We start from the raw sequence: 1,027,275 nt of genomic DNA on the forward strand, positions 1-1,027,275 counted from the left end.
TGGCAATTGAGAAAGTATCTCAAGTCACTTAATCCATCCCTGAAAATGCAGTGTTGTAATGCCATAAATGAATGAAATTGATAGTCCATGCACAGAACTCTCCATTCTATTTTATATAATCATGTATCATACAATATAACCAAATATATCTAACAATGAATTGGTTACAAACTCGTTTGAATAGTTATTGGGTGTGCATTATGTACAAGGCCCCCTGCTGTTTTATATATGTGTGTGCATGTATAATATTGTGGGTGTGGGTATGTGTGGCTACAAGCGCGCACACCCCGACACACATACACACCATATTAACCCCAGAATTAAAATAGCATATATCTATCCCTCATGGGAAAATTTGGACAATGGATCATTTTACAGAACCAAACTGGAGGTGGGTACACCTTGCATTTTGTCACAGCGAAAGCATTACAACGCTCTGACAATCGCAGCAGAGGGCTAGCGGTTCGCCAGGGAAAGGCTCGTCTGGCACTTGCTCCTCTTCTCCCACGCCGAAGTTCACATTTGGGAGCAGATTTCAGGAGGCTGTTGAATGCCAGAGAGGGGAAGGACTGTGCTGGCCTCTGTAGCTTTAAAAGGGGTCACTCCTCTCACTTGGCGACAACTGCCACAGTCCCCGCGATGGCCTTTGTTCTGGTCCTACTGCTCAAGGGGGATCACCCCTCCAGGCAGGGCTCTGGGTTCCTGCAGAAGTCAGGACGGAAAAGTTTGAAGCGGGAGCCCAGCCGTCGTGGGGTGGGAGAGGCCCCCGGAGAGGATCGGGAGCCAGCCCCGGGAGAGGCGCGGTCTCCCAGCACGCGTGAGAACGCGTGAGACGGAGGGGGCGGGAGACCTGGCGGGGCACCGGGCGGGACTGACCGGGAGGCGGGTCAGCGTGCTGGGCGAGGCAGGAAAGTGAGCCGCGCGCGAGGCCGGCAGCTGGGCGCGGCGCGTGGGCACAGGAACCGAGTCCACGACCCGCTGCGGCCGGCACCGCGCGGGGGGCGCCGCGGAGGGGCGGGGCGGCGGGGCAGTGTCGCCGCGACGCCGCGGCTGCGGGTCGGAGGGGCGGGCGGAGCGAGCTGCAGCCCGCGGGGCGGCGGGGCGGCGGTTCTAGTCTGCAGCCGCCGGGCCGTGCGCATCCGCGGCCGCCGCGCGGGGCTGCTCCCGAGCCGAGTCCGGACCTTCGCTGCGCGGCGGGCACCCGGGTCCCGCGGACCCTTCCCCTGCAGGTAGGGACGGCAGCCGGGCGCGCGGTCCCCGGCGCGGGGAGCCTGGCGGGGCAGCCTCGCCTCCGGGCCTGGAGGTTGGTGGGCTGGTCCCGGGGAGGGCGCTGGGGGTCCGACCCGCCTCGCTGGTCCCCAGCCGAGTCCCAGCGCGGAGCAGGCTGGGCACGCCAGTGGGGCGTGGGGAGGAGGCTTCTCGGTTCGGTTCAGCGAAACCGATCGCGGACACTCCGCAACCCCTAGGGCGTGATTTCAGAGGTTGAAAGAAGCAGCCCTCTGAACTCTGGACCTAGCCCAGGAGGAGGAGGCGAAGCTGGCAACTGAGAGGGACGTGAAGCCTCGCGTTGCTAAGGGAGATGGCAGAAGCGGCGCGGTCACCTATGCAACCGCTCCTGGGGGCGGCGGGGGATGTGCTTCCTCTTTCTCTTTTTCTTTGGGGATGGAAAGGGAGACTGTGTTGGAGAACAAAGATGTATGAGAGAAGGAGGGCTCTCCAGCTGTCGCCTCTTCCCCTGATCCTGCTGACCCCTCACCGCGACCCCCACTGGGCGATGTCGGCTCTATTGTCTTAGAGGCGGGCGACTAAGTGATGGGCAAGTCCGCGGGCGGCAGGGTACCTACTAGGGGCTCTTGGTTCCTTGCCCCCTCTTTCCTGGCGAGGAAAAACCAAGTAGGTTGGTGGAAGTGCTCGGCTTAACGGGTACCTGGTACAACCGGAGAGGAAATGGAGATGATTTTTATCAAGTTTTCTTAGTATTTCTGTGATTTTATAGAAATCCAGTAAACACTCACTTGTAGCTCAGAGCTGCCTGGGGGCAGTGAGCCGATGCATTAACACCGCGTGCTAGTCCTGTGCCACCTGGAAGAATTACTTAGCGGTGGAAGGAAAAGCCATTGATAAGCAGGACCAAGTCAAACTTGGCTGCTCCAAATTGGCCAAGAGAAGTGAAGGAGCCGAAAGCCAGGTCTGTGCTCTCCCTAGCGCGGGAGCTTGGGAAGCTCTCCACCTCTCCGGGGTTGTGTGTGGCTTTCTTTGGGAACCTCAGGAATCCTGTGCCGTTCAAACAGGGGTGATGGTTACTGTTTGCTTGCATTCTTGGGGCTGTGTAGGATGCTCCTGCAGCCCTCCAGTGCTCTCCCAGAGCTTTTCATGTAGAATCAAGAGGAAGGACAAGGGACCCCGAGTTATCTGTGAGATCCTGGAATCAAAGCCACTGACTCAGTAGGGGGCCAACACAGGTCCAGCTGGACCATCAAGATACCTCCTCATGGGATTATTGCATAGCTGCCAGAATAAGTTGTATTTTTTTCTTGATGTTCTTAAAAGCTTTGAAGGCAATTTTTCCCATCCATAGTCAGGCTATGTGTGTTTGAAGTTGTTTTAGATTGCTGATGCTATACATGCACCTGTGATAGGTACTTACCATTCACATCGCTGGTCTCTTGCCACTTGTGGTCAGCTTGTGTGAGCATATGAGGTTTATGTTTGGTGGAGTTGTTTGGAAACCAGGATATATGTCATTGCTGTAGAGTCAGTGTTATATGTCCCAGAGACCAAATTGCATGCTATGAAAATCATCTGGATGTGATATTTATTTATCAAAGGAAAGAAATTAGTTTAATCACTAAAATGTCATCTAGAGAGCACAATTCCGTGGTTGAGTTCATCTGTGTCCTGTGAGAATGGGGGAGGGTTTCATAAAATGAAATGATTTGTTTAGCACACACTAAATAGCTAAAGTATTTTACATGTGTAATTTATACTCTAAAGATCCCCTTCCCTTGGGCTGAAAAGCTTGAAGATATAAGCTCCAGTAGCTCCTACTCCAGGTCATTAATGGGATCTGTGGGCAATTCAGCACTCCTGCAGATAAAGAAGTGTGTTGACTCAATAGGAGCCCATTGCAGGACATGAATGTTCTTGAAGGAAACTAAATAGAAGTAGAAACATCTCATTCTCCTTAGGGGATCAGAAAGTAAAATCTGTTGGGTAAAACTAATAATCACATGTAAAGTGTACATGTGATCCAAGTATACATGTGGTATATGTCTGTATGTATGTATGTACACAGCCCATATGTCACAAATTTGTTAAAACATTCCTGTGGTAAAAGATATTGCATTGGAACTGGGCTCTTTGGAAAAGATGCTTTTTAAAATTTGAGGCTGTGCTCAGCTAAGCATCTCAATAATATATCTGCTCTTTCCAGATCTTATCACCTGGGCAATTCCAAGCCTGTGACAGCACATGTTCATAGAATAAGAAAATACCAGGGTGGACAGGAACTTGAAAAATGATTGGCTCAAGCTGCTAGTACTACAGGGTGAGGAACCAAGGCCCAGAGAATTGGGGTGATGTTTTGATGATCTCCTGGCTAAACATTGGCAGGGTTACTGGGGCTCACTGTTCCCACCACCCTGGAGTGTCAGGGAAGTGGGAATGGGGGTACCTGGCAGTACCTAGAGACCTGGCAGGGGTGGATGCTCTCTGTCCTCTCCTTACCGCTGTTGCATGCAATTCTCCATCCCAGCCTTTCTCCTAGGGACTCTTCATTTCTATATTGAACTCTGTGCCAGGCACAATACAGTGTTCTGTAAGATTTCTAGAGAGCAGAGACTGAGCATGTTAACAGAATAAGGAAGCCTTATTTGGATTAAAAAAAAATGCATGTGAATTGACCAGATGGGCTTAACAATAAATCAAGGCCATGCAGTGAAAGCAGGTGCTGTTTACCTGAAGTGCGCAGAGAGGAGGAGGCAGTCATAGGGTAAATGGGCTTCACCCCAGGAACATTGAAATGCTCATGGCAAGGACACCTCTCCCTCTCCTCATTCACTTCTCCTCTAGTATCTTCTTTAACTATCACACCTGCCCTGCCAAAGATGCTGGGGAGGTAAGGTTGTTCATTCCCCTTTCCCTGTTTCTACTCATGTAACCCTGGTCCTTCTTGCTCTCATAAACCCCCCACCAAATGAGATGTCCTGCTGGGGCTGTGCTACACAGGGCCATTCTTGCCTCAGGTGTCCTGTCCCCATAGCTGCTCCACCTTGATGTCCCAAAGCCTGTGCCAGCAGAGGCTCCCTAGGGATTTCCCTAGGGATTTAAGAAATGCTTTTGACCACAGAGAACTAATGGGCCAACTTAAGTGAAGAATCTATTATACTCAACTTTCCTCTCTTAGGAATGGACTTTTATCAATGAAATGTGACAAACAATGATTTTTAGACAGTATACAGTGATAAAAATGGATTAGCAGTTTTGTTGTGATATTTCCTAGAAATGAAAGGTGTTTCAAGTGTACAATAATTTGACTTTGAAAAGAATGATCTATATCTTGCAGGACTGGGGCAGGATGCTCCTTGCCTGCAATTCTAGGTTCTTTGGAGGTGAAAGGAGAGGATGTCTCCAGCTATCCCTGGTCCTATAGAATCAGAGCCTGGCTGTGGGACACAGTGACACCTGGCCCATTGTCATTGGTGTTGCCTCTGAGAACCACAGGGTGATAGTTATTCAAGGATTCAAGTGTCTCTCCGCCATGTAGCTGGAGTCTCCTCTCTTTCCTAGTAGGTAGGAGTCTGTAAGCAAGCCTCTTACTTGCTATTCTTGTTATTACAATAGCCAGAGACCCAATAATGCACCAGGCTGCGAGTTCTAGGGAACTTTACATTAACAGTATCTAACTGTAACTAAAAATAGACCTAATCTAAATGTTGATATTTTCACACACACTTGTCAACTGTCAGCCTCAGAACCTTCTCAACCTCTTTGTTTGTTTGACACAGAGCCTTGCTATATGGCCAAATATATTCTACACAGAATGGTAATACTTTATATATAATTATGTTTTTGATTTTTTTTGTACTGGGAATTCCAGACAACAACTTAAGTTACTTAGAGCCTCACTAAGTTGCTAAGGCTGGCCTTGAACTTGCCTTCCAGATTGCTGAGATTATAGGCATGTGCCACTATGCCCAGTTGTAATTATGTTTTTAAAACAGCTATTTAAAATGATCTGGTCTCTCTAATTTCTGCCCCGTGCTTCTATCTTGGTGGATGTGGAAGATGCTGGAAGCGTTGCCATGTTCCCTCTCTCCACCTGTTCAAGGTCATTCCTCGGCCCTTTGTGGTCCAGCTCCTCTGATCCTGGCCTGGCCTTCTCCCTTCACCTCCTCAGCTCTGCCCTGCCTGCTCCTTCTCTGGCCTCTGCCTCTCCCACTTTGCGAATCGCCTTCAGCTTCCCCTGGGTGTGTGCCTGAGTTCCCATCTGCACTCCCAGGCTGACCTGCTTTCTGCCTTCACACCTCCATCTGGCTGTAGGCACCTTCCCTGACGATGCCCCTCCCATGCCCGGCTGTTGATGCCCCTCCCATGCCCGGCTGCTGATGCCCCTCCCATACCCGGCTGCTGATGCCTCTCCCATGCCCAGCTGCTGATGCCCCTCCCATGCCCAGCTGCTGATGCCCCAGCTTGAGTTCTAGTCTCTCTGCTCTGTCCAGGCTCTGAGGTCCCTGCTTGTGTGTCCTGGCCACGCTGCTCTTCTCCTTCCCTCCCCCACTTCCCATTTCCATCAGTCATCAAGGTTTTCCAATTTGTCTCATGAATGTTGCTCAAATTAGTCTTCCCTCCTCTGACCTTCTATGACTGCCCCCGATCTAGGCTTCATCATCTGTAGCCAGGGCTCAGGGACCATCCCTAATTCATCTTCCTGCTCGTCTGTGCCCCTCTGAACCAGGCTTACAGTTGCCAGAATGATTTATCTTAAATGCAAATTTGACTGCGAGACCGCCTGCTTAAAGGACTTAAATGATTTCCTGCTGCCACAGTGTGAAGTGCATTCTCCTCTGCATGACACATGTTGTGGCCCGTGCTGACCCCTCCTGCCCACCTCCTCTCTCCCCTCTCCTGAGTCATACGCTTACTTTCGACAACCTCAACTGGTTTGTATTCCTCCATACAGAACATAGCAATTCTCAGGCCTTCTGCATTCCTCTGGGTTGTGGACATGACCCTCCTCTTGCTGTGCTAAGCTGGAACCAAATCTAGAATATCTTCCCCAAATATCTCCCCACCCTCTGTGATTGTACTCCCTGGTGCCTCCTTACTGCACGCACATCCTGGTGCTTCCCCGCACATTGAACCTCTGTTGGAATGCCTGCCTTCCCCTGCACTGTGATCACCACTCTCATCTCTGTGCACATCTAGTAGGTGTCACATGCACATGAAGAAGGAGCTGCCTGGGACCTTGAGCAGGATCTCTGGAGACTCCAGCTCTGGATGGATGCAGCCCCTATCTCACTTTCTGTTGCCTTTCTCCTCTGTTCCATCGTCCCAATCCTGTCCTGCTCATCCCGACTCTCTTTCCTTCGCCCTCCCTCTGCAGTCACCTGCTCATCTTACAGGCAGGGAAAGAAGACGCTGGGAGACGGAGTGCCTCCCTCAGTTACAGTGCCAGCCTGTGGTGCGGCCAGGTTTGCGAAATACTAGGATTATTTGCCCTGTACACCTGTCACTTTGTAAGAAAACAGGAGGTTGCTTCTTTATCAAGTGCCATGTGGAAGACCATCTATAGCTGGGGGCAGCAAACCACACCACCAGGCCACACTCAAGCTGTGGCCTCTCTGTGGACAGCCTGTAAACTAAGCAAGCTCCTTACTGTTTAAAATTATGGCTAAAGCAAAACAGCCCAAACAATGCTGAACAGCTCACATCCGTGGCCCACAGGGCGTGAACTATTTACTAGGCGACCCTTTTATAGGAGATGTTTGCCGAGCAGTGATCCCCAGCAACAATGCGAACTGAAGCATTATGGTCTTTGGCAAAAAAAAAAAAAAAATGTACCACCAGAAGAAAAAGGATATATAAAAAATAAATTTTGGACTTACATGCTTTTAAATGAAAAAGAAGAAGAAGTCATAGCTCATACCATTCTCAGAGAAGGTGTTGTATCTATTTCCCAAGTTCTTGATGTTTATCATTTATCAACAAATAGTTACCATGGCAGAAATAATAACTGGTAAGCAATGTAATTAAACTAAGTCAGTTACTACTTCATAAATATTATTGTGGCACTTTTGTTAAAACATATATTGAAGGTGTGGATAAGGATGAGTTTGGTGTGCAAAGTTTAAATAGTTACATTGAATTATGAATAAAAATCAGCCCTTGAATCCCTCTTTTTCTATAACTAAAACGTAGAAAGCATTTTTAATTCATATTTGTTCCTGGAATTAGTTAGTGTTTTAAACATAAACCTTTGGAGGTTAAAACTCTAGCATGTGGTACTGTATGAACACATTTGAAATATTTAATAATTCCTTTAAGAATGATAAAGTCTTATTCAGCATACTCATTTCCTTTCCAATTTAGATTCCCAGTTATAATCATTCAGTAATAAGTGGCTGGGAGTCCTGGGTAGCAGGGATTCTATGAGCTCCCAAATCTTCTTTAAAAAGTCTATTAATATGCCTTTTATCTATATTATTTGGAACAGAGAGCCATTAACTTTACATTTATTTCAGAGATTTAAAACTGAATACGAGAGCCAGACAAAAGAAATAGAGCCTAGGAAATGAGGAGACTTATAAATGGGTGCTTAGAAAATGTTTTATATAGGTGATATAGACTTTATATGGTTAAGCTTGCGGGTTTTATTTTACAAGGTACAGAAACAAATAACGAATTCTGGAGTGAGCGTAGAACAAGTGATTTCTCAGGAAGGGAGACTGCTGAAGCTGTGGATGTGTGCATAGTCAGATAAGGAGGCGAGATCGTTTCCGAATACACATTATTAACCACACGTGGAGGTGAAAAGGGCGGTCTAGTTCAGTGTGGTCCATAAGGAGCGCCGGGGGAGGTGGAGAAGCTGCTGGAATTCTTGATGGCTCCACCGTAGTCCAAGATGATGAGGGCAGGAAAAAGCTGTTTGGGGCCTCGTCTGTGAAACGGGACAGGCCCTGTGGCTTGGAGGGTGTCCGTAGGACCGTGTGAGAGGACACTGCCAGCCTTGTGGCTGAGCAGGGGCTCCATGAAGGCCAGGTAGGGCCACCTCCACGGAGAGGCCGTGGCACGGTAAGACTTCTCCGGAAGGTTTATTCGGAAGTTTGAGTCACCTTCTAACACGATCATCAGTGTGAAACCAAAATAAAAACAACTGCTGTGGGCTTCATTCTGATCAATAGGTAAGAGATTGATGCTGACAGGTGTATGACCAAAATATTAGAAAAACATGGTCCAGCATCTAGTCTGTAACGGCCGAGCGGAGCTCATTGGTGGCGCTCTGGCCTGCCGTGCCTGAGGCCCTGCTGAGGCCTGCAGAAATGGAAAGCAAAACACCGCAGAAGGAGGTTCAAAACACCGGCTTAGAGTGTATCACACTGGGACAGCTCGGTGCCGGCCGGTCACAGGAGGGCGGATTTCAGAGGATTAAGGTGAGCACAGCCCAGTGGGCAGACGGTGAGAGTCAGACACAAATGGAGCAGGAGAGGCTGAAGGCAAGAGAACGGCTTCCTGGTTGTTAAGAGGAAGCAGCAAAGTCACACAGCAATGCCATCCCCCTCTCAGAGCCCACCTGTGAGGTGACATTTGGTTGGGCCCCAGGTGCAAAACCTCCAGGAAAAATGAAAATAGTAGTGCGAGCTCAGCAGAACGTCAGGACCGACCTCGGTGGCTGGAGGGTGACGGCCGTGACAACACCCAGGCTCACCCCGTGTGCGCAGCAGAAGAAGAGTGGCCAGCCTCCGCTTGGCCCTGGGGGATAAAAAGGAGAGAAGGTTTAAAAGTGGTTTGAAAACCATTCATCATCATTTTGTCTTCTATGTTCTTCATCAAGGAAAAGCTTAAAAAAATCCTTGTCTTGGATTAAAGCCCAAAATAGGTGAAAAATGAAAACAAAGGCATCCAGCCCTCTTAAGTGAATTTACGTGAGGCTGTCATCCAACCTGGGCCAGGACTCTGAAAGGACTGCCAGTGTGAGCCTGCTGTGGTGGCACACACGCCTGTAATCCCAGGGGCTTGGGAGGCTGAGGCAGGAGGATCACAAGTTCAAGGTCAGCCTCAGCAACTTAGTGAGATCCTGTCTCTAAATAGAAAACAAAAAGGGGTGGGGATGTGGCTCAGTGGTAGAACTGTCCTGGGTTCAATACCTGGTACAACAAAACAACACAAAAAACGTGCAAATGTGAGAGCCCCTGGTGATCTCTGGTCCGTGACAGAGTTTCAAAATACCAGAGATCTGGGGTACATCCGATGCCCAAGTTCACAAAGAAGCATCCACGAAGCTTAGAACTGGAATGCACGTGCCCATAAAAAGTAAAATATACATATTATATCCCACACACATCACAGATAATTATTAAACCTTTACCATCTGGGAGACCGATACTTGATAAAAATAAGGGATTGCAAACTTACTTGAATACTGAGTCTGAGAATAAAGCCAGAAAAATTAAGGCTCCAGTCTATTTATAAAATTGGATCTGAACTAACTAACTTCCAAGGATCATGTGTTCTAAGAATTTATGGTAAAGTTTAACTGATTTGTTCTTGTTTTGGGCTTTACTTAGTGTCATTTTTAAAAACTGTCATTAGAAACACATAACATAAAGTTTGCCGTCCTAACAGTTTTCAACTGAACAGTACAGTCGTGTTTAACGTCATGAACATTATTTGCTACAGATCTCTGTGCATGTTTTATGTTGCTAAACTAAAAGTCTGTGCCCATTGAACAACAGCCCCATCACCCAGCCCTCCGTCTCCGAGGTGTCTGCTCTGGGGGGCTCATGCAAGAATCCTGTGGTGTTCATTTGTTCGTGACTGACCTGTTTCACCTACGGCAATGTCCTCAAGAGTCGTCTGTTTTGTGAGCAGTGTAAACACACACACACACACACACACACACACACTGTATGTACACATACATACTACACATCTTCTTCACCCATTCACCCATTGGTGGGAATGTGGGGTGTTTTCTCCTTGGTGGTTGTGAATGACTCTGCAGGGAGCGTGCTGTAGATGTGTCTCCAAGATCTTGTGCTCGGTTCTTTTGGACCTCATGTGGGGCATAGAGTATTTCCACTTCTGATCTTCTGAGGAACCCGTTTTCCACTGTGGCTTCCTGCGTTGCATTCCCACCAGCAGATGGTCAGGGTTCCATTTTCTACACTTCCTTGCCAATGCTGGTAATGTATTGAGAATAGCCACCCTCACAGGTGTGAAGGGATGCCGCGTCATGGTGGGAATTTGCAGTTTCCTGGTGGTTGGTGAAGTTGTTGAGCACCTCTTCATATACCTGTTGGATCTGGGATGTCTTCTTTGGAGAAATGTCTGTTGAAGTCCCTTGCCTATTTTATATCAAGTTTGTGTTTTGCTTTTGGCTATTGGCTTAAAGAGTTTGGGTTCTTAACCTCTTATCAGATGTATGGTTTGCAAACGGTTCTTCCTTTCTGTAGGCTCTTTCCAGGGTGCTGACTATTTGCTGCACAGAAGGCTTTTGGCTTCATACAGTCTCATTGTCTGTCTTTGTTGCTCCTGCTTTTGGTGTCATATTTAAAATACCAGATCAGTATCATGGAGATTCCCCATTGTGTTTTCTTCTAGGAGTTTATAGCTTGGGAACCTCTGTATAGGTCTTTGTTTTTCGTACATGGTGTAAGGTAAGGTTCCAGTATCACTCCTTTGCACATGGAATCCAGTTTTCCTTTCCTTCCCCACTGTGTAGTCTTGGCCTCCTTATGAAAGATCATGACTCTATACGTAAGGTTTTTCCCCAGGTTCTCAACTCATTCGCTGGCTTGTATGTCAGTGTTGAAGCCGCTGCCATACTGTTTTGCTTACTGTAGCTTTTAACACGTTATGTGATCAGGAAGAGTGTGATGTTCATCTTTGTTCTTCTTTCCCAAGATTATTTTGGATATTTGGGATATTTTGAGTTTCCATATGCATTTTAGAATTTCTTTTCTATTTGGGCAAGTGTTGCTGGGATTCTGAGGGAGTTTTTGTTGTACCTCTATATCGCTTTATATAGGATGGACGTTTTAACAACCCAAACTTCCAATTCATGAACATGGGATGTCTTTCCATTTATTTGTATTTTCTTTGATTTCTTTCAGAAGCATTTTGTAGTTTGCAATATATCATCATTTTCATTTGTCTCAAGGTATTTTCTAATTTCCTTTGTGATTTCTTCTTTGACCCAGTAGTTTTCAAGATTATGTTATTTAATTACCACATATTTGTGGATTTCTCAGTTGGCCTTATATATTAATTTCTACTTCCATTCTATTGTGGTCATAAAAGAGACTTGGTGTGATTTCAAACTTTTAAAATTTATGAATAATTAATTTGTGTCCTAACTTGTAGTCTATCTTGGAGAATGTTCATTTTGTGCTTGAGGAAAAAATATGTTCTGCTGTTGTTGGGTGGAGTATTTTACAAGTAAGTGCCTGCTGGGTCCAATTGCTCGATAGTTTTGTTCAAACTCTCTTTCTTGTTAGTAATCTTCTATATGGTTGTTCTATCAATTCTTAAAACAGGACATTGAAATCTAACGTTAGTTCAATGCTGCCTCTTTTCTCCTTAAATTCTTCCATTTATTTGGGTGTACTCTTGGTGGGTGTTTATATATGTATTTATAATCTCTATTTCTTCCTGTTGAATCAAATCTTTTATCATTGTATATTTCCTTCATTGTCTCTTGTGACAATTTTACTAAAAATCTATTCTGGCTGGGAATGTTTTTTGTGTGCCTATAATCTCAGTGCTCCGTAGGCTGAAGTAGGGGGATTGAAAGTTCAAAACCAGCTGCAGCAATTTAGCAAGGCCCTAAGCAACTCAGTGAGAGCCTGCTTTTAAATAAAAATATAAAAACAGGCAAAGGGTCTGGGGAGTTGGGGATGTGTCTCAGTGGTTAAGCGCTCCCCCCCACCCACCAAAGAAAAGGAGAGAGAGTCTGTCTGATGTGAATGTAGCCATCCTTTCTTGTGGATGTATTTGCATGGAATGTCTTTCTGTCTTTCACTTCCAGTCTATGTATATGTTTACATCAAAATCGAGTCTCTGTATTTGCATAATTGGATCTTGTTTCTTAATTCTTTTTAATTTTTAGTCAGAAACTTTGATCCATTTACCTTCACAATTGTTACTGATGAGGAAAGACACAGTATTTCCATTTGGCTAGCTTTTTCTGTATTTTTACATCAGACTTGGTCCTTTTCTTTTGCTACCTTCTTTTCTGTTTCTTTGAGTTTCTTGCAGGGACACGGTTTGTGCCCTTTCCCCTTTTCTTTTTGGTCCCTTCCATAGGTATTTCTTTGTAGTTACTGTGGGGAGCACAAGCGACATCTTATCATTACATCTGTTGTAACCCAGTAACAATTTACCTTCCATCACATCAAAGGCCTCTCTCCTTTACGGTTGGTTCCTCTTCTTTCTGTTCTTGGTGTCACTAATGACCTATTGTCACTGCTGTGTATCTATTAGCAGATTTTTATGCTTATACCTATTTCTGTGCTTAGGCCTTTTAATTTTTTTCAGATATCAGTGATTTCATTCTTCATACTATACCATTTCCAGTATTTCAAAATGTTTAGTTTTTTAAACTATGGACGTTTAAATATAATAACAAAATTAAAACCGCTTTACACCATTGAAGAGTTTTGCGTTTGTCTCTGTATTTCCATTTGCCTTCCTATTTTTGCATGTCTTCTGGCTCTACTTGCCACCCTTCCTCCCAACTTGAAGGACTCTCCACCACTGCTCATGGGGCAGCACTAGTGAGGACGCAGCCCCTCAGCTTTGGCTTACTTGGAAAAGTCTTGATTCATCTTCATTGTTGATGAATGCATAGTGTAGTTGCTTGGTATTCTCTCTTTATTCTTTTCAGCACGCTGAGTAGCTCATTCCATTCTCTTCTGTCCTGAAGGTTTATTCTGAGAAGGCTTCTGATAGCCTCATGAGAGCTTCCTTCCGTGTGTTGGTTACATGTCCTTGCTGCTCTTTGACTTTGGACAGTGTGATTACAGGTGTCCCCGTGTGGATACTTTAGGCTCATTGAAGCCAGAGCCTGTTGAGTTTCTTGAATTTGGATGTCCATTTCTCTTCTCTGATTTGACAAGTTTTCAGCCACCATTTCTTCAAGTAATCTCTCTGCTCCTTTTTTTCATTTCTGTGGGAGGCTCCGGGAGAGCCATGACACGCATTTTGTTCTATGCAGTGGTGTCTCATAAGTCCTTAAGCTCTCTTCAGTTTTCTTCATTCTTTTCTTTCTTTTAGCTCTCCTGAATCAATAATTTAAAATGATCTCTCTCTGGGGCTGGGATTGTGGCTCAGCGGTAGAGCGCTCACCTAGCATGCACGGGGACCCTGGGTTCGATCCTTAGCACTACGTAAAAATAAATGGAATAAGGGTATTGTGTCCAACTACATCTAAAAAGTAAATAAATAAATAAAATGATCTCTCTTTGAATTAAGTGATTCTCTTTGAATTCAATGACCTGGTCTGCTGTTGAACCCTTCTAGTGATTTTTTTTTTCAGCTCAGGTTTTATGTTTTATATTATTTAGCTTCATAATTTCTCTTTTCTTCTTTTTGTTATAACTTCATTCTTTTTGTTAATATTCATATTTTGTTGCATACATTTTTTTCTCTGATATTTCTTAATAGTTATTTGTGCTCTATTTAAGCTCACTGAGCTTTGTTGAGATGGTTCTTTGAATTCATTATCAGGTAATTGACAAACTTCAGTTTCATTAGGGGTGGTTTCTGGAGATTAATTTTGTCCTTTTGTTTGATCTATGTCTCCCTGGGTTTTTTTTGCATATTTTGTAACGATTTCTGCCAGGAAAAACTTTTACCAATTATCCTGGTTACAGATTCTGGAAACTTAAACTTTCTGGGAATGTGCTCTCTGGGCTTGTGTGTGTGATTTCCTAACTACAGAGTGTTTCCTGTTGCTTGCCTTCTATTCCTTGTCGACGGTGCTGTGGGTTTTCTTGTGGTTCCGCAGCAAGCGTGCTTCTATGGTGTGGATATGAGGTGTCCTCCAAAAGCTTTCGTGTGAGACATCACCAGAAGGTCTGGAGGAGAATGGATCCTGATGGGATTAACTGATCGGTGACTGGAGGCAGGTGGGGTGTGGCTGGAGGAAGTGGTTCACTGGGGGCGTGGCTATGAGGTGTATATTTTGTATCTGGAGTGTGGGCTCTCTCTCTGCTTCCCGATTTCATCATGTGAACTGCTTCCCTCTGCCACACTTTTCTACCATGATCTTCTGTCTCCCCTCCAGCCCTGAGGAACGGAGCCAGCCTTCTATGGACTAAGACCTCTGAAACCATGAGCCCTCCAATAAACTTTTCCTCCTCTAGGATTGTTGTGGCCCAGTCTTTTAGTCATAGGGGTGAAAATCCTGATTAAAACACAAGTCAACTGTCTTTTGTTCCCAGTGACCAAGCTGGTCTCATTACTGTTCCCGGTCAGGAGAAAGAGAAGCCATGCCTTGGGTAGTCCCTGAAATGTGGGCAAGCTCACATTGCTCTTTTCTTTCCTCCCTGAGGAGGAAGCTGTGCATTTGTACTTTCTCCCAATTGTGCTAAACTGTACCCAGTGGAGAGTGGTGCTCTTCTGTAGAATGCAAAGATTTTTCTTAACTATTTCAATGCAGCTGTTTTGAGTTCGTATTCACCCAGGGTCCTGGAAAATTGAAACTGGTTTTTGGAGTTCTCATAAAGGCATGTTGGCTTATATAGTGCTGACTCACCCGTGTCTCTGTGGAAGAATGAGGTGTGGGAATGCTCCTTCTGTCACCTTAGTGACATCACTCCATAGACTGGGTTTAGTCTGTAACAACGCATTCTGCCACTTTCTTGGATTTTGCCAGTGACACCACTGCCCAGTCAGCTGTAATTCCTTTTGTGTGCAGGAGAACCTGAGCAAGACAAGAGGGGTTGGGGCAAGCCAGGTTTCTTTAAAACCAGATGTTTAATGGGGGCAGTGTCAGCCTTGAGCCCTCAAAGATCAACGTCAGTGAGACAGAGTTGAAAAACAGGCAGAGAGATATCATAATTCAGGAAGGAATGTAGCAGAAGGTTGGTCAAGGACTAATCATAAAGAGCCAATTCAAACTCAGATGGAGTCCTAGGTAAATATCAAGACAATCAAATGTACGTACAACCAGAAGGGTACCGCAGGAGCAGAGGCTGCGTTCACGTAGAATGTGTAAAGCTTTGTGGCTGGCATGGGACATTTACAAAGGAGAAATAAACCAGAGGAAAAATGAAATCATTCACACCCCACAACTCTATGGAGGTCTACACTTTACCCCTTTGTATATAACTCTTCCTTACAAATGTGTTATGTATGTGTGTGTGTGCAAATGAGTGCAAATGAATCTCGTTTCTTTTACTTTCTTCCCCGTTGCTTGGTAGCCATGTGGCTTGAGTGAAATTGTCTGACTCAACCTCTGGAAGTACATGGTGACTGACTTTAGTGCATCAGAGTGCTGCTTGATGTGGTGAGTCCCCCTCTGGTGGCCTTTCAGGTGTAGAAGTGTGGCTTGATCAAGTGCGGACGAGAACCCCATCATTGAGCTCTGCTCCCTCTCTCCCACTCCACATTGTCCTGCTGAGCCATTGGGCTTTCCTGACAGGAGCCACCCTGCTAGGGAAGACACCACAAGATGCACAGATGTGGAGAGAGAGGAGGCAGTAGCCATGTCCCCTCAGCCCCCGGCCCCTCTGACCTGGAATGACAGCCACAGCAGAACGGGCCTGTTAAGTCTTGGTCTCTAGCCTCAGTTATTTTATTGGAAACTATAACATCCGTAGCCAAAGTACATAATATAAATGTGCACTGAACACATTACTGTATGGTAAACATCTGTATTCAGAAATAGATTATTATAACCAGCGCCCCCCCCCATCCCTGCTTTTATGCTGTTTATTGATCTGTGCCTCTGGATGCAGTCGTGTGGCTCAGTGTGACTGTAAAATTCATGTGAATGGAATCATCTGTGTGGGTTGCACAAGTTTCAGGATCCCTGATTTTCACCTCCAGTGAGTGTACCAGGACACAGGGTCCCTTTTCAGTTACTGGGCTTCAGGCATGTGGCTTGCAGTGGAGTGTCAAGGACAGCTGCTCCGTCAGGTCCTGGCCTCCCTCCTGGGTACATAGTTGTATACACATCTGTAAGGAGTATCCCCAGGCAGTGAAAACGAATACTCTACAATCAACATTTAGAAAGATCTGGATAGGTTGATATTTGGGGCCAAGAAGAGCAAAAGCAAATTTACTAGGGAGAACTGTTAGCCTCAGTTGGTTGATTCAAAATACCAATGGTATAAATTCAGAGTGTTAAGGACCTGTCTTGACAGGAGAACAGTTGGGATAAATAGGTGGGTGTTAATTGACTACGGCTCACCATTCTAAGCCCAGCACCACCACAGCAAATGCTGTGTGCTCCTAAAATTGAGGCATTGTGTCTCACGTCCTAAGCCCATGATTCGCATTTAGAATAATGTATTCAATTTTGGGAATCCTAAAACATTAAGATTTGAGACAAAGGAATAGATACAGAAGAAATAAACTAGAATAGTTAAGGCCCAGAAAGAGCAGTGAGGGAAAGCTGTTCTGGGAAGGTTTGCCCTAGGAAAGTGTAGAGGGGATGTGGTGTCTTTCATTCTGTAGATGACCTGAGACCACGGACGGGGTGGGGAAGAGTATAGGAAAGCACACTTCACACGCCTCAAAATTTAAGGTACATTAGACACTGGAAATCCCCAGGAAAGGAGGAGACGGTCTTGCAACCCAAGGAGTGTTCCCTCAGAGCCTCGAGACAAACAGGGAGAGAATCTGCCCCGAGTCTAAGATTCTGGGTTAAAGGACGACATCTCAGGGTCTCTTTGTCTCCCTCCCTTTCCAGGGAGATAGGAAAAATTCAATCCTCAAATAAGGAAAACCTGGTAGCCTGGAAAGTACCCTGCTCAATGCATTACTCTACTTATTGAACAGAGAGGTTTTTCTTAGCTCTAAATTGTAGTTTCCATTCACCATGTGCAAATCTTAGACAAAAACACCTGTTTCCACATGAATAATTGCTACTTATAAAAGGAATAAAGTCAAAAACAAAGGAAAAAATAACCATTAACGAGGGATACTTGAAAAAGAACGCTAGGCATGGTCACTTGCCTTAGTGATAACTTTCACTCTGATCTGCTTCAATGTTCTAGATTATTTAGCCCCCAAAACCTTTGACACAAGCAGGCAATACAGCAGGAATGGGGTATCTAAGTGAGACCCTGGGGTTTTAGAAGTTCAATGATTATTTTAATTTCCTGAGAGTATTAAATAGAATAAAAAAACCTCCATCAGGCCAAAGAATGCACAAAAATTTACTGCCCTCAAATTTTACCCCTAAAAATACAAAACACTCATCTTAAGCATATTAGAATAAATGATGTTTTGAGAGTGACGAAGAAATAGAAAAGATAAACCCCACTCTTTAGATGCATTCCTGTTTTCCAGAGATCAGCACATAACCGGCTTCTTACATCTACACCTTGATCATTTTGCCAGTGGCAAGAGGTCCAGATTCCACCCAGGTGAGCGCGGCTGGTTTAATCTTGCAGAGCAGATGGCTCAGGTCAGTGGCCAATAACAATCTGTGACACACCAATGGCAGCATAAAGAAGCCAGTTCTCCGTGGAGCAGAGCCTGCTTTTAAAAATAGGGCAGGCTGGTGACTTTTCCTGAAGGATAGAAGTCAGTCCTTCCCTCTCTGTCTCCATTGTCTGTCTGTCTGTCTCTTTTCATGCTGTGGATTTAATGCCCTTAGTTGTTCTTTCCCTTGTAAGAACTGCCTGCGTCAGCACATTGGTTGCTTTGCCATCACACATGAATCTGTGCAATGTAAATAATGGAAAAAGCAAGCCTTGCTTGTCCAGAAAAAGCAATACAAAAAAAAAAAAAAAAAAACACACATACACATACACAACCACACCCCCCCGCCCAGAAAAAAAAAAAAAACAATCAGACTAACACTGAAAGCCCAAAGGTTTCCTTAAGAGCTTACAAAAGTTCTCTCAAGAATGGACATTATGTAAAACTAACAGTGGGAAGTCTGTCTGTAGGATTTGAGGTAAACATGCCTTCCACTTCCCATTCACTTTAAAAGACTGACCTGGAGTCCTGGCATCATATAAGTAAATGAAAATAAAAGGTTTGAAAATTTAAACACTTTTACATTTTAGTATTGTATCTATTTTAGGAAAAATTTCATTTAACAAAGAACCTTTCAAGGAATCTTACATTTTTCTTAAAATCTAAAGAGTGGTTCTGTTTACTTTGTTTTGAAATCTTACATTATGACCGGACACTGTAATCCTAGGGCCATCAGTTTATGTGGCAGTGATTAGAATTTTTAAACATTGTCACTGAGAAGATAAGAAGTGTGAGGATAAAACTTAGAGTGGATTTTCTCTCTCTGGGTTTTCTCTGTTCTGCTGCTCTGGGTCCTCTCTCCCCTCTCTCCTGGAATGTGACCTGGGCAGGTCATTTCATATTACTGTCACAGTGTTATGATTTTAAAATTGTTATCGTAAGATCTGTCTGGTCTGCTTCCGTTTTAGTGAGAATCAAGTGAAATGATGCATGTGAAAGCCATTTCTTTACAAACTATAATATGAATTCTATGCACGTGCTTACATATTACCCCGTATACCTCTGTGGGTAAATATGCAATTGCAATTATAGTGAAACTACAGGTCATTTCACTTCGAAAATCCAATTTAGATATGTGGCTGAAATATAATGCAGTATACCTTTTGTTTGTGTATTAGAGATTATTTTTAATATCACTATTGTTAATTAGAATTTCTTATAGTTTTAGCAATTTGTCAATAAACCGCTCATTTGAAGGAAGAAGTAATCTTGATATCTGAATTTGAAAACTAGGCTACTTTGAGCACAATTGTATTTGTCAGGGAGAAAATTGGCTAGGAATATCTATTGACAATCTGGAACAGAAACGTTTTTACAATTCATTAAATTATTACATGCATTTGAATTTCCTTCAGACTCAGACACATTTAAATCAATGGGCATTTAACATTCTGCAGGATGGATGAAGCATAGGAGAGAAATGTTTTCAAAGAATCAAAGTATACATTGTCAGAAGTGGAGACACTGCAGTGATCACGCTGATCAGGCGCCCTGTGTGCCAAGCCACCAAGCCTGCGACCACTCCACCACTCGGCAGGGGCTGGCGTCCATCAGGGTTTGGTGGTGGACTTGGGCCGCTCTGTGCAGTCAGTATTTCCTTCTTCCTCAGGTGCCTCTTCCCTCATTCTCTATCCCTCCCTCCCTTCCTCCTCCCCCCTTTCTTCTCTCTCCCTCCTTCGCCTCCCCCACTTTCTCTTTCCTTCCCTCCTCCTTTATCTATGTGCATATGCGGGACAGACCAGGCACACCTGTGCTCAGAGCCTCTGGAATGCACAGTGTAACTGGAGAGAGGGGAGATGAGCCTGTGAGCCAGCAGGGCTGGGTGGGCTGCAGCTGCCAGACAGCCATCTGTCCAGAACCAGAGTCCCAGAATGTCAGAGGAACCCAGGACGGCGTGCCTGGTGAGCCTCAGACAGGCGAGGGCTTCACGGAGGCGTTGCCTGAGGGTGAGGAGTTAGGGTGTATGGACAGGACGTGGAGATCACATATAACTTTGTAGTTTATGAACTATTTTTTATAAGTTTGTTTAGGATGACAAGTAGGACAAATGATTGACAGTTTTAGGATTCTAACTGATTTTAATTATCTGCAAAGGCTATTTCTAACACAATTACCTGCTAGGGAAGAGTCTTGTGTTTTGATTCCTTCAAACATCATGTATTAGGGTTAGGGTTAGGGTTAGAGTTAGGGTTAGGGTTAGAGTTAGGGTTAGGGTTAGGGTTAGGGTTAGGGTGAGGGTGAGGGTGAGGGTGAGGGTGAGGGTGAGGGTGAGGGTCAGGGTCAGGGTGAGGGTGAAGGTGAGGGTGAGGGTGAGGGTTAGGGTGAGGGTTAGGGTCTCCACATGCTACCTCCTCCAGTTACCTCTTGTGCAGCTCTCGGGTCAGTAGCACTATTCAAACTGGAACTGTCCTCTTTGTGTCTGCTACTCTGCCTGCAACTGGCATCTGGGACTGTGAGCAGTTTTGCTTGCAATGTAATCATATTTAATGATCTGCTTTGTAAATATGATGGCTTTTCCTTTCTGTGGACCGTCAACTGAATCCAAATATGGAAAAAATAAAATAAATGTAAGCTCTGAACATTTCAGTCCTTATTATTGTGTTGATTTTCTACTTTATTCTTGATTGATACTAGATACAATTTCACAATTATTAATCTCAAAAATATACATATGATTTAGCTTTATATAAAAATTCCTTGGAGACAGACCAAATCTTTTTGCTTTTGCAACGTCCCTAATCTTCTTTCTCATTAATAGAATGTTTCCAGTGCTGTGCATTAAGGCTGCTCAATAAGTGATTATTAATTATACTCTGAGTGTAGAAGAAAATCAAAGCCATAAACAACCTAAGCACAGAGGGTACTTTTGCACAGGTACTGGGGACATACTGGAAAGGTCAGCCTTTGTCATATGCTCCCAAACAGCCTGGGAATGGGTCAGAGTCCTGCGGACCCCAAGCCATTCCCTGTTCAGAAAGCAATGGCTTCTATGAATTGTGTGATACCAATAACCTGCCAGAAAGCAGAGCTCTGGCAAGTCTACTTGTGTTTGTTTATTGAATGAATGAGCATATGATTCTATGAATACATTGCACTTAATACCTGCTACATTTTTCCCTGGGTGGATTTAAGAACTGTAGTTCAAGAAAGATTCCAGTTCCTGAATCCCATACATTCTAAGAAATCCCAGGACCTATTTTTTCTTAAGTGTGTTTCCTAGAGCTGCTGTAACAAAGTACCAAGACTTCGACAGCATCGACTCTGTTTCAGTTTTGGAGGTTGGAAGACCAGGATCACCGTGTGGCACGGGGGTTCCTCATGGGCAGTAGATGAGGATCCGTGGGCCTCTCCCCTGGTTCCTGGGGTGAGCCTGCAGTCCTGGTGTTCATCATCTTGTGGGTCCCTGTCCTCAGGTTCAGGCAGTGTTCTCCTTGTGTTCAGATTTCCATTTTTCCTAAGGACACAAGTCAGATTAGATTAGGGTCCATCTTAATACCTCATTTTAACTAATTACATCTGCAATGACCCTGTGTCAGAGTCGGCACACATTGTAAGATCTTGAGAGTTCAGTCTTCGACTTAGAAACATGAAGCTGGGTGCATGATCTAACCCGTGACAGTGTGTCAAAGACAGGCCTCATCCCGTCGAGGCAACAGTGGTTTAGACGGAGGACCAGACACTTGTAAGTAAATACTGGATTGGAAGGAGGTCCCGGGGCAGTGGTAGTAATGACCACAGTGGTCATCTCTGCTTGGGGAAAGTCAGGGATGTCTTTGCAGAAGAGATGGGTTAGAGAGGGGAAGGATAGGAGGGAATTTTCACTGTGCAATCCCCTCAAACAGGACACATCCAGAAGGAAACCTGATCCCTAACTAGACTTTCCCCCAAATTCCTTAAGTCCACTAATGGATCAAGTGGAACCTGGCTCATCCCTCTTCACTGTCACACCTGCCCAGCATCAGGCCCTGGTTCCCCATGCCTGACACGTGGCCTATGCTGTGATGCGCCTGGTCCTCATCTTCCCTTCATCTTCCATCTCACATCACGACCTGATTCATTTCCTTGGGACCCATTTGGTCCTTATTTTGCATGCCCCAAACCTTCAGTACCTTCGCACCACCTGTCAACTCATTCAAGCTCATCACCCCGGTAGTTCAGACTGTGCATAGCCTCAGGACTCTCAAGACCCTGTGATATCATCCTTCATGTATGCATGAGCCCTTCAACAATGTCCCAGAAGCAGTTCTCGCGGGGAGCACTCCGCACCACCTTGCACACTGTAAATGAGTTCTTTCCCACTTAGCAAAGCTCTGAAGCTGCTTCAAGGAAAACATCACTTACTGTGTGCATTGGGAAGCAGTAAAGGAGGTGGCGATGCTTCTTGGGTCTACCAGCTTCCACATGCTCATCCGTATTAACATTTCCTGTTTGTAATGGTATTTTAGTCAGCATCACATGAATGCCCTCTAGTCCAATTTCCAGTAAAGTTCTCCCTCTCTGAACCCTCTTGAGCACTCTACTCACTGTCCACAGTCCTATTGTCTACAGTTCCTATCTGGTCTTCTGAGCTCCCACCAGAATTGATCATTAAACTTCACTTACAACAATCTAAAGCATTTCCAGATAGCACTGCTAAGCATCCCAAAATTCCTCCCACCAATTCCAAAAAGCTTCTGAACCACACGGTCAGGTTAGTCACAGCAACAACCCCACTTCTCGGTAACAATTTCTGTTTTAGTCAGCTTTTTTGCTGCTGTGACTGAAAGACTTGAACAATTGGAAGCAGGAAAAGCTTGAGGGCTCACAGTTTCAAAAGTCTCAGTCCATAGAAGGTGGTTCCATTCTGGAGGGCTAGAGGTGAGGTAGACATCATGGTGGAAGAGTATGGAGACCCAGAGCAGCCTACACGATGGTCAGACACCAGAGAGATTGCACTCCCCAGATGCAAAATATATACCCCCAACGCGTGCCCCCAGGGGCCACCTCCTCCAGCTACACCCCACTCACTTTCCCATCAGGGGGCCAATTCACTAATTAGGTTAAGGCTCTCGTGACTCAATCATTTAACCTCTGTACCTTCTTGCTTTGTCTCCCACATGGGCTTCTGGGGGATACCTCGCATCCAAACTATAACAAATGGAGATAATTAAAGTACAGCATGTGAATACCATCCACCCCAACTATGAACGCTGTGCTCTGCTCACAGTGTGTTGTGGTTTGGATCAAATTGTCCCCCAAAGGCTCCTGTGTTGAGGACTTGGTCCCCAGAGCATTGGATTGTGAGGGCCCTGGTAAGCTGGTGGGATTGCTGGGAGGTGTTGGAAACTGCAGTGGGCGCCTAGTGGGGGGACGCAGGTCGCTGGGGCATGCCCTGGAAGGACATGTCTTGTCCCTGGCCCTTCCTCTCTTACTTCTGCTTACCGAGTGCCATGAGATGAGCAGCTGTGTTCCAACATGGCCCTCTCAGGATCTGCCTCACCTCAAGCCCAGAGTGATGGGTCCAGCTGACCGTGGACTGAAACCTTTAAAACCACAAGCCAAAACGAATCTTTGCTCCTCTCATTTGTCTTCCTCAGGCATTTCGCCATGGCATGCGAAGCTCACCAGTGCAGCCCTGGGGCTGTGTGGCGAGGTGGCTGCATGTCTTAATCCATGCTGGCCTTTTCTCCACTTTTCTCCTGATCCCCACTTTCCCTCCGACCACACGGCACTGCAGGAGAAGTGGTTTCTGCTCCGGGCCTCCAATCCTGGCGGGCAATCACAAGCTGGTGTAGCCATTTTGTGCCTTTGGGCCAACCTGGTGGCTTCTGATTTTTTACAGTTGTTCCTGGAGAAATCTCCGGTGACATTCATGAGCATCTCGATGTTCGGGTCAGGATTTCTTGACCTCATCACTGTCCAGCTGTCGACGTTTTGAACAAGATTATGGTTGTTGTGGTCTATCCTGTGTCTGTGGCTCTACCCTAGATGCTGGAAGCAAGCCCCCAAACCCAGTTTTGATCACTGAGAATGTTTTCAGCCCTTGCCAAAATGTTTAGGGGGCAAAGTCACCCAGAGTTGAAAATCACTGGGGTGGACTTTAGCCCCCTCTCTGTAATCCTGTTTTGTCCCCCCGTGGCCACAGCTTCAGGACCACCCCTGTGTAGTGTGTCACTGTGTGACTGTGTAGCACATCACGTCTGCTTGTCCACTTAAGGAGGATCCGCACTTAAGCTCCATACATTTCTGGACCTCAGATGAGTGTCTGCACTCGGTCTGCAGCAGCTGGAGAATCCATCAGTTTCCCACTTTCCTCATTGTCTAATTGTCTTGTGTGAGCAAACAACACCACTTCCTGTGCTTTTCTCAAGCCTGGCAGCAGGCCCTGCTTTTCATCTCTTCACATTTGATTTTTTGAGGGGGGAGGAGGGGGCCCGCAGAGAGCAGCTGGTGAGTGCAGAATTAATTACAGATCGTCTCCCTCAACACATGCACGGGTGACCACCCTCGAATGACCAGGCTGCCGTCACTGCCTTTTTAGGATTCCCAGTAACTGGACAGATACTTTATTCTTTTTCTTGGAAGCGTGTGTTGCGATTTTGAGAGATTGACACCCTAGAAGCTTTATTAGAGATGTTGTATTTGATGAAAAACACATACATCCTGTCCTCTCAGAAATCCATTGTGACATTTGTTAATTCCCTCACTTGGTAGTACTTGAATTTTTGTTAAATAAAAGTGAGTAGATAGGTACATTTCAAAAAGTCTGAGCTTATAATTATAGCGTATGTGCTTTAAAACTAGAAAATGCTCAGACAGGCACAGAGCGATCTTTCTTATTTTGGATTTGAAAAAGAATGAGCGCAAGTGAAACTTGAATATGATTTGTTCATGGCAACAATTTTGTGGGGATGCCTTTCCCTGTAGACATTACTCTTTGTTTAATTGTGTTGAAATAGAACTTTTTCAAAAACCACAAGTAGGCAAAACAAACAGGATTGGTACTGAACGAATATTGCTATGTTTATGATCTTTATAAATGAAATCATTTTAATTTAAATGATAAAAGGATAGCAATCTTAAATATATAATTTACATGTTAGTTCCACTTTCTCACTTACTTTTCAACCCACTGAATTTGAGCTTTGTATTTCGTTAACAAATCTGTTGGCTTTTCCTGTGAATATTCTGTTTTGTTTCCGCCTTCTTTTGTTGGTCATCTCACTTGCCTTTTGTGAGAAAGCAGAGTAGAGTCAGGGCAAGGCACAGATTTACAGACAAATGCAGACTCCCTTCTCAGTTCTGTAACGGGCCAAGCTTGGAAAAGCCAATGCAAGCTGCCATCTTGTTCTTTCACTGACAAATGAGATCGTGTCATTAGATTTGGATGAAGTTGCAAAACACTGTGTGACCACAGATGGTGAGTTAATTATCATGAGGTTGGTGCGTAAAAGCAGACTTCTACAACAAAATGGCTCGTAACCCTAAGAGAACAAGCTCAGCTCTCTAAGATGAACTTCTAACAAATGTACCTTTTTACATTAAGCTATCAGACACACAGTGCTTGGAACTTTTTACATTGTCAAAACTGATCTTTCAATACTTACAGGAAGACTTTTTTTTTTTTTGCCCTGAGCAAACAAACTGTGTTTCTCTAGAAATTCAATTTATAATGACAAGATGCAGATTAAGTGTAGAATCAATTTAAGACTGATAATTGCTAAGTACATTTTGCCAAACTTTTCCTTATTTTTTAATAAGGTTCATTGGGTAGATGCATGCTTTGATATTTTAGATTCTCCATGTCTATAACCACTGATTCTTCACATGCTTCCTTATTAAACTGTGAGCAAGTCTTGTAACCTTTAGTTTTGGTTTAGTTTTTAGTGATAGCTGAACCAAAAAAATAAGGGATATGTAATTTTTCATTTTTACAGACTCTCCTTAAAGTAGTTATTTCACACAGATTTCTGTAGGTGCTTGAAATTACCTGGAAATTCGAATTAAATGCCAGCAAGTGCTCATTCTGTGTACAGTGGCCTTTCTAACGCCCTGAGGGTAGTAGTGTACTCCAGGAAAACAAGAAAAAGGATTCTTTGAAGGTGAGAGGTTAGTTTTATAACCTACACTTCACCGTGAGGACTGCTGATGTAGAAATCTGAGTTTAGCATTAATCCTGTTTGTTTTGCCCACTTTGTGATAGACTGTGCTTTAAAAATTTTTTTATTTTAGGCTCCTTAATGTGGGCAAGGGTGGCAATGAGCTAGCTCTGTGAACAGGAGGGTGTTGGTTTTTCTGCGCAGAGAAACTTCTCAAGTCCGTCCCTGGTTTTATGACACATGGTTTCCCTGTGTCTCTGCTGTGAACACTTTGCAGGGACAGCTCCCTCTCTGGGCCTGATTCCATTTAGTTTGACATGCAGAAAATTGGTACCCGCAGGGTGGCCGAGCATCCAGTGGAACGGGAGGAAGTGGCATTGCTGTGAATGGGACAATAGCTTGTTCTGAGGACAAGCCTCAGCATTTTCGAGGCTCAGTGGAAAGGGATCTGTGCCGTGTCACCACCTGAGACACCTTAGTTATTTAGTGGTGTTTTATTAGGTGAAAGCCCTGTGACTACGCAGAAGGACAGAGTTCCCAAAAGGGCAGCCCGGCAGACAGGGCACCAGATGGCACAACCTGAGGCTGTTTATCAGGACGTGAGGGCAGAACTGGAGCAACAGACTTAGGTCCAATGCCAAGAGCGAGACAAGTCACCACCCCAGGGAGGAGGCGAGGCGTGTGTGGCCTGGGTCAATGCAGCTCCCGGGAGCCACTAACCAGGGGCTCGCAGCTCCCAGTGCTGATGGCTGGAGCTGCGGGCGGGTCATCTCCTTGTGCTTCATTATTTTATTTCACCTCTTTTCTCCTCTGTCCTCTCTTCTTGCTTTGTTTCTAACAAACGGATTTTTCAGCTGCTGAGGTTCTCCTAAGACTGCATGAGCGGAACAGAAACTGATAACTTGGTCTCCTGGGGAGGGCAGGACAAGGCCAGGACTTCAGCCAGCTGGGGGCAAACTTCCCGCAGCAGCAGGGGTGGCTCAGAGGTAGCCTCAGGTCAGACATCGCCCTTAATTTTAGACCCCTGCAGTTTTCTCTTCCAGCTCCCCAATCCTTCAAAACACAAACACTGTTTTCTTCAGAAAGTCTTTCTTACTCATCCTCTCCAGTTTAGGGGAGTCTCCTCACTTACAGATCGCAGGGCCATCCACCAATGGCTCTTATTGTTTCAAATAATTCCATGCTGCGTTGTGTTTCCGTCATTGTTTTCATAATTTTACTTATTTATTTACCTTTTGCAGTGCTGGGAATTGCAGCAGTATGTACCCTGAGTTATACCCACACTCCTTTTTTTTTTTTTTTTTTTTAATTTGAGACAGGGTCTCACTTAGTTGCTGAGGCTGGCCTCCATCTTGTGATCCTCCTGCCTCAGCCCCGAGATCACAGGTGTGCGCTACCTAGCCCTGCTCATGAATGTTTTCTCATATGGTTTGCCCTGGTCTTTGATTTTCATCTTTCTCTAGGTCACTAGGATTGCTAGGGTATTTAAGGCAGGGAAAGTTTCACATACTTTTTTTTTTTTTTTTTAATGTTCAATCACCTGAAATGATCCCCCAAGAGAAACTGCTTTTTATTGAATACTTGAATTCTTCATTTGTTGAACTGTCAATCTGGATATCTTATATAGTTTCCCTTTAAACCAAGGTTTCTACCCTGATAAAGTGCTGCCTGCTGTATCCCAGGGAAGAGAGAAAGAACATTTACATGGTTTTGCATTTGTATTTCCTCTATTAAAATCCATCAGGGCCAAGTCTTTGTCCCACCAGGTACAACAGGGTGCCCTGTGCACATGCTAGAGATGTTAGATAACATCAAGTGGATCACCTAACTAGGGAGAGTAGGGACTCCCACCCAAGGCATCTTCAGGGTCTTCTCTTGAACTGGACAATCATGGAGTGCAAAACTGGGCTGGAAGGTTCGTTGTTACAATTGATTCTGAAAAAAAAAAAAAGGTGCAGCCTCATCTTGAATAACATGTCTTTAATGAACACCGATTTGATTAACCACCAGCATTCTATTTATGACTCTGGGAACACACACATTTCTCGTGGTTTTCCTTGGTTCATTGGAACCAGTCTTGGGGTGATTTTGGCTCAGTGGAGCAGACTGTTACCCACTTGGGGGCCACCTGTGTTCCCCTGGGCCCCCTCTATTAGATTTCAATAGGGGAGGAGCCGGTTTTTGAAGAGTTTTCCCTTGATTCCTCTTACCAAGGTTTTATGGACCCCTGGACCCTCCCAGCTGATCGGGTGGCCTCCAGGGTCTAGTGAGTCAACAAACCTGAGGGTGGTTTGCACAGCCCCCTAATCTTGCAGCTGATGCTGGAGTGGACACTGCCTCTAACTTTGCAGCCGGACCTCAATCCCTTGCAGTGGAGGGTAAAGCCCGGGCAGATTTGACAATATGGAGGATTGTGTCCTTCAACTCAATTTGTCTAATTTTAGATGCGTCTCATTAAATATTTGGGGAAATTTAAATTTGACATTATCAGAACAATACCTTAAAAATTGTGAATTAGTCATGTGTTAGAGGAGTGATCAAGGGCTGGGGCAACTGCCACCGAGGTCTATAGATAGTGGACGATTACAGTCACTCTACCACACTGTATAAGTGGTAGAAATGAAGAGGGACCCAGGAACAGAGGGACTTTCAAGATAGAACTAACAACGTTGAAGAACCGACTTTTCTGTTCCATGACATTTGGAGGCTCTGGGTCATGATATACTTTTTAAATATCCAGGATGAAGAATACCCTGTGTTCAAATAAGGTTTTTATCACTGGAACCAAAATATCTGGCAAGAACAACTTGGAAGAGGAAAGAGTCCTCTAGGTTTATGGTCTCAGAGGTTCAGTCCATGGTTGGCCGGCTCCAGGGCTCTGGGTCTGAGGGGAGGAGAGCGTCGTGGTGGAAGGTGTGGTGGAGGAAGGCTCCTCTGCTCATGGAAAGCAGAAGGAGACAGAGAGAGAGGAGCTGGGGAGAAGGTAAACCCTTCCGGGCACACCCCCAGTGACCACCTTCCTCCAACTAGGTCCACTTCTCAACAGTCCACCCTGCTGTTAGTGGGTTAATCCATCAAATGGACTAGACCACTGATGTGGCCAGAGCCCTCAGGATCCACCCGCTGCCTCAGAGAGCCTTGCTGCCTCGGGGGACCATCTTTCAACAGGTCAGCTTTGGGCCACATTCCAGATCCAAGCCTCAGCAACCTGGAAAAAGTCTAATATGTGCTTCTGAGTTTTCTGTCTAGGAAAATGCATGCATGTCCTCCAAGACACCAAAAATGAGAGTTCAGTAAAGGAAACAAACAAAAGAAAAGAAAAGAAAAAGAAAAACAAGTGTCAACAAGTGAAGGAAAACCTTTCTGTCATGGATAACTGTGGTAAATGAAACCACCATAGAATAAAATGTTTCTCTCATGTGTCACCAAGCCCCTGTGTACAAGCCCTTCTCATCCTGAGATCTTTGCCGTGGCTGGTGGCCATATTATTTATTTACAGGCTGGGTCCAAAGTACTGCATTTCCTCCCAAAAAGCAACTATAAAAATGCAAAATCTATGTATAACTCTAAAGCTCCAATTAAAAAAAAAAAACAAAGAAAAACAAATTCAGAGCTCTTCCATTTGGGTTCCATTTCACCCATTTTGAATGAATTCCTTTTTCTCTGTTAGCAGCTGCCTTGCATAGAAGTGCACATGTTGTCTTCTAGTGCTTTCATCTGTGCATGTTCAGCTGGATACACACAGCACCCTGCAAACCAGTCTCCCGGCTCAGCACTGAGTCTTCTTCCCCCACTGCAGTCTCACAAGGCTTCCTCCACCCCTTGTTTTTGTACAGTTGCTAGAGCAGATTTTATTGATATTTACTTGGATAGGCGGGATATCACTGCAAGTGTTAGAACTCAAGCTCATTACTGTAATCATCAGGCAGGATTGAAATGTTGCTGGTTCTGATTTTAAGGGCTCCTTTTTGCCTGTCAGTTCTGGTTTTATGTTTTCTTTACCTTGGACCATTCTTAGGTCTAAAAATCGCGTTTACTGCTTCACTGCATCAATGAAAAATTCAGGAGACACTCTCCACACAAGATGATGATTGTACCATCATCTTTCAGGGTCATTTTCCAAAACCATTTCTGCCCTTTGGACAAACGTCTCCATTTATTGTTATTGAAAGGGGAAAGTTTTATCTCGACTATCCTAAAACTTCTGGAGAAGGATATCATGTCCATAAAATATTCATTGGCCCCAGAAGAAGCCTGGTGCTCAGAACATCCTGCACCTCTGCTGGTTGCTCTTAGACAGGTTTGGGGACTGGTGATGGTTTGCTGTGGCAAGAAGGTAGAGCAGAAGTGAGCCATGCTGCCCTCAGGGTGGCTGACCCCTTGTGCTCTCTTGGAGTGTCCATACGTAGGGTCCTTGACCCTGTGAAAGAATCACAATTGTTTCCCCAATTCCATGCAGGAGGGTGAAGCACAACCCCTCCACTCACTCAGCCGCAGGGGGAGCCCCAGAGAGGGCTCTCTGACCCACCAGCTCGTGGGCTCCAACCAGCAAATCTCCATATGGGAAAGCAGCACTGGGAAGGTAATTTTTTTTCTTATTTCTTTAGATAAAAGGAAACTAGTGGGCGTGGAAAGAATACCTCAAACATCCACAGACCTCAGTTGACTTCTTTGTGCCATCAGAGAACAGGCTGGGATGGGGTGGCAGGAACCTCCCAGAGTATCTGGCCTGGATAATGAGGACGTTTGCTTTCCCCTGTTGTCTATTGACATGCACATAATCCTCCTGGACCAGGGTCCTGTAACTAACTGGAAACTTCTCAGGGCCAAGATGGTAGCTCCAGCTCCCCAGAGCATTCTGGAATTTCAACTTTCAGGATGAAGAAAAGGTGAGAAGTGTATGTCCCTTCCTAGGGAACTTGTTGAGAATCACATTGATTTCTCCTTTTCTTTCTGCAGTGCAGAATTTACTCTGTGGCTACAAAAGATGATGGGATGAACACTCTTCTAATGCAGCCCACGCCAAGTCAGAATTTGAGAGTTGTAGTATTTCACCAGAATTTCAGCTTTTGAAGGCGCCAGCCATGCCTTGTACATTCTGTATAGAACCAGGTGCCCATTATAAAATACTAAGTATATTCTGAGGTTTTATTCAATGCTGGACTAACTGCTTAATTGTCCCTGATAACATCTCTCCAGAAAATCTGGAACAGAAATCTTGTCAGAACTGTTGAGCTCATGCAAGGAAATATCACATTTGTGGAACACAACTTGCTTTGTGTGTGTGTGTGTGTGTGTGTGTGTTTGTGCGTGCACGCACACAGACATGTATGCTCATTTTTGTTGCTTGCTAGACACAGCAATTTCTAAGAACTAACAGGATCATAACCTATGATGTAGGCCAAGTAAGAGCAGCTATTTATTGACCCCCTGGTGACATACTCCAGCCCAGCTTGCCCAGGTCACTTGGAGAAGAGGGAAACAATCTCCCTCTTGATGTGATCTCTTTAGCCAATAATCAAAGAGCCACAGTTTACCACTAGCTCATTATAGCTCAAGAGTCTGGTTTAGCAGCTGCCGCCCTGGCATTCCCCGCAGGAGGAGTTTATTAAATGACTGAAGCTGGGGAAGAGACGGGTTTTGAAAACAATGTTCCAGGAGATGGTGAGCAGCCTAGGACATAAACGGTGCTGACCATCTTTGTTTCCTGAACCACGTCCCACACTCCCTGGAGTCTGGTGAGGCCGGCATCCCAGTAGTGACAGAAGCACACTGTGATCTCACCCACATTGCACACCTGTCCTCACAGAGGGAAGATGGATATACATGAACTCAGTTGCTTACCGATGGAAATCTGGAAAGGGGATGGTTTGGCCAGTTTGACTACTGGAAAAAAATAACTTTGGAAGAGGATTAATGAAAGGAAGTCTAAAATTTTTAATACACGCTAGGTTTGGGGACTTTTCTTTATTATCTCTTTTTCTGTTAGGTGTATCAATAATTGAAAGTCTTAGCACGTAAGGTTCTGCAGTAGGAGCAGGAGAAATAGCATTATTTAAAAGCCGGAGATGGTAGAAAAACTGCAAGGGGGATGAGAAGTAGTCAAAGATTTAGGAAGAGAACCAGGAAGGTCTAGCACTGGGGGAAGAAGAACCAGAGAGTAAACTTGGCAAGCCTTCGTGGTGGGAAGTGGCAGTCCTTCCTTGTTGGTGACTCTGGCAAGAGAAATCTCAGGAGTGGTCTGTGGGTGCAGAAAGGGGGACAGAATCTAGACAGTGGGTGGGTGAAGTGTGAATGCTGGGTGTCCGGGGGAGACAGGCAATGTCGACTGTTCCTCACTGAAGCTGAGCCGTGAGTGAAATGGAGTGTGGGGTGTGTCTGCTCCAGAGAAGCCTGTGATGCAGGGTCTACCACCGGGGAGAGGACTGTCGAGACTAATGCCTGTTGCTGGGCTGATCTGGTCTCCCTTGGCTCCATTCTGAGAGCTCAAAGGGTCAGATTTCCTTGTCCCCATGTGCAGCACCATGGCTAGAACACTCAGAATCAACGTGTGGAAGGATCAGAACAGTCGGACCCTCTGTCACACAGCTGGGCTCTAGGCTGTGCTCTCTCAGTGAGCCGCGTGCCCTGTTGGCCATGGCACGTCCTAGCCTGCACCTCTGCCACTCTGCCTTCTGTTGGAGGGTGTCCCAGCCCACATGCATCACCTGGAGCATTCTTGCTACATTGGCAGATTTTTTTTTAATATACTGTGCCCAGGACATCATTGTCAGAAAAATTGCTTCCAGTGTTTTATGTGCTGTTTTTGAATCAGAAGTCATGGATTTGATCAGTGTTTGCAAAGACTCTGCCTTTCTAAGAAATTGTCCTTCTGAGCATTAGTATTTGCATTGGGCACAGACATCTAATGTTCAATATCTGTTTTGTGGAAGAGTCAGCTGCCTTGTCACCTAAGAAGTTCCCCCCATCGTATTTGCTCAGCAATGAGGGGCCACATCTCACTGAGTTGCTCAAGTGGCAACATGCGGACTCCTCCCTGTTCTGTTTCCAGTTCCTAGAGAGCTGGCCTTTTATCCTCTAGCGAATGAATCATGAAAGACACGAAACACGTATTAGACTTCACGGTTTGTCCAGGAAACCAGACGAGAACTGCAAATTGATGATCCTTCTCCCTGTGGGTCAGATAACGTATGATCTGTCAAATGCCAAATGAAATGCTTTAGTTAAGAAGGAATATTATGCGGTTGTGTGTGGATGTTTCCTACATTGAAAAATGGGTTTATTAATGGCCTGCTTATGAAGGGAGCTCTGATCTGGAATTCTGTTACCGTATTTAATTAATCAGTCAACCATTGAAGATCCATGAAACCTAGGACTAGAAGTGAGCGATAATCAATTTTTGGTTTTGCTCTGTCCACAGCTAAGAAGAGGTTGGCTGCAAACCTTAGCAGTCTCTGTGGAAAGAGTAGATCAATATTTCATTTTGCCTTTTGTTACTCAGTCCACTGGGAGGAAAGAGACTCACATTTCCTTGCTTTTTCTTTGGCTGAACACTTGCATAATTTTCAAAAGGTCCAGAGGAAGTATGACTTGGAGAGAGTGATAAATCATTTATCTCATGGCAAGATGACAGTTGTGTGTCAAGATTATTCAACTTGTGCCTATCATTAAAATCCAGATTAATAAATCTACAACACAAATGCTCACCATCAGAGAACCTTCTTTTAAAAAGGATTAGAGAAAGTAAGGAATAATTATTAGCTTGCTTTCCGTAATTTGTGACCAGAGTCATCCCTTTTCTGACCCCGCTACCAAACAAGTCTGAACAAACCAGACTGCAGTGAAGAGCATAGCGGCCACATATTTGGCGTCACGATCATCCATGCAGCCAAGCAGCGGTCAACAGTTGGTAGAGACACCAAGGGGTGGCCAGTGGGAATTTTGCCTGGCTTCTGTTTCAGATTTTACTCCGAGCAAAGCCGGTATTTCATAGAACCTTAACAGAACTATAGCTCTTGTGCAAAACAAGGGTATTAGAGGAGTCTCTCTCTCTCTCTCTCCCCCCTCTCCAAATATAGTTTATTCAACCCAATATAAGAAGAATGTTACTTCAACTTATAATCACTATAAACATTATTGAGGGTTTTTAAAAATCTTTTTACCATCTCATTGGAATCTGGTATGTGTTTTACTCTTAATAGCACATCTCAGCACAGACCAGTCACATGTCACAAGCTCAGTAGGCACGTGTGGTCGGTGGCCCCATATGGGACAGAACAGCTGTGCAGTTAAGTGCTGTTGCACACACAATGGAAACAGGTAATCAGAAACATGAATTATATGGGAAACTCTTTAGGACAATGACTTGGTTTCTTTCACGTTGGTTGCAAGAAAAAGGTGGGGAGAGGGGCTAAGAATTAAAAATTATTTAAGATATACTAACATAATGGATCATTTGGGCTCTTGTTAGGGTCTTATTCAGAACAAAACAACTGTAAAAATTATGTTTTTAATTTATCTTTTATTTGTTTGTATTAGTTAACATGACAGTAGAATGCATTTGGGCATATTATACGTGCATGAAGTACAGCTTCCCGTTCTTGTGGTGTTCATGATGTGCAGTTACCCTGGTCATGTACTCATATAAGAACACAGGAAAGTGACATCCCATTCATCCCACTGTCTTTCCTATTCTTACTCCCCTTCCCTTCGTTCCCCTTTGTCTAATCCAGAGTACTTCTATTCTTCCTCACCCCTTCCTATTGTGAGTCGGCATCTGCATATCACAGAGAAGTTTTGGCCTTTGTGTTTTGGGGATTGGCTTATTTCACTTAGTATCATACTCTCCAGTTCCATCCATTTACCAGAAAATGTCGTCATTTCATTCTAGTTTATGGCTGAGTGGTATTTAATTGTGTGTATGTCCCACATTTTCTGTATCTATTAATCTCTCGAGGGCACTTAGGTTGGTTCCACAGTTTAGCTATTGTGAATTGAGCTGCTGTAAATATTGACGTGGCTGAGTCCCTGTAGTATGCTGATTTTAAGTCCTTTGGGTATAAACAAAGGAATGGGATAACTGGGTCAAATGGTGGTTCTATTCCCAATTTTCTAAGGAGTCTCCATACTGTTTTCCATAGTGATTGCACCAATTTGCAGTCCCACCAGCAGTGTATGAGCATGCCTTCCCCCCACGACCTCTCCAACATTTATTGTTACTTGTATCTTGGTAATTATCATTCTGACTGGAGTGAGATGAAATCTCAGTGTAGATTTAATTTGCATTTCTTTAACTGCTAGAGATGTTGAACATTTTTTCATATATTTGTTGACCAATTGTATTTCTTCTGTGAAGTGCCTGTTCAGTTCCTTTGCCCATTTTTTAATTGGGTTATTTAGGTTTTTTTGGTGTTAAGTTATTTGGGTTCTTTATATATCCTGGAGATTAATGCTTTATCTGAGGTGCATGTGGTGAAGATTTTCTCCCATTCTCTAGGCTCTTTCTTTATGCTCTTGACGGTTTTCTTCTCTGTGAAGTATCTTTTTAGTTTGATTCCTTTCCATTTATTGATTCTCGATTCTACTTCCTATGTTTGAGCTGTTATGATAAGGAAGCCAGTTCCTAAGCCAACATGATGTAGATTGAGGCCTAATATCCTCTGTCAGGTGCAGGGTCTCTGGTATAATGCCTAAGTCGATGATCCACTCTGAGTTGCGTTTTATGTAGGATGAGAGATGGGGGTTCGTTTCATTTTGCTGTATGTGGATTTCCAGTTTCCCCAGCACAACTTGTTTACGAGGCTCTTTTGCTGACATGGAAACAGTTTTCATTTTACTGACAGTGGCATTTGATGATGTCATCTAAGAACAGTGAACCTGGAATGACTAGGAGCAACCTGAATGGTCAGCCGGTTACTGACAGTGTCCTACAGGATGGAATCATTTACAATTTGCATGATTCTTAACTATGATTTTCAAAGGTTCAATTCTATTAAGGCCTAGAAAAATTGGAGATCTTTTTTGGTCACTCACTGAAAAGTAGTATAGTGGTTTTCACGTCAGAGTCAACTGCTTCAGGTAGGAGTGCCACGGAAACGTTTCTTTCCTGGCTTCCACACTCATTATGACAAGAATGCTGCAGGGTCTATTTCTGAAAATTCACTTTAGAAAGAAGCGTTGAAAAGCCTGGTTCTATCAGAAATACAAAGCTTTGTGTTTTCTATACGAAGAACTATGAGGCAAGTCTCAAAATCAATTTGGAAAAAAGGTTTGTAAGTATATAGCAAAATTTAAATTTTCAAGATGTTAAAACATTCATTATATTAGTAAAAAAATCACTATATCAATCAGAACTTACACGCTAGGTGGCAATATTTATCCTAGGTGAGATAATTGTCCAAATGAAATTGGTGTTGTTTTCATTCCATCTGGCCTGAAATACGAGCTGTCAGGAAGACCTCAGAGATTTCCAAAGGGAAATTTCCAAAGATTTCCAAAGGAGAGTTGGCTGTTACTGAATACATGTTACTCAGAATTTCTCAATATCCTTGGGTGACCCCTTAACCATGGCTATTTGTCACAATATTACTTAAAGCAAAATTGGGAAACTGAAACAAAAGAGCTACACATTTTATATAAGTGGCTTTGAAGACCTGTGTGCTGAGTGTGTGTGTGTGTGTGTGTGCGCACGCGTGAGTGTGTGTGTGCCTGCCTATATACGCACATATGTTATTCATGTATTTTCATGTATTTGTATTAACATTAGAATAAAAATAAGTATGCAATAGTCTATAAAGAATTTATCTTTTTGTTTCTTTTTGTGGTACTGGAGATTGATAGATAGATAGGGGCAGTCTACCCCTGACCTATCCCTAACCCTTTTAATTTTTCATTTTAAGACAGTGGCTTGCTTGTGCAGGCCTTGAACTGTAGTTCCTCTACCTCAGCTTCCCAGGTAACTTAAGGTTCTGATTTATCATAACATTCAACCCTGACAGACATATGACCTTAGCTATCAGGCTGTTTTATTTCATACTTTTTGTTTTATGCCTTAAATATCATGGGTTCAATATTTCTCTTCACATTTTAACATACAAAATTGACAGAATGTAAATTAATAAGTTCTCAGATTCTGTACATGCAAAAACTACTATTTATTTTTTAACTAAAGATTTGTTGGTGTTTCAGGTTCCATGATTTTAGTGCCTTAAATTCTGCAGCGTTTCTTGAAGTGAGTTAAATATACATAATTATCTTTGGGATTAGTCTTCATTAGCAATAACAGATTCTAATCTCCAGGAAGTAATAAATACACTGCAGATTGTACAAATGTTATTACTGATATTCTGACCAGGTACTGGAATACTTCCCATAATAAAACTATGGATAATTTTGATTATTCTTATAATTTTGAATAATATAGTTGAGGAACAGTTTTCTTTAACTGGAATGAAGATGTAAATCGGGGAAGGCCCATCTGCATTTGATACTATTGTTACTTTTTTTTTAAATGAAAGCTTTTTTAATCTTTATTTTATTTATTTATTTTTATGTGGTGCTGAGGATCAAACCCAGGGCCTCGCACATGCTAGGTGAGTGCTCTAGGCGAGTGAGCTACAACCCCAGCCCCTACTATTGTTACTTTTTTACATGAATTACTTTTAAAATAAGATTTTATTACTTTGTAATGGTTTTGATATTTTATTACAATTGACTGTGTCAGAGTCTTCCTGAAGACAGATATGAACAGATAAACATTGCTTTGTATTCTATGGAAATCAGTTATTTTATTCCACCCTAAATATTCTACTTACTTGTATTATTAAAAAGCATTTTTCAGTATTAGATATGAAAAGCATTTCTCTATAGAAAATATCAAGTGAATATTTGGGAAGGACAATAAAGAAGAATTCCCCAGGATGGTTTGCTTGGGGGGAAAAAAGAGATCTTCAAGTGTTGAAGAATTAATTACAATAATGAATGCTTATTGAGACTGTAAAATGTATAATAATATTTAATAATAATTTAACATATTTTAAGGGTAATATGAAAGATCTTATTTTGGTAGAATAGAATCCCCAATTCTCTTACTTAACAAAGTAAATATACTAGGCAAATTGATTTCTTTTAATCAATGCTCTGAATTACATAATTTGTTAGAAGAAAACAAATCATTTGTTAGAAGAAAGCAGTCTTTGCTTTTGAAATTCCATAGTGCTTCACGTTAAACACTTAGTGTTTTGAGCACTCTGTGTGTCAGTATGTTTACGTCAGCACTCTCACTTGTGACCTGGTTTATTAGAGGTAGCATGTGGAGATGGGGTCTCACCTGCCATATCTGCCTTTGATCGGGGACATGTCACCAGATGTGTCCAGTTGTGGAGAACCTTAGATGGTAGACAAGCAGGGAGAGGAGTAGAGAGAGGAGGTGGAGGAGGGGCGGGAAGGCTCTGTCCCCTTGGGGCCAGATGTGGAAGGCCCGGAGTGCTGGACAAGAGACACAACCAGACTCGGGTTCTGGGTCTGCCTCTTCTTAGGTGCTTGGGTAACTTAGGGAAACGGAGATGTCTGACTCCGAGTTCCGGTGGTGACACTGACTCACAGTTTGTAGAGGTGCCTAACTCAGTCTGTGGCGATGCCTAAGGCCTGCTCTCTGTTGAAGAATCAACCCTGGTCTCAGTGGCGTCTTTTAACTCAGTCTGAGGACTAACTCCTGGAGACACCTGAACCACACTGCTGCTGGGTGCTTGGCCTGGGCCGTGGTCATGGTGCAGGGACGCTCTGTCTAGTCACCTTGCCGTCCTGGTTCTGCTCGGGCGCAGGCCCTCCTGGCTGTGGGTCTCCCTGGCCGAGCGTGCTTTGAGGATGTGAGATGATGGAGGATCAGAGTGAGTGTGGGACAGGGTACTCATGGCCAGAACGGTGGCCCAGGTGCCCTGCGGAGAGTTCTCAAGGCAGCAATGGGTGCTCCTGCCGGGGGCCCCTGGGTCACCTTAGCCATCTCCCCAGAGGCAGCTGTCTGTCTTCTGGTTTCTTGTAATCAACAAAGAGAATCCATCCTCTCTGGCAGATCTTGTGAGGCTCTTTTAGGGCAGTTGGTTTTAAGAGGACCTTGAAGACAGTTGCAGGAACCTTATGGTGTGTGATGTGGGGGTGTGCCCTCTTCAGAGGAGAGACAAATTTACAGAGAGATCTCTGACTCTCTCTCGGAGATTTTTATGTGGTGCTGAGGACCCAACCCAGGGCCTCGCCCATGCTAGGTGAGTGCTCCAGGCGAGTGAGCTCGGGGAAAAGAAGCTCATTAGAAAGGTTCACTTGCTTTCTGATGTTTTTTCTCATTAGGTTTCTGAATGTTTTGCAGAGTAAACAGTCATTGTAGTAGCTGAAGATCCGTAGCAGCTTCCTGATCCCTGAGATCCAAAGAGAATCCCTGGGCTGCTGTGGTCCGTGTTCTTCCTGTTACAGTAGGACACACACCCTGGATGGGGTGGTGACCTGTGTTTTCTCATCTCACCTCACTTTTGTTTCTCAGTATAATCAAAATAATAAAATTTTGTATTTTTAGTACACATCTGTGAAGTGATTTTTTTTAAGTACTCAAGAGAAAATCAAGTGAAGTTATTAAGTGGTGAGTGGTAACCATGACCCACCCCCCGGGGTCCGACAACAGAATAAAGCAGGGAGCAGAAATCAAAGGTGGCTCACAGTCCCTTGGGAAGTTCATTATGGTGGCCCCATGCTGTGCCACCCAAGCCCCCTGCCAGTTCACCTGTGCATATAGGCAGCCCTGTGCATGTGCTGTTTGACACTGACTCCTCTGGGACCTGAAAAAGTTTGGTCTGCTTACATTTGTTTTGATGATAAGTGATCAAACAGTACAAATCAGTTTGCAGGTGTGCTGTGCCTGTAGACTGCTGATTCTGTGTGTGATGATGGTGGAGAGGGTGGGCATCATGGTTTAGATGGTGGTGAAGATGGTGGAGATGGTAGGCATCATGGTGGAGATGGTGGAGATGGGGGGCATCATGGTGGACATGGGGGTGGAGATGGTGGAGATGGTGGGCATCATGGTGGAGATGGTGGTGGAGATGGTAGGCATCATGGTGGAGATGGTGGTGGAGATGGTGGAGATGGTAGGCATCATGGTGGAGATGGTGGAGATGGGGGGCATCATGGTGGACATGGGGGTGGAGATGGTGGAGATGGTGGGCATCATGGTGGAGATGGTGGTGGAGATGGTAGGCATCATGGTGGAGATGGTGGTAGAGATGGTGGAGATGGTGGGAATCATGGTGGAGATGGTGGTGGAGATGGTAAGATGGTGGGCATCATGGTGGAGATGGTGGTGGAGATGGTGGAGATGGTGGGCATCATGGTGGAGATGATGGTGGAGATGGTAAGATGGTGGGCATCATGGTGGAGATGGTGGTGGAGATGGTGGAGATGGTGGGCATCATGGTGGAGATGATGGTGGAGATGGTGGAGATGGTGGGCATCATGGTGGAGATGGTGGTGGAGATGGTGGAGATGGTGGGCATCATGGTTTAGATGGTGGTGGAGATGGTAAGATGGTGGGCATCATGGTGGAGATGGTGGTGGAGATGGTGGAGATGGTGGGCATTATGGTGGAGATGATGGTGGAGATGGTGGAGATGGTAGGCATCATGGTGGAGTTGGTGGTGGAGATGGTGGAGATGGGGGGCATCATGGTGGAGATGGTGGTGGAGATGGTAGAGATGGTGGGCATCATGGTGGAGACAGTGGAAGATGGTACTGATGTGGTGTGCTGGCAAAGAAGACAGTGGTGATGGTTCCGGTGGGGATAAGAATGGGGATCTCAGTCAATACACTCATGCCAGCTGCTGCTCCAGCTTTTAAAGTTCAAGATTACCAAATAAGGTTTCCCAGAAATTCATCAATTATTGCACCAGGGCAGTTAGAGTAGAATGTCATATACAATGTGGAGATTTGCCAGCACCCGTACCTCTATCTCCATCTTCCTGTCTCTCCAGGGTCTATTGTGATACTTTTACAAGGTAATGGGGGAAACAAAAGGAAAACAGAAGAGATTCAGTTCTACAAAGAGAAATACTATGTCTACCATTCTTAATCTGGTTCCATGTTTGGCACCAGAAATATTAAATAAACAGAAGCTGGGTAAGAGCCTGAGACCAGGAAGGATGGTGTTTAGCATTTGTACTCAGTTTGTGTCCATAGAGAGCGGCACGTACATTTGTTACCAAATGAGAACACGTGTATACTTTTGTTATAATTATGCTTTATTTATTCCCCATGATAATCACATTTTAGAATGTTAGTAACTACTATTCCAAAATTCACTTTTGATTCATTAGAAACTTTAAAAAGCCTAAATCCTATTCCTATCAGCTCCACAAGTTCCATTGGAGATTATGTACCTGTGGTGTTAGTGTGTGTGTGTGTGTGTGTGTGTGTGTGTGAGTGAGTGTGCGTGCACACACACACACACATGCTTGTTCACATCCAAACACTTTATACAAGGTTGATTCATTTGGTTTAGGAGTAAATTCAGGGTGACTTTCACCATGGCAGTGCCACGTATACCGTGTAATGGAAACCGGGCTGTGAAAGGGTTGTGTTGTTGGCCAGAGAGGCCCAGGACGTCCGTTCTTCCTCATGCAGAGATTGGACGACAAGGCTCAGCATCACTTACTGGTTCCCACTCATCTGCCTCCTGCTGGTTTGTGCTGGTCATGTTCTCATTCTCCATACAGCTCTCCACCTGTGGGCGAAGCCAGGTCTCCTTGTGAGCCACAGGCAATTGCCAAACCTGATTGGAAATTCTGAGACGTGTTTCTGGGGTCATGCATCAATCAGAAGTCCTACAGCCATGAACAAGAAACTGAATACAACACTGAGTCAGGAGTTAAGTTCGTCTGCTTGCCTTGCACATGAAGGGCCGCCTTGCTCTTGGCCTGGGGAGATTGCTTGCCTTGGCTGGAAAGACCTTTTATGTTTGGAGGCATAAGACAATTCATGATGTACTACATTTCATGAAACGTCCTTTTAATAGATGATGTTTATTTTATCATGTTATGTAATTGATAATAGTTAAGTGTGTAAGTTCAAGCTGTTTTAAAATGCAGTTAGTGACACAGGATTTACAGTGCTCCTATCTCTACAGCACTATGCACGTTCCTGCTTTTCCAGGTTTACTTTCAGGTTTCTTAGGAGTGTGTCACTGTTTACAGTTGTCCATGTGTGGGTGTTGGAAATGTGTGCATAGACTCATATGTGTATATACGTGTATATGTATATATACTCCCGTACTTACATGTACACACACACACACACACTCACACACCCATTCATACTTTTGGAACACTTTTGTTTGATGAAACTGAAATACAGGTACATTTAATTAATGTCTGTCTCTTGGTTTAAAATTTATATTCTGGGAGAGAATTTGTTTACAGTTGGATAGCCAGTGCTATGAATAGTATGTGGCACATTATAAAAACTCAAAACACACTTGCTCAACAAACAAAAGTAGATGAAGTACAATTGTTCTCTCACCCCTGGGTCCCACGCCAAACACACCCTTACCTTTAGACAGGTGCCTGGCGTCATCATGATGGATCTGACCCTAAAGTCACATTTGTTACCATGAACAACAAGAAAATAAACCTAGCACAGAAACTGCAAACTGGGAACTCATGGAGAACTTGGCAGAGACTTTTGGTTTTCCTCATGTCTGATACCTTTCTTGGATGGGCTGCACCGCCGTGAGCTGCCTCCGTGACTTCCCGGGGAAAGTTGGGGACCTGGCTGTCCAGGGCCGCAGAGCTCTCTGTCCCTGACCAGTAGCAGCTCTGGATGTGACTGAGAGGCAGGCAGGAGCCCGTGACTGAGGGAACAGGCCGTGTATTCGTGTCTGGTGATGGTCCTTGGGGAGGGTGGTGTCTTGTGGGTGGCAGGATGCAGAGGAGGAAAACGGGCCTTGGTAGTTGTTGGAGACTGAAAGTGTCAGAATGTGGAAATAATGGAATAGCATAAAAATGAGAAAAAGAAACCCAGACCCTCCTTGACCTGTGCTGGAAGACGTTAGGCAGTGATCACGGCTTTCAAAAACCTCCGTAAGTCCTCATAAATCTGTCTTTCAGTAGCAGTGGATTTTGGTCATAATTCAAGGTGTAGGAACAGCAGTGAGTCAGATTCGCAGAGTGGGGTCAGGGGCAGACTCTCTGGCCCCTCAGGGGCTGACATGGGATTTGTCTCCCATGCCCTCCCATCATGCAGCTGGAATGGAACCCTGCCTGGGTTCGTCCCCACGGTGTGGAGGGGGCCAGCTGGCTGGCACACCCTCTGGCTGCCTTTGTGCTCTGGGGCCCAGACTGCTGACGGGCCAGAGGAAGCAAAGCGTCTGATTAGTGCAGAGACCTCGGCCTCAGAGACGGTGGAGCCACTGGCGGCAGGATCCCTGGCCCATCTGCTGCTGGGGACAAAGCCCTGGGTGCTCCGTGCAAGGCGTCAGCCACTTGGCAGCTACGCGGAGTCTTGGACGGAGCAGCAGCTCTGCCCTTGCCTGGAAGTGCAAGCCATGCTGCAGCCTTGAGCTTTAGCTCAAAACCCACTGTGGGTGGAACAGCGTGCTCACGCCCCCCGAGCTGTGAGCTGCCCATGACCCTCCTGGTGATGCCGACTTTACTGAGACTCAGCACGTTGGACCTGAACTTGGCTCTTTTGTTCTTTAGAGGAAGTGTAAAAATAGTTTTGCTCACACCTGTGAGAGTACCAACAAAATTAAAAATAGGAGAGCAAGCTGGTGATGTAGGACCTGCTGTTGGGTCGTGTCTGATTTTTAACTCAGGCAAGTAGTAGCGAATCATGGACAGAGCTGTGAGGTCTAGTGCAGGGAGAGGTCTTCGGGTATGCAACAGGCAGACTGACTGGACAGATGGAAGTAACGACCATCATGTGTCTGTATTTTATGACACTTACAAGTGCTGCCCCTCGCCTCTGAATTTGCCTTTTCAATTAAAAAAATTATTGAGTTTCCTCTTAATGCTTTGTAAGTGAATTATCGCTCCTTTGAGAAAAGCACAATGCTGTTTTTCTCTTTCCTTTTTTTGCCAGCAACGTTAACTTACTCCGAGAAGGTATCTTAAAGAGGAGTGAGTGGTGGGCCCACAGGCCAATGCTCAGGTAAAAACGCACCTGGTGTTTTATGTGTTTGATAAGTGTCAGTGTCAACGTCAGAGTCAGCCCCTGCTTTGCAGCACTGTTATTTCACCAACACGTCTTCTCTGGACTGGGACCTTGACATGGCACCTCCTCCTGGCTTTCCTTCATGTGCCCATTTTTATTCACACTCCTGTTAAATATCAGGGTTCCAGTGAACCCCATTTGTTCCAGCTGAATCTGCTTCCCCAGGACACTGTCCCCCTGAGGAATCCCATCTACCTCTGCACTGTCATCTTGCATGTGTACCTGGTGACATCTTCATCTGCATCTTTAGCCCTGTCTTTTGGCAGGTTGCAGACTCACCCTCCTGACTGTCTCCTGCCTGAGCTTGCTCTCTGGGTCCCCATCTGCTCCTGCTCGCTAGTCGGGCCTCTCTGACACTCGTCAGGGCTCACGTCGCCTCCTTTCCTCCCCCACCTCTGAGCCTGTTTCCCTCTCACCGACCTCACAGTGCCGACTCTGGCCTGGTCTCTTTGTCTTCTCCCTGGAATTAGACAGGGCTCTCCCGACTGTCTCCTCCACCTCTCGCAGGGTCCCCTCTGGTTCATTCCCCAAGGTCATCGGGACTGTCCCATTCACGATGGTGTGTTGGCTTTGCAAAGCCCTCCAAGAATTCTGCCTGACCCAGGGATAAATTCTTCACCCCAAAGCTTGGTGGGGTGAATCATGATCATGTTATTAATCAACCTGAGCCTCATCACTCTTCAAATGACTTCTAAAACCCCAAGCACACCAGATTTCCTCTGGTTTCCTCATGATTACTATTATCTGTGACACCATCCTGACGTACTAGTGGATTACGCTACCAACCAGGCTGTCCCAGAAGTTTCAGAACAGGAAAGCTCACAGGCTGTCAATATGCCTGAATCACTCTCTTAACTCAATTAATTAAAGACTCAGCAAGGAGCAGGACAGGACAGGGATAAACCCGCCTTCCCAGGTGAAGCAGGCAGGGGGGCCTGCTGTGCCTGAGTGTGGGAACTGATGACACTGTATAGGTACGAGGATCCTGCTGAGGTGGGAGAGGGGGCCAGGGGTCTTGGACGGGTGGCACCAGGAGCTTCTTCAACTGCAGGGCGAGTTCACGGGCCGCAGCTCCTCTGTGCTCACAAGGCTCCTCAACAGCCCTGGCCTCCTGGGCTTCTTTGGTCAAAGCACAGGTGGGGACAGACTAGGAGCATACTCAGTGTCACCAGTGGCCAAGTATGAGTGACAAAGCCACCATCTATATGAGCCACGGTTTTGTTCATGGAGATGTATTTTACTTTTATCTACGCCCTCTGACTTTGGCATGTCCTGCAGCTCAGTGAAGCTGGCCCCAGTTCTGCCGGAGGCATGTAGCTCCCTGCCTGTACCTTACCTGTGCGGAACACACCTGTGCGCCTTCCCTGAACCTCACTTGACTTTTTATGGCTTTATCCCACTTGTGACTGTATCTGGTCGTGGTAACAGAATTGATTATTCTCAAATACGTTCTCAGATATATGTCCTTGAGCACAGAGGCACATGGTATTTGTGCACCCTGACACACACACGCATGGGGCTGAGCCCCTTCCTCCTTGCTGTGATTTGGATATGGGGTGTACCTTGGTTTAGATGAGAGGTGTCCCTCAGAGGCTCGTGAGTGAGTCGAAGTGGGAGAGTTTGGAGGCGAGAAGACTGTGTTAGGATAGTCTTGACCTAATCGGTGCATTCATCTGCTGATAGGGATTTACTGGGGGGAGCTGTAGGTAGGTAGGTTGTGGCTGGAGGAGCTGGGTCACTGGGGACATGTCCTGGGGGTTTGTATTTGTCCATGGTGAGGGGGCCTCTCTCTCTCTGCTTCCTGGTGCCATGTCCATAGCTGCTGTCCTCCTCCACACCTTTCCACCATGGTGTTGTACTTCCCTGTGGGCCCCGAGGAAGGCATTGCCCATCTGTGGACTCAGACTGCTGAAACTGTGAGCCTCCAAATAAGCCTTACCTTCTTAAATTGTTCTTTTTGAGGGGAGGGGTACGGGGATTGAACTTGGGGACACTCGTCTACTGAGCCATATCCCCAACCCTATTTTTTGTGTTTTATTTAGAGACAGGGTCTCACTGAGTTGTTTAGTACCTCTCTTTTGCTGAGGCTGGCTTTGAAATTGTGATCCTCCTGCCTCAGCCTCCCAAGCCCCTGGGATTACAGACGTGCACCACTACATCCTGGGCTAAAATTGGTCTTATCAGCTCTTCTGCTCATAGTGGTGAAAAGCTGACTAGCACAAGGTGTTCTCCAAAAGCTCACGAGGCAGGGCACCAATATTCAGAGGTGAAACCATGAGATTACGAGAGCTGCAGCCCCATCAGTTGATAGGCCGTTGGCTGGACCAGTCCTTTGAAGGTCTTGCTAGGTGGTGACTGTAGGCAGGTGGGGCATGGCTAGAGCAGGTAGGTCACAGGAGGCAGAGCGTTGGGGTGTATCTTGTATCCCTGGAGTCCCCCCACTTCCCACAGCTGTGAGCCAAGCAGCTTTCCTCCTCCCTGCCCTCCCTCCATGATGCCCTCCTTACTTCAGGCCCAGAGCAGTGGGGTCGGCTGGCCGTGACTGCACCTCTGCCACCTCGAGTCCTTGACTCTTCCTTCTCTGGACTTCCCTTGCCAGGTGTTTTGGACACTGTGATAAACAGGTGACACCACACTCCTGCTGGGCCTGTCTTTGCCGTTTTGTGCTCCTAAAACAGAAGACCTGAGCCTGGATAGTTTATAACAAACAGAAACATGTTGGGTCGGAGCTCCGGCCCTGGGAGGTCCCATGTCATGTCTCTGGCATCTGATGAGGGCCTTTGTGCTGTTGTCACATGGCCCAAGGCGAGAGAACCAGAGAGCCAGCGAGTGTGGCCCTCACCTTTCCACGGCACCAGTGGCCACCGGACGGAGCCCTGTGTTCTGGTTTCCTCCTGGAGGCCCTGCCTCCCTGTGGTGTTGCAATGGCAGTTGAACTTCAGCCTGAGCTGGAAGGAGCGGACGCTGACACCGCAGCCGTGTCGCCTGCCTTCCCTCTCACAGACCGGCTTCCCTCCCCGAAGGCCCAGGTCTTCACACCCAGGAAGTGTCTTTGTCCGCTCCAGTCTGGATCAGAACCACGGGGACGGGGTGTCCGCGGTCGACTCCGTCTTGGGCTCACTCACTCTTCCCTGTGATTTCACGCTCACTGTTTTGCTCTCTCACATCACACTGGAGACAGCGTTGGGGAGGAATGTTGCTAGAACCTTCTGTCTGTTGGTATTTGAGTCACCCCGGCTAAGACATTCCCATTGGGACCTGAGGCTAGGTGCTGGGAACAGAGGCTCTTCTCTGGGGTCGCCTCCCCTCCCTGTCGCGCAGTGTCTGGCTCCACTCCAGGAACAGGCCTCCCCCAGGTGCCCTAGGAGGCCTCCAGGGGACCCACGGTGTCCTTAGCGGACTCTTCTCAGCTTCTGAGGCCAGGCAGGGGCCTTCTCCCCTTCTGCGCGTGTGGTCTCCCTGGGAGCTGGGTCCAGACCAAGCTTCATCTCCGCGTCCTTCCCAGGTCCAAAGCCATGTGCTCCGCAGGCTGCTACCCGACGTGCCAGATGGGGCTCCTGAGACCTCGCCTCTTCGGGGCACTCTGTCCCTTTCTATTTAATCCTCTGATTCGGGGAGCAAAGCCAGCATGGCCCGCCCACGAGTTGAGGAAGTGGAGCGCTGTGGCGTGGCCCTTCTGAAGTTTTCGATTCCATGTGTGACGTCACTCTGATTGTATTTTCTTGTTCGGGCTTCCTTCCCTGGGCCTTTTTCTTGTGCTCTCTCCAGCTACAGGCACAGATCCGAGTCAGCACGGGCCACCGCATCTTTTCCATGATTCCTGCCTCCGTATGGCTTTCATTCTTGGCCTATTGTGGCTCCCAGTTCTAACCCATAGTTTGGGCGTCTCGTTCCACCCTGATCATGTTCTTATGATTATCTACATTGCAGCAGTTTTAGTGTGTTTCCACTGGATCCCGGGGTCTAAGTCATCTTCCATCTGAAAATGCCTGTCTCTACTCTTCTTTTGGCAATAGTTTTTCAGTCACTTGGAAAGAGATTTGGATATTTTCTAACAAATGCAAACTTCTTGGGCCATACTCAGCCCCAATTTATCTGTTAATTCTATTTTATTTCCTACCTTTGTACAGTCTGCAAATCCTTAATGAACAGTTGTTAATTGACTGACTATTCTTAATAAAAGGGTGGTTGAATGTTGGGTCCATGCGTCGTCCTTCAAGCCACTGTTCGTCACTTCAGCCAGGTTCTGACAAGCCTGGATCGGTGCTCTTGACCATAGGCAGTGAGCTGAAGCTCTCTGAGAAACTGACCAATGAGGGTGATGTAGGCTGGATCCAGGTGGGTCACCAGGGCCAGCAGAATGCCACAGGTCTCTGGGGGACAGTGGTACATGAAGGTATGCACAAGCAGACATGTAAAGTGGAGACACAAGTTTCACAGAGCAAGATGTGTCCTGCGCCATGGGCCAGACTGACATTGTCAGTGTAGAAACAGTGCCCGCTCTCGTACCTGAGCCACATGGGAACCGGACGGCTGGGGTTTAACTGGAGGCAGGAAAGATGGCCTTTGATTTCTTTCCCCAAATTGGGAAATGGTATGTTTATTACAAAACCTTAGAAAAGAGGGAAGGCCTATAGAATGGGTGGGGAAAAGCAAATATTTAATTCAAAAGTTGAAATGTTTACACATCCTACACTAGTTAAAGGCAGAGAGGTTACACGAAGAGAACTTGGTATTGTACATGCGTTTTCTTTCTTATTTGATTTGATTGTCATATGATGACAAAGCAGATACGATTATATACACATACATTTTTACATAGTAGGGCTATCGATAATTGGAATCAACCAAGCAACTAATGTCAAGCAATGCTGAGATTCATCTGGGTAATCATTTGTTAAAATATCATTGGCTGTTTTCTTAAAAATTTCAAATATTAGGAGTCTTTGAGTAAAGTGAAAAAAAAAATAGAGTCCGGTTTTCCACAAACAAGAGTCAATCAAATTCTTTTACTAGCAAAGAGAACGCTGCCGACTGATGCCCGCCTTTCCCAGGCGTGGATTCTCCCTTTCCACCCGAGGCACTTGGTGCTGTCCTCAGGTTGGCTCTGTGATTGCTGCTGGCTTCCTGAGTCCCACGGCCGTCCCGCCCTTTCACGTTCTGCTGGTGACCAGGGGGTATGGGCTGTGTGCTGCTGCCCCCGGTCCCCGCTGAGGCAAGGGCAGGGCTACCTGATGACCTACCATCCTGAGAAGTGGCACCTCCTCAAGGTCTCCCACAGCAGCTGGCGGAGGGAGACCGCGGCCCCGTCAGTTCTTCAGGGTGAACTCTCTAAGACTGCAGAGCCACCGTGCCCGAGGGCAGCCTGCAGCATGGGGGCCTTCTCCCTGTCCCATGCCAGGGGCCCTCCTCCCATCCCAGGTTCCACTGCTGGGTGGCGAATGCATGTGCCCTTTGCACAGTTCCTCAGGCACCATGGCAGAGCTGTCTTCCGCTCTTGCTCCCAGTTGTCCTGTGGGTACCTGCCCAGGGAACAGAAAGCCTGGGTCTCTGCCCTCTGAGAACTCAGGCCAAACTCTGAGGCAGGCGTACTCTCCCATCCCTGGCTGCATGCCAAAGATCATCCACGAATCAGCGAGCAGAGCAGGCTTAGTACCTGTGGCTGCCCCTCCTCCCAGATGAATGGAGCAGCCAGCTGATGAGACATTTGATTTCTCTTTATTCTGTACATGTTTTCTCCATGGCACTGTCAGGGGTTGACTTGGGGCCTTACTTGGAAATTGGTATTTGTGGATGATCGGGTGACGATGAAGTCATTAGAGTGGCCCAACCCATCAGCCCTGGTGTCCTGACACAGGGACACAGAGACAGACACAGAGAGAGGGAGGCGAAGACACCTGGGCAATCCCCAGGAGCCCAGGAACAGAACATTTGCCCGCAGAGCCTCAGAGCTGGAGTGAGCCTGCTGACATCTTGAGTTGACTTGCAGCTGGGGGGAGCCCAGAGATGAAATTTCTGTGTTTCAAGCCTCCAGTTTGTGGCACTTTTTTAGTGCAGCTTTAGAAAACCGAATGCAAACTCATCATCACTAAACCAGTGAGATCCTGTAAGAAAACCAACGTGGCCGAGGACTAAATTTCCTGTGACTAGGAATCAGAAACTTTGAAACAATAGCATTTTGTTTGAAAGTACACCACTGTCACCAGATACTCAATTGGGAAGTTTATTACTTAAAAATTGTAAAACTAAAGGCCCCCTAGCATCTCTCAGAATGATGACACAAGTTAGCTCATGTTCTTAGGGGTTTTTAGAAAATTTTAGATACACACCTAAAATGTTCTTTTCAATGTCAAGAACTCTTAGACTTGCTTTTCTGGTATTCTTCAGTCATCATCACTTCTATTTAAGTGTCAGGCTGGGGTGAGCATCAGAGGCCCCGTATCTTTGAAGTCAGTGCTGTCTGTTCAGATGATGCAGCTCACCCTGTGCAGGACTTGGGCAGCAGGGCTGAGCTGGCAGGTACCATGCTGCAGAGTTGCTATGGCAACAGCAGACCAATGAATGGACCCCTCCCAGAGACAGAGCTGCAAGAGTAAGTGTGAAATTGATTCAGTTGTACCCAGGAATACATTTACACCAAATTTGTCAGGAAAAAATTTATGGCAGGAAACCGCATTTTAATTACTTAGATATTATGAATATGATAGTAAATATTGGCTCTGGATAGTCCAGTGAAACAGCATTTGAAAATGTAATGTATTATGCAAATTTCATGCTTTATTATGTAATGTCTGTTTTGCCCTTATTTCAGGTAACGTAAATTTCGTTTCCATTCATTTAATTTTGGAAACTAATGTAGAATTTTACCCTTGAGATTAATATTTTAAGTTCTGTACCTTTGAAGTTAGATTGCTTCTCTGCTTGTTTGAGATTCACATGCTTGGAGAAATGGCTTTTTAGAGAATGTGAATGAAAGTTGCCATATGCACATACGTTGACTTTTAGATAACAATTGTAAATTACATGTTATATGGAATAGTGCCAAATATTGAGTAGGACAAATCAGAGAAAAGGAAGCAACTTTTAATATTTTAGTACTTAAGAAGCCCATAGTTAGGTTTCACAAAAATAAATTTATTCCCATGATTATTATTTTATGGCATTCAGAAATCATTTTTATCATCCAGTTTTTATACACTTTCACTCTGGGGACAGCATGTCTTGAACTTGTTCAGTGGAATTCTTCATGATGAATTTTATGTCTGTTTTGAGTAATCTGGCAAAATGGATGTTGTTTTCTTCCTTCCCTGACTCAACACATAACTCAGTGCTTTGTCTACCCCATCCGTTGTTGTTGAAAACACTAAAAAGCAGGGTCTTTTGTGATGTGTAAATTGCTGAAATGCCTCTCTCTGATATTAAGTGCAGCTGATATTAACAAAATACCTCTGTCAGGCATAATCGGTTTGGAATTAGACCCTGTCTAGCTCAGGGGACCCACACACACGAAGGGCTGTCGACTTTCCCATTAGTTCAACTTGTAGAGCAGAAGAGCATGACTTGTTTACATAACAGAAACCAATATTTGCTCTCTTTTATTTTCTTGGCATAGACTTCCAAGGGCAATGTTTGCCAGATCCCAGCAAAACCCTGCTAACAATGCATTTCTTCTTGGTGACTAAATGGAACTCGCTGAACGACAGCGGGGCTCCTGGGTGTGTTTATGACTCTTCTGCAGTTCCATGTGAAAGCGTTCAAGTTGTTTATGGAACGGCACACACATTTTAACTAAATCTGGGGTTGGGTAAGATGTGTTCTCCTTTGTTTCATGGCTTAAAACTCAGATCGTAATTTGATATTTAATTGAAGGCATTAGAACATTCAAGTGATGCTGTAGATCAAATTTGATATTGCACTCGATCACACACAGATCTATTTGTAGCAAGAGCTATGGCCTATTTTTATTTTTCTGTAAACCTGCTTGGGTATGTGACACTCATACTTCACAACAAAATGCAGATTCAAGACTAAATAAGAGGAGCCACTGAAGTGGATCAGTTAAATGAATCCTCTCCCTATAAATCCCTTTCAGCATCATGGTGTATTTTTTCGTGTCAAAGTAGTCAGCATATTCCAAACAGAGCTAGGAGGTAAGGAATATATTTCCAAACTCAACATCACTCTCCTCTGGGTGGCAAATGGCCACCTCCTGGACTTCACCTCACACAGCAGCCCCAGGGAGACCCAGCTCTCTGGCTTCCTTTGATCCCATTCTTGAAGGCTCTGCCCTCCATGGCCAATCACCTCCCAAAGGCCCTACCTCCGACAAGCACTCGGCTGAGGGTTAGGACTTCCACACGCAGACCAGGGAGGGCCGTGAGCACTCAGTCCTCTGCAGTATCCCAGCTGTCAGAGTGTAGAAAACGTCAGGAGGCATAGACAAAAGGTGATTCATTTTAAACTCCTCCTTGAGGGCACACTGGACAGCACTGGATGCAGATTCTAGGGAGGGGGAGCCAAGCGGAGGAGAAAGGGCAGCTAAATCTCTGCCTCTGGACAGTAACTGGAGTCATTCGAGAAGGGAAGAAGAGAGTGAAGGGGCAGTAACAGAAGAGTCTGGGAATGTGATTGCGATGGGTGGCCTTACTGCCAAGGACGGAGCCTCACCTGGCAGGAGACGAGAAGATACTGAGTGTTTTTGAGCCAAACGTTCCACGGAGAAACTTGCTCTCAGCGTGAGTTGGACTGAAGGGAACTGGGCAGGAGGCAGGCGGAGAGGCCGAGGGAGGGCCTGTCCTGGGTGGCTGGGGGAAGCCAGGAGGGGCAGGAAAGGGGCTCCAAAAGAATGGCAGAACTTGGTGCCCCAGATCCTGGGGAGAAGACCCTTGACTGGGGAGCTGACAAGGGACAGCAGTGGTACTAGCTGAGGTGGCAAGATGCACCCAGTCCCTGTGTCAACACCCAGCAAGTGGAAGTCGCCTGCAGCCTGCTGGAACTCGGGCAGAGGTGGAGCTGGGGGCCTGGAAGGCCCCTGCCAACCACCAGGAGAGCCACGAGGGGTGCAGGGCGCTGTGGGCTCTGGGACCTGGCTGCTGCTCTGCTGTCCGCAGACTCTGAACCACAGCTGGGCACAGCTGAGGGCACCTCTGCTTGTACCTCTTCTTCAAGATGGCGTCACAAACCAGGGGGCCACCCTCCTGTGCCGTGGAAGTCCATGACTTTAGCGCGTTCACGGAGTCATATAACCGCATCCATCACTAATTGAAGGTGTTTCTGCCACCACCCCTAAATCCCCTCCTATTACAGAGAATCCCACCCCACACCCCTGACCCAGCTCTAGGCAACCACCCACGACTCTCAACATTTTATACAAATTGAATCTCACCTGTGTGTCCCCTTGTAACTGGCTTTGTTCACTTGGCATGATATCTTCGAAGTCCACCTGCGTTGTAGCAGGCATCAGTACTTATTTCCTTCTTGACACTGAACAGTACCATTTTTCAAAATCACTGCATTTGAGTTTCCCAGTTGTCAGTTGATTGACACTTGTGTTCCTTCCACCTTTGGTCATTGTGAGTAATGCGGGGATAAACACCCACATTCAAGTTTTTCAAGAATGCAGACGTTCATTCCTTTCACACCTAAAACTTGATCACTGGGTCATGTGGTAACTCCAATTTTAGCATTTGGAGGAGTGTCAAACTGTTTTCCAAAGGTACAGCAGCATTTTAAAATCCCACTGGCAAAGTCTCAGGGTATCATTGCTACAGATGCTAACAACTGTTGCCTGAGTTTGATCGTAGTCATCCTAAGTGGGTGTGAAGTAGTACCTCACTATGGCTTCACTTTGCATTTTCCTCATGACTAATTATGGTGAGCATCTTTTCATGTGCAAATTACTGGCCATTTGTGAATTTTTTTTGTGGGGGGGAGAATTATCTATTCAGAGTCCTTGCCCAATATTTACGCATGTGTTCTTACTTTTATGTTTTGCAAATAATTTCTTCCATTTTATGGAGTGTATTACTGATGATATCAAGTGCAGGACCAAAGTTATCAATTTCGATATGGTCATGCGATGGTTGGGCTCTGGCATTTCCCCAGAGGCTCATGTGCTTGGAGTCGTGGTCTCCTGTGTGGCAATGCTCAGAGACAGGTCTTTTAGGAAGTGAATGGAGAATGAGGACTCTGTCCTCATCAGTGGATTAATCCACCTGATGGAGTAGTGATTGGAATGTTTATTGGGAGGTAAGACCTAGTTGGAGGAGGTGGTCCACTCACAGCAGCTCTCTCTCTCTCTCTCTCTCTCTCTCTCTCTCTCTCTCTCTCGTGTCCTGACACCCATGATGGGCCGCTTTCCCCTGCCATTCCTTCTGCTCTGAAGTTCTGCCTCCCCACAGAGCAGAGGAGCCAACCGACCATGGACTCAACCTCTAAACCATGAGCCAACATCAGTCATTCCTCCTTGTCTATGTCAGGAATTTGGGACACAGTGACAAAAAAATGACGAATACAATCCAATTTTCCTGCTTCTTTTTGCTTTTTGTGCTTTTGAAATCATATCTAAAAAAAAAAAATTGCATAACTCAAGGCCACCGTGATACTCCTGTTTCCCTCCAGAGAGTTTCATGGCTTGGTCTTGTACAGTTGGGACCGTAATCTCCTTTGAGATGATTTTTATGTACCTGTGAAGTGCCTGTGCACCTGTGGGGGGGGGGTCATTCAGAAAAGAGCCACTCAGTGTTCTCTGGCCATGGAGGGGATTCCGACAGATCTGAGAAAGTTCTGCCAGCTCTTACCTAGCAGAAGGCCCTCCAAGACTTCTCCCGCTTCTCATTGAACAACTCGACCTGTCCACTGACTGAAAACCCTCGGCATTTCTAAGCCGATTTCAGGTAGAAGTCTTTTCCACAGTGAGGCCCTGCTAATTGCTGTGGGAAGAGGGACAGAGAGGCAAGAGAAGGCGGTGAGGGGGCGGATTCCTCCTCTTCTCACCTTCCCTCCTCCGGGTTTGCTGAATGTAGTCTTCAGTCACTGCAGGTTCACAGTGGGGTAGGACAAGAAGGAAGGCAGACAGCAGTGTCCCCACCTGACTGACTCTGTTACGGGGGTCAGCCTCACACATGCCAAACCTCACGGCCCTGATGGAGGGGACCTTGAGGTCCCAGGTGTCCTGTGTCCCAGGGTCCACTTCTGCAGCCCCCAAGGATCTGGTGACCCAGACCCAGCTCTCCATCTCCTTGGAGCTGACTGCCTCAGGCAGCCTCTGGAGGGAGCCCAGCTGGCCAGCAGCCTCCTGTCTCCTGCAGGACCCAGGTCGGTCCCCAGAGCACACCACGCACCAGGCCTTTGCTGCACTATGGGGTGGGCATCAGCCCTTTCACACACCCTAGATTTCTGGGGGAGGCACACCATGCCCACTGTACCATAATGGTCGGGTGCCCAGCTGCGTAGGTGGTCCCTCTCCCAGGGTGGAGAGGCACTGACCCCCAGCACACCAACAAAAGAAATTCTCTTCCAACAGGTTCTCTGCCTTAGTTGACAATGCCATAGCCCTTGTGTCCCTTGATGTGAGTTCCAGATGGTCTGATGGTACGGGAGGCCTCTTTTTATGTCTGCTTGCAAAGGTGTAGGACAGGCCACTGCCTGCTGGTGTGCTTTCTCCTTTCTCTGCTCAGAGTTTCTGTCCAGGAAGTTGGAATCCAGCCAGTCAGTACTGGTGTGTTGTTACCCCGGGATCTCAGTTGCTGAAAGACAAAATGTGGGATGGAAAGCAACATTAATTAGGAAAATCATTATCCTTATGAAACACAAAGTGCAAGAATTTATGTTGTTTGGAAAGCAAGTTAATTTTTGCAAGTTTTTTTCATTCATGAAACAGTTACTCAGTTATAAAATTATTTTAATTGTTATAATAATCTAGGGTATGCTACCAAAACAAACATATGGTCTTTGAAAACTTGACTGGGACTTACATTTTTATTAACATCAGGGGTGCGTCAGTTTTTTAAAAAGTATTTTTTACATATTGATGGACCTTTATCTGTTTATTTGATTATATGCGGTGCTGAGAATCGAACCCAGTGCCCACACAAGCTAGCCAAGCGCTCCACCACTCAGCCTCAGCCAGCCCCCAAGTCAGGTTCTATTTGAGTTTTGGTGAGCTTTCTGGTGCCTTCTGTGTGAGTGAGTTTTCCTAGGAGTCACTCACCGCACAGTCTTCTTGGGTGGTCTTTGTCTGGAGGCTTCTGGCGGCCTTCCTAGCTCAGGTGAGGGGTCAGGCGCCACCTCTCGATGTCCATACAAAACTGAGCCAATGTGGGTGCCGCGTGGACGTGACCGCCAGGTTCTCTGGGGGACTCTCAGGCAGCTCTTGGTTCAGAGGACAGCAGGCCCAGGTGGACCCCCTGGGCAGGGGAGGGCCTGGGGCTGGGCTGTGGGCCGGGTGCTGCTAGGACCTGCAGTTGGCTGCGGGGTGTCAGGAGGTGATGGAGCTTCCTGGGGGGCTCTGGCTCAGAGGCCCTCGTTTTTATCCACCCACCTCCTTGCCTTCAACTCCTCTTCTTCCCTCTTCTGGAGCACCGTTTCCCACCCCTCTTGACAAGGTAACTCTCCCTGTGCCTCACGCTGTGTCCCCTGTCCACTGTGGACCTGTCCAACCCTGTTGGACGCCATCCCCATCACTCATAGCACCTCCTCCTACATCGGTGTCCTCTCCCCGCCACGTGCTGCTGGAGGCTGTGACACCTTGGGGTCCAGTGGAGGCTGCAGCTGTTCTGGCGTTACAGGTGACCAGCAGTCATGTCACGCGGCCAAATCCCCCTCGAGGTCACCATAGAGTGGGAAACCTTGATTTTAGGCTCACGGCTTTAGAGGTTCCATCCAGGGTCAGTAGGTAGGCAGAAGGACAGAGCAGAGTCCACCTCGTGGCAGCAGGAAGCAGAGAGGGAGGGAGAAGGAGCCCAGGGGACAAGATCTAGTCCCCAGGGGAAGCCCTGCCACCCACCTCCTCCAGTCACACCCACCGGCCTGCAGCTACTGCCCAGTACTGCAGATGGTTAATCCATCAGGTTGAGTGATCCACGGTAGGTGACAGCTCTCCTGATGCCATCAGTTGACCTCTGAGCATTACTAACACAGGAGACTCGGGGTGTCACGTCACATCCACACCATCACAGGGCCATGTGCTGAGAAAGTACTCAATAAGAGTTTATCTAATGATTCATTCCCATGGAAGCTGTGCATTCTGTACCTGCCACAACTTTAAGACCCATTTCTGGTGTCTCCACTTCCCCACGATCCTCTTCTGATCATCTAGCTCTGTTGATTGTACGTGAGGAGCTGACTGCAGTAGTGTCACACAGGAGATCAATATTCCAGCTCGTCCCCTCCCATGATTTCCCTTTGCTAAGCCAGTCTGGATTTCCCACGATTTTTCTAGGAATATCTTGACGTTTTAAAGCACATCTAGAAAGTGTGAACTCCAGAATAAATGACTCTCACGTTGTGATCCTCCTTAAATTAAGGAGGGTTTGACAATGCTACTCTGGTTTTGAGGTAAATATGACTTGGTGTTTGGCATTCAGACAGGTGACATAAGTTGTTGGAGTTTGCCTAAAATGACAGTATAGTTGTGGGAACTAGGTAGCTTCCCCACATTGAATTTAATAATAAAAATACTAAAAATGTTATGTTACCTGTCATTTCAAAAGTGGATCATGAAAAACTTATTTCTGTGTTTACATAACAAATTTTCTAACTGCAATTCATTTCGCAGTTCCCCTTTTAAAAATCAAATAGGAATTATTATACAAACAAACCATCAAGGGAGTTTCCAGGACTGGGTGCCCACTGGAAGACTGACTGGAAATGAGCCCTCAGGAAAGACACGGGCTAAGCGGGACCCCAGCTCACAACGCCAGGTCTTTCTGCTTGGTTGGTCCCGTGCATTCACGGGGTGCCTCCTTTTTAAGAATGCGTCCAGGTTCTTCCCAGGCTGATTGCTTCCATCAGCCTCTATCTGCCCCACCAGGATGACCGTGGGACCAAGGCCTCAGGCACCGCGAGACCTCAGGTTTCTCAGGTTCAGCGCCAAGTAGACATCCCCAAGAGCACCACAGCATCTCCACACCCAAGATCCCTGCTCTTCTCTCAGGCTTGTGGCGTGTCTGTGATGACGGTGGTGCGGGGGTCCTAGTAATTACCTGGCATTCATTTCTGACTCAGGTATCTATTTTGTTATTGTAACATTCGAAAATTGTAAACATGATCAATGAAAAATCATATCTTTAAAATCTTATGAAGACTTTCCATTTATAATTAAGGGAAAATTTTAAAGGAGTTAATGATTCAGGTTTCCTGTGTTAAAGAACAGAAAGGAGAGGCACACACATTCCCTTGTACTTGCACGTGGAACTTTGTGGGCAAGGAGATGATCAGAGCCACCTGTGTGGCATGAACCAGCATTCCATCAAAAACTCTAGAGATAATGATCTATGTGTTATGCATCAATTTAAATCATTTTCCAACTGCAATATAATTTATATCTCTAAGCCTCAAAGAACGTGTATTTCTGCTATCTTCTGTTTGTATTATAAATAACACTAGAAAGATCTATTCAAAATGAAGGGATAAGCCCTTGATGTTTCGTAGGGATGGTCAGCAGAATTTCATGTAGGTGCCTACCGTAGAGTGCACGTGGTCGTTCTCTTTTGAAAATTACATGGTTGATTGTAAAACGGAACTTTTGGCGTTGGCAGTTCTGCCAGTGGTCACATACAATAGTAAATATTCCTGGTTTGGGTTTCTCTGTACCTGAAGAACCAGCTTCATCAAGTTCCCTGCAGGACACGCACCAGCCTTGGTTCCAGCCCTGACCTTGCCTGGCTCCTCCTGCCCCAGAGGCCACCTGCCCCTGCAGATGCGGCTCCTGTGTAGGTCGCTGCCAGCCTGCGTTTCCTCCTTACCTCTCCACCTTCGGCGTCTCGTTGTCTCGGTGCAGTGCAGTAACTGCTGAGGCTCTGTCTTCTGCAGACACCGACCAGCCCACCTACTCTTGCCTGTGCCCTCTGTTGGCATCGGGGGTTAGAGGGCACTTGCTAGTGACATCTCTTACATTTTTGTGGTCTGTGGGGTTAGGGGCAGAGAAGAAAGGCCAGACTCGTTCACCAGGGGCTAGGCTGTGTGGACCCAGAAGGCCAGCGGTGGAATTGTATCAGAGGAAAGGTGCTCATGGGTAAAGAGAACTGCCACAAATGTCATCCAAGGCAAAGTCTGAGTCAATTACTGCTGATTTCTGGAATGTTTCCCAAGGCCCTGGCTTCCACCATCAATAGCCACGCCACCTGGGAATGGAGGCTTCATGGCCTGAAGCGGTAGGAAAGGTTCAGGAGGTGCTATGGCTGTACCAACTGGGGCTTGCATTTGGAGAGCAAGGAATACAGAGGTCAATGGGGGACTTGGTGCTGGAGGAAAATGCAGTGGCCGTCACACCACCCATTATGCCCATCAAGGGAGGAAGACTGGTGGGCCTCTAGAGAGGGGTTGGACATCGTTGTGGCCCATAACCTGTGAACTTATTAATTTGCAGTTCAGATTATGTGTCCATCTCAATGTGCAGGTAACTTATATCTTTTGCCTGGGTCTCTCAGAGTCGATCATTGAACACTGCCCTTGGGACGACCTCATTGACTAAAATTAGAAGCTTTTAGAAAGGAAGGGCTGTCCTGTCCATATCTGCACATTCTGCACCACCTGCAGACTCAAGCAGCTGCACATCAAAATATCCCAGAAAAAAATCTGCATTCATATTGAACATACATGGATTTTTTTCGTGCTGTTATTCTTTAAATTATGCATGATAACAGCAATTTGCATAGCATCTACACTGTGTTATGACTTGTAAGTGATCTGGAGATGATTAAAGAGTGGGGAGATGTGCACAGACTGAATGCAAATACTACAACTTGCCCATTAGCAACTTGAGCATCTATGGAGTTGGGTGTCACCGAGGATCCTGAGAGGAACTCTGCAGACACTGAGGGATGACCAATTAGGAGGATGATTCCAAAGAGCAGTAGGCTGGAGGCTGTTTGGATGTAGTTCATCTCGGACTCATGCTTCTGGTTGAATTCCTATAACTGCCAAAGGCAAGCATGGAGCACATCAAAAAGAGGGATGCCATAGAGGAATTATGAGTCATGCCTATTCTCTGGGCATCTTAACTGATGCTTATAGATGGTCATTTCCTGACAAATACTTCCAACCAATATTTACAGAGATGATAATCCTTACGTAAGAAACCATGTGGAGTTATGTGGTTTCCCATCAGAGGTCTGATCAGATCCATAATAATTTGTAGATCCAGGGATCTGTAAACACTGACTAATAGACTCTATTTCTTGGAGTGGAAAATTGTGTAATAATAGCAACACCAGAAGTCAGCATTTGATTCTTGGTCATCTAGAGGTTATAAAGTCTGATAGCTTGTGCCTGCAGCTGTGCATGCAGCTATTTGAATTCTCAAGATAGTTTTCCAAGGCAGAATCCAGAAATTTCTTATCACTCAACTGCATCTTTCTGTGCTAGACTACAGACTCCAGAAGGTTGAGGTCTATAATTTCCTAGATCCCTAGGCCTCGTGCCAGCTCCTTGTTGATGTTTTGGGGCTGAATAAGTGAACTCAAGAAAGTATTGGCCTATGAAAACTATAGAGGTTTTACATGATGTCAGCTCATAAATACATGAAGTACAGTATTACTGAATTATGGTAATAGTAGTGCTGTGCCAATAACATAAGCAAAAAAGAAAAAAGAAAAAAGGAAGAAGAATCTGTCTTTACACACTTTTGTCCTTTAAACACCAGTTTTCATCACGTGGTGAGAGGTAGAGTGACCAATAGAACAAACATTATGCTTACGTTCTCTCGATTCTGGTTCCATACATAGTTGTCAGTCATCCTAACAGCACATTCACAAGGCAGACAATGTTGCAAAAATTTAAAAAAAAATAGAAAGAAAGAAGAAAAAGAAAAAGGCATAGAAGTATTTTTCTGGTGAATGTAAATGTTTATAATTCACAAAGAAGTATTCTTTTCTATCCAAAAGCTTGCAATCATAATACATTTGCATAAAATTTCAAGTCTGTTGGGAATTATCCCGTAATATTTATTACCAAAAACTTAGGAGCTAAATAAAACGTAAATAGTGATAAGCAACAAATATTTCAGATTGATTTCATGGGTACGTTCCTAACGTTCTTAGCCGGTGCTGTGAGGGATGGTGGATACTCTTGAAGAGACGGCAACAGACATGTGAAAGGCTTAGAAAGACATTCTAGGAAACATGTCACACAAATACAGCTAATTATTAAAATGAGATGCCTGAGGATAGGCTCAAGTGGGAATCACTAGACGATTAGAGTTATTTTCTCTCTCTTTTGGGAAAGAATAAGGAGCACAGTGTGAATTTCAGCAGAAAGCCGCCTGTTGAGAGACTGGCCTCGGACATTTCTGGGTGCAGAGCCGGGTGTGGGTGCTCCCCACCTGCACCGCCTCTCTCCTTCACTCCCTGCTCTCCCACTGGCCCTGTGCTCTGCACCCATGTCACCGCCGTCCCGTGCTAATCCTACCTCACCTGACCACAGCAGGTGTGCATGTCATTCCCTCCGCCTGGCCTGCCCTCTTTACCGTGGCAACAATTCTCTTCATCAGAAAACAGGAAAATGGACTCAACAAACCAGTTCTACTCCAGGTCCCCACAGGCACATACTCGAAATACACGGTGGCTGCGGTCCAGGGCTTCCCTGAGCAGGTGCGGCATGTGGCTGGTCTAGTGTCTTTATCCACCAACCCACTCCTGTGCCGTAGACCTGGGGCTTCTGCATTTTAAGCCCTTCAAGTGAACCTTGAAACCAAAAGACAGGTGTATGCCAATTGAAGTGTAAGTTTTAAAAATCGCCCCTGAAATATCTAAAGTCATTTATCTTCCAACTAGTTGGCCCAGTCCCTTATGCATCCCTGTGTTAACCAAGTGATGAGTTCAGTTCCATAGTAACAGCTTCTTCCAGCACTCAACTCCTCTGCGTAGGTGAACCATGCAGCCACACAAGGGCAACCTGTTAGGGACCAAGGGGCCTGTGCTCCAAGGACACCCCCATTTCCATGGGTGGGGTCGGAAACCAGCCCAGTGGCAGTTTGTGTCTGGGTAGGATAATTTGCAGAAGGAATGGAGGACACCAATGAAGGGACATCAATTAAAAACTACTGAAGAAAAAAGTCTACTTTTTTTGCACAGCTTGACAATTTGAAAAGGCATCTGCACATATTTAACATTTAGATTCTAGAGAGAGTGTGAGAATATTGTGGAAAATAAAGTACCTGAATTTTATAAGCCTTCAGCAAGCATGTTTTACATAAGATGTAAAGAATTTGCTTTGCATGGCAGAAGATGGGAATGGTATTCTAATTCAATTAGCTTTAAGACCCATTGGATGAATACTAATGCCATGTAGATACAGATGAGCAACACAGTGAGTGTAAATAGTTTAGAGCTCGTATTTTGAATACCTATTTTATAAAAGTGAAGAGACACAAGAAATTAAGATTATTTATGATTTACTAAAGTCACAAAGCAAAAAGGATGAAACTAATGCAGAATTTGTAAATATGGAAACACCTCTTAATAATGTGGCTCTCCTTAGAGATTCCAGGCTGCAATTCCTTTTGGCTGTCAGATTTCTGAATCATACACACATAATACACGGCCAAGCTGAGCATGCACTCAGGTGGTTACCATCTGGTTCTCACTCAAGGGGGTTCCCCGGTACTTGAAGTGTGTCTTCTCCTGTAGCTCTGTGCCCCTTGCCTCTGTGTGTACTGCCTGTACCTCCTGCCCTTGAGCTCCCACGAGGGTTTAGTGTCCTCCTTCTCCTGGGGCAGGCCTGGGCAGTGTTAGGAAGCGGTGCCGTTTGTCAGCACAGGTAGAAGCCCAGAGGCTCCTTCAGCACTGCCGTGTGTTTATCAACAACGATGCAGATTCCTCGTTTCCTGGGGGGACACTGTCGATTATTTAGGGACATTGGATAATGTATTTCTGGGTACCATTGAGCCCATGGGGTTTATATGAAAACCTGAATTTTTTCCTAATCTGAAATATTTTTATGGGAATTGGTCATTCCCCAGTGATCCTCCTCTTGCTCTATCTTTGGGATCTTCTGTTGATGGTTGTGACTGTTTCACACCCAGAAAAAATGGAAGGTGGTCCGAGTGTGTGGAACTCACACCACGGAGGCATTCATTCATTTCTCTTTGTCGTTGCACCAGTTTGGTTCAGTTCTGCCAGCCCACGTTTACCCGCTGCGCCCACCCCCATGAGGCCTACCCAAGGCTGCGGGTGGCACACCCAGCACGTCAGATGGCGGGGAACCAGAGGCACTCCTGTGACTGCCTCAACTCCTGGGGGACACTAGGAGGAGGTGCTGTGGGGCAGACAGCAGGGCGCTCACGGGAGCTCCGGTGCTCCCTCTGCTCCCTCTGGGGAAGGAGTCCGTGTCTACGGGAAGATGAGGAGACTCTCAGGGGCCATGAGCAGGACAGGGCAGAAGAAGAATGTGAGTGCCCCAGAGAAAGGCGGGTCGGGGTGAAGGGGAGGGCTTCTCACAGGGGGAGACGGGGTCTTGAGCTGGCAGTGCTGTTGCCTAGTTTACGAATGGTTCTGGAAGGTGCCGAATCATGCACATGTCGTCTGCTTTGATGTCCTAGGGTTATGTGGTCATCTACCTCAAATGGAGTCATGTCTGGAAAATCCACTGAAATACATCAAATTGCAATAGTATTATTTGACTTTAACACTCATAAAATTCTATAGATCAAGTTTATGAGTAAATATTGGAATATTAAAGAATACAATCTATCAAAGAGAAATAATATTTAAACCCTTATAAAGCTACATGTGCCTTTTGACAGTTACAGTTTGCATAAAAAATAGGAACAATAGTGACTTTCATTTCTGCTTTTAAAAGTGCATGTAATATGTACATGTTTATTTTCTTTACATATTTTGATCAAAGAAGGTGCTCAGGATGTAATATAAGAACTGCTGTCTGGGACCATTTGTCAATCACCCTGGGCATGGGAAATGTTTCATGCATCAAGCTGACAGGATCGATGGCATTGTTCACTCAGAATTCTTGCGTGCAGATGCCGAGGTTCTAGAAGACACGGGTTCAGAAAGCTTTTGTGGCACATGATTCTAATATCTTATCAGCTGCTAAAATTGAACATTTTAGTACATTGCAGATTGAAACTTCATATCTGAACAGTATATGAAGTATATACTAATAGTATAAAGTATGACCACCACAATATACAAAGTGGATTTGGAATATTAAAAATCCATTCACCTATTATTTTTCCAATAATTTGGAAGGGCTTATATATATATTTTTAACAGAGAATAGTTTTAGAATTACTTAAAATAAAATCATGGCATGCATTATTACATTCATATTAGTAAATGTGGAGGAGCATTTAATGAATTTCAAATAGACCTACGGACAAAGTGCTAGAATGATGAATGGCAATAATTTACTCATTTTGGGATTTTGTACTCCTCTGTAATTTTTCTAAACTGCAAAGCTGATTCTGTTACAATGTAGAACAAACATAAGAAAAATGGAGGAATTAAAACCATCTTTACTGTCGCCAGTCAGGAAACAAAAATTACTAACCTTCTCATGCCTGTGCATGTAGGTGTTCTGTATAGAAGTATATGTGGATATTACATGTACATGATTTTATGTAAAGACAGAACCACACTATTTAGTAACTTGTTTGCTTGCATATTTTGCTATTTGAATTTAATTTAAAGATATTTAAAACTCTTTTGAGAAGATACCCACAAAGGATTAGAAAAAGGAAGAGTGCAAAGAGTGAAACTTTGAGATTTATTTCCATTAAAATTGTTCTTGAACCAATTTCAGTATCTATACTTAGATAAAATCATTTCCATTGTTTATGGTTTCTGGTCAAATATTGTTTAAGATCAAGTTCATGCCTCTCTCTCGAACAATTTGGAACGAAATAGTGTAACAATAATTATTGCCATAGTTTGTAACTAGATATAATATGTTTAAAGTTTTATTTTTTTTAATATTTATTTTTTAAATTTAGGTAGACACAATATCTTTATTTTATTTTTATGTGGTGCTGAGGATTGAACCCAGTGCCTCACACATGCCAGGCGAGCGTGCTACTACTTGAGCCATATCCCCAGCCCCTAAAGTTTTATTTTTAAGGAATAATTATAAATTTAATTCTATCCTAGGGTTTACCCAATAAAGGTGTAATTTATCAGCAGGGCCAAAGTAAAGTCTGCGATTCAATGACTTTACCTTTAGCCTTATAACAAGTTTGTTATTCAGTTACAAGCAATAACTTATGGTTCTTCTTTGGGTTCAGATGAGACTAATGGTGAGCTTACAGGAAGTTCTTCCCCATCACGATTAATTGGATTTATTTGCACTTTGATTTTTATGAAGATAAAAATCTAAATAGGTATTTTCCAAAAGTACAGTAAATTAAAGGATGTAAAAATAATTTAGTTGCTACTTAGGATTCCATTTGTTAATATAGAATATATTTTGAGGATTGATCTTGGCACAGAGTAAGCCTTCAAATAGTGCTAATTATTTTAAATGATACCATATTCATGAAATGCATAAGTTATATATATTTCCATTTGTGATATACATATATACCACACACACACACACACACACACACACACACACACGCACCTTCCAGATGTAGTGAGAATAATTGAAAAACATATTTAAAATTAATAAATAAAGAAAATGCTAATAATGAGCTCTTAGGAAGCTCTTCTCCAGCATCATTAATTAAACATTTTTTGCACTCTGATTTATTTTTCTCTTTTAAAAATGATTTTATTAGAGCATCATAATTAACATCATAGTGTGGTTCCTACTGCCCTGTTATTAGGGGCAAGACTGTAACGGGGCAGACTCTCCTTACATGATTTGTCCTTTATTCCTTTTAGTTGGGCACAACACCAGGACACACCTTGATGTCATCACCAAGGTGTGGAACCGGCCCACTCCAATTTAGTCCCCAGCTTCATCCCCACCCCACCCTGCCCTCCACTCCATCCCAATCCACTTACAGTTTATAATTTAAAAAAAAAAGAGTGTCCTGTGGGTACCCCACTGCTGCGAACCCTGGTGCCACATCTAGGCACACAGACAAGTTTGGTCAGAGTCACTCTTGTTCTTCCCTTTTCTGTCCCTTCTTCCTCCCCCTCAACCACTTTGTCTACTCTATTACTCTTTCCTCTATTTTGATGAAATTCCTCTCTTTTTTCCCTTTCTCTCTCTCTTATGTTTTAATCCTGCCCCCAGCCCATACCAGAGAAAACATTCAACCCTTGACCTTCAGGGTCTGCCTTATTTCACTCAGCATGATGTTCTCCAGCTCCATCCATTTACCAGCAAATGCCATAATTTCACTCTTTTTTATGTCTGAGTAATATTCCATCGTATATATGTACCACATTTTCTTTATCCATTCATCTGTTGAAGGACACCTAGATTGTTTCCAAAGCTTGACTGTGGTGAATTGTGTTGCTATGACATTGATGTGGCTTGTCACTGTAGTGTACTGATTTTAAAACTTCTGGATATATGCTAAGGAATGGGATAACTGGGTTAAATGGTGAATTCTTTTCTATGTTTTTAAGGACTCTCCATACTGCTTTCCTAATTTTCAGTCCCACCACCAATGTATGAGTGTATTCTTTGCCCACATCCTCACCAACATTTGTTTTTATTCCTGATAATTGCCATTCTGACCAGAGATGAAATCTCAGTGAAGTTTTGATTTTCATTTCCCTAATTGCTAGAGATGTTGAACATTTTTTAATATATTTTTGACCATATATATTTCTTCTTTTGATAAGTATCTGTTTAGTTCTTTTCTCCATTTACCGTTTGGCTATTTATTTATTTATTTATTTAGCGGGTGTCAAGTCTTCTGAGTTCTTTGTGTGTCCTGGTTAGGAATGCCCTGTCTGAGGAACAGGTGGCCAGCGTCTTCTCCCATTACATGGGCTCTCTCTTCATGCTCTTGATTGTTTCCTTTGCTGTGCTCAAGCTTTTTAATTTGATGCCATCCCATTTACGGACTTTCTATTTTAATTCTTGCACTTTAGGAGTCTTGTTAATGAAGTCAGATCCTGGGCCATACTACCAAAAGTGCTATACAGATTCAATTTGAGCTCCTCCTAGAAAAAGGAGTTCTGAAATTCATTTGGAAAAATAAGAGATGCAGAATAGCTAAAGCAACCCTTAACCAGAAAAGCAAAGCTATAGGAACAGAGGTGGCATGGCACCAGCCCCAAACAGGCCCGGAAACCAATGGAGTAGAACACAAGACACAGAGACAGACCCACATACAGACCACTAACTCCTACTGGACAAAGGTGACAAAAACACACATTGTAGAAAAGGTAGCCTTTTTGACTAATGGTGCTAGGAAAACTGGAAATCCATAGGTAGTAGAATGAACTTTAACCCCTAAGTCTCAACCTGCACAAAAGTCAATTCAGGTCTAGGGCTGGGGCTCAGTGGTAGAGCGCTCATCTGGCACGTGTGAGCCCTGATTTGATCCTCAGCACCACATAAGATAAATAAAATAAAGGTATAAAAAATAAGTCAATTCAAAGTGGATCAAAGTCCTAGGAATTAGATCAGAAATGCTACATCTGAGCTAAATTTAAATTAACAAAGTAAATTTTTTAAAAAGTTTACACTAAATATGAAGAAGTAATTTTCCTTCTCATGGAACCTTATTTAGCTATTTTTAAAAATCTTTTTGCTTTGGAAAGTGTCCTCATCTTTGTGACAGAATGATTATTTGAAAATGGGCTGGACACTGCCAGAACTCAGCAGGTTGGCCAAGGGTCAGAGGCAGAAGAAGGAGTGCTGAGAGCCATAGCCCAGTTGGAATGACGCATGGCATTTTTGGTTGAGAGGTGACTACAGCAAGCCATTGAGATGATAATGGTTATGTTAAGATGTGCATTCAATTGGAGATTAGACCCCTGCTGTCCGCCTGGGCCTGCTACTTTGGAGCTCTTGTGGGGATTCCCGGAGAGTTCCCATTGGTTGGGGAAGTGCGGGAGGAGGGATTTCCAGAGGAGGGATTTCTGGTTGGTGTGGTGTGTCCCAGGAGAAGGCCGCGTGCCTGGCGTTTGCAGGAGTTCGGGGAATAAAGTTTGTTCCTGCTTCACTGGCTCGTGATTTGTGCCCAGCCAGACTGCGGCAAAGGAGTATAGTAGGAACAGGAGATTTGGATCCTATGCCCTGGATTTCCTTCTCCCTGGAGGCAAATATAAAACTGCCAATATTCCCTTCCAGCAGGACATCTACATCCTCCGTCCACATTTTATTTTTGTTCTTTAAGTAATAGCAAGCCTGTGTCTGAAGAATCAAGGTCCTGCCGGGCTCTTTGTGTTGGCAAGGTACCTATGATGTCTTAGCACCTTACGTTACCAGGGTCATGGGGGCGTTACTTAGGTCTCAAATTATACACTTTGCGCCAATGGCAAACTTTAACATGTATTCCCACACCACAGGCTACCCGTGAGAAATAGGATTTTGATTAAGATTTAAAAGGGATTTTTTAACAGTCATGATGTTAATAGAAATCACTGGCAGAGTGTTAGGAGAGGGAGCCCGTAGTTCAAATAGGCCACCTAGTCATGTGATGGTCTTCCAAATGCTCTGGCTGTCTAGAAGGCCCTTCCCCACCGTCCCGTGTGCCTGCTCCTGCTCCTGCTCAAAAACCCAGGTCTCCTCTTCTGCAAGAGCTTCCCATCTTCCTCCTCTAGTGCTCCCACAGGGCCGTCTCGACCCCTCGCTGTCTCCAGGCTGGAGTCTCTAGTGAGGCACGTCCTCCAGCGTGGCAGGAGCAGCTCCAGGACACAGCCTGTGTCTGACTTGCATTTTGTCCCACTCATTCCGGCTGAGAACCCAGTATAAAAAGTGCTTCTCAAATTGCCTCCGTCAGTTCTGTTCCCAGTAGAGTCCCACAGGCCAGATTAAATCCCCTGCAGTGAGGTACACAGACCACCTCATCCTTTTTATTTTCCTTTGAGATAAAACTCAGATAACATAAAATTCCACCACTTCAAAGTGCACAATTCAGTGTTTTCTTAGTGTACTCAGAATGTCTTGCAAACTCAAAGGTATTTTTCATGGAAGAGCATAAGATGAGGTCAGCATTGACTGATTTGGGGAACCACTGAGAAAAGAGTCTGTATGCAGAGTCGCACAGACACGTCAGTTTATTCCATGGAGATTCGCTGTGGGAATGGGAACCCTGTCCCACTGCTGTCCCACTGTGCCCGACTCTGCCCCTGAAGACCAGGTTGCTAACACCAGGGGCTCACTGCTGTTTGGAGAGCAGCCTGCAGCCACTGCACAGCTCTGAGCAGCTGCTAGAAGGGGCCTCAGTCAGCACGAATCACTCCAGTTCTTTTTCTTTCTAAAATAACAAACTATTCCTGATTACAAATGTAACACAGACATACTGCAGAATATCAGGGAAACAAAATATCTAAAAAGAAGGACGGTACCCTGTAAACGACGGCCTGGGGTGCCATTTCTGGGGACAGCAGCCCTGAAGCCTGTTTGGCAGAGCTTGTACATTGTGCTCGCGTACTCTAGGGCCCCTCCAGCAGGTGGAATCATGCCTCTGTCCTCCGGGACACTAAATGCAACCTCAGGGTATTCAATACAATCCACTCAAGTTCTGCATCTTGAAAGGAGCAATATCTGGGCGGTACCACTTTGCCCATTAGGGAAAGAGACGTTTCCCTTGTTTGGACAAATGGGGCTGCTCTCTGGGCTGTGCAGAGCGCAGAGGCTGGGTAAGGCTGTGCACTGTCACATGCTGAGCACTGAGCCCAGGCAGGAGGGAGAAGGCCCTGCGTGTGGCTGGAGCGGCAGCATGTTCTGTGGTCCCTGCAAACAAACTGCAGTTTTTAGAAAGTTTTAGAAGGGGCCTCAGTCAGCACGAAAGTTGTAAAAACCATGCAAGACAGAGTCAGAGAGAAAATCCTACCGAAGGACAGAAGAAAGGTAGTGGAGCCCCCCCACCCCCCCACCCCCGTCAAAAAAAAAGAAAGATCATGAAAGATCTTCACAAGGACAAACTCCGAGATGTTGAGTCGGGACAGTCTCTTTGCGGAGTCTCCTTTTCCTCTTCTAGACAGGAACGAAGCAGGATTGCAATTTCAGTCTCTTTGAAGTTGGGTGGCCCTCTGGGCCTATGAGACCTGAGAGGACATGCTATGTGTCACTTCTTAGTGTGACAGTCATCTGTGGCTGCGTGGCCTGGGACACTGTGACTGGCTGTGTTCAAGCCGATGCTGAGCAGAGGCTGCTGGCCTGCTCGGGTTGGGCCGGCGATGGGACGTCACGATGGGCAAAAGGTGTGACGTTCGCCATCGAGGGGGAGAAATATAGAACGTCCACGTGCTTCTGCCCTAATCCATGCTTTATTCACTCAAATCACTCACTGCAATTTCACTCTGTAGGTTCTTAATCAAGAAAACGACAATCCTTAATGCTAGGCACTGCAATACACATCGTCAATGCACAGCAAGCAATTCTCAATTAATTAATCCACAGTGAAGAATTCTAGATTAATTAATTCTGAGCACTGCAAACACACTCTTGACAGGCTCACGACAGACATTCCCTCTGCGTGCTAAGTTCAAGTGTCAGTCCAAACGTCTCAAGCCTCAGGCTCTAAGTCCAGCAGATGCACCCTCACTCGGACCACGGTGGGTGATCAGGTCAGGAACCAAGGCCGACTTCTCCTGGGGTGGAGCTGACGGCCCGTGGGGGAGAGAGTCCTAGGGAGAAGTCGCGGCTCTCACCAGGGTCAAGATGTGGCTGTAGAGTTGGAGAACGGAGAGGAAGTTGCAGAGGATCAGCAAACGATGAAAAGTGTTGGGATGTCGGTCCAGGTCCCCATCAGGCTCTCAATGTGAGGGCACAGTGTCAGCCGGCTGAATGTCTGTTCATTTGCTCTATTACTTATACCAAATTTTGGGGCTTTTGATCCCCCCTTTCAATCCTTATCAGCTGCCACTGGGTCTCTCAGTGACATCATGTACCCTGGGGGTGAAGCACCTGGTCTGGTGGGCCCCACCTGATTTCCTGCCTCTCCTCCTGATCAGCCAAGGACAGCCTGCCTGAAGCTTCCCTCTCTGTTTCTCAGGGTTAGGGGAGGTGACTTGTGTGTGCCCGAGGGCCACACTGCAGGGCTCCTAGGTGTTCCTGGTGAGACTGCAGGTCTCCAACTGGAGTTTTTAAACTGGGGTTGCTTAGGCTCAGGCCTAAGGCCATTGTCACTTGGAAACGACAATGACACAGGCAGTTTTGAGCCACCAGCAGGGGTGTGGAGTGACCCTCAGGAGCCATTTCAGGTTTGGAGGACAGTCCTCTGGTAGCCAGTGTCCCTGCATAATGATCCATAGCATCTTCCTCCTCAGGGTTCTGATTTGGGCGATGGACTATGTCCTGGTTCTGCACAAAGCACACGTTGGCTGCTTTATCCTTCCCTGTTCCTCCTGCGCAGCTCTGTGACATCTTACACTGTCACCCTGGGGAGTGTGCCAGTCTAATTCCACATTCGTGGGGTATCCTGGGTGCCTCTGCTTACTGCTGCTTGAGGTTCTCCTGAACACACTCTGTACTCTCCTCTGAATCACACTCTGCTGCTCTTTCTTTAGTTCCTTACTTTATATCGTCTTGTAAAAACACAGGGAGATTCACTATTTCATGAAATTACTGTTTAGCAGTAATAAAAATTACCGGCAAATACCAAAAGAATTATCTTCAATCCAAAAAACGAAAACGACACCAGTGTTACTTATTGACCCCTTTTCAAAGCATTTTCTAGGGCTCCGGGCTGCGTATATTAAACCTCGTCCTAACTCTCCCAGCCTTCTCTCTCTCTCTCTCTCTCTGTCTCTCTCTTTCTGCCAAGTAATTACATTTATCTATTGGAGACATTTAGAAACCATTACCAAGAGTTTTCTGGAATCATGACTCTGGAAAATTAGGGTTAATCTGGAGAGAATAATTCAAAGACAGTTCAATATTCTAGTCACTTTGGAGCAAAATTAAAAATCTATCACCATGGGAAAGTCTTGAAAAGGTGTTATGATATCATAAATTTATTCAGATTAGCTTCCCTAGCACCAGTTTCTTCAATATGTGCTTCTTCCTTATTCTTTTACCTGTATTTCTAAATGTCTGCGATGATTATATACAGGGCCAAACATTCTATCATTCATATTATACTCATTAAAATGATCTCATATTTACTCTCATAGCAAAGAGAAACTTGTAAGTTCTTCCAGGCCATATCAAAACCCTCTGTTTCCTAAACAATATATTTTCAGCATAAATCTCTGGCATTTTTTTCCAATGCATACTAACAAAAAACATTTCACTAAACCATTGCTCATTTTCATAGACATCTCTAAAACTTGAGTCTAATGCAGGGGGCCCTAAAAGTTTCTAAGAACTGGGTTGATTTGGAAATGTAGAGAAGAGCAGCGCCTGGTGTCATCCCCAGGGAGTTGGGTTCGATTGGCTGCAGGGATGCCATTTTGTAAATTCCCCTGGTGATGCTAACGAGCAGGCATTGTGGTGACGGTCGCCTTAGAGGATCTCCAACTTTGGTGTGCACATTTGGGGTGAATTGTGTCCCTCCCAAAGACATGTTGAACCTGTGGTACCTGTGGATATGGCCATATGTGGAAATAGGGTCCCAGCAGATCTTATCAAGTAAAACAGAGGCCACAATGGAGTTGGGTGGGCCCTGATCCAATGACCAGTGTCCTTATAAGGACAGGTAGAGTTGGACACCACAGGAAGCACCAAGAAGAAGAGATGCAGAAGGGAGGGGCCATGTCCCCATGGAGAGCTCAGAGCCATGCACCTGCCCGCCAAGGCACCCCAGGGATTGATGTGCACCCAGAAACCAGGAGAGGGAGGCAGGGAAGGAGTCCTCCCCAGAGGCTTAGAAGGGAGCATCACCTTGATCCTTTGAGTCCAGAGACAACACCTCCAGCCCAGGAGAGCACAGCTTTCTGACGTCCACCCACAGATTGTGGTACTTAGTCATGGTGTCCTGGAAAACAAAGGCAGAGCATGGTGATCATTTCTTGAATTTACCTACAATAAAGAAGTTCAGGGTCCATCACATGTGCCTAACTGGTCTCCAGGATGCCCAGGGGCCTTCTAGGTCCCTGCAGTTCCTGGGTGGGCCTTGCTGGCATGGCTCGGAAGGCAGCGTCTCAGGTCCCCACTGGATCCCGCTCTGCAGTCACCAAGGTCCCTGAGGTAATGTGTGCACCCTGCAGTGTGAGAAGCCCTGCCCAGAGAGAATGGAGACATGCCCTGAAGTGTGGGCTTCCTTTTCAGCAGCCAAGAAAACCATGTTTAAGCTGAAAAGAAAATTCAGTCTTCCAGTAAGTGGAGTTAGTTGGTAAAAACACACACAACCTTTTCCTGCATGTAAAAGAACATCCAGATGCCTTTGAAAATGTAATAAAAAAATTGATTTCAACAGAAAATACTGATTCATTAGCTTTTTAAAGGAAAGATTTCGTTTTCAGGCTTGTGAATGGTTAATGTCTCCAAGCTTGCCTCTTGAGCGCTAGGCTATTTTTTAAAAAACCTTCCCATTTTTTCCTTACAGTCAGAGGCCTTTCATAATGATGGGAAGGAAACACAACAAAAACCAATTGCATGGCTTACTTTCTTGTGACAATACTGGACAATGGGCTTTAGGGAAAAAAGCGTTTGGATTTAGGCTTTGTGGTTGTGGAGCCTTAGTTTTTATTTTTTTCTTCTGTTTTCTCTTTTTTCTTCCTTGTCCTTTTCACTGTGTAAATGACCTACTTTGAAGTTTCAAATAAAAAGAAGCTAAATAGGCTTTTATTTGGCTCTTGATTCTGTCTTTTTCTAGCAAATTTGGAACAGGTCCTGACTTTGAGTGTAACATGGCTGAGAGAAGGCAAGAAAAGAAAGAGCTGCCCTGCGCCTGCCTCTCTCTGCTGGTTCACTCGGTGAACTTTTCCAGTCCGAGGGGAGCAGCTAGTGGCCAGTATCTGCACTCTATGAACAGAGCATTTGACTGGAGAATGAAAACAAAGAAAGGACGCTTACCCGTTTTTCAGGGAGCCCACAACGTGTGTGCAGGTATGCTTGTGCATGCGTGAACACAGGTGTACATATGTGGGTGTGTGCAGCCGGTCACTGGGACTCCTCTGGCCTTGGATGCTTTGGTGCCAGCGTGGGGTCCTTCTCAATAGGACTTGATAGCAGCTACTTTCCAATAAACAGTAAAGCCAGTTTGCTGCTCTGGGGGTGGAAATGCTTATGTACTTATTTCTTAGAATTCACAGGACATTGTACTCTTTCCCATGGAAAATTACAACATTCCTTGAAGATCAGAGGCCCTCTGCCCTCACCTTGGGTGCTTAGCGGCCCCATCTGATGCACCCTCTGTGGCTGGTCCTGTGAACACCACAGAGGCACCAGTGGTTCAGTGTCCCTGTGACCCAGGGTTGTCTGTCTTGCTGCCTGTGAACACAGGGAGAGTCGCTAAGAAGGGGAGACTCCGAGTCTTTGCAGAGGGGCTGGCAGTTCTCACAGGAGCACTCATCCTGAGTTTCGCAGTGTGACATAACACACTGAACTAAAATGCACAAGGGACTGTTCTAGAGCAGGTGCACATCCAACGTGCGCTTCCATGCTAGTGTAATTTCATCTGCATAGAGTCGCAGGGGGCAGGCTGGGCTGGCAGAGCTGACATACACTCTGTATGGGCCCTGGGAGTGGGTGCCCGGGGAGATGCAGGCCTGGGCCTGCCACCTGCAGAGGCTCCAGCCTCCTTGCCCGGGACACACTTGAGACTCCATTCATGGCAAAGTGTTCAATCTATTCTCCACACTCTGGAGCTCTATAGATAAATCGTTTCCCTATATATTTTATTTAATTTTTTAATTTTTTTTTTAGTGGGGGGGGGTTCCAGGAATTGAACTCAGGGTCCCTCAACCACTCAGCCACATCCCCAGCCATATTCTGTATTTTATTTAGAGACTGAATTGCTGAGTGCCTCACCTTTGCTGAGGCTGGCTTTGAACTCACGATCCTCCTGTCTCAGCCTCTGAAGATGCTGGGATCATCGGCAGGTGCCACCGTACCCCTTCCTATATGTTTTAAAGGGAGACATGCAGCCTTAGCAGCTCTTGTCTACCTGCTTTAGACATAATCCTCCTCAAAACACCCAGAGAGTTAATCCAATGTCCTGACAGCATTCAGTCTTCAGAAATCCCTGCTTCCTCGAACCCACTCCCGAATTACTCAACCCAAGCCCAAGCCCTGCAGGACCGATTCTGCGATGCCCCACCGTGGCCTGGGGAGAGCATCCTCTCGCCCTGTGACCCCACGGGCTCCACCTCAGGTGTCTGGGGCCTTGGCCAACACGTGGACGTTCTTTCCTGCCCCGGTGAGACTCCCTCCCTCTGTCCCCAGCAGACCTCATCCTGAGCCTCTGGTGTCCCAGCTCTGCAGCCGCTCTCCTCGCTGGCCAGGAGATTTGCTCACTGCCATCTTCTAACAAGTATTTCGGAGGCTGTGTGGGTGCATTGCCTCCAGCTTGCTGACCCTGGAATTCCCCAAGCTCCTATTCCCCTGAAGAGTCACTTTGGCTCTGGACTTTCAGAAAACCCTAGAACTCTACCCATGGGCACTTCAATGCCTCCTTTGTTGTAGTCCCTGGAGCGGGATCAGTTCTCTCAGCCCTTCCCGCCAGTGCTGCTGAGCAAGTGATGGGTCTTGTGCCTTAGCCCTTCTGATCCAGGTCGGTGGTGAGCCCCAGGAGCATTCTGGTGGGCTTTGAGCAGGAGCCCGCGTGCCTGCAGGGGAAGCACTAGTGAGTGCTCTTCTCAATAGAGGTCTTGAGGGTGGATGAGCTGGGGCACATTCCAAGTAGAGGGAGAGGGAAATTTTCTTGCTACTTTATGATCAGTCATGAATTGCTTCTGCTGAAAGATAGGTCACGGTGAATTCTGGATTGTACATCTAAAAAATTTAACTGATTCCTCTCCTGTCTTTGAACTTTCTTAAATATAGTCAGCCTGTATAATTCATGGGGATTTTGGCTGGCAGGGTTCTTCAGCAATAAAAATGTCAAAATTCTGACTTCTGCTGAGAATTTGTTCTTTCTGTACTCCTTCTCTCCTAATTTTAAACCAGCTTTGATTGTTTCACAGGTAGATTTTTGTTTCATTGGCCAGTCACAGAGCATGGAATGTCCAGGTTGCAAGCTCAGGAACCACATGGGCTTTATGAGTTTTGCTCCAGTTTTCATAGGAGTTTTAGGCTTACTTAATTTATTCCATAGAGTTGAATGAATTAATGGAATCAGTTGAAATCCTCCCCCCACATGACTAGGGGAACACTGGACGGATGGGTCTTAGGAGGAGTCCAGCTCAGAGCTTGCCCTTGAGCTTGCCTCCCAGACAGTTTTAGATATGAGAAGGTCACATTCCTAGCTGGCTAAGACAGCTGACGCAGCACTGGTGACTAGCCGGGCTGCCCCTGCCTCCTGGCTGTCTAGCCACTGTGCCCTCCAGCCCCTGCACCTGCCAGGAGGCTTGACCCACACCCAGGACTTGGCCCGGAGTGTCTCTGGTCCTTCTGCTACACCAAGCTGGTACTTGCCAGGCTCCCCTGCCTCTGCCTGCTCCTCCCCAGTTCATCCTGTGCCCTGGGACGCCCTCTTACCATGGTGAACCTTCAACGGTATTTAGTGCAGTGATTTTGAAGTTCCTCACGCTGGCTTCTTCGGGTGTTTCTCACTTGGAAGAGGTGCCCAAGTCAGCGCTGTACAAATCCAAGCTTTTGTTTCTACCTTGAGCTGACGGAGGAGTCTCCTGTTAATTAAAGAGCTGCACTAGTCACAGAAGATCAGTGCCAGCCGCTGCGGGGCTGCCTTTCAGCAACCCACGCTTCTGGGCTTTAAAGTCAGACTCTGACTTACAGGAAGGGGCCTCGGTGTGGGGAGGGTGGCTGGCATGGGCAGATCTGCCTGCAGGGACCCCAGGGACAGCAGAGACTCCCAAGCTTCTACCTCCCTCCCGGTGGGGCCTCTGGCCCACATTGTGGTAAGTGGGTCAGCACCAGCCCGGGCTTCCTCCTAGGAGAGCAGGAGAAACCCATGCAGAATTAACCCTGCGTATTCTGCGAGTGATTTTTAATCCCCTTACTTCAACTTCAGGGTGAGTCTATTTCAGTAGGGAATGTTTCTCTTTGTTGTTGTTTTGTTTGTTTGTTTTGCTTTCCTATAGACTTGGTTCAGCCTAATGCAATCGTTTGATTTAAAATTTTAGATCTAGCCAGGCATGATGGTGCACACCTGTAATCCCAGCGGCTCAGCAGGCTGAGGCAGGAGGATCGTGAGTGTAAAGCCAGCCTCAGCAATGGCAAGGCACTGAGCAACTCAGTGAAACCCTGTTTCTAATTAAAATAGAAAATAGGGCTGGGGAGAGGCCCAGTGTTAGAGGGCCCCTGAGTTCAATCCAGGTCCCGTCTCCCCCAAATTTTTAGATATAATTAAAGCAAAAATTAAAACAAAATGAGAAAATTCCAAATTCTGGAACTCTTTCATGAAGAGGTAAATAATGGTAAAGTTATGAAAGACAAATAATGAAGGTGACTTTCTCAGTTATAAATGCTTAGGCAAATTCTTATGTGTGATCCAAGATTGAAGCTCATAGTAGAAAATAACGATTTTTACAAAACAAGAACAAAAAAACCAAATAGTGTACATGGAAAATCTGCACTACAATGGAAAATCTGCACTCATTTCTCACAAGACATGAGGTCTTCTCATGTATCATATTTTCACAAAACATGATATAATCTTTGCAGGATCATATTTAGAGTGCCTAAGTCTTTCAACCCTGATGGTGACTTTAAAAAAAAAAAAGTCACCATTTATGCATGCTTCCTGTAAGTCAGACTGTTAGTTCTTTTATGCATCAGATCATTGCATCTTATAACAAATTCATCAGTTAGACATTTTTGTTACTCACTTAAAAATGTGCTTCTTTCAAAGTGATAGGTATACACAGTTGAACTAAACTAAAGGATGCTGAAGTTCCTAATAAAAACCTACAATCTCTTTGCCCCATGAAAGTCCTCATCTAGATTTGTACCTGAGGCAAAACATTTAAAATATTCTGTGTCCAGATCTTCAATGGGGATTTCCCTCCAAATCCCTAAACAGTGTACCATCACTTTCTCAAGACCAGGGCTGAAACTCTATCCTCAGGGACAGCTCCTCCTGCTTCTCCACGGAGGCTCCTCCTGATCTCCGTCACCCCTCTGTGGAGTATACATATGACTTTTACTTTTTCTCCTTCCTGTTGCCTTTGGAACTTCAAAAACAGATACTTATTTCACTTAGCATGATGTTCTTCAGTTCCATCCACCCACTTACCAGCAAATGCCATCATTCCATTCTTCTGTATTGCTGAGTAAATGCCTTGTGTATATATGCCCATCTTCTTCATCCATTCATCTGTTGATGGGCATCAGGGTTGGTTCCATAACCTGTTGTGAATTACACTGCTGTCATCGTTCATACGCCTGGGTCACTATAGTAGCTGACTCGGGTTCTTTTGGATATATACCCAGGAGTGGGTTAGCTGGGTCATATGAATTCATTTTATTTTTTTTAGGAATCTCCATTCTGATTTTCATAGTGGTTATACTCATTTACAGTCTCACTAACAATGTATTAGTGTGCCTTTCCCCCCACATCCCTGCCAGCTTTTATTATTCATGTTGTTGATAATTGCCATTCTGAGTAGAGTGAGATAACATCTTAGTGTAGTTTTGATTTGCAAATATTTCCCTAATTGCTAGAGATGCTGTACATTTTTCATATATTTATTGGCCATTTGTGTTTCTTCTTTTGAGAAATGTCTGTTTAGTTCTTTTCCCATTTATTGATATTTTTTAGCATTGAGTTTTTTTAGTTCTTTATATATTCTGGATATTAATCCCTTGTCAGAAGAGTAGCTGGCAAAGATCTTCTCCCATTCTGCAGGCTCTCTCTTCACAGTATAAATTCCTCCTTTGCTGTGCCAAAGCTTTTTAATTTAATGGCACCCCACTTGTTGCTTCTTGGTTTTATTTCTTGAATTTAGGGTCTTGTTAAGGAAGTTGGTGCCTGCACCAATACCAACAAGAGCTGACCCTCTGTTGCAACATTCATGGTCTAAATTCAAAGTCTTTGATTCACTTTGATCTGACTTTTGTGCAGGGTGAGAGAGAAGGGAAAATCAAGGGTAGGATGCTCCCTCTTATTTGTGGAAGTTTGAGCAAAATAAGGGGAGTGGGGATGGGATATCGTGAAGATCAGGGAAGCTCAGTGGAGAAGAAGGGGAGAGAGTGAGGAGGGCCAGGAAAGGGGGGAAATGCAGAGCGGGTTTCACAAAGTCGTGCTGCCTGCGGATCTGAGCACACCTCGGTGCGTCCATATGATGTGTACGCAGAACACCAGTGAGAAATAAGCCGACCGTGGGGTGAGAGGAAGGTCAGTGGAGGAAGGAGAGATATGAAGAGGGAGGAGGGGAGGGGAGGAAAGGGGCTCTTGGGACTGAAACGGAGTGAATCAAGTTCCATGCATGCGTAACTTTGTTAGAATGAACCCACAGTTATATATAATTCACTAACACAAGATAAAACAAAGTAAAAAACTCTCAACCACGTTTTACCAACCAGAGATGATGCTTCCCGTTGCCCTGTTTTATAAAATGCGGCCATCATTTCTCCCGCCCTCTCTTGCCCTGCCATCGCGCTCTGCTTTCCCACCTGCGTCCGCCTTCCCTTTCTGTGATCAGCTTGAAGCACTTGGTGTTGACAATATGCTATTATTTTAGAACTTGCAAAAATGCACGTTCTGTGTGGTTCTGGTCAAGATGGATAACTTTACACTGTGTTGTGTAATGATAGTTAACAGTCCCATATTTATGGAATGGTTTCAAAATGGGAAAGCTGCCCATACTGTTTATATTCTGAAAACCATATAGGTGTATTTAGAAACAGGGAGGCACAGCCAGAGATGGTCTTCCTGCCAGCCCTAGAAAGCTTCTCCCTGCAACTCTGCTACTCCCTGACCCAGGACCACACTGTCCACCTGGAAATGCCTGTAGGTGGCTCTTCCGTGCTGGTGACCTCTCATTAGCACATTCAGGATGGTTGTTGGTGGTGGTCAGCAACAGCGCTACTGTCAGATTTTACTCTGAAAATATGTGTTGAGCACCTGCCACAAACCAGGCATCATGAGTGAGGCAAGGAACGATTAGCACAGAGCCCTGACTCCAAGGGACTGAGCACCAGGCAGTCCACAAAACGAACACTGGAGTGACCAAGGGAGGGGAGAGAGGATCAAAGCTAGACCAGGATTCTGTGCAAACTCACAGAAATTTTAGAATATATGTACATTTTTCTGAGTTGTGATTTTTATGCCTGTTTACTAAATGCTGATAAAGTAGAAATAAATTTGTTTTACTGAAGTACAAGTTTCTCATCTCTGACAAAGGAGTAGTAAAATTTTCACTTGTGTTAAGTAGTCTGAAAAGATTTTGTATGTTCCTAATTTTAAAATCAAATTCCAAATTTATAGAATGATCCCAAAGTGAAATTCTCTTCCGCAGTGGAAAAATATATTTGTAAGGGTTGTTGTTCAAGTGGTGGTCTGAGACTGTGTGCCGAGTGGCTCTTCACTGATCTTGTCATGTGGGAGCTGAAAATGGCCCTCCTTCACTGGTGGACATGCTGTTTCATAGGGGAGAAGGGCTCTAAGGGTGGGATAGGCAGGCGTGGTCAAGCACGTGTTGACTTTGCTTGTGGTTGAGGACATGAGTGGTGTACACTCATGCTTTCCTGACCCACTGGAACGGAAGACCATATCACTTGGTTGACAGGTCCACTGCTTTGAGGTCAAGTGCAGAAAATAGGTGTCACAGACAACTGGAATGTGGAAAATTATCTACACTTCATTTGCTTAAATATTTCTTCTCCATAAGTGCCTTGGGAAGGCAGGGGCATGTCTGCCAAGGCTGTGACTCTGTCAGCCAAGTGCCATCCCAGGTCAAGACCAGAGCACGTGGGAGAACATGCACACATGGCAGGTTCTCATTCACGTTTGGACTTGGTGAGGGAACAAATTAACTCAAATGACACCAAACATATTGAAGGAGATGAAATGTCAGATAAAAAAGTTCAAAAGAATCATTATAAAAGTAGTTATCGATGAATTCTAATGCTTCCTGTTGCCCTGTTTTATAAAAATATGAGTGAATTGTGGAAATCAGTACAGTATATGAATGAGAAATTTAATAAGGAGATAGAAATACTGAAAAAGAACCAACGGAAATCTTGGAAATGAAAGATAATAAATCAAATGAAATGTTCAGTTGAAAGTCTCTTTAATAGAATGGACTATACTAAAGACTGAATCTCAGAATTGGAAGACAAAGTGGCTAGCCTGAACATTCAGATAACATAAAAGAAAAGAAAATAAGGAAGCTGGGCACAGTGGTGGATGCTTGTAATCCCAGTGACTCCAGAGACTGAGGCAGGAGGATTGTAAATTTGAGGCCAGCCTCAGCAACTTAGTGAGGCCCTATGAAACTTAGTGAGACCCCCATCTCAAAATGAAAACAAAAAGGACTAGAGATATATCTCAGTGGTAAAGGCTCACTGGGTTCAATCCCTATCACAAACAAACAAAAAAAAAATTCCCTATTATCACAAGAAAAGAACAACCATGATCAAAATATGCAAGAACTCTGAGACAACACTGAGAGACCAAATTTAAGAATCATTGTAAACGAGGAAGGTGATGAGATAGATGTAAGCTCATTGAACGGACAACGTTTTCAGGGAGATAATAACAAAAACTTTCAAGCCTTCCAAATGAGATGGACATGCAGACAAAAGATGCATTCAGAACACCAAATAGACATGATTTTTTGGGGAAAAAAACTTCTACATAACATATTATAATTAAATGCCTAATACAGAACAAAGATAGATAGAATTTTAAAAGCCTCAAGAGAAAAATGTCAGGTCACAGTTGGAGGCAAGCCACACAGAATCATTTCAGATTTCTCAGCATAAATTCTAAAAGCTAGGAGGCTCTGGGCTTGGAATGACGTGTATCAAGTCCTGAAGGGAAATAACTGTCAACCAAGGCAACTATATCCAGCAAAGCTATTCTTCAAAATCAAAGATGAAATAAAAACCTTTGAAGGGAAGCAGAAACTAAAAGAATTCATGACAACTAAACCAGCACCACAAAACTTAAATACTTCACACAGAAGAAATAAAAAACAAACCCTGGAGCTCCCACATGAACAGATTGCATTTGAAGAATAGCTAAGAACATGAGAAAAAAGATCAAATTAAATATTAAAAATAAATCAAAATGGCAGGGAGTAATAAACATTTAGTATAACATTACATGTAAATGATCTCAAATCTCCAATTAAAAGACATAGGTTGGAAGAATGAACTAAAAAATAAGAACCAATGATATGTTGTTTGCAAGAGACACTTCTTAGAGACAAAGATGGTCACAGGCTGAAAGTGAAGGATGATAACTGATACATCATTCAAATGGAGCCTGAGAACAAGCAGGAGTAGCTACTCTCATATCTAACAAGTGGACTTCAACCAAAATCAATAAGAAGAAACAAAGAAACACTTGTGAAGGGAATCATCTAATTAGAAATTATAAGAATAATAAGTATTTATGCCCTGGATGAAGGTGCAATTAATTACATAAAAGAGACACTACTCAAATTGAAGACTCACATACAAAATAGTACAATAATACTGGGTGATTTCAACACATCTTTCTCATCATTTAATAGGTCATCCAGACATAAACTCAGTAAGGACTCCTTGGACCTGAAAAATATTATACATCAAATGAACTGAACAGAATCTATGGAATATTTCATCCCCAAATAGCTGAATAGATATTCTTATCAGCATCTCATGAAATCCTTTCCAAAATAGACCATATGTTATGCCACAAAGCAACTTTTAACAAATATTTTAAAAAATGATTTAATATCTTGCATCTTATAAGATCAAAATGGAAAAAAAAATTAGAAATTAACAAGACAAAACCCTACAGAAACTATATAAACACATGGAAACTGAACAATACTCTTTTGAATGATGAATCTGTCATAGAAGAAATCAAGAGGGACATTTAAAAATTTTTAGGCTCAACTGAGCATAGGGATACCACACACCAGAACCTCTGGGCTGCTACAAAGGCAGGTCTAAGAGGCAAGTTTAGGGCTCTGAGGGCTACATCAAAAAATCAGAAAGATCCCAAATAAACAATTTAATGATGCATTGCATGACTCTTGAAAAAGAATAGACCAATTCAAAAATCAGTAGAAGGAAGGAAATAATTAAGATGAGAGTCCAAATCAATGAGCTTGAAAATACAAAGAGTCAAGGAAACCAAAGAATTGGTCCTTTGAAAAGATAAACAAGAAAGATAAACAAGAAAGTCCTTAGTCAAACTACTAAAAGAAAAAGATAAACACACAAATTAATAAAATCATGAATGAAAAAAGAGAAATCACCATAGAAAACACAGAAATTCAGTGGATCATTAGGGACAATTTTGAAAACATACTCCAATAAGTTGGAAGACCTAGAAGAAATGAACATATTTCTAGACTAATATGATTTGCCAAGACTGAATCAAGGGGACATAGAAAATCTAAAGAGTCCAATAATTTGTAATGAAATAGAATCAGGGAAAATAAAAAAAAACTTCCAACAAAGCCCAAGACCAGATAAATTCTCAGCTGAATTTTACCAAACATTTAAAAAGGAATCAGTGCCAATACTCCTCAAATTATTCTATAAAGTAAAAAGGGATGGAACACTTCCAAATTCATTCTATGAAGCCACTAATCACTCATATCCACAAGTAATATACAGATTCAAATGCAATCCCCATAAAAATCCCATGATATTCTTCACAGAACTAGAAAACACAATCCTAAATTCATTTGGACAAATTAAAGATCCGGAATAACCAATGGAATGAATTCTAAGCCAAAAAAAAGGCATCACAATACCTGACTTTAGATTATACTAAATCTAGAGTAACAAAAACTGTATGGTACTGGCATAAAAATAGACACATAAATCAATGGTACAGACTAGAAGACTCAGAGACAAACTCAACAGACAGAGTCATCTGATCCTTGACAAGGTTGCCAAAAACATACATCAGAGAAAACACAGCCTTTTAAAGAAATGGTGATGGGAAAACTGGTTATCCACATGTGGAAGAATGAAACAAGACACTATCTCTCACTCTGCACAAAAATCAATTAAGAATGGATCAAGGACCTAGGAATTAGACCAGAAACTATGCAAGTCCTTGAGGAAAACGTAGGTCATCAGTATGGCATATAGGCCCAGGCAACAACTCTGTCAACAGGATCCCAAAGCTCAGGGAAATAATGATGAGTATTAATACATACGATGATATGAAATTAAAAAGCTTCTGCACAGCAAAGGAAAGAGTTAGGAATGTGAAGAGAGAACCTACAGAATGGGAGAAAGGCTTGGCTAGCTACTCTTCTGACAGAGGATCTGTATCTAGAATATATAAAGAACTCAAAAAACTTTACACCAAAAATTCAACCCAAGTAATAAATGGATAAGTGAATTAAATAGATAATTCTCAAAAGAATAAATACTAATGGCCAACAAATACATGAAAGTATGTTCAACATCATTAGCAATTAGGTAAATACAAATCAAAATTATAATGAGATTTCATTTTACACTAGTCAAATGGCAGTCATGAGGAATACAATGATAAATGCTGAAGAGAATGTGGAGAAAAGGGAACCCTTTCATACTGTTGCTGGAATTTTAAGTTAGTACAAGCACTATGGAAACAGTATGGAGGCTCCTCAAAAGACTAGGCATGGAAACACCATGTGACCCAGCTATACCACTCCTTGGTATTTATACACAAGAATTAAAGTCATCATACTATACAGTGATACATGCATAACCATGTTTGTAGCCCACAATTCACAACAGCCAAACTAGGAACCAACCTAGGTGTGGATGAATGGATAAAGAAAATGTGGTATGTATATACACCATGGAGTTTCATTCATCCATGAACAAAATTAAAATGATGTAATTTGCAGAAAAACTGATGGAACTAGACACCATTATGTTGTGCAAAATAAGCCAAATTCAGAATGTCAAGTGTTGTATGTTTTCTCTCAAATGTGGAAGATAGGAAAAAGGAAAAGAAAGGTTGGGTGAGAATCTGAAGAAAATCAGAGGGAGATCAGTAGAACAGAGGAGATGGACAGGCGAGGGTGGAGAGAGGAGGGATGGGAAAAGTGCTGGGGAGTGATATTGACCAAAGTATATTGTTACATTGTGTCCATGTGCGAAAATGGAACAATGAATCCCCTGGTTATGTACAATCATAAAGCACCAATAAAAAAGCATAGAAACAAGGTTTGCAAAAACGTCAGACAGAGCTGAGTTTAGATTTTGGCTCTGATATTTAGTGATCTCTGGCATTGCTTAATGTACTGAATGTATCTGGACTACAGCCTCCTGTAGGACATGTGGGTAATTATACCACTCTCTCTGCTCCGTGGCATACCAAGCATTCACGGAACAGTGCCCAGCACCTTGCAAGCAGCCAATGGCTTTCTTTTGTTAAAGTTGTACTATTAATACTACTGCTGTTGACCCTTATGCACTCAGAAAGCTCTGCCTTTGTTTAAGTTCCATCTATCATCTTTAGAAACTTTTGCCACTATAGAATTTACTATGTTTAAAAATAGCTCCCTGAGAGAGAAGCAAACCTGGAAAAGTAAATGAACAGTAGGGGAAAAAACTACATTAGACTTAGTGTCCTGACGGGGTGATTTGACTTTCTGTTGGAAATTCAAGTACTTTGAAGTGGAAATACTTTGAACCTTAGCAACCATTATATTAATGGCAGACCCTGTTTTCTTTCGATTTATAGTTGCTTATGGGAAATTGCATAAATGTAGCCCATGGCAGAGCCCTGATAGTGAAATCAGTCTTGCTTGACAGTTTCACCATTTATTTATTTTACAATGTTTTCTTTTTATAAGTAAATCAAGTATCTCGACTTTATAGTTTTAGCAGGTCTTATTAAATGGTAATATCTTACTACATTTTCACCATGATCATTTTCCCCCTTCTTTTATGGAAAGAAATATGGAGAGGGTAAAGATGGGATGCATACCTTTTCTGCTTGAAGAGTTCCTGTGTGGCTTTGAACTCAGCAGGCTGGGTGCACACGCCAAAGCCTTATAAAAAGAGTACCACTTTCTTGACAGATGGGTCAAAGTCAGCTGTGTGCGCTTCCATCCAGTCACTGAGTATTTTTTGGAGATTTGTGTCTCTTGTATCACTGCAACTAAATTGTTAGATTTTTGGACGATGAGAAAGTAGAAAATTAGAAAGCTTTCTAAAACCCATGCAACACAATGTCCTAAAATCTGTTTTAATTATACACCATCATCAAGTTCTTTGAAGTGAAAATACTTTGAACCTTAGCGACCATTATATTAATGGCAGCCCCATTAATTAAAAAAAAATTAAAATCGTCATAGAACATGTTACTAATAAGTGAAAACATAAAACTGTGGTGAAAATCATGTTGTTTGTAACTTAGGCCTAGAGTCAGGTTTTGAGAAATCTTTCTGATGTGACTTTGTAATATTAAATAAGGCCGCATTATAAATGGATGGTTTAGCCTCCTAATATTCTGGACAAATATTCTGTTCCAGGAAGTGATTCGTTATTTTTAGAACTTCTGTTCTTAAACCACTTTCTCTCTCCTGAATCCTTCTCTTATTGACTAAAAATTTTCTCCTAAATTTAGAGCAAAATTAGAGAGAATGCAACACTTTGTGCTGAGTAGTGGAGCAGTTGTAGAAAAGCCATACCCTCAGTGGCAGGAACATAGCTAGAGACAGAGGATGGAATTCTCCTGTTGGGTTTTCTTCTTATTTCCAAAGCCTGTGAAGGCCTGAGGGACTAAGCACACTCTAAAAATAAAGGAAGGGCCCATCAGAAACCATCACTAATGGGAATTTACACACAGAGTCTGAACTAATGCCGGAGGAGGATCTGCTCTTTGTTATAAAAGGTGTTTTCTTGGAGGCTATTGTGAAACACTGTGAAATGCTGATCTGGCCTAAGGAGTAGCTGAGGGTAGAAGGTTTGCTGTGGGTCCTGATTGTGCTGGGGATGGCGGGGGAGGGGAAGAGCCAGTTCTGCTCATTAAGGAAATCCTGGACATATTTACATCATCCTAAAATGCTGTAATCCATCTCTGAAGCATTAAATTGACTGCTTTTCCTAATAGGCATAGCGATGTGTTCTGAATTGCTAACTGGCTCTGAGATTAGTTATACTCTATTTCTAAATTAAGCCAATAGTGGCAAAAATTCACAGACTCCATCCAGGATGTTATTCATCTACTGAATCTACAACTTTGGACTTTGTAGATGTTCATTCTTTTTGATATAAAGTGTTCAAAAAAATTTGCCTGATGATAGCTTTCCATGTTTGGATGGGTCACTGTCTTAAAATCTGCAATATACCCTCTTTCTGGGCTTTTAAATCCTGATTATCTTCCTTTGGATGAATTTGCTGGTTTCCCCTCACTGTGGGTTCATTTGATTGCCCAATTTGTCATGACACTGGGTATATTTAGCTATATTTAGAGGTTTGGTGACTGTGATCAGACCAGATGCAGTGGGCAAAGGCATTAATCAAGAGTCCTCCTGCGTTTCACAGATGTGCTGCAGCTATTTTCTTCTCCTTAAGACAAACCTTAATAGATACGTTTTCCAATTGTTTTTTTCTTTTTCTTTTTCTTAAGAACTGGTGATGCTTAACTGGTACAACAAACACTCAGTACATTTGTTGAATGTCTATACTGTAGCCTAATAAGGAATGCTAGGGATGTTTAGATGAAAAGATGACCCTGTATCTAGAAACGGAGGCTCCCTTTGGGAGGCTTGGGGGCTAAAATACTACCTTGTTTGGAGGAGGGATGCAGTAAAACGGGTGAGGAAATCATTGTATCTAGGGAAGTAGAGACAAAAATAGTGGTGAGTGAACAACAGTGGACGTAGCCCACAGAACAAACTGTGATGGTGTGGATGGGAGGTGTCCCCCAAAAGCTCATGTGCAAGACAGTGCAAGGAGGTTCAGAGAAGAAATGCCTGGGTTGTGACAACCTTAACCCAAGCAGTGAACCCACCCCTGATGGGATTAACTGAGTGGTAGCCAGGGGCTGTGGCTTGGGCTATGTATTTGTATCTGGTGAGTGAAGTCTCTCTGTTCTGCCGCTCCTGATCTTCATGTGAACTGCTTCCCTCTGCCACACACTCCGCCATGATGTGCAGTTTCTCCTGGAGCCCCAAGGAATGGAGCCTGCTGTCTATGGGTGGAATCCATTCTAGGGTAATGGCTCACTTTTTCTGATATTTGGTGAATATTCTATTGCCTGACTCTTTTTTTATTGAAGGGTTTTAAGTAAGCACTTATTACACATGATTGCAACTGTTCCTCTTCCTTTGCCACCTGGGTGGCCTGGGCAGGTGTAATATCTGTCTCTCCACCTGGAACTTCTACCTAGTATGTGGCATCTCAGCTTCATATTGAATGCATGGATAGCTGCATGGATGGGCTGATGGACCAGCTCATGACTAGAGGGCTGTATGGATTTGGAATATCCCAGCAGGAAATGCAGTTTTGAAATATTCAATCCACATGGAAAAATTCCTGAATTTCCAAGAATTACCAGTGGCAAGTTTTGGCCACAGGCAGCTGTGGCCTTGTGTCCTTCATCATAGTCCTGTGTCACAGTTATATGTTTATTTCATTTCTTAAAGGACTGGCTCATAGATAATGTGGATGCTGTGAAAGAATCATACTAAAGAGGGCCCTGGGTGCCCCCAGTAATTACCTTTGTTCAGGGGTCTGTCTTAGTCGTCTCTCCTTGTTCATCCAGTGGGAGTACTGCTCACCTGACCTACTCCAAGTTCCCGAACCCGACATGCCAATGTCCCTCTGTGCTGTGACGTCTGTTCAGCAGTGTTGGAGGGAAGGAAGACCCTCCACACCCCCTCTGTGCCCCGTGCAACTTTGGGGGACTGAACTTGACTCACCTGTTCTTCAAAGCTGGTCAGTAGCTCAATGCAATGCCCACCTGGCCCCAGCTCCACAGCCTCGCTGCCCCTGGAATTTTAACTTGCAGCTGTTCCCGGGGGCTCACCCTTTCCTCTCTCTTCTCCCCATTCTTCTCTGATCTTCAGGTGCTGTCCCTCAGGGCAATCTCGGGAGGTCGAAGTATGGTCACTGTCTCCATGATCAGGCTGCTCCTCAGCCAGTCGGGGTCCTTCCCACAGTCTTTGCAATTCTCAGGGTTGGTAATTATCACTTTCAGTTTTGCAGGTTTCTGGAGACTCTAATTTTCATTTCCATCACTGGTTTGGAAGGTTCCCATTAACATTTTTGTCATGCAAGGTAGCCTTGGGCAGTGTTTAGACTTGCAACCCTCTATTTACTGAAATGCTTAGACTCAGTAAGCATTTCAGTAAATAGTGATGTGTGATTCAGCTAACCTTGCAGTGTTTACTCCCACATGCTACAGTGGTGTTCTGGGCTCACCTGTTAGTAATTTACCTTTTCTCCCTGTAACTAATACTTCTTCACTGTGTACACCTCATCTTGAATCCACTTCCTCCAAACAGGGCAGAACACTCCCTACGTTAAACCATCTTTCCTGTTCTTCTCTCATCTCACCCTACTCATTAGTATTTTCACTAATGCTCTGTGCACTCATATATATCCATGCACAACCTGGATAAATGAATTGATCTGCCCACTCTATGCAGAGAATGATGTATGAAAGATGTCCTTTCAGTTTGAAGAAATTTTTATCTTCAATTATGGAAGAGCATTGAAAGGGTCCCATCTCTGAGCCCCTGTGACAGGTGACTCTCCCCACAGCCCCTGCCTTGCTGCCTCAGCAGCCCTCTGAGACTCAGCAGCACAGCCCGACTTCATCACCCAGAAGGATGCTTCCCCTTCCTCCTGGTCTTTCTCCACAGGTACCGTTCCTGCCCAGCCTGGCTCTGGCGGGAACTCTGCAACATCAGGAGCTGAGGGCAGGCTTTGCTGGGGAGAGGGTACTGTAGTGCGCACAGACGGGGGCACAGAAAGGATCGCTCTGGGGCCAGCAGGTAGCTCATCTCTTCCTGCTAACTCCTGACCCCCTGAGCCCGGGGCAGGAACCCTGACTGTCCTGTTCACAGTCACAGACACTAGCCATCTGTGAGGCCCAAGGTACCCACTGGAGGCAGCTGAGGGAACAAAGGAAGGACCAATTTTGAAGCTTCCTTCAGCTGACGAGTAGATGCAGTACTAGCTGAAGTCGCTAGAGGGAGATCAGAGAAGGATTAACAAGACTCAGCAGAAGCCAAGACCCAGCCGTGTGCCTGCATGGGAATTCCACTCCTCTCCTTGTCTTACATAGTAAAAAAGTACACACTGTACATGTGTAAGTCTGAACTGAGTCCACCATGAATCCTTTCTGGCCTGAGACAGGCCTTGATGGTGCCTGGCTTCTATGCAAATCTATAGGAACATGGAAGGGCGTTCTGCAGAGATCAGCACTTATTTGAGTAGAAGCCTCATGAGGTTGCACTCCGTCTTCAAGCAGGCTGGCTGGAGTTCACACCCGTGGTCAGGGCACACTGTGTACCTTAAATGAAAGGATTCACGTCATGTTCTAACAAAGAAGGACATGAGTGCAGTTCAGGACTACGTTGCAGTAGGCACTAGAGGAGTGCATGGAACGAAGCTGCTCTGCTGCTCAGAGATGGACCTCCATGTCCAGGGCTGGCGCTCAGTTCCATTGGGAATACAGACCTCTCTGGGCACTGATTCTTCATCCACACCATGGTGGAAATCACTGGCATATTCCACAGGGATTGGGTGCAGACTAAAGGAGGGGATGCACATGAGGACTTGGGGACAACTGGCCCGTGCACAGAGAGCCTCAGTGCCAGCCCCCCGAAGACGGAGGCTCCCCCTTCCAGCACCCTCTCACAGCTGCCCCTGCTCCAGCCACCGCCGGTGCTCTTCCTTTCGAGGGTGGGGCTGGGATACAAATTTGTTGCTGGACTCCTTAGAGCTACTCGGGACCTCGAGTGCATGTGGGGAAGGTTCTTTCTGTCATTCTCTTGCCACCCGCAACAGGTTGGTTCATCTGGTGACCCAGTAAGATAGAGCCCTGGTGCAGGGAGCACAGGTCCTCTAGGGAGTATTTCCAGTTTGCGGGGAAGATGCTGACGACGGTGCCCTGCGTGGAAACCATTCAAGCCTTTACATCCAGCTGCGTTTGCAGTTCAGAGTAAATCCTCCTTTTATGTTCCCTTTCCTCTGGGCTCCAGTACAATTGGGCCTGGCAGAGGCCCTGATAAGCAGGTGGCCAAGAGCTGTCTTGACAGGGAAGAGGTGACCTTGAGGTGTCAGAGGGAACTGAGTGCGCAGACCTGGCCCGTGCTAAAAAGAAGAGAGAAGAGCTTCCGCCTTTACTTTCGCCATGTCTGCATCAGGGTGCGCTTTCCCCTCCAGATCAGTAAAAGCCAAGTGGAAGTTCATTTTCAGACACTTTAATTAAAAATTAAGCTGATTCATCTTAATAAAAGAGATAATAGGAAAGTCCCCAGTGGACAGAGAGCCATAATGTTTTCAGTGATGAATTCTTATGGGAACTTTAAAAATTAAAGATGTTCATTAAGTAGCCTATCTATCATTTTTGAAAACAATTTCATGTCATCTCTGAATTTGAAGTATCGTTTCCGAGATCTGAGCGCCGGTCGGGTGGCTTGGCAACCCCACTGGTGAGGGTCATCCAGTGCAGAGATATTAATTCGAGTGTCAAAATTTGGGGCCATAATTCAGTTTTTTCCCAATCAAGAGCATTTGAGCCCTGAGCACAGCACCCCGAGAGCCCCCCGAAACACCTGGCTCATGCTCCTGTCTGTCGCTTCACATAAAGAGGCCAAAAAGGACCTGGGAACAAAGCCCCTCGTCAATGAATCAGATTAATCATCTCTAAAAGTCCTAAACTGGAAGTCGCGGTGAAACAAACGAGATGGGAATTCATTTGGAACTACTAGGAAAATGACACGTAGCCAGGATTGGAGTTGCTTCAATTTAAAATCAGAACCACTTTTATGTTTCACCATCTGCCTCACCAAGAGCCCTGTAAAATCTGAATACTACAGTGGCGAGCCACATACGAGGAAAGCTTTTTCAGGGCCATTTTAAAAGCATAAAACCAGACTAAATACCACGGGTGCCTGTCCGTGAAGAGAGGCGGTAATCAGCGGCTGCTGGAAAGACGCCTCCCCCCGTCTTGCCGCGGCTCCAGAGCCACCTGAACCTCTGTCCTCTGCCCAGCTCCGCGGAGCCCAGCAAGAGAAGCCGAGTGACGCTCAGACCTGCGGTGGCCACAGGCGTCCACCTTGTAATGGAGAAGAGCTGGGGTCACACTGTGGCTCTGTGATGTTGGTTTGGGACGTGAGACTTGTAAACAGGCAAGAAGTGGGAAACAGAAGAATCCTCTCTGCCGAGTTCTGGGGTTCTAGCTTTATATTAAGGGGCTCCCCAGGAGATGGGTGACCCCTAATCCTCTTTTGTTGTCTTGTGTGCATGTGTGCACCCTGACAGTGGCTCCCGTGTGGGGACACGTGAGGTGGCTGCACCTCTCAGCCTTCTGGTTTGGTCAGCTGGAGGCTTCCTCCTGTGGCTGATGCAGACCAGAATGCTCCAGTGCCTGTCCAGTCAGACCTCCTGGAGCTGCTGGGGACGGGCATGGCCACGTCCTCTTCACCGTACCCCGCCTTGCACACTACGCTGGGTGACGGAATGGACCCCTGGGAGGAAAAAGAATGGGAAGGAGACAACACGGTGAGACCGGAACAAAACTAGCAGTCCGCTCGAACCAAGGTCCAGTGGGCAGTGGGCAGATCCCGAGGGAGCAGCATGTTTGGGGGTGGACACCAGCGGGAGAGTTGTGGTTACTCTCTGCACAGTCTCAGAGAAATGACTTCATTTTAAAGATACCAAGTCACTGACTCGTTATTGATTTGACATTTAGCATGTGCCAAGTCTCTAGCTAGGTTAAAATGTCAGACGAGACGAGCTCTTTGCCCAATCGGAGGTCACAGAGACACTAAGCAAATGGATACATGGGTTTTAAAATGACAGGTTCTTGGACAGTCCTTGATGGAAGTGCAGGGAGCTCAGAGGAAGGAGAGCCATCTCTCAGGTGTGAGGCTGTGGGTCCACTGTGCGGGGAGAGCAGAGTCATGATCCTGTCCTTGACTGCCAGTTATCTTCCCGCTGTCCTTTCAGGCTGTGAGCCATGTAACAGGCCAGGAGTGGTACATGTTCTGTGTTCCTGCTCCTCCGTCAGCGGATTCTGCCTCCCCTGCAAAAATGAGGAAGGAAACCAAGAAAGGCTAATTCTTATCTGAACTCATTCTTGAAGTTAAACTGGAAGAGGAGGGGGAATTGTTCCAACACAAAGACTCTGAGCAAGAAAGAGCACTTTGCACTTGAAATGATGCAGTATTTATGTATCGAGGCAGGAGAGATCACATCAGCCTCTCTGCAGGTGTGAAACAATGTTTTGGGCTTGGGCAGGTGTGACTGTTTGTGGACACCTGTAAGGTCAAGAAAGCAGAGGGGACACATTGTCTTAGGATGGTTAACATTAAACTACAGTTGATTAAAATAATTGTTTTTAGCTTTTTCTGAATATAGTAGGGCACATTTGTATGTCTGGAAAAATCTGCATAATCTTTCTGGGTGTGACATTCTGCCTGTAAAAACATTGGGGATATGTAAATGAGGGGTTGCATCTAAATGTGGCCTCATTTCTGGATATGTTTGAGATGCTCAAAAACTCATTTTGTTTGTTCCTTCTTTCGGATTCTTGACATCTGACTGGTTAGCAGGCCCTGCTGGCTATGCGCTTGAAGTTAATTCTGATGTGTAATGCCACCTTCACCACCTCCTGTCACTGGAGGGGCAGGAACACTTCCCAATCCATTCTCTGCTGCCAGCATCCCCCCGCACTCAACCCAGACAAAAGCATTCCCAGAAGACTAGAGACAGTGTTTCTTAGGATTCTAAAAAGGAAAGGATTAACCCAAACACTAGCAACCAAATCCTGAAGGATCTGAAGGTTTGTTCTCCGCAGCCAGGTTGGAATCACACGGGAGTGCAAGGTTGGCTCAACAGATGAAACCAGTTAACATAATGCGTCCTCTCCATAGGGGAAATATAAAAGTGATACCATCATTTCAATGGACTCAGGAAAAGCATAAGGCAAAACTAACACATTTCTATAATTTAAAGGCACTTGATAAACTAGGAATACAGAGACATTTCCTCAACCTGATAAATCTTTAATCAGTCCAGGACGTCTGCACTCACCTTTGCAGTGCACTAATTTACTAGAGGTGGGAGCCAAGGCACTGAGGCAAGAAAATAAAAGAGATTCAGAGTGGAACATCAGAAGGAGTATTACCTGCTCTCGGACGACAGGACCTTGCATATACAAAAAGGAATCCACACTAAAAAATAGGACTGACAGATGGACTGTGCTGGTTTACATGATGTGTGATCAGTGAACACACAAACACATTTTGTTTGTATCATTGAAGAAGTTAAAGAAGTCCTGGGTAAGTGGAAATCCATTCTATGTTCATGGATTAAAAGAGTTCATATCAGAGAGATGGCCGTGAGGCTCAGGTTACTCTGGAGATGAAAAGCAATCCCTACTAAAATTTCAGCTGGTCTTTTTGCAGAAACTGGCAATTTTAATTTTAAATTAGCATGTAAATGTAAGGCACCCCAACTATGCAAAACATACTTTAAGAAAAAAGTTATAGAACCAAAGCATCTTGATTTCAAGATGACTCCAAAGCAGGAGTGGTGAAGACAGTGTGATGTGGCAGGGGGCATCATACCTCATGAGAGAGACCCCAAAGGCCACATACAGTGTGATTCCCTTCTCTTGACATGTCCAGAGCTGGTAAATCTGAAGAGGCAGAAAGCAGATGAGAGGTTGCCAGAAGCATTCACATTGTTCTGGGTTTCATTTTCAAATGCCTCATCTGCAACTGTCTACCTCGACACTGGACAATCATTTATCATAAAAGCAGATCATGCGTCTTTCTCCCTCCATACTGCAATCTGGGCCACTCTGTGCACCCTCCTCGCTCAGTTCAAAGGCAGCCTCTGTGTCCCTGTGCAGGACGATCACGCCGTCTCTGTGGCTCACATGCACGCCGTGACGTGGCCTACCCAGTTGTGCTCTGTGTTTAGGTGGTGGTGTTCAGCGCTGTCCTCCTTCCCCCAACTTGTGAGTGCCCTGGAGATGGGACATGCATGTTTCATCTTATTCTAATCAGCCACGAGAAGAAGGCTTGGCACCCAATAGTCCTTCAGTAACTATTTATTAAATTGAATACTAAAAGAGCAACATTTTCCAATGAAAGTCTTTTATGTACGAGCCATTTAAAAAGAAAACCTGTTCATCGTCCCTGGATTCATGGCTCAGTGTTAGGGTTTGGGCAGGTGTTCTCTGAAAGCTCATGTGTGAGACAACACAGGAATATTCAGAGGTGACTGGATCAGATCATGAAAGCTATGGTCTAACCTGTGAGTTAATCCACTTAGTGGATGGATACTTTGAAAGGACTACTGTACTGGGTAGTGACTGCAGGCAGCCAGGGTGTGGCTGGGGGGGGGCGTCACCAGGGTGTCTCTTTGGGGTTGATATCTTGTCCCTGGCCTCGCTCTCTCTGCTTTCTGGCTGCCGTGAGCTGCTTCGCTTCGCCATGCCCTCCACCATGATGCTTCGCCTCAAGCCCAGGGACATAGGACAACTGATCATGAGCCGAAATTAACTTTTCCTCCTCCAAGTTGTGTTGCAGGTAATTTTAGTCAGCAGCAAAAAGCTAACATATTCAGTGACACAATTAGTGAGGAATCTTTCCGTTGGTCCTGGAGCCTCTGATTTGTGCCGCTCTACCTGCTTTTGTCCACGGGCTCAAGAGTGGGCAGCACTAGCTGCATTTCCTCATGTGGCTCAGGCTTGGCCCTCAGGGGTGAGTCCTGGGTGACCATGCTTTATGAACTGAACCCAGGCCGCTGCCCGGTTCTCTCTTGATCCCGTGTCAGCCGCTCAGGTCAGCTGGAGATCCCACCCGGGCACATGAAGTTCTGTGGGCAGGATCTGAACTCGTTACCCACTGTTCCAGGCCCACTAAATGCCAGGTATTCTAGGAATTACTTATTGTTTTGAGAAACTTGTCAGAATCCAGCAGTAACTCCAAGTATGGGAATGATGCAAAGAGAACAAAGTTAGGACCTGACTGTTTCTCTCCTTGTGTTTTTGCTGGATGTGAGAACGCAGGAGAAGGGGGAGGAAGGAGAGAATACTGTGCAGTGGACTTATTAACAAAACCGCGGCTACTCTCGCATATTGATTCTGTATCCACGTGAGCCATTTTCTTAATGCCCTGGTTGAAGAGCCATGTGCAAAGAGGAATGTGGCTAAGTTTGTGTTCACGCCTGTGGAGGAAGAAATTAAGACTAACTTGATTATCAGCAGGTGTCTGTGTGATGCGCTGTAAGTAGACTGAGCTCCTTGGGGACACGCTTGGATGTCCAGCCTTCCCTGGCTTGGTAGCGTTTTCCTTCCAGGATGTGCCTGTGGGGTCTGCATCCTGGGACTCACTGCAGGCATCTCTGTGTGTGCTCGACACTGCTTCCCATCCGTGCCTGTAACCCTGGTATCTCCCCACCCCAAAGCTCTCCTGTCTACCAACTGTGGATTCCTGAGGTCCCTGGCAATGCAGATGTCCCTCTTAGAACGATGCAGACCCTGGTAAGCAGCTTCCTCACCTCAGAGCCCCCTGCCCCTCACAAAACACTGCATACACTGTCAATAAGTGATGGTTTCACAGGGACCTCAGATTGGCCCTTTTTGAGCACCTGCTGTATGTACTCGGGTAATCTGTGGTGGGCCTCACCTAGACTAATCATGCCCAAAGAACAGCCTGTGGTCCTGTCCCTTCACCGGCTCCTTGCTCCTCTGCTCTGGTCCTGCCTGTGTCCTCACCAAGCACCTGTACACTCTGAAACCAGGGGGCCAGTCTCCTCTCCCTTCTCGGGAACATTTCCATTTCCCACTCCCGTCAATCTCCAAGTCACCACTCGCTCAGGGTCCTCCTGTCTGTGCCACTCTCACTGCGGTGACTCCTTCAAGCCCACATCATTTCCAGCTTGGATCAGAATCAAATTATTTATTTATTTTATTTTCCTCTTGTCCATCTCGTCTTCCTTGAATGTCATCTTCACTGAGTCTTGAGATTTAGCGACTCTTTAAAATCTGCTACCCAGCTCCGCTACAATAGGGGTCCTTATTTCAGGGTTCAGGAAGCCCTGTGGAAGCTGGGGAGCCTCTCCCAAGCTCTGGGGGGATGCACAGGTGGAGATGGCCCAGGCAGGAGGGCTCCGTAACACCACCGCGGGATCAGCCGTGCCTGTCTCTAGAGGCTCAGCTCTAGCCACTTCTGATCCGTAACGCAAATATTCCAGAACCCCAGCTGGCCTGAAGCAGCCTCGCACAGTGCCTTGGCTCTTCCTGCACCTTTGCCTGAGTTGCATGCACATGTGCTGGGCTTCCATGATGTGCTGCTTGGAGCTTACCTTTGCCCTTGCCACACCGCCTTAGAGCACAAGCTAGGACATCACTAAGAGCAATTATAAGTATGCATTGACCTAAGTAGAGTGGCTGTCCATCAGTGGCCCTTGCATGAGTGAATAATGTAGAATGAGCTAATACTTCTGAGTTTCTTAATGTGCACACACCTGAGGTTCTTTTGTGATCTTTTGTTTTTGCTGTGTCAGTTGTTCCTGTGCTAGCAACAGCATCACCTTCTGTAGCACTTAAAATAGACGGGATTTGCATGACACAAAGTGCACAGATCTTACAAGAACAACTTAGTAAATCTTTCCATTTCTATCTTTATGCCTGTTGATGACCACATAGATCTGAATAAGAACCATTTCCATTATTCCTGAAATCTCCCTCGCGACTGTTTCCTGTCAACAGTCCACTTTTCTAACATCTACCATCATAAATCTTGGCTTATTCTTGAACTTCATGTAAATGTATGAAGTCATAAATTTGACACTCTCAAAATATCCCCCATCAGGTTCATGTGAGATTTTTATTTTGGTGATATTTCTTCACACTCATCACACTATATCCCGACTCAAGTAACTTAATTAACACCTATACATTGGGATCCAGAGATGTACATCAGTGTCCTCGGTGAGTGTCTGGGAATAATTCTTACAATAATAACAACTTAAGAATAATTGTTGGTGGTCATACTATGTTAACATGCTGATAAATGGCGATGGAATTGCTATGGCTTAGCTACTTATCAGAATCTGAAATTCTATCCCTTAAATCCCATGCATAAAAATGTCCCATTCTGTCCTTGATAAAGTCCTGCTTCCCATCTGTAAACCCTGACCAGCACTTCCCCTCTCCTTGCATCCTGGGTAGACCAGCTCTGTGCGTGGCCGAGTCCGCCCTGATGGATGCTTATATATAATTTCCTCATTTAAAAATAACGAACCTGATATTTAGTCTGAAAGTGCTAAAGGGAATCACAGTGCACACGTCTGTGTTTTGAGGATCTGAGTTTTGGGGCTGTTCTGAGGTTCCAGACTGAAGCCCCACCGAGGAAGAGAGAAGCAGAGATGCAGAGGACTGGAGCATCCGTTTTTGGGGACTTCCTAGCATCTCCCTTCTGCAGCCAGGCTGAGGATGGTGACGTCAAAGGGAAGAGAGAGTTCCAAGATTGGTGGCATTGGGTAGACCAACAAACCAGTACCTTGGCTCACCCCAGGTCCAGGTTACGAGGCACTGGTGACGGAGAGTCGGAAAGGAGAGGTGGAAGGAAGGACCTGGGGAGGAGAGTCTGGTGGAGGTGGGGTGAGCTCCTTCCCCTGTCACTTCTCAGGCCGCCTGCTGGCTGGATGGCCTCAGCACCCACCACAGCCTCCCTCCCTTCTCCTGCTCTCCTCACTTCCCGTGGTGAGAGTGACATTGAGAACTTGCGGATCTTGTCACAGCACTCCCTGGTTAAGATCTATGACCCAGGAGGGACAATGGAGCCTGGCTTCTGCTACCCTGGGAGCCCTCTCACATGGCCATTTTAGTTGCTTCCTGAGCCATGCCCACCTGCCCGGAGCACACCACAGACCCTCCCACACAGCCTCTGCAGCCTCCTGTCCCCCATTTCTTCCCTCCTCAGGTGTCCCCTGGGGGTTGCTTCTTCAGAAACACTGCAGAACACAGGGCCAGGCCTTCCTCCCACAGTCTTGCATAACCCCTGTTTCCTGGTGCCTGATCTCTGTAAGCTCAGAGGAGTCAGGTCTCATTGATTACTATTCTATATGTTAGCCAGCTTCCAGCCCCGGTAGAACCCCATATTGTTTAATTACTTGTTTAGCTCCTGCCTGATCATAAGCAGGGAATAAATATGGGAATGGGTTTTATTAGCTGTTGATACTTGTGGAGTTGGGCCAAGGGGTGCTGATGTGCTCAGTAAAACAGGACATGTTTATCATAAGGTAAAGAAAGCCTTGGCTTAACAAGACATCTGGGGTGCAGGTGTTCAGACATGATGTCGGGGCTGCCTGGCTGTGTGCCTGGCCCATGGGCAGACCCCTGCGTGGGGGCATCAGAGTCTCTTCTTCCTCCGAGGGTCTGAAGTTGAGACAGGTGGTCTGTCTTCAGGGAGTGGCAGAGGTGGGAGGGACATCCCATGACGGGCACAGGGCACGGGAGTGAAAGTCAGGAAGGGCCACCTCAGAGGAGCCTTGGTGACGAAGAGCTGCCCATGCCCCACTCACTCAGGGGAGCCGAGTGGCCTTGGAGCTCCGTTCTGTGCCGTCCCTGCAGATGTCCCCGCAGAGCATGACGATGGGGCTGGGAGAGAGGATGAGCCCAAGGAGAGGAAGGGACGGCACAGGAGACAGGAGAGATTCTGACAGCCAGTGGGACCTCGCGGGTCCAGGGTCAGAGAAAGGGCCACTCTCTGCGCGGAGGGCCCCGCTCTGTCTCCGGCACCCCGGGCCTTGCAGGACTGGGCAGGAAAGCCGATATCGCCCTGGACACGGGAGAGGAGCCACCAAAGTAGAGGACTGTAGGATCCCTCAGGCTGCTGGCACATCTGCCATCCCCCCCTGAGAGGAGGAGAGGGAGAGGGAGGGCAGACTCGCCAGGTCCGGGCGGTGCCCCTCCGCCCTCTGCAGAGCTGCGCTCGCTGGTCTCCCAAGGCTCCTTTCCCCTGCCGTCAGCCCAGGCGGCCGAGCCTTTGATCTCTCAGCACAGATGTGAGAAAATGTGTGTGGATAACTAAATCCCAGCAAGGAGCACCACTGTAACGGACCCACAAAGCTGGGGACTTTAATTTGAGGAGATAATCTAATATCATTTGTGAATCTGGACATTTCACTCTGAGGTTCCTTGTCGAGATCACTTGAAGACTGTTTTCAATTTTAGGGACTTCTCTAGAGACCAGTTTTTCCATATTAGCCCAAAGGGGAACCTGCAACCGGGGGTTCATTTAAAAGAAGGACGTCAACTTGCCTCCAGTCCTCCTCTGGTCCTTTTAAAGGTGCTGTCCTAAGAAACCTTGAAAAGTGACGTAAGGACCTCTGCTCGTATCCATGGCATGCGTGGAGACGGCACCTTCCACTCCCTCTGTCCTCTCTCAAGAACGAGCCTCTTCCGAGGGTGCTGGAGTCCTGCCTGGAGGAACACCCCCTGGGCACGGCGAGGGTCGGAGGAGGCTGGAGGGCCATTCTGCTTCTCTGGCTCTTCACTGTGGCCCGAGTGTTCACTGATGCTGTGGATCTCATGGACACAGGGAGAGGTGACGGTCTCAGCCTTAAATAGCTGGTCACCCACTGGGAAAACACGGCCACTCAAAGCAAGTGGAGAGTGTAAAGGCTCCACGGAGAGAGTGAGCAGAGGCCTCAGAGAGGGCTGACCTACCCCAAAATGACTGAGAGGAGGTTGTAGGTTCAATGGGCTTGAAGTGAACTTGAGCAACATAAGCCACCCTGTGTGTATGTGGCTGGGCGCTGGGTGCTGTGTGCGGAGGTGGTGAGAGGACATGGGTCAGTAAAGCAGCGTGGGGAGGGGGTGAGACCAAAGTATAAGGATCAGGAAGCAAGGAGGAGCGGCCAAGATAATGGCTGGAGAATTCCTTTAATAGAAGTGAGACTACTCTCAGGTGATCACTGTGGCTCAGCTGGGCATCTGGAGGGCCACTCTGTGGGTCGGTCTGACTGTATAAGCTGGGCCGTGGCTGCCCTGCACACGGCATTGTCCACACTCTCATCCACAGAAAGCTCCTGCCTGCCTCCCGGTGATGAGGAGCAAGGCAGAGAACACACACTTGTCCCCACGCTTCCACGTGCCTGGGCTACGCACGCACACACCCAGCTACGTTCACTCCTGAACTAACCCTGCCAACCCCACCCAGCTCAGAGCAGTGAACGCGCTTCCCAGTCAGGGTTCAGGGAGGGGAGACACATCTGAAAAAGGAAAGGGCTTCCTGGTAGTCGTAACACTTGCCGGAGAGGTTCCAACATGGTTTTTGGCATTCAAGTGAAACGCTTTACAAATGCTTCACAAATGTTCTTTCCTAGATACCCAATTTAATTGGTGTTCACTAAAGTTCAAAACATTTCATTTTGATTAGGGGAAAATATTCCCCAAAGGAAAGTGGGTGAGCAGATGCCCATAAGGAGCAATTAGAGCATCTATCATAGCTCGTGCATGTGGCTGTGTGGCCCTGTATCCATACCAATGCACACATGTGCTTATCTTTTTATATTGCTCTATATTATGTGACATGAAAAGCAATCTTTAGTCTTTTGTGGAGCAATTTTTAAAATTGTGTTCTATGAAATTTTTATTGCTATTTTATGAAAATACCAGAATCAATGGTAATGAGTGTTTTCTGGCTCACACATAGCACATTCATCTTTAAGCAGGCGAGCTGGGTGAGTGCTCTGCTGACTCAGAGAGGACACTCTGCTTTCTTCCTGCCATGCCAATCTGCAGTGTAAGTCCCCTCTTTGGGCCCCCCGATTGCCCACGTCTAACTTCATGACCATTGTTCTGGCTGGAGACAAGGGAGATGTGAGAGGGTGGGGTGAGCCCACCGTCCTGTGGAGTCCTGCATGGGCCAGCCAGTGGCTGAACAAGGCTGGCTGAGCTCACGGTCAGCAGCAGTGGGCACACCAAGGACAGGGACGTGACCAGAAAGGCAGGTAGCTGCCAATCAAGCAAGGCAGGCTGAATCCTGGTCGAAAGGCACTTGGTTAACCAGTGAGGCCCGTTTTACAGCAAGAGCTGAGTTTCCTTCCGCATTTTTCTTCTTGACAACTCAGGTCATGCCTTGTCTGCTGCTTTCAGAAAAGAACTCTATAAGCCTCATGGGACCCTGAGTCATGAGACCAGGGTCATGTTCTCAGGAGGAATCTCAACACCATCCACCCGGAAGAGGTCCACTCTCCTGACAGGGAATATTACACGTGTACTTTGCAGCCAGTGTGAGGGGTTCACCCCTGGTTGAGGTTCCTAAACGTAATGGGATTTTCTTCATCAACGTCTGATGTGTGGAGCTGCAGTCTGTTCCCAGGGCAGAGGCTAGAATGCCTGTCACAGCGCTTGAATTTGCCTTATAGAAAAATTCATGTGTAGTCTTCTTCCTCTTTTGGAATTTTTATTGTAATCTACCTTGCATATACACCCTACTAATGGAGATGTTGGAGGACTTCAGTTTTAATGCTATTACTTAATAAGGTCTAAAATATGGAAACAATTAGATTTAGGAATTATTCATCAAAAGACTGGAATAATGGGCCTGTGTGTTGTACACACTCCAAACAGGCTGTGTATAAATGAGACTGTCAAGTAGTGTCTCACCTGAGGCATATGAATGTATATTTACTAAGCAAATATGTACTTTTAAAGTGCTTGTCTCTGACTAGAATCATTACAGTTTTATGGGTGGTTTTTTGGTTGAGAAATGATTCCACCTTATTTGAAAAAAATCTGGTGTATCATAATGCTAACATTTGAAAGAAAAAAATCATGTGTTTTTATCAGAAATAGTATGAATAGTTAGCAGCTGTTTGTGTATGAAAGAGAAGATTCTTGACAATTCAAAATTGCTTTTGAAATGTGTGACATTTCAGTGAGAACAATAGTGTATTGCAATAATCCTAAAAATAATAAAATATTTGTGCTTTATTAGTTGGTAAGTTTTCTGGCAATGAAAAAAACCCCCTTTTTTCAAATGTATGGATTTAATTTTGTACTTAATGACCAATTCTTCAAAATGGATAAATTGCTAACAATAACTCTAGCCTCAGCTTTTCACTGCTGCCATCATTAACTGATATTATATCTAAAATGTAGGATTTCAAAATAATCCATGTGGTTGAGCTGAGTTTCTTAGGGATGGGCATAGATCAAGAAATTTTAATCCATGAAAAATTACCGTTTTTTACTTTTTTATGAAGGAAGCAAAGTTAATGGAGCCAACTCTATTTTCCCTCAATATTAATTTCCACATTAGAAACAAATTTTTTCTTTTATAACAATGAAAAAAAGTGAAGCCGTATGTAGTTCCATGTGGCAAACATAGTTACCCCATGTTCTGATCCTGCCTGTGTGGAGACAGCAGGGCCTCTTCTCTGTGTGTAGAAGCCCAGGCTAACACAGGTCACGCGTGTGAAGCATGTTTTGCACGTGCTCCTGGTGGATCCCTCTTGGAGGCCTCAGGGGACCAGGTGTTGCTCCCGTTGGCTTCAGGACCTGCATTTCCAATTTTGTGATTCCTCGAATGTGCCGCTGGGCCATCCAGTTCCATATCTGACCTGATTCCTGTCTGCAGGTCACCAGGCACAAGCACTCTGAGGGCAGGGATGAGGCCCAACACAATGACTTGCCAAATGTTTACAGAATAAACAACTAAGTGAAAAACAAAGTTGTCTGCTGATGAGCCCTGGGAGTATGGGAAGAGATGTTTACTCTCCCAGGTACCGTGAGGTTCCCTGCCCGAACCTCATCTAAAAACGGGTTTTTAGGGCTCAAATCAATCATATTTTCAATGACTTTTTTTTTTTCCTCTTGTCCCCCATGCTCCTCCACTTTAAAGAGTGAGTGGCCAGGCACAATGGCACCTGTAATCCCAGACACTGGGAAGGCTGAGGAGGAAGATCAAGAGTTCAAAGTCAGCCTCAGCAATTTAGCAATTTTACATAAATAAAATGTTAAACAAAGCTGTGGATGTGTCCCAGTGGTTAAGTGTCCCTGAGTTCATTCCCTGGTCCAAAAAATAAAAGAGTGACTGGTGTCCCAGGACTCAGCTGTGGAGATCTGTGCTGGGCACCCAGGCAGAGGCACGCATCTAGTAGAAACGGAAGCGGCTGGGGAGGAGAGAGGTGTGCAGACAGCATGCGCTTATCTGGCTTGTGCCACTAGGAGGAGGTGGGGACATCTGAAGGGAGGACCTTCCTCAGAGAGACCCTGGACTCTGCCACATGCACCTCATCAGGGAAGGTCATGTGTGTGAAGGTCTGTGCTGACTAAGGAGGGTGACAGGGTAACGCATGGCATGATAGACTCTGTCGTTGCTTACAGGTCATTAGAGTTACACAGCACAAAAGGAAACCCTAAAAAGTGGGCTGTGTATCCCTGATTTAAGGCTGTTTTAGACTATGCACAGGCTGAGGCCATAGATTTATTACTGAATAGTGCCCAACATGGAGACTTGTCGGACAATAACTCTCGATAACTAATGGTGGGAAGAAGAAATAAAAAAGGGTCGGCATTACTGCAGAAGGGTGTGCATCCCCATCCTAGTTCCTGAGAAAGCGAGGTTCAGTGTACTGAGGATCACATGATTCTCCCGTTAGCCTTAATGGTAACTTTTTATTGATCACCAACAATATAAACTATAATTTCTCCATGCTTTATTTCCCACCTACAGAATGAGGGTTGGAAATTACACTTATATATGTAGATGAGGAAACCCAGGGTCCAGCAGGTTGGATAAGAGGTCCATGTGACTCTCGGTTAGCAGCACAACCTGGATTTGAACTGTTCTGATAGAAACTTTCATCTTGTTCTTTTACATCACATTTTAAAATGCCCAGAAGGCAATTCAGTGAATAATCATGACCCTTTACCATATAAATTTTAGTTTTATAATCTTACTTAATGAAAGCACTGCCTTTTGGGTTTTACTTAGTAAGGGAATCTAAGATTTATGTTTCTACTACAAAAATATATGAATGTTTGACAAATCATTCATTTTTACCCTTTCAATGGCTTCAAACTCTGAAACAAATTCTTGACTATGTTAACTTGCTTTAAGAGAGGATCATCATAAAACGTGTCAATCTGCAAAAAAAAAAAAAAGAAACTCACAATTTTTATTTACAAGTAACTTAAATGTGACCTTTTGTGTGATTAACATGGCTATTGAATTATATTACATTGTGATATGGTATTTATATTTATTACAGTAGACCTTTGGAGAACATGTATTTCTTTTTTTTCTGTTATGTAGAGTAATTTACTTTGACATCAGCTATTTTCAGATAATATGGAAACACAAGTACTTGACAAACAGCACTACTTGAAATGACTTTTAAATTGTGCTTTTTAAAAAATTTTTTAAAAAATATTTTATTGGTTCCTTTTAGTTATACATGACAGTAGAGTCCATTTTGATATAATCATACAACCATGGAATATAACTCATTCTAATCAGGACCCAGTCTGTGGATATACACCTGGTAAGGTTCACTGTGGTGTACTCATGTATGTTCCTAGGAAAGTTATGTCAGATTCGTCCACTTTCCTTTTCTTATCCCCCTTCTCTTCCCGTCATTCCCCTCTGTCTACTCCTCTGAACTTGTATTCTTCCCCTTCCACCTCCTTATTGTGGGTTAGCTTTTCCACCTATCAGAGAAAACATTCAACCTTTGGATTTTGGAGATTGGCTTATTTCACTTATTATTATAGTCTCCAGATCCATCCATTGACTGGCAAATGTCACAAAGTCATTCTTCTTTCTGATTCCATTTCAGTCAGACTTCTTTCACCCCCTTAAGGTTGTACAGTTAAATTCATTGCAGCCTGCAGAGGTAGCAAAATTCTAAATTTTAAAGCCATGCAAGACCAAAAGCTTTTCGTGGATAATTTAAGTTTTGCATTCTGCATAGATAACCAAAAAGGATGTGTTGTGAAGCATAATGCAGATTCTTCATCACTAGAGGCAGATCGGAGGATCTCTGATTCTAGGAGCTGGTTATTTTGAGCCCTTGCTGTCAATTTCCTATTCACACACAGCAACTGGTGGCAACTAAAAATAATCAGCTTTGCCAGCAGCGAAGAATCTGGTCAGGCTTGGATGATGGACAATAAGCACAAACAGATCGAGGATCCCTTGCTCGGTTACTTACCTCCTGCCTGTTCATCAGCTTAGTTTGCTGCCATCCGAAAGCTATTGAAAAGCCATTAACAGGCAGGACCCGAGAGCCGCCGCACTGCAGCACACCTCCGCGCGGGGCGTGCGGCAGACTGTGGCCGTGGGAGAGCACCAATTAGCGCTGACTCTCCCCGGGATCCTGGCACCAGGAGCGTGTCAATCAAGGGTGCTACAATAGCACGTGCAGCGCGGTGGCTCAGAACCCACCGGAGGCTTCTCTGAACTCCAGGTGCTGAATGAGAATGAGTTGGGAGCTTTTTGCTCGATCATGGAACGGAGCCTTGGTTCAATAATGCATCCCGAGGTAAAGTGTTACCTGAGTAAGGACTCTGAATAATGCATTCTCGGGGACGACAGTTGTAGCAGAAGAGAATGCTGGAACCAGTAGCAGCAAGCCTCCTGCCTGAGAGGGAAAGATGTCTCACTATCATTTTATCAAGTGCTGTAAGTAAGCTTGGTGATTTGCTCCTGTGCTCGTTTGTCTTCTTGAAGCATTGTTTTATGCAGATGCCAAAATTCAGGCTGGTCTTTTGGAGTACCACACCCGGATGAGTGTCGGAGAATGGTGACTCGGAAAGCCATACAGGCTGAATATATTTTCTTTTAATTTCTGATGGTGAAATAATTCCATATTCATCCAACTGCTATACTAACAGATATCTTTAAAACTTCAGCTTTATTTTTTAAAGATATGTAGAGCAACAAAAAGGGGTGGGGGAGCAAGACATAGAAATCCTATAAAATATTTCTGGGCATTAGTGCATATTAATAAAGTGCACAGAATGTAATTATAAATGCATGTGTGAAGTCGTGTAGTTACATGTTTCCTCTAGAGTTTCCCTGATGCAGCCTGCGTTGGATGCTGCCTCTCAGCTTGATCTTCAGGGTTATCCTTGACTGTGAACTTTTGTCCTTGGGCTGTGCACCTTCCAGTGACTCTGTACCAAATGCTCTTCCCTGATGTTCATCTGGTGAAAAATAGTTTTCCACTGGCTGATATGCTCATTGGGGATGTCTTCATGGCTTGAATATCAGCAGGGTTTCCCGAGCTAGCTAATACCTGCATCTAGACCCCTCCGGATGGCAATGAGAAGGAAGACATATTTAGAGCAAAAGTAGCTCACTAGATTCCATTCCTTTTCTCTATAGCACTTCTGAAAACTTCTGTACCTTTATATCATGATCTTAAAGGGACAGATGACATTTTTAGAAAATGGTTTCCTGGTAGGATTAAGGTTTTGCCGGCAAAGGACACCACAATGTTAAACTAGGTAACATGTGAAGGGAACACACGTTTCAGATGAATGTTGAGTGTTCTCCTAGAGGACACTAAATAATGATTGATAAGGAGAGAATATGTGGCTTTCTCTTGTCTTTGGAGGAGAATGAATACAGGAACTACAACTCTGTGATTACTGAAGATAAAATGTGACTCTTTAGCTTGCCAAAAGCAGAGGGCTTTTAGCTGGCAGAACAATTTTAACTCCAAAAAGAATGCACTGATCAGCTTGTAAGTTTGTAGATGAGCTCTTTGATTACTAAATATTGGGAACATGCAGTATATTTAAGCGTCATGTAGCTGTCCTTCGTTTGACCTCGTGCAGCTTGGGGTTATCTGGGTGGCACACACTGGACAGTGCTCGCGGCTGGTTTTCATGTCGCTTCTCATGTTTTACTGCACCAACTCAATGCCATTATTTTCCTGTCTGTGCCTCTGCAGAGGAAATTCCTAAAACCCTCTGCATCGTTCCCACGAGGAAACTGGGTGCTGACTTGGGAAAATGAACACACCTGACAGACGGCAGCTGAGGAAGCTGGGCAAAGCAAAAGGGACAGAGTGACAAAGACATGGGGGAGGGGAGCTGTGGTCATCCAACCTGTAAAGTGACCCTTCCCACCTCATCTTACTTTTTATTGAGCTGGATTGTTTGAGTACAGAATTACAGGAAATTAAAAGAAGTGAGGCTATTTAGTCAATGGAAGCCTTTGAGGTCATTCTTAGAATCATCAGTATAAGAGATGAAATCTGAGTTAATGGTTTAAGGGATGAATAATTTTTAATTAATGAAAATTAATAACCTTTGTTCATGAAAATGTTCCAAATGCTTTGATAAGACATTCCTGATGGATTTGTCCAGGCCGTCAGGCACTGCTGCCTAAGGCTTCTCCTCTTCCCAGCTGAGTGTATGTAGCCGGCCTGTGAGACACTGGGAAGCGTGAGCCTCACCGAGAGCTTGCCCCTCTGCAGGGCGGCGAGACGGGCCCCCAGGAGTCCAGAAGGTCAATGTCCCTGGTGCTGAGCCAGCTGAGGGATTCCTAGGTGCTCAGAATGTGTCTTCAGCTGGATCTAAAGGGTGGTTCTCCTACGAAGGTAAAGCTAGGCCTTTGTGGTCTGAGAAGGTTTACTATAAGCACCGTGGTGTGCGAGTTAGTGGTTGCTCCTGGTGCACGAGACCCCCGGCTGGCTCCCTGTCCCTGCCAAGCTAATCCACAGGTAATGCCCAGCTGCCCCACTCTTCACCCTCTCTCCCACCTCCCTTGACCTCATTGCTATCACCTCCTCTCTTCCTTCTGGCCCTGGCTTATCACCGAGTACAGGAGGCAAAGCAGGGAGTGGCTGAGTTCCAGGGCAGGGGCAGTGAGTGGCCACAGCGTCCCATGTGCTACAGGGGACAGAGTAAGGAAGGCTTCCCGCGATGTCAGGCAACTAAGATTACTGTTTACCAGGAACGTTCAGTAGCCTGGAGTGCTCAGGACTCAATGTTAGATCACCTGTGTGCGAAAGGTCTCCTGTCAATCTACCTGAGGTATCTCCGGTTTATGAGTTTATGTGATTTTCAGAAATCCCTCTATTTTCAAAATGGCCTACAATGGAGATATTTTACTTTTACAGTCATAGGAGGAAAACTTTTAGGCAGTCTAAGAGGATATTCTTAGAAATAAATGGCTTAGATCCTTATCATTTCTGATTGCAGGGGATGGACTGAATTCTAGGTTCAGTATGTTTTATATAGAATGTAAAAGCTAAGCTCCAGAAATTTATTGTGGCTATATCAAGATAATTTAAGACCACTTCTACAAAAATACAGATGTTTCATTTATTTCTGTGACTATGACTACCTTCAGGTGGATCTGCAGTGAGAGCCCACCTCAGTCCTGTGCCTGTGTCTGTGTATGCACTCCTCCTTGGCCACACGGCGTCTGCCCTGGTCAGAGGTAACATGAACTTGGCCAGATGGCTCAGCTGAGGTGCATGGAGGAGTGAGAAATGGAACTCCAGGAAGTAATGGGCTCCTAATTGTATGGCTCTGTATGACCTTGGAGCTCTGCTTCTGTTTCTCTCTTAGCAAACAGGAGCAGAAGCTAGAAGTCCACCTGGTCAATCTGCTCCAGTGGCCTTCAGGAGCAGAGCACTGCTGCCACTCTGCCCAGCCCTTTCTCTCCTGGTTCAGCCCTCTGAGCACCTGGGTTCAGAGAAGCACTATTTGCAATAGGTTTAGGTTAAAGTAGGATGAAGTGGATATTCTCCTGGCTGCTGATTCAACCAAGAATGAACTGTGGCAGAAAGCTTGGTATATGCCATAGTAAGTGGGTCACCCTTCTTTTCTTCTTGTCCCTGATTCTCAGGATGCCACCTCCACTAAAGGCCTGCTCTGCTCTGCCCCACACTGCACCTGTCCACCTGCAGGGCAGCAGCTGTGCATCCACTGGACATGCACAGACCCTCTGCCTCTCCCTCTCCTGTAACTGGCACTCTGCTCAGTTCACAGGCAGGGTCAACCCCGAGTCACCAGGCCTCGATCCCAGTGCCCTCTGCTTCCCTCAAGTGGCAAATGCCTGCCGCAGGCTGAACCCAGTCTGCCAGGGTGTTGTCCTCACACCAAAGAAGCTGGATGATCTTGAAGGTCATCAGAGGGAAAGCAAAGTGATTTCCTTCTAGAGTCAGAATCCTGAGTCTCCAGCAGGCAGGTGGATGGTGCTCTCCTGCACGCTGACCGTGCACAAGCGCTGCTGCCCAGAGCCCTTGCCTGGCCTTCGCTCCCCACAGTGCAAAGCAGAAACATCCAGATGAGGTGAGCCACACTCTTCTGCCCTGGTGAGTGGCCCACCCCGTACTCGCCGAGAGCCAGTGTGCCCTTGGTCCTGTCCACTCTCGCCTCCCCAAAGGCTTCCCTCCTTCTTCTGCCACCCGCTTTCTCTCCTGTGTCACCAGTCTCTTCCAGCATTTCCATCAGGTGACTAGGTGACCCCATATGCCCACCTTCACATAGTCAGATGGCTGACTCCATGGGTTCCCCAGTCCCTTGAGTCCCACCGTTTCCTTTGTCGTCGTGGGCGTGCCTGGACAGATGGCCTCCACGTGAAGGTGGCCTGCATGTGTGCCTTAGCTCTCGGCTCCCATCTCTGCCTGTGGCCCTGTTCTTGCTACCTACCGTCCACGCCTCCCTGAGCCCACTTCAAACCACCTTAGGTGGCAAGGCTGGGTGCACGGGAGACCTCCTGAGCTGACTCCACCTGACCACGCCCCGTGCTCCCTGGCGCTCTGGATGTTCCCTGACTTCACTGACGACTTCCTTTGCCTCCACTGCTGCCTCCTTTCCTCATCCCGGGCTGGCCTCCACACCTCCCTCCCCCCGAGGACCGCGTGCTCTCCTGCAGCTTCGAAGGTCACCCGCGTCTTCTTACTCAAGCAGTACTGTGGGCCCAGAGGCCCTCTTACAGCCCCTCTTTCTCCCTCAACAACACGGACGTCCTTTTAGGCCCCAAATAATATACCCAAATATTCTTTTCGGATACTTGAAAACTGTGTAATATTCCACCACATTTATTAAACCATTTATTAAATCCTTCCCTTTTGACAGGTATTAAAACATTAGAGCTAAATATTTTGGCTTTTGTTAGAAGAGATTTGACTCACAAAAGCAGGAATGCTGAATTAAGTGGCACGTGTTGGTTAGGTTCGTAGAAGCTGCTAGACACCTTCTAATAAGCTGTGGCATTTTGAGTCTCGTGAGCTCTGGGAACATGAAGGCCTCTCTCTCCCGGGGATGCAGCTTCGTGGCTGAAAGATGATTTCCGGGGACATCTGGGTTTTGTTTTCCCAGTGTGAAGGCTTTCCCCATTTTCGAAGAGCTCTGTTTCCTCATATCTGCTTTCATTATTTACACTGTATTTTTAGAATTATTTTTCTTATTGGTGTTATGTGATCTTTCATGTAAGGAGATGTTCTAGTGGCTCTGGGTTCTGACGGCAGAGTTCCTGTTGTAGTCTTTTATCGGTGTTTCTGGTGATTATTTGCCACTAACTTTCTACTGATGGTGGGGAAAACTGTCTTCTCTCGTGGATTTTGGATGTACTTGTTGCTTTCTGTGATCTATTTTCCTAAGGCCAGATGATTCATTTTCTCTTTGAAGTAGATAGTTCTTATCTTTTAAAGTTAATTTTATCTTTGTGAAGATAATCTTTATCTTTGAACATGTATGTGAGGCTGGGTTACTTTTTATTCCCTTTCTGTTTCTACAAGTACAACCTTCATTGAAATTCCATTTTTGTCACATTTTTAATTCTTAAATATAATTGCTTCTAGCTCTGGTTAGCCACATCGATCCATTTGTCTAGTCCCAGGCACAGCTTTTGGTTCCTCTGACTTGGTAGACATATGATAAGGCCCATCCTCTCTGATTGAAAGTCTCGTGATTTTCCTAGGTAATCTCTCATATTTTCTCTTCCATTCAATATTAAATGAATTTCAACTATACTTAAAAGAAAAACAAATCACAAGTTGGGTGTTTTGTAAAATATATCCAGCCATTTAAAATTAAAAATAAAACAGAATAAGACCTGTTAATTTGTAGTTCTTATGGTCTATTAAATACATTAGTTTCAACACACAGCAAAACTGCTTCAAACTGATACTTTATATCATTATATATATAATAAAAGGATACTTTGTTAACTTTATCAACACTGTTTTTTTCTCTTTTTCTTTGTTCTTTTTAGATAAACATGACACAGAGTATATTTGACATATTATACATACTTGGAGTATAACTTCCCATTCTTGTACATGATGTCAACAGTGTTTTGTTAAATTCTATTAAAATAAATGATATTTTTATACTAGTTATATGTCTGGAACAATAAACATAACACAGTTGAGAAGAAAATATAAGTCAAGCCAAACACAGTGGCCTGTGCCTATATTCCCACTGACTCTGGAGGCTGAGGCGGGAGGATGAGTTCAAAGCAGCTTCAGCAACTTGGTGAAGCCCGACTCAAAGTTAAAAGACTGGGAATAGCTCAGTGTAGAGGGCTCCCTGGGTTTAATCCCAAATGCTGAAACAGACGAAAGGGAGAGAGTGAAGAGAGAGACCATTAACTGTGCTGCTAAGGAAGACACTGACTCTTAGATACCTGCATCCACGTCCATATCAAAATTCAGGCCTCTCTCTCCTGGATAGATGAGATAATGTACACACTTAAGTGATAAACGTGTGTGCGTGTGAATATGCACTATATACACGCATGTACTACACACACACACACCTCCTTCCTGTGACCTCAGTCAAGAAGCAGGGTTGAAGAACAGGTCGTCATATAATGGAATTTTAATTGCGCGTGACTTCCTGCAGACTTCCCTGGCTGCTTGCCAGGCGGGGTGCATCACGAGCTGACGATGCATTATTAAAGGATGGTCATTGTATCTGGAGGGTCCCACACCCGTGTTATCATTGACATCTGTCATTCTAATGTGATGCTGTCCCCTTAGGCAGCTTGGTGAAGGAGGCTCCATACTCTGTCGATCTTGGCTCACGCTCTATCACTCGGGGGCCGTAGCAGGCCACAGTGACCCAACTGAGCTGTGTGGACTCGTCTCCTTCTGTTTCATCCTCCACCCATTCGTTCATCCATTCACATATTTATTCATTTGGAAAGTCTTATTGAATGCCTGGTCCCTTCCAAGGACTGGAACTAAGGTACCTGAGAAACAAGCCAGCTCTTGTCACTACTGTCTTGAAACCCCATGCCAGTGAGACAAAGAGCAAGTAAATAAACAGTTGTGACAAAAAAAATCTGTGTAGCAGCAGCTGATATGGAGGAAGTGAAGGAGTTTGAAGAGCTAATAAGTGACCTGGAGCAGACTAAGGGTAAGAAACTATTCTAAGTAGACTGTGGGGAAGATTTTCTTTCCATTAATCATTTCTGAGTATTTGATGAAGGGAGGGAGGAGTCGGAGAAGTTCAGATCTTCAGGAAGAAGTGGCTGCAGAGGAAATAGCAAGTGCAAAGGCCCCGAGGCGGGAGTGAGCTCGTTGTGATTGTTAACTCGAAAATCGGGGTTCTCAAAGTTCAAGTTTTTGTCTCCCATTTGGTTGATTCTTCCTAAAGGGACAGCTCGATGCTGCCTTTTATTACAAAGTTCTCCCCTACACAAGCTGATATCTCAGCACCACTTACCTTTGCTTCCAAACTTCTTGAAGGAGTCTTCCGCCTGTGCTCCTCGGGCACCTGTCCCCGTTCCTGCAGTCTGGCTCCCTGCTATCACTGTAGTGAGACATCACGCCCTTTGTCGTTCCCACTGTCTCACCTCACTGCATGGTGGACCTGGTGACCATGGCTAGCCTCCTAACCCCCCTGTTGTGACAAGACTTTTCTGCTCCTCGGGGCTCCTGGCGCAGTTCTCCATTGTTGTTGTGCCTGACACTCATGACGGACAGGATTCTGTGCAGTCAATGGATTTGATTAAATAGACTTCTTTTCTGTGAGGACCCCAGTCTAGAGGGAGGTTGGAGTGAGCAGGCAGCTCCGTGCCTTTCCGTGTGACGGCGCTGGAGACAGGAGGAGCACCAGCTGTGCCGGGAGAGCACAGCGCACCAGCTTCCAGAGGGAGCGCGAGGCCTTCGGGGATTCACAGTGAGCCCAGGGGAGAGAAGGCTGGGTGCAGCCCGGCACTGAGGCTTGGTCTACTCCAACAGCCAGCAAAGGCCCTGCCACGTGCCGATAAAGGAACAGTGGGACATTGGACAACCGCGATGCTCTTCGAGAGCAAGCCATGTGACTGGATCTGGGTTTGGATCTGCCCTTCCAAGAGCACGGAGAGTGGGAACTGAGGGAGGCTGGGGAGGGGCAGTCAGGAAACTGTCCAGGTGACAGATTCGGTCAGGGTGGAGGGGTGGGGGTCCCGCCTGGTCTGACTGCAGAGGTTACTATATAAGGCTGAATTGGCGTGTTTCACCATCACAGTGAGAGCTCTGGGTGCCATCTTGCTCGTCTTCTCTCCTCTGTCCGAGTCCTGGTGAAGTTGATCATTCCATCTCTACCATCTTTGTTTGGGGAATTCCCGAGAAATGTCTCTGCCTCTGCTTTTTGTCAGTTTTCAGACTGACGCCCTCAGAGCCCAGCAGACCACTCGGGCTGCTGACCAGCGCAGCCGGCCTGGGGTGTCCAGACTGCGAATGTGCTCCTCCCTCCCCATCCGAATGTCCACATCGCAGAGGGACTCTGAAACGTGAGCCTAGACGTCTCCTGAAAGCAGGCCCATGCCTCTGACACACGTCAACCCTGAGAGCAGACAGCAAAGATTCCTGCTAGAGATCAAGGGCAGAGAACCCTGGGCAGGAGCGGCCACTGAGTCCAGGAGGCCAGTCGGGTGGCTCTTAAGAGACCCTAAGCCACCCGAGAATGCAGGGAAGTGGGTGAATGTGAGAATCAAGTACCACGAGCCCCAGGCCTTGGGACAGATTTAGGAGTCACAGAGGAGGAAACACTTGGATTCTTGCTCAAGCACCTGTGTCCTTGGTGTGACCTCTACACTTCAGGTGTGAAGCACACAGGTTGGGACGTTCCATGATGTCCAAGGAGACCTGTCCAGTGTTTAGTCATGTGCACCAATCTGAAGCTCAGGATGGTGTCTATTTGAAGCAGATGTGGGATGTTTATTAAGGTGCTGTAGGAGCAGAACAACCATCACGGCAGGACGGCTCAGGTCAGCTCCTTTAGAAAGACAGCTGGGAAAAGTGTCCACAAAGCAGGTGTGAGGTCTCCAGGCAAGATCAGGAGGGACGCTGTGTCAACTGGCAGGGTGTGCTGAGCAGCATGGCAGGTGGGGTCAGGACTGCAGCCCGTGCCTGGGGAGCATCGCTGGCGTAGCAGACAAGGAGGTCACTGGTGAAAGTGGCCATGAGTGGTGCCAGGGGCAGGAGAAGGTGGCATTCACATGGCAGTGCTTGAGCACCACTCGGGTGGCGATGAGCATTCTGAGCACGTGCAAGCTCTGGCTCCTGAAAGGAGAAGCAGGTATCAGGAAATGGGTGGAGAAGATGGTGGTGCACAGGATTTCACTTTTTTAAGACAGGAAATACATGAGTAGTTTTGATTCACTGTGTCAAAGTAGATTATGGGTGGTGATGTATGCATCTGCCTCCACATCTTTGAAATCTCAGACCCATCTTTCCCTCCACATGTGCAGAAAGCCCTCCACAGTTTGTCTGATGTACAGCAAGACCGGAAAAAAAAATCACGGTGGGCTACATGTTGGGACCGTGTGTTGTGGTCTTTTGTCATCTCCCGATTGCTTGAAAAGTGAAAATGATAATAACAACAGCAACACAGATTTGGAGGAGGCTTGACGTACAGGAAACTGTTTTTCACAAATTGTCATAAATGAGTGCTGGAATGAGACACGTGCTGTCCTGTGATGGTTTGGTGACAGTGGCCCTCCTGTGCAGTGCTTTGAAGCATCTCTTCCAAACCACAGACTGATCAGGTGCTGCTTTCTAAAGAAGTGTCCTGCAACCACAGGGTCCATCTAAATAATTCTTCAACTCTCAAGTTTTAAACTGACTTAGGCATTCAGGGCACGGTCTAGAGGTCACTGGGGTAAGTTCAAACAAAGTGTCACCTCCACAGATAGTTGTGGTAAAAAAGCAAAATCAAAAGCTCTGTGTGCTGTAAAGCAAGCCGATTAAACACAGGAGGAAGACATTGCTGGTCCTGTGGTCAGCAGTGAGCACCACACCCACTTACTCCCTGCTGCCCACGGCTTTAACTTGGCTGCAAAGGCCTTTTGCTAAGAGTTGAGGTATGGGGCTGGGGATGTGGCTCAAGCGGTAGCACGCTCGCCTGGCATGTGTGTGGCCTGGGTTCGATCCTCAGCACCACATACAAACAAAGATGTTGTGTCGGCCGAAAACTAAAAAATAAATATTAAAAAAAATTTCTCTCTCTCTTTTAAAAAAAAGAGTTAAGGTTTGGATAAGAGTCATTAAATGCCAGAGGCTCAGGGGTCCCCCAAATAAGGAGAATTAAGAGGCCTGAATTATTTGTTGTCTAGAACGAGGAGTGACAGGGACAGAAGCCAGTGGTTCTGGGAAGTCAAGTGGCCGTTGTTCTTCGCAGAGGCTCTTAGCAGAAGAGGAGGAGGGTGTGTTGAAGGGGGCAGAGGACAATATGGAATGAGTGGGGATGGGCCTTCAGGTGCATACGGTCCAGCAGTGTTAGCTCAGAGGCACCCACAATGTCAAGCCGGGGGTCCTCCAGCTCTGACCCCGGGTTCCTGTGCTTCCTCTGTTCCACTCCTCATGCAGGTGCCTGCTCACAAATGTTTGGAACATATGTCCATGTGTCTGTCTGTCTTCTCTGTATGCATCCATCCACCCACTCATGTATTGATGTATCTCTCACATATCTAAATGATTATAACCATGTGCTGAAATATTAAAATTTATTCATACTTTAGAATATTAACACATGGGAAGGATATTTTTTCTTTAAATAACTAGTTATTATGCTACTTGTGAATGGAAGGCCCATAATCTGTCTATATTTTAAATTGCTTTATAGAAAAGGAATTCTTAATGAACTTGAGTTGCTATTTGTAAGTAATAGCTTAAACATGCTACATTTAACATATCTTTCTACTTTTTGTTACCTTGTTTTAATTCTGTCTTCAATTATGGATTCAAACATAAATGAACATTTATGAACTATACCTGCATAGCTGCTCTTCAGCAGGGCGCCTCTCATTGTTGCAGAAAAGCAGTCAGTGTGAGACTCATATACAGGAACATGCCAGAACACAGAGCCTAAAAATCCAGTGGATTTCAGCCCTGCAGACAAACTGCAGGGATCCTGAGTTCCCGCTTTCTGATGGAGATAACAGCAGTAATTTAGACTATAAATAGAGTAATATGAGTGGTGTGCTTTCACTACAGTTTTCTAAAATCTTAGAAGGTGCTAAGTGTGGTTCTGCACTACAGTGTCCAGCAGTTTTGTGTCTCATTCCTACACCCCAAGAAAACAGATGGCAGGGACTTCTCAGTGGGGACAGGCAGAGGACTGTGGCCCTCACGGATCTTCTGCTGTTTCTCGTCCATGGTGGGCTATTGCTCTGGCAGAGAAAGACTGATTGTGCAATAAACTTGACTTGATGTTTAAGCCAAATTTACATTAATATGATCTGACATGTTAATGACACAATAATATTGATAAATAAAAATGATCATCAAAAGTAACCAGTTCACATAATGGTAATTAATAGTTCCCCCCATGGTAATTGCTGCATTATAATGGTACACAATGGTGCTCATTGTTACCTATTTGTTCATGTATACAACATAACAATGTAATTCGACTGATATCATTCTCCAATGATTGATATTATCCACAGTAGTTTTCAGTGTTGAAAACGGCCCCCAAACATTGTGAGATTTAATAACGTGCGATGTCCTGTGTCCTTAGACAGACCCTCCTGTGGTAAGAACATCCAGGATCTCGAACTTGCCCACTTCCTGCCTCAGATCCCCTCTTACCAACCTCCTTCCTCCTCCCACAAAACAAGGGCTTGCTCTCCTCAGGACTCTGGGAAGACCTTCAGCGGCTGTCCTCCTCCCAGCTGTGGCTGCCGAACACAGCATGTCGCAAAACACGAGACAGGTCAACCTAGGGTGGAGTTCATGGGGATGCAGAGCAGAGGCTGAGATACGGCCCCAGAGAGCACCGCCGCCCAGCCCTCCGTCCCCCTCCCCCATGACAGCCTGCACACCCTCTCCTTCCTTGTGACAAGTGGCAGAATCTGGAGGGTAGAGAAAGAAGCTTCCTGGCTCAGAGCGCAGTGACGAGAGCCTTTCCCGAGGCTGAGAGGTGAGGACACAGTGAGGCTGGAAGTCCTCACCCCTGCCCTGCCGCAGCCCTGTCCGGGATCAGACTGCTGCCCGTAGCCCTGCCTGCTGGGTCAGGAGCCCCATTCCTCCTGGTTCCCAGGGTGTGTTTGCAAGTCGGCCTGGTTCAGAAGTGGCCCTTCCATGAGAGGAAGGACACCCCTCTTGTGAAGGGGGGGGCCTCGTTATTCATCTGATGTTCTTTTGCTTTGCTTTTTGGGTGGGATGTGGGACCCCAACCCATTCCACTCAGGCGTCATCTGTGCTTGTTGTAGAGTTTAACACACTGTTTTCCCCTGTAAGTCAATTAATTTTGAACATCTCTCCAAAGATTCCAGAGGCACACAGATAGGCTATGTAACCTCATTTTACATTTTGAAAAACAGTTTTGTTCTTTTTGATTGAAAACCAACCATGAAGATGTTTCGTTAGATGGAAGTAATTAAAATTGTGAAAATAGAGTCCACGGGACATTAAGTCAACCCCCTGCCTCTCTTCAACTCATGGTCAACTAATGGCGTCCTGTAGAATTTATTAATTAGCTTTAAGATATGGTGGACTCTTATCTTACAAAAATGTTCTGTGACAGGAATAATCTGTCAAAATAATGCTGGTGAATTTGATATTATTTAGACATAATCAAATGAGCTCCTTCTGTGACCCTGTAGTGTAGTGTTTCCTTATTTTCTATAAAGTTTTAAAGTCTGTAATGATTAATCAGGTGAGACTTCTTGCTATATAAACTAGAAAAAATAAAAGAAATTTTAGCATCTTATTTACACCTAAATATATTTAGAACAAAAAAGGGGATAAAATTAAAATTAAATATTAACTATAGAATTCAATTTTGTCTCAGTCCCTTTCAAGACTGAAAATATTTTATATCAAAGTGATGTTAAATAAAAATGTTCCAAGGCTCAGGAAGATGATGAGATGCCTTCCAAAATACTTACTTGCAACCCTGCAGTTGGAGTTGCGTGGACATGTGCACTCTTGTGACTTAAGAGGAAGGAATTTAAAGAGGAGTTGCTAGTGGAAAGCCTGTGCTGGTGGTCTCCTGTGTGTGTGCGACGGGCCCTGTTCATTTTGCCATGTGGCTTCAGGATGCAGACTGAAGGGCGCTGGGGCCATCTGATAGGAGTCAGCTACAGGGAGCACAGGGTGCTGATCTGGAGGCTGTGCTGTCTGGGAGGTGTGCACATGGGGAGCTGGTCTATCCAATACCTGGGCTGGCCGGAATAGGGAGCTGAGTCTCATCTAACCAGAGCCGAGGATGACAAGGAAGGGTGACACAGGTAGATGTGGACTCAGAGCACAAGGTTGTTCAATAGTTGAAGATCCAAAGATGTCTCCACTTGGGCCAGGCATGGTGGCACACACCTGTAATCCCAGCAGCCCACGAGGTGAGGCAGGAGGACCACAAGTTCAAAGCCAGCCTAAGCAACTTAGTGAGACCCTACCTCAGAATAAGAGTAAAAAAGGCTGGGAATGTAGTTCAGTGGTTAAGCATCCCTGAGTTCAGAGCACCAAAAAGTTAAAAAAATGTATATTTGGGGTAGAGATCTAAATTTATTCTCTTGAGTATGAACCCAAAGAGAACACCTTTGAGTGGCAACCTGTCTGGGGCCGGGACTCCAAGTTGATGGAAGCTGTTTTAATCCAATGCTTCATCCTCTTTTGAAAGGGAACAAGGCAGCAATTTGCATTTCCAAATCTTTAAGCCATGCAGGAGGGGAGCATGGCCTTTAGCTGTCAGGGGCATCAGGACAAGAAAGGCCCGAGGTCCACAATGTGGCATGAGATCCAGCAGCTGTCACCATGCCGTTCTGATCTGAATGTGCTGTCCCTCTCCAGAGAAGCCCTCCTGGGGTGTGCTGGGCTGAGGCAGGCCCTGTGCCCCGCCTCATGCATGTGAGGTCACTGAGACGGGGAAGAGAAGCCCTCGGTCAGCCTTGTGGCCAGCCAGTGATGGAGCGAGGCCTAACACCAGGCAGTTGATCTCCACAGGTGGGGCTGCAGGTCTGTGGCCACCCAGGTCCCGGGTGTGGAGGGGCTGCCGGCCAGTCGCTGCTGTGTCCACCAGGTTAGGCCTTGTGCTGAGTATGAGCACCTGGCCTTGATTCTGGAGCGACCTCGGGCCCAGGACAGCACGTACCTGCCCTCAGTCAACCAGTGGACATCGGGTGTGCTGAGGAAATGAGCCGGGGACCTTGCATCAGGGTGGCAATCTTCAGCTTTATTTTTACCCAGAATTGACTTCTGCAGGTGTGATGACTGTAAATCCATATCCAGGGAAGAGCTGTTTATCATAATCGGGTAACTTGTCATTAAAAAATATTGCAAGGGAAGTATTAAATGTAGAGGAGCATATGTCGATGTGCAAAGATATAGATTTTTATATATGTACACAGGAATGTTTATGTCATGTGTGTTTTATTCCCATTTTAACTTAAAAGGACGGTGTTCATCATATTTTCCCACTAGGAAAACATGCTCAAATAATCGGATGGGAAAGCAAGACAGAGCCTCTAGATCCATAAATCTTTTTAAAATTAACAATATGAAAAACACTGTAGATTTTCTTGAGAGGAATTTAAATCTTAGGTTAATTTAAATAGTTTCTTTGCTTCTCCCGCTTTCAGAGAAGTGTTTCAGTGCAGGAGGCACTGGATCACTTTTTCTCTAGGCCCCAGTGGAATTCCATTCTACCTTTTTGCCTCTATGGAGAGGGATATGTTTGTGCAGCTTGATTACAAGGACATTAAAATCCGGCTCTTTCCAAAGACTCCAGTGCTGACGAGGGCTTTCTGGGGCTCCGGGGCAGTGTGCTGAAACTGATTGCACTCTTGTCTTTGAGTCCTCCATGTTCTTTGTTTCACTATCATTGTAGATGCAGTAAAAAAAGGAGTCTCTGGAAGCTCTTTGTAACAACGGATTCTGAGAATAAAATCCCTGCTAGTGCGTTGGTGGGGGCGGACACCGCCCGTGGGAGTGAGTGCCACACTTCCTTCCTGGACAGCCGTCTCTTAGGCTGGCAGCATTTGTAACAAACCTTCTCATAAAGCGGGAAACGAGACAAGATTGCCGCTCCATTTTCATAAACATCTAAACTGAACAGCTCCCCTGATCCCTCAGTCCCTGGAGCTGCCATGCCAAGGGTTTGGCCACTTTGAGGAGTGATGAGGAGCCCTACTGTATTCGTCCTTGAATATCAGGCTCCTTGTACCTAGCAAGATGCCTCCCAGGTCCTCCCCTGCTGGAGCAGGGCCCAGGACTTCCTGGAAAGGCTGAGTCACATTGCTGTGTGCACCTGTCCTGTTGGTCCCTGGGCTGTGGACACTGGGTGGCTGCACCTCATGCTGTTGTAACACTGCTCGGAACATGGGTGTGGAAATACCTGCTTAGGACCTGGCTTTCGACTCTTTAGCTCTATACCCAGGAGTAAAAGTCTAAGATGATCTGCTGGTTTCACAGGGGACTCCAAAATGTTTCCCTCGTGACTCACTATTGCAATTCTACCAACAGCGAGGAGGTCCCAGGGCCTTCTCCTCACCAGCCCCCATCTTTGGTTGTTTCAGTAGCAGTCCCGTCATGAACTTGAGGTTCTACTGCACTGTGGTTTTGCCTTCCCATTCTTCTATAATTAGGGATCGTGGACATCTTTCTGTGTGCAGATTACTCATTCGTTTATCATCTTTGGAGAAATGTCTATCAAGGGTTTTGCCCATTTTAAAAAATCTTGTTATTTGGTTTTTGTTGTTGAGTTGTAAGAGTTCTTTACATATTCTGGATATTAACTCCTTATCAGATATATGACCTGCAAATATTTTCTCTCATTCCATAGATTGTCTTTTCACTCAATTATTTGTGTCCTCTGATATTCAATGTTTAAATTTGATGGAGTTCAGTGCTTTGTTTTCTGTGCTTTGCCTGCCAACCCCAAGGAATCATGGCCAAGTCCGATCCCATGAAGCTCTTTCCTTACATTTTCTTCAGAGAGTTTACAGTCTCAAGTCTATAATCCACATTGAGTTAATCTTTGTACATGGTGTAAAATAAAGGTCCAAAGTCATTCTTTTTCATGTGTGTCTTATTATGTCTTGTGCTTTAAGCATTATTTTCTACTTTTGAAAGCTCACAGCAGTTGATGTGTTCAATGTGTATGAATTTCGCATCTGTGAGAGACACAATTCTCTCAATGTCCATTAGGAACATTAGTAGAAAACTCCAGAGGATACACGTCATTGTCTTAAACTATATCAGAAGCACGGTGTGGCAGGAACGTCCAGGTGCAGGGTACACCAGGGACTCTCATCAGAGAAACCCCCGGGTGCAAGGTTGGGGCGTAGAGCAGCCAGGGCCCCACAGCCAGGTGGTCCTGGTGCCGCCTGCAGCCAACCCAGTCGGAACCACACCATGCAGTTTCCCTTTTCAGTCAAAGGACATGCTTCTGAGCCCTGTATAGGCTCAGTGACGGTGGCCAAAGAGATGGAGGTGACGCCTTCCAGTCTCTGTGCTGCCCAGACCTTAGGAGCCCGGCGAGGGGCAGCCGGGATGGTGACCAGGAGCACAGTGGACTGGGGTGCAGCGCTGCCTCTGCTCCCTGTGCGGAACATCGGAGGCCCTGACCCAGCCCCCCTGGTCTGCAGACGCGAGCTGATGTGATCCAAGTGTGATCCACACGGACAGACTCTCCCTTCCAAGTTATATTCCCTTTCCCCAGGAAAACTGTGATGAATTTATTTCCCTCTGATGATTCACTTTTCTTTTGGAAAACATGGGTCGGTGAGCTGTCCATTCCGACTGTAGCGGGAAGACGGTGGCCTGCCGCTGGAGCGCACTCGACTCAGCTTTGCGGGGTCCACTCATGAAGGAGGAACCACATCCTCCAGAGCTCCCGATGAAACATCAAAAATGACCAGCCCAGAAACCAGGTGACCCACCCGGCACTGTCCTCGTCTCTGTCCGGGGGCTGCAGCGCACAGCGGGCTGAGCCCCAGACAGTGCTGTTCCCCGCAGATCCCTCGCAGCCCAGCTGGGGGGAAGGGGCTCCTGCTGCCCCCGGGGTGGCCGGGCCTCAGCGGCCAGAACCGTCCTAAGTGGTCCCCACGAGGGTGGGATCTCATCAGAACTGTCACCACATAGTGTAGAAACTGCCAGACTCTTCTTGTGAGCGGCTGCCGCGTGTCACGTCCCCAGCCGCGTCTGCAGTGTGGTCCTGTGGCTCTCGGCCATCAGCCTCGGGCATTGTCGCTATTTGTCTTTTAATTTTAGCTCCCAGGAGAGGAGTGTGTGCAGGTCCTTGTGACTTCATTCATGTCGCTCTAGTGGCTAGTGACGATGGACGTCTCCCCTCATGCGCTTGTCCTGTGTCTCCGAGAATCCTCTCTCCAATGCATTTTATGTTTTTTAATTGGATGTTTTACTGTTGAGTTTTGAGGTTTTATATATTCCAGGAGATTTGATATATGGACTCCAAGTATATTTCTCAGGTATAACTTCTTTTAACAATTTTTATTAATTCTAATTATCTATACATGACAGCAGGATGCACTTTACGCATTTCCACATAAATGGAGTATAACTTCTCATTCTTCTGGTTGTACCTGACACAAAATCACACCTGTATTGCAGTCATATATGCATATAGGGTAATAGCGTCTGGTTCATTCTACTATTCTTCCTCTCCCCATATCCCCTTCCCTGCTGCCCTGCTTCCCTGCTACAAAGTACCTCTGTTTTTCCCTACCCAACCCCCATTGTGAATGGCATCCATATATCAGAGAAAACATTCCATTCGGCCTTGGGCTCTTTGGGATTGGGTTATTTTATTTAGTATGATATTCTCCAGCCCCATCCATTTACCAGCAAATGCCATAATTTCATCCTTCTTTATGGCTGAGTAGTATTCCGTTGTATATATGTACCACATTTTCTTTATCCATTCATCTGTTGAAGGGCATCTATGTTGGTTCCATGGTTTAGTTATTGTGAATTGAGCTGCTATAAATATGGATGTGGCTGCGTCACTGTAGTATGCTGATTTTAAGTTCTTTGGGTATAAACCAAGGAGTGGGATAGCTGAGTCTAGTGGTGGTTCCATTCCACGTTTTCTGAGGAAACTCCATACTGCTTTCTGTAGTGGTTCACCAACTGGCAGTCCCACCAGCAATGTACCTCTTCCCTCATATCCTATAGCTTTTTTTTTTTCTTTTTACAGTTTCTTTTTAGCTGAAAGGAACATACAGGATACATAATAATAGGATCCACTTGACCTAATTATAAAAGCATGGAACATAATGTTCTAATTCAGTCCCCACAACTTCCCCTTTCACTCCCCTCTCCCTCCCCCTCCCCTTTCCCCTAATCTGCGGATCTTTCTGCTCTCTACTTACAGGTTTTCCCTAACTCGTGTCTTGTGGGTGTGCATGATGGGCGGATCCCCTGTGGTGTGTCACATATGTACGGAGGAGAGTCGGGTCAGATCCACTCCACTGCCTTTCCCTGTCCCTTCCCTGCTGCCTTCCGTCCTTTCTCTTTGTCTACTCCACTGATCTTTCTTCTGTTCTTTTTTATTTAACCCCCCCCCCTTTATTTTGAATTAGTTTCCATATATCAGAAAAAAGCACTTGACGTTTGACATTTGGGGAATTTCATTTACATGGTAGTCCCCTGACCCCATCCATTTCCATCCAGCTAATGCCTTCAGGCATTATTCTTTATGCCTGAGTGATACTCCATGGTCTAAGTGTCCCACACTTCATATCCATTCACCTGTTGAAGGACACCTAGCTTGGCTTCATGACTTGGCTGTTGTGAATTGTGCTGCAATGAACACTGATGTGGCTGTGTCACTGAAGTATGCTGATTTTAAATCTTTTGGATTTATACTGAGGAGTAGGATACCTGGGTCGTATGAAGGCTCCATTCCTAGTTTTTTTTTCCAGGAACCTCCACACAGGGTTCCAGAGTGCTGCTCCAATGTGCACTCTCACAGTGATGTGGGAGCGCCCCCTTTTCCCCACAGCCTCACCGACATTGGTTGTTACTTGTATTCTTGATAGCTGCCACTCTGACTTTAGTGAGATGGAATCTCAGTGTCGTTTTGATTTGCATTTCTCTAATTGCTAACGATGTTGAACATTTTTTTCATACATTTATTGGCCATTTTTATTTCTCCTTTTGAGAAGTGTCTGTTTGGATCTTTGACCGTTTGCTGATGTTGTTTTTGGTGTTGATTTCTTTGCATATCCTGGATATAAATGTCCATTCTGACAGATTCCCCCATCCTGTAGGCCCAGTCTGCACACTCTTGTTTATTTTGAGGCCATCCGCTGATTGATCAGTTTATTTCTTGTGCACAAGGAGTCTTGGTCGGTTCTTGAGCTGGACTGTTTGGCCTGCATTGTCCTCTAGCAGTTGCAGGGTCTCTGGTCTAATTCCTAGGTTTTTATCCACTTTGAGTTGACTTTTATGCAGGGTGAGAGACAGGGGTTACATTTCCTTCTGTGGTATATGGATTCCCAGTTTTCCCAGCACATTTTTTGAAGAGGCTATCTTTTATGGCACCTTTGTCTAGCATGAGATAACTGTATTTATGTGGGGTTTTCTCAGTGTCTTCTGTTCTGTTCCATTGGTCTTCATATCTGTTTTGGTGCCAATACATGCTGTCTTTGTTACTATAGCTCTGTGGTACAATCTGAGGTCTGGTATGGGATGTCTCCTGCTTAACTTTTCTCTCTAAGGATTGCTTTGGCTATTCTGAGCCTCTTATTTTTTCAGATGAATTTCATGACTGTCTTTTCTGTATCTATGGAGAATGTAATTGGAAATTTATGGGAATTGCACTGAATCACGTAGTGCTTTTGATAGTATGGCCATTTTGACAATAGTAATCCTGCCCATCCAAGAATGTAGGAGAGCTTTCTACCTTCTATGGTCTTCTTCAATTCCTTTTTTTTAGTATTCTAAAGTTTTCATTGTAGAGGCCTTTCACCTGTTTTGTTAGATTTATTCCCAAGTATTTTATTTATTTATGTTTTTGAGGCTATTTTGAATGGATAGTTTTTCTAATTTCCTTTTCAGCAGATTCATCATTGGAGTAGAGGAACACAATTTATTTTGAATGTTCATCTTGTATCCTGCTACTTTGCTGAATTCATTTATGAGTTCTGGAAGTCTTCTGGTGAAGTTATTTTGGGGGGTCTTCTAAATAAAGAATCATGTCATCAGCAAACAGAGATAATTTGGGCTCTTCTTTTCTCATTCACATCCTTCATTTCCTTCTCTTGCCCGATTGCTCTGGCTACAGTTTCAATGACTGTGTTGAATAGAAGTGGTGAGAAGGACATCCTTGTCTTGTTTCTGTTTTTCGAGGAGATGCTTCCAGTTTTTCTCCTTTCAGAATAACGTTGGCCTTGAGATGGTCCTATACGACCTTTACAATGTTGAGATAAGTTCCTTTTATCCCTAAATTTTTAGTGTTTTAAATATGAATGGGTGCTATACTTTGTCCAATGCTTTTCCTGCATCTTTTGAGATAATCATATGATTCTTGTTCTTAAGTCTATTCATGTTGTGAATTACATTTACTGATTTCTGTATGTTCAACCAACTTTACGTCCCTGGGATGAAACCCACTTGATCACGGGGCACTATTTTTAATGTGTTTTTACATCTGGTTTGCCAGCATTTTATTGAGAATTTTTTCACCTACTTTCATCCAGCGTGCTGGTCTGAAGTTTTCTTTCTTTGATGTCTCTTTGTCTGGTTTTGGCATCAGGGAAATACTGGCTTCATAGAATGAGTTTGGAAAAGTTTCCTTCTTCTGTATTTCATGGAATAATTTGAGGACGATTGATATTAGTTCTTCTTGAAAAGTCCTTGTAGAACTCAGCTGAGAATCCATTCAGTCCTGGGCTTTTGTTTTGTGGAAAGCTTTTGATACTTGAAATTGATGTATATTTTCTATATCTTCACAGCTCCATTTGAGTAGGTCATATGGCTCTAGGAATGTGTCAATATCTTCAGGAATTTCTAGCTTACTGAGGTAAAAATTTTCAAAATACCATCCGATAATCATCTCGATTTCAGTAGTGTTCTGGTGATATTTTATTTGTCATCTTGGATTTTATAATTTGATTTTCCCCCTATTTCTTTCTTATTCATTTGGCTAAAGATTTACCATTTTTGTTTATCTTCTCAAAAAAAAAACCCAAAAAATCAACTCTGTTTCATCGATCTTTTGTGTTTTTTAAAATCTCAATTTCATTGATTTTGGCTCTTATTTTAATCATTTTGTGTCTCCTACTGATTTGGGTGTTGTTTTGTTCTTCTTTATCTAGCACCTTGAGATGCAATTTTGGAGTATTTATTTGGTGTCTTTCAATTCTTTAAATTTATGAGCTCAATACCATGAACTTTCCTCTTACAACTGCCTTCACCCTGTCCCAGAGATTTTGAAATGTTGTCTCACTATTCTCATTGACTTCTAAGATTTTTTTTTTAATTTCTCCAGTGATTTTCATCTGCTATCCCTTCATCATTCAAACGGGCATAATTTAATCTCCAAGTATTAGAGTGGTTTATGTTCTTATCTTATCATTGATTACTAATTTCATTCCATTATGAGCTGATAGAATGCAGGAAATTATCTCTATTTTTTATATTTGCTAATATTTGCTTTGTGACCTAAAGTGGGGCCTATTTTAGCTTTTGTTTCCATCTTCTTAATGGTGTCTATCACACAGAAAAAGGTTTTAGTTTTGTTGAAATCCAATTCATCAGCTTTTCTTTTTTTCAATCATATTTTTGGATGAAGTCTGAATTTCAAAGGTTTTTTTGTTATCTTCTGGAGGAGTTGTAGTCTTATGTTTTGCATTGAAATCTAGGATACATGTGGATTGTTGTGATAAAGGCTTTAAGGTTTAACTTTTCTCCCTGTAGACGTCTTCTTGCTTGAGCATCATTATGGAAAAGGCCACGCTCCTTCAGTGGTTTATGTTGCACCTCTGCCACCAATCTGCTGGCTGTCCTTGTTGGGATTTTGTCACCAATCTGCTGGCTGTACTTTTGTGGGATTTGTGTCTTCCTATTTGTTGGCTCCATTCTGTTCCAATTATCTAAGTGTCTACTCTCCCCGTAGCACAAAGAAAAAAGAATGCAGACAGAATGCAGCAAAATAGATCTGTTTTCTCTAGAAATGAGGGAAGTGATTGCTTAAATGGTCTATTTTAGTCACACTGAAATATTTTCATTGCATGTTAGATTATTTGGTCTTTATCTACATCATATTTCAAGAGGTATCTAAAAGCACCTACCTTAATTTTAGGAAAGATGCATCTTAAATTCTACCAGTTATGGCTGCTTGCTTTTCCGTGGTAGTGGTAATGACATTTATCAACTTGGCCAGTCAATGACATTCTACAAATCTTTTTACATTTTTCAGTGTGTTAGTGAGACGGTGTGTGTGCCTTTTGTTAGGTTTGAAAACGTGATGGTCTTCATCTGGGCTGTCAGTCCTGCTAGGTGAGTCCTCCGGAGCATTGCTTTTCTATACAGGTAACTGTTTACAAACAGAACTGTGTTTTCCTCCTCCTGAACACGTTTTGTGCCCCTTACCTCTCTTCCTTTGTCACTTTTTCTATGCTAAGATCTTCAATTCAAGGTAGAGAAGAAGCAATGACAGCAGGCCCTTTTTTTTCTGAAGTTTGGTGGATGTCTTAAAATAAGGTCATTCTTCCTTCCACTGGCAAACGCTCATGCCTGTCCACTTTGCTAATCTGCAAGCAGGTAGGCATTTGCCTGGGTCCTTCTAAATGAGATTGACCTGTAGCTCTCCTTTTTGATTGTGCCCTCATTTGGTTTTATATTAAGCTTTTGCTAGCTCTAGAAAATGAATGGAGGTAATTAACATCTTTATTATATAAAAGAATTGGGTAAAAATGCAAGTTTTCCATCCTTAAATGCTGGAAGAATCATTTCAGCCATATCTCTGTTCTTGTTTTTATGGTTGAGTGTTTTCTCTTTGTTTTTGGGGGAATAAACTGGCTTAATTACTATAATGATATCAATCTATTCATTTTCTCTGTCTTCTCCCGTCCCATTCCATTAGTTGTATTTTACTAGGTAGTGTATGTTTCTCATGTCTTTCTTCACTTTTGCTCTTTGGTGGTTTCATTTCTAATTGTTTTATATTTTCCTCCTCCTCCTCCTCTCCTCCCTCCCCCTCCCTCCCCTCCCTCTACCCTCCCTCCCCTCCCTCTTCTCTTCCTCTTCTTCTTTGGTATGTGCTTCTTTTCTTTTTCCTTTCTACCTTTAGGAGTTTCATATTTTGCTCATTGTTTTTTGAAATGTATTCTTTTAAATATACACTTAAAACTGTAAATTTATTTCTATGAGCTGCTTTAATTTAATCCAAAAAATTGATGTGGATGTTTTTTTGTCAGTGGATGATGGAAAATATTTATTGACTCTCCCTTTATTGCCCCACACTTTGTTGAGAATCAGCTTTTGTAAATTCCTGAACACTTTGGGGGTGAGGCTCCATTTCTGTTGTTGACATTCCACTCTTGACCGTGTTAAGATCCGGCCTTTGTATTTTCTCTCTTCTGTTTTGAAATTTGCTTTGTGGTCTAAGGCATGGTCCATTTTATAAATCACCCAATGTTTCTTGGGAAAAAGTCTGTTCCTGAATATTGGATGCAAGTTTTTAGAAATGTCCTTTTAGAATTATCTCTGCCCTTACTCATGCTGTCTCCTAGATGTAGCACTTTGGAGTGATTTGTGTAGAAGTCCTTGACACTTAGCGGGCCATAGCCACGTGGGGATCTTCACTCCAGTTGAGATGAGGGTTTCTAGAGTGCACAAGCGGAAAAATTCCAGGGCTCCATTTTCTTAGTGGGTTTCTCTCTTCTCTATTTTTCTGGTTTGCTGTGATATAATGCTCTGAGACCGTGCTGCTTAGGGCCTCGATAGGTTGCCAAGTCTGGCTCCAACTTGCAATACTCCTGCCTCAGCCTCCTAAGCTTCTAGGATGATGGCTGTGCACACTGTGGGCAGCCACATAATCATTACCTTTAATGTATTGTCTTGCACACTGACATACATGCACATGAATGCAGCTGATGCACTTGTAATCAGACAAAAAGTCAGAATGCAAAGAAAAAGTCATAATACCCAATGTATTTTCAGACTATAAAGCACCAGGGTATAGATTATTTCAAGTCAAAGGACAGGACATTATTAGCAAAAGAAAAAAAAAAGTCTTTAAATCAAGATTATAAACATGTTTAATTTGAAATTTAACAATAGTGGCCTTTGGTTCTTACAAATCATAGAGAATCAGGACATTAATCTGAGAGCAACCCTCCGTGCCCGTTGGACAGGCTGTGGGGGATTACTCGAGGAGTCTTGAGCTGTCCCTGCAGGATCCTTAAAGGTTGATTGCAGTTTCCTTCTGGGACCCTGAGACCTGGAGAATGGCTGTGTCTTTGGATGGTCGTCCCCTGCCAGCTCCACAAGACTCACACACGTCCCTCTAGATGCCGTTCTGCTTCTGTAGGTTTTCCTGGTGGCCCTGATGACTTCTGGTCACCTAATGACAAGCTAGGACATTCACCTGATTGTGGTGAGCGTCAAAGCTGCTGCATCAAATCTGATGCTGTTTTCTAAACAGATCTAAGGGCAGAAACAGGCCCTGCTCAGTACTAACGAAGGCCGTCTGTGGCCTCTGGGGCTCATGACAGATGGACGCACTTGGGGCAGTCTGTCATTACTTCAGAGTGTCCATTTGTGTCAGGGTCATTGAAAAGGGACCATTTTGTGAGTAGGTAGTTGAAATTTCCGTCATCACTTTTACAAGCACTTATGAAAAATCTTATGAAAAATGATGGTGAAATGGTAAGCTTTCATCAAAAGCAAATAAACAAGATCCCACACTGCTTCCCCCACCCCCTTCTCCTTCCAGTGTCCGTAAAGGGAGTCGCACGTGAAATGCCTGTCTTTACACAATCCTGGTGTTTTGTCTTGCTTGCTTGTGGGCCTGTGTGAAGCACATCTGACTCTCAGAACCACCCCTTTGGTCTTGGGCAAGCTTCAGGGGTTCTCAACTAAGTTTTCTTTACTTGCAAAACAGTGATGGTCATATAATAGAGCTGGTGTTTGTGAGAGTAGAGAATTACAGTATGGAGAAACACAGAAGGGGGACAGCATTGTCCCATCTTGTCCTGTCCAAGGACCAGGGCGCCATTCCAAGGACGAAGATGACCCAGCCTGAGACGTCTACCTCGATGGCAAGCGCCCAGCCACACAGATTGCCCATGTAGTTACTTCAGCTTGCTTGAGACTCCTGAGTATTTAAGTAAAGCGCGTATAAATGCTGATCTCGATCCACCCTGGTCAGCCAGATTCTAGACTTTTCAGTGATTAACATTCATTTTCTGCCAACAGGGAAATTTTGGCCTCATAGTAAATACATGTCTGTAAAGTTTCATTTCGGTGTTTTGGGTGGTGGTCAGGAAATAGAACCTTAAAGGAAAGTGTTATAAGTTAACAGAATGGAAGTTCAGTATGTTAAGCCCTATATTAGGAAAACAAAGCCCACAACAGCCACGATCCTATGCTTTATTTTGTGATGATAAAGAAAAATCTCTGTGCCTTCTCTCTTACACTTGACCATAGTTATGGCTTTTAGAAATAAATGCCACTGGTCGTGATGAAAAATGTTCAGCAAGAAATCGGTGAAAGTGACCATGTTGGGATCCAAACAACTGATAGGGTAGGTGCACTCTATGACATTAAGTTGTATGCAAAGCCAGTTTTCTTAGGGTGTTCTGGGGGAACTGGAATGACTTAAACGCACAGAGTTAGCATTATTTAGTGAGAAGAAGTTTAAAACAATGGGCCACACTTAGACCTTTGATGTAGGTTTACAAAATTAGGAAAGGATGGTGGTGGTTATTGAACCAACCTATCTATGTCTAATTCTGTGATGGGATTGTCACCACGTCACCAGCCGAGTAAGACATCGGCTCTGCTTGTGTCTCCCATCTGTAAAGAGGACTTTGTGTGTGCATGTCAAGCACAGAGCACTGAACTAGTTTGTGCTTGTGCCCTGGGTGGTTTGAAGTCACCGCCCGAGAGCAGGTCGAGTGACTCCCGCCTTCCGTCTGTTGCAGGTTGCTTTCAGCTATGTAACGTGTTCCGATCCCATGAGATGGAAATTGACCAGTGCCTGCTGGAGTCCCTTCCCCTGGGCCAGCGGCAGCGGCTGGTGAAGCGCATGCGCTGTGAGCAGATCAAAGCCTACTATGAGCGCGAGAAGGCCTTGCAGAAGCAGGAAGGGTTCCTGCGGAGGCTGAGGCATGGGAAGCACCAGAAAGTGCATTTCAACCTCGCCGACATGATCCAGGACGCCATCATCCACCACAACGACAAAGAAGGTGCGTGGCGTGGGGTGAGGCCGCCCCTGTGGTTGGTTTCTCATGGTGGGTTTTGGTTGGGTTTGGGTGGAGGATGGGGGATAAAAAGCCTCTTTAAATATTGGAGCAGGCTTTCTTTTCACTGTCTGAACTATTCAAGGGGAAAAAAATTGCTCTGTCCAAAGAACCTTTATCAAAAGTCGCAAGTACCCCCAAAAGATGAAAAACGTGGAATTGTTGAGTTTTGCTTTTTTAGAGCTATCTGAAAAGCAAGTGATTTCTTTCCAAATTATTCATTCAGATTGTTAACGAAATTTTTATTTATGAAATTGCTTCCTTTGATGATTCTGACTGTGAAATTCATTGATGGTCAGCTCCTACATGATAGATAGGTTAGTAAAGTCACTTCCCTCAAAACTCTCAGGACGTAATAGTCACCTTATCCAGAATTCATTGGAGCGGTTCCCCTGTCTTCTAGGAGTTTAAAGTTCCAGGTCTTTGGTGCATGTTTGTTGCCTTTTGGGCAGGTGGGAGGGGTCGGGTTTCTGTCTTCCCAGTGTGGGGATCCAGTTTCCCCGCCTCCCGTGCAGACACGGCCCTTCCCCAGGTCTGATTGGGGTCCTGTATGGAGGACCAGGTCTCTAGTAAGGGCTGATTTCTGATCTTATGTTCTGTCCCGGGGCCTGTGTGTTAGTTCAGCGCTGTTGTCCCTCCTGCCCTCTGTGGTCTTCCCAGAGGTCCAGCATCGCGAAGCTGCCAGCTGTGTTCATTTCCACCAAGGCTGCGCTGAATTTGTCTGGCTCCTGGTGCCACACGTTTCTAAGGCTGCCCAGTCTGAATCTCGGTTGTCTTCAAAGACCAAGGGCTCACCTTTCCCAGATTCCTGTGCGTGAATCTTGTTTCTGGTTAGAACCTTCTCGCCCAGGTTCTAGTGCGAGGGAACTGTTTGAGCTCTGCGTCTGGGTGAGGAAGGCCTTGAAGAAACAACTGTAAATTATTGACCTTGGTTGGCGCTAACACCAGCGGTTGATTAATGTAGGTGTTCTTCACAATGCATTCAGCACAGTCGGAAATTCAAAAAGCTCTGAAACCAATTTTTTTTGGTAGCTCATTTAGTGGCAGAACTTTCTCTGACCTAGTTATGTTTTTTAACTTGTTCAATATGGAAAAATCATAAATCTAATAGCACTTGTGATTCCAAGGCTTTCAAACAGGGATTGTGAATCTGTATCTAAGAAAACAGCATGTCATACACAAGAAGAACTAATGAGACTCGCTGGTTCAGTAGAGTCCTGGAGAGCTCTGCTGTATGTAGAGCACAGTGGAGTAGAGGGACTCTGAAGGGGGTGGCCTGGCAGGACCTGCAGGATCGTCTAGACCAGTTTCCTGGGCACTGAGCTCAGGCTCTGGACTCCCGCTGGTGTTCTCTGCTCCCCGTGGCTCTTCACTGACACCTCCTCTTGGCATCCATAAGAGGCTGAGGGCAGGGACAGTGTCCCCTGGACACCTGTTCCCTCCTGCCTTTGCCGTCCCTTCCAGGAGAGTGGGGGAAGAGGCTGGGCAGCTGTCCTGCCTCGCCACAGGGGTTTCCAGGCAAACACCAGGATGCGGGTCTTTATGCTGAAGCCCTACATGGACTGCAAACTAAGGAAACAAAAAATCACTTGTAAAGTTATAAAGTCTCCTGTGCAAAGTATCTGCAGGCATTGGGAAATAACTAAGTCAAGGTTAAACTGAGCAGCCAAGTGATGGACTCGGAGCCCCACGGGCAGCTGGTGTACGGTTATAAGGTGACGTCTGGGGACCGTCCTGTCAGACCACTTGAGCTCACCCGGTAAGCAGCTGCTGTTGGCAGAACTGTGCTGTCACCTTGGTGCTCACAGAGCAGGAAGAGTGTGGACCCCACCCTCTAAATTTTCCAGTCTAGTTGAGAGAGAATGATAAACCTGGGAACAGAGGGCACAGCTGCTGAGTGACCGTGACGGGGAGGCTGGTGGGCTGCGTCTGCTGGGCAGAGCTCCTCCGAGAACCTGGTGGTCGAGGCTGTGACCTTGATGCTTGATCCTGAAGGCTCGAGGGGAGGAAAGAAGAGCAGACCGCACGGGCAGCGGCCAGCAGCTGCGCAGACCTGGAGCCCAGGGGGGGCCTGTCTGGAAGGAGCAGGAAGGAGGAGGGGGTCCCCCAAGGCACGCTTGAGAGGCGTGAGGTGATGGGGACACACCGGGTGCTGTTGTCCCTCCTCCTCCTGTGGTTTCCCGGGAAGTCCGGTATCCACAGGCTCCTAGAAAGACATGGCTACCCGCAGGTGGCTGTGGGTGAGGCTCACTCCGGGCTGTTTAGCTGTAGGGACGACTGAAGGGTGGGATCCGAACTGAAGCAGGTCCCCCCACGGGAAGCAGTCACCTCACTGGGAGGAGAGTGAGCAGAGCTGTTGCTGTGGGAACAAGGTGAAGGACACCCCAAGGTGACAGTCCAGGGAAGAGAGTGTCAGCTGGCCCAGGACGTGCTGTACCCTGGAAGGGCACCTGTGAGGGAGGCACCCACCACCTGGGCCACTGGGCTGTGCCGTTGGCGTGGTGGAGGTGACCACGGCCAGGCAGGTGCTGTGGACACGGGGCCACCCTGAGGAGACCAGAGCTCATCATGCAGACGTCTGGGGTGAGCGTCTGCTGGGCGTTGGAGGGGCAGCAAGACCACCAGTGTAGAGGGGCCAAGTGGGTGAGCAGGGACAGCAGGAGGCACTGGCCTGGAGGAGTGGGCAGGTGCATGCAGAGGGCCCTGGCTCTTGTGTGCAGGGGGCTCTGACACCACTGGAGGTTGGGGACAAAGAGACTGAATGCCACCTCAGAGTTAACGGGTCAGCGGGTCTGGGTGGGGTGGACCGAGGACTTTGAGGCCAGGAGCAGAGAGCTGGCAGGAGGTGAGAGTGTGGCTCGGCCCAGAGGGGAGCTAACGGGGTCTCTGAGGAGAGAGCAGGCGGGGCGTGCTGGTTGGCTGGGGGGGGGTGTTGATTCTCTGTTGCCTCCAGGACAGATCACCCAAGTCTGGGCATTGAAAAGGGCGACGTGTGTCCCCCACAGTTGTGTGGGCCAGAAGCCAGGCGCGGGTCTCCCTGGGTGGAAGGCAGGTGTCCTCAGACCTGCTCCTGCCACTTCAGCTTCCAAGGCCACGGCCTTAACTGACCCCGGCCTGCTCTGCCGCGGTCACTGCCAGCCCAGGTGGATCCGGCTCCTTCCTGCTGTTCGCATTCCGCCCTTTTCCTTTCCTATCTTGCAGCTCTCTGACCAGCTCTTCTGCCAGCCTCTTCCATTTTTAGGGCCCCGTGTGAGGACACTGGCTCATCTGGACAGTCCAGCATCTTCTCATGGCTCTCAGGTCATTCTTTACTAACTGTAATTTGCTTTCCCCAGAAAATTCAGTGCATTCCATAGGGCACAACTTGGGAGCCAGAGTCCTGCTCACTGTAGGAATAATGGACTTAAAAGTGGTGCACACCTGTAATCCCAGTGGTTTGGGAGGCTGAGGCAGGAGGATTACGAGTTCAAAGCCAGCCTCAGCAAAAAGCAAGGCTGTTAGGCAACTCAGTGAGACCCTGTCTCTAAATAAAATACAAAATAGGGCTGGGGATGTGGCTCAGTGGTTCAATGTCCCTGAGTTCAATCCCTAGTGCCACACACACACACACATAGACAGTGTCAGTTGTTTTGGCCTGAACAACCAGAAGGATGGAAGGCTCTGACAAGGCAGGGTCGCTCCGGGAGCCCAGGTTGAGAGCGGCAGGCAGCGCCTCACTGGCTGGGGATAGAGAGCTGAGGCTCCTGAGCCCAGAGATGGTGCGGAAAGCCAGGGGGCAGGTCCACTCACCCAGGGGGCAAACTCAGATACGATTTGAACCCCAGGCTGAGACCTGAGGATCCGGTACCAAGAACTCCCCGAAAGGCGGCAGAACCACGGGAAGAAAGGAGGAAAATGAGGTCAGGTGCTTTCTTGGGTCGTGAGGGGAAGCTTCCAAGGAGGAGGGATGGGTCATTAGGCCAGCTGCCGCCGCCCAGGGGGATGGAGGTGGTTGGCTCAGGTGAATCATGGGAAGAACGCCTCCAGGGCTGGGAGCCAGAGCGGGGAAGTAGAAATGGACCTGGAAAGCGCAAGGACTCCTTCACGGGGCTTTCCGTGAGGATGAGAGAAATGGAAGGTGTGGGAGGAGGAGAAGCGGTTTCAGGTGTGCGCGGAGAACACAGTTCATCTGAGAGGGACGCTGATGACCTGGAGAGCTGTGAGGCTGCAGCGGGTCCACGTGCACGCAGACCCACCTGACCTGGTCCCACGTGGCCGGCGTGGCTTCGGCTGGGACATGCGTCCTGGAGGCCCCAGCCCTGGCCGCTGGGCCGGTCCTCTAGGAGCTCTAGTGTTAATCTCCGTGTCCAGGCCCTACCTTGGGGTCTGACTGGACCAGCCTGAAGGGGGCAGTTTTCAGAGATGCTGGGAGACAGGGTCAGTGGGTGGAGGGCAGCCCAAGGCAGCTCCTCCTAGTGAATCTGGTGGGAGAACCAGGGCTGTCCACTAAGAGGGGATGGAGCCCAGGAGCTGCAGGGTAAGCAAAGAGGAGAAAGGGTGCGCGTGTGAGACACACGGGCAGAGAGATGCAGTATGGAAGGACTTACAGGAGAAATGCGCTATAAAAACACAGACTGAAAAGGAAGAGCAGCGTGACTCAGCGGTTTCAAAAACGGTCTGGCATCATCTTCCTGCCCCTATCCTGAGACCTTCCTATAGCTTTCATGACACAGCCTGTCCTTGGGTTGCCGTCCCAGACACCATTCCACATGGGTCCTGAGGTGCCATTTTGGTGAGGTTCAACACGAGCTTCTCAGAAGACTTCAGGATTTCTTGCCAAGACAGACTCTCCTGGTGACTGCACGTGCCTGGCAAAGACTCGCCAGCCAGCCAAGTTAGCAAATGAGTGAGCACAGTAGGTGGGGTAGGGTGTTCATGGATGTTGGTGTAAAGGTGTGAACTTAAACAAGCCGTCAGGTTTGATTTTTCAATTCAAGAGAAGCAAAGGATAATTTTCATTTTAATAATCCATGTTGAGTTTTAAGTTGGATTTCACTGAAGAAGTGGGTTTTTGTGAGCTTGTGAGTAACAATGGAGAGAAGGAGCTGATAGTGGAGTCCCACTTCCCTGGGTGTAAAGTAATCAAGGTGAGGGGGCAGCAGGTGTGGTGCACCCCAGGTCCCCACTGGCTCGCTGGGCACCCGCACTCCTCCAGACCTCCCTACACCTGTCTCCTTCACTCATTTTTCTTTAAATTATTTTATTTGTTTTAATTAGTAATGTTGTAGGGACAAACGAGTCAAGGCACTGAAGACAGCAGGAAACAGTGTTATTTGGCTGCAGCCAGGTTCAGAGGGCACAGCCTTTGCTGTAATCCATCAATCCCCTGAACCCCAAGTTCAGGGAGTTTCAGAGTTTTATACCCAGCGTGTAAGGGGAGGGGCTCAGAAGTTCACAGTCTGCAGAAGTTCACATAAAATCAGCTTTTTCTTTCACTGTTCTGGGCAAGTTAACTCTTCAAGGACCGCACCTGAGAAGAGGAGAGCTTCATCTCCCCTCTCTCTCTTCCCCCTGCCAGCCGTTACCATGGAGCCCATTTGTAACTTATCCTAAAAATGAAGACATCTCTGTGAAGCCCAGCTCAAGGCCAGAGGCCTTGTTTGCACATTTCTTCAAAGTACTGTACTGGATACGTTTGTAAAAAACTAGTAAGGGGTGTCCAGCACCTGGAGTGCTGGTATCTTCTCGGCCAGTGGCCAAGTAAACAGGGTGACATGAAAATAGGAAGTTTATCTACATTGGACTCTTGCTGATAGTCCTAAAATCAGCCATGGTGAAAAGGGCTTTTCTGTGGAGAAAGGGGGTGCCACTTCAATAATGCATTCATGAACTTTGTTATATCATACATTAATGGGGAATAATTTCCCCTTTCTAATCATATGTGTTGTAGAATCTCATTGTAGTCGTGTAGATAATAAGGTAATAATGTCTGTTTCATTCTGCTGTCCTTCCTATCCCGTATCCCTCCTCTCCCTTCACTCTCCTCCGTGCAATCTAAAGAAACTCTAGTCTTCCCTAGCGCCCAGCCTCCCATTGTGAATTAGCATCCACGACAGAGAAAACATTTGGTTTTTTCGGATTGGCCTATTTCATTTAGGATGTTATTCTTCGGCTCCATCCATTTACTAGCAAATGCTTTAATTTCATTTTTCTTTAAAGTTGAGTGGTATCCCATCAAGTATATATGCCATATTTTCTTCATCCATTCATCTAATGAAGGGCACCTAGGTTGGTTGCATAGTTTAGCTATTGTGAATTGAGCTGCTATAAACATTGACTTGGCCACATCCCAATAGTAGGCTGATTTTAAGTCCTTTGAGTATAGACGGGGCGTTGGGATAGATGGCTCAAATGGTGGTTCCATTCTGAGTTTTCTGAGGAATCTCCATACTGCTTTCCATAGTAATTGCACCAATTTTCAGTCCTACCAGCAGTACATGAGTGTATCTTTTCCCCCACATCCTCACCAACATTTATTGTTGCCTGTGTTCTTGATGATTTCCATTATGACTGGAGTGAGATGAAATGTTGTAGCTTTTGATTTGCATTTCTTTAATTGCTAGAGATGTTGAACACTTTTTTGTATATTTGTTGGTCAGTTGTATTTCTTATTCTGTGAAGGGTCTGTTCAGTTCCTTAGTCCTTTTATTGATTGGGTTATTTGGTTTTTGGTGTTAAATTTTTTGAGTTATTTTTATAACCTAGAGATTAATGCTTTATCTGAGGTGTCTGTAGTGAAGATTTTCTCCCAATCTGTAGGCTCTCTCTTCAATTATTGATTGTTTCTTTTGCTGAGAAGAAGCTTTTTAGTTTGAATCCCTCCCATCTATTGCTTCTAGATTTTATTACTTGTCTTTAGGGGTCTTGGTAAGGAAGTCAGATCCCAGGCTGACATGATGGCCATTTGCTCCTACTTTTCTTCTGTTGGGCCCAGGGTCTCTGTGTAGTGCCTAAGTCTTTGATCCACTTTAAGTTGAACTTCATGCAAGGTGAGAGATAGAGGTTTAATTTCATTTTGTTTCATGTAGATTTCCATTTTTCCCAGCACCATTTGTTGAATAGGCTCTCTTTTCTCCAGTGAATGTTTTTGGTAACTTTGTCTAGTATGAGATAATTGTATTTATGTGGGTTTGTCTCTGTGTCTTCTATTCTGTACCATTGTCTATTTTGGTGCAATACCATCTTGTCTTTGTTACTATTGCTCTGTGGTATAGTTGAAGGTCGGGAATTGCGGTGCCTTCTGCTTCATTCTTCTTGCTAAGGATTGCTTTGGTTATTCTGGGTCTCATGATTGCTTTTTCTTGTTCTATGAAGAACATCATTGGGATTTTAATAGGAAGTGCATTGAATCTGTATAGCAGTTTTGGTAGTATAGCCATTTTGTCAATATTGATTCTGCCTATCCAAGAGCATGGGAGATCTTTCCATTTTCTAAGGTCTTCTCAGTTTCTTTCTTTAGTGTCCTGTAGTTTTCATTGTAGACGTATTTCACCTCTTTTGTCAGATTGATTCCCAAGAATTTTATTTGGCGGGGGGCTATTGTGAATGGGGTAGTTTTCCTACTTTCTCTTTCAGTGGATTCATCGCTGATGTATAGGAATGTGTTTGATTTATATCTGTTGATTTTATATCTTGCTATTTTGCTGAATTTATTTATTAATTCTAGATGTTTTCTGATGGAATATTTTGGATCTTCTAAATATAGACTCCTGTCATCAGCAAATAGTGATAGTTTGAGTTCTTCTTTACCTATTTGTATCCCCTTAATTTCTTTCTTCTGTCTGATTGCTCTGGCTAGAGTTTCAAGGATGATGTTAAATAAAAGTGTTGAAAGAGGACATCCTTGTCTTGTTCCAGTTTCTAGAGCGAAGACTTTAGATTTTTCTCTGTTTAGAATTATTCTGGCCTTGGATTTAGCATATGTAGCTTCATGATGTTGAGATATGTCTCTACTATCCCTAGTTTTTCTAGTGTTTGGAACATGAAGGGGTGCTGTATTTTGTCAAATGCTTTCTCTGCATCTATTGAGATGACATATGATCTTGTTTTTAAGCCTACTGATGTGTTTATTGAGTTCTCTATGATGAACCAACTCTGCATCCCTGGGATGAACTCCTCTTGATCGTGGTGCACTAACATTTTAGTATGTTGTTGTGTGTGATTTGCTAGAATTTTTACATCTGTGTTCATAGGGGTATTGGTCTGAAGTTTTCTTTCCTTGATGTGTCTTTGTCTGGTTTTGGTTAGAAGGAAACTAGCCTCATAGAATGAGTTTCGGAAGGGTTCCACCTTTTCTATTTCATGGAATACTTTGAGGAGTATTGGTGTTAATTCTTCTTTGAAGATCTTGTAGAACTCACTGGAGAATCCATCTGGTCCTGGGATTTTCTTGGTTGGTAGGACTTTGATGGCATTTTCTGTTTCATTATTTGAAACTGATCTGTTTAAATCATGTATGGCCTCCTCATTCAGTTTAGGTAGGTCATATGTCTCTAGAAATTAGTCGATGTCTTTGATATTTTCTATTTTATTGGAGTATAAATATTCAAAGTAATTTCTAATTATCTTCTGTATTTCAGATGTGTCTGTTTGGTATTTCCTTTTCTATCATGTATTTTAGTAATTTGAGTTTTCTCTCTTTCTCTTTGTTAACATGGCTAGGGGTTTATCTATTTTATTATTTTTTCAAAAAAAGACTTTTTACTTTGTCAATTTTTCAATTGTTTGTTTTGTTTCAATTTTATTGATTTCATCTCTGATTTTAATTATTTCCTGGTTTCTACTGCTTTTGGTATTGATTTGTTCTTCCTTTTCTAGGGTTTTAAGATATAACATTATGTTATTTATTTATTGACTTTTTATTCAATAATGAATAAGTTTAATGCAATAATCTTTCCTCTTAGCACTGCCTTCATTGTGTCTGAGATTTTGATAGGTTTTATCATTGTTCTCATTTACTTCTAAGAATTTTTTTATTTCTTCCTTGATTCCTCTACTGTCCATTCATCATGCAATACTGTATTATTTCGTCTCCCTTTGATAGAGTAGCTTCTATTTTTATTTTATCATTGATTTCTAATTTCATTCCATTATCTGATAAATGCAGGGTATTATCTATGTTTTTTTAAATTTACTAAGAGTTGCTTTGTGGCATAAGATATCGTCTATTTTAGAGAAGGAGCTGTATGCTGCTGCTAAGAAAATGTATTCACTCATCGATGGGTGAAGTATTGTATATATGTCTGTTAAGTCTAAATTATTGATTGTATTATTAAGTTTTATAATTTCCTTATTTAGGTTTTGTTTGGAAGATCTGTTCAGTAGTGAGAGAGGTTGTTAAAGTCACCTAGTATATTGGGTTGTAATCTATTTGATTCTTGAAATTGAGAAGGGTTTGTTTGATGTATGTAGATGCTCCATTGTTTGGGGCAAAAACTTTATGATTGTTATGACCTGTTGATGTATGATTCACTTAAGCAGTATGAAATGTCTGCTTTGGTCCCTTTCGGATTAACATTGGCTTCAGATCCTCTTTATCTGATATGAGGATAGAAATTCTTGGTTGGCATCCATTTTCTTTCAGAGCTTGAAATATATTATCCTTGGATCTCCTAGTTTTGAGAAATACATGTATATGTAGAGATCCCTATATGTAATTTGTTTTTTTCCTCACACAGCCTTTAAGATTTTATCCTTATTCTGTATTTTAGTGATTCTCACTATAATATGCTTTGTTGTGGGACTGCTGTAGTTTTGTACATTTGGGGTTGTATTTGATTTTTCCATTTCATTTTTTAGGTTTGGGAAATTTTCTGATATTATTTTATTGAAAAGGTTGTGCATTTCTTTGGTTTGAATCTCTGCTTCTTCATCTATCCTGCAACTCTGAAGTTTGGTCTTTTCCTGTTATCACATAATTCTTGGAGGCTCTGTTCATGGATTCTTACCACCTTTGCATGGGCAACTTTATTTTCAAGATTATATATCTTTTCTGCATTGCCTGAGATTCTGTCTTCCACGAGGTCTAGTCTGTTGGTGATACTTTTCATTGAATTTATAATTTGGTTTCTTCATTTCAAGGATTTCTGCCTGTTTTTTTTTTAATTGCTAATTCTTTACTTAAGTGATCTTTCACTTTCATTTTCTCTGAGTTCCTTCTTTATACCATCCTTTACCTCGAAGATCAGTTTAACTATGTACAATCTAAACTCCTTCTTGGGCTTTTTTTCTACTGTGTTGTCAGTGGATTCTGTCATTGGGGCATCTGGGTTTGTTGGGGAGTTTTGTTCTCTTGTTTTTTTCATGCTGTTTGTGTGTTTTCCCATCTAGGGGTGTGGATCTGGGGCAGCACAGGTTCTACCCTTAGACTTGTGTTGTCCCTGAAGGTTTCTGGTACCTTCCTTTAAGGGTGAGACAATATCAGCAGCACCCAGTGTAAACAGTATCTAGCCTTCAACCTAATAGAACCCACCAAGGCATCTAGTGCTTTCTCGCAATGCACCAAAATGATGAGTCCAATAGCTGTCTACAGTATAAACAGAAAATTTGCTGAAATGGTTCACAATTTCAAATGGTGGGCGGGAGAACAGCAGTAGTGTAGTACGCAATGATGAAGAGGGAGTAAGGGAGAGGCTAGAAGCACAAATTCACGGGAAGAGTGGAAGAGAAAATGACAGAGATTGGCTGTTGGTTGGAGAAAGGTGGAAAGAGAATCCAGGAAAACAGACAAGAGAGAGGAAGAATACAAACAAAGAAAAAGATTAAAAATATAAGAACACAACAAAACTGCAAAACATCATTCATATATCACTGTCCACCAAACACTGATGCATAAAAACACCTTGCTCCAAATATGGTACAGATGTCAGAGAATAAAAAATAAAATAAAGTAAAATGAATCTTGGTGGAAAATCGAACCGTTTCTGTCAACGTTCAAAAGTTTCTCGGGCCTGTCCTGATGTCTCACAGGACGGCCAGGCCTGGATCAGCCCTCGCAGACCAGACACTTTCCTACCAACCTGGGCCTCAGCTACCCCAGGCTTGGCCACACTGCAGTCCCAAGATCCCAGGGCTGCGCCAGCTTGCAGAGACCACCAGGGACATGCCCACTCAGAGGAGCAACCCCAAGAGGCAGCAGCAAGACGGGGCCCACCAGCACTCTCAGCAGGAAGACCCAGGTGCAGCCAGACCCTCAGGGACCCCCACCCTGGACCTCGAGGTGCTGGCCAGAGTCCCAGAGTCCCACAGACAGAGATGACTGTGGCAGCAAACCTGCTGGCCCCCTGGCCCCCAGACCCTGGCCAGCATCTCAAGATGAATGCAGCCGTGTGCAACCAAACCTGGAGTCTCCGTGGCAGGAGGCAGACCGCTGGGCGGTGGTGGCAGTGGTGGTGGTGGGGGTTGGTGGCAGCTCTAGTGGGACAGCAGCAGCAGTGGCTGCAGCTACAATTGTGGGGCAATGTCACCCAGTGTCACTCTGGGGGCAGCAGCGGTTTCAGTGACAGTGGTGTTGGGCCAGTGGTGTTGGGGTGGCATCAGTGGCACCCAGAGAGAAGATCCCAGGCGATTGCAGGGTGGCAGCAGCATTGGTGGTAGCCGTGTGGGTGGCAGCCACGCTCAGAGAGAAGACCTCTGGGCGAGGCGGTGACATCTTGCTCCTCTGCTCTTGATGACAATAAAATAAGTTTCTGTAGTGTTGGAGGAGGACGTCCCCAGGGAGGTGTCCCGTGTACCTCTTCCACTGCCGGCCAAGGGAAGAGCTGGCAAGGGAAGATCCTGTTACCAGGGCAGCAGCGCCCCGCCGCAGGGAGGGTGGGCATGGGCATCAGAAGGTGAGGGCCTTGAGGCTCCGCAGAGTGGGGATTTCTAGCAGCTGTTTGACGGCACTGCATGACGACGGTGTGCAGTCAGGGGGCTGACCACGGAGGGTGTCTTTCAAAATGTCACCGACTGAGTGGCTTTCTGCACACATTCCTTTCCTGACCCAGGTCAGGGTGGCTGGGTTGACGCAGCTCCTTCTTGCCGTGGCCTCGCGGGGTGAGAGGAAGCTCTGGAACCTCTTCCTTTCCTTTAAGGGCCCTAATCCCAGCACAGGAAAACCTCCTTTGACCTCATTTAAATCTGATGGCCTCCCCGGTCCCACCTAAGGCCACTGCATTGGGATTAGGCCTTCTGCATACCAAGGTGGGGAGGACCAAATGTCCTGTCCCTGTATTCATGGACTTGGCCTAGATGAGCAATGATGGGCAACACACACATGTACACACACTCGCACACACACACACTCACACACACACTCGCACACACACAGTCGCACACACACACATGCACACTCACACACGCACACTCACACACATGCACACACACACTCACACACACACGCACACACACTCACACTCACACACACACACACATACACACACACACAAACACGCACTCACACACACTCACACACACTCTCACACACACACTCACACACACACACACTCACACACTCTCTCACACACACACTCTCACACACTCACACACTCACACACACTCACACACGATCACACACACACATACTCACACACTCACACACATGCACTAACACACACTCACACACCACACACACTCACACTCACACACACACACACTCACTCAGACACACACTCACACACCACACACACTCACACACCACACACTCACTCACACACTCACTCACACACACACTCACACTCACACACCCCTGCCTGGGGAGCACCCGTGGGGGCACCATTTGCCCCACTACTCTGGAGGGCGTGTGTGGGCCTCTTGTAGTGAGGAAGTCGACTGTGCTGGAAAGCCAAGCCCTGTCCCCAAGCCCTGTCCCCAAGGCACCCTCCTTTCCCCAGCACGTATGCACTTTGCTTCTTGTAGAAATGTGTCCAGAGGAAAGATTTAGTGACGTTTTCATTTAGAGTTAAGCCACTACCGCAGTCAACACGTTGATGCTCCTGAGAGAGTTAAAACTCTATATTGTCCTAAGAAGAAGCAGCAGCCTCCACTTAAATTGTGGCTTAAACTCTTCGGATTGTGTCTGTGTGACTCCTTCTTCTTCACCCTGTGTTTCCCTCCGCTCACTGAGTCGGCGTTGGCTTGTGGAGGGAAGGGACCAGGGGCCTGCTCCAGAGGACTTGCCTGGTGTCATTCACGCTGAGGTTTGTAGTGTGTCCCTGAAAGTCAGTGCAGATGTTTTTACACTTTGTAGATCTCACACTTGTAAGTGCACTTTGAATATCTCTGATGCTTCCTTGTTCCCTCCGGGGAATTGGGGATGATTTAGTTTCGACTTGTCGGTTTAATGAACTGCATCTGTCTAGAGTGTGTTCAGTAACTCTGTTTTCCCTAAAGAAAATTTAAATTTCCCTTCACTGTTGTCAATGCAACTTTGAGTTATACCACTCAAAAGATGCGCGTGCACAGAGAGAGAGAGAGAGAGAGAGAGAGAGACAGATGGAGAGCGGGAAGGCGGGGAGGGGGAGAGGAGGCCGAGGTGGGGATGCGAGCTTCTCCACAGTCCCTGCTTTTGGGGGTCTCCCATCTTACTCCTGCTCACAGGACCTTCTGCTAGAGGTGACTGCGGTGTCAGCGTCCTCTGGCACCTTGCAGGCAAGCCCGACTCCATCCCAGCTTTGTGTGTCCTCCTGACCCTCCCAGGAGCCACCAGAAGTCACTGGGATTTCTCCCCACTTACAGACCAGGAAGCAGAGTCTCGGAGAAGAGATTGCTGTGTCAGGGCGGCCTGAGCCGAGGACGGGGCGGGATCTGTCACGTCATAGGGTCCCCAGGCAGATTTCTGGTGGTGAAGTTAGCTGAGGTTAATGCATGGCTCAATATTTCATCAGCACCATATTCAGATTCCTGAGAAGGCCTCATTATTTTAACTGCCTGCTGTACGGCCACAACTTTTCTAGGCACTATAAGAATAATTGAAAAACGAGAGAAATGTTCTTGATAAGCATTAATGACATAGATGGAGAACCTGTTCATTTTTTTAATGGTTCCATTTGAAAGGAGTTTCCCTGGGCAGGTGTTGGGGTGAGTGAGCATGTGATGAGCGTGACCCCCTGCGTTTCTGGAGATGATTCTGTAGTTGGGTGGGAGAGGAAGTGACTCCGGGAACACACCCAAGGGCAGCGCTGGCCTCCACGTCGGGTGGGAGAGCATGGTGACCACATGGCCAGGGCCAGCACTGTGCTCTGCTCTGGTAACGGGGCGATGGCCAGAGTCTCACTGGGGGATTCCTCTTCCTGCCCAGGAGGATGTAAGCCACCTAAAACCTAAAGTCTCAAATAATTAGTGAATAACCAAACACAAATGGCCAGAAATGTATTTCCAGAAGCGATGCCCCTGATAGCTCTAGTCCATGTGGGTTCTGGAACTAGACAGAGAGAAGATGGCTGTGGTGGTTTATTTAAGGGAATACATCAGAGGCAGGGATAAGGTTTAAGGGCAGAGTCTTGCTTCCTGATGTCTTGAGGTCAGCAGGTTGATTGACATCTTGGCACGTCACACCCATCTCAGGTGCTGTGTGGGCCTTGGCAGAGCAGGATAGAAATCCACATTGTCCCTGGGCAATTGACCAGAGAAAATGTCCACAGACACCAGATGTTTCTATCCACTGGGCTTCCAAATGCCGTGACCCACATGCAACCCCTGGATGGCTCATGACGCTCTGGAGTTGGTGGAGGTCCCCCCCTCGCTGGCTCAGATCCCTGGCCAGCAGCAGCCGGTCTCCCTTCCTACCTGCAAACACAGTTGAGAGTCACACCTCTCTCCTAAGTGGCTGCGAGGATTAGCTGGGTAATACATGCAGAGACCTTCAGGTGACATCTCGGGTATTACCACTGTACATGCATAATAAATGTTGCCACATTTGTCACTTGGAAGAGAATTAAGAGGTGTGATGGGAGCATTAAAGAGCCTGATGACCTTGACTGGCATCTGATGGGGCCGTACTCACTGTGGGTGGAGATACGCAGAAATGGAACGTGGCTTTAGGAGCATCTCGGGCAACTGTGTTGTAAATTAGAATAGATTTATCTTATAATTACACAGGGAAGACAGCTGGAGATGGACGAAGGCTCAGGAAATTATGACAACTGTAAGACAATGAGAACTCGGGATTGGGTGGCACCTTTGGAAAGGGATTGAAAGGAGAACGTTCAGGTCCTGGAGGGGCACAGGCAGGTTTGTTGCTTCCTACTGTGTCAAAGCCAGCTCCTGTGGCCATTCATCTGCAGTGTCTCCTTTATTCCCCCATGCAAGCCCCCCAAGTGCTGGGTTAAATAGTGTCCCTCACAGTTCCCGTCCACGTGACTGGTGTCCTCACACAACAGGCACAGAATGGAGTGGTACAGCTGCGGCCGGGGGGAGACTGCCTCTGCCCCCGAGCTGGGAGAGGCCTGGCCCTGCTTCCCCTGGAGACTCCACTGGGGACATGCCCCCCGCTGCACCTGGCTCTTAGCCTCCTGACTCCCAGAGCTGCGAGAGGAGACGGTGAGGTTGTTTGCAGCTGCCCATTTTACGTGGCCTGGGTACAGCAGCCCCAGGATGCCAACACAGGGCCACACACTCCTGGTGTTTTAGACTGCGAGACCACGTGGGGGACGTCAGGCAGCCTGACTGGAGCCGGAGTCACATCCGTCCGCTGCCTTCCGCCTCGGTTTCCATGGGACTGATTCCCAGAGCAGCCCTGCCCTGCCCACAGGCCCCGTGTGTGCCTTGAGGGGATTCCCTTCCTCGTCCCCCTCTGACACCCCGGGAGTGTGCAGTGTGGAGCCAGCTGCTCGGCCTGCCTGATCGTCCTGGAGACCAGGCTGCCCCCTGGGACTGGAGCTGGCTCTGGCAGCTGTGCGCAGGAGGGGTCTGTGTGTCCTTTCCTTGGAGTCCTCGTCCTTGTCGGTGGGTCTTCTGATGCTCTGGTTTCTGTGTCCTCAGATTCCCCCAGGACGTCTGCCCATCTGACCCTTCCATCAGGGCATTCCCCAATGACAGTGGCCCTCGGTCCCAGGAGGTGCCTTGTGGGCAGGACACATGCTGGACTGGGACTGTTTCTCTGGGGACCCTGTGGACCATGAAGCAGGGTCTTGTCTGCGGCCAGCGTTCTGCAGTCAGCCCAGCGTGAACCATGCAGGTCGGCTTCTGCCTCCACTGTCCTCTGCCTGTTTGCCCCTTCTTCTCCTCAGGCCCCCGATCCTGAGTCGGAACCTCTCTTCCAGAACCTTTAGTGTGTTCCTTTGAGGAGGGTCAGTCTTTCCTTCCGTGAACGGTGGCTGCTTGTCCTCTGGGTGTGGGGAGAGCTGGGTGGTCTCCTCGCTCGTCTGGGCTTGCAGCCTGTTCCCCCACTCCGGCCAACCCTTTCCTTCCATCCTCTGTGGGGTGGGGGGGTGAGGGAACAGATGTGGCCTGCCATTCACGGCTGGGACTGTGTTCCAGGGTGCCCTGGGCAGAAGCCACCTCCTCCACTCCCTCCAGGGAGTCTCCTCTTCTGTGCACCCTCCTAATGTCCTCAGGCCAGACAGTGTCCGCCCCTGGAGGCCATTGTCACTTGTCCCCATGTCTTGATTGCTCAGGAGTGCTGTGCCAAGAGAAGGACCAGAACTTGTCCACCTCTCATGGATGCACTTATCGTCCGTGCTGGACGGAGTCTTCCAGGTGCTGGGGGTGTGCAGGAGGGCAGGCTGTGCAGAAAGACCAGCTGGAGCCAAGGCACGAGAAGAAGGCGTGACTCTTCCCTCCCCTAGCAGATACCATGATGCTGTGTGTGTTCCCCGCACGGAGACCCTGTTGGAATCTGTCGGGATTCCCCAGGAAACTGGAACCAGTCGCACACATGCACATGTCTGTGCACGCCCACATGTGTATCTATCCATGCACACCTTGTACGTGTCCATCTTAACCTGGTGGTGTCAGAGTTCAGGGCAGGCAGAGGGTCTGGGCTGGACAAGGAGACACTGTCCCCTATTCCATACTCTCATCACCGGTCAGTCTCCCCCTCAATCTGATGTTCTTTCTTTGAACCCTCCCTTCTACTAAGGTCGGTGTCTGGTAAGGATTAAGGCCAGGATAGGAGAGCTGTAATTTCTGACTCTTCACTCTCTTCACTTTTGATCAAATCGAAACTGAAGAAAGCAAACACTCCGGTTCCCTGAATGCATGTTGCCGCCAAGGTCCCTGACGCATCTCATTTTAGACAGTATGCGGCCGCTGGTGTAAACCTGGAGCTTCCTGATTCATTGTGCTCACAGCAGTTTATGAGAAAAGAAAAAAATGACTAGCAATTTTCATGGGAAAAGGCACAATCTGTCAGAGGCCCAGGTGCTGTTTAGTTTATAAGGCAGCAGCCAGGCCATGTGTAGAGTGCGGCCGGAGCACACCATGAAGGAAAGTGGTTTACAGGGAGAGAAGATTTGCCATCTACAAGATCAGAGGGGGCACGCAGTGTGCAGGAGGGCAGCCGCACCCCCACCCCCAGGGCTCTCCTGAGCTGCTGCAGGACATGGAGCGTCCCAGGGAGCTGTATGGACGCCGTCCTGCAGGGCCACTCAGGAGCAGTTAGACTCGCCCTGGACTCCAGCCCCTGGCCTCCCCGGGTCCGTGTTCTTCCAGCTCGATCTTCCAGCCCCGGGGGATCCACGGAACAAGAGCACTTCCCGGGGCAGGGGCACCGATGTTCCCAAGTAACAGGAGGAAAAGCAGTGCCACCCACCTCATCCCGGGACGCACCGGCACCGGAAAAGCCCTTTAGAAAACCCGCTCTCAGGAGTGGGAACTAACCAACCCCCACAAGACCCCACCCAGGCCAGGCCAGCGTCAGTCCCTCACGGGGTCTTTTGTATCGGGAGTGTTGGCACCGGGTGTGCACATGCGTGTGCCGTCCACGCGTGGCTGTGTAAGCACCTGCCCACTTTACCCTGGTGGTCTCAGGGCTTAGGGAAGGGGAGGGGGGTCTGAGCGGGACAGTGAGGCCTGTGCATTTTCTCATGCACCTGGTGTCCCTTCCTCTTCTCATAAGGATGCCAGGCCTAGTGCACCAGGGAATGCACCAGGTGTCACAGAACTTTGGTCACCAGTTTCAAGCCCTATTTACAAATAAGGTCCTGTTGGGGCTGGGGGTTTGCCTGTGAATTCGAGGGGGAGCCCAGCTCTATCCCTAAGAGTACTGAGCTTGGGAGCCTGTCTCTCCCTCCCTCCCTCCTCCCCCAGCACACCCTGTCCCATGTCACGTGTCCATTTGCAGTGTCCACAGCAGACCTGCTGGGCAGGGGAGGAGGGGGCTCGCCTTCCCGGGCCGTGGCTGCGCTCCTGTAACGGACACCCTGTGCGGGGCTGGCTCTGGCTGCGCGCTCCCGTCACTACGATGCTGTCAACCGGGACTCCCTCACCCGAGGCCAAGCTGATGGTTTGTCCTGTCTTGGCCTTTCAGCCCCAAACTGTGAGCTGAGAAAACCTTTCTCCATGAGGCTCCCGCCCGGCCTCAGGTCTTCTGTGTCAGCCACAGAGAACAGGGAGACACCTCCCGAGTCCCCTGACGCCCACCCGACAGACAGCAGCTCCATCGGCTCCCACTTACCGGCCCCTGGGCTTCTAATTTTGGTGGGTTCCAGGCTTCCTCAGTAGGGGACCCAAACCTGCCCCTGGGCTTGAGACCCTGTAAGTCCCCCGTCCTGACCCGGTCCAGTTTCTGCCTGGTCTCTCCGGGCTTCCTCTCACACTCCTGGGACACGGGCCTCTAGCTCTCTTAGCCTGTCCAGGAGGCTCAGGACACACCGTGGATGGTGTCCAACAAACAGCAGTGGGTCACCGCTGACGGTGCCGAGGCCCAAGGTAAGGCCCAGCCTCAGGGCTCGCCGTAGGCCTGATGCGCTCTTGCTTCCTGGTTTTGGACAGAGCCTCTCACAGGTCCTCATGTGGGGGAAGGACAGGGGGCTCTCGGGGCCTGTTTGGTAAGGCTGCTAGACCCGTCCACGGGGACTCCTTCCCTGTGACTTCCCTGTCACTCCTAAGGCCCCTCCTCTGACTCTCACACTGAAATCGTGCTTCAGCAGAGGAATATGGGGAGGCACGCGTCCACGCCACAGCGCTCTCTTGCCTCAGATGTGCCAGGCCCGCTCCTGCCTCAGGGCCTTTGCACTCACAGATCCAGACTCTGGTGGACTCTTACTCCCCCACCTTCCTCAGCGCCCGGCTGGGAACTCCTGTGGTCGGCGTCTCCCTCGGGCCCTCCTGCGTGAACCCAGCCCTCACTCTCCCCAGGCCCGCCTTTGTGTCACGGGGCTGTCACTTTGCTGCATGTCCCTTGTGTGCCTGCTGATTGCTTGCCATCATCTCCTCCCAGGGACGTGGCTCACTTAGCCAGGCTCTTCGCCGGTTCCCTCTGGTCCCAGCACAGTGCCTTCCACAGGCGGGTGGCCAACAGCACTCCTCAGTGCACACCTGAAGACTGGGACCTCTTCCTGAGCATCTGTAAAGCACACCGTCAGCTGGGGCTCCCCAGTGGTGCCCCGGGTGTTTCCAGCCTGGATTGCTGCAGTGGTCCCTAGATTCATCCCCTTCTTCAGTTTTACCCGCTCAACACGTTCTTCTCACTCTAATGAAGACAAGTCTTCAAAAACGCAAACGTAATTCTCCCCTCTGCTCAAAATTTTATGATAATGCTCTTGGTTCCCCAGCTCCTTTTCAAACCAGTAGCCCTTGTTGATCTTTCCAGAATGCAGCGTGAACATACCAGGCCTTGGCCACCTGGCGCCCCGCCCAGCCTGCGGCCCAGGCACCTCCTGCTCTGCCTGCGTCCCTCCCGTTCCTCCAGCATCTCCTACCTGGGACTTTGTGTCCTTGTGCCGCACACCCAGCCCTCTCTGTGTGGCTCAGCACTGAGGTCCCAGCTCATCTCGGAGTCCAAGCCTCCGGCACCTCCTTGCCTTCCCACGGTGCCTGGGGTGGCTCCTGGCACTTCAGGGTTGCTGGGTCCAGAGCTCAGGGGGTCCCACGAGAGCAGGGCCTGGTTCTCATCGGGCGTGCTCCATCTCAGTGCCTGACAGGGCAGGTGCTTGGATGTCACAGTGGCTGAACTGTCGGTCTATGTCATCTGTGGCATCTGTGTACAGCAGACTGATGCGAAGTCTGTCCAGATAGCTGTGGAAGCCATTGGTCTTTCCCACTTGCCTTATTTGTCTAGTCTAATCTTTGCCCAACAACCAAGGTTAATATTGGTGTCTGGATAGATCTCTTCACAATTTGAACTTCAGGCTTTGTGTAGAGTCGGGCACCTGTTTGTTTACCCCCAAGCAGAGAACAAACAACACTGACTGCTGCTAGTGCAGTGGACAGACCACTGCTGTTTTTCAGCACCTTGAAGCCCTCAGTCCACTCCCGTGTTTCTGGTTTTTGTGCACCTTGGGCAAGTTGGTGTCACTGTGATGCCTCAGAGGAGACTGTGTCGTGTTGGGAGAGCCCCAAACATCTCAGCCTCATCTCCTCCCTCCACGGTGGACCTCCGGGGCTCAGCCTCCAGGGGCTACCCTGAAGGGCGCAGGGGACAACCAAGGCTACTTAGGTTGCACACTTTGTATGTGAACAGTGGTGTCTGTATATTATGCATTTGGATGGTGACTTCTCATAAATAACAAAGTGGCAATTTTACTAAGACCTCAATGGCCGTGGGCAAATGCTGACATCAAGACAGTTTTCCAGTGTGATCAGGGTGATCTTGGTCCAGTATGGCAGATGTTCTTCTCATGGCTTTGGTCCCTTTCACGGGGTGAGTTCCAAATCTGGTTGTCCACCGTTTGGTCATTCCTGAGTGTTGATCCCAGCTACGCAGGCACCTAGAGCTACCTGAGTGAAAGCTGGCCTCCACCCCTGCCCTTCTCTACGTCCACGCTCTCCTTTCCTCACAAGAACGTCTTTTATTTCTGAACCCGCACGTGGCCACTGTGTGCAGGAAGTCCAGCTGGGAAGCTGACAGTCGTGTTGGATGTGTTCTCTACCAGCTGACCCAGGCTTTCAGCATCCTCCTCACTGACCCACTGGAGAGCTCCAGTGAAGCTCTGCCCCTCGATCTGCGACTCCCGGTTGCCTAAGGAGATGTCCGAGGCTCCTCTGCCTGCCCCTCCTCTGTGGCCGCTCTCCACTCCCGTGGTCTGTCAGGCCTCCTTCACCTCCTTCACCTCTCAGTGCATATACATGCCCAGCATCCTGTCACCTGCTGGGGAGGCAGCAGTGACAGGTGAGACCCTTGGAGTCCTTGATTCACGGAGCCCGAGGTCCAGCATGAGAACCCAGCCCCCACTGCCCTCTGCGCCTTGTTTTTCTTTCTTTTCGGCATTTAACGACTGAGCCACGTCCCAGCCCTTTTTTTTTTTTAATTTTAATTTTTAAGACGGCCTCACTAAGTGACTTAGAGTGACACAAGGTTGCTGAGGCTGGCTTTGGACTTGTGGTCCTCCTGCCTCAGCCTCCTGCGCTGCTGGGATTAGAGGTGTGACCACTAATCACACCTCTTCTTCTTCTGGTCCTCTTGGGCCTGCTTACAAACCCCACTGTCCGCATCTGCAATGCGGGATCTAAGTGCGCGTGAGCTTCCTGTTGTCACCCCCCTGTTGTGCCTGATGCTGACTCGCAGGACAGGGCCTGCGGATGGAGGGGTGTGGTGGTGGGGTTTAGTTTTCTCATCAGAGATTCCTGGAGGTGCTCAGCCCTTCTCTGTCTCTCTCTGGGTGTTGAATGATGCAGTAGAAGTGCACTCAGGCCTTCGAGGTCAGGAGCTGTCCTGTAACTGTGCTGCCCTTACGCCCCTCCTCCTCCTGCAGCAGGCTTTCCGTCCCTCTGTTTTGTGATCCGCAGACAGCAGGGTCCAGCAGTGGCCCAGGCAGCAGTTTCCCTCCTGGGGAACTGAATCTGGCATCGTGGGCTGGGGCAGGGGCCTGTTCCACCTCCCCGGGGGCGATCGTGCACACCCTCAAGGTGGAGTTGGGCTCAGTGGCTTGCTATTTGCAGATTACTCTTTTATTAAAAAATAATTAGGGCTTTACAGTCACCCCAGTAGCTGGGTCCATCCCTCCAATGGCTGATACATGTGTGGGAATCGATTTCAGTTCACGCCCCCACGTTTCCCTCCCATCTCTGATGCTCCTAGAATGTTCTGTTCAGAGCTGAGAGATGATCAATAGGGCATGAGGCAGTGGTAAAGACAACTGTCTCAAACGTCCTTGTCATCTGGATGGGGACCTGATTCGTGCCACTCCCATTCCTGTAGTGTGGGGGTGGTTTTCCTACCCCATGTGTTTCCTGTCTCTTATCTTCACCTCTACCACAAAATATCCAAACTCTGTTCATCTTGCAAGTTAAGCAGCGCCTCTTTCAGGAAGCTTCCCTGATTTCCCAGCTAGGAGAATGCTTCTCCTCTGTATTCCCCCAGGCATTTGACCCGTGGGTCTAGAGTCACTTACCTATACCTACTCTACAATGACAATTCTTGATTGAAATCTTGTCCTTCCCACTGTGAGCAACTCCAGTGCAGGACCGTCCTGAGACAGGTTGTGTTGCCCGTTTGGGACAGGCTCAGAGGAGAAATCTCTGCCTCTATTCTGGCCCCACCCTCTAAACCATGGGAGCTGCTGCCTGATGCAGCCATTTGTTGAAATCAGAAAAAAAAAAAAAGAGAGAGAGGAAAACCATGAGAAGCAGCTGTGAGTGAGGACTCTGGGATGGTGAGCCGCGGCTGCAGACCTGGCGCACTGGGGAGAAGCTCCGCGGCCAGGGCTGGGATTCCAGAGGCCAGTCTTGCACACTCGGGGCCACACAGACTTGATGTTGCCTCTGTTCCCCACTCAGCTGCACACAAATACAGGATGGCCTTCCTGTTCTAATAAGATGGAGCTCACAGACACTATAAATCCAAGAATCCAGGCCTTGGTGTTTATCCTGCGACTAACTTTCTCATGGGATCAGACGGTAGGAAGGACTGTGCTTTTCATCTCTGGGCATTCTGGATGGGTCTGATGGCCAGTCTCCCACAGGACAGGAAACCAGCCGGCTGTGCCCTCACGTGGCCTTAAAGGTGAGGTGTGCTTCTGCTGGCGTCTCCTCTCAGGAAGCCTCTGTTACTTTGGGTCCCCTGAAAAGCCACACCAGGCTCAGATGAAGCCCGCAGGAGGGGAAACAGCAGCCAGGGGTGGGGACGTGCTGTTGGGAACTCTGCCCTGGTTCCTGGTACAGCTCCTGATTCCTTGGAATTTTCTGGCTAATGGGAGCACCTTTTGCTGTCCTGAGTGACTCTTGGTGATTCCTGAGTGGGGGCAGGTCATCTGCAAGACCAAGAGACCAAGCCCTGGTGAGAAGTTGGGAGCCATCTAGGAGAAGAGTGGGGCAGGAGGTGGAATGAATGATCCATCTTTCCTATAAGAGGAAGCCTCCATAGGAAGCTCAGTGACTTAGGAGGCTGAGGCAGGAGGATCCCAAGTTCAAGGTTAGCTTTGGTAACTTATTAAGACCTTGTTTCAAAATAAAAAGGGTTAGAGGTGTACCTCAGTGGTAGATCTCTACCACTGGGTTCAATCCCCAGGACCACACACACACAGATCCATGGAAGTTGTGGTTTTTGATAAGAGTGAGATATGTATACTAATTAATAAAACTGGAGACTGCATTTACAGAAGCATATCCTCGAAAACAAGGTGGGGCAGAGGTCCTGGGGCAGTGCAGCTTCACTTGAGGGCCCTGGTGCATTTAGCTACAGGGACGAAGTTCTGGACAGGGTGTGCCAGGACCCAGGACAGTGGGAACACTGAGGGACCTGAAGGCCTACTGCAGGAGGCTGCTGGCTGGAGATGAGAGGGCTTCCCCAGGGCCTTCTACATGGAAGCCTTGTCATGGAGGACTGCCACAGTCCGGCTGGGCAAAATAACCGGGAGGTGACAAGCAAGTGGAAGGTTGAAGCAGGAACTGCTTTATTGAGGGAAAACTCAGTGGGAACTCAAGGTAGCAGGCACCCAAGGTAGCAGGAGCCGCTTTATTGCAAAACAGCAGAGGTATATATACCTAGCTGATGACACACAGCTTGACTCAATTAGCATCATCCAGTTACAGCAGTCAGCCCAAAAGGAATCTCCACCATCTCAATGGCTCGATGGTGTTGCCCCACAAACCACTCCTCCTGGCAAACTGCCAGGTGCCATCTTGACTTGATTTGTGGTCCCCAACAGAGGACGTCGTCTTACACCTTGTTCTCCACCCGGGACTCAGGTCTGTTCAGCGTGCAGTCCAAGTGTCGGCAAGTCCAAGGTTGGAGATGACAGAAAACCAGGGTTCAGCTCTGAGGCAGAAGCAGTTTCACACAGTGAGTCCAGATGCCTCGGGAGGCTGTTGGGAAATCAGCTAAGCCTGCAGCCCCTGCGTTTTCTCCTAGATCACAGGAGCACAGCCACCTTAGGTACATGAGCTTGAGACTCCTAAGAGCAAGCCACAGTCCTCATTATTATCCTCTCATTTTGTACACGATTGCTGGATCTGCAGAATCTCTCCTCACATCACGGTGTGATCTATGACTGCCTACTGGGCCCCGATGCAGCCTATGGGGCGTCTCCCACCGGGCGGGTCCTTGGGTCTCATCATCAGACCTGAACCATTTCCAGTCAAGAGGCAGGAGCTGCTCCAGCCAGAGAACAGCCTCCACTGAGTCCTCCTGCATGGCTCTAGAACTTTCCGTGCAGGTTGGCACTGGAAGAGCTGGGGAGGAAGAGTCTACAGTGGTGTCATTTTATTAAAGTGGCTCATGGAAATCTATTTTAGCAAGACCCCGCATCTCAGAGTCAGCAGTGTTGTTCTAACCCTTGCTCGGGCTCTTTATACGACATGGGGTGTCATCAAACACACATCGGCATCTGTGAGCTTTCCCGCACAGCCCAAGGGAGGCAGTCTGGCCTACAAGCCTCGAGGACAGGAGCCAGGCCAATGTGTGCTCGGTGTAGCTGCCTCATTAATAAAACATCAAAGGATCACATGAGTGTGCATCTTTATTAATATGAATAATAATTATTAAAAGGAAGATACGATTAAGCAGTGTTAACGCTTCAGGTTGTCAGGTGTAACTACGTACACTGTTGAGGTCTCACTTGAATCGGATTTTATTTTCATAGTTCCTGTGGGTTTTGAACCTGCTAAACAGGGGCAATAGTTGGGGCTTTGGTTTAAAAATGTCCTGTTACACCACTGATTTTACATTAAAATGCTTTCAAAAATACATTGTGTGACAGGCACAGTGGCCCACACCTGTGATCCTAGTGGCTCCAGAGGCAGAGGCAGGAGAAATGCAAGTTCAAAACCAGCCTCAGTAACAGTGAAGCCCTAAGCAACTCAGTGGGACCCTGTTTCTAAATAAAATACAAAATGGGACTAGGGATGTGGCTCAGTGGTCCAGTGCCCCTGAGTTCAATCTTCGGTACCCCCCTCCTCCAAATACATTGTTATTAAAATTCACTAAAATTCAATTCTGTAAATACAATAAATAGTTGAAAATTTAATTTTTTATGTTTCCCTTTAGTCTTTCATATAGACTTTTGGACAACATTATATTTGCTTATTAAATTAATAATTTTAAAAGAACCCAAAATTTTATCACGATACCCTGTTCAATTAGTTAAAATGAATCATTTTACTTGAATTGCATTGAGGATCTCTGAGTGAATCGTACACATATTGAATTATCTTTTCAATTACCATATTTGGTAAGGGTTCAATTAACTTCCATTGTCAAAACTTACCTGTGCTGAACTCAGACAAATCATCTGTTTTCTTGCCTCTGATTGTCATTTCTTATCAACTGAATGAGGGGACATATAGTCACTGAAGTAGGAGGGAGACGGGCTCCAAGGCACCAGCCTGGCCTTTGGGACGAGGCGCAGAGGCAGGCCTCCAGTTTCCAACAGCCAAGAGCAGTTCACCAGCGACAGTGAGAGCCGCGAGTCACAGGAACAGGACAGAATTAGACTCCCGCGTCCAGCATCTGCAGTGGGGGCTGAGGGCCTCACTTGTTCCGCAGATGGCAGTGAATTCCAGACGTCCCCGAGTTGCTCTGCCAGCCTGTGTGACACCGGCTATCGCCTGGTCCCACTCTCTGCAGACACATTCAGTCCTCATTTCTCGGCCTAGCAAGTCCTGCAGGCAGCTCTCAAACTCTGTTAGTGTGAAGATCAGCCTCAGTGCCTTGAAACAGGGACCCCTCCCAAACAAACTCATCCATGCCAGCCTTGTGACTGTGTCAGGCCCCAGCGGGGTCAAAGGTGTGGGACATGGAGTGGCCACAGCCGACTGGGCCTCCCGTATTCTTTTCTCAGGTTTCTTCATTTTCTTTCTCTTGCACAATGGCTTAAAAAAATAGTTCCTCCAGGTGTCTTTTGTCATTTCACCCCCCACCCCTGCCCTGCTGCCAGTCTCACCCCTGCCCCAGAACTGGAGGCCTCGTGTCCACAGCTGACTGTGTTTGGGGTCAAGGTCCTTCCATTTTAGTCAGTTGGTGGAGAGTCGTGATCCCTCAGTACGTGCATCCCACCGTCTTCCCACTTACTCCTTCATCTCCAAAGCCTTAAAGTCAGGAAAACTAGAGGAAATAACCTGGGGCCCACAGCCCACTGCCTCCACCTCTGCCCGTCAGTCCTTCCTCTGCACTGAGAGGAGCAGCCCTGAGCTTGGCAGGGCCAGACCCGTTGATTCTGAACACCTCCTCCCGGCTGCACCTGCAGTGTCTCCTCTCCCTCTGCGGCTCCCCAGCGTGTTAAGATCATGTCTGGAGGTTCCTCGAGGCACACATGCCTGTTCTTGGGACTCTCCCTCCTTCCTGCAGGATGAAGGCAGCTTTCCACGTTTCACAGTTTTGTAAAGTGACCTCTCCACGTCCACACATGAGGCCTTTCCTTCATGGCATAGGGGCACTTGATCCAGGGGCCCTTGCGTTTTCCTGCCCCGGGCCTCTCTGCACTCTATTGGCCCTGCGTAAGTCCTGCTGGGTCCCCCCAGGAAAATTCCTATGACCAAGAATCCTCCAAAGACCTCCCTACATTGTTCTTTGTTACGCTCCCCATTTCTCCCTGGATAATCAGTAAAAGTAGCCCCCAAGGTATTCAAAGTTTGTTTCCTTGATATGCTTGTTTCTATGAATTGCTTTGCACTGTTTTATTAGGTGTCCGACGCTCTATACCAGTTGGCCCCACAGGAGTTCCCTTAGAACACACTTACCACTTCACAGTGTCCTGAGACAGGAGCTGGCCAGACTGCATGGGCTTCTGCCTGGCCTCCAAAGAGGCTGTGTGGTGCTGGCGGGTGCGTTCTCAGTGCCAATCCTGAGTTACCTCTTTATGTTTTTAGATCTTTATTAAGAAGCTAAAGGAAAAATTGGCCTATCGAAAATATCAATAAGAAGATACTCTGTGCATTCAAGTTGGAAGATTAAACAATACTTTTGGAGAAAAAGAGAAATATTGTAATTATTTTGCCATATTGGCAAGTTAGATAGGACCACAATATTAAACAGGTATGCCAAGGATCTAAATATAAAATATGTGGAATCGATTAGCAGATCGGCATAAAAGAATACAATCACCTTTTGTTTTACATATTTTTTTCTATGTACGATAAATTTTGTTCTGCATAATGACACCAATTTTCTAATAAAACTTCTTGAACCAACTATTCAGAGAATCAGCAGTGACTGTAATCAGTAAAATTAAGATGGTCTCTATCAGCACACAACACGGGATGCATCTCTCCATTTTCCCATCTGTCTCCTCCTCCTCCTCCTCCTCTCTCTGTCTCATTCTCTTTGTCTCTCTGTGTCTCATTCTCTCTCTCTCTCTCTCTCTCTCTCTCTCTCTCTCTCTCTCTCTCTGTCTCTCTCTTATTCTCTCTGTGTCTCATTTTCTCTCTCTGTCTCGTTTTCTCTCTTTCTCTCTATCTGTCTCATTCTCTCTCTCTTTCTTGCACACTCACACCCTCATTATTCTTTTCGGTGAGTCCCCTGGGCATTAGGGCTCCTGTGCCCAGGAGGAGGCTTGTCTTCAAAGTTTCCTCCCTTCACTGTCACCCCGAGCTGAGGCTGAATGTCCATCTCTGCTTCCTGTGGCTCTGTCTGGTAGTCGCACCTCTTGACTACCTGCTGTGCCTTTCTTTTTTAAAGAATGTTTATTTTTTAGTTGCAGTTGGACACAATGCTTTCATTTATTTATTTTATGTGGTGCTGAGGATGGAACCCAGGGCCTTGCACATGCTAGGTGAGCGCTCTGCCACTGAGCCTCAGCCTCAGCCCCTTGCTGTGTCTTTCTGAATGTTCCCTCTCTTTCTCTTTGCTTCCCAGATGTCTTCTCAGCCCCTTGATTGTGTAGGGACGATGTGTGTCTATTTTTTTCACTGTGTCTTTGATCCCTTGATCTCTGAGCCAAGTGCCCACCTCCACACTCGGCTGTGGTCTAGACTGCGGCTCCAATGGAGCAAGAGCTTCTGAGTTGCTTTTTTGCTTCAATAAAAATAAAAGCCGTCATGAGGGTGACCTGAGTACATGTATGAAAACACGAATGATGTGACTCTACTTTATGTTCAACCAGAGACAGGAAAAATTGTGCTCTATTTGTGTAGTATGGATTGAATTGCATTCTGCTGTCATATATAATTAAATAGAGTAAATGAAATTTAAAAATAAAAAAGAATGATTCAAAAGGAGACTGAAAGGAGCAGAAGCAGTCTTGAGAATAAAACACAAGGAACAATATGAAAATCCCAGGTCTTAGTCAATTGTTCTTAGTCGTCTGGTGCAATTTAAAGTGGATACTTTATCTCATCAGCCATCCATCAGCCACTGGAACAGAGGGGGGAGAGAGGCAGGAGGCAGGTGGCAGGTGGCAGAGTCACCGACACATTCACACCCCACTCACTCTCGCTTCACCTTCAAAACATTCTGTTTCTGCTCGTGTTTCTAAATCATCTCATTATTCAACCAAATCTCCTGGCCAGACATTTGGAAGAGAGCATGTTTGGCTGGATCTCTATGATTACAGGTGTAAACCCATCTATCTGTAAGGGCTTTAGTCACCTCTGGACAGTAACCAGATCTTCACTTGTGACATGGAGATTTGGGATAGAGAGAATGAGAGAGAAGGAGTCGGAGAGCAGGTGATGGACAGCCTGGCAAGTTGAATGGCTTCTCTGCTTCATCAGGCCTGTGTCCACCTGTGGCTGTGACATGGCCCCTCTGGGAAGGCTCATGCCCCAAGACTCTTTGCAGCCAACCATGACGTCAGTACTCACAGTGGACTGCAGAGGAGTCGAGAAGCAGGACCTTGCTTGCTCCAGCCGTCTTTTCCTGTTGTGAATTTCACCTTTGCTATATTTGAGACTGATCTGTCAGTGGGCTTTTTATACAATACATATTGAAGTTTGTTTTCTTTCTCTAAAATTCTTTTAAAAATAAAAGCTGCTACCTTTCCTTTAGTTTGCATCTTTACCTATATTTTATACACGTCTAAATACTTTTTTCATAAGCTTTTTTTTCATAAGTCGGTGATTATCATCTGGAAATATCCTTGATGATTTGAGGATGAAAGACTCTAGTCTGGAACAGAAATGAGTTTTCCGTAAGTTCAGGAGCTGAATTTCCAGTGCTGCAGACAAAACCTGGAAGTAGCAATGGACAACGTATGGGCAGAAATTCTGAACATGGTTTCGATAATCATTATGGAACCATGAATCATGATAAAGAGTTTATACTTTATCATGATTAAATAGGAGAGGGCAGTGAGCAAGTGGGATTGGATACAGGCAAATTTGGGGAAAATTCATAATAACATTTTCTGCTGAACTAAACATGGAGGGGGCTAATTTTGTCAGATTATCTTACCAGTTTTCTCCAAAGTACCCACCTGTGGTCTTGTGGACTCATCTGTTGCTCTCTGACCCAGTGTACCACTACAGGGCCCAGGAGCCAGCAGTGCCTGGGCAGGAGAAGCTCAATTTAATTAAGTTGCAGTTGGATTAACAAATTTACCTTAAAGAAGACATTTGAACATAGCTAGATGTTTGCCTGATCTCCAGCAGGCAAAGCCTTTCTAAGTAAAGTAGGATGGATGCCCTTTGTTTTCTTAAATTTAGGTTGCCTAGCAGTTCACCTCTGGTGGGCTCATGGGTGGCAGAACGCTGTGTGACCAAAGGTCAGTGGTTCCATTTTTATGCCAACACAAAACAGTACTTCCACACCCAGTGTTGCTGAGAAGGTGTGACACTTTTCTTGGAATTCTTTTGTTTTAAAAAGAAAACACTGTTCATCAGATAATATCATAATCCCAGAGGGTCCTGCTGAAAAGGTGTGGAATGTGGGGCTCAGCTAAGGTGTATTAGCTTCTCAGACCCTAAGGTTCAATGTCAGTCACTGCATGCTGTCATGTAACATGTGTGCTCAAGTCACCAGCCTCGCCTGCTCCAAAATCACAGCTCTTTCTGGATTTGATGAGTTTTCACCTACAACATCTTAATAAATCAATATGAACGTAAGCCTCTGATTGCTCTTTTCCATGTTGCTGTTATACTCTTCCTTTACTGTTCACACCTGGGCTTGCAAGGCCTGGGCACTGCTCTGTTTCCACGTTTTCATGTAGCCATTGAGCAGAGTAACCTAAGAAAGTGTGAGGCTAAGGAACATGTCTTGATTCCATCTTGTTGATCCTTCATGGAAAGAATTATGTCATGAGTGGTCTGCACAAGGTTCTGCCCATCGTATTTGTGAGTAATGGAAAGAACCACTGAAAACCAAGATGTTCTGAGTCACCTAGAGAAGTGGAGGAGTGAGAGTGTGTGTGTGTGTGTGTGAGAGAGAGAGAGAGAGAGAGAGAGAGAGAGAGAGAGAGAGAGGAGGGGTGGGAGAGAGGAGAGATTTTGTATTGAAATGTTCATTCTCTGGCATAAACCATTGGTCTTTGGGCATTTGCCTGCTGTTTGTTTCTCATTTAAGGATTTGTTTTGACCGTTGTGCAGAAGGATGGAAGGTCCCTGTCACTTGCTTGGTCACTCTCATTTGTAGCGGCTAATCTTTTGGGTGTGAAGCAAGGTGACCTTCGCAGTCCACGCTGCTGCTGGGTAGATCTGGGGAACAGAGATAGGCTAGGAGGAGACTGGGAAGATCAGAGCTGCATGTCTCCCACTCTGAGGAAAACACACTCCGCAGGGACAGGACCTGGGTTCAGAGGGTGGACAGAGGACTTCACAGGAAGTGGCCCCCTGTGGTTTCTTTCTAGTGTCTCAGTTAATCCAAAGGCAGAGCTTCCAGCCACCATGTTGGAATCTCCCCGAAGCCTGACACGTGCCACCCTGGCCTCAGACTTTTTGACCTTTTCTCAACATTTAATAATGATTCTTAAACAAAAACATCAGGAATCAAATGTAACTGTTCAAGGCATATAAGCTGATACAGCAGCAGGAGGTTGATGTCCGGCACCTGCCTTTTAAAGAACCAACCCGGGGAGCACGCCTTTCACCCCCTGGACTGGTTCTGAAGCAGGCCTGTCCTCAGCACTGCGGAGGCTGGCGGAGGTGTTGGTGTTCACCGCTGTGGTGGGCTGCTTCACAGGTATCGTGAAGACACAGGTGGGAAAGGGTGGATGAGAGCATTCTTCGTGCCAGGGTACTAGTATTGCTGACTTTGCTCATGTAGGCAGGTTCTTCCCAGTGAAGCCTGACAATGATAGGCAGGTTTTCCGGCAGCTTCTGTGGTGTGGCCAAGAGCTCTCCGGGAAGAGCTGGTCCCTTGGTTCAGTGGAGTCTGAAGTCTCTAGCAAGGATGGCACTGAGTTCATGGTCTCCTGAGGGGCAGCGTTGATCTCTCTTCCTCAATGTGTCGCGTGGTGTCTGGCTTTCCACCTGAGCTGCTCTGGGGACGACAGTTAAAAATGCTTCATGGGGCATACATACAAGGATAAACAGAAAACAGGAGAGCCTCGGGGGGACAGGAAGCCGGGAGACGACGGGGTCAAGTTACAGCTTAAACGCACCAGGTCTGCTGGACTGTGGTTGGAGCCTTTGAGAGCTGGTGTCCACAGTGCCCAGGCTTGGGGCCAGCTGCAGCTCCACAGTCCTCCAAGGTGCCCGACACCACCTCTGCATGCAGACGTCTCACGGGGCGTCCGAGGCTGAGTCTGTCCGAGGCGGAGTTCAAATACTGTGAAGGCGGGGAGGCGTGATCATCCCCCAGACTCGCCCCTTCCTACCTCAGAATCACGGAGAATCACAAACAGGACTTAGGCAAATAAACCTATTTGACATTCTACAAAGACAGTTTTATAATGGAGCTTAAGGAATTTGTGAAGTCCAAGAACATCACTGTGGCAGCCTGTGTCTGGACGGCCCCGAGTCTCCTGTTTAAGGCGTCTTTCCACCTCAGCAGCACACAGAGGTGGCCTCTGGGGACATGGTGATTAGACCCTGAGGGTTCTGACCTCATCAGAGGGGTTCAAAGCTGAGTGGATTTTGGGGTGTGGTGGAAACTCACTGGGGGAGTGGATCACGGGGGTCACACCTGGCAATTGTATCTTGTCCTTTATCTCCCTGGGTTTCCCTCCGCCCTGAGCTGGGCAGCTTCCCCCCACCACGCCCTTCTCCACGGATACTCTGCCTTCACCTCAGGCCAAACCAATGGGCTGCCTGACCCTGAACTGAAACCTCGGAAACCAAGAGCCAAATAGATCTTTCTTCTTCCCTTTGACTGTTCTGATCAGTGCCGCTGTGAACATTTCTGTGCACATATTTGGGAAACAACTTTCAGTTCCTCTAGGTTTACACCTAGGAGTGGGATTTCTGGCTCAGATGATAATTGTGTTTACATTTTGAACAGCCACTAAAGTTCACACAGTGGCCAAATCCTACTTCATTCCAGTCCCTCCATATCTTGACAACATTCGTTAATTTTATTTTCTTCATTTATTTAAATCATCCTGGTATGTATGAATGGTGTCTTGTGTGGTTTTGATTCACATTTCTCTAGTGACTGCAAATGTGAAGCATTTTCTTGTGCATGCTGGTTATTTGTGGATTTTTTTTTTTGGAGAGATGTCTATTCAAATATTTTGTCTACTTTCTTTTAACTTTTGTTGTTTGGTTGTGAGAGTTCTTGATATGTTTTGTATACAGTCCTTAATGATATACATGTCTTCACAAATATTCCCTGTCATTCTGGAGTTCTCTTTTTTCTTCTATGATAGTTGCTTTTTAAGGTACAAGTTTTTAATTTTGAGGAATTTTAATTTTTCAATTATTTCCTTCTGTTGCTTATGCTTTTAACATCATATCTAAGAAACTATTACCCAGTCGAAGGTTATGAAGATATTTTCTTCTAGGAGCAGTGTATTCTATTTTTCTCTTGGATCCAGTTTGATGATTTTTATATATGTTGGGAGGTACTGATCCAATTTCATTGTTTTTCACGTTGCTCTTCAGTGGTCCTAGTACCCTTTGTTAAAATCACTATTCTTTCTACATTGAAGGATCTCGGAGCCCTTTTTGAGTAACTGTGGAACACTGATGTCTGGGTTTCTAGGTTCTGAATTCTCAAGTCATTTCATTGATCTCTGTGTCTGTCATATTCCCGGACCACACTGTTTGGGTTACTCTAGATTTGTAGTAAGTGTTGAAATCGGGAAATGTAAATCCTTCAGGTTTATCTTTCACAGGATTGATTTGATTATTTAGGATCTCTTGTAATTCCATATGTAATTTTAGGAACATTCTTTCCATATCTGCAAAAATAAAAAGTTACAAATTCATCAAAAATAACAAGTTATGATTGCTTTGATGAGCAACATGTCCTGGAAACGAAGGGGCAGGTAGATGTCTTGTGACCTCTTGGCTCCCTTGGGTAGGCATTTTTATTCTTACTGATGTTAGTTATAGTAGGTAAGTTTGTAAAAGGATAATTATCATTTGGTAATCAGCATTTTGAAATCTTAGTTCTCATTATTTTAATGATATTGTAAACAATTTTATTATAATCTTTTAGTATGAAATTAGACATTAAAAATTCACAAGAAATTTGAAAGTATAATTTGCCAAAAAATGAATATTATACAACTACACTAAGGACGTAGTAGAGCAGGGCCAGCACCCTCAGAATGCAGGTGCCTTTAATGTCTGAAAACACTGTGACTTTCCTTCACTGACCAAATCAAGGGGAAACAACTATATGTAACGGATGCAGAACTCTATAAAACAATAAAAAATTAAAATGTACTAAAAATATTTAACTGCACGTTAAAACCACAAGTGGATATCTTTCCTTGACTCTGACTATGGCTTCTTTAGGTACTCAGTAAGCATTTATCAATATCATTAATGTTAATGAATGGTAACTAGAACTCTCATATTGCTCCTGGCAGTATACAGTGCTACAACCATACACTTAAATTTAAGCTTGTGCCCATGTTTCAGCAATTCCACCTCGAGGAGTGTATCTCATAAAGTGATTGCATGAACTTGAAGAACGACCTGGAAGGAATGTTGAAGGCCACTTGATTCATTACAGACAAAAGTGAGAAACAACCCAAATATCTACCAGTAGGAAACCATTGAACAAAGTGTGGTACGGAGTGCTCTGCTGTGCAGCCAAAGCCAAGGCGAGGAAGGAGAGGGGGAAGAAGAACCACTCAGACAGGAGCGTGGTTGACTGTCACACAGGTAACACTGAGAGAAGCCGACACTCCAGAAAGCACATGCTGCACCTTACATCTAAGTGAGATTCGAGTGTGGGTGACACTGACGGATGGTGACCCTCTCAGGCAGAGGACTCCCACTGGGAAGGGTCAAGAGAGTGCTCTCTGGGATGATGGAGATGTTCTGTCATCTTGAGCTACGTCATGGTCACCCACGTATACTTATAAGCAAAATTGATCGAATATAAAACTCAAGACTTTCACATTTTACCAAGCATGAATTATCCCTTAATTAAGAAATAAAACACTGCTTTTCCATTGCATCAACTGACATCTTCATGGGAAACTGGAAGACCGTTGATGTGCACCTCATTTGGGACTCTCTTTATTCTTTCTTCTATATGTAGTTGTCCTTATTCTTGGACCAGTGTCAAAGGGTTTAATTACTTTCTAATAAATCTGATGTCTGACCATGAACACTGAACAGTGTATGCATTAAAAGACTACAATGGTCTTAGTGAGTCCATTAACACCGGTCATCTAGTCTAGCACGGCCACCTTTGCTTGTTTGAAAGTTGTTTTAAGACAAGTTTAAAATAAGAATTTATGTGATGTGGCTAGAATTCAGAACAGTCCTGTAGTCAGGGCCCTGTCAGTCTACCTGGGGAGGCGGCAAGTGCAGGAAAAACTCAGCGTCCCCATGGCCAACAGCCATCAGCGTCCTGCACGCCAGCCTGCCTGTCCCCTCCCTTTCTCTCCTCTTGCTCCTGGTGTCCTGTTTCCACCTGGGCTGTACGGTCCCCCCCCCACTGTGATGGAGTACCAGCTGCCCCACGTTCTGCCCAGGTGAGGCATGGAGATCCCTGGCAAGGCCCAACCCCTGTTCTGTGTGGGTTGTGGCTGCAGCCCAAGGTCCCTTGCTCCTTCATGTGACAGTAGAGTCCTGTGACAGAAGCACCACCTCACACGTGACCAGGATGAAAATTCTGATTTAATCCTCTGTCTCTGCTTCTGATAAAGTGAAACTAAAGAGCAAGGTGGGGAATGAGGCCTTTCCAGCCTACCGAGGCAGAGGGTTCTCCACGGTTAATGCCTCCGGGGGATGGAGGGACGTCGCCAGGCCTGTGACACTCATCCCATGAACTTGGCTTGCACATTCTCTCCCCACGCACTTGGGCACAGCGGGGTGTTTGTCATGCAGAGTGGAACACCCCCACAGATGCCATGTTACCTCGAGAATCATTAGGAACCGGGACGTTCGCTCCATGGGCCCTCACTGGCCACGTGAGGCATCCAGCCTATCGGAGGCCCCCACGCAATATGGGAATTTCCCCCGCACAGACTGTGTCTATAGAGGGGGTCTCCAGGCACCCAGGTCCTCTGTACCCTGAGCCTTCTAGCCAGCAATGGGCCCATGTCTGAAGAAGGCTTCTGAGAAACCCATGCCCGCTGCCAGCTGACCCCACTACCGACAGGACCTGTGAGGGGAACTGCAGGAGGGCCCCGACCCACCTCAGGAGTGAGCACGGTCTTGTCATTTCCAGCCACCGTTCGGGGCACTTGGTTCCACTGCAGCAGAAGCCTACGGTGACCCATCCGAGTTGGAAGCTCTTCCTCCAGCCTCCTCCGCCCAGGATTTCCCATCCCCACGGGAACAGTGTAGGGCAGCTCTGCAGCAGGACCCCTCAGTCCTGCTGGGCCTGTTTTCTGCTGTGTTTACGTCCTCTCCTGTGGTTCCCACGTTATCCTGGTCTGGACACTGCGCCGTGAGGTCACACCACTGAGCCACCACCGGTGCTTGCCCAGGTCAGGGAGGGTTTTGTTGTAAGAAGCCAAACCCACTTGTCTTAAGAGAGGGAAAGCAATTTAAAACAAGGAGTATTCCAAAAAATCAAGGTGACAAACATACCACGAGGCCTCCCATGGGACTGGATGTGAAGTCCAGACCTGGAGAGGGTGGGACTGCGCTCCTCTTCCTGCTGGTGCTTGTCCTCAGGTGCACGTCCTCTCTGTGCTCTTCCCCCTCCACCCTCCTCCCTCTGTGGACTGGCCTCCTGTTTGCACTCCAGCAGTTCCACTCTCTGAGTGCACCACGTTGCCGGCCACCACCAGCGTCCATCAGGTAACAGTCTCTGTTTTCTAGTTCCAGATCCCCAGCTGGGAAAGCCAGGGTTCCTGGTGGGCAAGGGGTCTCCTTTGGAGTTCAGAGGGTAGGGTGACCCCTAGGCAGTAGGACCTTCCCTGGACAGTGCAGGGGGTAACTTTCAGCATAGATATTTACTGAAGTTATTATACGGAGGGATGAGGTAAGGTTCGATGCTGGATCTCTGTTCCCAGTTGGAAATGTATCCAAAGGCAATTCTTATGGTGACCACATCTTTTTCCTGAGGTTTTGGTAAATCGTGTGGATGAGGGCGATCGTGTGGATCTTCCTCAAATCCTGCATCTCTAGACACACAGACTATGCATGCAGACCCACAGAGGCGAGCGAAGACAGTGGAACAGTGAGACACACTTGCAGTTTCTACTGAAGAAGCTTGGCTTTCAGAGCTGTGTGCGCCATACTTATCACCTTTGTACGGTGCTTTCTCAGAGAGAGTTGAGCCCTCCTGTGAGCCTCTTCCCACCCCAGCTGACCATGTGGCAGTCAGCACAGCATGTACAGAGTATGGCTGACCAATAATGTCATATTGCTACCACAGCTTTACGGATGAGGAAACCCAAGCCCGAGATTTGGAAGCACTGTACACACACAGCATTGTGAGGGCTTCCTTTTGACTCCCCGTTTCTCTTCAGGCAGTGGTCAGACTTTTTCTCTCTCCATGTCTTACTTACAAGACTGTAAATGTAAGACTGTGTGTGTGTGTGTGTGTGTGTGTGTGTGTGTGTGTGTGTCTGTGGGTACAATTCTAATTCAAGCAAATCACAATTAATTTTACAAACATTAGTCTGATTATTTTAATTTTTGTCTACACTATCCCATGATGCAAATTGAATGCTAGATTAGTACTCAGGTTAGTTCTGCACCCCATTTTGTTTGTCAAATGAGTCATTTTTGGAACCTCAGGTAACTTCTAAAACTTGGCACTGAAAAAGCATTTTAAATATATGTAACAGAAATTGGCAGGGGATCATATATAGAGAGAAAATAATAACTGAAGCCCGTGCTTATAACTGTGCACATTCTGGATTTACTGTTCCTACGTCAAGCTCTGAAGAAACACGGAGTTAAATTTATGTCATGATAAAACTGTCACTCTGAGTCTGTTCTGGAATATTTATAGAGTTGTTGATTTAAGACAGTTGCCGTGAGCGCTTTCTTCCTGGTTCTCCCCAGACCACATCCACCACAGCAGTGTGACTTAGAGGTTTTGTAGAACATCTAAGAGGAAACACTCAGTGAAATCACACCTGGCCTCGTAAACAGCCTTTACGTATCTTTACATCCTATAGAACCTTCCTAACTTAGGCTTTGCGAAAAATTATTATTATGCAACCTAATGCTAGCTGCTTACTTCTTCTTCTCAGTGGGAGATAAGAATTCTTAGGAACTCTTTTGTCTAATTTAAACAAACATATAAGAGAGATGACTGCTGGGATCACAGAGGAAGGGCCACTGAAAATCTGTCTTCCAGAAAAGCTACAAGAGCACTGACCAAAAAAAAAAAAAAAAAATCAATATCAACTTTTATGGAACATGGGAGTCTGACTAAATGCTTGCAATCATCTGAAGAGCACTATTCCATAAAAATGGTTGGGTTTCAGCAAGGACAGTGAGCCTCGTCACTTTGAAGCTTACTTGGTCCCATCTTCTTCTCTCAGCTGCAGGGTAGCCTTCAAGCCTAGGGCCTGTCAATCATGGTGGCCACGAAACCCAGCAGCCCAGTAGACACCGCAGGGGACAGTGGGATTGGAGCTCCCTCACAAGCCCCGTCTTTAGAGGCCTCGCAGATCCTGGGGTCTTGTGCTCACACTTGTTTCCATCAGACCCGCTGCGGAATACTAACGGTCTTTTCCTGGGGCCTTTAGGAAACAGTCTGCAGAGAACGCTTGGCGTTGCATCTCTCTAGAGCTGTGATACCAGCTGTGACAAAGAAGAAGCTGGCCAAACACTGAAAGGGAGCAGTTGGGGAATACTGTGGCCATAGCCTCCTGGGCGTGGCGATGACTATTTTCCATCAAATTCAAGACGTTTTCAGCCATTGGTTCTTGCAGCACACTCCTCCCAATTTCTCAGGGCACCTGAAAATCCAGAATGTTCCTTAGACTACAGAAGGTCGGGCACACGGTCAGGTCTGTGGGCAGGCTCCCGGAAAGACACTGATCTCTCACCTTAAGCTGAGCTTGAGGCTGTGCATACACAGGAAGTGCAGAGTAAGCAAGAGGTGTGAACCAGCACACCAAGGCGTGCCCTAGTACATCCATGGAGCCCCTCAGCAGATGCTGGGCCAATTACTATGTCCAGCCATTTGCCAAGTGTGTTCAGTCAGAAGCTGACTACCAAGAAGACTGAGCAAAGACTTCAGTGGCCACGGAGGACAACACAAGTCTTAGTTCGGAAAAATAGGAGTCAAGCAAACAAATAGTAATTACAAGCAGAAATAGCAGCAAACTCCTAATTAAAGAAGAGTCAATCTAATTTCCAAAGTTTTTTTAAAAAAATTATTGCTAATATTAAATTTTTAACAATTTTTTAAGTTTTTTATTTGTTTTTTTTTAGTTATACATGACAATAGAATGTCTTCTGATACGTCGTACATACATGAGTATAATTTCCCATTCTTATGGTTGTACATGATGTGGAATATATTCATATATGAACATAGGCAAGTCAAGTCCGATTCATCCTGCTATGTTTCCTATTCCTGTCCCTCCTCCCTTCCCTTCTAATCCAGTGAACTTGTATTCTTCTCCCCACCTTATTGTGTGATTGCACCCATGTATCAGAGAGAACATTTGGCCTTTGGTATTTTGGGATTGGTATATTTCACTTAGCGTGATAATCTCTACCCAGTTCCATCCATTTACCAGAAAATGCCCTAATTCCATTTTTCTTTATGAAATTAGTTGATGGGGTGTATATATATATATATATATATATATATATATATATATATATATATATATATCATGTTTTCTTTATCCATTTATGTGTTGAATGGATAAAGGAACCACTTTGGTTGATTTCACAGTGTAGCTATTGTGAATTGAGCTGCTATGAACATTGATATTGCTATGTCACTGTAGTATGGTGTTTTTAAGTCCTTTGGGTATAGACAAAGGAGTGGGATAACTGGTTCAAATGGTAGTTTCATGCCAAGTTTTCTGAGGAATCTCCATGCTACTTTCAGAGTGGTTATACTAATTTGTAGCAATGTATGAGTGTACCTTTTTCCCCACATCCTCATCAACATGCATTATTACTTCTATTCTTGATAATTACCATTTGGATTGGATTAAATGAAATTTCACTGAAGTTTTAATTCATATTTCTCTAACTGCTAGAGAAATATATTTTTCATATATTAGTTAACTGATGGTATCTTCTGTGAAGTTCCTTTTCAGCTCCTTTGCTCATTTATTGATTGGGTTATTTGTTTTTTTGGTGTTAAGTTTATTTGTTTTCTTTTCATTTTAAAAATTTGTTCTAGTTAGTCATATATGATAGTAGAATGCGTTTTGACACATCTTAAATAAATGGAGTACAAATTCTTATTCTTCTGGTTGTACATGATGTAGAGTTACACTAGTTCTTTAATCATATAAACAAGTAGAATAATAATGTCCAATTCATTCTATTATCATTCTTACCCTCACACCTCCTCCCCTCCTACACTCCCCCATGTCTAATCCAAAGTACCTCTATTTTTCTTTAGTCCCTGCCACACTTATTGTGGATTAGCAACTTCATATCAGAGAAAACATTTGGCCTTTGGTTTTCTGGGATTGGCTTGTTTCACTTAGTACAATTGCGGCAGTCTGGCTGGGCACAATTCAGGAGCCACTTGTCAAAAGAAACGAACTTTATTTTAGAACACACACACACCGCACTACACAGCTCTTCAGGAAAACCCTCAGAGCCCAACTGCCACCACCGGATTCCCACAAGCCTCTCAACCTCCCCGACTCCTCCTGCTCTTGAGGCCGATTGGCTGGGTCACGTGGGCGGAGCCAAAAAAAAGTCCCCCAATGAGTAGCTCCGTGATCTGAAAGGGCGGGGAAACAGCCCAATGAGCATCACCGCAGAGGAGCCAATCAGTTGGCAGCTAGAAGTTTGCTGGGGCCGCTGAGAGCCAATCATCAGCTGGCAGCTGGAAGTTTGTTGGGGCCCCTTCAGCTGTTGCTCTCAACACACAATAGTCTCCATTTCCATCCATTACTGGCAAAAGTCATAATTTCATCCTTGTTTAAGGCTGAATAATATTTCATTGTGTACATATATCACAGCTTCTTTATCCATTCATGTGCTGAAGGGTACCACGTTTGGTTTCACAGTTTAGCTGTTGTGAGTTGAGCTGCTACAAACACTGATGTGGCTGCGTCGCTGTATTATGCTGATTTTAAGTCCTTTATGTACAAACCAAGGAGTGGGATAAGTGGGTCAAATGATGGTTCTATTCCAAGTTTTCTGAGGAATCTCTGTACTGCTTTCCATAGTGGTTGCACCAATTTATAGTCCCACCAGCAATGTATGAGTGTGCCTTTTTCCCCACACCCTCACCAACAGAGTTTCAAGGGAATTGATGGCTGTAAATATATATCTTTGTTAAACACTATTTTTTAGATAAATTGTAGGTTCACAGCAAAACTGAGAGGAAGATACAGCGATTTCTCGTGTAGCTGCTGCTGTTGCACATACATAGCCCCAGGGTCAACACCCCTCCAGAGTGCTGTGCTTTTTGTAGCTGAGACACCGACATTAACACCTCCTGGTCATCAGAGTCCTGCATCAGATGCCTGTGTCGGAGGAGGCACATGGATGATCAGCATCCAACTGCCCCATTCAGAAGTGAGAAGAGAAGTGGACAGCACTGGGTGGCAGTAGGGGGGACGGCCAAGGTTTGAGTGGAAATAAGAGAAAAGCAGAGAAACACCACAGAGAAAACCATGACACCAAAAGTTGGTTCTTTGAAAAGATCAACAAAAATCTTCAGCTAAACAAACAAAAAATAATAATAAAAGAACAAAAATCTAAGCAAAACCCCCATATTATCAAAATGAGGTGATATATCATTTATATATATAAATATGATATATTATATAAATGTGATATATCAAAACCCCCATATTATCAAAATGAGGGAGATATATCACCACCAAGTTCATAGGCGTAAAATGAATTATTAAAATGTAACACTATTAAAATTGTATGCCAAGATTTAGGTGACCCATGGGAAAAGGAAAAATTCCTGGAAAGACACAAATCACTAACAATGAATGAAGATAAAAATAGAAAACCACGTTAGGCTTCCTAGAAGGAAAGATGTTGAATTAACAAAATCATCCTGTGCAGGAAAGAGCAGACACAGATGGCCCCGGGAAGGAATTCTTCCAAGTGATTAAACCTGAATTATTGCTAGTTTTGATGAGTGCTTCCTAAAATTTGGACAAAATGAACGTGGCCTATGAAGCCAGTATCATCTGTATATAAAAACCAGACACAGTCATCACAATACAAGCAAAATACAAATGGATATCTTCCCTGGGTATATCTGTTAGAGTCCTCAGCAAGACACAGAACACGGAAGCCAGAAATGCACAGTGTGATGGTCACTCTGATTGTCCACTTGATGGGACTGAGAGGTGCCCAAGATCAGGAGTGTCGGGTGTGTCAGTGAGGGTGCTTCTGGGAATGACTGGCATGTGGATGGCAGACCGAGGGGCAGACCCACCCTACAGGTGGGCAGCATAGTCCACTAGGTTGGGAGCCTGGATGGAACACAGGTAGAAGGATGAAGGGCGGCAGCAGCAGTAGCTTGGAGGGAGCGTCATCCCTGCTGGGGTGGCCTGGGGACATCAGACTCCAGCTCTTCACTCTTCCAACATGGACTCTCCGGAGAATTTCCAGGCCTTGGTTCCTGAACTGTGTCATTGGTGCCCCTGGTTCTGAGGCTCCAGCTTCTTGGACTGAGAAGCTGCTGGTTCCTCCAGCTCTCCAGCCTGTGGACGGCCACTGTGGGACCGTCCAGGTCATGTAAGCCAATCTAATAAATCCCCTTTTTAGAATCATACCTATGAATACATCCTGCTGGCGTGTTCCTCTGGAGAACCCTGACTTATGCACACAGGCAGGACTACAGCGTGACCAAGTGAGTCTGTTTCAGGAAGGCAAGATTGTTTCCATGCATAAAAATAAGATTCAATAAATACAACTTCCTCATAGAATAGAGGATAGAAGTCACACCATCACCTCAGTAGATAAAGAAAATGCATTTTAAAACACAGAATCCTGTCATATTGCTAAAGTGTATGGACACAAGACCTCAGAATCCATGTGATGCATTAATTAATCACCTATTGGAAGCCTCTCTGTCAACCGTAAGCTGCACCAAACCAGAGAGCTGAGAACAGGGATCTGCCCAAGATTTCTGGAATTCAGATCCCAGCTCTGCCTCTCACCATCCGTATGTCCCTGGCACATTCCTGTCTGCTCTGTTTCTCCAGGTGGAGAAGGAGGGTACTAGCTCAGTTTCTTATTATTTGTGAAGCAAAGAATAGACTCATGACTTGTCAAGGACAGGGTCCCAGGAAAACAGGGAAGGCCCTTGTGTGGGGTCCCTGGAGTGCTACACCCCAGGAGTTCTAAGCCAGCAAACCTGAAGTGGATGACTTTGTGCTCACAAGTTAGCACAGATCCCTAGGGTGCAGTGACCTCCTTCTCCCTCACTGTCGCCAGATGACAGGGAGCGTATTCCCTAAGAGAAGAGACCATTGTCCAGAGATTCTGCAGTCTTTAAAACCACAACTTTCAACATTCAATACGTTGGATAATATTAATGGTGGGTATACCAAGATGCAGAGCCAGGAGACATGACAGCTGTGGAAGCCAACCCTGGGGATGCGGACATGGGGTAAACAGGTTTGATCCCATGATGGCTCTGACCAGTCTATGCAGAAAGGATGAGAAAGCTAAACTCCTGCTAGAGAAGTGCGATCTACATGAAAATCTCAAGTGGAGACCTTGGACTGCAAAGTCACATGACTGACTGAAGTTGAACTGACGAGTTTGACAGTTGACGAACTGAGCTGTGAAGAATCACACTGTGCTGGTCAGTAGAAAACATGTGCTCGGGAAAACAGGGGCATAGGAGAGACGAGGGACGCAGGGAGAAAATGAACCTGCCTGTCCATACGCTCCTTGACTGGACCACGGGATGGATGGGTCACCTGCCACGTTGGAAGAGATAAATGGTAAGTAATTTTCTAAAACAGATTCCACGCACTCAGATGCCTATTTGAGAGGCACTAAAAATCCCTCTACTGAACAATTATCAAGTTTGTCCTCCTTCTCCTCCATCCTCTGATGTCCACTGGGTTTTAAGCTATGTGAGGCAGGCCGTTTTCTGATTTTCTCGCTACACCTCCAAATATTAAGTCAGTACACAGTGCACAAAAGACACTTCCTAAAATGTTTTGCATTGGATTGGGATCTGGTGTCACGGTCAGTCGGGCAGTGAGGGACCTAGTCTTCAGGCGTTAGACCTCCAGGCTTTAGTTAGATCTGGCGTTGGTCAAGGTGGGAGGAAAGTAGAAACTTCAGCTTGTTGCCAGGGTAGCCTGGACTTAGTCTTCACTGCTGGAAGCTTGGAAGGTCAGTGTGGCTGTGGGGCTTCAGCCATGCCTGATTCCACAGTGCACCTACCTACTCAGTGAAGTCCAATCTCCTGCAGCCTAGGCCTTGCCCAGCCCTCCTGGGTCTCCTTTTCCAGGAGGGCAGCTAGCAGCGTCATTGGCTGCTGCCTGTTAGTGCACATGAACCTGACCTAACTCAGAAGCTGCCACCTACGGGTCACTGAGCAATGTGTCCCCGTGGAGATCCAGGAAGGGCCTCACCGTGAGCTTCAAGAACTTGGTGAGACTCCTGTGAAAGGTTGCAGGCTTCATAGCTTCAAGCTAAGTAGGTGTGTGGACATGGCTTCCCACTGCCATCTGCCCTCTCAGGTATTGTGATCTTTGAGGTGTGTGGACCTTCAAGCCACGGGGACAGAGGTTGTTAAGGTTTGGATGTGGTGTCTCCCAGAAGCTCACATGGGAGAGAGACAGTGCAAGAAGGTTCAGAGAAGGAATGATTGGGTTACCAGAGCCTTAGCCCAATCAGTGCATTTATCACCTGGTGGGATTAACTGAGTAGGGAGGTGGGGTGTGGCTGAGGGGGTGCAGCATTGGGGCGTGGCTTTGGGATATATATTTGTATCTGGCAAGTAGAGATCTCTCTCTCTCTCTCTCTCTCTCTCTCTCTCTCTCTCTCTCTCTCTCTCTCTCTCTCTTCTCTTTCTCTCCCTCTCTCCCTCTCCCTCCCTCCCTCCCTCCCTCCCTCCCTCCCTCCCTCCTTTCTAATCATTATGTGAGCTGTTTCCCTGCGCCACACTCTTCTGCCATGATGTTCAGCTTGAGGAATGGAATATGCCGTCTATGGATTGAGACCTCTGAAACCCTGAGCCCTCAAATAAACTTTTCCTTCTCTGCCATCGTTCTGGTCAGGTCTTCACGTCACAGTAGCAAACAAGCTGATGAAACAGAGGTACTCATAGTGACTGTCGGATTGTAAGGATCTGGTGGCAGGACCCAGGGATTTGTAGAGTTAGAAAGTTCTGCTCAGGGATCTGAAGTCTGAAACATAGATGGGGGCTGTGACCTGATCTGAGACCTCCCCACGCTCCACCCAGGCCCCAAGGCCTGGTGCCTCCTGGCTCAGCAGTGGGTACAGAGAACGAGCTGCATGTTCTTAAGGACGTGTGGCGGACACAGCAATAAGGGGCACGTTCTCAGTGGCAAATCTGTGGGAATGAGTCCTCCACTGCCTCTCCGTGTCCCCACCTCCTCATTCTGCTGCTCCCAAACAGGCGACAGAGGTAGTTTCTGAGGCTGTAAAATACTTCCAGCTGGTCTCAAGTGTCTCTGGGAGCCATGAGTACCAGAATCTCCAGCTGTGCTTCTTAGACACACAGAGTGAGGTCCCCCATCGAGAGGCAGGACTAGGGCCTGACTCTAGGGGGGTAGGAAGAACCTCAGACATAACCAGGTGTGTTGCCCACAGAGTGTGGCCTATAAGCAGAGATACACATGGCTGAGACGTCACGCTTTCCTGTTGGGGCAGGCACCAATAGCAAAAACATGCCCTGAGAAGCCCTGAACTGGGGAAATAGATATTGAAAACCCCGATGTCGTTCTTAGACATCCTAAAGTTCGAGCTTCACTTAAGGCAAGAAATCTGTACTTAAGCAGTGTTGCTGGGCTGGGGTGTGGCTCAGTGGTACGGTGCTCGCCTAGCATGCTTGCAGCACTGAGTTCTATCCTCAGCACCACATAAATGTAAAATAAAGATATTGTGTCCACTTAAAACTAAAAAAATAAATGATTTTAAAAAATAAAATAAAGCAGTGTTGCTATGCAAATAGACATTTCCGTGGTGTTGATAAAATAATGTGCACATTCCTGCTTTCTTCTTCCCTTCTTTCTTGATGCATTAATGAGACAAGATAGAATTGTTAAGGGACTTCTTAGAGGATGATCAACTGTGTGGAAATTCTCACCTGTATGTTTTTAAAAGTCTTCACATGGATGTCTCCATTATTGTACCGAGAGGAAAGTAATTGAACTTGCTTGATGCTTTGATGTTAATCATTGTAACATTTTTTTAAAGAAATAAAACCAAACTTACACAAAATTGTCCTAGATAATTCAAAGGATTCCCACGGACCCCTCAAGGAGGTGTATTGACTACTAATATTGTCCACATAGGTTTTGTCCTTCTGTCTCTCTAGGAAATGTATTTTGTGGGGCTTCAAACTGGTACAAAATTAGAATCCACAATAATGTTTCTTTTACTCTCATGTTTCTTTTGATTTTACTTTTTTCTGTATTTTTATTGGTGCATTGTAATCATACATAATGATGGGATTCATTGTCATATATTCATGTGGGCACACAATATGACAGTATAACTTGGCCAGGATCATTTACTTCCCTGTCCCCCTCCTCCTCCCTCCCCTGGTCCCTTTCCTCTGCTCTCCTCATCTCCCTTTCGTTTTCATGAGAACCCCCCCCCCCACACACACACCTTTCTTTTCCATTTTCCTCTCTAGAGTTTGCATATGAGAGAAAACATATGGCCCTTAACTTTTTGAGTTTGGCTTTCTTGCTTACCATAATGTGCTCAAATTCCATTCCTTTTCCTGCAGATGACATGATTTCATTTTCCTGTATGGCCAAATAAAACTTGCTCGTGCAGATATACCTCATCTTCTCCATCCATTCATCCACTGTTGGACCTTGAGGCTGGTCCGGAGTTTGGCTATTCTGAATTGTGCTGCCGTGAGCATGGGTGTGCACGTATCACAATAGTGTGACGACTTAGATACCAAGGAGTGGTGTAGAGGGGACATGGTGGTGCTCTGTCTTTGGAGAACCTCCATACTGACTTCCATACTGATTTTCACTATGGGTGGGGGTTGTGCTAATTCATGATTCACCAACAGCATAAAAGTGTTCCTTTTCTCCAAAATCTCTCCATCATTTATTACTACTTATAGCCTACATGGCTGCCATTCTAATCAGAATAACATGAAACTTTACTGTAATTTTTTATTTTCTTGGTCCCTAAAAATGTTGAACATTTTTTAGTAATTTGTTGATCATTTGTATTTCTTCTTTTGAGAAGTGTCTATTCAGTTATTTTGCACAATTATTTATTTTTATTAAAAATTTTTAAAATTGTCAATATACCATTATTTTATTTATATATGGTGCTGAGATTTGAACCCAGTGTCTCACCTACTAGGCAAGTGCTCTACCACTGGACTACAACCCCAGCCCTCTTTTGCTCATTTATTAATTAGGATATTTGTTTTTTGGTGTTAAGATTATTGTGTTCTTCCATATGTTCTGGATATTACTCCTCGGTCAGAAAGTAAGTAGAAAGACTTTCTCCCATTCTGTACGTTCTTTCACATTCTTGTTTTCATTGTTATATAGAAGCTTTTTAATTTGATGCCAAATTGGTTTAAAATTACTGTGGGTATTCTGGGTCTTTTATTCTTCTAAATGAATTTTAGGAATGTTATTACATTTTTACTCCTAGTTCTGTGAAGAATTTCATTAGTATTTGATGGGGATTATGTTGAATCTGTGTATCACTCTTGGTAATACAACCGTCTTAACGATCTTGATTCTGCCTATCCATGAATGTGAGAGGTCTTTCTGTCTTACGGTGGCTTCTTCAGTTTCTTCCTTCTGCAGTCTATAGTTTTCATTGCAGAGGTCTTTCGCCTCCTTGGTCATATTTATTCCCAGGTATTTTATTTTATCTGTTGTGAATGGGATAGTTTTCCTGATTTCTTTCCCAGTAGATTTGTGACTGATCTTTTTGTATGTCATACTGACTTCTGTATGTTGGTTCTGTAACCTGCTGTTTTGTTGAATTTGTTTATTAGTCTAGTGTCTTCTAATGGAGCATTTGGGATCTTCTAAGCTGGGGTCATATCATCTGGAAACAGTGATAGTTAGACTTTTTCCTTTTCTATTTTTATTCTTTTTATTTCCTCTCTTGCCTGATTGCTCTGGCTAGCATTTCTAGCACTATATTAAATAAGAGTGGTAAGAGTAGACATCCTTGTCTTGTTCCAGATGTTGAAGGAAATGATTTCAGTTTTTCCCATTCACTAGGATGTTGGCTTTGGTGTGTGTGTGTGTGTGTGTGTGTGTGTGTGTGTGTGTGTGTGTGACCTATATGATGTTGAGGTTGGTTCCTTCTATTCCTCGTTTCTTCAGTATTTTTTAAATGAATGGGTGCTGGATTTTGCCAAAGGCTTTCTCTGAATCTGTTCCAATGACCATATGATTTTTGTCTTTATTCTACGTATGTGGTGAGTCACATTTATTGATGTGCGTGTGCTAAGCCATCCCTGCAGTCCTTGAGGGAATCCATCCTGGTCGTGATGGACGGTCTTCTTCTTATCTGGTTGAATATGATTTGCTGATATTTTGTGAAGGATTTTTGCAGCTAGTTCATCAGGGAGACAGGCTCACAGTTTTCTTTCCTGGGTGTGTCCTTATCTGGTTTTGGTATCGTGGTTGTACTGTCTTCACAGCATGAATGTGGAAGTGTTCCATCCCTTTCTATTTCAAGGAATAGTTTGAGGGGCATTGGCATTAGCTCTTCTTTAAAGGTCTAATAGAATTCAGGTGAGAAGTCATCTGTTTCGGGGCTTTTCTTTGTTAGAAGTCTTGCTTTTTTTAATGTTTCTATCTGATTGTTATTGGTCTGTTTAGGTTTTCTTTTGTTTCCACATCTCCTTTTATTAGCTTATTTTATCCCTAAGGCTAAGGTTCATTCTGATGTAATTATACAAGCATGGAATATCATTTATGGAATATCATTTATGGAATATCATTTATGGAATATCATTTGCTCTCACTCAGTCTCCAGTGCTCCCCTGTCTCTTTCCTCCCCCTTCCCCTATTTTCTTTCTTTTGTTCCACTGATCTTTCTTCTATCCATTTACATAGATTTTTTTTTTGAATTAGTGTCTTGTGGATAAACAGAGAGGTGAGACTGACTGTGATAGACTGTTCACAGGAAACTGTTCCGATTCATCCCATCTCTCTCCCACCTCCCCGTCCCTCCTCCCTCCTGCTCAGCCCCTTCTCTACTCCACTCATCTCCCTTCCATTTTCATGGAATCCCCCACCACCTTTTTTTGTCCTTCCTTTGTCTTTATTTTGGTCTGGCTCCTGCATACCAGAGACAACATTGGAGTTTTGACTTCCTGTGTTTGACTTAATTTAGTCAGCATGATGGTTTTCCAGTTCCTCTAATTTACTGACAAATGCCACAATTTCATTCTTCTCCTTTTTAAAATATCATTTTTATTGTTATTGTTTATTTTATTTGTGTGGTGATGGGGATTGAACTCAGGGCCTCATGCATGCTAGGCAGGTGCTTTACCACTGAGCTATCTCTTTAGCCCCAGTTTCATTCTTCTTTAAGGCTGAGTAGTACTTCATTGTGTATTTATACCACAGTTTCTCTATCTATTCATCTGTTGAAGGGCACCTACATTGGTTCCTTAGCTTTGCTATTGTGAGTTGTGCTGCTATAAACATTGATGTGACTGCATCCCTGAGTATGCTCTTGTTAGAACCTTTGGATATATGCCAAGGAGAGGGATAGCTGGGTCATGTGATAGGTACATTCCTAGTTTTTTAGATCTATCCATACTGATTTTCACAGTGCTTATATTAACTTGCAGTTCTATAAATAATGTATGAATATGCTTTTTCCCCACATCCTCATCAACATTTATTTTTGTTTGTATTTTTTGACAGTTGCTATTCTGACTGGAGTGAGATGAAATCTCAGTGAACTTTTGATTTGCATTTGCCTAATTGCTAGAGATGCTGAGCATTTTTTCATGTATTTGCCAACTAATTGTATTTCTTCTTTTGAGAAGTGTCTGTTGAGTTATTTTTTGCCTATTCACAATAACCTAAAAAAAAATCTTGGGAATTAATCTAATGAAGGAGATGAAAACCTACAGCAATGAAGACCACAGGACACTGAAGAAAGACATTGCAGAAGGCCTTGAAGGACGGACAGAACTCTCATGTGCTTGGATGCACAGAATCAATATTGTCAACATGTCCCCAGTACCAAAAATATCACACATGTTCAGTGCAATCCATATCAAAACACCAGGGACATTTTTCATAGAACTAGAAAAAAAAATCTGTTGTAAAATTCATTTGGAGGAATGAGAGACCTGGATAGCCAAAGTCATCCTGACCAAGAAGATCACTGTGAGAGGCATCACAACACCTGGTCTCCAGGTGAAGTAGAGAGCTGTAGGCAGAGAGACGACATGGCATTGGCACCAAAGCAATGGAACAGAAGAGTAGAAAGAGACAAACCCACACAGATGAAGTCATCCAGCACTCATCAAAGTCGCCAAAACAGATATTGGAGAAAAGATAGCCTTTTTAATTAATAGTGTAAAGAGCACTTGAAATTCATATGTAGAAGAATGACACTCGAGCCCTGTCTCTGACCCAAAGTCAATTCAAAGTCCATCAAAGACCTTAGTATTAGGCCAGAATCTCTGCCAGAATCGAACAATTGAGATTGTTCAATGCTCAATGCTCCAACATAGGGCACAGATATCAACTTCCTCAACAAGAATCATAAAGGCAAGAAAGAAAATCAAGAATCCATAAATGGGATGGCATCAAATTAAAAAGCTTCTGAAAAGCAAAGGACACAAGGGGTTGAAAAGAGCCTGCACAAACGGGGAAGAGTTCTGCCGCCTTACACAGGGGATTAATGTCGAAAATACACACAGAACGCAAAAAACTGAATGCCCAGACCCCCAAATAAACCAGTTGATAAATGGGCAAGGAACTGAACTGTTTAGATTTCTGTGTCCTCTTGATTCAGTTTGGCAGGTGATATGTGTCTAGGAATGTGCACATGTCTTCTAGGTTTTAATTTATTGGAGTATAAGATTTCAAAAGAGTCCCTAGTGATCCACTGGATTTCTGTGATGTGAGTGATAGCCAAAGTAATCCTTTAATTTTATAAATTTAAGTTTTCTCTCTTTGTTATTTGATTAGTTTGGCTAGGAGTTTATCGATTTTGGTCATCTTTTCACAGAACTAACTGTTTCATTGATTCTTTGTATTGTTTAATTTTCTATTTCACTGACTTGATTTTCTTTCTTTCTTTCAACACTTTTGGCATGGGTTTGTTCTTAGTTTTTCAACATTCTTGAGAAAATAATCATTAGGTTGTTTTTCTGGGATTTTTTCTGATCTTTGTATGTAGGCATTCCTAGCTATAAACTCTCCTTTAAAAACTGATTTCATAGTGTCCCAGAGGTTCTGGTGGGTTGTATCACTATTCTTGCTTGAGTCAATTTTTAAATTTCTATCCTGATTTCTACTACTGTCCATTCATCGTTCAAAAGTGTATTATTCAGTCTCCACGTGTTTATATAGTTTCTGTAGTTTTTTTCTGTGTGTTCATTTCTAATTTCATTTGATTAGATAATATGCAAAGATCTATATTTATTTTTTGTATTTGCTAAGAGTTGCTTTGTGGTCTAAAATATGATCTATTTTGGATAACTTTACATGAGCAGGTAAGAAAAAGAGTGAATCTGGTTGTTGTTTGATGAAGTATTCTGTAGATATGTAACAAGTTCATTTGATTTATATTTTTTGAGGTCAAAAGAGTCTTTACTGAGTTTATGTCTGAATGTTATATCTATTGGTGAGACATGTAGAAATCACCAGTAGTATTGTACTGTAGTATATTCAGAGTCTTTATGTCAAGTCGTGTCTGTTTAATGTAACTTGGAATGTTGATATTTGGGACATAAATATTATGGCTAAATCTTGTTGGATGATTCACTTTTCCAGTATGAAGTGACTGTTTTTGTCTCTTCTGATTAATGATGTCACATAGCGACTCCTGCTTGGTCCAGACTCCATTTGCATGGTATATCAGTTTCCATACTTTCACTTTCGGCCTATGACTGTCTTTGCTTATAGGATGAGTCTCTTGCAAACAACATGTGGTAGTGTCTTATTTTTTAATCCATTCTGCCAGCCTATGCCTTTTATTTGGAGAATGAGACCATTTACATTCAGTGTTATTGTAGAGAGATGTTTATTAATACCTGCCCTTTTGATGTATGTCTAATGCTTAATTTGGTCCTGTTTCTCATTTACTTATCTACTCTTTAAATGAGATTTGTCCATTTGTGAGCTCTGTAGTTCGGTTTTGATTTCTTCTCCATGACTTTATTATTTATTTAAGTATTTTCTTTGCTCTTGATTTTGAATGTAGCATCCTGGGAAGGTATGAGCCATTATCAAAGTGATACTGTGTGACAGTCAGTATGGAGAGCTACACAGTGGTGTATACCTAATGAAAGCTCTAGAGAGTATTTTGATTTGCATTTATCTTATAGCTGGAAATGTTGAACATTTTTAAATATGTTGATTGATTGTGTATCATCTTCTGAGAAGTGTCTGTTCCTTGGCCCATTTATTGATTGGGTTGTTTGGTTTTTTGGTGTTAAGATTTTTGAGTTCTTTATATATCCTAGAGATTAGTGCTCTATCTGATGTTCATGTGGTAAAACTTTGTTCCCAAAATGTAGGCTCTCTATTTACCTCATTGATTGTTTCTTTGGCTGAGAAATTTTTTAGCTTGAATCCATCCTATTCATCGATTCTTGATTTTAATTCTTGTGCTATAGGAGTTTTATTAAGGAAGTTGGGACCTAATCCAATATGATAGACGTTAGGGCCTACTTTTTCTTCTAATAGACACAGTGCCTCTGGTTTAATTCCTAGGTCCTTGATCCACTTTGAGTTGAGTTTTGTGCATGGTGAGAGATAGGGGTTTAATTTCATTTTGTTGCATAGTGCTAGTGGGACTGGAAATTGGTGCAGCCAATATGGAAAGCAGTATGGAGATTCCTTGGAAAACTGGGAATGGAACCACCATGTGACTCAGCTATTCCTCACCTCGGTCTATACCCAAAGGATTTAAACACAGCACACTACAGGGACACAGCCACATCAATGTTTACAGCAGCACAATTCACAGTAGCTAAACTGTGGAACCAACCTAGATGCCCTTCAGTAGATGAATGGATAAAAAAAATGTGGTATATATACACAATGGAATATTATTCAGAAATAAAAGAGAATAAAATCATGGCATTTTCAGGTAAATGGATGGAGTTGGTGAATATAATACTAAGCGAAAAAACCAAAAACCAAATGCCGAATGTTTTCTCTGATATAAGTTTGCTGATTCATAATGGGGTTTCTCTAGATAGGGCAGAAGGGAGGAAGGAGAAGGGAGGGGACATGGGGGTAGGAAAGACAGTGGAAAGTGATGGACATCAGTACCCTAAGTACAGCAGTGAAGACACAAATGGTGTGACTCTACTTTGTGAACAACCAGACACATGAAAAATTGTGCTCTATATGTGTGATACGAATTGTAATGCATTCTGCTGTCATACATAACAAATTAGAAGAAAAAAAGGTCGGATTAAGTCAGAAAAAAAAGAAAGCTCTAGAGAGAGAGCTGAGGCCTGTGTCCTCTACAGGTAATTGGAACCATGTTACCGAATCCATACTACAAACAGCTGTCTTTTTGAAGAAAGTATTTTAATCTAAATTTGGGAAGTTTCCCACAAATCAGCAACTTTGAGGCATTAATTTGGTGTTTCCTGTTGTGATTTTGAGATTTCCAGTGCCGTTTTAGGTTAAGACCTCAGTCCTTGGAGCTGGGAGGCTGTGCCTGGGCTCTGCACCCACCTGCCCCACCTGTAGTCCCAGGCACACATCCTCCACCAGAGCCTCTGTTTCCTTACTGGAAAACAAGTAGGATTGGAGAGCATGGAAGCATGTTTTATGAAGTGCCAGGGACAGTGTTGGACTCTTAGGTACCTAGAAGAGTGTTCAGTATGCTGGTTTCAGAAGATGGTCCCATTCTTTTTCAGAAGTGCATGCTATAAACTAATTTTTATACAAGTGACATTTCTTCATCTCTCTTAACATGTAGTGATGTCCCCATGCTGTGTGTTTAACGGAGTCAGGATTTGGTTGGTACTGGCATAGGTGTATGAGAACATGCTGTCCTGATTTTGCCAGTAGCTGACTTCATCTTATTCTAGAGTCTCACCCGGGGTTGAGGGGAAACCAGTTCATATCCAGTCTGTGGTGCTAATTGTTCCGTCTGATAATGGAAACTGCCCCATCAGAGACTAGTCCTTTCTGGGAAAAGCAAAATGCCCCCTACCCTGCCCCTGGCCCCCATGTCTGACTACGGAGGGCACCAAGCTTGCTCACTCACATCTGCAGGGCAGGAGTGGTTTTCTCAATCTTCCCCTTCCTGTGTCTCCTTCTTCCTCTGTCTCCGTCTGCTTACTATCAGCTCACAGGAGCCTATTATTAAACTCCCAGGGATTTTTATGAGTCAGTTGTAAACCAGTTAAAAATTCCTGTATTAAAAATCAATTAAGGGCTGGGGATGTGGCTCAAGCGGTAGTGTGCTCGCCTGGCATGCGCGTGGCGTTGGGTTCGATCCTCAGCACCACATAAAAGTAAAGCTGTTGTCTCCGCCGAACACTAAAAAATAAATATTTTAAAAATTCTCTCTCTCTCTCTCTCTCTCTCTCTCTCTCTCTCTCTCTCTCTGAACTTACAAGGCAGTAGATGGTATTGAAAACAAGGTGAAGGGTGTTCTCTTTGACCATGAACATTCCCGCTCCGTACCCTGTTTGCTGTTTGATGGATTGTCCCCTGTCCTTCAAGGGAATAGTGCTGAATTTGCATTGCTTATATTCTACACTAGAATGCAACACTTAATAATGCAGGGTTTGGGAAACCTTGGAGCACACCTTGAACGTGGATTCTGTGATGGGCTGCTGTGGAGTACCATCGCCTCCAGTGACTTTTCTAGTTGAAATCATCCAGAGATCCTGGCCGAGCGCCGGGAGGCATGCTGAGCCGTCTCCATGGCTGGCTGGCTGACTCCCCACAGGAACCCCAGGATGTGGAGTCCAGTGACTGTCCCTGGTTTTGCAGGGAGAAAACTGAGGCATACAGTTCAGTAGCTTCCTGGTGGTTTTCCCAGGCGTCTGTCTATCCCGGACCTAAGAACAAGCCCTGGTCCCTGGGGTGTGTGATGTACACGTGCCTGCACATGGCGTCAGGGAGCCTAGCCTGCTTGGTGAGGAGGGCTGTGGGACAGCCGCTCCGACCCAGCCTTCCCGGGGGTCAGGTGGAGTTGGGCAAGATGGTAAGAGAGGTCCAGAAGACAGGGAGCCGGAGGAACAGACAAGGAGGGGCCCTGAGGTCACTCCATGTTATGGAGGATGGTTGTAGAAAGACAGGATCCCTCAGTGAGTGATGACCTTGTGATGACCTTGAGCTGTTTTGTACAGTTCTCTTATAAAAAGAGTCACTTTTGGTTTAGATGTACTTTTGTGAAAAATGCATTAATGCAATCTTATTAAGACTATGACACTAACCATGGGAACTAGCATACACCTTGGGGACCTGAGTGGCCCTCCTCTGAGCTGTCTCTAAGCACCATCGTGTGGAGCAGAGGAGGCAGCTCTGTCAGTCTCACCGCCCAGTGGTAGCCCCATGCTCATGAGTTCACCTTTGCCTTCAGATGGAACTGAGGCCTCCTTTCAGCTGAGCTTATTCTGGTACCTGGCGTGTGCTTTGAGGTCCGCAACGTCACTGCTGGGATCTCTGTGGCTTTCTCCCACAGTGCTTTGTGACATTGGCAGAGACGTGCCCTGTTGACACAAGTGGACTTCAAGGTGCAGAATGGCAGCTCTGATTGTTTCCAACCAAGAGGCCCTGACAAGATTAGCAAGCACAGTGGCCTAATGTCCACCTGTCATGATGGACAAAAGGTTAGACTTAAGCAGTAGAGGGGGAGAAATAAAGAATGTCCAAGTGCTTTTGCCCCTTTTAATACTTTATTCACTCAAATCACCCAGTACAATTTCACTCTATAGGTTCTTAATCAAGAAAACGACAATCCTTAATGCTAAGCACTGCAATAGACATCATCAATTCATAGCAAATGTGTCAAGATTAGTTAATTGTAAGCACTGCAAATGCACTAAATCATGACAGGTTGATGGCAGACATTCCCTCTGCTAAGTTCAAGTGCCAGTTCAAAAGTCTCCAGCCTTAGTCTTTAAGTCCAGCAGGTGCACGCTCACTCAGACCACAGTGACCAGGTCAGGAACCAAGGCCGGCTTCTCCTGGGGTGGAGCTGACGGCTGGCTGAGGAGACTGTCAGAGGAGAAGTCCTTGCTCTCGCCAGGGACTGGTGGGATGTGGCTGTGAGCGGTGAGGAAGATGCAGAGGATCAGCAAGGATGAAAGTGTTGGGATGTCCGTCCAGGTCCTCATCAGGCTCTCAGCTGAGGGCATCAGTATGACTGGCTGAAAGTCTGTTCATTTGCTCTATTATTTATACTAAATTTTGGGGCTTTTGACCCCCCTTTCAATCCCTATCAGCTGCCACCACATTTCTCAGTGACATTTACCCTGGGGTTAAAACCTTTGGTCTGTCGGTCTCCACCCTGATCCTTCACCTTTCCCTCTTACTGGGTGAGAACAGCCTGCCTGAGACTTCACTCTGAGTGCACCAGGTGGGGAAGTGACTTGCTGGTGCCTGAGGGCCACTTGGAGGGCTCTTACAGGTGTCCTGGTGAGACTGCAGGTTTCAAACTGGAGTTTTAAAATGGGGCTGCTTAGGCTCAGGCCTCAGCCGTCCTCACACCACCTAAGCCCAGTGAAGTCGTGGCTGTTATTTATTTTTGTTATACTAAAGAAGTGTGAGTGGACACTTTAGTATGCCAGTTGTGAAGATATGGCCACCCTTGTTCCTTTGCATGACCACGAGGAGGGCATGGCCAAGAGGAGGCCGATGTTTGGCTGGGGGGAGAAACCCACCAGTTGTAGCTGAACGAAATGGAAGCTGGTGGTGATCTGTGCTTCTCCCCTGGCTCAGCTGCTGTGGTCTCGGGTGTTAATGAAACGCTGCAGTTCGTGGTCGGGGTGTGGAAGAGATCTGCTACAACTCCATTCTCCTCTCTCGTTTTTTCAGTGCTCCGGCTCCTGAAGGAGGGGGCGGATCCGCACACTCTCGTCTCCTCAGGAGGGTCCTTGCTCCATCTGGTAAGAGCCGCGGCGGTCAGGGGGATGTGGGTGTCCCTGGAGGAGAAGCCTGACTCGAGGGCCCAGGCAGGATGCACATCTGACAGATGGTGTCGAGGAGAAGGATGTGCTTCCAATCGACAGGCTGGATAAGGAGCTGCACTTATGATTTCTGCTCAAAGTTTGTGAATAATCTTTAACAGATGTAGTTAGACAGCATCTGCCCAAAGGAAAATGTTTTCAAAATTAAGTGGTGTTCAAGCAACCAGTGAAGCGGTCCTGCGTTGGTTGGGCCGTAGTGGATACCTGCCCTGTATTTTCTTCTGTAACTGTCCCTTATTGCCCTAATGACATTGTACTCCCTCTGCTCATCATCTGGCTCATATCAGTGAATAGAACCCCCCTTATATGCCTTCACAAATGAGAGAGGGAATGATTAAGTAAATAAACAAATAACTGCATGCATAAATAAATGTTATTATTATAAATGTTATCAGGTTCACAGGCAGGAGAGTTTCTGCTGACTTAGGCCCCAAAAATTAAGAAAAAAATCAACAATTACTTGATTTAGGGACATTTAGGACTTATTTGAAGATAACTTAAAGTCGGAAATACCAAGAAAACATTAGGAAAAATTCTAATTTAGGGTTATCTACCAAGACAAAAGCATTTCTTCAGGTTCTGGCGACTGTGATAGAGAAGGGTCCTGCCTCCCCCAGCCACGGGCTCCGTCCCCACAGGGCTGCTGGCCTCTACTGCACTGTGGAGTCACCCTGATGTCCAGAGACCCCCACTTGGCTTTTCTGGGCTGTAGCTGACTCCTGGGAGTGTCAGTCTCTCCAGGTGATTCTAATTTGCAGCCGGGATTGGGGAAAACTGCTTGAAGGAGACAGACTCCTACCGAAGGTGCACGAAATCTGGAAAGCAGCTGATTGTGGAAAGCCAGCAGTCAGAATGTGGGCAGGAGGCGCTTTGCAGAGAGGGCAGGTGGCCTCTCACCAGCACTGGAAGGAGACCCAGGGAGGTGGGCAGGGGACCCTTCTTCCCTGAAGTGCCCTGGTCTGACACTCTGCACTGCGCACTGCCTCCCTGGTGCTCGCGGGGAGCACTGCCTCCCTGGATCCCACCGTGGTTCTAAGCAGCCCTAAGCTCCCCACGCTCTCCTGAGAGCCTTCTGCAGGTAAGGGGCCTCTCGGCCAGCGTCCCCGGCTGTTGGCACCAGGTCCAGTCCTCCCGTGTTTGCTTCTCCAGGGGGAGGTGGGTCTTTTCCAGGAATGAGCCTGGAGAAGTCACTCTGATGTGACCAGGCAAGTGCTGTCTGTAGGTGAGTGACGGGGCGGGGAGATGAGGAGGGAGAGGGGCCAGGGCTACTTCTTGGCCCCTGAGTGTTGACGGGCTCTGAGTCCTCTTCAGTGGACAAACCTCTGTCCTAGGAATTAGAACATCATCTGCTTTTTCTTCAATTTTGAAAAGCCAGAAAGCCGCCACCTCTCTTTGCCTGGCAGCCACCACGCTGAACCACGGTCTCTTCCCTGGGGCATCCGCTTCCCCGCTGGCCTCCCATCCTGCCCTCCCTGGACTCCCAGCCCCACATGGCAGCTGGGTCGTCACTTTTTCTCCCAAATGCCCCAGGAACCTCCCTTCTCACTCAGTAAAATCCCAGGTCCAGCCTGTGGCCGAGTCCTGGCCCTCAGCTGTGGGACCCTCCTTCAGGGCCCCTGCTCCCTGCTCTGCCCACCCTGGCCACTTGCTGCTGCTCAGCCCAGAGGCCCTGGTCCTCCTTGGTGTGACCTGCAGTTACCAGGGCCCAGGTGCACGCTTGCTGTGGGTTCTGCTCCGGCCCCTCTCCAGTGGCCACCCTGGCTTGCCCACAGGGCACGGCACCCTGCAGGAGCCCTTCACAGACAAGGCCACTGCATCTCTTTATGGTCATTCTTTACCGTATGGCATAGGGGCCTGCCGCTGCTGTGCTCACTGGAGTCGGCTCAGTGGCAGCGAGGACCGTCAGCTCTGTGACCCCAAGAGCACACCTGGCCCGGCAGGTTGGCGGGGGATCGTGATGGTGGATGGCTGACTAACGTGACTGTCTGATAGATTAACCTGAGGCTTGTGTAGACTAGGGCTGAGAAGGTTCCAGGCACGCGTTGTGTGCTCACACTGAGTTTGGTTTTCTGAGGGAGACAGAACCTCACTCGTGGATGACAGTGGACCAGAGAGAATGACACGGGGTGCAGGAAGGGGCCCTTTATCCAGTCCCACAGCACAGGAGCCCTGCCTTTCCACAGTCCTGCCCTGGGGCTTCCACCTGAGGGTTTGGTGCCTTGCTCTCTCCCAGACGGCAACTCAGACACTGCAGCCGGCCGTCTTAGATGCTTGGTTCCATCATGTGGTGGGTGGCCTTGCAGTCTGAGGGGAGCCACTGATTAGAGAAGGCCCAGGATGTGAGCCTGCTCTGGTCACCTTAGGCCCAGGTAGAGGGAGCACAGAGATGCAGAAACAGCAGGGCCAGAAGGAAACAGGGGGAGGTGGAAGCACCCAAGTCCCGCGGGCTGCGGCTGGGCTGGCGTGAGACCAGGACAAAGGAGGACCACGTGAGGACCTAGAGGTGGCTGCTGAGGGAGCAGGGGCTGGGGCTGGAGCCTCCTTCTGGGGTGACTGAGCAAATAAAAACAAATGAACAATTGCAGGTTGCCAGAGAGACAAAATTACAGGTTTCAGAAAGCCGTGGGGGCTGAGGAAGGCAATTTAGCCGTCTGCAGTGTCAAGCGTGGGGGGCTGGCTGGGCCCCACCCCGCGGCATCCTGCACTTCGCTGCTCCTCAGGCTGAGGCCCTAATTACATGGCTTCCATCCTGCCCTGGAGTGGAGGCAGCAGGGTGCCCGGGGCTGGCCCGAGCCGCAGGAATGAGGAGGTTCCCGGGACCCTCCTCGTCTAGCTCCAGCAGCATTCAGCCAACACCATAGTCTAGGTATGGATTTTTGTAAGACATTCTCTTAGAATTGCCAGAAAACCTTTTATTTTGGGAATTAAAAATCCCCATAGGATCCAATTTTGATATTTGAGAAGCAGATTTTCACATTTTTAGTCAAGTAGTATCTTTACTTAAACTTCTCGTTAACACATTTTCTGCAAGGGGGGGGGGATAATGGCCAGCAGAATAGCATCTGCCCCCAGGAGGTGCATCCCAGGAGGACCACAGGGAAGAAATCTTAGATTTAACCCTTGCTGAGAAGTTATGTCCTTGGGAACAGAATTACATAGGTTTGGCTCAGTTGTCCAGAGTTCTGTGTCATTGTGTTTAATAACTGAACCGTGAGAACGACATGCAGAGCTTTTCAGTCTGTACTGTGCAGGTCAGATCACAGCCGAGCCCAAGTGAAATGCTTTAGAAATAAGAAATGCCCTTTCTTTTACTGAGTGAATTCTACTTTTACAAAAAACATGGCATTTAAACAGTGGAATTTCTGCAGATGCTAAAAATATGGAGCTATAGTAGATTAAAAAAAATGTTCAAGATGTCAGTACATGCCAAAACAGGCTAAAGAATATAAAAATAGTGCTTGCAGCACAATCAGATAGCTACTACAGATAGGTAAGTTATACATAGATGATAGGAGGTAGGTAGGGCAGATAGATAATCCTTTACCTAGCACAGAAAATACCTGAAGGAAAGAAAAGTTTTTGGAAGTAACTTGGATGGGAAAGAAATGAGATCTTTCCATTTTTAGTGTTTCCTGTTACATATTGCTTGAGCATTTCAAATAAGTATGTTTCACATCGTAACAAACTAATAAATAAGGCTGTTTTGATTAGATGTTTAAATGTTAAGTACTTTAGTAACTTTGCTCTTCTGAAAAGAAAATCTGTTGCTCTGCAGCGGGCTGCTCTTTGGGCCTCTCTGAGTTTCTGTCAAGTCTGCTGTTGTGAGAAGCAGAGACAAGTAGGAGCTTCCTGCAGCAGAGGCGGTGCAACAGCTTTTCTGTTCAGAATTGAGCAGAAAATATTGTGCTTTGCTTTGCTGTTCCAAAAGGAAAAGGGCAAAATCTGCAAGGGTAAATTCAAGCAAGGATTTCCCGCAGAGCAATGAGAAGGTGCCCTCTCCTGGAGCCGTCCTGCAGCTTTCCTTGGCTCTGGTAGAGGGAGTCACACAGCCTGTGCTGCAGGGAGCTGAGGGGCAGGGGAAGGGGCAGAGGGAGGAGAGAGGCCAACCTCAGAGGGAGGGGGCAGCCTGATGTCTACTAGAGCAAGTGAGGGCAGGTGCTCATGGAGAGAGAGAGGGACTCTTCACCTTGTCCCAGGGAAGTGATTTAAGACGCACGTTCCTAACCAGTCTTGGCTTTTTATAATCCAGCACCATTTGCTCTCGGAGAACCCGAGCATCCATAATTGTCAAGTGCACACTCCAGGATTTTAGATCAGCCCGGCATCCCACGGAATCCTGGGTGAGACTCAGAACTGCACTTTGGGCCTATTTTTCATGACAACCTGTGAGCATAACTTGGGAGCAAAAGGGCAACAGAAGAGCAAATTGCAATGATTTTTGGACAGCTCGCCAGAAACTACAGGAGTTGTGCCTCTCTGAGGGAGTACCGTGCTCGGTGGATTTGTAAACCTCAGATGACAAGATAAGGCTCTTCTGAACTAGGTGGCTTTCAGTTTTGTTCTGATCTTGTTTTGCTTTTATCTCTCTGCAACAAGGCAACCCATCTCATTAAGAACCAGGACCCTTTCTTGGCAGTCTGAAGGCAGATAAGCCAGGCATTTCCCACAAACTTCCTGTAGGACTCTGGCCACCTTCAAGAACTTGGACGTGGCAGGCTTTGAAGCGCGGGGCAGAGCCTCAGGTAGGAGAAACTGGAGTGCCACACCAGGACAGTTTCCCTGTAGCATGGGTCCCACTCCCCGGTCAGAAGCCTTCCTTGAACAGCTCTGAGGATGTGACTCCCTCACGGTACCAGGACACCTGTCATTCCACAAATGCTGTTTCTGCTTCTCTCTACTGTTCCTTTCTTCTCCTGCTGTGGGGTGCTCCACTGTCGTGGCCCAGCAGCCGGCTGACTTCCCCCTCACCACTGTCTTCACTGCAGGTCCCGTGCCAGCTGTGGGCTCACAGGTGCCACCTGCCAGCCTCTGGCTGAGCTAGGCACTGGGCCCAGGGTGGGCCCTGGGGATGGGCTTTAACTGATGATGGTGGAAACCTCCATTCTGCAGCCCCACATGACTCGAGGCCTCTGATCCTTTAAAGCTGTATGGGTACATGACCATCAGTTTAATCTCATGTAAATTAGTCTTCAGTGAAGTTGATCTTTTAAGTTAGAGTTCAGTGTGCTTTTTAACTGGTACATAAAACATAGAAACTATACACACTGGTGGAGGACCTTGATGTTTCCATCATGTTCGCAGCGTGTGTGTTTGACTCAGCTAGATGTGTCCATCGGCTGAACATTTCTTAATGGTGAGAGCAGTCAAGACTCTTCTTCAAGCTTTTCTTTGTTCCTCTGCTTGATCAATTCCCATCGGCTCCCACTGTCCACAGTGATGCACAGAGTGTTGGATGTGCTTTCTGACTCCAGAGCAAAGTGCCCAAAGCTAGACCATGTGCAAATCAGGTTTATTTAGCCTACACTTCTGGAAGCTGAAAGTCTGAGATGAGCGAGCCCCCAGTTCAGCTCAGGGGTGGCCTCTTTAGCTGTCCCATGGGGTGGATGGCATCATGGCAGGTGTGCATAAGAGGAAAGACCAGAGGCTGGAGAGTGGGAAGGGGTGGGGCTGTCCTACAAATCACTCTTGTGGACTTCCTGGGGTCCACTGTGACCCTTTCAGTCCTTACTGAGGGCACTGCTCCAGGTGCTCTGACCACTTCCCACTAGGCCCTGTCTCTGAAGGGTCACCCCCTCAACACCTCTGTGCTGTGGACCACAACTCCATACATAACCCTTGGGACACACCCCCTGCAGAGCACCACAGCTACATGTGCCCTACACCCCACGCAGAGCTCTTCTTGAGGGCACTGTCCGTTTATGAAGGGTGCCACTGTGTTGTCCACCTCTGCAGACACACTGTCAAACACAGTGCCTGGAGAAGTGTGACCTGCCACCATCTCGACCACTAGAGATGAACTCGGTGCTGAGGGGGGAGCGTTTCCATCCATGTGGCAGGGTACCAGACTTGTCAGGGCTATAAATTCCTGGACATGCATTAGAAGGACATCGGAGTCTTTTGAGTGGTGAGCTAGTTCTTAATTAGACTCTGCTTGAGTTCCTGGAACGTCTGTGGAAGTAATAAATATAATCAACTTGGAGCGTTCTGAATAGTTTGTCCATGGGAGGAGAGTTTGGAGGATAGTTTTGCTAGAGAAAAGAAATGCAAGAAGCAAAAGTGATAAGTGCATTCAATGGCAGTTTAATGCCATCATTTATTTCTTCTTTGAAAATAATTTTGTCACCTTAGATTTCTGTAGATTTAATGGTGAACACATTCAAATTGCTCTAAGTCCTTGGAGATACATAATGCATTATTGATAATTATCTTCTCTGCTGTGCCAAGGAACACCCACACCTATTCCTCCCTCCAAATAATAACATCACACTCGTTGATTGACATCCCCCACCCCCGTCTCTGGGAACCACTATTCCAGCTCAGCTTCCGAGATGAACGGTGTTCCATGCCACTTCCAAGCGTGATCCTGTGGTTTGTCTTTCTGTGCTTATTTCACTTCACATAATGATCCCCTGGTGTGATATAGTGGCAGAGAAGTGGACATGTTTTCATAAGAAGAAGTGACAGAGGTGGCCCCTGCTGGTGATGTGGAATGCAAAGGAGCCTGTGCAGATTACAGAGTGGTGGCAAAAGTATGGGAAATAGCAACAGATCAAATGAATTTGGCTACTGTTCTCTCTCTCTCTCTCTCTCTCTCTCTTCAACTTTTTTGAGCTACTGAGAACCTGTAACCACAGCTGATTCAAATAGACTCTGCCGCTATATCACCCTGTCCACCAGTGGCCACCAGAAGGTTCCGAGACACCTGGCTGCTTGTTGGGTACTAGAGCTGCGCCCGCCCCTGACTCACTCAACGCACAACCCCTGGAGTGAACTGGACATTGTCCAGCACCGTGTTTCTCTCTCCTGTGCCGTGGCGGCTCTGAGATCAATGCGGAGAAGGGAAAGTTCTCAGGGAAAAGGAAACGGGTAGACGTCCAGGGGGTTGATGTTATGGTAGATCCAAGACTCATTTTTAAAAATTGGCAAAATATAACTTTCATGTGTGAACATGAATTTTAATATGTGAACTGTAAATATTTTTGTTAATTTTTAAAAAATTTTCTGAAAGATTTCAGGATTCCCCATGACATGCTTGTTAGTGAACTAAAGAACTAAGACATTGAAAACAGCCCTCTGGCGGACGGAGGGAAAAGACGTGTCTCCACTTTAAAATCACCTTTGTCACTATAATTTTCCGTCCTTTCAGCTGAGTTGGTAGTGGGGATGGTGCTGGCCTTGCACGCCGAGAGCCATTATCTTTGTGCAGAGACAGGGAGGGGGTCAGAAGGCAGCGCAGAGCACACCCAGTGAGGTTCCAGGGCCAAGTGGGAGCAGCCCCTTGCTGCTCCCACCCCGCCTCCACTGCCCCTGGGGGAGGAGCTGGCCACCCTGCTGTCCTCGTCTGTGGTGGGTGAAGAATGGGATATTGGGCCATACATTGGGGTGTTAGAACTCAGTATTTCAGAGGGGAGCTGATTTTGAGGGTGGCAAGTGCAGAGGGGCAGGTGAGGACCAGCAGGTACAAAGGGAGACACCTGCAGCACCTGCAGGGAGAGTTTTCCCCGGCTGTGGGTCACATCAGAAGGTGATGTTCAGATCCGAGAGGAGGCTGTTGCCATGTCCCCAAGTCTCCCAGGAAGGAGGAAGTGGCCGGATGGAAGCATAGGAGGCTCGTGAGGACAGGGCAAGGCTGAGAAAGAAGACCACATGATGAACAGTGATTCTGGAAGGATCGACAGTAGGTTCAAACGATATAGAAGCTTTGGAGGGCCCAGGGGGGAATAACGTGAGAACATTTTGCTTACACTCGAGGAGGACCCAGGCATTAGGTTATTTCCATAGGGTGCCCTTCTCGATCCTGGATAAGGAGAGATGATTTAAATGAATCGTGTTCCAGAAGAAAGAAGAGTAGTGGGTGCACACGAGGGAACCTGGGAGGTTGGCAACGCAGGGCAGGCTGGGTGTGGTACATGTGGCTGCCACGTGTACAGTGTGTGGGAGGGGATGGCAGCCCAGTTCAGGTGTCTGTGTGCAGAGCCACAGGGTCCTGCAGGACAGCAGCCTGGTTCAAGGATGTGTGGTGTAGGACAGCAGGCCTGGTCAGGGTTGGGTCATCCATAGAGTCACAGGGTGCTGTTAGGACCGTGGATCTGGTTCTGGGATGTGTGGTCCATGGAGCCACAGGGTCATGCTAGAAGGACACCGAGTTTTCATGATTTGTTGTCTTGTCACTCACTGTCCTGAAATTATTAATAAGAAGCCCCACTTTTTCATTTTGCAATAGATCTAACAGATTATCTTCTGAGCTTTTCTTGGTATTTTGAAAGGAAGAGGGTGTTCAGGTGAGCATGGAGACATGCTCTATGCTGCAGGCAGAGAGAGGTATTGTCTCAGTTCTGCTGAGCATGACAGGAGTGCGGGCTCCTTCATTTTTTGGTGCTGTAAGGTGTCACCAGAAATTGGTTGATACCAAGAAGAGGAGCCTGAACCGGGAAGATTTGCTAGCTTGAAGGAAATCCTCTGTAGGGAGAATTAGATTCCCCATCTAACCATAATATTGTAAGAACATTGTAGCAGGGATGTTCAGCTTTCTTCATTTCTTCAGACAGGTGTGATTAGAAGGTATTTATTGCTGTCAAATTATTATTCATAATCCTCTGAAATGTGAATCTAAACGTCACTTCACTCCACAAGGCTGATATCCCTTTCAGCCTTGCATCTTGTTAACTTTTTTTGGTGAAAGATACTGAAAATCCACACCTCGGTTATAATGTGGATTCCTGGGGCAGAGGACAAGGGTAGCTTGACAGGTCAGATGGAAGAGGTCACCTTGTTTTTTGTGCAGGTGTCATCAGAAAGATCAAGAGAGTAAAAAAGAATCACTTGCAGATGGATTTCACAGAATAGGTTGGTTCTGGGTGCCACATGATGAAGCCAGTTTGCTGAGCCTTCCTGTTCTGGTCCTCACCTTCTCTGTCACTGTTCCCAAGCCTGAGGCCATGGTGAGTAGGCTCACAGCTCACGCTGCCAGGCTCCTGATGTTAGTGAGGCCTGTGCTCTTGACACATGGGGCTTAGAGTGTCGGATGCACACGCCTCAGCCGAGAGCTCTTCCGTGAAGCTGCGGATGTCTGCCTTTGCCCTGGTGGCTTCCTGGCATCCAGCAGTGGCCAGGCCACCACTCCTGTGGCCCTGAGGCCATGGAGTTGCATCCGACTTCCTGAACACTCTCGAGGCTGTCGGGAACGGAGGACCACATGTGTCCTCACAAGGACGTCTCCTAATCCCTGTTATGATTCTGTCCCTCCCATTTTCCACTCCTTTGCATTAAGGGTGAGTTTTGCCTGTGATGCACGGTGTACAGAAGCACATTTCTTTGTAGGGATGTGCCGAAGTCTGGCTTGGCACAAATCAGGAGCCACTTGTCAAAAAGAAACTAACTTTATTTTTAGAACTACAAACGCCAAACAAAACAGCTCCAGGGAAAAACCCTCAGAGCCCAACTGCCACCACCGGCTTCCACAAGCCTCTCTCCCCCACACCAGCCTCCCAACCTCCCACAATCCTCCTGCTCTTGAGGCCGATTGGCTGGGTTGCGTGGGCAGAGCCAAAGAAGTCACCCAATGAGCAGCTCCGTGGAGGAGCCAATCAGCTAGATGTTGCTGGGGCCGCTGTGAGCCAATCATCAGCTGGCAGTCTGAAGGGCAGGGAAACAGCCCAATGAACATCACCGCAGAGGAGCCAATCAGCTAGATGTTGCTGGGGCCACTGTGAGCCAATCATCAGCTGGCAACTGGAAGTTTGCTGGCAGCTGGATCATCAGCTGGCAGCTGGAAGTTTGCTGGGGCCCCTTTGGCTGTGGCTCTCAACAGGGATGCCCAGTTGTTTCAGCATAGTTTGCAGAAAGAATGCTTTTTCTCCCCCTGAATTCTCTCTGCAGGCTTTTGGAATGCTTGTTGGTTGATTAGTGTCAATGGAGCTCTTGAAGATAGGTAGCTTTGATGCAATAACTTTTCTAAGATTTGGTGTCAATCCTTGGTCTTTTGCATTAACTTATAAATTTTAGATTCACATTTTCAATTCCTACAGAAACACCTGCAAGAATTTTCCTTGCATTTGGGTCAAATTTATGGATCAGCATGGGGAGGCTTCGTTAACGATATTGTGCCTTGAACCCAAGAATACACTCCATGTTTCCATTTGTTTAGGTCTTCAAAAATTTTGTCCCACCAATGTTTTGTTGATTTTTAGAATGTGAGTCTTACATTTTTTTTGTCAGACTTTTTACTAAATATTTCAAAAAACTTGTATCATTTTAATTAAAAAAAATAATTTCCCTAAACTTGGTTGCTGCTATCTAGGGTATCTTTGATTTCCGAGGCTTGATCTTGTGTCCTACAACTTTGCTGTGGCCAGTGGTTGGTTAGATGAGTTCAGACCCTCCATGGCGTTTTCCCCACGGAGGGAAATGTCACCTGTCAAGGGGCAGCTCTCGGTCTTCTTCCATCCTAGCTGGCTCCCACTCCTTTTGCCCTGGCTGGATCTGTTGGGTCAACTTGGTGAGACGAGATAAAGTGAATATTTATTATTCACTTTTTATTAACTAATGCAGAAGATTTTATTAATTTTAGCCAAAAGCATTCGGGATGTCTTGTAGACTCATGTCTTGCTGCTTCATCTAGTCTGCCTTTAAACTGGGACATTAAAGTGTTCACACTTATTTCCATGATTGCTTGTAGGGTCATGTGGAAGCCCACCCTTTGGCTCTGTTTACTAGTGCCCTCTACTCCCCTTTGCACTTTTTCTGCCTTCTTAGGGATTCTTTTCTATGGTTGAGGTTTATCTGCTCATGGTATTATGCACTGTGTTTGGTATTTTGGTGGTTGTGTTCCTATTTTAGGGTATAACTTTGGCTTATCCCAGTCTGGTTTCCACAACATCCCACCTTCATCATACAGCTGGAAACACGACGTTCTATTCTCTTCTCCCTCTCAGCACATTTTACATTTACATAGATCATAAGCCCTAAGCTCCGTCCTTACCTTAAATGCTGAACTGGATTTTAAAGCTGTTTCCGCAATATGCACCTTCATCCCCGTTCTGACGTCTTTGCCTGTGGAGGCCCCGGGCTCCCTGGTGCTGCACTCAGGGCTTTAGCATCGTTTTTCTCCTCTGTTCTCTTTTGTGGGATTTGTGTGACGTCACCAGGCGCTCTGCTCTTTCCTTCTGTGACATCTCGTCTGCTCTTAGGTGCATCTCGGCCTCGTGGGGCCTCCCATCTCCACAAGTCACCGGAGTCTCCCTCCTATCTTCCCTGACTGGCTGCATTTGAACAGGTCTCCCTCTTCGGACGGTTCCCTTGGCCAGTTTTTCTCTTACCGTGTGTCCCGGGGTCTGCTCCTCTGCGTTCCTGGGAATTTTTGTTGGATTCTAGACAGGAAATTCTGCCTTGCAGGGTACTGAACATTTTTGTATTTCTGAAAATAATCTTGAGTTCTTGGGGGACCATTGCTATTTGGAAACAACGTGACACTTTCAAGACTTGAATGTAAGATTTCTTAGGCTGCAAGGCAGAGCAGGACTTCATTTAGAACTAACCATCCCTCCACGGAGGGGAGACACACCTGGAAGGCCACACAGGCCCGTGCTGTGTACAGGGAACGGGCACCCATCTGGCCACTGTGAGCTCCAAGTGCTCCTCCTTCTCTGGTGGTCACTCCCTGACCTCAGGGAGGTTCCTGGAAGGCGGGTCCAGCTGCAGGCTTGAGGGGCCTTTTGTCTTTGTGCAGCTCCTGACGTCTGATGAGCCCGCCCGTGACCTGTGGCTCTCTCTGTGCCATGGACCTCCCTGGAGGCCGTGAGTGGGAACCACAGCAGGGCTTGTCTGGTGTGCATCTGGACTTTTAGTGGTCAGTGGTCTTGTCTTTCTTTTCTCTAATTGAGTTTCAACAATAAGGTGATTCTGGTCTCTGTCCCTTAGAAGCAGAAGTATTACCATGATTTCTTAGTAATTGTACTATCAGTTTTGAAGAGGTGGATAGATTTGCATGACAGGATTTCTGGCCAGAATATTGATTCTGAGGAGGGAAATCTGTTCAGGGCCATTCAGATCCTATAAAAAGGACATGGTTTACAACCCAGAAGTTTTATTCATCTATGAATAGGTCTTTTTAAAAAATAATTTTACTAATTTGCACTTGGTATTAATACAAAATAGAAATATACACTTGAAAACATTAATAAAAGGTCAGAATGATTTTTATAACTCTGTGCAAAATGAATATCTCGAAGTTTTGAAAAGTGCTGAAAATTCAAGGTGGTAGCAGGAGAGCATTTATCAAAGCACAAGACCATTCAGGCACAGCTGCCAGCTGTGTACCCTTTCACTGACTGGGGCTTGTCACATTCATCTGGGTTTTAAAATAAGAACAAAGTAAGGTCCTAGATGATTTGATTTAATAGGTTGTGAAATATCTATAAAATACCATGAAGTCATTAAAATTGATGTCTGAAGACATTCTGGTTTCACCAGTTAACCTGCCGTCTGGCCTGTAGTGATGTGCCTGTGAGTCTCCTGCAGACAGTTTCAGAATGATTAGAGATTCAAGTTCAGTAGATCTTGCAGTCTCTTGTCTATCTCAGATGCATTAAAATGGCTAAACTTTATTCTTTTGGGCAATTAAGGATTGTTCATGCTTTGAAGTAGAAGTGTAATATGATCGAATCTGTGTTTTAGAAAAAACAATTATTGAGAATGGCCCAAGATTTTCTGATATTCCTACCCACGTGGCGGAAAACCAATGGGTGAAATAACACTTTTTAGCCTGAGATCTTCCCCGCCTTATCCTTTTCGTTTCCACTGTCTGTGGGCCCAGTTCCCTGTCAGTGTGACTTCTGCCCCTTCTTCGGGTTAGCGGGGGAGCGTGAACACGTTTGTTCCCGTTTGGCTCCCCTCTTTCAAAGCTGATGGTAAAACCGTCCATCTGTGGACATTAGCAGTAGGCCACACCGGGCCACAACTGTGTTTTCTTTTTCCGTCTTTCAGTGTGCTCGCTATGACAATGCCTTCATCGCAGAGGTCCTGATTGACAGAGGAGTCAACGTCAACCACCAGGACGAGGACTTCTGGACGCCAATGCACATCGCTTGTGCATGTGACAACCCTGACATTGTCCTGCTGCTTGTCCTGGTAAGCCACTCAATTCTGTTTATCTGCCATCTCAAGACTTGGTGGCCCGCACCAGCCTATGTATTTAATGACCTTCACCAGGTTTGCTATTGCGTTTGAGGGAAATGTCCTCATCTGTGCACCTAGAACACGGGATCATGAGTATCTGAGGCTGGGGGTCACGTGGTGCTAAGCTTGTGTAGATGTCAGGCCAAGCTTGACCCCTCTTGCCTTTCTTTGCAAATGCATGATTGACACAGGTCAGTGCTGGCTGAAATGGGGTGTTGGTTGCATTTTTCAATTCACTATCATTTGTTAAATTTTTAGCTAAATGGGCATGCGATCATATGGAAATGTGGCTTTTATTGCATTTCTGATGGTTTCGCCTAGTGCAGTACTGCCCACAGCATTTGTACGTGAAAATGGAAACTTCAGCAAGCAGTGGAGTTTGCTGTCTGTTGCTTTCTCTTACATCTTAGACCTGGCACTAATGCCCACACATATCAGTTGGGAATTAAGACTATTTTATGATGAGTTCATCTCTTAAAAGGGTTTTAAGAACCTATGACAGATTTTTTTTTAAGCATACTGGTGTATAAGAAGAAGCGTAATTTGGGTTCTTCCTATTATTAATAAAAATCGTGATTCCCTAATGACTTCCTGTTTTGCGCCTGGCTTTTCACACACATCTTCTCACCAAAGCTCTCGTGATTTTACACGCAAGAAAATTTTGTTCAAATATTTTAAGCAGCTTCCCATATGCCGAAAACAAACCCTGGAATTGCACTCGGGTTCCCTGAGCAGAGCCCATCATTTTGGGGTCCACCTGCACTCACTGCCTCTGCTGCCGTAGCAGATGCCCACCTGCTTGGGGGCTGAACCCTCACACCAGGGAGTCAGAGGTCTGAAATGGGTGCCACGCTGCAGCCCTCGTGGGCTCCACGGAGAGCCCTTGGCTGGTCCTCGAGTCCCTGGGCTGGTAGATGCCCCACTCCAGTCTCCAGTCTCTGCACCCGTGTCCACGTCACCGTCTCCTTTCCTTTCTGAAGGCATTAGACATTGGATTCAGGGCCCCAGCTAATGCAGTAGGACCTCATCTTAACTGGATGACATCTGTGACGACTTTATTTCCAAGTAAGGGAACATTCCTAGATACCAGTCGTGGAACTTCCATGTATCTTTTAATGGAACAAAATTAAATGACTACATTGTCCCCTGCCTCCATTTTTAGAATTAGAAGCAGAGACATTTGAGCATTAAACAGTATAAACTGGGACTTCTTTTTTTTAATTTGTTTTCATTGAAGATGGACACAATACCTTTATTTTATTTGTTTATTTTTATGTGGTGCTGGGGATTGAACCCAGGGCCTCATGCATGCTAGACAAGTGCTGTACCCCTGAGCCATAATCCTGGCCCCTGGGACTTCTTTAATCTTGTAAGAGGATTAATTTCATCTTAATTTTTCTCATTTGTCTGTAAGATCTTTTCTAAAGTGGGGATATATGTCACTGAAAATTTTTTTATTATTATTATTTAAATACTCTAAGATGGAGACTGTGTTAAATTAAAAAGGAAGGACAAAAGAAATAAAGATCAGCTTGGAATAGAAACTTTGGGAGTGCTCATTCTCTAAATGAAAGGATGTAGAAGCTACTGAACTAGGAATATAATATTTATTTAGAATCTTTATTAGAATCTTAATTTTGACAAAATAGAGCCTAAGAGGAATGACTGGCGGCAGGAAGGCCGAGTGTGTGTGCAGTAGTCCAGAAGAATGAGGGCACACAGCCAGGGCCCTGGTCTCCTCTGAGGGACACCGTGCAGGGAGAACATCCAGTCTTTAGGATGCTGGGAGCTCGTGGAGCGTGAGGCTCTGCTGGGTGAGAGGGGCTTGGCTTGCGGTCCTTGCTCAGTGCCCTTCTGGACAGTTCAGTCCCTGGACGACGGGCGTCAGGTGGCTGGTTTCGGGCTGTGAGAATGGGGGTGCACGTTGCATCCTGACTTGTGTGTTCTGCTTGTGTTCTGATTATTCCTGAATATGGGAGACACCAAAATATTCTCAAAACCTGTTTCCATTTACTTTCATTAATTGTTATAATTACACTAAACCTTTTGCCAAAAGAGGCTATTTTAATTTTCCCTGCATACACAATGGTCATATTTATTCTCAAAAGTCAGGGTTCATTTCCTTAGTGAAAGTGGTGGCCCAAGACTTCACCTTCTTGAATTCAGACAGGTTCGTCGGCTGTAGTTCATTGCCAACCCAAACTTTCTCCCTCAGTTCTCACATGTCTCACCTCCTAATTTATGATGGCACAGGGCGGGAGGGTCTCCTTGAATCCAGGCCTGGACCCCGTCAGCCCGCCTCACCTGCAGCATGTGGTGTCATCGGAGAGCAGAAGCGTCAGACATCACCAGGGGACTAAAGGAAGCAAGCCACGGAGGCCACCCTGAGGGCAGAGGCACGTGTTCACGGCCAGAGCCAGGCTTCCGCAGGCCTCCAAGACTGCGCCTGGGTGTCACCGTGCCAGGTGGCGTGTGACTCGGCTCTCCCCAGGAGCTCTTTGAATGGAAGAGGAAATGTATGTTAGCTTTGTTTTTACTGAATTTGCACAAGATCTTCCAAACAAATCAGAGGCAATGGCACTGATCCCAGTCTCCAAAATATATTCTTAGTAAAAGGGATGACTATTTTGAAGAAACGGCAGATTCTCACCCAACTTGGGATACCTTCACCTCATTGGCACACCCAGTGGGAGCTCCATTGGGTTGAGGAGCGTCTCCACGATCCTTTTCTGTGCTCTCTTCTCTCCTCCTCATCCTTGGCAGGTGACCCCATTTGTCCCCAAGGTCATCAGCACACACCTGCCTGCCTTCACGTCTCACCTCATTACGAACATTGCACTTATTTAAATGAGGACTTATTTTGTCTTGGTTCTCCTGAGATACAAACTAACTCGACTGTCCAGAGGCCAGTTGCCGTCACAGTCAACACCCCCTCTGCCTGCAATGCCTGGCTGGAAATTGGGTTCAAACCCTCTCACACTAGTGGTGTGTATGAGGAGCTCCGAGTCGGGCATTTACTTTAGAGTTAGCTTCCAGCAAGTCACAGAAGTAGCTAATGGATGTGAACACAGCTATCTGTCAGAACTGCACCCCGCACTGAGTTGACCCTCAGTGTACTCCTGCTGGGTCCATGAATCGATGGGTGTGTGAGCAAAGGGCCACTTCTGGAAGTCAGCCTGAACTGGAAGCTATCCATATTACTCATGTTTAGGAAAAGGAATTGTGTACCGTCTTCATAATTTTATGTGTCCTGGCATTCCTATGCTATGCAATGTTTTGTTTTTGGTTTTGGTTTTTGCCATTGACTGTTTCTTTGTTCATTAATTATACATGATATTGAGGTTCATTTTGACGTAATTTGCTCCATTTCAACCTTTAGAGCTCTTCTCTCCCCTTCTCCCATCCCCTAATACCCTTCTTTTACTGACAGTCCTCCTTCTACTTATTTATCGTTGTTTTAAGTTGTTGCATCATAGTTTTACTGGAAGCTGGAACACACTGTGCATATTCATACAAGCACATGCAATAATTAGCTCAGTTCTACTCTGCAGTTCCTCCCCTTTCCCATTCCTCCTCCCTTCCCCTCAGTCTTCTTTCTCCTAATCATCCTTGAATTTAATTTAGAGGTCCTTGCTTCAGCACACAAATTGTCTCATTGTCTGATGTTCCTTGTCTTTAAAAGGTGGAATCGAGAAGGAGAAACTGGCTTTATTTCATGTATGATTATGGAGTAAGATCTGCACTTTCCAGGTGATTGAGAGCCTTCTTGTGTCTCTGCAGGGCTGGTTCTCACGCCACAGAATCGCCCACCTCGTGTAGAAGGGATGTATCTGCTATTACTCATCCAGAAGGTGTACCTTCAGACCACCATCTTCATTCACATTCAAAGGAACGTGATTGTTCACTATGGATGACACGGGACTGTCCCAAGGGAACTAGTTGGCTCCTTCCTTCACACTTTCTCCAAGAATGTATTAAGTGATGAGTTCTAGATGCTGCACAGTGAACAAGACCTCTTCCATTCTAGAGTAATGGCAAAAATGAATGGAGCAAGTCATAAAAGTGTACCACTGAGAGGTTTGATTAATGGATGGACTAAGTCCGAGTAGCCTTTGGTACACAGTGCTAGCGTGAGCCCAGATATCCATCCGTAGAAGTAATTCACTTTTGAATAAATTTTGATGAAATATGTTGCCATAAAAATTCTAATTGCTATGAAAATATGTTCCTGCCAACAACCTCAAAAGAGAGATTTATTCTTCTTGCAGACTTAAGTGCCATTGTACGTGGTTTAGTGCCGCATGTTCAATGTTTCAGTTCCCAAAGTATTTGAGTGCCTACTGTTTCTGCTAAAGGGAGTCAGCAGTTAGCAAACGAAGCAAATTTTTGTTTTGTCAGTTTTTAAAAAATTGTTTCTTTTGTTTCAATTTCATTGATTTTTAGCTAGCTCTGATTTTAATTATTTCCTGTCTTCTACTGCTTTTGGTATTGATTTATTCTTCTTTTTCTAGGGCTTTGAGACATAATGTTAAGTCATTTATTTGTTGACTTTTCTTCTTTAAGGAATGAACTCCATGCAATGAACTCTTCTCTTAGAACTGCCTTCACAGAACTTCACAGAACTGTCCCAGAGACTTCAATATGTTGTATTTGTGTTCTCCTTCAACTCTAAGAATTTTTTAATCTCCTCCTGGATGTCTTCTGCAACCCATTGTTCATTCAGTACCATATTATTCAGTCTCCAGGTGTTGGAGTAGCTTTTCTTATTTTATCATTGATTTCTAATTTCATTCCACTATAATAAGATAGAATGCAGGGTAGCCTCTCTACTTTTTTATATTTGCTAAGATTTACTTTGTGGCATAGTATGTGGTCTATTTTAGAGAAAGATCGTTGTGCTGCTGAGAAGAAAGTGTACTCTCTTGTTGAAGAATGAAATAGTCTATATTTAAGTTAAGTCTAAGTTATTGATTGTATTATTGAGTTCCATAGTTTTTTTTGTTCAGCTTTTGTTTGGAAGATTTATCCAGTGGTGAAAGAGGTGTGTTAATGTTACCCAGAATTATTGTGTTGTGGTTTATTTGACTATTGAACTTGAGAAGAGTTTGTAGATGCTCCATTGTTTGGGGCATATAAATTTATTATTGTTGTGTCTTGTTGATGAATGGTTCTCTTAAGCATACAAAATATTCTTCTTTATCCCTTTTGATTAACTTTGGCTTGAAGTCTACTTTATTTGATATGAGGATGTCCATAGGTTCTGTTATCATAGTATTCTGGAAACCCCTGCTTGCTTCCACAGTCCATGTGAGTGGTATGATTTTTCCCAACCTTTCATGGATTGGCACAGAGGAAGGCACAGAGATTTGATATCTTTTCTTATGAGATGAGTCTCTTGGAGGCAGCATACTGTTGGGTCTTTTTTTTTTTTTCCAATCCAATCTGCCAATCTATGGCTTTTGATTGGTGAGTTTAGGCCATTAGAGTTCAAGGTTATTATTAAGACATGATTTGTATTTCCAGCCATTATTGTTTATTTGGGGTATTTAACTTGACTTGGTTTCTCCTCTGATTAGATTTTCCTTTGGTGTAATCCCTCCCTCTGCTTATTTTCATCGTTGTTTCTCATTTCCTCTTCATGGAACATTTTGATGAGGACTGCTCTGTAGTGCAGGCTTTCTAGGTTTAAATTCTTTTAACTTTTCTTTATCATGGACGGTTTTTATTTCATCATCAAATCTAAAGCTTAATTTTGCTGGATATAAGATTCTTGGTTGGCATCCATTTTCTTTCAGAGCTTGGTATATGTTGTTCCACGATCTCCTGGCTTAGAGGGTCTGGGTTGAAAAACCTGCTGAGATACGAATCGGTCTCCCCCTATATGTGATCTGATTCCTCTCTCTTGCAGCTTTTAAGATTCTCTCCTTATTCTGTATGCTAGGCATTTTCATTACAATGTGCCTTGGTATACATCTGCTGTAATTTTGTACATTTAGTGTGCTGTAAGCCTCTTGTATTTGATTTTTCAATTCATTCTTCATGTTTGGGAAATTTTCTGATATTATCTCATTGAAGAGATTGTGCATTCCTTTGATTTGAAACTCTGTGCCTTCCTCTATCCCAATAAATCTTAGTTTGGACTATTGATGCTGTCCCATAATTCCTGTATGTTCTGCTTATAGTTTCTTACTATCTTCACTGTGTGGTTAACACATTGATTTTTCCAGATTGTATACTTTGTTTTTCATTATCTGACATTTTGTCTTCCAAGTGATCTAGTCTGTTTGTGATGCTTTCTATTGAGTTTTTTATTTGGTTTATTGTTTCCTTCCTTTCAAGGATTTATGATTTTTTCCTTCAGAATCTCTCTCTCTTTCTTGAAGTAATCTTCTGCCGCCTGTATTTGCTTCCTTATCTCTTTGTTGCTGTGATCAATGGTTGCCTTTATTTGCTCCCTTATCTCTTTGTTGGAGTGATCGACTTTTGCCTGTATTTGCTAATGTAGGTCATTCTTTAATTCACAGACCATTTTAATTTTGAACCTTCTGAACTCCTTCTCTGACATTTCATCAACCTCGCTGTCCACGGGTTCTGTTTTCATAGGATCCTGGTTTGTTTGGGGCACTTTGCTCCCTTGTTTTTTCATGCTGTCTTTGTGATTTCCTTTCTTGCCGCATGGATCTGATGTAATACCGTTTCTACCCTATAATCTGCAGTATCGGTGCAGATTATCTGTACCTCACCTTGGTGTTGGGCTCCAGACCCTACTGGTGTCCCAGGACAGATGCTATAGGTGGTGGTGGCAATAACAGGAGGTAACTGGAGATAGCGTTGGAGGTGCCCCAAGATGGATGCAAGGTCTTCCAGAGATGGGGCTGAAAGGGTGGATCTTACACTGGCTTTGGGTTACCTGTTCCAAGATGCAGCTGCATCTAGGCCCTGTCTGTTTTCCCAAGGTCGAGGCTACGTGTGGAGAAGGCTGTGGGGATGGTCTCAAGGTGGAAGTGGGTCAGAGCTGGGCTCTCAAGTGGTGGTGCTAGTGGTGGGACCCATGCCTGTGTTGGGCCTGGACTCCTGTGCAGGTCATCAGAGGGGCCTGAGCTCTGGTGGATCTGAAGGTGGCGGGATGGTCCTGGGCCTACCCTGGGCCCTGGCTCCTGTGCAGGTCAGAGAGGTGCATCTGGGAATTTTAAATTTTGTTAGCTGAGATGAAGGAGGTTAGAATATTGTGGGGGTCAGGAGTATGAGTTCAAAGATTAATGAAAGATAATTGAATCACATAAGTTCTTTTGGAAGTCGCCTATAAAGTGGTTTTATTGGTTGGTGAGAACTGCTGTTGTGAATTGTGGCAAGAAGAGTGTGTGTGTGTATGTGAGTGTCACATATTTAGCACCAATAGACATTGCTACTTCAATGGAATCACAAATGTTTTGGAGTAGGCCTGGCTACTGAGAATGTTGTCAATGCCTTTGCCTAAACATCTACCAAACTGTGAGAGATGCTGATGATTTTTTCACCCAGCCTCCCTGCCCCAGGCATTTCCTATGTGCTTCTCCCTTATCAGCTCACTCTGTCCTTACAGACTGCTATTGGGAGGTGCTAGCAGTTTCTGCTTCTTACAGGAGAAATGACTGACGCAGAGAGGCTGGCCTTTCTGCTGAAGGCCAGGTGGAAGGCTGGGGACAGGTTGAGCCCCTAAAGGCTGGTTTCAGGGCCTGGCTGCCACATTTCTTAAGATGTGGTTCATGCTAAGCTAAAAGTCCCCACAGTAGGCTAGTAAGATCATGACTCCCTTTGTGACCTCACACATTTCCCTGGGAAACACAGCTTTCTAACTTGAATACTTAGATTTGGGGAGGAATACTAAGAGATAGAACACATAGTTGATTCTCACTATTCAGGGTAGTTTATGCTACAAATACACCATGAACACAAAATTAATGAGTACTGAGCTTTGCTCCTAGGAGAAGCACATGGTGAGATTTTTCTAAGCATTTGTCACCACATTTCATCAGTTAATCAGTGTGTGACCTCTTTTTTCATATTATCTAATGTGTTGATTCACTTGAACTCGGCACTGAACTTGGCCATAGCACCTTAACTCCTTCCTGGGTGAAGCTTATCTGACACATGTAGATTCTCTCTTAGCGCATGCCATGCCCTTTATTTTTAAGGTACTAGGCATTGAATATAGGAACGTTTTACCATTGAGCCACATCCCCAGCCCTTTTTATATTTTATTTTGAGACAGGGTCTTGCTAAGTTGCGGGGACTGGCCTTGAACTTGTGATCCTCCTGAGCTCCTGGGATTGTAGACGTGCATCGCTGTGCCTGGGTTGTCATAGCCTTCGGCCTTTTGCACTTAGGAACACTAGACAGCACTTAGCACTACAGTTAAGGGCCATTTTCAAAGCTCAGAATGAAAATCATTGCACTTAAGCAGGCCACACAAAGAGCACATTTTACTATGAAAAGCTAAAACAAGAGGCCAGGGTATTGTGTCTGACCACAAGTGCAAATATACATGTTGGGTGACTATAATTTTTGCATCACTCTGTGTATATCCACAAGAGACATAAAAATGCCATTAATATTGGTTTGGGGGTTATAGATAAATTTTAGCAAATAGGTAAATTTGCAAATATGAACTGCACAAATATTGAGAATCATATGTTAAATAAAACTATAGACACTTTAAAGAATTCTAAGTGTGACATAGAAGCTATCCAAATCCATTGTATTTTAGGTATTTGTAGTGTGTCCAAACATCATGGATTTCTGTAGTGCATTTTCAAATCTAAAAACTTGTTGTTATTACAATTACTGTTGTACAATTGGATAGGCATTTGCAGTTACCTAGCTACTTTACTGACGTACCTCACTGGGAATGAGGAACATTTCTAGGTCATAGGCAATTCAGCTATTATTTAATATTAGAGAGGTCAGTAATGGAATGTGGTCTAAAATGCAAATGTTTGGGGCCCCCCCATAAAACAGTATTTTAGCGCATTAAATAATGTATATTTACTGTGCCTAATCAAGTCTACGTGATTATAATTACAATTACATAAAGTTTGCTCTCTGAGAATTTTCCTTTCCTTACCCTTTCATTGAGTATTTGAGGTTCCTCATATGTAATTTTAATTTTGCCTTCTAGGTGTTCTAATTTTAAAATATCTTCTAACTTGTACCATATTTCAACACCAATCTCTGTAAATTAAATTTTTTAAAGTTCTTTTTAAAAAATAATTTCAAGATAATTTTCCCTTTCCCAGATTTTTGAGAAACCTTTTATCATTCAAGAGTAAATTCTCAATTCAAATTTGATCAGCTCCAGTCACGTTTTATTCTCTCGAAGATCTTTGTATTATTTCAACATGTTCACACAGACAGGTAGATACACACGCGTGTGCATGTTTGTGTGAAATTCCAGCATGTTACAGCAGCTGTGCCCTGAGAGCTTGCAAATGTCTCGGGTGCCGCTGTGTCCTGTGCCTGCTCGGGTGGAGCCAGGGACTCCCCTCTGCTGTTTGGACCCTGTGACTCTTGGGGACTGGATCCTTTTCACTCTTTTCCCATTTGATGGTGATCAGAGGCCCGTCATTGGCACACGCTGGACCTGAGTTTCTGCATGTGGGCTGTTGGTGTGGCCTTGGTGGCTCTTTTGGACCATGAGCAGTGGGGTGCGCCTTTCAGCAGTTCACCTCATTTCCAACTGTAGAAACAAAGGCCTCGTGTGTGTGTGTGTGTGTGTGTGTGTGTGTGTGTGTGTGAATTATTTTGAAGACACTGTAATAGAGCTGCGCTCCTTACAATTACTGTTGGGTAAAGCAGTCTCCTGTGCCGCGGACTGATCATCTTAGACTTTCTCTTTCTTGTTGAAACATTTGGGAAGAAGTGGCTTCCTACTTCACTTGTCCTGGAACCATTTAACAAACTCTGCTCCACAGGGCGGCTGTCTATTAGACATGAGTTTGAGAAACTGATGACGTAGATGGAAAGGACATGGTTTAATTAGTTTTATTTTGGAAAGGTCCACAGGCCTTGGCTGGGTTCTGAATTGTCACCATCATACACTCCCAAGAGTCTTTTAAGGTACTTTTTCTCCTTGAAAGGAGACGCTGCAGGAGGGAATGCCAGCAAAGGGACTGTCACTTTTTAAGTGCCACTCAGCGATGGCTTTACCACATGTCACTCCAGTAACCCTGCACTGATGGCGGGGAATGACGGTGACGGTTTTCCCAGTCCTGGGCCTTGTGTGTTGGAACGTCTGACATCAGCACTTTCTTTGCCTGTGGGGGAGAGTGCGATGGTCCATATCTAATGGGCAGTGCCCGTGGCACTCGATGGTTTCCCAGGAGCTGCAGGCCATGCTGGGTCCCAGCTCTCCTGTTGTGACTTAAAACATGTATGACATCTGTAGACGGCTGCTTTGTGTGAGGTGTCTTAAAGTGACCAAACTTAAACCTTTCTGGAACTTTGCCCACGAGGTGCTTGGTCTCCTCCTGGTTAAGTGTTACTGCGTGATGGTGTGCGGTGTCACGAGGTCGCACTCCTCCCGGGAATGGATAAGTGAGGTGGTTGAAGGACAGTCTGATTATCCAACCTGAGAGGTGGCACAGGACGCTGTGCTGTGTGGTCACCTGTCCGCTTTTCATGTACCTGCCCACAGGTACGGGGCCCGTCTCTCCTGCGGTGGACCTTGCTCGACTGCCAGGAGGATGCAAGCCTCCCTTCTCCAGTGCCCTCAACTCCCCGCTCACAGTCCAGCTCGGATTTTTTCCTATTTATCCTCATTTGAGAGCTGAATTCCTCACGTGCACCCCAGGTCCTTACCGCTGTCTCCACAGAGGCTCCTTCTTGTTCCTCTCTAGTTACCTCATCGGTTCTTTCCTTCATTTCCATAGTCACATCCTAGTGTCCTGTTAACGTAGAGAAGAGAGAGAAGACAGTCGGCCGCACTTCCCTCCTTCATCCCAGCTGTGGTCTTCGCTGAGGAGCATGTGACCCTGTGTGCGGTCACCCCTGGGGCCCTCCTGGGCGCGGGCCCTCTGCCCTCTTGCTGGTCCTCTCAGGAACGCTGACTCTCTGCGCAGAGCTGATGCGGCGCCTTCTGTCCCTCTGTTCACCTCGCGCAGTTGACCTCACTTGACCTAAAGGCCCTGACCTGAGAGGGGCTGGAGGACATGGGGCTCTCCACCCTGCCCCCGGTTAGCGGCAGTTGATCCCAGGAGCCCCTCTGTTCCTGGGTTTTGTCTTTGAACGTATATCACTACGTCACCCTGCTGTTTCTAAAGTCTACGGTGAAATCCTGACTTAATAGTCACAGGGACCAGGGCCATATAACAGCTTTCAGAAGATAACAGTGAGGTGCCCTTTAACAAACAAATTGGGAAGACTCTGCTTCAGGTCAGCTGTGGTGGGAAATTGTCACCCTTGTCCCTGCAAACAGAAAATCTCGGTGCTAGTTAAAAACCAAGGACTCTTCTTGGACCTGTCGGACTGACTCGGAGAGCCCCACCCTGCGAGGGGCCGGCAGCCCCCCACTCCTGCCTCCTGCGTCAGCCAGGGCTGGGGAGGGCGGTGCGGCCGGCAGGGGCCCGGGCAGCCACGGAGCCAGGCACAGCCCTCACACTGGGTTTAACACCCAGGTCACAGGGTGTCCCTTCCACACGCCTTGCCACCGTCCCGAAGGGCTCTGTGGAAAGCAGCAGGGCCCGGCTGTGAGCCTCAAGGCAGATCCCTGAAGGGAAGCCCCCGGAAGCTCAAAGTCTTGGGAGACAGGAGCCAGACCCTGAAGGACGGCCACCTCTGGCTGCTGGCGTTACAGAGCCACCCCACAGCCCAACTGCTGCCCCTCGCCCTCCAAACCCCATTCCCCATTGCGGATACCAGGGTTACCTGCTTCCAGACAGGGCAGAGGAGGGGCAGGGGGCAGGGGCGGGTGTTTGAAAAGATCCAGCATCAAACAGGACACAGCCAAGATCGGCGCGGCAAGGTTCTAACGACGAAGGTCAAGGGGAAACCGTAGGAACCAACTACTGGACAGAAGCCTAGAGACCCTGGTGGGCTCCCGTAGACTGGTCATGGCCAAGGCAAGATGCTGAGCCTCATGGGATACAGCAGCAGAACTTTTCCAAACTGAGTGGCAGACGGCTCAGTCATGGGGGGGGGGGGGGGGGCAGACCTGGGAGGAACCTCAGAAGGCCTGAGCCGTACAGTGGGCCACCAGGGACGGAGGGAAGATGGCAGGATCAATACCTGACAAACTCCGGCCAAGAGCTTTCTGAGGTCGGTGGTGGACCTGGGACCCCACAGGCAGGTAGCTCCTGGATCACCAGGAAACTACAACCCAGGAGGGAAAACTAACTGCAGCGTCACGTTCACGGTGCAGAAAGCCAAATAAAGGGGGAGATCTTGAAAAAAGACAGGAAAAGGTACCGATGGAGAGAGGAAGGAAGGTAAGAACTGCCTCGGGTTTGTCTTCAGAAGCCATGACGCAGAGAGTGGCCTGGCAGGTTTAAAGTGCTGAAGGGCGAACTCCCGACCTTGGATGGCTCCCCACGGGACTCTCCTTCACTAGGAGAGACATTAAAGCGTTTCTCAGACAACAAACACCGAGGGAATCCACTGCCGCAGATCCTGTGACTTTCAGGAAATGTTACAATAAGCTGTTCTGGGAGAATGAAATTATGTGGGTCAGACTACGTGATGGGCGTGGAGAAGAGAACAGTGGGAAATCCTAGGTAAAGGCAGAAACTCCCACGCCAGTTGAGTTTTTCTTGTTCTAAATTTATGTGAAAGACACCACTTAAAGTAATAATAACAATGTATCAGGTGGTTATAGCATCTGAAAAGGAGAAATGTCTTCAGGGATGAGGGAGGCATTGGAAATACTGTCACAACTACGCTACACCTGAACTTTCACATTGACATTTGAAAGTGGAGTTGGACTCATTAAAAAAATGTGGGTGAGGATGTGGGGAAAAAGTCCTCTTATACATTGCTGGTGGGATCGCAAATTAGCGCAACTACTCTGGGAAGCAGTACACGATTTCTTAGAACACTTAGAATGAAACCAACATTTGACCCAGTTATCCCACTCCTTGGTTTATACCCAAAGGACTTAAAATCAGCATGTTGTTGTGATGCAGCCACTTCAATGTTTATAGCAGCTCAATTCACAATAGTCAAGCCATGGAACCAAACTAAATGTCCTTCAACAGATGAAAGGATCAAGAAAATGTGGTATATATACACAATGGAATATTATTCAGCCATAAAGAATGAAATTATGGCATTTGCTGGTAAGTGGATGGAATGGGAGAATATCATGTTAAGTGAAATAAGCCAGTCTCAAAAAAACCAAAGGCAGAATGTTCTGATATGCAGATTCTGACTCACAATAAGCCAGGGGAGAGGGAAGAATAGAAGTTCATTGGACCAGATAAAGGGGGATGAAGGGAAGGAAGGGGGAATGAGAATAGGAAAGACACTAGAAAGAATCAGACATATCTTTCCTGTCCACATATATGAATACATGACCAATGTAACTCCACATCCTGTATAACTGCAATAATGAGATCCTAACTGGAATAAGGTATACCCAGCATACTTATTATATGTATAATATTTCAAAATTACTGTCATGTAAAATTTTTTTAAATAAATTTAAAAATAGGCATCAGGGCCTGGGATGTAGCTCAGTGGTAGAAAATGCACAACATGCAAAAGATCCCGTATGTGAGCTCCAGCATCATGCACACACACATAGCCTCTTGCAAACTCTAAAACAACCAGGAAAAATAATTCCAAAATAAGTATAATGTTTATCCTAAGAAAAAATATAAAATAGGATCATGTGCTCAGTTAAACAATGAAGGCAGAAAACCGGAAAAATCAAAGCCGAGCAAAGACAATGAGTAGAATATAATTATAAACAGCCATATTAATGCAGCTGTATCAGTAACTGCTTTAAATGTGAATGGTCTAAATAGCAACTAAAAGACAGATTTTCAAAGTAGATAAAAATATAAGATCTAACTCTGTTGTGTACAAGAACCCACGTTAAATATAAACAGATTAAAGTAAATGGAGAAAGATTAACCATGCCAATATTAATCAAAAGAAATATGGACTGCCACATTATATTTGGGCAATGCAGACTTTAGGTGAGGAAAACTGAAGGAAGGATATAACAACGGAGGTTTCAATCCTATGAGACGACATCAAATTATTTTAGTAAAGGTACCAGGTTGCTCCAAGCCAGCAGAGTAGATGGCCCCGCTGCAGATCCAGAGGAGGAGACTGTAGCTGGGCAGTGCAGTTGGACGAGTGGCCTAGGCAGAGTGGCCCTTGGGATGTGTGCACAGACGCGTGTCCATGTGGATGACAGCACACCCACCCAGGACTTGCGGTCAGTATGGCCCCTGAAGAACCCCAGAGGAGAGTGCTGGCCTCCAGACCTGCAGGATCTGAGTGGTGGGCAGTGCCGTGGACCAGCCCCGGTGAGACTGCTCTCTGAGGAGCACAGAGCAGAGGAAGAGTAGAGGGCTTGTCCAGACCCTGGCAGAGCGGTGAGCGGGAACGACAGACCGAGGCTCCGGCAGCCTTCCCCAGGTGGCAGAGCAGCCAGGTGCCGTGAGAAGAAGGAACGGGGTGGGGGGGAGCTTCCCAGACAACCGAGCTGCTAGTGCATGGAGTCTGTCCTTGGGAGCAGCAGGTCTAAGGTGGCGAGTGTGGACTTGGCTGGAAGCCAGTGGTGAGCTTCAAGTGAGCACCAGGGGCAACAGGGCCATTTTGTCGTGTGGAAGGGACGTCTCTTGATGGGCAGGAGAGGAGGGGTCAGAGGACGGAGTGGTGCTCTCAGGATTGCTGAGGCTGCCTCCTTAGTGAGGTGACGGAGGTGGAGGGTTGGGCCTGGTGGTGAAGGTGGGGGGTGGAGCGAGCCAGGCTGATGAGTGACCGGGGGGACGGTCATATAAGAGCACAGATACTAAGGTCCTCACTGATTAAAGTAAGACAGCCACATGGTCACGGACATGGGCATCTGTTTCTTAATGCAGGAACATGTCCTGCTGCAGATGGTTTCATGGTTGTGGAGTCAGCGTGCAGAGACACAGATTAGGACAGCTGCGAAGTCACCAAGCAATAGAATCTTAGAGTCCCCTGTCACACATGTGGCCTGTCAGTGACTGAAATGTTGGCGGGAGGCACCTGCAGGAGAGAAGGGGAGGGGGAGAGGTTCTGGGCATCGGCTCTGGTGCCTGTGTGGCCAAGGAGGCGTGGGAACCGAGCTGCTCCAACTGGAAACTAAAGCCTGGGGCAGGCCAAGGCAGGCAGAGGGTCCATGTCCAAGGGAAGGAGAAGATGGACGTTCCTGTGCTAACAGGAGCGAGTCCACCCTCCTTCGACTTCCCTTGCAGTCTGGTCCCCAGCGGCTGGGATGGTGCCCTCCATGCTGTGAGGACTTGCCTCGCTCAGTCTGTGGTTTACCAACACCTCAGGCCTACACCCGGACAGGAGGTGGTACCAGACCAGACATTGGCCACCCCTTAGCCAGGAGGGTAGACGCACAAACTACCCGCAGTGTTTACTATGGGTGCTTGTCCAGTGCTGGTGTTTGGCAGCCCATTCGTTCTACTGGATGGCTACTCCACCTCCTGCCAGGGTGTAGGAAAAGGCTTACAACAGCCTTCAGTTTACTTATCCTTTAAATTATAGTGAGTGTGTTGAAACAGAATGCCACAGCAGTGGAGTTAGAGATTCTCGCAAATCTCTTTGGCGATGCTTATCATAAACAGCAGAATTAACCTCAGAGGCTCCTAAAAACCTATGATTGAAAAAGCAAATTCTACCTCCTGGAAAAAATGCACGTTTAGACAAGACTCATCTAATAAACACATTTTAATGATATTATTACCAAAAAAACTTTGAGAAAAGTATACATAACAAATATTAAGAGCCTACTGAGACCCCCAAGGACATCATTTCTGTGATAAATTCAACACGAGAGCCGTGGTTTGTTTAACTTCTGTTGTCTACAGAACATTCCATCCCTAATTCAGGATATGGGTCATCAAAGGCGTCCCAACAGCAGGGACGGGCTGAACGGCCTGTGGTGTGAATCCTGGAGTTGCTGTCACGGCTGTTTCATGGTGACGCTGGCTGTGGAGTGTGACTGCCTTCCCGTGGAGCCAGTCCAGACCAGGGAATGCCACGTCCCGTAAGCCTGCTGTGCTCAGGGCTGCAGCACTGGGTCTGATTCTTTGTCCCTGAAGTCCTTATGTGGAAATCCTCACCCACGGGGTAGAGTCCAGAGGGGGGACCACGGCAGATGGTGAAGACGGGGTCTGGTGAGTGGGGAGGAGGCTGCAGGCAGCTAACTGGCTGCCCCTTCCACCCGTGAGGACCCAGCAAGAATGGCTGGCTGTGAGCTTGCAGTCCTCTCCAGATACCACGCCCACAGCGCCTTGTCTGGGATGGCCACCCTCCGGGACAGTGAGAGACACCTTTGTTGTTTATGAATAGTCTCCCAGTCGGAGCTACTTTGTCACAGTGGCCCAGGCTGACACAGGCTTGTGGTTCTTCTCTGTTCAGGGGTGCTCTCCTGGTTTGCTTCCTGTAGGTCACGGCCAGGGCTGCGGGCAGATGTGCTCTACCTGCACAGCCCTGGGGAGACTCCTGCCGGAGCGTGTTTTCCACCTGTGAGTCTCCTCCACTCCCTTCCTTGGGGGAAGACTGCTGGGGACCACTGAGCGCTCTAAGGCGTGGTGTTCCTAAGTCTTCTCAGACAGAGGGGAGGGACGGGGTGAGGCATCCCCGACAGCAGGAGGGTCCACCGCGGTCCCCAGGCTCCTCTGGCATCCGAGCAGCAGGCCTGTCACAGTAGCCACAGGCTCAGGGCTCGTCCTGGAGTTGAGCAGGGTCTTTGTCAATCAATCAAGTGCTATAAAATCGGAAATCCCTTTGCATTTAAATTAACAGAAAGACTCACTCTTTAAACTCTACTTGAAAATCATGTTCCATCATCAGAGCATTGCAAACTGCACTCACAGATACGCAGAAATGTCAGAGCCGGAAAAACACATCTGTGCCTCCCCGGGATGTCTTTTCTTGTCTCAGGAGTTTTGATATCCTGATTCCGTTTCCAATACTATATATATTACAACTGTCACATTTGGGTATTTTAATATTAATAGAAATATGGAGTTAGGTAATTTATGTTCACTGTTTTATCGTATTCGATGAAGATCCTATGAAATCTGCACTTTTTAAAAGAATTTAATTTCTGAAGCTTGAGCCAGGATTGCCAACTGAAAACCTCTCTGACAGATTTATAATCTGTATATTTTTGTGATCATAGTTGGCTAAAAAAAAAAGTTCACACCAAAACCTTCTACTTTAAGAACTGTACAAATAGGGCAGACATTTCCACAGGATTTCAAAAATTCCAGCTCCAATTGTAGATAGCATTGATTGCTCTGTAGATGGGGAAGGAATTTCTGTTGTTGAAAACACAGGCATCGTCCTGCTGTGTTTGCTGCATTCCTGAATTCCTGTATCTTGTGCAAGTTAGGATGCACTGTTTGTGAAATCTTTGGCAAGTTTAGACATGACTCAGGAGAAGAGCAAAGGTTCCTGTGACCTGGAAGCCGAGCTAGAAAATGAGAGACGAACATGTGAGAGAATCCGTGTGAGCCACGTGTGCGAATCTATGACCTAGGAGCTAAGCTCCATTCCACTGCTCCCGTCCCACAGGATATAAGAGAAAGCTTAGTTAGAACAATGTGCAGACAAAAGTGTTCATACTCACCAGGCGCAGTGACACACGCCTGTAAACCTAGCAGCTAGGGAGGCGGAGGCAGAAGGATCGCAAGTTCAAAGCCAGCCTCAGCAACAGCGAGGCACTAAGCAACTCAGTGAGACCCTGTCCCTAAGTAAAATATAAAATAGGGCTGGGATGTGGCTCAGTGCTTGAGTGTCCCTGAGTTCAATCCTTAGCCCCCCCCCCCCCCAAAAAAAAGAGTATGTGTTTAAACTTCAAAGATTATAAGGTTGGAATGTACACAGGAATAAAGAATACAGTCTTTAGTTAGGTCTAATAAAATATTTAGTTAGATTTTATTCTTCACTACGATAACTAAAATATTTAGGTAAAACTAAAATATTTGGTTATATCTAGTAAAAAGTACCATCTTTTTCCCCCCTTGTTACATATTTTTTTTTTTGGTGTCAGAAAGTAAATGAAATAATGAAATTAAAAGGTTAAATGACACCAGGAAAACCAAGTCACCACTGAGATTTCCTGTCACAGGCAGAAGCATCGTGGACTCAATCTGAGGCTGGTTTCTGAAGGCCTCAGAGGTGGCATTGAGGGCGTTGTCAATGTGATTAGAAGGCCGGTGGCAGCAGGATCACAACTGAAGATTGTTGGACAGTGTCCTGAGAAGGGCCGAGGGAAGTGGGCCCAGCCCAGGTCACTGCCTCTGGGCCCTGCGGCTGCCTGGGGTCCCCAGCGGGCTCTGGACCTGCTTCCTGGTTCTGGCAGCTCTGGGTGCCCTAATGTTCCATTTTCTGTAGTTTAAAAACCAAACTTACTTCCTTAGTGAACACAGGGTTGTAGAAAATAGAAGGTTAAAGTTTCCTGGACCTCTGATCTGTGCAAGAAGCCTCAGTTAGACTTCTTGCAGTTATCTAAATATCTGATTCCTTAAGTAGGTGTTCACTGGAGTCTAGCAACTTCTGTGATTTAATTAATATAACATTCCACGAGCACTTGACCATGGATGTTGCTGCATTTCCATGACATGGGTATGATTTCAACTATGTGTGAGGGCCTTACTCTGTCTTTTGCTAGTACAGGGCTCCCAGAGGCTCACATGCTAGCATGGCCCCAGCCCCTCTAGGACATGGATGTAGTGTAAAATATTTTCCAATATTGCTTTGAAATTAATTTAAACAAAATAATACATGTGATGTATTTGATTATTGTGAAGGAAAACAAAGAAAATAAATTTAGGTTGGATTAGCCTTTTATTATTTATCATGCCTGAACACTTTGCTATTCTGAATAGATAGCTTTTTGTAGTGGTTGAGATTTTGTTGTTATTTGAATTTCTGCTCTTTGTTTGAAAGTCTATGCTAACAAATGACAAGTAGTTTATGTCAGCAAAAACACAACCACAACTTTAAATAGCCAAAACACTTGAATAATTTATGTAAGTAGAAATACCAGTGTCCATAAACATGTTAAGAAATATCTTTTCCCAGAATTAAAACTGCTAAGTAAAGAAATGTTCTAACATATGGAATTGCCAGGAGATGGCATATAAATTACTTAGTGTTGTGGCTCGTTCACTTCTTCCCCAGCACCTGTGCTGTAGACCACGCCCATCAGCCCTGAGAAGGCTCCTAGAGCGAGCCACAGGCAGGGGCATGACTGCATTGGAGCCAGGCCTGGGAAGATGATGTGGGTAATATTACAGATCACAGGAAGGAGCCGAGGCCATCTCCATTAGCGTTCCACAAGTTTTATTTTAATATCATGGGGATCACAGTGTGTTTGTCACCAGTTGGGGTTCCAGTGAATTCCATAGTTAATATTGGGGTGCTTCTTGAGTTTAGACAGATGGATGATGACTGAGGCAGAGTATTTTCCCTGCCCTGAACATGCTCTGGGTTCTGCCTGTTTGTCCCTCCCTCTGCACCCTTGTCCACCCATATCTCTCCACTTTTGCCTTTTCCAGAATGTGACATGTTTGGACTCAAAGACTATGCAGACTTTTCAGGTTGGCTCTTTCCCACTCTGAGTTTCCTCCTTATTTTTCATGACGACAGTTTAGTAACTTGGAGTGCAGAATGTCCCATTGTCTCGGGGTAAGTGGCTTGATCACCCACTCACCTCCTGGAGGACATTTGGCTGCTTTAAGTTTGGGGAGTTGTGAGTAAACATGTTGTGAACCGCCTTGCCTAGGTGTTGCTGTGGACATGAGTTTTAAGTTCCTTCAGGTAAACACCGAGGGGCATGACTGCTGGAGTGTAAGGCCGGAGTGGGGTTAGTTGTATAGGAAATGGCCAAACTGACCTTCAAAGTAGCTGTCCCGTTCTGAACTCCCCACAGCAATGAACGGAAGTTCCTCTCCAGCATTTAAGGCTGTCCGTGTGCCTGAGTTTGGCCATTCTGATAGGTGCATAGTGATATCCGTTTGCCATTGTCATTTGCCTTTGCTTGATGACATGTGACCTACCGTGTCTTTTCATATGTCTGTGTGTCCTCCGTAGGTCTTTCCTGGTGAAGGGTCTGTTGGGGTGTGCAGCACATTTCTCACTTTCTTTTTACTATTGAGTGTGAGGGGCTCTCTGTGTGTTTTCTGTACGTTCTTTATTTGATTTGTTCTTTGCAAATATTCTTCTAGTCTGTGGCTTTTTTTTCTCATTATCTTGACATTATCCTTTGAGGAGCAGAGTTTCATGATTTTAATGAACTGCAGATTATCAATTATTGATTTTCTCGATGGTGATTTGGATGCTGTATCTAGAACGGGGTCTTGCGGCTCACGGTCATCTAGGTCTTCTCTTATTTGGCTGCTGAGGGTTTTATAGTTTGCATTTTACATTTAGGTCTAGGAACAATTTGGTCTTTTAAAGGTTTTTACTGGGGACATTATAACCATACATACTGGTGGGTTTTGCTGTTAGTCATTCATGCATGCGTACAATATAATAATATGACTGGTACTTTCACTCCCAGTGCCTCTTCTTTCCCGTCTTCCCCTCTCGGTCTCTCCTTTTGATCCATTTTGAATGAATTCTTGTGAAGGAAGATCAGGGTCCAGATTCATTGTTTTGTGTTTGGTGGTCCAGTTAATCCAGTACCACTCATTGGAAAGACTGCCTCTGCTCTACTGTAGTGTCTTTGCCCCTTATTCCTGTGGGCCCAGTTCTGTCCTCTGCTTTCTGTTCCCTTGGTCTATGTGTCTTCTCTCACCAACACCATGCTGTCCCAATTGTGTAGACATGCACAAAGTCCTGCAGTCAGGTAGTCAGTCCTCCAATTTTGTTATCTTCATCAATACTGAGGGGCTCCTCCAGATCTTTTGCCTTTTTATATGGACTTTAGAGTCAGTTTGTTTATGTCTTCAAAACAATTTGCTAGGATTTTGATTGAGATTGCATTGAATCTGTAGATCAAGTTTGGAAGAACTGAGATCTTGACAACGTTAAGTCTTCTTATCTATTAATGTGGAATATCTTTCTCCATGTACTTTTTCTTTGATTTCTTTGACCAGAGATTTAGTTTTCTCATATTCATATGTAATTCCTTTTGGGGTATGTGATTGCAAATGCTATTGTGCTTTTACATTCAAATTCCATTTGTCTGTTGCTAGTATATAGTAAAACAGTTGATGTTTTGTATATTAAACTTGCATCATGCAACCCTGCTGTATGTGCTTATTCTTTCAAGGGGGGTTGTGTGTGTCAATGTGTATGTGTATGTTGTTTTGGGTTTTTTTTTTTTTGGTTAATTTCCTAAATTTTCTACGTAGATGTTCATGTTATCTGTTAATAAGGACAATGTTTCCTCCCTTCTCCATTTGTATGTTTTATTTCCTTTTCTTTCGGTGTTGTGTTGTGTTAGCATCCACTATAGCATCGGAAAGGAATAACAGGACAAGACATCCTTGCCTTGTTTCTGATGTTAGTGGGAAATTTTCCAGTTTTTCCCATTAAACATGACATTGGCTGTCAGTTTTTAATAGATATGCTTGTTGAGTTAAGAAAGTTTCTCTCAGTTTCTAGTTTATTGAGATTTTTATCATGAATCAATGTTGAATTTTATCAAATGACTTTTCTGTATCTATTGATATGATTGTGTGATTTTTCTTTTATAGCCTGTTGATGTGATATATTAAATTGATTTTTGAGTATTGAACCAACCTTGAATTCCTTAGATATGTTTTTTTTAATTATGTTATATAATATTTTTTATGGATTCAATTTTCTAATATTTCATTGAGGATTTTTGCATCTATGTTAATAAAAGATATTGATTTGTAGTTTCCTTTTCTTGTAATGTCATTGGCTTTGTTGTTAGGGTATTGCTAGCATTATGGAATGAGTTAGAAGTATTACCTCTGCTTCTACTTTTTTAAAGTAGATTTAGAGAATTTTTTTTCTTTAAATGATGTATAAAATTCACCAGTGAAGCCATCAGGGCCTAATGCTTTCTGTTTTGGAAGGTTTTAAACTCTTGATTCTACCTATTTGATACAGGCATACTCAGATGGTCTGTTTCTTCACTAGAGGGTTTTGGCAGACTCTATGCTTCAAGGAACTGGCCCAGTTCATCTAGGTTATAAACCCTGTAGGCCAAGTTGTTCCTGGTTGTCCTTTACTTTCCTTCTGATGTCTGTGGACTCTTTCAGTTCTGACATGGTAATTTGTGTGTTCCTTAACTTTTTCCTAGCATGGCTAGAGACTAATCAATTTTATTGATCTGGGATCTTATAAAGACATTGATCTTTATCATGAAGGCTCCACTCTCATGACCTTCCCTCCTTCCCCAGCTTCCTCCTCTAATACCATCACCCATCACTTGGGGAGATGGGTCTCAGTGTCTGAATTTGGGGAGGTCCATAGACATTCAGAGCATTGCATGGGGTGGGGTACTATGTTAGCTTCCTAGGATTCCATGATAAAGTGCACAAGCCATGTTGCTTAAAATTTTATTTTCTCCCAGTTTTAGAGGCTTAAAGTCTACATACAAGTGGTCCACAGGGCTATGCTTCCTCTACCTTCAAGAGGGGACACTTCCTCCCAGCTCCCAGCAGCCCAGCCATTTCTTGCCTTGTGGGAGCATCACTGCAGTCTCTGCCTCCATCTTCCCATGGCTTCTGTGTATGTTTCTCTCTTCTTATAAGAACATCAGTCCTGTTAGACTCAGAACCCATGCTACTCCAGCATGACCTCATCTGATCTAATAACATCCACATGACCCACTCCCAAATAAGGCCACATTCACAGAAACTGGGGTTAGAGCTTTAACATGTCATTTTGGAGGGGATGTAGTCCAAATCATAGTGGGTATACACGGGTTCTTTGAATTACTCTTTCGACTGTCAGTAGATTAGAAAGTCACCAAAATGTTTAATCATGTAAAAAGACTTATTTCTTCATTAAAGTTCCATTAGACAAAAGTATCTCATTAACATTTCAGTATTCATATGTTAGAGAGTTATTACTACATGAAACCATTCACCAGTATATTTATTGAGATCAACTATTTACATAACTTAAGCTAATAAAATGTTTATTGAGAGAATCGTGAACCTGTCATTTTATCTGTCATCTGGCGTGTGGTAAGGGGAATTCCCACCTGGAGGAATGACTTATTTGAGCTCCAGCTCCAGCACTCCAGGAGCATAGTTTAGGAGGAATTGTAAGTTGAATGGCTTTCCATTTTCAGTAATTAAAGAAGAAATGTGCTGAGGGCTCCCGGAGGAACCGTGAAGTCTTCAATTGCAGGGATTCTTTGAGAGGTTGCTATTGATTTTTGCACACATAACATTGATTACTTTCATTTCCCCAATGAAAGCCAATCACGATTGATTTATTTTCTTGATGCAAACTGAAAGACTTGCCTTATGGTCTGTATTGTGCAAATACAACATTTTTGTTGTTCTGGTAGTGCAGAACTCTGCCTCAGTCACCATGTATTTGTACATATGCTTAAAAAACCACGTATGTCTATTTTTTAGCTGTTAGTTTTCTAACAGCTGTTAGTTTTTTTTAGCTGTTAGTTTTCTTAACCCAGAAATTCATTTTTAGTGAAACAGAGGCTAATAACTACTGTTACTATAAGAAACTGGACATCTGGTGGTTGGGTCTTGGAATGCAAATCAGAAGTTATTTCATACCCATGCACACATGCGCACGTCGCCTTGGAGCTTAGGCTGTTGGCGAGCTGTGCATGTAAGTTGGATCTCTTGAATCATGAGAAAGCATGTAGGGGTTCCCCACTTCCAGTATCCTTTTCACATACCTGAGATCCAGTTCCATCCTTATTCATATGTTTTTACAGTGTGCAGCATTTAGTTATTGAAAAACAGTGTTTAAGATTTTTAAAATGTGTGGGAATTGCTGAGCTGTTGTTCTTACACCAAGAAGTCCAGGCTTGGGTGGTCTTCGTTTTGTATGTGAAAAATTTAGCCTGAAACCCTCATCTTCCCTGATTCTCAACCCCTGAAATGGAACGAGCATGCGAGAAATGCACTGCTCACACCAGCATGTGAGATGTCATTGTCCATGTTGAGTGCTGGGCCCCACCAGCAGGGCCGGAGGTCTGTGTGCGGGGAGACGGTGGAGGCGGGCAGCACGTCTCCCAGCCAGGAGCCGTTTCCCTTGTTTGTACATATACTGCACCCTCACATCAGAGGAGGGAAATGTGAGATGCAAAAACAACACTTTAAAAAGAATACCAAGTGCATGCCTGTAGAGAAAAAATTATGTTTTAGAACACACCACACACACACACACACACACACACACACACACTCTTAAATTCCTATTAAAAATGGGCACTCCAAGAATGATATTTTTATTGAATTGAATTACTTATTTGTTCTCACTTCACAAAATTGAGTAAGTTGATTTGCTGTGCCTGAATGGTTCAAAGTATTTTAAAAAATAAAAACCTACCAGGCACAGTGGTGCACGCCTATAATCCCAGCCACTCTGGGGGATGAGGCAGGAGGATTGTAAGTGCAAAGCCAACCCCAGCAACTTAGCAAGGCCCTAAGCACCTTAGTGAGACCCTGTCTCAAAATAAAAAAAAATATAGATTCGGGACATGGCTTAGTAGTTAAGTGTCCCTACGTTCAATCCCTGGTACCAATAAATAAATAAATAAAAGCTACTATGCTACCTTATACATGCTACTGGTTCCCAATCCCATGAGCCTTTCCCCTTTGGCTTGTATGAAATCAGACCTTCCTGGTGGGGTTAGGAGAGCTGCTCTGATATTATTTTGAGGAAATTTTTTCATATGGAGATGATCATCTCCATAGTTAAATCCATTATCAATTAACATTGCACATTTACTTCTGAGTTAGCTGAACTGATAGTAAAAGCCAAGAATATTCAAGAAGGACATTCATGCTAATCTTAAAGTCCAGTAAAAATAAAGAATATCGACATAAAATTGCTTCATGTAAAAGGGGAAACATGGCGGTCTTTGCCATGGGCAGGGGCAGGAGGTCAGCAAAACCTCCCGGCTCTGCTCAGGCGTCTGAAGCACAGCGGCTCTCCTCCTCCTCCAGGTCTGCAGGTTACACTGTGGAAATGGACTCGGGAACCTCTGAGTTCCAAAGGGAAGATTTTGCCTTGTCTGAATTGTTGCATTGTAACCTGGAAATCACTGAAAGCTCCAAGTGCCAAGATGCTTTACTCCAGCTGCCCAGGATCTGCATCTCGGCCTTTGGGTCCAGACTTTGTTCCACGTGCAAGTGTTTCACACAGTTTTGAGGAACTTCTCCACTTGTATTGCCAATGGAACGCAGGTCTTCTGCGTTGTGGGGCTGGGGGAGCCAGGTGGTGTTTGATGGCTGCATGACAAGGGGCCCAGCATCCAGAGTGAGTTGGGAGCTCATGAGCATCCAGAGCAGAGTGTGGAGGACACTGAGGCATTGACTGCATGGAGGACTGGCACTCAGCTCCCCACCTGTCTACCCTAGAATGCTCTGAAGGTCAACTGCTGGAGCTGCCCAGCCATCTCTAGACCTCTTGACTCAGGTTCACACTCTCCCTGCAGAGTTGAATGCATCACAAATAGCCACAGGTATTCACCATAAGCACAATAAGCATTCACATTATTTTCACACATCCCAGAATGGAGTCTGGTTACTTAACGAGAGTTTGTCTCCACGTGTGTACTTCCTGGCAGTGCTCCAGTGAAAGTGCTTCCAACAGGCCCTCTGACACCCTCCAGCAGTTTAGTCTCAGGAAAGGGGCGTATGTTCAGTGGGAGGCATTAGCCTTGCCGCAGCCGTGATGTGCATCATTGCTGTACCGGCCAGTCCTGCACTAGGGCCGTGTTATTAATACCTGGCCAGACTTAATCCATTTCATTTTCACAACAACCCATTATCTCCATTTTCTATCTCTGGAAACTAAAGGCAGGAGGTAACTTGGTCAAGGTCATGTGACTGACGGGGATTCTGGACAGGGGTGTCAACCAGAGTCCCGTGCCAAGTTCTGGCCTTGGTGGAGAACGGGGTGCTTATCTGGGAACAGTCACCCATACGCTTACCCGGGGCCATGTGGGTTGACAACGACCGCGAGGGGAGGTAGCGTCTCAGAGCTCTGTGTGGGGAGGACCCGGAGGGGATCACACTCAGGACCCTTGCACCTGGAGCTGGTGATGGTCACGACTGAGGAAACCCAGACACGGAGACCTTCCCAGGCTGCCCGGGCTCCAAGTGAAGACGCGGTGGAGAGGACTGAACCGCTGGCCCCAGAGTCTGTGCTGCGCCACCGCGGCCCTCATTCCAGCACAAGCACCAGGACGCAACCAGGGACAAGGACAGAGGCCACGCCAGGCTCTTAATGTGAGGAACTGTTGATGTGCACTGTGGGCTGGTTACTGGGTGGGCCAAGGGAGCGCCCAGTGATGGCAGGACGCACGTGTGCGTCTGGCTGCTCTCCAGGGAGAGGGAAAGCCCGGAAGAGCCCCTCCACCGACTTCACCAGCTCCTCCCGGAGAGGAGTGGCTGAGGCCCTGTGGATGTGGGGAAGTCCTCCGTGGCTCCCAGGCTGGCTCTGGCTGTCAGGAAGCGTCTTGCTGAGTGCTTTATGGTCTCCGTGGAGCTTCCTGCAGATCCTTCAGAACTGGCGGGAGGGTGTCACACTGGAGCCCCTCTCACAGTGACTAGAAAGCCCCTTTGCCAACAGTGCCACCAGGACCAAAGGAAGCACGGGAAGCCCTCAAGAGCACCCCCTTCTGCAGAGGCCTCCTGCCCTCCACTGGGCACCCCACCCTCTTTATAAAGAGGCCATTTTATGTTCAGATTTTGGTGGGACAGCTAAGCAGTTGGCTGCATTCCAATGACAGGGAGCTGTCACATTAGGTCTGGCATCTCTACCAGGTGCGCCATGTTGGTGGACTCGGGAGATTCTGCCTCCCTTGCCTGTCACTCTAAGGACCTCTGTTGGCATGTGTCCTCCAGGAGCGAGGCGTGAGTGTGCGCGTAGGTGTGTATGCACATATATCTGTGCTTCTGCGAGGTGGAAGTTTTATGTGTCTGTGAAATCGTGGCATTCTCTAGGTGTGTAAGTGACTTCACGCTGGGCCCCAGGACCTGCTTCTCCCTGAAGGATGCTGACTTTCTAGGGTCGAATGCAGTAGAAAAGGGAGGGGTGGTCTCTGAGAGAGTGTCCATCCCTGTGAAGGCATTTGCCCCACATGCACTTCCCCCAGAGGTGAAGCAAGTGGAGGGGTCTCCTCAGGCTCCGCAGAGCAAGCTGCTCCCCCTGGCAGGGGGTGTGCAGGGTGAAGGGAGGCTTCAGGATCCTATGTCTCATCTGAGTCCAACCACATGGCCCCACCCATGGTCCCGGATCCCATTCCATACCAATGAATGGCAGCTTTCAGAATAAGACCGTTGATGAGACTAGATCCCACTGACCCTGTAATCAGGGGCTGGGAAGGAACCTTTCTGGTTCCCTCATGACATGAGCTGATGGCTAGAGGCCTTGCACTCATGGATCACTGATTTATTTATAAGCCTCCCAGTGCAGTCCTGGGAGCCCAGGGACCCCTCTGTGCTCACAGTCATGATCCCTGCCAGATGGGCAAGTGCTGCTGCGCCCTGGACTCCCAAAGCCTTGCTTCAGCTTACGCTTCAGGACAGTCCACCGCGGGCGCGGCTTGGTGAGGTGCAACACCACTGTGTGCTCTGCTGCGTTCCTCACCTCCCACTTCCCGCCATCCTGGGCCTCAGCGGCAGGCTCAGGCCTAACAGTACAACTGCACCACGCCCCAGATCCCATCTTGGAGGGCTTATCCCCGAGGCCACCCACCTAGGGCCAGAATTCCTACCAAAATGTTAATAAGGAAGATAGAATATAAATAATTATTTTTTAAAATATTTTTTAGTTGTTGGTAAACCTTTATTTTATTTATTTATACATGGTGCTGAGAATCAAACCCAGTGCCTCACACGTGCCAGGCAAGTGTGCTACCGCTAAGCCACAACCCCAGCCCAACAATTATTAATTAGAGAAAAGGAGTCAACTACGTGCTGTAATCAAGACAACTCTTTAAAATACTGGAATAGCAGATGGAGGAAGCAGATACTGCTTCTGGGACTGAGGGGCATACGTTCACTCCATGCCCTTGGAGAAGAGATGTTATCCATGCCTGATAAAGTTTACGGAGCTCGTTAAAGAATGTGGAGCAGTGGGGACAGTTCATGGGACCAGTGTTTAAAAGCAAATCTTTCATTGTACCTAAGCTGGGAAGGATATGGGTATGGCAAGAGGACTCAGGGTGATGGTGACAAAGGACCCTTGGAGTAAAGATCAGAGTAGCTGTGTTTAATGTAGTCAGTCCATTAGGGACTCAGTTTACACTCTTCATTAGAAAACAGTTCTGGAAAGTTCCAGGGGGACTTGCACAGCCCTTACTAAATCAATGAAGTGTGATAACAGCTCCCAGAAGAGTGTTTGTGGAGAACAGGAGCTTGGAGACTTTTGTGGTGGACTGAGAAAGATTGTCCCAGTCCAGCCTATTCACGGGAGAGTTCACTGAGGGTCTCTGAGGGCCTTGGGCATTGTCTGTGTGTGGACACAGGGCAGCAGAGAGCAGGAGCCCACACCTGGACACCATGTAGCAGCCATCCATCCCATAGTGTGGGTGCAGTGGCAGGGGTGGGAGAAGTCACTGGGCCATGATGTTGCAAGGGTCAGAGGAACGTTTTGCAAACCTGAGTCTGCACAAGCTATTTCGTATAATTATGTCAGAATTAATTCTGGCTTTCTCTATGATCTGCAGATTTGTGTCCAACAAACTGTGTCCGGGTCTGTTTTCCAACCAAAATTGAAAGGGAAGCTGGTGGTCAGCTTTTTCATCTTAATGGTGTACATAATGTCACTTTTTGTTTCTGTTTGTTTCTTTTCACATAGGCTGGAGCCAATGTCCTTCTCCAGGACGTCAATGGAAATATCCCGCTGGATTATGCTGTGGAAGGGACAGAATCCAGCTCTATCCTCTTGACCTACCTGGATGAAAACGGTGAGCTGCAGCTTGTGAAAGAGGCTGTAGAGGAGCTGGGCTGGCAGAATGGCCCACTGGTGTGGCTGATGTGGTATAAATCAGGCATTTTCCCATGCCCCCCACGGCCGTCTCCGCTCTGCACCATACGTTTAATCCACACAGCTTTCTGCAAACCGGCAGAAATACAGAGGCAACGAGGAGGGACATTTGAGAGGCCTCTGAGGTCCAGAATTAGTGGCACTGGGGTTGTATTATCATCTGTTCTCCCTCCCCACCCCCCGGGAGGGGAAGGACGTGAACCAGCACAATTGAATTTTGAGCTAATGAGTGCGAAGTCATCTCAGGAGTGTTCCCCTGGGAGCCGGTGGTCCTAGCAGGAGTTCAGACAGTGAGGACTTGGGTAGGGGCAGGCTGTGCAGCACCCTGGAAGCCACTCTGTGACTCAGATCCACCAGCATGGTCAGGAGACAGCCTCAGGCACATGATGCTAGCCTGCAGAGATGAGGCTGAGCCCTGGGAGTGACAGACGCCAGCGCAGCCCTGGGAGGCACCGGATCCCTGCCCCTGGCTGGCGTGAAGGTAAAGAGCTGCCCCCCCTTTCCTGCTATTTAGGAATAAATAAGAATCAGGAAATCCCCATCCTTTCAAGGATACCAGTGGCCAGAGGAAAGGGTCACAGAGTTTCAGTTGCTAAGATCCGGTGATTTGCCCCTTCTTGTCTCACGAGAAGCTCCCTGCATGCAGACCTGTTCCCTGCTGCACCCGTCCAGGTCACATGTCACAAAGGTTTATCCTGAGCAGGGCTCAGAGGATGATCACTGCTTGGTAGCCCTGAAATGGTCCCATTGGCTCTGAAGGCGAGTAGCAATGGCTGTCCCGGCGGGGACCTGAGCCTCCTGCACTGGAGAGCACCGCGTCAGAGCAGAGCAGCCTCCTGTGCCTGCTGTGTGTTCAGTGCCCACCTGCAGCTGCTGTGCCCTGGGTTCAGTGGGCCACACACAGCCCCCCGTCCTGGAGCTTCTCCTGCAGGAGAGCTCAGAGGTTCTGGTGTTTGCAAAATCAGTGTTCTCTCTAACAAAACCACACGGGTTCAGAAGTCGATTAAAAATTGGTTAGACAGGAGAACAACAAGAAAAAGGGACTGAGTCTGAGTGGTTTGGAGGAAATCTGTCACAAGCATGGCTGTCACTGTCAGTGTGTAAACGGGTGTTAGCTGGAGCCAACTCAATTTAATACCTCTTCAGTTTTTAATTCTGTTTCTTGCTTGTCACCACCGAGGCCTGGCTCTGCCATCCCATCCATCTGCCCCTCCCTCGCATCTGTCACATCCTGGCTCTGCTCCTGCCAGTCTTGCTTCTGCTTATCACACCCTCTGCCCAGTTCTTACTAAACACTGTGAGTTCCATTCATTCCCTCCCCCCTGGCTGGTGTGCCTTTGCTGTCTGCGGTGACAACCTGGGCTGGGGTCCTCAGCAGTTCTGACGTTCCACGAGGAGGTCTCGTTGGGATTCAGCTCTCAGTAGTTCAGCACTGCCTTATTATAACTGGGTGGCCACAGTCTTGGACATTCATGCTGCATCCCTACAGGTTCAGATCAGACACTTATCATGCTGTCACATCAGGCTGCAGGTGGCGGGAGGGGCAGGCCATGTCATGAACAAGTTGATTACATGGAAAATCGCTGGTCACAGGCTCTAATTGTACTGTCACCAGCAAGTCACACTGTAATCTCAGGCACAGCAATTAACCTCGGCTCCCCGCCTGAGCTTCCCGGGCTGTAAAATGAGACAGCTCTGCAGGGTGATTGAACCTTGATGAACCTAGAGCTTCTGGGCAAGGCCAGGCAGCCGCCATGCAAGGGAAACAGTGGACTCCAGTGAGAGAGGGAGCACGGAGGGGGAGCTGGGGTGGTCAGGACAAAAGACCAGAGATCTGTATGTCCATGTCCTGAGAAGGGCAGAGCTCCACCTGACCCACACCCGGGAATGCCCCTGAGGGTGGACACTGCCGTCTGTGGCCTTGCACCCAGGGACCACCTCCCTCTTCTACTTCATTACTTCATCTCTCTGTGACATCCAGCCACCCTGGCCACTCTCCTGGGAAGATCTTTTCCTGGTTTTCTTCTCTTGAGCTGCCGCGGGGCTGGCCTTGGGTGTTCCTCTTATGAATTCGGGTTCCTGAGTGTTGGTCTCTAGGTCTATTCCTTGAAAATCTTTTCCCTGGCACATGGCGACTGGAGTCCCTGTTGGCTGTTGGTGTTGTCACCTGTCCCGAGGGTATTCCTGCACCGGACTCCCTTTCTACACTCCAGTCCTGGGCATGCAGTGTCATCAGGGACCTACACGTGGAGGTGACATGTCCCTGTTAGACTCACGTCACCCTTTCTCACTGTATCTCTATCCCACAGTTTGCCATTACAGCCAGGAATACAGGTGTCTGAGCCTTATTTTTATTCTCCCAAATCCCTGGTGTCTGGTGGTCACTGAGTCTCACAGAAGCTGCTTCCTGGCGCCTCTCCTCCCAGTGGGTCCCCTCACCAGCCACCCTCTCTGCCTTGGTGAATCCACATCTTTATTCTGGGTTGCTTCGGTGGCCTCCACATCTGCTCACCGTGCCCCAGTCCTTGGTTTCCAGATACCAGGTGACCTTCTCTGACTTGTGAAGTCTATACAGACGCTGCTCCAGCAGCCCCCTCTGCAGAGCCAGGGCAGCCGGGCTGCCGTGTGTGGAGACTGCCCAGTGATGCCTGTTGCAGACTGGGCACAGGAAGTGGGGGAGGGCAGCAGAAGCCTCCCGTGTGACCCTGTCCTTCTCTGCTGGGGCCACTGTCGCACTGGCCTCCCCAGCCCTCTTGCTTCCTTGGGTCTCCTAGGAACCTCCCTCTGGTGACAACAACGTGGGTGCGTTGAGGTTCTGTTAGAGAAACCCAAGCTGATCCCCGGCCTGGGTCAGTCATGGTGAACGCGAACGCTCGTTTAGCTCTGTTTCCTTTTTGAGGGTGAAATCCTGTTTCTGGATACTCAGATGATGCTGGTATTACATAAGCTAATGAATAAAAATGCAGCGTCCAGAGCTTATGGGAACACCAAGATGGAAGGAGATGCTTGCCCTGAGACGCCACAGGCTGGACAGAGCCGGGACCCTCACACCACCTCAGGGAGGGGCTGGGCCACCATTCCAGCTGGTGTGCCTTGGAGAGCTGTGAGGGGCTGGGGTGGCGTCCTGGTGCAGCCACACCAGCTCCACACAGCGAGGGCCACAGCACAGTAGAGCCTCCAGGGAGAGCGAGCAAGTTGTCACAACAGCATCTCCTGAAGAAGGAGAGTTCAGCAAAGACAGACAGGGATCTGGGAGACTGGGGGGGTGGGTATGAAATTCTGGTTTTTGCACAAATGTCTGTTAGCATCAGGAGCTATCAAGCAGCAGTAATAGCTCATAGGTAACAACCTGTGGGGTCCAGGTAAATGATTTTGTTTCCAAATTCTGTATTAATAGAAATGCCAGATTTATCTTGAAATAACAAATCTAAGAAGACCTTATATTAATTTTATTGTTGAGAAAACAATATGAAAATGAAGCTAAATTTTTTTTTTTTTAAAAATGACAATTGGCCCCATAGCCATTACAAAAGGGACTTTCCGTGCACTCTCACCATCTTGGTTGGTTTTGTTCAGCAGAAGTTGGAGAAATTTTCTTGACCACCCAGAGAGAATTTCTTTAGCGTTGTATTACCAAAAGAAGACTTGTGCTTCTTTTCTGAACGAGTAACAAAAATCACATCATAATTGGCACCATATTTGACTCAAAACCTAGTTGGAAATTAATAGGCTACAAGGTTGAATGTTCCCTGTGTCACCTTCAGAACAGGGAGGATCATTCCCCGTGACACATGGCGCTTCGAGTGTGAGAGCAAGGAGTGGCGCAGTGCATCTGTGTGTTCATTTCTGTCTTTCATCTTTGAGTCTTGTTCTGGTTTTTATCATTCAGTTTAAATTGCATGCTTAAATGATTTTTTAAAAGACGTATCAGTAAACACTATAACATTAGGAAATTTAACACAATACTATGGCCTTAGATTCCGCTGCCATTTCATAGGTGAAATTGAATGCTGACATCGGAGAAATAATATTTTCCAAAATTAAATCACATGGAAAATTCCATAATTTAAAGCTGAGAATAGAGTGACAGTTTTAGCTGGTGGATAGCACACCTTACTTGCTCTGTTGGGAAAATCAGTTGGTTCTTTTGAAGTGGCACACCAGGGTGCAGAAGGTGAGAGAGAGCTACTGTCCCTGCTTCACCATTCCATCACAGGGAATACCTTCGAAATGAGCTACCCATTTCAAGTATTATTGCACTTTGCTTTATTTTGCTGCTCCCTGACTACCTATTGCAAAGGAAGACACACCTGAAGGAATGGAGGGAATCCTCAACAGAAGGCTGATTGGTAACCACAGCTCGCTCTCCTGGAGCTCTTACTGCCCATGCTGTTTGACATGCTGAATGCACCTTATTCTCATAACAATGAGGGAAGCAAAACCTGAAAGCCCCACTTTGCAGATGAAGAAACTGAGCAGGGTATGTTTCCTGCCCACGTTGGGCCAGATATAATCCAAAGGCCCGGCACCCAGACGGGGACAGCTGGGCTCCTGAGAGCCTCTGCTCCTTTTCCCTCGCAGACTCCGAGGTGAGCATGGAGGGAGCAGATGAGGAAGCACCAGAGGAAGTGCCAGCAGAGGGGACATGTCTAATGTGGCTCCCGCCTTGAGACTGAGAATTACGGCCTCAACTCTCTGAGGTCTGTGTTTTTACCTGAGAGACTGAAGATATTGAAACTCAAACAGGTGAAAGGACTCAATCACATAAGACCTAGAAAGTGCTCAGCAGAGTGGCTGGTTGATAGCAAACACGGGTGAGAGGGAGAGAACCTCATCACTTCCCCATCACCAACATCCCCGCCCTGTCACCATCATCTCCACTAGCACTGATCACCATCGCCATGATCCTGGCCACCACTGTCGTCCTGATCACCACTACCCCCACCATCGCCATCCCCAAGCCCACCATCACCACCACCATCTCCACCACCATCTCCACCACCACCATCTCCATTATCATCATAGTCACTGTCAACTGTAGCAGATAAATTATTTGTCCTTGGCAAGTATTTATTTAGCCTGGAACCACTTCTGGGATCAGGTTATCCATAAATGAGGAGAGGTGAGCTACCGTAAAGGTCATGCTATCATGAAGTTGAGGTTTCGGGTTGAAGTAAATGCTGATGAGAGGCGTGAGCAGGAGGTAAGCAGACCTGGGCTTTCTGTGTGTGAATCACCCACTCAGTTAGGAAAGACAGAGTTTCACTCAATGTCGGTTGTCTTCATTAACCTGATGGTCATGGAGTGTTTAGAGGGAACATCCTTCTAGAGTGGTTACTTTTGAAATAATTTGTAGATGTAGAGGCAGTTCTCAGAGAGAGTCAAAGACGGTCCTCATGCACATTCCTGGAGCTGCCTCCATTGCTACCCACGGGGGTCGTTCCTCTGTTTATCAAAACTAGAAGTTAGCCTTGAGTCCATATGGTATTCACTAAACTATAAATGTTGTTTGATTTCTCCAGCTTTTCTACTAAAATCTTTTTTTCTATTCCAGGATGCTACATTGCTTTTAGGAGCGACTATTGAGACCAGAAAGTCTTAGAGCATAAAAATCATATCTTTGTAATTTTCTTCAATTCAATTTAAGTACTTCAAGATACTTGGGGCATTGTGTGTGGATGGTTTATATTAAGGCATGCACTTCCACAGAGCCTGACGAGTCTGAAGAATAGAACCAGTGGTCATTTTTTCTTCCCTCGAAGACTGTACTCGAGTTAGTAGATTGCATGCAGAGGGAAGCAGTCCTGCTGGAGCTGAGAGTGGTCGCCCTCAGTGGAAAGGGGCTTCCCCAGCGGGACATGCTGAAAGATGCCCCGCAAGCCGGGCAGAACCCACAGCATCTCTGCGTCCATACTGAAAGGTTCTTTCTCCGCCAGGAGTGGATCTGACCTCCCTGCGCCAGCTGAAGCTGCAGAGACCAATGAGTATGCTAACAGATGTCCAGCACTTCCTGTCGTCCGGAGGCAATGTCAACGAGAAGAATGACGAAGGAGTGACCCTGGTAGGTCACTGTGTTTGATTCAGAAATTGTTTAAACAGAGGATTTCAGTTGATCCTGAAACACAGAATTGAATAGATGTAACCTGTAAACAATCTGAGGTTTTGCTGATCATAGAAGTAATACGTATTCATCGTAGAAATTTTGCAAAACGCGTAAATATGTAAAGAAGGATGTGCAGAGTCCAGGGGCTGCCACCGAGGCGGAACCCATGTATGTGTGTTGGTGTTTGCTTCAAGCCTTCTTCCCATGCATGCTTTTCCTACAAGTTCAAGATCATTTTTGTGTGTTACTTTGTCACTGCGAGTTTGAGACATAGCGAATTGGAGACACTCATTTTCACTTTAAGCAAAACAAATTACTTCTGAAATTAATTCAGTTCAGAAATCCAGGAAACCCCCCGTGCCATTGCAGGCACAGCTGTAGTAGATTAGAAATTGATCGATCAAATTTGGATTAAATTTGATATAATCCTAATGCTAATTACCAAAATAAATTTTGCCTTGTCAACCCGTACACCTTACCCAGCCCCAGCATGCCTGGTTAGGCTTACTGAGGACAGATGAAGTGTGTTAACCCTCGGGGGAGAAAGAGGAGAAGGTGAGTCAGCCAAGGAAGTCAACAAGTCAGCGCAGAAGGAAAGAGGATGGGAACCAAACCCTGGGGATGAGGGAGAAGTGGAGCATCCAGAAATGAGACCAGGGGAGGCAGGCTCGAGAAGGAGGAAATGGGAAGAGTGGGAGGCCCAGGGCACACAGGGACACGGAGCAGCGAACGGTTGCCTCCAGGACTGTTGAGAGCCTGTGGAGGGGACGGTCACTCAGAGGACTGGTGGTCTTGCTCTCCGAGGGCAGTATCCGTGGACTGGTGGTCAGAAGCAGATTAAAGTGAGCTATTAAATTAATAGTCCATTCCTTGCCTGTGATAAAGTCCTGTCTGACATGTGGCAGAAACAGAGAGCCTTTCTTTCTGTACACTAACAAGGATTGCAGCTTTATATTTGTTTAAAAACCGCTGCCAAAGACAAATAACGTGCATGCTCCAGCCGTGGCTCACGTATCCTTCAGTAGAGAAGCTATTGAAGGAATCAGTACAGAGCAGTAAATTGGTATTATTTTCAACCATCTTCAATTTTGACATTGCTTGTGACCATTTGTCAGACAGCATAAAAGTTGCACATAATTGCTTTGTAATAACAGCATCCTGTGGCGGTCAGCTCTGAGCTTTGACAAGAAAGAAGCAGTGAACAAAAGCTGGGGCTCCCTGGGGTCCACAGCCTCCAGGGAGGGGCAGTTCCCTGAGGTGTGTCTCTGATGGTGACGACGTCCTTGCTGGCAGTCTCCTTCTGGAAGGTGCACCCTGTACCGTGCTTTTCTGTGTATTATTGGAGAGAAGGACAAGAAAGTGCCTTTGTTCGCGGGTCGATTTCTGTGCTCTGAGTTGGAGTGACAGCTGGTTTCAAAACCAGGCTAATTTCCCAGCTGGTGAATTGTCACGTGCAAAAGACAAAAACTAGAAGCACAAGGCTCAGTGGGGAGAGGCTTCAGTCACATGGTTCTTACCTAGTAAAGAGCTTCCCTCGCTTCTCAGAAGTACTGCAGGACGACCACATGTAAAGCAGCTCCTTGTGAAGAGACCTTTTAGTTTACATTAATAATGTTCTTAAAAGTAAGCAAAAGCCTCAGAAAAGGATACAACTGTTAAAAGGCCATCCATGTTCCAGAGCACATGAAAATGAAGTGCTCAATCTGAGTAGGTTAACTCTTGAGAACATCTGTGTCTTAACCAGCACCTGTGTACGGTGGCACCCCTTCCTCTCTGTCACAGACTTTGACTTGTCAGACCTCCTTCTCTAGGGAAATAATAATTCAGGAGGTACAAACACCAGCCCTCATGTTTCCCTCTGCCTGTTCATTTCACTAGTGCTAGTTTATCCCCTACCCAGGACACAATGGCAAGCATTGACGGGGTTCCAAACAGTGGGCACCAGGTTTTACTCTGTGGAAAGCACCTCTCGGCTGCAGGGGTTGGCTCTGTGCACATGACTTCAAGAGGTCTTGAGTAGCAGTTGCAGACCAACTAAAGTGTCCACTCCTGACTCTGGTTTTAGAGTCAGTTTTATACTCAAAATGAAGAGTATAGCATTCTGAAATCCAGGTGCTACTGCAGATAGTGTAGAATAACTGGACAATCATTTGCTGATTGTTCAAATAATGCAGAATAAATTTAGAAGTGGGTGGAAGACTTGATCTCCAGGAGAAAGTAGACTAAATCCTACGATACCCGTGGATGTATGGTTCTTGACACTGTTTGCTAGAATATGAACGAGGTGAATTCTGTGTGTAACAAACCGTGGGATGAGCAATGAGAAACATGGTGTCTTAATGTTTGTGCTATAAATTAGATGAATCATTCTTGTTCTAATGAAGTTGATAGAACAAGAATGAAACATGTGAGTGTATGCTGCAGACTGAAGAGTGTTAGTCCAAAGTAGAAAACAGGTGTTTCTGTAAGTACCATCTTGTGTGTGTGTGTGTGTGTGTGTGTGTGTGTGTGTGTGTATGTATGTGCATGGGTGTGTTTTTTCACTTTATGTTGTTTTTATGATAAAAACAAGAAGAGTGCTCCTTGCCAGGGCTTTACAGGGTTTAAGTTGTGTTTTCTCTTGGTCCTTTCCTGACCATCTCTTCCTCCCTGTGTCTGTACAACAAATCACACCACACACTTCCTGAGTAACTTTGTTTACTTTGGGTGAGGCCTTAGAAACAAAGCTCCCCCACTTAAAAAATAGAAACAAATGCTTCAAACTATGACCTCATTTTTGTAGATCCTGAGGCCTCATTTCTAAACTTCAGATTCCGTGGAGAACTAAACCAGGAGGAATGTTCAATGGTCACTGTCAGCTGATCCTCCCCAGGTCCCCGGGCCTTGACCAGTACATAAGCATCTCAGGGATCACAGTTTTGGGGCTGACTTTGAAACCGTCCTGCAGCACCAAGGACAGCCTGCAGAGTGAGAGTCAGGGAAGATTTGGCCTGAGGTCAGGCCGTAGTGAACTATTCTGTGGTCACCTCCTGTGTGTTAAAACATTCAGGTCACAGTGAAGAGGAACTCGGGAAGGATAGGAGTGACAAAATGTGCACACTATGAGAGTCAAAGGAAAAAAATAAGAGCTCTTAATAAGCCAGAAGGTTTCCTCCAAAGCGTGATAATGCTATCCACTTACATGTAATGAATAAAATCACAGGGCTTTTGTTGACGTGCTCTGTGTCTCAGATCCAGTGTTTTATGAAACAGCTCTTTTTATACAACTCAGTAAGCCACATTGATGTCACTGTTCTGTTTAAAAAGTGGAATGACAGGACGTCTCCTCCTCACAGCTACACATGGCCTGTGCAAGTGGCTACAAGGACGTGGTGTCACTTATCCTGGAGCACGGTGGGGACCTCAATATCGTGGATGACCAGTACTGGACGCCCCTCCATCTGGCAGCCAAGTACGGCCAGGTAAAGCCCTTTTAAAATTGTTCCCAAGGATCATTTTATAATCCATACAGAATTTTGTATTTGATTTTTGTTTCAAATTATGTACTAATTATTATGTAATTTGGCTTTTGATGATATTATCTTACTAAACCAAATGTTTTATAGTTAAAGAAAAATATTTAACTTCGTGAGTGCAAGCCAGAATATAGGTTTATGACAGCTCTTTTGTGGTCAGAATCACTGGAGAAATAATCAAATCCTATAAACATCTTTTATAGTTAATGCTGTTTTCTTAACATAAGGCTTATAACCTAATCCCTCAGATCTATAATGATTTTATGTTTTCTCTACTTTGTAGACCTAAAACAAACTTATTTATATAATATTTTTATCTATAAATTATATTTAATTTTAATGAAAGAAGTTGGATAGCAAATTTTTCTCTCCAGATTGATTTTGGGCTGCAGATGATATATCTTGAGTTACTATTTACAAGTTAGTTTCTCTCTAGGCATTGGTATACCATGACAAAAAATCAAAATCTAACCCTTTAGTGGTTTACATAAGTAAACGTGATAGAGTGCTCACAATAATTCACTGATATAAAAAACCTAGTTCTAAAATATGAATAATATTTTGTTAAGGTCTTAGTAGCAATAGTATGAAAAATAGCTGTTTTAGTACTATTTACTATTAAACTAAATTTGTTCATTTCAAAACAGTTTCAGGTAAAATTACATTCAGTTAATTTATAGTGAATTGAATCTCTTGGATATTAACCAGAATGCAAAATATCTATCATGAAATTTGAGTAAAGCACTTGTTGAAACACTTGAACACATTTGCATATCCTGCATTATAGAAAAATAACATATTGTTTGGAGAATGTTCCAGTAAAGAGAACATTGCTTGACAACATTTCCTGTAGAAAAGGGTTCATTTATTTGGTATGCAAAATTAACAGACTATTGAACCGTGCTTCCATCAGGTAACTGTGTGTGAGAATGAGTGGACTGTATAAGAGGCTGAGGCTACAGGCAGGTGAGGCTTTGACCTCAGGCTCCAGCACCCCAGGCCTCCTGGCCACAGGAGGTTGCAGCTCAGTGCTGAGGATGCCATCAACACCAGTACTCCATTTCTAGCATGGCAGCAATTGGGGCACTCAGGGTTGGAAAATTTATGTTACTAAAAAATAGAGAATTCAGCATGCAGGCAACTCTGGTCGACTGGAACACAACGTGGAGGGCTTTGCTAAGGAAATGGTCATCAGTAAATTATCAAAATGTCCTGTAGTATTCAGGGATTGCTTCTTGAAGAAGCTACATCTGGAAGCATGTGATTCTTATTAAATTGCAGCAGAATGCTACCCTAACTTGAAGGAACTAGGCTTCCATTTTACCTGAATTCTCATTTTTTCCCACTGGACTTTTGGACTGTTGATCAGAAAGTAACACTTTAAATAATAGTAAGTAGATTCCTTCTAACTATTTTCATAGGATAATGAGCTCTCAGTTAATAGGACTAGATTCAATAAAGCTTTTAAAAGAGACAACTTGGATAAATATATTGTTATTTTTCAAAAAGTCTAGTGATTTTTTTTATCAGAAACCAACATTTGAGTCTTATTTTATCTTATTTCTGATCAAATTATGAGTTGGTGAATCTTATTTATTGTTTTTTATTGTGTTTTCTGGTTCTATGGTTTCTATTTGATTCTTTCTTATAAACTGTTTTGTTTCTGAGAGATTATATTCTTTTATTGGTTTCAAGAGGATTTGTAGTTGCTGGTTGAAGCATTGTTACAATGGTTATTCAAAATCATTCCTCTGTCAGTTAATCATCTTTTCTGGTTTACACTGTATCTCCTGATCTTGTTATGACAGATGATTTCAATTGTATCTTGCACATTTCAGGGTTTGAGAGTCTCATTTCTGTGTAAATCTATTTCAGCAGGTGGTCACCATGTTGAGGTCTAGCGTGCAAATCCTGACCTTTTTGTTGTTGGGGCCGGGGTGTCAGGCAGGCTGAGGTTCCCATAACAGGTTAGTCTAGTCTTTAGATCCTTTGAGGTGTCGTTTTGGTCTCTTTTTAAACCTAATGCCCTTGGGCTTCCACTGGCTGCTCGTGGAAAGGATGTCCCCAGGCTGGGCCACCCTTCGCATCTGGACCAGACAGGGAAGTCTCCACAGGGACAAAACGACTTCCAAACTCCCCTGTGGGAATGTGGTCCTCCTGTGGGCATGCCTCAGTTGAAAGACAGCACCTGCCCTGGCCCTTCATGGAATAAAGATCCCCTCAGAGGAGTCTAAGGAGGGGACAGACGCAGGGGGAATGGGTTTGCTGTGTGGAGTGCTGTAGGAAAGAAATGCAAGGACAACATGGAAGCTGCCCAAGTGAGTAGAGAGCCTCTGTTCTGTAAGATGAAGACAGAACTATCCGCTTAATGAGAAATCACAGTTGAACTATAAATAAATATCAATAATTTATTTAGTTTTACACCTTGGATCTGTCATGGTGGCAGAGTTGGAGACATTCCCTTGCTACACATAGAACCTTAGCCATGAGCCAGAGTGTGGGTGTACTAACTCAAGTGGGTTACAAATTCTGAATTTCTGAGGATTTTAACATTGTATTTTCTGCCTTAATGAGGTAATCAGTCTCTTCTAGGGCCAGAACTGGGACGGAATGGTAGCTGTGAGCATGCGTTGCTACTTCCCAACTTTTTAGAGAGCCCCTGTGAGTGATCAGCAAGGAGTTAATGTTGCCCATTTTAACTGGACTGAAATGCAAATGTCCCAAGAATGAGTAAAGTCAGGATCCAGCAACTCGTGTGTATTCAAATCTCACACAATTAGGGTTTCCTTTTGCACACACGTGTGCTGTGAGTATCAGTCTCCTCTCTGCTGGGGGCTTTGCTGGCTCTCAGCTCTTCCCAGAGTGGAGATAGATCGGCGTCGGGCTGCACAGTCTACCTGGTTCACTGAGGAAGTTCACCTAGGAGTCTCGTGAGGTCAAAGCAGACCTTCCAGAGTAAAGGAGTCAAGTCGGCACTGGTCTCTCTGGGTGCCGACTGTGATCAGGAAAGCTCCTGAGCAGAAAGAATTCCTCATTCCACGCATAAACGTTCACTTTTGCAGGGCTGAAATCAAATGGAATTACTTTTATTGTTGGGGATTTTCACATAGAAAACATTTTGCTTTTGCGACTGAAATGATTTCTGCAGATAGAGGGAGAAAGGTAGATTGTTGGGAGATTGACAGGTTTTCTTGTGTTCTGTAAAGAGCAACATAATCATTAGACTCTGACATTTTTACAAAGGTATAAAATCTTTTGGGTTACTACTCTTTTTTCTAATTTGTGAAAAATGGAGTCATATTTAATTTTTGACTTCCCTTCTCTTTTTCTCTCCGCCGCCCCCATTCATTACTTCCTCCCTTTCTTTCCCTCTTCCCCATGGTTTAAAAATGAGAAAATCGGGGCTGGGGTGGTGGCTCAGCGGTTGAGCTCTCACCGAGCACATTCAAGGTCCTGGGTTTGACCTCAGCACCACATAAAAATAAATAACATAAAAATGAGAAAATCTCTTAGATCTTTAATATAAACAAATATCTTTATTTTACCCTCTTGGGAAATGTGCTATATATACCTTATCTTTCAGCTTGGAAGAAAACTTCTCTTTCTTTAGTAAGCTGTATATTTAGAAATCAATATAAACTTCTAAATATAAGCACTCTGTGTAAAAAGACCTAGTATTACTGAAATAGTTTGTGTTCTGCAAAACAAAACACTAATTTTGAATGGGCGTGTGGCAATTTTAGCAAAGGGCACACCACTGAAGACCTAATCCGTTGTGTAGTGAGAATTCTAAAAGGAGCGCTCATTGACATTTTGGGGATTCCTGGGCAGGAAGCTCAGAGTGGGTAAAGGATGCCACTGAAATATTACAGAAGATAAAACAAGGAACCTGAAGAAGACATTCATATTTGAATCAAGATGATAAGACAATAAATAGAAATGGAACACACAAGAAATGAGAAAAAAGAATTAATACTCCAAAAGAACCTCCAAATCAATTTTTGGGGGGTGGGAGATACTAGAGATTGAACTCAGGGGCATTCGACCACTGAGCCACACCCCCAGCCCTATTTTGTATTTTCCTTAGAGACAGCGTCTCACTGAGTTGTTTAGGGCCTCACTTTTGCTTTAGCTGGCTTTGAACTTGAGATCCTCCTGCCTCATCCTCCATAGCTGCTGGAATTACAGGTATGCACCACTATGCCCAGCTCCAAATCATTTTTAAAAATGACAACCACTAGGTGAGTTTACTAAGGTTGTTCACAGTATCATTACAAACAGAAAGTATATGGCAAAAATATATATATATAATACACACTTCACACACACAAATACATGTGTACACACATAACAAATGGTGTGTAAGACTTCTGCCCTGAAACACTACAGAACATTGCAGAGGTAGCTGGGGGCCTGCAGAACACAGAGGTCGGCATGCTCATGGTGAAACGCTGGATGTCCTAAGTACTGGGGAGGCAGAGACGTCTTTGGTCTAGCCCTGGACCCTGTCCTTGGGCTGCCTCACCAGGGGGAGCTTTGCAGAGATCAAGGATGTGGAGCTAAGACGTTCTTGGATTATCCAGGGGGCCCAGTGTAGTACATGGGTCCTTGAAAGTAAGGACCTGATCCTGGCTGAGTCAGAGGAGACCCTAACTGTGGAAAGGGCCAAGAGAAGTGCTGTCCCTGTTCTGAGGGTGCTGGAAAGGTCCTGGAGCCAGGGAGCATGGCCGACTCTGTGAGCCTCACATGCAGAGCAGGTCCAGCCCTAACCCCGAGGGGAACACCGCACCACCTGCACCCTGATGTCAGCCCAACCGTCTGTGTCAGACCTCACCTACGGAAATGTAAGGGGTACATCAGTGTTGTTTAAGCACAGCTGTGTGTTCATTTGCTAAGATTATAATATAAAACTAACAGTATCTGTGTGTGGAGGGGGTAGGGGGTGGGCGGATTGAATCCAGGGCCTTCCACATTCTAGGGAAGTTTCTACCGTTGAGTTATAGCCCTTGTTCTGTTCTTTTGCCTGCCTGCCTCCCTCTCCCTTCCTCCTCCTCCTCCTCCTCCTTCTGTTTTTTTTTTTTTTTTCTCTCTCTTTCTTTTTTTGGAGAGAGCCTCACAAAATTGCCCAGGCTGGCCTCAAACTTGTGATGCTCCTGTTCAGCCTCCTCAGTAGCTGGGATTGATTACAGGTGTGCCCCTGGCTAGTTACACATCTATTTGAAGCAATCCCAGCCATATCCTATCTGTCCTTCCTGTAGAAATTGAAAAATTAATCCAAGAACTTAAATAATAAAATTCAGACTCTTTTCAAAACTTCTTGTAAGAAGAACCTTTAAGTAAGATGTTCCAGGTCTTAATTGTGGTGCTGGTTTCAGGTTTGCTCAAATATAGAAGTGCATACTTCTTGTCTGTGCATTTTGTTGAATTTAGATTTTTAAAAAGCAGTATCAAAAAATGCAGCTAAGAAGTTTTTAATTTCCAGCCCAACAGCTGAGTTGAGGTCTCCTAGTTTTGTGGTTTGATTCATTATTTTGGTGCCCTTGCCTAGGAAAAGTGGCTGCCTGCAGCACTTAGCAAGTGAGAATGATGGTGATGACTTTGTATCACAGAAGTACAAGGCATTTCAGACTGCTCTGTGCTCTATAAACCAAGAGAAATCATAACAGCAATTTAAAGACACTTGGAACAGCATTGCAATGAAAGAAATACCTTGTCTATATTCCATATGGAAGAGAGGGAAAAAAAAAGGGTTTAATGGAAATCCACAGCCTTCCACATTGTAAAACATAATAGATGCTTGCATTATAAAATAGAGTTTAAAAATTAATAATGAGTAAAATGTTCAACTTATAAAATTTACAGAAGTTTAATAAAATAAGAGAGAATTAGAAATAAGGATTTTAAAAAAACAAGAAGTGTTGAAATATAATATAAAGGTAGGGTGTAGTAGAAAGGATCAACAATACTGAACCTTGACTCTTGCAAGGATTTAGATGAACCAGATTCTAGAAATATTTGTCCAGAGAGGGGGAGAAAAACAAAAGACCACAAAAACTGGCTGATCCTGTGCATGCAGAGGAAACAATAACCAGGTAAAGAGCACAGCTCTTGAAAACACAGGAGGGGAGAGGCAGAGCAGGGACACAGCTGTCTTAGAGCATCTCTGCTGCGGTAGAGAAGTTCCAGACGCGGGTGGTTTATAAAGTACAGAAACGTCTCTCTGACTGTTCTTAAGACAAGTCAACCAGGATCAAGGTGCTATCAGGTTTGGAGTCTGGTGGGGGCCTGGGGCTCTGCTTCCAAGATGGTGCCTCAAATGCTGCAGGCCAAATGCTGTGTCCTCACCTGGAGGAGATGAAGAGGTGAGAGGGATAAAAAGGATCTGGATGGCAGCCTCCAGACCTTTCCTAAGGTCATGAATTCATTTATGAAGGCAGAACCCTCCAGCCTAATCACCCCTCATGGCCCCATCTTTTAATGCCTCTGCAAGGGGGATGAAAATATTAGAAGGGACTCAGCATTCAAACAGCAACAATCACCAACAGTGTTGTGACGACAAATTTGAAAGCTTCAAACAAAAATGGCAAATCCCCAGAAATCACACCACAAGGATTTGATTCTAGACCAAAAAGAAAGCCAGACAGATCCCATAGCTACCATCTCCAAAGCAGCACCCTCTTTAGCCAGTGATCCATTCTCCAATGGCAGAATCTAGAAACTTTGAAATGTCTGACAGTAAAGTCATTGCAGGCAGGTGGAGCCACAGGGGCTCTTGTTTGGAGTGGTAGTGTTAAGTTGAATAATCACTTTTGAAAAGAATTGGAGCCATCCTATGATGTTGGCCCTGTCTCCCTGTATTCTGGCACTTTTATTCTTAAGTACACACCACCTGCCTGTGTGCACCAGGAGAGATAAGCAGGAATATTTATAAGAACGTTATTTGCAAAACTAAATAAACAATTACAAGTAGCTTGAATGTCCACTAAAAGGAAGGTGAATAAATTGTGATATATTTCTACAATGCAATTCTACATAGTTGGGAAACAGAATAAAACAGTTCAACTCAACAACTCCCATGATTCTAAAAAAATGCATTGGTACGCCTTGAAAGCAAGACATAGAAAAATATGTAGCCCAGGGTTGCATTTTCTATTATGGTCATAAAAGATTAAGCAATATGTTGATTAGGGATCCTTCTAGATGTGTTTCCTAACCAAATGAAGAAAAATACTAGTAACCCAAAGTTCATCCTAGTGATCAACACGGTGATACAGGAAGGGAGCAGTAATGGGGAGAAATACACAAAGACACTACCAATGACAGTTCTAAAAGTTGGGGACATTGAAAGTTATTTAATTACTGATCTTTCACGTTATATAAATAATACATATGCACTTTGTGTGGTATGCATTTTTCAGTAGATATACAAATCTCTCGTTGAGCTCTTCAGTCTTATAACATGAGATTGAGTTTTCCTAACTGTAGAACGTGACTTTAGATTTATAATGTCCTCGGTGTTGTTATGAATGGACAATACCAATAAGTTGGACTTTGATGAATGGATAAAACAAAAACAAAGCATCATGTGACATATAATGTCCTGCATAAAATTCTCTAAGGAGAAACTTGAACAGTTTAAAGTATCCTCTTCAAGTCCTAAACAATGAAACCCTCATGCAATAAATGTTTTTTTCTTCTGAATACATAAATTGCTGAAATGGTGCAAGTATGTGGCATTGTCTGAAAAGGAAGTGGCCTCTACTAATGACTCCCCAGTGTCTGGCAATGTGTTTCCTATTTCAATCATCTTTACGTTTCAGACAAACCTGGTGAAACTTCTTTTGCTGCATCAGGCGAACCCAAACCTCGTGAACTGTAACGAAGAGAAGCCCTCAGGTAGGTGCTAAGTGGGGCTGGACCCCTGGGAGTCTCCTGTCTTCCTTTAACCCTGATACTGCCCAGCTCCTTCGCACAGCTAGGGAAGGAGAGCTGGCTGCAGCTGCAGCTTGGTGAGACCTCTGCAGTCCACGCTCAGGCCACAACCTCCTGTGCATCCCCAGGTGCTGTCAGGAGGATGTGCAGGAGCACGTGCCTGGTCCCGGTTCCTTTCTTGCGTCTCATTACTAGTGCATTGAACTTCAGGCGGTGATTCACTTGGTGCCATTTACTTTAAAATATATTTTACCAGTATTTTATTACTTTCCCATGATACCAACCAAATATGTGCATATTTGTTATAGTATTTTAAAACAATAATAGTATTTTTTTCTGCACATATATTTATGCCACAAGAAACTCTCATGCTAATTTAAAACTTTTAAATATTGACTTAATATTATTTTTTTAAATATATATTTTTCATTGTAGATGAACACACAGTATCTTTATTTATTTTTATGTGGTGCTGAGGATTGAACTCAGTGCCTCACGAATGAGAGGCAAGCGCTTTACTACTGAGCTATAGTCCTAACCCCTTATTTATTTTTAATGAATATTATTTTGAAGGTTTTTATAATTCTTTTTATCACTCCTCTTTTTATATATTCATATACTTAATTAATGGATGCCACATTAGTTTTGTAGATTTTGGAATTTAACAAAGTAACTACTCATTATTAGTTCATAATATTAAAAATAGAGGAATTCCAAACACAAAGAGAAAAGTCCTGCATAAGTAACATAATAATACAAAACTGTTAAAGGTATTGTACGAATACATTGGTATTTTCCCTGTTGCTAGACCTCCTTTAAAGTCCTTTACGCTAGAGATTTTATATTTAATTACTTGTAGGAGCATGATTAACTGTGATAAACCTGCAATTTAAGCCAGGATGAGGGATTTGCTTCATTTCTTATTTATTGTTCAATGTTTATTACTTTGTCTTTTCTGCTAAGATAAATAGAAGATCTAACAATAGAATTATAAATGGAGTAGTAGTCTCAAAGTTCACAATCAAGCCAACATTAAAGAAAGTCCACCTTAATCCTGACATTAACTAGTGTGCCTAATAACACATACTGGAAAGGTGAAGAAAGTCGGAGCCTGTCCCCCGTCTTTAAAAAGGTGCATTTCCTGGAGGTGGGCACGGCCTCTGCACCTCCTGCTCTGTGAGGAGAGCACCTAGTCTCGTTCCTGCTCAGGGCTTTTCCCAGACAGGGGAAGACGTGACCCTTGGGCAGGTCACAGAGGAGCGTGGAGGACAGAAACTGGACCACGTGATGGCTGAGCAGATGAGTCCTCAGGGGGACTGCGTTCTATTCTCATCACTTTGCACTTCTGGAACTTGGGGTGACAAGACAGAATGTCAGGGGAGAGCGAGCATCAACAGAGCTCCAGGGTGGGATGGGAACCTGGTCTCCCGACGTGAGGAAGCAGAGTTCTTCCCATGTGTGCTGTTTAATCTGAGGCAAGTAACGGTCAGATTCTGGCATCCGTCTCTTCTTATGGCGCCTGAGTTACCTTGACCAGTCCACCAAGCCACGGAGCTCACATTTATGGTTTAGAGAATCACAGGGGCTGAAAAAGGGTATCTGGCACCTCTGTCTCTTCATTGGTGTTAACGTGAACTTCTCCCCAGGATCTACCAAGTGTCGGTGTCAGTGGTTGCTAAGTATAAATTAAATTGCTGTGCATCTATATTGTTGTCCAGATATATTCAGATATCACGGTTGGGTGTGATCTGGAAAGAAATGTATTAATTATGTTTCCAATGGAACAAGAAAGATCATGGCGAGGCCAGAACCACCGTCAGATAACATGGCCGAGTTATTTGTACATCTCCCCATTGGTCCAATTGAGTCGCATCTAGGAGGTGTTTTTATCAAAACCCAGGCTTGCTGAAGTGTTTAGCCGTGCTGGTCCATGCTCCCCAACATGCAAGAAGAGGCTTACTAGGATGAAATGGCAATTCTTCCAAATCTAGCTCCGCCCTGATCTTCTATTTTATAGTCACCAACCAGTGCAAGTTGTCTTTATGTTGCTTCATTTTGGTTAAATAGGTCACCGATGTAAGATAGTTTTTGAAAATGTCCCCACTGTAAACACTTGCTCTATACTACGTGCTTGGTAAGCTCAGTGTTCAAGCCTCGTCTGGAGGACGGAAAGCGGGGACTCTGTGCCACCACCATGTCTGACGGTCTCACTGTGTCTTACAGACATCGCCGCCTCTGAGTTGATCGAGGAGATGCTGCTGAAGGCCGAAATTGCCTGGGAAGAGAAAATGAAAGAGCCTTTCTCTGTCCCTGCCTTAGCCCAAGAGGAGCCCTACGAAGAGATCGTGCCCGCCCTCCCCGCACTGTCCAGCAAGCTGTAAGTGTCCGCTGCTCCCTGGGAAGTGCGGACTCTCACTCTCTAGGGAGCTGCCGCCTCACTGCCAGCCGCAAGCCTGTCTCTCCACTAAAAGTCAGAAATATTGAGATGTTGATCACATGTTTACCAAAACGTAGTGGTCAGCAGTGGCAGCTGAGCACAGTTTGAGAACCCACTGGCTTTTCCTAAACATCATCGTTTTAGTTATTGGCTCCACTTCAGGAGTCAGGAGACGCACCGGGTTTTAAACACTCTGCTAGACTCCAGCTAAACTCCCCTGAGGGTCCCAGGCTGCCCTGACTTTCCCAAAGAGGAAATGAAAACACACAGATGTCCTTTCTTGACATGAAACTGATTGTTCTTGTCTAAAGTATCTCCCAAGATGCTTGGTTGCTTGAAAATGCAAAATGCCAGAATGGAAATTGCTATTGGGTTCAAGGTCTGAAAAGGAGACACAGGTAGCCCATGATAACACATTCCAATTAACGTTCAGGTGGTTGAGGGAGAAGTGTTTGCTTAACTCACGAGACAATGATCAAAGTTTCTCTTCCAGAGCTCCCGTTCACTAGCATGGATGTGTGCATATTGTGTGGCTATGTCCATACAGGTGTTAGCACATGACTTTATATTCTATAGACACACACTCACACATAGGACATGCCCACAATATACTAATCCCTAGGGACAGAAAGTGGATTAGCAGTTTCCAAGGCAAATCAGGAGTGACTGCTAATGGATGAGAGATTTCTTTGGGGGGTGGTGGAATGTTCTAGAAGTAGATGGTTGCAGTGGTAACACCAATTTGTAAAATTGTAAGAGTGTAAAAAGTGTACACTGACTGTACATTTTGAAGATGTGGATTTTATGCTCTGTGAATTGTATCTCAAAAAACAGAGGAAATCAGTACACGAAGAAAGAAAAAAACATTTCCAGTTGAAATGAAATGTGCTGCATTCCAGCAGGGGGGCCTTGAGGGATCACTCTTTTCTCTGAACCTGACTCCTGTCTGGCAGTGAAGATTATGTCTAATGTATTTGAGGACGACAAATAAATATGCCTTCTGGGTTTCCAGCCATCTGAGAAACAGACAATGAAGACAGGCGGAACCCACCTGATCATCTAGTGGGCACACTGGAGAATGGCCAAACAGGCACCACGCTTGCACCATCACCCAGGAGACTCACCCACTCAGCCTGCCAGCCAGATCAGGGCTCCCGAGGGAGGTTCCCGACAAGCCTCCAGCAGGGAGGAGGGGCAGCTTGTGCACTGAGCAGGCAGGTGTCGCAGTGAACAGTAGAGGGACCACAGGAACACTCTTCCCAGATCCTTCTTCCGCTCCCCAGGGGTGGAGGGAGGCATAGGATTAGCATGACTCAGTCTCCCTTCCTGGAAAAGAAGAGAGCATTTGCGGAGAGTGTCGCAAGACCATCACGATGCCCAAGTGAACCCTGGGGAGACTCTCACTTCAGTGCCTGCCTCCCAGGCGTGCAAAGCACTTTTAATTTAAAACTGCTCTGGGCAATAGACAGGCCAGAGTGCAGCATCCCCTAGTTAATGCTAAAGTATGGTTGCCTTGGGTTCAATATTTTAATCCTGTTGTAAAGGAGCTTGGTTTTTATGCAGAGCAGAGATCTTTCGTAAACTGCTGTCTTCTGTCTTCAAAGCCCTGTGGAGGTTCTCTCATCTCCCAGCCACGGAGCTAGGAAATGATGCACAAGTGTCTGTCTCCCAGCTGTGGACCTCAGGCCCTGACTGCTGCCCGCAGGGCCACTCTCCTGGGTTTTGAGGTGGAGGGGGGGAGTCAAGGGATGTGCGAGAGAAAAAAAGAAAGCCTTAAAACTCAGACTCAGGCTGGGCATGCTGGCGCATGCCTGTACTCCCAGTGGCTTGGGAGGCTGACAGAAGAATCATGAGTTCAAAGCCAACCTCAGCAACTGTGAGTTGTTGCAGTAATTCACTTGCAGGTCAGCATGAGAAAGGAAAGAAAAAGAAGAAGCAGAGCAAGCAAAGCAGCAGCAGAAAAAAAAAGTCCTTTATTGTGTACAAGCAATCTTTTTATAGTATTATGAACAAAGAAGGCAGCCTTCCAACATCAATAAATCAGGTCTTTCAGCTAATTAAACATAGCACACAGAAGTTTTACTTTCTAATCAGAAGTGACCTGCTTCTCATGGCTAATCTATTCTCCGCTAGGAGTATGTTGAGCTCTGCTCTTTGTTAAAAACAGATAATAAAATTTTTTTCAGCGCCCTCCTAGCCTACTTGGCAGAACATCCCGTTTGCAGGCAAGTCCTCCCAAGGACAGCAGACATGTCCGTTTTCAAGCATGCCCGCTGTTACCTAGCTATACCTTGACAGAATATCCCTTTTGCAGGCAGACTCCATCAAGAACAGTAATAGTAATGCAGTTACATCTGATTCTCTACAGTGAGTCACTAAGTAACTCAGTAAGTTATTAAGTAAAATACAAAATAGGGCTGGGGACGTGGCTCAGTGACTGAGTGCCCCTGGGTTCAATCCCTGGTAGCAAAACTGCCTCAGGCAGGCCCAGAGCAGGGGAGCTGGCCAACCGTGGCTGAACCTCTGAAGCTGTGAGCCTGAAATAAACTATCCCTCCTCTAAGTTGTTCTCGTCACCGCAGTGAAAACACGCACCCCACACTTCTTACATTCTTGTGTCACTGATACCACTGAGAAAGAGGAATAATTCAAATATTTGCTGTGGAAGGATTTTATTCTCCAAATGTAAATATGAAAATTAACACCCAACGTCGTCCCACTCTAAGGATGAGGTTGCGTTGTAGGCTCCCAAGTTAGGAGATATTAAAATGAAAATAAGGTTGTTGTAGATAAATATTAATCATTGTGTCTGTGGTATTGTTTTTGGTTTCTGTTTCATTTAAAAAATAAAACAGACCCAAACAACCAGTCTTCCCAATGCTTTTCACTTTTTAAAAAATTATTGACTGAACAACAGATTAATTAGTTTATAAATAGACTGATCAATCAATGACTTATTTGTTCCACACAATTAGGTAAATGGCCTAAGTACATTTTTTTCTTCTTGCATCCTGATCAAAGCTTGGAAGTTTTGAAATGCATTACATATTGAAATGTTGCCTGCTTTTCTTTGTAATCTACTGTTATCTTTCTCTAGAATTAGAATCAAATATTAAACCAAAAAAACCTCAATGATAATTTAGTTTCACTTAACACTATTTGTCGCTGGGTCCCTCCTCTCTCTGCTTCCTGGCTGCCAGGAGCTGAACAGCACTTCTCCTGGAGAAAATTACAATTTGACCTGTCTTGTTTATAGGTCACGCCTAAGAACTTTTGAAATTCTCTTTATAATTCTTAATTGTGACATTTTACCTCTTTACTTTCATTGTCATTAGAGAACTATAAATAAATACAAAACAGAACTATAAATAAATACAAAACACATTTCAAAACACAACTTGTTTTAGTGCAAAAAATTCAAAAATTTCTATAATGTTTTCTCCAGGTCTTGTTTTTGTCTGAGGAGAAACGTGAGTGTTTGAGGATTCTCTCTGTTGCTTATGAAAGACTTTCTCAGAAGCTGAAAAAATGTGTGTATTGTTGACAATAATAATAATAATAATAATAATAATAATAATCATATGTACTTATATTTATAGTGCTTACTGATTTAGTGTATTTCATTTTACAGTGGTGCTTGATCTGGACAAATTTTTGAAATGTGTTGGGAATTTTCCTTTATGAAAGAAACCAGAAAATTAGCATAATTACAAGAAATATATATATGTTTCTTTGAAAAATTTCTCACATGTCATTTAAAAGGCAGGGTTTCTCCCACCCCAGTTATTCACAGTCTGAGGCTCGCCCTGGGTCTGGGAAGGGAGCCGACTATATTTCTCTGCTTGCTTCAAGGTCGCTTCTGTTTTCTGCAAACTTTCTTGCCTGCATTGACTTGAACAAAGGCTTTTGTTTGGTGACAACTTCAGTTCCACTGGTTTAAACCAAGTGCATCCTTGAGTACACTGACAATCTGAATTATAAGTATGCATCCTGGTCTTCCAGCGGCTTGCAGAAACCCCTTGGCTTTAGGAAAGTGCAGGAGAAATGTAAATGCAAAGAAGAAGTGGAAAAGCAAGTACAGATTGAAATATGAGTGTTTTTCTCTGTGGCCAATTGCTCCTTAAATTCATTATTTTGCCCAAGAAAGAACTGTGCATATTCACTGATAGGAGAAGCATAACATGAGAAAGACTTTCACAAACCATTCCACATGACCTCCTGCATGAGGGAGTTTTTGACTTCCATTTCCTATGGCCTTAGAGATGTAAGTTTGTCCATGTCTTAATGGGTCTTTGCTTTTTTGAGAAAGTTTGAATTCTTGCTGTTTAAATATGGCCCATGAGTCAGCAGCATTTCTTTGTGTAGGAGTTTGGAAGAAATGCTGACGCTCGGCTGCACCCAGCCCTGAGTCATATGCACTTTGAGTCATGTGCACACCAAGTGGGAAGCTCTGTCTAAACTGGAGGCACATTGTCACTGTATTAAATTGCATCTACTCTTTTATGTGCTCCTTCCTCTGAGCCATGGTTGCCCGTCCTCTCTTCTGTCCACCGAAACCCAGCTTCCTTTCTTTAGCATTATAAACCTGATGTATTTCTTTTATAACTTCCCAGAATGTTTTGCTTAAATTTTAAGAAAGAGTAGAATAGTTTACCCTATAATCTCAGCACCCACGACAAATGCCTTTCTCGCTGTGACTCTTCTTTATTGTTCTGTAAGGCTTTGTGCAGTGAATTATGATTTGGTCATGATAAAAGTCTTAGTTCTACCATGTCCCACTGTTGGAAGCAGCTGCCCGTCTTCAGATGTTTAATGAATAGGAAATTCCTGTTATTGGGTTAGATCATGTTTCATGTTTTCAAAGATCTCTTCTAGCCAGTTAAATTCTTAAGGTCACTCTGTGTTGCCTGACTTTCAAGTTCATGTCTGAAAATGTGTGGGTTAGATTTAACACCAAAGGTCCTTCCGTCTAAATACCCTGTATCTACAGAGTTGGATTATTAGGCATCCTTTCTCTTCTTTAAGCTCGCATGACTCTTCCTGAAATCCGTGCTTTCCTCCCCTCTGTTCCTTCTTGCCCTCTGACTGGGAGCCTCTCCATGTTGTCTGTTCTGGCCCTGGAGACATCCCGGGGTCCTTTTACCATCATCGTTGCTAATGAAGCAGCTGCTGTAGGATGGGCCCTCTGGGGTGCAAAGGGAGAACTCCTCTTCCAGGATTTCTCATGGTGGAGAGGTTTTGATAGGTGCCAACTTGTGTGGCCACCGGTGTGTTTCATGGAAACTGAGAGAATCCATGCAAATTCTGCATAATGCCTAAGCTGAGTAGATTGTTCAGAAACTGGGTGTTCACTTTATAACAACCACACTGTCCACAGCTGCTAGCTTTGCAGTTACTGAAGTGCTTTCCATGGGAAATTTAGTACTAAAAATGGCACCTAAAGTGTTTTTTATTACCATGTCTATTTCATATATACCTGTGTGCGGCTTGGCGCTTCAGTAACTTGACCCATGTCACACACATGGGCTCAGTCTTAGCTGTTTAAGGGAGGTGACCATGTTAATTTGCCATTCTGAGCTCCTGATTTGACTTTAAAGAGGAAATGGTGACCTGAGCTTCGATGCTGTTGTCGGCTTTCAGTGTGGAACATGGTTAACCAAGTGGCCTGTGGCTTCCTGCTGGCTGGGATGACCATTCAGGGTGATGGCTGAAGAAGACAGTCTTAGTCAGAAAGAAATCTCCCCTCCACGGCAGTGATAGCATCCAGGTCCTGTGCAGTACAACGGCTGTCCGTTCGCCTGTCAGCCAGAGCATGTTGAAATGGAAACACACGGACCATTATTCTCTGTCCTTGAGTTCCCCTTGAGTCAGACTCCTTGACCTTGCTCTCCCAAGAGTCTGAGCTCCCCATGGTGTGGGTACCATGGACAGAGACTCTTGAATCTCCAAGTCCTCTTTCAGATCCTGGCTCTGCCATTTCCTGGCTCCATGACCTTGAACCATTTACTCAACCTTGTTGTGAGGTTTGGCTCCAGTACAAATGTGGGCATGGTACAGCAAGGGAACTGCCTGGGCTTTGTCCATGGTCACTGGAAAGGAGGCTTTGAATCCAAGGGATTTCCCAAGGAACAGGAGTGTCTTCTTCCCTAGTCCTATGCGTTTGGATCACACCACGTTTACATGATGGTGGCTGGCCATGCCACAAGTGCTGCCATGTGTCTGAAAGCTCAGGCCTGTGAGCCAGCCTGGCTGCAGGAAGGGGAAGGAACTGGATGAGCTGAAACCCCTGACCAGTAACTGAGCCCATCCTGCCTGTGCCCTGAAGTCCAGCAGAAGCTCAGACATCAGAGCTCACTGGAAATTCCTGGCTGATGAGCACACTAGTGGACCAGAGAGGACATGCCCTGTTGCCCAGGAAGAGGGCACACAAGCTCTGCCTGTGGGACCCTTGGCCTCTCCGTATGTGTCTGTTTGCTTGGTTGGTAGCTTTATGATAGAAGTGGAAGTAAAAAGCAAGCCTCTTTATGAGTTTAGGAGTCAGTCCAGCAAATCTTCAAACCTGAGGGGCTTGTGGGACTCCTAGGAATCGTAGCTGGTTGGTCAGGAGTGTGGGCCTGAGCCCTGCCCACCACCCTGTGGCTGGAGTCTGAAGTGGGACTGTCCTGTTGAGGCCTTGGTCCCTGACCTCAGGGTCTGCACTGAGGCTGGTGGTCAGCACCTGGATTATACAGCAGCTCATTCGAGTGTGACTATGTTAATAGTGATAACTATCTCACCAGGATTTTGTGATGACTAGTTAGTTAGTGTCTATAAAGCACTTAGACCAGTATGTGACTGAGGAATGACCAGGAAGGAAGGAAGGGGGGGAGGAAGACACGCTTCCTTCATCTTTCATTGGTGAACCATCAGCAAAGGCACCTAAAGCTGAGACCAACGTCCATGTGATGGAAGGTTGTAGCCTGACTCCAGCCGTGTGGGAAAATGGTGTGTTCCCAGGAGAAAGTCCACTGTCAGCGAGGAACAGCTTTGCCTGGGGGGACGGGGCTGTCGGGCTGCACTAGGGCTCCTGAGTGCCCAGCACTATGGACGCAGACACGATGCTGCTCTGTGAGGTTAGACCAGGGCTGGGAAGAGGACAGCCAGCAGGATCAAGGCCACAGATCAGAAGGGGCTGCTGATGGGTTGGTTGTAGGGTGATTTTGGCTGAGTGGCTGGTGGTGAGGCCCACCGTGGGACCTGGGAGTGGACAGTGTGAGCTGTCCTGCGTGCGTGCCCTCCTTGACCTCAGGGAAGGTGTCCATCACATTGGCTTGGACTGCGTTTGTGAGGTTACGTGGAGCCACAGTCCCGAGGCAGGCTCAGCTTACATCTGTCAAAGACGGCCAGCTCTGTGCTAGGGCTCCTCCTGAGGCCTCTGTGGCCGGGTGAAAACTCGTGGTTTGCACAGCCAAAAGTGGGCTACTCCTCATTCCCATCAAACTCTGTGCTTCAGGATGTAAAAACATCATTATTCACATTTGGTATCAGGAGAATCCGAATCCTGGAATGGAACAGCTTCGAACACAGCTGGGGACAGCTGTGTCTTGAGTTGGGGCCTGGGGACTCGGCTCTCGCTCAGCAACCTGAGCTGGGAACTCTGGCTCAGGAAGACAGCCTGGCTGTTCCCAGGCTCCTGGCACACGCCAGCCTTGCTGTCAGATTAGGAGAAGCAGCTGTGGAAGGGAGAACCTCCAGTGCTTGACTGGACACCACTCATGAGGATGCTCCTTTGGTCATGTCCCTTGTCCTGTGGACAGAGATGCTTGCATCAGCAGTACTGAGAAGCACATTCGTCTTCCGTGATGCTGAGGCACAGTGGTATTCTTGCCACTGGCCCCCTGGCCCTCTGGTTCTGCCCCCGTCTCTTGTTCTCCTGCTGGACGTGGTCCTTAAAGTGTGCTGCTGACGCCCAGTGACCTGAGCATGTTCCCAGCCCTCATGGCTTTGATCACCATTCCCAGGAAAATGGCGTCACTGCAGGTGGGGTCCAGTGAGACTCCCGCCGGTGGTGTCCACAGAACCAACCGTCAGTGCCCCTAGTGTAGCTGTCAAGAAAGCCGTGGCTGGAGGTGGCCAGTCTGGATTTTATTACCCTTTTATCCTGGGGATGTGTGAGTCAAGCACTGAAACACACACCCACGGGGTATTTCCGGGACAGCCTGTGTCTGCGGAGTAGATTTCGCTGTTTAAGACATGGATTGTCAGTGACCAGCAGCACTCATGGTCCTCTGCGGCTTTGTGGATGAAGAACGCACGTGCAGGTCTGCTCTAGCAGTGCCGGGCCTTACTCCAGAGGGAAGGTGGGTCTTGTTGGGAGATGCTGTCCCCCTCTAAGCACAGGGGCATCTGGAGCGAAGTCTCATTCTTTAGCAATGCCCTGGCTTGTCGTGGTCAGCCTGGAGCCTCACGCTTTGTGATCGAGCCTCAGAAGCTTACCAGGATCATTGCTGCTTGTCTTAGCCCCGGGTTCGTAGGTTCCTCCCAAGAAAGGAGCATGTAGCTTTTCTGACTGTGGGTAGTGCTCAGTTTCTCCTGATCAACCAGCGTGGCTCTCAGTGAGAAATCCGCAGAGAAGAGACCAAGCAGTGTAATGTGAAGGCATTATGTGTCCGAGCAGCTGCTGAATTTGGAGGTTGGATCAATAGACAATCAGGACAGTCTCTTTATGGGAGACAGTGTTTGTTTTAGTAATAATTTGGAAGCGAGAGCAAAGGCAGAAGTGATAGGTAAGAGAGAAGAAGGAAAAGCATCACCAGATCAGGGAACGCCAGCACTGAGGTGGTGCAGCTGGGCGTCCCGCGGCCGCTTCTCAGGTCCCGACTGGACGGTCCCCAGCAGAGCGTCCTCTCCACAGCGTGACTTCAGAGTCTCGCTTTCAGTGGGGCTCCTTAAATGCAAGTGAGAGCCTAGAAAGCCCCCATCTGACCTCCTGTGACCTAGCGGTCCCCTTGAGGACAAGCAGTGGGAGCTCAACTCTGATTTGGTGAGATGTCAGCAAGAACTTTGATGCAGAGCGGAGGCCAGTGATGTAGTGGCTGCTGCTGATGCTCCACCCTGAGCACAAAGGTGGAGGAACCAGGCTCAAGGGCTCTTGGTGCTGTTACGGTTCCAGTGTCTGAGAAATCCACTTCCAAAGTGCTGGCAGATTCACCGTCTGTGAGGCCTGTTCCCCCCTCAGGGACTCCCTGTGGTGTCCTCTCGTGGCGGAAGGACACAGCAGCACTCTGGGTCCTTTATAAGGGCCTCACTCCTCATTCCTGGGGGCTACACCCTCCTGACCCAGTCACCTCTACAGGTCCCACCTCTGGGCACTATTGCTTTAGGGAGTATGTTTCAACATATAAATTTGGGGACATGCACACTTTCAAACCCCAGTAGCCACCACTCTGCCCACTGAAATGCATGCATTGGTCAACTGAGCATAGAGTTGCTACTTAAATGCAGAACACCCAGTTTGATTTGAATTCTCAATAAAAGCCAATCATTTAGGATAAGTAGGTGCCAAAGATCGAATCTCTATTTGCTGAATCCGGGAAATCTAACCAGATCAGGCTTTTGAAAGAAGTGTCTTTCTCCTGATTAACAGGGAAGGTTTGTCTGTAAGCACTGATGTTTGTGTCCTTCTCGTCCCTTCCAACCCTATACGTAATATGTGGCTTGCAGATGCCAAGTGGCCTTGCATCCAAAGGAAGAGAGCAACTCTTAGCACGACAAGGCAGGAAGCATAAAGGAGATGGAAGCTGGGGAGCTTTCCCTTCTGGGTGGTTTGTCCCTGGCTGCTTGTTCTGTGAGAAGGACAGACGTCCATTGGCTTTTGATGCTGTGCTTAGTGGCTGATCCATGCAGCCTTAACACAGGCTCTGTAGCTCTGTGTCCCTGGGTGCCTTGCTCCTTGCTCCAGAGCTTCAGGACTGTCCTTCAGATGAGCCATGCTAATGCTGTTGACGGTTATGCGCTACGCAGAGGACCACCACACACAGTGTCCCCTGAGATCTTATCACCGAGTGACATCCCAGCGCTCTGAGTCTGAGTGTGAACCTTCTGTGCTGCTCACGGAGATGAAGGCTCCCCGTCACCTGGTTCTCAGAATGCGTCCCATGGACAAGTGCCACCCGACCGCGTGCCTGCACTCTGGCCTCTGGCGCTCCAGGGTGCGGTAAGCCTCCAAAAGGAGTTTCGTGACCCGAGCCAGCCTCTAATCCAGCACCATCAGCTGGGTCCCTCATAACCAGAGGACCTGATCCCCAGAGTTGTGCCTGATTACCCAGCGCAGTCTTCCCACAGCACCCTCAGCCTCAGTGGGTTCAGCTGTCGGCATACATGCCACCTGGGTAGGTTCTGGGGACTCTAAGGTAAATTACTTACGTGATTTCATTTCACCTTAATGAAGATACTTACTGTTTACTTATTTTAGCAATAGCGATTCATATCTGAATGTTGCTCTGTAGAACACAAAGGGCTTTTGCATCAGTGTCACTTAATATATGTCAAATTCTTTCATTTGGTAATAGGTTCCACAAGACACCCAGCCTGTCTACCAGTCAGATACTATGACTACTTTGCTAAAATTCTGCAGGTTATAATCACAAAGTTTTAGTAAAACCATCCACCTTTCCCCTAAAGTTTTTATGTAGGAATCCTACAGTCCAGCTGTGGACAGAGAGAAATGTCACAGAAGAGAGAAAGAATGATAAATGGGACATGCAAGGAGTCACTTCTAGTGACTGTTATACTTGAAACTTTCAGAGACCCTCTTCATGTGCACACAAAGCAAGGAGGTTAACATATCTTAGAGATGCTTCCCTTAAAGGAGCAGTGTTTGCATTTCTTTGTAGATATTTGCGGAGATCTGTTAAGATGCACGTCAGATGTTCTAAAGTCCATGCTGACTGTACTCCAGCCAGTTACATTGTGAGTCACAATGTAACTTTCAGCCAGGTGGTAAGCTGAAAATTTTGTGCTTTAAACACAAGTTAATCTTTTACCAGCATGATCTTAAAATTGTAAATTTTTTTTTAAAAAAAACTAAAAGTAATTTGGGGTTAGACCAAATATAACAATTAATTAAAATCTTTAGCATGAATCTTTGGCTCTCAGTGTTATAGAAGCAAAAACCCCCAAAGTCCCCGAGAAATCCTGCATGCAGCTGTGTGCCCAGCTTAGCACCGAGAGCCATCTGCTCCTTCATGACTTTAGCACCAAGATTATCGCCTCACCTATCTCACATTTGTTTCTATTAGATATTTTTGTTGCTGTCATTGTTGGCCTAGCATAGCTCAATGCAGCCGATTTTCTTTCATCTCTATAGTCTTCTAAATTTGCTTTAGTTATAATGGGCAATAATTGTTGCCTTTCTCAGTTTTTCTTTCCTTTTTTTGTTGTTGGTAAGTGGGACAGTTTATTGATTGGAAGAAAAAGAGAGGACCTGGCCCTGCTGACATTCACAAGTGGCTATTGCACTGTTATTAGCAGACCTCACTTCTTTATACATGGCTGAGATGGTGAAATTCAATCTTAAAATGAAATAAACTATGGAAACATAAAACAACATGGAAGAGACTCACAATGTAACATCGAGCCAGGTAGCCAAATACAAAAGAATAACATGGTATGTGGTACAATCTGTGAAGTTCAAAGCCAAGTGAAAGTAATCTGTACTGTTAGAAGTCAGACTGTCTTTGCAGAGCAAGGAGGCACTAGAAATCATGAAGAGTCACATTTCATTTCTTGATCTTAGCAGTGGTTACATCGATAATGTGTTCCACTCATAATGATTCATCAAAGTATATACTTATAATTAGTGAACTTTTCTGCAGAATGTTACTTTCTAATAAAACACGAGAAATCATAATCTACCATTAAAAGCACAATCTTGACAGTGATCTTATTAACCATATAGCTATTATTATTTCTTCTTTATATATGAACTTGTGCATTATGTGTGACAACCTAGTTCTTTGAGTACAGTCCCATTTTCATCTTCAGAAGTAAATCCTATTTCCTAGAGGCACGTTTGCTCTGCCTTTTATGTTTATGGAAGTAAGCAGATCGTGACTAAATCCGGTTGTGTTCAGAAGTGGTCATCTGCTGGAGTATCCTCTTTTGTTGTTTTCCACAGCCAGAGTAAAGAGTAGAGCTTTCTCCTGAATTGCTGTAACTGCCCTGGAAGAGAGCTGTTCCGTGCTCTTTCTGTTTATGGAGTCTCCCTCACCAAAACCCTTCTTTGGAACATACACTATTTTAGTCCCTTTTTCCCTCTGCTGCTTGTTGATAAATTTCTATTGCTAATCATTTCTTTTTTATAATCAAAGCAAGACTTGCTTGTTGGAGAAAATTAGCAAAGTGCAGAAAAATATACAGAAGTGTTTAATAAAAATCACTCGTTGGCCTCAAAGAAAAATTGCACCAGAGAAGTGAGGCCGGGGGAAAAGGCTTTCTAGACTATGGCTGTGGGAGTGAGAGGAACCAGCTGGGCTGAAGAGACCCTGGGAGCTGCCAGGTGCTGGCTGAGCTGGTGGCAAGCGCTGTAGGACCTGGGGAGGAGGTTGGTCTGTGCTGTGGCTCAGGTGGTTCCTCTTGTCCCTTATCAAAATCAGCCTTCCAGCCAGGCCCAGGAGTGAATCGGGAGGCTGAGGTAGGAGGATCTCAAGTTAAAGGCCAGCCTGGGCAACTAAGGGGCGGAGGAATTCAAGTAGCTCAGTGGTAGAGAGTTTACCCAGCATGTGCAAAGTCCTGGGATCAGTCCCAAAGACCATAAAAAAATTAAAAATAAAAATTCACCCTCCACCCTCTGCAGAGTCTGGAGAGAGAGTGCGTCTCCTTTGTTTTGAGTTCACATTTTAAAGATGGCTCCCAGTCCTGGAGGAAGACCGTCCTGCATTGTAAAGCAGGCAGGAGGCTGAGTTAAACATCTGGAAAAGGCAGAGAATTCACAGTGGTGAGTTCCTAAGGCCAGCACTCTAGGAAAAGGGAGGGCAGGGTCTGGGGCCAGGCTAGCCAGTGTCAAGTTCAGTAACAGGAAGGGGGAATGTCCAGGCCTTGGTCATGGCTCCCTTATGGTGAAATTGCTATTAACTGCACATTTCTTCTTGTCCTTTCTGTGTTCCCTCTTTTTGTTTTCCACTTGCCCTATCAATATGATCACATTTTATTTTAAAAGTAATCTATCAAAAATATTTTCCCATGGTTGATGAACATAAATACTAACTAAGCACTAAGAGTGTTTGTAGATGTCTTTTTACGGTTGTTAGCAATAGGTCCCAGGTCATATGATCTATGGTTTAACGGAATAAGTAAATGGTTGACATTAAAAAGGTGAAACATTATTGTCTGATCACAGACTGGGGGGCTCCATCGAAGCTTGTGCAGTATCTGCATTTTGCAAAGGTGAGGCTGTGACTTAGGTTTGAAGCCTTGGAGGATCAGGTGACCACAGGCAAATTCTGACTTCAGATGAGGTCGTGGGAATCCTAGACCAGGCCTCATTCCAAGTGAAATTCTCAGGGAATCGACTATCAATACTGCGATGATATTTGACACATAAGAGTTACTGAGCTATTTCACTAGACTCATTATTTCTTCCTTTTCGACATCCTTTACAAGTTATTATTTCTATTTTCCTAGTTTCTACTTTAACTAATACAACTACTGCTTTGTTTATCACTTTATGCTCAAATCTTGGGATATGTAAAACCTCTCATTTTTTTAAATTTCCCAACAAATCAGAAAGAAAGAGGTGATTGATATGTGAGAGAAGTAGATGAAGAAGGTCCTTTTCTGGAGGGAGAATGGGCTGGAGTAGGCCATGTTACCTGGGGCCTGAGCTCAGGGGCACTGGGTGTGGACCTGTGGGGTTCACCTGGCTTTTCCAGTGCCCACTGGGTCTCCAGAGCAGCTTCTCCTCTTTACCCATCTGGACAGCAAGCCTAGAGAGGTACACACGCACAGGGTTGTTTTCCAAAACGAAAATTATTCACTCACTCAGGGTGTTTACAGCAGGGACTGTCCAGTGTTAAGTGCCAGAAAACTAGAGAGATGCTAAAACACCCTGTAAATGAGCCTTCACATAATGGAGAAGACAGGGAAATGACAATGATCATGCTAGAAGACTGTCAAAGAGGCATAGGGCCTCCCCTCAGGCCTCTAGGAAGGATGAATAGAAGCCACAGCAGACAGGTCTCAAGTGATGGGTTGCTTGTTATTTGATGGTATTAAACAGACCCATATATAAATCGTATAAGCGTTGTAAGCATTCCCCTTTTATGGGATTCCTTTCAGTTAGAGACTGGTCTTGTGAGTGAATCTGTTTGGAGGGGAGGCAGAACACCAAAAGCACAGGTAACAAAAGAAAACCCGACCACCGGGGCTACCTCACACTAACAGGCTTTGACTAGCAAAGGATCCAGCCAGCAGAGTTGACAACCAACCTTCAGAACTGCAGAAAAGAGTTGTAAACCGTGTACGTGCTAAAGGTAGATACCCAGCATAGATAAGGAGTTTACACGACTCAATAGCAAAAACTTGGAGGATAAAATTCCTTGGTTACAAAAAGGGTGAATGCCCTGAATAGACACTTTCCCGGAGCAGACATGCCAGTGTCCCACGGCTCTGTGGAAGAGCATCACCAACCATCAACACCACGGCCTGATACCCTGCCTGCGAGGGTAGCTGTTGTGGGGAGACAAGAGGCAACAAGGGCTGGTGAGGGGGGAGCAAGGAGAGTGTGGCATTGTTCCTGGGGATGTAGTTGTGCACAGCCATTATAGAAAACAGCACTGTCTGCCAGGTCTGGATAGACATCCAGGAGAAAGGAAGCCAGGATCTCAAAGAGATGTCTGCACCCCATGTTCATTTCAGCCTCATCCACGATGGCCGGCATGGAGAGATGCCTCTGTGTCTGTGCTGGGTGATAAAGACGTTCAGGCGCACAAGCGCAATTGCGTGTTATTGAGCTATTGAGACAAATCCCCTGGGTCACAGTAATGTGGAGGACCTGGAAGACAGGATGGAAAGAGACACAGGCTAGGCACAGGAAGACTAACCTGCCTGATCTCATTAGACGTCTGAAGACGTCTACGCTCAGAGCAGAGAATGGTGATTGCCAGCGCTGGGGGCGATGCTGGCCAAAGGGCACTGACTTTCAGCTCCAGGTGAACAAGTTCCGGGACCTCATGTACAGCATGGGTGGTGACAGATGTTCAATTAGCATGATTGTGGTGGTCATTGCATGGTGTATGTTGAATCACCCACATTGCACACCCTAAATACATTCTGTATCTAACAGTGACAATATTTTAAAATTAAAAGAATTCAAATGAAAACCACATTGAAAAGCCACTAACATATCTAAGGATAATTGTTTCCCAAGGGCACAAAGAAGGGATGAAACCACTTGTGTATATTGCTGGTTATTTTAACTGCCCAGCTATGTATGTTTCTACTGTCATTCAGCTGTAGACCTGCAAGGGTCAATGTACTGTGTGTAACTTAGGCCTCAATAACCTTGTAGTAGAAAAGAGAAAATCACATCAGGCTTCAATTTGAATCTAACCACTCCTGTAGACCATATGCAATAATTATGTTTACCTAGGTTGACTTGATTAAATATGCTTGCATTTCTGTTTTGTATTTGTTTTTTGCTCAAAATATTGCCCATGATTCTACTTTTTAAATCATAAACTGAATTATGTTTCAATTAATCACAAGATTAGGCCTTTCTTCTCTTGTTTGCAATCCATTTTCACATTTAAGGATGTTATGCCTTTCAAAATTTTAAATTGCTTATTGATTTTTCAATTACAATTAAATATATATCTGTAAACATTTTCTTTTAGAGTTAAAATTAATGTTTTTTTTCTTTTAGAGATTAAATTGAATGGAATTCGAAAGTAATAGAAAACTTGACAGGTGTCCCATTGTTATTTTCCCCTACAGTTTATAGAAACTGTTTCTTCTTTGAGTGAAACCACATTCGATAGTCCAGCTCTCCTGTAGTTTTTGATTGATGAGACAACGTTAGAAGAAAACTAATTGTGGTATCGATTGCTTCCTGCAGTGGTCCCATGGTGCTTCCAATTGCCAAGCAAGACAGTTTGTTGGAAAAAGACATCATGTTCAGAGATGCAACAAAGAGTGTGTGTGCCCAGCAGCCTCAGGATGGGACCCCGGAAAGCAGCCTGGTGAACGGCCCCAGCAAGCCCGAGCAGGTACTCACAGCGTCTCGAAGCCTTCCTCGGGAGGCGTGCTTTAAGTCCAAATGACTCCAAAACAAGGATCTGCTAGTCCCCATTCGCAGAAAAATGAATGGGTGCATAAGTCAGTATTTTGATTGCAATTCCCACGGGTAAGTAGGGCTGTGTTCTCCTAAATGACGAGCACAGTTGCTGCTGTGTTTGCATTGGCAGTTGGATTTTGACGGTCTTTACCAACCTACGTAAATGGAACCTCATCCAGGGTCCCTTCTTGCAGATTTCCAGTTGAGTGCTTGCTCATTGTTTTGAAGATTGCATAGTCTGCATTTTTCTGTTTCCTGCAGTTATCCAAATATACACAAGAAGAGGAGGAGCAAAGAGTCATTAAGAGCCATTTATCTTTAGGAGTAAACATATGGGGTGTGTGTGTGTGTATGTGTGTGTGTACATGCACACACAGTTCCCAAGCTATGGGATGCACTTGGGAGTCGGGAGGGATTACAGAAATTAATGTATTTTCTTTCTTCATTGCCACAGAAATAAATAATTTTTATATGTTTAGTGTTTTTTAAATGGCAGAGTGGTTTACATTTTTAAAAACCATTTTGTTGCATCTGATTCTGAATAGATTATTTTAGCCAGGTTTTCTAAACACCCTCTTCTCAGGATCCCATGTAATATAGGAAGCTTTAGACAAATCAAACTGAAGCTTTTTGGTTTTTTAATTTTTATTGGTATCGTTTTGAAATATTTTCTTAATTGGTTATAGAAATGTGTGATTAATTTGATTTCCTACTGTTGAGGTTTTCTGACATTCAAGAAATTTTCTAACACAATTGCAACCAATGCATGATTTGGAGTCAATGTTTTTGTGAGAATTTATAATGCTTCTGTTAATTTGCCTTTAAGCTATTAATTATATGTTGAGTTCAGCAGTAACACAATGGCAATTACTTATTAATTGAAGAAGTGCCCAGTAAGTCAACTCTTTTGTCAAGGTCCTGCAATTTTCCCCTGTGGATTCAGAACAATTTATGACGAGCAATTCAGTTGCATTTAAGTGGCAATTTAACATGCTATTTCTAAAAGACAGAAAATGCTCCTTTAAAATGAGCAGGCCTCCATGATCCTGAGGCTCGAAGTGGCCTTTCCTGCTTAACGTCAGCCCCTGTCCTTGTCCTGTGTCCTGGCACCCGTCATGTCCTGCTTGGTTGTTACCTGGGCGGGACCGGTGGTTGCCTCGTCTCCTGCGCTGTGGCACCTCTCTCAGACCCGTGTCTCCCCACACATGTCACACCCTGGACCTTCTTGGCCTCCAGGGTCTGGGTGGCTCTCTGCCGGGGAGGGCAGTGCATTTTCAGGATGATGCACTCCGGTGTCATGGGAGGGTATTAGCCAGGCCTTCCGAAGCCACCAAGTCTGGTCAACATTTTTTAGAGAGGTCCATAATGTAGAGAAGTTTTTAAAATTAAAACAGAACCATTTAGCATCTCTCCTTCCAGATTTTTGTAAAATGTCGGTCTCATCACAAATGGTAACTATGTTAATGAATATTCAGGGCTTGATTTAACCTTTCTTTTAATTTCTGAGAACAAATGAGATGAACATTAGCTTTTATATTATCTCCAAGAAAACAGAGTTTTTCTCTTGCTGTTCAAAAACATCCCAGACAGTTTGGTCCTCCCCAGTCGGCGTGGATTGACTGCGCGTGAGATTCTGCGCAGTGGTGTCTTCTCTCCTCCGCCATCCGCTGACCTCACCTAATGCCTTGCACATCCCCCAGGCTTCGTTCCTTCAAAGTAAATTTAGATCATTGTGCAGAATACTGACCCACAGCAACACTCTACATTGACTGACACTCTCCCTTAAAAATTCCTCTACCCACTGTTTGAGTCCCCAAAATATTTCAGGACACAGTTTATTACCCTCTTTTGATATTTTTGCTCAGATTTCAAACTGAGTTTTAAATGGATCAAACTTAAGAGAGTGAAGCAAATTACCCAGAACCACAGGCATCTTTGACCTGGTATCTGGGGCTCTTTTGGGTTCACTGCAGCAAGCTCTGGCTCAGCTCCCACCGAAGTCGGGAGCAGTCAGGGAAAAGGCCCACAAGCCCACCACTTGGCAGCGGGCAGTAGGAGGGCTTGTTCCGCCATTGGTCACGGTGGCAGGGAAGCTTTGAGACACGTAGTAAAGTGTTTCTTGTGTTTCATGCTGTCCTGTGAGGACACCAGCCACCTCCTCTTCGGACACTCTTCCCATTCTGGACTGTTGGCTGCTCTGACCCTGAACCCTTGTCCTTATCCCACACGTCAGACCATCTCTCTTGCCTAGGGATGTCTGGTCCTCAGAGAGAATAATCACAAAGAACCAAACTGAACGGTGGACCCCAGGTACCAAGAGCAGCCTTGAAATGGTGGCGGCCAGGGGCCTGCAGACCCAAGCCCTCCCGCACTCCGGCTCACGCTGCCTCTCAGCGAGTCTCCTGAGCCCTTCTGGATCCTCTGTTCTGAACCACGTTTGTAGCAAACGCCACAGTGGCCAGTCCTGGAGGGGACGGGCAGCCTTGCCTTGGTCTGCTCCTCTGACGCGGGCTCCCGTGTTCCTGACCTTCCGTGGACGTGGGTGGTGTGCGTAATTCAGCCCACGGCTTTTCTTCTACTTCAGCTTTTCCCCGCCTTGACATGAGCTGTCACTGTGCCTGTGACAGCTGCATAAAGAAGCCACGTCACGGATGTTCCTGATTCCAGTTGGTCATCAGAGTTTCCTTCGGTGTTATTTTGGAATCTGGATGAGCGCGGGGTCCGGCCCTGATTCACTCAGCGTCCTGTCTGTCACAAACCAGGGAGTGTCCACATCTTGGCCCCAGCCCATTGCTTTCAGCCCCTGGCAGCAGCTGGACTGGAGGTGGCAGTCTGGGGATGCCAGGGAGCCGCCCCTGGGACAAACGCCAGCCTCCGTCACACTGCACGTTTTTGTTTTTCTATGTGTGCAGGAAGAAACTGGCATTGAGATGGCTAGGGTGGTGGTTGACAGAGGAATTGTATTAGTCTAGTGATGATGCTTAAAGAGAATCATCTTGCTCATCTTTCCCCTTTGATGGTTGCTCTTGGAGTTACATCTGCACGCTCACTTGTTGCAGATTTTGCTTTATTTTTGTGTTGTTCCAAGACACTGGATCGTGGCAGGTTGGTGGCTCACGCCTATAATCTCAGTAACCCAGGAAGCTGAGGCAGGAAGATTGCCAGGTTTGGGGCCAGCCTCCGCAACTGAGCAAGACCCTGTCTCAAATATTCAAAAGTAAATAAAACGGGCTGGGGTGTGTTCAATGGTCACGGACCTCAGATTCAGCCACCGTATCAAAAACAAAACAGACCAGATATTGAATGGTGTCATGGATTCATATCACACACGCACGTCACATGGGTCGTTAATCTTGTCTTTATACACACACCCTACATTTGTAGTTTAGAGGACATTGATGACTGTGCCTAAGATTTTGTTCTTCAAGAGAATCTTGCAAAGACATTAGAAAGAAAAGGTATTTATATCTACCCCTAAATCAATGACGAAAGACCCCTGAGGGCCTCTCTCTGTGTAGACGTTTCCCTCCATGAAGTGCATGCGAATCCACTTGTTTCCCAGACTCCTCGGGACACGAGGGCAGACATTCCAGTCTGTGGTCCTAGACTACAGTGAAGTCATCCTTTAGTAAAGCACACTTCATTCTTGTCCAGTTGATCCTGGTGAGAGCTCGGCTCGGTCGCCCACAGCTGTGCCTGGCGGCTCTCCTTGCCTGATAGGTCCGTCCACCTCTCCTCTTCTTCCTCCTCTTTTCTCTCTTTTGTGTGCTAAATCCCAATGCCTGGCAAACAGTAGATGAGCAAGAAAGCTCAGGGAAATTCTGGGCGTGTTCCCTGTTTACCATCATCTGCCGCAGTGTCTTCACCCATACTCGGCAGTTCCTTTCCAGCTTCTGCCTCTCACCAGCTGTGTGGCCCTAGGAAAATTGTCACCATTTCTGGGCCTCAAGCACTTCATCATTGGTTCAGAATGGTGCCACACTGCAGTTGGTTAAGGCTACGACAGTGAAAGCCAAACTTTAAAAAGTCACTGTTCAGCAAATAAGTTTTTCTCAAAAGGAGTATGAGGAAGAGCCACATTTCTAAGAGAATTGCTGAGGGTCTTGTTGAGGGCGGCGTGGTGAGTGACAGAATTCTTTGCTTGGACAGATTTCACTCGGGCCTTGGAGCTTCCGTAGGCCCACCTGCACCTCCTTGTAAATCCAGTTATAAGGAAAGCAGCCTGTCAGGTCACTGCCGCCAGAGGCCTTGTGGTCACCCTCTCTAGCTGACCAGGCCCCTCTTCTTCCACCTGCGCAGATGGGGCCCAATGGCCCTGGTCCCGGGTAGGAGTTCTGTTAGGGCAGTTGACAGGACCCCTCCCCTCCAGTGACCTGCCACCCGGCCTCTCCCAGCTGTGACCGCTCTTGTCCATGTGTGTTCAGAGGCTCATCCCAGGGCCCTGCAGGGGTCCCTGTCCCACCTCCATGCCCAGCACCGTCTTCTGTACCGCGCTCCGGCAAACGTCCCCAAAGAAGTCCCTCTTCAGTGAGAGATGGACCTGGGGTGCTCCACACGTGGCCGTGAGGTCACGCCTCCCCGAGCCTGCGAGGCCCAGGACAGCACTGTGTGTGTGCTCTGATAGGTCAGGGACAGCCTGGGAAACAGTGGGTGGGTGGACTTTAGGGACTCACGGCAAGATTCCATCACGGGACGATCACCTGATATCTGAAATCCAGCCTGATGTTTAGCTTTTACAATGTGTCATATTTTTCACTTTATAAACATTTAGCTAAGATGATAAAACACCCACTGTTTATGTTTAAATCATTTAGCAATGGCACACAAAATTAATAATGCAATATCTGATACCAAATATAAAATGCAACACAAATACGGAATGCAGACCTGAACAGGCATAACACAAACAGGCTGTGATTAAAATCTGACCGTGGGCATCCGTGTCCTCTCAGGGACGCGGATAGGAATATCCTGTGTTCTTTACTCTCCCTGTGTGACGTAAGAAAACCAGTGCTGCAATATTATGTCCAGGGTCTACTTTTCAGAGCATGCTCGATAAAGTTGACCACTGCACATTCCCAAGCTAGATATTCATGTAGTTAAAGAATCCAAATTCATCTGTCTTCTTATTTAAAATATGGCTCAGTTTTTAAGCTCTGCCTCCCAATGTTGGGAGGAAAAGAAGGCTCTGTTTTCCTCCTGGTGGTCACCCCACCCTCTCAGCTTCTTAAGAGTATTATAAACAGAATAAAAGTCACACAGACCCGGACCCTGCTTTGCACATCTGGCCCCTCCTAACGATGCAGAAATTGAGCTCCATGAACGGTGGCAACAGGAGACGGAAGACTGGGTTCCCAGTGCCAGCTCTCTGTCCTGCCGAGGACTTCAGCTGCCTGGACTGTGGTGCGGGGAGGGCTGACAGGTTGAAGGGACCTTGATGGACACCGTGACTGAGTGACAGTGTCGTGCGGGGGTGTGCGCGTGCGCACTCTGGGTGTGGAGCACGGGTCTGTCTCATCCCACTCCCCTGTGGCTCTGGATTTTTCCATCTGTATTGATCCGTGTGGTCTTTTCACAACAGCTTCACACTCAAGTGGTCCTCACACTTTTGACGTGAGGTCGCAGACGGAACCTCCAACCGTGGCGACAGCCGACTGGAAAGCTGTGAGAACTGACCACACTTGTCTGTTCCTCAGGTCAAGCTAATGCCTCCGGCTCCCAACGATGACCTGGCGACTCTGAGTGAGCTCAACGACGGCAGCCTGCTGTACGAGATTCAGAAGCGCTTTGGGAACAACCAGATATACGTGAGTGCCCTCGGGTGGCCTTCTGCTCCGCCCGCCCCTCCCGGCCTTGGACCTGCAGACCCTGCAAGCACCGGGCTCCTGGTAGCTTCTGCTCCTGGTGGAGGCCAGGTCCAGTGCCCTGGAGTTCAGGTTCATTCTGGTTCATTTATATGGGGCAAGTGCTGCCGGGTTCCAAGTCTCAGAGCTGGTTTAGATGCGAGTGTAGACTGAGCAAGACGTGAGTACTCACCACCGTTGAACTTTCCTGCTGTCACCATGGCCATGAAGGTCTTGCTGGACCCAGCAGGATCGGCCAGTCACTTGTCAGAATGCCGTGCCCCCGCTCCTTGGCTCTACCCTGCCTGGCCTGGGAGAGACAGTGAGACAACTCATTGACTATGCATGAGGGCTGCTCGTTTGCAGGGGAAGAGAAACGGTTATTGTTGTAAATCATCAGGAAGCTCCTCTGTGTGTAAAGTAGATAATTCGTACACAGATTTCTGATAACAGGATGCGAAAATATTACCAGAAGACAAAGAGTACAGAGAGTCGATTTGCAGTGGCCCTTCCTGGTGAGGATGTCCCTTCTTCCAACGCCCACGACAATGTAGGCACCTCGTCATCTGAAAGCCCGAGGCTGTCCCCTCCCTCCTTTGCCCCCACTCCCTTTGATTGTTATTTTCTGCACAGAGCAGAGAGCAATCCAATCAGAAGGTCTGCAGAGAAATCTGATTATGCACATACCTGTTATCCTTCCTTGATAATACCCATTTTTCCTAATCTACTGAGAAATTGATTAAGTAATTTCCATGTAAATGTGAAGTATGAGATTTCTTTACAAGTCATAAATTGTTAGATACTGATTAGTCTATGAAAATGCAATACAGCATCTTGACGCTTGGATAAATTGCCTGCCACCGTAAATACACTTAAAATTAAATACTTCTATCAAAATTAATGAAAGTGAGTCATTGGCATTAAGTGGCGAAAGCTGATTGCTTTGGTCTGTGACCACCCTGGTACTTTTGTAAGGTGTGCGTGGTTTGCATCCCCGATATCATATTTACTCTTCTTTTTAAGCTTTTTACTCTTAATTACAGTGCTGCCTTCCTGCCATGCAGAAAGACTCTGGATGTTGGTGTTCCTCTCTCCAGGCTCCCAGTGACTGGGGTCCTAGCTCTCCACTATGCCCAGCCGTCCTCTGTGGCCCCGCTCTTAAGCCACCAGCCCCTCTCCAAGGCCGGCCCTGCCTGCCTCTGGGGGCTTCGTTCCTGTCAGTTTCCTCTCACAGTGAACTGAAGTCACTTTCACCCACAAGGCCCTCTGGAAGCCTCTGTCTGCACGGTTGCCTGTGGTTCTTATGTTTCTCCTAGAGGCAGACCACTGTCCTTGTCCCCAGGCTAGAACCTCAGCTACAGGACTGCATGCCCTGCACCTGGGTCCTGGGCCAAGCACCAAGGACTTCCCTGCTCATCCCTCAAGGGCCTGATGTCGCTTCCCTGCCCGTCCTGGGGCCTCCCTGAGACCTTTCTCTTCCCCCAACTTTATGTTTCTTCCCCATGAAAGACGGGGGGAGCCTCCACTCAGGTGTTCTCCAGTGAGCCTCCCGAGCTGCAGGCTGTCAGGGTGGACTGTCACTAGCACGGCATCTCTGTTGGTGCCTGGTTGACAGCTGGCTCCCGTGCTGGGTGCTGGGCACACCTGGGTGTGGAACCACGCTGGTCATGCTCTCATGAGGCCTGTCCAGTGTTTTTCAACCCAGCAACAGACTCTTCTGCCAGTGTATCCCAGTCCTGGCTCTAACATGTCTTCAGGATAAATCTTGCTCTGCTCAGTTTCTCTCTCTCTCTCTCTCTCTCTCTCTCTCTCTCTCGATCATCAGAGTTAACATCGCCTGGGTTTCTTAAATTCATGTAAGATCTAAACTTGACATGGTGTGAGGCCTGGCTTTCCTGTCCCCTTACCTGAAATATTGAAGAGCTAAGCCACCTAGGATCCATGTCGTCAAAGGACTGCTCTGAGTTATGGTGTCTGATTCACCTCTAATGGGTCGACATGCAATTTGAACATGATGGGTTTAATGAGTTGTTTTTAAGCATCTTTTGTGGACTGCTGGTCATGTGAACATCTTATTACAAGTCTGCAAAGAAATAAGCATTTTAAAGAACCTGGACTGCGATTTGATCGTTTGAGTCTGTTGGATGTGAGAATTAGGGTTCCCCCTGTGTATGTCTTCATGTAATTCTTCAGCCTCACTTCTCTAGCAATTCATTCTTATTTTCATTTACAGAAGTATCAGCTCTTGATTAATTGGAACTACCAGCCAGGGCTCTTTCCCCACAAATAGAAAACACCAGTTTAGTGTCTGAATCTCGACATTCTAGTAAATGGAGTTGGCCCTCCCACCTCTGCCCTCCTGCTCTCCCCTGGCCTGGCCTCCTGGCTGACGGCAGCGCTGTGTGTCCAGCCAGCTTCTCTGCCCCTGTCCACCTCTACTTTTTCTGCTTCCTCTAGGATACACACGAGGTGCCGCCCTCACTGCAGCCGCCTGGCACACGGACATTTCTACTCCTGCATTTAGCATTAAACTTCAAATAAATGCATCCGCTTCTTGCTCTCCTTCTGTCTGTTCTCAATGCGGGCGCTGGGATGATCCTGTTGGAGTGTACACCCCTCGTGTCCTTTTTCTGCAGAGAGGACGTCCAGTTCACCCTGAGGAGAGCCAGAGCCCTAAGGAAGCCCATGGGCCTGGAGGCCTGGCCTCCTGCCCCTGGCCTTCCTAACTCGAGGGCTACAGCTCCCCTCTTGGGTCCTGTGCTCCGGCCATCCTGGTCATCTTGGTGTCCCCTTGGATCCTGTGCTCCGGCGTTCCCTTGGGTCCTATGCTCCAGCCATCCTGGTCATCTTGGTGTCCTCTAGGGTCCTGTGCTCCGGCCATCCTGGTCATCTTGGTGTCCCCTTGGGTCCTGTGCTCTGGCCATCCTGGTCATCTTGGTGTCCCCTAGGGTCCTGTGCTCCGGCCATCCTGGTCATCTTGGTGTCCTCTAGGGTCCTGTGCTCTGGCCATCCTGGTCATCTTGGTGTCCCCTAGGGTCCTATGCTCCAGCCATCCTGGTCATCTTGGTGTCCTCTAGGGTCCTGTGCTCTGGCCATCCTGGTCATCTTGGTGTCCTCTAGGGTCCTGTGCTCTGGCCATCCTGGTCATCTTGGTGTCCCCTTGGATCCTGTGCTCCGGCGTCCCCTTGGGTCCTATGCTCCAGCCATCCTGGTCATCTTGGTGTCCTCTAGGGTCCTGTGCTCCGGCCATCCTGGTCATCTTGGTGTCCCCTTGGGTCCTGTGCTCCGGCCATCCTGGTCATCTTGGTGTCCTCTAGGGTCCTGTGCTCCGGCCATCCTGGTCATCTTGGTGTCCCCTTGGGTCCTGTGCTCTGGCCATCCTGGTCATCTTGGTGTCCCCTAGGGTCCTGTGCTCCGGCCATCCTGGTCATCTTGGTGTCCTCTAGGGTCCTGTGCTCCGGCCATCCTGGTCATCTTGGTGTCCTCTAGGGTCCTGTGCTCTGGCCATCCTGGTCATCTCAGTGTCCCCTTGGGTCCTGTGCTCCGGCCATCCTGGTCATCTTGGTGTCCTCTAGGGTCCTGTGCTCCGGCCATCCTGGTCATCTTGGTGTCCCCTTGGATCCTGTGCTCCAGCGTCCCCTTGGGTCCTGTGCTCCAGCCATCCTGGTCATCTTGGTGTCCTCTAGGGTCCTGTGCTCCGGCCATCCTGGTCATCTTGGTGTCCCCTTGGATCCTGTGCTCCAGCGTCCCCTTGGGTCCTGTGCTCCAGCCATCCTGGTCATCTTGGTGTCCCCTTGGATCCTGTGCTCCAGCGTCCCCTTGAGTCCTGTGCTCCAGCCATCCTGGTCATCTTGGTGTCCTCTAGGGTCCTGTGCTCCGGCCATCCTGGTCATCTTGGTGTCCCCTTGGGTCCTGTGCTCCGGCCATCCTGGTCATCTTGATGTCCTATGAGCCCCTCTGGCACCTCTGTGCAGGACTCTGTCTGAAAAGCTTGACCAGTGCTCCCTGCCTCCCTCCCTCCAGCATCCTGTGCACGCTGCAGCACCTGCTTCCCACCCTCTCACCTGTCTGCACATTTCTCCTGAACTTATGCAGTACTTTATGTTTTTCTTGTTTAGATTTCATTTTGTGTCTCCCACCCACGCACACTCTCCAGGCATGCACAGAGGTGTGCACACGAGCATGTCCGTATCCAGTGGACGGAGAGTTACCTGCACAACAAACACCGAATAAACAAGAAGCCTGCTTAGACCACGTCCCCATTTTCAGCACAAGAGAAAGAAGTTAATGTTTATTTATTCGTGGCAGACAGCTGGGGCTGGTATGAGTGGTGACTTTCCTCAGAGCCCAGATCAAGTGTTGGTGAATCCGTTGTTTGATGGGATTCTCATCTTTTCCCCGCAGTCTGATTTGTTATGTAATATGATCTTTTGAAACCAGTGGTGACTTACTCTTCTACAAATTGTACAGCATTCACTCGAACATTTAGAGGGACTTTCCATATCTCTGCAGCAGTAGGAAGCTCCCAACCTTCAAACAGAAAATGAATGGTGGGTGATGAGGCTGTGCTTGCGGGAGAAGCGTGGAATGGAGCACCCTTCCCCAGCTGCCCTGCAGCAGTCTAGCAGAACAGAATGCAGCCTCCAGTCCTTTATGGGCGGTAAGGAAGCTCCTCAGAAGAAATCTGCATAAACACGCTAACGTGACTGGAGAATCTGGAAGGAAAGAGCCAGGAGATAAACACAGGGCTCAGAACATCTGCTGAGCCAAGCCTGAAACAGCAGCGGCCTGCGGAGGGCTGCAGAGCTGGCCCCGCAGCCGCCGCTTACCCTGTGCCTCGCTCAGGTGACCGTGGGGCTGGCACGCTGGTGTCAGAGGCGGAGGATCCTCCACCAGGGGAACTGACCCCTCTGGGCAAGCTGCCCCGCCCCGTACTGAACACTGCGGCTGTGCAATGCCGTCGTGGTTCCCTGTTGTCTGTGCAGTCTGACTGTGCGCTGGTGGAGGAAGAGAAGCACATTTGCACGCAGGGCAGGAACAGTGCCAGTCATGGGAACATCCCCACAGTGCACTTGCTGTTCCTGAGGGGGTCCTATGACTGTGGGTCACATGGGATCGCAGCAGCGTTATGAGCCACGTCCTGGTGATCACGAAATGCACACTTTTCCAAGTTCCTTCAGTGATTGGGCCACTATGAAAATTATTCCTCAATAGAAAATGCAACTTCCGAGAGGTTTTCATTTTAAAGTCTCCCATCTCCTTTATCCACTAATTTCTGAATCCACAATCAGATCCCCAGCTTCATTTTTCTTCTGTAGAGTTTAACAGTAATTTAAAAGCATTACATCAATGATATCCTCCAAATCTATTATTTCATTTTTATTGCCATTCTTCTGGTTGTTGTTGTTTGTTTGTTTGTTTGTTTTTTGCAGTGGACACTGACCACTCCTTGTTTTGAGCAAACGCTGTGTGGAATCCTGGTTTGTAGAATGATAGGAAATGCTAGCTGGCTCAGCGGAGCTTTGTTTCACGAATGTACCTGGAAGAGCCCCCTGCCCAGTTTACAGCGGTCACTACAAAGTCCTGGCACCTGTGACCTTAGCTTTGTCTTGGCTGTTTTTCAAGATGTATTGGAGAGGAGTCTCTCTCCTCCCTGTCACTCATCCTGGTGGTCCTGACGTGCGGCTGCACAGCGGCTTGTAGACGTGGCGGTTAAGTTCTGTTCCTGTGCATGGCTACTCTGTGAATGTGTCCTGATGGGGTTCCAGGGTCCTCAACTGGGGGGCCTTTGAGTCGTTCCACTCTTGTTGTGAACAGCCGACAGTGTGAGCCCTGCTTCCTGTGGTCCACGCATGCAGGGACTTCCGTGGGTAACATGCAGAAGGATTGCGGGGATTACCTAGGACAGGAACCCCGTTGGCGTAAAGCAGGTTCTGCTTCAGTAAATGTGGCCAAGGAGCTTTCAGTGTGGCCAGTGATTTGTTTCATTAATGCTTACATTCCAGCCCTTCCCGCAGCTGTGCCCCGGTGCCTCATTGACCTTAGTACTCCTCTGACAACCAATGACAATACTGAGGAACGTGGTGGCTCGTTAAGCTTCCTTTGTGAACAGTCTGTTTGGTTATTTGCCATTTTAAAGACGTGAGTTTTCTTTCTCTTTCGTCTGGATACACAGGAGTTCTTACATACCAGAATATCCTTCTCTGCACATGAGCACCTTGCATGCACCTCCTTCCATACTTCTGGTTTTCTCCTGAACTCTCCTGGCCGTGTTCCCTCCTGAGGGTTAGTGGTTTGTGTCCTCTTTTGAAGAGAACTTTAGAACTTTCATGTTCTTGAGGGTTAATGGTTGTGTGTCCTCTGTAAGAAATTTTGGCCTTGATCATGAAAATTTTCTTCTGTATTTTCTTCTTGCAGTTTGAGTGGCCATACCACAGCTACAGTTACTTTCCTTGGATTAGGTAGTTTAATGTTTTAAGTTATCACTATCTTTAAATCAAGAATGGGCATTGACTTTTATTAAGTGACTTTACTTCATTTATTAAGATGATCCTACATCTTTTTGTATTATTAATTATAGGTGTTGATTTTCACATATGAAGGCAACATTGCACTTCTAGACTAAAGCCTATTTGGTTGAGATATACTAACTTCTCATTTCCTTTATTGTTTGATCAGTTGGTCTCTACTTGGCTTAGGACTTTGGCATGTATTTTAATGAGGGAGGTCGGCTGTACTTCCTCTATAACACACGGTGAGAGTCTGACACCACGTTCACGGAGGCCTCTTCAAGTGAAATGAGAAGTGTGTCGTTTTCTGGAGTAACCTGTATAACATTGGCTTGTTTTGTACTCAATGCCAGGAGGAATTCACCTAAGCTTCCTCTGTGCAAGGCGTTTTAGACACTGATTCCATTTTGTTCACAGAAAGGAGCTGTTGGGTTTTCTGTTTTCTCTGACGCTGTTGGTGAGACGTGTTTTTCACCTTGTCTGAGGGTCTGACTCGGAGGCTGGACGCACTCCACCGTCTCTTCTCATGTGTTGTGTTTCTGACACGGGTATTTGGTGCATTCCCTCTTTTTTCTCTGATTGTTCTTATCAGGATCAAGTTTGTAGATTTTCAAAGGATCACCATTTGGATTTTTTTGGTTTTCGCTTTATTTCTGTTTTTTCCTATTCCATCGATTTTTATTCCTACATTTTAAAAAAAATTTTCTTCATTGTTTCTGTATGATTTGATGTAATTTTATAAGCTCCTTGAAATATACACTCAACTCACTAACTGCCACCTTCCCTTCCTCTTTAGCATAGACCTCTCAGGCTGTATTCTTCATAGTACTACATCTGTAGCTGCAGCCAATTGGTCTGGTCTGTTTTAATGAAAATATTTTCTTTTTTTTTTTGGTACTGGGGTTTGAACTCAGGGGCACTTGACCACTGAGCCACATCCCCAGCCCTATTTTGTATTTTATTTAGAGACAGGGTCTCACTGAGTTGCTTAGCACCTCACTGTTGCTGAGGCTGGCTTTGAACTTGTGATGCTCCTGCCTCCGCCTCCTGAGCCACTGCTGGGATTATAGGCATGAGCCACCACGCCTGGCAACCAAAATATTTTCTTATTTGTATTTTTTTTCTTTTTTACTTATAGGTTATCTGCAGATATATTGTATAATTTCCAAATATTTGGGAGAAGCATCCATTACTAATTGATTTTTTAATTGAAATGAATGTTTTAAAAATAAGTTATATTGTTCATGTTCAGAGTGTATGACATGTTGTTGTGATGCACATAGTGATTACTGCAGTCAAGCAGATTAACATATCCATCACTTCACTCACCTGTTTTGCTTTGTTTTGGAGTAAAAGCCCCTAAAGTCTCTCAGCTAATTTCCTGTACACGGTTGAATATTCCATTTTAATTCTACCATGATCAGAGAACAAACCTGTTGACTCAGATCTTCTACATTTAGTGAGATTGACCTGGGCCCCGTGGTTCATGCCTATAATCCCAGCAACTCTGGAGACCAGGGCAGGAGGAGAGTTACCTGCAGGTCAGCCTGGCAACTGGTGAGATCCCGTGTCAGAATTGAAAAAGGGCAGTGGGGTAGCTCAGTGGTCGGGCACTCCTGGATTGGCCCCCAGTGCCCCCCCCACATACACACACACACAAATAATAATAGTAATAAATTAAACAAATAAATGAATTTAATGAAACTGCTCTGGTTCACCTAAGAGGGATGCCTATTCTGCCATGGGTAGTAAGGATGGCCTACGTAAATTAATAGATCAAACTTAATTATTTAAAATTTCGTTTGCTTATTCCATAAACCACTAAGCAGAATTTCTCACCATCATTGTAAACTCATACTCTCTCCCTGTAGCTGTGCTTATTGTCTTGGGAATGATGCTGGATCTTGTTTACGGAAACCGCGTTTGCTCCGTCTCCTTGCTTTGTCAGTCTGTCCCCATGAAACGCCCCCTTATTGGGGGCACTGCTTCCTAACTGGCACTTTGTCTGCACCCAGTGTGGTGAGGATCACCTTCTCGCCTGGTAGTACTGTTTGTATTTGTGTCTTGCTTCTTTCTCTGACTTTCAAATTTGCTTAGTCTTTATGTTTAAGGTGCTTACCTTTCAGGTAGCACATATTTCATATTCTAATCCAGTGCGTAATCTGTGTCTTTTAATGAAAGTATTTGAGACCTTTGTGTCTGCTGCACTTACGGATGCATTTGGGTTTAAATCCTACCACTTTCTTTTATCTGTTCTTTGTGACTTTATGTCTCATTACTTGATCTTTATTAATTAAAATGTCTTTTTGATTCTTGTGCTTTAGCAGCTTACGTGTGTGCTGTGACTGTCCTGCAGCAACACAGAGCCTTTATTCCACTTGCTTCTTCCTAGGCATTTGTTATTTGCTTTAATTATGCATTTTTATTTAGACTGGCTCACAGAATCCCGTGATGAATTTTTAGCAGCCACCCATTTCACTTGTCATATTTAGTGGAACAAAGCCTATTGCTTTTATTTAATTCAATTTTTTCTATTTCTTCAATTACAAATATTTGCAGCAATATGGTATGCCTTATTCTCTATACCTCCCATGATGATCTATAAGTCATGTAATTTTCATTCTTTTCAGATTCTATGCATTGGTTCCTGAATTATTTTTGTCTTTTTTAACAGACTTTCATTGGGGATATCCTTCTACTGGTTAACCCATTCAAGGAGCTCCCAATCTACTCTACCCTGGTGAGTATCAACTTAAAATACCTTTTAATGACACAAAGGAACACTCTCTCCCCGGAGAGAGTTTCTCTCCCTGGGGATACACCTGTGTATCAAATGATTATGAATAAAAGAAACAATAATGAAGGTCACACTTCTCAGAAACATTTTAAAATTCTCAATGAATGGTTGCATGTTAATTAGTTTGTTCTGAGGAAACTTTGAAAATCAAAGTTATTTATTAAAAATATGCTTAGCGCTAAAAGTATTTGATTCTTCTATGATAATACTCACTGGACAGACCCAAACTGATGGCTGCTTGTTCCATACTCTCCTGTTAACCTGGGGATCTGTGCCTCAAAGCCCTTGCTTGAACTCATGACTTCTTCCTAAAGAGATTCTGTTGGGTTGAAGTGTGGGACTAGGAAAGAGAAATAGTGCGTGTGCAGATTTTCCCAAACCACTGGCTAGTTTTCATAATGAGATCTTCAGGATTAAGAGATAAATTACTTTTGGAAAATTATTCCAGCCAACTGGAAAACACAGGATGATGTTGAAGCAGTAGTGGATCGAAAGCTGTCTCAGAGGGCTCTTAGGTGTGTCCATGGGCCAGCTCAGCCCTACAGTGGAATTCACACTAAGGAGTGGGTGTGTGGAGAGTAGGAGACAGGGAGTAGATGTATCCTCCTGAAGCCCAGGCACACCCATAGATTGGTGGGAGAGAGGGACAGACAGACAGAGGTTACATCAGATCTCACCACACGGCTCCTGAGAACAGCACTGCGGCTCACTAGGACCCTCCCCTGGGCCCCGGAAGTCAACTTCATAAAACCGCTGGAATTGCCCACTGTCTTCATTGTCCAGTCCCCAGGCCACCAAGAGTCCATGGACATGACAGACAAGAGCAAGAGGACTTTCCCAGTCATTGCAGAAGTTCTGTCCGAGACTTGGCGTTGATCTGACGTGGCTTCTTAATAACTCAGGAAAAGCTCAGCGCTATTTCTGCCACTTTTCTATTGCAGCATAAATAATATTTCTGTGAGGTTTATCTAGTAATGCAGAGTCTTGGACCAGTGTTAGATGTTCTGTAGAACTAGTTCATGCAAGGCAGTGGCATCCGAAACCCTCACGCAGGTCAAGGAACGGAGGGTCACGAACACCGCGGGTGTGTCTGTGCAGAGCAGCACAGGAAACAGTAGGCGTTTTTCCTTTGTCCGACTTGTGAACATTCCCTTTTGTGGCTGTGTGGCAGTTTAAATCAGGTCTGTGCGAGGTCCTTGTGACCACAAGCTTCTCACACCCCCTGGGCACCACCTGTGCACTGGTGCTGCTGGGCATGGCTCCAGGAGGGGACTGGTGGCTCCAGGTGTGTTGTGTGCTCAGTTTGGAGACATGCTGGCAATTTTCCAAGAGGTTCTACCAATTGATGTTCTCGCCAACAGAATGCAGCAATCTGGTTGCTTCTCTTCTTTGGATAAGCGAATCCTGTTTGCTCTGTCTGCCACTCTCCTGGGTATAGACTGGAATCTTGTTTTTGTCTCAGTATGTGCTTCTCTGAGAAGCAGTGGCACTGACCACATCTCACATGACTATCGCCAAGGGCATCCTCCTTGTGAAGTGCCTGTCCAAGACTTTCAAATTAAAAGTGTTAAAATTGTTGGGTCACCTTTTTCTCAGTGGCTTGAGGACCTTTAAGGATTCTGGATTCTAAATGCACGTGGGAAACACCTTGGAAGAGGGAGGGTGAGATTCTTTATGTGTATTTGACACAGCCTTGTTTTCTAAAGACCCCCTTCCCCTCTGCACTGTGGGGGCCCTTCTCCTTAGCCAGGTCTCCATACAGGAAAGGCCTGTGGAGGCAACGTCCCCTCTGCACGGCAGTGTCCCCACTGCACACCTTCATATTGGCCGCTCACCGTTGGCCTGAGTATGGCTGGCTCTAGCGTTTCTCTGTGGTTTGGAGTCAGCTCATCAACTCCTGGGTGTGTTGGGAGGGGCGTGAGAGTCTCCTGGATCTTAATTTTTATTACATGAAGCTGGAGAATAACTACAATTTTAGAAGTTCCAAGCCTCTTAAATATATTATTTCTTTTGAATTCTTCCCAGGGAATAATCTTTCTGCTTTCCAGGGAGATATCTTACATAGTTTCATTCCATGTTTTAAATGCTATTATAAATAATAGGCTAAATTTTTTTTTCTGTATATGGTCATCATGTAAAGCAAGATTTTAAAAAATAACATTATCTTAAATCTAGTAAGTTATAAAATTCACTTGATAGGTATAAAATTATTTTCTTATTAAAGTGCACAAAATAATGCTTTCTTCAAAAAAAAAAAAATTCTTCTGTTACAACCCTTCTGCTAGATTTTCCTTATTTTTACCAGATAAAATAACCATAAAATTGGTAAATAGAAACTGTAGTTCAATTTAAAAGTAAAAAATTATTCCTGATCTCAGGGGAGACTTTAATAACTTCATATCAGGTATGAAGATGTTTTTTTAATTTATAAGGTCAAGGAAACTTCATTTTATTGGTATTTTCATAAGAGGGCTCATAATGAATGGAATATTTGATTTTAACAAATATTTGTGTGTGCAAACGAGATAATCATTTTTCTCATTTATTGTTTTGTTTTTGAATTGTTTCCTTACTTTCAAATGGTAAGCAAACCCTCTTTTTTATGTTTCATTCATTTTCTTTATAATATTGAATTCTATTAGATAATAATTAGAGATTTTTGTATTGATGCTCATGACAGAGATCAGCCTCTGATTTTTCTTTTGCTATTTTTTTAGTCCTTCATATCAAAATTATGCTGAATTCATAAAAGTAATTGGAAAGTGTGTTCTGTTTTCAAGCCGGGAGAGAGTCTGTGTGAGCTCAGTGTTATTTCTTCCTCAGTGTTTGGAAGAGCTCACCAGGGGACCACTAAGGCCTGCTGTTTTCTTTGTAGGGAGGGCTCTCGTTCTGGGTTTAATTTCACTGACAAATATGGGGCTCTTTGTGTTCTTGTTCCTTTTTATTTAAGTTTTTAAAAGTTGTGGGGTTTTAGTTTGTTTGGTACTAGGGATTGAACTCAGGGCCACTTAACCACTGAGCCACATCCCCAGCTCTTTTTAAATTTTTATTTAGAGACAGGGTCTCACTGAGTTGCTTAGGGCCTTGCTAAATTGCTGAGGCTGGCTTTGAACTCGAGATCCTCCTGCCTCTGCCTCCTGAGCCGCTGGGATTACAGGCGTGTGCCACTGAGCCTGGCCTAATAATTGTGTTTTTAAAGAATTCTCTGTCTTCGTAAAATCAATGATCTAGGAATTTATTAATTGTATTAATATCTTCTAAGAAAAATATCTTGGCTTCTTGTATAGCATATTTGTTCTCATTTGACCTCTCTGCCTTTGGCCTTCCCTTCTTCCTGCTTTCTTTGAGTTCACTTTGATCATTGTTTACATGGTATAGATTTACCACTTACTTATGGCCTTTGTTAATAAAATAAGATCTTGAGGCTTTTATTTTACTTTCAATGCATCTTTACTGAATTCATAAATTCATTATCATTGAATTTAAGATATTTTCTGTTTCCATTTGTGATTTTTTCTTTGTCATATGACTTCTATAAAAATATAAACCTTATTATTTTTTCTGTTTTCTACTTTTGTTCTTGACGTATAATCTGGGCAGGTGGCCTGCCAGGTTATAGTTAATCTCTCTTCTTTTGAATCTACTGATAAAGTCATCTATAAATTGTGGGCATTAGTTATGTTATTTTTTAAATGCTAAAATTTCCATTTTATTCTCTTGATCTCTGATGAATTTCTTCATTGTTCTGTTCTTTTCTTGGCCATGTCAGTTGCTGATGGTTATAGTCTGATGCCTGTAATCCTGGGATTATTTTCGTGAGTGTGTGTGTGTGTGTGTGTGTGTGTGTGTGAGTGTGTGTGTGTTTTCTATTCCATGGTGTATTTACTGACACTCATGGAATTTGGGGGTTAAACATTGAATGTTCCCTGTGGAAGCCTGCAGAGCCTGGGATGCTGTTACCTCCCCACAGGAGAACTTGCTTTTCCCTGGTGGGCAGGTGAGCGGCAGGCAGGCCCCTTCCCCGCGGAGGCACCTTAGGTTCTCCCTTCTCCAGCAGCCGTGGCCCTGGTGAGTCTGCAGAGAGCAGGGCTGATGTGCACAGGGCTGATGTCCGCTGGGCTGTCCTCCTTCCCTGAGTCTGGAACAGAAGCTGACCTTGTCCTCCGAGCCCTGGAAGACTGCTCCGATCTCTGCTTTACTCCTCAGACACTTCACTTCCTGTGAGGCCACTGAGCTTCACTCAGAAACAGGACCATGTGTGCTCAGAAAGCGTCACAGCAAGTCCCCTGGCTGGTGCATCTGGGTTTCTCCACCGTCTTGGCTTCTTCTGTCCCAGCACTTTGGCCTACAGTTCAGATGCTTTGTTTGTGTTTCATACAGTTTTTACAGCTGCTTGTGGGAGGATTCACAGGAAAGCAGCTCCTGTAGGTACAGGGTACCATGGGCCTTACAGGGGGTCCTGTGCCTTCAAATCCTGAGCTTGACTGGAAGTTCATTGTGAGTTAACTCGGGTGTACCTTTTAGCAGGAGTAGGGGGAGAAGAGAGAAGGTGGGAGAGCAAGCGTCTATTTTAAGTGAACTGTGGGACATTGTTCCTGAGGTAGCTACAGGATCACAGTTGATTGTAAAGCTGACAAGAATTTTACAGTGAGACAAAGTCAGTTTTGAAAAACGGAATGAAAAAATATACAAAAATAACTCTTATTTAAATGCTCCTCTGAATGTAGGGGCCCAAGTTTAACAAATAAAGGGTTTGGATATGACTTTTCTTTGTCATAGACTCTTGCATCTTGTGGTGGAAACAGACTACTATTTGGTAGGTTTGTTTGGTTTTTTTTAATGTTAACAGTAAGACAGTTTTATGGCTTTAAATAATATGTTCATAGTTTTTTCAGAAATACATATTACTGGACAAAAGGAGACACACGCTAAGAGGTGTATTCTTTATTAATGTAGAAAAATAACGTAATACATTGGGTTGGCAGCCAGAATAGTTCATCACAACTTAAAATAAAAGGTATAATGTCCAAAATTATAAACATATGGCTTACTATGTATTTAATAATTTACATAACTAAATTTAATTACATGTTTAATACAAAAATATTAACATTTAATATATGTTTTGCATGCACACTTCACTCATGCTCATCATTTCTAAATGTCATGGAACATAAGAAGGAAGTAAATAGAAGAACATGTGAAGTGGAAGCACACTGATACAAAGCTTACCACACCATTACCTCATTCTACAGGTCCCAGGGGATTCCAAAGGGCATGGTGCTTTCAGAAAACCCCTCCATCATGCAGAATCTGATGGTCTACAAAACCTAATAGGGGCAGGTGCAGTGATGTAGGTTAGGGTGAATCAGTGAGCATCCTCTGCAGCAGTGCTAGAGGTTAATAATCTAAAAAATTGCATTACAGTGACCGTGCTGTCCCCTGGACACACAAAGAAAAGAATATCGTTTCTGTGTCTATTGATTATCATTATATGTCTGTCTTTTTTAAATGATAATTATTTCCCAAACGGTTTGGTGTCTTCCCATGGTGATAGGGTTATTTAAAGGATAAAATAACACATTAGGTGTGATCTTACCTATGAAGATGGTGAAGGCCAGGAGAACAGCGTCCATGTTCAGAGTCACAATGCCCCAGGCCATCTGTGCTTCCCCTTCCCCTTGTTAGCACTGGGGATCTGTCTCAGGCCTTGGTGATGTCTGTTTCTGACTTCCAGAAAGTCATTCATTGTGGATGCAGGACCCTCTTCTTGGCCAGGTTTATCCCAAGATGAATGTGAACGTACGGCAGCAGGAAGCCCTGTCCGTTAGATCCTTGCTGCTGTGGCAACGTCAATCTGACACTCACAGTCGCTGAGAAGGGGAGCTTGGCAGGCCAGCAGTGGGACATGTGCTGTCCCTTCATGCTGAGGACAAGTGACATCGTTAGTTTTCAACATGTAGAATGTAGGAGAGAAGATGGAAAAGTAGCTAGATCTTTCTGCACTAGCTTTACAAAAAAGCAACTTAAAATCAGAAGCAAGCAAGCTTTACCAAGCCAGTTAACACCTGTGGAATCCATTAACATGATACCGTGTGTGAAATACTGAGAGACGCCACGTGGTTGTCTTCATCCTTAAAATTGCATGGACATTCTAGAGACGGACACCAATCACACGAAAGAGCACCCAAAACAGCACTTGCGCCGAGGACAGGAGCACAGGAGCCGTGTGGAGGGTGTGGCTGATTGAGAGTCAGGAGGACGAAAGGAGAGAAATGGGATCCAGGCCAGAAAGGCCGTCCACGGAAGGGAAATGGGAGTGGGCTGAGGCTCCAGGAATGAGGGAGATACCAGGGGAAAGGGCGTCGAGGGCTCTGGAGAGGAGCAACACGTGACCATGTAGAGAAGGCACAGTCCAGTTTGAGAAGAGCAAGACATTCAAAGGTTGAACGTTAAAGTCGGGCCTAGGCCTGGAGTGTGAAGTTAGATTAGGGTACCACTCAGTAGATGTCCACCCTCGGGGATCCCAGAAGCAAATGCCGTCTTTACTCACGTGCAGTTTCTTGTGAAGAACATGAGCTTTTCCACAGTATGCCCCTGTACCTAGATGCTGCTCATTTTCAGTAGCGTGTGAAGCCAGAGCCCCTGCCACCTCAAGCCATCGGCTCCTGGCAGCTTCCGTGAGGTCACCATGGTCCTGACAGATGGGGCCAGCAGCGGAATGGCCCCTTCATAATCCGTGGAAGTCAGTGGTAACTTCAGAAATGAACCCGTGACGGATTCTGCCATCTGCTGGCAGTTCACTGAGAGGCGTCATGTGTGCACAGAGGAGGAAAGGACGGAGCTGATCCTGATTCCCTGATCCGTGTTCCCAGAGGGCCCGACAAGGTCAGGGAGATGCAGCAAAGCTGGTCTGTTGCCAGCCCACCCTTGAGCTGAGTAGAATGCTTGACATGTCCCGGGTCCTGGAGTTGTGTTGTCCCCAGTGACACAGAGGGGCAGAGAAGAAGGTGACATGGAGAGAGAAAGGAAGTGTGGGCCCGAGCACCTTGGCTGGACACAGGAGCATGTGCGATCATGTCCTCAGTGGACATGAGAAGCAGTGGACAAGCTAGAGGCCTGTCAGTCCTCCTCGGAGAGCTAGAGCTAGGAGAAAACCCCACTTTCTGGCAGAACACATGGAGGAGGGAATGTTATCTCACTATGGGATCAGGAATCACAGCACTGACCTCCCTGAGCAGTGTCACCCAGTGGGATCTGGGGATCCTGACGTGCCAGGAGGCGGTGAAGAGTGGGATTATTATGAAGACCCCGTCTGGAGACGCCAGGTTCTTCTCCATGTCTGACCTCTAGTGAAACTCGGCCTCAGAGGAGGGGAGACCCCAAGGGGTTTCAAGAACAGCGTGAGATCCGCATGCTTCTGGGTCCCCGCTGTCCCCTGTGCTCCTGGTACTTCATGACACTCTCAGCAAAGTCAGATCACGCCTCGTGGACTGGGGAAAGTGAAGCAGCATTAGGACCGACGTCTGTCCTGCCAGGACGGGACCCTGGGCTCCACACAGGGGGGTTGTGAGGGCTGCGGTTTCGTTAGTTTTACTGTTCATTTAGAGTCTGGAATGATGAAAAGCACAAAAGTGTCAATAAAATACGCTAGACTGTGTGCCCACCGTCCATGTGACTCTTTTAGATACTGTAAGTGACAGATGCCACATTTTCTCTGTCTACTCCTGAGGTGCAGCTGGAAAGATGCAGTAAGAAAACGCACCCTGGTCTAACCGCGGCGTGTGTTCTGGGTGGTACTCACATGATGCTGTGTTTTAACTCATGGGGTCTTCAGTGTCGTGGACACAGGTGCGGCAGCTGCCACCACCTCACAGCTGCTACCTTTCATTCATGTTTACTGTACACGTTTCCATTCATGCATATAATCATTCCAAAACTGCAGATGCCATTATTTTTTAGCTTTTAATTTACTCAAATAACATATTACCTATGTCTTTTTACAAAAAAAAAAAGAAAAGAAACTAAAAAACTCCATTAACTATAGGTTTCTAAAAGTTTTCCTTGTTGAAAGATTTAGTCCTAGTTAGTGTGTTCTAAATTACAAATGCCTTTTTTTTTTTTGTATTGAAACACCATTATCCTTACCCATTAATCTCTACTGCAGATTTCTAAATTATTAGTGTTTTCTGCTGAGGTTGGTTTGATGAGTTTGTTTTCTGGTCCTGTTTGGGAGTTTCAGAGACCTTCTGAGCCCAACACACACCCCCACAAGCTTGGCACACAGTGCGCCATGATTCTCCTCTCTGGTTAAAACAGCAGCAACGGTGTGTAGGTGGGGTTTCCTCCCTGGAGGCGTGGTTGGATTCTGTCTTCCTTATGTTTTCATTCTGATGTAATGAAATTCAGCAGAAACTCAAAAGGACAAACAGTGCTAGCAACAAATCCTGTAGCATCATATATATCGCCATTAAGTGAATTAATTTGTATTTTCCTGATAAATGTGTAAATTCCTGTTCAATTCAGGAGCAACTGGTTTCTCATTCTTCAGGTGAGAAGCCTTGTTCACTTAGGCCGTCAGCGCTCAGGGTGGCGAGAGATTGTGTGGGACGTGAATTGCCACGGTGTTTTAGTCAGCTTTTTGCTGCTGTGGCTGAAGGTCCGGACCAGGACGATTGTAGAGGAGAAAAGGTTTATTTGAGGGCTCACGGTTTCAGGTCTTAATCCAGGGAAGGCCGGCTCCATTCCTCAGGTCTCAAGGGGAGGCTGAACATCATGGAGGAAGAGTGGCAGAGGGAAATAGCTCACAGGTGATCAGAAACAGACTCCACTCACCAGATGCAAATGTAGACCCCAAAGCCACACCCCGACGCCCATCTTGTCCAGCCCCCTGCCACTCCAGTTAATCCCATCAGGGATGGACTCACGGACTAGGCTAAGGCTACGACCCAATCATCTCTCCTCCAGAGCTTCCTGCATTGTCTCACACGGGAGCTTTGGGGACACCACATCTCAACCATGACACGTGGTTTTCGCTTCCTTCACGGGTATCTGTTGGAGTTTTCTGCGTTGTTCTTGTAGACAGCAGAATATCTTAAGGCTTGTGAACCAAGAAATGAAGGATAAAATATAGAACTCAATGTTATGCCTTGAAATGTGCTCAGGGCGCGGAACTTTGTGAGTGTTTTGTGGATCCAATGAGATTTGAAAGGAGAGAGCCCTTCGGTTTTGTAGCAGATGGGACAGGAGTCACCACGTCAGGGGAGGAAGGGTCCTGGACCTCGCACAGTGTCCCGGGCCTCACATGGTGTCCTGGACCCTCCACAGCGTCCTGCACCTCGCACAGTGTCCGGGACCTTGCACACGTGTTCTTTTTCCTGTCCCGCCTCCAGGTCTCTCAGCTCTACCTGAGCCACACGGGGAGGCCCAGCCCCTCACTGCCTCCCCACCTCTTCTCCTGCGCAGAGAAGGCCTTTCACCAGCTGTTCCGGGAGCGGAGGCCTCAGTGTTTCCTTCTCAGGTGAGTCACCTCGCCCACCCCATGCTCGGATGTGCCCCAGGAGCTCGTGGGGACAATGACCTCCTTGGTCCTGGTTGGCACTTACTCATGTCATCACTTCAGTGAGTACGATTGACTTGTCACACGCAGGGACACCTTTCCTATCAGCAGTAGCCCCAAGTGCAGTGCAATCAGTACCAACCAACTTAACCTGAAGCTCTTTTCACTGTGAAGATTTAAAACCGAGAACCACGGTGAGTCGGCTCTCAAGCCCACAGACAGCAAGCCGAGGCGGGTGCTCCGGAGCCGCGTTCTCGGTGCCGGCAGCGAATGCCCTGCCTGCGGCTCCGGTGTCCACTGCCCCCCGCTCATGCCTCACCAGGAGATATCCCCAGGGGTGTTCTTTTTAATCTGATATGTAATGCTGATTTTCAACCCCATAAGTTTTCTTCAAATAAAGGGGACCACCACAAGATGTGGGGGTGAGGGACTGGGCTTACATATTGAGAGATTCAAGAAATGTTTAACTACCAAACTCTGCGTCATGGAATTATATCCGAGCGACCTGTGCTGGAGGGAGACATCTGTCAGTGTGCAAGCTTGGCCTCCTGACTGCCAGAGCTGGTGGCTGGAAACCGAATGTGTACAGGAAAGTAGCACACCAGCCCAAATGACGCAGGGACAGTGTAAAGATGGAACCTGCCCAGGTTCTGATTTAATTTTTTTAATTAAGCATTTATTTATTTTCTTTGACATCATTGATCTCATCAAAGATCCCTTGGAGGGTTTGATGAATGTGTTTCAGCTCTAGTGCTCTAGGTTCCAAGATGGCGCACAGCAGTCTTCACACTGTGTTGGGAAGAGCTCCAGGGATGAGAGACGTAGGCTGGGGCCCCTCACCCATCCCTGATGGAGCAGCTCTCCTTTGTCTCCTTTCCTGTTGGGTTTCCCGGTTTTTATTGAAAAGGGAAACACATCTAAACATCACGTAGGAAATACTGTAAGTTGATGAGAGGGTGGGGAGTGGGGAATAGCACTGACATCGATAACTACTATTTACTGAGCACTTACACGGTGCCAGCTCAGAGGCTATCCTGAGCCTAAACAAGCTAAACCCCTTGTATGGCCAGAAGGGAGTGCATCCCAACTTCCCATGGCTACCCAAGGGGACCATCAAGAGCCCTACTGATTTTCCCTAAAATGATGGTCACAAATACTCAAAGTGACTGAGATTCTTACTGATTACTCAGTTCTCGAGCAGACCACTCAGCCGCTGTCCCTGAGTCGTGATGAGCATGGGTCCGAGGTGTGCTGGGTCAGGCAAGGGAGGAGCCAGTGACCACCCTTCTTTGGGGTCTGCCAGGACACAGTCCACGATTCCCAGCCAGTGCCTTTGTTGGAACAGCGGGCTCCCTTTGTTCAACCTGAGTTCTGCACGTATTTGCTTATGGAATTTCTCTCCTGGGAAACTTGATAATAACTTATAGAACCAGTGTTCCTTTGGGACATTTTCTAAGATTAATAATGCCACATCTACTGTTTCTTCTCTCAAGTTTCCAAGCAGCCTCACCGGGTCCTTGCCTGCAGAACCAAGCCCAGATCTGAGCTCACAGGGAGTTCTGATGGTGGCCCTTCTCTCTTCTCTCTCAAAACTGTGCCTTGTCATGTGGCTTTGACCCCTCCGCAGCCCCCCTGTCTAGAGCAGAGGCCTTCTCCACCCCACCCAGTGGGGTTGATCCTGTGTAATTCAGTCGCCGAAGCGGCTTACACACTCTTCTGTGCTCATGTTGTGTCCCGGAGGTGGCATTTGCCACCTGGTGAGCAAGACCTGGTGAGCAAGACTCGAGTACTCCTGAACGGGTGTCCTGTGAAAATTTGAGGTTCTAATAGTAAACGTTAAGGGAAGGTTCGGATGCGGGGAATAGAGACTTTCATTAACGATGTGGGACTTAAGGGCTTTTCTGGCAGAAGCTCTGCTTTAGTCAGGTTTCTCACTGCTGTGACCAGAAGACCCGAGGAGAACAGCACAGAGGAGGGAAGTTTACTGGGGCTCACGACTTCAGGTCTCGGTTCACAGGTGGCCAGCTCCATTGCTCTGTGTCTGAGCTGACGCAGAACATCTTGGCAGAAGGATGTGGGGAGGAAGGACGTCTGGACATTACCATCAGGAAGCAGAGAGGGAGAGCTGTGCTCACCAGGGACAAAATACAGGTCCCAAGGCACGACTCGTGTGACCTGCTCCTCCAGCCACACCTCACCTGCCCACAGCACACCCAGCCGACCCAGTCCAGTAGATTAAGGCACTCGTTAGGTGGACGCCCTCACAACCCAGTCATTCCACCTCTGAACTTCCTGCATGGTCTCACACGTGAGCTTTTGGAGGGCACCTCATATCTAAACCATAACAGGCCTTTTAACCAACTCCATTAGAACAAAACCATCTTTACAGAAGCCTGCAAAAGTTCTAATAAAAGGACTTTAGAATTTTTCTGTGAGCTGGGCTTGGTAGCGCATGTCGGTAATAACTAGCAATTTGGGAGGCTGAGGCAGAAGGATGGCAAGTTTGAGGCCAGCTTCACCAACTTAGCAAGGCCCTTGATAACTTAGCAAGACTCTGTCTCAATTTTTTTCTTAAGGGCCAAAGATGTGGCTCAGTGATCAAATATATATATGAATTTTCCATCTGAGTCATAAATAATGTCACTGAATACCGGGCTGTTTTGGTCATGATTGTGTAGGAACCTCAGGATGATCTGACGTCATTTGGTGTCAGGAATGTAGTGTGGAGAGATGCTATAAGCTAGGGAGGGACGTGGGGACGTCAGTGTTGTCATCATAAACTGCAAGCTTGGGGGTGACGGCTCTCCTTAGGTTAGAGGAGAGGACTAATTAGAGAACCACCTGGACTCGGGGAACCTGGAAAGTTCCCCCCTAGGACCTCCGGAGGGCCAGGCTGGCGGCTCAGGGTCCAAGACCTCACGTCCCAGGAGTGGCTGCGGCTTCAGGCTGTTTCCGGGAGAGGAGCACGTGCTGGGGAGGACGCGACTTTCCCTGGGCGGTGCAGAGAGACTCAATGGCTTCCCCAGGCCAGCACCCCACGGCTCTGGGACACATGCCCTTCCCACTCTAGACGGCTGTCACCGCTGTCACTCAAGACACAGGGGACGTACCTGCTGCGCCCCTCCTGAGGCAGCCTGAGCCTTTCTGCTGCAGCAGGGGCTGTGGTTCTGCTGGGTGGGTCACAGGGAGAGGAGTTAGGGCACCTCCATCTGTAGCCTGGACGTCTGGGACACCGTCCACACACAGCACGCGTAGGTCCACCAGACGTCTGAGGCCAGTGTGTCCAATGAAGAGTCACTGGACATGTTTATGTCACTCCTTGCCATCTCTGCGTCTGGAGTCACCTCTGGTTATCTAATTTCTTCAGTGCCTTCTCTGAACTAGTGAACCTCTTTTCCCTGTTTTCTCAGTGGGGAGCGAGGATCTGGCAAGTCGGAGGCCAGCAAGCAAATCATGCGGCACCTGACCTTCAGGTCTGACTCCAGCAGGGCCGCATTCGACGCCAGGTTTAAACACGTAAGTCGCTGCTTTGGCTGGGCAGACGCGTGAGTGGGCATGTTGAGCAAAGGATGGTGTCACAAATCGGGGGGACGCTATCACGGGCAAAAGGAGGCGAAACTGGGGAAGGATAAAAAGGGAAAGGAAAAACCTGATTAAGCCCTGGTGCAACTTAATGTTCAAGTGAACATTTATTTTTAGTGCATTTAAAATATCTTGAACGTATTCTTTTGTTATATTTGCTCTGAATGGTTGGACTTAGAATAAAGTCAGGGGACACTGATGCTCCTGTAGGAAGTGCCAGCTTGGAACTTCGGGGACACTGACCTGAGGATTCTCGAGCACTGATGATAAAGTCTCAAGGTATCTGAAAGTGATGCTGAGGCGGTGAGGAACCTAACCGCTGAGCCCATCCTAGATCAATCCGGAAGCCCGGGGGGCCGTGGGGTCCATGGCCCTGGAGACTCACCCGCTCTGCACCTCCGAGGTACCAGCAGGCCTCGAGGAGGACGCAGAGCACAGCCTGGCATGAAGGTCAAGCTGGAGGGATCCTCACAGTGAAGCTCGGAAGCTGTGCCCAGGCCCGACCGCTATCGTCCCCCCCGCCTCTTGCTGCTACGCGGCTCTAGGAAGTTCTGCTGCCGGGGCTTTCGTGGTACAGCAGGCGGAAGAAGCAGCTCATGGCCCCGTCGTCCTCTCAGTTTTGCAGCCAGAAACCAGCAACCCCCTTTCCAGCCTCTCTCCCTCTGCACAAAGTCTCAGTGTCCCACCGTCCTGGCTCCCTTGCCCATCCGGCGTCCCTCAGGTCATCGCAGGTTGATGCCGTTGTTTCTCAATGGATGGCCTCAGGGCCCTTCCGCGTACTTCCCTGTCTTCCTGGTTCTTGATGATCCTCTGACGCAGGTCCCAGGAGCCACTCTTGGAGGGCAGGACAGCTGTGCTTGCCAGAGTCAGACAGGGCCTGGGCCCTGTCCCTCAGCTAGGAGGAGGGGACAAGAGGGCACTGGTCCAGGGAGAAGGCCCACGTGAGGAGGTGAGCCCCGCCTGCTCAGGTGCAGGCTGGACTTGGCAGGACTGCTGTGCTGTGGGGGGGAGCCCCTGGCCACTCACACTGTCCATGGCAAGAGGAGGGCAGCTGGACTGTGAGCTGCAGTCATGTGACTTCTCAAAACGCCAGATTCTGTTGCCTGGGCACGAAGCTCCCTAAGTAGGCACGGCCCAGCCTTCTTCCCGACGGCTGTGAGCTCTCCTCCAGCCTGGGGTGTGACTCTCCTGTCCTCAGCCTACACGGAAGCCACTCTGCACACAGTGGAACTCACCCAGTCTCTTGCTGGCTCGTCCAGCCAGTACCTGTTAGCTTCCAGTACCTGTTGGCTGTCTTACCCTGCCACGGGGCAGGGCTGTGTCAGGTGGTGAGGGAGAGAACCTGAGAAATACACAGGGGAAAACACTTTGGCATAGACGAGGGACGGTAGAGAAGACCGATGGCAGGAGACCACGGCATGTTTATGTCAAAACCGTGCTCTCTTCCTCCCGCACCTCCCAGGGAGAGATGTTGCTAGAAATAAATCAGCGGGCTCCGTGTGACGTGACTTTAGATCATTCCCCCAAACACTGCTCTGAGCCACTGGGCTGCGAACGTCGAGCTGTGTGCTTGCATGTCACCTGCCTGTGCAGCTGGCACTTCAGGGCTTCAGGGCGGTGATTTCCACTATGAGACGTTTACTCAGGAATGTCCAAAAATGCACAGCATCCTATCCCTCGTGGAGAAGCGAGAGAAACTTTTGTTCAATACATGGATTAGTATTACATATCGTCCTTTTAATTCTAAGTCTTAACATTTTAAATCTACTCTCATGCATTCCTGAGCTCAGCCTGAGTCTGGAGATTGGACTCTCATTAAGAATGCATATCGAATCAGTTCTGCGGCTTACTTACCTACTCTCAGGTGTGCTCGTAAATGACTTCAATTTAGCAGAGCGTGGTGGTGCAAGAGGCTGAGGCAGGAGGATTGCCAAGTTCAAAGCCAGCCTCAGCAACTCAGGCTATGCATGTGGCTCAGTGGTTAAATACTCCTGGGTTCAATCCTTGGTACCCAAAAAAACCCCACAAACTTTATGACCATTTATTGAGCTCGTACCATACTGAGGGTCACATCATTCTCTAACACAGTTCAGAATTAATGTCTGCAGTCAACTTGGGAAGAAGAACGTAAGCCTGTTTTCTTTGTTCAGATATGTTAACTTGTTCATGTGCTGATTACCAATACCGAAATGTCAGAGCATGAATAAGCAGCACAGTTATGACAAGAGCACAGTTAACCAATGGAAGCAACACAGCTGACTTCATAGGAAGGACAGGGAAGAGTAGTTTCCCCTCTAACTTCATTAAGATGACAGTGTGAGGGTGTGGCTGAGAAAGTCCTGGACTGCCCTCTGGATGCCTAGTGGACAGGGGCTTTGCCGCCAGCTCAAGGGAAGACACCTGAGCTGCTCTCCCCAGGCAGAGGTGGGCATGACTCTTCCAAACCAGCATCTGGGAGCCAGGGCCATAATGTCAGCAAATTCCAAGTCCAACTGCCTCTAATTCCCTTGTTCATTTTATTCATTCCTCATGACCATGACAGATGCCACAGTAAATGATTCATAATCTCATGGAAAACCATCGTCCAGGCTTGGGCGGTTACACTCTGTATATCTACCAGGGTTTGTCCAATACAGAGTTTGTTTCCCTTTAAATTCTCAACCACATGAATGTCAATCAGCAGTGGAGAGGTTCGTGAAAATCAGCCAGTTTTTATGAAGCATCCGAGGATGTGTCCGGGGATCAAATGCAAGTGCGGAATAGATCTATGAACATATTGAAAATCTTGGGGATTACAAGGGTTTGGTGAAATTAAGTACATTGGAGAGGTGGCAGTGCTTCCTCCGTGGAAGAAAAACTGAAGGAGCTCCCCCGCCACATGGTGACGTCTCCCAGGCAGTTGAAATCCAGGTCACGCTCAGTCCAGGAGCCTTCCTTAGGTGAGCCCGAGAGGGGGCGGACGGAGCCAGCAGCAGCCTGGGCCCTCCTGTGGGTGTGCGCAGAGCTGCCCAGGATGGGGGGTGCCCTCAGCACACAGGACCCCTCCTCCAGGATGGCCGTGCACGGAGAGCGGCAGCGTGGCCCTGGGTCTCAGAGAGGCACGAGGGGAGCAGCACTGGGTTATTTTGAGCTGCAGGTGGCAGAGAAAATGAAGCAAAAAATGGTAGAGAGAAGCCTGGACAGAAACTTCTTCCGTGGCCCCTGAGAGCCCACGCAGGAGGGGAGTCTGGAGGAGTGCAGGGGCAGAGGGCCAAAGGGAGGGGTGGGAAGCAAGCTGCCCTGGACAGTGCCACAGTCACAGCCCAACATCATGAGAAGGGGGGTGGGGGGCTGTGGGGGTGACTGGAAGGTGAGGGAGGGGCTGGCGCTGAGGTCCGGAAATGAGACTGGAAATCTTTTTCAGGTCACCTGTTAGGTTTAGGGACCCCGTAGCTGTGTCTGAACTTCAGCCTTAGACTTCAGGTGCCACCTGTCAGAAGCCGAGGCGGTTAGGTTCTGCCTTCGCAGCGCACGCACCAGGCTCCCTCTGTGTCCTCTGGTGCAGGGTGGGAACCTGAGGCCACACGCATTGGTCTTGTCCCTGTGCAGTTTCAGATCTGCTCAGATCCGCCGAGCAGGGTGCAGATTCCCGGCCCCTGTGTGTGTCCTCAAGCATCAGAGCAGGGGATTTTCCATGCCATTAGAATGACTGGAACAGCAACGTCATGTTTTGGAAAGAAACTGCCTGGAACTTCTCACCAGTTTCAAATGAATTTAAACTGTAAAAAACCCCTTCAATTCCACTTAAATCGCTTTGAAAAGCATTTATTGAGCAACTCAGAGTGCGGCGCCTGGCTCCCCTTGATTGTTGGAGGCATCGCTTTTTATTAAGGAGGCCATGGATTTTTACTTATAGAAAATAAAATAAGCTGCTGCCACAGGAGGATAGACTCTCACGATGGAGTGTTGGAGTAGGTGGAATACAGCAGGGAAAAGTGAGGCCGATGAAATTTGAGTCTTTAGATATGGGGATCCGTACGTGGACTCCTTCACTTGTGTTTTTGTTTCAGATGCGGTGACTGTGGGGCGTTCTCATTATTTTGTTTAAAAGTCAAAGGCCAGCAGTGGTACAGTGCCCGTTCTGTTTTCTTAGTCTCTTCAGGTATTTATTTAGTGCCACCTACTGGCCAAGGGGCTAACTGAATATGAAAACCACTGGCTTCTTCAGAGCTTATTAGTGTTTAAATCTTGAGTTACAGGACAGCAGGGGACAGTGGGTGAGCACTGCATGAGTGGTCACGGTTGCTACCTGACTCCAGTGACCTTGGCTCCTGTGTGGCATGTCTCCTGTGTCACTGCAGCAGTGGCCGCCCTGTGCTGTGTGGCTAGGTGGGCCGTCCTAGGAGGTGACCGGGGTCCGGCCCAGTGCAGCACTCAGCTCTGAGGCTGGAGAAGGGTACTATTCTGTGTCCCTGTTTGTGCATGGAAGGCCCAGGCTGTGAGGATGGGGGGCGTGTTGTGTGCACACGCACCTCACTTTGGAGCACGGCCACGTGGTAAGCACAGAGGAAACCTGGCTGCAGTGGTTTAAACCAGCAACAAAACAAAATCATCGTTTGTCCAACATCTACTGGGTGTCAGACGCCATGAAGCTGAGGGTGTCACACAGGACCTCACAGCCATCGGAGGAGGGAGTTACTCGTGTGTCAGAGAAGGGAGGGTGCATGGGAATGAAGGGACTTGCCCAAGGGCATGACCGTCACTGCCTGAGCTGGGATAGGGAGACGTCCCAAAGCACTTCTGTTTACCCATCACTCACACTCCTGTTGGGCACAAGTGTAATGAGCTACAATGCTCTTCCATAGAAAGATAAAAACATCACTTTATTATCAGATACCAAATCAAAATAACCAAGAACCAAAGTGATTTCAAAGTCTCATCCTATTTTTGTGACTTTTGTGTAATCAATATTATAATTCAATTTTGTGTAAACCAATATTATCCATTTGCCATTATTAATTTCACTATTTTATATATAGCTATATATTTTAACATTTGGCTTTTTTAAAATAAAAAAATAAAAATCAAGAGACTGACATGTACAAATTCAACTTTTTTTGGACAACATTTCTATAGCTTGCTGTCAAGTTATTTCTGATGGTCTTTGAAATACGGTTATTCTGTGTACACCCAGGCATAGAGTTTTTAAGGATTTAATATGCTGAACTCCAAAACTACAAACGTCACAAGCAGATGGCTTGACAGACCTCATTCACCATTATCCCAACTTTGGGCACTTTTATGGTTAGCACGGAAGTGTGGTTTTATGATCTTTGGAAATGTAGTATACTGCTGGGAGAAATAAATGCCTTAGTACAGCAGATGTTAGGAAATTAAAAAGTAAATTCTAAGAATTTTTAAAATTTTCATAGTAAAGTTCTTTAAATGTACCGTCACCAGAAATGACAGGGGACAGAGGAGCGGCCTGCAGCAATGGGTGTGGTGCTGCTTCCTCTTGTGGCGGGCTGGGGAACTGCGCCTACCCTGCTCCTGTCTTGAGGAAGATGCTCTTCAAGGCTTTTAGATGGTCACTTTCTGGAGAAGGCTTGGCACCGTGGCCATCACAGGTGCTCTAAGAAACAGCCTCGCCCGGATGCTGTGTTCCTGGTTCTGTGGGAGAAAGCTGTTGGAAGGGGGCAAAACTGCAGTCAGGGGAGGCTTACTGGGGTCTCTGGTTGAACAGTGTGTGGGGACAGTAAAGAAATCTGTGCCAGTGTTCGCGTAAGTTTATTGTTTAAAAATAAGGCCCAACTAGGGCTTGTCTCAATTCTCATGCCTCCCCTCCAAGGCCCCAAATCCCATCTAGTGGTCAAGTTTAAATTTTTGAATCACCTTTAAGTGTGAGTGTGAGTGATTTTTCTCCCGACAGGTGTGAATGTACCATCCGTGTGTCATTTTATTAACTGTGGCCACAAATTTGAGGCATCACATACCAACAGTTTGCATTTGAGGAACAAGTAGCCTTAAAACGTCCACCTGATGTTGGAAGTGTGGAGCCTGTGAGATGATGGCACACTCCTGCCCCTTTGCCGACTTAGCTCCCCTGTTTCATTTTTAGACTCTGAATATATGGGTGACATTCTCCCTCCTGCTGCAGGTCACATGCATCTTGGAAGCCTTTGGACACGCCAGGACAACACTCAACGATCTGTCCAGTTGCTTCATCAAGTACTCGGAGCTGCAGTTCTGTGAAAGGAAGAAGCACATGACTGGAGGTGAGTGGACAGGGGAAGGCAGAGCCTGCGGGACCTTGGAGATCCATGGTCACCTTCTGTCACACTCTTTTTTTTCCCATACTTGGATTGAACCCAGAGGTGCCTTATCACTGAGCCATACCCCGAGTCCTTTTTACTTTTTATTTTATGACAGGGTCCTGCTGAGTTGCCCAGGCTGGCCTTGAACTTCGAATCCTCTAGCCTCAGCCTCCCCAGTTGCTGGGATCATAGGCATGTGCCACTGTGCCTGGCTACTTTCTGTCACATTCTAAGTAGGTACCCAGTGGAGGGAAGCTGTCCATAAAGCATCCCAGAGAGGAGAGCATCTGTATCTCATCGCAGATGTGTTGGAAACCTCCTGCCAACCCTGCAAAGCTTCGTTGCTTTAGAACTAGGTGGAGACTCGGGATAATGGGCCGGGGGAGCCTGTGAGCCTGCAAGGTCCGGTCCTGAGTCTGAGATATGCTCACGTGCAGGGTCCGCCTTTTCAAGCCTTTAATGTAAATCTATAAAATGTGGAACCAAACTAAACGTAACTGACTCATACTTGCTGCATGTAGAAGGGAACTCAGATACTTACATAAATCACAATTTTATATGATTTCTTTAACACATAGTGAACTCCATTTTGAATAAAACCAAATCTGTACTTTTAGAAAGACTGAATTAAACAAATCCAAACATTAAAATAATCACCCAACAAAACTTAACACAGAACCAGTCTCTTGCTTGGTTTAAATAATTATGTGTATTTTATGAAAAATTCTCATTAAAATTCAATTAATTTGCCAGGAGTGGTGGTGCATTCTGCAATCCCAACAGTAGAGAGACTGAGGCAGGAGGATCACAAGTTTGGGGCCAACCTGAGTGACTTTGCGAGACCCTGTCTTAAAATGAAAATAAAGGGCTGGGGGATGTGGCTGGATGAGAGTGCCCCTGGGTTTAACCTCCATGCTGGAAAGAGGTTTTTTTCAACTAACTTAGATTCCACTTGGAATCATACCTCCTTCCAATCATGCAAATTAATACAAATACAATCGTTAGTGGAATGCCTAATCTTGGAGGGACTTTATAAGATCTTCGAGGATGCAAATATTCACTAATTATAAATGATTTTTTAAAGAGCTCAGTTGCATTTAGCTTTTTCAAGATACCTGTTTTAGTCAGCTTTTCACCGCAGTGACTAGACGACCTGACCAGAGCAATTTTAGGGGAAGAAAGTTTACCTGGGGGCTCACAGTTTCAGAGGTCTCGATCCACAGACAGCAGGCTCCATTCCCCTGGGCCCAGGGTGAGGCAGAGCATCATGGTGGAAGGAAGCGGCAGAGGGAAGCAAGTCCCATCAGGAAGCAGAAAAAGATGGAGACTCCACTTGCCAGATACAAACAGAGACCCCAAAGCCACGGCCCCAATGCCACCTCCTCCAGCCACGTCCCACCTGCCTTGATTACCTCTCAGTCCCATCAGGTCGTTAACTCACTGATTGGGTGAAGGCTCTCACAACCCCATCGTTTCTTCTCTGAACCTCTTGCCTTGTCTCACACGTGAGCTTTTGGGGGACACCTCACGTCCAAACCATATGTCATCCTCCATCCCCTACTAGAAAGGTTCATCTTGACTGTAATCTAAACGCCTGGAAGTGAAGGTGAAGATCAAATTTCTGCTCAGTGAAATCTGGAAAATGGCGTGCACACAAGAGAAAGAAGAGGACTTTTCTTTGGGGATGTGAAGCCAGAGGCAGAGCTTCCATTTCTCAGCAGGAGAGCTGTTATGCCCTGGGTCTGCAGCACCGGGTCCCGAGGCCACCTGCCTGCAGACCTGGCCCTCCATGGACAGGACAGGCCTGCCTTCTACTTACAACCAGTTTCCTCTCTGAGATTTGAGGTGGGTGTGGCCATGCTGACTCAGTGGGCAGAAGACCCCAAGGACAGCAGGCTCCAGAGTGAGGGGTCCGCCCCTTGCCACACAGGCCTGTGGCCCCAGGACCCGCGCTGTTGGCAGTTGGTTGGAAATGCAGAGTCTCAGGCCCTCTTGTGCCTGCCCACCACATGTTGTCACCAAGGCCCCCGGGGTCCTGCTGAGTGGTGAAGGTGGAGCGTGCCCTTCCCACGCAGCCCTGGCCAACGCAGGCCTCCTGCCCACACCTTGGCCAGGCAAGGGGCGCCTCTGGGCATCAAGAGAGCTGCTCGACCCAGTGCTCTTTGCCCAGGGGTGACAGCCACTGGCTTCTGAGAGTGGGGCCATGACTCATGTGGCCCTTTTGGTCTCCAGGGGGACTCTTCCTTGCCTCCTCTCAGTCTCACGCTTGCCACCCATCCTCCTGTTCCTCAGCTGCAGCTGCCAGGCACGGGTCTCTGCCTCTGTGGACACATGGCCTCCACCCTGGCTCTCCTTAAAGTACACCAATCACATTGGTTTGGTTCGGACCCAGCCTGCAGTGGCCTGCAGTGGCCTGTACCCTAATAAGGTCCCAGTAGCGGGGCTGGGCTCTTTGGTGTGTCCTGAGATGGGACACAGTTCAGCCTGCAGCCAAGCCTGGGGGAAGAATTCACTCTTCCAAAGTATCTTTGGTTTAAGGGAGAATACTGCCACTGCTCAGGAAAAAAGTATTGGCCACTTTAAGAAGCTGTACGTGTGACCCCTTTAAACTATTTACTATAAAGACCCTCTCCTGAAAAGCTGAGGCTCAGCCATTCTGAGTGATCTCCCATTCGGGTCTTGTGAGTTTTAAATGCTCAGTTCGACAGGTCTCCAGACGGCGGCAAGGCCACGGCTCAGAGGCCACGTGCACGAGGCGCAGGTTGAAGGACAGACTCTGCTTCCTCAGGGCACCCACTCACCCGCTGGGTGATCAGTTCTTGCCCCTCTACGGCCGGGGAGTGATACCTTGCTGATTTTAGGGCTGGGAGATGCTGGATGTTTCCTCCTCACCGTTGCTGTTTTTAACACTTTTATGATTTAATGCCAACAGTCTTTTGGGGCTATGAGCACGCACCATGACACAGAAGATACAAAGCCCTGTTTTATGAGACATCGACAGTAGATAAGACTCTTCCCGTTCTGGAGTAATTTAATTGATAAATAGCATTGAGCCTGGCTCTGGGCCCAGTGTGTTTTTCCTCCCGATTCTGGGTTTAACAAAGCACCTGCTCCCAACCCACGGTGTGCGCGGCCCTGGGCAGCCTGAGAAGCACTGACCTGGCTCTGCCCACAGCCAGGTCTGTAGAAGGCAGCTGAGGACCATAAGGAGAACTTTGCTAAGAAGGTCCCCCAGCCCCGGGACCCCTCCCTTGAGACTTGGGCCACTGTTCTTACCCTTCACGGTTTGTGATTTTCATCCAAGAGCGCAGAGGTCCCCGTGGTGTGACGAGGGGCCATGGTGAAGCCTGCGTGGCGATGTGGTGGACTCCACGTCCCCCGTTCTCCTCCCAGGACCAGAGTGTCCACACGGCTGGGCTTCCTTTAGGGAGCACGTGGGCTTGCCTTCACGCGAGAGGAGCCTCTTCCAGTCTTGGGGAGAAGCCTCTTCCAGGTGCAGCGGAGGCCCAGCGGAGGCCCACCCCCGGGCCACCTGCTCCTCCAAGTCACCAGCTTCTCGATGCTCAGCCAGTGTCCAAGGTCCATACTCCCGTGGCTCTTGGCTATTTCAGCCTAACCGCTCCTGTCCCCGCTGTCCACAGTGTCCACGTCCTAGATTGCACGGGTCCAGTTTGAGAGACGTTCCTGTGGGACAGCTGGGCCACAGAGTCGGGCTCTGGCACCACTGAGGCTTGGTGACTGGTCGTGGGGCCCGTGCCAGTCCCTCCTTCTCTCTCAACCGTGCAGCTGGACTGAGCTCGCCTCTTCCCCTGGGCGGGGTCCAGCTGCTCAGAGCAGCCACCTTTGATGGCCACCGTCTCCGCCTTCCTGTAGAGCTGTGGTGGTCTGCTTCCACTGCCTCCTAGGGGGACACACCCCGGGAAGGAAGCAACTGCCAGGCGACCAACAGGGCATCATCGCCCTAGCGCCCTGTGGCCCCTGCCCCTCGAGTCCCAAGTCTCACTTGACCATGGACTTTCCGGGCGGAATCCTCTGTTCCTCCATCGCACACCTGGGATGCCCACCAGACGGTTCTCAAGCAACAGTGGGAAGAGAAGGCTGTGCACCAAGCCACCGAGCACGGAAGGAGGGCCTTCAGAGGGTGTCCTGCAGCGCGCCTGGGGGCAGGGGTGGCTTCTTGTGCCTTTCCTGCTCGTCCCCATGCAGCCTCCTAGAGAAGGGCGGTGGAGACTGGGGGTCTACGGTCAGACTCTCACTGTCCAGAGTGTGTGCAGTGCCAGATCAGGGAGGTCCAGAGGGGAGGTCTGCAGGAGCCTGGGTCCCCGCCTTGCTGGGGGAGCTGGAGAGCACAGTCCTGGAGCAGCCTGGCTTGGCCTTGGCTCTGCCTCCAGCTCCGCAGCCTCTGGCAGTCGCTCGACTTCCTCTGGAGCAGGGTCATCACCTGAAACCTCACGGTTCCCATGAAAAGCCAGTGTGCTCAGTGGTCTCCAGTCCGTTTTGTCCAGGCGTCCCAGACAGCGTGTCGGTTCAACGTCCTCTTTATAGGACAGCTTTACAAGCTGTGGAATCGCCCCATGTTCTGTTTATTAGGACTGCTGAGTTCTGTCCTTAGTGATCATACAGGACATCTGAGCTCTGGGTTATGATTTCCAAACTATTTTAGTGCAGCTGGGACAATTTCATGGCTATATTTGCAGAATTGAAAACCTGGGACTGAATCGGTTACATCACCCCCTTTTTCTTTCCCATTCACCTTCAAGTCAAATCTTACATTCTCTCCAGAAAAGTGCTGGAGTTAGCTACAGGAGGAGAGTGAGGGGCCCATTTTGGCTTTTTCTGTGTTTTCTCTTTGGCTCTTTGTGTTTTCTGTGGCTGAAGACCCCAAATCTATTTAACTTGAAACTGAATTTGCTTAACGGCAGGAAATGCTGAGCCATGCTACCTACTTGGGAAACTTAAACCTTCAGAGTTAGCACAAATGATATGGAAAATAAATAAGTGTCTTTGCCTAGCACATTTTTCAGATCCTGATTTTGAAGAAACAAAGCAGAGATGTGAGCGATGAATACCCATTCTCACTATTATCATCAATCACCCCTATACTGCATACTTCATTTGAGGCCCTTCAGAGTGCTTTAATTGATCTTCTCTCACATGAAGAGCAGCATCCTTTATTGCAATCAGCCTGGGCTTTGGGACAAGCCACTAGGTTGAAAGATGAAAGGCACATGGCAGGACTGCAGGTCACCTGGCTCAGGGCCTGGCATACAGTAGGTGCTCGGAATGGTAGCTCCTTCCTCATGAAGTCCTGAGACATTCCCATGTTTTCTTCCCTATATTGTGGATGGGCAAAATGGCATAAAGCAGTGTGGAGATTGGCAGTGTCTCATTTTGGGAGAGAATGTGGAGGCTTCATTCTTAGGAGAGCCCCCCACGCTCTCCCACCTCACCTCAGTCTGAGTGACCAGGAGTGACGGGCAAGGACATGTGGGCAGGTGTGAAAGAGAGAGCATGGCTCTCTGCAGTGACAGGTACTTCTGGTGGCTGCTGGGGACGAGGGCACCGTGGGCTTCCAGAGGGCCCCACTCGCCCTGTGTCTCAGCAGCTTGATGGGTCGGCTGAGAGAGTCGGAAGCTTCTGGAAGTCGGAGGAGAGATGAGGCAGGGAAAAGCTAGCCAGTGTCACCTTCTTGCTCTCGTGATGAACGGCAATGGGCAGAGCTTCGCAGAACGTCTATTGCAATAAACTGCATCACGTCTGCTCTGCAGACCTGTGTTTTCATGGTACCTAAACATTTTGAGAAACACTTTCATGTGTAGACACACATGAAGATTGCATATATTTCTAGTCGTGACTATTTCTGACGTAAGAGAGCTTTGGAAACACGCGGGTCCTGAGAAATCAGGACATGTGATAGTGGGAGGCGCTCCACTGCGTGGACCCTCACCTGAGGGGGCTCTCGAACTTGGAAATGCACCATCTCCTCATCGTATCTCGTATGATTTCAGACACAGAGGAAAGGGTGCCTCATCTCTGCTTGGGAAAAGAGCAGTCTCATGACCACTGGAATAGGGGGCTGTTTTTTGAATTTGCTCCCATCTAAAATCTCCTTCAAGACTTTTTTATTTTTTAATTTGAAATCCTACTGACTTGAATCCCGCTACTCCTCAGCAATTTTATTCACTGCTGGAGATGAGCTAACGAGGATGATTAATAATCATGCTGCTTTTGAATCTAGATGGAAGGTACTGAAGGCGCTCCCCGGCACACGGCGTGGAGTCTGCTCAGTAGTGAGCTCTGTGTTCAGCGGAGTTGGAACTGCAGGGACAAGTCTGCATATAAGTCAGCCCTGTCTCCAGGTCCTCACCCACAGGACCACCTCGTGCTAAAACCACAGTGTATTTCACACTAGTGTGGATTTAAAAAATTCCCCTGTGCAGTAAATCATTTCAGGATTAATATTCTTAAAATTAAACAGAAAATGTTTCCAGCCAAACATTTGTTTACGAAGAACAAATGAAGATGATCAAAAAATTTTAAAATTATGACCTCAACGTGAAATTATTGCCCAATTCGGTCACCATGGAGACAGGTGCCCGTGGTGGGGGTCCAGGGGGATGCCCAGGCCCTGTGCCCATCCCTGTGTCTTTCTCTGATGCCGTGGAGCACGCAGCACAGAGTGAGCTGCAGTGTGACCCGGGGCCCGTAGTGAACAAGAAGGTCTCGACTCTGTCCTGGGTTTGAACCCACAGATGCTGATAGAGAAAATGGCGGGTTGTGGGTGGGAAGGGGCTACTGGAACGCTCAGTGCCTTCAGCTCAGCACTTCTGTTAAGCCTCAGCCTGCTCTAGAAGACAGCCTGTTAAATTAAAAACACGACTGTTGGAAAAGAAACTGCATTTTTATCTCTTGTAATGAATTAGGGAAATTCGAGGAAGCGAAGCTGTCAGTGCCATCTGACAGAATCCCTTTTCTTTCCTTCACCAGCCAGAATCCATACCTACATGCTGGAGAAGTCCAGACTGGTTTCCCAGCCTCTGGGCCAGAGCAACTTCCTCATCTTCTACCTGTTGATGGACGGGCTGTCCTCGGAGGAGAAGCACGGACTGCACCTGGACCGCGGCTGTGCCCACCGGTGAGTGGCTCCTGGGGTGGACTTTGGCGGCTGACACTGCCTTCTCATGAGAGCAACTGTGGCTACCAGAGAATGGCGGCTACCCAGGCGAGAACTATCCCTTTCACAGGGCAAAACTGTTGATTGAACGCTTAGGTGAAGGTCTGTGTGTGTAAGAAATCGCATTTCTGTTTTGCTGCTTTTCTGGTCAGAATTCCAAAATACTAGTTTGTGTGTAAACATCTCTAGTCCTTCTGAGTATTTTGGTATCGTATCAGTTTTGAAGTCCCGATTTTCGGTCATCCTTTGGAACAATGGGAGCTGTCATTTAAATATAAGTTTTCATTAGTGACAGATGAGGTTCCGTCATGGGAACAGCAAAAGTGCCCGGGAACCAAGGCGCTGATTTTCTTTACTGGAGGCAACAAGTTGTGTAAAAGGTGTGTTAAAGGGGGACTCTGGTCATGGAGGTCATGCATGTGAGTGGGCCCCACCATGGTGACGTTCTGCTCAGGCACCCCTTTCTGCTGCTGACGTGAGTCCCCACAGGCACTGGTCAGATCTGAACTAGGGTGCGAACTAGAAGCAGGAAGGGAGTAGACCCCATCCGGATGAGAGGGCAGAGGCTCGGGCCTGAGTGACAGGTCACCCTGTTTCTCGCAGGCTTGCTCCAGTTCTGCAGAGGAAAGTCCAGTTGCTCCCCACGGTGCTGCGTTGGTCTGTTCGTCTTTATCCACGGTGCTCCACTGGGGGAGCATGGGGACAGGTGGCTGTGGTCCAGGGCTGGGAGCGAGGTGATGGGAGGTGCTGCTCCACCTGGGCTGGTTGGGAGGCTCCTTCAGGTGGTGTGAGGGGCAGCACCTGAGGAGCCTGGCAAAGGTCTGGTGGGAGTGCTCCCTCCAGAGAGAAAACGAACAGGGCTCAGAGGGGGCAGGTGTGCACCTGAGGAAGGTGAGGCCAGCAGGTGTGACCCCAGTCACACAGGTGAGGGAGGACGTTGGAGCCCGTGGGAAGGTCGGAATTTGTTCCAAATGCCTCCCCGAGTGGAGGGGGCTCTGGGTGTGAACTGGTTTTCATGGCAAAGGCAGCTCTTCTCCATGGAGACGCCACTGTGGTGGTCACAGCTGGGAGCAGGGAACCCGGTGCCCATCGGTTGTTGGGAAGTGGTACTGATGGGGTGGTAAGTGGAGGCGGACAGAAATGGTGAGGTCCAGATGGTGTTCTGAAGTAGGAAGGTCAGGATTTGGGATGGACTGAAAGTTGGACTGGAGGAAAAGAGTTTCAGAATGAATGGCTCCTGTGACCGCCCCCCGAGCCACACGGGCGTCATTCACAGGGTTGGTGTCTTGGTCTGTGTTTTTATGACCGTAATGAAGTACTTGAGACAGGCTAACTTTATAAAGAAAAGATGTTTATTTGGCTCGTGGTCTTGGATGCTGAAAGTCCACTCGGTGTTGCACGGGCCCTGGGGAGGGCTGCCCCTGGCTGTGTCACCTCATGGCAGATGGCAATGGAAAAGCTTGTGTGGGAGCAAGAGATCGCCTCCCAAGGAGGAGGCCAGCACGGAGTGGAACCAGGCTTCCCCCTTATGACTGTCCTCCAAGAACGAGCTCAAGTCCTCCCAGGGCACACCCCAGGGACCTGAGGACCCCCGCTGGGCCCCACTTCCAACACCGGCCCCTGACAACCAGGCTCCCAGCTAAACTCTTGGGGGACAAAGCCAACCCGTATTCAAACCAGCCAGAGACCCTTTAGGAGGGAGGCGGTGCCACGGAGGAGGGCGCTGCTCCAAGGACCAGCTGGGCTGCATCTGAGAGGTGGTGGAACCCCGGGCAGTGAGCAGGGTCCACCTGGAGCTGGGGAGGTCTTCCCAGTGTGATGGGGTGATTCAGGCTGAACCTCAAGGACTGTTGGGCAGCCACAGGGGTTGTCTGCCCATAACTGAGGTGTCCATGACTGTGAGCATGGGGCAGGGGAGAAGAAATTGGCCGTAGACTACTGTCCTGTTGCATTCCCGGTCACCGTCATGAAGTCCCATGAAAAATCACACCCAGGTCTCTAGACATGATCTATCCCGTTGGTGGCAAAAACGTTGTCAAGAAGTTAAAAGGGCCCTGTCAGAATTATATTTTACTTAAAGAAAAAGACTATTTGGGGTTAACTGGCCTCAACCTACAACAGAAACTTAGGCAAAGAAGAAAGCAGTAATACGCAAGTGTGGTAGCCCAGGAAGAAGTGATAGAGATGTGGAACCCCAGCTCCCAGGCCGTCGGAAACCCCATCTGTCAGATCCTCTCACTTTGCAGAGGAGAGAGTCAAGGGGTGAGAAGAAGCTCCTGCTGACAGGGATCTGCTGCTCAGCAGCGGTTCTGACAAAGCCCACTGCCTGAAATTAGCTTCTCACTTTTCTACCCTGGGCATCCCTAAGGGGACATGCCCTGGGAGGAGGAGCACTGCATGGAAAGCCCCGGGCTGCGGGTCCAGGGTGGCCTTGAGGAGGGAAAGTGGTGGGGATTTCTGTCCCCAGCTGTTCCAACAAGCAGAAGGTCAAGCTCACAGGACTCAGCTGGTTTAGAGGTCATGTCCGTGTCTGTGCATGTCCGTGCACGTGTGTGCCTGGTGTGCAGACTTGTGAATGGTCCAGTGCTCCTGCATAGAGCAGGTGTTTGACTGACATGCCCTGTGAATACCTCGTGGGTGCAAAACTGCACTTTCCTCTTAAGTCTCCAGATACATGAAGAGATCAGTTGGAGCATTTCCAAAGTGATCATTGCACAGAAAACTGTATTATTAGCTTTTTTTCAAAGTCATAAAATATCACACATACAGTGCTTTGTGATTCTTGTGGGTCTTCTTATGTTTATACCAGCGGATTGTCTCACTTTTACAGTGTTCATGAGGTTTGAGGTTCATATTGCTTTGATATTTGACCTTAGCATGGGGTCAAACCTTGGGATAGTGGTTATGAATGTTACTGTGATTCTGGAAATTGACTTGTTTACCATCAGCACTATAGATCTGAATTTTCTGGCATTCTACTCTTTCTCAAAACTCCACCTTTCTAGCCTTTCCTTCTGAGTCTGCTGCTTAAAACTGATACCCAACGGGAAAGGAGATCCCTGTGGGTAAGGTGCTTAATACCAAGTTAGACATGGGTGAGAGGGCCTGGGTACCTATGAGGCATAAGAACTTGCTGAACACACCCTGTTATCAGGAGAGCTCCTACCGTCAGCAGCACACCCACTTGCCTGATTTTCTCAACCACACGCTCACCCTTTGTATTAACTAGGGCTAGAGTGGGGCAGGCCATCCATCACCACCCACCTGCCTCTCCCCTCTTCACGCATCCACCACACAGCCTGGTCTTAAAGGAACTTGAAGAAGCATGACTTTGCCAGTCTGCTTCCTTCTAATGTATCCTGTTTCTTCCTTTCCTAACAACACATTCCTTGGATGAATCAAGGTAAAATACATGTTTAACAGGAGAGCTGAGTTGAGGGCACACTCAACACTTATTTTCTGCTTTGTGATTGTAAATCCAGAAAAAAAATACCTATCACTATTATTTTACAATTAATGCTACAAATGTGCCTTTTAACCTTGACCAGGTGTTTAGAATGAAAAGTTTTCAAACTATCACATAAAAATGTAGGTTTCTGTCAGCATTAAATTGGGCCTAAAAATATTTTCCTTTTTGCATGATGAGACGATCCCTAAAGAACAGAGGGACCCTTACCCACTTCAGGATGAGGAGGACTGAAGTGGCCATTGACCCCACAGCTTGCCTGCATGAAACAGTGTTTACGCCACTGTGTATAAGCATCCTCCTCCAGACTATTAACAAGGGGGAAGTCTCCAGTTCTCTGTTATTTTGAGGAGAGGAGGTACTGGGGATTGAACTCAGGAGCATTTGACACGGAGCCACATCCCCAGCCCTATTTTGTATTTTGTTTAGAGACAGGATCTCACTGAGTTTCTGAGCCCCTTGCTTTTGCTGAGGCTGGCTTTGAACTCATGATCCTCCTGCCTCAGCCTCCCAAGCTAGCAGGATTACAGGTGTGCGCCATTGCACCCCACTTACAGGTGTATACCACCGCGCCCCGCTTCTCCAACATTTTAAGCTGCAGGGACAAGGCTGTGTGTGGAGTTCCCACAAGATGGCAGGCTCTCCACAGTCAGCTGGAAGCCAACCAGAGCCAACCACAAACCCCCAGCCGAGACCCACATGGAAACCAGTGCAGCTCCCTGAACATTTCTCCTCCTGCGTATGATTCTTCACTCTCTTTTCCTAGCTGTTTGTTTTACAAATACTATTTTAATTTGTTCTGTTTGTGCATAATAACGACATCTAGGAGATAAATGGAATTTACGTTCCTGGGTATTGAGATTTAATGAAAGTGGCTTATAATAGCTTATCTTCCATTGCCTTTAAACAGCTGTTGTGGATTTGTGCCAGAAGAGCTGGGCGCCGAGTCCAGGGTGACTTCTGGTCTCCGTCACAGGGATGGGTGGTGGGAGGGCTGGGCTGCCCTGGAACCTTCTTTAGGGAGCTCAGGTCTTGAGTGGCACCCAGAAAGCAACAGTCATATGACTCAGAGCCTGTGACCGGTCCTGACCTGCTCACCTTGCCGTGGTGACAGGACGTGCTGACTCACCAGTGTTTGAACTGAGATCCTGCCAGCGCACCTGTCACAGGAGAAGAGAACAATTAACTCCCATCAAGGCTTGTTTTTGCTAAGGGATTATTATGAATGTCGAACTTAACCCGGGCAAGTTTCATGTAATTAAAAAAAAAATGAAAAGCTTGAATGTTGCTTAAAGGTGATTCTTCATAACTTCATGATGTGATAATATGTCCACTCATCCCCACCTTTTTGCCAGGCAAAGCTTGAAGTTGCTCCCAAGACCAAAACTGGAGGCAGGAAGCACTGGACCTATTTCTAAGGGCTGTCATTAGTAATGTACCTGAGAGTCACAGGCTCGTGACCATGAATGGCTTACTTAACCAGGAGCCAGGTGCTGTCCGCAGTGCCACGTCCTTGAGCTCCGTAACCAGCAGAGCGCGTGCTGGCATCTGCACTGGATAGCGAAGGGCTGCAGACTGAGGTGTCACCCAGGAGCCAGACCCGAATCCAGTCCCACTGTCTCCATGGCAACCATTGCCTCTCCACCCTGGTGTCAGTGACATTTTAAAGAAAATGAAAGGGAAAGCACAAGGTCAGCGTTTGCTTGTGTGTGGCCCTATTTGAAAGTGGTTCAGCAGAACTAATGACATACTAGCATTTGTCACCCTTAGCTACTGTGAACAACAATTCTGCATCACATCCGTAGCCAGGAGCATGATAAAGATGTTTGCACTGGCAGCCGGTGTCACCCTGTCTCAAGTTAATAACCCAGCAGCTCTAGAAGGGCAGGCCGGCCTCTGCAGAGGGCCAGGTGAGTTCCGCTGTGGCAGGAGAACAGGCAGAGGGTGAGCACTGGCTCTCCTGCTTCCTGACGCTTCTGAGCCACGAGGGCCCAAAAGACAAGAGACTGGAATTCGTGGACCTCACACCCATGCTCTGCCTGTGTCATGAGTCTTCTAAACCCTACAGGAGAATCATGACCATCTGAATCTATTCATAGGTTGAACATTACTGTAGAAAGTCCTGACTCACATCTCCCCTGGGGCAAAACTCTCTCTCTCTCTCTTTCTCTCTCTCTCTGCTTGAAATGCTTTGTCTTTCTATACCCTCTGTAGTAGAAAAAAAATGGAATTCTCCTAGAGTGTGAAAACTTGCCTTATCTAATCCCAAGTGGTGACGATGGTGTTAGTGACATTCAAACTGCACGAGTGGGTGCCAGTCCCTGTCCCTCCAAGAGTGCTGTCCAGTTCAGCCAGGCGCGCATGTGTTCATGGCGATGGGGGTTGAAGCTGGAGAACTCGTGCCTACCTGAGCTCCTGTGATGGTGCTTGGGGTTCACATGTGTGCGCAGGAAGCTAAAGTCCCATCTGACCCCATGGGAATTAGGACTCGGAGCTGACGCTGCGTGTTCTGGGCAGTCCGTGGCTGTCTCTGAGATCGTGAGGGAAGCATGGGGCAACCCTGACACCCTCGCCCATTGGCCCTGAGTTTACGAAGGAGCTGGACGCATCGTCACACTGTGTCCACGGCCAGTCCAGGACCAGGTGCCTCTTCGTGCTGCAGATGTCAAACAGCCTCCTGCTAACCTCTGGTTACCAAGTCACGTGCTGGGGCACGGGAGCCAGGGTTGTCTGGGTCTCTCTAGACACACTTTTCTGCCTTTCACACACTGGACTGGGTGAAGGAAGCCTCAGGAGGCCTGTGGCCCTGGAGAGGAGGTGGCAGGGTAGGAGAGGCCTGAGCCCCTAAAGGCCCCGGTTGCACTTGGCTGCCTCCGTGTCAGGAGGGGATCTGGGAGGAGTGGGGACCACAGGATATCTGATGGCGAGAGCCAGTAGGCTGAGCCGTCCCTGTTGTTAGCCGTCTCCGCCTCCAGGACAGGCGTTTTGGGAGGGAGGCCTGGAGAAGGCTCGAGCAGGGCAGTGGGGGCCCTGGACCAGGCAGATGGCCAAGGGCACGGGGTCCTCTCTGTGCAGCATTGCAGACAGTGAGGGCGGAGGCGGGGGGAGCTTGACCCCACACTCCAGAGTCCCGCTCGCTGGCCAGCCCCTCCACTGGACCTTCTGCCCTCGCTTCCCCAGGGACGCCATGCTTCTTGTCAAAAGCTCTCCACTAGCAGGTATTCTCTCTGCATTCTACCTTCCGATTCCCTTCTCTCCCTTGCATCCCAGAATTTAGGCCAAGCCCCTTGGGCTTCTCCATCTTTGGCTTGTGGTGGGATTCAGCCACGTAGTGACCCCACAGTGACCTTCTCATCACGGAGCAGACGTGCTTTTGGCATTTGGCATGAATCATTCCCGTTCCAGCTCTTCCCCAGCCAGCATTTGTGTATTGATTCAGGGACCTAGGTCTGGCACCACCACACAGGGGCTACCATTTCATTGGCTGGACTATTTTTGTTGTTGCTCCAATGCTGGTGTCTCTTATTATCCAGCCGCTTTGGCCACAGGAAGGGCCCCAGAGGATCTTTGATACAGCAAAGGGCTTCGAGGTCCTCCCCCTCAGGTGAGGGCAGAGTCAGGAGTAACCCGTGCTTGCACCCACAAGAAGGTCACACAGACGGGATGTGGCCTTGTCAGTCTGCCCAGCCGAGCGCTCCACACGAGGTGCGCAGAGCGTCCTGAGAAGACGCGCCACGGGATGGAGGCTGAGAGGCTGTGGGAGACGGAGTGCAGCTCCTCCCTGCGTGGCTCCTTCCAGGGGTACCATCTCAACGGGGCTCCAGAAGCACCTCAGCAGCGCTGTGCTTCCTGAGTCAGCGGAAGTCAGTGGCGCTTCCTGCTCCCTACGCCTCAGAACAGCTTCCTCCCTGCCATCACTCACTGATGGGTGCTTGGTAGAGTCGCCCTCCCCCCGTGGGCTGCAGGATCTGAGGTGCCAGGCGACAGGATCCTGCAGCCCGCAGGGTGAGGAGGGTGGTTCCGCCCAGCACCCATCAGCCAGATCAGCAAGTGCGGATCAGCAAGTGGGAGCACGGCCCACTGGCAGGAGTCGAGCGACCCGCTTGCTGCTCTGCAGGTGCTGTGCGTTCTGTTGTTCCCTCGCGGTGTTTCCAGATGAGCACCTCCGTGTTACTCAAAGAGGAGGGCAGACTCGATTGGCGGAGACCGCGGGGCTGCTCTGTTGCCCCCCAGGGCATGAGCCAGTCGGTGGCACCCTGAGGTCTCTGGCCTAACTCCAGCCTGTACGTGGCCACGTGTCCTGTGGCATCCCTCTGGACTCTGTCTCTGGAGACTAAAGGACACCGGGACCTGGGGACAGGTGTCCTGTGGAACACCCTCCCCTGGAGGAGGGAACCTTTGGCTGTCCAATGGTTCTAGGGCCAGCAATGTCCTCTCTTTCCCCACGTCACCCTGAAGCATAGACTCTTGCCCAGTGAGTAGGCTGAAGGCCTCGTAAGCTCTGAGGGTCAGGTGCAGGTGCCCAGGACATGTGTGCGCAGGGACACTGAGGAGAGAGGCTGGTTTTCAGTTGATCTGAAAACAGAAGTCAGTGTATTTCCTCTTAAGAAATGAAGAGATTATTTCTCCCCAGTATAAATCCAGAATTAAGAGTGGTCTTAGGTTGTGTGAAGATATCTGCGCTATCTGTAAATGTAGATGGATCGTGTGTATGTGTGTGTGTGTGTGTGTGTGTGTGTAAGACTGACAGACAGAGATCAGTAATAACTAAGGCAGTACAACATGGCATACAAGTATCTTTCAATCTGCTCAGGAAATGGATCATGGACCTCCCTACAGCTCCATATTTTGACAAACTTAAGCACTAAACACTTCTCTGCTTACTTGGGGAATATTATTAAAATGGCTAATCCAGAGCGTTAGGCTTTAGGGAGACTAAGCTGACACCTTCATCTGGAATAAAGCACTCATGACATCAACATCAATAGGAGACACCGGGTGGCCTTGCCCGGGCTTTGTTCTGCCGTTGCCAGTGACTCACCGCGTGCCCAGCTCTGCATCATACCTGTGTGGCATCCAGAGGCAGAACAGCAGGGAACAGCTTGTCCTGCGCACAATGCAGTGTCTGGCCGGTTTAAATGACTCCTGGTAAACAGACCAGCACACGGTGATGATGCATTATTTCTTTTTACTGTCTCTTCCATCAAATGCATCTGCTCAGTAAAATGATCCATGAGTTGAACCTGTAAGCCCTCACCACAGAATCCCTGCCTCCTGATAATGCAGAAAAGTGCATTAAAGAGAAAAAGAAGCCCCGAGTACTATGAACAGCAGAGGAGGCTTGTGAGTGACAGAGGAGGTGAGGCGGCAGGATGGCGGTATTGAGGGTAGTTCTGCCAGAATTCGGACATTTTCACCCACGACCTACAACAGACTGCATCTTATTCTTCACAGGAAGGATTGATTTAGTATGTTCTGCCCAACCTGGGCCCCTCCCTGTCTTGCTCTGGGCCAGGGTGCCCAGGGTGTCCCTCAGGCTGCAGGATCTCGGGGTGCACAGCTCCAGGGCGGTGCACCTGCTTCCTCAAGTCTGGGTGGGCCCTGAGGAGAGCGAATCTGCCTCAGTGAAAAGGAGCCCAGCAGGAACGGTCACAGCCAACGGCAGGAGGTAGGACCTGGGGACGGCTGGCCTGAAGTCACAGCCAGACCTCTGCTCAGGCCCCTGCTCCCTGTGATCACACACCATGCCAGATGTGCTTGACTCTGGTCTCTTTTGTGTCCTGTAAAAGTGATCCCTCAGCGCTGGTTTAGCTGACAGACACGCCCTTTCTCTTTTAAAATTGCTGTGAGGCCTCTGCAGTTCAAATCACTTCAAAATGGACAGGTCCTGCCACACTGCTTGCTTTGGTTCCAGGCCACACATCCTCCTCCCCGACTCACAGCAGACTGGCTCCATGTTGTTTACTTGACCGAGTTTTCTTAAATGCTTACAAGTGTGTTTGGCTTTGCATATGCCCAGGAAGCTGTCTGTCAATTGATGGGCATGACAGACCATGCCCTGGGCTTGCAGTGTGTCCAGTTCCACTCCCAGTGAACATCAGGTGGGCAGCGGGGAGAGTGCCCTCCACTCTTCTGGGACTTTGGATTTGTTTTATGATTCCTCCTTCATTGTTTCAAGTAGTAATTTTATTACTTGGCTATTTATTCTCTGCCTCACATAATGTAATGATTATTATAAGCACCTTTACTCTTAAGCATCGGCATGACTTCTAAGTTCACCTTCCCTAGACAAGGAGTTGTTTTTAATGTGTGAAGAATCCCCAGGATTATAAAAACCCTAAGAAAAGTGCTGATGAAAGTAAGCGCATTGCAGAACCTTAGCGTTTCATCGCCCTGCAGCTGAACGTGGCGTTCTATTTCAGATGATCACTATCGAACACGCTCCAGCATTTTAGAATTTAAATCAACCAAAACGCATTTTAAATCTTGATTTGCCTTCTTGGGCTTAATTGAATAATCATTGTTATTCTGTGTACTCCTGTTCAGTGTAGTATTAGTATTATGCATTCTGAACATCTATCATACACAATAGATTTTGTCTTTGTGCCTCACTCTGTCTTTCTGGCTGGTTTGTTTGATCTCGCTGTCTGGACAAGTCCTCTGCCTCCTTCATCTTTGAATCCCACTAAGCACAATTCTTGGCAGATACAGAAACTCAGCAGTCTTCATCTCCTGACTGAAGCTGTCCTTCTTAAAATTGAACAGTGAATACCAACAAAAACTCGAAGCAGTGTTTCTCACAAGCATACCTTTGCTCAGCTTATTTTAGTAAATCTCTAATTCACACAAGCAGCATAGACTGCTTACCTCTGTTCTAGCAATTTCCATCATCCAGGTTTTTTTTTTTTTTTTTGAATCCTCCCTAGTAGTGAGCAGCAGGAGGTGGGAACTGGGGAAGTGTGATTGGGATTAAATTAAATATTTCAAAGCAGAGTTAGTAAATTAAGGAAGAGGTGAGATGACCTGTCTCCTGGGTTAAGTATGTCCGGCCAGTGAAAGAAAGAAATATGCTGTCCTCACAGTGCAAGGGTATGAAAGGAGAGCATTTCCACGGATCCCCGTGGTTCAAACAGAAGCAGTGCAGGGTGGGGAGGAAATGAATGGATGGCTGAGAAAACGCTTTCCGTCCCTTGCTGCCTGAACCACAGCTTGTGAGATGGGGTGCATCCTGCCGGCAGGCCTGCTGCAAGCAGAATGCTGGGGAATGCCGTCCATGTTAAGTGCTTCAGCTCTCCTGGCCTGGGTGTCACCGGTGCAGTGAGGTGTGTATGGGTAACATCATCGATATTGTGAACGTCCACGTTGCCTGACCTTCTGGGGTGGATCTGGAGTCCTCTTTGCGTGAAATGTGTACTTGATTCCAGGGAGTGCTGATTTCAATGCCAGCAGACAGAGGTCTCCCATCTGAAGTTGGAGGTGTGGGGAGTGAGATGGATGTTGAGGCTGTTTGCCTTCAGTCAATCAGCTGACCCAGTTCTGAGTCAGAGCAATCAGCACGCACCCCACGTGGGGTCCACTGCACTCTGTGCGTCTGGCTCGTCTCCGCCTGGCTCCTCTCTCCCAATCACTGCATCTAGACTCTTGCTCCAAGCAGTGCATGGGATAGGAGCCTTGCATGGGTGACGAGGGGACCCTTATTCCTAAACACAGCCTCTCAGGACATCCCCCGCTCATGTGTCCGAGGGAGGCAGGTGAAATGCGCCCACGCAATGGTACTTGACACAGAAGACGGTGGCCCTCAGCCTTTGCCTTCCTTTGTGTCACTTAACTCCCCCTTTAAGTTTTGGATTCCCTAACACATCCAAAGTAAAGAGCTACTAATTTAAAACTTGGTGATTTTACAAGCTGCTGTTTTCATAACAGCTGAGGTTCATTGCTAACTCTGAAGTGTTTGATGTCTTAACTATAAATATTGAAATTATGAGAAGCAGAAGATTAGAGTAAGAGATGCCATCAGGGGTTGTTGTAATGTTTAAAGAGTCCACAAGACCGTGGATCAATTTACATGTATTTCTAAGGACATAAATGTTGTCTTACACGTTTGAAAATTGAAAATAAATTTGAAAATTGAAAGTACATTGTAGCATAAGAATGACTTTCTTTACAATTTTATGTTATTGAAATCTTAATAATTGGAATTGGTTTAGACAACTATAGTTTTTTCCTAAATAAGAGTCATATTGAGTAGTAGTAGTAGTAGAAAAAGTCATTGGGTAACTCAGTCTCTGGCCAGAAAATCATTGTATTTTCTAAGTATGTCAGAATATTAATTTCCAGGGTATATGAGGAGCAATTTTAAGCAATGTTAATTTGCTCTTCTGAGTTGACATACATGTTCCATCCTACTGGTCTGGAGGAGTCCAAATCCATCTTTTGTGAAACAGTCTTAAATATCTTGCTGTAATCCAGAGCCTTTTTGAGTGACTGGCAGCTTCGGCACATTCATGTTCAACTTGTATGGATTAGAATATCTCATCCTAACCTGAGGCACATCATTCTGACATTTCCTGATATTAAGTTTTCAGAACTTGTGACTTTCAGATAATTTTTCATTGTAAACGTACAGTGACATTTTGGTGGTATGCTGGTATTTTTCTAATGTAGGAGTGGTTTTGATCTAAAGGCACAATACAGGGCCAGGGCTGAGGCTCCTGGAGTGTGTGGGTGGGTGTGGGTGGATGGAGGTGAGAAGACCAGAAGCCTTCGGTGCGGCAGTGAGGTCAGGAAGCCGGCCTGCTGCTGGGGATCATGGAGGGAGGCGGCCCCAGGTCATGGAGAATGAAGACCTGCCCCCCAGGTAATTTCCACGCCGCGCAGCAGAAGAAAGACGTTTGCCCATTGATTGTGGGTATTTGAGTCCATGAAATTGGAAGAAAGGAGAGAGAAATGGGGTAGATGATAGAATGTTTTGAAAGGAAAATAAATTCTTTGGACTCACCTGAAGAAACAGGTTGTTTGAGCCAGGTACAGTGGAGCCCACCTGTAATCACAGTGACGTGGGAGGCTGAGGCAGTAGGGTTATAATTTAGAGGCCAATCTCAGCAACTTCTGGAGAAACTGACCCCAAAAAAAATGAAAGAAAAAATAATAAAGGATTGGGATGTAGCTCAGTGGTAAAGCACCCCTGGGTTCAACCCCCAAATCCTCATTATCAAAAAAAAATAAGAAGTGACTTCATATACCAACAGCCAGGTACTTTTCACACAGCGCCTATCCTTGAACACTGGCTGCCAGGTCCAGGGTGAGTCCCGGGTGAAACCCCGTTCAGCAGTGCAGCCCTGAGGGGTGCCTATCCGGAAATGGTGACGACTCTGAATCCACTGCCCTATGATTGCTACATGCTGCAGAAGTCCTGGCGTAGGTGGGGCCTCAGCCCATGTGTCAGATGTAAGGTGTGGGGGCCTGTCCTTCCTCAGTGTCTTGGACACTTCTGACAGCACTCGGCAGCTATGGCCTCTGAGGAGGGGCTCAGCACCTGTAGCACCCCCTGCTGGCCACAGCCTGCTGGTATATGCAGAGCGTGGGAGGTGGCCTGGTGTGAAGGGAGAAAGCTCAGCCCTCCCCAGGCCTTGATCAAGGGACCCCACCATCATCAAAGCCAGGCCAGCCCACAGATCCCGAGCACAGCCTGCTCTTTCTCCTTCACTGACCACTCCTCTAAGTATGGGCAGCTCTTCATGAGAGACTCCATGAGGAGGAAGCAGGGTCCTTCCTCTGGCAGAAGGAACCACGACTGGACATAAGTCCAGGTGGGTGTACAGCTGGCTTCAGCCCCCAACCTTGTCCAGGGCCAGAGAGCACAGCCATACCTCCTGTCCACCAGAGGTCACCCAGTCACTCCCTTTCAAGGAACACCGAATTGACCATAACAAGGTCAATTTACAGGATGGAGAGTTGAGGACCAGCTTCACCCGACGTTTTGGAGAAATGTTCTGTCTGATGGGAAAAATGCAGATAAATTCTTCTGGGAATGTCACAAGCCCCTAAGTCTGAATGTGAATCCTATTCTTTTCCTGGGGACCACTGGCAGGGCTTTCTCTTCCCAAACAAAATGGCACATGGCTAATAGACCAATATTTTCATTGGTGGAGATTTATGTATTTAAACCTGTGATTAATAAAAAGTCATATTGACCTTCCACTGGGAGGGATTCAAAATCAGCTAATATGTTCCAGGTTGTTCAATAACAATAAAGAAAAGAATTCTCTTTTGAGGAGCAGGGTGGGGTGCAGGGGCAAGGGCTTGCCCTGCTGTGGGCTTGGCACTCTGTGCTGGCCTCCTGTGTGCTGGCCTCCTGCGTGCTGGCCTCCTGGTTGGCCTGACCTGGTTTTTTTTTTTTTTTGCTTACATGTGAAACATCAAATAAAAGGCAGCTTTGCCACAGTGGAGAAGACGTTGTGCTTTTGTATTCACAGGGCAGGTAAAAACAGAGCAAAAGATAGTATTTAGAGTCTGTGGACAGGCTGTGCAGGTTTGTTTTTGAGGGAATAATATGATCATTTATTTCTGTTTGAGCCTCCAATCTCTGTGGACTGTGGGTATACATGCAGGCTGAACAACACCGAGTATACAGATGGCTGCTGCTGTTTTAATGTGCCCGGTACCACCCTGAGATGGTGTGGGCAGAGAGAGGACACAGGCCTTGAAATTTGATGACAGTCTTTTCTGCAAACCATCATTGTTTGTGCTTAATATTCACATCAGATCACCACTATCCTGAATTCCAAGTCCTCAGAGGGTGCCACAGGCTGTGCAGTAGCATTTTAATTTGCTCTTCTGCACTGTGTATAGAAGAGTCCCAGCGTGGACTCTTCAGCTAACAAGGCGAAGCTCTCCTGTGATTTACTGAATGACTTACTGTGATTTATCAACTCTACCCATATGTTCTTAGACAGCATAAGAAATGCATTCCAGAACCTGTTTACCTTACTACAAGCAAAGCACGTGCACACGTGCACACACACTTATACACACACACACACTCATACACACACACACACACATACATAGAGCCCACATGCACATGGGAATTATTTTGGCGATATAACTGACCTGCTTAGGATATCATCAGCATGCCCTTTGTTGTTAGGACAGTGAGCTAACTGGAATAATGGAATAGCTGATTATATATAGTGCATGGTCAACAATTGTAGTTGCTGGCTAACTTTAAGCAAATTTAACTTGTAATGAAAACATGTTCTTATTAGATGCCTAAGTAGAATTTCTCACAATTTTAACATGTATTCATCTATATTTTTTTTATTTTCCTGTAAGAGATAGCAAAAAGAAATGTTGGGTAAAGGTGTGCATATTTTTAATATTAATCTATAAAAATTACATTTGTAAACTTAGCTGAAAGAAAGCACCATCAGATTTCATGGTGAGAAAAGGGGGAACTGAGAAAACTACATAAAATCACATTAAACTAATGAGTGAGTTCATCAGGTCTAAGGAGACAAGCTTAGTGCACAGAATCAATTGCAAATATTAACTACTATGAATTAACATTGAACATGTGGAAATCAAACTTAAAAACATTATACCCTTCCCAGATCCTCCAAGAAAGTGAACTCTTCAGATATACACTTAGCAACATATTTACAGAATTTGTATGCTACAGATTACAAAAAAAATACTGATGAGCAAAATCAAAGAGACATACCATGTTCATGGATAGGAAAACTCAATATAGCAACAATGTCTGTATCCCCGAGATAATTTATAAAGTCAATGCCATTCCTATTGAAATCTTCACAATGTTAAGACACATAAATAATATTATTCTAAAATTTATGTGTAAAGACATAGGCCTGGAATAGCTAAAATAATCTTGAAAGAAGACTAAATCAGAGGAATCAGTCTATCCATGTTAAGATGTATCATGTGGCTACAGTGATTGCATGCTATTGGTAGGCAGACAGACACACGCATAAGGAGAGTAGGACAGAGACTGCAGAAATGGACTCACACAAATATTGCCCACTTGATTTTTGACAAGTGCAGAGCAATCCGCGTAAGGAAAGAGAGCTTTTGGCAGAAGGTGCTGGCTCAGTTGCACATCTATGGCCAAAATAGAAACAGGACAGAAATAACAAAAGCAAAGCAAAACAAAACAAAACAAAACAAAACCTCACACCTTATACAAAAAATTGGAATATATCATGGACTTACAGGTAAAGCATAATGCTCTACAATTTTTACAGACAGGAAGAAGGGAATCTTTGGGATCTAGGACAAGGCAAGAACTTGACACCAAACATAAGAACCCTACCAGAAAAAAATGGATAGATTGTATTACATAATATAAAGCCTTTATTCTTCAGAAAACTCCATTAAGAGGATTAAAAGACGAGCTGTATCCTGGGAGAAAATATTGCGAACCACATATTTAACAAAGGACAGAGGTTTAAGATGGAAAAAGAAGTCTCCAAAATCAACAGCAGGAAAAACACCATTTTAAAACCATGAGCAAATGACCTGAAGACAAGAAGAGGTATTTCACAAAGGGGGATGCGGAGGCCACACACGCACACGAGAGGGGACACGGAGGCCTCACGCACATAAGAGAAGGGCATGCTAAGCCAGTGACATCCCCACACACCCACCAGAGTGGCTGATGTGACTGTGGTTCCTGGCGAGGCTGTGGGGAAACTGCAGCCCTCTGCATTGCTGATGGACACAGGGGAGAGCAGCCACGCTGGACAGGAGTTTGGATTCCTCATAAAACTGTGCAGCCACCACATGAGCCAGCTCTCACTGCGCACCCCCCCCCCAGCATTTGTCCCAGAGAAATAACGTTGTGTTTGCACAAACACCTGTGCATGCATGTCCATTGTGGCTTTATTATAACAGCCTCAAACTAGAGACAAGCCTGATGTCCCCAGAGGCCAAACAGTTACACTAAAACGTCCACTCTGCAGCAGGCTGCCCAGGGAAGCACTTGGTTCACACAACCGCCTGGGCAAGTCTCCAAGGGACTGTGTTCCCATTTTTGTGAAATTCATACTTTTATAAGTCTTTTTATTTCTTCTTCTATGTAATATCCATTGGTTTTTAGAAGAATTTATTAATGTGAATAAGACCAAAAAGTTTTTAAAAGGCTCATGTGCACTCTGTTGGTTTTCTTGGGACTCTTTTAACTAGTTCATGGAGAGACACAAACATCAGAGCTCCGTGACGTAGGGTGGACTCGGGAACAGTACAACTGTGCACAGTCACAGAGGTAGCAGAGACCTGGGTGGTGCTGGGGCCTGTGTATAATTTTTTCATGACATTCACATTTTAAAATACAATTTTAGGCTGATAATTAAGACATGTATTTCAGTTGAAATCATCTCAAATGCTATGAGCAGCAGAAAAAATTTCATTTTTTAATATTTTTTCTTTTGTACCAGGAACTGAATCCAGGGGCACTTCACCACGGAGCCACATCCCTAGCCCTTTTTAATTTTTTTTTTTAATTTTGAGAAAGGGTTTCTCTAAGGTGTTTAAGGCCTTGCAAAGTTGCTGACGCTGGCTTTGAACTTGTGATCTTCTTTCCTCAGCCTCCTGAACCACTGGGACTATAGGTGTGCAGCATGTTGCCTAAAAAGACGTTTGTTTTTTTCTTTTTATCATCATTATGCCAACCAGTTTTCCTGCTGCAGAGGAAGGTGCTTCACCCCATATGAAAACATCCTTCCTTCCGTAGGCAAACCCTCTTTGCCTGTTCTCCTTCTGGTCCACTTCATGCCCAGAGCCTGCCTGTAACTGCAGCATTGACTTCGCGTGGCTGCTCCTCCCAGAACCAGGAACACGTCTGCTGTGGTCCTCGTGCCCCACATAGGACAGGGCACAGCCGCTGCTCCTCCTGTACCACAATGCAGGAGCAGTTTCGGGTGACCCTGGAGGGAGCCCAGGAGGAGCATGCTGGGTTATTTCTTAGGGAATTGCAGAGGAACGGTGGCCGTTGAACTTTTAACTCCACAGTTAGAGGAGCCAGTTGCTCTGTGATCACCCCCAATACGATGTTAACCTACACAGTGATCAAGGGTGGCATCAGGCAGAGGCATGGAAGAAGCCTCCCTTTGACGCGTTGTGTCTGAGGTGGCATTGTGGAAACATGGTGTTTGGCTCAGAAACGGCCAGATCTGAATGTGGGTAGCTGTAGGGAGCAGATGGAGTGCTTTATCCCCTCAGAGGTATCACCGTTGAGTGTGTGTGTTTGAGTATGAGTGTGCATGAATGTGTGTGTGTGAGTGCAAGTAGGAGTGTGAGTGAGAGTGTGACATGGGCACAAGTGTGTTTTAGTGTTCGAGCAACAGAAGAGCATGTGAGTGTGAATGTGTGTGAGTGAATGTGTATGAGAGAGAGTGTTTGGATGTGTGCATGGTTGTGTGTGTGCATGAGTGTGTTAGTGGAAAAATGTATAAGTGTGCATAAGCACGAGTGTGAGTGTGCCTATGAGTGCATGTTTGTGTCAATGTCTGAGAGTATATGAGTGTGAATTGCATGTTTTTGTATGTCAGGGTGTACATGAGTATGTGTGCATCAATGTTTGAGAGTGAGTTTGGGTGTAAGCATGTGCTTACACATCAATGTGCATGTAAATGCAAATATGTGTGGGTATGGGCTGGGGATGTAGCTCAAGTGGTAGCGTGCTCGCCTGACATGCGTGCGGCCTGGGTTCAATCCTCAGCACCGCATACAAAGATGTTGTGTCCGCCGTAACTAAAAAATAAATATTAAAATTCTCTCTCTCTCTCTCTCTCTCTCTCTCTCTCTCTCTCTTAAAAATATATATATATGTGTGGGTATGTGTGTACGTGTGTGTATGTGTGAAAACGTTTGTGTTTTGTATCCATGAGTGTGTCAGAGTATGTGAGTATCTGTGAGTGTATTAGAATGTATGACTTTGTGTGCATGACTATGAGTGTTAGTGTCCAGTCTGCATGTGCTTCTGTCTCAGCTGGTGCACACAAGTCTGTCCCAACCCCACCTAGCCATCAGCCTGTTTCCTCCGAGGTCCCCCGTGCCTCCCCACAGTCCACTTACATGGCTTTAATCCCCGGCATGAGGATGGTTTCCAGGTTAGATTTTCTAGTCTTTTCTTAATTCTAGGCTCTTATATCTGTTATATCTTGGGCTCCACTTGAGCTTGAACTTCAATGCGACTGATAGAAAGTATGAGACTTTCCTCTCTCAGGAGCATACCTGCAATAGAGAATGCGCTCTGGTTGATGGGCCCTGATCCCAGCAGTTTCCCCAGACAGAGGCTTGGAAAGCACCATTCGTTCCTGTTCTGCGGCCCTGTGCACAGACCACGGCTCCTCCTGACTGTTTCTGCCTGGCTCCCTGCTCTGTGCTCACCAGGGTTGGTCACACCTGGATCACCTGCTACCCTTAGTTGTCTCATCTCTTTCCAGGTGACCTCCCACCAGTGTGCAAGAACACTCCTGACACTCCAAGCTGGTTGTGCCTCTTTTCTGTCCCATCCCTCCGGAACCTGCCCGAGACTCTTGTGCAGGGTGTACAAAGCTCTGGCGCTTCTCCAACCTAGCAGCCCCTGGCCACCGCTCCTTAGAGTGCATGTACAGACTCTGTGCTCCTCATGCACCACGCTGCACAACGCTGTGTGTCTTCATACTGTTGTATCCCGGGTCAGCCTTACGGCCTCTGTGCTTGGCCAGTCTTGCTCATGTGCTGCTCTTTGGAACCAGAGCCCACTCCTCCAAAGCTTTTCCTCCTTGTCCACATCTGGGTACTGCTGCCTCCCTACGCTCATGCACTGTGCTGTCCTCCTTTTCCCCACCTGCCCACCGCCATCTTTGCTGCCCCTGGGTATGTTGTGTTTCACAGTTGAGGTCCAGGAAGGATTCCTTCACCTCCATGTAGTCCTCAGCTGCCTGCTGTTTCCTGTATTTGGTAGGTGATTCATGTGTTTGTTGAATGAAAAGAATAAATTAATGAATTAATCAATTACCTTATAATTAAAAGGTACCGACAAGAAGAAACGATGTGAGTGTAAGTTAGTCTCTTTAATGCACACATTAATTACAATGCATATGATAGTGCCTGCCGGATTCTATATGAAGTGCACTGAGTACTTGGAACTTTCTCCTTTCACAAGGCTGGGTGCAGCTAAGGTGAGAGGCACGTCACGTGGTGCAGTTATGTTCTAGTATAGCCAGAATGGGGTCTCTTCCTTTCCTGAAACAGTATGTGCTGTTACGTACTGAAAGCTTTGTAAACACGCCAGGACACAATGTCCAGGCGATTTCCATTATTATGGAGACCAAATATGGCTGAAGTGTCTTCCAACCACTCGGGTTTCACTCCGGGCCAAGCCCTAAAGCCATGTCTTTGTCCCAACAGGTACTTGAACCAGACCACACGGGAAGATGTGTCCACAGCAGAGCGCTCTCTGAACAGGGAGAAGTTCGCGGTTTTGAAACAAGCTCTGAATGTTGTCGGCTTCAGCGCTGTGGTGAGTGCTACTGTGTTTCACGGAGTGAACCTCCCTCCACAGCCCAGGGGTCCACTCAGGCATTTCTCGACCCCGCTAGGTTCCAGATATTGCTGCAGACACCAGTGGCCTAGCAGAGCGCAGATTCTCCTGCCCCCAGCGCTCACTAGAGGGTCAGGAGACAAAGAGGACGTGGATGGTGGCAGGGACTAGGAGCCGTGGACAGAGTGGGACAGGAGAGGGCACACTGTCAAGATGGTGGCCAAGGAGCCCTGTCCATGTCCAGAACAGACCCAGCATCCCTGCCTGCCAGCCTACCCAGGAACTGTGGATTGAGCAGCTGCCCACTGCTCAGAATCACTGAGGAGCAATGTGAGCACTTTAGAATAAATGTCTCCTCAGGCAACAGAAAACTTTATTCTTAAATACCAAGTCGAAGAGCTGCCCATTTTCACGGAAAAGCCGCAGCCTGCCACATCAGTGCTGGTGTCCCCGTTGGTGGGCACAGTGTGGTGGCTGTGAGCCTGTGTGGCTGTAGGGTGCTTGAAGTGAGGTCAAGGAGGTGAAGAATGGGACTCTAAGTGATTCCTTCTTTTAACTAATTCAAGTGAAAGAACCGTAGGTGGTTGGTGGTCCCTGACCTCTGCTTCCTGGGCGTGTTTTCTGCATGCCCGTATGTGACACTGTTTTGGATTTTGGCCACATCCTCAGAAACGAGGAGCGTGAGGTTGCTGGGGTATGCCAGGAGTCCCCCGATTTCGTCACCCACGTAAATGCCATCTGTCTGTCTGAAGCCAGTGTGTCCACTCATGCGGGCCTGTCTTCCCCTGACCACAGGTGTGGCTGATGGGTGGTGTGGGAGGGGGCGGGAGAGCACCCGGGAAGGGCCAGGAGTGGACTGTGGAATCCATGCGGGCTCCTGGCCCGGCCCACCTGCTCACCACAGAGACGGGCTGAGCTGAGTGTCTGTCTGGGTGGAGCTGGCCGGCAGTGCCACGGTCAGGCCGCGTGGCCCTCTGCCCTCCTCTGCAGTCTGCCTTCCCTGGCTCCAGCCGCTCGCACGGCCCTGTCCTCTGGCTGCTGCTGCTGTTTTGTTTCCTTCCCTTCGTGCTGGAGATGCCCACCTCCCCTACAGGAAAAAGGGGCACAGAGAGGGGCAGGGAGCCCTTCTACCTAAAGACCAGTTGCTTGGAAACAGGGCTTTGAAACTCCGTGATTGATCCTCAAAGGCAGGGCAGGCAAAATGCACCCGCTGGCCCAGGTAGCTAGTGGAGAATCGGGCAGCCTTTTTGGTAAAAGACATGTATATTTTAACAAAAGACATGAAATGTACCTCTTCATCGTGATCCTTTAAAGTGACTTAAATGGGGACAGTTATTTCACTTAGGAGGGATATCTAATTTCCCTTACCAGCCAAAGGACAGTGTTTCTGGGCTGAGCACCTGGGGTCAAAATGTGTCAGGCACCATGGGCCCCAGAGTTTTGTGCATAGAGACGCCTCCACCTCCGCCCTGTGTCCCCAGTGGCCGCTGGGCAGCAGGGGACCATTACTGAACACAGACACAGCCTAGCAGCCCCCCACCCCAGAGGACCTGATGTCTCCCTCTGTCTCGGAACTCACCACCTCACAGTGGGCACCACAGGTGGCACCCACAGCTCTGTCTCCACCCTGAAGGGAAAGACCCTTGAGGACAGTGCACATTCTTCTTGTCTGTCGATCCAGAGGCGTCCACTCTGCAGGCTCCAGGACACTAATGAAGAGTTATTAGAATTGCTGAAAAGGGAAACCACTGTCCGAGAGTCTCATGGGCTGGGAAATGCTATTCTATGAAGCAAGATGGATTAAATTGGACACCCTGAGTTGGGTTTAGGATCAGCAAACATGTTTTTGAGTGACGCCGCGATCACAGAGTGGTCATCCTGGAGAGTATCAAGGTCACCTCTCCCCATGCTCTCGTGCTCCAGATGATTCTGAAATCATGGCTTTCCATGAAAACGGAGCGTTTTGGAGGAAAGTCACGGAACCCCAGGGATGCTGCTGCTTTGATCTGTGTTTGTAGGTCAAATGAGATTGTGGGTAGGACGCCCTCCACATGGGCGTGGCCAGGGCTTACTCCTGAATTAGGGAACTGAGAGCTAAGGGGCCCTGGCCTCGGCCCTGGCTCAGCCTCTTCCACTGTGGACAGCATCGTGCTAAAGACTGGGTGCTCTAGGGAAGCATCGCTTACCGCAGCTCTTTCTTGATTTTCCATTCTTGCCACAAATCGCCTTTCCTCACTCAACCCCAGGTGTCCGTCTGCCTTCTGCAGAGGGGGGTTCCCAGAGCTCCCCTCAGCACACTCTCTCTTCCTGAGCGTCCTGCTCAGGCAGTTGGGGCCCACGTCTGTCTGTTCCCTGGTTTTCCTTAAGATGCCTGGAAACACAACTAGCCACTTGTTTCTCTAGCTCTGTAACCACCACCTCCGTTTGTGTCACGGGGAGGGAAGGAGGAACGGCTGCCGCAGAGTGGGCTCCTGAGGAGGGCAGCCACAGTGCTGCCCAGCGGGGCCCCCTGGCCTTGGCAGGCCGGAGTCGGCCTTAGAGGACCCGAGCGACCTCACAAGGGACGCCCAGCCAGTCAGACCGCAGTACAGACCATTCGTGTCTGGGTGTGAGGGTTATCAAAACCCCTCGATTTACATCAGAAGAGCACTTTCTCGCTGTCTTCTGTCTGAGGAACAGAAACATTGATTTAGAGGAAATGTGCCTTGAGCCATGAGATTGTGATTTTGAGGCAGACATGGGTGGTTCTTTCACCAAACATTTAGAATCTGAAGCCACAACCCTATGAACAAGGGCCACACCCCTTTGTACCCTCTGAGACTTTTAAAGGATCTCTGTTTCAGTCTTTCCTCTAAGCAAGACTGTTGATGCTCTCTATTTGTAAACTGCGCAGGAGGTGGAGAACCTATTTGCTATTCTAGCAGCAATATTGCACCTTGGAGACATCCAGTTCACCGCGCTGACGGACGCTCACTCTGCCTTTGTCTCTGACCTCCAGCTTCTAGAACAAGGTCAGTGGAGTGGTGGGCAGGAACCTCACTGCTGTGCAGTTTTGCCGAGCTGCCAGTAGATGGAGACACAGTACAGAAAAGCCCGGGGCACAGGCCCTTCTCAGGAGTAGGGCTCAATGTGGGGAGCATCTACTTTGCTTTATGAGTGGCCTGGCTCTGAGGGCCAGTGGGTGCTGCAGGGCTCTCTTCCAGCAGCTCTGCTTCTTCCGCACTTACTTGAGTTTACTTTTTATTGTTCTTAAGTGTTCTCTGCCTCTAGCCATGGCACCCAGTTTATATGGGGGAGATGTTGGTAGCTAAACATTTTAAACAAGATGTAGCAGCTTCCCTTCAAATGCTATCTTTTCTGCAATATATGTTTTTGGCAACTTTGTCTTAGTATGAGACCTTGCCAGAAATTTCTCTCATCTTTGAAATGACCTTTCTAGTCACCCCCACTTAAAAAAATTACTGTAAAACTAAAGGAGCCCATCTTCACGACATCAAAGTGATCTAGTGAAGAATATGGAGAAAACAATGCATCACTGTCTGTGAGAACAGCAGTGCCCCCAGACCTGTTATGATTTCGTGCGCAGAGCCACAAAAACTTAGTGACGAGTTGATTCCTTTAAGATGTTTCTCTGGTTGAATTTGGCAATTACAGTAGTAGTTACTTTTCTTTGATACATGTGTTCTCATGTGTCTATGTAAAGATGTCCTATATATATAAATGTTCTGAGTATCAAACGTACACTAACTTGAGCTTTATAATACTGCTTCAATTTCAGTGGCTGGAATGTTACAAGTGTCCACAGACGAGTTGGCCTCTGCCTTGACCACGGACATCCAGTATCTTAAAGGTAAAGTTCTCTGTACTTGGACTTTCATCCTGGTGCAATTCCTGGTCTTCTTTCAAACAGAGAGCCCAAATACAGCTTGGGCTGTGCCCCTTGGGTGCAGCGGAACCTGGGATTGGGTGCCTGTTTGGCCTCTGGACGTGACTGCATTGTAAACCCTGGGCTCCCGGGAGAGAGCACAGGGTCACCCCTTCTGGTCAATCCATCAGCTTAGAAAGACAATGCTGTCAGCCCAAAAGGATTGATCCCCATCAAATGTGGACCCCTGCATGTGTGAGGTCACACTGCCCTCCTAAGTGGGGACTCCCTTTCCTTCACCTCCTGGGCCATACATGGCTGCCCTTTACTGGGCATTGATGGCCATAGCATGGTGCCAAGTGCTTCTCCGAGATCATCACAGATGGGCATAACTGTTTCCATTTTAACTACAGATGATGGGAATAAGATTCAAAGAAGTTAAATAGCTTTGAATACCAAATTGATAGTGAATGAACGCTAGGGTGAGGACCTCAGCCTCCTTAGCTCCCAGATGGCTGTTGAGAGCTCTCTGCTGCCTGGGCTCCGCTCATAGGCCAGGAGTCCACCCTCCTGCCTGGGCCTCCGCTCATAGGCCAGGAGCCCACCCTCCTGCCTGGGCCTCCGCTCATAGGCCAGGAGTCCACCCTCCTGCCTGGGCCTCCGCTCATAGGCCAGGAGCCCACCCTCCTGCCTGGGCCTCCGCTCATAGGCCAGGAGCCCACCCTCCTGCCTGGGCCTCCGCTCATAGGCCAGGAGCCCACCCTCCTGCCTGGGCCTCCGCTCATAGGCCAGGAGCCCACCCTCCTGCCTGGGCCTCCGCTCATAGGCCAGGAGCCCACCCTCCTGCCTGGGCCTCCGCTCATAGGCCAGGAGCCCACCCTCCTGCCTGGGAGCTGGTTAGTCAAGGCCTCAGTCAAGGCCTGCTTTCCTGGCCATTTCTTGGTTTCCCATGAAGCCTCTGGGGCCCAGGCTCCTGGCCCAGCGGAGCCCTGCCGTCACACCTCCTATTCTTTGTGTTTTAGGGGACTTGATAATACGACGACACACTATACAGATTGCTGAGTTTTACCGTGACCTCCTGGCCAAGTCCCTGTACGGCCGCCTGTTTGGCTTCCTGGTGAACACCGTGAACTGTTGCCTGCACAGTCCAGAGGAGCAGGAGCACAGAAGGTAGGTACCAGGCGGCCACCCGCTCTGCTCCTGCTGCAGGAGACTGCCAGGCTCTGCGGTGACAGATGCTCCCTGGTACAGTGTGCCAGTTCCTTCTAACAAGTCCCTTTACTTGAAGGTCTTAGGGATTGTTCTTCAGAGGTGCGGACCCCCTTCCCACCCACACACCTGTTGAAGGGCTGAGTCACCTGGTAGACACAGGTGTGCCCACGTACTCTCTGGAGTGAAGGTACACAGGCCTTTTGCTCCAAGAAATGTCAAGGTTCTGTGAACCTAGGAGACCGTCTCAGGGCACCGGCAGCTCTGGTGTGTGGGCAGTCCAGATCTCTCCCAGAACTCTTCAGTGGTGTGCGTGATTCCTCCTCTTCTTTCTCCACTTGGATTATTTGACAAGGGTCTCTGAGGTAACCATCTTGGCTCATGCCCCTAATCATCTTTAAGCAGAGGCTTTTCAAGGCCATTTGATCATCTAAAAAATTATAGATTTCCATGGCATCTCGTCAATAGAAGACTTTGTTACTATCCTTGCCACCGATAATGACCTTGAGCAAACAATTAAAAGGAGAATTACATCAAGCAGTCTTCACAGTGTGCTTGTCTTTGAATGAAACCCTCTGAGAATTTTCTTTTTGTCCACATAGGCTTCTTTACCAAATTCCTGACCACTGCTGCCTTCACAGGTTTCTTGGAAACCATTAAAACAACAACATATTAATGGGAAAGTTCTCAAGTAAATGTGGATATCTCAAAAAAGGTTTCAAGTTCAAGGGGATACCACATTCTTATTAAAATGTGCACATTTAAAATCCCACTGCACATTGATCAGTGTATTCAATACATGGCCTGTGGTTTAGGGTAGCTGTGGAATAATCTACATTTCAGCAGAAATACCCTAGTGTTCTGTGTGATGAGGCCTCCAAAGTTTGCTGTTATTTCAGTTATTTGTGATTTTCCTTTATGATGATTATTCATAGAATGTTACTTATGTGCTAAATTTGCCAAATGAAACTTGCATAAAATTATTGGCAGCCTTGCTGAAGTTGTCATTGGTAAATTAATATGAAATTATTATATAAATGCAGCTGTACATAGAAACTTCCATAAAATTTCCATTTGACATTTAAATTTTACAGAGCCTTGCATTTATGTAATTAGAAATATTTATACATGGTCTAGACATTTGAACAAGTACGTGCATGCATACGCACCTCCTGAAATGTAAATATAAATGAAGAAAAGCATGATTTCCCTTCAGTGGGAAATTTGCTAAACCGAAAGGAATGAGTGCAGGAATTAATGGGAAAATATAAGTAAACGAACATCTGCTGTGTGTAACTTCTTAGAGGGAATTCTGGTTGGAGTCATGACTCCTATTTTCCCCATTCTTCCTCTTCTGTGGGTCGCCCAAACTTGGATCTGTATCCACAAATAATGCAAGGAAAGATTGTGTTTGTAGTATTCCTAACTCTCAGAGATTCAGGGGAAGCTTGAGGTTTTGCAAATGTACAGATCCACTTTTAAGTCACAGAAAGTCTCAAAAATTTGGGTAACTTTAGACTTTTATTGTTTATCCATCTCTTGAAATTTTGTGATCATGTCAGAAAAGATAATCAATTTAAAAACGTTAACCCCCATGGCTGAAGTTGGCAGGCATGTTGGAATCGATGGCGCAGGCATTTCTATACTCTATCGGCAAATTTTCAAGAGAGAATCCACATAAAGAGGATCTGTTCTAATAAGTAACAAAGGGAAAACAAGTGGGACCAGCTGTCTTCTCTTGGAGGGTAACCCACTTCCTGGGTCACAGCAAAACAGGTAGAAGGTGAATGATACATTACATTTCAAACAGTTGTCCTTCTCCCCCTCGATTCCCAGTAGGTTTCTTTCTAAGTGGGAACCCTGGGGGTAGCCCAGGTGAAGTGTGTTGAGCAGTTGATGAAGAGGAGGGAGTGGTTCCACTGTTGTGGCCGGGCCTTGGCGTCTGGGCAGCTACCTGTCCCGGACTCTGCACACGGGGCCACCTGGCCAGCAGCCACTGTTCAAGGGCCATGTTTAGTGGTCTCATGATTCAAGAATCGAAACACACGGACATTCATTAGGTCTAATTCAAAATGATTTAGCCCAAGAAGGCAGAAAGACATCCTAATGATAGCAATAAGAACAGCAACAGGGCTGGAGATGTGGCTCAGGCAGTAGTGTGCTCGCCTGGCATGCGTGCGGCCCGGGTTCGATCCTCAGCACCACATACCAACAAAGATGTTGTGTCCACTGAGAACTAAAAATAAATATTAAAAAAAAAATTCTCTCTCTCTCTCTCTCTTTCTCTCTCTCTCTCTCTCTCTCTCTCTCTCTCTCTCTCTCTCTCGCCCCTCTCTCACTCTCTCTTTAAAAAAAAAAAAAAAAAAGAACAGCAACAGACAGACCATATATTTTATTTCTTTAACACTTCATTGTTGACAAATATAAATTACCTTCAGGAGGTTTCCTGTTAAACGGCCAAACATGACCTCTTACTGTTGAGGAAGCCACAATGCGAGGAAATTGTGGGGGGAGCTTCTGCCTGCCTCCTGCCCTCTTCCCAGCGCCCTGCCTCTGAGAAGCCCACTTTAGAACCCCAGCAGCAGTGAGCTGGCCATCGCCCACACTGTAACGCTCGGAGACAGAGGAGGTCATGTATCATTTAGCTTTTCATGAGAATGTCATCGCTATAAAACTCGCTATTGCAACCCAGGGTGATGCACACAGGCCCCCTTATTAGAAACTTAGAATTCTTCATATGTCTTCAGACACCAAACCTGCATTGATTTCAACTCATTTGCTTCATTAGTTCTGAATAAAAAAATAGAGATATACATATATTCACATATGTAATTATATATAATAACTTTAATACACTACAATATATATCTTGGATATCCATACTATATTCATATTTATATTTTATTATATTTGTTATTTAATGTAAATAAGTACATGGTATACATATTTAAGGGTGTAGTATACATATCTAAGAAATATAACCTACAGAGCATTCCCCCATTTAGTGTAAGTAACACCTTAAGAATAAATAGATTGAATTTAGCAATACGTGAATTTGAAGATACAACTCAGCAACATGGCAGAGGGGTATTGAAGATACTGCTTTCATCGATTTGGTTTTGTCTGCATGATTGAAATCCACATTTTTGGCCAGCACCATTTGACATGTCAATACAGTATAGTAAGTAAATTGAGTTTTAAACATATACATAGATGTGGTTTTGCTTTCCGTTTAGCTCTCAGTTTCTGAAGGCTTCTTGTACTACTTCTTGCCATGTCCTTGACAGGAGCACTTCAGAGCCTTGTTATTAACTGCGTGAGCTTGGAGCAGTCATCCACCAGGCTGATAGCTCTGATAGCTCATGTGTTGCTCGGGGTAATTTGGAGGTTAAAGAGACTGTGCACATGAAATGGCTATCACAGTACAGACAGTGGTGGCCGTGGCTGGTAGGGGGACTTCCTGGTTATGTTCCTTGTTTATGAAGGAGGAAAGGTTTTAAAAAACACAGATGGCGCAGAGGGAAGCCCGAGGTACCGTCCAGTCTCTTCCTTCAGATTGCACTCGGTAATCGGATTGTGTTAGAAGCAGTAAGTAGAAATGGAAATGTCACTCTTCACCTAACGCTGCTGGGGCCTTAAGTGGCTTCACGTGGGTTCTTGGACGTGAGCCATGATCAAGGATTCGCGTGGACAGCTTCCCACAGTTTGCTTTCTGTCTTACACAGGTGTAAGGCATTTGCAGAGCGCCTGACTCCAGGCCAGAGCAGAGTTTGTGGTCTTTGATTGTTGCAAAGAGAAGGTGCGCGTGGGTGAGACACTTCTGTCTCCCTGTCCACGGAAGTGTCTGCAGGGAAGGAAGTAACAGGGCAGGTGCTCCTTGCAGGGGAGGGACTGGGGGCCTGGTGTCTGAGGGGTCAACATGCAGGTGATGATCTTTCCCTGTGATAGTCCAGGTTTGGTCTCCTCCTCCATATCTTAAGGTTGACTGTGCCATTGACCAAAAAAAGTCACTTTTGAAATTTCTCTATTAAATATCCCCTTTGCCACCTGAATATCTGGACTATGGGTTTAAGTAGCAAAAGGAAGTGCTAAGCAGAGGAGAAGGAGTATAAGGGAAAACTATTTTCAGTCAGTGGAATTCCCTAGAGGCCCAGCAGGATGCCATCAGCACATTTCCCAAATGGCCCCTGTGTCTCCAACAGCCCAATTGATGGAGTGGTGAAAGTTGGCAACTTAAGCAGTGTCTCAAAATTAATGACTCACCCTCTGGAATGAGCCAGAAGAATACATCCCAAAGGCTGGAAACTGAAGTCCTCTCGGCATATTAGGCTGCTGCCCCTGGCTTAGCATCCACAGCTCTTAGAGAAGGGTCCAGATGCAAGTAGGCCATCCACACCAGCCAGAGAGCAGCCAGCACACACCCAAGGCGGAGGATCCCAAGGCCCAGGCCAGCCTCAGCAACGTAATGAGGCTGTGTCTCCAGAAATAAACAGGGCTGGGGGTGCACAGTGGTAGAGCACCTCTGGGTTCAATCCCCAGCACTTCAGGGAAAAGAAAAAGAGTAGAGCAGCCACTGAACATTCTTCACAAAGGTGACTCTTGTTGGTCAAGGCTTACCCTCCTTTCTTAACTGGATGGGCCAAGTATTTTAGGAGAATTCATTATAGCCTGGAAGAATCACGCAGACAGGTTTTTACCAAGCGGCCATTAGCATTTTGGAAGATCAGCATTTGGTCTGAAGACTGTCTCTCTGCCTCAGGACCCGCGGAGGGCTGATCTTTACCTTGAACTCTGAAAGGAAGGTGGATTAGAGAGGATTAGGTGAAGCTGGTTCAAGTTTCTGCTTCCTAATTCCAGGCACTGCCTTTGTTCTCCTAAGGCTCCGTTCCTGCGCTGCTAGTTTAGACAACCTGGTGTCCTGTGTGCTCACCACTGCTTGGTTCCTGAGGATTGTATGTCAAGGGGGTATTGTTGCCGTTCGTACTAAGGGACAGATTTCCTCTGGGGCTGAATCAATCAGGTAGCACTGTGTGCTTATGAAATGTGTAGGGTTCCCCCTTCTTCAAGGTGGCCACGCAGTGAGTGGCACGAACACCCATGTGTACATCCATGCAAACACAAGTTCATGGTTTTCCATACCAGTGCTGGGAATCAGTTGCCCCCAAGTCCATATATGTGGGCTGTAATCATTTCTTAATTTATTAAATGAATTCATGCATTCTAAATTCATACCCTCAGTGTTATTCCTGAGGATTTTTAAATGTAAGTAATTTTGTAATGATTTTCTAGCTGACTTTTTATTTTTAAATCAAGGAATTATCTTTTGAAATTTTAAGTGAAATTTATTATTTTTAAATCATACATAAAATACCTCCAAATATGTCAATACAATTATTTAAATACTAACACGATGGTAAGTATGTTAGTCTATTTTATAAGAGTTTTTTTAAAATTTTTAAGTAGATAGGGTGTTTGGAGTATAATGAGGGTCTAAGTTCTTGTCCATTGGAGACAGAAAACCAGAAAGTTTGTCTATAAACTGCTCTGGCCTCGGGATGGGGTGATAATGAGCCCTACATGTCCCAGGGTTGAGGTGTGGATCTGCCCTGCTGGCGCAGGGCATCTGTGGCTTCACCCAGCACCCAGTGACAGCTTCAGGTTTCATCTTGAGGCTTTTCGTCTTGTTGCATTTTGCTTCTCTTCAGGGGCCTTCGCCGTTTCTCCTGCAACCCACTTCCCACGTCAGTGCCCACCCTTGCTGTGCTGAGCACGGAAGCAGGTGGAGGTGTGTCCGTGTGCTCTAGGCCGTGGTCGACTATTTTTTTTACTGAAGCGCAGTCAGTGATCAGCAAGGCACAGTAGGTCTGGGACTTAGGGATCAGAGAGCACTGACGCTGAGGGGGACTCACCGTCTTGTTTTATAAGATGCAGAAGCCTAAAATTCAGATGTGTGTGTGTGTGTGTGTGTTGTGTCTCTATTTTATTCTCAAATTATTTCACCAAGAAGTTTTGTTTTCTTTTTTAGAAATGTCAGATTCTAGGTATGATTTGTAAAAGAAGTAGAATATAGCCATAACGGATGTAACAAATTGTTCTTACCAGAAAATAATAAGTTGTTCCTGCCAGAGCATAACCGGTTTATCTTTTACAAGGAATTGAGCGCATCTTGGGCAGGGTAACTCTTTTGGTAAAAGTGGGACAGTTTGCTGGGTGTAGCTCAGTGGTGGTGGGGGGGTGGTTCCTGGCAGCTGTGAGCTGCAGGTTCCATCCTCGCACCACACATGAAAGAGTCGGAAGACGAACATGTTCCAAGGGCGGCAGCCACTGCAAGCATTGGGCTGCTGACTCTGTCCATCATCATCATTGCCTCCGGGCAATCTCACCAGCACAAGAAGCGTTCGTTCCTCAGAAGAGACGAATTTGGGGGATACTGTGAAGCATTCCGGTCAGTCGGGGAGTCCCAGGGGTCTTAGGAGCTCTGTGGCAGGATGGGGAACAAAAATAAAACATCCTTCATGTCGTTCCCAGGGAACTTGACACGGCCTGTTGCTTCCAGGTCCTATATCCTTCCATCCTGGAATCGAGTTGAGGGCCGCAGAGGAAGGAGAGCACATTGAAAATCAGCGCTAGGTCTGGGGGCGGGGAATTAAAGAAGGTTTAAAGGGATCATCACTAAAGCCCTCATGTCAGACTTGCCCTGTCTTGGCTTGGCATGCACATTTCCATCTCTCTGACAGCTTCTTTTACATGTGCATTCCCCAGACATGCTCAGAGGCTCTCCACAGCTCAGGCTTCGAGCGCCCAAAAGCCAGCAGAGGAGCAATTTTCTGTCCCTCCCAACTGTCACCCTGCTCTCCTGTCTCTGACTCGTGTGGCTGCAGAACCTGCCTGCAGTTTTTGCTCAGTCAGGATCGAGAGCCACACACTGCAGGCTCTCCTTAGGATGGAAGTGTTATTCAGGGCTGCCAAGGACCCCTGCAACCCCAGTACCCTAGAGTTGGGAGGGCGGAGCCACAGTAATCAAATGGGAGGTAGGTGCTGAGGGTGGGCTCACTCCCTCGGCTGGGGAGCCTGCTAAAACTCAGCTTCTGCATCCTATCGTGGGGGTGGGATCCGAGTTTTCATTGACAGCAAGTCCCAGGTCACGACGACGCTATAGATGAGTGGGGTTAGCCAGACTCAGAGCGAATCAGCACAGTTTGCACTGCACCTGAACTTCATAGCATGTCACACAGGCATTACATGTTTGAGGGTCTATTTGAATTTTTCAAATATCTGTTTCCCCAACATATTGAACAACAACACAACTGCAGAGTTTTGAAATTGTAGCCCTCAAGTCTAGGCAAGTAGTGAGACCACACCAGGTAGTTTAAGGCAAGGAATTTAATTTAGGAAACTAATTACAAAGGAATTGGACAGACTGAGACAGCCCAGAACACTGCCATCCTAGGGCTCTAAGGACAAGGATTGTTTTGAGACCTCAAGGTCTAAGTCACCTGGGGGGGGTGGGGGTGGGGGTGGGGGGCTGGAGGCTGGAGTCAGAGCATCCTGGGGCAGATGGGAGTACATTAGAATAAAAGAGCCTTGGGGCTTTCCAGATGACGTCCCCCTTCCTTGCTGGAAGAAGTTGGCACAACCATTCACCAGATTTAAGTGTTTTCTGCTCCTGGGCCGGTGGCCATGCCACTCCTCACTGACCTGTGCTGACTTGGGACTCTGTGGCCACTGCAGAGTGGAGCAGTGTTAAAAGTCACTTGCATATTTTACACACATCTCCTGTGGCACTCCCAGAATCCCACAAGGGACCCTTGATGCCCTCAGATTTCCAGAATGCAGAGAGTCAGGAGACTTAGCCCACAAAGTGGACCAGGGGGTTGAAAAGCAGAGGAGGAAGGAAATGTCCCAAATGCATGGGTTCTGACTGCTATTTTGATAACAAAATTGAAGGTTAATTTGCCCAGGAAAACACCTGACCATATGATATTTAACAGCATTTGAGAATCCTAAATGAAATAGCTCCCCCCACCCGCTCCCACTCGTTTGGTCTGATTTTTAGAAGTTCAGGAAAGGACAGGACCTGGCGTCTACCCTCATTTTACAGACACAAAGTGAAACTGCCAAGGTCAGCTGTGTACGGAGGCATCTGGTTAAAACCCATGTTTTAATTTACATACCAGCGTCAATTTCCTCCTATACAGCACTTTATTGAAATGATTACAAAGATTTCAACTTTCTGGTGGGAATTATAAATCAAAGAGATGTCTGCAGGAAAGATAAGAATCCAGAAATCAGCTCATAAGTAATTAAGTGTTGGTTAAAAAAAAAGACAATTTGATTATTGCCTTGTTAATTATAATGAAAGTACTTAACTCTTAATAAAGGGGTTTATATTATTAATTTTCAAATATCTCATAAAAATAGTAAAACACTTGCTGTGCATTTGTGAGGAAATGAAAACAGGCTTACCCAGTTTTCCCATTTAATGGGTAATATCTTTTTTATTTGTCAGATTTTCTTCTTTTTGAAAAAGTTTTAGTAATCAAGAAGAGTACAGAGTGATATAGGAGGAACCCATCTACCTACCACCTAGAATTAACACCGTTAATACGTCATAACTTTGGCTTTGGATTTTTATTCAGCTGAAAGAAGCAGGGAATTGGAACTAAAATTGGAGATCCTTTGTCTTCCTGTGTAGACCCTTTCCCGGCCTCCCCTCCCCAGAGACAACAATATAATCCATTTTGTAAATCTCCCAGAATTTGATTTTCTAAATTCCTCTAGCTGTTGGTTTTCCATAACAAATATAACGCACTGTGAGAATCTACAACTAAAATAATATATGTATTTAAAATAAGTATGGAAATGCTAGCCTACAATATGTCGTCCGTGCCAAGAGGTTCGACCCCACCCGGTTGAGGTTTAACTTTATCTTGACATCCAGAGTTAGTTCCTTCTTTTTCCTTGCTGCGTGAATTCCCAGGGTCTTGTCCCTGGCTCCCTGCTGAGGAACGTGGGGTCTCCTTTCACTTGTCTCTTGGGTCACCAGTTCCTCGTCCTGAACGTGTCTTCAGAAGTGCACGCTGAGGATCTTCCCCAGGACATGGGTTTAGTAGCAGTTCCTGCGGGGAGAGCATCCATCTGCATCCTCTGATGAGGAGGAAAGTCATCACCTGCATTCAGGAGAGGCAGCTGCACCCTGCACCATGGTGACCTGGGCACAGTGGACATGTTTTCTAGTCTCCCCATGGTCTGACCGTAGGGCCTTAACATGGACATTCTTTCCTAGGGTCATCTTACATTCTCCCAAAGCCTTTAGACTTTCATACTTGAGGAACATAAGGGCACAAGGGAGGAATTCGTTTGATCCTGTATTTTTTGTCAGATATTCAGTGATCCCTCTCCTATGATTAGCAATGTTTGTCCATGCCCATCCTGATTTTTAATCTAAAGCTGTATCAATGATGTATTGTTTTAATGACTTAGTTCTTTTAATAAGTTGTTATTTTCTTTATTTGTTTTGGTTGTCCCTGGGTTTTTATTTTTATGTCTGAATTTTATAATTACTTTGTCTACTTACGAAAAATTCTTTTGGGATATTGACTAGAAACACATTTATTTATTAATATGGGGAAACTGTCCCTTTTAGGCTGCTGATTCCGTTCTTCCACAAATATGATCTTATTTCCCTTGTTCATGTTGCTTATTCTTTTAATAATGTTCATAATTATTTTTTGTCAGTTTATTGCCCATATTTATTTGAGTTTTTTTTCCTAGGTACTTTTTACTATGTATTGCTACAATGAATGCCATTTTTCTATTACATTTTAATTTGTTTATTGGAATAATGAATCTTGAGTTTCCTTTGTTGATCTTGTATCTAGAAATCCTGCTGACTTTTCTTATTAGTTCTAATAATTTTGCTATGGTGTGTCTTACTAAATTGTACTATATGTGTCCACAGATATCTTTATTCACTGTTTTCTTGTGTATCTTGTTTCTTCTTATTTTATTGCTTTGGCTAGCACCACCAGTTCCTTGTGGAAAATCTGGGATGGCAACAGATCTTCTGGTCCTTTTTTTTTAATTTTTAATTTTTGATTTGTTTTAATTAGTTATACAACAGTAGAATGCATTTACGCACTTTGATATACATAGATCTTCTAGTCTTGTTCCCAAATGAATGACAATACTTCTAAAGATTTGTCATGAACAATGTACCTTCTTAGAGTTCCAAAGGTATTTTGTGACTGAGACCAAACCTGCTTTTTAAATAATTCTCCTTCTGCTCCCTCTCTTGCCAAAACTCTCTTTTAAATGGATGCTAAGTTTTATCTATTGTTTTTCTGTACCTGTTAAAATGATCACAGCAATTCTTTTCTTTGCTTGTAGGCGAATTACATTGATGTCTGTTGTGATGTGACATCATTCTTCATCCATGGTGAAGACCCCATCTGGTCATGATACACTAGGTTCTAGTTTGCATTTATTTTCATTAGTGAGATGAGAGTCTATTTTTTTTCTTCTTATATGATCCCTTGCTTTCAAATTTATATTAAAGAGGAAATGGGATAACGTTCTCTGTTGTTCTTCCTCTAAAATAATTTGTACTAAATGAATATAATATATTTTTTTAATGTCTGGTGAACATTCTAGGAGTTGAAAAGGGGGTGACTCTAATCAGGCTGTCTTCTTTCTTTCTTGAGACACAGAGATTTTAAACTTATTGATCGTCTTGATCATAGCTTTGTTTTATGTTGTTTCAGTTGATATTATAATTGTAGTTTGACAACTTCTGCTTTCTTGATGGCCTAATATTGTGAAGTCTAACACAAAACTTACCCGCAAAAATTATTTCAAAAGTCATTTTTTTTGTTTTATTGTCATTTCTCATGTTTATGTTATTTTGTTTTTCTCATTTATACAGCTTGATTATGCCCCTTCTTCTGTTTTTTGTCAATTTTGCTCTTCTGTCTTCTGAATTCCAGAGTTGAGTCTCCAGTTGAGATTTCCAACGGTTTTCTCCACCCTGAGCCGCAAAGGGCCCCTAAGTGCCTCTTGGATCATTCTAGAACTTCCACTGTAGTGTTTCCTTTCTGTTTAGTTCTAAATATGTTGTCTTAAGTTGCTTCAAAAATAAAACAACAAGAAGTTTGTCAGAAAAGTGCATCTGACACTCCATGTTTCCCCTCCTTCATCCAAACTCAGGGATTTTTACCATTAAATAATGAGACTTTTTGATTCTTATGAATACAGGATGAGTGACTTCTATTTCTGTGTGGACTTACTTAAACTGTGCTGCTCATTGCCATGACAACTAAAACCTCGCAATTTAGCAAATATCTGAGACAAAACCTGCTTTCTAAATAATTCTCCTTCTGCTCCATTTCCTTACCAAAACACTCATATGTGTAACGATTTCCTGAAGAGCTAAAAACCTTTTCTCTGCAACTGTGCATTTGTTTTTCATTATTTTATGAGACCATTTTTATTTTCAAATAGAAGAATCCAAAGAAGTAGAAAAGACTGTGGTTTTACCAAAGCATCTTGCACATTACAATACTTAAAAATTTAAATAACTACACAAAAATGCAAACTACCAGTGAAAAAATGTGCTACACTTATTATAAAATCACCATGCATATGGACAAAGCAGTGGTTAAATCTGAAAATTAATCATAATATTTGTGAAAAAAAATTGCTTTAAGAATTATGTAGTTTATTGAACCAAGAAAAAGCCATGTATTCTCACCTTTAGTACATGTTCTTGAGAGAGAGAAAACAGGCTTATCAGATCTATGAGAATATGACATTTTTGCTATCAAACAGGTTTTTTTTCTTTTTGAGAGTGACTGTTATGTCCTTTACAAATATTATTTGGGAGTCAAAGAGTTTCAATGCAATATCTAAGAAATTCCGTGACTTAGAAGGCTAATAATCCCCTCTAGCTTTCTCCTTCTCCAGCTCTTTCTTGGGCCAGGATCCCACACAGAGGCTGAAGCCTTTGTGTCTTACACAAAGGCTGGAATTCAGGGTGATGCCGCGGGCCTGCTCTGCCCCATTCCATGCATTTGGCCTTTCAAGCGGGATAGCCTGTCTGCCTCACAGGGCTACCCCAGTCTCTTGATGACGCCACAGTGCCTGTCACTTGGGCCCAGTGGCAGTTCTGCAGGAATAAGTAAAGCTGCGGAGCCGTTCGGGGGGAGCAGAAGGTCCTGTTCTGCCTGTGGTGCCTGCCCCTGGGAAAGCCCGCCCCAGGAGAGCTGCCTGTGCACTGCGTGAGCACCCTTCCATTTAGCTTTCTCACAGAGGTGGACGTGCCTTACAGCTGAAGAACGTCCAGCAGTCTGTCTGCCTCTGGCTGGCCCTTGCCTCTCTTCACAGTGTCCCGTCAGGAGCAAGTCCTCCTCGCCCAGCTCTCCGCAGGTACCCGAGTGACACGGCAAAGGAACAGATTGTGGCTCTCATTTGTCGATTGTTCCCATAAGTAATCAGGCCTGAGTGAGGTGGCTGCATTGCATTGGCCCTGAGGTTGGTGTTATTCTCTCCCTTGTCCACGTAAAGAACCTCAGAGAGGCTAAGTCAATGGTCCAGGTTTCACAGTGAGCTCGTGATGGCTCAGGGTGGGAACCTGATGTGCCCGACTTCAAACACCTGAGCTTTTCCTTCAGGAAAGTGAGAAAAGGCACTTGTTTTAAAGCTAAAAAGGTTTTGAATCAACCCTTTGAAACTTGGTAATTTTCTTCCTTCCAATGAAAATTTTATTGGGGCATGACAATTATGAATGATCGTGGGATTCATTATGCCCTATCCGACACCATGCCATATTCTGCACCATGCCATATCCGGCATCACAAGGTATCCCTGCATTATGCTGTATCCTACATTGTGCCGTATTCCTAGGGCACATAACACATTTTGATCACCGTCCTTTCCCATACCCTCCCTTCCCTCTCCTCTCATCTGCTGCATGTTCTACTCCACTGATCTCCGCTCTGTTATTAATTAGTATGTTGTAATCATATATCACACACACAATTCCCTCTAGTATATCATACGTGGACAAAGTATATAGTGATAGGTTTGGTTCTCCAGTACTGTCCATGCCTTCCCCTCCTTCCCCCTCTAGGTGGTCTTCCTCTTCTCTATTGATTTGTCTTCTATTTTTGTGAGGTTCCTTTTTTATTTCTTTGGTTTTTTTCTTCCTCTCTAGCTTGCACATATGAGAGAAAACATTCAATTCCTGACTTTCTGAGTCTGGCTTACTTTCCTTAGCATCATGTTCTCTAGTTATTTCCATTTACCAGTAAATGCATAATCTCGGCCTTCTCTGTGGTGAGTGAAACTCCGATCTATCTGAGAACCACATTTTCTTTATCCATTCATCTGTTGACGGGCACCCAGGCAGGTGCCATAGCATGGTGACTGTGAATTGTGCTGCTATTAACCTTGGTTTGCACGTATCAGTGTAGTAAGAGGACTTTAATTCTTTCAAGTAACAAGGAGTGGGATAGCTGGTCATATGAGGGTACCACTGCTAGTTTCTTGAGGGTCTTCAAACTGCTTTCCAAAGCTGCTGGACTAATTTGCAGTCCCACCCATCCTGCATGAGCACACTCCCTGGCCCCCCATCCTCGCCAGCCTCTGTTATTTGCATTCTTGATGACTGCCCTTCGGACTGGGCTGAGATGAAATCTCAGTGTGGCTTTGATTTGCATTTCCCTGATTGCTAAGGATGTGGACCACCTTTTCATATATCTTTTGCTCATTTTTACTGCTTCTTTGGAGAAACGTCTTAGATCATTTGCCCGTTATCATTAAAGTTAAATGTCTGTGGATTTGACAGCCCTGAGTGCAGGGCTCTTCTGTGCTCCTTTGTGTCTGGGCCCTGGCATCCAGCACAGGGCTTTGCAAAACTAGGTGCTCAATCCACGTTTACTGGAAATGACTGAAGTAAGACCTCGCTTAAAAGCTGCTCCAGGAGGAGAGTCCTGTGATGGGTCGGAATGAACGTCACAATTCTGAACTCTCCTCTGCCTCGTGCCCTCTGCATGTGCTGTGATACCTGCTTCCTGCAGGGGTTCAGATTGTCACCTCTCCCTTTGAATCAGAGCTGGCCCACTGATGTGCCCAGACAATGCAGCAGAAATGCTGGTGTCCGTTCCACCGCTCAGGGTGGGTCTTGGTCAGTTCTCAGCCGCTCTGTGCCTGGGAGCCTCAGCTGGCCTGTTGGAGGACGAGAGACGCACACCTGAGCTGTTCCAGCCAGGAGCCAGCCAGCTGTGAGGCTGTGGGCCACGTCCTCCTAGACTTGCCCTTGCCTGTTGGGCTGCCCAATGACACAAGAACAAATGTCCATGTCACTGGTTTAGGTCTCGGAGTCTTAGGGTGCTTGGTCATCCAAACCCAGCCACTTTGCTAGGTCACTCTCTAATTCAGAGCTCTTTGTGGCTGCCCTGTGGAACCTCCAAGTTCAAGCCACTGCATCTCTGTCTGACTGTGGAAAAGACAGTTCTCCATCCCACACGTGATGGGAGGAGTTCTGAGGTGATCCCCCTTCTAGGGTCTTTGGTCCGTCATCCTCTGGGCCATTGACATCTCACCCTTTGGATAATGAAAGCTGTTGTTTTTAAGTGTTTATATCAAATTGCAAAGATCCACAGAAGTGCTTGACAATGTGCAGCAGCCAGAACCTCACCTCATGGGGCAGGAAATGGGGAGCTGCTGCTCAGAGCTACACAGCAGCTCAGGCAGGATTTGCTGGCAGAAAGACTAAAGCTCAGGCATGGCCACAGTGGACAGGGTGCTGTGTCAGGGTGTTTTCCCAACTGAGTGGACCAGAGCTGTGCTGGCCACAGGGAGTGGGCATGCATGTGAGAAGATGGACGTGTTCATTTGTTACACATGTAAAGTCAGATCGTTTACCTTAAATACACGCACACGAGTGTGTCTGGTCACAGGGTCAGCAGCTCCTGGTGCAGTTGTCGCACCTCTTCGCTAGGTTTTAATGTTTTTAATGGATAACGGCAAGCAAAAGATCTGGCTTCCTCTTCTGAGCCTACCACTTAACATTAATGAGATCTTTGGTGAAACATGTATGTCTTGAGAATCCTAATTCCCTGGGCCCCTGAAACGGTGCTTGTCGCACCCCATCTGCCTGAGCTGGGCTTAGCCTGCTTGTCTCTGGCTTCATTTTGATTTCAAGGCCTGTGAGTTTATAACTCCCAGTCAGGGTGAGTTTGACAATGTCAGTCACGTCCAACTAGCTGATGCTTTAGAAATATATTTTGGATCCATCAGACCAAGTCAGTACCTTACGACACCCCGACTCAGACCGTTTTCCGATTGGAGTAGCTGGAGTTGAAATGATGGCGTGCCACTTTTTTTTTTTCCAAATTTTTTTTAAATCCACATTTTCCAATGATATTCTCCTCCAAACTGACAGTAATTTGGGATTTTTTTGTTGTTGTTAAAAATATGTGTTAGCTCCAGACTGAAAACTATTCAGAATAATCAAGGTGAGTCATAAGTATGGCTTTGAAATGTGGCCTACATATCGTTCTTCTAGAAACAAATTCCAACTATCTCAGGATTAGGTCTCCTGTTCTCTCCTTCCTCTCCCTCAGGGCCACCTAGTCTTCTCCCTCCTCCTCCTCCTTCTCCTCCTCTCCTCCCCCTCTCCCTCCCCCTCTCCCTCCCCCTTCTCCTCCTCTCCCTCCCCTTCTCCTCCTCCTCTCCCTCCCCCTTCTCTTCCCCTTCTCCCTCCCCTTCTCCTCCTCCTCTCCCTCCCCTTCCCCTCCTCCTCTCCCTCCCCCTTCTCCTCCCCCTCTCCCTCCCCCTTCCCCTCCTCCTCTGCTCTCTCCTCCTGCTCCTCCTCCTCTCCCTCCCCCCTCCCCCCTCTCACCAGTGCTTCTCCATCTTCCTATCAGAACCACAGAAGAAAGGGAAAGTTGCTCTCAGGACGGTCTTGCCCAGAGAGTGACCTGGGACATACTGATCTGTCATATTTGTAAACAAATCTAGCAATTCAGGAGGGGGTTTTCTGTCATCATGAGAGAGTTGTGCTTTCTCCTGGAGCAGCTCCACACCCAGGGCCCTGAGCAGTTTTGCTCTCAAGATACAGCACAGGCAGATGGAGTTGGCCAGCTATCTGGGCACACACAGAGACAGATGTTGAGGCCCAAGCACCTGTGCCCTGCTAGACTGGAAACTTCTTCACGTGGATGTGCAAGCAACTGGAGATCCTGACACGGAGGATGACCTCTCTCAGCTCACTGCTGCCCACGTTGACTGAAGGAAGCTGAGACAGGTCCATGCCCACGCTCCAGCGTGAGCAGTGACAGGCGTGCTGAGGTGTCATAGTGCTTTGTAATCGACCTGTCCAAACAGTGAAGAACCATTCACAGTCTTCTCTTTCAATTGGCAAAGCAGTCATTTCCAGCTCTTGGTCCTCTCCTACTGAGAAGTTGACACAACTAGCTGTAGAGGTCTCACTGCACTGAGAATTCTCCTCAAGGACTGAATGCAGCCCCCCATCCTTCCCGCTCTGCCAGCAGCTCTCTCTTCACGATGCTGGACCCCAGACCTGCTCTCTGCAATGCGACCTCCCTATTCTCTGCTCCGTGGGTGACTCTGAACGGCCTCCTCCAACTCCGGCCGTGCAGGAACTCCCCAGGTCCTTGAGTCTCAGCAGAAGAGCAAGCACTGAAGAAGTTGAGACCTCCAAAGGAGTTCGCCTCCTGCCCACGTCACAGTCTCTGTCCACACTTGCCACGGCTGGCTGTCCTTCATGGAAGAGCACGGACGTGCCGTACCGTACACCCACCCACCCAGGGAGTCCACACTCAGGAAGTCCTCGTCCCACGGGGAGCACTCTCACCTCCTCTTCAAGGTCGAGGTACCTCTCCCACTCCACCCCTGAACCCACGTGCCCCTGCTGGGTCCACCCTGCACTCTGTCTCCCTGAGTCACTGGCCACCAAACCAGACCCAGTCCTCTGAGTGTCCCTCCGTTTGGTCCTGAGCTTTTCCTTAGGGTCCTGGACCATCGTCTGTGACTCGCCGTCTTCTCTGTGCATCTCAGGTGGAGGAAAGCTGAGACTGACCACGTGGGCACTTGGCAGTTTGCTCCGCTCTCAGCCCTGTCCCCTTTTGTGATGTGCGTGAATCCCCTGCACAGATCTCCTAGACATCACAGGGGACCTGACTGCAAACCCCGAATCTCACTCATGAGCACTACCCAGTTGGCTCCAAGCTGACCCATGAGGAGGCTCCTAGCATGTGACTGAAACTGGTGTTTCTCTGAACAGTAAGCCCGGATTCCTGCATCATCCCATGGGCTGTGTGTGTGTGTGTGTGTGTGTGTGAGAGAGAGAGAAAGAGAGAGAGAGAGAGAGAGAGAGAGAGAGAGAGAGAGAGAGAGAGAGAGAGAGAGAGAAATTCTTCATTTTACAAAAAACAGTGCAATCCTGTGATGCAGGATCCTGGTTAGAGGGTAAGGTGTACCCTGCCTGCTGCACAGCACACTGATGGGGTGTAACAGACTCACGGGGTCAGCACTGCCTGGCAGCAAGAGCCAAGCCAGCCAGAGCCTTTAGACTCCATTGTCGCTGCAAGTTTTATTCCCAAAGGTTTTGCACTGTGTGCTTCCTGGGCTGCTGTGCGCTGTTATGACAAGAGACATCTGTCACAAGGAGCTGCCCTGCAGTCAGTGGCTCCGACCCTGTCATCCAGGTGCCTGGAGGAACACGGGAGACTGTTCTCTTTCCCTCTATGGAGGAGTAGTCCTTGGTCTGCAGGAAAGCCCGAGAAACCAAGAGCAGTGGGTAGTTGCCAAAGGTGTCCGGAGACAGGGAGGAGGGCAGATCTAGACCTTCGGCACCAATGCAGACAGCGAGGGGCTAAACGCTGCTGTGATTGTGACCAGCATCTCGAGGACATGCTTCCTTTCTCCTATAAGCTCGGCCACTCCACCATCTTGTTTGCAATGCCCTCACCTGCTGAGAGGTTTCTGTTCATGAACGGTGCTTGAGCTCTTGCCGGAGCCAGGGTCTATTGTCACACAGTTTCCCATCCCAGCATCATGTTTGACTCTGCAGAGCCAAAATAAACACACGTCCAAGTGCCTCTTGCTTGACAAATATTTGAGTAGTAATCTTTGTCCTCTGCATAGCTGTGATTCAAGTGAGCAGACAGCTCTTTGCCATTTTATTCAAATGTAGCCTGGCTCAAGCACGCAGGTTACATGAATGGTTCAGTGACTTCTACACCTGTCACACGACCCTGTCACCTCCAGCTTTGAGCTGAAGTTTCCAGTGTACCTGCACTCAGAGGCTCCTTCATGCTTTGGGTGAATGGGTGGCTTTGGCTCAATGTTATATGTGAAATGCAAACAGAATGTTGAATTCAGCAGGAATTCATTCTTCCTTTGTGAACTTTTCTTTGCAAAAATATGAAGGAACATTCCGTTACATACTGGTATCTAGTTATTTAATCTACTCTCGATGGGCACTTGGATCTTATCTAGTTTTTATTGTGAATACAGCATCTCTGCATATTCTTGGGCATATCTTTTTTTGGACATAGTACTTATTCTCTTGGATATGTGCCCAGAGAGGAATTTCTGGGTCATTCAGTAGTTATGCGTATAATTCAGTAGATGAAGCCAAACCATGTTCCAAATTTCAAATTTAAGCTACCAACAGCCATGGAGGAGGGGTCTAGATGTTCCATATCCATACATTCAGTCTGTTTCTGGCAATTTCTTTTATGATAACTATTTATCCCTGTTTCTATTTTTTATTACCATCTTTTTTTTAATAATTAACTGTACAACAATTGGTAGAGTAGTAATGTTATGTCTATTTAAATAGTCTACTATTATACTAGAATGAAAGTTGATTAAGACTAGGAATGAAAGCATTAGCATAAATTACATGTTATTTATGGTTTTTAAAAGTAATTAAATTATGTGGTAGGTTGACATGATTCTTGTTTCTAAAGATACTTTTGGTAACATACATATACATCACTGTTATAAACACAGCTTCTAATGAATAATGACATATGTTCATTAAAAGTATTAAATATTTATGCTTCTAAGCTGTGAGTTGTAAATTCTGCGGATAGGAAGAGTATAAGTGATGTTTTATCGTGTGCACTCTTTTTATTAGCACAGTTTTTGATTAAGTGACCATTTTTAAACCCACGTGGGAACTGGTCCCGCCCCATTCTGCCTGGAGTAGGGTCAGACCCATGTGTGACCAGCGGTTGGGAGCTGCCCACGCTGTCCTCGGGGGTCTCCAGGACTAGCGTTTGGTTTGGTTCTGGATCCTCGAGCACGGATGCCTGAGCTTGGGCACTGGCTCCGCGTTCCCTCTCGGTGTCCCTCTCCGCAGGACAGAGGCGATCCTGGCATTCGCCTCGTGGCGGAATCAGGGAGTTGCTTGGGTGAAGTTGGGTCAGTGTCTCAGAACACAGGTCGCAGTGCTGGCGCACAGTGATCAATGAGACATCCAGGGCCCTCTCCACGCCCGGGCCCCTCAGCTGTGCACTTTAAAACTTCCCCATCCAGTGTGGGAAGCAGGAGGAAGAACTGACCTAAGAAAGAGTCGGTTTACACAGAGCCTCTGAGCAGAGAGGGGGCTGGCGCCCCGGGCCTCAGGGGTCTCCCAGCGCCCTGCTGCACTGTCGGCAGCTGAGAGCTGCTTCCACACTCCCTGGCTTGGTCTCCAAGAGAGAGGGGCCTCATCCTTTCTTCAGTCAAAGAATAAAAGGGGCTGGGCGTAGTGGGGCATGCCTGTCATTCCAGTGGCTTAGGGAGGCTGAGGCAGGAGGATCACGAGTTCAAAGCCAGCCTCAGCAATGGTGAGGCACTAAGCAACTTGGTGAGACCCTGTCTCTAAACAAAATATAAAATAGGGCTGGGGATGTGGCTCAGTGATTGCGTGCCCCTGAGTTCAATCCCCAGTACCCCTACCCTCAAGAAAAGAATAAAAGGGAGGCATCCCCCCAAGTAAACAATGCGGGGTCCTGCTCCTCCCTCCCAGGTTCCTCACGTAGCTAGGGAAACCTTGCCGCTTAGAGAAGCTGGGCACCTAGACCAGTGGCCTCTACACTGAATGCACCTGGTCAGTTAAGAAAACCAGCAAACCACAGCCTGCTTTCTGTGACTATGAGAGCACGTGGACAGTGCTGCCCACCTGCACCAGGCTCAGCACTGGCCCATCCCTAGGGACATCCACGCTGGCCTCCACATGGGCCCTGCTGCCCCCCAAGGCCGGTAAGCCGGGCAGTGAGGTTGCTCAAGTCATCTTGTTTGGTTCCCACCCTGTTCCCTGGGGCACCGTGGATCGTGATCAGCCTGGGTGGCTGCTGCACCTCTGGCTTCTCTAGGGGTTTGCACCAAGCAGGGCCAAGCTCCGAGAGAGTGGACCAGGTGCTCAGGCAACTCTAGGGAGCCTCATCACCTGGGCATGCTGAGGACAAACCTAGGGTGTCTCAGCTCAGATGGGGGGTTAGCCCAAGACCTAATGTGGGCCTTCTATTGGATTCAGAATGTTCTCTCTCATCAGTACCTACACACCGAAGGTCAAATAAAACCCAGGCCAGCTGATGAGGTGGCTCTGGGTACTCTGTCCATGGAAGAGGCACGGTGTCTGAATAATAAGCTCACTCCTGCCAGACAGCCTGTTGGCCACTGGGAAGCTGTGGGGACAGTCACAGCAGAAGGTGAGCTAAAGCAGCCCACCTGTGGGTCCTTCATATGGCCTGAAGGGCCGAGTCCTGACTGGCCAGAGAGCCTCTTTGTTCCTCCCTGCCAGAAACGGGTGTCAGTTCAACTCCTGTGTAAGGAGTAAGAAGCCACCGAGGGGATACCAGCGCTGGCTGCTGCCTGGCACAGGCATGCTGTTGTCTCCTTCCGGCCAAGGGTGCTCCTGGGACCACAGGCACATGTTTCCTTCACTTATAAGAGACACAACAGACTTTAGAAATGAACATGTTCTGTCTGCAGTAACTGCTAAAATCATCCTAAAATGCTTTAACTTGCGCTTTTTTCAGTGACCATAGATTTTCCTTTCTTATCGTCTTTTCAAAAATATCTTTATTTTGTAACCAAATATATTTGGAACCCAAAAACTGGAAAAAAAAATCATTTAAGAGAGTTCCCCTTCCAATCAAATGTGCACTGACGCCATTGCTGTTGATCTGGGTCAAAAGCCTTTACACACCTGGGCCACCCAGGCCTGGGCAGTGCGTCTGACCCTATGCCATGGCACCACCCTGGCATCCTGCCACAATGGGCCATGTGGAGGAGGTGGCCTGGTGGCCTGGGGTCTGCGGCCTTTTCCTTAAGTTCTACCAGAACTGTGCGCCAAAATTGCGAGGCCCCCGTTGGCTAGGTCAGCTGGGAGCCCCTAGAGGGTGGAGTTGACAGCGGAGGCATGCCCTGACACAAGAGGACAGCGGAGGCCTCCGCTCTTGAGATGGGCATGTGGCTTCCGCAGAGTGACCTCCATTCTCTCCTGATTTCTGGGATTCCTGCTGCGAACCCTGACATTGCGAACGCAGCTTCTCTCCCTGACTCTGAGAACTCTGCCTCCCTCTCTGCCTGCAGGGGACTGAAGTCCGTCTCCTCCACAAGAGGAGAGTGCCCCAGCAGGTGTCCATCACCTAGACTTTTAAATAAAGTAGTTTATTGTAGTGCTCAGTGTAGAACACTTGGAGAGCTAAGAAGCCCCTCCTACTTGCCGTCCTCTGACACCTTTAATCGTCTGCTTCTGGGTTCATCTAATCAGGGTTGGATCGTGTCTATTATTGCTGTGGGGTATGCATTTGTTTCCAGATTTTATTGAGCTTACTGTCGTCCGTGAACGTTTTCTGTTTTCATAATACCTTTGTAGAGATCATTTGAATATCTGCTGCTTATCAAATAAACGTGTTCCAATGCAGAAAGAGTGGGATAGCAGGAGGAAGTGACCCAAACCCACCCCCGTCTTCTCCCCTGGCACCGGCTCTTTCTGGTCTTCTGGGTGTGCAGTTGGGCTGAGTCCTGGCATAGAAGTTATCTGTTGCTTTCTGTTCACTTGGCAGTTTCATTAAATTAATCTATCACATGACGCCTGCTATTTAATTAATTGTCTTTAGTGTGGGCTATTTGTTATCCCTTTGTGCGGCTGTTGCTGTAATTAAGATAACAATGAACATCCTTGTTCACAAGTCTTCACTGCATTTCTTATCATTTTCTTAGCATATGCTCCTATATGTAGAAATATTGTTTCAAATGATGTCGAAATTACAAAACTGTATACTAATAACCAAATTGATTCTGAGGAAGCCTTTATCAATGTAAACTCCAAAAATGTGTAGGGGGGAATCTTTTTCACCCTGATTTTAAAAATTTTATTTTCTTGCAATTTTGAAGAGATGAACATTTTCACCTGCCTGCTAGACATTGATGCGCGTTCCACTTGACCGTTCTCATCCACTCCAGAAGTCTATGCAATAACTTTCTCTTTAAGGTGACTTCCATTTTCTAGAGACACATACACCAGCTATTATCCTGGAATCTCATTTATATCACTTCTAACTGTCGCCACCATCTAGGTGGATGCATTTTACTAACCTTCTTTTTACACATGAAAAACTGCCGCTCGGAAAATTTAAGGAACTTATCCACAAAGCATTTGAACCAGGATTTCTATCCAAGGCTGAATAACTCTTAAGGCCCAAGAAACTTCATAGCGGAGTCTCAGTAGGAGAAACAATGGGGCTCATTAGGGAACATGAAAGTACGCATGTGCATACAGACACACACACACCCATGTCACACACACACACACACACACACACACACACACACACGGTGAGCACACACAACCAAAGCAAAAGCACCACCCTGACTCTTGGCACCACAGTTGATGTGAAGTGAGCTTCATTCCCGACATCTCCCTGTGCTCATTAAGAGGATGGCAATGGAGAGATGGAGGTGTCGGTGGATTCACAAGTCTAACAATGAATGGCACACCTTTTAAATAATGCCTGCCTTCAATAGAAACTAATTTGCACAATTTATCTTGCAAAAGACTTTCATAGATGCTAAAGTGTTTGAAAGATCCCATTTGTAGCTTCTTGTGTTAGCGTTTAACTCTCTAAGGTGCTGCAAGTCCACGGGAGCACATTCTGTGCTATCTTGTTCTTTTTCCTTTCAAATAGTAGGATGAATCAGACATCATTACCCTGTGTGCATATATGAGTACATAGCCAGTGTGATTCTACGTCACATACAACCTGAAGAATGAGAAATCAAACTCCATTTATGTAGGATGTGTCAAAGTGCATTCTACATGTCATGTATATATAATTAATTAGAACAAATTAAAAAAAAAACTTAATCAACCAGAGACATGCACTGAATGGTTCCTCTGTCTTTCACTTCCTTTCCTACTTTGGCAGGGGAAGTTAGGGTAAGGGGCTTTGAAACGCTCTCCTTGCTACCTAGGAATCTCATCTTTCTACAGTCTACAACAAATAATCTAATAGAAAATCATAGGATCATCACTCTACATTTTTAAAGGAAGGAAAAGCTCATTTAAGTGATGTTTTGCAGACTCTAAAGTATTATAGTTGTGTATGTTTGTTAAAAACAAAATACAATTGCAAAAACAGAGTTGGCTGCCAATTTGGTTCTGCAGTTGGAAAAAGCAGCTCGAGAGGAAATAAGGAAAATTGAGCCCCAGACAAACAGGAGGGTGGAAACCGGGAGAGCTCGGGGGTGATGACTCAGCGCCCCCACAGCTGAAAGCCAAGGCGGCAGGGGTGGCCCTGACCTTGAGGTCAATGTGGGGGACAGGTGTGGTGGCCCTCCTCGGTGGCCGGAGGTCCTCGTGGTCTGAGGCTCCTTTTGCAAGATGCCACCTCAGGCTCGTGCCCCTGTTGCAGCCCGTGTGCGCTTCCTAGGGCCACAGCGTTTGCAGCCCGTGTCACGCAGGTGGTCTTCCTTCCGTACCGTGGGTGCTCACATCTAAAACAGTCATCCAGGCCGTCGCGAATTCCAGGAGTAACAGCTTACACTGAACAACAAGACTGGTTTTTATTTTTTTAAATTGCCCTTCAAAATTTCCCTTTCTTCACTCTTGTACGACTTCCTCTTTGAAGATGGCGTTAGTTTTCAGGTGGCTGAGTTTGATCTATCCCAGGGCCCGATGTTATGTGCCTTCCTGTAGTCAGGCTGCGGAGGCTGGACAGACCCAGGAAATTAAGTGAGAGCCTCTAGACAAAGGATCGTGCTCCCCAGGGAAAGCAAGTCAGGTCTCCAGAGACGGACACAGGATGGTTCAGAGAAGCAAATACTCACCCACCCAGGAACCGTTACTTGTAAAATTAGGAAGAGAGTGTTTCCATGAGGGCATCTGTGGGCATCAGAGCCTTGGCGGGACACTTTCCTTTGGTAACCTCAGACTCCCCGGACTCTAAGGTACCTGTTTGCATGTTTTCATCCCGCATCAGCCTTCCGTGCTGTGTCGGGGCTCTGCTGCCCCGAAGGAGCGGGGACCGCGGGGCGTGGAGGAGTGCTGAGGGTGCCCTGCTACTCTGGTGTCTCCTTTTCTTCCAGCCTGCAGACCCTGGATATTGGAATCCTGGACATCTTTGGTTTTGAAGAATTTCAGAAGAATGAATTTGAACAAGTAAGTAGGCTTTCTTTTGAACTCTTTTCTTTTGAACTTTAATTGCTTTTTCAGGTATTTATTTATCAATTTCATTTTATGTGGTCTAGTGAACAACTGGCGTACTCCAGCACCGAAAAAGAGTCCCTTGTTTTCAAAGACAGTGTGAGACCAAGATCTGAGCTCTGCTTATTGAAATGCAGTTTCAACCAGGTCAGGGGGAGAGAGAGAGAAGGTTCGGGTCTCAAATCAGAGCAGAGAGGGCCAGACATCATGGTGGAAATCCTCTCTGTCATTGTCCCAGCTGTTCTTGGTAGCTTCTTCTCCATGCAGCACTCATGCACAGGACTCTTGGAAACTCAGAAAAACTTGTTAGAGAAACATGGGTGATTTTCAATCCAAACACAGTCTAGTGCATTTTAAAAGCATTGAATTTCTTAGGCATCTTAATAATGCTGCATGAATAGATTTATCAAATTAAGGAGAACTAAAATTAAACGTTAAAGAAGAGTATAGAAATACATGTTGCCTTAGCAAAGTGGAGAAGGAAAATAACCTGTGAAAAGCTACAGGTGGACAGACAGAAACCTAAGCTGCATGTTGTTAAGGAAGAATTATAATTGTCCAGCATTTGGAGAGAATTTTTAATTTGCTATTGCTTTACTATTGAGTTTTCTGTCACCTGAAATCTGGGCCTATTTTCTTAAAGTATACATGTGGTGATCAGTGACATTGGACAAGGATTTGAATTGAGTCCATTTGAAACCCAGTTCTGTGGCTTATATTAGCAGAGATGCCTGGGCCACGATGAAGAACCTGTAGGAAACACTGGTCTCCTCATTATGAAACGGGGGGTAATGACACACGCACAGAGTTGTGGGAATGAACATAAGCACACAATAGCGGTTCTGATGCTTCCGCCAGACACGGCACATTTTGAAGAAATGTTCACAGCTACCATTGCTGTTGAAAGTGGTAAGGCTTATAAATGTTAAAAATCCCAACGATTTTAGTTCTACAAAAGCTGTGAATCATCTTGCATGTACATCTGACATCTCGTGCTGTCTCACCTGATCTAAGGAGTCAGGCATGAACCTCCTTCCTGACAAAATCTGACAAAAGTCCAGTTTGAAATGAAACCATGGGTTTCTTCTCTTTTTATGTTTTTGCAGACATGAGAAAAAGGAAAGCTTCATGTATTTACTTGGGTATCGCTTACTATAAGAAATAGAGTGGCCAGGATTAGAAAGAAGGCAGTCAGGTGTGACCAGGAGATGACACGGTCACTCAGGACATGGGCCCCTGTGAGCTGCTTCTCAGCTCAAGGTCGTCCCTCATGGGTGTCAATTCCTCACATCTCCGCCTTAGGAAACGCACAGGTTTTCATGTGTGTAGAGCTTGACTAGCTTGTCCACGTCCTGCTAAGGGACATAGAGGACTCACAGATGGGGTGATGCTGTGTGATGTCCTGTGTCGGGGGCCTGGCCTCCCCCCACTCCTCCGCACCAGACTCAACCCTCCAAGGCCTGTGCAGATAGACCATACGTACACCAGACTCACGTTGCCTTCTGATTAAATACATTTATTACTCTGCAATTGCATGAGCCCATTATTCTTTCTGTCTGCTGTTTTAATGATGTATTTACAGCCTGAGAATAACATTTTTTTCTGAATGTAAAGAAAGAATCCCTGTTAAATGATAGTTTTAGGCAATTGGGAATAAATGTCAAGATCAAGTCTTAGACTGTAATTTGCAAATAATAAATATTTGTTTAAAAATGTCATTATCTTAACAGTTTTGCTTTGCTATTGTGTACAGGAGCAAATAGGAGTCATTTAGAAGGTAAAATCATTTTCGTAATGATGAATGCATGTCTTGTATCAAGCTGGCTCAGCAGTTCCTAATCTCTCTTGTGAGCTGTGTTCATAAAGGCCATTGGCTTGAGCCATACATTCTAGATTCCCCTGATGCTCAGGGAAGGTGGGCTTCCTCATTCTTCATTCCACCACGACTTTCAACAAAATGCTTAGCAAATCATTGCTGTGTTCAGAATCAGACCTAGAAAGACCTTGGAGCTCTTCTAAGTATTTATTTTACTCTGTTTGGAGCTTATTGACTGATCTGTCAGCTGCTCATGAGAATGTCAACTCCTGGGGCGTTGGAACTGTGTCTGATTCAGCATTTTTGTATATAATTGAAGTTTAACAAATATGTTTTCTGTTGAAATTTAAAGAAAAAGCCCATAAGAAAGAGATCCTCATCGTCGATTGGCTAGAGATTTTCCTTGCTCCCAAGTCAGGTGCCTGTGTGTTGGCAACTTTTCCTCCACAGGAAGATTGACAGGAGTTTACAAGAGGGACATCCTTGAGGGGATGTCAGGGTGTGCCCCAGAATGTCAGCATCGCCAACCTCAGTGTCCTCTACAAGATTAAATGGCTGCTCATGGGGCTGCTACAGACTGATGGAGAACTTGGCAAACACTCTTAACAGGGAGTGTTTTCCTCTAATAGGAAGTCCTATCTCCATTTTCTTGGTCTTGCATGGTTTGTGCCTCTCTAACAACATACCTCAGATGGATCATTTGTGAGCAGCAAGTTCCTTGCTCAGATTCTGGAGACTGGGGAGCCCAAAGTCAGTTCTGTGTCTGATGAGGGCTCTGTCTTCATCTCCTCTGAATCTTCAGACTGTGGAAGGACAGGAGCAGCTCTCTGTAGGGACACTGGTCCCCTCCAGAGGAGCACAGCCCCGTAGCCCACCTGTCCTCCTAGAGGCTCCCCCTCCTCGTTCCATCTCACAGGGGTAGGAAACATCCAGACTTATGGGGGAGACTCTGGCTCATCCATGACAAGGTTCTAATGATCCATGTTTCTGCAGAATTATGACTCGTATTAATATGAGAAAGAGTTTTAAGTTGATGTCGGTTGGCAGGAGAAAGGTGCACTAGAATCCTACAGTTAGACCTGCCCCTTAACTTGTTAAGGTCATTGTGGCCTCACTGTCTGTAACCAGATTCCATAAGGTCTCACTTCCTCTATTATGAGAGTCACCTCTAGTGCTGCAGAAGATTCCTCCACCCTGGAGGACTGTCTACAGTCCAGCACGGACCAGAGGGCGAATCCCAGTGCCCAAGGTGGCAGGGGACAAACAAGGCAAGGCCCAGGCCAGCACATCACACTGCCCAGCGTGCCGCAGAATGAAGGCCAGGCAGACACAAGCATTGGAGAGGGAGTGAGTGATTCTACTTACAGACACTGTGGTTTACAGAGCAAACCCCAGAGAATGAAGGAGACCATTGCTACAGACTGTGAGAGAACTTGGCAAAGAAGCAAGCTGAAGGTCCATGTGGAGAATCAAAAGCGTATTGAAACATTATTAGCAGGTGAAATAGAAAAGAAGAAAGCATGTAGAATCATTATAATTAGGTAAATAATCTAAGTGAGGGGAACTTTAAATGTCCCTGAAAATCCAAATTGACTTAACAAATGCAAAGACATTCTACATTAATAGACAGAAAGACTCAAAATGACCATGACACTAGTCCCTGGAAGAGAATTCACACATAAGAGGAGGCAGTGCCACCACAAATATGAGCTTGCAATCAGAAGAAGCTCCTGTCAGACCTTCTGATGAGCAGCGGATCTGGGCCATGGGTCTCTGGTCACCAACATTATAGAAAGAAGGTCGGTAGGTTCAAAGCACCTCCCAAGAAAGGTTAATACCAAGGAAGAAAAGAAAGGAAGTGGGGATGGAAAGGGGACTCTAATGTAATAAATCTTCATGTATATCCACTAATTAACCAGAACCAAAGCCAGAGGAACATGATAAAATAAGCCACAAAAATGCACTCTGGAAAATGTACAGAACACACTACCTTATTCCTTAAACATATAAAATACAGGGGGAGATAAAGGGAGGGGACCTACAGATCAAAACCTATCTAGAGGCATGCAGTGAGTTCACATGTGAGATTCTTAACCCTGGTCTGTGAAACTAAGTGTAAAACATAGGGATTGAATTAAGGTAATGTGCAATCTAGATATCTGATATAATTTTAAATTTACTTTTGATTATATCATGTAGGATAAAGGTATTGTAAATGTTTTAGGTCCTTTTATCTCATAGAATTGGACAAAATATTTGTGATTTTGTGATGCAAGGTCTGCAGACTGACTCAGACGCGTCTCCTTTGGGGCCATAGGGAAGTGGAAGGGTGAGGATGGGCCGGGTTGGGAATTGCTGGCAGTTGTTGGGGTTCACTGAGGAGACCTGGGGTTGGTTCATCACAGCACCACCTTCATGCTGGATGCATTAAAGCTACCTGTAAGGGGTCTTTTTAGATGAGTGAGAAACACTGAGACTATGCAAGCATTGTTTTGATATGTGCTGGAATTCGTCCTCTGGCCTCAACATGACAGAGCCATCATGCTGCAGATCTGTACCTTAGAGCAACGCAGGGGATACATAGGGCCCATGTTTAGATATTTCCCTAAAACCCCCACTGAACAAATTTGTGGACATGCACACAGCGAACCTCTTGAAGTTACAGACCTAGGGAAGTGACTGTCAGAGACCTGCTGCAAGGACTGAGAGAACTGGGGTGGAGAATGCTCTTACCCAAGGCGAGCTGTCAAGGCGTCCAAGCCTGTCCAAGGTGGGGCTCTACCTTCAAGCCAGGGTCCACTAGCCTGCCTGGAGGGCATTCCCAGAGCTGGAAACCTCTCTCTGCTTAGAGAGGTTTTCTAAAGAGGGAGGTCGACTGGGGAGTGTTCAAAGAACTGGGGAAAATCTAGATATTTTGACTTATAAATCTTTGGGGTATGATAGTATATAATTTGCCAATCACAGCCTTAAAAATCTAAAATTTTTCTTTGTCAAATCACCATCCTAGAGTGAGAGAAAGATAAATCAACTTAAAGATAAATTGACTACTCTTGGTTGAAGTCTTGCTGGGAAGTGGAGAGCTACGGTCTCTGCCTCCCATGAGGGCAACAGTCCCCAGTCACGTCTGTTTCCTGGCTCCTTGGCACCAGTCTCAGCAGATGCCTGCTGTGTATGTAGCAGGTCCCAGGCCCTGTGCTGGGCACTGAGGTCACACAGCCTTTGCAGCATGGTTGGTAATAGACGGATGTTACCAGAACTAACGTATTGTTCTGTAACAGATCATGTGCTCCCACTTCTGCTCCGGTCACTCTTTTTCTGACTTATTCATTTCCCAGAGTTCCAAACTTTTATGGCTATGTAACGAATTTGCTGAGAAGTTAGTGGCACAAATAAAGTGTATGGTGCACACTAATTCTCTGGGTCAGGAATTTGAGCAGGGTCCACAGGGTCCGAGGCCACAGCAGGACAACTTGTTTGCCCACTGTGTCTTCAGTCACAAACCTGAGGGTGACGCTGCTGGCTGTGCCTCAGTTCCCCTTCCCCTGGCCCTCTCCAGTGAGACTCTGGGCATGGGCCTCTGCAGCAGCTGGTTTCTCTCAGTGTGTTGATGATCCCCACAGTGGACCCCCAGAGAGGAAAGCCACGTGGTGCTGTGTGCTTGTGGACAGCCTCACATCAGAAGCCATCCAGTAGGAAGTCCTCCGTAGGTTGGAGCAATCTCGCGCTGCCCGGTCCAGTGGGGAAGCTCTGTTCTACTGGGCCTCATGGGGAAGGCTCACATGAGCGTCCAAGCATGCATGATTCACGCAGCTCTAATCACAGTGTGTCTTCTGATAGCTATTAAGTATCGATGTAGATCTGTTTGCCTATTAACTTATAAACAGTAAAATGTTGTCCTGGTCATTCTAAATTGTTTCACATGAATTCCCAAACCAGCTGTGTGCGATTGTCCAGCCCTGCCCCAGGAACTTTCTGCACATGACCTTGAATTTTCCAAAATCCATTCAGGACCTCTCCTAGCTGCTTATGACACATTCAAATAGAAATTTGGAAGAGGAAATTTATTTATTTTTACTGCATGGGAGGATCCTCATATAATGCCACTCAGATTTCTATAGAAAAATAAATAGTAATTAAATATCCAGATGATATTTGGAGTAATTTTGGATTCTGTGTTCCTAAATAATGTGGTTATAAGTCATCTTCTCATAGCCACTTTTGAGGAACTAAAAAAATGAGGGGAAAAATAAAGAGTTTTTAAGCATATAAACTGTATATTTTCTCAAAATCTCCATAAGATAAAATTTAGAGCTGAAGAAAATGAGTTTCAGGTAATTTAGGTAACTTGCAGATGTTCACATTGAACTCACATTGACCTGGGATCTGAACTCAGGTCTGGTATCTTGGGTTAAGTCCAGTGCCAAAGGTTCTTTGAAAGCATGATTTAAATTTTAATTATTGGAATATGTTCTCTAACCTTTAACTGCTTCCTTTTCATGAAAATATATTTGCGTGAATATATTTGTGTGTGTATATATATGTGTGTGTATATATATGTGTGTGTATGTGTATATATATATATATATGTATGTATATATACATACATATATGTATGTATGTGTGTGTATACACATACACACACACACACACACAAGTAGTAATTATCCAGATGATGTTTTTGATGTGACTCTGAGAATAATTTTGGATTCAGTGTTCCTAAATAATGTGATTATAAGTCATCTTCTCATAGCAGTATATATACATATGTGTGTATGTATATATATACATGCACATACATATACATATATGTATACATATAGTATATATACACATACATGCATATAAATGTATTTTTCTTAGGACATACATTTTTTTATTCTATTAAATATAAAATCAATAATTTTTTGAGTACATTTAATGTTCCCTTAATCATCTTTTCCTAATGGGATTTCTAGAAAATCCACTTAACATAGACAAGTTAGATTAAGAAAGTATGCCATCTTTCCTGTCTAGTGCCAGGATGGTTAAAAGGGAAAGATTGAAAATAGAAGGACTAGTGCACTTGACAAACGTATGGAATCCCTTCCTGGAAGAGGGGGTTGAACTCTTATGGATGACTCACTCAGGGCAAGCTCGGGGTGACCACTGTGACTGTCCTGGTAACTGTCCCAGGTACCAATGCACACAGCAGCAAAATGCTTTCATGTCATTTTCTGCTAATGATTGACAATGGCACAGTTTCTTGGGCTTCTCCTCTGAGTCATGCTCTTTTCCTGTCTGGCCCCTAACTCTTGCAGCAGCTCCCAGGATGTGGACAGATAGCCCAAAGCCTGGACGGGCCAAGTGGGGATCTGCCAAGACTCACAGGGAGCCACCCAGCCCAGTGCTTTATGAGCTGTGCCGTTGCTGGCTAGTGCGTGGCTCTGAGCCGCACCTTTCATTCTGGGTGTGAGGATGACTGGAGAAAGGACAGTCATTTCAGGGAGAGTAAATATTAATCATTGTTTTAGGCCTATCTAATTTCTTTTTTTTAAAAAAAAGTCATATTGATTAAGTTGATGGTTTATTGCCAAAAACAAAACAAAAAACAAATTTATTTTGCTTTGAAAAATGGCAAGTGATATGATTTAATGACTGAAGCTTTAAAATTACAGCATTTTCACCAAAAATCATGTTTCCAACCCTTGGGCATGACCTCTATTTAAATGGAGAGGTATATTTTATGTGTGAGGTGCCCTCCAAGATAATTAAAATATTTTTCCTCTGATTTCTATTTTTCAATCTTGATCATAGCATTATTTATTATTCAGAGTTCGGTAATAAATTCAACTGAATAGTTTGTTTTGGGCTGGCTTGTTTTGAAAACCGATCCACCAAACCCTAAATGTGGTGATTTGAGGGTGGTGTTGTCTTGCTCAGCTCCTGTTAGTGGCAACAGAATCCCCAAGGCTGGATAATTTATAAAGAACATGGCTCTGAGGCTGAGATCCCCACAGTCCAGGCACCGGCTGGTTGCTGTCTGGTGAGGGTCCTGTCTCCATTTCCAAGATGGCACCTTGGACCCTATACCCCCAGAGGGAAGGAGCTCTGATTGGGTGAGGGAGGCAGAGGGGAACCCTCTCCTGAGACCAGGAGTTCACATCAGCAATGAGGCATGGGTCTATTCCTGGACGGAGCCCCCTGTGAACCAAGCACCCCTTAGAGGCCCCACACCCCAACACCTGCACACTGGGAATCAAATCTGCAACACTGGAACTTTGGGGAGCACGTTCAAACCACCATAATGGTGTCATCAAAACTGCTGTTGAAACTGAATTCCCAGTGCCGCAGTGTGAAGAGGCATGGCCTTAGGTTAAGCCGTCAGGGCACAGGCCTCGTAACTGGGATTAGCAGGCATCCCACCAGAGTGCTGGAGGTGGCAGAGAGGACAGTCTTGCCCTTATTTCCTCCCACCATGTGCGGTCACAGGGATCCTTTACTTCCTTCCAGAAAACGTAGAGGGCACCATCTGAGAAGCAGCAGGCAGCCCCCTTCAGATGCCAATCTGCCAGAGATTGATCTTGGAATTCCCAGCCTCTCAGGAGAAGTAAACTTCTGTAGTTTATAAATTACCCGATGTGTGGTATTTTGTCATAGCACCCTGAACAGACCAACACAAAAAGTAGCGATTATTCATGTAAAAGGAAAAGAGAGCCATAAATCACACCTATCAAAATGTTGGATTTCTTTATGAATTTATGTTGCTCTGAGTAACAGAATAACTGGAAGAAATGTAAAGAGTTGCTTAATCTGTATAAAAAATGTTTTTGTGTATGTGAAGTAATTCCCCTTTAAGTTTACTTAAATCTATTATATATACAAGGATTTAAAACCATCAAAGGGAATCCAGAGAAGGAAAGGAGGTTTGGTTCATTGAAGAAACGGAAATTTCCCAAGAGAAGGAGAGTAGACTGGTGAAGAAGTCAAGTGACCAATGAACACACCCACGGGGGGCCAGGTCCCAGGAAGCAGGGCACGGCAGGGCCTGGGCTCGGCTCCCATTGTCCTGTGGGTCCCCCTGTGGGAGGCCACGGTGGGGGAGCAGCCCCACCCCACAGCCTCGTGCAGCCTTGTCTTCAGGTAAGGTCAGACCGGGGGCAGAGGAGAAGGAGCTCTGCGACAGGAAATTTAAAGATGTAAAACCATGGCCAACAAGAGAGAGGCTGTCCTTCCCCACGCACTGATGCCCGCCATTTATAGACAGCGCTTTGGGCTCAGGATGACGGGTTAATTAGGACAGCTCCTGGGACAGTCTGCTGAGCCCAGGGCATTCTTCACAGGAGCTGGAGGTTCACAGGGTTTGACTCACTAAAGGTCCAGAGGAGTCCTGCACGGAGCCCATTAACTTAGACTCCCTGTTTCCCCGGGAGGCTGCTGGACAACGTGGAATACCTGAAATCTCACGCCATTCCTCTCTCTCCCACAACGTGCACGTTAATATCATACATAATTTCCACATATATCAAGATTAACTGATGAGCAAACTGGTTAATGGACCGTGGTATTCTCTGTCCCATCGTTTAGCTCAGTGTGTTCGATCATGTCTGCATAGCTAAAGCCACCTGAAGAGCTTTTAAAATATATCAATGCCTGGGCCCTCCTCCAATTTAATGGATTAGGGGTCAGGCCCAGACATCAGCCTTTTCACAAAAGCTCCCCCGTTAATCCCAGGGTGCAGCTAGGACTGCAGATCCCTGTCTAACGCCTGCGGCTCTGCCTTCAGCCGGAGTCAGCTTTAATTAATCTTCCACTTTAATTCTGTGATGTATATGTCATGCTCTATTATATTTTTGCTTCGGATATATTTCACTGAGTAATAAAAATAAAGGGAGAACAGTTGGTGAAAATTTACTCAAGGAATTAAGTTTGTCATTGATACAAGTGACGGGCCATCTGGATACTCAGGGAACTTCTGCTACCAAAGAGAGTTTTCAAGGGGCGCGTGCTTTTTATTATTAAACCTGTTACCGATGTGCATAATGTACAAGGCATGCATTTTAATTAGACAAGGGTGCATGATAATTGAGGAGCTCCTTGGTAATGGTTATCACTCAGGAATACTTACACGTTCACCCACATTCGAGTCTGCTCTGAGGAGTACCTGGCCGTCCAGTGCAGCCCAAGCTCAAGGCCCATGGGAGAGCTGAGAAGCAAAAATCATGGTGGTTTTACTTTGAAGTCAGGGACTTGCTCAGTTACTGCTACTGATCTGTGCTTCTAAACACATAGACTCAGGTGCTGGCAAGTTCCTCCTGATTGTTGGCCCGTACCCACGTGTACGCACTGCCACACAGACAGTAGAGAAAGTGAACCACGCACTAGTGAGTTCTGGCCACCACTTTGGTCACCATTTGGTTGGTGAAATGCCTTTGTCCTGCTTTCCAGCAGGTAGCTGGCTAGGAATGCTGGCCCATGTCATTAACCCTTAGTGACATTTGCTGGCAGCTATGAAGTTCATGTCCCAAATGGAAGTTCTTTATTTTAATTTTGAGTGCTTTGACCAACCTGCTAACCCTTTGGTAAAACACGTCGATGTGGCCGTTACATGTTGAAGGATTTTGAAGAACCTCCTGCCTTGAACTGCTCATGTTCCCAGAGAGTGAGCTTCCCTCTCCCCTGCCCCACACACAGACACAGGCCGAAGTCCCGCAGGTGCCACTGTAATGGGTGCCAGAAGCTGCAAGTCAGCCGCCTGCAGGCTCCTTCTCTGCAGCAGGCTGGGATGTTCCCTGAGGGATTTTACCCAATTCTGGGAAGGTTTTCCTTTTCTTCAGAATACAGTAAAACATTTAGGTGTCTTGTAAAAGTCACCCTGTGCCACAAAAATGAATGGCCACCTGGCACTGCGGCTGAAAACGTCACAAGTTCAAGACCGCGGCTGGAGGGCTTGTGAATCACTCTGACCAGAGTGTGAGACTCGGCCAAGGCACCCTGCATCAGGTGGGCCCTTGGCCACCCAGACAGCAATGCACGTCGCCTACTCCAGGCCCAGTGCTTGCTCCCTGACCAGCCTGGGTGCTAAGGCACCTTGTGCCCAGCACATGGCACAGCCCGGCTGCAGCCGGTGCCAAGGCAGAGGGCAGACATGGATTTTCTTAAAGGCCTCCGAATGTTGTTTGATCTCAGAAAACTTGAGGTGTTGCAGTTGTTTAGCTCACATCATTAAAGAGGATAATTTCCAGTGGTTGCATTCCAAGGGAGAAATTATTTATTTTTCATACATTTATGGTAAATATTTCACACCAAATTTTAAAGCACTTAATATCCCTTAGCAATAAAATGACTTCAGCATCAGAGAATTTTAACAAGCTTTTAAATTAAGGTAATGTATCACAATATCACATTTGAAGCAAAGTGAAATAATTTTGATCTTTTACAATAATTTTCAAAAATTTTTATTTCCATTTATAATTATTTTGAAATTATTTCATTTATAATTATTTTCATTTATATTAATTTAGCAGAGGGATACTAATGTGGATAGTGTCTACATAATTTTGTAGACTATGTTTTTTCTTTCTGAAACCACCACTAGTGATTTATATTCCATAAGATAAGATAAATATGGAAACTGATCCAAAAATCTGCATCTGTTTGGTATCACTTCCTTCTGATGGAATCATACAAGGGATTTAATGTGCTAAATTGTATCAGTTACAAGAAAGAAAACATTTTACCTGATACACTGAAACCCTGAATCCTCCCTCTGCCGGCTCTAGCTCCAAATCCACTGGTCTGTGTCCCTATTCGGACGTCTTTGCCTCCCAGGAGATAGAGGTCCATGTCCTTGCCACTTGGCCAGCCTCTGCTTCTGTCACGTGAATCTGAAGCGGCTGTATTTTTATTTTATAAAATCAATCACCCATATTTTGCTTTAATGACATAAAGAATTTCCAGCTTTGAGTATATCCCAGGAAAACTAGTTCTCAAAGAGAAGGGAGGAAAAATGCGAGTTAATCACTGACACAACTAGAATAGAAAATTCTAGAAGTGCCAGTGCCCATGGATGGGGTGTAAGGGAGAAGACAGTGGAAGCAGCAGGTGGTGGTGGGGAGTTCAAGTCTAAACAAACCCCCCTGAGTGCTTCAGGGTTTAAATGCCCGTAGGAGAGCAGCAATGTGGCGTGGTTCTTAGGTCTCGTGCGGTAGTGGATTGCGTTCAGGAAACTCATTCAGTCTACAGAAATTCACTTCATGCTCAATGTGCTGAAACTGTCTTATACCATGAAATCAGACTACGGCAAGAAAAGCCGTAGTCCTGAAGCCATCACTGGAGCAGAGAAGGATTGTTGTATTGCGTGGGTGTCAATGTAGGGCATTTAGATCTTATTTTAACATAGTTACATCAATTAATATTTCATTTAGTGTATTTCTACTACACTATCATTCTTTACCTCTTATCTTAATAATGAAAACCGTTCCCCTGTCCGTTCATGTTTAAAATAACTCATGTCCGTCAGGTCCTAAGAACTTCAGTTGGGGCTCCCCGTGCAGTCCCTAGCATGACATCCCCCTGTGTCTGAAGATGCAGCTGCTGTCTGCACCCACACATTGAGTTCTGGTTCTGGCAAGAAGTGGAGGACAGAGCTTTAGAGCAGGTCAGCACAGTCTAGTGACACACTCTCTCAGCCTTTTGACCCACACTCTGGCTTCTGATGGGTTTGATCCTTGGGAAAGTTTTCCTCTGAGGCTTTTCATACCCCTAGATTACCGTGACCTCCTACCCTCTCCCACAGCTGAGACACTGCCTCCTTTCCATCTGTGCGCATGCTTGCTCAATCATTAGCAGCCACACAGCAGGCACAGACAAGTGTATGGAGAATTAGACCCTCCTGGGGTCTGTCACCTGGGCGGGGGGATCTGTCTGGCTAACTGGTGGCTGGGACGTGGGGATTACTACCACAAGGGCTAGTGAGAGGATGTCTCCCACTAGGGCAGAATGTCCAGCAGGGACGTCGGGCTTCCAGGTCGTGGGATAACACCAGATCTGGGGGGCCTGGGGTACAGGGAGATGAGGACCCAGGGAGGTCTTTTCTGGGGAGTCTCTGTGACTGTTTCTTCCAGTCTTATGCTCTGTACGAAAGCTCTGGCATTTCTTCATATGGACCCAGGAGCTGTCGTGTCAAATACGATCCTAGATGTTGTTCCTTTCAGACTTCTTTTGAAACGTTTCTCAGCTGGGTTCCTCTTTATAAGCCACTCATCTTTAATTATTTATAGTGAGTTATTGGCACTGGATGTTTCCACCTGGTCTTTGGACTTGATCTAGTGTAACGCAGCCGCTCAGGGGACAAGTGGAGGAGCATGAGTGTCTGTGAGACCCATGAGCCCCCTAGGAATGGCTGTAGACAGAGCCTGGAGCGAGCCCCAGGGCTGTGTCCTGGAGTGCTCCGCAGAAGGGGCAGGAAGGGGGCCCGGGGCAGGTGGAGCCCGGAAGACTGCCCACCAGGGTTCCAGGGAAACAGGAGCCAGCTCTCTCACACCTCGCTAGGGGTCAAGAAAATGGATACTGAGACACAAACAGTGAATTTAAAAAGGCACACATCAGTAGTAACTTCCAGAAAAGAAATTTGTGAAACCATGGGGACAGAAGATGTATTAGTTTCAAAAGAGGATGAGGGTAGAAGAATTGGAAATGTAAGAAGAAACACACCTTTTGTAATTTTTTTTTTTTTTACAAAAGTAAGCAGAAAAGTGGGAAAGGGCCTGGAAGAAGTAAGATCTCATTTTGGTTAGAATTCAGTTTATTTTCTACTTTTAAAAATTAAAGGACTTTTTTTTTTTTTAAAGAAATTTAAGACTTTGGAAACATTTGCTTCCTGGTGGGAATGTTCTGAGCAGGGGCAGCAGACAGTTGGAGGAGGAGTTTGTCCAGAACCTTGTCTTTCAGTGAAGCCTAGAGGCGTGAGCTCTGGAGGAAACCAGTTCGCTGTCACGCGTCGCCAGCGCACAAGAAGTGAGGCACGCTGGAAATGCTCGCTCCCTGGCATCTCACGCCAGATCTGCCTGTGTCTTCGTTTGTTGGCGAGAGCCCAAAGATATTTTCCTTTTGGAACTATTTCTCAAGTGCTCATCTATGTTGGCGATTCCTCTTTATAAGTCAGTGCTGTAATTATGCTCCCTGTTTTTAACCTACTCCCTTTAAGCTGAGCAGTCAGGCAGAGGGTACCAGAGGATACCTGTTGGGCCCGGGCTTCACCTCGACACACTAAGTGGTTGGAATGTCCCTGAGTCCATTTTTCAGCAGTCTGAAACTGTGTCATTGAGCGAGTGGGCTGCGGGACGCGTTATCTTGTGTATTATTCTCTTCTTCCCACAATAGCTTTGTGTCAACATGACCAACGAGAAGATACACCACTACATCAATGAAGTGCTTTTCCTACAAGAGCAGACAGAATGTGTACAAGAGGGAGTTACCATGGAAACGGCATATTCTCCTGGTAACCAGGCTGGAGTTTTGGATTTCTTTTTCCAGGTATTCATATAATATAATTAGATACTTACCAGCATACAGGCATCTAAATGTACTGGAGACAGATTTTCCTTCAGAAGGCCTTGGATTTGAGCTATCTTTACATATGAGATTCTGCAATGTATTTATAATCTTTCAAAACCTATTGAGGAGCACAACATGTCCTTTTCTGAAGGGGCATGTGAAAGAACACAGATTCATTGGAAGGACAAGAAATATCAGAACATTTTGATATAAAAATGTTCGATATTTTGTACTTCCATGACTAAACTCTCAGCAGTAAAGAAGACAGTGCACAAAACCAGTTTTTCCACGACATAATGTCTTGGATTCTATGATTAATGACATAAGGACACAAATATAACATAATTTTAAAATTTGTCTCCCAAGTTTATAAGATTTAAATTTGGAACAATTGGCAGGACGGGTACATGTGCACGTGTCTGTACTCCACTAAAACCAGGAGTCTGAGGGCCTTGCAGGGGTGTGTCCCCAGCTTTGCCTGTCAACTTAGAGGAAGAGCATGTCACTCGGTGTCTCTGTCCTATCAGTGAAAACCTGTCAGAGGAGCAGAGTTTCTGTCCCAGCAGGAAGACGTGACAGGGACTCATCCGCAGGCTCTCTCAGACACCTCAATGCCCCTTCACACAGGCCGTGCTCAGCTGTGTGCAGAGTGTAGTGTTCCCTTCCTACCTCCTCTCACTGAAGGTCGGTGTCCCCGTTACGTCACCCTGTCCCTTTTCCTAACTCTGCAGCACTCTCGTCCCTGCTATGACGATGTCAGGGCTGCTGACCTCAGAGCTCTGTGAGGGGCGGGGGCCCACCGTGAGCCCAGGCAGAGGTGTGTTCAGGTGGAGGCTGAGTTCTCTTCCGAGGGTCTGGGTGAAGATGGAGGGAGGTGAGCTCTGATGGCAACCTCCCTCTCTTGCTGCTTTCAGAAGCCGTCAGGATTGCTCTCTTTATTGGATGAAGAAAGCCAGGCGATTTGGTCCACAGAACCGAACCTTCCCAAAAGGCTACAGAACCTCCTAGAATCATCGAACACAAATGCCGTGTACTCCCCCACGAAGGATGGGAACGGCAACGTGGCTCTCAAAGGCCAAGGTGCGGCGTTCACCGTCATGCACTATGCAGGAAGGGTAAGTGGACCACCGAGGGGCTGGTGATGATGGCCCTGTGGACCAGGGCCCAGGCCAAGCCCGTGGGCTCCTGCAGCACTTGGGTGTGTGGCTGGGTGGTGCTACTTTCCTAAGCTGGTTGTTTTCTGTCTGGTGAGGAGTTAACTTCTTCAGAACAGTGCAGGTGCTGTGCATGATGACCTGATCATGCCATTACACAAGTACAGGAGCCCTGGGCTTGAAGAGCCCCTGCTGCGAACTCCAGGATATTCTCATAAGGCAGACAGACTCTGGGCCGCTGAGCCTGCTCTTCCTGAATGCGCTTCCTAGCACTGAGGGGTTTTCCTGGGAGCCTGTTACCACTCCTGGTCCTGCAGCCAGCTCCTAAGGCAAGCTGCTCTCCCCAACCCCCCCCCCTGGAGGAGGTCCTTGGGCCTGGATCACACTCCTCCATCTAGACCAGCGTCAGGAAGTCCCTGGCTGAGGGCATCTTGGCCCAGCCAGAGGTTTCTTTGCGAGACCTCCCCGAGGTCATTTTTCTAGTCCACTCCCAGTTGTCCTGCACCCCGCCTTCACACTGCAGCGGAGGCCCCTCCTTGCCTTCCTAACAAGATCAGGTTCTCTCCATGTTTCACTATTTACACCCACTCCCATCTATGCTCCATCCAGCTCCCATCTGCAGCTAATGGCTCCCTGCTTCGGGTTTGTAACCATCTACCCTCAGGTGACACCGCCACTTACTACCACCTGGGTACTGCAGGGAGGACTCCCTGGTGACCCTGCAGCGTACCTCAGTCACATCCACCGGTGATCACCGAGACTGCTGTTCACCAAAGGGGGAGCATTAGAGGGTACAAAATAGTCCTTGCATCAGAAAAGGGAAAGCCAATTAACAGACACAAAAATGCGGATATGATTATGATCTTTTTAAATATGTATTCCCATGGAGAAGGAAGCAGTCATTTGGCCAAAAATGTAGAAATGTTTTCTAGAGGAGTTATGATATGACCCAAGCCTACTAGTGTTGGTTAACGCTCACTAATTATAAAGAGGGGGGCATTCCGGGAAGACATGGGATTGTGAAAGTGGACGCCATTCGTATTGCTTAGGACTCAGTGGCACAGGACAGAATCCACGGCAGCTGTTTTCTCTGTCTTCTTCACTGTAACTATTTAAGCAGAAAATAAATCAGCACAAGAAAACGTGGTTGGGAGATTCTAAGTTGAACTTCAGAAGTGCCCCTGGACTGGTGCAGTGGCCCAGGCCTGTATCCCAGAGGCTCTGGAGGCTGAGGCAGGAGGATCACAAGTTCAAAGCCAGCCTCAGCAATATAGCAAGGCCCTTAGCAACTGAGAGAGATTCTGCCTCTAAATAAAATATAAAAAGGGCTGGAAATGTGTTGCTCAGTGGTTAAGCACCCCTGTGTTTACTTCCCAATACCAAGGGAAAAAGAAAAGAGTCTCCCTAAACCACGTCCCAGAACTGAGTCACCCAGGTGTGTGTCTCCAGGCAAACTGAGATGCTGCTGCTGTGGTTCCTGACTCAGTTACTGCTGTCATCCACTCATTTGAAACGCACGCACCCTGGCACTCAACATTGAAGAAACCAGTGACTAGCCTGTGTCTCCCCAGTGCAGAGCAAAGATGAGTCCCTGCACGTGGGTCGCAGAGTGCGGCCTCCACCCATCTGCCTTCTAAACCTGGGTGATGGTGCTCAGTGGTTGCAGCTGAGGAGTGGTCAGCTCCCAGATGCACAGGGTCTGGGGAAGGCAGCTCTCCTTCCAACCTCTGCAGTACAAGAAGGCGAGGCAGAGGGTGGGCACCATTGCTCCACATCCGCCCACGTTGAAGGCTTAGGAAGGGGCAATATTCAATTTTTAGACCTTCAGAGTCTAAGTGTTTCATGGAAATCTCGAGGTGATGCTGGGATAATAGAGGTTGTTTCTAGGAACATGCTTTCATGCTTGGAAACATGTTCTTGATTTTGTCCAGAAAGAACAGGGAAAAGGGAGAGAAAAATATTTAAAAAGAGAAATACATCAGAAACCCAGAGGAGCAGAGGCTAGCAAGCACACCTGGTGGCCAGCAGTGAGGCCACGGTGCCCTCTCCGAGAGGCCTCGGAAGTCCCCTCAAGGGGCCCATGGGTGTGGAAAGGACATTGGTGGAAGATCTCCTATCTGTGTCCCTGGAGAGCTACTAACACTCTCTTCTATTTGAGAGACTTAGGCTTTGCAAGTCCTTGATAAAGATAGTAATCTTGTAACCTTACATTCAGATTTTCGATCTATACTTTTCTATGTTAACCATTTATTGAATTTGTCTAAATTAGGTAAAATTCTTAATAATATTTAATGATTTCAGAGAAATTCTTTGCCTAAAAGTTTTATGGCAGCTGGGGTAAGTAGGTACATTCTTGACCCACCTTGTAGGCCTGCTTTGTGTATTGGACATGAACTAGATGTTCAATGAATGTTAATTGTGTTAAAATGAGTGAAAATGTGGTTTTAAGTCAGAGCTTTTTGATTATCTTATGTTTAGTTTCAAAAATTATTCTGGGTACACTAAATTTTAATTCCAATTGTTTTTGGAAGAATTGGTGAGAAATCATTTAGTAGTTTAAATTAATAGAATTATTTTAGCAAGTTCTGCTAGGAATGAGGTACAATAGGAACAACAATTGATTTGTTGTTTCTGAGCCAAAGCTCCCCCAGAATCATGAAATTTCCTTTAAAAGTACCTTTATCTTTAAGCAAGTTTTCCATAGTTGAGGCCAAATTTGTGGTGTTGTAAAAATCTTTCATTTCAGTGAGATGAACTAATGAGTCTGAGCCAAGGGACTCCCTAAGGACTCATTCACAGGTTACTGTATAGATTTTATAATTTGTGGCAATATGTCAAGCCATATGCCATTTGAGTGATCAAAAAGCCCCATACTCTTCAATTTTGAGATATTGCATTAAAAAAAAAAAGAACTGCTTATTCTGCATCTCTTGTAAATCAAGAGATGCAAAAAAAGTAAATTGACTTAAAAATCAACATGCAGCCTCTATTTTGGACAGTGGGCAAAACACTCCTGAATAATCTTTGACTATAAAGTCAGTCCCCGGGGCAGCTCTCTGTCCCCTCTGCTCTTGAGTTTCTCTCCAGCCTCTTGTTTGGCCAGATGGGTGGGTGGAACGGAGCCCCAGCACCACCTGCTCCTCCCCAGGGTTCGCCTGGCCCTCTTAGTGAACACCTCCTACACCTACAGCCAGTGTTGCTGCTGACATCCAGCCCCACCTGGGTGCTCTCACCTGTCCCGAGCTCTGCCCAGGAGATCCTGCAAGCTTCTGAGGCTCTTTTGAGCAGAGGCTCAGAGGTCCTTTTAGAAATGTTTAAGCAACATTATTTGAATTACAGTTGAAGATCTTTACTAAATACATTTGAATTTTTCATTACTCATAGGAGCATGGTGTATTTTCCAATCTCCATTACAGAAATATTTTAAAGTAAATGGGGAGATGCTGTGCATGAAATATTAACCAGGTCTCGTTAATGAGCATGGATTTGAATTAAAGAAGGCTGGTGGGGCTTGGGGGTTTGTTTGCTTGGTTGGTTGCTTGGATGATTATTTGTGTTAGCAAACTTTAAATCATATATGGGATTACCTGTTTTAAGGGTGACTCTTAAGCTGTTGATTTAAATGACAGATAAGCATTAAATCCTAAAAGTATGCCTAATTTTATTGGCTATTAAAATTAAGACTGTTGAAGGGAAGAATTATAGCTTGACAAAGACATTGGCTCTTAGGAGAGTTGAATTTCCATTAAGGTGATTCTAAAATAATTCCAGTAGGAAATAGTATTTTAAAGTTCCTAAATTTTGATGTGAAAAAGTGAGTGGATTAGGAGATAGCAAAGTGATCCGAAATAATAAAAAGCAAATTAATGAAAATGTAAATCAAAATTAATAGTTATGTATTATCTGCACTTGCATATAGGACCCTTGCTTCTTGTCTGCTCATACATCTTTATCTGGAAGTTATTAAAATTTATTTTAAAATATAGTTGTTCCTATTGGGGCTCAAATAAATATCCCACTGCGATTGGCCTGGGTGATTTACAGATATCAAGTTATCGCTGTTGTTCTAGCTTAAGACGATGGGTCTGTATCCCAGGTCCATCGCTCTCCAGACAGTTATGTATTGTAAAGGTTGACTGGTACAAACCCTCTTCCTGAAGATATTCCAGGCTCTCATCCATGAAGTCTGTGACTGTGACCATGTCGGAAGGGAGGTCTCTATATATGTCATCAAGCATCTAAAGAGAGGGTCACCCTCAATCACATGGAAGGCTCTACATCCAGCGGGATGTGTCCAGAGGGGAGGGTGAGGGAGAAAGTCACCTGATGGTTGGAGGCAGAGATGGGAGCAGTGCAGCCTTCCTCAGCAGGAGGAGGTAGAAGGACCCTCCAGGAGCTCTGGCCTGCGGAACCAGGAGAGAATGCATTTCTCTTGTCACCCAATTTGTGGTCATTTCTTGCAGTGGTCTTAAGTGAACAAATGAAGTATTCCTCTGATTATGGAAGTGAGCGATTTAAGCTTGCAACATTGTAGGGTTTCTTTTTACATCATTTGATTCATTTCAAGTGACTCCTGCCTGTCTCCCTAGGTTTTTGCTCCTGTGGTCTTCCTCACCTGGAAGTCTCATGGCCCAGTCATTCCAAATCTTGTCCATCCTCCCAAAGATCAAGTTCTTGGCTAATCGAGATTTCACTGATTTCTCCCTGACCTCATCAGTGATGATGCCCGATAGCCTCGTGCCATTTTACAATTTAAAAAAGTACTTCATCCTTGTGTAGGAACATCTCCACCTCAGTTTCCCTGCAGTCAATTCGGGTGCCTTCAGTGACACCCCTACAGATGGAAAGCTCCATTCTAGTCTCCTCTTGAAGAATGGCAGTGTGTGGTCTCGGGGCTGGAGGAGAGAGTCCAGACTCCAGGGTCAGCTGCAGGGCTTCCTTCTGGGGACTCGGAGGGAGGCGTTCTCCAGGTCCTGTCCTGGCTTGGGCCTTCCTTGGCTTGCCAACCCCACTCGCGGTGTGCCCCGTCACAGGGCCTGCCCCTCTGTGTGTCCTCTCTTTTTGTAAGAATTTAGGCCCATCCTAACCCAATATGCTCTCCTGAGGGTTGACTGACTACATCAGCAAAGACCCTTTTGCCAAAAAATAGGTCATGTTCTGTGGTTCTGGATGGACAAGAGCTTGGGGACATCACTTAATCTGAGACAGGTCAGTAGGTGACAGCACCCTGGCTCATTCCTCAAGTACCCTGTTTTTCTCTCCTAACAACATAGTGGGCCATGCTCTTAAAGTTCCACTGTCTTCCTCATAGAATAAGAGGCTCCCCCGACCCCAGGCCCCCAGGCTGGGATTCAGCTTCAGCTTTTCTGATGTGTGACTGAGAAGGACAGGACCTTCTGTTGCTGCATCCATGAAATTTACAATTAAAGAAAGTAAGATTATGACTCTCATAAGCTTATTCTGAAAGTTCTCTGCTGAGCTAGCAATAAATGCAGGGTGATTATTTTTAAACATGGCTTCAAATAAGCAAATCATCTCCCCATCAGCTTTGGAAGTCTCCAGGGCAGGAATGGCACAGTGTTCAGCAAGACCTGGAACTCATCAGTCAGCCAGCAGCCCCAAGACCAGAAAACCTGTGAGGGATCATCTGCTCAGCTGTCGTATTTTCAGATGAGTGTTGGTAGGCCCATTGGCTTACTAAGTAGGTGGCAAGACATCCTGGGTTTGGTCTCAAAAATCAGTTGACTCTTAGCAATGTGCCCACATGACAACAAGGAGTATTTTACAAATCATATTATAAGTCCCTGTTCTCGTGTACCCCAGTGTAACCAGTTTCACTGAAGCAGGACAGTGTGGCAGGACAGCTGTCACACTCCAGTCCCAGTGTGGTGTCCCCTTGCTTCTCTATCACACTGCAGAGACTTCTGTGAGAGCTAAGAGCAGAAAATTTAGATACTGCCCTGTGGACACTCCAGCACTGGGCTAAAGGAGAACACCCGTGGACGTGTGTTTTAATTTACATTAATGTGTCAGTCTGGTTTCCATTGAATCATATGGGCTACTTTTTGATGAGTAAGTCTACCCAGATCAAAAACAATTTTTTTAAAAATGATATTCTTCACCATTTCGTTTCAAGACTAATATTTTAATTGAGCATACAGGTATGTCAGATTTGACTGCACATTTAAAAAATCCTTTCAATGTTGTTTCTCACAAGAAAATTAAAACCTTCTCCATAATTTCATATACATATTCTGCCTTTGTGATTTTATGATGAAATAAAGATTCACAGCCCCTGGATCCAGCACACTGGCAGATGTGTCTCTGTGGGTGGATTTTGATGGTGCTCCTCTGGCTTCCTTCTCTGCCCCTAAGCCACACCCTACAGATAACGTTGGCTTCCTGGACGGGATTGTTCAGGCCGCTCCTCTTCAGAGGCCTTTGTGGGGATTCAGTTCCTAAATCACTGCTGATAGCAATGACGCAGGACAAGAATGTTACTGATCTGGAGCCTGTCTGTGAAACACCTGGACTTTTTGCCTTCTCCTGGAGAGGGATGCGGCCATCTTTGGAGGAGCTGGGCTTGGGAATCATCTGTAGTCAGAGGTATGCTGTTGCGCACAGCACTGTCAAGTCAGATCTTCATCTCCGGCACGTTATTATACCCAAGAAGGTTCCGGGTCACACCTGACGTGGACCTCTGTGCCCTTCAACATATTGACAGAGAAAGAGTGCAGGGAACATCGTGGCTCCTCCGTCTCCTGATTCCACCTGTGTTGGTCCCACCATTTATAGCTGGCCTTTGCTCCCTGGAGATTTGTGGGAGACACAATGTACCCAAGAAGACTCTGACAGCAAACCTTTAAATCAAAAGACAAAGCGGACAGACCAATAGATGGGGCAGCTTCCATTTATTTCTCTTCTCTCCAGGCAGAATCCCCAGACAGAACAATCAAATCTGTCTGGTCTCAGCCAAACGGATACTATTAAAGGTTATTTGACAAAGATATTTTGACCTGCACAGAAAGGGCTTGATTTACATCTGCAGCTGTTCACCTCTTGGGCAGACGTTCTGAAAAATAAAGACTAGCTCCACAGGGCTCCTGATGCTCCATTACTGATGCCACTTTGACCTTTGGCAGCTTGCCTGGGGACCAGGATCAGCATTTTCCTTCTGCTGGGGCAGGAAGGAGAGTAGGGATCTCAGGGAGAATCCCCCTGTCCCTGCAGAGCTGGAACACACCCCCAACTGTCAGGGCTGACAGAAAGCTGTCGACGTGGAGTATTAGATTTCCTAGAGCATTCCGTTTTATTGTGGGTTGGTTGGTATTTCATTCCTTAAAAGGAATGTATGAAGCATATTTATGAATTTCAACTCTGTCAAGTTCAAGGTAATGTCCAAATTCCTAGGTGTCCAGATAGGGACTCCTGACCAGCTTACTGGTTGCTCCTGGTATTCACCTTCTCTGTTAATCAGTATCTGTCGACGGACAGGGCCCAGAAGGAAACGTGCAACACCAGTGGACAGACTCTCTTCGTTTTTCAGCCTCTGCTTGTAAGTGTTGGCAGCAGATAGAGCTGATTCACCACTCTACAAGGAACGGAGACCCTTTTCATCAAGCCTTGGGTGGGGTGTGGAAGCCAGGCATGAAAAATACTTGGACACGTTGTATTTGCTGCAAATGATCATTTATTTATTTTGCTAAAACCAATCTTCACATATATTCTGACGTGATATATTGAATTCACGAGTATATTTCAAAAAGTTTGCATTTTTATCATCTGTTAATCCTAACCACTTCTTCTCTGAGGATTATGTTTTGCGGCATGTAAATAACATGATGCAGGAAGGGATTATAAATACGAGGGATGTGTGAATTTACTTCTGTTCCATAAATATTGATGATCTCGAGGTGGGAAGCAGATGGACCCCCTGGTTCAGTGTGGTAGGCACGGCAGCCACCAGATCTCCAGCTCCTTGTGGGCTTCAGACCCCGCCCCATAGCTTCTCCCAGGCTCTCTCTTCTCACTTCAGAAAGGAAAACACGTAAAGGGGTGGGGGGAAATGTTGGCATATTTTCCTACAATTTGCCAGTTGAGCAGCCCTAATCTGAAGACCCCAATCCAGAATGCTCCAGAGTCCAGATCTCTTGGAGAGCCACATCTGTACTCAAAATGTTTTCTTGAAGTTGGGAGCTTTGCGGATTTCAGGTTTTCAGGGCGCCGTGGCCTGTGATGACCAGGCACAGGCTCCTCTCCTTCCTGTTCCTCTCTCCAGGGCAGGTGCTCCGCTTCTCACCCGGGGCCCAGCTCGCATCCCAGCGCTGCCCTTGCTCTCTCTCATCTCGCGCTCCCGGTGGAGGGAGCTCAGATGGTCCTCAGGAGGGAAGGCTTAACAGCCCTGCTTCCGCCCTGCTTCCTTCTGTGTGTCCGGAAACACGGCTGGAAATGAAACGTGACTCTTGTGTTTGACTCGCTGGCAGCAGGTCTGAATCAGTGGCACGAGAGGGGGCTTCCCGAGTGGCTCATGGCCCCTGTGTTAAGCATTTCCGTCTCTGTGTCCACTTCTCTGGGGAGAAGAATACACCGTGCTTCCTCTCTCCACAGTCAGCTCTCCCAGAGTTTCAGCCTTATGTTCTTCATGTACCTGGGAGATGAACAGGTGCAGCACAGAGGATGTGCCACGTTTTAATTTGGGTTTTGGCTTGTCCTGGTTTTGGAAATGTGATGAGCCAGGGTAGTCCTTTCCTGCAACTGGACAGACTCCTGGGCAGCTTCAGGGATGCGCCTGGCCTCTCCGGTAGAGAGACTTCTTTCTTTGCTTTGCTTGGCACTCACAGACTCAACTCTGAGACTGAGAATTCTAGAACCCCATAATAAATAATTAAAACAAAATAATAAACAGAACAAACAACAAAAACCAGTTGACAGTCCCCACGCAGGCCGTCTCTTGCTCTCCTGCAGGCCGGCATGGGGAGGTAGGAGCTGGCCTGTCCTGTACCATCCCAGAGTGTCCGACTCACAGAGCCTCCAGATAGACAAGGCTGACTCTCCAGGGGGTGCTTGTACCTGCCCTGTGCCCAGCCTCTGCTGGGAACTCAGTGGTCCTTCCCAGGATGTGGGTGAGGCTCTTTCCTGGGCTGGATGCTCCCCTCCTGGTGGCTCTAGGTCCCTGGCATTCATCCACACAGGCCTTCCCACTGGACTCCATCATTCCCCATGTCCCTCAGCAGGAGTCAACAAGGCTCTGCTTTGTGGACAAAAGGAGGCGTCTCCACGTCCTTTGCCTTCATCGGGAACAGACTCTGTTCTCTCACAACTGACCCAGGACCTCTGATGCACCACAGCAGGCTGCCCACTCCTACAGCACCCTCTCGTGCCTGTGCACAGTATTTCCCTAACTAGAGGACAGGCAAAGGGTCCCCAAAGGCTGCCCTCCCTTGACCCGGAGGATGGGGGCAGAAAGTGCAAAGGTGCTTGTGGCCAGCATTTTTAACTGAGGCACGGTTTTGGCCGGTCTTTGTGGGTACATTGTGGCAGTTGGACCATGTGTGCAGGTGGTGGTCAGCGGGTACAAGGCACTTCCATCTCTTCAAACGTCAGTCATTTCCTGTGCTGGGAATCCTGCTCTTCTGGTTGTTTAGAATACACTGTGGATTGTCTACCCAACCGTTGCCCGATAGTGCTCCAGAAAGCTGGAGCTGTTCCCTCCTCACTGAACTGTACCAATGTCACCTACCCCTTTTCTGTCCCAGTCTTTAATTACCACTATTCCTTTCCACTCTATGAGGTCACTACCTTTTATTTTTCACAAATGAGTAAGGACATTTGGGATTTGTCTGGCTTATTTCTCTTAACCTAATGACCTCTAGTTCTATCCAGGTTGCTGCCAGTCGCCTGATTCCATTCTTTTTATGAGAGAATAATGTCCCATTGTATGCACACTTCATTCATGCACTGATGGGCATCTAGCTAAGATAATTCCATATTTTAGGAAGTATGAACAGTATTCAATAAACTCGGGAATGCCATCATCTTTGGGGGCTAATTATTTTACCTCCTGTTGATCCACACACAGCAGAGGGACAGCTGGGCCAGGTGGTAACTCTTTCTTTAGTTTATGAGGACTCTGCACTCTGTTTCCATTGTAGCTGTGTTGACATACACCCCTCCTCCAGTGTGACAACTGTCCTCTCCTGGGCTGATGTACACCCCTCCTCCAGGTGTGAGGACTGTCCTCTCCTGGGCTGACATACATCCCTCCTTCAGGTGTGAGGACTCTCCTCTCCTGGGCTAATGTACACCCCTCCTCCAGGTGTGAGGACTGTCCTCTCCTGTGCTGATGTATACCCCTCCTTCAGGTGTGAGGACTGTCCTATCCTGGGCTGATGTACACCCCTCCTCCAGGTGTGAGGACTGTCCCCTCCTGGGCTGATGTACACCCCTCCTCCAGGTGTGAGGACTGTCCTCTCCTAGGCTGATGTACACCCCTCCTCCAGGTGTGAGGACTCTCCTCTCCTGGGCTGACGTACATCCCTCCTCCAGGTGTGAGGACTGTCCCCTCCTGGGCTGATGTACACCCCTCATTCAGTGTGACGACTGTCCCTTCCTGGGCTGATGTACACCCCTCCTCCAGGTGTGAGGACTCTCCTCTCCTGGGCTAATGAACACCCCTCCTTCAGGTGTGAGGACTCTCCTCTCCTGAGCTGATGTACACCCCTCCTCCAGGTGTGAGGACTCTCCTCTCCTGGGCTGATGTACACCCCTCCTTCAGGTGTGAGGACTCTCCTCTCCTGGGCTAATGTACACCCCTCCTCCAGGTGTGAGGACTCTCCTCTCCTGGGCTGATGTACACCCCTCCTCCAGTGTGAGGACTGTCCTCTCCTGGGCTGATGTACACCCCTCCTCCAGTGTGAGGACTGTCCTCTCCTGAGCTGATGTACACCCCTCCTCCAGGTGTGAGGACTCTCCTCTCCTGGGCTGATGTACACCCCTCCTCCAGGTGTGAGGACTTTCCTCTCCTGGGCTGATGTACACCCTTCCTCCAGGTGTGAGGACTGTCCCCTCCTGGGCTGATGTACACCCCTCCTCCAGGTGTGAGGACTGTCCCCTCCTGGGCTGATGTACACCCCTCCTTCAGTGTGACCACTGTCCTCTCCTGGGCTGATGTACACCCCTCCTCCAGGTGTGAGGACTCTCCTCTCCTGGGCTAATGTACACCCCTTCTCCAGGTGTGAGGACTATCCTCTCCTGGGCTAATGTACACCCCTCCTCCAGGTGTGAGGACTGTCCCCTCCTGGGCTGATGTACACCCCTCCTCCAGGTGTGAGGACTGTCCTCTCCTGGACTGATGTACACCCCTCCTTCAGGTGTGAGGACTGTCCTCTCCGGGGCTGATGTACACCCCTCCTTCAGGTGTGAGGACTGTTCTCTCCTGGACTGATGTATACCACTCCTTCAGCTGTGAGGACTGTCCCCTCCTGGGCTGATGTACACCCCTCCTCCAGGTGTGAGAACTCTCCTCTCCTGGGCTGATGTACACCCCTCCTCCAGGTGTGAGGACTGTCCTCTCCTGGGCTGATGTACACCCCTCCTCCAGGTGTGAGGACTCTCCTCTCCTGGGATGATGTACACCCCTCCTCCAGGTGTGAGGACTGTCCTCTCCTGGGCTGATGTACACCCCTCCTCCAGGTGTGAAGACTGTCTTCTCCTGGGCTGATGTACACCCCTCCTCCAGTGTGAGGACTGTCCTCTCCTGGGCTGATGTACACCCCTCCTCCAGGTGTGAGGACTGTCTTCTCCTGGGATGATGTACACCCCTCCTGCAGGTGTGAGGACTGTCCCCTCCTGGGCTGATGTACACCCCTCCTCCAGTGTGAGGACTGTCCTCTCCTGGGCTGATGTACATCCCTCCTCCAGGTGTGAGGACTCTCCTCTCCTGGGCTGATGTACACCCCTCTTCCAGGTGTGAGGACTCTCCTCTCCTGGGCTGATGTACACCCCTCCTCCAGGTGTGAGGACTGTCCTCTCCTGGGCTGATGTACACCCCTCCTCCAGGTGTGAGGACTGTCCCCTCCTGGGCTGATGTACACCCCTCCTCCAGGTGTGAGGACTGTCCTCTCCTGGGCTGATGTACACCCCCCCTCCAGGTGTGAGGACTGTCCCCTCCTGGGCTGATGTACACCCCTCCTCCAGTGTGAGGACTGTCCCCTCCTGGGCTGATGTACACCCCTCCTCCAGGTGTGAGGACTGTCTTCTCCTGGGCTGATGTACACCCCTCCTCCAGGTGTGAGGACTCTCCTCTCCTGGGCTGATGTACACCCCTCCTCCAGGTGTGAGGACTCTCCTCTCCTGGGCTGATGTACACCCCTCCTCCAGGTGTGAGGACTGTCCTCTCCTGGGCTGATGTACATCCCTCCTCCAGTGTGAGGACTGTCCTCTCCTGAGCTGATGTACACCCCTCCTCCAGGTGTGAGGACTCTCCTCTCCTGGGCTGATGTACACCCCTCTTCCAGGTGTGAGGACTCTCCTCTCCTGGGCTGATGTACACCCCTCCTCCAGGTGTGAGTACTGTCCTCTCCTGGGCTGATGCACACCCCCCTTCAGGTGTGAGGACTCTCCTCTCCTGGGCTGATGTACACCCCTCCTCCAGGTGTGAGTACTGTCCTCTCCTGGGCTGATGTACACCCCTCCTCCAGTGTGAGGACTCTCCTCTCCTGGGCTGATGTACACCCCTCCTCCAGGTGTGAGGACTGTCCTCTCCTGGGCTGATGTACACCCCTCCTCCAGGTGTGAGGACTCTCCTCTCCTGGGCTGATGTACACCCTTCCCTCAGGTGTGAGGACTCTCCTCTCCTGGGCTAATGTACACCCCTCCTCCAGTGTGAGGACTGTCCCCTCCTGGGCTGATGTACACCCCTCCTCCAGGTGTGAGGACTGTCTTCTCCTGGGCTGATGTACACCCTTCCTTCAGGTGTGAGGACTCTCCTCTCCTGGGCTAATGTACACCCCTCCTCCAGTGTGAGGACTGTCCTCTCCTGGGCTGATGTACACCCCTCCTCCAGGTGTGAGGACTCTCCTCTCCTGGGCTGATGTACACCCTTCCTTCAGGTGTGAGGACTCTCCTCTCCTGGGCTGATGTACACCCCCCCTCCAGGTGTGAGGACTGTTCCCTCCTGGGCTGATGTAGACCCCTCCTCCAGTGTGAGGACTGTCCACTCCTGGGCTGATGTAGACCCCTCCTCCAGTGTGAGGACTGTCCTCTCCTGGGCTGATGTACATCCCTCCTCCAGTGTGAGGACTGTCCTCTCCTGGGCTGATGCACACCCCTCTTCCAGGTGTGAGGACTCTCCTCTCCTGGGCTGATGTACATCCCTCCTCCAGGTGTTAGGACTCTCCTCTCCTGGGCTGATGTACACCCTTCCTTCAGGTGTGAGGACTCTCCTCTCCTGGGCTAATGTACACCCCTCCTCCAGTGTGAGGACTGTCCTCTCCTGGGCTGATGTACACCCCTCCTCCAGGTGTGAGGACTCTCCTCTCCTGGGCTGATGTACACCCTTCCTTCAGGTGTGAGGACTCTCCTCTCCTGGGCTGATGTACACCCCCCCTCCAGGTGTGAGGACTGTTCCCTCCTGGGCTGATGTAGACCCCTCCTCCAGTGTGAGGACTGTCCACTCCGGGGCTGATGTAGACCCCTCCTCCAGTGTGAGGACTGTCCTCTCCTGGGCTGATGTACATCCCTCCTCCAGTGTGAGGACTGTCCTCTCCTGGGCTGATGTACACCCCTCTTCCAGGTGTGAGGACTCTCCTCTCCTGGGCTTATGTACACCCCTCCTCCAGTGTGAGGACTGTCCTCTCCTGGGCTGATGTACACCCCTCTTCCAGGTGTGAGGACTCTCCTCTCCTGGCTGATGTACACCCCTCCTCCAGGTGTGAGTACTGTCCTCTCCTGGGCTGATGTACATCCCTCCTCCAGTGTGAGGACTGTCCTCTCCTGGGCTGATGTACACCCCTCTTCCAGGTGTGAGGACTCTCCTCTCCTGGGCTGATGTACACCCCTCCTCCAGGTGTGAGGACTCTCCTCTCCTGGGCTGATGTAGACCCCTCCTCCAGTGTGAGGACTGTCCTCTCCTGGGCTGATGCACACCCCTCCTCCAGTGTGAGGACTGTCCTCTCCTGGGCTGATGTACACCCCTTTTCCAGGTGTGAGGACTCTCCTCTCCTGGGCTGATGTACACCCCTCCTCCAGGTGTGAGGACTGTCCTCTCCTGGGCTGATGTACACCCCGCCTTCAGGTGTGAGGACTGTCTTCTCCTGGGCTGATGTACACCTTCCTTCAGGTGTGAGGACTCTCCTCTCCTGGGCTGATGTACACCCCTCCTCCAGGTGTGAGGACTCTCCTCTCCTGGGCTGATGTACACCCCTCCTCCAGGTGTGAGGACTCTCCTCTCCTGGGCTGATGTACACCCTTCCTTCAGGTGTGAGTACTGTTTTCTTCTGGGCTGATGTACACCCCTCCTCCAGGTGTGAGGACTGTCCTCTCCTGGGCTGATGTACATCCCTCTTCCAGGTGTGAGGACTCTCCTCTCCTGGGCTGATGTACACCCCTCCTCCAGGTGTGAGTACTGTCCTCTCCTGGGCTGATGTACATCCCTCTTCCAGGTGTGAGGACTCTCCTCTCCTGGGCTGATGTACACCCCTCCTCCAGGTGTGAGTACTGTCCTCTCCTGGGCTGATGTACACCCCTCCTTTAGGTGTGAGGACTGTCCTATCCTGGGCTGATGCACACCCCTCCTCCAGTGTGAGGACTGTCCTCTCCTGGGCTGATGTACATCCCTCTTCCAGGTGTGAGGAGTGTCCTCTCCTGGGCTGATGTACACCCCTCCTCCAGGTGTGAGGACTGTCCCCTCCTGGGCTGATGTACACCCCTCCTTTAGGTGTGAGGACTGTCCTATCCTGGGCTGATGCACACCCCTCCTCCAGTGTGAGGACTGTCCTCTCCTGGGATGATGTACACCCCTCCTCCAGGTGTGAGGACTGTCCTCTCCTAGGCTAATATACACCCCTCCTCCAGGTGTGAGGACTGTCCCCTCCTGGGCTGATGTACACCCCTCCTCCAGGTGTGAGGACTCTCCTCTCCTGGGCTGATGTACACCCCTCCTCCAGTGTGAGGACTGTCCTCTCCTGGGCTGATGTACACCCCTCCTCCAGGTGTGAGGACTCTCCTCTCCTGGGCTGATGTACACCCCTCCTCCAGTGTGAGGACTGTCCTCTCCTGGGCTGATGTACACCCCTCCTCCAGGTGTGAGGACTGTCCTCTCCTGGGCTGATGTACACCCCTCCTCCAGTGTGAGGACTGTCCTCTCCTGGGCTGATGTACATCCCTCCTCCAGTGTGAGGACTGTCCTCTCCTGGGCTAATATACACCCCTCCTCCAGGTGTGAGTACTGTCCTCTCCTGGGCTGATGTACACCCCTCCTCCAGTGTGAGGACTGTCTTCTCCTGGGCTTATGTACACCCCTCCTCCAGGTGTGAGGACTCTCCTCTCCTGGGCTAATGAACACCCCTCCTCCAGTGTGAGGACTGTCCCCTCCTGGGCTTATGTACACCCCTCCTTCAGTGTGACGACTGTCCTCTCCTGGGCTGATGCACACCCCTCCTCCAGGTGTGAGGACTGTCCCCTCCTGGGCTGATGTACACCCCTCCTCCAGGTGTGAGGACTCTCCTCTCCTGGGCTGATGTACACCCCTCCTCCAGTGTGAGGACTGTCCCCTCCTGGGCTGATGTACACCCCTCCTTCAGTGTGACGACTGTCCTCTCCTGGGCTGATGCACACCCCTCCTCCAGGTGTGAGGACTGTCCTCTCCTGGGCTGATGTACACCCCTCCTTCAGGTGTGAGGACTCTCCTCTCCTGGGCGGATGTACACCCCTCCTCCAGGTGTGAGGACTGTCCTCTCCTGAGCTGATGTACACCCCTCCTTCAGGTGTGAGGACTGCCCTCTCCTGGGCTGATGTACACCCCTCCTTCAGTTGTGAGGACTGTCCTCTCCTGGGCTGATGTACACCCCTCCTCCAGGTGTGAGGACTCTCCTCTCCTGGGCTGATGTACACCCTTCCTTCAGGTGTGAGGACTGTCCCTTCCTGGGCTGATGTACACTTTTCCTCCAGGTGTGAGGACTGTCCTCTCCTGGGCTGATGTACACCCCTCCTCCAGGTGTGAGGACTCTCCTCTCCTGGGCTTATGTACACCCCTCCTCCAGGTGTGAGGACTCTCCTCTCCTGAGCTGATGTACACCAGTCCTCCAGGTGTGAGGACTCTCCTCTCCTGGGCTAATGAACACCCCTCCTCCAGGTGTGAGGACTGTCTCCTCCTGGGCTGATGTACACCCCTCCTCCAGGTGTGAGGACTCTCCTCTCCTGGGCTGATGTACACCCTTCCTTCAGGTGTGAGTACTGTCCTCTCCTGGGCTGATGTACACCCCTCCTTCAGGTATGAGGACTGTCCTCTCCTGGGCTGATGTACACCCCTCCTCCAGTGTGAGGACTCTCCTCTCCTGGGCTGATGTACACCCTTCCTTCAGGTGTGAGGACTGTCCCTTCCTGGGCTGATGTACACCCTTCCTCCAGGTGTGAGGACTGTCCTCTCCTGGGCTGATGTACACTCCTCCTCCAGGTGTGAAGACTCTCCTCTCCTGGGCTGATGTACATCCCTCCTCAGCTGTGAGGACTGTCCCTTCCTGGGCTGATGTACACTTTTCCTCCAGGTGTGAGGACTGTCCTCTCCTGGGCTGATGTACACCCCTCCTCCAGGTGTGAGGACTGTCCTCTCCTGGGCTGATGTACACCCCTCTTCCAGGTGTGAGGACTCTCCTCTCCTGGGCTGATGTACACCCCTCCTCCAGGTGTGAGTACTGTCCTCTCCTGGGCTGATGTACACCCCTCCTCCAGGTGTGAGTACTGTCCTCTCCTCGGCTAATATACACCCCTCCTCCAGGTCTGAGGACTGTCCTCTCCTGGGCTGATGTACACCCCTCTTCTAGGTGTGAGGACTGTCCTCTCCTGGGCTGATGTACACCCCTCCTCCTGGTGTGAGTACTGTCCTCTCCTGGGCTGATGTACACCCCTCCTCCAGGTGTTAGGACTGTCCTCTCCTGGGCTGATGTACACCCTTCCTCCAGGTGTGAGGACTCTCCTCTCCTAGGCTAATATACACCCCTCCTCCAGGAGTGAGGACTGTCCCCTCCTGGGCTGATGTACACCCCTCCTTCAGGTGTGAGGACTGTCCTCTCCTGGGCTGATGTACACCCTTCCTCCAGGTGTGAGGACTCTCCTCTCCTAGGCTAATATACACCCCTCCTCCAGGAGTGAGGACTGTCCCCTCCTGGGCTGATGTACACCCCTCCTCCAGGTGTGAGGACTGCCCTCTCCTGGGCTGATGTACACCCCTCCTCCAGGTGTGAGGACTGTCCCTTCCTGGGCTGATGTACACCCCTCCTCCAGGTGTGAGGACTCTCCTCTCCTGGGCTGATGTACACCCCTCCTCCAGTGTGAGGACTGTCCTCTCCTGGGCTGATATACACCCCTCCTTCAGGTGTGAGGACTCTCCTCTCCTGGGCTGATATACGCCCCTCCTCCAGGTATTAGGACTCTCCTCTCCTGGGCTGATGTACACCCTCCTCCAGGTGTGAGGACTCTCCTCTCCTGGGCTGATGTATACCCCTCCTCCAGGTGTGAAGACTGTCCCCTCCTGGGCTGATGTACACCCCTCCTCCAGGTGTGAGGACTCTCCTCTCCTGGACTTATGTACACCCCTCCTCCAGGTGTGAGGACTGTCCCCTCCTGGGCTGATGTACACCCCTCCTCCAGGTGTGAGAACTGTCCTCTCCTGAGCTGATGTACACCCTCCTCCTGGTTTGTGAGGGTGTCCCATTCTCCATATCCTTGATGGCCCTTGTTACTTCATCTTTTTTGATTACAAATCTGAGGTGAGATGCTTCTCTTTGAAGTTTTGATTTACATTTCCCCACAGTATAAGATTGAGTGTTTTTTTCCCCCATGGACTCTTTGATGATGGCCATATTTGGACAGCGTTTAAGCAATAAAGCAGTCACTATGTGTACTCAGATTGGGCACAAGATTAAGAGATCAACAGATGGATGGCTATGTACACAGATGCATCTATTACGCACACTATGGGTAGAAGGGCACACACACAGGCACACTTGTAGATCCTGAACGTAACTTATCCACGCTGTGGTCTGGTGTGGAACCCTGAGATGCCAGAACTCTCACCAGGGGTGGCTTTGTTAGAGGTGCTTGAGCTCTTGGCACTTCAACTGTGTGGAAGTGCAGCTGTTCATATCAGAAGCAGTTTCGTTGTGTCGTCGTGTAATTAGCCATGTGGTCTGACCTCTACATATTGCTTTATAAGGTGGGGATGTAGACGATAGACAATGACCTAATTCAAATGCAGTGGTTTGTGTGGTCTCTGGCCAAGCAGCAAGAGGGGACGTGCAGGAGGCACATAGAGCCTCAGGAGTGGCCCACAGGAGTGAACCCCAAGGGTCTGCTGAGACCCAACCCTGCTTTTGCCCCTCCAAAGTGTCTGCTGTCCTGAGTCCGGCCTGAAGGACCAGGGCGTGTGCCTCGTGTGTACTTCAAGCCCGTGCCCCCTGTTCTTTTCTTTCTTTCTTCTTGTCCCACCCTGTGATGGTGTGCCCTGCCCAGCGTGCTGGAACCTGCTCTGCTCTGGCCATGTGCTCCCTGTGGGGACATGGCTCTTCCTTCCCAGTCAGTTCTCCTGCCATGAGCGTCCCTTACCACTTGGTCTGCTTTCTGACCTGGGTCCTTCTCCTGGCTTCGCTTTACAGTGAGGTGCAGTCCCTCATTTGGGGAGTCAACACCACCTCCACTCTGTCCTCTTGGAGCACCTCCAGGTAGGAACTGCCAGCCCCAAAACAGGAGAAGAAGAGGCCAGCAGTAGGACGGCGGGGTTGGCATCATCTGGTCTAGGAAAGAACTGGTGCTGCCTCTGTACAGAGAAGAACGTGAATACAGGGAGCAGTCACGGAGGAAGTTGAGGAGACAGGTGGAGGACAGTCAGGTGACACCAAGGCTGTTGCACAGCAGGCAGCAGCTGCTGTCCCCAAGACTGGGAGGCAAAGTGGGAGAGCCTGTGCCCTGCATCCCAGGTGGGGAGGCACATGGAAGAAGCTGGAGCCTGGGCAGCTGACCCTGGAAGCTGGGACCGTGAGGCACGTGGATGAACTCTGGGGGAGGAGCTACGGCTTCCGGTGGAGGAGGGAGAGCACCAGAGCTTCCGTCCCCTGCCACGTCCCCCCTCTGCCAGAGTCCTCCTGGCACAGCCTCCTCTGGAAGGCCCAGCAGATGCTCTTAGGAACCCGGGGCCTGCAGAGCCCTGCTGAGCTGGGCAGTGACTAGCTTTGTACCAGCTGACACATGTCAGGAAGCTGGGCATCACTAGGCACCTGGGTCCCCATCTCCGAGAGTGCACACATAGAAAAAATTAGATTTTATGCACAGAAACACATCTAGGTTGACTATCTGTGAAAATGGGAGAGAGAGGTCATTACTATTACTTTTACTATTTCTCATGTTTTATAAATATACTTGTATTATGACTAATCTCTGCTACTTTGCTTGATTTATTCCAAATTTAGTTTTTGAACCCTGACTGAGGTCCGATTGACAGTTACCTTTTATAACCCTTGACGTTAGCCACACTAAAAGCCAGTTGGTATTCTAAGTAGATGATGTCCACTCAAGCCTATCTACTATCCATACTGTAAGTCCCTTACAACAGTGCTTTTATTGGTAGGCTGTGCTAATCGTGACATTGCGTGCAAACTGGCCAGAGTTCAACAGCAAATTGAACTGAGAAGACAGCTTGGGGGAAGCTCAGTGCTCACACCCCACAGTTAAGGCCCACAGCATGCCCCAGCAGTGACTTGCAGGTTGACAGGTCGAAACTAGAGCAAAAGTCCCCTCTGCCCACCCTGCAGCCCACTGTCCCTTCTCTGTCCCTCCTCACACTCTCATTCATTTTCTGCATCTGCAAGTCTCCAACTTGAATGTGCATCAGAATCAATGGGGAGCAGGTGGGAAATGCAGACTCCTGATGCCCGCCCCCCAAACGAGGTTTCCCGAGTTTTGGGTGAAGTCTAAAGGATTTGCACTTATTATATTAATAAGTGCAGATGTTCTGCCGGGGTCCTGAGAGACCCTGGAAATGTAGCCACACTGTGCCTCAGGTTGGCACAGCCCCCACAGGCACAAGGCCCACGCAGGGCTGAGCTGCAGTGGAAGAGCTGCCTGTTCCAGCATGGATGACCCCTGCCCCTTCTTAAACAGGGCGGGAAGGGACGCCAGCTGCTCCAGTTCAGGGAATGAGAATCCGTGTTGGTGGGCTGAGCTATTTCTGTGGCTTTGGATTTCGGTTGCCTTGGTGATGAGCCAAGCCTGAGCCTGGCAGCCTTGGTTAGGAGGAGAATATAGGAGGGTTCCGCGCCGTAGCTTCTTTCTTTGTGAAGCCAGGAACCTCGGTGTCTTGATGAGCCGTGATTCACAGCCGTGGAAAGGGTTCGATGCCCCCCCTTTCTTCATCTAGAGCTGACACAATTCATCTTCTAATTGTGTTTACTGTGGTGCCACAGTGTTGCAGCAAGCGCGTCCCCAAAGCAGCCTGCTGTCACTGCTCCCGCTTATGTCGCACCCTGCGCTTGGCATCCACGCGGAAGCACTTGAGTGAGCGCGGCTGAAACACAGGCAAAAGCCGCGGCTCTCTTGAGTCATTTAGTGAACAGAATCGTTCCAAAGGAAATTTTTGAATGCATGACAGTTTTCTTAAAGATTCGTAGCAGGTTGTATGCATATAAATTTCTCTATTACATGCCTGAGGGAGGCTGTCACCCACGGCATGAAACCCACCTTCCAGGCTCGAGAGGGAGGGAGAATGAGGGCCTGAGGATCCGTCATGTCAAGATGCAGGGCGGCGGGGAGGACTGGCCTGGCCTCTGTCTTTGGTTCCTTTCATGTCTTTCTTCTTTCATTCCCCAAATAATGAGCCAGCAAGAAAGAGAGGGACAGAGCCCGGCGGTCAGCTGCCCCAGTGGCCAGAAGGGCCTGCCACCCCAAATCTGCTTTCCGCCGTTCCTGCCACCTGGCAGGCCTCTGGGAAAAGGACCTTTCTCTGTCCTCCCACCACCCCAGACCCACAGAGCTCCCGGTGATTGCTGGGAGAGATTGTGTTTTCCCTGCATAGAGATTCTAAGTCCACTCCCTGGGCTTTGGGACCACTTCCCTTTGAATTACCCAGGATCCCCAGTGGGGTCCCCGCTGTTTGGCATCTTCTCTTGGTGTCTTTTCTATAAACTTGTTGCTGCGTGGCTCAAGGCCACTCCTGCTGGAGGCCAGTGACCCATGGATGGCTGGTGACTCTCATGTGGCTCCCTTCTAGGGAGGATCCTTCTGTTTGGGAACCATGTTTGTAAAGGTCTAAATGCATTTCAGCCAGCAAAACCACAGGATGTCATAGGATGACTCCTTGATGGGCAGACAGTCCATGCGGTAGCCTCAGGTAATGGCCGGGTGAGTCCATGGGTCCTTCTCAAGTCCGTGATGGAAACAAATCTGGACTGAGAAGCAGCACAGGTAATCGTTAGAAATAAGAGCTAGAAAACGATAGGTGTTGTGCCCAAGTAGATAAAAATATCCTTTCTCTTACTTACCTTCAAAATGAAAGAGACAGAGAGGGACAGGAGAGAGCTGGAGAGGGAGGCACCGTGTGGCTTGCTGGCCTGCAGATGAGAAGTCGGGCACGGTCAGTAACTGGCCCAGCCTCCCGGGCACTGAGAGGTGGAAGCTGCAGCCCAAGCCTGTCCTGCAGGGCCCCGGTCCTCCCCCGTAGCTTGGCACCTCTGAGAGCTGGGCCTGTGTGGTTGTGATCGTGTTGGATCCGAATAGGCCGTGGGATGCCCAAGAGCTAGTTAATCAGGGCGAGTGGCTCTTTCTGCAGTGTATGCCTAGATGAGAGTACCCCATTGTGCCCAGTACAGTCATTACTTGTCAGCTAAGGATTGGAATATTTTTCTAGCTAAGCTTGGAATATTTTTAAAAAACAAGTTTGGGTGTTTGGGGAGCAATCGGCTTGGATGGGGTTGTGTAGAACTGACCTGCCTCCCAGCGTGGCTGGGTCCCCTGAACCTCTAGGGCCTGCAAGGACGAAAGGTGGAAGAAACTCAGATTTACTCTCTGACTGCTGAGCTGGACATGGTCCACCCTGGGCTCGGCACCCTGCTTCTCAGGCTTTCAGAGGCAGCCTGGATTCTAGACCACAGACCCTCGGACTGAGGACTTTACACCTGCTTCCTGGTTTCCAGTTTGCCGATGGCAGATCTCAGCCTTCATGATGGCTTGAGCCAATTCCCCATGATGTGTATTTTAGTATCTATTACCCTATCGATGCTATTTCTCTGGAAAGCTTGACTTATACAAAGGTTGACTATTCATTCAAGACAAAAACAAGACACATCGACCATTTTTAGCTATGTCCAACTAAAACAACATCTTTAAAACACATCTTTTAAATCATGCTTATTAAAATCATAGTTTTCTTTTTAGCATGTACAATTCAGAAATCTGTAGGTCCATCAGATTTCAGCACAGTGCTGAGTCTGGGTGTGTGTCACCCACACCTCCCTGCACTGGGGCCAGGTCAGACCCAGTGAGTGGAGTCAGGACCTCCAGCTCTGCCCAGGCAACGCCTCCCCACGTAGGAATCAGTGCAGAAGTACTTACCCGGCACTGCTCACCCCATAGCCAGAGAAGCACGACAGTGGCCTAGCGGGCAGACCTGCTGTCCCCACCCAGCAGTCGGGGGAACCCATGCTTGCCAAGGAGGTGGAGAGGGACTGTCCTCCCTGCCCAGGGCTGAGGTGATGCCCTGCCTCCTCCCTGGGAGCCCATGAGGGTTAAGCTGGAAACTTCAACACCCTCTTTGCAACAGTTGCCTGGGAGGTCAGCAAGGATACAGGATAGCACACGCCACGGACCACAGGAGTTAACAGAACACCTCGGCCTACAGAGGCAGAGGTCAAAATGTTAAAGTCCCCATGGAACATACATCAAGATAGGCCCTATGCTGGACCATAACTCAGAACCCACAGATTTGAAAGGACGGACAAGAAATGGAGAAGGTCTGCCTACCACAGTGGGTGTTATGGTTTGGATATGGAGTATCCCCCAAAGCTCACGCGTTCGTTAGACAATGCAAGAAGGTTCGGAGGAGAAATGATCAGGGTATAAGAGTCTTAACCCCATCAGTGTATTGGTCCCTGCTGGGATTAACTGAGTGGTGGCTAGAGGCAGGTGGGTGTGGCTAGAGGAAGGGGTTAATTGGGGGCATGGCTATGGGGTGTATATTTCGTGTCTGGAGATGGAGTCTCTCTGCTTCTTGATCACCATGATGCGAGCTGCTTTCCTTTGCCACCCTCTCCCACCATGATGTTCAGTCCCAAGGAATGGAGCCGGCCTTTTATGGACTAAGACCTCTGAAACCGTGATCCCTCAAATTAACTCTTCCTCCTGTACAGCTGTACTGGTCAGATCCATTAGTCACAGCAGTGAAAAAGCTGACCAAAACAGTGGGACTAAACTAAAAATCAACAAAGGCTTGGAAACGGGCAGTACCCTTTATATAACCCACGGATTAAAGAGGAAAGCCGAGAGAATTTTAAAAATGTATGTTCAACGGAATGAAAATTAAAACGCAACCTAGTAAATTTGTGAGTTAAAACAAGATGGAAAGGGAAACTGATAGCCCTAAATCCACATATTAGAAAATAGGGCAAGTTTGAAATCCATCATGTAGCTTCTGTCCCAAGAACTAGGGAACAAAGTCCACCAAAGCAAGCCACGGAAGGTGGTGACAGCAGAAGCCAGTAGAACTGGGGAGGGGTGAGAATCTTCCCAACAGAGCTGGCCTTTGGAAGCACCAGTAAAAACGATAAACCTCTAGTAGGACTGACAAAGAAAAAAGAGAAAGAAAACACAGGTAGCCAGGAATGCAACAGGAAACATACCTACGTGCCTCGCATCCATCCAAGATCAAAAGGGAACCAACCGATAACCCCATCGTGAATTTGACCACTTCATGAAATGGACCTGTTCCTCCGAAAACAGACGCTACCTCAGTTCACCCAATATAAAATAGATAATTTGAATAGGCCTATCAAGAAAATGAATCTGTAATTTAAAATCTCCCAAAAAAAGAAATCTCCCTGTTCCAGATGGTTTCACTGGAGAATTCTACCAAATGTTTGAAGGAAAATTAACACCAACTTTGTACAAACTTGTCCAGAAAATAAGAGAGAGAACACTTCCCAGTTTGTTTTATCAAGCTGGTATTATCCTGGTACCCAAACCAGGCAAAGGCTTTTACAGGCACACGCGTACACACAAGAAAACTAAAGATAAATATCACTCATGAATATAAATGCAAAACACTGCTAAAATATCAGCAAATACAATTCAGGGATATATGAAAAGAACTGTCCACCGTGGCCAATGGGCATTTTTACCCAGGAGTGCAAAGCCAATCTGATGTTTAGAAATCAATTGAGGTAATCCATCACATTAACAAGCTGAAGGAGAAAATCATCACAGCATCATATCAAGGAATAAAAAAAAAAAGTTTTGATAAAATTCAATATCCATTCATGAGGAAAACTCTAAGAAAAATAGAAATGGTAGGGACAGGCTCCACCTGATAAAGAGCATCTGTGATGATCTACCGCTGGCTTTGTTTTTAATGGTTGAAAACAATGTTTGAGCCCAAGATTGGAAACAAGGCAAGGATGTCTGCTATGTTCTAGCAAAGTGTCATGAGGCAAGAAAGGAAATCAAAAGAGGACAGATTGGAAAGGAAGAAATAAGAAATTTATGTTTATTTAAGACATAAATTTCAGTGTGCAAAATCCCAAGGAATCCACCAAGATTAAAAAAAAAAATAAAAACCACAGAAGTAATAAGTGAGTATCGCAGAGTCAAAACATACAAGATGAACATAAAAATTCCATTGTTTGTCTATATACTAGTAATGGGCACTGAGATTAAAAATGCAATAACATTTACAGTCACTCATAAACGACACAATACTTGGGTATAAATCTAACAAATTATGTAGAGAATGTTATGCTGAAAACCACAAAATGCTGATGAATGAAATCATAGTCTAATTAAAAGGAGAGACATGATATGTTCTTAGATTAAAAGACAACAGAGTAACTCATCAACTTGGTCATAATGAACATAGACAAGTCTCCCAGAATTGGCATTCAAATCCAATGCTATTTCTAACCAAATCATAGCAAAATTTTTGTAGATGTAAAGGAAAAGGTGACATAATTCTAAAAGTCGTATGAAAAGGAGAAGAAGCTAAAGTAGCTGAGGCCAGTTTTATAAGTAGAGTTGGCGTAATCAGCCTGTCAAACTCGACATTGTGGTTTAAAGCTTCAGTGACGAAGGCAGTGTCCAAAGGCCAGACACACGGATCAGCAAAGCAGAATAAAGGGCCCAGAAGTAGAGCCCCACAAATAGATGGCGATTTCTGGGAGGTGAGCAAAATTGGCAACACACAGGACCAATGTGCTGATGTTATGTTCTCTGTTTTCACCATCCTAATCAATATCTCCATTATGATTATTTGTAAAATGCTATCCTTGCAGGAAACTGGAGAAGGGTACACATGGTCTATCTGTATTATTTTTTGCAACTTCATGTAAATCTAAAATTATCTTTCCAGTGTAGTGAACAAGGGGAATGAAGGAAGGGTGGAAGGATGGGATAAGGAGAGAGTGGAGTGGACCTCACCCACCTTTTCTATGTACATGTCGAATATACCACAGTGAGTTTCACCATCATGTAGATCCCCTAGACACTCATTTTAAAGACAAAATGTCTATCTGTAAATAGGAGAAAGATCAGTAGAGAGAAGAGAACAGGGAAGAGTAATGGAGGGGAAGGGGAAGTTCTGGGGACTGAATTAGAACAAATTATATCCTATACTTTTACAATTATTTTATGATTATCATAATTACTTTTATAATCAATTCTATTCTCATGTATAACCAAAAAAAGAACCAATAAAATGTTATAATTAAAAATTATATTTAAATTAAAATGCTAATTCAAAATATTTAAAGGTGATGGGAACACATTATTTATGTATATAATAAATGAGCATGAAGGGATACCATATATTTAGATTTTTTTTTAAGTAAGAAGGGCCTTTCCATTTATTTATTTATTTATTTTTGCATTATGATTCTTAATACACCTTTATACCACAATTTATCATATCTCTGATTGTATATGAGGTATGTTGACACCAAATTCACATCTTCATACATGTGTTTTGTACAATGATGAGGGTCTCCTTTCACCATCCATGCTATTCCCCTTCTCTCTCCCTTTCCCTCCCACCCCTGTTCCCTATCTAGAGATTTTTAAATTGCCTTTGACAAAGCCAACACCAAACTTCTTTAGATTGAAGAAATTATCATGATTAAAAGACCAAATATGAATTCAGTGACATTTTTACCTTTGACTATAATGAAAAGTGCATGTGCACCTGCCTGCCCGTGCACGGTACATGTTCTGTGTTTCTCAGCTCTGTCCACTAAGACCATTGAAGCACCAGTGATCCAGTAGCAAGGTGCTATGGTACACCCCAGGGAGCAGATAATGATCTTGAGTGCCATCTCTCCATGACAGTAGGAAAGTTTCCTTGAAGCAATACTTGATTTCAAATTTTGGGCCCCAAATAAATATTTAAAACCACATGTCAATAATCCACTAATGCCGATTTTATGTACTGTGTCATCAGTCATTTGATTACAGGGGTAATTACGATAAAATAAGTAAGCTGTTTTGGTAGTGTCTACCGCCCATATCTACAGTGGGCCGTCAACCCAGCCTGTCAATATGTGTCCATTTGTATCTTATGAATAAGGTCAGAGGCTTTTAGAGTTGGAGGGCCCTAGAGAATATGATTTAACACCGGAAGGACAAAAGTGATTAAGTTGACCTGCTTTGTGGTTCATTAATTATATGCAGATGCCCTACCAATAAAATACATTTACATGAATAAGTAAATGTAAGTAATATAAATAAATATATAATAGGAATAAATAAGTAAATAAAAACTGTGTGCCCGGTAAATATCAGGATGCTGTCTGTGGACGTTCGTGCCCTTGTTTGAGAACAACAGGGGAGCTCTGCACTTCGGTTTTAACAGGAGACCTGGAGATTCCTGTGGCTCAGGCTCCCGTGAAATCAAGGAATCCACACAGAGCTTTACTGAAGGAGGACACGTGAGCCCTGGGACTAAAGGCCACGTAGGGACATGGACCACCAGGGATTGTGTGGCCCTTCTCTAGGTTCCTCCCACAGACCCAGTGGACTCACGGCCTCTCTGTGCCTGTCAATCCCCTCCTGTCCCAGACCCTGTCCTCCCTGGGAATCCCCAGAGTGGCAAATCTAGCCACTGTTTCTCCCTCTTGGTTTCTCCCAGGGGTGATGGTAGGAAGAGAGAAGGGACAGCCACTGGCACCCTGCCCAGGTTCTGTGCCACAGGATGCTTCTGAAAGGAGCTGATATTGAAATGGACAGGCTTCCTGGTGGAGGTGTGCCTGGATGGCTTCTCATGACCCCTCTGGGAGTCGTACTTAGCTCAGACAGATGCACTGTCTCTCTAAAGACCAGGTCTCCCAGCCGTACTGGATACCAATAAAACCAGACAATCAAGTCACCCAAATGTGTTCCTCGATAATTGTTTCTCATGTTTTCTTCGTTCAAAAGACATCCGATGAACTGGCTGTTACATAGTCTAACAGCAAGCAGCCCTTAATAAGGAGACCACGGGCCATCTCAGACTGCCATCGCTACACAGGCTCAGTGTCAGGAGCCCGTACTGGGTTAGCTGATTTTTGAGCTGCAATCCTTAAGAATAAAGGGGCGTCAGGATGTGAGTTATCAGCCTTTGCCCTTAAACTCAGGATCAGAAGAGAGCCTTGCAAAACAGCAGAGGAGCAGTGTCCCCTCTTTAAGTACAGAATGAGAACATGCAGGCGATGGCTTTGAACTTGCATGCAGTGTGAGCTCTCAGACCTGAAGAGACTTCTTTCATGAATAATTTAAAACTTCAGCTGAATTGAATTATTCTTTAAAGGAATTTATTTTCATGGTCATGATTAATCCGTAGTAATTATGCTATTTTCTCTTATTATAGGTAATGTATGAGATTGTTGGAGCAATTGAAAAAAATAAAGACTCCCTTTCACAGAATCTTCTATTTGTAATGAAAAGTAAGTTGATTTCTCCCTACACTGGTTAAAATGCCATGCATTCCTTATTTCTTGAATTTTTTTTCCTACAAAATATGCTACTAGCAAAAGGATAATTGAAATATCTTTTGCATTGTAATGCCCAGAATAATAAGGAATGTGTCTTGCCATACTGTGCATTGGTTACAATTTAATTTGGAGTCCACTAGAAACCATAATTTAACTAAGCTTTTAGCACACAGGAATGTAAAACACCTTTACTACTTTAGTGGTATGAATACAAAAAAAGCTATTCTGTGAAGACTAATGAAGATGAATATGGCGTCCCAAGTTATTTAGGCCACAGTAGGGTGAATTTCATTACTTAAGGTACCATGAAGCATAACCAGGGATGGTCTTTTATTCTTATGCACATCCAGTTATAGAGTATTAATGCCAAGTAGAAGGAGCCAGTACATTTATAAATCTGCGTGTATATGTGTATACGTGTATTTACAGATAGATAGATAGATAGATAGATAGATAGATAGATAGATAGATAGATAGATAGATAGATAGATTTATCAGTTCCTTCTACTTAGTGGGCATTAATACTCTACATATGTATTGAATTTGATTCTATACTATATAAAAAACAATTATTAAATTCATATATATTCCAATCGTATACGTATATATATGATTCTGTCTCCTCTAGTAGTTATTTTCTTAGTGGCATTTCTTCAGTGATTCACATTTTTCTAGTGACCCCTTTAGTGAATGTAAGCTCAGCTTCTTTTGTGCTTTAAGGTGCTCTGGAAGCAAAAGAGCATTTGTCTCTCCTGGGACAGGAAGATGCCTTTCATGAAGTACTTAGGTGCCTCTGAGCTGGAGATCAGATGTCCACGTCACTTCTGGTCTCAGGTTGCAGCAGCATGGTTGTGTCAGAGTCTTCCGGGGCAGGGGTCACTCTGCTGGCCTCTCAGAACATGCGCTCCTTGGGAGTTGTCTTAGCAGAGACCAATGTTGAAGCATGGACTGGGGATGGTATCATGATCAAAGGAGGAATTGCAGTAATTGATCCGACCTGTTATCACTGGAAATGTCTTGCTCCTAGTATGCAGTTTCCTGCACTTTTATTTTTAATGCCCTTCCCTTTGGGTCTTGTCTTTTAGCGAAGATCTAATATATAGCATGCTTTAGAAGTCGGCACAATGCTTTTTTTAAATTTCATGGTGATATATCTACCTATCAATATACATAGATTATATATAAAATAAAAGGGGATCAGGCAAACAGTGTGGTCCATGTTATGTCTGGTGTTTTCAGTTTTATTGAAGGCTGTTATCCTTCAGTTGGAGGATAATGTGTTGCCTTATTTGTGTGGGCCCACACACATTTGGACTTGCTATACATATGAATAACAATTGCTTTGCTATTGTTTACGAGGGTCATGGTACATACTTGCTGTTTGTTTATTTTGAAGTGGTTTCAAACTTAAAGACAAGTTATAAAGTCAGTACAGAAAACTCCCAGTTTCTTCAGATCAGGGTTTCAGGCCTTCTTTCCTTCCCTCCCTCCATCTCCCTCCCTCCCCCCTCCTCCTCCATGTGAATATTTTCAGAACCACTTGAGAACAAGTCACTCATCTGCTAATGTCTACATGTCAATGCACATTCCAAAATGAGGACATTGTCTAACTTGAACTCAGTAAATTATCAGAATATTGATCATTGATACAATGCTGACATCTAATCCAGAGCTCAGATAAAGCATTGGCAATTGTCCCATTAATGTCTTTTATAGTGATTTCCCACAGTTCAGGGTCATTTCACTTTAATCTTTAATCTTGGACATTTCCATAGTTTTCCATGACATTGTTTTCAAAAATTAAATATCAGTTATTTCATGCAGTGTTCCTCAATTTGGGGATATTTGAGTTTTACTTATATCAGAATCAAGCTGAGCATTTTTGCCAGGAACCCCTCAGAGGTGGTACATGCATCCTCAGTGCACCAGAGGCAGTGACCACCATAAATGTCCCTGAAGCTGTGACGCGCGACTGCTTTGATAGGGTGGTGTCTGCCAGCCTCTCGGTTTCCAGAGTTGCTGGTTCCTCTTTGGCATTGATGCGTGACCTGGGGGGAAGCACTTGGAGACCGTGCGAATGTTCTGTTCCATCAACCTCTCCCAGCTGGATCTGCAGGCATCTGTCATGCTTGCTTGAATTAGTTATTCCTCTTACAGTTGCAGAACGCCGTCCCCCCACCAACAGTGGCCTTCTGCTATGACACTCCGTGTCTCCTACTTCACTGGCTCCTTTGCTTATATGACCAGGTGGACTCAGGTGTTCTTATTTTATTCAGTGAGCCATATACCACTACATCATTATTTTGATGCTAAAATTCTTCAAGGCTTGGCCTGTTAGAACACCTTCAGGCCAGCTCTGGTGTCCTTTTGACAGGTTCCCGTGGCTTTTTTAGTGTTCCCTCATATCTGGTCTTCCAAGACAGTGTCAGATCTAGCCTATTGGGTCTTTGGGAAGTATGGAATTGAGGAACACTGGGGCCTGGGTGAGCTCACTGCTTCTGTAGTGTCTTTGATTTTAGGCATTTTCAGACCTCAGCATTTAAGAGACAGACATAGATAATAGTTAGATATGCAGCTGTGCATTAAAAACAGTGGCTTTCTCCCATAATTTGAAGCCAACACCACAGGGTCCCTTCCCACTCCTGCCTCTGTAATTATGTCCCCCTTCTTTGACCACTGTCCCGTTTCCCTGCTTGTTTATTAATGTGACTTTTCACTGAAGGTGACGCAGATTTAGATTCTATCTGCCTTATTTTGCACCTGGGCAAGCAAAACCCCTGAGTGTGGGAAGGGTGGCAACTAAACTACTTCACTGTTACACGCTCTCCCTGCCCCGTGGGCTGACCATGATCTTAAGTGATTGATGCACGTGATTTCACATTTCAAGCCTTGCAGTTACCGCCAAGGTACTGTCATCATCCTTTGCTAAAGAGGGAAACTTAGGCTCCAAAAGTGTCTACACACAGAAAACCAACCCCAAGAGTGCTCCCTCTGGTCTTTACCAGCCATTCACATTGCTTTCAAATTGCTGTTGAAATGTGTGATCCAGACTCCACTCATTCCACCTCCTCTTCTCCCTGAGATGTCCAGATAGGAACGTGGCCCTAGAATGACATAGCGTCTAAAATGTATCAGCTCACTTTGACCCTGGCATCTTGACTGCATTCAGCAAAAGGGGTTCTCTCCCCCCTTCTTTAGCCTCACAACAGGTGCAGCCAGGTGAGGCTCTGAAATGGTCTACTGCCCAAGGTGCTGCTTTCCTGGAGTGGGAGGGGCTGTTCTGACCAGAACCAGGTGTCTTCCTAAGGTGGCCAGCTGCACCAAAGCCCCTCAGGTCTCAGCTGGACAGTGCCCATAACCAGGAGGCAGTGCCAGGCAGAGAGCCAAGGGCCAGGAGCTCAGGTGGAGAACGAGAGGTCAGAACACCTGGCCCAGGGCAGCTAGGGTCAGGGAATGAGACAGGACCGCTGGGGGGAAGGGGCAGACCTGCAGCACCTTTTACATCTCAGCACAGAATGCTTTAGTGGTGAAAGTACTTTTATAAGGAATAAATTTAACGTTCCAGTAAATGATGATTTTAACAGCACTTAACAACGTCCATTTACTTATTTCCTAGCTAGTGAAAATGTCGTGATCAATCATTTGTTCCAGTCGAAATTGTCACCAACGGGATCCCTCCTATCTTCATATCCTTCCTTTAAATTCCGAGGACATAAATCTGCCCTGCTCCATAAGAAAACGACAGCTTCCTCAATTGTTGGAGAGAACAAGAATTATCTCGAGCTTAGCACGGTAGGCACCTCTGCGATTCTTGTTTATTTGCTTCTAGGTTGCTTGGATATTTTCTTTGTTTAAAAAAAAAATTATAATTTTGTACAATCATGTAAAGAAACTTATATTTTAATAGAAAGAATTAAAGGAAAGGATACCCACCAGAACTGTCTAAGAGAGGGGACGTTACAGGAAAGTGCAGTGTGGTGACGAATCAGTTGTCTGTGTGACATCTCATTTGCATTTCATCTGCCTTCCTTTTGTATGAATTGGGACTGAAGTGGGGGCAGTAGGCTCTGAGGGTACATACTTACCTACCTTATCATTTCTGAGGTTCGGGGTTTCTGAACCATGAATATTTGCTTCTCTTGTAGACATAGAGCATTTTTGATCTTAAAATATTTTTATTGTTTATTTGTAGATTTTTACCTTAGTTTTTGTTATGCTAATTTGAACATTTGTTCCACATGAATTTGAATGTCCATATAACCTAAAGGTTCTAATTCTAGAAGAGAACTAAAATCTCTGTGAAGAGTTATTTCAAACTGATAAGGAAATGTTTGAAGCATGTTCGGCTTCTTACGAATACAGCGCCAGACTGCATTCACGTTATTTTGCTTGTGTCTACCAAAAGAATAGAAGAGGAGGCGTAGAGTTGGGAAAGCATTCAGGACAATCAATTTTAGAAATGCAGTTGTTGCAGCCTGCTGGAACGTGTCTTAGTTTTCCAATTAAAATAAAGGCCTAATTTAATCAACTCTTTTAGTAGAGTGGTGGGGAATGTGAGTGTGTTTAGCTAGCAGGGCCTAGAATTAGCAACCCTTTGATGTACTTGTCCAGAGCGGGATGAGCACAGGAAGTCCCTCTCACTGCATACAAAATGGCATCTTTTACATTAAAAGACAAAGGGTTGTCCTTTAGAAGCACCACCCTCATTCCCGCCGTGCTTCTGCACCTTCTGGCTCTTTCTTTCTCCGTCCTTCTGCAAATTGAGAGCAAGTGATCAGCACACGGCTGAACTGTCCTCCGTTATCAGATATTATTAAGCATCCTGAGGCTGAGAAGGATGGCAGAGGGGAGGAGACTGCAGTGGCTCCTCCACACAGAACGGGAGCCTGAGCGCTCCTGCTCAGGGATGGAGATTTGTCTGTCTGACTGCCTTGTGTGTTCCACCCCTCACTTCCCTAGCCGTCCCCTTTTTAATGCCCTTGTCCTGCAATCCACCCCTGCAGCCAGGAGGACGGCTTTGACCTGCGTTGCCTGTGCACTGCGTGGGTAGGAGACACCTTGAAGTGAGGCCAGTCCCTGCACAGTGCGTTCCCTTGTTGGTTATGGTCAGTCCTCCTGCTCCGAGGTCATCGTAATGGGGGGAAGGGAGCTACTGTCATTTCAGTAGCACCAGGCTCAGAGGATTCTGCATCAGGAGTCCTTCTTGTGTTTGGAGAGAAGTGGCTTTCCGCCAATCCGTGTGTTGGTCTGGGTCTGTGTGGTGCTGTGGATGAGGCAGTGCACTAGTGGCGAGGTTTCTTTTAACCCCTGCTGGAATCTGACTATCTACCTCCTGCCCTTTTAATCTTCGTCCATTGGCCTCATTTCCACTGATCTTTTTGTGTCTCCATTATCTTCACTACATGTGATTGCTTTTCTTTTGAGAACGTGTGTAATTACTTATTGAAGAAAATAATCTATTATCATTTTCACAGACAAATAACTTATTAATCTCATTTATTAAGAGAGAGGGTGGGGGAGAGAAAGAGGAAAGGAAGGAATGAGCACAGGTGTCCAGCCCATACCCACATGCAATGCTGCTTATATTTTAAATTTCAGGAAGCACACTAACACTTGTGGAAGCATCTGCTCCTTATAACCTGAAATCTCCTTCATCCCCAGAGAATGATAAATACAAAGGACTTGTAGTGACCAGAACAGTGCAGGGAGGTGATTGGGATCTGTGTGTGTTCTCAAATGAAGATGGGCATGGATGATGGTGGGCCTGATTGACAGCCTTGCCCTTGAAAGGCCAGAAGCTGGGGCTCTGTTTGACCTGCAGGTGCCATTCATCAAGTTACAGGAGCATTACGGGAAGATCATCTGGTTCTGGTTTTTATAATCTGTTTTATGCCTTTGCCTGTGGATCTACATGGATGCACACCTTAGTTTCTATTTTTTCCTTCCAAACTGAAATTTAGTAATTAAAATCTGAGTAAAGCTCACCCTTTCCCTGTCTTTTCCTCCCTCTTTCTTTTCTCATTACAGATATTAAAAAAGAAAGGAGCGTCTACATTTCGGCAAAGACTGGAGCGCAGCAATCCCACCAGCACAGCTTCACAGCTCAGGGTCAGTAAAAATGCCAAGGGCCTATTGAGTCTGTGTCAGCCGCATCAGGGTCACATGGAATTCTTTTCCATTTCTGAAAACTTGAATACCTTCAGGGAAAAGTAAATACATACACACATACACACACACACGTACACACACAGTAAGTGAATATGTGATATACAATAGAGTCAGATTGGAGATAAAGATTTGTATTTAAAAAACAAAAACAAAAACAAGCAGGATTTAGTGACATATGCCTGTAATCCCAGCAACTCTGGAGGCTAAGGCAAGAGGATCACAGGTCAAGGCCAGCCTCAGCAATTTAGCAAGTATCTATACAAAATAAAAGAATAAAAGGGCTGGGGATGTGGCTGTGTGTTAACATGCCCTGGGTTCAATCCCCAGGACGAAAACCAACAGAAGCGCTCAGAGTTTCCAGCCAGGTTCTCTGGGTGAATCAGCTGGTCTTTCTTTTCCTGTAGAAATCCCTGGCGGATATTACCGGGAAGCTCCAGCACTGCACCCCGCATGTCGTTCACTGCATCAAACCCAATAACTCGCAGCTGCCAGACGTGTTCGACCACTTCTACGTGTCGGCTCAGCTGCAGTACCTGGGCGTCCTGGAGCTGGTGAAGATCTTCAGGTTCGGGTACCCCGTGCGCCTCTCCTTCGCGGATTTCTTGTCGAGGTAAATCCCTCGCCCGCTTTGCCTGCTCTTAGCGCTGTGTGTAGCCGGGCGGAGACTTGCCTGCCGGTGCGGCTTTGCCTTAGACGGGGTGCCACCAGATGCACTGGCAGGGCCTTTGTCAGAAGGTACCAGGCTCTGCTGGGGGCATTTTGGAAACCGCCCTCACGTTCCCTGGATTTAAAGAGTCATGGGGTTAGGACATCTAGTGTCTGTGTGACGACTAGTGAAAAGTACAAACAGGCCTCTGTGGTGATCTCCTCCTTTTCATCCGTGAACAAACGCCCTTGAGATCAGGGTTAGCAGCACTCCTGCTCACATCCACTCACCTCTTGTTTGTGGAAATGCTGTTTTGTTGGAGCATGGCAGCTGGTATTTATTTACTTATTGTTTGTAGCCACTTTTGCACTACGGTGGGTAAGAGGGACAGTATGCCCTAGTGCAAACTATGAAATAAATAACTGTGACCTGGCCCTTCAGAAAGAAGTGTGTTGGCCCTTCTTGTAGATAGAGGCACCCCCCACACAGACAGGGCGCTGCACCCTAGGAGATCTGCAGGGGTGTGGCCACATCTCCAGGGTGGCCCTGCTCTACAGTAGCTTCACCTGGGCCAGTGGCAAGCAGTGCCTGAACCACCCCCACCCATAACCTACCCAGCCGAGTATATGTTCATATGTGTTTTCATTTTATCAGAAACATTAGTCTGGCTTTAATCAAATTGATAATATTCACTAATAAAGCCAAATTTAGAGAGTTAGTTGGTGAGTACTAACTTGGTTTCTAAGTCTTTGCTGGCGGGCACTGTGCTGGTCCAGGTCTCCAGTGTCTGCGCTGCTGTGTCTGCTCGCTGAGGTTGAGGAGTGCGGCTGACGGGATACAGGGTGCACAGACGGAGAGGCCCTGGGTGCTTTAGCAGTCGTCTGTGGACAGAATGCTGCAGAAGCACAGGAAGGAGCGTTGGGGATTGATCTGGCTTTCATGTGAGGCTGTGGACCATGGCACCATGTGCAGGTCACAGTGTGTGGCTGGGTGACTTATGGCCGTGGATGCCATCTTGCTCCCCACATTCAGATGCCGCAGCCCGGCCCTCTGAGGCTGTTGGAAGTGAATGAGGTTAAACAGGGCCATGAAAGTGTGGCCCTGACCTTCCAGGATTCATGTCCTCGTAAGAAGAGACACAAAGAGCATGTCACCCTGTCTGTGCCCCTCTCCCTTCCTGTCGTCTGAGAGGGAGGCCATCTGCAAGCTGAGAAGAGGCCCTCCCCAGGAACAGAATCGCTGGACTTCTCAGCTCCCCAAACTGGGAGAAATACATTCTGTGGTTTACACCGCCCAGTGGATGAGATTTTGCTGTGGCAGCCCAGGCCACGACAGCCGTGTGTCTGAATGTGGGTTTGTAAGGTGTCAAAAGGTGCAGAAGCTGGACTGGTTATCTTGGAACTGTGTGTGACTTGCTGATTCTTGAGCCAATGGAAGAAAATGAGCTGACCTGCCCATGCCCTGCTTTTAAATCCCATCACACTTCTGCTATTCTCCGTTATTCAGTAGCATTTATTTGCTATCAAGGTTCACTCAGGTGCTTTCCCTGTTGGAAGACCTATAAAATGGCACATCTTTCAGAGAGATGTGTCTCTTCTCTGAGCTTCAGCACAGCCTTGGGTAGGACATGGGACATGTGACAGCATTAGAGAGATGCCCATCCTCACTACCAGGTGGGGGGTACTGAGCTGTAGCCCAGGGCCCAATCTGGCCTGCCACCTGCTTCCTAGGACCTCAGAGCCCAGAAGGTTTTTAAATAATGGTTACACTTTAAATGATCACTTAAGTAGTATTTAAAGTCCTCAGTTTTAGCTTTTGGCGTGAAAGTCTAAAGTGCTGACACCTTGGCCCTTTACGTAAAAAGTTCGCTCCGCTCTGTGCTGGACCCTAAGAGGCAGGCGTGGCCTCCAGCAGAAGGCTGGTGGCCCTCTGCACTTCTGCATCCACTGTGTGGAGGGCTCTGCTCTTTTCCTCCATCTCAGCGACTTTCTCTCGTGTAGGGCTGAGTCCTGGAGTGCTGAGACCCTTCACTGAAGGGGGGCAAAGCCATCTCTCACCAGTGTATTCCACAGAACAAAAGGACCTGGATCCGTGGCTCTCAGCAGCGAAGGCTAATTTCTCTCCTCGCTGTGTGTGACTGTGGCTCAGAAGTAGCACGGCTTGGCCTGAGTCAGTGCTGGTCTTAGTCCAGCCTGGAGTGAGGACATGCTGCTGCGGAGCCAGAGGGAAAAGAGGGATGGGGGACCGGCTTATGAATCCTGCTGACATGGCGCCCGCCATTCTCTGCTCTTCCCTGATTAGTCCCAAGACCACAGGGTGGAGAAGGGGCCCCGTGTCTGTTGCTGTCAGAACACCCCAAAACTTAGTGACATCAAACAGGATTTCCTTTTCCGTATTCCAGGGTTAAGTGGGACTGGGGGGCAGGTCTTAGGTGACATCTTTCTGCAGCTGCACGAGAGGCTGGAGGTGGTCCACCTGACTGGCTTGTGGGCGTCTTCACCCAGATGTCTGGTGTCTCTGTGTCCCATGGCCCTCCTCTCTAGCAGATTAGTCTGGACTTCCGACTTTGGCTCAAGGTCTCAAGGGACAAGAAAGGAAGGTTTACAGTCCTCCTAAAAGCCAGGGCTGGAGCTGCTATAGCAAAAGCTCCCTGGATTCCATGGGTTGAAGTTCCAGACAAGCGCTTTTCAATGGGAAGGAGGCCATTGGCAGCAGTGGGGGCGGGTCCCACCATGAGCAAGCACACCCTTCCTTACACAGGGGCAACCTGAGCAGGCCACCCGTGCTGGGACTTCCCAGTAAATGGAGTTAGTTCAATATGGAAAACCATGTGTTTACAGAAGTGAAGTGAAGAATCATATGAGTCATGTGAAAAAAAAGTGATTTTGAGAAGTTTCTTTAATACCCTTTCATTAATCCATTTTTTCCCAATTGGCTAATCCACTAATGTGCCATATTTTCTTTCCTACCCTTCCATACCCCCATACTCCCCTCTCCTCCCCTCCTGCCTCCTCTCCTCTTCTCTCGGTTTCCATCTGCCTGCAGGAGGGTTAATTTATGGTCGGCAGGGAGAGTAAGAGACATCGTTGAATGGAGGGGTTACTGTTTAATGAGGTGGACATATTTGGAAAGGACAGAGGACTTGTCCAGTAAAGGGAGCAGGGTGTTTGGAATTTTGCTTGGCATGGGGAGGGACCCTGAGCTGTGTTTGGGGGTTGTTGCTGGATGAAGCTCCACTTAGAAATATTCTGAATCACGGAGCTGTTTAAATGACACAGCTCTCGCTGAAAGGCCACCCTGAAAGAACATAGCCCTGGCATTAAATTGGGTGTGGGGCGAGAGGAAGACAAACTTGTATTTATTGGATTGAAGCTTGTGGGCAGCGGCTGCCCCATGAAGAAGACACCCTCCAGAGCGGGCACCTGAGCTGAACCTTCTACAAGTCCCCCGTGTTATGTGTCGGTTAAGAGAAACGAGAGTCGATCCGGTCAGGAGATATTACATCTTCTAAAAGCCTTCCCTGGCAAAGGATGGATGTTCTTCAGGGTACCTTTGCCAGATCTAACTGTATTCTTTCTGCTGAAACTGCTCTGCAGGAATGGATGGATGTGTGGGGTTTAATGAAGCCGGGAAGAAAGAGGGCTTACGACTTTGCAGTGAGTGTAAGATATGTAAAGAAGCTTACCTAACATGCTCTCCAAGTCATCTCAGTGGGGACATGACTCAGCGCATCTCTCTTTATAATTTGTTATGCTGCTCCGTGGATTATGGATCAGATGTCCCCCCACAGTGTACTTTAAGGATTTGCAACTTTTCTTTCTTTTTTTTTTTTTTTTGCAAACAGGGAGAACTGCAGACTCACAGGATATGTGGGCTGTGACGTACCTGCTCAGCCTGGCCTTAGGCAGACAGTGTGCAGGCCTGGTGTGAAGGAGTGGGAGAGGCAGGGCCCAGCGCAGGCATAGCCGCAGATGACTGGGTTTCACCAACGGGCAGCCAACCTGTGTTGTAGGCCAACTCGCCTCCTTTATGATAGAAGTGGGGACCAAAACTCTTTAGAAATGGGACAGGGAGGTGACTGGAGCCTGCTTTTGTGGTCTGACTTGGGTTCTTGTTTTCACTATTCTGAGTTTTTAGGTCTCCGTGACAGTGCCACTTGTCCATCCTCCCCTCTTCAGTGTATATTCGTTCACTTCTCTTTGTCCTCATATTATTGAGCCAGGAAGTCAGTATGACTCGGGAGTCCCCCTCAGCTGTAGCATCGTGGTCAAGATCCCTGGTGCCAAGGGTATCTGCCCAAGTCCTCATTCATCCTTCTGTTCCTGATAGGACCCTTTAAGGTGACCCCTGGCACACAGCTATCAACTGATGATAATGGCCACATCTTTGATTCATTTTTCCCTAAATGATACTTATGGATGTTTACGAGACACTGGGTACTAGGCCGAGCTCTTTACCAGTGATATCTCATTCAATCCTCGTTGCGCCTCTGAGGGTTCTGTTGGTCCCTGCACTCCTGTTGTGTAACTGAGAAAACTGAGGTTCCAAGGAGTTAAGTGCTGGTCCAAAGCCTCACACCTCATCCCGAGAGGGTTCCTAACCCCACAGCTTACGATCCTGGTTCTGATGCTGACCTCATTCCATTAGTTGCTCTTCCAACAGCTGAGCTATTTCTTGGTGCTTGATTGCCATCAGGATCCACAGGCAATGGCCCAGACCTGCCAGAGCAGCGCTATGACGCCAGAGAGGGAATGAAGTTTCTGGAGATTTATAAAATTCAGGAGTGGTCCTTGGACTCTGGATCGTCTTTGCTCTGTTGATTTGAAAACAGTCCAGTGATTCTGTTGAGTATCTTGGACTGCAGCCAATCCCACACTCCTCACCTGCCATCTTGCAGACTCCTTGAACCGCAGCAGGACAGCTGGTGATGGAGTGAGGCTGGACGCCTAATGATCTCTGGAAAACTAGTTCAAAGAAGTCTAAGGAGAGTGCTGTTTAAAAAGGAGACTGCTCTTTTCACTTAAAATATGTGAAAAGTAAGAATAAAAAGTCTTTCATAGCTGGATGCAGTGGCACACACCTGTAATCTTAATTACTGGGGAGGCTGAGACAGGAGGATCACAAGTTCAGGGCCAGCCTGGGCAATTTAAAATAAAACAAAAAATAGGAAAGGGTGGGGGTGTAGCTCAGCGTTAGAGAACCCCTGGGTCAATCCCCAGTACCACACAAAAAGTCTTTCATAACTTCCTAATAACCTTGGGAACAAATTCCCAAAGCTGACCAGCCCAAATGATTTAAAATGAATCCCCTGAGCAAGCATTCAGTATGATGCAAATGAAACCAGAATGCTTATTGCTATTCCAGTAAATTAGAAAGCTATTTGCAACATGAGTTCAACATTTTGACAATTGCTTTGTATTTTTAATGCAATAGTAAGGTCCATAAAAAATCACAGAATTCTGAATTTTGAGCTTGTAAAAGTAGAAGAAAACAACTTTTTTTTTTTTCAATCAGTATGTTCACAAGCAGCCGAGAATACTGTTTCTTTTCCCTGAAGACACTAATTAGATTAGACCACCTCACCTTCCCTCAGGAAGCAGAAATGGTGAGGAAGTGGTGCAGATGGCCCTGCAGTTCCCTTCCCAGTGTCCTTGCCTAATCCTGCATTTCCTGCCTTCTGGAACCACTGGACTCACCCTGGGGACCCCAAGCAGCTGGGGTGTCTGTGTCCTGGTGGGCCTCCGCAGTCTGTCTTCCCTTCCCTCTTGAGAGTACCCACTGCTTCACGGTGCAGCCCCCTGAGACCACTGTTGGGCAGCAAGGCTCACTGGCCCAGGAGGCCTCACTGGTGGGTGTCATCGCCTATTCAAGGCTCTGAATGCGTTCTGCTTCCAATACCAGGCCTCACCCAACTCACTCATTGCCCAGCATGGCTGGCTCCTGAGACGTCCTGCACCGTAACAGAGGAAGATCTTCAGATACAGTAAAGGAGTGACTCTCATAATAAATTCCAGTGGCCTTGACAGCCTGCATATTTGACTGTAAATCTTCTTCCATGATTAAGTTCCCAGTGACAAATCAAAGTTCAGAGATTAATGCTCCTTACAGATTAGAAGTCCAGAGATAATTCAATTCCAAAGGACTTGAAATCCCAAATATGATTATGGTGCCTTTATGACTTTCAAAGTCTAAAGTTCTATATGCATAGGTTAAATAGTTGTCTCCTGCTCATCCTTTCCATGTTCTCACTTTGCTTAGTTGTAGCTGAAGGAGTCCAGATGTCTAGGTGTAGCTGGGGCCTCCGGCACTGTGGCCTGTGTTCCTGTGCGTGGCCTACCATATCAAAGTACTGCAGACGGGTGGTCTACCCGAGAGACAGGCGTTTTCTCATGGTTGATGTCTGGCAGGGACTCTCCTGGGTTGCAGATGACTGCTTTTGAATATGTCCCCACGTGACCTGGTGGCCATTCCTTGGTGCTTGCCTGGGGCGGGGAGGAGGGCCTTGGAGAGGCAAGAGCAGACTCTCTCTCTGTCATCCCTTCTTGTAAACCCACTGATGCCATTAGATGGGGCCCCACGCTAACGATCTCATTTAATCTTAGTTGCCTCTCAAGGGCTTCACCTCCAAACACTGGGAATCAGGACTTGGATGTATAAGTTTTAGAGGTCCACAGGTATGCAGACCAGAGCAGTCTTTCAGGGCCTCACATTCTGTGTTAATGCAGTGCAGTCTCTCGGGATCTTCATGCAGAAAGTCCAATGAATAAATGATAGATATAATAATTCATGCACTGATCTCATACCCACTACATTTAGAAATTGGTTCCTATTCTCTGGTGCAGTGTACTACCAGCAGGGCTATTCCAAGACACTTTGTGTTTACTCTAATATTTTACATTACCAAAGACAGGTGACCATATGGTATATTGACCAAGTCAGGCGTGTTCTATAGTGAGACAGGGGTTGTTAATAACTGTGCAGGAACACAGGTATAAACTCGGACTCTCCCTGGCAAACCAGGACATATTGTCCCCCTGATGATGCTCTTTACCCTGCTCCCTCTTATAAGTTTCATCTTGCTGATTTACCAGGATTGCTCCTCTGCCCTTTCCAGTGGACGGCAGCTCTGTTAAAGAGGATTGGCAGTGTGGTGCTGCCTGGCACATCACAGGTGGCCCGCAGGTTACTGGATGGATGAACTAGGTGTGAGTGGCCAATGTTGAAGTTTCCTGTACTGTTTCATAGTTGAACTCTAATTAAATGTTGAGCACAAGAAGCTATGTTTATTAAAGTTCCGTGCCAAGCGTGTTCATATGTCGTGAAAATAGTTGCTGTCATTATCTTATGAGTTAAGAATGTTTCATTCAGCTAGGCTTAAATATTTGCTCTTAGGGTGGCCAAAGAGACTTCAGTATGACACAGTGAACCCATAGAGCTTCATAACATTCTCACATTCAAAACACATTCTAGATCCTTCTCTGAGATTTCTCATCATGTGGTAACCATACAACAATGCATAGACTTGTGCCTTTATTTTACATTGAAAGGAGGCTCCTCCATTTTATGTTTCTCGATGTTTAAATGCTGAATTAGCTGAAGGCATTCTCTGAAGTATTCTGAAGGTAGAGGGTCATTTTAAGTGGCAGAAATATTTTTAAGAATAAAACATTGAATCACAGTAGATAGACACTGTATGGATGGTCTCCTCTTCAGTGGAGAAGCTATTTTTAACTAAGGAAGATTCACATAGCTGACCCACTTTTCAGTATTTCTACAAATTACAGAACCTTCTTCATCTCCATTTTATTCACCCCTGTCTTATAAACTTGAAAACTTACTTTTGTGGCAACTTAATTAGTAAATATTTAGATTAAATGAAAGATGCTCACTTTTAGAGGCATTTAATTTTGGAATAAAAATTATTAGTTTTTAGTCAAGAAATTCACAGTTTTAAGCAAAACCACATCATTTACTAAGTAATAAAAATGGTAATGAAAACATAGTTTTAAAGTGTAGACTAATGATCTTATAACTATCTCCCCACTTATAACTAAAAATATGTATTTCTGCTAGGACCTCAACTACTCTATCTATAGTTTTCAGAACTTGGAGAACTTCAATTGGAAATGAACCTTTAACATATTACAAAAAAAATTAAATTTGAAGAAGGAAGAAGGCTTTTAAAGAATGACGTGAAATTTTTCATTGTTTGTAGTGAGGCAATCAACAGGAGAATAGAAGGACTGATGCAATGATGTCCACCATTGAGGACTGGCTAGAGAGCTAGGGAGCTCAGCAGGGTGACATTGCTCCAGCTCCAACCACCGTGACACTAAAAATCAAAGCCCCAAGGACTAACAAAGAGTACCCGATGTGGCTCACAGTCGTTTTCTCTCTGTTTTGAAGAAACTTCTATAAGACCTCTGTAAGGCTAAGAAATAGAGGTAATCATTATACACTACAGCTAATTAATTATGATTTAACAATACAATAGAACAAGAAAGTTAAGCCTATATGTTTTTCAGTAATGAGCCACTTTTTATTCAAAAATGACTTTATAGACAGCTGGGCACAGTGGCACTCACCTGTAATCCCAGCAGCTCTGGAGGCTGAGGCAAGAGGATCACAGGTCAAAGCCAGCCTCAGCAACAGCGAACAGAAACGGGGAGGAGAGGCTTCTAGTTCAGGCTCAGGGGCAGGACATGAAGCTCCCCCAGGAAGTGCCCTGTGGGCTCTTTCCTCCCCTCTCTAGCCCCACCCCAAGCAGTGCTGCAGCAGAGGGCCCCAGTCACCTAGCCCTCCCTAACAGGATGTGGCCCTTAGGGCACGGCAGCCCTGTTGCTGTCCCCTTCCTCTGTCCGCCTTCAGCATGGCCGCAGTTGTAGATGCAGCCAGGGTGAGACCCAGTGGAGAAGAGGAGCGCCAGGGGTCTGGCAGAAGGACAGGTGCAGCCGGCCTGGGAGGCAGGAGGAGTGCTGGGAAGTGACTCTGGTTTTTTATGGACTCACAGGCTCCCTCCTTATGTGGAGGATGCATCTCATATCATTCCACTTCCTTTTTTCCTCCAGTTTATTGTTAAAAACTATTTTTTAGGGCAGTTGTGGGTTCACAGCAAAATTGAGCTGAAGGTGCAAAGATTCCCACAGAGCTGAGTGCCCTGCATGCACAGCCCCCACCATCAAGGTCACCACGAGAGTGACAGGCATGTCACAATCCACACCAGCATGGACTCAGCACCACCAGGGTCCTGGGCTGCATGAGAGTCCCCTCAGAGTCTTCAGTCTCACCTTTGGGTTTGAAAGACTTTTCTAAGAAGTAAGGAAGGCAGTTTAGCCTGACGTGTCTCCTTCCAGTGTTTTGTGATGCTGCTCCTGTGCCTTGTGCTCTTTCCGAGAAGAAATTGGCTGTCATCCTTGGCAGGGTTCTTCTGTATACAAGACACCTTTGGTTTCTGTGTGCTTTAAAGATTCTCTTGATTTCTGAGCGTTTTGCCAGGGTGCATGGAGCTGGTCCCCGTTGTGATTCTTGGGCGTGGCCTTCCTCGGTCCTTGGATATTGGAGTCTGCAGCTCTTATCAGGTTGGGGAAATTTCACATGGATGATTTGTAGAATGTTTTCTCTGCTCTTCTCTGTCGCTTCTCCCTTGGAAACCACACTTCCCCACATAGCAGGCCCTTGAAGTCACCCCACAGGGTGCCAAAGCTCTGTTCATTGCTTTTGGTATTATTCCTCTAGTTTTAATTACCGACTTCAGGTTCACTAATCTTTTCTTCTACAAAATCTGGCCTCTGATAACCCAATTCAGTGATAGCTTTGGTTTCAGTTATTACAGTTTTTTTTCCAACTTCAATTTGGATTTTTAATAAGTTCTTCGGGTCCTTAAGGTGTTCTGTCTTCCGGTGTCTGTTAGTCGACTAATTTGATGAGCCATGTCTTCTGGGCCAGTGCTGATGGATCATTTTCTCTCGGTTATAGATGGCATTTTCCACTTGCTTGCCTACTCACTTGGGGCTGGCCACCAGCCATCGTGAGTCGTGGTCTGTCGGGTGGTCTGTGCGCTTGCTTTTCTGTGGGTGCTCTGGAGGTGGGTCAGTGACACCACACGCTGTCTGGCTAACAGGGCAGCACTCCTGCCTTCCTTGTCCCTTCGCCCTGACACTAGTTCCCTCTAATCCATCTGGGTGGTTCTTTTCCTGGACTTAGTCACCTTCATGGGCTCATCTGCTCACGACTGCTCTGGGGTTCTCTAATTCTCTCTCTGATCCTCTGCCCTGGAAGCTCCATCTATCTACCATGGCACCCTCCCCTCCCAATACCAAGCCTCCAGCTCACACCTCGGGCCCATTTGGGCTTCCCCTCTCTGTGCTGAAGTCTGGGGATTCCCCAGGAAGTGCGCTGGGGCAGGATCAAGCTGATGTGCCCACACTCTGACCCTGAGGGTGGCTGCCTTCTCCACCTGTGGTCTTCTGTCCTGAGAAGCCCGGCTTCACACTGTTTTAGCCATTCCAGGGCGGAGGCTAACGCCAACCACCACGCCCTTCTTAGTGATGTTTCCTGCTACACGGGAACTTCCTCTATTAAATTATCCTGGGCTATCTTGGAGTACCTACCATCTAATCTCATAAGAGAGAATTTCCTACAAACAAGGGGTTTTTTTTGAACATTTGCATCTTAAGGTGATTTTTACTAGTATAGATAATGGTACACTTTTCTGCTTTGATTATGCAGATTATGTATACCAACTTTTCCTAAACAGATTTATATCTCTCTATAAAAATTAACATAGAGCAGCTGGTATTTTATAAAATGATGATGCTAGACGTGAGTTTGGGATAGGAAGTGGAGGCGAATACTATATTTGTTTGAATGTGCATGGATTTTAATTAAGTTAAAATTAAGCATACTAGAAATTGTTCAGGAAGCTGATGACTTCCAGTTTATTTTTAGGGAAATCTGGGTTGGGGGCTTCTATTACCAAATGGTCAAAAATGCATCTTTAAATGCAGGTTTTTTGAACAGAATTCTGAACATTTTGTACCCACCCCCGCCCCTGCTGAAGAAGAGTGTTTTGGCTCAAGATGAAGTGCCAGCTGCTTTGCCCACAATAGAATTTAAGAGTCAATGAGAAAACTTCCATTCTCTTATTGATGATCTATTGGTGATTTAACCCAGGGAAACCCTGAGAAATTTTATAAATTCTTAAGGTATTTCAAGATCTATACCTAACCAGAGCAGGTGGCTGTGCTTTTTCAACAATACCTGCTACTTAATTTCTCATATATTGTCTCAGAAATCTCTACAGCAGCCCTCCCAGCAAGTATTAACATAAACACTTAAAAGACATCTATTGGGTCAGAAATAGGGCTCAGCCTGAAGCCCATGCTTTGGCCTCTGTCAGGTGCTGCTACCATTCAGCTTCAGCCATCGGGGACATCACATGCCATGTCATACTAGCAATAACTGATCTGTTTCAAACAAAGGAAAAAACATCAAAGGAGATCTTGAAAAGTGTAAGATGTCTACACGTGCCTGTGTCTTGCACACTCTCTCCTCGGAATTCCTGCACAATATTCATTGGTGTAAAAGATAAAGCTTTCATGGGAAGCTGCAGATGCACGTTCTCGAAGTGATTCACTGGAGTATCTAAGTCACGAGAGGCAGGGTCCTACCTCAGATCTGTCAGAGTCGGCCTGCGTCGCGAGAGTCCTGCCCCAGCCAGAGCGTCCCACAGTCAGGTGGGGGACGGCGTGGGAGCCCTGTGGGGTGTCCCCGGAGCCCGGCAGGAAGCAGGTCACCTGGCCAGATGGAGGGCCCACGCAGGTTCCTGCAGACACCTTGAGCAGTGAGAAATGACCCCCGAGGGAGCTGAGGAGGACCCGTAGCCAGGAGAGGGGCCAAGGCCGCTGCAGAAGCAGGAGCAGAAGTGAAGCCAGCAGGTCCCTGGGGGTCAGAGGAAGGGCCACCTGGCTGCAGGAGAGAGGGATGGGAGCGAAGGCAGGGCCTGCGCATAGGGCACAGCGCTCGGACTTCACCCTGCAGCTACAGGCATCGACACATAAAACAACGTGAGGATCTGTTTTTCTTCGTGCTGGTTCAGCAGTAGGCCATTTTGGCCCACAGGCCAGTCCAGCCGGCAGCTGGTGTTTTGAATGGGTTTTACTGGTGCACACCCCTTCCCCTGGGCTCCTTCCCTGTTTCAAAGGCAGGGTTGAATATTTTGGAACAAACCATAAGTCCCATGGGGCCTAAGATCGTCACTGTCTAGTTGTCACATAAACTGTGGACTCCTGAGAACGATGGCTCTGCATGGTTTCTCATCCTGGTATCTGACATTGGGGACAGACCATGCTTTGTCACGAGGGGACGTCCTGTGTTTCATTTACCTCCTTATCTAGAAGGGGTCAATAAGATGTGCGAGCCAGTTCGAACGAAAGCCTGACTTTAAGGATTTTTACTCTCTGGTAACAAAATGTGAGCTGCCACCACTGCGTGGTGTGCCTTGCTTCAGGCGGGGCCTGCGGGCCCCATCCTGTGTTCTGCAGCTTAAGTGCTGTGCCAAGGAGCTGTAAAGCCACCTACTCAAAAGCAGAGGGGCCTCACACCTCAGAGGATATGTCCCTTCCCAGAGGGTCACCTGCTGGTGTCCAGCTACTGCAAGGACACACGAAGGCCGGAGACCTCGTTCATCTTGTGTCTAGTGCCCAGCTGTGTGGCTTACGTGCTAGTGTTTGTAGGTGGTTATTGAACTTCTGGGGAGGCAGGAGACAGGAGTGTGCCCCTCCAAAGTCATGCTGTATGCTGATGAGCTTAAAAGACAGCATTTACTGTGTTGCTAATTCATTAGTGCCTATTTTAATTGTGTCTCATTAATGCCTATTTTAATTGTGACTTTTTTTGAATTAAGACTTTCCTTGAAGCCCTGAGTGCCTTTCACTGATAGGCACTTACATTTACATTTCTAAGGTACCTCAAATAGCCTGCATCTTTTGTCACTTGGACCCATCGGTGTTTACAAATAGTGGAAATAAGTAATCAAGATTCAACATCTCAATTAGATGCACAAGTTATTTTTTGCCTCAAAATATAAATATCCCAGATTCTGATTCTTCAGGTACCTAATTATCCCTCCTATCACCCATGCTTCTTGGATAAAAGCAACATCTCAGTGTTTACAGTGTCTCACAGAAGACCAATTCCACTCTTTACTTTAAGCTTATCATTATGATGATATGATCCTGAAATATGCTTGTCAACTGCATTTCTTGTCTCAGTGTGACATGACCCCGTCCCCTGACATGAACATTCACTGCCCCTCGTGTTGAGCTCCTCACTGTCCTCGTGTCTACTGTCTTTATAAGTATCGGTTGGCTGCATTTTAAAATTGATACTTACCCAAATTAGCAAACGTAATTAAGTTCACGCACCAAACCTGATCTTGACTCAACTCTGAGAGTCACACAGTTTCAAAAGTAGATGCTCAAAGGAGAGTGGGGCTGCTCCTAGAGCAGGGATGGCTAGTTTTTGTGCCCATCTACTGGCTCACAGACAACTGGAATTTCCTTCTGAACACATCAGTGACTTGCTGGCCCAGAGGAAGGCAGTGAGACAGTGAGCAGGAGCCCCCCATGCTCCTCTCTAAAGCAGGCGTGTCCTTGGGTAACAACATCAGTCCTGTGGTGGCTCCACACAACTTTCAGCCATTTTCAAGAATGGCCTTCTCTGTTCTGTAGGGAGAGGAAACAACGGGACCACCTGTGTGGCAAGAAGAGCGCTACCTGTTCTAGCTTCCTGTTCCTGTGCAAAAACAGGAGGTCAGCGTGGCCCTGGCGAGTGCTTGATTAAGGAGAGAAATTGCCTTGGGAGTGGGATGATTTCACCCCAGCCAGTAGCTTCAAGAGGTCTCTTATTTGGGCTTAAACAACAACTGAGCATCTGTTCCTCCCAGTTTAACTAAACAAGCTGTTCTTGTACCTGATAAATACAAGCTCTGGTTCAGCCAGTAAATGGAGGAATACATTCAGGCCGAGGAAATGAAGCCCGTCAATTTGCACGTACAGAACTGGCTGTGCTCTGGAGAGTGTGCAGCCGGCTCGGGAGGCAGCGGGACTGGCTCCTGCCCCGTGGCCATTATTTCGTCTCCACCACATCTGTGTCCCCCAGGGGAAACAGTTTCTGTGCTCTGTGGTAGAGGGCTGTGGATACTGTGTCTTACCCATAAAGAGTTTCTATGTGCAAAAATAGCCTAGGGCTGTATCAGAGGACAGACCTGGAAACCAAATAGATGTGTTGGGAGGCGGCTCAGGAAAGGAACTCTGTGCACATTCCACTCGGAGACAGTTCTAATTTAGTTTCACTTTCATCCATTTATTGAATAAATAGAATGTTGTTATACTGCACAATTAAGATGAAGTGGCGAGGCCAGCTCTCAGTAAGAGAGTGCGAGAGCATTGTCATGTAAATGCTTCACAGATGCTGGATTCGTTTATTATCTGCATGCTGGTATTGCCTGGTCCCAGGAGCTACAGTATAATTCAGCTCTTTTTTACTATTCATCTGCCATATTATGTGGAATGGGAGACCCCCGCTTAATTACATGAAGTACAGGAACGAAATCCACAGGATTAAGGAGAATCTCTGAACAGCTTGCTTTGCCCCAGGGTCTGGAGTGAGAGGCACCGGAGGAGGTGGAGATGGTGGGAGTGGAGGCTGGGAGGTCCTGGCCTTCCGCACCTACTGTCTCTTCTGGCACCCACGGCAGCTGGGCAGGGCTGGAGCACACAGGTGGGAGCCACAGACTCCATGAAGGTTTTGGATGGTGCTCCTGACGGTGCCGAGGGCTGTGGCTGGTGCAGGAGTTGCTCCAGAATCCAGTTCTCCTTCTCCATGCAGTGCTGCCTGTGTCCTCTAGGTCTCCTCCAGCAGTGTGTAGAAGTTGAGTCTCATTTTGGAGGCTGTGTTTTCGGGTCTTAATAGATAGGAGCTTGACAAATGCAGCGTTCAAACAATATCATCAACAATGACCACCGCTCTCGGGTGGGGGAGGGGAAGAGCTCCTGAACAGTGATGCAGAGGACTCACAATGAAGGGAGTGGCCATCATGGAGGGTAAGAGCCCACAGGGCCCACCTCCACTGTCTGACCACCTTCCCTCACTCAGTCATGACTCTGGCTGCCTTTGTCCTTTCGAGGACAGAGGTGAAGAAGCCAGGTTCTGCCTCTACCCACATCCCATGTGATCAGAAGGAGCTGTATCTGACCCAGGGCCCACAGTCAGGCTGGATGCCGGCTCTGCCCTGGACAAAGCCTCTTCAAACGTCATCCTGGGGCTGTGGGGAGAATTCACGTTCGTATGAGGAAATCTACCGCCTTGCCTGGACCTGAGAGCCGCTTCATAAACCTTCCTTTGTTCCTTCCTTCCCACCCCAGTTCCAACCCCGGAGAACCGCAAGTGGAAGTTGGGAAGTCCCTGCCCACGCCCACTCCCACAGCCCACAGCACCAGCCTGGCTGAAGGCCACGTCCAGGGCTGGCTCTTCCCTCACTGGCCTTCTGCCACACATGGCCACCTACCCCCAGCATCTTGTTCCAAGCCCCATGGCAAAGCCAGCTGCCTGGAGAGACCACCCTAGTCCTCCCCATTCACCCTGCACTTCACAGCTGCAGGAGGCCAGCTCCTCAGAGTCTTAGGAAAGACTCAAGGCCACGGGAATGGCCTAGCTACACTTCTACGGGTGACGACACGTGTCCCCCCGAATGTGGAGGGCGAGGGAAGTCAGCCTTGACCCATCGCATCAGCAGTGGCCTGGGTCGGGCAGAGCAGCCGTGCAAAGACCCTTCCCTTTGTGGAGACCTAGTGGGCTACTGTGAGAACTCTGGAGCCTCATGGGGATCCCAGTGGATGAGAAAATAAACTCAGGCCAAATTCTAGGCCTGAATGTCGGAGGAGGCTCAGCAGCCAGTGCAAGTTCTGCTGGTGCCCCTTGTCATCATTCCTGTGAACGCACAGGAAGGGGCCCAGCCCTGCAGGGGTGTGCATGTGGTGGAGAAGCTTGTGATGGTGGAGAAGCTCCAGGCACAGGCATGGCGCCCACAGAGGAGCCTGGGGGTGCAGGAGTGGACTGTCCACCTGTGGGCAGGTGGCAGGAACCGTCAGGGAAGCTGGACAGGAGCACCTGACGAAACCTCCCATGCGAGCCGAGCAGCGCAGCAGCTCCTGCTGAGTGGGGTGTGAGGAGACCCCAGGTGCCACGGTCAGCCTGGACTACACTGCAGGCCAGTGGGGTGACTGAGCCAGAGTCACAGGAAGGAGAGGCCATGTGCACTGAGAACACAGAAGACTCCTCTGTGAACCAGGGGATTCTTGACAACCTGTCTATTTGCTTGCACATCCTTTTTCTTAAAAGAACAAAGTTGCACATCTTTGCCTTCTGTGACTCATCCCTGCTTCTGATCCGAGCCCCACCCTCCTCGTGAGATGGGTGTGAGCTGTCTCCCCAGCCCCAGCGCTGCCTTCTTCATCCTTCCCCCTGCGTGCTCAGTGCATGTCAGTCCTGTTGCTAGGCAGCTGTACGGGCATCCCGCCACTCAGCCTGCCCGATGCTGGGAATCAACGAGAAAATCACCCTTCTGCACCTGTGCTGTGTTTACTGCAAGAGCAGGGACAGGGAGAGCAACACTCACAGGCCAGGGGGACACATTTGGGTGTCTGTGGCGGGTACAGACACCATGCTGTGCTCCAGGGAGAATGTCAATAGAGCCATTCTAGAAGAAAGTACGCCCTCATCCTAAAATGAACGTACAGAACCTGGGGTGAGTGCATGGAGGGTTTGTGCTCAGACGTTGCCCGTCAGCACTGTGAGTGTTCACTGCCTTTACAGAGCAGAACATCCAAGGAACGCTGACCACTCGTTTCCCTCTCAAGCTGTACGACCTGAGCCACCAAAGCTGAGCCACGGCTCATGGCCATCTGCTGAGGCCTGGGTGCCCCACATAGGGATGTGTTTCTCCAAGGTCTCGGACACTGGCTTTGACCCTCCAATCACCGAACCCTTCTGGTCCTGTCCTTGCAGATGCCCTTTAATCCCTGCAGTGCTCCTCACTGCTGACCGCAGCTCGACTCTGCCGTCCCATGGGTGTCTCCTACCATCCCTCTCTGCTCTCCTTCCCTCCTGTCCATTCCATCAGTCCTTCTAGAACGTTCCATGTCTCTTTCCATTCTCCTCTCGTCATCGACTGTCCCCTGTGTTCCTGGGGGATGAAAAGGTAACTGGTTTTCCCCAAACATTTTGAGGTCCACCATGAAGTAAAAATATGACCATAATCAGATGTGTTCCATCAGGCCCTGAAACCAGAGGGCCACACCTTTTCTGAGGTCTGATGCTGGCCTCAGCGAGTCGTGTTTCACACTGCAGTGCGCGCAGGGGAGTGAGAACCTCACCTCACTCACCTTGGGGTCTAGCATTTCCAGGCAGAATATCTTGCCCATAATAGGAGCTCAATAAATATTTCTTGAGAGAATTAAATGATTAAGGGGTTTTAGCATGACAAAAAAAAAATAGATTTTTTTGAGAATGAAGAGATAAATTCAATATTCAGCCAAGAGAAACAAATTCAGAGAAATTGAGGTTAAAAAAAATGTTTATTTACATACCTTACATTTTTTTAAGAAAATGATTCCCCCCCTTCCTGGTTGACCTGTTGAAACCCTCGGTTAAGGGCCATCATGTTCAGCCTGAATTCTGAGGTCTGTGCATTAGCTCATTTTCGTCTCCAACTCCATAGATAGGATATCAAAGCTGCTAATTGTCTGAAACAGTGACTCTTGAAGGGAGAAACATTTACCCCATCCTTTTCCTGAGGTCCTACTGGATACCTCTCAGTTGTCGCTAGCCTCTCTGTGTCTTCAATCAGGGACCTCAAAGTGAATTCAGCCTGGGGTGTGTGTCTCACTATGATTTTGTAAGATACCATGATTTTTTTGAATTTTTATGTCATCCCAGTCCTGATGCTGAGTGCACTGAGGGGAGTGTCCACCCCTGGACAGCACTCTATGGACAGTGCCCATGTTAAGGACGTTTTTAGGAACTTTGACTCAGGATGCAGAGTAACAGGCAGAAGGGCAAGTCAGAAGTGGGCAGAGCCGCAGCCACAAGAAATGGGAGAGGCCTGAACCTCCCACACGCCTTAAGGCTTGAGTTCCACAAGGACAACAAGGACACCTTGAAAGAAGTGAACTCGGTTTTCTACACAGTCAGCACCAGCCTGTCCAGCCACTGTGAGACCATGGCAGGGAGGAAACCATCCTCAGCTTAGTGACCAGGGACAAAGGAGGCACTGGCCCACACTGGGTCCTTGGCTCCCCCTGGGTTCCCACCGGCACCCTCTCCCTTCCATCTGCGCAGCCCTGGTATGGGAAACAGTGTTCTTCCCTTTCCACTCCGTCTCAGGAAATGTCGAAACCTGCACCACCTCTCCTTTCACCTCCACCATTCCATCCCTCAGAAAATCCTGTCGGGTCCATAAGCTGGTGCCAAGTCCCACTGGTTCTCATCCCCCCACACACTGCTACCATCTTGGTTCCAAGTCTCTCCCCCAGGCTTGAGAAGGGGCCCCGTGGCTTCCCTGGCTGGCCTGCACCCTGCTGCAGCCTGCTGTCAGCCCGGCCGATGCTTTCCGCACCAGGCGAAATGGCTCCACTCCTCCCCTCCACTCGCTGGCCTGCAGGACTCGGAATTAAAGCCAAGTCCTGCCCGTCATCTGCAGCCCACGCCCTCTCCCATGTGCTCATCTTTCTGAGCTCACCTCCTGCACCTTTCTCCTCACTTCTCCAGCCACACTGGCCTCCTCGACGTTCCCAGGGTGGGCACGGTGCTCCTTCAAGGCCTCTGACCTCAACCTGGAGAGGCCAGCTTCCTTCCTGTCTGGGATCTGCGCACAGTAGGGGCTTCCTGGCTTCCTTCCTCTGAGTCTTTGATATAATATCTGGCACACTTCCTTCCTTAATTTTGGTGCCCTCTTTGTGGTAGAGTATAAGGACTTAGCCTTTTTCACTCCCCATACATTCTCCGTGCTCAGAAGAGTCCCCAGCACACGCCTGTGCTCAGTCAGTACTGGTGAATTGATTGACTGAGCTGGAATGCACTGGGACCTGATTCTAGAGGTGGAGCAAGATGGTGGTCATTCCCCTTGTTCTAACCCAGGCTGAGACAAGACTTGATTCTTACTTTTTATTGTCAGTTGGTTCATCTAAGATGGAGGAAGGGTGGAAGCCTGAGAATAGGGGTCTCCAGTGGACCCCGGTGTCCTGGTCTGGGACAACAGGAGTAGGGGGTGTGGGGAACAAGCGCTGACAAGTCCCATCTGCAACTGCTCCTCGCTCAGGACCCACTTGCTGCTGCAGGCTGTCGGGGCCTGAGTCTTAGATTGAAGTTCCTGGGTGGTCTCCTCTCGGCTCAGTGATAGAACATGGTCTCGTTCTCCCACCTGTGGTCGGCAGTCACATCCCAAAGACACAGTGACCGAAGTCTCACTGAATCCGGGTATCTCGCCCTGCCCAAGGTGATGTTTTTGTCTTTCCAGGGGAAATGTCAGAACGATGCCATTTCAAGTGTTGAAAGAACAACATAAAGTGAGAAAAAAAGCATCAAGTGCAAGGTTTCTCATTCTGAGTTGTTAACCCTGTATTCAGATACTTGAATTATATAAATTAAATTTTTGGTTATAATTAACAAAGCTCCCAGATGAGACAGTTATCAGAGAGAATAAAGAGGTGGTTTGAGTGCTTGCATGTCGCTGTGTAACCGGCTGAATGGTGGGGATGCTGGGTGCTCCGAGGATGAGTGAGCCTGCATTCCCCACGAGCCCACTGTAAAAGAGGCCCAGGGGCCCGGGGCCAGCCAACCCAGGGTCCTGTGGGAACCCTTACGGTGCTGTGACGGCCAGCGCTCTTTCCCTGCTCAGTTCTGCATGCCTGCTCTTCTCTTGCACTTTAGGCCCCTCTGGGGGCAGGGCAGGCTGTTCTCACCCCGATTGTGGCAACGGGGTGGAGGGACAGCCTGTAGTCAGGTCACCTGGGTTCCAGTTCAGCCACGGGTACCCTCTGTGTCCATTTGCTGGTGTTGCTCTAACAAAGTACGGTAGGCTCCGCCTGACAGACTGCAGCCTGAACAGAAATTCACTCATACTCAGGAGGCCAGAGGCTGACAAAGGCAGGACCCTGCTCCCTCTAAGAGTGGGTACAGCGCTTGCTGGCCCTTGCTGGCTGCTGGTGGTGGCCACAGGTCTTGGTCTTCCTTCGTCTGCAGCCATATCACTTCCTCTTCAGTGGCCACTCCTGGTGCTGGTGCCTCACAGGGAACTTTCCTCTTCTCTAAGGCCCTGAGTCATGTTGAAGTAGGGCCCACCTAGTGCTCTCATAGTAACTCCCACCCTGCAAAGACCCTTCCTCCACAGATCCCGTGTGCTCACCTCCTGGAGAGCAGAACTCAGCCTGAAGCATCACCGCCGTGCACTCGAGCAAGGGACTTCACGTCTCTGCCCCCCCCCTCCCAGGTAGAATTGTCATGCAGGCTCTCTGCCTCTGCAGAGCATGACTGGTGACGTGAGAAGCATTGGCATTCATTCCATGCCCAGGAACTGCCGCTGCCCAACCTCCACTCCCCTGCCCAAGCTCATGGCCTCTCGTCACCCGTTTGCACCTGCTGCACACAGAGGTGGACGCCATGAAATCTACACAATGGTCACTGACCCTGCAGCAGTGCGTGCACTTTGAGGACACATTGGGAAGGATAGAATTTGCATCTCATCCAGAGAATGATGAGATGATTCAGCCAGAGAATCCCGGGCTATTGTCATGTCCTCCCACACCGTGAATGTGACATAGGAGCAAAGCCTCTCTGTGAGGACGGGCAGAGAATCACCTCTAGGTCACTGGCATAGGCCCTGTAGAAGTGGTGCAGCAAAGGCAGAGCCCGAAGCCTCACTTCAGCTCCCACCCCGGCTTCTTTCCTACTCAGACATCCTGTGCTTTTGTATCGCCTGTCCCCTTCAGGCACTGCAACACCACCAACATCACCCAGGCTTGCTCGGAGACGTGCTGCTGTCACGTGGCAGCATCATCTGGTGGTCCCCACTGCCCAGTGCAGTACTCCAGCTCCTGACCCTCCTCACACACTCAGTGTGCCTGTTCGCTCTGCTCTGTCGCACCCTGGACATCTCCCTTTCTTTTCTGCAGCCACCACAGTATGGTCAGGATATAACAAAGATGCCACCCTGAAAGCCTAGAGAATAAGAAATCACATTCTTAATAACCATCAAAAGTCCAGATTGGCTGCTTCAGCCTCCCACACTTATGTGTGCACAGTGTGGGCAAAGTGATGAGCAAGAGGGTCCCTGCCCCGGCCCCTGGCATCGGCTCAGTGTCCAGGCTCTGCTGTGAATGATTCGCTATTGAGTGGCTTTCCTCCCCCTGCTCCTCCTCCTCCCTCCTCCTCCTCCTTCCTCCTCCTCCCCACCTTTCCTCTTCCTCCCCACCTTTCCTCTTCCTCCTCCTCTTTCCTCCTCCTCCTCCTCTTCCTGGGAAGTCTTGCGTATAGTTCAGGTTAAATACCATAAGTGCAAAGGAAGTTTTATAGAGACTTTTTTGAATGGGGGCTATACTTTTGAAAGTCATTTTTGAAAAATCTATATAAAACTATCATGTTGCTGCAAATTTCAGCTAAGGAATGCAAGTCAGTTATTCAGAGGTATTTGAGGCAATGTACTTTGAGAACATTTAAAATACCCAGTCCCTAGTATATGAGAAGGAAGCTATTCTACCTCTTGTTTAAATGGGATTGGCAGTTGTTTTCATGTCTCTTTACTATGGACTCTAACAACAGCTAGATTCACTCTCAAGTGGTCATAAGAAAGATACTTAAATTTCTTAAAATCTGTATTTTTAAAGAGCAATTCAAATGTTACATTAAAACTAAGGGAATGATTTATTTCTCTTCAAATTTTCTTTGAATTAATGGTTTGTATTGCTTTTTGACAGTTCTAAACATAAATTAAAGGCTTGAAAAATATTCCTGACTCATTTGAAAACTCGCCTTCCCTGTGAAGGTGGGGCTGTCCACGGTTGGCTGGTGGGCGTGCAGGGGATGGGGACTTGGGTTCCCGGGACATTTAGGGGGCTGAGCAGTGACGTGAGGAGGACAACCCTGAGGAGTGGTCGCCTGCGCTGCTGTCAGTCACTCCTCCTGTGTCTGCTGCTTTTGACAGGTACCAGCCCTTGGCGGACACACTCGTGCGTGAGAAGGAGGAGCAGCCCGCAGAGGAGAGGTGCCGGCTTCTTCTGCAGCAGTGTCAACTACGGGGCTGGCAGGTTGGTGGCCGACAAGCCGGGGATCTCCAGGGTAGGACCTTAAGGAGTGAGCGGGTCATTGCGGGGAGCCGTGGGGTCTTCCTGTCGGAGACGAGTTCCCAGATGCGTGGATAAGGAATGGCTCCTAGGATTCAGGGGTGTGGCGTCTCGCCCAGCACATGAGGCCACTTAGGAGATTGGTCACAGCCACAGTGGGTGGCCCTGTTTGCCCAGATCCCACGTGGCCTTGGGGGCATGTACAACATCCGAACTGTAGTGGTAGGAACTTCAGGGAAGCCAGACACCGAGGCACTGGGTCATCTGCTGGCTGAGGCCAGGGTTTGCAGGCGGCTCAGGCCCGGCTCAGGCCCTCCCGTCTCCCTCTGCCTGGCTCTGCTGCTCACTGGCCATGGCGTGGAGCTGCCTACCTTGGTCTCGCTGGTAGCAGAGGTGTCACTATGAGGAGCGTCTGTCTGTGGTCTGGGATCCCTGGGGAGCAGAACCGGGTCCAGGGCACCTGCCACTAGGCCAGCAGAAGTAAAGTAACATGGGCATGCCCACCTGGGGCAGGAGGGGACAGTTCCAGGTGTTGTGTGACTACTCAAAGAGCATCAGAATCTCCCTTTAGGAAGAGGAGGTTTGGGAGGAGAAGGTAAGGTCAGAGCAATCCTGGACATGACACCGGGGCCATGGGCAGTGTCTGGCCATGAAGTACCACAAGGTGCATAGGTGGCCAGCAGCATGGCTCGAAGTGATAGGTTTTGTAAAACAGCAGTTACTGGGAGACAGACACAAGCCCCTTTGGACCGTTGATAGGCCCAGCGACTGTAAGTAGAAGCCTATGGTTATCCAGGAGACCAAACCCAGGCCTTCGCTTCAGTGGTGCGAGCAGCTGGCTCTGGACTGCAGGCCAGGTCGGAAAGTGCCCCAGCCTCATGGACAGAGGCAGGGACTACTGCAGGTCACAGCAGACTCAACTGTCCCCAACGAGGACCAAGAGCCTGCTGTTGGTGATGCTGAGTCAGGACTCCATTGTCCCCCGTCTCTTTCTTTGCTCTCTTCTTTTTTCTCACTGATAATGGAAGTTGAACTTTAAATAACAGTCTGAAGGAGGAAGCTTACTCACCCAGTGGCTGTCAGAGAGGCACACAGTGCCAAAGTGGATAAAAAAGGAAGGAGGAGGGGGATTACTAACAGGCCTGATGTCAGTGAGCCACACTCGGGGCGGTGACACGGTGTGGGATGCACAGACCTGTGATTTCCAAGCCTGGAGGCAGCCAGAGTCACTTCAACTGATTCATCCCTGGAATCTTTTAATAAGCGATTGTGGAGGAATGGTTCCGGAGTAACGTAACACCAAGGCTTTCTTATTGTACACTTTTCTTTTAAAGAATACACACAAATGAAGAGTGTGTCTGTGTATGTGTCTTCACATGTATTCGTGCATTTCCACACATACGGGGAGAGCAAGGGAATCCGGAGCAGATCTCCCATGAAGACCGTGGTGGGCACTGACCACAGCCCCTGAGCAGGGCTCCCTGCAGCTCGTGGAAAGAGGGGCTGTGGGAGCAGGCTGGGAGACACTGGTGCACACCGGCAGCCGCTGCTCCTTCTAGATCTGTGTCTGTGCTGGGACCCTTGAAATAGCAGCTGAGGATGCTATTCAGTTGGAACACACACGAGAACTTCGAAAAAGAACATCAAGATTTTAAAAATGGGACAGGGTTCCCATTTCATTGCACAAATCCATTTTCTCCTCGTTTTTAAATTCCACACAAAGAGGCTGAAGATACAAGAGGAAGGAGGGAGAGAGTCCTGCGTTCACTCTGAGAGCACGTTGCTCTCGTGCCGTGTCCTCCCACTGGAGAGCTCTGCCCTCCCGCAGCTTCTTCAGGGTGGAAACTCCCATAGACTTTGTGCCGTGAGAAAAGTAATGGACTTCATGGAAATAAAGCTCATTCACGTTTCACTGTTACATAGACAGCAAAGTAGTTTTTCTCCAAAAAAAAAAAAAAAATCCCTTATTCCTGACCCTGCATTCAGACTCCTCAGTTTCAGGAGCAGAGCCTGTGTTTGAGATGTGGGGATCGCTGCAAGGTGCTGCTGTGGCTCTGTTCCCCTGGCCCTGAGTACGGAGCTGTCTGCCTGCGGCAGCAGCAGGTGGTGACGGACAGCTGCTGTACCTGTGGCATTGTTGCCAAATGGCCCAGGGTGGTGCTGTTTTTTTTTAATTTACTAGTCAGTGCTCAGGCCTTGTCCCTTTATGCTTAGCATAAGATTAATGGCTGTTCTTTCCTATATTTCGAAAAGCAATGCTAGAGGAGAGAAGAGATTGGAATCTTTTTTTTTTTTCTGTGTGAACCTGCCTATGGTCTTAGCTAGAGATTCAATTTTCTTAAATAAAAACATTATCCTTTTATTGCCATTATAATGGGTCTTGGAAGTTTTGTCATCCTTCCCTAATTTAATAGACCCTGTTGAAGGACAGCCTGAAGTCTTCAGCTCCCCGGTGACACAGTCTGTACATTGTGACAAAAACAGACCTCAGTGTCTCCTGACCCAGGTGAGGGTAGACATGTCCTGTCCTCAGTTGGGTTCACACATGACCCACAGGCACTACCCATTTTTTGCACATGCGTGTGTTCCTGTGCGTGCCACACACTCTTCATGTGCTCTCGAGTTTGGAGTCAGCTAGAGGAACTTCAGTACCACGTAAGTCAGAATGCCTCTTGTCCCCACGGGTCTCACTTGGGTCTTACGACTAACCAGAACTTTCCTAACTTTATTTAATTTGAGCCTAATAACAATTCCACGCAGAAAGGAAAGCAGGCAGTTTATGTAGTTCTGACCCCAGTTCAGATATGAGCAAAGTGAGCCTCCAAGGGCCCTTCTCCTGGGGCCAGCATACTGAACCAAGCAGTAGGTGCAGTTGAGATGCACTTTTGTGGGAAGGCCACTTTGTCAAGGCCAATATGTGACTCTTCCTATGCTGTGTTCTCGCCTCTGCATTTAACTCGATATGTAATACAAACAGCACAAGACCCTCACCAGAGGCCAATTCTGAAGTCATTCCATTCAAATTCCAGAACTCGAAAGCCCTGGGTCCATTCTAGTAGTGCTTTGATTGGAGCACCTGTGCATTGCCCGCTTACCTGGGCGGCCTGCCCGTGGTCTGGTTCGTGCTTACTGTCCCAGGAGGGGAAACCCACCGAGCTACTTCCCTGTGCAGGCTGAACCCATCAGGACGCTCCCTAGCCCAGCTGCCAGCCGGGAGCACGGAGCATTTGTACACTTCTTTCCAGCTGTATTTTGGAAAGGAGAGGAGGAGAAGACAGACCAGGAGTGGGAGGAAGAGGAGAGAAAGACCGCAATCACGTGATGTTGGATATCAACTCTCATTCAGAGCCAAGACCTACACGCCACCCAGCTGCCTAGAGCCAGCAAGTGGGGGAGGCGATCCACGGTGGAGATGCACCAGGTTAGGGCCGCGGTCCCTGCTGAGCAGAGGCAGTTGGAACCAGTCTCACTGCACTGTGTGGTCAGCTCTGTCGCTGCTCACTGCAGTTCCCAGGACTCCAGACGCCAGGTGCGGCTGTGCACTCTCCCCTGCTCGCTCTCCCCAAAGCCCAGAACCTTCTTCAGCCTCCTCCACATCTAGCCCAGGGCGGCCTCCCCTCCAGCACCAGGGCCTCTCCAGAAGAGACCTGTCTGTGGGGTGGCCAACCATCTTTCTACCCACGGAGACGGAAGGACGGATGCGGCACAGACTCTTGCCTATCTTTATGAATAGGAAGCTACTGACAATATTCCACCTTTTATATAGACACATAAATATCTCAGAAATTATAAAATCTGATGTAATTCACAACAAAAACCTCACTGGTAATACCTAGAGATTTTTTTGGAGCTGAAAATCAGACATACATTTTGTTTATAGCTACGTTTCTAATTGTATTAATGCATTACTTCCATGATTAAAAACAATTTTAAAATGTATAATTGCTCCATAAATCTACCTTAACTGTAGGTTATTGTATTAGACCAAATTAAACATTTTAAGCATTTTTGGGAAAGAAAACATAAGTCACATTGTTTTGCTCCAAACTTTGCCTTCCGACAGCTAATTTCCATTCCATCCTCCCCGCATCCAGCCTTTTCCTCTCCAAGGCCCCTCAGGCCTCTTTCACAGGGTGGGAACTGGGAACCACAGGTCTTGGCCAACTCCAGGAACCACTGTTCTCATACTCAAAACTGTTGTTTCCACTGTATTTTTATTTTTTTAAAAAGTAAAGAAAGTCAGAGGCCGTGGTGGCGAGATGGCATCCTGCTGCTTCCCCACCGTGTGGGCACGGGAACGGTGCACTTCAGAGCAGGAGGACCAGGAGGGCTGTGTCCTGATTGGCAAGATGAAACTTGGCTAGCTCGGGAGAAATGGAAGTTTCTTGAGATGATTTGAATAGAATCTACATGACTCTCTTCTAGGGCTGTTTTCTGTTCCACCAGATATATTTTTCTTTATGAAACAGTCCATGAATCACTTCATTTGTGGAAAAAATGATCCAAATACTTTGAATTAAGTCATAGTTTGGAAACAGTTAAGCCGCTATTTGTTAACATCTACTGTTTGTTTTATCATCGTCGTCATCAGATCTTATTTATCTACATAGACGTATTTTTAATTCAAGGCTATTTCAAGTGGCTTTGAGAGTCTTCCCTCTGGATCCCTGGTCTTTAATCCGGGGCTTTCTGCCCCTCCGGCCCCGAGCAGCAGAAAGGTGCTCAGCGGGCTCCGGGTGCGTGTGGAGCATGCTTGTTGTGCATGTTATGTCATTTATGTAAAATGAAAACCTTTGAGACTCATTCTTAGTGGAAAAATAAGTGGTATAATCTGATTTTCACACATTTTCTGTGCATCGACTGGTTACAGGACGGTTTCTGCTGTGTGGTTATTTGAATGCTATATTCATTTCCCAGCCATCTGGAGGATGACGGATAGAGAAACAAATCTGTCAGAGCGGGTTCCTGCGCTGCCAGGGGTGCCGCTCAGAACAGGGCTGCGAGCGAGCGCAGGGGGAGGTGGGGTAGCTCAGATGGGAAGGAGAGTCAGGGGGACACTTGCCATTGAGGTTACAAGTGGGTTCCTACCACTCCCTGGGGAGGGAACTGTGGACAGGCAAAGGGACATCCTGTGCAGCCCCTGTGAGGCAGGTGCCCCTGACATCTGCCAGAGGTGGCAGAGGGACAGTTCAGAGTCCACCCTGGATATCATGATTGTCACTGAAGGATGAGTCAGACCCAGGGATGCTTCTGAGGACACACTTGGATTAAGAGATGGAAGCAGGACTTCTGCACCCCAGCGGCCCCCATGGTCGATCCCCGTGTGCAGCCGCACAGTGTGAGAGACGGACCTAAAGAGGCAACCACAGGCACTCACCGCCACCAGCCCGCGTTTTAATGAGATCCACTTTTCCTATGCGAATCGGTTCACTAACGATGATCATCATCGTCACTGTCTTCCTGTACTCTCATGGGACGGTCTAGATTTCATTATGTGTCAAGGTAAAATACACCATCTTTAAAGGATTTGCTCGCACGGTGCTGAGAAGTACAAGATTAACATTTTACCATAACCTTAAATAAAATCAGCTGGAGGAAGGATTTATTATTTCATTAGTCTAAAGTAGTACAGTAGAGAAAAGATAATAAAAGTAGCAGCAAAGGCGTCTGCAGTGTTAACCACCCCTGCTCTTCTGCACCTTCTGAGAGGAGACACTTGTGTTGGGGCCCTGGCTCTTATTAGAACAATAAATTTATTTTATTACTCCGGGAGCACTCCATAAATCAACTGAAATAAAGCCAGAAAATAGCCCATGAAATCATCCTTTCCCTCATTCCTTCTTTTTCTGGAATTATCAATGTCGAAAAAGTAAACATTAGGGGTGTAAGGGTATCTCGTGAAATGATGTATGTTCTAACTGAAATTGCCATGTATGCATATATTTTAATTTCTTTTCTTGCTTATACTGAACACATACCATGCACAGATATATCAACACATTTTTTTTAGAAAAATGGTATTTATTCTTAATAAGAAATTTTAAAAATAGAAAAAAATTAAAGAAGAAAACACAAACTTCTCGGAGCTAAACTACCGAAGGAAGTTTGGTGTGTTCGCTCCTCAGCTTTTAAAAATCATATTACATGCATGTAACCCAGGTCACCCATCTCTCTCCCTTTTCACCCAGATCTTGTGAGGACAGATCTCATACATTTTCATGTGTGTGAGCATGTCCTTCTCTGTCACGACCCCTGGAGTCTGGCACATGTTAGGCAGTCAACCAGTACTTGTTGAATGAATGCATGCATGAGCAAACCTCCTGCTTGGGATCACACTTTCCCTTTGGAAATGAAGGCATCTGCAGTCAAGTTTGGGTGACGTGTGACAGTTTCTTCCTCTAAAGTAACTTTGTAGCTTTCATCTCAGCTTCATTATGCAAAAGGCTTAGAATACTATCTGGCACTAAGTAATTGCTAAATAAAAACTGTGGCACTGCGTAATCCAAGTTTCATCTCTTAGAAATCCATCTAATCTCTTCTCCTCCAGACTCACCCACTGATCCAGCAGCATTTATTGAGTGCCTTTATGTTTCTGAAGTTACACTTGGCGATTATGATGCCTTACAGCCCAGTGGGGCGTGGGGGGAAGGGAAAATAAGCAAACCCAGATGAGGATCCACACAGACGGGAAGCAGCAGGGACACATGGTGGCAGATCAATTTAGATTGGTGCTGGGACAGGGGAGGGGCAGGCATTCACAGGGAACTGGGTGGCTGCAGTCCAGAGAACCTGGTGTGGTGGGAGGAACAATGCTGGAGAGCAGAGATTCTCAGCCCTTGTTTTTCTACTAATTGTCCTGCAAAGGAGAAAAATTAATGAGAGACTTACTAAAGAATTTAATTCTGGGGAGGCAAAATTACCTTGGCTATTACAATAATTGGTCTTTCAAACATCCATCCTACTGGGCAGCAAGCAGCTCTTCACAACTCAAAAACGCTGTTCCTCTTATGCCCATCAATCCCATCCCCTCTGTACTTTCCCCAATTCCAGGTTCATTTTTTTACAAGTATTTTTGATCCCTTCTTATGCTCTAAAAGTCTTATAAGAGCTCAGGTATCTTGCCCATCAAGACCCAGTTCATCCACTGGGGCAGAAGCACCACTGAGAATATGTTAGGGGCAGCAGGGGACTTGGTGAGACCAAGTTCCCTTTGCAGTTCCCTGGGGAGCTACGGAGGACAGTGCAGGACCTGGTTTATGCTTTGAGCAGGCTGATATTTAAATAAGAATTGGGCCAGGAAGCCAGTTGGCTGACTGCAAGAGAGAGCAGAGGTGGGGAGAGCGGAGGTGGCAGCGGAGGCAGGGAGGGGAGGGGACAGCACTGCTGATGACCCTTAGTAAGCACAATTGTTAAATGTCAGTGACTCCAACAGCAGTGTCTCTTTTCAAACCAAAATGTTAGTGCAGGTTAGGAACATACTCAAGCTTTTCCTAACAAAAAGGAATTTGCTGAAAAAAATCGCGTCGAAATTGTGAATGATGGAAAAGACTCAGCCTTTCCAGGATGGAAAGCGAAAGAGAGCTCACCAAGATGGATGGCGTGTTTCAAATCAAACGCAGTCGCACCACCAGACGCGGGTTTGGAAAATCGGCAAGTCATTTAAGGAATTCTGAGTATCTAAAAATGTGCCTGAGGACAAGCCATGAAGGTCAGACACCAGGGCGAAGTGCCCAGGCCTTCTGGTTTAGAAGGAAAGCAAACATGGAAAGCCAAGCCACCAGAGCACGGTGGGTGCCAGGGCAGGAGGTGACCTGGGTGCAGATGCTGGCCCCGTGAGCAGGCAGCTGCACTTATGTTATCCGCCCTAATCCCCTGTAGGTACCCTTCCACAGGTCAGGTAGTAATTATTGACATTATTGGGGCCATTTGGTTGGCGATAAAGATTAAGAGTGCCCTGTAAATGAATCCTTTAGTTCATCACGTGCATCGTCCTCTGACTCTGAAGCTCATGGTCCCGTTGAGGTGTGGCTTTGGTTTGCTTTTTATAATGCGTCTTTGGGAACAGGGAGTTTTAAACCCTCTTGACCACCATCGATACGATTCCCATAATTAATGAGGTAATATAGAATGGCACAGTGACTGATTCAACAAGCTCAAACAAGGGCTTTTACTCACCCCTGCCTGCTGTGCAGGCCACACTGTTCGAGGTGAGAGTAATTAATTTTTCCGAACCTATAATTATATGTAATTCAAGCCAAACCACTTTCTTCAAATACCAGAAGATACAGTACTCTATGAGATGTGTGTGGCTGTAATTATCTTCTCTGTGTTGAAGTTAAACTTCAAGAATAGTCTATTTATAACAAAAAGAACTTGCATTTTAGTATAAATGTATCCTTTGAGGATGTTTAAAAGTACATTCAGACATTTCAGAACCAGGCTGCACAAACATTTCCTTTTCCTAGGTTTTCAGGGCTACCATGAAAATGTGACCTGCTGTGATCACAGCAAAATGGACGGGGCAGTGGGCACCCCTGGAAATTCAGTGAACGGAGGCCTCGGGTGGGGGAAATGGGAATGCGGCTTAGAGAGTCTTGGTTGGATGCATGCTTTACCTGGTTCTTGCAATGTGCACCATGTTCCGCTTGTCCCTGGGTTCCTAGAGGCTGGCACAGCCAGACATTTGAATTATGAATGAATGAATTAATGGATGGATGGATGGATGTACAGTGCCGAGAGATGAAGGATGACAGATGGACAAACGTGAGACCAGGAAAATCAGGAAAAGCCTCAGTAAATGCACCTGTGTGAGGAAGGGCCAGGAATGGCTGGAACTTGGGCAGAGTCCTGTACATGGAACACACGGCCACGCTGGGTTTGGTGGTGTGCTTGTCTTGGGAAGAGATGACCTGACAGGCACAGAAGCTGCTTGTGTGGTAAAAATGGAAGGAACAGTGCTTGAAAGAGCACAGTGGCATCTCAGATCAGCAGGAAGGAAACGGCTCTGGGAGAAAGCTCACGGCGCTGGAAAGGAGAGTGCACTGTTCAGCTGCTTCTTGGAGGCTGGGAGCAGATTTCCACAGGCAGGGCACTTTGAGAGGTGCAGGGGCATCCTTCTCGAATGCTAATGCTGCAGCGAGACTTTGACCACTTTGATGCAGCTGTGACCCGGTGTGTCCTGTCACACTCAAAGCATTTGCCACAGGGATGCTCAGGTTTGCAGAGTAAGGGAGATAAAGATATTTAGATGAATTTCTGACTAGTAATAATGAAAATAAAGTGTTTTGTTGGCAGCAAAGAAACAGTATTCACAATGAGATGATTCTCATTAAAATCCAATCTGTATTAATAGTACATTCCAATAGTGCAAGCACCCAGGGAGGCCATCTAGCGTAACTCCACCACGGCATGAAGCATGGGGCCAGCACTCCGCTGCACCTGGTGTGGGCCCTGGAGCACTGCAGGAGGAGCCCTCCACTGGTGCTCCGCTGCAAGACTGAGCAGGAATCTGGATGACAGAAAGTGGAGCCGAGGGAAGCCCCTCTTCGGAGATCTGCGAAGACCATGTTATGAAGGGTTCTAAGGGCGGACCTGAGAAGCATGCCTTGCAGCCTGCAGGCCAAACACAATCATCACAATTTCTAGAAGATTAGTAAATTGGGAACATTGTTCAAGGTGAGTCAAGGACAGGTGAAGAACAGAGAAAAAATGAGTTAAGTTCTGGACTTGGGTCTACAATAATCCTATAGGCCAGACGTACTAGAAATTTGAAATTATGAAATGTGAAATTTAACAGCTTTGCTTATTGAATCACATTAGATGCATTTTAATAAAATTAGTCAAACAGTTTTAGAAGATTTAAATTGATTAAGATTTATTTTAAATGAACAACTTTTTAAATATCTGAGTGATATAGCTAGTGTCTACTAGAATCACTCTTTTTTAAATTCTTCCTTCTCCATCTTATTAATACATTTATTTTAATTTCTTTCACTTTAATATATCTAAATCGTGACCTTTATGTTTTCAACATAGTTCTTTGGCATAAATATCTCATATTTAAGTTGAATATAGAACAGGTATACAAGTAATTCCAACACCAAGATTCGGTTAACAGAGATATATATACAAGGTACATTAGTGACCCAAATGAAATGAATTTATTATTACAAGGTACAAACGGAGCTGAGAGTTCACTAAGTCATGTGGGCTTTAAAGGATGAACAGGGGCTTACCCAGTAGACAGGAGCAGAGACAGGAACTGAAGGAAAGAGAAATGGTGTATGTGGATCCAGAGGAAAAAACGGATTCCCGTGTGATGAATTCTGAGCATAGGTGAGCCCAGGTGTACTCAGTGAGTTCTAGATACCTGCTGTACAGCACTGTGCACTTACAAGTTTGTTAAGAGGGTCGATCTCATGTTAAGTATACTTGCACAGTTAAAAGAAAGAAAAAGGGTAGGGGAGAGAGAAAGAGGGAGAAAGGGATAGGAGAGGGGAGGAGAATGAAAAGGGGGGCCTCAATGGACCATAGCATAGAGAGTCTAATAGCTATTTCAAAGGTGTCAGAACAGAATCCTAAAAGTTATAACAAATCATTTTGAAATTCTTCCTTCTCCATCTTATTAATACATTTATTTTAATTTCTTTCACTTTAACACATCTAAATTTTAGGAAAATGGAAATAACATAATGCAGTAAATGTTTAGAAAGGTCACCCTAAAGATAGTTTAAGGTGGAATCCATGAAGCCCTAAAGCAATTCCAGGAGCTGGAAATATCAGTAGAATTATGACTTATGTCGTACCACAGACTGGTACGACACTCCAGGTCCTGGCTGAGTGCTGAGTGGCAATGTCTCCACTAGCCCAGAAAAGGAGCTGCCGGCAGGGATGGGCGGAGAGCTGTGAGGAGAAGTGGTACTGGTCAATATCTTGGGACTGAGGTGCATGAGGAGCGTCCAGGGAGATGGTCCTCTCCATCACTGGGGCAGGAATACAGGACAAGAATCCTATTGGCAGGAAGAGGAAAACACAGGAGGCCCCGGCCGACAAATGCTGAAGTCAGCGTGTGCAGTAGGAGATGAGTTTGTTGCACAGGGCTGGGCCCAGGAATTAGATGGGCCTATAGACTTACGAGTGTTTTGTTGCAAAAGTTTTTAGAATAATGGGCTCATCCAGGGAAGTAAGAGGAGGATCTCAGGGAAAACCCTGAGGATGGCTAACATTTCAGTATGGAGCAAAAAAATGTAGGCACCTGGGACAAATGCTGGACACAGGCGGCAGACACAGAAGAGGGGACCCAGAGCTTGTCACAGGAGGCGAGCTTCAAGAGAAGAGAGTGACCCTGCAGCATGGTCTGCAGACCAGAGTCACAGCGTCATCATTTGTGGGAAACAGAATTCGGAGTGGAGTCCCAACCTACTGCATGAGCCTGTAGGTAAACAAGACCCCGGGAGATCACCATGCATGTTGCAGTTGGAGACGGTCCAGTATCAAGAATACCCCGTTTTCCTCTGGGAGTCCCCATGAACCTCCCGTCGGGCCCTGGCGTGCTGTGTGAACACCTTCTCTACATCACCTTCCTTCTTCCTTAGCACAGAGGCAGCCAGGTGCCCTCCAAGACCCGAGACTGTCTGGGGTGTGGGCACCCTCTTTCTTTGATCCCCTTTGTGGGTGCTAAGTCCTTTTGTCTCCTCCGAGGGCATAGTTCCTTCGGAGAAATTTTACCATCATTTCAAAATAATTTTTAGTTACTTTTTTTCAAAAAAATAAAACATACTTTTTTGAAAAAAAGTAACTAAACTAAAACTTTCTGTCCTTTGGGTGCAGCCTTCTTTGGTCCAAGCAGAGCCACATGACCCAAGCTGGCTTCCTCAGCTCACCAACAAGGGAGACAATTACTCATTGTAGTCTTTAGGAACAGCAAGCAAATGTGCCAAATGAAGTCAAATGTAGGATTCAGATAATATACGTGTCATCATATATCTGGAAGACTTCACGGGTATAACACAATGAGGGCTGACAGTACTTTTCTGTACTAACAATATGTTAGATTATTTCTACATTAGTCATTTTCCCCCAATTTCATTAAGGCAGAGAAAACTGTGCATCATATAAACTATCAAAGAATAATAGCTATAATTTTTCTTTGGAAATGCTGTTCAAAAGGTACTGCCAGAAACACACTGTACTCTTAAAAATTGTCCTTAAAAAAAAAGAAGAGGAAGAAGTGCTTCACAGGATCCCTTGATCTCTCTCTGCTAACACAGCCCCCGTCCACCCACACCCTATCAACCCTGCGCCTACATTTGTCTGCTTCCACAGCCTACACCTACTTAAAATCCCTGAAAACTGTAGCAATAGTTGGAGCTTTGGAAGTCATCAATGACAATTTTGTTTAATCCTTTAAAATCTGTCACTTAAAAAAAAAGTCCTAATGGTTTCTAATGAAATAGCTATGTCTGTGATTCACAGATGGCTTGCTCTTCCCTGGGTCGAAGCGACATTTACACTTGGATCTCAGATAAGAACGCTCTGCCCCAGAGTGCACACAGTCTTGGTGGAGAGCATCTCCTCCCCTCTTCCCTGGTTGATGAGAAGCGTCCTTTCTCATTAGCATGCATCCAAACCCGAACCCTTGGGCTGGTCTGGTTAGGATGACCTTGACGTTCGAGATTCCCTGTAGCACCCTAGGACGTGGTCAGACAGGAGGTTCACTCTCCTGTGTCTTCATTCATCACAAGCATCAGTGCAAGTACACGACCAAGTTCAGAAGGGTTTCTGAAAAACAAACTCAAAAATACTCATCAATTGCTAATTCCTCCTCCTAAGAGAGAAGAAACACCTCAAAGAGCATCTCCAAATATTTGCCAATCCACAAATTATAGAGTGCAGAAGACTATAAAGCAAAGTGGCTCATGGGGTATCTGCAACGTGAGCTCAACTAGTGGATGAGGATTTTTTAACAGCCACCTGAATTCAATGGTAGCCTCCTCTCTTCACCCAGGATCCCTCGCCTCAGCAGGGCAGATCTGAATGGGCACAAGGACACCTGAAGCCCGCAGGAGCTCTGGGCGCAGGGCTACCCTCCCTGCTGCCCCTCCCTGGCACTCACCTACCTTCCTCCTGCTGATACCCAGCGGGACCCCAGCTCTATAGCCATGTAGATCCACCTGGGGCACCACCTGCGTCCACTTCCCACTTCCCACCACAGATGCTGGGAAAGCTCTGACCCTGTGGGAAAGTCCAGGGCCTCTTCTCCACTGGGCCGCCTCCTACCACAGTTGCCTCCTCTGACCCAAACTGGCTCTTTCCTGGAAATGCTCTATTGTGCGGATTCACTTTTTCTCACTTCCTTTTCCTTAGAGGAGAAGGGGCCAGCTGGTGCCCGCTGTGATCTCTGGCTGTGGCGCTGCTGGGCCTTCGTCACACCCCTCTCCTTCTCTCCCCTGCTACCGACGGCCTTCCACCACCCAGGCTGCGTTGCTGGCACACTCCGGGTCTGGTTAAGAGTGCAGCTTCCCTGTCCCGTGTTTTCATCCCAGGTGGTATTGTCAGCCCTCTCTGACTCATCTCAGGCAAAACCTTTGTGATTCCTCTTCTATTTCTCCCCCTGCCCAATCTGAATCCACCCTTCCCACTCCCTATGCCTGGTGCATTTCAGACACAGGTCCTGATCTGCGGGGCTGTAAATGTATCTAATCTTCTCATGGGGTCTTACACCTGCCTATGATAGGAGAGGTGGGTGATCCCTCACAGACGCTCGGGACACCTGTGGAAGGCAGCAGAGCCCAGCAGAGGAGCGTGGAGCCTGCTGAGGGACAGGAGTGCCCACCCTGAGGGCCGGCAGGAGCAGCCTGCAGTGTGGACTTCCACGTCCATACCACTCACGGGCCACCTTGTGCCTGGCCACAAGCCTCCTGAAGCTCGGCCCCGTCCATTCTCCAGAGTCTCAGAACTTTATCAATTTATTTATTTTTTTTTTTGTAAAATTCAGACCCGATCTTCCTTAAATCTTCCAGCATATCCTGATTGCCCACAAGGAAATTCTCCACATTTTTCCTGGACTGCCCCCAGGGGTGGCCTTGTCCCTCCTTACTGTCCACACAGCCATGCCCGGACCATTGTCCTGCTGAGGTCCTGCCTTCCACTGTTCCTTCCTGTGTGTCACATGCATCTTCTCTGCCTTCCCAAGGTGCCCTGGAGAATTCCCACTTATTAAGCGTAGTTCTCTGAGAATCCTAGCTGCCCACATCTTGACCACGACCCCTCTGAAATGCTGTGCTGCCTGGACGTGATTCAGGCATCGTACTGGGCTTGTATTATGGCTGGAGCTTCTCCCTGCCAGCCCTCCTCAAGAAACTGGGAGCTCCTGAGGGCAAGCCTCCCTCTCCCCCACCCCTGCTTGGCACCCGGGCCTGCACAATGTTTGATCTGAACCTAGTTTGGTTTTCTGAGTGGCTGCTAGAGATGCCCCCTGGAGAAACCTTAGTCATTTTGTCCAGCGGCCCTCCTGCAAGGGTCTCCACTTAACTAAGGAGCGGGTTCCACGTCACCTCCTTCACCTCCTTCTAGTCACCTCCTTCTAGTGCAATCAGTCGAATGGATGTAGCTCACCATGCTGGCTTTTAGGAATTCTCTGTTGCCGTTATCTTCATCAATGGTAGTACATTCAGACAAGTTCAGATGCTTCTAGAGCTTTCCATAGAAACCCATTTGATGTTATGCCAGAATTTATTTTTATAACTCGGGGAGAACATGTCCGTCACATAGCATGCAGTGTTGCCGGCTCATGCTTTTGGAGTTTCATATTGGAACCCAGGTTTGTATGCATTTTGCCTGGGGACTCAGTTTGCCACCGTCAGTGATGGGCAGAGTGATATGCTTGCTCCTTCCCTCCACCTGGCCTACAGATCTGTCTGCAGAGTTCACAGCCAGGACCAGCTGTTCTTCCCGTGGACTGCCAAAATAAGTTGATAGTCGGAAAGAAAAGGAAAAAAAAAAGACCACAAATTTTATGGAACATAATTAGGGAGAGAGAATGACAATCCAAGGAAGAAAAAAGTAACAACACTCAGTAGCCACCCACCTATGCCTCCAATTTCAGCCAGTTCAAAGAAAACTGAAGGAAGATGCACATCTAGTCAACCAGAGTGCTCTGAAATAGGCCAGTAGCGTGCGCTTTCCCCACACATCTACATAATCAGCCAGACCCCATGATGCCAGGCTCAGGCCACGGTCTCTGGCAGTCAATCAGTCCTGCATATCAAGACTGTGGCCAAGGGGAGTGTGAGATGGACAGGTGGGCTGTGACAGAATGGGTTTGCAGTCAACTGCTTCCCAGCAAAGAGGTTCGTTAAGCATCCCTGGCACACGCTCTGAAGCCCTCTCAGGACCTGATGGTGTGAAGATGCGTGCACACCTGGGTGTAGTTGACACTGGTGCAGCCCAGGCATCAACCCTGTGAAGCCCAGATCCTGCTCTAGGGCAGCCTTCAGTCTTCTAGCTCTGACCGTGTTTGCCTCAAGTGCCGAGAATGTGCCTGGGAGCACCCGCAGGAGGGCCCTTCCCCACTGGGCAGAGGGTCACCTGCCAGCTCCCTGGCACTTGCATTAGATCCCAGGGGCTTTTCTGCCTTTATTCAAGCCGTTCGCCTCAGAGTCCAGGGAGCGCCTGCCAGGAGAGGTGCCGTTTCCTAGGAAAGATGCACAGGGCGCGAGAAAAGTCTTAAAATTGTGAGCATGTCAACTTTCCATGCTGGGTTATGGGAATTTTCTGTGGCAGTTATCTTCGCTAATGGTGGTATATTCAGACAAGCTTGGATGCTTCTAGAGCTTTCTGTAATTTGATGTCATGCTGAAATTTATTTTAGAATTCTGGAGGAGCTTGCCCATCACACAACCCAGGAGATGGTGCCCAGACAAGGCTCTCCAGGGTCTTTTTTTTACTTCTGTGCTGAAATTAATAATCGCAGACATATAAAGATTCCACTTATTGTAATTCATGGCGTAGTGGGGAAAATAATTGAAATGAAACGATCGAGGTGTCAGATTTAGGTTTAGTTTCGGTCTCTTCGCGGGTCTGTTCTCCTCTACGCGGCTCAGCCTCCCTGCTTTGGGTGGAGCAGGGAGCCTCCCCCAGGAACAGTGAACGGAGATCTTCAGGCGGATTCAGGGCCAGCACCAGGCCACCTCATCAGTACGTGCTGCTCTCCTGTGATCGCTCCCGCCATCACTGTCCTCTCCACGCTGGTGAGCGTCTCCCCCTGCTTGCCTTTCAGGTGGGCGTCCGCAAGGTGTTCCTGAAACACGGGCATGCCGACCAGCTCCACAGTCTCTGCCTGCAGCTGCAGAGGAGCATCATAACCTGCCAGAAAGGTAACTGTCACTCCAGCTCTCCAGACCCTTGAGCCGTGTTTTCAAGATCATTCGGTGCACCCGAGTTTAAATGTCAGTCACATCCACACGGCAGCAGGTCACCTGTCCCCGACGCTACAGTGGGGGCGGGGAGGCACAGTGGCCCAGTTGGCTACTTACCTGCCTCCTCTGGAGGGTTTATAGACACTGCTGGTGTTCTATTGAGTACCTTCCTGTGGAACTTTGTATTCAGTTTTCACCCCAATCACAATTGGAGGAGAGAATATACACCTGGTTGTTTATCACAGCTGTTCGGGATTAATGACCCTTACAAGAAGCACCAGGCAATAAGACTGTACCTTGGAATCTTCAATGAGAAGAACCCTCCATCTGGCACTTAGCTGCAGAGAAAGGGCCACATTCCCAAGCCGTCTCAGTGGGGGCCACCAATGTGCCAATTTGGAGAACTGGGATCAGCCAACTAGCCAGGGCACATTTTCCAAGACTCCACATGAGCCTTGGGGAAATTTTTTACTCATTTTTCCTTTATGAAGGGATAATATCTATAGTATCTTCAATAGTCGATAGCATCTATTTTGTTATAGCTTTGGGACACATTCTATTTAGAATTTGTTTTCTAACAAAATCTAATCGACTATTTAAAAAAACACACATCTCTTATAAAATGTTTCTGCTTAGTAGAAATTTTTAAAATTTTAATGTGTTTAATAGTTTAATTGCTTAGAGGGGGCAAAGGAGGGAGAAGTTAACCTGTATGCTAGCTTTTGGTAGGACTTACAATGAACTTGGTTCTGTGATTATCTGAAACGGGTGTTCCAACACGGAGCCTGGCAGGGTGCCAACCTCAGCTTTACAGTTGAATCCCCCACCCAGCTCCTCTGTGGGATGTGTCTGGGTCTGATCCTTGAAGACCTTTCCACGGGCCCCATGGATCTCTGATGATAGGAAGTCCTGCTGTGTGCTGGTCCTTCAACAGGTCCAGTCAAGTAATGATCCAAACCCCAAAACTCTATCCAGGTCAAAACACCCCCCTTGGCCATTTCAGGCCTGGTGTGTCCAGAACATCCCATGATACTGGGGGTGTGTTCCCACTCCCTGTGTACTTGGTGCCTCTGGATCCTCCCGGCTGAGAGGAAGAGCAGGCAGGGGAAGGGCAGGTCTTCCCCGGACACAGTGTGACTCCACACTGCTCTCCCTGCTGAGGCCCGTTGTATAATCAGGAGCACTTCACCCATCCTGGGGCCACTAGCCCGCAGCCCCTGGGTACCCAGCAGCCCTCTCTCTCAGCAGCATCACTTTCTTGAAAACCCCCTTGTGCCTGAGAAGCAGGTGCTCAGACCTCTCCACAGTGGCAGCTGTCCCTGACCCTTCCTGACCTGCAGCCCACCTCTCTGTCCACCCAACTCGAGCTGTCAATACAACAAGCTCTCTGGGGAGTCTGAAGCCACATGTCCAGCCTGGGGTAGTGGAAGCCTTCAGTGAGGAGGGGGCTGGTCTTACCTCAGTTCAGAATGCATCTTCTCTTTGCAGATGATAATCTGCCCTGTAAGGTCACCCCTCACTGGGCCACAGGTCCGTTTTGAACTCTTCCTTGGCACTCCCCATTGGTGTTATTTGCCCTGCACCCACCCAGATGGTCTCTGAGCCCCTGCAGCTGCTACCTCACCGGGGGTCAGTTAGAAACCTAGTGTCCCAGCCCCACCTGCAGGCGTTAAATCCAAATCTGTATTTGCAGCCACAGCTAGAATCAGGAATAGGGAAAGTTCCACTTAATATGTTAAAAGCTCACAGAGGGCATCCCAAATGCTCAGGAAGTTCTCCTTGGATAACTGCCCTGTCTTCCACTAGGACACCCACTAGAAATGCCCCTTCTACTTAGTGCTAAACACAACTGACACAGGCCAGAAGAAATGCAAGAACTCCGATTTTTTTGGTCACCTTTCTAAAGATAGAACCTGAGAGTGGTCTAGAAAATGGTGTCAGGGTAATAAACATAATTCCATGCAGCATAAATGAAATAATGGATATGAAAGCACTTTCAAAATTATGGGCTGTTAAAGGCAAAGCATTAATTATTGATTTTTATTTTTACATCTCTTAGAATCTCTTATATTTTTATTTTTAAATCCCTCAATATTTTTTCCTGATGATAAGTTTACTCAAAATTTATACAATCTGGAGTCATTTCCAGTTTCTAAGGAGTTCCATTTTTTTAATTGCAAGTGTCTGGAGGAAAGAAAGCTATAAATTTTAGTTTTAAATTTAATCACTGTAATTTCAAATTGTTCCTACTGGAAGTTTTCTATGTATGTTCCTCTTATTATAGATGAAAATGAGTAGAATAAATGAAAACCTCAACATGGTTGGTCATAGAGGCAGGATTTAGGAATTGTCAGGAGGACAACATATACCATATTCCATTTGTGGCAAGTTTATTTTCATAAACTGTCTTTATTATTAAAGATTCTGACTTTTAGCAACTGATATAACATTTTTGAAGGGTGTTAGAAGGCCACTAGTTGAAGAGAAAGTGGAGGCCTCTGGATGTGGACAGTCCATTCACAGGTGGGATGTGAACCCAGTGGAGAGTTGTACTTCAGGAGATCCAAAGGCGTCTGGCATATCCACGAGCATCTTCCCTTTTATTGCACGAGATGAGACATCTGGAATACACTCTCACCTTCACTCTCCAAAAGTCAACCCCTCCCCATCTCTTTCTAAATATAACAAGAAAGAGCAGGTGAACAGGTCAAGATAAGGTCCTCCCTCTTCTCTACACCCATGACATGCTTAATACTTCTTTATTTCATTTCATGTACAGTCCTGAAAGTCTGGGGCACCCTTCACTGTTTCACTGTTTGTTGCTTACATTAGTTCAGCATCAGGGTTTTACGATTAACTCGGTGCAGCTGCATTCCTCAGGAACTCGACATTTAGTATTGCCACCTGAGAAGAAAGGAAAGGTTTACCATGTCCGTGTCTTCTTTTCCTAACTGGAAGATAGTTCCATTCAGCTTCCACCGTCTGAACCAGTGGAAGCATCAAAGCAGAATCCTCAGCTGACCCTGTGTGTTGCTCCCTAGCCTGGGAATGTTTTAAGCTCCTTCATGTTCCGTAAGCCTCTGCCTCCCCAGAAGACAACAGGAAGTGTCTGCCGTACACATGGGTCTTCCCTGGAATTAGTGGTCCTCTTTCATCCACAGCTCCTTCAGATCTTAGAAACTGAGAGTCAGAAGGGATGGCAACAGAGGAACTGAGAGACTCTGCCTGGAGCCACACAGCCTGCCCCTGTGCAGGGCCCTCACCTGTCCCTGCAGCCCCAACAGGAAGCCTTTCTGTGCTTGTCTTGCCCACACTCAGGGCCCGGGAGCCGCTCCCTAGGCAGGCCTGTCCCTTTCTATCCTGGGCTTACTGTCAGAGAGTCCTTCCTCCTATTGATTGAAGATGTGCTTCCCGTGACTTTGATGATCTGTACCCCCTGGAGAGCCACAAATCACATCTTTGTGACTGCAGCTGAGGGGCTAGAGACTGGCCTCAGGGGCAGTCTGCTCTCATTGGTGGTCTTCATCAGCAGGAAATAGTGAGACTAAGGAAATTTCATTTTCATTGTGTCCAAAATGGGCATAATGATTCTTTTCAGCATGAAATGATGCAATAGATCACCTGGGACATGTGGGTGCCTCGTAGTAGGGGTCTTTATTTTTATTTTCAATTCTTGGGTGATCTCAAAGCATTCTCACTCACCTGTTTCCCCAGTTTTTACACCTTTTCCCCCACCTTCCTTTCTGGATAGCAGGAGGGATGTCCCCTATTTCCACAAAAATCTTTCTAGAAACTTCCCACTGTGTTGGTTTCCCCAGGAGTTAAATCAAGGTCCTAGAAATAAAATATGCATGATATTTCAAAAACTAACTCCGCGCACCTTGATGTTTCTGGAATAATTTGATATCATGGAAGGAAACCAAGACATTCCCAAACCGTGTAGTAGGAGCTGCTCCCACAAATGCTCTGGAGTTTGGAGCTGGTTCTTGCCCATTGGCATCCAGCTCGTGTCACCAAAAACAATGTGGGAAAAGGTGTGTTACCTACTTGATCTGCAGGCCCTCAGGCAGGTCAAGGATGGTTACCCTGAGTGTGGTCATTACTGAATTCAGATATCCTTCTTAATAAGAGATGGCAATGCTTAGTAAGCTCTTTTCCTGGGTTAAACGTACCTTATTTTGCAGTCGTGATTCTTGTTTGTGTTGTGTTTGGGCTTCCTCCCTCATGTTATGTCCGCTGACCCAGGGTGTGTTCTTTTATGAAGTCATACGAGGGTTTCTAGCACGCCAACACCTGCTTCAGAGAATGAGCATCAAACAGCAAGAAGTCACATCCATCAAGAGCTTTCTGCAGAACACAGAGGACAGGGCACTGCAAGCCTACGACGCCCTGGTCATTCAGAACGCCTCCGACATCGCCCGGGAGAATGACAGGCTCCGGAAGGAAATGAATGGTCCGTACCCTAAAGAGAAGGCCGCTGCCAGGAGCAAGCAAGAGGAAGGAGCCAGAAGGTAAAGGCAGGTAGTTTGCAACTTCAGTGACCTCGGTGATGGACTCACAGGAGTCCTGAGGATGGACACCCCCCGCAATCCCAGAAATGCTTGTCCTGTGCTTTCTTTTCAGGAACTAGATGCTGTAGTCATATGAAATTGCTATTGCTTCCTCTGCTGTGCTTCTGTCGCTAAACTGCCTTGAGGTCTAAGTTTTAAAGCAAAATCAATAGTAAAAACTAATAGCTGGATTTTTTTTTATTTTTAGACAAGTGTGATATATATATATATATAAATGTCTGTGTGTGTATATATATATATATATATATATATATATATACACAAACATATATACATACACACACATATATGTACATTTATATATGTATATATATATATATATAGAAGGCTGATAGAAATTTTTGGAAATTTTAGCAAACAATTGAGATACCACTCTGATAGTGAACTCAGTAAATAGCTTATACATATTATATTTTCCTGTGTAAACGATCATATTTTCTTGGCCAATAAAGAAAGCTTTAGAAAAAAAAGCTTTTCATTTAAAAGTTTACTTGGGACATTGAGCCTGGAATAGAAACACAAACAGAGCCAGGACTCTTCGTGATTGTTCCCTCCCTGTGGGTGACAGCACACCTGAGAACCACAGCACCCCTCAGGGAGGGCAGAAAGGAATGACTTTCCAATTCGTGGTCAGAGAGGTGTTCATTTTTCCTGGGGACCTTGATAATATCTCCTTTCTCTCTGAAAGCAGCTCTCCTCTGCCATGACTGCCTATGTCAAGTGATTTTTTGTTAAAGAGGAGATGGCAATGTGTCTCTTGCTAATTAGCCTCAAATATCTCCATGATTAAATACTGAAAAAATTCCCTTTGTATGGAAAACTGTAATTAAACGTTACAGGGAAAACAAATTATCCACTGAGTGCCACACTGTCATCTCCAGCGACTTCATTTTCTACATGGGCGGCTGGCTCTGCCTGGTGGAAGATTCCAGCCCTGTTGGTGTTCCGCCACAGAAAGATGTAATTATAAAGCAAGTGCTCGGGAACTCCTTGTGAGATGCACGCCTTGGCATCTTGCTAGTACATGATTACATTGACATGTGAAGCCAGAGGAACTTTTTAAACCAGATAACTATTAATTTTAAATGACTTCCAGAATAATATTTGTTATTTTCCCTGCTGGAACTCAACCATCACCCCAATTTCTCAATTTGATGATGTATTTATTTGCCTGATATAAAATTAAGTGAAGAAGCATTTGTCTATTTCTTGAATACCAGCCGTTCACTTGGCACTAGACATCCATATGGAGTCATAGGGCAAATAATAGTTCATTGCATAATTAAATAATTGCTGGTAGAATTTAAATGGCAAGAGAGAGGCGGGGGGCCAGAGTGTAGGTCTTTGAGGGTTTTGAGTAGCGTGTGTGCTGGTTTTTCAGAGGGAGAGGATGATGAACTCCCACCATTCAATGCCTCAGTAACTCTCTATTAAGATGGATTTCCCAGAAATTACCATTCAGATTGAAATTCTGGGTTTTTGATTTGCTTAAGAATCAGACTGTGAAAAATTCATTCACTGAATGCCTGATAGAGAATGGGAAGCCTCTTAAGTAGCTGGTTTGCGGGAGAATTGAGAATTTCAAGAAGCAGCCTGATGACCGTGCTGTGTGCCCATTCGTCACAGCAGGTGGGCTGCGGCGCTCTGGACAGCCTGTCCCTCATCCTCCTGACCCAGCATGATGGCTGTCTGGAAGGAGCCCTCCTTGGGCAGCCTGAGCAGGTTCCTTGTTGTCAGCTGAATAATAACCTCCGAGCCTCTCTCTGAGTCTGTTTGTGTTCTGTTTCCTCCAAGAGCTGAAGACCAGGGTGGGTCCTGGCACGTCCACTCCAGCTCGGTCCCCCTCCCCATGGCGGTGGACAGCCTGGCCCAGGCTCTTGCTGGACCATCCATCCGGTCTCCATCACTGCACTCAGTGTTCAGCGTGGATGACAGCAGTGGCCTCCCGTCACCACGGAAACAGCCTCCGCCCAAGCCAAAGAGGGACCCCAGCACCCGGCTGAGTGCCTCCTACGAGGCTGTGAGCGCCTGCCTCTCAGCGGCCAAGGACACAGCCAGCGAAGGTCAGCTGGGTGAGCGTAAAAGACGGGCCTGGCTCACAGACCTCCGTCTGTGAGCGCCCCACGGCGTTATTGTGGCCCTCATGTATTTTTAATAGAAATAAATCCAATTGTTGGCTTGCCAGCAGCCCTTTAATCATTAAATATAACTAATATTTATTCCAATCTCTAAGCCTCTTAGGGAAAAGCTACTTACATGTCATTTCCTCCACTCCCAGCCCCACCTCTGCATTGAGTTTGCAGCCTCAAGGCAGAACCAACAAAAAGTTGGTCGCTACTCCATGTAAATTTCCACTAAGTAAAAGGTTAAAAAAATGCATCGGGCTTTCCTGTGTTCACAGTCTAATTAAAAATTAAGCCCACTTTTTCATGTGGTGAGTGAAGCAACCTCACAGAGGAGAATAGTTGCAATGAAATTAAGTTAAACAAAAACTTCTGAGACTTGATAGAAAAGTCTTTACACTGATGGTTTTGAAATATTTATGCAAAAAGGGGTAATGGCAGTGTACTGTCCATCCAATCTCTCATGGATTAGCATGTGCTACAATCATGGTTTAATTGTTCATGTTTAGAATTGTGACTAACACAGGAAGTGCTCTTTGTCAGACCATTTAGGAACAGCAGTTGGCTGACCATCTGCTGTGGGCGGGGCCCCATTCTCTGCACACACGTGTATGGTATCTTCCTTCATGGAGCCTACGTTCCACAAGCAAGAACAGATGTGGACACAGTAAGCAAGTGAATGCATGAGGATTTTAGCAAGAGGCCTTTGCTGTAGACAGAGATAACTAGTGCCGGAGTGGAAGTGAGGGCAGGGACAGGAGGCAGGATTCTAAATGAAATGACTGAGTAGATCTCGGGAGGAAACAGCTTCTGAACACAATTGAAACACAGTTCCTTTAGTTAAAAACAAATAAGATGAACCAAATATATAGCAACACAACATAACCAAATACACAGCAAAACAATATGCTCCACTTAGGGACAAGATGCAGGATCCTGGAAGTGGCCCTGGCTTCTGACCATGGGACAGAAGCCTTAAGCAACAGGAACATCCGGGCTTCTTTGAACTACTTCTCCTTAGTGACTATGAGAAAGAACAGATATTTAGGGGAATTTTTAACTACCAAGGAAAAAAGTTGTTTTAACGTGCAAATCATGTAAAAGCAACACCTAGGTGTAGGTGTAGGAGAAATTCCTACCTCTGTGGTGAGCAGAGATGGTACCTATTTGCAGCATCCTGTAAAAGCGGCAACAGCAAGAGCTGGAATGTGACATCCAGGGGTCATGGAGGACATTCTTCCCAGTTGATGCCACTAGACAGAGAGAGACAGAGAGAGTTAGAACTTTCCTCCCAGGAAGTCGGGTGCTGCCCTAATGTGCTGCACACAGGGGGAAGCTCCTATTGAACAGGCCGGCAGTGTTCTCCCCTGGAGAGTGCTACAGACAGTCACCACCATTACGCCGTCAGACCTCTGTGCAGAGCTTCTAGTGCAGATCTCAGAAAGTAGTGGCTGAAATTAGGGGAGAGAAATTTTGGCACTGTGGGTGAGGAAGAATCATATCTAAGATTTTAAGACTAGTGAGGTAGGGAGAGTGGGAAATGAACATTCAGGACAGTATGAGAAAAAATACAAAGAAAGATGGAAAATCACAGTGTATACAGAGTGGAGCCTCGACCCCACTTGCACACTGAGGTAGCTCTGTGAACGAGCTCAGCAGGCCACAGAGTAGCTTGAGAAGTCCCACAAAGCCGGAGGGCTGCATGCTCATTACAGGGCCCCTGCCCCGCAGTTGAGGTTTTGGAGTGGTCAGGCATCAACAGTCGAGGGACTAGGAAAGGAGAAAAGGTAGGAGAGGCTGAGCTCCAAACGGAGTGTAAGGTCTTCCACGTGGGCAGAAAACAGCGTCAACTAAGAAGGCCTACTCAGACCTCAGGAGACACAAGCTGCAGATGAAAGGTGAATGACCAAAAAGGGAGGAGGGGGGTGGGAAAGAGAATGCAGGGGAAGCAGGGTGCAAGACTGCAGGCGCAAAACTGTGGAAAGTCCTTTCTGCTGCTCATAAGGCACCAGGACACCTTCCTTAGACCCATAAGGGGCTTACGTACACTTTGATTTCTTGGAACCTGGTTTCAGCTCATATATGTCCATTAGTTGCTTAGAAAATTTCCCCAACTCTGCTCTGTTGTAGGAGCCTGTGACAGGGCGAGGAGGCACACAGTTCCCTTTCTACCTTCCACGTCCTACGTTCCTTCTTACAACACAGAATTCCTAATACTGATTACTTTGCAACCACAAAAAGAAAGTCTTGGGTCTCCTGGGAACAGAGATGCATTTCTGCACTTTGGGAAATGCTCTAAAGATATTCTTACAATTTAAAAATTAAGCTGCCTAAGCACGTTTGCTGGTTAAGTTGTGTAGGATTGCAAAGTCAGAAAGGGCTGTGAGGGACTTAAGTCTCTCAATGTGTCAGTGTTCCAGATTTCTGGTCACAAAACATACCTACACCCATAAGTGATTAGCCAGAAGCTGCAGTGGCTCTGGTCCCATCTATGCTCTTGTGACAGGAGTAGGACACTATACTTTTGTGTCTGAGTCATCTTAGACACTTCCTTCAGTACCAAAAATTTCAGCACAATCTAAACCTGTGCCTGCTGACATAGTGGCCAATAGGCACATGCAGCCATTCAATCTGAGAGTTGCTAAAATTAACTGTGATTTTAAAATGTCTGTCCTCAGCCAACAGCCATATTTCAAGCACTAGATAGCCACAGGCATAGAACTTTCCACCATCACAGAAAGCCCTTCTAGACAGCTGTCATCCTAAACATGCCATGTTTCCACCAAAGAGCTGTGGGGTTATTTTGCCTCTAGTAACAAGTCACAGTCTTCCTCATTTCTGTCAATAGGTAGGGAGAACATTAGTCACCCTTTAAAATGCTTTGTGAACCCTGGTTTCACAAGAGCAAGGCCTAAGCTAGGGTTTGTAGATTACCAAGGCTATTCTGTTTGCCTTGTTTAAAAAAAAAAAAGTCAAGTTCTTTCCCTTTGTACAAAAAGCTGTTAATCAAGTCAGAGGCTGCAAAGTGAAAGGAGATGATTGATGAACAAAGGCCAGGGACTGCAGAGAAACTGGTAATGAGGCTGTTCCAGGTTGTCTTTGGGTTTGGTCTTGTTCCTATTGGCACACGCCTTTCCTATAGGCTGTCACCTCATCAACAGGGTTGCAATAAAGAATAGCAGTATGGAGAGCTCATTTTATTTCACTACCTTTGTGCCTCAAAAGCATGAATCAATTCACAGACCAATAAATTTTAGCACTTCTTTGCAAACTATTAACAAGCTATGTCAACTATGTGAAAGGACCATTTTTCCCAAAGTCTGGGGTTTCCCTTAGCAAACAGTGGCTAGGGAAGGAAGGTCAAGGCCCACTTTCCCTCTTCCTGGAGGGAGCTCCTAGCCAGCATGCTTCTCCCTCTTCCTGAGTGTCACTCTGTGCCCACAGGTCAGCCTTCCTCCCCACACAGTGCACATCCTTCCCACAGCAAGGGAAATGAGAGTCTGTTTGTGGCCTTGCAGAAGTGACCAGGGCTTTCCAGGCCCATGTGAATCAAGAGGCAGCAACAGTGACCCACAGCACAGGTTCGGTTCGATGTGGGAATAAAGAAGAGGGGGCAGAGCCCCATCTCCTGGGACACCAGAGTGTGCCACAAAGCTCCAAGGTCACAGGTGGTTCACAACACCCGTGAGGGTCGGTGAACTGAGCACTAAATCCTGAGTGAGAAACGGAGCTCCAGTAATGAGGTGGTGGAGCAGGGCCTGCTGAGTGACCGCTGCTGCAGGTGAAACAGAGGCAGGGTGCGCCTGCAGCTCTCACCCCTGATTGGTTCTGGGAGGACACTTCCACCCACAGCTTCCCTTCAGGTCCCCGGGGCCGCTCCCTTGGAGAAAGCACCTTAATCAGCCTCTAAACTGTTTGAAAGTTGCTGTCCAACTCCATCCTCCACAAAACACTGGCTAAAGATACAGATAAAATAATGGTTCAGCTCTGTGGCTTTATTTAGACATGCATTCTGTCTCTTTTCATTTTCCCCCTGCTGTCTTGTTTATATCTTGATTCTAGAACAGAACTTCTCACATAGAAAGCATTCAATAAATAGTGAATGAACACATATATGTTACAGAAACATACTTGTGCTGCTCTCATGACAACAAATTCCCTGCTTGTCAATAGGAACACAGTTGGCAAGGTTCAAGGGCAGCTGCTCAAGATGTGTGAGGTGCACTTTATCCGTGCATGTTGAGTAGAAGCCCCTTTATTTTCTTCTATCACCTGAAATTTGACAGAAATCAGGCCTTCCATGAACATGCCTCTGGGAAACATGTGACTGGGAATCACAGAAGACGCTGCACAACATAGCCAGCCACCTAACACACATAATCCAGTGGGTGCCATGAGCCCATTTATGGAGCCTATAAACGGGCAAGCAGGTTTGGAGATAAGCAGAATAAGAGTAGTGACAGCAGGATGCTGTGGACACAGAGCCTAAGAGTGACCAACCTCTGAGGGAACCACAGAAGGTTCAGGAAGGACATTTTAGCAGCAGCATTGTGCACATGAGCATGCCCAGTGGTGCACAGGTGTGGTCCACCAATAGGGGGGAACTCCCCAGCATACCACAACTCTGCAGAAGCCCTTTCTGTCCCATTCGTAGCCAGCTGTAAAGCCATTCCGCCCTCCCTCAGGCAAGCAGCTGGCTGACAGGTCAGTGAGCCGACCCCTAAGGGAGCACCTTGGGTGTTCCAGGTCCTGTGCTAGAGCCAACTCCCAGGCTGAGAAGAAGCACACTGGGGGAGCCCGATGGAGACCACTTACAGAGACACACGGGTCTTCTTGACTCATGAGCTTCTCATTCCTCCTTTTTCCATTGAATAAACAGGTATCTGATGTTCGGTGAGAAAGAGGCCAAGTGATTTGAGTACTGGTGCAGATGTTAGAAGTCACCAACAGGCCTTAACAAGAAATCCAAGAGGAAGGCCTTTTGTATTTGCAGATGTTTCCCTCCTAATAGAGCTTAAATATGGCACGAGTCCATACGGGAGCTCAGATGAGAGTCAAGTTTGTGAAATACTGAGCTTGGTTGGGAATGGCAAGTCTAGCTCCTCAGCTGCCGGTAGGACTCCAAATCTCGCCCTAAAGTCACCCTGTGAGAAGGAAGGGCTTCCTGATTCCATTCCATCAGCATCGTCAAGTAGTTGCAAATGTTTTGTACATGAATTTTAGAACTGAACAAAAACAAGAAAAAGAAATCTCTTCCTGTAAATTGTCAATAGCCCTTAAATCCATACTTGCAAATAAACTTCTCACATGTCCACACACACGTGCAAACCCAGAAGTAATTGTAAAAGCCAAACCTCAACTCTGGTTTTCTAATCTTAATTTATGACGATTGAAATTTCCGTTTCTGACCCTCCCCCTCCCCTGCCCCTGCCTAGATTCCAATGCACTAGTTAGTGGGACAGGAACCTATCAGTCCAGCACCTAAGGGGTCCAGCATGGCTGAAGCTCCACCCATACTCTGAGGAACCTGCCCTGTGTGCCATGATTAATTTCCACCTGGGCAGTAGGACTAATGTACAAGGACAGCCTTCTGAGGGTCACTGCGTGTGGGACATTGTGCTAAGCACCTTCAGTCTTCAGAGCTGGCCAGTGCTGCAGAGCCAGCATCATGATCCACGTAGGGACCAGGACACTAGGTCAGAGAGCAGGCTGTGACATGGCCAACGTCACAGGGCTAGGCTTCCATCCAGGCAGTTGGGCCGAGATCCCTGGCTCTCTGCAGCCTCCTGACAAGCACCTAACTGTGTGCAACAGTTCAAAACAGAAAGTCTGTTCACGTCCAAAGCAGGCCCTGAGGGGACGCTGTACCAGGGATCCACTACTGGTCAACGGCCCAGGGAAACTGCACTGATTCAAATAAGATAAGGATGGCTTTACTTTCTCTCTCATCTGTGGGGGTCAGGGGCTTCTCTGGGTGGTTCTTACTCTGGATCCTTCTTGGAGATGCCAGGAGGTGGCTGAAATCTAAGAGCTGGTCACCCCAGGTTTGTGCTTTAGCCACCTGGGGCATGTGCATCTGGGTGGCGGCTCTTCCTTGCTGGGCAGCATGTTGGCTTCAATGTGTTGAACTTGGTACTTGGAGAATCAGTGTCTCAGCCAGGTTTGTGCTTCAGCCTCCTGGGGCATGTGCATCTGGGTGGCGGCTCCTCCTTGCTGGGCAGCATGTTGGCTTCAATGTGTTGAGCTTGGTACTTGGAGAATCAGTGTGGCAAAGGCGTGCGCTCTAGGAGGTGGAAGGGAGGTGACGGGGAGCACTCGCCATGAGCAGGCCTGGGGAGCCAGGCTGTTTCGTCTCTGTCGCGGTCTTTGACCATCAGAGTAGTCTCAGAGGTCCATCCAGGTTTGGGAGGAGACAAAGGTTCTACCTCTCAGGAGGACTGGAAATACTGTTGTGGCCTGTTTTTTGGGGAAACGATCTGCCCCATTCCACCCTCTGGACACACAGTTCACATCCCTCCAAACACAAAGTACACTCATCTCTTCCCGAAGCTCCCGGAAGCTTCCTTCTGTCGTGGCACCAGGCTCAGGCTCAGGGACAAGACCTCGTCCTCCAAATGAGATCAGGCAAGGCTCCTCAGGTGGACGGCTTCTCAAGAATGCCACCCTCTACATGACGGCTGTGGCCTAAAAGACTAGTTACCCCCATTCACGGGACCAGTGTACCCTGAAGGGACAGGTAGATGGCAATGTTATGTGTGCCCTTGATCCAAAAGGGACTGGCATGCAGCTCTCAGCAACCGCTGGGCACATGTTGCCTTGAGGAGGGCCGTCCCGGTGCCTGGAGGGGTTTTCCATGGCTGCTGGTATTGGCTCTGGAACCTTGTTTCGCTCTTTGAGTCGTAATTCTTTCTTCACAGGGGTCTTATGTTTGGTGCGGGTCGGGGGTTCTCTTAGCCTGCTTCCTGCTCACGAAGTTCTGAGAGCAGGATTCTTCTCTCTCTGTGGATTCTGCCCCTTCAGGGCACCTGGTGCTTTCAATTTCCTCTAAATTCGTTTATACTGCGCTTAATTAGTCAAAGCACAGGTCCTCAGGTCTCTGAGATAACCTCTCCTCTCTTTGGGGCTCTCTGCCTTATTTCTTTGAGGCAAGCCTCTGAAGTTCTGAAGGGTCCTGTGGCTCTGCCTCCTGAGCTGTCTGGGAAGCACCACCTTGTGTCTTTGGATGTTTTAACAAATGTCTCCACAGCATGTGCTTGGCTTCTTCTTTAGATCATGTTTTCCTGAAAATGCCCTGAATTTCTTGTCTGCTTGGAGGTCCTTTCTTAGCTTTAGAATCTCGGCCATCTGGAGAGCTGACAGTGAGAACCATTTTATTTTCAGACCCAGGAGGCCCTGGCTCCTTCGTGACGACGGCTCCTTCTTTGCCGATCTCTTCGCACTCATGTTCTGTTCCAGGTGGCTTGAAGAATCCCGGAGATCGCTGTAACACTGCTTGAAAGTCTCCTTAACCTGGTGGCCCAGTCACGAAGTGGGTCTCCTGTTTGCCATTCCTGCAGGTGACACTGCTGCCAGACTTTCCCTCCTCATCCTCCCTTGAACCTCACCCCGAGCTTTCCCGAGGGCCCCCAATTTCTGCTGATTGTCTCTTCAAGACTCATCTCTTTTCCCAAAGCCAAGCCACACGTTTCATTTTTTAGGTAGCAGCAGTGCCCTGTAGGTACCACGTCTGTGCAGGACTCAGTGTCTTAAGATGCAAGGATGACTTTAGGACTGTCCTATGGCTCCAGAATGTGACTGACCTCAGGGGTCCCTGGAGGAGGAGGTTCATTGCACATCCAGTGCCTGGGATGGGAAAGGTCAGACAGCTGAAGGCAGGAGCAGATGGGTCCCTGGCCTCTCCCTCTCCTCCAAGTGGCCTCTCCACAGGTTGCCCATGGCAGGGATGCCTCAGGGTGTCCACGTTTCTTATGCAGAAATCAGGGCTCTCACACCATGTGTCCAGGAGGGTGGGTGAAAAGGCAGACTGCACTGCGGGTGCCCCAGCCTCAGAGGGCAGGCAACGTCTTTCCAACATCTTCTTCTCTGAAGCAGCCAAAGACCTCCCAGGTTCAAGGTTCAGGAAGAGCATTTGGGACTGAAAATATTGCAACCAGTTTGAGAAAATACCATCTGCCACAAATCCTGTAAATTATTCATGACTGCGAAATTCTATAACACTAATATTAAAAGTGGGGTTGGTGCATTCTTTTTCTAGGAGAAGGTCTGCCCTCTGTGTTTCAGCACACTGAAAGTCATCAGGACAATGCTGATTAGAACATTGCACACGTCGGCTATATGATGTTCTTGAGTGTCATGGCTTTGGGGAGCCTCATGTAACACTGGCTTTTGAAGATGGCCATGGAGCTAGGAAATGAACTTTGTTTGCTTCCATTCCCATGAGGATGGACATATTTGTGTTGTGGTTATAGTGTGCCAGGACCTGAGCTAAGTACTTTTCCCACAGACCTATCCATGCCCTTCCTGAGATGGTGAATAATGCCACTCTTAGGCTGTCTTCTCTGAGGCTAAGGGGAGGTGCCCAAGACTTCTTCTAAGACCACATTCTGCACCACTCCACCCTGCTCCACCCGCCTGTTCTGGGACCCTCACTCTGGCCTACTGCTTCCTGTCTCTGTAGCCTGCACCATTTTCTAACACAGCACAGAACTCACTGTGCTTCCCTGTCCTGGGACATCACCCCCAAAGGGTGGAAGCCCTCTCCTGCCAGATCAAAAGCCAGGGTGCTTGGTGCTTTGGGGAGGTCTGGTTTGGTGGGGCTCCAGTGGGTGGAGGGGCAGGAAGGCCTGGGTTTTCCACAGCTGGAGTGCAGGGGCTCTGAGGACCAAGGCCAGCCTGGGGGAGGGACAGTCCAGCCAGCTCAGGTCCTGGCCGCTGGCTCGAGTCTTGCTCACACTGCCCTCCCTCTCTTCCCCTCCAGCTCTGACGCGACCCAGACCCCACAGTGATGACTACAGCACCATGAAGAAGATCCCCCCTCGAAAGCCAAAGAGAAGTCCCAACACAAAGCTCAGCGGCTCCTATGAGGAAATTTGGGGCCCCCGGCCCCCAGGTGCCATGTGTCAGGCAGGTGCCCGCCAGGTCCCCGGAACCCCTGGTGCCCAGCGGGCCTGCCCAGCTGATGGCCCGCAGTACACCCCGCAGCTGCCACTGCGCCTGCCCCTACCCCAGGGCGACGAGGATGATGACACGGAGCCTGTGTACATCGAGATGGTGGGGAACGCGGCCAGGGCGGGCGGCCCCGAGGCCGACAGCCCCGACCAGGGCGAGTCCGTGTACGAGGAGATGAAGTACTTCTTGCCCGAGGAGGGCGGCAGCCTGGGCATGGTGTCCTTCCTGTCCCCCTCGCCTCTGTTCTCGGACACTCGGAAAGCCTGGGCCTTGGAGGCTGGTGAGGGGGGCTGCCAGCCCCTGAGGGACACGTGCGACATCCCGCCCCCCTTCCCCAACCTGCTCCCGCACCGGCCTCCGCTCCTGGTCTTCCCGCCCACGCCGGTGACCTGCTCCCCTGCCTCCGACGAGTCGCCGCTGACGCCCCTGGAGGTGAAGAAGCTGCCGGTCCTGGAAACCAACCTCAAGTACCCTGTGCAGTCCGAGGGCTCCAGCCCCTTGTCGCCGCAGTACTCCAAAGCCCCGAAGGGGGACGGCGACAGACCCGCGTCCCCCGGCGGCGCCGTGTCCGACGGGCCTCGCCCGGCCTCGCCGCCGCCCTCGCCGCCGCCGCCGCCCCCGGGGCCGCCCCCAGCCTGCAGGCCGCCCGCGCACTTCGCCTGCCCGCCCGGGCCCGAGCCGTCCAGGGCGCCCCCGAAGCCCAGCGCGGCGCCCTGCAGCTCCTTCGCCAAGATCCCGCACTCCCCGGCCCGGGCCGCCAGGGCTGAGCACAGGAGGGCCGCCGCCCCGGCCCCCTACAGCCCCCCGAACCCCAGGCCCCTGTCCAGCCCTCTGGACGAGCTGGCCAGCCTCTTCAGCTCGGGAAGGAGCGTGCTGCGGAAGTCGGCCGCGGGGAGGAAGATCCGGGAAGCTGAAGGTGAGCGGACCCCGGGGCGCGTGCGCCTGTGCGCCTGGGTGGGGGCCCGGTGGGGGCCCGGTGGGGGCCCGGGTGGGGGCCCGGGTGGGGGGCCGGTGCCGGTGCCTGGCCTAGCGGAGTCCAGGCCCGCTCCGGCCATTCGCAGCAGATGTCAAGGAAAAACCTTCTGCAACCAGTGCGGACAAGTGGTAGGAATTTGCATTTCCACGTTGCAGAATAAGACGTTAAAGTCTCATAATTCAGAGATACTTAGCACTAAAACCGGGTTTAATGAATTATAGCTTGATTCATGCTGGAACTAGGTTTCTTTCTCCTGCAACACTTACTTATAACGTGGAAATGGTGTTATTTTTTGCTACATCACATTGCCGATATCATCATTAACCCTAGTGGCCTTATCATCCACCCGTTTTGCCCCAGGACATCTGGGATGATCACCTGTTCAGCCAGCACTCCACGGAACACCACGCGCCTTAGGGTCTGGGGATGAGCTGAGTTCTTCTTCCATACACCACCCAAGGAACAGTTTAGCCGATTTTGTTCTGTTTCCTCCTCATCCACTCAGCCTAAGGCAGAGTTAGCAGTGGAGTCGGTCCACTCAGATGAGCTCCGCATTAGGTTCTTACAGCCAGAGGCTGTTGCTTGATTTAAAAAAATGTTTATTTTGTGTCCCTGTAAATGCAGAATGTAGCCAGAAAAAAAAATGCAGAGAGAAATTTTTGCTAATCTCTTGAAAGTACCTCACCACATACCACTTCATTCACATGAGGTTGCCTTTGTACCAAACATGCTGCTTTTGCAGATGCCCTTAATAACCAAAAAGAATGTTGTCATTTTTTTAATTGAAGTTTTTATACAAAATATTTTTTCAACATTCTGTATGTTGAGGAAGAAGGACATTAATGTAAACATCTTGTTAAGTGTGTCATGATGCCATTAGACCCACTACCTCCCAAGGCTAATGGCCACTGTGGATATCCTCAATTTAGAGATGTAAAACTTCAATGTGGAGGGGTTAATATCCTCTTTGGGGTCAAGTGGCAGGATTGAACATAAAAGTTTGACCTATGGTGTGACATTTCATGCATTAGCCTACTCCTTCTTTGAAAGAAAATGCATAGACATGTTAGTTTCCATCATTTGATTAAGACATTACTTCAGGTATGAAAACTAGAAAATCCAGAAAGCAATGTGAACAAGAGCAAAGCAGGTAGAGGCTAAGAACCTTCGAAAGTTAGATAACCTACTCACTGTTTGTTCTCTAGACCAAAAAGCTAGTTGCTTGTTTAGCTAACAATGTCTTCTTAACTGTAGGCAACTAATAGGTGAAATTGAACTTGAAAGTGGCAGAATGCTTGAATTTTACAGGTCGTGTTTCATTCCAAGGACCAAGATGGAATCTAAGAGGGAGATCATTAAATGAGCACATCGATTTGCTTTAAAAACTAGAAGTTTGATTGATAACTCGTAAACCTCATTTTACTATAGATTGAAATTAGGTATATTCTTGACTCTAGCTATTCTCTTAAAAAAAAAAAGTGAGGTTAACACTTTTCTGGACAGACCTCATCATTTGGAAGCCCCAGAGGGAAGTGAGAATTATGGTGAGGTCTCCAGGCCTGGTGTGTAAATTTGCTGGTCATTGTCCCTCTGGTGGCATTACCCCAGTGTTGGGGACATGTGTCAAAACCTCAAATATAGCACCAAAACTTCATCTGTAAAATTATAAGATACCTGTTTTCCTATTGTGGGGTTTTACAAATACTTTGCAATTTGAAGAGATTGGTTTGAACCATTTAGGACTTGGGCTGCAATAACAGGAAATTTAACACCAGGAGACTGGGTCATCCACTCACAGATGTAGGACACTCAGCTACACAGCTGACCACTGCAGGATTCTTTAGGGTCTGTGATGGGGAAGTAAGTTTGTAAGTAAGTTGCATGGTGTTCCTTGAAGTGTACAAGTTAATCTTCCCGAAGGTGAAAGGAGTCAAGTTAAGATATGGAAGGAGGATGCTTAATGGGAGAGCTGGGCTCTAGAGCTGCCCCTGATTGTAAGGCTCACAGTTTGATCCTAAGGGGAGGAATCCATTTTTTTTTCTAAATGATTTAAAGGGAGGTTATTCGTGAGTTGCTATAACCTTGGGGTTTCTTTCCTTTCAAGTTTTAAACCTTCTACTTTTCCCCTTATGTATTTAAAGACGTTTTTATTTTCACCTGAAATAGTTTACTTATCATAATCCAGTGTGTGGCTAGTTCACTAGGCCTCTACGTTAATTACAGTTTGTTTCTTATACAGTTGTGATATGAGGAAGTTGTCCTGCAAATTTTGCAGGAGGATTCAAAATGTTTGCGTTGCCTCTTTGGGACAGGGCCTTGCAAAGATCAATCTGCTGGTTAATTCCCACAGTGGGCAGTTCCACTTGAAACACGGTGCTCTGCTGGACATAGGGAGGGAGCTTCTCTCACTGTAGTCCTATCAGGACTGTTCTGGAAACTCACAAATATCAACGAAGTTCACATCTACAGACTGTTGGCATATGCAATTGGAGCCGTAAAAAAATCACGTAGATCCACATAGAGAAAAAAATAAGATCTTGAAGCTGATGGGTGAGGCCCAGGCTAAATAGAATCACAGGAGCAGCAGGTGCCCTTGGCGCTCTATTCCAGGCAGCACTTCAGTAGCCTGCCGGATTCTCAGGCCACCAACAGGGTCTGCTGCCCTTAGACTCCTTTTACGGAAAGCTGAGGCACAGGGAGACTGATCCAGTTACTCCAGTTTCTCTGCTCAGGAGAGCCAGGCTCGAATGTAGTAATTCTGTCCCCAGTCTACCCTCACGCTGTACCTAGTAGAGCAGGAGGAGGCTTTAAGAACTCTGTGTTTGCCCCCAAGGTGCAGCAAGTAAGAGCCACAGAGTCTGGATGGAGAAAATGGTCCCAGAGGCTCGGGAATACCAAGGCGTGCCTTCCCTCTCTGCGTATGTGTGGTTCTGAACAGTGTTCAGGCCTCTCGGCCCTTTAGTGAGGAAGGACCAAAGGTTTCATTGTCCCTGCCTTCCCAGAAACAAAGTCCCATTAATTCACAACTGTCTTTTCCTCTGATGGTATAATATGGCTAATAGCATTATGCTAATTGTTTCCAGTTGCTTAGTTTAAAAACACAAGGCCTAACCCAAAGGGCGACTGAGGACAGACCTGGGCGTGTTCGGCCACTAGGGGACTCCGTTGCGCTGAAGGCGGCTTGGCTGAGTTTATCCCTAGTGACATGAAAGAAGCACCTGCCCTGCCTCTTCTCTTAGGGCACAAGATCAGGGGTCTCCGGGACTGACAAAAACGCAGTACCTCTCTAGAGTCTGGAGCAGAAAGCAGGGAGAGCTGGGCTGAGTTATGGAAAGGTGTGACTCTCAGAGCACGTAGAAACCTTGTTTCATTACTCTGGACACCCTTGCTCCTCAGACATAACAGGAACTCCCAAAGGACATCAGCAGAACTACAGTGTACAATATTGTCTCCTAATATTAGGGGGATTAAATAATTATTTGATGGAAAACTTACCTAAAAAGCAGTAGAGATATAAATATATTTGATGGATCTTGCTCTGATGGCATTTTTACTTAATAGGATTCATTTAAACCAAATGGAAATTACAATTAATTTCAAATTTTTTTATATTTATTTTTTAGTTGTAGTTGGACACAATACTTTTATTTATTTTTATGTGGTGCTGAGCATCAATCCCAAAGCCTCATACGTGCTCTACCACCGAGCCACAACCCCAGCCCCTAATTTCAAATATTTTATATGATTACATAAACACTCCAAATAAGAATATTTTGAGTTGGGAAGTCAGAGTATTAAATAAACACACGTTTTACCACTTGGCATTTTTATTCCGGAGGGCTGTTTGAAAGGAATTTTTTCCTAGAGTTGGCTTTAAGGAAAATTTCAAACATGCCTAAAAGTACAGAGAATGATGGACCCTGTCCATGGTCACCACTGTCTCGTCTCTCCTGCCTGCTGCCTTCTGCCAGCACTGGATGATCTGGAAAAGCGTCCCAATATCAAATTAATTTATTAATAAATACATAAATGTTCTACCACAGACGTTCTTTGGGGGAGAGATACATACTCTTAAGTCGCGTTAGTAAGTATAGGACAGCCGATGCCTCTTGCCTGCACTGACAGGAGACAGGTTTTCACGACTTAAGCCCAAGCATGGGGAGCACAGCACCATTTCTCATGATGGAAATAAAGTGATTCACTGAGCAACCAGGAGCTCCCGTCTGGCTTCAGTGACAGTGCCTGGCATGGGCAGCTGATGCAGACCACCCTTCTACCATGGCCCAAAATACCCGTGGATTTCTAAATATCACATTCAGATGGGACTCAAGTTTGGAAGATCAGAACTCAAAAAGAATTTCAGTCTCATCCCGAATTCAAAAATAAATGCAGTTGTGTCTTAGGTCAGCTATGAGGTTTAGATGGGTCTGTGCCAAGTGCAGTCACCTGCACGTTGTTTAGTAACCAGAAGCCCAGAGCTGCAGTATCACTGAAATGCCGCTGGATCACCAGCAGAGATTGAGGCCAACTCCTGCAAAGCCATCGGTGAGGGCCACTGCCCACTCCAGCTGTGCCAAGTGGAAGTTTTAACATTATCATTCAGTCTCTGACAGGTCCAAAATGAGACTGCAGCCTAAGAACGTCACCTGTCTCTGTGGATCTGGACATGGGGCAGAGGGCTGTACACTCAGCACCCAGGGCTCCTTCACGGCTCCTTCCCCACGTGCAGACTTTGCCTGGCCTAGGTGCTGCTCATTCCCGCTCCACGAAGCTCCCTTCTTCCATGGTGATTGTGATCTGTGTGCGAGTGGGGGTGGCCTGAGGGCCCTGGAGCACACAGGGCTGGGCAGAGGCAGCACACAGCCCCTCGTGTGATTCTCCTCCCTGGAAGGTTGCTGTCCACACTCCTGTCCGACAGCAGTCTCCCTCTTCTGGAAGGAAGGCGTTCCTCTGCCTTCTAGAACCATTTCCAAGCCACATCAAGTTTCCCTCATTTTCTGAATGAGGAAGTCCTGTGGGGAAGCTAGGTTGACATCTCCTGAGAAGGAAGGCCTCCCTCTGTCACCTGGTGGACATTAAGCAAGGATGAGCTCTTAGAGGGTCCCCTTGTAGTGCCAGTAAGCCCAGCTTCTGATACGAGGAGACTGTGTCTCTCTAAGGATTTTTTATTAATTTCTCGACCCCTCTGCAGTACCAAGAATATCTGAGCCTGGGAATTACAGCTATACATTTCAGTGCTTCTCCTTCCCCAAGGTCTAGTAGAAATGATACTTTGTTCATTTACGGTAAGAAATGAGCTTTGGATTTTTATAAACTATCAGCAGCCAAATTTGTCTTTGTTGAAAGCACAAAGCTCTGTTCCTCTAAATTAATTGAGAAGACAATTTTTTAATGCCCAAGTATTTGTTCTGAATGTTTTGCCATTTTCCTCACAGTTTACAACACCTTCTTCTAAATGCCCAAGAATCCATGCAGTGAAATTGTGCATTAACCGGTAGACCTGTTTCCCTCCCAGTCATCCAAGGAGCATTCGCTTCCTGTCAGCACAGGGCTTGGTACTTGAGAATCCAGAAACCTAGATGGAGGCCTGTGGCGTTGCCTCTGCCCTCTCACAGACCACAAGGGAGTGCATCCCCCTCCAGTGAGAGAAGTTCTGGAACGTGAGTGAATCTTTAACCATTGGATCCTGGGCCATTTGTGGATCCAGAGTTGGACTCCACCTGGCCAGGAGCCTCAGCAGTGTGCGTGCACCTTCTGTGGAAAGAGATTTTATACATGTCACCAGATTCTCAAAAAATGCCAGGGATCTGGGAGGAATGAGGGAGAGCTGCCTCAGAGGCGCGTACAGGTGAGTTCAGCAGCCAGGACAGGGAGCTGTGAACCCCCAGCCTCTTAGAGGGCCTCTTTCCAGAGCTGCTAGGGGGCAGGAAGAGAGGGAGGGGGCAGTGGGTGGCCCAGGTTCTCCAGGTGCAGAAGGGGGGAACAGGCAGAGCAAGCAGAAGACCAAAGATGGGGTGGGACATGCAGGTCCTGGATACACGGCTGCTTTAGAAGGTGGCCAGGGGAGTGGGGGGAGGAGAGGGAGGACAGAAGGCATCACGTGCTTGGAGTCAGAGCAGGCGTGCTTTCTACTGGATGCACCTCATCAGCTTCGTGATAAGGCCCTGAAAAATCTCCGCTGCTTCTCTTCTGTCATGTGAGAATTCAACAGGAACTCGCAGGATCTCTCCTACAAAGGATGCCAAGTGCTAGAGAAGGGAAAGGACAAGGACGCGGGGACTCCAGGTGTGTGCAGGTGACCTCCCTGGAAGGGGTGCACCCAGGTGCCCCGGGTCCCATGTCAACGGCGCTATTCCACAGTAGTCAGAGCTGACACTTGGGTGGCTCTCTGCTTTGGGCCAAGCACATCAGCCTCTCTCTCCCTAGGTCTTCGCCCCTGTGAGGAGGTGAAGAGCTGTTATGTCCCTGTCATTAAAGAAATCTGACTTTGGCCAGCTACCTGATTCTCCGTAATCACAGGAAGAAATAGCCTCACCCCCAGGAATCAAAATAGATCTCCGTTCTCCCAACCCCTGAGTTACTTCTATTATGCTATTCTTAGTCTCTGAAAACTATTGAAATTAAAATAACTATGCAGAGACCCTGACTGAGAAAGGAATTCCCTTCTAAGTTAAATAGAAACTTATTACCCGAAAAAGATGGGGGGTGGGCAGCAGATAAGACCTTCTGGCCCCCTTGTCAGTGTCCTGAGAAACATCCACGTGCAGGTTGTAACTGAGAGCACCTTCTTCTCCTGCCCTCTGCTCCACCCCTCCCTTCCTCACCTTCTCTGACACCTGTCCCAGAAGTGCCCCTGTGGCCTTGGAACCCTCCATGTCCCCTTGCCTGGGCCCCTCTAAGGCTCTGCCTGGGAACTGAGGTTGAACTCCCCTGCCAAGTCCCACCCAGCATCTCGCCTTTACTCCTGGTGCCAATGTGAACTTCAGTCTCAGAAGGGGGTGTCAGGCACCTGCGCAGGGTCCCCAGCAACTAGATGAGTAGTGAATGAGCCCTCAGCTTGTGCTGGGAGCCTTGCTGAGGGCAGGGCAGATGGCCAGCAGTGACCTTCAGTCATCGTGACCAAACAGAGAAAGACACCCAAAAAGTTTCCTCTCTCTCTAGTACCTTTCTGAAAAAAATAAAAGGCAGGAATTCAATCTTTTGTAAATCGTGTGAACATAGAAGACTTGATGACAGCAAAGTGACAAACTTAATTAACCAGACGACTGCCAGACCTGTGCTCATCGTCCCCTCTGTGCCCATTGGCTGGAAGAAAGTGAAATTCCTTGCCTCAGGACAGTGGTATTTCCAGGAGGCCACAGTGCTTCCTCTTTCTTTGAGATCCAGGGACAAAAACCAAGTGGAGAGTAACAACAATTCAATATTTAGATCAATCTGATCAAAAAGTTGCCCTTTGCCTTGTATAAATCATCCTGGGAAATTACCTTAACACACTGGCTGTGAATCTGCACCGTGGGCATGTCAGTCAGACCAGAGATGTGCATCCAGCATCAACAGGTCATCAGTCTTCAGAGGAGCTACACGCAGCCAAGAAGCCATTACACGAGGATGTCGTGCAGGGCACCTTCGCAGAAGAGTCTGCCCTACCTGAAACCCTGAAAATAAGGCGGGCCTTTCAGCCGTGGATTATCTCGTAACAGCCCACTGAAGGAAGCAGCTGCTGTGTGCTGTGTGTCTCTGCGCTGGATTAAACTCCCACTGGGGGTTCCAGGGAGCGGTCTAGTGCTCCGTCCTCTAAGCCACTCAGCAGCTCTCCTTAAGCAAGGGGATAAAGACCTCCCTGACTCCCTGCATCTCAGGACTGCCACGTGGTACTGTGTCCTGGGTTTTCTTCCTTCTGTGAAGAGATGCTCCGGGGTGACAGGGTACACGGGATGCTTTCCCACAGAGGTGCTGGACAGAAGCCTTGAGCGATCTCCTAGAGTGTCAGAAGGAAAGACGGATCTCTCCATTACCCACCGTACATAGGTCCTTCATGCCTGACCCGAACCATTTTCATCATTAATCTTGGATTAGACTGGAAAGTTCCACACCATTAGTGAGCTAGCTATACTGATTTCACTGTACCTGTACCTTACCCCATGACCAAGGACGCCAACACTGGGCACTGGACAGCCTTTAGGCTTCTGGCCACTATCCTGGCCTCTCCCTGAAACCTTCAGTTCTCTTCCCTACAGCCTGAGCACTGGCAATCGCTGGCCACCTGCAGTTTAACAGTGCGAATCAATGATAAGAAGACAGTAAATGACAATGTGACTGTTTTCTCCCACCAATGGCTGGGTTCTAGATCACGCAGAGCCCCTGGGCAGGCACGTGCTGAGTGGAAGGCTACAGTGATCTACGGTGGAACCCAGTGGCACATAGTGTGTGCTTTGCCCAAAGTCCCTAGAAACCCAAAAAGAGCTTCTCCATGCCCCCAACTCTGGCCCCTAATCAAACATAATCTTCTGAAAGAAACTTCCATTTTAAAGAAAGTCGAACAGGCATGTGTGCAATTGGTACATGAGAGTTTTTCAAAGGAAAATCTGCATATTGTGGTTTTGTCCGTTTCCTTTCATGGAAGATGGAAGATCCAGGAAGAAGTGGGTGAGCCGCACCTGGGCCAGGCCATGGGCACAGCCCTCGCGGAGCTTCTCCAGGGGCCAAAGCACATGGAAGCCTCAGCTGTGCAGTGCAGTCCTGTCCCCTTAGTGGTCCTTCTCAGGCAAGGTCACCTGCCAAGAACATGGGCTGGGTTTGACAGCAATAGGGAGGAGGAGGAGGAGAGAAGGACAAATATCTGCCTTCAAGAAGGGTGGGCCCTTCTCCCAGTGCACATGCCCCTCCTGATGGACAGCAGTGTCCCCCAGCAGATCCTCTAGGGAAAAATAGCATCTTTGACCCCTCTTCAAGGGAATTGCATTGACCTTGTCTCCTGATGTCTGACTGGCTCTACAACTGCTAGAAATAAAGTCCTCCACGATGTCAACAGATAAACTGCCGTAAGAATAATCACACAGACCTCAGGAAACAGAGCCTAGGCCGCTGCATCCCAGCCCACCGCCTGCCCTCCGTCCCGGGGAGCCCGTTTCCACCTCGGAAGCCTTGGCACAACTGGGGCCTGGCTGGACCTCCTGCGCGTCACAGCAGACAGCAAACTCTAATTGTTGACATTAATTTCACGGAAGCAGTTGCAGCTTGGCAGGGGGTCTCCGCCAGGCACTCACCCGGGCTTGAAATCATCTCTAATTTAGAGGTGGGGGACAGGGACTCAGGAAAGAGGTGTGGTGTTTTATATATGGTGATGTGGGACCATAAAGATGTCTCTTTAATCTGATGATCATTAGAAAACCCATGGTGTGGTCCAGCTGCTAACCAGAGTGCATTTCCACGTCTAGAGATGGCGTGATTACGGGGATCTGCTCAATGGCGTCAGAAATGTCTTGTGTTTCTCAGAGAAGTTTTCTATGACATGGCCTCTGGACGTGAAGTTCTTCTCAGGAATTAAAGTATCAGAGGTCAACTTCAGCCAAAGTGACAAAAGGACCAGTACTATTTGGTATCACCATTTTGTCTCAGGATTTCAGTTTTAGAAAAAGAGTTAAATAAGGACAAGCTTCATTCATTTATTGGGAAAAAAAGTGTGGTGGATCCCTTGGGCTGTGGGCTCCCTCAGAAGCAGTGGTGCTTGGAAACCTGAGGAATCCAGTGTGTCTGAGGAGGAAGGTCGTGGTTTTCCTGAGGACACTAACTGCGTGTCCCTAGCTGCCCGACTGCCCTCAGGCCTGAGAAACCTCCAGTTTTACTCCAAGTATTCTCTCCTCCTTTATCGTTAAGTGCTTGTCCCACCCACGGAGTGATCTCCCAGCCACACTTGCAGTGCACCCTCTGCAGCACTGTCCTGGGAGGGAGAGGAAACTGGACCCCAGGACAGGGTTCCAGCACAGAAGAGCGCCACCTCCTCCACGGGAGGCAGTGCAGTCCTCACCCTGCACACGCAGGAGGTCCCCAAAAGGGCACGATCAAATGCCGTGTTGTAGTAACTCCACTGGGCTACGTGGAAAGGACTCTTTTTCCCTTGCTGTTTTTTATTCATTCTCACATAGACACATGTACAGGTTCAAGTGTTTTTCAGAGTTTGGAATATTTGCACAGATATAATGCACTATCTTGGGAATAGGACCCGGATGTAAACATGGGATTCATTCATGTTTCTGTACACTTTACACACAGAGCCTAAAGGCAATTTTATAAGATGTGAATGGTTCATGGTATTGAATTTTCTACTGTAGGGATCATGTCAATGCTTGAAAGGTTTCAAATTGTGAAGCATTTCTAATTTTGAATATCCAGATTAGCGATGCTAGACCTGTAAAAGGAGGATTGATGGGAAAGGATTAGCCGTGGAGCCACCTGAAGAGGAGAATCCCAGCACCCACCACCCTGTGCAGGCCTTGGCCTGTGGCTCTGGGTGAAGTGCAGACCCACAGGACCCCTGTGTCACCTGCCTCCAGCATTGTCCCTCCTAGGTGACAGGCATCTACTCTGCGACACAGAGTCACTACTGGGGTCAGGGCAAGTTTTGCCACATAAGCACCAGGACTGAGTCCAGCCAATCACCTGCTGTGACAGGAGCAGTCCCTGTGGCTCGCTAACAATCCCATGGACATTTTTAGTTGACTCTTTAAGGCCTCAGAGGAGCAGCTGGTGGGGCTGCTCTGCCCCTGATGTCCCCAGTGCTGCCACCTCGCCCAGTTGTCCTGCCACCTGGGTGTCGCCCAGGTCTGGCATCTTGGCTGAATGTCCACACAAGGTCTCGGGCTGGCCCTTCCAGATGGCCCTGGCCTGGGCCCTTTGCATTGTCAAGTGCTTCAGCTGGGACTTTCTCAGCGAGTTCTGAGCAGGGGCTGTGGCCATCATGATGACCTCTTCTCCCTTTTTCACTTCTGCTGGTTCTCCCTGTTCAGTCCAGTTTTGTTTTGTGTTCAGCTGACGAAGAACAGCACGCCAGCTGCCCATCCAGCTGAGGGTGTCCACTGAGCTGAAGGGCAGGGCCTTCCTCTGCCTGCTTCCAGGGACTATGAGAAGGGCCATTTTCCTGAACAGCGGCATGAGGAGCCACTGCCCATTCACCCTTTCAGGTCCCTGGATCTGCATCCCACCTGGCAGGAGGAGAAGTCAACACAACAGAAGCGAAAGTGACCTGTCACCTGCAGACCCCTGCAGGAAACAAGCTGTGGGCCAGACAGGCGTGTGGTTTAGGGACTGCACCTTTGACCAGCTTTATACCAGGAGCTGCACAAAGACAAGGAAAGGCTTCGAAGAGATTGTCCCCGCTGTGGCAGGGGCGAAACAAATGGGCAAATGCAGATCCAGTTGGTTAAGTTTAAGAGGAAATTGGCGTGACTTAACTTTTTGTGCATTCCTGGAGTCAATCAATTCTGAATTCTTTAGAAATGTAACCAGTCTGTGGGTCCTGGCTGTACCACAAGAGCCATTGCTGAACCAGGGCACTCGGTTCTGGCCTCTCCATCTCCAGCAGACCGGGAAGGCCTTCTCTCCGTACTTTTCAGCGACTGTTAGCACAGGGGGTGGTTAGAGTCTCTTGCACGTGGCTTAGGGTCAGTTAGAACCGCGTTGTTCAAAGTGTGCACAAGTTCACAGCACACGTCTCCCCCGGGACATCCTGCTCTCCTCCCACTGATCCACATGTTAGGTCTCCCCCCTCGTTGGACCACTGTGCCTGTGGGACTCTTCATCCTGACCTTTCTCCTTTGAAGAGACAGGAAGAGAAATACTCTGGTTGTCTGTCAATCAAAGAAAGACCAGTTCCCTTCCCGGGAGGCGAAGACTAAGTTCTTATTTCTGATTTTCCTCATGTGCAGTTGAAACTCTCCGAGAAATCAGATCTAAAAGGAATTGCCCCTCTAACTCAAACCAGATTTGGTTTAACACAAACTGGATGCTGACCTCGGGTCAAGGGGAGCCTGTCCAAATTTAATTATGTACTTTCCAGGTATGCCTGAAGGCAGGTCCAGCTGTGATGTCTGGTCTTATAAATGAGACTGTGAGAAGGCCCAGAGAGCACAGGCACCACGCTCTGTGTCTGTCCCCTTCCTGAGCCCAGGTAGGAAAGAGTCCTGCACTCCCTGGGCCCAGTGGCCTTTCCTGGGAGGACTCTTCCTGTAGAGTGCCATGAGAGCCACAGCCACGGGCGTCACGGGTGCCACGCGCCTCATACTCCTTGTGCCTCCCAAGCGCTCTCAGAGCTAGGGCAGCCCGGCTGCCAGCCTGTCTTCCTCCTGCCCCACTGGAACCTGGGTCCTGTCTCCTGATTCCAAAATGCACTGTAAACCATCACCCTCTCAGGAGCCAGGGAGGTGAGTTTCAAGCCTTCTCCTTCAACAAACACTGCTGCTCGCCTCCCCCTGGCTGTCCTTGACCTCCTATGGCAGCTCCCGGTGCAGCCACCCCTGCCCAGCCCTGCCCTGCGGCCTGCACCCGCTTCCCCTCTGCACTCTGCTTTCACCTCCTGGCTCCCAGGACCAGCTCCTCCTGGAAGAAGCCCTTCCCGAGGGGTTCGTAGGCTCCACTCAGCTGCACAGCCCTGGGCCCGCTCCTGCTGCAGAGAGAGCTGCTGGGGTTAGCACAGGGACTTCGGACTCCCCTTCCTCTAGCACTCCCGGTCCTTCCGCCGCTGCCCGAGGCTGAATCTCACTGCTGTTCCAGTCCTAGTCTCACCTCGAGGCTCACACGCTTTTATTTACCAAGGAAATGTTTTTAGAACCACTTTCCTTTTCAGACTACACCCTTTCTCAGAAAGCCTGTGGACGCAGTCTGTGATGCCTCAGGAGCCACAGCCCTGCTCCCGGCCCCACACGGAGCCCTGGGCGGAGCCGCCCCTTCCTCTGCCTCCTCTCCCTGTGCTGTCCAGCCTCCAGAATCCCGGTGCCCTCCTCCTGCCGCCCTTCAAGCTCTGCAGTGGGCTCCCGGGGCCTCTTCTGCTCCTCTCAGCCCTGGTCACCCGCCACCCTAACACTAAGGCGCCCTGAGGGCAGTCACCCTTTGAGCTGGGTCCCGGAGAACCTGAGAAGCGGCTCCCTGGCGAGGCTCCGGGGACGCCCTTGTCAGTGGGCCGGCATCTCCAGTCGGACGAGAGTCCCTGGAGCTTCCCAGAGTTTTCACTCCTCGACCTTCCCCTACTGATGGGCTGTCCTCTCTGCCTTCCTCCTGGCTCTCACCAGTTTGCACCACGACTTCCTCCCATTCACTGGGTCCTCTCGGCACTCTGCAGTGGGAGCATGGGAGGGATTATTTCCTGCAGGTGCGTGGGTTGTAAAGCACAAAGCCACGTCGTGGCGTGACGTGCCGACCCTGCAGGGCTTGAGAACATGTTGAGTGCACGAGAACTCTCCAGTCTGAGCAGCGCGGCTGGCCGACCGCTCACGCCCTGCTCCTCTGCCTTCAGTTCTCAGCACCCCGGGGGGCAGCCGCCGGGCTCCGGGCTTCGTGGGCAAGCTCTGCCTTTTGCCAGGCTTCCTGCAGCCGTTGACTTGAGAAGTGCTTGTGTCAGTCATAGGCCTCTCCTCCCTCAAGTGTGTGCAGGGACTTTCCCCAGCAAGAAGCCTCTTGTGCCCTGCAGAGTCTGCATCCTTGGCCCCTTCCCTCTCTCCGCCTCCCTCCTTCTCCCCTCCATTCCTGTTCCTTCCTCTCACATCAGGGTGGACTTGTGAGATGGCCCAGGTACTGCCTGAGGAGTCAGACCCCTCCCCCATGGGCACTCCTGGAAACATCCCTGACAGCCACAGTTGCCTGGTGGTCTCACTCCAGGACTCCACCCGTGTTCTCCCGAGGATGTGAGTCCCTCCAGGGCAGGATGACTGCTAGAGCCCTCTATGCCTGGGCCAGGTTCCATTTCCAGGGACAGAAGCTTAGACAGTTGGAGGTAGGTAAACTTTTTTTAGAAATGGCCAGTGAAGATTTAGAGAGTGAAGTGAACCTCTGTTTTTTTTTTTTTTGTTTTTTTTTTAAGTACAGTACACACTCACAGGAGCTTATAGAAGCAAAGAAATAATCCCTCCGATGTTCCCACTGTCTGAGTCCCTCTCTGGGCCTTGGGGAGGGGGTCGGGGTGCACAGAGCCCCACTCACTGCAGTCCTGGTGAGCTGCTGCACCCAGACACCAAGAATTCAGGATCACATTGGCTCAGAAAAAGCACTCCAACACTTACCAAATTGACTTTAACTTGCTGGTGCTGGAAACTGTAGACTGATGTAAGACTTTAAAAAGACTAAATATGTGTGGCCCTTGCACGTGGACAATTGGCAGGACATGGTGAAACTACATGAGAACTTCAAACCTGATGTCAGGTATCGATTTCAAATCTCCACGCTCAGGTAGAAAGCAAATGGCTCCGGTGCTTTGAATACTAGAAAATGTTCACTGGGGGCAATGAGATATCTTCCTGACCTTATGATTTTAAGTTGAAATTGGACCTCCAAGGCACATTACTCCCTTTGGAAGTCCTTTCTCACATTTCCATCATCTGATGTGAAGGGAGGAGTGCTGTCTTGGTGCAGGGTCCCACCAGACACACCTGCGTGGGCTGGATTGAGTAAGCCTATCAACTGTTTTACAGTCACAGGGTGCAGCTGTGCTGGGAAAACACAATCTTTATGACAATAATGTCGTCACACTTTGTTTCTTGTTTGTTCCTTCTTTTTCTTTTCTTCCAACCCACACTGAGTGACTTCCCCTTGCCTGGCACTGCTGTGGGCCCTGGAGCATGGCACGGGGAGGGCTTGGCTCCCAGGGCCCATGTTCTAGAGAAGGGAGACAGAGCCAGCCAGCCAGGGAGAGCAGTGTGCCCAGAGCCAGAAGCACTGGGTGGAAAACTGAAGCATAGTGGGGACAGAAGTGGGGACAGAAGCTGCCCTGGCCTGGGGAGAGGGCTGCTGTGCTCCAGGGGTGACCGTCCTGCCTCCTGGGGAGTGGACAACATGAGGAGCTGCTGTGCTCCTGCGGAATGAGGGGTGCAGAGAGGCCAACAGGCTCCTCCAGGACAAGCAGGCGTCCGGCGTGGAGGGCCACGCAGCCTGTGGATCTCAGCTCAGGTAAGAGCCAGCAGAGAGGGAGCCGGTGGGACCTGACCTGTGTTGGAAGCGGGCTCCTCACTGAGCACTGGTGACATTCTGTGCCAGATGGGCCTCGTCGTGGGGGCCCCTGTGCATCGTGGACATTTTGCCATATGCCTGGCCTCCCTACACTAGATGCCAGTGGCCTCCCTCCCCCAGGTGTGACAGCTAGGAATGTCTCTAGACACCCATGAGGTTGCCCTGGGGTGTGGGGGGATCACCTCCTATAGAAAACGGGTAAAAGAATCATAGCCACCCAAAATGACATTTAAATTATATAAAAATAACCGGAGAAGTGAAAAACTATATTAACATTTAAAGATTTTTAATCTCATTAGATTAAAATTCACTTTAAATGTGTCTACATTGCATACTTGTGTGGAATAATCATATCCTAATATGAAGGCCAGAACTTCATCTTTGAGTCACATGCTGATGTGATTCACCTCACCTGTGTTTGTGGAAGAGGCAAAGGTCACAGAGAAACAGAGAACTCTGTTTAGAGGCTTAAAAAAACAAACCCTTAGGTATTTAAGCCTGCTGGTGCTACCATCACCATGCACCCAGCTAGAACAGGCACTGGATTGCACACCATATATTTCATGAGACGCAGAGACACAAAAATGCCTGTGGGATTTTTGTGGGACTAGATGGGATTCTCCTTACTTCTTTGGTTTGCTTAGGTCCTTCGAGAGTGTCACCTCTTTTCTTTCTGGGTGACTTTTCTTCGCCCTCACAGTGCTGATGTCCACTGCTTGGAGGCACACATGGGCTTGGTGACTTTATTTGCTCTGAATCATTCCCAAATTCTTCATGAAATATGCATCTTGCATGAGTGCTTTAGGGACAAAGGCCTCTCCAGATAGAATGCCAGTGTGCCCTTCATTTGTCTTTGCTTCAGTGCTGTGCCCAGGTAATGGGTGGTCTGGGCAAGGAAGGTTGCCAACCTGCCCTCTCTAAGCTGCCCCTTCACAGCAAAATCGTATTACCCAGGGCTTCTGCACTGGCTCTCCTGGGGTTAGATGGAGAGGTTAACAAGGCAGGCACAGGTGCTGGGGCACAGATGGGTTTAACTGGGGGTAAGGGTGCTGAGGAGCACACACCGGCCCATACGCAATGAGCCAGGACTCCCCTGCTAATATGGGCAGATAAGGACCATCCCAAAAGAACATGAATATCAGCAAAGGAACTAAGGAGGGAAGACCCAACACAGAGGAACTCAGCGATGACGTGTGGGTGGACGGCAGAGATGGTGCCCTGTCTGGTGGCCCCTGTCTCCCTGTGTCACTCCTGTGCTCCCACATGCTGACTTCTCAGGTCGCTGCTACCTGGCTCTTCAGACAGGGAGTTCTTCCTGTGCCTTCTCAGAGCTGAAAGGCCCCCTCAGGGAGACGGTGCCCTGACCTGACCGTGCTGCCAAACCTTGAGGACGCACAAGTGTTCCCTCCCGTGGAGTTTACCTCGGGACTCCGCCACCATGATTCACTCCTCACCTTCATCTGCTGGAGAGTACCGGGCACACAGTAGGCACTCAATAAATACCCAAATTGAAGGGTAGAAAACTAAACTAGCCCAAACAGAAATAAAAGCAGGTGAAGGGCTGGCTTAAATGGCTTTAAACGGAAATTTTTCACAGACAGAAGTTCTGGACTGGACCAAAATGAATGATCCTTCATTTAGTTTCAGCCTGTTCCAGATTGGCGGTCAGGAACAGCAGAGATCCTGACACTGCAGACCAACCGAGCTGTCTGTTTCCGTCACTATCCTTGCGGGTGCTGGCTGGGCGGAAGGCCTTTGACTGAGTTTTCATGTGCAAGGGAGTCAGCAGCCAGGCTGGCTACTGGGCGTTTAACTGGGTTAGATAAGTTCTTCAGCTTGGACTTTGAAGCTGTGACATTTGTAAATTAAACTTATGTTTAACTGGTACCAAAAAACTTGTACATACTCATGGGGTAGCACGTGATGTTTTGAAACCTGTGTACATTGAATAATGTTTAAATCAGATTATCGAGTCTGCCTCTCCAGACATTATCATTGCTTTGTGTTGAAACATTCTTTCTTCTGGAGTCTTTGAAATCCACAGTATGCCTTTGTTGTCTGTAGTCACCCCACTGTGCCGAGCGCCCAGAACTCCTGGCTCCTGTCAACTGTAACTTAGCACCAGGGATCCACCGGCCCCTCTCTCCCTTCCCTTATTTGCCCCACCTCTGGTACCCACTGTCCTCCTTTCCACTCTGGTGGGATCCAGGTTTTTAGGTTCCACGCAGGGCCTGTCTTTCTGTGCCTGGTAACTTCCTTTAACCTAAAGACTTCTGTTCCATCCCCTTGCTGTGAAGGCCGTGATTTCTTTCTTTGTTGAGTTTGTGCAGGGCACTCCTTGTCTTTGATCAGCTGGTGGGTCTGCAGGTTGCTTTCGAGTCGTTGCTGGTGGGGAGCAGAGGGTGAGCACAGGAGAGCAGGTGTCCCCGACATGCTGACTTCGCTTCCTTTGGTATGTGCGCCATGAGGGGGGTTGCAGGGTCACGCTAGCTCCATCCTCAGCCTACTGGTTTCCACTATGGCTGTGCCAGTTTGCACTCCTGTCTCCTGTCCTTGGCAGCACCTGCCGTCTTTGTCTTTGACGTAGGCCTTCCACCTGGACTCGAGTGGAGGTTCACTGGGTTCTGATTTGCACTTCCTTGATGGCTGGTAATGCTGAGCATTTTTTCCTATGCCTTTTGGCCACTTGTATGTCTTCTCTTGAGAAATGTCTGTTTAGGTCTATTGCATATTTTTTAATTGGTTTTTCTGCTCTGGAGTTTGGGGCATTCCTTATATATTCTGGATACCAGCCCACGGTCAGAGGCAAAGTTTGCTGATGTTTCTTCCCAACCTGTGAGCAGCCTTTTCCTTTTGATGATCATTTCCTTGGCTGTACAAAGGCTTTTAGATTGGGATAACCCCCTCCTTCTCTTTTTGTGTTTTGTGTTTTTTCTCTTGGGGTGTTATCCAAAAACTCCCTGCCCTTTCCAATGTCCTGAAGTGTTACCCCTGTTTCTCCTGATAGTTGCACTGTTTCAGGTCTCATGGAGAAGCTTTAATCATGCATCCTGCTGCGTGTGGATATCCGACTTTCTCAGCATCACTTTTGGAGATGGTCATCTTTGCCCAATGTGTGTTGTGAGCACCATGTGGAAAACACCTGGCCATATATATGGATTACTTCTTAGCTCTCTCTCCCGTTCCTTGGGCTACGAGTCTGTTTTTACACCAGTGCTGTGCCGTTTTGATCCCTGTGACGTGGTAGTCCATGCATCCTGCTTCTTCCTCCTTGCTCAGGAAGGCTTTGGCCATCTGAGGATTTTCTGCATGGACTCTCTGACCAGGTTGCCTTCATTCTCTCAATCCAGCATCTTCCACCTCTCAGTCTTCAGCTGTGTCTTCCTTTTTGGGTAGAGCAGGCTGTGCTTTGTGGATGTTAGCTCATGAGAGGTCCCTGCAGGGACGTGACCAAGGTCCTGACCTGTGGGTGGGAGATGCAGGGTGGATGGGGGAGCACCTGGAGGGGGAGGGAATGTGGAATAGCACATGAAACCTGAAAGAGGAACATGCCTGGGAGCCACATGAATGCAGGGACCAAGGAGCAAGGGAGGCAAAGTCACCGAGGGACAGTCAGGAAGCTCAGGCCTGGAGAGTCCAGCCTGGACAGATGAGCTCTGGAGGCTCCCGCCTTCCCAGTCCCTCCCCATTGCCTGTTTGCTTCCTGCGCCTCCTTCCTCCTCTCTCCCTACATTTTCTGCCTCCACTTTTCTTCATATTGTAGGCAATAGCTGTTCTTCCAAGAATTTTACGCATGGAAAGGACATTATTTAATTTGATTTTTAGTGGGAAAAAAACTGAACAGTAACCAGAATATAGGGTTAAAATTCTATTCTAGTTCTTTCCAGCTGTGTGACTTTGATTGACCTCAATTCCCAGCAAAATATGGGTAATGTCTCTGCCTCTTGGGATCTGGGTTATTGGGGTCAGGGATGATAACACACTGTTTTGCCATGAACCAAGTATAATAATGCAAAAGATGTGTTATCGCTTTTGAATAATTTGTTAGTCTACACCTTTGAAAGGCCTAGCTTCAAGACAGTCAGAATCCACTGAGTATCAACGAAAAGCACAAACACAGCACAACTCGCCTTCTGTTCATCACCCCCTCCACGGTCTGGAGCTTCTTGGGGTTTCTGAGAAGTGAGAGTCAATCCAGGTCTTGGCCTGAGAGGGAACTGACACGGGAGGCTGCAGGCCAGGTGGAGAGGTGTACAGAGGGGCTGTAACCAACTCCTGCTTGATGTGTAGCTCTGGTCACTTGTAACCCTTCCTGAGGTCAAAGCACCCACCTTGGGACAGTCTGCCTGGGTGAGTGTGTTCCAAAGGCCACACACTGAGGTGTTCAAAAGCCTTCATTTGGTCTTTACTAAATATAGACAATGGCTTCTGACCTCATGCACCACAGGACACTCAATATAGGACAAAGAGTAAGTGTTTAATTATTTTAGTGTACAGAATCAGTGTAGTGCATTGGAAGTCTCCTTTTCCAAAAGGAATAATAAAAATGTATCATCACATTGAAAACATTTGTTATTTGTGAAAGCTGTAAGAATGTCTTACTATATTTCAATGTAATAATCCAGAATTCCGGATACATGAGCTTACGGCCTTCTCAACTTGAGCAACACTGCAATAAGCTGTGTGACCTATGACATCAAAAGTCATAAGTAAATGTTTGGAAATGACAAATTATGAAGTTGGCTTTTACCACTTAGTGTTTTCATTCATGTTTAACAGTGTTGCAACAATATTTGGTGAGTATCATATAGGCCAAAAATTTAAGGATTATTATCAATTTGTATTAACTATAATTAACATTTGATTTGGTGACCTTTATTATTTTCTTCATAGCTTTATTCATTTTTTCAGTACATTTTATCATACAAGAATAATCTTTTCTAAATTTTACTTTAGGTTTTGAAACTAACATGAACCTAACTGGACGGGATGATCCTAGTACATCAGAAATTGCTTCGGAGACTCAAGATAGAAATGCAAATAACCATGGAATTCAATTATCTAATTCACTATCTAGTGCTATTACTGCTGAAAATGGAAATTCCGTCTCAAATGGTAAGTACTTTTAAACTTAGAAGTAAATGGATGAAAGTTTTAAGCTGTATCAACTTTCTAGGAAGAATGAATTTAAAATATAAAAATGGAGTAGGCTTAATAACTGGAAAATAGGATCTAAACTGTGAACTGCACTGCAGGTATTATTGTCAGCATATTATCGCCTGGGTTAAGGAATTAAAATTGCACTCACTATTTGTGACTTTTCAGAAAGCTTTACAGTATTGGTCCATAAGAGCCAGTGTAAAATGAGTTTAAACTAAGAAGAAGGAGGAAATAGATGCTCCACCAATAACTTCAATTAAAAATATTTTTCTCATAATTAATAAATGTGAAACAAATTAATCTTGAAGGAATAGAAATAAATGCCAAAGTCCCTTCAGGTGTTTGAAGGGCATTAATGAGAACATTGCGTGGGAATCGGCTTGGCTGCAGGTATCTCAAATTGTGGAAACAGATATTTTTTCTCCTGTATAAAAGATGCCTACAGCATCTAGCCATGACTGGCCATGGTTTCCCTGGGCACATCCAGAAGAGCTGGGAAAAAGTCTTTTTGTTCAGTCTGATTGAAGGTGCTAGAGAACATTCAAGACAGAGAGCTACTGGAGGGGGCTGAAAGGGAGACAGGAGGCTCTGAGGCCAGAAGGACCGTCCTCTGGCTTTCCTCCCACGCAGGAGGCACATCCTGGCCCCGTGAAGGCAGCCAAGAAGCCCACCTGTGCTTCCTGTGGCCTGCTGGACTCTAGGTGCAAAGACCAAGCCTAGGACCAACCAGGACCTTCAGGGAGGGATTTCAAGTACCTATTCCAAAAGTCGGTGGCCAGACCCGGGAACCACGGCTCAGCCGTGAAACATCTCAACCTAAAGATGACCCAGGTGCTGCTGGAGCAACAGGGCCCACGGTTTCCAGGGAGAAACACGTGAACTCTCCCTAAAGACAATAATTGCATCCCAACCTCAAAATATTCCTGCAAACTGATTTTCAAATACAAAGTCCAACACACAGTCAAAAGCAGTAAGACAGGTCGGTGAGAAATCACTGCAGAAATAGCTGTCAGTCACAGCATATCCACAAGGAAGGGCTCAAAAGATTGGAGTCCAAAGATGTACACCTTCAAGTAAGAACGTGTGCCCTGGCCGTGTGGATGGGAGCACGGGGGGTTCAGCAGAAACGGGCAATCAAGAACAAAATAAAACACACACAGATTGTCAGATGGAAATTCTAAAATTGAAAAATTCAGTAATAAAATGAAGCATGATAGAGGATGAAATTAAACTTAATTAGACACGGTTGCTTAAAACAAAACAGAACCATCAGGGGAAATGGAAGATCATAGAGAACCTCCGGGGGGGGGGGGGCACAGAACAAAGAGAAGGGGGAAGACATGGCCCTGCTGGGCCTGGCCTGGGGAGAGCGCCTGCTGAGCATGGGGGCCACCCCGGGTTCTGTCCCAGCCGCTGGAGGGCTGCTGGAATCCTAGGACCAGGGCACATGGACGTGGCCAGAGGACAGACGTTGGTGAGGTTTCCCACCCTGGCCCCAGCACTGAGGAAAGCGGTGAGTGGTGCTGACTGTAAAACCCGAGACCCTCCTTCCAAACCCCCCAGCGGGCCTGCTGCTGGCGTCCACTGGAGGGAAAGGGAAGCAGTGCACAGGAACAGCTGGACACAAGGCTGACAGCACCTTCGCGCATGATCACCTGGGCCTAGTGTGATCTTTCCACTGGCGCCTGGATGGCCGCAGTTATCCATGCTGTGCAACACCTGCCCCCACCTCCCAATCCCTACCCCACCCCATCCCCGGCCTCCAACCCTTCCACACCCTCGGGCAAGGAAGATCTTAGAGGCTTTGTGCATCAAATGGTTGTGATTTTGTATTTTTTAGGGTCAGGAAGCTGGGCATGGCTCTGCAATGTGCCCTTGTTTAGCTTCCTCGTGAGGCAGGCATCAAACCAGCAGCAAACCCAGGTTTGGCTGAGGGATGGTGCATTTCCAAGGTCATGTGTGGGGTTTTTGCAAGCCTCAGAGAATCCTAGTCAGTCCATTCACATGGCCTCTTCCTAGAGCAGCCTCATAGCCGGGCAGCAGGCTTCCCCCTGGGAAAGCACAGAGCAGCCAAGAAGAGAGCTGCAGTCTCCTTGGTGAGTCCACACTGCATGAGGACGGAGCCCGTGAGCTGAGTGCCCAGAGGCGGGCTCACTGGAGCTTCTCACAGGGCACCTCACAGGGCATCCTACAGGGCACCTTATAGGTATCCTGCAGGACACCCTACAGGGCACCCTACAGGGCACCTTACAGGGCATCCTCAGGGCACCCTACAGGGCATCTTACAGAGCATCCTCAGGGCACCTTACAGGCCATCCTCAGGGCACCCTACAGGGCACCTTACAGGGCATCCTACAGTGCACCCTACAGGGCATCCTCAGGGCACCCTACAGGGCACCTTACAGGCCATCCTCAGGGCACCCTACAGGGCATCTTACAGGCTTGACTAGCACACGGTGGACTCTGTAGCCGATGGGAACAACCCTCTACTGTGCACAAAACAGAACAAACAGCAGCAGAAACCCAAGAGACAATCTGCGATGGTGCAGATGACTGGGCAAACAGAACCTGAAGGCCACAGTGCACTCCTGCAGATACAGGAGTGGGTGCCAGAGCGGGGGTGACGGCAGGAGCAGCCTGCAGAGGCACACCAGGTGCTGCCGACACACAGAGGCTGTGCTCCTGCAGGCCAGGGACGTGCACCCTGAGGAGGACCCACCCGTCTGTGTAGTAAGCCCAACTGAGCCTGGCTTTTATTTTTAAATTCAAACCTACGGAAAGCCTGAGTAGAAAAATGAAAATAAAACCACTGCCAGGGTCATAGTGAGATTCTTGTAAAATAAAGGCTAACCACGAATCCTAAAGCAGCCAGGGGTTTAAAAGAGGCAAATGACCACCAAAGGAGCAGCTGAGGCCCAAAGACAAGTAGAAGGGCATACTTCACATGCTCAAAGAAAATAACTGGTGACACCAATTTTTAAAAGTAACAAAAAATTCCTGTAAAAATGAAAGGGAGTTAAGAATATTTTTAGAAAAAAAATAAAAACATAAAGGATTAAGCATTTGGTGGACTTGGAATGCTCAGAGGTAGAAGAAGGCATGAAAAATCACTTAAAAGGTGAGTGCAGTCGGTAGCAAAACTCTCTAATATCATACAGGACAAATCCCACCTGCCAGCTGCATCCTCAACGTCAATCAACTCAAAAGATGGAGAAGAGGGCAAAAGAGGCCTGACCACCTGAAAGGCGGAACAAGTGGGTCTTGGTGGAAGGTCTAAGGACGTACATGGAGAAAACTTAAAAGAATTAAACTCTAAAGGACTCGTTTAGTGCAAACTGTGGCATGAATAACTCATAACACAGTACTTTACAGACTAAGAGCTCTCCTGCCAGGCTGGTGACACGGGAGGGTACTGAGAGTCCACGCAGAGGGGAAGCTAGGGCTCCACAGTGTTCAGAAGTTCTTGAATCCAGAAATCCATGCATTCAAGAAAAAAAACAAAGTCTGAATTGAAAACCAAAATATTCCAACTAACGTCCGTGAAAATAAGACAGAACCTGTGGGGGGTGGCTGAGGTCTCAACGGATGGTCACAGGTAGCTTTAAACCTATGTGCTAGGAGAGAAGGGGGATCCAAATAAGGGTGGAGGAGCAGAAAATAAGCACCAAGAAAGTAGGAGGGAAGATGCAGTAAGGCAAGGACATACTTCACTGAAATACAGAGAACAAGACCAATGTTGGTTCTTTGGGAAAAGAAGTGTTCCTTGGAAACATTAACAGACTTGATAATCCACTAGCCAGGGTGACAGAATAAAGAGGGTGCAAAAACGAAAAAAAAAACAACACACATATTCTAGGGGAGAAAGGGATGCCCCCTCCCATCTGTGGGGGGGGGGGGTCATTGATGTGTGCGGCAGCTACAATCCCACAATGTTTTAAAAAACTAGAGAGATGGGAAAGGGGTGTCCACGCAGGCGCAGGAAGGAAGGGAATTTCCCTCCCTCAAAGGTTTAATTTTTCAGAACTTTGAGGCTAAAGACAAAAGCTACCACTTGGGAAAGGGTCTTAGAAAACTTAATACAAAAAGCTCCAAGTCTTGCTCTACAAAAATTTCACCGAAATGCAAAAATCAACCATGCAAATGAAACCGCTCCAGACCCAAATGGAAATGTTCATGGAACATGCTCCTTGAGATTGATACCAGAGAACTGAGCCTTTGGCAATCGCAGGCTTCTAAACTCCAGCATGAAACAAATAGTGCAGGTCCATACCCTGGACACAGATTTATGTGTTTTCCCTTAAATGCTTATGGCAAGCAGATTTTAAAGCTGTTCCTGTGTGGACATTAATTGAAGATCACTTGAAAATCTCGAGTTATGTGCACAAAAGAAAAATCATTTCAATTGGGGAACAGTCTCTCAAAGCAACTGGACGTGTATACGCTGGTCTACTCTTGTGAAAACCATCAATTTCTGGATGCCCGACACTTTCCCCAGGACTATTAAAATATCCAGCTGCATGCCCTGTGTACCAGGGTTCCTCTAGGCATCCTCTGATTGAAACAGTGATGGATGTTGCAGATGAACCAGTAAGTGCTGTGCAGAGGACAGAGTCAGGAGGTTTCTCCATCTGTATTGGACAACTTGAACAAATGTCCCTGTGTGCAGCATTTGATCTGGTCACGATAACACTTAAGGCAATTAACGGTACAGAATCATAATTCAGATAGTACAGTGTCCTTTCTAAATAAAGGCACAAGATGAAAGTAAATGTTTAAAATAACTTAAAGTTCTAATTGGAACAGAAATAGTGTTATTTTCTAGGAAATGATTTCTCTTTTGAATGCCAGTATCTGCATGCTACCTCTGTTTCCCAGAAATAATTATCTGTTTGCTCATTTGCTGAAATATAGTTATGTGTGGGTAATTATAGCTATCACTTACTTTAATTGCCATCTTTTTACTGATGTGAACACAGACTTGGATATTTTTTTGTGTGTGTACTTAATTATTCCCTGGACTTGTGGTTATTTATCATTAGATTAGAAAGCAGTTTTTAATGTTAGAACATTTTAGCTATATCAAACAAAGTGTTGTGAATATAAAGATGTTTATTTTGTGGGGAAATAGAGATATAAAAATTTCCAACTAGGACATTTTATCATCAGTATGATTTTCTTTCTTGCTGCTCAATGAATATACATTTTATTGCTGAGCATCAGGAAAAATGGCAATTAAAGAATAGAGCCATTACATTTGGGTCTGCCTTTCTCTTTCTGTGAAGATGCCTCTTTTTCATCTGCTTTATGTCCATCCTTGGTACAGAGTAAGGCTTGCTCAGAGGCAGGACTTTGCATTTTTTTGCATGGGCTTGAGGGCCGTGCTGGACTCAGCAGTCATATCCAAACCACACTGATCTGGACATACTGAAGCATGGCTTCTGGCAGCCCTGGCACAGGACCACCACTGCCCCAGGACCACCATGGGCCCAGGAGCCTCTGGCTGGAGCCCAGAAAATAGGCTTCCATGCACATCCCACCACCTCCCTGATTCATAGGAACTGCAGAGATGCTTTGGAATTTGTACAGTCATCTGACTCAACGCCCAAGGGCCAGAGAAGGGGAAACAAGCCTTCACTTGACAATCTGGAATGTTCTCTGATTGTCTACTGTGAGTAACAGCAGTTGCCTTTGCAAAGAAAGCAAGCTCCTATGGCATCCACTGAGCCCTGCCCGACTCCTGCTTCTGGTGAAAAGGGCTTTGAAGTCATATTACATCATGTCTCATTTGGACCTCATTCATTGAGTTGAGTTTTTTTTTTTTTTTCCCAGCTCAGTTGGGAGTGGAGGTTGTAAATGATGTGCTAGATAATCACTCGGAAGTCCTGTTCCTGATGCTTGAGGGGTCACCCCGCCCGTGTCAGACCCCCAGCTCTGACACAAGACAATTCCATGACCATGGGCCCAGCATGTCTCGGCTTCTTCGTTTTCTTATTTTAAAAACAGGGATGATCAAGAGTCTGCTCCTGGGCTGCTCTGGGTATTCAGTGTGGCAGTGCAGACACGAAGTTGGTGCCCAATAAATGCCACCTGCACACTATTGTCTTAAAATCCCAGGGACTTTGGAGCTGGAGGATCCACAGCATTGAGCAACACAAGCAGAAGTTATAGCAGGAAGCAGAGGGGAGCAGGTGGTGGATCCATGTCTCCAAGACCGTGCAGGTGGCTCCAGGGCTTACAGGCACATAGATCCAGTGCACCCAGGGATAGTCAAATGTGCATGTCATTCTGATGGCCTGCCCTGGTATTCAGGGCAGTGATGGACAGTGTAATCTGGAGCTTCTGGAGTGAACCAATTGAGACTACATGGGTATGATTCAGGGGGAGGACTGCTGTGTTTTCAAAGTAACAAGAAGGGCAGAATGGTAGGGAAACCTCGTGAAGGGGCAGGTGCGCTGCAGGCCCTTGAAGAGTACGTTGAGGATGTGGATTGCACGTAGGTGCTGTGCTGTCTGCAGTGGCCAGATGACATCTGAGCAACTCAAGTGTCCCCTTTGTGTGTTCAGTGAACATGAGAGAACATTGACAGTGGTGTCAAAAGAGGTTAGGAGCCAAGGCCGTCAGCGATAAGTGTCCAGCAAATCAGGGGAGCAAGGATCGCTGTTACCGTCCACGTCCATGAGGGCATTCCACTGGGCTGGGATGGCCAAGGCTGCTTCTGGGGGAAGGGTGGACTTTTCAAAATCAGCAGAGGAGAGGAGGTTTGCGAATTTGCTGCCCAGTGTTATCTGCGGCAGGAATGGGAACTGAGGCATGGGTGAGTAGGTAAGATGGGAAACAGATTGCCCAGTACAAGCGTACAGGGCCTTGAACGAGAGCTTAGAGAGCCACTCTGTCCTTGCTTTGCTGTTCTTGAGAAATGTGCCTGGTTGTGCTATTGAGGTGACTGTGCAACGGGCCATGAGCTGGGCGTGCCAGGCTCACGTGTGTCTCTGGGCCTTGGCAGTCTTTGTGGACAGTCAAGGCTGTTACAGAACAAGCTGCCAGAAGAGTTGAGAGAGTCTCCATGAGTGAGTCCACTTAGAGGTGAGTGGTGGAACTCTGCGCCCTTAGGCAGGGACAGGGGGTTGTCAAAGAGGAGAGTAATTCCCTAGATGGGTTTGCAGTTCAACAAATGGAGACTTCTGACTCCAGGTCACATAAATGCTGATCACACCCTTGGAGTTCAGGTGGGGGCTCCAGATGGAGGATGGGAAAGGCTGGTTTTCAACGAGGCTGGACACATGGGGGGTATTTGTGGCGCTGAAGAGGGAGGAGAAGGAACATCTGGCTGAGAATGTTCAAACTCTGAGAAGAGCAGAAATGGACGCACAGAACAGGATGTCAAGAGAGACCACAGCTGTCAATCTCATGGAAACGAGAGGAGAGTCTTCGAGATCAGAGCCGTGGTGAGCCACGAGGATGTGAAAAGGGGGCCCACACCCCGTAGTTGTGGACTGGACAACATGGGTCCTACAGAGTGACAGACAGGGACTACCAGATTCTGACTGGCTCGGCACACACCGCCCAGGGCCGCCCACCCTCACAGTTCACCCGGCTCCCCTCCACCTCAGGGGCTTCTGTGCACCCCTGGGCAGGTGTGTGGACTGCGTGACAGGAGCTTCTCCCTTCCTTGAGCCTGTGGAGAGCACCCAGAACTCTGGGGCCAGAAGGAGCATGTCCCAGCCCTTCCTCTTTGTGTCCCGGGAGGTCTGATTTGCCGCCCTCAGAGCAGCCCTTCCTCTACTTGTGGACCCTCAAGGCTGTTAGAGATCAAGCTTCCAGTTCCCCCACACCGGCTCACGGGCCCGGGCGCCCCCTTTATCTGCTGGAAGCAGCAAGGATTTCCGCCAGGCCAGGCGTCTCCTGCCCAGGGCTCCTCTCCACTCCTCCTCTTGGAGGAGACCCTTCTCATGTGCACTTCCACCTCCTGCCCTGGGCCCTCACCTGGCTGCGTCTCCACCTGTGCACCTGCTCAGCCCTGCGCCAGCTGTTGCCCTGTTGAGTTGGCCGCAGGTTCCAGACTGTAGCAGGTGGGGACTGAACTCAGCTTCAATGCAGTGCTGTCCCTCTCTTCTCAGAAGTCTGCAGTGCCCTCTCTTGTCTCCAGAACACAGTCAGTCACTCTCCTGTAGAATCTTCTGCAAACCCTCTGAACCCCTGGCCTGCTTTACTTCCAGAACAATCACTGGTTCCCTCCCCTGGCCTGGGGCAACCTTGAGCTTCGCTGCATGTTCTCCTTTCCCTCCCACCAGGTGGGTCTCCCCAGCCCGCTCCTCCTTTCGCATTCTCCCCTCTCCAGGCGGCTTGCAGCAACCACAGGGCTTTGTGAGTCCCTGCCGGCAGAACGCACCTGTGGAACCTGTACCCTGTGGACCCGCAGTCCCCTGTGGTGCTCGGGCTGCGTGTCACTCCCAGTAAGATAGGAGCTTCTCATCAGGGGAGACTTCCTCGCCACGGTGTTTCTCGGTTATTCAGAGGATGTTCATAAATAATTCCTCATTTTATCTAATCGATCCCGGGTAATGCACATGTGCTATTGATTAGGTTCTGGGTTTTTGTTTTTATAATCTAAACTGACTTTCTGTTTTGATTCTAAGAGAAAACATCTAATTTATAATTCAGTTTTGGAAACTTGATCATGTTTTCCTTCTCCTGCCTCAGATCCCCTGTCTCAGTAAGATGCCAGGTGAGCTAGACATGTGTCCTAGTGGTGGACCGGCCTGCCTGCCCCTCGGTCCCTCATCCCCCTCTAAGAGGGAGCCTCTCACAGAACCCCAAGCCCTTTCCTGTTTTCGTGCCTGGATTTCCCACTTGTGCACCAGGTTAGGCCCCAGGCTCCCTTCCACCTGTCTGGGTTCTGGATTGCTCAACACTAACTGCTGGGCTGCACCCTTTCCTACCTTCTGCTGCCAGTATCTAAATACAGTAGGCCCCCTTGCCAGCGGGGGATGTTGCCACTGCTTATGGCAAGGGCCCTTTCTCCAGCACCAGGCTCTTGAGGTGTCTCAGGTCCAGGGGCAACTGTGACTTACCCTGCCCAGTGAAGTCAGCCTTCACGAGGAGGTGTTTGTACGTTTAGCCAGGTCAGTCGGCAGGCCTTGTTAGATGCCGATAGGCTCGCATGGACTTCCCTGAGGAACTACCTGTCTCCTGTAACTGGAACAACGTGCAGTGATTTTCTAATGGTTTTTAATTTAGGAATCATGTATATGTTTAATCAATTAAACCATGTAGTTAATGATGCTTTCAGACGAGAGGAGTAATTGCTTTGGTACTTAAAGTTCTCTGGTTGAATTCATTCCAGTGGATAGTTATTGCTCCTTTTATCCGGTCCTCTTTATTAACCAAGTCACTTCTGGCAATGCAGGGGGTCCCTATCACCATGGTTCCCAACCTTGCAGGCAGACAGATGGGTTCCCAAGGTGCACCTAGCAATGGGAACACCGAAGTTTTGAGTTGAGTGCTACTGACAAGTAGTAGGTAGAGGCCAGGGACACTGCTCAACACCCTCAATGCATAGGACAGTCTCACCAGTGCCGAGTGGAGAAATGTGAGAGATAACAAAGTCCTTTGGGGCCGCAGGATTACTTCTATGCCTTTGGCGGCGGGCAGCGGGGGTGGTGCTGTTAAAATTCCCTGGATTCCAATCCATGGTGCATCTTTAGCTGTGGACAAAATGACCTGTGACCCGTGGACTCAGCAGACACACACACTTGGTGTCCTCTCCATTTCCTGCTCTCCCTCCCTGCTGCCTCTCAAGAGCCTTTTCCAGAATCCAGGTGGACTACTCTTCTCTGGCCCTTCCCCCATCAACGCTGCTTCAAATTCTCCTCAGTAGAGAAGTCCCTCTGTCCCCTCCCTCCAGGGCTCCCTTGTGACACGGTGACTCATTTCTTCATTACATCTTCTCTGTCCTGCTGGTGTATTTCCACAGTGTGTGCAACTGTGGCAACACACTGTGTCCCACACTCAGCGGGAAACTCCGTACTCAGTGAGCGCTCACTGACGTTTCAAGCCCGGAACCCTAACGAGGGCGGCTTGGTCCAGTGCTGAAGAGGTTGCTTCAGGTGGGGAGGGAGACGCCACTGAACAGGGCTTTGTGCTGTGCTCCGCAGGCTCGCCTGAAGAGGACCGGTACTCACGGCTGAGTGTGAGTGGCACGGCCACGCCGTCGCTCCAGAGGCACCGGGACAGCCACACGACTCAGGTAGAGTGCCGCGTGTCCACTCCACTTTCAGCATGTTGTGACCCGGAGCTCACTTTTCCCCTCCTCTGCCCTAAGCTCTTCAACCCAACTTCCCTCCTCTCTCCCTACTCACTCCAGGTTTCTGCTTGCAGAAAAAAATAGAGAGAATATCCAAACCCCGTAAAAATCAATAAATATTTTAAAGTAAAACATCATGGATGTTTTAGGTGACGGTGATCTCACAACTGCTAAATGACAATATTTTCTGAATTTGACATCAGCTAAAATAGGCAGCGGGAAGTGGCCGCAGCATGGACAACTCGAAGCCCTGTGGCCGGCCATTCAGCCCCACAGGCTCCATGCAGTCCAGCCCCGTCTGGGCCACAGCACAGGACGGGAGCTCCATGCATCGCGTGAGAGCACAACTCACATCGCTGTTTGTGCAGCTCATGGATCTCATGTCCACACTCGTGGTGGTTGGCCCTAAAAATGTCACCAAATAAGGTTTATTCAAGAGAAAACAAAGACATGAGCATTTTTTGAAATATGAAAAATTTATGTAATAGGGTGTTCTTTTCTCTTAATGTTGATTTTTAAGTCCTACTTTTAATAATTATCTTTTAAAATGATGTGGCCTTGCATTTAGGGTGCTGCCCGACCCAACAATTAGGGCGCTTATTATCAACACATTAAAATACTGTTGCTTTAGCAACAGGATTCTCAGCTTCGATGAAGTTCCAGTACAGTTTGTATCATGTCAAGCATCTACATAGAAGCTGAAAATGTCTCAGCTGAGAATCCACATGTTCCCGTGAAATCAACTGTCCAGCTAGTAATCATCAGGATATCTGGAATTAGGTAGGCGTGGCCACATTGCCAGCTGAGATTTCCCAGATAACACTGATGAAGTCCTGAGGAAATCAGTGATTTCAGTCTTAGAGTGTGCAATCTGCTAGAACCACTTGTGCTGATGTCTGGACGCTGAACTAGCGAGAAAATGCTGGTGGTAGTAAGGGAGTGTCCTGCTGTCCCCTGTGCTCCTTGGAGATGCATCTACTCTGTGATCATTCACAGAGGAACCTACTCGTGGCGAGACGGGTTGGGTTTTTACTGTGGAGTTGACTCCTCCAGCTCACAGCACGGTAGGCCATCCGCCATCTTTTCCAGGGCTTCCACTACAGTGTGGTTCATAGGGAAAAGGAGTGATTTTGAGGAACGTTTCCTCCCAATCTTTCAGGGATTTGCCTGAGAAGTAAGGAGAGATGGGAAAAGACTCGTTTTCTCTGGGTTTTGAAGGGGCCCGTTTTCCGAGGCCGACTCCTCTGATGATGCAGAAGCTGCTGGTCATCTTACGTACTTTCCTTCCCCGAGTAAGTGGAAGGCCATGCTTCTCTTCCATGCAGATTGCGACCTCACCCTCGAGGACAGGTTCTTCAGGGCCGATACACTGGGAGAGTGATGTGACCCTGAGATCCAGAGGCCACACATCTTCCAGAAGCTCTCTCGTGAGGCGTTTATAGGGCAAGTTAGACACAGAGAGGCAGGTTTTCCAGCAATGGAATTCAACAGAGATTTCATGAAGAAAGTCAGTCCTGGATGCGTTGGTCCTAGAGCAGTGAAGCCAAATAGGGAACAAGAATTGAATCCCTCTCTGAGGACGTCAGGGCTGTACCCGGCTATCATTTAATGGCATCCTTTTAAGGAGCCGTGACATGCACGGGCATTATTGTAGATGAGAGGAGAGAGATGTCGTGCTGTGCGTAGGATCACCCAGAAAGTTCACTGAGGCTGGGTGGATGTCCGCTCGTGCACCCTGTTTCTGGAATGAACTAGCCATGAGCCACTAAAAGGAATGGAGGAGTCATCTTTCATAAATGTGAATTTATGAAAAAATTTTGGGGTCAAGATAAAAGACTAAGCAGCCTTCTTGGTGGTTTGTGATTTGGTGTTTTGGCTGTTGGTCTCACTTTTCAGTTTCTTACCCACCACAGTGAAGATGTAAAGGGAGAGCTGTCCCCTCCTACTTCTCCTCTGACAGCTGGACAGGTACTGGAGATAGGCTCAGCCTACCTACCAAGGATGTGTGGTGAGATATAAGGGACGAACAGAATGGACGTGGCGCCTTGGGTGGGGACAGTGCAGATCTGGGGCTCCACCCAGCGACAGCAGTGTTTGTCAGAGTGCCTCTGCTGCCTGGCGTCTCTTCCACCAGCCCATCTACCCACCTTTCCTCCAACTTCCATCTGCTGGAGATGTCCAGAGTTAGTTCTGTTGCTTGCAGAGAAGAATTCTGTCTGAAACACTAATTTAATTGTTATTACTTATCAAATCCATGTTACATTCAAGAAGTATTGTTTTATCCTAAGTGTATAGACTCTTCATTGATATTTATTTTTTTCATTTATTTTTAATATGGTGTAGAACACTTTATAATAGGAGCAGAGCCTTGATAAATGGTTGTTGTTTCTTTTATTGAGATAACAACACACAGAAAATACAGTTTATGTTGTATTCCATCATAACCTTTTATTAACTTGCCAAATATAAGTCTTTGCATGAAAGTAGTAAAAAATGAGTTTATTAAAAGTAGTCAAAAATAGTGTAAGTTGGGGTAGTAACTGAGTCATAAAAGCAGCTGTGCCCATGTGGTCCTTATATAGAAGGCTCAGTAGGTCCATCCTGTGAACCATGATAAATATCCATGACCTTCTGCAGCATGGGCATAAATACCACCAACAGTGAACATATGACATCATGGAATTCCACACACTGGTTCTCAAATCTGAAATCTCATAGGTTGGAGAAGTATCTTGAGTTGGTTTTGAAATTAGCATTTACAGAAACAATGTGACATCTATCTACTTAAATCTTAGGAGTTTTTTGAAAGTTTGTGCTATTTGGCACAATGTACTTGGAAGTTGGGGGAATGGACTCCACAGTGAGTGACATACCATATCTCCATCCCAGGATGGCTTTTTGCTCTCTGCTGTGAGCACATCCCTCTGCTGACTCACGGAGCCCGGGAACCTGACGCAGGATTATAAATAGAGCCATAGCATGAAAGCTGGGGGAGGGATGGGGCAAAACAACGGGGAGGCAGAAGGGCATGGATCAAACCTACTGCCTCTGCACACCCTCAGCAGAAGCCTTGCCGCTTACAGGCCTGTGCGGGGTTCCACTATTGACGCTGAAAGATGAGGTGTTTCCTTTGGTTCTTCTGAGCGGGGCTGATGTGCCTTTAACTGACCATTAGCTTGACCAGCCTGGCCTTGCATCTTGGTTTCCTCAGCTGCCTGCCCCTGTGGCAATGCTGCCCACGTCATGAGCTTTCATTTTCATTTTGGGCATTTATCATATTTCTTCTCAAACTTTAAAAATTTGCTTTTTGAAAGAATGAAGTTATTGTGAATATCGGTTACATTCAAATATTCATCACTAGAATCACTGATAGTCTTCGCTAAAACAGTGGTGATCCAGTGCCCAAGATATTAATAAATATGTAACCCACCACTGATATAGCTGCCGGTGACAGCCATAATATGATCCAGGTACAGCTGATCCACATCCAGAAACAAATAGCTCTGTGGTTGGTTTTACCAAACCATTAAAGAAACCTCCTTGTAATGTCACATATCAACAAAATTAAGAGTTGCAGGCTACTCAATAAATCCAATACTTTTCTATATTCTCTTTTTCTCATATGGATTGATCTACATACTTTATCAGATGGAATCAAAACAAACTGTGTGCTAGATGAAATAATACCAGGGAACAGCAAGTGGATGATCCTCTCCGAAGGATCCACTTATCATCTATCAGCTACTTGCCTATTATCTCTCTCTGTCCACCTACCCGTCTGTCTGTCATCTATCTATCATCATCTGAGCTGTGAACAGAGGAGGCCTCAGGTGAAGACTCTGTCACACACCTGGGTCTTCCGAGGACCAGTGGTCTTCACTGGCGATTCACCTGTTAACCGCAGGAAACGTAGGTGGCAAGTTAGTTTGAAGGTCTGAGTCAAACAGGAGAATTTTCAACAGGGAAAGGGCAAGTCCTGTATAGAAATTTGGAAAATAAAAAATTTGAACATTTTAATTTAATTTAAAAATTCTATATTTATTCTTTTCCATTATTATATACATATATATGGTATATTAAAATGCTGTGCTTCTAATTGACTCTTATCAATAAGGAGAATTCAATCATAAGAAACATTGAAAGAGTGAGAAATCAGAGTAGTGGCTGATTTTTACTAAAGAAGAAAATGGCCTCGTGGTACCTGCACACACTCCGCTTCCAGATGGGCAACCCGCAGTTAGCAGGCATCTGTGCAGGAGAGAGGGACGCAGCTGGAAGATATGTGTAGTCCTGCTGACTTCATTCAATAGTATGTGGATTAAATTATTCAAATTAAAGAAAGAGGAGAAAAAGAACTGAAGAAGAATCCCACGTCCGTTAACATGTGGGCATAGAAAACAGCAAGTATTTTTCAGGTTATTTAAAGAATATGTGTGGCACGCCTAGCATGTTGCCTGCAGGCGTGAAAGTTCAGAGAAATGCCTGTCATGGTTATCATGACGTTCCCCTCTCCCAGGGTCTGTATCCTGAACACCAGTTCTGAATGGGACATAGCGGATGTTACCTAAAATAGGTAGGAGATCGTATAGTACCAACAGAACCCAACGGCTAACTGGGATTTGATAGAACCTATCCTGTGTGTCGTTTGAAGCGGAATTCTATTATGTGCTGGTATGCCTTTATGGAAAAACACAGCAGGTGGTGAAACAGCCAGCTACAGTGTGTCTTGCTGTTTTGTTGTGTGAGGTTTCGAGCTAGATTTTTAAGCACAGTATTTGAATTCTTGACTCCATCCTGCCACAGAGGAATGCATCATTGTCCTGTGGTTAGCACAGCACCTTCTCCATGCCAGACTTTGACTAAGCAGAGTTATGTCCCTAATCCTGTTCTACCCATGAAAACTAGCCAGTGCTGGGCATCCCCTTAATAGGTTAAAAAAATGGGCTGCTCTCCAGATTACTGGATTATTCTGGAAATGGTTATTATGTTGTTGGGATGGTGTTTAGTCAGCTTTTTCACTGCTGAGGACGAAGAGTTTATTTGAGGGCTCATAGTTTGAGAGGTCTTAGTCCATAGAAGGCTGGCTTCATTCCTCCCTGCTAGAGGTGAGGCTGAACATTAGGGTGGGAGGGGGTGGCAGAGGGACGCAGCTCACATAACCGTCCTCAGGAAGAGACTCTGCTCTCCAGATATAAAATATACCCCCAATTAACCACTTCAACCATACCCCTCGTGTCTCCAGTCACCACCCAGTTAATCCAATCAGGTATCAATTCACTGACTGACTGTCACAACCCCAGCATTTTTCCTCAGAACCTTCTTGCGTTGTCTCACACTTGAGCTTTTGGGGGACACTCACATCCAAACCGTAACATTCCACTCCCATCCCCCAAAGCTCTCATTTATCTGACAATGCAACATACATTTAGTCCATTTCCAAGAGTCACCATGCCCTCAACAGTTCTGGGATTGTCCACAGTTCAAGTCCAAAGTCTTCTCTGAAACTCAAGGCAATCTCACATGTGAGCTCCTATAAAATTAAAAGCATTTTACAAATTTACAACATATAAAGGTACTGAGCACACATTTCCATTTACAAAAATAGGGGCATAGAAGTAAGGGATGAGACCAAAGCAAGACGGAAACCCAGCTGGGCAAACAGGTCCTGCAGTCCTGTGTCCTGCATCTGGAGCACAAGGCATCATGATGCTGTCTCCAAAGGGCTCGGGTAGACCTGCCCGGTGGCCTTGCAGGCTCCAGTGGTCTCTCAGTGGGCTTGTCTCTGCTCGACTCCTCCAGCTTTCCCAGGATAATGCCCCACATACTGGCATTTCTTAATCTCAGGGGTCTCCACTGTGGCTTCCTCCTCACATCTCCACACCTCGACTCCTCAGCGGGCGTCTGTAAGGACCCTGACCCTGATGTACTTTGTTTGGCCTCGCAGGTCTTCCTTTGAAATCTTGGTGGGAGCCTCCGTGAACCCCTAACTCCAGCATCCTTCATTCCTGCAGAACCAGCACCACGTGGTAGACACCAGGGTCTGCCACCATCTCGGGCACCCTGGCTGCAGCAGCCTCTGAGTGTCTGGGTGGCTGAGCCTGTTGAAAAAAACTTCCTGGGCCCCTTGTGGAAGAAGGGCTCTCCACTGGTCTCTTCTCAAGAGGATCCTCACCTTTACTCCCCAGAGTTTGAGACAGGTGTGATCTTGCCAGCTCCTGAGATGCCCTCAAGCCCTCTTTCTTACTGTCTCTGGGCAAAGTCTTTAGCATTGCTGTAGTGGGTAGAAATGTCTTTAACAGCTGCAACTTCCTTAGCCCTGTTCCACTCCAGCTTTTCAAGTCCATGCCTTGCTTTCTTCTCCTGATTATCACAATAAATTTGGTAAAAACCCCCAGCAATACCCCTCCTACCGCCTGAATGCTATGCTGCCTAGAAATTTCTTCTGTCAGACTAAGAAGTCCATCACTTTTAAAATCAGCTTCAGAGAAAGTCTCAGGACACAGGCAAACTGCAGACAGCTTCCAGCCAGAACACAATACAAATGGCCTCTACTCCAAATTCCAATAGAGTCCTTTTCTGAGCCCTGTCACTGACCACAGTCCTATCAGCATCCGGGTCTTCTGAGCTCCCACCACAATTGGCCATTAATCTCTGCTTATAACAATCTAAAGCATTTCTATCCAGCACTGCTAAATCTCAAAATTCCTCCTACCAGTGCCAAAATGCTCAAAAAGCTTCTAAACCACATGGTCAGGTTAATCACAGCAACAACCCCACTTCTCAGTACCAATTTTTGTTTTAGCCTTTTCACTGCTGTGACTAAAGGACCTGACCAGCACAGTTATAGAGGAGGAAGAGTTTATTTGAGCGCTCACAGTTTCAGAGGTCTTGGTCCCTTGAAGGCCAGCTCCATTCCTCAGGGCTAGAGGTGAGGCTGAACAGCATGGTGGGAGAGGGCGGCAGAAGGAAGCAGCTCACATCACAGTGATGAGGAAGCAGAGAGAGAGACTCCACTCTCCAGATACAAATATATACCCCACAGCCATGCCCTAATTCCCACATCCTGCACACACACCTCACCTGCCTCCAGTCACCACTCAGTTAATCCCATCAGAGATCAATTCACTGATTAGGTTAAGCCTCTCAACAACCCCATCATTTCTTCTCTGAACCCTCTTGCATTGCCTCACATGTGAGCTTTTGGGGGATACCTCATATCCAAACCACAAAAGATGGTTTATCAAGATGGTTTATCGTATATAAATATGATATATTATATATATTATATATATAGCTGGACACAATACCTTTATTTTATTTATTTTTATGTGGTGCTGAGCATCAAACCCAGCATCTCGCACGTGCTAGCCAAGCGCTTTACAGCTGTGCCACAACCCAACGCCAGCCCCAGATGGTTTATCTTTTCCATCTTGAATCAGGTGCTCTCATTGGGTGTTTTACGGTGAGAATTAATTAGTTCTAGGTGAAATGCACAAGCCTTGGAGTTGAGGGGCCATGGTGGGAGGAGTTTCTGATGTCATGCCCCTCCCTGGCCACTCCCAATCTCAGGGGAGGCACCACTGCCACAGGGAGCCCTGGTTGTCTCCTTCATGTCGGACAGGCAGCTGGACTTGGGATCTGTTGTGTGTGGTCCATGCACAACCTAATCAAGTATCCTCATGGAAGATGCCCGGAGACGGGTGATGCTAGTGACTGTCAGCCACACTCTCCAGGTGTGAGTTCACCTCCTGCACTCAAGCTTTTCTCAAAAGCAAGTTTTCTGCAAACGTGGGCAGTGCTTTCCTTCAGAACAGCGTGTCAACGATGTGACACAGTGGAGGGGAAAGGAGAAGAGCCAGATTGCCATGTCGCTGTGACCCAGTGAAAATGCCTCTCTCCTGATGGCCAAATGGGTGGCGGGAGCAACGTCCAGAGCTGCCCTGAAAGGGGAGGGCTGAGCTGCTGCTGGGTGTGGACATTCTGAGCAGGTGGCTGTTGCCAGAGCCTGCCCAGAAGCTCCAGTGTCTCACACCTGTGAGCGGGAACAGGGCTTCCCATTTCTGGTGGTGCTCGGCTTGATGATTCATTTTACTTCCTCACCACTGTGCCCCGGACACCAGGAGGTGCGCATTCCTGGCTGCTGTCAGTGCCTTGGACCTGCGACTCCCCGCACGTTCCTTTCCTGTTTCCTGATGGCTCTGGGGGACTTTCTTGATGGTTTTAGGAATTCTTTAATATTCTGGATAACATTCCTTTCTAGCTTCCTGCTTGGCAAACACTTTGCTTATTTTGTTTTTTTCTGATCAGTTTAGCTGGAAGTTTATCACTTTTATTGATCTTTTAAAAAACTATCTTTTGATTTTATTGATTTTCTCTGTTTCTTTGCTGTTCCATTGATTTCTGTTTTCCTGTTTACGATTTCTTCTCTTTTTCTGGTTTCTTAAGTAGGTAGCAGAGATCATTGATTTGAGGTGTTCTGTTTTTTTCTATGAAAGTAAAATGTTGCAGTTTTTTATGGGAACACTGTATTAGCTAATCCTACCACTTTTGATGTATCTTATTTCCATTTTCATTCAATTCACAATATTTTCAACTTTCCCTTGGGGCTTTCTCCTGGACCAGTGTTGCCTACTTTCCAGAAAGCTGGTAGTTTTCCGATAACGTTCTGCTACTGATTTCTGGTGTGATTTTGGTATGATCTGAGAAAATGCCTTGTGGGATACAGTTTTCTTAAATTTCAGGACTTGTTTTATGGCCCAGGGAGGTTTCTCCTTGTGGAACGTGCTTTTGAAGAGAGTGTGTGTTGTGCAGTCACCGGGCAAAGTGTTCTAGAAACATCCATCAGGTCATGGTAATTGATGGCATTCCGTTCTATGTTCTTGCTGATTTCCTCTCTCCTTTCCCTGCCCATCGCTGGTAGAAGAGCCCAGGAGTCTAGCTTTGGCTTCAGTTTCTTTCCCCAGCATCTGCCCCAGGAGGGTAGAAGTGCTGTTGGATGTCGTGGGCATGAGGATCATCAGGACCCTGGTGAAGCACTTACTTCTTCATCCATGACACTCCTCTTTCTGAGTTCTCTTGTCTGTGTGAAGACAGACGCTTGTCATTCTGTTGACCGTCATCTACACAGAGTGCCTTCATTTCTTTCCCAGGGCTCTGTGAGATGCTCTTCCTGTGCCACCCAGTGTGTGCTGGTGGGCTTCTGGAGTCGTGGCCACCATCACCATGGAACCTGAGGACCTTCCATCCCCTCCCTTCACAACTCCACCTTCGACTTTGAAAGTCTTGGTCTCTGTAATTGACGGGGTTTGTTGGAGGTGGCATACAGGTGGCTCTTGTTGGTTTTTGTTCCGTCGGATGAGCTTTGGATGGGCCGTTTTTGTTTACATGTGATGTGATCATGGATAGAGGTGGATTCAGAAGTCCCTGTCATGCTTCCCGTCTGTCCCACTGCTAGTTTCCCTCTGATGACTTCCTCTTGGATACCTGAAAGCTCTGGAATGTTCCGCCTGGCTTACCCACTGCCCTCTTGGCTCCTGGGTGTGTGCGGTTGCTTTGGTGATGGCCAAAGACGTGTGTAGTTGCCACCTGTTTACAGTCAGCCGCAGCACGGGCCCCTCAACCTCCACACAAGGAGAGAAGGGTTGGCCTGCAGCTCTCAGTCCCTGGTCGGTGCTCCTGCGCTCCTCCTCTCTGCAGACCCGAGTTTCCCTCCAGCCAGCTTTAGTGTCAGCCGAAGGGTCTCCTCCAGGAATTCTCTTAGAGTTAAACCGGGGCCTGCCATTGTTCTCCCAGGTGGCCCTCCAGGACCTGATGTGTTGGCCTGCCTTTCTGATCCTCAGACAGCAGTGTTTGCACTTCCCCAGGTCCTGCTGTAACCTGGGGGCTCGGCTGCAGTGGGCTCATGCGTCTTCATCTGGTTTCCACAGTGTCCCGTGCGCGTTTACAATGTTCCTGTAGTCACACCGATGGGCCCTCGCAGTCGGGGTCTGGCTCTCATTCTGTTTAAGAAAACCTCCTGTGTATGTACTTAAAAGGAAACGAAAGCCCTTCTTACCCAGCTGCCTGCCACAAAGTTATGCCCCTCTGTATTTTTTTCTGTAAGTTCTGTTTAATTTTGTAACCTGTAGGGTCTAAGCTTCCTGGACTTTTCTCGTACGATCGATGTAAGTCAGGGTGGAATTTTACAGTTTTCTGTAGAGCGTCCATGGCTGCACACGTGTCAGCGTAAGGCCGTGGCTGTGACTCCGTCCTAACGCAGAAGGGCGCAGGCTGCCAGCAGGGGTGTCCATGCTTACCCACGACTCCCCGGCTCTCCTTCGGGATCTCCCTCTCTCCAGGGCTCCCTGAGCCTGCCTCTATCGTGTTGCTCCCACAACTCTGTTTCTCTGTGCGACTTATTTTGTGGTATGACATGTGAGTGTGTGTGTGTGTGTGTGTGTGTGTGAAGAGCCCGATGGACTCTTGAACTTGTAGTGAGTGCACCAAATGCAGCTTCGTGTCTTCTGTGTCACAAACGTATTCACTTGACAGATTGCTGCTCAGTGGAACCGTCGGCCGGTGGCAGCCCCAGGAGAGTGAAGAGAAGCAGACAGGCACCACATGACCTCACTCTCCTGAACCTCTCCCGCCCCAGCCCAGGTTCAAACACCCCAGTGAACTTGGCAAGCAGGGCTGCAGGCAGCTGCATCTCTAGAGAGGATTTGAGCGGAGTCACATTTCATGTGCTGACTGACTTCAAAAGTTATGTAACTTGAAAGTCACATGCCAACTCGGGAAGATTCCTTACATTGTCCAAAAAGAACAATACACATGGCTTTCCTGTGGGTAACTCCACAGTTACATGTGCACAGTACCTATGTCGCGTGAGACAGCAAAGCGTATGGCAGGGTGTGCCTGGCATTCTGAATTCCACGAGAATGGACTGCATAAAATTGAATTTTCAGAGATTTGTTCATTCACTGGTTCACCTACAAATACCTGTGGAGAGCCTACCTATGCCAGGCACAGGTGTGGGCACTCACAAGACCTTGGTCTGCAAAACAAACATCCTTGCCCTTGTGGAAGGTAAATTCTGGCATGAGAAAGCAAATAAGCCATGTTTAGGTAAAACATAGGATGCACCGTAAGGTGATAAAACAGGGAAAACAAATGCCAAATGGGGTTGGCCGGATGGGAGAGTCCAGAGCGGGTGGAGGATGATAGGGTGGAGTTGCAGCTGTAAATCAGGAGGAAAGCGGCGAGGAGCAGAGAGGCAGGGCAGAGGTCAGGGTGCCCCGTGCTGGGGTCCAGGGGAGCCTCCCAGGTGGAGGGTGTGCCTGAACTGCAGGAGGGCCAGGTGGCCGGGTGAAACCTCTCTGCCGGTACAGCGTGTAAGCTGAGTTGAAATGACCATTAGTTGTAAGTGTTGAGTCTCAGAAAGTGGAAGTTTTCACTTCTAAGTGGGAGCAAGAGGCTACTTCTAAAACGTCTGTTGTGGCTGGCTTTCTTCAACCCTGACTGTTCAGAATGAAAGCAGAGGGTAACACTTGCCTTGTCTGTGAGTGGGAAGTATTAGACGTGTTCCTCTTTTCCTGCTTACACCTAGGGATGAGAAAGAAGACTCCAGAAGCCGGAGTCCATATTTCCTGACAATTTGAAAGCAAAATTGGGGCTCAGATAACAGAAAGGCCCCCCTTGTGGGGCGATATCACCCACTCACTGTGGTGCGGGATCTCTTTTGTGACCTGGTGGACCTGGTAGGTCTGGCTCTTCCCCGATTTCTCTGACTGCATTCGTATTTGACACTGTCATTGTGTATTTCTGACTCTGTCAGAAACTGGTTCTACAACAGATGAACCGTGATGTTGGAAAGTGTCATAAAGTCAATGATATAAAACGCCCAGAGTTTGAAGCCCAAGTGGGCGTAGACTGATTCCACGCACTCACCGGGGATTCCTGTCACCCATTTGGGAGGAAGCCTTGATCAGCAGCCCGCTCTCACTCCTCCTTGGCACGCCCTGTGCTCTCTCCCTTCATCCCCCTCACACCTCTTCCTTCCCTTCATCCCTTTGGCCCCCAGGAGAGTGCTGTGTCTTGAAGGGACTCGAAGACACCCTGAGGTCCCAGCAGCAGCTGCTGCGCCTGCCAAACCCCTCCCTCCTCTTCTCAGGAACGGAGGAGACCAGGTTTCTCTGGGTGGGAGCGGGAGCAGGAGCAGTCACGGGAGGGGACCAGCCACTGCACTGGGAGCCACAGCCAGGGGCCCCGGCTCCCGCTGCAGCGGCACAGACTCCCTTGCCCACCTGGGGTCCTCCATCCCAGAGCGCCACACGAGTCCCGCAGGAACCAGGAGGAGGCCGGGCGCGCTCAAGGCACATGGAAGGCATCCACTCACGGGCTCTGGCCTTACCTTAGTGTGAACAGCCACTGACCGCCTCTGTGTCCAGCTGCCGGCAGAGTGAACTGGGTGGCCCCCTGGTCCTCTTCACATTTGTCTGGGTGACTATTTTATCGCTGCTGCTGAACGTTATTAAATGTAGAAGTTTATTAGCTTAACTTAATCTCCATTATTTAGAATCCTTAATTACTCTTTTAAGTTAGTGAAAATGATGCTTATTCATATCTTCCAATGTTAGGATTATTGGAATACTGCTTATCAGAAGTTTTAATAGAAAATGATGAACAGTAGTACTCCCAGCTCACACTTCTCTCTCTCTCTCTCTCTCTCTCTCTCTCTCTCTCTTTCTCTCTCTCTCTCTCTCTCTCTCACACACACACACACACACACACACACACACACACATACACACACACCCCACACATGCATTCATTCATGCACAAAGTTTTCCACATGTGAGAATAAAGTTTATAACTCTTCAAAATTCCCTTCCAAAGATCAATGAATTTCTTTCCCTCTGTAACAAGGTCAACCCCCAGGGCACTCTGGCCCCCCAAGGAATGTTCTGAGACTTTCAGGACCTTAAGTGCTTTTAGTGACTGTCAAGAATTGCTTACCTTCAGTTCCAAGTTGGTGATGCTGAAGGAAACATGGGAAAATCGCGACGGAAAAGAGAGGAGACTCTTTCCAGCCAGCAATGAGCCTGCAGCCCAGGGCTTGCTCTTCTGCACCCCTCTGCTAATGATGGCTGAACTTTAACATCCACTTGGACTGGGATATATTAGCACCTGGTTTCATAAGAATGGTTTCCTTATTTTTATTTAATTATATTTAATACAGTAACACATGAATGCTGTTTCTAGAAAATGTTAGAGAACTTAATAAATTAACAGGTACATTGAGTCCTGCAAAGCAAAGCAAATGAAGGTGCTGGCCAACTTGGCTAGGTGGGGAGTGTCCTCACATCCTTGGTCCTCCTGCAAGGGGGCCTGGCACTCGTGGTTTGGACCCCTACTCCTGTTTTCATGCCTGCCCTCACCTCCTCTCCCGCATACCCACAATTCTGCTATGGCTCCAAAGCCAGCTCTCAAATCCTAGGCCACATCTCACAGCTTTCTGCTCTCAGTGGTTGTGTAACTGGAACTACAGAGGTGACCAAATGTGGACCCAGTCCTGCCACCACTCAAACCAGCAGTCTTTCGTCTTCTTGTGCCCCTCCCCCCTGGATCCAGAGCAAACCCCACACCGCAGGTGTCCTGCTGTCTTTCAGTGTGCTCGGCCTCCTCTTCATCCCAGCAGCAGTGATCACTGCCTGAGTTGCTCTGAATTAACACTGAACTGCCTTGTGACAGCGCTGGATCCTTGTCTTATCCACGCGGTGCACTTGCTGCATCTCTGTGGATTTCTGTCTTGTTGCTCAGGTGCACGGAGCTCCCTGAGGAAGTGGGTTATTTGGTGCATCTTGTTAAGTCCTACAGAATCCATCCTGGTGACATCCATTTCATCGCCAGTTAAGCACATTTGTCAACCGGGCAGTAGGCAGGGGGACTTCCTGGAATAGTGTCATCAGTGCCTACAGGGTTGACTGAACTCCGTGTATCTGATTTTGCCTTCTGGATGCCACTTCCTAGCCAGGTGACTTTGAGATTGGAAGATGAATTTCCACATCTCTAATGAGGCTAACACTATTTAACCTGATTATTTCACATATTTCTATGCACAGAGTGACCCTGTATTAAATTGCTCCGTGAACATGAAGCAATATGAACGTGGTATTGGAGAAGGCCCTGGGAACCTCAAAGGACTGCATTAGGCTGTGGGTTCTACACCCGGGCACACAAATGGGGGAGAGAAATAGAATTACGGAGCATGCTCTGCACGTGTCTTCTGTGTTGACACGCAACGTCTGTGGGAGATGATGGGCCTGGATAAACCATGTGGCCAGAGGATACAGGACTTCCTATCACAGGCCCAGGCACAGCAACATGGAAAGGCAGAGTCCTTGAGGATTGTTGAACAAGCAAATGAGAGGAACATACATTCTTTGAAGGGAGAGCTCTAAGATTAATTGTCCTCAGCCAGACCTCCTTACATTTGGAATATGCCTCACCTATTATCCCAAGAAAAATATTTTAAAGGGGATTTTAGTACTTAATTTGTATGTTTCTGGTATAAAAGACATTTATTTTTCCTTCTATTCCCTGTTTTCATCATGACCCTGTGACAATAATATGTCATTACTGTCAACATGTGCTAAATATGGGCTATCGATTTTTGCTAAAATCTGCTGGTTACTTGTACTGATACTGCAGTGTTTTCTAAATGAATTAAGGTCAGAGAACAGATTTCAAACAAAAATCCATATCCTCAATGCCGCACACATTATTTGGTGAACTGTGCAATCATTAAGTTTCTATTTTGTAACTTTTAGTTAACATGGGAAAAATTACATGCACTCATCCAAGTCCATTTGACTTAAGAAGTTAAAATCAGATGAAAAGTCCAAATAAATGTCTACTGAAGCTTTACTAAATGTTTCCCAATGCAGTGTTACCTCTTATGAAGGTAAAGAATAGTTCTTAATTCCTAAGACATCAAAGCATCCATATAGGGTAAGAAATAAAAATCTCCCGCTACCCAGGGAGAGCGACTCTCGTGGTCAATAAGACTTTCCACATGTGCTTTGAGGACTGTTTCCTGCTTATTTAAACCTTAAGCAACAGAAGAAACAACCCCCAGTGGTGAACTTGGGGGCCGGCTGTGCTGAGGGTCCTCTAGTTAGGAGGCATGCAACTTGTCAGGTCACCACAAATGCCAGCTTCCAATTTCAGGTCATTTTCTTGATCTTTGGGAAAGAGTGACACCTACCAGCCCTCAAGCCCAGACTTGGTCTTGATTTGTGTTCTGTTCTAAGCCATACTTTTAGGATTTCTTGTGGTGTACCTTGGTTTTACACAATGTTTTTTCGAATTTTATTTTTGATTTTTTCCCTCCACCATCTTGTTAGCACTGAGTAGAAATGGGATTTGCAATTGAAACACTAAAATTCACTATTCAGTCAGCCAAGACACTTCCCTCTTTTAATTTCCATAAATGTCAGTAGATGCCTCTTTTCACCTTTGGGTGAATAGTCAATAGAAAAATCAATTCCGTGACAAATGAACAGCAACACAATTTTACATCTGAATTATTTAACAAAGACTATTTTTATCCTTGAGGGAAAAGACTTAAGGTAAAAGCTCAGCAGCAAATTATTAACTTGGCATTATAAATGTTGTCCTTAGAGAGGCACATTCCTGGGAGATCACGGCAATTTTTCTCAAGTTAATTTGCTCATCTCCCAGAACTCTTTAAATTGCATAATAGGAAATTATTGAGAACAGGTAAATGCACATGGACGTGATGGACCTCCTGCGCCTTTAGATCATGTTGTAGTCCAGGTGTGACATCCAGGTTGTGAGAAATTCAGTGTTTTGTAGCCCCTGAAACCAAGTGGAATGCATGTCTCATTTTAAGGAAAGAACTTGCATGAACTCAAATCTATCATTTTATCAAGCTCTATCCCTATTTCTAACTGATATTTCCTGGATGTTGGAAAACACAAGATATTCTGCAATCTGAGCAGGGAGATGGAAAGCAGATCCACGTCTTGTCTTGTCTGTCTTGACTTGACATCAGCAGCCTCCCAGAATCAGAATGGAGCCCTTCATCACTCCATGTTCTGAGCCGTGAGGTGCCAATCACCCGGGTCTGAGGTTGCACGGTTATTTTTAAGGACTACTGTTTCCGTAAAGGAAGGGGATGTTTTGAGGGGCAGCGTCCTAGCCCCATGGGAAATGGGTTTGGACTCTGACCATCAGGCATCTGCTTGCGTGTGCTGGGCTGACTCTGGGTCCTGCTGCAGAGGCCTGCATTCACACTGGGTGCTTTCCCATTGTCCCATCCGTCCTTAGGACCTGAAGGGCACTCTTTATGTGATCCAACCCAGCAGAGGGCTGTTCATGAAAATGCTGCCCCTGGCCTGATGACAGTCCACAGGGGTGGGGTGAGGGGTGGGGGGTGGATCTAGTAAGACCATCTTGGGCCCCAGGGTTACAAAGGGGATCCATCTGTCACTTTTCTTGAGGGACTGTTTTTTCCCAGCTCTCTGTAAACTGTGACTTCCTGCTTCCTCACCCCTGAAGGGCAAGAGCTCCCATAAGCTAAAGTGTGCAGATCTCTTTGAATGTCAAGTTTAAAAACCACAGAACAATTTCCAATTATTTGTTTAGCTCCTCCACCAAACACGTGTTTTCCAAGACATTTAAACTGACAGAGACCCTGTGCACATTTCCAAAAGCCTGGGTTTGGGGCCTGTTGTAGAATAATACCATCCCCCACCGTGACATCCAAAAATAATAATTCCGGACATATTATAAGCTCATTTGATCCCTTAAGCTCACAGGATTGTCTTCTTAGGCCACCAGGAAGTCTATAATGCCTGCCTCGCTCTCTCCATGACCCCACTCACTGACCATCCAAACTCACCGGGGTCTGTTTCAATCCACAGCAAGCGAGGGCCTGGGACCACCCCCACTCCCCCCACCCCCACCTCCCCCTGCGGGATTTTCAAGCAGCAGAGCCTTGTTTATAAGCTCCCGGGGACTTATTTAAAAGTTCTTGTGTGTCAAAGGGACTTCTCTGTAAGAGGGCTCCTGAGGGCCAGGCGGGTGCTGCTGGAGGGCGTCCTGCCCCCCGCCCCTCACCCCTCAGAGGTGGGGCACCACCTGCTGCATTCAGGAAAACGAACCTACAAGTGAAATAGACTGTGACAGTGCGTCACCTTCCTCGTGAACATGGGCCAAGCCTTCACACACTCACTAAAATCACTTTGAACTTTTAAAAATTCTTACCTTTAAAAATAATAAAAGCTCTGAACTTTTAATTTTTTTCTTTTGGTATAACTTCCTTTAGTTTTAAATCACATTTAAATTGTAGTTATAATTCTAATGTTTTGCTAAGAGTTTAGAGGGCTTCTCTTTAATCGCCAAGGGAAAACTGGGTTCCATTTGCACAGGGTCATAAACTGTGAGAGGGCTTGCCTGCGGCATGATCTGATTTGGATGTCAGGATTATCCCCACTCAGCAACGCTTAGGGACTTTTCAAGTCACAGAGCTAACAGTGGCAAAATCACAACACCCTATCCATGTGGCAGATGGAGTGCCTTTCGCTTTTCTCCTTTGCTTTGTGTTTTGCGGTGCTGGGGATTGAGATCGGGGCGCTCTGCCTCTGAGCTACACCCCACACCTTTTCATTTTTTATTTTGAGATAGGTTCTTATTAAGTTGGCAAAATTTGAACTCGTGATCCTCCTGCCTCCGTCTCCCTAGTTCCTGGGACTACAGGCGTGTGCATAGGTACGATTTTAAGGCAATTGTGTAAGTCATCTACACGTGTCACCAGGCCCTCAGCCAGTCCTTAGGAGATGAATGAGGACCGCTCCCACTCTGTGGCCGGTCAACCCAACCAGGAAGCCCTTGCTCACCGTTAGGGCCAGCTCAGGATCCACCCAGGCAGCAGCTCTGGAGTCCGGGTTTTCCAGAAACATCTTCAGGTCAGTGCCCAGCCCCAGCTCAGACTCCGTGTGGGTTTGTCATCCTTGTTAAAGAAGGAAGTCCCCTGTCTTGGCTGGCAGTTGTGTACACCAAGTCCTGTGGATGTCCCTTCTGAGTTCATTCTCTTTTCCAACTGGTTAGTGACCACTCACATCCTGAAATTCAGACCTGAGGTTGCTTCCTCTGGAAATCTCCCCCACAAAACCCCTTCCCAGGTAGACAGTTGAACATTAGAGCAGAACACACCCCTCTCATTCGCCCTGCTCTGTCTCTGCCTTGTGGGACACAGTGAGACCCTCAGGGGTTTGCCTGTCTGAAGCTCCGGAGAAACTACACTGTGCTCCCTGTACTCAGAGCACCCTGCATCGGTCCCAGAGGGTGGTGGGTATGCAGGGCTTCCTGTTTCCCAGGTCAACACTCAGCTTTGGCTTCTGAAAGATACTGGTCATGCACAAAGACTGTTGTGTGATATGGACCAGAAAAAAAAGAATGAGGAAGTAACCAGTTCCCTGAAACAGTAAGGATGAGATAAATCTTTGAAAGCAATGGAACAGGACTAAGTTAAGCAATGCTAACAGGGCATCTTGACCGTGCAAGTGAATCAGGCTGCCTTATGTCCTGTGTGAAGCCATTGACCCCACACTCACCTGGCAGCAGCATCCCTAGTCTCCCAAGTTTCTTTTCTCTTAAACAAAATGTTTCCTCTTCAATAGCAGAATGGAAAACTTGTTCCAAAATCATTATTTCCTTTTAGACTTTTTTCATTTTTACACAGCAGGGTTCAGAACCAGTACCGCACACTTGCCAGGTGAGTGCTCCACCACAGAACCACACCGTGGATCTTTTTATTTCTAATTTTGAGACAGGTTCTTGCTAAGTTGCTGAGGCTATCCTTGAAGTTGCCATCCTCCTACCTCAGCCTCCCCAGTAACTGGGATTACAAATGTGCACCACCATCCCTGGCTTATTATTGCTTTTTAAAATGATACTGGTTAGTTGATTGTGACATAACAAATAATGGTGAAGGAAGTGGCACATGATTTTGTTGCTACCACTGGGTCAGAAGAGTTAAAGGAATTAGGATAAATACTGATTTAGATGTTTGTACCATGTTGAATACTATGTTAAATGGTTTTTTTTTTTTTTTTTTTTTGGCCTCTAGATTACTGGACCACAGGTAAATAACACTCGTAGTTGCTGCATTGGTACTAAAATATTAAAGCTCTTTCACAATCACAAATAGGCTTCTCGTGCTTCACAGTCCAGTAGATTTAATAAATCTAAATAAAGCAGATTAAATACGATCAGCCAGGGAATACTGTCTTCCTGTTTGGAGCCTCTTCAGCTCATGATTCTAAAATACCCCCGAATTCTGCCGTGTTGAAGGTAGTGGCTATCACATATGCTTACACAGAATTTTAACCTTCATGTAAGACATAACCTGTGGACGTCCTTTTTTTTTTTTTAAACAAAGATCAATAATGTTAATATTTTAGATCTCCTTTAAGCCATTCTGGCAACTGTCCTTACATGCCTGGTAGATTTTACTCAATGGCTGTTAATCCCTGCATTAGAGAGTAGGGCTACCCGCGGGATCCCCCAGGGAAAGGATTCATTCCCTGCTTGGGTTGGTTATTGCAAGCATCAGATCTTTGCGGATCCAAAGGTGGTGTGCTCTGCGGCTTCACTCCCGGGCCATTCCAGACATCCGTGTCCTAATTGACTAGGGTTCTCCAGTGGACTGTGGGCTCAGAAGTCTCACCTCTTTTATTGCACATGGAAGCAAATATTTCTGGGAAACCGCGAGCAGCTTTCCAAGGGCACAGGGCGTTTTTCTTTTTCCGCAGAGGAAAAGATCCCTCTGGGGTCTGGCCTCTTCTGTCAGGACCCCTCCCGAGCACCTGGCTGGGACCAACAGCCCCTGGATCTCACTTCGCCTGAGGCTGCCTTAGTGCTTCCTAGAAGGACTCGGGCTGCAGGGCCGCCCTGGGCAGGAGTGCTTTGCGGAGGACCTTGCCTGGTGGGGTTTGGTCGCTCTGAGAAAGCGTGGACACAAGTTTAGCCTTCAGGAGACACGCGTTCTGTTCTTGCGTGAGGACAGAGCTGCACACTTGTCCAACACACTGCCATCGAGCAAAGTTGCGTGTGCCACCAGGAGGAGAGGCACGGCCGTGAGGCCGTGAGGGAGGTCTGGATTCCGTCTGGTTTCTATGCTTGATCTTCCTTTAAAACTGGTCTCCATTTTTAATCTGTTTCCCTATCTTTCCTGCTTTCTTTTAGGTTAGCTGAATATTTTTCTCTTTCTTTTCCTTTATTTTCCTTTGTGGCTCAAGTGGCCTCTCACTCTGCCCTTCGGGGTTTTGCAGGGGGATAGAGCCCCCTCCTGGTTGCTGCAATGGGATTCCGCTGCCTTCCCCTCTCCCCGGCCCTGCTCCAAGGTTGACACAGCTAAACTTGACTTAACCCCACCTGGCTCTTGCAGTTATAGTTGGCGTTATTCTGTGTTTATGTATGCTTTAAAGTCTGTCAGAAATTCCAAGCATATAATTCATATTTACCCATGGGTTTATTGAATCTATCTTAAATTGCCATTTCTCCATCTGGGATCATTTTCCTTCACCCTAAAAAAACTTCCTATTGTATTTCTATTAGTGAAGAATTATGACAAATTCCTTCCTTTTTGTTTGTCCAAATGCTTCTGAAACTCAATAAAAATTCAATTTATAATTAAAATTGTAATCTGTCCAAATTATCAGTGATTTGACCTATAATTCATTGTTTTCTGGCCGTCAGTGTTTCTATTAAAGAGACAGCCTTCATTTTCATTATAGTTCTTTTAAATGTGCAACATCTTTTTCTCCTGAATTTTTGAAGCTTTGTTCTTTGTCTTACAGTACTGTTAATGTGACATCCTGTGTTTGCTTCTGTTGCTGCTCTTGGTGGTGACACGTGTGTTTATCTGTCATGTGGATTGTGAGGTTCCTAAATGTATGGATGGATGCCTCCACCAGTTGGGGAGACTGAACTCCTAGACTATGGGTTTGCCATATTCTTTCTATCTCTTCTACTGCTTGTTTATGGCTATTTCTGATACTTCTTCTATCGGCCCTCATTTCCTCTGTTCCCACAAAACATTTCAGAGTCTTTGTCTGCTAAACCCAATATCTGGACCGACTGTGAACTGCTTTACTTACTGTTGGTAATCTTGTGGTGACCTCTTCACGTGTGCAGTGGTTGCTAAGTGCGTGCTAAGCCTTGTGTAAGCTGCAGGCACTGGAGGGTGTTTTCTTTCACCGGAGAGGGTTCCGCTGTCCTTTCCTGAGAAGCCAGGTGAGGGCTCATCATCTGAATCAAGTCAGAAATCAAGTCAGAAGGGGCTGCGAAGCCTGCTTGCCTGCAGTCCCTCCCGGTCCTCTGCTGACCCTCCTGTGCTTTCGACGGACAGCTGTCAGGCCTTTGCTGCTGAGCACCAAGGGCCACAGGAGGCCCAGCTCTGCGTCTCACACTCCCAGCTTCACTTCCAGCCTCCTGCCCGCCCAGATTCACACTCTGCACAGGTTTTGAGGATGAGACTATCCGGCGCCCGAGGCTGCCACCCACCTGTCAGCCTCCTGCTCGGGAAGCACCCCCATCATTAGAGAGGGTTTCCTGGGCTCTTTGTAAGCTTCAGCCTGAGGCCACAGTCACCAGATCAGTGAAGAGCTCCCCAGGTGCACCGTGTGCAAGTGGCTGTTCACCGGAGGCTCCCAGGTCTCCAACTTGTATCTTTGTCCTGTGCAATGCCAAATGCCATATGGTTTATCTTCCCAACAGAAAGGGCTCTCTGGGCGCCTGCCTGTAATCCCAGTGGCTCGGGAGGCTGAGGCAGGAGGATCATGAGTTCAAAGCCAGACTCAGCAAAAAGTGAGGCACTAAGCAATTCAGTGAGACCCTGTCTCTAAATAAAATACAAAATAGGGCTGGGGACATGGCTCAGTTGTCGAGTGCCCCTGAGTTCAGTCCCCGGTACCACACACGCACACACACGCACACAAACACACACACGCACAAAAAGGCTCTGTGGACCTGTGGAAGAAAAAGAAAAGCGGCTGGTAATCACCAATTCACTTCAGAAGGCTTCTGCCCACCTAGAATTCAGTCACTTGGGCAGAATTTTTGAAGATTTTAAAAATATGACTTTTGTAATTAACATTTTTTGGGGGGTACATAACCGATTTAACACAATCCATGCTGTCCAGAAGTGGGGGATCCTGGCTTTGTTTCCTACACATGTGAACACAAAGTTGTGTCACTTAAGAAAGACATCTCAAAAAGTCTGGGGAAAATCATTAGCTGAGCTGGTGGACATATTCTTCCAGCAGTTAAATGTTCTTCCCCACGAGTCAATCTGGCGATGTTATTTTTCCAGATGTATGCTGCCTGTGAGCTGAGGACCATGCACAGGAATACCCCATGGAACCAACAGAGCATGTGCTAGTGGAGGGTTATGGGGACCCCAAGCCCACTCCTGCAGACTCCCACAGACATCACCAACTCCCAGTAGAAGAAGGAGGAGGGAAGAGCATGGGGTGGGAGGCTCTGGTCCTGGCTGTTGCCGGGTGATGGTCACGGTGTGCATTCAGAGCTAAGGACGGGGCTCTGGAGCCACACTGCCTGGCCTCACCATTTTCCATGCAAATTTCTTGCCTTCTCTGTGCCTCGGTTTCCTTAGCCACAAAATAACAGCACCTGCTTTGTAGTCACGTAAGAGGAGCAGTTTTGTCAGTGTATAGAAAGGCGCCTGGCACATACTTAACCTGCCAAAGTGTTTGTGCACTGACTAAGTGTTGTGCACACTCTCCACCACCCTGCCCTCTGGGCTCACTCCATTGACACCAGATGATTCTGCCTTCCACAGCATCTGCCCTGCAGAATCTCTCATTTCTGCTCAATTCTTGCAGAGTCCTGAAGTCTAACAACTAGTGCCCTTTAAGGACCACCGGCCATTGCCCCTCCCTTTCCACTGGAGCCTAGGGATTGTGGTAGGGATCAAACCAGCAGTGTCCCGTCCCACACCCTAGGCTTTGTGGTGCTGTTGTTGCTTGCTTATGCATTCAGTTTGGGGACATTTTGCTATCAAGACTGGAAGTTTCGTGAAGTTCCAGAGACGGGAGACTGACTTATGGACTCTGAATACTCTTTATGGCTTCTGTCCTAACACTGGCTCCTTGATTCTGTCCCTTGAAAATCCCTGCTGCCGGGAAACGGGAGCTCAGCAGAGGCTTAGAGTTGGGCGGGGCACACTGACAAGCCTGGCTGCCTCCAGGTGACCTTCTAACTCTGAGGACCACGGCCTCTTGACCCTGCCATGCTTTTGTCTCTGTTGTTTGGATGGAGAAGCTTCTGGGCAGAAGTAGGACCGGAACGTGGTATTTGGTGATTTGGAGATGGGGTGAGAGCCCTGTGCTTTCTCCACGGTCCTCCCAGTCTGATCTCCAGGATCTCGCTCTTTCTGACTGATGTTATGACATGGATCTAGAATGTTCCCCAAGCCCCATGTGCTCAAAAGTGGGGCTCTGGGGAAGGGGTTGGATCGTGAGGGCTCTGACCTCATCGGTGCGTCAATCCCTGGATGCCCGAATGAACCCCTGGGAGGTGGGACCCAGTGGAGGAAGCTGGCCCCCCAGGCGTGCCCTGGACGGGCCCCTTCTCCAGGCCTGTCCTCTCCCTCTGCTCCCTGATGCCATGAGCAGCTCTGCCAACCCTTCTCCATGACGCTCCTGCCTCGTCTCAGGCCCAGGTCATGGAGTCAGCCAGCGTGGCCTGGATCCTCTGGAACCTGAGGTTGTGGCTCAGTGGTAAAGTGCTCGCCTCACACATACGAGGACCTGGGTTTGATCCTCGGCACCACATAAAAATAAGTAAATAAAGGCATTGTGTCCATCTACAACTCAAAATATTAAAAAAAAATCTTTAATCTTTTCATTTGTTTTTATCAAGGATTTTGGTCACAGCAATTAAAAAGCTAATATAATCAATCACTTTGGAGAAGTCACAGAACTGTCCTTTTCAATACCTACTTGTTATGGCTGACTGGCTGCTAGTCGAAAAGGGATGCCCACAGCAACATCACCCAATCGTCCCCTATGCCCAGGATCAAGTCAGGCAGAGCTCTGTCTTCAGGCCTTTGGGAGAAGAGGGAGCAGCTAGTCCAGTTGCACGTTCAGACACCTTCCTCCTGAGGGCTTTCCGCCTGAGAGACCCTGCAGTTGCTACGTTAGCAACCTGCTTTGTGTCGCCGCCACAACATGGAGTGTCACTTGATATGCCAGCGAGGTTCTCGGGCACAGCTGCCTGCCTTGGGCACGCTGGCCTGATGGACAGTTTCTGGGTTGGAGTGTGAGTTCTCTGTCCCACTGTGAGAGGCCTGTAGTGGCCCTCTCATCTCTCAGAGCCGTGACCTTTAATTCAGGGAACATGTGGACCAGGGTCGCTGGAGCAAGAGGAAAAGACAAACAGACCCAGAGAGAGAGAGAAAGCTGGGGCCAGCTGGCAGCCAACCTCCGATGGAGTCGGACTGACCTGGAGCTGGCCCAGCTCTTATCTGTCACCCTACCTACACGTACAGGTTTCATCCTCAAAGGTCATTTGTGGTGAAGTCTTAGCAGAGCAGTCCATCTGAGGGACACAGGACTGGTGAGACATTAGGGTTATCCTGTTATGCTCAAGAGTTTCTGTTCTTGGGAGCTGGTGCCTGAGCCCAAGGTCCTGACCGATATAACTCTGAGCCTTTGGACAGAGTTTCCTCGGTCACCATAGGAACTGGGCCATCTGGACCTGCAGCTCTGCACAGGAAGTTCCCAGCACAAACACAGCCTCGGGAGAGTCAAAGTAACTGACTCTCCTCATGGACCCTCTGAGCTGGGTCCATAAAAGCATTGTGGGGAGGACGGGGCTGTGTTAGCCCGTGGGTAGAATGCGGGGGAGTTTGAGGAGTCTGTCTCTAGGAGAGTGTCTGTCACCGACAGATGCAAACAAAACGTGGGCCATCTCAAGAGCACGCGTAGTCGTGGGGTGGAGGGCAAGGGGCTGTGGAGTCTTCCTGTACCATCTGGAGGTGTGGCACCTGCTGACCAGTCCAGCTACCTCCTGCCGTGCTCCTCCCTGGCCACCTCACTCGCCCAGTCCCGACTGTCAAGTCCAGGTGCTCCTGGCACACTCTGCACTCGCTGCCACGTCTGACGGCTCTGCTCTCCTTCTCCCCGCCCAGGTCATCCATCAGCTGAGGCTCTCGGAGAACGAGAGCGTGGCGCTGCAGGAGCTCCTCCAGTGGAGGCGCAAGCTGTGCGAGGAGAGAGGAGACTGGCAGCAGGCCCTGCCCCACAGCGAGCCCAGGGCGCCTCCGCCGCCTCCCTGCAAGAAGCCCACTCTGCTGAAGAAGCCCGAAGGGGCCTCCTGCAACAGGCTGCCCTCTGAGCTCTGGGACACCACCATCTGATGGCCCTAGAGGCTGCCTAGTGAATCCAGGAGCGTCCAGGCAGCTGCCTTCCCACCGACTCGCTGGGTCTTCCCTCTGCGCATTCACACGAAAAAGCACAGGACATTGACACTGGCTAGACAAGACTTCCTGTGTGTGTGTGTGTGTGTGTGTGTGTGTGTCCTCGTTCTTTCTTATCCATTTTGTGGTAACACACTCTGATTTTCGGGATCCACGTCTATAGGGTGCACTGCCCCTGGAAAAGGACAGAAAGGCTGAGGAGAGCGGGGGTGAGCGGAGGGTGCAGACAGCAGTGTGGGAAGCAGAGCTGCTTGACTGTGCGCTGTGTCCCTTCAGCCCCAGACACGGCCTCTGTCCTCATGAGCACCGGCCGAGGTGCAGTGCACAGGACACACCTTTCGTTTCTTTGTAGGTGCGTGTGTGTTATTGGAATTTCAAACCTGGTAATTATTTACATGTTTATTATTGTATTTTATAACTTTCTGAAAATGGTGGTGCTCCCTTTCTTCAAAAATACAGATTTTAAAAGGTCATTTCTAGTTTTTTTTTTTTTTTTTCCCTCCACACACCTTTTTTTTAACCGAAAGCACCTGGAACCCTTGAAACGGTCGCTTTGGCTTTGCCGTGTCACCCTGCAGAAGCCTGGGCGAGTCCAGGTCCAGCTCCCCTCTGTGAAGAGGACGCAGTCCTGCACTGTGTTTTGGGTAAGCGGCTTGTGCACCCCCTGGTTGAACCCCACCCCCCATACCAGCTTTGGCATAGGCTACAGGCAGTTCGTGGCACTCAGACTCATGGCTGGTGGTGCACAAAAGGTGTGGATGAGCAGACGGAGCCACGCTGCTTCCCGCAGCCACATTGCATTGCAAGACGCCCGCGAGCCACGTTGCATGCCTCGCTTGCTGTGTCCCTCACCTGCTGTGACGCAAGCCTTGTCCCCCTGTGCTTCCGCCGGCTGTCGGGAAATTCTGGGCAGTGCCCGGACCCCTCTGTCTTGCTACACGGGCCTTTTATCCATACCAGCCTTTGAAAAGTTACTGTGCCAATAAAAGGGTCAACTGTGTTCTGCGTTTACTTATTGCGGGCGGCTGTCCCCGGAGCACTCGTGTTTCCTGGTCAGCTAGGCGGGCTGTGGGGGATCTCGCCCACCTTCTGAATGGGTTCACCTCCATGGCAGTTGGCAAGCTCCGTCTCCACGGGGTTTGTCTTACAATACTAGCTTCCCGCCCCTTCAGGTATGGCAGTCCAACAAACCAGGAGGCAACTCACCTGAAAAGATTCCAGAAACCCCGAGAGAAGCCGCACACTGCCCCGGAGGGTCACGTGAGGGAGGGCCACGTGGGGAAGCTAAGGGAGGCAGGAAGCGGGGAGCCGAGGCTGCACTGTCCGTCTGCAGGGGGGCGGTATGCCAGGAGCAGTCCCCGCACGGGCTCCGGGGCAGGAGCGGGCCCTGGCTGCCTGTGGTGACTTGGGCAGGTGGACGGCCTGGAACGCGAGCCGGAGCCCGGTGAGAGCTGGAGAGGAGGTGCTGGGGTGTGGGCTCTGAGTGGCTGGTTTGCTGTCTCTAGCTGGCCGTGGAGAGCTGAGGCCAGTGTCAAAGCAAGAGAAGAGACCAAGGCACAGCTGGGCATGTCCACTGCGCCGAGCTGCTGCCATCCAGCCCTCGCCAGGAGGCCCACAGTGAGGGCACTGGAGCTGCCCCTCCTCTCTACCCTCGCCCTCACTCCTGACTCCCTAAACCCTGGCCTGTGGTTACACAGCTGTGGTAGGGCTCTGTGGCCGGCCCTCGCTGGTTATAGGCGCTTACAGGTCTTGGCAGAATTCCAAGTTTGCACTGAACCCCCGACATACACACATGATAGACATTAATGGGGACCCAGGTAGAACATGGTCTGCCCCGGGGAGAACTGGTTTCCTGTGTCCCTGAAGCACCTGCTGCAGCCCCTAGGGGCGTGGTACCTGCTATTTCTAAAGCACACTGTCCAGTTGGCTGCCATGACAGATTACATAGGTCAGGTGGCACAGACATTTATCCTCAGAGCTCTGGAACCCACCAGGAAAGTCAAAACCCAGGGCTCCTCCAGATGTGGTGTCCAGTGAGGGCTCCCTTCCTCGCCTCCAGATGGGCATCGCCTGCAGCCCCACAGGGCAGACAGGGGGACGGAGCAAGCTGAAGGGCCTGGTGCCCTCAAGAGGCTCCACCTCATGGCAGTCACTTCCCAAAGGCCCTGCCTCTTCTGCTGTCACGCTGGGGACTAGGTGCCAACATCTCCTCCTGGGAGCGCACATTCAATTCGTGATGCTGACATGCCTACAAGGTAATTGGTATCATCTTTGTATAAATACCAAAATTGAAGTTCATTGTTTTAAGTAGTCCATTAAAATATAAACCTTCATCTTTATGGCTCTAACATGCCGTTTTTTACTTAATACACATAAATTGTCATCTTATTATATCAAAATACATCTTCAAAAAATCAAACCAAGTGAAGTTTTTTGGATACATAGATGTGTGAAACTGTATTGCAAGACTGTTGTAGGGACCCACACCTCTTGAGGGTCCAGATCACACTACTCTCTTCACAAGGCACAGTGTGCAGGCCTGTATAGCCATCAGGGGCCCTTAACAGTCACCCGTGGGTACAGGAGCATCATCAAATGTGGCTAATCCACCTCTCCAGGGATCCCTCTGCCTCCTTCAAGGTTTATCAACCTCTGAAAGGAAGCCACAGCCACTGCACGTGCAGAAAAATGGTGGTGTGCTCGCTGCTTGAGCACCACCTGCTGCACCTGTCTACTTACCTGGGAAATCAGAGGGGCCTCCACATGTGGCCATTATTGTGGGTATTACGACTAAGACTGCCACACTCCTTGCAGACAAAGCCCTAGTCTTCGTGCCTATTAAAGCTCCTTTTGGAATGACCAATGATCACTCCATTGTAAGAAAGTGGACAGAGGCACTATTCTGGGTCATAAAGCTCTACATATAATTTCCTATAAGCAAGATTCCAACAGCTGCATCTGCTTACAAAATAATGATGGTATTTTAATTGCCATCAGGCCATAAGGTATGAATTATAATATATTATTGGGCCTGCAACCTTATGTTTAGCAACATAATTGGTATGAATTATTACCCTATGTTCAAACAGTGCCCAATCCTATAGCTTTTTTGGAAATTATTTATGAGAGGGCTCTAAAAAAACTACTATCAGAATGTTTATGGTGGGTTAAAATGATTTAAAATGTTTTTTTCTGGGGTGGAAAAACATCATTACTATTCTTAAAGAGTGGTATCTAATTTAGTAGAGTTATGATTATATAAATCTACTCAATAAAGGTAACGACTAATTAAAATCTGAGATTTGTGAACAGACTTCACATATAAACATTACACAAGTTGAACAAAAAGTACATTATGAATCTAGAATCTAGAAAAACTCCCCAGCTGTCCACCTCTAGCCAGACATCGAGTTCAACTCCTGTCTCAGCAACAAGCACAGAGTGTTGAGCTACTGCTCACCTCAGAGGGGGCCTGCTCACCCCAACTGTCACGTCAAATGGCTCATTCTCCCCATAACTCAGATGTTTTGGTGAGAAGTAATGGAATTGATTTCTACTCTAATTCTCATAAAAAATACTATCAATGAAAACATCTCAAAATTACTGAAGCAGGAAAAAAAAACCCTATATTCCAAATAAATTTTAGCATGATTTAAATACACTTTTCAAATTGTTTTTAGCAACACACAAAGATCCGTACAGTGAAGATGAAAGCCATTATATTTCTATTTACTGGGGAATGGTAAGTTCACTGCTTTCAAAAAAGCTAAAAGCATAATTTCTACCTTCATTCTTCTTCCTTTACATCTTATTCATCAGCAGGAACTTTGTAAAATAATTCCTCTACAAATAATGCTCTACCCTGCCAGGTGTCCTCGTGAATCACAAAGGTTCCCGAGATGGCAGATCGGGGCACAGCAGGCTGGGTCTCGGGCAGGAAAGAATTACCTTTGTAGATTTTTCACTTTGCCTAAGTACTGCAGACCCCTGGGATGTTCTATTATTGTGGTTTCCATAAGTTTCTCTAGAATCCAGGATGCTTTGTAAACTTTAAAGATGATATTTTTCAAAGGATAAGTCTTATTAGAAGCCTATAATACATTTCTGTCACCTGTTCTAATTTCTCAGCTAATTTTCCTGGGTTTTTGAAGTGTATTTATGCTTTAAATATCATTTTTATATGCTTTGACATAACGTGAATATAATCTGGATTTTATGTGGCTTACCAGATCATAACAATGGCAGAAGAAAATTTTGATGTCTTCTCATAAAAAAATAATTAAAGGTGAATGAATCTACTTGTTCATTTCAATTGTTGTCTGATAATAGGAATTCACCAAATGTACCCTCTCCATCCTTTGAGTTGTGGTCCTCAGGCACCCCATGTGTCTGCCGGCTGGCCTCCCCCACAGCCCCAGGGCCATGTGTGGCTTCAAAGGAAGCTGGGAGCCCCTGTGCTTGGGCTACACTTTCCTAATGTCACCATTTGGTTTCCAAAGTCTAAAGAAAATGAAAGAGAGTTAAACTATTGATAAATCCTAAGGGGGATCAAAGCTCTATAGGAAAATGGAAGAAAACCAAATTCAATTTGAGGTTTTGATCTTTTAAGCTTTTAACAAACAGAGGCTGGAGGTGATCTAAAACAGTTACTCGAAAAGTCTTTCTCTGCCATTTTCTGAGGACAGGTCTCCTTCTTGGGCCTGTACAGGGGACTAATCAGTCAAATTGGCTCTTAGTGGTACCAGGACCAGCAGATGCCCCCAACAGGAGCCCTCTTGCTGTTCATCAATAGGACAAAATCATCTCTTTTAATGATACAAAACCAACTTCTGGACCCTTCTGCTCTACGTAGGCAATGCACACGCGTGTGGTAGGGAACTCGCTCCTCCTAAAATGACAACTGCTTTTTGCGGCTGAAGAACCGTCACGGTTCCCTGGGGCTTAGCCGCTGTCCTGAAAGGTCGACAGTCCATGCCATAAGAATCAAGAAGAGGACAGAAGCCACACAGTCCTCATAAATGTGGCCACAAATACCAAGGGACATCGAGGGCCAGGAGCTGGGAACTCAGAGGGGACACTCTTTCTGAGGTGCTCACCCTCCAGCCTGGAGACAAAGACATGATCCGTGGTGACCCTAGACTTTCAGTCTAGGGTCCCGTTAGAGATGTCTCCTCCGGGGATATGAAGTAGGAGCTTCCCACGTCCTTCGCTAGTTCAGACAGCCACTCCCGGCCCACACGTTGCCCACCGTGACCAACGCAGACCTTAGAGGTCCAGGTGGCTCGTCTCCTGGTTCAGTCCTGACCGTGGGCATCTGACACTAGGAAGCAGCTTCCTGACGTGTCTGGAGCCCGCACCCCCGGCCATGCTTGTTACTCGAGTAGACCGTTTAACAAGCCTCCGCAGAAGCTGTGGCTCCCCGCAGCAAGCCCCGGCTGCCATGTCAGCCAACCCGAACCACGGCCCAGGGCCTGCCGACTCCACGAAGTACCTCAGAGTCCAGGGGCCTGCACCTCCTGGCTGCCACGTTCTGACTGCGACTGCAAGTGACCATGAGTAAGGCGCACCCACCTGAGACCAGCCAGCTCTACAGGATGGCAGTAATGACCACCAGGAGGGTACGCAGGAGTTAGAGCTTGCTCAGTTCTTCGTACATGGTCCTGATTTGGCACAGGGGAAGGGTGAAGCCATCCATCAGAGGGACCCGGGCTCAGGGAGGCACACAGCCCCCCCATCAGCATGGCTCCACCCCCCACAGAGGAAAGTGTAGGAGCACTGAGGAGCACAGTGGAGGCGTCTCGGGGCCACACCTGCCCACAGGAGGCAGTGACTCCTCCTGCCACTGGTGAAAACTAACGGGAAACCATCTGGGAACTATAGTCAAGAGCTCAGGAAGAAGAAAAATGGCGTTGGTCAAAGAAAACCACCCTTCCACAAGATCAAGAGAGACCGACGGCAACGACATCATCAAAAAGAGAAAAAGGAAACAGGAATGGCCACACCCTGGGGCTGGTCAGTCGTGGGCCTATGGTGGCCTTGCTCGGGAGAGATGGTTAGCCATGGCAACTGGTAAAAAAACAAAACAAAAACAAAAATGCCCGGAACCAGGAGACAGTTGACTTGAAGAAGTGATCTCTCTTCAGGCAGTATCAGTACTACCTTCAGGATATCCAGCCAAATCATCTCATGAGTAGAGGGAAATATGGACCTAGAATTCTGGAGGGGGCCCAGGCTAGAGACAGTGAGACCCAACCAGCGTTGCTTAGCCCTCCCCAGCAGCAACATGGTGGCAGAAACAGTTCTGCCTGACACATTGGGTTGCAGCTATGAAATCACCAGAGTGAAGCTGGGCCTCCATTTCTCATGGCTTGTTGCAGTCAGCACAGAGGTGTCCCTTGTCCAGCCTGTTGAGGCTGCTCACAGAGTTTTGAAAACTAACAGCTGCGCGTGGTTAAAAGATATTGGCTGTTTCCCAGAGATGTTTTTTATTTGTTTGTTTGTTTTCATTTTCTAAGAAAATTATTTCCTGAAATCTTCAGGAAAAAAAAAATCCTCATCAATTGTATCACCCACAAATCATGGTTTCATTCAAAAGACCAGAACTATGGCCCCTCTCCCAGATGTTTGCCAGATAATGAAGAGATGCCTTAGTCATCCACTGCCGCGTAACAACTCACCCCAGCACCCTGCTGAATAAAACACTCAGTATCACCCCGTGCTTATGGGTCAGGCACACCCTCTGGTTCAGGCTCTCTCCTGACCTAAAACCCAGGTCTTATCAAGAATCGCCATTGTCTTGGGGTTCGATAGGGGAAATCCTGGAGTTCTGACAGGCGTCAGCTCTTGGTGGGTCACTGGGTTGTGGGACTCCACTCACGGTGGCTGACCATCCTAGGTTCTTCCCCACAGAGTAGCTAGCCATGTAGCATCTGGCGTCCTCCAAGCAAGTGAGTGAGAACCACAAGGGAGAAAGCCCAGGACATCCCGTCAGCTGAGTCACATCATGTGGGTTAGAAAGAAGTGATGGTCCTAGCCACATGCAAGAGGAGGAGACATGGCCTGGCCAAGGATCCAGGGACCACTGAGCACCATCACAGGTGCAGGTCAGTGTGAAGCACCCAGAGGTGACGTCTCAGCAACCACTGAGCCCACTTCCTGTTCCACGCTGTGGCTGCTGTTTCAGCCAGGACTCCAGTGTCCCTCATAAATCCATTCCCATCGTATCGATTTAATTTCCAAGAGCATAAGGGCACTCCATCTCTGTGTCTCTCCAGAGACAGCGCTGCGCTGGCCGGTGAAGAGATGAAATGCTCTTGGGTGGGAGAGCCAAACCCAGGAAATTGGATGTCCAAATCTGCAGAAGCTAGCAATGTCCAGAGAGACACGTGCACCTGGGTCCCGGCAGTGAGGGCCCACACAAGCTGGTCCCCAACATCAGGTAACTGTCTTGTCCCAAAGAAAAAAGTGGAAAACAGTGGAGATGGTGGTGGGTGTATGGACAGGATGGAGGCAGAACAGAGATGAAGACAGGTCGGATACACATCACCCTTGCAGGAAAAGCCCCTCGGGACAAGGCTGAAGAGGGAGATGAGATCCACCCTACAAATGTGGAAGCGCAAGAAGGGTAGCCCTCAACGCTCCCTGCAGTGTGGGCTCTGGTAGAGGTCCCAGCCAGCCCTGCAAGGTGGAGTAAAGTCACAGGGCAGAGGACACAGGAAGCCTGCGGGGGACCAGGAAAGTCATCTGTCTTCATCTTGTTGTTCCAGTAAAGTCGACTCAATCTGTGTAGAGATGCTTTTGAACCTCACGGTGCCATCCAAAGACTCAGAGTGTAAGCAGGCTTCCTACTCATCGAGTTAAGAAAAGGCGACACCGTGGCTTGAAGGAGCAAAGATGGCGCTCCACTGAGCATAGGAACAAAGTGGTTCTTTGCAGAAGGTACCATCTCGACAGTGAGCGGACCTGCCTGCGTGTGTGCCTGGAGCAAAACACAGAGCCACGTCAGCACAGATAACAAACACGGGACCCCGGAGCAGGGAGGCGAGTCCCAAGCGCATCTTTGATCTTTGTCACCAGGAGGTTTTGTAACTCCTGTGACGTTTATCGGGACAGTCAGGTTTGAGGCCCAGCCCTCATGAGGAGCTTGTGTGCAGACCCTCCGCGGTGCTTCCGGCTGCTCATGAAAGGGAAGGCCCTTTCTTCATTCAGCTTCTTATCTTGTTTTTTTCCACAAAACATAGAGCTTCCGTCCCTCTTATTTAGTTCAGAAAACTGATGCTAAGGAAGCAGAGGAAGGCAGCCGAGGCTGCCTGCACAGATCTGGACCCAAGGCTCTCTGTTCCCAAACTTCCCATTTCTCCGGGACAAGAACTGCCGGCCCTCCACCCTGCTGGCAGAGCTCACAGCCCACGCGCGGTGTCTGAGGTTTCACTGTCTCTGAACACAGCACATCCATGTGTTCTCTGCTTCCTAAACAGGGTGCTGGGTGGGGAGTCTCACCAATGGGGACAGGACAGTGGGGCCACCCCTGGAAGAGGCCCATGTAAGGAAGGGGCGACTCTCCCGGGTCTGTCTCCATTCCAGGAGTGGGACCGAGAAGCTGTGGAATGGGGCCTCAAAGACATCCTGAGATGTGCTCAGGTGTCCCCTCCAGAGAGGCACCAGCTTGGCCATGGAACCCCTCCAGCATGCAGAGGAGTCAACACCCCCAGGTGATCCCCCAGATCTCAGCATCAGAGCAGGTTCGGCCTGCTCAATGGGTGGATGAGTTCCACCGAAGGGCAAAGCACAGAAGAAAAATACAACAACAAAAAACCCCAGCTTCTTTCCAAGTCTCGTCCAGCCCCAAGGGATATATTGTTTTCATATTTAAATCTTTGAAAAATTAAAGTGATCTATAAAAACGTAAAAGCTGTGCACCTTAGCGGGCTGCCATGCCATGCCGTCAGGGTGTGGCTGCGAGGCTCCTCTGTGGCTTGGTTTCGCCCCACTTTCTTGAGACTCTGTTTGGGAAAACAGCCTGAAACTCAGTGTAAAGGATGCTGCGAGTGGCCGTGGTGTCCTCCCGCTGCCCTGGGTGGAGACCCCCTCTGGCTAGGGAGCCCATGACTCTGACAGGTGGCCATTTTTGCAGATGTAACCTGGGTCATGGGTCTGGGGTTTATAGCACCTTTCAGTGTTTGAACAGTGATTTGCTTTATTCCAGGCTCAAGTCTTGCTGATATTTTTTATTTATAACTCTTCTGGTTCAAAATCTCTGTGTAAAATTTATTTAAAGGTCTTGTTATACTTAACATTGAATTGATTTGAATTTCCTTCTCTTAATCAAGACTAAGCCTCCCCAGGGCTCCTGTTAAGCCATGAATACCAGGTAGAATGAAGGAAAACCCAAGTGCTCTCGAGGAATACAATCAACACGTGCTCCCTGCTCTCAGTGTGGTCTGTGCATGGGAGGAGGATACTTTACCCTGAGAAGCACACCACTGGAAAGTAGTTCAATGCGGGCAAATTTTCCAGAATTTGATTTCATCTTCCAACTCTTTTTTTTTGTTGTTGTTTAGTTGTAGGTGGACACAATACCTTTATTTTATTCATTCATAGGTGGTGCCGAGGACGGACCCAGGACCTCTCATGTACCAAGCGAGTGCTCTACATTGAGCTACAACCCCAGCCTCATCTTCCACTCTTGAGACAATGTTCACTCCTCGAATACACACTTGCTTGCTGCCTGGAGTCTTCTGTGGTGGTGCTGGTTGATTTTGGCTTTTATTTTACCTCTATTTATGTCTGCTTTACATCCTCTCCTTTTTAGGGTTTTACATCCTCTCCTTTTTAGGGTTTTACATCCTCTCCTTTTTAGGGATTTACATCCTCTCCTTTTTAGGGTTGCTAGGAGAACATCATTTCACATGTCCCAAAGTGTTGTCCGTCAGCACTGTAGACTGGGCGATTCATAGGGGAGAAGTAGACCACAGCCTGGAGAGTGGCCGCAGTGGGGAAGTGTCCCCACCCCAGGGATGGCCGTCCACCACCTGTTATGTGCTGATGCGGCTGAGACAGAGCTGTGACGACCTGCTGCCCTGCTCAGGCCAAGGAGCAGAAGGGCACTCTCCTCCTGGGACAGCCCTGAGCCTGAGAATGAACCAGTTCATCCGATACCTCAGCCTGAGCTTCCCAAGTGAGAGGCAGCACTTGCCGTGAAGCCTTCTCCATCAGGATACCTCTGTTCTGTGTGCGCGGCCCCTGACGTAAGTTTACAAATTCAGATTTCAACACATGTCTACAGCTCCCTGCTCTGGCACAGGTGGCATTTGTGCATAGTCTTGTCCCAGGAGATGCAGTGCCTTCCCCTAGGAAGTCCGTGCAGGGAGAACACTGGGAAAGAAATTCCTCTTACAGATGTTTGGAAGCAACATTGTTAAGTCCTATGAAGGCCAAGCACTAGGTACTATGAAAACCTAGAGGAAAACCTGACCTATTTGAAGGAGTCGTGGAATGTTTTCTAAAATCACCCATACAGAGACATAAACACGGGCAGGTGAGAAGTGAGGAGAGTGCACCACCCTGTTACCCGGTGGAGTGCAGAAGTTCAGGAATGGGAAGCTCAGACCTTCCACTTTCTTCTACATGACTTGTCCCTTCTAGTTCTCACAAGTTCCTGGCCTGTGCCTTCCCTAGGACGCCTTTCATCGGCTATCATGATTCCTGTCATTTCTACAAACTGGGGACCTATGGAATCCTGTCTCCTGTGTCCTCAGGAGTTCTGTAACAAAATGCCACAATGGGGTGGTCTGTACCCAGATCTGACCACCTTTTGTCAGTGATGGACGGATGGAGGGTTGCATGGACGCCTGAGCAGAGGCAGCCAAGGAGTCTTCAGGGTGTCAGACCATAGCACTTGTGGCCTGTCCCAAATCTCAAAAAATATGGGTGCTTCTTTAACACCTAAATCATTAGGTAGGACTTTTGATGGACAAGGAAATGTGAAAAAAAAATCACTTAAACAGAGGCCCGTGGCAGCAGAGAGACCAGGAGAGCGGCCCAGAAATTCTCCTTTTTCTGCTGTTGACCACGTAGAATATTAAGAGTCAGGCCTACAAAACGGCACTCAGAGAGAAGGGCCGTATCCAGCTGCTGCGGTCTGAACGTTGGTGCCCCCAAATTCCATGAGTGCCTTTAGCACGTTAAGAGGGCTGGTCCTCAGGAGGCATTGAGCAACGAGAGCCCCATCCTGGTGAAGGGAGCAGTGCACCTGTTAAAGATGCTCCAGGGAGATCCTTTCCCTCTCTCCACGTGAGGACACAGAGTCAAGGTGCCTTTGATGAACCAGAGGGCCCTTGCCAGACATGAAATCTGCCTGCACCCTGACCTTGGCCTTCTCAGCCTCCAGATCTGTGTACAGATCACCACACCATGGCACTTTGTTACAGAAGCCCAAGTGGACTGAGGAGGCTGGGTACCAGGGACCCTCCAGCCACTCAGAAGGAGCTTCCGGTGCCCCCTCCCAGAGGAAACCACGAGGGGCAAACCACAGCTGCACGTCTCAGCCCTTCCCTAAGGTGGCAGCACAGAGTCCAGCAGGCCCTCCACGGCCTCAGCACAGAGGCTTAAAGCACCCTCGAGGTCACCTGGGGCTGGAACAAAGTAGGACCTGATCTTCAACCTGAGAAAAATTGTGCCCAGAGAAAGAGTGGTCGGAGCACCCAGAACTGGGCTGGCTCGCACCTGAGGGCCACCCTGCTTCGCTCCAGCTTGGCGGGGGGGGGGAGGCGGCTCTGGACGGAGCCAGCTTTCAAGACTTGGTCCTGATTTGGTCGAATTCTGTCCCCTAAACCACCCGAGTGGGTTAGCACAGGAATCTTCCCTTAGAGCTCAGGCTGGGGACTTCCGCCAGAGACTCTGCAAGACGTTGACTATCCTGTGAAAGACGGCTGAGCCGGCTGCTCCTTCCTCAGCACTCTAGTTGGTGCCAGAGGGGACGGCACCCGGGAAGCAGCTCTGCACTGTACCATCTGCCCTGGGGACACGGGAGGAAGCTGGGATTCAGCCAGCATCTGCGGATGGGAGCCTGGTTGTCCAGCGGAACCCCATGGTGAGAGAGGTACCCCGAGGCTGCAGGAGATAAAGTGCTCATTGAAGAGGCGTCTGGTGGACCGCAGGGCGGCGAGCGTGGCCAGGGGAGGGAACAGTGGCTGTGGAGTGTGCGTGGCTATCCTGTTAGAGACCTTAAAGGGGGACATGGGAAGTGCAGGGCTTTTCACTCTCTGCTCATGATGCAGTCAGGAGGCCAGGGAGTATCGGTGACTTTAAGAGCATCTGAGTTCTTACAGCTGTGAGGCAGATGTGGTAAAAATCAGCAGTGATCCTGCATATGGAGGGCTCAGACCACTGGGCTTTGGGGACCGGTGCCCTGGCTGCAGAGATGTGGGACCCGAGAACCAGAGCAGGGATGAAGGGAGCAGGGACTTTCCCCAACTGCCAGCCTCCAGAAGGTACGGCTCCTTCCTTTTCTCCTAGGACCAGTCCTGCCTCACCTGAGCAGAGGACAAACTGCCAAGTAGGATCCTGCCTTGGCAGCATGCCAAGATGCCCTGGACCCTTTCAAAGCTCCCGGTGCCCTGACTGCACCCAGACATGCCATCAGAACCTCTGCACGTGGAGCCGGCAGGTCAGTGATGGTGCAGCTCCGTGGGGGTCCCCAGGTTTGCCAAGGTTGAGGAGCCTTGGCCGACAGCCGCTCACGCTCCCTGTCTCGCCACACGCCTCCCCTTGGCCCTCCATGTGTTATTTTTCTCTGAAGCACGCCTCATTGTTCTCCCCTACTCAGTGGGCCCTGTGGGTCTCAGCAGGCCTCCAGCTGTGAGAGCCTGGGGCTGCTGAGACCCTCCTCCAGGCGGAGATCCCTCCTGCTCCTTGTGGGGTGGAGAGGAGGAGGGAGCCCACCTGGAGAGGCAGGAGGTCTGAGACAGAAAGTGGCCAGTCTGGAAGACTGTTGACCAGGAAGCCACTTGTGAACCGTGTTGAGCAGCCACTGGGGCCCGTCACCCACTAGACCAGCCAGGGGCCTGGGCAGGCCGATTACAATGGACCTCTTCTACCACGCAGAAGATCAGCCCCTCTGACGCGGACACTCATTCTGGCTCTGGATTTGACGTCCCTTCCTGCCACCCTTCCCTCCGCAATGTCATCCATAAAATTATGGAAAGCTTTGTAATTGTCCCGGTGTCCTAAAGGCTCACTTCACAGAGAAGTAGGCCACGGGATGGCACCTGTGGCACTTCTGGCTGTCATCCCTAAGAGACATCTCAGCCTGAAGGGCGGAGAGATCTTCTACTGAAGTCCCGTTTATGGCACCTCCGGAGTCAATCCACACAGGGAAGGACAGCTGCCCGTGGAGATGCAGTGTCTGAAACAGAGTCCAGCAGAAGGTCCTGGTTCTCCATGGGGAGAGGCCCGGGGTAGGAAGCAGGATTGACGCCCACTCTTCACCTGAGAGCAGAGGCAGGGTAGCTGGGATTCCCACAGGGGCCCCTACGGAGAGGGTGGCTGCAGAACCAAGGAAGAATCTCTGCTGTGGCCCACACGGTCACGGGGGATTCCACTCATCATCAATGGGAAATCTGACGGAGAAGGAGTGGGGGTGGTGAGAGGCCAAGGGACCCCGAGGCTCTCTGCTACAGTGGGCGTTTTCAGGGGTGTGAAGTTAGAGCCCTCCACAAGGTGAGAGTCCTCCTGGTCTAGGGCAAAGGCACCCAGAAAAGGTGATGGAAAAAATGAGTTATAAATACCAGTTGGGAAACACCACACTGGTTCAGAATGAGGAGTGAATTTGTATCTTGATCACTTTACTATAAAAAGTAAATGCTAAAATTTAATTCAGATAAAAATTACAAAATTCGAATCAGATGGTTGATCACATCACATACAATAAAGAATTGCTTTTGTCATATATAAAAAATTAAAATTAAAAAAAATCAAAAGCCCTAAACAAAAAAGAAATGGATTCATGCAGCTTCTGAACGAGTCCTCATTAGAATATAGTTCAGAGACCTTAAACTGAGCGACTCCTGGTAGGAGGGTGTCGTGAAAACACCTCTGAAGCTGTTTTGTGTCTGATCGGGCGGGTGCACAGGTGGAGGTGGGCGGGACTCTGGGTCCTCTCCACAAGGGAAGGGAACCACAGTCACAGAGGGAAGGAGGCGGGAAAGACACTGGCCTTGGAGACACCCGAGGACACACCTGGCCCGCGGATCCTGGCTTCCCAATGGCAGGGGACAGGAAGTCTGTCTGGAGCACCTCAGTGAATGGAAAAGCCAGGGCACCCCCAGGCCAACAGCAGACAGGACCTGGAGATGCTCCCGTTGACCAAGAGGGACTCTTCATTGGGAAAGATAAGAGGAAGCCTGAGAGAAGTGATGTTGACAGTTTACATTCAGACAGAGGAGGGAAAATTTAGAAGTGGAAAATCTACTCCCATCAAATAACAAAGAAGCAGAAAAAAAAAAAAAACCTCAGTAAACAGGGAAGGAGGATTAAGAATAAGAATCAAGGACACCAGAATGTACTAGCCGATGTAGAATTAGACTGTGTCGCCTTCCTGAATCCAGCGTTGGAGCATGAACAATTCTTCCCACTGCCTGGTCCTCCGCAGCTCAGCGATAAATGAGGAGGCGGTTTTCTCCCCACCACACCAGGGAGAGTGAGCGTTGGTGAGGTGGAGCATCTCTCTGGATCAGAGCAAGGACGCTGTCAGGCCAGCAGCAGGCCACGCAGGTGGCGAGCCTCCTGCTGACCAGTTGGGACTGTTCCTATAACAACTGTAACAGGAACCCGAGGAGAAGTGATATGGACAGTTTGTATTCAAAGAGGAAAAATATAGAAACTGAGTTGATGTCAAACATCACTTCTCCTGATTTTATCTGGTAACTCCGACCTTGTTAGCCAACTGTCTGCAGGTTATCTGAGGAGCAGAAGACTAGTTTACTCTTGCTTATCATGAGTGATTTCAGACAGCCCCCAGGTAAAGAAAGGGAACGCAGAAATGCATGTGTGTCCCATTGACTATCATTCTGCTACCTCAGAAAGATGGAACTAACAGGTCAGCCATCATTGTACAAAGTGCAGGGGCCTGAGGTGCAGCACTCACGGTGAGCACGGGCGGGAACTGCAGGAATCAGGAGTCTGTCCTGGCTTGGTGCTTAGCTCACCTTTGAGAGAGAGAGCTGGGGACAAGGAGATGACAGACATATCATAAATCCCTGAGTGGTAGCTCTAAAATGTTATGGTTCTTATCATAATTGGATGATGGATGCTTCTGAACAAAGATGGAGTAGCCAAAAGATTGCTCTTGTTCCAACCAGAAAGTCTAGAAATGAAGCTGTCTCTAAAGTCAGGGATGTGGCTACTCAGAGGAAAGATGAACCCCACTCAAAGTTAACAAGGAAGTTTTAAGAACAAACACATCAGTTTACACAATAGCCAACGCAAAAGTGGCTTCAAGGATCAGTTGCCACCCCCAAGACAGCTGCTCCCTTTTGAAGGATGAAAACAAAATTGATTTGAGTTGGAAAACAGCCCCCACCTCAGGTCCGTGGCCTCAGCGACCAAGGAGAGCAAAATTCTCAGGACTTTGAAAGCACTAGCTTATTTAAGTCACGGACCGTTTTCCACCACTGCACGTGAGGCTTAAAAGAATTGAATGTCTAGCACAGAGGGAACCTGGGTGGAAGTGTGGGGTCTGTGCTGCGTGTCTCACTCAGGGGGGGTCTCCCTGTCCAGTGCCAAGGGGATCCTTTGAAACCTAAGATCCTGGCAAGAACTGTAAAGTGCAAATTGAAGGAACTGCTCTGTGAGTCTCCATGAAACCTCAGAGAATGTTAAGGCCACAGGGCGGAGGAGCCCTGAGGCTGCTGTCCTGCTGACCGGTCAACACATGTGGAGCCCAACAGTACAGCCTAGTTTCAAGCTGAGTCATGATGTGTTTGTTTTATCTACAATGGTCTTTTCACCCCGACTATTCCGAAAGAGGAAAAGTTCCCCAGAGTGAAAGAATGAACCAGATCCTAAGCAGTAACCCCGAGGGCAGGATTCAGCTCCAGACTGCAGGGCAAACCTGCAGCGGCCCCAGGGTTCACAAAGACAAAACCTCAGAGTTCCAAGCCTGTAGCAGAGATCAGTCCCGACTGCTGAAAATGGTCAGCAGTGACCTAGAGCAGCTCCGCTCGGCTGCGGTGCTGGTGGGCTGTTCGGCCTGGGTGAACTGCTAAAATGTGGCCCAGGAGGATGGGCACCTCCCCACCCACCAGACCCTGCTGGGAGAGGACAATAAGTTAAAAGTGATGAGAAACAATGAAGGAGCTTTGTGAGGTGTCTGCAAAAATTCTTGAAATTTCCCCGCTAGCTGCAAAAGACAAACAGCTTCTTTGAATTTACAAAGAATCCCGCACACCACTGAAGGAGGGAAGTAGTTTATGCAATCTCAGGTTTTTAAAATGACCTTTGGTGGCCTTTGCTGGCCTCCTGATGCCCCTGCCCCAGGGTGCTGGTGTTTCTGGCCCTGGCCTGCCATCCTTATGTGGTTCCTGCTTGAGTTCGTCTCCACTTCAATAGCCACGCCACACTCTCTTTCTGACCAGAAGGAAAGCTGAGCAGCCTAGGGAGGGACAGGCCCGTAAGTCCAAGGAATCCAGGTGGAAAGGCACAGGTTGGTTCTCTCCGTGGACCCGACCCACACCAGGGTCCCAGCTGTTCCAGGGTCCCGGCTGTTCCAGGACCCCCTGTCTATACCTGGACCGGGATCAAAATGCACCCACGTGTTTTAACTCCTCTGCGGGTAACCCCCAGACTGTCTCCATGAGGTCATTCCGTGTCCATCATCCACCAAGCTGTTTGCCCAGGAGCAGCAGCAGAGAAGCACAAAGGACAGAGGCCCCGAGAGGAGAGAGCCAGCCCACAGAGCCAGCGTCAGACTTTCCATGTCACACTCCCACAGCCTCACATTCCGTTCCGTCGAGGGGAAACAATGTAATGTGCAGTCCTGTCACCATAGCTATTAATAACCTGGACGCCGTCCAGATCCACGTGGGCAGGGGAATATTCTGTCCCCAGCAGTCCCATCGATGCGGAGATGTTTTCTGCATGAGACTGTGCCTCCTCTGGTCTCCTGCCTGCCACGTGTGAAGGTTCCAATTTTCTCGTCACACGTAAGCCCTGATTAGTGATGATAGGGCAGTAAGGAGGGCCTTCTTTTTTTTCTTCTTCAAGGACTTAGAAAACCACAAGGAACTCTGAGTTCCAAAACACCCCATTAGCCCTTCCCAGGACTGCTTTAGAAAACCAAAGGCCAGGGGGGCGGGCGATGTAAAATGAAGTGGATCGGGACATTTTCTCATCAGAGTGGAGTTGTAATTTTCAGCAAGAGTTTTGTATTTGAACCCCTTAATGGCAAGAATGATTAAGGGAAGCTTGGCTTCACTGTTTACAGCAGACCTTGATTAAATCCAAACAAGCCACAGGAACACAGGGAGAGAGAGAGAGACAGAGAGAGAGAGAGTCAGAGAGAGAGAGTCAGAGAGGTGGGGGGGGGAGGGGAAAGGGGGAAGAGAGAGGAAGAAGAAAAAGGCAAAAATGAAATGAAAAAAGTATCCCTTTTGCAGTGTCCTGAGGTCCTTACCAGAAGAATACATTTGGGAGAAAAAACAAAAAAACAGACCCACGCCGTGGGCCATCTGTCTGCAGCCCTTCCTTCCTGCCTGTCTCCACATCCTTTGTCCATCTGTAGGATTTGCCTACTCGGGTCTGTCTTTTGAGTTTCAGCTTTGCACAAAGCAGACCCGGCACGGGCTCATTTTATTCTCAGCAACCATGGCTGCAGCCTTTAGCAGGAGTGAAGGAATCATAGGACCTGTTAGTGCTCGGCGGCTCCCTGGGAACTGTCCATCAAGGCCGGTGCCGCGTGCCTCATTTCCTCTGGGCCCAGATGCCAGGAGAGGAGGGGCTTTAAGAGATAAAGGTCAGAGGAGGGCTCAGGGTCTAGGCACGGTGGGCTCCCTCCCCACAGCTCCGCCCCTGCTCCTCCCTTTAAAGGAGGACCCTCAGGAGCTCCATCGCACAATCCTCCATCACGACAGCCACACGGCTCCTCCGTCAGGAAGGAAGGGCTCTACCTAGTCGGGGAGGTGGGCGCTCTCTGGGCAGCCCTTGCTCAGGGAAGACCCACAGAGGCCTGGGAGGCAGAAGCTGGAGGCACACAGGTCGCCGGACCTCAGCCCAGTCCCCGGGAGGTGTGGGTGGGCCTGAGCACAAGCCAGGCCTGGAGGAGGGTCTGTGGGAAAGCGGGTCTCACGGAGACACTCTGCTATTTAAGAAGCAGTTCCACTGGTCCCCTGAACCATGCTGCAGATGTCACCACTCGTCCCTCCTCGTCCTCCTCCAGCTTCTCCTTGTCCTTCCTCTGCTTTTCCTCTTCCTAACAGCACAAAATGAGAGTGAAGACGCCTGGTCTGCTGCCTAACGTCACTGACTCAAAATCCTCTTTCCAATTTCCAGAAAGTCCTTGGACTGATGCTCCTCCTCCTCCTCTTTACCTACCCACGGGGATGTCACCTTCCGTCACTGCTGGTGTTCTCCTCCTCCCTCTTTCCTTTCCCTCTCAGCAGTGAACTCTGTCTCCCTCTTGGGAAGCAACCCATGGGAGGGGCATGGGCTTCTGTGGCTCCCGTCACCCCTGGCCTTCTGCTCCCCACCCGTCTCTGCTCTCCTCCATACTCCTGAATGATGGCCGTCGCCTTCTCCAGGAGAGTGCCCAACATGCACCCTCCCACCACTGCCAGACCACAGGAGGTGCCCTTGTTTGTGTCACCGAAATACGCAGCTATTTGCATTTTAGACCACAATCTGGTCTTTTAAAATTTATTTACTATTTTTATTTTAGTGGGGTTTATATAATTATTATATAATTTTGATGGAGGGGGAACTTGTAATAAAATTAGTAAAAACTTATTAATTCAAAATCTGATACATGGCAGAGATTTCTGCTGTGTCCAAGATGGAGTTGCAAAGTCTCAATTCACCTTCTTGCCTGAATCAAACCATGGAAAACATACAAATGAAGCAATGTGTTCCAAGAGAGAGGACCCCGTGCAGCTAAAGGCAGGCAGTTACCTGGGACCTGGGAGCGCAGGAGACGTGGGAGCGCAGGCGCTGAGCTCTAACTGTTGCCCAGCGTGTTGCCCTGAGAGGGTGTCCCAGCCACAGATCTGAAATGGGGACACTGGGGGTCCTCTGAGTAGACACAGCTGGGAGAGTGAGGGACTCCAGGTGACAGGACAGAGTACAGGAGAGGTCTGCCCAGAGGGAGAATGGCAGAGAGCCTCACAGAACTGTCCCAGGCTGGGAAGGACTCACCCAGAGGGTCAGGGACAGCGGGGCACTCAGAAGGCCAGGAGCAGGGCCTGTTCCCATGGGTGGACCAGACAGCCTCTGGATTCCCAGGTTGTGGGCAGAGCATGCGGAAAGGTCTTGCCTGAGGAGAGTAAAGGCCGTGGTCCACACAGGGGATCGCTCCACCCTTTCCAAAGAATCTGAAAAGAAGCGGCAGTTTTGCAGATTAACTCACTTTATCAGAACCAGGATGAAGAATTGGTCTATGAACACACACGTTTGTAGCATACAACATAAAATTTGCAGAAATAAAAAGCAGGAAAACACCATCTATAAAGAGAATAAATCTGCCACTGCAGACGATCCAGGGGATTGAACCTAAGGGTGCTTAACCTCTGAGCTCTTTTGTATATTTTATTTAGTGAGACAGGGTCTCACTGAGTTGCTTAGGGTCTCTCTAAGTTGCTGAGGCTGCCCTTGAACTCACAGTCCTCCTGCCTTAGCCTCCCAAGCCAGTTAAGTAGATAAATGAGAGATATAGATGGAACTGCATCTCAACCTAGAGGAAGCCACAGGAGGAGGGTGAAGAGTTCCCGGGAAGGGTGGACGGCAGTTAGGAATGTGAAAGAAAGATCAGTGAGCTCTAGACGAAGAGACAGGCACTGTCTAACATGACACAGAGCTTCACACGTGTACATGTATGCATTCTAAATAAATACACAACGTGGGCTCACCAGGCATGTGTGTATTCTGCATCTGCTTATGTAAAGGGAGAGACGGAATCCATGGCTGGGAGAAAGCTTGCAGCAGCTCAAACACGTGGAATTGGACTCCCCAAAGGACAGGAAGAGGGAGGACTGAAATTTCTCCAAATTTGATGGAGAAATTTAGACACCAGTAGCTCAGAAGACTCAAAGCACTAGAAACTTGACAAAAACGGTATCAAAGACTTCACAACTGGGAAAAGAAAAAAAAAAAGATAAAAGCACAATGCGGCCAGCGGTCTGGGTGGGCGTGGAGGATCACGTGGGGAGGAGGAGGGAGAAAAACACCAGCACATTTCTCCTAGAAGACAATGCGGCTGTCAAAATAGCCGGACACCTCTTTAGAGTAGTCGGGGAAACTGCCAGTCTAGAGTCTATTAACCAGCAAAGTCCCTTTCAAAAACAAAGCTGAAATTTAGACTCTATGACATGGCTCAGCCCTCACTCTCCCCACGGTCACCAAGGAGGTATGGGCGGATGCCCCCACAAGGCCTGTGCAGGAGTGTTCCCAGTGGCTCTGTCAGCAGCAGCCCCAGGCTGGGAGCGCTCCCGAGGTCCAGCAGCAGGTCGATGGACAGACAGAGGCCTGAGTAGCCACACTATGGGCTCTTCTCAGCAGTGAAAGGAGTGGTGTTCATTCACGGGAGCACACGGGTGACTTGCAAAGCCACTGTGCCGTGGGACGGGAGACAGCGCCTATGGGCCATTACTCAATCCATATACATTTTTAGAAAATGCAGATGAAACCATAGAAACTGAGACAGTGGTTGCCTGAAGACAGAAGGGGCAGGCTGAATTTCCATGGGGCCTGAGAAACCTTGCAGGCTGATGGTGTAGATGATTTTACAGGCATAACCACAGGCGGAATCTTATCAGATCATGCACTTTGATACACACATTTTATTACATGTCAATTATACATGAGTAAAGTCACTTGGAAACTAAAGGGGAAGCAGCACAGGACTTTGGAAGTGGCTGCCACCGGTGAAGAGCGCAGAGCTGGAGCCCACAGCTCCATAGCAAGTGTCCCTCTCTGCCTGCTGCCCCTCGCTGGGGCTTCTGAAGATGCATCTGGATCTCTGTGCCTTGAGAGTGACTGATTGTCACATGTCAACTGTGCCCCTAATTCATCCAACTGACCCATTGGCCAAATTGACCACTGCTTGGTCTCTGGATGGTGTCCAAGGCAGTGGGATAATGCCAGGCAGAAACCTGGAGTTGAATGCATCCGTGTTTATCAAAGAAGTAGAGCCAGCAGGGTGCAGTACACACTGCATACAACAAAGGGTCACTTCTGGTTCAGCCTCAGGTGACAGTGCTGGCTGGCTAAATGTCCACGGGAAATCCTTTCTCCCAGTCCTGGAGCTGCAGTTAAAGTCATGGGGTGGACAGGCGGAAGAGGAAGACGGAGCCCGACTGGGAAAGACAGGACCAAATGGAAGCAGCAGATGTGTATACTCCACAAGGAGGGACCATGGCCCAGGATCCGCACCCTGAACCATGGGGTGTCTCTCAGGAGAAGCTGAGCCCTTTGTCAGGGAGGAGATAGAAGGTGAGGACTGTAGCCTTAATCATGTTCTAGGTCTCACAACGTCTGCAGAAGCCCTGTGCTCTTCCTGTTTTACCACGGGGGACATGGCTATGCACTCCCTGCTTTACTCATCCTCCCCAACGGTGGACCCAGGCTCAGTTGAACACCACTTTATGGTGTTATTTGCTGCATGGCAAAGCTTACATTGCTGAGGGTCTGGCCCGTGTCAGCATTCAGGGTGCTGCTTTAGAGAGTGGAAGCCAGTAGACACGGTATCTGGCTGGTGAAAGGCTCTGGGCATCTATTAGGGTACAGAGCACCTTCACTTCTTGCAGCTGTTTGACCAGTTGCCAGATTAGCAGGACTTCCCAACTCTGGAACCAATGGAATTTATTCAAAGTCATACTTGGAGTTTCCCAGATCAACATTGCTGAGTGCTCATGAGCAAGAAACCCTGGAATACCGTCTGCAGCTCAGCTTACTGATTTGAAGAAGCTACCTTGTTTCTTCTGAAGTCCTTGAATTAACACTGGTGCTATCTTCCGACTCAAACTCCAACCTTAATGGCTCACAGTGACATTTTATAAGGTCCTCATAAGGTGACAAACAAGTGCAATACCTTAGAGATCATTTAAATGAGTGGACAGCTGTAACAAGCAAGACCTGGGAAATCAGTGGGACCCGATCACAGCAGACTTTAGAACAAAACAGAATGTTCACTGGAGATAAGTTGGAATTCCAACTGCAGAGGATCACAGAATAGCAAGAGCACATTCTGTTGAAACATCCTCGAAATAGTTCTTGTCGAGTCAAATATATAATTTATGTTTCAATCAAAGGGCCTGAAATATGATACAAAGATTGAATGCTGCTCATTAGGAACCTGACCAGATCTCACAGGGCTGTGGGGAGGGAGGGACAAGCTTGGCTCCAACCAGGAAACAGGTAATGTTTTGTCCGAGTAGAACTAGGAGCCGCCACTGTAGGGACATTTCCCGCCTTCACAAGTCCCAGACAGAGCTGCAGTCCTGGAGACGGGGTGCTGGAGAAGAAGTGGGCAGAGAGGCCAGCAGTGTGTCGGAGCCGCGTCTTCACAGCCAAGTCTGCGCTGAGGAACGTGCGTGTCTCAAGGGCTCCATTACTGGGAGCAGGACCCAGAACACCTGCAGAAGAATGCCCTTCCCCAGACCTGGATTGGCCTAGTCCTAGGTCAGGAATAAGGGGACTGTTTTGTTGTCTTTGCTGTTTTGTGCTGATTTCAGTGTGGAGCTTTCTGAGGTTTTCTAAGTTAAGAGTTAATACACTTTCCAGAAAAAGGTTCTTGTTTTTAGGGAACTCTATGTTTCCCAGCAAGTGCAAGCTCTCTGGGAGACATCAGGAAGGGAGAATAGAGGGGCCACTCGTCCTGGTGGTCCAGAGACACGTTCCCCTGCCCTGGGTCCTCAGTAGGTGGCAGTTCCCAGCTGTGGTTGGCTTCACGGTGACAGGACTCTGTTTTCTGCTGCTTGTGCGCATTTGGAACAAGCTCCTCTTTCTCCACCATAATTATCAAGGATGAGTCTGATGAAACCACAGCCAATGGGGAAAGATGGCAGCAGTGTGGTTGGAAAGCAGCGGAAGAGAGAGCAGGGGAACGTGTAAACACAAAGACCGTGAGCCAGAGGAAAATCACTCCCTCCATAATAAAACGACACAGTTTCTGTTTCAAAGCTTTTATTACAGAAGATATCAGACACAACCTAAATAGACGGAATGGTAAAACGCATCCTCGGGCACACCATGGTCCAGCTTTGACGGTGGCCACCCAGGTGTTTGGCGTCACCCATCCCACCCTCCCCCTCCCTCCCTCCCTCCCTCCCTAGCCTGAGGAGAACCCGAGTCATCCTGTGTCTGCATTTCTAAATGGCCCAGCATCTATGGCTACATGGGGACTTACTGAACAGAAGTAAGCATAAAGTCATCATCGCACGTGAAAATGGGCAGTTCCTTAAAATCATGGACTGCCCGCCAGTGTCCGGGCTGCCGATGGTCCCAAGTGTGTTGCTGTCTGTAATCCACTTGAATCAGCATAAAGGTAAGGTCAGCAATCGCAGCTGGTTAAGTGATCTGCGTGTTTTGTGCTGAACCACGCCCCCTCCCTCTAGCAGCTTTCTGAAGAAACCAGGCATCTACATATGGAGTCCTGGCCCTCACAGATGGCCTGTCCTTAAAGCATTGCCCAGGACAGTCATGTGGGTGGCGGCTGGTGGGTACAAGGGCCAGCTCTGTATGAGTTCACTAACAGTGCGTTTTTAAGAGAAGGTTTCTTTCTCATTGAACGTTTTTGGGGTTTTTTTTTAACTTTTTAGTCATAGATGGACACAGTAACTTTTATGTATTTATTTATTTCTATGTGGTGCTGAGGATCGAACCCAGGGCCTCACACATGCTCGGTGAGTGCTCTGCCGCTGAGCCCCAGCCCAGCCCTCACTCAACAACTTGTAACACTACCCCTTGTGTTACGGTTTGTACCTGGGGTGGCCCGAAGGCTCCGGTGTGGAAGGCTGGGTCCCCGAGCAGCCGTGTGCAGAGGTGGGCTCTGGGAAAGGGCTGGGCCGGGGGCTCTGACCACATCAGCAGTTACTCCCTCTAGGGTTCAGTTCACCTTGAGTGGCCTGTTGGGAGGAGGTGGGAACTGAAGGACGTGGGCTCACCAGAGGAAGCAGGCCACCCGGACGTGCCCTAGGAGGCATGGTCTTACCACCACCTCCCCCCTCCACCCCCGTTTCTCTCTGATTCCCAGCTCCACCTCTCCCTCTTCACCCTCATGCTCTGCCTTGTCACAGTCCGCAGCAATGGCGCCATCCAGTCATGGAGGGACACTCCTGAAGCTGTGAGCCAAAATAAACCTTTCCTCCTTTAAGCTACTTTTCTCAGGTATTTTGTCACAGTGACAAAAATCCAAACAACGTCACCTCCATCTTGTTAAATCACTTGATTTTTTTTTTTCATTTGGTTTTATGGTCCACGAAGAAGAAAATGTAGTTGCCTTTTTTTTTTTTTTTCTGGAGAGTTAATGCCAAGACGTACCATAAGAACTTTGAGGAAGATACCATGATATACCTGATGCCGTGCTTTCACCAAATTCCACCTTATTTTGCCCTACCTGGGCACACAAAAACCTACGTTACTGAGCCTCCACCATATTGTGTGCCTATGGCCAAGGGCTGGCTTGGATTGTGGACAGAAGCCATGTCCTATCGGGCCTTAATCCCTCTGTCCAATTCTTGGTGGCCTCCTCCATGTGGTCCAGATGACAGGATCCTAGGTCTCCAAGACACACTCGGTAGGTAAGATAGTTGGACGGCCCGTCTCCCACTGGAACAAGGTGGAGACACGCCTTTGTGGGACGCTGAGTGAGATGTGGGAGTCCAGTTGAGCTTCCTCTATCTGAACCAACACCCTCATTTTGGGGTTGAAATCGTTTGCAGTCTGACTGAGAATATCACAAAACTCCTGTTTGAGTAAAACTCCCCATTTCTACTTGAATTAATGAACCAAAACATATTATTGAAAATAGAGAACACATACAGGCCACGGAGATTTTTGTTTTTCTTTTTTAGAAGTCAGTAAAATATTCAAATATTTTCATCACATGAACTTTAAAATGTACATATTTGTTTGGCATAAACATATTGAAAGGGAGTGAAATGGGGGAAAATGGGCCACTATTCTTTCAGCTTAATGTCACATCAGCACAGGAGAAAACCCTCCAGCTAGAGGTATGATTGCACATAATTATCTTTCAGCATTAACAGAAAATTTTAGCCCAACAATCTATTACTCTGCAGTGAACACCTTCCTGAGTTAATTGGCTTTCCACCACCATAATAAAATACCTGAGGTCGTCAACTTGTAAAGAGAAAAGGCTTGTTTGGGCTCACACTTTGGGCCGTTGCTGTCTGAGCCTAGGTTGCTCTGGGCTCTGGCGGCAAGCAGATGGCAATGTGGGGCGCTAGGTGCGGGAAGCGGCTTGCCCTGCTGTCAGGAAGCCAGAGAGGAAGAGGAGGAGGCCAGGGTCCAGAAGTCTGCCTCGAGGCCACCCCTGGTGACCCAAAGACCTCCCCTGGGTCCTGCCTCTCAAAGTGTCCACTGCGCCACCGTGGGGACCCAGGCCTTAATATTGGGGCCTTAGGGGGACATTGGCATTCTAATGCTAGTGACAGACAGACCCTAGTTTTCAACATAGAAGTTCATCCAAAAAATCAAAAAGAAGAAAAAGTGTAGGGAGGGTCCTTAAGACGGAGACTTAGGAACAACACCCACAAGACCCAAGCTCCCTCTGTCACTGTACGGGACTCTCTGGGGCGTCCAGTGACCTCTGCGGCTCCTAATGCCTACCAAGGTTCATCTCCATAGGTCACACTGCATCATTTAATAAAACCCATTTCTCTTTCACCAATGGTCCAGGAGAGGAGCCGTAAAGATGGAAAGGTAGTGTGTATTTACCCAGATGCCACAATGTGGAGCCCCAGCAGTGGGGACAGTTTGACACAATTCCTATGTGCAGACAGCCTGCAAGGCGGGCCCAGGGCAGAACACAGCCCAGGTGCCCAGGAGCTCCTCCGGAGGTCCCCCCATCAGTCCTGAGCACCATGGCCGTCCTGGGCAGCGAGTACCTTTAACTTGCACAAAATACATACCCTTTGCCCTGATGACAGACGGGAGGAAGCATCTTTGTGACAAGGAAGGACGTCGAACAGAGAGGCAGATTGTTAAAACAGAAGAGAATGGGTTTGAAGGTTTGGCTGGAATGCCGTCTGCGGCTTTCTGCCTACTCTAACTGGGTAAATCATTCCACCAGGTGAACTTCAATTCCTCAGGTACAGAAAGGGACAGTCACTCCCTGGCTGTGTCACCGCACTGGTCTGCAGGTCTTCAGCCAGACGTGGGCCCCAACAGACATATCAGGGTGAAGGAGAACAAAAAGGTGCTGGCAGGAGCCTCCCTTACCAAGGTCCTGGGGAGGCTGGATGGGAGGCCCCCAACTTTAATGCTGAGTGTCTTTGCAGACACAGCCCCTCAAGCTGTTTATTAAACCACTGACATATTTTGAAGAAACGCAAGGTGACACAATCCTGTCTGGTTTCATGACACCTTATTTGCTCCAACCAGCTCTAAGACTCCATCCTAAACCCATTGCCTCAGTTGGCAAGAAACCTGCAGCACTTCCCTCTTGTAGGCTAGCTGCAGAGGGGCCGGCCTGTCCCAGCTCTCTGTGATGGGGTGTGCGTGGCGCGCTGGGACGGCAGGCAGGCTCAGAATCCTGCCCACGGAGCACACCTGGGCAGGAAGATTTAGAGAGGTGACCCTGGGGCCAGCAATGTGGCCACCACTGCTGTCCTCGAGGTGAGACTGTGAGGCCAGGCATACAGGCAGTAGGAGTTCAGGAGGGACACGGACACTTGCCCCTCCCCCGACTCGCTCAGTCCTTCTACTTCAGCGACAAGCATACATTTTTACATGGAAAGAAGAATACCAAGTTATAAAAAATTCTTTCATCCCTATTACAATAAACCCCAAATTCAGGGGGCAAAAATTACATAATTTCGTAGCCTTTGAAACTGCGAAGACCCTAACCCTCTCCTTGGAAAGCGGCACAAGTTTAAATTTGTTCTCCTGTGGAATTCAGGCAGGCTATCATGACTGCTCTGAGAAGTGTAAAGACGCGTGCAAGATTCACGAATATGAGGCTGTGGTTCAAAATACTGCTATTAAAATAAGTTTTGCCTTGATGCTTCTAAGTTGGGAATGCTAAAATAGAAATATGGGGAAAAGAGCGTCCACGAGAATTTAGTTTCGGGGGATGTTTGGGCCTGCTCCTTCACATGCTTGTGTCTTGGTTTCCTGCCAGCTGGGGGTCTGGTGGGTGGGGAGGGTGCTTGTTTCCCGGGGACCCCGGGTTGGACCCCCGTTTGAAAGTGCCACAGAACACTGAAGAGTAAGACTTTGGTCCAGCTATCTGACTTTCCAGGTCAGAGAGCAAAGCAAAACATCAAAGGGCATTCTAGAGATGCCTGGCTTCAGGGGAAAGCATGTAAGACATTCCTAAATGGTGATGGGTTTTGGACTCTGTGAGGCAAGCTGCCCTCCCCGGTGACAATGTGAGCCGGTGCCACACTGTGCTCCCTTTACATCAAGTGGATGCCAGAGGTGAGCGGCTCGAGCCCCAGGGTGGGGTCACCCTGGACTCTCCTGCCTGTGTCCACGCAGTCAGAAACCCTGGTGTATCATGAAACTGAATATCCACGTTGGCACATGACCCCATGACGGGACATGTGAGCACAAATAGTTGAAATTGCTGGAGGGAGAAAGTCAAAAGCACATTGTGCAATTCGACTCTTTGGAATGCCAATGTGATGCATGAATCACCTGACGGGATCTGCCTCAGTCCATTTAAAGACATTATTCAGAGAAACTCTGGGTACACATCACTGCCTCAAAAGGAGAGTTTTCTCTTTCAAAGTTAAAGGAAACTCTCAACCAACTTCTAAGCCGGTGTCATGACGGCTTGGGGACATGATAATCCACGTGTGTCCTGCCCTTGTGGGTTTTGATGGACATGTCACAGGAAACTACAGATTTGGAAAGAGCATGGTGCTTTGATTCAGAAACCTGGAGACTAGACCGTGCCAAGCCACTTCTCAGGTGACCTTGCACAAGCACTTTTTTTCCTCCATAAAACAAAGACTTAGTGAAGACTCTCAGCAGAAAAATAGAATTTTCTGTGGACTATTAACTAACATTGACTTAAATCTTATAAACTTTACTTAGAAGCTGATACAGAAAAATAATTCTTATAAGACTCTACAAATTACCATATGTTACTGTATCAGTAAAAGACCCCTGAGAATTGGAATTTTAATCCCAAAACAGAAAAGTTTGACAAAGTTAGCATCAGTTCTAGGTAAGGGTGTGGGCTCTGGAGGAGGAAAAGTAAGTGTGTATCCCAGCTCTGGCGTTCTCTGTCCACTAGGTCTCAGTAGTTGGGGGCAGATATCTCACTGCTGAGCCTCAGCCTCCACGTGCTCAGAAAAGGGTTCCGGCCAGTTGCCTGCCCCACAGCGTCCTCAAGGGCACGTTCCCACATGCCAGCATCTCTGAAACTGAGACACGTCTCGTAACTGATGGTGTGAGTTCATGGAGTCTCTCTTTCTTTGTGGTATGTAATAAAATAATGGAGCATTACTGCAAACTGATAGCGTCTAAGGTTGAACATAGCATAGTAAAGCTACTTTCTGTTTTAAGATTATTCTGAATGACTAAGTTGAAATTCAAAAATTTCCCAAGTCTGAACAATACCTCATGAACAAAACAGGTTTGAGACAAATTAATCTTGTAAAATATGGTTTATCAGTTCCGTTTCTATGTAAAGCACATGGGAGAGACCTAGCCAATCAACACGTGGCTTCTGCACAGGCAAAGCAACGTCGTCACCCTTGAGCCCGAGAACGTGTCTCTCCTTCTGTCATGTTTATGGCACTTGTGTCTCCTTTCCATCTGACTGCCTGAAAGCTTCCTCATGTCCCCACTGTTTTCTTCTGTCCCCATCATGGCACCAGGACAGCGGGGAGGAGGTCATTGAGAACAGCTCTCTAAGCGCTTCCTGCTGTCCATTCTTTCCTGTTGAGTCCGTGGGGGCCAGGGACCTCACCACCCCCAGCTGGGGGAGCCTTGGGAGCAGGCTCCGACTCTTCCTCCCCAGGCACTCTGAGCCGTGACAGGGAGCCAGGCACCTCACCACTGGGCACAGTGGCCACCTGTGTGTGGCTTCTGCAGTGACTCCTCGGACATCCATGGACGTGGACACAGGATGCTGCAGCCGTGGCTTTCCCTGGGCCCCCCGCCATCCTCCCCTGCTCTGCCCACAGCCAGGGTCTCCCCTGATGGCCACCACAGGGGGCCAGGCAGACCTGGGTGCCAGGGCTGTAGTCTTCCTGACATTCATTTTCTTCTTTGTTCAATAGTACTGATAGTTCCTGAATTCTCCATCACACAGGGGTGCACGAGAATCAAAGCAAATAAAGTATGTGACAATATTCGATAAGTCTGACGCACGTGGATATCGTCGTGATTACAATAATGATAAGACACTTCAATTACTATTATAGAACCAGAAGTTTCTTGGGGGGAAAAAGGCTTGACGACACAGGGACAAAGGTCACTGTGCAGAGAACCGGGGTGAGTCACAGAGGCAGCAGGAAGGCCGTGAGGAGCTCTGTCGCCAGCCATTCTCAGCTGCCTTCACTGAGCACCGGAGCGAGTGTCTGAAGAGCCTGGGGCCTGGGGAGACCCAGAGCACAGGGCAGGTGTCTGCCTCTTGGTGTAGTGCAGCGTCGTCCCACAGCCGAATGCACAGGGCAAGGGAGGCCAGCTCACCTCTGAAGCAAGCCACTCTCTCCGTAACTAGCCCACCCCACAGCAATGCCACAAGTCCCCTCATGAGGCTCCGCCTGCCAACACTGTCACACCGAGGGCCAGTGAAGGAGCCTCAGGGGGCGATGGCAGGCAGAGTGTGGCCAGGGCTGCAGAGCTGCCGGTGCCAAGGAAGCGGAAGGGGAGGCACAGAACCCTGGGCGGCGGTGGGTGGAGGCCGAGGCCACAGCCAGACGGGAGCCCCAGGCTGACGAGGGGGAGGCACGGCTGTCTCCATCAGCTGGACTTTCTCTTGGTCTGGAGGCACATTTACCTGCCTTTCTGTGTGCCCCGTCACTGTGATTGGACGTTTGCCAACATCAGTGCTCAATTCTCGGTTCCTGACTTCCTGTAAGGAGTCTGTGCTTGTTCTGGAATTTGGTTCTTGTATTTGAAGGCCAACATTTCTTAGTACTTTGTTTTTAACTTTGCTAGAGTGGTTTAGTGTTGGTTTCTCCAGAGGTGGCTTAGCCCTGGGCCTGTCCTGGGCCTTCCTCAAGCCTGCCCTACTGTTCCACGCAGGTCCGCGGAGGCCAGCTCCGTGCAGGCTCCAGCGGCTCTTCAGTCTGTGGTCCTCCGACGTCATCTTTGCTAAGAAAGTACTTACACTGGTGCACATTCAAATTCGGAGAGTCTCAGGAAGGAGTGGATGTGGACCTCCTTCTCTGAATGGCTCTTTACTGTCCAGTTCTCTGACCCAAATTCCCTCTGAGCATCTCCTATGCAATGTCACAGTCCCCTGGACTCTGGTCTCCATTTCCCCATCCTGGTGAAGTCCAAGATCTGCTTGGGCTGCCCCCTCCTGGCCATGGTCCAGGCAAAAAGCCCACCACTGAAGATCACCTTATTTGATCTTTTTCTTTTCTTTTTTTTTTCCTGTTTTGAGTTCTATTCCCATGCTTCCTTTTTTTCTAGTATCTTTGCACCAATTTTTTTCTAGATTTTCTAGCTGTTTTAGCTGGAGGACTAATCTTGCCAGTTAGTACATTTAAGGTACAACCAGAAGTCCACTAGGGATGCTAGGAAAAGCATTTTATAATACCAGAGGAAGCAAAATGAGTTTCAGTGGGTTTGGGCATAAACAAGAACACAAATCAGGTGAACAGACTTGAGAGGACATCTTAATCCTATTTATTGCTACTTGGTTATTTATGACTTAGTTTAGACAGTATTTATTAGAGTTAATGTCTGTAAATACTTGGAGCCACACTGGGCTCACAATACTGCAAAATATAGGTTGGCTCAATAAATACTAAGTATAAAACATAATAAATACATAAATACTGACCACACTAGAAGGTTCAGGAAAGTCGGCACATTTATTACAACTGTCATAACAGTAGGGTGCACTTTCTCTTGAATGACCCTCTTCCTCATAACAGAGTCTCTGTCTGCTTTGTTGATCTCATATCTCTACCAGTTCGTGTGGGGACAAGAGCACTGGACCTCAATAGGCAGTCCAACACTGCAGAGAACACAAATGAAGGAAGAGTCCCCATTACCCATATGCATAAAACCCGTTCCAGCAGGAAGGAGAGAAGAATGAATCAGACATTATTACGCTATGTACATATATAACTACATGACCAGTGTCAGTCTACATCATGTACAACCAGAAGAATGAGAAATTATTCTCCATTATATATGATAAATCAACATGCATTCTACTGTCATGTATAATTAATTAAAATAAACTCTAAAAATTTTTTTAAAATTTTAAAAACCCAGTCTAAGATGGAGAGAACTCCTGTATGTCTTCTGACACGGACACTGTATTTCTGTGTCAAGCCCCACTTGAAAGCAATGTTATTTGTTTCCTAGTGAAAATGATTTTGCCTGACTCTGGAATATAATTCTTCCGAGAGATCACTTGTTATTTTGTAAACTTTAAGGAATGCAAACCAGGAGGAAACAGTTTGCACATGAGAAATTTAAGTAGATGCGCCAACTGGGTGACAGCTGTACCTCAGAAACCTGTCTTTAAAGAAAGTAACATCCCCACCTGTCCAAGTGTAACCCTCACAGAGGGCTTGTGCAACGTCTTCACTGCACACAGGAGTAAAGTGAATCTGGACTTATCACGAGGGACAGAACTCTCTTCTTACTGGGATGCTGCTTGCAGATGAAGTCAGGTGGTTCTCGCCTGTACGGCCTGGTACCAGAGTCACTAATTGAGCATATGTGAGCTGCTGATCCCTCAACCTTTGAATGACTGACTTCTGGAGATTGATGAGGTAAGGGTTAAAACCTTGAATGATGCTTTCTGCATACACTGTCTTGTTATAAGAGATAATGGAAAATTTATAATTTTATTACAATGAGAATTTTCTGAAGGTCTTACTGTCGTAATATTTATTATACTTATTTTCAGCGTCCTATCCCTTCCCTACCTTAGCAAAATAAGAGAATAGTGAAACAAACTAGGGAAAAAACACCAAGTATCACACATTGATGAAAATAGAAAAGTGACATTAACCTAATAAAAGGGCATTGAGCATATTAGCACAATGATGCATGTATTTATCTTTGACCAAGGAATCTCATTCCGAGGAATGGATCCCGCAAAGCACGTTGTACATACACACTTGTTCCTTGCAGGTTTGATGGGGAGGAATGGGAAGGGCCAGTGTCCTGCAATAGGTTTTGCTGAGTAAACCACGGGACGTCCTCACAGTGGGTCACTTAGGGCTGTGGGAAGCAGCGGGAATGTTTCCACGTGCTTTACTTACAGTGTATCTATCTGCTCAGAAGGGAAGTTTTGTGCATGTAAACACACGTGTGTATCTATGCAAATGTGTTTGGTTTTAATATTTTAAAAAAGCACCTGGAAGACGAATGGAAGGAAGAAACTCAAAAGGCAGGAGAGAAGCGACTCTTCCCTGAGCGTGCTTCACCACGTACATTGACACGAGCTCCTGTGATACTTAACACGGCCTTAAAAAAAACCACAGTCAGAAAGGCAATTCCTAAAAATCAAAAGGAAAGTGAAGACCATGAAATTGACAAGCTGTTGGTCAGGTAGCATGGGCACACAGAGAAGAAAAGCCCAGGTGACTTTAAAGACGGTTTACCGACCTCCCTACCAGGTTAGACAAGAACTGGGGAAATTCTTTACCTCTTTTCAATAATCATTGTTGGTGGTGATACTGATGTAGCTATTCTGAGAGTGCGCATATTATTATATTGTGAGTGTGAAGAAGAGTGGCTGAGATAAGTCACAATTACACTGAATTGAGATCCAGTGGTGAGTGTGATGAGGTGAGTAAGAACAACAGTCCCAACTTTGATTGAGTCAGCAGCCAGTGTGAACTTACAATGTACTCCATCCCTGTGTGGTGTGTGGGGGGGTCGCACATATGTGTACGCTTTGTCCTCTGAAAAGAAACAGAAATGGTGACTAACTGTGGAAGGCTTCCCCAGGCATACAGACCAGCAGGGTACATGGGAGGGGACTTCCTGGGCCATGGGACCCCAGGGTGACAGAGGCTGGGAATCCCACCACAGTTTGTCTGCAAGCAGGAGACAGAGACGCTGGTGGTTTGGCTCAATCCTGGGCTTTAAAAATCTGTTCAGAACAAATAATCCAGTTCCTTCAACAATCAAAATGCAGAGAGAAAAAAGAGGCAAGGCTTATACATGAACATAGATTAGGAGATAAATCCATCAAGTGCCATATGAGGACTTATGAGAAAATCATAAATCAGACAAATTTTAAGAGAAAAGAAGGAAAATATAAACACCTACTGGGTATTCAATGGTTTACAATATTGCTTTTTTTTTAATTTTTAAGTGTCTTGATAGCATTGAGGTTATATTTCAAAAGAATTCTAAGATTCCACAGGTACATCATTAAATATCTGTGGAAGAAATGATGTGACATCTGAGATTTGCTTCAAAACATTTGGGGGGATGGTGTGCAAGGGAGGATCAGGCTAAGCAGGAGCTGGACTTTTCCACTCTGATTTGTGGTACTTCCTAAAGTGATGTGATGTAGATACTCAAATGGGTAAGGACCTGCTGTTCTAAAATACATGGGGAGAAAGCTGCCTGGGCTCAGTTGTAGAAAATCAGGCCCAGGACTCCTAGGTTGAGGTCTGCCTCTCCCTGTCTATTTTTTTGGGTCTGCAACTTACACGGGGTGGATAGTCTATGTCTGCTTCTTAAGGCCGTGGCATTGAGGAAATGCGTCTGACACTCTGTCCGTGCACACGGCTGTGACAGATGACAAGAGGGCCTCAGGTCTCAGTTATGTTTGAAGGAGCACTTTGGATAACAGCCACGTTTTTCAGGCAATTCCCGTGTGGCAGGCATTGTCGGCAGAGCTTCAGATGTGTCCACTCATTACCCCCAGACCAGAGCAGGAAGTGGGTACGGAGATCTGCTTCTTAGAGATGCTGGAGTCCAGGCTGGAGGGTGAGTTTAACCCCCCCTCCCCCACGGCTGCTGCCGGCTGTTCTCACCAGCAGGAGGCAGAGGGCATCCCTGGCCAGGCAGCCCAGGCTCCATCGTCCACTGTGCATTTGTCAGATGCATTTTTATTGGTATTTGTTGTCGATTAATATTGAGTACGCGTCTTTAGTTGAAAGCCCTGATGAGATGGATAAAAGGACAGGCTCGTGCCCGTGGAGCAGGTGAATCCACTGTCAAGCTAGCAATTTGGCTCCCAGGATAAAAACCACATGCATTAAGCGAAGCCGAGCACTGAGCAGGAGGAGGTGAAAGGAGGGTTAAGGAAGGTGGAGAGACCGCCTTGCTCCCTGCACCATCCTGGTAGCCTCGCTGCTGTAAGCCCTCTCGTGGAACACAGCCCCAAAGTCACCAGGGCATTCCACCATGACATCCCACCACCCCTCCCCTGGGAGGGCTCACTCCCACGACCAGCCCCAGGAGCTTTGCAAGATGCTATTTCCAATAACAGAGTAATCTTCTAAGAGAATCTGCAGAGAATAAGTGTCTCCACCCGCCCGTCATCCACGGTCCGGCACTCCTTGTCAACTGCCGTCACAGCAACTTCCTACCTGGCGCTTCCCTTCGCGCGGCTCCCAGAAGGCTTTCCTGCCAGCGGAGACTGTTCAGGAAACAGCTCTGAGCACCTGACTCTTATCTCACTTCCCAGAGCTTTCTTTTACCCTAAGACTCTTCTCTTGCTCATCATTTCCATAATTATTTTGATATCAACTTCTCCCTCATCCCCCAAATCTAATTAGCAAATTGGAAATCTCCTCACACAATCTGGCAAGCTTCCTTCCTTCCCGCTCCCACTGCCGCTCTATGCCGCGGCGCCCCAAAGGGCAGGTGGTAAGGAGCTTTTCAATCCCCATCACCCAAGGAATCGGCCCAAGGCTTTCCTCTAAGAAAACAGCAACCCAAGCCTACGGGATGCACGGTGCTGTATGGACAATAAACCAGAAGAATGTCTGTTAATAATCGACCGAATGTTTAACATGTATCTCTGCAGGATTCTCATGACTGACTGCATTCCTAGGTCAACGGAGACTAAAAGGGCACATCTTGCTTCTCTCTCTCTAAAGTCCCATACATAGACATAACCTTTGAATCTGAACAAAAATACAGAAGTTTCAATTCTGCCTCTTCTTGTCAGGAAACCAGGAGGAAGACAGGTAGCACCTCCTCAGCCAAGAGGGCTTGAGGTGCAGGGGTCCTGCTGTAGTCTCCAGGAAGGCAGAGCTGAGGAGGGGACGGCGTGGGGGCCCACCACGGCCATGTGGTGCCCACAGAGGAGAGGCGTCCTACCGTCTCTGCCCAGCAGGTCCAGCGGCAGTGGCTGCACAGGGGCAAGCTGATACCTGGGGACCGATTCTGAGGACAGTGGATAAGAAGTTGCCCAACATGGGGAAGAGACAAACATCCAGAAGGATCCTTCTGAAGAGCGTGCCCAGGACTCTGACCCAGGTGCTGATGGAAGGGGAATGAACTCTGACCCAGGGAAACTGCGCCTGTTTACTGAGCCTGATCTGCAGACTGTACAAAAGCCTGCTGGGATTGTGGCTGGAGAGAAACCAGAGAGCCAAACCTGATTATTGCTGGAGAGAAAACAGATGTTTAGAGCAAAGAGACTGTCCCATTATCGGTTTTAAGTAGTAGGAAAGTGACCCTCAGCTGTAAATGGGGAGAACTGGCTGTTGTGACATGCACTCTCCTCAGCCCTTGCTACATGTACTAACAGCTGCCCAAAACCTCTGTCTCAGCTATGGGGGTAGGACCATGCCTCCTGCCACCAGGAGGGTGACAGAAGAAAGGCAGTATTCCTGGGTAGAGGACCTGGGAACCACGGCACCTCCCTTTGCAAACTAACATTTTGTCAATCATGCTAGTTCCCCTGAATCCAAACCACCATAGGAACGCCACAGACAAGTTTAATTTCCCAGGACTTCAAAGCTGAAGGCTAGCCACTGAACACGGTGACTTCATTGACACCATCCAGGGTGCCGGGGTGACGGCCACCGTAGACCTCAGTCTGGCCCAGCACCAGTGACGAGGAATGAGCCTGCAGGGTTCGCTCTAGCTAAGTATCTTTGCCAAATTCTATCCACCCTGGACCCCCGTTCCTCCTATGTAACATGACGGGTGGACCTTGATGTTCTCTGAGGACCTTCAGTCTCTGACCTCTGTACTGGAGACTATCATGGACTTCTTTCCCTTTCTTGCTTTTCTCTTAAAAGTCAGAAAAGCAGAGTCTGCTGTAAAACTAGACCTTGGGGCCTGCTCTTGGAGTTGACTTACTAAACAAATTAAACAACTGTTTTCAGCAGATTAATGACATCCTTCTCCAGTTCCCGTGGGAATGTGGATTAGTCATGCAGGAGGGAGTCTGCCAATTTTGACGTGACGCCGTCTCTCCGCTAGGTGAGCTTCCAGGGCGCCACGAGCCCCTGGCAGAAGCCCCTTTGCCCTGCGTGTGCCTGTAAGCCTGGAGATGTCATGAGCGCTTCACACACGCACCTCAGCACAACTCGGGAGAAGTGAGATGCCGCCACCCTTCACGTTAGTGTCTCCTTGTGCAACTGTGTTGTTGGAGATAATCAACCAGTTCATCAACAGGAGCAGCAGTGGGGTGGGGGGGTGCCTTCTCAGTACTGATGCAAGAAATGGCATTGCTGTTTACTGTCTGTCAGCTTTAAATAGTCGATAAATGTTCTCAATAACTTCCAAATGTTGGTATGTGATTCACTTACAAGAAAATACAATTTGTAAGACTTATAGGGAGTGTTCCCACTGTAGTGTTGGGCTTTGATGATTTTCAAGACAATGTATTACGTCTCAGAAGTTAAATCCATGATCATTCCTATGCCTCTGATTGGCTGCAAATTTCTAAATGTAAAGAATGCCTATTTCTTTGATAATCCACTCAAAAGGATTAATAGTAATAGAAAGTTTTTCAGTGCTGCAGTATGGAGTCACCTTATCTCTCTACTGAGATGGTTTCCATTTGCGAAGGTGACGCAGCCGAGATGAGCCTGCATCAGTGTCCCAGCCTCCCTGCTCAGAGGTGTTCGTGGCTGAGAACTGTGTAAGGGTTGCTCCACTTTCCCAGAGCACACTGTGCAGGTTCTGAGCTGGAACCTGGAATCCGAAGAATTTGCTGCATTAGTCCCCGAATCTTTCCACCTTGGAATTCCATTCTAGTGACTTTACAAACACACCTAATTACTCAGCAGTCAGTTCCCACCATCAGCTTAAGAACATGTTTACTGAAACCAGAGAGGGTGAGAAGTTTAGTCTTTTGAGTGGGGTCAATTAAGCATCATAAATAAGATGCATGTTATCTGAAGTGACCAAAGTGCTCCTGAATATTTGAGCTTCAGAGAATGGGGAGATCCTCCTCTTCCTTCCGATTTTAAATGAAAATATGGGAGAGGTCACCTAAAAGCCACTCCAGGAAATTTGCTTGCAAATTGTCCCAATTAGAGCCCCTGGCACTGGCTTGTCCTTTCTGTAGTGTTTAGAGATTGCTTGCTGAATTGACTTGCTACAGGTGCATTCATATCTTTCCCATCTGATACCTAGTTTTAAACACCATGGACTTGTACTTCAGCCATACGGTGCTCTTAGCAATGTTTCACACTATAACGTGGGAGAAGATACCTCTTGCTGATACATCACAGCTAAACACCAAGAAATAGCAAATTCACACACCAAAAAAGGGTGCTCACACAGGTCATCTCATTTGCAATGGCTGCAGGGCACAGGGGGTCTAAAAGCTCTCACCCACGCTTCACTATGGAGAAGCACTGAGGGACAAGGTGTCCTCCTGGTCCTTCCCGGGAGTACCTGAGCCTTGGAGAGATGACCTGGGGGCTCATGTAAATGGCATTGCTTTCACAGAAATGGAGTTGTGCATGCAGTCTAAAAGCCACTCTGCAAGGCATAGTCCAAAAATAAACATGCCTTAATACCTTTTCAGATGTGTGTTTCAAAAAGCCTCCGTAGCCCCAAGGCCCTGTGTTCCATTATGATGCAGTCAGGTCCCACCACACTCACCAATTTTATACCAGGAGGATGAAGCAGCTCTGTCTAGGGAATGAGATGGAGGAAAGGGGTTTAAGAACTCCGAATTTTATTCTGGCTCAGATGCTAATTTTCCTATGACCTCAGCCAAGTCCTATAAATTGTTACTTTCTGCAAAGAGAAGATAATGGAGAAGTCCCTTCCCCTCTCACAGGATCGTCCTGGAGATTAATTAGGCAGCTCATTTAAGATTCCAAGTGCTGTGAGCCCACAAGAAAAGTGCTGGGAAGAACAAAGGAGGGACTCTCCCTTCCTTCAGCACAGTGGGACCACACCATAGGCACACACCGGGATTCATCAGGTGCCGTTACCAGTGTTGGTTAATTAACTGGGGTTAGGTCGTCAGCGTGGGTTAATGGAAAGGCTGAACTTGCTAAAATGGGCCTTCCAGGTGCACGTGGAGGCTCTGGGTATCAGAGGCCATTCCTTGAGCACTGAGCTGGCAAGGGTGTTGCCACCCTTCAAGCTTTTCCCTTAGATCCCAAGCGGGTGGCTTGGAGCATGCACATTTTCCCCCCACCCAGTGAAAAACGATCTTTTACTTAAATCTGAAACAAAACTTTTCAAAGAAGTAAAGGAAGAGAGCAAGTTAACTAGTATGCCTCTGGTGATCATTTGATGGAAAAGTCCACTCTCCATCCTGACTGTTTCCAGGGGATGTCATGTGAATGCTTGCAAGCAAATATGTACACATATGCACATGCGCGTGCGCGCGCGCGCGTGCACACACACGCACACGTGCAGCCAAAGAAGATGGCTTTGAGAAACCAGCTCAGCCTTCAGCAGACTTCCCAGAGGGGTCCTCAGTCTGCCCCCAAGGGAGCTAATGGGGAACACACAGAGTGAAATCCTGGAATTGTCTAAGCACGACTCTGTGAGAGGAGCCAGGTGAACATAAACCAGTTGGGGAAGCTATGGAAGGAAGAGATATGTTTGTCTTCTTATCGAAGGTATCAAGGTATCCTCTGAGGACAAATTTTGCGAGAGCATGGCACTCATGGTCTAGCTTCCACCCTCCTCCCTCATGGAACCTGGGTTGGCAGCTTAGCAGGTGCACTAAAAACCGAATTCTTCCAGGTTCTACCACCCTGTTTGAATTTCAGTCCACATAGAAAGTCAGCATGAAAACCCACTTTCCAAAAGTCATCATGACTTGAAGGAAGGCTGCGATTTGACCTCACCAGGAGCATCCTTTTTGCGTTAGTCAGCTTTCCATTCCTGTGACCAAATGCCTGATGAGAACAACTCGGAGCAGGAAAACACCAGTTTAGCTTATGCTTTCAGAGGTTCAGTCCACGGTCAGCTTGGTCCATGGCTCTGGCCCCAGGGGAGGCAGAACCTCATGGAAGAAGGGCATGGCCCAGGAGTGCCAGGAAGCAGGGAGAGAGGGAAGGGCCAAGGGCAGATGCAGCCTCCAGGGCAGGCCCCATAGGACCACCACTCCAGCCACACCCCACCCACCCACTGTTGCCACTCATTCCGTTCAAACTGTGAGAGACGGAATTGATTACCGCTCACATTGTCAAATCATTTTGCCTCTGAATATTCCTGCACTGACACAGGAGATTCGGGGGGACATTTCATATCCAGGCTCTAACATTGGACTCCTAGCCCCAAAAAGGTCATGCCTGTCTCACAATGCAAAATGCTTTAAGTCCATCTCCAAGTATCTCCATATTCTTGACAGTTTCAGCATTGCCCCAAATCCTTAACTGAAGTCTCCTCTGAGGCTCAAGGCAAACTCTGAACTGTGATCCCCTATAAAAGCGATATCTAATATACAGTGGCACAGAGTAAACCTTCCCATTTCAAAATGGATAAAGAAGGGTAAAGAAAGAAAGGATGGGACCAAAACCCAGGTGAGCAAACAAATCCCCCACCCACCACTCTGCATACAGCATCTGGGACAAACGGTGGCAAGGTGTGTTCTCCAGCGGGCTCCTGCGGTCTTGCTGCTTGTAGCACACAGGTGTCTCTTTCATCCTGGTTCTCCCCTCCAGGAGCTTTCCTCAGGAGGAAGTCCGTGCATTACTGGCCTCTCTTAATTCCTGGATCTCAATTCCTGCTTTCTCTTTACCTTTGCACTTCACATGTGGCCATTTCAGGGCAACCCACAGGGACTCGGACCCTGATACACTTTACCTGGCCTCCCAGGCCTTCCTTTGAAATATCAGTAGAAGCTTCCATGAACCCCTAACCCCAGTATCCAGTATTCCTGCATAATCAGCATCATGTAGATGACACCCAGGTCTGCTACCAGCTCAAGCAGCAGCTGAACCTCTTGGGATCATGGCTGCTATGACTTCAGAGTACTTGGGAGACTGAGCAGGTTGGAACAGTTTTCTAGGCCCTCCTACACAAACATGGTGCTCCCAAGAGTTCTTCTGAAAGGAGTTTTTGCCTTACACACCTTTGAACCTGAAATATGGTCTAATTTTGCAAACATCTGAGATTCCCTGAAGCCATCCTTCCTATTGTCTCTGTGCAAAGTATTTAGTATCTCTTCTGTGGTGGAAATCCCCTTAACAATCACACCGTATTTTGCCCTAATTATACTATACTTTTCCAGTCAAGCTGCAAGTTTTTGAAATCCTCAGCTCTCCTTTCTGCTCCAGATTCTCAGAGTAAACCTGGATAAAAGCTACCAGCAAAACTCCATGCCGTGACTGAATGTTGTACCACCTTGAAGTTTTCTTCTGCCAGATTAATTAGTCCATCACCTTTAAATTTAGTCTCACAGAAAGTCTCAGGACACTGGCAAAATGTAGACAGATTCTTTACCAGAATGTTATAGAGTGGTCTCTAATTCAATCCACAATAGTATCCTCCTTCCCCTCTGAAAACTCATGAACCCAGTCTTTACTGTCCACGGTCCCATCAGCATTTCAGTCTTCTGAACCACAGCAGAACTGTGCATTAAGCTAGGCTCACAACACTCTAAGGCTTCTCCAGCTAGCCTTTCCAATCTTTTTCAAGTTCCTCCTATAAACCAGTTCCAAAGACTTCTCAACCACATGATCAGGTTAGTCACAGCAATGACTTCACTTCTTATCAATTTCAGCTAATCAGCTCTGTCCCATTGTGACCAAAATCCTCGACAATATAATTTAGAAGAGGAAAATTTTGCTTTTCTTCCTGGTTTCAGAAGTTTAGTTCATGGTTAGCTGAGTCCTTTGCTCTGGACACAGGTGAGAACATCATGGTGGAAGGGCAGAGGGAGAAGAAGTGCTCCTTTCATGGTGGCCAGAAAGCCGAGAGAGGGAAGGATGAAAGGGTCTTCAGGAAAGATGCCCCTTCCAGTACATGCCCCCAAGACCACCTCCTCTAGCCGCGTCCCACCCACCTACAGTTACCACTCAGCCAGCCCATTCAAACTACAGTGGACCAACGAGGTCACAGCTCTCACAATCTAATCATCTCCCCTCTGTAAACCTGCATTCACCCAGGAGCTTTGGGGGATTCCTCATAGCCATAACTATTTTCTTAGGAAAGGAAGGGAAAAGAGAGTGAAATAAAGGAATGGGCAAGCTGCAAACGAAGCCTAACTGAGAAACAAAAGCAGGAGAAGGTCCCTTTCAGAAGAATAAAGACAGCTGCTGGGATCCAGCAAATTCTGCCCCATGCGGAATGGCAGAAGCGGGAAGTGCTTTATGATCCCCCACCATTCCTTACTGAAGCAGACAATTGAAGAATCATTTGACTTTCTCCTAAAAGAGGTTCTAGGGTCCTCTTTTGAGAAAGTCTATTTCAGGACAACAGGAATGAAGACACGGAGATACCGAGGAGAGTCTGAGCACACCGGCTTGTCCAGCTCATCACGTTGGCCCACGGCCCTTTCCTCCAGTCTCCATTCCACAAGGTCCCATGAAACCTCGGTAATGAACACAGAGCTTCCCCTATCTTTGTGGGTCTTTATGTTTGAGGGCTCCCATATCATGTAAAATTTACATTGAATTAATCTGAATAGAAACACCGTTTGAACCAGCTATCCCACTCCTCAGTTTATACCCAAAATCATCATACTACATTGATTCAGCCACATCAATGTTTCTAGCAGCTCAACTCACACTAGCTAAAATACAGAACCAAGCTAGGTGCCCTTCAACAGGTGAAAGGATAAAAAAAATGTTTTATATATACACTATGGAATATTATTCAGCTTTAAAGAAGAATGAAATTAAGGCATTTGCCAGTAAATAGATGGAGCTGGAAAATATCAAGCTAAATAAGCCAATCCCAAAAAACCAAAGGCCAAGTGTTTTCTCTGATATGTGGATGCTAACTCACAATAAGGCTGGAGCCAGGGAAAAACAGAGGTGCTTTGGATTAAGTAGAGGGGCATGAAGGGAGAGGAGGAGCGTGGGGATAGAAGTGAGATGAATCTGACATTGTTGCCCTGTGTGCACATAGGACTCTATGACCAAGGTGATTCTCCGTCATGTTCAACCAGAAGAATGAGAAGTTTTACTCCATTTATGTAGGATGTGCCAGAATGCACTCTACTGTCATGTACAACAATCAAAACAAACAAAAAAAATGGTATGCTTTTCTCTTGTTAGTCTCTCTTTTATTGCAGAGGACTCAGTCATGAACCTTGTGCTGGGTAAGAACAGGAATCCCGTCCTCCATCACTACCCCTCTTGTGCATTCCTCTGGCTGTACAGAGTTCATAGCTCTTTACATGCTTATCAACATGTTGAGCCCAGCCACAGAACAATAGCATCCTTCTGAGGGTGCACTCATTATTCCCATATGCTGTATTCTGAGGATCCCCCAAATGCGTTGGAGATTTCATCCAAAGTAGCAGGGTTGAGAGGTGGGGCCTGTAAGCAGTGAGGAGTTCTGCCTGCATGAAGGGACCTTGTCATTTCAGAGAGGGTTGGAAGTCCCCGCAGTGAACTTGTTATAAAAGTCAGTTCCTCCCTCTCTTGTTCTCTCTCTCTCTCTCTCCCTCTCTCTCTCTCTCCCCCCCCCCTCTCTCTAGCTTTCGACCCTCTGCCACAGGATGATGACCTCAACAGAAGTGTGGCCCTCCAGCTTGGACTTCCCAGACTCTAGAACTATAAGAAATCAGCCTCTGCTCTTTATGAGTCCCCAGCCCCTGGTGTTCTCCTGCAGAAGCACGAGATGCCCTCGGACGCCATGTGACTCTCACAGTGGCCTCAGCATGTGCGGACCTCTGGGAAGCAGACAGGCCTGATTCTGCTCTCAGTGCCGAGTGGCTGTCCTGCAGGTAGACTGTGGCTCTCTCTGGGAAGCTCACCTCCCAGCTGACGACCACTGGCATTAATGCAGGGATGAGGGGTAACTGTTCTCTCTGGTCTTGGGGTTCTGGGGCTCCAGGCCCCGGTGGCCTGCAGGTGGGTGGGGCAACCCCTCTGGGTAAGACAAGGGAGGCCTGGGCTCCACCTGAGGAGCCCTGATGGTCTCTGGAGTGAGCCTGGGCCAGGCTCCTCAGCCATGGCTGACATCTAAGGGGAGGAACTGAAGCCACCTGCACCCTGTCCAGGGCCCTTCCAGATTCAGGTGGCCAGAGAATAACAAGTTCAAGGTTTTAAAAGTCAGGCTCTAGCTGGGCACAGTGGTGCACACCTGTAATCCCCGCGGTTCTGGAGGCTGAGGCAGGAGGATCATGAGTTCATAGCCAGCCTCAGCAAAGGTGAGGCACTAAGCAACTCAGTGAGGCCCTGTCTCTAAATAAAATACAAAACAGGGCTGGGGATGTGGCTCAGTGGTCAAGTGCCCCTGAGTTCAATCCCTGGGACCAGAAATGAAGTAAGCCTCTAAAGAAGGAGGATGGCACAAGTGAGAAGCAGGGAGTTATCCCTCTTGAAAAACCTGTGCCAGTGGCTGGGCTGTGACAGTCCCCACACCCTGGCCTTGTGTCCAGCCCCCTCTACTCCCTGCCCTGTCACCCTTTCTCTGCTCCCCTGTCTTCTACGTGAACTCTGGTCCCTCGCCAGTGCTCCTCTGGAGCTGTGGGAAGGGATCTGGAGGTCCCCCAGGAAGTCCCCACCTCTGTGCAGGACTCTGATCAGCTCAGTGACGTCCTTCTGCTCCCAGGCTCCTGTGTTGCCTGCCTTTATCCCCTCGCGCTGTTGTCTCCCCTACAGAACAGCATCCACACGCCGCCTAAAACCCCCCCAACGACAAGCCTGTACTCACTTGCCTCCCTTGAAAAGTTTTCCATCACCTGCTTCACTCTGCTTTCTGTATGTTCTGTTATTTTCCCAAACTCACTGAGGCCACTGGAACTGGTAGCCCCCGTCTCCCTTGTGGTCATGCCACGATGCATCCTGCCTATGTGTCCCCACGCTGGCGGCTTGACCTCTCTGAATGGGCTGGACCTGTCCACTTTGCTCAGCTAAGTCCTTCCCGAAGGCAAGTATTTACTGAGTGCCTGGGATGAAGTGGCCTGCAGTGCTAGACCTTAATCATGAGGTCTGGTTCATCGCGACTTGCCTACATGGCCTTCCCGGGAGAGAGGAAAAGGAGCCGCCGTCAGTCTGAGGTGGGCAGAATGGGCAGGGAGACATTCAGAAACCAAAGGTGAAGTGACCCAGCAGAGCACTCTTCCAATCCAGAAAGGTGACAGCTTAGCTCAGCCGCATGGGAGAGTGGCTCTGTCCCTAGAGGATGTGGCACGGGGACACAGGATGAGGCGCTTGGGAGCAGAGGGACAGGATGGTTCTGCGGCCTAGGCACTCTTCTCCATGGTGGGGAACAGAAGGAGCCCTTTGGTCTCCCCACATTGATGCCAGGATGAGGATTGCCAGGTGAAACCCAGGACATTCATTTGAATGTGAATTTCAGATATTCAACCAATATTTTTAGTGTATGTCCCAAATGTTGCATGTGATATAAAAAATTATGTCTTTTATATCTGAAATTCAAATTCCACTAGGCTTCCTATTTTTGTAGTTGCTAAATTTGGTTTGACCTCCCTAGCTAGCATGCCTACCTTGAGCCTTTAAAGGGAAAAGAGAGAAATGGCAAATCATAGGATGGCAAGTACATTACTCACTTCAGGGTTCTCCAGAGAAACAGAATCAGTGGAAGGTAAGTGTGTGTGTGTGTGTGTGTGTGTGTGTGTGTGTGTGTGTGTGAGAGAGAGAGAGAGAGAGAGAGAGAGAGAGAGAGAGAGAGACAGACAGACAGACAGACAGACAGACAGAGACTAATTTACTTTGAGGAAGTGGCTCATGCAATGTGGTGGCAGGCAAGTTCAAAGCCTTTGGAACGGGCTGAGACCAGAGACTGTTTGTGCTGCCCGAAGTCCAACGCATTCTGCTGGCGGAATCCCCTCTTCCGGGAAGGAAATCAGTCCTTTAACATCAAGGTCTTCAACTGATTGGATGAAGCCCACCTACATGAAGGATAATCTGCTTTTCTCAAAGTCTCCCAACTTAAGTTTTAAATTTACATTTAAAGTACCTTCATAGAAACATCCAGAATAATGTTGGATCAAATATTTACCTACTCTGCCCCAGCCAAGTTGACATAAACCTTACTATTGAGTCAGGGAAGGAGTTGGCTTTTGAAAACTGGTGAACCTGAGGCCATTAAGAACATCGTCCAGCACAGCAAACATACACCTCCGAGGCCACGCGCCCCGGCACACTCCTGCCAACAGCAAACGGCTCCCTCCACCTCCTCTTGTTCAATTGATCGGCTCTCGATGGTTTGTCTTGCTTTACTTTCTCCTGGGTAAGAGAGCATTGATCCTCGCTTAAATTCAAGTGGAGGTTTCTGCTATCTCACCTTCTGGTCTCAACAGAATGGCAGAGAGAATAGTGACCATGGAGGCCAGGGCCTGCTGAAGCCAAGGGGACTTGAAATCCTCCAGCTCACTGCAGACGGAGCAGCCCCTCTAGCCATCTCTTACTCTCTGGCCATGGTGGACCTTGCTTGGCCTCCCACGGAAGGGCTAACTTTAGTAGAGACATGGTCAGCCAGCTTGCTCTGAAGGTGAGACCGTGCAAGGACAGCCCAGCTCCCAGGGGCCTTCCCTTACATTTTCATGACCAGCGATTCCATGTGAGAGCATGGGGCCTGCAGGGCATGAGGAGGATTCCCCAGGCTCTAAGCCACCCAGGGATGGTACACGGTGGGCAGCTGGCACTCACCCTGGCTACGGCCTGTCCATGTCTTTACTCGTCCAAGCCCCCCACTCACCACGCAGCTCTCATGGGTTTCTAGAAACCTGCTACTTTATTGCAATTGTCAAGAACCCAAGATGCTGTTAACTACAGCTGCCACCTCAGACCAGGAGTCACCTGAGTGCTTCCTCCTAGCTACCTGAGATTATGCATCGTGTGACCAATTTCTCCCATCTCCAATGTCCTCCCTGGTTTGCTGGTAACTACTCCTTTCTCTGCTCCTGGGAGGTCAACTACATGCACATGTTTTTAAATAAGAGGTATCAAAGCCAGCTGACCACCCAAAGGGGTGTTATTAAATCACAGGAGCCCACATTGTGCCAATTAAAAATGACAAAGGGTCTGTTTGCAGGCAGGAAACGATTTAAAAGCCAGTTTTGAGGGGCGTTTTGAACATCACACACACATTCACGCATACAAGAGACAGATTTTAGAAACTAGTGTGAAGGTGTCAGCAGTGGTTGTCTGTGAGAGATTCTAGCATTTTCCATCTTCCTAGTTGAGAGTGTCATCCGGTTTCTACGATGGCCAGGCCTTCATTTTTATAATAATTAAGCTGTTTTGATTTTGGAAAGTGTCTTCACTGTGCCCTGCTGTCACCTGCCACCAGGTTTATGTAGCAGAGTCGTCACGTCAATCTCAGGACCTGAGTCAGTGGCTCCCATACCATCTCTCCCATCCTGCTCATCCCACTGTTTGGGAATTTATGTCCTACAGGAGGGAACGAGGTCTTCATAAGGAGGAGACAGGAGGAGAGGGAAAGACGAGGAGGAGTGGAGAAGAGAGGCCGGGGAAAGCAGGCCACCACGGGAAGGAGCACCTTCCACCGACTCCAGCCCAACTTGTCTTCCCGTGATGTGGACTCAGGTGTTGACGCACGTCACCACAGTTCCATGGGAAAATTCATGTCGGAGCACATTATGGAAAGGTACCATGAAAACTGAAGAGCGCAATGTGGCGGGCCAGTGGGCAGTGCTGTTGCTGCCCCGTGTGATGAGACACAGGTGGCTTCCCGGCCCAGTGACTGAGTCACACATGGCTCCTAACAGAACTCGGGGTGTGGTGGCCGCCACCACCCCAGCAAGGCAGGACCACATGTCGCTCTTTCCTGTCTGGGTGGCAGCGGGGACTGGTACACATGTTAGACGGTTTGCAAAGTCTGCTCTGGATTGGTTTCTTCGTCTGTGTGGTTTGGGAAGTTATTATCATCACTTGGCAAGGAAGATATCCAAAAAGGAAAGCCTTGTAGGTTGTGGCTAACCGACTTAAACTCTACACAATGTGAGGATGTGCTGAAACGCTCCATCGTTTCTCATTGATACACTCGGCTTGTGTGTTTTTATGCATTAGTTAAGAAAAGATCCAATTTAAAAAGAAAAAAAAAAACAGGAAAGGCCTTGTAGGATCTAATAGATGGCATTTTAGCTCAGACTCTGCCTGTCTCTGCCTTACACTCCTCATAGACAAATGGGAGCCCCAGAAGGCCTGTGGCCCTAGAGAAAAGCTCCCGAGTCCGTGCCAGCTGAAGGACAGCCCACTCCTTGACCGCATCCCAGCGTGCATAACGGCAGCTCTGTCTGGACAGGGAGCAGGTCCTAGTGGACCCAGGCAGCCGCACATCGGAAGCTGTTTCCAACCCCGCCTCCCTAACACATTCCTCTGTTTGTTGATTTTTGTCAGAAAGACAGACTTGTTCTTCTTCCAGGGAATTTTCTAACATCCTGCCACCAACATCTGCACAGAATAGAAAGCCTTAGAGGTCAGATGAAAAACACTTCCCTCTGCAGGGGTGAGAAAGATTGCAGTGTTTCTGTCGGAGGCAGCAGAAGGTCAGAGAAAGCGCCACAGAGCCCTCTCAAAGAGCCATTGTGAGGGCCACTGCCGCAGAAGAGGGAGTGGCGGCCCGTAGAGAAGGGGACAGGGGACACAGAGGGACGCTGCACACAGCACGGAGCCATCCTGTGCCTCCAGCAGTTACGCTTGGAGCTGTGGTGACTGACTTCTTGTTTGTTTCGCCCATCAGACTGCAAACTCTCCAGAGCAGGAAGTGTGTGTGACATACTCACCAACACGAACTCAGCGCGCCACACGAGAAACACCAGGCACCGATGGGGGGCAGCGTGGGAGGAGAGAGAAGGAAGGCAGAAGACAGGAAGGGTGTGTTGCTGCCAGCCACAGCCACGTGGGATGGCCTGCAGCTGGAGCGCCCCCACCCTGCGCCACACCTCGCTGGGTGCCCAGCAGAGTGTGCCCAGTGTCTGCTGGACGGCGTGCTCTCCAGGGCTTGGAGGACTACAACAGACTGAAATGGATATTACCGTGGGACAGATCGCCAGTGTGGACAGGCTCATGAACAGTCGCTTCAAACAAATGGGCTTTCTAAGAAGTAGGCTTTAAATCCATCCTGACAGCTAATTATCTTGGTCACTAAATCACCTAGATGCCAGGGACATTTCTAATGCTGAAGCGAGTGGCACACTGGGTTGGAACGGGTCAGTCCTGTGTGTGGCCGGAGCTTGCTGTTCTGCCCAGGGACGCTGTTAGCAGATCACACTTAGAGGGCTAGCTCCAGTGGCCAAAGAAGGAGTCTGCCTTCACCTGGTGTCTTGACACTGATATCAGTGTGTGGCCACAGTGGGGCCACCTGTTTCCACAGGGCCCCCACAGAAAGAGGCCTCGAGGAGGGGCGGTGGGAGAGCCAGTCAGGCTCTTCTTTCCCCGGGCTGTCACCAACTGCCCCCTTCTCTCACTCAGCCAGGGGAGGGATGCAAACTCTGGACTTGAATCCCAGCCTGGGGCCCTTAGATGGGTGATTTGAGCATGCCACTAGGTCTTCTCTGTTTTCTAATCTGCAAAATGGGAATATGGAATTCCTTAAGTATCATCGTTACAATCATTAAAGGAAGGCAAATTTCCACATTATTTTATAGATATTAATCACTTTGCAAGAGTATCCCTACTGGCCGGACCTCTAACAGTTGACCGTATGGCATGTCAAGCCCTGTTAGCTCACTTCAGCCTCAGGACAGCCCTCTGAAGACGGTGATTCAGTCATGGCAGAATCTTTCATGGGTATGCAAACCTACAGACAGGTGTGCAAGACAAACAAGGTGCTGGCTGTCTTCAGGGGACTGAGTAGGGAGAACTAACCAGCCACAGCTCTGAGAGCGATGAAGCCTGTGTCTTAGCAGCAGGTGCACCTGCGCCTCATAGGAGAATGCGAGAAGGATGTGTTTTTGAGAGTCACTGAGGATAGAGGCACCTGGAGGTGCATGGTGAACCATCTTCTGGGCACCCATGTGTGTTGGGGGGTCCTTAGCTTTGGCTGTTTTCCTGAAACACAGGCTGGGGCAAAACTCAATGTCACCATGGTTTAAAAGCTCACAAATATTTCACAGTTAGTATAGTAACACAAGCAGTCGGCCCAGTAAAAACAAGTGGAGCGATAATATCACCAATAAAAGTCAACGTGTGCTGACTTGACCTTGGCTGGGTCTCGCACCCTGAAATCTTTCCGTGGACCATAATCGCAACAAGCCTACAGGGAAATCTGGTTATTATTCCTATTTTAGAGGTCAGAATGGCAACTTTCAGGGAGATCAGATAACTCATCCAGGTAAAACTGACACTAAGTGGCAGCATTGACTTTGAACTTGGCCTCTGACCTCCAGCCTGATGTCGCCTACCATGTGATAAAAGCATTCAGCTGAGACTTCTTGGCAACATCAGATACCCTGTTTTGGGGACTGTGATAGGAGACCATTTTTTGTTGTCATTGTTACCTTTTCAGCCACTTTCTTTTCTTTTAAACCACATACGAACCCACATGAAGTATCGGAGTTTTCCAAGGTCCCTGCTCAGAGGTGAAGAATTAAATATCAGTGACGTTTAAAATTAAGAGTTAGGAAAAGAGAGGTTCAAATAAGTGGGAAATGCTCACTAAGTCTTTGCTTTGACACATCTGCACAAATGCTGATTTTAACAGAAACATTACACTGCGGGCTTGTCTCGGAATTCAGTGGGTTAATGGAGCTGAGATTGCTTTTTGAGAGTAAACCCAGAAGCCAACACAACACAGATGGTGCCCGACTCCCTTCCAGTGTGTGACTGGTGATTGACAACTTCAGGACTGTGCAGAAGCCATGGCCCTCAGGGAAACCACACCTCCACTTTTGATCTTTCCCCAGCTAATGCCATGGGGAAAGGTACTCTTCCTCCAACCTGGAAGCAGCAGCCGTCTGAGCTCCCCGCCAGGAGTGGAACCCCTATAGCTGTGCCACCCCTGTCGTTCAGGGGATGGTTTTGATTCGCCTCAGAGGTTCTTGTGTTAATGGTGAGCAACACTCAATCCCTGTGCTTCTCCCCTTTAGTGCAGCAGCTGATGACCTTCATGAGATTCTTAACACTTTTCATAAAGTAGACCTTGGATGAGATGGTTTTGCCCTGCCGCAGGTAACACGTGTCAGTGTTCTGAGCTTGGGTAAGTTAGGCTGGGATGAGCCACAATATTCTGTACGTCAGGTGTATCAAATGCATTGTGACTTGGTGACCTCTTCATCCGGTGGTGGGCTTATCAGGATGTCACTGCTTTGTGATTCCTGGAGCATGTCTGCAGATCTGAGTGAATGCAAAGTTACTTGAAGCTCCAGAAAAACCTCCAGGCCAGAGTCAGCCCTGGCTGGAGGAAGGAGCTCATCAATGAAAGGAAGGTTTTAAGAAAGGCGAGAAGATAGGCACTGACCTGTCCAGCTGTCCCCGGCCCTGGGGAGAGGATGCGAGTCTCCACACAGGCAGAGCTCATCCCCTTTCGCATCTGAGTCCACTCGGATGGACCTGCCTTCCCCAGGTCCCGCTCACTATGTCAGCTGAGAGCCAGACAATAGAAGTTCCGTCATGTCCATTATTGGACTGGTAGCTGGCAATTGAAAACATAAAATGTAGTGCAAACAATTGAACATCCGGTTTGTACACACCTAAATATATTGTTTGACTTGCTTAAGATATAAGTGCAGGCTCACTCCCGTGGATGCTTTGCCCAGGGCTGTGTCAGCAGGAACTGGCTGTGAATAGCTCTTGCATTAATACACATGATAACATATAACCTCCTTCCAGGTTGGAGGAAGAGTATCTTTCCCCATGTCGCTAATTGGTCCTTGTTTAACCAGTCCTGCTTCTACTTTAAGTCAGAGCAAGAACTTTTAACACTATGAAGCAATTTAATTCTGAAAAACTTAAGTTTTAGACTTTTTCTCCTTAGTATTTTCAATTGCTTCATCTACACCAATCTGGAAAAAGCTTCTTTTTGAAAAAGTTTGCTTTCGTCCAGTTCTTCCAAGTGATATTGTCTTTGACTTTCATAGACACCATGATATGTTTACAGTCCTAATTCTTTGCATTTAATCTCATGATACTTAATTACAGTAAAAGCTCAGAAGACATAAAGAGGTGTGGTCCACCCTGGATCTGAATGTCCTCACCATGTCTCTGGTCACTGTAGCTGCACAGCAAGGCTGAGGAGTATCTGAAGGTCACAGATACTGTTCAACCTCTGTGTTACATGTTGTCATGCTATTACCCATCCCCATGTTGCTGTCCATGGGAGGACATCCTGGTAGTCGCCACACTAACTGAATCCCTTCTTCTTTGCCAGATTGCTGGCCTTCTCTTGTAGAAACATCGATTGGCAGATTGTTCACATTGCCATTGTGGAGATGTGCCTGGGAGGGAGAAGGGGATGGAGCATGTTTTATTTGAGGCAATTCTGGAACGTAAGTGGAATATACTGAGACAAACCATACAAGGCACTCCCTGGTACTTTTGGCCTGGACCTGAAGGCCCATCTCTGAAGTCTATAATTGGACCTTCCACCCCACTGATCACCAGAGAATCTCACAGCTGCTCTTCCCATCAAGGAGATGGTTGGTAGTAATGACTCATTATCACCCCACCCCAGATGATTTTCTCTGTAATTGACAGAAGATCCGCAACACATAGCCAGACCTCAAAGAACCAAAAGCCGTAAGCCGATGACCATGGGCCAGAAGCAGCAGGCATACGTGTGGGGCAACTTTCCCTGGGAGACAAAAACTAGCAATCATTGCTGACACTCAGAAATCGGGGTTTGCATGATGTGAAACTATAAATGATCTGAAGACCCGAGCTCAGCAGGCCCTGGGTCTTGCCACCGTTTGGCAGACTCCACACTGGCCTTGGCCAGACACAGACAACGTGCTGTGTACCCCTCTTTCCTTCTGGATTCCCCAAGGCCAGGCTCACTCTGCCATTCGCATCCTGCCTAGGCCATTGGAGCCAATGGCCTTAGAGAAGGGAAGGGCTGGGGCAGACCAAGCGGGCACAGCCGTGTCCACCCCAGAGATCCTTCCACAGGAAGGCTGGGCCTCCTGGGAGTTCTCCATTCACACCTGGAGAGCAGGTCTGAACCTTGGCCCTGTGACCTGGGCTCAGGTTCTGCAGCACAGAGCAGCCTGCAAGAGTTCCATGATAAGGGAGCTTCACCCTGATCTGTGGGTTCAGGCCAAGAACGGTGGTGAGCCCAGTACCCTTGCCTCTGGCACCCACCCTGGAAGTGCCGTGAGCTTGGCAGCCCAGGACAATCCCTGCCCAGCTCAACTGTAGTGGAGGTGGCTTCATAGGTCACATCTGAGCTGTGAGTGAACTCCTGCAATGCATTAGCAGTAAGGGTGCCCTCTATCACCAGGGGTGGCATATACTCTGTCTGAGGTCCTTGGGGACTGGGAAGTGGGACCGTGCTAGTCCCCAGCCCTTCAGCCATGCAGAGCAGACCAGCAATACAACAATCAACAGCCTTGGGCAGCAGCTGGTGGCAGGCAGGAAGGCTGGAAGGGAAGAACTAGAGGATGCTTGCCAGGTAACACGGGTTTGCAGATCTTGCAACAGAAAACGCTGCTGTTTACACCCTTTTTCGTTCTGGGAATTGTCTGCAGGGGAGCAAGGCTGTGCTGCCCTCCTGCAGATTTTCTCTAAGACAATGCATGTGCTCATTTTGCAGTCAGTCCGGTGCCCTGAGACACATGAATGGGATATTCTCAGGACCCAAACCCCAGTCTGTTTGGAGGCCTTTCTGCATTATTGAAATGAATGATTTACAGTTTTCTTTTGGAATATGTGGTGAAGTTGCTTAATTGGAATGGTGGACTCTGGACAGAGCAGTTTGAGTGAACTGATGGTCAGTTGCAGGTCTCTTTCTTTCCTTCTTTCCTTTCCCACCCCTCCCCCTTCCAGTTTCTTCAATCAGGGAAAGAACATGGGTTACTCTGCAGAGTTCTTCATCACTTCTCCGAGAGAGGTGTGTATTTGCTGGGACTTGCTGAATAAAGGCCAGGTGAGCTTGCAGCTGGGTGGGACCTGTCACCCCAGGCATGTGGGACCTGTCACCCCAGGCCTACGCCCGTGAGGTGCTGGGAAGGTCAAAAAGAGCAGTCAGGGCTGAGAGTCTTCGTCAGGCAGGAAGAGAGCACACTCGGGAAGGTGAGTGGGACAGTGGTACCCTGAGGCATGCCCTTGAGTGTTCTCCCAGGTGGTGTGGGGAGAAGAGAAGAGGTGGGTTTCCTGCAGTCCGCTCTAGGTACTGACAAAGACCTTACCTGCCATCGGAGGGTAAGTGCCCCACCCCCCGCAAAGGAAGCTGTGAGAGGGAGGAGGGCCGCCTGCTGCTTGTGAGAGAGAAGCGGTTCTCCACCGGAGGGTGGGCGTCCTTCCTCCTGGAGACGGACTCAGCGGTGCGCGAGTGGGCAGCGGGCCCTGGGCAGTGTGTGGGTCTGGTGGTGAAATGCTGGGATTGTCCAGGAGGACCAGCTGGCTCTGCCTTCATCCCTGTCTGAACGCATCCTGTGAGCTGTCCTCTGAGAGGAAGGAGCTTCCCCCAGGGCACGCTGGTTTGGGCGAGTGGGCCCTGCCCTCGTGCACCGGAAACAGAAATCCCCATAAAACCCGCACAGGTACTCAGCGGTACTCTGGAGATCCGAGTCTGGTCCCAGTAGCAGCTGGGTCTGGGGCCCGCAGTCCCCTGGAGCACCCGCTCCTGTGACGAAATCGATGCTGTGCCTCCCGGAGGAGCCCGGCATCTGTTCAGCTCCGCCTCGGGAGTCAAGAGCGGCTCATTTGCGAGCTGAGCTTCCTATCGGGAAATGACAATACAGCGCTGCAGTCGGAAGTGACCATATGTGCTGCCATCTTGCCACCATCTGTGGCCAAAAGCAGTAGAATTCTGACCAGGCAGGAGACCCAGTCTTAGCCAGCCATTCGGTTCTGACAACATGAACCTTCCTACAGCCTGCAGGGCGCCTGCACATCACTTGTGCTCACACAGGTCCCTTTGAACTGTCGGCAAGTCCCTAAATCCCAGGCTGCAAGGGGGAATTAGCTGCAAATCAAGTGTCCTGAGAAGCAGACCTGGGAGCTGCCCGGGCCACTTGCTGCTCTGTTGGCTTGCTTGAATCTGGACAAAGCTCACTTTAGCCTGGAGAGGTAAACCGGGTGGCAGAGTATGTGAAAGGGAGATGCTGGCTGTACAGAGATCCCCGTATACTTGCCGTGTTTGTAAAAGTGACACGGAGTCATGTGTTCCATTATGAATAATTGACTGTCTAGCCAAAGCCTGCAGAGGCCTGATTTTCATCCACACCACTGTCATCACGGCTGCCCCCTCCTCCCCACTGTTCTTCTCATGACGACACACGCTCATAATAAATATGCTTATAATTCTGACACAGGCCACTAGGGTCTTAGGGTACTGGTCATTGAATCATAGAAGTTCTGTGCACTTTTTCGGTTAGATGTACTAACATGATAAATATTTGTATAATATAAATGTTTTTGTAATAAAGCTTACAAATAGCTGGTATATATTCTTTCCTTTTCCATTTTGTCTAGTTAGGTAGGGAAAATTACTGTCCTTATCATCTTAATTTAAATAATGTTATAATATTAGCCAAACAAAAAAAAAATCATTTGACAGTATTATGTGGTAATTACATTAAAAAAGATTACTCTTCATTACTCTTCTGATTGTACTAAGCCATCTGTGCTTGCAACAAAATAATAAACAATGAATATCATATGCCATATGTACTTTGCTATTTAATAAGAATTAAGCAATAATCCTGAAGCAATCACTTGTTAACTGTGAAAATTGCTTAAAGGTAATTATTTCATAATAAATGATAATCAATTATTTATAATATCAACAATAGTTCTCTTAACTTTTTTTAACCTCTGAATATTGCCCGTGGCCACAGCCTGTCTCAGCAGCTGTGCTAGAAATTAGTAATTCTGTTGTGTTAATAACAAATTTTTCACAAATCAGAATTCTAGCTGTGGTCTACTAGATGTGTGACACGTGTTTGTCACGCTTTTGAAACTCTGATTGCTATAAATACCTCATCTGCCTTTGGCTCTGGTAAGACTTGGGGTGAGACTTGCAGTGCACTCTGACTCACAGCCTGAACGGGGACCCAGCAGGGCTGTGACCCAGGTGAGGCATGAGTTAGGAAGTCGGCACAAGGCACCTGCTCCTCACAGTTAAATGCTTTCCAAATGGGTCACGACTGACTTTGGCTTCAGACAGCCTGCCTGAGTCATTTCAAGAAACGCTGCATAACCTTCTTCTACTTCAGCAGAGGGAATTGAACTCGGGGCCCAACACATACTAGGCAAGCACTTCACCACTGAGCTGCACCCCCAGTCCTTTTTATTTTGCTTTAAGACAGGGCCTTGCTAAGTTTCTGAGGCTAGCCTTGAACTTGAGATTTTCCTGCCTCAGCCTCCTGAGTCCCTGGGATTATAGGTGTGCATTTCTTGTAAGAGAGATAACTGACTCGATCTAACATATTTAAGCAATAAATTTATTAAGAAAATTTATGATTATTAAGTATTTTGTTTTAATTCGGCAAAAAAAAAAATGCAGGTCTTAAAACCATTCTTTCTGAATTTGAGCCCAAGGAGTAAGCATTTGGTCCAGTCTCTCTCCTCTGTGTCCCTGTCATGAGAGGAAATACTGAGAAGAACAGGGCCAAAGTTCCCTCCCTTACCTTTCTCAAGTGGGGGTGATTGTGCCCCCAGGGCCCATTTGGCCACCAGGGGCAGGTTTGTTTGTGATTGATGGGGGGGTGCTAATGACCTCTAGGGGCGGAGCCCAGGGAGCCTGTCTAGCACCCTGCCCTGCACAGGACCCTCCAGGAAGATGGCCTGACCCAAGGTGTCAACAGGTGATAATTCACAAGGTGATAAAAGCCTCTCAACATTTGAAGTTCCAAAGCAGAGTTAAAAGACCCAACAATCAGGACTTGTGCCTCCCTTTTTCCTGCAGAGGAAAGAAAATATCCAAGGAACAAATCTTCTCCCTCCAAGGTACAAAAGAAGCTGCAAAAAAAACAAAACAAAACAAAAAAAAAAACAAAAAAAAAACTTCTGTGGTGATTTTAGCCAAAAACAAGTAACTTTGCTGAGGAAAATTAGTAAATCAAAAAATCACCGAGGGCTGTTGTTACCGAGGACAGTGGTAGCTACGCTCCCCAGTGAGCTCCAGGCAGAGCCACTGTGCAGAAACTCCATCTCCACAGAGCCACATCCCCACCAGGCACTGGGACCACTACCCACGCCTGAGCAAGGAGGCCCCCTGTGCACACTGAGCAACCAGGTGACCCCTTCGCTGCAGCCACCTCTTCCAGAGGACCAGGACACCCAGAGGCCCTGCGGCTTCCAGGGCGGCTGCTGAGATAGACGTCCAGCTTCGGAAGGCAGCACCCTCAGGGCAGCCGCCCAGGACGTTCAGAGGCCTGCTCAAGGGACCGCTTGGGCCACAAAGGACAGCTGTGCTTCATACTGACCTCGAGACCTTTCAGAGCCATGCTATTTGTTTTGGAAATGATAGGAGTAAAACAGTTGAGTCCTAATGTTTCAGGGATGAAGAAGAGCTGTTCTTCGTTCTGACCACACTTGCTCTCTCCTGCCAACTTCAGCTTCTATCTGTGTTCAGTTTTTGACTTGAGCCTTTTCTCCATTTATCCTTTCTTCCTCGTTTTCACAAGTCTTGGAAAATTTGTTGTGCAAGTTTCTGTGCTAAAGGCAGTGGGCACAAAAAGCAAAATCCGTGCATGCACTTTTCAGATTGGCGGGGAGAAATGAACAAGGTAGATACATGAACTTCCCAAGTATCCCTGCTATCCACCCTTGGGGCCGAACGTGCCCAGGTTGGTGCTGAGCTGGACCTCTGGTTATCTGCGTTCTTGCTACTGGCCTGACATTCAGGCTCCACATGCATCCAGAGAACCATGATCACTGGTCCTTCAGACGCCGCATCCCACTGGGGAATGAAGAGCACTGAGAGGTGAGGGGGCACTCTGGGGACTCACCAGATGATGACAAATGCCAGTGGGAAAGCGACATGGGTGGAAGGGGTGCACGAAGCCTCGGGAGAGGGTGATGATATTTGGGAGAAGATCCCAGCAGAGAGAAGCAGAGGTAAAGGTGAAGGGGAGGGGGATTCCTGCTGGGTTAGCAGAAGGTGAGCGGCTGGTGAGGTTGCAGGATGGCGGGGGAAACGGCTGAGATCAGAGGACAGCAGGGCCCTTCAGGAACTGTGTGGCTGTGGGAGAGCAAGGTAGATTCGTTAGAGGATTTTGAGCAGAATGATCAAGAAAATATAGTGACACATGTTTCAGGGGATCCCTGCACGGAGAGGGTGCTTTGGGAGGACAGGGAACCACACTGGGCCAGTGAGGAGGCAATGCAATACTCTCTGCATGACATGATGGTGGCCCGACCCACAGGGGAGTCATGGGGGTCAGATTCTGGATGCATTCTGAAGGTGAGCCAGATTGACTTGCGGATGGGTTGGATGTGGGATGCAAAACATGAGAAAGGTCAGGGTGACTAAAGGTTCCTGCTCTGAGAGCTACAAGGGTGGGACTGTCATTTATAGACACAGGAAAGACCAGGGAAGGGGAGGATGTGAAGGATGTGTGTGTGTGTGTGTGTGTGTGTGTGTGTGTGTGTGTGTACATGTGTATCTGAGAGTGTACGCATGTGAGTGCAAGTGTGTATGAGAGTGTGTATGTGTTGGTCTGTCACATGAATGTGTGAGTGTGTGTGTGCAGGTGTGTGTGTTCGAGGTAGCGATTCTTCTCTTGACGTACATTCCAAGTGCCTCTGAGGCATCCAGGGGGCCTACTGAGTGGAATCCAGTCTGCAGGGGAGGGGAGGGGTCTGCGTGGAAGGTGAGCATCTGTGGGTGCTCTGGGTGTGGATGTTACTGGGGACGTGCACCTGAAGTCACTGAGGGAATTGATGCAGAGAGAAGAGGTAAGGATTGGAATCTGGAGCACTCCAACATGGAAGAACCAGAAGGGTCGGAGCTGGAGCCGACACGTCATCTCCCGCTGGAAGCTCAGAGACGAAGGCGCCGAAGTGTCCCTCATGGGCAGCGACCCCGCGGGCATCGGCACCCTGCAGGAGTGAGAGCCAGTTAAAGAGGGCTCATGGGAGAGTGAGGGGGATAGGAGGCTGCTCAACAGAAAGGCCAGGAGCCGAGCTCTCACGGGTAGAGGGAATCCGGGTCAGAGCTGGAGGGTAAAGAGGGGGAAGTGAGGGACCTTGGTGCCCGTAGGAGTGACCCGCTGGAGAGGGAGAGGTAGGCTTCTGAGCAGCCACAGAAGGTCCCTACAGGTGAGCTGAGTAATGACTGTTTTACCCTAACCACCCTAACTCGTGGCTCCTTGACTGGGGCCATGAGCGTCTTGAAATGCCAGGCCGCTCCCCATGGTGCAGGCCTCTGGCTGTCATCCACATCTTCTCTGCAGGGCCCTGGGCCTCAGCAGCGGTCACCCACCCACGTCCCTCCCAGGTGTGCATCTACAGCCAAAGCTTGCCTGACTGCAGTTTCCCTGATGCCGACTTATCTGAACTGTATTCACAGAATTCCCTGAGCTGGCACCCCTCCCACGGGGGCTGCCCATATTCCTCTAGACCCTCACCATCTCTACGTAGCGCCCAGCCATGGTCAGGAAGCACTTCCTGTATGAAGCAGACCAGGTACCCCCACCCAAAAGACCCTTGCCATAATTAAGCTTCTCCAGAGACCCTCATCATAATTGTTCTTATTAACAGAATATCAAAAACTGATGTGGTTTGAGACTTCCTGTTTGTGGTAAGGGCTAAGTCGCTCTGTCTTGCAAAAGCTAAATTTGCCTGCTAACTTGATGGTGTTCAAGAATGGTTACTTCTGCTGTTTGTGGCAAAAATTCATGAAACCTCTGTCTAGTTTAAAAAATTGGAAACGAAGTCACTTTTTACATAAACCTTCAAACCCCTCCTCCTACTGGGTGTAAAGTTGAAAGAGTTTCCATATTCAGCATCCAAGGAGATTTTAGGCATAAGCCCCTCTGGACCAATGTGACTAAAAATAAACCTGCTTCCTGAATCCTCTGGTGTCCAGCTCATCTGTCCTACACCATGGAAGCTTCCAGCACAGGGTGTGCTGCAGGGGAGGGAGGCTCTATTGGCCATGTCACTTTCCCAGGTGCAACATGTGGGCCACTCCTCTGCTCCTGGGTCCTCTGTGAATGTGGCCGGCTGCTCAGACACAGTCACAGCACACGTGTCTCCACACATCCACATGCGCTCCCTTCCTGTCACACTCAACCCACCTCAATTTGACCCCCAAAGGAACACATGGACTTCCCAGGGGCCCAGGACTGAAACTCCATCGCACAGCAGATCTGAGCAGGGCCCAGCAGTGGAGATGCTCATGGTGGGAACCGCAAGGCTGGCCTCGGAGCAGGTCCTCTGAGATGTTCCCGCTCTGTCTGAGGTGTAGGCTGTACCGCTGGACACGCACGGCCTTCTCCAGTCTGGGGTACACGGTGAGTCTCCTCGCGGCAGCTGGGAGGTGCACAGAGGCCTGGAACTGCACCACTGAACTCGCTGTGAGCCTCGAAAGGCCGACAGGACCCACAGAAAAGACAAGGACTGCCGGAGGCGCTGCAGGAGCAGGGAACAGTGAACTGCGGCCGGACTGCAGCATGGTCACCCTGGGAACCGGGAAAGGGGTGGGGGGGTGTCTATGATGAAGGACTTGAAGGTGACTTCAATTCTATTCTTCATTTTGTGCATAAATAATGTTGGACAAAGCTACAGGGAGAATAAAGCTATTTCATGATCCAATTCAACATCGACCTCCTTTGGTGGAGCTGGCCTCGCGTTCCACAGGCTGCTGAGCAGCACCTCTTCCCAGCACTTAGTCACCCCGACAGCCAGTTAGGTGCTTGGCTGCCTGCGGAGCTGGGTCCTTCTCTGGTTGCTCTCTGAGTGTAAGTCTTCTCACTGGTCGCCATTCTTCTGGGGGTCTGTAATAATGTTCTGGTCCTCCTTGCCGGGGGACACACCTTACTCTGGGATCACTGGGGAAGGCCCATGGCTTTTAGATCTATGTCAGATCACAGCCGTCATTAAAGTCTGAAATTTCACACATGTTCAGATCAGACGCCTCAAACTGTAGAAAAGGAAAACAAATGACTGATGGGACTCTTTCATCTTGACATAATTCAGGTTTAGGGGGAAAGTCTTTCTTGGATCAGTGGAAAGGGATCCAGCCATGTTCTTGGTCAGTCTTCAGGAAGTGCTGTGGCCATGTGCTCCTGAGAGCATCTGGCCTGTCATCATCTGCTCTGCCCAGGTCACAGGATGGTGTTGACCGTGCACTAAGTTAAGCAGAGGTGGGCAAATACTCAGATACAATGATCAATATGAATAATCAATACAGCCACCTCCTGGTGACCTTCAGAAAAGTTCCCTTGTTTTTGACAGAAGAACATGATGAGGACAATACCCCATTTCCTGGCAAAATGTGGAAGAAACGTTTGTAGGTGACGCTTGCAACATTCACCAAGCGGCCAGCAAACCACACATCTGGAGGCCCCAGTGAACTGATGTCATTGCAAAAATGCAAACTATTGCATGAGACAACTGAATCCCGTCATTTCCCAGCCCTGGTGGGGCTCTCCCCAGCTTCATCACAACTGTTTGAATGTGGCTCAGCAGGAGACCTCACTGATGGGAGAGGGAACTTCCCCAAAGGTAAATATTGAGTTGAGATGATTGCTGACCTAGGAGGGAGCCCCACCATGGGACATGTTTAACTACCCCAGATGGTGCACACCTCTCTAATGACACAGACCTCCCCTCCCCACCCGCTGGCCTGCTGGGAACAAAAGAGGTGGAAACCAGGCCAGACTCCAGGGAGGAGCAGCCCAGGGTCACACGCAGGATGAAGTCTGGGACGTTCCTTCACTTAGTACCAAAGATGCTATCATGGCCCTAGCTACCCTCCTCATGCCCTGAATGTGACAGTCACCTCTTCCCCAGCTAGGACCAGAGTCATTTGTCCTCTGGAACTGGAGCTGAAACTCTGGAGGGCAAATGACAATGCTCTTGCAGGGGTCAGTGATGACTTCTCAGTCTGCCTGGACACTTTCATTCAAGAGATGCCACCTGTATACACACATACACACATACACGTGGTGTGTGTGCACCTATAGAAATAAGAAGGGGCTGTGTGATATCTAGATCCACCAAAGCTTGTTCTGCAGCACCTGGCCCCATGTGGCAAAATAAGGCCCAGCTCAGAGACTTGGGATTGTTGCTTGTTTAGTCCACTTCTGTATACAAGGGAAGCAGCAGGGGCACTGGACGCCAGCCACCATAGGAGAGACTCACTCCTCAGTCTGGGCTTTCAAGTCCTCTTTATACTGGGTCAGAGCCTAAGACCCCGGCCCTCCGGGCCTGCCGTTCCAGGCTACTCAAGTTCGGACGTGGCTGATTCTCAGGGCCTGTCCTCAAGGGAGCCATGCTTTCACAGGGCCTCATGCGACGGGGAGATGGACCTCGGGACACTTCAGCTTCTCACTCCAATGGACCAAGGGGAGAGGAGGAGGCACTGCTGGCTGGGTGGTCAGTGCGGATTAGTAAGGGGAAACGGCTCCTCCCACACAGCGGGGCAGGGAAGCATGTCTGGGAAACCCATAATTCTTCTGCATCTCCCATGGAATTTTATGGAAAACGGCCACGCCCCCTCCCCATACAGGCAGGATTGCTGATGCCCTTGAATGCCCAGTCGCCAGGCCCCAGGCAAGGAAGCTCTGGGGAGGAAAGTGACCTCAGGCTTCATCCAGGGGGTGGAAGCCGGCTGGGAACCCCTGAGTGCCGCTCCTGGCTTCATGGGAATGCCCCTGGGCACCTCTGAGCCTCCGTTTCACCCCCTTCCTCAACGACTCCTGTCTACACAAGTTCTCTTTCCTCTTTCCTCTTGTCATACTAACACAGGACAGGACAACAGAGGTTGAGCTTTGGTCTCAGCATTTAATTGTGTGTGTGTGTGTGTGTGTGTGTGTGTGTGTGTGTGTGTGTGTGTGCAGGCACGTGGCGTGGGCAGGGCATGGAGTCCCGCCTGCGCATGCTAAGCAGGCTCTCTGCTCCTCAACTGCAGCTCCATCCTCAGTACCCAATTTATAGGAGATCAAAGAGACTGGCAGGAAAAAGAAAATACCAAGCAGAACAAAAATGTAAGCAGCGGGGCTTCCTCAATGCCCTCTGGGGAGAGGAGAATGTGCCTGCCCAGCGGAGGCATCTTGCAGGTGGACACATTGGCTTTCACCTTAGGGCGGACACCGTAGCTTCCAGCCCCCAGAGTGCGAGAGCTGGGTGTGACCACGCCATCCAGGGACGCGCTGCCCAGCTGAAGTATGGTCAACTTGGTTCAGCGGGAGCTCTACCCTCACAACTTTGCAGGCTCAGGTCCTCTGGGTTCTCAGAGCCCTGACAGGAGGAGAGGCAGCAGTGCCTCCTGTAGTTTCTCCCCAGAATCCCACCTTCACATCCATGCAGCCCCTGGGCATCCGGGCTCCCCAGACCCCCCCTACCAAGGATGCCTTGGAGCTCCTGTGAGTTAAGTCTGGTCCTCTGACTCCGCCTTGGGAAGTGACCTCCCGGCACCCTCGCCACTGCAAGGTCGGTTTCTCCAGGTGGTTTCCTTGCCTTTGAGATGACGTCTATGTCCTCCCCAGGAAAACCAGAAACTAATTCATGGGAAAGTTTTACATACTATTCAAGAAAAGTGGAATAGCTTTATTTACTCATGCATGCACACACACACAAACATGCTATCTAATTGCACTATTACTTTAAATAAAAATAAAAGATTAATGATGACTGTGATAGTTAATCTTGTGTGTCAACTTGGCACCGTGCCCGAGTAGCTGTTAAACATTGTTGTTCCTATTTCTAAAAAGGAAGTGTTTATTTTTTTTTATTTAATGAGGTTGACATTTAAGTTGAGGAACACCAAGTGATGTGGATTCCCCTCCATAACGAGGGCCTCACCTGTTAGAGAAGGTCCAAAGAGCAAAAATGGGCTTTCTGCCAGCAAACTGTCTGAGATTCAGAGTGTGGCTCTGTGGCTCTCTGGCCTGCCAGGCAGTTTGGACCTGCACTTCCACAGCTATGTGAGGGGAGTTCCTCTCTAGCTTTGGCTCTGTCTCCATGTCCTCCTCCAATTCTCCCCTCTGCACCTCTGTCCATAGATCCCTGTGCCTCTGCATGTGTGTGCACACACATTTTTGGTTTTCTTTCTCTGGAAAACCCCAACTAATGAAAGTAGGGGAACTGTGTCTTATCATTGAATGTTCTGGCGATATTTTGATGTGGACTTTATATATCAGCAATGAGGTCTACAGACTCCATCCAGATCACAACGAAACTAACGGTCACTTTCAAGAATAAATCAAGAGGCTTTTACATTATTTTTTCAAAGTTCACGCTGAATCATAACAGAGGCCGATCCTCTTGAGGAGCCGAGGAGCACATCACTTAGTGATTAATCACATGGGTCAGAATGTCCGTCCTTGGTTGTTGTCTAAACAGGTTCTCTGTGAATTGCCAAAACTTGTGCCTTATTCGGGAAGACATGTTAATCTTGAAGTGACCGGCCACACTGGTTGTGGAAAGTCGTGCAAGCTCAAGAGGCCATCCCCAGGGAAGAAATTTTTCACTGGATTTTCTTTTTGCCCCCGGGTATGGACACAGCCCACATCCTTTGGTGTTCTTTAACCCCTCTGTTGCCAGGGAGGCTTCTGGGGTGACAAGAGAAGTTCGTAAGGTCAACAGCTCTCCTTCTGCCATTCCACTGATGGCTCATAAAGACCCAGAAGCAAAACCCCTGTCCAAATGCTAGACACCAGTGTTCTGGAAGCCAGGTGGACTCCGGGTATAGACAGGGCACAGGACACTCCACATCGGAACACCACTGTTCGTCTCTGCAGAGCTGCTAAGAACGTGTCTGCTACTGTGCAGCTTTGACATGGAGCTGGCCTCGGGCCCAGTAGTGCTTCATTCATTACCAAAGTGGGTGGGGTTGGGTGAGTCCACCAGGCTGGGCTTCCTGCAGTGGGGGCTACTTGGAACACTAGCACCCAGGGAATGAGGCATTGCCTGTAGTGGGAAAGAGGGTAAGAGAATGTTCTAGAAGGTTTTCCATCTCTGTCCCTGGACCCCCAGATTCTGATATTACTACAGTTTCATGTGCAATGCAGGGTGTGGCAAGGCCACAGAAGATGTTGTCACTAATAGATGCCTGCTTTATTCCTTGGTTGTACTGAGAGAGGAAAGAATCGTGAATACAAGTATTTGAAGAATAAAGGAACATTGTGTATCAACCATCTGCATGAGTCTGTGGCCAAACTGAGGCTCACATGTATTGCATATACCATTAGCAGAAGGTGGGAAACTCCATCCTCTACATATTTGGAAGTTATTATCTCTTTACACTTTAGAACAAGAGCATTTTGGGGTGGAGGCTGCTTCAAGCGGCCTAGAGAGCCACGTGACCTAAATCTTCCCACCAGTGGACTCCCTGCCCGAGCGTGGCACAGGTGAGTTCATGGCCTAGCAGTCTACCTGTACACTACCTGTGTTGTGTCAGTACTTCCATGTCTGTCTGTACAGCATTAGGAGATGTAGCCGTGAACGCGACCCGAGACAGCACCTCCGGACGCTGTGTGCTTGGTGCTGCTCGCTCACACCTGCTACACCTGCACTTCTGCATCACCACACATAATTTTAATGTTCAACACATTTTAGTTAGAAAACAATGGTGCATTCTCCACCCAGCCTCTGGACAGTCGACAGCAGGCTCAGCAGAGATTGCTTTTCTCACAATTCTGGCTGCCACTGTCTCCATTTGGTAGACATGATGCCTGCAACTTTCTCCCTTTGGGCTGTTTCCTTCAATCCCCGAATGCAGAAGGCTGAGGGGGACTCCCTCCCCCTTAGCCAACTCCAAGGGGAAACCAGGATTCTCACGGTAAGGATAGGGTTTCTCATCTCTCCAAACCCCATTCCCATCCTTCATTCTGAAGATCAGTTAATCTACTTATTTCTACTTGGTAGAAATTAAATTTTGATGAGTAAATCCTGTTAGACCCAACAAAGTCGATTCCCAAATTCCATAAGCATTAATTTCGTTGCTCTAATGAATGACTGTCTAGACATCTGTTTTGGGTGGGAGTGAAGTCAAGAGTGTTGGGGCTTCATTCCCCACTTGGTAGGGTTGGGGGCTCAGGCGAACAGATAATTTGAAGTCCGTCAAACCTTAAGTGAAGCTCAGGGCGCAGCTGGGCTGGTGCTCACAGGAGAGACAGATCCCTCATCCACCACTCTAGAAGTTTCCTCCAGTGTGAAAGCTTTGTCTCATGAGGTTATTTCCAGAAAAAAAAATGGAAACAGACACACGGCCCTGCAAATTAGACTTGGGTCAGGAGAGCAGGGATATGACTTCTCTGTCCAAGCTTCCCTGACTCTCTCTCACTGTGGGGTGGCTGAGTGGCCAGCATCTCCACTGGCTGCAGTCTAAAAGTGCCTGTTCTGGTGTCTAAAGTGAGCTGGACAGAAGGGCTTCAGAGAGAGCCACATGCCACCGGCGGGCACTAACCACGATAGTCAGATGGCAAGATTTTTGAGGACAATTCTGGGTAAGTCTAACATCACTCCAGCTTTGGGGAAGGAAATCGAATTCCCATGCTTGAGATCATATTTGGCATTTATATAACTTCTCATAAAATCAGACTTTGCAGTTTATTGAGAGTTACCCTTTATTTGTAAGTTCATGGAGAACATGGTAAAACCCAACATTCATGCCAGAGAAAACCATAAGTAGGTGGCTTGAACAGGAGCTCTGTGTGTGCACAGTCCAGTCCAGCGGAGAGCCTGGCTCAACATCTATGCTGTACAGGAGCCACCTCTGCCTTTTCCCCATTGGTCAGGTCAGCGCCCTACTTCCGCCTGATAACATGGCAGATCATTGGAAAGCAAAGGCGAAGGGTGAACCTCCCCTTCTGCCCATCACGCCTCTCCCCTGCCATTACCTCTGACTTGGATTTTCTGGGAACGAAGAGTTAAAAAAATTTTGGGGAAAGCAATCCCGACACTTTGCCTGGGCAACCATGGGAGCTCCTACCAGTTGTGCTTTCCAGATGGGGCACCCTTCCTGTCGTCATGCTGGATTTGGAGGAGCTGCTTACTGTGCTGGGATGGATGGATCCCAAACCTTGCCTTCTACCCGCTGCGGGTCACAGGTTTGCCCTCTGGGGCTCGTTTTCCCCTCTGTGAATGGGTCAGTCTTACCCCCGTCTCAGAGTGTACTGCAAAGGCTCGGGCTCACAGCCAGGCTTGCATTCAGAGCCCAGCACAGGACACCCTCAGGAAGGCTACCTCGGGTTGTGGCAGTTCACCTGGATGAAGCCATTGTAAAATGCAAACCTCAGAATAGAAATGCTGATTTCTCAATTCCAAAGTAGTTCTTTGGGGGAGAACCAGCTGCAACAGGAGAGGCCACCTCACGGAGCAGCACGGAGGGAAGTGCCAGAGGCCGCCCGACCTTGAGGGCCAGTCCTTCCCGACCGACCGCCAGACAGCACGAGACTCGTCAGCGGGGAGCCCTGGCCCTGTGCACTCTGAGGACCTGGAATTGGGCAAAATTCGTGCACTCAAGGTCACCCCTCTTCCTGAGGTCTCCCTGCATTTGTCATTGTGCGACCCTTTTGCTGAAGAAAACTGTGGAAATTTAGATGACGGAGCTTGAACTGGATATTCTCTTTGTGGCCATGAAATATTCTTTTAAATTAAAGACTTGAATTTGTTTTCCCTCCTTGAGAGAAGCAAAGTCCTTGTCAACAAATAACAGATGGTCATGTCCAAAAGAGAGACGAGACCAGAAGTATTGAGAGTGCCCCAGCCCTTCACCAGGCAGGGACAGTCAGCAGGGGCCTGAGTGGGTCACCAGGCCCCTTGAGCTCTGGGGGTCGGGCGGCAGGGGTGTGGGGTGCACAAGTCCCTCTGCCACAGTGAACAGCAAGGGGGTTCCCACCCTGCCCTCCGCCCACCACCTCCCTCCTGGAGGGAGGGTGACCACGGTGCCTTGGGCCCTTTGATTCTATCCTGGGCAGAACAACAGGGCAGAACAACATGTCAGGTCTCGGTTTCCCCACAGCTTCCAGCTTCCCTTGGTGTGACCTGACCACCACAAGCATGGGTGACATGTCACTCAACCGGTGACATGCAGAAAGTGGATCAGAAATTGGTGTCAGAGCAATGAAGTCTGTCCACCTCACACCTGCAGAGACTTCAGGATGCCTGATGGCCAGCGGGGCTGTGCCACCCCTCCCCCATTGTACAAAGGCCATAATCTGGTTTGGGGCCTGGGTGGTGGAAATTCAGTGGGTTGTGAGATGACGGCTCAGCCTCCCAGGTATTATTAAAGGGTAAAACTGTGAGTGCTGTATGTTGAGTGTGTGCTCTTGTGAGCACTTGCTCTAGAGGGTGAGTCTCGAAGTCTGGCCTCCAGTGGGGTCTTCAGTACTCTGTGCATTGCAGACCCCCAGACCCTGCCCGTCCACTGAGAAGCAAGCTGCCCTCAGGAGGGCAGGTGGAGTTGAAGGAGCCCTTGAGGAACACAGCACAGAGCACTTGATATTAGAATTAACAGAGTCCTTGAGTCATCTAGTGCAGCACTTCGGAATCCTGGGTGCAGTTAGAGGCATCAGTAGAGAGCCTGATCTCACCTCAGAGAGCTGACCGGGTGTTGGGGATGGGACACCAGCCTCGCGTGTTTTAAGAGCATCTTCCAGGTGACTCTCACACAGAGTGGAGGTGCACAGTCACTGATGCCCACCCCACACTTTACCAAGGATCTGGTGGAGCTCCTGAGAGGTCAAGGAGCCCAGAGCTGATAGGCCGGTCACCCACGGGGGACCACGAGGGTGCTGGGGACAGCACGTGCTGAGACAAAAACCAAATAATCAATGCTGAGTCTCCCGTTCCTAATCTGCTCCTGACCTGGATGAGTCACACGCAGTCATCTCCGTTATTGGTTTGTCTGAATGAGCAACTGCTTTTCCACAATGATCCCAGATTCGCATTCATACATATACAATTATTCATCCTACAGGATGGAGAACCACTGATGTAATAATGATGCAAGCAGCAGGGAAAGAGGCACTATTTCCACATTAAGTGTAATCAGGACTCTTTCCTGTTTGCATCTTACAGATCAATAACCTTTGCAGAAATATCACCTTCCCAGTACAGAAAATGTGTGGCCTTTTCTAATAAGACAATGGTTCTATTTCTGAACTGGATGATTCAAGTGTCATGTTCCTGATTTCCCTGAGTCAATTTGATTTTAAAAGAAGTCCTACTTAATTTTTCTTAAGCCCCGACTCTGCACCTGTAGTCACTGAGCTCTGTCCCGTGGCTCCTGGAGGGCTGGGCAGCTGGACAACTGTGTCGGGTCACCTGTTGCATGCTGTACCTGCAGACTGCCACGTGAGGAGGTGGGTGGAACAGAACCGGATATTTCAGCCTCTGTGTCCGTTTTTCCATCTGTTCACATGAGAATCATTTCACAGATTGTTCTTTTTCTCTCATTTTCCTATTTGTGTAACAGCTATGAAGAATGTGGAAGGGCACGCCCCTCAGGAGGACCGAAGCACAGCTGTGTGATGCTTGTGGTCCCTGTTTGCACACCTTCTGGTTGGTGACATCATGGTTCTCCCCCTCCTTCCCGGGTGTCGGAAACCGCACTCTGCTGGGAAGTCACACAGGATGTCTTACAGAGGCGGCCGCCCTTGTCACCTGATATTTTGTCCATTGTCATGTGCTCAGTAATCATTGCTGGATCATGAAGCAGGCTGGAGGTTGCTATAGCAACACTAACCAAACCGAGGTGGCGAGGGAGGCTTGTGGACCAGGAAATGCTGTCGTTCACCTCCACCTTTCAGGGTTGGGAACTTGACTGACAGGTATCAGAACACACAGCCCAGTCCCAGAGGCGTCAAGTTTCCAGACAGGCCTCCCAGACCCCCGGCAAATCTACTGCTCACGGAGGGCCCAGCACCACACTCTGTAGCAGGCATAATTCAGGAAACAGGTGTCTGCTCTCAGATTCCCATGCCTCCTGAAGCAGAGGCCATGGAGTCTGGGAACAGAACAGTCCTGGTCCAGCTGAACAGACCCCTGCAGGGGGCGGCCAAGGCCCCACCCTCCCTCCAGGATGCCCAGGCACTGCCCACAGCCCTCAGGGCCAGCCACACTGGCCTCCATGCCAACAGGCTGCATCCTCTGTGCTAACAGGGTGCCTCTGGCCAGCCTGCCCTGCTCCGGACTCCATTTACAGCCCCAGCGCTCTCTCGCCCAACGCCAGCATGCTGTCTTCCTATGGAGGCTGCTATTGGAATCGACTGCAGGCCTCCCCACCCCCACGAGTCTGCGCTGCTTCTCCACATTGCTGGGTGACCTACAGGACGGGGGGCCAGCAGGCTGCCCCAGGTGTGGCTGGGGAATGGCCGCTCAGCTTCGCGCTGCTGTTTGAGCAGGGACATGCTCCTTACTTCCCCCAGGGTCCCTTTCCTTGCTCAGGGCCACACCTACCTCAGGGGTCTAAGGCTGCAGAGAAACTTGGAGGATGGAGGTGCGGCCTGGGAGAGCCTCTGGCCAGAGTGGCTGTTCTGAGCAGGTGCAGGAGGTCCCAGCAGGAGGGCACCCGCTCTGGGAAGGCAGGGTCCGCACTCCCCAAGGCTTCACGGGTGCTTCCTGTAAAGGAGAACCGCCTCAAGTCACCTGATGAGCCAGGGGACGTCATGCTACAGCCCTTGCTTCCACTGTGGTCCTGAGACTGTACCAGGCCCTCAGAAATCCCGAGGAAGCAGTCTGGAGTTTATTTCAGAGACCCGTGGAGCACACTTCACCCACCTTCCCTAGGGGATCCGAGGTCCAGGTACCCACCAGGGGGGATTGTGGGGAGCCTATGTGCACACCAAGGCCAAGTGCAGGAGGAGAGGCGGCCGGCGGGGTGGATGCTCCCTGCCCTTCTGTTTGCACAGTCTGGACTCCACCCGGCCTTTCAGGCCATTGTCTGGAGACACTTGTCAGAGCCGACAGCATGTAGCTGACGTAACTGCTTGCTGACCTGAGGATAGCATTATCACGCACAGTGGTGAGACGGCTGCATCTGCAGCACTGAGCTGGCCCCACAGACACAAGGAACCAACTTAGTGCACATAGCATGCGCATCCTGTGTCCCAGAGCATCCATGTGAACACCAAGGGAATGTTCTCTTATGTTCATTCTCCCAGGAGGGTATTCTGCATAATGAGTGACAGATAATCAATGTGCAGACAGGCACGATACACAAAGTTAAGAGGAAAAGAGTTCAGAACGGAGGTGAAGAGAGAATTCATTTTTAGTAAAAATCTCACTAAAGACTCCTTTTTCCCTTCTACCCAGTCACTTATCTAGAATTTGTAATCCCACAGAAAATATGCCATTAGTGCCAAAACCTAGCAGCTACAGTTCATGGAAAAGGATGCAAAGGCAGTCTGGCGGAGAGCGGGCGGGGTGGGGGGGTGGGGGGGGGGACACGCTCCGGTTCCTGCTGGAAGGCATCTGACTTGCTTTTCTGTCCTGACTGCAGATCATCCACTTGCGATATGGATTCACCGGGAGAGATGAATTGAGTTGTGCTAGGACAGTCTTACAGGCAGGAAGAGCAGGTGGTTGCCTAGGGCAGCAAAATGTTTTAGTGACTCTATCAGGGGAGGGTCAGCGAGCTGTGAGGGGGCAGCGGAGCTTGAGGCTGTTTTCCTCCATCTTGCCTGGGGCAACAAAACCCAACGGCGCCCTAGGGTGGCATCAGATGGAATATTGGAATACATTTGCATCCCTAATGGAAACGGGGAGACAAGGGAGCAGGGAGCATGTTCACTATTTCAAGTGCTTCTGAGGGTCTTTGATGCTCCGTCTCCTCCAGCACAGTTCCTGTGGCAGCTCATGGCCGGAGAAGCCGCCTTTGATGCGGGTAGCACAAGGGCCACTTCAGGGCATGCCATCCTGGCAAGCCAGGGGACCGCTGGCATCTGGCATCCCTTTGTTCCCTGCCCCTCTCTGGAGAGTGTGTACAGGACACAGCGATCTGGAAAACCCGGCTGAAGCAGGTTCATAGCCACACCTGGTTCCCCACCTGCCAGCACCATCTGTCAGGCTTCTCCCAGGTCCAGGCTGCTTCGTCCTGTGGGAGCCTCTGCGGGAAGCAAGACCTGGCACATCTGGAGTGCTCCTCACTCACGAGGAAGGTGTTCAAACCACGGAGTCATGGAGAGCAAAGTGACGACCGGAGCAGGTGCACGTGGAACCATGCTGTATTATGTGAGGTGCTAGTGAGATGGTCACCCACAACTACAGGGTCCCCATGGTCACAGGAGACACACAGCAGGCCAATAAGGGGTCCAGAGGAAGCCTCGGGGTTAGGAAGTGCTGGGCCAGGGTATATCTTAAATTAGTTAAGACCCATGGGAGGGTCTCTTGGTCCGAGAGGGGAGTTCATGGCTGTCACATCTGTGCTCCGAGGAATGCGCATGACCAGCATGGGCATCCCTCTGAGGCAGACCCTGCAGCTGCAAGAGGGAGGGGGAGGGAGCAGGTGGGAGCAGGGAACCAGCTCAGCTCTCCCGGTGCCTCCTGCTAGGACAAGCTTTCTGATATTCAGGAACTGTAGCCGGGTGGCACTGCCCCAGTGAGTCCATTTGTCTTCTTTCTTCTTTTAAGTAATTAAATCTTTTTTTTTTCTGATTCATGGCATTTCTGGTTTTGTTTTTTTAAATAAATTCCCAATTCACAAAATGTACTCCACAGGTGGAGGCCAAGGGATCTGTTCTTATATCCGTATGTCCACGTCACTCTTCTTACATGAATGGGAACTAGATGGGCATGTCCATGGGAGGAAAGATCCCTGCCTACCTAAATGAATGAGCTCCACAGTGCGACATCACAGCCGGTTTTCCCTGAGGAAACACATTTCAGCCTAAAGGTTCAAAATAAATCCGGCATCAGACGGAAGAGACAGACTCAGTCCAAAGGACTTTGAAAGATGCCTTGGGCCAGGACTGCCCAGGGCCAAGGCCCCAGGAAGACCTGCAAATGCACTCTGGCCACAGGCATGTGTCCTCGGAGACCAGGTGAGACACGGGGGAGCAAGGCACAGGGGACAGTGCACAAAGGGTTAACAAAGCCCACAATGCAGCATGGCAACTTCTGGAGCCAGAACTAGGTAGAACCTATCTGCACGTCTGTAAAATACGGCCGTGGACACGTCTGTAATGAGTATTTAAATCCTGGAGCTCTTGTGAACAGGTGAAGATCAAATTGGGGCCTTGTGTACTCCTATGTGTATAAAAATGTAAGATCAGTGCACAAGGTAAGGATCCAAAATGCCACGTGTAGGGTAGCTTTGCCTTCTCTCTCGATTGTTCTTGACTGCATACCTTGTCTGACCCCTTTTCATGGTATTTCCTAGGACAAATTATGAGGCTGGGGAAATTTCCAGGTGATGAGGAAAGATGGGGTTTTAGTTTTGAGGAAGAGTGAAAGAGAGTGCAGTCTGTCCTCAGGGAAAACAGAAGGCCACACTTCAGTGCCTGTAGACTTGCCGTACCTGTTGAACTCAGGGACATGCAAAGCTAGGCTTGAGACGAGCCCTTGGGGGCCAGAGCCAGGCGAAGGTGTCACCAGGAGCACCGAGGGACGGGACGTGCCCTTCTCCTCTGCCTCTCCTCCTCTTCTTTCCATTTCCAGTTGAAGTGATTCTGTCCTTAGAATTCAAGTCACAAAATGTCACACTCCTGACCATGATTTTTAAAACCTCTTTACCATTTGAGAGAAGAAAAATGTTTACTTGCCTTATATTCTGCTTCCATACACCCTAGTCATTAACAAGAAATGAAGGAAACAAAAATAAAATAATTGGCCAAAATGTCAGTACCCTTCATGACCAAAAGTCTTGTTTTTTTTTTTAAGACTCACTCCTGCTCAGCATCTCTATAATGAGGGGCTGCCTTGTCCCAATAGTTTGATTTTGAAGATGCCCATGACAATTTTTTCAATGTTTATGAAGGAGTCATGGGCGAGGTTACTTCTGACACTGTGTTGAAGGGAACTCAGTAAAATTCCCGAGACAGCCCTTAGCAGGAGTCTGCTGTTAGAAGGAGGGTCAACAGGAGCAGGCTCCTTTCTGGACTAGAACAGGGTTGACCTTGGCAGCACAGCTTTATTCATATGCAAAATCAAATCAGGTAAAGCTCATTGCTTCCTACAGTGAGTTCTCTGGCACACACATTTGAAAGGTCATTTTTGAAAAGATTGCTTTTTTTTTTTTTTTCTTTTTTGGCACTAGGAATCAAACCCAGGGCCTTGTATAAGCTAGGCAAGAGCTCTACTACCGAGCAATGTCTCCAGCCCCTAAAATTGTTTCTTATGTGAAGAATTGTTGTTTGTGGCATTTTCTTATAAATTTGCAATGGTTATTTTCAACTCAAAGATTTGAGAAGTCTTTAGTTCAGAACTAAAGAGTTGATTTGATTTTTAACTATTTCTGTCCATAAGCTTCATAGATGCTGAAAAGGTCTTAATTCAGCATTCATTAATGAGTTAAAGGAATCAAGAAAATAATAATTTGGAGGTGTTTTCTTAACAAGAATATACCTACCAGATAGATAGATAGATAGATAGACGGATAGATAGATAATCCTAAACCCACCACATCAGTCAGTGGGGATATACCAGAGATTGTAAAGACATTTCCGTTAGGATTGGGACCAGGACAAGGATGCCCATTACCTCCATGATTCTTCAACACTGTAATAGTGGTACTAGCCAATGCAATTGTTTAAGATAAAATATAAGCATGAGAATAGGTTAAAACAAGACTCATTTTCTTTATTTACAGATAAGATGGTAGCATACATATAAACTCTTAGATAACCATTGATAAAACTAGCTCAATAAAATAATTAAATGATGTAGTGGCCTGCAAAATAAACAAGTAAACATCTATAGGCTTCATATATACAAACTGGAAGCAGTTAGAGAAAGTTTCACCCACAATAGCAATAAAAATCACAGAGATAAATGTAACAAGAGATGGGAAACACTGTATAAGGAAGATTGAAATGCACACATGAAGTTGCAAAAGTAGACTTGGCAAAATAGATGGGAAGTAAGTCCTGATTTTTAAACAGGAAGATCCAACATTACAAAGATATGTGCTCTCTCAAGGTTGATTTACAAAGTCAAGGCAATTCCAATAAATATACCGACAAGTTACTTTTATTGTGTTGGCTAATTTGGTAATATAATTTATATGAAAAAATTTATATGCAAATATATCTGGGAAATGTTAAAAAAACTAAGAAAGGTTAAGAAAGGGAGATTTGCCTCATTAGATATTGAAACATACAACATTCAAAACATTGTGGTGTTGGCACATAAAAAGAGAAGTAGATAATGGGGAAAAATACATAAAGTACAAAATGAGACTCAAGTACCTATGGAAATTTAATACACTACGAAGAGGAATTTCAAATCACTAGGGTAAAAATGGACATTTTAATAAAAAATTGAGGTAGTACAAACATGTAACTATTTAGAAAAATATAGAAATACATTTGTATTTCATAGTATGCCTAAAAATACTTTAAATTAATTAAGAAACTAAACATGTTGAAAGAAATCATAAAAGTGCTTCAAGAAAATGGGTAAATCGTCTTTAAATTTGTTGTAGAGAAAGGGTTCTAATTCAGGTGCAATAAAAGAAAAGATTGGTATATTTGACTATATAAAATATACTTTAAAACACCCCAAATTTTATATTTCATTTCACTTTATGGAAAAGTTAAAGGCAATTAAATACTGGGAAAAAGTCCTTCCCTTTTCATGTTATCTCCCAAAGCTAAAAGCAGCCTTTAAATCATGGCTTCAGCTCTACCCCAGAGGTCTTAGTGTGTTGTGATTTCCATTTTTCCCATCCTCTTCATTTTAGCCAATTTTACTCTTAGAACATTTTAAAACTACATGCAAACCAAGAAGAGGAGGCGAGAGTGCCCAGCACCTCCGTTTCCCTGGTGACACTGCCCAGGATGTCCTGGGCCACTTGTCGGAGTCAGTGTCCCACCTGAGGCACCCTCACAAGCGAGCCTCACTCCTGCCGCAGGACCCTTAGGGCTGCTCCTGACGTCCCATCTCGGCTCCCCGGGAAGTAGTTTCCCTCGGCTTCTGGGGCCTGACGGCTGCTCAGGGACTCTGCGGAAGCCTTCCCTATGGGGCTCTGAGGCCTGTCTCGGGGGCAGACTGGCACTGAGCACTTTAGGAAGAACATCACAGGGAGCAGGGGCCATGGCCATCACCCTACACGGACGGTGCTGACCGGCGAGGTGCCTGATGGTCACCTCATCCCTGAGTGTAGTGCTGTTAGGTCTCCCCTCTGAGAAGTGACCCTCCCTTTCACCCTGGGCAATCAGAAGGCATCCACCATGCACAGACCCCTGAGGAGGGGGCTTGCTCCTTCCTGGAGGGAGACACACCTGCACACATTATTTGGAATTCGCCTGCATGAGAGACTTCAGGGTTCTCCCTTGTTTATTCATTTATATCAGTGGGAATAATGGATATGGATTTTTTGCTTAGATTATAATCTAATAATACTATATATTTGGTTTTTTGCATCATCTTGCCATCATGTAAAGACATTAGTAGAATAAGTTTCCAGAAGCTGAATTATTGATCAAAGAGCATGCACACATTAAATTTTGATAAGTGATCATATCACCCTCCTTGAAGTGTATTCATATTGACATTTGCCCCCGGAAAGTATTGAGAACATTGTTTCGTAGGGTTATATTTTTTTCTGTTAATCTGAATTTATCTTTTTGGTCTATGGTTCACTTTTAATTGTACAGTTACCCTTTATCGTATGTGCACAGTGGGCTCTTCTGGTACCGCTGCCGTTCTGCTTGACAGCTCTACAGATTGGTCTGCTCTGGACGTTTCAAGGAAATGAACCACGGTCCTCCCACCTCAGCTCTGAGAGACAGGTGGGTAGAACAGTGTGAGTGAGTTCCAAGGCCTGGCTCCTGCCTCTGGGACCTTTCAGTCTAGACGTAGCCTGTTGCCTTGTCATGAGACAGTGCCCCCCATGTGGCCAAGCCCGCGCTGCAGCACTCCCCAGCCCTGTGGCCTGACCACCTCAGATGTGGCCCCCAGTTCAGATGCCTAAGGGCCTGACTGCCCACCAGGGAGGTACGCTGAGTCACAACTGCCCAGTTGAGATGTTCCTGAGTTCTTCACCTGCAGGAACCGTGTGGATAATAGGTTTTCATTGCTGTTGGAAGCCACAGAGTTTCGGGCTTGCTTGTTAGACAGCAGCAGAGAACTAAGATGAGCGTGGCCCATCCTTGCCCTGTGGAGACACCTGGGGAAGCTTTGCTTCCTTTTTTTTCTTCCTGATAGAGGACTTTTTGATTTGCTTTCTGTGTCAGGCAGAATAATGCCCCACTCCAAGGAATCCCATATCCTGATCCCTGAACATTGCGAAACTGCTTCCTGGAGGTGACAGAGGGACTTTGCATTTGTGGCAATTCACAGACCTGAGGCAGTTCCACTGTGGTGGATTATTCCAGAGCACCCAAGGACTTTATGAGAATGAGGCAGGAGCATTAGGCTCGGAGAGGGAGGTGACCTTGGAAATGGAGGTCAGAGGACTTGCCGAGGCCAGGAGGCTGGTTTTGAATTTGAAGGAAGGCGGCATGAGCCCGAATGTCGGCAGCCTGGGAAGAGGAGCAAGCAAGGCAAGGCCATGGGCCGGAGGAATCCTCCCGAACCCCGAGCTCCTCCTCATAAGATGGATTGGACCTCTGGCTCCGGAACCGGGAGATAACACATTTATTAAATCAAGGCACCCAGTTCACGTGTTTTTCTCAGCAGCAAAAGGAAACAAACTCACCTGGTAACCTTAGGATTCTCCACAGGTCAGAGTTACCAGCTATGCCTTCTCCTTCTCTCTCCTGTGGGGATTATTCCTGGGACAGGAGACACCTCTCAAACTGGAAGTTTCAGTGCTTCGTTTCTGAAGTGCTGAAAAGTGACATTGCAGACTGTTTAGCTGTTCTGCCGTCATGGTGCAGCACTGAGGTATGTTCTGTGCGATCTGGATCTTGCGCCCCTGCCTCTCCATGATCCTGTCCACTGTTCCCTCTGTGGGCCTCCCCGTCTCCTGTCTGGCCTGCTCCAGGCCATGCTGCATCTTGGGGTGATTCTGCTCAGTGCTGCTGCAGAACGGCCCTCAGCTTCGGGTTGTGTTATTTCCACGTCCCCTGGGCTGTGCCAGCTCACGGCCCCTGCTCTTCTGGACACGCTGTGCACAAGCTCAGGTGGGCTTTGGTGAAAGAGCTGACAGCTTCGCGTGCTCTTTAACTCACGGAGACAGGAGGGATCCTTTCCCAATTTGCAGCGGCATTTTTATAATGCATGTTTCCCACTAGACATCAGTTCCTCTGCTTTGTCTACCCACTTGAAAAATCATACCATCTGAGTGCTTTGCTGCTCCTCAAGTCCTTGTCGTGTTTCAGTGGACAGGCTCTGTCCGGGTCTGCACCTTGTGGGGCTCCTGCGGGACGCAGCAGCGTGCTCCAGGACAGCGGGGCCTCTCAGCAGGTCGTGGAGATGCGAGCCACCTTCTCGCCTCTTACCTCTTCCAAGTCAAGGAGGACCAGACCCCAGGATGGCGCCCAGGGAGCTTCTGCCGGCACTGTCCTTCCGTCACAGGCAGACACTGAAGATGACTTTGCCTCAAAGCAGACTCACTCCAGGGACCTCGAGGACCAGCGGAGCTTCTCATCTCCACCTTGGGAACATGTGCTTGGATTCGATGCTCAAAATGCTCTTTGCTTTGAAAAAGTGGGCATTGCGGGCCTCTCCTGGGGCCAGAGACCTCAGGTGTCGCCCCACATGACTTTCACATGTGACTGCTCTTGGTTCTGAGAGACTGTGCTCCTATTTTATTCTTTCTCTCTCTCTTTCATGGTTTCATCAAAAGTAAGGTTCACTTCTTTTCCTTTGGCTTCTGATTTTGGAATTATTTCCTACAGATCGAGGAAAGCCAATTTCCACTCACTAAATTCAAATCAAAACCAGAAGTTCTGGCCCTCTCAGGACTGACGGGCATCTCCTTTGTTTCTGAGGATTTCTAAGGAGGCTGCTTCCGAGGCCCTCTGTTCCACTCCCTCCCGGCACAGGCACATGAGGGTCATCTGGTTGGTGGTCACCTGCTGAGTGGATGCTTCCCCACTTGCTGATGGCTGGCTAACTGGCAAAGCAGGGTTTTTGTGCCTTCCTGGGCATGCGCGGGAACAGCACTGGACGGGCTCTAATCGCCTCAGGACCTTCCGGCTTGCTGCTGATAACTTCCTTTAGGTTGATATCAGAGCATCAGTCACCACTTTGAACAATACCCAGTCACTACTGTACACTTCATCTGGTTTGCCCTGCTTAGTTTAAGTCTTAGTTTAGTCTGTTGTGTTTCCCTGAACATATTCACTAGACACATACCTCCCTCCGTGGTGCATGGACAGGGTGGCCCCAGAGCAGCCGGCCTGGGCTGGGTGTCAGGAGGTGGTGGAGACCAGTGGCCATTAGTGAACGGTGCTGATGCTGGAAGATGCTGCTTCTCTCTGAAAGGCATATAAAGCCATCGTTTAGCAGTGCAGGGACAAGGTTATCAGGGAATGTCACTGAGCATGTCTGTCGGAGGTTCCCGGCATTCAGGGCCCTGCCCTTTCACTTTCTTTGCTATTCCTCAAGATAGCTAGGGTGGGTTTTATAAACACCCCCAAGTGCCTCAAACCTGGGACCAGGCCCATCTGGACGTGGAGACTCAGTCCCACATCCCGGGCCCCACTCTCTGGCCACCTCCCAGCGAGCACAGTGCCCCCTGCTCCATTGCACACACAGGCTCTTCCTACTCCAGGTGCACTTGGACCTGGTCAACGTGGAACGGGCAGAAGCAGAGAGGCACAGCTTTGCTGTCCATATTCTAGCACATAAAACCAGGCCCGTGAGCCTCCCCCCTCTTGGTAATGCTCCTTGTCTGAGCATTCCTAAAATGCTCTCAGCAACTAGTCCCATGGCAAACCATGTCCCTCTAGCAGCTGGGCTTATCCTTCTGGAAATGGGGGCAACATGGCATCACTCCCCAGGACTCTTCAGGGCCCGAGATTGTTGAGAGCCACAGCCGAAGGGGCCCCAGCAAACTTCCAGCTGCCAACTGATTGGCTCCTCTGCGGTGATGCTCATTGGGCTGTTTCCCTGCCCTTTCAGACCACGGAGCTGCTCACTGGGGGACTTTTTTTGGCTCTGCCCACGCGACCCAGCCAATGGGCCTCAAGGAGGGTGAGGGGAGATTGAGAGGCTTGTGGGAAGCCCGGTGGTGGCAGTTGGGCTCTGAAGGTTTTTCCTGAGGAGCTGTTTTGTTTGGCGTGTGTGGTTCTAAAAATAAAGTTCGTTTCTTTTGACAAGTGGCACAGAACACGTGAAGAGCAGGGACCCACGTGTGGTGAGCACAGGAAACAGCACTTCCCCCACAGGCTCAGCCAGGTCCACGGCCTGCTGACCTGTGGCCTCATCCTGCACTCTCCTTGCCCCTGGTGCAAGGGCTCCACACTCCTTAACAGTTCTTAATGACCTGTCCCTCCTTGGCTCCTGATACTTGGATCCACACTCTGCCCTTTAGGAACAACCTGTTGGTCTCTCCTATTTTCATTTCAGGAGTAAAAATCCAGGAGTGATAGAGTAGTTACAGTTTTTAAAAATTACTTACCTGTTTCAAAATGATCGACATTTAGAGTCTGAGGATGGATTATGTCCACTGCATCATGTCCCCCTCTTCTGGCCTTCACAGACTTGTCCTTACCTGGAATTCCTACATGGGAGAACTGAAAAGCCTTCTTTCGTTTTCTCTTTCTTGTCTTCCTCTGCTTGCCTAATAGACCTACCACCCTCAATAAGGGGCGGAGATCTAAGGCTTTAAAACACCAGTAAATACATACAATAATTACAAATGCACAATAAACCTGAGTGAGTACATGCACAACTCGGGAGGGACTGGGCCTGCGGAGCTTTCTCATGGGGTGAGACTTTGTCCCGACCCTATCCTGACATGTTGCTCAACCAGACAAATTTTATGGTTTCACACCCTGTGCAGGACACAGAGCTATCTACAGAAACAAAGAATCATAGTTTTAAACTAGTGAACACCACTTAAATGTTAAGCACAAGATTATTATTTCTTTAAAATCCTTTGTAAATAGAAATAACCACAAACATATTGGCAAATCTGTGTAGTTCTGCCATTTTTTATGAGATAGTGTTTAACATCCTGACCAGAGAATCATCAATGACCTACAAAGGAACAGTAATGACACATTCTGAAGTAAACTGTATATCTAAAATGAAAGATGGTTTTGTCATTCCCATTTGCTGATACCTCACAGCCAGCAGATGCACTCCTTTCCCTGTAACCAGGTAACCTTGATCATGTCTGACTTGTGTGAAAGATTCCAGGAAATCCTGATTTCCCCCGAGATCTCATAATTAAGCATGGAGCTGGTCTGATTAAAATCTAATCCATTTCTAAGAAATATTTGATTGGAAAGCAGTAAGAAAGAACATAGTGGGGTCAGCCCTGGAACAGGGAGCCCAGCTGCTGCCCTTGGCCTGGAGAACTCTGAAGGCCAGCGTGCAGGGTGGCACACCAGTGTGGCTCTGCAGGCAGTGGCGGTGGAGAGAGAGCTGACCTGCGTGCGGTGCCGTCCTGGGCTTTCCTGTCCTCACCTACGTCCATGTCTTCTCCAGCTGATATCCTCACAGCCGACAGCCTCAGCACAGCCCTCGTGACCCGCACACTCACGACGTGCTGGGATCTTATTCCAAGACACATTGGCCCAAGTTGCTGGAAGTTCCTTCTGCCTCTTCAGAAGACGGTCTCAGGATGACGCCTTCTCATGCTCATCGACTGTTTTCCAGAGCCAAATACGAGGTGTGACTTAAAGGGCATACGAAAGCATAAGCCCTCCATGCACAGGATGAGGCAGAGTGTTGGAGACCTCTGGCCTGGGAGCCGGCCTTCATGTGCACGCTCACCAGCATGCATTCCCCCACCTCCTCTCCTAGAATGCTCCGAGTTCAGAGTCTCTTGTCACTTTCTGAAGACATGATATAGGATGTGTCATGTACATCAAATGCCATACGAAGATCTGCTATATGTTAATATCATTTATCACATAGGTTACAGATGTAACAACACTAAGAAACTGCTTCAAAATGTGATTTTAAAAATATCTTGCTCTAATTAATAACAACAACAATAATAGATGGCATTTCCAGTAGTTCATCTATGCCATGAATTTTTTCTAGGCTCTTTGCATATTTGATTATTTTTTTTTATCTTGAAAACAAACCTATAAATATCTGTCAAAAATTATAGAATGTAGAGTGCCAAGAGTGAGCCCTGGTGTACACTGGAGTCCTGTGATGGGTGTGGGTTCACCTGTTTTAACTAGGGCCCCACATTAGCAAATCTAGGGCCCCACTCCAGGGCAGCAAGCCAACTGTGGAGAGGTCAGGGCTTATGTGGGAGCTCTCTGCATTTCCTGGCCAACTGTGCCAAGAAATTAAAAGTGTCTTAAAAACAAAACCTTATTTTAAAATGTCACGGGAGAGTATCACCGTCCCCATTTCGTAGAGAAGAGTCACAGGGGTGCTCAGCCTCTTCTCTGTGTTCACATTCAGGTGGCAGAGAACAGATTCAAACCGTGCCACGGCTCCAGAGTGCACAGGGAGCTCCATAGAGGAAGGTGGACCTTGTTCCAAGTTCATAAAAAAGTCTATGGCTACTGTAAGAGTCTACGTTGCTACTGTTGAAGTCTACATGGCTACTGTCTTCTTGTGTTTGCTTTAAAAACAACAGAGATGTTGAAGGTACAAATGAAGGCTGTGGAATATCTGCCCTAAGCTTCTGAAAGTCACAGATAAATGCAAGCAAAAGATCCTGTGAAAGAAATAGGAGGTTTTCATCTTCCACAGCGCTCGCTCTCTCTCTCCCTAATTATTCCCCTACTGCCAGGCCCTCCTGACCAGATGTCCTGCTGTCTCCTGGATGCCGTCTTATTGCTCTATTCCTACATAAAATACCATGGAAGTCTCCCGTGGGCCTCCGTCTTAATAAGGCCACCAACCTTCCGTGCTCTGTGTCTTCGTATTACAGTGACGTGCCTGTCTCACTTCCAGCGCCTGATGTCCCTGCTCACATTCCTTTTCTTAGGGTGCTCTCTCCCTTTTCCTGTTGCCAGGTCCTGCTCCTGATCCTGTCACATTTCTTCCGAGAAGTCCCTTCCATGACCTGCTGAGGACAGGCGGCTGCCCTCTCTGGACGCCCCAGCCTGGCCGGGTGCGTCTGCCGTGCCTGCCTGGCAACGGAGGGAGACCTAACCTTCCTTTCATGTCCCCAGTGATGGCCGCGTTTCTTTACAAACAACCTGCTCTTGATCCTGCAGAGCTGGGGAGAGCACGGCACATACAAGGTTGCCAAGGTCTATATTGATTCGAAACACTTTCTTTCTTTGTTTCTATGAGCCGTCAGCCTTTGCCAATATGAACTGGATTTGGCAAAACAGCCAGGGAAACTGATCTGCAGAGGTTTCTGGAAATCTACCCAGGAAAAGCTGAAAAACCAAATCGTATTTAAGTGGGAAAGTTAGTTCATTAAAAAGTCATGATTTTTAATAATTTAGTCTAATTACAGACAAAAAGTAAATATTTTCAGATGCTTGTTTCATTTAACACATTGAATAAATCTTCATTCTTCTGATTTCAGTCATTCTATTTCCAAGTGAGGTAGATAGAAAGAGTGAGAGGTAATTTACCTCTACATGTGGAAAATTTAAATTGTTTAGTAGCTACACAAACTTTTGGTTAGATGTAGCTTTTTTTCTAATAAGTTGGATTCATTTTTCCCAGTGAAATTTGTCCCTAATGCTTTTAATCTCATCCCTTTAAAAAAAAAAAGTTCATATTCTCGTAATGACAAATCATCTGGACATAGAGGAAGGGCTGAAAGAGGACGCTATTGACCTGCTGTGGGGAGTGCAGCTGGAGAGGACGTCCCCCTCACGAGGTGTGATTGTGGCCATGTTTTCATTTTATTCATCTCTCTCCGGTTTCTCCCATGAGAATCAGAGAAGAGTGTCTTCTTGAGACGCTGTCGCCCAGTGTGGCAGCCACAGGTCACATCACCTGTGGAGCTCTGAGATGTGGCAGGGACAGGTGTCAGCATGATATAGAGAAGGGGAAGATAAATAGGGCCTTGACCATGTTTGTGTTGATGATGTTGGTAAATGATATTTTGAATATACTGACTTAAATAAAGCTAATATACTTCATTTCACATTCTTCTTGATACTTTTTAAAATGTGGCTACTGGAATATTCGAGATCATGTGGGCGGCACACCTCCCTTTCTGTGGCAGGCTGCTGCTCCTGGCAACGACTAGAAAGAGTCCATTGATCCTGCAGAGAGTAGGAATCACGTTGCTCACAGAAGAGCTCGTCTTTTCCTGAAATGTGCTAGGATAAGATTTCTCCCATCTAATAAGGAACAACGGGGTGACTTCTATTAACCTCCACAAGAAAAAAAAATGGAAAGAACAAAGTGACTTAGATTTAATTTCTATAAATTGTCTTTAATATTTGATTTTATAGGCACACCACACAAACACCCCAGTCCTGAGCTTTTGGTGGAACATTTGATTGGGGAAGATTGATCCCTTATCCACCAACATGACAAGCGCAGTAATAAATAGATTAGCCACATCAGCTAATAGGAATTCAACTCCATGACCACGCTGGAGCAGATGTTTTCTTCTGTGCCATGTTGATAGAAAAATGGACAAGGGACATTTAAAATTCATTGCTGGGAGACTCTATATTATAATGAATCTCATCAATAGCAATTAGGATGCTTTCTCCCAAGCTACCCAGGCTGGCAGCCTTTCTCCCTTTCACAGGTTCCCAGAGCTCACAAGCTCAGCAAATCCCAGCAACAGACAATGTTATTTGATTCTTAAGAGTATGTCACATGCTTTAGGCAACTTAGAGGAGAAGATGTGACCTTCTTGCCTCGGTGTCTCAACTGGCCTGATGGGGCCCCACTGCAGATGTTTTAGATCATGACAGGAAATGGAAAAGCACCTGTGTCCCCGAGTCACCAGGGACTTATCACAACTACAGGCAGGGGACAGGTCAGAGCATCCCCTTCCCTTTCTGCCTAAAGTACTCTTTCAGAATTCCCGGGGGGAACTGCTGCCCCTGCCCTGTGGACGAGGTCTGGTAACAGTAGCAGGAGTTCTGTCAGTGTCTGTGGGCGGGGCTGTGTCCTTGCTCGGCTCCAGCCTGGAATGCTATAATCTAGTCACTCTTCACTCGGGGGATGGCTGAGTCCTTTGGCAGAGATGGCAAAGCAGATCCTAATGTATCCGTGGGTGGGGGGCTGGACTAATAGGCTGGCCCTGACAGGGGCAGGAGTGGGGGACACACTACTGAGGGCTTCTGCTGCTCCCATCAGCCTGCCCTCCAGGAGCACCCCAGCCTCTGTGACCATCCCAAGCCACATGCTCTCGAATGTCAACGCCAGCCTAATTACATACTTTGGCTTCCGTTTTGGCAATAGGCTATACTTAAGCAAAATTTAGTACCATCTTATGTGTTCCTACAGCTGGATAATTACAAGGCACTTCAGTTCTCGGGGCAGGAAATAATGATACGCAGATCAGCAGCTATTTAAAGACGGTTATTCTCTGCTCTTACAGCGATCCACTCCTGAAAAGCATGATAAACTCTGCAGAATGTAGTCCCCAGGTAAGAGAGAAGCAGGTGCAATTTTGATTCAAGTTTAGAATTAATATATATATATGCTTTGGATCAATGCAATTGTCATTCTCTGCAAAAACATCTCTCCTGTAATACATCCTTCCAGAGCCCTCTGAATAAGCTGAGTAGACACATCGAGTTCTTAGATGGGGGCAGGCTGGGGGAGATTGGGGCAAGGCCAAAAGCCAGGAAAATATCACTCCAAGGGCTTCAAAAATCCCATTTGGAGGAATAGATTATAAAACTTCAAGGACTAGAATAAACTCTGAAAATCACCCAGTCCGGGGAGATGGAAATGTTCATTGATGATCACGCACACAGTGAAGCAGAGGAGGACCCCCAACAGGCCCACAGCGCTGTCTGCCTGGGTCCCTGGCAGGCCTGGTCATGTGGGGTGAAACCCCGAGTTGGTGCACAGCTCTTCCGATCTAACTGCTGTGTCTTAGTGTCATGCACATCAAAATGCATGTCAGCTGACGCCCATCCACTAACTCCCGCCACAGAAACAGCAGAAAGGAGCGCACCGCATCATGAGCGTGCTCCAGGGCTGACAGGGGCTGGCCTAGGCCCACATGGCTTCATGTTCGTGTTTAAGAACTAGACCCGCTAGTGTTGAAGATGCGCTCCCCACCCAGGTTTCAGGCAGAGCATGAATATTCCACAGTCACAGGTAGCATCAGTCTGGAAGAATCTGGCATTAGGCCAGAGGAAGTCTGTGTGTGAAAGGGGCAGCGCATAAGGAGCTGTTCACCACTCTTCCCTGCCGGGGCCACTGCTTGACCTTGGCACATGCCAAGCAGAGACACCAGCTCTCACAGGGACTTCTGGGGCACTGGAGAGCGCAGGCTCCATGGGGAGGGCCCCTGACCATGCTCTGAAGCAGTCCTTTCTCCATGCGTTACAGAGCTCCTTCTCTAAGAGAAGTGTGTATTCCCCTCTGTGTGTGACTTTGCCTGTGAATGTGTTTGTGTGTGCATAGTTGTGGGTTTATGTGTGAGAATGTATGTTTATGCTTGTGTGTGTGTGGTTGTGTATGATTGTTTTCGTGTTTGTCTGAGTGTGTTTCTCTTTGTGTGTGTTTACCTGTGACAGTGTGCTTCTGTGCATGTGTCTATATGATATGTGTGGCCAGGAGCAGAGTATGCACGGGTGTCATGCTGTGCCTTACAGACAGTAGCCATTTTTGTCTTTGAACATGTGTGTGTGAGAGTATATGTGTGTGTACGTGTGTGGTTGTGAATATGTTTGTATATAAGAGTGTGGTTTTGTGTGTGTTTGTGTGTGGTTTTGTATGTGTTTGTATGTTCATGAGTGTGTGTTTGTGTTTGTGGGTGTGTGGTTGTATGTGCTTGTATGTTTTGGAGTATGCTATTGTGTGTATGTGTTTGTGAGTGTGTAGTTGTGTGTGTTAGTGTGTGTGACTGTGTGGTTGCATATGTACCCAGTTTGTCCGGTGGGGAAGGGGCTGTGTGTGACGTTTGACTTTGACTCCTGATGCCAACCCTCTGAGGGCCATTGGGTCCTCAGCCCTGGGACTCCACGTGTTCCAGGGCCCCCAGGACAGCCCTTACACTCCTCACTGCTCACCCCTACAAAGTTCCAGTTCCTTCGGTCTAGGTGGGCCTGAGAGCTTGAAGTTTTTGAAAATTCACGAGTGCCTGGTCTGTGACATGCCAGGCCGGGCAGTAGTGGTCTTGGCAGTGTGACGAGGAGCAGAGTATGCGTGGGAGTCATGCTGTGCCTTACAGACAGCAGCCTCCACCAGCCGCTGAGCATGTCTCGGCTTTCTTGGGCGGCTGTACCAAGACCACCCTGGAGGGTGTACCCAGCAGGGTCTGTCCTCTCGGGCTCTGGAGACCCTGAGTCCACACCCAGGGGCCTCCATCTCTCCTGTCTCCAGTCCTTGCCACAGATTAGCCCTTCAGCTTGGAATTATGTCACTGTAGTCCGTGTGTCTGTCACCACACAGGGTCCCCGTGTGCTTCTTCCTTTCTCCTGTATGAAGACAGAGGTCAGACTGCTCTGGGTCCCCCCTAAAGCCTTCATCTTGATGGCATTGGAAAGGCCCTGGTAACAAGAAGAGGATGGGCAAAGGTCCAGAAGGTTAAGATGAGAACGTGGCTTTCTGTCAGCACTGTTCCTGAACCATGGAAAATAAACTATCTGCTCGTACCTTTAATCCTCCCCGTTCCCCCATCCCCATTAGGGGGCCCACGATGTAGGAGAACCTCCTAACTTGATGGGCCACAGTTACTAGAGTCTCCAATAGGTCCGAGGAAAGAGACTCCCGCCATTTGTATTCACGTGCCCTGTTCAAGGCCATTGCTTTGTCTGAAGTAAGGATGACAACAGAGAAAATCGATCCAACTTTAAAAATATGATAAATCATGGAAACACGATACCTAGAGAACTGAGCTTTATTCTAAACCAAAGAGACAGCAGATGCAGGCTGCCTGGAAGACTTACGTTGTGGTGAAGTTGTGCCATGATGGTTTCAAGATGTGCAAATTCCTCTGGTCTGCTTCATATGAGAATGTGGGCACTGTTTTCTGAAAGCATGTAAGATAATTTGTTTTCTTTATAATGCAGTTCAAAAATCTATACCAATTCAAACGTCATAACCAATAAGTGTCCATAAATGACTTTGGCTTTGGTATGGTGACAGCCTGGCTGCAGTGATTCAACATGATTCAAGTCTCTTTACCATAGGCAGGATCCACCGTCAGCCTTCTAAGAGGCAGATAAGGCATAGTATGTAGTATTTCCCCAAACTACTTGATCATGAAACACTTTTACATATTTTATCTCCTAAAGATGAGAAGCTTATAGACATTTAAGTGGAAAATTCCATTTCCATTGAACAGGATTTGAGGGAGTTGGGCCCTTGGGTCTTCATTCAGCTCCTTACACTAAACTGAGAACCCCCCTCTCCTTAATCTGCATGGAAAAGCAATTCAGAGGAGCCAGGCGTGGTGTGGGGCCTGGGGCCCAGCCACTCAGGAGGCTGATGTGGGAGAGTCACTTGAGTCTCAGACCAGCCAGACAATACAGAGGGACTCCCATCTCAAAAGAAAAATGTCAGAAAAATTACTTTATAAGGCAATAATTATAGTGGAAGTGTTCCTCTCATTTGACATAACCCATTTGCTGTGTACTAGTCATCCTCTGTTTGAAGAAGTAGAGGAAATAAACTACTCACACCTTTGCTCTTCATCTGCCACTTGAAAAAAATTTACATATACAATTAAAATCTCCAACAATGTAAGCCTGATATTAGAAAACTCACATGAGCTCTCTTGAATATTTCAATAGTATTGGTTTACATTTCAATGTAAGTACCGATCTTTCTCGTGCTTAAAGTGAAAAAAAAAAAACCCACGATATTTCAAAGTAACAACCTCACAGGCATGAAATATTGTAGCCCTTGATTAAATTTTGTAGCCTCTGATTACATTAGAGCTATGAAATATGATTGTTTCCCTGGCTGGCGATGGAGAGGTGGTTAATACATCCACACAGCCACGGTACTTAGGAATGTCCCGATCCCTGTCTCCTCAGAGGTAGATAAATGAGGAAGGGTACAGTGACCATATAACACGGAGTGTCAAGAAAACTAAGGAGAATTCAGTTGCCTCCACAATCCTTCTCACGTTTCTACTTTCCATAATTCTCCCCCGTGAGAGCCTGTTGGTTCTTCAGCTCACTCTTCATTCTAGACGGCCTTGTGCGGTGGCTCATGACACCCACTCAGACTTCCTACCAAGCCACAATCCCAACACTCCTGCAGAGCTTCAGACCTTATTCTCTGCAAGCCTAACACGACCTACAGCCATCAGCTTCGTCCCGGTTGCTGTGCCTACCATGCACCGTTGTAAGAATGTCCCCGGCCCAACCTGGCACACTGAGGGCTCACAGCCGTGCTGTTTGTACCTCCATGGCCAGGTGCCCGGGGCTCATCAGGGTGAGATGAGCCAGTTAAATACACATATGAAAAGTAAATAAGAGAGTCAATTGGGCTATCCCAACTATTCAGAGACAGCCCTGCCTCCAAGTGACGTAGACATAGAGAGGAAATCATGATGTTGATGTCCTGCAACAGCTAGCGGGATTCTAGTTGAGCATTAGTCATCAAATATCCCCTATGCTCCCAGGTACTTACTAAGGCGAGTTCTCCTCTGGCCTTGCTCCTGACTCCTGTTTCCTTTTTTTGCTCACCTGGCCCTGGCTCCTATTGCCACCTGGACCATTAAGTTGAAATTTCACCCAGAGTGCCTGGAGGAGACAGTGCTCCCGGTCTCACTGGTTCCTATCCTGTCGCACAGGCCCTAGGTTCTCCATGTCTCCCCCTCAGCCAGAGACAGGACAGCAGGCCAGTCCTTCCCTCAACAATCAAACGAAGACTCTTTGAGACAATCCATTAAGGTTTGCTTTGGGTGAAAATGTGAAGAATTCATGATGGGAAACCACAGACTGCAGCATGAAGCCAGATCAATCTTTTCCCGCCCTTTTACTCCAACCTCTTAGTGGAATCAACTGATGGCAAGGAGGCTACAGAGTCTGTTGTTCTGGGAGGAGGAGGAGGGAATAGCCAGCCCACGTCTTAGCCCTTCCATTCAGGGGCCAGCGGCCACACCTGATTCTATTCCCTGAGAAAGGCCTTCTTCTCCCTTTGCCTCCAGGTCCCTAACGCAGCATCTTTCCCATGGGTGACAAGCCCTCTGCTTCCTCCTGTCATCCACCCTTACCCTAAAAGCACTTGAGATGTTTCTAGAAGTCTTGTTAATGTAGAGATGGCTTCTCAAGTGCAATTTCCACTGGGGGCAATTCCACAGGCTGTGCTCTGGAGGCAGGGGACAGTCAGCACAGAACAGGTCTTTGTTCCCACCCCAAACCACCCACCCCTGATGGTAGAGCAGACACGGAGTCCTCAGCCCAGGGCCAGCCCGCCTGCACCTTGAAGGAGCGTCCCGGGTGACATCAGTGGACTCCTGGGGACCCAGAACTGACATCAGCTCAGGGTCTACCTTTCTCACCAGGCTGTTCAAACAATCAACCCCGAGAGATGATTGCTTTAACAGGAAAGTAATCTGTGCACTATCGAGTACTGTACTACCATAGCTAACCCTTGGTCAACTAGTTGAAGAGCAAAGCAGAAAAGTATGTGAAATAAGTGACAATTGAGCAAAGTTGGCCTTTGGAGGAACCGACAGGAAAAGGGGAGTCAAAAGGGAGAGGCCCTGACCTTCTCAGCCAACCGTCAGCCCTCAGCCTTCCCATCTTGCCTTACAGCTCTGCACTGCAGAGACCCAGAGAGCCGTGCATGCCACCTGCATTCCTGAACAGGAACGGATGTATGATCTGCAACCAATCAATCAACAGAACAGAGCCTGAAGACGGAGGAATCCAAGAGCAAGGCTGCCCTGCCCCCGCCATTCATTACCCTGTAAGTCACACATGGGAGAGAGCACGAGATCCACGGTTTGTATTAAATCATGATCAGTTTGTCATTCCTAGAAATCGCTAGGAAAACAAAAGAACAAAATTGATGAAATAAATAAATGAAATAGCTGGAGTCACACAGTATTCGAAAGACACGTCTTTATCCACGAGTCACAGAAATTGATTGCCCTGCACCCGGCAGCACCCCACTTAGCTGTAGATCACCCTGCGCCGCTGTCTTGTCTGCAGCTTTATCACATTGGAATGCATAAAACTTGCATCTGCGTTTTGATGTGGATCTGCCTCAAGTCCATGCTGTAAGAAGATGGAAGATGTATCAAAAGTAAGTGAAAGATGTAAGAGCTGCTGAGCTTTTACGAGGGCGGATGGCGGTGCTCAGAGCCGAGCACCACACCTGCTTTAAGGATGAAAAACAGGGGGAGGGGGCAGCAGTGTGGGTGCAGACCAACTGCGGCCAGCTGCAGGGCAGCAGCCTGACCTGGGCTGGTCAGCAGGAGCATCATAGGCTGGCTTGTCCAAGGCTCCACTGGAAGGATTCTGCCGGAGCCCATAGCAGCATTCCCTCCCCCAGGGGTTGAGTGAGAGCCTTAGATCCTCAGTGTCCAGTGGTCACGGCGTCCCTCACTCCCTGATGTGTGAGGCTTCCAGCTGGCACCATCCAAGCAAGCATGTGAGAGGACAGAGACAGAGAGACAGAGGGAACCTGCATGACGGAGGCTGCACTGGCAAAACCTGTCTCTGAAGTGACATCCCACCCCTCCTGCCATGCTCCATGGTCTGGTGTGGCTTGTCCCTGCCCACTTGGTGCAAGCTGGTCTCCAGTACCATGCTATGGAAGGAGGGGACCTTTGAGAATCTTAGCCTGTGCAGGTGCATAGGTCTGGAGCTCCACTTCATGAATGGGTCGTGCTATCTGGCCCTGAGGTCGCCCTGGTCTCGGGCTGTGGCCTCCAGAGTGTCTGTTCTTTCTTCTTGGCTCCACTCTTTGGTACCATTACAGGAGCCACAGACCAGGGCACGGCTCACTCCCAGGCTCTGGACTGAACCCCAGACCTACGGCGGGACCTTCACCTTGGCCCTCTGACTCCTCCCACCCTTCACTGAATCCCTCCAGACCCCATGTGTGGATCCTCCCCCTTCACCTGCCCAACACCGTGAACATACCCCTTACTTGAAGTTAAGAGGACCCTGGTGAAGAGATTTACAGTAGGAAGAAGTCTTTCTGGCCACATTCTAAGTGAAATAAAGGTGAGATGCAGAAAGAAGACCTTGTGCAATGTTTATATCAAGGCCGTAGAGTCCTGAAATAAGTCAGAATGGAGGGAGGGAAGAGGGAGAGGAGGAGGCGGGAAGGAGGCTGAGGCAATGCTTGGGATGATTTCGCAAAACAAGTGCCAGGAACGTCTGCCCTCAGCAACCCCTTGATCCAGCAGGTCACTTCTCAGTTCTCCATTCTGTGTCTGTCCTGATCTTTGCTATAAAATGTGATTATCTGACATCATATCTCTTCTTCAAATCAGCTTTAGTAGGTATTAAAAGCTACTACCAAAAAGACTAGTTAAGAATAAAGCACTGTGCACTTGAATGTTTCAGAGACTAGGTTTTTAGTGTGCTCACCCGGAAAATTAACAATGTGAGGAAATTCCGGTGCTCATTAGCTTGATTTAGCCAGTTCTCCAAGTAGGCACGTTTCAACAGCGTGATGTTGTACACCACGATGATGTGCAAGTTTATGATTAGTTAAAATAAAGAAGTAGCAAGAGACACCTGTGTGTGTGTGAATACGTGTCTGTCCCCGTAGACTTGGCCTGTATGTAAGAGCTCCCGGTCTGATTTTTTGAGGCAAGAGGACAGGCGAATTTGATAAAGATCCCTGCCACAGCAGCAAGTCTCTGAAATGCTGCCTTAACATAACCAAGCCAGGGGCTGGCAGAAAGGACGCAGAGCCAGGCAGGCTGCAGTTTCCAAGCTCCCACGTCTCCGTGCCCTGATGGTGATGCCTCGGCCCAGCACGGGCTGCTTTTGTCTCCACCCAGGCTGCAAGTGACGTCGGCAGTAGGAAGTGCCAGGATGGGTCGGCAGCGGCTCAGGGATGGCAAAAATAGAAAAACCCGTTCAGAGCATGTGGGTCAGCAGTCGCCGGCTTCCCGAATTGGAGCAGGAGGAAGGGAGGGACTCGGACAAAGCCCGAGGCCTGGTGGGAGGCAGGGCACCCGTGCCAGCCTCAGGCATGCTCTGCTGCCCTCCCCACGCTCCCGTTCAGTGAGCCCGCAGCCTGCTCAGGATGTGCCCCGCAGGGCCATGGAAGGCCTGATCAGGCATGGTGGCTCCCGTCTCTCCCAGGCACCTGAACCCAGAGGAAAAGGAGCACAGGCTACTGGTCACAGTGCCAGCCTGGAAAAGGACTTGTGATTTCTGGCCCTTTCTAAATCCGGAGGGCAGAGTTCTGGCCTTTCACGCTCTCCCCAGGAAGCACCCCATCCGAGCAGCATCTCAGTGTGAGCACAGCTCACCGTGTCCATTTGACTGTGCGGCAGTGATGCTTCGGCTTCGGAGCCAGAGGCACAGGAACCTGAGCTTCCTGGGTGGCTGGCTCAGGACTCCCTTTGCATCTCATCAGGAGAGAGCTCTCTGTAATCATGGAGGAGCAGCTCTGCAGACACAAACCAACACAGCGTGCTACTTGTGCACCCTTCACGACTGGAGGAAATCCAAGGAGAACCTTGAAGGAAGGGCCAGCCCCTGCCAGATCCAGCACCCAGCTTGTCCTTGGCCTGGATCTTCCTCGTTGGGACTTCCACTTTGCCCGTGTCGTCACGTCACCATTTTGCAAAAATTATCTCCTAGAGTAACAAGAGGCCAAAACTGAAACGTACTTCCATCTCACCCCACTCTCCATCCCCAGCCCTTCCACAGCCCACAGTGTGTCCTCAGACCCTTTCATATTGCCAGAAAGGGAATGCAGGCAGCAGCTCACCTTTCCTACCAGGCTGCCCCCAGGGTCTGGAAAGGCATCTCCAAGCTCCCAGGGACCACCTGCCGCCCATGCAGGAGCTCCTGGTAGAAGCCTGTCCCTCTCCAGGTGATGGTCCTGGGAGCTGGGTCCTTTGAAAAGTGGTCATGCACATGGGCTCCTGTAATGGGATCAGTGCTCACAAGAGGGCAGTAGGCCGGGGTGCCCCTCTCTGCACTCCATGAAGATACAGGGAGAAGGTTGTCATCTGCGGCCAGCATGAGGCCCTTGCCAGAAGCCAAAGCAGCTGTCTCCTTGATCCTGGGCTTCCCAACCTCCAGACTCTGAGAAGCAGACATTGCTGTTGAAGCCACCAATGGACGGCAACCTGCATAGCAGCTTGAGCCAACAAGACGTCTCTGGCAAAGCACAGAGCTGCTCCTCTTAGTGAGCTGGGGAGCAGAAGCAGCTGAGACCCCAATAGCAGCATTCGCTGCTCAGCCCACTGGGCCACTCCCCTCCCTTTTGCAGCAGGGCGGGGGTGCCTACATGGTCAGGGCAGGTAGATTGCTGTCCCCAGCTTCCCTGCACATTTACCCTGTGGCTTGTCCACATGAGCCCACACCCTGGTCAGGAAAACCAGTCTTCACTGGAAGACAGGGTCAGGAAGAGATGGAGAGGACCCCACAGAAGAGTCTGTGGGTGAGGGCAGGAAGAGGCCACCAGCAGCAGCAGGTGGACCCAATGCACATTGCTGTCTTATGGATGGCGGACATGCTACTGACCCACCTCCAGGAGAGGCAGACCCACTGGGAAGTCCTCTATGAGCAGTCCAGGTGGCTTTATGGGTGGACTTCTTTTGTAAAGTAAGTGAACTGAAGGGGCCCCCAATGCAGCCCAGCCTGAAGCCACACCTCTGCTTTGCTCAGGGTGGCTAGTCCAGCTGCCTCTGGGAATTGACTGTTCTGGGCAGGAGGAAGTGAAGTCCCAGGAGGGTGGGTTTTATATCCTGTGAAATAGTCTACGTCCTGTCCTTACACTATGACAAAGGGTCGGCTGTGCCCAGGGCAACGTCAAGCTGTTCCGCACAGTAGACAGGGACCAGGACAGAAACTCTGTATGAGGATACAATGTTTCCATCTTTAGGCAAATATTTCACATGATTTTAATCATCCTCTCTACATTGTGTTGCATGTTCTATCTGATATTGCATTTAAAGCATTGACCATATTCTTCCAATGTTATTATCCTACCCAAATTTCCGTATTATTAAAAATCTTCCATAGCCATTAAACAAGCAGAGCAGTGTTCTCCTGAATAAATAAGCGGTACAGTTGGAACAGCCCTCTGCTGTTTTGCCTTTGAGTTTTGTAAACAACTCCATGAAACTCATTTCTTCAGCAAGCTCTCTTTCTTCCTGTTTCGAAGGATTACCTTCAGATGTGTTCCCAGAAATGTAATTATTGGATCAAAAGATGCATTTGCTAAACTGCCACCAACAAGATCACACCAATTCATACTCCCAGGAGTGGATGAGAAGCTCATTTTGCAGAATTCTTTTCTGAATTAAATTTAATCACTAAAAAAGGTTGATATTTGGAAAGTGTACAAAGTGATGCTCCGCCGCCTGTCTCGTCTATCCAGCACTTGAACTGGATATCCTCTGGCCAGCGGTGGTCTGGCCCTTGGGGAGCCCAGGCTTCCCTCCCCAGCCCACTTTGTCAGGCAGCTGTGAACTGAGGCCTGCCTGTCTTATAGGGGCAGCTGGTTTTGCAGGGCACTGCCTCATCCGCACGCTGTCCACAGAGGCTCCACGAAGTCTCCAGGGGGAGGTGACCGCCTGGCTGCTCCCATATTTCCTGTGCTACAGCATTTCCCCTGAGCACTGGGCCAAGCCTTTGTGGGATGGTGACTCCTTTCTAGGCAGGAGGAGTTGGAAGGTGGCAGTAGGCAGCAGCCACAGCTAAGATGGAAGAGACTCCCTTGAGGGGAATCAGCCTCTGAGTGAGAGTCTCCACACGCACAGGTGTGGGTGGAACCTCAGGGGTTCAAGGGGTGGCAATAGTATGTTTGCTCCTTCTTCAACACCGGGTTCCCTGAAGTGGGCCGTCTCACCTCGTGCAGCACGAGGTCCACCCCTGGACCACCTCTGGACAGCGGCAATGTTCCAAGTGCCTGACAGAGCCAGCACTCTCTCTGGGCATCCGAGAGCCCATGTCGCCTTGTTACCATCCCCAGGGGCCTGGCTAAGTGCCACCTGTATGACTAGAATCTCGCATGTCTTGAGACTTTCCCTCCTGGTCAAAGTTCTGCCCCTCGGTGACTCAGCACCTCAGCCTGCAGCCCCACAGACATCTCTGGGCTCCTGCTGGAACGTTGTCCACTCCTATGCCGGCCCCGTGGAAAGTCCCTTCCTCCTCTGCAGACCGCGGCTTCGGGGAGAGGTGCAGACAGAGGTTGAGGGTGCGTGGTGGCATGGCTGTGAAGCAGAGAGCACTCACGGGCATTGAGCTGGGACACAAGGCCACTTGCACAGGCCCAGAGGGTGAAGGGTACCTAAGGGTTCCAGTGTTTCAAGTTCATCGACCTAGATGTCCCTACTCAATCTTCAGGGCCCTATTTTTTGAAACCAGTGCCCTAAACGTGGTGTGGCTGGGCCCTCAGGAGAAAGTATTGTTGGGGTCTCAGCTGCTTCTGCTCCCCAGCTCACTAGGAGGAGCAGCTCTGTGCTTTGCCAGAGAGGTCTTGTTGCCTCAAGCTGCTATGCAGGTTGCCGTCCGCTGGTGGCTTCAACAGCAATGTCTGCTTCTCAGAGTCTGGAGGTTGGGAAGCCCAGGATCAAGGAGACAGCTGCTTTGGCTTCTGGCAAGGGCCTCATGCTGGCTCGCAGATGACAGCCTTCTCCCTGCATCTTCATGGAGTGCAGAGAGGGGCACCCCAGCCTGCTGCCTTCTGTGAGCACTGATCCCATTGCAGGAGCCCACGTGCATGACCACTTTTCAAAGGGCCCAGCTCCCAGGACCATCACCTGAAGAGGGACAGGCTTCTACCTAAGGGTAGGGAGACACGTTCACTACTTACCAGAAGCCCTCTGATTGCCCACTGGCTTCCAGTCAATCAGCCCGCTCCCTAAGATCACTCGCCACTCATGGCACTACGGACATTTGGGGTGTGAGCACTCTCTGGGAGGCTGTCCTGTGTGCTATAGGGTGTTTAGCCATTTCCCAGGTCTCTGCTCACCTCTGCCCTCAGCTGTCGACAGATCTCCAGTGGGCAGGGGTACGGGGCACGGGCAGGGGTACACTGCAGGAGAAATTTGGGCTGATCTCACTGAGCGGGAGCAGGCGTGTCCTTGGTAGTGGTCTGAGTTAATGCCGGGGCCGGAGTTCTTACACAACCCCGTGGCCCATTGCTGGATGGGGCTGCTGCCACTCCCTTCAGCCAGGCCAGGGAAGTCCTCGTCTGTGAGCCTGAAACAGCCTGAGCTCCTGGGAGCTGGGGAACGGAGAGTCCTGTCCTGGAGGAGGGACCATGGCCATACACCAAGCATCCGAGTACGGTTGGCACACTGAACCACAGGGCACTGCGCCTCCACTCCTGCCCTGCTGTCTCTGCACAGGCTCTGCTCCCAGGAGGCAGGGCCGTGCCTCACTCCGGCTCCTCAGCTGGACCAGCTCTGTTTGTTTCATGAACAGGTGATTGAACTAAGTAATTCGGGCTTTTCCAAGTAAAATGCAACCGCTCCTCACATGTTAACAAGGGCTAGCGAAGAGAGATAAAGGCATGTCTTCCCCTCCTGTGAAGCTCCTCCCGAGCACGGAGCCACCTGAGGCACCTTGGTTTGCAGAAGTTGCCTTTGTGAGCCTCTGCACATTTGCTGTGGGGACCGGCCTCGTGGGGAGCTCTCTCCCAAGGTGCTCTGGGCATCAGTGCATGCACCAGTGTGTTGGGAGGGATTCCTGTAGCGCCATGTGCCAGATCCAGGCGTGAGCTGAACTTGAAGGTCTAGCATGAACACATTAGCTAATTAATTAACATTTAAGATTCTCTGTGAAGAGCAGACCACTGGGCAGACAATGTGGAACCAGGACATGGAACTGATGAAGCTCCAGATCTGAGGAATTCAAGCTGTTTTAACAGGACCCACAGCCTGGTTCCCTCCATGTTTTATTCCCTGGGGCTTCAGGCTTTAGGGACCTCATTAGGAGGTGCTGGGTGGAAGCCCATTTTCCAATCCAGGTTGGAAACCTTGAGCTGCTCCAAGTGAGTCCTGAAGAATGTTTTTTGTTACTTATTAAATAGTCATTGTCTATTTTCTCCCATGGACGATTTCTCTCGTAAGGAAACAGGAGCACCTCAGTGAAGAGCCCGTGCTCAGTGTCCACGGTGGGTGCAGGGCCGTGGTCCTCACATGGAGACGGTCTCCAATGTGTCCAGTGTGTTCCTGACCTTCTGAGTTTGTTCTCAGCAAAGCCAGCCCCAGAGCGGGAAGGTAGTGAAAACTGCATACCAAGGAACATCTTGTGAGTGGGCGGCGTTTCCAGCCACCCAGGAAAGTGCACCTACTTTTGATCTGGGACAAGGCCTCTGCAGGAGACAATGGCCCTCCATCTGCATTTACTGTCTGGATGGCAATTTTCTGGTCTAAAATGTGAACAGCAACTCGGGACTCGGCCAGCACTCTCCACGGCCCCGGGAGACCTCATGGATCCTGCCTGGGCTGCAGTGTCTAGAGCACAGCAAGCCCTTTGCTGCTTGCTGGCTTCCCAGGCTGTGGCCATGGGGCCTACTGCCCCACCGTGGAGGCTCCTAGACCCCACAGCAGAGGCGCGAGAGGCCCACACAGTCCTGCTGGATGTGCCAGCAAGGGCCACATGGGGGTGGGGTGGCAGATGAGCCCAGGGAAACAACACAGAAGCCCTGGGAAGCTCGCTCACCCCCATGTGCTGTGGATTTTGGGCCAGTTACCCTGTTAGTGCAAAAAGAAAAAACACCTCATTTTATTTTGAAGTGCATTCCTCCAATTCTAGACTCACTCTACTGGGAGAGAAGGAAGTCAGAGGGCCACTGCCATCCCAGGGCTGAGAGGGGCCAGGTCTTGCTGTCCATCATGGGGGGAAACCTGGGAGACACTTGAGACGGCACACAGGTGCGGAGGAGGACCGTGGCAGCCTCTTCCCCAGCATGGACAAGCGATCCACCACACCGTCCTGGAAAGCTGGAAAAGGCCGCATGCGTTACCGTGGCCACTGGCTCTTTCACAGCCCTCTGCATAGAAACCAACAGGCACCAGCGTGTCGTTAGAGCCAACGTCCACGGGTCTCACTGAAGGAAGGTTCCAGGTATGGACTCCTAGTCACTGCTGAGCCTGCCTCTCGCCCTTGGACCAGGGAAATGGGAAATGCCTGGGGACTCCCAGGGGTGCTAAAGAAGAGCTGCGTCCTCCCCAGGCGAGAGCCCTGGTGTCTAGTGCCAGACGGTGGCTGGATCTGGGAGCATCCATCTCTGCAATTGAAAATGGCACCACGTGGACCTGACTTCCTGCCACTGAAGCCCAACTCTGGGCCTCGGCTCAGCTGCAGTAGCTCTGTTGTCACTAGCAACAGCCAGTCCTCTTGCCTCGCCACAGGCTCAACCAGGCCCTGGGGCACAGCCCTGAAAACAACCTGCTTACCTCCTGCCCAGGCCAACTTCCATTTCCATCAGCATTAGCAGAGCGTAAAAAGGTGTTTTTTTTTTTTTTTTTAATCTCACAAAATAAGCAATCAGAAAGAAAACAGCCTTCAAGGAGAGCAGTCTTTGTGAAGCGCCTCTCCACAGCGTAAGCAATATGTGTGCCTGTTGTTTCCATCCTGAACAACAGCACTGCAGTTGCACATAGCACAGTTTAGCTTCAGAAAAATAAAGCGCCATCAGCCCCACCAACACCCTTTCCCCTGCAGAAAACACAAATTAAGCTGCATAGAAGGCACACTGAACTTTGCACAACCATATCCGGTCCCGGCCAGAACACTCTCATGTTAATGTTGTATTTGATTATACCTGAAAAGCCTTTCTTCAGCAACATAATTGTCCTAGAGGAAACCCGTGTCACTAGTAATTGTTACTTTCACCCAGTGATTTAATAACATTTTATAAATGTTAAATGAGTATCAGATTGAATTGGAAAGTTAAATACCTAAGGTTGAAAATACAATTATTCTAAGAGACGTGGAGGTGATTTATGCTTTATTTCTCAATGTTTTAATAAGCACGATGTGTGTAGACAACCTGTGCTTTGTACTGAGGTTCCAGTGGGCAGGTAGGAGGAAAAGGAAAGAACAAAAGCAGGGAACATAGCACCTCCCTGACTCAAGACTGCGCAGCAGCAGGGCTCAAAGGGCCAGAGCACAGCTTCCTCTCCAAGAGGGTGCAAGGACATAGGGCCCAGTTGTCTGTTGAACCCTGTCCCCAAAATGAGATATTCAAGTCCTACTTCCTTTCACGTGAGCCGATTTGGAAACAGCCTTTGCAGATGGGCAGCTGTTAACATGAGGTCATGGGGTGGGCAGTCCTGCAATGGCTGGTGTCCCTGTAGGAAGAGGCCAAGGGACATAGACTGAGACACGGAGAGAATGCCAGGTGGTGGAGAGAGGTTGGAAGGATGGCATCTCCAGGCCGAGCATCACCGAGGCCTGCTGGACCTGGAGCTGGGGGCAAGGCCTGGGGCAGGAATCCTCTGGGAGCCTTGGGAAGAAGCATGCTGCGTACAGCTGGCTTCCAGAGATCCGGCCTCCACTGAGAAGGAAGAAATGGTGTTGTTTTCAGCAGCCGGTTGCAGTGACTGTTGGGCACAGCCCTAGGAACCCAACATGGGCACCAGGAGATCCAGTATGGCTGGCCTGGGCTGGTGTCCTACAGGACTCCACTGGGTCAGCTCTCTGTGTCTGAAAACTGAAAAATATCCCATCAGAATTTCCAAAGAAAGTTATTTCTGCCTCAGAGCTGGGAGCCCAGCCCTTCCTGGGCATGGCCTCTGCCTCCCTTCTCCTCTGCCCTCGGGGGTCTGGAGGTGACATCCTGAGACACAAGGAAAGAAGGCCCCTGCCCTTCTACCAGGCGCTGCCCCCTACCCCTACCCCCTGCCTCTCAGCCCTCACCTGCCCACAGGTGTCCTTTCCAGGGTGTGTTTAATACAAACTTCTCTCATTGTGGGTTTGGTGCCTTAGCTGTTTCCAATGGCCCTGCACACGGTGCCGAGGGGCCTCTAGTGTTCCTCAGTGCCAAGGCCCCAGTGTCAGACGTGTGTTAGAGAGCTTTGTTCACACGCACACCAATGGTGCTGTAGGCTGCGGATTCCAGGTTAATATGGAAGACTGTCTTTAGACAGAAGCACACAGAAAACAACATGCACTGATGACAAAATCACTGTGACCAGAGGCCTGAAGGAACTTAAGCTCCTAGAAGAAATATTCAGCATTTGCTAATGCTGCATTCACCATGAGCTTATGGAACATAACTACCACTGTAATGAATCAACTTTTATGAAGTTTTTTGCAAAATGATTTCAGTAAACTCCTTTTCTCCAAAATGCAATAACAACTAGAATTTCAATAAAGTCAGTACTACCCAAATGTCACTGCACCGTTTTTTATTTTTATTGAATTAAAGAGTTTAGATACAGTAATGAGCAAGTATAATCTTTGTCCATTTCACTGTAACCTCCCCTGTCAAATTGATGAGGTCCTTGGGGTTGAAAGTCAATAAACGCATGCACGCATACATAAATAGCACAATCCACTTTTGTTTTTAAACACAGCAAGTACAGGTTAAAGTCCTATGTTCACTTACTCCAGTTAAGATAACCGGAAAAGAAAACAAGCGAACGACAGAACTTGAGCCAAAGGTGGTGGAGATTGCTGTGTAAGGAAGTGAAACAGTGAAGGAGTCAGGGAGGCTCAGAAAGAAGGCCCTGCAGTGAGGAGGAGGCCAGGACATGTCAGACCAGATTCCAGGCCTGAGACATCTTTGCTCCAGCCCTCGGTTCCGCTCAAACCTCGGTTCTGTTGCTGTTTCCTGTTTCAGGAGCAGCAGGGCGATTCTTCAGGGCAGGAAGGGAAAGGCACGCTGCCCCCCAGGGCAGAATCAGTGTGAGCCCCGCTGCCCTTGTCACGTTTGCCCTGTGGGGACTGGAACACATGCTCTTGGGGTTTTATCCATTAGAAAAATTAAAAGCAGCTCCAGAAACACAGAGTGCCACTGTTTCCAGAGCGATTTGTCTGGTGGACTTGCCAGGAGACGCACGTCATGACGAAGGCCTCCAAATACATGAGAATCCGGACATTTTTGAGATGCAGACAGCACCAGCCATTTCCATTTTTGTTCTTGTTTTTGTTGTTGTCATCTCTGAAATGTTGGTGAAAACTTCCTGTCCAGAGGCACGTCTGCGTGGGATGCCAGGTCGAGTGGGCGGCTGGGGTAAGAAATGAATGTGGGCTTTAGAGGATGTGGAAGCCTGGAGAAGAATGCGGTCTTTGTTTCAGGTCACCCTTTGTGAATGGGAAGCCGGGCCTGTCGCCTGGAAAGGGCGCTGGGCATCAGGCCTGCAATTCCCTGCCCTCCTCCTTCTGCAAGGACACTCCTGGCACCCGACTCTTCTCTTCCCTCCCTGCACGGTGCCCAGGCACACCTCTGGTCTCAGGAACAAGATTTCGCCGAGACGAGGGGCCTGGGGACGAGTGGAGCTGTGCTCATCTGCTACACCATGGCCACAGGGTCCGGGTGTGAGATGAGGGCATCTCTCAGCACTTTTGTGAGATGAAGAGAAGGGGGGAAGCTAGACTTCAGCAGCCATCAACCAAGAGCGCAGAGCTGGCAACAGATCCATTAGGGGAGAAAATTCAAGAGAAGGACAGCAGGAAGACAGGACTGGAAGACACATCACACGAGCTGGTGGGGACGCCAGGCTCCTCTCTGTAGCACTGACCTGGTTCCCGGGGGCTGGGGCACCTCCCTCTCCCAGGCAAGGACACAGAGCCCGCCGCCACGCACAGCTGTGAGGCCTGAGCTGTGCCACATTCAACGCTGAGCCCTCCTCCTTGCCCCTGTCTCTCTGTCTTCCTTTCTTTTATCTCATGCCAATCATCTCAAAAGCAAAGATGTGCTGATACAAATGGAAGGTCTCAGGGTCAATGTCAGCAGTCTAGTCCTCGGGGACGAGGAAGCAGTTCTAAATAAGATGTTTTGACAAGCATCTTAGATAACCAACATCTAATTTAAGCATCTGCTTGGTAGCAGAGTGACCATGATGGGACATGTGGCTCCTACCTCTGGGGAGCACAGTACTGGCTATGGTACCAGGATGCTGAGTCAGTGGCTTGCTCCACAGCCATCCCCACAGGCTCTTGATTAATGAATTAGTGAGAGTGGGGAGGGAAGGGTGCGGTATTAGCTTAGGCTCTACTTGGCATTTTTATTTATTTTAATGCCACAGTATTTCCCCAAACTTGCAAGTCCCAAAGGTGTGAGGGACAGAAACAAGCTGGATGCCAGAGTGAGCAGCCACAAACACCCGGGTGCCTGGCAGCCAGAGGAGCCCACGCAGCCCATACAGCAGCTGCAACTCCCCGCGCAGAGAGGAAGCCCGAGAAGAAGGTGGGAAGATGTGGTCTGCAGAGTGCTCCATGGAGACCCGCAACACCCACACGCACACTCCAGAATGCTCTTGTTCCTAGCCTGCGTGGGAGCCGGCAGTGGGAGGGCCGCCGGCCTGAGGTCAGGCCGTGGGCAGTTCACGCACAGCAGGCATCACGCTCTGAAGGGGCTGGGAGGCCAGAGCAGGTCTCAGGGGAAGTGACTGGTTTAGCAGAAGGACTGTCAGGTGCCAATGGACAGGAGCCCAGGCGGTGAGCCTGTCGATGAGGCCAGTGTCAGACCACACAGTCCACAGGGTTCTGAAGTTGGGTGGCAATTCCAGCCGGAGAGAAACAACAGCAAACACACAAGGACAATGACGCGAGGACCCGGGCAAAACTGGGTTCTTGAAAAGCTCAGTCGACTGGTTATCAGCGATGGTGAATTTGTGATTTGGGGATCAAGAACCGTAGCTCAGCTAACAGCTCTTCTTCCTCTTACAATGGAGCCACATCCCAGTACACCGCCACAAGCTGGAGATGGCTGAAGGTGACACTACCTTCAGCACCCCCGGCCTGCGTACACCAGCGCGTGGCCCCACCACCCCCACCTGCTCAGAACACTCCCGGCAGCCCGCAGCGGAGCACAGCAGCGAGTACAGACCTGTGTTATAGTCCAGTGAGGAGCGCGTCAGGCAATCTGTTGAATGCTGTACTGAAGGGGAAATAGAGCGGTCGTCCTGTCTCACCCACCCCCAAAATACCAGAGTTCAAAATTCAAAAGATGGTTTCCACAGAGTGAATATCGTTTTTATTTTTATTTTTTTAAGAGAGAGAGAGAGAATTTTTTAATATTTATTTTTTAGTTTTCAGTGGACACAACATCTTCATTTTTTATTTCTATGTGGTGCTGAGGATTGAACCCAGTGCCCCGTGCATGCCAGGCGAGCGCACTGAAAGCTTGAGCCACATCCCCAGTCCAAGTGAATATCGTTTTTACACCATCTTACAGTCCACAATTGTCAAGTCAAACCATTGTAACTAAGGAAAGGCGGAGGCAGAGCCGGCCAAAGCCTGAGCCGGTCATCAGCAGGATGACCCTTGGCACGGTCATCAGCAGGAGCAGACGGGATGCTCTGCTTCGCTCCCACTGAGGTAGGGGCCCACCCAAGCCCAATTCTGGCTGCTGATCTTCCTAAGGAGGTCTTATGACGATCATCCGCCATGTCTTTGCTGCATTGACACTGTACATATCCTCAATACAGAATGAAAATTCATTCCTGTCCTTTCATAAAATAAACCATTAAAAACATTCTTTTGTGGATTTACAGTAAGTTTTAAAACCCCAAGTGTGCTACGGCATCCAAATTCGTGTCACTATTTTCAGCTCTGGGAGGTGATACCCCTTGGTGTGGGAGGACAGGATTTCCTTCCTGAGGCCAGCAACCACAGACCAGGTAGGCAGGGCTGCAGAACCCTAGGTGGTGGCAGCTAAAGTTGGCCAATTTCCTGTGCTGCATGAAGGTGGCCCAAAGCTCACGTATCCCTGACCCCTCCAGACTCAGCAGGTGCTCCTAATGTGCAGAGTAACCCACGACCATCACCAAGGACCAGAGTGGCCAACCCGACTCTCGCATGCATATTCCAACTGCCCCCTCCCACAGAGGGTTCAAGGATTCCTCCCACCCTCTACTCTGACCTCACCTACACTCTGATCTTACTTATGTAGACAGATTTTTCCGTCCTTAGCTCATCTGTGGACCAAATTCTCCCCCAATAATTTCTTTGTTCTTCTTGGAGCTATAACATATGATACAGGGGAGTTTTATCAAAATCAGAATTTTTTCGTTTTATCTTTTTCTTGTTGCTAGTTCTGTTGCATCTGCAATACAGACTCATAGATGTTTAACAAAAATTTATTAGTGACACTCAGCATGCATACAGTTCAATGTTTAGGGACATATGAGGATGTACAATTGAAAGTGGCATGCAGAGATTTTGGAGGTTGTTAAGTGAAAGCAAGAACCATCTTGCACATGAATTCATAGCCCAATACCAGAGACGTAGCAGATTCCACACTCGCCACCTCACCATCTCCTAGCCATCAGCCTTGTCTTGTACTTGAAGTTACCTCGGCCGCTGCTGTGAACCATGCTGGCTGGAGGAATCCGTGCCTGCACTGCTGGCTGCTCTGACGAAGCCACACACCCTCATGGTCAGGTCACAGTGCACCGGCCCTGACCGCTCCTGAGGCGAACTTTGCAAACTGGGGAAGGTAACAAGGTAAAGGTCAGTGGCGGTAGAGTCCTGATTTGGCCCTTCCCACCACATTCCAGCTCCCAGGGCAGATGCCACGGTATCTCTTCATCACAGCAGCAGACCGGCTTGGTCAAGGGGAGAGAGACGGCAGGGCTGACATGATAGTCTTTCTCCTCCTGTTATTAAACATGAACTTAAAAGCCACCATCTTTGTTCAAAAATTAAATCTCTTCAAGGGAAACCTATCAGCAATAAAATTTAACTATTGTTTCCCACCCAAATATGAGTGGATCTTAAAATAATTGAATGGAAGCAAAGGAATCAGACAAAAGGCAGAGACATCGTACTGGTCCACTCGCGCGCAGGTGATTCTGGAATGTTCCACACAGCCCTCTGTGGCTGGCAGCTGAGCAGCAGGAGCCTGGGAAGGGGCAGGAGGGACAGAGGGAGAGGAGGCCGAGGCTGGGGGGCCTTTGTGGTGAAGGGTCATGCGCTGCCTTAGTGTGGCTGGGCGTGTACCAAACCTTACCAAGATGCAAACCTGAACATGGGTGTGTGTTCACGATGATGGTGTTTCAACAAAACTGTGAAAATTAAATTGGTATATTTCTTCTCTTCTCAAGGAATGAATAGGTTTTTCATAGGTACTGTTTGAATATTCCCCCAAATATTCAAAATATTTGGTTTCACAGCTGAATACCTAACCCCAAACTCATAGCTTTGTATATATTACGTATGTACAGATTTTCATGTACCAATCGCACCTCAAAAAAGTGTTGGTTTAAGAACGTTTTATGAAACTGACGGTCCTACTGAGAATCATGCTATCACTTAATGTTCAGTAGGAAGCCACATCTCTAATGCTCATCTTCATCCCTATCCTGCTTCCTAACTGTTTAACCGTCTTTTATTTTTATTGCATATGCTGAATTCAGGATTCGGTGATGCGTCTCAGTTTCACTCAACATTGTGGCACTTGCTATAGGACTGAAGTGGGATACATGATACAAACTGTTTTTGAGTTTTCCTGGTGAAATCTGCTTCTTTTTGTTTTCCTAAGTGGAGTCCCACTGGGTGCAGTGTGTCAACACCAAGTGTGTTCGTTTCCACGGCCAACCTTCCAGGTGGGGCGGGTGAGAGGAGGCTGGCCTTGTTAGCAGCCTGCTGTTCAGAAGCTGGGCTTGTGGCCCACGTGGGTCCTTTTGCCCAGGAAGCCTCTGGCAAGCCCAGGGGTGCTCTGAGACACCAACGGGGGCTGGGCTTAGGTTTGCCCCAAGGGGAAAGGCACTGGAGCAGTGTGCTCTCAGGTGGCCTGAGAAGGCAGGCCACCACCAGGCAGGACACGGCCAGCCTTGGCCTCAGACGTCCCAGGCCTGGGTGTTAGCACAGCTGCTTTCAGCAGAAGCTGCTGTGGCCTTGGCACCATGAAACTTCTCCTGAACACAGAGGCCTGGCCCCCTACCTGACATGGGGACCCACTTGGCCCTTTCTGCCTGGGTGCTGAAGGAAGATGGTGGGCACCGTCCTGGTTTCCACAAAGTCTTAAGCAAGGCCCAGGTATCACTGGGGAAGACGCAGCCCGCTCAGCGCTCTCCATCACTCTGCCTGCCTGTTTGGGAGATGTCTGAATCACTAACTGATCCTCACACTCAAAACCTGCTTTTCAACTAGGAAAAAGAGCTCTAAGGAAGACTTCTTTTGCCTTGAGAATTCGCCCTTTAAAAATATTGCCAGTATCAAATGCCCCAATCCTGCAGCTCAGCATTTCACTTCCTGGAATCTTTTCTTAATTCCATAATAGGAAAAATACCTGAGGATTTATATCAAATATGTAGTGTTATAATTCCATTATCATAACAACATTTGTGGTAATAAGACTAAACGAAAATTTTCATATAGTCCACACTAATGAAAAACTGGGCAAATCAATTGTTTATGGTTTAAACAACTGCAATGACACATAAAACATAGGGGCATTAAAAATAACGACGCACACTCAGAACCTCAGCTACTCCAGAGGCTAAGACATGTCGATGGAAAATTCTAGGCCAATCTCAGCAACTTAGGGATACTCTGTCTCAAAATAGAAAAATAAAAAGGGCTGGGGATGTGGCTTAGTGATGGAGTGTCCTTGGGTTCCATCCCCAGTACTGCTGATAATAATAATAATAATAATAACCAAGAAATTTTAACAATATGGAAAAGAATATGCCTTCGAATGTTAAAGGGAACAGTAGGAATTGCAAAGTGAGTGCAGGGTTGCCAGAAATTAGTGAAAACCTCAGGTAAGATGAACAGGGCAGCACAGTACCCACAGAGTGTGTGGTCAGGGCTGGGTCTACCGCAACTACACCTGGGCATAGCAAGAAAAAACCAGAATATGGGACAAAGTCTTCAAATAGGAGTCCAGGTCACTTAGCCCCTTACATTCTTATGCATTGTCTAATTCTCTGCAGTGAATACACAATGCATTATTAATTAAAACAAAGTTATTTGCAGAAAGGAGGAAAACTGCCCTCTGCATAGTGGAACACGTCCAAGTGTCCGTTCTGCCATTCACAAAATGAGGTGAGCGAGTGGAGTGATCACACGGGGGACCCTAACATTACCTCCCAACCAGCCTGGTGTTTTTGTTTGTTGTTTTCCCAGAAGTAGTTGCTATTAATTTTATTGGATGACAGATATTCTGATAATTAAGTTATTTAAATTTTCTAATTAATACATAGGAGTTTATGGTAAGAGAGCCTTGGCTTTCAAAATATTTACAGGAAATATGTATGTATCAGGGGTGAAGAGAGAGAAAGAATTTGTGTGTCTATGTGTCCTCTAGTCAAATCCTGTACTTGGCCATGTTGTAGGAAGTTCTTAAGATACACCGATTTGTGATGGGCTCTCAACCACTTTACCTAAACATGTCACATATATGTGACCTACTGGCAAAGAACACCATTCCAGGACACCCCAAGTCCACTTTTAACTCCTCAAGGTAACTGTGTACTTGTAGCTCACATGACTTGAGTGAGTGGGGGGTGTCGGCCCATGGACAGCTAGCTTTCTCCTTCCTTTAGGAAGGTAGATTTTTGTCCCAGAGAGCATCCATCTTCAAAATACCAAATGAGCCCTTGAAATTAGGGTCGATTTTTGAATTCTTGAGAGAACGCTGTTCTCAGGAGCCCCTTCCTGGTGGCCTGAACACCCTCTGCCTTTGCTCAGTCTTAGAGGTCTTGCTCTTAGGGTCACCTGCTCTTCGGGACATAGACCTGTCCTCTGTGTGCTTCAGAGCTGCCATGGTAGTCTCACTTCCCAGCAATTACGTTGCTTAGCATAAAATATTTGGTCCTACTAATCATAGTCAACTCCCAAAATTTGTATATGGGTCACTTTTCTATATTTACTTACTGAAACTTTAAAGAACATCAAATCAACTGATAAGCCAGCTGTAATAGTCAGGCAGACACAGTGAACTCTTGTGTTGCTCAAACTTGTTACTCAAACCTACATTGTTACAAAGGAGGAAAAGCCACTAGCCTCCTACGGTTATCTCCACACAGTTGCACAAGAGCAAGCGGGTTAAAGTTGGATTTTTTTAGACCTTCCGTTTGCCAGAGGACATGGATTGCACCATTCCTGTTGCTCATGCTGATGTCTCCGTAGCATGGGCTCTCTTCACGGCAAATGAACTTGCAAAATCAGATCTACCCTTTAGACTGTGCTGCCTTTGCTACAAATATCCACAGAATCAGCAAATAAACAATTCTCAAAGGAGCCTTCTAGCAAGTTCTGTTAACATCTTTGCATTCCATTGGGAAGAATCGCACAGCCATTGTTTATTCATCTATCCCTTAACTAAGTCAATAAATATGTATGGAGCAGCAGCCGTGTGAGAGGCGCTGTGCTGGGTACAGGAGCCACACCACTGTGGACCATGTGTCCTGCTGTCTTGGAGTCCCTAGTGCAGTAGAGGAGACAAATTACTTATGCAAGTGTTAAAAGAATACAGAAGAAGGTAAGTCCCAGCTCGTGGAGGGCAGAGGAGGTGAGACACCTCCCTGGCCTTCCTCTCTGTCATGAGCCAAGTGCAGGGAAGGGAGGTCTGCCCCCGGTCTCCATGCTGCTCCTCCAGCCTGACCTGCTGGAGGACCTCTGCTCCCGCTTCTGTCCACCTCCAACAAGGCATAATACTGTGAAAGCCCAGAGCTCATGACTGATATACCTACACAACCTCTTCACCGGCTTTCCATTTATTTTTAGAATTAAGGACAAAATTTCCATCCCATCTGCAAGGTCTGGCCAGTCTGCCCCCCCCCTCCCGGGCTCCACAAGCTGAAACTGAGACATTCTTCCCGATTTATTCTGCGGAAGCCACCAGCCTTGGCGCTTCCATGTGCTGCACTCCTCCTCCTTTAGGATTTCTGTGACACTGCTCTCCCACCTGGAAAATCTCTTCCACGACGCTTTTAAACTTCAAATCCTCTGATCACAACTAGGTGTCTACTCTGGGAAACTTCTCTAGGTCAGCGGACTCCACGATATCACGTGTTCTTGGAGCACCCAGTACTTTGGGGGTGGTAGCTCTTAATTTAGGCAAAAATATGAATAACTGGATACTTGAAATACCAGTGGCAGAAAACCACAAGGTTCTACGTTCTCCCTTCAAAAGTGCAGAGCTGAGTGGAGGTGGCTGGAACCCGAGGGGACTGGGTGCTTCTGGGACTTCACTCCAGTCACACTCAGCTTTGGGCTGTTGTCTGTGAAGCTGATCCGGCTCCAGCTGTCAAAACCGTATTCCCAGGAGCAGGTTAAGGCTGCATCCCACAGGCCCATGAACTGAACCCCGACTCTAACTTAGGAACCATGGGCTAGAACTGACTTACGTGCCACGCCCAGCTTTAAGGAAATCTGAAGAACAGAGGCTATGACTTATTATTCAGCTAATAATGAGGGGTGAGGGTTTCGGATAGGGACAGCGTCTCTGCCATTTCCTAAACTGCAAGCCGCTAGTAACCAAGGGGCACGTGGATCTGCTCACCTCTGCACTGCCGGCGTCCATGTGACATCGCCCTGGGACACTGGATAATCCACGACATCTGTCGAATGAGACAGTGCATGAATGGAAGGATGAGAGCTCTGCTGGGGGTCCAGAAGTAGAGTCCACTTACTTCCCATTGGAGGGCAGAGGGGAGGTGGTCGGAAATGTCTCACCTTGAAGGTGCCATTTGAACTGGATGATCACCATTGGCCCTTGCCCTTGGGAAACGTGATGGTGTGCTCCAGGGCAGGAAAATGACGTGCGCCAGGACCCAGAGAAGAAAGGAGAAGGCGAGTGAGCCGTGGCCAGGGGAAAATGCGAGCAGATGCTCGGAACAGAAGGTGCTGAGCTGCCCGGCACAATTCAGTGGGCGCTGACAGACCTGGGCCAGGTGTCCTCCACCTCAGCGCCCATTAGGGATTCTGAAGACTTGAGCACAACACACGGCATCTCTTCCCACCAGCCCTGGAACACAGCTGTAAGGTCGCCTTAGGATGCACTTGTCGCAGGCAGAGCCCGCACCACACAGCGCCTCCACCCTGGTGCCTGCTCATCTCGCTCGGCCCCCCTCTCTCACCACCACCAACTCCACGAGGCCAACAGCTGGCACAATGCACCCATAGCGTCTCTTTCCTGGACTTGAAGGATGAAGCGTTCCCATTCCCATCGAAAGCAAGCTGACCTTTTACTTCTGCTCTGATCCATCACCTCTGCCTCTGCTAAAATGGTCACACCTGTCACTCGCACTAGTGGCTTCTCTCTCTACTGGGTCATTTCTGCCTGCACACCACCTGCTCTCTTATCTTTGTCTTTAAATCTGTTTTGATTCCCAAATTTCCAGCCAATAAAGGCCTCTGTCTTTGCTCCTCCAGAAGCGTCCTGTGGGAACCCGGAGGCCCTGTTTCACGTCCTCTCCTCTCTGTCCCCCACTGACCCTCATCAAAGCTCCTGCTCGTGTTTCCTTTGAGAATATGGCAATTTTCTCCTGTGAGGAACACGCCGTTTGATTTTACCCAGCATCCAGAGCTGCCCTTGGGAAATCAAAGGACTGACAGTGGATTTTATTTTATTAGTGGTCAAAGAAGAATATGGGAAATGGGGGAGAGAATTATTATTAGACCTTTTTGACCATGCACAGTGTGAGTGAAACCGACTTAAGGGAAAATGCCAAATGTCCAGAATTTATTGCAAAGTAAAGATAGTTTTCATTTGGGAAAATTGTCTTAACAATTGCATCACATCCCTGGGTCAATCAAAATTATTTGGGGCACTATTTTAATTTCTCAAATTTAATTCCAAACTGAATTTCTTGGAAATGGTTCTCTGAAATGACTACAATGTAATGATAGTGCGTTGCTTTATGTTTATTAATCTCTTGTTTTGTTATTTCCATCCTTGTTAGATTATCTGCAAATGGCTTTCAGGTCAGCCGACACGACTCTGAGAAATCAAATGTAAGACATGGGAAGGTAGGGAGTCGGGATAACCTGGGGTTTGGGGATAAAACTCACTTCCCAGACTGTGTTCTCTGCTTTCCAACGCTCTGTGTGGACATGTGCTCTGGGGAGGCCTGCAATGCCCAGCCCAGCTGTGGACTGACACGCCTGTCCCCCCAGCTGAGCACAAGGAGGCCTGTGGGCCAGGTCCAGCAGCAAGCGGCACTCAGGGAGAGCAGCCGCCCTGCAGGTCCCCGGCAGCCACGGGCCTCGGTGCCCCTCTGTAAAGAGGGCTGCACTGCATGTCCAGGTACCTTGGGAAATGAGAACCATTCTTGCCTGTGCCCTCTCTAGTTTCCTAGAAAACACTTTTTGTTTGGGAAGATTCATAACTGGCCCTGCACGGAATCTTTCTCCACTTTCATGTGTTGAGAAGGTCCAATCGGAGACCAGGATAGGAGATCAGCCATGTGGTCACCTTGAGTCTTAGAGGAAATGGCAGCTTCTACCAGCTTACCTGCACCCCCACGCTGGCCCTGCCAGACTCCGCTCTACAGCCTGGAGCCGCTCAGAGCAGGGGAGCCCAGAAGGAGGTGGCAGAGGAAAGTGGACACCACTGTAGGCAAGATCAGCCTCCATCGGGGTAATAAATAAAATCAGAGAGGTGTGGGGTGGTTTTTTTAAGAACAACTTTGCTGCCTAAATCACAGCTTCTTTGCCAATCTCTGGTCATTTTTCTCCCTTAGAAATGTCAGCTAAATGACCTTCCATTTTGAATTTGTCCTCTGAGTATTTTTGAAAGCATGATTTCAGTTGCAGCAGAATTCACTATCATTTAAAAACTCCTAGGTATTGGTCATATTTGTTTTTACCAACACAACTAACACTATGAGGAACATTCCTGTAACAGTTCTGTGCTTCAAGATCATTTCTTATGATGAGTTACTGCCATTTTTAAAAAATAATTTGTATGTTCAGGTCCTAATCAGGTTGCAAGTTCTCCAGTTCTCTATGTATCATACAGCTTTTCATCTTGCAGAATCTGTGATAAGCTCATGTCTATAACGCATGCCTTTCAGGAAGGTGCCTCTAATAACTTGAACATTTAATAAAAATAAGATTTATGTTTGAAAGTCTAGCTCACATAAATGTGTGAAATAACCACATTTCAGAGCAGAGATAGAAAAACAACTTTAAAAAACAGACTTGTCACCTGCCTGCAAAGCCAGCTTCAGCACAGTGAAAGCCTGGTCAGGTGGGAGGCTGGGCTGGAGATGGGCACAGAGCCGAGGCTACGGGAACAGGAGCAAAGGTAGAGGTTCCTTCCTGTCCTGGGTCAGAGCTCAGGTGGAGGTTCCTACCTGTTCCCAGGTCAGCTCTCCTTGCATGTGCTTACTCCAGTGGAGAGCATCTCTCTCCCCAGAGGGGTTCACAAGAAGCAGAAGTCTGGAGTCACAAATGCTCTACTCTTCCAACTCAGCTAAGTCTTCCGCTTACACTTTGGCTTCCCATATAGAGCCCTGGGGAGAAAAAACTTGGTGTTCTTTCACACTCCACTCCTGGTCTTTGTAGTCATTTTTCATTGAGATCGAGAGCCAATAACTCAATTAGCAAAGCTTGCGTGCATAATCTGTCTGTCAGGTCCGGTTCCAGGCCTCATCCCAGGATAAAGGTGAGCAAAGCACACCCATCCTCAGGTGCTGACTGGCTGAAGAAGCCCAGCAGGCTGAGGCCACTCCAGTCCAGCAGGTGAATTCCAGGGAGGTGGTAACATCAGGTGCCCAGGAGCCCACAGAGGGTCTCCAACAGGTCTCAGGAAAAGAAGCACCAGAGCCTAAGAAGAGAGATGATTTATATACAGGGAAAAGATGGATCAGAGGCAGCGCCAGGAAGGAAGGCAAGGTGGCTTCCAGGCAGAAGAACAAAAAAGGGTGCTCAGCACCCAGCATTCAGGGGCGTGCAAGTTGCTCTGAGTGGCTGAGACACAAGCGTGTGCAACAAGAGGAGAGTGAGCGTTGGGACTGGACACCCAGCAGACCTCCCACCTGCTGAGGAGCCCACTGTCAGGGAGGGACTTGGTCATGCTCTCCCCTAAACGCTGCATCATTTATAATGCGCCTGTCCTGCCCAGGACCACTGAAAGTCTCTATGTAAATCTGGAGCACAGAGACCGTTGCTATCCTCATTTTACTGCCAAGAAGCTGAGTCCCTGTAGCTCAGGCCACGTGGGCAGTTGCCCATGTGGTAGCTGCAGAGTTGGTGTCCTGACCCCAAGACTTCACCCCAGAGTCTTTTTGTGCAGCCTCCAGCTGATGAGACCCAGGCGTGGGACTTCGCCTGCACAGGGTCTTGTGACTTCTTCCAGGAAGGAGGCAGAGCGTCCTAACCTGGGTCGACAAGGAAAATGTCAAGAAAGTCCAGGGGCAGCACACCCACCACCAAGAGCTGTGGGCAGGATCCTGTTAGGCCCAAACGGGCCAGGCTGCACTGGCCTGGTCTTCACTTCAGGCTCCAGAAGACACCATGTTGAGGCGAGGCAGCGATGGAGGGACGCCCCCCAGGGCCTGGGGGAAGCACAGAAGTGGGCCCGGCCCCAGAGGAGCAGCCTCTGAGGGGTTGGAGAGCACCTGCTGCCAAGACAGAGCACCCTGGAGGCCGTTCAGTTCCAAGACAGCTATAAAAATCACTCCTGCACATGGAATTGAGTTCTGCACAAACACGCGTTCAATACACCAACAGAAAGAAGAGCGCTGAAGGGAGCGTGCATCTTGGAATACAGAGCCCACCAGCTCGGGGGCAGAGAGACGGTGGAACTTCTCCCGTCTTCCCACTTGTTCTCTCCGACGAGTCGTGGAACTAAGGCTTCACACACGCGAGGCGCGTGCCCTACCACTGGGCCGCATCCCTGCCCTTTTGAAAGTATCATCACTTTTTTTATTTTGGCACTGGCTTGGGCTAACTTTCCTAGGCTGGCCTCAAACTGTGGATCCCCCTGCCAAGGCCTGCTGAGGAGCTAGGACCACGGTGTGCGCCACCCCACTACGTCTCGGCCCAATTTTTTATAGAAGATTTGCACCACTTTTTATATGCAAGGACATTTTCTTCAAGAAATTGTCAGCAGAAACTTAAAAATACTCTTTATTGAAATTGGCACTAAGAAAACTGCACAGTCATCGTAGAGTGACTGGACAAGTTCCCAGAGTAGACGCCCATGTGACCAGTGTCCAGAAGAGATGGCCTGCACTGCCTCAGAGCTCTCCACACCCCTGCAGACACGTGGGTGGCCTGCCCGCTGTGTCAGTGGGGTGCACCGGGAACTCCTGCGTCCCTCTCCTTTAGATCAACGTGCACTTAGGATGAGCACCCAGGCTTTTGCACGTGGAGAGGACTTTTCCCTCTTGCCATGTTGCATTCCATTGAATGAGTATGGTCCACTTGGACTGCTCCCACTTGGCCACACTTTTATAGAGCTGCAAGCGCTCACATATGTTCACATATACATGTCGTTATGGTTTGGATCTGGCACGACACTGGGGGTGTGGCCCCCTGCAGCAGGTGCACAGGTAGGGGTGTTTCTCGACCTCCTCACCAACGCCGCTCTTCTCATTTTGGTCTTCCTGGTGGGTGCCTAATGGTACGGCTCTGTGGCTACAATGTGCAGTTCTCTCATGACTAATAAAGCTATTGTGCACCTTTTTATATGCTGAATAGCCATTTCAATATCACCTTGGTAGGTGACACATGTGGCTTTTTTAAACCAGCCCTTCTGTTGGATTGTCAATTTCTTACTGATTCACAGGAGTTGTTCATATTGTCCAGATAGTAGAAGTTTTTTTCTGAAATTATGTATAATTGCAAATATCTTTCTCTACTCTGTGGTTTTACTTTCTTAATTATTTCTTTTGATGGACTGAGTTTATTAATTTTAATGTGGTCTAATTCATCATTTTTTTAATGATCAATGTTTGGGGGATCCTATTAAGAAAGTATTCTATGCTTTGGTCTAAAAAGTGAAGTCAATTGCTTAACCTATTACATCTACACACATTATCTGCTAAGAATCCATGCTTCTGTGTAACGTGAGGTGAGTACCAACAGCGCCCGTCCATTTTTAAGATCCCCACATTAATTTCTAAACATAATTTAAAAATTCTATACAGCACCCTCCTTCCCAAAAGAAAGTAACCCTTCTGACAAGAAAGCAGTGTGTGACCATCAACCCAAGAAGGGCCCCAGGACAGGGGAGCCAGGAGGAGGCAGGGGGTCTGGAGAGCACACTCTTGCACCTCGATGTGCTGTCAACGGGCAGCAATCCTAGGAGCCGGCTCTTTTCCTTCCCATTTTATGCAAGAAGTATGGCCACTTGCCCCTGGTCATGTGGGACACAGGAAGAGGCAGGATCCTGTGCACACCCTTCCTGACTCCCACGCTGCGTGTTTTCACAGTCACCATGCTCATAGCAGGGGAGCAGTGGAGCTTGCCTCCTGGGACTCAGCCCCAGACCTAGTTCCCTGGGACATGGGAGCGGCCCCTAAGGCTGGGTACGTCGGGATGAGCTTCCAGCATTCCAGCTCAGCAGGCAAACCACTGATGGGACGGATGGCGTTCGGTCTGCTGGGATGGCTCAGTAACTGGGTTGACAGTGCTGTGGTCACCTCAGACCCCGAGACAGTCCAGGACTGAATCATTCCTTCTGAGATGCGGCTCTGATAAATGAACACACCACTCACTGAGTGAACGCCTCAGACCTCTCTCAGCAAGGAAAGGAGATCCTGCCCCAAATGGCCTCTGGGGTCCCTGCCGCACTCGCCTGGAAGAATGATTTCTCTGGAAGTGGCCCTGCCGGGAACGCACCATTGCCTCCTCGTCCTGAAAGTCAGAGCTCCATCCTGCATTTTGCTGGGCCTCTTCCTGCAGTGATGGATGCAGGCCAATGACGCAGGCTGGGGACCGTCTGGCCTGGTGCTGGACACACAGTGGTCCCAGCCCTCTCCTTCCCCGTGCAGCGCGACACGTCTGTCTGCCCGGGTGCACCCTCTCTCCTCCTGATGTCTGTATCTAAACAGACAGATGTATCTCCCCAATCCAATCGATACCTTCTGAAACTCACGGCCATCACAGTTATGGAAATGTATTTTGGACATCTTCAATGTTCAGCTGAAAATCAATGAAATCCATTACCTCATATTTCAGCTGTTATGCACTCAAGAAACAGAATAAATCTTTCCCAGGGAAAAATTAAACTGTCTTACACAATTACTAATTATTGATATTTACTTCTTATGCTATTACACCTGGTGGACAATTATTGGTAATTAAATGTAGATCCCATCAGCCCCAAAGGAAAAGAAATGCAAAATTGCTGGAGTGGACCTTGTGTTGATGCTGCTGACCGTTTCAGAGAATATTAAGATTTCAAGGGACTGAAATGGGTTCAATATTCTGTTACCGTGTCTAAAGATTGATTTAGTCTTAAAATGTGTATCAAGGCATCACAGATAATTAATCTAAAATAAAGGAAAACAAGATAACTAGTACAACAATCTAAAATGCTGCCAGTCTTAGATAAACGTTCTGAGGACACAGAGATGCTTAGCTGTGTGAAGAACACTCAGTGAAATTTATTTATTGAGAATCTGCAGGAAAATGTTTAGACCCAATGGAATAAAATTTTGTTGGAAATAAATATAGTTTTCTTTTAACTACAGAGCCACATCCCCACCCCCTTTCTTATATTTTGAGATAGGTTCTCACTAAATTGCTTGGGGTCTTTCAAAGTTGCTGAGGCTGTCCTGAAACTTGCAACCTTCCCTCCTCAGCCTCCGGAGCCACTGGGATTACAGTTGTGCGCCACTGTGCCCCAGAGGGAATACCAAGAGGTCTTAAGCTGAGAATAGCTAAAATGGATATTGACGTCTCTGCAGCACTCCCTGCCCCCACCGGGGGAGCCTGCCACAAGTCTAGACCTTGTGGAGTAAACTTCACCTCTGCCGTTTAGCTGGAGAAGCCCAGGCACGGAGAGGCCCAGGGACCTGACTGCAGCTGCCTGGTCGGTAAGGGCCACAGGAGGACTCGGACTCCGGTCACTGTCAGGTCCTCTGCTTGCCCCCACACCAAAGCCTCCCTGTGCAACTGCTCTGCACATCCACAGGCCCACCCTCCGGCTGCTACCACGGAGCCCCTTTAAACATGGACAACCACTTGAAAACAGAAGGTCGGGAAGATACGGCATGTCCTAAACCCCAAAATGATGACTCGGTTCTGGCCCTTCTGTGCTTCCGAAATCTGATCACACGTAGCCCTGGACATGGGCGAAGACAGCCCCCATTCCTTGGTTCACATCATAAGCAACTGTAAAACCCTTCCTGTGAGCCAGGCAGGGCGCAGACACCGGGAGTCTGCAAGAAGGGGGCCAGCCTTCCTCTGAGGAGCCCAAGATGCAGATGGGGAACAGTGGTGAGGAAATGCAGTCGAGAGCCACACGAGCACCATCCAGTCCATCTGCTAGTGACGTCACAGCCCACATGTTGAACAGCCAGCGCCCACAGGCTGGTGATGGTGCTGATATAAACCAGCCTGCTCAGGACGTCACGTGATGTGCCCTGCATGGTCCTCGGTGACCATGATGAGGGACCCTGCGACGCCCGCAGCACTCTCCTGTGTCACTGGCCTCCCGCCTCCTCTGGTTGTGTCCTGTCCTCGTGGGCTGGCTGTAATCTCAGGTTGCTCTGCTCATCCTGGCCCCCAAGTGTACGAAGTCCACTGATAAAGGCCAAGCCCAGTGATTAGCGTGGAAACAAAACTAAGAGCAGTTAAGGAGCAGGGGGGTGGAAATCAGTGAGGTTGCTGCCCACCAGTCAGGCGCATCCCTTCTACGCGGTACGTGAGGGGCCAACGTCAGAACTGAAAGCGCTTCCCAGAACAGTGTGACTGCAGCGTGCCACACTTTGGCAAGATCCAACCCCGCTGGTGTGCCCACGGGGGTCCTCTGGGGGTGGGCAGTGGCAGACCCGCCTTCATGTGAGAGGCAGGGGTGTCCTGGGTGGTAACAGAGCCAGAGCATTCTGGGAAGCAGGGGCTGCAGTCAGCACCAGAGACGCCTGGAAAATGGGGCTCAGCAGACACAGCAGGGGGTCTGCAGCCCCACAGCTCAGAGGAGGCAGTAGGAGAGCATGAAGGTGGTGGGTCGTGAAATCTGCCCGCTGGGCTACAAGTTCAAATGTACTTCAGGGAAATATGGAGCCACAGAAAGTTCTGGAAACAAGAGAGATGACAAAATGAAAGACCCGTCTGGTGGCCCGGAGGAGGACAAGGTAGTCGGGAATGTGGGCTTGAATGAGGACCCGGGTGTCCAGGGGCTGGCAGAGGTGGAAAGGGGAGCCCACAGGCCTCTAAGGGCTGCCACTGGCAGAAGTCCAGGGGTGTGACTCCAGGTGGTGAAGACCAGGCCTCAGGGCAGCCTCGGGCTTCCGCTTAGAGTCCTCCATTGGATGGAAACCTCAACACCCAAAGGCGAGAATTCAGGAGAGAAAGAAGGGTGGGGGGCGCAGATGGCTTCAGATAGGGGCGCTGACGTGAAGTGGCAGAGGGTGGGAGACCTGGGATGGGGCACCATGGGTAAGAGGAGTGTGCTGTGGGGCCTGTGCCAGGGAGAGGGCACAGAGTGCCGAGCCAGAGACCGACCAGAGAGCTGGGAACTTGGCCTTGCAGAAAGCAAGATTTGGGAAGTCGGTTCCGGAGCCCCAGGGAGGGGCAGGGAACGGGAGCTCCAGAGACCCAGGGAGGGCAGGGAAGGTCTCCCAGACCAGCCGCACCCATCTCTCTCTGTTTCTATATGGAAATATCTTTATTACTTAGAAACTCACACATCATACAACCAATGTCAAAACTTGGAACATAACGGCTTGTATAATGAAAATAAACTTCCCATCATCTCCTCTCACCAAAACAACCCCTTTTTTTGTACTTTTTCAGATGTATTTCAATTACGGACCTCAGTTTAACCTACAGCTAAGTTTGAAAAAATATTAAAAGGCCCAAATTGAGAAAGAATTGCTTTTTAGTTTCATTGCAGTTGACTTATACTTTCATGCATAATGATGCACACTTTGAGTTTTTGAGGAAAATACATTTATTATACTGATGTTTAATACAGAGAAATGATATACATTTCCACAGGGCTACATGGTAAGTATTTATTTTCTTTCTGTAGGGAATGATGTTTTATAGAGAATATTTTTCTATTGATTTTTTTAAAAATCATTCTTAAATATGTAAACGACAAAAAATATAATTTTAAATTCTTATGGACCAAAACTCAAAGGAAGCAACATTTCGGAGTTTACGACTCACAAGGTTTATAGTTCTCCAATATTTGGAGGAACAATTTCAGAATAATAACTGTTTTGCTTGTGTAATGTAACTGTTATTGGGCACCTTTCGTTGTTTCATTTACTTTCACATCTTTCTCGTTTCTAGCGTCCTATCTCTAGGTCTTTATTCAAAACAATTTTAAATTATATATCAGGCATAAATTAAGCACTGGTCCATCTGCCTAGTGTCAACAAAAAAGAGACTAAAACAGTCTCTGCCATTGTGGCTTTTGCAGCTGGTCTTGGGGGGAGCTCCGGCGTGCTTCTCCACACTCAAGCAAAGCCAAGGGTCTTTTGGGCCAGATTCCATAAAGACAAGGGGCGATGCTCAGGGTCAAGTCGGCCCAACTTGACTCTCGAACTTCCGTGCCAATTTCTCCATGTTTTGTGTCACCTGTGTTTGCCTGAGTGAGCTCCCTTCATAGCCTCCAGGGTTGCTGGGAGAGAAGGGCCCACAGGTGACAGAAAGCCGTGGACCTTCCTTCTGTGGACCTGGAGACCAGAGCATAGAATGGTACAGTGGCCACCTCTGCAACTGCTTCCAGCCCCTGCCAACAGCATAGCTCTTTTAAGTAGGAACAAATTTGGAAAATTCCTATGCAGTATCTTTCATAAAACTCACCCACCCATTCTTAAAAGTGTGCCCTGAAATAACAGTGGCCTAAGTAGCCCTCTTCCTGTACTTTGGAGCTCTACACTGGTGCAAGTGAAGCAGTGAACATCTCCAGGACTCAGGCTCGGCTCTCTGACCATATCTCATGTCGTATTTCCCAAGTCTGAGTCAGCTCTAGACAAAGACAATTAACTGCCTGCTCTGTAAGTGGAGGAAGCACTTAAGCACCACTTAACAGGTTTGTTGGAATGCATGCAGAGGTACACTGAGATGGTTTTTCCACATGCACATGAGCGAATGGAACATGTTGATCTCAGCCAGGCCCATTTTGCTGGGTTCCTTGGAGCAGATTACTAGAGAAATGACTCAATTATTTTCCTTGTGCTCTACAGCAAGGATTTATCCAGGGGCAAACCAAGACCCACACAAGTTAAACACACCCCAGTCAATGCCAGAACCAAGAAGCTGGAATGTCCACTAATAACCAGCAGCTCCTTGGAATGGGCAATTGGTCCCCTAGGAGAAGGGAGAGCCAGTCTCCATCACAGGAAGCCACCCTGAACTCAGGTGTAAAATTAGGAGGTATGTCTCTCTAGAAGTCTCAAGTTTGCCAAGTGCAAGAAAACAACATAATCAACAAATGGACAAATGATCTTAGCAGACATTCTCAAAATACACCTGGCCAGTAATCTTTATTCCTTTATTTATTTATTTATGTTAAGCATAAAAGGCAAGAAAACTTGGGTATTACCTACAGAATTGTTTGGATCTTGAGGGTTTTAATTCTGTGGTTGAAAACAGTTTGAAATAAAGTATAAAAACATAATTTTTTTCCATTAGAAGCAATCTCAGGCTCAGAATAATTTACACCTTGCTGTTGTGTCATTTAAAAATCCAGATGGATACACCAATAATGAACCTGTGAGAAAGAAGTTAGGAAAATAATTCCATTTACAAAACAAACAAACAAAAACCTGGGATTAAATCTAACGAAGGAGGTGAAGACCTCTGCAATGAAAATAATAGTATACTGAAGAAAAGAGTTGATGAAGATCTTAGAAGATAGAAAGACCTTCCATAATCTTGGCTAGGCAGAATCAACATTGTCAAAATGACCGTACTACTGAAAGTGATCTAGAGGTTCAATGAGATTCCCATCGAAATACCAACAGCAGTTTTCATAAAACAAGAAAATGAAGCACCCACATTAATATGGAGGAATAAAAGACCCAAGAGAGTCTAAGCCACACTGAGCAACAGGAATGACACCAGAAGTATCACAAGGTCTCACCCCAGGTTATATTATGGAGGAGCAGCAGCAAAGACAGCGTGGCATTGCATAAAAACAGACACGGAGACCAGTGGAACAGATTAGAAGACAAACGGCCAAACCCCACAGAGACCGTCATCTCATCCTTGGCAAAGGGCCAAAAACATACATTGGAGAAAATAGAGGCTTTTTAACAATAGTGCTGTGAAAACCAGAAATTCATTCATATATATATATATATATATATATATATATATATATATATATATATATGTATGAATGAGGCTGGATCCTCATCTCTCATCCTGCATAAAAGTCAACTCAAAGTGGACAAAAGATGTAGGAATTCTACCAGAAACAATGCAATTACTAAAAGAAAACACAGGGTCAACACTCCAACATGTTGGTGCAAGCACCAACTTTCTTAAAAAGACCCCAAAGTTCAAGAAATAAAGCCAAGAGTCAATAAGTGGGATGGCTTCTAATGGAAAAGCTTGTGCACAGTCAACAAAACAGGTAGGAGTGTGAAGAGACAGCCTACAGAACGGGAGAAAATCTTTGCCAGCTTCTATTCCAAGACAGAATTGATATTTAGACTACATAAAGAACTCAGAAAACTACACATTAGATAAACAAATAACCCAATCAATAAGTAGGCAAATGATCTAAACAGACATTTCTCCAAGAACAAAATACAAGTGGCCAACAAATCCATGAAAAAATGTTCAACATCCTCAGCAATCAGGGAAATGCAAACCAGAACAGATTTCATCTCACTCCAGCTATTCTGTCAGTCATCAGGAATACAAATAACCACGGCAGGTGAGGATGTGGGGCAAAATCACACTCACACACTGTGGGTGGAACACAAGTGAGTGCAATCACTCTGGAAAGCAGTGTGGTGATTCCTCAAAAGTCTAGGCCATTTGTCTCACTCCTCAGTATGTATCCAAAGATTTAAAATCCTCATACCTTAGTGACACGTGCAAACCAGTGTTCACAGCCGGGCAACTCACAATAGCCAAGATATGCAACCAGCCTGTCCGTTGATGAATGGATTAAGAAAATATGGCATTTATACATGATGGAGTTTAATTCAAACATAAACATAACACAGTGAATCCCCTTTTACACATAATTACAATGCACTAGTTAAAACAATAACAACAATAACAATGGTAGAAGGGAGATCAATAGATTAGAGCAAGCAGATGAGGTAGGAGAGGAAGGGGAGGGCCCTGGGTCAGATTCCGTAATGTGAATGTTCAAATGATGGATCCCACTGTCACGTACCAATTGTAAAGTACCAATTTTAAGACATTAAAAAGCTAAAAATCCAACTAGAATGCTTTCACGTTGATCTCCTTTCTAAATGTGTGCACAAGAACCTGAGCCTCCTACAGAGAACTACGTGCTCACCCCGTGCACACCTGCATGTGTGCACACACACGTGGACACACACACACTCACACATGGCAGGCGCAGTTGGCTAAGGCTGTCCAGCTAATTACCCTGTGGGTCGCCACTGTTTCCTTGTCCTCCTCCTGCCCTGGGCCCGGAGGCCCCTCTGCAGGGTGGTGCTGGGCGGTCGGCTGGCCTGAGGAGACCTTCCTGTCTGGGACATACCATCCTGTCTAGACAGGGAGAGACCATCTGCTTTGTTGTTACTCCAGCCCTTTGCTGAGGATTCCTTTTGAACATTTTGAATTGCAAAATTGCTCGCTGCAGAAGCCCTGGAAGGTCAAGTGTGAGCCCCCAGCGGCAGGACTGCGCCTTGATTCTGCAGAGCCGTTTGCCCTCTCCAACGGTGAGCAGCCGGCTGCAGGCAAACGCGCTTCGAGCCACCACGGTAATCCGCGACAGCAGGCAACGTGCTTGCAAAAGATGAACACAATTCCCCCTCGTTCTGAAGGCAGTGAGCCCCACGACTCGGGGAGCCTCAATTTAAGTGTGCTCAGCATGCCCAGCTCCCAATTAGGCCTGCTATAAACGCAGGCGCGGTGGTGAAGTCAGAATCTTAGATGTGGTGGGTGATTCCAAGAAACATTAAACATCAAATAGAAATATTATAATCCACACGAAGCTCATTACGATGCAGGTGTTAGCCTAGTAGTTCAAAGGTATTTCTTCTCTTTAACGAAGGGAATTAGTTCAATAAAAGTTTATATGCTGCGTGTTTTCCACATAGTACTCCCTTTCTCTATGTTATGTGTTATTCTACTTGCCATAATGAAATCTTCAAAGAACCGAAGGGCCCCTCGGCTGGCTGATTTTGCACATCAGACATCCTGGGACAAATGACTTTGGCACTTGGTGACTGCACATAGCAAAGGAAGGTGTTTTCTGCTTTTCATTGCACCCAGACAAAACCCCAGAGCTACATTTCTCAGACATTTTAAAGGCTCCATCAGGGAAAAAAGAAACAATAGTCTGTTCACTTTGAGCTGATCATAAATTCCCAGGTCAAAGAATTAAGTCATAACCCAAAAAGGCGCACTTGGGAGAGTTTTGGGGATTTCTTCCATAAAGAAATCTTATTGTAACTCATAGTGAACTGAAAATAAACTTTATTACCCAGAACTCCTTTTCCCCGCTCAAAAGTAAATTTTAAAGAGGTATCTTTTCTTTTTGATTGTTATTTATTTAGGAAAAAGGAGCCAACTCTGTCGCTTTATGTTTGAAAAGCCCAGAGCTGTGGCCTGCTCTGTCCCAGGGTGTCTGATTCTCTCCCCTGTGTGCAGAGTTTATTGGGAACGTTTGCCCCCGGTGTGTGTCCACACCCTCCCTGCTTCCTGAGAGAGCAACCTGCGGCCAGCCCTCCACCTTCCCCTTAGCGGTCATTGTCACACGGGAGTGTGCCTCACAGCAGCGTGGCCACACAGGCTTGGTCACATCTTCCGTGTTTGTTAATACTTGGCCCTTAAAGATGCCAGAGTGAGTCGGTGTGATGGCACACACCTGTGAATCACAGTGACTCAGGAGGCTGAGGCAGGAGGATGCAAAGTTCCAGGCCAGTCTCAGCAATTTAGCGAGGCCCCAAGCAACTCAGTGCTCAGTGGGACCTTGTCTCTGAATGAAGTATCAAAAAGGCTGTGGATGTGCCTCAGAGGTTACGTACCCCTGGGTTCAATCCTTGGGACCAAAACCAAAAAAAGACGAGAGTGAGGTCGTTTGGATTTGGGCTCATCTGTATGAAGGATGGTAACAGTGCAGAGAGAGATGCTGGCTGCCATCAAGGTCTTACAGCATGTCCGGGATCATAGGAAAGATTTTAACTTATTTTCAGTCCTAGACTCAATATCCTGGTTTCTACCAGATCTGGAAAATGACCCTGTTAAATAGTATAATTATCTGCACTTGATTGTTACTGAATTGTAATAATAAATAAAAAGCAAAGTGAAAGACAGGGAAAGGAAATTTAAAGGGAGGGAGGGAGAGGAAAGAAGGAAAGACGAGGAAAGGGGAGCAGCCAGGAAGAAAATCCAAGGAAACTGCTGAGACCATTCCATTGTTCCAATAGCAAGTAGCTCTTGGGTGGCTGTTGAATCCTTAACAAATAAAATTAAATCCTGAGAATGCAGAACAGCGTCTGATATAAACTGCCTTTGAATTTGGTACCTGTTAGGGTATTATGAAGACAGACCCAATCTGTCAGTTTTTAAAACAAAGTGGATACGATGCTATTTGAAGTCTCCAGACATGAGCTGGTGCTGCTGACTCTCTCAGGACCTGTGATCTTCAGCATAAGAGAAACTGAGGCAAAAAGTGAGCTCAGGGTATTTGCTTAGAGCAAGGAAGCTCCGTGTCAGAGCATGCATCATCTCTCAATCGTGCCTTCATGCTGCCGTTTCCACAGCTCATCCTGAGATTTCTTTTCTTTCTCTTGGTTTAATAATAAATTTCCCAGGAAATTGCCCAATAACTGCCACATAAGGGAGACAGATGTTCTGAAGAAAAGAGCAATTTTATTTTATATCTTTCAACATATGCATGTGAAGTCTCATAGATGCCGAGTGGCAGCCCTTGAATAAAAGGTGAGGCCACAGCACAACTCTGCAAAGTGTCCTGCCACAGGACCCCGTGCCCTTCTTCAGACCACAGGCCTCGGGGAAGGGCTTCAAGCACGCCGAGAGGAGCTGGCCATCGTGTCTGGGGACCCCAGCCCCCAGCCACAACAGTGTCTCTGACCCTGACTTCTCCTCACCCTACAGGGTTCTCGTGGCTTTGAAAACATGGTGGTTTTCTTCCCAATTATAAAAGCAAATAAGACTTCTAGAACATTTTAGGGAAACCATAAAGGACGAAGAGGAGCCTTTCCAGGACCATGGCCTGGATAGAACCAACATGGTTTTGTCTTATTTATGTCTAGCTTTTTCTTCCCTGTGCATGAAAAATAGGAAGAGTAGATGGGAAAATACATGAATATGAACGTGTCGAGTTTCTTTCGTTTTCATTTATGAGATGTTCTCTGCAGCCATCACAAAGACACAGCTGCCTGGAGGAAATTAAGATTTCCAGATCAGAGACACACAGCGAGTCTGCTTCTGACATTCCAAGAGGGACTCTCCCCAGAAGACACTGCCGACAAAGACAGGTTGGCTTCGCTCAGCCTCGGGCCAGAGGTCGTCATTCACCCCGTTCTGTTCTCGGGAAACTTTCATTTCCTGAGCCAAGGGGTTTCCAAATCCCACCCTCTCTTCCACAGGTCCAAGTGCTGCTCATCCCCTGACGGGGCCGATGGGGACCAGGAAATAAGAGCCTGCGTCCCTGGCTCCTCGTGTCTGAGAAGCTGCAGCCCCTCCCCCATTGCAGCCCCTGCCTGTGGCTTCCTGGAGCAGCTCACCTTCTCAGATGCTGGAGACCACCCTCCCCAGCCCACCTACTGGCTCCAGCTGGTCTCCATTCTTTGGCCGTTCCTCCAAACCAACTCAGATTAGAAACCTCACGTCACCCCGCTGAGGTCTTCTGACTTCATCTTACCTGGGGAAGATGGTGACAGACCCCAAGCAGGTATGTGGGTCCCAGTTCCCCTTAGGGGTCTGAGAGGAGCAATGGAAAAGAAAGAGGTGGGACATCAGTGGCAGAAAGACCCTTGACTGAGCTTCCTGACAGGGCAAGAAGCGGCCAGACCTGGCTAACAACTCCTAGGCTTGGACACAGATGGCCACAGGTGCTAGTGTTCACTCTCCAACTTCCCTGCAGCCTTCTCCAGTCCCACTGCAGTGGGCAGGGTGCTTTGTCTATCTAATTACCTACCCTCTGTCATTTGATCATCTGTGATCTATTTAATCATCGGTCTCTCTGTCCTTCTATATATGCATCCACACAAAATATGTAAATCAAGCGTATATGGCAAGCAGCACTGGAATCGCGAGATGTGAACTCTCATCTTCAGGATGAACCCTGGAACGTGTCCTGTATGGGGCTGGGAACGCATTCTGTTTTAACCTGTCGGACAGCATCACTGTGATCAAGTTCACAGCCTTATCACCACCTGCCACTGTCTGCTTAGAGGCAATGGGGAGAGCCCTTTTTCTTTTTTAAACATCAATCTTCAGAACATTCAGAGGATCCCCCAGAAGTGAAAAAGAGCTACCAAGTGCTCTGAGTGGCTGTCTGTTGAGGGAGCGTGCTCTTTTAGGAGCATGTTACTTTTTAAGGTCACAAGACTCCCCTGGACACGTTGGCATTGCAATAATCACGTTTAATAGTAGAATGCCTTTGCATAGCTTCCATTTATTTTCCTACCCAGATGGACTGTTCTGTGGAGGCTGTTGGTCTAGGTTGTCCGAGTCCTGTGTATAGCCTCTACTAAGATCCCAAATATGCTATCAAGTAATAGGTAAACATTTGTGTGCATGTATGGCAGCCTTTATGCAAACATTCTGCAGTTGTATGCAAATGAAAATTGTCAACATATATGTTCACAGGCAACACTGGAATTTCTTTAGGATGGTTATCCAGAAGTGTGACGTGGAAAAAGTGGAACACTGTTGAGTCTCTGAGACTCACCAGTCAGATATTTTCAAAAGGTCTCCCATAATATATATTCTTTCCCACTCAAATTCCACTCTGATTTTTTTATTTTTAAATTTCCAGTTTAAATAATTGCTGACATAAAGGCTGCAACAATAATATCAAGAATCTTGCTTCTTCTTCACCGCAGTCCTAGTGAGAGCAGCTGTCCCCAAGGTGAGCTGCGTATCAGCCCTGATAACTGAAACCGGGCTGCAGTTGTCAAGAGAAGGAGATGCCATCTTTTGAAAATGAGTTTTAGGAAGTCAAGTTACAAAATGAAAGATTTTCTACTATTGAACGGCTTTGCCTGCTGATGACTGTTAACCAAGCGCGCACATCTTGACACAATTTTCAGAATCTTTTGCAACTGCAGCAGAACTCCACTATGGACAGCAGAGTCTTCTTCCAGTTCCTTATTTCAATCCCTGTCTTTTGAGATCTATTGTGTATTCTTCTCTGGTGTTCCTGGGACCAGTGATGGAAGGACTTACTGAGCTTACATTTCTATCTCCTGTGGCGCATCCACAGGTAGCTGTCATGCCCATGTGTCCCCAATCTTAAATACATATGGGAGCTTCCCCTCCTGATGACACTTCGGGCTTCCCCATAGATGGTCCTGAGGTCATCTGTGCAGAATCAAGGAAGCCTTTTTTGGTAAAATATCTTATAAAATATTTTTCCCATGTACTAGCAATCGTTTGATATTTTAGATGATATTCCCTGTGGCTGCCCAAGACCACCAAAAAACAAAAAATTCACCAAGTTCAAAAATAATGAGTTCTGCATTTTAAGTATGTAGTTAAAACAGTTTTATATGACACACTTAACAAAAGTAGTGATTAAAATTTTAGAACCTTGATTTTGAAATTTTTCCAAATTTTACTATTTTATTAGAATGGATAAAAGTTTTAGATAACAGCTCTCAAAAATCTAATTTTCAATATATCACCCATATTGATGCTAATGCTTTTAACATTGTATTTATTATTTAGTTTCTAGAATGCTCAATACTTCCTATTAAAAGGTACTAAAACTGTAATTACTACATTCTAAGTATCTTTCGCTTTATCAATACTATTTTGATAAAACATCTTCAGGAGTTGTTATTCAACTGCTTTGGAGTGTCCCAAGGCTCAGGATGCTCCCTTAACTTCTTGCCACTGAGGATGATCAGGTTTCCTCCTGTGTGAGCCACAGGTTGGTCATGAAGAGGTGTCTGAAGCTCAGCCTTCTCCCTTCTAAGGAGGAAAGCTGGGCAACATCTGCATCAGCATTTGCACCGCAGCCACAGCAAGGCTCACACCTCCGTTGTTGAAAGTCCTCGCTTCTTTTTGCTTCAGGAATGGAAACCATTGATTCTTGCACTATCAAAAGAGCTTGTGGTGTCCTGGCTCTCACACGGTCAGGAGATGCTCTGGGCACATTTGACTATTAAGTGTCATCTTTTCCCTTTTGCAATCTAGGGGAGTTGTGTTCCTTGTACTTAAAGGAAATGTTTAAAAACTATCTAAATATTGTCATCATTTTTTCTCAGTCCTGGAAACCACTTCCAGTATAATTTTATGTGTTAGTGCAAGTCCTCCAGCCACCTGCTCAGTGCCCTCTTGACCATTCTGACCCTTTCCTGGATGATGCACTTTCGAGGAGTGGCCCCAGGTCTCTGTACAGCTCTCTCCATGGTCATGTTCTATCCTCACATATTTCAAGAAAACCTTCTAACTTTCTGTAAAAAGACTGGTGCATTTAACTTGGTGTTCACCTTGATGTATTAGCTTGCCCTAACACAGTAAGTGCTGGATGGATTTCCTTAAATGACAGAAATGTATTCCCTGGTGATTCTGCAGGCCAGAAGTCCCAGGTCAGGGCATTTGGAGAAATCAGTGCTAACACATAGGGTTGGTTCCTTAGCAGGAGGGAGGGCTGCCCGGCTCTCTCCTTGACTGTGAATGGCACCTTCTGCTTGTGTCTCCACACCCATTTCCCTTAGCCTCTTGCATCAAATGTCTTCGTACAAGTCCTCCAGTGGACTGTAAGAAGGCCCCTTATGAAGAATTCATTTTAGTTTCACTACCTCTTTAAGGACTCTGTCTCCAAGCATGGGTCAGGCCACCACATGCTGTTATTGTGGGGACACAATTCCAGCCCCTAACACTAAGTATCTGCTGGTTTCTATACTATTTTAATTTTTAAAATTTAATTTTACAAATGTTGGGTGCTGTTGTGTTTTGAAATCTCACCTGGGAAGCTCGCTGTGCTTACTGGTTAGTGTTAAACCCGGCTTGAAAGGTCGGAGTGAAACCTGGTGTGGTGGACTTCTGTCTTTCCCGCTTCTCTCTTCCTTTCCTCTCCTTCCCCGTCCCTCTTGCATTCGATGGCCTTGCAGTACCCTGGAGGCACAGACACTGTCTTTCTCTCCTACACGCCAGCTTCCATGGCACCCCCTGGTGACCCGCTTCACATCTCAGAGCGCCCTCAGCCACCTTGGCAAGCACTTCGAGGTCTAGTCTTGTGGGGGCTTTCTGCAGGCAACATGGCCCACGGCAGGTTCCTGGGGAAAGGCGAGCACCACCCTCCACCCCAGGCAGAGTCCTCGGGGGCTGGAAGGGCTTTCCCCTGTGCAGAACTATGGCCGCCTTGTGTCTCCTTGGGGGCAGGGGGGGGGTGGGGGGGTGGGGAGGAGAAAAAGGAAGAGAGAGAGTGAGAGAGAGGAGAAAGAATGAGAGAGGGGGAGAGAGGGAAAGAAGGAGAAAGGGAGAGAGAAAGAGAGGAGAGAGAGAGAGGAGAGAGGGAGAGAGAGAACGCTTTGAATGTCTAATTGAATGCATTTCTGTGGAAAGCTCCCACAAAAGCGCTGGATGATTCTTGAGCTCTCCGAGCACAGTCAGCTCCCAGCCCTCCCAGGTCTGCACTTGGCCCTGTTTGGTCTGAAACCCATCTTCTACTACAGCTTTATTGAGATAAACTTCACTTACCATAAAGTCCATTTTTTTAAGTGAGCACTTGGTTTCTAGTATCCGCTAGAAGCAATTTTATGGTGTCATATTTTAGTATATTTTACTCTATTTTTCAGTCTCTTACAAGTAAACTCCATACCCTCCTCCCCAGTTACTCGTCATCCCCTGGCAACCCCCTATCGCCTTTGTCTATGGATTCTCCTCTGTAGACTGTCATGCTTGGATCAGACCACAAGAATGACGTCTTCTACCCACTGTGACAAGTTTGAGGCTCCCCTGTGTTGTGGCACATGCTGGTAACTAATTCCTTCTTGGTACCTGTTATCCTCTCGTAGTATTAGAAATCTTTTGGTGGTGAGGAATTTACAGCAGATCTTTTATTGCTTGCTAGTCTTTAAATCAATCTGGGATTCATCTCTGAATACTGTCGCACTCATGATTTAGATAACAAGTTATTGGTCCTAAGCCGTATCATTTTCCCATTTGGCCTGTGTATGCCAAAACGCAGGTTTCAATTCAATGTTCTTTTTTTTCTTTCGTTAAAATGGGTATTTGTGGAAAAAGGAGGTAATGTGAGTAATAGCTAACGTTTATTGAGTAGTTATTATACACCCAGCTCTGTGGTTTATATATACAGCTAAAATAAATGAAACTTTAACAGCCTAGACATTGTATTAGTCAGCTTTTTATCACTTTAACCAAATTACCTGAGAAGAACAACTTAGAGGAGGAGGAGCTTATTTTGGCTCATGATTTTAGACACCTCAGTCCCTGTTGTCCAACTCCATTGCTCTGGGCCTGAGGTAAGGTGGAAGATGGTGGTGGAAGACGGGCATGCAGGACGCAGAGAGAGCAGGAGGAGCCACAGGCTGTAGTCCTCGAGGGCCTGTCTCCAATGACCTACTTCCTTTAGCCAGAGCCCCTGCCTACAGCTACCTGCCAAATTCTCAGTCCATCCAGTGGACTGATTCCCCCATTAGGTCACACCCTTGTCCTCAAGTCATTTCACTCCTGCTGTGGCACAGGAGGCAAACCTAACACACATGGTGCAGAGCTCCCTCCACTTCTACACCCTCTCCTGAAACCGAGTCCAGCTGCTGAAGACCTTGTCCAAAGCCACGCAACAGTGAACAGCGAGCTGGAATCAAGACTCGGGTCTCCAGGGTCCTACAGGAGGCAGGGCAGAGGGAGGAGGAGGAAGGAGGGAGCGCCAGAGAAAGAGCAGAGGGAAGGGTAGAGGCCAGCTGTCCACTGCCCCGCTAGCCAGAGGACCACCTACGGCTTCTAGCAGATGTTTACACCAAGGGCCTTTGTCTCCTTGAATCTCTTCTGGAACAAAGGCTTGTCTCTCTCTCTCTCTGCAATCTGCTCGCAGACCCTAACCTAGCACTCTTCTCAGTGCAGCAAAATGAGTGATGTTGACAAACACCCAGGTGAGCGATTGCAAGTGGACATGGGCATCTCCAGGCCGTTTTACTAGGAACACAAACCTCCTTCCACCAGCAGGAGATGCTACGCATTTAAACAGCATTCTGGAAGTTATGGTTGGTGCTTAAAAATAATAGCCCCAAAATGCCTCCAAATATGCATGCACCAAACAGAATCTCACCTCTGAATTTATGGCTGAGTAATAAAAATGTGTCGGAAGAGCGTTTGATGGTGAATAGCCTTATAAACCCGGGGCCACGCACACAGTGACAACCCAGCATTGGGCCGGAATGTGCTCCCAGCTATAATTCTGTCAGGGCAGACACATAAACACCCTGGTGGAAGGAAAGGCAGAGATACCCTGGTAAAGGAGCATCATTGTTTCTAAACACAATGCCAGATTAGGCTGTGGGGGTGGCCTTGAGTCCTTTCTTGTCAGAAGCAGTGTGATGCTTGGGGTTCGTTTGTTTCTCTTAAGAAAAGTGAGATTCTGCTGATCATTTCTGAGCACTTATTATGTTCCAGGTACGTTCTTAAAGTCACTGGTGGAGACAAGGGGGTATTTTGCCCCCCATTTGGCAATGCCTGAGCATTATTTTTTTTTTAAGAGAGAGAGAGAGAGAGAGAATCTTAATATTTATTTTTTAGTTTTCAGCAGACACAACATCTTTGTATGTGGTGCTGAGGATCGAACCCGGGCTGTAAATGTGAGTGTGTAACCGATGTGATTCTGCAATTTGTATTTGGGTTATAAACTCCCATTTTTACAATGGGAGTTCATAACCCAATTGAGTCAAATGTATGAAAGATGATATATCATGAGCTTTGTAATGTTTTGAACAACCAATAAAAAAATATAAAAAAAAAAAGTGAGAGCCAGTTGCTAGACCTGGGCCAAAGGGAGGCGCCGCTGTGTGGACCGAGCACGCAGGAAAATTCTCCCTAGGAGAAATACACAAACAACTCTCGACTGTGAGCCTTGGAAAGATTAGCTCTGACGCGGGGTGAGGATTTTTTCTTTGTCGCTGTTCAAAGCTGAATAGCAATAAGAATGTAAACCTCAGCGCTTCATAATAGAATTAGGCCCCTTGTATAATGAGGTTCATTATAAATGACATGCATAATTCCAGCGCTGTTCTCTGTTGATTCGTCTTTTGTTGCTGAGACAGACTGCTTTAATGGGCTGGGGAGACCACGCCACGCTGGGAGCACACAGGAAGACGTTTTGCAGGGAGTTTCTTTCCTCCTTTCCCTGCTCTGTAAGCCAGGATGTGCTTGGTCGGAAAATGCCCCCCAGGACATTGTGCCCCGTGCAGTAAAACGCGCACCCTCCAGGAGGCTGCAAACCTCCGGGGACCGTGTGTGTAGAGAGCGCCCGGTGCGTTCATTCCGTCTCCTCCTCACGGCCCATGCAGACGACGTGTAGCAACTGTCTGATGAGCGTGGAGTTTCCAGGCTGCACAGCTACTCCTGCCCATCACCAGCACTTCCATCTCCTGAGAAAATGGAAGATTTAACCATGGTGTGGCTGCTGAAGAGGTAGTGAAGACAACAGTATGTGAAAGGAAAATAACAAAAATAAGTATACATGGGTCACAGTAGCAGTGGATTTCAAAACCCCACTAAGCCAAAAATGGGAAGTGACATGGTGAGCCTAATTCAGGAAGCAGGATGCCCATGACCTCATTCGGCTTCCGCGTCCCAATCCTAGCTCCCTGGGCTCCCTAGACCATCCAGAGTCACACTTGCCAGGGACACTGTGCAGGGACATGGCCTGGCAGGTCTGCAGCCTCGTGTGAGCTGTGCACCTGTCCACTCGGCCCTCTCTTCTGCTGTTAGAGGCTAGCAAAGGGCAAATCATCCTGCTCCCAGATCTCTGTCCAACCTTGATACCTGAGCCAGGCTCACCTGCTCTGAGAGCACCAAAGCCTACAGGTGATTTCCCACATCCCGCCACCTCCCAGGCGTGAGCCACAGAACTCTGGCCCCGTGCCCCTGTCTGCAGCTCTTCCTCAGTAATGTCAACTGTTGCTGGCTCTCAGCAGGAATCAAGGCATCTTGTGTGTACTATGAGCTGAAATGCATTTGGTTGTCATGTATCACAAATTTAGAATAAATAAATAATTTTTTAAAAAAGAGAATGACTTATTAAGCACCTCCTCCGTGTCAGGCCCTCTTCTGAGTGCTGAGGACAAAGGCACCCGAAGCCACCATGTCCAAGTGCCAGGGCTCAGGTGGCCCGTGCCACTCACTGCCTGGACTGGCTCCGGGGTGCTTGGGGAACAAAGCTTGACTGCCGTGCACTCAGCAGCTGGAATTGAGCGACAGGGGATTATAAGACCTCTCAGTGCTGCCTCCGAGCCCTGGCTGAGGGAACCAGGCTGTCGTGAGCTGGTGTCTTCACTCCGTTTCTACCCTCAGAGGGAAGAATTTGCCTTGGCCTTTCCAGCTCCTGCCTCGGGTCCCTCCTCAACCCATCGTGGCTCACTGCCCATCTAAAGTTAGCTGGATAGCTCTTATTGTGCACCTTCTGCATGCTGGGCACCATGTTCCTTAGACCACTGGAACAGAGCTGGGGACCTCCAGCAGGGGTGGCTGCAGGCTGGGCTGCAGGGGAGAGCCAGGCAGAGGAAGCCACCAGAGGGCCACTCAAGGGAGGAGAGGCTGGGCCAGAGGCACTACCGTGCTCAGTTCTCTCTCCTTTGTCCTGTATCCCACGCCTGACCACTTCCTCACTCTGTGGCCTGCCCGTAAGCTTCTTCCTATGCTGCTTCTGCTTTGTGTCTACTGCGAGGTCCAGCTCCGGCCGCACTTCCCTCCGCTGGAGTAGAGGGTCTCCCTCCAGGTTTCCTTGGCCTCAGTGCCACTGAAACGTGGGGCAGGGCGAGTCCTGTGCACTGTGGGATGTCCAGCAGCACCCTGAGGTCCACCCTAGTCATCAGCAGCAATCCCACCACGACTCCTCAAAATGGTGCCCCGTCAGATGTGCCCTGGGTGGCCAAAACCTCCCCGTGCAGAGCCACTGTGATGCTCTTCATCAAGACCCTTGAGCACTCTGTTCCTGCACCCCCACATCTTTGCTCAAATGTCACTGTGGGAGAGGCCCCACCTGGTCACCTGGACAGCACACACTGTCCACCCCCACCCCACGTTTCCTCCTTTATCTCCTTTCTTTGTCTCCCTAGATGTTGTCACAACATATTCTGTTTCTTTTATTTGTTTAGTGTCTGTCACTGCTCCTCCATTGATAAAGTAAGCCCTGCTTCTGTCTCTGTTTTTTGTGATTTGCCTGCATGTGATTTGCCCTCATGTGGGCAGGGACACCTTAGCCATGTCTCGGCTTTGGCAGCCCCCCTCTACCTTTCCTTCAGTCTAACTCCCAAGTGCCAAAACGGCCTAGTCACTCTCACCATGAAAACCTGCAGCTGTCAGGGACAGAGTACAGTCGGAAGCCAACCGCGTGACCAGTCCTGTTGGCCTCAACTTCAGCCTCCCCTCCTGCAACCCGCGCTGCCAACCACGGCACAGTGGGACTGTCTCCTTTTCTCTGCCTGGGATACGCTCATCCTGTCCCCACAGGACATGTTCTGTACCCCCATATCTCCCTGCACATGTCAGCTCTCAGACAAGGTCTTCCTGATGTCCCTGCAGGGTGGTTCGCCTCTCCCTGGGCTTCCAACACGTCCTTCCTACCGCCACAAAATGCCTCCATACACCTGTAAGGCGGTGGCCTGCATCCAGAGCTCTCAGGTGTGGTCTCACCCAGGGCCTCCAGGGTCTAGGTCCCAGTAGCTATGTGTCTTTGCAGCGTGGGCTGCCTGTGCAGCAGTGCCCACAGAGAGGCACTCAGCGAGTGCTGGTTGAGGACAGGAAGGAACCATACTTAGCATATTATCCGGTTTCATGCATTTTGATGAAATTAACATTATCATAGCGCTGTGACTCTCAAACCGTGTTGTGGTGCAGGGTGACCAGAGTAATCCATGTATTGAGGGAAATGCAGACATCTGTTGGCCACTCGTTACCTGTTGAGGTGATTCACTCGTCTCAACATTGGATCACGGTACACATGGCTCAAGGACATTAGATCTTAGTGAAGCTGAATCTTTGGCTGTTCCCGGGGCAAAAGCAAGTCTTACATGAGCATGCATGTGAGTAGGAAAACGAAGGCATCGTATTCAACATGGCCCAAGGGTTGACAACTTGTACAGGGTGCAGGACTCTTAGTAAGTGATTTTGGTTATTTAAGAGTGAAACAAATGTCTTTTCTTTCAATATATCTCTATGTATTCTTTTGTCAAATAATTACAAAGTGTTAGAATATAAATACTTAAAATACGTAAACCTAATTGCTTAAAAATATTAATTACAAATAAGTATTAGATAAGTGTCAGGATATATATGCTTAAGATGTTTAAACCTATTGCTTAACAAATACTAAGTGTAAGTAAGTAGCCAATGAGTACCGTGTCAGGCATGTCTTTGGCCTGGGTATTCTAGGGAAAATTGAAGAGAAAGTTGGGGCGCTCTTCCCCAGAGAGAGGACTGCTACAGCCTCAACCAGAGACACCGTTTCCTGCAGATTTCTGCACCAGACATGAATTCATTGAACTTCCATGGTGAGGACCCGGGGTTTTCACAACCAGTGAATAGCTTCACACTGACGCACAGGGCAACAGCTCTCAGGAGCACGCCCTGAGCACATCCCCAGCTGGGCAAGGGCACAGCGGTCAACAGGCTCCTGGGCAGGGAGAGACACTGCGGAGTGCAGTGCCGCAGTGTGGCTGGGGACGAATAACCAAGCCGCCACAAAGCCTTGTAGGTTCAAACAGCAACTACTTTATTTCAACTCTTACCGGCACTGCTCGCGTGCTTTTCCGCCAATACCACCCACGCGGCCTTCTCCCGGGACACACAACACACCAACTGGAAAATCCCTCCTCCAGAAATCCCTCCTCCGGCACTTCCCCAACCAATGGGAACTCTCCGGGAATCCCCGAGAGAGCGCCAAAGTAGCTCCAGAACTCCAAAGAAGCAGGCCCCCGGAGGCAGCAAGAGCTGGCCCCATTGCCGGACAGTAAAGGTCAAATATACAATACAATCAATCCAGCAGCACAGCAATTATATACAGCTTAACTCAGATCATCATCTCAATGGTTCACTGTGTCACCTTTCAAACATTCCCTCTGGCAAATGCCAGGCATCATTCTGACCAGTGGCTCTCCACAGTGCAGGAGAGAGAGGAGGGAGGAAGAGAGAAGGAGAGAGAGGAAGAGAGAGAGAGGAAAAGAGAAGGAGGAGAAGGAAATAGGGGGAGAGAGATAAATACTGAGAGAGAGGAAGAACTGTAACAGGGTAAGCTGATATAAATATTTAACAATAGAGTTTCTTTTCTTTATAAAAAAAATACCAGATTATTATAAAAATGATTACTACTTAAATATACCAAAATACTGAAAATAAAAATTTAAATGCTTTTTATATATACTGCCAAAATAACATCAATTACCTTTAAAGTAAAAGAGGAATAAAATTGTACTTTCGGTATTATAAATAACATCAATGGAAAATGCAAAATGAATAATAGTCAAAGTATTTATGTAGATGATAAACATGATGAATTTTTTAAACTTTTTCTTTTTCTCTTCATTAATGAAGGTCAAGTTATACACATTTATGGAAAACCTGACTTAAAACTTTTGCAATATTTAATCATGCGTAATCATTTAGCCATAATTATTTAAACGCAGTACCTAAGGAACATAAAACAGGAGCAGTATGTCATTTGAAGTGTTTCACTTTCCTAAAGAAATCATGGGTTTTGTTGTTAGGATCAGAAACAAGTGTTCCATGACAATCCAACTTCCTAAAGGAATGCGTGGTCTACGCCAACGCTGTCCCCTGGAAACACTGCTGTGGCCCATGACCCTCCCTATCCATCCAGCAGTGGCTGCCAGAGGGACTCGTAGAAGATGAAGAGGGGAGCTTGGGGCAGCACTGCCCGCCTCCCAGGGAGAGCCAGGGTGGCCGTGAGTCCTTAGGGCACTGCAGGGAGTCCTTCCAGACGGCTGAACAACACAGCACTCCCAACAGGAGCTGATTCGGAGCTGGTCTACAAGGTGCTTCAGGGGAAGGAGGGCTCTGCTGCACACAGCCCAGTTCCCCCGGGGATCAGCGGGGTCAGGGAAAGGTGTGGAGAGGCAGTGGTTAGAACAGCTCCTGGGAAGGCTGGGGGCCTGTTGCCCCCCCCCCAAAGTGCTGAAATTGCAGGAGACCCAGCCTGTGGTTCATGCAGGGATGGAGCAGAGCCTGGTTGAGTCCTGGCTGAGTCTGGGGTCTGCCTTTCTCCTGCTCCATTATCCCAGGATAAAACTGCTGACCTGTGGGCAAGTGAGGGAGGTTTTCTGAGCTTTGCTTTTCTAGGCCAAAGCAGGTGAGTTGTGCAGAAGCAGGCGCACTGGGCGTGGGCGCTGGGGCTCCTGCGGCCTGTGGCCCTCCCCGCCGTGCAGTGGACCCACAGCTACAGGAAGGCTGTTTTCTGCACCAGGTCTGGCCTCTGCCACCTCTCTGGGGAGGCCCAGGGAGCTGCTCCTTCCTCTGGTGTCCTGGTGGCCATAGTTGGCTGACTTCTGCTGGTGAACGCAGCAGTAGCTGCCTGAGGAGGCTAAAACAGCATTCGAGTTTTCCTCACAGTGGACACTTTCTTTGTTTATTCATCAACCACAGTCAGAATGTGGCTGGCCTGAGGCCGCCTGGCTCTGACCATTGTCAAAATCGACACCCATTACCCAGACCCACCAATCGCATCAAGGCGGTCTTTGAGCCACAAGCTCTTCTGAATTATTGGGATGATTTACTAAAGTTACCAAGACCTTGCTGGTTAGTATTTTTAGGGGAATAGGCTCCCCTGAACTAGTAAGTAGTTGTTTAGCATTAACTAACCTGTCTTACCAGATCTAGCACAAACTTAGCAACCTGGAGACTCACCTTTGAATTGAATAAGATGCCTTCTGGTCAGATGACCTTAAAACATCTCTTAATCATTCAAAGTCTCAATTTTCCACCTGGAAGACAAAACCAATGTTTCCCAAGGCTCCCTTGCTGAGAATTTTAACACCTTAGAATCCCTGTCCAGAATGTTGCACTAGATCCCTTGACATCCTCCGTCCTCTGCAGCTTGGCATCTCCCTGTCATTCTGTGCCATCTTCTCCAGTCTTATTGCAAAGCTTTTCTATGTTAGGTAGTATGTTCAGAGGGTTTTTCTCTTATTACTATGCAAATTAGAGATAAAAAACTAGTAGCCAAATTAATTCCCAAATCAGAGTCTGCAAAATGCAAAGCAATAATATCAGTTACAGTGTTGAGGAGCGGTATGGCAGGTACTCAGGAGCTACGTAGAGTGTGTAGGGTGCAGATCACACATGGGGACATGGGCCTGTCAGTGCACATGGAGAGACCACTAGACACGTCCCCAGTGAAGTCCAGAGGAGACCACAGGGAAGGCTGCCCCCTTTAGTTTTGGCTGCCCTTCAACACACTCTCCCTGTCTCACTTACCTGTCCTGGCACCGAGAGGTGGCCTTGGGAAGGAGGGCCCACTGGACTGAGTCGGAGGGAGCTGGCCTGGTGTCCAAGCGCACAATGGATGGGTCTCCCTCCCTGGCTGCCCACCAGGTGATCTATCACCTTGGCATCCCTCCAGTTCTTCAGTTTCATTAGATGAATTGATTAAATAAAGCAGCTGGGCGCATCTGAACAGGAGAAAAACACTTCTTTAATTTCCCAAGTAGTTTTACCTATTTTAAGTTAACTCCATAAATTTGAGTTTGGGGTTTATTTGTGAGATGTGTCCTGATTGAGTTTTTGACCTGTTATTTGTTTGCTGTCTTAGGCACTAGCTTGTTCCTGTTGATCACCTTTGTTTCTGCCCAGGGCTTCTGAAGACACGCCCCTTCCTCTCTGTGGTCTTCAGGGGATGCTTCGCCAGGCAGTGTCCACAGTCGGGGCCAGGCTCGTCCACACTCAAGCCCCGCAGACACTGCAGCCGTTTCCTTCCACCCCTTTCATCTGGGTGCAGCCAAGCTGTGCAGAGGCCCCCTGTCCTGCCCCCTGTCCTGCCCCCCTGTCCTGCCCCCCTGTCCTGCATGCTGCAGCTTCAGACCTTGCTGGGCTGTTTTTGGTTGAATAGTTTCAAATTAAATATGTTCATGAGGCAAACAGTGCCAATGAGTTCAAAAAGGATAACGAGTCTCCCGGCAGCTCCCTGCTCTGCCCTTAGCCCTCCTAAACCCAGGCTGTCCCTCCTGGAGGCCATGTCTGACGCAGTTCTCCAGAAATTCCCTTTGGGCATGCAGACAGGTATATGTGTATTCCCATAAATGGGATAATATTTTAGATATTATCTATATCTTGGAACTTTCCCTTAACACATGGCAAAGGGGTTCCTATAACGACTCCTACAGATTCATCAATTTGTCTGTAACGGGGACAGGGTATTCCGTAGCTGCACCATAATTTATTCAGCCAATCTGAACACATGGGGTGCTCCCTTTCTGGTCTCCACATAGATGTGTTTTCTATACTGGGAAACACTCAGATTCTCAGTGTTGCAGTTGGATAAGCGCCACCAAAGCAGAGCCCAGGAGCCCTCCGTGGAGTTGCAGATCACCTCCAGGGCGTCAAGCCCTTTAGGAGCTGACCTTCCCCCAAAGTGGCCAATGCATGGATTCTTTTCACCATGGGTCAGCTCTGCCTGCTCTGTAACTTTAAATATGTGTGAGCACGTCGTACATGTGGCGTCTTTTGCCCTGCACACTGTTGTGTTGCTAGGAGAGTCATCCTGGGGTCCAGCTAGTTTTATTTTTATGTAATGAGAGACTGTATGCTGTCACACGCACACCCCACACTATGCTGTCTGCTCTCCTGGTTGGCTAGTGTGTTGGTCCCAGACCCAGGCGGTCCTAGGTGAGGTGACTGAGAACATTCTAGATGAGTCTTGGTGCAGCTATAGGCTTCCTTTCTTTTGGTAGAATGCTAAGGTCACAGAGAGGGCGTGTGTTCCATTTTTTAAGTAATTACCAAGCCGTTCTCCACAGGGCTGCACCAGCCCGTGCTCATGCCAGCGATGCACGTGGTTCAGCCAGCCCACGTCCTCAGGCTCGCTCACTGCTGACGGTCCTTTTAGTTCTAGCTATTTTAGTGGTTGGGAGGTGGCATTTCATTTATGAAGCAGAAAACTGGTGATTCTGGAAAACTCATATACGTGATCACTTAGATACACACCTGTAGACATCTTCAGCATTCGGGCCATGTCTCTCCAGACCCCTCTCTCCCACACCTGCAGAGTAGCCCAGCCTGCAGAGAACCGTGTGGCGCACCTCCAGTCTCCTACTTTTTGATATGACCTGGCATCTTGATCCTCTCAGGGTTTGTCTTGAAATCTGCCCCAAGGGGCCCTGGAGTGGCCCTTCTGCTTGGACGTGTTCTGACCAAGGCTGTGACTCAGTGCCCCACGTGTGCTAGGAGAGGCTTTTCCGTGGCCAGCGGGGACCCCCAGCACAGCATCAAGCTGGGATGCTTGAGGCTCCGGCAGCTCACGGCCCCCCAGAGCCGGTCTTTCCCAGGTGCCAGAAGTCCCTCCCTGCATACTCAGGTAGTGTTGGGCCAAAGGTGGGAGAGGACTGCGTTTTTCCAGATGTCACAGTCCAGCCTCCTCCTCCCTGTGCCCTGCCCCAGTCCTGCCATTTCAGCAGACTCCAACCCCCCAGTGGGACTCCACTTCCCTACCCTGGGTCCACAAAGACCACTGGGCAGAAAGCTGGGGCTATGTGGGGCCAACTCAGCTCTCCTTCTCTCTGGGAACACAGCTCTCTACCTCCAGGGACCTGATGTATCCTGTGCAGTTTTATAGTCACACAAAGGGGCCACCTGAGTAGCTGCTATATACCATGGCTGAAGTCACCAAAACAAATCTTGTGGACCTATGTATAGCCATCTACAGATACCCCAATTTTCTCTAATCCCAAATTCCGAAATCTGACTGCTCCAAATTCTAAACTTTCTAAGCACCAACATGTTGCCACAAGTGGAGCATTCCATACCTGATCTCACATGACTGGTGGGTCATGACACAGGCTTGCTAAGAATATTGAATAAAATTCAATCCAGGCATGTGTGGGACATATATATGAAACAACATAAATGAGTTTCTTATTTAGACATGATGGCACCCACAACATACTGGTCATGGACATGTAAATATTTGAATATCTGAAAATACTTCTGGTCTCAAGCATTTCAGAAAAGTGATTCTCAATCTGTGCTTATTAAAAATTATAACAGTAAGTTGATATGCACAGCTTTTAAAATTTGTCTTCTAATTACACTATGTTGCTTTTACTCTGCCCTGGCACACTTCAACTGTAAGTAGGCAATTTAAGTAATTCATTTACAATATTAAAAGGCATACATTCACAATAGCTAAACTGTGGAACCAACCTAGATGCCCTTCAGCAGATGAATGGATAAAGAAACTATGGCATATATACACAATGGAATATTACTCAGCAATAAAACAGAATAAAATCATGGCATTTACAGGTAAATGGATGGAGTTGGAGAATATAATGCTAAGTGAAGTTAACCAATTTCAAAATACCAAATGCCGAATGTTTTCTCCGATTTAAGGAGGCTGATTCATAGTGGGGTAGGGAGGCGGAGCATGGGAGGAATAGATGAACTCTAGATAGGGCAGAGAGTGGGATGGAAGGGAGGGGGCATGGGGTTAGAAAAGACAGTGGAATGAGATGGGCATCATTACCCTAAGTACATGTATGAAGACACGAATGGTGTGAATATATTTTGTGTACAGAGATACGAAAAACTGTACTCTACATATGTAATATGAATTGTAATACATTCCGCTGTCATATATAACAAATTAGAATTTTTAAAAAAGACATACATGTGCATGGTATAGTGTTTTTCCCAGGGACTAAAGCAGAAAATAGAAATATTTCTCCTAGATCAATATTCATCACCTTTAGAAGAAAATAATATTAACAGCTTTCTTATGTAAATTTTCACTGTATAAACACCTCATACATATGTTTCTCCCTTTCTTGTATTTTCTAAGACAAATGGAAATAAATTCTTTGCATTGTGCAGTTTTTACTAATAAGCTACAATGAATAAATTTTCGTGTTAGCACAAACATATCTAACCCATTTTTAAAATAGTCTAAATGCTTAATTTTTCTAGATGTGCTGTACTTTAATCAGCTCCCTATTGATGGACATTTATGTTGTGCCTATTTTCTCTTAGTATTTCAAATAATCTCACATAGAAAAATCCCTTCTGCAGATGATAATATGCTTTTAAAGAAATTTTCCAAAAGTAAAAAAAAATAAATGTGAATTTTATTTTGTTAGATATTGGATAGATATTGCCACAGGAGAATCTCCAAGGAGATTCACCAGTCCACACACAGCAGCAGCAGGTGAGACCACTGTGGACACATCCTCTGCAGGCTGGGCCGGCCCGGCAGGCGGTAGAGTCCAGTGTGCTGAATAGGCTGGGCTCGGAGAGCAGGAGCCTGGGCAAGGGCAGCTGGGCAGTGAGATCCAGCTGCAGCTGGCTGCAGGATGGTGTCTGGTTGGGGTGAGGTGGCGCTGCTCCCTCTCTTCCTACCGCCATAGGTTCCAGCTGCTGGTTCACGTCCTTTAACAACACACTCTGGTGGGCCTTGCTCGGCTGGTAGCTCCTGAGGAGGTCACTGAATTGTGGTGAGTGAATCTGAGCAAGAACCTCATCAATGTGGTCCACCCCAAGGAGCCGTTTCCGAAGTTGTGTGGGTTTTGCTGTTTGTTACAGTTTTATTTTGACAAATTTTATTCTCAATATTCTTGAATCATGGCGTGTGTGCGTGTGTGTGTGTGTGTGTGTGAGTGTGTGTACTCCATCCACCAGTGTTTCTGCTCACTATTATAAAATGTCTTTAGCATTTGGGTCAGGTCCTTTCTAATAAATCTGATGCAGACCCATGGTCCTCAGTCTTCGCTGTCCCTCTGGTCACCACACAGTCCTAAGCCAACTTCCTCTCGAAGTCTTGGCAGTGCAGGGAGGAGCTGGCCCGGGGAGTGTGACACCACGTGTAGCTTTACACTAGAAAGTCCTGCTCTTCATTGTGAACAAATGGCACCTCAAAGGGCTTTGTGTCTGTGTGACTTCTTCAGAGCTGACTCCTCCTGCTGCGGGATCTGAGTAAGAACCGACTCCCAGGGACTCCAGGTTTCTTCCCAGGCTCAGTCTCGGCCGCTCTGGGATCTGGGGACAGTGCCACGTGAACTTACGTGAGACCAAGTCTCAGTCAGAGGCTGCCTCCCACCTCTCGGCTGAGTCTTGGGCTTTGGATACCTTATTTGGAGCCAGTGTGATCAACCTTCACATGATGTCAGGAGCAGAAACACTGTGATGTCCCCAAGCTCCTGGTGCGCGGTTGCCAAGGCCTGGGAACCGAAGCTGGAATGCTGGTGCAATCGTGGCTTCCAGAAAGGCAGTGGAGCAAAGACCAGCTGCCCTGTGCCCAAATCCCAGACCTCACCTCATCCACAGGAGTGACGGGGACGCCAGATGTGACTCCCTCCTATGAACAGTGCCCCTTTGGTGAATTCTTAAGTCGCCTCCTGGCCCCCAGTGCGCTCGGTAATTGTGACCTTCTAACAGTTACCATGGAAAGAATTTCTAGATTATAAATAATGACAATGTGCGTCTCCTAGTTACCAAGCATGTTTATAAAACGAATTCCAAAGGTACATGACATTTAATTCCAGCCTATTTTTAGAAACCAAAGGATAATAAAAGAAAATATCTTTTTATTTTCAGAAGAAAAAGAATTTTAACATTTTTCCAAATCTAGTTATAGGGCAGTTGATCTATATGGCTATTAGGAAAAAAAAAACTGGTTTTTAGTAATATACTCTCCTTGAGCATTTAAAGAAAGATTTATAAAAATGTAGACTTAGATGTTAAACCAACCATTATGGTTGAGTTACAACCATCATGTACTAAGTTAGAGTCATAAAAATTACTTTGGAAATAAAAATATAGAATGTCCCTTTCGAATCCTTGTCAGACACATAAATTGGAAGGACCATTATGCCTTCTATTTCGCAAAATATTTTTATAAAGAAAGTCATTATTTCTGATCAAGAAATCTTGGAAATAAAGGTCACCTCTATTGGTTTACCAAGAAGTGGAGTGGGGGTGAGGATTCCAAGGAATATATTTAAAAAGAAAGCCACGGAACAGACTTGGAATCATATTTTAATGTACTGCAAAAATACCAGTTCAAAAAAGATATGAGAGCACGGGGGGGGGGGGGGGGGGGGGGCAGGAACGCTTACCTCCCGCCTGGCACTGCGTTCTCTCCGCTGCCTTTCCAGGGCCCAAGGCAGGACGGTCCTTCTGCGCAGCCGCGGCACCTCATCACTGGGAAAGAGTCTCCTCTCTGAACCTTAAACCACGTCCTACCTCTGATCCTCTGAAACATGAGACTCAAGAACTTAATAACTTGGCCTCTGGTATTAAGATTCTCCCTATGTGTATGTAACCTATCCTTTGCAGGTTCTTCTCGTTGAATTTCAACAAATATTCATTCTACACCATATCTGTTTCCTGTGCTGCTGTTGCCACCGGCCACCGGTGCAGTGGCTTCAGACAATTCGGTCTATTCCTTTGCAGGTCATGAATCCGAAGTCTGACTGGTCTCCTGGGCTGAGGTCGCGGTACTGGCTGGGAAGCATTCTTCTTTTGGGGATGGGGTTCCAGGAGAATTGTTCCCTGTCCTTTAATCTTCACTCACTGGCCCAAGGGCCCTTCCTACACCTCAAAGGCGACAGCAGCAAACCAAGTCCTTCTCACATCACCCTCCCTCTCCCACCCCATGTCCCCTCGGACCTCTCCCCTGCCTCCCTCTACCCGCTACCCAGGCCTGCCCTTGGCACTGGTCCCTCCTGGGTGACACAGGACGGTCTCGCACCTCATGGTGGCCAGCGTCATCCCATCTGCAGAGCCCTCTGCTGGGAAGGTAGCTCACACGCATGCCCCGGGTGAGCAGGGACACCTTTAGGAGGGGGTGATTCTGCGCACGAGGGCTTGCTTCTCTCTCCGCAGACATTTCTTGAATATCTGCTACGCGCTTTGCAAAGGGCTGAGCAGATGGCAAGGAGCATAATAGGTCCCCACACCGAAATAGCTCAGATGTCCACAGATAAAAGGCATCTATCCGGGGAACCTGCGGCTGGGCATGGTCTCACTTGTCGAAACTGAGATACCCAGAGATTCCCCCCTTCCACTTCCCGGGCTGCTCCTCACTCACCCTTCTGCCCAGGAGGAGAGGGAGGGGTGAGCATGCCCTCTCCTTGCACAGGTATCACCCCTTCCTGAGCTCCTCCAGCATCCATGTTTCAATAAGAAACTGCCACTTAGCTGGGCACACCCTCATCCCAGCTGCCGGGAGGCTGAGGCAGGAGGATCCCAATTCCAGGCCAGCCTTGGCCCTTAGTGAGCACCTCCCTTCAGCCCCCTTCCTTTCTCTTCTGCTTCTGTGGCGGGCTCACCTCTCACTTCTTGAACTTCGTGTCTTTTCAAACCTTCTCTCCACCAGTATCCACTCCTCTCCCTCAGGTGGTGGCATGGGAATGTGGCAGCAAGTGGTGGTGGATGCAGATGCATGGTCATCAGGTGTCTGGGCACAGTGGGGACAGGTACCCCAGGGCTAGATCTTGGGCCTCCCCCTTCCTAGTTTTTTCTGGGCATTGCCATTTTGTTCTTTCCTTCTAAATCTATAGGAAGCCACACTGTCATGAAATTAAGAGTTATTTTCAACCAAGTCTGATAATGACATGAATTAGTTTATTTAATGGCAGGCAACTCATTATCCACATTCCAGCTCCATATTAGCTTCCTAGCTAGGGATAAATTAATATGAATTTTATAATGGTGCTAGTCAGAGGCCAGAGGTAGCTCCGGAGGAGGCAGCTGCTGCCATGGCATGTCCAGACGAGGCCGCGAGCTCTGACGTAGAGCTGGGGCAGACCCGGAAGATGACCCTTAGTGAAGAGGACATCATCCTGGAATTCTAAGAATTCAAAGTCAATTACCAGACTCCTGTGGATGTGGGAGTCGTGGGAAAGGCATGATCCTTACATGTCAGGGCAAAGACATGCCACATGTGCCAAATGACCAAAGTACTAGAGTCATCACCTGGAGCCGCTCAGACCACAGGGCAAGGCCCGCAGAGAACTCAGGCTGGACCTGGGGCAGCACAGACCCAGCCTCAGAGACAGAGCTGGACAGAAGCCTCAGTTTGGATGCATTTCTGTAAGGGGAAGCCTGAGCGGCCCTGGGTCCCTCTAGGGCTGCTTTTCCATTTAAACAATATGTCTTTGTGAATGCACCAGTTTTTGGCCTCAGGATCCCTTTACCTCCTTAAACAGCTCCTGAGGACCCCAAAAAATCTTGTCTCTGTGGGTGGTGTCTACTGACATTCATTGTACTGGAAATTAGAGCTTAACGTTTGATATGTGTTGATTTATCTATGGTTGGTCAAGAAACTCATCACATGGCATTGAAAAATAGCATGTACTTATTTAAGAACAACTCAAAAACCAAAACACCGTGGAGAGAATGCCATGCCGTGCATTTTAGAAAAATCTGTCAAGTGTCTGGCTTCTCAAGGGAACGGGGCTCTCCTCTCTGCTCCCCAGAGCCAAGGTACTCACAGCCAGTGGAAAACCAACCCTGTGCCCTTGTCGGGCAGGAAAGTAGGGACCAGGGTTGGCTCAGGCTAGAACTGCATCTGGGCCTTGGCACAATGTCATAGGGAAGAGCGTGCTTTCTTCTGAAGGAGAGCCAGCTGGAGCCAGGAGGGAGCAGCTCAGAGGATTCCAGAAGGGCACGCTGATATTGCAGGGAGCTCATAACCAGAAAACTGCAAAGGCTGAGCCCCGAGAAGTCAGGGGACGGATCTCTTCACACCCACCTCTGTCTAGATGGTCCAAAGAAAGCCCTCCCACACCGGACTCCACCGGGACTCCACAAGGCCCATCAGCATGGACCACTGTTTCAAGGTTAGTTTCAGCCATGAGGGTCCCAGGAGCCAAGACCTTCATTCCAAGGCCGATCTTTTAGCATTCGCCAAATGTACTATTTCAGTACAAGTTAAACGTTTCAATAAAGAAACTGCAGTTCAGCTGGGCACAGGGGTGCATACCTGTCATCCCAGCTGCAGGAGGCTGAGGCAGGAGGATTGCAAGTTGCAGACCAGCCTTGGTCACTTAGTGAGAGCCCCTCAAAATTTAAAAAAGAAAGAAAGAAAGAGACCTCAGCCTGGAGCCAGTTCACCTATTTATTTTAGTGTCCTGCTTATGTTTGGATTTATGCTTCAGTTGAGGCTGACTTTTGTAAATATGTTTATAGAACTCTGTAGTTCTTTATTATTTATAATTCAGGCTGAAAATCTGGGCCCCTGTCCCCAGGTATTGGATGCAAACAAGGCACTTTCAGCTTGAAAGAGTAATGGCAAATAGTTCCGGAGGCTTATTAGTGTTTTATTGTGGGCATAATTCTTCTTTCCGATCTACCCTGTGATTATCTATTCAGAGGAAGCACTTAGTCTCCACTTAAAACATAGGCAGACTTTCCATTAACATCCGCTAAGGCTGTGAGCAAAGCCACAGGAGCCTTTGCGAGCACAGTGCAGATGCCCCGAGGCGTGACACATGCAGCTGTGGCCACCCCAGTTAATGCAATAAGAAAAACCCACTTTTTTCCTGAATAATCAATTGCAAAAATCATTTTTGTACTATAAATGTGTGTGGCAGAATGGAAAGTTTCTGTTGCTGAAGAAGAGAGGGAGAAAAGGAAAAAAAAGTCAGCAAACAAAGAATAGAACCCCAGTCTCAGCTAAAAATGGCCCTTTACGCACCAAGGTCCATCTGCGGACTCTTAGGAATGATGAATCTTTCACAGACCCCACGGTGGAAGAGGGCAGCCTTGACCTTTTGAAGTCAACAGCACAAGGATACCCACTTTCTCCTGTCAGAGAGCACTTTGATCAGCTGTCAGCAGTCGGGCTGGACACGGCAAGGCCCAGAACAGAGGTGGGTTTGCACAAATAACTCATGGAAGACTTGAGACCCATCATCAATTAAACAGCGGTTTGGGCTCATGTTTCCTATACTCACCCAGGAGGTATAGAACCATGTTCTGCATCACAGTTCTGGGAAATTTGTCCCTGAAGTTGCTGAGTTCGTTAAATTAAATCCTATAGGCCCTGGTGAATTTTGAGAAAATTATTATCATCATCGTCACATCTAAAGCTTTGATGCCTCTGACTTTGACGTCTGTTCTCTACACAGCCGCCCCTCCTGGTGCCCTCCATGTGCCCACAAAGACAAGAGGTTTCACCCTAGGAGGTGGGTGTGGTGGCCAGGAGAAGTGCCACTTGATCTTGTGCTACAGGGACCACGATGGCCCGTGACCCTAGCGGCTGCCGAATCCACCACCACAATCCCTCCGCAGTGACATTCCCCACAGGATGTCTCCAAGTGGCCACCGAATACCTCAAGCTCTTCCCATAAAGCTGCAAGGGTCCTCCACTGAGCCTCACTGGCCTCTGGTGGTGTGAGCCCATCACGTCCGGCCCTCTTGCGTGCCCTCTCCTTCCACAGGTGTCACTTGGGCCACAGTCTGAAGCTCTCCGCTGTCACTTGTGCCCACTCCGATCGATCTCCTGCACGTCCAATCCCGTCTTGGAATCTGTCTAGACAGATCTGAAAGAGTCAGTTTTCTCTTCCGTAAGTTCACGGAAGCACATCTCACTTGAACAGAATGGAAAGTCTCTGCTGAATTTAAAAGCTAGAATATATAGGTTCAAAATATAAATGATACGATTTCCAATGAGCGAAATTTATCGTAGTCTAATAAGTGCCTTTAAAATCTAGGTAATGAGAACTTGTAAAAATTATAATCCATGTTTGGAATAAAATGTGTCGTCTCAGGGCGTGGGATGGGCCGAGCGACGGATCAAACCTTGGTCCACCAGGATGGCTCTGGAGACCTTTTCCGTAAGCACAAGTTCATAGTTTTCACCAGATTGTCCCCATCGTGTAAGAAGAGTGACTGGCCAAGCTAGGGTTTGAAGGCCTCCTGGGAAGGGGCAAGTGGTGTGGTACCTGGTCGGGAGCCTCTAAGAGAAAGATTGAAAGACATGTATAGGGAGGTCCAGGCCAGATGCAAGAAGGCGTGTGTGGGGGTCCCAGGGCAAGCAAAGCTTCTTGTGGGACATGAATGCCACCAGAGGCTACTCTCCATAGAAGAAAGGCCGGACTGCTGTGTAGACAGAAAGACTCCGCAGGTGAGGTCAACCATCCTCTCCCACAGGGCACACCAGGGCAGAGTAGCAACGAGGTGGGAACTGATACGTGGAGCGCAGCAGCAAGCGCGTCCTGTCTCTACGGCTGTTTCCCTCTCTGCCTCTAAGAGGACTCAGCCTCATGGCCCCAGGGAACACAGCTGAGCCCCCAAGAGGCCAGCAAGCCGGGAGGAAGCCACCCAGTTTCATGGTGGCAAGTTGGTTCCCTTGGAGGTGACAGGTTTTCTGGCTGTGAGTTCACCTTTCCTGTTTTGTGCAACCCACCAACACCGCTCTTGAAGATCTGCAGAAGTCCAGTCATCTGCCAGGTGCAGTGGCACACACCTATAACCCCAGTGACTCAGGAGGCTGAGGCAGGAGGATCACAAGTTCAAAGCCAGCCTCAGAAATTTATCCAGGCCCTAAGCAACTTAATGAGACACTGTCTCAAAATAAAAGATAAATAAACAAAAAGGGCTGGGATGGGCTGGGGTTGTACCTCAGGGGCAGAGCACTTGCCTCCCAAGTGTGAGGCCCTGGGTTTGATCCTCAGCACCACACAAAAATAAATAAATAAAATAAAGACATTGTGTCCATAAAAAAAGGTGGGGAGGGGAGGCTGGGGATGTGGCTCAGTGGTAAAGCATCCCTGGGTTCAATCCCTGGTTCCAAAAACACAAAGTTCAGCCCTCTGACTGGTGTTTGATGGCATTTTGTTAGAGAAGGGCAGGGGAAGTGGCCCTGTGATCTGGGATCCCCTTGTTCTCACAAACCACATCATGCAAAGCTGTTGGCCTACAGGGCCACCAGCAGTATTTTGAAGCCAGAGGTAAGGAACAAACTTGTGAGGCTCTGTGGCAGGTAGGGTTCCCCTCATATACCATGCACCCCAGGTCAATGCCCGTACCTGGTGGTGTGCAGCACTGTGCCCAGCTGGTGAAGCCCAATTTCATGGACGGTGTGCACAAACAGGAATGTCCTTATTCCGCACTCACTCCTAGTGCCTCACTTGGAGAAATCCGTTCCTCCCAACCCTGAAACTCAACACCCCATCAAGAGGTGGAATGCTTCCCCCAAGGGACACAGCAAATCCCCTGAGATTGTTCATGTGCTTCCAGTTCGGGAACTTTAGGTTCCCTGTGGAGTCCCTTATCAGGCGAGGAAAAGGTCGACCCTCCTGGCAAAGTGAGTCGGCCAGGATCATCAGCTGCCGCAGAAGTGGGCAGCAGAAAACGGACTTGCTACCCAGGTGGCGCACGGGCCCCCTCTGAATCTGACCGTAGCTGGGCAAACACACAGGTTGAGAAAGGACTGCTCCCAGGTGGGGCAGAGCCCTCAGGGGTGGCCCGTGAGGGGGACTAGGCTGGGAGGCGCGTGCATCATTCGAAGCCCTCTGCCCGCTGTCATGGTCTGCACTGTCCAGTGACGGTGACCACAGGTTTCCAAGCAGGACCCAGCAAAGCTGTTGGAGGAGCCTCCAGGGGCTGAGCTGCAGAAGCTCGTGGGCAGACCCATGTGACATAGGAGTGGACCTTGTGGGTGGCAGGTCTGCCCCCTAGGACAGGGGTGCTGCCAGAGAGCTCCTGGCCAAGTTCCTCCCAGGAAAAGGTCGTGGCTAAAGGGGGAGAGGACTCCAGGGCCCCACAGGCCTGCCTTGAGGAAGACTGCTTAGGGATTGTGGACCCGGAGACCAGGAGAGAGCTGCTGGGCCCTCCTCCTGAGAGCCTTGGTGCCCCTCTTTGGGTGTCTGCGTGTCTGCCTGGGCACCTGTCCAGAGCGTGCTGATGCTGTCCTCCAGCAACCCACAAACCGCTCCTTCCCGCCTCCCACCTCCGCGGCCCTGCCCCCTGCAGCCAGACTGTGGCAAGAGCTGGCCACCAGTGGTTCCCCTGCTGTTAGGGCCAGAGGCTGACCTCCAGGTGACCTGCAGGTCGGAGGCCTGGCCCAAGGAGCCCTGGGAAGAGTGGCCCATCCCCTACCTGGGCCTCACCTGCTGAGCCCCTGGACCTGAAGCTCTCTCCTTCAGCCTCAGCAGTGTCCCTCTCTCAGACCACCTTCTGGAATGTTCTTTCCTCCTTCCCCTTCACCTAGCCACGCTCCACTCAAACTTCAGCTGGCGTTATAGTGGGTTGGTACCTTTTCTGCATCCCACAGAAGTAAAGTCCCCTATAAAGAAGGTACCCTATGACCTGGGTGACCCAGCTCTCACATCGGCCTGGTATCTGGTCCCCCAACCCGTAGCCCACTCCTACATGGGTTTATACCTTCCTCATCCTTCAGTTTCCAAAAGCCTCACAGTAATGCACCATATTGTGCCTCATGGGAATCAGCTATGTTAAATGCGCATTTATTTAAACTCCCCATATCCTTAGAGCAACTGAAGAATCTCGAAGGCAATGATATATCTATCACGTTCCTCACTGAACTGGCATGTGGTAGAGTCTTTGGCACATTGTAGATGCTCAACAAAGATTTCTTGAACGGAGGAGAGACTGAATGCAAAATGCTGGCGCTGAGACATCATCCCATTGACTCCACAGACAGCACGCGATCAGCTTGTGCTGCCACCTACTATCTGTGACACTCCACTAGTCCAACAGCACGGAATGCTATCCTTTTAACAGCATTTTAACAGAGATGAGAGTGTCGCAGGTCTTGCTTTGATTTGCATCTCTGGTAACTAGGAAGACAGACTTTCCTCCCTGCTCTTCCTATTCCACTGTGAAGTTTCCATTCAAACCCGAGCTCTTTCATTGGTTGTGTCTTGGAAATGTTATTATGCCTGGGAATATATTAACTTACCATAGGCACCGGCCCTCTATCTGGTTACTTGGTGTAAATGTCTACTTGTTGGCTGCTGTTTGTCCTCTTCTCTATGATCCATTTCTGTTATGACTGAACATTTATATCCCTTAAAATTCATATTTTGAAGTCCTGATCCCTGGAGTGACAGTACGGGGGGGGGCCTTTTGGGTGACTGGGTCATGAGGGTGGAGCCCTTGTGAATGGGATGAGCGCCCTAAGAAGACACGGGGATGCTCCCCGTCTCTGCTCTGTGCCAAGCCACAGAAGGCAGTCCCCGCAGACCAGGGAGCAGCTCTGCCAGGGAGCGCCCTGGCCGCCCCTCGGTCCCCGGGTCCAGCCTGCAGAATTGTGGGAAAGACCCTTTTCAAGCCACAGTCTGGCGGCTCATCACAGAAGCCTGGACTAACAGAGATGACTTCTTTCTTGATTTCATCTGTCGTTTGCCACTTTTTTCAAAAGTTATAAAAATATTTTTTATAAAGAATGTCTTCTGTTTTTTTAATAAGTTTTTGGTTTTTAATTCTTAGCCAAAGTTTCTTTTGGAATATGATATATAATGTGAATTTTAATAGTTTTCTCCCTGTTCTCTCTTGCTACATAATAAACTTTTTAAAGTAACCAGTCAAGGATGAACTCAGTCCAGTTCATTGTAGTTCAGAATTGCTATGCACACACAGAGAACGGAGATGTTTTGTGTATACCAGCAGCGTCACGAGGAGGACAGGAGCATGATGGGACAGTCCCTGGGAGTGCAGGAGGGGCACGTACTCTTGTCTGCATGTGACCACCTGTGGGCCTGAGGGCCCCCTGTGCTCAGACTGCAAGAAGTCCTTTACGGAACAGGTTCTCCAGGGCCACGAGAGTGTCGCATGAGGTTTATGTGAATGGCGCATGGATCCGGGGCAGCTCTTCCTCACACACAGAACAGTCACCCTACCACATCCAAGTATGAGGATGCCAGGATGAGCAGGGTTTGCCCTCGACATTGATAGCACTGAAAGACAACTCTCAGTCAGGTGCAGACAGACTGAGGGCTAGTGAGAAGGGGAACTGTAAATATGAAAACACACGTTTCTCCTCATCTGGACGTCACGTGCAAGTCAACGATGACAACAGTCGTCTGACATTCTTAAGTGACATCCTTTCATCTAGAGCTTTCTTTATGTTTGCTGAGATCTTCCAGGACTCTCATGGATGCAGCCCGTGAGGACTTAACTTAAAGGCAGGCACGTGGGTCTGGGTTGTGGTTCATGCTTATGGACACGTGCAAACCTGGGCAAAGGGATGATGGACAGAATGAAAACGCTGGCTTGGAGCTGTTTGCAAGGTTGTATGATAAAAACAGATGGGGGCCAGGAGCAAGGCAAGGCCACGCTGACAGCGCTCCTACTGAGGATGCAGCTCTCTCTGCAGCAAGTGTCCACAAGCCCGGGCCTCCACACAAGCTGGGGCTTTCCGCCAGGCCACTGATGAGCCATAGGCCACTGAGGAGAGCCTTCCTACGGCTGGCTGTGATCATTAGTCCCCCAGAGCCTCCAGGAAGCCTCACTTGTATTCTTTCTTTTTCTCAGGGAACAAGGTGGATCTCAGCCCACTTATTTTCTTGTATTTGAACTAATGATTAGGTCTCTCATTTGTTTTATTGCTTTCATTCTTGAAAGAAAAAATGATGAATGTATCCATGAGATATTTCAGCACAGAAAGAAGATGGGAACTCTCCAGGAGCCACCGTGCACCCTTTCAGCCACTGGATTAGTTAGCTTCCCTGAATATTAGCACCGCCACTTCCTTCTGAAAACATTGCTGTTCTGTTTTCTTTCTTCTGTTTTCTTGGTTCAACTGACCTTGTACTTTACATGTGATGGCGAATTCATTTGCATAGAGTCACAAAATGTCAGAATGGTAAATGAGAATAAAAACAGTGAAAAGAAAAAATTCAGTATTTGTTTGCTTTTATGTTTAAGATTTAAAAATATTGCTGAGCCACTAGTACATTAACAACCAGAAGGTCAAACCCAAATATTGAATCCTGCTTTTAAAAAAAGTCCTCAGGTAAAGTCCATATTATTCATCCAATAGATCTATGTCCTCTACCAGTCACCATAACAGCAGTATCATCTTGAACAAATCAGATAGAAATTTCTGACTCTTGGTTTTAGATCCTCAGCATGGAATCAGCCATATATTTCCATCCAATGTTCTGTTTCACAGATGGAAGGATCTTAGCGTCTTTCTTATTTTCCCTCCCCCAGACATTTCTTGAGAAATTTTTAATAGTGCATAAAATTGAAATAAGGTACAAATACCTTGAGACCAAGGGTGTGGCCATGTTTAAAGTTCAGTTAAGCTGGGCCACTGGGCAAGACTTCCTTGTTTCCACAAAAGGGAGAAAGCGATTTCATTTCGAACTTTCAAATCACTGTTAATGCTGAAGCCAGCAACTTCTTTTTGTTGGTTTTATTTTTTAAGAAAGTAAAACCTGTGAGGCCCACTCACATGTTACCAAATATCATGACCTCCTTGGAGATCAGGCATTTGTGCACCTGAGGAGACTTTGCCAAACCCCACAGAGCTAGGTTCATCATGGTTTCCACAAGAACCACAAGAGCAAGGTCAGGAGGGGGAGGACAGTGGCCTTGGGGGTCACAGTGGGAAAGGCAGCCTCTCTCCCAAGGCCCAGGGAGGAGGCGAGCCTTTGCACACAACTCCATGGGAGAGTCAGACTCAAAGCCAACCTCAGGCTCAGCTGTCGAAAGAAGACAGGACAGAGGACGCAAGCCCTGTGCCTGGGAGCGGGAACCTTCTGTGGGTCTCCCAGGCACCAGAGCCCCCGCCATGAAAGGAAAGAGTGTTTGCAAACCCAACTTTCCTGGAGTGAACACCACCCTCCAGCCCTGGGCTCGGGCCTGAAGAGGACTGCCCCAGGTGACCTTGGCGACTGCTGGCAGCGTGTGGAATGTGGCTGAGGCTGGGAAAGAACCAGAAGTCAGAACCCAAACCCAGTTGCTAAATGTGGCCCCTACGTGAGACAGACACGTGCTCAGCTTCTAACTGACTCAAGTGCGTTGAGGATAGACGTCCACCCAGCCAAGAGCAGCCACCTCGGCCTGTGCTGGAACTGGCCCAGGTCATCCAAGGGGCCCTGGACATGGACCTGGCTCGTGTGTCTGGATCACGAGGGAGAAACATGGAGGCTGGGGAGGGAGGCCGGGATGTGACAGGTGTTCTGAGCTGTTTTCCCCACAGTTGATGCCTGGTCTCTGCAGAAAGAGCCAAGAGTGAGGGGGGAAGGTTAAAGGGGCCCTGGCGGCACGGCAGGGCAGGACACCTGCATGATCTGGAGTCCTGGTCCCCTTCCCACCCCCCAGCTTTGAGCCCTCTCTCTTCCCAGTGTAGCCTCCTCTATCCCAGCTGATTTTTTTTAATTAAAGTCCATTAACATACATTTTGGTGATGACAGATTGAGACATTTACAATAAATATAATTACAAACGTAATGTATTTTGCAAAGCAAGAATGGAAAGCACCAATGGGCCAGTTCACTGATGCCGTGAATAAATAGAGAACTGTGAGCTGGAAGACCCTCACTCGCATGAGAACAGTGTTGAAAGAGAATTAAAATCTCCGCAGTAACGTGGTGCACTGTTTTCCCAGAAAAGCACTTTCTTTGCTGAAGGTAGCCTCTTTGCCGATCTTTCAGAAGATGAACAACCCCGGCACCCCAGGTTTCTGGCCTCAATATTCCCCTTGTAAAGGAGCCTGTTCAGCAGGTGCATGTGACATCATTTCTTAATTTCTGTGGCCTGATATTTGCTTTCCTGTTGACCTGTCCTTGTATTTCCCACTTGGGACCCCCACCCGAGCCTCCCCCTGCACAGCACTGCAAGGGGAGGTGCTCAGGAAGAGGGCTTCTGTGGTCTCCTTGCTCTGGCCACCCTGAGCATGGCTGTGGTGCCCGGTGTGGGTCTGTCCAGTCCCACTGCATCTGGCTTTATTCTTCTGCAACCCAGCAGCCACACCCATCTGCGGGATCTGGGCAGATGACTACAGGCTTCCAAGACTGGGACTCGGGCATGTATGGAGTGATGGCCTTTGAGGATCCATCACAAGGTCGATTTGTATGAGATGCTGGCATCCAGGCATCTGGCCATGTTAAGGGGTAGGCGGAAGGTCAGGCAATGGGGACAAGGAAACAGCACATTCAGAGATGAGGCCATTGCCGTTTGTATCCACCTTCATGTGCCAAAGCCTCAACTGCAGCAGCTGGAGGCCCAGGTGAAGATCTAGTCGAGCCAGTGACCACAGAGCAGTGTAGAGAGTCGGAAGAAGGAATGGACGGGAGCTGCAGTGCTAAGCCACACTGTCATTCGGTCCAGACACAGAATAAAATGACCATCGATGGAGCAGGGTGGGGTGAGACAGAGAAGCGCAGGCTCACCAGGGCACGCCAGGCTCCAGCCTGACCATCAGCACCTTCTGGTTCCGAATCAGAAGGGATCCTCTGGATGGGCCAAGGTGCTGACCTGTCCAACGGCTCTTCTCTTCGTTTTTCTGATTTTGCCTGAGTGGTCAGGTTCCTGGGAGACCAGTGGCCCAGCCTCTTGGTTTATATAGCCTCTTTTTTCATGTTTTTAACAAATATGTGTTGTGCCAAGCACTGTGCTTTGTGTGGGAGATGGAGAGCGAGATCCTGAGGGCTGCAGAGACCTAGGTCAACAGACCTGTCTTGAGCCGGCAGGAATGGACTTCCTTCCTGTCCCCATCTGGACACCAGGAAGGCTCCTGGCTCTGCGGTAGGGGCACGGCTCTCTGGACGCCCAGCCTTGCCCACTGGTTGATGGTTTCACGGTCTTGGGCTGCAAATCCCTCTGGTTCCTCGTCTACACATTTGGGAAAACGATCCTGAACTCTCAGGGGTTAACCAATTTGGAATTTCAAAGGACTTGGAAGTCTCTTTCATGGTTTTCCGTATCGTTACACCATCAGTGGATTGATAGCTCATGTGCAGTTTTGTTAATCGTAACCAATAAGCTATTTGTCCTTTGTTACATTCACCACTGAGAATCTTTAGTCTTAATTAAATTCACTGTTAGCTGCCACGTGTTTCGCTCGTGAGGTTTTCCTTTCTATACCCAGGACTCCTCAGCATAGACAAGGCTGTTTCCACACGCCCACTCCCAAAACACAGTGATTTTTCTTTTTTGTTGTTGTTTTTTTTTGAGTTATCTGAAATTTCATATTAGTTCAACACAGAGGAAGGCAAATTTTATTCAGAAAGAGAGAGGATGGTGGAGAGAGAAGGAAAGGAGAGAGGGAGGATGTGAAGACAGTGCATTTAAACGCTCTGCACAGAACCTGGGAGGCTGGTAGTGGACCTGTGAATATATGTTGTTCAATATACTCCTGTGTGTTAAAGACGAAAAGAATGATGAATAAAATAGTATAATAAAATTCATGGAGCCAAATATATATCTATTCTCTGTGCACAGAAACATAAGCACCATGAAAATGGTTCCTGAGCTATAGTAAGTAACAAGTTGCACCACTGAGCTATTTTAAAGTAGTACTTTGTTTATAATAATGTCTTTTAACAATCCCAAATTTCTAATAAAAGCAAAATAAATCACCCACCTGGGATATCCATTATTACCAAATTCCCTGTGCTCGGAACCAAATCATTCTTAATTGCATTTTAAAATCTTAACTATATGAAAACATCTTTCCAGAGAGTATTTCCCTAAGTTTACTAATTAGACCTATTTTTCTGCATGATCCACAAGACTAAAATTTATTTAATCAGTGAAGCCAAAGCCTCGTCTCCTTATGATGTGTGAATAGGGCTGTCCCCTTCTCTTAGACTGGAATGAGACCCACGTTTACCCAGCAATCCCCTGGCTCTTCCATTCCACTTAAGACAGGCGTGGTTCCCTCTGTAGCAGGCCCAGAATCCCAGGAGCAAGTTCCACGCCCGCTTTCTTATTTTTAAATGAATTTTATCTACTTATAAAATACTCAAAAGGGCAAGTGCCAACCTCCTCCTCACACAGCCAGCACCTCTGTGTGTCCTGATGAGCACCTCGTAAACACCACCCGATGCAGGGCGCAGGGCGAAGGGCGCGGGGCGAGGGGCGCGGGGCGAAGGGCGCGGGGCGAAGGGCGCGGGGCGAAGGGCGCGGGGCGAAGGGGGCACAGGGCGAAGGGCGCGGGGCGAAGGGCGCGGGGCGAGGGGCGCGGGGCGAAGGGCGCGGGGCGAAGGGCGCGGGGCGAAGGGCGCGGGGCGAAGGGGGCACAGGGCGAAGGGCGCAGGGCGAAGGGCGCAGGGCGAGGGGCGCAGGGCGAAGGGGGCGCAGGGCGCGGGGCGAGGGGCGCGGGGCGAGGGGCGCGGGGCGAGGGGCGCGGGGCGAGGGGCGCGGGGCGAAGGGCGCGGGGCGAAGGGGGCACAGGGCGAAGGGGGCACAGGGCGAAGGGCAAGGCGAAGGGCGCGGGGCGAAGGGCGCGGGGCGAAGGGGGCACAGGGCGAAGGGCGCAGGGTGAAGGGCGCAGGGTGAAGGGCGCAGGGCGAAGGGGGCGCAGGGCGAAGGGGGCGCAGGGCGAAGGGGGGCACAGGGCGAAGGGGGGCACAGGGCGAAGGGGGCACAGGGCGAAGGGGGCACAGGGCGAAGGGGGCACAGGGTGAAGGGGACAGTCCAGGCCAGCGACCTGCGCAGCAACAGGAGGTTGTAAACAATGATTCTCTGGAAGGAGGCGGACTCCAGCTTCCCCTCCCTGCCTCACTGATGACCCCACCGTGTCCCCCCATCAGAAGAGAAGGCAGCTCCATCACCCCAAGACGTGCAGGTCTGTGAAGGAGAGGACACTGCTGTGCAGGCAGAACTCCTGGAGGCAGGAAGCCCTGTGACCTGAGGTGGGGACAGTGGACACTGCTGGCCCTGGAGAAGCAGAGGAGAGGTTTCCAGAGGAAGAAGACCAGATGCACAGGTTTTCATGACATACAGCATGTGCTGTGGGGACCCTGTCCCAGGCCCCCACCTGGGGCGTGGTAAGGGACACAGCCTTCACAGTGCTGCTGAACCACCACTGGCCCAGAGCCCAGGGAGCCAGTCAGCACGCACATCTGGAGTGCCATGGGGTCAACGGGGAGGGTCAGGGGGCACTTGCCCATCTCCAGCAAGCAGGAATCTTAGTGCAGGCCTTGGGGGCTCTGATGGTGGTGGCCAGAGCCAGGGTGCCCCAGGCAAGGACAAAAGCCAAAGAGGAGTGGGTGGCCTGGGCAGCCAGAGACCCCACAGGGGCTGGGGAGCCTTGAGCTGCCTCGGCACATGTCTGGCAGGTGGTTGTGTTTAGTCAAGGGGAAAGTGGGCACAGGGCCGTCCAGGAGACCAAGCCTGCAGCCAGTCAGTGGGGTTAAGTAACCCAGGACAGCAAGGCCCTACTGAGAGCAAAATCAGAGCATCCGCCCCATGCCAAGGCTTGGACCCTTCAGAGAAGAGCCACTTTGTGGAGCTGCATGATGAAGGCCCTCATTGCCACTGTCTTGGGTGTGTGTATGTGTCTATGTGTCTCTGTGTGTGTCTATATGTGTGTCTATATGTGTGTATGAGTCTGTGTGTGTCTATGCATGTGTTTCTGTGCATGTGTATGTCTATGCATGTGTGTCTGTGTGTGTGTTTGTGTGTCTGCATGTGTGTCTGTGCATGTGTGTCTGTGTGTGCATGAGTCTGTGTCTGTGAATGTGTCTGTGCATGTGTGTCTGTGTGTGCATGAGTCTGTGTCTGTGCATGTGTCTGTGCATGTGTGTCTGTGCAGGTGTGTCTGTGCAGGTGTGTCTGTGCGTGCGTTTGTGTGTGTGTGCATGCACGCTCTCGAGATGCCTGGCTGCTGGCCTGGGTGAGCCGTAACGTCCGCTCACTTTCCAGGCACCCGCCCTGCTCTCCTCCCTGTGCTCCTCAGGGACTTCCACTGCACACACACGAGGCTGTTTGGACTCGGCCCAGTGAGGGCGCTGTGCGTTTTCATCCGTCTGCTCTGCGTCACTTGGGGGTGACTGGCTGTGGTTTCAAGCCCACCAGGCCTTTCCTCAGTAGTGCCTTCCCTGCCATGGTCCCCTGCGCCTCTCTCACGCTGCAGCAGAGCATCCTCACCAGAACTCTGCTCTTTTCTTTTTTATAATCTTCTGAGTCTCTGCGTGTAACAGGTGATTTCCCCAAAGCTCCTGGACCCTGTGCCACATTGCCTCGGTCATCCTAACGTCCTCTTCTGCCAGTTCTGTCGTCTGTCATTTGGCTTCTGGTTTCCTTTGAGGTTTGCATCTGTTGATCTGCTTTTCTTTTTCCCATGCCTGATATTTGGTTTTTGGTTTTCCGATTGGCTGATTTTTACACTTACCTCGTTCGGAGTTGGATGATTCTGTATTCCCGAATGTTATCTTTGCACATTGATCTGAGACGCAGTTAAGGGACTTGCAAACAGTTTGATCCTTCAGGTTTTGCTCCTAGGCTCTGTTGCTTGGTGCCACAGCAAGCGTTAGTCCTGGGCTGAGCCTGCGGCTGCTGAAGCAGCATCCTGCACAATCTGCTGGGGCGTCACAGAGCACAAGCATTTCCTCTGTGGCTGGTGGGAATCTGTGGCATTCCTGGGCTGTGTGAGCTCTGGGGACTCTTCCTCCTGGCTGTTTTGAATAGTTCTTTCCCCAGCACAGGGTAATTTCCTTGTGTACACTCAGGTGAAGACCCAGGAGGGACTCTGTAGTCTCCAGAGTTCCCTCTCTGTGCTCTCTCCTGCCTGGAGACCTCCCAGGAGGCAGAAGCACCTGGCCTCTGTGGATTCTCAGTTCCATCTCCTCCACTCAGGGACTCGGGGCCTTCCTCCTGGGAATCCTCCCCTATCCCCGCATTGCAGCCTGGAGACTCACCTGGCAGGAAGTGTTGGCCACGACAGAGCATGTGCTGCCCCTTTCCATCTCTGAGGATCATTGTCCCATGCAGGGTGAAGGCCAGTGCTTTGTACTGAGTGTTTCAGAGGTTTCAGGTAGGTGGGAAATCTAGGCCCTGCAACTTCATTTTGGTTAGAAAAAGAATGGGAATAACCAAGACCTGCTTTTCTAAAATTAATGAAGACCCTTAGGTAAGTGCAAGGAGAAACAGGACGGGACAGCAAGTCTGTCAAAACCGTGTCCAACATGACAGAGAAGCAAGTTCAAAGAGGGGAGTGGCTAGTGTGTGTGGTGAGCAGAGGGCCAGGCTCTGCTCAAAGCCTTTGCAATTTGCTTTTCTTCTCTCTCTAAAATATCCTTTTAGTTACCTACTTTCAAAACCCCCATTTGGTAGCTGAGAAAACTAAGACCCAGAAAAATTTGATAAATGGCCCAAGAAACAATAATTGGCCAGAGCTGGAGTTGAACTGAGGACATCTGACTTTGGGATGGTGCAGAAAAACTTCAAAAGGAGCTCAGACCAAAGCAGAAGCATCGGGCCGTCAAGCAAGAGAAGGACTGTGGATGGAACTGATGTCACAGCTGCAGGTTGTCTTGTGGCTCACCACAGCCTGTGTCCCCCCAAGGCCGGAGAGGCTAGGGAGAGGAGCTCCCACTGTGGCTCACTCAGGCCCACGCATGGCCCTCTCCTGCACCACACTGTGTCACCTCTCTGAGGACAGCCCAGGCTCCCTGACTCCTGGCCCTGAAGAGCTCCAATGTTTTAAACAAGGAAAACAACAGCTTAAAGCGTCTTCTCTTCCTAGTGTCTTGTGTGACGCTCAGCACACCTGTCTGCACACGCTCCACTATGTAGATGCCCAGGCTGATAATACCACCCGCCGTGCACCTTACAACAGCAGTGCAGCCAGAATAAGCCTTGTAGATGGCTGAGCGAGAGCCCTCCGGCCTTTCAGAACCTGAAGTGGCTCTCTTGAAGGTGGAGTGATGGTCATTTCCCACCAGGGTGATGGCATGGAAATGCGACAGGCCTGACTGCACAGGGTGCCATGGTGCTGGAATGCAGAGTGAGGCTCTTCTGGCTTTGGGTCTGAAGGCTCCGCAGACCCCAGGCTGGAGCTCCAAGCTCACCCAGCCTTGGTCCCTGCCTCTGCCTCAGCCTCCACCCAGCACAGGCCTCCTCAGCCTCAGGCCTTCTCCAAGGCGTCTGCCAGCCTCACTTCTGTCCCCATTCCTGGGCTTGATGTCAGAGACCTTTGCTGAAGTCATTGCATGGCTTTGCAGCCGCACATAGACCTCAGGAGGGAAAGTAGAACTGGGAGCCTACGATTTGTGGGGCAAAAGAGAATCAGCTAAAGGACTCCAGGTGAAATCAGTGGCAAGGCTTTGGGACACACTCCCAGGTCAGAGAATGTCCCTGTCAGGCAGCTGTGGAGGCCTGTCCACTAACAAGCATCCCAGGTCTCAGAGCTATGGCAGCATGGGTTTACTTCTGACTCATGGATCATCTGCTCGGAGACAGTCTGTGTCACTTTACATTGATGTACAATGACAGGTCGGCCACCCAAGTGGGTGTCAGACTTAAGGCTCCCCAATTCTCCTATCAGAAGGGCACTGCAGTCCCATGACTAGGCCTGATATCCATGGGCACAGAAGCAGCAGCACCTCCCTTGGAAGAAAGGACTGACAATAAAACCTGCCACAGACCTCAGGTGGCAGAGCCAGCTGCAGCCCCCACAGCCTTGCCCAGAGGGCAGCCTGGGTGTAGATCCGTTTCCAGAACTGGCTCTGGGGCTGCCCATCAGGGTTCCGGCTGTGGGGGCCCTGCAGAGAGCAGGGGGAGGACTCCGTTCCTGCCGGGCAGACCGCCATGCGGCCCAGGTCATTCAGAGCAGCCGGCCTCTCAGGAGGAAGCTCACCGGCCTGCCTTGTTCTTGGAAAGCAGGAGTGAAGCCCAGAGCCCAGAAGCCAGGCAGCTCAAAGGACCAGCACAAAGGAGCTGACTTCCGAGACGTGGACAGAGACATCCCCAGGTGAGAGGCCTCCCAGCCCCGGGGACACCAGGTGACGTGCAGCTTCATCGTCTCATTGAAGAAGCAGATTATCTTATGCACGGAAGGATATTTTAATAAAATAAAGGTAACTGCTGAGCCCACAGCCAACACCCAGGAGAGGAGCTCTCTGAGTCGGTAGCGAGCATAAAAGCTTTGTTCCCCTCTTCAGAATGTGAGACTGAAGGTCAGCTTAGCCACAGAGCAGCCGTCGGCCAAGAAAATGGCTCAAGGGAACCCGAGGAAAGGCTGACTCCGAGAAGAACCGGGCGGCGTGGTGAGGTCGGGAACAAAGCACTGGAATGTTCTGACGGTGCTTGTGACGATGAGTTCCCAACTCCCTGAGCCACCAGCACCAGACTTGGGCTGGCTGACCTTCAGGCCCAGAAACCACCGAAGTAGGTCATACCCCGAAGGGCCACCGGCCGGCGGCTGTAACCACACACGTGTCAGAGGTCATCACAGACGGGGTCCTGGCACCTCTCCATGTGCGGTACAAACTGTTTCGATGATATTACTGTGTGTCATACTAACGAGAGAAAATCAGGAATCGCCTCTCCCATCTTCCTCCCTCCCTCTCCCTCTCTCTCCCTCTCCCTCTCCCTCTCCCCCTCCCCCTCCCCCTCCCCCCCCCTCTCTCTCTGATATCAGGTGCAAATTAGTGCAATACTTTAGAAAACACAGATCAGGGAGAGGATCATTCAGGAGTCTAGGGGACACTGCTCACCAGCACACACCCTCACTCCACATACCCACATACAGCCATCTCCACCGATTGTCTGAAGCTTAAAGCCAAGCTAAATGGAGAGGATGATAACAATGTCATCAAGAGGCAGTGTCATACTTCATGAAATTCACAACATGAATCCCACTGGGGATTGTAATGGGAGGAGACCACCAACGGAGACAACTGTGTTGACAGAAGGGGCACAGACACCAGGTGAGGGAGCAATGACCCATGAGGTAGGAAGCCCAAGAGAGCAGGACCAGAGGCAGCCGCTCTCCGGGTGTCAAAGACAACGGAGTGTACTCTCAAAACTGGTCACTCTACTTGAGGTCCAAGGCCATCAGGGATTGTTCAAAAGTGGTTTAGGAAGAGTCATGAGGGATGCAGCCTGCACAGTTCCATCCTAATGTCGAAGCACCCCAAGGGCGTTGCCAGGCAGGGTGCCAAGGCTGTGCTGCCTGCCCAGGCCTTATGGAGTCCGTGCAGAGCTCTGAGATCTCCTGCATCAGTAACCCCAGAGAAGAACTAATTGCACGGTCCACCATGAATCCTCCTGCACGTGCATGTTCACACACACACACACACACACACACACACACACACACACACACACCACTCAAACGAAAGCGTAAGTCACGCCTGTCTCTACCACATGAGACATATGCTGGTTTCTACCCTAGTCTTCTGTCCGTCCCATCCCATCCCATACCTGACTGCCCACTCAGACACACCCCCAACAGCCCTCCACATGGGGTGGAGGCCTTGATCCTCAGGAGACAAAGAAGAGGAGGCCCACCTGGCATGCACTTAGGTTCCAAAGAACTGCAGGTCTCATGAGGGAAGAAAAGACAGAAGTGGAGGTGAGCAGGGTGCTGAGGGGAGGGCCTCCCCACATGGGATTCTGTACCAACCCTGCAGCTGATGGACATGTAAGTCTGTCTCTCTGCAAAGCCCCAGTTTGTAGGTACTAACAGCAGCCAAGGGCTCCTTGCACAGGATGGGGTTTTGGCAGCCACGGCGCAGGTAAGAGGGGAGGGCAGGCTTATCTCCCTCCCTAGCTCCCTTATCTCTGTGCCGCTTGGGGACACACTGCAGGTACTGCCGCAAGCCACATGGAATTCCTCAGGGTTCCCCGTGGAGGCCGGGACCCATGCTTCCTCCAGGACAGTCCCTGAGGTGGCAGGAAGAAGAGGGGGCAGTGCCATGCAGCTTGTCGGGGGCTTTCTGGGTGGAGGAAAGGAGGCCTCCTGCCCACTCACTTCCGTGGTTCCCTACCCACTCTCCAAGGAGGGAGTGTCCAGGCCCTGTGCGCCTGGCAGGAACATCACAGGCCCAGGGTCTTTCCCAGTCTCCTGAGCTCTCCCTGGCTTTTCCAACGTGCACAAAATACACCCAGGGAAAGGGCGGTCGCCCTGAAGGCTTCAGAGGTCCTCTCTGCAGAGGACACTGAGCACCCCACCGTCTCTGCTGCCTCCTGGGCACGCAGGGCTGCTTGCCGCTCTCCCTCCCAGGCCTGTGTCCTCGCCTCTCAGCTCCACGGCCGCCTCGTCCCACTTCCAGCTGACCTGGCATTGTACCCAGAGCTGGATCCCTGGGCCATTTTCTGCTTAGGATTCCATCCAGGTCTCTGCTTGGTCACTTCCCCTCCCGGTGGAGAACGCTCCTTGGAGAAAAGAGCAAGGGAGGCAGGGAGCGCCTGGGAAAGGAGGCTGATGGACAGCTCATCCCTCCCAGCTCCGGCTTGGGCCAACCTGTTCTCTCTGCAGCATGAGCAAAGGCAAAGAGGAGGTGATTTTTTTTTTTAGCCACACAGATTCCAAAACAAATTTGCAGAACTCCTGGCCACAGATCCGTAATGGAGTCAGCGGCATCCTCTCCTCTCTGTAAGAAGTAGGGCTCAGGATTTTCCATTTCTAAAATGTGTCTCAAAGTAGATGATTCAAAGAACACTTTAATAAGATTAAAGGTCGATTTGCAAATGCAGGTTAGACACACTCAAATGTGTGATCCCTTGCACCGATAGAACTAAGCAAATTCTAGAAATAAAACCATTAGACTAGTGATTTAATAAGAATCGTTTTATGGAGATGCTGTGATGCTAAGCACGGAATTTCACGTAGATTCAAGTCACAACTTTCTGTCAGTAGCTCCATCTCATAAAGAGGAAATAGTCAAAGAGGCAGCTCCTCTGGAAACACAGGCAGCGTGGCAGATTCAGGAGGTGTCCCCAGTGTCTGCATGTCCTGTGAAGATGCTTCCTCCCAGAACCGACTCCCGGACACTGAGGAGCTCAGAAAAGAGTCCCTGCTCTTATTGACCTGTAATCACCATCCTGTAAGGTGGCTTTGTGAACACGGTGAGTTAAGCATTGAGCTGTCAAGAGCAACCAGGTACCATCCCCCTGGAAAAGAGCACATGAAAATGCAAAAGGAGTCACCTCAGTTAAGTCCCCCAGCCCAAGGACCCAACTAGCTCTGGAGAGAGGCTTAGGGGAAAGCCCTGCACTCACAGACAGGGGCAGCGCTGCAGCTGTGAGCAGGCATCCCTCCTGGTGCGGACTGGTCGCCAGGTCCCGGCCAGCTGCTCCAGCTGCTCCTGCTGAAGGGCAGGGCTCCCTCTGCTTAGCACCATTTTAGTGGGAAAGGGAAGCTCACTGGATTTTTCCATTTGTTTGCAACATTAGGGGTTAAATGAGGGAGATGGGTGTGCTTTACTGTGGGGAAAGTCAAACAACCCAGTGGGTTTCTCATCCCTTTCTCCTGCCACAGACTTTGATGTCAAAGATATAATCAATCTCCAAACAGTTCTGATAACAGCACACACACTCGGAAGGTTCAGTTTATAAGAAATAGATGTGTAGTCTTTTGAGGAAGAGAAAAGGGAAGTGTCTGATTCCCCTGGGATTGTGTGCTTGGCACTGGATCCTTTCCCTCCTGAGCGTGCCTGGGTTCCCATCCCCAGGGGTTGCCTGTAAAACAGCTCCGCACAGGGGTCAAGTGCTGCCGACTCAGCACACCTCCCGGCGACCACACCCTCTGCAACCGTTACATGTCCTTTATGATCAGACACTGAGAGACAGTCTTTAGGGTCTCACGGGGCACACAAACCAGAGCCACATGGGCTCTGCCGGGATTATCTTAAAGCAGTCCAATCTACTTTGCTTCCCAGTCCCCAACCGGGGTTCAACGCAGCTAGGGGGATCCAAGGCTCTGCCACAGTGTTCCTTCTTCTCAGGGCCATTAGGAAATGCTCTGGCTGAGTCTTCAGTCACCTTAGGTCTCCGAGGCTCCCACTTGGCCAGAGACCCTGGGCCCCTGCCTCACAGGGGTGGAGCATGCCGGGAGACAGCTCCGTCACAGGGATGGACACCTCTGCACATTTAACCTGTCTCCAATGGAGGAAAATGTGGAGACCCTTTAACTGGACATGAGCCCAGGTGTCTGAAATTCCCCAACCTATGACTTCCTTCAGCTTGCTCCTCCCTCCGGAGTCCTGCCTGGAGCCGGTGCCTCGCACATCCTACAGGTCCATATCTGCTGGAAGAACAAAGACATGGATGGATGCAAAAGTACTTTTATAGAAACTGCTCTTTGTTTATTCATCTTCTATGTAAAGTTCTTTATTGTGAAATGAAACATACAAATAGGAAACACCCAAACAGAGGTCTAGCTGGGCGAGCCATGAGGAACTCTCGTGGGTCAGGAGAAGAGCTAGTACCCCGACACGCTCCCTAGAAGCACTCCCCTGGCCTCTCCCTGCTAGTTCCCCTTTCCCGGCTGAAGTTTGTGGTAGTTGCCTCTGGGCACTTCTTTATGCTTCAGTCTCCCGAGGGTACTTCCTTAGAAGGTACCTGTAGGTTTGCCCATTGAAAAGGATTTTTAAAAACTTCATTTATCTTCAAAGTCTCTTAATCTGCACCACCTTCCACGTTGCTTTATTTACTTACTATGGGTCTGCGGGAGGGTGTGGACCCTGGGTCGCTGGTCACTGCTCTTTGTGCAGCACGCTGCTTGCCTCAAGTCCCCTCAGATGGATGGCCATTTCCAGACCTGATCAGACCCAAGGTGAATGTCCACGGCAAGCACACAACTGTAACAAAATTTCATCACTTAGGGTGGTAGCTGCTGTCCATGTGTGAAGTCCAGGTCTATCCTTCACTGGGGCAGCAGAATGAACATACCTTAATCACTTTTTATTTGACTGGAATAATGTTAAAAGGAGAAATTTTCTCTCATTGCTCTCTTAGTTTTTTAATGCTATCTTTTATATTTAAAAAACCATGACAAATGCCTAATTTTCTCTTTACATTTGCCTAATTTTCAAGACACTGAATAAATGAATTATTTGATTATCTGCAAAGTGCAACCGGCTGGGTTTTCCCTTAATAATGTAATTAACTCATGGATTTGACCCTGATCACTGGGTTTCAGGTCATTATAATTCCTTTTTAAAAATATTTTTATTAGTTATTAATGGACCTTTATTTATTTATTGGCTTATATGTGGTGCTGGGAATAGAACCCAGTACCTCACACATGCTAGGCAAGCGCTCTACCACTGAGCCACAACCCTAGCCCCATTATAAAATTTTTTGAAGCTCAAATTGTCCCATGTTTGACCATAGAGGTCTTTTTAAATTGATTCCTCAGTCTTGAAGTGACTCTAATCTTTGACAATCTTCTTGCTATGTCAGGATGTTCCAACTCTGTTCTTTCCATGGGAAATGGTAATTCAAGGACTCCGACTTGGCATTAGGGACATTCATTGCTCTCTTCCTCCAGGAGGAAGATCTAGGTAAGACAGGTAGGTAGGTAGATGATACATAGACAGACAGACAGATAGATATTTACTTTGATATTTAAAGATGAAATTCTACTTGAGAGCTTACCAATGTCTGCAGTTTAAATGCTGGTCTACAGGATTTGCATTTAACCTCTGTTAAACCTGTCTCTTTCATTCTAAGAATTCCAAGCACACACAGATGATGATGCATTTAAAATATCCCATAACTACTCCTGCTTTCCCACATGACCCAAGTTTCAGAACAGCAATACTAAACTACCACCACCAAATCTGGATCAAAAATAGCTAAAATGTGTATCTGTACCCACATTCTCTTCCTGCACTTTATCTCCATTTTTCACGCCATATTGCAATTTCATATGAAGCTCTCTTCTTTATTCTGTACTTCATCTTGTTTCTATTTGTAATTATACACTTATTTTTCCCTACTAGAACCATGTCCATTTCTTCTGTAGTCGTTCTGGTTTTCTGAAGATTGTCATCTAGTGGAGTCTGTGGGAAGAATCAGAGAAGGAAATTAGATTTTTAATAGCCCATAATAACTTGTGCTTTGATGGACAGTTTTGCTAGTTATAAAACCCTTCTCTCACATGTCCCACCTTGAGGGTTTTAAACATATTGCTCCATTTTCTTCTGGCTTAAATTATTGCTGTTTGAAAAATAAATCTGACAATGATCTCATTTCGTCCTGTGTAAGCCATTCCTTGTTTTCCAGATGCTCAAAGAACTGAACTTTTTTCCTCCAAGAGTTAAATAATTTTACTGGGATATGTCTTAATTTTGTTGATTCTAGTCTAAAGTTCATGGAGTGTTATTTCAACTTACAGATTTGAAATTCGTTTTTAATCGCAAGCAAGTTTTCATCTATCCTAACTTTCAGTGTTTGTCACTGTCCCTTGCTTAGACCCACAACTCAGAGACTCCTATTAGCAACACATCGGTCATCTCTGTCAGTCCTCGGCACTGGTAACTTTCATTCTTTCCTTTATTTTCGTTTCTTCTGTGATTTTCTCCTCCTTACCCTCCCTTTCTGTGTAAATTGAGCCCTGTGCTCTTTTTAGTTTAGTCTTTATGTCTTGAACTTTTATTTCATATTTGTAATTATTTCTTGAATTCTTTCACCTCCTTTATGATTTTTTTATGATTCTGATTGATGTTCTTTGATGCCTTGTATCATTTTCTTAAACCCATTATCTCATTTTGCAACTGTGCTTCCCAATTTGGTTTCCTGTTTCTCTAAGGATCACTCTTTTTTACTTGAAGTAACTTGTGTGGAGTTGGGTCTCGATACTTTGCTGCTACTCTTTTTGTGTGAATTCACTTTTTCTGAATTTTTAGAAGAGTGCTTGCTTTGGATGATTGGTCTAACTTGTAAAACTCCCCTTCTGGTGTTCTGGGCAGTATTTAAGAATGGAGCTGCTTGCTCTGTTTGTTGGGGGTGGTGGACCAGGGGTTAGGCACAGAGGTATTTAAATGCTGAGTCACACCGCCGTCCTTTTATTTTTTATTTTGAGACAGGGTCTCACTAAAGTTGCTCAGGGCCTTGTTAAGTTGCTGAAGCTGATCTCAAACTTGTGATCCTCCTCAGCCTCTGGAGTCACTGGGATTACAGGCTGCACCCCTGCTCCCAGCTCAGCCTGCCTTTTGACCCTTGGTGTCTCTGCCTCCCTGCACTTCAGTCTGCGCCCTCGCCCTCCTTCTTCCTTTCTCTTGCCATTATCCTACTCAGTGAGGTTCCTCTCTTATTAGTGTTTTCTCAACCAGGGGCCTGGGAGGATGCTCCTGAGGATCAGCTCCAGGAGTTCACAGGTCCGTACCCAGACTGTCCAGTAACCTCGTGCCACAGGTCTCCTGCACCCAGAGTAGGAGAGTCGCCGCCCTGCTGGTCCTTCCTGGCTGACCGGCCTCCTCCCCTCTGTCGGGAGCTCTTGGGGCCTCCTTCTTCCTCTCTCCCTAGTGCTTCCTGACACTCCTTCTCACCTAGATGCGGGGAACGTGCAGGTCTTGTGGATGGCTCGCTCCTGCGAATGGAATTTGGGTTTAGAGAGGACAACTTATGCATTTGAATGTACAAGTTGTTGATGGTTTTGGGGGGAGGTAAAGGGCTCGAATTGCTGCTTTTATATAGGGATCAGGGACGATCCAATCCCTACGGACTCCACCCTACATCTTCCAGAATTCCTGGTGACCATTTCCAGATTCTAATTCATCCAGTTTCTAGATTCTTTTAGGGGTAAGGGACTCAATACAAAACTTTGCTTTCATGTACCTTAGTAAGCATCAGTCATACAGTTCAATGACTGTGAATTGCATCATATCTATTTTAGGTGGCAGAAACTTAGAATTGAAAAAAAAATTAGAGGTTCATTAGTCTGATATTTTCATTTTATAGCCCTGAAATTTGTTTTGAGTATTTTTTTCTGAATATGTCATTTCTCAATTTTTTAGCATTTTTATTGGATTTTCAAGTTTAATGTGATCAATTTACCACCTTTTGAGTTTTCTGAGTTTTGGGTATTATATAAAAGCTTTCTTCTGAGTCACTGAGAAAGAAGTCTTTGTGTGATCCTGGATTATTGTATGTTCACAGGGGTTTATTTTTGTTGTTGTGTTTAGCATTAAAGTGTTTAATCCATCTGAAAGTTACTGCAGTGTTGGCAATGAGCAAGGAAGTTTCACTTTCTTGTTTTTCCTGAAGATAATAACCATCTGCAGTGGTTCCAACACCATGTATTAAATAATCAAATTGGCATTTCCCAAATAGTTATAGATGCCATCTTTATGATGTGTTAAATTCTTGTATACGAAAATTCTGTTTCTTAATTTATCTAGTTTCCCCTCTTTCTGAAATCACATCCCTTATTTCTTTCTGTCATCTAACAGTGTTCCTCTTTCCTCAGAAACCAAGTCTCCCATGGCTCCGATAGTGAACATGACCGCCGGTGGCTGGGCTTCCTGGGAACGCTCCTCATAAGCAAGGTAACTGGCCTCATAAGCAAGCTACTGTGTCGGATTTGGGGTGCTAACTAGAAATATTTGTATGTAGCTACAATCTACATATTCCTAGCTTATAAACCTTTTGTTAAATTGGAAATCCACGCAGATTTGTTTTTATAACGAAGCCCTCTAAGCCTCAATGGTGATAAATTTTTTTTCCATTTTTTTTTTATTGATTGTTCAAAACATTACAGAGCTCATGATATATCATCTTTCATACATTTGACTCAATTGGGTTTTGGTGATAAAATTTTTTTCTTACTACTTTCATATAAAAATTGCATTGATAGAACTTCCACTAGAGGCATCCTGGTATTCCAAAAATAAATCATCCTGCTTCTTCATAGGGTGTTATTTTTTACCATAAATTTAGATTTTATAAGCAATATTTTATTTTGTCTTTTTGCAACATAATCTGTGAATAAGATTAATCTAGACTTCTTTTAAAAATTGGAATTCCTTTTCTAGGCTTTCACATTTAAACAGTATCTGAGTGTGAAGCTTTCCCCGAACACCTCTCCCAGCCTCTGCGTTTCAGGTGAGTACTCTATACTTTAGTAACCTATAAGATGATTTATCTGCTTTGTTTGTTCTTGTTACCTGCCATCTGTTTTGTAGCTGTTAGGATCATCTTGATTCTCAAATTTTTGTGCATATGCTTGATCAAAACATCTTCTTTTTTTTATTATCATTATTTGTCCTCGTCATAAAAATCCAGTTTTTATCCTGGAGTTGTTTTATGTTTTGATATATATAAATAATTATACATGGTAATATTTTTTGTAGGTTCAAAAATCAAGTTCTGATTCAGTTCTCCTGTGAGCAGGGCCATAACCACGTGTCATCAATAGTTCTGAAAACACTGATGGATAGACGGGAAACTGCTCCTGGGCCCACACGTCCCTCTCCCTCTCTCTTCTTCTCACTCTTTTGAATAAATGTTCAAATGATTTTCAACTCTAGACCAATGACATTTTAAAACAGAGTAACTCTTTTCTTTGAGATGTTTGTACAAAAAACAAAAAGGAAAAGAATTGCTGTTATTTACGACATACTGACTTTTTAAAATCTGATGGGCTTACATATTTTGTACATAAAGTTTTAAATCATCAGCAATGACTGTGCCGTGAACTTGCCATGGTATCCTGTGTGTCCGTCACCAGCCCAGTGGTTCTGTGGCCCAGAACTGGCTTCCTTTCATCTGCAGACTCTGCTCATAGCCAGATGACCAACCAGAGCCAATGATGCTTATCAAGGAGAATTGGACATAATGGCAAGCTGTTTTCCTTTGCTGAGATAAACTATTTGACTTGGAAACTGAGGTGTGCTGTTTAGTTACCTGTTAACCTGCCCCAGAAGAGGAGGGGTGCTCTCAGATGGCGACAGATTTTTCTGCTGAAGTGAAACACAGTGAAACATGTAACGTTTCCAACAGATGCATGGTCAGATGGGGGGCATATGGATGGAGGGGAACCCAGGGACCCAGCGGGGAGCAGAGGGTCCCAGTGCTGGACTCTGTGGTCCATGCTCTCACCCTGCACACATTTCCCTTCCAGAAGTCTGCTCCCAGTCCCAGCACCCCACCAGGTTCCTCTACATCTAGACTGTCTTAAGGCTGCCTGAAGTGCAGTGACAGTGGCGTATCCCAGGCCCCTGCAGGAGGCTCAGCCGCAGCAGCACCTCAGTTAGCTGCTGCACTCTAGGCACTTTGCCTGCGTGCCCGCTTCCCCCCCCCCAGGTCCTATGACCACTTTCCAGGGTTGTTATTTTATTATCCTAATTTTATAGATGAAGGAATGATAGATATTTATTATACTAAGTATTTCATACACATTGTCATTTAAATCCTACAGCAACACCAAGAGGCAGGTAGTTTGATTTTCTGCCTTTCACAAAGAAGGAAATGGACACAGAGATTATAACTTGGCTCATTTCATGGCTGGAAGATAGAAAGCTGGGACCCAAGTCCAGTTAGATCTGAACACCTCCAAAGAATGAGCCCCTGAGTCTCCTCAGTTGAATTCTGTTACAAGATCCTTGCACTGGAGTTTGCTGTACTCGTTGGTCACACAATTCTAAGTGTCAGTGATGGGGGTGAGGAAGAGTCCCCGCTTTGCATTAAGACTGCTCCTTCACGCCTGCTGAAGCAGCCCCCCTGGGAATGCCATGGACGCTGCATGTCCAGTTGATTTCCCACTGTCGGGGCTCTGTTCTTGTACTCTACAATGTCTCAACTGCAGAAAACATTGTTCTGACCTGTTTCCTCCCATCAGCACTGTGAACTTCTGAGTTCTGTTGTCGAGTTTCCTGACTGCCAGCCATCCCAGAGGGCGCCTCCGGGCATGGGTCTTCCCCAGCTGTAGGGTCGCCAACGTAATGCACAGAACCAGAGAATCACGCTGCTGTGATGGGTACATCCGTCAGGCAGCAGCATTGAAAGCCTCAGGTGAAGGGTGTCAAGACTTTAGAACAACTGGCCCAGAAAATAGCATTGATTTAGTTAAAAGCAAGGAAAATATCCACAACCAAGCAAGAGAGGACAGGAAGGGACTGAGCAAACAGCATGCCCAGGCAGTCCCTAAGGTAACTCCCATGGAATTAGGGGGAGGAAGGCGAATCCCATAGCTCTCCAAGGTCAGTGTCTACCTTTTTTCCTGCAGTTTGTTCACAGTGTGCCCAGGGAGGCCCCAGCATGTCCTCAGTAATTCATGCAACCCGAGCTCCCCATCTGTAAAGACGGAGACTGGTCTTAGGGCCCCTTCCACCTCCTTAATTGGATGGGATTGGTACTGAAAGTCACCAGACCCCCTACACACACACTGCGTGCCTGGTGGCACTGTCCCCTTTATTCTGCACGGCAGAGCCCAAGGCACTGCTGAGGCCTGGGCATGCATCTTCTCAGCTGTGCCCTTCCAACACTCCAGTCCACAGACGCAGGGACCTCACAGGCTTCCTGTGGGAGGAGGCAGAACAGACCAAGCAGAAGGCCCTTGGTCTCACAGTAGGCCTGCCATTGTCTCCCAACAGTGACCACGTGCAGTCAGGGCTGTGGCCAGTGGCCCTCCCTTCCCTCTCCTTCAGGTGGGAAGCCACTCCTCTCCTGGTGTCGTGGTGCGCGGCCTGGTTGCCAGGGATCGCTTAGCAACAGATCCCAGCCTTCTGCCAGCTTTCCCTTCCTGCCGACAACCTGGATCTCACACAGCTGTGTTTTCTAGAAAGCTCGGAGGCCCGGGTGGGGGTGGCAAAGGGGCACCTCATCACAGACACACAAGGACTCTGGCACTGGCTGCCCCTGCTCCAGAGTCCTGGGGAACTGTAGGCGAGGGCCTGGCGCTCCACACACCTTACTCTTAATCATTGGCTATTAGTAGGCAATCAATCAATGTTCGCTCGAGGAGCTGATGACATGAGCCATGCTCTTGTGAAGAGACGTCGAGTACACCTAGCCACAGACGTAAACACTAACGTAACTCACACCCGTGGGCATGGGTGGAGCATTAGCAGGCCCGCCCCCCATCCCCCACCCCCTGTAAGAAGGGAAGCCACATTGCTGTTTTGGAGAGACCTTCATTTCAAGGACGTGGGTCGGTCCCATGGGTGAAGGGTGAACTACGGCATCCAACAGGTTGTTTTAACTTAGCTCCTCACTGTCCTCCCAGTGAGGGCAGGAGGCGAATATCGTCACAAAGTAGAGCAGCATCCCCAGCGTTTCACTGTCACGAATGTCCCTCATTTGACTACTTCCCTCATTTCCCTCATTTGATTGTGGCCCTCATGAAATCATCTGACACAAGTGACTCATCCTAATAGTATCTAGTCACACAATGACCTCATGTACAGTGGACATGAGCATCGCTCCTGCGGAGGACCGAACTGCTTCTCATTTGTCATTCTACCTACACACCATCCCAATTAACATAATTAACATATAATAATGCCATTGAGTCCCTTCCTAGACATGACAGTTGATTGATTTCCTCCTCTTTCTTCCTGAGATTATTATGTAGCGATAAGGAAGGTGACACTGCAGACAATACCTGGGGGTGGGCCTGAACTAACCGCAGGAGAATTGGTACAGAATCCTGCACCAGTTTCCTCGATCCCTCACACCAGCCTTCAAATAAATGAACTGTATTTCCTCAGGTAAATTTGCAGATCAATTTTTTCACACTTCTTTTCTGAATTAATGTGGGACTAAATTATGAAATGGCTTATTTCACGTTCAGACGGTCGGCAACTTCCCGTTAATTGGTGGATGGAGCGCAGCAGCCAGCTGACGGCTTGAAGAGCGCAGGGCGCAACCAGCCTGGGACAACCATTGAGTCCACATGTACCTGCACAGGGTCCTGTACTCCACCTGCACCTGCACAGGTTCCTTTACTCCACCTGCACCTCTACTCCACCTGCACTTGCACCTGTGCAGGGTCCTGTACTCCACCTGCACCTGCGCAGGGTCCTCTACTCCCCTGCACCTGCTCAGCCTCCTTTACTCCACCTGCACCTGGGCAGTGTCCTTTACTCCACCTGCACCTGTTCAGCATCCTCCACCTGCACCTGCACAGGGTCCTCTACTCCACCTGCACCTACTCAGCCTCCTTTACTCCACCTGCACCTGCATAGCATCCTTTACCCCACCTGCATCTGTTCAGCATCCTTTACTCCACCTGCACCTGCACAGCATCCTTTACCCCACCTGCATCTGTTCAGCATCCTTTACTCCACCTGTACCTGTGCAGCATCCTTTACTCTACCTGCATCTGTTCAGCATCCTTTACTCCACCTGCACCTTCAAAGGGTCCTGTACTCCACGTGCACCTGCGCAGCATCCTTTACTCCAACTGCACCTGTGCAGGGTCCTCTACTCCACCTGAACCTGTGCAGGGTCCTTTACCCCACCTGCACCTGCAGCAGGGTCCTTTACCCCACCGGCATTTGCAGCATCCTCTGCTCCACCTGCACCTGCACCTGCGCAGAGTCCTTTACCTGCTGAACTTTAGGCAGAGAGCTTGTGTCCTGGAGCGTAGGTTCCACTCAGTCAGGAAGGAGGGGTGCTGGCACTCCCGCAGCGTGTGGGGGAGTGAACTCGGGTGACATCAGGGTGTCCAGGGGTGACAAGAGGGTGACTGCCCCACCACTGCGGAGGGTGCTCTGCCCGTGCCATCTGCAGGCTTCCAGAATGTGCCTCCTGGAGGCTTCCAGAACGTGCCTGGAGGAGGCTGTGTTCGCAGTCGTTGGCTTTAGTTCTGCAGCGCCTGAGCTGTGGGCATGCTGGCTCCACAGGAACCCCAGGTACCCCGCTCACGTGAGGTGATACAGAGCACAATTTCCTTTTCCTCTTTTTCTTTTAAAAACAGACAATGGCAAGAGTTCCTCCTCCACATCTTTCGAGGAACGGATGGCATTGTGAGGGCTTGCTGGGCAGCGTCCGTTTCCGTTTCCGCCCTGCGCTGGGGGTAAGGTCTCCACCTCGCTGCTCGGTTTAGTAATGAGGTCTTTCTGGGAGTTTATTTCACATGTCAGCACTGAAGCAAAGGGCGCTTAGCAGGAAGGAAGATGCTCAAAGCCGGGAAGGCCCCAGGGCCCCCCACTCGGCACAGGCAGCGGCCAAGGAGGCTGCAGGAGTCTGCGGAGTCACCAACTGTCCTCCTGGGTCTCTCCCACTCCCCACGCCTGAGCAACAACTGGCCTGTGCAATTCCCACACATTCTTAAAATAAGGATAAGAATGAAGAGAAGAGAGCGAAAAGAGTTTCTCTCGTTATCTCACACGCACACATTCACACCCTTTAACAGAACCCAGCCACTAAACAAGCGCAAGGGGCTCAACTAGTTTCAATACGGAATGTCCCAGCTTGTCCAGTGAGAGGCTAGGCACAGGGCAGTACCCTCCTGGGAAGGGGTGTCTCCAGGATGGAGGCTGCTCTGCTCCCTTTATGACTGTGGAGGGCTGCGAGAGGCTTAGGGCGTGGACTTTGGAGTCAGCTCAAGGTGGGGAACCCAACTCTGACATTCCCCCTATGTGGACCTGGAACTTCCCTGACCCTTCAGTGTTTTCAAACCTGAGTCACCTCCCAGGGTCCCTGGGACCCTTACAGAGACAAAGCATACATGGCCTCCTATGCAGGCCTAGGACAGTGCCCACTGGGCTAACGGCAGCTCCTTTTGTTCCACATCCTTGTTTGGACACAGGCTCTGGCCTTGCCAGCTCGGACAGAAACTGGGATGACTGTCTCGATTGTCTCACTTAAAGTCACTTTAATCTAGAAAATGATTAAAATTAAAAATTAAAAAGCAGTGTGCAACCACTATGGAAAGCAGTATGAAGATTCCTCAGAAAATTGGGAATGGAACCTCCATTTGACCCAGCTATCCCACTCCTTGGTTTATACCCAAAGGACTTAAAATCAGCATACTACAGGGACACAGCCACATCAATGTTTATAGCAGCTGAATTCACAGTAGCCAGACTGTGGAACCAACCTAGATGTCCCTCAATAGATGAATGGGTAAAGAAAATGTGGATATATACTCAATGGAAAATTACTCAGCTTTAAAGAATAATGAAATTATGGCATTTGCCAGTAAATGGTTGGAGTTGGAGAATATCATGCTAAGTGAAATAAGCCAACCCCACAGAATCAGAGGCCAAATGTTTTCTGTAATATGTGGATGCTAATTCACAGTAAGGTGGGGGCACTAGGAAAGAATAGCATTACCTTAGATTAGGTAGAGGGAAATGATGGGAGGGAAAGGGAGGGGATATGGGAATAGGAAAAATAGTAGAATGAAACAGACATTATTACTGCATGTATATATGTGACTACATGACCAACATGATTCTGTACACTCAGAAAAGTGAGAAATTATATCCCATCTATGTATGATATATGAAAGTGCATAAATATTGTCATGTATAACTAATAAAAACAAATTTAAAATTTTTTTTAAAAAGCAGCGTGGAATGGGAGGGTCACATACCCAAGTTTGCCTGTCAGTTCTTGTTGTCTGCAGTGTTCTGAGTTAGCACCAGCCACACCACCTGGAGAGGAAGCACAGGCAGGGCTCCCATGGGCCTCTGTGCCCCTGTTTCCATCAGCTGGTCAGTACACAGCCTTGTTCTGCATGGCTCTGTTGCAGACCCCTTGATTATCATGTAGTGTCTGCCCACCCCAAAGCACTTAACTTAGCCCGCACGGAGTTCGCCTAGTGCACTGGTCTTGTGAGTGTCTCACAGCCCTCTCATGCCTAGGAGCCTGAGGCACCAACGCAGCCCCACCCATGCAGGCCATTTTAAATACCATGTCACCATGAGAAAGCACAGGCCTTGTGAAATGTGGCCCTCACAGAGCCTGGGGAGGGCTCCTTAGTATTACCAAAGCTGAGACAAGCAGGAGAAGCACTGGTCCCACCACAGATGGAAATGCCCATGTGGGCATCTCAGATATTCACCCACTCTACCCAAGTCCACAAGGCGCCAGGAGTCTAGACTTTGAGTTTATAAATAAATTTTAGTGAACAGGAAAACTTGCAAAAACATTGAGAGTCGATGCCTGTGACATTTACAGCATGTACTCCAATGACAATCACAGAAGCCGTAGGACAGCCTAGCAGAGCTGCACCCAGACGACCTAGGTGTCTGTTGGCCCAGAGAGTTGCTGCCCATGTGGACCTGGGCTCATGGACAAAGGCCACTGTTGCGGTGTGGATGTGAGGTGTCTCCAACAGCTCATGTGGGAGACAATGCAAAAGGTTTAGAGGAGAAATGATGGGTTATGAGAGCTTTAACCCAATCATTGAATTAATCCCCTGGCGGATTAGCTGAGTGGTAACTGAGTGGCAGGTGGGGTGTGATGGAGGAGGTGGGCACTGGGGACATGCCTTTGAGCATATGTTTTGTATCTGGTGAGTGGGGTCTCTGTTTCCTGAGATCCTGTGAGCTGCTTCCCTCCACCACACTCTTCCACCATGATTCTGCCTCACCTCCAGCCCCGAGGAATGGAGCCTGCTCTCTATGGATTGAGACTTGGAAACTATGAGCCCTCGAATAAACATTTCCTCCCCTAAAATTGTTCTGGTCAGATCTTTTAGTCACAGCAGCAAAAAAGAAGTGTAAAACAGCCACATGTTGGAAGCGTGAGAAGCGAAGCCCCTTCAGCACACAAGGCTGACTTCAGCTTACACCGAGGTTCCAGATCTCTAGGAGCCGTACAAACAGTAGCTGAACTCCGACACGCTTGAAGCTCTTCAGGATGCGCTGTGAGGTGCTCACAGGAGAAGATCCAGGTTCCGAGTTGCTGAGCTCAGGGCTGGGGTCCCACACTCGGCACTGGGTGGTCTCCACACTAGCTCTCACACCAGGATGCCTGGGGCTCATGCTCCTCCCACAGCAGGCTCTGAAGACTGGGGACCCAGCTGTGGGCTCTGAGAAGCAGGGTCAGCCACAGCCTGGAGGCAACAGGGGTTTTTGAAGACCCATCATCCCCTCTCCGTCCTGCTGAGCAGGGGTGGTGTACCCTCACATGGGGCTTCTGGACAGTGAGATGTAAACTTCCCAGGCTCTGGCTTCCAAGCACCCTCCCTGCTCAATACACAGTCCTTGGAGAGTCTGGAAGATGCTGCCCCACGGTCATTTGCTAGGGGCACTAGCAGGTGCTGAGGAAGGAAGGCTGTCCAGGCTGAGGGCCCTAGATGTCAGAGCCCCATGCAGAGATTTGACAGGAGCTTAAGGTAGAGAAATGGAGCTTCAGCAAATTTTCATGGACTATTTGTGGGACAGGAGCTGAGGACCAAGTTGTAGCCAGGGCAGTCCTGATTCTGCAGGGAGGTATGCTTAACAGAGACTCGGACTTTCTATCAGCAACTGTGAATCAGATCCAGAGATAAAGCTGGAAGTCCCAGGCCCGGTGGTTTGCGCTGGAGGAGAGGGTCTGGGAAGACTCTCTTCATTGTGGTTTAGATATTAGGTGTCCCCAAAAGCTCCTGTATGAGAAAGGCAAGAAAAGTTCAGAGGTGAATGACTGGGTTACGGGCACCTTAACTGGGTGGCCGCGCCGGCAGCAGGGTGTGGTTGGAGGACATGGGGCACTGAGGATGTGCCCTTGGGGTTTATATTTTGTCCTTGGTGAGCGAAGCACCCCCTCTACCCTCTCTCTCTCTCTTTCTCTCTCCTTCCTGGCACCATGTTCTCAGCTGCCTTCCTTCTCCACACTCCTCTGCCATGATGTTCTGCCTCATCCCGGACCCTGAAGAATGGAACTGGCCATCTTTAAAACCATGAGCCTCCAAAGAAAGTCTTCCACCTCTAAAACTGTTCTTGTCAGGTCTTTGGGTCACAGCAAGGAAAAAGCTGGATGAACCAGACGCAGAGCTGAAGAGGTGAATAGAGTGGGGGTGGGTGGATTCAAGGCTGGGGGAATGGGCGCTGTTCAGGCCTTCAGTGAAGACTGGACCCACAACGAGGGGCCCTGTGCTTCTGAAGCCAGCCCATCAGACCAACTCCGCTACCACTGCTTTCTGTTTGACCAACAGCCGTTTGCAATCTTACTGGATTTGTGCTCCCTAATTCCCACGGACAAAATTTTCCAAGGTGGATACTGAAAAGCAGGAAAGAAGGGAGGTGCACTTGGCCAGGAAATGACCCAGGGGGATCCACGTTGCTCTTGTGAGGATTCATAAGGCACCTTGATGAAGTGCAGTGTCGTGTTGAGGAGTTCACTGACCAACGCGACTAACAGATATCATCCAAGAGTTCTTGACAGAGTCATCCACAGTGTCTCAGAGTCGTCCCAGTCAAGATTTGCTCCACCAGGTGTCTGAAACGAGAGGAAATCTGGACATTTTTCCTGGCTCCACAAACACACTTCATTTCTGCAGGGCTCACACAGAAGCCGGGGAGAGGGCGATTGTTAAAGTTGGATGAGTGACAGGCCACAGCTGGGGCAAGGTGTTCCTGAAATTGTTCCACTAGGTCAAGTTAGTGTCCCTGCACAGCTATGGCAATTGTGTGATACACCTGTGCTGGATAAGCTCTTTTCATTTCTCATTTTTCAGAAGACTGAGATAGTCTTCTGCCATTGAAAGCCAAGGATGTTTAACAAGATCCGAGTAAGATTTGCTCGTGTTCAGGAGTGCTACAGAGATGACCTCAGCCAGCTTTCTGCAAACAGTTCCCTGTCCCACTGTGGAAAGGGTTAGATAAGGCTCAGAGAGGGAGCTCAATGGCTGGCATACCACCTCCTCATGCAGAGTGGCAAAGCCAGTCCTTTGCACCAGACACCTGCACAGGAGTTTAGGCGCTTCATCACTAAGTGACAACATTGCACCCATGTGGCGCATCATCACCAAGGGACAACATTGCTCCCGTGTTTTGTTTCTGTTTGTTTAGCTTTGTTTTTGGTCATCACTCATATTCAGTCTGTCAAATTTTATTGGTGCATCTCTACGTTCAGAGCTATTAAAATACAGTGCAGTACCAAGTCATGGCAGCAGCAAGGAAGTATCCATCTGGGACAAAGATTTCAATCAACAAGAGATTTTTACTCATTTGACTTAGTGAAGTCCAACGCTTTCCAAAAATAGTGGACTTTAATGGCTGATTCTGAACCAGTTGTGGTTGTTTTCTAAGTTTCTAATCCATGCCTGTGGAAACCTGCCTCGACCTGGAGGAAGAAAAGACTAAGGCCAGCCGGTGGAGAGCCCTGCAGGAGGACAGACTGTCCAGAGGTGGGAGGTGACCTTGCTCACAGGCCTCAGTGCTGGCCTGACCTCTGCACGCTCCCAGAGCCTCCTGAGGCAGGTGAGTACCAGAAGACCGTCCTTTGTCCACTAGTGAAAATGCTTCCGAGGAAGCAGGAAGCCTGGGCTGCTTGCAACCACCTTTTCCTTAGCAAAAAGACAGCTTAAGTCCAAACCACGCCCCTCTGTCTTCTACTCTTTGAACCAATGTGTGACTTATTCCCCTGCGTCCTGGACTTGGACTGTGACATTCTTTGTAGCCTCCATCACCACCCAAGCATCCCTAGTCCCAGAGAACCGCCTAGAGCCGCTCACCTGAGCTTTCTTTAACCTTCCAATCTTCTCCTGAGGAAGATGTTAAAGATTATTTCTCTTCCAAATGAGAACCTGTAACATATTTCCTGGCATCTTGTGAGATTTGGAGAGAGAAAGTAGTATAATAATTAGCATTGCAAAAATTTCCGTTCTCATTTCTATTTATTAAGCAAATGTTCTTGGAAAGGACCTTAAATTATAATTTATATGTTACATATACATATATATTCTTAGAATTCTACTCAGATTTTTTGCATAATTTTAAGACTTAAAATGCTTACATTTGCATTTAAAGCTACTCTTCTGATTAATAGAACCAGAAAAAAATAATCAAATCATGAACAACTTAAATATAGAATTTTGAACATTCATGCCCATTTTTTGTTTTCTTTTTATTTTTCTAAACTATGGTTTGGCCTGGAGCCTCAAAGATTTGAGGAAATGAAACAAATTTAAATTGCAAAATATCTTGTATCTTGATGGCTTAGTCTCTTCTTTCTTTGTCCCTTCTGGGCCCTTGGTCTGCAGACGGTTCTCACAATTTCTCTCAGAGGGCAGCCCTGGAAGGGACACTAGGGCTGGCCCTGGAGGAAAGGGAAGGAGACACCCCGAGGGACAGGGACCAGTCCCCGGGAAATCAGGGAACATGCTTCACGCTGGTCAACGATGCCTAGCAAAATGCATCTTCTGATTTCAACCTTAAACCCTGTAAAGTGTACCTTACCTTATGAGCAAACATTTCAGGAGACAAAGCACAGAGTAGAGGTTCTCAGTGTGGATCCTGGGACCAACGGCATGGCATGGCCTGACGGGAGTTCCCAGTTCTGACAAAGGGCCAAGAGACCCAGCTAGGGGGGGTGAGAAGAAGAAAACTGCATTTAACAAATGTCTGATAGTTCTGGTTTTCACTCAACCAGAGCCTGAATTTAATCATATAATAAGGAAAATGCAGCATAAAGAAACTCCAGCATGTGGCCTGGGGAACAAAACTGGAAGCTTCGACGTGCAGCGTGGAGCAGGGACACTGGGTTTCAGGCCTGGTCCCAGGCAGCGGAGCTGTGGGCAGACCGTGCATTTTCCATGTTTTAAAACCAACATGGAACAGCCCCTGGGGGCCAGCTGGACCTCAGGGGCTGTCTGAGGCGGGGTGGCCGTCAGTCACCCACATTCCTGGATGAATTTTCTCCTTGACCACTAATTCTCAACTGGAAACCAAGGGGCTGTGTGAAAAGAAGAGGGAGGAAGTGGGTGATTCCTTCTCATTTATATGCCCTTACGAGGAGTGGGAAAGGGCTCGGGATCTGCCCTGAAAAGACAGGGCTGGCCGAGGGCTCTCTGGGTTCCCCACTGTTCCTGCGACACTGCCACCTGGCTCCAGAATAGCCCCAGGAACCTCAGGGGCACAGGCAGCTCCAGGTAGAGCAAGCATTCCCCAGTCCCGGCTGCTCCGTCCACCCCCAGACCCAGTTCCCTCTCTGCTGTCCCCCGGGGCACCACCTTCCCCTGGTTTTCCTTCCATTTCTCTGATGCTCCTTTTAGCCCTCTGCCCCGTCTTCAGGCCTCCTGGAAGCTCTTTCCTTCCCTCCTGGCTGTCTGCAGTCTGTCCTGCCTCGTGACATGGATGTGGTCAGGTTCCCACCTGTGCGCATGTCATATTGTCCTCTGAGCCATGGACTCTTTCCCACCCCATGTCACGTCACCGGAGCACCTTCATCTTCTCCTCCCCTTGCCCCTCACTCGGTCCTTCTCTCCTGTGGCCTGTTGGTGACCCGTCTCCTCAGTAATGCACCCTCCATTCCTTGGTTTTCCTGACACCAGCTGTGGTTGGCGTGTGGTTGCCTCCATGGGTGCATGTGCTAGAGACTTGGTCCCCATGTGTCATGTGTCATGTGTCATGGGGGCTTTAAGAGGTGGGACCCAGTGGGAGGTGGGCAGGTCATTGTGGGCCTCTCCCTCAGAAGGGTTAGTGCTGGTCTCCAGGTTCATTCTCATGAGAGTGAATTGTTCCAAAAGGACAGCCTGCCCCTGAATCTTTCTGTCTCCCTCTTGTACCCCGTGCCATCTCTCCCTCTTGCAAGTGTTCCTGCCACAGTGCCCTCCCCATGTTGTGACAATGCCATGGGGACCTCGCCAGATGCCAAACAGGTGGGGCTGCCCAGTCTTGGACCTTCAGCCTCCAAACTGTGAGCTAAAGTAGCCTGCTCTTTGCAAGTGGCTTCAGGGATTGTCTAATAGCCACAAAGTGAACCAATGCAGCTCCCCTAGGCAGATCTCCAGGTCTGCCCTTGCTTTCCTGAACATCACCGTTGATCTCCAATCCCACCCTTGTCCAAGCCACCTTGGCCTCTCACTGGCAATGCTGGCCTGTTGTTCCACTCACTCCTGCTGGACTCAACTCTACACCACAGACAGACGGGGCTCTAGAAAAAAGACCAATCTGGTTGTGTCTCACCCTTTAGAGCCCTGGGACACCCTTCCAGGCTCAAGTTCCCGCCTCTGTAGCTGCTCGGCCTGGCTGCCTGGGCTCTGCTGCTTCTGAGCCTCCCTTTAAGGGGCTCTCTTCTCCCATAGACTCCAGGTCCTGGGGGTGGCCTCCCTGCGTGCAGGGCACAGGTGTGCTCTTCCCTCTGCCTGGGCTCATCTTTCTTTCTTTGCCTGGCCGACTCTTCATGCATGTTTAAACTCAGATAAAATATCACTTCCTTAGAGCATTCTTTGCTAGTCATCATGCAAAGCCAGCTTCCCTGTGATGGACTCTTCTAGAAGCAATCCTGCAGCCTTGGATGTCCTCCTTCTTATCATGTTTGCACAGTTCTTTTTATTTGTGTAGTTTTCCATTGTCTTGCTCAGGACATTGGAAGCTCCTTGAGGACAAGGACCAAAGTTGTTTGGCCTTGATTAGGGTGGCTACAGACCACCTTCCCCCACTGGAGCTCACAGTGATTTGTGGCAGGGAGGACACAGGAGACACAGCACTCCAGGTGGGACATGTCATGGGAACAGACTCTACTCGCCTCCTCAAGGTTTTCCCCACACTGGCTCCAGGCATGCCCAGGTCGAATGCTGTCTCCTTCACCCAGACGTGCAGTGACATCAGACTTGGAGGGAGGCCTGGGAGCTGACCAGGCCACAGGGACTTCTGCAGCTGCCGGCATTGGCCCTCGCTCGGGCCATCGTGTCTGAGAATTTCCTATCTGCTCCTGGACGCCATCACGGTTTTCCTCTTCTGTGCCGGGCTTGTCCTGTTTGATGTTATACCAGCTGCAGAGACAGCCAGGGTAGGTCTCGTCTCCACGCCTTTGAGAAAAGTTGTGTAAGTTTGATGTCTATGTGAGTCTGAGGTCTCTTTGTGGGAAGATCTAGAAATATCCGTTCAGCGTGTTGAATACTTATAACCAGCCTTCTAATTCCAACACTGAGCGTCTGTCTCCCAGTTTCAAAGGCCAGTTTGGGTACGATCTGCTACATTTGTCCATTTGTTCAGTTTTTAAAGACGGTCTCCTGTGCTCAGGCTCCCTTCCGGGTCCGGTTCTGAGCACTGTGCCACCTATTCTCTTGGTCCGTGTGGCCACAGGGTTCTTCTGTGGTCTCCTCAGGAACCAGTTTTGACGTTTGTTGGGTCTTGTCTCTCTTTCATTCCTGTCTGCTCTAAACTTTATTTTCTTTCAACTTTCTGGTGCTTTGCTTTTTGTGACTCCTAAGTGGAAAGAATGATTTGCTACTGTTTCATTCATTTTGTTTTCTAACACGTGTTCTCAGTTTCCTATAATACGATGCTCTGAATTTCCCCTTGAGCTTTGCATTACCTCTCACATATTTTGGCGAGTGGAATTTTCATCATTATTTAGTCGTATTATTTTCATTTGTATTTTTAGTTTTTTCTTCAATGGGTGTTTGACATATGAATTAGAAGTTTAAAAAATGTCTGAATATATGCATTTTTAAAGGATGTCTTTCTTTTATTGGTTTACAATTTGATCACATTGTCATCAAAGAATGTAGCCTTCTCTGACTTAATTCCTTAAAATTCATTTAGACTTATTTTGTGACACAGTACATGATATTTATGTAGATTTTCTTTGTAGTAATGAAAATAATGGCTCTCAAATTATTGAGCAGTTTTCATTATGTGCCCATTAAATCCAGCTTGTTAATTGTATGGTTGAAATATTTTTATCTATACTAAATGTTTTCTGCCTGAACTATCAATCTCCACCCAAGTTTTATAAATATATTCAACTATATTAATGGATTTGCCTATATTTCCATATACTTCTGTCATTTTTAAGAATATTTTGTGACTATTTCATTACATCCATAAATATTTAGGCTTTTTATGACCTTCTGGGCAATTTAAACTTAAATCAAGATATAATGACCTTCTTTATCTGTAATAATGGTTTTGCCTTTTGGCCTTTTTCTCTGCTATTAATATTCTTCTGCAAGATTCCCTTGGTTTTTATTTGCCAGGCGTACATTTTTCAGTTAATTACTTGAGCATTTCTGCGCTCCCAGGCTTAGATTCTTGCAAAGGACAAAAAATTTGATTTTTTTTTTTTAATTCCCATTTGGAAATCTTTGTCTTTTACCCTGAAAATTTATTTCTCATCATTATTAGGACATTTAGACTTATTTCTACCATCTCGTTTGGTACTTTGTGCTTCTGTTTTCTATGTTATGTTTGTTTATCTCGTTTACAATTGACTACATGTGCAGGTGCACACATAGAAACTACATGTTTCCAATTAGGATTGTGAGTCCGAAGTTGCTCAATAGGCCGCCTTGCTCATGGAGAAGGTGGTGGAGTTAGGACTCTGTCTCAGGTCTGTCTCTTGTGTCCGCAGTCTCCTCCCACTAGCTTCAGCCAGGTACATCTGCGGTCCAGTTGCCATTCCGAGACCAGTGTGGGTGTAGACTACCCAGTCCCCCAGTTCCCAGGTGGCTGCTCCTCTCCCTGCTGCTTTCCATCCCTTCTGAGGCAAAGCCCCCCACCGCCCCCGGTGCCTGAGCAGTGGCTCACATTCCTCCAGTTTTTGCCCTTCCACCCCCCACCCTACCTTAGGAGAGGCTGCACTTAGATGGACATTTCCTTTCTCGCTTTCTTTTGTGGGTATCTTGGTTTCGTTTGTTTTGATCACTTCTGAGGGTTTTGTGGTCACTCTCTCCTCCCACTCCCACCGTCTCCATTTTCATGGCCAGTTTTACTCTAACTTTTGTACTATCTGAAGTATTTGAGAACAGAAATAAGTCACGGTGGCTTCTGCTTGTTCTCACTCACAGTGACTGTTTTCTTACTGCCTGCATTTCTGTGTGTGTGTGTGTGTGTGTGTGTGTGTTTGTGTGTGTGTATGAGTAGCAGCAGGCATCTTTACAGTAATTTATTCAGCATGAGGACGCTTTAGGAAACCTCATCTATTCTTCTTCCATCACGAAATCTTGCAAAGTTCTGCTTTTTTGTACAATGGGGGCTTTGACAATTGGACTCCCTTCAATTTGTAGCTCAGCTTCTACGAAATGACTTGAAGCACTTAGTGCTGAATGTGATGGTGTGTGTGTGTGAGTGCAGAGACGGAGCTGCAGTGGTGGCTAATACTTCAGTGCCCCCCTCACCCACCCAGGGATTGCTGGGTGAGTTGGAGCGGTGTTGCTGGCCTGCCAAGGACGCTGGCCATGCTGGGCATCCCTTTGTCATCTGCCTCTTTGTCGTCCATTACTGATGGTGATCCCAGTTGTCCATTGTTGCTCTCTGACTTGACCTTCCAATGTACTTGGCAGGGCGTACCCACCTCCTTCCTCAGGTAGCTTCTGCCTTTGCCTGTCAAGGCTCTGACTCCAAGGGCGTTTTTCAACGTCCTTGGATACAAATGTATCCTTGAAAGACACAAGGTACATAGTAGATCTGAAGCTACACAAATAGTCCTGTGCGGCAGATTCCATTCCTCCATTCAATGCTGCCTTTGAGGTCTTTCCATGATACTAAATTTTGCCTCTTGCGATGACATAGAATTGAACCATGTTCTCCCCACATTGCTTGTTTCTAGATTTCTTCCAACTCTCTCCTGCCATAAACAATGCTGTGCATATATCTAATGGACCTGGTGGGTCTCTCTGAGTCACAGAATAGATGCATGCTTACCTTTAGTAACTACTGCAGAATGCTCTGTCTGACTCCTCCCCTAGGGGGAATGAGTCCACCCATTTTCCAGTTTTATAGCTAGTTGTGAGAAGATGGTCCAGATTTGGACCAAGCAGGCATAGTGAGAAAAGGATCAGGATCTAATTTGAAAGTAGACCCCAAGGTGTTTTACGGTGGAATCCACAAGGATGTGAGAGAACAGGAGCAGAGGCCACACCAACTGCTGAACGTGAGCAGCAGGACTGGGGCCACCTGAGTGGCGCAGCTGCCTGAGCAGGAGCCTGGGAGTCAGGAGAAAGGACCAGGGCTCTTGAGTGGTGGGCTGGGTGTCCAGTTAGAGCTTCATGGGAGCAGGGAGCAGCCAGCACATAGGTAGCCTGAGCTTCATGGGAGATGCTTGTGCTGGAGACAGAGCTCTGGGGCATGTCCACAAACAGGTGGTGACAAAAACCACAATGTGGATGAGATCCCCACACGTCGGAAAGCAGGAGAGGAGGGGGCAGATCCTGAGCCCTTGCATCTTACAAAATGATAAGGTTGGACAAGGGGAGGAAGCAGCAGAGGATGTATGTGGGTCAGCCACCAATGGAAGGAAGACCAGTGAGGTGCAGAACCCTGGAAGAGAAAGGCAGAAGCTACACCCAGGGGGTGGGCGAACCTGCCAAGCACCCCGGCAGGTCCACAGAGAACCAATCTATTTCTGGGCTCACTAGAAGGAGGCTGCCAGTAACCTGGCGGGGAGTGGCCGGGGGCCACACCACCAACGCTGGACGGATTTGAGAAGCAGTAGCAACTGACCCAGACAACATCTGTGAAGAGCATTTGTTTGCCAAGGAGATCAGAGAAGTATTCAGACACAGGAGAGAGCCTGGACTTGGGTTTATTAAGAAAACTCATCACTTACAGACGTCGTTCAGAAGTGGCCCAGGGCAGGAAAAAACAGATGACACAGAGGGAGGGCAGGGTGATGAGGACAGTGACCTAGAGCTGCCAGTGTGCCTGAGAGCTAAGGCAGGTGGAGACATGGCTCTGGACAGGAGCAGAGAGAGCTCACCTCCAGTAACAGGTGGGAGGCAGGGTGCTCAGCCGCCAGGTGGGGACGTGGGCAGAGCAGTGATGGAAGCACCCGGGTACACACGATGACCTGGAGGCTGTGATCAAGGAGGGGGACCTCACTGGAGGTGTGGGCAGAGAAGGGCAAGTGCGAAACTCCCCTACATGAGGAAAAGGCAAATGGACCGGGGACACGTGGAGCCAAGCAGCTGGCATGGAGGCCTCCGTGAGGTCCCTGACCACTCAGTCAGCGGGGGTCCATGTGACTGCTGGATTTTCTCCAGCCAAGTTTCAGCTGAACTGATGCAGGCATGCATTGGGCAGAGAGCTCCAATTAACCTGTGGCTTAGACAAGTGGACATCACAAGGCAAGGCAGGGACATGAGGTCAAATGCACTCAAGAGCATCATGACCACAGGCTGTGGATTTGTGGGGGGTGATAAGAAATAGGACCTCATGGGCCCTGGGACCCTGCAAACTCCACATGGTCAACGGTGTGCTTTGAGGTGGAAACAGCACTAGGGAAGGGAAGCTGGGCCGTGGAGGGGCTGGCCAGAGTGTGGGACTGGAGGACTGGACTCATTTGTTGGTAATGACAAATTACCTTGGGGGAGAAGACTGTCATCAGGCCTGGGAGGGGACAGTGGGGGGCGGGTGAGCACTATCCCAGACTCCAGTCAGGCAGGGCCGGGCTCCCCCGTGGTTCTCCTGACCTGGGGCTCTCGGGAACCGTCCTTCTGTCTTGAGTGAGAACTCTGTTCTTGAGAGTTTGTTGGAAAAGTCTGGACCTGGTATTTGCGGAAGACTTTGACTCCCATTCTGAATTCTTCACTGGTTTCATCTGCTGATTTTTCTGTCACCTCTGCTGATCCCTTTTAAGCTTTTTATGATTGTTTCCCAGAAATTTATCATTTTGGTTATATTTAAAAGGTATTGTGACTGTTCCCGATAATATTTTATTCTTTTATCCAGTTAAATCAATAGTATTGCCTCTTCTCAGCCTTCCTGGTTCCTGATAAATGCAGCCAGCGCCATCAGTTTCTTCCTGTGTACAATGGTAGAAGTTTCCCACAAACTTTGACATGTAGCACCCTAATTTTTTAAGCATTTCCCAAGTTCACTTCCTATTTCTTTGTTAGCACAAGGCTTGTTTATGCAGCTTTGCTTGTTTTCTCCTGTATGGTATTTCAAACATCCTCTTGTTATTTGGTTACAATGTTATTGGACTATGGTCCCAGAACCTTGTCCAGGACCAGTTTGTGACTCAGAATTCACAGAGGTTTCCCCGTGATCTGACACAGCCCATTTCCACAACTCTCATGTGTTCTTAGAGGAATGGAGTTTCTCTTCATTGGATTATGGGTGCACCTGCTGCCACTAGTTTCTGTTTTGTCAATGTGATATGTAATCAGTATCGTCCCCTTTGAGACCTATATGATCATGGGCCTTGTATTTTGTGTCACTTACCAAGTAATTACCATCTGAATTTTCTTATTGATTTATATTTGATAGCATGTCTTTCTTAACCCCCTTCATTTAAACATATACAGCATATATTTGTTTGTGATGTGTCTCTTTATTACAACCTCTTGCTGAAGCTTTTCTTCTGTTCATCGTCAACCAATTCTGGGACTGTCCTTGGTAAGCTTAGCATATTTATATTAACTAGTGTTACTAATCCTTGTATTGTGTTTTATTTACTACATTTTATTTTAACTTTTTTCTTCCTTATTTCTAACTAGATAGAGATTTTTCTCCTGGCTGGCTTAAAAAGCTATTCATTCTGCTTTTAGCTCTCTCGTTCTCTTATTAAGACCTACAGTTTCACTTTTCTTCTTAATCCATGTCCATCCCTCTCCCGGACTCGACCATCTTCCTGGCTCACGTGGTCTTTCAAGAGACCTCTGAACCTGCTGCCCACTGGGCTGCCAACCACGTGCTGTCACCTGGAGTGTGTTTGGGATTCCTGTGGCTGTACTGCTCTCTTGTCCTTGGTGGCTGTGTTTTGGTTTAGGTCACTGCCTGTAGAGAATGCGGGCATGTGTTTACTTACTCTTGTCCCCACATGTCCTGGTGTGTCCCTGGATTTCTCTCTTTGCTGATGGGCTCCTGTGCTCCCTGTATGCTTTTAAAGAGGAATAAACATTGTGTGACCCTTCACATCAGAGAATGTGCTTCTTCATTCTCATACCTAAAGTCAGTAGCACGGGCCAAGGCTGATACGTGGGCTGTGTCTTCCTCTGTCTCCTTGGGAGCATGGATGGGGTCCATTCCTGAGTTGCCTGCTGCTGCCTGCTCTCCTGCCCCTGAGAAGCGGCTCCCAGGTGATGGCTGCTTCTCTCCAGAACCCTCTGTGCTTGCCTTTGTTCCTGATGTTCTAACATGGTGTGCGTTACCCCTTACCTGCTCTGCTTGGCATGCCACTAGCCAACCTTCTCCGTCTTAAACTCTCTTTAATGCTAGAAGATTTTCTGGGTCATTGTTTAAGAAAATATATCTTCCCCTCTGCTTATTTCTTAACCTACTAAGTTTCTCATGTTAAGAAGATTAATCTTCTTAACTTTGCTCTTGAATTTTTCCATCACTTTATCCCTAGCTGGAGTATTTGGAGACTCCTCTCCTGGTTCTCCCATGGAGCTTGTTCTACTAGAGTCATTCAGCAGTGCTCAGCCATGGAGCCGCCTCTCCTGCCTCCCCAGCCCTGCCTTTGTGCTGTTGGCCCAGCCACCCTGGGGTCTGTGTAGGATGGTTCCCTGGGCTTTACATGGCGACAGCCTCTTCTACCTGCCCCTTACCTCTTTGAGTTTAGCTGTGGGCTGCAGACCTGCACTTCCTGTTGACCTGAAGCTCTGTTGCACATGAGCACCTGCGATTTCCAGTGAGATGCCTCTTTCTTGCTTAGAGACTTTACAGATCCTTGGAGTTTTGTCTCTTCTTAGGTATGCTCTCTCAACAGGTGCCACTTTGGGAAATAAGATATTGTATCCTGTTTTCTCTCTTTCCCTCCTTTGGTCTGTAAATAGCCATTTTATCTAGTATAAATTAATATATGTGTGTGCATAATATCAATCATATATATGCCATATCGCTTATATGTATAAAATCATTTATACACATGTGCACATGTGTGTACAATGTCAAATAGTATTATACCATATCAACTTTATATAGAAATCGATCATATCCATACATGTGTATCATGTGTGTGATCAATCATAGATCTCCCGCACATTAAATTTATATGAATCAGTTACACACTTATGTTGTGTGGGTACAACTGCCTCTCTCAGGGGAAGCTCGTGGCCACTGAAACTGCTAAATCAAACAGAACACAGAGGGAGGACCAATGGTCCAACAATTGCTATAGCCACTTTGAGTATCCAGCCTATGTGTTAGCTTTAAGGAAGAGACAAACTATGGATCAGAAACAGCAAAAGCAACCAGGAGAGAGTCACCCCAGCTGGACCCCAGCCCCGTGTGCGCTGCTGTTGCTGGCACTGCCCCACCAGCTTCTCCAAGGGCTGATGGCTCCACTTATGTGAGGAGCAATAGAAGCACAGAGAGGTGGGGTAACTTCCAAGGGCAGTCCAGCCAACGCTGGACTGATTCTGGACCTCGCATAATCTAAAAAGTGGAGGGCATGTAGACATGGAGCTTTCTGGAAATTCTGAAGCTGTGAGAATGTCTTGTCTTCCCCTCCCCAGGAGGCACATGTTGATGGAAGCCAAACTACTGGCCCTCTTGATTGCGCGGCTGTCCTTGCCGACCCTGCATCAGCAAGCTCTACCGTAAGGAAAGCAGCCGCGTCGCCTCAGTTTCTCTTAGATTCAGGAGAAAGTCATGGAGGAGCTTCGGGAAATACAGAGAAGCAGTCCTGGTCGTAGCATTGACTCAATCTCCACTAGCAAACTCCTTCACCCTTTTCCTGGAGCGTGGTTTTCCCACCTCATGTGGCGAGTGGTCTGCCTGGTCTGCAGCACAGGTGCCGGGCGTGCTGACCTGGATGTCGATGTGGCTGTGCAACCCTGGAGACCACGTCTCCCCTAGTCTCCTTCATCAGTCACAGACCAAAGGTGACAATGCCAGCTTCCTTGGACAGTGAGGTGAAATGAAGCTGGGAAAGATTCAAGGCAAAATCAGTTGCCCTTTCCTCTCTGTTTCCACATAGTCTTGTTCATGTCTGTGCCAGAGGGGATTAGAGTGATCCACGTTTATCTTCTTAAATTCACAACTCTAGTGTCTGCAGCAGTGCCAGTTCCAAACGTAGTCGATGCATGAACAATGAAGACTGTGGGTGAGAATTTCAGCACAACTTTGGGGGAGACATAGTTCAACCCATGAGAGGAGGCTGGAGGGGACTCACGATGCAGTGTTGGGTTTATGTGTGCAGCACATTTTGCACGTCTATCTGCGCAGGTCTGTGCTCGGTATGGAAATCAGCAGGAGGTAGTCAGTACCCGCCTCAGTCCAGTGGGGAAAGACACACAGCCCCATTGACCATCTGTAACCACATGATCACAACTGTTACACACTTATTAATGAGAACGTGAGGGGGGGTCCTGGAAGTCCTCCTGGGGAGGGACACTTCTTCTGTGTCTTCAAAGATGAGTCAGAGTCCACTGTGGGGGATGGTGTTCCTTGATCAATGCTGGGTCCACCTTGCAGGCCGGAGGGGGTAGGATTCCAAGTCCCTGAGGTAGGAGAGGTGTCAGAACCCAGCCAGGTGGTGCGCAGTATCAGAGAGCCCAGCCTGCCACTGTCCCAGGTACCTGTGCTGCTCAAACTCACCATGACTCAGCACCTTACACTCAGCTACCAGCCTGCAGAGCCCTCATTCGGGCAGCCGGGCCTCTGTGTGGCTCCTGTGAAAACCTGTCACCCGCCACGTCATGGTGAAGACCCAGGGACCCTGCAAGAACTCCAGGAGGGGGCTGGAGGGGGCAGCGTCCCTGGGAGGGAGTGCCGATCCTCACCTGTGCTCAGCCCAGTCCCTGTCCTCTCCCTCAGGGGCTCTCTGGAATGCCCTGCAGTCGGGCGTTTCCTCCTCTTGGCTGAACACTTCTTGAGGGTGCAGAACTAGCATTTGGAAGCACAGGCTGAGTTCCGCCCCTAGTGGCCTGTGTCTGTGGCTCGGCGGAGCCCCAGGCTAGAGCCGGAGCACAGGGCCCCGTGGCAGCCCAGACACACATAGTAGGCCAGCGCCACAGGGCCACATGGTTCCAGATTCTGCACACAAAGCCAAGCCCTGGGACTCCCTGGCTTTTTCCTTCCTACTGGAGACAGCTGGTCGGTGACAGTGGGGGAAACCAAGCCACCTCAACTGAATGCTAGGTTTAGTTGTCCCTATCTGTTCCCCAAGTCGACCTCTTTGTGTAGGGAAGCCAACCCCAGGGCTTGGCCATCCTGAGCCCTACCCCGTCCACAGGTAGGAACCCCCCTGGGTGCTGTCTCATGGTGCCCCTTGCAACATCACGACCTGGAATGTGGCTGACAGATCAGTCCCACCTGGTGCGCGACCTCTTCACCTCTCTCTGCTGAGTCACTTCACACTCACCGTCAGTCATCTCGCTCCCAGCGTGAGTCATCCCCACCGCTTCCAGCACCGTCTCTCTGATGGAAATTCCCGGCCCGTGTCCTTGGGTTTCCAGGTTGTTGCGTGGGCTGCCAGGTGATGGACCCAACCTGCAGTGGACGAGGCATTCCCAAGAGGCCCTTAGAGAACCAGGTGGTGTCCCTCAAACCCACCTGAACTGCTTGGGTTTCAGCCCCTGTTTCCAGCGCCTGTTGCCAGCGGAGCCCTGAGGAGCCCTGGGCTGCACTGCACGCGGCAAGCCAGGTCACCCTGCGGGCCTTAGCGCCTGCTGCGTGCGGAAGCTGACGGCCTTGCCCAGAAGCATGCCACGCTGTCAGGGGCGCAGGTGAGCAGTCAGAACAGCAAGGTCACCCAAGCCCAAAGCAGGGCACCAACTTTCAACCAGAGTCAGAGCTGGTTGCTACAACCTGTGAGCACCGTGGGCCGCCAGCTGCAGAAAGGGGGACTGTGACCTTCTACGTTCATGCCATACTTGCATTTTTCAAATCTCTATTTCCTGTCCCGTGCACCTTGATCAAGGCTGGGTCTCACGTCCACCTTCATGTCTGTCCCTCTCCTGCCTTCCTTCCTCAGGGTGGCTTCCTCGCTGCGTTTTTCCAGGTAATTATTTTCCATCCGTTTATTTTTAGACTTAGTGGCACTCGGTTGCAGTTTGATTTTGAGCTCTGTTTCCTTTCTTGGGCTCTTCTTTATCTCTTTCCCTTCCTGAATTTCTCTGAAACAGCCACTGTTCCTCCCACACCTTCCAGGCCAGGAGTTCCATCACCTCCCCAAGGCAGCCACCCCTTCCGGCCCTCTGCCTGGCCGCCCTCTGCCTGGCCGCCCTCTGCCACGCCGCCCATCATCTGTCTGCCCTTGGCTGATTCTTACTCATTTTTGCTTCCCCCATTGAAGGATTTTGCCCTTAAAGTCCCTTCCTCAGCCCTGCTCTCCTGACTCCCTGGGCTACGGGCTTTAGAGGATCGCACATCGTCTCGATTTCCTGGCTTCAGCATAAGCTCCCTGAGGTCAGGCACTGCCTGAGCCCACATGCCTAGCATGATTCCTGGACAAACTAGCCTTAAGGAACAGTTGGCTGACCAGGTAGTCAGCTAGGGAGTCCAGCAGCCTGCAGATCCTTGATTCCTGGGAAGGAAGCAGTCTCTGCTGTAAGGGCTTCATCTCTGTGGAGCCTCAGCTTTTCTTGTGCCTGAAGTCAGCTTGTGGCCAATCTCCATGCCAGTTTCAGACTGGCCGTGGCCAGGGTGGTCCTGCATGGTGGCACAGCCTGGGTCAGACCAGGAGCGAGATTGGGGTCTCTGAGCTCTGTGGGTTCTGGCTCTGTGTTTGGCTATTGGGGTGCTTATCTGTCCCCACCGCCTCCCCTGCCAGGTGAAGGGGAACAGCTGCAATTGTCCTGGACGGTGGAAGTCCACAGTTCTGATTCCTACCAGAGCCCAGGCAGACCATCAAGCGGGCCACGCTGCTTCAATGTTCCACAAAACTGCATTGATGGGTATTTTAAGTCTTAGCCTCCTGAAACTTAGTATGTAGAAGTCCCCATAATTTCACACTTACTTTTTTGAGGACCCATAGGAGAACTCTACTCACATATAAAAGTCAGAGCGCATGGGCACCTCTTATCTGGCTATTTACTACTATCTGTTTAATGTTCTCCCACTGTGAATAGTGTGAAGATGCTCCTTGACTTACAGTCGTGAGACCATCGTAAGATATATTTAATGCACTCAGCCAACCAAACATTGTAGCTCAGCCCAGCCTAACCGTAACACACTGAGAACACTTGCATTAGACCAAGTTGGGTGGATTCCTCCAAGGCAAAGCCTGCTGCATAATGAAGTGCTGAATAGCCCATGTATTCCTTTAATGTTGTAGTAAGAGTGAAAACAATGGCCACCTGGTGTGCTTTACACCATCATCAAGCAGAATAATCACTGATCAAAACTTGAGAGGTCGGGACTGCCTGTGTTCATCTTTTACTTGGCTGCAGGGAAGCCAGAGCAAAGCATGCTGCCCACTGCCCACCTAGATGATTCACAGTGCATCTACTCTCCTTAAGTGAGATGACATCTCTGAATATGTCACCATGATGCATTTGAAAGCTGAGACTCCTGTTGTGGCCGCTCTGTCATATGGACTCACCCATCAGACCCTGGGCTGGAGAGAGTGTTCAAGTGCCTGCTGTGCCTTGGATGCCACAGCAGGGAGGCTCTGAGGACAGAGTCAAGTCTACCCTGGGCCTGTCTTGCCAACTCCCCTCTTCCCTACTCGTTAAACTAATAGATGACCTCTTAGTGGTCAGCCATGCTGCCAAAAACCTCTGCCTTCCTCCGACCAGTATTTTCATGCCTGGAAATGGTCAGTTTTCCCCATGAGAAAAGGGACATTCTGCTGGGCATCTATGGCTAGTTTGTGACTTGCACAGAGCCATGCAGTTGGCCAGGGGCTGCTCAGTCCTTGATGGTGAAGGACACCCCTGGAGGGAATGGAACCAGTTCAGATCACAGCTTCTCCGTTCCCTCTGAGCTGGACTTCTCACGCAGTGTCTTTCTACCCCCGGTTCCTCAGCAGTGAACGTGAATCCATGGCGGGCGGCCATGAAGTCCAATGGGAGTGCAGGATGGCAGCCGGAGCCTAGTGGATGTTTGTCCAAAATATCAGTGAACTGGGATCTGAGTCTGGGAACTTTTACTCCCGACCTGGTGCCCCTTCCCATTAAACCACATGCTCAGCAGGGCAGTCCACGTCCACAGTAGCTCAGAAGGAAGCCTGGCCAGTCCTAGCAACCCACTGCTGAGGTGCCAAAGAGACTCTTCCACTCAGCGCCAAGTCTCACCAGAGCCTTCGGTCTTCACAGACCCTTAGGTTGCCTCGCTGAGTGGGAAAGTATCTGCCAAACAGTGATGTCCACTAAGAGGGGAAAATGGCCAGGCATGATAGCACCAGCCTATAATCCCAGTGGTTTGGGAGGCTGAGCCAGGAGCATCACAAGTTCAAAGCCAGCCTCAGCAACAGTGAGGTGCTAAGCAACTCAGTGAGACCCTGTCTCTAAATAAAATACAAAATAGGGCTGGGATGGGGCTCAGTGGCTGAATGCCCCTGAGTTCAATCCCTAGTACATCTCCCACCCCCTCACCCCCCAATAAAGGGATGAAGCAAGAAGCCCTGGCCCCGGGCATCAAGCTCTTCCCTCCCAACCTGCTGGCTGAGTGTCTTCTGGAACTGGCGAGAGGCTGTCCTCCTTGTCCACCATGGCGCTGTGCCTGGGTGGTGCCATACCACTGCAGCTCTTCCCGTGACTCAAGGACCTGAGCTGCGCAGAACTGTTCTCACTGCGAATAGAACACTCACTTTAGGAGCTTTTAAGTCTAAAGGCAAAACAATTTGTATTTGTTGAAAACATAATGTCACCTGTAATTGATAGGGTCACCCTGGCTCCAGAGGTGGAAACCACATGTTTTGATGCTGGAATTCCAGTTCCTGAGATGAAGAGTGCATTTACCTTTGAACTTTGGCTTTTAAATGGTAAAGGTCATTGCCAGTGACTAAACACTTTCTTTTCATTATGCTTTCAATTGGTGTCATTTACCATCAAGTGACAAGAGCAAGGTGGTAACCAGAACCTGCTTTTAAGTCATGGCCTGAGAGTTGGGGTGTCAGCCTGGTTACCACAGTTTCTCTTAGTGCCTTTCTCCATGCCGAAATTGGACCTCCTGATGCAGTTTTTAAAGACCGTCTTTTAAAAATCACTCAAAAGCCTTTCCCCCATCTTTATATGCATTCGAAAATAAGAATTTACATTGTAAGCTGGGGTGGTCAGGAAACAAATGTTCCCGCATGATTTTGTATGAAATACAGCAAAACAAAATGACGCTCAGTTTCTTGGATGGTCATGTCCCAGCAAAAGTCACCTTTCACCTGTGTGTGTGGAACTGACAGAGAGCACAGGACAGGCAATTTTCTTATTTAATTGGTCTTTTAAAACGTTCTCTCTGCTTCGTGGCAGCCTGGCCTATGTAGGGCGCGTGCTCTGACCCGACTCGCCTGTGGGGGCTTTCCCAAGGAGCGCCTGAGAGCGCCAGTGGACGGAACGTGTGGTGAGCAGCTTCACGGCCACCCAGGCCGGGAGCAGCCCTCCTGGTTCAAGTGGCCGGGGCTCAGGAGGCTCCATAAAGAAGGTGGCTGCCTGCATCACAGCTGAGAGGGCGGCACAATTCTGACAGAATCGAGGAGAAGAGCAACACATCCATAGCAAAGAAGCCGAGCGAAGGCACACCTAGAAGGTGGCCCAAGGTAGTCAGCCGGTTCAGCAGGTGGACCTTCTCTTCCTCTCTCTATGTGCAGAAGAGAAAGGGGAAAGAAGTAATGACTTAAGCCCCAAGGAGATGCCAGGCTGAACTGTAGGGCTCTTAACCAACCCCCAAGGGGCGTGGACTGATGGTGGACGGGGGCCTCAGAGGCGTTGTGCCGTTGGCTTGTTGAGCTGAGGCGTCCTGATGGGTGCTGTGCTTAGTCACCTGGGTGAGCGTGCTGGTCTACACGAGAGGCACGACAGATGAGGTCCGGGCAGCTGGGAAAGTCCATAATGAGCAAGAGGGGCAGCCAGCCTGGCCAGGAGAGGGGCTGCCCTGCTCCCGGCAAAGCAGCCTGGAGGAGCAGGAGCTCAGGGAGACCCCAGGCTCAGTGACAAGGCAAGTGTCCCAGAACAGGGGCTGCCACGTGAGGGAAGCCCCACAGGGGAGCAGGCTGGCCCTTGCTGGAAGGTTCTGGTGCCTTGCCCCAGGGCAGGAGTCCCTCGGTCAGGCCCACCCTCCCCTGCCCCCAAGAAGGGCACCCACCCGCCCAGTGGTCTTCCTGAGGTCATCGATGTCCCCCTCGTGCTTTCTGTGCCTCTGGATCTTCTCCTCCTCCTGTGTTTCCCGTTGCCTTTTAAAGACCACTGAGCTTCTGCTACCAGCGCACCTGTCTGTCTCCCCATTCCTGAGTGGCAGGTTGGCCCACGCCCTGTGGCTCTGCTCCCCTGTCTGTGAGGTCCTCTTCCAGGGCCCAGGAGCCGGAGCCCTTCCTCTAACTTTCCCTCAGTGGTTTTTCAGTGATGGCTGGTGGCAATTCCCCCAGTGACCAGGACTGAGTCACTATGTGAGTGTAGTAGTGTTATTTGCTGAATGATTGCAGGAGAAAAGTGTTGAGGAAGTATTCTACCTCTCTCTAGAGTTCTTGAGCTGAAGACAATTTTCCTCTGCTTTTTTACCTCCAATTGGGGAATTCAAACATGAAATTCAGAATGTGGCTATTGATAATCTGGGAGGAATTTTTTTTAATTAAGAAGTCGGTATGTAAATATTTGCAAATATGCAATTGTGGCGGCAGTTCATGTGACGTGGACTAGCTTCCCAGGCACGGGTACTAGGAAGCTGAGCAAAGATCTGTCCCGTCTTTCCTAACAGGAAGGAAAACACTATCTTCAGTCTTAGCTTCAGGAATATAAACTCTCCGGCTTTCAGAACTGCCACCAGGCCGTGACCAGGCGTCCTTGTTCTGTGTGGCTCTGGATTCCCTTTACCGTGGTGCAGTCTTGTGAGAGGGACAGTAAATGCTCCAAGACGCACGTCGGCCGCAGCAGGGCAGCGGGGAAGGCTCTGCTGGTGGTGGCCCTGCTGCTGGGCTGGAACTGGCAGGGACCCCGGGCATGGCCGCCGCCTGTGTGCTCCCGGTGGGGAGCTTGGCAAGCTGGGGGGCAGCATGTCTCTGCAGTGGTGCGCTGAGGCAGGAGGGGGGAGTTGGTGACAAAGGAAGAGGAAAGCGGCTTGGCGGAGGGTGGGGTGGGGGGGTGGGGGGGCTTCCTGGAGCAGAAAGAGGGGATGTGGCTGGGTGCCCGAGGGCAGGATGGTCTCAGAGGAGCTGAGCAAGCAGCCAGGTGGGCGGTGGACCCAGACGCCAACCCAGTGTCCAGGTGCTACAGAGCCCCACTGAGGTCAAAGTCCTACGTCGAAACGACACCAGAACTCACAGGCATCCTCTGTGACTCTTGCCCACCCCGCCTGCTGTTCATCTCGCCATGCCATCTGTGACGCCACCTGATTTTGGTCTACAGCAGACATCACTGGCAGAGGTCTTCCTGCAGGGACGGCCCCCACCCCTGGGTGGCTCCACGGCGTCTGTGCCCACCTGGATGTGGTGACACCGGGCCTGATGTTGTGCCACCAGGGAGATCACAGCCCTGTGTCCAGCTCAGCAAGCTGGGGAAGCTGGCGTCTGTGAGCAGTGGAGTGGCTGCTCACCCTCCAGGTGCTGATGCTCCACAGAGAAGGACCTTGTGGTCACCACCCCACCTCACTGCCGTTCCTCCCCCTTCACCAATTAACAGGGCTCTTCCCAACACAAAACGCCCCGCGCTTTGACTTAATTCTTAGTTCACAAGAAGTGTTCTTCATCTCCAAACGGTGACCCTAAAGTCACCCTCTAGTAAGACATGCTTCACTTGGTGGTTTGAATGAAAGTCGAGCGGATGCAGGGATATTCCGAGGTGAACTGACTGGACTGTGAGGGCTGGGACCTGGCAGTCCATCCTGGACCGATGGCTGGCTCTTGTGGGCAGGTGGGGCATGAGGAGGTGGCCACTGGGGCTCCCCAGAAGTGGCATCTTCCAGGAGGCCCCCTCCTCCTCTGGCCGCCCTGAGCAGAGCAGCCTCCCCCCACCCTCCCACCTTGAGCTGCCGCATCCTGGACCCAGATCCATGGAGTCGGCCTTCTGTGGGCTGAGACCTCCGAAACCATGAGCAAAATGAACTTCTCTCCCCTGCAGGGGTCATGCCAGGAAAGAAGGGTGAGGAGCACCCTAACACCAAAGCCACCCCACATGGATGGGATCTTAGGTGCAGCAAATCCTGTCAACGTGAAGATCTGCGTGGAAATTGCCAATGTCAGAGAGCGGCATGACCCTGTAGGAGGGGTCCTGGGCAGCAGAGCAGGTGCGGCTGCTCAGCGGGTCCGGAATTCAGTAGGACAGGAAGATCCGCCATCCAACATGGTGCCTGAAGGTAGAGACGCTGCACCACAGGCCCAGAAACTCGGTGAGAAACTAGATCTCGTGGCGTGTGATTTCTACACGGAAAGGAAAAGGAAACAGCACGTTCTCTACTGACGTGCTAAAGCGGCGTCTAAACCTAAAATTCCCGTCCTCTGAGTTCCTCTCCAGGGGAAGCTCTGCCCTGGGTCCCCCTGCATTCCCCTGAAGGAGGGCGGCAGGCTGGACCAACACACTCCGAGGTCGAGCTGAGAGGCTCCTCTCTGTGAGTTCAGCAGAGGCAGCCGTCTCCTCCTGGTGGACCCGAGCACCCTGCATTGCTCCAGTGTCACAGGCTACTTTGTCCCCTGGCTTGGGTGACACATGCCACATGGGTCTTGTGAGTCCTTCTCTCACGAGGCTGGGATTCTCAGAGGGTAGGACTGTGACTGATGCGCTTTCACAGCCCAACACCTGTCCCAAAGTCAGAAATAGGGGACGTGGATGAGGGGACCACTGATGGCCACCCAGGCTGCCCTGCCCTGGACTGCACCACCACAGGAGGCACCTCCACTTTAAATGTTTCTTGCATCCTGCAATAGATGATACTGTTAAGGTCATTTACGTTTTGGGTTACTTCTGTGTTTTCCCTCCCAGCACAAATGATGCCTATAAAAGGAGACCCACGGGTTAAGGTACAAACATCTTCCGTAGACCTTTCCTCTTGATCCTCTTTCAGAACACTTAGCATATTGGGCTGCAATTGGAATGTGCAGATTTGTCCTCCCAGAGGTGAAGGTCATGGTACAGGTGAGGCTCCCTTTGCCATGTCTGGGGCCCTGGTGGAGCACTGACGTCCCCTGAGGGCTCAGGCAGTGCTGGAGGGATGAGACCAAGCCCCCTCCCCCTGCTCCCTCCCCATAGGAGATGAGCCGTGCCCATTCTCAGTTTCTGTGGACCTGCCCTCCTCCTGCCCCTTCCTCATTCTGCTCTCAGCCTGGGTGCCACTTGGGAAATTTCCAAGGTGAAGCACTCAACCTGAAAGAATGGGAGAGCACCTGTGCCCAGAGCACTTCTTCTGGGGGTGGCGGGTCCTCAGGCTCGGGAACGTGTGCCTCTTTCCAGTTCTCCAGTGGGACATGTGCCGCTCTGCACCACAAACGCATCTGACCTTTTCTGTTGGAAGATAAATCTACACGCACAGCAATCAAATTGGGTGTCACATGGTCTCTCAGTCTGTTTGTGCTGCTGTAACAAAATACCACAGGTCGGGTAATTTACAAGAACGCAAACGTGTCTCTCATAGAACCGGAGGCTGAAGTCTGAGACCCAGGCAGCAGCGGCCCTCAACGCCTCGCCAGCTCTCAGACACCCTACCTCTTAATCCTGTCGCATGGTCCATGCCTGAAACTTGGAAGGGACCCATTCAGATCCGAACACGTGCTTGCCTTTAGTTATTTATATATGTGTGAGAAACTTTATAGAAAGATCATGTGCCCAGGCTCCCACTGAGCAGGTTGCAATTTCATTTTTTAACAGATTCCTTTATTTATATTTACTTCCTCATAGAGCTAGAAACTCAAGAGGAAATTTATATACATACACACACATATGAAAATAATTATGTATCCATGTCTATATATCCATCCTACACAGGATCAAATACAGGAAAACCAAACACCCTGAGATTTTCCTACAGAGAAGCCAGTAAAGAAGCCCAATTTGTGGGCATTGCTAACCTAGTAATGAGTCAGGAGTTGATGGCCACGGTGCTCAGACGCCACCATCCCCCCTGGACTGCAACAGCTTCCAGACCCTCTTGGCCCCCACAGACCCTCTCGGCCCCTACCTGGTTTGCCGGCCTTCTCGCGTCTCTGGCTGGTCAGCTGTTGCTCTCCACCTTCGATAGCACACGTGAGATGGTTTCTTGGGTGAAAATATTGCAGTGACTCAGATCGCAGCACCAACTTCAAAATCATGAGGAACGTGCATCACCCTGTCCCCTGTCCCCTGCCTGTACCTCTTCTCTTTTCACCTTTGACTGTTCTCCCGTCACACGGGGCCACCTACAGGTTCCAAAGACAGGGCTCTTCCCGTCCAGCCTGGTCTCTGCCCAAGGTCCCCCTTCTCTTTACCTCAGCCTTCTCTTTCCTTCCCCCTTGGTCTGCGAGGCAGGGCCTGGGCACGCTCAGCAAAGACTCCCAGAGCAGGGGAGGCAAGCCGGGGAGCACGGCTACCCACGGTTCAGGTAGAAAAAGAGGAAGTGAAATAATAGGGAGCAGCAGGTCCAAGGAGAGACGGGAAAGCAGGTGTGGGAAGCCGTGGACACCGGAGAGGGGCCCAGCACATGCAACAGCCAATGCTCTGCTCCCTTGCCTGCCCCCAGGACAGGACTTCTCTGGTGGGAAGTCTGTTGGATTCAGTCCCTGAAAAGTTCGTTACCAAGCTGGCTGCAGAACTGGACAGAGGCCGGCAGGGAAGAGGGAGGAAAGCGCACCGCGGACTCTGAGTTCACAAAAGGCCTTCCCAGGCAGCTTCAGCCCAAGCCGGGGCCAGGAATCAGAGGCAGAGGGTGCGGAGGCTGGTCTACCCAGCTTCCCACCAAGGGAAACGTGAGCCAGGCTTGGAGGTGACTCTGGGGGACAGAGACACCCCCGAGGCCTGCCGGGAAGCTCACGTGGAGAGGGCAACAGCCAAGAGGAAAAGGGACCATCGGATGACCTGGCACCCCCTGGGCAGATGGCTGAGGGGCCATCTGTGGAGTGGCGGGGCTTTAGATGGGTCTCCGTGAGAGCACCCAGGAGCCTTCAGACCCAGGCTGTGCCCGTCGAGCGTCGCTGCTGGATTTTGTACCTGCCCCAAGTGAGTCCACCACGGTGGCTCGCCATCTCAGACAGAGCCCACCACCCTCCTCGAGGTTCCCGAAGATCCCCTTGAGGAAGAACTGCTTTGTCAAAGGAAGTGTGTGTGTGTGTGTGTGTGTGTGTGTGTGTGTGTTGTAACAGGACTTCGTTAGATAAACCTCCTCACCTTCCAAACCCTCTCCCAAAAGAGAACACAGAAATGGGCCAGAGGAAAAGGTCCTGTTTGATGGAAAGGTCTGGTGATCTTCCCGAGAAACAGGGCGGGCTGAAAGCCTTCCCGCCACCCTGAGACCAGCCAGGCGCAAACACGCGCAGCCCGAGACCTCCCCTCCCACCCCGTGCTGAGAGCTTTCCTCTAGGACACTGGAGTTCCTCGGGAAAATAAAAGACGCGGAGAATTCTCTAGAAATCTATCCAAGCAAACATGCTGGATGGTTCAGTTACGCTTATCAGAGTTGCTAGAAAAGCTGCTCTCCAGGGTCACTTTGAAGAACCTTCCTCCGTGGGCACAAAGCACACTTGAGAGAGTGGACTCAGTTGTCTATTTCTGGACCTTTGACCTGAAGTTCTGAAGACCTCTGCAAGCGCTTCTGCCTGTGGCAGTCTTAAGCACTGGGCTCTCACTGCTTTTGGCTTCAGACCATTTTCAAGCTCTATAAATAGAAGGTATTGATGTTCTTAAAAAGCCTGGTTTTCCGTCTCTGGCATTTTCTCCTCTGAAAGGCTGAGTTCCAGGGTGTGTGTTTGTGCCGACAACTACAACTGCCCTTCCCCCGGGACCTCCTTCCATTCCCTCAAAAGAATAAACACCAGAGCCGTGGATCCTGCCTCCTGCCTCTGAAGTGGGGGCTCTTTATTTTAGAACCCTCTTTCCTTTCCTCCCCAGGGCAGGGTTGGGCTCCCGCACTGAGCTGCCTTTTGCAACATCACATAAGGTTTCCAAAGACCCTTAAGAGCAGCCAGGCCCAGAGGGGACAGCGGGTCTCGCATGGTGAGAACCAGGGCACAGGACCCCCTTCCTGCGTAGGATCCTCCTGTCCCCCTGCCCCCGTGTGCTGCTGCCCAGCCTTTAGGAGGATGTATCAGCATGCACGGACCCACGCACACCCACAGGAGGCGTAAATCCCCATGAGCAGTCACTTTACAAAGAGGGAATTCCACGTGTTTACATGCAGGTCTGACCCCACTTCTCCACTTCAGCAATCTCACCTGCGCTGAGCAGACCGACCCTCTCCCTTTCCAGTCTGACTTTAGACCCTCAGAACCTTCTCTGGGTGACTGTCTCCAGTCTGAGGCGTGCCGACCTTCTCCAACACTCCTCCCACCCCGTCTAGAATGTTCCCCTGTAAAGCAGGGTGCCGGGGAGGGTTCTGGAGTGGTTACCTCCAGGCTCCACTGAGAACACCTCTTCCTGAGGGGCAGTGCCGAGGAGCTCCGGAGTTGGGATCAGAGATGCAGCAATCATACCTTTTCTCAAATGCAGAAACGAAAGAGAAACACGAGATGACATTTGCAAATTACATCTATGGTCAAAAAAGGGGAGGGCATTACCCACCCCCTTTTCTCCATCCTCTCCAGATGCCCCCTCCCCCTCCCGGCCATCTGTACTGGCGCCCAAGCCGCCTTCTTGATTAACAAAGCCCCACCTATTGATTCCGCTTTAATTTGCCCACCCTGCCCCCCACCTTTTGCCCCCAGAAAACACAATCCCCGATGGTAATTGCTTTGTCTACAGGGGTGTGGTCTGAAAAGGCACAGTCGCCCTTCTGGGGAGGGTTTCCAATGGCACAGGTTTTCAGATGTTTACTCGGGTTACAAATCAGGAAGAAAATTAAGAGTCTGTCCCTTCCAATGTCTTTTCAGCAGTTTCCGGAACCCTCAGTGGAAGGAATTCAACTCGGATCGTATTTAGCCCAAGAAAATAGCAAAGCCTTCCCCTGAATGTGGAGCTGATTAGCACACAGTGTACCTCATCCGACAATCAGTACCTTATTAAAAAATTAATGCCTGTGAAATGAGGTTTTGATACAAAGCTGCTTGGCTGTGACTTTTTTTGGTTTTAAAAACATTAATCTCTTCAATAATTCATCTTTTATTTCTTTAGCCTTACTAAATATTAAACAGGTTAAAGTTAAATATTTGAAAACTAAACCCAGGCTGGTGTTTCAGAGAGGTGCACCCCATGCCACCCGGGTCCCTGCCTCTGTCCGTTTTCTGAGGTGCAGATTGGCATGTTTCTGGGTGTGGAGTGCACAATTCTTCCCTGGGACGGTGCCCTCCATGCAGGTAAGGCTTCCAAGCACGTGTCCTCACCTCTGAGCTCCCGAAGACCTTACAGAAGTTTACTTGTGAGTAACCACCAAATTGGGAATTCTGGAACACAGAAGGAGTTGTGCACTTTATTGGTGACCTAGGTGCACCCAGTGCAGACAGGAGGGGCCAGCTGGCAGTCACCAGCTGTGGGCAGCTCAGGCAGCCATGGACCAACCACTGGCCTTTGTTCTCCAGCCCGCACCACAGCCATCACCATGTGACCCTCGTACTCTGAGGAAGGGCGGTAACTGCAGGCTCCCTCGCCTGTGAATAATCTGCATAATTTCTCTAAGTTGATCTGAGCCAAGAGACTTAAATTCCTCTCTCCTCTGGTCCCCCGACAGCACACCTTTTAATTGTTAGCAGTACTGTTTCCAGCAGATAGAGAAATGAATGTTATAAGGCAATCTCGGGACACAACTTCCAACGTACTTTTTAGCCAGGTTTTATGCGGCTCCTCACCTGCGTGGGGCTGTCAGGGCTGGTGATGATCATAGACTACGGAGCTGAACCAACTTCTTTTTTCTTAGAAATAGTACATGCACACTGAGTCACTTCCAAGGAAACATTATTGGCTTTTAATGTCCACCTCCTCAGAAAGGAGTATTTATTCTAAAGTGGACTTCTTGACCCCCTTCAAAAATCAACTCCAAAGAACCAGTTGCCCAAGGGCAAACCACACCCTGGTCACAATTCTGAACCCAGAAACCAAGCAATAGTCTAACTCTTCTCATGAGAGCCAACTATGGCATCTCAGTGTGACCTGCTCAGCAATGCCCTTCAACAAGCTCATCCTGGGAAACAAGTGGGGCTGACGGGCAGCTTCTGCACCAGGGCCTGGCCACCGCTGAGCCTGCAGCCCTGCCCAGGCCCCTCTCGTCCTGTGATGGGCCCCCAGCAGCTCGCAGCCCTCGCACCCTCACTCTGTAACTAGCAGAGAGGTTTCTGGCGACAGCCGCGCACGTATGTCACAGGGTAGAGTAAGCTGTAAGCGGAGACTGGCCTGGAAATACAATGAAAATGCTAATTGGCAACACAGATTCCACTCTCATGTTTTATTAATGACATCTGCACCGTATTTGTAAAACAATTTGCATAATACGCTAATTCTCCAAAGAGGAGGGGCAGAGCTCAGGGGTGCACGTGGGATCAGCACTTTCTCTGCAGATGCCACAGCCACATAAGCCTTCAAATGTGCCTTTAGAACTGCCCAGGGTGAGGCTTGGGTACATTTAGAAGCCAGTCAAGATTAAGTTTTTAAATCTACTTTTTTGGGATATAGACTCATTAGTAAATATTCATGGTGACTTCGGACCTGGTAGTGTCAGAGCCTTGTCTTAAAAAATTAGGAAAGATTCGATAGCAAACGAGGTGCACGTGAAATGAAATGCAGGGGGGCTTGGAACTCACAAGGCAGTCGGAATCTGGTTGCTGGGACTTCCATAGGGCTTGCTGAGTTTCTAATAATTCTATGCATTAATTTCTGGTCCGGCAATTTTTCGTATAACGCCACATCATGACCCTCTTTCTTAAGCAGAGAGACATGACAAAATCATTCTAGAGCTTTCAAGGAGTCAATGTAAGTTGAGTGACAGGCTAAGGAAGTCAGAGTAGCTCCCAGATGCACCAGGCAGCCGGAGGAAACGCCAGCTGGGCAGATCTCCAGGGGTACTGTCTCGGCTTTTTATCTAAGTGATGGTGAGTTAACTCACGCACAGGGTTTTGTGCTGCTCAACCAATCCTATAGTAAGTTACCCTTTATTTAACATTAATGAATACTTGTCACATAAGCGTGGACATTTTGATATTTAAAAAAAAATAAATTTCAGTTCTCCCTGTTCCTCGTCCACTGCCAGCTCGTGGGTTATTTGTAAATCACTATGTGACTTCCAAGCCTGGGAGCTGCATCGACTCCATAGGCCTTCAACACAGCAAAGCAAGCTTTCCACAGAGCACTCATTCCTAGGCCCAGGAACATCCTAGGGATTGGAAAATCATAGCTTTAAAACGAGGATCATAAGGGAAAATAGAGACCCTCTGAATTTTTTGACTTTGAATTCTGGAAGATGCTACATAAGGAATCGGGACAACATTCAAAAGGGACCAAATGCATTGGCAGGACAACTAAAAATTCTTCGAATGACGTTTTTGTGCTTCACTACTTCCTTCTCTATCCTCGGGGTCCCGTGTCCTCCCAGGAGCAGTGATGGACAGCGGGAGGAGCAGGGGTTCTTCAGCACAGGATCTGGTGAACTGACCTCCGGAGGTGCCAGATGGCCCCAGGTCATTCTCGCCTGGGCTTTGACATCAGGCCGACTCCAGGCCTCTCCGAATCCCACTGTGGACCTGCTCCTGCAGGTCCTGGCACGTCACCCCATTGCAGGCATCGCTGTGTTTCTTAATACACTCAGACCCCACTGTCTGTGAGGCCCTGAGCTCTCCAGCCCTCCTATGCACAGAGCCTGCCTCTCTGACAGGTAGGGAAATCCATTTGTCTCTGCACCTTACTCCCCAACTGCAGGTTTTGAGCCCTGACTAGTGAGTATTCCTTGCCTTGGACAGTTTGGCTTTTCTTCCTATGAAAAAGGGAACAGAAAGGGGCTGCTCAGGATTTGGGCATCACTTATGCATGGATGATATTGTCCAGGGGAACGCCAGCCCAGTTTCTCACCTGCTCAGACACCCGCATCCTTACCTGGCAGAACCAGTAAGCACTGCCCCAGCTGTAGGAGGCCTGCAGTTCTTCCAACAGCAGGACGAAAGCTGTCATTGAACAGTTCAAGAAACTCTGAGTTCTTCAAATGCCCTCCTGAGGATTCCCTTGGAAGCAGAGTAAGAGTCTGACCCATGCCAGCTGGGAAGACCATGTGTGCCTCCAACAGGTCCTCCCAGACAACGGAGTGTCCACCGCGGGAGTCGAAACCCAGGCCTCCCTCTCAATATTCTAAAAAGTTTGAGCCAAACCACATACTAAGAAATGAAAAATGACCTATCCTCTACCCAAGAAAAAGCATACTTAAAATTGCAAAGTAACCTAAAGGTGCACAGTCTACATGTCCACAAATTACCTAGAGGGTATTAGATGAGTAATGAATAATTACATGTCATGTCATATTTCTATACAACATTTTCTTGACTTTTGGAATATTTACTAATTAAGGTTCTATAATATAACTCTTTTCACATAATCTCTGTTCTCCTGACAAAGTAAGCGATCATGTTTAGGTCACTGTCGTTTTGGGACAGCTGTAGGAATTTTTTGGTTACTTTAGTTTGGAAAATATCAAATTGCTTAAGCAATCAAAATTGGCATTATTAATCAAATTCTCAAGGCAATTTGCAAGTTTGAAAATAACCCATGAGTTTAAACACTGTTGTGTAGTCATGTAGGATGATCCATGATCATTGCAGAAAATATAAAGACATTTTACCTTCATCATACAACGTGGATGAGCTTTTTTTCAGTTAAATCTATAGCTGAATCCACATTTTTTTTTATTCCTCTTTCAAACTTTTTACTCCAGGGGAATTTTAAAATAAATCAGAACTGAAAGTATATCGCTCATGGTCAGAACAGTCTGCATAGAAATTCGTTTGTAACCACCCTTCTTCATGATAGTTCTGCAAAATTCAAATCACCAATAACAAATAACAAAATTAACATCATAATCTTCAAACAAGCTGATTTGTGCTTTTGAAAAATCAATAAAATCTCACTTTTAATAAGAATTTGCGATTTTGTGTTCAATATCCATTGAATTCCCATGTAAAGAATTCCTATCAGGGCTGGGGTTGTGGCTCAGGGGTACAGTGCTTGCCTCCCATGTGTGGGGCACTGAGTTTGATCCTCAGCATCACATAAATAAATAAAATGAAGGTATTGTGTCCACCTATAACTAATTTTTTAAAATTCATATCATACTTCAAGAGTGTAACATCTAGACCTACATTCAGGCAAACTGAAGATCCACCTGACTGATTTAAGGTTTCAACATGCTCCTGGTCCACCTTGTGTAACTGTTGTGAAATCTGTGCTAATTCACAAAGACCTTTGGAACACAAATCGGAACATGAGGAGAAGGGGAAAATGTGGGTGCGCAGCATCGTGGGGAAGCGATGCCTCATTATGCAAGGGTCTGCTGCACGTGCGCTCGCTGAGAAGAAGGTTTGACAAGATAATTAATTTGTCTCTCCTCTTACCTAAGTGTTTCCGCCTCGTATCCCCTCAGCTCTGAGAAGCAGCATCTCTCTCCAGGGCTGGCAGCAGCACAGCTCCAAACCTTCGCGCAATTAGTCGCCTCCCTGACAAAGACCTGCCCCAGACACAGAGAGGGGTTCCCGGGGACCTTCATGGTGCTACTGTGACAAGGTGTTGGGGTTGTGGGTGGAGCTGGAGCTGGGCTGACCCCAAGAAGCGGAGCAGAACGGGCCCTGGAGAACTCAGGGCAGGGGCTTGTTTGCAAGGGTCCGGCCGCATCTTTTTGTGCCAGCCAGTGAGCACCACGGCCTGGCCCGCGAAGGCCCAGCACAGGGGCTGTTGGATGCCCGGTGGAGGACCACATGAAGCAGAATAAACAAAGAGAAGAAGAGTACGGGGTCCAGCAGGAAGCAGACATGCACACCAACAGCTGGCAGCAGGTTTGGTGTTCACACTGAATTGGGTACAAGCAGAAAAGAAAAGTATCAAAATCTGCCACAGAGGAGCCCTTTCCCAGCTCAGGCCACCCATTTTTCACCTAGAGAAACCCACAGGAGCTCCCCTGCTCTGCCTGGCTCCTGCTGCCACACTTACGGCACAGTTAGGATGACCGTCAACTCTTACATGTTTGGTTAACAATCTGAGGTTTTCCCTCTGAAACCTCAATACTTCCTTTGCGACCCAAAACAGAAATACCAGAAGATACCAGAAAGGCAGGCTGTCCTTTTGGAATTTCCAGCTGAAAACAGGAAGGCAGCGCTGTTGCCTGGCATGAGCCAATTGCTGGGCGCCTGGAGCTGGCCATGGCCCCAAGAGCCACCAGGGCTCTGCTCCTTACACCCTAAGCCCAGAGTTGAAGGTAGACAGAGAGAACAGAGGAGCATTAGGCTCAAGGAACGAAACTGAGATCCACCAGACAAAGGAGGTGGAGTCGGAGAGCAGTTTTCACCCTCCCACAAACGACACAAAGGAAAGTGGCTGTTCCCAAAGCTCCTGACCCAGAGAGGGCTCAAATCCAGACACAGTGGAGCGGGAGAAGGGTCGCTGGTGACCCCTGAGACAGCCGGAGGCTGACGGAAGCACAGAGAAAAGGCAGAGGCCGTGGGCACCAGCTACCTGCAGGAGCCACATTGTCCCGGGGCCTGCTTCCCAGAGGACATGGGCGCCTCTTGTCCCTGAGCTGGACATCACCCAGTCCCTCAGGGGAACCCAGGACAGGGACAGGCAGCCGCACATCTGTCCCCCACCCAAGAAGCAGCCACACCGACAAAGCACAGCTCATCCAGAAAGAACATGGTGAGGTAACATGGTGCTTGACCTACATCTCAGACCAGGAGGACCTGCCAGACACACCTGGAACATTCTATGCAACCACAGAAGAACACAACTTTTTCCCAAGTGCACATGGAACAATCTTCAAGATGGATCATAGGTTTGAGCACAAAATGAGTCACAGCAAATTTTAAAATGTTGAAGTCATTCTCTGAACACAGTGGTATGGAACTAGAAATCAATAATAGGAAGAATTAAGGTGAATTCACAACTACATGGAAATTGAGCAGTATGCCCCCAAAAAATAATAATAATCAAAGGATAAAAAAATAAAAACTTAAGCTGGGTGCAGTGGTGCACACCTGTAATCCCGGCAGCTCAGGCGGCTGGGACAGGAGGATTGCCAGTTCAAAGCCAGCTTCAGCCTAAGTGAGGTGCTCAGCAACTCAGGGAGACCCTGTCTCTAAGGAAAATAGAAAATAGGGCTGGGGATGTGGCTCAGTCGTTGAGTGCCCCTGAGTGCAATCCCTGATGCAAAAAAAAAATTTTTTTTTTGAAAAATTAAAAATATCTTTGAACAAGCAGAACTAGACAGGCAACATTCCAAAACCTACGGAATGCAGCAGAAACAGGTCTGAGGAAAAGTGAGCAGCAATAAAGACACATCAAAACAAGAAAGATGCTAAATAAGAACCTAAGCTCACACCTCAAGGTAACAGGAAAAGAAGAAGAACATTAGCCCAAAGTTAATAGAAGAGAGAGACAAGGAGCAGAGCAGAAATGAGTGAAATGGAGACCAAGAAAAACAGTAGAAAAGACCAACAAAACCCAGAGTGGGTTTTTGAAAAGATGATCAAAGTTAATAAAACTTTGGCTAGACTAACCAAGAAAAAAACACAAAAGACTCAAATAAAATCAGAAATGAGACAGGAGACACTACAAGTGTCATACCATATACAAAACTGCAGCGGACGCTGAGGCTCCTGTGAGCTATTATTATAGGCCAACACTCTGGACGACCTAGAGGCCGCGAGTGTCCCCACTGAATCACAAGGAAATAGTGTGTGGGGGACATGCAGGACTGGCTCAGCAGCACAGGCCCCAGAGGAGGCAAGCCCAGACACAGTGGCTTCCTTGCTGACCTTCAAGAAGCATTCAGCAAAGAGTAACGCATCCTTCTCAAACGGTGACACTCATTCACAAGGTCAGCATTCCCTAGTACCCAAGCCAGAAAGGGCACCGCCGGAAAAGAAAGGTCCTGATGAACACAGACGCGGAAACCCTCACGCAAACACCAGCAAACCAAGTGCAAGAGCTCCCGGGAAGGACCAGTGACCACGCTCAGGGGCACCGCTCCCCAGGACACAAGCACTGCTCAATACACGTGAGGTGAACATGGGCTGTGCCACATTGACAGAACGAAGGGCAAAGACCATGAGACCATCTCTAGATGCAGACCTTTTACAAAATCCAATGTCCTCTCAGGATAAAGCCCTGAGAAAGCAGGCAAAAAAGGGTTCACCTCAACAAAGTGAGGGCCATATCTGATCAACCCACAGCTGGCACCACACCCCACATGGAGAGCCGACAGCTTTTCCTCCAAGATGAGAACAGCACAGGATGCCCACCTTCGCCACTCCCATGCCACATAGTAATAGAGGGCAGCTGGAGCACCTAGGCAGGGAGGAGAGGAAAGAGCATCCATGCTGGAGGGAAGAAGGAAGCTGTCCCCACTGGAGTAGACAGATGGGGGGACAGATGGGCACACACTTACACTGACACACCCATCCATAACCAGATACACACACACACACACACACACATACACACAGGTCCATAACCAGACACACACACACACACACACGGACACACGGGTCCATAACCAGACACACACACACATACACACACACACACACACACGGACACACGGGTCCATAACCAGACACACACACACACACACACGGACACATGGGTTCATAACCAGATACATACACACACACACACACACACACACACACACGGACACACGGGTCCATAACCAGATACATACACACACACACACATGGACACACGGGTCCATAACCAGACACACACACACACACACGGACACACGGGTCCATAACCAGACACACACACGCACACACACATGGACACACGGGTCCATAACCAGACACACACACACACACACACACACACACATACACACAGGTCCATAACCAGACACACACACACACACACCGACACACGGGTCCATAACCAGACACACACACACACACACACACGGACACACAGGTCCATAACCAGACACACACACACACACACACACACACACACACGGACACACGGGTCCATAACCAGATACATACACACACCCCGACACACGGGTCCATAACCAGATACATACACACATAGGTATGAAAATAAATAAACAGACATGTATACTTCTTGATTTTACATATGTAAACCAAAAACCTATTGGAACTAATTAACAGATTTAGTACTTTCAGGATTCAAAATTAACTTGCAAAGATCAGTAGTATTTCTATGCACTAACAACAATCTGAGAAAAGAAACCAGGAAACAACTGCATTCATAGTAGCTATACAAGAAAAAAAAATCTTAGGAATAAATTTAACTAATCAAGGAGGTGAATAGCGTAGATACTGATGACAATAAACATTAATGAAAAAATTGAAGATACAAATAAACAGAAAGACAAGGCTTGCTCAAGGGTTGGAAGAACAAATACCGTTGAAGGAGTCCACATTACCTGAAGGAGTCTACAGATTCCATGTAATCTCTACAGAAATTCCAGTGGCATTCTTTGCAGAAATAGAAAAAAAATTCCTAAAATTCATGTCAAACCATACAATACCCAGAATAATCAAGGAAATTTTAGGTAAAAAGAACAAAACTAGATGAAGCAGACTACCTGACTTCAAAACATGTTATGAAGCCATAGAGATCAAAACAGCATGGTACCAGCATAAAAACAAGCACAGACCCACGCAACAGCACAGAGTCCAGAAATAAATCCTCACACTTATAGTCAACTGGTTTTTTACCAGGGTACCAAAAACACAAAATGAGGAAAAAACAATCTTTCTAATAAATACTGTTGGGACAACTCTGTATCCACTTAGAAATTAATGAACTTGGACCTTTATCTCATACCATATACAAAAATTAACTGAAAATAGAAGAGTTAAATTTAAGACCTGACTTAGCAGCTTATAAACCTGCTAGAATGAATCCTAGAGGAAATGCTCAGAGGCATTGGTAGGGAATGATTTCCTGGAGAGACCCCAAAGCACAGACATAAAAAGCAGAGAGAGACAAACAGAGATGTGCCAAACTAAGAAGTTCTGCACAGCAAAGAAAAAAATCAGGAAAGCAAAGAGGCAACCTGAAGAGAACATGGAAATATTCCCCAACTGTCCACCTGGCAGAGGCTGATATCTAAACGATATAAGGACCTCAAACACTCAATAGTGAGAAACAACCTGGTTTTTAAAATGGGAAAGGATCTGGACAGACTCTTCTCAAAAGAAAGATACCAGTAAGCCAACAGATACAGGAAGAAATTCTTCACATCTCCCATCATCAGGGAAATGCAAGTTAAAACCACAATAAAATCTTAGCTCACACTGTTCTGACTGCTACTAGCAAAATGAGGACTGAGCCGAGTGTGGTGGTGCACACCCGTGACCCCAGCAGCTCGCGAGGCTAAGGCAGGGGGATGGCAAGTTCAAAGCCAGCCGCAGCAACTTAGCGAGGCTCTGTCTCAAAACAAAGACTATAAAAGGGCTGAGGGTGTGACTGGATGGTGATGAACCTGTGGGTTCCATCCCTGGTACCAAGAAAAAAAAGGAACTGATAACAACAGGCTTTGGCCATGAAGGAAGGAAGAACCTTGCACCCAGCTGATGGGGATCATAGAATAGTCGATGGTGTTGATGGGGATTATATAATAAATAATATAACTTTGGAAAACAGTATGGACCATCATCATCAAAGCATAAAAGGGAGTCACCACACACTGTAGCAAACCCACTCTGGAGTGTATCCAGAGGGAATGAAACCACTGTGCAGAGACATCGGTCCTCTGGTGCTCACCGCAGCAGCTCTAGTCACAGCCAAGGTATGGAACACCAATAGCAAGTTCAAAGCCAGCCGCAGGGTGTGACTGGATGGCTATGAACACATTTTCTTATGCACATGCGCCAGGCAAGTGCATAAGAAAATGTGTTGTATATGTCCAGCAGCACCATCCAGCCTCGGAAAGGAAGGGAATCCGTCATTTGTCACAGCATAGATGAATCTGGAGGATATCATGTCACCTGAAATAAGCCAGAAAATCAAGAATTGCGTGACCTCACAAATTTAGAGAATCCAAATGGAAGAGCAGTTACGAGAAGCTATGATGGTGGGTGTGGGGGAGATGTTGTCCCAAGGATGCAAACTTTCAGTGAAATGGGAGAAATAAGTTCAGGAAATCTTCTGTGCAATGTGGTCAAAAATAATATATTGTGTACTTGAAGATGGCTAAGAGAGTAAATGTCAGCTGTTCTCTCCACAAAAAAAAATAGGCATGAATAATGCCTAACTTAAATAGCTTCATTTAGCCATTGTACAATATAGACATGTATCAAAACAGGTTGTACTTCTAGATTATGCAATTTTACTTGCAAAAAAAAAAAAAGAAAGAAGAAGAAAAAGTAACACTAGAAAAGGGCAAATGAGAGTTCCACCTGTTTCTCTAGAAAAATTAAGAGAAGAACTAAAATGATTTGTGAAAACAGAAAGTGACCACCAGAATGGCACGCGGCCAGTCCAGAAGCTTGGAGGAGCCAGGCGTGTGATCATGTGCCCGTGTTTGTCCCCGTGGGAAGGGGCCGTGCGCTGCTCCTCCCTTTGTTCCCAGGGTTCATCTTGAGCCTGGAAACAACAGACGTGCACGCAATGTCTGCAAGGGGCAGTCCCCGCGAGGCCACAGAAACCAGGGCGCCCTGGGCTCAAGCAGTCGCCCCCGCTTTGTGCCAGATAGGAGAGTTCACTCAGATTCGCTTGGCAGGGTTTGGGGACCTGGGCACAGGATCCACCCACGCCTTGGACCCCATCACCTGCATGTTGAAATTTTCGATGCCATGTGTTAGGTGAGGATCTCGAAACTGGACCTTGAAGCAGAAACAGTTCCGAGTATTATTGCCAACGCGTAGAGGAGGTTTCCTGGCACAGCCACGGGTTACACCTGTTATCAAAAAGAAGACCGTTTTGATGGATAACAAAGCAAATATACCTGCAGTGGATTTTCTCCAAATCTGAGTGGTAAACGTCAAACAGACCCACAGGCCAGGCGGTTGGGTCCGGGCTATGGGATCTTTCCTGCGTGCTGGGGGATCTTTCCTGCGTGCTGGAGGATCTTTCCTGCGTGCTGGGGGATCTTTCCTGCGTGCTGGAGGATCTTTCCTGCATGCTGGGGGATCTTTCCTGCGTGCTAGGGGATCTTTCCTGCATGCTGGGGGATCTTTCCTGCGGGCTGGGGGAGCTTTCCTGCGTGTTGGGGGAGCTTTTGCAGTTGATCCTCTGTCAGTCACCTCTGGAGTCAGGAGCTCAGGGCCCGCAGCCTTGCACTTTACTGGGGGCCCACGTGGGGTCCTCACTCAATACGTGCAGGAGGAAGGGGAGCAGGGGAGATGAGGAGGGAAGAAGAGCAGCAGGAACGGGGTGGGGGGGGTGAAGGGGCGCTGCCCCTCCCCCACTGCGCTGGCCGACACCTGTGCTGGGGTGTTCAGAGCTAAACATTCTCCACCACCCACGTTCCTCCAGCGCATGACCAGGAACACGCTGAACTACGGCCCCTGGGCCTTTCCCTGTTCCTGCTCCCTGGGCCTGGGGACAGGCAGGGCCTGCATCATGTGCGCTCCAGGTGGCAGGACAGTGGCCACACGCAGGCGGCCCGGCTGGGGGAGGAGCACTGCATTCTCCACAGAGCTCAGGCCCACGCTCTGCCCCAGACCCTCGCTGCTTTCTGAGAAAAGCCCTGGCTCTGCCGCAGCCAGCCCACAGCGCCGCCGAGCCTCACAGGGTGGGCTTCGTGGGTTGCCTAGTGCTCCACAGGAACAACTGTTCTTCCTGACTTATCTGGCGGCCAAGGTCTGTGTCTGTTCCTAATCTGCAAGGGGAAGGACCCTCTTCCATGTTAATCATGTTAATGAGGGCCATCCTTATCTCCTGCCATCCAGCCGCCACCCAGAGCGAGTTTCAATGGAGCACTTGAGAGGACCCTCCGAGGGGACCTCTGCCCACGTCCCAGGCCCATCTCAGACCGAATCACTGAGCAGCAACATTAACATTTTAATGAAATCGTACCTCCACGTCATATCTGATTTCCACTGCAGAAGGCTCCAAGCTGTATGCTAATGACTGCGGCTCAAGCCTGCAGTGGGACTGTCAGCCGGAGCCTCTCGGGGCATCCCTGTGTGCTTCCCCGTACGTGGAGTGGCTGCGTCCCTGGGCTGTACTCGGCTTCAGCCTCGTGTCGTTCCCGCTCTCCGTGGCTGCGTCCTTTGGTTTGGCAAGTTTGTTATTTTTCTTGACTTGTTTGTAAGATGCCTTAACTGTCCTGGGGATGAGGGGAATGTACATTTTCTTTAGTCAATTTATTGTAATAGAAGGAAGATGGTTTAGGGCCACTTGGTGGGGCCTTTGGCATTTCCCGTCACCATTGCTCCTGATCAGGACAATCCTGTGCACCCCAGTGGGGTTCTGGCCTCCCGTCGCTCACCACGGGGGAGGCCGATCCCACAGGACACGCACCATCCCACATCTGCTGCTTTTATCAGTTGCTTTCTCTTTCTTCTGCCATTTTTTCACGTCCAATGAAGGCGCCTCCTGAGTCCTCTGGCAGAAGCAGAGTCTGTCGCCTTGGAGCACAGTGTCCCCCTCGAGCCCTCCCTCCCTGAGCTGGGGACTCCCTCCCTCCCGTGGCTCTCACTCTTCCCGCTGACGGCTCCCACCCGTCCTGCCCTCGCAGTCTCAGGTTCCAGAACCCACTGGACTCCACCGCTCTGCCCTGCAGGGAGACTCCGGGGTGAAGCCAGGACAAGTCAGGGCCACCGCGTGTGTCAGAGCCCCTGCTGTCCTCAGGGAGGATGGACAGTCAGAGGATGGAGGACCAGGAGCCTGGGGTCAGGACCAGGGAGACTTCCTCACCTGTGCCTGGATGCTCTGGCCCTTCCCTGGCCACAGCTTCTGTTCCCTGGAAATGGGCCTCATGACCACACGGGTGTGAGGTCCCCTTGCTCCCCTGACACTGTGGCTGAGGACCTGTGGTGGGGGATGAGCATCGGGCAGCGGCCTGGCCTCTGATGCTGCGTGCCATCGGCTGTCCCATCCTCTCGGGTGCCAACCCAGGGGACAGCACTGTCTTCTCACTCGGGAGTTCTTCTTTCTTTAATTACCTGCACGACTTCAAGTGCATGAGTGGCTATGCATTGACACCTGTGAAGCCGTCACCATCATCAGGAGGAGAACCTCCCCCCAGCGTGTCTTCCCCCTCTGCAGTACCTCTTAGTACCTGTGGTCAGCCTCAGTACCTCTCAGAACCTCCACGCTGACCCTTAGGTAGGTGCAGATCTCATTTAGCTCTACAGAGAGTTTCCCTCTGCCCACATTCCCCATGAGTCATGTGATCATACCGTGAGCTCTTGGGGTCGGCCTCTCGTGGGGCTTAGTGGCTTGGGATTCACCCAGGAGGTCACGACATCAACGGTCCTCTTCTTGCCTTGCCAAATGGTCTTGCACTGGCCGGACTGTGGTCTGTCCACTCACCTTTGATGGAATTCAGGTTGTTTCCAGACTTTGGATTTATAGATTAACTTGCTAAAACACTTCCCATGCATGTCCTTGTATGTGCAAGTATTTATGGTTCTCCTTTGACCAAGAATAGAATTGTCTGGGTAAGCGTCCTCAGTGCATTGGAAACACCGAGTTCTGATGGATCCGTACATGTTAGTTATGCCAAGTTGGCTGGAAACGGTGTTCAAATCTTCTACATATTTATCCATGTCCTGACCACATCGTCTGACTGTTACTGAAAGGCAGGTGTGGAAATCTCTGATCTCACCGGGGGCTTTTCTGCATCTCATGTCTCCATCTCCTTGTGCGTTTCAAGCTCTTTGGGTGCACATCTTTAGGATCATTACTCGCCATTGTTGAACTGACCCCTTATTGTGCAGATACGTCCTCCTTCTTTAACCCCATGGGGGTTTTCTGACTGAGATGCTGAAGGTGCCCCTGGAATGTAGCTAGGTCAGGGTCAGCCATGTCACGACTGCAGCCGCTGCCAAGCCTGGGAGGCGCACACGCCCTGCACAGACGTCAAAGTGTAACTGTCTGTGCGGGCGTCTCAGAACGGAGAGCTGCGATCTCATCCAGTGCTGCGAAGCTGACTGGCCCTGCGGTAGTTTCCAGGGAGAATCTCCCAGAGCAGTCTCCAGCCGGTCCTTACTTCACCTGGGAGTGTCTGTTTAAATAGTCAGATTCCAGTTGCACCCTGGAGTGACCTGGGCCTCAGCACGGGGCCTGAGGAGTGGGGAGCCGGCACTCACCCAGGCGAAGGTGCAGCCAGCCCCGCTCCGTCGGCCCCTCCCGCATAAATGTTCTCCTGGGTGTGTTGTGCTAAAGATGTCCAGTGCCCTCTGCATGTCCTCCTCTCTACACAGAGGTCCACAGCTCTTCAGAGGGACCGAGTCCCAGTGAAGCCAGCCTCCCTCTCAGAACTGCCTCCCATTCTCACGCTCAGTGAGCAAGTATCACTATGTGCACACACCTGCGCACACCCGCGCACACCAGCACACACCAGCACACACCCGCACACACGCGGTTCTTCTGAGGTGCATCAGGTGCCACAGGAAGCCATTTGACCCCCAGTCCTGTCTCACCCCTCTCCCAGGGCCCTGCCACTTCCCATCCTGGTCCCCAGATCAGCTCGGCTCCGTCATTTTGAATTCTAATCCCAGGAGGCATCCCTTTTCCTTTAATGGATTCACACCAGGAATATACTTGGCTGTACCTTTAAACCTAGTAAAGGCTTCTCAAGCTCTAGAACAGGACCCACCCTGCTTACCCAGTGCCACTGTCCTGTCCGGCTGCAGAGCAGGGCGCTCCCCAGCCGCAGGAGGGGCGGTCTGCTGGCCTGCGCTCCAAGACACAGGCCTTATTTTGGGAACTGCTCTTTCTCTAGTCGCCGTCATTGTGCTCAGCACATGTCCTGAAGTGAGGACGCCCCCTCCTACCTGCCACCAGGCACACCTGTCTCAGCTCACCTTCTCTTGTGCTGGCCACCGAGACCCTGTGGCCTATGCAGCATGCCCCATGCTCTGGCTGCTGCTGCTGCTCAGCAGCCCACCCTTGTGGAACCCAGGCCTGGAGCTGCTATCTGGTCACCTGGTCCCCAGTGCCCTGGGTGCACACCATGAGGGGCTCAGCTGCAGCCTCACAGGCCACCCGGCCCTTGGGCCTGTGCTGGCAGCCGTCGGGTGTCATTCTAGCTCTGGGGGAGGGGATATTGATCTTCCTGCTCTGGAAGAGCGTTGTTTCTGGGAAAGGAGCCTGGATTCTCGGCAGAGTGTAACCAGAGGACTGTTGCCCCGTAAACAAAGTCTTCCCTGCCCCACCTAACGGGCACGTCCAAAGTCACCCGTGCCCCAGAGCTGCAGCAGCAATCAGCCCAGGGACCCGCCCTCCGCGGCTCACTGGGATGCTGGCCTCAGCCACTTCCTCCCCAGGACCTTGCAGTCACTCCATATCGCACAGGGAAGGGACTTGCCTGTACCCTCACCAACAGATCTCAGCCCCCTGAGAGACAGTGAAACAGCTCTGTTTGAAAACTCAGTGTGTACAGAGGAGGGTTGTCATTTCATGTCCTTGACCTTGATGATGCCGTGCATGCAGATGCGGCAAAACGGAGCATGTGTTTTCTAATCACTTAAAAAATACAGGTGGTCAAGGGGACAATTCATCCGTCCTAGGTTTCTACCAGGCCAGTCTAGGCAGATGTTTGTCAGACCCTCTGTAAGATGCGAGTGAAGTAACTCAAAATGTGCTCAGGTGTTTTCTGAAGGTCATTGTGTGTTTTTAGCATTACCCAAAATCGGGAGACATTTATCAGTCGTCCCATTTAAAACCTGAGAAATCTTCCTGGTTTGGGTTCTGAAATGATTTTGTCTAAAGATTGAGGCACTTGTTTTCTTTTGCTTGTCCAGGGCCTCCTGGACTCTTAGGTCAGCCAGTTTTCACCAGTGGACCCCTGTCCCCCGAGCAGGACGTGTGAGTGGAGCCTGGGCCTCTCCAAGAGGAGGAGCTTTCCCTAGACGGGGACGTGTCCTCAGCCCGTGGCTGCTCGGGGCTGCTCTGCCTTCTTTCTCGTGAGGACGAGGAAGGAGGGCCATCCTTCATAAAGGAAGCAGCCAGGTCCCAGGGCTTCTCTCAGGCCCACAATGTCCACCGACCCTAACGCCTTGGGATGACAGAACATCGCCACTAGCTCAGCCAAATTCAGAACCCACTCAGGGCTCTTCTTTTATATTAAGGGTGATTTTCCCATTTATCACGTTTATTTCTGTGAGAGCTAACAAAGGCTCCTTACTTGAAGCCTTAATCAGTGTTTGATGTTTTCAGCATGTTGAATAATTTTTGTTATCTTTGCTTTGAATTATTGAAAAGAAAAGAAGAAGAAAAACACAGATGAGTCAGCTGGACTAGCTTCTTCCTGGAAGTTTATGCTGAATTCCTGGTCCTCGCGGACCATCTGTGCCCCAGTATCCCACATACCTGTTTTCAAAAACAGCTTCTGCTCTATCAAAACAAGAGTTTATGATTCACTTTCAGACTTTGTTCTTTCCACTGGCTTGTTTGTTCAGGAAAACAGATTTCTGAGACTTGCACACACAGCAGGTCCTGGGCCCCTGTTTTCTCTCCCAGGTCCTGCAGATGACATGCCTTTGGCTCATAAAACACGCCTTCCATGTAAGTGGAGGACACTCAGGGTCCTGGGACTGGGTTCAGAGACACCTATCTCTTCTGGGGAAAGCACAGGTGTGCACAGCGCGCAGGCAGCATAGACGGGAGCCTCTGCACCCCCTGCCTGGAGAGGGGCCAGGGTGCTCCTAGGCGCCTCTCACTTGCCCAGACCCTCTCCCCTCGCTTTTCCCGACTCTGCACCTTGCGGGTTTCAGGCTTCTGACTGGCTACCTGCTGCTCCCCTCCTCATCCGAGGTCCTGCCTTCTGCTCTGGCTAGAACCAGTGTCCTCTTGTCTCCCAGAACACGGGACCTGGCTGGAGCCTTCCCCGGTCGGCCTTACCCCGCAAATCAAGTCCACCTACAGAAGAGCCTCTCCCTCCCTCTCCAAATACGAAAGAAAGGGAGAATAAGCCAGCACCCCACCCCGCAGGGTCCTGGAAGGGCGTCTGCAGCTCCTTCCCCTTCTCGGGGCAGTGGGGAGCACCGTGGCCGCTGGCAGGCGGTGAGGTCCGCGTGCTCACATCCTGGGTGCTGCGGCCTCTGGTGGCCCTGGCACCGACCTGCCACCTTGTCCATCTGCCCCGCCACGGGCCTCAGGTTGAACTTGAGCTTTGGCCCACACTGGGCAGGAGAAGGAAAACCAAGGACACCAGAACCGCCTTTATCTTCCGTGAGTGGGGCCTCCCTGTGCGGCCGACCAGGCAGAGACAGGCGATCTGGCACCTCGGCAAAGCCGGGGCCCTGCTCGGCCTCGGCCTGGCCCTGGCCCTCTGGGTACTTCCGTCAACGTCCCCCACCCTGCAGGACGAAGTGCTGACCATGAAACCGGCTGATCAGGAAGCAAAACAGAAAGCACTGGAAACCTGGCTCCTGTGAAGTCCCCTCAGGCCCACGTCTGGCACCACATGAATCACTGACACCTGGGCTTCCTCTCCGGTCACTTGAGGGTCAAGTAGGAGAGGCTGGGTGTCACTGGGCGCACCCCTGTGCTCCTCCGACATCCCGCCCTCCTCGCTGCTCCTTTTGGGTCTCGATGCTTGACCCTCCTGACACCTGGCTCTGGGCTCTGCGGTGTCCCCCTCAGCACAGGCGGGGTCTCTCTCCGTCCCTCTGCCTCGTGTTTCCCGTCCCTATCTCTACGCCCCATCCTCAGTTCTCGGTATAAATAAATTCAGGAAACTAAATAAAATAATATTCCAGAAGGACTGGGTCCAGTTGACCTAAATTAGAAATTAAAGCATTTTAAAACATATCCATCATTTTGTGAGAGTGAAGGACAGGACTGCACCCCTTACACCACCTTCTAATAGGACAAAATAACACGTGGTTTCTGCCAAAGACCCTCAGTCGGAAAATAAGTCTATCCCGAGACAGCAGAGTGGTTTTTTAGTACACAGACACATACTCACAGAAAGAGGGGGGAGAAGGAGGAGAGACAGAGGGAGGGAGGGACCGGAGAGGACCAGAAGAGCCGCTCAGCCTTAAATGCTTGGGTGCGTAATGGAGGACGCTCATCACGACACAACGGAAGGCCTGCCTGAGGGCTTGATCTGGATTTAACCCGGCTCCCGGACCCCACGTCACACGCTGTGCCTGGGTGAGCTGAGGTGGAGTCCTAGAGTCAACCCTGTCAACACGCACGCACTCCAGGGAGCTCGAACGGTGGATTGCAGGGTAGTAAAATTGACTTCAAACCTAGTTTTCACATTCCATTCACAGGCGGAGATTTAGAAAGAAGAGTGCCTGATGTTGGTTGAGATCCAGACTCCAGTCCTGATTCAAGTCTCCTAGTGATTCTGATATTCAGCTGGGCTCAGAGCTGTATCTGAAGGATATCAACTTTGGGCTAAGAAAATCAGGAATGCAATCACTGTGCAAGCAAAGAGCTGTGTGACCCAAACACCAGAGGAAGCCTCTCTGGGCCTCTGTACCTTGTTTCCATCTTAGAGTTGACGCATTTCCACCCCAAGCACTGAAGCAGTGGGCTTTTGACTTGGCCTCACATACCGTCGGAGGGGAGGTTCTTAGCCACCCTGACTGAAGCAGCCCCGGGCAGCAGGCTCTGCCTCAGTGTGTCTGCAAAGCTTCCCAGGCCAGTGGAGAACCTTGGGGACGACATGTATTCCACTTCTGATCCCAGAGAGCATGGCTGGCGTGCCAGGGTGCTTTCCAGCCGGGAAGGGCATCTGGCTCTGCACGGTGGTGTCTTTTGTGTGCCACAGCCCTGTGGGGTGGTTCTCCACCTTCTGGAAGCATCTCCGTGGTTCCCGTGGCCGCTGATTGTCTGTTGCCCATGTGCACAGAAAAGACGAGGCACATCAGACAGCGTGCCCCTCGGTGCCACGGCAGCATGGCCCCCTGGACTTGAGGCAGCCAGTTGTGCTGCCGGAGTGCGGCTGCCCCAGAGGCAAGGGGAGAGGTCTCCCCAGGTGGGGGAGGAAAGGCACATGCAGGAGGGGACAAGCAAGTTTCTCCTGGGAACCTGAGGATAGGGGAAAAGCAGAAAGTCACTTTGGTATCCGCGAGGGGGAACTGAGACGCCGCCATGTCTTCAAAGGCTCCTGGGTGGGAACGAATGGTCAGTTAGGAGGGTCGTCAGCCCTCCTCTGGTCTCCTGTTGGACCTTGACTCTTCTCCTGGGAGAGTTGGGGCACTGACGTTCTCCATCTTTCCATCCATGAAATAGGGGCCTTGTTTGTTTGTTTCGGTTTGTGTCTGACTGTGAGTCAGTGCACATCAGGACAAACCATCACCCGGCCCAGAACCAACAAGGTCTCCAAAACGCATGTGAGCTGAAAGACTGTGCCTTCTGAGGCCATCTATCCATCAGCAGAAGAGTGAGTCTTCTCCTGTCTCCACTCCTTATGCAGAAAACCACGCTCTTTGTGAATTCCTACAAAGAGAGTTCCGTGTTGATTTTGCAATCGCTGCCCACCATAATAAGTAGCTAAAAGCTGTGTGCAAGATTTTTTTCTCCTTGAGGATCAGAACAGTGAAAATGAAACAGGGCCAGCAATCCTGCTTTAATGAAATGGAGAGTCTAATCCACCACATTTGGTAAAGATGTTAAATCACAGAAAGCAATAATCTGTTCACATATCAATAAAATGCGACTCTTTATGTCCTTATTATGTAGAGCAGCAGGCCGGGCTCCCTGCAGAAGGCAGCTGGCTATCTGATGGCACCGCAGCGCCTCACAGTCCCCTTGTTTATGAAAAGCCTGTTCACTGTGCCACCCGACTCTATCTACAGCACTTTCAGTTGTAAAACAATTTGCACTGAAAATATACGTTTATGGGAAATTGGGGGAAAGGTGAGCTTGAGGCGTGGAAGGGGGATGACTGCAGGAGGTGGGGACCGCCACCCCTTCAGCCACCGTCGCACGTCTGCATTCACCCAGAAGCTGTTTTATTTTAAAACCAATTTAAAAAGTCAATAATCATTAAATATGCAAAGAAGCGTGTGGGCCTGCCTCGCTGCATTTGGTCTGGCACGGTGCATTTTGGTCGAGTGCAGATTCTCTTGCTTGTTTGCTGCATCTGTGGAAACCAGGGTGGTGCTGAAGCCCATCACACTGGATCCCAGAACCACGGTGCTTCTTCCTGCCCTCCATGCAGCGGTCGGTGCTATGACACCAAGACCCAAGGCGGCCCATTCCTCTCGGGCCCTGGAGCAGCCTGATGCAGGGTCAGCCCCTGGGCAGGGGTTCCTCACTTCTGGGCTTCTCCCTGCCAGCCCTGGGCTTCCTCCCCCGTCCAGTCCCACGGCCCTCCCTGGACAGTCCTTCCAGGGTTCCCTCTGCTGTGGCAGCCCCACACCTTGGCAGCCACCTCCCCTGCCACTCCCCCTTGACCAGATCTCACCTTGCTCACTCCACCTGACACTGGGACATGCTGATGTGGCCCTGAGCTTCCCTCTGCACCTCCCCTGGGCCCCTGCCTGCCTGTGGGATGAGGAGGACTCGCTGGGAGTCTGGCAAGGTGACCTTCTCTGAGGGCATGTCCTGTGGGAACACGTGACCTCATGCTGGCCAGGACACCGCTGGGCACAGAGCAGCAGTGGCTGGCGCCTGGCCTGGGAGCTGCTCATTCATCGCCCGACGTCTCTATCTGTGCGTATCCTGGAACACTACTCTTAAGCAAACACCCGGGAGGCTCTGACTCCTCGGCTATTTACTCTGCCTTTCCATGATCTCAATGGGACACAGAAGGGCGGAGACGGAAGGCCTGGCAAACAAGCATTTGCCACCATCTACGCACAAGGGGACAACCGTGAGGGATATTGTTTTGTTCTCAAAGGGAGGCACGTCATTGACACGACACAGGCCATCTGTGGGAGCCCAGAGTCACTTAGAATTTTCCACTTGGCAAAGCGTGCCCAGTAGGCCTATCTCAAGAGGGCAGAGGCAGGAGGGCTTGGGTCAGAGGCCTGGCTCGCTGCCCAGTCTCACCACTGGACCTTGAGATCTTGGCAAGTCCTTGACCTGTCCCGAGCCTCGACCTCATCCACAGTTGAGGAATACTAACAGACCTGGCACCTACTTTGTTGAATTGTTCTGTGTTTAAAGTGAGATGTTATTTCCTGAATGCAAAAGTCTGCAATCCAAGGAAGGCCACCGAAAGCTGTCAATCAGCAGCCTGCTTCTAAAGATGACGGGCTGACAGTCCCAACACTGCAGGTCGTTGTTAACCGAGGCTGTTAATATCAGCCTGAGGCTGACGGCCGCTCGATCATTAGATTTTCTGAAACCTGATGAGATCAAAACTTATTTTGAAAGTTTAAGTCCACAAATAAAAGGGCAGAAAGCCTTCCAAATTGCCTTAGACCCACCTGTGCCGATCCCACCCCGCGTCCTCCTGCTCAGCCGATTTAGTTAGCTGCAAATACAAACAGCTGCCCTCGAAATAAGCGCAGGTTCCCAGGAGAGGCTGCCAAAGGGAGCCGCAGAGAAGGAAGAGGATGTGGGGTTCTCCACCGTGTTGACTGAAGTCAGTCACTCTCCACGCCCCAGGACAGCGGGCAAGGCCAGGGTAGGCGACACGGCGAGCAGCAGAGTGTTCTTCTAGTGAAACATCATTTCATTGTTCCCACAGAGGTGGGAAGGGCCCAGGCTCAGACAGATATCTGCCTGTCTCTCCTGTGTCTTTAAGAATGAGCTGGACTGGGCCAGCAGGAGCAGTGCACAGTGGTCCAGTGGCAGGGCACTCCTGGACCTGGCTTCCCGTCCTTTTCCCTCACACACCGGGACTCTGCAGGACAGAGCTGAATGTCCTTTACAAATGTGAACTCGGGGCCAAGAGTGCTCCCACGCTGACCCACCAGCCAACCCACCCCGGGCAGCGAGACCAGCGCTGGGCCGTGCTTCTCGGCAGCACTCCTTCAGCTCTGCTCAGTGTCCCTGGAACCCATCTTAAAACAATTCCCTCGGGAGGGCGTAACACTCTTCAGTTTCCAGCTTGAACAAAACACCAAGGTTCAGGTAGGTTTGGGGTTTGGAGGTGATTAAACGCCTTAGTGCAGTTTAGTACATGTGGCCCGTTCCAAAGCCGAATGACAGGGCTTGACAGTGTCGAAGGGAACACAGTTGTACTGTGAAGGGATGCCCTGGGTCAGGACTCTGGAGAGGACCGAGTGACAGGTTTCATGGACAGCAGCGTTCTTGGGGATGCTTTGGTAGCTTCCCAAAGTCACTCCCTTGGGGGTCGAGAGCTGAGCCCCATTCCTCCGTAACTGCCGTGCGTCTTATTGAATGACAGGGTTGGTCTTCTTTACAGCACGTAGCAGTGGAATAGCATCTGACCCTACCACCACCGAGCTCACAGCACACATGCAATCAGGATGGGGTGCAAAGGGAAGAAATTCCTCCCCAAGTGGACAATCTCTGGCACAGAGGTGATGGTGACTTCAGGTGTCACTAGACTGAAGGAAGGGACACCTGGGGAACTGGGAGAGCAGTCCCCTGCATGGGTCTGTGAGGGCATTTCCAGAGGAGAAGGCAGTGGTCATTGGCCCAGTGGGGAAGTCCAACTCCACAGGGGGCAGGTTCCATCCTGCAGCTGGGGCTGAGAGAGGACACATTGCAGGACTTCCTCTCTCCCCTGGAGCTGGGTGCTCTTCCCCCCGGCCCTAGGACATCCAAGGCCCGAGGAGTACACCAGCCTTCCCCAGCCTCAGGCTTTCAGGGCCACTGGACACGCTCTCAGCCTCCCAGGGGCTCCAGTCTGCAGCAACCTGTGGCGGGACTTCCCAGCCTTCATAATCAAATGGATAATCTCCCCCACAAATACCCTTTCAGGGCTATCCATCCATCCATCCCTCCCTCCACCCATCCTTCCTCCTCCTCATCCCTTGGGTTCACCTCTGACACCTGACCAGTCCACAGACCTGGTGGGGACTTAGTGGAGAAGGGGAACCCACAAGGTCTTTCCCCAGAGGACCCTGCCTCCTCACGTGGGCCTGGGAGGACAGGGATGCTCCTTGGGGACAACTGAGGAGACACGTGTGGGACGGACGACCCTTGTGAAGTACCGTGAAGGCCCATGTGTCATCCTAACCACTGCCTGATGGGGAGGGAAATTCTGACCTCGGACCACGCGGCCATCAGTCCAAGTAACGAACAGTTTCACGGTCGAGTGTTGTGTCAGGCTATCTGTTTTGACTCTGGCTGATATCTGCCAGCTTGATGTTTCTTTTAGAATCCCATTTTGTTAATTGAGAGTATCTATTGGACCTCTTAGAGGAGCCCGATAGCCACTATTCAAAAACAAACAGTCGAGGTCTACCACAGAACTGCGCAGGTGAGAGGCGCCTTAGGAAGCAGCCGCGGAGACACCCCCAGAAACGGAGTCCTGTGGGAATGCTGTCCACGCGGAGCCATCAGAGAAAGGCCACAGGAGCTTGACGGGCTCATCCTGGAGGACGAAGGCCGGGACTGAGCTGCTGCGGAAGCAGCGTGGGGTGGGTAAGAACCCCCTGCCTCAAATCTGGCTGGTGGCAGGAAAGGACAAGGGGAAGCAGAAAGACACTTTCAAAGTGACGGAAGGATAGAACCTGGCCTGTGCTGCCTCTGAGCAGAAGCAAACCACTGCCATCCGTTCTCTGCGACCATGACGTCGGAGGGCATGGTCTCGATGGGGCTATCGTCTGCCCTGGAGAAGGCTTGAGTTTTGGGGAACGCTTCACCTGTGAGACAGTGTGGCTCTGGGTTCAGGTCACACTCTGGACATGGGCGGGGGAGGGGTAGCTGTGCTCCACGGGTGACAATAAGCCACCCTCCCCCTAAAAGAAAGGTGAGCTAAGAGTCTCGTTTAGAAAGCCTACCTAAACTGACAGCTCTCACGGAATACGCCGGAATTAAGGGTAAAGATAGAATCTTCCCTCAGATTTGAAAAACAAGCTCTTATTCACATTTTCTATTTTCCCGTTGACGTGAAAATTGCCTGAGAAAGTGGAAGAGATCCCAGGGGTGCTGGTTCCCACCCAGGGCTCTCTCTGCCTCCTCGTTTCATTTTGGTGGCTGCGTGTCCATGTGCAGCGAGCACAGGTGCGTGTATGGGTCCATGTGGGCTTTCCCTCTGACCAGCACCAGGAGAGTGCAGGCCTGCGCCCTCCAATACCAGACCCGCCTTCCTCTTGGAACGTGGAAGACTTACCTCATGAAATGTGGCAGCCACGTCAGGTGCCTGCGAGCCGTCTCCCCTCGGATAGTCGCGCCCAGAAAGGAAAAGGAGCATGAAGAATAGGTTCCCCCCCAGGGCTCGCTGAGAGTTGAAGACGTGCCCAAGGCTGCTGGAGAGGGAAGTGCACATTCAGGTGCACAGAGGCCTCTGTGTGTCCCTCTGTTTGGAAAGGCAAATTGCATTTGACTCACTGAGGATTGCTTAGTGTGCAAAACACAGGAAACGCCAACTGTATACCTGCCGACTCTATCCCACAGTTCCTTGACCCTCACACACCTTTTTGCCTGGGAACAATCCGCACTGGTGGAGGGCTGCCACTCGCTTCCCATGGCCCAGGAGATGCAGAGGACAGGTGTGGCTCTTTTACAGCTATGACAGCACCTTTCAAGTTGCTAGCAATCTGGGGTAGGTATAATGGGGAGCTCAATGTGCCAAGCTGACCGGGCCATGGGATGCCCAGAATTTCACCCAACGAGGGACGTCCTAACTGGGTGTGTAGGACGAGGTGAGCAGAGAGCCTGGCTCTCCAAGTGTGGGTGGGCCTCTGCAATCAACTGAGGCCTGAAAAGATCAGAGGGAGAGAGGCGCCTCGGAGGGAGAGAGGCGGCCTCCACAGCCCCAAGCCAGTTCCTCACTGTGAGTCTGGGTGGGGGCTTGGGGGCGAGTCCTGAGGGCTCTGCCTCTCTGGGGAATCCTGGCCAACACGAGAGGTGCTGGTTATTCAGCCTGTTTGTCTCCATTTCCTCATCTACACGATGAGAACAGCACGCCGTGGAGCCATTCCGGCGCCTACATGAGGTCATGTGTTGCTTGCTGGTTGCGCCACACAGCATCAGGTATTAGGGATATTAGGGTTCCACCACGCCCACCTTTTCCCACCACTGCGTGCCCGTCACCACCAGCTTTCTGTCACTCTATCCCTGGTGCTAACCTAACATTTACCAAGGGAACAGCAGTGTCGGGAGGTGAGGAAGAGCAGGTGCCAGATAGAAGGGCACGGAAGGAACGTTAGATGCCGCAGGCAGGTGTCGCTTCCCGATTCTTTATGACTCCCTTCCTGGTGGCGAATCAAGCCACTCACCAGGACCCTCCCACACACCCATCTGCACACCAGTCTAAGGTGGAATCACTTTTCTCTAGTTTTTCCAGAGCAGTTGGGTGGTTCCCCATGAAGCCTGTACAGGGTGGACCCTCAACACTTCCCAGGGCTGCGGGAGGGGCCCTTTCCTGCAGACCCCCTGTTGTCTGTCTGTCCGACTTTTCTAATGGTCCTAGGTCAGGCCCTCCAGCCAGGTCCTAGCGAACACAAAGGGACATGGAGACCGCAGTAAATGCCCCTTCTCTGCCCTCTGAGCAAGCTCTTTTGTTGTAAAAGTCCACTCCTATCCAGGGACAGTGCAAGGCACCCATGAGGAAAGCAGGTGGAGAAAACCAGGAGGAAGGGGCAGCTCGAGAGGCCATGAAGCCCAAACAGGGCAGACACCGGGCACGGGGTCGATGGGAAGAGCATAGTATCCGCTGTGGCAGCAGGAGGGCTGCTGGAGAGGCAGGGTCGGCCCGGCTTCTCCGCTTCTGAAATGTTCCCATGCCTACGTCTTAACAGCCAATTTGAATCTCCCGAGGGGACTGTCACTCATTAATATGCTACACCTTGCTCCATAACCAGTTCAACTGGGAAAAGACTCAATTTGCTGCCAATGATCTGAGAGTCAGAGCCTCAGTGGAAGTCCAAGACGTGCGCATGACGGCTGTGAGTACGCCCAGAGGACGTCCAGGACGCACCTGTGTGACACAGGGCTGCCAGACCTCGCCCGGCGGCACGGCACACCTGTGCCCATTCATTATTCCGCGTCAGGTGTCCTTTCCAATGCCCTGGTTAGTTGGGTGCAAGCCTGAAATGGTGACACCTACAGATCTCCTTAACCAGAACAGCCCTTTCATCGCTGATACGTGAAATATAAATAAGACGGGTGGCGTTTCTGGCTTGGGTTTATTGGTTTTGGATGGTTCCAGCTCCTTCAGAGGTCATTTCCTGAGTAACCACGTCTGAAGCAGGGGTTTGCCGTTCACAGATCTCCGCAGTTGGCATTGCTGTAATGACTACCTGGGATCAAAGGAAAGGGCCTTCCGGTTCTGGTCCATGCCTGAATACCCTTCAGCAAACACACGCACACACCCCTTTACTACTCCCCCCAACTGGCCAGCAGCAAAGGAAGTGACTTCCAGAACCGAGCACAGACAAGCTTCCCGCCTCCAGGTGAGCCGGCGCTGCTCAACCTGAGGCCACTCCTGGCTTCAGGCCTGCTGCCCTGGGAGGAGAGAGCCGGAAGTGCGCCCCGTTGCAGCGCAGGCTTTGTGTCACTCGGCCCCGGAGAATGTGAGGGAGAGCTAAGCTCAGCTCTGAAGTGAGCCCAGACCCTCGCGCCTTGGCTCCGTAGAGCGGGAGGGAGAACCAGGAGGGCTTGCGACCCACTCCAAGTCACAGGGCCTTTTAGTCAGCTTTTCCACTGCTGTGACCAAAACACTCGACAAGAACAATATTAAGGAGGAGAAGTTTATTTGGGGCTCACAGTTTTAGAGGTCTCAGTCCGTCGATGGCCGACCCCGTTCCTGGGGGGCTCCAGGTGAAGCAGACATCAGGGTGGACGTACGTGGTAGAGGAAAGGGGCTGGGCCCGTGGCACCGGGAAGCAGAGAGGGCGACTCTCCTCTCCAGGGACAAAATAATATGCCCCCAAGTCACGCCCCCACCGACCCACCCTGTCCTCCCCCACCTGCCCAGTTACCACCCAGTCAATCCACATGGGATGGAAGCCCTGATTAGGTTGCGGCTCCCATAACCCAACCCCTCCTCCTCTGAGCTTTCGGGGACACCTCGTATCTAAACCATAGCACAAGTGACAGTAGATCAGAGTCGGGACAAACACCTCAAGGGCCGCAGGTGGTGAGAAGATGACACCGTCGTTTGCTTAGAAGAGAATAAAAAGAGGAAAGAGGAAGAAACAAGTAAGTTAGGAAACGTGAGGCTCTGGTTGGCCTTTTAAAGCACCTCTGTAAACAAGTTGAGGAGTGAGAGCCAGCCGGAGTGGCCCCGCAGGCCTGCAGCCTGGCTGGAGGACCTCGCCAGCTTCCTAGGCCAGAGTCTCACCTCGCGGTGAAGAGCTTCACCCTCCACGTTGCCCTGGCTTTCAGCTGACCCTCTTAAAGTACAGGAGGGGCTGGGGGACTTGTATCAGAATGAATCCCAAAGCTACCCAGAAGGAGCCCACCCGTGTAGGAAGGGCAGGAAGGTGACCTCGGCTCCAGTGGTGGGTGGGTGTGTGTTCCTTCCCGCTGCTCTCATCACACTTGGACTTGCTGTACGCTGAGCCAGAGCCCACGTCTCCCAGGATGGCTTCTCCTCTCCCTCACGGGCTGACCGCAGCACACCACACTCAGCTGGATCCTGGAAAGGAGTCCGGCGAAGCACACGACCTGTCGAGATGGAGAACGTTGCTTTCTCTCCACAGTCAAGAACAGCTTCCAAACACTGGTGGGATGCTGGTTTCAGCAGCAAGCTCTGCTTGATTGAAAGTGGATCTCATGTTACAGCCTCCTGTGCATTTCCACACGGATGAAGACTCTTCCCTCAAGACCAACCAAGGTCGGCATCATACGTAGAAAGGACAAGCTGGTGGCCGAGTTAGTGCTTCCTGAGCTAAGAAGCCACAGTACTGGGACAGACCAGAAGCAGATGGAGCCTCTCTCGTCCTTTCTGTCTCCCAAGGCTCTGGTCACTAGCCCTTTCCAGCCTCCCCTCTCCAGGGGGAGCAAGCTGGTCTGGGATTTGGCCATCCCAGCAGCCAGTGCAGAAATGTGTGTCTTCCACACCTCCTCTTTCCTCCTTATCTTTCCAAGACACACACACACACGCACACACACACACACACACGCACACTCACACACACACGCACACCATCTTTTCCTCCTGGGATAAAATATGTCCTCTACATACAGTTAGTGAGACCTGGGCAGCACACTGAACCTTCTCAGCCTCCGTCTCCTGGGAAGCTCGGTCCTGCCCCTTGCCTCCCGCTCCCCTCTGGCTGCCCCCAGGGCTCAGGCACGTCCAGGAGCTCCACTGTCTTGTCTGCTACTCTTCGCACATTTCCTTTCCTCTATTTTTACTTCTCTGTTTAGTGAACCTTTTTATTTCCTCCTAGTCTCTCTTTTTTTTTAAGTTAGCTTTTAAGAGTATAGTGTCAGTGCAGAGAAGAACACAAGTCTTGAAGTTTCCAAGAGCTGAGGGAACATGTGCATGCCACCAGAGCTCATGTGGAGGAGCAGGGAGCCATGAGCAGCACCCAGATACCCCCGCACGCAGGCTGGAGCTTGCCTCTGTTCTGTGGGGTCCAAGTGGGTTGAACTTGCCTGCATTGTGGGGACTGCACCCTTGGGAGCTCCGTGCTCCTCACTAGTGCTCCTCACCCAGTGCGGGATTGGTGAGCCTCCCTGTCTGCCGATTCTGTCACTGAGTAGTAGGGTCCACATGGACTTCTGCAAAGGGCCAGATAGTGAGGATTTTCACCACACAGAGTCTCAGTGCTGACAGAAGCAGCCCAGATGATAAGGAACCCAATGTTCACTGCTAGGTTCTAACAAAACTTTTTATGTGCACTGAAGTTTGAGTTTTATGTAATTTTCACATGAAATGAAATATTATTTTTTAAAATTTTTGTTTACATTAAAAATGTAATGACCTCTCTGACTGTGGATTTGGCCTGCAAGATGGAGTTTGCAGACTCAGACCGTGTACTCTTTGGTTGTTAAGAACACATCATGAATCATATATGCATTTTGTTCTTTATGAATGTTTTGTTTCCATTTCTAATCCAGAAAAAAATTTTTCAATTAAAATGGATGTGTGCAAAAGCAGTGGTAATGATGATCCTATGTCGAAAATAAAGTGAAAACCATCAATGTTGAAGGAAAAATTGGTGTTTAGGGATAAAAACTTAATTTTTTTCTTAATCAACATCTAGTATGTTTAAAGGCCTAAAAATGTTCTTCGTAAAATCCACAAAATTGCCTATCATTTAACTTCCCCAATATTCTGCTATGTCTTGAGTGTGAGTATTTCACCCCAAAAGACAGAGAGGAAAACATTCTGATCCGTTGTTTTCTAATCCTGGATAAGTTCCGCCCTCCATGTGCCCCTGTTTTGCCTTGGTTTCAAGCCACCTGTCAGTCCTACAGCCTCGGGGGCAATCTGTGATCTCATCATCACCCTCCAGGGTCAACATGCCTCGGTGCCGAATGCTTGGGATTCAGCTCACAGGAAACAGCAATAGGAAATCGGGATTCCTGTACAGATACACAATTTCCCTTTTCTCACGGCAGCTACTGTCGTGGAAGGGCTGGCGGGGTAGGGAGGAAGAAGGCGGAGAGCTCGTCCGCGTTCGCCATTCTCTCTCCAGTGAGGGACACTGTGCCGACTGTCCTGTGGGGCGTGGTGGGTGGCACTGCTGGGGCGGAAACGCTGCTGTCCCTGGGGATGGGACCTAAGAGCCTCTGGAGCTGGGAGAGGAATGTGGCCAGGCAGGAGTGAGGGGCAGGTGGAGCACCACCCGGTGACATTCCCGCTGGGAGGACTGGTGGCGATGGCACAGAGAGCCTTTGCAGAGGCCACCAGGCTTGTCTTTGGGAGATGGACAGGACCACACAATGGGGACAGGAGTTTGGGGGATCAAATGCTCTTATGAGCTAAGGGAATCATTGAGCCCAAGAGCAAGGGTGGAGTGGGGAGCATCAGAGCCTCCGGGTGGAAGGAGGTGCCAGAGTGGACAGCAGGGGGGGGAGATGGCGGTGAGGCCAGTGCTGGCGGATCTCGAAGGTCAGGAGTTGAGAAGCAGCGTTAGCAATGGTGGGAATAAAGTCACGCTAAGGATGAGTGGGCGAGAAAACCTGATGGTAAATCAGTAAACCCAAAGCCAAGAAAATAAATTCAGATGTGAAGTGGTGAGATTGCCACAGCTAGGAAAATAGAATCTCTCAGGTGTGAGGTGTATGCAGTGGCAGAAAGGAGGAATAGAATGCTCAGCTCATGTTTTTAGGTGTGTGGGAATGGTCACCTGTGGCCTTTCCTGCCAGAAACAGGGAATCTGGGGAGGGGGCTGATTCTAGTGGCAAAAGGAGTTTGGATTTAACTTATTTAAACATACGCACAAATTCACCTATCATATTTCCAAAGGGAACTTTATAGTCTAAGGCAAGGGGAGAAAAACTATGAGCCCCAGGCAAGTCCTGCTGCTCCAGTGTTTTATAATACAGTCTTGTTGGAGCTCAGCTCACCCCCTCATCTGCAGGTGGCTCTGGCGAGTCTTCACTGCAGCAGTGTAACTGAGGCCACATGCCCACCAGCCTGAGACATTTACTATCTGGAACTTAGAGGAAGATCGCAGACTGTGGGTCAAAGTTGTGTGGGGAGATGAGGACGGCCCCAAGTGTGATGCTGTGGTCCCCCCTTGGCAGATAGAGAAAGGGCTGGGGACATCAGCTCTCTGCACCTGTCAGCTCGCCACCTCAGCAGACAGGGGCAGTCCACTGGTGACTTCCGCAGGACCTCTGGGGGCATGTCTGGGCGAGTGCCCGCCCCAGGGCTTCTCCCTGCAGCAGGGCCATAACAGAAGCCCTCAGACCTGTATCTCCAAGAGGAGAGGGAGAGAACAAGGTTCTGGGATCTGAAAGGCACAGGAAAGAGCCGCCCTAGACGCACGGTCAGAACACGCTCTGGGGGACAGCGGGTGCTTCCTGCCCTCTGTGGCCTCAGTTCCATTCCTCAACCACGTCACTGTCCTCGGAGACCGTGATGCCCTGGAGTGCTGTGCCCGGAGCACTGTGCATGGAAACAGTGCACTGGCCGCAGCGATGGGGATGGGGGGACTGTGGGGACAAAGAGCAAGAGGGCTGCTCGGCTCTTCTGAGCAGAAACCACTTCTCAAGCTGTCTGCAGGCAGGACGGCTGGAGCTCTGTCTGTACTGAGCTCTGTCACCTGGGCCCACTCCTTTCCACTTTCATAATTTGCATAAGTCACTGAAACCTCCCTGGCTTCTGGTTGGGCCCCAGGCCTCCTGACTTCAGGGACTTCTCTGCATGCACCCAGGGCCTAATTCTCCCCTTTTGTACCAAAAGGGGTTGCCTTCTCCTGGGGAAGGAAACCTTTTCCTTATGTGATTTGCAAAGTGTGGCTCAACCCAATTCCTACAATTAAGCTTCAGAAATGTTTTTTGGTACAGCAAAAAGAAGTACTGGAAAATATTTGAGCAATCTTCCCAGTCGGCCACCCGGGACCGCCCTGGGCACTTGGCTGTATATATATGGTGACACTTTTAGTCTTAGGCTCCTTTGAAGATACAGCAGTGTTTTGCTTTTATTTTTTCAAAATGGCTTGGTGGTCTTTCTGTTGGGTGATGGGCACAGCCCGCCACTCTCTCGTCCTTAGGAGAACAGAAACCGTGGGAGGAGGAAGGCTGTCCCCACATAGCACCTCCTGAGATGAGTATGCACAGAGTCATCTGCGGAGCAGAGAAGTGCCCAGGGTGCCTTCAGTCCTGGGGCACACGTTGCCGGCTGGGGTGCAGACGTGATGTGTGTCCCCCATTTTACTCGTATTACAAGAAAACTCCTCAAAAATGAGCCCTCGCTGTCACCCTGGTGTTTGATGGCAGACACTTCATTTGAAACGACGTGTCCTCCGTGTTTCCTGAGCCCTTTGACGAGCCTGTTTGTCAAACGTATGGAGCACTTTTGTTTATGATAACTTGTGGTTAATCATTCACTGAGGACACGAGTCCTTTGTACCTATTATTGTCAAGCATTTGTTTGGACTGTGTTTGACCCTTTGTACCCAAGTGGTCTGTACTGGAACCTTCTGAAAACAAGCCACCCGGTGGCTATATGGGTAGGGACTGGAATCTCAGGGCGCCCTGTCCCTGCCCTGGCCCGCTCTGTCAGAGGGAAGAGTCAAAGCCACAATCCAGTAGCAACAGCAGATGCCCCGTCACTCAGAGATAAACAGATTAACGCCGGGCTAGATGGAGGATTCTGAAAGGCAATGTAACAGGTGTTTTTAAAATGGACGGCCATCCTAACCAAAAGGGTCACGTGGATGGCAGGCAACATAAAAAATTATCGGGCTGACATCAGGTTGCACTCCTCTGCTCTGTACGTGACAATCAAAGTCCTTCCCAGCACCATGCAGGGGAGTACGTTCCCACACCCGAAGGCCCCGTGACCCGAGGACCTCAGCTTCCAAACAGCAACCTGGTTCAAAGGAAGAACAGTGAGTCACTGCACCTCAGGTGACCATTCACCCACAGACACCTCTCGGATGAGCGGCTGTCACCGTGTCAAGCTCTCCTTGTTCGCTCATTCAGACAATAAAGGTTTAATGCGAGGTTGCCGAGTGAGGTACCTGGCAAACATCGACCGGGGTGACCCAAGACCTCCAGGGATGCATAAGCTACACTGGGCATAAACATGCCCACGTCCATGTGCAGGCCACACGACTGACGCAGACGGCCACTGCCCAGAGTTCAGACCAGGGCTGGTGCCCGCAGAGTTCAGGGCCACTTCACAGACCAGCAGAGTGGCAGGGAAGGAATGGGGAGTAAGATCCCTGCAGGATGGAGATGCCAGAGAGGATTAGAGGCAGTAAGATTCTCTCTCTCTCTCTCTCTCTCTCTCTCTCTCTCTTTGTTAGTACTGAAGATTGAAACCAGGGATTCTTTACCATTGAGCCACCTGCCCACATTTTTTACTTTGAGACAATCTTACTAAGTTGCTGAGGCTGGTCTTGAACTTGAGATCCTCCTGTCTCAGCCTCCATGGTCATTGGGATTACAGGTGTGCACCACCACAATGTGATATTGACCGATACTGTAACATTTTCACATTTGAACTTCTGAATTTCCCTCTGAGAGATCTCACAATTTAATTTCTTACTTAATTTCAGAGTATGCGAATCCATGTAAATATACCAGTCAAGAAGTCTTGAAAACCTTAAAATTCCTTTGGTTTGCCTGAGCTCTGACTTGGCCAAGAGATGCTGATGGGGATGGTAGTGAGTGTGACCCTCCCTGGCCATTCCTAAGGCCATCCAGTGATGACCCTCTGGCCCCTTACAGCAACAGATTATCAGACTTAAATAGTTCTCCACCAAGGCAATAGGATGAGAGAGTGGAAATCTGATTTTTGCTAAAAAAAAAAAAAAATTGAAATGTCCATCAATGAAGAGCTTCAATGTTCAGGAACATCGTTCCACTGGGTGCCCCCTCACCTCTGCAACAAAATACAATTCTCATGTGTTACCCGATGGGCAAAATTGAAACACACACACGCACACTCATTATCACACATTATCTGTTTCTCTGGAGAATCAGTTTAACTGGGCTTGAGAGGAAAACCAATAAAGGCTGATGAAAAGCCCGTGCTGCCTCAGCAATCCCTCGTTCCTGTAAAAATACTTATAACGCATCATGCAGCTGAGAGCCAGGTTTCACTCCCAAACAATCACTCTTCAGGAAACTTTGCTCTCAAGTTTGGCTTCATGCTGTGTGTTACAGGTTCAAGTTCTTGCTATCACTGATCACCACGGACTTAGGAAATCAAAGGACCCTTTGGGATATTTTCTTTACATAAACCCAACCACAAATATGCTTAGCTATTTCCTTTACTAAAAATGCTTTGAAATGCCCATGCTTGTGTTGGAAGGAAAAGGCTGTCTTTAGAAGTGGGGGTCCCGCTCTAATTGCACTTTTCCATGGTCAGTAGGTCACATTCGGATTACCTCACATACCCCTCAGGAGACACGTATCGAGCACACGCTGCATTCCAGGACGGTTGCCTGTTGAAATTGTGTTATCTCAGAGATGAAGGGACGCTTGTTTTGTTTCTGGCGGGAGAGATCCCCTCAAAAAGGGACAGCTAAAAAATGATGATGCATTAAATCCTCTCCTCAACTAACACAAGCACTGAGTCCGGGAAATACAAATGAGAACGCTTCCCCATGAAGTCCTGCCCAAAAGGCCCCTCATCCAAACCAGGCCTTATGTCATGTGACTGTATAAGCATCGACAGTATCACTACCCAAGATCTGTTTAAATAAGACCATCTGCAAAAGTATTGCAAAACTTCTTTTATCGTTCTGATTCATTTTATGGAAGATTCTCTTCAGATGTTTGAAAACATAAGATTCTAACACGTGTGAAAAAAATAACTCTGATTGCTTTGTTGTCTTTGATATCTTAAAATTTTGCTTTATTTTAATCTAAAGGCTAAAAACATCTCAAAACAACAAGTTCAATCTTGATCACTTATGGGACAGAGGTTTGAACAACCTAAGAGCTCGGTAAAAACTTCATTGAATATAATTCACGTACCATAAAATTTATTGCTTTAAAGTGTGCAATTCAGTCACTTTAGCTTATTCACAGAATTGTAAAGCCATTGCCAGTCTCTATTATCATCCCCAAAATAAAACACATCCACAGATCACCCTCGCTTCCCTCTACACCCTCATTCTCTCGGCAACCACTAGTTGACTTTCTGCCTTTGGATTTGTGTATCCTGGGCATTGGGATATAAACAGAAGCACAATTTGTGGCCGCTTGTTGTTCCTTCTTTCAACATAGCATCATAATGTCAAGGTTCGTCCCTACTGGAACATGAAACAGAATTGCACCCTTTCACAAAATATCCAATAAGCATTCTATTGCACAAACACACTGTGTTTTGTTTATCCATCCATCTGCTGATGAACATTTGAGTCACTCCCAATTTGGTTATTATAAAGCTGATAAGAACATCTGTGTGCAGGTTTTGATGTAGACACCATTTTCAATTCTCATGAGCATAAATCTAGCTGTAGAATTACTGGTCACACGGTAACTCTGGGCCTGACATTTGAAGGAATTATCAAACTCTTTTCCAAAGTGGCTGCACCATTTTACAGTCCCACCCATGAAGGACAGGGGTTCCCCCGATGAAGGACAGGGATTCCAATTTCTGCACATCCACACAAGCCGTTGTTTCAGAAAGATTTCTAAACTTGCATGGATGTTCAGGAACATTCTGAGATAATACAATTTCAACAGGCAGCCGTCCTGGAATGCAGCGTGCACTCGGTACGTGTCTCCTGAGGGGTATGTGAAGTAATCAGAATGTGACTTGCTGACCATGGTCTATGAAAAAGTGCAATTAGAGCTGGGACCCCCACTTCCAAACGTCTTGAAAAACGTCTTGATTCTAGGAACTCACTTCAAAGAACATGATGAAAACACACCATGCCAATCTCATGGGGGAAGGCAAGGGACGGAACCTCTGTTTATGCCAGCAGCTTCTTGACCACTGCCCCATCTGTGCACCAGGTCCTGCAGCACTGCACTCTCACCACGCATGCAGACCCTCAGACCTGTCCTGGTGCCTGGAGGAGCATCGTTTGAGACTTCCAATGGCATCCCTGACACAGGCAAGGAATATGGTTTCAGACCTTGAGAAACCACACGACACATGTCCTCAGGGCTGTGATGGAGAAGAGTTTACCACACATCCCATCTCAGGGTCTATTGGGATATTCTAAATGGAATTTTGACTTTACTTAGGATTGCTGTGTACCTCGTGGGAAGTCTGTATGCCGATAGAGGTTTTGTTTTGTTTTGTTTTTGTTTTGTTTTACTGCTAATGACCAAATAGTTTCCTTAGGCACATTTCATAGAAAAAATTAAGATGATGCTGGGCAGTGGCGCACACCTGTAATCCCAGTGACTCAGGAGGCTGAGGCAGGAGGACTGAAAGTTCAAGGCTAGCCTCAGCAACTCAGTGAGGCCCTAAGAAACTTAGTTAGACTGAGTCTCAGTATCAAAAGCGAAAAGGGCTGGAGATGTGGCTCAGTGGTTAAGCTCCCCTGGGTTCAATCCTTAATACAAAAAACATATAGATTAAAAGGTTTAGAGTCACAGCTTGCTCCCCAAGGATCATTAGAAACAACAAACCCAGTGAGTCCCAAGAATTCTTTATCTGAATGTCATATTCAATATCTTTCCCCTTTTAAAGTTAGGGAATATTGCTTGTGACACCAAAATACCTTAAATTCTGTCCAAATTCTGTACCGTGAAGATTTACGTTGTGGAGAGCTCAGCTTTACCGGCTGCAGGGAGAGCACAAGTGGGCAGAATGTGTGGTTTCAGACAGAAGGCCTGTGTGAGTGCAGACCAGGTCTCAGGAGACTGCAGGAGAGTCCTAGGCGCATCGCCTTGGGGAGCCGAACCCATGTCATTCTCAGTGGCTGTTAACTTGCACACACATGTGCTAACACACAAATGCTCACACACACATGCACCCATGATCCATGTATTCTACTCCTGTAATCCAGGAGCTAGATCCAGGGAGCTTTGCAGGTCCTGGCTCGTTTTTATCCTTCAAAACTGTCTGCTAAATAGTCCACCTTATCTGCTAAAATCACTGGATCTCACAACACTCGGCCTGTCCGTTCTCCGTGTCCACACCTTTTACACCCGGATTGCTCCGGGCCGGAGCTGATGGCTCTTCCTCAGGAACAGAAAAGGGGCCGTGGAAGGAGGTCTCAGTCTCTCTTCTGTTTGTGACTGTCTCCTGGTGCTGGCCGACGTCTTCACACTGGACATGACTGACCCGCTGTGCACCTCCCTCTTGCTAAGGGCCCTGGAGGCCGCGGCTGAGTCTGGCGAAAGATCACAAGAACCCCCTTACTGCCTGAAGTTCCCTGTTAGAACTGGGGGATCTTTCCATGTGACCTCGACTTGCCCAGGCCACCTTCTAGAAGAAAGCCAACTGGGAATGCCATGTGTCAGCAGCTCTGTGAAAACCTGCTTTCTCTGGAAGGTGAGCAGGGGGCCAGCCCCGGATCTGGATCACCCTGTGTCCCTAGTGCCTACCAAAGACAAGTGTCTGATAAATGTGTAACTACTGATGGCTGTCATCCTCCACACACTTGTGAAAAACAAGAATTCTGCTTACGCTCTGGTGCGGTGCGGGCTCCATGTGGTCGAATCATGCAGGTGACAGGGACCCCCTCCCATGGCTCTTCAGGGGGCTTGTGTGTCTGTGTGCACATGCGCACTGCCCGGCACTTAACGGGTGCTGTGTACTTCCTGGGGGTTGCTTTTAGTTTAAGGAAATTATCTGTGTGAAATAAAGATGTTTCCACCAGGTTTTAGTCAAATGGGGTTGATATACAAAAGAGTATTAAAAATTCAAACATATTTACCTTGCACATGATGCAAATGACTTTAACATAGGCTGAACATTGAGCTTTATTAAAATGAATTATTGATTGAGTTGGTGAGCAAAGTTCAAACAAATGCGTGACCATGAAGTGGCTAGTCATTCTCTGTCCCTCTGGGCTAGACATCAGCAGATGGACCAGAGGCTGCGCTCACAGGCTCTGCCTGTGCTGGCTTCCACGTGACGCCATGATCCATCACTGGAGAGTGTGTCTTGGCCTAAGTCGATGTCTCTCCACCATTTTCCTGTTGAACACAGGGATGTACACTCCGGAGGCTCTCCATAAATATTAAGCGAACCAATAATTGGGAAAAAAAAACACATGTCGTTTTTTTAAAACCCAGGCCTTTGTGAGGTTTTAACTGGAGGACGCTACCATGTAAAATTTAATAAGGAGAAAATACAATCGATGGTGAATTACTTTTCATTTTAAATTTCACTTTAAGGTCTGTTCCAATCAAAAACTTTACAGGTTTCAGATGATTTATATTTCTAACTTTTAATGAAATCTAGAAAAACATCCAAATTCCAGCATCTCTCTAACTTCCCCTTTCTCGGATCTCTTATTCCATGTGTCCGTTTTGACCTGGCTGCATCCTGCTCTGCCTGACTCGGGTGGCTGGTGAGTATGTCCACGGCAGTGCACGGGAAGATTCAGCCGAGTGCAGATTTTTCAAAAGGCCTCCTTCATAAGGAGTCATTGCAAGAGCGAGTGTCCTTCTCATCCCGCATGCGCAGTTTGCCTTCAGTCCGTTGGCCACCCTGGGGACACTGAATAGAGGAGTGGGTGGAGCAAAGTCAGACACCTGCAATGGCCAGCCAGGGGCCTCCCCTCAGACCCATGCCCAGCAGCCCCGGCCCGAGGACCATGTTGTCCTAGTAGAACACACAGCTGTTTTTCTACACAGCTGGTCACCATGATTTAGTGTGCACAAATCAAGACCTTTACTTACCTAAGAACAAATCTATGCATGGAAGAGTGTTTTCAGAAAAAGAGACTCAAAACTTCCAAAGTTGTTACCTCAATGCAGTGCTTTGGCCAACTTCCCATACTACAGGACGAACCACATCAGGCACGGTAAGAATTGCTGTCATGTGGGGAAGTCTCAAGCCTCTCCCGTGATTTTCTTTCTGGATTGAAGAGAAGCTAGGTGAAGCCCTGGCCACCGAGTTCCAGCAGCACAGGGCGTTTCCTCGGAAGAGGGATTGTTTATCTGCATTATTTGAAAATAGAAATGTTTTCATGCCTTTCTCTGACCCACGCCAAAAAGAAAGGACTCTGACAAGCTGTGGACAAGGGACACGTTCCCATCGATGAAGGCTGGCGAAGGGGGCTCCTGCGACACTCCGCACAGGTGCCCAGGAAGCCGACGGCCTTTGAGCTCCTCTCCGCGTGCTATTTATGTATTCTCATCATCATGAACCTACTCTAAGGTTTTGCCCGGTTGATTTTTCAAGTTAATGATAGGGCACCTGGGGAAAGATTAATGTCAGGAATGCAGAGGTTCAGCAAATTGCTGAGGGTCCCCCCACACAATTAATCTCTCCTTCCTAATCCAAAAGTGCGAGGCTGAACGCGAGGCAGCGTGATGATGTCGCTGCTGCAAAGCTGCAGGAGTGTGGGGCCAGCTCTGCTCCTGCCCCTGGAGGGATCTATAAATCACTCCCTGCTCCTGTGTCCTGCTTTCCTGCCCAGCCGTCTCCCACTGGGTGGTCATCATCTGGGTGGCAGCCCTGGAAGAAGGACTCTGGACCAGCTGAGACAGCATCTCAAGCCGCCAAACTCTGGATGCCATGGATGCCGCTAATACCGTCTCCTTATTTCCGCTTTGTCATCCTGAGCTGCAGAAATTCTTTCCAGCAAGGTGCCCTGGGCATAAAATGTGTCTTCCCTTGAGGAAGTGCTGTGTCATAGACCAGGGCCGTACTCTCCATGGCTGCCTGGTATGGCGCAGAGTCAACAGGGAGAAGGGAGGCAGGTCTCCACTGCACCCACCCCTCTTAAGCCCTTCACTCCTGAACCCCGAGGCTCTGGGGAGCTGGGGGGAGAGGGACGGCTCTGCCCCTGGAGGAGAGGTGCGGCATACTCGGGCAAGAGACTGCTCTGCACTGCGAGGGCCTTGCCAGTCGGCAGCCTGTTAGGCTCCCCTGCCTCCTGAGCACCGCCACCCTCTTCTCCAGGAAGTTTCCTAAGCCTATCCTGAGCAAGCCCTGACCCTCTCTATAAAATATTAGCCCAGAGTTGTGACCTCGCTCAGGAATAGGACCACAGACATGGTCACTGCGCTCCCCTCCCCTCCACCAGGGGAGCCTGGCACTAGCTTAACCACGGGCCTCCTGAACAAGGTGGGCAGGACCTGTCCAGCCACAGAGCCCTGTGCCCAGTGCCCTGACCCCCTGTGCCCAGCAGCCTCCCTCTCTCTGATGGGCTCTGATGGGCTGGGCTGTGGGCTGGCAACTCAGAGACGAGCCTGGGTTATTAGAACACAAATAGGAACTTTGCTTTTTGAGAACAAAACAAAACAAATAAAAACACATTTTCCCTGTCACTCTAGGTCCATGGCAATCTGGAGGGGACATGCACGGTTCAGGGCTGAGCCACCTGGCTTCAAGACTAGCCGGGGCCAGGAAGCAGGAGTCCTGGGAATGCAGCTGCCTCGCTGGGCTCTCAGGAGTGACTGACCTGATGGCAGCTGTCGCAGGGAACCTGGGCCCCAGAAGTCGGGGCGCGGCTGCCCAGGCTCAGGAGAGCAGACCCCTGGCAGCCCTCCTGCAAATGGGCTCATCTGTGGCTTATGACGTGGATGCTGCTAATACCGTCTCCTTATTTCCGCTTTGTCATCCAGAGCTGCAGAAATTCTTTCCAGCAAGGTGCCCTGGGCATCAAATGTGTCTTCATGTGCTCAGCAGGTGGACAGACAAGCCCAGTTTGAGGGACCTCACCCCTCACAGGAATTAGAGGGCTGTCCCTGTCACCGATGTGGACCAAACTGCTGAAGAGCGCCCCCCACAACTAATGTCCCCTTCCTGTGCCACAGTCCTTCTTACAGTCTCTGTCATCTGGGAGGTTCTGGACAGGGGTCGAGGCCCCATGCAGCCCTCCCGAGGTTTGGTAGATGGATCTGTGACTCTCTGAGTCTCTCTGGGCTGCTGTAAGCACCTTGAGCCTGGGCACGCTGTCGGAGTGGAGATGCGTTTCTCCCAGTTCCTGGGGGCTGGGGGGCGGGAGTCCAACAGCAGGTGCCGCAGGCTCAGGGTCTGATGAGGCCTGCTCTCTGCTCTCTGACAGAGCCCTGGGGGCTGTGCCCTCTGGGGCAGGAGGAACAGAAGGGTGGAAGGAGGCCTGGCTAGTTCCTGCCAGCCCTTGTGACCGGAGCACTTCCCCAAACCTCTCCCTCCCCCCACAAGGAAGGCAGTGACAACATGAATTGGGGGACACCATGACAGGCTCAACCAGGACTTGCCTTCTGCTGCGCCCCGCATCTGCCCAGCACGCCCAGGTCAGGGGGAGGGGTCAGCACTGGACAAAATCCCATTGTGAGCCCGGCCGAGGCCAGGGGCTCAGTGAGCAGGTGGCCTCTCCCAGCGCTGCTCACGGGGCCACCCAGCTCTGCGCGGGGCTGAGAGCCACAGGTTGACGTTAGCCACGTGTGTTCATGTCTGTGCCTGAGTCTAAACCCTCGCTCCAGGACCCGAAGCCTTGAGAAGGCTTCCATCCCACCCCCTGCTCCACAGCCCAGATAGAAAAAGACCTTGACATTCCAAAGCCTCTTTGTTGTTCCAGGGAAGAAAAAAACACACAGGTGAGGAAGGGGGCTACTGGGGCTGGACCCTCTCCTTATCCTCACATGAGAGCGGCTTGTTGATCCCCTCGGAGTTCAGAGTGAGCCTAAGGTGGAGTGCCAAGCTCACCCATTCGGGCCGACAGGACCAGCTGCCATCCAGCTGCATACACCCCTGTCCGTAAACACACTCTGACGGTCTCGTGTGGAGGTGGCTTCAGGGCCGCTGTGTATTGGTGTCATAGTTGAGAGCAGACCAGGGCTTGGTCAGGCCACACGACCCCCATACAGACCACTGCACAGGTCCTGTGTTTGCGTATGCTAGGGAGGGGTACTGGATTATTATGACACTGACCCCACGAGATAAGCGTGTGACCCTCACACACAGAGGAAGAGAAAATGGTCACAACAGGACCACGTGCACACTACCTTTCTCTGGGGTCCCAGACAACTTATGGGGTGAAGAAAAACAGAACTACAGCCAATTATAAAAAACAGTCCTTTCTCAGAGGCTCAGGAGACCAAGGAGGGAGGATCGCAAATTCAAAGCCAACCTCAGCAACTTAGCGAGGCACTAAAAAACTCAGTGAGATCCTGTCTCTAAATAAAATACAAAAAGGACTAAGGATATGGCCCATTGGTCGAGTGTCCCTGAGTTTAATCCCTGGTATCAAAAATCAAAAAAAATCAGTCCTTTCACTTCTGACCTCTGACACCCTCCAGTATTTGGGTTGCCAAGTGCATCTTTCCAAGTAATGCAAAGGAGACCAAGATGCCAATATCACCCCCAACCCAAATGCCAGGAGAGCAGCCTCCTCATTAAGCCCCAGACCCAACCCCAAGTGCCAGCCCAGCCAACTGGATCCTGACCAAGCAGAGCAGAACAGAGTCTTCCCAGGACTGGCGTGAAACACAGAGGCCAAGGCCACGAGAGCCACAGAGTCAGAGTCAATCCTCCTTATTCCTGGATAACGTGTCTGCAAATACACCTTCTCATTAAATCACAAGTCAAAGTCACCACAAATTGAAAGACCTCCGCTGGCTTTTGCTATTGATTCTGGAGTTGAACAGCCTCAGAATAAGAAGATGTCCAGGGAATTCCGGCCTGTGAAGTTGACAGACAGCATTTACGGACAGAGAACATAAGTGGCACCAGACTCCTCGATGGGTGATGACTCAGTGTTTGGTTGGATCAACAGGCCACAGGGGCTGGCTGAGCCTGCCACTGTGAGGGAGGGAGGCCAGTTCACGAGCACACTCCTATGGGCACACACGGCTGGCCCTGTACCAAGCCAGGTCACAGCTGACCACACGTGGAATTAGCAGAAGGCCTCCCAAGGCACAAACTGGATTTAATTTTACGAGGCACTTTCTCCTGCCCTCAAGGATGTGTGCAGAGCAACAAGCCAAGTCACTTAGATGCCGGTGCTCCCAGCAGGCCCACCGAGGCGCCTCCCCGCCTTGCTCAGCCCCCGCACTGCGCACCACAGCCTCCTACACCTTTCAGCTACCGTGTCTTGGGTTCTTGTGCTTTTCAGCGGTGACTTCACTGTTTTGAATGGCCCAAGCACCACGCTAACATACTACCCAATTTTCCTAAGCGCATAAGCCTACACTGTCCACTCCCAAGCCAGGTAAAACAGAGTGTGTTGGAGAAGCTTCGTTCAGACCTAAGTCAAGGCACTATTGTCCTTGAGGTCCGTGTTTATGGATCAACAGTTCATGGGACATAAGGTGTCTTTCAGCAGAAACATGGATAAAACAAATCTGCCGATCATTCGATGAAAACGTGGCCAGAGGCACACAGGAGCGGATTCTCCACTTCCCCATGAAGCAATAGTTTAGTATTTGACAATTCAGTGTTTGAGGCAAGTTAATAAAATGTTAATAAAATGTAACTGTGAATGATGAGAATCAGCTATAGACTGGTCCAGGCAGGTAGAAGCCCAGAACTTGACTTCAGAGAGCAGCAAGAAGGTGGTGGTGACATGTCTGCAGGAGAACTTCCTCATCATTGTCCCCCCTGCAGCCTGGTTGTGCATCCTGGCTGGTCCCTTCGAGGTCCCTGCACCCAACCAACCATTGTGCATGGGGACTCACGCAAGTGTGGATGCTTCTCTGTTCCCTGCATACAGGTTCTGTTACCCCGAAGTAACCAGCAAACTCCTCATAAAGTGATCCACAAACTGAGTCATGCATGAAATATAAACAGATATTAGACCATGACAGTTATTCTCATGCTTGGCCCTGACACAATGCAAGAGAAATTATCAGATGAAGTTTTAGATCCTGATCCACAATGTAATGACCTGTGTTTCCATGCACTGGATTTCTAGTTACCACGAATTTCCTTGAGAGAACCCTTTCTTCCTTCCTTCCTTCCTTCCTTCCTTCCTTCCTTCCTTCCTTCCTTCCTTCCTTCCTTCCTTTCTTTCTTTCTCTCTCTCTTTCTTTCTTTCTTTCTTTCTTTCTTTCTTTCTTTCTTTGGGAAGGACTAGAAGGGCACTATTTTAAAGTCTCCCTATAGTTGCCCACTAAAGAAATGTCTCCTCCCTTTTATGCTTTACTACAGCCAAAAACAGAAATCTTGAGAACAAGTTGGACTCCCTCTGCAACAACACACCAATTCAGAGCCAAAGGTCACCTGACATCAGAGCTAATCGATAGCATTTTCATTAGACAGTTTTACGAGAAACACAAGCTTATTTGGCTTTGCAAAGCTACTTTCATTTCTTTGCTCTTCAGGATAATTTGTGCATCATATGAAAGATCAAAGCAAATCAGGAAAGATCAAAAAAAAAAATCTAACATATCTCCCCATTTATTTACCTGCTGTGATTGAGAAGTTGATCGTTGCTACATTTATAGAAGGACCACTCTGCCGACTGCGGCAGGTAGGATGGCTGGTGCGCTTGACATCTTGTAAGGTTGTTATCACGAGCTCCATTTACGAGAGGAAACCGAGGCAGCACACAGATTTGAGGCGTAGACCCAACCCACAAAGCTGGTGCTACAACCCCTTTGCTTAACTTCAGAGCCGGCTCTTTCACTTACCTGTCGTGGTGGAGAAGAGTAGCGTAGCTCCCACAAACCAAAATAACCAGCACGTGGCATTGCCCACACGTCCACAACCCCACCACTACCCCACACCACCGTGGCACCCACCGAGACCAGCAAACTGACCTCTTCCTTTCAAGGACATCCACCCTTGTCTTCCCCACAGCAGGGGGCCTGGGATGCCATGGGGGCTGGCCTCGCCGCACTGCCCCCAACCCTCCTCTCCCTGGAAGTCGGCTCCACCCCCAGGCGGTGGCTCTTAGGCAGTGGAGAGTGAATCTGGAGGGCCCAGTGTCACCTGCTTCCACCTGGCTGATGTGCAGTAGATAGAGACAAGCCCTTCTTGACTTCCAGAGTATGTCACACTTCACACACACTTTAACCAGCATGAGGCTTGACTAATGCACAAAGTACAAGAAGAAAACACACACCTGGGAATACTCTCCCCCAGGGTAACCCTGGCATTTTCTGTTAAAAGCACTTCTAGCGCAGATCTATGGTGTGCTCCTGTGTGTGACCCACTGACTGTCACTGTGGCACCAGTGACATCCGACCCATGGCAGAGGTTTTGATACAACCTAACGATGTCCACACTGAGCTCTATTCACAGGATCTGGTCCACTCCCGCCCACAGGGACGTCCTCCTCGGTTTTCCACTTGAGGAATTGTGTGTGTTGGTGCTCAATGTATGAATGAGATGAATTCAATGGCCTTACTCTGCAGGGAAGACTCAAACGGGAGCCAGTGCCTGCTGGTCAGTCCTCACCATCCTCTCCACCGCTCCCCCCCCCCCGCCCCCCGCTCTGGGATCTCCTCGGGTCGGCTGTGTCAACTGTAAACACAGTTCTTACAAAACCCTGTGACTAAGTGCCCTTACTCATTTCTGTTTGTCAGAGAACACCAGCTCCAAAATACACTCTGCCCTCGCTGCAGTGACAGACAAGCCCCTTTTTTCCTCCTTAGATCTCACCCAGGGGGCAACCCGGCGCCTCCCTTAATCCCAGCCCATGGTCCTGGAGGGGAACAGAGTTGCCTCTGACAACAGACAGAGGCAGCATCCCCCAGAATTAGGAATTTCCACACAACTTCCAACCCTCCACCCACTCTGTCCTTTATCTCTCAATGAAACACAATGTCATAAAGCGATTGTGTCAATGGCTTTCTAGAATTGCTCTAACTGAAACTTGAGCTTTAGCCTCTGAACTTGATGTTGCGAAACTTCACTTGCTATTACAGTTCAGCCCTCTATTCCTAACTGTCCACACCAATTTCTGTTGCCCTCAGGCAGGAAAAAGCTGTCTTACATGAAAGTTACTCAAAGTTCCCAGCACAAAGACAGCAATTTCCACATACACTTTCTGTTTATCAGCTTGCGCTAAAGCTAGAAAAATTTCTGGCTGGTTTTCCCCTTATTTCTCTCCTCTTATTTTATTCTCTTGGTCCCTGAACAAGTGCCCAATCATGTCCAGGAAACGTGGCTGTGTGTGCCTTGGAACCACTCTGTTCCCTGGCTGGGGACAGCACTGCTGCCCACCTGGAACTCTCCTCAGCACATCACAGCTCGGTTCCCTTTGCAATGTGGACTGGGGACCAGCCTTTTCCAAGCTACTGACACCGTCTGTGCGTTACTACATTTAGAGGTGTTCTCGAGGGGTGCAAAATGGAGAAAGTGCCAGCAAAATAAGCAGAGAAAGGCGAAAGGTCTTTGTGGCCTGGCTTCATGGAGGCAGGCAGAGAGCGGTGACTGTTCACCACCTCACTAAGGAGGAAAGGCCTGGGAGACCTCAGAGGAAGTTGGGGCGAAGTCAGCTCTGCCAAAACCCAGTTCTCAGTTCCAAGGAACCCTGGGGAGGCTGAAGGGAGAACTCGGGCCAGATCCTCACATCTCAGCTTTTGTATTTCTTTGTCTGAACTTCTTCACTTGTGGGATACGGTACCATCTTCCTACTTAATGGTATTATAAAATGATCATTGAAATATGGTAGATTTGAATTATCTGTGCACAACTTGAGTCTCTAGTAAATAATGGAGGAAGGGGAGGTGGCAATCCGAAGGCACCCATAGGATAATTGCACCAGAAGCCATCATCAGCGGGTGTTTGGGAGGCACAAATCATTCCATGGACAACTTGATTGCTTTCTTGATGGAATTGCAAGATTTACAGATGAAAGAGATGTCTAGGATGATGGTTGCAATACATTTGATACAGTGTTGTGCAAAACCCCACTTGCAAAATATGTTTGTGTACATTAGGAGTGTCATAGGAACAAAGAGCCAGAGACGGAGCAGGGAAGGAGCAGGAGCAGATGACTGTGCCCCTGGCTCTAAACCCAGCTCACAGCAACAACCCCCTTTTCTTAGGAGTTTCAAATAGCTGAAAGTGATTATTTCACTGTTCTCACAACAAAGACAAGAAGTCTTTGCAGTGGTGTGCTAACTGGCCTGAGGTGCTCACTCCCAGCGCACACCTGAAGGAAACATCACGCTGTACCCCCAAACACGTATACGAGTGTTACTATTGATCAGTTGAAAACAAAGCTTTAAAAAAAGAAGACACACTGTCTACACGGGAGCCATGGCAGTCCTCTGCTGAAGCAGGTGAGCACAGGACCCCTGCAGGAGGACAGGTCCCCTCATCCCGAGGCCCAGTCAGCTCTGATATGTGGTCAATCGAGTTTCTGCCACTTGCAACAAAGGGCGAAGGCAGCACCCTTGATGCAAACAGGGAAGTTCACCGGAAGACGTTATCTTGTCCTGGAGACTAGATAATGAGTTTGTTCTTGGACAATGTAGGTAGAGATGCCCAAAGAATGAGTAAATTCATACAGTATCCCTTTGCTAAGATAGAGAAGACTCGATGATGTAAAAGGAAAATTAAACCTTAGGATGGATACTTGCACTGAAGCAAGAGTGGGAGTGGGGTGTTCCTGGGGTTGTTCAGGCTCTCACATGCAGTAGGTACCAAGAGTCAATAAATGAACAGAGGACGTCCAGTTTTATGCAGGTTTCCCTAAACGGTGAGCAACATTTTAGCTTAAGGACATGTCGTGCAATCTTTGGGACAAACTACACTAAGTTTTTTTATTCTTTATCTGAATTTCAAAATTGAGTAGCTTATATTCTCTCAACAGTCTTATTAATAAGTCAGGCACCTCCATAAACCAAATAGCAGTTGAATTTCTGAGGCTACCAGTATCACTATTATTTCTACTCCTTCTTCTAAGAATGGCTTTTTCCAAAGTGATGAGTAGATACAAAATGAACAAAAAACTAACAATGAGATAAACACCCACATGCCCACTGCCCACGGGCTTAGGGAAGAGAGCCCTAAGTGGACCGTCTTCCCCAGGCTGGTTCCTAGCTCCTCCCACAGACCAACCATCATTTTACATATCAGCAGTCTGTTGAGTATCCTTCGATTGTTCAATCTGCCATCTCTATGCAATACTACAAAAAACTATGCAGCATGAGAAAGAATGCAGAGAAGCCCATGTAACTTCCAGCCAGGCCCAGTACCCCTCACTGCTGCCTCCAGAGGCCCAGGGACTCCCTCAACCAGACTCTGCTCCCTTCCCCTACAGAAAACTACTTTCTGTGAAAACCATGTTTTGTCTTATTATCTTCCTGTGTCTGTGTGCACGAATATGCGTTTACACGTACACACATATGTGCAGTGCTGGGGATCGAACCCAGGGCCTCATGCATGCCAGGCAAGCACTCTACCAACTGAGCTACATCCCCAGCCCCCTTCCTAGGCCCTGTTAAACAAGGTAATTTAATTCTACCTGTCCTGGAAATGTACAGAACTGTAATCCCTTAAAGACGTATTCTTCATCAACATGCTGGGGCTACCATAGCAAAGCGGCACAGACTGAGGGCTTATGGGTAAAAAATGGACTCCGGAAGCCTGGATTCCGGAAGCCCAAGGTCCAGGTGCCAGCTGGACTGACTTCCCCTGAGGCCTCTCTTCCTGGATTGCAGGTGGCCGCCTTCTCCCTCTGTCCTTACACAGTCTTTCCTCTGTGTGCATGCATGCCTGTGTCCCAATCCCTTCTTGGAAGGATGCTGTTATGTTGGACCAGGGCCCCAGCCATGTGACCTCACTTAACCCTAATCATCTCTTTGAAGACTCCAAATAGAATCAGAGCACTGGAGCTCCAACATGTGAGTTGGGTTTGTGAAGTACCTGTTCAGGTTTTTGTCCATTTGCACATTGGATCACCTGGTTTTTAAAATAAAGTTAGATCATTAATTTTCAGCATTTCTTTTTAATAACCTTAACATTATCCATTTAATTGATTATTTTTCATTTATTTCATTCCCACTCATTTGGAGTTATGCACTCTTTTTATTCTTTTAGTGATATTCTGGAAATCACAGCACTGTGGACTTATCAAGGCATGAAGTGACCCCTACCCTGGGTCACACATGGCCTGAGCCCTATCATTAGTGAGGCAGCTCATTTCTGGGCTTTTACTTCCATGGGAGACATTGTCTTGGATGCTTGTTAGTCATTTAAACCAACCTGCCTTTCTATATCATGCTCTTTTTCTCTTCCTTTATATCAGAAATCCCATTGGAAATACTTTCTTTTGGCTTAAAGTGTATCTTTTAGAATTTCTCCTAATTAGGGTCGCCTCGCATCAAATGCTCTCAGCATTTATTCTAAAAATACACTTATTTTTTTCTCTATTATTTTAAAGGATTTTCTGGATCAGAATGCTAGCTGACAGTATTTTCCCCAGAACAGTGAGACTTTTCCCTCATCTACCTCCTAACTCTGCGAATGTTGAAACAGAGATGGTCCCGTCATTCCTCTGGACATAGAATTGGAGGCTGACCTGCAGCCAGCATGGTTTTGTGCGGCCCTTTCCAAGAGGGCACTGGCACTCACAAGCTCCAGGTTTGTGTAAGGCCAGTGCTTCCAGCCCAACTCTGGAGAATGTCTGCTGACCTCACCTGACCTTGTGGGCACTGATGCCAGGTCCAGTTCACAGGTGCACCCCACACGCCTGAGCACCTGCCTCTGCGTGTGCTCACAGCAGGCTTCCCTCTGGGGTCTCGGAGCCCCTTCCCACTGGGGCTGGGCCACGTGGTAGATTTCTGTGCCGCTTCTCTTCTCCCTGGGTCCAGAAGCCTGAGGCAGGAGGCTTCGTGCTAACGTTGCCAACGTGATGCTGAAGCCAGAAGCCCCTGCTAGTCAGGCTGTCTGACCAGCAGTCAGGTTTTCCCAGACCTCAGCCACGTGCGAGTTCCCAATTAGCTCGGTAACATTCATACATGCCTGATAAATTTTCTTAATTGTACTAATGCTTAAGAAGAAACTACCGGCCAATTTTCCTTATCAATGGAGACTTTATTTAATTAGCAAATTTAATCCAGTAGCATAGTCAATGAATAATACAACATCTCCAAGTAAAATTGATTCCAAGAATTCAAGAATAGTTTAATATTAGGGATTGTACTAATACCTTTCAACACATTTTGAAGAATAATGACTTGAAAATGATTGTAGGATAATATTAATTTTAAAATATAGCCACTCTCTATGGAAAATAATTCCATTTTAATGCAAAAGCAATGCATATTTATATATGAAAAAGTCAGGACAAGTAAACATTCTTGTTATTCTCTTTCCCTCGTGGTGGAGAGATTACAAAAGATTTCTGCCTTTCCACTATAATTCCATGTGTTTTCCAAATTTTCTGCAGTAAAATAGGTATTAATATCAGAAAACAATGATGTGATATTAAAGTTTCACTCTGTCATTAACCAGGAAAATCTGACATGGCACTCTGGAGTGAGGGGCCTCGTGACTGCTCCCCTTTGCTATCTGGTCCCCTCTAGCAGTTTCACAAAAGGATGATAAGGACAAGAAATGTCACACTCTAGCTTCATGATCTTTCTCAAATTTTTTCCCCAACTTCCCTATTTGATCCTTCCGGATGTAAGGTTACTGTTTTTGTCTCTATCAAAGTTGCACTTGGAATACACAAACGTGTTACTGTAACTTAAATTTCGTGATGAATGCGGGAGCCATCTTAGGAAGCCACGTGGTCAGTCTCCTAACGGGTATCCAGTCACACTGTAGCCCTTTCCCCTGCCCTTCACGACCTTAAAGTAACTAATTGCATAGAGGGAACCCAGGACTCTTCCTACCAGAGGAAGGGGCAGTAGTACTTCAGGGAGGATCACAGGAGGCAGACTGCAGCCAGCTGTGCTTGCTGGCCAAATGACCCCTGGGGGCACACCCTTCTGCAGAGGTGCGTGCCAACCCACTTCCAAGCATGTATTTGATTACTTGGAATACCTCTAACAACAATGTATCAAATCACGTGCTCTCATTTTTTTAAAATTTTTTAAAATTTTTTTACTTGTCGTTGAATACAATACCTTTATTTTATTTTTGTAAAAGTTTTTTGTGGAGCTGAGGATCAAACCCAGAGCCTCGCACGTGCTAGGTGAGTGCTCCACTGCTGAGCCACACCCCAGCCTGCCAGTGCTCTCATTTGAATACCAGCTTCTCCATTGCCCACACTAAACATCCCTGCCTGACAAAACAGAAATCTTCAATTTTTCCAACTTCTATGGTCCCAAAATCTCCCCATACCATTTGAAATTGAATTAATAATGATTTGTAATTTTTCTCAGTTATCAGTGCATGTTGATCCTATCTCCAAACCTGTTTCTGCATATAAAAGCACAAATTTTCCTTGTTCTCATTTATTGTGTGGTGTGTATGTGTGTGTGAGTGTGTGTGTGTGTGTGTGTGTGTGTGTGTTATAGCTTGATAACCAGCACATTCCCTAATCCAGTATGAAACAGATAGAACAGAGAGGACCCTGGCTGACAGCGGTCCAGGAGGAAGGGTACTCGACAGGAGAAAACGCCCGGCCCGACTCGTGGGTCTCCACCACAGCAGGACCTACAGCAAAGATCTAGAAGAGAAGGCAGCACAAAGCACACGCACCTACAGTAAAGTTAAAGAGGCTTCTTAAAAAAAAAAAAATCACTATGGGACTCGACCTTCTTGCCCTCCTTATGGACGGCAGGGGTTGGGAGTCACAGCAGCGATGCAGGGGCCCTTGGTAAGGACAGTCTGAAGCAGCGGAGGGAAGCCTGTGACATCGTCCACCTTGCAGGCTGGCAGCAGATACTTGATCCACGGAAAAAAACCAAGGGTCTGCTCTATTCTTCAGCAGAAAACTACACCCCAACAGACTGTGTGTCGGGTTTCTTCCACCAGGACGCCTGCTCTGTGCTTTAGTTGTCCCATTGTTTTTCATGTTTGGGCCCCCTAACCTGTACCACGAGGATCAGGGTCTTTCTGTGAGCCTGACCGAGGCTTAGCAGGTGAGACTCGGGCTCCTCCTTTCACGTTCTGCTCACTCCGACACATCGGTCACCTTCCTGTGTCTGTTGAGCCCCCAGTGCCACACCCCATCTCCAGCACTCCTGCATGTGCCAGAGAGACCTCGAGTCTGCAATGCCCGTGACACCCTCTTTCCCCCATTGCCTGGCTACTGTCGGATCACAAGGAACGTCTCAGCACAAAATAAAACGTACAGCATGAAAACCAAGCTGTTAACAACCAGCTGGCTTCAAATACAATCCCCAAATGTGATTTTTCTATGCCAAAAAAATCCTTAAAATCTGATCCTTAAACCGTATCACCCACCCTGAGGTTCATTGTTCGGGTTCCTCTGAGTCATTAAACATCAAGGCCATTTTCTGGGATCTTTAAAATTTGGTCACATCCCAGAGCAGCCCAGTGTTAGCTTCTGAGTTAAACATTTTCACGTAGTCACGTCATTGGCACAGAGTGTCCATACGACTCAGGTTCTGAGAAGTGAACGTCTGGCTCATTCCTCTCCCCAACGCCCCCTCTTTCCTCCTTTCTTCCTGACAAAGGCCAGATTGCTTAACTGAGGCAGAGCGGGCGGGTGGCCGACTGGCAGTTTCCTGAGTTATCTTCAGGAGGCTCGTGGACCCTGGTGGCCCTGGGTCGCTCACACTGAAAACGGGAAAAGTGCCCCAAAATCCAGGTGCCCATGGACAGGAAGAAATAAGTCACTGTTTCCGGGAAGCCCTGTCTCCTAATAGTTGGCTGGATGGGCGGACATGTGGTCAGTCGATGCTTCCTGAACAGCAGGCCGCGGGCCTGGAGCACCCTGGATGGCCAGGAAACACCAGGAGTCGGTAGGAGACACAGGAAAGGCATGCCCTCTGGAGTCCCTGACTGGCCCTGCTGACTCCTTGATTGCCAGCTCCTGGGCCTCTAGAACTGTGAGAAAATAAATTTCCGCTGTTCTGAGCTCCCAGTGTGTGGTCATGGTCCCAGCGCCGCCCTGGAAGGAGCACAGGAGGATTACGGTGCCGCTGGCAGCTGCAGGAGAAGGGGGGAGGGGGGATCTCCTCGGTGCCCCAGGGGGACCAGGCACTGGCACGGCCTCTGCCTGGGTGGTGGCTATTGCACTGTCCCTTCCGCCTGCCCCTCAGCCAGTGTCCTCACCGCCCTGGCCGGCACAATCAGACGCCCGCCGCCACCGCCCAGACTTGGACTGAGGAGTGTCCCTTCCCTGGGTCCATCCTTCCAAGTCTGGCACAGGCCCAGGCCAGGTGAGGCTCTGCTGCAGAACACCACACAGCCCTCCACTGACTCCCAAGTCACCGCCCTCCCCGTCCCACACTGGAGGCTGCTGAGTGCCCGGGAGGGGAAGCAGCTCGCCCCGGGCCAGCTGGACGCTGGACGATTGGACCGCATCAGGATCTCAGCTCCGCGCCAGCCTCATTTCCATCTGCACGGTCGCCGTGGCACTCCAGCCTCCTCCACAGCACGTTCTCTTCCTCTTTAGCATGTGGCTCTTGGGTGACCGTAATAGGGACTCAGCTCCCGAGCCCTCCTTAATCAGGGGAGGGGCATTAGGCCCATCCCGCCTGCCACTTGTCTTTTGTGATCCCGAATTATATTTGATGGCCCATGGTTTCATCTGCGGCAGCAGAACTGATCCTCGCTGCGTATCTGACCCGTCACTAGTTATGTCCAATACCATTGATTTAGACGTTGACCCTAATATCTGTCGGGGCTTCTTCACCTTGATGGCTTGTTTGGATTTATAAATTGATTATTTTGATAGTTTTAGTCGTGCTAATAAACTTTTCTCGTGGAGTGAAAGCAGGGTCACTGTGATTTCATTAGCAAGCCCATGCCTAATGGACCTCGTTGAGTCGTGTGCAACCGGCAGTATCCAATAATATATGGTTATTGAGAAGCTGTGAGCTTGAATTCTGATTTATAATAATTTTATAGTCTGTTATTTGCAGACTTTGTAATGTCCCGGCAGTTAAACACAAAGCCATGATTTACTGCAGGAGGATTTAGCATTTCTAACCTCCCCAGTGTGGGACAGGACGGACGGTTGCTGGAGTTGCTGGCCTCGGACCTGGGTAGGTCTCCACTGAGGACGAGTCTGGGACTTTCGCTTCGGTGTCAGCCCCTTCAAGTCAATGACAAGGGCAGGTGTCATGCACTGCCAACGAGCGTCTTTTCTTCCTCCGTCCTTCTCCAGAAGTTCTCTTGACCATTTGCTTCGTGGATGATTCACTGAATCCAGTGGAGTCTCAGAGAGAGGCTCCGAGGACTGAGAGAAGTGAGTTTCCGTCCGCTTCCTGCATCCGCATCGTCTCCTACAGTGATGCCTCTGCACCTGCTCGCTTCCTGGTTCTCCAAGACTGTCCGCTTTTAACATGGACAGGTTTTCAGTTCGCCTTGGGCTTGCATAAACTGTCCAAATCAGTCTGTTCAAAACACCAACGAGCTTTACTTCACGAACATTTATTAAGCATGAAGTTCCGGGCATTCGTGAGGACACAAAGACTTAGAATGAAACCCCTGCCCTTGAGGAGCTCACAGTTTGAAGTAGGTTGTAAGTAACACATAAGGAAATGATTCAGATTCATGTGTAGTGAGTCAAGAGTGGGTTCCACTGTAAATAAGTATGGCTGAATAAAACAGAAATTATTCAGCAATCCAAGGCTGACATAGTGGATCTGCCACTCGTACTTCTCCTAGTTCACCACCCCATCATCACCCCTTATCCTCATGTTCCAAAAGAGCTGCCAAACCTCCAGTAATTATAGCAGAATGGAGGAAAGAGTGTGAGCAAGTATGAAGGGCATCCATAGCTATCTTTTCATAAAATTTGTTAGCAGATACCTCTGGTTGTATTTCCCCAACCAAAACAAACTTGTGGCCACATTTGCAAAATGTAACCTTTCTGATGGTCAGCCACTGGCCCAGATAAAAATGAGGAATTCTATTTCTATAAAAGCCAAAAGAAATAGACAATGGGACACAACTCTTGGATGGAACCATACAAAATTGCTGATATTTGGCTTGTCTGCAGAAGAGTGAGTTTCACACAGCTCACTCTAAGAATGATCACTGCAGGATGGAGTTTCTGAGGGGGCTGCCCGGAGCTTCGAGAGGCTCCTGACTGGGCACCGGGGAGCCCCATTCCCTAGACCGGGAGGCAGCAGCAGGCACGCCAGCACAGGGACAGGTTCCTCGACTGTGGCAGTTTGAGGGACCTCAAGCACTTGCTCTTCCTGAGGTTTGCAAAGCATGGAAAGAAATGGTCGGGAAGATCAGTGGAACCAGCCTAGAGGTTTCTAAATGTCCAGCACAAGGCTGGGACTTGGTCCTGTAATAAAAACAGATGAAACCAATTTATATTTATTCTTTAGAACAACATACTTTAAAAGACAAGTCTGCATTTTCACTTTATGTTAACTTCCACAAGTTTCTTTTAAAACATCTGTAAGTGCAACGTCTACTTACAGGTGAGGCTGCGCTAGCTGGTCTTATTTCCAGCCTGTTTCCCTACCCCATTTTGGCACAGAAGGTTTGTACAGAAAGGAATGGCCACTAACCCTTTTCTTCCTCAGCTAGTAGTAGGATCTTCTGGCCAACCAGGGGCAGTCCTTGCCGGCAGTCCTCAGGCTGGTGAGGATTTTCCCCCATGCCCAGCTCCAGGGGCTGGAGGAGTCAGGGAGGCTGCATGGAGGCCCACATGGAGGCCCACATGAATGCCTGAGAGCCAGTGCCACATCAGGCAGCATGAAGGCACGGACCTCAACTAGGGCAACCTGCCCGCCCCAGGCGGTCCCACGGCCAGGCTCAGCTTGACTGAGCACTGTCTGCCCTTCCACTTATTGATTGCACGTTGAACTCTGTCCATCCCCCCAAAAAAGGGACTCCACTCAAGGAGATGTGCTGGGCCTTAGATTTGGCTCTATCTGCAGCTCCCAGAAGTGCGCTTGGCTCCTGGCAACCGTGGCAACACCCCTAGCTGGGAGGCTTGTCCCCTGTGTTTCCTAGTCGGTTCCTCTCGCTGGTGGAGGAAGGTCCTGCTAACTGAGTCAGAGCCCCCCAGCGCGATCGCAGGAACCCTGGGCCGTGCTGTCTGGACACTCTCCTTGACTCTCCCAACAGTTGTGTCCATTTCTGTTTACAGCACCTGAAATTGCCCAGCCACAACTAGGTCCCTCCAGTGCAACCCCTCTGCTCCCTCCCTGTCACCTCCCCACCCTCCCTCCCTCTCCACACCACCTTTCCATGTCCATATATATCTATATTTTTTTGATACCGGGGATTGAACTCAAGGACACTCAACCACTGACCCGCATCCCAGCCCTATTTTATATTTTGTTTAGAGACAGGGTCTCACTGAGTTGTTTAGTGCCTCACCTTTGCGAAGGCTGGCTTTGAACTCGTGATCCTCCTGCCTCAGCCTCCTGAGCCACTGGGATGAGAGGTGTGTGGCCCGTGTCCACATCTTCTGTTGCTCTTTGCCCAACAGTTGGCTGCCCCTTGTTACATTTATCACCTTGTCTGCTGCTGGTTTGAGTCCAGCTCCTGGGCTACGCTCTAAGCTCTCGGCCCCGTCTGGTCTCCCCTTGCTGTCTCCAGGGACCTGGCAGGAGTGGCACACAGTGGAAGGAACTGAAAGACCAGGAGTTGCGCATGTAGGGCCGGCTCTATCCCAGGATCCAACGTCCAAGACCAGGTGGTGACGCTCAGGAATTCTTTGGTAGAATGGCCTCCTGGGCTGGTTTTTATTTGGAAATCATTCGCTTTGTCATGAGAATTCGGGGCAAAGGAAAGAGAAGAGGTGCGAAGGCAGCCCCAGCTTTTCCTCTGCAAAGGTGACCGCTTGGCCACCGGGAACCCCAGGGTCTCAAGGACATGCCACTTTCCTTCTGGAAGCATTGACAGCAGCAGCTTCAGCGGGAGGACACCCCAAGGTGAGCAGGAAGCCGGCGAGGCTCAGGGAGTCGGTGTGCTCGTGGGTCTAACCAGGGGCCTGTGTCGACAGAACCCACGGGTCACAGGCCTATGTATCTTTAATGTCCAAGACCACAGGAAGTGTCTCGTGCGGCTGGAGGAGGCAGGAGACTGCTAGCAGCAATATGGCCATGCACGCCCTCTGGCTCCTTGAAAGTCCACGTCTTTTAACCCCTGATGTAAAGGACAGTGGTCTAATTGCCAAGGCAGAATGGTCTAGTTAATCAGAAATTAGTCAGGAAAAGAGGTAAGCAAAGCCTCTACTTGGCACTCACAATGCCAAGGATCAGGTCTTCCAAAGAGCCCTGTTCCTCAGCTCCAGAGGTAGGGGACACAGGCCATAGGCCAGCTGGGGACGCCCAGTCTGCAACGTGAAGGGGAGGCAGGGACACGGCGGGTCCATTGGAGTCTATTTACCTGGAGGTACAGACCTGAAGGCACAACTGAATTCTTCACTGACCAGCACCCAGTGTCCACTGTGGGTGGGACACCTGCGGAGGCGGAGAGGGGCATTCCTCAGGTTAGTGAGCAGGGGCTGGGGGTCAGAGGTGAACGGGAATGCTCCTTGCTGCCTGGAGCAGTGAGGACAGGGGGAGGACCCCAGGAGGCGTGAGCGGGCACATGAGTTTCCATACACAAGCCCTGGGAGCTACTCAGGGGGCGGGAAGCGCTCAGGCGGCAGTCGATGCTGGTCCACAAATGACTGGCTGGGTGGGAGCTGCCTGTGGCATGTCCCTTACTCAACGTGTGGACACTCAGCTGCCTCGTTCCCCTGGGCAAGAGTAAAATAGCCCACGTTCAACACTTTCTCCATAACGAGTCTCCTTTGCAGTTAAAATGCACACTGGGGTCACAGCTGCGTCTACACGGGGCATCTGCAGGAGGCTTTGGTCCTGCCAAACAGTCCACCGGCTACAGTGTGTGCCCAAAGCCATCAGTGGTCAGTTTCCGTCCTTCAGAACGCAGCGGGAAACCACCCGTCCCAGGACGGTCAGCCTCTGCTTGCCTCTGGGGAGCATCCAGACGCCTCAGTGCTTCAAAAGGGACGTCCCAGAACAGAACCCCGCTGCCCCTACAGGTCAGTCTCCCCCTGCCCCTCACGCACTCCCTGCTTCAGCCAGACTCCGGGCCTCCAAGCACAATTTCCACATTTCCATAATCCACGCCCTCTCTCAGGCCTCTTCCAACCCCACCTTCCACGAGGAATCAATTTCTGCACGCCCTCCGTGCCCATGGCGTCCCCCTCCTCTGGATTCCCACAGCAGCCATCATGTAAATAATGCATTCCTCAGTTAATCATGTATGTACTGCATTAAGATAATCGTCTGCCTGGCTGGGAGCTCATCTCCAACTCACGTGATCACGCCCTCTCTCCTGTTGGAGCCCGAGGTCCTTGAGGCAGATCTGATGTGCACCCTGGAATCTGTGAGAGAGGGCAGTTCACCCCACGGCAGGGCTCAGCCCTGTGATCTCTTCCAGGTCTAAGGCCCGGGAGGCTGCCTTTGCTCCAGGCCCAGGGAGGCGCACATTCTCCTGTGCCTCCTTTCCGGTCCTCTTTCTGGCAAGTGTTGGCCGTAGTAACAGACTCGCCTGGAGAGGCTGCATCCTCAGAGATGAGTGCAGACGCAGATTTCTTGGCCGAAGCCGAGATGCGTGACGGTGATGGAAAGGCCATATGTTGGGGAAATACACCGAGCGATTGTTTTCCTTTGTTTTCCTTCTGAACCTTTATTTAAAGGTCTCTTCAAAAAGATAAATGTTGTTACTCACTCGCTCTGTATTTCAAATTGCTTGAGGTTTTGTTGTCTTCCTCTGCCTGAGTGGTCTTTTGACACAAGTCCCAGGGCGTTGAACATCGGGGCTTCCAAGCTACCAAGAGTACACCAGGGCTGGAACCGATTCTGTTTTCCCTCTTCCAGATGAGAAGGCCAGGGAGGGGAGGGACTGCAGACCGGGGGCAGGTTGAGGCTGCCTCGCCTTCTAGGTGACTCTTTGGGTTGCAGTGAGAGGGCTTTCCTTGCCTCTGCTCCCCAGCTCCCAGGGTTGGGGCAGTGGTGGGTATTTGCTAGGTGGCTAGGTGTCCCACACAGAGCTCCCAGGAAGGACTTCAGAAGGTCCCCCAGGTCTCGGCTGACCCGTCCCTCAACCCTCTTACTGTGCAGAGAGGCATGCCTTCCTCCACACAGTGGGGTCTCGTGGACCCTGGCCTGACCCACCCTGTGGTGGTCAACCGCTGAGCTCCAAGGGCAGCTGCGGAAGCACAGAGCCTCCAAGGGGCCATCCTTTTATCAGTGCCCTGAGGTCAGTCTCCCTGGGCAGCTATGATCCTTTCCCCAAGAAAGTGTGACTTCCAAAGCTCCAGCTTCCTGCGGGGACTTCCTGCGGGGACTTAGCTACAGAAGGCGCCCGTTCCTCCTGGCTTTGGAACACGCGCTCAGCACTGAGCTGGAGGAAGAGAGGAGCGCGGCCTGGCCAGGCGGTTTCCATCCCAGGAGAGCCTGCGCCACTCAGCCGTGGAGGAACCCAGGCTCCACTGTGCCAGCTCTGTCCCCACTGTCCCCAGGCATCTGTCACCTGGAGCCTGGGTGGAGAGAAGGGCAGACTCACTGCCGCTCCTGCTGCTCCCTCCCCTCCGCAGGCTGTTGATAGAGTTGGGTTTTCCTTTCCCGTGGATCTCTCTCACTTTTCTTAGCTTTACTGTTTGCAAACTTAGGTTTTGCACATTGTGGATGTTGTTTGTCCAGATGGACTGCCCTTGGGGAGAATCGAAGGCCCGTAGGCAGAAATGAGCACTCTTTCTGTTTGGTTTCCATCAGCGTCTCCCTGTGACCCCTTTCCCTCCACAGTTACCTTTATTTCAATCGATTTGTTTTTATTGTGCCTACTAATGATACAGAATGGTGGCTTCACGTGGCACACTTTACGAATGTCAGTATACGACCTGATCGACTTCACTCCCCAGCACCTCCCCACCCTCCCCTCTTCCCTCCCCTGAACCCCATTTTTTTCATCAGGCTTTTCCCTGTTGTGACCAAAAGACCCAACGAGAGCAATGTTAAAGAGGAGAAGTTCATGTGGGGCTCACGGTTTCAGAGGTCTCAGTCCATAGATGGCAGGTTCCATTCCTCGGGGCAGCAGGTGAGGCAGATGGCAGATAGTGTGGTGCAGGAAGCAGCTGCAGCTCACATGATAAGCAGAGGGAGACTCCACTGTCCAGACACCGAATATACACCAAAGGCACGGCCCTGATGCCCACCTCCTCCAGCCAGACCCCACCTGCCATCAATCACTGTCCAGTTGATCCCATGGGGGTGACTCACTGATTGGCTTAAGGCTGTCATAACCCGATCATTTTACCTCCGCATGTTTTTGCATTGTCTCACACACTAGCTTTTGGGGACACCTCACATCCAAACCATCACACCCTTCCCTACTCTTCTGGTCTCCCTTCTAATTTCATGAAATTTTTGTTTTATTTTGCTTGTTTTTTCCTTCTTGCTTCCACATATGAGAGAAAATAGATAATACTTTTCTTTTGCATCTGAATTATTTTTGCTCAAAATTATGGTCTCCACAATTTTTTATTACACACATGTCAGATAGAGCACTAATCTCTAGGATATATAAAGAACTCAAAAATCTTAACACCAAAAAAAATGAATAACTCAATTAATAAATGGCCAAGGAACTGAATAGACACTTCTCAGAAGAGGATATACAATCAATCAACAAATATATGAAAAAATGTTCAACATCTCTAGCAATTAGAGAAATGCAAATCAAAACTACTATATGAGTTCATCTTACTCCAGTCAGAATGGCAGCTATTGAGAATACAAACAACAATAAATGTTGGCGAGGATGTAGGGGGAAAGGCACAGTCATACACTGCTGGTGGGTCTGCAAATTGGTGCAGCCAATATGGAAAGCAGTATGGAGATTGCTTAGAAAACTGGGAATGGAGCCAGCATTTGACCCAGTTATCCCACTCCTCCGTCTATACCCAAAGGACTTAAAAACAGCATACTACAGGGACACAGCCACATCAATGTTTATAGCAGCACAATTCACAATAGCTAAGCTGTGGAACCAACTTAGATGCCCTTCAATAGATGAGTGGATAAAGAAACTGTGGTATATATACACAATGGAATATTACTCAGCACTAAAAGAGAATAAAATCATGGCATTTGCAAGTAAATGGATGGAGTTGAAGAATATACTAAGTGAAGTTGGCCAATTCCAAAAAAAAAATGCCAAATGTTTTCTTTGATATAAGGAGGCTGATTCATAATGGGGGTCAGGGGAGCATGGGAAGGAAAAGATGAATTTTAGATAGGGCAAAGGGGAGGGAGGGGAAGTGAGGGGGCATGGGAGGAGGAAAGATGGTGGAATGAGATGGACATCATTACCCTGAGTACATGTATGAAAACATGAATAGTGTGACTCTACTTTGTGTACTACCAGAGACATGAAAAATTGTTCTCTACTAGTGTAATATGAATTGAATTGCATTCTGTCATATATAAAAAATTAGAATAAATAAAATAAAAATCTAAAAAAATTCTATGGTTTCTAGTTCCATCCATTTTCCTGCAAATGCCATAATTTTAACCTTCTTTATCATAAAATGAAACTACACTGTGTAGATATACCACTTCCCTTTATCCATTTACCTGTTGATGGACACCTACTGAGTCCATACATTGAATCGAGCTGCTATAAACATGGTATGCACACATCTCTAAAATATTCTGACTTCTATTCTTTGGGATAAAAACCAAGGAGTGGAATGTCTGGATCATATGTAGATCTGTGTTTAGCTTTTGGAGACCTTCCACAATTATTTCCATGCAATTTCCATGGTAGCTGCACTAACTTGCCAACAGTGGATGAGAGCCTCTTCTCCCTAACCCGACATTTGTTGTTATTTGTGTTCTTGGTTACTCCCGTTCTAACTGGAGGGAGATGGAATCTCAACAAAGTTTTGATTTGTATCTCCCCGGACATTTTTTCATGTCGTTTTTGACAATTGGTATTTCTTCTTTTGAGAAGTATCTGTTTGACTCTTCTGACCATTTGTTGGTTGGGTTATTTCTGTTTTTAATATTGAGTTTTTTGAGTTCTTTCTATATTCTGGATATTAGTGCTCCTTCAAAGGAGTAGCTGGCAGAGATTTTCTCCAGCTCTGCAGGTTGTCTCTGTAGTCTATTCACTCTTTCCTCTGCTGTGCAGAAGCTTTTTAATTTGATGCCATCCACTTATTTATCTCCTGGGCTACAGGGTTCGCATTTCGGAAGTCGTTGCCTGACCCTTTATGTTGAAGTGTTCCTTTGTTTTTCCTTCTAGCAGTTCCAAGTCTCCGGTCTTATATTTAGGTATTTGGTCCATTTTGAATCTACCTTGGTGCGGGATGAGAAATAAGGATCTAGTCTCATTCTTCTGCATTCGGGTATCTAGTTGTTTCCAGCACCACTTGTGGAAACGGCTGTCTTGTCTCCGATGTATGTTTTGGGCCCCTTTGCCCAGGATCAGACGACTGTGCCGTGTGAGCTTGTCTGTGTCTCTATCCCATGCAGACAGCAGTGCTGGAGACATGGCCATACGTGACTTTAGTTGAGCTGCAGAGCCACGGTAATTAAAGCATAGGGCATCCGCATCAAAAAAGACACAGAGGCCAGGGGCACAGGACACAGAGCAAACCCCACTCGTCTCTGTGTTGCAGACCTTCCCAACGGCCTGTGCGGTCAGTGCCCAGGACGCCAATGGTGCAACCTGCTCCTGCAAACATCAAAACAATATTCTCTTCTTCTTTTTTTTGGATCCACTTGGTTTGATTACCTAACTCAGCCCCTGAAAACACTTTCTCCATGTGTCTGTTCCTCCGATTCAAGTCCTTCAGCGCCTCCACGAGCCCCTCCGTGAGTGAATGAGAGGACCGCTCGTGGCCTGACACCCACGGCCCTTCTCTGTCTGGGAAAGAGGAATGTGGAAAGGAGACCATGGCCCGTCCACACCTCTGCACCTACAGAATGCAAAGTAGTCTGGCAACTCCCAAAAGCTTCCCCTCTAAGGTGCTGTGTTTATGAAAAGGAAGATCCATTAACACTAAAATAATTGTGAATGTAGCTTGTCTTGCTTGACTGTAATTGTATGTGATCAATACAGTTCTGGGAAAAATCAATTCATTAGAAACTGTAATCGCTTCCTATTGATTCCACACGGAGGAATCTTGACCATGAGGAGAGGTCAAACATATCTGTGGGCACCAGGAGGTCCTGGAAAGGCCTTCTGGGGTGTGTCCTCTGCCGAAATCTTGCCACAAGGACAGCAACCAGGTGACAGGTGGCCTCAAAGCAGAGCTCTGTGCAGCATGAAACGGCCAGCAGGCCCTGTGTGCTACCCCAGACTGCAGACAGAGTTGAGGTTCTGAAACCAGAGTCCCCAGCTTCCCTTCCAAAGGCCTCCCTGCCCCCAGCCGAGATGACGTCTGTGGAAGCGAATGGTGCAGCACAGCAAGTAAAACCTCGCAATCGCCCAAAGACACCTTGGCAGGTTTTCCCCAAGACAGGAGGTTCTGGAGACGGAGAAATTAAATTAACTTGTCTTTTGTGGATGAGCATGCAGCGGGGGTGCAGCCCTTCTGCACACAGAGCAGCCTCGGGGGACCCAGGGACACAAAGGCAGCAGGAGCAGGGCTGGCCCCTGGCAGAGGCAGGGGAATGGTATTGCAGGGCCTGGGGCCCTGGGTGTGTCTGTCCCTGCCTGGAGGGAGCCCACTTTCTAAAGCAGGGCCATCTACTGAGTGGACCTCTACCTACATCTGGGGACAGTGAGCTGGCCAGTGCCAGATGTCCCTAAAGGGAAGCACAGAATATATACTGTGTCACTATCTCTGCTGTCACCTGTTTGTCTGCCTGAGCTAAGAATAAGAGAGAATTGTCCCCAGTCTGGACAACCTCTCTAACCTGTTGGCCCCTGACCAGCCAGCACCTTGGCCTCTGCTGGCTGCCACAAACCACTGTGCCCACAGAAGGATGCCTGAGCCCCTGCAGGCTCTGCCTCACAGCTGGGCCCCGTCCACACCAGGCCCTAGGCCCACAGCCCTCAGTACACCAGACCCCGACACCACGGCCCTCTGCACACCAGCCCCAGCCCTGGCCCCACAGCCCTCCACACACCAGGCCCCAGCCCCACAGCCCTCAGTACACCAGGCCCCAGGCCCCTCAGCCCTCCACACACCAGGCCCCAGGCCCCACAGCCCTCCCCACACCAGGCCCAGGCCCCTCAGCCCTCCACACACCAGGCCCCAGGCCCCTCAGCCCTCCACACACCAGGCCCCAGGCCCCACAGCCCTCCACACACCAGGCCCCAGGCCCCACAGCCCTCCACACACCAGGCCCCAGGCCCCACAGCCCTCCCCACACCAGGCCCCAGGCCCCACAGCCCTCCCCACACCAGGCCCTAGGCCCCTCAGCCCTCCACACACCAGGCCCCAGGCCCCACAGCCCTCCCCACACCAGGCCCTAGGCCCCACAGCCCCCCACACACCAGGCCCCAGGCCCCACAGCCCTCCACACACCAGGCCCTAGGCCCCTCAGCCCTCCACACACCAGGCCCCAGGCCCCACAGCCCTCCACACACCAGGCCCCAGGCCCCTCAGCCCTCCACACACCAGGCCCCAGCCCTGGCCCTTCACCGTGCAACCACGTTGATGAAAGAATGACTAAGTGCCTTGGATGTCGTGAACTAGTGAGTAAATACACACTGATTTTTACACAGACACCCACAGAGTCCCCGCACCTCAGAGGGGAACCTTCCCGGCTTTCTTTTTGCCACAGAAAGCAGGTCCTGCTCAGTGGTCTGCAGGACGAAGCCAGCGTGGCCAGACAGTGTCCTCCTGCCCGCCCAGCCACCGGTGCTCAGCTGATGTGATGCTCCGCTCTGGGCCTGGCACCAGTGTTCACTCGTGGACAGACGCCAGGCCAGCAGATGGCCGTGACGACAAGCATATGTCCAGTAGCAGGTATGCGCACTGCACGCGATCATCCATCAGAATCGTCGGACTTTTGTGGGTCACAGCGTGGCTCTCAGAGCCCATCCTCACGGGAGGGTGACGGGATGCACCATCTTGACCTGTGCCCACGCTGGCCCGGCTCCAGGGGCCAGGCGGAGCCCCTCCCAGCTGCAGAAGCCCTCCCAGCTGCCCTCCCGGTCTGTGGCTCCCAGTCCGTGGCTCAGACACACCCGGCGTGGCGAGGAACTTCCTTCTGGGACCACTCTTCCCAGCAGACGCCTGCAGCTCGGGGTGGACACAGCTGCTCTGCCCCTTGCTGGCCACTGCCATGCCCCATGGCTCGTCCTCCTATGGAGGTGCTTTTTCTGGGCACCCCAGGCACTCCCCAGGCTGCACCCAATCCCACGTCGCCTGGGACACCCCTCACTCTTCCTCGCCACCAGCCAGTCTTGGATGTTGAATCCTCCTGTCATGAAAACTGGCCCAAATGGCAGGTTCCCTTCCTCCGGTGGCCCTGCTCATTCCAGGGGCACTTAGCTGCTCTGCATGGACACCGACGAGGGTCACCAACTCCCAGCAAGACACCTGAGCATCGGGCTCTCCTCCCTTGACTGTGGCAAACCCTGCCCTGAGGGAGTCCCCGCCGCAGTGCTTGTTCAGGAGGAAGAAGACAGAGTCCTGGCTGACCCCGCAGAGTGCAGACCCCTCCCGCACCCGTGACTCAGCAGCGCCTTTCCAGCACTGGGCACAGAGCTGGGCGTGTAGAGGCTGCCCAGAAACGTCTTCTGGATAAATGAAGGGGTAAAACTCTCAGAGCTACCTGGGTGTCCCTTAGAGTACTCAGAGTGACAGTTTCTACTTGTGGACAAAACCCAGAAACCCGGGACCTGCCTCATCAGTGGACTTTCCCACCACTCAATATGAGACCCGTGGCTTCAGAGTTTGACTCCACCGTGCTCCACAGCTGAACGCTGGGCATCCCAAGCCAGGCTGGGCTTAAAGAGCAAGGAATTCTGGAGGAACCCACACGTGGGACTCCCAGGGAGAGTGCACAGCCACGGCCTGAGTCGCAGGATGAGGCTGCTGGGCGGGGAGCTGGGCTCGGTCGGACCCTGCTTTCCATCTTCTGATGCGCAGTCTCCCTGGAGGAAGAGTGGAAGGGCCGTGTCTCGGTTCAGAGCACCCCGGGGCCGAGGAGGCCTGAGCCAGACTGCAGCACAAGGGCTGGCACATGGAGAGACGGTGAGGAGCCTGCACCAGGGCGTGGCACCGCTGGGACAGAAAACAGCTACCGTTGAGTGGAAAGGAGCAAAGGGACAGATGCATGATGCTCATTGAGTTCTTGGACAGCAGAACATGGAGCAAAGGAAAATGCTGGAGAGATTCCAAAGATCGCAGCCGTCATCGAGCGCAGGCTCGTGGGCCACCCTCCGCACGCAGTCCCCATTCCTCTCTCTGCTCCCGCGTCCCCTGGAGGACTCCTACTCGATGGGTCTTTCCCTGGCCCTTGGAGCCATGAGGACTTTCCCTCCCCACAGGGGCCTGACCACAGGCAGTGGGGCCCTGTGGGGTGGACGAACTCTCTTTCCCTCCACGGCTCAGCTCCTTCCCACGTCTCTGCAGCTTGGGGTTGGGGACTGGAGCTTCTCAGGCCACAGGTTCCTGTGGACACCACTCATCCTGGCTTTTGCAGCTTTTATGCATAGCAAGTGGTGTGGCTGTGTACAATAAAACCTGTGTGCACAGTGGGCGGCTGGCACAGGGAACCACGGTGTGCCGACTCTTGTCAGCATTGAAACAAAAACGCCCTGGTGCAGAGCTCACATCCCGAGGCACACCTGAGCAGCACCGCGTGCGCATACACACATGCTTTCCAAAACAGGAGTCTAGAGAAGGATTCTAAGGCACAGGTTCGCATTCTGAGGAGCAGGATGTCCTTGAATCCTTCCATAGTATAAGCAGAATTCTATGTCACTATGGTTTTTTAGGGACTTAATCAGTAATTGCCAGGAAACTCCTGAAGAGTAAAAATATATGTAAGTACTAAAAACCACTCCTTTAAAAGTAAAAATCCGTCCCCAAATGGGCCATTTCACATTCTTTCCCACAATGATTGTCACAGTCACATAAAGCTCTAGATGGGTATGCTACTCCCCCTCCACCGTATTAGCATTTTCTAGTCCATTGGGTCCCCCCAGTCACATCCTGGATCCCCCCAGTCACATCCTGGGTCCCAAAACCTTCAAGGGGAGCTTCCCCCGCAGCCTCATAGTCCTCCCCGTTCAGCTCACCTGTTCCCAGGAGGATCTGTTCTCCAGCACAGGCCAAGCAGGAAATAAAATGAGATTATTCATAAGCAGGGGAATGTTCTTAGAAATTCCTTTTTACTATTGTTTTGCTTTTAACTGAACATGCCAAAAACCACACCTTATAACTCTGGGAAATTCACTTTTCCCAGCTCTGTGCAAATGTTTCTATACCCCAAACCAGGCCGTACAGATACCAGGCCATTACGCACTTCAGAAAGTTTAGAAGAGTAGCCTTGTCACCTGGTCACCCCAGTGGGAAAAACAAAACAAAACCCAGGGCTGTGTGAGCACCAAGGAGACTCAGAGGTGAAGAGAAAAGTCAGGCCCATAGGAGAAGTAAAGATCTTCAAGAAAAAAATCTCTGCATATACATGCATACACACATAATATTTCAATTAAAAGCAATGTGCATTTTCATTTGACATAGAAGAGAGGGTGGAAAAGTTATATTTCCAAATATTATAAAACTTTTAAGAGATTAACAAAGCCAAAATAACCAATCCAATATTGAAGAACCCAGTTGGAGGATTGGAATTTTCCAAACTCACATCTATCCTATTACTCTACTTTAATCAAGACAGCAGACGATTGGCAAAAGAACAGAGGCATGGATCGGTGGAACAGACAGTCAGCCCAGAAGGAGATTCACTCAAGTCTTGATCCTCCAGGAGGCGGAGCAAGTCCACACAGAGAGGAGAGTCAGCCGAGGGGCTGGACAGCTGGACGGCACATCCCAAACTTGAATCTAGACCCCGCTCATGAAAACCAGCTCCAAATGGATCACAGACCTAGATGTGAATTGCAAAACCATAGCACTCCTGGCCCATAACAGGAGAAAACCCAGGTGGCTTTGACCTTGGACACACCACCAAAGACCTGGCCCATGAATGAGAGAACCAGTGAGAGGCAATTCATCCAAATCAGAACTTCGTCTCTGGGAAAGAAAAGCCCAGAGCGGGAGAAAAAACACAAACTGTTGGAAAATATTCACAAATGATGTGTCTGGTAAAGGACTGCAATGCAAACACACAAAGAACTCTTAAAATCCAACAACAAGAAAACAAAAAACCCAACTTTAAAAGATGGGCAAAAGAGCTCAAGAAATACAAGAAGATATACAGATGGCAAATAAGTTTATCAAAAGAAGCTTGGTGTCATGTCTCATTAGGGATTTGAAATTTTTTTGAAATGAAAACGTAGACTTCGGGTGATGACGACCTATATAACCCACGTTTATCACTTGTAACAAACGGACCTCTCTGGTGCAGGTTGGGGATGGCGGACTCTTAGGGTTCTCTAGAGAAACAGAACCGTTAGTATATGAGAGAGATGAATTGGTTTTAAGAAATCGGGTCCTGTGGTTTGGGAGCCTGCAGGTCATGAGCTGAAGGTACATCAGCAAGCACAGACCCAGCAAGGCTGATGGGTAACTGGCAGCCCCAGGCCAGCAGGCCCAAGACCCTGAAGGAGCAGACATTTCTGACCCGCCGGGAAGGCAGGGAGGCCACGTCCCTGCTCAGGGAAGTGAGCAAGGAAGCTCCTTCTGGGGCACTCAGCCGGTGGCTTCTGTCCTTCCCCGACCCCAAGGGCCCCCCTGCCCTCAGGAGGGCAGCCTGCTCTGCCCAGTCAGCTGGTTGCCACAGTCACCGCATCCAGAAACACGGCCCAGACACACCCAGGACACCCTCTGAGCAGACGCGGGCGGGCCCCCTGGCCCCGCGAAGCCGGGGCACACGGCCAGCCCAGCTGGGTTCCCTGCCAGGCAGACGGGCTGTGGGGGAGCGCTCTGGACCTTCCCTCCAACTTTTCTGTGAATGTGAGCAACTGCTCTAAAAGAAGGAAACTTGTAAAGTCTGCGTTGTTTTAAAAAGCTGGACTCGGGTGGACACCACATTGCTCAAAGAAGTAACCTGTGAAAGAGGGCGAATCCGACAGAAGTCAGTCTCAGGTGGGTGGCGCCCATGAGCTCCCCAGAGCAGGCGTCAACCCACGCCCATCTCACGGTGCTCATCCTAAGGAAGCAAGTTCAGTTTCCCCAAGGACTGTTCGGTATCTTCCATGAGGACTCCTGGGCACAGCCAAAGGCAGTGAGTGAAATCTTCAGTCAGAGGAACCCAGACACCTTCAGTCCACAGCACAGTCAGGTGTCAACCCAGACCTTCTGCACACAGCACACTCGGACCCGGAGGACCCCGTGGAGGACCCCAGACTCGTTGGCAGCGATAAGAGAAGGGAGGTTTTGTGACTGGAAAGTCAGGCTTGCTGCGGATTCACAGATGAATGAAGTTAGAGGTCAGCAAACTTGTCTATTGCTCAAGGACAGCCCACCACATGTCTGTATAAATAAAATTTTATTGGAACAGGAGCACGTGTGGCAGCTCACTTGCCTCATGCTATTGTTTGCACCACAGTGGGAGAAGTGAAGACTTGTGACAGAGTCTGTGGACCACAGGCCTGAAACACTTCCTATCCCATCCTTTAGAGAGTAATTCTGCCAAGTGCTCTTAAGGTCCACCAATTGCTATTTCTAAAAAGGATTATTTTCTTTTTTTAATTTATGGGGCGGGGGAATCTCGACTTGTTCCAATGCAATGTGGCATCCAGAGCTGAATCCTGGATGAGGAAGAAAACATTAGTCACCAACCTGGTGGAACCTGAGTGGCGCCTGCAGCTCCCAGTAACCCAGCAACGTGAATGTCTGGGCTTTGACAAACACACAGCGGCTGTTCGCAATGGTGGCAGCAGAAGACCCTCTACTACCTGCGGCTTTTCTATATATCTGAAATTACTCCAGAAGTTTTTGAAAATCTATTTAAAGAAGTTCTCAGAAAACCAGCATTTGAAACAAGAATTCAAAACGTGGAATGGAAGCTGGACCACTGGTGTGCCCCTGCTGAGCAGGAGGATTGCGAATTTGAGGTCAGGGAGGTTGAGGCCAATGTAGGCATCATAGGAAGACTCTCATCTCAAAAAATGGAAGGAAGGGAGGAAAGGAGGAAGGAAGGAAGGAAGGGAGAGAAGGAGGGAAGAAAGGAAGGAAACAACAAAAATGTGAGATGAGTCTGTTTCCAGTGCAGTCATGACGTGGCTACAGTCACTCATTCGTTCACCCAACAAGTGTTTAAGAACTTGAAACAACCACACACACACACACACACACACACACACACACACACACACACACACACATACACACACAAACAACCCTCTTTTACCAAAATAATGGTAAGCATCCTGTTGCGATCCTAATTTGAGCAGTCTTATCTCGCTGCCTGTTACAAACTATAAAAATATTGCTGATACAGATAATGACATAAAAAGAAAGTGAGGAGGATCGGAAGCTGACAATGACCTTGCAGAGGGAAAGGGGGGCTGTGGGTGACACATTTGAATGCCGAGGCCAGAGTGGGGCTCCGGTCTGTGGCCCACCTCCCGTCTGCGGGGAGGAGGGTGCCCACGTCTTCTAGCATCTGCTCTTTCTTGCTGCCAGATCTGAGCCCCAGGGAAGCCTTGAATCCAAATGACCACGGCTCAGGGGCCCGTCCAGGATGAGCCACCATGTGACAGGCGCTCAGAGAACCAGTTTCGACCCTCAGAGAGAGGTGCTACCGTCTTTGGGTCCAGGTGACGGAAGCCAACCACTCCAAAAAGCCAAGTGGGAAGGCAGACGAGTACACAGCAGGGACAAGGGACAGCGGGGCTCCCACCAGCAGCCGTCCACCATCCAGTGCCAAAGGGAGGAAGCCACGTGCAGGCCTTGCCAAGGGGCGGGTCCTCGGTCAGCTGCAGCAGGTCACCTTTCCCTGCCTGGTGACATCCACACTCTTGGTTTGGGCATGTGAGGTAAGCCGTGGGAGGGGACAGCTTGGAGGAGCAGCTGGTAAGGACGGCCTGTCACCTCACCTGTTCCTCCAGGACTCCAGGACTCAACTCTGCCATGGTCCAGGCAGATGACCACACACAGCCACCCTCTCCTTTCTCTGTCTCAGGGTCACTTCCTGCAAATGGGATTAGAGTACTAACCGGGAGTGTCCACTTCAAACTTAGATGTCATAGTAGGGGCGAGGCCAGTGCCTCGGAATCCCACCCCTCTCTTGGACCCCAGTAGAATTCCCTCCCGGTAGAACTGACAGAGAGAAAAAGAGCCGGAAGTTCAGACCCTCGGGTCACTGGGGCGGATGATCTGGTTTACATTTTAAGCGAGTGTCCCGAAACACTAGGGTGCTCTTGAACTTCGCCTTTGGAAACCACTGCTCTCAAAACCAGCCCAGGTCCAGCCAAGGCTCTGGAAGCTCTCGAGAGGAAGCTGGAGTTCAGGGGATGTGACAGTTTGAATTGCGTTTCCTGTCATAACCTTGAAGCCACGGTTTTTTTCTCCCAAGCAGGAAATGAATTGTTTCCTTATTGCCACAGACCTGAGATAAAAGGTCAAGTGTCCCGGAGCGGAATGTCGTCCAGCTTGCAGAATTCCCCCGGGAAACACGGACCACAGGCACAAGGTCTTTCTAGTGAGGAAGAGAAGGGCCACCCCAGCTTTAGCCAAGAGGAAAGTGTCCCTTAGGTGAAGGACCCTGAACAGGAGAGCTGATTCCAGCAACTATCCACAGGCCTAGAGCCCCAAACGTGGGGACCTGCTCAGCAGAGTGGCAATTTTACCTTCTTCCCAGAAGTGAAATTAGGACTGAGTTGAACCTACGTGGACTCACAACAGCCCTGGAGGGCTGAGGCCTGAGTTCCTGTCCTGTGGGAGCCCTGGAGCATGCAGCCCGGGGACCATCTCCGAATACCCAGTGTCAGAACTGGGGGTCTCTCTTATGATTTGACCTCACGAGCAACTGTGTGAAAACCAGGGTTAAATAAATGCTATGAAACTCCACTGCAAGAAAAACTCACATGAGATTTGGTCACAGGAGCTACATTTAGAATAAAAATTGCTCATTTTACACAAGAAAAACAGATCTAGACTTTTCCCCTCAAACCACAGTGTTATGCTCCTGCTCTTTCCATGGTCCTCCCTGCCACCCTTCTGGTCTTCGCTGGCAACACTGCATAAAATTTCCAGAGGTTCTTCTCTTGTTCACTAGTAGAATTGCCTGCTATGGCCATTTTGCAATTTCTCTCCTAATGTCTTAAGGATTTAGCACAATTTCGTAGAAGGCATCCTACCTGGTCCTCCCCGGCTGCTGAGTTCAAGGGCACCCTGAGGATGCCACCCCCGAGGCCCCTGGAGTCCAGCAAGCCAACCCTGCACATCCATGGGACTGCATCCTGGGATACGCAGGGCCATGCTCCTGTCACTTCACCAAATTCAAAGGTCTGCTCCAATTACAGCCTTTAGTTTTGTCTTTTTCTCCTATAGCCCATGTTTATCTGTGCCATATACACTGGCTTGTTGTGAAACTAAGTGTCCTTGCTCAGAAAGTTCAAGTACTTACAAATTCTTGTTTTTGAAAATTATCATATTTTAATTCATTAACCTAAAATATGTTAAAAGTTTTCTCCTTTGTCTTGAGCTAGTTGTTGATGTCTTTTTAAAATGTCAAAAGTCGCTGGGCACACATGTCTACAATCCCAGGGACTGAATCCCAGGAGACTGAAACAGGAGGACTACAAGTTGGAGGCCAGCCTCCTCAGAAATTTAGTGAAACCCTGTCTCAAAATAAAGATAAAAAACAGAGCTGGGATGTAGCTCAGAGGTACAGATCCCTGGGTTAAATCCTGGGTACCACAAAAAAAAATTGTCAAAAGTTCATTGGGCATTTGTTTTATTTAAAATCACTGTCAGATTTATTTCTATTTCTTACTGACAGGTAGGTATTGAAATATACTTGCATTTAATCCTTTGTTATATATTAGCTTGCCACTTATATTTTAATTTGGTTTATATTCTCTTTTGAAATAAGCTACAAACTTATCAACTCAAAAAAAAAAGCCAGACATTTCTTATAAATTTCCAACAATATAGACTTGTATCTAACAAAAAGACTACTTCATAATACTCAGTCACTTTTAATGACAAAACTGGTCATTGCACACAGGCTTACCTACTTCACACAGATGAGCAAAAGTTGCAAATATTAACTTGAAACTAATGAATGGTAAGCATTATAGTCACATTTCACAAATTTATGTCAGTATATTTCCTCCATTCATCCGGGTGGATCTATAGTGACACACTCGACGTGAGCGTGCCCCTGTGTTCCTGCAAGAGGAGTTGGAGCCACACTGGAGCTGTGCATGGGAATTGGCAGCTCTCCCTCTGGACGAAGGCAGAGATGCAGTGATAGCAATGTTGTAATAGCGTTCTGTGACAGGGTTCACTTGGGACACAGTGTTCTGTTCTTGTCAGTTCCTGTTAATCTAAATGTGACTTTTGCAATGAGGAAGAGAAGCAGCAATCTAAGAAAGCAACTTGTGAGAAAAAAAAAAAAAACACAAAGAAGTAAACATGTGTGGCTTGTGAATGTTGAAGACTCTCACTTCTAAGGAAGTGCTCATCCAATGTTGGAGGGGACCCTGTGACTCCACTTGTGTGTGTGTGTGTGTGTGTGTGTGTGTGTGTGTGTGTGTGTAAGCACACACACATGTAAGAAAGTATGCGTTCCCACATTCATAGAAGATGAACCAGAAAGTGCCCATGGATTCCACGGGAACTGGCCTGAACTTGGACGCACTGGAATTACATCAAAGGCACCCCAGAGGTTTTGGAGAGGAACCGAGCCAAAGCCTCTGCGTCCAGTTAGGGCGGAATTAACTCTGGGACTGGGTCTGGCGGGCGATCCTGCGAGCGAGAAACCTGATGGACGGTGCTGCTGAGCTAAGCCAGGCTGCAGTTGCGACATAAATGACACGTTCTTTTCCAGTTTCGGGGGAGAGCCAAGTTCAAGCCCAGGATGTCTTCATTTCCCTTCATTCCTCCCTTCCTCTTGAATTTAGAAATAACAGTGCAGTCGATGGACAAGCAAGAGATTTCTCAATGCCTTCTCCCAGGGCACCCACATACGGCGGGCAGAGGGGTGGGAGCCAGTCCCAGAGTGGCGCCCAGGAGCCCAGCCTGGCTCTGTCGGAGGCCTCAAACTCTCCCCCCAGGCCTCCGGGAAGCCTCTCTCCCGCCACTCTCAGGAGTCCTTCCTGGCCACTGTGGTGGCGCCTGGAGGCAGGTCTCTCTGGAGGGTCGGGGCATGACTAGTGGCCTGGTGTCCCCTGCCAGCGTGGCTGCCCGCACAGCTCCTGGAGGGGCTGAGTCAGCGCCCCGCGGCAACAAGTGCGGTGGGTGCCGTGGGCTCCTGGAGGAGCTGCTGTTTGGTGTCGGGTTTGAATCTTGGCTCCCCACCCAAAGAGCCAGGGGACTCTGACCTCTTGGCACTCGGTGGGGTGAATCCAGCCACTTTGGGAAGGAAGAGTCAAGAGACTGAAGGACAACGCAGGGCCAGGCCCAGCTCCCACCTGCACTCTCCAGAGCCGTCAGTGGCCCCAAGGCCTCGTGGGCCAGGCAGGAGGTGCCAGCCAGATGCTAGGGAGAGCTTCTCGCAGGGGCCAGAAGGGAGGCGACCGAGGGCTGTAAGGCAGCGCTCCTTAGACTTCTCCAAAACCCCCGAAAGGAGAAATGCGCGCCAGCTGCCCCCACATCCTCAGAATCCCCCCTCTTCAATTTTTTTTTTTTTTTTAACTGTGAAGGTTACAGTCTGTCGGCGAGACTTCTGCTAATCCAGAGGACAGGGCAAGTATGTCATGGGGTTGGCTGCTGGTGACGTTTAAAACACAGAACTTGCCCTGCCCGTGGGTCCCGTCCCTTGTGCAGGCTACAGTTAGGAGGGATCTCACGATGTTCCACACGCTCCCTGCAGGGTGACCTGCCTGTCACCCAGCAAAGCCCTGCCTGGCAGGGTGCCACCCACTGCCCTGGATTCTCCGCGTTCCTGCTTGATCCTGTCCCTGCCTCCACCTCCGTCCCCCCACTCTCCATCTTAAGGCCCACAGGAGAACATGGCTGCCCGTTCCTGCTGGAGTCAGTGAACCCCAGGAGCCCGGGTCCGCTGGCTGAGCTTGGGACCAGGGCCTGCACTCCAGGCCGACGGGTCAGGATCCAAACACTGAGCTTCCTCCGTTCCCCACCCCGAGACTTGCAGCACGTAGCGTTAGTGTAGCAGGTGAGGGAAGGAGCTCAGGAGGCCCCGAGGGAGGCAGAACGTGGGCGGCTTGTTCATTCTGACCTTAAACAGTATATCCAAGGACCAAAGTGCCTCTTTTCATATTTATGTGCATCCAAGTTGGCAGCGTGGCTATGCTCTGCACATAGTGGTATATGTTTGCTTCCTGGGATAAACTGGATTAAAAACTGTTCATCTTTATGGATGGGCTCTTGTAAGCTGCACATTTGGAAATCCTAAAAGCAAAGCTTAGCAGAGCCAACACAGCAGTGCCCTCATGGAGGAACACGTGGGGCTTTGGGACCAGAACCCAGGCTTCAGCCAGGACTTGGGAATATCACTTTAAAACAAAAAGTGTGCATGTGCGCGCGCGCGTGTGTGTGTGTGTGTGTGTGTGTGTGTGTGTGAGTCTGTGTGTGTGTGAGTGTGTGTGTGTGTATGTGTGTGTGTGTCAGTGTGTGTGTGTGTGTGTCAGTGTGTGTGTGTATGTGTGTGTGTCTGTATGTGCGATCAATCTCAAACCCATCTCCAAACTCACACTAGCTCAGTTCTAATTTTGGTAGTCGTGTAAACAGCAGGGGAAAACATTACCTGTGGGTCAGGTGTTTGTCCCTGGTGAATGTTAATGCAGATAAACATAACCACTTTTGCAACTGGCTCTTGTAATTTCTCAGAACTGCTTAAAATAATGACAGCCATGACTCAGAAATAAGCACTTTTCTCCGGGGCTCACTTTATGAAATGTAATTAGAGTTTTACCTGTTTACCAAGGGCATATTAGAAAAGAGTAAAATTCCAGAGAAAGTGGAGGGGAATCTAACAAACATGCATAGCCCTGATTTTCCCAAGTGATCAGTCAGTTTTAGGGATCAAATAGCAACACTTCTAGTCTCACAGTGAGTACTGTGACCTTGAGCTTGCCAATCATGACTACCATCTACAAAGCACATCTTTGGAGAAGAGAATTTTACTACCCCAGAATTAACACAATTCAGTAAAGCAACTAAGCTATTTGATAAAAATACAAGAGACATATGCAAATGGTGTGTGCATTCCATGGCTTTTACATACCATAATTTATAGCAGGTGGTTGTTTTGGGTCTCCAAGCATGTGCCAATTTCAATGAAAATAAATTTATAAAATTAAATATAGATATATACACATGTATACACACATACAAGATATAACTCAAATCTGAAGGTCAGGGATTTACCAAAGGTGTGCAGGAGGAGTCTTATAGAGTAGGAGAAATTATAAAATCCTCCGATGAACTCCTCTGAAAATAACTAATTTTTAGACATTATCAGTCACTTTCAAGTATTCTCTCTTTTTAAGACAAATGCACATATTCTCACTGCTTGCAGGACATGGTGAAGAGCCATCAATTTTTTCTTTTGCAATCTCTGCTTGCAAGTCCCCGAGCAGACCTGGCCTTGCCTCCAGGTGGGTAAGTCTGATAAAACAGGTTGAACATGAGCTCATCAGGACAGGACACGATGTCAGAAGGGGACGATCCAGCCCAGGCCAGCCTCCCCTAGAGCACTGGCTTTCACAAGAGCCTCTCTCGCGTCTGCGCTCCAAATCAGAAAAAACAGCAGGGTACATTTTGGAAGCGCCTTAATTTCTTGTTTATGTTTTTACTCTTTCCTTGATTGGTTGTTTAGTTGGAGAACGGTGCTCCATCCAGAGAGCACCCCCTTTTCTTTTAAAATATGATTATTATATGGGTGGCTTAATCCTTCCAAGGTGATGTTCCAGGAAGATGCCAGACCACCAGATCCAATCCGGCAGGCAGGAGGGCTGCTGCACCCATGAGCTTCTGACCTCAAAGTGAGGTGTCTGGGGCACTGCACTGATCTCAGGAAGTGGGTTTGAACTCTGCCTTCAGAGCTCCAAGCCTCAGTTTCTCCTTCATAAAATGGTGGTGGTGATGATGATGATGGTGTTGGTGATGGTGGTGTGGTGATGATGGTGGTGTTGATGGTGGTGGTGATGGTGATGATGACAATAATGGTAGTGGTGGTGGTGGTGATGGTGGTAATGGTGATGATGACAATAGTGGTGGTGGTTGTGGTGGTGACAGTAATGATGATGGTGGTGGTGATAGTGATGATGGTAGTGGTGGTGGTAGTCATGATGATGGTGGTGATGATGGTGGTGATGATGATGATGGTGGTGATGGTGGTGATGGTGGTGATGACGATGATGGTGGTGATGATGACAATAATGACAGCAACAATGATGACGGTGGTAGGACGATGGCTAACTCAGAGGCTTTTATGATACTTAAGTGAATTGCAGATACATTACACTGTGCCTGAGATGCACTTGATATGTGCTAGCCAGTATCATTTTTATGTCTTTGTATTTTTAGTAGAAGTATGACTTAATGAGAGCACCCCTGGGGTGGAAAACCAATTGTGAAAATTTATGATAATTTTATACAAAGACAAGTTACATATGGTCAGGAGATGAAATGAAAGTCAGGCTCCACAGTAGGGTTCTGGTGGCACCCACATCCCCCCCCACTGGAGCTTGGTGACACAAGATAGAACACAAGAACCTTCTGGCCTTTTAGTTTTTGCAATTGCTTCTGACCCCTGTGTGTCGGCGATACCCTCCGCGGCAACCTTAGGGCCCTCCGAGGCGAAGGCTCTCCAGCTTGGCCCTCTGTCCTCAGTTCAGGTTGAGCACAGCTCCCCCAGGCCATTCTCAACTGAGTCTTGTTGTTCCTCTGCTTGGAAGGGGTAGGGGTAGGGATAGGGGTAGGGAAAGGGGAAGGGGTAGGGGTAGGGGTACGGGTACGGGTAGGGGTAGGGGAAGGGGTAGGGGTAGGGGTAGGGGTAGGGGTAGTGGTAGGGGTAGGGGTAGTGGTAGGGGTAGGGGTAGGGGTAAGGGTAGGGGCAGTGGTAGGGGTAGGGGTAGGGGTAGGGGTAGGGGTAGGGGAAGGGGTAGGGGTAGGGGTACGGGTAGGGGTAGGGGTAGGGGTAGGGGTAGGGGTAGGGGAAGGGGTAGGGGTAGGGGTACGGGTAGGGGTAGGGGTAGGGGTAGGGGTACGGGTAGGGGTACGGGTAGGGGTAGGGGAAGGGGTAGGGGTAGGGGAAGGGGTAGGGGTAGAGGTAGGGGTAGGGTTAGGGGAAGGGGTAGGGGTAGTGGTAGGGGTAGGGGTAGGGGTAAGGGTAGGGGTAGGGGTAGGGGTAGAGTTAGGGGTAGGGGTAGGGGTAGAGTTAGGGGTAGGGGTAGGGTTAGGGGTAGGGGTAGGGGTAGGGGAGGGGGTCGGGGTTAGGGTTAGGGTAGGGGAAGGGGTAGGGGTAGGGGTAGAGTTAGGGGTAGGGGTAGGGGTAGGGTTAGGGGTAGGGGTAGGGGAAGGGGTAGGGGAACAGGTAGGGGTAGGGGTAGGGGTAGAGTTAGGGTTCGGGTTGGAAGTTCTCACTTCTGCAGCAGCCGTCCCCACATTCATGACAGGTAAAAGTGACACACTTAAAGGCGCTAACATTGGTCAAAAGTATTATAAATATTTACCCTTTTGTGTTTGTCTTTTAACTTTGTTCCTGCTTTTAGTTCTTAAGTTCATTTAAATCCTGAGTTTTATTTTTACATGCTGGATATACAACTATTCTTTCTGTAGTCTCTTCACCTAGCTGTGGTCTTAGAAATCATCCTCCCCAGGTCAGATAGGTTTTAACTTAGATCTTTATTTTTTTTTCTCTTTTGACATTTGATTCTCTATTTTCTCTTTGAAATTTGATTCTTTTAAATTTAGTTTGAAGTAAAAATCTAAATATTTTGGTTTTGCTTTAGGTTTTGGTTTTACAAATATTATATGATATCTGGGAATTATTAATCAAATTACACTCAGGCAGCTCACTCTGATGGTACCACCTCCGGTGATTGCCAGTATCTACAGATCTTGAGGAGAAACAGCTGCCTGCTGCCTGAACCAATCTGTCCGGGAGCCCTTTCCTGCTGGTCCCTGCTCTGCAGCTATGCCATGTCATGGCCAATGCTCAAGGTGCCTTCTGCTGGTTCATGGACATTTCCTGTGGGACCCACAATCCTAACTGCATTGTTCTAAGCAGGTGCCTGCCTGCTAAAGGTGTGGCAAACCCCAAATCTGGCTGAGAGCGAGCACTGAGTGCCCAGCCTGTAGACATACCTTACTGCTGAAGGTCACTGAGAAACTTCCCTTGCATCAGCCCTGGGCCCTGACAATGCTGGGGAAGGGGCCAGCACTGTGGCCTCACCTGCCCAGCTGGATTTCCAGAGTACACAAGCTGAGGCACCTGGATCTCCTCCTCCGCTGACTTCTGTCCAGGCAGGGCCCCAGAGTGAGTATGGAGCATCTGGGGCAACCGCTTGAAGCTCGGTCATGCCCAGGCAGCCAGAAGAGCACCTGCTCTCAGGTGGCCACACCCAGGACCCTGAGGATGAGACACTCGAGGAGGACAGACCACGACCCACAGAAGGAAGCGGGATCACTGGATGGAGAGCAGGGGAGCAGGGCTCAGGGTGGCCCCCAGCACTCACCAGTCACCGCAGGAGAAAGGAGAGAAGAAGCCACCGACCCCCCCCCTCAGGTCAAAGAGGGTACACGGACAGCCTGGAGCAGGTCGAAATGCTGCCACCTGAGGATGCAGGGGTCGCCCTGGACTCCCCTGCCAGAGAGGCTTGACCTGAACCAGCCACGGGGAAGTATCAGCAGACCCCGCTGAAGGACTTCCCACCACGCAAGTGACCTGCGGTGCTCAGCCTCGGCCTGGAGAGTCAGGAACGGTGGACTTCTCCAGGTTGGCGGAGACTGATGCGACGCGGCAGCTAAGTGCCGCTCGCCCTCGGGAGGGGACCCTTTGTTTGACAGGGCATTGAGGGCAGACCCCAGGGGTGGGCCTGCCGAGGTGGAGAAGCCGTGCCCGGGTGATTCTCCGACTCTGCCGGCTCACTTGATCATGCTGTGGAAGGGGTACCCTGAAGCCTTCACGGCTGCTCTGGGGGGCCCACGAGCCCTCCTAGGCTGGGGGGAAATGGGTGAGTTACCTTCCGAGGGTCCAGGGCTTGCAATGTCTCTGCAAGTAGTTTACACTTGTTGGGAAAAAAAATGCCAACTCAGACGTTCTAAAGCAGGTTCCTTCATGGGTGCAGAGGGAGGAAAACTCCCAACACCTCGGTAGCCTCTGCGCCCACTGGCGGCATGCCCCCTTCTCCTGCTCTGTGGCTCTGGCCTGGAGTGTTCCAGAACACATGATCCCCAGCTGCCACGAGCCAGGCAGCCCCACAAGGTCAGTGCATTGCCAGGTGACAAAAAGCCTCGTGGTTTGCCAGTATCCTAAATAAAGGACAATGAGACCCACAGATGATCTCCACCAGCTGCCAACCCAGGAGGACCGCAGAAGGCATGCTGACTCCACCAGAGAGGGGCCAGAGGCTTCTGTCCACCACCAGCCAATGAGGAGAGGTCACAGACTCTTAGGCCAGGGACGGTAGCCACACTAAAAATAGCCCCAGCAACCATATCCAATGCGTGCTATGTCGTCCATGCTCCCAACCCATGAGGTCATCGCAACAACCCTGAAACATGAGTTCAATCAGCCTCCCTCTTGGGAGAGGAGGAACTGACAGCCCAGGAAGCTCACGTAACTGGAGCAGTGTCACGTGGCTGCCTGTGACAAAGAAACGTCCCTGGGCTGGCCTACAGTGACATGGCCCGCAGAGACCAGTGCACCTAGCTCTCATTCTCAACCTGCTCTCCACACCTGCACTCTCCTGCCTCCCAGGTTCTTCTCTAAAATTATTTTTAATTGACATTTAATAACTGAACATATTTATGGGGTACAATGTGACTTTTTACACACAGACAACGTGGAGTGATCCAAACAGGGTAATTAGAACTTCCCAACAGTCGCCTTTTCTTTGCGTTGGTATTATGCGGGTTTCCTTGTAGCTCTTCTGCAGCGCACAGCAGATGATGGCTACGGTGACCGTGGTGACGTGCTAGGGAGCGCTGGCACTGGCTCCTTCTAACTCCCATGCTCGTGCCCCTCCTCCCAGAACCACTGTTCCCTTCTCTGCCTGCTTGGGTCCTGCTTTCTCAGCTTGGTGTTGACCCTTGAGGGCTTGCCCATGGGGTGGTGGCAGGACCTTGAAGCGGAAGTGAAGGGGACGCACTTCATGCAGCATGTCTGAAGCAGCCTGAGGCAGCAGCAAAGCGTTCCTGTCCGGCCTTCGCACCTGCCAGCTGTGGTTGCCGGGACAACCTCCTCACTCTTCCTGGAGATGGAGCATCTTTCCCCTCTGCCTGCCTCCAAGGATGGGGACTGAGTTTCGATCAACAGGCAGAGGCAGTTTACGCCCCAGCCCAAACCCTGCCCGCAGTAAGGGGCTCCCTGTAGGTATCCCGTTCTGAGGGGGCTTCCTTTCAAATATCTGGGTAACGACAGTGTCCAGGGATGACCACCAAGCCACTAGAGTCATCAGGACCACCTCCTTGACTGTGCCGCAGAGCAGCACCTGGGAGGCCTTCCATGGAGACGAGAGGCCTGGCGCTGGCAGAAGTGGGGCCCAGGCCCAGGCTGGGGCCGCTGCACAGGAGTCCGTCTGGTGTTCACTTGGGTTCTAACATCCTGTGGCCTCCCGGCTCCGCGTGCCCAGGGTGGTCTCTGCCATGTAGCTGAGCGGAGACGGGGCCGAAGTGAGGCTTGGGGTCTGGCCTCCTCCTCCACCCACCAGCCACTCCTTCCTCAGCAGGTTCCAGTGACAACCGGGTGCCATGAGCAGACCCAGCACGGGCTCCAGAGTACACAGAAGCCACCGAGGGGAGCTTGGAGGAGATGCCACCACCCTTCCATGTGCTGAAAGACACAGGCTCAGAGCAAGTCAGCGCAGGGAGCGGAAGGCTGAAGTGAGATGAGAGGTCTGGAGAGCAGGCCCAGCCAGTGGCCGGCCACGGGCAGAGCACAGTCCCTCTCCACTCTTGGAGCTCCTGTTCCTTGTTGTGTCCAGCCCTCCTTGTGGTACTGGACTGGGCCGATGCCCCTCTCTTCCCTGGTAGACAGAGGAGTCACTCTAGCCCACCTGAGCGGCATGGGCCTGTCCACACTCACTTCCTTTATCTCACTTTTAGGCTTGAAGGGTTAAAGTAGAGGAGGTGGAGAAGTGACCAGCGACTGTGACAGGCATGTGACACAGGCACCAAGGTCCCAGCCTCTCAGGAGGGCAGGCAGATGACCACCTAGGAACAGGCAGAAAGTCTTTGCTCTCTGTGTGGCCACTTCTAACAATCCTGCCTTGCATGCCAACCCTCTCTAGACCCAGGGAGCCCTCCTAGAGTCCCCACAGGTCAAAGGCACTGTTGGAATCAGACAGTGATCCTGCTCGTGTTATGATAATGGTCATAGCAATGTGCATTAATGACCGTTTGAAGAGTTTCTAGAAATCAGTTTATGGGGCCAGTGGCCTAGAGCAAGTGTCCCTGCCGAGCTGCGTCCCCTCTTGACAGGGCTCTGCTGGAGCCGCAGCAGCGTCCCTGTCCTGAGGTTGGGGAAAGAAACCCGCCCACAACCAGGGCAAGCAGAGTCTTTTCCTGACCTGGAACATGCTCCGTGTCACACAGCAGATGGGAAATCTAAGTGGTCCTCAGAGTCCACAGGTGGCAGAAGCCTTCAGCTACTTAATGGCACCGTGCAGTCTGTCCCTCTAAGGATAGTTGTTAAGCCCTATCAGCCCCATAAACTTCTGGGAAATCCAGAGGCCTGGGCTGCAGCCCAGGGTTCCAATCCAGCTCGCCCAGCAGCCTGGGCTCAGCAGGGTCCCCAGCTGTGTGCTCAAAGCTGGGCAGGTGAACCCCTCCACCGCAGTGGCCATGCTGGAGCATCCCGCTCATCTCCGCCCATCTCTTGGTCAGAGAGGTGTTTCCTCCTCTTATAGAAGGCGCAAGGTCCCTTTGCATGAGCTGCTTCGGCCATGGCTCTAGAAGGACAAGGCACAGCAGCACAGGAAGTGGAGCTGGGCACCTGATCAATGTCAACAGGAAGTCCACCCTGGGGGCAGGAGAGCAGTCCTGAGGAACCGGGCGCTTGTCAGAGATGGAGTGCTTTCGGTTTCTTTAAAGCACCAGCTCCCTCTGTCCAGCTCAGTGCTTGCAGCACCGGGCAGTACTGTCACAAAGGTCATCCGTGCTCAGCTCCACCAGCCTGTCTGGCCTGGCGGTAAACTGTCATGACCCACAGGCTCTGGTGTCCCTCTCACACCCTTTCCCCTCTCTCTTTCCACCTAAGGAAGATTTTAAAATGAGGACAATCCCTCATAACTCATTAAAAAGTCTACTCCTGGGTAAACATTTTTTTAAAGTCATGGAACAGGCTCCTGTTTCCTTCTTATCAAAGACTTCAGTGAAACATTGGCTGCCCGTGTGAGCCTCCCTGCCTGGTTCACCGTGGCCCTGACGTGTTTCTCACTGACTCTGCGGCGTGGAGTTGAAATCACTGTGGTAGGCATTGTGCAGAGGACGGCTTTTTATTTTCTGTGCTTAAGTGCAGGGCAGCCAAAACAAGAACATAATTATATCGTCGGAGTCAATAAGAGCATCAGCCGCGATCCGATCTTGCTGGGCTCAGCACTGTGGCACAGGAACTGCTGGAGAGCTCTTCCGCCACCAAATCCATTTGGCTCCATTTAGGAACTAAGTACAGGAAGGTAGTCATTGTGCAAGATTAGTTTCCTGTAGGCCGTAAATTGGCAGCAGCAGAAAAATACAGGATGAATTTATTAGCACACGGGGTCAGCTGAGAGGAAGATGGGGCGGGGCGACCGGCTCCTTTCCTTTAATTCAGCCACCTCCCGCCTCAGCCTGAGCCCCTGCAACTGAAAAGAAGACCCTTAAACTGCTTAATTACTCCTTAATAGTTCTCAGCAGTTCAGGAGGCCGGTGTTGCTCCTGCCTGCAGGGAAGAGCTGCTGGTAGGCAGGAAGGCCTGTTTGGGCCCAGCTGCTCAAACCTGATTAGAGGCCCTGACGTCCGAGGCTTTGTGCAGCGCTTGGCCTTATTTGGTGCTCGTTGGTAGGTATCTACTTTGAAGCTGGATTTTTCACACTTGGGAGTAAAGGAGCAGCTTCTGAGGGAGAAGAGCGTCCATCGAGTCAAAACATAACTGTTTCCACCCCCGTGGGCCCAGTAACGTGGTGAACGTCTCTGTGGACACCTGCGTTCTCGAGACCCGGACCCACAGTGTCTGAAATCAAGTGAGCCCCCCTGAAGACACCTTGAGCTAAAGCGTGGCTGAAGGATGGGCAGTGCCCCTCGGGAAGCCGCGTGCGCATTCCAGGAGAGTTGGGAGAGAACCCGGGCACCTGAGCCTGTTTACCGTGTTGGAAACTTTAACTCTCCTTTTATTTTCTTTTGATAATTTTTCAAATGGCTTAAAGTCAAGTCCCGGGAAAGGAGGTCCCGCTGGTAGGAGATGGAGTGCTTGGATCCGGTTCTCGAGTGCACTCGCATGAAAGGCTGTAATTCAAACTTTAATGATACGGGAATCTGCAGCGAGTTACAGGAGACCCTGCTCCTGCTTCCCCCACCCCAGCTCCTCCAGCCGCAGGTGGAGCCGGCAGGGCCTGCCTGCTCTCAGACAGATCCTGGTCTGAATCTGCTTTACCCTATTAGTGGACGGCGGAGCTCCTTGGTGAAGGGGCGCTGTGCGAACTGGGCACCAACCCCGGATGTTGTTGGCACAGAAAGGGGATCAGCCCCCTGTGCCCCTCCCCGCCGCCTGCCTGGGAGCCTCAGGACAGCTGCTGGGGGAGAGCAGACCCAGGCCAAGGCTCCAGCTCCAGCTGTGGTTCAGACACAGGGATGACCGCCCCTCTGGGGCTGTGCTCCTGTGGTCCAGCGAAGGTCGGGGCTTCTCCGTGGTGTCCACCCGTCCAAGCTGTGCAGCCCTGATAGTCTTGAGACATCCTTGCAGACAGGCCTGGAGCAGATTGGCAGGGGGTGCTCAGGCGCTCTCCTCCCCGTGCCCAGGGAGGGCACAGAGCAATGGTAGGCCAACGTCCTGCCCCAGGGCAAGGGGGGCGTACTGCAGTGTGTCTGTGTCACTTTTAGTCCCCCACAGTGGCAGTGTGGGGACCTTGGGTCCTCGTCATGCCCCCAAGGAGGAGGAGTGTCAGTGGCACAGACACCCTGGTGTCTCTGGCATTGGCTGGAGTCTCCATGACAGGCCAGACTCAACCTCTTGTGACCTTCCTAAAACCGACGTCCCCATGAGTCCAGGAAAGGAGGGGGACGTTCACCACTCACCTCAGGCCAGGAGAGCCCCTGGCTCAGCAGCACACCCTGTGCCCAGGCTCCCCAGCGCCTGCACCACCCCCGGGTGTCTCAGTCCCTGTTCTCTGCTGAGCACAAGACAAGTGGGTGGGGGTGACCCCAGGATCCGCCTCCTGGACCCTGAGTCCTCTTCAGAGACCTCCTGAGGGAAGGGGACAAGTGCAGCTCCAGGCAGCAGGACAAGCTTCCCCTGTGGACGGCAGCTCCCCTGTGGTCCCTGTGCTGAGGACTGCCTCCCTCTGCCTGCTCTGAGCTCCATGCTGCTCCCCGGAGGGTGGGGGGCTGTGCCTCTGAGCCACAGGAGGGTCCTGGCCTCACCTGGTGGGGCAGCCTCCAAGCGCTGGTCGATGGAGGCTGCTGGACCCCACAGGCTTGGGCTCGGCGGTCCTCTTGCCGGCGTGGTGCCCTGCCAGGCTCGGCTCACAGGAGGGCCCGCCAAGGTCGAAGGCCGGAGGTTGGCTGGTTGGTGTGGACGAGTCCCTGTTGAGCCCAGGTGGGTATCCTTGTCCCACACATGAGTTAGGGCACGAACCCCCCAGGTGTCAACTGAGGACGACACACGACCATGACTCCGCAGGTCCAGAGGCCGCACGGAAGGAACAGAAGCTCAGTGATCCTCTCCACCCGGAGCCCTAGCCCACAGCCCCACAGCACAGACGACTGGGGGCGGGAGAGCTGCCCCCACCCCAGCTAACACACTTCTGCTCGCCTGTGAGTTCAGAAGACACGCCCTCCCAGCCCAGAGCTGCAGCCCAGCCAGAACCCAGGCCTGATAACACTGGAGCACGCTCCAGCCGCCCAGCCACCCATCCCGAGCTCAGTCACAGCCCATGGGCTGGGGATTTAGCTCAGTTGATAGAATGCTTACCTCACAGGCACAAGGCCATGGGTCCAATCCCCAACACCACAAAAGAGAAAAAAAAGTGAAGGAATAAAATGTGGTTCATCTGGGAAATAGAATATTACTCAACCATAAAAAAGAATGAAGGCCTGACACAGACTACAGAACAGACGAACCTTGAAACATGAAGGGAAAGAAGCCAGACAGAAAACCGCATCTGATATTGTTTGATTCCATTTTCACGAGATATCCAAAATACCCACATTAATAGAGCAGAGCTATTAGAGGTGAAGGGAAACGGGGCTTCTTTGGGGCTGATGACGACATTCTGAAATCAGATTGTCATGAAGATTGCACAACCGCCTGGATGTTCTGGCAAGAACTGGGCCGTGCACTTTGGACGGTAGGTTCTGTGATACGGGATCACGTCTTCACAGGGTGAATGAAGCCCCTGAGGGGTGGCAGACGGACCTGGTGACGCCTGCTCTTGCACCTTCTTGGGGCCTTCCTCACACCACTCTTAGGCAACCAGCTTTTGAGGGCAAAAGTCCCCAGAATCTGAACAAGTGCCCGATGTTACAGCAAAACGTTCCAGGGGACCATCCACCCAGTTTTCTGGCTCATCACAGGTGCCTCTTTGAGGTGTGGTTTTAATGAACCGGCTAATTCCAGGGGAACTCAGAGAGAGGTAGAAGGAGCTGCCAACTTGGTCAAGATTGGAGGTTGGAATAAAGTTGGCCTGGAAGCCCTGCAAGTGTGTCTGTTTCGTAACAAAACCCCACTCAATGAAGTTGCTTTCACTTAGTCTCAGGGCACCTTCACTGTGCTGTCTCCACAGCGGGTGTCCCTGCCAACAGGAGCCTGGCCTCTGGGCCAGCTGATTTCTCCACCTAGGTACGCACACTGACTTCATGTCCCCGTGTGCGCTCTGCCCCGGGGCCGGTGATGCCAGGGCTCAGGTTCCCCAGTGTCCGCCTCCTTGAGAGTTGAGAAAACACTTGTGTTTCCTAATTGCTGAGAAACCAGGGCTAGACATGGGGGACTGGCAGGGTGGCCCCTCGGCCACATGAAGTGACCTGGAGGAAGAGCGAGCGGGAACCAGCCACAGAGCCCTCTCTGTTCCCGGTGCCAGGCCTCACCAAGGCCTGACCCTCTGCAGTCCACACTAGGGTGGCAAGTGAAGGGACACACAGTTCACAGGGACTGTCACAGCTGCCCAGGCCCCACTCTCCCCAATTATCTGTGAAGACACTGACTGTTTCCCGTCCTTCCTCTCCCAGGTGCGTGCTCCTCTGTGGACCTGTCCCCCCCCTTCCTTTCCCTGCACACCTGCCTGAGTGTGGCTGAGCCCTGGCTGGGCTCTGTGAGGAGAGCTGGACACGGACCTGAGATGCGTGACTGTAACTCAGCACGGGGCAGCCCTCTCGTTCAGAGAAGTCACATGAGGACATCTCACCTAGGAACTGCATTGAGCCCCTAGTGAGTGACGAAGACCCCAGGACACAGTCGCAGCTTACCCAGAGGAGGGCCACAAGCTCCCAGAAGTCCGCGGAAGGCGGCCAAGCTGGGAAAGCACTGTGGTGGCCTGGGTGCCTCTTTCCCTTGTTCTCCTGCGCAGGTCTGCACCCTCAAACCACCCGCCGTCCAGGCGCTGCTGGAACTCTGCCCGACACGGTTGGCACCCAGCTGGAAGGAAGAGGAAATGCGGGGGTTGACAAAGGGCGCACCTTCTCCCCGAGTCACTCCCGGTCACTGGGGCTGAGAGGACAGTCACAGGCCGCCCAAGCTTACCCGAGGGTGAAGTCTGAGGCCAGGGCGTTGCTTCCTCCTGAGGACCTGGCACGCAGGTGGCTGTCTTCCCGTCATGGCTCCCTGTATGGGTCTCTGCATCCGAATCTCCCCATTTGTAATGACCCCAGCCACAGTTGGTTGAGGCCACTCACTCTAATAACCACATCTTCACCTGATCATCTGCAAAGCACCTCCCTAGAAAAAAGGTGACCATCCTACACATCACAAGAGAGGACTCTGACATCCTCCAGGGGATGCAGTTCAACCCCATACACGTAAGAAAAATTATTATGACCGTGTTTCTATCCAAAAACAAATTCCAGCGTCATACGATTTCCTAACCGATTGCTATACCCAAACAATTTCATTCATTGGTATTCTCTATGAAAATTAAAAATGTGATCAATTCTTTTGCACCTTATTTATGTCAAACATTTTACACATTTGCTTTAAAAAGCCTCTGTATTCTTAAGTATTTAAGCACAAATTAGAAGCCAATTTTATTGAAGGGAAATTAAGGACACCGATATTGAGATAAGATTTGAGGTCAATGTTCAAATTCAGAATCCTGGCTAAGTTATCATGAAAAAGTGTATGTCACCCAAAACCCTTACCTAATAAACACAGCAGCTTTCTTCCTAACCACCCAGACTTTAGCCAGGGTGTGCGGCGAGAGCTGGATGGTTAGACCAACTCTGGTGTTCCCCAGGGACACTGCTCAGGAGTGAAAGGTAAGGGGTAAGGAGACAGCAAGTGGGTGAATCACCAGAAAATCAGACGGAGTGAGACAATGATTCCATGCTACCTACAGCCGGATGCCATTTTTATAGCATCTTTTAAGTGACAAGATTTTAGAAATGGCGGGCTTACTGGGATGGCCAGGAGTTAAGGATGGAGGAAGCCCCGTGGGAGGGCGGGTGTGGGCTGGTTCAGTGTCTTGACTCCAGTGGTGGATGTGTGAACCCAAGTGAGGAGAGAACCAGACAGGACGTCATCCACCCACACACAGGTGCACCTGTGTGTCCACACATACACACGCTCCAGCAGAAATTCAACTGGGAAATCTGAATAAGATCTGTGGACAGTGTTGACGCCGAGGGAGGAGCTGCAGACACTGTTCATGTGACATACATGTGGGTATAGACACGTGCATTACAGTTCTGCAAAAGGTGGTGAAGGGCATGTGGTCTCTGTCTTTAATATGTCTTACAACTGCTGTGAATCTACATTACCTAAATGAATTATGGCTTTACATATTTTCGAATTTATTTGTTTTGAAAACAATTTTGGTATGCTTTGAACTACAGAGCTGTGTGACATGCAATGCAAGTATTATAAATGTTGTTTCTTAATGCATCGATTAGTCACCAGGAAGACAAAAAGCAAAGTTAAAAGGATACGTCAGAGAGGAGATTAATGGAACTAGACTAGAAAAACAACATCTAGATGGAGCAGACGGGCGAGAGGGATGACTGGAATGAAGAGAATCTGTCTAGATGCGTTCATTAGATAAATATTAGGTACTCTGCTCCTCGGTTGAAAATTAAGATGGATTCAAAGCCATCTACTGTGGATGTATAAATCTCCCCTTTATAATAAAAACTCTACAGCATTATTCAATTAATTTCTTCATTATCTCGAGGAGAGTTATAATGTAAGGCTAAAGAAAAAAATATAGTTAAATCGCATTCAAAACCCACAAAGGCATTATTCATAAAATGCATCCCAAATGTTTTTTCCATTGTTCCTGAGCAATCGTACATCCAGTGTGACCTCTGTCTCTCGGAACCTCAGTCAGTCCCAGCAGGGCTCACCCTGGCTGCCAAGCCGGCATGCCCCCATGCTCCTGTGCTCCTGACGGGCTTCGTTTTCTTGTTTCTGCACCTTGGTTATGCTCTAACCCACTATACAACGGGTACATTATGTCTGTAATTTGTTATCTGTCTTCCTCTTCCAGCAAAGACACTAGATGAGGCAGGATGGGGGCTGCGGCATGAGTTGATGTACCTGGAACATAGTTGGTGCATAATAAATGCGTGTGGACTGAATGAATGAATTTTAAGATGTTATGGTCTCAATGTTCACATCAAACTTTCTGGGTAAAGACTGAAGGGAAGAAGGAAAGGTGGGGTGACTTCCCAGCTTTGCCCTTGCCACCCACCATGGCACCTGCACAGCGATGGCCTGAGCCCTTGAAGTGAGGCAAGAGTCGTGGGGTGAACCCTGCCGTCCCTGAAACACTGTGACAGTACACCACAGTGGGCAGAGCGTTGCAGTGAGTGTAGAAAGTACGTAGCCACGGCCAAGACTTCGCATGTCACGTGTACTTTACAGCTGAGAAGGAACACGAAAACACCACCACCAATAGTGACACCCCAGCTGGAAAACTGTCACTGCCGTAGAGGACAGGCAGCCAGGGCTATGTGATTTTGCAAATAAGAGAGTTGCTGGGTGGGTGTAGCTCAGTGGTAGGGTTCTCGGCGAGGGCATGGGGCCCTGGATTAGATCCCTAGCACTAGCACTGCAGAGAGACAGACGGACAGACAGAGAGGGAGTGCACTGAGCCCTCGGTGGAGGGCATCCTGGTGGCTTGGAGCCTGACAATGGGGGCAGCTCCTGGAGACAGAGCACTCTCAGGGAGGAGCCCGGTCACAGGGCCCGCGTGAGCAGCTACATTTGATGTAGGAGGCCGAGCTAGGAAGCAAAGGTGCGGAGGCCACACTGAGTCCAGATGAAGAAGTGCCCAGGCCAAGCAGGAGCCGCTCCTAATGAAGAGCCAGGGCCACGTGCAGTTAACGAGACGCTCAGACCAAGAACAGGGTATTGCTCACAATGCATGAATAATTCCCAAAGTCCAGGGCCTCTCCTACTAATCCCAGCACAGCACATGGGTTGACGTGTACCTCCAACCATGGTGAGGGTTTCTGCTGATCCCTTCCTCCAGCCACCTGCCCCTCATCCTGAGCCATGGCACTCTCTCATGAAAGTCCCCTCTGAGCCAGGGCACATTCCTGAGCACTGAGCAGCAGTTTGCAGGAGATAACAGGCTCCAGTTACAGGAACCTAACAATGACCTTGACCACATCACGACAGTTCTCCTTTTAACTGCATGATGCAAAAGCATATAAGAATCTTTTTCTGTAAAATATAAGAATTTTTGCTTTCACATGTGACATGAAACAAATAAAACACTAATATCAATTTGTATTCCAGAGAATCTATTTATTGTGCCATTTTTTGCCAACTTTAAAGAAACTCTAATTTCTTTAAATGTATACCTTTATTTTTAAATATATATATATATTTTTTTTTTAGTTGTGGGTGGACACAACTATTTATTTTTATGTGGTGCTGAGGATTGAACCCAGTGTCTCATACATGCGAGGCTGGCGCTCTACCACTGAGCTACAGCCCCAGCCCAAATGTATACCTTTCTTTTTATAAATAATCAGAGCTGATTACCATGCACATATCTAAAGCTTAGGAATTTTTAAAAATTCAAGAGGCCACTTTAATTTGGAAAGAATGTCAAAATTGCCTCTTTATAATAAATCTAGATATAACATGGAAAACACATTTACAGCTCAATAATTCTTTGTTTTGAGTTTTCACTGGGGGGTGAAAAGGACTTGTGATCTTTCATAATCAAGTCGCATCATTAGCGTCTTCCGAACCAGACACGAGCCACATTGGTCATTCCTTTGAGTCCTCACAGGAATCCAAGCTGATGGTGTTTACCTTTTTTCCACGTTCAGAGAGGTCAGAGAAGGACTCTGGTCTCACAGGTGACCAGTCCAAACGCCTGCTGTCCAGAGCCTCACTTTCTCTTGGAGCAGCCAATCCCGGCAAGTTCTGAGCACCAAGCCCTTCACTTAGCCACTCCTCTCTTTCCACCACAAAGTTGCTTTTTCTCCCCAAAACAGATTAAGGCTCCCTGTGGAACGCGCCACGCTCGCTCCCAGGCTTCCACTTCCTCCTGGAATCCCTGTGAAAACACAGGAAGGGGAAAAACAACAGCTCGGCCCCCTGCCAGAGCCCGGGAGCCGCGCCAGCGCCAGCGCCAGCCGGAGGACAATAGGACCCTATTGAGAAAACCCAGGGCTGCGAGGCCTGCAACCCACGGGCGCCCGCAGGCCCCCGCGCCCTCCAGCCGCCTCGCGGGCGCTGGTCAGCTGCCCCTGGAGCTCAGGGCGGTTTGCTTGTGTTTTGTTTTTTTAAGAAACCAGAGAGAGAGAAACAATAAGACACCATTTCTACTAAAGAACCAAGGAACAGAGAAGCCTGGGCCCCTTGATGCTGCCCACCCTCAGATGTCAGCTCTCAGCTCTCCAGGGACACTGGGATCTGGTGCCCGAACCTGACTTTCCCTGGCCTCCACCAGGCCTGCACTTTCCCTCACTGGCCCTCTGGAAAGGCTTTGCCCCTTCCCACCCACCGCTGTGCCTGGAGGCCAGGAGGGCTTCAGGGGCGCCAGGGCTCCCCCACCCCCACCCCGCAAGCGTCCCGGTGCACCCTGACCTTCCCTGACTCCTTCTTTAACCCTATCCCACTAAAAAGCCCGGTACTAGCACAGCTCATGTTCAGCCTCTCACCATGGAGCTTCCTGCTACCCCTGGGTCTAGAACCTTCTGTCCCTCGGCCCCTTCACTGACTCACTTCTGTTCATCCCCTGGGGTAGATATGGCGAAGGGCAAACCTCCCTACCCCTCCTGGCCAAGTCAGGGTGATTGAGCACACACCGCAGAGGGTGTCTCAAGTCCTAGGGAGAGCTGGGGTCCTGGGAGCCCAGTCTGAGTACAGAGCCCTGTACACAGCGGGCACTCCCTAGGTGCACAGGAGCCCAGGCAAGCCTTCTGAATCTTAATGCTCACAAATGAGGAGATAACTTCTGGGAATGATGATGCTCTTTCCTTTTCTATCACCCAAGATCCAACACAGTTTTTAATTTTAAATAATACTCAATAAATGTGCTGAGAGGATCCAATGTTAAGATCTGACGTGTGAGTATAGAAAGTGCAGGATGAACTGCAGAAGGGGAGAGTAGAGACGGGGCGGGCGGTGGGGGGAACCTCGGCTGGAGGGGTGTGAAGACCGTGTTGAGGAGGTGGAGACCAGGCGGGGAGGGAAAGCAGGGTCCAGGCTTCCTGGAGAGTGGGAGGTGTGACTTCCCTGATGTGAGCACAAGAGGCTTGCACTGGGGACTTGCACCAGTGGGGAACAGATTGCAGGCCCAGGACTTGCCTGCAAGACTCTGCCTCCTTGGGCAGTCCAGGTCGGACCAGGAGCTCAGCGGGGGGACTGGAGAAGGATGGGGTAAGACAGGGAGCTGGAGGAAGTGTGCTGTTGCTCCCACCCCTGGCAGCATCAGGCCTGGCTCTCTGGAGTGGTCAAATTCAGCAACACCCCTGAGAGACTGTGCCACTTTCTGGGAGGGGCTCTACCAGCTTCAGTGCAGGGGGAGAAGAGGGAGGTGCAGAGGGAATGCCACCGCCCAGAGGAGATGGAGCCCCTTAAATCCCAGTGTGAGACTTTGAGTTCACAAAAGAGCACATACACCAGGCCCCATGGCCTCAGAGGAGGGCCTGCACCCAGTGCCCAAAGGCCACCAGTAATAATGCAGTTGGGAGGCCGGCTTCGTAATCGCAAAGAAGGTCCACTCACGGACACTGCATGAAGTCAGGTGAGTGCATGAACTAGTTGGACGCTGCTGGCAGTCGGCTCCGGTGGGCTTCAATGGCACACCAGCATGACCTTCTGCAATGTTCCTGGCAGAGCTGACCCACCATCCTGCCCTTCCACATCTCAGGAACAGAACCGCCAGTCTCTGCAATAGGCCACTCCAGGATCATTCCACTGCCCAGAGGTTGAACGCACGTGGGGTCTGCAGCACCCAAGAGCATGCCAAGGACTGCAGATCTGCATCAGCCCTCAAGATGGTGTGGCTGGAACGGAGGATGTGGTTGGAGAACCAACACGTTTTTTTGTTTGTTTGTTTTTTAATGGGACACATAAGGAATGACCCTCCAGTTGCTTTTCCCATATTAAAATTTACTTAAAGTAAGTATTCTGTGGCTTTCTGCAGTCCAGAAGAGAAAAGGCCAGGATTGCTGCCCCGCAGTGAGTGAGGTGGGGCAGCTGCTCCGGTGTGAACAGCAGCTGGGCACTCGGTCAAGTCCAAGTTTGTCATCAGAGCAGGAAGGGGTGGGAGTGTTCTTGGAGCAGGCAGGTCAGCTAGGGGAAGGGTAATGTTTACTCCAACTGGAAACTTGAATTCCCTGCATCCCAGAGACGGCTCCAGCACGTCTAGGCTAAAGGAGAGAGCTAGGCAACCATCCGACAGAGGCCAAGGAGAAAAACCCAGAGCCCGCAGAGCCTGGGCCAGCAGGCACACAGGAAGCCGAGGGCCAAGAAGATGAGCAGGCCAAGGTGGGCCTGCAGTCGGCCGTGGGAGAGCCCGGCAGGGGCCAGGGTGGCCTATATGGGTGGAGTATGGTAGAAATCCATCAGAGTGAACACTTGAGCAGTGTGTCTGGACTTGGGAGAGGGAGACAGAGGGAAGGAAGGGGCTACGTAATGTGCATAAATCCACATGCTGTTATCTAGGGTATCAATGTGTTTCTACATTCATTTGAGCTCCTGAAATTTGCTCATTTGCTTATTAACTCCAAACAGATTTCTTTGGGGGCTCTTATTACAAATCTTTTGGGGCCATTTATGCCTTTTGAGACCAAGTAGAAAGATGTTCGACCAAAGGTGCAGGTGCACTTCTGGATTCATTGCACTTGAGGTGTGATCTGTGGCTGACATAGGCGGGTGGGACCAGATGCCCCCCAATAGGGGCCACATTGGAAATTACTCCAGCCAGTTTGATCAAGGAAACGAGCTCAACTTCAGTGTAGGAAGAGCAAAGAGCAAAGCAGCGCCTGCTCACTTTCCCCGGCACACTTCTGTGCCTTGGTTGCCTACACAATGCCTGCATGCATGCTTTTGAAGGTCCAGTGAAGACATTGTGTCCCCCAGGGGTTCTTGGCTATTTAGGGAATGAAACCTCAAGAAGTTATGAAACACCATAAGATATCAACGTTCACCCCTATTTTCTAAACTAGATTTTCTTCCGTGCCGGGAAGCCTGGCGATGTTGCCGGCACACCGTCCCAGCTGTGAGCGTAGCTGTCGGTGAAAACCCGGCTGTCAGACGTCCTCAGCTCCTGTTCCCAGGGTGTTCTGTGAAGGGCCAAGAGCCTGTTCCCGCTTTTTCTTATCAGCTTAAGTGCTTTATGGCAGATAAACAATAGAATGTGCCAAAGACTTAAGAAAAAGTTACTGGGAACTTTTTAAATTAAAAGAAAAAAAAAAGCCTCTCCATTTGCTCAGCCTGGCATGTGTGCCTGGGAAAGCTCATTTTTCTAGGTTAATGGTAAATCCTCTGTTCAGCCAGGGGACTCGTCCTCCATAGGAATATAGCCTGAGAACCACTGTCTCAGACGCCTGCTGCTTCCTGTGTTCTGTCTTGGAATACACCAAAAAGCTATTTTTAAAAATGCATGTTTCCTGCCTACAAGAATGAAGCCAACCTGGCTTTTCTCCTTGCTCTGATGTCAGTGTCTGCTTTCCTATTATTTCATGTACATTTTGTAAGACACCCTGTGTCCCTTTTGGAACAGTCATAAATAAGTTACTTAAATACAACAAAAACAAACACAGACCCTCCTGGAAACAGGCTCTGGAGCCCAGGGACTTAAGGTTTTAAGACTCTGCTTGGCCGTCCCTTCACCCCTCAGGCACCCAATGATGAACAGTCTGGGTAGGCCAGCGCCCCGCGGGTCTGGTGGCACCGCAGCCCTGCCAAGGCCCTGCCTGGCACCTGCCTCACTGCAGGTACATTCTGGAAGAGAACAGGAGACACACTCCAGTGTCCAGGAGGTAACATGGCCTGTCAGGGGCACCAGCAGGCCAAAGGGGACAGAGAGGGAGGGACAACCCTGCAGGCTGAGTGACATTTAAGCAGGGAACTGAAGGAGAAATCCAGGGCAAGGCTCTCCCCGGAAAGGGCCTTCCAGGAAGACAGAGTCCTGTCTGTGGGTGGGACTTGCTCCTTAACCCTCCTGGAATGGATTTGTCCACAAGTCCTTTGTAGCTTTACACATTTAAGTAGCCTGCAAATAGCTTCTTTTATGGCAGAGCATAATGTCAAAGTCCTCTGGGCTGGACTTTTCTGTCTTTTCAGAATTCCAGTATCACCTGCACCAGAACCTGCGGTGACCCGACCCAAGATTTAAAGCATTCTTTTAATGGTTGCCACTAATTGGATTCTTGTTTGCTTTCCCTGCACCAGGGGCAAGGAAGAAGGAGAGCCTGCCACGTGGAAAAAGCACCGTGACTGCAGCAAGGGGCTTTGACAAGGCCTGGCTCCTGCAGAGGTGTTCTCGGGTCGCCCTGAAAGCTGTTGGAGAGTCTCCTCATTTGACCTGAATTTCCAAGAAACCAACAGCCAGGAAAAACAAGTACACCAGCAGGAGTGTCCTCCCCGCCCCTGCACTGTGGGAACCGCAGTGTGGTGGGCACAGAGGCGCGTCCTCCCTGGTAGAGGCCCGGGTGCCAGGGCCATGTCCAAGCTCCCACAGACTCACAGTGGAACGCATTCGCAGCCTATCCCACAGGCCTGTGTGTGCCCTCGATGTGCCTTCCACCTGTCACTTTTTAGAGCACTTTCTCCAAGATGTTTCCCACCCCTCACCACAAAGAAAAAGGGAAGTCCCCTACAATCAAAACCAGTCACAGAAATGTGGAGCACGGGGTCAGACACTGTGAGCGTGGTAACCAGCCTAGGAATTCAGGCAGGCAAGTCTGGGAACGCTGTTTCTATCTCATGATTGCCTTCCCGCACCCCTGGGCCCGGGCAGAGACTGCATCAGAGCAGTAGCAAATGGACCTTTTCTGTCACAAAACCCAAACTCATGCTGGACACAGAAAGGATGCATTTTGAAACCCAGCTGGCCCCGAGACCGCCCCGCATCTCGGGTCCACTGACTGCACTCCCTGGTTGGAGGGAGGTCTGCCAGGCAGGGGCATCTTTAGGTGCTTTATCAGAAAAGATAAATCATATTTTAGAAGGGATAGCAAGAAGTGCGGTGGCTTCCACAGATCCTAATGTTTTAATTCTTTAAAAATGTCCGGAGCAAGTGCGGCAGGAGTGCAGCACAGGCACGCGGTGGACGTGCATGTTCGTTGCAGCGGCCATCCGTGTGCACCTGTGAACAGCCAATAGCCAGGAAATGGGTGCCTGTCAGTAATTCACCCCAACAAGTCATCCTCGGTGCTGCGACTTCACTCACCAAGAGAGCTGGCTGGAGGTGCCTGTGGTCGTCCATGTGCAGCTGTGGCGGGAACCACTTGGACTCCGCCCTCTTCCCCGAGGTTCCCAAATGGAGGACTCGCTTCACGTTATACATCTACTCCTGTTAATTGATGGTATCATAGGAAGATGTAATTAAAACTCCAGCACACTGCAGCTCTCAGTTACCCTCTCGTGACAAGACATCTCCTCCTGCTGTGCCTGCTGTGTGGGACTCCCAGGCTGTGAAGTCAGTGCCCGCCTCAGCTCCCAGGGCAGGCCGCAGCCACATTCTGGGTGAAGGCCCTCAGCTCCGGCAGATGGCCCGAGCCCGGCTGGGACGGGGCTGGGCAGGTGCTGAAGGCTTGCCCCAGGGCTTCCTGCTTCTCCCTTCAGTTCCCAGCAGCCCCAGGTGGACCTTCCTAAAGAGAACACTTCAGACTCGGCCACAGCAGGATGTTCTGCTCGTCTCCAGCCAGCGCCAGCACCGTGTCTGCAGAGTCCTGCTCGGGCTGGGGAGCATGCCACCCAACATCTGTGAGAAAAGAGAGGACAAATCACCTAGAAAGATTTTGCATCCAGTTGATTTGCAAGAGCTCCTTATGTTATTTAAAGAAATCCCAACTAGAATTTCAGGTTGTGCTTTATGGGTGTTATATATGAAAAAAATCCACGTGCTGGCCTCTGACCAGGAGTCATCCTTTAGAAAGCCCCTTTCCTAAAGCAAAGTCACTGACTTCCACTGTCCCCACCTGCACCCGGCTTTGCTTCGAACCGTCCCAGTATCCAGCTCAGCCCTGACTGTGTCGCTAAGCCCCTGGCCCTGGCAGCAGATGCTCTCCTCCTCCCTGCCTTTCCGATGGGTGGGCAGTGCCATTTCCAGCTCTTCCTCACCATCGGGAATGGCGGGTCTAACCCATCTTCCCCCTGTCCCCTCGCTCCCTGCTGAGAGACACAGCTCTGCACTAGGCTACTGGGTTCTGGAAAGCAGAGGAATGGGGACATAAAATGGCTGTCTGCATGTGGCGGCAAACTGGAGGACCTCTGACATGTCCTTCCTTGCAGAGCGTGTCCTCTGAAGTCGCACCAGGTGTGGGTGCCTCCACTTTCCTGAGACGGGGGGTGGGAGAGCTCTGGGTTCCTTGAAGGAGGGCGCACCTGTGCAGAGTAGAGGCATTTTCCTCTGTCGTGGGCAGGAGCTGGGATGGTACTCTAGTTGGAATTTCTTTAAATAACATAAGGAGCTCTTGCAAATCAACTGGATGCAAAATCTTTCTAGATGATTTGGCCTCTCTTTTCTCACAACGTCACAAAGTGACTGACTAACGTTCCTTCCAAAGCTTCGACTTTCTTTCCCACTAGCAGATCTGTATCATGAAGCGTGGCACACTGGGTCGCACATCCCTAGAGTAAGCACCCAACATTCACAAAAGCCTGTGTGTCCCCAAGACGGCCCCGGTGACGTGCCGCGCAGACCTAATGTAACCAGGAGGACCTCCTACTTCAAATGCGGGTCATGACCCACTAAGTTGATCGAATGAGCTGCGACCAGTCAGAACCCAGCTTGAGAAGCCCTTCTCTGGGAGCTCTCCTGTTAGGCCACAGTAGAAGCAGCGGGAAGCGCCTTGTCCCCCTTCACACCCCACTGCCCGCCCCATCTCAGGTCAGCCCCACCTTCAAAGAGGACAGAGAGATGGAAAATGCTCCAAGTTCCAACTATCGACTCCGCTGTAGGAGCTGTGAGCTCAGGAGTACAAACACCTCCCGTTTTCCACCAGAAAGAAGTGAACATGCAGAAAACGTCAAGCTTCTCCCTGCCCTGCCCCGGTGCCCCTTGCTCTTCCAAATGCTGCCTCCTCTAGGCCAGGGCTGGCCATCGCTGTGGCCGGAGCTGCCCTGTGCCCATTCCTGTGGGTTGGGTTGGGACATAATGGGGTTCGCCTGCCTCTGTTGCCCGCCCTGGGCTGTGCTCAGGCCCCAGTGGCAAAGGTGGGGACCTTGGTCCGAGGCCTGACCCACACGCCCAGGGAAGTGACTGGCTGCTCCAGAAGACACTGGCCCACGCTGCACCACGTCGCCTCCGAATTCCTCGGGAACCACAAGCCCAGGCCTACGAAGCTGCCTGCTTACCACCTCCTTTGCTCAGACGGCAAGGAGCCGCCACTTCTGCTCCAGAGCCAGAAAGTGACACAATCCACTTAGAGATGCTGCATCTCACCCTCTGGAGAAGAACCTTTCCTCTAAGTTGTGGTTTGTTTGTTTTTGTTTGTTTAACTTAATAACAGAGGAACAAAACTTCAGGGCTCTGTAATTAGGGTCCTTTTGCTGTCACATATTTAATTCTAAAGTTATCTGTACCATTTGCATGCAGCTTCACGCTGTCACTGTGTTTACATACAGTGTTCTCGGTGGCTTCCCAGATCCAGGAAGCTTCCCACAGATCCCGTCTCCTGGAACACCAAGGAGTCTGTCACCCAGGACAGTGGCCTTTCTCTTCAGGTGCTTGCTCCTATCTGGAGGCAAGGCTGTGGGGGAAGGATCCACACCACGAACCCGAGGGCTTGCGTCACAGATCCCAAACACTGGGCTGGGAGTCAGTCTGGCAAACAGGCTTCAAGTTCTGTCCACAGGGACTTCAAACGCAGTCACAAGCCAAGACTGGCCTTCATTTGTTGTTACTACAGTGACCCTTTCCAAACCTGGCTCATAGGAAAATACTCTTACACTTAAAAAAAGAGCATTGCCTTGATGGGAGTTGCGCGTAGTCATTGCAGCTGCAGCTGAATCTTAAGGATCTATGTGGATATGTCCATTGAAGGCTGAACTGTGTCCCCCTAAACATCCGTGTGGAAGTCCTAACACAGGTGCTCATCAACACCCCCTGACTTGGGCACAGGGTCTTGGCACAACTAATCAAGTAAGGATGGCATCATACCAACGAACAGGGGCCCTACGCCAAGTTGATGGTGTCCTTATAAGAGCCAGAAAATAGAGACCCACGCAGGGAAGGGGCCACGTGAAGACAGAGGCAGAGATTGGGGGATGTGTCTGCAAGCCAGGAGCACCAGGGATTGTGGCCACCACCAGAGACAGGCAGACGAACGAACGGAGCAGAGTCCCCTCCCGCCTCCCGGGGCCTGCTGCCTCCAGAGACAGAGAGAAAAGGTCTGCTGCTCTGAGCCACCAGCCCGGCACTTTGTCCAAGCAGCCCTAGGGGACTAACACAGATGGTCACGTTTCAGTCAGCCTCTTGTAGGTTTCGTCATTTTATAACTGTTTATTCTAATTATTCTGGAAAACCCAAAGTTATACGGTTGTCCCCAGCATGCAGGGACTCAATCCCACCCGCACATGGGAGGGAGTCGAGGAATGGTATAGATGCCTCATACTTGTTCTTCTCATGCTTCTCATGACAGCAGGTGTCCTTGCATTGAAACCTGAGATTCCAAACTGAAAGTGAAGCTCCAGGGGAACATTTGGAGCTTCGATTTGTGCTTAGATACTGAGGTGGTGAGCCAGGCAGTGAACCGCAAGACACAATGTCATTGTTTGCTAAATGTGAGTTTTCATTTTACTAGATTTGAAAAATATTTAAAATAGAAAGGTATGATTTTAACTGCTTTTTATTTGTTTTAAAACTAAAGAACAAATCAAGAAAGTCACCAGTATTGCTGGCTATTGCATGATCATCTCCAAATACAGTCTTGTTGTTGTGGGCAAGAGGAGAGTGTCGGCATGATCTGTCCTGATGCTCTGATGTTGGGAACAGGCTGGCCAGTTTTGACCCCACCCCCAGGAGGACATATCCACTGGCAGCTGTTCATCTGTACCCCCACAGAGCTAGGCTTTGGGGTGTGGACTCAGCAGAATAAACGTTCTGTCCCTTCCCTGGAGCAAGTACATGGCTGCCTGCAGCCAGCGTCTCAAACCTGGCTGGGCATCAGGATCAACTCATCTCCTTCCAGGAACACCTAGGCATCCTCTGGATGGCCATCTCGCAGGTTTGTGTGTAGTCAGGCACCCCCTCTGCAGCCTGGGGACTGGCTCTGGAGCAGCTCCACACCTGCTCACCCTGGAGAAGCAGAGCTCTGTGCCCAAGGGAGAGCTGCGCTTGACTGCCTAGGGCAGCTCCATGCCTATCTGCCCCAAGCTGGGTGCCACCAAAGAGCCCTCAACTGGTGAGCAAAGCATGGGCCTCAGTCCCAGGAAGCAAGCTGAGCCAGGAAAAGGCAGATTCCTCACCAAGCCACGGAGACTCTGAAAGGCACGGTGGTGACAGAATGAAGCCACCCAAGGTTCTGCTCTGTGGTCATATTCGATGACATTACTGAGAAGACAAACCTACAATGAGGTAGAATGACAGACAGAATAGCAGCTACATGGACAGGTGTGAGGATGAGGGGACGGCAGGAGGCTGGAGAATAGAACTGGGTCCTGGTGTGGTCGGGGTGTGCCCAGTCTGTCCAGGCACCAGATTATTAGAACTGGGTACCCCATGGAGGAGGGTGGGAAGCAAGCCTTTCCGTGCAGCGGAAGGTCTCGCATGCTGGGACAAAGACGTGAGAAGAAGTGACAGGCTGAGAAGGGCTACAGGAGCTTTCAAATGAATCCCGAGCGCAGGAGGGAAGGAGAGTTTTAATCATGGGAGAGGCATGATTAGATTTGGGTTTTAGTAGGATCACTCTGTTGACAGATGGAAGATAGATTGGAGAGGGTTTCGGTGGTGGGAAGGAAATCAATTAGTATCCTATTGCAAGGGAGATCAATTAGGGGTAAGGGGTAATGAATTCAGCTCCTTACATCCTGAGTCAGAGACGCTCCCCGGGCACTGAAGCAAAGATGTCAACGGGGGTTGAATATATGAGTCTGAAACTCCGGAAAGAGGTCTGAGCTAATAATAACAATTTGATAATTGAACTTGTCTTTGATAAATTGTGTATAAGGTCAGGGAAGAAAAAAGCAGTTTGGGATTGGGACCGCCGGGAACTGCAGCATTAAAAAGAACAGAGAAAAAGAGGGAACTGAGAGTGTGCAGCAGAAGAGACCGGGACTCGGCCCAGGTGGAAGTCACGTTCCCGGACCTGAGGGAGGCGAGTGAACGTGCCGCCCCTGGCACCCGCACTCTGGGATGTCACTCCATGGCCTGGAATGAGCCACCATGAGGCATGGCCGCCCATCAGAAGAGATCTCGGTGGTCACCAGTCCAGATCCTCACTCCACCACTGAGGAAACGGAGGCTGACGGAGAGGGCAGCCACTCCATGGGAAGATGGAGACCATGACCAAAATGTCCAGCTGCTGCAAAGGACAGCAGGCTCTTCAGCAGTCTTCAGTCAGTGTTGTCTTGGGTGGGTGAACTTTCCGGCCTGTTGCCCGACATCCACCCATGGCCTGTGTCCCCACGCAGGTGAGTCAGGCAAGATGACTGGATCCCTGCACTTTCCTCTCATCCACAATCAACCTAGATGGTTTATGAACACAGCTTTTGAGCCAGCATCAAACCCTGTAATGGGACTGGGGTTGTGGCTCTGTGGTAGAGTGTTCGCCGAGCACGTATAGGGCACTGGGTTCCATCCTCAGCACCACATAAAAATAAAGGTACTGTGTCCAGCTACAATTAAATGTATATATAGTAATTGATCACCAGAGAGGTGTCTCAGATAATCAGAATGGGAATTTTATTTTGTCTCAGCCTGGACTTTTCTGTTTCCTTCCCCAAAATACTTGCCCCTTGCTACCCACAAGATGCGGAGAGACCAAGAAGCACATAGGATTTCCTATAAATGGCCTGACTTATCAGGACTTTCCCTGGCTGCAAACTCGAGCACATAACCTTTTGAAATTCCATGCATGTTTTAAAAATCCATAATCAATCCTTTACATGATGAAATCATTCCTTCCAGAAAGGTTAATTTTTATGTGTTATAGCCCAAGTTTTCAGCTCATTCCACCCTTTCTGGGTAAATCTTAGCAAATTAAGAAATAAATTAATATACAATCATGCAACACTGTTCCTTGATTTAAAGATATTCTTAAGAGTTTTGTTTTGCTTAGTAAATATGGACAAAAATTTGCCTCCAAAAATATACCCAAAGGATGACCAGTCTAGAACCAAAGCCCTGGAGCCATGAGTGAGATGGAGCCATGACAATCCTTTGGTCAGGCGAGGAGCGAGCAGCAGGCAGACAGTCAACGTGGAGCGCAGGAGAAGCACACCCCGCCAGGCTGGGAAGTGGTCCTGAGGAGGTGGACTTTCCGCAGGACGTCCATGTGTGGTGCAGCTGATAGAGGCACAGCTTTCTTCCAGGTGAGGGGAGAGTGCGCCTTGACAAGGACGGTGCCGAGGGAAAGCTTGCTGGGTGGCTTGTGAGTGGAGGAATGGCGGACGGTGCTGGACGGCGCAGCCCGATTCCTGGGAGGCTTCAGTTCTGCGGCCAGCAGCGTGGCCCTTTCTCCCGCTGGGCGGGGAGTTTCTGAGCTCCAGAAGAGGGACGTGCTCTACCTGAGCTTCTGGACCCTGGTTCCTGCAGCTGTGGCTTCAGAGAGGGAGACACTCGGAGAAGTCAGCACAAAAGGCTCCAGGTAAGAGATCGTGGGCCCCAGGTAGGACAGAAGGACAAAGGAGAAGGAGAAACTCGGACTGTCGCAGGGGATGCCCAGCCGGAAGGGGCGGTCTCCCAGCTGACAGGCTCCCACCTGGGAACTGGTCAGCCAGAGGAGACAGGGGAGGAGTGGGAAGGAGGCCTCAGATGGGGACGTGGTCACTCCAGGTGTCTATGCAGAGGTTCAGGAAACGCATACTCCACTGCTAATGGAATGATGTCACCATGTTGGTGCCGCTGGAAATCAGCGGGAGGCAGGTCACAAATGACCCAGGTATGGGAGGCTTGCCTGCAGCACCTACCTGAAGGCCACAGTGAAGCGGAGCCCCAGCCCACCAAGCAGCAATGTGGGAGGGGACAGGGCTTCCTGACCACTAATTACAGTCCCCTACATGGTTGCGTTGGTAAGTGTACCTCCTGAAGCCAGATTTAAAGTTAGGTAGTCAGTGTAGTTAGGTAAATCGGGTCTAATACCGAGTGAAATCTAAAATGGAGGCCATGCTGGGAACGACTCAGGGAAAACACAGGACAACTCATGGAATGTCAGTGAAGTCCCGAAAAAGCCCTAGGCCAAAGTCCATCCCAGTGGAATGTTAATGGAACCCAGGAAACAGCCCCCAACAGATTTGGAGATAGCCCATCCCAAAAAAATGTCAATGAACAGATTACTTGTTTGGCCCACCTGTGTCCCAACCCTTCCCCCTACATTCCATCACCAAACTATAAAAAGGGGGAACGTTCGCCCTTCCACGGATCCCACCTCTTGGGTCCCCTTCTTCCTCTGGGAGAAGTCTTTTCTGCTGTCCTTTAATAAACTTCTAATCTCTACTCAGACCTTGCCTCTGCGTGCTTCTCTGGTGTTATTCTTCAAGATGGGGGAAGCAAGGACTCGTCACTGGTCAACAGCGGTAACACTCCCACCGTGGTTATTGCAATCCCAAAGTCTACACACCTGCAGTGGGGACCCCTCAGATGACTTGTCTTCTTCACACATTGGGACGAGGAGATGTGGGCAGGGATTCCATCCTGTCTGCAAAGGCTTGGACGTGGTAAAGTGTGATGTGCACACCCCCCACCAAGTGGCTGGGAGCTAGCTGGGCCCTGTGTGGCCTCTCTCCTCCCTGAGTCTCATTGTATTAATTCTTAAGAGATTCCTGTTGCTGCTTCTTTATGCCACTGTGTTTCCCGATTAGAGTGTGTTGGGCTTCTGCTCCTCCAGGTCACCTACCCCTGGCCCAGCCTCATAATGGATCGCACTTTTCTTCCACACGGGTGCTCGCTCCTAGCACAATTCCACGTGCTTTGTGGTGGCTCCGTTTTCACTTGGAATCTGAATTCATCTTAGAGGAAACCTGTTCTCTGTGGGTCTGATTCAGTCAGTCTCATCCCAGGAAAGAATTTCCCACATTGTTTCTCTGTGACTTTTGGATATAGTGAATAGTTGGCTAACTTTGAACATCAAATTTTTACATAAAAAAATGCAGAAACTATGACAGTTTGACGATTTTTTATGCACTAAAATTCAAGTGGAGCTCAACAACAAGTAAGAGAATAAAATGTGAAATACAAAAAAAGTCACTAGGATTCCAAACCCAGTGTTCTAATTCAGATGAAATGTTAAGAATGAAGCTGAGGGCCAGCCAGTGGGACTCTCGGGAGAATGCAGCCTGTCTGCTGAGAAGAAGGCTCTGTTTTTTCTATTTCCCAACTTTCCGTTTTTTTAAAAAGAATAGGTACATAAATGAGAAGTCAAGAGTACTGGAAAAGGAGAAAACAGAACGGCAGCAGTGAAATGGAAACGGCGAAAACTTTTGGCTTCGCAGACAAGCCTGGAGCTCAAGTCCAGAAAGTGAAGGGCAGGGCAGGGTGGGAAGTGGAACTGCCCGTCAGACCCTTCACCAGCCCCCAGATACAGTTCATGAGGTGCTTCTCCCAGACGTGAAGCCCAGGCACTACTTTCTAAAGAGCACAGATTTCCAGGGGACGTTCAGGAGCCCTGCAGAAGCAGAAGGGCCCTGCATGTAAGTCCAAGAGAAGAAGAGGTGGACGCAGACACTGCGGCCTCAACCTGACTCAGGGCCCAATCCCAGCACATTCTCCGGGGCCCAGTGTGGCGTGCATGTGGTCCAGGGAAGCACAGCCTTCATGCACATCATGAGATGGCACAGAGGAGGTCAGCACCAACAGCGCCAGGTGCAGCATTCAGGGCCACTGGTTGCACTCCACCACAGGGAGTCTGCAAAGCTGTTTTCATGCAATCACTGTGACAAAAGCACATTCCACAGAAAACCAGTGCAGACAGGAAATGCAGACAGGTGGCCTAGGCTTGAGAAGCAGCCTAGCTCCACAACCCCTCAGTAAGCAGCACTGATTTAAAAGTGAAAGAGAAAGCCAGGTGCAGTGACACATGCCCATTAATCCTAGCCACTCAGGAGGCCAAGGCAGGAAGATGGCAAGTTCAAAGCCAACCTAGGTGACTTAGCAAGACCCTGTCTCAAAATAAAAAGTAAAATGGGTTAGGGTGTAACTCATCAGTAAAGTGTCCCTGGGCTTAATCCCCAATATCAAAAATACATACATACATAAATAAAATGAAAATGAAAGGAAATATCAGTTTTCCTGCAATGTAGATGAATTAGTTTTTCAAACAGCTACACGTTGTTAAGCGTACATAGTGATTTAGTGTCCAAATCTACCTACTTACGAACAGCATCGTTGAAAAGTTCTCGTGGCCTATGAGGGCTCTGAAAAAATTTCTGAGACAGTGAGAGAGCCTGGGTCCAGAAAACCCATAAGCCTCCATCCTAGAATTATCAACTCTCCTGGGAAAAGCCTCTCGGGTTGGCACCTGGCCCAGGAGAACCAGGGGGTCCCAGACTTCCTGACTGTCTTCCTGCTCCATGGGCCTGTAGTTAGCCATTCACAGGAGAGGCCTGTGCAGGAAACAGATGTGCATGCTACAGAGGGAAGCCACAGCTCCGGCCCCACCCGCCGCCTGGCAATCCACCCGGCCTCCATTCATAAAAACCAACCAAACTGAGGTCCACCCAAGAGAGAAGAATATCAGCACGGAAGATCCTGATAATGGTGAACAAACAGAACAGCTCACCTGAGAGGAAACAATAATAATAATAAAATCCAATTTGCTCCAGAGAGATTAGTGAGGAAATTGCACCCATAAAATCAGAAGTGGCCACAATTGGAAGGAGGAGGGGGAGGGGAAGGAAGAAGAAGGAAGGAAGAGAAAAGGGCTCTCACAGAAGGGAAGAGATGCTGGCCATTGCCCCGCGACTGATGAAGTACCGCTGCTGAGAGCCTCCTGCCCTGACCGCAGGGACCAGAAGCCAGAGGGTGGAGGCAGAGGAATAGCAAGATCTAAAAGCAAAAATAAACAGGCAAATGAATAAGTGAAACTTAAAAGCCTTGCAAGATATACCCAGGAGGGCCAAGCTGTCCAACAGAGATTTTTTTAAATAGAGAACAGGAATGCTAGAAAGCAAAAGATAACGAGAGAAATGACAGAAGCTGAGCTGCATTTACCAAGGACTCTGGGGGCACGCATCTGCCCCTGGACCCTGCTGCCCACAGTCAAGGAAGAGGGGAAGGAAGGAAGAGTGTACAGGCTCTCTTGGGGGTCTTGGGCCCCTCTTCTCCAACTGGCTGGGTGACATGGCTGACATTCCCTGTGCTGTGGGTTTGTTCCCTCACCCTATCTAAAGAGAATAGCACATGCCTGATTATACTTCTGTGTGCTGACAAGCTGCACATTCACAATGTGAAAAACAAGTCACAAAACAAATGGGTCACCTTATCCAGCTGAGTTAAATATGCACACAGGTGAGGACAGACAGACAGCCACAGAGGTAAACAGAAACTTAAACTATTAACAAGGACACAGGCAACAGACGGGGTAGAGAAGGAGGAAGTTTGCCCCTTGACACTCTCTGTTTTGTAATGAGAACTATGGATTGAAATTAAAAAAAAAAAAAAAGAAAGAAAAGAAATGGAGAAAAATCCCCTCCACAGGAATGACAGCAGCCAGAGCCCCACACACAGTGCTAATCAAGCAACCTGTGTCAAATGATTCAATGGATGTAAAATATAAATAAATATGTCTTTCTGCAAGCAGAAGTTTAGCTCTATCCAAAGATTTATTTTAGTGTCTTCCGTAGCATTAATAAATTCAAGTCGCCTGTCTCTTCGTGGGGTCTTCCGTGGTAAATATGTTTTCTTAGAAATGCATTTATTCAACAAGATTTCGAGAAGTGTTATGATATGGCTACACATTATATTGTCTTACTTTTTAGGCCTCCATTCATAATTTAACTTTACAAACACATGATTTTCTTTTCAACATTCTGTTCTAAGTACTTTAGAAGCCATAGGTCTCTGCTTCTCCCAACAGTGCTACCTGAGCTCTGGGAAGCATGAGGGCCAGCCTCAGGCCAGGCAGGTGCAGGGGGTGACCAGAACCCAGGTGGCAGGCAGAGACCTGCTGTGCAGCCGGGCAGCTCTGGCCACGCCCAAGTGCCCATCTAGCACCCAGCACCTGCGCCTGCTCCACTGACCCCTTGGTCTGGCCAGGTTTGGGTACTGCATTTCCTACAGTCAGATTTTCAGTTCCCATGCTTATTATAGTTCCCAAGGCTCCACTCATTAACTTCTCCTGTTAACTGTATTCCTTTCTTACACTGCTGTCAGCAATCCTCAAGTTTTGCTTCTGGGGTGGAATGGCTACCTTGTATCCGCTTCAATCTAGCAATGAAAACCTTTGAAAAGTACAAAGCTCCCTCCTGGCTCACCCTCCACATCCCTGTGTTCTGACACCCTTATCTGGTAACTATCTCTTCGTTCTGTTTCACTTTCTCTGTACCTCAAGGAGTATTTAAGGAGTACTTTAACTTTCACATGGTTTCAGTTTTTGTGTTATAAGTTAGTGTTTTAATCATTGTCCAAGAACTTGTCCTGGGATTGACGGTATTAGGCTCTTTTTGAGGCTAAGGGTACGAGCAATATAACTGCATCATGGACATTGGAAGAACACAGGTTTTTTGGATTTTGTTTATTCTGTTTTTAGCAAATACTGAGTAAATAAAACATTGAATCATTCAATTCTTCTCTTTCAAACTTATCTTTTCAACTTATATGAAGAACAGAGACATTATTAATGTATTCTTCTAAGACTGTACTAATTTCTTATTGTATTTCTAACATATTTTATTTGCTATCTATCTTAGTCAGCTCTTCATTGATGTGACAAAATGCCTGAGAAAATCAGCTTAGAGGAGGAAAGATTTATGTAGGCTCATGGATTCCGTGGTTTCAGTTTATGGTGGTATAACCCATTGTTCTGATCCATGATGGAGGGCCTGCTTACCTCATGGCAGTCAAAAAGTAGGAGAGCAAGGAAGGGGCCGGGGACAAGATAGAATCCCTGATGGCACAACCCCAAGGACCCATTCCCTTCTTGTGGGTCTCACCTCCTACAGTTCTATCACGTTCAAATAGTCCATTCAGTTATAAACCCTTCAAATGGACTAATCTACTGTTGAGATCAGAACCCTCACGATCCCAAAGCCCCACCTCTGAACACAGCTGCTCGGGGAAAGTTTTCAACTCTGGTGATTTTGTGGGACATTCAGATCCAATGACAATGTCACCTACTGCTCTGTCACTTGGCTCTTAAACATCTTGCCTACTACTCTCATTATGAATCGTGCTTTAAGAAATCAACGTAAAGTAGTTCAGTTTACGCCTTTTGCTTATTTTTCCTTGAATTCTTCTTTATCTGATAATATTTGCTCATTGGGTCTTTTATTTATTTATTTAATTTCCTTCTCAGTCTATTTGGTTTTTTTTGGTTTTTTTTTTAAGAGAGAGAGAGAGAGAGAGAGAGAGAGAGAGAGAGAGAGAGAGAGAGAGAGAGAGAGAGAGAGAGAGAGAGAATTTTTTTTTTTAATATTTATTTTTCAGTTTTCGGCGGACACAACATCTTTGTTGCTATGTGGTGCTGAGGATCGAACCCGGGCCGCACGCATGCCAGGCGAGCGCGCTACCGCTTGAGCCACATCTCCAGCCCCCTTCTCAGTCTATTTGTGTATTCTTTGTGCCATTGTGCTTCAGCTTACTTGTGTACTTAGTTTTATTTATTTATTTATCTATTTGTTTTGCAGTATCAGAGTGAAACCCAAGGGATCCTCCACCACTAAGATACATCTCCAGCCCTTGGTATTTTTTATTCTAAGACAGGGCTTCACTAAGTTGACCAGGCTGGTCTCACACATGTGATCCTCCTTCCTCAGCTTCCTAGTTTTCTGGAATTACAGGCGTACACCACCCATCTGGCTATTGTACATACATATGAATCATATTTAATATGAGACTCTTCATATTAATAAGGAGGCTTAATCCACTTGCATCTGTTGTATATTGTTCATATGTATATATATATATATATTTTTTTTTTTCTTTTTGATTATCATTCCCTGCTATTAACACAGATATATTGCATTTTTAAAAGAATCGCTCTGTTCTGGCTGAAGCTCCCATTCCTTCCTTTGCCTGCCCCAGACACTGCTGCTGCCCAGCATATGCACAGCATTGGCCCCTGGTGAAAGGCCGTGGGCTGTCCTGGTGGCTGCCGCCTTAAGCATTGCCAACACGCCACACGCTGGCCCAGGGGCGCCATTCTCCCGGCTTTCCTTGCTTTAACTTACCAAATTTTTTCAACAACAAAATACATTTATACCAGTGAGCAGCTAAAACGGGGCTCAAGTAATGTGCTTACTGCTCTCTATTTTGGGAAAGACGCAGGAGTAAAACAGCCCTACCCCTGAACCAGAGTCAGTTTTGTGAACACACTAGCCACCCACACGTGCCTTCTCTGGTCTCGGGCGGCGAGCCTCAGCCATGCTCTGGGCTGGGAACCTTTGTCCCAGCAGTCCCATCCCACGGGCCCATTCTCATGTCTCCATGCAGGTCAGAAGTTCATGGCTAGTGAACAACTGACCTCTTTGGCCTCTGGCCATTTTCCCCAGGAAACACCAGCCACTGCCTTACTTTCTGGCCCACAGACCCTCTGCAATTGTCAGTGACTCCCACTGGGTCCAGGCCCAGTAAATCTTTGACACAGAGCTGAACCCGGGGTTTCTCAGCTTCCCTCTGCCCCTCCACGCAACTGTGGGAACACCGTGATACACTGAGCGCCCAGCCTGGCCCAGTCCTTCTGAGCTCGGCTGCCAGGGCACAGGCGCTGCCCAACTTGGAAATCATTTCTGTTCTCCACAAAGCTCAGCCTTGGGCCCGTGCACTTGGGAAACTCAAATGTCCTGATTAGCATGTCAGGAGCCGCCCCCACACTAGAGCAAACCTATCCTGATGGTTTAGTTTGATCACACACACACACACACACACACACACACATACGCACACACAGTAACCAGCACCACCTCCATCCCGGAGGCAGCCTCCTAAGACTTGCCCTCCTGCATAACAACTGACCGGGCACAGGCGCCTGTCCTTGTGAAAGCATGGGCCTAATCCAGGGGACTGGAGGGCAGTGTCCTCAGGGAGATGTTGGTGAGTTTTGAAGGACTGCAGGGAGTTCCTTGGTCAACAGGAAGTGAGAAGTGTTTGGGGCAAAGGGAAAAACACCTGCAGACCCCGGGAGGCCAGAGGAAGGGGAGAGCAAGGCGCAGACTAGGGGAAGAGAGAGTGGGGGGGGGGCTTTGGGCAGGAGCCCAGCTCCACTCTCAGAGGGGGCCATTGGGAACAGGGGCAAGGTAGGAGGGTCTGCAGGGGGGCACCCTTCTGGCCATCCTAGGCCATCCTACCAGGACCCGTGGACACCACCTGGTGCTGGTCAGGGTTTTTCCCATGAATTTTCTCCCCCACTAACCATCCTTAGACTGAAGGACTCAAGACTTTGAGCCCTTGAGATCCAGGGTCATGTGGAGACCTGCCTGCCACCAACTCCCAGTCTGTGTCCCCTTCCTGGGCACAGAGCCACCCACGGAGGGGAGTGAGCAAGCTGTCCTGACACACTCAGGACCAAAGTGAGCGGGAGGGCTGTTCGGCCTCTGGCCAGGGGAAATGCTGGACAGGCTGGGGCTCAGCTCAGTGGCAGGCGCTGGCCTGGTGTGTGTGAGGTGCTGGTTTGACCCTCAGCACCACATAAAAAATATCAAAACATAGATTGTGTGTCCCTCTACAACTAAAAATATATTAAAAGAAGAAAAAGCAAGAAAATGCTGTATTACTTGAGAGAACAGGTACTAGAACCCCAGCCCTCCCCTTCCTGCCTGTCTTTGTCCCCAGATCTTCTCGGGGCCTGGAGAAGGGGGAGACGGCTCATCTCCTTAGATCTCGGATGGTTTCCCAGGCAGTAGAAAATTTATAGGCGGAAAAGGAACTGCACTCGTTTTGTCTTGTTCATTCTTACACAGAAACGTGAGTCACAGTGGGCTCACGGTGTCGCGTGCCCGGTTCTGACCCTCCTGCCCCCAGCACGCCAGCTCCCTGCTGTAGACCCTGCCCCGTGGCAGGGCAGGCTCGGTCTCTGGAGCCCTTCAGGCAGTGCCTTGTCCTCTGAGAAGGGCCTTGGCCAGCTCACGGGAGGCCTGGTCCTCAATGGTCTCACCTTAGTATTTGGAGGAAGGTCCATGGGGAAAGGCAATGTCAATACGTGTTAGAAGCCTTTTTGTGAAATTTAATGGAAGATCACAGGGAAAAAAAATCGTCATAAAAAATGAATAACTTAATACCACAAAAAGTAGAATGATCCTAAAGTCATGTTGAACCTGCGATTTAAACCACGCCAACATTTAACTTGACACATACATTTTTATTTAAAACATTTGATCCCAGGAAATGTTTCACAACTCACAAGCTTTTAGCAAACCAGGCCAGCGGTCAACGGGACTTCCTTCCAGGGCAGAGTGGATCTCTAACCCTGGGTCACATGGAAACAAGCTCAAGCAGTGCTGGCTGCTGCAGGTCACCCATTAGTGACAGAGCCACGAAGCCCTGGAACAGGTGAGAGCTAGTGAGGACCTCGAATGTCCATGAATCAAACTCCACTTCCACCTAGAGAAGGCAGCCGTGAGAGCCCAGAGAAGCCCAGGCAGCCTCTGGCTCTCCTGGAAACCCTAGCCGGGCCTCCCAGCTCTCCTGTGTTGTCAAGGGCCCGCTCCCTGGGGAGGCACTTTGTTTTCTTCCAGCCTCCATGGCATATGATGCAAGGTGATGCAAGGCGATAGGCATCTGTCACAGGAGACCTTTACAGGAGGAGGAGCCACTGCAGCTGGACAGTCTCAGGAGGAGCCTGGGGGAGGGAACGTGGGGTAGAGGGAAGCCAGAACCTCCAAGGAAGGCTCCAGAGATGACAGCGAAGAGCGGGATTGTGCAGGCAGCACCTGGTGCAGAGGCCATGCTCCTGGGGTGCAGAGGCCGTGCTCCTGGGGTGCAGAGGCCGTGCTCCTGGGGTGCAGAGGCCGTGCTCCTGGGGTGCAGAGGCCGTGCTCCTGGGGTGCAGAGGCCGTGCTCCTGGGGTACAGAGGCCATGCTTCTGGGGTGCAGAGGCCGTGCTCCTGGGGTGCAGAGGCTATGATCCTGGGGTGCAGAGGCCATGCTAGTGGGGTGCAGAGGCCATGCTCATGGAAGGAATGGCTGCGTGTGCTGGGAAGCCAGGTGGGGTGGAGGGGAACAGCAGCCGCCTGAGGGACCCCAGGGCTTCAGTGCCTCTTGCTGGGCTGAGGCCAGCCCCATGAAGGCTGCCCCAAGTGGGCACCTACTCACCCAGCGGGGCCACTGCCTGGACAGGGCGCCAGGCCTCCTGTGCAGGCCCCTGGGGGAAGGCTAGGTGGGAATGAAGTGCAGAGCCTCCTGCCGCCCGCAGAGCCAGGTGGAGAGAGCTGCTCTCTGCATAGTGCCCTGAGCACGGAGCACCTAGCACTTAGCACCTGCCCTTTTGTAGTAGGTGCTCAGTGGGTATCCATGGACAGCCAGGGGAGAAGGGGTGGCACAGCGCTCACTACTCACTTCTTCTTTGGTCTGATGAGTGATCGCAGACAGGGGAGAATTGCCAGGTCACCGTCTCTTGGTAGTCAGCAAACACCACGCTGGCCATGTGTGCCCACCAGAGCCTCCTGCCCTCCCTGCCCCACAGGGAAGAACCTTGAGGGGGGGCTGGGCAGCAAACCTGAGGCGTGGGGTGGTCTGCTCCACGCTGCTCTTCCATGAGCTGCTCTGGCCGTGAGCAGCCAGGGTGGGTTTGGGGTCCCTCTCTTGGGCGTCCTGCCTGCTGCCACCTATCTTGTCCCGAGTACCTAGGCCCCTGAGCTGCTCAGGCCTTAAGTTGCATGGCCAGGAGCTCACGGAGGACCCGCATGTTGGCTTGCTCATTCAGCACCAGGAGGATGGTGCTCCAGCTAATTTCCTCATCAATGACTGTGACAGACCCGGGCTGGAGCCCTGCACCTCGCTGCTGACTCTAAGTCCAGGGAAAACAGCACCTCAGAGGCCTTCCACGGGCTGGACCAGGACTCCATCAGCTAAGGTTCTAAAGAAGACGTTTAAAAGAAAAGGAGGAGGAGGAGAAGAGAATAGAATCCCAGTTATAATACTATCAAACAAAAGACCACCGAAGGGGGAAAAAGGTTTAATTTGGCTGACGCAGAGGAATTAGTAAGAGAAAATAATTCAAATTTTTATTTTTGAGAACTTTCAAATGAAATTGTAAAGCTTCATAAAATAAATTGTAAATATATACTGAGGATATCCAGGTATTTCCAAGTATCTGAACAGTTGAAATAGTATGTGATTAATAATTATCATAAAATACATCTCTATGATTTGTAAAACCTTTAGCTCTGCTCAAGTGATGTTGAAAACCTGATGGTGGAGGCCAGGAGGTCTGTTGCACGGGTTGAGAGTGGCCCAGGTGCTGGCTCTGGTCTCCTGTGCCGTCACGCTTGGCGCCATGAAGAATCCAGGGCTGCACGGCGCCCTTTCCCACGCCGGCCAGGCACATTCCACAGGCAAGGGGACGGCAGCCGCCACTGCCCACACAGTCGCCTGGCCATTCTCACAGGGCCAAGCCTTGCAGTAGCCACTGGTTTGCAAGGCAAATGAGGCTAGTGTCTGCCCCACAAGCTCACTTCCTGCAGATTGACCTTTGCAGGTGGGCCCAAGGCAGTGAGTGAGGAAGGAGCAGGGCATGGGGGTGGGCAGCTTTGGGCAAGGTGTGGACGCTCTCGGGGGCTAGGTCTCCTGCTGTGGGTCTCGGGCAAGAGCCAACACTTAGGAAAAGAAAAGTCCAATGACTAATTAAAAACCTGCCTCCAGAGCTGGATGTGGCCTTGTGGAAGACCCCCTCCACTTCCACCCTCACAGACGGGAGCCTTGGTGTGGAGGGAAATGGACCACTGTGCCCGTGTTCTTCACAGCCACGTGTGTGCTCGGGAAGCAAATGAGAGACGAGGAAGTGCAGACAGACATGACCTAGCCACAGGTCCCTGTCCCCTGTCTCTCCAGCCCTGCACAGGACAACAAGGGGAAGGAGATGGTCTGCAGATGAGGGGTAGGTGTGTGGCTACCCATTACATCATGTTCTGTACCTTTGCTTATCTTTAACTGCCCATCAAAAAGTTCTTACATGGAAAGCCAAAAATTAATATGCATTAACAAATAAATGTGTCCTTCAAAATCAGCTTATAGAGTGACGTTTAGAAGATGGCTGCTCAAAAGAGAGAGAGAGGCAGGTTCTTCCAAGTCGCTTCTGCAGGTGGCTGCAGGTGTCCAGGACAAGAGAGGTGGAGGCCAGTCCCTGGAAGGAAGGTCTCCGCTGTACCTTCTGTCTCTGGTAGTGCCTTGTGCTGAAGGAGAGCTGCCTTATTGTTTCAGGGAGAAAGCCCCAACCCCATTTTAACCCCAAATGTAAAAAAAAAAAAAAAGTCAGTATCATTGATTAGAAAAGATTAGAAGAACTTCTAGTGGTATCAGATCTGAAACCTAAAGACCAGCAATCATCCACCAAACTTCACACATTCAAGGCTACTGATTTTATTTCTGCTTTGTCCCCAAACAGATCTTCGCCAGGGCTTCTGATGGCTGCCAGCAGGCGCAGGCTGGAGGAACATGGTGCTGTGAACGCCCCCCACACTGGTACGATCCACGGCACCTCCTACCTCTGGTTGTCTGCATCCTATCTATGCGTGAGTATAAAGTGCAGCTTCCTTAGCCAAAACGCAAGACGAAGCCACTGTCAGGAGAACATCTGGTACAGTTGGCTGCAGTCCTTGGCCACCCTAAACAAAAAGTAGGCAGCTCTCGTCATAAGCACTAAAGAAACCAAGGATGAAGCGCTTCTCTACCCTGTGAGCCCAGCTGGTGTCCTCATACCTTCAGAAAGACTGAAGTGGGTAAGATGTGAGAAGCAATAGCCCTGGTATTTTGAAGTGCTATATATTGCATTCAGAGGTTCACATCCAGTGTCTTGTGGTAGATGATCATAGAAAGAAGTCAAGAAAGGTTCACTTTGGAACCCAGAAATAGTTGTGGCTCAGTGGTAGAGCACTTGCCTAGCAGGAGTGAGGCACTGGATTCGATTCTCAGCACCACATAAAAATAAATAAAAGTCCACCAACCACTAATAAAATATTTTTTAAAAAATAAATCTCTAACAAAGATGTTGTGTCCGCCGAGAACTAAACAATAAATGTTAAAAATTCTCTCTCTCTCTCCCTCTCTCTCTCTCTCTCTCCCCCCCACTCTCTCTTTAAAAAAAAAAAAAAATCTCACTACAACAGACACTAGTATGACAATATGTAAAAATGTGGATGTGTCACCGATGTGATTCTGCAATCTGTATCCGGGGTAAAAATGGGAGTTCATAATCCACTTGAATCAAATGCATGAAATATGATATGTCATGAGCTTTTGAACAACTAATAATAATAAAAAAGAAATCTCACTATTATGATAATTCTTGTACTATGAGGATAAATTGAAAATACTGGCATATCCTGTATACATATGTAAGTCTAAGTCACATGTATCTTGTTCTGAATTTCAGCAGAATAAAACCTTAGTGAGCAACCCTGGTCCTCTGCTTGGCTCATACTAATGTGTGTCCAAATACCTGTGGAAATAGAGAACAGAAATAGTGTTTTAAGTCCAAAGAACTAAAATTGTGGCCCAGTCAACTTGCAGCAGGCGCAGGGACCTGGAAATCCAAATTCTGCCTCTCACACACTATTTAACATGTCAAGCAGGAGTTGAAGAGTTTTCGTGTTGCTGTTCTGGATGAAATCAACCATGGCTAGAGAGCTACAATCTGCAGCTAAAACACAGGTGAATAAACCGAGTTCTGGGCTGAGATCACTGTGATGAACTGCTTCCCTGGGGAGGAAGTGGCACTCAGAGTCACTGGCTCTCAGAGCCCAGGGAGTGAGGTGCTGGGGGCGCTGGGCTGGGGGCGCTCGGCAGGGACTCTGACTGCAGATGGGGTTAAATGGCCTGGAACCAGTTTAAAAGTAGGTTAAAACGGAACAACCTCCCCCTCCTCCAGCTCCCAGGCCTCTTTTGAAATGCCTGGGAGGGTCCCACCTTAAGTTATCAGCTAACACTTTCAGAGTGATTAGCAGGAAGCCGGGAGAGAAAGAAGCGGGATTTAGGCCCAAGGCCTGGGGCGGAGGGGAGGCCCTGCGGGGGAGCGCTGACTAGTCAGCACATCCGCTGATCCCTGACAGACAGACAGATTTCACCTGCTCCAGAGCCTTTGGGTCCACAAGGGAGACTCCCAACCCCTGGATTCTGTGACGGCACCACAGCGAGGAGGAAAGAAGTTCTGGAGCTTTCTGGGTCAGACATACAGGCACGGTGGTTTCCCACAGTATTGCTAAGGCAGCCCAAAGGACGGACCTCCTGTGCCAACTACTGGCCTGTGTGTAACTGAAAACATCAACCTTTCACCCAGAGCGAATTCAGACGTCTCTGAGGGGTGTCTGTTACGAGGCCTGATTGAGAACCGTATGTGCCTTGGGGGAAAAGGGCACAGTGGACAGAAGGGCAAGTAGGAATAATCTGCCTACTGGGCGCTCACCAGATTCTCCCAGGGTTGCCCCCAGAAGCCCTCAGGAAACGCCCCTGCTGACGGACACGGACAGAGGGGTCCTCTTCTGTTTCAGGAATCCCTTCTCCGGTGGCCTCCTGCTCTCGGGTAGTGCGTTCACTCTCAAAGGCTTCGCTCCTTACCTCTGTTGATACAGGGCGGAGCCTGCCAGGGTGCTGTCTTGAGACCACAGTGCACCCAGGGCCCCGGCACCCAGTGATCCCAGGACGCGGCCCCAGTCGAGTGTGTAATGGCACCAGTTCACACAGAGCCTGGGAGCCGCCCTCCTCTTCTTTAAATCCCCTCCAGGTTACTTACAACACCTAGTGCAACTCAAACTGTTGTCCCAGAGCGTCTGTTTGTATTATTTTTATTGTTATGCTTTTATTTTTAACATTTAAAACATTTTAAAGTATTCTCAGCCCGCACTCTGGCTCTGTGACCATAGACCTGGTGTCTGAGAATCACCAGCAGACCTGAACGTGGGGGTGTCACCTCTGCCGCTGTGTTGTGAACGCGTGGAAAGCGCACAGCCAGGTGGGAGGCACCACACCAATCCCCCAACTCCATTCCCCCACCGGTTTTCATTGTCTTTTGCCATAAAACTTTTTATCATCTAGCAACAGGTAGACGAACATAGGTGGATTGAGTTCTTCTTCCTCATTCCAAGTCCCAGCAACTATAACTCATGAGCATAGAGGGGCCAAGGCCGTTAGCATTCCTAATGAATATTAGCTTTATTTTGAAGGTGATCATCGAGAGAAAATGTGTTTATTCTTTGGTGCTTTAATTTGAAAAACACACTTGTACCCCAGATGGGCTCTGGGTCAGGTGATAAGGATGGGGCAAAGCCCGCCTCAGCCTCTCAGACACACAGTCCAGTTCCAGCTGAGAAATGGCCGGGAGCCCTGGCTTCTGCTCAAAACTCACTGACCCAGGGGTCAGCAGCTGGCTTACCATCTCGCTTGCTGGACAGGTTAGGGTGTCTCCTCAGCCCTGGGTTTCTCTCCCATAGAATGGGATGACTCTGCCATGCGGTGATTCCTTTCTATTCCCAAATCCTAGGATCCCCTGGGAAGAGGGAAGTCCAGCCAGGCAGGAAACAACAGGCACAGAGAGGGGCAGCACTGGACCTTGTCCCTTCACCTGGATCCTGTGGGTGGGTTGAAGCCCAGGGCTCTGCCGCTGCCCATCCTCCCACTGGGTCTTCCCTCTGCCGAGACTCAATGCCACTGGCGGCTTCACATCGTGACTGTGGAGAAAGTGTAGTTGTTCAAATGTCCAGGCCAACAGTGAACAGGCAGGCTTTCAGAAGGAAAAAAATTGTGTGTGTGTGTGTGTGTGTGTGTGTGTGTGTGTGTAGGCTCAGGGTTCTCTCACTAAGTAAAACATCCAAACTATCAAGTCAAATGGCAAAAAATATATACTGAAGGCAAATGCGACCTTCAGACGAGTTTCCTTCGTTGCTGGCCGAATCTCACACGACCAGCAGGAATAGTAATTCCGTTAATCCAATTCAGTTAAGGTACTAAGATGCCCTGCTATTCAGTATTTTACTTTGAGCAATGTCAGGGAAAGTTCTCTTCATTGACTGCGGAGACACCAACATCTGCCCTGATTTCCCTGAAATCTTTGTATGAAAGAAAGATCAGAGTCAGTGAAGGCAGTAAATGTTGAACAGTAAGATGAGAGAAACCCTCAAAGGCCACCCAGGTGGAGCTACGTGACAGGAAGATGGCTGACGTGGGTTCATTAAGCCCAGAACTGGTCATTATTATACCGCTTTCCAAACCCCAGGCCATGTCGTCCAAGGCTGCTGAGAGGAAAGCATCTTCAGCTGACTCAGGGAGGGGCTGGCACAGAGAGGAGCCCATGCCCATCTCCACCAACGCCCCCAGAGCCCTGCCACATACGACTCTCCTGCCAACACCCCGGCCCAACACGCAGGAGCCAGGCTGGCTGGGGCAGCTCTCGGCTGTGGGTTGGAACAGAGGCCTATTCACGGAGAGCCCTCCACAGGCTGGCTACGCCAAGATCAGTACCCTCCTCTGCCAGAAGCAGGGCGGTGGGGGCACTTCTGCTCCCAGGTAACAGCTTACTAATGAGATCACCTTCTTCATCCTCACAGATTTTTCTGCTACACGGTGACTCGGAACACAGAAGCCCCACTTAACTTACTGCCTGCCAGACGTCATACCAACTTGAAGAAATCCTGTTGTCCTGGCAATGTTGTTGACCTGTGAGATGCTGGCGGTGGTTCACAGCAGCTCCTGTCCCGAGCTGGGGGACTTCAGGAAACCTGCTCTGGAGTGGAAGGGGCCGTGGATTCTGGATTCTCCCCACCAGCTGTGCAGCCCAGCAGGCTGCCCCATCTCTGGTCTCCCTGGTAACACTGAGGTTGGAGTTTTAGCTGTGCCTGCATTGAAACGTTCTGCACGTCATCTGGAGTACATTCAAGGCATGGAGCAAGTGGTATAGATTTCAAAGTCATGGCTGTTTTTATTCTGCTGCCAGGCTACCATAAAGAACACCACAGGCTGGGTAACTTGAACCAGTATCTCCAGGCTCCAGATGTCCAGGCACCGCTGGCTCCTTCTGAGATGAGGCAAGGTCGGCCTGGGCCCTGCTCCTCCTCTATGGATGCTGCTCTTGTCCCTGCGTCTCCACCTCAGCTGCCCTCCTTGCATGCATCTTTGTCCAAATTGCCCCTTTCTTCTTTTTTAAAAAATTTTTTTTGAGTTGTTGATTGACCTTTATATTTTATTTACCTATATGTGGTGCTGAGAATCAAACCCAGGGTCTCACACATGTGCTCTACCAACTGAGCCACAATCCCAGCCCCTAATTGCCCCTTTCTTTTTTTTTAATATTTATTTTTTAGTTTTCGGCAGACACCACATCTTTGTTTGTATGTGGTGCTGAGGATCGAACCCGGGCTGCACGCATGCCAGGCGAGCGCGCTGCCACTTGAGCCACCATCCCAGCCCCCGTAATTGCCCCTTTCTTGAAGAACACCAGTCGTATTGGATTAGAGCCCACCTGGTGACCCCATTTTACATCCATCACCTTTGTGAATCTCCCATCCCAAGACAGCGCCTTCTGAGCTACTGGAGATTAGTCACTTCAGCACCAGAATTTGGAGGGGACGAAATTCAACCCACAGCATTGCTGTTGCAAATAATAACAAAACCAACTGTGATGACCATTATCATGATTTCTAGAGCCGAGGTGGCTCACTCCAGGAAGTCTGTGAAACTGGGAATTCTTACCTGGTGCCTTCAAGGAACTGAATGACTCGGGGGGTGAGTGAGCTCACAAGTGAATGAATGGGCAGAGGGTGAATGGTGGGCAGGACTGGCCTCTTTACCTGAGCCCCAAGATCTGGCGAATGCACAGCAGATGTGTCAGGAGCCCGTCAGTTCTGTCACCACGGGAACAAGGGGACGATGCAAGGATTGTGTCCCAGAACCAAGGTCAGAAGACAGTCCTGCAAGGCAGGCTCCATCTGACCCAACCCACGCCCACTCCCCACCCACCATCTGTGACTGGGCAATGATTGCACCCGTGGAAACCTGAGTCTGCCAAAGGGGGATGTCCCAGGTGAACGCAGGCTTCTGAGATGATGAGCATAAAACACTGAGCTCACAGGCTCACATAACAGGCTCACGGCAAAGTCAGAGAGCTCCTTCCTGCAGCTGCGAGGAGTATGGGGCCCGCAGGCCCTGCAAGACAGCAGCAGCCAGCACGTGGATCAGGGCCACAAGTCCCAGAGAGAGGCCCTCCTGACTCCCAGGGATGTGCTGACTAGCCTCGGGGACCCAAGAGGGCCAAGGAGGAGGCCAGCCGTCCATCCTTATCTCTGGGAACCTCCTGGAGGAAGTCACAAAACAGCCTTACTTCCAATTAGGTCACCTAGTAGCTAAACTGAGAGCAGGTCTGGAGAAATGGACACTCTGGGGACGTAGAGGCACAATTTGGTAATAATTTGAGATTTTGTTTTAGTTTTGCTTGCTTTTACCATGAAAGAGAATCTATTTTATCTTAGAGGCCAAATTTATTTTCCTTCAAAGCCATAATATCATATTACCTAAGATATACCTAGCCAGGCATGGTGGCACACACCTGTAATCCCAGCTGCTCGGGAGACTGAGGCAAGAGGATGGCAGGTTTGAAGCCAGCCTCAGCAACGTAGCAAGGAGGCTGTAAGCACCATAGTATGACTCTGTCTCTTAAACACACACACACACACACACACACACACACACACACACAGGGCTGGGGATGATGCTCAGTGGTTAAGCACCTTGGGTTAAATCTCCAGTACCAAAGGGGAAAAGAATCACCCCTATGGCCTGGGCACGGTGGCCATGCTGTAATCCCAGGAGGCTGAGGCGGGAGGAGCCCAAGTTGGAGGCCAGCCTACATAACTTGGTGATATCCTGCCTCAAAATAACAAATAAAAAGGAGCTAAAGCAAATAAAAGGAACAAATTAAAAGAAATAAGGAGAAGCTCAGTGGTACTGAACCCTTGGGTTCAATTTCTAGCACCAAAAGAAAAAAAAGTACAGAACCTATCAGACAAAATGGTTCAATGACAGCTACAGAGAAGCACATGTCTTCTGTGGGGCCAGTGGGCACCCAGACTCTAACTCCGACGTCGACTCACACTCATGGAGTCTCTGGCCTGCGGCCTGGGTACTACCTCTAGGCTCTACGTGAAATCTGCTGTTCTCTTTTGAAAGGAATTCTTGGAATTGTTTTGAAACAGGGCAAGTTCCGTGAACAGGGGCAGGACAGGAGGCTGATAAGGGACTCTGGCTGATTAATGGGGAAAGGATCCTCAGACAGCAGAACTTTGGAAACAAGACAGTAAAGAGGCCCTGGGGACACTGCGGCAGTGCAGTTCTCCTGCAGATGTGGCGGGGCAGCCTCCATGTCCCTGGGACTGGACTCCAGGCGAGGGTGAGCTGTGGAACAGAGGGCAGAATCCTTTACCTGCAGCTTCCCAGGCTCAGAAAGGAGTCCCACGGCACCCTGAGCCTGACCTCACGTGGTGCTTTGCAGAGAGAATTCTTTTGAATCAACAACCTAAATACTTCAGGCACACTTTTGCCAGACAATTGTTTCCTTGGGATGAGGAAACCACTTATTTTGCAAAGAAATTAGACAGCATACCCAAAAGGACCGGATAGGCGAGCCAGGGCGCACGTGTGAAAGGGAACACACTTGCATGGTGCATGGGCTCATACATGTGGCAGGGGCAGCCAGACCCCTACACATTAATAACCATCACTTGTCCCAGCTGCCGTGATTGATCCTCACATCATCACCGCTGGAACAGAGATGGATGAGCATGGTGTCAATCACCAGGGCCAGACACCGTGCTGAGAGCTACATTCAGGCTCAGATTCATATTTAGAATTCATAGCTGGTCTTTCACACACAGCAGGGACTGAATACTTAACAGTTCTCCATAGAATTTTATATTTAAAAAAAAAAGGAGAGAGAGAGAGAGAGAACTGCTTTTGTAGAAGAAGAAAAATAGTTCTTTGTGTAATATTTACAAGAGCTGCTGATGGCATGCAAAGCAAAAATTAGTTTTTAGGGCAGACGGGAGAATTGACTCTACCTGTGTAAAGAAAGGGTCCTCAGCTCCTTGCTGGATTCAGTGTAAAGACCCCTGATGAGCAGCCAGTCTCGGGATTTCCAGGGGTGATTTCCAGGGGCCCGGTGATTTCACGGGGACACTGCAGCCATGGAGACATTGTCACCGTGTTTACAGCAGCCTCTCCTCTCTCAAAGAACCCCACCCTTGAAAGGCACAGAAGGACCATCAGTTAGCACTGAGAAAGCCTCCGGCATGAAGGAAGGGCCGCTCCGTGCTCGGGCGTCTGCTGCTGTCTGAAATGCTGACTTTGGAGGCGCTTGGCAAGTGGCACCAGGCCTGGGCCTGGGCAATCTGACCAAAGGTCCTGTCCACCTGCCCTAGTGGATGGAAGGGTCTAATTATACTCTGCTGGAAACAGTCAAGACCTTACTCTAAATACCCAAGTAAGCTCCTGAGACCAAGGGCAGCCACGTGGACCCATTTCCACAACCCTCTGTCCACGCAGCACCACTGTGACCAAGGGCGGCCACGTGGACCCATTTCCACAGCCCTCTGTCCACGCAGCACCACTGTGACCAAGGGCGGCCACGTGGACCCATTTCCACAACCCTCTGTCCACCCAGCACCACTGTGACTCAGATTGCAGGGGGCCGTGGAAGAAGAGGAGTCGGGCACAAGGCACCCCTCAGTCTGGGAGGAAGCATTCCTCTGCGTTTTGTCATTTAGTTTTTCAAAATTGAACCCTGGGTGGAGCCCACCTTCATGCCCCCATGGTCAGCTACAGAGAAGGCACCAAGCCAGGGCTCCGCAGGGATAAGGCCATTCTGTGTTTTCAGAAGACCCAGGGGGGGATGTGGGGAAGGACTGAGGTGGGCAGGGCCTTCTGAAGAGAAGGGGTCCCTCCGGGAGAAGAGGGCCCAACAGGCAGCTGTGTGCACTGCCAGACCACCAACAGCCCACTCTGTTTTCGGTGGGTGTTTGTCAGTGTCATCTACCCCTCCCGCTGTGCGAATGAAAACCATAAATGCAGTTCCTGGATCAGTAATTAAAGATAATTATTTTAGTGGAAGAGATTTTCGCCTCCATAATCTCCCCTTTGTCTGCCAGGGCCAGCTCTTGGTTACATCTGCCACTGATAGCCTTTGCTCTGTTTACTTTAAAGAATAAGCCACTGTTTGATTTGGTTTCTCTTTTCCAATATGTAAACCTCAGTCTCTTGGTTCTCCATTCCAGGAAGGAAAAATAAAAGCACAAGGCTCTTTAAATATCTTTAAATATCAGAGCAATGGTTACTTCCAGATGCACACAGCCTCAGCATTTTATGTAAGAGTCACTTAGGAAAATGTGTAGGCATGTCCTGGCCGGCAGCCGAGCTTGGGCAGGTGTACCTCGGTTGGGCCGGTGGCTTTTTACATGGCTGTCATCCATTTGTCCTTCCTGGATGCCTTGCACCAGTATGTGTGTATTTCCAAAGGTTGTTCACCTGCTCCAGGGTTCAAAGGATCATTCTGTTCATTTAGAGGGTCACTGCGGCGATGTATTAAGACATAGCTCAGGAGTATGGGCTACAAGTTCTGGAGTGGAGTGAGACCAATAAGAAAACTTTGGAGTAGAAACCACACATACAAAAAATGTTTTTTTTTAAAGGAGGAGAACAGTATTCCTCAGTCAAAATGCAAACGAGCCCCTACCCCCACCCCAAAGAAACAAAATCTGTAGCAACTGCACTCCAGGAGTCTCATCACACTGGGAAACTCACAGCTCCAGCTGCGTCAATAGGTGGTTTATGTGTTGCATTCGAATCCTGCATTGGCAGCACGTTCTAATTGCCTGCTTAATTGACCTTATCCGCAGCAAAGGAAAAATAAAGATTTATGTAAGTTTTATTTTCTGCATAGTTGGTAAGGGAGTCGCTGATCCAACTCGGGATTAACCTACTGGCTGAGCCACAGTGTTTCTCACCCGGGTCCTTGGGCTAGGGGTGAAGGGTCACCTCTCCACTCCCAAGTCAGCCCACCTCTGGTGAACAGAAAAGCAAGATCAGGGCTCCAGTCTTGTTTTCAACCCAGAGAAAGCCATTCTCCCAGCAAGGATAGGGGAACTGCTTCCAAAAAATAACAGGTTTAGGAGATGTGATGATTATATTCGACGAAAACCTTGCTTGGCCTATAATACAGCTATATGTAGATGAAAGGCATTGCTGTCTGGCGTCACCACATTAAAATATTTATACTTGCAAGGGATTCTTATAATTATACTGCTGTGGTTTTCACCCATGTTTGGGCTATGGAAATGCTGAGCTTCACAGTTCACATGCTCCCAGTTACCTGCAGTTATGGAGCCACAGGCTAGAACACGGGTGGCTGGAGAGCCAAGAAGCATGGGACCGCCCTCCAGCTCGGTGGCCAGGGGACTTCCAAGTGCATCGCACAGGGGCAACAGACCTGCTGCACCGGGGGGCCCTGGGGATCCCTGGGCCCCTGCTGACCCCCCTTCTTTCAGAGGCCGCCCAGTCTTTGATAGAGGCTCTCTAGGTGGAGCAGGGGTGGCAGCAGGTCTCGGCCCTCTCTGGCAGGCGTGCGAGGGTGGAGGCAGAGCTGCCACGCTGTTGTCTGCCCTTCCCAGCTCACTGCCACCTCCCTGCCTTGGATCAGAATCCCCCTGAAAGTGCAGACCAGAACCTCGGCTCTCACCTCCAGGTCCCCCGTGGACTGGTGGCCCTGGGTGCAGACGTGCGGGGAATCGCTCCGGCTCCCTGCCAGTCCAGCTTTTCCTGTTATTTACGTGCTCGGATGAAAGTGGGCCCTGTTCACAAACATGGCATCAAGGCCCGGGACGCATACCAAACAGCCTCAAATAAAAACCAGAACAAACTGCGCTCATTTGCCGAGCCCCAAGCAGAGCCAAATTGAAAGCTTTTATTTTTGAAACTACAAACAGAACCACAGTTACACAAACACCAGGAGAATAGTCTCAACAAGACTCTGCCTACATGAAAGATGTCTGAAGTCTCTTCCTGAAGAAGTCCGTGGGTTTCTTCTTTACTCCCCAAATTACTAAATTGTTATTAAAACCACCGCCTAAATGATTTGCCTGTGAATTCAGCTGTGTTTTACTGAACTGAAGATCTCTCCGATGGAGATGCCATCGATCCAGGTATGACTACAGCATCTCTTCCCGCGGCGACAGGTAATCTGTGTCTCTGGGAGAGAAGGGATCGATTTCCCACTGTGCAGTCTTTTTAGCCCCACGTGCAGCTGAGGGCTGCGACACTGAGCACATGACCACATGGAAGAAGCTGCGCAGCTGATGGGACAGTTTAAAAGAAAAGTCACCTTACTGCGCATCCTGAGTACCTGCCAGACAGGTCCGCCCTGCAGCTTGGTTGGACCTCAGTGTTTAACGGAGGATTCTTCCAGGGCCTGCCTCTCACGAAGGCCTGGGCTCTGGCTGCACCTATTCACACCATTTCCTGCATTTAAGAGGCCAGGGCTGTGAACATGGTGAAGTGGGACAGGGCTTGTGGGTCCAGCTGGGCCCCACGTTGGTCATTATCATCGGGAATTGTTTGACCAGGACTTATTTATAAAACACAGAAGGTGGAGAGTGGTCCCCTGAAGACACAGGTGAAGATTTGGACAAACCTGAGCCTGAATATGCCCAAGTCATTTTGTGAAACCTACAAAAAGCCAAGTCAGATGTTCATCAGAGAAATTTGTCTCACTAAAAAAAGAACATTTTCTTGATCTGAGAAAACAGAAATCCAGAGGAGCTGTCTCCTCTCAGCAAAGATCTGTGGCCACAGCCTTGAGCAGCAGCTTGCAGATTAATGAAGATACCAGAATACTTCACGCCCTCCTGCCTGCAGGGCTGATATTCCATTCCTATCAGAGCGGAGTGAGCAGAGATTCACAGGAACTTTCATTAATAGGTACAACCAGGTGGTCGGGTGTCCTTGTCCCCTCCAGGCTTCCCCCAGTTCAGCGCCCAGGCCATGGTGAGGGGTTCTGTCTCCCCAGGAAATACCCACCCAGACAAACAAAGAAGAAAAGCAAGCAGGCTAGATGGGGGGTACGCCCCAATAGCCCGTGCCCCCGTCTCACGCCCGCCCCCGTTCTCCGCCGGCTCGCGCTGGCTCCGCATCCCTCCCGGGTCCCAGGAGAGCGTCTTCTCAGGGAGGAAACGGGTTTCCACAGCAGCTTCACCACCTGAACACAGGGGATTCATGCTCCCCATAGGCTGGAAATGCTTTCCAGTTAGTCCCGGACTTTGAGGATGCTCGAGATGGCCCCCGTAAAAACTGGACACCATATTTACCATCATCCTTGTTCTCAAATGTTTGGCTTACTTAAGTCCAGAGCCTCCACGCACCCTCCCCTGGGTTTACTCACTGGGTTGAGCAACAAGCAAGACAATAGCAGATCGGCAGGCAAGGTATAAAATCAGTAGGGGGCTGGGCTGGGGCTGGGCTGGGGCTGGGCTGGGGCTGGGCTGGGGCTGGGCTGGGGCTCAGCCGTAGCGCACTTGCCTGGCATGTGTGAGGCTCTGGGTTCGATTCTCAGCACCACATAGGAATAAATAAAAATAAATAAATAAAGGTCTATCAACAACTGATTTTTTTAAAAAAAAATCAGTAGAGCCTCTGGAATTTTAAACTTTTATGAACCACTAACATGTAGGCCGCACCCCAAATGTCTCTGGCACAAGAAGCAGCAGGCCAGCTTCCCCTTAAAGGGTCGGACTCCTTGGGGGGTGAAGCCTGGCATGTTATGTGCAGGCCATGTGGCTTGCTGGCAGGTGTGCAGGAATCCTCCATGGCTGAGAAGTGACTGCCCACCCCAGGCACAGCTCCTGTGGGGTGCAGGCAGAGCAGGGAGGACAGGGACAGCGCCCTGCTCTCCCCCGAGGTCCTGGCTGTACTCCCAAGAAAGAGAGCAAGGCCCATGTCCCCTCATGCAAACTCCACTGTTAACATGGTTCCTGAATCAGGGTGGTGGGGCGTGGATTGCCTGAGGTCGCCTTCGCACTCACAAAGGCACCTCGCAGTGGTGAATTGGTGCCATGGCTGTGCGCCCAGAGCAGCGATTTGAGAAAATCACCCATGGCAACGGTCAGGCGATGCGTCTTCATTGACTGCCAAAATCTCGCTGCACAGTGGAGGGAGAGAGAATTCACCTGTGAAGCAACTGGGAACCGCAGCCGCCGCACCCGCATGCACCCCCGCTCTTCGCGGAGAAGCCCAACCAGGTCCCAGGACATAAGGTTGCCCGTCATAAGTGGGACATCCACAGGACCTTGCCTCCCGCTCTGCCCTGCCACACACCTGCTGCCCTGCCGCCTTAGAGGAGCGTTTATCACACGGAGCCTCAGCCTCCCAGCTGCACAGTCCGCTCCTAGTCACGGGCCCAGCGGACCCTCCAGGCTGCCGCACAGGTGGGAACCTCAGAACAAAGCTGCAAAGGACAGTAGTCAAGGTGTCCTGCCCCCCCACCCCCAGCCCCCCGCTGGGGATGTGGCTCAAGCGGTAGCGCTCTCGCCTGGCATGCATGCAGCCCGGGTTCGATCCTCAGCACCACATACCAACAAAGATGTTGTGTCTGCCAAAAAACTAAAAATAAATATTAAAAAGTTTTTTAAAAAAAGGTGTCCACCCCCAACTCCACTGGTACCAAGCACCCTTGTATGCACTCCTGTGGAGGGGTCCTCTCCATCGGCACTCGGGAGGGACCTACAAGGCCGATCTGTGGAGCTGAAATTATCAGCCAAGACAGGAGGGAAATTTGGATCTCACAGTGCCCCTTGGAGACCCGTAAATAACCAAAGTTGAAGAAGACTCTGCGAGGAACTGAGTCAGAGCCATACAGACGAGAGCCGGGCAGCAGAAGGAAGCATGCCTATGGCCGGGCATCGGATGGCATTTGGTGGGTACTTCTTAAATTAACTCCGCCTCATTTTCTGGGGGAGAACCTCAGTGTTCATGTGACTGGAGGCAGGAGTCATGGCCACTGGACAAGGGCAAGAATTGGAGATGAATGGGGGACAGAGTGGGTATCCTCAGTCAGGCTCCATCCCATCTGGGGCCAGACCCTCCTGAATCACTCTTACTTGGAGAGACGGGAGCAGGGATGAAGCCATTCCCCCTAATAGCTAGCTCTCCTTTCTTTCGTGCATCTCATGTGCAAGTGAGGTGCTGGCTGCTATGGCAGGTGTTTCTAATCCTGACGATGATCCTGAAATGTAGGTATTTTTGAACAAATTATCTGTGTAAATAAAAGGAGTTTCAGAGCGATCAGGTACTTGGTCCAGCTCATTCTGAAGCTAGACATGGAGATGGACGTGTCTCTATGCAGAGAATGATGCCCACACCTTCTTACTTGTCCCAGCTTCCTTCTTTTAGACACGGTTCTGGATTGGGGTGGGCAGGAGAGCTGTCAGTCACAAACTGTCACCTGCTCATTTTGAAGGTCCTCCTGTGGCTCAGGCTGGAGAGTCAGGTTATCCTAAGTACGTGAGTGACTAGCCCAGGGGTGAGTGTGTGACCTGCGTAGAACCAGTCGTATTTTGGAAAATGTGTATGGATGATGGAAAATCTCTTTCTGAAGTTGCTACCTCACCTCTGGAAGGGTACAAGTGGAGGGCTGCCAGGAGGTTACCGTTGACCATGTCGCCCCACGGAAGGTCAGGGAGGGGCCAGGAGAGGAACTGATGGACTCCTGGTCATGTCATTGATGACATGGGGCCCAGGGCCTGGGTCAGGGGGTCTCAGGTGGAGCAAGAGCTGCCACTGCTCTGGGAGGCTTAGAGGTGAGGACAGGGACTCTGACTGAAGGAGCTCTAAAGGGAGCGCAGGGGACACTCTGGGACAGCGGCAACAATGCTGGGCCCCAGAGGAAGCTGGGAGGTGCAGGCAGGAGCTCCACACCTGCAGGCACACACCTGGACTGGCAATTCAAGGCCCGCTCCAGAGGACAGCCTGGGCATTCAGGGCCATCCGCAGGAGAGCCAGCAGGACACACGGGGAGGAAGGGGAAGGCCGGCCAAGGAGGGGACGCAGCAGAGGTTTTCATTTCAAGACTCAAGCCAGGGAAGAACCCAGGAATGTGCCCTCAAAGCCTCACTAGAATCTGTACTTTCTTCTAAAGGCCCTTGGGTACGTTGCAGGGATAGAGAGTGGGGAGTTGGGGGCAGAGGGACAGAAGACAGAGACTGGACACTCACAGCAGCTCTCCAAGACAGACTGGCGACTTCAGGGGATGGGGCTCCTTGCCGAGGCTGTGGCAGAGGAAATGCAACCGAGGGACAGATCCCGGAGCGGAGGGATCTTAACTGGCTTGAAGGGAAACTCTGGAGGTGTGTGGAGAGTCTTGCAGATATTCACAACATCCTTTTCTTCCTGGGAAGAAGTTTCTGGGGTTTTTGTTTGTTTTCCTATGCTTTGTGCAGGGCTGGGTATCAAACCAGGCCCCGCACATCCTCAGCACGCTGAGGGTTTAGCTATGTCTGCAGCTCCCCAGGGACTAGTCCTCCAAGGAGTCTGTGACCCAGGAAGACCTTCCCCCTTTGGAAGCCCTTGAGTGTCTCAGGGCCAGTCAGCTAATAGGAGTGAGTGTTCCTGGGGACAGCAAGAGGCGGAGGAACACCCTCGGATTCCCAAGCTGCTGGCTGCTGAGCAAGGCCCCCCGCAAGGAGCTTTCCTCTGGGACCTGCTGCTCCGGAGCCATTTCTAAGGAGGGAGGCCAGCACCTGCCTGTGCACCTGCAACCCGGTCACCGCAGGAAGCTGCAGGTGTGCACAGAGTGTGCACAGCCATTGTTCCAGCACAGGGGCAGGCAGTTCACTTCAGTCCAGGGAGGCTCCTGGGCCCTGATTCTTTCACCTCTGACCTTGGAGGTCCTCTCTCAGCAGGGGCTGGCCTGGGCACCGTGAGCAGTTGGATGCACTCTGCTTGTTACTGAAGCCTGGCCCCAGGACCCTGCCTGCATCCCAGCGGCTGGATTCAGCCGCCCGCCTGCATAAGCAATAGGCAAAAGGTGGGAAATGAACTTCTTGCAGGACCTTTGAACAAAGGAGCCCAGGCAGGGTCCCTGGGCCAGGCGGCCTCTAACAGGCTCAGGCCAGGATCTGGCCCCCCACCCAGAAAGTGAGCCACAGTCAAGTACAGGACGGTCTCCTGAGCAACAAAAGAGGACCCAGGCCACCAACTCCAAAGTGCGCCGGCAGCGGGAACAGACAGGAGAAGGGAGGAGAGGCGGCCCTCCCGCTCTCCTGACAGGCCCCAAACAAAAATGGAGGCGCACACAGGGCAAAGGGAAGGCTGGCTGCCAGTCAAGGCAATGTTGTGATGCACAGGGAGGAATGCCGCCCTGGGGGCGGATGAAAGGGCCTTTGAGCCCCTAGGAAGCCGCTCACACACAAAGGCAGACTGGGCCTCCAGACAGACCTCTGTGCATTCCCAAGGCTTCCCAACCTGCATGCCCCTGACTGATGTGGTTTGGAAATTAACCTTGCTTTTCTTCCCACTGCTGTTTTACATATTAATTAAAGTGTTTTCCTCAGATCAGGAATGCCTGCAGGCTGGCTCAGCTCTGCCAAGGCGGATTGCTCTCTGCTGCTTCCCCCCAGCCAGCCGTGTGCATGGTTCACCGATTAGAACTCCGGGCCTGCTCCAGACCCTCTCCGCCTTTCCTGCCATCCTCCTGTGGACTGGGGAGGTGCCACAGAGAGGCCCCCAGCCCCCACTCGCCAGCCCAGTTCTCGCTTTTCCCTTTTCCCAACAGTGCTGGGGAAAAGTGCGGACAACTCACATAATCCGTTGACCTGCTCCGTAGCACGTTTTTGGGGAATTGTGGCAATTTGAAGACCACAAAAGACCTGAGCACTGGCACTTGCTCAGCAGCCCCTCCAAGGTCTGATTCCACGTCGCAATTTAAACTTAGCATCTCGTTTTTAATAGCTGAAGATTTGCAGTGGGGTTGAGGATGTAACCAATATCCCAGGAACAACTTCCAGTTAGGACCACAAGAGTTAATGAACCTGGGACCCAAGATAACTGAGAAGTCACAAACGCTCTCTCAGATGTGGGGCACCTGAGGCCAAGAGACTCCTATCAATTTTGAATGATAACTTGGGCCATATCCATGAGCTCCTTGGATAATAATCCAAGGAGCTCATGGATATGTCAACATGATTCTTTGTGATTATAGGGAACACTTTGTTCCCTATGAAACTTAGTGTAAAGGGCGTTAAACTATAAAATGCAGAATGTAAGGAGCTTGATTCTGCAGGGAAGGCAAATCCACATTATGTGTCAAAGAGCTGAAAATTCTAAATCTTCCATTCTCCAGTGTGAGTACATTCAGTTGGTTTGTTGGAAGTAAAATGAGATGATCCTCTACATCTCCTTCCTCAGCATCTACTATACGCCCCAAAGGAGTTGATAACAGCCAGGACCCGCTGTAATGACAGTGTGGGAAGGGTGACCTCTGTGCCCCAGGGAAGCTTTCCGCCATTCTCGGTTTGTTCCTTGGAGTCCGTCTGAAGCACCCTCCTGCCTGTGGTCCTGTGTTCCTCCGGACGCCAGAGAACCCCCACTCTGCTAGTCCATGAAGGAGGAGACGTGCTGGGCCCGGTGACGCACGTCCAGAGGCAGGGCCTGCCCCACCGCTGGAGGAGCCCAGGGCTCCCCAAGGGCAGTGCCTCTCCCCCCTCCATCTTTCTGTGCGTCCTTCCCCAGTGTCAGTTGCCGCAGGCTGGTCCTGGGACTCAGGTGCTGGACTCAGGTTGCTGAGACTCCCTCATAACCAGAGTGGGCCCCCCCCAGAAGACTTCCCAGGAAGACTGCGAGGTCCTGGTCCTGAGCCCCTGCACCCCCTGCCTGTGGCCACCAAGCAGCCTGGGAGTAGCAGGAAGGGCCCTGAGCATGGGTGGGGTCGGCCTAGGCCTGCTTAGGGCAGGTCTGCAGGTCTGGGTGAGGCCGCTGTGGAGTTGAACTCACTGAGTTCCCTAGCAGCGGGGCCGCTCCCTGAGGTTGGGAGACCGCATCACCAGAATAACTCTAGGGGCCGGGGAAAGATGGGGTGTCCGCCAGCACATCACCCCAGGCCTTCTGTGCTGCAGAGGACACGGGATTCAGGTGCATCCGAGGCCTCTTCTAAATCCGAGATTAAGTATTCATTACGTGTCTACTGTATGCCTAAATAGCAAACAAGGTCACCCTTACCATTCAGGTCACATTCTGGTCATAGAGAGACAATAATCAAGACAAGTAAGTCAAACACACGGCACTTTAAAAAGTGAAAAATAACCGCAAACAAGATCAGAAACAAGTCCAGGGAGTGCTGAGGCGGTGGCTGGAGAGGTCTGTGGGAGGAGCTGCCATCTGAGCAAGCCCCAAGCAGCCCCAAGTCAAGCAGTGGACCAGGGAGCTGGTGCCACAGCAGGGTCAGGAAGGGACAGCGCCACAGAGGTGTGTGGGCAGGAGAAGAGCCCTGGGGCGACGGGCCCTCGGGGCTTGCTGAACCCTCAGAGCCAGCTGTGGGACAGGACAGGCCCCGTCTCTCCTGTTGGCTGGCTTGCAGTGCATCTGCCTTGTGACACCTAAGTCAAGTCTGGAACCTGTAAATAGTAGGAAAGTCGAAACACCAGCTTCCGGGTGAAGGAGCCTGTGCATTTGCTGCTGAAGAACTAGGTGTATCTGGGGCCAGGCTCTTCCCATGAGGCAGCTCGGCCGCGGGGAAAGCTAGGCTCTGTGGCCCCGAAGCAAGCTGTGACTCTGTTTCTGGTGACCTCTGCATGTGTTGAAGAGACGAAGTGCTTCTTGGGGGGTATTTAACACAATTCTAGGCACTCAAGTAGAGGGCTTCTGGTAACCCCAATACCGAGTGGCTAGGACTCTGCAGATACAGCTACGGTTTCTCTTGGGAATAGGTTCGTGGAATCCAAAGGAAAGAAAAGAGAGAAGGGGGGGAAAGGGGGCATGCACTTATGATATCCTTGCCTGAGTTACATGTGACCTTTTCTTTCAAGAACATAGTGTAGCAAGATTACCCAATGGTGCCCACAAATGCCATTTATCAAACTTCAGAGTCAGCTCCCTGCAAACTGCCTCATCACGCCGACCCACAACTCCACAAAGACATGGTGTTGAAGACCCAGCCTTGCATCTTTGAGAGATCCAGTGTCCTTGGCCCCAGAACCTTCACTGGGAAGCCACATGCCTCTGGACAGGAGCCCTGGGCCATCTGCTCCTTAGCAACCGCACTGAACCTCCGCAGCGCACTGCCGTGCAGTGTTCTCACATTTAAAACAGGCAGATCCCCACCGCGAAGCTTCCTTCCTCTCGTCACCGTGACTTATTATTACCCTCCAGTCAGGGTGCATGTAGACGTCCTCGGAGGACGTGCCCCTCAGTACAGGGAGGAAGAGGCATCCCGATTCTGCCACAGATGCCACCAGAAAAGGAAGCGCTCTGGGCAAGTCAAGTGTCCTAGCAGGCAGGGAGGGGACAGAGGAGGAGCCTGCAGGGAGGGAGAACTGAGAAAGAGGCTACAGGGGTGGGAACGTCAGGAGCACAGGAGCCACCTCCACTGACCCGCCCTGGGTACCACCACCACCTCCCAGGGCCCGCAGAGGACTTGCAGGGAGCCCAGCTGCAAGGGCTGGAGACTGGGGTGCAGCTGGGGCTGTGCTGAGTTAGAATCGGGGTCCAGGGAGTCTTCCCAAGTCCTGCAGCTGGTCCCAGGGAGCATCCAATGAGTATTCTGGTGATACCTGGAGGTGGGTTTAGCAGAAGGAACCCAGAGACAGGAGGCCAGACCAGCAGGGGCGTGACCCCAGGGAGGGGACTGAGCCAAGAGTGAGACTCCACCCAGGGAATGGTGAGGGAGAGGTGGGCACGGGAGGGGTGGGCTCGGGGAGACTTTCAAGAGGAAACAACGGCCAGAAGTCCAGGCAGCTGCCAAACAGGCACCCGCTCCAAGCTCCATCTGGGACTGGATTTCAGGGAAGACTCCGCCATCCACCTTTGATCCAGGCTGAGCTTGAGATGCCGTTTGGCCCACAGAGGCCGATGTCCTGCAGCGAACTTGAGCAGAGATAAAGGCAAAAGCCAAAGAGGACATGAAAGAGACAGGCACAGGCCAGGCCCGCTGAGAGGGCAGAGGAGGAGAGAGGGCATCCTGGAGGCCCGGAGGGGAGGCTGAGACCAGACCCGGAGCCCCGACTCCACCCCTTGTCTCCAGGTCTGGCATGGGTATCTGTGGGCTCTCGGTTTCCTTGTGTCTTAAATGACAGTCGTGGTGAGGGACAGTGTGATGTGAAGGGTTTGCTTCAAGACTGGCCCCCAGCGAGCACTACGATGTGTCCCCAGAGCCTCATCTTACCCCTGGGCACGGAACCCAGGACCCTGGTGTGGCGGGCCCACGCTCTCTCTCTGCGCCCCGCCTCCCGCGGTGGGGTTTTATTCAGCAGGAAGGTGGACGGCAGGCCGCTGCAGAGGGGACAGGAGCCCCTAGTTTGTTTCCAGGAGGTTGTCAGCACAGCCACCGCCGGCTGGGGACAGGACGGGGTGCAAGTCTTATTTCTTTGCTTCTATCCCTGCTTCAAGCCCTTTGCCGTCCAGGTTGCAGCTGAGAGCTTCTCCTCCCTAAAGCTGCCCTGACTCTCCACAACGCAATCCGCGGCTCCATCTCCAGGGCTCCTCGGGGTCCCCGCTCCTCTTCTTAGGCCCAGCGACGCGGCCAGTCACCAGCCTCCTCACACGCCGCTCCAGACAGGAATGAGGCCCGGGCCGCGCAGCAGGTCCAGCAGGGCGCTTGCCCAGAGCCAGACCCTGGTGTGGAGGGAAGGCAGGGGTGAGGAGCAGGGAGAGCGGGTGCTGCTTGGTGAACCCCACTCCCGGATGCAGGCGCCTGTGTAGGACCAGAAGAGGCACCTGGGGCCAAGCAGGGAGCTGTGCGGCCTGACACTGGAGGGGGAGCACTCTCAACCCCCAGGGAGTCCCCGCCTGGGCCCGGTGCCGCTGTCAGGCAGAAGGCCACTCAGCGCATTCCACCTCCAGGGTTTCTTAGGTGGTCGCTGAAGGCTTGTCACTTTCCATAGAATCAAGGAATTCTAGGCAGCTCGTGCCTGGTGTAGGGTGGGAGGTGGGTGAGGATCTTGGTCCCAGTGGACCCAGTGCGTCTGGACACCTTGAGAGATGACCACGTGGGAGCGAAGGAGGCCCAGAGGTGAAACGCGGGCTCACCCCCGCAGGAGGACTCTCTGGGAGTCCTGTTCTCCCCGCCTTTCTTGTGCTCTGTCCACTGGGTTTGTGTAGGTGATGAAAGGTGAAGACATGGTGGCGTGAGGTCACCCAGTAGGGTCCCCTCCGCCCCTCCCCCGGCACTGTGGCTGCTGAGGTCTGAGGTGACACAGGTGTCCTATAACACAGGGGCCGACCCCATGCACTTGCCTGGCCTCAGGCGTCCACCCCCAAATGCTGTTGACTTCGGCCCTGATTCCCCCAGGACAGCTCCTCCATGGTTTCCAGGTCCTCTCCTTGGGGCTCCGCCTTCACCATGGCCCTGGTGACACACAGTCCCATGCTTCTGTTGGCCACCTGTGCTTCCCTTGCCAGAAACCAGCGGAGGTGCCACCCCCAAGCACCCCACGTGCGAGGCTGAGAAAGGCCACGGACCTCCAAGAGCACTGTTCGCAGAAGCAGGCGGAGACAGAGAAGCGCACAGGCCAGGCACTGCCCCGGGAGCCACAGCAGAGGAGCAGGACACGCGATGATGACCCAGTTGCAGGGGCTGGGTGCCGGTTCAGATCCCCCGCACTCACATCATAACAGGGGCGCAAACGACTCGGGCAGAGGCTCCTACCCTTGGCACTGACTGCATCCACTCATATGTTAGTTGTATTTGAAATTTCCGTGTTTGCACACACCTTCAGATCTGTATTTTTAATTCAAATGAACAGAGAAGGATGTGAGTCACCCAAGAGTGACTAGATAACCATGTTCTCCTCTCCCGTTTTCAACTGTTCCCAGGGCTCCAAAACACTGAAAGGTAAATTAAGGTATCAATGTACAGGTGTGTGCTGGAGGCAAGTGGCCGGGTTAGGCCAAGCCAGTGGGCTGCTGCCTGCTGGGGACAGGCAACCCACCAGGCGGTGATGGATCCTCTCGTCTGCCCATCTCAGGGTTCCCCACCAAGCACAGAAATCGTCTGCCAAGCAGAGGACACTGGGTGGGAGGGGTCTGACTTAGTGCCACCTGCTAAGGAGCCTCCAGGTGACATGCAGAAAGGGGAAGGATGGCTCAGAGGGGCCTGGAGTGAAATGGGAGGCAGGAAAGGGAAGAAGCAAGGCCAGGTCTCCCTGACTTCTGGTGCTCCTCCCAGACAGAGGCACAGCTTGCCTGGACCTCTGTGACACGTGGGTGACTTGGGGGTGCCAGGGAGGAGGCAGGCATTCTCTGGAGCCTCCTCCTCGTGTTCCAGGATGATTCCTTCATCAGACGGTCGGGGCTGCATGTCCTGTGGAGGCCCCAGAAGAGACTGGCCCTCGGCACTGCAGCCTCAGAGGAGAGGTACTCAGAGCAGGGCTCGGTCCCCCAGAGCCCCGTCTGCCCACACTTTCTCTCTCTCCTTGGTCCTACCTCGTGTCTGCCACGCAGTCTCGGGAAGGATGAAGAAGGGGCACGACTCCCACTTCAAGCGCCGGCTCCTCTTCCGGGGTGTGGCTCCCTTCTCTCTGCCTCCCACCCCTGCCCTGGTCCCTGACCTCCACCCCCGGCCTCCTCTGGGCGCTTGACCAGTGCAGGCTCTCAATCACTGCTATGTGCTACTCAAGGACACCTCGCTGGGATTTTCCAAAGAAAAATCTGAAGAAAGTAGACAATGAGCCTCGCCACCCTCCAGTGATGGACGGTCCAAAGTGATCCCAGGCATATGCCACAGCACCCAGGCAAAACCAGGCCACCCCGGACTGCACCCAGGGACCCAGCAGCTCCAGCACCTGGGCGGTGCAGCGAGGCACCTGCTCCTTGAAGAGGCCTTAGAACCGACCCCCATGCACTTCTGCACGGACCCCATGGACATCTAGGGACCTCACTGCTACGCCTGCTGGGCGTGGGGCACGTGAAGCTCGGGAAGCTCACTACACGCCTGACACCCGGGCCTTGATCCTGGGCGCCAGGTTCACTTGTCAGGCCCTCCAGGCCCTCTCCATGCACCTGAGATGGAGAGGGGCAAGCTGTCCTCCTTTGCTGTCCCCAGCTTTGACTTTTATGTAGATGGCTCCAGTCAGCTGCTTGCATTTACCAGACACAAGAGAGTAGTTTGCAAATAAGAATTAGAAGTTTTCTTTTCTAGAAAATGACACAGAAAACTATTGGAATACATATGCAATACCTGTTTACATGTGCACTTTGGTGCAGATCAATAGTTAAAATTCTCACCTACGTGCTTGACTTCAAATGCAGAGGAAACCTAATTAAATTTTTTTTTCCTTCCCTGAGATAATAGTTTAGAAAGCTGCTTAATGAAATGCTGGAACTACAGAATGAAAGAGGACGTGTGAAAACCCCTTTCCGGTGTGAACCTATTTTTAAACAATCAAATGGAAGCACCCGTCAGCCTTTGCAATATGCTAACCATCTGGCCCCTGCATCCTGTCTGAGTCACCAGATAAACAGCCACAGGTTGCCGGGAGCACGCCGCCCGCCCGCACAGGCTGCTCTGCCGGCTGCCCCTGCCCCAGGAGCAGATGTTCACCCCTGCCACACCTGGGTGCCTCCAGGTGATGGAGGGAAACTTCTTCTAGTGGCCAGGGAGCAACATACCTCTGAGTCCTGGGCATGTGTGTGCAGGGAGGGTCAGGAGAAGGGAGTGGCCGCTCTCCTGAGCTGAGCGCTCGCCTCCTATGCCAAAGGAGGTAGAAGCACTGAAAAGCACTCTGCTTCCTGCTGTCTTCAGAGAGCCTTCCCGGGTGGCAGGAGGCGGGAGGCCCTGGAGGCCAGGGGCACTATGTATCTCGGGGCAGACTGGACTGCACAGGGAGCCCAGCTTCAGCCTCACACAGCACGGCGGGGTTCTGGATCCCTGAAAGGAGAAGTGGGAAAGTGATAAGAGGGGACACACAGCTCCCAGCCACCCGACCTGCCTCAGCCTTGCTGTGAACAGCCTGGCCGGGCAGTGGCCGCTGCCCTCAGGGGTTGTGTGGAGCTGGGGAACTTGCCGGCCACCTGAACAGACTGGGGCAGGAGGCACTGCCTGTGGACGGGGTGGAGGGAGGGGCAGACTCCACCCAGGCTCCTGAGAGCCCTGGAGGGGTGAGGTGACCTCCAAGGGTCAAGGAGGAAGGCTGGGGCCCTGTGGGGCAGCAGCAGGGCCAGGCCGGGGCCCAGCGGTCCTGCTGTGGGATCAACCCTGGGGCAGCCCACTCAGGGGCTGGCGGGGTCTCCACCCGTGGCAGCTGATGGACGGCTGGGAGCTCTTGGCAGGAGGTTCCTGTCCCCCGAGGTCAAGGCTTTAGGCTTCTGGGGGAGGGCACTGGGTGCCCCTCCTGTCAGCAGGCCTCCCCTGGTGTCCAGGTGTGCGAGGCTGAGCAGGGGCGGCCAGCCAGTCCTCTCACCTCCTGGCAGCCTGCAGGAAGCTGCTCACCCGCCCGCAGCACCCTCCCGAGCCGTCCCTGGAACAGGAGGGCTCCCTGCTCGGTGCTCACGGCAGACAGGCCGGGGGGCCTGCTCGCTGGTGAACGGGGGACCACCTCTCCCAGGATTGCAGCCAAGGCCCATCACGCGGCGCGTGGGAAGCCAGAGACGTGCCTTTGGGTTTTCCCTTTCTTTGGGCAGCAGGGATCTTTTTGGAGATGTGGCAGGGGATGGCAAGATGGCAGCAGAACTGGCAGCAGCACCCACACGGGCCCATCAGCACCCAGGGCAGCTGGCGTGGCCCGGCTCATTCCAGCCCACGCAGTCCCCCTGCAGCAGGAGCCACGCGCCTGGCCTGAGGACAGGGGCTCAGCAGCCTGCCCTCTGGACCCCACACCTCTGCGTGGCCACGGGGGTGGAGGCCGCCCAGCTCAGGGCCGTCTCTGCCGCCCTGTGGGTCACTCTGGGGAAGGAGCCCTTTGTGGACCAGCAGAGCCCAGGGCACTCCCCGGAGAAGGCCGGCCCTGCACCTGCAGCTCTCCCAGCACAGGCCCCGCTAGGAGGACACTGCCCACCCAGTGTCCAGTCCACTGAGTCCTGTGCTTGGGCAGAACAGACCACACCCGGGAGAGTAAGCCTCGCAGTGTCACACTGGACCCCCTCCCTCCTCTTCTCCAGCCCACCTGTGCACTGGGAAGTTGAGGTTTCTCCATGATCCACCCAAATGGCAAAACTGTGATAGATTAATCTATAATTGGCTCTCGTTTAAACATGGAAGTTCTAAATAGAGAACTGTAAAAAGTAGAACGGCAGAGCAGAAAATGGGTCATGGGCCTCTTCCTCTGGCTTTCAATTTCTCAAGCATGCTCCTGCCCCAGGGCCTTTGCACTTTCTGGTCCAGAGGCCTTCAACGGAGATCTTCCTCACATACCCACACTGTGGGCCTCTCAGGGTCCTGGCCCAGCATTCTCTCCCAGAGAAGCCTTGGCTGGCCGCCTTATCTCTATAAAACAGTGCTCCCTCTGCCCGCTTTGTCTTCGTTTGTCTGCATCTTATATCGATCACTAAACGGGAGTTATCTGGGTGCAGGCACCTGGGCTCCTCCCACTGCTTCTCCAGAGCCTGGAGGTGGGGGAAGCATACTGTCCACCCTGTTGAAGCCTCTCAGACCAGGTGCACCCACCTTGCCTTCCCACAACCTGGGGACCACCTTCCCAGCTGGGTGCTGGGTGCTGGGTGCTGGGAGCTGGGTGCTGGGTGCTGGGTGCTGGCCCTTTCCCTTGCTGAGAGAGTTTCCCTCAAGGCCTCAGGTTTCCTGCCCCCACGTCCCCACCTGGCAGCTGAGTGTGGGGCCAGAGCTGAGCGCGTCCCACCAGCTGTGAGGTTCAGGTGTGACCTGGGGGTGTGGGGGTGTCCCACGGCACAAGGTCAAACCATCTTAGAGGGAGAACCTTCAGCCCGTCTCCGTCAGCACCGCGGGGGCCACGGAAGCTGCGGGTCCAGCCCTGGTCTGCTCTGCTCGGAGCGTCCAGCGCAGGTGCCAGGCACCTGGCCTTCAGCTGAGTCCCCGCTGGAGCCAGAGTCACGCTGTTTCACACACCTCGAGAGCCTTTTCCACAAAGGACAATGTCAAGTCTCTGCAGAAGCAGCAGCTGTTTCTGAAGTCAGGTGGGGAACCGTCACGCAGAGCCGCTGTGTTCCACCCACCGACACCTCCCCAGCCTTCTCTGCATTTGGGGGCACAGTGCTTCAAGTTCAAAGCTGGCTTCCAGCTCCTCTTGAAGTTTTCACAGGTTACCGTCCAGCCTACGGGGCTCACTCAGAAGGCTCGTTTATGAAACATGACTCAGCACTGGTTTGGTTTGGTTTTGTTGCTTTCCCCATTCATCTTTTTGTTAAGGTAAACGTGATGGCTGGAGCAGCAAGAGCCATATTGGACTCTGAAGACAGAAAGATGTGCACTTATGGTGGCAAAGTTGAGTGACAGTGGAACTAGGGGCTCAGAAGCCCAATACAAACCCGTGGAGTTTAGGAGGCCCGCATTATATAGAGATTACTCACCATGTTTAAGTCATCATTTTTTGACCTTTCAGATATAGGTAGTTCAATGCAGTTCCCATTTGGTAAGTGCTGGTGGATTAGTAGGAGTCGATATTTGGCCACTTCCGACAATTCGGAGACTTGAAGCCCCTGTGTGACGGTGAGCCTTTACCACTCAGCCCATCATCGCAGCCTAGGGTCAACATCAGGCTGGCGTAACTGCCATTGCTCAGAGTGACCACAGGCCTCAGACTCGGGGGCTCTGGTCACACACAAGACCCGTGCACTTATCCGACTAGACAAGGACATTTGCTGGGGGCCCACTATGTGTCACATGCTGCACCCTCTCCCAGCACACCGTGGGAGGGGCCCCCAGGCCCCGCTGTGCACTCCTGCTCAGCCCAGTGGCACGTGGCTGGCGTGAGGGCAAGGGCCACCGCACAGCTGCCTGGAGCCGTGGGGGTGCAGGTCGCCTGCCACCTTGCAGTGGGGACCTCCGCGCTGAGAGCAGGGACACAGGAGACACAGAGGCTGGGAAGGTGAGCCTGGTGGTTATGTAGGCGCCTCGCCCTGTGGCCACCCACCAGCGTTTCCTGTTGCCTCTCCTGACTGGAGGGACCTTCCCACCTGCCTGGGACCAGCCTTGGCCAGCGAAAACTGGGGGCCACGTCTCACTTCCAAGTGGGCGTTTGCCATGACTCCGCTACTGAGGGCCTCCCTCTGCCTGGCCCTGAGCCAGACCCTGCCCCACAGCCTGTGATGAGTGGAGCCGCCGCTCGCTGGTCCCTTCCCGACGGGTCCAGGCACTGCTGTCTGTCTCTGGGTGGAGAAGGGGTGGTACGCTCTGGGCAGGGCAGACTCACAGAAGGACTTTCATGCAAAGCACCATCATGAAGAGACTTGAATTTGGTGACAGTTCAGTGAGTCGGGAGGGCAGGTAAGGGACAGATGGCATGGGGCACCTGTGGACAGACAGGATGAACTCTGCAGAGGTGACCTGAACGTGGAACCCGTTCATGAAAACTCCCTGATTCAGTACCCTAAGAGCGCGAGATGCAGTTAGCAAAGCAAACTCAGCATAAGGCGGACCTCGAGGGACAGACCGGGGTTGAGTGTTATGTCCACAGTGCCTCCGAGGTCCAGCACCCGCACGGGCTTTTCTCAGGGATCCTGGGGGCCACGACGTCACCGGGTGGATGAGCGTGGTTGAGGTTCGGCTTTTGGCGTCAGTGCGTGCTCCCCTCTGTGGACAGGTGGGGGACAGGTGACACTGCTGTGACTGTCTGCCTCTGAGCTCCAGTGCTTGAGTCCCCTCACCCCAGGGACCAAGCAGGGTGGACCGGGCTTGGTCAGCTGTAGGCTGTGCCCTGCCTGGGTCCAGCGGAGCCGTCCACGTGGGCAGAGGGCCGCAGCCTGCCTCCACCCAGGGTGAGCTGCCGAGGCCCGGGGGACGGTGGCCGAGCCCAGGGCCCGCGGCTCCCAGGCCCCACGGAAGCCCCTGTAGCCGTCCAGGCCAGCATTTCAGCACCCTCCTCGTTGCAAAATGATTCCTCCTGGAAGCCGGACATGTCCTCTCTCTGCCCTGTGCCCGTTCTCTGGCCCAGTGCTGTCTTGAGGTCACCTGACGGATTTCCCATCATCCCTCCGTGGCTTCCACGCCTCACCTCCAAGGCCCAAGCCCCAGCCCTCCAACCTCACCTTCCTGGCACGGCTCCCGGGCTGCTCAGGATCAACCACCAGAGCAAAGCCCCTGGAAGATCTGGGCTGGGCTTAGGTCAGGGTCCCCCAGGAGCAGCCGTGGCCCGCGATGCTCCTCCAGCCTCCCGCTGGCTGGCGCTCTGTGACGAATCCCCGTCACAGACCACCTGGGCTCCTGGGCCTGCTCGCTGTGGGCAGGGGACGCACTTGGAGGTGAGATCCCCGAGCAGGGGTGTCCCCTCTTCCGGGGGAGCTGGCAGCCATGTGCCTGCTCCTTGGTCCCTTTTGGACACCCACCGCCACACCCTTCTCAGGAAGCTGACTCTGCCAGCCCCAGAGCCTCTCCTCAGCTCAGCATCAGCCCTTCCTCCGTCCCCTCCCGGGAGGACGCCTGGGCCCGGGGCTGGCCACAGGAAGCTGCTGTGGTCCCGGGTCTTCCCATCTCTCCCCAAAGGTCCCCAAGGGGGTGCCGTCCTGACCGGGTAGGATCAGGGCAGGACCTGCCCTTCAGAGCGGCCACTACCCTCTACTACACAGGGGGTGACTCCAACAGGAAAGCCCAGGCCCGTGGACGGCTGAGGAGAGGAAAAGGGCCGGCGGGGAGGCCAGCCACCGGCTGCCGGGTGTCCAGCCTGGACAGCGTTGAGGCGAGAGGAGAAACCCCTCGCTTTCCGAGGTTGGCAAAGGGTGGCCCCAGACCAGCAGCATCAGCATCTGGAACTTCTCAGAGACTAGATTTGGGCCGGGCCCTTGACCCAGTGGAGAAGTCCAGCCCGAGCCCAGCCAGGGGTCTCCACAGCCGCCGGCCATGCTGACCAACACCACCAAGCCCCAGCTGCTGTGAGAGCTGCTGTCCCCCAGTCCTCAGACCGGACGTCCCACCCAAGTGAGGACACAGGAGGTGGGCTTCGCCAGGTGGCTGGGTCCCAGGGCGGAGCCCTCACCAGTGGACCCCCAGAGCTACAGGGTCATCAGAAAAGGCACTCACCCCACCAACCAGGAGGCAGACCCCAGACCCACCCACCAACCAGGACGCAGACCCCAGACCCACCCACCAACCAGAACCACCCACCAACCAGACCCACCCACCAACCAGACCCACCCACCAACCAGACCCACCCACCAACCAGACCCACCCACCAACCAGACCCACCCACCAACCAGGAGGCAGACCCCAGACCCACCCACCAACCAGACCCACCCACCAACCAGACCCACCCACCAACCAGGAGGCAGACCCCAGACCCACCCACCAACCAGGAGGCAGACCCCAGACCCACCCACCAACCAGGACGCAGACCCCAGACCCACCCACCAACCAGGAGGCAGACCCCAGACCCACCCACCAACCAGACCCACCCACCAACCAGGAGGCAGACCTCAGACCCACCCACCAACCAGGAGGCAGACCCCAGACCCACCCACCAACCAGACCCACCCACTAACCAGACCCACCCACCAACCAGACCCACCCACCAACCAGACCCACCCACCAACCAGGAGGCGGACCCCAGACCCACCCACCAACCAGGAGGCAGACCCCAGACCCACCCACCAACCAGGAGGCAGACCCCAGACCCATGGAGCCTGGTGGTTGACCACAAGCCAAACCTTCTATGCTTTTTATTATAACAGCCCCAACCCCTCTCAGCCACTGAATTGGGTTTGCAGCTGAAGGCACCGTGACACAGCCACTTGGTCGCATTTTGTTTTCTAGGAAAAAGCCCATTCGTGCGAAGCTTTGGTTTGTGTCAGCATGGCCCCCAAACAGCGTGACGGACAAGGCTGTGCAGATCCTGCCCTGTGGCATCTGCCCTGGAGACACCCCAGCCCGGGGCAGGCTGGGAAGGGGCTGGGCAGCTCTCTGAGGGTGCAGGCAAGTCTGGTAAACAGCTGGAGCTTTCTGAGTTCCTGGGTGAAAGGAGGGCATTTCAAAATGGAGAGGAAAACTTGTGGTGTAGAGAACCCGGGCAGAGCGTGTTCAGAGGGACCCAGTGAACCAGGGTCCCTGAACCAGGCAGGGATGTCCGTGAGCCGTGTAAAGCCATCTGAGAACTGGACACAGGGAAAGCAGGACACTCGTGAGATGAAGGTGGCCTTATGACTCGCAGAGGGAAGCCACCCAGCGGCTACGGAGGGACGAGCTGAGCGCAGGAGAGGCAGCGGAGAGGACCCGGCCGGGCTCTGGGTCTGCAGCTGTGACCGGCCTCAGCAGTCCCGTCACACTGGGGTCCCTCCCTGATGTCCACTCATTGTACCACTCAAGGAAGGGGCACAGCCGCCCTCACGGGCGACGTCAGGGAAGGGCCACGGCAGTGCCCAAGGGGCATCACCGCCCCCACCTCTGCGCGCCCACTGGTGGGACACAAAGGAGCGCCCTCCGTGGGTGCAGGCACACATCCCTGATGGGCCAGCCGGCCGGTGGCCTGGCGTGGGGGACCAGCTGCTATCCTGGTGCAGGTCAGGCTCGGACACCTGCAGGCTGACAGCCACAGAACCGGCTGTGTATCTGCCCCGCGGAGGGCAGGATGGAGCTCCTCCAAAATCAGCCCCGAGGGAGCTCTGTCCGGTGCCTCCTGGGCTTTCCCGTGGAACTCCAGAGTGACCCGAGTCCTTTCCAGACCTCTGGAGGGAACTCCACCTGCACAAGTACCTGAGCTGGGCTCCTGCCGGCTGCCCACCTGGCAGGGCTGGCTTCACTCAGCACCACGACAGGGACTGACAACGTGAGCCCCCTGCAGCGCACACCGCCTGCCCCAACGCTCCACTGAGGCAGGGCAGGCACACCAGGAGGCAGACCCCAGACCCACCCACCAACCAGTGACCCATCCACAAGCCCCCCCACACCAGTGTGCACCGATCCTGCCCACCTCCCAGAAGGCTCTGATTTTGTGTTTTCAAGGGAGAAGCACACACGTCACGTGACCCTGATTTTAGGGCAAAGTGATTTCTGACAAGGACGCTGGACTGTTTGACAAGAGTCAGCTGCCCTCACTCTTGTGTTTTCTACCTGCTGAGCTGCACCCGCTGGGTCTGAGGATTACACTGCCTGGTACTCTGGAGGAGTGTGCTGGTGTCTCTTCTTGTGTCTGTGCGTCAGGGAGAGAGCACAGTGGAGAGAAGGTGGGATTGACTCCTGCCACTCATGAGCTGTGTGTCTGAGAAAAGTCACTTAACCTCTCTGTGCTGCAGTCTCCTCATCCATAAACCTGGAGTGGCAACTCCTCCCTCCGAGGCTGTTATGGGCCATGAAGGAGCTCATATCCATAAAGCGTTTAGAAGAGCACGCAGCCCGCTGAACTGGGTCTTGTAAATAAAAAGGTTTTTTTTCTTAGCACATTAATTTTTCATTAAGTTTTGTGATTTAAGGAACATTTTCTGGTTTCTAGAATAAAAGTTTTAAAATTAGAAAGTATCCAAGGAAGTCTATTTAGGAGCCTAATATTTATTCATTGACTCTAAAACCCCAGGAGCAGATTGGCTTTCTGTGACATTCAGAATCCGTGCAGGAAAAATATCCTCCGAGCGTCATTCATTTCATAAATAATGTATTTTATTTTATTGCATATGGCTATTAAGGAGGGCATCCATGGTCAATACAGACTAAATACAATGCGCTACTCTAGTCCAGTTTTCTCTCGTCTCCAGCAGCGACCCGTCGACCCCCTGTACAGAGTGTACAGCGGAAGACGGAGCAGGGCAGGTTGAGTCTCTCGTCCTAACACAACACGAGAAATATATTTAACATCTTGATATCCAGAAACAATACGTACCCAAAGAAAACACTGTTTAATAACTGTTAAAGTTCATATAGCAAAAAAATATTTTAAATTTAAGGTAAGTCAGGCAAAATGTACAAAGACCCAATGTACATTGTGAAGTTTTAGCAAACATAACATTTACACATTTTGGTTCCATTCTGTAAACTAAATTAAAAATGTAAATATTGCATATGCCTTTTTTTTTTCTTTTTGAAATGTACAGGATAGAGGAAAATTTAGTACATCATCGACTTTGTGTTCTTCTCCTTCTAAGTGGCAGCAGGGACATGACGCCCGGTCCGTGCCACGACTCCTCCAGCGCCGCGTCCAGCAGTTCCCCCTCATCCTACTGTGCTGGGGGAGTCTCAGCAAACCACGGGGGGCTCCTAGTCCCCAACCAGAGAGAACTCTAGGGCATTTCATACATCTTACCGCCGCGTGCCAAGGACGCTCGGGAGCTGACGGTCAGACCAGCACTGCGTGGCCTCTGCGTTATGGTGACGTGTGATTTCAGAAAAGAAAGACCTGGAGAATGCTCGGGGATCACTTTACATTCAACTTTGTCTTGCAATACAATCCTCTGTTCTGAGTTCAGCACGGAAGCAGGAAGGCGTTTGCATTGCCGTTAAATATATTTTTAAGACATGGAATTTTTTGGTCTTCCTCTAAAAAGCCTCATTTGATTAATGCATTACTCTATAGTGATATAGATCTCTATATATTTATATTTATATATATATATTTTCTCCAAACAGAAACAAAACAACAACAAAAAAAACCCCAAACAAACCAACAACTCACATCTCCAAGAACGAGTGTAGCCTCTGCAGGACCACCAGGGGCACAGGCACTGGGGGAGGCCGAGCCTCCAGAGCGTGTCGAGGGAGCAACCAGGGGCCCACAGTCTGCTGGCACGCTCAGCCATGCTGGGTGACGTCTGTGATCACCGATAATTGCCACAACACTGAAATTTCCAGAACACTGAAAATGTGAAACCAGGGTGGTCTGTCAAGGATTTCTTTGACAAGTGACGTGCACTGTGAGAGACTGGTTTTCTCCTCCTTCCGCTCAGCACAGGAGCTTAGCTACGATGCCTCTCTCCGTCCGTCTCTCTCTCTCTCTCTCTCTCTCTTCAGGGCCGCCTTGTTGGCCAGCGCGAGAGCAGTAGTTAATACCTTTCAAACATGAAGCCTGCAGGCCCCAGCAGCCTGAACCACCAGCGTGCCTACACGAGGTTTTGGTTAAGAGAACGTAAGCTCAGGATTCAGGGCAGCAGGGCATCTGAGCTCCTGCAGGGGAGAAAAGGCTTTTGCAACTTGAAGTACCTACACGAACAGCTACACAGAGAAGGATAGACAAGCCTGTTAAAGGTAAAAAGAGAGAGTCACCCGCCCAGGACCCCTCCCTCCCACCCCACCACCCAATACAACTGATGATTTTCAAAAGTAGGTTGCTTCAGTTACACTTAATAAGAATTATTTACGAATCCATCTTCGAAGTCCGATCCCAGATTTCACTTCCATGGAGAACTGTCAGTCCCACGCTGGGCTCCGTGCACCAGTCAACATCGCAGGTACCTGGACTGGAACCTGTGTCCACTCGAGCAGGTCGGCGAGGCCAAGGCCACGCTCGAGCCCTGGGGTGGACGTGCAGGAAGCCTCTGCACCCCGACCACGTGATCCGGCGTTACCTTGGACTGAGGTAGGACTGTGGTAGAGTTGAGTGTAAGCCAGTAAATACCAGATTTTACCACTTCGGTGGGTATGGTAGCATCTCCTAGCATGCTGAGGGATAGATCTGCTTTGCCAAAATAAAAGTAAGAAGAAATGAAGACACCGGCCACGATTTAAGAAGGCCAATAAAAACATCCAATTTGCTCCAGAATAACTTCTTCGGCTAATTTAAGTTATAAAATAAAACAAAATGCACAATGACGCATGCCCTGGCGGGGACAAGCGAGAGGCAGGCGCTCGGGCCTGGTGGGTTCCTGTCCAGTTCAGAGGTCTCCGAGTGGAATGGCCCAGATCCGACAGACGTCGCATGCAGCTTCGGTGGGAAATAGGCTGAAATCTCCGCTGTCGACCTCCAGGCGGTGCAGCCCGAGGGCGCTTCATTCTGAAAGAGAGAGCAGAGAATTCAGGAGAGACTCAAGAGCGGGGTGATCTCTGGGGCTCCCGAAAAGACCCCCGACCTGCGCTTATGGTCCGTGTGGGTTCGACGGAAGGAGGCGCGTGGAGAAGCATACGTGGCCTCACTCCACGTGCAGGACAGCTGAGCTGGCCCACTGTCCTGGGAGTGGCATTGAGCGGCCGTCTGCGAGGCGAGGTTTGCTTTTTAATCTAAGACAGACTCGTGCACTTCTGTGAGTGACTCCATCAACGAGCCACACGAGATGGAGAGGCCGGAGTCTGCTTCCCCCTGGGCACCTGGGAACCACCCCAGATCCGGGGGGCAGAAGAACTATCTTCCTCTGGGGGCTGCTGAGTCCTGAGGTGTCCCCAGAAGCTCCTATGTGAGACAATGAAGCAGGTTCCGAGGGGAAGTGACGAGAGGGATCACCTAACAGGTGAGTCAATCCACCGATGGATTAAACGGGTGACCACAGACAGGTGGGGAGTGGCTAGGGGAGGTGGGTCCCAGGGGCTGGGACTGAGGCAGGCCCCCTACCACCTGAGCTGCACCCCAGCCTGGTCAGCAGAGCTCTCTCTACTGCTGCCAAGTCCTGAGCTGGTCTCCTCGCATCCCTCTTGCTATGAGGTTCTGCCTCACCTCAGCCCCTGGGCAGGGGGTCAGCCATCTGTGGACTGGACCCCGGGATCTGTGAGCCAGGTCTCCTGTCCTCCTCTAACTGTTCTTGTGAGCGGGAAAAGCCGATGAGAACCCTCTAGAGAGCTCAGTGAACTGTCACTGTACGAGCTGCAGAAAGTTCTTCCTGGTGGAGGACCTCGCCCTGTCAGTGCCCAGCGTGATGCCAGCCTGCTGCCCCTGCTGCCTGGCAGGGCTCTGCTCCCCGCTGGGCTGGGCAGCGGGGGCACTGCCCCTGCCTCTCCTCACAGCTCACCTCACAGGCACCAGCTCGGACGCTCCTGGCACCTCACATCCTGCCGCCTTTTTTTTTTTTTTTTTTAAATTAGGTTCTTGGCTGTTTAACCCAAAACCGCACTGTGCACTGACAGGGCGGCAAGGTTGAGGGAACCCTGCTAGCTCTGGCTGCTGGGTCTCAGGGCAGGCAGACCTCTCCCTCGGAGCCGAGCCTGCCCGACCTGCAGAGCTGCAGGGGCCTCTGCGGCTGAGGGAGCCTGGCCCTCATCTGCCCCACGCCCCACGTCCCTTTGCTGTGACTCTGACTCCTTCTTCCCCGTCTGGAGTTCGAGGACTGCCCCCAGCAAGATTGCTGCTGATGGCGGCCCTGGAGACCGCCACCTAACTCCAGGTCTCACTCCCACTGCCAGGAAAGCAGGGACCTGGGAGGGGGCTCACACCGTCTTCACACGGCCCTGGGGGTGACACTGAGGCCAGGTGGCTTTCCTTATGTTTTAAATGAAGTTTATGTCCTTCAAAAACCAACAGGTGACCCGTGTTCCGCAGATGAAGCTTAACAGCCAGCCAGCCCCAGATTTCCTCCCAGGGAAGACAGAGCCCCAGCCCTCGGTGTCACACCGCCATCGCCCGCCCACAGCCTGCGGGGAGCACTGCCTGCCTTCCCCACAAAGCCCCCTCTGCTAAACTCCACTTGGACTAGAGTTTTACCCTGAACGAGTTTGCCTTTTGTCACTCAGGCCCTGAAGGGGATGAATCCTACGCCCAGGTAGGGAAAGACCCTGTAATCCACGACAGGAAGTCTCTGATCCGAGTTTCATGTTCACCTTGACACTTCAGCTAAACGATATGCTAAATGTCTCATGCTGACCCTAAGCCCATTACCTTGACCACCCCTAAGGACATTCTCTACTTTTGCAAACTTAAAAGGTCCAGTCGTATAAATGGTGAATTAATTATTACTGGAAAAATTATTTTTTGTTCTCACGGGTGGACTCACGGGGCCACTGTGGTTCTCACTGTTTTTAGGGATGCGGGATTCCTGAAAGCCAACTCCAGTCATTCGACCTGGATGAGCCACAATCGAGGGAACCTGTAATTTTATGGTTTGAGATGACACAGTCCTCAAGACCTCAACTTTGAGCATGAGCATCACGTAAGCAGGTGCTGAGCAGCAGCAGGCGGCCCTCATTCAATCGCTCATGCCATGACCTTTCAATAAGCTTCTTCTGAAATTCTACTCTGGTGCCAGGTCTCCTGGATGCCCTGGGGGAGGACACAGGAAAGCCAGGGGGGGAGACTAGACGCAGGCCGGCCCTCAGCCTGGAGATGGCCTGCAAGCTCGGGACGCGTGCTCCCTCACACCCACTCACATTCACACGGGGAACCAGGGCGGACACACGTAGATGTGACTTGTCTCCTACTGTGGCCACCTCCTATGGGGGAGCGGCCCAGACCTCTGGGCCACCCGGGGACCGGCAGGCTCTAGCTCGTGGACCTCAGCACCTCGCCGCTCAGGCCAGCTGGCTCTCCCCCTCGGCCCCTCTGTGGGAGGCCTGCCATGCCCAGGGCACCCCAGAGATGCCAGCAGACCAGCCGTCGAGGCCAGGCAGAGGCAAAGCGAGGGGAAGCGAGGAGAGAGAGACCCTGGCTCGGCTGCCAGGCACAGCAGAAGGACGCAGCTGCCAGGGAGACCTCAGAACATGAATGCCAGGAGGGTCGCGGGGGAAAGGAGTCCTGTGGGAAACTGACCACCAGCCTCCCATGATCACAGAAAGAAGGACCGAGGCAGAAGCTGGCCGTCTCCACTCATACCAAGACACCCCTGTCCCTTCCATTATCGAAAGAGCACAGTGTGCCTGTCCCCTGTGCTTGCTAGCAAGGACCTTGACCCAGTGTGACCAGGAGGGCACAGGCCCCGGGGTGTGTGTGACTGAGCCCAGGTGAGCGGCAAGCGTAGGAGGTCTCTGCAGCCCCAGGCACCAGCCAGAGTCCAGCCTGGGGGAGGCCCCAGGGAAGCCCAGTGCCAGCCTCTTCTGACCACCCTCACTCCTTGGTGCCATTCCCCTGCGGCAGGGAGGAGGGCAGACGGGGAGGCGGGAGACTCCTGTGGATCAGAACCTAGCACACAAGTGCACTCTCCCCTTCTTGTTTGTTTGTTTTTAAAGTAAGTTATTAGTCTGGTTCATTCAAAATAGGAGAAAAGAAAATATTTTCTAACACTACTCATATGATATCTTTGGTCTTTAAATATTTATGCTTCCTAAGGATGAGATCCCAGCACAAGTTTATTTATTTATGTCTGCTAGCCCCACTAGAAGCAAAGCACTGGTTCCGGCCTGGCCACATTGCCCTGCACGCGCCCTGAGAAGGGGCGCTTTCTTTGAACTCATTGGCCCAGGAGCAAAACAAAAACCAGCAGAGTCGAAATCACGGGCTGCCCATGTGGTCACAGAGCATCCTGCTCCTAAAGTCAGTGCCTACTAAGAAAAGGACACTCACTCATAGTCACAGGGCTAGAATCTGCCACCCCAGGCCCCTGCGTGCCTCAGGCACGGCTCTGAGCCCTGCACAGAAGCACACACTCAGGAGCCACCGGGTGAAACCAGACCCAGCAGTAACCAGTACCTGCGGCACAGAAAGTGGCCCCACAGGACACGCCAGGCATCCCAGCTATTGTTCCCGTCTTTTCTCTGCGGTCCTTTGTGACAAATGGCCTTCCTATGTGGGGCAGTCACAGGGGCCAGCTATGATTTCACCCTTTCCCTTCCACTCAGAAGAGCAGTCAGGAGGCAAAGGTGAAAGGTCAGGCCTCCAGTCTGCCTGGCTGCCCCAAGACAGGGAGGGAGGGCGGGAGGAAGGGCACGCCCACCACGGGGACCCAGCAAAACAAGTAGGAAGTGTCCTTGAAAAACAGGGGTCAGCACCAGGGAGCTCAGGGCCACGGTCCCAATCACAGGAGAAGAACCAGGGGAGCAGCGGATGCAGAGTGCGTCAGCTGGGAAGGAGGCAGACTGTCCCAGCGAAGGAGATGAGATGGCGCTCTGGGCACCCTGACTCACTCCGGCCTCCACCTGACTTCCATGAGAACCTGGGTTTGCACCTGTCTGAGTTCAAGGTCACTCTTCAGTGTTCAGAGTCCAGTCCACTCTGCTGGGTCAAGGCGACCCCTGCCACCAGGGCCCTGCTCCCCTGCTGACTGGCAAACCAAGCCAGGCACCTCTTGGAGCTGCATTTTGTGTCCCCGAGCCACACGACCAAGGGAGAGACCTCAGGCGCGTTCAGACCTATCTTGGGCCCAACCCAGCCCCGGTTTACACCTTTTTCTGTTAAATACAGAATTATGAGGGAAAATAAAGTTTTCAGTTGTAGGAGAAATTCCTAGAAAAAAACAGGCCTGATAATTCAGTATCTCCCTATTTTACTAAAAGCAGAACAGGCCAGCCACACCAGCGTGTGTGACAACAGCACGGCTGTGTGTGATAACGAGCCAGGGATTCTGAGAAAAACGGTCACTTGAACTTCCTTTTAAATTGGGGAAACAAATCACTCAGAAGGAAAATGTGGATGAATAAGCTCCTGCGCTGTGGGGACACTGTCCACCAACCTGCCTGCGACCGACAGGACTCCACAGCTCCCACCTGTGCCATGATGCAGACCTCCTGGTTCCGAACGCCTGTGACAGGGAACCCCAAAGCGGTGGAGCCTGCCCTGCGGCCGCAGGAGAGCCAGCCGGGTTTCTCACGCACTGAGTTTGACTTCTGCTTGATCCTTTGTGCCAGTGAACCTAGCCACCCAGCAAACGGAGCCTCAGGGCCTCCCGGCTGTCCCCTCCACAACCCCCCCCCCCCCATAGCCACCATTCCAGGCACAGGAACAAGTGCCTGCAGGGCCCGGCCTGGCCGACGTCAGCCACAGGCTTGGGCGTCTCTCTGTTGGGCTGTGGCTGCCGTGCATTCTGTGGGCTGTTCTTCCAGGGCAAGAGTTTTCCACCCCAGCTGCAGCGGCAGCACCCCACACCACGTGGGGGACAGTCTCACACCCTCTGGCACAGACACCGTTGACACCCAGTGGCTCCCGACCCGCTGAGGGACACGAGTGATGAAAGGCTCGAGAGCCACCAGGGAAGCCTTCAGGGGGCCCCACGGGTCCCTGAAGGAGTGCTCAACTCTTCCCAAGACTCCCAGCAGGCAGGACTCCTGCAGCAGGGAGGCAGGACAGGCTGGCTTCTGGACCTGACCACCCCTTGGGGGACCAGAGCTGAAAGTTCTAATTGTACCATGAACCTTTTTCTTCCTTAAGTAGATGTTGTCGTGCGTATCTGAGATCCATGACATGATGCTCTGGGACACAGACAGGCAGTAAAGGGGTCACCGTGGTGGAGTACACCAACAACCCTCTCATCTCCCACTTACCCTTCTGTGATAAGAGCAGCTAAAATCTACTTGTTTAACACAATCTTCTCACTATGACCACAGGCTGAGTGCCGGACCTGCAGGCTCGGGCAGCTCCCTGTGCTCCTGTGTCCTTTCTCTGCCTCAGCCACCCGTCTTCCCCACCCCCCACGGCAATGACCATCTCATTCTTGACCTCTGTAGCTCGACCTTAAGTTATTACTTTAAGACCAATGTATGGTACTAGAGAGATCACACACCCTGTTCTTTCATTAGCTCAGGGACATCCACCAACACACTACGCTTGACCCTGTTTAATAAGTCACCCCGGATGACGTGTGTGTAGCTCCAGGGACCTGCTCCCCACTGGACCAAGTTCTGGCGACGCCTTTCTCACCTGGGTGTCCCAGCATCTAGCACAAGGCATATTGGTCCTTAATCACCCTAAGTTGGACTCAACCGAAATTAAAACCCCAAGTGGTGTTTGCCATTTTTCATAGGCAGAGAAGAGACATATAGCTTTCCAAAGGAAAACAAAACTTTAGGACTGGCTAGGACCCAGAATAAAAGGAAACCTTTCGACGTCACATGAGAATGACATTCCAGGGGGACTGGGGATCTAGCTCAGTTGGTAGAGTGCTTGCCTCACATGCACAAGGCCCTGGGTTCAATCCCCAGCACCACCAAAAATGAGAGAGAGAGAGAGAGAGAGAGAGAGAGAGAGAGAGAGAGAGAGAGAGAGAAGAGAGAGAAGACGCACTCTCAGGCAGAGATCAATAGGTGCGCCAGACCTGCCCATTACCCGTCTCATAGCTACTCCCACCTTAAGCACGTTAAGCAGCTGTGACGGAGACTGTTGGGCAAGGAAACCCAAAACGCCCATAACCGACCCTCAGGGCAGGAGTCTGCCGAGCCTGAGGCACACAGGACAGGGCTCACCATGCGGGCTACCAACAACCACCGGCTCCCGTCTTGGCCAAGGGTGAGGAGGCAAGTCCACAATCATGTGGGAAGCCAGACCCCTGGGGATGGAGTTCCTCACAGGGACCGTCTGCTCTGATCCTTACTAAAGGCACCTCACCCCAGGATGCTCAGGTACACCCCCCAGGTCTGCCATTCAAAAACGGGCCAAATCCGGCCATTTGAAAAGGTGGACATAAGCCCTGATCTTCTGCCCTAATAAGGACCTCTGGGACAGGAGATATAACCTTCATTAAAACTGCAAACACACTGTGACAACGCGACTCTTTTCTCAGATTTAACATTCAACCCATTTTTGTACACATGACTGATACTGATGTAAAAAATATGGATTTCATGTATACTGTGAAAACATTTACATCTGAAGTTATAAACCTGTATTTTATGTTTGCCTGTCAAATTAAGGAAGTGGGTATAATTTCTTCAGAATACACCCACACCCAAACGGCCTGTGTTATGTACCACTTCAGCTGAACCTTTCCTTCCTCCAGGGACCTGAAGACGCCTCGCACTCCTCACATCTGCAGCTCAGCGCCTCTGGGAGAGCAGCGCCTGCTGAAAGCCCTCACCCGCGGCCCTAAGGCTACAGGACAGCCAGGCCAGACCCTGCCTGGACCTCGTGCGAGCCCTGCTCCAAGCCCAGCTTGTGGAAGTGCCTCCAGTCAGCCAGGGCAACACAGGCCCCTGCTCCTTGGGGGCTCTGGAGGGACCAGCGTCCATGCCAGAAGTTGACCTCGCCGGCCACCTCATGCCTCCTGGCTCTGGGTCTCTGCCTCACGTGAAATGGGGCCCTTCTCTCTCCTCTAACCCCCGTGGGGTCCCGGGAAACCACAGCATGAGACCTGATGTCTGCAGTCCACTGTGGCTGTGAACAAGGCCCGGGCACGCAGCTCCTTCAACCCGAGGAAGCACCCGCCACGGCACGACTCGCTGTGGCCGGATCTGTGCCCTTCCCCGTGCACCTTCAATGGAGCATGCGTGTGGTGCCTGCTGAGTTCTGAGCCACAGAGACCCCCTGGCTGGGCCTCCCACACCTGCCCTCCCAGCCCTGTCCTCCCTGAAAGGCATCTCCATGAACGACACCGCCAACACCACGACCTCTCGCAGCAAACAGGCCGCTGGGCAGGCGAACCAACTGGAGAACCCAGTGCTGGGTGAGCAAAGCCGCTCGGCTGCCCGCATATCAGGACAGGACCGAACCCCAGGAAGGGGCTGTACGTGTCCACTGTGAGGGCAGCTGTCCCAGGGACCACAGCTCCCTCCTGTAACACGTGCTGCACCGACTCAGGCCCCACCAACAGGCTGGGCTCTGCTCGGGCGGCTCTCCCCGTCACTCTGGCTTATACAAAAGTGACCAAAACACCAGCAGATGCCTAAATCCCCTCCACAGGTGACGGTCACGTCCAAAGGAAGCACTGGTCATCGAAATTTCAGTAACGAGGGAAGAAAGTGTTAACCTGCCATGATACAAATCCATTCATCAAAAAGACGAGACAGAGCAGGTGACGGCCAGGACTCCCCGGGGTAGGGCACGGGGACACCAGCGCCTGCCCTTCCTCTTCCCCATGTCCCCAGCCCCATCTGTGGACGTCCCACTCCGCCAGGCTGGCTCTCCTGCCACTTCACCAGCCGGTGGCCTCCAACAGGGAGTGCCCAGGCCCCCCCCCCCCAGGCCACCGCACACACCCTGGAGCCAAATGCCTCCCGTCTCTAGGACAACCCAAGACCTGCAGCCCAGGGGGAGCGCCCATGAAGGACGGCTTTTTCGGTCTGGGCCTGACAGACATTTTCAGATGCTGGGCTGGGAGCACCTTCCACACCGGGGACCCAGGAGCCTGCTCAGACAGCTGGCAGCTGGCCCTGTGTTTTCCAAAGGCTCCTGGGGGCACTGGATGAGCAGGCAAGCTGGTAGGTGGCTGGGGACTGTGCAGCCTGGCTCCTGTTCAGACGGCACGCTGGGACAACGGGGACACAGGCAGACGTGACCGATGGCAGTCCTGCCTCCGGCCCAGCCCTCTTCAGCAGGAAAAAAGCATCGCAAGAGAACAAGACGGACCACGCGAGGCGAGCCAGGCTCAGGCTTGGAAAGAGGAGCCTCCCAGTAACGGCAGAGACCATCTCTCACTGAGCACGGTCAACTGTGGGCGGTGTCCCCACGGCCGCACACGGGTTTCTCCAGGTGGGGCTGGCAGCAGTCCTTTAAGGCAGATGAGGACAGACCTAAGGAGAGGGACCTCGCAAACAGCTCTCAGAGTGACAGACAGGGGCCGGCACACTCCGCTCACCTCAGCAATCCCCGCCCCCGGGGGAGGGCACTGGGGGACACTCCACCCCGGGGGTCCGCCCCACCCCGCGGGATGCTCCAGGGCGGCCGCCCAGTCTCTACCAAGTCACCCCAAACCACTGCCCCTGCCTCCACTTTCCTTGGAGAGTGAGAGGCATTGCATGACCTCCACCTGCAAGGAGAGCTACCACCAAGGTCTGCTTTCCCATGTCGTCCAAATGCATGTTTTTCTAGGACATTTTACCTGTAATACCTTTTTAAAAAATATATTTCAGAACAGCTGACACATTGAGCCTTAATTCTAAAGGAAGACCTGAACACTGTGAGCTCTCAAGGTATGCAGGCTGTGACAGCCACGCTCTGCTGGCCGGGGCCACTTGTTCAGTGTGTGTCCTGCACACAGCAGCTGAAGGGCATCGTGGCGCTCTGAGCCACTCACACCTTGGCTCTGAGCTGACTCCACAGGCACGTTCCTGCTGAGTCCGAGTCTCCGTGGAACACGGAGTTGTAAGTCATCCATCAACGTCCTGCTTTCTATCATTTGAGCTTCTGGATTAGATGAAGCACTCAAGTATCTTTTTCATGAGCCTGTGCAGAGGCGGCTCTGGGTACAGCAGCAGGTGCCTGGTGCCCAGCCTCCAGGGCGTGAGGAGCAGGCAGGCGGCCTGTGCACGGGCACAGGGAGAGCACTTCTCATTCTAGCGAAGCGCCATCTTCTCTAGCAGGTGCATAGCATCAGCCAGGGCCGGCCAGCACAGGCTCCGCAGCCAGAGAGGACCCTGCCACACGGGAGCCCTGCGACCCCCAAGGTGGGCGCCCTGCTGAGAACCCTCCAGGGGCTTTCCAATGCTCTGCGGACCACAAGGCGCTGTGAGGCGCTGTGCTGTGCGAATGCAGGCTTCTATGACAAGGCACCACCGTTCAACACTTGTGCCTTTATTCTGTTGTTTAGGTTACAAAAGTTTCCCACTGGTGCCCCTGACCTCAGTGACATTTCAGGGTCTCTGTGCCACTAGAAGACTTTTAAGTCTTTCCAAATATTACAAGTTTCTGATAAAGAAACTCAGATATGCACATATAGCTCACTGAGTACAAAGGTGACCCAAGGCCACCAGAAGGTCAGTCTAGGGAGGGCCAGCCACCAGCATAGTGCTCTTCCTTGACGTTCTCACTCTCACCTACTCTTCTCTCCCGAGTTGTGGCCAGGAGCTCTGACCCTGGGACACACCAGGCAATATCCTGCCCCAGGGCCTTTGCATTGCTGCCCCCGTTCACCTGTGTGCCTTCTCCCAGGGAATCACTGGGCTTGCTCTTTGCCACCTCTGGGTCACTAGGCTCAGAAGCCACCTTCCTGCCATGCTCCTTTCCTGCCGTATACTCCAAAGCTTTTGTACCACCTACACCACGTCCTGTCCTGAACACACCTCAACTTGGTCTGTTCCTAGGTTTTGGAGGAAGACAGTCCACTGAGGACTTTCACCTTAGCTTGATTAAACTGGAAATAACTGCCTGAAGGAAGACTGAACAGGGCCAGTGAGCTCCATGGCATCTGGAAGGTTCCAAGATGACCCCACAGGCCAGGATGCCAGCACACGCAGAAGCTGCCCCGCCTTCCAAAGGAAGTTCTCACTTTCAAACGCCTGTCAAAAATAAGGCCAGGAGTGTTTGCCCATGCAGTAGCATGTGTGTCGTAAAGCCTGTGCGACTTCCGTATCTGGTACTCCGTCTCCGTTCACTACTAGAACTTTAACTTTTTTTTTTTTTTTTAACCAGCTAAATTAGTTTTCTGGAACTGACTGTTGTTAAAGTAAGTGTAAACTCCTGGTCTCCCAATACTCTAAAAGAAAGATTCTGCAGTTTTGCAAAGAAGGCATTGGCTCAGGCGCTCTCTGACCTGAGCTGAATACGGCTGGCTGTCCCCAGACAGTGGGGCTAGGTTCCTCCCAGAGTTCCCCAACCTCGCTGGGCGTCTCAGCTGGAAGGTGCAGGCATGTTATTTTAGGTCACTCTGATGAGGAAGGACAGTAAAAGCTGAAAGCCTTCTATCATGTCAGAAAAGAACGGAAGCAACTCAAAAACATGCTCAGGGCTCTCCTCTTGCAGGAATTTCTGTCTATTGTCTGGAAAGCTCAGGAACTTGGCAGTGTCCGCAGGACACCAGGGTCCTAGTACCTCCATTTCTGACCTCTTCACACAAAAGCAAGCTGCTCAACCCTCTAATCCATGCCGTGGTTAATCCTGCTTATTGCTCAGAGTTTCCAAGTACTATCTGCATAGTTTTTAAATTTAGTAAGGACATCTTGGCCTATTTCCAAGACTCGTCTCCCTGCTCCCCAACTTCCCCGTTATCCATGCTTAGGGACTTGTGAAGTCACAGAACTGCTGGGGGTGGGGGCTGTGGCAGGGGGGCTTAGCCCAGGGGTGGGGTCCACTGGTGGCTCCCACATACCTGGGGACCAGCCAGTGCCTGCCTTAGTGGCCTCACACCTGGGCAACCCAAGAGAGTGCTCAGTCCCCAGGTCCTCGTGGGCACACGGAAGCTCAGTGGAGGAGTCGCACCTTGATCAGGAAAGACCCCTGAGCCCGCGGGGGAAGGAAGACTCCTCCACAGGACAGCAGAACCTCTCTTCCCTTCCTTCTTAAAAGCAACTTGGCAAGTGTCAACAAACCATCACCACAGACAGGGGACTCTGAACTTGTCCTCCTGCCCTGGACAGAGGCTCCCTCACCCTGTCACCCCGGTTTTGTTGGAACTGGGGCAGCCTCCCACCCGAGGGGCTTCCTCTGGGCGGTCTCGCTGGGTGGCTCACAGTGGTGGAGGGCGCATGGCCCTGGGCTGCCATCTGCTAGGAGGCCAAGGGACCGACAGCGACTGGGGCAGGGCGCTGAGCCTGTGAATGTGTGGGTGGGCGTCGGCTTAAGACCTTTTTTGAAAAGAGCACTGCAGTCCCATCACTAGAGAAATAGCAGCTTCGTCAAATTGAGTTTGTAGGAAAACCATTCCTTTTCATCTAAAAGTCCTATTAGATGATTTCTTTCCTTAGAATTAAAAAAAAATAAGACAACCCAGCCCGCCCGGTGGCCCTCCCTCAGGCCCCGACCACCCTTCCTAGCTGCCCTGCCCTTTCTGTCTCTGCGCGAAGCACTTCGACAGCCGGTGTCACCTCCTCACATCCTAAGTTGGTCCCACGGGAGCAGGCAAGTCACTCAGCACCCAGGGAACCAAGGAGGCCCGCCACCCTTCCCTTCCCTCGCCCACTCCTTCTTCCGCTGTTTACAAACAACCCTACGCTAATTAAATCCACCACCTTGAATCGGCACCTCGCAGGGCCCCTGTTTTCACAACCTTAAAATAAGTGACATTATGTCAGTGGCTCCTAACTGGTCACCCTCACACTGCCCTTGGATTCTCCCTGATGCCAGCGCACGGAGCTAAAAGTGTTGATTTCTGGGAGGACGGTGTTTTTCCAAATACAACAGCCAACTCGCTTCACTAAGACTTATCTCAAAACAGCCGCAGGACAGGAGTTTCCCCTAGAATCCAAGCAAGGGCCAGGAAGGCTGGATCCGGGAACTGGGACCCACCAACGAGTGGACTGTCAGCTCTCAGCGTCACGGGCAAAAACCTAAGCTCTTCAATGGCAGGTGTAAAACTGGTCTAGAGAAAATAGAGGGCTTCCTACCAGCCTTCTTCCTCCACTGTCCCCAGTGAGAAGGAAAGCGGGCAACTGGCAAGTCAGGATGCTGGCCTCACAGCTGCCCTCTCCAGGGCACAGAGCCTGGGAGGGGAGGGCAGCAGGAGGCTGACCCAGCCACTCCTCCCTGCAGTGACCCTGGGCAGCCTGCTTGGCCTCTCTGAGCTGCAGGGGGCGGGCAGAGCTGCCTCGCTGCCTGTCATAAGGTCTCTGGAGCCCTGCATGAAGGTGCATTATGAGAGTGAAAAAATACCTGTCCGATTTCACCCAAATCGGTGCAAAATTTCCTTTTGCCCCCCTGCAATTAATTATCTTCCAATACTTATCAGGACAGTGGTTCAGTCTCATCACAGCCAACTTCAATGGCATTCTTTGAGAATCATTATCTGTCTGCCACATTTTGAGACTGTTAGCTCTATTTACACTTTGCAGGCAAAAGAGGGCTTGAAGCCCACAGAAGGCAGAGGAAGGAACTCATCTCGTTCATGAACACTATTGTCGTGTGCAAGCACAGGGTCCTTCTTCACCTAAACACACGATTTTAAGTTACCAAAATCACAGGTCACACTTTATCATCATATCTACTTTTATGCCTTGAAAAAAAAAACTTGATACTACACCATAATAATTCACTCAAGTGTTTGTATGGATTCCATATGAAAACTAAAGTAATAGTAGGTCCATGATCATGCTTACATTCCCATATAAAATTTAACATGATCCGAAAAAAGATCATCAGTATTTGAGTTTCAATTATGAGAAAAAAACTCATGCTTCTCACACCAAGATTCGATATTATGAAACTGCGTGTGTGCACACACACTCTCATGTACTGCCCCAAATATTTATTTCTGGAGAATAAACACTGATACTCTTTAAATATTAAAAAGCCAGTATGGCACAATGCATGGGACTGTTAATTTTAAAGTATGCTGTGGATCTGAGAATTTGGCCAAATACTCCAAATTTTAGTAAAAGCGCAATAAGCAAGAATATTTTATAAATATTGTTCGTGTGAATAAACAGCACATACATATGGCATAAGAAAACAGAAGAAAGCTTAAAGACACATTTACCCATTCATTTTGGACAAGTAAACATGATTTTATGCAAACTTAATATTTTCTTAGTCCAACAAAAAAGAAATCAGAGCTGCTAAATTGACCGTTTTACCATTTGCAAGCATGCAGTCTGTGAGTTTTAACCCAATTCTCTGTCAGCATTATTTGCATGGAGGGAGCAAACTAGATACTCCCCAGTTCTCTCTATTCAAACTTTCTCCTATGCATAGGATTTCAGTATGGGAATCTTGAAAGACTCTGGCTACTCAGTAGCAATCTCAGCCCCAGCACTTCCTCTGCCTTGAATGAGGGCTTCACCAGTCACCCCAGCCCCCCAAAAATAGACCATGGAAGCCTGCCAATAATTTATCTATCTAACTGGTTCCACGAACCTCAGTCTTGAAGATCACGTTCAAATGAAATAAAATTAACAGAGTATCCTGTCTAGATGAGCATAACATGGTTCTCAAAACCCATGACCTGATAAACAACATGTTCTAAAAGACAACTTTGGAGAGTCAGAAAACTTTGTTTTGTTTACTGACGCGCCAACATTAGAGGTGCTGCCCACCTTGTATAGAAACCTATGTTTTGCTCCCATCCACATGGAGCCATGGCAGAGAGTCTGCCACCACAGGCCCCTGAGGGAGGAAAGGCTCGGACCGGGCCTGGACCTGCGTCCCTGGTCGGTTTTCACCACTCTACTTGGCAACGCAGATAAAAGGGTAAAGTTACACTTTCCCTTAAGTTTCTAAGGTGAAACGGGAACACTTGATTCTGTGCTATCCCCCAAACAAAACAAAACAGAAAACCTTTCCACTTGCCAAATCTGATACCAAAAGTTACCTAGCTCCTGGAACTGGACTTCTAAAGAAAGTGCATTAGTGGGAATCTAAACAGAAAACCCATTATGCCCACACTGGCCCTAGAACTTTGGCAAGTTCTCTTCAGAAAAAGACCTTCATTTTAATACGGACACTGCTAAAGAAAATAAGCTGGTAAAACTCCTTCTGGAGGGGGCGGGCAGGGGGGTACACAAAAGACTCAAACATTTTCTTACTCTAACAGACAACCAGACCGCTACAAAGTACAGCTGTGAGAGTGACCACCAGGATTAAACCAACTGAGCGAGCTCTTGGACCCAACAATAACTAACAGCTGAACGCTTAGGGCTTCTTGTGTCCTTGTGTCGCCTGTACTCACAGCTAATTTTTTTTTTAAAAAAAGGTATCTCTTTTATATATCCTCATGTTGTCAATATTTCTTAATATATGAACAAATCCCCAAAGGGCATTCAAAGGTCTGTTCACACAGGCCAGCAATCGGATGCCATTTCCTTAACCATTATTGTACCCTTTCATTTAAAACAGGACTCTTCAACTTTGGGCACTTTTCTATAGAACAAATCTTTCTGCCTGTTTGTTTGCTGCTTGGGATGGAGCGCCAGCCCTGCCTGCAAAGCCCTTGCTGTACCACTGAGCTACACCCCAGCCCTTGAAGAATCCTAAACGAAGAGGGGGACCAACCAAGCAGAAGGCAAGCAGTGCTCCAGCCATCCTGCCTGCATCTGCAGGCCTGGGGGCGTGTTGTTTGAACTCAGGGTACCCATTTACCAAAGTGTCTTTCCTGCATACACCCACGGTTTCAAAGTTCCAACTACCATCAGAATTCCTGGATTTATTACCACTTTCCTTCCAAAGTGCTGAAAACACATTGCTGTTTCGAGTCTCATTTCTGTCGGAGCAGCCCTGGGGCACAGCAAGGAAAGGGGGAGAACCACCCATTTCACAGACAGAAAGTGAGAAGCAGGGATTAGGTGGCTGCCCAGAGTCACACAGTGACTCACGACAAGCAGCAACCAGAAACCTGGCTTCCTGATTCCACGCACGGTGCTTCCTTCTGTGAAGCACTATTTTTATAAAGGTTTCTCTTTCAATAAAGGAAATGGAACAGGTCATGTGACTTTCATTCACGAAAGCCTGTGTGTGTTTTCATTAGCACCTCACTCCCTCTTCCTACAAGTGGAGCCCAGCCTGCGCAGTACCTTACCAGCCCTCACCCAGCGGGGACCCGGGCCTGGGGTGGCAAGGAGTCCCACCAGCTTCCCAAAACAGGCTAATTGTTGACCTCCAGACTTCCAAGGCAATTACTTTCAGACATAAATCGTGATTTTTCTGTTTCTTTTTGTTCTAAGAAATGAATGGATAGTCCCTTTCACCAAACAATTTAAATACAGATGCTTCCCGTGGTAACTCTTATCTGTTTTATACATGCGCAGAAGCCAATTTTAGAATAAGTATCCCTCCAGGGAGGAAAACTAATGCAAAAATACATAAAGTTAATTTTTAAAAGCATTTCTAAAGAACAGTAAATTAAATGGTATGTTTTCAGTTCCCAAACAACAAAACTAACAGATTGGTTGGATTTTTCTATACATACTCACATACAAAACACAGAAGCAACATTCCCTGGCCACTAAATAAGAAGCCTGAGAGGTTCGCCCTGGACCACGAACATATCTACACTTAAGATGCATTAGCTTCTGAATCGGCTCTTGTGCTGAAACTCCTCCCGGATTTCCAGTCCCGCTGTAAACAACTATCAACGTTATTAGAACTTGAAGTCTGTTGCCACTTGTGCAAATACTGCAGCAGTGTCCAAGGAACCCCCCATTAATCCGGCCTCAAGTAACTTCGGAGGTCTTCACCTGAGTGCTGGGCATGTCCACACAGCTGCTTCCAAGAGCCAGGGAAGAGCAGCCCGCAGCCAGGAAGTGCCTTTCCTACCCCTCCTCAGAGAAACTGTCTGCAAGCCTGGCTTCTATACACCACGTCTCACAGGGCACTGACCTCCCTGAACTTCTAATCTAGAGCACCACCCCCGCCAGCGGGTGCGGCCGTAGAGTGGGTGAGTGGACGAGGTCCTGGAGCTGCCTTTCTGGCTCAGACCTAGGGAAGGAGCCACCTGACCAAGATGGCTCACTGGCCCCTCCCGCTCTGCTGTGCTCTGGATCCAGAAGCCTGATTTGGCACACAAGTCTTTTTTCAACATGTGGTTTGGGTACAACGGACAAACTACACTTACCTGTTTTTCTTTAAAATAGCCCCTTTCCTTCTCAGAAGGTGGTCTGCCAGAATACCATGATACCCACAGACTTTGGAAAAACAGAAATCAAACCGACCTCCTCTCTCTGCTCAGCAACCCTGGAACACACAAACTGCTTGTTTGGATTTCAGATCGTGAATCCTATAAGCTGAAAGGAATTTTATACTGCTGGGAAACCTTAAGACCAGCCACATCAGGACTCTAAATATTAAACTCACATCTCTATAGTCTGCGAGGGGCACTATCTCCCATGAACCCTGCATCTGAATGTACCGACACTATCAGAAAGGCCTTGAGTCCTCTCAGGCCTGCAGGCCCTGCCCACAGCCCCGGCCTCCCGCTGCCGGAGTGGAGGACCTGTTCCAGGGCCCCTCAATCCCATCCTCCACCAAGAGCAGGAAAGCCGCTCAGTTCTCAGGCTGTTTTCTGATAGGATCAGACTTGGGCGCAAGGTAGCTCTTTCATGCTCACGTTGGCACACACCCAAGTGGGCATACCAAGTAAACCTGCGCGCGCACATTTCCCCCACTCAATTACACTCACGCCGCTGCCGTGTTTACACGGTCCATGTCTTGGAAGGCAACTAAGCCTTCAACCCCGTCACACTGGCAATTTTGTAGCGTTTAACGTGTGACTCCAGCAAAGTGACCTTCAGCTGAGAGTCTCCATTTATGAGATGCATTCTGACAGCTTCCAAGTGATTTAATTAGATGCTGAAGCACCACACTCCTGACAATTCGCCATGACTTTTCATCTTCTATCGTACAGTTTTAATAAAAAAGGAAATAGCCTTTCCTCTACTGCACTAGAATAACAGGGTATTCACCCTACAGCTATAACTTTAAATTGCATGAACCAACAGTCCCAAGCATACCATAAACACAGACTGGATTCAGACAGCATTAAAGTGGTCTGTTTACTTAAGAACAAAAGGCATATGGAATCCCAGGCCACCTCCACAGCCCTTCAGAGCCCTTGCAGAGTATGGACCTTAGGCCAGCATCTACCAGCCTCCCAATCACAGGAGAGGCTACAAAGTATGTGTCTGGTGGTTCCTAGAGTCTATCCTACAGCCACCCCACAGAAAAAAACGCTACAAATTTGAAACACGAATTGAACATCCCAGCCCCGCTGACTCCTCCTCACTGGCCATCCACAGTCTGGGAAGGTCAGCTTCTAGGACCACAAGGAAGGGAATGGCACCCTCTCATCCAGTTGTTCTTGAAAAGCTGCTCCTGCCTTCACTTGTTCCGTCCACCGCTGCCTGGGCATCCTGGCTGCACACTGGCATCACCAGGGTACCGCGGGTCCCTGGACTCCACCCAGTCCTGCTTTCCCTTCCTGGTCTGAGTGGCACAAACCTCCCAGGGAGCCTAGTGCAGCTGCAGTGCAGCAGGGTGGGGACTCATCAGAGACAGACACCCGGGTTTCCCTGCCAAGCCGCGGGGTGCAGCAAACTCTCCTGGTGACGGTGAGCTCAGGTGAGAGCCGGGCTGCCATTTCACCCCTCTGGAGCCACAGGCCTCGAGCTCTGAGAGTAGGTATGAGCTCGAGATGGTGCAACCGTTCCCTCTGGCAGCCACCCCACCCGATGCCCACTTTGTAAAGACACCTCTGCCTCAGTGAGATTCCGCTGGGGCCCAGCTACAGGCACAGGATGGAAGGCGGTGCCATCAGACCCCGCCCAGAAGCCCCCACTAGATTTAGATGTGGGCACTGCTGGACTGAGAAGTGGAGTACATCCTCACGCCAAGAGAAGGCCAGGGCACAGGAAATGGGACGGCCTGAGGCTAGTCTCCCTCCCACAGGAAGGCGTCACCTCATCCCCAAGGTTGACAGAACTTGACAAGCTCTTTGGAGAAGGAGGGCCACAGGCAGCCAAGAGCCAGGAGTCCGAGCCAGCAGCTGGCATTCAGATCAAGGGGCCCACAGGGAAGAAGAGCAGAGCCCAGAGATGCACCCCTGCTCCGCCCTCCACCCCAGGTCAAGGTTCAAGGGCCTCACCTTTCACGATGGTGGCCTCCTTCAAGTGACGGGACAAGAAGTCGATGCTGGCGTAGGTGTTGGCCGAAGGCAGGGCACCAGGGCCCGGGCCCCCACACACCCCGCTGGTGCCACTGCCCCCCACGGCACTGAGGAGACCCCCGAGGCTACGGGTCCGGCCCCAGCTCTTGTCTCCTGGCTGCGGATGCTGCATCTGGGGGGACAGCCCTGGATCATCTCTCACGTCAATGGCGATGTAGTTGAGGCCATTCTGGAAACCGGCCGAGGTCTCTCTTCGCATAGGAGAACCACTGGCCCCAGGACAGCCCACCAAGCCCCCAGGCTGGCCCGGGGCCCACGGCCGCACCTGCGGGGTCGGAGGCACAGGGAGTGATGGCTGTGACTGTCCTGGGGACGTGGGTGGCTCCTCACCTGCTCCGAGGACGCCCCCACCACTGCCCTCGCCACTTTTCCTGAGAGAGACGTTTTCCACAGAGGCTGAGCTGTGGCGCTTGGGGTTATGGGCAAAGGACGGCGACACTGGGGTGACCGTGGTGGTTGAGGAGAAGGTCTCGGAGCTGTGGCGGCGGCGGCCCCCCTGTGGGTCTGCGCGGATGACCTTGGCGCCTCGGTGAGGGTCGGGGGGCTGACTGGCCTGCAGGAAGGCCTCCACCCCTGACAGCTGGTCCATGAGACTCAGCCTCTTCAAGCCCGAGGTGGGGCTGGTCACTCGGGCACCTTCCGGTTTTGGGTGGGCCACGATGGGTTGAGGCGGGGTGGCAGCCACACCAAAGGCCATCTCGGTGTAGTCACCATTGTCCCCAGTCTCAGAGGATGTAGAGGAGACAGCACTGGGGCCCTGGGAGGTGGCAGTGCCCAATGCTGGAGGCAGATGGTAGGGCTCCCCTGGAGGAGGCTGTGCAGGGGGCTGCTGCTGCAGAGAGGTGGGCGAGGCAGAAGGACGTGGAGGCAGTGGTGGGTATGGGGAAGCAGCCTCAGGCGAGAGCAGGGCATCCAGGGAGCCCACTGGGTCCGCGCTGCGGGTGCCCGGCTTGGGGGACTTGGGAGAGCTGAAGTCCAGGTTCATGTAATCGGACAGCGGGGAGCGCTGCCGGCTGTCGCTGCTGGTGCCCGGGGTGCCCGAGCCCAGGGACGAAGCTGGGCTACTGGCGGACAGCAGCGAGGAGGAGGAGGCTGCGGATGCCAGCAGTGGAGGCGCAGGTGGTGAGAGGCGGGCACCCGCCTCGCCAAAGTCAATGTTGATGTATTCTCCAGGGCTCTTGGGCTCTGGCGGCACGGGGTACTCGTGCATACTGGGCAGGGTTTGCAGCCCCTCCAGGGACAGGCGTGTGGGCCGCACCGCCCGGCAGCGCTGGCTCAGGAAATTGCTGCCACTTGGCCTCATGGGTGAAGGCACTGCTGGATGGGGAGGCTGGGGGTGGCCACTCCCGCCAACCCCAAAGGTGCTGGCCGACTGGGAGGTTACTGGGGTGGCCTGGGGCTCCTGCCTCTCCTCTTCCAGGATCCGTCCCACAGGGGAGCTCATGAGCACATACTGGTCACTGTCCCCGCTGCAGGCATAAGGGGCCTTGTAGGAGCGGGGCAAGGAACTGTAGCAGTAGCCAGGGACCCCTTTGAGCACCTCCCCACTGCCATGCAAGGCTGCTGAGAAGAAATCGGGAGGCGTGCCCGCGGTGCCCGCTTCGCTGGGGGACATGTTGAGGTAGTCCCCGTTGGGAAGCAGCTTTGGGTCGGCATTCTCCATGGACAGCTTGGAGCCACACCACATGCGCATGTACCCGCTATCCTCGGGTGAGCTTTCCGCTGGGGAGCTGGCCTTGTAGCCGCTCCCGCTCACTGGGAAGGTCCTGTTGGCCACAGGGGCGGGCTGAGGCGCTGCTGCTGCTCCGGTGGGGGGCAAGTCTGCTGCAGGCGCAGCTCTTGGCTGCAGGATTTGCTTTGGGGCAGACACACTGGTGGGGCTCATGGGCATGTAGTCATCGCTCTTGCAGCTGCCACTGCCACTGCCCATGAGAGCCGCACCAGGGGTCATGGGCATGTAGCCATCATCAGCCCCCAGATTGCTGCTGGAACTCCTATGGGATCCAATCTCTATGTCCCCATAGTCCTCTGGATAGGGGTGGTAAGCCATTTTGGGAGAGGATGTAGGGAAAGATGGGCAGAGGCGGCCTGAGCTTCCAGAGAAGGTGGCCCGCATCAGGGTGTACTCATCCAGAGAGGCAGAGGAGGGCTGGGGCACTGGCCGCTGCCGAGCAGGTGTGGTCAAGGAATAAGTCCTCTTTCTCAGTCCTCTGTCCAAGTCCTGGACCCCATCACCTGAGACTCTGCGATATGGCCGGCCACAGTGGCTCAGAGGCCTGTCCATAGTCATGTACCCATACAACTCGCCCCCGCTGCCATCCCTGGCCGGGGGTGTCTCTGCGATGGACTCCGGTGTGTTGCTCCTGTGGCTGCAGAAGGCTCTCAGGTCACCAGGGCTAGAGCCGTATTCGTCCAGTGACATGAAGCCAGGGTCACTGGGAGAGCCTGAGGCAGAGGCACTGCCGCTGGAGGGCCGCTGACCTGGGGGGTGGTGCAAAGGATGAGGCAGGTGCGGGTGCGGGCCCGGAGGCAGCGGGTAGGAGCCTGAGCCGTGCCCGCTGCTGGACGACAGGCTGCCAGGACTGGTGGCAGCAGGGGGCGAGTGCGCCACGGGCATGGACATGGAGCGGCTGTGTTGCAGGGCGCCCCCTGCCGGTGCCAGTGTCACTTTGCTCCCGCGGCCACCGCAGCCGCCACTCAGGGTGTGCGAGCGGCTCAGGGGCGCGCGCACGGGCCCAGGGCTCAGGGGGCTCCCGGCTACTGACACAGGCCTGCCGGCCGCCGCCACAGTCCCGGCTGCAGCGCCGCCATCGCCCTCACTGGCAGTGCGAACCCGGCAAGAGCTACACTTGGTGGCCGGCGGAGTGGCGGCCAGGCTGTCGGTGCGCGAGCGGCGCACCAGGCCTGTCTGACTAGGGGGTAAGTTGACCAGGTGATGGTGGCGGCGCGCGCCGGGGACGCTGATAGGGTGCGTGGCGGACGACCCCGACGACTGGCTCTTGCTGCGGGGCCGGAACTCGAAGAGCTCCTTGAGCGCCTTCATGGCCTCCAGAATGGTCTCGTGGATATTCTGCGCCACCACGGAGTCGTCGGCCTGCATCCACAGCTCTCCGGGGCCCGTGACGGCCGAGCGGCCAACCTCTATAAAGAAGAAGCTGTCCGAATGGCCGCAGCGGCGGATGTTCATGAGCTGCAGCGTCACCGACGGCTGCTCGCAATTGAGCTTCACGAAGCCTATGGTGCGCGCCGACAGGCACAGGCGGTACACGCCCGTCAGGTTCTTGCTCTGGCCCAGGCCCTTGGGCTTCAGGTTCACCTGCCACACCTCGCGGTAGGCGCTCGTGGCAGGCGCCACGAGCCCGTAGCTGTCATCGGCCGCGGCGCCGGCCGAGCCGCCCAGGGCGCCGGGCAGGGAGGCGCTGCAGGACGCCGCGGGGGCCGAGGCGGAGGGGGCCGGGTCGCCGGCGCTCGCGCGGCCCTCGCTGACCAGGTCCGTGAGCGCGCGGTACCAGCCCTCCTGCTCCTGCTCGTTCTCGGCCGCCACAGCAAAATACTCGTCCTTGGTGTAGAGGGCGATCAGGAACTTGTGCTTGGCGTCCGCGCGCTTGTTGATGTTCAGGCAGCAGTCGAGCGCGATCACTCGCTTCGGGGCGCCTGCCTTGCTCCGCCACTTCTTCTCGCTCTCGTAGTACTCGAGCCGCGGAGCCGACCCCCCGCCCGCAGTCGCTGTCGCCTCGTCGCCAGCTGCGCCGGGCCCGCGCAGCACGAAGAAACGCTTGTGGCCGTGCTTCTGCTTGCGCAGGTAGCCGCACTTGCGCACGCTGTGGTTGTTGTTGTTGTTGTTGTTGTTGAGGTTGGGGCCGTCGCCGCCCGCCGGCCCGAGGGATCCATGCAGCGGCGGACTCGCCATCGCCGGCTCTTCAGGCCGCGCAGCCCAGCCCGGCGTGGAGGGTCTGGATGAGGGCGGAGGGGCGCGGGCGGGGGCGGCTCCCTGCCACCCGTTCGCCCCGCCGCCCGCCGGAACACGCGTCCCACCGACCCAGGAGAGGAGAAGGTCCGTGGAGGCCCGCAGGTTCCGGTGGCGCAGCGCCCTCCGAGGCTCCGAAGGATGCCTGGTGCGGGCGGTGGCCGCCCCCCGGCCCGGCTGCCCGCGGCCGCTGCCTCCTGGGCTCTCGGGCGGCGCCTGGGGACTCGCTGGCTGGGCCGAGAGTCGGGGTCCCCGAGTCGCGGGGCCGAGCCTAAGGCGCGCGCGGCCGCACCTTTGCAGTCGCCGCGCCGCGCTCCAGGAAGCCGGGGTGAGCCCGGGCACTCGGGGTCCGCGCCGCCGCCGGGGCTGCTATTGCTGCTGCCAACGGCGACCCGAGCTCGTCGCGGTCCCCGCCGCACAGTGAGTAACACATCGCGCACCGAGTGACTGAACTAAGAAGAGCAAAACAACATGTGACTCGGCGTTACGCAGGCACACACGGCGCGCCCGCCCCGCCCAGCCGCCCCGCATTGGTGCCGCGCCCCCAGACGGACGGCGCACACGACCAATGGGCGTGGGACTCGGGGGGGCGGGCCGAGCGCCCCCGCCCCGCCCCGCCCCCCTTTCTCCCGGGGCCGCGTTTCCCGCCGTCCCCTCCCCCTCCCGCGGAGGACGGGGCCGGGCCGGGCCTCATTAATCAGAGGCTCGTTGTGGTTGCCGTGGAGGAGATGCCACCCAGGGCGGGAAAAGGGGCGCGGAGGAGGGGCGGGGGCGGGCCGCGGCGGGGAGGGCCCTTCCCTCGCGCCTTTGACTCAATTAATTGGGCTCGGAGCTTCCGTCGGGGAGGGGTACGGGGAGGGGAACTGCAGACAGAGGCGGGGGCCTCGGAGGTCGGGGGCCGCGGCGGCCGACAGGGGCGGGGCATGGGCAGAGCCGGGGCAGGGGCCGGGCTGGCTGCTGCACCCCTTTCCTGGCCCTCGTGGCCCAGCTCGCGCCTCCCGCGGCCTCTGGGCCATAAAGGGGGATGAGCTTGGCCGCCCTCCGCGGCCCTCGCCCCCGTTTCGGTGGGCGATCCCGCGCCGAGCTCGGGGTGCGCGCGAACCCGCCCGCGCCGCTCTGCGCTGGGCGGTGCCCGGTGCCGGCCCGCGGGGTTGGCGGGCGCGCGGCCCGGCTTGTTTACGAGCATCCCAGTCTCGGCGAGCTCCCGATCGATCGCGGCTCCGCGCCTCCCCGCGGGGGGCGGTCTGCCGCGGGCGTGGCGCCCGGAACTCCGCCGCGCGTCGCTGGGGCCCACGCGCCGGGGGCGCCCTTCCCCCGCACCCCCGGTCGTGGGCTCTTTCCGGGGCGTCATCAGCGCCATTCACTTGTCAGGTTCTCGGGAAGTGGAAGTCGGCTGCTGGGGATGTAATAGGAGAAAGGAGGAGGACGTGCCTGCGTAGGAAAATGCGGTTTCCATAGTGTCGGGAGAGGGCGGGCCTGAGGACCCCGCAGCTCCGAGCTGGGCCCTGCGGCGGCGCCCCCGCACTCGCCGGGGAGAGGGCGTCGCGGTACCTGCGAGCCTGGCGCAGGCAGCAGCTGCTTGGCGAAAGATGCCCTTGAACTGCTACAAATGTTTGTATCTACGTGGCTTTAGTGACTTTGAAAGTGGATGACAAAAAGCACCCAGACAATTGCATCTCTTAAGTGATAGAGCCACTCTGGAGGGCGGGGTTCCTTGAATTAAGAGCAGAGCAGGCTCCAGAAATAATTTGTGACAATACTTTATCTCATAATCTTGGGTTTTTTAATGTTAAAATCCCAGAATTTTGTCTTTGAACGTCCCCTATAATTAGCAACGTCTTTGTTTTAAATATAATGATATTTTAAAATCTAAGGAAAACAATTTAAGATTGAGATTTTTGAAAGGGTGATATATATTTTAACATTTGTATAAGAGGTGACATAAAGATTGGTTAACTTTATGTGCTAAGAGACCCTGAGAGAAGTCATAACGTTCTGCTTTTAATATGAATATAGTAAGGATTATTGACGAGTAGCATACATTTGGGAAGAATAATCAGTATGGCAAATTTTATGATAGAGTTACATTTAACCATGGTATGAATGACATTTTAAGTGTGTACGTGTGTGTGTGCGCGCGCGCGCGCACGCTGTGGCACTTCCCTTAGTCTTTATAGACATTATACTTTAGGTTTCTGTTTTTAAATTTTTTCTGTTTTTATGTTGACATGTATTGCCTAGCAGTATGTCTACTCAGAGAAGAAATACAAAGGGATTCTTATCTTGGAGCTTGAAGAAAATGTGGCCTGATTTTATGAGAGATGCCAATAAGCCTGTCTGTTACGTTCTGTGACCTCGGGTAGCAGATGATGATGATGGGTCTCCCCTTATCAACATCATGTGATAATTTATTCTGAGAAAATGTATTATGCAGTTGTTTTACTTTTGATTTCTGACTCAGTACAAAGTAGGTTTTCATCTACACATTGAGCATCAACTTGCTCACCCCTCAGATGTCGGCATGTGTCAACCTGTTTTCCTTAGGGCTGTGTTGGCATTAAATGCCAGTATTTGGGTTAATGTGTCAGAAACTTGAAGTTGGCCAGTAGCGCTTTCCCCTTGTGCTGCCTCTTGCCAAGGTGGGCAAAAGAGGGAAGGGTGCAGAATTCCAGCCATGTCAGAGACTTTATCATATCATGAAGAAGACGAGTCTACAGCAGACTGCAAGCCACTTGTAATCCAAAAGTCCTAGAACCTCCAAGTTCAAGTTAGGGGGTCCAAATCATTTCTCATTACCAGTCAGTCCATGGAAGCATCAGTAAAAAATTGACATTGAAAATATCCCAGTCTTCTTCACCCAAGGAGCTATTTTTCTTTCGCCCTTTGCATTGCTAAATAAGCTGTTTATTTATTGGAACCTTGTTCTGCACCTTGTGATTTTCCAACTGTTCTCCCATACCCTTCAGCAGCAGTCAGCTAATAGCACCTGCCTCAGAGCTCTGCACAGAGGACTGGGTGCTGTTTGCCTGACCTGATGCCAGCAAACAGCCTGCATGCAGATTTTCTCATAGTTCAGGACCTTTTGCTGAAAGCTTGCTTTCTTTCCATGGCTAACAAAATGGCCACATCTTTAAGCAAGGAGGGTTTTGCTTTAGACATAGGCTTTTATGCAGTAATGATACTTTTATTATTAAAAGTAAAGGTCCTTCATGGAATAATTTGTCACGAAGAAGTCAATTTTATAAAAATTTAAAATGTGCTACGAATCCATAATACAAACACCATACTGATAGTAATAATGAGCATCATTAGTTTTCTGTTTCATGTAAGAGAGGCATGTATAGAAGGAGAAATTAGATGATGATTCACTGCTTCTGAGGTTTTGTTTCTCTTTAAATCTTTACCCTGTAGATGTTTGACACTATTGTGTGTCTAGGTGTACTCAATCTAAAAACTGACTAAGCAGATTGTTAAATGGAATGCTACATAATCATTGAGAATAGTTCTAATTTAAAAGTGTATCTTTGGAGGTACATATTTTAATTTCACAGGTTTATGTCAGAGGATATATTTAATCTTTAGAATGGCAACGTTTCTTCCTCTTTAGATATGGTTAATATTGTGGTTCAGAGATCATCTAATAAATTTCTGTTTCTCTAATGAATGAATCTTGCACAGACGTTTGCTCATCTAAGGTTCATTATAACACTTTCCCAGCTTGTTTTTCTGTGCAAATCTCTTTGCTAATACATTTCAACTGAAATTGCACAAGAATTTTGTAACATGCTAAGTCTGTGAGCATAATAGAATGATTTACATGCAAGAATGTAACTGCTGTTTGGATCATTTAGTATCTATGAATGGTATTGCAAACATTTAAAGAATCAGGATTTGTCAATAGATTTTATCAGTTCTTTGGAAATTGTAAAGGCTTTCCACTGTAGTATTTATTCTTCTCATTTGAAATATTGACTAGCTGATTTCTTTCCTAAATACTTTGGAAAGGATTTTCTAAAATGGTTATTTAATGTACATATATGGTAGAGCAAACTACTATAACTTAAAACAAGAATTTTTCTGAAAAGTGTATGAATTGAATTGATACTATTTAGAAAAATAACTCCCAGCTAATTAAATATTCACAGCATTTTCATTTTAAATATAATTATGTCAAAGATAAGCACTCAATTAAAAAGTGGATGCTGTTTGGGCTGGGGTTGTAGCTCAGTGGTAGATCACTTGCCTCACACGAATGAAGCGCTGGGTTCGATCTTCAGACCATATAAAAATAAATAAATAAATAAAAGTAAAGATATTGTGTCCATCTACAGCTAAAAAAAATATTTTTGAAAAAAGTAGATGCAGTTAGGAACTTTGTCTTATCAACCCCTCTGGATTTTGTTATGTTTGAATTGGAGAAATACTTCTATATTAAAAACAACAACTTTTCTAACAAGATTTTCTATGACTGAAGTAAAACATGACACATTGAGGCTGGGGGCGTGGCTCATCAGTAAAGTGCTTGCCTAGCACAAGAGAGGCCTGGGTTCGAGCTCCAGAACTGTCCCCAGATTACATAATAATAACTGTATCACATTACTGAGCACAAGGAAAATGATGCCACCCTTCCTCCTTAGACACTACACCTTTCGTGCAATCATTGGCTCCTGTAATATACACTCAAATTTTGTGTGACTAAATTGATGCTCTGTGTATTATTGCTGTTCTAGCTGCTGGGTTAGAACGTTTTTGTTTTGTTTTATTTTTCTGCCAGAGCAGAACAAAATTGTCTGCTTCTCAGTCTGCACATCATGAGCAGATGACATTAAAAATGTCTCTGAAATGACACAGCTATATTTTCCCGGAGAAGGCGGGGGGATGCGCAGTGGAGATAGCTGGGAGTGACCTTGTGCAGAGTACAAATGTTGCAGGAGGGGGACGATCTGCCTGTGTGCGTTGACCCCACTGTTGATTCTAGGAGCAGGCTCTCACCCTGGTTTTACACTGCTGGGGAGGGGAGGTGACTGGGGGCAGAGCCGCCTGCTTCCCACCAGGTGCCCTGGGTTTTGCCTGGGTTCTGTCCAGGGTTTCCTCTCCCCCTCAGAAATCCTCAGCTTTCCTGCAGTTGTCTGCAGGCTGCTTCTAGGTTTGCTTGGGAGTCTGGATTCTAGAGTTGTTTCGAAATTCAACCTTAAGATAACAGGAAATGTGACCCGCTCTTGTGCATGCTGCCACCCACTGGCAATGTCTCTTCCCAGGCAGATTCAAGTGAGTTGTCACAGCTCTGGTGATGGTGACTCTTATGAAAGCCTGCTCACTAGCTAATGCGAATTTGGGGAGGAAGTTGATGGAAACAATTTGAGATAAAACAAATATTGATAATGAGTGACTAAGAGCAGTTATCAGATGACAGATGAGGAGTGGATACATTATAAACGTGTACTTTTTTAATGAACAAATAACTATCAAGCTATTATGTTTACATTTTCTAAAACATTTTATATTCTAATTTTCATATCCACTGTTCAAGAATAGTTGAATGGAAAATGTATATAATGTCAATTTAAAGTTTTAGAAAACTAGCCAATAAACTAAAAAACAAGAATCTAAATGAAGTGTGGGTTTTTTGTTTGTTTTTGCTTTTGTTTTTGGTATGTTTACTAGATCAAGGAAGAATTACAATCAAGGTTTATTTGTTTGTCTTGAAAGCTAAATTGGTATTTTGTTGCCCCAACATTCACCTTTAAGTCTCAGATCCTTTTTAGAATAAGCTCAAGTCATCTTGAAAGATGTTGAAAAACAGAATTTGAAAAAGTATGGATGGGAAAGAAAATGTATCTTAAAAATGACAAATAACAAAAGCATATTTTCAAAACTACAAATTACAAATGGCAATTAATAAATGCCCAATGTGACTGTCACTTTGAGTAAAATTATTTGAATTCACATGCGCAAGATAATTGTTAATGCCAAATGTACCGACTACATTTTTTTCTTAAATTGCTTTGCTCAGTTTGGGCAATGCAAATGATGGGGATATTCAAGTAATGAATATGTCTAACCAGAGCTGTTGTTCTGATAGTGAGGGGTCCAAAGACCTGGTTTATTTGTTGCCAATCATGTGGTACCTTTATCTATCAATAGAAAAAAAAATCTGATAGATAAAACATCAATAATAGTAATAATTAGTGCAAGTAGTTTATTGGTGTGCTCATGAGGGGACAGCTGAATCTTAGCAGTTTAGGATAAAAAAATCATTTTTCCATAATGCAGGTATTATGAAATATGATCATAAAACACTTGGTCATTGAGCTGAAGTCTCTGGATTCCTGCATGGGTGATTTACCATGGTGCCTGTGAGATCACACATCTCCACAATGATAAAAAGACAATTAGCTATGCACATACACATTACAGCTTTTGCCTTGTTTGGAACATTTAAAACAAATGGTATTAACTAAGGTAACTTAAGGGGATATGCATTAGTGAGGTTCACCAGAAAGTAAATAAAGCAACAACTTGTGAAATTCAGGCAGATGCCTCTTATTGCAATTTCCGCTGACTCTGCTGAATGCAGATTTCGGTTCAGATAAACACATTCTAAGAATTATGACTGGAAGGTAAACGTTGGCCTGCATTCTAATGTTTGCTGCTTCTTTATTAAAATTTTAGATGCCAGCCTAACAGCATCCTGCTAAAAAAGAAGAGAATTATATATTTTAAAAATCTTAAAATATATCTCATACAGAACACCTTTCTAGGTAGCAAAAGTGAGATTTAAAAATCCATATTACCCACAGTTAGCAAAAAAAAAAAAAACATACACAAAAGATGAGATACATTGATTCTCTAACACTGGATATTTTTCTGATTTTATTTAGGTAAATTTGTACCTATTTTTAAAATCTCTTCACACAAAATCTCCAATGCAATTTCCAGTGGTTGCTCTAATCCCTCAAATCATGAATGTCAAAAGAAATTACATACAGATAATTATCTGTGTCATCCACAACTTGAAATGTAAAAAATCAGCAAAACTTGAATTCCTAAGATGTGTTGAGTATTTGTCAAATTTTAACTTTAGAAAACAAGAACATAGGCCTTTGCTTCTTTAGCTTTTTATCTAAATAACATACTATTTTCCTTTCATGTTTGACAAATTTCTTTTTTTCTTGTAACTTTTGTTAAAATATTATCACATAATTTAAAAACCAACAGTGGTCATCTATGATCATAACTATTGACTGGCACTTTTCTTAACTATCTAATGCTTTGTTTTAATTCCCAATCTTGCTATTTTTGCCTCTTCTTATTAATGGTAGGGGACAGGGAGAATGATTTTCATCTTTGAGCTGGACAATTTCACAGAATATCAAATACAACATCAGATTTTATGTTTGCGAAAATTCCAGGAAAAGATGTCGTAAAGATGAAGAAGAAAATATGCATTGAACTCCACCTTAGTTAAACAGATTTATCTTCTCATGAAAATTATGTTTGCACTGGGAAGAGAGACAAGGAATAAATACAAAAGAACAAGGAGAACGTGAATGGAGGCGACTTTAAAGTGAACCTTGCTTTAATACCTTTTATTTTAACCTGCTGATTGAAGGTGAGCCTTATTGTTGATGTGCAAGTGTCCGGAGCCGTTTCCAGTGCTCCAGCTTCAAAGAGGCCTCAGGTTTCCACCTGTGCTGGGAGATGCCTTCCAGTGGCTTCCACAGAAGCCGCGGGTGCCCGAGCTCTTGGGTGTTGGCTTGACGGTGTGAGTGGTCTTGTTCGCCTGCACACTTCATTTCCACCTGTCTCTCATGTGGGTTTCACGGCTTGCTGATTGTCTCTGGTTCTTTTTTCTTTCTCTTGTTGATTTCTTAGGAGGGGGAAACCCTTTTAGCATGCATCCAGGTAGGATCAAAGTTTCGAACATAATAATGCATAAAGAATACATTTAAATGTAACAACCCAGTGCCCCTTTCACAGATGAGAGTTGTCTATTTAGAAGCAATTTGTGGTGCTTAACCCCTGTCCTCGCTTTCCAAGTTATCAACCAAACATTTCACAGGAAAGGAAGACAGTAAATACAGTCGGTAAATGGCATGCCATGGACATGAGTTCAGCCAAGCTCTGGCGATTCTGTGAGTTCATCTTAAGGTTGTGTTTTCAGAGCTGCTTCCCACTGCGGCATGAGTCCATGGATGGGAGGTATCCACCAGTGCCTGGTGGTACTGAAGACGTCTTCCTGGTGATGTCATACCAACCCAGTGGCAGGTTGAATTCTGCCAAATTCATCCATGTGTCTCAAGCTCCTGCTTTGTCTATACTCTGTCTGGTCCCAAGGGCAACAAAGTGCAAACCCAGACCTGTGTCTGCAGGAGGCATGGTCTTCCCTGTCTGGGGCCCCACCTCCTCTTCTGGTTAAATCCACCGAGCACAATCCTGGCCTCCCCTCATAGAGCCAGTTCAAGGGGCTGTTCTCACCTCTGAAACCCAGGCTAGGGTGTGTTCCCCCGGGGGCAAAGCAGCCTTGCTTATTTCATGCTACAAAGAAGTGGGTTCTCAAGCCAGGGTATCTCTGAGACACCCGCCCCTCCTGCCTCCTAGGGATGGCCTCTCCACATTGCTCCAGGTGCTTGGGGTCAACAGGAACAAGAAAAGCCTTGCTGCTTTCTGTCCGTGATTCTCTGACCCAATCGCCTGGCGTCCTGTGCCATTTTCTCATTATGGGTACCAGGCTCATTCTCCTATGAGGAAAATGGAATGAAATCTCAGACTCCAACCGTGTCCTTAGGAAGCACACAAATGAAAGGGAGGTGGAGAACCTACTTGCAAAGAGCCACATCCAAAGGCTAATTTAAGCACAAAAATAAATCCAACGACACAGGACAAGGTAGTTTCGTTGCGTTAAGGGGCAAGAAAGATGAGGTCGACACAACCAGCAAACATACACAAAGGCACGTAAAAGTCAGATCCCTGTCTTGTTTTACTAAAGTCCCAGGTGAACCAAAGAATTAAATATTAAAACATGAAACCATAAAACTTAGGAAAAGAAGAAGAAAATTTTAAATTTAACTTTCTAGAATAGAATTTAATTTTGTAAGGAAAAAACAGTAAAAGAAAAATTAAAATATGAAGTGCCCAGGGGAAAAGATGTCACTGCCAATATCATGGTGGAAGTACAAATTGTTTGTTTCATGTCCTAAATCTACAAGAGAATAAAGAAACCAAAAATGCATTACAAGTATTGGCCATTTGAACACAAAGTTCCCAGTCACGAAAGTAAGTGTAGAAGGTGTAGAAGGACCTTGACCGTGGAAGCTGGCTTATGCTTTCTGGTAATAAGACAAATGCAAATCACCACCGCAGCGGGCGCAATAGTTCACCTGTCAGACTGGCACACAACAAGCAGTAGGACTCCGCGGGGGCCGGGTGTTTGCAAACTGTTGGGGAGAGGGTTCTTCCACGGCCGCAGGGGGTGCAGATGGAAGCCACACCTGAGCAGGGCAGTCGGACTGCACCCATCAAAACATCCAGACGGAGCCCAAGTGCCTGGATCCTTGACTGACTTCTAAAATCACTCGCATTGTGGCAGGATTCCTTTGCCAGGGTTCCCGTGGCACATTGCTGGGGATATGAAGGTGCAAACGTAGTCACTGAGCTCTTGTCCGGAATGGCAAAACGTTTGTGATTCACTCTTTAAAGGACAGGCCACGTAGTAGATGCTCTATGCACTCTTGTTAAAATTGTTGGGCTTTTTTGGATGGTATTTCTGTAATATTTTCTTCTCCAGTGTGAGTTGTGTGAGTTGTGTGTGTGTGTGTGTGTGTGTGTGTGTGTGTGTGTGTGGTGGGAGGTGGTTATGGTTGTTGAAAAGTGCACAGAAATGTATGTGTGAAGGTCCTTGGGACCTCCTGCCTGGCCTGTCACACACAGCCAGTGAGTGTTGCTGTTTCACTCTGTCTCATTGCCTGGGAGTCACATGTCGAGGAGGAGGGAAGCGCTGACCTCCCAGGGTCTAGGGGGGCTTGTTACTAATGGTGACTGGGAATCCCAGAGGGTGCCTTGGAATGGTCTGGAAAGCAGGGCAGCAGGAGCCTGACCGGGACAAGAGGCGACAGAGCTGAAGGCTGTGGACGCACCTCCTGCTTCTGCAAGTCCCTCCTGTCAGCCCAGCGTCCTTCTCAGGCCTCACTGTGTCATCTGGAAGATCACAGGGAAACGCCCAGGAGAGAGGGTGGGTATTTAACACATATCCCTGTGCTCAGCTTTAGGAAAGGAGTGGTGTTTTTCAAACCACTGCAGGTGGGGGATAAGGAAAGTCAAGGTGGCTGGAGGCTTTTTTTTTTAGAGGACAAAGTATACTCTGGCAGGGAAGAGAATTAAACTATAACATCCGAAGTCTGTTTCTGATGCTGTTGTAGTCCTCTAGAATTTATTTCTCCTAATTCCCAGTTTCACGATACCACAAGGATGAAGTGTATCATCTTTGCAGCTGGAGAGAAGTCTACCTGTGGCTGGAGAAGGAGCCTGGGGTGGGGTTCCAGCCACCCACACAGTTGCTTGAGTCGAGGACACCTCTTCTCAATGGCCTTCTGCCTGGGGAGTGAGTGAGAGCTCTCATTGCAGTGGAAACAATCCTTTCCTTATTTTGAAGTCATTTTCCACATAGTAGAAATTAGTTCTCTCCCAGTACTCTGACACTGGATTCCCAAACTCCTGTTCAACTGTGAAGGGATCATCAGTTTAGAACGTTTATATCCAAGCAGAGATTTCCTTTGAACACAGAAAACAATATCTGTCCTGGTAAAGTGGAAAATATTTTCAACTGAAAAGCTTAATAAAGAGAACATTACCAGTATCTTAAGTTCTCTGAACAGCTTCGTCACTATCTTAAGTTCTGTTTATTTTTCATTGGCTGCTTTGGGATTTTACCAAATATGGATGCGTTGTACTGTTATTTAAGCATTATAGAAACATTAACATAACTATTGTGTTCTGCAGCTTGCTTCTTTTCTTAACATGCTTGGTATTTTTCACTGGGATATACCCCACACAACATGAAAATGTGCAATTCAGTATTTTTTAATGTATTCATGATGTTGTGAAATGCACCACCACTATCTAAATGTGGAACAGTTTTCTTCTTTTTCTTTTTTACATACAATTTAATGTGCTATTTTTATGTATGCATATATCACGAGTTGATTGTTTTCATCACTCCAAAAAGCCTTCCCAAATCCTTGTGCTCAGGAGTACTTGTCCTGATTCTCACCTCCAGCCCCTGCCAAAAATCACTGCCTTCCATCTCTACGCCACAGTGTGTTTTTGAGCAGCATCTACATTAATGCATGCAGCTGTACTTCATTCAGTTCTAATAAATGCATAATAAGTTTTCATATCTGCTAGTGGAAATATATGCTATATATGGTTATTTATCTTTTAAATTTTAATGCTAACAGTATTTTTTAAAGTAAATTTGGGGCTGGGAATGTAGCTCAAGTAGTAGCGCGCTCGCCTGGCAGGCTTGAGGCACTGGGTTCAATCCTCAGCACCACATTAAAAAAAAATAAAAAGATATTTTTTAAAAAAGTAAATTTAACAATTATATGCATTTTAACAGCTAAAGTTTCCTTTAACAATTACGCCTTGTCACACATATGTATTCTCATGCACACTCTTCTGGACAGAGGAGTGAAGTTGCCACTGTTAATTCTGCCCACCTTCAATTTTAATGCATAATTAAACATTCCTTTCTTAAGTGAACAAGTTGAAAATTCCACCCAAACCATTGACTCCTAAATTTCTCCATTGACTTCTAGGCATTGTTTACAACATACCAAGTACTAAAGCTTTATATGAATGTGTTCCCTGGTTGCTGGCCTCATCGTGCTCCTGGTGCTGTAATGAGCAGCCATTCCGAAGTTTACTCAAGTCACCCGTGTCCACTGTCTTTGGGATTTTAGGCTTTGTTCATTTTGTTCAAATTTTTTCCTACCTCCAAATTCTCAAGTGTTTGACCCCATATTGCCTTTCTTGGGTTTGGCTTTTGTTCACCCGTCTTATGTGTTCGTGTGTGGCTTGGGGCAGTGGCTGGAGTCACTCTTCCCCTACTTCTGAAGTGCAAGCTGAGCCTCTGGCTCTCCTCTCTGGTCTGAGCTGGAATCCACGGGCAGCTCTGCTCCTCTGTATGCCTCCTCCTGTGCTGTTTGCTTATTCCTAGGCCAGATTGACACAGTCTCAACTGCTGTGTTTCTAAAGCCAGTCTCCCTGGCTGTGGGACCGTAGCCTTCACCTGCGTCTTGGACGCTGGCCACCCTTTTCCTTATTCGTTTTGGAGTCAGCTTGTTAGGATTTAAGGACCCACCTTGTTGGGATTTACAAAGACTGAGCATCTCCAAGATAACGGAGTCCTCCTCCTCACAAACGAGGCACATCCCCCGGTCTTTATAGGGGACTTTACATTTCTCTGTAGTTTCAAATTTTACCCATTCAAGTCTTAAGCATATTTTGTTGGATTTATTTCTAGCACATTGTATATTTTGTTACTCTTGTAAATAGTATCTGCATAAAAATTATATTTTCTTTGTTGCTTGGGTACAGAAATGAGATTGAGTTTTAAATTTATCTTATTTCCACCAAATTTGTTCAACACTTTCACTAAATCTAATAATTTTAAAATGTCAGGGGGGGATTTCCTTACAGAAAATAAACAAGTGGTGTTCTTCTGTGCTTCCCATACAAAGTCTGGCTCCTTGGTGTTTCACACCTCAAGGCCCTGGCTGGGCCACAGATTGGGGGTGCAGTGGCACCTTGTCCTCAGGCCTTCCGAAAGCAAATGCTTTAAATATGCCACTTGGTAGAATGTTTGCTCTGAGATTTTGGTAGGTTCAATTTTTTTCTTTTTCCTGCCCAAGACATTTGGCTCCATGCTGGGCCAGGTGGTGCACACCTGTAGAAGCTGAGGCAGGAGTCCAAGGCCAGCTGGGCAACGCAGACCCCCCCCACACCCATTTGGAAAAAGGAGAGAAAAGATAAAATCTCTGTGCCATCTCCATAAGCTCATGGCTTTAAGCTGAATGAATATAAAAACCCTATCAAGCATCTTTCCGAGTCTGCTGAGATAATCTTGGGCTTTTCTAGTTTCGTTTAGAAGTGTCGTGAACTTCCTTTAGTGACTTTCAAATCTGAGATGAACTGTACCCTTGTGGAATATCCCCGGCCCGCCACTCTGTAACTAAGTGTTCCTCCGTAAAAGCCCCAGCCGAGGACTCCGCATCTACCAGCGTCTGCTTCACGCCCCGGGCACCTGGGTCTTCCCTTGTTTGCTGACTGTGGGTCTCTGTCCCTTGGTATTGAAGGTCCAGGCACACTCTCTGCCTTTGTGGACGTCCTGGTACCAATGAGAACCTGAGCTCCAGGGGCTCGGATGCCCTGGGTGTCGCCAGCGGCCCCCTTCACCGCACCGGGGGCCAGGAGGTACCTTCCTGCCTTGGGTCTGTCCTCCACAGGAAGCCACGCCATCTGTGGGGCACCCCCAAACACTGCACCAGGAGTGCCACCTGAGTGGCTCTGCACAGCTGTCTTCCTAGTGGGGCAGATCACATCCACCAACACTTAGTGACTTCCCATGTCATCAGTGTCACAACGAGGGTCCACCAGGGTGATATGCATGGAATTGTCACACAGATGGGGTCACCACTGTGCACAACCTTGAGAATCTGTGAGGTTGCCACAGATCCTGCTTGTTACCTTAAAACCTTCCGGTTACATAACAAAGTCATGAAAACCCTGGTCAAAGCCAAGGGCAGCAGCAAGAAACCCGCTTGTCCTAGTTTCCCACTATTCCTTTCCCTTTAATCTCCCGGCGAGTTAGGTAACATTGTTCTTTTTCATTTTCTCTTTCTTTTCTGGGTACCTATAGCATTTCCCTAGCTCAGCACAACAGGAAGTTAAAGATAGGATCACAGGCAACCAACCACTCTTCATTTTGCTTCACATTCTCTCCTGTGCCAAAGAAGAGTCCAGCCTCTTGCTGTGCCTGGTCCCGTGTGTGTGTGTGTGTGTGTGTGTGTGTGTGTGTGTGTGTGTGACCTGCACACGTATGTATTTGCATGTACAGTCTCTAAGGGCTTCCTTCTGTAGGTTGGCATCTTATGTCTTTCTCCCCCACCCCCCGGCCCGTGTGCCCCTCCCTGACTCACTGATGAGCTCACAGCCACTGTCCCTCCCTGGGAAGCAGGAGATGGCCCTGGGTCAGTGCAGCTGGCCCACCATCCTCTGTGCCATTGTCGATCTTACCACCCCCTGGAGTTATCCAAGGTCCTGAATGCACTTAACTCCCCAGTCTTGGAGTTTAAGGTTCGCAGTTCACGGGCAGACTCCCTCCAGGCAATGACCATCTGCCTCAACATCTGCATCCTGCAGACAGCCACTTCTGCCCCGAGTGTGATGGACAGCAAGGTCTGTCCTGCCCTGTGGATGCCCCTCAGCTGCTGCTGCAGGGTGTGCGGATGCGCTGCTGGGCCTTGCCTGGTGTGCAGCATCACCTAGGGGCCAGGCTTATTCCATTAGACAGCCAGCAGTCATTCCCCTATTTTCCTATTGTTAGTGGCCTTTTAAAAATCATTTTTCTGGCAATGATAAAAGCTGTTTTGATGAGTGTGTTAAATGTGCCTTTGTTTACATGTTGCTCCTCAGGGACGGGTTCCTCACAGAGAAATCCTGGCCAAAGGTGCTGAATGTCTTTAAGTCGCTGTGCATATCACTGAGCTGCTCCCCAGAGATGCCACCCAGAGACAGTGTGTGTGGCCACCTCTCTTGCCACCTTCTCCATCTTAGTATGAATATTGTTCACTATTTGCACTTTGTGATATGTGAAGATCAATGGCCCCATGTTTTCATCTGCTCTTTTTTGATTACTAATAGGGTTGAAAGATTTCATGTTTACTAGTCACGTGTGGTTTTCTCTTTTATAAATCTGATCCTACAGGTTTCTGACTCTCTTCTTGGGCTGATAATGTTCTTCTCCCAGACTTATATACTTATGTGAACTTTGGTGATTATAAGATTTTACCCTTTTGTGATGTATTTGTTATAAATATTCATGAATTATTAAGTGAATTATGACTTTGTTAATTATGTATTTTTGCCTGCAGAAATTTTAAATTGCTATGAAGAAAAACTTCATAGTTTATTTAATACATTTTATGCTTAGGCATTCCATCCTTGGCTGATAGAACAATTGCTTGTTTTCTTATAATTTATTATGGTTTGTTATTTGTACATATGTATTTATTGAATGATTTTATTTTAGTAAATGATATGAATGGAAAACAAAACTGCCCTTTCTCCACATATAAATACTAATTCTTAACACCATGTATTGAATGATCTATCTTTTCCCTATTAACCAATATCATTTCTTCAGGTTTCAATTGTAAGTAACATTTTGATGAAGTTTTTACGCATACAGTTGTCATTGTGTGCAATCTTCTGCAGGCATAAGTAAAGATCCCAGTATAGGAGGGTACGTACTTTTATCCATTTAGAAGACACAGACAGGAATGTTACTGGCAGCTATCTTTCTGGTAGCAGAGACTGGAAGCAAGCTAAACATTCATCTGAGTAGAGTGGTCAATAAGATAGGATATGTGCAGATAATGAAATTATCAATGAAAAAGAAGAAATTGCTACTCAGGCAAAGTGAGAATGAGTCTAAGAGAATGTCAGGTGAAAGAGCACACACTGTGACTCCACGTGGTGTACACGAGGAGGTAAGACCACGTCCAATAAAAGACGTCATAACGAGAAAGGTCATCAGGGATCCTTGTGGGAGCCGCGTGACTGGTCTTAGTGCATATATGAAAGTATTCACAGATGTGTGTAAACTCGTACCTCTTTCAAACCATGCACTTAAAAATATCGTACTTTATACCTCGGCTGAAGAGTGAAGTGCTTCTCATATGGAATTAACGTTAGAGTATTTTTTGCCCTGTGTCCTGCTTCAAGGTGAAGCTCTGCCCGTGCTGTAGAAGTTGTGAGAAGGGCATGTTGGTGGATCTTTCTTGGTCAGCATCCATAAAGAAGTTGCATGTGATTTTGGAAGAGACCCAGGACTGACATTGGAAACCTAGACTTGAGACCCATCTTTGCAGCTAGCTATTGTCCTGGAGTTGTTAATCCCTGTATTAATCAGCTCTTTTATTGCTGTGACCAAAAGACCTGATGGGAATAATATAGAGGAGGAAAAGTTTATTTTAGCTCACAGTTTCAGAGGCCTCAGTTCCTAGAGGACCGACTCCATTCCTCTGGACCTGAGGCAAGTAGAACTTCACGGCAGAATGGTGTGGAAGAAAGCTGTTCATGACGTGGCAACCAAGAAGCGCTCCCAACCCAAGACACGTGTCAACCCCAACAGCACACCCTCAGGGACCTGCCTCCTCCAGCCACAACCTACCTGCCTGGGGTCACCAGCCAGTTAACCCATATCAGTATATTAATCCTTCAGGAACAAGGGGCTCAGCCCTCCTCGGCGTGGACAGTGTCCTGGGGCTCGTCCTGCTCTGTGCACCAGTCCCCTTGCAGGCACATCGCCAGGGCTCTACCCAGGTTGCAGGCTGCATCTGTAAAGGGTGAGGCAGTGACTGCCTCGGGGCTTGTGGACCGGGCAGTTCTGGTCGATCACTCAGTAGATGGATTGCTGCCAAGATCTGAGCTCAGGCTTTTCTGACTAAATCCCTCCAGATTTTCCCCCAGGCACCCAGTAAGACCATATCTGCATGCCCTTCTAGATCTATCTACGCTAGGCACTGAGAGCATCCTTCAAAAAATCGACTCACAGGATCCTCACACACCAAGAACTTCACTGACGGGATCCTGCCTTTGGGGTAGGGATTACGTTCATCTCCCTTTTGGGAATGAGAAAATGGAGGCACAGAAAGCTTGAGCAACTTTCCTGAGGGCACACAGCTCACCTGCTGTGGTGGTGCTGGGACTTGAACCTAGGCAGAGGTCTCAGGAGCCTGGGCTCCTGACTGCTAAGCTGAAGCGCAGAAGAGCTTAATGTCCGTGATGAAAGCTCTTATATAATCAAATGCTAAACTGGGTGACCCAGACTCAAGTGACTGAGTTAGGAGGAAAGGCCGCGGGGCTCAGAACCATCAAAGCAGGCCCGACCGGGCCGAGCAGCTGCCGAGCAGAGGTGTTCCTGATGGAGGGCAGGGGAGGACAGCTCTGCGGAGGATGCGTCTGCTCCTGTCCAGACACCTCTGTCCCACCCATATCCAAATTTATGGAGCACTTAGAGTGTGCCTTACTCCATTAAGCACTTTCATTTCCCTGGAAGACAAATTAATCCATTTTACTACGGAGATAAACAGAGATTATGAGCAAAAACCATGGCCTTACAGCCACCTGGAGGGCGGCAGCTGCTTTCCTTCGGAAGGTGGCACCTCAGTGTCCAGCTGGCTTCTGCGACCTGGCTTTGCATGCTGGGCTGCTGTGGGCTGGGAGCTGAGCAGCAGGCCTCTGTCCTGTCCAGATGTCAGTCACCAGTGCAAACTGACAGAACCAGAAGAGGAGCCTGTTGTCAGGTCTGATGTGCCCAGTGGTCCAAGCAGAGCTGGAGGCGGGCCTACTGGAGACTGGACCCCTGGCTCCAATCGCACCCAAATCTCTGGCTCCACCGTGCGCCCCTGGCCTCTCAGCCTGGTGCTGTACATGGGAAGCGCCTTCACGCGGGCTAAGCAGAGGAGCAGGGAGAGCTGTCCACGGCAGCCCGTCCCAGGAACACTCTCCAGCCAGCTCTCGTAGTCATTGTGTGTCCGTTCCCCAGCTGGCACAGGAGTGGACACGGGCAGGTCCAGGTGACAGACGGTCCCTGCACTTGGGTGGAGTCAACTCCCCCAGGACCACACAGACTGCGACTAGGCCATTTTGAGTGCTGTCGCCTAATTTAGCAATGAACTGTCACTACCTTTTCATGAGGTCCACAGAGCGGTCCCCTGAGGCAGAACTCAGTGCTCTCACTCAAGGGAAAGGTGCTGGGGTCCTGGGGACAGCGCTCACCTCCTCGCTTCAATACTCTTGGGCCAGCACCTTAAACCCTATTTGTCTTGATTTCCTTAAATCATGTGTGTCAACTACCTCTGAAGACTGGCGTGCTGTATGTCGAATCTCTAAAAGTGACTTGTCACTTGTCCTCACCTTGAGCAGTAAGTCATCCCTGCCCTGCTCCCCACCCTGTCCCTCCAGGCCAGTCCTTCTTGACCTGGCTCCAGAACTGTGGGGACCCCTCCCTATGGGACTGAGGGGATGTTCCCAGGGGACCCTGTGCCTCCTCCTTCAGAACATCTTCCCTGCTCACGGTGGGGCTCAGGGGTGGTGCTGGGGTGGCCTGTGCCTGGAATGCAGTCACCTCCCCTCCTGGGGCAGGACAGAGCCGGGGCTGGGAGAAGGCAGCTGGGCTACAGGCTGGGCGCCAGGAGAGCTGACGTGCAGCAAGGACCACCGGGATGTGGAGTCCGCCCTGGGCAGCGGTGCCCCCAGGAAGCTACAGGAGTGAGCACAGGAGGGAACGCTGACCGTGGCTCCCCCACACTGTGGCCCGACCTGTCCAGGGCAGGTCTGGAGCTCCTTGCACTGAAAGACCAGGAAGTGCAGAAAGAACAGGTGTGAATCGGAAAGGCCTAGACCGTTCTTGAGAGGGAAGGAGGGATGGCAGAGGGCAAGAAAGAGGGAAATGAGAAAAGAGAAGTGTCCTGGGGTTAAGGGGCTGGGACTGTCGGAGGAGGGAGTTGAGATTGGGAAAAAGGGCCATGGGTGGAGAGGTTTGGAGAGAGTGGGCACCAAACCCCTCTGCTGAGGATCAGCAAGGAGGTTGCTTCTAATGTTCTTTGACAGCTGCAGGGAAGGGACAATGATTTCCATGTCTTTGGTTGTAGACTGTTTTCTTTGAATGCTGTCCCTGTGTCTTTCGAGTTTGTACGATGACTTATTAATATGTGTTGAAGTAAGAGGACTCTGCTTCCACAGCTCTGGAGCACTGGCACACGGAGCCAGGACCCTGTGGTCCTTCCTGGAGCTGGGCCCCAGCTCACCCAAAGTGTATTTCATGATCTGAAGAAGGTGGAGAGGACTGGATTTGTTCTCTTGAGAGAAGTACTTAGATGCATGTCAGGATTGGGGTGCAAGGCACCCTAACTGCAGCTCAGGTTCAGTGCCCAGTGCTGGCCTGGCAGAGCCGCACCCCACTGGAGACAGGACAGATGCACGTAGAGGCTCTTGGAGGATCCATGCTGTGTGGATCATAAGAGAGCATGCAGTGGGTTAAGATGGTGTCTCATCAGTTGCAAAATCACAACCTGCAAAAAAATAAGCCGAGAATGTCCAGAGGAGGGGGAAGCAGTGACAGGCAGGAAGCCTTCATGGCCAGGGACGGGGCCTGCTTGAAGCTCACATCTGCTGCTTTGGGTACATCAGCCCTGGAAGCAGGCCTCCCACAGGGCAGTGCTGCCATCTGCCCCCAGCACTGAGCAGAGCAGAAGTCAGTGTGGATGGTACAGCGCTCCGGCTAGGGTCATGTGCATCATGTGCACTCACAGCTGGTTGGCTGGACTGACTTGGGGCCTTCATGCTCCATGTGAGGGGCAGTGCAGCCTTCCATGTGACGGGAAGACCCACAAGTGAGTGCACAGTGCACCCGGAGCCTAGCGCTCAGGTCTCACTGCACAGCCAGCACGCGCGGACTCCCTGGTGGGCGTATGGTGCGGGTGTGCACACAGTGCTGTCAGTTCAGCACGCATTGCTGAGCCCGCACTGTGTGTAGGAATCCTGGCTCCTCGGGACCAGCAGGGGCAAGACTCATCCTCTTCCCTTATGGACATAAAATTGAATAATAAGAAAAAAGAAGGTATGTGAGGAACTGGTCCAAATAGATCTGCTTTCTAGATCATGAGGTGGACACAGAAAAGCATTTACCCTAAAGACTAAAAGCTGGCAGCTCATGAACAGCAGAGCGGGGATTCGGGGCCGGGGCCTCGGCTTTGCAGGCCACATTCTGGACATCCTCTTGAAGCCACATGGTGCGGGCAGCAATAGGGTGGGCTCAGAAGCCACGCAGCTAGCCAGTTAGGAAATATTGACACTGACTGTCTTTCTAAAACACCTACAATCTGCAAACAAAGAGTGAGGGCTTCTGCGCGTAACGCACCGTGCACAGGAGGGGGCAGGGAAGCTCGCCCAGGTCACACCCTTGGAATCGTACAGTGAAATGGGACAGGAAAAGACGCAGGAAGGATTTATTTTGGCTCATGGTTTCATGGTAGGCTACGTGTACTATGATTTCATTGTGTCCCAAGACCCCAGGCTGGAGCCGTTCAGCCTCTGGGGCTGTGCAGACTCTGGGAGAGGGCACCATGAGGTAGGGCTGGAAGAAGCAGCAGCTGGCCAGCCGGAGGTTGGGCTAGGGCTGCAGCGACTGTCAGAGAATGACCGTCTCTCTAGCCTCTGCAGACCACGAGCCAGAAACCACAGGGATCCCCAGAGAGCAGCTGCTCAACGCTGCAGGTGGTAGGTGCCAGTGCGGCTCCTCCACATCACCCTTCGAGATGCCCTTGGTGGAAATCCCATCCGGTGTCTTCTGTCTGACCACAAACGGTCGTCGGAGGACCCTCACTGTTTCTGCCACCAGCCTCTGCACCGTGTGAGGCTCTCCAGCGCAGCTGGGCTACGAGGCTTCCTGGAAGTGCCGGCTTCAAGTCTCCCTGAAAAATTAGCCCAGGTATAAAGCTCTTCGTGAACCGCAGGTGGCTGCTGTCTACCTTGCCCCAGGCATTTTGGTAGAGCGAGTTCTTCTACAGGCCACAGGGAGCTGTGGCTTGCGAGACGCAGCCATGTAGACTGAGGAACCGCTGAGCTGAGTATCAGAAGGCAAGCACCCCTCCTCCCCTTTGCACAGGAGTCACAATGGTAACTGTGACAAAATCCCCAAAGAGGGACAAAAAGTGACTCGGAGGAGGAAGGATTTATTTTGGCTCATGGTTTTAATCCATGGTTGGCTGACTCCACTGACATGGACCTGAGGGGAGGCAGGGCATGGTGGGGCAGATCCGCTCAGCCTGTGGCAGCTGGGAAGCATGGAGAGAGAGAGAGAGAGAGAGAGAGAGAAGGAGACAGAGAAGGAGCCAGAACTAGATACACCCCTCCAGTACACGACCCTGTGACACACTCTCTCCAACCAGGCCCACCTCCCAGTGATGTCATCAAACTATTAATCAATTAGTGGATTAATAGGAAGAGGTCAGAGCTCTCACGATTCAATCACTTCTCAAGGCCTGTCCTCTGAACACTGCTGCATCAGGAACAAGCCGTCACACCACATAAACAAAGAGAAGGGATTCCACCAGCTTAGAACCTTGCCCAGAGTAAAAGTTCTGAACTCTCTTCCCTCCTTCCTGACTTGGCACTGCCTTCGTTGCTGATATTTCCACAACTCTGAGCCCTCTGACCCCCCAAGCGCTCTGTCCTCCTGCCTGCTGTAGGGATCATGGGTCCTGGATTCAGGGGCCATCCTTCAGGGTGCAAAGGCTTGTCCTGGGGTCCTGGCCAGTCAGTAATTCCCACGTGCAGATCCAGGCTCTCATGGAAAAGATTCCTTCCAGTAGGGGTGGGAATAGCGAAGTACTTGGGTTCATAATGATAATTTTAAAAAACCCAATCAGTTTCTTAGGGTGGTAAACGAGTTCACTATCTTGGAATACTAATAAATAAAGAGACAGAAAATCAAGGACGGCTCACCCTACATCAGCTAGACCATGGAATGCTAAAACACTTGACAAGAGGTCAAGTCTCCCTACAAATCTATCCCAGCTAATGCATGGAAACACAGTGATGGTGTAGTCAGTCTTCCACTGCTATAGTCAAGTGCCTTGCAAGAACAACACCAAGGAGGAGAGGTTTATTTTGGCTCATGGTTTCAGAGGTTCAGTCCATGGTTGCCTGGCTCCAAGGTGGAAATACCATGGCAGAAGGAGCAGCAGAGGAAAGCTCTTATGTCACAGCAGCTGGGAGGCGGCAGGGTGGGGGAGGAGGAGAGAGCACAATGTGCCAGCCAGGGGCCAGGGCCAGATTCAGTCCCAAGATCATACCCCCCAGTGACTTACTTCCTCCACCTATGCCCCACCTGCCTATGGTCACCACTTGGCAGTCCATTGGAATTATTAGTCCATCCAATGGATTAATCCACCAATGGGGTCAGGGCTTTCCTAAGCCAGTCATTTTACCTCTGAACATTGCTGCAGTGTTGGGGAAATTCCAGATCTGAACCATAACAATGGTAGAACTGGAATGTAAATATTTTCCAGTGATAGGGATGTAGCTTAGTAGTATGGCATTTGCCTAGTGTGCATGGGGCCCTGGGTTCTGTCCCCAGTACCACTGAAAACAAAACTAAATGGAATTATACGTGTTTTCTAAGCCCCAGATGGCCCCATGGATCTAGGCGTTGAGCACCATGAACGGGTTGGTCAAAATGCGGCAAAAATCAGACACTGTGTGCTTCATGATGACAGAGCGTGGTGCCACCTGTCGTCTTGCCAGAGGAATTGGATCCAAACCTGATCAAATCTCTGCGTCCTGCACAGGGAAGACACAGGAAAACTGCCGTGTGCAGCAGGGCTCAGCAGGATTTTGCTTTGGGAAATCTAACAGGACGAATTCCACGTTCCTCAACAGATGGGTCGTAAGGAAAGGGAGGCCACGGGTGACGTGGGAACTTCAAACACATCAAGCTTAAATGCAAACATTTTTAAAACACAGGACACAATTAATACAAGAGCCAGGCTAGTGGTTTCTCTGGGGAGAGAGGAGACTGGCTGGGATCAGGGTGCACGTGTCTTCTGGGGAGGCTGGTTTAGTTCACTTACTGGGCTGGTAGCTCTTACAAATGTGTGAGCTCTGCGGTGTTCACCGCACATGACATTTTCTTCCTGTAGCGTCTGTTCTATTGATTTGTCCCTGAGAGAGCTCCTGTTTTTCCTCTTGCTGTGTACAATCCTGCAGAAGCTCAGTCCCCTTTCTTTGAGGACTCTCGTCTTTTGGTCTTTTGGCGGAGCTCACCTCTCCTATTATGTCTTTGTGGAGACGGAGGCACAGTTTTCTTTGTGGGTAAGAAAGTGGTTGGGTTGTTGCTCAAGGTGGGCATGAGCTTTCACATGGGAAATCGCTGGCCTGAGCCCACCAGGAGGAGGCGGTGTGGGGACTCCCGTGTGGACCCATTCACTCCTGTGCTCATGGCCACTTGTTGCCGGGAGCAGGTGAAGAAAATGCAGGACCTCTATATAAGTAGACGGAAATTCCTAGGAGACGACAAATGGATGGAGGGAAATAAAACACCACAGTAGTAACCCTGGCGTTTACAGGGAGAAGCAAGCGTCTGAAAAGAATAGACCCTAAGGCCTTGGGGCTGCGTGAGCGACCCAATGTGCATGCCTGGACCCCACTGCTGCACCCACAGGGCCTGAGCTGAAGCCGCTGTAACTCCCTCCTGCCTTGGAAAGAGCTGGGGCTTCAAACCTGAGGACAGGGGCAGGAATGTCCTCCTCACTAGTGGTAAAACCCACGGACTTGCCCAAAGTGGCCAAGACACCTGTGGGACCCTTGGCCCATCGCCCCCCAGTGGATGACCTAGAGGGGAAGTCAAGGAGATGGATCCTCGAGGTGGCTTTCCTGGAAGGGAGGTGCTGGTCTCCTGGGTGTCATGGAATTTGTTCTCCCAGGTCAGTGGATGCCGTGAGAAGCACAGAGCAGCAGAGGCTGAGAATTCACGGACGTGAGTTCCGGGAACCGTCCCCTGACACGCTGAAGACACGGAAATCCAGGGATGCTCGGGTCTCCCGTTGAACTGCGTTAAACTGCACGGTGTTTGCCAGTTACCTACACAAACCCCCTGCGTCCTTTAAATCATCTCTAGGTTATACTTACAATATATAATGTAAGTGCTGAGTAAAGTCTTCATGGTTCAGGGAATTTGAAAAAGTTCTGTTTCTGTTCAATACAGATGTAACTTTTTTTCTGAGATTTTTTAATCTGAGTTGGAGTCCACAAATGTGCAACACACCAATATGGAGAACCAACTCTACTTACCAGAACAGAGACTTCGGCTGGGTGCAGTGCATGCCTGTAGTCCCAGTGGCTCGGGAGGCTGAAGCAGAAGGATTGCATGTTCAAGGTCAGCCTCAGAAACTCAGCAAGACTGTCTCAAAGTAAAAAATAAAAAGGGCTGGGGATGTGGCCCAGTGGTGAAGAGCCCCCGGGTTCATCATGCAGCCTAAGCTCCTGGGGTGGGGTCTTGGTGTCCATATTTGAACCTGGGAGAAGCACGAGAGCACAGCCTGGAGCAGCTCACAGCCCCAGTGCAAGAAAGAGCAGCAGCCGGAGGAACTGGACCTTTGTGGACGGGGGTAGGGGGCCATACTGACCATATGGTCATCGAGACAGGGGCCTGGAGCCTGAACAAAATCTTCTGAGAGAGCTGTGGGGAAAGCCAGGAGTGGATGAAGAGCAGCCCCAGCGATTTCAGGACCCCGGGGGATCCACCCAGGGACACCTAGAGGGCCCAGACATCTGCCGAACAGCTGAGCTAGAAACACATGTCCCAAAGGACTTTTCCCCTTCTCTGGAGAGCCAGGTGGCCATGGGACCCATGGGAACACCAGGACTGGAGGGACAGGACAGGCCCCTGCCTCACTGCTAGCACCCGGAGCAGCAGGGGTTCCTGGCCTGGGAGGAAGATGGGTTGTCGACAGGGAGAAAGACGGAGCTCTATTCCCATGGCGCTGGACCTCTAGTGTCTGGGATGTGAGTGCAGCCGAAGGAAGACTTGCTGACCGTGGGCACAGGCTCAGCCAGGGGGTAGACCCCATGTGCACCTGACGGGCCACTGCCCCACCTCTTCTTCGTCCTCTGCCTCACCCCTACCTCTCCCCCCACTTCTGTTTCGTTCCTCTGTGGGGTTCATCGTCTGCTGCTGCAGGAGGGAATGGCTGTTGACAAGTCCCCATGCCTCTGCAGCTGGCAATCCAGCCCTACCTGGACCCTCTTTCTGTCTGCCTCTACAGGCCAGTTTTGATGGGAGGACTTCCGCCATCCTGCTGGGGATGTGTCTCTACCCTTGAGCTCCTGTTCCTGGAGAGGGCAAGTGCGACACCGGGTGTCAGACCCAGCCTGATCAGCAGGGTCCCAGAGGTGTCAGCTAGCCAGAGTCCTGTGGGATGGTGGGGGATGCCCTCATTGGAAAGAGAAGGGTCAGAGCCGTGCCTTCTGTTCACAGGGACGGGGCTGGTGAGTGGCCTGGCCTGGGGGAGGTGCAGCAGGCAGGAGGCAGCCGGAGCCGAGGAGGGGAATCGTGCAAAGCAAGGTCAAGGTGGAAGTAGTCTCAGGGTTCAGCAGGCGTCTTGCTGTCCCCAGTGGGACAGACACGAGGCCCCACCTCCTCCTGGATCTTTGCTTCACGGTGTCTAGGGCTCTGAGCACCTGAGCAGGGAAATGAAAGTATAAATTGCCCAAAGGATGAGTGTACTGAAGGCCAATAACAAGCCCAGCCATGCTGGAAATGTCTGAATCACTCCAAAATAGCTTCAGGAGACATAAAATGGTACCTTGGATGTGTCCAACAGTGCAGATTTCCCCGTTTATGACCAATATCTTCCTTTCAGCGCTTGACAGCCAGTGAAATGTGTTGTCCATGATGATCACCAAGCATCTGGCAGGCCACCTTCCTGCCAATCACCACCCTCAGGGAGGGTCCCACCACCTCCCACAGTGGGTCTGCCAGGCCCCTCTGCCTTGGCCGTATCCTTCAAAGACGTAAGAAAAGTGTGGCAGTTAGTTTCTTCCCAAGACGTAGGCTAGTGTGAAGGACTAGGTCTCATTAGAACATAGATATAATGGCGTGGTTACTTTTATTCTAATATTACTTGACTCCCGAAATGTGCTCTATGAGCAAATTGTCCTAAATAGTCACTAATAGAAACCCTGACGGACACCTTGAGGGAGCTGCATTTCAGTGCTGCCTCCGTCAGGTTTGTGTTGACGGACATTTCAGTCACTTAAGTTATAGGTGACCTGGGACAGCTTCGAGTGGGAAGGGTCTGTTTACGCCTAAATGGTCAGCAGAGGAGTCCTCACCTGCCCACGCCTGGCCTGCTGCCCTACAAGCTCTAGGGGAAGTGGTGGTGTGCATGGGGCCTGTGCAGGGGCCCAGTCTCTCCCTGGATTCCCGGATGCTCCCTGCTGGGTGCCAGAAAGTCACAATTACACTTGTGAGTACGCACAAACAGAAGGGTAAAGAGAGACTGACAAGGGTGCGTGTGCAGGCTGAAATGGTTGTATCGTCTCCCCACGCTATGGTTCATGCAGAATTTGACATGAACACCAACCCCTGAAGCCTGAGGCGTGCATCTCCCCCTCTCCTCCTTCGCCCTCCCCAGGCGGGGTTGCTGGCCCTACATTTATAGACGGTGTCACTATTGAGACCTGAGGTCATAACCAATCTCCATTCAGACAAAGAGAGGACGCACACACTTTGATAGCTGTGTGCTATGCACAGGGACTGACCCAAGTTATTTCCTCATCAGTAGGTAGGTGGGCTCTGGCTAGAGGCTGGCTATGGCTCTTTCCTGCTCTAAGGGTGTACATTCTTCCACAGCATCGCGCCCAGAGTCCTCCCTGTCCAAGCAGTGGAGTGTGGGGGCTGCATGAAATACCGATCTATTGGACAGAAATTGGCTGTGAGCTGCTGGGCAGGGATCTGGGTGGGGGAAGCGGCTTTGCTGGACACACAGCTCGTGGCTTCTCCCAATCTTGGGTGGCTTCACTCCTCCCTCAAGCCCTGCTTCCCTCTGTTCCCAAATTTAATTCTGCAATAACTCATCGCAACCTCTGCACACACCCTGCACCGCTCCAACTGCAGGCTCCACCCGAGGGCAGTCCTCCAACATTCAGGCTGCACCCACGTAGCCGAGGGCCTCTCTGGTGAGACCACATGGTCTGTCCTGGACGTCTGTGGACACAACCTCGGGTTTGCTCAGGACACTGGAGCACACGCAGAACTTCCATGATCCCGCCACTCACTCCTCCCGCCCACCCATCACCCATCCCTGCTTCTCACTCCGTTTAGACGTCCCTTCCCAGGCTACCAAGATTAGCATGCCACAAACTGAGTGGCTCACAATGAAAGACATGTCTTGGCACTCTGGAGGCTGGAAGTCTGAAGTGGCGGAGTCCGCGGGCGAGCCTTGGCTTCCAGCTTCCGCGAGCTCCTGTCTTGGCCAGGGGGAGCAGCACTCCAGCCCCAGCCTCCGTTTCCCCTGGAAGTCCCTGCGTGTCTTCGTCTCTTCCTATAAGGACACTAGTCAAATAGGACGAGGCCTGCCCTGGTGAACCCCTTTCAACCCGTTGACCTCTGCAAAGGCCCCATTTCCAAGTAAAGTCACACTGAGTGTCCTGGGGACTAGGGTTGAGAGTTTTGGGGGGAACATAACTCAACGTACCAGAGGCAGGCTGAGCTTTCTGTTCCTGTGCACAGAATATTTGCTAGACAACTGCACAGATCCCACCTCTTTTCAGGGGAAAAGCCAAGGGCTTGCCAGCGGCCCACAAGGACCTCAGCTCCTGGCACCACATGCCATCCTCTTTCTTAGGGAGCTCGGCTCCCTCCACCCCAGGTGCGCTCAGGCCAGGCCTGCCGGGCTCTACAGCAGCCTCTGTCCCCAGGCTCCCCCAGGCTCTTCACGGGTCCCTGGTCTCACACCTCGGCCGCTCTCCAACTTGCCACCTGATCCGCTCTCGGCACTACATTCCCATGGTGAGAACTCCCACCCAAGTCTGCTCTGTACCCCGACTCACTAATTATCTGAAGCATGCTTGCTCCTCAGTGATTAATAGCTGTGACAACTCCTTCCAAACTTGTTTTCAGAATCCAATATTTTAGAAGACATGCTCCCTTTAAGAAATTGTTCATCTTTCTTTGTGTTCAAAATGATGTCACAAGCCATAAATTAGGTGTAGCAACTAAACATTTTTGCAACAAAAGTAATACAAAACAAATGTGGAGAGGTCATGCTGGAATATTTTATTTTGGTCAAGAGTAAAAGATTTGGTAAAATTTATTAATAAAAATTATAGGAAAAATGTGAGGCTATTGAAAAGGTTTCGAACGTACGTAATACTCTTGTTTGTGACTAAATGCTGCACCCAGGGCTCATTTCTGGTTTTTAGTGTTATTGTTTGCTTTTGCAATTTTAATGATTGAAATCCGTTAGCATGTATTCTCTTGGTCCTTACTAAGGCTACATCAAATGGTCGTGCATCCCAAGACACTTTCTTGAAGCATTTATTTACTTTTCAATTTGGCATCATAGAGCCATTATTTCTATCATTAAAACATTGTGAAGAAAATCCCTGCAGCTCCTTATGCACAGTATCAGGGAATACTCTCTGGTCATATTTCAAATAGGAAATAAAATTTTAGAAAAAGAAGAATATTTAGCATCTCCAAAATTATATCACATTAAGGCATTGCCAGAGTAAAGTGGGTTCCTGTCGAGATCTTGTCTCTTGTGGACTCTTTGAAGTAAATGTATTCAAGTGAATAAATAAAGGATGTGGTTAAAACATAATTAGGAATCATCGTTTCTTTTAAACAACATTTTATGTGCAAGTACTTTAACACCAGGATTTACATAGATGCATTGAAACACGGCAACTTCCAATGACTTACCACCAGTCATAGTGACCCCGTGGGCACAGGTGGGCTTTATATTCTAGACAATCATAGTAGTGCAGAAGGCACAGATCACAGAGTGCAACGGGGAAAGACCTCATTCTGTTAGGCAAAATGTGACCCAAAATACCAGTGGGAGCCAATATGTGGATTTGCTCACTTAACGTCTGTGGCTGCTGGGTCTCTGCCCAGCACAGAGTCGAGCAGAGCCAGGCTTCCCCGCTGCAGGCCTGGGAGGTGGACTTGAGTGGAAGAGGTGGGGATGTATTTACAACTCACACACTGTCAGAACAGAAGTGGTGCCTGTTTGGTTCAAGTTCATGGGTGGCGTCCTGTGTTTGTCCAGTGTTGACCGTGGAAGCTGCAGCCCGCTCAGCAGAGGTGTTCAACGCCCTATCCAGGTGCTAAATTGTATGACAGGATTTCCCCTGAACTGCTGGTGGGCGATAGGGCCATGCCTAAAACTCCAAGCAGGAAGCAAGGAGAGCTCGTGAAAGACCTGCCATGAGTTACCTGGGAAGCTCCTTAAGCGGAGGCCTTAAGACCTTCTGATGAATGATACAGCGGGGGCCAGGGAAAGAGGTGTAAAGCCATTATTCTGTTTGACTTATCTGAGGTGGACCTCTGCAGAAATGCACACCTCCCCAGGGCTGACCCAGAGCACGCCTCAAGCCCAAGCAGAGCCACGCGAGAACCAGCGCAGGTCCACCCACCTAGCCCACGGGTCGTTCCTGCAGGTCATGCCCACACCAGAATCCATCCGCACACAGAACTGAGCGAAGAGATGTCTGAACCGGGCACGGTGTCTTCATCTGACATTGGGGTGAGCGGAGGGAAAGAATTTGATCTCAAGATACGTTTGAAGCTGGGAAACCACAATCTTCCATGACACTGCAGACTGGCAAGGCGGGGACCCCAGGTCCAGAGGGGGAGTGACGCACTCAAGGCCACCGAGTTCAGGGGAGAACGCAGCATGGAGTTCTGGTGGGAGCCTCCTGCTGAGGGTCCCTGGCCTCAGATGCAGGAAGGTGGGGGCATTCAACTCAGTGTCCTTCCTGTGCAAAGCCCACAGGTGACCAGGGCCAGGTCCATTTTCAAATCAAAATACGAAAACAAAGTGGCCATATTTCTTTGTCATAAGCATATCAAAGGGTTAATCTGACAGGGGTGCTGTCGAGTCTGAAAATAAATTTTTAAATTGGTATTTTGATAATTGAATCCATATGGATCAAATGAGATTTTTCAGAGGAGTTGTACACTTTCAGAAATTGACATTGTTCGGCTATTAGGCAGTATTGTTTAAACTGGTTTAAACACTTTAAATATTTGTTAATCAGAATCACCAATTTTTTAAAAAATTTTCCCCATTGACTTCATTAATTGCAATCTAAATTTTTGTAGTAAGAGACTAGGTATAATCATGGCTCAAGTCAAAAAAAATCAAGCATTCTTGTCAACAAACATTTTCATTATTGCCAGAACTCAATAGCTGGAACACTACTAAAAAGCTCATAAATTACTTAAAACCGTGTGTTCTGCACTTTCCCTAAGAAATCTCCACGGAAAGCAGTGTAAGTGGTGTGTAGCTTTTGATGAATTACGCGGCTCCTGTTCTTAATGTAAGGTTGAGTTCCTCATTATTAAATGGTCATGTGCCAAGATGGTCGGTGGCCTAACGGTCAATTAAATCTCAAACGACTTCAAAGACCAGGATTAGCTATTTCCTCTTGCTTTCAATTCGTTAATAATAAGTTTCTGAAATTCCTGGGAAACACTTAAACGCAATTTGTAGTCAGTGTTGGGTAATTATAAAATATCATTTTGCAATTTTTTAAACAACTGGACCTTTTTAAAGAGCAGATCTGAAAATTTTTATAATGCTGACACTAACAGAGGCCACAAGGGCTTTGCTAACATGTCAAAAATGCAGTATCTTCAGTGGGATGCTACTGACGATGTTTTAATTCAGCTTTGCCATTTCAGATGTATGATTTGCATATCTCAGAGGGAAAAGCTGGATCCATACATTTTGTGTCACAGCCATAAATCTTCGAAAAACTGTGGCCACTGTAAACAAGTGATTTTCAGGGGAGGAGTATTTGGGAAAATACTCGAAGAATTCCTGTTGGGTCTTTCCGCTGTCCTATATAATGTTACTCCCTTCACACAGACCTTTCCTGCTGAGGGAAAGTACCTAGATTTCCCGCACCTCCAAGCAAACTGGTGCAGGAAGACCCCAGAGCTGCCGGCCATCACGCCCCAGGGCAGCCTCAAAGGAGCGCAGCTGCTCACCTCTAGTGGTTGCCACAGGGACTGTGGCGGCCCCCAACAGAACCGGGGACGCACGTGCTCCAGAACTTGAAATCTGTGAACTTTTCCACCGAGGTGATCTGTGTTTAAAGAATCCACAGTGAGAGGTCCGGCTTGTCTGTGGAGGCTGAATGCAAAACCCCAGAAGCAGCACAGCAAATTAGGAGCACCCTGTCCTCGTGGTCAGTGCACATGGCAGGAGGGGATGGGGTGGGGAGGCACGAGTCCTGCAGCTCCTCGGACTCCAGGGTCCCTTCCAGGGTGAGGTCTCCTGCAGCTTGGCTGCCAGCCCCCAGGCTGCAGAGATGAGGTGGCCGGGAGGAAGGCAAAGAGAGGAGCAAGTCCCAGTGGAAAAGCCATCCCAGAACTCTCTTATTTGACATACTTGGAGATTGACAGAAAGTTGCAAAAGTCATACCAAGAGGTGCGTGGCCCACTGCCCAGTTTCCCTCAGTTACATGCTGCAAAGCTGCATCACAACATCAAGAAGGGCACATTTCTGCCCCTGCAGTGTATGTTCAGATCGGGGCCCCTCAGCTTTGGTGTAGATCGGGCCCAGCCTATGTGTCATCTGAAAGATGGCCCCTGGCCACCCCTCCTCAGTCACTGAGACAGGAAGGAGCAGCGTGAGGAGGGAAGGGGAAAGCCCGCCCCGCCAGCTTTCTCTACTGCAGAGGCCTGCACAGGCAGTGTTGCCCTAAGAGACCCCCGGGGAGCGGAGCTGGCCCCGAGCTGGTCCCTGGACCCTGAGAAGATTCCCAGGTGCCTCAGGAAGAGGCAGGCGCAGGTGAGGTGGGAAGGAGGCAGGTGGAGGGGGAAGTGTTCAGGGTTCCCAGGCCCTGAAAGATGTGCATACAAACCAAGGGCGGATTGGTACTGTCACCAACAACTGTGCCCAACTCCCTGGTCCCCAGTGTCCTTGAACGAAGTTTCCCTGACGAGTCCAACTCATCTGCAAGAATAAGCTGAATCTTTACACCTGGGGTTTAACTTGACCGTTTAGTGGGGAGTTTTCCGAATCGAACTGCAGCTTCCTCCGCATCTCCAACCATACCCACACCAGACGGAATGTTCCTAGGTGACGCGATGCCACAGTACACCACAAAGAACAGTGCCCGTGTGTTTAGCAGGGCCTGGGTTCTGAGGGCACTTCTGTTCAACAAGTTGGATCATTGCACTGCACTTTGGCAATCTCCTTCCTGTTTCGGGTTGCTACCTGGCTCTGAAACACCTCAGAATGGTCTAGAATGATCCGCCTGGGCCCCCAGCCCATGCCTGCTGTGATCAGAGCAGTTCTCCCGGCACCGAGCTATCGTTTTCTAAGGCTAGAGACCTGTCTAAGATTTTGTTTGAGAACAGGTTCAGCTGATGAGACATAATTCGAAAACCAAAGGCTCAGGATCATGCTACGTCGAGTGGCCGGCCAGAAGGTCGGGCTCCAGCTGGACTATCAAGATGGCCTAGGATTTCCACGTTTCTCCAGTAGACACCCCAGCTTCTCACCGTTCTCCATTCCCCTTACATTTCCTCAATTTCTTGGGGCAATGGGAATTCAGCTAGGGATGGCGGTAGTTGGTCCAGCCCTGCACCCTGACCACAGCCCTCACCAGGACAACACCCTGGGGTGCAAAGGGTAGCTATCTCTCATTGGTGCCCTGGGCAACAGAAAGACCAAACCAAGTGGGTTTTTGCTCACTGCTGTACACACGCACCCTTGACTGTTGTCAGTTACAAACTCAGAAACACTGTTACACTCTGAAAAAACAGAGTTTCTAAAGTTGTGCTAAAGAGAACGTCTACTTAACCCCTGTCATTTTGCAATATCATTTTGCTCTTTATACTCTGGGCCAGAGAAAGAAGGGGATTATGCAAGAGGATTCTAGGAAGGACATAACTAGAACTGTCATGTAGTATGGAAACCAAGGGCGGGTTGGTACTGTGATCCACAACTGTGCCCCCTCCCTGTCCCCAGGGTCCTTGAATGAAGTTTTCCCTGATGAGACCAACTCGTCCAGAAGAATAAAGGGGCATCTTTGGGGGCCACACAGTCCCTGTGGCAACCAACAGAGGTGAGCAGCTGCGCTCCTTTGAGGCTGTCCTGGGGCGGCAGCTCTGGGGTCTTCCTGCACCAGTTTGTCTGGAGGTGAGGAGATCTAGGTACTTTCCCCTCAGGTCCCGATGGGACAGCCTGTGGCCGAGGCTCCAGTCAGTGCAAACAAAAAATGAACAACTGGAGTGGACAGACAGAAAGTGTCAGAGGTTGAATTTTCTGAAATGGCCTTCTCAACACACAGTGGGCGAGGGAACGCTGCCATTGATCAGGTGAGGAGATGAACACGACTTTCTGCAGGATCAAGGAACAGATGTGGGGTCGGCGTCCCATTCTTTCCAAGGATCCTCTCGTCTCCAGGACAGAATGGGACTCTGTCACCATCCACACCCCTGGACTCCTCGGGTCCAGCCACATCATCGTGTTTCTTTCTTTCCCTTTTAAAGTCTCAAGTGAACCGGGGTCTCCTCTCACGGGGTGGCCTTCTTATTTGTTGGTAGGATAGAAACAAATGCCTGTCCGTCCGTTTACAGAGCCGCTCTGACCAGGTTCTCTGGGTGTTAGACCAAACCCTTCCTCTCCCCAACGTCATCAAACATGCAGCCCCTCCTGAGGACAGTAGAGCCCACCACACTGCATTCCAGACTGTTCCTGAGCTTGTGTTTCTAGCAGAACCCTGGGCAAGTGCAGTCTTAACCCTCACATCCCTGGTGTGCTGGTGAGATGGAAAACCTGGCGAGGAGCTGGACAACGGTCAGAAGATCGTTTCTTAGGAAGATCCTTCTGCAATATTTCAGGCTCTCAGCCCTCACCCTGGACTGGATCAAAGGGAAACACTACCCTCCAGGAAATCAGGAAGGAAGCCACGCGGGAGGAGAGTGCTGAGAGGGCAGCTGTGTTTTTACTGTCTGAGCCTTGGGTTCTGATGAGATAAGTCACTGAAAGTTAGGGGGACCAGTCAGGAAAAGTCATCGTCCGTCTGTGCCGTCACTGGCCCTTAGTGAGCCACAGGTGAAGAGTGACATCTTTGCATGCTCTAAATGATCAGCTTTTCCAACTCTCTGGGTTTTCATTTTATGGCTGATTAATCAACCTCTGAAAGAATTTCACAAACTTATCTACTTCCATGAGCATTGTGAGACTTCTGTTACCAAAATTCTTCCCATCCACTTTCCAAGTCGGTCATAAAACTGCTCTATGGACGATGGTCTTACACTGCGACCTGCCTTGAGGCTCATTAAGGATAGAAAGCTGTATTTATCCTTTCCTCCCCAAATCAGATCAGCTGTGTCACCATCCTCAGTCCCTCTCCAGGCCTGCTTCTCAACTGCTCCCACCAGTCAGCTCCCATCATTCTGACGCCTGTAGGAACACAGAGTCACATAAACTTAGGGACTGAACTTTCCATTTACACCCGAGAATAAAAAAACAAAAACAAAAACAAAACCCCGTGAAATTCTGACACTCAAGTGTATTTGCCTTTCCAGTCATTAATGCTGACCATGAACAGAAGAGCTTTAGTACAAAGAGGTGAGGAACCTGCAGGGTAGATGCACACAGGCCTCGAGTGGCTGAGTGATCTGGCTGACCTCCTTGCTTGGTGGCCTCCTCACCAATTCATTTCCCTGGGACATGGGGAGAACACGCTGTCACAGGCCTGTGGAATCCAGCCACTTCTGTCAAACATAGTTCAGTGGAAGTGAAGGGGAAGGGAACCCACTCGCCGTTTTGTAGTCTTGTTTCAACGGCTTTGAGGAACTTAGGTTTCCAAGGAGAGGAAGAGCTCATGTGCACGTCTCGAATCGCACAAGCCATCCGCCAGCCAGAGGGGACGGAGGCAGCCGCGAAATCGCCAACACGCCATCCAGTGAGGACAGAGAGGGGACCGAGCCCTCTTTCCAGCCCTGGGGCCACACTCAGTTTCTCCACATCCCAGAGCTGTGTGGGGAAGGACACCGGCCACTGCAGACACAGTTCTAGTTATGTCCTTTCTAGAATCTTCCGTCACCTGAACATGTAAGCTCTCTGTTCCCCTCGTAGGACTGTGTGATGTTAGTGGCAGAAAGAATGCAGCGTTTCATTAGAAGTCGGGGGAAGCCGACACGTGACCTGAGGAGAAAGAGCACCCGCAGGCCCACTGAGCTCGGGGGCCTCCCGTATTGGGCAGAGGTGGCCCTCAGAAGCACCATCTGACTGGTGCAAGGCCACAAAGTGCTGAGGGCCAGGCGTGTGTGGCAGCTCTGGCTCCCTCCAGCTCGGCCTCAGGTTCCCGGACTGTGTGGTGACGATGCCGTCCGTTCACAGGCACTGGACGCAGAGCTTATGAGAGATGCCGCTCTGCAGGCAGGCAGGCACTGGGGCCGCTCTTGGCCTCCTTTGAAGCTGTCCTCAGCTGTGGGTGTCACAGACAGCCTGGCTCCAGTCCCGGGTCAGCACCCATCCCCTGGGGGTGCTCTTCCTTGGGACAGAACAGGGGACACAGCACCTGGGGAGGCAGCTGTGTGCAGCCGTGGGAGGAGGGTCTTCATGGCAGGACTGGCTGTCCCCCTGGAGGGCCGGTCTCAGGCTCGCCTGAGTGTGCCTCGCCCTGGGGAAGCAGTCCCCGCAGTCCCCTCATCGGCTGCTCACCACCCCAGGAGCCCCTGCCCTTTCCCTCATCAGGGCTCACGATGTTCCCAACTGTGGCACCTGTCTGTCCTCATCCTCAGGATTACCAAGCCACATGTCCTGTGGCTCAGCTGTCCCTGGCCTGCCTCCTGCTCCACAGCCACGTGGTGGTGGACATTTCTGACACCCGGGAGGAACACGGATCTTCTGGTCTCTGTGCATAGAGACCTCCCTCTCTCTGGAGAGTCCAGGACAGGAGAGGATCCTGTGGGTGAAGATTACCAGAGTTAGGCTTTTTTGGAATGGTTTTCCCCACTTGATACAAAGACATTTCTGTTCATCCAGGAAAACTCCCTAACCAGAGAAACAAAAAAGAGAATTAAAATCATTCATAGGCCCACCAAGCAGAGCTAACTATGAAGGTTTTCTTTCCACATTTGAGATCTTCACGTAAAGAGATTCTAACACACTCTCCTGCCTACAGGTGACGTGTGGCCAGCTTCGCCTCCTGCCATTCGCGGTTCTAGGGTGTCTTTCCTTTCCTTGGTGGCTAGGGTTTAACACATCCATTCTGTCAGGACATTTATTAATAACCAACAAAATATGTTACTGAAATCATGAGAGACCACAATAAAAAGGGGTGCTCTCATTGGATTAGCTCTGGAGTGAATAAACCCACCTGAGCTACCACCTTGGGGTAACATGAAATCCGGAGAGGTCTGGCAGGAGGACTACGCAGCACTGTTAGGTTACAAATGGACACGCTCCACAGCTTGCACGGGTGTTTGGCTAATAGGCAAGTTAATCTGAAAAGGCCAGCTCCTTCCTAGGATTAAGAGAACCCATATCAGTAGCACAAAGGCACCAGAAGCACTTTTAAAATACAGTTATGGAGGGAAAGAGTATTTAAGAGAAAACAGGAAGCATGTTTTGGGAAGATTAGCCCAACAGCGGGAAAGCAAAGCCCCCATCCTGCCCGGAACCCCTTTCCCCAGGGAGACATCGGGAGACAAGGCTGGCCAGGGTGCTGACTCTGGCTGCAGTGTCTGCGAACTGCTGGGTGTCCACCCTGAGACTGCCCGCCTCCAAAGCCTCCGAGAGAAGGTGTGTTGGGCACCTAGAAAGCAGGACGCACTGGCCCTGCCTCAGGGGAGCAGAAGACTCCACCTAGACCGCCAAGGGCTTCACTGCCCAGGGCGGGCAGGGGACACACACTCTCAGCACAGGGTGACATGGGCCGTTCTGTGTGTGGTTTTGAGGGGCAGGGTGTGCACTCGAGGTGGGCCTTTTCATAGAGGTGAGGGCTGAGCACCTCTCAGAGAACGAGGACCGCCACAGCTGAGCAAGCAGAAGAACACGCGTCTGAGTGGCGGCACATGTGTGCGCCCTCGCCCTCTTCAGAGTGACAGAGGGGGATGGAACAGACAGGAGGGTAGGTCCTCACCTAGGGATGACCATGCCACATTCCCCATGGCTTAGCCATCCCTGGCCTGCCTTCTTCTCCAGTGTCCAGTCTGCATGTGGAAGGACTCACAGAGCCTGGGAAACAGGAGTCAGCTGGCTGCTCTCCTGTCCACGGCAGAGCTGCTCTGCACCTCCCCGGCCTCCTCATCCTGAGCCAGGTTCTTGCTGACTTTGGGTGCTGACACGGTGCTCCCGTCACCTGACAGCTCTAACTTGAGGAGTGCACTGGCCAGGTCCCCTGCAGCTGAGGGACTCTGTGGTGAGGCCCAGCAGAGCCTTTCTCCTTACACCGCAGGGTCCTTTTAAACACTCTGGACGCTGCGTGGACTCCCCAGCCTGAGCATCATAGCAGCGGCACCGTGACAGGCACACACATGCCTGCCCACAGCCCGCAGCACCTCACACCCTCATGGTTACAAAACTAACTGAAAATGTGGAGTCCTGGTTCGCTTATTTTATACCACAGCTCTGTTTGGGTTTTGCCTAGAGTGGGCTTCAGTTGTCCCTCTGCTGTCACTCTGACACGAAGCCATCATCCCCGTCTACCATCAGCAGTTCCGCAGCTTCACCCCCCTCCCCCAGTGGCATGGCCAGCGCATCTCTCTACCAGGTGCCAGGAACGCACTGCAGGAACCGCCTTGTATGAGCTGCAAACCAGTGAGACACTCCGAGGGCTCAGACACGGCCAGGGGCAGGGGCGGGCAGCACTCCCTCAGGCCGGCTCACCAGGGACCTGCGCAGCCAGCACCAGAGGATGGTCATGGAGGTGTGTCAAAGCCACGCTTCTGAGGAGTGTGGAGAATATCACATGGCACAGAATGTGCCTGCACCCGTGCTCTTCACCTGGGAGATGGGAGGGAGGAAGAGTGGGTAGTGCCCTGAGGATGCTCAGAACCACCTACACACTTGAGCACGGATGAGCCCATCCCCCAACAGCATTCATGCCCTGGGCTGGGTGAGTGCTCATCGCTCACGGGCACTGGCCTTTCCCACATGACTGGCATATGCCCAGAGGAGAATGGCGCTCCCGGGTCTCTGCTCTCCTGCTTTGGAGAAACTTCACAGTGGTGCAGGGAGAGTTGTCTGGACTTAGTCCTCGTGGATTCTGGTCCTCAAGCCTCAGCAGGTGCAGAGTGCTTCAGAGATTCCTCCCAGTGCTAATGTCACATGACGAGTCGGGTTAGAAGCATCCGGTGCCGTGGTGAGGGGCAGGCCCCATGTAATGTGACTGCCTCTGGAAACAGCAGCCAAAGAACACTCAGTGGATGATCCCTATGGTGAGTGCCACCACAGGGTGTGGCAGGGGCTCACCTGCCAGCTGAGGGGCTGGCTGATGTCCCACCCGGGGGCAGGTGGGATAGGGGACATGGCCTGGCCTAGAGGGCTGTGGGGAGAGCGGCCACCCACTGGGCCCCATCTGAAGCCAGGAGCGTCTCTCCTCTCCCCTCTGCTTGCTGGCCAGGTCCTCCTCTGCTTCACTGTGGCTCCACCTCAAGACTCTTCTCCCACATTGGTTTCTGTACACAGCACTCACCTTCTTCCTGGTTCACCCTTTTAACCACGTCTCTTAGGGAAGGATGCATCCCATCATCTTCCCTGGCCATTCCCGGGCTCGGCACTTAGAGGGTGGCCAGGCTCAACTGCCCACGGACATAGTTGCCAGAGCACCTCCCGGCAGTACTGCGGGCCCACTGTGGACGTGGGAGCTAAACCTCTGTGTTCCCTCCCAGTCCAATAGGGGTCATCTGAGGGGAGAAGAAAGCTACGGTCCACCCAACACTGGGTGTAGCAGAAAGTGTGGGCTTTCCCCCAACGTAGCCGAGAAGAACAACATCTCCTTCCCAGAAAGGCGAGTGGAATAGGGGTTTAGAACCTCCACAGTGGGCGCCACTCAGGCCTGGTACCCAGACGCCAGGGAGAGGGGCAGGAGCAACACGGAGGCCAGCTCCCCTGCCTTAGGAAAGCCCCCCAGCTCTGTGAACCAAGGACACAGCAGGAAGTGGGCAGAAGCCCAGGGCCCAGAGCGTTCCCCTGAGAGCGCTGGACAGAGTCCCTGACATTTCCAAGTGGCTAGGAGCTAGCTTCACTTTGCTAGAACCTACAGGCTGTACTTTTTGGTATAGTTTTTAGTTTACAAAAAAAAAAAAAAAAGAAAGGAATGAATAAATAGATAGATAGATAAACTGAGTGGAGGGTACAGAGAATCCCCATGTATTCTCTACCCCTAACCCCACCAGCAGCAATTGTTCTTCCTATAACATCTTGGATGAATGAGGCACATGGGTCACATGGCTGAGCAGTGTTGATGCATCGTTATTAACTAAAGGCCAGGTTTGCCCAGGTCACTCTGGGTGCTGTGTTCCCAGGTGTACACAGGGGCGCAGTGGCAGGTATCTCGAAGACCGTGTGCCTTTCCCAGCCTGTGGTGTGCCTGGAGCCGGCTGCAGGCAGCCTTTCCAGACTGGCCTTCTCCATTAGTGATGTGCATTGTAGCTTCCTCCTCATCTTTCTACCCCAAGCTCTTTTTTATAAATTGCTGAATAATATTCCATTGTCCAGATGTGCCACAGTCTGTCTATATATATATATATATATATATATATATATATATATATCATTTTTATATTTATTTATTTATTTATTGGTACTGGGGATTGAATTTGGGACGCTCAACCATGAGCCACATCCCCAGACCTGTTTTGTATTTATTTAGAGACAGCGTCTCAGTTGCTTAGGGCCTCGCGGTTGCTGAGGCTGGCTTTGAACTCTCAATCCTTCTGCCTCAGCCTCCCAAGCCGCTGGGATTACAGGCGTGTGCCACAGCGTCTGGCTTGTCTTCACTTTTTAAATGAAGAAAATGATAAGAGATGAAAAGGAAAATGCTTTCTTCACCCATTAATTTTCTCTCTTGTGCTTTTCTTCTGAACTGCCTTGTTCTGAAATAACAAAATGCTCTGCATGTGCTGAGACAGGCATTCACGATGGGTGGGGTCTTGCAAGCATGTCTGTTGGTCACTGCTTCAGCTGGACGCCTGCTTGGGAGCACACGTAAGTAGCCTGTGACCTCATTTATTAAAATTGTGTGGGAGGTAGCGCCTCCATGTTCCCTCACAGGGACAGTTTGGAACACTCTGTCTAATTGCTGCATCTCATTCTGCACAAGGGCTTGGAATATGAATCACGCAAGTCATGTTCTTCCCCAGCCCATCTGCCCAGCACTACGACACAGACTGAATGTTAGGCAGACGTAAACCTGGTCCCGCAGGGAACCTCCCTCACTGAGGGCTGCAGGCCTCAGCCCTGGAGAAGGTGAGCTCATCCGGTGCTTGCTGAGTGCCACCGAGCCTTGAAGACAGACAAACTGGCACCTCCCCACCTGCAGCTCCTGTTTGGTTTCCATTTTGAAATATTCACTACTTCATCTTATGGTGAAAGATGGGAGGTCCTTTTGCAAAAACTGGTTGAAGGACATTCATTGAGCAAGTGTCACTCAGCTAGCCCAGGGAAGACTACGCGTGAGGCTGTGGCACAGAGGCCCGGGCACTGGTGCTCTGAAGGCATTCAGCCTCTGCTCTGTTTGGGGCGGAAGAGGGTACTGTGGGGTGTCCTGAGAGCCCTGGCTGGCAGGTGTGGGGCCCAAGGCAGAAAGAGGAAAGCCCATGCAGTGGCAGAGAGGTGGCCAAGGCATGTGCCCAGCAGGGCAGAGCCGGCAGAGGGAGGGGATGGCCGCACACTGCTGCCCTCAGCCAGCCACACACTCACCCAGGCCACCCAGGCCACCCTGCCCCTCACACCCATCCTCTGCACCGCACAGGACATGAAGATGCTGGGGCCCCGGGGCGCAGCCACACGCCCTGAGCAGGAAGATGTGGAGCCAGATAATATTTAACTAAAGATCTGGGCAGCATCACCAAAATGTCCACAAAGGTGGCAGGATAGCCCCTCCAGGGGCCAGTGGGAATGAGGCAGTGAGGGAGATGGGACAGCAGGGCCAGGACCAGCGCTCCCTGGGGGCTGCTGGCTGCTCTTCCTGCTCAGATCCTCTTCTGCTGCTGCATGACGCCATCGGGACTGTAATCCCCAATTTTAGAGAATGAGGCTACAGCCCAGAGAAGTCAGTCCACTGAATTTGCACAGCTAATGAATGCAAGGGGGTGGCTCAAAGCCAGGCTCATCAGCCCCCATCCATTCTCTTTCCATCGCCCACACTGACAAAAAAGGCCTTCAGTGGGTGGGTCTAACGCACCGCGGACCCTTGGAAACAGTCAGCGGGAGCGCCACTTCTTTCATGGTCGCTCTGAGTGTCTAGTAAAAATACGCAGGAACATGAAGGACAGGCAGCTGAGAAAAACCAAGCGAGACCCCAAACTGCACAAATGAGTCCCCAAATGCCAGGAATGCCTGGTGATTGGATCGCTCCAGGGGGCTGAGGACAGTGTCTTGGCTGGTGGTGGCCGCAGGTGAGACTCTGCACCTTAGTGCTCCTGAGGTGGGGCTGGACAGTCCCTGACTTAAGCCCTCAGTCAGCTATGGTGGTACCTGCTGAGGAGGTGAGGGAGGACGTGGGAGCCCGAGGGGCAGAGCAGGAGGGGCAGAGCCGTAGCACTGCCTGCCTTGGCGGATGCGAAGGGCTTCCGTGGGTGGTGGCTCAGGCAGAGCCGGTCTGACTTACTCCTGGCACAGAGACAGGGCTTCTCTTCTTTAGTGAAAACAGCCGGTGTTCATGGACATGTGGCTGTCTTCTCTCAGGAGGATGGACCTGGATGTCCCCTCTGGGACAAAGGCCCTGGCAGTCTTCAGAAAAAGGCCAAGGTGCTCTGAGGCACTGCGATGGGCGCAGCCTGGAGCCCAGCTCCTGCAGGCCGAGAGCGAGGTCACACACAGTGGGAGGAGGCAGCCCTGATGCCAGGGGCCTGGCGGTGACCAAGGTGCGTGGAGACCCCGCAGGGCCACCAGAGCTGCTGCCCGGAGTCTGCGCTTCACAGACCTTTAGAAAATGTAGCCAAGAACAGAAATGGAAACAAAGCACTGTTTGGGGTTATTTTCTCTTTAATGTGGGGTCAGGGCCTTCCTGATTGACAGACGCCATTCCAGAGGAGCCCAGCAGGGCGGTGAGTGGCCCCTCCCTCCTCAGGCTGGTGCTTGGGAGGCCACAGCAGGGGGCCAGGCCTGGCTGAGTGCAGAGCACCCGGGGAGGAGAGGACCTCTGTGTGTGGGGGGAGGTTACCAAGGAAGGAGCCCTGCAGAGTCCTTTTCCTTACCCCATGGGTGTCCTGATTGTTTTCAACTTCCAAAAAATGCAAAATAAGTTCCTATGTCGCTGTGCTTTTGGAACCACTTAAAAAGTTCAAAAGTAAAATTTCAATATTTAGAAAGTAAAATTAGTGAACGACTCTTAGGACACATTACTTTTTTATTTGTTAAAAATCATTGTGTGGAATTTTCTGTGGAATTCTAAGGTGTGGGGGTATTTTACATACATTTTTCAATATTTCTTCATTTAGTTGAGCTATAATTTACTCTCTGCTAGTACTCCCACTTATAATACCCTTATGGAAATTCACCTGTGAGACTTTGAAGTTCACTCACTAATTAGATAATAAGTAACTCTCAATTATTTAGCCCCAATTTTATTTTTAGTGTAAAAAGGCATTTATTTATTTTGATAACTCCCTTTCTTGGGGAATTCCATGGCTAAACCTTCTATATCTTCTGGTCTCATCAATGGAAACCCCCCCCCATCAATATTGATTGCTTTGAAGAGAGTACATCAAACTGCCCGTGCCAGAAATGACCACATTTTGTCGCACATTTGTCGTGGCTTCTTCGCTGGCCAGCTTCTTTGTGCGGCAGGCATCAGCGGTTCTCAGAGACACCAGCATGAATTTTCAAAACACCCTCTTCCTTCACAGCTGGAGAAAACCCACCATGCGGAAACCTTTCTGATCACACAATTCTAGCACTTTCTCATCTAAAAAGGCAGAGGGAGCATTCGCAAGAGCCACAGCAACCATGGCAGGCAGTGACTAGGAAATGATGCTGTCCACTCCTGGAATATCAAAACAGCAGGCACAGGACAAGGGGGGCATGTGCACCCACGAGGGGTGCCCCAGCCCAGGACATTCCAACAGGGAATACATGCCCAGAGCAGGCGCAGACATTCTGCCCATTGATTTTGTTTCCTTTTAATTGTGGGGGGGGGGGTCATCCTACCACTTGGCCAGGGCTGAGAGGCGCTTTAATGTTCCTTGTGGGAGGATCTCCTCTGCTCTGATCTGTCCCTTCACCTAATGGGCCCACTGCCTAATCTTCAGGAATGAGAATATGCCGAGAGGGCCATCTGACGGCAGTGGCCCCTCCTCTGGTGCAGGGTCTGGGGTGTGTCTGAATAAGAGAGAGCAAGTTTTCCTCCACATGGGACACAGTAGCCTCTGCTTACTCCCAAGTGGCCTTGGAACCTGATTCTGCCCGGTGGTCCTCCTGTGCTACTGTCTTCAGACTTGAGGGTCACTCTTGCAGACATGACCCCCACGCAGGCACCTGGTGGTCGCTTCCACTTGCCCACCTGCTCTGTTTGAAGCCTCTCAAACAGTGAAGCCATCAGGAGTTTAATTACTTGATTTCTCCTGGCTTCTGTCCGTTAGGAGAGGTGCATGGATGAAACTTTCCTGTCACCAAACAACGTTAAGGAGTACGTTGTTTTGGCTCCATCACGTCTCTAGCTGGTCCTCGCCTCAGTCATTGGGTGGCAGTGAGAACACCCAGGTGACCACCTCAGCATGGCTTGTACTTGGGCCGTGGAGTGCTCCAGTAAAGACGCAGCAGGAAAACACCTATCACCCCCAACTCGCTCAACCTGCCGATTGTAATCATTAAAAGCAGGGAAGACTTTAGAAACCAGTGCCTAATCACTCTAGGGGCTACGCTGGAGCAAGCATCGATTTCAGTAAAATTTGGTGAGATTCAACCCTTTTCTTCAACTTGCCTGGGTCCAGGGACTTCAAGGAAGACGTGGCAGGTTCTGTGGTCTCAAGTCAGGATGGTGGGGGTTGGGCTGCTCTGGTGACCATGGCAATCAGAGGGACTTGAAAAGGAGAAGGCGATTTCCATGGAGACGTAGGCTAGCTCAGAGGCTGGCTGGCCTGGGAAAGGAGGAGAGTACATTTGGACAGATGAAGGTTTAACCCTGAAGGAGCAGAAGCTGGAGGCCTGGATGGCCTGTGGGAGCAGGTGGGAGCAAGGATACCTCGATTCCACATGGGAACTGGAAGAGGCAAGTGGACACCGCGTGGAGATGACCCACAGGCTGCTCAGTGTGGGAACATTCTCCTAATACAGGCAGGACACAAAACCCAGAAGCCACAAAAAAGACTGATAAAGTTGATGACATTTTTTTTCTTGCTAACAATAACAACTTGGAAGGAAAGCAAAACCCGAGCTGGTTGTGATAGATTGGGCATAGGAATTTTATCTTTCTTAATATATAAAAATATATTTCACAAATTCATAACAGAAGAGTCTGCGGCCACATAGAAAATAGTAAAGGATGTGATTCACTCTAGAGGACACAAGTGACTTGTGAACATCTGAGAAGTCGTTCGACTACTCAGCTCAGAAATGAGAATGAAAACCTCGGGAGGATCTTCTCGTCGCTTGGCAAAGATCAAAGTTGGGAAAAGGCGTTCTGTTGATGGGGATATGAGGAAATGGCGCTCAGACTGGAAGGTAATGCAGTGTCTTTGGGGTGAACCTCAGGTTCTCATAAAGCATGTGCAGTCAAAGCACATGCCCCTAAACCTCCATGTTTTGAGTTTGTCTTCTGGATAATTAGACGTGGCGCACCAGAGTGCACTCGAGTTTGTTGGGAGTCACCTTGGCTCCAAGGACTAACTTCCCCATCCCCCAAGAAGAGCCATCCAATGGTGAGCCCTGCTGGCTCACAGGATCCTTACCCACCAGTCAGACTAGCCCTGCTGGCTCACATGATCCTGCCATCCAATGGTGAGTCCTGCTGGCTCATATGATCCTTACCCACCAATCAGACTAGCCCTGCTGGCTCACATGATCCTTACTCACCAATCAAAAAGCACCCCATGCCAACTGTCAATCCCTTCAACCATTAAACTGTCATAACTGTCACACCACCCCGGCTCTATAAATATGCAGAGCTGTTCCTCAATAAACGGGCATTTTCTCCAACGGCAAGCCTTGATGGTTCTTTCAGAGTTAGCTTAATGTACAGAGCAGTTTAAGCATATTTTAGACTAAAAGTATAGAAAATATGGGTTGAGCATGCACATAAGACCCTCTGGCAGGCTGCAGAAAGGCTTGGGGGGTCCCTGCATGGGTAAGAAGTTCAGATGGTGGCGAAAGGGGAGCAGCCGCTTAGTGAGGGGATCTCAGAGACAGGAAAGGGCGTCTGGGAAGCCAGAAGACAAGAGGTGCAGTGTATCCTGGACATCTGGAGACTGTCTCAGCCCCTGGGAGAGCAGCCTCCTCCATCGTAGCAGTGAGAATAAGGGAGAGGGAGGCTGAGGAGAAGGCAGGAGCATGAAGGCACAGGCTCAGAATGGCTGAGAAGTTAGGCAGAAAGAAAGCATACGTCGGGCTGCCAGTTGGTTGAGGGATGCCTTTGTTCTGTTCCATTAGTTTTACTTTTAAACACAATAAGAACTGAGTCAGAGGAAAGGGAGAGAGGAGGTGGAGAAGAGACTGGGCTACACAGGAGTAAGGAGCAGAACCCTCAGGACCCCCTGAGGAGGGGCTGGGACTGGAACCCAGTGACTGCTGGGTGGACCAAGATGATCCCCAGGTCGACTGGTGACCTCTGGGTGAGCGAGGACAAGGACTGCAGCCTCGGGAGCACAGTGAGAAGAACGTCATCATCAGCAAACTTCAAGTAAGCTTTGAGATGGAAGGGAGGCCTGTGGAGGGTGGTATTGACATAGAGATGAAGGTGGCTTCCGCAGACGCTTGTGTCACCTGCCCAGCATGGTGACGTTTCCGGGTCCAAGACCACTGCTTAGAGACTGCAGCAGTTAACTGCATTTAAATGTCTGCTTCTGAAAGACCTCCCCCAGATCTAAGTCCCTCGCTTGGGCTCCCCCCTCGTGCCTGGGGAGCAGGAAGGAGAGGGGGCTACAGCCAAGGCACAGGGAAGGGGTCCACAATGGAGGGACTGCCACCGAGCTCTCCTCCCAGAGTCTGCGTCCCCGCTCCTGAAGCTGCGGGCTGGCCAGCCTAGACCGGCTCACAAGCGCATCTTCCCTTAGCCATTTCACGCCTGAATGTGAAAATCAAGCCCATTGGCTCCTTATTCAAAGTGGTTACCTGTTAGCTTATATTTATCTCTAAAATCTCGGGGTAAATCACACTCATAAGTGTTCAGCATGGGAAATTTGGGAAAGTAATGAATGATATGTCTAAGAAAAGAGTAATTGCCACTTGCTAACTATTTTTAACTATACAGAAGTGAGGACTAGTCCGCATGCAGTATGCCTACAGATCACCATGTTCTTTTCCCAAGATATAACTTTCCCAAAGATGACGTCAGTATTTACCAAGGAAAGGTCGGGCGGCTCGATTGTTAGAGAAGACAGTGGTCTCAGCAGTCCAGCTGGTGTGCGGGGTCAGCCAGGTACTACTTCTAGAGGCATCTTGGTCTTTGCCTGGCAGGGGACCTTCAGTGGCTCTTTCTGGCTGGTGGGCAGTGAGGATGTGGCCTCCCACCACGTGGGACTTCCCTGTGTTCCCTTCGCCTATGCTTAGGTTGACTTTGATTATCTGGAGCGTCTCCAGAACATTCCTCAGGGAGGGCTGATAGGAAGGATGTTGCCAGAGTGTCCACAGGTTTATAACTGTTGGCACTTTATATTTAACCATCATGTGCCAAAATACAAAATATTTGGCTCACATACTTTTTCCCTCAAGGTCCAAAATTATCCTTCGACATTGCCACTGAGAATTCTGAAGGCAAACTGATTTTCTCTCCTTTGTAAATTGTTATGATTTACATATTAACTGTCCCCCAAACCTCATGGGTGAGATGATGCAAGAATGTGGAGAGGTGAAATGGTTCCAGTATGAGAGGTGTCACCTAATCAGTGGGTTAATCCACTGACAGATTCACGTGGTGGTAACTGTAGGCAGATCAGGTGTGGCTGGAGGAGTGCCCTTGGGGTTTGTATTTTGTCCTTGGTGAGTGGAGCTCTCTTTTTCCTGGTGCCATGTGCTGAGCTGCTTTCCTCCACCTGCCCGTCCACCATGATATCTGCCTACCTCAGGCCCAGAGCTAGGGGTCAGCCAACCATGAACTGAGCCTCTGAAGCCATGAGCACAACAGACCTGTCTTCCTTCTGTGTTGCTCTTGTTGGGTCTTTGGTCACAGTGACAAAAAGCTAACACATGAACTGACCATTTTCTTGGTCTAGATTTAAAAGGGCTTTAAAAAATCTTTTTCTCAAATCCAATAATATCACGGGATACAGCTTGGTCCACTGGTCTGTATGCTCAGGAATCAAGGTTCCAATTTAATATGTACTTTAAACCCTTCAACTCAGGAAATATGGACTGAGTTTTAAGTTTAGTCTTTATTTCATTGTTTCCTGGGGAAATTCAACTGTACACACTATGACATTTTTCCCCCTATAGTCTAAATTTTGCCACTTTCTTTTGAACACTTTTCCTTCGATTTTTAAAAGCTTCATTTACATCATCCTCATTTGTAAAATGACCTTTTTGAAAATTCTGATTCTTTGCTGAATGCCACCCCACATTCTCGAGTTTCACTAATTCTGAGTTATGTTGATCTTTTATCATCTTCCAATATTTTCTAAGTATCTTTCAGTTACTTTGAAGTGCTCGTTGAGATGGTTTCTTCTCTTCCCGCTTGGGAGGTGCCTATTTCCGACGTAGTCTGTCATCGTAGGAACAACTTTCCTTCCTTCTTTCCCTTGTGGTAACTGTGTGTGGAGTTACACCGCGACCCTTTCCCGTGGCCCATTTTTACCTGCCCAAGGTTTCTCTGGATGTGGGGGGAGAGATGGCTTCCTGGAGCTGGCCAGCGCCTGGCTGTCCACACCCTCTCCTGTTGCTCTCCAGGGGAGCGGCTGGTCCTCGCTTGCTGCCCAAGGGGCCGCTCTCTCTTTCTCCTTCCCCCACTCACAGTCTCCACCTGCTCCCTTGGTCCACTGTCACTCTGTCTTCCTCTGGGTGGGACTTCCTCTTGGAAGCAGGTTGGCTTCATGGAGAGGAGACCCCAGCACTCTCCTTTAAAAAAAAAAGTTTTGAAATACTTATGTATGGGTGCTGCTGTGCCTTGGAATTAAAGTCTAAGAAAGACCGTCTTCAGCTAGCTGCTGGTCGTCAGGGGATGCTGGTCTGTCAAAACGATAATGCTAACAGAAGACGCTTTATGTTTAGGAGAATCAGATCAGAAAGCTATGGAGAGAATATGATGGAAAATTCAATACGCGTCTTGGCAAATTAAAGATGAGGCTAAATATGGGACTGAATCTCTTTTTTCTTTTGCCTCGCTTGGAATTTTAAAAATGATCTTCATCACCATTCAGAATATCAGTTAAGTCTTATTCACAGTAAAGATTTTGCCAAGTTGGAAAATCAGTCGTCAGTCTTCAGCAGAGAAAATTTAAAGAGAACAACAAAGGTCCACAGCCACACACACCCACCCCACATGCTGCCTTTTATCTCCTCTTATGGCAAAACAGCAATATGCTCTCGTGATACATCCTGGAGACCACTGTGTTCCTCTCCCTCATTCTATTAATAAAGGCCAATTAAGTTAATGCATCCCCTGGCAGGTCTAAATTCCTGGAAGACCGCTTTTTACTGGACTTCTTACTTTTGCTCTCATCTTTACTAAATTGGAATGGAAGAGAAATCCATTATGGATATTACAAGAAGGGCAAAGGGAAAAGCGATATCTCTCCCCCCCCTCTCTCTCTCTCTCCCTCTCTCTGTCCCTCCTTCCTTTTCTTTCTCTCCCCCGCCTGAATAGAGATGGTGTTGTGCTGCAGGATGGGGACATAGGATAAGATGGTGTCCACTATGAAACATGGGAAGCCCTAGAAATTGGAGCCTGTCCTCAGTGACCCTGGACCAATAGTAGGCCTTATCCCGGAGTTCCTGACCCACGTCAGGTGCTGGGCAATGGTGCTTTGGCTTTGCCGGTAGTTGCACAGGATCCTCACAGACCATCAGTGTTGAGAATTCCATTAGGAGTTGGACCCTTGGTTTCAGGTAACCGCAGCCCTTATCAGGGCAGCTGCAGGTCACAGCTGTTTTCAGGATGGCGCGTGGCAATGCGTGTTGAGGTCAGGGTGAGCATACGCAGCAGAGTCCCACGGGCCGCGGGAGGAGGAGTGTGAGCAATGATGCTGGGTGGGAGACCCCAGGAGAGCCCGTCTGGCGGTGCAGCGTCGGCCCAGGAGAGGGTACTCCAGGGCTGCCGGAGCTCTGGGATGAGCAGGTCTGCCTGCTAACTGCAGGGGAGACGTGTGAGGGCCTAGAGTTGCATGTGAGGGTGACAGGGGCTCCATGACATCTCTACCAAAAGCAGGCAGCCGGGGGACACCTGTGGGATGAGTGACCCTGCTGTACTGCCAATCCCGTGCTTGGCAGGGCTGAGGCTGCACAGACCCCGTGGCGGACAGCTCCCGGGCCTGGAGTCTAAGGGAGTGCTCTGAGCTGAAGTTTGCATGGAAAATGTTGAATTAAAGTATGTCATTTCCTTAGCTGCAGGTGTCCTAGTCCTGTGAATCTCAAAGCAGGGCTGAGAGTCGCATCGCCGCTGCCCATGCCTCTCTGAACAGGATATCTTCTTGCCAAGTGAGAACCACCAGGCGTGAAGCTGTGGATGCCTCCTCACTGGCAGGGCTGTGTGGAGCTCCCTCTGGAAAGCCGGGAAAGCACGCCTGCCCCCTGGGAATCTCCAGGGCCGCCTGCTGCCTGGGTTTCCACTGGCTGCCCACCTATCTGGCTTCCGCATCTAGGTATTAAAAATAAAAGCCTGAAGTGGGACACTGGCATAAAACACAGACAGAGACACAGACCCCGAGAGTTCTCCTGAGGGAAGAGGGGAGCGCTCCCAGGACGTGAGCCATGTTAGGTCTGACGATGGGACACTGAAGCCGTGAGATGGCAGGTGTGCCCTTCCGCAGGACGGAGAGCGCCCTGAGGGCCTCTTGTTAAGTCTTGGCACAATAATGCCTTCTATACCTGGGAACATAATCAGTATCTGCTGGAATAAAAAGACAGCAAGACATTTTTAAGTAGTTCACACTCACATTCAATCCAGGGTGCGTCACGGAGCTGAGGACCAGAAGACCAGGCACAGAGCCTCGAAGGTTTGCTGAGAATGAGTTAATCAGAGAGTCAGGACCAGGCTGTTCCCAGGAAGCTGGACGTGACCTCAGGAAAGGGTGCGCTAGAGCGCTCCTCTGAGAAGAGCTGATGTTGAGAGAGGCGAGTCCAGGGCACAGCTGCTGTGGCTGGGTTCCTGGGCCACGGGCAGTCTTTCCCAGCTACAGAGCTGGGGTGCTTCTTCAGAAAGGAGAGGAGAGAGAAAGCTTAGGGCAGGTAGAAGGAAGTCCACCCACTGGGTCCTCATACCATCCTCACATCTGCAGCTTTGGCCAGGCAGGGTTCCATTCTAGAAGTAATAATAATAAAACAATCAGGAACTTCCAGCTGTTGGAGACCAAGTGATGCACTTCCAGAAAACTGATGGAAGAAACGATCTTGAGGAGAATTAGAAGACATTTTGAAATAACAATGAAAATACAACAAAATAAAATTGGGAGATTGAACCCAGGGGTGCTTTACTACTGACCTACATCCCTAGTCCTTCTTATTTTTTCTTTAAAGACAGGGTCTTGCAAAGTTGCTGAGGCTGGCCTCAAACTTGCAATCCTCCAGCCTCAGCCTCTCAGGTCACTAGATTTAGAGGTGTGTGCCAGAAGGAAGTCTGTAACTATAAATTCGTATGTTACACACACATATCTCTTTAACTGTCCCAATGAGTTTGGAAAACAAAATCTGTGAAACCCAAAAGGGATAGAAAAAATGAATCATAATTGATAAAGGTAGAAATAATAAAATAGAAAAACAAAGGCACAAAAGAGATAGTGAAAAAGTAAAAAATCTGGTTTTGTCACAGGATTATAAAAACTGCAATTTCCCTGAGTTGACTGAGGCACTGAAATATTACTAAGGAAAACATTGCCACAGTTAGGAAATGAAAAGGAGCATCGTTAGAGACCCTTAAGGGGCTCCTAAAAAGACTGCAGGAGATGTTACATGTATTCTTACACCAGTAAATTTAAACTTTATATGAAAAGATACATTTCTAGAAGAATACAGTGTACCAAAATAAAGACAAAAATAATAGAAAATTTGAGGAGACCTACATCTCAAAAATAACTTTATAACCTAATTTAAATCATTGTCATATACACACAAATACACACACACATACACCAATCTAGGTATGTTGCTTCACTAAGAATGTTTTTTAAATGTTTAAGAAAAAATATTTACTAATGTTACACAAACTATTTTAGATATCAAAAACAGTACTTCACGCCTTCTTGTGCAGTCAGCAATATCATAACACCAAAATCTGATTAGATCAGAAAAAAAGGAAAATCATAGGACATCTCTTTTATGTAGATGTAAAATTTCTAAATGAAATCTTAGAAAATCTAATCAGTCAATATATGAAATACACAACCCATCAGACTAAATGGATATTTGTTCTTGGAATGCAAGGTTTGTTTAACATTCAAAAACAAGTCGTTGTAATTTGCTGCATAAAAGTCAAATGTTCATAATATCTGTGAACAAATCACCTTATAAAGTTTAGTGTATAGGCCTGAGTTTCAAGAACGTTCACTGGGAACAAGAGAAAGCTTCCTTCACTGCTGCACACGGTTTGTAGCAGGGCTACTGAAGTCCCATTTCTCATGGCCAGTGCCCCAGCACTGTCCGCTGCTCAGCCACCCGATGGGGTGAACTGAGGGGTAACTCAGGGCAGATGGGCTGTGGCTGGAGGAGGCGGGCACTGGGGTGTGGGCTTTGGAGTCTCTATTTTGTCTCTGGAGAGTGGAGTCTCTCTGTGCTTCCTGGTCATCGTGTGAGCTGCTTCCGTCCCCCACACTCTTCTGGTGCGGTGTCCTGCCTCACGTGGAGCCCCCAGGAATGGAGCCAGCTGCCTATGGACGGAGACCTCTGAACCCATGAGCCCCCACATAAACTCCTCCTCCTCTCCAGTTGTTCTTCGGGTCTTTCAGTCACAGCAGCGAGGAAGCTGACTCGCACACCGTGGGACTGGATCCTTCTCCTTGAGCTCCGCACCAGCCTTTAAAGGAAAGAAGATGCACTCAGGATTAGAGAAGAGGGGGCCTGCATTTCTTCACGACCCCACGGTTCTCTGCGTGGAAAACCTAAGAGGGGCCACAGACCAGCTGCAAACCTTCGCTTGCAGGTCACAAGTCTTGGTGACGAAGGGGACATGCATGGTGCGCTGTGATACAAAGTGTGAGGGCAGGAAAGGAACATCAACTAGGAGTGGACCTGGCCCAGTGGACAAGCTGGAAACCCTACAGAAAACATTCCAGATATCTAAGTAAAGGGGTATTCTTGTTCGCGAATTGAGGGGTTCATCTACGTATTCAGCACAATCTCAAACAAAATGCCACCAGGCGTTTTGAGAATGTGAATTAGCAAAGACCTTGAAACGAATAACGGAACTGAGGAACGTGTCCTCTGCTGTGGCTCTGTCAGAAGCCGTGATGTCCCTCTGGTGCCCTCACACGCCACAGAAGCAATGGAGTGCCCATCTTGCACACAGGCGTTTGACTCCTCCCTCCCGCCACACATCAGGGCAAATTCCAGATGGGCCCAAGACCTAATCACCAGACGCAAGGAAGCTTCATGGCCTTGGGGGAAACGGTGCTATCCAGAAGGACAAAGCCCCTTCAACTCTCCCTCACTAAAACTAAGAACTTCATGAAATTCACCATTAAAACATGAAGCGCCGCCAGCAGAGTGGGTGACGCCTCTCCAGCCTGTCCACCGCGCTCCACGTCAGCACAGGTGGGGATTCTACACACCTGGGAGGAAAAGAGACGGGAAACCGGAAAGATGGCCAAGGGCCAGGATCTAAAAGTGGCTTCCCAGGACAGTCCCCCACAGAGCCAGAGGGCACAGTCGGCTGAAAACAGATGAGACCACAGCTGCACGTGTCACCTGAGGGCCTTGTCCGTAAATCACAGGGAAGAAAAGAGGAAAGACAGGAAGACCGAGGGGGAGAGAGGGAGGAAGGCAGGGGGAGGAAGGAAGGGAAAGCAGCAGTTGCTGACAGGTGCAGATGGGGCAGGATTCTCTAAGGCTCGCCCTGAGCGTGTCTGCAGATGAGCACTTCCACCCCTTGATGCAAGGAAACCCCCCCCCCGAGAATGTGCACCAACGGCTTCCGTAAGACCTTTACGACAGCACTATTGGCAATGGTCCTAGATTTATAACCATGTCCTTCTGTGATTAATCTAAGCTGACAGAAAAGGGGACGGTCACTTTTGGAGAGGCAGGAGGGACAGTGCTCAGATGGGGCATGGAGTGACCCCTTGGGGTTGGGGTCATGTTCTATTTCTTAATGTGGATGGAGGTTGGGCAGGCATGTCACCAATCCACTGTAAGTACACTTTTCTAAATGTGTATCTCACACACACATAAGGTAAAGCAGATAAGAAAAGGATGGTGGGTACGAAGTGGACTGCTCAGTCTCCTCTATCTATTATGTCTGTCTGTCTGTCATCTAGAACATCAGTTCTCAAGGGTCATCATAAAGGAGTACCACACACTGTAGGGTTCTGACATCAGAAATGTATCAACTCCAAGTTCTGGAGTCCAGAGGTTAGAAGTGGAAGTGTCGGCAGGACTGGTTTATCCTGAACCTGGGCAGGTTCTATCCAGGCCTCCCCCAGCCTCTGGGAATTTGCTGGCCACCTTGGGGCTCCTTGCCTCTGCGACATCCCCTCAAGCCCCGCCTGAATCAATACAGGATGTTCTCCCTATATTCATGTGACCACAGTCCCCCCCTGTTTAGGGGACCCTAGACATGCTACACTGGAGCCCACATGAATGACCTCATCACTTGTTATGGTTTGGATGATATCTGCAAAGACCCCACTTCTAACAAAAGTCAGACTGTGGGGTTCTGGAATTATGACTTCAGTATCTAATATGAGGGACATAACTCGGCACATAATGTTATCAGTCCTTACACACACACACACACACACACACACACATACACACACACACACACACACACACACACACACAAATGGTCGTAAAAATATTTGCAGTCCTTAAATAAAATCCTGCCTTTTGATCAAAGTTTGCTCTTGGAAAATACAATTTCATTCCAATACCCACAGGCAAATTTTTAATAGTTCAGTTCAAAGTACATATACAGTTTTTATTTAACACATAACCTGGGACAATAAAAGTGTAGCTGTAATAATGTAGCTCTGGATGTAGGACTAAATCGTTGAAAGTGGTCCAACTTGACTTCTTAGCAGTGATTACTGGGCCTTCCTGAGGAATCCCCCATGAGGAAGCTGTTAGTGGTAGAAATTGCAATGAGACCCAAATGCTGTTTCAGAGTTACAGAGAGACGCTGGGTTTACCTTAAACTAAGGGAACATTGTTAAAGTTAGCGCTGTGGAAGAGTCATGGGCAGCAGCCACGCGGCTGGTGCCTCGTGGCTGTTTGTATACAGGACTCTGGGGTTTAGGAACTGGGCTTCTGCAGGGCACTGGCCCCTTGTGCTAGCCTTGTGTTATTGTTATTGCCTCCACAGGATCACATGGCTCATGAAGTTCTGAGAGAGAACCGACCGTAGGTCTCCAGACTGCAAAGTCATCTCCTATTGCTTTGAAACATCCCCCAAGACAAAAGGGCAGAAAGGATGAACTTACTGAGGAGCCCGGGGAACAAATCTAGGGTGGCTGCAAGCTGCCTGCGGTGGGCCTGAGGGTTAAGGCGGGTGAGTGCCTGCCTGCCTGGGGTGCTCAGAGCACCATCCAGCTGGTCCCAAGCTCTGAGGGAGTCGCAGCCTCAGCCTCGAGGACTGAACAGAGGACAGGCTCCCCCAAACCTGGCCTCCCCATCAGCTCTTGGGAAATACAGTTTTCCAAGAGCTGATGGGGAGTGGAAGGAAGCCACTGTGGCTGGTGGACGGAAGCAGTGCAGCCACCTGACCGCGTGGCCTGTGTCACCAAGGGCTGCAGCAAATGCCACCCACTCCCACTCCTCCCTCTGTGCATTCCCAGGGGCAGACCCCAAGGTCTCCATGCTGGGAACACAGGGGACAGTCATTTGGAAAATGATCAAGCATTCTCTGGGAGTAAAGCGTCTGCCTGAGCAGCCCTCTCGGTGCGGTGGAGCCGTGGAGGGGCAGAGGACGGAGCCATTTTGCCGTCTTTCTGGGTGAGTGCACATGACAGGGAGAGAAGGGAGAGGGCTGCCCGAGTCGCAGGCACCAGCACGTTGCCAGGAGATTCACAAAGCCCCGCGCACAGACAAAAGGCGAGAGGGCTGGCCCGGCGCAGAGGCAGCCAGCTGCTGGCCTGGGGACAGCATCCAGGCCTCTTGGCTGCCGTCCGCTCACTGGGAAAGCCCCTTCCCTCCCAGTGCCGGGAAGGGCCTGCGGGTACCGGGGACCGGGAAGGTGCTGCTCCTGAAGAATACACCAGATCCCAGGAAAACGCGCCGAGCCAAGGCACCTGGAGGCCCCTGGGAACCTGGAAGAAACCCGACTGGAATCTCAAAGCCAGGGTGGAGCCGCGCCCTAGAGAGGGAGCTGGGGGTCCCACAGACACAACTTCGTGACCGCAATTACCAACAGTAAAGGCAAAATGACATTGGCAGACTGAGGCAGACCTGTGCCCAGCCTCTCTGCTCATCTGCCTTTCTCCTAGTGGTCCTATGGCTGCCAAGGACGGTGCCAGGGAAGTGAGGGGGCAGGAGCGAATCGCTTCTGCATTCTCCCCTCCTGAGCACACGGCACTGGGTGGCACCCCTAACCCCCTGCTCCCCACCTCCATGACGTGGGAAAGCCAGCTGGCCTAGGTGCCTCACCAGTGCTGTCTGTTGAGTGACAGGGGGAGTCCTGCACTGACCTACTGGATCAGAAGCAGGGATCTGGGAAGGCCCATGGCTAGAAAGTTCCCCCAGGGAGCTGGGGTGTGGCTCAGTGGTGGAGCACTCTCTGGTGTGCACCGGAACCTGGGTTCCCTGGCCAGCCCTGGGCAAAAGAAAAGCTCCTCCAGGAGATGTGGCGCTAATCCACAGAGGCTCACCTGGGAGCCTCCAGACTGACAGCTTGCCTGGAGACTCCTCTCATTAGTGCCCCCAGAGAACCAGGGAGTCTCCTGCAGGCACCTCTGGGGAGCCCTGGGCAATGCAATTTCTGCCCACCCCTCTGCACCCACCTTGCTCTCACCTGGGTTGGGGAGGTGGAGGTTGGCTCACAAGTCCCCCACAGCTGGCATTTCTGGGTGTGCTGCTTTCTTCCTGGAAGGCTCTGCCTGTTTGACACACGTTTATTGATCTGCCAAACCTCGCTTGGAAGCTTTGGGCCGGGAGCCCCACTGCATGAACACGTACGAGGGGACTTTTGACCGCACACGGCACCTGCTGACTCCATTCCTCTTCACAGGGCCCTGCCGTCGGCTGCTCTGTGGTCAGGCAGGGAAGACTGGGAGAGGACAGCATGCATTCCTGGAGACTCATGGGGAAGGAATGCACGTCGTCCAGGGGCAGTCACCTGGGCCCAAGAGGACAGGCAGGGCGGGCCTGTGAACACCGAGGAGAGGACCCCGGCCCAAACACCGGGGGCGGGAAAGGTTGTCTGGAGGGACCTAAGAAGCACTCCTTCTGGAAGTTGCTAAGCGGAAAGCAGAAAGTCCCAGCCAAGCCCCGTAAGCAGGCTGCCTCAGTTAAGAGGGTCCAGTCCTGTCCAGAGCTGTAATCACCCGGGCAGGAGCAGAGGCCCAAACTGCAGGGAAGCAGGACGGAACCAGGTGGAGGAGCAGTGGCCCCAGGGGGAAGGCCTGGCGAGTGACCCGTTGCCTCCTCCCCTAGAGCCTCTGGAGCAGGCCGGTGGGTGGCCTGGAACCTCAGCACCCAGTGAGCATCAGTCAAAGCAGCATAAAGAAACGCTCCGCTCAACAGCTGGGAGGTGTTTACGCAGTGTAGAGGGAGAGTACCATAAAAAAATGGAGCTCAAATTCAAAGGAAGAAAGCAAGAAATACAGACCATTGATCACTGTCCTCAGTGACCCATGGAGCCTCTGCTCGGACTCCAGAAGATTCAAGTCTGCATTCTTTCTCTTACAGCCCCTCAATATAGGGGGAAAACAACTTTCAGGGTGTTTTTGCTGGGTAGTAGTACAAATTATGAAGTCCTTTAGGTGATATCCATTTTTCAGCATATCCCCTTAAGTTATATTGAAAACTAGTAAAATATAAGTTGTGTGTGTGCATATACATACATACATATGTATACATGTACACTTACATCTTTTCATATTCTCTCAATTTCTATTCTGAGTCAGCAAGGTCAACTCATTTGTGAGCTGCACAGGTAACTTAGAGCTGTGCTGGTGAACGTGCGAGGGCAGTGGTCTGTCTAAACCATAACCAGAGGACTAGAGCTCACCCGTGCATCTGGCACCCCTTCTCTGCCTCCTCATTCTATCCCACAGAAACACCTTGGCTGAGTCGGAGTCTCAATAAGCATATATGGTCCTCTTAGATGCACATGAGGACGAGCCCTTGGACTGGCGAATCACCATTCTGAGTCCAGGGCACAAAGAAAGAAGAGAGAGAGGGAGGTCTGCCCTGCTGGTCAGGGAGGTGAGGCCGTCTCTTCCAGGCCCCCGAGGAGAGCTGCTGCTTGCTCTCTCAGACAATCCCATCAAGACCCTGCTAACGTTTCTGTCAGCCGCCCTGCAGCGGGCGATTTCCAAGCATTGAAAGGTGAGAAGGCTGCAGAAGAAACCCAATCCCACGATGTCTGGGGGCTCTCAATCAATTTTAATTGAATTTACTAATTAAATAGCACACATCCTTTTAAAAGGGACATAGAATGAGAGAAACAAGCCTTGTTTAGTGCCTTCTCCATTTCTCAAACCATGTCAGCATGGTTTTTTTCCAGAAAACACCGAGTTTCTTCCCAGTGGAGAAAGAGCAGGTGGTGGACCAAAGACAACTGTCCCTGGAATTGATAAATCATTACATTTCTTCTAAAGACTTTCCAAGAAATAGCTACTCAGAGGCTTCATTTTCCAATAATGTCCCCAAATGCGTTCCTCACTGAGCTGCTGTGGCACCTTCTCCCGTCAGTCTCCTTTCTTGCCCGTGTAGGGAGGGTGAGATCCCAGGAGGGGACTCCTCCCCGCCCATCTTGCCTTGGACTAGCCTCTTCCACGGGGGTGTACCTGGGGCAGGAGATCCCGGGGCAGGAGCCTCCCACGCAGCCTGACCTGGGGTGCCGGAAGCTCTCCCGTCTAGATGGGGGTCCCCGGAGATCCAGTCTGAAGGAAAAGACAACAGGAAACATCCCATTGGGAAGACACTAGGGAAACCTGCTCTGCTGACCCCGGTCCTCATTCAGCCATCAGAACTCCTCAGGTTCTCGTGGGCCTGAGCTGTGCCAGGTGTCTGGCTCCTCTGAAGATGCATGGTCTTCCCCGCCTGCTGTCACCAAGCACGTGGCCCTGCAGATCCTTCCTGCTTTACTGGCTGCCCCACCCTGTGCTTGTTGTTTTCTGACCTTCCAGATGGACAAATCCTGTCTCAGACTCCTTCTAGGGGAGCCCAATTGAGACGCCCTTGGGAGAGCCAGAAATTCCCCCAATGGCGCTGGCGGCAGGTGCACTGCCCAGGTGCGTACCCTGGAGGTCACGCAGGTGGCAGGAGGGCCGAGCTCACGAGGCACATATCGGCACCCACACCCCAAGCCTGACTCCCAGCAGCACCCGCCCCCACCATGTTCTTTCATCCTCTACCAGCCTGCCTGGGCTACCCCAACAGGATTTCCGGTCTGCCCAGTGGTCCTCTTCCCCTCTGTCTTCTAGACTTGGCCCTCAAGGATCAGCTCAAGTTCCACCTCCCAAATGGTGACCCCTGACCACCCAGCACCAAGGGTCCTGGTCTCCCTTGGCTTTCTGTGCTTGGCCCTCTGAGGGCCTCCTACCAGACGCCATTCTGGATGTGCGCTCCTCCCTGCTGCGGAAGCTTTCCAATCCGTGTTTCATGTTTTCTTTTAGCTTCACCAGACCTCACTTTCATTTTGCTTTGTTTTCACCAGGAGGAAAGTTCAGCTGACTATGGTCTCCATGTCTCTCCCTCCTCGGCTCTGGCCAGGGGTCTCTGCATGTAAGGATGGAGCTATCTGGTCTGCCTTTCTCCTGCCTAGCTTTCTCTGTCCCCCATGGACTTGTGCTCAAGACAGTCTCAGGACGCAGCCTGGTTTCCATCCTGGGAGGAGTAAAGCCCCCTCTGAAGACTGAGGACCATCTCCGGGGCGCCCTGCTCCTTGGCTCCCCATGCTGCAGGTAGGGGCACCAGGGCAGAAACCGCGCAGTCACTAGTTCTGCCTGCTGTGTGCTCGACGCTTCTATTAAAACCTTACCCCAACATCAGGAAGACAGAGAAATACCACAAATGAGCCAACTCGGAGCACATTGCTAAATCAGTGGAAAGGGGAAAGCGTATGGACTCCACATAAATCCTTCTGTGTCTGGGGATCACGGGGTTTGGGAGCCAAAGGGGAAGGGAGGGGACGGAGGGGTCGTGGCAGGGGGATGTGGAGACACCCTGCTCAGAATCCGATTGCTAAATTGCTTCTCCAAGAATATGCACCATCTGCTGCCCTCCAAACACTGTCTAGACAATTCCAATATTACATAATTCATGGTGGCTGAATATTTTCCTGTTTACTGCAGAGTTAGTCCACAAAGGTCACTGATAAAAATCATCTTTTAACTGGTATGAGAAGCATTCAAAACATCCAAGACTCTGAAGGGCCTTGCCCACCCTTACTTTTTGATATTGATCCATGGATAAAGTAAAACTACACAGGCCTGATGACCCCTGGCTTCTGGCCAGGTTGTGAGAGGTGTCAAAAGACAAAGACCCGCTGGTCCCTCCACCAGTGACGTGACCACTAACATCCACGTGGGGCCTTCCCACTTTCTGATGGAGCCAAATGGAAGCCCAGCTACGGGGAAGCCGCCCTGTTGGAACACAGGGGAGATTGTGCAGTGTTTCTAAATCACAGTTCTCTGCCATACCGAACAGAGACACTGGGTACTTTAACTAAAAATAGAGTTTTTTAAAAAAAAGGAAAGAAAAGAAAAGAAAGTGAAGGAGAGAGAGACAGAGAGAGAGAGAGAGAGAGAGACAGAGAGAGAGAGAGAAGGAAGTGGGGGGGCTGCAGGCTGTGGCAACCAGGAGAGCTCCTCCCACACCCTCGGGCACTGTTTCCATTGGGGACCTGCCCCACCCTCTGCCCACTGAAAACCCACCACTGGATTTGGAGCACATGGTCCTATGGGAAAGCTGGCTGCCATTCCTGAGCTGGCAATCGGCCTTGCACTCTCTCAGTTCCAGACCACTGCGGGTCTTCCTCCGGGCCTGGTCCAGCCGAGCAGGCCTGGCCAGGTGGGAGGTGGGCCTGAGTGGGCCACTCCTGGAGTTTCCTACCTGTGTCCACCTCTCCGCCGTGAGATCTGGCAGGATACCAAGAGATCTTGCCATTTGATGATGCTTACCCCTACTATTACTTTTAATGTGATCTGCTTTGTGAAAGAAATTACCTGTGAGCTTTAAGGGACCCACCAGGCTGACCGGCTCTTCTGATTCATGACCCACAAATATCCTTTTCCAAGCCTCAGCTGACCTGCTCCTGACTTCACGAAGGTCCATTCCTATTTCTGAGTGGGGTTCACCCTCTGAGAAATGTAGTCTGGGGCTGTGCGACGGCTGCACTGTGTAGACCCTGGCACCCAAGTATGGAGCTGGCTGTGCCCCTCCAAGCCCTTCTCTGTGCCCAGTCTCCTCCAGGACTATGGGCTCTGCTGAGACAGGGTATCTGGGTAGGACATTTTTTAAAAAAGATGTTTCAAAGATAAAGCAACCATCACCCTGCGTTTTCTTTTCAGGATAAGCAAATATATGCTGAAATGGCTAAAAACAAATCTTCGAGAATACGTGGGCAAAGTAAGATTTCACACGTCTGCGGTTGCAGGTGAGCCAGAAGCAGCGCCCATGTGGCAGCTGGCCTTGCAACCTCACGGGCAAGGCCGACGGGGAAGGGCTGGTAGAGAAAGCACTGCCGCTGCCCACCAGTGTCGAGGTGCATTCGGATCAGACGCTTCGAGACATCAGCAGGTCAGTTGCTGAAGGAGAGATATAAACACTCTGCCTGTAAACCTAGGTCACATTTAATTCTCCAGAGTTCAATTTCACTTAAAAAAAAAAAAAAAAAAAAAAAAAGATTGTGTCTTCATGGATCTAAGAAGCATGTGTGCCTTCAGCTCCACTGACTGTGTCCAAACCCGGGACTCCTCCCACCAGGCTTGCTCAAAATTAACGTAATTGTGCATGTTGGAAATTGCTCTGTGACCAGCCAGTTGGCCTGACTTTACAGCTGTGTAAAGGAAGCATAAGAAACTCAAGAAAAGATGTCGGTGCCCAGGGGAATATTGCAACCTACCCCACATCCTCTGCACATCCCGAGCAGGCAGTAGGGAGCCACCAGCACAGCCCCAGCCTTTTCCACAGAAAGGAGTCCTGCCCGAGTCCTGCCTGGATGCACCAGGCCTCCTGTGGCCAGGAATCGTCATTTAGACTCTTGTCTAGTGAGGCAGCTCCGTGTTAGAAGCATGAAGAGATTTGCTCAAAATCCGCACAGAGAAATAATTGCAGGATAAAATCTGTAGCCCAGATGTGCCTCCTTCTGGTTCGCTTCACCATGCATTTCCCTAGCTTGGGCTGTGCCATGTTTGAAACCCAGTATTTGCTTCATGCCAGTCACCTTCGGGCAAAGAACAACACGGTTTTGATTGAAGTTGGGCTCTTCCACAGAGCCAAGAGACCAAGGCCTGCAAAGGAGCTTCGTCATGGGAGGAGGGTCCGCTCCGTTGCCCTGAGGTCCTTCCTGTTGTAAATCCCTGAGCTCAGACTGTGGATCTTTTCCACGGAGTAGATGCTGCAAGGGGCTTGGTGCCTGCAGCGTCTGCAGAGTCAGACCTGCAGCCTCTCATTGGTGGAGTCTCACGGCATGACACACCACCGTGGGGAAGGTGAGCAGTGATCCCGTGTTTGCAGAACTGGTATGTCGCAGACACACAGGGACAGTCTTCAACACTGTCCGTGTGTCCGTGACATACCAGTTTGATAAATGCTTTCAAGTGCCAGGCAAGTATCTGTGCGCTCAGCCCCTGTCCTGGGGCTGTCCAGCGTGGGAGCCTCTGTGCAGGCTGGGCCCTGGGCTTGGTCTCCCTGCAGAGTAGCACCCAGGCCCTTCCACAGCTGGGGTTCAGGAAGCAGGGGAAGGCCAGAGATTCGGGGCTGGCTTTGAACTGGTGCCCATTTCCCCTGCATCTGCCCTCCCAGTGCCTCTCTGATGTGCCAGGCTGGGGAAGGGTGGGACCAAAGCTTCACCCTCGGAGGGGAAGGGCAAGGTCACTCGCGGCTTCAGCTCAGCCTCAGAAGGGAAACCCTGAGAGATGGAGAAGTACCTCACAAGTAGCTCAGAGCCACTGAGGGGAAGAGACGCAGCCCTGAGGAACTTAGGGAAGGTGAACACGAAGCAAGGCGGGCATCTGCAAAGGAGGTGATTTCTTCTAAGAAGAACCTGAAGGGCAGGGGCAAAACTGTGCCCTGGGTTTCATGTGACATTAGATCATCAGTTGGGACTTACGCTTCTCCCTGGATCAGAACAGCAGGACTAAGTACAGAGACTTCCAGTGCCATCCACACCGCGACACAGCACAGTGAGCCACCTCTGAGCCACCATGCTCACCAGGCATGGGATTTTAGGCCTATTTGGATGAATTCAGTGGTCAGAAAATCTGGGATCATCCTTCCTTTTTAAAATGCTGGTTCTAAAAATAAAAATAAAATTTCCATCAATATTTTCAGTGTTTAAAAATCGATTCTCTGGTTTCGTTCTTGATAAATCCAGGATTTCATCGTCACCTGCTCTCACCTTTGAAGTCAAGGCTCAAAATATGGCATGATTTTTTATTACTGTTGTTTAATATTAATGAAGCAATTGGCTAGCGACACCAAGCATAAGATGTAAATGCCAATCCAAATAAAATATTCCAGAGATTTTGAACCTAATAAACATTCACTAAACACTCTTACACTCAAGATATTGTGCAAAACTCTTCAAGGGATAAGAGGCCATGTCACAGACCAAGGCAGCCAGAGATGCATCTAGGAATTCCCTGCTGGTGCTGTTCAGGTCCTATGATTCTCTTCCTGACTTGCTTCTAAAGATGGCAGTCACCTGGTCTCAGCTCCACATCTCACCCTGGATGAGTTCTTTCGAGTCCCCCAGCTGGGAAGGCTCAGGGGACTGCTTGTGGCCAAGTGTGGGAAGCAGATTCCTGTTCCCAGAGGGTCCACAATGCTGGAGGCAGCATGTACCTTAAATGAACCAGGACTGGGAATCTGAGTATTTGGGTCCATGTTTCCACCTGACTGCATTCTCCCCTCTGGATGAAGGATGGGGAACAGCCATCTCTGTGAATGTTGACCTAAACATTCTCCAGGGTCGGCATTTAGGATGTGGAGAATTCCACACCGCAATGCCAGGCAAGAGCTGTGTGGCCACAGAACTTGCATCGCTCTAAGGAAAATAGGGTACAAACACATGGCTCAGGGTCCCTAAGAGAAGCTTTACACCCAACTCGAAATTCTAAAGTAGACTAGCAAAAGAATTGAATAATTCCAGATTAATACCACATGAGGAGGTCACATTGTGGAGCTCAACTGGAGATACCAGAAGGTACTCAGGTTTCATTCTAAATTTGAACCTGTGTGTGTGTGCATGTGTGTGTGTGCATGTAAAAACAAAATGCACTTTGGAATGACACAAGTTGCAAACAAACATGCAGACCTACAGGTTATGGGTCGGACTCATGGCTCAGCCTCTGATAGAACTGGTGTGGTGGCTGTGGCAGGGTGGTGTTGGCAGACACCGCAGTGGAGAGGGCGTGTCTGGCATTTAATTATCCAAATGCAGGATACCACTGGACATGGGACCAACCTCCCATGTCCAGGTTGGCAATGGAAGCCTGCAGCTGCACTCCCCAGAGTCCCGTTGTTGGTGTACGGTGGGGTGGCCTCAGGTGTGCACAGCCATCCATGTATCACCATCTGCTCCACGCCTCCCTCAGACCTCATTATCTAAGCTCTGCTCAGGAAGCCAGGACTGCCAGGAACAACCGTTAACCTGGTAAGGTCTAGTTGATCCTGCATCACTTTGGGACAGTGCTTCTCAAACCTACATGGGTACATGCATCCCCCTGGGTCTGGTGAAAATGTAGGCTTTGGTTCCATAGGTCTGGGCGGGACTGGAGGTGCTGAGTCTCCGACAAGTTTCTAGGCAATGGGAAAGCCCAGGTCCATGAGCCAGCTTGGAAATTCTGGTGCGAGAGGATTTGTGCCATGTGTTGTCCACATGCACTTACTACGTGCCAGGTGCCATGTGCTGAGCTTAGAGATAAACAAGACCAGTTCCTGGCCTCAGGGGGCTCAGAGGCAGCCAGTACTAATATCCTAAGTTTAATGTGCTTCAAAGGAGCTCAGAGGCCACCAAGGGCTGAGGTTGGTGTTCTGCACTGGGAAGTCACATTTCCCAAGCTGCTTCAGGTGCCCTGGTGTGGCAGAGGGGCCATGCCCACAGAGTCTGCACTGAGCAGCCACCGCTCCGCCACCCTGAAATGCACGCCCAAGTGCCTGCGTGCTGAAAAGGACTTTTCCAAGGACTTTTCCCACGCCTTGTCTCTTGAGTGGCTTTAGATGTCAGAGATGACGTGGTCGAGGGCTGGAATAGAGGTGCTATTTACGGATTGTGACCACACCAGTGTTCTGGTTCTGGTGGGTCCAAACAGCCTATGCACCTCCCTACCACCGACGGCCAGGGGTGAGCACCAGACTCCCAAGGTCCCAGCCTGGGCTCCACTGAGGGGGCCCCTCTAGGGCTGGACCCCACTCCCACTACTGCCTGCTGGCTCTGCTTCTTGTCAGAGCATTAAGTGATGTTTCCTGGGACGGGGTGGTGGCTCAGTGGTACAGCACTTGCCTAGTATGCATGGGCACTGGGTTCGATCCCCTGTACCACATAAAAATAAGCAAATAAAATAAAGGTATTGTGTCCATCTACAATTAAAATAAATATATATAAAAGTGACATTTCCTCCCAGTCTTCACGGAGTGTGGCTTTGGATTCATGTTACAGTGTATCTCTATCTTTATAGATCTGTTTTCTAACACTGACACTTTATAAGTCCTGATTTTCTAATGTTTGTCAGTTTCCCTGCAACTTTACAATTATTGCAAAAATTTTGAAATAATGACAGCTCACGCACACACACATACGTGTACTCACACACACACATGTAATTTAGGTGGAAAAATATGCAACACACATATTAAATACTGATGACAGGAAACTTGTAGCTAAGTGATTCTATTGATTCGACTTATGATGATATTTTTTTTTTTTGTCTGAAATGCAGCTTCCGAGCCGGGTGTGGTGGTGTACGCCTGTAATCCCAGACACTAAGGCAGGAGGATCACAAGTTGAATTCTAGCTTCAGCAACTTAGTGAGGCCCTGAGTAATTTAATGAGAACTTGTCTCAAAAAACAAACAAACAAACAAACAAAAAAACATGATTACAAAGGTCTGGGGTTGTGGCTCAGTGGTTAAGCACCCCAGGGTTCAGTGTAGACACACTGGTGGGTGTTGGGGAGGTGGGTTTAGACACGCTGGTGGGTGTTGAGGGGGCCGGGTGAAGACACACCAGTGTGTGTGTCCTGGAGTGTCCTGTGGCTTTAGTGTGCATTTCCCTGGTGACTAACAATGCTAAGCATATCCATGTGCTCATCTTTTAGTATTTTTATTGGGTTGTTTGCCTTCTTGGTTTTGAGGTACAAACACTATATTGTATATCTTTATGCAATATAAATAAATAGGAAAAGGATTTCTTTTAAAGATAGTCGTGAAGAGCCAAACTCACACTGTTAGTTCCGTCTTCCAGGATCCTTGCCAGGTATTTATTTAAATACCACCTCACTGGATAAACAGCCCCAGTGTGTCACATCGGGGAACACGTCTGTGTTCCTGTAGGTCTGATGTGTGTGTTTAACCATCAACCTCCTCTGCTGCCCTGAAATATTCACACTTAAGCATGGACAATTGTATTTTAAATGTGTTTCAATCCTATTTGCTGTTACACTCAGTAGGGTTTTATGCTGATATGCGTGGATTAGGTTCGTCTATGGTTTATAGAGTGTGCGCGCACACGCGTGTGCAGGGTGGTCTCTTTCAGCTTCTGACATGATAATTTTTGTTGACTTTATAAAATGAATTCCTTTAAAGCCACATAGTGATCTAAATAGCTGCCGCTGTCCTTGACGCCTCTGTGCCCGGGATCTCTGCAAGGTGCAGGCTTGTCAGGAGAGGATCACGTGTGCATGCGCAGGCCAAAGGTTGAACGCGAGCTAAGCGGGTGCAACTGCAGCACCACTTCTGGGTCCCCACCCCTGGGAGCAGCCTGCTGCCTTGCGGGAAGGGAGGCTAAGAGCATGGCCATGCCAGTGGACACTGCTCCGTCCTGCAGGGTTCCAGGCGCACTTCTTGAGTGGCCGCAGATAGAGAGGGGGCTTGCAGCGTGGACAAGCCCCTTTCATGCAGGTTTCCTGGCTCACCCCTGGGCAGGGCTGACTCCAGGCCCTGCCCTGCACACGACAGGGACTCATCCACCGCAGGAGCCAGAGTCCCCCAAGGCTTTCCCCTCCCAGTGGCCCTCCTTTGCCTCCCACTTGGGCTCCTTTCTCAGGCTTTTTGTCATCATGTATTTCTGGTTATTAACTTGGAATCCTCCCCTGGCCCTAGAAGGCGGCCGTGGCTGGAATAGCAGAACCTGCCCCTGGCCTTCTGGTATCATTGCTGAGGACAGAGGACGAGCAGCGGCTGAATCAGCAGCTGATCTCTCTCAGGGTGGCTCATTCCTTCAGCAGGAAAGCACCATTGGGTAGTTCACGTGCCATCCAGCTAACCCCGGCCTCCCTCCAGTGTGCAGCCAAGCAGGCGACACAGGACAAGGGACAGGAGCCTGTTGTGGGTAATTGAAAATGCTTTTCCCCTGGCCTTAGTCGTCAACATGGTATTAAAATCTTCGTTAAAATGTTATTAGCTTGTTTAAGCTCTGTCGGTTCTTATAAACCCCAAATTAGCAATTCATCTGAGCCCCGAGGAATGTGCTCCCTCTGTAATGAACGACCGTGTTCCAGGTGCCCTGTGCACCATGGCAAGCTAATTGCCCATTGTCTGGCTGCGTTAATTAGGTGGCATTTACACTGACGTCTTCCAAATGCTCTTGGGCCATGACTTGCTCATAGATCCTCAGGTTGGCACAAAACGCTATGGGCTCACATTCCTCTGTGAGTGGAATTTCTAACAAAAATTTACACTAAATTTTGCTTTTGAAATTAGTTATTTCTTTGGCAGGCAGAAAATACTGCAATTTTTAGCATGTTTCTTCTGGAAAGTCACAGGGTTTCCTGGGCAGATGATGCCCTCTGTGGTACTGCATGCTTGTGACATCTGAGGGCACAGCAGGCTCTCAGCCAGGCTGAGCCTCTTGCATAGAAATCAAAGCTACACCCGAGCCACCCATAGGGAGACTCATTAGCACAAAGCCGAGGTCTACCTGGCAGAACGGAATCCTCAGGGCAAACCACAAGCAATGCCAACACAAGAGGAGTGTGATGTGACCTCTCAGAGGAGCGCTCTGCAGAGACATCCTCACAGGAGCCCGTGGGGTCACCTGCAAGTCCGGAGCCAACAGCCATGGGCAGGCTCATGAGCCATACGTGAATGGAAGAAGGTGCACGGGCTTGGCACGCCTGCCGCCTGCCAGGAAGGCGCTGGGCCGGGAGCTGCCGACCCACTGAAGTCAACGAGGAGCACAGGAGTCGGTGGGACAGGGCGTGGCTAGAAGCAGAGCAGACAACAGTACCACCACCCAGCGTGACGCGCTGGGCTCCCGCCAGCCTTCTGTGACTTTATAAGCTGTGAGGTTTAAAAGCAGAGTGTGCCCTCTGCTTCTAAATCTACAGCAAAATCAATAAAACTGTCCAGTAGCCTGCACGCTGGCTGTGCTCGGAACGATGAAGTCTTAGCATATATGCACCTAGAACAGAATGTTCCTGGCTTGTGTTCAGTTCCCTTTCTGATTCATCAGCACTGTTATTTACACTGATCCACAGGTAGAAACGCTCGGCTGTTGTCTCATGCATGTTTCCAATTATCCTAGAGATTTTGGAATACGGACTCCCATCTCCCTTCCTCCTCCTTCCCCTCCTTCCCTCTCTTCCTCCCTCTCCCCTCCCTCCCTCCTCCTTTCCTCTTTTCCCCCATTCCTCCCTCCCCCCTCCCCTTCCCTCCTCCTCCCTCTCGCTGCTCCCACCCTCTTCCCTTTCACCCTCCTCCCCCTTCCCTTCTCCACCCCTCTGTGAACTCAGGAAACTCAGTCACATTCATTGGGCACAACCACTGATCAGTGATTCCCTGACACCAGGCGTTCATGACATAATTATTTCGTGATGATTTTCAAGTAACTGCCGCCTGCAACTGAGGCCATTCGATCGCTACCTGACATTCAGCGACGTTTAAGTGGACATCTAATGAAAAGCACTTAAGTAGGGGAATGGGGTTTCAGAAATCCCCCAGGATGCGTACCATTAAGCAAGATTCTAGCTATCAATCTCCCAAACAGTTGGCAAGACTCAGCAGACCTGGCACGTGTCACAGCGCTCACCACAGCCTCGAAACATGGACCTGGTGACCCAAGACGCCAGGAGCCTGAGTCCAGGGAGGAACCCCCACCCGCCCCTGCCCTTCCCACGCAGAGCTTGGAGGACCAGCAGCTCCTGTCCACACCCACAGCACCACGCCGCTTTTCTCATGATCTTGGGCTGGGGATGTGGCTCAAGTGGTGACGCGCTCGCCTGGCATGCACGGGGCACTGGGTTCGATCCTCAGCACCACATAAAACAAAGAAGTTGTGTCCGCCCGAAAACTGAAAAATAAATATTAAAAAAAATTCTCTCTCTCTCTCAAATAAATAAACAAATAAATAAGAAAGAGGAGGAAACGGGACAGAGAGGAGGAGCACAGAGGCTGGCATGGAGTCCAGCAGGGAGCATGCCCTTGGAGAGGACATCTCTACAGACCATTGCAAAGGCCCCCGATGGACACTGAACAGAGCCACTGCTGCCCCTCATCCTGCTGCCCCTCTAGCTCCCATGAGCCGCAGCCTCCTCCAGGATGCCTGCCAGGCTTTCCTCCCTGGGTCTGAGTGAGTCAGCCTCCAGCTCGAGCTCATCCACGCACAGAGTGTGAATGGACAGGGCAGGAGCTGGTCACCTACCAGCACCTCCAGGAAGTCCACCTGGGTTCCATGAGGAATAGTGCTTTCTAAACTTGGTGCCCTCAATGGGACACCAGAAAGGTCCCCCAGGGAAGAACCACAGCTCTGTCGTGAATGGGAGGCTGAGGGGCCTGGGCTGGGGCTCAGGGAGAGCGCTCGCCTCGCACGGGCCAGGCCCTGGGTCCATCCTCAGCATCACATAAAAATACATAGATAAATAAGGGTATTGTGTCCAACTACAGCTAAAAAAAAAAATTTTAAAAGGAGGTGGAGAAGGGCTGGGATTGTGGCTCAGTGGTAGATGCTCGCCTACCATGCTTGAGGTACTGGGTTCATCCTCAGCACCACATAAAATGTAAACTAAAGATATTGTGTCCACCTAAAACTAAAAAATGAACATTAAAAAGAAGGTGGACAGAGAAGGAAGCGCTGAACTCAACACGCAATAAAAGCAAACACACCAGTGTGGGGAATGGCAAGTATCACACCTGATGCCACATCAGCAAGTGGTGGGGGGAAGGAAGCAAGGTCCGAGCAGAGCAGTGGGCTCAGCAGCCATGATGGTACACAGAGCAGAGAAAGAGAATGTGGCGAAAGAGCAAGGCGTGGGGTGCAGGTTGGAATATGCAGTTAAAGAAAAACCAAAGGAAAAAACGTGCATAAATAGAATTTTTATTACAAGCAAAAAGAAAATTGCCACAAGCATTCAAATCACAACTAAATTATCTTAACAGAACAAAGATCAAGTGCCCCGAGGGTTCTCTCTTGCCAAGTGATAGAAGAACACAAAGTGCAGAGTAAGCTACACAATCTGGAGAGTGGGAGATAAAAGACACGGCAGGGATTCCAGCAAACACAGGGGAAAGAGGACAGCGCGCTGTGCGGTGGCCACAGGTTTGGGAGGCACAGGTCAAGCAAGTGGAACAGGGCAGAGCAGCTCCGAGTCGATGAAAGGGATGATGCCAACCAACCACAGGACGTGAACTTAATGTGACTGAAACGAGGATCAAAAACTTAGGCAGGACCTAGTAGGAACTCGAGGGGCATAACACGGTTCTGTGCGGAGTCCCCATTGGTCTGTATGGCACAAGTCAAGCACTCAGTCACTTGAGATGGTTCATAAGGAACGTCGAGAAGCCGCTGTGCGTGAGCCTCTGCAGACTCCAAGAGCACCCACAGGAGAGGCATGAGAGCTGGAGACCCCCCATGGCACTGCTGCCTGCAGCCCCAGTGAGGTCCGGGAGTCCGCCCAGGCAGAGGGGAGCTAGCCGAGGATCCCCATGGCCAGTGTCCAGGGGAGAGTGGGGAACGACAGAAAGGCCCACCGTCAGCGACAGCCACCGTGGGGGAGGGGGAATAGAACACAGCACATGACGGGGCTCCCACGGAGGGATTCAGTGGGCGAAACTGGCGTGTTCCCAGCGCAGGCCCATGAGCCCTGGCCTGGGAGACGAATAGCACCCAGGGAATTACCAATGAGAATCGAGTGACATTCACAACATTTCTTTCTTTTTCTTCCTTTTATGAAGAATGTTTACATCCATTAAATGTGTGGTTTTAAAATGCAGGAAGAAATGCTAAATAATGCTCATGATTTTTCAGTTGGAATGATGGGAACATGTTATATTTTATGTTTCCTTTTTCTCACTTTATTAAAACATGTAACTTGAGAATAAAAATTCTAACTCTCAGATCAAACTAAAATTAAAAAATTAGAGTTACAGATTATTTAAAAAATAAAACACTGAGAATACAAAGTCGTAAAATTCAGGAATTGTAGCCAAAGCTGTTCCTTGAGGCAAAACTCTTGTCCTTAAATGATTTCATTATTAATCATGAAAAAAATACAAATAAACTTAGCATTCGATTCAAAGAGACACAGAAACGATCCCAAAGAAAGCAGTGGGTGTATTTTCGTATAAACACGATGTCTAATTCCGACTTCCTCCTGAACACACACAGACACAGCATCCAGAAAGCTCACAAGGGCTCCGGCAGGGGGCCGAGAGTGTTAGGGTATTTAGACACTAAGCCATTCGGGGACAAGTGGCTTCCTGGCTTGGGTGGGAACAGCCAGGAGAACCCTGCTCAGAAGACAGTCCTGGACTGAGCAGCCTGGTGATGCTGGCAGGACAGGGCCGGGCCAGATCCTCCTGAGCCATCACAGAGGCCAGTTTTCTTGAATTGAGCAAAAATCTGGAGGGAAGGTTCTAACAGCCACTTTGGAAAATCTGTAGGTGGACAGGAACAGGATTCTTAACCTTCATGAAGCAAGAGCCAGAAGGAAAGAGTGGAAAGCTATTGTGAGCAGAAGGGTCAGCCCGAGCCTGCCCACGGGGGGCCTGTGAGCTGGGAAGGGAGCTGGCTGAGCTGGCTCAGCCTGGGAAGAGTCAACCTTCTCCTTGGTGAGCTCCAGGCCCATAATCACAGGACAGAAGGGCCTGCCCTGCCCAGGCGGTCCAGTGGTTGGGAAAAAAGGAAGAAAGGACAGGCTTGCCCTGAGTTCTGTTCTAGGAGAGGCAGGCCCTGCGTCTTGACTCCCTGGGATGGAAACACCTGTATGATTTTTACCTGAAGAATTGTGAAATTTGCTTTGAAACCAAAAGCAACGTGCAGTGTTTTTCTTTTACTGTGAACACTGGATTGTCACATGCCTTTGGGGTCTTGGCTTTGGCTCTCTCGTATTGAAAAAAAAAAATCAAATCTTTCTTGTAAATGTCACCAGGTTCTGGCATGATTTATTCAGGGTCCTGTGCAACCTCATCTTTGAATTAGTAGCCTTGTATCCTATAAGACAAAAATACAAAATTCCTCTATTAAAAAAAACTGAATAAAGAGGGGAGGGGCAAAGCAGTGTTACAGATTATTTCAAATGTTAACACTACAAAGTCATAAAATTCAAGAATTGTAGCCAAAGCTGTTCCTTGAGGCAAAACTGTTATCCTTAAATGATTTCATTATTAAGCATGAAAGAAAAACAAATAAACTCAGCACTCAATTAGAGAAGACAGAGAAACCAGCCCACAGGAAGCAGTGGGTGTATTTCCATATACACATGAAGAGTAACCCGACTTCCTGTGCACACACACAGGGCTGCTGGAGGGGAGCGGGGAGCATCAGTCATGGTGTGAGACCTCTGGGGGACAAATTTGAGATTCTGTGCGTCTAAAATCGCACAGTGGCTCAGTGGTACCGTGTATTCTTAGCATGTGCTCGGCCAGGGCTAAATCCCTGGCACTAAGTCAGGAAAAAAAAATCTTTTGGGACAGCCCTAAGAGTCACCTCACACATCTGCACAGAGGGCTTCCCTTCCAACTGGGCCCACCCTGGGGAAGACCTTCTAATCCAAAATGACCACAGCAATGTTTCTTTCCCCCAAATCCAGATCACGTCTAACTCTTTTGTCCACCAACCTAGGAATCGTAACTGCTTCACCCACTAGAGTGTGTGGAGCGAGGCTCTGGAACATGGTACCTCTTCCTGGCTCACGGGCACCCTCGTCCTAGGACCTGCAGCAAAGTCTCTAGGGAGTCTGACCACAAAGGGAGCCATGCTGTGAGGAAGCCCAGCCACGGAGACCCTGCAGGTGTTCCTGGCTTGGAAGAATCCAGCCTGGGAAAAGGCATGGGGTAAGCCTTCCAGTGGTTTCTGGCCACAGAATCACCTGAGTCCTCCCAGCTAAGGCCCAGAGGACATGAGACAAGCCATTCCCACCTGTCCCTGTCTCAATTTGTGAGCAGAGTCAACCGTGAGAGTGAAGTACTGAGGTTGGCTATGTCGTGAACTGCTATAGGTTGAATTTTGTCCCCTCAAAATTCTTATGTTGAAATTCTAACCCCAGCACCCCAAAATATGACTTTATTTGGAAACAGGGGTCATTGCAGGTATAGCTAGTTAAGATGAGGTGGCCCTGAAGCAGAGTGGGTTCCTAATCCCACTGACGTCCTTCCAGAAAGGAGGCATGGAGGGGCGGGCAAAGGTTGATTGATGGGTGCACCATTGTGCAGTTGGGTGGCTGCGGGCAGCATATTGTACTGCACACCTAAAGAGACTGTAAGTGAAGATCTTGAAAGTTTTCACCATAAAGGGGGGATAGTAGGGGATAGGAAAGGTAGCAGAATACAACAGTTACTAATAGGGCATTATGTAAAATTGTGGATGTGTAACCGACGTGATTCTGCAATCTGCATTTGGGGTAAAAATTGGGAGTTCATAACCCACTTCAATCTAATGTATGAAATATGATATGTCAAGAGCTTTGTAATGTTGTGAACAACCAATAAAAAAAAATACCTTAGAGGAGACAGCCATGTTTATTACCCTGATTTAAACACTACACAACATAAGCATTCATCAAAACGTCCCATGCTACTCCATTAACATGCATGCTTTCCATGTTTTTAGGTATAAGACAAAAAAATGAATTTCACTGAAAAAAGGAAATCTGAATAAAATATGGACTTCAGTTTAAAAGGGGGAGGATTTGGACCCAGACACAAAGCAACACAGAAGAAGGCGATGGAAAGGCGGAGGCAGAGATAGGGAGAGCCTTCTGCAAGTTGAGGTCAAGGACCACAGCAGACCACCAGAAGCTGGAGAGGAGGAAGGCAGACCCTTCCCCACAGCCCTGGGGGTCTGATCCTGCCCACCCCTGGATCTCAGGCCCCAGGCCCCGCCTGGGAGAGAACGCATCTCTGTTATAAGCCACAGAGGGTGGTTCTGTGGCCTTTGGTGTAACAGCCAGAACAAATTGATATACTCCTGAGAAATCAAACATGGTCTGCAAAGTTACTGTATATTATTCATTTTGGTTACTTTAGCCCAAAATGCATGTTCACCAAAATAATTTTGATGGATTGTTACTTTTATCTGAGGAGTTAAGCAACTCGAGTACGTTCGGGTGGTCCACACACACTCCCCTGTTTGCGTTTTTGTAAGCCATGGCTGCAAGAACAGCTCGGAGTGGAGCGCAAGACTGAGCCCTGCTGCTCATTGTGAGAGGCCTCCTGGAGAGTGCCAGGTTCCTTAACCACACTCTGGGGACTGACATTCAAAGAATCAAAGCCATCTAACTCTGCTGCTAGGTAGTTCTCACTACTCTTAGTTGTCTGCAGGATCATGGGTGTACTTGCTGGACTGGGGACAGGGAACGAGATAAACTATACCCTGGAGTTTCATCATGCACTGATTTAGCAACCACACGTGACTTGGCACGAATTAATGTGTGAGGTGTGCACACTTTTACACATAAAGCCTCATATTCACAGCCCTGTCATACACATTCAAAGGCAGAAGACCTTGATCTAAGCAGGTAAATGTGATGCCTTTTCCAGAAAAAGTGAAACAACATTAGAATGAACTATTAAAGGGAAAACTGATAATTAAACACTGAAGGCACGTCTTGCACATGAACACTTCTGCTAGGGACGTGGATGGCCCAGGGGCTGGCTGGCTGCTCTCCCCCGGAAGAACCTTGAGCCTCCAGTCAAGCATGCAGCTCAGCCGTGACTGGACACTGGCTGCTGGACACTGGTGGTGAAGGGGTCCCATCCCTCAGCACACCTTGCTGCTGAGTTATATCAGCCTCCAGTCTGAGATGTCCCAGCAAGATTCCAGTTCTAAGCATTGTGCCCATTTTCAGGCCATACAGGATCCCATGTCCTTTAATGAGCAGATCTGGTTCATTGCCAGGAATGTGTGCTGAAGAGTAATCCAGACAGTTGAGTGCCAACCCATTCAGCTCCCCAGTGGGGCCTGACACACCCACCATGCCCCACAGCAGTGCCTCTGGACAGGGACCCTTTGGCAACCCCTGGGAGCATTTCCAGTTGTCACAATGGATGTGGGTGCAGGTGGCAATGAGTTAGATTAGGATGCCACTAAACATCCTACAGTGCTCGGGCAGCTGCCACAGAAGGGAAGTGGCCAACCTACCAGTGCCGCAGCAGGAAGCCCTGCTCTGCAAGGAGCCCTGAGTGTGGTGTCATCTGGGACTCCTGTCCCCTTGTACTCAGGGTCTCCTTGACTGCTTCTCCACAGGTCACCAGCGTGGGACCCGCTCCAGCCTGAGCAGCCTCTCAGTGCAGCCTGGGCTGAAGGAAGTGCTTTGGACTCCAAAAGCCTGTTGTACTGGGGCTGCGATGCCTGCATCCAGGTCTCTGGGTCTTCTCCGTACCCCCACTCACGCTCGTTCATACCACTGAGAGAGAGGGGCCGTGGATCTGCCCAGCACTGTTAGAAGAATCCTTCACTATTCATTCTACTGCGACCCTGCTGGGTTTGACCTCGGTCCCTGCAGCCTGAGGATGGACTGTGTTATAACACCAAAGGGTTTTCCAGGTGCCATATGACTGACTCTGCATTTCAGAGCTTCATCCTCGCAGTGGTCCATGCTCCTCACCAAAGTGTCTGTGGCTGAGGATTTTGAACAACCCCTGGGGCTTATAAACACAACTCAGGCAGAGAAGCTGGAAGAAACTGGAAGCACATGGCGACCTCCCAGTCACGGACCACGGAACCAGGGCCCCTGGGCTCCTCCATGTCCAGGTCTCTGGGTCTACTGGGTGCCACAGCCCCAGATGCGTGGTGGGTGCTCCTTGTGGGTGTGCCTGGATGAACCCTGTTGACAAGGTTCTGCAGTGATGGTGCTCAGCGAGCACGCCCCAGATGATGCAATGGGGCTGCACCTGCAGTCTGATTTCTTACTGGAGAGGTACAATCGCAGCCCATCACCATGTTGAGCACACACTAGAAGATTTGGACCCTGCTATGGTTTGGATTAAATGTTTCCCAAAGGCTCATATGTTAAAGACTTGGTTCCCAGGGGGCACCAAAGAGAGGTGGCTGAATCTTGAAAAGGTGGGGCCCAAAGCAATGGGGTTAACCAAGCATGGAATGGAACCTCCAAAACTGTAAGTTAAAATATACCTTTTGTCTCTATAAGTCAACTATCTTAAATATTTAGTTATAGAGTCAGAAAGCTGACCTACACAGGTTCCCACATGTCCTGGTGCTCCCTACTAGAATTATTCTAGACTGCCAACCATTTCCAGCTTCTCCTAAAGAATCTAAACTTGATACATTTTGTCAGTAACTCTTGCTAGTAACAATTCCTATTTGTCTAGAATCAAAACTGGCTAACATGAAACCCTCTTAAAAATATTATGACTCTTTCCTTAAAAAAAGAAAAGGAAAAGAAAAAGAAAAGAAAAAAGAAAGAAAGAAAGAAAGAAAGAGGAAATAACTCAATAGAAAATAACTTACAAAATTAAGTGTATGCTTGAGAAAGCCATATAGACAAGGCAGAAGGAGAGAAAGTCAAAGGCAGGTAGGAGAAACACCAAATTCAGAAATAGGGACTTCATCATCATTCTCTGGGTAGAAGCCCCTGCCCCTCCACAGTACCATCAATTATCAAGAGGTGCTTGATGGTACTTTTCTTGGCGATCGCCCCATACACTGTTCTAAGAGGTACGTGCTGATTGGAAATGGTTCTGTGCACTCACCCAGAGATGCGTGGCTCCAGCTCCCTCTCAGCTCCGTGCACCCGCAGCTCCAGCGCTGCAGGCCGCAGGCTGGCTCCCTCAGAAGCCCTGGGGCTGCTCTGGGCTTCTCTGGTGTTTGTCTGGCTGCTTTCCACCTTATCTTGCTCCTTGCTGCAGTTTTCAAAACCTTAGGCACTTTCTGTTCTGATTCAGCTGAATCTTTAGCCTGGCCTCTGGGAGTCATGAGCCCTGTGCTTCTTCCCTGATACAAGCTCATCTCAGCAGAACAGACTTAGTCACCTGGGCGCTGTGGGTGGTACCAGATTGGAGGACCCCTCCCTGCAATGAGCTTAGAGCCACCTTTAAGTTTTTCCATTTCTTAGAGCACTTTAGGATGCAGGTTTCCTTCCCAATTCCAAAAGTTACTAGTTTGCTTTGGATCACTTCCAGGACCTGATCCTTAGAGTCACTCATGCATTTGACTACCAAATTACAGTTTTCAGGACATCATGTGACTGCACCGACAGGCACCATATATATTGGTTAAAAGCTTGGACCCCAGAGCTACATCTCCCTAGGTTTGAATTGCATTGTGGGAACCTAGGAAAATATCTCAACTTTTTAGGCTCCAATTCCTCATTGGAAACTGGGCATAACAACAGTCCATGCCTCCTCAGGCTGTTTGGAGAATTACTATTTGTAAAATACTTAGAGTGGATCCTGTACCTGGAAAACACCGTGGAAATATTTACTAAATGAAGGTAAGAGATGCATTTCAGAGCTCAAGATGCTCCTAAACACAAACGTGCTGGTTAGCTCTGAGGTGGACACGGTGCCTGACACAGCAGCTGCGTTCAACAGGGCACTGTGGCTCCCAGCCCAGTCTCCCATGCATAAATGACACAGCCTTGGTGAGCTGTGAGTGATGTCACACCCTATAATGATGTTCCAGGGAAGCATAGCAGTGTCAGATCAACAGGAATTGAGTGCAGGTTCATAACAAAACTCTCCCTTGACCTCCTTCAAATACAGAGCAGCCTGATGAGACTGCTCAGAATACCAAAGTTCTCTCCAGCTGGAGTCTAGCAAGCTGCCAGGCCCAGGCAAGAAAGCCCAGCTTCTCCCTTTGAGGATCTTTTCCTAGTGTCTGTTCTTGAAAGAGACCTTCTCACAGGTGAGTGGGTGGACTGTACCCGAGCCACTCCGGATGTGGACTTAGAACGCAGCTTGTACTGTGGTGACGGAGTGCACTTCCATTCCTGTTTCCTGCAGAGTGCCACGTGTCTCACCTGCACCAGGTGCTCAGCATTTGCCGATTTGTGGAACCTGGAAAGAAGCAGGGACATCGGGAGAGGCCAGCTGGTGGGTCCCTATGTTCCTGCTGCTGCTCAGCTTCTCGGTGACTTCCTCCAAGTGGGAATCTCTACTGGTCGAAGCCATGGTGAAGGAGGCTGTGTCACTGCTTCCTGAAGCTTTAGGCCTCATACCAAAGGCTTGTGTTCCGTCTTCCTCTTCGGAGTGTTTGTTGAGTGCTTTGGGTATGCTAGGCTCTGATGCACAGAGATGAGAAGCATGAGTCTCCTCTTCTGTCTCAGATTCCCCTTGGGGACCTTAGGAAGACTCAGGAAATGTGTATGGATGACTTGCCTAACATCCAGCAATATATATGAGAGACTCTTAAAAGTTAGAATGATTTCTATATCTATCAGTACAGCTTTTATAAGATGCATCTGGCTTTCCCAAGTACACAGGACAAGAAACTTCAAAGAAGAGTTCTTAGGATGGCCCCCCTTTTAGTGTGCTTCACTAGAAAATGGTGACTCTTGTGAATGGATCTTCTGTTTGCATTTTTTTCAAAACTGACTTGAAATTATGTGTATTCGTGGTGTAAACATGAGGCTTTGAATATATGTATTTGCAAATTATTGTATCTAGCTAATTAGCAAACAATTACCTTACACAGTTACCATCTTATGGAGAACGCTTACCCACTCCTTGCATTGTTTTAGGAATATAATAATATATCACCATTAACCTCACTCACCAGGCTGTACAATTGTTTTCTTGAACTTATTCCTCCTGTCTAACAGCTTTGACTCACATCTGCCAATCCCTTCACCCAACCATCCTTTCTTTTTACATTCTAATTTCAATAAAATCTTTCAAAATACAACTTTTGCATATATGTGTGCTTGTGCATATATGTGTGTATAAAAATACATTCATATGTGTGTGTGCACGCCTGTGTGTGTGTGTGTGTGTGTGTGTGTGTGTGTTAAGATAATTCACCAAATAAAAATCCCTTTGTGGAAATTATGGGCTCTTATTTACAAAACTCTGAAAAACACATTTATGCGTGATCCCAGCTAATGAAGGTAATTAGATAACAACAGGTTAAAGAATAAGAAAGCTGTTAAATCAACTCTCTAGATTAATGGTCTGCGGCAGACGCTTCCCCCAGGGCCACATCAAAGCATAAGGAGAGGTGGAGAGATGAAAGATATATTTGCATATGATTTGTATGTAATTAGCATATATGTGCTCAGCTCAAGACTCTTGAGCAATTTTCAACCTAGAAATTTCCCTGAAAGTTGTCCTCTCCTCTTTTCTCAACAGGCCCCTCTAGCCATGGGCGTTCCAATCCTGAATGGGTACCATGTAGTGGCAAAGGTCATGGAGACTGCAAGTATCACCCAGACAACTCGCAGCACCATTAATAACCTGGAGCTAGAGGACATCTCAGCTGCGTCAGGAAGAAGACTCAGTTCCCCCAACCCTGCTGCAGCCCAGGGTACCCAAGTTGGTCACCAGATGGCTTGTACCTACACTACAGCATAAAGATTTTACATTTAAGAGCTCCAAATACAGGGGGGGCCCCCAAAAGATTGAGAGTCAGAGTTTACCATCTCAGGGCACCTTTCTGTTATGGCACCCCCACTCTGCTGCCATCCACTGCTCCCCCCATGCCTGGGCTGGAAGCCTGTGTTCTCCTCTCCTGGCACCAACTCCTTGTCCAAATAAAAACCTGTGTTCAGGAAGGATCTGATATAAAAAATTTCTAATAACTCATTCACTCAACAATATCCATGGAGCATTTGCTGTTTCTGCGGAGAAACTGAGCTTCAGACAATAATTAGACTGTGCATTCAATAGAGGTCAAGTTTCTTCCTTGTGCCAGGCAGAACCCCCAACTGCTAGTGACTCCAAAATGAGTGAGACCCAGTATGTGTTTAAAGAATTTGTACCCTAGAAAGGAAACTATAAGAATTTTCTGCATCAGATTTGAAGTCATTCCAAAATATACTATGGAAGGAGAGAGCCAACTCTCAATAATGGGACTATTAAATATTTTATTCTGAGCTGGGGATGTGGCTCGAGCGGTAATGCGCTCCCCTGGCATGTGCAGGGCGCTGGGTTCGATCCTCAGCACCACATAAAATAAAGATGTTGTGTCCACCGAAAACTAAAAAAAATATTAAAAAATTTTTTATTCCTCTATCATCAGTATGTCTTTAAGCTACTTGCAGCAGGTATAAATAAGCACACAAGGGAGGGAGACTGCACACAAGTGGGCTTGCTGCTTAGCGCAGACGGGAGGATGGAGAATCAGGGAAAGTCAAGGAACTCTACCTCGCTGTTTGATTTCCATGCTGGGTCTGGGCTATTTGGTAATTTCCACTTTGACTGGATTTTTAATACATCTGAGTTTCTTCTAAAGACTTTGTTCATCTTTGCTCATTTTGTTTCTCTGATTTTTATTTCTTAGGCCAATTTTAAGGGGAAGAGCTCCACACAAAAAAATACTGTACAATTAAATTAAAATCACACTGTGCGACGATGTGCCATTTTTTCCACCATGGGAACTAGTTATCTTTTGGTCTTTTGACATTTCTCTTCAGTGGAAATTCCAAGCCCATTGAGGCCCTTCTAGAAAGGCAGTTTATTCTGCTGTGGGAAATACGAATGGAACCAAAGACCTTAGGGAAGAAGCGTCTTCAAGGGCAGCGCCCAAGAAGGAGGGAGGGGTTGGCATGACCCGCCAGCCAGCAGCCTCCTCCGAGAGCCCTGGTCACTTGAGGTCCCCACTGAGCTGTGTCCAGCAGCCCGCCATGCTTGCCACGAGAGGCCATGCAGTGGAGAGCTCTCCTGCTGTCCTGGGCCCTTCTCACCATGTGTCACACCGTGGCTGACTCGGCCGCTGCAGCTGGCACCAGAGGCTTCCCAGCCGCGCCTGTCACCAACCAAGTCTGCGTTTCCCCCGGAGTGTACCAGCCCTGCTGGGCTCAGCGCCACTGGTCAGAGGCGCTCTGTCTCCCCTCCTGCCCATGGACCCGTGTGCTGCGAGATTTTATAACACACTCTGCTGGTGGCGGGTGCCATTAATTTTGTTTTTATATGCCTGTAAATCTACTTTAGATGTGTATTCTGTGGTCACTCGATGTTCATAATTAGCATATTGATGAGCCAAAGTCACCAGAGGCCCACGTCTCCCTGAGCCTTGGAGCCCGGTGTCCTTAGCTGAGCCGTGGTCACAGTGCTCCTCGAATCTCACACTGGCATTCGCTGTGATGGCTGCATTGTGGCTTCAGTCACCCATAAAAGGATTCTAAACCAGCCCAATTACTCAGAAGGCGCTGGTGCAGATGGCTTTGTGACTTAGAAGTGTGATCTTTAGAACACCCCAGAAGGAACAGAATTCGCATCCCGATGTGGCTTGGGAGTATCAGTGTGGTCAGTCCAGGTCCCAGGCAACACCCCCAGTGCCTGACCCAACCCGGAGCCCTCGCCATCCTTCAGCCTCGTGCCCAAGAGTGGTCAGAGAAAGCTGTTTGCCCAGGCCCTCCACAACGTGAGCCCCCAGGGTTTGCCGGGTTCGTGGTAGAAGCCAGCCCTTGGCTGGTCTGTGCTCTTACTGCTAAGTCAGGGAATGGCAGAGCTGGGTGTGAGCGTTGCTCCCTGAGGCTCTGAGGGGACATTTGGAAGCTCCATGAATCAGTTCTTACTGCGTTCTCTCCAACACCCTAAGCTTGGCCTGTAATTCTTATCACATTTGTGTAATCATACGGGGAAAGTTTTGTAGGTCCTACCTTGATGTTAAAGAACCAATTGTACAAAATTTGCATTTCAAAACAGAAAGCTAGAGACAGGCTCCACAGTGGTCCTTCTTTAAAACATGAGTTCCTCACTTAAACTTAAAACACAAGCCTGATTTGCAAGACACCATCGGCTGTGTGTTTGGCAACGCTGCAGGGAGCAGGTGAGGCGGGATGTGTGTGCCACTGCTTGGTGGCTCTGCCAGCGAGTATGTGCCCAGGAAAGAAAAGCAATCTATGAAGAACCAGTTCCAATGGCAAGAGGCAGTTGCTGCCTCCTCTGCACAAACCCCCAAGACACTGGAAACAAAGTACAGAAAGAACAGTTAAGGCAACGTCTCCAAGGCCGGCTCCCCCGCTGGACAGCATCTTGAGGGTTTCCAGGAGCCTGTGGCAGTGACCACCCTTTGGACAGGACCTGTCTTTGAGAAGGAATCCACGGCTAAGGGGTAGACTCCAGGCCCAAGCCTGGACACGAGAAGGCTTCCCCAGCACACCTCTGACCTCCGCCTTGCCAAGCCCAGAGGGGGTGGGAAAGGAGTGTCCGCCCTGCTGCGTGTCTTTGACCTACGGTAGAGTAGGAGACCAGGACGCTCTAGTGCAAGCGCCACAGACTGGGGCCTTACAATCAGTGCACTCATTTCTCACAGTTCTGGAGGTCTGAAATCCAAGATCAGGGTGCCACGGTTGAGTTTCCATGAGGCCCCTCTCCTGGGGTGCAGGTCTCTGGCTTTCCCGAATCCTCGCCTGGTGGAAAGAGCACCAGAGAGCCGTCTGGGGTCCCCCCAGTGAGTTCCACCCTCATCACCTACCCAGCTCCCAAGGCCCCTCCTAGAGTCATCAGCGGAGTTCCTGGGGGGACACAAGCCTTCAGACCATGGCACCCCACCCCAAACCCTCCTGAAAATGACCCATGTGCGGGAGACAACCAAGAAGCCTTCAGGAGAGCACAAGAGGGAGAAAATGAAGACCCTGCTCCTCCTCTCATGGGCCCCATCTCAGCTCAGAGTGCCAGTCTGCCAGGACACACGCACCCTGCCTGGCTCCCCTCACAGGGAGCAGCTCCAATGCAGGCTTCACCCTGTGTCGCAGCCTAGCCCGCCACGCCAAGGTGTGATGAAAGTACGACAAACAAATGACCAGGGGTCCCTTTTCATTTAAAAACAGGGCATTGGTGAAGGTGGGCTGAAAGAAACAAAGGAAGATTGCTCTGTTAAGGCGAGATTGCAATAAATCACCGAGTCAGTCTTAAAGCAGGAGATGGAGACTTTATTCACCAGTTGGCGGTCCCCATCCACCAGCTGGCAGGCCAAGGGCAGGCTGCAAGTCTACACCCTTCGACCCCCTCCTGGAGTTTCAGTACACCTTTTATAGTCCAAAACCATTCTAAAGCATAAGTGGCTGTTGCTAGGATTCACAGCCATAAACAAACATCATGAGATCTAAAATCTTAAGCAGAAAACAGAGTGGGCCAAACGCCCCTAGTTGAGTACAAGTTAAAGAATGGTTCCTAACATCTAACAATCAATCTCTGACAGGTACATTGTCCAAGAAAAATGGGAACCAAAGAAAGAACACTTTTACATTGTGAAAGAATTGCTGTTTTGTGTTGCCAAACACGCTGTGCTAAGCAACTGTTGATGGGTACCAAGGCGGGGCCTCCCTGGGAGAAACATTTCTTACCTAATGTGGAGTCTCAGGGCAAAATGGAGTCTGTTTGGTCCTTGCGCATAAGCCTGATCCATAACACCTCCAAGTAAAAGAGCAACAGGTGCAATGATAGATAGTTGATAAAGCATCTTAGTGTGACACTCACAAACTGCCAAGTGGCCATCTCTGACCGGGCGTGGACCACAGTGTGGGTCAGGGTGTTGCAGGGCCTCTTGTGGTCATCTGTCAACTAGACTGGAGGAAGTGCTGACGGAAGCTCCTGGGTGATTAAGATTGTTCTGGTGCAAGATCACCACGTCATGTTTTATATGAGCAGAAAGAAGAATCCACAATCAAATGATAATTCCATAACAAAATGCCTTCTAGTTCCACTACTGATTTGTTGAGAAAGACATCTCGATACCAAAAACCGTGAAGATGAAAGGGAAGAGAAGGCCCAGTGCCAAGTCAGCAAACCCCAGCCACATCCATCACACAGGAGACGGATTTCCTGTACATGTTATTTATTTCTTTATTTTATAATTATTTATTTTTTAGTTGTAGTTGGACACAATACCTTTATTTTACTTGTTTATTTTTATGTGGTGCTGAGGATGGAACCCAGGGCCCTGCACATGCTAGGCGAACACTCCACCACTAAGCCACAACCCCAGCCCCCTGTACATTTTATTTTTTATGCTTAATAATAATATGTAAATTTTATAATGTATTTACATTGCTGAATCAATGTCCTCAGTTAATCACTGTAGTGAACACGACTCATCAGCAGGTAGAGTGCGGTGGTAACTGCACATGCAGGGGAACACTGAGTGCTTTGAAGTTTCACATGCAGGTTTTGAAAAGCATTCAGGGTGGTCAACAAGGTACATTATAGAAACAGGAAGTTCTGCAGGAACTCACAACTGAAATGAAGAGCCAGTGAAGAAGTATCTATGCGATCGTTAAAGAACTTGCTCATGTCCCTTCTGGATGGTGATAGAGACCACAGAGACCGTATTGCTGGGTGTTTAGATTCCACTGGGTTTATTTTTAAACTCTTGTAACATCTTTATTTAAAAAATGCAATATTTCCAGTACATTAGACATTATATATTTTTAAAACAAATCTTTTGAGTAAAATGTTAAGCTATTATCTTAAAAAAGAGTAGACTGTGCAGTTTTTCAGACTTTATTAGCTGCTGCTTTGGAATGTCACATGGCAAAAAGCAGGAACCCAACATTTGTGGGATCCTGATCCCCTTTCTTCCTCGATGATACGTCACATAACAGCTAAGAATGACATCCAGCCTTGGAGCTTGGCTCTCTGCAAGAGAAGAGCCAGAGAATATTTGCTTTCTTCTAAAAAAATTCCTTGGGAAGGTGGATTTTGTATCTTCTTTAGGGACAGTGTGTTGGGTCTCAGGATCTTTTGTCCCATTTGTGACCCACTCTGTGTGGGGCTGGCTGCCTGTGCCTTTCACCTCCTCACAGCCAGGGACCACCGCAGGTCAACACTGGGGAAACTTCATCTACCTCCTCTCCTAGCCACAGAACAAGGCTCATTCCACCAGCCCCAGCCCCAGGAAGATGGCACCCAAGATAGATTTTACCTCTAGAAATAAGGATGACCGTCTTTAGAATGTATGAGCAAAATTTCCACAGAAATCATTTGTTCCTTTTTGGTAGTTTCCTACTATTTAATTCACAAGGCAAAACAAGTTTTGAGATGGAGTAGTCTGCCCTGTGTAAGCAAGGCCTAGGTTCAGGAACACCACAAACAGGCACACACGTTAACAGGAAGTTTATTTGTAGTGAGACAATATTCAAAGTCCGAGGAGAAGTTCTAGTACAAAACACATTGACAAAATGTAAAGTGAGGAGGGATCTAACTTTGGTCATTCACGTTTGTCAACAGGGGAGGTTTTGCAAACAAAACTCAAGCTCCCTTTTGTATTTTAAGAATGATATATATATATATATATATATATATATATATATATATATATATATATATATATATATATATATATATATATATATATATATATACCCATACAGTAAAAGAGACTTAAATATATTAACCACACAACATGTGGGATTTATTGGAATTTGGGTTTTTATAATCAATAAACACTTTACATTATGGAAAAAAGAATGATTATATATATATACTGTTTCTGAAAAGGTTGGTGAACATGATTTTTGTTTTATGTAAGAGATGCTGACCATTTAAGTAACACTGTTATTTGTTAGGGGCAGAAAGACTTATAAACTCCTTGTTTGTAGAATAGTCTGAGAGCAGAGGCTTGGAAATCAGACCTCCATATTTCCCAGAGGTAGATGTTCTGTGCTGGCTGAGCCATGAGCTCTAGTTATGCATAAATGCAAACAGGAGCTCCATTGCAGGTTTCTAGAATCAGTGCACTAAGTTGTGTAACAATATCGCATGACACCAAGTGCTGAGAAAGAAGGTGAGACCAAGCAGAGGGACAGGATGGCTGGGCACAATCAGAGAAGCATGGGACAGAGAGGCTCTCTGGCAGCAGGACACGGAAGCTCAAGTCCTCAACAGTTACTCAAGTCAAGGAAGGTGATCAGAGGCAAATGTGAACCCTTAGGATCTGAAGGCAAATATTTTTCAAGGGTTTGTAGTTTGCCTGAAGTTCCAGGGTCATTCAAAACATAGTCTGACACTACGTTAAGGTATAAATTAGATAAAAATCCCAATGTCATTCCTCATAGTAATAGAAAAAGCAGTTATGAAATTCATTTGGAAAAATAAGAGACCCAGAATAGCCAAAGCAATCCTTAGCAGGAAGAGTGAAGCAGGAGGCATCACAATACCAGACCTTAAACTATACCACAGAGCTATAGTAGCAAAAAACGGCATGGTATTGGCACCAAAATAGACATGTAGTCCAGTGGTACAGAATAGAGGACATAGAGACAAACCCACATAAAAATAGTTATCTCATACTAGATAAAGGTACCAAAAACATACACGGGAGAAAAGATATAGCCTTTTAAACAAATGGTGCTGGGGAAACTATGTGCAGCAAAATGAAACTAAACCCCTATCTCTCACCATGCACAAAACTCAACTCAAAGTGGATCAAGGACCTAAGGATCTGTGAATTGTGCTGCCTAAACCAGAATTAAACCAGAGACCCTGCATCTAATAGAGGAAAAAGTAGACTCAAATCTTCATCATGTCAGATTGTGCTCCAACTTCCTTAACAAGACTCTGAAAGTGCAAGCAATAAAATCAAGAATCAATAAATGGGATGGATTCAAACTGAAAAGCTTCTTCTCAGCAAAAGAAACAATCAGTACGGTGAAGAGAGAGCCTAGATTTGGGGAGCAAATTTTTGCCACATGCACATCAGATAGAGCACTAATCTCCAGGATATACAAAGAACTCAAGAAATTTAACACCAGAAAAACAAACAACTTAATCAACAAATGGGCTAAGGAGCTGAACAGATACTTCTCGGTAAAAGATATACAATCAATCAAGAAATATATAAAAATATGTTCGACATCTCTATCAATTAGAGAAACGCAAAGCAAAACTACTCTAAGACTTCATCTCACTCCAGTCAGAATGGCAGCTATTATGCATACAAACAATAATAAGTGTTGGCAAGGATGTGGGGAAAAGGTACACTTATACTTTGCTGGTGGGACTGCAAATTGGTGCAAGCGATCTGGAAAGCAGTATGGAGATTCCTTAGAAAACGTGGAATGGAACCCAGCTATCCCACTCCTCAGTCTATACTCAAAGGACTTAAAATCAGCATACTACAGAGATGCGGCCACATCAATGTTTATAGCAGCTCAATTCACAATAGCTAAACTGTGGAACCAATGTAGATGCCCTTCAATAGATGAATGGATAAAGAAAGTGTGGTATATATACACAATGGAATATTACTCAGTATTAAAAGAGAATAAAATTATGGTATTTGCAGGTAAATGGATGGAGTTGGAGAAGATCATGCAAAGCAAAGTAAGTCAATCCCCAAAAACCAAAGACCAAATGTTCTCTCTGATAAGTGGATACTTGCTGAGAGCCACAGCAGAGTGGGAATGACATGACATTTTTGTCAGAAGGGAGTGGTTGAGAGGCGAGCCATTGAGATGATGATGGTTATGTTAAGCTGTGTATTCAATTGTATATTAGACCCCTGCTGTCCACCTGTGGGGGGAGCCCGCTACTTTGGAGTTCTTATGGGAATTCCTGGAGAGTTTACACGTTGGTTGGGGAAGTTCCGCAGGAGGGATTTCTGGTTGGTGTGTGGGATGGAGAAGGCCGCGTGGGTGGCGTTCAGGGGAGTTGGGAAATAAAGTTTGTTCCTGCTTGAGTGGCTCCTGGTTTGTGCCCAGCCAGACTTCCGCAGATACTGATCCCTAATTGGGGAGGGGGGCAGGGAGGAACTGTGATTTGACAAAGGGGGTAGGAGAAGGGAGAGGACATGGGGGCAGGAAAGCTGGTGGAATGAGATGGACATCATTACCCTAGGTACACGTGTGACTGCACATAAGGTGCGATGCTACATTATGTGCAACCAGAGAAATGAACAGTTGTGCTGCAATTGTGTACAGTGGATCACGATGCATTCTGCCTTCATGTATACCTAATCAGAATTAATAATTAACTAATTTAAAAAATCAATTAGAAGCAGAAAATATTGCAGGATAGATCAAGAAATAATCCAACAGGAAGAGTAAAATGTTAACAGTAAAACTAAGTATCTTGTTATAGGTGTTCACCATAAAATCCATACAACTTTCCTGTAGGTTGAAAATATGCATAAGATGTTCAAGGAATACGTAAAGTACCACTTTAGAAAGATTCATTCTTCTCGGGCTTAGAAACACATTTCAGGGTAAAACAAGTTGTAATTAATGATTGTTAAAAATAATCAGTAAAGTTTACCAAATTTGCATTAGTATTTACTAGTTTATGACCCTATTCCACACAGTTCACCTTTTAAACTGACTCCACAATGGTGTGTGCATTCGTTTGCTTTGTCTTAAAGCATAATGTCAAGGTAAAGGCATGCATGTGTCGCTTCACCCCAACACCTATGTGGGTGACACTGGGACAGCCAGGGCTGAGAGTGCCCACTGGCTACACACTGGGGAGAAGCGCAGTCTCCTGTCATGGAAAGAACCTGCAAAACAGCTCCAAGTTTTCCCTATCACACGCTGATGCTCACCGTGAAGCAGGGATAGAGGTGCTAAGAGCCCTTCTCCGTATTCGCAGGTCCTTCCACGTGACTCTACCCTATCGCTGTGACTGGGCATAGCTCTGAAAGTCCCCCAAACATGGATTATTTCTACAGAAAAATAATCTTCCTCTTTCAAATAGAGACTGAAATTTTAAGGTTGTGCCTATTCTGGACTGGGAAGATCACAAGTTAGAAACTGGGAGGGAACCTTCTCTAGCTTCTGGTAAAGACCATGAACGTTACCACCAAGGCTGCCTTGTGGGAGAAACGTGTCTCAAATCGCCTTTAAGTTTTATTCAATACAAGCTAAATTAACAAAACATTTCAGAAAGAATAGGGCACCCCAAAACCAGACCAGAGGTGTGGTTTCTAAGAATCAAAAGTCAAGGGAGGGCAGAGTCAGAAGTGGATACACAGAAAGAGAAGAAGGCATTTCTTCCCTGGCTCCCCCCTCCCCCCACCACAGCCCTGTTCCTTTGGTTGCTTCCCATTTAGGCAAAACTGGTCTTTGGACAGCACTTTCCCCTGTGGAGCCCGGGGCTGGCAGGCCAGGGTGCTGGCTGGCAGGGGAGAGAGGAGAGCCCTCGGGAATCTGTGCCATGCTGGCTTCTGCTTCTAGCAAAGCCATTTCATATTATCCAAAAATAAACTCTCCTGCCAGTTCAAGAGTCCAGGCCGCAGGAGAGGGAGCGAGGGAAGGAGGCAGGGGCAGGCGGGAAGTCGGATGGGCACCGAGACACAGCTGCGAGCTGGGCAGAGCCTTCTCAGAGGTGTTAGGGCTCCACAGGGAGGACCGCAGAACTGTACTCTGGTGAGCTTGTTCTCCAGGGGCGGAGGCTGGCAGTTCTGAAAAAGACTGAAAAAATAAGTAAATATATTTAGGTCGTGACAGTCGGGATTCATTAGAGAAATGAGTTAGAAAGGAAGTTAAATGAGTTAAAAATGAAGAGAGGGGTGTGGTCAAATGAACTGCCATGGTGTGGAAAAAGTGGGTCTGGATGTGTCTGTCTGCTGCGTCATAGAAGAAGGCCTAAAAGCAGTAAGTGACTCTAGGTAGCATCGAGCACCCTGAGTACATGGATCCTGGCTCCTAAATATGGCTTTCCAGAGGTAAGGGGAACTCTTGGGAGAAACAGCTGTTCCAGGGTTGAGGCCAGCAAAGTGCAGCCGGAGCCAAGCACACCTGCTAGTGCCATAAAGTCAGGACCTGGTCTCCAAAGGATGCAGCTCAGAGGCTCTCGGGAGCAAATCTGGGGCAATCTGAGCAGTAAAACTGGAGCCCTAAACCCAAACATGTCAATAATCACATTAAATATAAATGTCTTAAAGCACTAATTAAAAGGAGATTGACAGACTGAATGTAAAACCACTCATTTTATACTATCTTCAAGAAGCCTGCTTTAAATATGATGGTATTGATAAATTGAAAGTGAAGAGATGACAAAATTATATCCCAAGCAAACACTAATCTTAAAACCAAGGTGGTTTTAAAGAAAAGGTGAACAAAGAAAATCACTGTGGATAAAGAGGGCCATTACATGTGATACAAGGTGAATTAATCGAAAGAAATAATAGGACTACATGTGCATGCGTCCACCACCACAGCTCCAGAATATCTGAAGCAAAAACTGAACAAACCCAAACAAGGCCAAGTCCTAAGATTCTCTCGCTGCAATAGATAGAGCAAGTAGAAAATCCACAAGGAAAGTGGAGCCTGCACCCTGCCAATGAGCAAGTCCGTCGACTCGGCACTTGGAGACTCTCCATTCCACAAGTACAACACGTGTTTTCCAAGTGCACACCCATCAGAATAGATCACGTGCTGGGCCATAAAACAAACCTGAGCAACATTGGAAGGCCAATCAAACACGATCAAACACCAAACAAACACAAAGATACTTAGGAAATGCTCGAATATTTGGAAATTTCACATCACACTTTGAAACCTTAGCACCCTTGGGTCAGGAGGAAAGTCTCAGGGGAAATTAGAATTTATTCTGAAATATATTTGAATGAAAAAAACGTCAAATTCTGTGAGACACAGCTTAGCCATCGCTCAGAAAGAAATCAATGGCATGAAAGGGACATCTTAGCAAAGGAAGTCCCCAGTCAGCTGATTGTGCTGTCACACTGAGACCTAGGGAAAAGAAGACTGGGGTGAACCTGAAGCTCGCACAAGGAGAAAGCAGGAATAAGAAAAGTGGAAGAGTAATTGCCTCCAGAGACCTGAGGATAACAGAGAAAACCACTGGAGACAAAGATCAATAAAATGGATAAACAAAGGACCAGAGAAAAGACACAGGGACCCCGGCCGGCAAGGTGTGGGGAGCAGCGGCACTCTCATGCGGCTGCTGGGAGTAGACAGGTGCCACTTCCATGGGAGGGAACCCGCTGAGGCCACAGAACTAGACCGGCATCCTGCTGGGCTAGAGAGCGCCTTCCTGCAGAGGCCCCCGCCCAAGTGTCCCCTCACACAGGTGCAGGTGGACCCAGCACTGCACTGAAAACAGCAGAGCTGTCCAGCCTTGGAGGCCGTGTGGCTATGTGGGGGGCGGGGGGACGACACAGCGGACTCGGGCAGCAAGGTGAGAGCCGCCTGCCGACGTGCCAGCTGTACAAAGGCTCCAGAGAGCACAAAATAACCAACTTCTCCACATAGGAAGACGGGGGTCATGCATTCTGTACAGGTAACACGGGCAGATTTCTTAAACATTAGAGTCATAACCAACATATTGTAAACTACTTAAAAATCTGCACCTGATTCATCGATGATAGAGATCTACACAGAGAGACACACAGTCATCATCATGTTTGTGACTGTGACCATTTGCTAAAACTTACTTGCCGCCCCCAACTCAACTTGCACCCCTCACACCCGCGCCTGGAGAGGCCAGGGCATCTTAGCCCAGCCGAGGTGGAGCAAGGCCGCCTTCACGGCCCCTGACATGCTGTCAGCAAGGTCCTTGTTGAGGACATGTCTCTTGGTTTTTTCCCTGTGAACCCATCTCAGGGATGAAGAATGGTGCACTGCTCAGAATTCAACAGCAACCTGAGGGGCCCCAGCTTCACGCAAATGACGATCCTGTTGGCCCTGAGCTCGGTTTGAGGACACTGACAATAGGTCTCAGATACGGTGTCTTTAGACCGACAACACAAGGAGATAGATGGCCAGCAGAGGCCTTGTGACCAGAGGGCCCCCCAGTCACATCTGGGCCCCCCACAAAGACCTTGTTCTCTGGGCAGAACTCCCAGGTGGAGAAACCAGGGCCGTGAGCAAGGCCACCTCTGGACAGGGCCAGCCATCCAGGTGGCTGTCCAGCACTGGCCGCCCCAGAGAGCAAGAGAACCTTCCTTTGAGGGGGTTGGAAAATGGCAGAAGGAATGACCTCTGGCCAAATTTAGAGCCAAAAGAGTGTCAAGGATACCAGTGCTGCCGGGTTGGAAAACAGTGACGTAGAAACCACGAGAAGCCAGCGCGGTGGGGGGGCTGATGGCCGCGTCCGAGCTGGCGGTGGGCACTGAGACCATCTGTCCCCCGGCCCATGACTGATGGTGCTCCTTTCATTCCACTGATGTTTGAAACTGTTGAGAGTAGACCGGACGACGCACAGCCCGGATCCTGGGGAGGACAGACCCAGGACACCAGGGGGAGGAGCAGGGCCGCATGTGCTGAGCTCCGGGAGGTGCCTGAAGTGACACACTGTGCTGTTGGGCCACCTGGGGAGACCTCCTGACCCGAAGTGCTCTACCCATCTGCCGTGAGGTCTCTCTAATTCCGGCACAAAGGTGGAATACTCGGGTGTGAGGGCTACGTGCTGATATTCACCTGACTTAAATTCTAGGACGCACAGAAATGTGCGATGACTGCCTAAGATAACTTACTTTATTTTATTGTTGGTGAGCAGACTAACAGGATGGAGAAGGGACAGAAGGAAATTTTCCACCTTCATATACATTTAATTTGAGTGCAATGTCCTTCAATAAAGTAAACAGCCTTACTGTTGGAAACGTCCTCAGTCTTTAACAGAATGGTCCAAGAAATACAGCACACCTCATCAATGGAATTGTGGGGGTGATTAAATAATCTCGTTCTGATTTTGTTCTCTGTAGAAGAATGTGCGTTCTTCACAAGGATCCACAGAATATTCACAGAAATCAAGTTTGGCTCAAACCACAAGGAAAACCCTCACTGGATCTCAAAAGGCAGAATCGGCACAGGCCAAGTGCTCTGACCACAGTGAAATAAAATCAAGCTGTGCTCAAAGACAGATTCATATCCACAAAAGCTTTTTATTATTGAAGAGAAGAAATGAAAACAAACGAAGGCATTCGCTCCAGGAAGTTCACAGAAGGAAAACAAAGCAGGAGGAAGGAAGGAAGCAATTTTTTAGAAAGAAAATCAATGGCAGAAATAGAATAAAACCAGACTTGATATACACATCTAAGGGTTCATTCTTTGAGGGGAAAAAATGCTAATTCAAATGCCAAACATCTGGCAGTTCCCTCAGTAAAAATGAGAACGTGCACATACACAAGTAGGGACGAGGCAAAGCTGGAAGGAAGGTTAACTAGATAGCACTGCAGCCCCACGAGGCCCCCGGCCGGCTGGGACACTCACGGCAGGAACAGGTGACGTTTTGTCAGGAGAAGATGTCCAAAGCCCCTTGCAGACCCTAGATGCACGGCAACACCAGGAGACCGGAGGGTCACCCAGCTGGACTCCCACAGGTGCCCGGCCGCGAGTTGGGGGCCAAGTTCTCTCCCGCACCCAGAGAGCAGGTGAGAGAGCCCCCAAAAGTCAAGGAGACCACGGCCACCTCCCCAGTTCACTGCACAGGCAGCCCAGCGGGTCCCCAAACCTGACAAGAGAGGTACAGAAAAGAAAATGACAGGCTATGAATAGGCCTATTAAAATCCCCCCCAAAATACTAGCAATTTCAGTCCACGTCAGTGTTAAAATGACAGTAGTTCATGAGCAAGCAGGATTATTCAAGGAGCACAAGAGTATCTTAATATAACGTATCTCATTAAGAGGCAAAAAGGAAGTTCCTGTCATCAGCTAAGAAGATGCCCATAAAAAGGCATAGAATATACTGTGTGTACACCCAGAGAGATGAAAAATTGGGCTCTCTATGTGTCTAAGAATCGTAATGCATTCTGCTGTCATTTGTAAATTAAAAAAAATATATATATAAAAGTGAAAAAAAAAAGGCATAAAACACATACAGTATTCACCCCTGGGTTAAAGAAAAAGAAAAATGACGACCCTGAGCAGGCCAGGGTCCCAGGGCTAGTTCTCCCAGACTGCACCATCCTCCAGAGGATCCGATTTCAGCCTGGTTACAACTACCTGGGAGCTTGCCTCAAACGAGCTCGGCGTCCTTCCTGTGGAATCAGGTGTCTCGTGCCACAGCCGGGCCAGGTCAGACACCACGGCAAAGTTCAGTGGCTCAAGACCTTAGCGCCTATTTGCTGATGGTCTGTGAGTGGGGGTCAGGAGAGGTTCCTCTGGTCCTGACGGAGCTCCTGCATGGCCAGGCGTGTGGCCAGCAGCTGCTCTTGGGCTGAGCTCTCTGCACACTCTGCCCCTCCCTCTAGGGCCAGCAGCCTCACGGGGGTCAGGGGACCTGGGAGGGGTCTTCTCAGGGGCCTGGCCGGGTGTAAGGCCGTGGCTCTGCTCCCTGCAGCCTCCAGTGTCCCATCTGCTGAGAGGCACAAGGCAGGCCCAGAGTCAGGCGGGGGAGAGAGCAGCCCCGGCCCAGCCCTCCTAGTCGGCAGTGCTGGGTGTGGGACACACGGTCAGGGCTGGGGCTTGCACCTTGCAGACTTCCTACAGTTATCGTGTTACTTTCTAATGCTTTTTTTTATTACAGAAATGAAGATGATGCATTCGAGGGCAATCCGCGTGTGCAGCTGTGGTGAGACACAACCCGGCAGGGTGGTCTGCTGGGTGGGAGACAGGGAACTGGACTGGGACGGCGGGTGCCCTGTTGATCAAGAGGGAAGACAGGAAAGGGTGGAAAGACCTCCTCCACAGGCAGAGGCTGGGCAAAGCGGGTGACCACTCCCAGCAAGAGGGTCAAGAACAGAAGCGTTCACACTGCAGGTTGCAATTCACTACTGGCTCAAGATCACATTTTACCAGGCCATGGAAACATTTTTAAAATTAGGTAGAATATACTAGAAAACATCAGCCTTCATAACAGAGTGGTTATAAATAATTTCATTAAATTTGTAAGTCAAGGCAGTGCATTAAATTTGTAAATCGAGACTTTGAATAGAAGAAACTTGAAAATAACTCCAGGAAAAGAAGAACAAAAATGCTCACAGGCGGACCCTGGGAGGACTGGACAGCATGGCCATGGCCTATCCAACCTGGTGGAAGGACCAAGGGTCCCTCCGACCCTCAGAAGGTTATTCCAGTGGGCAAGAAGTTAAATAGTCTCCTTTGAGATGCCCAGCGGAGTCAGTGACCCCAGGAAGAGCCTGAGTACTGGCAGAGAAGGGGCAGACCCCAGTTCCCCAGAAGAGCGTCAGGTGGGCAGAGGAGGGACAGCTATGGGGCCCACACTGTGGCCTGTCTCCTGAGTCAGCGTGGCCAGGCCGGTGTTCCCAGTTACTTAATCTAACTATAGTCCAGGTGTCGCTGGAGAGGAGCTTGGTAGGCGTGGTCAGCACCTATGAGCGTCTCATTTCAAGGTGTGTAGATCACCCTCCACAGTGTGGGTCAGCCTTGTCCCAGCTGCTCGAGTTCTGAACAGCAACACCAGGTTCTTGGAGAAAAAGGATATCAAGCCCTGCCTGAGTTTGTGGCCTGCTTTCAGCCCTAAGGATTTTGGACTTGCCAGCCCTATAGTCCAGTGGTCCAACTCCTTACACTAAATCTCTGTCTCCATCCCCCCAGGTGTCGTTTCTAAATCCAAGCATCTATGTCTACCTATCTACATCCGTCTGTCTGTGTGTCTGTATCTATAGGACTCCCACAGGCTCTATTTTCCTAAAGAGAAATAGCCAAGAACCCACGTTTAATCTTGAGTGCTTCTCCAGGCCTAGACAAAGCAGCCAGGGATAGATTCCTTAGGCTGATAACAGTCATGAGGCTTGGAGACAGCTAAGGACAAGGCCTTGCTGTGGAGGGACACACTAGTGCCCTGCTCAGAGCTCCCGTCCAACTCTTGCAGGGAGCTGCCCTGGAATCAGTTTACTTCTTCAGTGGGGTCTGAACTCCGGTGGTCTCTCCCACTGTGGTCACAGTGTTGAAAAGCCTGGGCACACCGGTGATTGGCATCTGTGTCAGTGAGTTTTTTCCATAAAAAGAGTCAACAGGAGATATTTACATATATGCATGCAGAGAGAGAGATTAGAGAGAAATATTTTGAGAAACTGGCTTAGCGGATCATGTGGGTTGGGAAGTCTAAAATGCCCAGGCCAGAACAGCAGCCTGAGATTCTGCGTGCTGCAGTCCAAATTCCAAATGGCAGCAGAAAGGGAGCTCAGGCAGTCTCCATGCACCTTCTCCTTGAGACAGAGTTCCTGCTTCCTCGGGACACCTCAGGCCCTGCCAGGGCTTCTGCTGATTGAATGAGGCTCCTCCACATTACAGAGGGTCATTGGCTTGACTGGAAGTGTCCTGGTTGTGAATGTGAGCCACAGCACCTAACAGCCAGGTAGGGTTTAACTAAACAGCACCACAGCCCAGCCAGGTTGGCACAGTGAGCCAGCTCAACATCACTCAGGCTGGGCTCCAGGCTGATCGGGATGTGCGCATCCTCCTTATGCCATCTGAACCAGGGGCCACCTCTTAGCCTCGGTGACCTCACCTCTAAAATGGGACTGATGAGGATTACCTAGACCAGTTGTCAAAAGGGTCAAGTGTACATGCAATAAGAGGCGGATTTTGTTTCTACCCTCTGGCCATGCAGGAGGATGGCCAGGGGAAGCTGGAGGGAGGGAAACCCGCAGGACATGGAGTGCAGGCTCCCTCTGGAAGATGGCCTCCCACTGAAAGCACCCCTGTGACCTCTGTTACTTGGCCACACTTCCACGAAGGACCGAGCACGTCATATTACCATTTGCAGTCGCCTGCCTCTGCCTGTTAAAAGGGCAGCTCTTGACAAGTCAGTGGAGGACACCAGGTTCCTCCCTGTGGGCTCCCAGCTCACCGTCACACTGAAACCATTTTCCTGGGGCAGTGAGTCTGCCAAGCAGGTCCATTAGCTATGTCCAGCTAGCAAGTAGAATCCATAAAGCAAATAAAAGGTAAGATCCAGCACTTCTGCTCCCTCCATGGTGTAAAAACACAGGAACAGAGAATTCCATGGGTGACACATGTCCTAGCATGACGGGAGCCTTACAAGGTACAGCTGAGGTCATGGCTGATGTTGGCCAGGGCTGCATCTGGGAGAGCAGAGGTCGCTGCCCAGGCCAGTCCTTCCTCTTCTAGTTAGTTGAAAATAATTCTTGAAAAAACATTTCAAAAAGGCATTCTTCCCAGAGATTTCAAACAGGATGTTATTACTGCCTCTTCTATTTCATTAGAAAACTGTATTAAAACCACCTTTCTCTGGCCCTTCCAACTCGGAGCATGTGGTAAACTTGGCAGACTTGAAATTGCGCCTGTACTGATGCCCAGAGGTGCGCGTGCGTGTGGAGGTCCTGGAGACTGGGATCCTCCTTCTGTGCGCTATTCTCTTTGTTTCATGAAAAAATAAACCTTTAATCAAGCTGAGATTTATCACCAAACAATTGGAACTCATAAAATAATAATGAGACTTGACTCCCCTGAACCAGGTCACTGCCAGGTTCCGGTCTGGGTAATTCCGTATCCAAGTTTGCTTTATTAAATCCAGCATTTGCAAGCCTGCTGTTCAGCAAGGACCGACACGTTAACTAATCTTCAAGGCGGGGTTGTGGGCCACGTGACTGCCTTGGTGAGCCACACAGTGCTGCACGGCAGGTCAGGTGTGTGTTGTGCTCTAAGATGCACACAAGTTACTCATTTATTTTCAGCTGTGCAATTGCCCTGTCTTTGGTGGACTCCTAGCACGCTAACAGAGTCCACCCAGTGTGCTGTTGGTGCTTTGATGATGCTGAGTAACATAGAAACCCAGGAACTAAGGAAAACATAGAAATACAAAAAGTGTTCCTTCTGTCCCCAGTTCCTGGAATTCCTCTGACCTGGGCTGGGCTGGGTTGATCTGGCTGAGCTCACGCTGTGTCCTGCATGGTCAGTGGCCAATTGTCTAAGTGGTTCTGCCAACCTGGTGCTTGCTCACAGGTCTGGGGTTGGCTGGGTGGTGGCTCGTCTAGGATGGACAGCAGTGACTCAGCTCTGTTCCAGGTCTTTCCTTCCCACAGCCAGCACAGAGCAGCTGAGGGGGGCAGCCCTAACTGCACAGATGTCCATCAGGCCTCCGCACCAGTGGGGCTGCAGACATGGCACGGGCCAAGGAAGCCATGTGGTCAGCCCGAGTCGGGGCAGAGACTGCAAGCCAACCGACGCAAGGCTGGAAAGACCGCCTGGTGGAGAGCTGAGGCCACGTTGCCAGGCTTCCACGCTGGGTGCCACCGAGGGTCTGGGAGGCCTCCTGATGGAGGAGGTCTCAACCTCAGACACACAAAGACGCCGCAGGCGTCGTCCCCAAGAACTACTCTCACTTGAGGCACTAGCTGCAGGGCCCCTTGAGTCACACCCTCCCTCGGGGACTGTGGGCACTGTCCTCCTGTTCACTGACCTCAGGCCCAACATGAGGACCTGGTCTCCTCTTCCGGCTCTCGGCCCTCGGCCTCTGTGTGCAAACATGACCAAAAGGAAAAGCTCACCTTCCTCTTTCATATCAGCTAATTATAAAATGACACGTTCTCGGATGGGAAGAAGAACTTTCAGTGGCTTTAAATATCCATCCTCTATCATTGAGACTTTCTGAACATCTCTGAAGAAATGAGCTCTTCCCGGAGCCACACAGCAGATGGTCAGCCTTCCACAGAGCCCTGAGGGCCCACCTAGCAGTGCGTTGGTCACTGAGGACCTGTGAAGCCAGACCTGGCTCCTGTTCTCCATGAATTTTAAAATAAAGTGATACAACTTGGGCAACCACATGTAGAATCCAAATGCCTCCATCCATACTGGCTCACCTCAAGACTTCCACTGTGTCAGAATGGTGTTATGAGCTGCTGTGCCAAAAGCCCAGGTGAAAGTCTGACACGGATGCGCAGACCCTAAGGGATGCCCAGTGACCTGCCTCGTGGTGCTCGCTCCCTTGAACGATCCCCCCGGGGCCTGGAGGGCTCCTCTGACGTGACTCTAGCTAACTGGGCATGAGAGGGGATGGATGTCACTCCCAGGTCCTGCGGTTACATGGGGCTGTGCAGGGATTCTCCCCACAGATGCTGACAGAGGAGTCCACTGAGAGGCCTGCAAGATGAGGAACCGTGGAGGGGTCAGTCCTGAGGACTACACCACCAGGAGCTGACCCTGCCAGCAAGCAGTGCACTTGGGGGGATCCTGGGCCTCGGGCAGGGCAGGTCCTGGCTGACCTCTTCATTTCAATCAGTGAGGCTCTGGGCAGAGGACGAAGCAAGCCATGCCCAAAGTCCTGACCTGCAGAAACTGCGAGATGATGAGTGGACCAGAATGGGACAATTGTCACACAGCAGCAAACGACTAATGCAGACAGGAATGTCTGAAGAAAGATCACAAGAAGTTAAAAAAAGTCATAAGATTCCTCTTACTATCGTTTCTCTTACAAAAGATTCCAGAGTAACACTAATTATATTACAATTATGCCTCTAAGTCGTTGTTTTAGGAGAGAAGAAATTCAAGGGAATTCAGACACCTAAAGGGTAGATACTTCCTGTCCTTTTCCTTAAAGGCTGAAGGCTGCTTTGGAAATGCATTTAATGCAAAGCCGATCGTGACGCGGTGAGAAGGTGACGTCGCAGAGCAGGGTGCACTCCTGCGGGCCAGCTCCTCTGGAGGTGTGGCAGGGCAGCCTTGAGCCAGGAGCTCCAGGCCAGCCTGGGCCACAGAGTGAGAGCCGTCTCAGAAGACATGACAGGAGGGAGGGGAGAGGGAGGGAGGAGGGGGGACAGAGGTAATGCCTTCAGTTCATGGGGGCGCCTGGACGTGGGTCTCCCCCAAGTCCTAGGCCAGGGCCTGTGGGTCAGCAGGACGGCTCTCCAAGTGGTTTCTCTGAGAAACAGGACCCCCTGGTTGAGAGCAAGGTGCTCCCTCCCCACAGAACACTGCGGGAGCCACTGTGGCTGCTACTTGGCTTCCTGTCTCTGGGGCTGGTTACCACGACTTCCACCTGTCCTCTTCAACCATCCCACCATCCCACCCGCTCAGCTTCCTGGAAGTTCTAAGGCCATGATGGGAAGGGCTCCCCCACCCTCACAACCTTGCAGAGGATTGCATGTGGTCCCCTGCCCCCAAGGGTGCTGCGGCGAGGGGCAGCTAGGAGCCACCCTGCTGTAGCAGAGGGCCCTGGAGGACAGCAAGCACGGCGCTGAGGTCTCGGTGCTTCCAGGCGGGGTACCTATGCAGGGGGAGCCCGGCACAGTACTGGACTCTGGGCAGCTTGTAAGAAACAGAAATGCATTCCTCCTCCCTCCAAGGGCAGGAATCCGAGACCCAGGCACTGGCCGACTCCCCTGGTGCCCAGTGAGGCCCACTTCTCGGTTCCCTGAAGGAACAGCACCTTCTGTGCACCCTCACGTGTAGGAGGGGAGCCGTCTCTCCTGGACGCTCCCACAGTCCCGAATCCCTCCTGCAGGTCCACCTAGGACCTAAACTAAAGTCCCCACCTCTTCATATGTCTCATTGGGGGGTTAGGTTTCTGCAGGTGAATTTGGGGACCACTGACATTCAGAGGTAGAGACAGAGACGAGAGAGGGAGTCCTGGGAGGGGTGTCTGGGGGAGTAATGTGGCCATCATGAGCACTCTCCTGGTCAACAGGAACTTTTTGTCTTCATTTCGTATCGTGGGAGCAGACTATGTGGCTGAGATAGTTTTCAGATGACAAAATTATGGAAGATGTCAATATTTTGAGTCAATAATGCAAAAAGGTTAAACTTGGTAATCAAATAAAAGATAAAATTTAAGCAAGATAAATATAAAAGGCATGCATGAGGTCCAAGAAATCCATTGCAAAAAGAGAAAGTGATAGGAAGACTTTGGGTTGACAGAAGTCCAAGTAAAGAATAGAAACACTGATTTTATTTGGTTTAGTCTTAAATGACCTGATGCCGTTCATAGCTGACAAGATAAGTAACTGTCTGTACTGTGCAGTAGGGAAAACCACAGGTTAGTAAACAAGAAAAAAGTCACGTCAGGAAGGGCCCCAGAGAGTAGAATGACACAGAGAAATGTGACAAGTACCAGGGTACAAGGGTCTGCGCTGGGGAGGGTCCGAGGTCCGCAGAGTGCTGCTTCTCCCGAGTCAGGGAAGACCCTGGACACAGTACCAGGAGGACAGCAGATCTGACTTCTGGAATAGACTGGATAAATCTGGATTTAATACCAAATAACAATAAACACGAACAGCCAGGAAATTGCCACCGAGTGGGAATGTGTCCAGTTCACCCCCTGTTCCAAGACCCCACCACACGTCAGTAAAGCTCACAGGGTGGAGGACAGGTTGTCAGGCCGGCGGGAGAGAAGAGAAACCCAGAGACCAACCCCAGTGAAGGTGGGCATGCTGCTGAGGGTGCAGGCAGCATGGAGCCAGCACTCTAAACCAACTCCAAGGAAAGATCAAAAGTTAAATAGGAACCATAAAGTCACCAGGATAAAGCAATGGAAGAATTTTTCCTATAAACTTGGAGTGGAAAATCCTACGTCACTATGACTCAAACAAGAAGGAAACTAATGATGTATTCAACCATCTAAGATTTTTAAGTTTGTACGGAAAACATATCCATATTCTCTCCACAAAGCAGTGTAAGTAATACAAAGGCCAATGGTACTTTGGAAGAAACGCTTGCTATTTGTTTCACAAAGGCTGATTTCATTCACATGAAAGACGCATCCCAAGAGGAAGAAGACGGAGAGCACACCGGGGCCTGCAGGGAACCGAGGCTCTTCAATCCATCACAATCCACTCAACTCGACGACTAAAGAGAAAAATGAAAACCATTATCCTGCGGAGAAACCGTATTTTCTGGACCTAGGAGATTAGCAAAGGCACAATTTAGTTGTCACACTGTGTGGAGAAGAGCCGTGCGAGCTGCTCACGACTGGTGGCTGGGGGAGGGAGGACCACCCCAAGGAGACCGGCCGTGCTCTGCGGGGTCACGAACACCGCGGCTCTCCACCCTGCCAGCAGACGCTCACCGTCCAGGGGTGCACGCAGAGGACGCACCACTTCTAAATACCAGGGAACAGTCAGAAAAGCCCCCCAGGAGGAGGGAGGGGACGTGGGGGCCACCTGGGTGGCGGGAGCCTGGGGGGAAGGGGCAGGGGGTCACCTCACCTTGAACGCTGCGGATCCTTTTCTGAAAAGGGGAACTCTGCTAACAACATTCCTCACAAAAATTAAAGAACTTTTTTTAAAATTGGAAAAAAGAACAACTGAAACACCCTCAAAGGAGAGTGACCAGGGAAACAGCACCGGGCACTGCTGAAGAGGGACTACGGAGCCCGGGACCACATGGGCAGCTGAGGAAGCCCCTCGTGGCTCCAAGGCCATGTAGAGGGGGAGCAGGGCTCTGAGGCTCAGTGGGAATGACGAGAACCTCCCTGTGAGCAGGAGTCTGGGAAGGAGAAGGAGCTGCAGAGCCTTCCGGGCCCCGGGGCAGGGGGGCAGCCTGGCAGGGCTGCGCTGGAAGCCCCAAGTGTGGAGGGATCAGGCTCCCAGGTCTCTCCTCAGCCTGCAAACAGATGTCTCCCCTCCTCCTCAAACTCTGGCTCCCCAAATGTGGGCCCAGGCCCGCTCATGGGGCATGGTGATGGTGAAGGCCAGTCCTGGGCCACACGCCAGGGCCAGGACCTGGGAGCCAACCTCCCAGCTGGGAGGCCCAACCCCTCCACCTGCCCTCGCCCCAGGCCAGACTGCAGGAAGTCACTGAAGGGGGATGTGCGGGTGGTGGGGTCTGGTTGGACAGCGCCCTCCCAACTACTGTGAGCTGGCACAATCGTCATTCTTATTTTCATTGTTTTACTAGTAGGAAAACTTCAGGATTTAGGAGGAGGCCAGAACTGGGAATCCCCAACAGGTGCAAAGATGGGGGTGCTGCAGTGTGTGTTTTAAGAACATGCTCAGGGAAATGCTAGGGAGGCTCGGCAGTCTGAGTTAGCTCACGGTGGAAAGTGGTAAAACCCGTACCCACAACACCAGCAACTCCTCCCATCAGAGGTGGAATCCAAGTTCCCTCTCAGGGAGCCTGCGCTGGTCTTGCTTCCTTGGAAGATCACAGAAGGGACACTGCAAATCCAAGGCCAGAGACAGCTTGCAGCCTCCACCTTACCCTCTGAGAACACTCCCACCACCACATGAGGAGCCCTGGGTCAGGCTACTGACCAGTGGGCGTCCAGTGGGCCCATGGGACCAGCTGGTGGCCAGCACCAGGTCCACCATCAAGCAAGAGTGTAATGGTGTCATAGTGTGCCAGTTAGTTCACCAGGCTCCTCTGAGGTCTCCTCACCACCAGGCTCCACCTCAGCCTCCAAGAGGGGCAGCCTCTACGCGCACGCACACACTCACACCCACCCACCCACCCACACACACACATACACACTACTCACACACACGCATTTACTCACCCTCCTTTATCTACTCCAAATGGCTTTTGAGCCTCTAATGTTTCCAAGTCCTCTCTTGTGCACATCCTACAGGGGGAATAATCTCACACCTCTTCTAGAATATAATTCCAAGACGGCACACTTCCTGCGGGAAGGCTTTCCAGCAGCCAGTGGACCTGTGGATAAGAGAGGCCTCTGCACTTGACAAGCAGAGTCAGTCAGCGCCGGGAGAACCGTGGGCACCTAACAAGAGCATGAAGGACCTTCACAGGAGGAAAGTGCTCATACCACCCTTCAGAGCACTCCAGGTGTGCGGGGCAGGGCAGGGGGTCTTCCCCTCCAATGACACTTTCCTCGCTCTCAACTCTGGCTCGGAAACAACCCAACGCCCCACACCTTTGAACATTGTGATGACCACTTAATGGTCCAAAACTAGGCAAGAGGATGTTTAGGAGGGAAATGCCAGGCCTTCTGTCCTCCCAGCCAGGTGTGCAGGGTGTACCTGGCCTGTGCGCTCACCCGGGACCCCAGGAAAGCTCATGACAGGCCCCTGAGGGGGGAAGAACCGCGCAGAGCAGACCTTCGGTGGCGCCAGAGATGACCCTCTCCTCCCCGTCTCAAAGAAACGTGTTTCTGAGTAAAATAGGCTTCACACACACTGTGTTTGCACATCTCTGCTTTCTCTCAAGATCAGGCGTGTCTTAGGCCTCTTAGCCGGGTGACCCGGACAGGAAATGGAAACTGCTCTGCCCCAGCCGCCCCCATCCTGGAGGAGCAAGGGGCAGGTGTCGACCCAGGGCCAGGAACAGAGACCGCTCCTTCCCCTGGGCATCAGCACTGACAGAGGACATGGGCACCCACAGATTTTCACCCTCGATTAGTACAGACCAATGGACACAGAGATGACTGCCGGAAGCCAGGGGAGGCCTGTTCCCTAACCCTAACCGCTCACCAGGCGGTAGCACCACGGTGTCCTTCCCAGTGGTCCTTCCTGAACGCGACACTGGGGCCAGCCGTCGGCTTCCCCTAGGGCCAGGTTTCCTCCCCCCACTCAAGAGGCCGCGGGGTCGGAGACGCCTCCTTCCCATGGCCCAGCAAGAGCACCGCCACGTCACGATCTCGTCCATTGTAATTTTCTCACTGGTTCTTAAAACTGTATGACCCTGGAGAAAGAAAACCTGCGTTCGGTTATTGAAAGACCACCGGTGGCAGCGTGAGCTACTGGAATAGAGACACACCACAGATTTAGACCACAGCACGAAGGGGGCCTGAGTCCCAGGGGGGCTCTCTGGCCCCTCCATCAGGAAAAAGCCGAGGCGTGACACCACATCCAGCAGGGCTCTCGTGTGGACCAGGAGTCTCTGTCCGCTGTGGTGTGGCCTCGCCCGTCCACACCCTCGGGATGAAGTGTCCATCACGCGGGGTGCACAGGCCTTCCTCCCTGCACAGCACAACTTTAGACTTTGGTGCTGACTCTGGGTGGGAGTGGAGGACACCTAAGAGGTAGGGGGACAGGGGACCAAGAGCAGGTCCCCAGGGGCCGGTTTTGGGGAGGCAGTGCAGACCTCAGCAGCCGCCTCCCGGTGGGAACACACCCAGGTCTCCTCGGAAGGGTTGGGCGACAAACAGGAAGTCGTCCATGGCTCCATGTGAGTTGGTAATTGCTTTGCATTACTTAAAAATGAGAGGAAAACCAGAAAAACTCCTGTTCTGCAGGAAACAACACCCTTCTAAAAATGCCAACTAGTGATCCGTCCCTCTTGAGTGAGACGCCTCTCTGCTGCCCCACAGGCGAGCATCTCCCAGCTCACGCTGGCCAGGAATGCCATGCTGTTCTGGAGACAGGGCCGCACCTTGACACTGCAGACCCATGCAGAGGTTGAGGCCTTGACACTGCGAGAGACCAGGAATTTCAGACACGCAGGTGCAGTGGAAGGCCCCCGAAGCTCATCTGGCCAGTCACCCACTGCAAGAGCCACGGCACCCAGGGCCTCCACAGTCTCCAGGGCCTCCACAGCCTCCAGGGCCTCCACCTGCCTTGCCCCACGGAGCTGGGCCTGTGCTGTGTGAGCAACTTCGTCCAGCACCGGGCAGCTGAGCAATCGTCAAAATGCTCCCAGGGCTTTCCACCCGCCCTGCTGACACATCTGACACTGCACATCACAGCGCTCTAAAGTCTCGATGTCCACCAGACGTGCTTTCCATGCATGCCACTGTGTGCTTGATCAGAGAAAGCCCCGCTGTGAAATAAAAGTGCCTTAAAAACATCTGCTCCCTGACCCAACGGAGGACTGCGGGGTCCAGCGGAGATCAAGGGAGAGAGACTCAGCCCAGGGCTGGCGCGTTCTGTTTCAGGGGGTATCAGGAGCGCAGCGCCTGTGACGGTGCCCACGCAGACCCTCCGCACGGCGCTGGGAATGGTGGGCTGTCCTGCGACCAGGACTGCAGTGTGAGGCTCCTGTGGAGGTCAGTCTCTGCAGCAGGACGACGGGGACAAAAAGCAGAGGACACAGGGGCAGGCTTTAAAACGTGTACCTGGGGTGAGACGAGGACGTGCGAGTTTGGGTTTGACTTTCTGTAAAGTACATTTTTCTTTGTTCTTTCTTGAATGTGTGAGACCCCCTTTCCAGCCCTTTGATTTGTGATCATTTTAGATTCTCAGAAAATTAATTGCTATGAAATAACTGTAAACTTATTACTACACCCTTAATCTATACCCCGACGTGGGCCTCGAGTCCTTACTGTGTTTCTCAATAAATAATTAAAAGGAATGGCTTTCCCTACTGAATGATTTTAGAATCAATAGGTTTTAAAACTCCAACGTAAGTAGTCTGGAAGCCGGATATGCTTGTGTGATTTGAATATAATCAAAATGCAATCTTTTTTGTTCAGATTTTAAATTGATACCAGGTTACTCATTAATATTTTCAGCCACTTGAAGGGAAAAGAACAGATAGGAAGGGCCCCTGGCCATCTGGTGCCCACAGCATGAGGGTACACGGAGTCAGCCAGGTACGCCTGGCCTGGGGCGTCCTGTGCCTTGGGGCGTCAGTGGGCTCAGTAGCCCTGCCAACCCGAGGTCTGACGACAAAACTGTCCATGGACTCTTCCAAGGTCCTGGGCGAGGGTGGGGTGAAGTCACCCCAGCTGACACCCGCAGACAGGTTACTAATACAGGTGTATTTGAAAACAGGAACCCGAGTGGCAGTTCCTACAGGGACAGCTTTGGCAACAGCAGTCTTGCCTCAGGGCTGATCTGAAGGCATCGTGTGCTACGCACAGTGGGCCACAGGCACATGGGTCATGGTGATGCCATCTAGGAGCATCTACTCCGATGACAATAGCACTGAGAGCATTCAGGTACCTCCCACGCACTGGATCCAAGAGTGACACTCTGTCCAGTCAATGGCTTTCCATGCAGAGCAGACTCCTGTCCCCACTTATCAGAGGACAGATGGCAGTCTGAGAGAAGGTGCTTCCTACAGAACTGAGAAGTGGGGTGCAGAGCCCAAACCAGCACGGCAGTCGCCTTCCCGCCCCTGCCTCCCCGCCTGCTCAGCAGCACCAGGCCCCAGTGCCTTCCGAGCGCTAGGCCATGTCGGTGAGCGTCTCTCCTGCTTACGCACACTCGGTCATTCTGACCCACGTGACAGTCTTCTTTTCACTGCTATTTCACTCTGTAACTGCAGGAAATTTGAGTGTCCGGGTTCTCCGGAGCTCCCACAGGCCTGCACCCGAGGCAGACCACCCACCAGCACTGCTGCTTCAAAGTGTTTAGAAATAGCCTCCACTTTAACTCGCACTCGGGATGGAAAAGAAACTTAGTGCCAACAAAGCTAGACTTTGATCCTCGAGTCTGAAGAACGTGCTCTTCAAACAAAGCCTCGGCAAACAGGCAGCATCCAGCTCCAGGCGGCCTAGTGGCCAGGAGGGACCGAGCATCTGGCAACCCAGGCCCATCGCCAGCTCCGGGGGGGGGGGGGGGGGGGGGGGGGGGGCTCATCATGGGAAGATAAACACCAACATCTTAGTGAACACCAATAAACGGTACGTGTGGGTCGTTAGTCACATGGCAACAGAAATAACTGCAGGGCACACTTCTGGGCCAGTCAAATGCTTGAAACAGGAAACGATAAAACCTGCCTCATGTTTTAAAGACTGTAAGACCAATATTTACAAGCAACATTTCTCTTCTTTTTTGTTAATATGCTAGAAATTATACAGGAGAGAAGTGAGGCAACCAAACCATTTTTCGACCCCACAGTGGAAATTAGTTAGTGAGCATAACCTGACGTTCACAGTCACCTGACCCTGACCGTAACAGATGCTTAGCGGGCACTTCCTCCGGGCACCTCCTGCAGGACAGATGCAGTGCTTTGCACTGAGGATGTGGAAGGAGCAAATCAAATGCGGTTCCTGTTCTTGTAGAACCTGGGGTTTTGCAGAGAGATGGTCCATAAATAGGCAGGTCAGTAAACTTTCCTCAGGGCTAGATCGCAGAGAACAGCCAGGGGAAGGGGCGGCTGGCGCCGTCCTCCGAGCCCAGAGGGAATGGCCTCTCCAGCAGGGCTGGTGCTGGGCACTGCGGACTGGTGAGCTCCAGCACGGGAAGAGGGTCTGTCAGGGTCATTCCTCAGGAGACAAAGCCACAAGGCTTGTGACAGGAGCCCACAGGCCAGAGCTGGATGGCCACCAGAGGGGGAAGAAGCCTGGCGCCAGGTCCTACAGGGCCTAGAGGCCTCAGGAGGAGCAGGGTTTTCTTCTCCATGCAGTGGGAGGCCACAGAAGGGGTCCCTGGCTGGGGGCTGGGGGGCACCCAGGCAGGGAGGTCAGGAGAGTGGGAAGCTCTGGGCTGGTCAGGGCAGGAGGGAGCTTCGCTGGGGTCAGCCATGCTGAGGAGGACACATCTCCGGAGGGTGGGAGACATGCGGGTGCTCAGGTCCCAGGAACAGAGAAGGCACGGGCGCCTCCACGCCTGGGGACACAGGCACACTCCTGTGGGGGTGGGAGAGACTGAGGCCGGAGTCCCTCTGAACCAATCCAGGAGGTGGGGCTGGTGCCAAGAGGGGAGAGAGAAATGACGTGGTCTGACGCCAGTCTGAGGCACAGCCTTCTCCTGGGAAGTCTGGGCTGCTTTTCTAAAGAATCTCTGTGATCCTCCCGCATGTTCATTTGCAAGTGATCAGAAGGCGCACACCAGGAATAGCCAAGTCCCTGCCAAGGAGCGTGATACACAGGAGGAAGCCAACAGAACCTCAGGAGACCCGGAGGGAACCCTAACAGAGGCCATCAGAGAGTCTGACATCTCTGCTATCAAGATCCCTGGTGCCAGAAAACAGGGCAGAAGTGGGACAGTCCAAATGGCAGCAGGAAGGGGTGACAGATACATGGGACCAACGGGGGTGTATCTGCACAGAGCTTGCGGCCCCAGCAGAATCCCAGTGAGGAGAGCACAGCAGAGACAGAGTCCGCCTGCAGTTGTGCCAGGAGCCCACAGCTCCAGCCTCGTGGTCTGGCTGAGCGTGAGCACTCTCTCCAGAAGCCTAGCAGAGTGCTCCAGAGTCAGGGTTCTGTCGATGGGACAGCCCAGGACCATGGCTGCTCTATTAGAACACTTCTGCTCAGTGATAGGTGGGTCCTTGGCAGATGGCTGGTGGCCAAGCATTTAGCCATGTGGAGTCGGCCTCCCCTGTGTAGCCTCCCACATAGCACACACTATGGAACACACCATGGACAGCCCCCATCCATGGCCAATCTGCACTCTGAGGGGGAAGATGCAGGGGCACACTTCTTCAAATACACCCACCACGCAGTGGCCATGCCGACTGAGCACCTACAATGTGCCAGATCCTTACATACATTTTTCACTCATTTTTAAACAGATGTTGACCCAGGGTCTGTGATATGCTGACCTCTAGGAGAATCCAAGGGCAAGATGGGCAGCACTCCATTCTCAGTGACTGGTAGGCAGCAGGGCCAGTCCTCTAAGTCATCCACCAGCTGACACAGACCCAGTTCTGTCAGTACAAGACGGTGCACTGACAGGTGGAACCGGCCTGCAGGCCTGCACTGGCCACATCACTGGATGGTGTAGAGGGGACACTGCTGACCCAAGATATTCTGACCCTGCGTAATCATCATAAAGGTGAGGTGTGTCAAAGATGGGGGTCTCAAGGTGATGGCTCTAGGTGGCCTATGTGAGTTCTTGGCAGACATACTGACCTTCCTGGCCAGTCCCTGCTGCTTCTGACTTCTCTCTCCCTGGGCCCCAAGGGACCCTTAGATCACTGTGTCCTGGTTGTGCAAAATGGCTTGGGCATCTCTGACCTGCCAAAACCATGCCTAGCCCACCACCGTGGCTCCAGCAGAGAGCTGGGCATCTAGATTGATAGACAGACAGATAGACAGACAGACTGATAAACAGATAGACAGACTGATAGATAGATAGATAGAGAGGAGGCAAATTTCCCCCAGCTCCCTGACCGACCTCTGCCAGTCCTTCCTTGGAGACATCTCCTGAATGCCACCACGTGGGCACCACTTATGGACACAAGGCCAGCACACTTGTTCTTTCTAAAAATAGACCTTGGATTACTCTCCACACACTGTTCTGAGTCCTGGTCTTCTCATTTTTCAACATGTCATAAATCCCTTTGGAAATATACAATCATTTCAAATGCTTTTCTGATGTTTCAAAATTCCAGGAATACATCTGGGAACCCACAATTATTTTAAATTCCTGGGCAACACCTTTTTTTCTTGACATATTATCTTTACTCAGTCTCTTATTTGGGGATATTGGTGTTGTTCCTAATATTTTGCTATCACAAATTATATAGTGAAATAACTTCCGTGTCCACATGCCCTTGACCATTTCTTTTGGAAAAGTTCTCCGAATACAAAGTGGGGAAGGCAGATTACAATACGCTTGGTTCACATCGCCAGATCGTCCTCTAGAAACAAGCGCCCAGTGCACACCACGTCCAGGGAGCTGGTCCCGAGGCTGCACTCACCTATGCCCGACAACCCCTCGAGCTCCCGGCACCCTCCAGTCAGATCGCAGCTCCTGGAATTGCACCAGGTCCCCAGCCAGCTGAGGCAGCCCGCCCCCCAGGGTCTTGTGTTTTCAATCTAGCCACTTTATCCTTTAAACATTCCTCACATGAGATGGCTCCTAATCCAGTTTGTTTACCCTCCCATTAAATTAATATCCAGATTCAAATAACATCTAAATAATAACAGCACATTTAATGGGACTTCCTGTGTGTGACATTCGACATTAAATGCTTCGAATCATGAGATGACTGCTGCAAATTAGACTGTGCCCCCCCCCCAAATTCACATGTTGAAACCTAATCCCCAATGTCATTATATTTGCAGAAGGGGCTCTAGAGGTAATTAAAGTTAAATTAAGTCATGGGGGGGAACTGACCTTAGAAGTAGAGACTCAAAAGTGGTCTCCCCTTCTTCCTGCCCCCACATTTAGTCCTTAGACAAAGATTAAAGATGAGAACCTCCTTGGTCCAGAGTCACTACCTTATTGATGCAGTTCCAGCTGTGCTGGCTCTTACAGCACACATAGCCTTCCATGCACTGAATCTGAGTTCTGTCTCTCGTCAACTTTGGTCAAGCCACAGCTTCCCCATAGCCAAAATTCAATTGGTGTCTTTGTTACCAAGTGCATTTAGTGTGGTTGGTTTCCATCCAATCGTAGAATTGTCCACATTTCGACATATCTAGCTCTTCTGGGATCCTGATGCAAATTCACCCCAGTTCCCAAACTTTGTGCTATTTACAAACTGAACAAGCCCGCGTTATGCGCAGGAAGTGTGCCTTGCAGCCTGTGAAAGGTTCTGCATATGTCTCACTGTTATGGACTGTTTCCCTGCAAGCCCTTGATTGACGTTTCCATCTTAGGGCCAACCAGAGACTCCTGGAGCACAAAGCTGAGAACCCACTTCTCTAAGAGTGGTCCTGCAAGTTTCCTAAACATGACATTTTGTTCCCTGAGTGTTTTTATCTCTTTTCTTTAAGTAAAAGAAAACGGAGGTTTACTTTTGAATAGATGCGTAATCTTCCTTAAAGGAGAAGCCTCCTGGTGTACGGGCCGTGCCTGGTGAATTGCACCATATGCTCGCATGATGCACAGACCACGTGAGCAAAGACCGGATCACATTCTGCTCTCTATTTTTGTATTATGAACACACAATGTACATAATTTGGTTTCCAAATATAAATACTGTGTACACACCCCTCTCCGAGTCGTCAATATTTCACTTTGGATGGGGTGCTCTCCTTTCTAATCTCTGGGCCCCCATCCTTCATTGACAGGAGGCCTCTGCTAGGTCCCCAGGAGGGAAAAGCCCCTTGGAGCCTGTGTTTGTCTGGGCCGACCCTCACCCCTCCCACCACCTGTCCCTGCCAAGGAGCAGCGGGGTGGGCAGTGCACACTGGGGCCTGGACACTCCTTGGTAAACGTGGGTGTTGCCCGGCCTGGACCACGTTTTGCCTTGTTAGGGTTTCCTCACGTCTCATCATCCCCAGGGCACGTTGCTGACAGGGACAAGCCCAGGGCCTTGCATTCTAGGAACTTGGACTGTGACCTGAACACTCAGCCTCCTGTGGCAGGGCGGGCAAGCGTCACTCCCTGCCCTGGGAACGGCCAGAGGGTGGCTAGGCCTTGGCAGCGGCCTCTGCGGGGGTCTTCTTTCCACTCCCAGAGGGACCCTCCTCTCAATTCCAACGCAGGTCCACTCCTGACCCCAGCAGGAGGCCTGGTTTGGCTGCAGAGGACTCTGAGCCGGTGTCTGTGAGCAGCTTCAACTGAAGGGTGGACAGGGTGCTGGCCAGCGCCCTCATCCTCTTGCTCTGGACGCCTCGCCTTAGGCTCAGAAGAGCTCTCCCAAGGGTGGACCCCACAGAGCAGAGGAAGCCAGTGAGCCAAGGCGGCCTACCCAGCGCCCAGCACAGCACAGCGCCGCCGTCCTCGGAGTCCAGGGACGTCTCAGGCTCCCCGAGGAGGAAAGGCTTGGACATGGACATGCTTCATCACCAACACACAAACATTCATCTCCTAGAAAAGGCCGTGGCCAGGGAGATGATCCAACCAGCTCTCTCCTGAAGTTCAAGGTTCCCATCTTTTGGCCCCTCACCTGGTTTGTGTGTTTTGTTGGCAGGAAGAGGAAGACCCTGGGCATGGATGTCAGCTGGAGCGATGGGGACAATGCAGGGGTCGGATCGGCAAGGCGGGCCACCACAGGCTGCCTCCTCGCGGCCTCCGGGGCCTGCCAGGGCCATGGGCTCAGCCCCGAAGCCACAGGCTGGAGACCAGGCTCCCTTTCAGGGCACTGGCTGGCCTGGGCAGGTGAGAGGGAAGAGCGCCCAGGGACTGCTAGACCCTGCCACTTGGAGGTTAGCACACAAGCAGGCGAATCAACCCCAAGGCCTCAGTGATGTGGAAGCAGGCAGGGCCAGGGAGCAGCACAGAGGGAATCTCCTCCGTCTGCATCCAGCCGCCTTTGTGATGAAAGGGAAGGTGCTTGCTTTTCTTCCCCCTGGGTCTGAGAGAAGGAAGGAGGGGTGAGTTGTGAGTTAATTGAATTAAACTTCCTAAAGATACGAAGACTGAGAAAGGATAGAGGTGATGATTTTAGGAGAATGACTAACGTGCCCCCACCTCCAGGGAGCTGCAAGACAGGCAGGTGGGGGGAGGGCAGAACACGTTAAACCCACAGGATGGTCCAAGCTAGAGATGGAGGAGGTGACTGAGATGATGAACTTAGTACAGAGGCTCAGGCACCCCACACACTGTAAATAAAAGACAGCGGTACAACTCTGAGCACTTGGATTCTCACGCCACAACAGTTGGGTGTTGTGCATGTGAGTGAGTCTCACGGCTGAGCCTACCTCAAGGACAGGAATTCTAGTGACCTTAACTCAGCCATGGGAATCAGCACGTGTCCCTTGGCTTTGGGCCCAGCATGAATTAGACCCAGGTTTTAGCAGAAATGATCTGGATGGGCGTGGCTGTCAGTGCCCATGACTGTCGGGCAGAGTGCCTGAAGCATTTCTAAATCATGGACTTTGATTCCTTTGGTCCTTTAAAATCATGCTATCTAAGTTATAAACTCAGCCCCAGGGAGGTGCGCGATCCTGTTAGCTCACTGTGTCTCGCCTGACAGATACCGCAGCCTGGGGGCTTGAAGAAAACCTGCCGTCCAGAGGGTCTGGAGGCTGGAGGTCAGGGCCCAGGTGTGGCTCCTGCTGGTGGCTGCCATCTGAGGAGTTTCTTGGCTGTGGCCGCATTGCCTGACCTCTGCTTTCTCCTGGACTTGGCGTCCCCTGCGTGTGTCTGGGTCCACGTGTCCCCTTTTTATAAGGACGCCAGTCACATTGGATCACAGCCCACCGTAGTGGTAGTGACCTCATTGAACTTGATCACCTCTCTAAGGTGCTGTTTCTAATACAGTCACCTTCCAGGCCCTGGAGCCACATTCTCGGGGCCTCAGTGGGTGGACTTTGCGGGGCTAACTCAAGGCTGACATCTAGCTGTCCCGAGATGTAAACTGGCTTTATTACCCCCCTGTGACTCTGGCTCCTTGGCTAAGAAAGAGGCCATCTCCAGCTTCAGCGCTGCGTGCGTCTCTCATACCACCACCACCAAAGGAAACGGGGTCTCTGTCTCGAGAGACGCTGCGTCCTTAGAGACGTTGGAAAAGAGTCTTTCAGGAGCGTCCTGCAGGAAAGCATGTGGAGGATTCTACAGAGAAGACTCGTTTCAGTCAACTTTTTCAACATGTGAAAAAAACACCCCACAAGAACCGAGTACAAGAGGCAAAGCTCACTCCAATCCACAGCTTCAGAGTCTCAGTCCACAGTCTCCCTGCTGTGGCCCTGAGATGAGGCAGAACTTCGTGGGGGGAGTGCGTGGTGGGGGAGGGCTGCTGAGGACACGGCAGCAGGAAGCAGAGAGAGAGGTCCGCTTACCAGGGACAAAACACCAAGGCCCACCCCCAGAGACCTGCCTCCTCCAGCGCACCCTACCTGCCTAGAGGGACACCCAGCTGTCCCACCTCAGAGGTTACAACTCGCATAACCCTCATTTCTCCTCTGAAGGTTCCTGCGTTGTCCCCCACAGGAGCTCTAGGGAGACACCTCCCATCCAAACCTTAACAAATTCTTTTAAAAAGACAGATGTCAGAAGCACCTGTTCCTGCCAACCCTCTGAAAGCTAAGCTGTCCCAAACCATCTATGCCCACTACTCACAGGAACCCCCGTTCCCCCGAGGCTGTGGAGGGCAGAATGCCCAGACCAAGGCTCGTTTGTAAGCCATAGTTTACGGGTGGGAAGGGCAGGATGAGGAACCCTACAGATCCCCCACCTGCCTCCAGTGGTGGAACACTAGGTGATGGCAGCACCACGCAGGTCGCCTCCGCACATCTCCAAGCCCACGTAGCCTCCGCACGTCTCCAAGCCCGCGTAGCCTCCGCACATCTCCAAGCCTGCTTAACCTCTGTCCATTAAAAAGTACCCGACAAGGGCTGGGGCTGGGGCTCAGTGGCAGAGTGCTCCCTGGCATGTGCTAGGCCCTGGGTTCGATCCTCAGCACCACATAAAGGTCCATAAGTAAAATGAAGGTATTGTGTCCAACGACAGCTAAACAATAAATATTTTTTTAAAAAAGTACTGGACAACCAGGGCCTAGGGTCCCACAGGACCTCTGTTCTTCAAGGGTCCTAACACAGACACAAGGGAAGGACAGACTGAGGGACCACAGAGGTACACCCTGATTGTGCACGACTTTGTGGGAAACAGTGAAATCCGGACGGCCCGCGGGTTGGTTGTGATCTGTGGATTAGTTCTAGTCTGTGGGTGAGCTGTGCTCTGCAGGTTGGTTATGGTGTGAGTTGGTCATGGTATTGTACACAAGTCAGTTGCTCGGTTTGGTTAATGTTCTGTGTTATGAAAGATACAAACCGTAAGGAAAATAGTCTCTACTATATTTACAGCTCTTCTGTGTAAATCTGAAATAATTTAAGAATAAAAAGATTTCAAAGAAAGACAAAGGCAGTCACGCTAAGTCAACTAAACACTGTGTGACTCCCCCTCTCTCTGGCCCTGTCACACTCTCCTGGGCTTTTGTTTGTTCTCTGTTTGGTACCAGGGATTGAACCCAGGGGCATTTCATCACTGAGCCACATCCCAGCCCTTTTTAAAAAAAAATGTATTTTATTCTGAGACATTAAAAGACTATGAGGAAATGGTAGCCACTCTAATGAAAATCACCCTTAATCAAAGGGCAGTCATGCTAGAAATCAGTCAGATTTCAATTTTTTTTAACCTGAAATCATTTGATTCTAATTCTCCTGGACCGACCCCCTGAGTGGATCGGTGCTGGACTGCATGGCCTTCTCAGGACTGGGACATGGTACGCCTGGCTGAGGCCCGCTGCCAGCCCAATCGTACAGCTCAAGTGTGAGCCCAGGGCTGGTGGGCAGCGCTGGCCAGGTGGGCCGTCCGTCTCCACGGTTCCAGCAGGTGCGCGCCCTCAGCAGAGTCTGAGATGGATACATGCTGCTGTTCTTTGGGGAAAAATGAAGAACTACTGCGTGACAATGACCACTGTAATTGACTCCTGGTGCTACGTGCCACCGGAGGCCACACCAGCTGTCCCAGGAGGGCCTGTCACCACCCTGGTCTTAGAGGTGAAAAATCTATGACTTGGGAAACCACACAACTCTCCCTTGAGATTTTCCCAGGCTCAATTCCTCCTTCTGATAAGGCACCTCTTGACACTGACCCCTCACAGGGCCGTTACAAAGGCAAAAGAAGGCCACGTGGCCTTTTGCAGTGGTTGACATGCACTGAGCCTTTATTAAAAGGTGCTCAATAAACCAGGTGCTCTATTAATGGGAGGATGGTGAGATCCAAGGAGGACACACAAAAACAACTCAAATAAAGGAAACCATGAGGAGAAGCCGCTCCTCCTCGGCCCTCACCAGGCTCCAACAGCACCCACAGAGGCCGTCCTCCTCCCCTGCAAGAGGGAAGCAAGCCGAGACCCGCTCCGCAGAGGAGGATGTCAGGTCGCGCTCCCAGACGGAGCACCGTGGGACAGGCCAAAAGCTTGTCAAAACTGCAGCCGGGTTTGGAAAACCTCACCGAAATCATGGAAGCCCACGGTTCTTAAAATAAGCTCTGTCATTTCCTGAATCAAGGGCTGCGTGTACGGCAGACCGGACTGAAGACGGCCCTCACTGCTCTCCACTGTCTGCCTCTGCCTCGCTCCGCTCAGGGCCACACCCTCCCACCAGTCCTCACCGGGGGCCCTGCTCCAAGAGCTCACCCACAACGTGGGACTGACCCTCTGAGGCTTGACCAGGTTTTCCGCGTGTGTCAGACTCACTTCCCGAGAGCAAGCGAGACCTGGGCTCTTATTCTCCTCAATCTTCACGACCATTAGAGCGAACCAAGTTTGAACTTGTGTGTTCACAACTAAGCAGCACAGATGAGGAACACCTGTCAGTTTTCACATGTCCTCAATAGGCTCCAAAAAGGAAGAGAAGGGCCTGATGGACGTCCCCAAACACAGCCGGATGGTAAACGACCTGACACTCCCTAGAGAGGCCCGAAGTGTCCCGCTCTCTCTCGCAGCCAGACCACCGCAGCGGTGGGACGGTTCCCTTTCCTGGGGACTAGACACGCTTCCTTCCCCAGAGGGACCCAGGCACATGGTTTGTGCTGCCTGTTGTGAGTTCAACCCACCTGGAAAGGCCCAGGATGCTCACTCCGGGCACACCTGGGCAGCCAACCAGAGTCAGCGTTGAGCAGTCATCGGAGTAAAATAACAAGCGTTTCTCCAGCTCAGTCGAAGAATTCTGCAGGGAAATGGGCCAAACAAAGGTGAGAAGGGCAGACATTGTGGCCTAATTCGGACGAGTTTGCCGCTGACTTTAGACCTGAGCCATCATCAAGGCCGACAGAACAGCTCTGGGACTGGAGAGGGTTAGTAAGGAGACGGGGGTCACCCAGTCCCCTCACCTCGAAGCTTCCTCTCCGTAATTCAGGGCTTGGTCCTTTCATCTTTTCCGCCTTTTCTCCGTTCCTCCTTTTTAACTTGTGTTTGGTGTGGCTGCTCTCCTTCCTCTGAAGCGCAGCTATGTGAATGATCTTATTTCAGAGACATTTAAGTTATGAAAGCGGTTTTCTGATTGAAAATCAACCAAAAATTCTTATTCATAAAGAGAATGTGGTTTAGAAAAATCAGACCTGTGTTCCAACACGTAGGAGGGGGATTTGGCAACGGGCATGAAAACATTCATGGCAGGAGACGAAAAACCCAGCGGCCCTCCTCCATCTCAGATACTGACTTCCGCATGGGAATACGGTGTTCTGAGACCGTGAACCCAGAAGACGCCTGAGGGTCAGCCCGGGTGGCCTCAACGGGGACCTTGCTGACCCGTGTGCTGGGGGCAGCCACCAGGCCCTGTGGGGTGGAATGTGGGTCGGGACAGGAGGGAGCCTGAGGCTACGCTGCTCAGTGGAAAAGAAAACGATGTACATGAACGGTGAGATGTGAACGGGCGGGGAGAAGGAAAGAGAGAGAAGGCGGATCACAACGTCCAGAGGATGGCGACACTCATCTCCAGGCTGGAGGGCAAACGTAAGGGTGTCTCTGTTTCTCTGCAGTTTTGTTCTGTTCTAATTTTTAGTCCATGAACATAAAGGGAGGAAACCTAATTAGCTTCCAAAATCAAAGCAACATGGAGCAACACAGACCCAGCTGCCATTGTGCAGACCCAGCACACTGCCCCCGCACCCGAGCTGACGGGTGCTCCAGGGTCTCCTCTGCAGCACCAAGGGGTCTCCATGTTTATGGCAGCACCGCCCAGTCCCTGAGAAGTCCCCATCTTCTCAGAACCATTGCGTCCCACCCCAGGACATCCTCCCCGCCCAACCTTGAACACTGGACTTGGGACCAGAGGCAGCGCACCTTGGGGCAGCTGTCATGGGCTGCAGGCCTTGCTCTCCTGGGAGGGGTTGGCCAGTTTGGGAGGTGCTCTTATTTTTGGAGCAACAAGCCCTTTCCTGGCCTTTTCTCCATCCCTCAGCCAGCATGATGGTGGCTCCCGGGAGAGGCCGGCTGCCTGTGGAAGGAGGTGTGACCACCGGTCACGGCAGGGAAGTGCTTGGGCAGCAGCCTCTGTGACTCCATCCATGGAGCGAGCCAATAGGAGTCCTCCTCGGGGCTCCACGCGAACGATCGGGATTCCCAGATTCTTCAGATTTCAGAATCCTTCAGGAAAACTAGACGCACTAATAATTAATTTGCTTTGACAACTGCTTCTCCCTCTTTCCAGCCGTCCACCATCCATTGCCCTAGCAAATAGCTTGGCGCTGCTGAGAACTCCCCCAGGAATGAGAAGCAGTGGAGGCAGCCGCGGC

The 1,027,275-nt window shown here is 48.7% G+C and overlaps 2 protein-coding genes, 4 long non-coding RNA genes and 2 other non-coding genes across 12 annotated transcripts; 3 read left to right on the plus strand and 5 right to left on the minus strand.

Annotated features, from left to right (window-relative positions):
- Positions 1–1,070: 1,070 nt before the first annotated feature.
- On the plus strand, positions 1,071–525,829 carry Myo16 (myosin XVI). 4 transcript variants are annotated; one of them, XM_078016333.1, is made up of 35 exons: positions 1,071–1,229; positions 133,532–133,795; positions 191,461–191,531; positions 204,816–204,959; positions 234,189–234,297; positions 240,314–240,438; positions 243,816–243,941; positions 251,816–251,891; positions 254,151–254,304; positions 270,457–270,607; positions 276,372–276,482; positions 285,702–285,767; positions 295,217–295,344; positions 298,794–298,899; positions 305,102–305,219; positions 312,246–312,393; positions 332,312–332,423; positions 335,338–335,455; positions 336,223–336,294; positions 337,332–337,479; positions 362,128–362,200; positions 376,422–376,574; positions 377,510–377,710; positions 406,056–406,131; positions 409,796–409,971; positions 412,207–412,287; positions 412,752–412,957; positions 435,252–435,354; positions 451,670–451,766; positions 456,073–456,319; positions 458,174–458,451; positions 467,480–468,586; positions 488,816–488,974; positions 499,174–499,265; positions 524,542–525,829. In XM_078016333.1, the coding sequence occupies exons 2-35, from the start codon at positions 133,570–133,572 to the stop codon at positions 524,767–524,769; spliced, it is 5,586 nt and encodes a 1,861-aa protein (XP_077872459.1). In that variant the 5' UTR covers positions 1,071–1,229; positions 133,532–133,569; the 3' UTR covers positions 524,770–525,829. The 4 variants fall into 4 exon arrangements, with proteins under 4 accessions (XP_077872459.1, XP_077872460.1, XP_077872457.1 ...); XM_078016331.1 differs by lacking the exon at positions 1,071–1,229 and adding an exon at positions 107,138–107,641; XM_078016332.1 differs by lacking the exon at positions 1,071–1,229 and adding an exon at positions 107,141–107,641 and having other exon boundaries at positions 458,174–458,442.
- Positions 454,198–456,143, minus strand: LOC144365219 (uncharacterized). Its single transcript, XR_013423526.1, has 2 exons — positions 455,981–456,143; positions 454,198–454,712 (listed from the first exon to the last, which is right to left on the minus strand). It is a non-coding gene; the product is annotated as an uncharacterized LOC144365219 (long non-coding RNA).
- Positions 525,830–769,766: 243,937 nt separating the features above from the next.
- On the minus strand, positions 769,767–774,753 carry LOC120888708 (uncharacterized). Its single transcript, XR_013423527.1, has 5 exons — positions 773,904–774,753; positions 773,678–773,787; positions 772,640–773,427; positions 772,390–772,554; positions 769,767–772,093 (listed from the first exon to the last, which is right to left on the minus strand). It is a non-coding gene; the product is annotated as an uncharacterized LOC120888708 (long non-coding RNA).
- An 8,409-nt stretch (positions 774,754–783,162) lies between these two features.
- On the minus strand, positions 783,163–783,236 carry Trnaa-ggc (transfer RNA alanine (anticodon GGC)). Its single transcript has one exon. It is a non-coding gene; the product is annotated as a tRNA-Ala (tRNA).
- Positions 783,237–846,594: 63,358 nt separating this feature from the next.
- LOC144365220 (uncharacterized) lies at positions 846,595–852,291 on the plus strand. Of its 2 annotated transcripts, XR_013423528.1 has the most exons (4): positions 846,595–846,774; positions 848,062–848,229; positions 850,641–850,774; positions 851,282–852,291. It is a non-coding gene; the product is annotated as an uncharacterized LOC144365220 (long non-coding RNA). The 2 variants fall into 2 exon arrangements; XR_013423529.1 differs by lacking the exon at positions 848,062–848,229.
- On the minus strand, positions 849,840–859,285 carry LOC144365221 (uncharacterized). Its single transcript, XR_013423530.1, has 2 exons — positions 858,936–859,285; positions 849,840–851,501 (listed from the first exon to the last, which is right to left on the minus strand). It is a non-coding gene; the product is annotated as an uncharacterized LOC144365221 (long non-coding RNA).
- A 25,677-nt stretch (positions 859,286–884,962) lies between these two features.
- On the minus strand, positions 884,963–908,124 carry Irs2 (insulin receptor substrate 2). Its single transcript, XM_005317130.4, has 2 exons — positions 903,610–908,124; positions 884,963–885,161 (listed from the first exon to the last, which is right to left on the minus strand). The coding sequence occupies exons 1-2, from the start codon at positions 907,598–907,600 to the stop codon at positions 885,157–885,159; spliced, it is 3,996 nt and encodes a 1,331-aa protein (XP_005317187.2). The 5' UTR covers positions 907,601–908,124; the 3' UTR covers positions 884,963–885,156.
- Trnav-cac (transfer RNA valine (anticodon CAC)) lies at positions 891,093–891,165 on the plus strand. The gene has a single exon. It is a non-coding gene; the product is annotated as a tRNA-Val (tRNA).
- Positions 908,125–1,027,275: the final 119,151 nt, after the last annotated feature.

This window comes from Ictidomys tridecemlineatus, chromosome 6 (assembly GCF_052094955.1).
Source record: "Ictidomys tridecemlineatus isolate mIctTri1 chromosome 6, mIctTri1.hap1, whole genome shotgun sequence".
NCBI lineage: Eukaryota > Metazoa > Chordata > Mammalia > Rodentia > Sciuridae > Ictidomys > Ictidomys tridecemlineatus.

Excerpts from the sequence above, each read along its gene's own strand:
- Myo16 (XM_078016331.1), top strand. The coding sequence starts at position 107,614 with ATGTCTCACTATCATTTTATCAAGTGCT. Across the intron at positions 312,394-332,311 it reads GACCGCGGCTGTGCCCACCG|GTACTTGAACCAGACCACAC; the intron begins GTGAGTGGCTCC and ends TTGTCCCAACAG. Across the intron at positions 376,575-377,509 it reads TTTTGGATTTCTTTTTCCAG|AAGCCGTCAGGATTGCTCTC; the intron begins GTATTCATATAA and ends TGCTGCTTTCAG.
- Irs2 (XM_005317130.4), bottom strand. The coding sequence starts at position 907,600 with ATGGCGAGTCCGCCGCTGCATGGATCCCTCGGGCCGGCGGGCGGCGAC.